General features: G+C 44.5%; 24 protein-coding genes, 6 long non-coding RNA genes and 4 other non-coding genes across 97 annotated transcripts in view; 17 read left to right on the top strand and 17 right to left on the bottom strand.

Annotated features, from left to right (window-relative positions):
* HVCN1 (hydrogen voltage gated channel 1) overlaps window positions 1-12,306 on the top strand; it is a 36,160-nt gene extending 23,854 nt beyond the window's left edge. For 6 of the 7 annotated variants that reach the window (XM_007079603.3, XM_007079602.3, XM_042963080.1 and 3 more), the window contains 5 exons: window positions 2,280-2,561; window positions 6,498-6,596; window positions 8,959-9,190; window positions 11,460-11,572; window positions 11,925-12,306. In XM_007079603.3, the coding sequence (XP_007079665.1) occupies window positions 2,280-2,561; window positions 6,498-6,596; window positions 8,959-9,190; window positions 11,460-11,572; window positions 11,925-11,990 (792 nt within the window). In that variant the 3' untranslated portion in view covers window positions 11,991-12,306. Of the gene's footprint in view, window positions 1-1,197; window positions 1,949-2,279; window positions 2,562-6,497; window positions 6,597-8,958; window positions 9,191-11,459; window positions 11,573-11,924 lie in introns of those variants that run through there. The other variant, XM_042963079.1, reaches the window with a different exon arrangement.
* A 1-nt stretch (window position 12,307) lies between these two features.
* TCTN1 (tectonic family member 1) lies at window positions 12,308-40,740 on the bottom strand. 4 transcript variants are annotated; one of them, XM_007079601.3, is made up of 15 exons: window positions 40,441-40,739; window positions 37,302-37,422; window positions 30,400-30,530; window positions 28,896-29,047; window positions 27,106-27,193; window positions 25,461-25,570; window positions 23,670-23,696; window positions 19,227-19,361; window positions 18,582-18,707; window positions 18,107-18,192; window positions 17,425-17,565; window positions 16,114-16,276; window positions 13,996-14,121; window positions 13,266-13,410; window positions 12,308-12,396 (listed from the first exon to the last, which is right to left on the bottom strand). In XM_007079601.3, the coding sequence occupies exons 1-14, from the start codon at window positions 40,658-40,660 to the stop codon at window positions 13,267-13,269; spliced, it is 1,770 nt and encodes a 589-aa protein (XP_007079663.2). In that variant the 5' UTR covers window positions 40,661-40,739; the 3' UTR covers window positions 12,308-12,396; window position 13,266. The 4 variants fall into 4 exon arrangements, with proteins under 4 accessions (XP_007079663.2, XP_042819012.1, XP_042819009.1 ...); XM_042963078.1 differs by having other exon boundaries at window positions 40,379-40,461; XM_042963075.1 differs by lacking the exon at window positions 19,227-19,361 and having other exon boundaries at window positions 40,441-40,740.
* A 21,388-nt stretch (window positions 40,741-62,128) lies between these two features.
* Window positions 62,129-96,949, top strand: PPTC7 (protein phosphatase targeting COQ7). Of its 2 annotated transcripts, none has more exons than XR_006209860.1 (6): window positions 62,129-62,650; window positions 83,145-83,324; window positions 88,664-88,862; window positions 92,550-92,673; window positions 93,789-93,877; window positions 94,334-94,419. XR_006209860.1 is itself a non-coding variant. In XM_007079657.3 (6 exons), exons 1-6 carry the CDS (start codon window positions 62,428-62,430, stop codon window positions 95,632-95,634), a joined length of 915 nt encoding a protein of 304 aa, XP_007079719.2. In that variant the 5' UTR covers window positions 62,130-62,427; the 3' UTR covers window positions 95,635-96,949. The 2 variants fall into 2 exon arrangements, 1 of the variants encoding a protein (XP_007079719.2); XM_007079657.3 differs by lacking the exon at window positions 93,789-93,877 and adding an exon at window positions 95,576-96,949 and having other exon boundaries at window positions 62,130-62,650; window positions 94,334-94,463.
* A 1,624-nt stretch (window positions 96,950-98,573) lies between these two features.
* RAD9B (RAD9 checkpoint clamp component B) lies at window positions 98,574-130,456 on the bottom strand. 9 transcript variants are annotated; one of them, XR_006209828.1, is made up of 12 exons: window positions 130,299-130,421; window positions 128,373-128,443; window positions 127,426-127,578; window positions 127,105-127,219; window positions 119,024-119,123; window positions 117,221-117,327; window positions 111,072-111,178; window positions 110,925-110,989; window positions 110,245-110,367; window positions 108,871-109,111; window positions 105,882-105,966; window positions 98,574-100,713 (listed from the first exon to the last, which is right to left on the bottom strand). XR_006209828.1 is itself a non-coding variant. In XM_042961934.1 (11 exons), the coding sequence occupies exons 1-11, from the start codon at window positions 130,333-130,335 to the stop codon at window positions 100,651-100,653; spliced, it is 1,182 nt and encodes a 393-aa protein (XP_042817868.1). In that variant the 5' UTR covers window positions 130,336-130,421; the 3' UTR covers window positions 98,574-100,650. The 9 variants fall into 9 exon arrangements, 7 of the variants coding, with proteins under 7 accessions (XP_042817868.1, XP_007079661.2, XP_042817872.1 ...); XR_006209829.1 differs by lacking the exon at window positions 98,574-100,713 and adding an exon at window positions 101,446-101,508; XM_042961934.1 differs by lacking the exon at window positions 105,882-105,966.
* A 78-nt stretch (window positions 130,457-130,534) lies between these two features.
* Window positions 130,535-139,203, top strand: VPS29 (VPS29 retromer complex component). 2 transcript variants are annotated; one of them, XM_007079597.3, is made up of 5 exons: window positions 130,535-130,628; window positions 132,917-132,928; window positions 135,187-135,378; window positions 138,246-138,481; window positions 138,716-139,203. In XM_007079597.3, the coding sequence occupies exons 1-5, from the start codon at window positions 130,626-130,628 to the stop codon at window positions 138,831-138,833; spliced, it is 561 nt and encodes a 186-aa protein (XP_007079659.1). In that variant the 5' UTR covers window positions 130,535-130,625; the 3' UTR covers window positions 138,834-139,203. The 2 variants fall into 2 exon arrangements, with proteins under 2 accessions (XP_007079659.1, XP_007079660.1); XM_007079598.3 differs by lacking the exon at window positions 132,917-132,928 and having other exon boundaries at window positions 130,543-130,628.
* A 1,308-nt stretch (window positions 139,204-140,511) lies between these two features.
* FAM216A (family with sequence similarity 216 member A) lies at window positions 140,512-151,064 on the bottom strand. Of its 5 annotated transcripts, none has more exons than XM_042962358.1 (7): window positions 150,925-151,064; window positions 148,920-148,954; window positions 145,071-145,186; window positions 143,427-143,556; window positions 143,164-143,347; window positions 142,522-142,604; window positions 140,512-140,886 (listed from the first exon to the last, which is right to left on the bottom strand). In XM_042962358.1, exons 1-7 carry the CDS (start codon window positions 151,005-151,007, stop codon window positions 140,771-140,773), a joined length of 747 nt encoding a protein of 248 aa, XP_042818292.1. In that variant the 5' UTR covers window positions 151,008-151,064; the 3' UTR covers window positions 140,512-140,770. The 5 variants fall into 5 exon arrangements, with proteins under 5 accessions (XP_042818292.1, XP_042818291.1, XP_007079654.1 ...); XM_042962357.1 differs by having other exon boundaries at window positions 148,914-148,954; window positions 150,925-151,063; XM_007079592.3 differs by lacking the exon at window positions 150,925-151,064 and adding an exon at window positions 150,537-150,866 and having other exon boundaries at window positions 143,427-143,553; window positions 148,914-148,954.
* A 219-nt stretch (window positions 151,065-151,283) lies between these two features.
* Window positions 151,284-164,658, top strand: GPN3 (GPN-loop GTPase 3). Of its 2 annotated transcripts, none has more exons than XM_042962355.1 (8): window positions 151,284-151,402; window positions 154,658-154,766; window positions 159,695-159,862; window positions 161,100-161,224; window positions 161,922-162,037; window positions 162,157-162,253; window positions 163,202-163,330; window positions 163,892-164,658. In XM_042962355.1, the coding sequence occupies exons 2-8, from the start codon at window positions 154,676-154,678 to the stop codon at window positions 163,952-163,954; spliced, it is 789 nt and encodes a 262-aa protein (XP_042818289.1). In that variant the 5' UTR covers window positions 151,284-151,402; window positions 154,658-154,675; the 3' UTR covers window positions 163,955-164,658. The 2 variants fall into 2 exon arrangements, with proteins under 2 accessions (XP_042818289.1, XP_007079657.3); XM_007079595.3 differs by having other exon boundaries at window positions 151,284-151,442.
* Window positions 164,659-168,474: 3,816 nt separating this feature from the next.
* ARPC3 (actin related protein 2/3 complex subunit 3) lies at window positions 168,475-177,925 on the top strand. Its single transcript, XM_007079590.3, has 7 exons — window positions 168,475-168,581; window positions 170,732-170,831; window positions 173,750-173,826; window positions 175,648-175,716; window positions 176,567-176,693; window positions 177,043-177,137; window positions 177,614-177,925. The coding sequence occupies exons 1-7, from the start codon at window positions 168,576-168,578 to the stop codon at window positions 177,674-177,676; spliced, it is 537 nt and encodes a 178-aa protein (XP_007079652.1). The 5' UTR covers window positions 168,475-168,575; the 3' UTR covers window positions 177,677-177,925.
* Window positions 177,926-194,550: 16,625 nt separating this feature from the next.
* On the top strand, window positions 194,551-231,617 carry ANAPC7 (anaphase promoting complex subunit 7). 4 transcript variants are annotated; one of them, XR_006210013.1, is made up of 13 exons: window positions 194,555-194,772; window positions 198,301-198,487; window positions 200,822-200,941; window positions 204,113-204,224; window positions 204,529-204,682; window positions 205,427-205,569; window positions 207,260-207,377; window positions 208,096-208,292; window positions 210,536-210,760; window positions 211,420-211,570; window positions 223,368-223,487; window positions 227,806-227,872; window positions 231,530-231,617. XR_006210013.1 is itself a non-coding variant. In XM_007079589.3 (11 exons), exons 1-11 carry the CDS (start codon window positions 194,573-194,575, stop codon window positions 213,401-213,403), a joined length of 1,797 nt encoding a protein of 598 aa, XP_007079651.2. In that variant the 5' UTR covers window positions 194,556-194,572; the 3' UTR covers window positions 213,404-214,085. The 4 variants fall into 4 exon arrangements, 3 of the variants coding, with proteins under 3 accessions (XP_042818407.1, XP_007079651.2, XP_042818409.1); XM_007079589.3 differs by lacking the exons at window positions 223,368-223,487; window positions 227,806-227,872; window positions 231,530-231,617 and adding an exon at window positions 213,214-214,085 and having other exon boundaries at window positions 194,556-194,772; XM_042962473.1 differs by lacking the exons at window positions 210,536-210,760; window positions 223,368-223,487; window positions 227,806-227,872; window positions 231,530-231,617 and adding an exon at window positions 213,214-214,085 and having other exon boundaries at window positions 194,551-194,772.
* On the bottom strand, window positions 228,707-287,103 carry ATP2A2 (ATPase sarcoplasmic/endoplasmic reticulum Ca2+ transporting 2). Of its 2 annotated transcripts, XM_042962472.1 has the most exons (21): window positions 286,377-287,103; window positions 285,648-285,665; window positions 285,478-285,560; window positions 277,345-277,449; window positions 273,319-273,457; window positions 253,078-253,158; window positions 251,031-251,116; window positions 249,580-250,044; window positions 244,898-244,986; window positions 244,411-244,513; window positions 243,465-243,596; window positions 239,665-239,787; window positions 239,346-239,564; window positions 238,225-238,560; window positions 236,968-237,188; window positions 236,350-236,552; window positions 234,595-234,680; window positions 234,192-234,325; window positions 233,455-233,572; window positions 233,246-233,366; window positions 228,707-229,523 (listed from the first exon to the last, which is right to left on the bottom strand). In XM_042962472.1, the coding sequence occupies exons 1-21, from the start codon at window positions 286,492-286,494 to the stop codon at window positions 229,510-229,512; spliced, it is 2,994 nt and encodes a 997-aa protein (XP_042818406.1). In that variant the 5' UTR covers window positions 286,495-287,103; the 3' UTR covers window positions 228,707-229,509. The 2 variants fall into 2 exon arrangements, with proteins under 2 accessions (XP_042818406.1, XP_042818405.1); XM_042962471.1 differs by having other exon boundaries at window positions 228,707-233,366.
* A 211-nt stretch (window positions 287,104-287,314) lies between these two features.
* Window positions 287,315-288,061, top strand: LOC122232641. Its single transcript, XR_006210005.1, has 2 exons — window positions 287,315-287,403; window positions 287,623-288,061. It is a non-coding gene; the product is annotated as an uncharacterized LOC122232641 (long non-coding RNA).
* Window positions 288,062-315,689: 27,628 nt separating this feature from the next.
* On the top strand, window positions 315,690-315,796 carry LOC122232888. The gene has a single exon (XR_006210283.1). It is a non-coding gene; the product is annotated as a U6 spliceosomal RNA (small nuclear RNA).
* Window positions 315,797-331,177: 15,381 nt separating this feature from the next.
* Window positions 331,178-522,622, bottom strand: IFT81 (intraflagellar transport 81). 7 transcript variants are annotated; one of them, XM_042962874.1, is made up of 23 exons: window positions 522,537-522,622; window positions 521,860-521,948; window positions 481,858-481,962; window positions 417,590-417,868; window positions 414,799-414,957; window positions 414,176-414,279; window positions 413,591-413,771; window positions 411,378-411,467; window positions 409,456-409,521; window positions 409,033-409,143; window positions 406,885-406,969; window positions 401,014-401,177; window positions 399,276-399,371; window positions 391,866-392,012; window positions 371,926-372,075; window positions 362,629-362,757; window positions 360,790-360,879; window positions 349,590-349,676; window positions 348,250-348,321; window positions 348,080-348,165; window positions 340,392-340,437; window positions 334,498-334,641; window positions 331,178-331,359 (listed from the first exon to the last, which is right to left on the bottom strand). In XM_042962874.1, exons 5-23 carry the CDS (start codon window positions 414,940-414,942, stop codon window positions 331,258-331,260), a joined length of 2,094 nt encoding a protein of 697 aa, XP_042818808.1. In that variant the 5' UTR covers window positions 414,943-414,957; window positions 417,590-417,868; window positions 481,858-481,962; window positions 521,860-521,948; window positions 522,537-522,622; the 3' UTR covers window positions 331,178-331,257. The 7 variants fall into 7 exon arrangements, with proteins under 7 accessions (XP_042818808.1, XP_042818810.1, XP_042818809.1 ...); XM_042962876.1 differs by having other exon boundaries at window positions 334,548-334,641; XM_042962879.1 differs by lacking the exon at window positions 331,178-331,359 and adding an exon at window positions 331,596-331,699.
* LOC122232825 lies at window positions 350,992-351,101 on the top strand. Its single transcript, XR_006210239.1, has one exon. It is a non-coding gene; the product is annotated as a U6 spliceosomal RNA (small nuclear RNA).
* P2RX7 (purinergic receptor P2X 7) lies at window positions 451,920-509,471 on the top strand. Of its 4 annotated transcripts, none has more exons than XM_042962892.1 (13): window positions 451,920-452,375; window positions 468,862-469,030; window positions 470,194-470,262; window positions 471,259-471,331; window positions 472,388-472,484; window positions 475,130-475,210; window positions 475,849-475,978; window positions 480,140-480,276; window positions 489,129-489,219; window positions 490,767-490,832; window positions 490,919-491,068; window positions 492,849-492,950; window positions 509,395-509,471. In XM_042962892.1, the coding sequence occupies exons 1-13, from the start codon at window positions 452,251-452,253 to the stop codon at window positions 509,422-509,424; spliced, it is 1,320 nt and encodes a 439-aa protein (XP_042818826.1). In that variant the 5' UTR covers window positions 451,920-452,250; the 3' UTR covers window positions 509,425-509,471. The 4 variants fall into 4 exon arrangements, with proteins under 4 accessions (XP_042818826.1, XP_042818825.1, XP_042818824.1 ...); XM_042962891.1 differs by lacking the exon at window positions 509,395-509,471 and adding an exon at window positions 502,405-502,606; XM_042962890.1 differs by lacking the exon at window positions 509,395-509,471 and adding an exon at window positions 498,218-498,380.
* TRNAR-GCG lies at window positions 456,198-456,282 on the bottom strand. The gene has a single exon. It is a non-coding gene; the product is annotated as a tRNA-Arg (tRNA).
* A 36-nt stretch (window positions 522,623-522,658) lies between the features above and the next one.
* On the top strand, window positions 522,659-541,368 carry P2RX4 (purinergic receptor P2X 4). 4 transcript variants are annotated; one of them, XM_007079655.3, is made up of 12 exons: window positions 522,659-522,867; window positions 527,160-527,307; window positions 531,720-531,791; window positions 531,883-531,955; window positions 532,370-532,466; window positions 536,148-536,228; window positions 536,329-536,470; window positions 536,570-536,706; window positions 539,274-539,367; window positions 539,529-539,594; window positions 539,937-540,032; window positions 540,558-541,368. In XM_007079655.3, the coding sequence occupies exons 1-12, from the start codon at window positions 522,734-522,736 to the stop codon at window positions 540,582-540,584; spliced, it is 1,167 nt and encodes a 388-aa protein (XP_007079717.3). In that variant the 5' UTR covers window positions 522,659-522,733; the 3' UTR covers window positions 540,585-541,368. The 4 variants fall into 4 exon arrangements, with proteins under 4 accessions (XP_007079717.3, XP_042818828.1, XP_042818827.1 ...); XM_042962894.1 differs by lacking the exon at window positions 522,659-522,867 and adding an exon at window positions 522,881-522,986 and having other exon boundaries at window positions 540,558-541,366; XM_042962893.1 differs by lacking the exon at window positions 522,659-522,867 and adding an exon at window positions 522,881-523,010 and having other exon boundaries at window positions 540,558-541,366.
* A 1,932-nt stretch (window positions 541,369-543,300) lies between these two features.
* CAMKK2 (calcium/calmodulin dependent protein kinase kinase 2) lies at window positions 543,301-590,609 on the bottom strand. 7 transcript variants are annotated; one of them, XM_042962882.1, is made up of 17 exons: window positions 590,562-590,609; window positions 575,141-575,634; window positions 571,018-571,065; window positions 570,288-570,341; window positions 569,510-569,561; window positions 569,016-569,149; window positions 566,433-566,469; window positions 560,511-560,532; window positions 560,273-560,361; window positions 558,881-559,137; window positions 558,211-558,264; window positions 556,051-556,124; window positions 555,868-555,955; window positions 554,592-554,720; window positions 549,601-549,701; window positions 549,065-549,107; window positions 543,301-546,224 (listed from the first exon to the last, which is right to left on the bottom strand). In XM_042962882.1, exons 2-17 carry the CDS (start codon window positions 575,591-575,593, stop codon window positions 546,060-546,062), a joined length of 1,800 nt encoding a protein of 599 aa, XP_042818816.1. In that variant the 5' UTR covers window positions 575,594-575,634; window positions 590,562-590,609; the 3' UTR covers window positions 543,301-546,059. The 7 variants fall into 7 exon arrangements, with proteins under 7 accessions (XP_042818816.1, XP_042818817.1, XP_042818818.1 ...); XM_042962883.1 differs by having other exon boundaries at window positions 558,881-559,080; XM_042962884.1 differs by lacking the exon at window positions 554,592-554,720.
* A 6,478-nt stretch (window positions 590,610-597,087) lies between these two features.
* ANAPC5 (anaphase promoting complex subunit 5) lies at window positions 597,088-641,239 on the bottom strand. Of its 2 annotated transcripts, XM_007079583.2 has the most exons (17): window positions 640,936-641,239; window positions 637,572-637,651; window positions 636,329-636,438; window positions 635,294-635,486; window positions 625,994-626,060; window positions 623,798-623,899; window positions 622,122-622,312; window positions 618,003-618,084; window positions 617,006-617,095; window positions 615,122-615,303; window positions 613,919-614,054; window positions 609,978-610,052; window positions 607,137-607,258; window positions 606,564-606,671; window positions 606,333-606,480; window positions 597,813-597,975; window positions 597,088-597,411 (listed from the first exon to the last, which is right to left on the bottom strand). In XM_007079583.2, the coding sequence occupies exons 1-17, from the start codon at window positions 641,140-641,142 to the stop codon at window positions 597,200-597,202; spliced, it is 2,268 nt and encodes a 755-aa protein (XP_007079645.1). In that variant the 5' UTR covers window positions 641,143-641,239; the 3' UTR covers window positions 597,088-597,199. The 2 variants fall into 2 exon arrangements, with proteins under 2 accessions (XP_007079645.1, XP_042818586.1); XM_042962652.1 differs by lacking the exons at window positions 613,919-614,054; window positions 615,122-615,303.
* A 24,231-nt stretch (window positions 641,240-665,470) lies between these two features.
* Window positions 665,471-666,384, bottom strand: LOC122232818. The gene is made up of 3 exons (XR_006210226.1): window positions 666,294-666,384; window positions 666,114-666,169; window positions 665,471-665,585 (listed from the first exon to the last, which is right to left on the bottom strand). It is a non-coding gene; the product is annotated as an uncharacterized LOC122232818 (long non-coding RNA).
* Window positions 666,385-666,580: 196 nt separating this feature from the next.
* On the top strand, window positions 666,581-684,850 carry RNF34 (ring finger protein 34). 2 transcript variants are annotated; one of them, XM_042962230.1, is made up of 7 exons: window positions 666,581-666,705; window positions 670,209-670,339; window positions 677,182-677,400; window positions 679,272-679,679; window positions 681,169-681,315; window positions 681,597-681,798; window positions 683,892-684,850. In XM_042962230.1, the coding sequence occupies exons 3-7, from the start codon at window positions 677,197-677,199 to the stop codon at window positions 684,080-684,082; spliced, it is 1,152 nt and encodes a 383-aa protein (XP_042818164.1). In that variant the 5' UTR covers window positions 666,581-666,705; window positions 670,209-670,339; window positions 677,182-677,196; the 3' UTR covers window positions 684,083-684,850. The 2 variants fall into 2 exon arrangements, with proteins under 2 accessions (XP_042818164.1, XP_042818163.1); XM_042962229.1 differs by lacking the exon at window positions 670,209-670,339.
* A 3,160-nt stretch (window positions 684,851-688,010) lies between these two features.
* Window positions 688,011-840,944, bottom strand: KDM2B (lysine demethylase 2B). Of its 8 annotated transcripts, XR_006210196.1 has the most exons (25): window positions 840,762-840,944; window positions 814,652-814,827; window positions 812,489-812,633; window positions 809,453-809,531; window positions 808,120-808,166; window positions 784,241-784,419; window positions 783,921-784,027; window positions 772,885-772,978; window positions 771,758-771,911; window positions 763,094-763,209; window positions 757,316-757,442; window positions 754,271-754,755; window positions 736,157-736,243; window positions 707,298-707,522; window positions 701,764-701,907; window positions 700,259-700,345; window positions 699,826-700,095; window positions 699,508-699,621; window positions 698,796-698,834; window positions 698,005-698,684; window positions 697,135-697,298; window positions 696,888-697,049; window positions 695,992-696,210; window positions 688,670-689,325; window positions 688,011-688,563 (listed from the first exon to the last, which is right to left on the bottom strand). XR_006210196.1 is itself a non-coding variant. In XM_042963056.1 (24 exons), the coding sequence occupies exons 2-24, from the start codon at window positions 814,781-814,783 to the stop codon at window positions 689,144-689,146; spliced, it is 4,038 nt and encodes a 1,345-aa protein (XP_042818990.1). In that variant the 5' UTR covers window positions 814,784-814,827; window positions 840,762-840,944; the 3' UTR covers window positions 688,598-689,143. The 8 variants fall into 8 exon arrangements, 7 of the variants coding, with proteins under 7 accessions (XP_042818990.1, XP_042818991.1, XP_042818994.1 ...); XM_042963056.1 differs by lacking the exon at window positions 688,011-688,563 and having other exon boundaries at window positions 688,598-689,325; XM_042963057.1 differs by lacking the exon at window positions 688,011-688,563 and having other exon boundaries at window positions 688,598-689,325; window positions 699,826-700,086; window positions 840,762-840,943.
* LOC122232794 lies at window positions 746,472-751,203 on the top strand. Its single transcript, XR_006210197.1, has 3 exons — window positions 746,472-746,617; window positions 746,832-747,201; window positions 750,473-751,203. It is a non-coding gene; the product is annotated as an uncharacterized LOC122232794 (long non-coding RNA).
* LOC122232795 lies at window positions 814,426-822,423 on the top strand. Its single transcript, XR_006210198.1, has 3 exons — window positions 814,426-814,956; window positions 816,126-816,216; window positions 820,127-822,423. It is a non-coding gene; the product is annotated as an uncharacterized LOC122232795 (long non-coding RNA).
* Window positions 826,586-826,697, bottom strand: LOC122232890. Its single transcript, XR_006210285.1, has one exon. It is a non-coding gene; the product is annotated as a U6 spliceosomal RNA (small nuclear RNA).
* A 433-nt stretch (window positions 840,945-841,377) lies between the features above and the next one.
* On the top strand, window positions 841,378-854,631 carry ORAI1 (ORAI calcium release-activated calcium modulator 1). The gene is made up of 2 exons (NM_001320171.1): window positions 841,378-841,680; window positions 854,026-854,631. The coding sequence occupies exons 1-2, from the start codon at window positions 841,378-841,380 to the stop codon at window positions 854,629-854,631; spliced, it is 909 nt and encodes a 302-aa protein (NP_001307100.1).
* A 4,468-nt stretch (window positions 854,632-859,099) lies between these two features.
* Window positions 859,100-870,324, bottom strand: MORN3 (MORN repeat containing 3). Of its 2 annotated transcripts, none has more exons than XM_042962296.1 (6): window positions 869,940-870,324; window positions 864,779-864,936; window positions 863,077-863,236; window positions 860,055-860,239; window positions 859,666-859,749; window positions 859,100-859,362 (listed from the first exon to the last, which is right to left on the bottom strand). In XM_042962296.1, exons 1-5 carry the CDS (start codon window positions 870,082-870,084, stop codon window positions 859,672-859,674), a joined length of 726 nt encoding a protein of 241 aa, XP_042818230.1. In that variant the 5' UTR covers window positions 870,085-870,324; the 3' UTR covers window positions 859,100-859,362; window positions 859,666-859,671. The 2 variants fall into 2 exon arrangements, with proteins under 2 accessions (XP_042818230.1, XP_007079641.1); XM_007079579.3 differs by having other exon boundaries at window positions 859,100-859,336; window positions 869,940-870,323.
* Window positions 870,325-893,096: 22,772 nt separating this feature from the next.
* TMEM120B (transmembrane protein 120B) lies at window positions 893,097-945,336 on the top strand. Of its 6 annotated transcripts, none has more exons than XR_006209857.1 (14): window positions 893,097-893,281; window positions 910,309-910,427; window positions 912,085-912,201; window positions 916,065-916,124; window positions 916,787-916,882; window positions 922,195-922,284; window positions 930,182-930,247; window positions 930,745-930,806; window positions 932,209-932,301; window positions 933,417-933,481; window positions 933,830-933,898; window positions 934,427-935,547; window positions 942,436-943,133; window positions 944,869-945,336. XR_006209857.1 is itself a non-coding variant. In XM_042962019.1 (12 exons), the coding sequence occupies exons 1-12, from the start codon at window positions 893,213-893,215 to the stop codon at window positions 934,538-934,540; spliced, it is 1,020 nt and encodes a 339-aa protein (XP_042817953.1). In that variant the 5' UTR covers window positions 893,097-893,212; the 3' UTR covers window positions 934,541-937,609. The 6 variants fall into 6 exon arrangements, 1 of the variants encoding a protein (XP_042817953.1); XR_006209856.1 differs by lacking the exon at window positions 944,869-945,336 and having other exon boundaries at window positions 942,436-942,543; window positions 943,009-943,907; XR_006209858.1 differs by lacking the exon at window positions 944,869-945,336 and adding an exon at window positions 943,428-943,907.
* On the bottom strand, window positions 937,502-948,546 carry RHOF (ras homolog family member F, filopodia associated). The gene is made up of 5 exons (XM_042962020.1): window positions 948,120-948,546; window positions 947,754-947,841; window positions 938,724-938,833; window positions 938,502-938,636; window positions 937,502-937,666 (listed from the first exon to the last, which is right to left on the bottom strand). Exons 1-5 carry the CDS (start codon window positions 948,243-948,245, stop codon window positions 937,502-937,504), a joined length of 624 nt encoding a protein of 207 aa, XP_042817954.1. The 5' UTR covers window positions 948,246-948,546.
* Window positions 948,547-949,932: 1,386 nt separating this feature from the next.
* LOC122232627 lies at window positions 949,933-951,764 on the bottom strand. Its single transcript, XR_006209985.1, has 3 exons — window positions 951,032-951,764; window positions 950,459-950,505; window positions 949,933-950,377 (listed from the first exon to the last, which is right to left on the bottom strand). It is a non-coding gene; the product is annotated as an uncharacterized LOC122232627 (long non-coding RNA).
* A 2,490-nt stretch (window positions 951,765-954,254) lies between these two features.
* LOC102972161 lies at window positions 954,255-962,645 on the bottom strand (the record flags this gene model as incomplete). The annotated part of the gene is made up of 4 exons (XM_042962823.1): window positions 954,255-956,026; window positions 960,277-960,448; window positions 960,739-960,877; window positions 962,623-962,645. Coding segments are annotated over 4 exons (684 nt in total), but the record flags the coding sequence as incomplete, so codon positions are not given.
* Window positions 962,646-967,154: 4,509 nt separating this feature from the next.
* Window positions 967,155-992,228, top strand: SETD1B (SET domain containing 1B, histone lysine methyltransferase). 3 transcript variants are annotated; one of them, XM_042961871.1, is made up of 17 exons: window positions 967,155-967,230; window positions 967,739-967,926; window positions 968,176-968,274; window positions 968,912-969,182; window positions 971,271-971,383; window positions 972,278-973,516; window positions 977,026-977,853; window positions 978,239-978,500; window positions 978,579-978,949; window positions 979,043-979,148; window positions 979,949-980,452; window positions 981,810-983,069; window positions 983,937-984,103; window positions 986,389-986,520; window positions 986,606-986,725; window positions 986,804-986,941; window positions 989,515-992,228. In XM_042961871.1, the coding sequence occupies exons 2-17, from the start codon at window positions 967,753-967,755 to the stop codon at window positions 989,686-989,688; spliced, it is 5,958 nt and encodes a 1,985-aa protein (XP_042817805.1). In that variant the 5' UTR covers window positions 967,155-967,230; window positions 967,739-967,752; the 3' UTR covers window positions 989,689-992,228. The 3 variants fall into 3 exon arrangements, with proteins under 3 accessions (XP_042817805.1, XP_042817806.1, XP_042817804.1); XM_042961872.1 differs by lacking the exon at window positions 967,155-967,230 and adding an exon at window positions 967,431-967,558; XM_042961870.1 differs by lacking the exon at window positions 967,155-967,230 and adding an exon at window positions 967,431-967,624.
* LOC122232495 lies at window positions 985,153-986,614 on the bottom strand. The gene is made up of 3 exons (XR_006209819.1): window positions 986,387-986,614; window positions 986,073-986,192; window positions 985,153-985,587 (listed from the first exon to the last, which is right to left on the bottom strand). It is a non-coding gene; the product is annotated as an uncharacterized LOC122232495 (long non-coding RNA).
* A 4,107-nt stretch (window positions 992,229-996,335) lies between the features above and the next one.
* Window positions 996,336-1,007,290, bottom strand: HPD (4-hydroxyphenylpyruvate dioxygenase). The gene is made up of 14 exons (XM_015536433.2): window positions 1,007,235-1,007,290; window positions 1,007,091-1,007,117; window positions 1,006,387-1,006,449; window positions 1,005,927-1,006,031; window positions 1,005,305-1,005,347; window positions 1,005,025-1,005,107; window positions 1,003,992-1,004,081; window positions 1,002,854-1,002,957; window positions 1,002,351-1,002,428; window positions 1,001,635-1,001,797; window positions 1,001,430-1,001,501; window positions 999,223-999,345; window positions 996,789-996,905; window positions 996,336-996,697 (listed from the first exon to the last, which is right to left on the bottom strand). The coding sequence occupies exons 1-14, from the start codon at window positions 1,007,235-1,007,237 to the stop codon at window positions 996,587-996,589; spliced, it is 1,182 nt and encodes a 393-aa protein (XP_015391919.2). The 5' UTR covers window positions 1,007,238-1,007,290; the 3' UTR covers window positions 996,336-996,586.
* Window positions 1,007,291-1,032,402: the final 25,112 nt, after the last annotated feature.

The following is a 1,032,402-nucleotide window of genomic DNA, read 5'->3' as shown; positions in this document are numbered from 1 at the left end:
GGAATGCCACAAACTGAGATGGGGACGTTTGGGTGGCAAATGAATAATTCTGCCTTGAACTTGCTAGGTATAAGATAGCTCTCAGATAACTAAGGGTGATGCCCTTAGTTGAGAACGGGATTGGAGCTGGTGTTTATGTATAATCAGTGTACAGATGGCTGTTAATGCTGTGCCGCTAAATGAGAACCCCTAGGAACTGAGCATGGAGAAGAGAGGTGATCATAGGCCTGAGCCCTGGGAATGTCAATTCTTAAATGTAAGGTCTTCCTCTTAGGGAATCCAGCAGAAGAGACTGGTAAGAAGTAATCATTGGGGTGGGAGGAAAACCAGGAGAATATGGAATCCCAGAAGCCAGTGAAACAAGTGTGTGAGGGAAGGAGTGACCTATTGTGTTCAGTGCCGCCAAGTGGGTATATGGACGTCATCAGAGACCTAGAGCCATGCGGTCCGTTCGTGTTAACTGCTGTATAGTATGCCATCGTGTGAATGGAAAAGGCTCATTCCTCTCTCTCCCACCATTTACACGAACATTTGCAGCGAACGTTCTTGAACATATCACTGATTTGAGCACATGTGGGGGGTTTCTCTTTGGAGTCTTTCTAGGGATGGAATCACTAGTTATTAAGGAAGATATGCACCTCTTCAACTTGACAAAACGATGCCAGATTGTTTCCCAGAACAGTGGTACCAGAGTCCATGCCTGTGCTCAGTGTTCAAGAGATGGCCCATTCCTCCACATCTTTGCCAACGTTTGCTGTTGCAGACTTTAGAATTCTTGCCACTCACATTTTCCTGAGTACTAGTGAGGTGGTGGGTCTCTGCCACTTGGGTTTCCTTTCATGTGACCTGCCTGTTAATATCAGGCAGTTTTCAATGGAGTTGTCTTTTTTTTCTTTTTTAAGTTGTATGATTTCTTTATATATATTCTGGACACTAAACCTCTATTAAATACATTGCAAATAATGTATGTGCCACACCCAGTCTGTGGTGTGTCTTAACTTGGTAGGGTTGTGGGTATGTGTGTGTATGTGATATAAAAGCTTTTTGCTTTTCTTGTCGATGATGTTTTTAGAGAGAGCACCAGCAGGGAAGAGGGGCAGAGGGAGAGAGACAATCCCAAGCAGGCTTCACACACAGCATGGAGCCTGACACAGGGCTTGATCCCACACCCTGGGATCATGAACTGAGCTGCAGTCAAGAGTTGGACACTCAACTGACTGAGACACCCAGGCGCCCCAAAATAGATTTGAGTTTTGATGAATCAAATCTATGTGTTTGCTTTGTTTTGTGTCTTATTTAATCAACCTCTCCCTATTTGAAGGTCATAAAAACACTTGCCAATATTTTTTTTCTAAGACTTTAAAAGGTTTTTTTTAATTATAAATGTTATGGTTAATGCATTGGAGATTCTGTGTAGGGTGTGAGGTAGGGATCTTTTATGTTTGCTTCCTCTTTGTGAAGGCCAGGTCTTCTGACCTCTCCAGCCTCTTCCCACTGATCTGCATTGCCACCACCATCACATACATTTCCTACAGGAGAATAGGTCTGGTTGGGGCTTTTTTTTCCTAATCCACTGATCATATTGCCCATTCTTGGACTCATGCCTAGAAGTTTTCATTATTGAACTTCATAAGAAACTTGCTATCTGGCAGGGCAAGCTGGGCAAAGGGAGGAGGATTATTTGTTTTTTGCTCTGAAGTCATTTGTCTTTAAACAGCTGTCCATAGTGTACTTAAAACAGCACTGGCCGAACTTGGGAAAAAGCTATTTGCCACTCACATATCAAGAACTAATCTGTGGCATAAAGAGGGGGGCCTCATTTTTCCGTGAAACTCTGGGTACTTTTACTTTTGACTTTCCACACCCTTGCCCCGCCAACTCTCACCTCCGGTTTTTCAGGTTGTGATGTCTCTGAACCATGGGGCCACTCTTCCGGTATTTACACGTGGTGGGTATTTTGTGACTGAGCTGTGGTACCAATTTCATTGGTTATTGCCAACCAGACCATAGTGACAGGCCTGACGGGTTCTGGGGTTTCCTGTTGCCTCATTGGCACTGAGACCCCGGATTCCAAAAATAAAAGCACAAGAAACCACCGTGACCTCACGGTCTCTGCTTGCACGGTCCTCTGAACGCCAGGGCTGTTTCCCCCCCTGCACGGCCTGGCCCGGCCTGGACCCTGCTCCCTGCCCGAGCAACGTGGGGTCTGAGTGGCCTGGACAGGCTCTGAGGGCCGTCCCCCCCACCTGAGCACTTGCTCGCTGTCCCCCCCTCTTCAGGCTGGCTCCCGCAGGGCCAAAGTGGCTCCGGCAGAGAGGATGAGCAAGTTCTTGAAGCATTTCACTGTCGTTGGGGACGATTACCATGCCTGGAACATCAACTACAAGAAATGGGAGAATGAGGAGGATGAGGAGGACGAGGAGGAGCAGCCACCACCAACACCTGCCTCCGGTGAGGAGGGCAGAGCTGCCGACCCGGCTGCGGCCCCTGTCCCTGCGCCCAGGCCCCCCCTAGACTTCAGGACCACATTGAGGAAGCTGTTCAGCTCCCACAGGTTTCAGGTAGGTGGGCAGAGGCCCAAGATGCCCAGGGTGGGGCAGAGCTGTCAGCCAAGAGTCACGAGGCCAAGGTGGGAGCCCGTCTCTGCCACTGTTTGCCTACTGAATGCTAACCATGTGTCAGGTGCCCCGTCCGGCACTGGGCAGATCCCGTGTTGTCGGGGATAAAATAAGTCACAATCCAAAGTCAGTGAAAGGTCTAGCACCTGATGAGTGAATAAACAAGATGTAGTCTGTCCATGCTCGGCCAGGAGGAGGAAGGAGGCACGGACACCTGCTACAAAGTGGAGGAGGCTTGACAACGTGGTACTCCATGAAAGGAGCCAGACACAAAGACCACATAGCGTATGATTCCATTTGTGTGAAATGTTCAAAATCGGCAAATCCGTAGAGACAGACAGCAGATTGGTGGTAACAAGTTGGAGGGAGGGTAGAATGGCAATGGGCTGCTTACCGGATACGGGTTTCCATTTGGAGTGATGAAAACGCTCCAGAACTACATAGTGGTGATGATTGTACCACCCTGTGAATGTGCTAAATGCCCCTGAACTATAAGCCAACTTAAAAATGATTCAAATGTTTTATGGTAGATTTTAGGTTATGCAGATTTTATGATACACAAAAAGTAAACTAAAGAGTAAACGCTGGAGCCAGAAAAAAATGTTCCTGCGTTCATTCAGCAAACACTGAGTGCGTGCCCGGAGTTGAACAAAGCCAAGATGGGTCCCGTGTCCCAGACACATCACCCTGGGGGCTTCAGTCTCTAATTTTGTAGAGCGATCTGCATAGTGTACCCCACGGCTGACCTCGGGGTGCAGTTAGGGGAGAACATGAGAGGGAGATGTGGACTTGAGAGAATAGCGAAGTGTCTGTTGGCATCTTCTGACTTCGAAAGACAAGCGCAGGTCGAGTCTGGCTGGCCCCGTCTCAGCCCCGAAGTGGGCAAGCAGTGTCTGGAAACGTGTTCTGAGAGCCCCAGGAGAATTCGAGGCCCAGGGATACTAAGGAAGCATGCAGCCCCCCAGGTCCTGTAATGGAGCCATTTTGGGGACCCTGTTGCTGGCGTCCTCCTAAAGCAAAATAAACCAGCGCCTCCCAAAGCTGACTTCCCTTCTGGAAGCAGAAACAGCCCTTGCCTCTCCCATCACTGACTTTGTTCCAGGGTAAAATAGAAAAACAAAAAAATATTTTTTTTAAATTTTGGTCTTTTTCTCATTGTTGCGTAGCTTAGAGAAACGAAGCAGGCCAAACAGCCCAACAAGCCTTGCAGCTCAGCACTTTCCTCTGCGGCTGTGACAGGAAAGGAAACGTGGTATTAAGTTGTTGGGGTTGAAATCCCAAACCCTCAATTTCAGGAGCAGAAGGAAGGCGTCAGTTTCCCTCCAGCTGCAAGGGAAACCCTGGACCTCCCAGCTCTGGGAGGTCCTCCCGAGGGGGCACAGGGCTGGCCCCCTGCGCCAGGACCCCTAAGGACACTCCAGTATACTGGATAAGCCTGACTGTGGAAACATAAGTAGAGATGCTTAGTCATTCACTCGACAGTCACTTCTCGAGCACACACTGCGTGCCAGGGGTACAGCAGCAAGCATGGCAGATGTGTCCCTGTCCTTATTCTTGAAGGACCCACGGTCTGTGGAGAGGCAGGCACTCCAGGAACCATCACCCAGACTGATGCTGGTTATGAGTGAAGGGAAGCCCTCTGTAAGAAAACAGAAGGGGGCTCCGAGAGATCCTGGGGGCAGGGAGCCACCTGACCCAGGATTCGGTGTCAGAAGACATGTAGTGGAGGAGGTGACATTTCACCTGACACCTGAAGCTTAGGCAGGGCTGAACTCTGTGAATGGGGAGGGGAGGAGCTATCCAGGCAGAGGGACTGTGTTTGCAAAGGGCCGAAATAGGAAAGGACCTGTCATATTCCTGGAATTGAGAAGGGTCCACATCGGCTTCCGTGTAGCAAGTAAAGGGATGACTTGGCAAGAGAGGAGGTGCTGGAAGGTCATCTGTGGGCAGTGGGCAGCCATGGAAAGTCTAAATGCGTGGGTGGGAGGGAGTGACACAACTGGATTTGTAGAGAGGCTCAGGGAGACCACCGCGGAGTGGGGATACCAGTGCAGGGGTTTGATCTCTGCCGGTAGAATCAGCATGCGAGAGGATTCTGGCATCTCTTTCTTGGATGCGTTCTCTACCTGTTCCCGTGGTTTGAGGCAGCCTAGGTGACCAGATATAATCATTTTATTACAATTATTTATTTTAAGAGAGAGCGAGAGAGTGCACGTGGGATAGGGACAGAGAGAGGGAGCGAGAGACTTCCGAGCAGGCTCCACACTGACACAGCGTAGAGCCCAATGTGAGGCTCGAACTTACAAACCGGGAGATCGTGACCCGAGGCGAAATCAGGAGTCATTCACTTAACTGACTTGACTGAACCAGCCAGGTGCCCCTAAAGTTAATCATTTTAAAGTGAACAATTCAGTGGCATTTTGTACATTCACAGTGTCGTGCCACTCCCACCACGGTCTAGTTCCAGAATGTTTTCGTCACCCCAAAAGGAGATCCAGTACCCATTTAACAATAACCCTCGGGCCCCCAGGGACCACTAATCTGCTTTCTGTCCGTACGGATTTGCCCGTTCGGGACTTCATAGGAATGGAATCAGACAACGCGTGGTCTGGACGCCCGGCTTCTTCCTCCGCGTCACGTCTTCCCCGTCACTCATGCTGCAGTGTGCCAGAGCCGCTTCCGTTTTACGGCTGAATATTCAGTCTGCTTTTAATGTCTCTGTGCCTTGGTTTTAGACCAGACAAGCTCTCACATCCCTTCAGCTCTAAAATAAAACCAAGGATGAAGAAAGAAAGAAAAGGAAAAACGACCTGCCAGAGGCTGGAATCTTTATTGGGCTACTGATTTTGAATATGTGTGGAAACTTCATTACAGAGCAATTTGGCATGCAATTTTCACAGTAAACCATGTCACCGAACACTGTAATTACTGAAATAATTAGCTACGGGCTGAAATGGTCAAAGGGTTTAGTAGTCCGTCCTCACACAGGCCTGGTGGGTTTCAGCCCGAAACTGCGGGCACTGCCAAGAAAATGGCAGATGAACTTGCGGAATCTACCCCGGAGTGTTGGCTGTAGGAAGGGCCCTGAGGGAGGCGAGGGAGGGTCCACAGTTCCCAAGCGAAGAGAGGGGTTACACGGCGTCCTTTGGGTCTCCTCCCATCGCTGCCATTTCCACCACCGGACACCGTCACCCCCACCCTGCCATTAGAGGCCTCACCAGCATCGTCACTGTCACCATGCCCCCCCCCACCCCCGTTGGTGAGAGCACGCCCTCACTGCACCCCACTCTCACGGAGCCCGCAAGATGGTCCTCCTCCCACCACTCTCTTCAGTCCCCAGGAGACCCAGGACTCCCTCTGCCCTTGGCCCCCTGACGAGCACGCGTGAGCTGGGCAAATATTCGCGGCTCTGGACGGAAGCTGTTTCGTGTGTCCCGTGGACATCACTGTACTCCGACTGCCTGAAGCAGGCAGTCCCCGGAGGCCTTCCATGACTCAGATCTGTGAGACAGATCTTTTTAATTATTTACTGAACATCTGTTCTGGGCGTACCCTGGCAAGAAGATCTCCAGAAACAGAAAAATTAAAACTTAAAAAACATTTTCTTGCCATCTAGGAATCGGCAGTTTGGCTTGAGAGATGCTGAGACACAGTGAATGAATAGGAAGACTGGTGGTGACGGAGTGTCACTCAGCCACACAGAGAAGCTCCAGGGGGACAGACACTTCCCAGCGGGTGGAAGGGGGGGGGGCGCAGGCAACAGGCCTGGAAGGCGCTTGACTGTGGGCCGCGGCCTCCCATCCTTGGCAGCTTCACCCAGGACGGTTTCCCCTAGATGTTTCCGGCCTAATGTTTCTTGCGCCTTCCCTTGGTCCGCAGGTTATCATCATTTGCCTGGTCATTCTGGATGCCCTCCTGGTGCTCGCTGAGCTCATTCTGGACCTGAAGATCATCAAGGCTGACAAGAACGCCGTCAAGGTAGTGTGTCAGCAGCCCTTTAATACGGCTCAGTTCTGTTATCTCTCCTGAGGCGGGCAGAGTGGGGCAGACGGCACCTGCCTGGGAGTCGCAAGTCCTCAACAGAGTAGGTTGACTGGGTGCTTTTAACCAAAGAGCAGAGAAAATGTCTTTCTTTCCAAACTGTAGACAAGCATTTACTACAAACAAGAAACCTTCTCATTCCGTGTGACGGCTCGAATCTCAAGTGGTGCTAGACCGCGGAGCTGGAGCCTGCTGCTGCTTCTAGAGGGAGGATCTGACCGAGAGAGGGCTACTATCCCGTCTTTAGGGGCAGACAAGCTATTTCTCTGCCTGTCGACATTCTGATGCGGTCCCCATGTTGGAGATGTGCCCACTGTTTATCCCCCAGTTCACAGCTGCTGCCTGAGCCTGCCCCAGACGTCTGTCCAGCCTTCCCAAGGCAGCTGCTAGCTTTTCTTCTGTGGCCAGCCCGAGTCCTTCCGGAACATTTTTCCTCTCTCTCTAAACTTAATCACGGACATACCTGCTGTACTCACTCTCTCGTGCCTTTTTCTTCAACTTTTTATTATGAAAAATGGCAAATAACATTTGCTGTATTTGCTTTCTCTATATCCACAAACACACCCATGTATTTTTGACCATTTGAAAGTAAGTTAGACATTAGGACACAAATATTTCAACTTGCTTAAGTATAAGGTCCTTCTGGGGCGCCTGGGTGGCTCAGTCGGTTGAGTGTCCAACTTCGGCTCAGGTCATGATTTTACGGCTTGTGAGTTCAAGCCTTGCATCGGGCTCTGTGTTGACAGTTCAGAGCCTGGAACCTGCTTCTGATTTTGCCCCTCTCTGCCCCCACCCTGTTCTCTCTTTTTCTCTCAAACATTAAAAATTTTTTTTTAAATAAAATTTTAAAAAAAGATCTTTCTCCTACAGAACCACAATATTATCAATTCCTGAAAAGTTATCAGTGATTCTGTAATAACCAGTTTATATTCAAATGTCCTCATTTGTCCCAAGAGTATCTGTTAATAATGTTTTTGTTATTTTTTCAAACTAGGATCCAGACGTCTGATATTATACTCGGTCATATCTCCACAGGCTCTTTTAATCTAGAAGAGTCCTCCCACCTTTAATTTGTTCCCCTTAGGACACTGACTTATTGGAGTCCAGCCGGTCATCTTGTTAAGTGTCCCGTGTTCTGGATTTGCCTGTTTCCACAGAGGTCCTTCCAGCTTGTTCCCCTATCCCCTGTACACCGGAGGCACAATTAGCAAGAGTTCTTGGCTGGTGGGGTGTTTTCTTTATAGCACAGCACATCGCTACCAGTGATCCTCACTGAGACCACTTAAGGCAGTAATTGCTGAGCTGTTCCACTGTCCAGGGACACTTTCCCTTTGCAGTTATAGATAATCTGCAGTGACACTTGACAGCCATGCAAAAATCCTCTTCTCCAATTAGCGTCCACCTGATGGTCACTGTCTGAGTTGGCGAACTCAGATTTCCATCATTCGTTTTACATCTAGTAGGTGGTAATCTTTTTATATATATAAAGAAGAGCTTTCCCTTTCCCCTCATGTGTGTATACATATCACTATGGGGGACTCTTGGATTTTTTTGGGTGTATTCAGTGTATGATAATCATAGTCCTTCTGTTCACTGTTCAAATTGTCCCAAATTTGGTCACTGTGAGCCTCTTCAAACTGACTATATCTTTTTAACATAACTCCGTAGGCTCTGAGCATTTCTTGCTCTCTGGCGCAAGACGATGTCCCAGCTGAGTTTGTACTTTCCCTGTCCTAGAATGGAAATGGTTACTTTAAGGAAACGTAGTATTTATAAATAAAGATCTAGCAATCCTCTTCAATTACCGCCTACCTGGGAGATCATTTCTCGTCAGTACGTAGGAGTCAGCCTTGGTCCTTTGCCCAGTGCTCCATATGGAGGTGCCATAATGCATTTGCCAGATGCCCTCTAATATTTCTATGCTGCAAAGAATATAGAAGATCTTTTGTCTGTAAATGATGCTGCAGCGAATATCCCTACAACATGCCTTTGTGCACGTGTCAGCTTAGCTGGAGGATAGATTCCTAGCATTGGAGTCAGCGGGCCAAAGGACATGGTTTTCAAATCCTGCCATTGCCCAACTGCCTGTCAGAGGGCAGGCAGGGCAGAGCCCCGGTCTGTGGTGTTCCAGCCGTATTCCCAGGCCAAGAACTGCGCCCGTGGAGTTTGGGGTCAAATCAATGAGTTCACTCTCTGGTGCCCGGGCAGGTGCACTCAAGGCCAGCTCGTCTGTGTGCCCTGCCCCAGCCTGTGACCAGCCCTGGATCTGCACTCACTGTGCTGCCTCTGTCCTCTCCAGGTGTTTCACTGCATGAGCATTGCCATCTTGACCTTCTTTATGATGGAGATTTTTCTAAAATTATATGTCTTCCGCTTGGAGTTCTTCCACCACAAGTTTGAAATCCTGGACACCATCGTGGTGGTGATTTCCTTCATCCTTGACATTGTCCTCCTGTTCCATGAGCACCAGTTTGAGGCTCTTGGCCTACTGATTCTGCTCCGGCTGTGGCGGGTGGCCCGGATCATCAACGGTATGTTCCCTGCACTCCCGGGCTGCAGAGGGAATTGGAGGGTGGGCACAGCCTGAGAGTGGACCCAGAGGCCATGGTTCCTCCTCCTTCTGGCTAGTATTTTCTAGGGAAAAAGGGGGTGATCGGAGTTGGTTCCTACCACTGCCTCTGTGGCTACAAATCGACACGGCGTCACATGCTCAAAGAGGAACCACATTTCTCCTGTAGGCCTTGTTTTCATGATAATTAGAAGATATTTATAGAAAGGGTCAGACGAATGCCTCATTACTCCCTACAGCTTGGTCCCCAGAGCACCTTTGTTGTTTGGTGTTTTCCCGAAGATTGTTCCACCGCACCCCACCCACTGGGAGGGGTACCATCCAAAAGGGGTGCAAGTAAACTGACAAACGCTGCACACTAGGTTCTGGCCCTTTGGGGAAGTCACAGCACTTGTTAACATGAGGAAGACTTTGAGAACTGTTTCCCAAACTGACAGACTGGACAGTTTGGGGGGAGATATAACACCTCTTAACATGACGCAGACTTTGGCTCTAGAGAACACGCTTGGGGAAAGAATGCTCTACCATATTCCTCATACACACCCTGTTGGTACAGGGAGGCTCTGTTTCAGAGAAGCCATGTTTGTGCTGTTATTGGGTGGACCCAGTGATCACCAACTGGTTCAGCTCTCCCTGAACGAGTCAGGTTGTTCTGAAGCCTGTCTGTAGACCCACCGCACCAGAATCCCCTTCAGGGCTCTTGTTTTTTCACTGGAGAGTCTGATGCGACGTCTGGGTGGACCCTCGTGGGGTGTCTGTTTTTGAAGTGCTACCAGGTGATCTGGGCGTCCAGACAGGCTTGGGAATCCCTAGACAAGCGTCCAGCCTGACAGACGGTAGGTCAATGCCGGGAGAGTGAGGCAGGCCCGTCCTAGAATGTGCAGCTCCTTCACTGGGCAGCAACGAGTCCCACCCCGGCCTTCCTTGCTGGCGGTGAGGGGTCACATCTGCTCTGATGCGGGGCTCTGCCTGTGGGCACTGCAGGCTCCCACAGGCTTTAGGAGCCAGTTCAGATCTGATTAAAGTTTATTAAGAATATTCACTTGGGGGGCACTTGGGGGGCTGAGTGGGTTAAACATCCGACTCTTGATTTCGGCTCAGGTCATGATCTCACGGTTTGTGAGATTGAGCCCTGTGTCGGGCTCTGCACTGACAGCAAGGAGACTTCCTTGGGACTCTCTCCCATTCTCTCTCACAAAATAAACAGACATTAAAAAAAAAATAATAATTTGGGCTCCATCAAAGGAAATAAAGGAAGCTTTCCACTTTACTGGATATGCTTATGCTGATTATTTCATTCATCAAACAGAAATACTCTATGCAAAGGTTAGCACAATTGAAATGGATCAACCATTACAAACTATGAATGACTCCGGAATAGTTACTACCCATTACTCTATCACACCATTGTGAGATGTGCTTTTACAGATAAAACCAAAAGCCTGAGCTCTGTTCATTTTCTTGGTCCAAATGGTAGCAAGGCACAGGACTGCCTAATAATGCGCACTGTTGCATCGCTATCAAATTTAGGGGCAGGACATGAAAGGTCTGAGAAAGCAACACAAGCTTCAACTGGATTCGGACAATCAAAAATGCTGGGGACCGGGGGCCAGTGCTCCCCGACCTATGGCTACCAAGTCCACACATGGTCACTCTTAGTTGGAAGGCACAGAGCATCCCCAGTTGCTGCACAGTCTTTTGAGGTCATGTCCCCACTGTGGCACGGGCATTTGGGAGCCACCAGATAAGGCCGATGACCCCCCTGTCAGCCAAGGCTTTGTTGATGGCCTGATAGCTGAACTGGCCATAGCTGTGGGAGGCGGAAAGTCAGGACAGTGACCATTCCAAGGCCAAGCTTGAGCATTTCCAGCCTTGTACTTTCGTGGCTTTTGTGTAGAGTGCTAATAAGCCACGCCGTCACGAACACGCTCTGTGTTAAGGAGCTTAACACTCATGTGGTCAGGGACTATTAAGGACTTCTTAGCCCATGTGGGCTAAAGGGAAATCTTTAGGAGCCAGTTCAGGTCTGATTAAAGTTCCTTAAGAATATTCATTTGGGGAGCACCTGGGTACTGAGTAGCTCAGAGATAAACTCTGACCCTCCTAGTTCTGATGTCTTTAAGGGACTAACCATGCTGTCACCAGCTGGACACATTTATAAATAATACAGGGCTTTTTCCAAGTGGTTAAACTAGAAACCTGTATCACTGAGACCCTTAATTATTTTACAGGAATAATTATCTCTGTTAAGACACGTTCAGAACGGCAACTATTGAGGTTAAAACAGATGAATATACAGTTGGCCGCCAAGATCCAACACCTTGAATTCAGCTGCTCTGAGAAGGTAAGACCACAGTTTTGGGAAAATGCCACCTGTCTGCCTTCAGTTCTGCGCTTCTCCCTGCCAGGCCCTTGCTCGGACACAGCCCTCGACTAAGTCTTCCTTGTTCTTTCAGACTCAGGTTAGGCATCGCCTCCTTCCCCAGAGCTATGTCAAGTGTCCCTCCTCTGAGTACCTCCTGTCACTGGAGTCGCCCACTGGACCCCATCTGACTGAGGCGGGCTCCACTGGCAGACTCCAGTAGGAGTGTGGCATTCGTTCGGCTGTGCATCCAGGGGACCCGCTGAATGCTCACCACATCTCTGGGGAGGCTCAGAAGGTAAACTGACTTGTTTGTCTGCTTTTGTAATGACAGGAACAAGAAATTGAAAGACTTAACAAGCTCTTGAGACAGCACGGACTTCTTGGTGAGGTCAACTAGATGCGCACCTGCTCCACCCCAAAGAGAAGACCCTGCTCCCATGGGCTTGTGTCTCTGAGAGAAAGACAGCTGCCTCTCCTGGGCCCGTTTCGGGGAGAGGTTTGGTTCGATGCCTTTGCCTCACCTCCACCCAGCTTGGATTCCGGGGTGGGCAGGTGGTAGGGGGAGGGGGGAAGGCGCGGGAAAGGCTTGCCCTTCCTTTCTTGGCGTGACCAAGAGCTTCCCATCCCGTCCTCACTCCACGTCACCGTGTATCATAAACTATATTCTCTCATGTTGACACTTTTGCTTGAAAATGAACGAAGCTGGACAACTACTAGTTGTATGTAAAATTTTATCTCATCAGTGTACTTTTCACATTTCGCGTGTATATTGAGGAACCAGTGCATTCTTTCATAAGGGCATTCTGAAAGACAAAGGAAAAAAGAAAGCTACCTTAGCTACCAGCCCATTCTAGAAAGTCTTCTCTTCCCAAGCTGTTCTCAACAGCTCCTCTTGGTGCATATTCCTCCAGGGAGGTTGTCCTCAGGTACCCAGCCCCTCCTCTGCCGCGTCTAGCTTCTAACTGGCTCTACCCAGTTCGGCCACCTGACAACTTTTTTCTCAATTACTGTGCAATTAATGTATAAAAGCAGCTCCTTCCCTCGGGACCTCCTACTCTATTCTTTCCAGCATCAACTGCTAGGAACTGCTCTGTGGTATCCCGTACAACCCACCCGTTGGAGAGCTCCAGTGCCTGCCACCGAAATAGCAATTAGACCCAAGACTCCATGTAATGAAGGTGACACCGGGGAAAGATCCCCTCATGAGGCCCTGTGCTCTACTTGCATGATTTTGTACAATTTTGCTATTTTTGTATTCGTTTCCACGGGACCAGTAAAGGAAAGAAAACCTGGACTACAAACAATAAGTATTTTTAAAATAAGTCATGTTGAAGCAGAGGAGGAATACACTGGATGAAGCCTCGATGCCTGAGCTACTTCAGGGTCTGTCCCCTGTACCATCTTCCCAAAGCTGCAGTTTGCTTTCCACACATGACCTATGTGCCGACAGTACTGGAAATCACCAAGACCAGACGGTGCCCCATTCTAAGGTCACACTAAGTAGAATTTCCAAAAGGAAAAAGGAGGGAAGTGAGCGGAGAGAGGAGATGTGTGGTTTGAGGGCAACCCCACAGGTCAGAGGTGTAACACCACAGGAGGTCTCCAAGGGAGCCCACGCCCCACAGCACTTGATTCTAGAGGTGTGGTGTCATTTCCTTGATTAAAAACTTACGTCAAACAAAGGGGAAGAAGAAATTAAACGGCAGCTTGGCATTGATGGTTGGCCGAGCCCTGAAGCCCGCCTCTGCAGGTGCAGACACATCCACAAAAGTAACCGCAGTGGAAATAAGAACCGTTCTTTCATTTCCTGAGTTGGTCTGTAATAAAAAGAGCGATGCAAGCCCTGCCTTCCAGCGTGCTAACAAAGATGGGACATGTTGCGTTCTTTTCCGCACGTGACCATGGTCAGTGCATCTCATAGGTATGCGGAGGGCCCATCAGCCACTAACTTGGATGAAAGATACCACTTTTACCCAGGTTGTCCTAACCCATCAATGTCCATCTCAACTCAATTTTCAATGAATTTGAAGGATCAAATCTAAACAAGAACGCTAATGTGAATTCAACTGTTGTCAGAATTTTCTAACTAAATGACTGCTAAGGTGTTTAAATTTCAATAATTTTTTCACAGAATAAATTTTATTATCACACTTGAGTTTTGTCTGGACTTACATCTTAACCAATACCTTGATTTTTTTAAGTTTGTTTATTTTGAGAAAAGTGTGGGAGGGGCAAAAGGAGAGAGAATCTTAAGCAGGCTCCATACTCAGCGTGGAGCCCAACACAGGGCTCAATCCCATGACCCTGGGATCGTGACCTGAGCTGAAATCAAGAGTCTTGACGCCCATCCAAGCCACCCAGGGGCCCCTTAACTAATACCTTTGTACTCAAGTTAGACGTACCTCAGGAAATGAGGATGCAATTAGATTTGCAGTGACATTAACTATTTTAGCCTGTGGGTTCAGTAAGGATCCGTACTTTGTCCACTTCACTTCTATAACCAAAGCCACTGGGAGCTGGCAGGAATCCTGCAAAACAAAATGCCATTCACCAGTCTGAACATTACACAACCTCATGTCAAACTTAATCTGCAGTTCAGTTTTAATTATAAAATGTTTCGCATATTACAAAATGTTCTGAACAAGAGAGTGAATAGACTCTAGAAGTTCAGACGAAAACAGCTGAGAGCACATATTTTAAAGTACTCAGTGCTCCAAAAATATTTTAACACCTAAAGCATCATCTTTCCGTGCTCTCCCGTTTCTAGAAAGACCAGCCATTATTGGGAAGTTGTGGAGATCCCAACACCAAACTGGAACACGGGGCTTCAAATGCCCCAACTTCAGCTCAGGGATTCTTTAGGGGAGAAACTGGCATTGGGTGGGGAGAGAAGAGAGGATGGGGTTATTCACAGAAATTAAACCTAATTGCAGATCACGTTAAAACACACCTGGAAGAAATGCAGTTGCTCTCTTTCCATTTATTTAATCTCATCAGTTGGCGATTAAGGTGTTACACAGGAGCGTATAGAAATGAGTCTGTAAGTTGTCAAAGATACTAAGTCTCCTGTGGACTGAGAGCATTGCTCCCACAGCTGCGCCTCCTGAGGCCTCTGCCCCCGGGCAGAACAGGCCAGCAGCCTCCCAACCTTTTTCCTGCCTTTACATCTGGTTTGTTGGCAAATGTGATAACCACTGAAGCTGCCTGACCGGTAGAAGGGATTCCATTGTAATACTCTACTTCTGTGTGTGTGTTTGACATTTTCCCCACAATAACAAGTTTTTAAAAATACGCCTCTTTAGGGCGTGAAAAGCTACCAAGCCTGCTAAATTTGGTGCCTGCCAAAAAGGCACTGGTGGAACTCCTTAGCTTGGAACTGCCTTTTAAGAAGTTTGCAGGCAAAAAAATCCCTGTGACTATCCTGTTATTAGAAGATGCGATACACCACTGGCAGAAACCGAGCTTATTAGCACAAGCTCTCATGTCTGCTACTGGAGTTTCCTGGAAGGGGAGTACAAAACCCACTCCAGGCCCTCTGAGCTCCCTGGACCAGCAAAACCCTGAAAACGCTAATGTCTGCACTGCCTCTCCTCCCAACCTGTTTTCCCCTCTGAGGGGTCCTAATAACTGGATGTCTCAACTCAACTGCCAGAAGCCAGAAGCAATTTGCCTCGCTCCGAGGTGGCAGACCCGAGCCAAGACATAGCAGCTGAACAGCAGGGACTGAGTAATCATGGGTCTCTGCCGGGGACTCGGGAGGAGGGCCGGATCAGAGCTAGAGAGCTAGTCCTCAGCCCCATTGTCCCCATGCTATAAATACGCTAAGCAGATAATGAGAGGCCCGAGAAGCTGCCACAAGCAAACGCTGGGCAATTAAAGGATAAGATGGAGAGCACGCCTCCGGTGATGGGGACCAGCCCACGCTCTGACGGCTGAGACAAAAGAAAAAGGTGGGCAGAGCAATCACATGTGATCAGGAACCTCTCTGTAGCATGTCAAGTTCCATTAAACTCTTCAGGGAACTTTGGAACTGAAAGCTCTCACGTGTGGGCTGCCTTTATAGACCAGGGAACGAGAGATGGGACAGCGATGTGGACAGGAGGAGTCTCTCTTTTTGTGACAGTCCTCATACTCCCCTGTCCTGTCACGATGCCTCATGTCACACCAGCAGTGATCGTACAAAGTCAGGATGGCGATGGGTGGTAGTTTCTACGTTCGGAGCGGCCACTAGGCACCACGAATGTCCCTCATTTAACTCCACCACCCCGTGTGGCTGACACCGTAGCCCTCACTCCCTATTTCACAGATGAGGAAACAGGCTCCAACCCTCAAAGGCAAGAGCGCTAACAAGGGGCAAAAACAGTTTTCAAGACCCAGGCCCATCTGACAGCAAAGCCCGGGCTCCGGCCCAGAGCCATCCATCTCCTCAACAGCTCCCCTACCTCCCCACGGGGGTGGGGGAGCAGTGGGAATAGGAGAGACCACTCGCGCGCAGGTGCAGCCTTCCGCTTTCCCTTTACCTTCATGTGGGGCGCCTGGGTGATGAAGTGGATGGGTACCCAGTCCAGCACATCCTGGGCCCGGGAATTTCCAAAAGGGGCCACATAATCCGGGAAGCCATGGCCCTTCAGGAGGCTCTTCACTTTCTGCACTGCGAGCTGACACGTGATGGCTTTGGTCAGTCTCGTGGGAAGGAAAAAGAAGTTGATGCAATGAGGCTGTTGTTCATTCCAACAGTTTTCACCGGCTCAACAACACACGTGCCCTCTCCAGTTGCTTTATTTTCTCACTCCAAACCCATCATTTGACAGAAGCCAAACTGTCTCTAACTCTGAGAAACCTCGGTTAGCTCTGTACAAGCAGAGTTTCCATGGCCAAAAGTTTGGGAAATATTGCATGCCCACATCCCTCCTGAAGCACACTGGCATATTAGAGGCTCTCCTTACAGTAAGGAATCATGTTTTTAACTTTAGTTTGGTGTTGCTCAAACATATTGATTGGACCACAGACATACCCCTACTGACTCTGGAAATATAGTCCCTGAAACTCCCTCAGAGAAATACTGGTCTAAAGTGATCAGAACCAATAATGGAAATGGAATGTGTTGGTCTAACCAAAACAATGCTATAATTACCCTGAGGGGAGGTAGGGATGGGAAGTGTAGGGTAGGAGAAGAAAGGGGTAAGAGCCAAATCTTGGTCTTCCATAGTGGGGACTCAATAATTCGTAAGACCAAAATATCAAGAAGCAGCATTACATAAAGGTTATTCACAGATTTGGGAGTAAGTTTCCAAAAACTCAGCTATAGGAACTGCAAGAGATTGCCTGCAGAGTGGGGGAAATGAGGGTAAGCCATGCGGAGCTGACATTTTACGTTATGTATGTTTGATGTTAACACGGTAAAAACAGAGATCACATGCAGGCTTCCTCTCAATGGGCTTGTTGCACTATGTATATTAAATTTCAGAAATATAGAAAGGACTTTCAGGGACAGTGGTTTTTTTTTTGTTTTTTTTTTTTTTTGCTGTGAACTCAGATGCTATTTATGCAACCTTAAAACCAAATCTCCAAAAGCCTTGAGATTTTTACTCTGCCACATCTGATAAGAAAAATGATCTAAACAAGTTTCCTTTGAATCATGACAAATGGTGTATGGCTGTGAAAACTAAAATTAGAAAACAAAGGTACTGTCACTAGTGCCAACAGGTCACACTGTGGCTTTCACATGCGCTTGCAGGCTGATGGGGAGGTTCGACTGAGATGGGGGAAGAGTAGGAATGTCTTGTTTTCTGATCAACACAAGTTCCAAAAGAAACAAGTTTCTCTCTTACCTTAGCTTACAGCCAGATTGCATATCATAACCAAATAACACTGGGGTCCGGATCCCCTCGAGTGCTAAGCAGTCTTTCTCCGCTGTGCTTCGAAGAATAGTAAGTTGTCCATATCTGTTCATGGTCTGAATAATCCCAGATATTCACAGAAAGTTAAGGGACAATCACCCAGTACAAAAGCAGTCCGATTTTCAGGAGACAGTGACACATGTGTGACATGAAGTGAAACCCAAATATCCCTTCTCTAGGCATCTGCGATTTTGACAGTTATTTCCCGGGACAGAGCAAAAAACGGTTATATTCTCCCTGATTAGGAGATCCTCAGAAGGAAAATCCTCAGAAACTGTTCCTCCTTTAAAATATTTCCAATTTTTCAAAATCACTAAATGTGTTTAAGAGTCTCTGTTTAAGTATGCAATTAAATATATCTAAAAGTCTGTCAACTTTTCTGTCTTAAGATTTTCACTATAAAACACGTTTTCCAGGGTCACGCTGTTTCACCCCCCAACCACCCCACGTACCTCACGTGCTCTGCGGCCAGACCCACCACCCACCACAGCCAACCAGAGAAGTCCTGGCCAGAACTAGTCTCCAGCTCACAGGACTCTCAGCAATAAAGAGAAGAGCGACACACACAAGTGGACAGGGAAATCAACCTTGTCTACAGAACCAAAAAGGATATCCCTTCTGAGGCTGAAATCCAGCAGCTAATGGGAGCCCTACAACATAACCAGGGTTTCCACTGAGAGGAACCGGCTTCGTATTTTGCTGAAAGACAAAGAAGAAATGCCCCCAAATAATTCTTAATTTGATAAGGAAATAGGGCGAAAATAAAATGCTTTTCACAGTGAAATCTAGGATTTCCAACCAATAAAAGAATTCCTCCCCCCTACTCAGAACTATAAATATATCTGCTGAGTGTAGGAGTAGATCATTCTATAAAAGAACAAGCTCACATGGAAGAAAATCTTACTCCCAGAAAGGATAAGATACAAGGACTCTGCCTGATTTCCTCACAAACACATGCGACATAAACCCTTCGTTTAGTACAAATGGATAGATGGTAATACTTCTAAATTGGGATACCTTTTCCCCTAAGAAGTTATGATTTCTTTTTATTTGCAATTAATTATGTGTACAAAATTGATCAAACCTACCTGAATGAAACGAATTTCAAACTTTTGCTCAAGTGGAAGCATTGCACTGCTCACTGTCCCCAGAAGGAGAGAGAGATCAGCTTTGGTTATTTCCCCTGCATCTGTATATGTGAGGCTGTACTTGACCTAAAAACAAAACGATACTCCAAATCCACCTGTTCCTGTTGCATTTCTGTAGCTGTATTAATAATTCAAAATACATATAGAAGGCAAGTCCTTTCCCATTTCTCTATTCATGGAAGCTTTTCTGTCCTGGCTCATCAGACTTCAGGACGAGTTGCGTCACCACCCCCAGCTGACAGCGTCATCTGAGCCTCTCTGTACCGAGTTACGTGTATTCCAAATCAGCAGGTTTGAGCAGATCGTGATCAGTCAATCTCCGCAGGGGAAATGTGGTAAAACAACAGCAACGACAACAAATTTTGGTATATTCTTGAAAGTCACTAGGTTTGTGGAGAAAAATCACACATGATTCTTTCAGAGACCCTAAAGAAGCATCCTCTAATGACAGAGCATGAAGGCAAGCAGGAGGGCAAGCCAAGAAAACCAACACATCAGAATGGGCCAGAGCCCCCTCTGAAGGGCGTCCAGGTCCTCCCTCGGGGCCATGCAGACTCTGCTTTCAAAGCCAAACTGGGCACCTACCTCAAGAACAACGTTAGTGCAGATTTTAACGTCCCCAGCCTCAACAAGAGCCTGGTTCAGTACATCTGTGTCCTCCAGTCGGGCTAGCGTTTTATTCAGAGACTCCATGAGGATGGACTGAACAGTGATAGGGATCTGCCAAGTAAAGGAGATGGCTCACTGAGGACACCGTCCAATAGAGATGAATCGGTTACAGTAACGAAAAACTGGAGACAAACTCCGCCGCCGACAGACTGCCAAGCAGGAAAAAGCATGCCACACAACAGTATGCATATTATAGTTCCACACTTGCAAAGATACATTTGCTTATATGTAGATATATTTACACAGAAAATACTAGAGAAGGATATTACCAAATCTTTCAAAGTGGTTATCTCCGAAAATCTATGTTCACACAAAAACTTGTACACAAATGTTCACAGCAGCATTCCTAACAGCCAAAAACTGAAAACAATGCAATGATCCATCAACTGATAAATGGAAAAATGTAGTATGGCCATACAAAAGAATATTATTCATCCATAAAATGGAATGAAGTGCTGATTCATTCCACAACATAGATGAATCTTGAAAACATGATGCTAAGTGAAAGAAGCCAGACACAAAAGGTCACATATTACATGATCCCATTTATCGGAAATGTCCAGAACAGGCAAATCCACAGTGACAGAAAGTAGATTAGTGGTTGCCTAGGGGCTGACGGAGAAGATTAGAGAAGAATGAGGAGTGCCTGCTAATGAGCACAGGGGTTCTTTCTGAGGTGATGAAAATGTTCTGGGTGGCTCGGTTGGTTGAACGTCTGACTTCAGCTCATGTCACGATCTCACATTTCGTGAGTTCAAGCTCCACTTCGGGCTTGCTGGAGCCTGCTTCGGATCCCGTCTCCTCTCTCTTTGCCCCTCCCCAACATGCGCGCGCACACCTGCTCGCTCTCTCTCGCTCTCAAAAATAAACATTTTAAATTAGTTAATTAAAAAATGTTCTGGAATTAGGTAGTGGTGATGGTTACACAACCTTGTGAATATACTAAAAACTGCACAAATCGCACACTTAAAAATGGTGAGTTTTATGGTATGTGAATTGTATCTCACATTCACATATATTCACCTCCAGAGCACAGCTCCTACCGATAAATGCCCTCATTCTGTACACATGAGCACATTCTGCACATTCCCAGAACAAAGCTCCCTATACCCCCACACCTTCCCTGAATATACCCTTGGCCCACTTCACACCCAACTTCTACACACACCCTTACACACACACACACACACACACACACACACACACACACACACAGAGTGGTGGGATCATGGTAAGAGAAAACAGAGACAGATAAATCTTTCAAGCAGAATCAGGAAGCTCTGCTTAACCCAATGCTATTAAAGGACATTTTTCATGGGGCACTTGGGTGGCTCAGTCGGTGGAGTGTCCAACGCTTGACTTTGGTTCAGGTCATGATCTCACCATGTGTTGGTTCAAACCCCGTGTCGGGCTCTGGACGCTGACAGCATGGAACCTGCTTGGGATTCTCTCTCTCCCTCTCTCTCTGCCCCTCCCCTGCTTGCGTGCTCCTCTCTCTCTCCCTCCCTCAAAATAAATAACATTGTTTTAAAAAATAAAGGACATTTTTCATTTATGGCCACAGCCAGCAGAACAACAAGCAGCAAGCAATCCTTTAAATGGCTCAACCCTCTAGGGAGTTGGGCCTCTTCATACCATGTGACAAATCTGATGTTTGCTTTAAATGTCAGTGCTCAGAAATCACTGTTTAGGAAGGAATCTAACTTGTATCTAGTTGTTTATATTGCTTTGAACTTTGCCCTCAATCATGTACCATGCTGTTTATAATTCAAAATTACTAGGTATTTAAGCTGTCATTTTATAGATAAATAAGTAGTTGTTACACATCTGCTCCCATGACCAAGAGGACCTGTAACTGTCCTTATAAGTCAAACCTCTAGGAACGTGACAGGGTTTGGAAGCAAAGACAAGCTGTCATGTGACAACAGTGGCAAAAGGGCACCACCAACCACCACAACACCCTCTGCATAACAAGCCCACCAATCCACGTAAGACCTACACAGGGAGTCCCTTGCTATGAGTTAACGAACTCCTCAGTTTACATCCTCAAAGGACAACCCTGGATCTCTTTATCTGAACCTACTGATCCCTGGTTCAGCACGAATCCTGGGTTCTAAGAAAGCGCACACCCCTCCACACCAGCCTGTGATGGAGCCATTCCGGTAATATACAGACGTAGTTGGCAAAAACCGAAGGGCCCAGGTTAGACAAGCTTTGGAAAGACTGGTCTGGCAACAGCCACTGGAATAGTCACAGAATGAAAATGGTGGGGCTACTCTGGTTTCCTGAATGTCCTATTCGGTCCTATCCCACCCCCAAGCTACCCTGTGGCCAAGAACTAAAGCGTACGTAACAGTGGAAATATAGTGCCGTAACTTAATCTCTCATTGATGGTTCAATAGATATTAACAACGATTCCAGGCAAGCCTAACAGGCTGCACTTAACGGGGAGCCTAGATCCGATTTTTATACTCCTGATCCTCTAACAAATCTTGGAAGTTGCTTTTTAAAAATCTTTATCAACAATCTCTGGTATTAGTTGATATATTTGTCCTTTAGAGCACAAGCTTTGGTATCACACAAATCTGAGTTCTAAGTCCCAGTGCCACTTCCTGACTGCATGGCCATAGGAGGCAGAGAAGGAATGTGTGTGAAGCTTGTAACTGGGGGCCTGGCACACAGTATAGCTTGTCCAGTGTTGTGGTTGAGAGTTAGGTCTTTGGAGATTCCTATCCCAGCTCTGCCACTTCCCCACTGGGCAGCCTTGAGCAAGCTAATTCAACTGCTCTGTAACTCACGTACCAGGGAGTGACAACAGGCCCCACTCCCAGGACTGCTGAGACTAACAGACTAATGGACTTCAGACGTGCATAGGAATGAGAACAGTGTTCAGCACGCAGCACGCCCCTTCCCATAACACCCGTCATCCTCACACTAGGTCTTCCCTGCTTGATTGAACCAATCCCCTAGGCACTGATTCAATTAACACGTAACCCACTGAGTACCCAGTACATACTAGGCACCAGCTTACTACTATGGATATGTCATGAACAAGATGGACAGGATCGCTGTCCCCACAGACCGTTCAAGTTTTGAATGGTAGAATCAAAGCACTTTGATTTGAGGTATTTGAAAGCTAGTCTATTGTATGGTTTTCAAACTGGGTTCCTGGGAGCCATAGGTTCCTCAGAAGGACTAAACAGGAGAGAGATGGGGAGGCCAGGCAGGTGGAGAGCTCTGGGCCCCACCCCTGCTCCAACCAGGGGCTTTGGATTCAATCCAACTTAACACAGTAGGGAGAGTTCTGCTTAAGATCACATTTGAAAAACTCTGAACAAGTTTGAAAACACCTTCACAGATGAGGAAATCCAGGCCTACACACAGAAGTGTGAAGTCCGAAGTCACATGACTATTTCCTTTCAAATGTCTACCTCAAACACATTTGTGTCTAGAGACTTGACAAAATCAATTACAGTAGGTATCACTGTCCCAAGTGCTCCCTGGGCACCAGACACTGTGCAGAGTACCTAAGTGCATTCTCCCACTCAAGCCTTACACCTTTTCTGGGGCACACACTTACCATCTGCTCAACAACTGGGGAGAGTGAGGCATATGTCATATGAGAAAATAATGGCGAAGTTGAATTTTGAACCAAGGTCAACCAATTCCATGAGCTTTGGTGGGAGACCATGACAAGGCCATCAACTTGGTCCTCCTTGGGGACTGTATTCACAGGCACAGGGTGCAGACACAAAAATAAGGGGTAGATCCATGTTCCTTTGCTCTAACATACCCACGAGAAGACCTTGGCCTCCCGACCACAGCCTGACAGAGCCTCTGGAGTGGGGTCGGACACAATCGACACCCATACCTCAACCCCTGAAGCTATACCAAGAGGGTTCAGCTCCTACACAAGTGTGGACATTCACAGGACCATTCACTGTTTCTACCTTCTACCCCAGACAGATGGACAGAAGGCATCCTGGTAGCTAACCAGCTCTCCTGACAGGAGACCAAGAAGATCTAAAGGGATGCCTGGAAAGCACAGAAGCCAATGGGTGTGAACCCATTGTCAATAACATAGCTAAACCATTTAAATATGAAAAAGTGCAAACTATGAAAACAGGGGTTTTGAAAATTTTGTATTTTTCAAAATTTTACAAATTTTCAAAATCTGTAATTACAAAAAGGTCCTCTACTAAGGAGTTTCCCTATTTCATTTCTGTTTGCCTTTTGGCAAATGTTTTTGTTATTGGCAGTAAGGTACCCTTCTAATCATAAGTGTATTCATTTCAAAGGGCTCAAAAATAAGACCATATATTATAATCTATCTTACTTTCCACCAAGAAATACTCTTACCTCTGCCTTTGTTCTTAAACCAGGCACCTAAACAAAAAGAAACAACAAATTTTGTTAAGTACGACGGAAAGACACATTTCTATTGCTTTTTCAGACCGCAGGTTAAAGGATATATTCAACTTATCACAGACTTCACAAAGAAGAAAACAGTTTCCTTAATCAAGACTTGCCACCTACATATTTTTATATCTATCTCCTAACCCAAAGGTAACTTTATGTCTTCCTTCCATATTCATTTCTTTTAGACTGGAAGCTTAATGGAACAGCCTGACAGAGCTGGTCTCTGGAAGCCTCCATGCTTCACTGTAATCTTTACGTACTTTCTACATGGTCACCAGTGACACAGTACTGTGGGGGAGATGTGGCTCCTATCCTCCTAGGTCACCCTCCTGCACCTGTCCTCACTGGAAGGCCACTGTCACCGGCCCAGGTGATTCCACAGCCTCCTAACTGCTCTTCCTGCCTTTAGCCCAAACTACTCAATGGCGAGCTCCTGCGTCCCCAACACAGCAGAGTACTCTTCCGAAGGCCTCGGCCTCCCTTCACTCTCCGTCCCCGTCTCCCCCAACCTCACTTTTCATCATAAGACACCCTACCAGGCCAAAGGGAACTCAGGGGTGGGGGCTGAGTAGACATGTTTGGGGAGGCCTGGGCTGAGAGCGCGGAGACTGCACGCTTGAGGGGCTACTTGAGCACCACCATGAGAGGTCAAATACCTGCAAGAATTCAAAGATCTACGTGGCTGACTTATGAGGAGAGGGGAAGAGGGAAAGGGATGGGAGAGGAAAAGCTTAAACTTGGTTCTGAAAACTGCAGCCCAGATGAATACTGATGTCATGGACCAGCCTCCTCCCTTCCCGTTCCCCCCAAAATAAGGAAATCAGGAGGTGAGGGTTCACAGCAATCATATGGTTTTTCATTATTGAAAATAACTTTTACCTCTCACAACCCTCCATGCCATCCACCAAGTGGGCCAGTGGCCTCTCTTATTGACTCCCTTCCGGCTTTGGTCACTGCAACCAGAAAGAAGGGGCCTCGGTAACACCGTGACCTCTTCCCCTTCTCCAGCAACCCTATCTCCTACCTGTCTCTTCCTGCTTATTTCATCAGTGAACCAGAACATGGATTTTCTATTCTTTTCCAGCCTGCTTCTCAGAGAGGTATCTTTTTGGTGCTGATGTGATTATTTCTGCCACACACATTAAGATGTTTTTATAATTTCTAAAGTTTTCAGTTCTTAAAGTCTTTTTTTATTCAGGAGACAGACATTATCGGTTACCATGAAAATGAGCGAGAGCCCCCCCCCCACAAAAAAAAAAAAAAACCCACAATGACTAAAAGCAAAATATGAGCTATGTAAAAATAAAAATTATTTTAAGTGATTATTTCAATATCTTTGGTAACAGTATACTGAAGAACCAGAGAAGACAAATTTAAACTTGAATTGTCAATCAGGTACTGAAATTTTTCTATACTTGTCATTATTTCAAAAGAGCGCAAAGAACATGAGGCGCCTGGGTGGCTCAGTTGGTTGGGCAGCCAACTTCAGCTCAGGTCATGATCGCACGGTTCGTGGGTTCGAGCCCCACATCGGGCTCTGTGCTGACACCTTGGAGCCTGGAGCCTGCTTCCGATTCTGTGTCTCCCCCTCTCTCTGCCCCTCCTCTGCTCACGCTCTGTGTCTGTCTCTCAATAATAAATACATGTTTAAAAAAATTTTATAAAAAAAAAAGAGTGCAAAGAACAGAAAACAAACCTGATGAATAAGTTTTGCTTCAAAATAATTCTTACCCTCAAAATTTTAGGGCTGCTGTAATAAGCCATGCCCAGGGCTTCAATTTCTTCACACTGTGCCAAATTTATCCTTCTGGTGCACTTAACAGCTTGGTTCACCAGAAATGCTAGAAATCATAACGTTCCCAAGGGGGGAAAAAGAGAGAGAGAGAGAGAAATTTTTCAACTGTCCAATGGTAACTAAAAACTTGTAATCTAAGTAAAATCGTAAAATAAGTTATAACACAGATATACAACATGCTTCACATAGGGTTTAAGAAATTGTGTTTTGAATAGGTTATACATTCACACAATTCAAAAGGCACAAAAGGATATTGAGAGTCTCTCTCCAACCCTTGTCCCCTTCCCCCCATCCCCGCCCCGGCCCAGCCACCACCAGAAACAACTGCTTGTCTCCAGAGACAATCAGCGTCAAGTTTGTTGTGTATCTTTCTGGAAATATTCTACGCAAATAAAAGCGTGGGTATATGTATTTTTAGTATTCCTTTCCCCTTTTAGAAACAAATATGTGCAATATATTCTGCCCTTCACTTTTTTTCACTGAACAATATATTCTGGAGTTCAGTCTAGCTCAGAATATGAAGAGATTTCTCCTTTTTTTTTAGGGATAATCAGTATTCTATCATAGATCTGCCCCAATTTATTCAACCAGTTCCACATTAATGGACGCTTAAGTTATCTCTGGCTTTGCCATCACCAACAATGCTGCGATCTACAATTTTGCATGTGGGCCAGACATTCTGTAGGACCAACTCCTAGAAGCAGAACAGTGGGTCAAAGGGCATATTCACCTGCAATTTTGACACATACTGCTAAATTGCTCTTCACAGAGGCTGTACCAATTTATGGTCCCACCAGGTATGTAAGATCAATGCCTGGAGATCAGGACTCTCCAGAGTCTTAAATTTCTTAAGCTTTGCCAATCCATTGGATGGAAATGGTATCTCAGTTTGGTTTTAATTTACACTGTTCCTGTTGTGAGCAAGATTGAGCATCTTTTCAACAGAATCCACTTCCATTCCTGTACGAAATGATGTTCCATTCGGCCACATGTGACCATACACTACTCAGCTAGCTTCTTCACTGTGATGCTGCCTGCTGCCTTAAGGATTGGAGAGCCATGTCTGCTGCCTCCCACTGCCAGGACGGTGACTCCACAGAGTCTATGATGCTCCTGAAAGGAGAAGCAGGATCCATGGGAAGCAGCTGCATGGGCTGCATCCCTGCTCTGCCACTGCCTGAGCGGGCCTGAGCAAGAAACTGAATGTTCCTCAGTTTCCTCATGGAAAAACACGTGGAAGCACTTAATACAATACCCAGCACAAAGTAAGTGTTTAATAAACATTAGCTATTGACAAACTTTAGCTCCAGTGAAGAAAGAACTTCCCCCAAGCTTGGCAGGGTTAAACAACGGTGGGCTGGTTTCGGGTAGTGAGTTCCCCATCACTACAAGTGCTCATGCAGTCACATGGTAGAAAAGATCTGGGCACTGGTTGGGAATCTAAACTGCATAACCTTTGAGACCTCTTTCAAAGATAGACTATTTCTAGTTATGAAGCCTGTTCCATTATGACTACTATAAATTTAAACTAAGACCAAACTCTGTTTATAGAGAGAAAGAAAAAATTGCCCACTGTCTTACCTGCAGGGTTATCATCAGTGCAGAGAGATGACGTAAGGGGAGAGGGAAATCTCAAGAATGAATCTGAAGTCTGCAGACGAACCCCATACTGTGAACAGACCAACCAGTAGCTATTATGGTGCTATTAAAAGCATTCATTCAACACTTACGAGACACCTACTATGTGCCAGACAGAGTTACAGGCATCAGGAACACAGTGATGAACAAAAAACAGATATGGTCCCTGCCCACACGGAGCTTACACCCATGTGCCCCATCCCTTTCTTTTAAGGATGTATGTCTCTGTGTGTGAACATTATTGTATTTGCAGGGTTTTTGTTTTGTTTTTTTATTACAGAATTCCTCCAGAGAGGTATAAAAGAAGTTGACATAGCATCTCCCAATGCAGACAGAAACTGGGTAGCCAGCAACGGAAGTGAGACAGGTAATTATTTTTTATTAGCAATAATTATTTAATAACAGATACGGTATACATCAAAGTCATAAAAATGATAGGCCTTCTTTCCCAAAACCAAACCATGTGAAACTTTTCCCCAATATTCAAATCAAAATTTGCAGCTATTGGGCATACAGCCAATTTTCTTGAATCTCGGTGCCAACAAGGATCTAGGGAAACAAGCCCTCTCCTTCACTGGACCTGGGAGTTTAAACTCCTATAATCTTTCTGGAGGGCAACCTGAGACAGAGGTTTTAAACTTCCATTCATTTCGCCCAAGTTAATCCAGTTATAGGAATGTATCCTAAGGATTTAATCAGACAAAGATATACGTATCTATCAGAATGTTCCTTATGGATTATTTATGATAGCAAAAACCGGAAACAAATGTCTATTAATAGTGGAATGGTTCAACAATAAATGATGATACATACACAGAGGGTATACTTTGTATCAGTAAACTGTAGCTCCGACAGTAGCTCTGATAAGTTACTTTCCTAGACTGAAGTTTCTTTTTCTCATCGGTTAATGGGGACAAGACGCATTATTTCAGGGTTGTGTGAAGTAATGTCTGGAAAGCTTTGCACAGTGCCTGGCATGTGGAAAATGATCAAGAAATGGTAATTTTTATATTGATATGGGAAGATGCGTAAGATTTATCACTGAATAAAAAAGGAAGCTTACATAACAATGTAGATAACTACAAATCCTACTTCCATACAATACTATACATGTATATTTTTATAGATGCACTTAAAAATCAGGAATATATGCTGATCTATTAACAGTGATTTCCAGTGTGCATTTTCATGGACACTATGGCCTTTCCATCATATGTACCTCGATGCTTTTACCTTTTAGAATTAGCACAGAATGTTTTTATATTTCTCTTTTAAGATGTTTCCAAAAAATCTGAAGTTTATTCAAAGTTAATGTATATTACATTGAAAAGTTTACTAATGGATAGCATATAAAATAGCACACATTTTTCTAAAATCTGTAAAACTAAATACAGCTTTGAGAAGTGGACCAGGCACACAACTAATCCACTCTGTGTCCCCAACAGCATGACTCACACACTCTGCTGCGTCTTTTGAGGTGGAGAAGCACAAAGATTTCTGCAGAGAAAAATGCAGGCTCACTAAAGAATCAAAAAACCTTACGTTAGAATTCAACTACTCAATTTTAATCTTTGTGATCTTTGATTTGTAGGCATGAACATGAAGTTTTCCCCTCTGTAATGTGAATTCTGTCTCAGGGAAACCAGTTTTGCTGAAAACATACTGAAAAATTAACTCACAAGGACAGGATATTTGCAACAAGATGAATGGACTTAATCAAGTTCTTGATTCACCTCATATTTTGCAGTATCTGGAGCATCTGACTGGATTGTGAAAGAAATCTCTGATTCTGAATTCAAGGAAAAACCATCAGATGTTTCCATCAATTTATCAAAATTATTTTCATCAGGCACTTCTGGATTAATAAATGATAACGCAGGTTTATCTGTTTTTAGAAAAAGTATTCTAAGTCAGCATACAATATAATATGAGCATTATATATAACACATAATATTTTGGAAACAGCTTTTAAGTAGCATTAAGGCTGATGTGAAGGGGGCCTGGGTGGCTCAGTCAGTTAAGTGTCCAACTTCGGCTCAAGTCGTGATCTTGCAGTTCGTGAGTTCAAGCCCCTTGTCAGGCTCTGTGCAGACAGCTCAGAGCCTGGAGCCTGGTTCAGACTCTGTATCTCCCTCGCTCTCTGCCCCTCCCCCGCTCGTGCTCGCTTGCTCGCTCTCAAAAATAAACATTAAATTTTTTTTTAAAGGCTGATATGAAAAAAAAAGTGTCTCTTTCCATATTTACTTTACCCAAAATTTCTCGAGTCTTATTAAATAAACAGGATCCCTAGGTTCAGCCTGTTCCTCTAACAGTGTGGAAGTAATGGTTTGTAAAGCCTGCAGGCGAAGCACAGCAAAAGCCAATAATAATCAATCTTTCTGCAGCCCACGGACTGGGGAGCCGGCTGCATCAACCTCAGAGGTACAGCTCTCTGCAGATGGTGACAGGGACAAAAGACTGTGTTTCTACCATCACGCAGCCACCTCCAACCAACGCCCAGGAGAACAATGTGCTGTGTATGGAATAGAGAGGAGGAAATGGGCTGGTATGCTCAGTTGCCTGGTCTTACGTCATAGGACCCAACAATAACTGACCAGTCATTACTTTAGATTACCAATCACAGAGCATTCGCCTGGTTTTCGACTGCAAGGGAACGAACTCAAAATATAAAGACGTTCTGAAAAGATGATGAAGTTTAAGCAATAAAACCATAAATATGTCTTTGATCTTGGATATCTTAATAACACTTTGCACTTATATGTACTTTTGGCTCTAGACCCCTATCTGAGCTCAATGCTCAGATAAAAATAAAGATCCTGTTTTCATGCAAATATTCTTAGTAAAAATAAAAGAGAAAAAAGGAAATTGAAACCAAAGCTGAACCTGATTTTCAACCATTAAAAAACCAGGAGAAAATAAAAAACTACATAAATATACACACAACCTAAATAAATCTAGATTCCTACGCATGCCTACATATTATAAACACCTGTGAAATAAAGTATGCAACTTCAAAAGACAACTACATAAGCACATAAGTTTTAATGAAAATATGCGTGCCCACAGGCCTATCAAGCTTTTGCAGTCGCCTGTGAAAAGGCCTCAGAAGATACACCTGAGCCAAACCATAAACTGAATGCTTTAAATCTAACTGAATGAGACATTTTTTCCATAAAAGAACTTTTTAAAGAAAAAATTTCCAGGGCTTCTCAAAGTATATCAGCATCAAATACTTACAGTTTGTAATATGAATGCAGAAAATAGATGGATTAATCTGGTCAACAAGTTTAAATATCCTTTGAGGTGGGTTTGCTGTAAAATTCAATGAATAGATGGCTGCTTTTTGACTACAAAACTGACTATCACCCCTGGAAATTAAAAAATAATAATACAAAATTTTAAGGCATATGCACACAATCTTAGCAAGATTATTTTAAAACTGTCAGATGCTTGTACCGTACTACGTTAACCACTACATGGAAGATATTTATGAAAGCGTGATGTTAGAACTGAATCCATTTTTATTTGGTTTATTCAGTGTTAAAATGTTCGGCATTTGAAACTTTTTCCTTTAACAGAGAAAATATTAAGACAAGTAGAATAACCTTTAAGGAAATCGTATCAAGTACAGAATATAGATCAGGGTATAATTTTGATGTCAATGAACCTTGTAAAACTCTGACACCATCAATTATAAAATTTTGCAGAACTTCAGATTGTTTACAAGTACCCAGAATGGATCCAAAATTCCTTGTCTTTAGAATAAAGCTGCCTTCAACAGACTGAAAATCAGAAACTGTGACGTCATCTGGAAGTTTGGGGGCTTAGAAGTTAGGATACAGTCAAGACTTGAACCAATCCCAGATTTGACAAAGTGTAATCATTTTGATACAGGTATGGTGTGAAGATAGCAAGGTAACAAAAATGGGATCATATTCTATGTGCTGCTTTTAAGACCTTTTCTCAGTATATACTGCCCAACATTTCTCATGTCATCAATATGTTTTTGCAATACTATATGAAATGGCTTCATGCTATACCAATTTATTTAAGTAAGCTACCCCAATCTTTTTTAGCCAATTCTCTACTGTTGGTCTAGGTTGTTTCTCGCTTTCCCCGATTACATATAACGCTTTAACATCACCCTTGCACATATTTATGAACGTCTCCAGCTATTTCCTCAGGCTGTGTTCCCTGAGGTAGAATTGCTGGGTCAAAAGGTAGGTGTATTGTTCAAGGCTTCTGAGACATACTGCCAGATTCCCTCCAGAAAGGGAAGACGCGTGCTCACCAGTACTGCAGTTAAGAGTGCCTATGTCCCTGTACTATTGCCAAGAATACACATTATTCAGTTTCTACACTTTGCCAATTTCACAGGCAAAAATCTGCTATCTCATTGTTTTAATTTGACTTTTCTCATTTACTAGTGAGTGTAAACATTTTTCCATATGGTTATTGCTCACTGGTATTTCTTCGGGAAGGTGCTTCTTCATACCTATTCAACATTTTTTATGAGGATATTTGTCTTCTCATTGGTTTGCAAGAATCCATTTTTTAAGAATCTCGAGTGTCATGTGTTGTAAATATTTTTTCCCTGTTTGCTACCTTTCAATTTTATGGTGTTTTTTGTCATAAAGAAGTTTTAATCTTTTTTTTTTTTAAGATTTTATTTTTGGGGCATGTGGGTGGCTCAGTCAGTTAAGCATTAGACTCTTGATCTCAGCTCAGGTCCTGATCTCAGGGTCATGAGTTCAAGCCTGGTGTTGGGCTCCATGCTGGGCATGAAGCCTTACTTAAAAAAAATTTTTTTTAACCCAAAAGTTTTATTTTTAAGTAATCTCTACACCCAACATGGCGCTTGAACTCACAACCTTGACATCAAGAGTCACATGCTCCGTGGACTGAGCCAGCCAGGTACCCCTTGATTTTTTAAATAAAATTATCAATCTTTTATGGTTTGCCTGTGGGCTTATGCTTAAAAGATATTCCTTAACCCAAGAACAACAAATTTCCCCTATATTTTTCATTTTTTCATTAATTTTTTTAACATTTTACTCTTTGATCTATTGGTAATTTACTGATATAACGCTATGATGCAGAAGTCTAACATTTTTACTTTTCAATAGTTACCATCTTACATCATTTACTGAGTGATCCAAACTTTACTCCATTGTTGTAAAATCATACTTACTATATATTACACAGGAAAAAAATACATAGTATTTTGTGGGTTTTTTAAAATCAGTACACAGAACAGATTTTTGGACTATTCTCATCCTGATCTACCTATCTGTCTTGAAGCAATATGCATTACTTTCATTACTATAATGTTACGACATGTTTGAAAGCTGATAGTTTGCTCTTCTTATTCAATAATGTCTTGGCTGTTCTCAGGTTTATTCTTCTAGATGAATTTTCAATCATGCTGATGTATTCTCCACCCCACCCCCATCTGACAATGGAATTACACTTCAAATTAAGGTGTTTGGTTTTTTTTAACTATTTTTATCTATTTATTTAATTATCTGAGAGACAGTGAGCAGGGGACAGGCAGAGAAAGAGGGAGAGACAGAATCCCAAGCACGCTGTGTGGTACCAGCACACAAACCATGAGATCATGACCTGAGCCGAAATCAGGAGCCGGATGCCCAAGTGAGCCACCCAGGCACCCCTACGAATTAAGTTTTTATAAGTTAAAGTGTTTACATAATGATTCTTCTCATCCCACTACAAAAATTATCTCTCCATGTATTCAAATGTTTTAGGTCTCACACCATATTTCAGTTTTCTTCACATAAATTCTAAGTACTTACGTTTTATGTGACATTTCTATGGGGTGTTATGAATAGGACCCATTTTCATTATATTTTTTGATGGTTATTGCTGAAGTATAAGGAAGCTATCAATTTTATAAGTGGCTGCTTTTCCAAAAGCTCTGTATAATTCTAATGGCATATTGGTCATTACTGTGGGCATAAAGAACCTATAAATAGTATTTATGAGAAAAGATCCAGCACTAAAAAATTTACGAGGCCTACTGCGTCTTAAAGGATGTACAGGAGTTAGAGAGTGCAAGAATGGCATTGGCCAAGGATGGGTAATGTACTGATGAGGTGTAGAAAATTCTTGAGTACCAAAGTTCGGATGCATGGAGGAGATAAGACGGGTTAGTAGGAAGTAGGATCTGAAAGAGTTTGGGGATAGATCTGAATCGGGATAGATCTGAATCCAGGCTAAGAAGTATGTAGGTAATGAGAGCTTCTGAAGGCTTTTTTATAGCAAGCGACAAAATGAGGTATGACCTTATACAGAGGGAGTAGGAATGGACAGACACAAGGGCTAGTGTAAAGAATTCAGTAGAACGGAACTCCTTACTCTTCCCCTTCCAGTCTGCCTGCTCTCAAATCCTGTGCAGTGGAGGGGTATCGGTTCTGCATATGTCTCTAGTCACCACCTTCAGCGTGGGGAGGAGGGCACCTGTTCATCCGTATCTCCAACAGTTTCTTACTTGGTTCCCTGCCACCAGGCTTAGCCCCTGTGACCCATCATCATCCGTGCTGCCGCAGAACTGCTTAAGGTGGGAATCTAATCCCCTCACCCCCGGCATCCTGCAGAGTTCAGGACAAAACCCAAACCCTCAGTGTGCACACAAGGCCCCTCAGGATCTGACCCCGGCCACTGCAGCATACTCCTCTCAGTCCTGCTCTCCAGCCACACTCAGCTACCTGCAGTTAAGGCAACAGGCCAAGCCATACCCCCTCACTCCCAGGACTCTGTCACGTGGCTCTCTCGGCCTGGAATGCCCTCCCCAATTCCATGCCGGCCAACTTCACATCCTTCAGGACCCAGCTCAGACTGTCTTTTCTAGAAAGACTTCCTTAGTCCAACTGCCCAGGTTAGATGCCACTCTTCTCAGTTGTCTCAGTGCCTGGGGCAGCACTGCCACCATTCCTCCGTCTCCCTTTGTCAGTGAGCTCTTGGAGGGCAGGGCCGCATGTAGCTCATCTTCTACACTGGTGCTCATGGAAGCACGAGGTGTGAAAGACAGCTAGATGGAGAAGGCAAAGAAGAGGCAGGAGTCAGGGTAGCCTGCAGGTTCTGACCTAGCTGTCTTCCTGAGAGGACAGTGGTAGAGAAGTCAAAAGAGAATACCAGAGGGCCGGTTAGGGGTGGAGGGGGGAAACTCACCCACAGAGTCAACTCACTTCTAATGAAGGCCAACTATGTGGCAGGAGCTAGACTAGGCACTAGTGACAGAAAGTATGTAAGAGGGATATTAATCTTGCTTTCATGAACCTCACATCTGGTGAGGAAAACAGACATTAACCTAATAACCTTAACAATAAATTTACAAATCATTAATTAGCTGCTGACAGTTAAGCATATGTAAACAAACCTTTTATGAATTAGAACCTACATAATGAAAATAATTAATTAGGATTATTAATTTTTATTTCATTATTTCTACACTTTGTATTTAGGAGAAAGTCGTAAGTAAAACTAACTCATGGGAATGCAAACTGGTGCAGCCACTCTGGAAAACAGTATGGAGGCTCCTCAAAAAATTAAAAATAGAACTACCCTATGACCCAGCAATTGCACTACTAGGTATTTATCCATGGGATACAGGTATGCTATTTCAAAGGGGCACATGCACCTCCATGTTTATAGCAGTGCTATCAACAATAGCCAAAGTGTGGCAAGAGCCCAAATATCCATTTATGGATGAATGGATAAAGAAGATGTGGGGGGCACCTGGGTGGCTCAGTCAGTTAAGCGTCCAACTTCAGCTCAGGTCATGATCTCACAGTTCATGAGTTCAAGCCCCACATGGGGCTCTGTGTTGACAGCTCAGAGCCCGGAGCCTGCTTCAGATTCTGTGTCTCCCTCTCTCTCTGCCCCCTCCCTGCTCATGCTATCTCTCTCTCTCTCTCTCTCTCTCTCTCTCTCTCTCTCAAAAATAAATACACTTTAAAAAAAGGTTTTTTAAACAAATAAAAAGATGTGGAGAATATACATATATCTCTCTCTCAAAAATAAACTTAAAAAAATTTTTTTAAACAAATAAAAAGATATGGAGAATATATATATATGTACGTACACACACACACACACACACACACACACACACACACACACTGGAGTATTACTCGGCAATCAAAAAGAATGAAGTCTTGCCATTTGCAACTACGTAGATGGAACTAGAGGGTATTATGTTAAGTGAAATTAGCCAGTCAGAGAAAGACAAGTATTATACGACTTCACTCATATGAGGAATTTAAGATACAAAACCGATGAACATAAGGGAAGGGAAGCAAAAATAACATAAAAACAAGGAGATACAAAAACATAAGATACTCTTAAATACAGAGAACTAACTGAGGGTTGTTGGAGGGTTTGTGGGTAGGGAGATGGGCTAAACGGGTGAGGGGCATTAGGGAGGACACTTGTTGGGATGAGCACTGGGTGTTATACGTAGGGGATGAATCACTTGAATCTACTCCTGAAATCATTACAGCACTATATGTTAACTAACTTGGATGTAAATTAAACAAATTTTTAAAAATGAATATTTATACATGTAACTTTTTAAATGTAAATAAATAAATAAGTAAAGGGGGCAGAAAACTAACTCAAAAAAAATTCTGAGGTCCTTTCCTGAGGGCACTATGGATTCAGCTCTAATGTCTATACCAGGAGTCCACAAACCACATCTAATTTTGTAAAACTTCATTGAAACACAGTCATGCCCATTCATTTACACATTGTCTATGGCTGCTTTTGCTCATCAATGGTAGAGTTGAGGAAGTTGCAACAGAGACCACTGGTCTATGAAGCTTTTTTTTTAAGTTTATTATTTATTTTGAGAAAAAGAGTACACACAGGAGGGGCAGAGAGAGAGGGAGGGAGGGAGGGAGGGTGGGGAGAGAGAGGAACAGAGAGAGAAGCCCAAGCATACTCCACATTATCTTGGTGTGGAGCCTGATGCGGGGCTCGAACTCATGAACCGTGAAATCATGACTTGAGCCGCAATCAAGAGTTGGTCGCTCAACCGCCTAAGCCACCCAGGCACCCCTGGCCTGTGAAGCTTAAAATATTTACTATGTGGCCTTCCACAGGAAAAGCTTGCTGACCCATATTCTAAATAGTCTATATCTAAAATTCAGTATTGACTAATAAAAAAAAAAGATTCTAAATAATCATCTCGAATTGGAGCTGAAATCTCTCTCAGGCTCCTGTTACTTACTAAGGCAGAAAAGCAGAATGGTTTCGAACAAAGATTTAACTATGATGTAGCCCAGATAACCAGAAAAGTAATCTGACTACAACATACCATTCTCCAAACACTTTTACAATATTGGGAGTAGATTCACTTTCTCATTGATCAATAAAATAGTTCTTCATGGAAAAACACATCCTACTTCCAAAAAGCATTCAATCTGTCAAGTATCAACTGCTACAATTTACTACAAATTCAGCTACAGAGATAGCTAAATTTAAGTTAGCTATCTCTGAATAATAAATTGGTCCCATCCTGAATAAATTAACCTCTTTTAAGTGCTATATTTTTCAAAGAGCTTTGAAATCTGAATTACGAGAAACAAACCATTCAGAAGAGATTATTTCTTAACCTGATAATCAACTGGGAATGTTATTTGCCATTATTCTCCTATACAATGTGAACTGTGAGAATCCCCAGATTTACACATCATAAAAGTATAAACAAAGCTTTCCTATCTAATTTTTTGTTACAAGTACTATATCCACAACAAAAGCTGTAAAATTAAACTGCACTTTTCACCCTACGCTATATACATGAGACTAATTCACCTATACAAAAACGTGCACATTATCTGTTTACAAATCAGAGTGAAATGTAATTCAGTCTCTGGAAACAAAGATTTCCTTATACTCTCAACCAAGTAGACCCTCTCTTCTCTTTGGCCTGCACTATCAGCTGGCTGGATGCAAATAAGGCATACTCCAAACATATTGGTTTGGACAGCATGGCTTCTGAATGATGCAAAATTCAGGAAACCGGGTATGGGTTTTTCAGCCTGGAAGACTTTTCACTTTCTGTCCTCAAATTTTATAATCTTGGTTCAATTCCATCAAAACTGCATGCATCACAAACTTACGTGACCCTTGGAACTGAACAGGCAGAAAAGACACTGAAATCCACGGGGCTGCAATCAGGATCACAACAGCAGTTGACGTCACACTGTGCTGGAGACAAGTCACAGACACACAGAGCAGCAACTACAGAAACAAAAGAGGTGGGATGCAGAACTTCACAATCAGCAGGGAGTGACTGCCCCCTGCCACTGCAAAGTACCAAAAGTCCATATCATACAAAAGGTCCATTTGATTTTTCCCTCTGCACTTCAGGTTGGGGGCGGAGAGGGAAATTTGTGAAGTGAAAATTAGTCAGTTTGAATACTCCTCAATCTGAAGTTTCCCCAAAATAGCTAATCATCTGACTCACTTGGAAAGTTCTGTTTGTGCTTTACCTACAAAGACTCTGATTTGGTAAGCTATGAAACCCAGACATTTGTGTTTTTCAAAACTATCCAGGTGATGCCGATAATTTAAGAACCAGCATGCTAAATCACTTGCCGGACCATAAGAACCTGGTGTAATAGTACAGATTCCCAAGCCCCTCCTCTGGAGACTCTGATTCAGAGGAAGAGCCCAATGAAGGCCACCAGGAATCAGGGTTCTCAATCTTATTTCTCTCCTCAGATGTCACCTTGCAGCTTTAAAACAGAGCCCACATTCAAACTATTAACCAAGAATCAAACTGGCTCAGGTGCTTTGTACCTGGGGTTCTGGAAATATCTTTGGTAATTTAGATAATAAAACATGGGGGGGGGGGGTAGAAAGGGTAGAAATCTCCCCAGTTCACAACATTTAATTTTTAATAATGACTATCTGGATTTTTAAATCTCTATTTTATTCTGTCAAACAGGGGAGAGATAACCCTTTTAAAGATGGCAGAGCATAAGAATGATAAACAGGGAATTCATGGTAGTAATTATTCCTGAGAAGAGGAGAATAAGATCATGCTTCAGTCTTACGTAAAATGTTTTGTTTCCTTTTTCAAAAAAAAAAAAACAAATCTCATGCAAAACAAACAAGGACCTTAAGCAAATGGTGGTAGAGAGTCAATTCAACATTCTGATTTGCATGAATGAACTATTTCACGACAAAAATCAGCTTTACAAAATACACCTCAAAAAAGGTACAACAGCATCCTCTGGAAGGAAGTGTAAGAGGAAGGTTTTGCCAATACACAATCCTTTCTTCATCTGAGACACAAAAGTTTTCCCCCTTAAGCAGCTTACATACTTCCCTCTAGCCAAGGACTCTCCTATGTGCTTAGAGAAATGAAAAGGCAACGTGTGCAAGCTAATGTAAAAAAAAAAAAAAAAAAAAAAAAGTGTTTAGGCTCCCTGCCTTATGCGCTTAAAATTACAATCTTGACTTGTTTTTCAGAACTCAAAACCCTTGTAAGTAACTACATGACCAGTAAGGACAAAGCAATAGTGTTTAAGAACGCCACTTAGGGAAGAAAAAAAAAAAAAAAAGGTCTCTATCCAGGATGTGAGTGCACTTAATCAGCCAACAAGTATCTGCTGAGCGCTCCCAAGGTCTAAGTAGCGCTCAGCTGCTCTTCTAGACCTCTTAACATCTACATGCCTGGCTCTAGAGCAAGATATTAATGAACAGAGCTCAGACCAAGAATGAAGTTATCACTTTTCTCTTCTACCTATAACCCATTCTGCACGTGGTGTCCAGTTCTCCACTCCATCAGCCCCTGCTCCAACTCAGGGCAGGGGTGGGACCTAATCAGGCAACTAATTCACCTACCCAGAAAATGGGGATAACCCACACCATTGGGAATTAAATGAGATACATTAAAATGAAAAGCTTAGCACAGGGCCTGCTGCTACACAGTAAGCAGTTAATAAATGCCAATTGTCATTTCTTATCATTACAGTCACAGATCTAGAGAGGGGTCCTTTAAAAAGATGAAATGCAAATGCATCCCCCATACTGGAAAAACAGCCCTGAACACATGCCCGAATAATGATGCTTCAAGAATAGATTTATTGTGGGGAGAAAGTACATAAACAGATGGAATACTTAGATGGATAAAGGACAACCCAGTCCCAACCTTAGAGAATTGTGGATATTGAATTCTGTTCCTGTATATCATTTATTTACCTCCCCTAATTCACCAAATCGACAGTTTCAATATAGAAGTTTGGTTAATATATACTGAAACAGAAAATGTAAAAATGTATTTCTCTGTACGTTTCCTTACACACAATGTATAAAGGAGGCCCTCTGGAAAAATGATGATTCAGGAACTGAAGTCCTAGAGTATATGGTGTCAGCCAATCACAACTTTTCAACTAATACTGAGCCTTACTCAAGATCTTTTTCTCTCACAAAGGAAAAAAAAAAATACTGCATGCCTATTGGGGTTACAGTCAGAGGACTTACAGTTTTGATGTTTTGGTCTGGTTTGTCTTTTGAGAAACTGCTCACTGCTAAGAACCCTCACCCAGAAAAAAGCATATTCACAAAATTTTGCACTCTGAGCATCTCAGGGTTACAGCCATCCCCTTAAGTCATCCATGTCTTATCACATTATACAAGATTCACTAATGTGTAACTCCAGCATTAGGTCCCTTTCTGAGAAATATGTTAATTATCCCTCAGGATGAATCCTAAGAGGTGGGCATCACCCCTCACCTCATCGCTTCCCACCTCCAACTCAACATGGGAGGAATCCTGGGTTTTCATAACTGAAGTCAACAGACAAGGGCCTAGTCACATTTAGTAAACTAGACATCTGGCGTCTCTTTTTGATAAATCAAAAGTTCAACGCATCCTACGCATTCAACTTCCATAACTGCCCAGAAACTTTGGATTTACATAATTTCACCTTTGGCTGCAAAGGTGTAACAATTCGTTCATTATTACCTCTAGCATAATGTTGTCCAGGACCACTGCAAGTAATTGCAAAGATTTTATACTGTCACACTTACGCTCTGTGAGCCTCAATTTTCTCATGTGTAGGAGAGGAATAATGAGGTCTATCTTCCCTTAAGGGCTGCTGAGAGACTCAAAGCCTATGAAATACTTAGAAATGCCTGCACACAGCTGCGTGTTCCATAAATGTTAACTATCATTATTACATCCTCACCCGGGCTAACCGCTCCAGGTTGGATCACTCTGGATCCCCAGGAACTGCCACTTGGTACCCACCGTCCGTGACCGGAGTGGGCCTGGGGCCAGAGAAGGGCCCGGGGGCCTTGGGGGTTCCGGGGGGCCTAGGAGACAAGGCGGGTCGGAGAGTCATCCAGGCTGCCTCCGTAGAGTTGAAGCCCTCCGTCGTCACAGGCGGGGTGGCAGCGGCCTGGGCGCTCACGGAGGCGCAGCAATCCAGGAGCACAAGAAGGAGCGGCCGAAGGCCGGGGGAACCCATAGCCCCGCGGAACCCCACGCGACCCGCAGCGGGGACCCCGCGCGTTGCCTGGCAACCGCGGCCTGGCGCGGGGCATTATGGGAATGGTCCCGCGAGGCCACACGAGACCGCGGTGGGCGGGGCCTGGGTAAGGCCGGCTACGAGGGGCGGGGACAGGGGCGGGACGAGGCGTGAAGACCTGGGGTGGCGTGAAGCTAGTGAAATTTCGCTAGTAGGGGTGAAGGGCTTGTAAATCCCCGCAGCAGTCTGCAAGCCAACTTCCAGGCTTGTTTAAAAAATGCGTGTTTCCAAGTACTTTCCCGGGATTCAGACTCAGTAAGTCTGGAGTAGCGTCCAGAAATATATATACATATATATTTTTTTTAATTACGTGATTTTTTATGGTATTTTTGTGCTATATTATATTGCTAGACTCTATTTTTTATTTTTTATTTTAGAGAGAGCATGAGCAGGGGAGAGGGAGGGGGAGAGAGAGAGAGACAGAGAAAGAGAAAACTTAAGCAGGCTGCGCACTCAGCGAGGAACCCCACGTGAGGCTCAATCCCATGATCCTGGGAAGGTGACCTGAGCCGAAACCAAGAGTCCAATCATTAATTGAGCCACCCAGTCACCTCCAGGAATCAATATTTTTAACAAATGTCCTGACGCAACCAGTGACAAGAGGGAAATTTGGGAACCTATCCCCTAAAGCTACTAAATATGTTTTTTTTAATTTCTAATGTCTATTATTTTGAAAGAGAGAGACTGAGCGGGGGAGGGGCAAAGAGAGAGGGAGACACAGAATCAGAAGCAGGTTCCAGCCTCTGAGCTGTTAGCACACAGCTGGACAAGGGGCTTGAACCCACGGGCGTATATGGTCATGACCTGAGCTGAAGTTGGTCGCTTAAACGACTAAGCTACACAGATGCCCCTAAAGCTATAAATACTAAAGGAACACAGAGAACACATCACAGCCCTTGAATTTTCTCCGTGTCATACACTGTTGACACTTGCTTTGCCTTTTTTGTTTTAGATGGCCAGATCTAAGGAGGTCGCCAGATAACTTCTACTCACCCTGTTGTAATAAGGGGGACAAATGAACACTTTTTTTACAGACAAAAAAAAATTGATGAAAATTAAGCAGAATGATTTACAAGTTTTAAAAGAAAAGAAAGAAAACAAATCTGTATGTAATTCTACCAAAGGGGATGGAGACCACAAGACTTAAGAAAGCCCCTACAATCTAAACTGGCTTATTTATAAAGATACCCCAGTCCAGGGATGTTGGCTGTATCATTGACCCTTAATCTCCTTACAATTCAGAAGTAAATGTCAAAATACTTAAAATCTCATGGTATTTACTCACGAGACACATTTACCAATTCAGAAAAATGCCAAAACAGTACATATATCTAGTTTGTTAAATGTAGCAAAACTAAATCATCAAAGTGGCACCTGTAGCACCTTTGTCTGGCATGCTGGACAAAGTGTAGAAAGATAAAATTGGATCAAATGTATACTACAGATATTTCCTTTTTTTTTTTCTACAAAGGATTACTTTAACATCTGACTGAAATTCTGGACCACTTTTAATAACTGGTGTAATGCTTCCCTTTAAAAAAAAAAAAAAACTGTATTTTCCAAACCTTTATTTCATAACTTCTAAATCCAGGACTTACTGTTGTTTTTTAAAACCTTCTCTTTAGGGGCGCCTGGGTGGCTCAGTCGGTTGGGCATCCGACTTCAGCTCTAGTCACGATCCCGCGGTCCGTGAGTTCGAGCCCCGCTGATGGCTCAGAGCCTGGATCCTGCTTCCGATTCTGTCTCCCTCTCTCTCTGCCCCTCCCCCATCCATGCTCTGTCTCTCTCTGTCCCAAAAATAAATAAATGTTTAAAAAATAAATAAATAAAACCTTCTCTTTACTTCCAGGTACTAATTTCCTTTCTTTCTTTCTTTCTTTTTTTCTTTCTTTCTTTCTTTGTTTTTTTTTTTTAAGAGAGAGAGTGGTAGGTGCAGAGAGAGAAAGAGAATCTCAAGCAGACTCCACACTGTCACCGCAGAGCCTGATGAGGGGCTTGAACTCACTAACCGTGAGATTGTGATCTGAGCCAAAATCAAGAGTCAGACGCTGAACCAACTGAGCCACCCAAGAGCCCCCAGGTACTACTTTCCTTTCTATTCCTTAATATCTGTGAATCTCTTTGCCCTGTTTTCTGTTTTGAAATTTTAGGCTGTTGGATTAAGTTTTGATGAGGTGTCTTTTGGCTCTAACATTTCATTTTATGGTTTGGGAAATAATCTTCCCACCCTTATTGTCCAATTTCAAACATTCAGTAGGCAATTTTATGACATCTTGCAAAGTTGAAATGAGGGCTACAATCAAATCAATTTTGCAAACCTTAGGAACTTTGCAAACCTAGAAACAAAACAAAGTTTTCATTTCACAGGTGACCCATTTCTGCCAGGCTTTTTTCATCTTTCAACCCAGAGGATCCTTTATCCCTTCCTTCTTCCCTGCCTTTGGCAGGTTCCTTCATTAGGATGGAAAGACACAAGGAAGGCTAAGATCAATTTCCATATTTATCCAAAACTGCATCATTTGGGTTGCGCATAAATGCTTGTGATTAAAAATGTCCATCTGTTTCTCTAGGATTACTGGCATTGAGAATTCCTTATAGTCTGTGCCAACGTTGGGAGGAATCAAGATCATTCAGCTTTTTGGAATTCTGAATTTGGAAGCTGCCTCATATGAGGAGGCTGAAAAACCAAAGACAGGAGTGGCTAGGTGGGAAAGTAGCTAAGGCTGACTTTTTAAGGCAGAGTTAGCCACTCTTTCTTGACCTTTGGTATGGCTTGGGGTACATTGGTTTCTAACCTGTCTAAAATTACGTATCCAGTTTTTCCTATCTTTATTCAATTTAGACAAATATTTTACAAATAGGAAGGCAGAACCATCAAGCTTTATAAAGGAACTGCTTAGCACCACAAGGAGTTAAGGCTATGTGAGGACAAAGGATTGACTCTACCATTTTGACTGAAGTGAACAGACCAGTAATTGGTTTCTAAATCAACACCCAGGGGGAAAAAAATAATCCTCAGCTTCTCTCCTCCTCTCATTCCTCATGTGTCCAGTCAACCACCAGGTGCTATTCTTGTTCTGGAACACTATGAGGACAGGAGGACTATTTGAGCAGACTTCACATTCTTGAAAGGTCCCAAATTTACAAGTTTGACCTTTCCTGAAAATGACGTAATAAATATGATCACAGACATACACTTACAGGAATGAAATAAGAATTCCTTGTTTACCAGACACTTTAAAAAAAAATGTTTATTTAGTTTTGAGAGAGAGAGACAGAGCACGAGCAAGGGGAGGGGCAGAGAGAGAGGGAGACACAGAATCTGAAGCAGGCTCCAGGCTCTGAGCTGTCAGCACAGAGCCCGACGCAGGGCTCGAACTCACGGACCGCGAGATCATGACCTGAGCCGAAGTCGGACACTTAACTGACTGAGCCACCCTGGCGCCCCTACTAGACAATTTTAAACCTGCCTCCTACTAATGGACCATACTGTAGTTGGAATAAACCAGTTGGTTTTTTAAGAATCATTTTTAGTGTTATTATTTATGAATTGAAACACTTCAATCACAATGAAAGTTACAAAAAAGAATAGCACATACACCATGATGTGTACCATGATCAGGTTTGACATTTTGACATATGTACTCATATTTCTTTCTAGTAATTTTTAAGGGGGATAATTTATATACAGTATAAATCTCTTCGTATACAATTTTTGATGTACAGGTTTTTCTGACGCATCAATGTACAGGGTTTTTTGGCATAGTGTTATAAATTTTAGCAAACACATACAGTCATGTGACCACAATTACAATCAAGATGTAGAACAATTTGGGGTGCCCTGGTGGCTCCGTTGTTTAAGCGTCTAACTTCAGCTCAGGTCATGATCTCGCAGTCTGTGGGTTTGGGCCCGCATTGGGCTCTGTGCTGACAGCTCAGAGGCTGGAGCCTGCTTCAGATTCTGTGTCTCCCTCTCTCTCTGCCCCTACCCTGCTCATGCTCTCCCTCTCTCTCTCTCTCTCTCTCTCGAAAATAAACATGAAAAAAAGTTTTAAGATACAGAACAATTTTATCACCCTCAAAGTTTCCCTCATGCCCCTTTATAGGCAACCCCTCTCCCTGGCCCAGCCTTTCATAACAGTGATCTATTTTCTGTCCCTAAGGTTTTCCCTTCTCCAGAATGTCACATCAATGGACTCATACAGCATGCAGCCATTTGGTCCTGGCTTCTTTCACTTAGCCTAATGCCTTTGAGATTTATCCATGTTGTTTGTATCAACAATGTAAAAACACATAACATTAAACTTACCATCATAGTAAATTTTAAGTTCAGTAATGTTGAGTGTTTTCACATTGTTGTGCAATAGATCTCTAGATCTTTTTCATCTTACAACACTGAAACTCTACTAATTCCCCTTCCCCTCCCCACACCCCTTCATAACCACCTTTCCTTTCTCTGTTTTTGTGATTCTACTTTGGATACTTCATATAAGTGGAACCACACAGTATTTGTCCTTTTGTGACCGGCTTATTATACTTAGCATATGTCCTGGAAGTTCATCCAGGTTGTAGCCTGTGACAGGATTTCCTTCTTTTTAAGCCTGTATAATATTTCATTGCAGGTATGTACCGCACTTCTTTTTTTAAAAAATTATCTGAGTGTAGTTGACACACAATGTTACCTTAGTTTCAGGTGCACAGCATAGTGACTGGACAAGTTTATATATTATGCTGTGTTTACAAGTGTAGCTACACCTGTTACCATACAACGGTATTATAATATCGTGTAGTCTTGGCACCCTGGTTGAAAATCATTTGACCATAGATGCAAAGGTTTATTTCCATCCACTCCTTTTTATTGCTGACAAGTATTCCATGATGGATATACCACCATTTCTTCATTCACCCGTTGAAAGTATTTGGGTCTTTCCAGTTTGGGCGATTCCAAATTAAGTCATTATAAACACTCACATACAGATTTTGTGCGAGTATCTATTTTCCTTTATCTTGGGAACATGTACCTAGGAGTCAGGTTTCTGTGTTGTATAGTGGGTGTGTGTTTAATGTTATAAGAAATTGCCCAACTTTTTCCCAAAGCAGCTGCACATTTTGCGTTCTCACCAGTAGCGTATGAGATTTCCAGCTGCTCCACATGCTCGTAAAAACTTGATATCATCAGTTTTGTTTTCATTTTTGTTTTTAGCTATTCTAATAAGTGCGTGGTGGTGTCTCACTGTGGCTTTATTAGTTGGCTTTTAATGAACTCAGCCATTTTGTGATGGCACAGATTCCATTACATTTTAATCTTGGGGCTGCCAGGAGCACTTGTTAAATGCTAAACGAAGAAATGGATTCTTTATTTTTCTGCAGGCGAAGAGCCGCAAGAAAAATGGAAGTGAGCTGGCCTCTTGGTGCAACTGAGGGGCACTGCTCTCTCCTCCCCCACTTCTATTTCTATGTCTGTGCTGTAAACATGTTTTCATTGTTGCCCTCAGGACCCACAGGTAGTTCTGCTTTTATTCACCCCTTACTGGAAGCCTGTTAGTGAATTCTTCTTGAGGAGAAGTCACTCTTCAATCTATTGTGCATGCATTACTTCTCAGTTAAAATCAAATTGAATTTTTTTTCAAGGTGCCTGGTTGGCTCAGCAGGTGGAGTATGTGACCCCTGATCTCAGGGTCATGAGTTTAAGCCCCATGTTGGGAGCTGAGCTTACTTTAAAAAAATAGTAAAATGAAATTAATTTTTAAGTTAAATGAACACAATGATAAAACAAAATTTTAAAGCCTATGTTCCCTCTCTTAACCTATTCTTATGTTCCATTAGGGGGAGCAATTGGAAAATAGGGCAAATATCCTTCCTTCCTGCCAGCTTTGCCCGGTGTCTACTGCTTAAACTAGACTCGAAAGCAAATTTTAAAGGTTTGAACATTTTCAAGTCTAGAATAAAATTAGACTCAAACAAATACTGTAGGCGTGTCCTACAGGAAGTGCTTACTTTCTAGAATTATTGAAAATATGTCACTCTTCTTAAAAATTGTTTAAAGGGATGGCACAGAGGGAGACCAGTTCACTACATGGGTAGCTTCTGATGGTCACTGGTCACCGTGATCTGCAGGCTGGCCCTCCATTCTGACATTTCAGAAACAAAACTTTTCAGATCAGCCCATCATTACTGGGTCATGGTAAGCAGATCTTCCAGAGATCAGAAGAAGAGATGTCCATTTATTGTTCTGCCTTATCCCTCAAATCTCACCTCCTCCAGGAGGCCCTCCTGCCCTGACCCACCAAGGAGACAGACCCTCACAAATTTCGGAGCAAGACCAGTTTGTGTTAATCTAATTACATCTCTCTTTTTTTTTTTTTTAACGTTTATTTATTTTTGAGACAGAGAGAGACAGAGCATGAACAGGGGAGGGGCAGAGAGAGAGGGAGACAGAATCAGAAGCAGGCTTCAGGCTCTGAGCCATCAGCCCAGAGCCCGACGCGGGGCTCAAACTCACGGACCGTGAGATCGTGACCTGAGCCAAAGTTGGACGCTTAACCGACTGAGCCACTCAGGCGCCCCATAATTACATCTCTTATTAACTGGGTACTTAACTTTTCCGATAAAATCCATCATGCTGATGTTTCTAATTAAAATCAAGACTATGAGGCGCTTGGCTGGCTCAGCCAGTGAAGTGTGTGATTTTTGATCTCTGGGTTGTAGGTTCGAGCCCCATGTTGAATGTAGAGATTACTTAAAAATAAAATCTTTAAAAAACCAAAAAGTAAAAAAAAAAAAAAAAGTAAAAATAAATAAAATCAAGACTAGAGGGGTTTTACTTAAACACATTGATCTGGCATGTGTATTTCTTTTTTCCCATACCATAAAGGTTGGTTCTCAATAGCTCCAATATAATTCATTATTTGATTTATCCCAAAAAATACACTTAGCACAGTGCTAAATCTCAGAATAACAATGTCAATATTATCGCTAAATACATGGTTATTGAAAAAACAGGAGAAAGGGCACCTGGGTGGCTCAGTAGGTTAAGCATCTGACTTCAGCTCAGGTCATGATCTCACAGTTCATGAGTTCAAGCCCCACATTAGGCTTGCTGCTGTCAACGCAGAACCCGCTTCAGATCCTCTGTCCCACTCTCTCTCTCTGCCCTCCCAAGCTCACACTATCTCTCTAAAATAAATAAACATTATTTATTTGTTTGTTTGTTTGTTTGTTTATATTTTAAAAACCCAGGAGATTTCTTTTTAGCTGCATGCTTTCATTTAATCCCTCTGTTTTTAGCATGTTGTCTCCACTCCTTTCTCTGAATGCTATCTCTGGACTTAGAGCTGCTCTGTTTGATGTTCTCCAAAGAATAAACACCTAATCTTCTACAAGGATCAGTGCAAGGAGTCACGGGAGGGGAATCTGAGATTACGTTATTGGAATCTTAGTGTATGTTACTGGTACAATTAATGCTCTGCTTTCACTCCCACCTCTCACCCAGGTACTTGGGACCTTCAATCCCTGAGCCCTTCTGGGGCTCAACAGCTGCAACTGGCTTGCTCCTCATTGGCATCTCCTTCTGCAAAACCTAGGGTTTTTCCACTCAGCCAAATCATCCATCCACTCTCTAGCCTCCAAAAAGGATTTGATATCTCTCGTGAGCAGCCATCAGCTTTCCGATTCTGTGTGGTAAGGTTAGACCTCTTTGATGCTTCTTTTACCATGTTAGTAGTGTTTCAGGAGAGCACAGAAATAAGTGGCCGGGTTCTGTCCATGTACTTCTGTATGTTTCATGTAAACATTTTCCATATCAGGTGTAGAGAGGTAGCATAGAAAAATGATTAAAAGTATACGTTATGGCCCCACGGTGTTTGGGTTCAGATCCCTAGTTCTGCTACTTGCTAGCTGTGTAGTCTTGGGCATGCTTTCTGTGCTCAGATTCCTCATCTATAAAATAGGAATAATAGTGATACCAGTCTCAAAATGGTGTGTGTGGCATGGTAATGGATGTTTATTAAGAACTCCAAAAGGTTACAAGTGTTATAAAAGAAAGGGTACAGGTTTTCTTAATTGGAAAGGACAAAATGGGATGTCTGGTTGGCTCAGTCAACAGAGCATGTGACTCTCGATCTCAGGGTCATGAGTTCAAACCCCATGTTCCGCATAGAGCTTACCTTAAAAAAAAAAAAAAAGGAAAGACAAAATGATGTTGATTAATTCTGCCAAAAGCTAGAGGAGAACAATTAATTCTCTGGAAAATCTTGTCGTGAAGTTGACTGTATTTACCTTAGGGCTTTAGTGGCTTTGAATCCTGCAGATTCACTTTTTCCCTGCAGGTGGCAACCTTTGTCACCAAAACTTAGTTCCTCAGCTAGGACTGACCCTGAGGGGGGACTTTATTCTTTCATTGGTTTGATCATTTCCTCAGTAAGTATTTACCGAGTACCTACTGTGTGCCAGGAACCAGGGAAACAGTAGTGGTCAAGTATACACCAGCACTGCCTTCTCAAACTTAATGGTTTGCAATAGCCCTGGAACTTACTTCAAAGAAGCTGAGAGGACCCTCCCTCCCCCCACATCCCTCTTCCAAGAAAACCTTCCATATGAATGTGCTTGGGTGTGCAAGCCCTAACTAGAGTTCTACTAAGAAACAGAATGTCCTCTGGAGCAAAAATGATGCTGTAAAGGACGTTACCTAACACCAATACTTTCTCAGGCCTTCTTGCACTTAAAGACTTTCCTAAGTCCCACCCTCCAATGAAAGGGTTGGGAGACTAAGAGGCATTGAGATAGTCACCAGTGCAGAAAGGGGTGTTGCAGTGTTGAAGTAGCTGGACGGGAGGATTTAGGAATTACAGGCCAAAGATAACAACTCTCAAAGTGTCCCCCAAATTTTTAAGCCAGACATCTCCTTTTGAAGAAAACATTATCCAGAATTTGGAATTAGACCAAAAGAGGGCGGCATAGTTCTTTCCATGTTATCTGGGACATTGTTTAACAAGCCCACCCAAGGATGAATTCTCTAACAGGGGTCTGGAAACTTTTCTTATAAAGGTCTAAATAGTAAATATTTTAGGCTTTCAGGCTATATTCTCAACTATTCAACTCTGGTGTCTTAGCACTCTCATTGTACAGCAAAGGCAGCCTTAGACAATATGTAAAATGGCTATGGCTGTGTTCCAATAAAACTTTATTACAAATGTAAGCAGCAGGGCCAGATTTGGCCTTCTGGTCATATATATAAGACAAAGAATGTAACTTTTTTTGCCTAGCTATTTACTATTGGTTAAAGGCTCAGGTTTTTGTCTGGTAGAAAATTTCAAATCATTTCTAACCAGTACAAAAAAATAAACTCTGAAATGTATAGTTTCTATTGCCCTGTGGAGATTAACCAGTTTTGTATCTAAGTTCCTACTTCTCAAAATGCTCTCTGAATCAGCTTTACTATATTACTGTCTCCTCTTTAACAAGTTAAATAAATTTTTGACGTTTATCCTGTATTTGAATGAGTCATGTTGTAACTTTTGACATTGTTTGTTATACTCTTGTTGTTCCCTAGCAATTATTGTTCCCTCATTATCATGGAGGGTAGCAAAGAAAGAACTTAGGAACTTCATCTTAATCTGTTGTCAAACTCAGAGAAGAGAAACCCCCTGTGGTAGGGGCAGAGTTTTTGTGTCTTTGGCAAGGAATTTTTTTAAAAGACCGTATCATTTCCCCCTGATTCCCCTTGGCATGAATACGGAACAATTCTTTATATTAACAAAAAATAGACTATGGGAGGATTCATTCTATCTTACCCAACCTCTGTTGACCTCTAGGATTTCACTTCCACATTTTAGTCCTGAAATCCTGGCTCCCGCAAATCTACTTTCTTAAAAAATGTTTTTTATTTATTTTTGAGAGAGAGAGAGCAAGCAGGGGAGGGACAGAGAGAAAAGGAGACACAGAATCTGAAGCAGTTCCGGGTTCTGAGCTTTCATCACAGAGCCCCGTGCAGGGCTCAAACTCACGAACCACGAGATCACGACCTAAGCTGAAGTCGGCTGCTTAACTGACTGAGCCACCCAGGCACCCCTCAAATCTAGTTTTTAAAGCAAGCTCCTCAACATGGTGTTATGAACTAAATGTTGATGTCCCTCAAAATTCATATGTTAACGCCCTAATCCCCAATGTTACTGAAATTGGAAACAGGGCTTTTAAGATGTAATTAAAGTTAAATGAGGTCATAAGGATGGTGATTATGGATGAGGTCATAGGCAAGCCACAAAGAGAGGCCTCACTAGAACCCAACCATGCTGGCACGCTGATCCCAGACCTTCAGAACTGTGAGAAAATAAATGTCTGTTGTTTAAGCCACCCAGTTTATGGTATTTCGCTATGGCTGCCAAAGCTAAGACATCACCAAATGTATTCCCAGCCCAGGACATTTACACTTGTTGTTCCCCCTGCCTGGAATGAGCTTCTTCCAGAATTATGAATGATTGGCTGTTTTTCCGCAAATTTTCACTTAGGTTTCAGATGAAATGATACCTTTCAGAGTAGCCTTCTCTGCTCACCCTAATGTAGCCTCCCCACTGTAGTCATTTACCTGATCATGAGATCGTCTCTTTGCATGTCTATTGGACAATTGGCTTTTCTCTTCAGAAATGCCCTTCCTCAGGGCTCCTGGTTGGCTCAGTCAGTTGGGCGTCTGGCTTTGGCTCAGGTCATGATCCCACAGTTCATGGATTCGAGCCCTGTGTTGGGCTCTGTGCTAACAGCTCAGAGCCTGGAGCCTGGAGCCTGGAGCCGGCTTTGGATTCTGTGTCTCCCTCTCTCTCTGCCCCTCCCCTGCTCACTCTCTGTCTCTCAAAAATAAATAAATTTAAAAAAAAAAAATTTTTTTAAAGAAATGCCTTTCCTCATTAAAAGATAAACTGAGTCACATTAAAAGTTTTAGAAGTTACTTGAACACAAATCCATTTGAATCAGGCAGCACCAAACCAGAAATGGTTAGGAGAGCTCCACCAACAGGAGCTAGGAGCAAGACTCCTAAGAGAAGACCAGGAAGCAAAGCAAAGCAATTACTTGATTGGCTGTACCTTAAGCGATTGCCTTATGTGAGAGAGCCCAGTTGGCTGTTTGTGCCTAGGTTTCAATTTCTTAACCTTGAGGCATTTACAGACTTAGCTTTTGGTTCACTTATATAGGCTGCTCGGGCACTAAGCCACCTCACTCTAATGGCTTCTTTGTTCAATTAATGTAACACCCCACTGGGCATTTTTCATATTTTTCTACTTTGTTATTGAGCTCTTTTTCTTTATTAATGTGAAGAAGTTCTTTATGTACTCTGGATACTAATCCTTTTTGACTTTATGCATTATAAATATCATCTCTCAGTCTATGGCTTATCTTTTTATTTAAAAATATTTTGGGGGTAGTTGGCTGGCTCAGTTGGAAGAACATGCAACTCTTGATCTTGGGGTTATGAATTCAAGCCCCATATTGGGTGTAGAGATTACTTAAATAAATAAAAAACTTAAGAGAAATATTTTAATGATGTCTTCTGTTGTGTAGAAGCTTAAAAAATGTTATCTGTGGTAAAATATGCATGACATGAAATTCCTGTTAATGGGTAAAATATGCATAACAAAATTCATGTTAATTTATGTTAACATAAAATATGTATAACATGAAATTAAGTGTACAGTGTACAGTCCAAGGGCATTAAGTACATTCACGTTGTTCTGCAACCATCACCACTGCCCATCTTCAGAACTCTTTTCATCTTGCAAAACTGAGACTCCATCTACATGAAAAAATAACTCCCCATGCCTTCCATCCTCCAGTCCATAGCAACCACCATTCTACTTTCTGCCTCTATAAATTTGGCTACTCTGAGTACCTCATGTAAGTGGAATCATATAGTATTTGTCTTTCTGTGTGTGGCTTGTCTCATCAGCATAATGTCTTCAAAATTCATCCATGTTCGAGCCTGCATCAGAATTCCCTTCCTTTCTAAGGCTGACTAATATTTCACTGCATGGAAAGACCACATTTTGTTTATCTGTTCATCCACTGATGAATACTTGGGTTGGCCCCATCTTTTGGCTATTGTGAATAATACAGCTATGAACATGGATGTGCAAATAACTGTTCAAGTCTCAGTTTTCAATTCTTTTGGGTATATGCTCACAAGTGGAATTGCTGGATCATATGGTAATTCTATGTTTAATTTTTGAGGAACTGTCGTACTGATTTCCACAGCAGCTATACCATTTTACATTGCCACCAATAGCGCACAAGGGTTCCCAATTCTCCACATCCCTGGTAACATTTGTTACTTTCCAGTTTATTAGAATAATGATAATAATATAATAATAAAAATTATTATTATTTTATAGTAACCATCCTAATGTGTGTGAGGTGCTATCTCTGCAGTTTTGATGTTTATTTCCTTAATGATTAGTGATGTTGAGCATTTTTGCCTGTGCTTATTGACCATTTTGTATATCTTCTTTGGAGAAATGTCTGTTGAAGTCCTTTGCCCATTTTTAAATCGTTTTTTCTTTTTGTTGTTGTTGTTGTTTAGTTGTGAGAGTTCTTTATATTGTATTATATTATATTATAATCTAAAATATATATAGTATAAATATATATTTATATAACTTAATTAATAATATATATAATATAAATATGTTTATATTATATTGTATTCTGGATATTAACTCCTTGTCAGATATATTACTTGCATATATTTTCTCCCATCCCATGCTTGCCTTTTCACTCTGTTGATTACAATCTTTGATAAACATAAGTTTTAAATTTTGATTTAATCTAATTTATCTATTTTTTTCTTTTGTTGCCTGTGCTTTTGGAGTCATAGCCAAGAAATCATTGCCAAATCCAATGTCGTGAAGCTTTTCCTCCATATTTTCTTTTAAGAGTTTTAGAGTTTTAGCTCTCATGTATAGGTCTTTGATCCATTTTGAAGAAATTTTAACTTTTAACATAATCAAATTGGTCAATTTTTTTTAATTTTTAAAAATGTTATTTTTATTTATTTTGAGAGAGAGAGAACAAGCAGGGAAGGGGCAGAGAGAGGGGGAGAGAGAAATCCCAAGCAGGCTCTGCACTGCCAGCGCATAGCCTGATGTGGGGCTCAAACTCATGACCATGAGATCATGACATGAACTGAAACCAAGAGTCAGATGCTTAACCAACTGAGCCACCCAGGTGCCACTGATCAAAATTTTTCTTAACAATGTGTGTATTTTTATATATTATTGAAGTCATCATTTCCTATCTCAATATTCTATATTTTCTTCTAAAAAGCTTTAAAGATTTGCTTTTGACCCCTGGAATTTACTCTTGTATATTGTGTGAGTTAGGAGTCCAGTTTAGTTTTTTTTTAATTTTTCCAAAGGGATAACCAATGTCCTCACATCATTTAAAAATAATTTTTTTCCTGGGGCACCTGGCTGACTCAGTCGGTGGAACATGCAACTCTTGATCTTGGGGTTGTGGATTTGAGTCCCACGTTGGGTTTAGAGATTGCTTAAAAATAAAATCTTTAAAAATAATAAGTACCATTTCCGCCATTAATCTGTAATATTACCTCAGCTTCCTCTCAAGTTTCCATATATGCATGAGTCTCTTCTCCCTCTTAATACCTGCCTAGCTGAGCCTTCAAAAACTCATTTCCCTTTCATATCTATCTGGTCTACTAAGATCACAGTTCTAGCTTTAAAAAATCCCCGCCTTACTCCATCCAGTTTAGTAAGCCAGTCCTTTATTTGTCTGTCACTCTTCCGCTGGTTCTGTTCCGGTAGTATGACAGAAGCATATTTTTAAAAACAACCTCATCCCTCCCTGATTTCCTCAGCAAACCTGTTTCCCAGAGACAAAATCTTCTGGGTATAAGCTTCATTAACTGCCTTCTTAGCTGTTAGGTTTTCATTAGCTTTCTCTACCTCAACCCATAAAGAAACATTATCTCCTGTTTAATAGGGGCCCTGTTCTTTTTCTTTGTTTTCATTAATAAAATATACCCCCCATTCTATGGGTAAAGTTGAAGTCTGAGCTCCCTAAAGCCAAAGCCATGATCAAGGTTTATGTAATGAACAAAGCAAAGCTATTCTGGGATCTCAGTAGTGAAATGAGTCTTACCAGCATGTGACAAGCCAAATGTTAAGAAATCAGCCCCTCTGTGGGTCTTGTTCATGGCCCTGAATGAAACTCAGAACAACCTACAGAAGAACAGATTTGGGGCTATTAACTTTGTGGTGTCCACCTACACCCTGCATTTGTGCTGCCGGGAGGCTACAATCACACAAACAAGAGCTCTGCCGACCCTGTATAATTTAGCTGCCTCTGCTGTTTTAAAGTTTAGCTTAAAGCTTTGCTGAAAGACATAATACAAGAAGCAAAAACTGTCTGCCCACCAGAGCCTAAATGTTTGGAGACTAAAGTTCTGCCCTCTTTAAGGTAAGCCTTTCCTGGGACAAAAAGATTTTTTTCCAATGGCCTAATCCCTGTCCCCGCCACCTGCTGAGGTCAAAGCTGTGCTCACATGGGTTAGGTCAAGGCCTGCCCCAGCGGCCCTTGTACTCAGGCCCCTGCCAGTTAAAATCCTGCCAAACAACTGTAGCTGTCACAAACTGCCCAGGTCAAAAACCCACTTGACCCACAATTACCTTTAAGCCTAGGGCCCTGACTGCACCAGAAACCTGATCTCCATGTGCTATTTTAGCCCCCCAAGTGTCAGTCGGCATGCCCGCCTCTCAAAGTTTTCCGAAAGGAAAACTAACATGTTGGGGGTTTATGGGGTGATAATTAATTATACCCTTCTCAGCCTTTCCAAATTCTAAACCCACTAAGAAGGAGATGTATCAATCAGGCTGCCGGGGCTCAAAAGTATCAGCTTTATAAGGCTGATTGGAGAATGTGGCTTCATTGTGCACTCAGTTCCCCCTCCGGATTACATTGATTCACCTGATCCCGGGCTGGATTACTGCAAGCCTCCTCCAGAGGGACAGGCTCCCAAAGGTGGAGGAGGAAACACGAGTACCCCAGAGTCAGGCCACAGCAAGAAAGAAAAAAAGAGAAAGGGACTGGGCAACATGCTCAGCATCTTCTCCCAAACACACTGATCAGACCAATCACTCCTCACCCCATGGAAGGAGCTTTTCCTTCACTAGTTTTTCTAATGAGAAGTGGGAGCTCCTCCTCCTCTATGTAAATAAGCAGAGGATAAATTCTCTTGTCACAGTTGTCTTGGGTTGAGGACTTATTCTCAGTCCAATCAATGTAGCCGTGGTACCCGGATCACATGATGTGTTTGTCAGGATTCACCGTATTGCAAGCTAAACTCAAAGTGACTTAAGCAAAACAGGGAATTAACACGAGTTCCTTTTTCAGGTAAAGCTGGATTCAGAGGTTTGCTCAATGTCCCCAGGCCTCCATTTCTTACCATCTGTAGGCTCTGCTTCTCTTTGTATTACTGCCTTTATTCTCAGGCTAGCTCCTCCTAGGTAGTGGCAAAAATGGCCATCCGCAGCTCCATTCTTGCAGTCTCACCACCTTGCAAACCCTGGTGAGAATTTCTCCTTCTTAATACTTCCAGCAAAATTCCACAGTGGAATTTCATTGACCCACCTTGGGTTACGTTGCCTTCACTCTGGACGAATCACTGTGACCAAGAGAATGTAATGTTCTGATTGATGATACCTGGGCCATGCGTCCACCGCTGGTCCAGGTCCACCCAATCTGCACGAACCAAGAGGGTGTTGGAGTGCACCTCCAAGGAAAATCAAAATACCATTATCAGAGAACGGATTCTAGGTGGGAAAAACATGACCATCGCACATAATACAAAGCAGGGTAAGTTCAATGAAAAGAACAGCCTGTGGCTAGTTCCTTCAAAGGGCTTTACAGGGCAGGCGCCAAGAGTTTCCTGGACACCTCTCCTGTTCACCCCGTCTCCACCCATTGATTTCATATGGGATGAACATGCCGCTTGCTCCCTTTCCTTAACTGTAAAATAAGTTGCTTGTTTCATGTGATCTCTAAAGTTCTTTTATTCAACAGCATTCACTAATTTGATTTATTTAGCATCTATATACATGCCAGGCACTGTTCTGGACATGTGAGTAAAAAAAAAAAATAGACAAAATCCCCTGCTTTGCTGGAACTTACATTTTAGTCCGTGGGGGAGCCAAACATTAAACAAAATAATTAAGTCCTATGTGCTATGAAGGAAACTGCAGGTGGGACTCTTGGGTCGTCCCATGGTGACGTAGTCACAGCAGATGGTATAGGTAAAGCACATGGCAAGTGTTCAGTCTATGGTATCTATTATTTTCACTCTATTATTCTTTTCATCACTCTTGTTTTTTATTATTTTATTATAATTCTATTATTATTTATTACTTTATTATTACTACTGTCATATTAAAAGCATTGGGTGACCCCTTGGTGTCTCCAGCATTAAGAACCTTCCGCTTAGGGGGCACCTGGGTGGCTCAGTTGGTTGAGCGTCCGACTTCGGCTCAGGTCATGATCTCACAGCTCATGAGTTTGAGCCCCACGTCGGGCTCTGTGCTGACAGCTCAGAGCCTGGAGCCTGCTTCTGATTCTGTGTCTCCCTCTCTCTCTGCCCCTCCCCCACTCATGCGCGCGCGCGCGCGCGCGCGCGCTCTCTCTCTCTCTCTCTCTCTCTCAGAAATAAACATAAAAAAAAGTTAAAAAAAAAAAAAAGAACCCTCAGCTTAGGATATAAGGCCCTCTGCCATAGGTCCTAAACTATTTTTTTACTAAACTTTTTTTTTAGTTTATTTGTTTATTGTGAGAGGGGGGCGGGGGAAGAGAATCCTAAGCAGGCTCTGTGCTGACAGTGCAGCCCCTATGTGGGGCTCGAACTCATGAACTGCAAGATCATGACCTAAGCTGAAACCAAGAGTCAGATGCCTAACCAACTGAGCTACCCAGGCACCCCAGGTCCTAAACTATTTTTTAAATTGAGATGTAACTCACATACTATAACATTCCCCATTTGAAGTGTACGGTTCAATGCTTTTTAGTATATTCATAAGGTTGTACAACTATCACCACTAATTCCAGAACATTTTCATTACCCCAAAAAGAAACCCCACACCCATTAATAGTCACTTTCCATTTCTCCCACACCCTAGCCTATGGCAACCACTAATCTGCTTTCTGTCTCTATGGGTTTGCTTACTCTGGATATTTCATATAAATAGAATCCTACAACATGTGGTCTTTGGGGACTGGTTTCATCATGTTTTCAAGGGTCATCCATGTTGAGGTATGTATTAGTGCTTCTCTCCTTTAATGGCTGAATGGTTACTAAACTACTTTCCTAGCCCCATTTCTCATTTTTCTTCACTCAAACCCTAAGGTTGAGCTGCACTGGATTACTTGTCCTTCTCCATACTCTGCTTTTGTTTTCTTTCTTCCTTTTTTTCTTTTTCTTTCTTTCTTTCTTTCTTTCTTTCTTTCTTTCTTTCTTTTTCTTTCTTTCTTTCTTTCTTTCTTTCTTTCTTTCTTTCTTTCTTTCTTTCTTATGTTTATTTTTAAGAGAGAGAGCGCCAGCAGAGGAGTGGGACGGGGAGGGGCAGAGAGAGAGGGAGACACAGAATCCAAAGCAGGCTCCAGGCTCCAAGCTCCAAGCTGTCAGCACAGAGCCTGATGCAGGGCTTGAACCCACAAACTGTGAGATCATGATCTGAGCAAAGTCGGGCGCTCATCCAGCTGAGCCACCCAGGCGCCCCTTTTGTTTCATTTCCTGCCCCTCCTCAGACCTTTCTCTGTGCATTCACACCTCTCACAAATGTCACCTCTTCACAAAGTGCCCTGAGTGTTCTCCCTCCCCCCACAAAGGGTCCCATTTTTCCTCCCCATGCTCCTTTTTTTATTTCAACCGATGATGCTTATTTTTTCTATATATTTACTTAACTTTAACCCTCCTACTCCACTGTGATTGCCATGAAGGCACTAACTTTTTAAAATCCCTTTCCCACAACTTCAAATGTAACAAGTGCTCATCAAATATTTGCTAACTTGCATGGCATTGGTATAACCCAGTGGTTCTAAACTGGGGACAGTTTTGTTCCCCAGGGGACATTTAGCAATATCTGGAGAGCTTTTTGGTTGCCCTAACTAGGAGGTGAGGTGTGCTACTGACATCTAGTAGATAGAGGTCAGGGTTGCTGCTAAGCAGCTTCCAATGCACAGGGTAGTCCCCTACGCACCGCCCCCCTCCCCCCCTAACACACACACCAAAAAAATTATCTGGCCTTAAATGTCAATAGTGGCAAAGTTGAGAAACATTGCCACAAACTAATTAATGCTCCTTTTGAATAGGTTAGCAAAAAGAAGTTAGGAGAGATCAGTGTATGACTTTGGCAGAAAATCTTATTAAAGAATTTTTTTTCTTTTTTTAGGAGCTGAGGGTAACTCCAGTGCAAACCTCTTTCCTAATGCCATAGTAGGTGCCCTGGGAACACAGATGGTATTTTCACCACTTGTTCGCCTTTGAGAGTGACAACTGACCTCCCAGGAATCTTTGAAGTGCTAGGAATGTAATTCTGTTAAGGAAGAAAACTCTTAGGGATTTTTAAATCTATCAAAATGTCAAAAGTGAATAGTACTTCTGGGGGAGGGCAGAGGAAGGTGTTTTTTTAAAGTATCCTCTTCTGGGGGTGCCTGAGTGGCTTAGTCGGTCAAGCATCTGACTTTGGCTCAGGTCATGATCTTGGGGTCTGTGAGTTTGAGCCCCGCACTGGGCTCTGTTCTGATAGCTCAGAGCCTGGAACCTGTTTCAGATGCTGTGTCTCCCTCTCTCTCTGCTCCTTCCCCACTTGCGCTCGCTCTCTCTCTCTCTCTCTCTCTCTCTCTCTCAAAAATAAACAAACATTTAAAAAAATTTAAAGTATCTTCTTCTGGCTTCCCCATGATGGTGAAACTTTTCAGATCTATCTCTGGAATAAATGATTCAAGGGAACCTGAGGCCTTGTCTCCTCTCCTTTCTAAAAACTGCAAAGGAGTTTTGAGAAAGGATTCTGTTCACATTGTGCTCCAGTGAGCAACTCACTTGCAGGAAACTCATTTGCAGGAAACTCAAGGCACCCATATCATTTAACTGAACACAGCAGCCCCATCAGAGCAGAGGTTACCAGCTTCGGAGGCACTCATCTCATCCAACCGGTTCTTGTGAGTGACACGGAAATTAGATAATATATGCTCTGAAAATGAAAGGTAGGACAGTCTGAAGGAGTTTGACGAGGCAAGGAATAGGGGTTGACGTGCTATTTTAAAAAGTTTGTCCTTGGGGTAGAATTACCTGACAGCCCGGCTGGGATTTGGTAGTGGTGTGTGTGGTTGAAAGAACAACCTTTAGCACAGCTGGCATAGACATAAATGCCAAGCAGAGGATCCACAAGACTCTACCCCCTCTTCTGGACGTGCTCCAATTCTTGTGGGCCATAAAGAATAGTAAGGCGGGACTGCGTTCTTGGAATCGCCATATCTTTTATCCAGTAAATGAACTTTTATTTAGTCTGCATAGTTGACAAAATGCCCTTGCTATGTGAAGTGATTTATTCAGTCCAATTTTTATGAAAACCCTTAAGGACAGAAACATATAGAGTACTCGGCACACCGAAACACAGAAGTGTTTAATGATGACAGGACTTTAGATATATTAAGAATCACTTAAAGATATATAAAAGATATATGTATATCTTTTATATATATCTATCTATCTATATATATAGATAGATATATATAAAAGATATATAAAAAAGAATCACTTAAAGAATGAAATGGGAGTCCCCAGAGTAACTGCAGTTCTGTCAAAAGTGAATCGGAAGAAGACCAACGCATCTGAGTGATATTTATGTTTTAATAAAATTAAAAATTATTCCAAATTGGATCACTTGCCTCAAATCTCAATTTTCCTTTGTAACCACCCTTCAATCATTCTTGTATTCAATGTTATTTTTTATATGATTTATGGTTTCTATTCAATTATTTCCTCTTTTATTCAACATGCAATTACAAACTCCCTACCATGTGCCAGGCTTTACATTGGATTCTAATAATACAATGGCAAATGATTCTTGCCCTTGAAATTTTAGCAAATAGAACTATTCATTCATTCTTTCATTCATTTACTGAAGTATCCACTGTGTGCGCATACATTCTGGGTATACAGCAACAAAGAACGTAGGACCCTGAGATAATAAAATTACATTCTAGTGAGTAGAAGGAAGGGCAAGAGCAAAGGTCCTGAAGCAGCTGTGAGCATGGCTAGAGCCCAGCTAGTGAAGGGGACATGGCACCAAATGGGATGGAGAGGTACCCAGGGCTAGATTATGTATGGCATGGTATGTAATCTGGCATGGTATGTAATCTGTACGTGCATACACACATACAAACATATTGCACATATTGGGTGAGCTAACCTTTCCATTAGATTACAAACTCGCCGTTAAATTTAGTTATTTAACCTAAATAATTTCAGAAGAAGTGTGTTAATAGTCAAACTTTGGAGAAGGCTACTGTGCTGTTTTTATTAGGGGTGGGCTGAGAGCTTGATAGAAAAAGTAAAAGAACTGCCTTTCTTGCCAAGGGCTGTCCTTCTGAAGAGAAGAGGTAGCAGCCATAGAAGGAGAGAGGAGAGACCTCATCTTTGCAAGTCTTTGGCACTGCACCTCTTCTGGGCAACTCAAGCTAGAGGTCAGAAGACCTGCTCATACAGGTGGACCCTCAAGATAATTAAGATTTGGGGCAAAGAAGTTTGGGGCTTGGAATTTTTTTATTACCAAATTGGCAGAACCATTTGCAAAGTCTGAAACACTTCTATATAGCCATATCTACAGTGACCATTTTTGTATCGACATCACTATCTTCTCATTCAACCCCTAGTCTAATAAGGACAGTAACATCTCCCCGAATTTTCCTAAATAATATGCAAAATGGCTTTTATTTCCAGATTTCTGCCTCTTAACCCTTCCAATATATAAATTCTGGAGATGTCACTAGAGTAGTATTATGTGACCTGACTCTAGTTTCTTTTGGATTTTTCTTTTAAGGGATGGTGGCGTTATTTAAAACAATAACCTTTAAAATACGTGGTTAAAACAGGGAGGAAACTTTCAAACAGCCCATCTGTAATTCTCAGTAAATGAATTTAGGTCCCGCGTCTGGGGAATCCTCAAACGTCCTGGATGGTAGGCAGTGAAGTAAACAGAGACTACAACTCCCAGGAGACATTGTGTCCACTCCCTCTGCGCACGCTCGACCTCAAAGGCAGCCTGAGGCACGGGGCCCGAGAGGGCGTGGCTTGGGCCCGAGCCGCGAGCCGTAGGCGGGGCTATAGGCGTGGCCACGGGGGGGGGGCGGCGCTGCCGGCGCGGCCCGGAACACGCTAGTGGAGCGGAAGATGGCGGCGGCAGCGGTGGCTGCAGCCGGGACCCCAGTCGGGCTGAGGCGGAGGAGCCGCCGGCTCTGACCTCGCTCTGGCTCCGGTGCGCGCGGCGCAGCGTGTGCGAGGCCCCGCGCGTCGGGCAGGGGCGGCGCCGGCGGCTGTGCGCCGCCCTGAGGAGCGCTCCGGCAGCGGCGCTGCTGCGGCTGAAGAGAGAGCCGGCTCCGGGCCTCCGCGTCCTCCTGCTCCCCGGGCCCCCCGCCTCCTCGGGGGGGCGGCGGCGGCGATGTTCTCGGTCCTCTCGTACGGGCGGCTGGTGGCCCGCGCCGTCCTCGGCGGCCTCTCGCAGACCGACCCCAGGGCCGGTGGCGGCGGCGGCGGTGACTACGGGCTGGTGACGGCCGGCTGCGGCTTCGGCAAAGACTTCCGTAAGGGCCTTCTCAAGAAGGGCGCGTGCTACGGGGACGACGCGTGCTTCGTGGCCCGGCACCGCTCGGCAGACGTGCTCGGTGAGTCCCCGGCTCGGGTCCCCCCGTCTCAGCCCCGGATCCGCCTCCTGGGGACTTCCCTGCTCCGGGCTTTCCCCAGTTCTCCGGGCGGTGAGAGGAGCCCGAGAGCCAGTAGTAGCTGCAGGGAGGGAGCGCTTACTATGTGCCAGGCGCGATGCCAAGCGCTCCAAGGTGCGTTTTCCGTTGGAACAACCCCCATTTTAGAGATGAGGAAACTGAGCCGCAGAGCGGTCGAGCTCTGGGCTCAAGGTCACCCAGCCTGAGATGTGACCAGTTTGTCCGAGTCCAGAACCGCACTGTTAGTCACTTGGCTCTGCTAGTCCCGACGACCTCGTCCCTTCCCCCGGAGACACCTGCAGACTCCTAACCTCGCTCTTGTTCCCTCCCTGCCTCCTCCCTCTGCGTGGCCCGGAGATCTCTGATTCTTCGCGTACTCCTGACGCCGCAGCCTGTCCCCGGGCTGCGGGATCCAGAGCGGACTGTCGCGAGCCCCAGACAGCCCGGCCGCATTCTTTGACCGCCTCGATGGTGACCAGATCTCCATCCTTTTCGGAGTCTCGCAGGCGGTGGCGGTGGCGGTGGCGGTGGCGCTGGCCTGGTGAAAAAACACTCGCAGTACCTTCTCCCAAACTGATCTTGCCCGCTTGAGGTCACTTGGGGTGGAAGAGAATCTCCTTGACCCAAAATAGAATGGTCGAACCTTCTTCAAACTGCAGCCAAGAAAGCCTTGAGAAATTGGTTCAAGCCTTTTCAGGCCACAGGTGCTTCCGAAGGGCCTGTTCCAGTTACACCTTTGGGGACGGGAGACTAGCGTGAGAACTTACAGAAAGGGCTAGATATAATTCACAAGCAATCAGAAAGTTTGTCATAACGTACGTCTTTGGAGACAATGTGTATGCTATAGAGTCGTATGCCATTGAATCTCCTTTAATGAGTAAAGCACTTCCTTTGAAATTGAAGGACATGCTGTCATTGAATTGGGTTCAAATGTCACTTTGGTTTCACTTCCCAGGTGAGATTGAGTTTTTGATTACTTTAAATTTCATATGCTGGGGCAGAGTTTGGCGTTGGAACAAATGGTCCTGTAACTTTTTATGACAATAATTATTTTTTAATTTGATCTCAGAATAACTGCTCATTATCTTTGTTTCTACTGCATGCAGTGTTTGTGAACATGGTATAGAAAGGTTGTTCTCGTTTTAATTTATGAATGACCCCATTACCTGGGTAGAAAAAATCATTTAGTGTTTAGGCAACACTCTTGATGTTAACTGTAAGAGGGTGGGAGAGGATTCCTTAGGTGAAGGAGCTTGTAGATATCCTACAGCTCCACTTTGAAGTCGGCTTGACCCTGATTCCGTGTATTTTTTTTAAAGGGCTGTCAGGAGCTGTCTTTTTCCATTACATTTAGAAGCTTCATTTAATGAGCTTGTGACCTGTGCTGCTTTTTCAAATTGCACTCATAGTGCAACAGGATAGGTGACAATGAGCCACTAAGGTTCCCCCTTGTAAATCTATGTAGTGGCTTTTGTGAAATATTTGATTGATGATTAGGGGACATTTTAATGAGCCAAATCCCTGTACTTAAGCTTGACTTAAAATTTTTGAAAGGGGCACCTGGGTGTCTCAGTCAGTCGAGTGTCTGACTTTGGCTCAGGTCATGATCTCGTGGGTCTGAGTTAAAGCCCTGCGTCGGGCTCTGTGCTGCCAGCTCAGAGCCTGGAGCCTGTTTCGGATTCTGTGTCTCCCTGTCTCTCTGCCCCTCCCCCACTCATGCCCTGTCTGTGTGTGTGTGTGTGTGTGTGTGTGTGTGTGTGTGTGTGTGTGTCTCTGTCAAAAATAAACATTAAAAAAAAATTTTTTTTTGAAGGCTACTTTCTTAATGAAGTGGGGGTATTTCTAAGGATGGAGGAATTTTGGTCAAACCCATTTTGAAAGATAAACCTATCATCTTGGCAGAAACCCTGCCTAATTTGGTGCTGAGCCTTGCCAGGCTGGCTCTGTGATCTGTGATTTTGGGCAAGAGCCTCTCGACTCATTTTCCTCATCTAAACTAGAGGATGGACTACCACTAGAGAGTGGACTACGTGACCCTTAGGGACTTCTGACCATCAGATCATATTTTCTTTTTGTTTTGAAAAGACGGCACCCTTTGCTATTTTGCATCTGAAGTAACGGGCATTACTTCCTATCTTATTCACATGGGTACCTTCAGTATATTTCTTCTGTTTTATGTTTGGTGCTAAAGCAGTGGTTCTTAACTATCCTTGTGTCACAGTCTCAGGATTTTTGAGTGCCCAAGGGCTCTCTCTCCAGAAAAATGTGCATGGAGGCAAAATTTTGTACAGGCATTCGAGGACTTCACTAACCCCATGAAGTCCATCTGTGTACGACCTAGAGGTGCATGCACGGGGACCAGATTAGGAACTGCAGCTCTGTACCCCTTCCAAAAGGGAGGCTGCCAGGCATAACCAAACACGTGTTGCTTATGTCACCTAGGGGTGGTCTTTGGCCATTTTTGACAAAGAGCCATTTTAAGAGAGAGAGAGACTGAGTGTGTGTGTGTTTGGCGTACAAATCAGGGAAGACAGGTTCTCTTGGACTGTCCTGTTTTGGAGGAGCTCTTCCAGAGAGCCATCTTGGGAGCCACCGGAAACAACTGAGTTGGCCTCCTTTCTTTGGCTTCCACTTTGTGTGATGGTTACTTCTATTTTATTGACACCATCCCCTCACAGGCAGCTCTGGTTATCTCTGGCTGTGAGAGAGGCCAAGCATCTCAGCACATCTTTAGTAGTGCTTTTTCTCTAGAAGTTGGAGTTCTAAACTGAAATGTGTTAAAAGACTGTTGAATGATGTTATGTTGAACCTCAGTGCTTCAAACCTTCTAGTTCTACAGCTAATTCATTTTCTTTGGCTTGACACCATTTGTTGCTAAGTATATGTGCACCTCACTGTGGTCATTTAGAACTAACTCCTTGACTGTTTGGAATAAAAGCTGTTTGTTTCTTTTTGTATTAGAAAGAGAAAACTGTTGTTTTTCTTTAATTTAGAATTGATCTGTTCTATTAGTCATGCAGTGACTAAAAGTACCTGGTGCATTACAACATTTTGTAGAGTCCCCACTGGATTTCGTTTAGGAAAAACCGACTATGGTGGGTGTGGTGAGACATAGGAACCACTCCTATCCCTTGGAAAATTGGCAAAGGTGCTTTCTCTTTATTAGGTCCAACAGGAGGAAACCAGTACCAGCAGGGGCTATACGTGCACTTTTCTTTTTTCTTCTTCCTTGTGGCTAATCCTGAGTTCTTTCATTACTCTATGTGGCATGGATGCCTAAGTACCCAAAAATATGAGAGCTGCCTAGTGTGTAACTGCTAGGCCTCCCACAGCCCTAAGCTGCTTAACAATAGAATCCAAGACTGTTGAGAGTTGTAAGACTTAGAAACCTTGGAGACCAGTGAGAAGATGGACGCCTACAGAGGGTCAAATGATTTTGCTTAGGTTACTCCACTAGTTAATAGCAGCACTAGGACTAGCGCCCAGACTCCCCATTCCTGTCCTCTTTCCGTTGCATCACTAGTTAGATTTTCTTGAAAAGATAGGTGAATTCAAAACCAGTCTGTCTTTAGGTACCGTTTGTCCTTTTAATGCTTTTCTGCTTAAGGGTGTGTGTGTGTGTGTATTTACAACTTCTGCATTCACACTATGACTCATAATTAAAATGCAACAAAAACTCCTCTGCATACTAAAGCACAGTTAGCTGAAACCACTTCTTTACAAATGGCAGCATGGTCTCTGCCATCTAAAATCTGACCTCTGAAAATTGAGTATTTGTAATGTAATTCTTAAAAAACTGCAGGATATTTATTTAAGCTAGACTTAACTTGAAACCTTAAAGAGAAATGAAAAAAATGTCATATTCTAGCCTTTAGGTATGATTTTGATCGTGGCCAGGATTTCTGAAGTGTTTTTGTAAGTAATGGCAGTCTTAAAAGTAGTTGTCTTTAAGGTGTAAGGATTATGTGAACAATATAAACATTAAAAGTGTATTTAGGAAGTGAATACACTAGGTAGAATTTTATGTTTTCCAACAGTCATGATAATTTTAATGTATTTGGTTGAACTTCTGTACCCAAAAGTGAGTTATCCTTTTAATAGCAAAGTAGTCACCCTGGGAGAGTGTGTATGTATGCTAATTTAAGCCTTTGAAGAAGACCTCTTTGAAACTTGCCTCAGCTAAAATTTACGCTGTATCAGGAAACTAGTGTTATTACTATATAGTCATAATTTTCTGAAAGCCAAATTTTAGCCTGATCTACATCTTGACAGCAGACATGACCTTGGTTGAATTTTTAAAAATTGAGGTATAGAATTCATCTGCCATAACATTTGCCTTTTATAATTAAAAAATTTGGGGGTTACCTGGGTGGCTCAGTCAGTTAAGTATCCCACTCTTGGTTTTGGCTCAGGTTATGATCTCATGGTTTTTTGGGGTCGAGCCCCACATCAGGCTCTGTGCTGGCAGCTCGGAGCCTGCTTGGGATTCTCTCTCTCCCTCTCTCTCTCTGCCCCTCCCCTGCACATGCTGTCTCTGTCTCTCAAAAATAAATAAATAAAACTTAAAAAAAATTAGTACATTTAGTACTAAATTTAGTATTTAGTACATTCACAAGATTGTTCAGCTGCCACCACTGACTAGTTCCAGAACATGTTCATCCCCACACAAAAAAAAACCCCTGTGCATTAGCAGTCACTCCCCGTCTCCCCTCCCTCAACCCCTGGCAACAGAAAGTAGATTCTGACAATAGATTTGCCTATTCTGGACATCTCATATAAATGGAATCATACAAAATGTGGCCTTTTGTATCTAGCTTTTTTCACTTAGTATATTTTCAAAATCTGCTCACATTATAGTTTGTATCAGTGCTTCTTTCCTTTTAATGGCTGAATAATATTCTGTTATATGGAAGGACCCCGCATTTGTTTATCCATTCATCTATTAATGGACATTGGGTTGTTTCTACTTTTTAGCTGTTGTGAATAGTGCTGTTGTGACACATTCATGTACAGGCTTTTGTATGAACGTATATTTTTCATTCTCTTGGGTATATATCTAGAAATGGAATTATTGGGTCTTATTATAACTATAACTTTATGAGGAATATAGTTGTTTTTTATATAATTATTTTTACATACTTATAATTATCCAAGGGAAATTTTTTTAAAAGGTAAAAATCAAATGTAAGTTCTAAGATTAATCAGTACTTTAAATATGCCTGATTTCATAATCTATGTACTTTCAAGAGAAAATTGTGGAATATTAAGGAAATATGAGAGTTGTGGGTTCAGTAAAAGAGCCTTCTAAGACCCATAGAAGCAACAGGGCTTAAGAAGTCACTGGCCAAAAAAGGAAAGAAAGAAAAAAAAAGGCCATGCATTTGACTAGTTGCTGTCTGATTTTTCTGAGTGTTCTTTCATTGTGTAATAAATAAGATTACAGGGTTGCTGGGTAGAGGAATTTTGCTGTTTGTTTTTTAAACCCTTTCTCCCTGATATTTTTCTCATTTTGTTATACAGATATATTGTACTTTTCTTAAGATTCTTATAAGGCACATTATTTTTAAAGTCATGTCCTCATTTGTTTTACTGTCAGAACTACTTTTCCTTTGTTCAGTCTTTAATCTAGAGATTTCTCAAGCTTAGTTTTAAATTTTCCTAACTCTCAGCTTCTCTCTCAATGTGTTAATCTTTTTAAAGGATTCTAGATGAATCTTTTTTATAGAGCAAGTAACTGAATTTTGAAAGCATGACTGTTTATACTTTTTAGAAAATACATTTTTTTTAAAGGGTTTTAAATTGTAGCAGAAGGTAAGATGCATATGTTAGTTAGCTGGTTGTGGTGGGGTTTTTTCGGAGGGTGGAGGAGAAGGGGCTGGATCTAAGGAGGCTGTTCCCTGAACTTTAGCACTGCTTTATGAAACTGGGCAATACATAACCTGAATAGTAGCAACAGTATCCAAATGGAGTTTGTACTCATGTGTGACTCACGAAGCATTATATCCGGGCCACAGTATTTGACCTACAACCATGTCCTTTGAGTAAATGCTGATGTCAAGTTCAGGCTGAATGTCAAATGCATTTTATGTAAGTCCCGTGCCTTTTAGAGAGGCCTTACTTGGGGCTTTAGGTTCAGAATTTTCAGGAAAATGCTTTAGGAAAGTAAGTTAACAGTATTTTCTTTCTAAAGAAATTTGACTTTTTAGGGGCACCTGGGTGGCTCAGTTGGTTAAGCATCTGACTTCGGCTCAGGTCAGGATCTCACACTCTGTGGGTTCTAGCCCCACCTTGGGCTCTGCCCTGACAGTGCAGAGTCTGCTTAGGATTCTCAGTCTCTCAGTCTCTCTCTGTCTCTCTGTCTCTCTCTGTCTCTCTCTCTCTGCCCCTCCCCTGCTCGTGCTCTCTCAAAAATAAGTAAATAAACATTTTTTTTAATTTGAAAAAAAAGAAATTAGACTTTTCAAACCAGAAGTTCTAGTTAGCTGAAAAACAGTGTGCGTTGTGAGTTTGCCTTTCAAAATTAGTGTTAACTTTTGATCTCATTTTAAGAAGTGATGCCCTGGATCCTAATTTTTGTCATTAGTAATAAAATTTAGTGATCTATTTTGTTTGGGAGTTGTCAAATATTTTAAAAATCTGGTATTTTTCTATTTCCTTGAGAGCTAAGTCATTTGTTTCCTATTATTAAACAATACACACAATTGACAGAATTGCATCATAAATCAAGACTTTTTGCAAAAGCTGACTCATTGCAGGGGGCATTAGGCTGATAACATACTTAATCATTTAAACTTGAGTTGGCAAGTGGCACAGATCTTACAATTTAGTTTAAAATTTTGAAGAAGAAAAGATGTTCAGTTCTTTTGAATAAGATCCCAAACAGGATTTTGGATGGATTGTGGGGTGGGGTACAAAGCTTTTCCTTGAAGAGTGAAAACACTTCACTCAGTTTTTCCTAAGCATTTATTCAGTATCTTGACACAATATATGATTCATCAGTGCTTTATATGTAGTGCTTTAGATTTTACAGTGCATTTTTGTGTTTAACATTATTTAATCTTTTAACTAGAATAGCTGTTCTTATCTCCATTTAATCTGCATCTGTTTCCTCATCTGTGAAGTTGACTCCTCAATAAGGTCGTTAACAGCTGGTATCATAGCTGGGACTTGGGCCTAAGTTTCCTGCTTGGTTATCTGGTGCTTTTAAATAAATGCTTTTGTTTTGTGCTTTAAAAAGTAACCCATGTTCAGAAAAGCACAGTATAAAACACCTGTACATCATAATTCAGCTGTAGTCAGTGTGGCTTCCTCTAGCTTTTGTGTATGTACAACAATATATATATTATTAAATAAAATTGAGTTAACAGTAATGTTATTTTTTGTAATGTAAATTGAGCATATTTCCTTACATAATTGCATCACATTTTACTGCGTGCATAGTCCATAATTCATTTAACCAGTCATCTATTTTTCATTATTTAGATTATTGCCAGTTTTCTTTCATTTTTTAAAAGATTTTATTTATTAAGTTTTATTTATGTAAGTAATCTCTACACCCAATGTGAGGCTCAAACTCACACCCCAAAATCAAGAATCGCATGCTCTACTGACTGAGCCAGCCAGATGCCCCAATTGCCAATTTTCTGTTTTGAGTAACATTAGAATGAATGAATATCTGCATCTGAATATTTCCTTAGAATAAATTCCTTGAAGAGTTCTTGTGTCAAAGGCTACAAACAGTTGCAAGGCCTCTGATATGAATTTTAGCATAGGTCCCTTCAAAAAGGTTATAGTAATTTATCCTTTTTCAGTTGTTATGAAATTGCTCTCATTAGTAAGCTTATTATTGATCTTGAGTCTGTCACATTTAATTAACAATTTATAAATTTACCAGGTTCTTAAACAGTTGTTTTGTGGTGAATAAGTTTGGTGAATAGTTCTAGAATTGATTGAATTGTTGGTATGAATCCCACAGGCTACAAAATGACTGCAAAAACTTTGCCAGAGACTACAAAAGTGACTTACTACAAAGAATGCTTTCTGTTGAAAGACCCAGTACTATTTTGACTCAGGCCAATTCTAACACATTTTTGTACCGATTTTTCTTTTACTCATTAACAGACTATTTTGAAAAGAAAAGGAATTTCTTTTTGCGAGTCTGTGTGCCACTATGACTGTACATTTTGATCTTTCAAGGATGCTACCCAGCAAGTTTTTTGATTTATCAGAATTTGTCCATGCTGTCATTTGATGTCTATGAAAAAGATTAGCTGTGCTGAATGAAGCAAACAAAAAGTGCTTCTGTTTTCACATCAATGTTTGGATAGCAGTTTAGGATAAGAAAATAGAGGTGAGCTATTTGCATAAGAGCTAGAAAACTGTTCCTGGTCTTTAAGTCAACCACTAATTGGTAATATGGTCATTAATGTTTCTATGAAATGAGGAACTCTAAACAAAGATGTCTTATGCATACATTGTTTTTAAAAATTCACTTAGTTCTTGAGCATCAACTTTGATCTTATTGCTTTTCTTGTTCATGTATGCTAAAGTCACTCAACAGTTAGTGGTCTTTGGATAACAAAGTGTGTTTTGTGAATACATTCCATGTATACATATAAATTTCTTTACAGATCAGATGAATTCAGTGAAGTAAATTAATACTAATCGATAACCCTCTTTTATTCTTTTTTTTTTTCTTCTTTTATCAGAGTTTCAAATTGAAAAATGGTTGGCCTGACATTTTGTTAGGCTTAATTAGACTTTTGTCAGGTAGTAACACTTAAAGAAGAAACATTTCCAACATTTTTAAGTGGTTAAAACTAAAGTAAAAGGACATGGGGCAGTATTCTTACCCTCTGAATCATTATTGCAACGTCTCTGAAAACATACATGTGATGGTGTAATAAAGAAGAAAGGAAAATTTGGGAAGGTTAAAATGGAGCCTTTGCTTCAAAACTAGCTCATGCAATAAATGTAATGTATGTGAAAAAGAAAGCATAGCTGTATGTTAACCTTTATTTTATAGTTTCTAAATCAGGTTCCCTTTTCTTGCAGTGTGATTTAGAATCCCAGAATCTTAGTTCTTAAAGGAACCCGAGAGAATTTGTCCTTCCTGTCGCTTATTTCACAGATAAGAAAAGTAAAGCTTAGACAAGTGATTTGGCCAGTTTCCTACAGCAGGTTAGTGGCAAAGAAAGCTGGGAGTGGTGTTCTCTCCTGACTCCCTTTTAGGATTCTTTCCATCAAACTTTCTTATAATGGTCTGTGACGGGAGCATCCTGTAGCTAGCACAACACCTTGTGCAACTCTACGATAAAATATTGGGTACGTTCTCTTTTTGGAGTTCTCAGATGAAAGTTTGTATACCAGAGTGTTGGTATTGTAACTTTTCAGTACAGTCACCTGAATTCATTGTTTACAGGTTGCTTCCTTGGTGGAGAAGACCAAGAACAAAACAGACTTCAGCCTGGAAGTTTCATAGTGGGGCAGGGAAGGCCACAGGAACAGGATAAAGAATACACATCAGGTGTTATGGAAGCCTGGAGTCAGGCCTCGAGAGATGGGTTTTCAGTAAATGGAGGCAAATGAGAAAAATGGTGAAGCTCTCCAGATTGAGGGATCAGCAGAGACACTGGAGATTCTCTGAACTACAGCTCTTTTGTGGCTAAAGAGTAATTTGGGCCAGCTGGGTGGGTTTGGGAGGGTGGTTGAGAATTGTTAGAAAATAGGTTGAGACCAAACTGTGGAAGGTCACAATTGCTGTGTTAAGTAATTGGGTGTTTCATTTTTGTTGTTGTTAGGAGGCTATAGAAAATGTTTTCACTTTTGTTTTGAGTTTGGTTTGGTCATTTTTGAAGAGGTACCACATTCAGATGGTACAAAATTCAAAAGATACTATAAATTTAAAAAGGTGCAGAGTAAAATGTCTCTCTTGGTTCTTCTAGCTGCAAAGTTCCTCTCCCAGAAGGAACTAATGTTACCGGTTTCTTATGTATCCTTCTAGAGAATGTTTTTACATATACAAGTAAAAAAGTGTATATACATGGAAGGTATTTGACTAGAAGAATAACATGGACATAGTAAGCTTGTAAAAAGCAAAAAAGAAAGAAACGAAAATGATACAGAGAGTGTAATGGGAGAACAGGAAGCAAAAGACCAGTTAGGAAGCTACTGAAATAGTGTGTTAGAAAAGGCTTTAACTAGGGCAGTGGAAAGTAGTTGGGCTTCAGACTCATTGCAGACATAGAACCAATAGTCCTTAGTGATGATTGGACAAAGAGGATGAAAGAGAAAAGAGGAATTGAAGTTGACTTTGAGGTTTTGCATCTGGAAGCTTCCTTAAGGTTTCTAGCCTACAAGTGTGGGTGGGTTGGGCTGCAAGAGAAGGAAATGCAAGAGAAGGATCAAATTTGGGAATGGGAAACAGGGAATTGCTTGTTGGGAGAGGCATTTCAGAGGTGGAATCATCTGGCTCATAGAATGTTTAAGTCCAGCTGGCCTTAACTAAGTTCTGAGTGCTCCAGTAGTGATTCTCATAAGAATCACCTGTGCAGTTGGTTCGCCATACTTTGCTAGGATGTCCAGGTCCATCCTGGGCATACTGACTCAGGAGGTGGGACTTGGATTCCACAGGTAATGTCATTGTGCAGCAAGAATTGAGAACTGTTATGCCAGCTACTAGGCCAGCACCCAGAGATGAAAAGGATGGTTGGTTAGCAATGTGAAAGAGACTCCGCCCTGAAGGGGAGTCACAATATAAAGAGAAAGGAGACAGGAAAGTTGTGATAGAGGTGCTGTGATTATTGTAGTGACTGAAAGGAATGGTTTAGGCCAATTTATGTATCACCAGTTGTTATGTAAGATTTTCCATTTAAAATAAGGAATATCTAAATCTGAACCCTGGCACCTAGCAGACAGCAGGCACTGAAGAGATATTTGTTCACTAAGGTTATTTCAGAATCACTTCTGAAAAAGGAAAACTAATTTCTTCAAAGTGTAGGTTGATCTGTTTTTCCTTGTATATTTTGTAGAGACGTATATGTTTGTTCCTTAATTCCTGTTAAATGTTTAATGAGATACTGAATGGTGGTGGATGTGTGATGGGAAAAGTTGAATGGACTCCATTCATCTTTTATATATTACCTGTGAGTGGAAATTGTCTTTTGGTTGTGACCACAGAACAGTGTTTGTAAACTACAAACACTGATCAAAGATTGCTTGATATAGACTGTTCTGTATGCTGTTATTTGGTCTTAGAGAGGCATAAGTCTCTCTTACTGCATGTCGACTATGAGCTGAGCACCCATTTACAGGTGAAGATGCTAAGGCTCAAAGAGCTATCCAAGGGACACCCTTGGATACACATTACCCTGGTCCTGGAGCTGCAGTTTGAACCCAGATCTGACTCCAAAGCCTGTGCCCTTGCCTAGTGTATATACACTGCTTTTCAAGTCAGAAATGATCATTTAAAACTTTGTTTTACTAAGGTGATCTTTGCTGAGTCTGAATACTACCTTGACATTAGCTATTCCTAGGCTAATAGTTGAGCAAAGCCCCTTCATTAAAGCAAATAAAGGCCTCAGTTGAACTAACTAGTTCAGTGGGCCGCAAGGACTTTGGTGGTTTCAGGCCAGTCCTTTCCTTCAGGAGACCTCCTTTATAGGCCTGAACTCCCGCAGTGAATTGTTTGGGCTGATTGCTGGTCAGAGGTTCCTGGCTGGAATGTAATAAATAGGCATTTACCTGGAGGTCAGGTTTCTCAGCTCTTAAGAGTTCTACCCTCACCTTTATTACTGCACTTTATCCATATTAGTCAGAATCTTAAGGAACTGCCCAAATTGCCTCTCTTGTCAACCTCCTCCCCCATGACTCATGTTTTCATCCTTCAAGGCACAGATCAGGCACTTCTCTTCTCCATGAATACTTTCTTGATTCCTTCAGCTAGATGTAATCTGATCTTTACTTTAGTTTTTATTGGTGCATGTTTATTTTGTTAGAGCCATTTATCATAAACCTCTCCAAACCCTTCTTCCCTGCCACAGTCACTACCACTTGATTTTAAGCTCCCTGGGCAGGAAATCTTTTATTATATGTAAATCCCTTTAGCTCCCTTTCACTACAATGTCATGCATATAGAAAATGTTCAGTAAACTGTGTTGAATAACTTTAATATTGAATGTAAGTGTAAAATATAGTTCTGACTGGATTTATATAGGTTTTGTAATCCCTCCCATAAAGGTAACATATATACTCATTACTGAAAAATGGGAATATCGTGGAAAATGGAAAGAAGAAAAAACAATTATTGGTCCTACCACTCAAATATCATTACTTAGTGAAACAGTGTGTAGGAAAAAAAATTAATTAGTGTTTAGAAATTAAGGGACAGTTCTCCACTTGGCAGGCTTATTCGGAGAAATTATGTTCTCATTTTTTAAAAAAAGAGTGTTTGTGCCAGGGCTACATGTGACTCTTGACCTCTCCCAGAGGGTGGTATTTTAGTAAAGGCCAGCTCTTATTTTTATAGATGGGTGAGAAAAGCAGGGAGGTAAATAAGTATCCTCTTTGGGGTTAGGTCAAGGATATATAGCTTAATTGTCATAAATATTATGTTAACCTTTAAGACCAGAATTCTAGATCTAATCTTATAAATTACAAGCAAAAGGAAAAATTCTTTTTTAGCCTAAAGGGCCAGTACAAGTAGGTACACATCAGATAACTAACTAGGCTTTAATTGCTGTTGTTTTCTTATTTAAACATTAAATCATTAGGTGTTATATAACATTTTCTAATATTTAGAAACAGAAGTCTTGGCTTTAATAGAAGCCCTTAATTCTATAACACACTAAGGGCCCTGCCCATACACTTCACAGTTCACAATAAGTGTGAGCCCATGATTTGCCTGTTGCTTCCTTCGGTTCGGAAAGCACTGCTAACAGCATTTAGCATTTGAGGAAGATACCGTTGCAGCTCAGAAAGGAGTGAAGTGACCTTTTCTGTGACTTCACCTTCAACTCTTCAGTTTGATGAGAAGGTAGTGATTCATACCGAAGTCTATAAGATACCAAGTTCCCCAAGTCACGCTGAGCCAGACATTCCACATTAAGTGTTGGTATTTAAACAGAAGAGCTAAAGTTAGAGGAAGAACATTTTAATTTTAATTTTATTTTATTTTGCCTTCACAGTATCATTTCCTAATCCTTTTAGCATTTTTCACTACTTTTTTAAGGCAAAGCAACTGCCCAGAGTTGTCTGGAAATTACCATCTCTAGATAATGAAGTATTCTGGGCAGTAGGGGTGAGTGTGTGTGTGTGTGTGTGTGTGTGTGTGTGTGTGTGTGTGTGTACATTTTAATTTGATTAATCACGAAGTAATTTTGTGTTTACTAAGCTAGTAAGAAATAGCAGCTATATTGTTCAGAATTCTAAAACATAAAATGGACCATTCTGCTTTGGATCCTTATTTAAGTGCCTCAGACAGTTCCCTTTCTTTAGCAGAATTTGAGTTTTGTTTATAGGTTCCACTTTCACACATTTTACCACAGAGTTGAACTTTTCTTCCCTTCCATTCTTTCAGCTTCATGGCCTCAGCTCTGAGTTTGCTGTTCTGCTTAGAGATCTTGAATTCTTGACGTAGATTTTTCTCCGGAGAATCAGAAGAAGCAGGTTTTGTTGTGATTAATGAAGAATGGTTGCTTTGGGGAAACTTTTTGCAAAGGGAATATATCACTTGCTTGTTAAAGCAGAAAGAACATCATAATCTATATAATTTCACCTCTAGAGAACTGAAGGACTGTTAGTCAAAGCAAATTGTACTTTTCTGAATAACTCAACTGTTGAATTTTTTTTTTTTCAGTAATTCTGCTTTTTATTCCCTTTGGGATAATTATTTGCAGATACAACATTTCACAGTCCTGAATCACAGGGGAGTGTTCTTAATGCCCAAATAGTTGAGGCTTCAGCGATGTTGATACAAATAAGATCTATTCTATTTGATAGAAATTGAGTTTATACTCTGATCTCATTTTTCTTTAGTTATAATGCTTCATGTTGTGATGTCTCTAGACAAATAAGATTAGCTCGGAAAACGCTAGATGATAGTATTTGAAAAAGAACCTTTTCATCTGAAAAGGAGCTGGCCATAGCACTGCAATAAATACTGCCTAGCCAGGGCTTCATTAGATGAATACTTGCTGCAGAAAGTGTAAAAACAGATATCCTGATCCCTCCTTATTCAACTCTTGTGATCCAGCCAGAATCTTACTCAGTTTCTCTTCTGGAGTTTCAATTCACTATCAAGTACCCATCTTAGTAGATAGGAGATGTGTTTCACTCATGGAAAAACAATCCCTGTCGAACTGTCTTGCTTCACTAGAGTGTGAGGCTCAATGTAAAATGCCTCAAGATCATCAAAAATGCAAAGAATAAAAGCTATTACCTTTGGGTACTAGATAATATCTGAAATTCTGCCAGAGTCTATTTTTAGATAAAATTGTCAAATCTTTTTTCACTGATACTTACATAAAAATTGAAATTTAGAATTTATTCTCTAGGCGTCACTTTCTTCTGGAAAATGTTTGCTTTGTAACTAATTGCATGTCAGTCGGAAGGTGAGTGTAGTAGGAAGGGCTTAAGAATGGCAACCTCATGCTTATGGCTGATAATGGACCATACTAGAGAGACACAGACTAATGTTGGCTTAGTTCAGAGTCTTTTTCAAGGTGAGCCTTTTGCAGCTAGGTGACCATAAGTAATTGGAAAGATAGGATTGTTAAGCTTCCACAATTTGAGTTTACAAAATCTTTTCTCCTTCAACTTTTGGCCTAGAACAAAGCTATTAAGTAAAAATTTAAGTTTAATAAAAAGCCAAATGATTTTTTTAAAGTACGCAAAATTTTGTTTTTATATGATTATAAGTAAGGAAAAGACAAAAATGTGTTAATAAATGAAAATTGGCTGTTACTTTTAAGAATTTTCTTTTTATAGAAAGATACACTTAAATGATGGGAAACACACCAGAATTATCCTATCTTCTTTTCTCTTAACTCTTCACTTTAGAAAAACAGTCTACAGGAAACTTACCAAAATATTATGTGGAAAATTATAATCATCATAAATATTTTCTGGTTGATTATCTTCCACTTTACAAAACTGGCATTTCCACGTAAATAGTACACCTAAGTGAATTTTCTGTGTTCTGTAGTCTCCTCTCAGCCTTTTGCTTGGCTATTTCAGATGTGTAACCATTATCTTACTCTAATAATGGTTTTAATTGGATTTGGGGGTCAAAGGAAGCACTTAAGCTAGATGTATGCTGACAGAATGTTATTAATGGAGACATAAGATGATTATAGTGAATTAAAGGAAATAGCTTCTATATTCAGTGTAAACTCTCCGGTGGCATTCAAAGCATTCTCAGTCATTAATTCAGGCCTACCTTTTCAGCTTCACCTCTTTTCACCTCTAAAGCAATTATATCATTTTGCCAAACTGGACTATTTCCTTAAACTTTAATCAGTTGTAAAAAACTTAATCAGTTATCATATCTGTGATTGTAATTTGATGCCTGGAGTAAAATGCAATTCACAAATGAGCTATTTGACCAGGAATTCTCATTCCTAAGGTCCCCACTTGACTCCTTGAACTTACTTGAACTTACTCTGTGTTCTCCCTGAGCATCTAATCCACCCCTAATGGCGTTACTTCCCAATCTTTGTCAAAGATGTGGCTCTGATTACCTCCCCAGCTGCAGACTTACAGTTCCTGACTTTTCATACATAACATTTCCTTAAAAATGTCCTCCTGGTGCCTAAAACTCAGCATACCCAAGACAATTCAATATTTTCTAGAGGCATTTCCACTCCTTTCCCAACTGGAGAGTCATCTAATCAATACTCATTCCTGAAATCCAGAAACCTGTTGACATAAAATACGTTGATATCAAGTCCAGGTGTCTTTCTGTATTCATTCCTTTGTATTTCTAGTGAGTATTCTATTTTTCTCATTACGTCTAAACTAAAATCTTGCAGCTGATGCCTGACCTCCATCCTCTTCCCAACCCATTCTCTCCACTGCTATCAGTATTATTCTTCTAAAATATAGATTAGAAAAAAATATATATATAGATTAGATTAGATCACTTTTACCCAGGAAACTTGATGACTTTATTGTCTATAGCAGTGCTATATATACTGTAAACTACATAATGTAATCTTAAATTTTGTAGTAGCCACATTTAAAAGAGTAAAAATGAAACAGTTGCAGTTAATTTCAATTAATATATTTTATTTAACCCACAATATCTAAAACATTTCAACCTATTCAGTATAAAACTATCACTGAAGTATTTTATAGTTTTTTTGTACTACATTTTTGGAATCCAGTGTTATTTTACATTTAACAGCACATCTCAATTCAAACTAGCCACATTTCAAACTCAGTAGCCACATGTATCTAATAGCTCCCGTATCAGTTCAAGTCTATAGCGTAAAGTTTAAAGTTCTTGGATCACAACTCTGAGCCCACAACTTCAGCTCCTGCCCTGCATTTTTCAACTTAACTTCTCAGCACCCAAACCCCAGCCACACCTAATTGTCTACCATTCTTTTCCTGTTATTACTTTCCTTTGCCTGTGGAAGTGACTTACCTTCCAGGGCCTAATCTGAATGTTATAAGCGAAGGCTTGCTCCATTCCCACAGGGCACCATGAGCATTAACCATTTGTTCTTGACCCTCCTATAGCAGCATCTGTGGGAGCTGTGTGTCTAGTTCCTGTGTGAGTAGTTGCTGCCCACTAAGAATGTGAACTGCTTTCTCATAGGTAGGATGTGTCTCCCTCAGCCCCGCTTCTAGTATTTGCTGTGGTCTCCCTTTGCTCTTAGGTATGTTCTTATTTGCCGTTTCATATCTTTGGGATCTTAAGCAATCTCTCCTTTAACAGTTGTTTTCGTTACCTTTGAAATGTATTCTGAGTGAAATTTCTCTTTATATCTGGATTAATTCCACTGTTTAAAAGGTGTTATTCCTTTGTGGATGGAAGCTTTTGCTTGTGCATGAGAGGAAATACTCATTTCCTTGTAGAAATAATTGCCTAATATGAATTAAACTAGGTTTCAAATATACATGTGGTAGGTCATTCTGGTTTTAGCCTGATTCTAATCCCAAATATGACTCTTCCTATTACATAACTTGTTCTTTGTGAGTAAATTATTTATGTATACTAAGGCGTTTTTTTCCCACAGCTTTATTGAACAGTTTATAGGCTTTTTGAATCTCCTTCTTGCCCTAAAGAGATTTCTCCAGTGGAGCTTTGCCTAGGATTTTTTCCCGTAGAAAAGCAAACAGGTGCTTGAAAGGTTACACTCTATTCTGGGAGAAATCTGATTAATGTTGAAGAGCTGTGTCAGGTCAGACTCTATAACCTGCTGACAGATTATTTAGTGAGTGCCAGGATCAACTCTCAACGTTATCTCAGATTTTAATGGTTTTCTTGTGAAGGGCATTTGCAGATGAAACCACTTTGTATTTAAAATTAATTGTGGCTCTTAGAGACTGGTTAAAAAGAAATTCTTTCCTCAAGCAGGCAGTAATTTGAAAAGAACAAATGATTCATCAGATGAAGTTGCAACGGTTATAATTAACACAAATTATTGCATTTAAAATAATGGTGAGGGGTACCTGGCTGGCTCAGTCGGTGGAACATGTGGCTGTAGGTCTTCAGGTTGTGAGTTCAAGCCCAATGTTGGGTGTAAAAATTACTTAAAAATAAAATCTTTAAAAAATAAAATAATGGTGAAATCTTACCCCCAATAAGAATTCCTCAAAAGAAGTTCCTATTAAACTATCTTAAATTCTGTGAAAAATTTCCAGATATCCTCAAAATTGCTTGAAAAACAAAAAAGTGATACTTCTTCCTGGTAGGGTAGACCTCAGTCATCCTTGATACTTGCCTTTCTCCGCCACTGCTATACCTCCATCCAGTACCCCAATGAGTCCTTCTGTTTCACTGGATCTCCAATCTCTGTACACTGACTGCACTGCCACCATTTCACCGCTGAGTTACTAAGATAGATTCCTGAGTCGTCCCCTTTTTCTGCTCTTGCTCTCCACACAGCCAGCAGAAGAATCTTTTTTCTTTCTTATTATCATTGATAATAATAATGGAAATTTTAAATAATGTATAGTGGAAAATTTGTATAACGGAAAATTTCAAATATATATCAAAGTAGAGAAATGAGAGTGCTTCTCATTCCACTTTATAGTTTTCCACTCATGGCCAATCTTATTTCATCCATTCCTCCATCACTCCTCCCCCCTATTGTTTTGAAATAAATCCCAGACACCATATCATTTAATCAACTAATTTGGAACTGCCCCGTAGTGAAATTTTGCTTACTGGTTGGTCATAAAGGGAAAAGTTGCTGTCCTAAGAGGGATGTTGCTTGCCACCTTCCTTATACTCTCTTCCGATTATGTTTCCTCTCATTTTTTTTCAGGATGTATTCCACTTCTGTTTGAGAAATGCAGTCACCAGAAAACAGAGTTTCATGTGTCCATTTCATATTTGTTTGTTTGGTTTTTCTGGGTCCATTTCATGTTAAGCCAGTCTTTTCAGGATGCATATATAGACAGACACTCTCCTACTTTTGTACCAAATAAGTTCTTTAAAATGTGTGTGAAAGTTGAACATACAAAAATGTAAATATGTATGTGGGGAGGATGTTTAATGCTCAGCAAGCCTTAAAAATTATAAAATTCCTAATATTTTTATTATAAAATCAATACATAATCATTATAAAAATAAGTTTTAAATAGTTCAGAACAGTATGAAGTTAAAAAGCTAAAGTCTCACCATTTGTTCACTGATCATTTTCAGTCTCTTATTTCCAAAACTACTATTAATACTTCTTATAGGTCCTTCCAGAAAGGTTGATATATGGTCATTTAAAGCCTTAATAATGTATATATATATCTGATCTTTTAGTTCCCTCAGTTCATTTAAATTTAGCAGACAGAAATTGATTTTAATGTTGAACAACTAGCTTTGGGTTTTGTAAGGAGTTGAATAGGAGGTAGTATGATGTTGACTTTGGTGTCTTACTGACTTTCTTAAACACTAGTTTCCTTTTGATAAAGGAGTCTTGTGTACACTCTGAACTCATCAGCAGCTCTATGGACCCATGCAAATCTCAATACCATTGCTATCCAATGGAAGTACAATGTGAGGGGCCCCTGGGTGGCTCAGTCGGTTGAGGGTCTGACTCTTGATTTCAGCTCAGGTCATGATTCCAGGGTTGTGGGATTGGGCTCCACATTAAGTGTGGAGCCTGCTTAAGATTCTTTCTCTCCCTCTGCCCCTCTCCCCTCTGCCCCTCTCCCCTCTGCATACTCTCTCTCACCCTCTCTCTCTCTTGGGGAAAAAAAAAAAGGTGAACCACACATGTCATTTTAAATTTCCTAGTATTCACATTGATAAAACAAATAGAAACATGTGAAATTAATTTTAATCTTTAGCACATTATATCCAAAATATTATTTCAACATGTAATCAATATAAAAATTTAGTGAGATATTTTACCCTTTTCTTATACTAAGTTTTCAAAATCCAATGTGTGTTTTATACTCAGAGGACTTCTTAATTTGGATCAGCACCATTTCAAAGGCTCAGGAGTCACTTGTGGTAGTGGCTGTTGTATTAGTGCTGACCTGTACGGAATAGTGGCTGTCTCTGAGGGAGGAGGAAAGAGGATGGGATATGTTTTTAATTATTTCTTTATTTCATAGTTATTGACCAAAATTTGAAGTTAGAGTTTGCTGTGTTTGATATCCTGAATGATTGCCAGCTCTGGCTCAGTTGTATTATCACTATCATCAGCATTTTTTTAAAAAATCAGTTTTCATTCTTATAAAATAGAACACAGTAATAACATAAATACTTCTATACGAAGACGATAATCCTGCTGAAGTTGAACTCTTGGCTAATAGGCAATGCCACCCTGTGGTAACACACATATTTATTCATCAATTTATGAAAGATTGAATTCTAAGTAGAGAATGTGAATTAGGAGTATTAGTGTATAATACATTATTTTTGAGAGAGAGACAGAGAGAGCACACACGGAAGAGGCAGAGAGAGAGGGGGACAGAGGATTTGAAGCAGGCTCTGCACTGATAGCAAGCACCAAGCCTGATGTGGGGCTCAAACCCACGAACCATGATATCATGACCTGAGCAGAAGTCAAGACGCTTAACCATCTGAGCCACCCAGGTGCCCTTTAGTGTATAATACATTAAATATGAGCACTTTTCATTCTGAATTCCAGGGTAAATACATGTACTAGTATGTAGTAAAATTAACTGTTAGTAGGAGACAGGATAAAAATTCCTGAGAGGTCAGTAAGAACATCCTTTCAATGTAATTTTTTTGTTTTGTTTTTAGGGGTTGCAGATGGTGTAGGAGGATGGAGAGACTATGGAGTTGATCCATCTCAGTTCTCAGGGACTTTAATGCGGACATGTGAACGGTTAGTAAAAGAAGGACGGTTCGTCCCAAGTAATCCCATTGGAATCCTCACCACGAGCTACTGTGAGTTGCTGCAAAATAAAGTACCCTTGCTTGGTAAGTAGCTATGCTGTGTGTTTTCCTCTAAAGAAGCTCAGGAGATGGTCAACAAAACCAAGAAAATCACTTGGCAACCCACCTTTTTTTCTGAGGCTCTTTATTAAGCAGAGTTTGATAGAAAAGCTCTGAGCTTCTCTCACTCTATACGTAAGTACTACTGCTTGGAGGGGATGTAAATAGGTGCGGCCACTTTGGAAAACAATTTGGTATTATGGAATAAAGTTAAATGTAAACAGAGTGTATGACATAGCAGTTCCACTCCTAGGTCTATACCCTAGACCAGAGAAGCTCTTGCATATCCGTGTACCAAGAGATAGGTACAGGAATGCTCATATAACAGCAGAAGACTCAGAACAAATCTAGAAAGTCCATTTACTGTAGAAAAATGCATTTTGAAAAGGAACAACTTAAAGCTGCACGCAATATTCAGGAACATGATGTTGAGGGAAAATAGAACATTGTGGAATATCACCTAACAGTTTAATTCCACATTTCAAATTCAGAAACATAAATAAGTAAAACCATATTGTTCAGGGTTTCCAAAATGTGATAAAAGAAGAAAGAAAAGTAAGTGGTTGTATAGTTCAGGATAGTGGTCCTCTCCAGGGGAGGAAGAAAGGGAATGGGATTGGGTATGTAAAATTAAGTTGATTACCTGTGGGGAGTTCAAGTTGCATTTAGGTACCCTAGACTGCTAGCAGGTAGCTGATTAGTCTGTGAGTTAGCATGACACAAAATAGATCCCCATTAATCTTGTATTAGAAAACTTCCAAATATCTAGTGTGTGTTTATCTGGTGTGCTAATAGAGCATCTTTTGGCCAAAGCTTCTACATTTGTTTGTTAAATGGTTTCCTGGGAACTTACCCAACAACTTACCCAGCCTTCTGAGCAAGCTCTCAGAAGGCTGTTATTAAGTTTCTGCTAATTGCCAGCATCTTTCTGGTTAGTAGAAGTAGCCTCCTTCCCAGTCACCATCCATTTTTAAAATCAGCCTCTGATCAGTGTTAATGGAGATTTCCATGTTGTAAAATTTTGCCTTCAATTTAAATCTTTTATAAGAAGGCGTTCTTTTTATCATGCTGCCATCTTCTGTCTTAGTGCTGTGACTAATCAGCTTGTTTTCCTTCTAACTGAAGAGAAACCTTGTCTTGAGGTTTCAATATACCGCTTTGTCTTAATCCGCTATTTTGGACATGCAATCTGGAGCTTGCCTGGCACAGTGAAACACCCTAGATTCTATTTCTAGCACCTCTGTCAACTTTCCATATGACTTTGGGAAAACTACTTAACCTCTGACCCCCTTGCTTCATTTGTTCAATGGAGAGATCTTTTTCTGTGAAAAGGAACAACTCAAAGCTTCATGCAATACTCAGAAGCATGTTGAGGGAAAGAGGGCATTGCAGAATACTATCTAAAAGTCTAACATCTGACAAAGAGCCTATAGACACAGATTCCAGGTCCCAACTCCTGCTTGTTCCCGTGAGTCCTTTGCCGACACCCCCTATCAATTCACTGCAACTTGGAATGAGCAATTGCAAAGCAACAACTATCCTGATTTTGTTTTTTTTTTTTTTAAAGATCTTTTTTTTTTTTTTTTTTTTTTTTTAACGTTTATTCTTTTTTGAGACAGAGAGACAGAGCACGAACAGGGGAGGGTCAGAGAGAGGGAGACGCAGAATCTGAAACAGGCTCCAGGCTGTGAGCTGTCAGCACAGAGCCTGACGCGGCGCTTGAACTCACGGACCACGAGATCATCACCTGAGCCGAAGTTGGCCGCTTAACCGACTGAGCCACCCAGGCGCCCCAACTATCCTGATTTTGTACTTTGAAAGCTTTAGCTTTGTTTTTTGCTATGTTTCTTTCTTATCCCTCCTTCCTTTCCTGTTTACCCTCATGTAGTTGGAAGGTCTTAAAATAAATGTAAGGACATATTAGAAGTTTTCTTACATTGAATATTATAATCACTTCTTTTCTCCTAAAAGACATATTGAAATAATCCTTCATTACCATGTTTGATACATACACGCTTCTTTCACCTAATCTACACTCCTTTAAGCTGTTTAAACTCAAGCATCTTTTGGCGAAGACAGCCTGCTGAATTTTACTGAGCCTCTGATACAACCGCAAATAATGATAACTTTAGGTAAATCTTTTTTTTTTTTTAATCCAGGAATTGCTAAAAAGCCTATAACACAATTCCAATATAAAGGTCAACTACTCATTTCTTAAGAATTTCTAGCTGCTTTGATATCCAGGTCGGCATCACAGGCTAATTGTCAATATATAATTTCTCAGAAAACTGTAAGTGGAGTTAGGTCTTATAAAACCAACATATCTTAAGAATTTGAGGGGGTGAGTCATAATAAGGTTCTTTCTTTACTGCACAAAAGGCTCCATAGTAGTTTACAAAATTAGGGGCCAGTGATAAAAATTATTTCCATTTTAGCATGAGTGATTTGCTTGGGTCCCTGTGTGGATTGTCAGTGGTCTGAACATCTTGACCCTGTTGTCCTCAGCACTTTTTTTCTTCATTTCCTGCTTGTTCCTCTACAAATACACAAGAATAATGTATTCCAGGATTAGGCTCTCAGGGCCCGAGCCATGTGCACACATCAGTTATTTGAAGAGGCAGAGGAGGAGTATATACTCCCAAATCCAGATGATTCCGTAACACTGGGCTTACCTTCATTTGTGCTGCTTTGCGTGTTAAAGCTCTGTCATTCACAAGGACCGTTTTGACTCCAACTCAGCAGGTGACCATGACGGCCACAGGGGTGGCAAAACAATAGCCTGGGTTTGTCAGTGAGTAATAATGAGTCAACATGAGTCCTTCCTGCCCCAGTTTTTTCAAGGCTGTGCTACTCATCTGTCATTTTTCGTCCTCAGATTAATCCCATCAGCTTTCAGAAGACCTTTTGTGTGGTGATTCTATTAATGAAAAGTGATTGGAGTTTTTGTGCATTGAGTTAGGAAGGAAAGGTAATTGGTGATCTTAACGTAAGCTATGCAGATTATCTGGTGGCACTGCCAGTTCGTTACAGTGCTGTGTTTTTCTCTGATGTTTAGTGGCTAGCGACTAAATAGCTTAGCGTTAAGGTGTCCGATTAGATAACAAGGAAATGGAATTTCTGAACATTATGATGAGATAAATATTTTAATTTAAGTGTTTTTATATTAACTTACACATTTTTATTAAGGAAAAATTAATAAATTACCCATAATCCCACTAAGGAAACTTAATATTTTAGTGATTATGCTCCCTGATTTTTCTTTTGGGTATGTTTGTGCATAGAATAACGGTAATATGAATTGTGCATCTACCGTGTGCTTACAGCAGCCCCATGAGATAGATTCATAGGTACTTCTGTTTCTCATTTTGTTAGGAAGAAACTGAGGCCTAGAGAGAATAAGTGACTTGCCCACAGTCACACAGCTAGAAAATAATGGAGCCCTGGGATTTAACGCAGCTGGTTCCACAGCCTGTTTATTTTTTTTCATTTTGCTTTTAACAGGCATCTTAACAGTTTAGCTTTTGTCTACTATTATCTTTTTAAAATTACATTAAATTTTACTTTTTTTGAATTACAATTTAAGTTTGAGAACACTTTTTATTTAAGGAAACTTAAAAAAAATTTTTTAATGTTTATTTTTGAGAGAGAGCAAGCAAGAGAACCAGTGGGGGAGGGACAGAGAGAGAGGGAGACACAGAAGCCAAAGCAGGCTCCAAGCTCCGAGCTATCAGCACAGAGTCCAGGGCAGGGCTCAAACTCACGGACCGCAAGATCATGACCTGAGCTGAAGTCGGATGCGTAACCGACCGGGCCACCCCAGGCGCCCCTATTTAAGGAAACTTTAATGCCAACTTGTAATCTGCTTGTTTCGCTTAAGTTATCTTTCATTTGCAAATATATTTCTCTTAACAATTTTAGTGACTATCAGATAGCTAACACTTACTATGTGTTGTAAGTGTTTGACATGCTTTAACTAACTTTATCCTCACAAACTACACTAAGAGGTAGGTACTGTTATCCCTGTTTTGTAGATTAGGAAACTGAGGTGCAAAGAGGTTAAGTAAGTTGCCCCGGGTCACCAGGTGAGTAAGCGACAGAGCCAGCATTCAGATGGGGCCAGGCTGACCGCAGAGTCTGTACTGCTAAGTATTCTGTGATAGTGTGCAGCCTCCTGCTGCTACATCCTCCTGGAGGTGCTGTAACTGATTTAACCAGTCTCTTAATGTCAAATGTTGAGGTTGTTTCTAGTTCTTGGACAATGCTTTTGTGCTTACTTTGTTTACATCTCTAGTTGTTTCTTAGGAATTGCTAAATCAAGTGATACACACATTTCCCAATGTTGTATTGCCCTTCAGAAAGGTTGTTTAGTTTTACCCTCCCACCATCATGGAATAAGAATGACCATGTTCCCTGCACTCTTGTCAACACCACGCAGGATTTTTTTTTTCTTTTTTTTTTTTTTTGGACTCTTGTTAAACTAATAGGCAAAATGGCTACTAGTGTGATGATGATTTTTTCATATATTTAAAGACCATTTACATTTTCTTCTTGGTGAACTGTTTTTCTATTTTGCCACTTTTTCTGTAGGTATAAGTTTAAATTTTAGTACTTGAAAGCAGTCGTACTGGTGGTACATCAGCTTTTCAATCTGCAGAAGGTCATGTGAGCTGTGTGCTGCAAAGCTACACAGAAGCTTTTGCTCTCTGCTTGGACATGCTCGCTTCTCTCTGAACATTAATGGTCTCTGTAAGGTCAACAGGTAGATCCCATAGGCTACCTGAGAAAAATTGGTCTTGTCACTTCATAGCAAGTCAGTCTTTGATGAAGGTTCTTCATGACCTCAACAGATGGAAATCTGGTTATTATAGTTATGTGCCCTCTTAAATTTTAGTGAATTTCATGGAGAAGGCTTCCTGCTGATGACTAATGAGAAATGTCAGGAAAACATAACATTCTTATTCTGGCATTTAAGTATTAAAACTTAAAATTTCAACAACATGGTTTTGAGCACTTGGCACAGATTATAGTGCTATTGAAATGAAAAAAGTATGGTTAGATACCAGCCATTTTTATTGTTTTCTGTCTCTGCAAATGAAAGAATTCAGATTCAGGGGCCTGCTTACTATGTGTAATATTTCTCTCCCTATTATGTTGACCCTGATCAGGTTACTGTTGACACTTGTCGGAGATTTGGAGCACGACTAAGATAGGCAAAGGAGGTTCCAGTCGTGGCATATTGCTTTTTGGGGTGATGTGATAAAAATGTGGATGCAAAGATAGGAAGGTAGAAAGAAAAACTAAACGGGGATCATTTTTGTTTCTAGGTAGCAGTACTGCCTGCATTGTGGTGCTGGACAGAACTAGCCACCGCTTACACACAGCAAACCTGGGCGATTCGGGCTTCTTGGTTGTCAGGGGTGGTGAAGTTGTGCACCGATCAGATGAGCAGCAGCATTACTTCAACACTCCATTCCAGCTCTCAATTGCACCACCTGAAGCCGAGGGAGTCGTCCTGAGTGACAGGTAATCTCCCCTCTTGGCCATTACATTAAGAACCAGTAGGACATGGCTCGCCCACATCCTCCTCCCATCCCCCTTTACCTACAGTGGAGATGGGCATTTTCAGTTCTCATATGACATAAGGCACATTGAGAATGTTCTCATCAAAAAGATCTTTTAGTTTGACTTTGAAAGATATTTTGCTGGCTATTACAGCCAAGTTGAATTCTAACGAACACCCAATAATTTGACAAGACTGAAAATATTCTTCAAGCTTACAGAGTATCAGTTTTTCATACCAAGACCAACATGGTATATACGGTTATATTTGTTAAATCGTGCTGGAGAAGTGAATCATTGTCTATGCATGCCACTGCCCGTGTGAGAATTTGCATATGTTGTTAGGGAAGAGTTCAAACAGACATCTGCTTTATTTATCAGAATGACTTCCTGATTCTCAGGGCCTCCTATTATATGCATCAAATAGAACTTTTAAATTGTCAAGACCTTTCAAGACAATAACTACTTTTCTGAATCAACTTTTACAGTTTATCTTTCCTAAGATCAGAGTACAGAATAAAGCTAAGACAGTCTCAGATTCCTCTTCCTTTAACAACCTTATGGGACCTGGCACAAACATATTTGATTGTGCCAGATTATGATTATGATTCATGAATGTTGTAAAATGGGTAATGAACCTTTTGTAAAAATAGAAGTAGTCTTGCAAAGCTCTGTTGTCTCTACTTAATAGTTCTTATTAAGCCAGATTTTGAGTGCAAACTAAGATAGAATGATTATTACTGCCATCTTTTAAACTGGAATGAGTATATTGTATAATTAGGTATTCAGGATTGTCCATCTAGGTCTGTTGCTGACTCCTAGAGAGAGGGAAGCATTTTTTTACTTTCAGATTAAGGTATGCTACCATAATTGGAAGAATATTTCATTATAGTCCCTTCTTCAGTTGGCTCTAACATACATTCATATTAGCCATATTGGAGTGAGGAGAAAGCAGAACCCCAGGGGGTGGTAGATACCAAGCTCAGCTAACAGTTACAGAGAGCAGTGTTTTAATTTTCCCTTATTTGATTCTTGTTATTTTGGCATCTGAGTGCTAGAGCTGCCCTGCCATACCTCACACGCTATCTTTGGGACAGTCTGGTCGGGGCAGCGCTCTGGCCTGCCAGCGAGGTGGAGGTTGCTTCCCCCTGGAGCCCACAGACAGCTTGCTAGCATGTGACTTCAGCTCGTGTTTCAGTGCAGTCAAAAGTTTCCAGCAGCACAGTATGTTCAATCAAAACGGGCAAAACTGCAGCTGGCGGAACACCAAGCTCATGGGTGGGAGTGTTGGGAGAAGAGGACAAACCGTCCAATGGTAGCGAGTCTCGCACAGGCAGGATAGCAAAGGACACTCCTGGGGAAGAAAAACCTCAGCATAAAATAGAGCTTCACTGCCAACCTGGTCATTAATCTAAACTTCTAGAATCTGATTCGTTTCCAAAGTCTGAGCAACTGTGAAGTGTCTTGCATTGTTTCTCTTTATTCCACAGAAGAAATCGACCTGGTTTCCACCAGTTTTACAGTCTTTTTTCCTCCTGCTGAAGGACATTTCTTTTGTTACTCAGTTCCTCATATCTATAAAGTATAATTTTTCCTTAATTTACAGGTTTCCTTTAGTTTCCTTTTGGTTTGCTGTCTTTACAAAATATTTGTGATATAAATGTGTAAGTGATATGTGTAAGCCAAAGCCCATCACAGAACTTTGAAATGTGCTACTTCTTTTCCTCAGTCAGGAGTAGATGAACCAGAAATTTTCTCGGTGCACTTTGTATAAATCCCCAGCAGGCGTGGGTGGGTGGGTTTTTATGTTTTCTCTTCACATATTTTATAACATATCAGTTACACAAACAAGTTGTGGGATTTTTCTGTCAAGCTCAGGGTACTTGGGTCTGGCTTCTCCTTTCTGGATCAGTGTATAAATTTTTTTCTTTGCATTTGTTCCCTAATTACAGGTTAAGGCAGATTATTAGATATTTCACCTTTCCTTCACCTTGGAGGCTTGGATTCAGTGAAGCTGGCCTTTGGAGATGGCTGAGAACCAGCCTTTGGGAGAGGGCCATTGACTCTTTGAGTATATGATCTTTTCTCCCCACCTGAGATTCCCGTCCCCCTCCACTTCTTGTATCTGTTTTCATCAGGTGTTATCACAGAAAAACAAACAAAAAACCACTCCCATCTATCTTTTTTAAAGTTGCATACAAAAAGATGTAGTGAAAAATCTACCTCCTATCCCATCCCCCAGCAATACATTCTCTCTCCTCAGCCACTGTTGTCTGTTCTTTGTGTCCTTCCAGATTTATTCTCTGCATATGGAAGTGTCTGTGCTTATGAATCTACCCCCCCTACACACACACACACACACACACACACACACACACACACACACACACACACACATGCACACGATGTCTGTACATTCCTCTCTTCATTAACAATGTGTTAAACAGTTTTTCCCAATTTGGAGGGTTACTTTGTTTCTTCACTTATTAGATATTTCTTGAAGACCTACTTTGCACCAGGTATACTAATAATTAAATACTTAGGTGATGACAGGGTGCCTGGGTGGCTTAGTTGGTTAAGTGTCTGACTTCAGCTCAGGTCATGATCTTGTGTTTGTGAGTTTGAGCCCCGTGTCAGGCTCTGTGCTGACGGCTCAGAGCCTGGATGGAGCCTGCTTGGGATTCTGTGTCTCCCTCTCTCTCTGCCCCTCCCCCGCTTGCATTCATTCTCTCTCTCTCTCTCTCTCTTTCTCTCAACAATAAATAAACGTTAAAAAAAAAAAAAAAACTTACATGATGAGCACTCTTTAAGCCCTGGAGACACACAGTCCCTACTCTGCCTTACTAGTCCATACTAATACTAATCTAGTAGTAATAATACTAGTGATTACTGGCACTATAGTGAGACATACCATTGTAGGTATTTCATGTGAATTAATTCTTACAGGATTTGCATGCTCTCTTCCATGGTGCTCTCTTGTTACACTATTAAGGCAGCCTCCTGAGAGCCACAGTCAAGCCTGCAGGGAAACTGATGAGTAGAAAATGAATAAGAGAGGATGGAATTTGGCTCTAAAGAATTAGGAAATAAAGACTCATTTCTACTAGGCTTTTAGAGGCATGTTAGTTCTGACTCAGAAGAGAACCCTTCCTCCTTTTAAGCCATATGTGACTAATCATCAAATTCAGTCTTACTTGGTAGTTTCAGTTAAGCTTTTGAAACATTTATATCAGATTTTTCAATTAATTTTTTTCAAGGTTAGGAATTTCAGAACAACTGGGGTTTTTTTTTTTAATGTTTTTTATTCTTTTTTTGAGAGAGCAAGCCAGCGCGAGCGGGGGAGGGGCAGAGAGAGAGGGAGACACAGAATCCAAAGCAGGCTCCAGGCTCTGAGCTGTCAGCACAGAGCCCGACGCGGGGCTCGAACTTGTGAACCGTGAGATCATGACCTGAGCCAAAGTCTGACACTTAACCTACTGAGCCACCAGGCGCCCTGTGACTGTTTTTTTTTTAATTTTTATTTTTTATTCTGTTACTATAAATTAGTTTTTCTTATAGCCTCATTACAATATAACATAGTGCCTGTTGGAAACTTTCACCATATCTCTGAAGGCCTCTTGTAACTTTGCCCCTACCCTGTCCTTGTCACAGCCCGGATGCTGCTGATAGCACGTCTTTTGATGTCCAGTTAGGAGACATTATCCTGACGGCAACAGATGGACTTTTTGACAACATGCCTGATTATATGATCCTTCAGGAGCTAAAAAAGTTAAAGGTAATTAACTCAAAGGTTAGTTCGTGGAAGGAGAGGCCCTCTCTGGGCAGCTAAGTTTTATTGGTACAATTGTATTATCTCTTTTTGTAGGAAAGGACTCTTGTAAATTTAGGAAAGAAATAATAGTTCTGGTCTTTCAAGCAATTGTAAATGGAAATAGTCACAATTGGAGCACTTGAGAAAAAAAGAGGTTTCCCACCTACACCTTTTAGTAGAGTGGTAAAGGTTAAAAAAAAAAAAAAAAAAAAAAGTGGTAAAGGTAGGAAAGTCCAGATGAGACATTTCTTGTATTTTTAATTGTATTTTAATGGTGCTGGTTCCTGGTTGTCTTTTTCTCCTTTTATTTCTTAACAGACTCGGCAGGTGTTGAGGTCAGGAAAGACAAGAAATCACCACACTAGAGCCAGCCAGGCCAAGGGCAACAGGCAGCTAGGGCCTTGATGTCATCTGAGCTGTCCCAGTAACTAAAAGTTCAGACTTGGCCCATATAGAGAGTGGAAGGAAGTGAAAACCAGTTTTTCCATATTTTCCTGGCTTTGTAAAAGTACTAACTCTGGGGAAAATTAGTCTTTTCCTAGGTCCTTACCAGTAAGCAGTTATGACTTAAAGTAAGTTGCTGAACTTTTTTTAAGCAATATTTTCCTCACCTTTAAAATGGGGGGGGGGGGGAGTACCATGGTCTTAGTTAATCCTCACCACAATGCTATTATAATTTATAGACTAAGACCATATATACGAGGTCCTTAGTGTCATGCCCCATCTGTGGGATATAGTAAAGGTCAGGTGCTTATATGGAGCTGGCCCTGTGCTCTGTGTGGTGACAGGGTGGTAAGCAGAAATGACACATTCCTTGCATATGGAACTGACATTGTAGTGGAGAAAGATAATACAAAGAAAGAAATATATAATAAATGTTGGTGGCTTAGAAAGAAACTAAAGCAGGGTGAAGGAACAGAGAATAAAACAAGCTGCTGTTTTAGAAAGATTGGCCGGGGAAGGCCTCTTTGAGGAAGCGACATTGAAGCAGAAGCCTGTTACTTATTTATACTAAAACTATTCCGAGTCTTAGCATGTTAGAGCTAAAGTGGACCTTGTTTCCCATCCCCATTTTACAGATGAGGAGGTTGAAGCAGCAAGGATAAGGGTATGGATCAAGATCACACAGCTAAACAAGAATCTTTCATCATGATATAAAATTCTAAAGGTATTTTCAATAGGACACCTGGCAGCTCTTACTTGGAGAGCAAACTGTGTGGTTGGCCAGGGTCGCATTCCTAAGCAAGGAAACTTTTGAGGTCCTCCCTGAAGTGCTATCAAAATCCACCTTTTCAGTCCTGTCCAGTTTTAGCAAGAATACCTTAAGAATTCCAAATGGGAAAAAAAGCAGAAACGGAAATCCAACCTTCAGGGCCCAAGGCCACCTGAGCAAAGAATGACATCTGACTGACATCTTGTGCAGGCAGCACTGGTGGCCTTGTTCATTTTACTGAAGGTGTAATGTTTTAATGTCTTCTCTAGAGTAAAAACTGAAATGCTGGAAACTGTGGCTAGATAAATGTTACTGTCTCAAAAAGTGGTATTTACAAAAAGCGTATGTACTTGTGTGCAGAAATCCTACGAGGCATTGTGTAAAAATAACTCCCTCATCCTTTCGTCTTAGAATTCAAATTATGAGAGTATACAACAGACGGCAAGAAGCATTGCTGAGCAAGCCCATGAGCTGGCCTATGACCCAAATTATATGTCACCTTTTGCACAGTTTGCATGTGACAATGGATTGAATGTGAGAGGTAAGCATTCCTTAGGAAGGTCATAGGGACCAACTGGGGACATAGTCGGATGGGAGCATTCTGGGCTGTGGGGTGAGGTAAACTAGAGCACTGGGGTGAGACCGGTAAGCTCTCCTCTTCAGTTGGGAGCCCGTGGCTTTGAGCCTGGTCAGCAGGCCCTAGCACTGAAGGACAAGAGCAAGTACCTGTCATCGTGTCTTCCCCACAGAGGATGCCCTCCAGAACTGAACTCCATTGGCTGTAGAGGCAGGCGGAACCTGAAGCCCTTTATTGCCACCACTGCACTGCTTGGACCTGAGCCCAAAAGGCCTCTAAGTCTGCCTAGAGGCCCTGGACATTCCTAACAGCTTAACATTCTGCCCTTCACGGGTCTGACATTTCACTTCTCCCTTCCTCTGGCCTTGTGGGACTCGTTGACAATATTTGCCTGCCAGATTACCACAGCAGGTTTTGAAGAGGAAAGCAATGTTAAACTGCCCTTGCCTCAAGAGTCCTTCTATCTGCTGAACGATATGTAACTTCGGGAGCAGGCCAGCAGCTCAGTCTTAGAGCTGGGGTGACATGTTGTGCTGTCGTATCAGAACTTGTGGAGTTGGTCAGTGTCTTGCTGGTACAATATTGTGACATGTAAAGCATTTCTTAGCCCTCCAGGAAGTATTAAAATAGAAAAAAGCACATGCCATAGCTGTTTGGCAGATTAGAATACAAGACTATTCCTAGTTTCAAAACATTAGATATGTTTGTCCAAATTAGGATTGTGAGTAAAAGCCTGTAACTTTCTCATCAGGCAGAATTTATCCCAACCAGATTTGTCTAGTTTACTGCGATTGCTGTAGACAGAGGATGTGGTAGCCATTTTGATAGAGCTCCTGTGGTAAAGAAGCAGCGAAGGTTTTTTTAAACCTCCGTTAAACTACATGTCATTTTTTTAAAACTATTTCTCTTTATCAGATATTTTCCATATCAAATACTTTTCTACTAGAGCATGTTGACACATCAAACCTGCCTTACTGGCAAACTTTTATCTCCTAGTACCTGCTTAGGCTTACATTTTTAATTGACTTTTCCTTTTAAGATCTCTGAATACATTTTCATTTTCATTTTCATTTTAGGTGGAAAGCCAGATGACATCACCGTCCTTCTTTCAATAGTGGCTGAGTATACAGACTGAGCCGCCTAGGTGTCAACTCCGGCCTTTCCTTTCATCTTCCCAAGTTCTCCCCTGCCACATGTGCTGATCCTGCTGGCGGGACCGTGTTTCTTTGCCACTGATCTCGATGGCCGGTGATGTAAGCCTTTGCCTGTCTTTTTGAGACCCGGTTGAGATCTTTGTGGAGAACCACTACTGTCGTTTGTTCGCTAGCTCATTATCTGCCAGCAGCTTTGAAGAGAATCAAGATTTGAAGATAGGCCTTCACTTCCTACTGTCCTTTCTCCGATGGGATGGAGGTTTTCAAGGCCAAAATGGCTATTGCGTTTCCAAAATGGTTTAGGCATTGAAAATGATGATGTTGGTAACGTGAATTCAGAATTACAGTGTGTAAAAGGGATTTTTAAAGTCTAACACAAATTGTATGTTATGGTACATCTACTAGAAACATACATTATCATCAAAAGAAACGTTACACACGTACTATACAGTCTTTGTTATGATGATTGGGTGTGGCTTTATGTTTTCATTATAAACTCCTCTTTTTCAGGGGCTTATAATTCTGCTCTAAAACACTGCTCTGGATTATGAAGTCTTTATCCCAGGAGCTTTTTTGTTACAAATTGGAAGAAAACTTCAGTTTAGTTCTATGGATGCAAATGTTCTGTGGTTTTTAAAAGATGCCTAATTGTACTCCTGTAAGGAAAGTTTCGGCAGTTTATTGAGTGGTCCAAATCATAGGCTGGTGGCCTGATCTGCAGGAGGGGTGAGGGAGACTCCCTACCAACATTTTTCAATGGAAATATTATTCAATATTGTAAACTCCTCAAAGCCTAGAAATTTAATGTTGTGGATGAAGTTCCTCCCAGCTGTCAGATACGATGCCCCTGTGTGGGAGTCCCGGGGCCACAGGCCTCACAGTGGACAGCTGTAACATTGAATTTTGTTGGCTTTTACAGTCGTGCTACTCCTGGTCTCCCTGTCAGACCTGTCATTAGTAGCCTTGCTCTCTGTAGAGCGTGCACCACATTCGGGGAGTCTGTGTGGAAAGAGCACCTTGGGCGATGGCAACAGCACAAGAGTCCACAGGGAAAACTCCTGGTGATGATCTGACATTTGCATTTGCCCTACACAGAAATTTAGGGGTTTCTGAATCAAGCTTAATGTTTACAGTTTCCGAATAGCCATCTTGCAGTGTATAGTTTCCTTATAAAACTACCCTGCATTCAGTTTTCCCTTTATCTGCAAGCCCAGACTTATTTTTAAGGTTTGTGTACAAGTTGACTGCTGTAAAGATATATATTTTTGGGTCAGTTTTTTTTCCTTCATTAACTTGGTGGTAGAAAATATATATATATATATATATATATATATATATATATATATATATATATATATTTAGAAATTCTTAAATTAAAGCCATGTTTTATATATAAGTCAGGTAACATTGGTGTATAGATGAGAATGCAATTAAACCTGATGAGAATCTACTGGAGGAGAATACAGAAAGTCTCTTTCTCTAAAGGAGATACTTATTCCCTGGTTTATTGCATTAAAACTTATGTTTGAGGTTACCTCAACTTGTTTTAAAAGATTTTGTTTTGTGAATTTGTACTGTATATTTGAGTAACTGTCAAGCTTTTGTTTTATTTAAAATTGTTTAACATGTACCATGTACATGTCATTACTATATTTCAATGCATCATGCTTGTAACAGGCATTTCATTTATAATAAGAATGAGTTATTCATTTGTAAGCCGTTCAGTAATTTATCTACTATTCCTAAATTGGCATAATGTTAGATATCTATTTTGAATCACCTTTAATTACATGTCAGAATGCCTTAACTACCCTAACTTGACAAAACAGAATTCTTTGGTAGAGGAGATAGGGGACTGGGCAGGGGGATGGAGGGGAGACTGTTGAAATAATGAGTAGCCATCGTGCTTTGATAAAACACAGAAGCGTGAGTGGCAAGTGGTGGGGTATTTATTTTGCACAAACTGTTTGCAGTCTCTGTGTATTTAAAAAGTAAAGAAAGTTGCATCCAGAAGGGTTTTGTTGGAAGGAATACATTTATACTTGGACTGACAATTTCAGTTCTTTTGTTTGGGTTTTTAATTATTTCTGGTCAGAGGTATGTAGCCTTATGATCTGGATATATTTTGCATTAATTTTCCAATGCCTACATTTAATTCCTTGTAAGAGCAGTTCTGTTCAAGTCACTGGCTTTCCTCTGCTCTCATTTAACCCTTCAAACACAATCTTTATAAAGCTAGATTGGTGGTGTTTTACACAACACATTTATTTAATCAACTTACTTTTTTTGAGAAATGACTGTTAGAAACCGACATCGTTTGTGTCAGTGATGTTGAAAGTAGCAGGACAAGAATTGAGTTTCACAGTGGAACTGACTTTGGACCTGGCCTGTAGATTAGTGACACAGTATTTTCTCTATTTTCTTTTGCCCTGTCCTTTGTGTGTTGAGCACTTCATTTTGTGACTGGGGGTTGGGGGGAGTGGTCAGTTGAAGTGCTGCTTAACAGGGAACTCTCCTTCCACTCCCAGCGATCAGAGGCTCTGCTGGACCCATACTGGAATTTTCCAGGTCACAGAACCCAAGTCTCTGGGGGGTGTGACTGAGATATACTACTTGGTGGGTCTGATTCTGAACTTGATGTGTGTGTTAGTTGTATTTTAAATCAAGTAGTATAAACACACACACACACACACACACACACACACACACAATTTGCCTCATCCAATGGACTTTTATAACAAAAGAGAATTTGGATTTCTAATTTACAAATGGCAAATTATTTATCCCTCTCTGGATGCACCAAAGACCAGTAAAGTTTATAGCTTTTCCATCTATATTTATAAAGCAATACTGTATTATAAAAATCAATATTTTTATCACATGCTTGAAATTTTTATTTTATTCTGTTTTAAAATGTGCACTCTAAACATATCAGAACCTTATTTCTTCCTGTGAACTTAAGCTGCCTGCGCACAAAAAAATTTACTGAATGGATAATGCAGTAGAATCCATAGGCTCTTCAAAACTGAAAGAAGAAATGGGGGTGGGGGAAACAAGTTATTTGTCCTGAATTACTGTCCTGGCTTGATGTGGTTGATAGGTACTAAATCACAAAAGAATCCATTCCAGGTATGCATGTCTGGGGAGCGGGCTGTGTCTAGATTAGAAACTAGATTTTAGCTTTGCGTGATAGGAGTGTGTCCTCTCCTGTCAGCTGCATTTGTTCTGGATAGAACAGTAGCCTTCAGTACCACCAACCCACCACCTTGAGTAACGAGGCAGGAGTTGTTGGGATTCACTGAGTCGGTTTTGAGCATTTTGGAGATTGTAAACAAGATTGGCTAGAACTGTAAATGTTTGTCCTCTGGAATAAGTTCATGGTTCCTTGTCACCTTATACCAGCTATCTTTGGTAGAAGCTACAGCATCCAATTTCCCTGGAAACTATCACATTTTGCAGTGAAAAAATTTTACAATATGAAAAACAAAGCAAAATCTACTTATAAAATTGAAAATGTGAAGCAGAAAAGGATTTGGATTCTATTTGCTAAAAAAAAATTCTTTGCAAAATTGAACTTCTCAAACTAAACATCAACAGTGTCCATGGCAAAATTTTAACTGTTAGCAGGTAGTTTGTGGCAAAGATGGCTAAATAATGAAGCAAATTTGAATTTGTGTATACTAATGAGCTGCTTTTTTCTGTTGAGACTATCATTGTTTGTCTTACCCAAGAGGCAATGACCTGAATTGGATGTCTGAAATATAACTTATGCAGGAATAGTTCTGTAAATACATTTAAATAAACTGTAAAGATATTTAATAAATATAGTATTTATACTAACCTGCGTTAACTCCTCTTAATTTGAACCTTAACTACGTAAGACGCCAGCCCTTGGCATTTTGTGGATCTCTGTCAAGTCCTCATTTCCAAGGCTCTTAGTCATTCCAGCAGTACTCCTTACTTTGTAGCTATCATTTTCTGTCTTTTACTAGTTTATCCCACTTAGCTCTTTTTCACCAGCTGGTTTACTACATCAGTTTAGCTGCCTCAAAAATTCATCAAAATGGACTGATAATTGAATGTAAAATATAGATGTTTTCCCAACTGAGAAGGCTTTTGCATCTTCCAAAAATGGTATGGAATGAAGCCACAAAAAAATCTGGTGTCATTTAAACTTAGCATTCTGTATGCAAATTATAAAACCCAAATTACATACAATTTAATAGTGTGACTATCTCTTCCAGACTTGTGCTGCATCCAGGCAATTATTGGTGAGGGTGCCTTCACAACGTGCACCCCTCTGCCCATTTCAGCGAGTGAACCAGAAACTTCATCCTCTGCAAGGAGACCTCCGGTTACTCTTGGGGTACACCTGCTCTCTGTAGTCATCCGCCATCGTTAGGAATTTGTGAAATTTCAGTGTTAATCATCAGTGTAAGCATAAGATATGTAAATCTTTAGCCTACAGTGTGAAAGGACTTAAAATTATGTGGGCATTGCCAGTTTCCACAAAAAGCTTGGTGAAAGCCCATTTTCATTCACTGAGGAACATTTTGGGATGAACTTGAGTTTTTATTAGGTTATTGTGGGTAGCTCTGACTCACTGACTAAGCTACAAGAGCCAAATTCATTCTGGTTTTAGTTAGAACTCTGTTCACAGTTCTGAAGTTTACTAATTCACTCTGCCACCTTTGTGTATGAAATCCTCACAAAACGTACAACTGCTTGCCAGTTAAACATTTCCTTGTGATGTGTTGGTTCACAAAGACTCCACAGTAAGATGTTACAGAAGAGTTTGTCAGGTTATAATGGACTCTAAACAGGTTTGGGGGAGGGAGAGGCAGGCGTAAAATTACATAACAATGGTTTTGTGCCAGATTTTTTAGTCTGTTTGTTCAGGTAGGAAGCTGATTCTCAGACGGACAAAGAACAGAGACATTTGTAATCTACCTCATTTTACTCCAAACCTAGGGTCCCTGGCAGTGGAGGCTGCTGATCTATGTCAGATAACAGAAGTAATTTTTTGGCATCAGTTCCATTAGATTCTTTTCTGCATCACACTGCAAAATGTAAAAACCACATATGAAAATCAGAACAATTTAAGGCTACAAAATAAAATTTTACAATACCTAAAAAAACTCCAAAGTGAGGGGGGGTAGCTATTATTTTTATTCCAGACTTTTTTTTGCCAGAGATTGTTTTACTTAAAATCTTAAAGTATAAAAAGCAATGAACAAAAAAAGTCACGCATTACACGAGGAAAGATTGCATAACTTTTAACTGTCTGAAAGCACCCAAACTCAAATGTTTGCAATCAAATACAAAAGCTACCTACTAGTCACAAGACCACAGGCCATATTGACGCATTCCAAAGAGCTGCTGAAGAAAGTCTAAATACCTTTATAAAAACTGGCAAAGAAAATGCTAAAAGCTATAGTGTGAACGTGCACTGAATTAGAGAACTCGAATGGGCTTTTTCCCTGCACGGGAAAACTCTTCTGCCTCCCAAGTAGCATAATGGATTTAAAGTAAGTATGTCCACTTAACAAGCAGCTATTTCTAGATATGGCTGTTATACCAGATGATGATGTTGAGAAAAGCAGAAACCCATCCCCCATTTCGAGGAAGGCCAAGACAATATCTTTATTGACTAAATGTGAAAACGTGTCTGAGGTTGCAAGTGAGCTAGCAAATGGGCTGAGGGCCAATTCAGCCATCATTAAGTGTTAGAATGTGGAAAAACTGCCATCATTCATGTCCTCTTCACTGTCACTTGCTGTTGCCAGACCGTCAAAAGGGTGGTTGAAGCGTTCTTGCTGGTCAGAAGAAACTGCTCCAAAGAACATGCAAGAAAACTGGAGGGAAAGAAGTTACTCCACTGTTCATTCAAGTGAAAGTGCTCCTTAGATGCCCCAGGTACCAGCCCCTTTTCAGAAACCTGGCCAATACGGTCCCCTAACATTAACGGTGATGGTTCATGGAACACCCCAAACCTTCATGACTGGTCCAGCACATCCTAAAACAAAACCTTTCCCTGACTTCAAGGCACAGTTTGGGATAAGTGATGTGCTTCTGACTCTTCTAAGCCATTAAAAAAAAAAATCTTTTTTAAGTTTATTTATTTTGAGAGACAGAGTGGAGGAGGGGCAGAGAGAGAGGGAGTGTAGAGCTCTGTCAGCACAGAGCCCAGTGTGGGGCTCAAATTCACGAACCATGAGACCTGAGCTGAAACCAAGAGTGGGACACTTAACCGACTGAGCCACCTAGGTGCCCCCTGCCTGAGCCATTAAAACTCACACCAAGGCAGTGGGAGACAAAGGGACCTTCTGCGGGCTACTTGACTAATTCATCTTCCCTTTCCCTCCTGCTTCAGCAGAGGCTACCACTCCCAGCTAAGGCCAATCCTTCCCTCCCTGTCTCTGCCTCCCAGGCCTCTCCTCTCTTGAATAGGAATATCACCACTGTAATCAAATGTCACTTATCTCTTTTTTTCTTAATACTTATTTATTTTTGAGAGACAGAGCAAACGGGAGGGGCAGAGAGACGGAGGCAGAGGATCTGAAGCAGGCTCTGCACTGACAGCAGAGAGCCTGATGCCAGGCTCCAACTCTCCAACCGTGAGACCATGACCTGAGTTGAAGTCAGGCACCTAACCTACGGAGCCACCCAAGCGCCCCTCTCATCTTTAAAATATAAAATAGCCTTATCCCATTCCCCACTTCCAACCGTTGCCTGACCTCTGCTGTAGAGTTGTCTGCATTTACTGTCTCCATTTTCTCCTTCTCCTCTTCCTCAATCCTGTCTGAAAAAGCTGCTGACCCCATCACTTCACAAACTGTTCTTGTGGTCACCCCAAATCACCACATCCTTGTCAATGACCATTTGGGGTCTTCATCCCATTTGATACTCACTGACTCTTCTCATACCTTCCCCCTGCCACACTCTCCTGGTTGCCTTTAGAATTTTCAGCTGGCTCGCCCTTTGAATTAGGGTTTCGCAGTCAGCACTACAGACATTTTGGGGCTGAGGGTTTTTCATTGTGGGGACGGTGCTGTGCAGCAGGGGATGTTGAGCGGCACCCACGGCCTCTATCCACTAGATGCCAGTAGCATTCCCCGCCCCCCACCAAATTGCAACATCCAAAAAACCCCTAGACATCGCTCTGTGTCTTCTGGGGAGCATAACCGCCCAGGTTAAGAACCACTGCTTTAGGGGCACCTTGGTGGTTCAGTCAGCTAAACGTCCGACTCTTGGTTTCAGCTCAGGTTATGAGCTCACGGTGCGTGAGATCAAGTCCCACGTTGGGCTCTGTGCTGACAGTGCAGAGCCTGCTTAGGATTCTCTGTCCCTCTCTCTCTGCCCCTACCCCACACTCGCATACTCTCTCTCTCAAAAATAAGTAAACGTTAAAAAAAAAAAAAAAAGACATGGAGCCTGCTTAAGTGTCTCTCCTTCTTCTGCCCCTCCGAGGCTCTCATGCACATGCACACCCTCTCTTCCTCCCTCTCTCTCAAAAAATAAATAAAAATAATTAAAAATAAATAAATAATTTGCCTCAGTAAAACTGCACCCAAAATAATAAGCTACCTAGAAATAAGCCTAACCAAAGAGGTGAAAGATGTGTACTCTGAAAACTGCAAAGCACTACTGAGAGATTGCAGAGGACACAAAAAAATGGAAAGGCATTCCATGCTCATGGATTGGAAGAATAAATATTGTTAAAATGTCTATACTACCCAAAGCAATCTACTCATTTAGTGCAATTCCTACCAAAACACCAACAGCTTTTTTACAAAAATAGAACACACAATCCTAAAGTTTGTATGGAACCACAGAAGACCCTAAATAGCCAAAGCAATCTTGAAAGAAAAGCAAAGCCGGAGGCATCACAATTCCGGACTTCAAGTTAAATTACAAAGCTGTAGTAATCAAAACAGTACGGTACTGGCACAAAACCAGACACATAGATCAATGGAAGAGAATAGAAAATCCAGAAATAAACCCACAATTACATGGCCAATTAATCTTCGATGAAAGAATATCCAATGGGACAAAGAATGTCTCTTCAACAAATGGAGTTGGGAAAACTGGACCACTTACTTACACCATACACAAAAATAAATTCAAAATGGATTAAAGATCTAAACGGGAGACCTGAAATCACAAAAATCCTAGAAGAAAACACAAGCAGTAACTTCTTTGACACAGGCAGTAGCAACTTCTTTATAGACATGTCTCCTGAGGCACGGGAAACAAAAGCAAAAATAAACTATTGGGACTACATCAAAATAAAAAGCTGCTGCACAGTGCAGGAAACGATCGACAAAACTAAAAGGCAACCTACAGAATAGGGAAGTGGTTTGCAAATGACCTATCCAGTACAGGGGTAGTATCCAAAATATGTAAAGAATTTATGAAACTCGAGCACCTGGGTGACTCAGCTGGTTAAGCCTCCGACTCTTGATTTCAGCTCAGGTCATGATCTCATAGTTTGTGAGTTTGAACCCCACAACAGACTCCACGCTTACAGTGCAGAGCCTACTTGGGTTCTGTCTTTTTCCCTCTCTCTGCCTCACACCTGCTTCCGTGCTGTCTCTCTCTCTCAAAATAAATAAATATTTAAGCAGAAAAAACAACACACTTTTAGGAATTTGCCTTGAAGATACACTTTCGACAATATGAAAATACATGTGTAAAAGTTATTCGCTGCAGCTTTGTAACTGCAAAATATAAGGGGGGATTATCTAAATGCCCACATATAAGAGAATGGTTGAATGAATTATGGTACATCACAGGTGAAATACTACACAACTGTTGGGCGGGGGGGAAACATAGAAAGTGACAGGGAGTGATTTGCAGTACATACTAGTAGGTGCAAAAAGCCAAGCGGAAAACGGCATGTATAGTATAATAAAGGAGAAGAAATAAAATATATGCATCTGCTCATTTGTGCAAAACTAACACAAATGATCAATGAAAAACTAATGAGATGTATTCTCTACAAAGGGTACAAAGAAGGGAGTGATGATCCCTTCTTTGTCTCTGCAGAGACGCTTGCATAGTTCTGACTTCTAGTGCTGTTCACGGGTCAGCACTCAAAGACCAAATCAACAAGGATTTGGGGAGAACCAGAATGGAAGACAAGCAAACAAAGGTATCCATATGATGATTAATATAACCATACTGAAATATGAGTGAAGGAAGAAACTACCCTAAGTAACTTTGAAAAATGGTCTTTTGAATATACACTTTATAGCTAAAGACACAAAAATGTTCACAAATATTATACCTCTGTTAGCAGATTCATTTTTCCAGGGGTATGGGTTAGCAATTCTGAAACTACGTTCTTGGACTGAGCAATAAGTAAACATGTTGTGGATAGTAACAGCCAAGTTTCTCATTGTCAGACAAAGGAGTTATAAAGAAAAGGGGGAGGCCAGTATGAACCCTGTGGTGTTGGACTGGAACTGGAGGTATCATTATGAATGCATGGGTTTTCGTGTACATATGTATGTATGTACACAAATAGATACAAAAATCGATCAGTATGTGTGTATGTGTCAATAAATGCATATGTTTCCTAGTTCTGTCTGCTGAGAGGCCCTAGAAGCAAGGAAACCCAAGTACAAAGGAGCACATAACCTACTACCCACAAGTTGTTTTTGTCTACCATCCGCAATCAAAGGAACCAGGACTCTGGGAGGAATGGCTGATTCCATTTGGGTTGGAGTCAGAGAAATACAAGTTAAGCCTAGCACACTTTAAATTTCCCAAAAGTAAGTAAGTGCTCAAAAAATGCTGGAGACATGCCAAAGAGATAGTCTCCCAGTGGCCAAATACGGAGAGTTCAAGCAACAAAATAAATGATAGTTATGGATCATTACCCAGAAAGTAATATTAATATCCAAGAGTATTTTGTGATCTAAATAACTGAATAACAGAGGAGGGGAAGGAAAGTTATTAAAGTGCAATTTCATCAGATAATAGAAAAATTACCCACCAAAAAATTACCATTTGTCAAGCATCACAGTAATAACTATTTTAGACGAAAAAAGCATCAATGGATGCTAAAATTAGTAGGCAAAAAGTAGGATGAGAAACAGGATATTCATGTAGTTTCAAAGTATCTTCCACCACGACACCTTCAATTACTAACAGAAAAAAGTACCCTTACAGTGGAGAGATCTGGCAGATAACACCTTAACTATATGATAAAAATTAGGATTACCAAGGCAAGTCTCCATCATGTGCCTCCAGATATGATGTAGAAGAACACAGCGTCATTCTGTTGTATTCTTACTAAAAATACACAGCTGGAATTTAACCATGAAGAAATCATCAGGAAAATTCAAAATCAGGGATATTCTGGTGAAGTGTCAAGGTAAAGAAAGGCAAAACAAGATTTAGAAAATGTTCCAGACTAAAGGAGACTGTTAACATTTAGGGAATCTGGGTAAATGGTATGTCGGAATTATATACTAAATTCTGTGAGTCTGAATTTATTTCAAAATTAAAAAAAATTGATGTGCATGTGTACAAGTATGAGTGTGTACATATGCACAGAAAAAGTCTTAACAGGTAGAGTAATAATAAAAGTGTTCATAGTGATTATCTCTGAAAATCTCTTATTTGTACTTTCTGATTTTTCTCTGATGAAATGATAATTGTACTGTTACACATAAATGTTAGCATTTGGAGAGTCTGCGAGAAGGGTATGTAGGAATTCTTTGTACTAATTTTGCAACTTTTTAGAAGTGAAATTATTTTAAAACGAAAAGTTAAAAATAAACGAAACAAACAGGATGGGCCATATTATCATAAGAATGTCACTAGCACCATAATGGCTACAATTTTAGTCTGGTTCACAGGTGATGGCCCTCTAGCGTGCACGGCAGATAACTGCTAATCAACTAGAGATACAACTTGAGTCATTCTCAGCTTGCCCAACCAAATGACTGACAGGTGGTGTTACTAGAGAGGAAACCTATCTGCCATTCCCGGCGTGGAGTGTGTTCTGCAATGGGGCAAGAGGGAGGGAAGGAGGAGGCCCAGTGAAGAGCATAGTAAATATCTTAGGGACGGTCCCCGAATGCCATTCTGAGGAGTTTAGGTGTAATCTCATGGGAAAAAAGGAATGATCCAAGAGTTTTGAAGACAGGAGAGTGACGTGTAAAAATAACATTTAATGAGCACCGACCATGTGCCAGCTCCATATATTGGTTCAATTAGTTTCCACAGTTCTAATTAATGGGTAGTATTATTATTATCTCCATTTTACTGATTAAAAAAAAAAAAAAAAACTAAGACAAAGAGGAGTAACTTGTCCTAGTCACACAGCTAGTAAGTGGCAAGCAGGGATGTGAACCCAGGAGCTCTAAATCTGGAGCCAGCACTCTGAACCCCTGTACTCCATCCTCAGCTAGAAGGTTTGCGCAAAATCTTCTAAAACACTTTGAGGAGAACCGGAGTGCAGGGGAATGGAGGCATGGAGGCCAACCTGAAGGCTCACAGTAGTTTGGGAGGAAGATGGTATGGGGATACATACTTAACCATATTGCAATTTCAGTTTTGCAGGAATTTGCCACATTACGGTAAATAATTCCCTTTAAAAATAGAATTTCCTTTTTAGAATTTAAGTGACGTGATGGGAAATTTGAAGAAGAGTACCTGTAATGGTGCTCATGGAGCTTACAGTTCTTTATACATGTCACTTTCCCTACTGAGGAAACGGGCAATCTCAGTGAATTTCAGGGAGGTGAAGCAGTCAGAAAATGTTTTTGTGTTGTTATCTGTGAAAAAGTAAGCACATAACGTGTGACCAAAAAAAAGAGGAGGGGGAAAACACTTTCGTATAATCAAAGGACAAATTTCTGTTTTCACTTTATGGCCAAGCTAGGAATACAGAAGACAAAACTGTCAACTGCTAGGAATGGAACAGGTATTCAGTAAACGTTATAGGGGCACCTAGGTGGCTCAATGGGTTGAGCTCCGACTTCAGCTCAGGTCGTGATCTCGCAGTCTGTGAGTTCGAGCCCTGCATTGGGCTCTGTGCTGACAGCTCAGAACTCGGAGCTTGCTTCGGATCTTGTGTTTCCCTCTCTCTCTGCCCCTCCCATGCTCACGCTCCCTCTCCCTCTCTCTCTCTCTCTCTCTTTCTCTCTCTCTCTCAAAAATAAAATAAACATTGAAAATTTTTAAAGAGGGGTGCCTGGGTGGCTCAGTTGGTTAAGCGTCCAACTTCGGCTCAGGTGATGATCTCAAGGTCAGTAGATTTGAGCCCCATGTTGGGCTCTGTGCTGACGGCCTGGAGCCTGCTTCAGACTCTGTGTCTCCCTCTCTCTGTGCCCCTCCCCCGCTCAAGTTCTGTCTCTCAAAAATAAATAAATGTTAACATTTTTTTTTAATTTTTTAAAGAAAAAATAAACACTCATAGCATCAAACTGAATAATAAATGGAATTTACAACCCAATTTTACTATTCTAAAAATCTTTTATACAGCATAAAAGATAGTGACTTTTACAAATATTCTTTCTCCCTTCAATTTTCTAATTCTAAGAAACTCGTATTTCCAGTAAAAGTAGCTTGAATAAAACATTAATGTAAACATGTTAAATTGGGACTGGTATTTCAGATACTTCACTTTTCTCATAAATCCTAGTTATCTTCAGCTCAATAGATATAATAAGGTTTAACACAACAGCACTCCATAAAGCTTATTATCCACCTAGTAAAATGTTGGTGGTACAAGTGTTATTAGCTGGGACTCCACTATGAAAAAATTTATGATGTTTGTTGGGATGAAATTTGTATTTGTACTACAATGAGTAAAGGGTTTCCCAGCCAAATTTGAAAACTAAAATGAGGACACTTATTTTAGAAAAGAAATTATATGACTTTAGCAAAGTATTTGTACTCACAGATAAGTATCTTGTAAGAAATCATAATTTATTCTTTTAAACAAGTGACCCAAATCTCTACTTGAATATACTTTGTTACTCAATGAGCAATTTTTAACTCTTTCGTACTGACAGTCTATATAAGTCAGTCCTTGCACCATCTCAGACTGGTTTCACCTCTGCCCTATCAAAAAGTAAGGATGAACTAATTTCAGGATATTGGGGTGAGCTTGGGCAAGGAGACTGCAAAAGGAGACAGATGATGAGAATTCCTGACTGAGACACGGTCGGGTCAGTCGCGTCTCAACGCTTTCCCTTTACCTTCCTCAGATACGGAGACCCTGGCACCTCCTCCGTGTCGCTGACGCTGCTTTCCGACACTTCACTCCTGTCTCCATTCGCTCTTTTCATTATGGGGCTGCCACAGTTTTCCAGTGCAGAGACATCTGTGAGAGTCTCCTTCGGATAAAGCCTTTTAGGTGCTACTTTTCTCAGGATACATTCTGGGGCCTTGCTGGTTACATTTTTACCAGCCTCTGAATTTGAACTCAGCGGCTCTGACCTGAGGTATTAAGAGATTAAATGAATGAACTGTTTGCCTGGAAATATATATTTTCATATAACTGATGAAGCAATATGGGATGACAGTGATAACACTGGTTTAGAGAATATATTGAAACAACACGGAACTAGTTGTTGAAAGTTAAAATTTACATACATGATTATTTAGAAATTCTCCCTACAGATTCAAATTCTTCAGTAAAGCAACCCAGTGTGCATGAGACAAACCTGTGATGTAGTAACAGGACCAAAAGTTAGAAAAAAAGTCAAATACTAAACATCTGTATGATAATATTTTATACAGTCAATAAAAATCATGTTTCCAGGGCCACCTGGCCAACTCAGTCTGTAGAGCATGTGACTCTTGATCTCACGGTTGTGAGTTCGGGCCCCATGTTGTATGCAGAAATTACTTAGAAATAAAATCTTAAAGAAAAACCATGTTTCCGAATCATAATCAGTGATACTGGAACATATTCACAATATATTCTGTGGGGGAAAAACAAGATAGAAAACTACATATGCTATATGATCCTGATCTTATTTTAAAATGCAAGTATATGCAAAATAAGAGAAAAAAAAGGTGAGGCAAATGTTAGCAGTAGCTATCTCTAGGTAGTGCAATTTTGATTATCTTCTTTCTACTCTTCTGTATTTTCCAAATTTCCCATAGTACCTTTAAGCTACTTTTACAGTGAAGAACCCTACACCAAAAAAAAAAAAAAAAAAAAAAAAAAAAAGTTACTAAGAGACAAAAAAAAGGGAAGGAAAAACAATGGCTGTCTCCTTGTCTGAGAAAGAGAGTTCTAGGCAGTGATAAAAACTGTCCGGTGAAGCTTAACACCATATCCCTCCTAAAAAATGACTACCAAAAATGGAAATGAGTTTTGGGTAGTAACAAAGATAAACCAAAACTATTAAATTCTGATCAGAACAGAAAAAGCAAATTTCTAACACATGACTGAGGATATCTCAATGCTAGTTAGGTCCTACCATAGCTCTTCCTGATTCGGTCAATCTGATCTAATGTTTTGTTCCTCGACTGTTTCCTAAATGAATGCCGATGAATTATTTCAGAATAAGATTGCAATGGCTTTTTCGCAAACAATAAAGATGTTGAAACATTGGCCTTACCTTTTTTGTTTTGGGGAAAGACACAGTGACTGCGGAGAAGATGCTCTACTTGGCTCATCAGCTAATGTAGCCAAAATAAAGTTAGCTTCCAATAACATATCATCAATACTTAAAGCCATAGGTCTAAAAAAAGGCAAAGTCAGAGCAAACATCATACACATTTTCTGATGGACACTGGGAAAACATTAAAAAATGACACTTAATTCAAGAGTAAAAGGGGATCATAGAAGTAGAAGTCCTTTTTGTCTTTTCACAAAGTTAACGCACTCCTAAAAGCCGAAAGGGACCTTAGACATCATCAGATCTGATTTCATAAAACACATCTATCCTAACCTAATCTCATTTGAAATTGTAGTTCTGAAATACCATATAAAATATCATAGCTTCATAGTGATTAGACTTATTTAAGCCATGTATAATTTTCTAATTAGGCAATTTATTCGGCACCATGTCAAATTTATAAGTGTTTTCACTCTGCAGAATATATCTTTCTCAATTACCAATTAAAAAATGCCCTGTTATGGCATCCTTCAAAATTCTAGTTTGATAAGTGTTGCTGATAAAGTAAGCAATTCCTGAGGTGTGAATTAACTGCAAAGCGATCCAAAGGGGTTTATTATTGATACATAACAACAATTAAAAAAAAAAAAAAAAACTCAGAAAACTTCCCAAGGACTTACTTCCCAGGAAAATCAAAATGAATGGCTATAGGAGCATGTGTAGCTTCTGAAAACGTCAGTATTCCCTGAAAAAAAAATAAGAGGAAAAATAGTTGAAATCTTTATTTAAAAATTACCAGTGAAATTTTGACACAAATTTTTGTTTACCTTCAATTCTTTGAAGCAAAATGTTATTTCACTATCAACTCCAATTTGAAAGAAGTCAAACTCATCTGGGCCAACAAACATCTCACTGTACACAGAACTGGTCAAATCTGTTCGACATTATAGGAAAATAAAGAATAAAATTAGTTCCAGAGGTACTTGTGAAATTTTTTTAAAATTTTTTTTTTTTTTTTTTTGAGAGAGAGAGAGCATGTGTGAGCATGGAGACACAGAGAGATGGAGAGAGAGAATCCCAAGCTGGTTCCACACTGTCAGCACAGAACCCAATGTGGGGCTCGATCTCACAAACTGTGAGATCATGACCTGAGCTGAAATCAAGAGTCGGATGCTTAACCCACTGAGCCACCCAGGCACCCCATTTGTTAAATTTTAATATGAAAATTCAGCTGTAAGTGGTAGATTAAAAATAGCCACAAGTCCTTTGACATTCCTTCATTGAGAGATGGAGTCTATGTCTATGTCCCCCTCTCCTGAATTTGGGTAGGAGGGCTCTCTGACTACTGAGACCAATAGGATATGGCGCTATAGGTGAAATGACCTGGTGCTGGTTTCTGAAGAGACTGGCAACTTCTACTTCCTCTATTCTCTATCCACTTCCTCTATCCTGTAACACTCACTCTTGGAACTCAGCCACCATGCTGAGTTCATGCTATATGAAGTCCAAGTTAATGGAGAGGCCATATCTATGCAGTCACTCTGGTTAACGGCCCGACTGTGTTCCCAAGATCAACTACCAGACATCTTGGATGTCTTCAGATGATTCCAGACCCAGCCGCTATCTAACTGCAATTGCATGAAAGACCCCCAAGTGAGAACTGTCTAGCTGAGCCTCATAAACCCACAGAAACATAAGTGACAAGAATAAATTATTTTGTTTTTCACTGCAAAAATGTTTGATATAAATGCTCAGAAATATATACACACACACGAGTACCTTTTCTTCCATTTTCTTTTTACACCTTACTTGAAGTGTAATTAACATACACTGTTATATTAGTTTCACATATATAATAATTCAACAATTCTATACATTCCTCAGTATTCATCAATATAAGTGTATTCTTAATCCCCTTTATCTATATCAACAATCCCCCTACTTACCTTCCCTCTGCCAACCACTGGTTTGTTCTCTATACTGACGAGAATGGGCAAGGGGCGCCTGGGTGGCTCAGTTGGTTAATTGTCCAACTTCGGTTCAGGTCGTGATCTCACAGTTTGTGGGTTCAAGCCCCGCATCAGGCTCCGTGCTGACAGCTCAGAGCTCAGAGCCTGGAGCCTGCTTGGGATTCTGTGTCTCATTCTCTCTCTGCCCCTCCCCCACTTGTGCTCTGTCTCTGTCTCTCAAAAATAAACGTAAAAAAAAAATTTTTTTTTTAAAAAGAGAGAGAATGCTGGGGCACCTGGGTGGCTCAGTCAGTTAAGTCTTTGGCTCAGGTCATGATATCACAGCTCATGAGTTCAAGCCCCGCATCGGGCTCTGCCTGGAGCCTGCTTCAGATTCTGTGTCTCCCTCTCTCTCTGCCCCACCCCTGCTCGTGCTCTGTCTCTCTCTCTCTCCTTCAAAAATAAATGAACATTAAATAATATAAAAGAGAATGCTTTTTGTTTGTTTCTCTTCTTTGTTCGTTCATTTGTTTCTTAAATTCCACATGAGTGAAATCATATAGTATTTGTCTTTCTCTGATTGATTTATTGCATTTAGCATTATATCCTTTAGGTACACCCAGGTTGTTTTAAATGGAAAAATTTCATTCTTTTTTATGGCTGAGTAATAATTACATTATATACATACCACATCTTCTCTATCCATTCGTCTATGGATGGACTTGGGCTGCTTCCAAATCTTGGTTGTTCTAAATAATGCTACAGTGAACACAGGGGTGCATATATCTTTTCAAGTCAATGTTTACATTTTCTTTGGGTAAATACCCAATAGTGGAATTATTGGATCATATTGTATTTGGGGTTTTTTTTTTATGTTTATTTAAGAGAGAGAGAGACAGCAAGCACAAGCAGCGAAGGTGCAGAGAGAGACGTAGAGAGAAGATCCCAAGCACAGAGCCCGAGACAGGGCTCAATCTCACAAACCATGAGACCATGACCTGAGCTGAAATCAAGGGGCAGACGCTTAACCAACTGAGCCACCCACATGCCCCTAGTATTTCAATTTTTAATTTTTTCAGGAAACTCTATACTATTTTACACAGAGGCTGCACCAATTTATATTCCCACCATCAGTGCACAAGAGTTCTTTTTTCTCAACATCCTCGCCAACACTTATTATTTCTATGTTTTTTATTTTAGCCATTCTGACAGCTTTAAGATGATTATCTCATTGTGTGTTGTGTTTTTTTTCTTTAAAGGAAGACAGACTACCACATGCAGCACCTCATTTGTATGTGTCTCAAGTCTTGGAAGCTTGACTACCCAAGTTCTCCTGCAAAAGGACCGTGAGAGCTTGTTTGAAGGTTGTAGCAGGGGAGAGCAGCTACTTGTATACCGTTGACCAAAGAACAGTCCTCTATCAGGGAAGGTCATCCTCTTCAACTGAGCACACAGCTTCTGGAGGGACACACATCAAGCGGTAAGGGAGGAAGGGGACACCTGCCTAGCCAGACAGATTAGCCAAATCAACCCTGGCAATGGATGGGGTGACAGATGTTGCAGCCAGGTCACCCTCACATTCTCATTGTGGTTTTGATTTGCATTTCCGGGCTGATGAGTGATGTTGAGCATCTTTTCATATGTTTGTGGCCATCTGTATGCATTCTTTGGAAAAATGGGTATTTATGTCCTCTGCCCCTTTTTTATTGAATTACTTTTAATAGCTTCACAGTATTTCATTACTTTCACTCAACCAATCTTCTGTCGTTAAATCTAAAGTATACAAGGAGATGTCCCAAACTATTAAAACTGCTTATCTCTGGATAGTGGGATTTCAGGTGACTTTTTTTTTTTAGTGTTTGTGTTTTTTATTTTCTTCACTGACCATGAATTATGTAAGAACAAAGGATAAACAGTATATACTTTTTAAAAGGATCAAACACTACCCTAAAAATACATTATTATCAAACAAGAACGCTCATGTCACTCCCAGTGTACTAGTACAGAGTAAGTTCAGTAATAAACAGATGGGGCTCGGGGTTAAGCATCCAACTTTGGCTCAGGTCATGATCTCACAGTTCATGGGTTCGAGCCCCGCATCAGGCTCTGTGCTGACAACTCGGAGCCTGGAGCCTGCTTCAGATTCTGTGTCTCCCACTCTCTCTGTCCCTCCCCCACTTGCACTCTGTCTCTGTCTCTCAAAAATGAATGAATGTTAAAAAAAACCTTAAAAAATAAAATGCATAATTGGGTCTCCAATTGCTACTTGTGCCCATAAGTCCCCAGTCAACCATAACTACTCATTAGAAAGCTTCTCACAAGGGACAGTGTCTCCTGGTGAGACACAATGGCCATCTTTATTCAGAGATGGCACTACGGAATATAAAACAGACCCTTTTACTAGAATAAGCATATATTTTCCAAATCATGCACTTCTGGGTGTCAAAAAACAATGCTAGATAAGACTTCAGAGAAACAATAATAACACAGTGGTATTGAGCCTGTGCCTTGAAGCCTACATTCAGATAATATTCCAGCACTACTAACTGTGTGACACCAGGCAAGTCACTTCGTTTCTCTGTGCTTCATATTTTTCACATGGAAAAATGGGCATAATAGTACCCACATCACAGAGTTGTTACAAACATTACATGAATTCACAACTGGAAACCGTTTAGAAAAGAACATGGCACCAACTAAATACCACAAAAGTCATCTGATCCAATTTTAGCCCTGGTTCTACTGGTTTTTCACTTCAAATAATACAATTCCCTCCCTTCATATTCTTTACTGCTATCTCTCTCTCTCTCTCTCTCTCTCTCTCTCTCTCTCACACACACACACACACACACACACACACACACACACACAATTACCCAAAATTAAAGAGTCTCAAACAGCTTATGTCTGAAAGACCCTAGTCAATTTTCTTGGTAGCAAAACTGCCAATTTAATCATGCCTTAGTTTCTCCATTAAATCCAGGTAACTCTTGGAAGAGCTGACTTAAGACGTAGTCACATTTTCTGCCGTGTGTATTTGCCATCTGGAATATCTTACATCTCTAATTTGGAGCTACTTTTTCTTCTTAGGTGATCAAAGATAATCTCAATTGGATTGCTCCCTCTTAATTTTTTTTTTGTGCCAAACACAAAGGGTGATAAAAGATGAAAAACAGGGGCACCTGGTTGGCTTTTTGGAAAAGCATGCAACTCTTGATCTTGGGGTTGTGAGTTTGAGCCCCACAGTGGATGTAGAAATTACTAAAAACAAAACAAAACAAAAAAAAAACCTTTAAAAAAAGACGAAAAACAGATCTTAAAATCTTAACTGAAGATATACTTTTCTCAGTAACCATTCTCCTAATTGTATATTTTTAAATCTTTTTTAATGTTTATTTTTGAGAGAGAGAGAGTAAACATGCATGCCCATGCTCTTGTGGGGGAGGGGCAGAGAGAGAGGGAGACACAGAATCCAAACCAGGCTCCAGGCTCTGAGCTGGCAGCACAGACCCTGATGCAGGGGTCTAACTAATGAACCATGAGATCATGACCTGAGCTGAAGTCGAATGCTTCACCAACTAAGCCACCCAGGCACCCCACCATTCTCCTAATTTTAAAACACCTGAATTTCCAAAAACAAACTCAGCATGGATGAAAGACCTAAATGTAAGACAGGAAACAATCAAAATCCTAGAGGAGAAAGCAGGCAAAAACCTCTTTGACCTTGGCCACAGCAACTTCTTACTCAACAGGTCTCCAGAAGCAAGGGAAACCAAAGCAAAAATGAAATATTGGGACTTCAACAAAATAAAAAGCTTCTGCACAGCGAAGGAAACAATCAGCACAACCAAAAGTCAACCGACAGAATGGAAGAAGATATTTGCAAATGACATATCAGATAAAGGGTTAGTATGCAAAATCTATAAAGAACTTATCAAACTCAACACCCCAAAAAACAAATAATAAGTGAAGAAATGTGCAAAAGACATGAATAGACACTTCTCCAAAGAAGACATCCAGATGGCCAACTGACACATGAAAAAATGCTCAACATCATTCATCATCAGGGAAATACAAATCAAAACCACAATGAGATACCACCTCACAGCTGTCAGAATGGCTAACATTAACAACTCAGGCAACGACAGATGTTGGCGAGGATGCGGAGAAAAAGGATCTCTTTTGCACTGCTGGTGGGAATGCAAACTGGTGCAGCCACTCTGGAAAACAATATGGAGGTTCCTCAAAAAATTAAAAATAGAACTACCCTACGACCCAGCAATTGCACTACTAGGTATTTATCCAAGGGATACAGTTGTGCTGTTTCAAAGGGGCACATGCACCCCAATGTTTACAGTAGCGCTATCAACAATAGCCAAAGTATGGAAAGAGCCCAAATGTCCATCTATAGATGAATGGGTAAAGAAGATGTGGTATATATATACAATGGGGTATTACTCGGCAATCAAAAAGAATCTTGTCATTTGAAACTGTGTGGATGGAACTAGAAGGTACTATGCTAAGCGAAATTAGAGAAAGACAAATATCATATTATTTCACTCACGTGAAGAATTTAAGATACAAAACAGATGGACATAAGGGAAGGGAAGCAAAAATAATATAAAAACAAGGAGGGGAACAAAACATAAAAGACTCTTAAATATAGAAAACAAACAGAGAGTTGCCAGAGGGGGTGTGAGAGGGAGGATAAGCTAAATGGGTTAAGAGGCATTAAGGAATCTACTCCTGAAATCATTGTTGCACTATATGCTAGCTTGGATATAAATTAAAAAATCAATCAATTAATTAATATAAAAAATAAAACAACCTGAATTTCAAAGCCAAATATTTTAATTATTGGTTATGTTCCATTTCCTGGATCTCTCAAAAATTTTAATGATCTTTCTACATCTTACTGCTTTTTAGACAAGAATAAATGTCATGCCACTAATGTTTACTGTGGTCAGTGATCAAGAAAGTCAGGAAGTGACATTCCATCTAAGTGTCGTGACAGATGTAGTCCTTACCCACTGGTTCGTCACTGGAACTCTTAAGGCAAACACTGAGTGGGGTAACAGCAAGAGTAACTTCTTCTTGACTTGATGTGAAAAGAACAATCGCCTCAGCAAGCACTCTACAAAATGTAAAGAAAAGTACTACGTTATTTGAAAAACAAGCAGGAAAAAAAAGTCTTATTAAATAAGGCTCAAATCTTTAATCTGGAAATAAACAGGTTAGTCAGGCTAGATTTTTAAAAACTTACCAAAAAAAAACCCCTGTATTTTCTTTTTTCTATGTGAGCTGCAATATTTTCAGTGTATTTTAAAACGGCAACTTCATTTGACAGGCCAAGAAAATAGTAAAATATATTCTTAGTAAGACATGTGAAAGCTGCAAGATAAACCAGACACTGGAAGAAAATGTTTTTAATTCTATGTTTTTATATGATCAATATATATTTTTAATGGCCTGCAATCATATGCCTAAGGGAGATATAAGAAAACAGAGCTGTTCAAATAGAACCTGCTGGAGACCCAGGTGAGGGTAGAGGTTTACAAACAGCCTGCTGCCTATATTCTCTTTCCCTTTGTTATTTGTCCTACATTATACCTATACTTTCAAGGTTGTCTTGACATCCCAAATGCCCTTTTATCCTGGGGCTCCCTTTTTAAAAACAGCTTTATTGATACAGAATTCACATACTGTACAATTCACAGATTTAAAGTTTTAATTTGTATTTCCCTAACTACTAATGATGGTGAGCACCTTTTCATGTGCTTTTCAGCCATTTGTATATCTTCTTTGGCAAAATATCTATTCAAATCCTTTGCCAGCTCTTAGTTATGTTATCTTTTTATTATTGCATGACAACTTCTGGGATACTTTTTATTTTTTTTTTATTTTTTTTTTTTTCGTTTTTTTTTTTTTATTTATTTTTGGGACAGAGAGAGACAGAGCATGAACGGGGGAGGGGCAGAGAGAGAGGGAGACACAGAATCGGAAACAGGCTCCAGGCTCCGAGCCATCAGCCCAGAGCCCGACGCGGGGCTCGAACTCACGGACCGCAAGATCGTGACCTGGCTGAAGTCGGACGCTTAACCGACTGCGCCACCCAGGCGCCCCTGGGATACTTTTTAAATTGAGGTGTTGTTAGATAAAAAGTGAGATTCTTAGAATTTATGTGATGTTGATGTTAACCTGATGCTACACATTAGCTCAGCAGTGTTTCTTGATGCCAAAATTTCAGGAACACCTGCCAAATTCATCTAGCAACTTTTCCAGTGTTGGGGGGAGGTGTTTTATAAGATACCAAATAACCTGACGTTAAAAAATGACAACAGGGGCGCCTGGATGGCTCAGCCGGTTGCATCCATCTTCAGCTCAGGTCATGATGTCATGGTTCGTGGGTTGAGCTGTGCTGACAGCTCAGAGCCTGGAGCCTGCTTCAGATTCTGTGTCTCTGTCTCTCTCTGCCCCTCCCCCCCCTTCAAAAGTAAATAAACATTAAAAAAATTTTTTTAAAGACTCAGAAGGCAATATATAAATGCAAAGTATTATTAGGTAATATATTTCTATCTTGGTATCACTTAATATAAAAATCCAGTAATAGGATATTTTCAGAACTTTCTTGCCACTAAATCATCATTGCTACCATTAAGCAGTTATATTATCTACTATTATCTTTTTCATGGTTTCCTCTTCACTTTGTAAGGTGATTTCTACAAGTTAAATATTAGCTTTTTTAAAAAATATAACTGATTACAAAGCTTAATTCTTTACTATGTGCCCGTATTCAGAAAAAGAAAAATAAATACCAGAGAATTCATTACCTTGGTTGAATCACTAGTGTATTAGAACACATATTCTTTTCAAAAATAACTTGCAAGGGCTGACTTTCTTGAAAACATACATTATGAGTTCTTCTAATACCTTAAAAAGAATAAATAAACCTTTTAATAATTTTAAGTGCAAAACAACTATTTAAAAAGTCTAAGTGTCGCAGCCAAACAAAATTAAAGTAACATTTACTATCTATCAGGCAGGTGCATACATAGCTTGAAGGAACACTATTCCTCCATAAATGTGTTTATCGCCCCCTAGTGGACATTATGCAACATGCCGGGTCCTTGGACAGTATCAGCAGAGCTCCCAAGTTCTTTTGAAATACAGGTGAATTCTTAAATTGTGTGTAAAACAGTGATTGCCCATTACAGTTCACGTACTTACAATTCCCTTTCACTACCTTTTATCCACGTCTATTATTTCCAGATTTCTGGGACTCTCGGAAGTCAGACATGAACATCTGGTCTGTGGATTCTTTTCTTCCGAGAGGAGGAAGAGAGGAAGAGTGTACAGCTGTAACGGCTATGACCCCAGGTGCCAGGAACTGTAGTACACATTTTACATACATGACCTCTGATCCTCACAATATTCCTATGGTGTAAGCACTTACTCTCAGAAGAGGAAACTGTAGCTGAGAGAGACTGACTTTCCAAGGCTATGCTATTTTAACATGTATAGTCAAAATTTGAATCTAGTTTGAATACAGAGCCGATGTAATAAAACCCAAGTGGGCTGTAACTTTCTACAGCATAATAATGTTGCAGTGAGAATCAAAAGGGCTCACTAGAAACAATGTTTCTCAACTAACTGGGATATTTTGGTACCAAATTAATAACAGCAACATTTATTAATTTCTTAAGTATTTACTGACCACCTACTATGTACAAAGCTGCATTAGTTTTTTATGGATAAAAAACCAAAATAACAAACATTTGTTGTTTCTCACAATTCAACGGAGTCCTTCTGGTTTAGGCTGGCTTAGCTGTGGCTGGACGTTTTGGATGGCTTCACTTTCAGGTCTAAGGCCTCAGTAGACAACAGGCATGACGGGGGCCTCTCACCACATGGTCCCTCATCCTCCATAAGTCTATACTGTGCTGCATTTATTCTCATGCTGAGGAAAAGTTCCTACTTTAACAGGGGAAACTGCCAGGCCTCTTAAGGCCTAGGCTTGGAACTCACAGAATATCACTTCTATTGCATCTAATTGATAAAGCCCAAGGCAAGCCATGATTCCAGCTGGGGAATCAGACTCCAGCTTTTGAAGAGGGGGGTGTTGCAAATAATTTGTGAGATCTTTTTTTTTGGTAATGTACTACACAAGAACAATTTTAGGAGCTGGGGATTAGCAAAGAACAAATCAGACAAAAATCTCTATCCTCATAGTGTTTACATTCTAGGGAGAGGAGACAGACAATAAGAAAATAAATAAGTAAATAATTAATATGTCACAGGGTGATAAAGACCACAGAAAAGCAAAGCAGGAAAGACTAGGGAGTGCCAGTGGTGGTAGGTAGCAATTGCAAATAGAGAGGTCACGAAAGACCTCATGGAGGTCTCATGGAAATGACACCATCTGAGTGAAGACTTGGAGGAAGTGAAACAGCGAGTTACATGCTACCTGGGAGAAGGAGCTTCCTGGGCAGAGGGCTTCCAACCCATGTAGGACCTCACTGGCCATTGAAAGATCATTGGCTAATACCCTATGTAAAATGGGGAAGGTGGTTTTGGTTTTTTTTTGTTTTTTTGGTTTTTTTTGAGAGAGAGAGTTTTGAGCGCTAGAGTAACATAAGCTGACCTATTTCATCTTTGCTTTCGTCCGTAAATTTTAGATGTACTACAAAGAGCATGGCATTGTGAAGCATCACTGTGATTTCTATTTGGGGAAGACACAAATCTAAAAAGTTGGCATAGCTTACCTATTTTTAAAAATATTTTCGAGTTACTTTTGGAGGGACACGTAATAGATAGATGCTGATGGTAGAAAGTTCAAAAGATACCAGAGAGACAGTGAAAAGTCAGTCATCCTCCACTCCTGACTCCTGCCAGCCCTGTATCCTCCACAGAGGCAACTACCGTTACCGGTTTCGCAGGTACTGTTCACAAACAGCCCCGGCACACACAGCACAAGCATACCTCTAAATATTTCCCTCGAGCGAATACTGGCATTGCCAAAGATGTCCAGGCTGAGAAATGTCTAATCTGTCATTCCTGATGCTCCTTTTCTTGCCATCGGCTTCCTTCACCTTTTACCTTATGAACAGGTGCTAAACACTTTCAACCTGTGCCTTTGATCACACTGCTCCCTCATCACAGAATGCCTTCCCATTTCTGCCTGCTGGAAACTTACCCAGATGTGATGCCACTAGCCAGAAAGCCTTTCCTCTTCGGCTTTCTCTCCTTCGAGTCTCTGGCTCAAAGAACATCCACTGTCCCTTGTTCGAGTAATTTGGCTTGATGTACCTCTTCGCTGTGGTTTTTCTAGTTTCTAGTTTAATAACAATAACAATCTCCCTTGGTAGCATGCAAATGGCACAAACATTTAGAAGTCCTGTTTCCCCCTGGGTCATTTATTGGCTTTATCTTATGCTGCACAAAGCACTGGACTGTAATGAGACAAGGGATTTTTCATCAGAATTGACTTCTGGGCCACCTGGGTGGCTCAGTGGGTTAAGCGTCAGACTCTGGATTTCGGTTCAGGTGGTGACCACATGGTTCGTGAATCTGAGCCCTGCATTGGGCTGACGGTGCAAAGCCTGCTTGGGATTCTCTCTCTCTCCCTCTCTCTGCCCCTCCCCAACTTGTGCTCTCTCTCACAATAAGTAAAACTTAAAAAAAAAAAAAAGAGGAACTGACTGCCTTCTTTGATAAAATAGTACTATTAACAACAACAACAGCTGAATTAATGCAAATGCTTAGTAATGTATTTGGCCTAAATTCTGGCATAAGCTCGCTATCTTCTCACAGAACAGTAACAACAATTTAGGGCCCAGGAGCCAGTCGATGGACCACGCTGAGTAGTGGGTGTCTCATACCATCTGCTCCTGCCATGGGATTCCTGGCGCTATGAAAGAATTCTACCTGCCACTTCATAAGCTCTATTTCAAACTTCCCTCAATGGGTCCAGAGAACTCTTTCAAACCTGAAGGGGTACAGCTAAGGATGAACCATTAGTTTGGAGATGTTACATTTGTAGAGTTTAGAATTTTAGGGGCTAGTGATACTTCAAAAATCTTGTAAGTTATTCAAATATTCCTCAATCCCTGTAAGTTCACCATTGAGTTTAAAATCATTAGCACATCTGTAGAATGCCCCAAACTTGAAAACTTGAAGGAGTCCAACCTTCTTGACATCACTTCATTAATATATGCGTATGATTCAAAGTCTTATTTTCATTCAGTATCCCAGTGCACTCCTCTTATGGAAGCTCCCCTCTGTTGGAGTCCTGTCCCCTTGAGCCAGGACAGAACATATTAGCAGGTGGTTCATATCCGAGTGTGTTCTTCAGGAACTCATGGACTCATTTTTAGAAACTCTAGGGCCAGTGCAAAAGAAAAGTATGGAGAATTGGTAGAATTATTAATGACATAAATATTTCAGCTAAATCTTGCTTCTCAGTGGTATAAATCCTTTTTTATCTATTTGCAGATGCTAAATAATTCAAGAAATCACTGTTACAGAAACTTTTCATGGTTAGATTTAGAGAAGTCAGTCCTTTTTAGTAGCTCGGTTTTTTTTTCAAGTGTTTTCTATCAGTGAAGAGAGCCAGATTTACATCACTATCCTTAATTTCTTACCAAATCCCAAATGTGTATTTCTAGCAGCTTATTGGCTATCCCTGCCCAGGTGATTTTTCTCAACTAAATTTGAACGTTTCTCCACCAGATTATAAATATAAAGTTGCAAGCTTTATTTTCTGGGTACACACAGTTTGGGGAAGTATAAGTACTTACCTAATTAAGTAGCAGCATCTATCTCCTATGTTCCCCTTCTTTCCTGAGCTGTCCCTTCCCCATTTTGCAGCTGCCATGAGGTTTGGGTGGGATTGACTCTACTTCCAGCATCACTGATGGGCCCTCATTGGTAGAAATTAATTGGTATAATTTTATCCCCCCCTACAATTAAATTTGGACCAGGTATGATGCTTAAAGAGTGAATTTCCTGGCCACGAAGATTAGTTTAGGTTGGTCCAATCAGAGCAAAGGCAAGAACTTTTGTTTAATGGATACATGAGGTAAGGCTCTCGCTCCCACTGGATGTGAAAGAGGAAGCATCTAGCCTCAGCTGCTGCTGCAAGCCACCTTATTATTGAAAGTTTATCAGAGAAACTAGCCTTAGGATAAGTCACGTGGAGGAAAGGAGAGCTGAGTGAATTTTAAAAAGAAAAAGGAGAGGGAGGGGCACCTGGGTGGCTCAGTCAGTTGAGCATCTGACTTCAGCTCAGGTTGTGACCTCACACTCCATGAGTTCGAGCCTTGTGTCGGGCTCTGTGCTGACAGCTCAGAGCCTGGAACCTGCTTCGGATTCTGTGTCTCCCCCTCTCTCTGCCCCTCCCCTACTCATGCTCTGTCTCCCTCTGTCTCAAAAATAAATAAAAACATTTTTAAAAATTAAAAAAAAAAAAGAAAAAGGAGAGGGGCACCTGGGTGGCTCAGTCAGTTGAGTGTCTGACTTCAGCTCAGGCCATAATCTCGTGGGTCGTGAGTTCAAACCCCACATAGGGCTTGCCGCTGTCAGCGGAGAGACTGCTTCGGATCCTCTGTCTCCCTCTCTCTCTCTGACCACCCCCACTCATGCTCTGTCTCTCAAAAAATAAAATAAAAAGGAGAAGGAAAAGAAGCAGCAGCTGCTGCAGGCTGAACCAAACCCACACCTGTGACCCAATTTTGAACTTTTCATTTCCATGAGCCAGTATTTCTCCTTATTGTTAAAGTTAGTTTGAGTTAGATTTTCTGTGGTTTTTTTTTCCTGTTACTTGCAACTTAAAGCATCCCAACTCATATAGCTTTCCTACAAAAGCTACTGAAAATCAACCAATTGGAGTGCCTGGGTGGCTCAGTCAGTTAAGTGTCAACCCTTGATTTCAGCCCAGGTCATGATCTCACGGTTCGTGAGTTTGAGCCCTACGTTGGAATCCACGCTATCAGTGCAGAGCCTGCTTGGGATTCTCTCTCTCTGCCCCTCCCTTGCTCGTGCTTTCTCTCTCTCAAAATAAATGAATAAACTTTAAAAAAAACCAACCGGGGCGCCTGGGTGGCTCAGTCGGTTAAGCGTCCGACTTCGGCTCAGGTCATGATCTCACGGTCCGTGAGTTCAAGCCCCGCGTGGGGCTCTGTGCTGACCGCTCAGAGCCTGGAGCCTGTTTCGGATTCTGTGTCTCCCTCTCTCTCTGACCCTCCCCCCGTTCATGCTCTGTCTCTATCTCAAAAATAAATAAACGTTAAAAAAAATAAAATAAAAAATAAAAAAACCAACCAATCACAAGTATGTATTAGACAGTAATCTAATCAATCTGCTTGAGAGATTCTTAAGAAACTGAAAAGTTGGTTGTTTAAAATCTAGCTGGAAATAAGGGTTGAGGGTAATTGTAATGACAGCAGTCATTGACTCTCTAGTACTTCCTCCGTGTCAGACACCACGCTATGTGCTTCACACAAGTGATCTCGCTTTACATTCACAACAACCTCCAAACGCGAGGGTAAGAGTATCCCCATTTTACAGAAAAGAAAATGAAAGTTCAGAGAGCTGATAAGAGAAACACTCTCCAAAGGCCAGATATACAAAGGAAGCCCTGTTAGATTTCTAAGTTAGCATGACTGTTCATAAATTTTGTTCAAACCAAAAGGCTGATTAATGGCCTGCCACGCACACGTTGTACATCTGCTTTGAGAACAAGTAGCCTAATGAAAATCACATTGTCAATGCTCCTGCTCCTGCATTCCTGGTGATTCCTGCCTATATGCTAATCTATCATCTTTCGAGCTTTTACAAAATGTAGAAACGTATATAACCCTGTAAGAACTGTTCATTCTCTAGAGCACTTTCTCCCCCGTGAAGAGTGTGTTTCCCAGGCAGCTGTCCTAACTTGGGCTCAAATAAACTCTTTCTTACTTTCAGAGATTCCAAAAGCTTTGTTCAATTTGTGTTGACAAAGCTTATGCACTTTCACAAAGCTAATAAGAAGCATAGAAGGGGCGCCTGGGTGGTTCCGTCGATTAAGTGTCTGACATTGACTCAAGTCATGATCTCACGGTTCCTGGGTTCGAGCCCCGTGTCAGGCTCTGTGCTAACAGCACAGATTCTGTGTCTCCTTCTCTCTCTGCCCCTCCCCCACATGTGCTCTCTCTCTCTCTCTCTCTCTCTCTCTCTCTCTCTCTCTCTCGAAAGTAAATAAACATTTAAAAAAAAAGAAGAAGAAGATGGGGTGCCTGGATGGCTCAGTCGGTTAAGCGTCCGACTTCGGCTCAGGTCATGATCTCACGGTCCATGAGTTTGACCCGTGCGTCGCGCTCTGTGCTGACGGCTCAGAGCCTGGAACCTGTTTCGGATTCTATGTCTCCCTCTCTCTCTGACCCTCCCCTGTTCATGCTCTGTCTCTCTGTCTCAAAAATAAATAAACGTTAAAAAAAATTAAAAACAAAGAAGAAGAAGAAGCAGCACAGAAGAATCCATACCCAAGTCTGTGATATCAAGGCCTGCTGTGCTTTTAATCATGCTCTTTACGTGATTCTGCTATTACATGAACTAAAGTTCAAAGAAGGGGGAAATCATGTTAAATCATTGATATTTTGCAGGGGAAAAATTAAAGATTATAGTACAAATATGAGGTGAAATTTAAGTAAGACATATAAGATAACTGTAACACTACAATAACCTTCCAGAAGACCATTCCATTACAAAAAAAGATGTGGACTAATATCACAAGCATGAGCTTTTTTTTTTTAATGTTTATTTATTTTGATAGAGACAGAGACAGAGTGTGAGTGGGGTAGGGGCAGAGAGAGAGGGAGACACAGAATCTGAAACAGGCTTCAGGCTCTGAGCTGTCCACACGGAGCCGGATGTGGGGCTCAAACCCATGAACTGTGAAATCATGACCTGAGCCAAAGTCGAACGCTTAACCGACTGAGCCACGCAAGCGCCCAGCATGAGCTTTTTTAAAGCATACAATTCTACATGCTAATGTCAAATAAAATAGCAGCAATCATAATAAATACAACAAGCTAACAGAGAATGTGCCAATGTTCTTTTAAACCCTTTAGAACTATAACTTCCTCTAACTCATCAAATCCTTCCCTAAAACCCAAGGAAGCTCGTACTAACATGACCCTATTTTACACTGGGGGGGAAATGAGGCAAACAGATGGAAAATAATTTGCTCAAAGTATCAGCAAAGAAAGGGCAGAGCAGGATTCCACCCTAGACCTTATGGCCTCCAGAGTCCATGCTCTTAACCACCGTACTATACATACTTAAGCATGTAAATGTCCCGTGGGTACGTTTGAATATCTACCACGCAAGGCTGGGAGGCAGGAAATCTGTTTTACAGCTTCGTGTAACAGAGAAAACGTATAAAAGTTTTGGCTCCTATTACTGTGACTTACTAATTTTGTGACTGTGGGCCAGTTACCATGCTTCCTTCAGCCCCAGATATAATACTATGTGCCTCTTGGAGGACTTTCAATACAGGTAGGCATGATTCTTTTCTGTTCTTACCAAAGAACGCTGTTACCAAGGCACTCTTACAGAATATCATCAAGCAGCCAGTTAATTTTAGAATCACCAGTTGTTTGAATTCAAAAAGACATTTAAAAAAAATTTTGGTTTGTATACAGGCCAAGCTTGTGCCACTGATAAGTCAAAAGAGGAAAAACTGAATACAAATCATTTCATAATACTTCTACAGAGACAAGATAATACTTTCCAAGTATTTACAATGGCCCTACAACAAAACCACACAAATTCTAAGCAGTAATGCAATGAGAAGTCTTGACATGCACTTTCAATATTCTAAACATGAAAAATATTAACAAAAAACACATGATACTTTAGCTTTAATTATACCTACCATGTCTGCAGAGGAATTCAATAACCACTTTACATTTATCAGACCTGGTGAATATTTTGCACTTCTCTACATTTCTTTCGAGGGAATTCAGGCATCTAAAGATGGGCAGAATTGACTGTAACACAAATACGTTATAGAACATGGTTTGGTGTTTGGTTGTTTGATTAGTTTAAAAGAACTAACAAGAGTATGTATATTTATAAATGAATAGATTTGTTCCCCACGCCCTTTAAGCCATATATTAAATGCAAGGTAGATGTTATATCATATATAATAAATATTCCTGCAATACAAGAGAAAAACAGGGCCACTTATATTTACCTTCATTCCCAATTTGCAATTTAAGTTTGATGAAGTCGAATCATTATCATTCATTTTCACTGAGGTTGACCATTGATAATGTTGAAAAAACACAGGAGAGAAGAGAACACATCCGTATGCTGACCGACAAGAATTCACAGATCTTAAAGCAAGCTGGAAAAATAATAGTTATTAAGGAAAAAAATCAACGTTCTTTAAAGGATTCATTCAAAAAATTCTATTATGTGTAACACTGCAATTAAATATAGGATGTTAACTGGATTCTATGGACTACATTTTACATATGAATTATTATAGATATTAAATAGGTTGCATTATCCACTATGCATTGAATTTGCATACCTACACACACAGGTACACATCTATATTGAACACGTATAGGTATTAACTCTAATATCTTGCATGTTGAAACTGTAAAGTTGTAAACACCTTTTAACTTTAATGCTCAAAGTGGCAGAAAGCAACGTAAAAGGGGGTAAAAAGATTGCAGCAAAACGGCAATCTCTTGTCCTGTCTAAAGGGAGAAACCATCCATCAGCGCCAGCCAACTATTTCCGCTTGGGAATGCTGGCCCCAAACTGTCAGATATTAAGTTTTCAAGAGAAGCAGAAAACTCCGATCTTTATGTGGACTCCCAATTTTTTAAGTTTAGAAAATTATTATTATTTTTTTTTAAACACAGTGCAGTCCCACAAAACACTTCTGCAAGCAATATCTAGCTTCTCAACCACCAGTTTGCAATTTCTGGTTTAAATCTCTTGTGGTTCTCTGCATGCTTTTTAAGTTTAATATGCTCTAAATGTATTCAGATATGGAAAATAAAGATGAACAATGAAAGGGATAATTACAATTTCTGGATTTCATAGTAAACATTCAATCTGGACTGGGATCTATAAACAACTTCTTTTGCCTTAATAGATGGTCTATTGGTCACTTTTCTTACTTACACCTTTTTCAGATGGGTCTAACCACAGCTCGTCACTGACTCGTGATAGAGCTTGGATTGCTTTCCCAAATACTACGGAGCAAAAGAAAGGTATGGTTTACATTTTTTCTCTCAAACAATAACAGCAAATTGTAGGACTACTTCAGCATTCACAGGACTCAAGATAAATTCATAAAGAACAGTCTTTTATAGAATAATGCTACAAATTGCTTTAAACACAGAATAATACTCTTGACAAAATGCTAGACACATAGTAAGAGATCAATAAATTTACAGAATGAGTGTGCAAAATGATAAAATGCAGTAACATTCTTCCTTTCTGTACTGTAGCAAGCCAGTTTCCATACTAATGTATTTTTAGACTTGGTTTACCACCCCCCACCCCTGCCCAAAAAAAGAACTGTGAAAATAGAGCATGGAGAGGTTGAAGGGATTCAATAACTTCACAGGTGGCAAGGTCAAAACAAGTCACATGAAAGAAATTAGAGGCATTTAAGATGCATCTCTGAAATTTGAAGGTAGCACGCAAAATGCCAGATCTCAGATCTCACCAAACACACTCAGATGCCCTGTATCAGAGGCCAGGATGAATGACATATTGGTCTAATCTGGTATGACACAGTTCATATTCTTATGAATTATGAATAAGTACAAAATGTGACAAATGGATATGGAATACTATGCTGCAATAAAAATGGATGGCCACAGCAATCCATGGAACAGTAGAAAAAAGAAAAATTAATTCCAGAACATAAAATCAGGTTACAATATTAAGAATCAAGGGTGTGTGAATTGGGTGTGCCAGTGTCAAACTGAGATGGGATGACCAATGGTGGGGGGGGAGGGGAAAGAGGCATTTCTCCCTTTTACCACTTCACGTTCAACACTTTTTCCTAGAGCTGCCTGTTGCAGACCCTTCATTCCTCCAATGACTAGGTTTTGAGCACCCACTATGTTTGGGGTACAACCCAAGGCAATGGGAGTAGAGCAGTGAACAGGACAGGAACGGTTCTGCCCTCACCGTACATACAGTCCAGGAGAAAAAGCAAAAACAATCATACAAATAATTGCTTATCGAGAAGTGAGCTATATACTGCAAGAGAACCTCCTAGAACTCTGAGAACATGGAACAGCTGAGGGCCTGTGCTTCCCTTTCCTGTTCATTACTACTATTCCATATTTGTCCTCAACACAGAGCAAGCCAGCCACAACACAAGATGCCTTTCTAGGATCACTTCACACCTTACAAAATGTAGGAAACCACTGTTTTCCTAAATAGAAACTTTAGGAAGTTTCTGAAAATCCTTGTTTAAGTACTATTTGTAGCATGCAATAGTTCCTATACATTCCCATCTATTATTGAGCTCTTTACATGCATCTCCGTTTCATTCCTACAAGGCCTATAAGGAAAACGTTACTATTCTCATTTTACAGATGAAGAAACTGAGCAGCGCCCCCCGCCCCCTCCCCCTCCCCCAAGTGATTCAGTGGCTTGTTCCAGGTCACACGTCAAAAAATAGCATTTGGAATAAAAAACAGGTTGATGCTTTTCTCGTGGCACTAAAACACTTCAAGGGTCTAAACATTATTTTTTTCTCCCAACTCCACCCAACACTGTCCTTATCAGCGCTCCCAGTCTCTGTTCCAATGTGCAACTTCATTTCATGGACACCCAAGAAAATAAATACTACGCATAAATAAAAGCAGATGGGCTCTCTTTCTTCCCTCAGAAGCTACTAGAAGCTTGGGTGGGCGGCGGCTGTTTGTGGCCAGGCCTTGTGTCAGCCAGTCATTGAGCATAAGAGCAAAGGAGAAGACCCTGAGGCTGAACCTGCGGCTTTCTCTTTTCTTATTCTTTTACTTTTTTTTTTTTTTTTTTTTTTGGTTTTCCTTTTTCTACAAAGGTAGGCAAAAAAGGTCGCTCCACCTTTCACCTGACTGCCGCTCATCCCGCACTTCAGCATGGCCGCAGCCCTAACAAGCAGGGCCCCGAGGCGCGCCTCAGCTCGACGGCCCCAGGTGCCCGGATGTCGGCCGCACCCTCCGAAGCTTCGAGATCTTACTCCTCCCGCCACCCTCCCTTTCCCAAAGGGCAGCTAAGTTTGACGTCGCGGAAGGGCCTGTACGGGCCCCCGTAGGCCGTCTCCCGTCGACCTCCTCTGTCATTGGTTGAGAGCGAGGTGGGCGGGTCGCCCCGGAGCCCGAGGAAGAAGGCGGCGGCGGCGGTGGTGACTGAGCGCAGCCCTGTGACAGGATGGTGAGGAGTGCAGATGCGGCGGCCGAGGCCTAGCTCTCGGCCGCGGTGCTGCATCGTTGGGAGACGTTGGGAGTCTCGGAGCGAGGGCATGGGCGATCTCGGGGGCGTGGCGGGCGCAGCCCAGGTCCGGGCCTGGAGAAGGCCCAGGGGGAGGGCAGGGGAGGATCAGGGGCAGCCACCGCTGGGTGCGGCCGGCTCGCACCCCCGCCCCAGGGACCAGAGGACGTCCGAGGGGGGAAAGGGCCCCCCTCAGCGACTCGTCCTGTCACGAGACCCGCGCGCCCGAGCCGGGAAAGACCTTTGGGCCTGGTCCTCTAGCTCCTGAGAAAGGGGCATGGTCCCCTCCGTTTCCAGACGTTTCCCTACTCCTTTCCCTTGAAAGGCACCTCCCGCTGGTGAGGGTATACCAGTTGCCTGCCGCTTGCGTGGAAAGCTGGCTTCTCGGATGCAAAATGGGAACTAACGAGCAGAATCCCCTATCCATTTTAGTTTGCCGTCCGAGAAAAGGGAATACAAACTATCCCCTTAGCCCCTGCAATTTAGTGCAGCTGCCATTGAAAATTGGTAGTGAGTCCTCAAAGGACTGGATGTGGCTCTTAGAATGCCTGGAACCGTTGTTTCCTTAATGGTTTAGGAGATCCTTGAAATTGGAAACATTTGTGAATGTGTACATTCTTTCCGGGTAAGGAGCCAGTGTGGGTGCCGGGGCGGGGGGTAGTTTGTGGAGCTTTACCTCGTCAGACTCATCGGACTGCCCTGCCCGCTTCAAGGCCAAACCCCACCCGCTGGCCTCCAGTAGGTGTCCGCCCCTGCGACCGTCTTATATAAAAACTCGGGAGCTGCTGCTGGAGAGGACTCCGAGCCACGATCAGATTTTCAAAGGTGTCCTTCACTCCCTGAAAAGTTAACCTGTTCAGAAGGAGCTCTGATTATCTCGGTGTTTGTGTTGGTGAGGGTAACTGTAAAGGGACTTCTATTTCTGATGGGCATCCATTGCACGTTTTAAGATTCCCACGATTGTGTGACAAGCATAGCCTTGGAGGTGGTTGTAGACGTGACAGCCAAAGATTTATGGTCTGTGCGTCTTTGTATATGTGAAAGGTTTTTAACCCCGTCTTTTGATTTTTGCTTCTCAGCAGACTCCAGTTTAGAGTGATCGGTTTACAATAATTTTGAGGCAGCTATTCCTGAGAGAAGAGGACATATGATTCCATACTCATGTTCCTGAAGGGTTTTTTGAGAAATGAACACTTTAAAAAAAAAAAATTTTTTTTTTTTAACGTTTATTTATTTTTGAGACAGAGAGAGAGAGAGCATGAACAGGGGAGGGTCAGAGAAAGAGGGAGACACAGAATCTGAAACAGGCTCCAGGCTCTGAGCTGTCAGCACAGAGCCTGACGCGGGGCTCGAACTCACGGACCATGAGATCGTGGCCTGAGCCGAAGTCGGATGCTCAACCGACTGAGCCACCCAGGCGCCCCGAGAAATGAACACTTTTTAAGGGGAGTTACACTGGAACATTACTTGTCACGTGAGATAGAACTGGGCATAATTTAGCATTAGCGGACTCTTTCATGATTAAAAACGTTTTATTTGGCAAAGTAGACTAGAAATATTCAACACCTGGTATACAGGGTCTGTGGGCAGCAAATTCAGGTGTGGAGAAGGTCCAGTTGTAGCTGGAGGAATGTGTTTGGTTTTGTATCTTTCGTTGGTGGCTTCATCACTTGATAATGTATTCATAGTGCTGTGTTAGATCTTCTATGCAAAATAATGATCTAGCTGCAGCATAAATTTTCCAACTACTAGAATTTTGAGCATAAGAGAATTAAAATCAGTATACTTGAGGCATTAGTCCTTACGCATCCAGAAAATGTTAGCTTTCATTTACATTGTTACTGGTGAATTTTCCAAATTGTTTTACAAAATTTGAAACAGAACAGGAAACAAAAGAGATTGGAATCATGGTAGAGAAGAGTAGAAGTAGAAAAAATCGACAAGGCAAATTTCTTTTACAGTGCGTTTGTGTGTGTGTGTGTCCGTGTGTGTGTCATGTTTAAAAATACAGCAAATGGTTCTTTTGGTATTGTTTTGAGCAAAGCCAATTTTTAACATTTTCTTTCATAACACTCAGAAATCATTAACAAGTGTTTGCATATTCATTTGATATGAGTTTTTGTTGCTCTGTTTTTGGTTTGTTTCTTTTCGTTGCTTTCTTTTAACATTGGTCATGTTTCACCCTTTTTTTTCATTCCCCTGTCTGCAATCAACTTCTTCATTCCACTAAGGCTGGGCACAGAGTAAGTTTCTTCTCTTAGCTCCTACTAACAATGGTGGTCGGGTGGCTGATTACTGGGATTTCACCCTTTTACAATCTATCAAATAGGAAATAACCAAATTCCTATGCTTTGATTGGGTTGGTTCTTTATTTAAATTTAACAAAGCTGCCATTTCTAGGATCTTTTGCTGTCTCAAAAGACTACAAACTTTGCCTAACCTGAACTGTCAAAAGTGTGGAATTTGGGCAAGGACGTTCTTCAGAGTATGACATTTGTTATGTGACACTATCTCCCCTATAACTTAGTCATCTATATGAAATGAGAGTCTTACTAAGAATCTTTACTAGTTTGAGATAATTTTTGTTTGGTCATTCATATAGTTATAGCTTTAGACTGCTAATATCTTTAGACTTAGGCATAATCCGTAATATGTGATAGAATTTAGGTCATCAGTCATTATAAAGTAGCGTGTCTTACTAATATTCTTTCTAGCACATTCAGATTCAACAGCTGATTATCAGTCCCAAAGATTTTGGACCTGCTATATATAGACGTATTCCCTTTTACGAGTAGTTGGAGGGTTTTTTTTTTTAATATAGACATCTATTTTCTACCTTTTTCTCAAATGCCAGCTTCCCACATTAACTATGTACTTCAATCCATATCTGAAGGGATCCCCCTCTAAAGATGAAGATTGTTCTGTCTCCAGGTACTTTTGCATTGATTACCAGTGAGGGTGGAAACTTCATAGTGGTCTTTAGTTTTACATTAAGATGTTTTATCCACCAAGATCTGGATTGAAACAATTAAGTCATTGAACAAATAACCAGCTGAAACCACACTTTAAAAAGAAGAAACTTATTTAACAATTTCTTTTAAAGTATGCTAATTGTGTAACCTCGTGTTACCTCAGTTACTCTGTGTCCTGATAACAGTTCCTTTCCTTTGTAATCATGTTGATATTTGTTGCAAGATGAATCAAGTTTGTTTTAGTAATAATTTTAGTTTGACACATTTTCATTTTTGATTAATTTCAGTTTACAAAGTCTATGGTGGCAAAACTATTTTCTGATTGTATCGTATTTATTTAATGTTTTCTTTCTCAATATTAAGGAATAGTCATGCCTTCTTTAAAAGCAGTTAAAGGGCATGTACATTTATGGATGGAATGTCTGTGTGGGAAAACATCCTGTTACAGAATGAGGGTGTTTATACTAATCAACATAAGAAATTGATTATTGTCCTTTGGGGGGCAGATATTACTTCAAAATGACCTTTTGACAATATTCCATTAAATGACTGAATCAAATAATGTTTATATTCAAATCTTGAATTTTCAAAATTAAAATTTTACAGGATTGAGGTTTTTATTTATTCTTTTATACTTAAGTGCAAAATTTATTTTTGTCATCTGAGACTATGTTGCAACTCTAAACCACCTCCTGCTAAATTCATGACTTATTTAGTTGATCTCTTTTTTGTTTTGTTTTGTTTTAATCTCTAATGCACATGAAAGACTGTGAAAATGTTATTTTAAATTTGGGAACCAAACTGAGGGTACATAGGCAATTTAATCTAGACAGTAGAAATATGACAGGATTTTTAATAAGGAAAGAAGATAACAGAGATCATAATTCAAAAGCACGTGTTTGTCCTATCGAAACTCTTTGAAGCATAGGCTGTTTTTATTCCTATATACTGTAGAACTAATTGTTTTAAGTAAAATATTATAAATTTTGGCTACTGCTCCTCCATATAGTTTAGTAAACAGTCTAGTAAACATAAATTACAGAATTAAGTTTTTTCTCTATCACTACATTTTTAGCAATTCTCTTTATTAATGTTCCTGGAACATTGGAATCAGTATATTAGGTTTTACATTATAGCTGGAGAACTAGGAATTACCGTATCACACCTCAAAAATGCCAAATCCCATAGGACCCAGTAGTGTATTTTTCATTTTGCAATTTTTTAAGTGTCATTTATAGGTCTCTAAATGAATTGCTTTAGAAAGCCCAATTTTATTCTTGGTAAATTGAATGATGACCTGTATTGTGAATGCACACCTATTTATGACCAAAATAAGGTTGATTAGAACAGAGTAGGTTACCATATGTGTGTTTGTTTAAATGGTCATGTTAAGAACTGTATGGATAACTTCTGCTCTTATGGGTTCTGGAATCTCTGCTTAATTTAATTTAAAAGGGGAGTTAAGAGAGAACATCTTGTTTTGACATCATGTTTGACATGACACCTTGTCTCACCTTGACACTTTAAAGTTGGTGTTGGTATTAGGAGACCTGCACATCCCACACCGGTGCAACAGTTTGCCGGCTAAATTCAAAAAGCTGCTGGTGCCAGGAAAGATTCAGCACATTCTCTGTACTGGAAACCTTTGCACCAAAGAGAGTTATGACTATCTCAAGACTCTGGCCGGTGATGTTCATATTGTGAGAGGAGACTTCGATGAGGTGATGTATTTCTCTTTCCATTCACAACTATTTCTTTTTCTTAATTCTTACATATATAAGCTTTATTCTTTACACCTTAGTTTTTCAACTGTGAAGGTCTTTTGTTGTTAACATCCCAAATGCAGTTTTTTAAGCTTATTTATTTATTTTGAGCAAGGCGGGGGGGGGGGGGGAGTGGGGGGGGGGAGCGGCAGGGAGAGAATCCCAAGGAGGCTCCACACACTGAATGAGCCTGACATTGGGTTCGATCCCATTACCGTAAGTAAGATCATGACCTGAGCGGAAATCAAGTCGTTGGATGCTCAACCAACTAAGCCATGCAGGTGCCCCCCAAATACCAATTTCCTACACATACTTGTTTCTTACTCTTTGCAAGTCACTGATAGTAGATTACTCAATAAGCATATTAAATACTTGTTCTGACTAAATTGATATGGACTAAAAGTGATTGTGTTGCTATTTTTTGTAGTGATATCATTTAGTTTATAAAGTTTTTTTTTTAATTTTTTTAATGTTTATTATTTTTGAGAGAGAGTGCGAGCAGAGGAGGGGCAGAGAGAGAGAGAAGCAGGCTCCAGGCTCCTAGCTGTCAACACGGGACCCGATGAGGAGCTCGAACTCACAAACTGTGAGATCATGAAGTCAGATGCTTAACTGACTGAGACACCCAGGAGCCCTATAAAGTTTTTATTACTTCTCACCACCACCTCTACTACCCTGTTCCAAGCCACCATATCACTCTTATATTCCAGCTTTCTCATTCTACCCTTCCTTCCTCCACAATTTGTTCTCTAAGTAGCAACCAGTGTGATCCTTTTTAGGCGAAGTAACATCACATCACCACTCTGCTGAAAACCCTGCTGTGGCTCCCTAACTCCAGGGTTGACAATAAAGGGGCATGAGGAAGTTTTGAGGACTTGATAGAACTGCTCTGGGTTTGATTGTGGCAGAGCTTACATGACTATATTTGTCAAAAACCCTTGAATTGTACACTAAAAAGGGTAAATTTACTGTATGTGAATTATACCTCAATAAACCCGACTTTAAGGAAAAAAGTTAGAAGGTCTGGGATTCCAGCTTTGCCCATTAGTTAATAATGAGATTTTAGGCAAATTACATCCTCTTAGTTTCCTCTCACGTAAATGATTGGAATAGATGATTTTTAAGGCCCTACTCATACTAACACTGTATGATTTAGCATGATAAATCTGATTCTAGTGTAAAAAATTGCCTTTTATTTCTGGGAATATAAGCTTTTTCATAAATTAACTTAATTGGTGCTGTTTAATGGGATTCCTTTATATCAAACTGAGTAAGTATAGTGTCTTTTTCTTTTTTTAGTGGATTAAAAAAAAAAAAAAGAGTTCAGGGATACCTGGGTGGTTCAGTCAGTTTAGCATCTGACTCTTGGGTTTCAGCTCAGGTCATGATCTTGTCGTTCATGAGTTTGAGCCCTGCATCAGGCTCTGCACTGACAGTGAGGAGCCTGTTTGGGATTTTCTCTGTCTCCCTCCGTCCCTCCTTTGCACACGTTCTCTCCCCCCTCTCTCAAAATAAATAACTTAAAAAAATAAAATAAATTAAAAAAAGATTTCGGGTAACTTTCCACCTGAGAGCAAAAGACAGGGAAATGAGAAGGAAGGCACAGACTTCTTGTCAATAATTAGAATATAGGTTTGGTTTGTTAAAAACATATTTGGGTTTCTGCTTGTGTTATGCTAAAGACAGTTTCAGTAGCAAGAATTAAAATTTTTTGCTTCTGATTGCTAAATTCACAGACCCTGGAGCCATACGACCAGGGTTTAGATCTTGGCTCAACCACTTATTACTAAGGTGTGACCTTAAGCAAGTTATTTTAACCTCTCTGTGCCTCAGTTTCCTCATCCATAAAATGGGGGTCATAACAGAAGCTACCTTTTAGGATTGTTTGTAAGTATTAAATAGGTTGATGTTTATAAAGCCCTTGGGATAGTGCCTGCTTCATACTAAGTACTGAATAAGTGTTAACTATCATTATTATTTGAAACCATCTATATAATTATTAAAGCCTGGGATATAATTTGAACACATCTAGCTTATAGGTCGTATGCCTAGAATTCTTAGGTAGAGGAAACTCACAAATTTGGGGGAGTAATTATTCTCCACAGCATGCCCCAAAGAACCTATATTCTACAAAAAAAAAAAAAAAAAAAAAAAACAAAACACAAGAAAGGGATTGCATGGTAAATTCCAGTTTACCTGGAGTAAGTTATGTTTTGAGCATAGTTGTAGCCTTAGAGACTGAAGAGAAATCAAGTATTTAACAAATGGGGGTGCCTGGGTAGCTCAGTCAGTTAAGCATCTAACTTTGGCTCAGGTTATGATCTCATAGCTCATGAGTTTGAGCCCTGCGTAGGGCTCTGTGCTGACAGCTCAGAGTCTGGAGCCTGCTTCGGATTCTGTGTCTCCCTCTCTGTCCCTCCCCTGGTTGTGCTCTCTCGCTCAGAAATAAGCATTTAAAAATATATATTTAATAGGGGTGCCTGGGTGGTCAGTTGGTTGGGTGTCTGACTTTGGCTCAGGTCATGATCTAGTGGTCCGTGAGTTCAAGCCCCGTATTGGGCTCTGTGCTGACAGCTCAGAGCCTGGAGCCTGCTTTGGATTCTGTGTCTCCCTTTCTCTCTGACCGTCCCCTTCTCACACTCTCTTTCTCTCTCAAAAATAAACATTAAAAAATTTTTTTAAATATGTATATATTTAATAAATGTATTGGTTGTGGAGCACTGTATCCAAACATCCATATGAGATTGAATGTTTAAGCAGGTTGTTTTTTAAACATAAGTATCTCTGAAATATATATATGTTTTCATGTCTGTTTCTTATCTTAGAATCTGAATTATCCAGAACAGAAAGTTGTGACTGTTGGGCAGTTCAAAATTGGTTTGATCCATGGGCATCAAGTTATTCCTTGGGGAGACATGGCCAGCTTAGCCCTGTTGCAGAGGCAGTTTGATGTGGACATTCTTATCTCGGGACACACACACAAATTTGAAGCATTTGAGCATGAAAATAAATTTTACATTAATCCAGGTTCTGCCACTGGAGCATATAATGCCTTGGAAACGTGAGTAGGAATTTGGGGATTTTTTAAAGTTAATAATTGCATGTGTCGTGTTTCATAAAGGAGAAATGCAGCCATTTCAGTGATAGCCTTTGTGGCATTCTTCTTTGGGTGATTATTCTATTTAATAGGTACCAACTCGAATTCTCCTTGAATCCAAATTGTCATTGTAAATTGAAATTTTTAGTGCGGTGCTTTTTAGTACAAAACACTGACATTATTTATATTTTCTTTCAGAAACATTATTCCTTCATTTGTGTTGATGGATATCCAGGCTTCTACAGTTGTCACTTATGTGTATCAGCTAATTGGAGATGATGTGAAAGTAGAACGAATTGAATACAAAAAATCTTAAAAGCCAGGCCTATCTTGGTGTTTTTTTTTTTTTCATTCCCTGTTCAAATCAAGTAATTAAACATTTATGAGCCACAGAATTGTATCACTTTTATAATATTTTGCAGTAAAATATAATATCTTCTGTTAATACAGTGTTCCAAGCTTCTTATAAACTGTTAAGAATATATTCCGTTCCCGTATATGATTTATATGAAAAAATGTCCACCACCCAGTAAATGGTCACGTGTTAAGAAAAATTTATCCTTGTAAATATCTTCAAAGTTGATATTTGGAACTTTATTACAAAAGTAGTGCATGAGGAAAAAGAATCTAGACTTTCTTGTATACATTTTTCTCTTCACTAATAAACAATTAACCTTTCATTTATACTTTCTTGGTAAACTTGTTTTAATTTTTTAAAATCATAAAAGGGGTGACTGGCTGGTCAAGCATCCAACTCTTAATTTTGGCTTGGGTCATGATCTCACAGTTTGTGAGATCTGTGCTGACAAGGCAGAGCCTGTTTGGGATTCCTGCCCCCCCCCCCCCCCACCTCTCCCCTGCACCTGTGTGTGTGCGTTCTTTCTCTCTCTCTCTCTCTCTCTCAAAATAAATAAACTTTAAAAAAAAGAAATAAAATAGGCTCCTGGGTGGCTCAGTCGGTTAAGCATCTGACTTTGGCTCAGATCATGATCTCGTGGTTCATGGGTTTGAGCCCCGCATTGGGCTCTCTGCTGTCCGTGTGGAACCCACTTCACTTCCTCAGTCTCTCTCTCTCTCAAAAATAAATACGCATTTTTTTTTAAAGTTAAAAATTCTTGGGGCGCCTTGGGTGGCTCAGTCAGTTGACCGTCCGACTTCAGCTCAGGTCATGATCTCACAGTCCATGGGTTCGAGCCCTGCATCGGGCTCTGTGCTGACCACTCAGAGCCTGGAGCCTGCTTTGGATTCTATGTCTCCCTCTCTCTCTGCCCCTTCCCCGCTCATGCTCTGTCTCTCTCTCTCTCAAAAATAAATAAAACATTAAAAAATAATAAATAAAAAAAATAAAGTTAAAAATTATTTTAAATAAAAAATAAAAGGAAATTAAATGCACCTAGGCATTAAAGTGATGAGGTAGATGGAGTGACCTTTCAGGGTGCTCTCATTTCTTACAACATTCTGGGTCATAATGTTGGGCTCAGATTTGATTTTCCAAAGAATATACTATATTGACATATTAAATCAGCAATAATTCCTCAAACTGTTGCTTTAAATTGCCCTATTCCTATTTTTCAAGTTTTAACTGTGTGTGTTTATGTGTATGTGTGTATACGTATTTTTTTAAACAGTAATGTTTAGAAATTCCGGAAGCACACTAGAGTGAATACATAATGTAAAGAATCCTCTGATTAGTACAGTTACTCCCAACTCTAGCTTGAGAGGCCAAGTGTGTGTGTGGCAGTTTTCATGAAATAGGACAAATTGATATTTTTAAGTTGTTTTCAAGCAGCAAATACTTATTAAGCACCTTCTTTACAAATCAGGGTGCTATGTCTATCAAGTGCTGTTCTGTATCAGGATATTTCAGGGCTTTCCTTAGCCCAGTCAAGAAAATAATTTGTAGGGAATTCCAATGTTGCTGTTTTAGGACTTACTGTAAGCAGAAAAATAATTATACAATTTACCTCTCAGGGTTAAAGAAAAATAATTCAATCTTAAGCCACAAGAAAATTTTTAATTGTATCTAGCTAGAAATACAAGCAAATATTACACATAAATTTTATTACACAAGTATCAATTAGCACATGGAACTACATCAAACCAATTACACTGTTGTAAAAGTTTCTGAACAAACTAAAATTACTTAATGACTTACTGGTGAATAACAATACTATCCTAAATGTAGAGAGAGGACACAATTCACAACCCCAACCCCCCACCTTTGGCACCTCATTGACTCACAAGACAAGATTGTCAAGTTAACATCACATGTTCTTGTTCTTCAATTGACATTGATTGCATATACTTATTTAGTAAATCTTCTTCCTTTTTTTCTTCATTCATGTATGATTCAGAATCATTTGTAGAAACTGAAAGGAAAATAAATTTATAATATCTGTTTTGGAAATAAAGTTGTATTTCATCCTGAATATTGAGATCTGTACATAAGAACAACCTTCAAAATGGCCTACCTTAGTAATAACCTTTCGCAGAAATAAATGGCCTGCAATTTTCAAAACTTAATCACTTCTCCCTTCCCCCAAATCTCTTAACTTTGTAAAATAAGAGTCTTAGTAAGTACTGTATTCAGGGCAACTTATAGCAAATTCTCTGTTACTGAGTCTTGTTTTCTCTTTGCTTTCAAAATCTCTTGGTTATGCGAAAGTTACGGCTTCAGCAGTCTCATCTCAGTAAGCCTGAAGTCCTTGCCCATCTCCCTTCCATTGGTGACCACAGACACTTTCCCCCTATCTGCACTGCAGTTCATCCAGCTATTCTTTCTGGACCCAGACTTACTTTTTCCCCTGCCATTTCCCTCGGACAGGTATACTATGGTATTTAAGCAGAGCTGAGCAGCACTGTCATACAGCAAGGAGCCAGGAGTGCAGAAGGGCTAACTTCCCCACTTCCTTCCTACCCACTTCTCTACTCATTGTGTAGCAACTAGGAAATTGTTTAACTTCCACTTAGTCCTCTCCACGTTATCAATTCTGAGGAATACTTCTGAGCATTCCATCTTTCTTCCTCTTTTGCCTTTTTCATTTTGTGGTATTCTGTACTTGTGATAGAAGGATCCTTTATGCTGATTCTTACCAAGTCTAGATTTTTCTGAGTTGCCCCATAAAATTGTGATAATGTCACTTGGTTGGCTTGCTTCCACTGGGTTGTTGAATATTAAACAAAATGATATAGGTGATACAGCCCTTTGTAAACTATGATGCTATATAAAATATGTTGTCCATCCAAAAATGACACTATCTCATAAAAATGCTATGGCTTAAAAAACTCATGTTTGTGGCTGTGAGTTCTCAGAAATTCATTCTCTGTTAAGTCTCCGACCGTGATATTATGAATACCTTTGTTTAGAATTAGAAGTGCCTTGAATTTTACTCCCCTCAGCAGCATGTCCATTTAGATAAACGCAGAAACTATATTTCATATTTATTTTATTTGGAGAATTAAAAGCAAATAATATTCTATATTTTTAATGTCTTCTGTAATAGAAATGAAACTATATTGGGTTAATATTTTTTAAGCACGGGGCACCTGGGTGGCTAAGTCTGTTGAGCATCTGATTTTGGCTCAGGTCATGATCTCTGGTTCATGAGTTAAAGTCCTGCATCTGGCTCTCTGCTGTTGGTGCAGTCTGCTTCAGATCCTCTGTCCCTGTCTGTCTCTGCCCCTTTCCTGCTCACACTCTCCCTCTCAAAAATAAACATTTAAAAAATGTATTTTTTAGCATAAGATCTTTAAAAATGCTATTTTAAAATTCCGTGTTTAAAAAAGCGGGGGGCACCTGGGTGGCTCAGTCAATTAAGCGTCCGACTTTGGCTCAGGTCATGATCTCGCGGCCTGTGAGTTTGAGCCCTGTGTCAGGCTCTGTGCTGACAGCTCAGAGCCTGGAGCCTGCTCCGAGTTCTGTCTCCCTCTCTCTGCTCCTCCTCCACTCATGCTCTCTTTCTCTCTCAAAAATAAACATTAAAAAAAAAAAAATCCACATTTACCTGATTGCATGAACAGTCTGCCTGGTTTTCTAAAAATCTTCAGTGACTTACATCTTGTTTTGGATGCATATCCAGTTTTTAAACTGTAAGAAAGAGAAGTATCTTAATTGGAGCCAGTGAAATGAACAACTGTCTAATGCATGTAGAAGACCATACAAATTCTTTTTATTAAGCTGCCAGTATCACCAAACAGACTCTTTCAATCTCTGAATTCTCCTGCGACTTATTAACCCTGAAATGCAAAGCTCACTATTGTAGTACAGGTTGAATAATCAGGCTTATTTTCTTTTTTCTTTCCTTTTTTGTTTATAGTAGTCCCCTGTGCAGAAGCAACCATATGCTCCTTTTGGAAGTGTTTGTATTATTTTAAATTTGAGTGGGAATTACTAAAAAGGGCAGTCTTCCATATTTCTAGCTGATCAAGAAATTTTTACAATTCCACAAAAGATGTTCTAAAAGGAGTGGCATATTCCAGTCAGATCAGCAAAGAGACCATAAGATAACATCCTTTTGTGCTTTTTGTCTAACCTACTCTGAATGTAGCAAAATGAACATATTAGGAAACAAGCTTTCATCTCATTTAGCTACCCTTCAGATAAAATTGGGATATATTTTCCTCCTTTTAAACAGTAAGAAACAGACCCTTCTTTGTTTCTCACTGGTCGCCAGAGTGAATGTTGCAGGATCATTTCAGGTGCAGGTGCAGCTGCGATGTTAGAAGGCCCCAAGTCCACTCTCTCCAACTGGTGTCGCCATGTGGTGCAGGGGTAATGCTGCTTTTGTGAGTAACGAGAACTGAGGCGGCTTCTGTGATGAGTGAAGATACCTGTCATACAGACCAGCTCTGTTAGAAGGCCCTCTTGTTTCTTGCCAGAACTAGTGAGAAACGAATGAGGTGCACCTGCCTGGCTTTTGTGAGTTGCGCTGGATCACATGCATATACTGCTTCTTCATTAATATCCGCAGGTAGTTTGCATTATAGATCTTAGCAATGCTGCACAGATAACGCTTCTGGCCTAAGGTGAGGTCTGGCTGCTAAAATACAAACAAGGTTTATAGGCATTGTAGAACAGAGGTTGCCAAGATTCTTTATCTGAAAGGCTGAATGTTCAGGACAGCTGAACCATCTGTATTTTTATTTATTCCAATTCAACTATCCTAATTTGTCCAAAAAGAGAAAGAAAGAAAAGAAAGAAAGAAAGAGAGAGAGAGAGAGAGAGAAAGAGAGGGAAGGAAGGAAGGAAGGAAGGAAGAAAGAAAAGAAAGAAAGAAAAGAAAGAAAGAAAAGAAAGAAAGAAAAGAAAAGAAAAGAAAAGAAAAGAAAAGAAAAGAAAAGAAAAGAAAAGAAAAGAAAAGAAAAAAGAAAAGAAAAAAGAAAGAAAAGGCCATTTAAACAGTACAAGTGACCCTGCCTCCTGTTTGCACTCAAGTGATTCAAATGCCCAATGAAGTTTGAGAACCAGTGATCTAGAAGAATAAGGAGAGTTGGGGCACCTGGGTGGCTCAGTTGGTTAAGTGTCCGACTTCGGCTCAGGTTGATCTGACAGTCTGTGAGCTCGAGCCCCGCTGTCAGTTCAGAGCCTGGAGCTTCCCTCTTGATTCTGTGTCTCCCTCCCTCTCTGCCCCTCCCCCACTCATGCTCTGTCTCTATCAAAACATGAATAAACGTTTAAAAAGGAAAAAAAAAAAAGGAGAGTAGAGATTCGCTGTTCTGTCAGTGAGACTTAGTTCCTGTGTGCCTCTCAGTGAATGTGGGCATCTTACCTTCCAAATATTTTTGAGGTATCATGTGGTTATCTCAACTACTCAACTACTCTACTTAGTCTTAACTAAAGAAATAGTCTTTTCTAGCACCAGAAGAATAACTGTGTTGAACAAACTGGGGAATAGTCTATCGGTCTTTGATGAAAGTAATTTTGACTTAAGATTTTCACTTGCTGATTTTAGAAGGTAACACTCACTTAAAATGCAAGGCTACACTGTGTCTGTATGTGTGTATACACACACGGGATTTACTGAACTGAACAGGTAATAAATTCAGTGAAAACTCAAAATGCTGGTCAAAAAAATCTGACCAATTTGCACAGATCTTTTGTAACCTTAATTTGCTTTCCTCTAACAGGGACACATCTGGCAGATATGACCTTTAATAGGTAACAGAGGTTCAACAGTTATAAAATGCTTATTGCCATTTTCTTTATTAGCTTGCCTCTAATTTTGCAGTCCTTCAGTGAAATCTAGGAGTTTGGGTTTCCATCTCTGGAATGTAACTTTCCTCAGGGCCATTAAGCTGAGTGAAGGTACATTAGATGTCAAGTATCATGAAGCCCTAAATGAACTCTTATGATGAGAAATCTATAATGATAAAATCCTTGCATACATTCCTGAGTTTACTCCACAGATATTTATGGAGTCCTAGACAATATGCTGGGTGTACCTTGTCTTCTCAAGTGCCTTACCCTCTAAGCAGCAGATCTCCAATAAAAAGTTCAGCTCTGAATACAAAGAATTTGGCATTTAAATAAAGCATTGGTATTTAGTTAGCATACCTTTAGAAAAGACGCATCTGTCATTGATTTAGGGATGTTAATTGCTTGAATTTGAGGAGTTTTCCATAACTCTTGCAGCTTGGCTATGTGTGTGTTGGGTCCATCTTTGATTCTGTCTGTGGGCAGGACATTATTAGGTGAATTTCATGAGCAAAGATGTACTCAATAAATTAATTATTAATATCTATATATTTACACATGTCCCTGACTACCCTGCAGTAGGAATATGAGTCACTCTGTTAAAGTTCAAAGGCTGTATGATATGCCATTTGGTTTTAGAGCATACAAAAGTCTAAGATATTTACAAATATTTTCTCTCTCTCTCTCTCTCTCTCTCTCTCTATATATATATATATATAATTATATATAGACTACATTATTTTGAACTCAGGTGAGATGCAAACTATGTTGTTTAGTTTATCGTATGTCAAACTATACTAGACAAGAATGTGCATGTAAGACTTGCACTTTAAAGATTTACAACAATATTTTATCATTCATTTGATTTTAGTATGTTAGTATTAAACTCAAGATAGAAGATAGAATAACACAAATTTTATACCTTTAATGAGGCAGTGTTAAAACACAAAGGGCTTTGCAGAAATTTACTAAAACTTATTTTTACATGGTTTCTGTTATTTCATGTTTTTAATACCGATGTGGGTAGACTAATAGTCTTTTAATACAAAATGCAATTTGAGACATATCTAGGAGAATGAAGCTAGTTTTCAGTTTCAGACATATTGAGATCAGTAACTTAATCTAGGGTAAAAACTTCATTAACAGTTTGGGGGAAAACAGTATCTGGTGAAATTTAACCAGGAAATAACACTTTGAAACACTCCCGAAGTCCCCACACACTCTCCCGCTCCAGGCAACCAGTGATGTGCTTTCTATCACTACAGTTAGTATCACTATAGAGTAGTTTGCATTTTCGTGAGTTTGATATAAATGTAAACATACAGCATATATTCTGTTTGTGTCTGGCTTCTTTCACTCAGCATAATTATACTGAAATCCATCTGTGTGATGTGTAACAATAGTTCATTCCTTTTTATTCTTGATATATATCTATCCACCTGTTGGTGACATTTGGGTTGTTTCCAGTTTTAGGCTATTACAAATAAAGCTGGCAGAACAGATTTTTAAGTTAAAAGTTTATATTCAGGGGCGCCTGGGTGGCTCAGTCGGTTGGGCGTCCAACTTTGGCTCAGGTCACGATCTCACGATTCGTGGGTTTGAGCCCCGCGTCGGGCTCTGTGCTGACAGCTCAGAGCCTGGAGCCCACTTTGGATTCTGTGTCTCCCTCTCTCTTTCTGCCCCTCCCCTGCCCACACCCTGTCTCTCTCCCTCTCAAAAATAAATAAACATTAAAAAATTAAAAAAAAAAAAAAAAAAAAAGTTTATATTCAGTAAGTTGAATTAAATAACCACACTTTTGTTTCAATATTGACAACAAAGTCCATTACAATTTTACATATTAAATTTTAGTTATTTATTTCTTCAGGATTTTGACAGGGATGCCTGGGTGACTCAGTTGGTCAAGCATCCGACTTCAGCTCAGGTCATGATCTCAGAGTTCAGGGATTCAAGCCCGGTGTCGGGCTCTGTGCTGATAGCCAAGAGCCTGGAGCCCAGAGCGGGCTTTGGATTCTGCGTCTCCCTCTCACTCTGCCCTTCCCCTGCTTGCACTCTGTCTCCCTCTCTCAAAAATAAATAAACATGTAAAAAATTTAAAAAAAGAAAAAGATTTTGACAAATTGGAGAGTTAATGCAGATAAGTAAGTGTTATATTTGCATACTAAAGGACTAACTAGTTTGCCAACAAAGAAACAATTATCTGGAAATTATGTCATTATGACCCTTAAAATATAATTTGGAATCTATAGTAATAAAAGCTTATTTTTTTTTTAAATCCTTTTTCGAGTGGTAAATGTGGGCTAATTATCTAAGACTATATCTTTTGTGTCCCTGCTATTCATTATTTCTGAGATGCGTATTATAGCCTGGACTAACATTTAACTTGTCAAAAGCTTGGTAGCATTTCTTCACAGAAAATTAAACATTTAAAGATAACAGTTAAACTCAGTGACAAACACCCAATTGAAAAATGAGCATAGGACTTGAATAGACTGGATGTCTCCAAATAAGACACACAAAAGGCCAATAAGCACAAGAAAAGATGCTCACTATTAGGGAAACACAAAGTAACAATGAAGTATCATTTCATACCCATAAGGGTAATTATCACAAAAAAAAAAAAAAAAATGAAGGTGTCTGGGTGGCTCAGTTGGTTAAGTGTCTAACTCTTGACTTCAGCTCAGGTCATGATCTCATGGTTCGTGAGTTTGAGCCCTGCATCGGGCTCTCTGCTAACAGCACAGAGCCAACCTGGGATTCTGTCTCCCTTTCTCTCTACCCCTCCTCTGCTTGCTCTCTGTCTCTTTCTCTCAAAATAAATAAAAACAAACTTGAAAAAATGAAAACAGGAGCGCCTGGGTGAGTCAGTTAAGCGGCTCAGGTCATGATCTCACAGTTCGTGAGTCTGAGCCCAAGTTGGGCTCTGAGCTGACAGCTCGGAGCCTGGGGCCTGATTCCGATTCTGTGCCTCCCTCTCTGCCCTTGTCCGCTTGAGCTCTGTCCCTCTTTCTCTCTTAAAAATAAACATTAAAAAAATTTTTTTAAACGAAAACAAGTGTTAGCTAGCATGTGGAGAAATTGGAACCCTGTGCGTTGCTGGTGAGAATGTAAAATGGTGCAGCGGCTGTGGAAACAGTGTGGTGGTTCCTCAAAAAATTAAATATAAAATTGCCATATGATCCAGCAATTTCATTTCAAGGCAACTACTTTATTTATACGTACATATGCATTTTTATGTACATACACATTGATACACGTCTGTGTTTTTCTGAGGTAACTGTAAGGACTATAAAATTTCCAAGGAAAAATAAAGTGAATCTAAGTTTATACATCATAGAATTGAAATTGCTCCCCTCACCGCAACCAGAAATTAGTGAGAGGCCTTTGGGGTTCTGTGTTACTCTCTTAATTCCAGCAGTTTTATCCTTTATTTCAAGTGAGAGGGAAAACAGCAGCAATGAGAAATATTTTACATCCTTTGAAGTTATTCTAGTCAGAACTTTTCCCTTCAATTTGTGTATAAACCCCAGGCCATACCTGGGACATTTCAAACATCAGTTACAAACACAATTCTTTTCAGATTCATTGCTATTTTGAAGTACTCTTTTTAAAATGCTTGATGTGGGGGGCGCCTGGGTGGCTCAGTCGGTTAAGCATCCTAAGCATCCACTTCAGCTCCAGTCATTGACCTCAAGGTTCTTGAGTCTGACCCCTGCATCAGGCTCTCTGCTGTGAGCACAAAACCCGCTTCAGATCCTCTGTACCCCTCTCTCTGCCCCTCCCCCATGTGCATGCGCACTCCTGTCAAAAGAAACAATTTTTAAAAAAATAAATACTTGATATTAGATATCTTAACAAGAGAAAAAAACCTGGATTGTTCTTTTTAATGTTTATTTATATCTGAAGGAGAGAGATACAGAGCATGAGGGGCAGAGGGAGAGGGAGACACAGAATCCGAAGCAGGCGCCAGGCTCCGAGCTGTCAGCACAGAGCCCGACGGGGGGCTCGAGCCCACGAACCGGGAGATCATGACCTGAGCCGAAGACGATGCCCAACTGACTGAGCCACCCAGGCACCCCCCAAAATTTTAAGTTCAGGATGCCAATAAAGTCTATTTTTAAAACTCCATTGTGTTTGTAGTTGTAGCAAAATCTCTAAACCGTGTTATTTATAGGTATTATCTGTTGTATATGCTCTACTCACCAATACCTTTGGAATTCTGATAATAAGAAAGTCCAGGTGATCTGTTGGGGAAAAAAAGATTTAAATAATATGCAATAATTGACAGCTTTATAAACATTAAAGAAAGCACATATTTTAGGGACGCCTGGGTGGCTGAGTCTGTTGAGAAACTCATTCTTAATTCAGGCTCAGCTGATGGTCTCCTCGTTGGTGGGTTTGAGCTCCCAGCCCGCTTGGAATCTTCTGTCTCAGTCTCCGTGTCTGCCCCTCCCCTACTCGCGCACAGGCACACTTTGCCTCAAAAATAAATAAATAAACGTATTTCTAAAAAGTATTTTAAATGAAAAAAGGGCAGTATCGAGTATGCTTTTTACTTTTCATGTCTCCGTCGACAGAACATCTTGTAAATTTTCTCCTCTAATCCTGGTTATATCCTAATGGCTCCGGGCTTTTTCAAAGTGAGTTATCTGAGGTTTTTACCATACTAGAAAGGATTTACTTTAAGCCAGATTTGGTCTTACTTTTATAGCCTTTTTAATCTAATTCCTACTTTGAGCTCAATAAAGTAGTTTGGGCTTCTGTGTCACCCGTGGCATTTTCTTGCTCTCTTTATTTTTAATCAAGTAACTTGCTATGGAGAAGACTATCTTGTTCTTTACTGTATGTAATTAAGGTGTACGGGAACTGATAAATTGGTCTGGAATATTTCTATGTTTGTGCAAGTTCTTTTTTCTTTTTTCAAATTAAGACAAAACTCCCTTCCTTGTCTCTTCCTTCCGTTTATTCAGTGACCAAGTGTTCATTTATCTCTTGATACATTTCGGATCCCACACTTTGTCAAGCACTGTAATGAACGGAAAAGAAAGACAAGACCACATCTTTAAAAGTCTTCAGTACCTTATGGTCATTTTGTTTTATACGGCAGGAGCCATGACTGTGTGCTGAATTGGAGAGAAACACCCGGCAGCTCTCACTTTTAGGTAATAACTGATGGAAGGGATGAGGAGGTACCGAAGACTAATTGTCTTCAGCATCCAGTAAATAATAGTAAAAACAAAACAAAACAATGAAAAAACAAAAAACAAACAAAAAAAACCCACCCTGCTTAAAATAAAATGGATTTATGAAGAAAAACTTATGTGGGAAGAAAATATCAAGATCAAGGTGCCTCTAATATCCCTAATTATCTGTCTCATTGGCTTTATGAATCCCTCGGACACGGAGGTGGCTAATGTCGCACATACGGCACTGATTTATTGACTTGAAAGTCCTCCGTTGAACCTCCCTTTCTGCTCTATCCCCCACCCCCTCTTTTTGTAGAGATCCTGTGACCAGACGGCATATTTTCCAGCAGGTTTCGCAGCGCCCCCTCGGGGCAGAAAAATGCACCCAGGCAATTGTCGCAATCACCGCGTTTAGTCATTGCACCAACACTCAACCTTATCTCACAAGCCCTTCCCCTAAACTGTGAGTCGGCTTCCATTTGTTCCACCCCGGCCACAACAAAGGTTCTCCCTCCTCTCGCTTCAGTGCACTGGGGACCAGTCTATTGGAGCAGTCAACTCCCACCCCCTCCTCCACTAGGGATCACGACCCAGGGTCGGTCGCCGTCCTCCCTAACCCGTCAGGGCCCCTCAGCCTCACCCGCCGCCGCCACCCTCGGTTCTGGCCACCGCGGGAGGCTCTGCAGAAGAGCTGCATTCTGTCCAGTCGGACACCGGACCCTGGCCCGGCATCTCCTCCCGGGTGCCCGGACCTCGAGCGGCGTGCGGAAGCGGCTTTCCCCTCTCCCCTCCCCCGTCAGCACGCGTGCGTCAGGCCGGGCGATATCGCGGGTGAAGAGGAGGACGCGGTATTCTAGCCCCCTCCGATGCGCTCCGGACACTGCCCGAATAGCTTCGGGAGAGCGGGGAGGGCAGATGCGCGACGCAGGAGTTAAATTGGGGGAGGGGCAGGAGTTCTTTAGTTGATCGCGCGCTTGCACGTTTGCATCTTTTTTGTGGAAGGGATCAGTCACGAGAAGGAAATATACCTGTCCCCTAAAACAGGAGGTGCCTTGCACCTTAGTATCCCAGACCCTTTCTTTACAAATTTGAAAATCTTGAGAGTCACCATATAGGTCAAACCTCGGTACACAAACCAAGGACCAAAGCCCCAAACTCAGCGATGCTGAGTGTGGTCCGTTAACCGTTATCACCAAGGCAACCAAGCGTCTCGAGCCTACCAACCGCCTATTTCCGTCAACTACTTCTGCGCACACGCGAACCGCCCTCCCGCCCTCCCCGAAGTTTCCTGAGAACGCGTTTCACACGAGATGTGACCTGCGGGATGCTCCGTAGTCTGGGATGTAGCAGAGCGGAAGGTACAGAAGGACTTTGGATTGCGATTGGTTCGCAAGTCGTGTTCCCGGAATTCAGTCAGCGCCGCGCGAAGGCTGAAGGGAGCGGGGCGGTGGGACCTTGTGTCGAGCCGCCAGCAGCACCCGGGACTTGGAGTGCCGGTATGCCTCGGTATGCGCAGCTGGTCATGGGCCCGGCAGGCAGCGGGAAGGTGAGCATTTGGCGGGAGAAGAAGAGAAAAGTCCGAGCTCGTGGGAGGCAGGGAGGTTCTGGTCCTGACGGCGGGACCGGCGCATGCGTTTACTGGGGACCCTGGGCAGCTCGCCTCTGCAGTCTGTGCTTCAGTGCTCTTTTTGTTGTGGTTTTGAAGGTGGAGTAACTAACGATGGTTGCTAATGTTTATAATGTGCCTGTACCCCAGATACTGCGTTTAAACACTGTGCGAGAAGTCCTATTCTCATTTTACAGAAAACGAGACACAGAAAGGTTAAGTTCTTTGCCCAGGATCACACAGCTAGTAAGTAAGTGACGGCTGGAATTTGAATCGTTTTGTGTAACTCCACAATCCCGCCCTCTCGCGCTCTTGGAAGGTTCAAGTGTGGTCTCATCAATCACTGTTTCTTAGAGGTTGAGACGTGGACTTCTGGTATTTGAGGCGCTTTTAGGAGGTACATGGACCTAACATTAGTGAATATTGAATCATGTATTGAGAACGTTACTCCCTTTTCAATTCTCTTTCAGTTTGCATTGAGGTGAAATTGGCAGTTTGGTGCTTGTGTATCTAACACTTCTTTAATCCCCAGGTCTCTTCCGCGGTCGGATCTTAGAGCTTTTGACAGACATTTGTATTTAGCTAGAACAAATAGACCTTTAAAGGTACCTTTTAAGGTACCTTTAATTTTACGGTTACCTTCATGTTATGATAAATATACCTGGCTTCCTGTTTACAATAGAGATTTTTTTTTTTCTTGTAAGCAAGTATTAGCAGAGTGATATGAGGGTCATTCAGATATTGCAGAAATGGTGAAGATACTGGTCAAATAACAGGAGTGTGAAAAGCTCTGGAGTCTGGAAGTCTTGTCTGGCTTCAATCTTGAAGACACTGTTCTAAGGCTTGACCTCTAATGGGTGCAGGAGATCTACATGTGACTGTAATATAGCCCTTGCCTACCCAGTGCCTGTAGTCTATTTGGGAAGACTGATAGGTGTCTTGTTAATTAAAATATAGTGTGATGCATGGAGAGGGCCTCCTGTTAGAGAGAATGGTATGTGAAAAGTCACTGAGGAGAAAGGTTAATAGAAGTTATCTTCTATAGTCCAGATCAATTTTCTTTTCTTTTTCTTTTTTTTTTTTTTTTTTTTAACTTTTTTAACGTGTATTCATTTTTGAGAGAGACAAAGAGAGACAGAGCATGAGCACAGGAGGGGCAGAGAGCAAGGGAGACACAGAATCCGAAATAGGCTCCAGGCTCCGAGCTGTCAGCACAGAGCCTGATGCGGGGCTCGAACTCACAAACTGTGAGACCATGACCTGAGCTGAAGTCGGACGCTTAACTGACTGAGCCACCCAGGTGCCCCAGATGAATTTTCTGACTGTGTTAGACAAGTACCTTTCTCTAAATTTTTGATGCCTGCTATCCAAAGTACTCACTGAGCATGTTCTTTTTGCCAGGCACTGTTCTGGGCCCCGGGGGTTGTATCGTGAATAAAACACACATACACACATTTCTGCCCTTGTAGAGTTTATATCTGAACATATTAAGTCAGCCAATTAGAAACAATTATCAAGCATTTATTATGTATCAGGTGCCACGCTAGTTTCTGGGCTTGTAAAACTGAATAAGACGCATCCTTGCCCTTTTTTTTTTTCTTTCTTTCTTTTCTTTTTTCTTCTTCTTTTTTTCAATTTTAGAGAGCACACAAGTGGGAGAGAGGGACAGAGGGGGGGGGGGAATCTCAGAGAGAGAGAGAGAGAGAGAGAGAGAGAGAGAGAGAGAGAATCTCAAGCAGGGTCCACACTGGGCATGGAGCCTGACACAGGGCTCAATCCCACAACCCTGGGATCACCACCGGAGCCGAAATCGAGAGTCATATACTCTACCGAGTCACCCAGGCGCCCCAACACATCCCTGCCCTTAAATAGAGAGTAGGAAAGACAGACAAGTAGCCTAGAGATTTTAACATAGTGTGTTAAGGATTACATGAGGGATAAAGAATTCTCTAAACCAAAAGTTGCAAACTGATAGCCTATCTCTAGGCTATTTATTGACCTCAGTGTGCTCTCATCTTGAAATATTCTTCCCCTGGCTGGCAAGCACATTCACATCCCTTGGCTCAAACATTCCCCCCCTCAGGGACATCATCCCTGACCACCTACCTAAATCTTTGTTTGGACTGTAATCATCCTGGTAAGGATATTGTGTGTTACATAGACATTGTGTGTGCTGCATGGTATGATCAGAAATCTTCTTTTTAAATTCCACTTTTTGCATGTTAGAGCAGCAGGGAGCCTTAGTGATCGTAGAGGCCATCCCAGTTAAAAGATTAGAAAACTGAGCAGGGGGGCACCTGGCTGGTTCATTCCGCACAGCATGCATCTCTTGATCTCAGGGTTATAAATTCAAGCCCCATGTTGGGTGTAGAGATTACTTAAAATCTTAAGGGGCGCCTGGGTGGCTTAGTCGGTTAAGCGTCCAACTCTTGTTCTTCGCTCGGGTTATGATCTCGCAGTTCATGAATTCGAGCCCTGCATATGGCTCTGTGCTAATGGTGTGGAGCCTGCTTGGGATTCTGTTTCTCCTCTCTGCCCCCGCCCCTCTCAAAAAATAAATAGGGGCACTTGGGTGGCTCAGTCGGTTAAGTGTCTGACCTTGGCTCAGGTCATGCTCTCATGGTTCGTGGATTTGTGCCCCATGTTGGGCTCTCTGCTGACAGCTTGGAGCCTGGAGCCTGCTTCAGATTCTGTGACTCCCTCTCTCTCTCTGCTCCTCCCCCACTCATGCTCTGTTTCTGTCTCAAAAATGAATAAAGGTTAAAAAAAAGTTTTTAAATTAAATAAACAAACATAAAACCTTAAAAAAAAAGAAGAAGAAGAAGGGAAGGGAGGGAGGGAGGGAGGGAGGGAGGGAGGGAGGAAGGAAGGAAGGAAGGAAGGAAGGAAGGAAGGAAACAAATGAGCAATGTAGAGAAGCAATTTCCCTAAAGTTATGCATGAGTCCCAGCCAGGTCTGGATCCGCAGCCCAGTCTGGTGTCCCTGACTCCCAGCCCAGTACCTTTCCTGTTTTCAGTCAGATTTTTGGTCAATAAAGGCATAGTTTTACTCTTAGTGGATACTAACCAAGGGATATGGAGAGTCCTCCTGGGGGTGTAGGGGGCTGTACTACTCTGCCTGTTGCTTTGACCCCTCATGCCTTGTGACATTACAGAGCACCTACTGTGCCACCATGGTCCAGCACTGTGAAGCCCTCAATCGATCTGTCCAAGTTGTGAACCTAGATCCTGCAGCAGAACACTTCAACTACTCCGTGATGGCTGGTGAGTCCTCAGCAGGGCCTTCCCCCTCCTTCAGGAAAAATAAGGGGGTGGAGAAACCATAAGTGCAGGCTGCTTGGCACAAAAGCTGAAATTTTTAATTACTACAGTTTGCTTCCCTGTTTTATAGTGAACAGCATGAGGCTGAATGTCATTTGTGACATCCACTCATGTGGACATAGGTGACAGTATCCTTTCCTGGTCTTTGGTTTAAGAATTAAGTGAGTAGACTCCTCCCTTGTCACACTTCCCTTCTGTCCCTTTCATGCTTAGTCCTGCTGTGGTGAATCAGGTTTACTGCTGATCATAGTATAAGTAAGCAGCCTGTTTTGTTTTTTAAAATTCTTTTAATTTATTCATTCAGTTGAGCACATGCTTTATAAACATTGCAGATTGTCCTAAGGATTGCAAATAGGCTGATGAGAGGGAATAAGTGGGGAAGTTGATTGAGGAAGGGTAGTCGGGGAAAAGTCTCAGGAAGGGAGATTTGGACCCAGACCTGATGATGATAGTAATGTGCTCACCAAGCAGGGGAGATGCCTTCCAAGATGAGGGAATGTCAGGGCAATAAACAGCCTAGAGACAGGAAGGGGTTTGGTGTGTTCCAGAAAAAGCAAGTATGTCAATGAGCTGGAACATAATGAGTGAAGCAAAGAAGTGCCAGTAGGACATGAGAAGTTTGGGTTTTATCCTGTGTTCTTAGTCCGTTTGAGCTACCTTAACAAAACCCCACAGGCAGGGCAGCTTATAAACAACAGAAATGTGTTTCTCATGGTTCTGGAGGCTGGAAGTCCAAGATCAGGATGCCAGCAGAGTCAGGTTCTGGTCAAAGACATCTTCTAGGTGGCAGACTGCTGACTCCCATGTCCTCATATTATGGAAGGGGACAAGGGACCTCTCTGGGGCCTCCCAAAGGCTCCAGCTCCTAATATTATCACCTTGGGCATTAGGTATTCAACATAGGAATTTCAAGGGGACACAAACATTCAATCTATAGTACCTATCAGCAGTAGAATACCATTGGAGGGTTTAAAGCAGAGGAGGGGATTGACATCCGATATACTTTTTTTTTTTTAAAGAAATACAGTCACCTTTTTTTTTTTTTTTTTAAGTTTATTTATTAATTTTGAGAGAGAAAGCAAGCACAAGTGGGGAGGGGGGCAGAGAGAGAATCCCAAGTAGGCTCTGCACAGTCAGCCCCAACAAGGGGCTTGAACTCATGAACTGTGAGGTCATGACCTGAGCCAAAATCAAGAGTTGGATGCTTAACTCACTGAGTCACCCAGGTGCCCCAATATACATTTTTAAAGATAATGACTCCCAGATGAAAAACAGAGATTCTAGGGGTCAGGAGTAGCAGGGACTAGCAGTATAGCTCTTGAAAATGTCTAGGTGGCTTGGACTAGTGTGGTTATGGTACAGATGGAAAGAAGTAGATGGATTTGGTATCTACTTTGCAAATGGAATTAGCATTCTGTGGGAGAGTGAACCAGAAGGGTGTAAGAAAGGGAGGAATCATCAAGGGTGACTCTTAGATCTCTGACTTGAGTGTCCTGAATTGCTGAAGAGAGCATGTGGTACCATTTACCAGGAAGGAGGACAAGTCTGTTTAGGTTAGGGCAGTTCTCTTTGCACTTACTAAGCTGGAGATGTCTGACATATCTAAGAGGCAGCGTCAGGGAACCAATTGGATATAATAGTCTGGGACTCTGGGACAAGGTCTGGCCTAGAGATATAAGTTGGCAAATCAGCAGCATATAGACAGAACATAAACCTCCAGGCCTGGATGAGATCATCTCAGGAGGAAGTATGGTGAGAGAAGAGAACCCAAGGCCAAGCCTTGAATTTGTCTGATCTTCAGAAGTCTGGTGGAGGCAGTGGAGTCAGTGAGATAGGAAAGCCAGAAAAATGTTGTATCACAGAAGCCAGGAGGAGAGACAGTTTCAAGAAAGAGCTTGTGCTTGGTGATGTTCTTGATGGTTAGGAGTTCATGTAAGATGAGGACAGAAGTGGGGGCGCCTGGGTGGCTCAGTCGGTTAAGCGTCCGACTTCGGCTCAGGTCACGATCTCGCGGTCCGTGAGTTCAAGCCCCGCGTCGGGCTCTGGGCTGATGGCTCGGAGCCTGGAGCCTGCTTCCGATTCTGTGTCTCCCTCTCTCTCTGCCCCTCCCCCGTTCATGCTCTGTCTCTCTCTGTCTCAAAAATAATAAAATAAACATTTAAAAAAATTAAAAAAAAAAAAAAAAAGATGAGGACAGAAGTGGGTGTTAGACGTGGGGACATGGAAGTGGTTGGTGGTAACTGTGCCTAGAAGTTTCAGCAGAGCAGTTTGAAGAGTGGCCCGGAGGTGATGCAGTGACGCGGACAGGAGACAAAGTTTCACTGTGAAAGGAGCAGAGAAGTGGGATGAGAACTGGAGGGGATAGGAGGATCAGGGGAGGTTTCCTTTTAACCTTGGAGATGCTAACTGGAACACTGGGTCGGACTTGATTGCTGAAGAGAACGATCCAGTAGAAAAAGAAACTGAAAATGCCAGACGGTGGGAATAACTTCACAAGTGAGAAAGGGAGGGGAAATCCCAAACAAGTGGAGGGTTTTGCCTTCACTAGGAGTGGGGGGCTTTTTTTTTTTAAAGAAATTATCTCTTCTATTTTTAAGAAATAGAATCAACATGGGGCTCAAACTTAATAACACCGCGATCAAGAATTGCATGCTCCACTGACTGAACCACCAGGTGTCCCTGGAGTGGGGTGCTTCTTCCTTGCAAGCAGAGGGAAGGCAGGGTGGAAGGCACCATGTAATAGTGGTGGTGGGAATATGGGAAATTCTCTTTGGTTGGCTTCTGATTTCTGTCAATGATATTTGTGCCATCAGGACGTTAGAGTGGCTGGAAGCGGGTGCGAGTGGGGTGGAGGAGGCAGGTTGAATAGTCCTCTTCCTTGAAAAAACATCATTGCATTGCTTTGGGATTGTTTCGTTGCACCCAACAAAAAGCACTCAAGCCAGCTTATATAAAAGGATTATTTAGAATGAATAAGGGAATCTCTTACAAAACCCAAGAGGAAGGCTTTATGAGAGACTAGAACCCAAAACACAAAAACTAACAGAAACTAAAGCCGGCTTTCTGTCTTTCTCTGCCTTTTTCTCTCTCTTACAGACCAGCTTTCTCCGCTTCAGGTGGCCCAGCAAAGTGCCTCCAACTTCAGGTTCACATCCCTTTCTGGTCCAGGTGTCTTAATGACTGACTTGTGTCCTTTTATTTATTTATTTATTTTAATTAAAAAAAATTTTTTTAATTTATTTATTTTTGAGAGATAGAACACGAATGGAGGAGGGGCAGAGAGAGAGAGAGAGACACAGAATCTGAAGCAGGCTGTAAGCTCTGAGCTGTCAGCACAGAGAGCAACCCATGAACTGCGAGATCATGACCTGAGCCAAAGTCGAATGCTTAACTGACTGAGCCACCCAGGCACCCCTTGAGTCATCCTTTTAGAAGACCTATTTCATTGTCTCAACTTGGGTCAGATGTTTATCCCCTTGATAGGGAGAGGAAGTGCATAGGAAAATATTATCCATATAAACATGTCTATGAGTGAGGCATTTCTCTGTGAACAGAGATTATAGTTTTGTTTGGTTTTGTTTTTTAATGTTTATTTATTTTGGGGAGAGAGAGACAGAACGTGAGCAGGGGAGGGGCAGAGAGAGAGACACAGAATCCAAAACAGGCTCCAGGCTCTGAGCTGTCAGCACAGAGCCTGACACAGGGCTCGAACTCAGGATCATGACCTAGTCCGAAGATGGACGCCTAACCGACTTAGCCACCCAGGTGCCCCCAGAGATTGTAGGTTTGAGCACAAACATAAAAAACCTGTGGTAGAAAGTTATAAGGAATAAATTTCCAAAATTAGCAGTAGAGAAGAACTATACATATACCAGAATTTTTAAGCTCCCGCTATAGGTGATTTAGCTACATTATCCCATGGAGTCTTCATCCTTCTACCCCAGCATATATGATTTGTCCGCCATTTTATAAATAAAGAAAGTGAGATGCAGAGAGGTTACATAGCTTCCCTGAGGTCATGATGTTAAGAAATAGCAGTTGGTTTTCTTGGTTTGGTTTTGTTGTACTTGTTTTAGAGTAAGTAGTATATATTCACATGGTTCAAAATGCAAAAGGTACAAAGAGTAAGTATACAGGAAAACGTCTCCCTCCCAGCTCTGTGTCTCATTAATCAGCTCCCCTACCTGGAGGCATCCAGTGTTGCCAGTTTCTAGGATGGTTTTCCGTATAGAGTCTGTGCATATAAAATCAAATATGTGTATTATTATGTATATAGTGAATCTTTGTTTTTTTGTTGTTGTTGTTGACACATATGATGGCATTTTTACACAGAGTTCTGTACCTTAAACTTTTCACTTGAAGGTATACCTGGGAGGGCCGCCTAGGTGGCTCATTCGGTTAAACGTCCAACTTCAGCTTAGGTCATGATCTCGTGGTCTGCAGGTTGGAGCCCCACATCGGGCTCTGTGCTGACAGCTGGGAGCCTAGGGCCTGCTTCAGATTCTGTGTCTCCCTCTCGATCTGTCTCTCTGTCTCTGTGTCCATCCTCGCGTGCTCTCTCTCTCTCTCTCTCTCTCTCTCAAATAAACGTTAAAAAATAAAAATAAAAAAGTAGACCTGGAAGACTGTATCACATGCATACTTAAAAGAACTTCTCCTTTTTATGGCTACATAGGATTCCATTATCTGGCTATATAGTAATTTATTTAATTAGTTCCCACAAATACTGCTACTTGATCAGAAGTGAATAACCATGTACAGGAATAGTTTCATATATGTGATTTTTTTATATAATTATTAACTCTCACTAGTGAGGATAACAATTTTTGAATGGATGTTCTTATATTCTGGGCCCTGTCTATCTTTTGCAGACATTCAAGAGCTGATCGAGGTGGATGATGTCATGGAGGATGACTGTCTGCGGTTTGGTCCCAATGGAGGATTGGTATTTTGCATGGAATACTTTGCCAATAATTTTGACTGGCTAGAGAACTGTCTTGGCCACGTAGAGGATGACTATATCCTTTTTGACTGTCCAGGTAAGTCTACAATTTGAACATGACCTTTTCCTTGAAGTTGTGCTGGCTCTATCCTCAGTGAGAAAAAGTGGACTGAGCCTTTGTAGCTCTAAACCATATTGCAGTGAAGTATAAAGCTCTTATTCATTGACTCTAACTCATTCATGAGTTTACTGAGGGTTTACTTTGTATGCTGGGAATACCATACAGAGCCAGGAAGCCATGGCCTTTGCTGTCACGGAGCCCTCAGTCAAGTGGAAGTGCTAAACAGAATGGACAAAATCACCCAAATTATTATTTAATATTCATTTTTGGTAGGTTCTCCACAGGAGTAGTACAGACCCCCACATAGCAAGATTAGGAGTCTTCTGATCAAGTGGCCCGTAAGCTGGGCTGTGAGGTGAAGGTGAGGGAAACCATGGTCCAGGCAGAGGGCACAGCATGCCAAAAGCCTTGAGACAGGAAAAAGTGAGATGGGTTTGGGGCACTGAGAAGGCCAGTGTGGCTGGAGTACTGAAAACCCAGGGAAATGTCATGAGGTGAGGCTGATGGGGGACACATAATCACACACAACTTCTTAAGCCAAATTGTGAATTTTATTTTATTTTACTTTTAATGCTTATTTATTTTGAAAGAGAGAGAAAGAGACAACGAGCTGGGGAGGGGCAGGAGGTGGGGGGGACAGAGGATCCAAAGCGGGCTCTGTGCTGACAGCAGAGAGCCCAATGTGGGGCTCAAACCCACAAACCGTGAGATCACGATCTGAGCCAAAGTTGGATGCTTAACCAACTGAGCCATCCAGGCGCCCCTATTTTTTTTAATATTTATTTATTTATTTTGAGAGAGAGAGAGCGAGCAAGCACGTGCAGGAGAGAGGCGGAGAGAGAATCCCAAGCAGGCTCCCGACATGGGGCTAAATCTCACGAACCATTAGATCATGACCCAAGCCAAAAATCAAGAGTCAGGTGTTTGACTGAGCCACCAAGCTGCCCCAAAATTGTGAATTTTAGACTTGAGTCTAACCTAGATGTGATCATTTGTGCCCTCACGTTATTTTCCCTTGCTTTTAATTGAACCTACAGAAAAGTGTATATATCCCAAGCATACAGCTTGATGAATATTCCCAAACAACACACACCTTTGTAGCACTTGCTTTTGATTCCCTTTATTAACCATTTTTAGAAAATTTTTTTTCACGTAATTTAATGAGTTCACATATTTCCTGTTTATAATAGTCTTGTTATTATTCTTCATGTAGGTCAGATTGAGCTGTATACGCACCTGCCTGTGATGAAACAACTGGTCCAGCAGCTGGAACAGTGGGAGTTCCGAGTCTGTGGAGTTTTTCTCGTTGACTCTCAATTCATGGTGGAGTCTTTCAAGGTTTAGATCAATCATACCGATTTTTTAGTCATGGGTATACGCAGGTGACAGTCTTCTTTAATCACTGTGTGATTCTGGACATTTCAAAACGGTATTCCAGAATTATTTAGTATCCCTTATTCAGTTATTATAATGATGTATTTTTAAGTCAAAATATATCATATAGATTTGGGGGAACTACTTACCAAGAAAAATAAAGCAAGTGCATAGTTTATAAGTCTATTTTTGATTCTCTGAGGGCCTTTGGTCTAGCTTATGAACTGTATTTCCCATTAATCGCTCTTAAGGAATATTCGATGAAAAGAAGTTAAACATCTAGATTGAGGTTTGTGATCACTGTAAATTTTTTTTTAAGATTTTATATTTAAGTAATTCCTACACCCATGTGGGGCTTGAACTTACAGCCCCAAGATCAAGAGTTGTGTGCTCAGATGACCAAGCCAGCCGGACTTGGTAATTTACAATTGTAATTTACGATCACTGTAAATTAAATCTGCCTCTTTCTTCTTTATTCTCACCTTTGGAAACCAAGGGTCAACCATCTGATGAATGGACTGTCTTTTCTTTAGGATTAGCATTTCTTTTACTTAGGCCAGTTTTGTTCCAGTGAGGAGTAAAAGCCTCTCTTTTATGCAGAGAGCAGCAAATTTTATTGGCAACAATTAATTTATCTTCCCTTTTCTGTTTCCTCCTTCAGTTCATCTCTGGCATCTTGGCAGCCCTGAGTGCCATGATCTCTCTAGAAATTCCACAAGTTAACATCATGACAAAAATGGATCTGCTGAGCAAGAAAGCTAAAAAGGAAATTGAAAAGTGAGTTCACTTCTTCCATTATCATCAGATTTTAATTGCAGAGATGTGACATTCTGTCAGTCTACAAAATGTTCCTGATTTATTCTTCGTTTTATTCATCATTTTTCTCTCCTTCGAAGGTTTCTAGATCCAGACATGTATTCTTTATTAGACGATTCTGCAAGTGACTTAAGAAGCAAAAAATTCAAAAAATTGACTAAAGCTATATGTGGACTGGTAAGCTTTCAAGTTTTGTTTTCTTTTTTTTTTAAGTTTATTTATTTTGAGAGGAAAGAGAGAACCAGTGGGGAGGGACAGAGAGAGGGGGGATACAGAGGATCCGAAGCTGACTCTGTGCTCATAGCAGAGATCCCGATGCGGGGCTTGAACTCACAAACCAATGACATTATGACCTGAGCCTAAATCGAGAGTCAGATGCTTAGCCCACTGAGCCACCCAGGCTCTCATCAAGTTTGTTTTTTTTTTTAAAAAACCCGACCATAACCTGGTTAGCTGTTTACCCATAGCTAGTCAGTGGCCACTATTACAGGAAGCAGAGTCCAACCCTATTCCTTGCAAAAGGGAGGAAGGTAGGGGCAGGCTGTGGCCAGTCTGTAGCTTAAATTATTTACTTTCTTACTTACTTACTTATTTATTTATGAGAGCACACGTGTATGCACACACGGGGAGGGGCAGAGGGAGAGAGAGAATCTTAAGCAGGTCCCACACCCAGCACATAGCCTGATACAGGGATCATGACCTGAGCCGAAATCAAGAGTCAGACACTTAACCAGCTGAGCCACCCAGGCACCCCTCAGGAGTTTAATTTAGAAGTAGTTATTGGCAGTAGCTGATAAGTTAACTGATGTGTCTACTATTCTAAGCTTTCTGGGGAGGTCAGAACTGTCTGTGCCCTTTTGAAATTCTTGGTGGTTGTTGAATTCAGATAAATGCGTATGAAACAGTAAGTGTCTAGTTAAATAGTAAGTTAATGAGTATCCGGGAGGTCAGAGGCCAGAAAAATCAATGATGATTTGCTGTTGTTCTGTGTCTGTCCCTCCTCCCCCCCTTCCACATGCAGATGTTTTAAATCGGAAGTATAAATGGTTATAAACGAAAATGTAAGTTGAAAGTTAAGTCTTGTACAGCTTCAGAATGACCCTTTCTGAAATTCCCAACTTATAGATTGATGACTACAGCATGGTTCGATTTTTACCTTATGATCAGTCAGATGAAGAAAGCATGAACATTGTGTTACAGCATATTGATTTTGCCATTCAGTATGGAGAAGACTTAGAATTCAAAGAACCAAAGGTAATTTTGATTATTGGCTTTTGGTATCAATGTTTGCCGGCACTCAGTGGCCTCTTAACATATTCCCAGCAACTCCTTAAATTTTGTCTTAGCAGCAGTGGTAATCTGGGCTTTTCTGGGAGTTCTCTGAAATTGACATCTTTGCTCAACAAGCAGTATCAGTTCTACTCCCTGTTATTGAGGCTACAGTATTATTAAGTTTCTTTGTTCTCAGGGTGTGGGGGCGTGTGCAGAGAGGAGATGAAATCCAATTGAACTTGGGCTCCCCTCACATGTCACTGGGAAGCCTGGTGGTAGTCATCGTAGGCCACTATCTCAGCAAAGTAGCTGAGAATCGGCAGGTGTAAACTCAAGTGAGAAGTGCTTCCAATGAGATACAGGCACTTTGATTTACCACTTAGCTGGAAAAATTCTATCACTCATGCCTTTTGTCACTGTAAAATACACCTAAAATGCAGTTGGGCATTATCTCCTGGTAGGGCATTACCTGAAAAATACGTAAGCACATACTAGGTCTACCTTAGGGGAAATGAATATTTTCTATTTTGTTCTTTGTGTCAGGAACATGAAGATGAGTCGTCTTCTATGTTTGATGAATATTTTCAAGGACACCAGAATGAATGAAGAATTTTTAAAATAGTAACCATATACGTGAAGCACTGTGGCTGAACCAGCAAGACATTGTTCCCTTCAAAGGATGCAGTACTAGAAAGCTACTTATTTTAATGAAAAAAATAATACTTGGCTCTTTAGCAGCAGCATGCCTGAATCAAGTTCTAGTTATTCTTCAATGGCTGGTGTTTCAGGTGGAATCTTTTAGTATCATTTTAACAGCATCAATTTAGATTTTAAATGTTGAAGTTGAAATGAATGCACATAGACTTGTATATAGTATGAATGAATGAGCACTTGTGGTACATTTAGGACCCAGTCTACTTTTATTTCTACTGTTGGGTTTTTGTTATTTTTGAAAGGTTTTTTTTTTTTTGGAAAGGCAGGGATTACTGTAATAAAACATATGTATGTGTGTCCAAAGGAAAAAAATCTAGAAGGATATAGTTAAGACCCATTGCTTACCTATATCTCTGAGTTTTCCTACTTTGAAAATGTATCATTTGTGTAATTAAAAAATGAAAAGTAACTTTTAAAATATATATGTATGTATATAAATAAAATAAATAGAAAATAGCACTAACCTTTCATTACACTCTTGTTTTCCAGTCAGAATTTGAAATACTCAGCCAGGGGCACCTGGGTGCCTCAGTCAGTTGAGCGTCCAACTTCTGATATCAGGATCAAAACAAAAGTCAGGAACCCAGGGTCATGGGATTGAGCCCCACGTCAGGCATCAGGCTCCATGCTGAGCATGGAACCTGCTTGAGATTCTCTCTCTCCCTCTACCCCTCCCCAACTCACATGTGTGCTCTCTCTCATTCTCTCTCTCTCTCTCTCTCTCTCTCTCTCTCTCTCTCTCTCTCTCTCTCTCTCAAATAAAAAAAAATGAAATACTCAGCCAGGGCAAATTTTTAAATGAATAAATTTGCCCAGTCATCAAAACATAGTCAGTGATTTCTTTAAAAATGCAGTTTTGGGGCGCCTGGGTGGCTCAGTTGGTTAAGCGGCCGACCGGCTCAGGTCATGATCTCGTGGTCCGTGAGTTCGAGCCCCGCGTCGGGCTCTGTGCTGACAGCTCAGAGCCTGGAGCCTGTTTCAGATTCTGTGTCTCCCTCTCTCTGACCCTCCCCAGTTCATGCTCTGTCTCTCTCTGTCTCAAAAATAAATAAACATTAAAAAAAAATTTTTTTTTTTTAAATGCAGTTTTTACTTTTTCATTTCATTTCATTTCATTTCATATTTCATATTTCATTTTATAAGAGAGAGAGAGCAAGCAGGGTAGGAGCAGAGAGGGGAGAGAAAGAATCCCAAGCAGGCTCCGCACTGTCAGTGCAGAGCCTGATCCGGGACTCAGACTCAACCGCAAGATCATGACCTGAGCTGAAATCAAGAGTCAGACACTTAACCAACTGAGCCACCCAGGCACCCCAAAAATGCAGTTTTTAGTCTCTGAGCATTTAAAAATGTATACTTTCCTGGAGTAACATGCACACAAAAATGCAAAAGACGTAAAGTTTTTTCTTTTAACTAATGTGCACATTGGTCGAATTGTTTCTTTTCAGTGTTTTTAAGTTCAGTGGGGTTGGGTATGAAAGCATGGAGAATGGCTGGCTAGTCAGTCAACAGATATTTTTCTAGTATCTACCGTGGGCCAGGCCCTGCTAAAGCCCACCGGGTTCTGCCAGGCATTGTGCTAAAAAATATCTTACATAGTCTTGGGGTGCCTGGGTGGCCCAGTTAATTAAGTGTCCAACTCTTGATCTTGGCTCAGGTCACAATGTCATAGTTCATGAGTTGGAGCCTGTGTCAGGCTCTGCACTGACAGCACAAAGCCTGCTTGGGAGTCTGTCTCTCCCTCTCTCCCTCTGCCCTTACCCTGCTCTCTCTTGCATGTGTGCGCTCTCTCTCAAGTCTTTTTTTAAAAAGGTAAAAAAGGGGGCGCCTGGGTGGCTCAGTCGGTTGGGTGACCGACTTCCGCTTAGGTCATGATCTCACAGTCTGTGAGTTCGAGCCCTGCATCGGGCTCTGTGCTGACCGCTCAGAGCCTGGAGCCTGTTTCGGATTCTGTGTCTCCCTCGCTCTCTGACCCTCCCCCGTTCATGCTCTCTCTCTGTCTCAAAAATAAATAAACGTAAAAAAAAAATTTTTTTTTTACTAAAATAAAAAGGTAAAAAAGAAACATTTTGTAGTTTCTTTCACTTTCATATCCTCATAACGGGCCCAGGCTTCATTGGTCATTTGGTCCTGGATCTTCTAGCAATACAAATTAAGCCCTTTAACCCGCAACTCCAGTTAAATTTTAATCACTCTTAGGCCTTGATAGCAGGAGAGACACCTGTAGTGTCACATTTGATCCATTTTAACTAAAGACTTGCAAACTGAGAAGCTGTAGCTTCCAGTGGTAACTTGTGTCTGGGGGCTTAGGCTATGAGTACAAGTCAGGTATTTGCATCATGGTGCATTGGTGTGAGCTATTGTCATGGGAGGGCAATAAGGCGAGAACATGAATGGGCATCATGGGAATGTGCTGTCCTGCTTGGGGACTCTCCGTGTGGCCCTGAATATGAAAGGGTAAAAACACTCTGGTCTCCCCATGTTGCAAATTCTTAGACATTTTATTGCCATGGAAGAAAGGAAAGGCAACTTCATTTGCCCTCATCGCTCCTTGAACTATTTTGCCCTGGTTTAGCTTCTGGAGTCTGGAATGTGCCTCTAGGCAAGAAGTGAAGGGCCAGATTGAATTTCCTTCCCCTCGAGACATGGGTTTTAAAGATGACTATGTCCATTCCAGTCCTCAAGGATTTCATTATCTTGCTGAAGATCCTGACATGATTCTGTGGAAAAATCTACTGGTGGGTGCCAGGCACTGGGGATAAAAAATGGGAGCACTCAGAGCAGACAAGGCCTTAGTCTCATGGAGTTGACATGCTGGGCCCTTGAGACCACAAACAAGGAAACCTTGATAAGGAATGGGAAGAAATGAAAACAGTAATGAAGTGGAGAGTGAGTAAGGGGCTACTTTGGGCTCATTGTCAGTGAATGCTCCTAAATGGTGCTATTTGGCCAGAAACCTGAGTAAGAAATCATTTGTGGGAACATGGGGCAGAGTGTTCCAGTCTGAGGGGCTGGCAGGAGAAACAGCCTGAGGCAGCAATAAGGTGGCACTTGAGGTGATGTTGGAGAAGATAACCAAGAGGATGTGACCACTGGTTGACCCTTAAACTGGACTCAGGCAGTCCAAGGTTCCTCATCCCTCCCACCCTCGCTGTGGGAGATGTTCCAAGGACATGGTCTTGAGAATAAGGTGTTGAGCCCATCTGGATGTGACTGAACCCAATTATGACCTCTACACGAACTTAGTCTGGCATGTAGGTGGGGACATCTACTCTTGCCTCACCAAAGATAACCCTTACAAGTAAGTTTCCTCGCTTATTAGAACCACCACCTATATATCTGGATTGGCCTTCCTTTTCAGTCTTCTTGCCTCCTGTATACAAGGGCCAGTTTGCAAACTAACACATGAGGTGCTTTCTAGTAATAGGTAAAAAAAAAAAAACAAACAACTGAGCTTTTAGTATGTTCCAGGCATTTAAGTTCTACACACTTTACATGTAATTCATTTCATCCTCACAAAACAATGAGGTAAGTATATTATCTCCAGTTTGGGGGAGGAAACTGAGGCACAGAGAGGTTAATTAACTTGCCCAAAATTACACCGCTAGTAAATGCTGGAGCTAGGATTCAAACCCAGAGTCCATTTTCGCAGTTTTTGCACACAAATTGGAGTAGGGTAGTGCATAAATCCCATCTCTGAGTGCTCTCCTTTCTCCACTGTTAGGACCAGTTGGGTTCATTCACTCAACAAATATTTCTTGATGCCTGCCATGTACATCACTATTATAGGCGCAGAGGATACAATGGTGTACGAAATGGACAGAATCTCTGCCTTTCTGACGTCCACATGGATGGGGAAATAAATACCAAAAGTAAACTAAAGAACCAAAGAATCATAACTGTGGCTAAAAGAAATAAGGATGACACACCGGAGTGGATTGGGGTCGAACTTAAAATAGTGTGACCCTTGGGCTCGGTCCCTTGAGCACCCGACTTGGGCTCAGGTCATGATCTCTCAGGTCATGATCTCGTGGGGTTCCTGAGTTCTAGCCCCCCATGGGGTTCGCTGCTGTCAGCACAGTCAATACAGATCCTCTGTACTCCCCCCCCGCCCCTACGCCACTTGCGCTCTCTCTCAAAAATAAACATTAAAAAAATTAAAATAGTGTGATCTAGGGAACGCTTCACTGAAACGACCTTTGAGGAAAAGCAAAGTTTTTAGGGGATTGATCCTTAGGATTCTGTAACCCAAGACCCAGCTCCATTTCGCGCACACTTTATGCACATGCGCGGCATTCAGAGCCCCTGCCTAGTGCTCGGGTGCCCTCTGGTGTCCCTTCCTCCCTGCGGAGCCTCGGCCGCCTCAGCAGAGGGATAGCAAGACCGGAAGTGCCGCGTCCTCCCCTCACCCTCCCCTTCCGGCTCACTTCCGCCTACCCCGCCCGGGCCGCCGGACCGGAAGCGTAGCGCTCTAACCCCAACCTCCTGGTCTAGCTTGAAACCGGGTGCCGCCAAGATGCCGGTAAGGGGGCGAAGTCGCGGTGTGGAGAGATGGCGAGAACTGGGGAGAGCGGCGAGAAGTCGTGCGTGAGCTGAGAGAAGCGGGCCGAGGAGGGCAGAGAGGAAGCGGGCCCTGAGAAGGGGAGAGGCGAGGAGAGGGGGCCTGTCGCTGTAGGATTGGGTCGGCCAGCGGGGACGGGGCCGCGGCAGAGTGGGCCAGAGACCCCGAGCGTGTAGAGGAGGCTGCCCCGGCCCCTTTCGCCCCTTTCGTTCCAGTGCCGACCCCTTCTCTCGTTCTTCCTGTGTCCCCGGACTCCGGCAGGATCCCCAAAGCTTCACTAGAGCCGAGAAACCAAGGGCTGTGCTTTTTTTTTTTTTCTTTTTTTCTCCCCCAATTCTCAAGTCTAGGGTCTGGTTTCTCTTTTTCTACCCCCCACAGGCCCACTTCCTCTTCAGCCCTCGGGGGCGGATCACTCCCGCTGCTTGTCACTGTCATACCCCACTTCCCGGACTCCCCCTCTGTCGCTCCGGCCGTGGTGGCCACACTTGGCTGCTGGGTGTAGGGCCGCCAGAGCAGACGCTGGGTCGGCGCCTGGTTACCAGATGTTTCTATTTTCGTGTGCCTCGGGGTAGGAGTAAAATTGATAGTAGGCTGGTTGTCCTTCATTGCTGACAGCCAGTCTTGTGGGGCAAATTTATCGCCATCATGGTCTCCATTTTGCGGGTGAGGAAAAGGAGGTTCAATAACGTGATTACTCACACAAAAAAATTACTGAGCATCTCTTGCTTGCCAAGCACTGTTAACAGCTGTAAATAAGGCCAACAAACCCCTACACTCGAGGTCACAGTCTAATGGGGAGACAGATAAACATGTAAATGTAAATAGAGAAGACGGTTTTAGTGACAAACGCGATGAAGGAAATCGATGGGTAACAAGACAGCTGGTGGAGGTGAGGGTGGAGGCTGCTTTAGATGAAGCATACCTGTGACAAAAAAGAGCCAGCCACAGTTACATTTTTAATGAATCTTGTAGCTACCATTTGATTCCTGATGTGTGCCACGCAGGCCCTGAGCTACACACTGCACGTAAATTATCCCATTTAATCCTCACAGTAACCCATTGTTCCCATTTTGCAGAGGAGGAAATTGAGGCTCAGAGAAGTTAAGTAACTTACCCAAGGTTGTGTACTGATGGTAAAGCTAGATTTTAAGCTAGGACTTTAAAGTCCTGTGCTCGTTCCTGGACTTCCCTGTCCCCCATTGGGTTGAAAGTTCTTCAAGGACAGAGATCACACTGGTCTTTCTTACCATTTTATCACCATGCCTTGCACATGCACATAGAAGGTTGGTTATCATTCGGTGAATGAGTGAATATATGAATGGGGCCCTTCTTGAGTTACCGAAAGACAGACATCTTGTAAAAAGCAGAACTCGGAATCAGCGTACAAATTGCGTTCATAAGTGTGGTTTCCCCTGCTCCTTTAACCCACACCTACCCGCTGAAGGCAGTAGATAACTCTTCATTTTATAAATTTGGAAATAGGCTAAGAGAAGAAAAGCGATGTCTTGGTCAAACACACAGCCAGGAAGTGGCAGAACTGAAAAGCCAGTGCTTGGGTTCTGGTTTAACAATAGCTTGGGGAAGGGGGGGGTGTACCCCTGATTTTTTCGTGTTTGCCTATCTTTGTAGCATAAAGACTTCCACCGGTTACAAATGTGATGTCACTGAACATGAACTTGGAAGATGCCCAATAGCACACCATTACATAGTATTTATACTGCAAAGATAGAAAAGTTATAAATAACCTTAAGATCATAGACCATAGTAAAATAATTTTTAAAAATAGAAAGTAATGAATTTTGAGTACTTATTACCTTTGTTTTTACTATAACTTAGTTGCAAATTTATATAATTTAATTTTTAGTAACGGCTGTGTTTAACAACCAGCTTACTTCCAAATTTGTCAAAATTCCTCAAAATGTATAACATCCCGTTTTCGTGAGCCAGTAAGAGCCAGCTCCAGACCATTGCTGCTGCCATCCCTTTTTCCCCCTCCCCTAGTTAGTCTTGGGTGGGTTATTCTTGTTTCCTCTGGAGAAATGTTGCTTGTCTGCCCCGCTGACATTTGCTCTCTTTCTGTTTCCGTATTCTTACCTGGCTTGCCACAACAGGCTTACCACTCTTCTCTCATGGACCCCGATACCAAACTCATTGGAAACATGGCACTGTTGCCTATCAGAAGTCAGTTCAAAGGACCCGCCCCTAGAGAGAGTAAGTCGAAACTTCTTTCCATTATTTTCAGATTTTAGTAGGAAACAACTAGCAATCCTCGGACGTTTTCAAGTCAGGCAAAGTCTTAGTTCGGTCCTCGGTCTCAGATTGCTCTTGTATTTTCTCTATGCTTGGTGGATATTGCATTCTAGGCCTTTCAAGATCAAGTGTATTATTGCTGCTGAGTTCTCCAGGATATTTTGTTGAGAGGGAAGAGGATGACAGTCATCCCACTGTCAGTTCTTACAAAGTGATTTAATGCTGGTATTTCTGTAGAATGACATGTCCCCATCCTTCCTCTGTCTTAAGGCTGGGAGAAAAAAAAAACAACAACAACGTTTTAACCCCTTCTCCCATTCAATCCTACTTCCTTTATTCATTCTTCAGTATCTTCATTTTCAGTAGTACTTCGATCTTAAATCTTACGTGCCCTCTATAACATTGCACATTCTTTCTCTTGTTTTTCTGAATTTCAGATCTTTGCTTTCTTTCTTGGTACTCACTTTCTCTTTTTTTGAACCATTTCTTACTGTTTAGAAAGCCCCATTCTTTTAGACTCTTCTGACACATTCTGAGATGTTCTGCCAACAGTGTGATTTGTATTGTATTAGACAGGGTTTCCCTGTACCCAGAAAGCATCTGCACTGATTTCCATTTTGGGTTTCTAACACCATAGTTTTCACTGTCAATTTTGTACTGACCTGGTCTCCATTCCTCTGCCAGACTATTTGACTTGACCTCTTCTTAATTTTGTTTTCAACACCAGTGGAAAACTCAGTAAACTCAATAAATTTGGTGAGTTGCCATAGTTTTTACTTGATTCTGAGATGAAGAAAAAGGAACAGATGGGAAAAAATAAAAGACCAAAAAGAAGAAAAATAGCATAAAAGAAAAGAATTACAGTGCAAAGAAAGAATAAGAATCAATGTTGGCCCAGATTCCTTGACAAGCAGCCTTTTCAGATGGTTACAAAATACATGTAGCAGATTAGAAAATGTAATTGACCAGGGATGGAGTGTATCTAGTTAACACCTTTGCAACATTTCCTGGGCCCTTAAGGGAGAAGGGGGCCCCTAGAAACCAGATCTTTGTGACTTCTGTAGACAGGGATACTCTTCCTCAGGAGACAGGATTAGACCTGAACGAGAATTAGGAAGGAGTACAAGCCTGTGCTGTGAGCTAAATAATAGGTAGCATTAATCAAATAAATTTATTTATGGGGCACCTGGCTGGCTCAGATGGTTGAGCGACCAACTCTTGATTTCAGCTCAGGTCGTGATCCCAGGTCATGGGATTGAGCCCCATGTCACGCTCTTCACCAAGGGTAGAGCCTACTTAAATTTAAGATCCTCTTTCTCTACCTCTGCTCCTCCCCTCCGCTTGTGCATGGCCTTCCCCAACCCCTCTTTCAGAACCAAAAAAAATTTTTTTGACATTCAACAGATAGCTTTTGAGCACTTTTTTGTGCCAGACATGCTTCTAAATCTTGTAACCCATTCCCCACCCCCCACAGTTTTACATTTAGAAGAACTAACTGGTTTTATAAACAATATTGAATCTTTTGAGGAAGTTTCCTTTTCTCTAGATAAGAAAATAGATTGGGAGAACACAGAGTCTAGAGTTAGAATTATGTTGAAATTTTTTAGCAGGGGAACAAGCAGCATTAAAGTCAGCTGAATCACACAGGATTCAACCTTCAGGATTACCTTGCATTTCTACTGTGTGAGAGGGATAGCAGTCATGGACAAGAAATATAAATAACTGTCTCTGGGAAAAAAAAAAAATAACAACAGTCTGTGCATTTCTGCAACCAGCTGCCGGATATCAAGACCCTGGGATTTTGACCTTCTTAAAATAAGAAAAGGAAAATAAAAAACTGCCAAAGAAATTGTATAAAGAGATCTGTTTTGTCACAACAGTGTTTCTGGCTTTTCTCAGTCTCTAACCACCTAAAACAGCTTGTACAAGTATATATGAAGTCATCGTTTTCATAGAAAGATATATACATGAGCCCAGTGTGTTCCTAAATGACAATTGAGATTTTTTCCCCTGAAACTGCAGTATGTAAATTCAAATGAAATTACATTGAATAGTTTTTAGTTTTAAATAGCATTTTATCAAAGTTAGTCTGTGTCTCAGTCTATTTTTATAAACCCATTGAGAAAAACGTCTGGAATGATGTTCACCAAATGTTAATAGTAGTTATTTCCAGGGAGTGAGATTTAGGGTGACAGTAAAGTATTTTTCTGTGCTGATTAATTTGTTTCTAATGAGTATATTTTTTATAAAAACAATAAAACTATAAGAATAAACCATGGGGATGCCTGGGTGGCTCAGTCGGTTAAGCGTCCAGGTCTTGAGATCAAGCCCTAGGTCAGGCTCTGTGCTGACAGCAGAGGCTGCTTGAGATTCTCTCTCTCTCCCTCTCTCTCTCTGCCCCTCCCTCCCTCCCTCCCTCTCCCTCCCTCTCCCTCCCTCTCCCTCCCTCTCCCTCCCTCTCCCTCCCTCTCCCTCCCTCTCTCTCTGTTTTAAATAAACCTTTAAAAAATAGCAAGCTTTTTTAAAAAAATAATAAACCATGTACATACTGATTTTTCTAGAAATTGTTTCTAAAGACCTCATGTCTCAGCCTCATTTTATTCAACTCCATTTTTAAGTTTGTTTATTTGTTTTGAGAGAAAGGGAGAGAGAGAATATCCCAAGCAGGTTCCGTGCTGTCAGCACCAAGCCAGGTGCAAGGTTTAAACCCATGAAACATGAAATCATGACCTGAGTCAATGTCACATGCTTAACCGACAGAGCTACTCAGGCGCCCCTCGACACCAAGACTTTTGACCATTGAACTGGGGTTTTTTTCTAAGTGTTATTTTCGCATTTGGCTAATGTTCTCTGCCTTCTTCCCCTTGTGTCCTCCTTAGCAAAAGATACAGATATTGTGGATGAAGCCATCTATTACTTCAAGGCCAATGTTTTCTTCAAAAACTATGAGATTAAGGTAAAGTACAGAGCTTTTAATATTTAATTTGGTTTTCTGGTAGGGATAATAATCTACCTGGCAGTCAGGGTTCTGAGGAGTAAATAAAATTGAATGAGATTGTATGACTTTAAAAACCCAGAATAATGCCTAATATTAGACCCTATATCAACATTAGTTTCTCATTTTTCCTCCAAAGTCTGTACCATGTGTCAGCAAACTACAGTCTGAGGGCCAATCTGGCCCCCTGCCTCTTTTTACAAATAAAGTTTTATTAGAACACAGCCACGTACATTTTTTAAGATATTGTCTATGGCTGCATTCACTCCACAGCAGCTGGGTTGCGCAGTTGTGACAAAGCCTGGCCTGCAAAACCTAAAATATTTAATATCTGGTCCTTTACAGAGGAAGTCTGCCAACCCATCATCTAGACATTTTTATTTATTATCAGCATTAGTAAAGCTCCTACTGTGTGCCAGTCCAAAACTAAAAAATCCTACATGATACGGTATTTTTATATACTTCTGTGTCCTGGACCTGAAATGGAGCAATAAAGAAACTTCACTGATCCTGGTCCTTCCCTTGACTACCCTTTTCTCCTTTCTGCTCTTAGTTCTTGTGAGGAACGGGGTCAAGAGGAAAGTAGAAGGAAGGTGGCAGAAAAGGAGAGGGGGAGATGGAAACAAAATAAAAAAGAACTTTTCTGAGTTCCTTCTATGAGCAAGTTACAGGAATGTCAACAACTTTTATTGATAACGTTCTAGAATATGGAACTTCAGCCTCTCCTTGCCAAACTTTGACCTTTTGGAATCAGGGTGTGAAAATCTTTGTTTGTAGACTCTTGGTCTAGAAATTGTAGTCTAACTGTCCTGTGATACTCTCAACGTATTCTGTATTTAATATACGGTCTAAGTGTTATGTTTGTAATAGGTGTAAATAAATGTAATTCTGCCACATTTCATTCTTCTGAGTCATATAATCTTAAAAAAAAGGACATGTGTTATTTGGTTTTTTTTAGACTGTAGATCTGTGCCAGATTTAACCTGAAGTATGTGCCACATTTGCTCAACATCCAATCCTCACATTTTCCTTTTAATTAGACCAAGAGGTGGGCTCATGAAGCTCTTTAAGAACAAGACACATGAAGGGGTGCCTGGGTGGCTCAGTTGGTTAAGCGTCCAACTTCAGCTCAGGTCATGATCTCACAGTTCCGGAGTTCAAGTCCCCTGTCGGGCTCTCTGCTGACAGCCTGGAGCCTAGAGTCTGCTTCAGATTCTGTGTCTCCTTCTCTCCCTGCCCCTCCCCTGCTTGTGCTCTGTCTCTCTCACTTGCTCAAAAATAAACAAACATAAAAAAAAAAAAAAAAAAAAAACAAGACACACATGAAATAGCTGTTCCTCCTTTAAAGTCATAAAGGCTTTTGTTCTCGGCAGAGACTCTGAAGTGAAAGAGCTGTAAAAATTAGCTGACCATATGGTGCACCTCAGGTTTTCCAGGCAGCTCTAGTAACTCTCCTTCCTACACGGAGGGAGGTGCTGTTGGCACAGCTTCCCGGGGACTGAGAGGCAAGGGGAATGCAGGGATGAGGGCAGCCAAGGTGAACAAAAACAGCCACACAGCTCAGGATGGCAACAGGCGGCTCCCTCCCTAGGAGCGGACACACCAGTGGCCCGAGAAGACTGCATTTGGAGAATGGCAACTTTTGGTGCTGTAGGAACTATACTTGCAGCTTTCAGTTGATGCTCAAAAGACAAAGCTTGAATTTTTATTGCACGTGATTGTTATGTTTTAATCAGGACTGTTTTTAACTTCTGTGTTCCCACCCCCGCCCCACCCCTGCAGAATGAAGCTGATAGAACTTTGATATATATAACTCTCTATATTTCTGAGTGTCTGAAGAAACTCCAAAAGGTAATTAAACTTGGATGATTGTCTATCTAGAAAACACAGTACTAACACATGTTCACCTGCTTAGCCATCTGGACTTGTTGAGACTTTAAGGACAAGTAGTACTTTCTCTTAGAGCCCGGACCCAAGAGGAAAATCTGAATGTGGATTCTAAACCTATAATTTAGTTGACTAATGAGAAGATAAGGGTGTGGTGTTTTAAGGCATTGCGTGTATCTTCCCGAGACAGAAATCTTCCTTTTAAACTCTTGGCTCAGAGGTTGTTAACCTGGGGTCCAAGGATATAATTCAAGGGTTCATGAGCTTGAGAGGGAAAAAGATTACATCTTTCTTTTCACTAACTTGTAACTGAAATTTAGCATTTACTGTAATTATTAATGTAGGCAACAACCCACAGTAGCATAAGCTGTACCTGTGACTTTTTCTTCAGTAGAAATCACAACATTTTCCTATTACATTCAGAGTTGAAGATGTTTTGAAATTTTATTTTCACTCATTACTGCTTCATATTTTAGTTATTAGGCCCCTGCCTGGATCTTGTCATGCAGTGCATTAATAAAGAAGTGCCTGTAGGAGTATGTCATAAATTTGGCTTTTTAATATTGTAATTATTGTGTTTGACTATAAATGATTTCTTTTGTAATTTTGTATGTTTTAGTCATTTAAAACATTATTCTGGGGAGGGGCCTAGAGGCTTCTCAGAATGCAGAAGGGCACCCAAAAACATTAGTAATCCCAGCCACATCTACTTAGACTAAAAAATTACAAATTGGATGTTATTATCCTTTTCTCTGTAAAATATGTGTGTGTGTATAATTTTTTTTCTTTTTCTTTTTTTTTTTTTTTTTTTTAGTGCAATTCCAAAAGCCAAGGTGAGAAAGAAATGTATACCCTGGGAATCACTAATTTTCCCATTCCTGGAGAGCCTGGTTTTCCACTTAATGCAATTTATGCCAAACCTGCAAACAAACAGGAAGATGGTAAGAACAGGGTTTCTACCTCCCTCTCTATGGCACAAGATTTTCTCCATTTGATTATTTACCCCCTCCTTTCTTTGTCTTGATTGGTGTACAGGTTGAGAGTAGAATCATTAGCACAGATACTATCTTACCAGTAACTCTCACAAAAGATTCTTGGCAACAAATATAACATGTAGAGAATCCTTTGAACCAGAATAGTTATAAAACCACTGGACTGTCATTTCTATTTCATATCTTGTCTGAATGTGTAGAAATGTATTACCAAGGTCACTGTCCAGCAACCAGCACACATTGGGGATGCATTCTCAGACAGGATTTTTCTTATTTTTCTCCTGGCTCCTTATTTTAGAGGTGATGAGGGCCTACTTACAGCAGCTGAGACAAGAGACTGGACTGAGACTTTGTGAGAAAGTTTTTGACCCTCAGAATGATAAACCTAGCAAGGTAAGACCCTCTTCTTTACCTACTTAGTTGATAAATAACCTTTTATCATGCAGCTACTATTAAATAAACTAAGGTCTTCCCTTGCAAGAATATTTTAGTCTGTGTATTGCAGTGCTGCTTAACTTTGAGTATGTGCCTAGTACATAGTAGGGGTTCAGTGAGTCACAGTGAATAATGAATTGCATACAATAAACATTTTTGGTTGTATGTTCTTATATTAGGGCATTGTAAACCCACAGGGCAGATTTTCTGTGTGAGATATCTTGAATGTATTACATTTTTTTGTCACCATAATTTTGACTGATTTGTGAGTCAAAAAAACCTTTTTTACATGTGTTTTCAAGAAGTTTATAACGTAAGAGATGTCAGGCCAAGATTACATTTTGTTATTACATAAATTAATATTCTGACCTTATCTTGAACTTGCATGGTGATTTGACACCCACTATCCATTCTGTTTTATCTCCTCTTGTTAGTGGTGGACTTGCTTTGTGAAGAGACAGTTCATGAACAAGAGTCTTTCAGGACCTGGACAGTAAAAGGAGCCTGGGCAGACACTTCCCACAGCCATGGGCAGCATTTTACAGCAAGATGTACACAGTTCTTTGCCTTTATTTGATAAAGTTTTATACGGAAGAGAGAAGAGAGCATGTCTTCACTTGAAGAGCTCTTTATCAAGAATTAGGGTGGCGGGGAGAAGAATGGGTTGTCGAAGGGTGATTTGAAATTTTCTGTGTTATTAAGCTGGTGCTTAATAAGAATAGGTAATAATAAAGAAATTTCTAACATTCCATGTCAAAACACTTTATTGCTTATCTTTGACATTCACTTAAAATTTTTTTGAGCTAATATTCACTCTTTTAAAGTGTACAATTCATGGCATGCCAGGGTGGCTCAGTCGGTTAAACGTCCAACTTCCACTCAAGTCATGATCTCATGGTTTGTGGGTTCAAGCCCCGCGTCAATCTCTGTGCTGACAGCTCTCTCTCTGCCCCTCCCCTGCTCATGCTCTCTTTCTCTCTCAAAAATAAATAAACATTAAAAAATAATAATTAAAAAAAAATAATAAAGTGTACAATTCAGTGGTGGTCACCCCTCCAACCATTCTTTTCCTCTCCCCACCCCATCATTCCCTGGCAACCAGTGATGTACTTTCTGTCTATGGATTTGCCTTTTCTGGATATTTCACAACAAGGGATCATACAGCATGTGGCCTTTTGTGTCCTGGCTTCTTAGAATTGACATTTTCAAGGTTCATCCATGTTACAGTAACAGTACTCCATTCCTTTTTTCTTTTTCTTTATTGTGGTAAAACGTATAACATTACCATGTCAACCATTTTCTTTAAGTTTAGTTCTTTATTTTGAAAGAGAGCAAGTACAAGCAGGGGAGGAGAGGGAGAGAAGAGAGAATCCCAAGCAGGTGCCATGCTCCCAGCGCAGAGGCTGGCATGGGGCTCAATCCCATGAATCGTGAGATCATGACCTGAGCTGAAATCAAGAGTTAGACACTTAACTGACTGAGCCACCCAGGCGCCCCATTTCAACCATTTTTAAGTGTGTAGCTCACTGGTATTGATTACATTCACAATACTTGCAACCATCACCACTGTTTATTTCCAAAACTTTCTCGGTACTCCAAACAGCAACACTTAAAACCACCAGTGACTGTAATATCCAGCTCCTGATAATCTCTAATCTACTCTCAATCTCTGAATTTGCCTATCCTGGCATCTCATATAAGAGGGATCAAACAATATTTGTCCTTTTGTATCTGGCTTCTTTTACTTAGCATAATGTCTTCAAGATTCATCTATATTTTAACCTATATCAATACTTCATTCCTTTTTATGGCTGAATAATACTCCACTGTATGTCCATCGTGTGTGTGTGTGTGTGTGTGTGTGTGTGCGCGCGCGCGCGTGCACGTGTGTATATCCCATTTTGTTTTTCCATGCATCAGTTTATGGACATCTGGGTTGTTTCCACTTATGGGCTGTTAGGAACAATGTTGCCAGGGACATTCCTGTACAAATTTTTGTGTGGATATATGTTTCCATTTCTCTTGGTTATATACCTACCAGTGGGATTACTGAATCACACTATGTTTAGCTTTCTGAAGAACTGGGAGACTTTTTCCACAGTGGCTGCACCAGTTTACATTTCCAATAGCAAGGAGTAAGAGTTCTAATTTCTCTATGTCCTCTCCAACACTTGTGCCTTATTTATAACTATCCGGGTAGGCATGAAGCAGTATCTCATAAAACTGCACTGTTTTATCTCATTGTGGTTTGGGTATGTATTTCTCTAATAACTAATGATGTTGAGCATCTTTTCATGTAGATATTGGCCATTTGTATATCTTCTTTGGAGAAATGCTTATTCAAATTCTTTGCCCAGTTTTTACTTTTTTTTTTTTTTTTTTTTTTATCTTTTAGTTGTTGAGTTGCAGGAGTTCTTTATATTCTGAATTCTAGACCCTTATCAGATATATGATTTGTGGAAACTTGCTCCTATGTCTATAGTCTTTTTTTTTTTTTTCCTTTGGTGGCTTGTGCTTTTGGTGTCATATCTAAAAAACTATTGTAGGGGCGCCTGGGTGGCTCAGTTGGTTAAGCGTCCGGCTCAGGTCATGATCTTGTGGTTTGTGGGTTCAAGCCCCCAGTCGGGCTCTGTGCTGACAGCTCAGAGCCTGGAGCCTGCCTTAGATTCTCTCTCTCTCTCTCTCTCTCTCTCTCTCTCTCTCTCTCCCCCCCCTCCCTCCCCCTCTCTCCTCCTTCCCCTCCCTAGATCGTGCTCTCTCTGTCTCTCTCTCTCTCAAAAATAAACATAAAAAAAATGTTTTTTATTAAAAAATTATTGTATATTCCAAAACATCATTTTACACCTAAGTAATGATTTCCTAAGTGTTTTATACTTTTAGCTCTTACATTTGGGTTTCTCATCCTTTTTGAGTTTCCTTTTATATATGATGTAAGGTAGAGGCCCAGCTTTATTCTTTGGGACATGGCTATTTGTTACAGTACATTTGTGGAAAAGGCTATCCTTTTCCTTTTGAATTGGCTCTCTTGTCAAAAATGACCATAAATGTATGGGTTTATTTCTGGATTCTATTGTCTATCCTCATGTGACATTCACTTTTCTATTTGGCCAATTTTTTAGCATTTAAGAGGTTTTCATTATTTGGCTGATAAAAGTAGCCATCATGAGTTATTACAAATACTTATGGGACCATGTATTTCCTGGTATGTTAAAGTTATAAGTTAGATGATTCAGAAAAGGCCTTGAGTCCTTTGGACATAAAGTTATTGCACTGCCAGCTCTATCGAGCCCATATGTGTTTGGCTTTTATTTTAAGAGGCAGTTGTTTCTGTATCTACGTTGGGATTGTATTTGGCCACGAGCCCAGAAAACCCAATTTACAGTGCCTTGGGTGGTGGTGGGGGTCTTGTTTTTTCTTTTGAATCTAGAAGTAGTCCCTGAATGGGGCAGCCATTTAAAGAGGTCATTGGAGATCCAGGCTCCTCCAGTTTTCTTGCTCTACGTTTCTTTACGTGCCACATGTAGAGCACCTCTAGGTGCTCCTGCATCTCTGGGCTTAAGAAGAAGTGGGGACAGCATGAGAGCATACCAGCTGAGTGCCACCTTGAATATCCTTCCCAGAAATCCTGCCTGGAGACTTGTACTATATCTCCTTCACGCGTAGCTACAAGGGAGTCTGGAAAGAGGAAAATTTTAGTTGAGCGTGTTGCTACCCTGGTTATTTGTGTTGTGCTATTAAGGACAGAGGGAAAGCTACATAGAAGCAGAACTAAGTTTAAAATTGTATTAAAACTGGAGCTTTATGGTGCTACTTGATCAACTAGAGAAGAGTTGACCCCAAACATGAGTTTAAACTCCTTGGGTCCACTTGTATGCAGATTTTTTTACAAGAATGTACTGTAAATGTTACTTTCCTTATGGTTTTCTTTAGCTTTATATAAGAATACAGTATAAAATATTTATGCAGAATACATGTCAATTGACTGTTTATGGTATCGATGAGGCTTCCAGTCAACAGTAGGCTACTAATAGTTAAGTTTTTCAGGAGTCAAAAGTTAATATACAGATTTTCAACTTGGGCGGGGGAAGGTCAGTGCCCCTAACTCCCACATTGTTATGGGTTATATATAATTGTAATGTATGAGTTACAAAAGCCAAAAGAGGGTTTCTAAAATCAAATTCTGGGTGTTTGGGTTGGAATTTCTATAAGGAACTCAGAGACATGTCAGAAAGAGAGAGGGAGGGAGGTAAGGGGAAGAAAGAAAGAGAAAAAAAAATGCCACAGTGATCCATATCAAGATTAAAGGGTTGTTTATAACAGATGAGGGTTTTTTGATTTGTTTTTTAAATTATGGAACCTTTGTACTAGCAACAAATCACTATGGTGCCTGTTCTGTAAGTGTCAGCAGGGGGATCAGAGACAAGAAGAACTAAAACTTGGCTTCTAAAACCTTTCCATTGGTGCTATATTATAGGAGTTTGGTTTTGTTTTTTTTAATGTATCTAAGAGAACAGTTTCCAAAGAATCCAAAATAAATTATACATGAAGTGTAGCACAGTAGATTTTAAGATACAGCTTTCATCAAAATGTAATGCCAACTTTAAAAGAAGATTGTTACAAGGTGTACATGCTCTTTAGGGAAGGTAATTTTGTAATAATTATATTTTCTTTTGTTTTCTTTTTAAAATTGTATCAGAGTTTTAAATGTTCATTCTTCTTGATCCAGCAACTCAACTTCAAGCATTGTTGAATGCCGAAACACACACACACACACCTGGAAATAATTCAGTTGTCTTATAATAGAGAATTGGATAACATATGGTACCTGCAGAAAATGAAATATGCAGTCATTAAAAATAACAAAGGACTCAGTCTATCCCATCATGGGACTATACCTCAGTATAAAAAACCAAAACAAAAAAAGGACAGTATTGTAATGTGATTCCATCCTCATTGATTTATTCATACACACTCCAGGAAAAACTATGGGAGTACACACACCAAACTGTTAACAATGATTACCGCGGAGTAGAAACAAAATTACAAAGATGTGTCCCTTCTAAGTGATGCATACTACAATTCAGTCATATATACGGTACCTTAAGGGAGAAAACGCCTTTTTAAAAAAAGATATGTAGGGGCACCTGGCTGGCTCAGTCAGTAAAGCATGCGACTTTGACCTCGGGGTTATAGGTTCAAGCCCCAAGTTGGGCATAGAAATTGCTTAAAAATAAAATCTTTTTTTAAGTAATAAAAAAATATTGGTAGAGGACCAAATACTAGAAAAAATTAATATTAGCCAAAAACGAGGAAAGGACAACAATCACCTTGTTTTTTTCTTAAGCATCCTGTTTACACTTATCATTTTTAATATGCCACTAATTACCATCATATGTGTAGGAAGATTGCAGTACATGGAAATACTCAAACAAGATTTATGAGAATTATTTTGCATTTTCCTTTTCTCCAAAATTATGAGTACTGAAAACCTTAACGAGTTCAGAGCCTTGTCCAAAAGGGACGTGATACGACTATACCAAAAGCCATTTGGTTTGTTTCTCCCTTCATTTTGTTTATAGAAATTTGGAAGAACATTCCATTAGGAAAGTATAATGTTAGGACTACATCTGTTCTGTGTTGATGTTGAGATAAATCATCAGTCATGGTTTTCTTCTTTGCTTTTACACCACAGCTCCAATTTACAGGTGATTTGGCAATATGCTAAACACTTCACATTTTAAAATTCTCTTTAACCCTTGCAAGAACTGTTGTGGCAGATACAAGTATTTTCCCCTTTTCCAGGTGAAGAAGCTGAAATGTACAGAAATTAAGTAACTTGACCAAACACACACCTGGAAGTTGGCAGAAATGGTGATTAAGCCTGAGTCTTGGGGCACTTTGGGTGGCTCAGTAGGTTGGGTGTCCGACTTCAGCTCAGGTCATGATCTCGCGGTTCGTGAGTTTGAGCCCTGCATTGGGCTCTCTGCTGTCAGCACAGAGCCTGCCTTGGATCATCTGTTCCCCTCTCTTTCTCTGCCCCTCCCTTACTTGTACGCTCTCTCGCACTCTCTCTCAAAAATAAACATTAAAAAAAAAAAAACAAACCTGAGTCTTTTTGAATCCAAGGCTGTCCCTCCTGGCCATTATAAGAAGTTTGCTGCATTTGGGCAACAAGATTGGGAGATTGCTGTATTCATTCTGCTGTGCCAGCTACTGAAAGGATGTACAGGAAATGTAAATATGAACTCTCCTCTCCAAGATTTAACTATGTCATGAGAAACGTGTGCAACAAGATAGAACCAAGAAACCCTGAGAGATTGGCATTACTGCCCAGTGCTATAGGAGCTCAGAGACTGTTATAGCTAAGATCAGTTTAGTGTAGATGGCATTTAACTGACTTTAGAACAAGTGAGCCAGAGTGAGCAGGCTTGATGAGAAAAGGGTATTGAGCCAGCTATGTGGTATGACCGAGCCTGCCGTGAAGGAAATCTTAGGGCAAAGAACATGATAGGGAAGAAGGTGCCATAGCAGGAGGTGTGTCGCACATTTTTTGAGAACCAGGGTCAAGCTTAGAACTTTCAACTTTATTCTATTAGCAAGACAACAGGACAGATTTTCCACACCAGGGCACCATTTTGCTTTTATCTATCACTGTGAGAACTATTTGCCTGAGCAACTATCATTTTTCCTGCTCTTTTTTTCTTTCCAAGCCATTCCATAGTTTCTGCACTTAACTCTCAAGTGCTGTTTTAAACAGTTTTATTGAAACACAATTTAAATTTTATATAATTCACCCATTTAGAGTATACAATTCAATGTTTTTTAGCATATTATTGATTTTTACATGTAACATAAAATCTTCCTTTTTAGCCATTTTAAGTGTGTAATTTGGTGGCATTAATTATACTAATAATGTGCAACCATCACCACTATCTATTTCCAAAACTTTCTTATCACCCCAAACAGAAACTCTGTACCCATTAAAGAACTCCCCATGCCCCTTCATCTTAACCCCTGGTAACCTCCAATCTGCTTTTCTGTATCTGGATTTGCTTATCCTAGATATTTCATATAAGGTGAATCATACAATACTTGTCCCTTTGTCACTAGCTTCTTAGCTTGATGTTTTAGGGGTTCATCTATATTGTAATACTTATCAGAACTCAGTCCTTTTTTATGGCTGAATAATAATCCATTGAATAGATGGACCACATTTTTTTTTAATCCATTCATCTGTTGGTGGGTTGTCTCTACCTTTTCACCATTATGAATAATGCTGTAATGAACATTGGTGTATATGTTCAAGTTCTTGTTTCTCAGGGTGTTTTAAAACACAAATCACTCATTTGCCATTTCATCACAGGTCCTCTTAAGATTTCTCTCTAGGGGCGCCTGGGTGGCTCAGTCTGTTAAGCATCCAACTCTTTCAGCTCAGTTCATGATCTTACAGTTCATGGGATTGAGGCCCATATAGGGTTCTGTGCTGACAACATGGAGACTGCTTGGGATTCTCTCTCTCCCTCTCTCTCTGCCCCTCCCCTTCTCGTGCTCGTCTCTCTCAAAATAAATAAACTTAAAAAAAAAAAAAAGACTTTTACACATAGACTAATGGCCAACAAATCTTTGACAAAGCAGGAAAGAGTATCCAATGGAAAAAAAAAAAGTCTCTTTAGCAAATGGTGCTAGGAGAACTGAACAGCAACATGCAGAAGAATGAAACTGGACTGGACCACTTTCTTACCCCAAACACAAAAATAAACTCAAAATGGATGAACCTAAATGTGAGATAGGAAACTATCAAAACCCTGCAGGAGAAAACAGGCAACAACCTCTTTGACCTCGGCCACAGCAACGTCTTCTTGACACGTCTCCAAAGACAAGGGAAATAAAAGCAAAAATGAATTATTAGGACCTCATCAAGATAAAAAGCTTCTACACTGCAAAGGAAACAATCAACAAAACTAAAAGGCAACCAACAGAATGGGAAAAGACATTTGAAAATGACATATCGGATAAAAGGTTAGCATCCAAAATCTATAAAGAACTTGCCAAACTCAACACCCGAAAAACAAAAAATCCAGTGAAGAAATGGGCAGAAGACATGAATAGACAATTTTCCAAAGAAGACATCCAGATGGCTAACAGACACTTGAAAAGATGCTCAACATCACTCATCATCAGGGAAATACCAATCAAAACCACAATGAGATACCACCTCACACCGGTCAGAGTGGCTAAAATTAACAACTCAGTCAACAACAGATGCTGGCGAGGATGTGAGAAATGGGAACTCTCTTGTACTGTTGGTGGGAATGCAAACTGGTGCAGCTTCTCTGGAAAACAGTGTGGAGATTCTTCAAAAAATTAAAAATAGAACTACGCTACAACCCAGCAATTGCACTACTAGGAATTTATCCAAAGCATAGAGGAGTGCTGATTCATAGGGGCACATGAACCCCAATGTTTATAGCAGCACTTTCAACAATAGCCAAATTATGGGAAGAGCCTAAATGTACACCAACTGATGAATGGATAAAGAAGATGCGGTTTATATATACAATGGAATACCACTTGGCAGTGAGAAAGAATGAAATCCTGCCATTTGCAGCAATGTGGATGGAAATGGAGGGTATTATGCTAAGTGAAATAAGTCAGTCAGAGGAAGACAGATATCATATGTTTTCATTCATATGTGGATCTTGAGAAACTTAACAGAAGGCCATGGGGGAAGGGAAGGGGAAAAAAACAGTTACAAACAGAGAGGGAGAGAGACAAACCATAAGAGACTCTTAAATACAGAGAACAAACTGAGGGTTGATGAGGGGGTGGGGAAGAGGGGAAAATGGGTGATGGGCATTGAGGAGGGCACTTGTTGGGATGAGCACTGGGTGTTGTACGTAAACCATGAACCACGGGAATCTACCCCAAAAACCAAGAGCACGCCTTACACACTGTATGTTAGCCAACTTGACAATAAATTACATTTTAAAAAACATGCAACTTTAAGTTGTAACTATCATGCTATGAAATAAAATATAAAGAAAACATTTTTAAGAAAAGACCTCCCTCCAAATCATTATCTGGCTGTCTTATATTGCTATTGAAGTTTTTTTACACCGCCATGGGCCATGCCTATCAGCACTGTGCCCCAATGCCTACCGAATTAAGGTGCATGCAGTAAGCACTCAAATATACACTGAATGAATGAAGCTTTTTGAGGGCCAAGACAGACGGCTTCTCACCCAGTAAATATATAGTAAATATTCATTGAATTATTACATTTAAATTTTCAAGCAGAGTAGTGAGAGGAAAAAATCAGGATTCTTATAGGATTGGGCAAGAGGGTAAAATGAGGATTTTTATAAGATTGAGTTATTTACATCATTGTACTAGGTGGATTGGAATGTAGAGAGATGGGAGAAAGATATATCAGGGAGTAAGAAGCCTTATTAGCGGTCCCGATGTAAGGGCTTAGTGGGTGTTACTGAGAATGTCAGAGTAAGGGGAGATTTGAGGGACATTCTAAAAGAAGGAAAGAAGGTTCTGTTTTTTAAGGTTCTATTGTTTGTTTGTGTTTGTTTTTGTTTTGTTTTTTTTTTTGAGAAAGCACACGAGCAGGGGAGGGGACGGAAAACCTGAAGAAAGCTCTGCATTGACAGCAGGGAAATCGATGCAAGTCTCAGACTCACAAATCATGAGATCCTGACCTGAGCCGAACTTGACCCACTGAGCCACCCAAACACCCCAAAAGAGGATTCTCCTACATTGGGTTTAGCAGCTGAAGGATGGGTTGAGGTTTTGAGTCTAGTTGACTTGAAACATTAGCAGTGCCTTTGATAGAAATAGGTTGGGTGACAATATAATTTGTCATCCAAATTCTTGAGTGTAAAAGAGCATGCAATAGTTAATTCTGTTGGGTCAGTAGGCATAAACTGGTATTGTCCCGAGGAAACTTCTGGAAGTAAGGAGTTGGGCCTGGAGTCCTTTGGAAGAGAAGTGGGAGAGGAGTTTAATGTTGAGCACACTGAGCTTTTGAGGCGGCTGCTGATGGCCTCAGTGAAATCCAGCAGCAAACGCAAATATGTGTGAAAGATCAGGAATGGAAATAAAGATTTCTAGTGGAATTAGGAAATAGAATTCGATCTCTGAGACAAATCAGCAGTTACAAATCAGGAAGAAGGAAGGAATTAGCAAAGAATCAGTCTAAGGTTAGTCAGAATAAGTGGTTTGATCAGTAAAACATGGTAGTCATAGGAATTTTTTGGAGGGGTTGTTAATATGATTAAAATCATCAGAAAACTTTATTTTATGGCAGTTGAACACTGACTTGGGCAAGCCCTCTTGAGTTTGCATTTGTATTTGAATGAGTTAGCTGTTCTAGTTTACTGTCTGCCCATTTTATAAATAAATAAAATGGATGCCTCAGCACCCAAAAATATTCCCTTGCCAGCCACTTTTACTGAAAAGGAAGAAAATCAGTTAGAAAGATGGCCATATGTATTCCCTCCAAATTCTCTAACCTGAAGTTACTTTTCCACTTGAAAGGAGGCTGTCACTGCCAGGAGACACTTAAGAGATGTTAAGTAATGTTTCCCTTACAGCAATTTACAAGCGTTGTGTTTTTCGCCTTGTACAAAAGGCAGATCTAAGAAAAATGTCTAATGCAGCTGGGAAACATTTCAATTCTTAGGAGGCTGCTGAACACTTAGAAATGAACTTAAGTGGAACAGAACATTTACATTTATAAATTGTCCCTCCAATGTATCTGATTCAGCACTCCATGTTATGCATGGTATTCACATCATTCAAAAGTGGCTAAGTGGCTTACCTGAAAGTTCAGGGCCATCTGTGTATCTGCTTCCATCAATTACCATCCCAGAGCCTCAGTTTCCTTACTGATAAAATGGAGATTAAAGGTGAGATGACCTCTAAAGTCCCCTCTAGTTCCAAAATTATCATTTTAGAAGATGATTCCATGAGAAGGAGGAGGACTTGTCTTGGGTATCTCTCTCGAGTGTCCCAAGTTAGTTTTAATGGGATACATTCCTTTAAACAATATTACAAGCAGTATGATCTGACTTACATTAGGTTAATGGAAATTGACCATGAATTTATTTTACTTTGGGTTACTTAAGTTTAAAAAGGATAAGGGAGCGCCTGGGTGGCTAAGTTGGTTAAATGTCCCACTTCAGCTGAGGTCAGGATCAGCTGTCAGCACAGAGCCCACTTCGGCTCCTCTGTGCCCCCCTCCCTCTACCCCTTCCCAGCTCTCTCTTTCTCTCAAAAATAAATAAACATTAAAAAAAAAAAAAAAGGATTGTAGGGGCGCCTGGGTGGCTCAGTCAGTTAAGCATCCAACTCTTAATTTCAGAAGCTCAGGTTATGATCTTACAGTTTGTGAGATTGAGCCCTGCATTGGGCTCTGTGCTGACAGCATGGAGCCTGCTTGGAATTTTCTCTCCCTCTCTGCCCCTCCCCAGCTCACACACTCTTTCTCAAAATAAATAAACATTAATAAATACATAAATAAAAAGGATTGTACAAAATTTCCAAAAGAGCACTTTCCTTTATCTCTCCTTTTCTCATAAAGTTTTCACTTTATGATTCTTTCTGTGGGTTTTTCAACTGCACAGGTGTGTTTTGGCACGATTTCTTTATAGAAATTATCAACTTTTCTCCTGCCATTTAGCCGGTGATATGTTCTCCTTCATTCCTATCAATGTATAAACATGTTCTCTTTCTTAAAATCCTCTCTTTTACTTTCCCCATCTGCTACCACCTATTTCCTCCTTCCCTTTCTGTTTAGACTTGATATTTAAATGTATACATTTAAATTTCTGCTCCATTTTATTGTGGGAGTCTGTCCTGTGCATTTCAGGATGTTTAGCAACATTCCTGATTTCTACCCCCAGATGCCAGTTATACCCTGCTCCCCCCCACCCCCGCAACAGGTCTGTAGATATTACCAAATGTTCCCATCCTCTCTTGACCACTACCCTACCGAAACGTTCTTGTCAAGGTCCTCAGTGACCTCCATGCTGTTAATCTGATGGCCATTTCTCATCCCTTTTGACCTCTTACCGGCACTCTATGTTCCAGAGCACCACTCTCTTACTTTTCTTTCCACCTCATTTCCTATTCCTTCTCAGTCCCTTTTACTGGTTTTTCCTCTTCTCTCTGACCACTTGATGGTAGGATGCCCAGGGGTAACTGTGTGCTGAAGCCAGTTACCTTTTAAGAAATTGTTATGTTTGGAGCACCTGGGTGGCTCAGTTGGTTGGGTGTTGAGCTCTTGATTTAATGGCTCGGGTCATGATCTTGTGGTTCGTGGGATCGAGCCCCACACACCAGGCTCTGCACCGACAGCTTGGAATTCTCTCTCTCTCTCCCTCTCTCTCTCTCTCTCTGCCTCTCTGTTTCTCTCTCAAAATAAATAATAAAAAAAGAAATTGTTATGTTTAAGAAATTGTGCCAGATTATTAGACCATTGGCACCTTACAATTGTCCATGGTAAAATATTTACACCATGAAAACTGGCAAAAGATACAAGTCATGGCTTCCACCTCACCAGTTAAACATTTACCTGTTTATCAGCTGCCCAGTCCTCAAACCTCTTTTCTAAGTACACACATCCACTTGGTGATCTTATCCAGTCTCGTGGCTTTAAAGACAATCTTCATTCTTCATGAAATAAAATGTAAAGGGGTAAAAAAAAAAAAAACAAAGAGAGGAAGAACTTATACAATTTAAGAGACATTTCAACCAACTGCAAGAATCGATCTTTCTTAGATCCAGGTTGGAACAAGCCAACAGTAAAACAAACATAAATGGAGACAGAGATTACGTAATCTTTTCTGTCTGACTTCCTTCATCTAGTATGATTTTATTTTTAGCCTAAGATTCTTGAGATTCACTTATGTTATTACTAGTAGTTTGTTCTTTTCATTTTTTATTTCTTGCTGAATAGGATCACGCTGTAGGGATACACCACCTTTAGTTTATATAGTCATCACTTGGTGGACATTTTAATTTTCTCCATTTTTTGAAATTATTAGATGTGGTGTTAATTATGAAATATTTTAAACGTAGAAAAAAGTATAACATCAAGCATTTATATAGTGTTACTCTGTGCTAGCCATTGGTCTAAGTGTGTTAGATACAGTGGCGTGTCTAGCATGTTTCACATCCAGAACAGGTCAATTTTTACACCCCCTCCTCGTCTTTCTTTTTTGTTTGGTAAACTGTTATTTAGAGCAGTTTTAGGCTCAGAGTAAAATTGAGGGTATACAGACAGCTCCCATATACCCCCTGCTCCCCCACATGCACAGCCCTCCACACTTTCAACATCTGACACCAATAGAGTACATTTGTTACAAACTGATGTACCTACATTGACACATCATTATCACCCAAAGTCCACAGATTACTGTTAGGTTTCTTTGACTGTTGTACATTCTATGAATTTTGAGAAATGTATCTGCCATTACAGTATCATATAGAGGTTTCACTACCTTAAAAATCCCCTGTGCTCCACCTATTCCTCCCACCCCCATCCCCACCCCTGGCAGCCAATGATCTTTTTACTGTCTCCAGTCTCATCTTTTTCAGAATGTCATGCATAGTATGTAGCCTTTTCAGATTGGCTTCTTCCTTCTTTTTTTTATGTTTATTTATTTTTGAGAGAGAGAGAGTGCAAGCAGGGGAGGGGCAAAGAGAGAGGGGACAGAGGATCCAAAGGGGGCTCTGTGTCTGTGCTGACAGCAGACAGCCTGATAACGGGGCTTGAACTCACAAACTGTGAGATCATGACCTGAGCCGAAGTCAACATGTAACCCACTGAGCCACCCAGGTGCTTCCTTCAGATTGGCTTCTTTCACTTGGTAGTATGACTTTCTATTTCCTTCATGTCTTTTCATGGCTGTGCTCCAGCAATTGACAAATAGGTTTATACTGCTCATGGAACACGAATATCCAAAGATGGTCAGTTTGAGTGTGTGTTTTTTGTTTGTTTTTGAGAGAAAGGGAGAGAGAGAATCTTAAGCAGGCTCCACACCCAGCTCAGAGTCCCACGTGGGGCTTAATCTCACGACCGTGAGATCATGACCTGAGCTGAAATCAAGACTTAACTGAGCCACCCAAGTGCCCCCAAAGATGTTGTTTTGACAGTCATTGACAAACGCAGAAACTGTATCATTCATTTCTTTGTTAATCCAATACGTAGGATAAAAGTTCTCTTAGGATAAATGTTCTCATAGGATAAAATGTTCTCGTAGGATAAAATGTATTTTAACATTTCTATAGAGGCACCTGGGTGGCTCACTTAGTTAAGCATCCAACTTTGGTTCAGGTCATGATCTTGAGGTTTATGAGTTTGAGCCCCACATCAGGCTCTGTGCTGACAGCTCAGAGCCTGGAGCCTGCTTCAGATTGTGTGTCTCCCTCTCTCTCTGCCCTTCCCCCACTTGTGCTCTGTCTTTCTTTCTCAAAAATAAACATTAAAAATTTTTAAAAATACATTTATGTAATTAAAAAGTATTAATCTCTTACCCTTTGTACTATAATACTGGTTTTATTTTTCATTAAACATTTTACTGGCATCTTTATTATCTTTTTCTTTTCTTTAAAAAATTTAAAAAAATGTAAATCCAAGTTAGTTAATATATAGTATAATAATGGTTTCAGGGATAGAATTTAGTGATCCATCACTTACATATAACACCCAGTGCTCATCCCAGCAAGTGCCCTCCTTAATGCCTATTGCCCATTTAGCCCATGCTCCCACCCAACACCCCACCAGCAACCCTCAGTTTGTTCTCTGTATTTAAGAGTCTCTTTATAGTTTGTTCCCCTCTCTGTTTTTATATTATTTTTGCTTCCCTTCCCCTATGTTCATCTGTTTTGTTTCTTAAATTCCACATATGAGTGAAATCATACATTTGTCTCTCTCAGACTGACTTGTTTTGCTTGGCATAGTACACTCTAGTTCCATCCACATTGTTGCAAATGGTAAGATTTCATTCTTTTTGACTGCCAAGTAATACTCCATATATTATGGAGTATATATATATATATATATATATATATATATATATACACACATGTGTGTGCCACACACACACACACCACATCTTCTTTATCCATTATCAGTCGATGGACATTTGGGGCTCTTTCCATACTTTGGTTATTGTTGGTAGCACTGCTATAAACATTGGGGTGCATGTGCCCCTTTGAAACAGCATACTTGTATCCCTTGGGTAAATACCTAGTAGTGCAATTGCTGATCGTAGGGTAGTTCTATTTTTAATTTTTTGAGGAACCTCCATACTGTTTTCCGGAGTGGCTGCACCAGTTTGCATTCCCACCAGAAGTGAAAAAGGGTTTCTCTTTCTCTGCACCTTCACCAACATCTGTCATTGCCTGAGTTGTTCATTTTAGCCATTCTGACAGGTGTGAGGTGGTATCTCATTGTGGTTTTGATTGGTATTTCCTTGATGATGAATGATATTGAGCATCTTTTCATGTATGTGTCTGTTAGCCATCTGGATGTCTTAATGTCTTTTGCCCATTTCTTCACTGGGTTGTTTTTGGATGTTGAGTTTGATAAGTTCTTAATTGATTTTGGATACTAACCCTTTATCTGATATGTCATTTGCAAATATCTTCTCCCATTCTGTCAATTGCCTTTTAGTTTTGTTGATTGTTTCCTTCTCTGTGTAGAAGCTTTTTATCTTGATGAGGTCCTAATAGTTCATTTTTGCTTTTGTTTCCTTTTGCCTGTGGAGACATTTCAAGTAAGAGACTGCTGCAGCTGAGGTCAAAGAGGTTTTTGCCAGCTTTCTCCTCTAGGATTTTGATGGCTTCTTGTCTTAGGTTTAGGTCTTTCACCCATTTTGAATTTATTTTAAGAAAGTGATCCATTTTTTTCAACACCATTTGCTGAAGAGAGTGTCTTTATTCCATTGGATAGTCTTTCCTGCTTTATCAAAGCTTAGTTGGCCATAAGTTTTTGGGTCCATTTTTGGTTTCTCTATTCTGTCCCATTGATCTATGTGTCTGTTTTTGTGCCAGTACCATATTATCTTGATGATTACACCTTTGTGATACAACTTGAAGTCTGGAATTGTGATGCCTCCAGCTTTGGTTTTCTTTTTCAACATTACTTTTGCTATTTGACGTCTGGTTCCATACAAATTTTAAAATTATTTGTTCTAGCTCTGTGATTTATTATTTTTTTTCAATGGACCACAAGTTAGCATAATTATTTAGATGAGATGTAAATTTATAAGACAATATTTTCACTATTTTCTGGCCATTATTAGTCATTTCATTTCAGGATTTTACTGAAAGTGATTTTTTCCTAACAGAGAGCAGGTGGTCAAGAGAATGAGAAGGCAAATCACAGACTGGGAGAAAATATTTGTAAAATATTTTACAGTCCTGATAAAGAACTGTTATCTAAGATATACAAAGAATCCTTAAAACTCAACAATAAGAAAATGAACAACCTGGAAGGGGGTGGGTTGGGGCTGGCTCAGTTCCCAGAGAACGTGACTCTTGATCTTGGGGGTCATGAGTTTGAGCTCCACATGGGGTGTAGGGATTACTTACATAAAACTTAAAAAAAAGTTAAAAAGAGCATGAACAACCCAAATAAAAAATGGGCTAAAGATTTTAACAGATACCTCTCTCACCAAAGAGGACCTACAATTGGCAAATGCGATGCTCAACATCGTAGGTCAGCAGGGAACTGCAAAGAACAGTTAAGTTACCACTACACAGATATTAAGATGGCTAAAACTCAACCTAGTCCTTATTCACTCCGAGCTAGTGAGTCACTTCAAAAGGGTAAAAATATACCCTTTTGCACCCTCGGAAGTTACCCAAAGGGTGAAGCCTGACTTCTGCAGGTACACTCAGTATCTGAAAGAAGGGGGCGTGGTGTCTTCAGCCTAGTGCGCAAGTCCGATTGTAAAAGCAGTTAAGCCTGCCCCTAGCGCCTGATTAAAATATTTAACTCCAGCTGTAGGAGATTCTCCCCCAACTCTCCTGTATTGACTTATTTATGATAAATCCATACGTTTTTATTAATTTGTGAGACACAAATTTCTCCCCGAGCCATCTTATTTCAATTGAGCATGTATTCATACCGAAGAGCCTTTTGTCCCCAGCCCATTGTGAGCCCTCAATAAAGTTTGCCGCTTAGAACGAGGACATAACTTTTGCTCAAACAAAACAAAATAAAACAAAAACAACCCCTAAACCAAATCATTCCACTTCACAGGATGCTTGGGGAAAGGAATGGAGTTTATTATATTTGTGGGGTTTTTTTTTTTTTTCCTCAGGCACTTCAATAGTTGCCTATTTTCCTGGGGGCGGTGCCGCTTGTGGACCCGATGGACCCCGGCGAGGCCGCCATTTTGGAGTCTTCCCTAAGGAGCTTCTACCGGCTTTTCGCGCCGCTGCCGCCGCTGCCAGCGGCCTTGCCGGGCAGGATGAATGTGATAGACCACGTGCGAGACATGGCGGCCGCGGGGCTGCACTCTAACGTGCGGCTCCTCAGCAGCTTGTTACTTACAATGAGTAATAACAACCCGTGAGTTGAGGCGGGGAGCGGCCTGGGGCTGAGGAGAAAGTGGCTCCGGTTTGGGAGCGGGGGCAGAGGGGGCCTGGGGACTGGCGGGAAGAGCGACCGCGGGTCTCTCCGCTGAGGCTTCGGGGTCAGCGAAGGCGTCGTCAGGCGGAGCCGTTCTGGGAACGCAAGTTGAGTTCACTTGGTCTCTGCGCTGTGCCAGACGCTGGGATGAGCTCCCTGAGGGAGATGTGGCGAGCGGCCGCTTCGAGAAATGGAAGGCGGAGGCTCTGAGGGCGAGCCTGGCTAGGGTTTCCCGAAAGTTGGGAGCGGCGGGTTTCCTGAGGCACCTGTCGCCCGGCAGAACGACTGTCACTTCGCTGGGCTGACTCCTCTCTTCCCGGCTCTTCCCCGAAGAACGTTTTCTCGCTCGCCGCCGCTCAGAAAGGCCCGGTCTTATACCTTCGTCCCCCATCTGAGATTGATCTTTTCCCCTTGAATGTGTCAGAAGGGTCCACTTTCTGGCCTCCAGAACCCCCGAAAACGGGAGACGCTGCTGGGTGGGAGTGGCTCCTTTTTAAGGACATGCAGTGCCCCTTTCTTGTTTTCAGAGCTGCGGTTTCTGGAGTCTTATGACGGATGCAGCACAGGGCTCTTTCCAGCCTCGAGTGCGCGTTGCCCCCCCTGCTTTAATTCCCCCATTGTACTTAAAACTCTCTCCCGTGACCTCCGAGGCCAAACATTTTTCTCCCCGACCTCCTCTCCTCTCCTGTCCTCTGCTCACTGTGCTTCAGCCTTGCGGGCTCTTCTTTCTGTCACTTGAACACACCAAGCTCAGTTCTCAACTCAGGGCTTTGCATTTGCTGCTCCGCTTGCAGTCCTCACCTCAGAGAGCTGTGTCCTCCGTCAGGTTCCAGCTCAAGACATCCCTCCTAGAGAACAGCTTCTGTAACCATCAGAATTGCCCCTTACCCTCACTACTCCATCCCTTTGTCCTGTTTTATATTCTGCGCCCCTCTTTTTTTTTTTTTTTTTTTAAATTGATGAAGGTCAGAAGGTGTTTTCCTAGCTTCAGGGAGGTCAGTTTCAATTCTGACCTTTAGCGTTTATTATTAAATTTCATACTGAATTGGCAGTATACACAGTAAAAAATTCAAACAGTACAGAAGAGGTATGCAGATAACCTAATTTACAGAAACATGGGCTAAGCTTAGTGGATTAAACTGCTTCTAATTATCCTGTAACATCTGCAGGAACCAAGAGTAATGACTAACTGGTGCATAAATTCCCATGAAGGAAAGTGTGCCTTGCCCAGTCGCTCAAAACCAACTGCAAGGCTGCAGAATAAACACAGAAGGCTGAAAGAGACCAGGGCTCCCTCGCTGTCAACACTAAGTGGATGGTGGTGAAATGATGGGTCTCACGTAGCAAGGTCCAGAAGCACACTCATGGAAATAAAATAGAGGAGCTGCATTACAGGCGCTTAACAGGCTTTTCCTTTCTGACCTAGACAGCTTCTAGAGCAGGCCAAACGCAAATGGGTCCACCCTGAGTAGAAAATTCAGTTACGCCACTCAGAAGTAGACTGTGGTGGGTCAGACTGAAGACTTTAGAATCAGAAGGACCAAAGTCCAGACATCATGGCTTCTCACCGAGTGTGTGAATTTGGGCAGTTTTACCTCCCTGAGGTTGTACATACTTCCTTAGCACATTCAACAAACATGTGAGTGCTCACTGCACAAAAGCACTGTACTGACCTCCTTAGGTGTTAAGGGTGATTAGAATACAGATCTTAAAAGTTCTCACCACAAGACCTCACTCCATCGTTTCCATTCACCACAGGCAACAACGATTAACAGTCTCGTGTGTCATTCCAAAGATGCTTTATAGGTGTATAAGTAGGCATATGTGTTACAATATATAAATATCTGAATGCTTTGAGTGTAGCAATATTTCCTATTAAATCTTATTTCTCAGTAAATATATAGATTCTCAGAGTTGGAAGAGATCTTAACTAGCTGGACTATACCTTTTAGTCCTTGAATTTCCTTTGTAATTTTATATCCAGTGTTCAGCGTACCTGTCCTTTTTTTCTTTAAGATTAAAAAAATTAAGATAAACTTGACATACTATTAGATGCATCCTTTTAAAGCATACATTTCTGTGTTCTTTTTTTTTTAAGTTTATTTTTGAGAGAGGGAAAGCACAAGTGGAGGAGGGGCAGAGAGAGAGAAGGAGAGAGGGTCCCAAGCAGGCTCCACACTGTCAGTGCAGGGGCCCCGATGTGGGGCTCTATCTCACCACCTTGGGATCATGACTTGAGCCAAAAAAAAAAAAAAAAAAAGTTGGACGCTTAACTGATTGAACCACCCAAGGGCTCCCTTGGTTTTAAATCTATTCACAGAGTTGTACAACCATCACCACTGTCTATCCCAAACTTTCATTATCCCCAAAAGAAACCCCATATTCTATTAGTAATCACCTCTGGTCCCACTTTCTCCAGCCCCTGGCAGCTACTAATCTCTGGTATCTATTGTTGAGTATCCTTCATTTGTTGACAAATTAACTGTTTACACAGTTGACTGTGACTGTTCTTTCATTTTAAACAGCTATAGCTTTACTCGTCAAAGAAAAATGTGTAAATTCTTCTTGTCAGGAATGGTGGGGAGGTGGAATTGGCGATTAAAAATGTTTCCCATTAAGAATGGTGGCCAGCTTCTAGGCAATTATTATGCTTGTGAGGAATGTTCAACATTAGTGAAAAAGTTTTGAAACATCTTGGTTCTTTTACACTGGTCCTTGAATCCCTGTGACTTGAGATAAAAATTCTAGTGTTAGTAGAAGTTTACTTTTGTATTAAAAAAAAAAAAAAAAAAAACTTCATCAAATAAGGCTAATCCTCTTTCTATCCTACCCTGTCCCATTGGCTTATTCTATTCTATTCTGTTCTATTCTCATACTTCGGTATTTTAGTATTCCTATCTTCTTCAGTATTTGAAGAGTTTTCAGTTCCTTTGAAACCTCTTTTTGTTCAGCACTTTCCTGAAAAGGTTTCAAAGTGGTGAGGTTTCTCTTTTCCAAGTTGTTCAACCCTTCCTGGTAGTATTTGTTAAGTCATTGTGATTTTTCTCCTTTTGTCTATATTATGCTAAAAACCGATGTTAATATAAGAAAGTATGGATATATATATCAGATTGTTAAGTTAAGAGGACTTGGGGTAAGGAAGGGGAGGAAAAAATGTATAACATTTCTCTTTGTATATGTGTGTATTACTGTATTTGATTTAGAGGTATCATTGCTTTTTTAGTAAATAAAGGAGAAAAACATTAAAATAGAGCAATTTAAAGCAGTTTCCTGGATGTGCTGACCATATTAGCGTAGAGTGCGACTCTCATGCCTCTCATTTTAAGGACTAGCATTTATGATATGTTGACTTTTTTGTAAACTGTCCTTATACAAGGCTTTATGCTAGGCTTATGTGGACACTAAGGAGGGTGTTCTGTCTAACATTTCAAAATAACCCATGTAGGGGGTATTTTCTTTGTTTTCCAGTGAGTTATTCTCCCCATCCCAGAAGTACCAGCTCTTGGTGTATCACGCAGATTCTCTCTTTCATGATAAAGAATATCGGAATGCTGTGAGTAAGTATACCATGGCTTTGCAGCAGAAGAAAGCCCTAAGTAAAACTTCAAAAGTGAGACCTTCAACTGGCAATTCTGCATCTACTCCGCAAAGTCAGGTAAATGGAGATGGAAGTGTGAATTTTTTTTTTATTTTATTTATTTTTTTTTTTTGAGGGTGAGAGACTGAAAGAATTTACAAGACTGTGGACTAGATGTAGAGGAGGGGAAAATAAAAAATAGTTTTAAAGGAGAGCTGACTAGAGAAACAAAGATGAGAAACCACATAGATGCAAGAATGCGAAATTCACTCTGGATGAATCTAAAAATGGAATTAAACATGAATTATATGGGTTCACCGAGGTTCTGCATTGTTCCTCCCTTTTATACAAACAGAACTCAAAATCCATTGTTTTTATAAGTTTAATTAAAGTACAACTTTTAAAATGTAACTCAGGTATTAGGATTGCAAGAACCTAGGGAAATTTATGGGAAATACTAAGAATTCCTGCCAGTTTTGGTTGCCTGATAATTAAATAAATGAAGGGGAGAATTGTAATTTCACACAGTCTTCTGATTTGATGGAGATATCCAATTACCAGAAATTAACTCTAATAGTAGACTCCATAAGATTTACAGGGTGTATAACTAAGGCTGCTTATTGCAGCATTATTTTTAACGGTAAGAAACTGAAAGCAAGTGTTCATCAGTGGAGTCTAGTTAAATTAGCGCATAGCCATAAGATGGGATATGATGAACTGTTACTGAAATGAAAAATGAGATAGAGGTACATGTGCTGATTTGAAAAGAACTGCACATAATAGTAAGGAAAATAAGATTTGTAGAAGTCTGTTCTGTTTGTTTAAAGGGGATGGATTATAGATACATAAATATATCTTCGTATATGCCGTATATATATATAAATGCTGAAAATCGATGTTAATATAAGAAAGTATGGATATGTATCAGATATATATCTGATATATATTATATATAAACATGTTGTATATGCATTATGTATGAAGGATTTTGTGTGTAGAAGGAAAGAAATTTAACACTGGAAAGCTTTAGGGAGAGGGGAATTTTTACTTTGCAATTTGACCCTCTTTTAAGTTTAAATTATACATGCAACTTACACTGAAAAGTAATGTCAGTAGGATGAACTGGGTGTGAAATTATAAGTCATGTTTTTTCTGCTTTGTATTTTTCCACATTTTGAAAAAAGACAAATTAATGTAGTTTCCCTTTTTTTTTTTAAAGCCTCTATATCTTCATCTTGTTTTTTTTTTTCTTTATGTAAAACCTTTGATTTTTGTTATTAAAGAGCTGATTGCCAGGATTTTCTCTATTTTCTTTTTATTTTATTTATTTATTTTTTAAATAATCTCTATACCCAGTGTGAGACTTAAACTCACAGTCCTGAGATGAAGAGTTGTACACTCCACTGACTGAGCCAACCAGGCACCCCAGGATTTTCTCTGTTTTCTGACACTGAATGGAAATCATGTATATTATCCACACAGGGTCACTCATAGAAGTAGCTAACTTTTTGAGCATTCAGTATGCCAAGCACCATGCTAAACCTTTCATATTAATTAAATGCACTTAATCTTTAAGGAATTTTTTTTACCTCACATTTTAATTTTTTTAAGTTTTTGTTTTAATTCCAGTTAGTTAACATACAGTGTTGTATTAGTTTCAGATATACAATATAGTAATTCACCACTTCCATACCTCACCCTGTGCTCATCACAACTAGTGTACTCCTTAATCCCCATCACCTATTTAACCTATCCCCTTAGCCTCTCCCCTCTAGTAACCATCAGTTTGTTTTCTATAATTAATCTTTAAGGAATTTTTCAAAAATTAAGATCTATTTCACTTCCCAGAATAATTAACAATTCACTGGGTTGTAGTATATTAACAAAATTGTGCAACTGTCATCACTTTAATTCCAGAACATTTTCATCACCCTAGGAAATTTGCAAGCCTTTTATCTCTTTTATCTCTTTAGCCTCTGGGAATCACTAACCTTTTTCTGTCTCTATGGATTTACCTATTCTGGACATTGCATATGAATAGAATCATACAATATGTAACCTTTTGTGTCTGGTTTCTTTTACTTGAGCATAATATTTTTAGATTTGACCCATGTTATGGCATGAATCGGTTCTTTGTTCTTTTTTATTGCTGAATAATATTCCATTGTGTGGATATGCCATAACTATTCGTTAGTTGATGGACATTTATGTTATTTCCACTTCTTGTCTATCAGTAATGTTTATATAAACATTTATGTGCAGGTTTTTGTGTGAACATAGGTTTTCGGTTCTCTTGGCTGGATGTGTAGGGGCAGAATTGCTGGGTCATATGGTAACTCTATATTTAATGTTTTGAGGAACTGCCTTACTGTTGAAGTAATATTTTGAAGAAATGTTTTCATTGCCTCTTAGTGTCTTCCATCTGAAATTGAAGTGAAATACAAAATGGCTGAATGTTATACAATGCTAAAACAAGATAAGGATGCCATTGCTATTCTTGATGGGATTCCTTCAAGACAAAGAACTCCCAAAGTAAGTTGAATTGACAATTTGGTATATATTCTTCTCCTACCCAGTCCTTCCAACCCATTTCCTCCATGTTTTCTCCATGCATTAGGGAGTCCATCTGAATATTTTACTCTTGACTCACTTTGTTCCCCTGAAAATGGAGTAGATGAGGTTCAGAGAGATAGAAGAATTACTTTCTTATGAAACTCTGAAAATTCGTCTGATGAAAATGATAGCTGGAGAATATTACAAGTGCTCATTCTTTGGTATTTCTTACCATTGGAAATAATTTGTAAACACTTCCAGGTGGCAATAGTACTTTTTTAAGAATCTCATGTTTTGCATTCTATAGGTGCCCCCATTTGATTATATGAATGAGTTTATTAATCCCTTTGGTTTCAAGATCCAGGACTACAAGATCTTTATTTGTGTGTGAGATACATATTTGTGTTTGAATTGGTAACATATCAATAGAACACCTTCAACTGAAATCAAAAGATCTTGTCTGAGTTTAGGGCATACAAGCTGTGAAGTGTGTAGTATGAACTTGGGCAAGTTACCAATTTGAACTTTACTTTTTTTTTCTTATGTATAAAATGAGGTTAATAATACTTTGCTAACTTTAAGTTCCTTTATGAAAGAATACTTTTTAAAGTACTATACTGTAAGGAGTATTATATTGGGCATCTTTGATTACTGGTTTTTTTTGAAGTCCAGTTTAGAGGAACAGTGAGAATCTTTGCTTTTAGTATTGAATTCACATCAGTGGTTAATATTCTACCATGTATTCTCATGTCACCTGCCTTCCTCACTTCACTGAAGAACTGTTCTGTGCACCTTGTGCTTAATGATAAGGAATTTTATATGTAAGATGCCTGTGTACTTCCTCCTGCCCTTAGAAAAGGAATCTAAGCGGTGGTGTAGTGTTTTTTCTCCTAAGTGTCGGCTGAGTTTTAAAAGTAACCAATCAAACTTGATTAGAACATGTGTAAGCATCTCCTCATTGAAGATTCATGTACTATTTTCTGAGTTTTTTAAAACTAAGCGATTTTCCCAGTTTATTTTACGGTACTGGCTGCTATTAAAAATATTTGGAAACATGTTTTAGAATAACCTGTCTCATAATAAGCTTGGGTACTATATGCTGAATTTTTTTCTGATATCCTATGAAAGTCTTACCCCAAGAATAATTTTTTTTGCCTATGTGAGGAGTGTCTTTCTTTTGGAAGATGCCATTTTGATTATAAACTTTGAATGATACCTGTTCTTTATCTTATTGGAAATGTACCATAATTTCCTCCTTAATGACTTGAGGGTGGGGACATTTTTTGAAAATGAGTAATGGCAAATAAGCTCAGCTTTGTGGTATCTAACACTTTGGTATTTAAAGCCACCATTTTAAGAGGGACTAAAGGAATCCACATTTGTTAGGAGTACATATCCTTCATTCTGTAGAGCTGTTGTAGCCAGGAACAAGCAAAGATGTATGCCTCAAACATAAACCTATAATATTTACAGTTTTTCTTTCTTGTCCGTTAGGGAGTTAACTGGCTTCTCAGTCTGTGTAAAGGACAAGGAAGTGAGTCAAAATACGTCTAAATGAACGTCTGTTAATGTATGGTAAACGCCACCACACATTTCTTCACTTTTTAAAGGAAAATTCCAGTGTGAGATTATTATAGCTTGGTAAATCTTCAACTTTTAAAAGTAAACATATCAACATACAATTTCTCACTCAGTTTTTAGAAAATGATGACTGCTTGTGTTTATGGCGTGTGGCTTTGTGATGTTCCCAAGTAAGGATCTGCTTTAAAAAGGATTGACTTTCTCATAGGTAGTACTCAAAACTCATTCTTTTGAAGTGACAGGTAGTTTAAAGGGAATTTTAATATTTGTTGAGACAGATGATGTGTGGGTCATAGTTTGTTAATAACAAGCAGTCAAGAAAGGATCTTAAATTTAATCTTTTATTCTTTTCAAGTATTGACACCAATACTGGAGTTTTCCTTTAAGTATTTTCTTTTGCATTTTCAACATAGCCTAAAATGGAAAAGCTGAGGCCAAATAAAGTTTTATTTCTGGTATTTCATTATTTCATTGTTTGAATCATCAGTATGGATTAATGCCATACTAGATTGTTTTATACACTGTAAGTCATAATTGGAACAGATGTTCTTCATCTTCAGAGCCACTCTTTTGAGTAAATATCTGGCATACCAGGCTACAAATAACTGAAGAGATTGGGGATTGATTGGCTTTTTTTCTTTTGTGTGTTCATGTTGACTGCTTCCTTAGGTTAATGACCTGGCAAAAATTGCTGTGTTTAAGATCTATTAATTTCAAATTGGAATGTTCTCTTTTTCTCCCTGTAGTATTAAGATCATTTACTTTTCCCTGTAACTTCTACATTCTTCGGAACTTTTAGGTTTTCTCAAATTTTCCTTGTTGCATTTTTAGGGTTATTTTAATAGAGCTTTACTGAGTTACATATTTGAATTGTGCTAAAAATGCATTTATTGGATTTAAGTGATGTAGCTAACCTTTGGATCATTGTCACTTCTAGAAGTCAGTCAGAGTTTGACTTCTCTAGCATTACTTGGAAGAGTCAGATAGTCAGATAGGTCCAAGCTTTAAGCGTTAGAAAGGCAACAGTCTAGCTTCTAGAATAATTGTCAGAAGCCAAGTATGTAACTCTGTATCTGTCATTTCCTTTTTGGGGAAAATTCATCTGGTCTTTCTTAACAAGCTGTGTTAAGAATTCCTCTCTTTCTTATGCCTCAATATAATTGCATTTAAAGTATGTAAACTTGAGCACTTCTAGGTAGTTCATCTTCTAAAGATCAAGAAAGAATCAAGGTAATTAGATTTCTGTAACATTTCTCAAATATATATTACTCCTATTTCCAGGGGCAGTATCTTTGGTCTAGATATTACTGGACCTTTTGTTTGGGTAAGTGAGAGGAATTTGACTTTCCTCTTAGAAATGGGAGGACCTAGGAAAAGCAAAGGTAGTAATTTCCTCTTTGGTTTAAAGAATGGGATTGGTCTTTGTTTATTTCCACTGAGCTATGGGTAGATTTTCCAGTAAAAAGTAGAATAGTAGCTGGTAATAAAAAATCAGGACTTAATTGGTGGTGAGATACTTTCTTTGCAATGTACGCTTATCTTACTGTCTTGTGTTTTTGTTTGTTACAGATAAACATGATGCTGGCAAATCTATACAAGAAGGCTGGTCAGGAGCGCCCTTCAGTCACCAGCTATAAAGAAGTGCTGAGGCAGTGCCCATTAGCCCTCGATGCCATTCTAGGTACAGATTATTCTCAGCTTATTTCTATGTAGTGTTTACTCTCTGAGATGTTAGTTCTCAGTCTTGGCTATACATTAGAATTTTCCCATGCCTAACTTCCAGAGAGTGATCCAGTAGATTATTATTGTCATGTATTTTTCACACATCAAGAAATATTAAGTTATGGTTGTTTTGCCATCTGCATCTTGCTCAGAATAGGGAAAGGGCACCTTGTAGTCCATGGAAAGGGTAACTTACTGCTTCTTGCATTGCAGAAGAGGAGAGCTGTGCCTCACTTTATTTCTCCTGTTTTCTGTTGGATTAGGTTTGCTGTCCCTTTCTGTAAAAGGCGCAGAGGTGGCATCGATGACAATGAATGTGATCCAGACTGTGCCTAACTTGGATTGGCTCTCTGTGTGGATCAAAGCATATGCTTTTGTGCACACTGGTGACAACTCGAGAGCAATCAATACCATTTGGTGAGAGACACAAAGTTAATTCAGTTTTCTTGAGGCCCTTTGCTATGGAGATCTGATGTATCTAAATTAGCAAAATAGAGATAGGAGATGCTTATCTCTTGGTGTCGTAGCCTATTGTCTTTAGGCTTTCTTAGTCTCTTAACGTACTTAATGGTCCTAAAAGTAAGAATCCCTGCTGTGAGGACCTGTTAAATGTAAACTTTGACCAAGTTCAGCTCTGTATTTGCAAAAGTGGTAACCCTTGTAAAGCAGATTGTCTTAGTGTGTCATGCTTGAACCTGGATGAACATCTTCTTTGGACATCCCAGGAGCATAAATTGCAGCATCTGACCTGGGTTGTTTCTGTAGAACTGGGATTTTCTTTCTAGTCAAGTAAAGTCCTGGGACAAGAGACTGGGTCTTGTGTTATATGAAGTAATTTGGTTGAGTAGTAAGTAGCAGTCACTTGTGAATGACATTACATTTAACACCATGTTGTCCTCTGAAAACCTGCAACCAAAAAGTTCTTTCTAGGTAATGAGAGATTTCTGTTCATTCTGAATATTGGCTTTCTTACCCTATGTAATATTCTTTAAATCATAAACTCAGAATGAGAAAATATAGTGAATATGGTTTGTTTTAAAAGTTTTTATTATGAAATATATATACACAAAAGAGAATAGTACTTATATTGCCTGTCACCCAGATTCAGCAACTAAGAGGATTCATAATAGATGTTAAGGGTCAATGTTTAATATTTTGAAGTTCACTAGAGAAAAAGTCCTTATTGCGAGATAACGTGGACCTGCTGGGAAGCTTAGCAGATTTGTACTTCAGAGCTGGAGACAATAAAAACTCTGTCCTCAAGTTTGAACAGGCACAGATGTTGGATCCTTATCTGATAAAAGGTAAGTAATTCTTGAGGCAGGGTGAAAGTACCTGTAGAGGGGAGGATCAGGAAAGAAAGGGAGAAAATATAGCATGATCTTCTGATACTAGTTTTCATATAAATATTTTGTGGAACTTATTGCAGTAGCCTTTTACCTTTTTAGAGGTCCTGACACATGTCTGTAACACTTGAGTAATTCCATTTTGAGCAGTTGTTTTTGCTTGAATTCAAGTGTCTCCAGACAGATCATTATTTGGCTCTTTTTCTTTTGGGAGAGGTGATATCCCTTCCTTATGATTTGTAAATTTATGGTGTGCCTGACTGGGAATTTGGATGGCATCCCCAAAACCGTAATATCCTTTTAGGGAATGTAGCTTCACTGTGTCCTTATTATAGTTAAAAGGCAGTAAGTGAATAGACATTAAGGAAGGGATGAGATGATTAAAGGAAGTGATTAGGAATGAACAACAAAAAAATCATTGATCTGAAAGATTATAGCTGAAGGAGTGAGCCATAGGGACTTCCAAAGGGTGAGTGTCCAGTGACTGGCAGCAAGTGATGGGTAGTGGGAAATAATGTCTGATAGATAGGCTGAAATCTGCTTGTAAAGTCCCAAAAGAGGCCATCAGAAAAATAATGGCCTGGTGACAATAGTTAGTTCTGTAGACTCTTAAGCCATGAAAACAACAGAGCAGGGAGATGAGGAAACAGATCCAGAAAGATGAATTCATTTGCCTAAGGTCTCCCTTCTGTCCAGTGCTTATTTCTCTCCTCAGAGCTGCCTGTGCCCATGATGAAAATGGTGTGTTAGAAATACTAGTCTGGCATTAGTTGACAGCTTGGAGTTGAAACCTCAGGCCCGAGTTTGGGGGTCAGCAGGAGTGTTGCAGTGATCTTGTCATGAGAGGCATTTTCCTTGGAGTCTGAAGGGATAACAAGGGATGAGGGGGGTGGTGGGAGGAGCTAGGTGACAGCAAGCATGCTACCCTTTTTATAGAACGTGAGTGAGAATAAGCAGGGAGTGGGGTGATCTTAAATCAACTGGACTCCAGAAAGAACTAGATGCTTTTTCTGGAATAGGCTAACTTTTTCTGAGACCCACTGGCATATTCAGTGTATACTCTTTACTATGCTTAGGCCTCTTGGAGAAGAGAACTTAATGCTTTTTTTGGGCCTTTTCTGGATATGAGTTTGGATAGCTATATATCATGCCACAGGTTGTAGGGATGAACAGTTCCCGAAAATAATTGGCTTTCAAGTTGTGAGGTGTAGTTCCTTTACTCCTTTGCTTTTTTGCTAGCTATTTATTTATTTATTTAGAGTGAGTGGGGAGTGGGGGGAGGGAGGGAAGGGCAGAGAGGGAGAGGGAATTCCAAGCAGGCTCTGCACCATCAGCACAGAGCCTGATGTGGAGCTCGAACTCATGAACCATGAGATCATGACCTGAGCTGGAATCAAAAGTTGGACACTTACCGATTGAGCCACGCAGGTGCCCCTCTACTCCTTTGCTTTTTACATTTTTTGGATGTGTTTTGTCTTTTTAATAGTCCTGTTGTAGGAAACTGGGAATGCCGGTGGGAGGAGCTCATGATTGTGGAAAGGGCTCAGACTGAGCCAGAGCTGGGGCCTCAGTGGGGACTCTGATGAAGGCTGCTGCTCATTTATAAAGGACTCCTGCCTGCTTTTTAAAAAAGCCTCTTCCTTTCTAGGAATGGATGTATATGGCTACCTCCTGGCAAGAGAAGGGCGGCTAGAGGATGTGGAGAACCTTGGCTGCCGCCTTTTTAATATTTCTGATCAGCATGCAGAACCCTGGGTAGTCTCTGGGTATGTTTATGCATTCTCTTTTCTTTCCAGGTTTCAGTACATCCTTTAGGAAATTGTGGTGCCTCCCAAATAGAATATAGGTTGAAAACACAGATTAAGAGATAATCAGACTTAGATTTAGATCAAGGCCTTTGACATTGGATATATTAGTTACCTCTCTGAATCTCTTTTCTCATTTGGAAAATGAGGATTTTCATGGGGCAGGTATCAACTGAGACAGTGCATCATGCTTAGCACTGGAAGCCATCAGTGAACAGGCTAAGAGCTGCTGCTTTGTTATTTACTGTGGCTTTATAAGTTCTCTAAATATCTCTCACCTGATAACATATCCAGACATCAGGTTCTTTTCCATAATTTTTCCTTCCATATCAAGATTTCTTCTTAAAAATAAATATTTAGGATTGCCTGAGTGGCTCGGTTGGACGTCTGACTCTTGATTTAGGCCCGTGACATGATCTCAGAGTGGCGAGATGAAGTCCTGTGTCAGCTTCCACACTCAGCGTGGATCCTGCTTAAGTTATTCTCTCTCTCTCTGTCAAATATAAATAAATGAAATACAGAAAATGGGTTTTTTGGTACCCCCTCTCCCCTCAGTATCTTAGGTTAAACCTGTAATGGTTTGCAATAAGGATCAGGTAGCATGCCTTCTGTTTGGTTTTTAGATGAAGTTTCTTTACCATTTTCTTTTAGGTAATTTTTTTTTTTTCTTTCCCTCCAGGTGTCATAGCTTCTATAGCAAACGTTACTCTCGGGCCCTCTATTTAGGAGCCAAGGCCATTCAGCTGAATAGTAATAGCGTTCAAGCTTTGCTACTTAAGGGAGCAGCACTTAGAAACATGGGCAGAGTCCAAGAAGCAATAATCCACTTTCGGGAGGCTATACGGCTTGCACCTTGTCGCTTAGATTGTTATGAAGGTAAGATGAAAGCTATAGATAAATAGTGTGTGGCATCAACTTGGATGGAAGGTTTTGTTAGGCCAGCAGTTCCCAAACCCTGTTGTATGTTAGAGTTCTCTGGGGGTACATTTTAAAATCCTGATGCCAGGTCACTCCACTATAGTCTAAATCAGAATATTGTGGTTGTGCGATAGGCACAGTATTTTTTTGATGATCCCACGTAATGCCAACATGCACGTAAGTTTGGGAATCACTGCATTAGGCATTTATTAGGCATTTTAGAAATCATTTAGTATTTTCACTTGAACTTTAGAATTTTTTTCTCATTCTTTTTTTCTGGTTTTTGGTGAGGGTGTAGTTGGGGTAGGTTTTTTTGTCCTATTTCTGATTGTTTCTCAAACATGGCCCACTCCTCAATGTGAATCTCTGTGCTGGCAGTATGCTAGAGTGCTTGGTTGTGTCTTATTTTTTAACAGTTCTCTTACCTCAAGCCAGAAATATTACTCATGGGGTAACTCCATATCCATATGACAGTGTCGGTTGTGGGAACTAGTCTGTTCATTGTGACCTCCTGAGTGGGCACGATCAGGGTCAAACTTTGTTTTGTTATGTGCTATTTTAAGTACATGTGAACTGACCCTAGGAGTTAAAAGGAGCTGTGCCAGCTTCAGCAACGTTTGGTGACTGAGTCACAGATGTTAAAATAGATCTTACAAGATGCAGTTCCTCCAAAAGCATATTTTTACAAGAATTTAAAAATAAACCCAGGAGTCTAGGAGTGACTTGTTCTTAACAGGAAGATGAGTTTCAGATTTGAGAAAGAAAATTTGGAAGTTGGGGTAAAGAACAAATCTGGTTAGATATTCAGAGAGCTTTGCCTATTGTGGATTTGTTCTTAAAGTGTCCCCAGTAAATCAGGCTTTTGGTTCCAGTTTAAATTTTTGATCCTGAAACTGTAACTTCCCAAGCCTCTCAGCTGCTTTTGTCACGCTAGTTCCTTTCTGCTGCATGCCTGTTTCACAAGAGCCTAGGAATGCAGTTGAATAACGAACTCCACAATATTTGGACAGAGGATAGTTAGAGTCACTGGGGGTGGAGGACCTTCTGCAGGCCAGCTTCGTGGTCTCCCTGCACTCAAGCTACCATTTGGAGTTTTGAATCAGGATGACATTATGCTGTCCAGTGCTTCTTGCAACCTCCAGCTGAGCTTCCTTTATTGGCAGAGGCACTGGATTAGTGAAGTGCATTCTTTCCATTTCCTTCTGAAGTTCCAGTGGGGGCTTTAGCAGGGAAATAAAACTACTCAATACATAGTTGAAAGAGCCGTATTCGGAATCCAACACATTGACCCGAAGAGTTAGGTAATTTCTGTTAAGTAACCATAGTGTGTGGTAGAATGTGCATGCACAAATATTATAAATGCTGCTGGGGTGGAGGAGTATGCAGAGAAAATCTGCCAGGGATGTGTGGGTTTGGAGTTTAAGCTGTTTTTCTGTTTTGATGAGTGCTTTGTGTCAAAAAGCACTTCCTCTGTTCTCAAGTTCTTGGCAAGAAGAGTTGAGAGTTGACTCTGCTTGAAGTGTCCCCATAGGGCATCTTGTTGTGGGTATGATAAGAGGCAGGAGCTGCCAGTCTTGATTTGATGTATTTGGCCCATCTGATTAAGTATTTTCCATCTAGGTTAGGGAAACGTTCAGCAAATGTCTTTTGAGATAGCTTTTATGTTTTAAATGAAAAGTTGTCCTTCTCTTTAGGTTGCTCCCTAAGTCTGTTAGTAGAAAACTTGCCAAACTTGTAGTTTTGTAGAACTGGATTTCACTTGGAACTTAGGAGCTCTTCCATGTAAGCCTAGGACTAAAGGTGACTGAAGACAGCTGGAAATCAATAGTTCATTAAGGGGCAGCAGAACCTTGGGTTTTGTTGTCAGCACCATCTCTGTTTCAAGTAATGATTAGGGTCACGTTTGTTCCTCTATCATTCAGCTGGGCTGCCTACATGCTTCAGTTTACTTACGTGTGTTTCCTTCGCTAACTAAAGGTGCCTTTGCAGTGCATGCAGCCTTTTTCCATATCCCTCAAGTGCTCTGGGGAAGAGCACTTATTCCATCTAGACTACTCTCCAGTCTGATCTCATCATCAGAGTTTTCCCCTGGCCTGCCCTTTGTCTGAAACTTTGAAGGTTTACAATCTGGAAGGCTGTCAGAGTGGAAGCATTGCTTGGAATGGTAATGTGGTTGAGCTTTCTGTGTTTTATTTTTTCAGGTCTCATTGAATGTTACTTAGCTTCCAACAGTATTCGTGAAGCAATGGTAATGGCTAACAACGTTTACAAAACTCTAGGAGCAAATGCACAGACCCTTACCCTTTTAGCCACTGTTTGTCTTGAAGACCCAGTGACACAGGAGAAAGCCAAAACTTTATTAGATAAAGCCCTGACCCAAAGGCCGGATTACATTAAGGCTGTGGTGAAAAAAGCAGAACTACTTAGTAAGTGTATCTTATTTACTTCCCTTTTGTCATTAATTATATAAAACCTGATCTCATTGGATTTCCTGGTCCCAGCTGGTTACAGATGACCAGTCAGGTGTGTGCCTTTTTACAGTAGGTTTGAGTCCATACAACCAAATGTAGCTGGCTTAAACTGGCCTGGATTGGCAGTGACTGACTTTTTGAGTGGCTCAAACCAGCTATACTTGGTTGGTACCTGTTCAGCTTACTTTGATCTGGTTTTGGTTGTCCTGAACTAGTTTGGGCTGAATATAACTGGTTTTAGCCAGCTTGAACTGTTTTGACCCATCTGGATTTGCTTATGACTTCCTTTTAGCTTTGGTTGTTTTAGTCCTAATTTATGATAAAGTCCTGGGTTTGGGCTAGTTTGGCAAATAAAATGCATTTTGGCTTTTTATTTGAACTTAGGTTAAGAGTATATTTTTCAAAATCAGAACTCAGGCTGTACATTTCCTAATAGAAGAGGAATTCATATGAGCTTGTTCTTATTTCCTGCCACACCACTGTTCTCTTAAGGACATCTACAAATAGACTGTTGGATTATAATCATTGTTGTGGTTTTGTGTGTATGATTTGAGATGGGAGTATATTTTCAAAACGTTGTGTAAGTAGGAAAATGAGGGTCTTTTTCTTTTCAGGCAGAGAACAGAAATATGAAGATGGAATTGCTTTGCTGAGGAATGCACTAGCTAATCAGAGTGACTGTGTCCTGCATCGGATCCTAGGAGATTTCCTTGTAGCTGTCAATGAGTATCAGGAAGCAATGGACCAATATAGTATAGCACTAAGGTAGGCACTTAGCCTCCCATGGGGGGGAAGGTCAATGAGGGGTAGAAGAGGCAGGGAACTATGTAACAGGAGTTCTGGAAACACACACACTTTTGTGCCCATGGTTGAAAACAGAGTAATGATAGTAATGGTAGAAGAGTTATTTGTGAGTTCATAACTTCTAAAAAAAATAATAATAATTTCATAAAGTATATTAGCAACATTAAAGAACTGTTTCACTCCTAACCAGCCCACACCACTATATCATCAGTTTTCATTTGTGTAGATCATCTTCCTGGCCTCACCCATGCATAAACGTATTTTTATAGGGTATATGTAGTTATATATTTTATATTCTGCTTTTTCAAATCAAAGTATTGTAAGTACTTTCCCATGTTTCTACTGTAGTAGTTAAGAACTTAAGCTCTGAAGTTTGAATACTACCTTCACAACACCTGTTATATTGGGCAAGTTACTAACAGATTTCCTTGTCTATATCTACCTTATTAGGTATTAAATGATTAAATGAGGATTAAATTATTATTCCATGTAAAGCTCTTAGTGCTGTGCCTGGTACGTAGTAAATACTAAATAAATAGTGGTATTCTTACTGTTTAACATAGAAGTGATTTCTTTGAGGGTTGTCTCCGTGTCTATAAAGTTATGGTGAAGGCCTGTCTTTAATCGAGTCTGATCACATCCATTTACTTGTTCAGCAGTTGAGCACCAGTGCATGTGCCTGGCATCTCAGTAACCACTGGGTATGCTGTGATTCCGGGAGCTCTCGGTCTCAGGCGTGCAGACTGATCGATGCCACGTGCTAAGTGCTTTCATAGCAGTCTCTAGAAGGCAAGGTGGGAGCCCATAGGGCTGGGAGCCCTGGGTGTGGGTGAGAGCTGTATGGAAGTTTTCAGGGAAGAGGTAACAAATCAATCTACAGTTATGTAAGTAGGAACAGGACTCATTAGAGGTGGGATTTGCTAGAGATTGGACACCCGCTGGCCTTGATGGTAACCACAAAGGCAAGAGGAAGAATTGCTTAGAAGTCAAATAAATGTTCTGGAGCCTCTGAACTTTGGGGGTTTGGGCATGTGTAATGACTCAGCTGCTAAACTCGAATGCTTGGGTAGGGGGGTAGCTTTGGGTCCTGGGGTCTAACTTAGGAGTTGACAAATCTGTTCCATGGTAAGCATGATGATTTGATTGACTACTGAAATGCTGATATGGTTAATTATGTCAGAAGAATGTGAAACACCTTAACTCAACAGAAAAATAAGTATTTTTTTGTAACTTTGTAGCCTAAAAATCTGATACTGTTAAGAAATTACATTTGAATTTTTCTGTTAATGGTGGTTTGCTGCTTTTTCATTTGTGTTATCTAGTATCTTCCTCTAGCAGAATGCTGGGCTAATAATGTTTAAGAAATACATGGAGAAAAACTGAAATTAAGAATTCTAAAAATTAGGACAAGACGCCTTTTTTCACTTCTAGTGGTGGACTCCCTCGATCCTGCCTGTGGAACCACAGTTGTTTGGAGAGGCCAGGCATTAGCAGTTTCTCTGTGACTGGGTGGTCATTTCACTGCCGTGCCAGGGAGATGACACATCAGCCAGCAAGAAGCAAGGCAGAGATTCAGGCCTCTCCTTTGTTTTGTTGTCCCCTAGTTTGGACCCCAATGACCAGAAGTCTCTAGAGGGGATGCAGAAGATGGAGAAGGAGGAGAGTCCCACGGATGCCACTCAGGAGGAGGATGTGGACGACATGGAAGGGAGTGGGGAAGAAGGGGACCTGGAGGGCAGCGACAGTGAGGCGGCCCAGTGGGCTGACCAGGAGCAGTGGTTCGGCATGCAGTGAGGCAGGCGGCAGCTCTGTGGCCACACTGGCCTGCCCTGCTCTGAGCACTTCCGTGGACTGAAGGAGCCCGGAGGAGCCCGCTCTCTGGGAGGACATTGATTCCGCATGTAATTGCAGCAGGGGTCTCTGCCCCTCGCTCCGTATTTCTAGTAGTGAATTCATTTTTAAAAACTGAGCCTGACCAACCTTCCATCTATCTCTGTCCTCCCCTGCTCCAGCCAGGGAGGATCGAGTGAGCTCTCTGGGAGGCCTGCAGATGTGCCAGGGCTTCTGGGACAGAGTGCTTTTTATATAACTAATTTCTAAATCTGAAAGCTTGAGGAATAGACAGTGTTTTGTCTGTGACATTGTGGGTGAGTTTAAAGGAGTGACTTGTCACCCAGAGCAAAAGTGTCCTCTCCCATGTCAGACAGCAGCATGGGCTGGCCCTTTCAGAGCGGGTTTCCTGTCCCGGAAATCATCATCCTGAGCTGTCCAAACTTCCCTAGTAACCTTGCTTCCTTCTGCAATGTTAGTAATGCCTTAAGCTGACAGTTGCTATTTTGCAGAACAATTTTCCTATTTGCTAATCTGGTAACTTGCCTATGAGCCTGGGCCGGATCTGAGAAACAGGTGTGACCTAGAGCATGACCAGAGGCACACCTGGGGTAATTAACTAATAAAACTGTTTTTTGTACAGTAATGGTGTTGGGTTGATCAGAATGGAAGCCCTTTATAGATTCTTACTTTTTTTGGTCTCTCACAATGCATTGATTCAGCCCCAGAATTATTTGCCATAAATACACTCCCTTTCTTCCCAGAGTTTTGGGAGCCTGGAGGATTGGTAACTTCAGGTAACATTGAGCTAATTCATCTATTTGCATTTTTGATTGGTTAAATTCCCCCGGGGGGTGAGTCTTTGGCCTGTTTTAGACTGGTTCCTCCCAGTTCTGTCAGAAGCACTAAAGTCTGTGTATGGTTTCAGCATTCTGTCACGGGGTCAGCAGGGGGCGCGTTCCCTGGGCTTGGTGCTGGGAGAGTTCGCCTACCGTCTTCCCCTTGTTTCTTCAGATGCAGTGCTTTTCACTATATCCTTAACTTGGAGGCGAAGGTGGGGAGAATGGCACAGCTAACCCCAAATTCTCACTAAAACAAAATTATTCAAAGGTGGTACAATAGGTGATTTTGATGTAAATGGAAAGTTCTGTCTTAAAGTGTAAAAACCATGGACATGTACGGTAGTTGAGGAGCTCAGAACATCTGATAACTATAAGGGCAAAAAAAGTTACTGTTCAAGTATCTTTCAGTATGAGACTTAAAGCCTGGGCAGCACCATTTGATCAAGCAGTTTCTAAAGAGCCCAGCCAGCAGTTGGGGTCGTTCCAGGTGAGCATACTGCCCCGAGAAGGCACTGCGTACTGGCCTCAGTGCTTGCTCTGGATGTAGCTTCTTGGCCTTCGCCTTGCCTCCTAGCAGCTGTTAACCAGTCTGTGCGTTGGAAGAAAAGGTGAAACATCTTTGCCATTCCCCTGGCTAGGGGAAGAAGCCTGGCCACATCCAGCCTACATGTTTCTGCATGTCAGGCTTGTCACTGTTCCCTCTGAGGTTCCCATGGGGTCAGGATGTGCCTCAGAGCCCAGGCCCTGCACATTACCTTCTGTCAGCCCCAGCATGTTCCTCTCCCCTTTCTTGGGCTGGCCCTCAGCTCTTCTAGGAGCCCCTGGATCATCCCCAGCACCTCCATCCCACCAGCACCCTGGGCTGGATCCCTCCAATCCTTCCCAACTACAGCTCCAGCAGTTCTACCCTGACCATGTCAGTGTCACAACCAGGTTAGAAGAGGCGACTGAAGCTACATTTTGAGAGCACCTGATGTGGGATTGGTTCACATCAAAGAATGGGAGGAGTGTGACTTGAAGATCTCACCTGGCATTGCTGCTATCACTTGGTCTCACAAAAAAATCTTACGAGGGCAGGGAGCTCCATGAAGCAGGGACAGAATCAGGCTGCCCAGCGCTCTGGTTGTCCCATTGAGCCACCTTCCAGGAGATGAAGCATCTTGACAAGTGATGGCCTCCCAACTGCTTACAGTCACCAGAGATATTCTGGTGTCTGGAGTTTCACACACCATTATGAGGAGAGGGATGTTTTAACTGATCCTGTCTTTTAGCCCAACCACTTGCAGCTTGATCATAGCACTGGTTTGGAGTAAGGCTACATTCTAAAAGTCCCTGCTGTCCCGCTGTCAGAGCTGCAGGTCAGGAGCCAAGTAGTTAGGTTCCTTGGTGTGGGCTCCCATATCTTCTGGGCTGAGGACTCAATAAGCCCACAAGGAGTTGAGTACGGTGCCCATTGTGTATCACGTTATCATTACTAGGGTAAATGCCAGACTGCCAGTCTTCCCCTCAGGAATTGGGGGCTGATGGGATCACTCCAAAGCCTTCTTGCCTTTTTCTCCTGGAGGTCCCTCAGCTAAGTGGAGAGGCAGGGTCCTAAGGAAGGGTGCTCCCTGCCCTCTGGCTTGGGTTCTCACACTCTGAACTCTTGCTATGTGCCAGGGACCTGGCAGATCTGGTTAATGTCAGGAGCTTCTCAGGAGCTCTCCTTGCCAGCCTTAGTTTGGGAGCCACACTCCTGCCAATGAGTTCTTCCTCGGAATGAGAACGGCTTTTACCCAAATCTGTTAATTCTCAAATTTGAACATACTTCTCAGTGATGCAGATTACCAGGCACAGCATCAAACCTGAATCCAATGCCAGGGCCTGGGCCCAGGAGTCTGCATCTTCAATCATTCCCACCTTGATTTGCCATTCTGATGCAGGTGTTCCATGGTCCAAATGTTGAGAAACTGGGAGTGGGGGTTTGAGGGTCCCAGAAGCTGTAGGCTTAACCTCAGAAGGCCTGTGGGGACCTCACCGTACAACTGCCTGGCCAGGTCTTTGGAGGCCATGCCTAGACCAGGGCTGCTTGGCCATCCCTGAGGTCACAGGCACTGCCTGCTGCGTGGTGACTGCATTCTCTGTTGGCTACAGACAGCCCTGACTCAACAAGCACCTCACCGTGTCCTCTGGGGACCATGGCCATAGCCAGGCCAGCCAGGGATCCCTGGCACTTGGAGGGTCCATTGAGGTAAGTGCCTCACTAAGGTTTTCCACTTCTCTCTGGAGCCTCCCTGCCCAGGGGCAGTGGATGGTGGGGCGGGGTGCGTGCGTGTGCATGTGTGTGTGCGCGTGCACGCGCACACCAGCTCCCACATTCCCTCTTGGGGCACAAAACGGCAGGCTTCTGTTGTCTGGATGTTTCTGAGCTGCTCGGGCTTCACCACTAGATGTGTGGGGTTTTTCCAGATTGCTGTGGAAGAAGTCAGTTGTTGGCAGCACAGAACATGTCACTTATTTCACAAACCACACAGTATCAGCAACACCAGGAATAAGCCAGAAGCCTACAAGTTGGTCTGCTTAGCAGCCATTAAAAGAAAACAGTTTAAAAATAAGAGTACCCTCATGCATTGCTAGTGGGAAAGTAAAATGATACAGCCACTGTGGAACACAGTCTGGCAGTTCTTCAAAAGTTTAAACAATTACCATATGATCCAGCAATTCCACTTCTGGGTATGTAGCCAAAAGAAGCAGGATCTTCAACAGATACTTGCACACCCATGTTCATAGCAACGTTATTCACAATGGCTGAAAGGTGGAAATAACCCAAGTGTGTTTTGTTAGATGAGTGGATAAACAAAATGCAGTGTATATATGCAGTGGAATGTGATTCAGCCTTAGGAAGGAAATCCTATCACATGGTACAACATGGATGAACCTTGAGGACATGCTAAGCAAAACAAGCCACTTACAAAAGGACAAATGCTATTAATTCCACTTAAGTAAGATCCCTGGAGGAGCAAAATTCATAGAGACGAAGTAGAATGTTGGTTACCAGGGACTGGAAGGAGGAGGGGGAATAGGGAATTCGTGTTTACCAGGGAGAGGTTTCCATTTAGAATGCTGAAAAAGGTTCTGGAGATGGGTGGTGGTGATGGTTGCACAATATGAATGAATGTACTTGATGCCACCAAACTGAAAAATGGCTAAGATGGTAAGTTTTATTTATATATATTTAGAGAGAGTTATATACATATATAACTATATATAACTATATATATATATATATATATATATATATATATATATATGTACTTTTATGTGTATACGTATACAACTAACAGCCAGTAAAGAAACGGCCTGTAGCCTGTCATCTAGATGGCCCATTAACACATGTTTGTAGTTATATGTGTTATGTAAATGTACACATGATTTAAAAAGTTCAAAGGTATAAAATTAAAAATCTGCTCACTTTCCTATCTCTACTGAATCCCAGTCTCTCTATAAATGTTCTAGTACTACCTTAGGAAAATAGTTTTGAGCTTTTATTTAATGGTCTGTGTATATGAAAGTTACACTGAAGCGGTCATGCTGTCCCTCCTGAGAAATTCCTGCCATTTGTGTCTGTGTGCTCTTCCTTGTTTGACAGTTCCACAGAATTTCATTCTGCGGATGGAACAGTTTCTGTAATCCTTCTGCTCTTGGTGGACACTTGTTTCCAGTTCTGTATATAATTATAGTCTGCACTGTTGTGAACGTGCTTTGGCGTAACATTCCAAAGACACACAGGTCAAATTCTTTGTAATTTCTGGGTCTCTGGGTCTTATATGTGCATTTAAGGCTTTGATGGATGTTGTCAGATTGCTCTCCAGTAGGTGGGGGTGTTTGTTTCCTGCATACTCACCAGTACCAGTGTCAAGTGGCTTTTTTTCTTTTACCAGTCTTAGATGTGATACATACTCCCATCATTTTTACTTGTTTGAACTGTATTTGAGTGATCATCTGGGCCAGGCCACAAGGCAAGCCCTTTGCTTATGTTAGGACATCTTAACATTATGCCCCTGAGGTATAAAGAGAAAATGGACTAAGGTCCTCAGCCTTGCCGCATTTAAAGATTGCCAGACAGTCAAGGGCAACATCATCATGTTGGTCACTTAAATCTTCCAGTGTCTGTCTCTTTATAAACAATCCTCTGGTGACCTCCTTTGTGCTCACAGCTTTTTCCTTCTTTGGGTAAATTTCCAGGAGGGGGATGTCGGAGTGATAGTGTATAATCTTTTGGAATTTTTAAGGGGTCTGGTTGGCTGGTCCTGTCTCTGTTCAGTGAATCTGTAAGCCAAGGCTGGCCCTATGGTGTCCTCTGGCCATCCCAGTCCTTCCAGGGGGTCAGTCCATTTATTGGCTTCAGGTTAGCTCCCTGGTCTCTGAAACTGCCACCTTGCTTACCCTCGCTGGAGTTGAGATCTTGTGGTGGACTCTGGTGATGTCTGTCAAGGCGTCTGCCTTTGCTTTCTTGGGCCTTTGGGATTTGGGGCCTCTTCCCCCACAGGATAGCCCTTCCTGGCTCTAGGCTGGGGAGTGTTTTCCTGGATTGAAGTCAGATCTAGCTTGCTTTAGGGCTGAAGAAGACTCTGATGAGGTTTATTGTGTGTGTGGGAGGGGGTATTTGCTGGCTACTTGTGTCCTGAGTCCCCATCCTTCCTTCAGTGCCCCACTGAAGGATTCCCACTCTCCCCAGTGGAGGGCTGAGCCTCTTGGAGGGAGGGCCTCTACATCACTAGGTGGGAGCCTCAGGTCCATGATCTGTCACTAGCAATGTGGCTATGGGTAGCCCTCTTAGCCTCTCTGTGCCTCCATGTTCCTTTGGAAGAGAACTTAGGGTGTCTGATTCTGTCTCCCTGTTGTTGGGTGTGGGGGGCTTTGTGGCAGGGATGTCAGCACTCAAGGCCTGGGTGGAGCATCTGGGAGGGCAACAGCCTCCAAGAGCTAAACTGGGGATCAGTGTCCTTGTGGACATGGGCCTTGCCCTCTGGCCTGCAGGTTGGACCTCTTTTGGTGCTAAATTAACAGATTTGCCCTGAGCCCCTCTCAGTGACAGATTTAGTTCTGCGGGATCATCTTCCATCCATGACCTCAGCCTGCTTGTCCCACCACCGGCTGTCTCCCATGTCAATCCCCTGAGGCACTGGGGACTTTGTCCAGGAATTGAATGGAGTGGCATCAAGCAGATATCTGTCCTGAGAGAGGCCTGTGCCCTCTAGACTGGGTGGTGCCCAGACTGAAGCCTCATCCTTATGGAGCTGAAACAAGCTGATACCCAACATCCTCGCAGGCCCAGGCCACTTCCCACTCCTGTGCTGCTGCTTTGCTGAGCCTGGTGCTATGTGATGGGAAGGGACAGAGATGACCTCCCCTGCTTCCAATCTGGAGCTTTTTCCAGAACAGTGGGCATATACTCAAGCCAGTAATGCATTCACCTTTAGGGGAATCCAAGGGGAGCCACCTTGAATCAGGGCCATTTGGAGACAGACCCCCTAAGGAGGTCCAGGAGAACAGCCTGGTGTGGGTGTCAGGGCCCAGAGCCTGCCCAGGGGACCAGAAAGGTAATTATTTTATTTTATTTTTTAATAAAAATGTGTATTTGTGGGGCGCCTGGGTGGCTCAGTCGGTTAAGCATCCGACTTCGGCTCAGGTCATGATCTCGTGGTCCGTGGGTTCGAGCCCCGTGTTGGGCTCTGTGCTGACAGCTCAGAGCCTGGAGCCTGTTTCAGATTCTGTGTCTCCCTCTTTCTCTGACCCTCCCCTGTTCATGCTCTCTCTCTCTCTGTCTCAAAAATAAATAAATGTTAAAAAAAAAAAAATAAAAATGTGTATTTGTGAAGTATAGCATACATACAGAAGTATATGAAAACATGTAGTGTTTAAAAAACGACAGATAAAATACACACGTACACTCTACCCAGGACAAGAAATTGAGCGCTTTACAATCCCAGAAGCCCCCTGCATGCTCAGACCTGATCACAGCCCTTTCCCTCCCTCCTTCTGTCCTCCACCTGCTCCCCTTGCCAGAGGTAACCACCATTCTCAATTTTGTTTTTACACTTCCTTTATTTTCTGACCCTGCAAGTGGTGAACTAATTGTTCTCACCTGTACAATAATACTCTTAGGTGTTTTACCATGTTTTTATCCTAAACAAATTTGTTTATTCTTGAACTTAATGTAAATAGAGTCCTGTCTGTTTTTCCATGGTATCTTTTGCTTAACATTTTTTTTTTTCATGTTTGTTTATTTTGAGAGAGCATGAATGGGCACTCATGAGCAGGGGAGGGGCAGAGAGAGAGAGAGAGAGAGAGATCCCAAGTGGGCACTGAGCTGTCAGCTCAGAGCCTGACCTGGAGCCTGATGTGAGCTCATGACCTGAGCTGAAACCAAGAGTAGGACGCTCAACCAACTGAGCCACCCAGTGCCCTGCTTAACATTATTTTAAAAATTGATTCATGTTAATGCTGCTATAACTCATTAATGTATAATTAATAGACATTGTTTTTAGAAAAGTTTTAGATTTACAGAAAAATTGAGTGGTTAGTACATAGAGTTTCCATATACCTTGTGCATTGTCTCCTTATGTTGGTATGGTACATTGGTTATAATTAATGAACCAGGATTGGTACATTATTGTTAATAAAAGTCCATAATTTATTCAAATTTTCTTAATTTTTACCTGATGCCCTTTTTCTGTTCCAGGATCCCATCCAGGATAGCATGTTTCATTTAGTTGCCATGTGTCCATAGGCTCTCGGGCTGTGAAAGTTCCTGAGACTTTCCTTGTTTTTGATGACCTTGACGATTTTGAGGACTGTCAGGCATTTTGTAGGATATCTCATTCAGTTTTTGTTGCTATGTGATACATAATTTCATTGCTACATAAGACAATATAAATAATATGTTCTAATATGTAATGTATGGTTGTAACACTCCCATCTTATTCTTCCATTGATGGACATTTCAGTTCCTAATTTTTTGTTTCAAACAGTGCTGCTATTTTACTCTTGGATGTGTCTTTTAGTGCACACAAGCGCACATTTCTGTAGGCCTAAAGCCAGAGGTGGAATTGGTGGATACAGAGTATGTGCATGTTCAGTTTTACCAGTTACTGTCACACTGTTATCCCAAGAAATAAATTTACAGGTATAACCACAGTCCTTTGTCCCACTTCCTCACCAGAATTTGGTATTATCAATCCTCAATTTTTTCCAATAGAGTAGGTGTGAGATGATACAGTGATTTTAATTTACAGTTTTCTGTTTTATGACAAATTTGACCATTTCATATATTTACAAACTACTTGTGTTTCCTCTTCCATGAAATTCCACCCCCCCCCCACTTTTCTATTGAGTTTTCTTTTTACTCAACAGAAGTTCTTTATATATTCTAGTTATAACTCAGAATAGGAGTGGCAAATACCTTCTTCCAGTTTATGGCTTTCCTTTTCCTTCTTTTTATAGTATCTTTGGATTAACAGAGGATCTTTTTTTTTTTTTTTAATAAATTTCTTCATTTTGAGAGAGAGAGAATGAGGTGGGGGGGGGGCAGAGAGAGAGAGGGAGAGAGAATCTCAAGCAGGCCCCATGCTGTCAGTGCAAAGCCTGACTCAGGGCTTGAACCCACAAACCATGAGATCATGACCTGAGCCAAAACCAAGAGCCAGACGCTCAACCAACTGAGCCACCCAGTGCCCCAGATTAACAGAGGGCCTTAATTTTAATGTAGTTAAATATTATCAATCTTTTTCTTTATAGTTGTGTTTTCTAATGCTTAAGAAATCCTTATCTCGGGGTCAAAAGTCTATTCTCCCATTTGTATGGTGTAAGGTAGGGATCCATTTTTATTGATTTTTTTCATTTATGTTTAAACATGCATGACCATCCGTTACTGCAAAATTACTTTTCTCACCAACCTATGATGCCAGCTGTTTTACAAATCAGGTGTTCCTGGAGGAGCACACCTGTCTCTGCGCCCTCCCTTTTGTACCATTAGTCATTTTTGTATCCCCGCACCTACACTGCACTATCTTAATTACTATAACTTTATAGAGATTGGTATTTGGAAGAACAAGAACCGCTGATGTTATTTTTAGTTGTGTTTTGGCTATTTTTAGCTTTGTCTTTCCATAAAATTGTTAGTATCAGATGTTCTAATATATTTTTTAAGTTAGATTCACAATTCTCAAGAAAGCATATGGTAAAATTAACCCAGTCTGCCTTTCTTCTCCCAGTTTCCTCTTGTAGAAGTGACCACAGTCAATAGTTTTTTGTGTATTTTTCTAGAAATAATCTTAAGTTGCCAAAGCTTGTGTGTATATCACTCCCCTTTTTGTAGTTGGCTAGTTCATCAGCAGAGTTTATTTAAAAAGTAAACAATTTTCAATGGAAAAAAACTTTCTTAACAGGTCATGATTTATAAATACCAAAGAGGTAATAAATGTTAAATTTTGTATATTTTTAGTCCTAAATGAAGTAATTTTGAGTAGTTTCTGAAATTACAAAATGTGTTTTATAATTTCTACTAATTTTGGTGGAAAAGCAACCAATTTAGCTTCCCCAACGTTCCTAGCAGAGTTCTGGATGGGTTTGTGTCTCTTCGGTGCTTCAGGGAATCACGTTAGAGGCACAGATTGTTTTTCAAAACAGGAACATCTGGGTCAGGCTGAAATCCCTCTTTCAGCAATAGCTGTGACAGAAATAACACATCTAGGATATTCGTAGAGAGTTATGAATTATATTTGGGATTTCCTGTCAGCTCCTATTGTCCTATTTGTTCTTTCATTTTCTCCTTCTGTTGATTTGTTAGTGTTGCCTCTCTCTGTCTTCTGCTCACCCGAGGAATAGCAACATACTTACCGGTGTATCTGCATCTGAAGCTGGCCAGTATCTTCTCCGTGGGTCCTGCGTCACAGAGGCCTCAGGTCACTTAGGGCAATTACCTCTGCCCCCATCTAGAAATTCCCTTAGTGTGAGAGTCTGTGGGTGAAGCACAGTTCTTGTTTGTCTGAAAAGCTCTTTATTTTACCTTGATTCTTTAAATACTGTATGTTTTTTTTTCCCAGGTTTAGAATCTAGTGGTTGCCAGTAATTTCTTTCATCCTGTGAAGCTGTCCTTCCACAGTTTCCTGGCCTCTACTGATACTGTGAAGTCAGCGGTGTCACTCCCTCCTGTGAAGGTAAAGGTAATGTCTCTTTTTTTACTCTGCTGCTTTTAAGATTTTCTCTTTGTCTTAGATTTTCTGCAGTTCAATATACCATGTCTGGGGCAGGATTTCTTTTTATTTATCCTGTTTGGGATTTGTTGGCATTCTTGCATCTGTAGACTGCTGTCTTTTATCAGCTCTAGAAAATTCTCAGTCATTATCTCTTCAAATAATACCCTTCTCATACTTTTGTCATTTGAAACTATGATGAAATGTATGTTTGACTTTGTCAGCTTTTCAGTCTATCTTCCAGGTATTTTAATCTTTCTTCTATATTTTCTATCTTTTTTTCTTTTTCTCTGCTGCATTCTGGTTAATCATTTTTTTAATTAAAATTTCTTTTTTAAGTTTATTCATTTATTTCGAGGAGAGAGAGAGAGAGAGAGAGAGAGAGGGCTTGCATGTGTGCGTGAGTTAGGGAGGGGCAGAGAGAGAGGGAGGGAGAAAGAGAATCCCAAGTGGGCTGCACGCAGTCACGCAGAGCCTGATTTGAGGCTCAAACTCACAAACCATGAGATGATGACCTGGGCTGAAATCTAGAGTTGGATGTTTAGCAGACTGAGACACCCAGGTGCCCCTGGTTAACTTCTTATATGTCTTCCTCTTCATTTGTTATTTTGCTGTGTCTACTCTGATGCCACACCCATCCATGCAGTTTTTAATTTCTGTGATTGTACTTCTCATTTCTAGGATTCCATTTGATTTTCATATCTGCTATATGTTCATTTCTTTAGAATTTCCTGTCTCCTGCAGGTTGTCGAGTAGGTTTATTCTTTTCAAACAAAATAAACCAGGGGGTGTTTTTTGATCTCTAATATTTCTAATCTGTGAAGTCTGGGTCGGTCTCTAGTGTGTGTTTCTCCCTGCTGCTTCTCCCTCATGGTACCTTGTGTATTTGGTGAGCTTTTACTATAGGCCACTTGGTAAAATAGTTGCGTAGATCTTCCAAGACATAAAACCAAGGTGCATATTCCTCTAGGGAGGATTTACACTTATTTCTGCCTGGGGCTCAGGGATACTGCCTGTGACTTTAAAGTCATGCCTTGAGGCTGCAGATCCTCCATAGCCAGTGTTTACACCCCCTTCTAGGGGGTGGGTATTTTTCTGGTTCTGCTTGGTACCACGGCAGGGCCTGCAGCCCTTTGTTTCGGGGAAGGAGGGCAGGTTTATTATCTGGTTTGCCTTCATCCTAAGGTGTTAGCCCTTTGGGGCCACAGCTTAATGTCCTATGAGACTTCTCACTTTTGCTGGGCCCTGGATTTTGACTTTGCCTTTTCTACTCTGCGAGCTCTCAAAACCCCTGCTCGTTTTCACAGCTTAGCTTATTTGGAGAGGTAGATGCCACAAGGGGAAAAGAGACCTTGGATATTCTGATTCTCCTTGCTGCTGCTTAGATTTTGGCCCGGAAGTTCTGTACTCTCTTGTAGTTCTTTGATGCTCCTATAAAGAGTAAAAAAATATTTATCTCAGCTTTTTAAAATAAACTATTTATTTTAGAATATTTATAGACATATGGAAAAATTGAGCACATGGTACGGAGGGTTCTTATATGACCCAGACCCAGTTTCCCCTGTTACTAACATTTTACATGATATTTGTCACAGTACTTACATATTATGAACCAGTATTTATACGTTACTATTAACTGAGATCCATAGTTCATTCAGATTTTAGTTTTTGCCTCTTTCTGTTCCAGGATCTCATCCAGGATCCTGTATTATTCAGTTGTCCTGTGTCCTTAGGCTCCTCTTGGCTATGATAGTTTCTCAGATTTTCCTTGTTTTTGATGATCTCAGCAATTTTAAGGAGTACAGGTCAGGTATTTTGCAGTCTGTCTTTGGGATTTGTCAGGTGTTTTCTCTTTGATTAGACTGAGGTTATGTGTTTTTTTGGGGGGGGGGTGGGGGGAAGACCACAGGTAAAATGCCATTCACTTCACTTCACATCCAGGGCACGTGCTCTCGAATGACATCACTTGGCTGAGGTAGTGTCTGTTAGGTTTCTCCACTGTGGGTTAACTTCTCCCTCGTCCACACTTGTATGTACTCCAGGGAACGCGGTCACTGTGCATAGCTCACACTTAAGGAACTGGAGTTATGGTTCGCCTCCCTAAGGGCAGAGTTCTCTGCAGAAGCTACTTGGATTTCTTCTGCATGGGAGATTTCTAGTCTCTCCTGCTTATGTCACTAGAGACTCATGGGTATTTATTTTATACTTTGGATGATAATCTAGTCCTACTTTATTTTGTTGCTGAAATTGTTTTAGCTTTGGCCATGCGGAACGTTTTCAGTTAGTTCCTCTGTCCCTTTGACACAACCTCGTCTTTGATCATTGACGTGCTGTTGTTTTTTAAGCCCATCTGCACTTCCTGACACTAGTGTTCTCCAGGTGTGTGTTGTACATTTTCTGCCCTGGCCCTAGACTCCCATCTTTTTTCTAAGCAGATTTGATTCCTGATTCCTTTCATTGGAGAAATGATATCAGAAACCTGAAGCTAAGTATGCTCATTGCTGCTGCAGTGTCCTTGCTTCCCGGCCCTCTCAGTTGATGGTGTGAGGAAGTACATGTGCTTATATACACACAACTGGAAGTATTTCTATACAGGATCATCTATATCAATATCAAGTGAAACAGGATCTTCTACTGGTGTCTCCAAGTGTAATTCATTACCACATGAATCATTCTAGCCCTCTCCCCTGGCTTATCTGTAACCAACATGAGAAAACTGGTTCCCACCATCTGCCATCTGTATCACTATCAGTTATTCTCAGTAACCATTATGACTGGAACCTGTTAACTTCCTCCTGTTTTTTAAAAAAATGAATGACAGTATTATACAAGCTGTTCTGTACTTTCATGTTTCACTGGCAGACATCTGTTGGACATCTTTCCTTGCTCATTCACACAGATCTACCTCGTGTTTTTTGAAGGCTGCATAATATTCCATGGCACTAATGTTCTTATTGAACATTTTGCCTATTGATGGCCATCCAGGCTATTTCCAATTTCTTGCTACACAATCCTGCAGCAGGATTACATTGTTTCTGTGAACACGTGGCAGGATTCCACTGAAGCGAGGACTTGATCCAAGGGTATGGATGTTTAAAAATCTCATTCGTCAAGTTGCCCTCCTCCAAAGACTGAGCCAGTTTACATGCTCATCATATGCACAAATACGGTTTCCTGATACCAGCTGCAAGGGAGAGACCAGTAGCTGTCAACCTTTGAATTTTGCCAGTCATGTGAAGGGAATTTGCTCTTTGTCGTAGGCACAGCAAATCTGTTTTCCTAACTCTAGGGAGGTGTATCTTGGTCCACATGTTTACCTTTATACATGGTCCGTTTTTCCCTTTTCTCCTGGGATTGTCATGCATGGAAAGCCTTCTCATCTTCCATGTTCTGAGTACTTCGTGTGGTTTTCTTCAAAAACCCCAGACATGCAAACAGGCATACCGTACACCCACATACGTGGCACCTAAGTGCGTATTTTGAACTTTGTATACACTACACTTGGTTTCCACTGTGCAGGGAGATTTCTGTCACTATCTGCTGTTCCAGTTTACTCATTTTCATTGGTGCTGAGTGATGTGAACATGTCTCAGAGGCACTTCTTGGTTTTCCTGCTCTTGGTCACTGAGGTTGTCTCCAGTGCTTTTACAAACATGCTGGTGTGGCTCTTGAAGCACACGGGAGGGATTCTCTGAGGTAGGCATGGGAGTGGGCCTGCTGGGCTGGATGGTGGAGGACATCCCTAAGTTCACTGTGGGGTATTTGTTCTGCAGGGTAAAGACGGCCACCTTGTCAGCTGCCAGGCATGAAATGCTAGCTCCTTGTGATTTCACCATTGGGGCTGAACATCTTATATTTATGAGCCATTCAGGTTTTCTTCTTATGTCATTTAGCTATTTTTCTTTTGGGGGCATAGTTTCATTTTTCAGATCTTTTGATCCATTTGCAACTGAGTACAAGGGATACAGCTGTGTTTTTCAAGATGACCAGTGACACAATGAATAACCCACCCTTAACCTACTAAGCTGAAATGCCACCTTTCCAAATTGAGCATTCAAAGGCTGGAGCTTTAATGTTTGAGGGGTTTGGTGCACATCCTTGCTGTTTTCTTCCTTCATGTTTGTTAGAATCAGTCTGACTAAAATGTGTGCTAGTATTTATCACTAACCCATGAATTATGTATCATCTATCTCAAGATGTTCATTCCCCCTGAGTTATTAAACTTTCCTATGAACAAGATACTACCATTGATCTAGTAAGACTCTCAGGGCTTTCTGTTCACTCCTAGGCATTGTCCCTTCTCTTGCCGGATTACAGTGACCATCCAGACAGTGCTTAGTTAGCAATAGCGGATGGTGAGTATAATTCTGGTCGTGTCAGTACTTGTGGTTTATTTTCCAGCAATTATGGCCTATTTTATAAAAAATGAAAAATTTTATCAAATGTTTCCTTCATATCTGTAGTTGCTAGGACTTGCATTAGGTTTACAGTATCATCTATCCTTGCCTGTTTTTGTTTTGTTTTTCACAACATAAGAATCCTCTGCGGGGGTGGGGGGGGGGGCACCTGGGTGGTTAAGCATCTGACTCTTGGTTTTGGCTCAAGTCATGATCTCGTGGTTTGTGGTTCGGGCACTGTATCAGGCTCGGCAGCATTGGTGCGGAGACTGCTTGGCATTCTCTCTCTCCCTTTCTCTGCCCTTCCCCGGCTTACTCTCTATCAAAAAACACTTAAAAAAAAAAAAAAAAACAACTCATCTTAGGGAAATTAGGAAATTAGAGAAACACCCCACCCCAACCCTGTGCCTGGTAGAGGAGCACTAAGTAACCATCAAATGGGTGAACGCTAGCGTTTGTTGATCTGTTCACAGAAGTGTAGGATTTTACATTTGCCATCTGAACAGTATTAGAAGCATCTCTCCATTGGTACATCCTCCAAGCTGCTGACAACTATCTTTGAAAACCCCAACAATAAGACATTCACATTTGGCTTTCCCCATACTTGAAGGGAGACCATTTTGCAGATCTCGTGTCATACAAGCAGACCTCCTACCACTTGGCTCTCCTACCCAGAAAGTCAAGTCTAAGACCTTCCCCCAGTGGAAGCCAAAACTCTTCAGGGTGCAAGACTGGAGGCCCTCAGTGCATATCACCCACCCCTCCTGCATGAGAACACTCAGCACCACACTGTGAACTTATCGTAGAATAGATTTATTTACCTGAAACCATGTCTGTGCAATGCTTGTTGCTATACCAGCACAGAAATAAACAACTGATCTCTATTTACAGTCTAAAGTCAAACATGCGTTGTGATAAATTGACGTTTAGCATTTTATTAAGATAAATGCATCACAATATCTGTATTGCACCAACATCTGTCTACTGCTTCTGACTTCATTAAATAAGTTACATTTAATACAGTGCAAAATAGCTGTTTGCACACTCGAAAAAAATAACTGAAGTTATGAACTGGAGGCCTACGTTTTAACCTTTCAACACCTGCAGTGTTTTCAATAAATTTATAAATAAGCAAACTGTACAGAGCCAATTAAAAAGTAGCATGTTTAAATGACACCATAGAGAAATCTAGCTACTTACAACTGAAGGCATGCATTACAATTGAATATTGTACATTTATATAAGCTATGACATTTTGCACAGAGAAATATGGAGACTTGGCTGATGGCTTCTAAGTTCTTAGATAAGGTTTCAAAACCTCAGTCTTCTTGCAGCAAAGAAACCAAAGTTCGCTGGAGAGGCTTTCTGATTCATTAAGCTAAATTGTACATTTGTAATTATTATTTTGATTTAAAAGCTAAACCCGTTGGTAATACACGTTTCCTCCACATAACACACAATGAGTTGGGGACTTTTTTCTACTTTTCTTTTTCCCCCAACATCAATCATGCAGAGGGCTGGTAGATGTGTTGCTAAAAACGCACATGCACGCAACCGAACACCCTTATATTTCTGCAAAATGGTTTAGGAAGCGGTTACTCCAGTATTGCTGAAAAGGAAAGAGAGAGGAAATCAGCTTTATGAAATATGGGGAGGAAATGTTAGAATAACCATTTAAGATTAATAGTGACAAGGAATGGTGAAAAGGAATGTTCAGTTTGATTTTTTTAAGATTTCAAGACCAGCATTTCTGATTAACTGTCCCTGAGGTGCTGCCTACATCAGGCAGCAGCCAGAAGCACTGGCTTGGTACAAACCCTTCATGTCGCCTGGCTACAGAGCAAAGGCCACCCTGGCTCATGGAAGAACCCCACCAGGCAGACACATTCTTGCTTCAGACACGGAAGGGCAACGGGCAAGAGGGGAAAGAGTTCTCAGTTAGCAGTGTGGACGGTAAGGAGGGTGACACAGGCGAGCAGTGCGGCTGAGTGCGAAGCCTCTACCTCCCCTTCCTCCCCACCCCATTCCTGTGGCTGGCTGAGCGGTGGTGGCTTTGACAAAATTGGTGGTTATGTTAAAAAGGCAACAGCTGATTTGGCGGACTTAGCCCATGGGCGCTGCAGACCCCTCTGGCTCTAGGCAGTGGGGAGCCACTTTACAGACCCCGAGCTAATGCCTGTGGTCTCATATTCCAGAAGGTCTGCCGCCTAAAGGACATTCAGGGAGCTGAGGCCCCTGTCTGAGGGTGATGTGATAGCAGCTGCTTGCGGGGAGGCTGGCACTCGCCCTGCTTGTCTGTGAGCTCACGCAGCTCTCTCTAGAAAGTATCACCTGCACTGTGCAGATGAGCGCCTGGAGGATGTATGACGTCGCCATCTTTTAGGCAAAGGCCTAACCAAGAAGCTGTGCAAGGCCTACCTGCCCATCGGTGAGAACACGAACAAGTTCTGGTAGGTCTGAAAAGGACACCGGTACTGATGGCGGCAAAAGCAGAGGCCGCCTGGGAATTTCCTGCAGGTGCTGGGTGAGGATGGGTCTGGTCTGGGCACCTGCCCCTCATTGTGGGAGGCCTGAGGCCCTGGACGCGTCCACAACAGTACAACTGCTGAGGAGGCGCTGATGTGGCAAAGCCTGAAGCAGAGGGCACAAGGGGATGCTCCTAGCTGCCTAGGCTGAGGGAAGCGGGTGCTGAAACTGCCTCCAGGCTGGATGGGCCTGAAGCTGAGAAACCACAAGGCAACAGCCTGCCCAGGCTGATCTGGAGCTGTGCATTTCTCCGACAGCAGCAAACAACATTTAACTTCTTTTGTGAAGTCTACTACTTCGAGGAACCAAGTCAGGAAAAGCTGACTATTGGGTAAGTTTGGTTTCCATTGAATAGCACACCACCCAACAAGCTCAGACATCCTGTTCTGGTTTGGAGCCAAGGCACACTCCTTGCATTTGGTCCTTTTTAGGCCTCATGATGCCAAAACTGGCAAAACCCATCCTCTTCCCTGTTACACGCTCTGCCAAACCGACCAACCTCCCTTTCTCAGAGACCTCATGCAGTTAGGATGGGACTTCAGTCCCCTTACACTCGGACCTTGCAAGTTGGCAGTACCCTGCCCCGCTTGATGATTCCCACCAACTCTCCCCCAAACTGGAAGCCTTTACATCACATCTTTTGGCTGGTCCCAGATCTGGGCCCCCAGAGCCTTCACAGGAACACTCAGGGCCTCATGGGGAGGGAGCTCCTGCTTAGGCCTCCTTTGCCCTGGCTCACGGACAAGGCTGGTTGCTAGCAGAGCCATGCCCTAAATAACTCTGCTTTAACGTACCCTGGAGAGAGAGAAGACAAGTCCCAGCTGCAAAGGATAGGACCCAGAAGGTGAAAAGAGGTGGCCTACTTGAGACCAACCTATTGGATGCACGAACTGACTGGTTCAACTATTTGCTTTCACTAGATTTTTGCTTTTTAATGAACCAGGTAGCAAGGTTCTTGGATGAATCCTTGCAGCTAGTAAAGACCAAAGAACCACAAGTTTTTGAGAGTCCTCATCTTGGCATTAGCAAAGGCAGCATTCTCTCAGCCTGTAAGTTGGACCAAAGCAAAATGAGCTTCTCTCTCCCCAGGCTCTCCCTGACATCCGGCTGTGCCACTGACCAAGGCAGCGCATGGAGCCTATAGATGTCACACCTCGCGTCAGCTAACCCAGCCCCCGTGTGCACAGGTACCACGCATCGTACACTTGTTGCACTCAGAGACTGTCACAGAGCACAGCAGTGCATGACACAAGGGGCTTTTTCATGTCACACAGCTAGCTCACTCGGTGGCAGTCACCTTTAGGCTAAAGCATCTGGATTCCAGGGGATACTCACGTTAGTTGATGATGTTGGAAGGCATTGGAGGAAAACACCATAGTTAGGACAGTTAATGGCTTACACACTGTTGGTAAGACTGATCTCGAACATGCGCAAACATTTATCATAGTAACATGGTGTTGGTTAGTGCCACATTCAAATAAAAATAGTTCTATACAATATGTTCATTTGGTCATGTGCTATTTACAGATTTTACAAAAACACACACACACACACGCACGCACGCACGCGCCCTTATGTTCTCTACACCAGGCTACAACAGGCCAGCAGAAACTTGCATAAAAAGTGTCACAGATGACAACTGGTACATATACATGAACTCCTACAACTACCTATGCAGCAGAACAGGATCTTTCTTTCCCTAGAGCACAGTAAAGCTAAAGTTCTGAGCTAAGAACTTAAGAGAAAATTGGACACGGCTGTTAGATAGTTCAAGCTAAGCCACTTAAAAGTTAAAAACAAGACAGTTATTTTTCTGTCCATTTAAAATGTTTTATTTTCCTTTTTAAACTAGATTGTGAAGTGCCACTGAAATAGGCAATGTTGGCAAAACAATGTCTGTTACAATAAAATACATTAGACATTTAAATAAATAACCTTAAAAACTACGTGGGGGGACATGAACCCAGTCGATTGTATCTAGAACAATGTTTTCTGCACAAGCGAGAACAGGCATACCTCTTGTTAAGACTGATGTAAACAGAACCATCAAAACCCTACAGGAGAAGCAGCCGAGCGGGGCTGGGAGTGTGGGGGGTGGGGGTGGAAGTGAATGGGGGCCACAGGGGGTGAGGGGAGTGGCAAACCAAAAAATACTGACTGAGGTAGCAGTACTCTGCTCAGTGCAGAAAAATTGGCTTATGAATAAAAATTAGACTGTGATCTCAGATTAAATCCAGATGATCATGCAGAAGACACAATACATGCTATTTAGTTTTAGAAAAAAAAACACACACATTCATTTCCTAAAATCTGCTGCCAATTAATTTGCTGACAATGTCTGCTGGCTCAACTATTTTTTTTTATACAAGGATGAGTATTAAACAGAACACTGTACATGCTTTTTCATCTACAAAAAAATATTTGCATAAAATAGTGTTAGTTCTCTGTACATGTCAATGGACACTTTAATTATGTGTATAAAAAAGGAAAATCTTGCCCCACTGGAGTCAGAAAAAGCAAAACAAAATCTAGAGTATGAAATCTCCTTCACCAGCCAGTATGTTCATGTGAAAATTCAGCAGAAATAGACAGTTGCTTTAAACAATAAAAAAATTAATTGATTAAGTTAAACATCTTCTTTATGTAAAACTGTCAGTCAAGACCAGAACATATCACTAAAGTTAGTGTCTGTGCTATAGACCCAGATCACCAGGGGCATTATGAGCAGCACAAATGGCCAGGAAATCCCATCGGTGCATGCCGAGAACGAGCAGGATTTGGTGGCAGGCTGCACACACTCTTTACCAGGTTCCAGGTAGTTGCGGGCCACAAACTTGAGTGTCTCATCCATTAGAATCACAGGCAAGGAGATTTTCAGCACCATCAGCCACTGGGTCAAGTTCAGCGGTGTGATCTGGAAAATAAGCTGAAATACAAAGAAGCTTTGTCAAGTTCCCAAACTTGCAGGACAGGCACTTAGGCCCCAGCTCGGTCCTGGTCCCACCACCGCTTACTGGCAAAGGTTCCACGTAGAGGATGAGGAAATGGAGCGACATGGACAGGCAGATGGAGCCCACGAGCCAGATGTTCTCCCAAGGGGGCATCCTCAGCAGAGACTGGTTTTCAGACAAGCTGCAGAACAAGGAGAGGGACATGACACATGCCTGTCCAAAAGGCAAACACCTTTGTTACAAGTGACAAAGACCATTCGGAGCTATGCTTTAATAGGATAGCGGCTAACCTGGCATTGCCCACTGACCCAATTCTTTTGAGTGAAGTTTCTACTGTGGCAAAATTAAAGAAGAATGCTCAAATGTAGGACAAACTTCCAATTTTAAATCTAGGCTTCCTTCGGCACAGATGATTTCAGTGGACTCCAAGATGCTCTCAATTGCCCTTGATGCTTAATGCTATTTTGGGATTTCCATTTTTGTCATGGGCTTAATTGGATGATACCATTTATCTCACTGCTAAAGAGCAAAAGCACCTTCCCTGTGGGCACTGGCGTATAGGGGCTCTGAAGTCCCTATTTTTGGCCTCTGCTGTCTCATAAAGAACGTGTGGTTAAACCCTCCCACTACTTCCTGGAGGTGATGACGACTTAAGCTTTTAAAACCGGTGCTGCTTGTTCTCTCTTCTTTCTGGGAGGGAGGAGCTTTCCTGAGATCCTCCATCAAGCAGGACACACAGTTCCCCTAGGCCCTGCCTGGCTGGGGGAGCTCTCGCCCCAGCCTGTGGAGGACTCACTGACCTGTTGAGGGCGTTACACATCTCTATGGTTACTAGAACAGACAGCGCCATTGTCATCGGGTACGGGGACTCAAAGATTGCACAATCCACTCCTTCAAAGTCCGGGTTGTCTTCTTTACACTGTAGGAAGTGGCTCTGCAACAAACACCCAATCAAGTTCCTGATCAGCCAAGTCCATTTCCAAGGTCCATGCCCCAGTGACACAGCAAATCTCAGAACACAGACCCACAGGAGATCTCAATCCATCCACCAGAGAAGCCCTGGTCCTTCAGAATAATCGTAGATGCAACTGTTTATTATTGCATTAAGCATTAAGATGATTTGGTAGGCACCAAAACCACAAAAACTCAAGGACAATCTTATGCTTTGCCTCTAAGGTACAGGAAAGAAAGGTGGATACGTACCAGTTGGTAGAAGGACACCCTCGGACCCCCGTCGGCAGCAATGAACCACCACGCGGCAGCACCCACAGTAGCAGCGCCAACGTAACCTGGTAACAGACACAGGCAGGGTTTGCAGCCCACAGCTTATACTGCGGGCTCTGCCTCACAGGCCAATCCCCCGCAGAGATGAGACCTGGTTTGTCGATGGCACTGGAGAGCTTTGCTGCCACTAGCAACTGCTCACTCACATCAGCCCAAGCAGCTAGACGGTGGGTCTCTGCAAGGAGAGGGGTGTCTGGTACAGAAAAACCAGGCAACTTTTCTTCCAGAGTTTATGAGAAAAAGGAAATACTGCAACTGGCAGGGACCTCGACGACAGCCATGCCTTCTGTAACTGGCGGCAGGTACACACATACTCTATGTAAGCCCTTGCTGTGTTGGCTCAGATCACAGCACCCAGGACTTTTAGGGAAACTGATGCTCCCAGGTGTACGCTTATTTGCTCTATCAAAGGCCTTGCAGAACCTTTACGTGGAAATGCTGTCAGAGCAGTTAGTGCAGAACACAGGCAACATGCCAAAAACCCAGAGCTGATTCTGGGACCACCCTCCCTCCCAACCTATCAGTTCTGAACTCAACAAGTTTACTACAAAGCAACGGGGTAGTGGAGAACAAGGGACCGGACACCGTGAAGATGGTGCCGATGCAGCAGCACCCCCCACCACGACACAGGCGCACCCCCTAACCCGGCAGCTATGGGCAGGAATGAGAGAGCTGGTGCATGGGGACAAGGCAGCTCTACACACACCGATGTGGCAACTCCCAGCAAACAGGGAAAGGTACACGGAGACAGGGGTCAGCACACAGGTGTTTACAGCACACCAACACTTATGAAAATAAATACATGAAATAGATCTGTTTGCTAGACTTATTTCTGGGAGGGCACATGAAAAACCCAATGCTGGAGGGCAACTGACTGGCTGAGAACCTTCTCACGCTATGCCAGTGTCCTTTTTGAATTTTAAATCATGCGAACTTATGAAAACAAAACCAAAACACCTTCCTATGGAACCCCAGGGAAGTTATTTAAACTCTGTAGGCCTCACTTTTCTAAAGTTGGGGGACAAGAATCAGCAGCTGGGCCAAGAGCATGAAGTCTACAGAAACAATGTATGTAGAGGAACATGACCTGTGGTCGAGGCTCCTGTGTGTTTACCAACCTCTGCAGATCAATGCACATCACCCTTCTCTACTCAGGGGGAGCAGGGCTTAGTTTCATAGCTTCGGGATGTAAGGCCTGACCCTGACTCACCCCTATATCCCTTTGCCCTTAGATTAAATCTGAAAATCTCATTCACAAAGGCCCAAGGGATAAGGATGCTAAAACAAGGGACTAACTTTCCTGTAAACTGGACATACAGTTTACTGAACTCCATTTTTTTGCTACCCTAATATGGGGATAGAAGAAAAAAATGTGTGTTAAGGGATGAATTTACAAAACCTTGGCTTATGAAGATTACGTTTAAACATCAACAACATAGGGGCGCCTGTGTGGCTCTCAGTTAAGCATCCGTCTTCAGCTCAGGTCATGATCTCACAGCTTGTGAGTTCAAGCCCCGCGTCGGGCCTCTGTGCTGGCAGCTGAGAGCCTGGAGCCTGCTTGGGATTCTGTGTCTCGCTCTCTCTTGGCCCCTCCCCTGCTCATGCTCTTTCAAAAATAAGTAACATTAAAAAAAAAATTTTTTTTAAATCAAGAATATAAAAAACTGTACTCACAGCCAATAGCTAGGTAACGGAAAAAGAGCCATCCGCTGATCAGTGGTTCCTTCGGGTTCCGGGGTGGTTTGTTCATGATGTCCAGATCAGGTGGGTTAAACCCCAGTGCAGTGGCAGGCAGGCCGTCTGTCACCAGATTGACCCAGAGCAGCTGGACAGGAATTAAAGCCTCAGGAAATCCAAGGGCTGCAGTCAGGAAAATACTGTTTCCACCCAAAGAAAGAGAAAGACCCCAAATTATTTTTGGCCACTATTTAAATAGCATTAGTACCCTCTCCTCCTCCCAAAATCAATGGACAGTAACAATGACTGCTTGAAATAACTTTTTTTGGCCATCATCAAACACTCAGTATACCTAATTTTGAGTTAAAGTAAAATGTTAGAAGGCCATAGTTAAACTCATTTCTATGTTCTAGGGTATCCTTCACCGCCCAAGACAGCCAAAGACAGCTCTCCAGTGAGCCAAATGAACCTCTACCTTCCTTCCTCTCACCTGGCCCTCCCTCCCGACTCCTGCACAAAGACCAAAGCTGCTGCCACATGAACAAATCTGGAAAACTGGTCATCCCAAGCCAATTTTAGAAAAAAGACTACAAGTGCTCTTTCGCAGGGACCCACCAGACAACTTCCCCCACATTCGAAGAGATGAGGTAGCGGATAAACTGCTTCATATTGTTGTAAATTGCCCGCCCCTCCTCGACAGCAGCCACAATGGTGGAGAAGTTGTCGTCAGCCAGGACCATCTCAGAGGCGGTTTTAGCCACTGCCGTGCCAGAGCCCATGGCAATGCCAATCTCCGATTTCTTCAGGGCGGGAGCATCATTCACACCATCCCCGGTCTGAAAGGGAATGCGAGAACTGGTTTCTGCACACCTGCCATCACCTCACACATGCACCCCGACAAAGGCTTCACTGTCCTGAAGCAAGGGCAATGAATGGAGCCTTGGGCTTCTGGGCACAGTTAGAGAATTTTCAGTTTTACAAATTGGTGTCACAAAATGCACTTCACCTGGGAAACATACAACTGGTGAATGAGCTTACCGAAGAGACTTCGGAGGGAAGTGGCACAAAGGGGACTTCAAATTCTTCTGTATTATTTTTTTACCAAACAAAACACAAAACCACCCACGTGGCAGTAAAGATGAAGCACATGTATCACACAGACAAATCTCAAGTACAATAGGTGCACTATTCTAGGAAACTAGAACATGCCATTTACAAAGATCAGAAAAATACTAAATATCGTCTACAGATACAAAGCTATCACTCCCATTTTTTTTTAAACTTTTACTGAACACCCAACATTCAATTCAGAAAAGTGGTTCCCTTTGAGAGAAGGAAGAACACCTGTTAATATATTCTTTCAAATAACACCTTTTAAAAAAGTTTCACAGACCAGCAACAGAAAGCAAACACTCCACAACGTGAACTTGTCTGGGTGAAGAATCACACAAAGGGAAGAATCCCGGAAATGCCTCACCAATAAGCAGTTCTTAATGCTTCAACAGTACATCTAATTTCAGGTAGGGTTATCCAAAGATTGGGAATAGAAAACAGAGGAGTTCAGTCCTGAATCAATTTTTAGAAAACTTGAGAGAACATGTATACTTTAACCAAGACAAAGACTAGATATCACCACATATATTTCCCTGTGACTGATTCAGAAGGCATACTTCAACATCGTAAACTAGTCTAGAATCTTCCCTGAAGGTAATAATACATAGCATGCCAACTACTGGTTAACAGAACCCTAGAGAAACAGCTCTGATCATGACAAAAATCAAGATATTCCGAATTTGGGAGCTGTTACTAAAAATTTAACAGTCAAAATTACAACTTGCTGTATCTGTGTAGCATGAGTCCAAAGGTACTCACCATAGCTGTAATCTCATCAAAAGACTGAAGAAACTCTACAATTTTTGACTTGTGGGAAGGCTCAACTCGAGCAAAACAGCGGGCATTCAAGCAGGCATCTCTTTGGGCTGAAGGACTGAGCTCATCAAACTCCCGACCTGTAAAAGCCTTTGACGTCACATCCTCGTCCTGCCCGAAGATGCCAATGCGGCGACAGATGGCCACAGCAGTGCCTTTGTTGTCCCCTGTGATCATGATCACCCGGATGCCTGCTTGCCGGCAAAGCTTCACAGAAGAGGCCACTTCAATTCTTGGAGGGTCCAGCATGCCCACACAGCCAACGAAAGTCAGATTAGTCTACAGCAAAAGAATCATCTTACGTTAAAACAGGAAGTTCTAGTTTCTCCCCTAATGTAAAACAAGGACCAGTTATACATAAAGAGCAAAGGCCTCTCCCCATTTTCCTATGGTAAATTCTGTAGCTGTGACTCTTATCTAAGATTAACATTCATACAGATATAAATCCAATGAGGAATAGTATTTCTTCCAATGAACCAGAAAGGAATAAAAAACATCACTACCTTCTTGAACCAAATCATCCTTTAACTTTCAGGATGATAATATCCTGAAAGGAAGAAAAAACCATACTAAGGAGTAAGAGCATTTTGATACTGGCCACTCTTATGGCCCAGAGGACCAGTTCTTCCTAATTCCTCTCGGTCAGTGCTTCAGGAAGTCACACACCCAGAATTAAAGAGTTCTACTATAAGCAGAGGAGTAGAAGCAATCTCTCAACTTGGATATTTTGACCTTCAGTAACTAACGAATGTTTTAAAAAAATATTCCCTATTTTTAAAACATCTTAATTTACTTAAGAGTTGCAAAATCATTTTTACAAGTTTCTTTAGCTCAAGTCTGGACTTTCCTACCTCAAAAGCAACAGACCTGTATTAAACTGTTAACTAGGCATGCTGGAAGCAGCACGCTGAATTAGAATGGTGGGGCATTTGGCCTGCAGAAAAACAAATAACCACACCTCTTTCTTGGCAAAAGCAAGACTCATTTGACCTTTTACTGAAGGAGCGCTGTTTGAACACAATGAGTGTGCAGGGTGTGGGGGAAGGAGCATTTTGTTAGCTAACCTCATATTTGATAAAGTTGGCAGAGTCCTCAAGGTTCATTTCTTCTCTTCTCAGTGGGTTGTCATGAGTGGCCAGAGCCAGGCACCGCAGTGTGTCGCTGCCACTACCCCATTCCCTGATGACAGACATGACCTTCTGTTTGACTCCAGGGGTCATAGGGATTTTGGTACTTCCAACCCGAATGTGGGTGCACCTGTCAATGACACCTTCGGGAGCGCCCTGGAAATGTTACAGATTTAGATCAGGAACTGTACTTACTGGGCTCACCCAGGATCCTAATCCTGGAAAGAACATCTCAACTGCAATCTGCTGTACTTGCCTTCACAAACATTTTGCTCATCGATGTCCGGCTTGGTTTGTTTGGTGTACAATAAACTGACATTGATTTTCTATCGCGTGAAAACTCGAGAGTAAATTCTTTTTTCATTAACTGCTTTATGACCTGAAAAGAGAACACGCATGGAATACTACTGGGTAACAATTTCTGAATATTTTTTACTTGGTCAACAAATGTTCACTAAGCGCCTATTCTGTGACAGGTGCTGGGGTTTAGCCATGGACAGCGAACAAGTTCTCACCCTCATGAAGTTTAAACTTGCCCTCTCATTTGGGAAAGACACACTAGAAGGTAAATGCACATATAGTAAATGCTATGGAGGAAAAAATGTTTAGATAAGGCGAGGAAGGGAGATAGAAAATTTGTGTATGTATAGGTTGCAATTTTACATAATGTAGTCAGAAGAAGGCAGAGTTTGAGTAAAAATGTGAAGGATGTGTGAGCTGAGAGTGCCGAAGTGCAGGTTGGCATGACCTGGCATGTTCAAGGAGCCTCCGGGCCATATAGCTGGAAGAGTTGCAAGAAAAAGAGAGAAGTGTAATGGCGGGGGGGGGGGTGGGGGGTGGGGGGTGGGGGGGGGTAGGTGTGGGAGGACAGAAGCAGGTTGTAGGACTTTGAAAGTCACTTTAAGACAATTAGCTTTTATAGCAAGTGAAAATGGGAAGATGATGGAGGGTTTCAGGCTCTCGCAGTTGAAGGGGGACAAGGAGCACCATTTAGTACAAATAATCTAAGAGAGATGATGGCAACCGTGGGCAGGAATGGTTGGTCCACAGCACTGCTGCCCCACTGAAGTGTCTACTGTGATGGAAATGTTCTATGGGAGCTGTTCATGTAGCTGTCCTATGTGGCTACTAAGCACCTGAAAAGCCATTGTTCTCTTTATTCTAAATAGCTTTAGGGAGCCTGCACATTAGACGCCAGCACACTGACCTCATGGAAGTAACTGAAGCTCATGGAAAAGCTCATGGAAGAGCTCATGGAAGTAACTGAAGACAGAAAAGGTTGAGGACTGGACTCTGGGGCCTCCCCACCCCCGGTCATATGTGTAAGATCCAGCCAAGGAGTTGGCAGAGGGATGGGAGGGAGAACAAGTGAAGGAATGTTTCACAGAGGGAGAGACCAACAGCTCAGGTAAATTAGGACTGAAAATGACCCTTTGGATTCAGACACTGTTGCGTTGTGTACACAACCATGTTATCTACAACATACACTGTACCTTTTTAACAGTAAAAAAAAATTTTTTTAATGTTTATTTTTGAGAGAGAGCATGAGTAGGGGAGGGGCAGAGAAAGAGGGAGACACAGAATTTGAAGCAGGTTCCAGGCTTAGCTGTCAGCACAGAGCCCGACGCAGGGCTCGAACCCACGAACTGTGAGATCATGACCTGAGCCAAAGTTGGATGCTTAACCCATTGACCCACCCAGGTGCCCTACACTAGCCTTTCTAATTTTTATACCTTTGATTTCTTTTTCTTGTCTTATTGGATTGACTGGGGCTGCTGGGACAATACTGAATAGAAACATTGAGAGCAGAAAATTTTTTGTAGCTACTAAGTATGACATTAGTACAGACTCTGTGTAAATATACCTTCAACTTGAAGACAGGTTTGCTGAATTGTTTTTGTTTTTGTAGTTTATTTTGAGAGAGTGAGCAAGTCAGCAAGGGATGGGGAGAGAACCACCACAAGCAGGCTCCATGCTCTATCTCACAAACTAAGATCATGACCTGAGCTGAAATCAAGAGTTGGAAGCTTAACCGACTGAGCCACCTAGGTGCCCAGGTTTGTGGAGTTTTTATCATGAACACAAATTTTACCAGATGCCCTTTCTACATCTACTTAAATGATCTTATGGTTTTCTGTCTTTATTCAATTATGTGAATTACACTGATCCTCCCCCATCCCCCACTCAGATATAAAGCTAGTAAGTGCAGAAATCCTCAAGAACCTCAGCATCCAATGTGGGCAGTGATGAGTGGACAGACATCTGTGGGTTCTCTGCCAGGCTGGGTGGACTATGGTCATCCTCTCAGCCAGAGCTGCCTCAAGCAGAAAAAAGACCATCACTGAATTCTGCATTATTTGACTCGTATGTATTTACGTGTTTAGTTTTAGTGTTTAGCATTTTCACCAAATGCTCTATAAAGACTGAAGGAATGTGTAGTGACTCTTAGGTGTAGATCTAGGCACCAGATACATTCTGGGTGGAGAGAAGAATACAGCCATTTCTAACAGCATCAGGATAGTCCACTAGGCCTTAAAAAGCTGGGTTCTGCCCACTTCCTCTCTGAACTACAACAGGTTTCTGCTTTCTAGGGGCCGGAGACTGGCATGAGTTCGGATCTGGAAATTTTCGGTGAAGGAGCCCCCATGACAGTCACTACTGATCTCCTCGCTCAGCTGCTGACAAAAAAATGAGGCAGCCATGGATCAAGAAATGGCTTAGTCTGCAGACAAGAGAACAGACAGCCTTGCCCTTACGTCCCGTCAAAATGACAGTTAATACACTGCTTGTAAGCTCCATACTACTTGTTTCCCTTTATCGAGTGGTTACAGGTCTAGAATCAAACAGTTCTAACCCTCAGTCTCTGTGAAGGTTGCCTCTGAGGGACTTAGTCAAACCAACTAATAGAGCTGTCAGACAATGTGGTTTTGCAAGGATGCCCCTCTGCCCCCTTTATCCCACCCCAGCTCACTGCCAGTGTGAGAGTGAGGGCTCTAAAATGGAGACCAGGACATCTCCCATTTTATGGATGCCACAGGAGCTGCCCAGGACCCTTGTGACTATGAGATTGCTAATGGTGGAGTGTGGATCATGTCACAGCGGGGAGGGCCTTAATTCTGGTGTGAGCTTTGTTTTCTTGATAATATAAAGGAGATAAAAGGATGCAAAGAGAGGGTGCTAGAGAAGGAGTCCAGTTCTGCCTCACCCTGTGAAAACTATGCTCATCACTGCAGGCCTCAGTTTCCCTGTCTGTGAATGCCAGACTGGACTAGATGGACCCTTTCACAGCCTGACATTGGTGTGCTCACCAAAATGCTTAAAAAACTTGACCGGAGGGGCATCTGGGTGGCTCAGTCAAGTGTCTGACTTCGGCTCAGGTCATGATCTCACGGTTTGTGAGTTTAAGCCCTGCATCGGGCTCTGCTTTGGCATTGTAGAGCCTGCTTGGGATACTCTCTCCCTCTCTCCCCTCCTCAGATTGCACATGCACTCTCTCTCTCACAAAATAAACTTAAAAAAAAAAAAAAAAAAAAAAAAAAAAAAAAAGAACTTGACTGGAGTGCACTGGAGAAAATCAGAAAAGTGAAACAAGAGAATACATTAAAACAGCTACTTTGAGAAATTTTACTAGAAAAGAAAAGAAGCAGAGTGCTAAAGGGGGAAACAAAAAAAAGAAAGTTTTAAGATAAAAAACATACTACTCGGTCCTGTGCCGATGAGGATCTACCAGAGATGGAAAATGGATAGTGCAGGAGAGAGAAGTCGGGACTCATGGCACAAAGGGCAGGGGGGTTCTGACAGGAGCAAGGATGACAGATTGCTCATGGTGCCACGGGAGAGGAGGTAGAGCTTACAGGTGCAGACAGCTGCGTATGGAAATTATCTAGTGATTGCTTCTATTTTCTTGGTCAGACAGGTAGCCAGATCGTTGTACCAGAGAGCAAATGAGAGAAGGAGATGCCGCCAGTTTGAGGAGAAGGTATGAATCTACCTAGTTGTCCAAGAGGACGGGGAACGAAAGGCAGTGCACACAACACCCCACGCTTCAATACTGACCGAGTTGCAGGCATTTGCTCTTTCTATTTTAGAAAGACCCTTCAATTCGGTATCAAATACATTCATCTTCTCTACTAGGCAAGTGAGAGCAGTCTCTGTAGCTTCCCCAACTTTTTCATACACGCCCTTCGCCTGTATTGGTTAAAAGCATAAAGTGAAAAAGCAGTGAGTAAGTTTTTCATCAATAAAGACTTCCCATCAGAGGAGAGCTTGTCTTTCGTTGCACCATTATTGTCGGGGCTGTTTTTATCCTACTCTGGAGCAAATGAGGCAGACAAAAATACACTCAAAGCACATTTTATCTTATTCTAATAACGATATTTTTTATTTCCTTTAACTATGAGAAGCCAATAGTCATAGTATTAATTCAAACAACTTTCAAATAGTATGTGAAATTGCATGTCATTATTTATCATTCTATAGAGTTCACATTCAGGTTCTGATGGAGACTGGCTTGTCTTTTAGAAACCAGTGGGTTAATCTGTAAGTAAAAAGGGAGGAAAAAAAGGTCTACTGTTTAAATTTTACATTATTTTATCATCATCATCATCATCATCATCATCATCATCATCAAAACAGCCCTCTAAGCCTCAGCTCATCCTCAAGGATATAATACTACCCATCTTAAAAAACAAGATTAATACCCTCTACTTTCAGGAAAACCTTTCCTCTCCTAGGTTTTCTTCACTTTTGGTAGCCACACTACAAGCCAAAGGGAACATCGCATACATCCTCTTAGTTTAAAAGTGACTGCAACACTCAGAGGATATATGAAAGGCTCTCGGCTTTCTTTGACTAGGTCATGCTGACTTGGATAAAATGGAAAGAGGAAATAAAATCAGAAACCGTTACTTTCCAGAGGAAGGAAGGCTGGATTTTCATTCCACCCACCCCACCTTTGAGCTAGAATAGCCAGGTCTACTTTCTCATTTATGAGGAGCCTTACCTCATTGTAATCCAATGCAGAATCATTACAAAGAGCACAAATTGTTGCCAATTCCACAAGACCATCATATTGATGACATTTCACTGGTTTATCATCTTTATGCCTATCAAAAGAAGAAAAACATTTTTAGAGCATAATGTGGTCATCTCTATTGATTTTTATTTAATTTGTAATATAATTTTGTGGGCAACAGCCAGGCAAGTATTCAAAAGAATCTGAGTGATGGTTCTTAGAAATCTGATGCTGGAGACAACAGAAGGTGTCTTTGATATTAGGAATCAACCAGTAAAGACCAGAAGTTCTTAATTAATGAAATTCTTCCACCACAGGTATCAATACAGAACAAACCAGCTGAAAAATTAGGCTCTAAAGCAGAGCTAAATAAAAATGAAAAAAGTCACTGACTTATAACCTGTTTTCTCTTAAATCTATACAAGTACCAAACTGCTACAACGGATCCTTTAAATGATAAGGTGGGTTTACTCACACTTCTCCAATAGGTGCATATGTTGACCCAGTTATGGTAAACTCATTAAGGGAACAAGTATCCCCCTCAACCTTGTCCAGAATGAACATCTACAGAAAAAAAAGCGTCAAGTGTTTAAAATGTGCCAGAAAAAAATAATCTCTGCTAAGACAAAAAGCATTTCTCATGGAAGAAAACAATTTTAATGAAACTTATGAACTGAACCTCAGCATCAGATTTTTCCTTATTCCAACTAGATGCTATTTAGGATTGCCTCCCCCATCCATCCAAGAGTCTGAAAAACAGTATCACAGAGGTGCTGAATAAATAAACAACAGGGGCACCAAAGACACAGAAGACAACCCACATGAAATCTAAGTTATGAGGACTCCAGGTCATTCAATTCCAAAGACACAGCAGTAGTCTTCAGAGGACTCCGAATTCCCAATTTCAAATGGCTGGCTGAGAAAGTAATATTAGGTAGTCATGCCTGGGAGCTAATAGTAAAAGCCTGGGAAGAATAAACTCACATTTCAGAGCTGCATAAACATTCCCTGAGTAAAATAAGACAAATCACTTCTCTCCTCCTTCCCACTTATTTTTATTGTGGCAATAGCTCATTTTCTATGAAGCTGCATAACTCCATGTGCACAGTAAGGAGCCTGCAGAACTGACTGAACTGACATCACCAAGGCAACACAGACAGAAGCATGCTTAGGAAAGGATTCTTAATTTTACAGTGACATGAGCTAGTTTCTTAAAGATCAGGTTCCCCCAGCCCCCCTCGGTTTGCTTTTCAATCATGATTTAGAAGCCCAGTTTGGAAGACTCAGATTTAGACTTGTGTTTTCATGCAAATTCAAACTATAACACCTTCTCATAAAACACAGAACAAAAACACAAAGTGCTACTTCAACTATACTTTATGGTGCCAAAATGCCTCTGAAATATGAACAATTAAGACCATGACCAGGGGCGGCCGGGTAGCTCAGTTGGTTGTCTGACTTGATTTCAGCTTAGGTCATGATCTTGCCATTTGTGGGATCAAGCCCTATAGCCAGGCTCTGCACTAACAACTTGGAGCCTGCTTGTGATTTTCTCCCGTGCCCCCCCCCACCCCTCCCCTTATGTGCGCTCTCTCAAAACAAATAAAACATTAAAAAAGAAAGAGGAAGGAAGGAAGGAAGGAAGGAAGGAAGGAAGGAAGGAAGGAAAGAAGGAAGGAGAGAGTGAGAGAGGAGAGTCAGTCAGAAGAAAACGGGGTGCCTAGGTGGCTCAGCCAGTTAAGTGTCTGACTTCAGCTCAGGGCATGATCTCTCGGTTCGTGAGTTCAAGCCCTGCACTAGGCTCTGTGTTAACAACTCAGAGCCTAGAGCCTGCTCCAGATTCTCTGTGTCTCCCCCTCTCTCTGTCCCTCCCCTGCTTTTACTCTGTCTCTCTCTCAAAAATAATAAACATTAAAAAAATTTTAAATATATAATCAAACCATTTACAATAATTTAAAACTACTAAACTCAAGTTTAAAAAGAGCCATGTAGTGCTTTAAGGTATCTTTTCAGAGAATCTCAACTCATATTCAGTAACAAAATCAGCTCATGCTTATTTCAAAGTAACTTTTTTTTAGGGGCGCCTGGGTGGCTCAGTTGGCTAAGCATCCAACTTCGGTTCAGGTCATGATGTCACGGTTCATGGGTTCAAGCCCTGAATCGGGCTCTGTGCTGACAGCTCGGAGCCTGGAGCCTGCTTCGGATTCTGTGTCTCCTTCTCTCTCTGCCTTTCCCTCACTAGCACTGTCTCTCAAAAATAAACATCAAAAAAAAAAAAAAATTAAAATAACTTATTTTTGCCTCACAAGATTTTTGCTTGTTATATAGGACAAACTTTTAAGTTCTGAAAGTTTTATCTTTTTTTTTTTAATATATTTTTTTAAAGTTTGTTTATTTTGAGAGAGAGAGCATGCAAGCAGGGTAGGGGCACCGACAGGAGAAAGAATCTCAAGCAGGTTCTGCACTGTTAGCGCAGTGCCCAATGCGGGGCTTGAACTCATGAACTGTGAGATCATAACCTGAGCTGAAGTTGGAATGCTTAACCGACTGAGCCACCCAGGCGCCCCACATCTCTTTTTTTTTAAACTCTACACCCTACACGGGGTTCGAACTCACAACCCCAAGATCAAGAGTCACATGCTCTACTGACTGAGCCAGCCAGGCACCCAAAAAGCTTCATTTCAAAAGCTACTTAGATATAAATTAACCCTGGAACGGAACTAGAGCCATGAACAACACATATGTCTTTTTTTTTTTTTTAATGAAATTATATAAGAGGATTTAAAACTGTGATGACTCCTGATAAAAAAGGTTCTAATTCAAACATGCGCAACCAGTGTTAAATGAGGAAAAGATTCATGTCCAAGATCACATGCAGCAGTATCAGTGACGCCTACATTTTTTTCTAACAGATACAACAACTAAAAAAAGGAAGCTTGTCAAATGGCTCCTTCCAAATATGTTTGACATTTTACAGAAGAGGAACAAAGGACCAGAGAGGTTAAACAAGTGCTCAAGGTTATATAATTATTAAGTGGAAGACAGAGGACTAGGTTTAACTACCCATCTCTCCTATAAAAAACCCAACTTTACCCTTTTTTTACCCTTTTATTAGAAGCTGTGTGACCCCCCAGACATATCACTTAACTTCTCAGGGCCTGAGTTTTTAAACTTCTTGAGCAGGATTACCAGGATTCATAAAGTCACAATGTGAAAAACTAAGTACACTAAGCAACATCATAAGTTGACATTATTACCACACACCATGTCATTTCTTTAATGATACAGTTTAAAAAAGTGAAACTTTCAGTTTATACCACGGTCCAAAATATTCTAAAATATTCAGAATTTTAGTTTACGTTAAGTAAATCTGAATGCAAGTGGGCATGGTAGATTACAAGTAAACCATTTAGGAACTGCATGATGAAAGTATTTCTAAGTCAAGGGCAGTTATGCAACCTGCTGCAAGAAACCTCCCATAGAATACAGATTAGCATCAGCTTTCTGTCACAGAGGTACAACAGAACAAAGAGGCAGGCTACGCTGTTTAATGGAAGAAAACATCTTACACCAGCTAAGAGAAAATATAAAAACAAAAATCTTTTATTACAGACTCTGTTTTATTCTTAGTTTGAAATCTGATTTGCTCCCACAGTTTGAAATTAGTTGGCAACTAGCTATTAGCCAATTTACACCTTTTCTGGTTCCAAGGAATGAAAACCTAGGTAAACCTAGGTAGCTGAGTCAAACCCTGCTTATTACCACATAAGAGACAAAACACCTGTCCATTCATTCTAAATTGGGGTCTGACTACACAAAGATTGGGGGGGGGGGTTGTGTATCTAAAAATCATCATGAGTTTCAATTTGGCGAGATAAAAATTCCAAGGGTTTAATTGTATTAGAAGAAAAATGATTTCTAATATGAAAAAATATTATCCAAAACCTGGAAATAAGGCCAACAGGATATCCACAGTCCCTTCAATGTCATTCAGAAGCATTACTTTACAGGCTCAAAGATTAGTATTCTAGAAATATAAAACACTGTTCCACTGTGCTATTTATTTATTTAGAGCTCGTTACTTACAGGAAGTTGTGGATACTCCTACAGGAAAGACAAACTGTAGTTTCACTGCCCTAGTGACTACTTTTTTAAAAAGTTTATTTATTTGTTTATTTTGAGAGAGTGCAAGCATGGGAGAAGAGCAGAGAGGGAGAGGGAGAATCCCAAGCAGGCTCCGCACTATCAGTGCAGAGCTGGACGCAGGGCTCAAACCCACAAACCGTGAGATCATGACCTGAGCCGAAATCAAGAGTGGCAGGTCACTTAACCAACTGAGCCATCCAGGCGCCGGTGCCCTATAGGATATTAACCAGTTTTTGTAATCTAACATATAGCAATTCTATTCTAATACTGAGTACTTCCTCAAATGCTCTTTGTAATCAGTTTTACCATTTTACTGATTCTCTCAATATTTAACAAGCCAAACAGGATCTTTGGTGTCCACTCAGTATTTTACAAATTGTGTACCTTTGGGAAAATTATACTTTCACTTGTATAAAGTTGTTCAAATAAAACCTAGGGAAAGAACTTAATTCAGCTGTATCAGTATTTCTGTAGTTATTACTTTTCTAAGGGCAAGTTTAAACAGTTTCTTATTTTATCCCCCAAGTGATGGTCAAGACAACCTAAGAAAGAAGGATGAACATAGAACAAAGCAATTATTTGTGCCTTTCAAGAAAGCATGTCTCATCCACTGTGTTATGAAAACACAAGTTAGAAGTTTAGCTAGGCTGGTAGGTAGGGAACTAGCCGCTTTACAGAATTCTCTTAAGGCTGTTTCAGTAACATACATGCACTCAGTGATGGAGCAGTCACCTAACACATTTACAGCCCGTCTATAGTTACCTTCCCCAGTGTAAATACGTTAACCATGCAGATACCCTTATTTCATGAATTAGTTTTAGGAATTAGAGGACTAAATTCCTTTGAGGCATCAGATTACCTTGGGTTAAGGCTATACACACAACCCTATTTGTTTAAAGTACTTTAAAAGGCCTCAAATTACAAATCCAAGGTTTTGATGACATGAGGGCATATTCTTAGGATGAATCAATAACCACCAGCGGCAAAGAGTCTTAAATCACTCCCACTTACCCTGCACACTGACATCTGGTTCGTCGTAAGCGTACCAGTCTTGTCTGAGCAGATAACAGAAGTACAACCAAGGGTTTCCACAGAAGGGAGACTTCGAACAATGGCATTTTTCTTTGCCATTCTGCGAGTTCCAAGAGCCAGGCAGGTGGTGATGACAGCAGGCAGACCTTCAGGAATGGCCGCCACAGCCAGGGCCACCGCAATTTTAAAGTAGTAAATAGCACCCCTGATCCAGGAGCCTCCGTGAACTGGGTCATTGAAGTGCCCAATGTTTATGATCCAGACTGCAATGCAAATAAGGGATATGACTTTGGAAAGCTGCTCCCCAAACTCGTCTAGTTTCTGCTGGAGGGGTGTTCTCTCCTGTTCTGTTGCCACCATCTCATCCCGGATCTTGCCGATTTCTGTGTTAACTCCAGTCGCCACCACCACTCCCATGGCTTTGCCAGCAGCAATGTTTGTTCCCTACAACAGAAGTAGAGGAAACTGATTAGAAGAGTAACACTGCACCCGACTTAAACACCGACTAGTGAACTCAGAACAGTTTACTAGTCTGTGGGTATTTATTAGAGCACCCAGACACTCTCATATTCTGCTGGGCCTTCCAGTGGCTGCTGCTACTCCGAGAACTAGCCATCCAACCTGGACAATGCAGGCAGCATGGTCTGGCTCTTCTTGTTTCTCATTTCATGCAGTTCCTACTTGCCCAGGGAAGCTCCACCCTGACCACCCGCCCCTGGAAACTCTATTCATAATATTGAGCCTGGCTTGCAGACTGGCTTTGGGCTGGAACAGGGCTCTAACCCCTCTGCGTTCCTGACTCTTCAAACTCCGTCCGGCCCTCAACCCTAAGCATTCTCCACAGCTGGCTCCAATAGCTCAACCTCCCTGCCCCCACTGTGATCACCTATAACAAGCAGGGCCACCAGCACCGTGAGCTACCTTGAGGACCTCCACTCAAGCACTGGCATTCAGAAATCATGAAATCAAGTAGGAGCACTCTCTTCCCACCCCACTTTACTTCCCAGTGCTGGTGTGATACAACTTCATGATTTTCACTGTAATCCTATAGCACTTGACTTACTAGGAGTGGCTAGGCTCCCATACTAACCCGTATACAAATACCTACCATTTGAAGTATTTTAAATGCCAAACAAGCAAAACCTATCAATTTCTCAACTTTTCATTTCAAAAAAATTGAACAGAAAAACTGGTGTACAATGAACACCCGTTTTACTTTTCACCCAGACTCACCTCTTATTATTGTTGCCACATTTGCTTACTTTCTAAACACGCACCTTTTTCCTGTGATCTACATACTGATATCATCCACATCATTTAAAAACATCTTTATAGGCTAAGCCTTTCTCACACAGATCTACTTTTCTAGGTATACAGATAAAGAATTTAAAGGTGTTTGACCTGATCTTTACATTTGACAAAGTACTTACAGAAAACAGCATGTTCTTCTTATCTTGGTTGACGGCCCGTGGGTCTGGCACAGGGTCAGTGTGCTTGATGACAGACACAGACTCACCTAAGCAGGTTGAGAGAAGGAACCATTAGATCCGTGCCATCCACGTGTAGAACCTGGACCCTCACTCATTAAACTGCTAGCACTCTCAGGAAATAGGATAAAAGACCCCATCTGCTCAAAGGAGATGAGCTAGTAAAACTTAGAAACTAACTTCAGAGCAAAGAATGTCAGGATTAAAATTAGTACAATTTCAAAATAAACTTAATTTTGAAATAAAATCCCAGTCAACTGCCTTTATTTCCCACAGTAACTATTCAAATCTAGTCTGTTTTCAGGTATCAATTTTATACTCTAATACTGTGAATATGTATTTATATTTATTTGTTGTAGTTGCACATACGCACTAATACTTCCAAAAAAAAGGTGAACATATATTCTTAACACACTAAAAAACTAGATACATTATATTACGTAATGAGGAGCATCAATGGGAAACCTGTTCAATAATGTCAGACATGAGAAATGAAAACACAGTTTTAGAAATATCTGCATTAGTGATGAGTGATCAGACCATTCTATTTCAATAAAACAAAACTGAAAAACATCAGCAGTTGCACTAAAAACACCACATGGTATATAAAGGACGACTTCTTACAACTTTTACAATGTCTCATTGAATTTGGTTTCAACTTTACTTAACATCACTTATGAAAATAACTGGGGTCACTCTGAGTAATGCAAAATATGGCTCCAGTTATTAAAACTGGAACATGATTATTTTAACAAAAAACATTTAAGAGATTCTATGAAAAGTTTTAAAAGTTAATTATTTCTATGGGCACACGATGAAAATTTTATATGCACAACCTAATCAGTTTCCCAACATTTTATGGCTTAATCAGCTTTCAGCTATTGCTGCTAATGGGAGTTTTAGTAAATAAGCTATTCATAACGTAACAATAAAAAACAGAGCTCAGGCTACTCACAATACTACCTCCCATTACTTCAGCTGCTTTACAAAACTGATAATCAGATAAATCTTGATTACCTTTGGATTTTATACTCTATTTAATTCAGGTTAGCACTGTGTCTGAGTTAATCTTCTGACCACCTTACTTCCAGTTAATATGAACCCTCCCCCCTAGACTGTACCTTTATCAAACAAAAATGGAAAAATGTTCCAAACAATCTCAGATCTAAACATGCAAACTTCAGGCAGTAAAACATTCACCATTTTGGAAGGTGCTAGCTTTTGTTAATTCTACATTTGATCACTGCCAAGTATGATAGATGCAAGAGTAGCATTCCTCCAATGAAAAAAATTACAGCTCTGGAGCCTTTTTTTCCTGCCTGGAAAAAGAACACTAAGTAATTCATTTTCCACAAAAGAGAGAGACAACACTTCAACCTGAAGATTACTGCCCTTGCTGGGCGCTTGGGTGGCTCAGTCGGTTAAGTGTCCGACTTTGGCTCAGGTCATGATCTCGGGGTGAGTTCGAGCCCCGTGTCGGGCTCTGTGCTGACAGCTCAGAGCCTAGAGCCTGCTTTGGATTCTGTGTCTCCCTCTCTCTCTGCCCTTTCCCTGCTTGCATGCTCTTTCTCAAAAATAAGCATAAAAAGAAAGAAAGAAAGAAAGAAAGAAAGAAAGAAAGAAAGAAAGAAAGAAAGAAAGAAAGAAAGAAAGAAAGAAAGAAAGAAAAAGAAAGAAAGGAAGGAAGGAAGAAAGAAAGAAAGATTACTGCCTCTGCTAATGTAGGAATTTGTAACTTTTTTTTTTTTTTTGAAAGCTAATTTTTGGCAAAATTTAAAGGGGCCTTAGGAGATGAAAGCCAAGTTTGTTTTTAAATACCTTTAAACCTCATACATTGACAAAAAGCCTAATTTATGAAGTTTTAAGAAGTAAATATCTTGGAGAGGATTAAGTGAAGTACGATAAAGGGACAGTGAGGCAAGAGTCAACTCTTAGCACAGGATCTGAGAGAGTCTGCACATTCAAGGACTTTCCAATGTATAATGTTTACCTGTGAGAATGGACTGGTCAACTCTCAGAGTAGTAGATTTGATGGAAGTTAATCTTATATCAGCAGGAACTTTGTCACCAACTAATTGGGGAGAATAAAGGCAGTTAAAATAAGCAACTCTGTAATTCATGTTCGTGTTTCATAGAGATAAATCTGTCTCCAAACAAAACAAATTTTAAGGGAAATACATAGCCTGTATACAGCACAAATATATCAAAATCTGTTAAATTAAGTAAGATCAACTTATCCTTAGGGTTAGAAAAACTCTTGCTAGACAGATAACAGATTATCCCATCAGAAAAGCTAAGATATCACGAATAGGTAACAAACGTCTCAAAGACACTAAAAAAAAATCTCACTTGTAAGAGTAACGAGAAATGGAAGCAGGAGACACCACTTTTATTTTATTTTTTTTATTTTTTATTTTTTAATATATGAAATTTACTGTCAAATTGGTTTCCATACAACACCCAGTGCTCATCCCAAAAGGTGCCCTCCTCAATACCCATCACCCACCCTGCCCTCCCTCCCACCCCCGAGACACCACTTTTAAAACTATCAAATTGACAGACAATAAGAGTTGAGAAAATGTACCAAGTATGCAAGGATGTATAAAAAACAGGGATTCTTACAGGGTGGTGACTCTAATGTCTGAAAATTTTCATTTAAATAAGGAAAAAAAAATATCAGTGTCATAAATCACTTGGAGGCAAGTGCCTGAGCAGAGATCAATGAAATGCTGTGTTAGTACACAGTTAACAAGGACAAATTAAATGCATGTAATGTCAGTGAACATTCTACGTAATATTAACAGTCCATTTAGTGTGTAATTCCACTCTGGTTCCAGACTTTGTGCCCACCTTCATACGCTGCTGAGTATGAAGAAAAAACTGTTACAAAATCTCTGGAGGGCAATTCGGCACTATATATCAAAACTGCAAAGCACAATCTTTTTTTTACACCACGTATTCCACTACAAGGAATTTACTCTTCAGATAGGCTCATACGGAATGTAGTTAGTCACAGCATAGTTTTTTATTAACAGTAGAAAGATAAGACAACTCCATTCATGCTAAAGTGAAAATTTCCTCCTTAGGTATACTGTATATTAAGGGGGGGGGGGGGGGGAACATGAGTGTGAAACATCACTTATAGACAGCTACCATTCATAAGGGAAATACCTCTGAGAAAGGGTCACAAAATGTTAACGTAGGGGTTACCAGCATGGTGGATAGAGGGAGACTTTTCACTTTGTACCCTTGGGTATCTTTTGAAATTTGATTTATCAAATAAGTGAATAAGCCTTTTGAAATTCACCCCAAGGGGCGCCTGGGTGGCTCAGTCTGTTGGGTGTCCAACTTCGGCTCAGATCATGATCTCCCAGTTGGTGAGTTCGAGCCCTGCTTCGGGCTCTGCGCTGACAGCTCAGAGCCTGGTGCCTGCTTTGGATTCTGTGTCTCCCCCTCTCACTGCCCCTCCCCCACTCACACTCTCTCTCAAAAAATAAACATTAAAAAAAATTAAAAAAAAAATTCACCTCAAGAGGATCTTTAAGTCAACACAGTCTTCTTCACTAGGCCAAAGAGCTCCTTTAACAGCTCTTTTAAAGGGCTCACATCTCTAGTTTGTATAAAGTAAATGCCACATTGCAGATATAGGAACAGATAAAGCCACTGTTTCACATGGGCCTGGAGAATAGTGTCCAGCACACTGTGGGTGTTCAAATACTGTTGAATGAGGACATATCAGTACCAAAGCAACTGGACATTAAGTGTACAACAGCTTTTCCTGACCTTCTAAAAGGTAACTAAGGGGGGGGTGCCTGGGTGGCTCAGTCGGTTAAGTGTCCAACTTTGGCTCAGGTTATGATCTCAGGGTTTGTAGGTTCGAGCCCCACATCGGGTTCTGTGCTGACAGCTCAGAGCCTGGAGCCTGCTTCAGATTCTGTGTCTCCCTCTCTCTCTGACCCTCCTCGGCTCACACTCTGTCTCTCTCTCTCTCTCTCTCTCTCAAAAATAAACATTAAAAAAATTAAAAAAAAAAAGGTAACTATGGTAGTTTTGGAAGTCTGATATAAGGAGAGCTAAAAATTAGAAGAAATATAGTCTCCCCTAGCATTACATATAGTATTTTTAAGTCAAATGTTCATTTTCCATACTTACTCTACAAACTGAATTTTAATTGTCACTGGTTATATACAAACTGGCAAAATAGCTTTTCTGTCCAAGGAGACTCATTTTATTTGTCAAACACCTACCACTTAGCTCTGGTTTTTCTGCCTTTCAGAGCTTTGAAGTTCAGGAACAGTTGGTTTGCTTTTTGACCTCTAGTTCATTAAACCACCCTGTAGCCTAACTAGGGAATGTGGTCACAAAGGGGCACAGAAACAGACTGTCAGTATATAATCTCAAGAGACAAGGATCACCCTTGCATTTGACTGCAGGGACACATTAAGTTAAAGTGAAACTCCTGCTGGAAATGCTTATGCAACAAACAGCAATATTCCCCAACTGAATAAACGAGAACCTTTCCTCTTAATTCTGTTCCTGCTACAATAAGTAACCATATATAACTAAACTTCAATGGCCTAACAACAGCTCAAGTGCTCCATCAAGATAAAAATTTGAAACCAATTAAAATTTTTTACAGTAGGGGAGCCAGGGTGGCTCAGTTGGTTAAGTATCAGACTTCAGCTCAGGTCATGATCTCATGGTTTATGAATTCGAACCCCACATCGGGCTCTGTGCTGACAGCTCAGAGCCTGGAGACTGCTTCAGATTCTGTGTCTCCCTCTCTCCCTGCCCCTCCCCTGCTCACACTCTGTCTCTCTCTCTCTCAAAAATAAAGATTAAAAAAAAATTTTAATAAAAATTTTACTGTATTATTTCTGAATGTCACAATTAATTCGATCACATGTGATCCTGAACATGAAAAGAATAGGGGCACCTGGGTGGCTCAGTTGGTTAAGCATCTGACTTTGGCTCAGATCATGATCTTGCGGTTTGTGAGTTTGGGCCCTGCATCTGGCTCGGTGCTGACAGCTCAGAGCCCGGAGCCTGCTTTGGATTCTGTGACTCCCTTTCTCTGCCCCTTCCTGGCTCACTCTCTCTCAAAAAATAAATAAATGTTAAAAAAAATTTTTTTTTTAAAGAAAAGAATTATAAGGTTCAATCATGAGCATAGGACTCTAAATGGAAAATTTACTTGAAAATGGTTCTTGGGGCACCTGGGTGGCTCAGTTAGTTAAGTGTCTGACATTCTTGATTTTGGCTCAGGTCATGCATGGTCTCATGGTTTGTGAGTTCAAGCCCCACAACAGGCTCTGTGCTGGCAGCACAGAGCCTGCTTGGGATTCTGTCTTCCCTGTCTCCCCCTTCCCCGCTCTCTTTCTCTCTCAAAATAAATTAAAAAAGGAAGAAAGAAAGAAAAATGTTTCCTGCTGTCAGAGGCAATTTATGTCATGGTCCTACAGGAGCAAAAAAATGTCTAACATGGCATAGAGGTCCCCACAATCTGTAAGTACTCTGACACTTCGGTCTCTATAACAGCTGAACATATACCAGCAATTTAGTTATTTATTTATTTATTTATTTATACATACATACATACATACATACCAGCAATTTAAAAGAACACTTCATTTTATGTTAAAAGTTGAATCCTGTTTTTCTAGTTCAACAATTTCACATATAAGCCCTAGTTCATACTTTTTTGAGAGAGACGGAGACAGAATTCGAGTGGGGGAGGGGCAGAGAGAGAGGGAAACACAAAATCTGGAGCAGGCTCCAAGCTCTGAGCTGTCAGCGCAGAGCCCAATGCAGGGCTCAAACTCATGAGCTGTGAGATCATGACCTGAGCCAAAGTCGGCCGCTCAAGCGACTGAGCCACCCAGGCGCCCCGGAATCAATACTAAATATATGCAGCATTAAAAATTATACTCATTCTGATGGAAGCAGAGTGTAGTATGTTAAAAGTGAAATAAATCAGTCAGCGAAAGACAAATATCCTATGATTTCACTCATACATGGAATTTAAGAAACAAAACAGGTGAACATAGGGGCATAAACAGGGTTGCCAGAGGTTGGGGGGATGGGCTAAATGGGTGATGGGCATTAAGGAGGGTATTTGCTGTGATGAATACTTGTTACATGTAAGTTATAAATCATTAAATTCTACTCCTGAAACAAACGACAACAAAAAAAACAAACACAGGTGTGCATGTATACACACACACACACACACACACACACACACACACACACATTCTTGAACTCACCCAACCGTGAGATTATGACCTGATCCAAAGCTGGATGCTAACTGAACCACCTGGGTGCCCCCGAAGGTCTATATTAAATACATGAAGGTCGGGGCGCCTGGGTGGCTCGGTCGGTTAAGCGTCCGACTTCGGCTCAGGTCATGATCTCACGGTCCGTGAGTTCGAGCCCCGCGTCAGGCTCTGTGCTGACAGCTCAGAGCCTGGAGCCTGTTTCAGATTCTGTGTCTCCCTCTCTCTCTGCCCCTCCCCTGTTCATGCTCTGTCTCTCTCTGTCTCAAAAATAAATAAACGTTAAAAAAAATTAAAAAAAAAAATACATGAAGGTCATTTCTTTGCTGTACAGAAATTATATGGATATACACTTAATTGTTGGCTAAATATTTAGGAATGACTCAAATGTCAAATGCTAGTGGAACAGATGACCTGGGAAGCCCTTAAAAACTGACCTCCTTTTCTCAACTTTTCTTGGTTCTGATAACAGGCATTCTAACTGGGGGGCAATTAAATATTTAGGAGCTAAAACGAAAGATCACCTGGGAGCCTTTTATAAACTATACACTCTCAGAAACTACTCTTCAAGAGTCTGGTTTAATGCATTTGGCTTGGGGTCCAGGAATCCACCTTTTAAAAAGTTCTCCAAGGGTGCCTGGGAAGCGTCTGACTTCAGCTCAGGTCACGATCTCACAGTTCGTGGGTTCAAGCCCCGCGTCAGCTTCCTGGAGCCTGCTTCGAGTTCTGTGCCCTCCTCTCCCTCTGCCCTTCCTCCACTCACCCTCTCTCTCTCAAAATTAAACGTTATAAATAAATTTTTTAAAAAAGTTCTCCAAACACTAAAACAAAAAACAAAAACAAACAAAAGGAAACAAAACCCAAAAAACCTAAGAAGAAACAATCACCACCATGCACAATAACTGGAGTCACAGATCCCATGAAGGGCTTGTTCAGAACAGCCTACTGTGTGCTGCATCTCATGTACCAAGTATGCCAGCTCTAGGCCAAGAGGACCTTAAGTCCTCCAACACCTGAGAAATTTATCATCTTAAAGTTCTACATTTCATTGTTTTCATCAAAAACTATCTCTAACGAAAGGAAGCATAACTCCATAACAAAGCATCAGTCCAAACTGGTGTTCCTCAACACCTGCTTTGTTCACCAGTATCCTCTTAGCTAGAAAACCCCCCACATCATCTTGATCAACCCTCAGTTTAGTCAGGAAACTAAAGCCAGAAGTAAAAGGAGTCTTGCCTAAGGAACCTCAATTAACGAAAGACTTCTTTTAACCTGCTATGTGACTCTGCTTTACGCTTTTGTTTGTAATAATCAATACAGGATTCAATCTATTAGGACGCACACTCTCTAGGGAAGCAAAAGAAGATTCAATTGATACTTTTCAAATTAAGACATGATTATTTTCCTTGTCCGCTGGCTTCTATGAATTTCAGACAGAGGGTTTTGTGTGTGAGGAGCAGGCAGTGCTGTTCCTGATGATCGCACCCAGTGATATTTCCCTGATGGAGCATGTCAATGCCCTTAACGGCAAGTGGTAGTGGAAAATTCTTACTCTTGCCAAGGGGATGCTCTGCAATTTTCTCCTCTGAAAATTTTTTCCCCGTCTCTTAGGTTGTGGTGGTGTAATAAAAGAATAAACTGTTAGAAATACCTTCCATTTGTTTAACCTCTGACACTTTTCAGATTCAGCTCTTGGCTTCATAAGTCCATCGGTCTTTAACCTGCTACCACAATAGGGATTTCTACTCTGAAAAAAATCCTCCATGTATAATTAATACTAGCTCACCAAGAATGCAAGTAAAAGTCAAAGGAAATTACTCTGCCACATTTTAGAAATGAACGCAAACTTCCTTTATCTTAAAACCTAGAAAGGAATGTAATCCATGGTACTTAAACGATGTTTACATCACTATGTCAAAAATAAATACAGATGGGGGCACCTGGCTGGCTCAGTGGGTGGAGCATAGGACTCTTGATCTTGGGGTCATGAGTTCAAGCCCCACGTTGTATGTAGAGATTACTTAAAAAAAAAATTAAATATTTAAAAATAAACAAATACTGATGGTTAAATCAGCATTACTCAGAAAAGGCCTTTTTATGAACTAGTTCTATGAAGGGGAAAAAAAAATCTAATTTACTGAGGCAAATTCTACCGGCTATTCAAGTCTTTTCTAAAAAAACTATATATAAGATCAGAAATTATCGCCTAAATACCACTATTGTTTTTTAGTTTATTTTTTTGATATACATGTTTATCTCTATTTATTTAATGTTTATTTTTGAGAGAGAGCGAGAGCGAGAGAGAGCGAGTGAGCACGCATGCATGAACAGGGGAGGGGCAGAGAGAGAGGGGGAAACAGAATCTGAAGCAGGCTCCAGGCTCTGAGCTGTCAGCACAGAGCCTGACGTGGGGCTCAAACCCATGGACTGTGAGATCATGACCCGAGCCCAACCGACTAAGCCGTCCACACGCCCCTCGTTTTTTACTTTAAATGGCTCCTAGGAAAAGCAAGCTGTAATAGAATTAACCTAGATTAAACATTTAACTATGACTTAAATATTTTCATTGTTCTGATTTGAGTCATCAATTTTATAGTTGGGCAAAGTGAATGAAATTCCTCACTTGAGGAGTCCACTTGCCTGCTTTCTCCAGACCTCAGGGTAAGTAGGGAAGGAACACTACAAATCACCATAGTACACTAAGTTTGCTTCCAGTCCATTTGTTCAAAGTATTATCTATGATGGCTTAAAATGCAAATGTAGGGACACCTGGATGGCTCAGCTGGCTAAGCTGGGGACTCTTGATTTCAGCTCAGGTCATGATCCCAGGGTAGAGGGATCGAGGCCTGCGTAGGGCTCTGTGCTGAGAGTGGAGCCTGGTTAAGAAGATTCTCTCTCCCTCTGCCCTCTCCCATGCTTGCACCCTCTCACGCTCTCTCTTTAAAAAAAAGGGGGGGTGGAGGGGTGAGTGCCTGGGTGGCTCAGTCGGTTAGGCGTCTGACTTCAGCTCAAGTCATGATCTCACGGTTTTAAGATTAACCCGTGTTGGGCTCCATGCTGGGCATGGAGCCTGCTTAAGATGATCTCTTTCTCCTCCTGCCCCTTCTCTCTCAAAAAATAAAATAAAAAATAAAAAAGTAATGCAAATATTATAGTCTCTTATTTAAAATGTTTAAATACCTTCTTCCTCCCAGAACTGAGATCAAGTCAGTATCTTAAAGGTGGTTTATAGCACCTCCCAGGGCCCAGCTGCTGCTTGCTTCTTACCACTTTCCTCTCCCTCTAACCTCCAACACAACGGTCTCCAATTCCTCAAAGCTCTTTCTGAGTCTTCATACACCCTCTTCTCTGCCACCTTGCCCCACCCCGAACAGCGAGGCATTCCTCAAATTCCCATTTTAGGTTGGCATCCCTTTCGATGCGCCCACAGAGAGCTGTTCTTTCCTTTCCGGACACGCTCACATACGTGCTCAGTAAGTCTTCCCATTATTACACCAAAAGCTCCATGAGGCACGCACTCAGTCACTGTGCATTTCCTAGCCCCGAGCACTGTGCTGGCACACAGTGGGTGCCAGATAAATATCTGTTAACAAATAAAATACTTGCACACATTATTTCCTTTAATAAACAAGCATCAGAGACTTATGATAACTATCAAGTTGAAGAATGTCACAAAGGGAGGAACAATGAAGAGAGTCAAGACCAAAGAGATCTCAGACTTGGTTAAGCTGAATGAAGAAACAAGTGATTGTTACTTAAATTTTACATTTAGACTAAAAACAAAACAGAACATGTGTGCTAGCACAGATTAGCTAGAGGTGGAGGGGAAAGAGCACATGTGAGAGTAGGGTTTTAGCTGGTAGAGCAATGAAGGTTGCCAAAGAAGTGTCCCTAGTCTGTAAAAGCAGAAGAGCGTCTCGAATATCAACCAGACTCCATTTATGTAACAGCATTTACATCTGAGCACCAAAGAAAACCATCAAGATGGTAAAGGGTTTGAAAATAATTACATGAACAGCTGAAAGAGCAAAAACTAACTTGGAAATAAACTTTTAGCATCCTCACACCGTTTGCACTCCAGACTCCCTGCTCCACCCCAACTGCCACCTGCTACTGGACAAGCTGCAGTGGGTCTGAGTTCTGGCGAAGTTCCCTTCTAGTTCTCTAAAGGCAATGAATTTACCTTCCCCTACCTAACAGGCCATCATGGGAGGAACCATCAAACTTCTGTGTGACTACAAAGTGAAAACTAACGTGGAGAAGAGACAACTACATTTTAGCTATTAGTAAGGATTGTTTTATAATAAAACTGATTAAAAATGGCATGGCTGGTCCTAAGGAGCCAGGTTTCCAGTTACTAGAGGTGGGAGATGATGCTCACTCAGTACATGCTGCTGACGCAGTCCATCACTAAGCTCACAGTACACAGCATCCAGCACATCCCCTGACTTTTCTCATTATTACAGAAGTAAAGCCTGCTTTTAAAAGGTGAAAACCCATTCCTTACTCCTCTCATCAAAATAGACACCAGCTGTTAGACGTCTTTATCTGCTAGGTATTTCTCTATGGATAACACTTATTAAAACTTTATTAAAATAGAAATCATAGGGGCGCCTGGGTGGCTCAGTTGGTTGAGCATCCAACTTCAGGTCAGGTCATGATCTCGCAGCTCAGGAGTTCAAGCCCCGCACCAGGCTCTGTGCTGACAGCTCAGAGCCTGGAGCCTGCTTCGGATTCTATGTCTCCCTCTCTCTCTGCCCCAACCCACTCACATTCTGTCACTGTCTCTCTCAAAAATAAACATTAAAAAAATATATCTAAAAAAACAGAAATCATAAACCTCTTCCCTTTATATATGCTTATCTGTCTTATGCTTTTTTAATGGCTGCATAGTTAATAACATACACTAAACTTTGGAGAATGCTTGGTTATTCTATACCAAGCACTACTATAAGGGGTTTATGGGTTAAGAACAATCTTCATGATTCTAAAAGGTGTGATTCTCTTCTTTCCCAGTTTACAGATGAAGAAATGGAGGCACAGAAAGCTAAGGTCACAGTGTTTATATCCACACCACACACTAAATCAGTCACTATTTTCATGGCCATCTAAGCATTTATAATTTTTCCCATTACAATGTTCTATGCCGAACATCTTTGTGTATGGAGATTACTTCTGGAAGATAGACTCCTAGAAGCAGAATTTTCTCACAAACATATACTCCACCAAATTTAATTCCTGCCATTTCCTAATACTTTCAATCTTGTATTTTTCTGAGCATTAGTAACAATCAGCACCTTATTTTCCTAAATTCTTTTATCTTCAAGATCAAAGTTTTTAACAAAAAAAATCAACATCGTTCTACATTTTTACATAGTCAAATCTGGTGATCTTGGCAGTTCTGTTTCACACTTAGGAAACATGTTCCCTATACTATGTGGTTTCTTCTAAGTTTTCCAAAATCTTAATCACAGTGACACGGATGGAGCTGGCACTTACTGGTACTGTAACTACCACTGAGTCATGGGGAATGGAGAGGAGGTAATTACAGGAAATCAGGAAATGCCAGCCCCAGGAGATTCAGGTAAAGCTTCAAAATCAACTAGTCCATTGTGATCTGATGGTCAGAGAGACCTGAGTTCCTTATTTCTCATGGTTCCTAGTCTTAGCTACCCTGACTAATGAATGAAGGGCCCTAGGTCTCAAAACTCTGCTTCTAATATATCCGAACTGATTTCTGTTAGATTATTTGCTCTTCTGCTTATGTACAATTATTTAAGATTAAGAACATTTCTGATTGTAAAACTGAACTAGGACTTACAGGAACAACTAAGATCATGATTTCTACATTATCTGGTTGCAGAGGCTGAGACCAATACCTCTAGCTAGCCTGGTTTTCCTACCCTCACTGCAAAACAATTCCATATGGGGGAAAAGGCTACACAGCAAACCTGCTCACCACCTTATTTGGTCATACATTTTTGCTTCTCCTTCTCTGATCCATGTTTATCATTTTAGAGCATTTGGTTTTTTTGTTTTTTGGGTTTTTTTTGTAAGTAATCTCTTCTCCCAACATGGACTGACACTCATGACCTCAAGATCAAGAGTCACATATTCTATCAACTGAGCCAGTTAGGCACCTCATGTTATCATTTTAGAAACAGGTGAAAACTTTTTAACAATGTTCAGCAATACTATGTAAACTGCTTAACAAGACAATATTTTACTTAATTACACCACTTAACTGTACTTCACTGCACCCCCCATTTTTATTAAGATCAACAGATCACCCTATATAAGCTTAAGGTGTACAACATAATGATTTATGTATAAATTGCAAAACGATTACTACAGTTAGGTAACATCCATCAGCTCACATAGTTACAATTTCTTCCCTTGTGGTAAAAGCTACTTTTAGCAACTTTCAAACATACAATATAGTATCGTTAACTACAGTCATCATGCTGGATAGTACATCCCCTGAACACTTGTCTTATAACTCGAGTTTTGTACCTGCCGGCCACCTTCACCCAATTCCTTCACTCCTGCCCCTGGCAAACATCAATCTGATCTGTTTCTAGGAATTTCAGATTATAATTTTTTTAATTCTACATATAAATGAGATCACACAGTATGTCTTTCTCTGACTTATTTCACTTAGCACAACACCTCAAGGTCCATACATGTTGCAAATGACAGGATTTCCCTTTTTTTTTTTTTTTTATGACGGACTAATATTCCACTGCATATTAACACATTTTCCTTACCCGTTCATTCATCAACATTTAGGCTGTTTCCATGTCTTGCCTATTGTAAACAGTGCTGCAAATAACATGGGGGTACAGTTATTTCCTTGGGATAGTGATTCCCTTCCTTCAGATATACCCAGAAATGGAATTGCTGGATCATATGGAGTACGTACTTTAAAAAACCACATAACTAGATCCTTAAGTGGATTTCTGCAGAGAAGGGCAAATGAACCCCCCCGAATTGCATGCAAAATTTTGAATGGGCCTCTGGGAAGATTTCATCAATTCTCAAAGGGACTGTGATCTAGAAATGATTAAGAACTACTGTGCTATGCTTCTCAAAATGTGGTTCACCTAAGAGCTTGGTAGAAATGCTGAATAACCAGGCCCCACTCCAGACCTACAGAATCAAAATCTGCACTTTAACAAAATCCCCATGCACATAAAGTTAGTGAAACACTGCTCTAAGCAGCTGGCCAAATCTGAAGGCCTGTTTTTGTTTTTAAAAGAGCCCTGAAGACAAGAATGATTTTTACATTTTTAAAGCCTTAAAGGAAAAAAAAAAAAAAGATTTTTCTACAAAGACTGTTTGGGGCTCACAGAGTCTCAAATATTAAAAGGCACCTGGGTGGCTCAGTTGGTTAAGCATCCAACTTAGGCTGAGGTCATGCTCTCACGGTTCGTGGGTTCAGGCCCTGCATCGGGCTCTGTGCTGACAGCACCTGGAGCCTACTTCGGATTCTGGGTCTCCCTCTGTCTCTCTGTTCTTCCCCTGCTTGCACTCTGTCACTCTCTCTCCAAAATGAATCAACGTTAAAAAAATACAAATAAGAATTAAAAAAATTAAATTAAAATAAAATAAAATGGCTCTGTACACACACACACGTGCGCGCGCGCACACACACACACAGAGTTTGCCAACTCCTCTGTTCTACAGCACAGAATTGGTCACTTGGGTATTTGTGTTAGGGAGCTTGGCAGTTATGGATTAAGTGTTTGCTGAATGTTCAGTCAGACTACTCCAATCCTTTTTTTTCTAAAAGCCAAAGTACACCTGGATTCACAGCCCAAGTTAACAAATGATAAGGCCACGTTATCAGAATCAGACATCTTTTAGAGCCAGAAAGCTCCTTTAAAAAGTCTACTCCAATTACCCAATTCTGTAGAGGTTAATCTGTCCAGCTTCATGCAGAATTAGAATAATAATTTGGGTCCTTCAGTGAATCAGTCATCTTTGAATTTTACAATTTTGTCTTTTCTTTCCCTCAACTGCTTAGAAACAACACTACTTCACAGGGGTTACTAATTTCCATGGCTGCAAGATGACTATCAAAAGTGAAACTTTTCTTCCTACAAATATTTAGTTACCAAGTTAAAGAATTAGTTTTTTTACTGAGTAAATCCTGAAATTGCTGGCACTACTGAGCGTTGACTTTTCATTTTAAGAAATAGAAAATCGATCTCCTTAGGAGCTAAAGCAAATGTAATTTCACGTTAAGAATGTGTCATTTCTATCATTTACATAATCTTAAAGTAGGATTTGCTCCAGAGTATACTACAGGACAGGAATCATCTAAGGGTATTTATGTCTTTGTACTGTTCGCCAACTCCGGGTTACCAAGATACATAAGGTTTGTTTTTAAACAATCCCGAAAACAATAGCCTGGAGAGTCAATAAATAACCTACTCCCCAGGCATACACTGGGACCCCCAAAATTCTAAAGTTAAAAATTTTATGACTATCATAGCTTGAATCACTTTGATAAGCAGATAATATAGAAAGCTTAAAAAACACCATGGCTTCAGAAGATGAAAATGTGGGTAACTATCTCCATTTTTTAACTTGCTGAAGCAATTTTATTTGGCTCCTATATTCTAGATACCTCTTAAGCATCGCATATGCTATGCATGCTTACACAATGTCTGCTTGGAAAGACTATTAGCTGGTATAGCAACATATATTTAATTTCCTCAATTCCTACATCTCTCCCTCAAAATGCCTCTTGGTCCAGCCTAACCTTCAGAAAGTTCAGCAAAACCACTCTATAGTCTCCCAAAAGCTAGCAGAAAGAACTTTATCATCTAAATTTAGATGATCCTTATATCCAAAAACTGACTACAAAAAGGTCTCTTTCTACAAGTATTCAAATAGCAACTCCACATTTGCTGTCACCTACAAGATATTTCACAGTATTTTCCAGTGTTTTTCAATTCATCAAAGAATTCCTCAAACTTAATTTCCTAATTTAAAGCATAAAAGTTACCAAGTATAAAACCACAATTCATGCCATTTATCCCTTCAGGCTATGTAGAGAGTACACTGGCACTGCCAAGGCCACCTGGCAAGAGATAATCTCGACGTACACTTAGAATTCAAATTGTTCATCTCTATAGTTTCACAGAACCAAATTATTGGGCTAAATGACAAATGACACAATTAGACTACTAACCTAATAAAAGTAGAAGTTAAAAAGCCTCAACATGTATATTTTTTAAAAATAAACACTTATTTATCTGGCTCAGGTAAAGCAGTCACAGGAAGTTTTTCCTAAACGTTCCACACAACTCACCGTAAATGTCTAAGAATTACAGCCTGCCCAATTCAATGACCCACTGCTTCTAGTAATTCAGCAAAACTGCAATTTTTTTTTTTTTAATGTTTATTCATTTTTGACAGAGAGAGAGAGAGAGAAACACAGAGCATGAGCAGGGGAGGGGCAGAGAGAGAGGGAGACACAGAATCCAAAGCAGGCCCCAGGCTCGGAGCTGTCAGCACAGAGCCCGACGTGGGGCTTGAACTCACAGACTCTGAGATCATGACCTGAGCTGAAGTCGGACGCTTGACCGACTGAGCCACCCAGGCGCCCCAAAACTGCAATTTCTAATTTGGACACGGATATACAACCACCATGAAAAGTTACCAAACAAAAATATACTGACAACCTAAAAATTAAATTGTGATTGGGCTTCAACATGATTAAAATAATCTACAAAAGCCACAACTAACACCAGACTTCATGACAGAAGACGGTTTCCCCCCTATGATCAGGAACAAGACAAAAATATCTGCTCTTGTCACTTCTATTCAATACTCTACTGGAAATTCTAGCTAGGGCAATTACACAAGAAAGAGAAATAAAAGGCACCCATACTGGAAAGATGCAAATGTATTTGTTTGCAGATGACACGATCTTTTATATACAGAAAATCTTAAGGAGCTCCTGAAAAACTACTAGGATTTCCGCAACATCGCAAAGTATTAGAGCAATACGCAAAAATCAATTTTACATTATTAAAGAAAAATCTGAAAATGAAATTGTGACAATTCCAATTACACATACCTTCCAAACACAAAAAAAGCATAAAATACTTAGAAGACTTGTACACAGTGAACAACAGAATGCTTAAATAAATGGAAAGACATCCTATGATCACCAAGTAGCACTTTCCTGCATTGGAAGATTTAATGTTGATGGCCATATTCCCCAAACCAATCTATACAATCAGCATAATTCTTATCAAAACCCAAAGTTTTATTTTGAAGCTGATCTTGAGAGAGGCAGACACAGAATCCCAAGCAGGCTCCACGCTCTCAGTGCAGAGCTCAATGCAGGGTTCAAACTCACAAACCGTGAGATCATGACCTGAGCCAAAACCAAGAGTTGGACACTCCAATGTCTGAGCTACCTAGGTGCCCCTGGATGAATTCTGAAAAGAAAACACACACTAAGTGAAGAAGGCAGTTTCAAAAGGCCATATATTGTATGGTCGCATTTGTATGCAATATCCAGAACAGAACTGTGGTTGCCAGGGCCTGGGGGCAAGGGGCAGGTGAAGCGACTGCTAATGGGTATGAAGTTTTTTTTAGGGGATGAAAATGTTCTGAAATTAGATAGTGATGATGACTGCACAACTCTGAATATACTAAAAACCACTTAACTGTACACTTCAAAAAAGTGAATGTTACTGCATGCGAATTACATCTCAATAAAGCTGTTTAAAAAACATTGTGGGTACCTGGGTGGCTCAGTCAATTGAGCACCTTGATTTTGGCTCCTCCCTTCACTCTCTTAAAAAAAATTAATTAATTAAAAAAAAAAAAAAAAAAAAGGGTGACCCGGACCTCCAACCCATCAAGATAGGACTGATATACCTGCTGTGTGTACACTAAATACACTGTATATTCTCTAGCACATGAACTACAGAAGACAGAGCAATAAACCAGAGACTCCGTTTCCTCAACTGTAAAGTGTTAAACTGTTCTTAAGTGTACAGTTCAGTGGCATTAAGCACATTCACACTGTTGTGCACCCATCGCCAGATCTTTTCCAGATCTCTTTTCATCCTCCCAAACTGAGACTTTGTTCCCATTGAACAATTACTGCCCTTTACCCCCTTCATCTGTACACATCTACCGAGTGGCTGATGGTTAAGAACCAAACACTTGGAACCATTCACAGTGTTGGCACACAAGCTAAGTTTAGCCATTACTCAGTGTATGCATATAGACTTCCAATTATCTGTTCTGTACAGAAGATGCACAATAATCATGTTTATATTAGGTGAACCAACCACATACTTCTGATTTCAAGTTTCATTTTATTATTCACACGTTCAGCAAGTAGAGTACAATGTGTGACTGTTCTGCCCTTAAGGTGCTCACTGCCTAGTGGGATGATAATAGTATTTAATAAAATGTTTGCATCTATCTAAAACTAGGAATCACCTCTGCTCTGCATCCACCAGAATGGTCAAAATTCAACATGAGTAGTATACAAGAGGCCAATGTTCAAGCACTGCACATGCTTTTTTTAACAATTCGTGTATAGTGGGGGGGAAGAGATGGAAGGAAAAAGTGTTAAACTGTTAGAACTGTCAGCACTCCCCACTAAGGATTCAGAAAACAGGTGAAGGCAGAATAGGTTTAAGGGTGTGTACTGCTCAGAATAGTTACTAGTAAATATATTCATCTAAGATGAAGGAATTAAATCCATCTTTTAATATTAAACCAATTGTATTCTGAATAGAAAGAAAGGAGAGCAGCTGCCAAAAGGTAGAAGAGGGTAAAGGCAGTAAGTGTTCAATGGGAACAAAGTCTCAGTTTGGGAAGATGAAAAGAGATCTGGAAAAGATCTGGCGATGGGTGCACAACAGTGTGAATGTGCTTAATGCCACTGAACTGTACACTTAAGAACAGTTAAAATGGTAAACCTTATATTATGTATTTTACCACAACATTAGCAAATAAAGGACACTCCAGTAGACTGGAGAGCTTAGGTCACACACACTGAATCAATCACATTTATCGTTCCTAAACCATCAAACACAACATACAAAACACTACTTAATAGGAAATGAAAGTTCACATTGGGCAACAAGAGTCAGATCAGGGCTATAACCAAAACTTTGCTGTGGTGAGATCTGTGCACTGGACAAATTAATATAGTACATAAAATCTGCTTAACTTCCTAAAAAAGGCCAGGAAAGTTTGGTGGTATTGAAAACTGAAAACAGAGGCCTGAAAGGCTAGAGCACAGTGAGTGGCCTAAGATGAAATCACAGAAGCAAGCAGAAGCCATATGATGCCACGTCTCTTAGGTGAAAAAGCACTTTATATTTCAGGTGCAATCAGGAAGCCACTGAAGAATTTTAGCAGATGAGTCAACAGTAGGACCTTTAGGAAACTGCTCTGGCTGCTACATGGAGAAAGGACTGGAAGGTGAGTGAAAAAAGAACCCAGGGCCCATTTAGAACACAAGGACAGTCCCAGGGAGAGCTGGTGACTGAAGAAACAGAATTTCACAAATTTGGGTGTTTTGGAAACAGAATCAACTGGTCTTCGAGAATGAGAGGGAAGGACCAAGATGACTCCCAAGCTTCTCTCAGCTAAGTAGATGGTTAGAGTGACACGCTGCAATGGGAAAGCCTGGACTGGACTGAGAGGAAAAGACAAATCAAAAGAGAAGCTAGCTTTTATTTCTTCCAAGGGGAAGATGCCTTGAGAGTCAAAGTTACAGCTTCCTCTGATGCTGTTTACCACTGCCATCTACTGATGCAAACTCAGGATAAACACTTTGGTCATAATTTCTAACTTTTCATATAGATTCAATATACTAAAATAGCCTAACCAGCACAAAAATTCTTAAAATATTTTTTGTTTGACTGGCTGAACAGTTTATTACCAGATTAAACTGGAGAAATGAAAAACACACAAAGTCAAATGAAATCTCATAAACAAATTTAGGCGATGTTATCTGCAACTGCACCCACTACATTCCTATTTCTGGGAAGACAAGCTATCTTCCTCTGATGTTTCCTTCCCCAGTTACTAGCACCACACCATCCAGTCACCTAAGCTAGAAATCTGGCCAGTGGCTCCGATTCTACATGCGAAGCTCAGTCAGTGCCATACACACATATGGTTATTAAAACCTGTCACTTTCCATCAAAATCTGAGACTCATTTGTCAAACTACAATGACTATAATTCCATGCTCAAGGGAGATTGTTATTTTGGGTTGGGACCTCGTAAAAACTTTAAAGACAGCGCCCCCAGACAACTCTGATGTGCATCTCTGCTTAAGAACCGCTATTCATAAACAAAATCCCCCATTATTCTCAATGCTACAGCTCTCGTTATGTCTTGGGTCTCATTACCTCTGGCCTACGCTATCAAAATAGCCTATCTCCAGCCTTGTCCATTCTGACCTATTTTCTGTATCACAGGCAGAATTCCCTAATTCATATTTCTGCCATAAAATCCACTGTGACAAATGGTAAAATGGGTATGAAGTTTGTAGATTAAAGTTTTGTATCCATGTCCTGATTTTGATAATTGTACTGGACTTATACTGAGGACATGTTCCTGATTTTATAAACACTCAAGTACTGAGAATTAAAAAGGCATCATGCCTACAATGTACTCTCAAATAATTCAGACAAAAAGGTGTAAATGTATACAGACTGAAAGAGAATAATGCTCATGTGATAAAACATTAACACATTTACTGGGTAAAGGCTATGTGGGAACTTTGTACTATTGTTGCAATATTCTTATTTTTTTAAATAAGTTTAAAAAATCCAATGGGCAAACTGAGGGCTGATGGGGGGTGGGAGGGAGGGGAGGGTGGGTGATGGGTATTGAGGAGGACACCTTTTGGGATGAGCACTGGGTGTTGTATGGAAACCAATTTGACAATAAATTTCATATATTGAAGAAAAAAACAAAAACAAAACAACTCTGTACCCCGGCTGTTCGAGAGGCCGCACTCTTATCAAGAGTGTTGGTCCCGATAGGTCGGCCTTGCCTCTCATAATAAACTTTGTTGTGACTGTCAAAAAAAAAAAAAAAAAAAAATCCAGTGGGGCGGCACCTGGCTGGTTCAGTCAGTGAAGCATGGAACTCTTGATCTCAGGGTCCTAAGTTTGAGCCCCACAATGGGTGTAGAGATTACTCGAAATAAATAAATAAATAATCAATCAATCCAGGGGCACCTGGGTGGCTCAGCTGGTTAAGTGTTCAACTCTTGGTTTTGGCTCAGGTCATGATCTCAAGTTCTTGAGTTCCAGTCCAACATCGGACTCTGCACTGACAGCACAGATCCTGCTTTGAGATTCTCTCTCCCTCTGTCTCTCTGCTCCTCCCTTGCTTGCACTCTCTCTCAAAAAAAAAAAAAAAAAAAATGCAATGGCCCACTTCATTCTGAGCTGTACTTTTGTTAACACAATTAAATCAACGTGTTGGCATATAGGCAACACTGCTCCTTCCCTGGAAGAAAGAAAAATTATGGATGAGAGAATACCTATGACAAGGCAATTTCCTTTCAGAGGCCAAAAATACAGAACACAGGCCAAGAGATGTAGCACTTTGAATCCTGTTCGTTAAAAGGAAAAACACAATGATGACAAAGAACAACTTCATCACAAGCCAGTGTGAAGCATTACCAAGACAATTCACAAAAAGAAACTGAGTACCACTGACCCTTGAATATCATGGGTTTGAATTGCATAGGTCCACCTCCATATGGATTTTATTTACAACACGGTCCTATAAATGTATTTTCTCTTTCTTATGATTTTAACATTTTTTCTCTAGCTTACTTTAAGAATACAGTATATAAAACATACACAAAACACGTGTTGACTATGTTCTGCATAAGGCCAACAGCAGGCTACTAGTAGTTAAATTTTGGGAAGTCAAAAGTTACACGTGGATTCTTGAGTGCCCCAACTCCTGCATTGTTCAAGGGACAACTGGTAAAAAATATTCTGAGCTAAGAAAGGTGTGAAAAACCAGGATAATGTGAATTATCCAATATAATATCTCCAGCAAAAAGCCTAGACTATTCTTATTAGTTCTAAGCATCCTGGGCCACCTAAAAACATGGCACCAATCTTGAGCAATGAGGATACGAACCCCTTTAAGATCTGTGGAGAGCTCTGGCCCTGCATTTTGGATTCACAAACTCTTTGAAGCCCACCCACAGAACCCAGGCCAAGACCTCAGGCTCTGTGTTTTGTAAAAGTATTCTAAAGCAGAATTTTTTAGAGCCATGAAATTACTCTTAATTTTTTAATTTATTTTTGAGAGAGAGAGAGATAGAGAAAGAGAGAGAAAGAGTGGGGGAAGAGTAGAGAGAGAGGGAGACACAGAATTGGAAGCAGGCCCCAGGCTCTGAGCTGTCAGCACAGAGCCCAATGTGGGGCTGGAACCCACAAACCGTAAGGTCATGACCTGAGCCAAAGTCGGAAGTATAGCCAACTGAGCCACCCAGGCGCCCCTAGAGCCATGAACTTACTCTTAACCATCTACTTAGTCTGATAGTTACAAGTATGACTAAACATTGTGTCAAGAATCAAAACAGGAAAAACTATGTAGCCCTTAACTAGTATTCTAAATTGCTCACTACAACTGAGTGTTAAATTGAGATTAAGTTCACTATTTCACTAGTGCTAGTGTTCTACAATGGACCAAAAGTAAGTACAATAGTTCAAAACGCTGTTTACAACAAACCTTATGAATACAACACAAAGGAGGTGCCAAACACCTCAAAATATAGAGAACACTTGATTTGGTTGGAAATCACCAAAACCTGTTGATAGAATTGATACATGAGCATATTTTTAAAACACTTAATTATGAGCTTTGAGAAATGGAACTACATTCAGATATACAATCTAAGATAAGACAATGAAAAACTCAACTCACCAGCAATTTCTACAATATCACCAGGAACTATGTCCTTAGCTTTAATCCGCTGTACACTCTTTCTGTCCTGTCGATATACTTTGCCCATTTCAGGCTCATATTCCTTAAGGGCTTCAATAGCATTCTCAGCATTTCTTTCCTATAAAAAAGATAAAAGCAATGAACATATGCCCACCACTGCAAATTAGTATTTTATTCCAAGGAATCAAATTTCAGACTTCTCAACTTAAAAAAGAAAAAAAAAAAAAAAAAAAAAAGACACCAGAGATGCACATTCATGACATTTATTAACAATACACATCATAAGATGATAAACACTAGGCTCTTAGGATTCTGTGCTAGAAAACGAAGAAGCCAAGCACCCTAAGAAGGATAAGGGAATAAAACAACAGGGAAAGCCGTTACAGAATCGGTCATCCCCAAGCCCACTATGTAACATGGCCCTCACCTCCAAACACAGCCACACCACTGAAATTGATCCTGTCTCAGTAAAAGGTGCTGGTCTAGGATGGACTGCTTAGGGTCACTGCAGGCTTTTTTCGCTTAACAGCTATGTGACTGTGTATGAGTTACACAACGCACAAGGTTTGGTGCCTACAAAGCTTAGACACTGACGCTACTACCTCAAGCACTGTGAGGATTAACAAACCATTTAGACTGTGTTCTGGCACACAGTACATGCTACAGGTCATCACCTGTAAAAAAAAAATCAAGTTACATCTCACAATTTCTAGGAGATCTTTCTACAGTACTGAAAACCAATAAATGGCTGGAGTCTCATAAGAGAACTGCCAGTCCCATACCATATTTATTGTAATATTGCATATGAACATATCAAAAATTAGCCACACAGTTTTTCTTTCCAAATTTCGAGATGAAAGATACAGAAATCAAAATGAGTAATGCTTAAAAAAAAAAAAAAAAAAAGCTACGGGAAAGTTCCTGTAAGGGGGTGAGAAAAAAAAAGAAGAAAGAAAAGCACACGTGCCATTTGTCTTCTCTCATTTTGGAGACTAAGCAATCAGAAGTGAAGGAGCAAATCGACACAGTGCATGCCCACGAGGGCTACTCAGTGCACGAAGGACAAGGTTCATTTCTCACTTTTTGCTTTCTGATATAAAGCTCAATTTAACCTTTATTTGAACAGAATTTATGCACAATACCAGGTGATCTCATTTTTTACCCTACTCTAAGAATTGTGGTCTGTTGTGAAAAATCCTGAAACCTGCTTAAAGTGAAATTGAGAGGACTCAAAACTGAAAGCTAGGGGCGCCTGGGTGGCTCAGTCAGTTAAGCGTCCGACTTCAGCTCAGGTCACCATCTCGCGGTCCGTGAGTTCGAGCCCCGCGTCGGGCTCTGGGCTGATGGCTCAGAGCCTAGAGCCTGCTTCCGATTCTGTGTCTCCCTCTCTCTCTGCTCCTCCCCCGTTCATGCTCTGTCTCTGTCTCAAAAATAAATAAATATTAAAAAAAAAAAAAAAAAAAAAAACCTGAAAGCTAATAGCATAGGTCTCACTTTTTTTTTTTTTTTAACGTTTATTTATTTTTGAGACAGAGAGAGACACAGCATGAACGGGGGAGGGGCAGAGAGAGAGGGAGACACAGAATTGGAAGCAAGCCCAGAGCCCGACCCGGGGCTCGAACTCACCGACCGCGAGATCGTGACCTGAGCGGAAGTCGGACACTTAACCGACTGAGCCACCCAGGCACCCCAGGTCTCACTTTTTTTAATGTATGCATCCCTAAAAAAGTATAAAAGATGTTAAATTTGGGGACCTCATGATAAAAATAACTTCAACCCCATATAAGATCTGCTTAAAGAATATCACCTGCATCACCTTAAAACAGAACTACTAGAACATTTAACCCTAATTAAGTTCAAATGCTACTGATAGTGTAGAAAGAGTAAATTCTCAGCACTGTTGCTACTCAATTAGTCAAATGTGAAACTATTTTGCAGGACTACCCCTTCCCATTTATTCACTGTGGCAGTTTTAATTCCTTTTCTCTCGCCTTCAAGGTCATGTCAGGTAGAGTTTAACTAGACTGCTCAAGGTTAAGAAATGTCCCAAGAGCACTGTATTTTACTTCTACTAAAAATTAGCAAAGGTACATTTAAATTAGAAGCATTAAAGATAAATTATCTCAGACCCCAAGGACAAAGATGCCAATTAAAATTACTTTAAAAGCCTTTCCTTCAACTCAAACAATCAAAAGGAATATTTAGAGCATAGGAGTGGAAAAGGGAAACAAATGATCTCAGATTCAAATAGGTTGTATCAGGCATTCACTTTGGCAACATACATACTAAAATTGGAACAAAGCTTGGTTTCTCTATAGCTCCCAATCACTTGTCACCTTCTGTAAGAAGCCTTCTTTGATGACACTGGCCAGCAGTATGTGCCCCCCCACCTCCCAATACTACCTTGCACTGGATTTCTACTTTCCCTACTTCGAGAAGGCAAGCACCCTTCAGTAATACTCATACCATTCTGTATACTACGTAAATGAGATTAAGACCTAAAAATGTTATTTTTAAAACTAAGATGGGGCGCCTGGGTGGCTCAGTTGGTTAAGCGTCCGACTTCGGCTCGGGTCACAATCTCACGGTCCCTGGGTTTGAGCCCCGCGTCGGGCTCTGGGCTGATGGCTCAGAGCCTGGAGCCTGTTTCCGATTCTGTGTCTCCCTCTCTCTCTGCCCCTCCCCCGTGCATGCTCTGTCTCTCTCTGTCTCAAAAATAAATAAATGTTAAAAAATAAAAAATAAAATAATAAAACTAAGATAAACATAAAAGTCCTGTGAAAACTGGTGTAAAATTTTACTTTGGAATTTGGATCAGACTGAGGCTGGATTCAAATCCCAGATACTCTACATCCTACCTGTATGGCCCTTAAAAAGTCACTTAATCACTGTGGACCTTAACATCACATGTGTCAAATGGGAATATCATTTGCCTTACAAGATCACTGTAACAATGACATGGGAATGCATGTAGTATCTACCTCGTAACCGGCAGTGATTATTTAATAGGAAAATATATATTATTAGCTTGAGAAGGACAATCTAATGCCATGTATTGTTTGTCTAGGCCATATTCACAAAGGGATCATTTCTACTTAAATATAAACAATTTTAGACAAAATTAAAAGGAACAGCACCATTAAAATTTTCTTCCAAATAGGTCATCTTTTCTATATGATCCCACTATACAAAGACCTTCATGTTCATTTATAAGATCAGAAGTTTAAACTCTAACAGGGCTAAGTATGATTATAAAATGTTTCCACTTAAGACTGTAGACGCACTCTATTTTAGTCCTGAAAGGGGTGATTATATGCATGCTTAAATATCAATACTTAAAATGAATTTGAAGTATTAGTCTCAGTCTGTTAAAATATATTCAAACAACAAAAAAAAAATCAAACACATCAACAGTCTTAGTAAGGTGAAGTCCTCAAAGTAGGTATCTACAGAACAGTTAATTACAAAAAGTGGGGTGGGTAGGAATCCCATTATATTATGGTTCTATACACTGGCTTCCATTCTGTGAGTCAGAAAGGCCTAGGCAACTGAGGGAAAATAGCCAGGAGCATGCTCTGAAGGGAAAACAATTTATATTGCTAAATATACACACACACACCACCACCACCACCACCACCACCACCACCACCACCACCACCAAAAATCCAAGGAGATAAAACTGACATTGAGTTTATGAAATTTTTCAAAGGAAGTAGCTAGGAAATACAAAGATAGTGGATCTCAAATTTTCTGTTTTTTTCTTAAGTAGCTTCTCTCATCCATTATTTTTAACTCCATGCTACCATGAAGGAGGAGCAATTTTAACAGCAAATTATATACATGCAGGAGAGGTCTAAAATGTTGCCATTAAACAAACAGACAAAAGAAAAAACACCTGTAGACTCTCCAGATTTTTTTAGTTAACACATAAGGAAAAAACAGATTAACACAGTTTAACTCACTTACATAAATTACTAAAATCTAGCACTGCATAATTTTGCTTACCTGCCATACACCCACAATAGCATTGGCTACTAATATAAGTAAAATTACAAAGGGTTCTACAAAGGCTGTAATTGTTTCTTCACCTTCTTCAAACCAAGCCAAAACCTAGAAGAGAAATGGCATGGGTTAGAACTGTAATGTGTTTTTAGGCTTAGTGCCACTTTACACCAGAAGTGCCGAGCACTAAAGGAATTGTAATATACCAAGTCTCTTTTCTTACAGTCCCTAGAAACAAATGGTGGCAAAATGTAAGGACATAAACAACGGGCTTACGTCTCTTGCTCACAGTACTTCTTGAGAATCGAAACTATACAACTTCTTAATACCCTTCAAAAGCTAACTTTTCACATAATAACTGTTTTAAAATCCAAATAAAATGATTTCTGGGAATTAAATCCCATTCATTTTATATGTATATATTCAGAAGTAAAACTTAAGTTCTTGGTTTTGTTAAAATAAAAGGCAATCATCCACAACTCTGCTGACTTGCTTCATATCAAATCATATCAAATTAATATCAACTAATATCAAATAATACCCACAGACATAAACTTATAGTAAAAATATTGTGAGGGGCGCCTGGGTGGCTCAGTCAGTTAAGCGTTTGACTCTTGATTTCAGCTCAGGCCATGATCTTATGGTTTTGAGACTGGGCCCCCACTGGGCTCTGTGTTTAGCGTGGAGCCTAGTTAAGATTCTGCCTCTGCCTCTCTGTCCCTCCCCGCATCTCTACAAAAACAAAATAAAACAAAAACCTTGATCATGGACTCAAAATTCTGGAGTGCAAAACCTGATAATGTCCCAGTTATTTTCAGTGGTTCTATTATAGGTCGCCTCTTAATACTCAAGGTTGTTCTGATCAGGAATATATTTTGAAGGTTATCCTACATATGACAGTATAGCAATACAGCACTTCAGAGATGACCGAAGTCCAAAAATGTTATTTACAACTGGACACAGAACACTGCCCCAAGAAAAATGAGCAGAAAATTAATTTCTAGCTCACACAACCATAACCTTGTCAGGACATAAAAGCTACGAGTTAAGAGAGCCACAATAAACTTCATAACTGAGCAAACTTAAGGTGGTAGAACCCAACACAACAAATCTTTAATGATAAAGAACACAGTAAAAGAGCCATCTAAATGGTTAAAAACTCATTTCTGTAAGAAACTGCCAATCCAGAAAGGATGTCAAATGTATCTAATATTCAATCTAGGAGATAAGATTTGCCTTTAACATTGCTTAACATGCTTGCATGTTTCACAATAAAACCTTTTCTTTAAATCTATTTAGTAAACAATCAAGGTACTGGTTTTGATACTTTTTAATACAGTGGGATAGGATTCAAGGCAATAATGAAACCATCTATGTTTATACTTAGTGGAATACTATAAAGTGAGCTTTTACACATATAGGAAACATAGTAAACAATCAGAGAGATGAATAAGGCCAGGCCCAACATGGATTTTGCAAGATAGGGGAATGATGAACAAGAAATATCAACCTGAGCAGGAAAAAAAACCAGGAGACACGAGGACCAGGTTCTGATAGGTACCAATGACCACTGACAGCTAGTGAGAGAACCAGGGCAGGCAGAAAACCAGAATGAATATAAATGTTGCCACAAGCTTTCAACAGGGCATTCCTGGTGTTAAGGTCAGGCCTAGTGCCAAAAATAAAACTTCTCTAGGAAGTTATAAATTTTGATAGATGCAAGATCACAGCTGCTTTGATACTAGCCTTTCAAACATTTGCCAAGGAGAACATATCAGAAATAAGAAACTTAATTAGCTCTTGGGGGAGAAAAATCGCTCAACTTGAAGAGTAACTAGGACCTTTCCAAAGGTCAGTGAGGCATTAGCAACTGTAAGATAAGCTTCACACCTTGTTAAAAAGGGTATGAACTTCCCTCTTGGCAGCTAGTCCTGAGGAACAAACTTAAAGCAATAACCCCTAAGAGTTGGAGCAAAGGACAGGACTATCAGACCAAATCTCTACTTTTCAAGAAACGCGTGGTTCTTCTGCACAAATAGTATTTATCACTTACGTAAAAATCCTAATCTATACAATGTAGTAGCCTTTTCTTAACACTATATGATTTTAAATGTTTATGTGTAAGATACCCAGGCATTCGTAATTATTTGAAAGTTCTACAAGTATATTAACTACTGTTTGATGAGAAACTAGTAGGCAAATTCTCAGGGTGGAAGGCTGGTGCTGAACCTACTTAAAACAGACAACCATCAACTTCCTGAATACTTTTTAAAATGTCTGTTTTGAAACCACAAATAAGCCAAATAATTAAATGCTACAGTCCAAAGTGAAGATCAACCCATATTTCGTTAACTGGTAGGAACCAATCCAGTTGTTCAGGTTCATATCATATTATGCGGTCCTTCATGGTTTGTTCTATCGTAAAGAAAACTTCCAGTGTATGTGGGATGATGCTGCTGACAAATGAAAGATCCCATGAGACGTGGAAGGGAGTGAGGAGGAGTGTGCGGCACAGGCATCTTTCATTTTGGTGAAAGATGCCTTATTGACATTATAGCACAGTTAGTTCATAATTACGGTTTATCCCAAGTTATACAAATGTTTGTATGAGGGAGAATGTTCCTAAAAATCTTTACTGAGAATAGGTGAACACAAATAACTATTTATATTGCCTTGTGTTCGCCTCTGTATCCCCAGAGGCCTAGAAGAGTCTCTGGTACACAGATGATGCTATTTACCGTAGAGAGGCATGAATGAATGAAACAAAATTTCATACAACTTTTGCGGTACAAGACCCTAAGGGGAGTATATGAACTTCAACACTCAGGGTAAGAAGTAACCAACTTAATCAACACTATTCTACTGCATAATATTAGGCAGAGTGTTTCTTCTTTCCTTTGCTTTGCACTATTAATACAGTACCAATACCAATCTTCTGGGGCTTATATAATCCAGCAAGTTCAAAGTTTCAAATTTGCCAATCCTATTCAAGGTAACCACTTACTAATGAATGTTCAACTACAGTTTAAACTGCTTCAGTACAGTAGGACAGGCTGTCTAGTTATCTGTTAAGACTGATCTCTGCACATCACAGTAATTTCTGATGTGACAACCAAAAGACGCTGGAGAGCAGAGTTTAATGAATAAAAGCAAATTTATGGGGCGCCTGGGTGGCTTGGTCGGTTAAGCGTCCGACTTCGGCTCAGGTCATGATCTCACGGTCTGTGAGTTCGAGCCCCACGTCGGGCTCTGTGCTGACCGCTCAGAGACTGGAGCCTGTGTCAGATTCTGTGTCTCCCTCTCTCTCTGCCCCTCCCCTGTTCATGCTCTGTCTCTGTCTCAAAAATAAATAAATGTTAAAAGAAAAAAAATTAAAAAAAATTAAAAAAAGCAAATTTTAATCCAAGGTAAAAAGGTATATTCCAGTGGGAGACAGTCATGGTTCTGTGACTCCATTATCTTACCTCCATGTTGGGATAATGTACTGAGCTCTTAACAAGATCCAAAAAAAAAAAAAAAAAAAAAAAAAGACAATGAGAGAGAGCATAAGCACATTTTTAAGACCAAGGGCACTGGCCTGCATTCCTCCTTTATCCTTAAGAAACTTGCGATGCCACTGGATACTCAAACACTTATTCAATAAATGAAAAAATTCACATAAAAAAAAAGTTTTAAACAGGAAATGGAAGTTAAATGCTACACAAGAATGAAAAAAGTATCACCAACAAATGTTATGACAATTTTCTGAGGGTAGAAAACAAAAATTCTTTCAGCCATTAAAAAAAAAAAAAAAAGTATGAATTAGACCATATTCTCTTCTGATCCACACACAAAACTTATCCCAGGGTCATGGGATTGAGCCCCATGTCAGGCTCTGTGCTGAGCATGGAGCCTGCTTGAGATTCTCTCTCTCTCCCCCCCACCCCTGCTCTTACCCTGTTCATATTTTCTCTCTCAAAATAAATGTTTAAAAAAAATAAAAATACTGTTTTTAGATTTGAGAATATAATGTTTAAAAAGAAAAACACATGGGTGCCTGGACAGCTCAGTCGGTTAAGTGTCCGACTTCAGCTCAGGTTATGACCTCAGGGTTTGTAGGTTCGAGCCCCCCATCGGGTTCTGTGCTGATAGCTCAGAGCCTGGAGCCTGCTTGGGATTCTGTGTCTCCCTCTCTCTCTCCCTCCCCTGCTCATGCTCAGTCTTGCTCTCTCTAAAACAAATATTTAAAAAGAAAAAAAAAAAAAAAAAAAAGAAAAACACATTCACCTTTCGAAATATTTTAAAGAAAGGCTCTAAATAAATTAAACCCATCAGTAAACTACCCATTTTATCTTTTTTTTTAAGTAAGAAATTAAAATACAGGGAAAAAAATAAAATCACTACATTATATAAAACACTTCTTGACTATATTGTTCTAAGAAAACAGATCTACATTTTTCTGTATTTTGAAAATTCTACCAACACAAACTCACTCAAATATCTATCTGTTCTATCAAAAGCACTAACCTAGGCTCTAAAAAATTTTAAGAATCCCTTTTAAAGGGCCCAGGAGGAAGGAAAAACAAACTATTCAATTACAAGTGAGAAGCTGAAAAATGCCTTGCTCTAAGCAAGTTTTAGTAGCATTTCAGAATCCATCGAAGTAGCTGTGGTGGGGACAGGGGGATGGAGGGTAGAGAAACTTTGACAAGCCGTGTTATCACAGAGGACTTCATGGATACAGAGGAGGCAAATATGGCCCTCCTGCTCATCTCCTTCAGGTCTTTTCTCTAATGTCACCTTCTTGGAAGACTTTTCTGACCGCCCTACTTAAAAACTGCACTCCTCCCTCCTCATATTCTTATCCCTCTGCTTTAGTTCTCTATCACTGTCCAACAGACTACATGTTTTACTTGTTTATAATCTGCCTCCATTAGAATGTCAGCTCCAGGTCAAAGACTTTGCCTATTTTGTTCAATGCTGTATCCCCAGCGTCTGTGCCGTGTCCCAGGTGTTCAATAAATACCTAATGAAGCAGTGAAAGAGAGAAAAGAACGGGTATTCCAGTAAGCAACCATATGATGTGTTAAATGAAGGGCAAAGTTGTGACCAAGGAGGACGTAAAGACAAACTGAAAGGACAGCAGGTCCTAAATGTCAAGTTAAGGAATTTCTAATGTTACTTTATACACAATGGGACAGAGATAACTCACTTCTTCCAATCCAAGTGAACTTAAAAAAAAAAATAAAGAAAGAAAACAAAAACTACTTATATTTGGTGAACATTACAAGTTAATCAAACTTTATCCCTAGGCACCTGGGTGGTGCAGTCAGTTAAGCATCCGACTTCAGCTCAGGTCATGATCTCGTGGTTCACGAGTTCAAGCCCCATGTTGGACTCTGCTAACAGCTCAGAGCCTGGAGCCTGCTTCAGATTTTCTCTCTGCCCCTCTCCCACTCGTGCTCTGTCTCTCTCTCTCTCTCTCAAAAAATAAACATTAAAAAAAAAAAAACCAAACCCTTTATCCATACAGGTCATGAGTGTAAAACATTAACGTAGCTTCCTACAGTTAACACTTAGTCTGACATCTGAAATAAATAACGCCTAATATTTCTTTTTAACTTCAACCGAACCTGAGGATATATCATACATCGTGTACATGTTGTAGAACTGCCTATTCACTCTTCCAAAAGAGCATGAATATTCTACCATGATTCTCCTGTTACATAGGAATAAACAGATTACCACAAAAAAGACTCAGTGATCTTTTGAAAGATAAAGAAATGAGGAATGAAAAGGTCAAGCACAATGTAGCAATAGTGCCAATTCCACATAAAGAAAATCAACGAAGCAAGTTTTAAATCCGAAATGTCTTGATCAACCAAGTCAAAGCGAACTAACAGTATTTCCTAAAATTTATTATTTTTCTTTATCAACCCATAAAATAAAAATGTCACCCAGTTCATTTCCTGAGCATTAACTCCAAGTAGTTACCAAAAAGGTAATTCAAATTTCAATTCCAAAATATAGCTCTATAAAGCTATAAAAATCCAACACCCTGCCCTATGATAAAATTAAAGCAGATATTTTAAAACCCATTTGAAAATGCTTAGAAACTAGAAGATCCTTTCTTCAAAGTAAAACTCACATACATTACTAAATCAAAGTGCTAATATAAAGTCATTCAAAACTGGCAACTCAAGAGATCCTATACAACCTAAATATCCAAGAGCTTGTTTACTAGAAATAATGCCAGTGATGTTACAACACTGCCTTAAGTTACACACACAGAATAACTCAAAAAAATTTATTTCCTCTCTGCCCTGTATATACCAGCTGACTTATTCTAAGGGGTCCCTGATAATATTATTGAACCCCCGTATTTTAATTACCAACGCTGAGGCTACTTCAGAATTATGCAGCTAGCTTAAACATAAACATTACACTACCCCAAATGTATTATTTGTTTTGTGCCATGACAAAGTACTGAACCTGGTTAATCAAACAGCTCTACTCCTTTATCTTAATCGGTAAGGCAGCAGCCGTTTAGAAAGGGTGGGGGAGGGTGGAGGGGTGGGTGGTGTTGAATTAATCAAGAACAGACAGACATGTTAAGAGGTATAGAGTAATTCAGGATGCTGAATGATTTGCTATGACACTCTCTTAATTTTATTCAATGAAAACCATAGAAAACATTCTTGAGGACTGAATTATTATTAATAGCTACATATCACTTTGCCAAATGGCATGATAGAATTTGTAAATAGTATCACTCCAAAAAACTCACCTCTTACCAAATTTCCCCCCTCACCTTAAGAAGTGCCCACTGCTTCCTTTTTACTTAGTTCTCAAAATAGTCTTCTACGATATGGCTGTCATAAAGAACAAAGGAGATTTCTGGGGCTTGCATATGTACAAACATACAAAAATGAAACCTTGAAGTTCTGTCAATTTTGTGAAGCCTGAAAAAACATACTACACTGGGTGAATTTCACTTCCCATCACTTCCCATCCTATTTTATAAGACTAATATACTGTAATTTAAAACAAAAGCTTAATGGTAAGAGAACTACGGTGGATGGAGGGAGGTAGGTGGGTGGGGGATGGGCTAAATGGGTGATGGGTATTAAGAAGAGCACTTGTTATGATGAGCACTGGGTGTTATATTTAAGTGGTGAATCACTAAATTCTACTCCTGCAACCAGTATTACATTATGTGTTAACTAACTAGAATTTAAATAAAAATTTGGAAGAGGAAAAAAAAGAAAAGAGCAAAAGTCATCCCTTGCTGTTAGGATTAGGAACTTCTATGTCCTACTCATGACCATTTTTAGGAAAACTACCAAGAAGTCCACTGCCCAAGAAAAAATGCAATAAAAAATTAATATTGAACAGAAAAAAAATGTTAATATAACCTAGAAATATCCTCACCAACCCATCACCCTGTTTCTGCTGTAGTCCTTTGCATTTCACTAGTTTCTTAGCAACCATACAGGACTCAATTCGGTAAGCACATACAGAACAAGAAAAAACACTATATGTTTTGTTTTTATTTTTAAGATCTAGAACCAATTGTACTGAACCTTGTTCTTTCTACCTAGGAGTCACTCAAGACAGGGGTCCAATTTAGATAAATATACCACCCTAAAGGTCAGTGACCAAATTTGGTCAACAGTAGTGCCATCACCGCCGTCATCATTCTTGTCACTGTCAGAAACAACTGTCACCTTGCCATTACCAGGAAGGGAGAGCAACTGGAATATTCCTTTTGTAAGTTCTATTTACAGACTACAAAGGGCCCAACATCATATTAGTGTGATCTTACACAGTGGAAGAACCCAAACAGAAAAAAGACCTCCCGATAAAGAACTTTTTGATGTTAAAAATCTCATAAACCACAAAAATTTATAAGACCCTGTGCCATTTGGCAACAATTTCTAACTGCACTGTCAATGTCAGGCATTCATTGATTTTCTACAACACAAATGGCTTCAAGTGTTTTGTTTATAATTTTAAAATACTGAAGTTGAAAAAAAATGGAGACACAGCCTAAATCTCTAAATATAACATTGTCACCCAACAGACATTTGTTTCTTGTTTCTTCATCTATGAAACAGAGTCAACTTTCTGAGAGAAAATAAGTTTCTTTATACTTACAAAAGATATACAAGCTGCCAGCAATAAAATTCTAACTAATAAGTCTTCAAACTGCTCAATCACAAGTTCCAACAAGGTTTTTCCTGTGAGAAACAAACATTTGTTGTAAATGTCATCTTAACATCAGAACACAAAGGGGAGAAAAAAAAGAACATGCTAAGATTACTCACCTTCTTCAGCCGGTAACTCTATAATGCAGAAATTCGCCAGGCAACGTGTCAACAAGGAGGAAAAAAAAAAAAAATTAGCATGGTCTTTCAAAAGAGAATTCCTAAAATTACCACTGTCTTTGAAAGACATACCTAGGTATATGAACATTCAACCACTTGTAATAGAAACCATACTAAAATAGTACCCCCAAGAAAACATGCAGTATTTGCCGTAACCAATACCCTAGGTCTACCCCGAAGCACAAAATCTCATCGCTACCTAAACAGGGCTCCCGAAACAAGGAGTCATTTCAGCTATGTCATGACTTCTGCCAGATGTGTAACTTTGGGTAGTACAAGAACGGTTAGAGGCATTCCCAACTGCAACGACGCCTCATAAACTGGCTGGGGACGAGAAAATGTCTCGCAGGGAACAACCCAGCTGCAGGAGACTCGTCCGTCTCTCCAGCGGGGCCCGCAGCTGCGTGCGGGAAGCCGGAGAGCTGGCTGTGTGCGGGGAAGGTCAAGGGTTCGAGGCGCGAGATCTAGGAGGCGCAGACCAGACCCCGGCGCCCCCGCCTGCAACCCCTCTCCCGCGGGGCCCGCGCGCGGGCTCGACCCGCCGCCTGCAGCCCTCGGCGGGCGCGGAGCCCAGACCCACGAGGTGGAGCCCGGTCAGCCATCTTCCCTGGCTCTCGGGCCCGCGCCGGGCCGCGCGGGGCCCCTGCAGCCCCGGCGCCGGGCACCTACCGTTGGAGCCCCATCTCTCCTTGAGCTTCTTGACCTGCTCCAGGCTCAGCCCTGTGCTCTCGTTGACGCCGAAGTAGCCCAGCACCTCCTCCACCGTCTTTGTGTGCGCGTTCTCCATGGCTGCGGGGGCCCGGCCGGCCTCGCCTCCAGTCCCCGCGGCCTCCTCGCCTCCGCCTCGCACTCGGGCCGCGGGTTCGTGCCACCCCGGGCGCCCAGGCGCTGACTGGCCTCTCCCCCCTCCTCCTCCTCCTGCGGCCGCTTCCGCCTCGCCGGGCGCTGAATCACCCCGCGCCCCCTCCCCCAGACAACCGCCCCTCTCGCAGCCCGGCCCTCGCCGGCGCACGCCCCTGGCTCAGCTGGGCGGTGGGGGGCTCCTGACCCTCCCTCCCCTCGTCAGAAGGGAGGGCCTCTTTCGCCCTCAACCGCCCACCGGGAGCGCAGGCCGCGGCCCCAGAGCCCCCTCCCCGCTCTCCCGAGGTGATTCGCGGCCCCACCCGGGCCGGAGGAGGGGGCGCGCGGCCGACCCCTGAGGGCGGAACGGAGCGAAGGCAGCGAGCCGGCAGGGTGGTGCGCGGCGCGCTCGCCCTATTCCCTCAGCTCCGCACCCCCGACAGCGGCAGAGGAAACTGCGGCGGAGGAGAAGGAGGTGGCGTCGGGGACGGCTCCGCGGCGGCTGCTCTAATAGCATTTATCCGCCGCTGCCTCCCCTCTCGCCGCCGCCGCAGCATGTGGACGCCGCTCATTGGCCGAGAGGGCCCAGCGCGGCGCGGGCGGCACGGCCCCGCCCCCTCCCCTCGGCTCCCTCCCTCCCGCGCGACTCGCGCCCACGCCGCCGCGCAGGCCCCGCCCCCTCCTGCGCACCGCCCCCAGGAACCCGGATAGAGGCCGGCGCGCGCCGGGCCGCGCTCGCGCAGTACGCGCCGTAGCCCGCGGCTGGCGGAGGGCGGATTTTCGGCGGGTCTTGGGCTCCATCCGTCTTCAACCCCGCTCACTCACGGACGGACCCCGGGGAGGTCGAGGGCTCACGGTGGGCGCCCTGCACTAGCTGCCCTGAGGATTACTGCCTGCCCTTCGGGGTCAGCCTGAGCCTTGGGCGGGGGTGGGTGGTGGGGAAGGCGAGGCCGAGGAACCTGGGAACTCGCTCCGCACTGGGCTTTCCGAAGCGCGTTCGGGTTGGTGTCCTTGGCTCGCCCCCTCGCCCTCCGCCTCCCGGGCCGCACTCTGCATCCTAATCTGTCTCCTTCAGAGCCCCCTTCAGGAATCAAGGGGAGGAATTCCGCAGTTCATTTCCCACACGGCCCGAATGTGTCGCTTCAGGAATACCGCATCCCACACCCCCAGCCGAGCGCTCCACCGCACACAAATGTCAGCCCTTCCCCAGCGGGGTCTGCGTGCTCTGACCGAAGAAATCCCACTCGGGGGAGGAGGTTTTAATTTTTATAGCTCACACAGCCTGTGATACGTGTCACAGGCTGTGCCACCATAACTGCTAAATAATGAGAATTGTGCTGGAAGGTGCTTCGCTTGGGCATTAAATCGAGGCTGTTTTCTAGATTTCCGATTTCCCCACTAGGAGCAAGAAGGACTTTAATCCACAACCTATTCTTAAACCTCAGAGGACTTGCTGCAGAGGTCTGTACAAAACCTAGGTGACAGCAAAATAAAGGGCATTTTTCTTCTGTAAAGTTAGATTACTAAACGGGAAGGGACCTCTGCCTTGAATTCATGAACAAAAGGTGAACATATTCGCATCACAAAGAGCAGCTTTCTTAAGCGAATATGTCGCAGAATGAAGCATTTAGTCTACTTTTGTGTTTGGCGATAGTGTGCCATCCGCAAGAGCCAAAGCAGAGAAAAAACACCTCAGTTGTCCCCGATGGCTCAGCCTCAGGACTTAAGATGACTTCCTTCAGCAGACGCAAATCACAGTGCATTACCCAGCTGAAAAAATCAGGCACGTCATTTCATTTAATTATTTCCAAGGAGTGGAGGCTGGCGTGCAGTTTTCATTGATACTTGGAAAAGGACCAACAAAACCCTACACAAAACACACAAACAAAATTCTAGTGTATGGCAATGCGCTGAGAGAAGCAAGGTGGAAACTGGTTAGGTCACGGGATTGGAGCCTCCTCCAGGAGGGACACGTGATTGATTGCATGGTGGGGGTGTAGTAACGGAGGGCTGGTGGTTCTTTTCCCTCTGAGACCAGGTCTGCACCATTTCTTTGGCCTCACCTCATCTCTTTTGGCAACGATAGAAGCACTACAGGCGGGAGGATTGCTACCTATCTTCGCCTGGAAATTATCTTGGACATTTGACTTTGGGTCTCTGTTCCATGGCTCCACGGGTACTTGGGATTGTAAGCACCTGTAGTGTGATCATGAGTTTCTTGAGGGGGTCTCGACCATGACTTTTTTTTTTTAATTTTTTTTTTTAACGTTTATTTATTTTTGAGACGGAGAGAGACAGAGCATGAATGGGGGAGGGGCAGAGAGAGAGGGAGACACAGAATCGGAAGCAGGCTCCAGGCTCCGAGCCATTAGCCCAGAGTCCGACGCGGGGCTCGAACTCACGGACCACGAAATCGTGAACTGAGCTGAAGTCGGACGCTTAACCGACTGAGCCACCCAGGCGCCCCATCGACCATGACTTTTGTATTCAGTGGTCTTCTCGAGATTGTCAGGTGCCTAGTTCCATCTTATTCAGATCTCAGCTTACATGTCATCTCCTTGTAGATGTCTTGGCGGGCATAAAGTGGTTACCTTCCCCAGTCACCCTTGATATCCCATTGTTTTATTTTCTTCACAGCATTTATCTGTGATACTGTGTTTTTCTTTAGCTGTTTACTGTCTGTCTCCCCTTACTAGGAAACCAGCTCCATGAGAATATGGGTTTGTCTTTCTTGTCCATCCTCAGGATGTGGAAAGGTCCCTGGTATATACTCATCATTTACTGAACACCTACTGTTGGAATGAAGGAGTCCCGGTATCCCTGATCTATCAGTGACTTGCAAAGGGCCTCACCATGGGAGGAACCTCAACAAATTTTTGCTGAACTCAGGTTCATTGATTTCCAATTTGTGAAATAAACAGGAGGGCCTCTGAACTACGTGCCTCATGGGAATGATTGTGAAGGTTAGTCAGGTTTAATGAATACAAAACTAGGCAGCATTAAAGGCTTCTCGGAGAGAGCGATGTGTAAGTTCTTATTGGTGCTGTTACCACATTGTCATCACCTCCGAGACTGTTCTTTGCAAGTCTGCTATTTGCGGGAGGTGGGAATACTCCTTTACACTGAAACTGATTTTTAGCCCAGAGTTGGCCCCTTCTGTGTCACATACCATTTATGCTCTTGGTTCCTCAACCTGTGGGTGTCTCTGAAATTTGTTTATAGGTTGCCAAAATTTAGCATAAAGCCAGCCTCCCAAGGGCAGAAAGATCAAGGTTCTCTTATGTAGAAATAAACTTATATTCAATTTATTTTGTGCATTGACCTAAACGTGCTTCTTGTTAACAAGGTTTAAAAAAAAAAATAAGAATGGGTTTTGAAAATACTCTATTGTCTTCCAAGGATTGCAGCTATTTTCAATCAATTGAGGACAGGGAGAGGAAAAGAAGAGAAACAGTAATTCAGAATGATGGACGATTTGATCAAAGAACCTCAAAGGAATTAATAAAGGAGGACATTAGCTGGTAATAGGCAGGCTAGTTAAAAAAGCTAGGCAGACAGAAAAGACCCAGTAAAAAACAGTGACCTGGAAAGCAGGCCCCGGCCAACTTTCCAACCCTCAACAGCCCTCCTGTAAAGCGATGGTTATTGCAAAAGGCAGCCTGTTCCATATTTGGACAGCTCTCATCATTAAAGCCATCTCATTCTGGGCTGAATCCTCCTCCCCTAACTAGCTTCTCCTTTATATTGGTTCTCCTTTAGCTCTCTGGAACAACTCTGAATACATTTAATCCCTCCTCTGTGTGAGATCCCTCTGAGTATTTCATGATATCTATTGTGCTTTATAAAGTCTCTTTTCTCAGCTAAAAGGAACAGCTCGGTCCCTGAGCTATTCCTCCTACAGCAGGAGTCTGCAAACCCTCAGCATCCTCATTGTCCAGGCTTGGAGACACCCAACACTGAACACAAAAGTCTGGGCATAGTCTTGGAGCAAGGACCTAGTGGAGTTCACGCTGTCCTCCTTTGGTTCTGATGCTTTCCCCTGCACGTTGTTGATTTGTCTTAACAATCAACTGAGAACTGAGTCCTGTATACATAAACGGCAGTCATGTTAAATCTTCCCATGGGGTACTTGCACTGTTGATTCTTTTTAACCCAGGCATTGAACTCTGATTATGATGGAATGTTCTCATGTTCATTTTGGTCGTTGCAGCCTGTTGTGGTTTTTTTGGAGTCTTCATCGTCAAGTCATGTTTTATCTCTGTGTCCCAGCTTGGGTTACGCATAAATTTGGTAAGCATGACTTATGACTTCTATATCTTCATCCAATAGAATGTCTAGACATTCATTCCAGATTAGAAAATAACTAATAAGCTGGATTTAGTTGTTCACTTGGCTATAAAATCAACTTGGCTATAAAATCAACTTGGCTACAGGTTCCAAAGTCAGGAAAATGAAAATCTTATAATGCACTCTCCTGCCTCTTTGTCTCCCATAATACTTTGTTATACAGCATTGGAATACTTTGCTATACATTCTTTTGGTTGAGCACCTGATGTGGTCAGCTTGATTTAAGGATCATGTTATATGAAAAGTACATATTTATATGCTAGGCTCAAAACAGTAAGGTGTTCACACTGAGAGGCAGGTAGGAACCAAGGCCACCCAACTCAGTCACATCTGGCATCTCCTACTGACTCTGGAACACATGCCTGGTGAATGGAATAATGAGCAGAATTGTTACACTATTACAAGGCTTTGTTATGTAAATTAAAGTCTCTTCAGGTAACTATGGGATGTTAATTCACTGCATTATTATGTAGCCCATATTTCTTGACTTGCCCATAAGAACTTAATGAGAGAACTATTCCAATGTGTTGCTAAACTCTACATGCCTTGTCTACAACAGACTCAAAGTGCACGTTCTAGTGAACAGTCTCCAAGTCACATTCTAGTGAATTTTCAAATTTCTGTGAAATGTGTTCAGTTTGCATGGCTTGTGTTTTTGAACACATGCCAGTGCCTAGTGACTACCATGTTTTCTACGTGTTCACAAACTATAACTTTAACATCTAAGAATTTGCCAGATACATAATGCCTTTTCCAGAATTTGCCTCCCACCTCCATTGATAAGTATTCTTTTTTTTTTTTTTAATTTATTTAAAGAGAGAGAGAGAGAGTGCATGCGTGCTTGCATACTGGCACAAGTGCAGGGGTTGGGGGCAGAGAAAGAGGGAGAAAGAGAATCTCAAGCAGGGTCCACACTGTCAGCACAGAGCTAACATGGGCTCAGTCTCACAAACCCTGAGATCAAGGCTGGAGCCGAAATCAAGAGTTGGATGCTTAACTGACTGAGCCAACCAGGCACCCCAATAAGTCTTCTTTTGATGACTCAGTGTCCAAAAGCCAACTGACTAGTTGATGCTTGTAATAAAGGGACTTACCGGGAGTAGACACCAAATTCAGAACAGCCTGATCCAGGTGCTCTAATAAAATCACTGAGAATCTCTCTATTCCTTGGCTCTGCTGCTTCCCTTTGCTTTTGGCTTTGACATAGGGTCTCTCTAGGTGACAGCAGACCTGGCCCCCAGCATCTTCAGTTTATAGTCCCCCAAGTTTAGCAGTTTCATGGAGGGAAAAGTCTAATATCTCCTGAGAGTCCTGTGCTCCACCTGAAACAGGGACTGTGGTCAGCCCTACCTGAATTACATGGATGGAGAGTTAGGAAGAAGTGTTTCCCTGAAGCAGTGGTCTTCAAACTTTGGCATGCGGCAACATCATGCAGGGGGCCTGCTGGGCCCTATCTCCAGAATTCCCATTCAGTACATCTGGGACAGAGTCCAAGAATGTGCATCTCTAACAAGTTCCCAGGTGATGTTGATGCTGCTGGTTTAGGACTCGCACCCTGGAAAACAGTGCCCCTAAGGAAAATCAAATCAAGGAAAGAAACGAATGTTGGGTTGACAAAGCAGAAGACTTCCACCTCATTGAGGAAAGTCAAAGAGCTTAACTCCTCTTGGAGGAAGTAACTAGCATGAACACTGGGAAGCCTGGTTAGGAATGGCCCTAGATTATTCCATTGCAGTTTTCTGTTTTATCTGCCATATATCTGCCACAGCCTCTCCTCTAGTTCTAAAGCTCCTGCCACAATGGATTATTTATCTGTTCTCTGCACTTTTGCTCAGGCTGTGCCTGCTGCTCAGATCCCGGCAAACCCCTAATCATCCTCCCAAGATGAAGGCTAAATCCCATCCCATCTTGGTGGCCTTCTCTGACAATGGCCATCGCTTCTCCATCACTTCCTATCTCACCACCCCAGAAATGAGTTGTGTCTTGTCCTGTGTCCCACACGGCACTCAACTATAGTACGGCACTCAACTATAGTATAGTAACTCGGGTTTGCCTCCTACTTCTCTGACTTCTCCTTCTCAGCCTTTTTTTCTTGCCTTTCCCATCTTGTACTCAACCCGAAATGCAGAGTGTTCCAGGACCGAGTGACGTGCAACATTGTTTCTCAATCCACAGTCTTTCCTTAGGCCCACTGCTTTATTTGCTTATTTTTTTCTGTTGAGCATCTGACTCCTTTCTTTTTTAATGTTTATTTTTGAAAGACAGAGAGTGAGTGCAAGGGAGAGGCAGACAGAATCTCAAGCAGGCTCCACACTGTCAGCACGCACTGTCAGTGCAGAGCCCAGCATGAGGCTCCATCTCACGAACCGTGAGGTCATGACCGGAGCCAAAATCAAGAGTCAGATACTTAACCGATGGAGCCATCCAAGCACCCCTAGGCCCACTGCTTTAAATTCCACCTAAATATTGATGACAGACACCTTTGTATATCCAGACTCCTGTACCCCCCTGTCTACCTGATCTTGCCACTTGACCGTGACATGGAGTCACATGTGAGAGTGACAGTTGGGGGATAGGGGGGTGGGATGGATGGTCACCTCCCTCTGAGAAGTGAGCACACGAATAATACATAGCCATTTGCATAGTCAGAGCTGAGAAGAACAGCATCTGGAACAGAAGGAACAGCAAACTGGCAAATGTACATGTGAATGGTACTCTTTCACTCTGCTTATCAACCAAGTCACTTGTTTGCTGTCTGTGTTCTTCCACCAAATTATACAGTCCAGGAGAGGGGTGCTTGGGAGTCTCAGTCGGTTAAGCGTCTGACTCTTGATTTCGGCTCAGGTCACATGATCTCACGATTTGTGAGTTCAAGCCCCGCCCCCCACCCGGCGGGATTCCACCCTGACAGTGGGAAGCCTGCTTTGGATTTGCTCTCTCTGCCCCTCCCGCCTGGCTCGCCCGCGTGCGCGCTCGCTCTCTCTCTCTCTCTCTCTCACACACACACAATAAATAAACTTATTTTTAAAAAATTCCAGGAGAACAGAGATCATATGTACTTAAAATATGCACAATAATGAATGAATGCATGATAACTATTTGTTTTGAGGACCTGAGGGCTCCCTCATTTACTCTGTCCTCCCAGTGCCTAGCGTGATGCGGGGCCTGTAGCAGGTGTTCGGTACATATCTCCCAAACTAATTCACGAAGCCCTTCACTTCCTTTGCAGTTACTGCTCTGGGGAAAAAAAAATGTTGCCATTTAAAAAAAAAATTAAAGACAAGAAACCCATGCATCAGTGCCAAACAAAGTACTGCGGAATGGTTTTCAAAACCATAACTCCCTGATGGGATAATGTAGTTTAAATATAGCAGCTATTTTTCCCTCCAGTCGGTTTGTTCTTTGATTTTTGTGGAAAGATTTCAAAAGTTCTCTTCCACTGCCCTCCTGTCTCACCCCCCAAGGTGCTCAGATCTTGAACAGCAAAATGTTTAAAATGAAGAGACGACAGGGCCTCCGGAGCCTGGTAGAAAAATGAACAGTGATTAAATGTGATTTTTAATTTTAAATGATGAGCCACTCAGAGTCTCCCTTCCCTGCCAGGTGCCAGGGTGTTGCTCTGGCGGTGGTAGGGGCACAGTGAGCAGGTAGAGTTTCCGTCGGGCAGAAATCCAAGGCTTGTGAATGTGCCGGGTAGGGTTGCAGTGGACAAATTCCTAGAATAGGATCTTTGTTCCCAAGCTCATGAGCTTGCTCCCTTGATGTCCCACAATAGAAAAAAAAAAGGGGGTGGTGGTGGTGGAGGCATGTTTAGGTCTCCTATTGTGATCCCGCTGTCGTTACCTGATAGTTCACACAAGATCCCTGGAGGCTGGCTGCCCTCCCAAGTCACCTTGTGATTCTCTCCTGATTTCAGAGAGGGGGAGGGAGGGGGACACTGTGTATCCTGAGGGAAGCATGTCTGACGAGCCTGATCCGTTCCATCTGGGAGGATGCATCATGAGGCCCATCTGGCTCCAGCAGTCTGCCGAGGCTGAGGCGATGGTCCTCGCCCGCACACCCCCGCCTGCTCCGGTCTCTCACCAGCCCGCTCGGCCTTCATCCTCCCCGGAAAGCAGCAGCTCCTGGCTTCTCCCACTTGCAAGGCTTCCCCTCTTCCTAGCCCTTGCTTTCTTCTCTGCAATCCCCTTTGCTCCTTTCTCCCACCAGAGGCTTCTCTCAGTCTCCCAGTCCTTTTGCAGACACCTCTTGGGACAGCCTTGTTCATTCACTCAGTGCTCCTGCACCACCCAGATCATGTCCTGATTTGGAGACAGATACACCCAATGTAAGGTCTTGTCCCGTGTCTCACATGCTGGAGTCCAGATACAAGGGTACTGCTTCCCCTTCCTTCCCTTAGTGGTTTTCCATTTCAAATGGTGGTAGAATCCACAGCCTCTGCTTTAGCCTTCAAGCTTCACTTTTGAATCTTCTCAGGTGGGTCCAATCTGCACAGATGTGGGGGGGGATGGGTGGAGTCCAAGAAAGCAAAGGCTTGGCTGGAGATGTTTGCAAACATTAGACGTTTCTCTTCCATGACTCATCGGAGGAGAGCAGAGTCCTCCCTCTTCCTGGAATGCAGCAAACCCATGGCCAACTCCTACCCCCACCCTACCCCCGAAATAAAACAACCCACACATAGAGCCTTGTCCTTAAAAAATCAGATTTCCCTTAAACATCTGACATGGCAACTTGGGGAGGGGAGCATTTTAAGGCCTCAGAAGAGCAGCCTCTAAGAGGGATCCTCTGACGTGGGGACAGAGGAGGCTGCTGAAACAGCCTGTCATTTGCAAGCAAAGAAAGTGCAAGTGTTGTTAGGTGGGGTCCCTTGAAGAAAAGTGTCTTCACTGCCCTCTACCTCCTCCACTTCCCCCAACCTTTCTACTTAGTAGCTTCCTAATATATAACCTGGGATAGACAACATTTGGATCATTCTAGAGACGCTTGATTTCAGTGGTACATAAAAGGGCTCTAGGAGAAAATAGGCGGATGCAGACAAAAAGGAAGGAAAGGAGACTAAAAGGAAGACATCATTTATTAAACACATATCTGCCATGCATGCAACGTGCTAGGACCTTTTCACGTGCTGGCTTGCTCCATCCTTGGGATAAGCCTGTCAGGTAGGTGTCATTCCTATCTCCCCAGATCCTGAAAGCTGATGGTCAGACAGGTTTAAGTCATTTGCGGAAGACACACAATTGGAAACTGCCATTCAGTAAACATTGTTAAGAACAGAAGATTATTGGGGCGCCTGGGTGGCTCAGTCGGTTGGGTGTCCGACTTCAGCTCAGGTCACGGTCACGATCTCGCGGTCCGTGAGTTCGAGCCCCGCGTCGGGCTCTGGGCTGATGGCTCAGAGCCTGGAGCCTGCTTCCGATTCTGTGTCTCCCTCTCTCTCTGCCCCTCCCCCGTTCATGCTCTGTCTCTCTCTGTCTCAAAAATAAAACCTTAAAAAAAATTAAAAAAAAAAAGAACAGAAGATTATTTGTATGGGGGAACAACTAGTTAGAACCATTCCTCACACCATAAAATGCAATACATTTCATAGGGGAAAGAGTTAAACACTAGAAAAAAAAATCTGTGAAAACAAAAGCAGCAACAATAAGCATATATGGGTGGAAGGGAGATAAATTTCTAAGTACTTCAGATAAGGAGACATTTTTAGTTTGCATAACAAAACGTTACAAAACAAATGGAGGGAATATATGCATTAGAGACTTGTAAGAAACTGTGTGATTCCTTGAAAAATCTTTTAAGGAGAGTAATCTGATTCTGTGGCTGCTTAAAGGCACTCAGAGAAAGACACATTCATATAGATCTTGACTGCAGCAAATATCTCAGTGGCTGGTCCTTGGAGCAGGTTAATTTCCTGCCCGGGGAAGAGGCAGGGGTCATTCTGAGTTCTGCAGAACTGTAGCTCCTGCAGGTGGGGAAGGGCCAGCTGTTGAATGCGCTGCACACGGAGCCCTGAGAAGGATGCAAAGAAGAAAGTGACATCCACTGAAAACCGCATGAGGCGGCTTCCGCCAGCAGAATGCAGTGACCTGAGCTGGAATTCTGCCAGGACAGTGGGATTAACTTCCCAAGCGCGCGCCAAAATGGGCCCCGGGATTTTTATTTTTATTCGTTTTCCATTACAAGTGCACAGCAACGCAAACAAGCCCCAAAACAATGAGAGCCACCGAGAGTCATTTTCCCTTGCGGGTGCGGGGTGCCATCTCAGGACCACACGTCTTGCTGACCTTATCTTATCGAAGTTTACAATTGAGAGTTTGATTACTCACTTCCCCACCGACGTTAATGGGAGAATGGCATAATGATTGCCCAATTAAAGCAGTATGCACACACCAAAAAAAAGGGAAATAAAGCAAGAGTGGGCCTAAGAAAAGATAGGTCTAGCTGTCCCAGTCGCCCAAGATCAGGAGCCTGTAGGCACTGGGATTGAAAGAGATCTGACCGCAGGCAACTAAATGTCAATTAAAGAGATTGGGGTTAAGAGGGAAGGGAAGGGCTTAGTGCATTAGATCCCGACTTCAGGCTAATGATGCTCTCAGCGGGTACTTTCTGGCAGACGTCAGGTATGTTTTAACTTGTGATTTGTTCTGTTCCTCCAGTTTCATGATTCAGAGTTATCACAGGTCTTCCAAAATACCACCTTTTGGAAATTGTAGGAAAACAAATTCAGGGAATTGCAGCCACCTGGTGAGGAATGTATGCTCTTAGGCAAACTACTTAATCGGTGTCCCTAGTCCCTCTTTGGTGAGATGTGGAAAATAGAACCTACCTCAGGCAGCTTTCCTCAAGTGAAGTGTGCAGCATAGCACTTGGTAGAGCTGGTGGACAGACACACACCTTTATCTTAGGCTCCTCTTAAGATCCAGCCTCCTTGAAACAAATCATTGGGGTCAATCGTACAACAATAAACACATCTGCTAACATTATTGAGTATATAGAGGCTTCATATTTTTCATATGTTCCTTTTTTTAGTAAGAAATATGCCAGACATATAAAAAAGTACAATAATTATATAATAAGCACTCATATACCCATCATCCATTTGAAGAAATGTAACACGCTTGGCACAATCGGAGTCCTTGTGAGCTCTGTGAATTCCTCCTCCTTTCTTTCTCAGTGGAGACTTCTATCCTGAACTCAGAGTTTGTCTTCCTCATGCACAGTTTTATATTTTTACCAAAGATAAATATCTATACGTATCTCCATAAGCAATTTTGCAAACTGTACTGTTTTGCATTTTCTAATCGTACATACAGACCTCACCAATTCTGTGTGTTTCCTGCATATTGCTTTTTTTTACTCACAATTACGTTGTTTTTTTTAAAAAAAAATTTTAGGTTTAGTTATATCTTTATCTACATCTACAGCTACTTCATTTTTCTTGCTCTCTAATTATATATATATATATATTTAAATAAATAAGTAGAACAACACAGGAAAAGCTGAAATCCTCATTGTTCCCCTTCCTCTGTAATCCATATTATTAAGTTTACAATGTCGGATTTCCCAGACCAAATCAAAGATGAGGATTTCACTTTCTCTCTCTTCCCTAAAACACTTAGCTGTTTTTTCCCCCTTGCTTCCAAAATTGATGTGACTTCATTTAGGGCTGCCAAATTTTGCACTGCCGGTGCCTGGAAATAGACTGGTTTGCACCGTAGAGAACTCATCTCTGTGTGATAGGTCCCACCTCCTCTTTCAGACTGTGAAGGCTGCTCGTACCTTGAAGAAAGCATTGCCATGGGATTTGGCACTGTGGGAATATTGGCTGATGACAATTTCTCAATTGTCAGGTTTTTATAGAGCCTTAATATTAAAAGAGAAACAAGAGGCGCCTCGGTGGCTCAGTCAGTTAAGCGTCCAACTCTTGATTTCAGCTCAGGTCATCATCTCAGGGTTTGTGAGTTCAAGTCCCACATCAGGCTCTGCGCCGACAGCATGGAGCCTGCTTGGGATTCTTTCTCCCTCTCTCTCTCAAAATAAATAAAGGTTTAAACTTTAAAAAGTAAAAAAAGAGAGAACCGAGTAAAACCCGCAGATGAGCAAAAACTTCACTCGCCAGCACCCCCTCCACCACCAATAGTTATGAAATGATGTGACTATCCAGACATTTGCATATATACTTTCCTTTTGGTTCCTCTGAGCTACCACAATAATTCAAACAGTTTAGTTTGTATAAGAACTACTATATAGGAGGGTTGTTTACACTAAACCGTATATATATATATATATATATATATATATATATATATATATATACACACACACACACACACATATATATACATGTATATATATATGTATATATATATATTGTATTTTGTTGGCAATTTAAAGGGCTTTTGGGGATTGGCTTGACTACAGTTAATTTTCATCTTACTCATCATATATAATGTAATTTCTTTGTTGTAAGTTTTGAGCAAATGCTGGTTATTACCATTATTATTAGAGAGGAGAAGTACTTCACTGATTTGTAAACATACTAGAACAAAATCAGCTTGGGGGAATCATGGGAAATGGCCAATGTATATGAAGATGATGCTTTTGTTCTTCCAGATAATGTGTTCTGGGTGGACCAGGTGGCTTGGTGAGGTTGGGCAGGGGGCCTGCAATGCCGTGTATGGGGTACCCCGCACAGCAGACAGGATTCCACTTCAAGACTCATTACTGAGCTAATCTTAGCACATGCATAATTGGGTTTTATAGTGCCACACCCCCCTTTCTTTTAATTGCAGTCAAAAACATCACATAAAATTTACCATCTTAACTATTTTTAAGTGTATGGTAGTAACTACATACACTTTGTTGTGCAACGGATCTCTAGAACTTTTTCATCTTGCAAAACTGAAACTCTATGCCAGTGTAACAGCAACTTCCCTCTTGTCCCCAGCCTCCCAGACCCCGGCAACTACCATTCTACTCTCTGAGAGTTTGACTGTTTTAGATACCTCATAGAAGTGGAATCATGCAGTATTTGTCTTTTTACAATTGGCTTATCTCACTTAGCATAATGTCCTCAAAGTTCATCCACACTGTAGCATATGACAAGATTTCCCTTTTTTTTAAAGTTTATTTTTGAGAGAGGGAGTAAGAGAGAGTGTGCGTGTGTGATCAGGGGAGGGGCAGAGGGAGAGAGAGAAAGAGAGAATCCCAAGCAAGCTCTGCGCTGACAGTGCAATGTGGGATTTGAACTCATGAACCGTGAGATCATGACCTGAGCTGAAACCAAGAGTCGGACTTTCAACCGACAGAACCACCCAGGTGCCCCTCCTTATTTATTTATTTGTTTGTTTGTTTGTTTATTTATTTATTTATTTATTTATTTATTTTTAAGGCTGAATGAAATTCCATTGCATGTATACACCACATCTTTTTTCTCCATGCATCCGTTGGTGAACATTTAGGTTGCTTCCTTCTCTTGGCCATTGTGAACATGTTGCGAGGAACGTGGTGTGCAAATAGCTCTCCAAGATCTGTTTTCAATTCTTTTGGATATATACCCAAAGTGGAATTGCTGGATCATATGGTAGTTCTATTTTTAATGTTTTTAAGGAATCTCCATACTGTTTTTCTTAGAGGCTGCTCCATATCATTTTGATCCTGGCTGTACTGTCCTGCTCTTGAGGACAATACCAGTTTGGTGAGCCCACCTTTCACCTATGCTCTCTATTCTGCTAATTCAACTGTAGCTACACTAGGCGCTCTGGGCTCTGGCAGCTCCACCCCACTCCACCCCTAGGTTAGGCCACCCCATTCTACCCCCTAGGTTAGGCCTTTGAGAGTGATTCTAGATGGAGCAGGCCTCAGGCACAGGACCCAAGATCCCAGTGACCAAAGCATCTCAGATGCCATGTTGGCTATTTTTTTACTTTCTAAATCTGGGAAGCATTGCCACTTGTTTCTTATTTTCCTCCTCCTTCTTCCAGAAAGGCAGATGTAACTGTCAGAAGGAGTTCATCAGCCTCATTCTGTCATTTTTCTGCTCTTGAAGCTACTGACGTGGATGGAACCAGCTCTCAGAAGCCCAGGTGCACAGATGTAAACTTTCAGTGGAAGCTTCCTCCTAGCTGTTCCCCAGGGTCACCTGTGGCTCTAAGGCATTAAGAGCACCAAACTCTTACAGGGCAAGGCCCAGAGTCATGCATGATTCAATTCCCAAGTCACAGAATGGATGGAGTCCTCCCTCAGATCTCCCACATAAGCTCCATATCAGACCAGAGAGTTTTAGTCTTTCTTTTTCTGTATGACCACTCCAGGAATGAGCAAACCGGCTCATTACTAGTCCTGAGCTGGTGAATCCCGAATCATCGAACCAGGGTCATTGTGGCACCAGCAGCTTCCCACCTATGCCTAATTCATTGGGCTTCAGCTGTAGATTTGACCTGTTGGGTGTTCAGAGGTCCATCTTAGACTTTTGGGGAAGGGTGGCAGGTATGGAAGGAGACACAAATACCTTCAAACATTATTCTTGCCCTCTGGAACCTTAGTTTCAGTGATGGACAGAGTGGAAGAGAGAGAGAAAACTTTGAAATAGTCTTCCTTCTTAACCCACGAATTCTCAGGCCTAGTGCTTATTGGTGCTATGTGTGCTAGAAACATGGGTAGTCTGGAACCTGTACATATTAACTAACCTATCTGGTTTAGCCTTGGAAAAATGATGTTTCAGGTCTAAAAAGGGATCATGATGAACCTAATTTTCCTCTCTAGACCCTAAGATTCCACTGAAGAGGTACCCAGTTGGAGAATTTGGGAATAGAGAAAGATAACTGAAATCTAACTCCATTGGGAGGAAATTTTAAGTTTACTCATGTATATGAGCCTCAGGCTTTGAAAAACCATGTTGACCTCATTCTCTCTTTCTATTTTCCTTTCTGATTGCTACCTGTGATCGTCAGTGTTATGTGTTAGTGCGGCTAGACTACAGTTCCCAGTTATTCAATCAAACACTAACCTAGTTGTTGCTGTGAAGGTATTTTGTAGATGTGATTGACATTCATGATCAGTTGACATTATGTAGGCATCATACTTCCTGATTTCAAACTATATTACAATGCTAAAGTAATCAACACATTATACTGGCATAAAAACAGACACACAGATCAATGGAATAGAATAGAGAGCCCAGAAATAAATCTACGCAAATTTGGTCAATTAATTTACAACAAAATGGCCAAGAATATACACCAGGGAAAGGACAGTATCTTCAATAAATGATGTTGGGAAAACTGGACACTCACATGCAAAAGAATGCAACTGGGACCCCTGTGTCATACCATACACAAAAATCAGTTCAGAATGAATTAAAGACTTAAATTTAAGACCCGAAGCCATAAAACTCCTAGAAGAAATCATAAGGGGTAAGCTCTTGACACCAGTCTTGACAAAGGCAACAAAAGCAAAAATAAAAAAATTGGAACTACAGCAAACTAAAAAGCTTCTACACAGCAAAGGAAACCATCAATAAAATGAAAAGGCTACCTATGGAGTGAGAGAAACTATTTGTAAACCATGTGTCTCATGAAGGGTTAATATCTATACATAAAAAGAACTCACACAACTCAATAGCAAAAGCCCAAACAATCCTATTAAAAAAAAGGGCAGAGGAATTGGGTAGACAGATTTTCAAAGAAGACATACAATGGCCAACAGGTACATGAAAATATGCTAAAAATCACTAATTATCAGAGAAATGCAAATCAAAACCACAATGAAGTATCACCTCACATCTGTTAGAATAGCTGTCATAAAAAAGTCAAGAGATAAGTGTTGGTGAGGATGTGGAGAAAAGGGAACCCTTGTGCACTGTTGGGAGTGTAAATTGGTGCAGCCACTGTGGAAAACAGTGTGGACGTTTCTCAAAAAATTAAAAATAGAACTAACTATCATATGATCCAGCAATCCTGTTTTTGAGTATATATCCAAAGGAAATGAAGACAGGATATTGAGATATCTGCACTCCCAAGTTCACTGCAGTATTATTCATAATAGCCAAGACATGGAAACAACCTAAGTGTCCATCAACAGGTGAATATGAGACCATATAGATATTATATATATATATATATATATATATATATATATATATATATAATTCCTATATATATCCAACAGCTTCTGTTCCTGCTAGAGAGTTTCCTTCTAGTTCCTTCTAGTCTCCCCTTTCTGGTGGCACTCTCTATGGGTTTCAGGTTTTCCTGACCAGCCCCCACAATCTCATAAGCCAATTCTTACTATATACCTCCTACTGGTTCTGCTTCTCTGGGAGCCCTGACTGATGCAGAACCCTTCATGCGTGTTCTGGAGCAGCTAGAATGGTCTCGCAATTTCCAAAGGTGCCAGCTGCATTTCCACCTCTGAGTTTTAGCTTGTTCCCTACAGCCTTGCTGGGATGTCCTCTTCCAGGGAGCCACTTGTCAAGTCTTGACTCTCGCCTTCAGTTCAAAGTCCAGCTTGAAGAGCTGCCTCTGTGAAGACTTCCTGGCCACCTCACCTCTATGAGTTCTCCCTCCTGGGAGTTCGTACAGCGCTGTGGATGACCACTCATTCGGCCTGCAGACCGACTTTATCTTGTTATGATCTGGTGAGGGTCAGAAGCGTGACTTCTATATCTTTGCTTCCCTAACTCTAACTGTTGCCCCACCTGAAGGATGTACCCAGACATTTGTTGAGGATGCCACTGAAGCCCTACCAGCATAAGCGGAGTGCCATCTTTAGCTTTTCTGATGCATTTCATAATTCCCGTCGCTTCACAAGTGCCAGCATTTTCATGGTGTGCAGCACCCCCACCCATATTCTGACGCTCGGATAGGCTAGAGTGAAAGAAGGTAGTGGTGGGGGGGGCTTTTGGAACATGACTTAAAATAGAGAATAGAGCCAAAGACAAGATTTTGATGTAAAAACATATAGGAATTGTGTATGTCAAGAGTCTGAGGCAGGGTACCTGGGTGGTTCAGTTGGGTGGTTAAGTGTCCGACTCTGGATTTTGGCTCAGGTCATGATCTCACGGTCATGGGATCAAGTCCTGTGTCAGGCTCTGGGCTGGGCATGGAGCCTGCTTCTGATTTCTCTCTCTCCCTCTCCACCCCTCCCCTACACTCTCTTTCTCATAAATAAGTAAATAAATAAATAAATAAATAAATGGGAGTCCTTGATTTCTAGAGATGCACACTAAAATATTAAAAAAAAAAAAAAAAAGAGTCTGAGGAAAGGTCTTACTGCCAGATTCCCACTTTCTTCACTTCCCCTGCTTGCAAGCATTCAAAATCTCTGGCTCCATGCAGGGAAAACCTGAAGGAACTGACTATCCAACAACCTGAGCCAAAGATCCTAAGTGGAGGTGAGGAGCAGAAAAATGGGAACACAACACTGGCGCCTGGCAGAGGAAGGAGTCCCCGGAAGGAATCTCCCTTTGGAGGACAGCCTGGAGGAAGCCTTGGGTGGTCCTGGAGCAGCAGGCAGGACAGGGTACCAGGCATCCGGGCATCTGGGAGCCTCACCCGATGGGAACAGATATTTGGGACTGGAGTCTGAGGTGAGGGATTCATGCGAATCCCTCTGGACTCCAAGGGTGTATGTGACTAACCTGCTGGCACCTGCCTCTCCCCGCAGGGTGCTGGGCTGCACCTTCTGTCCTTCTGACCCTCCAGGGGGAGGAAGGGGATTACACGACCTGTCAACCTGTCACCTGTCTGAGGTGATGGTGCATTCCTGTCTGACTCAGAGAACTGCAGGCTCTTCAGGGACCCAGGAGCCCAGGAGGTTCCCGTCAGGAAGCTCAGTGAGGGGGCACCTGAGAAGCCCCCTTTTCTTCTTCTGGCCTCCCTCCCTTTCTCATCTCCCCTGAGAACAAAAAGAATTGAAACTTCTTGGGAAGAGAAGGCGGGGTACATGGGCCCTTTGGCTTTAGCTCAGTTACTTCCTGAAAAATCCTATACTGTTTCTAGAATGGTCTGAGCTTGCAGATTGAGTTTCAGTTAAGGGAAATCTTAACTCTGACCTTTCTTCTGAGGTGGGGCACCTCTGAGGGAGCTGACAGGGTGGCAGGAGCTGAGGTGATGGGTCGAAATGGAGACACAAGTCCTCACTGAGAACAAAGTTCTTCTGGATATGTCGAATAGGAAACAATTTTCCTCGCGGAGGCACCCCTAAGTTATCTGGGTCCGTACTGAAAGGCAAAATCAACAGCGTGAGAGCAAGAACGAAGTATGGACAGGAATGACGAGTTGCTCTGTGTGACGATTATTCACGGGTCTACACCGACTAGTTAAAAGATGTGTGAAAGATAAGTCCAGCCTCACTAGTAACCAAGGAAATGTAAATCCAATCAAAGACATACAATTTGCAGCGACCATACTGCACTGCTCTTAAAGAGGACCTTGTCTTAGACACCCTCAGACACGCTGGGAATGCCTTCTGGCTTTCCGGAAAGGCACTTGGTAATAAGTAACAAGACTTCAAAAAGGATGACTCAGTAATGTCACTTCTAGGAAATGATTCTAAAGAAATAACAAGAGATGTGAGTAAAGATGATTTTATGCAAAGATTATCATTGCTTCATTATGAAAGGAAAAAAAAAAAACCATCAACCCAACCCTTAAATGTCCAACAAAAGGGAATGGTTAATCACCATAAATGCATATTGGAGATTATGTCATCACTAATTTAAATAAGGGCACGGGTGTAGCCAGTTTGATGAAACCCTGTGTGTGAAATCCCTTTGCTGGCCAGGAGGAGCTCCTTTACCTCTCTGGGAAAGGAGGGAGGCCTCACTCCCTTCTCTGTAAAAGGAGTTTCTCGGCATCTACCGAGGAGAGCTGCTTGGAGAATGAACTGTGATAATGGGTGTAAAGTGATTAGCGGGGTTCCCAGTCTCATAAGACTCGATCAGTGTGAACGGTGATCATTTCAAAATGGACATGTATTCTTTTTTAATAAGGAAAAAAAATTCTAATTCATGCTGTTTTAAAGTAATATGTCAGAAGAATTTCTGATGAAGCAGAACACAAAAACACATTAATTATAAACGCTGATACAAACAATGGGTGTGCATAAAGTCCCTCTTGTGCAAACACACACGCATATACACAGAGACGTGGGTGCAATTCAGAAACATGTAAAGGAGCTGCCTCAAGGTATTACCAGGAGTTAAGTTGTGGACTATGGGTGACTTTAGTCTCCCTCTTTATACGTTAGTAAACTTTCTTTTATTTTTTAAGTTTATTCATTTATTTTGAGACACACAGAGAGAGAGAGAGAGAGAGCAGAGGAGGAGCAGAGAGAGAAGGAGAGAGAGAGTCTCAAGCAGGCTCCAGACTCTGAGCTGTCAGCACAGGGCTGGATGTGGGGCTTGAACTCACCAACCAGTGAGATTCTGACCTGAGCTGAAACCAAGAGCTGAACACTTAACTGACTTGAGCCACCCAGGTGTCCCTTCTTTTTTTCAAAAAAAATTTAAATGTTTATTTATTTTTGAGAGGGAGAAAGAGACGGAGAGAGATGGAGAGAGACAGAGCATGAGCAGGGGAGGGGCAGAGACAGAGGGAGATACGGAACCTGAAGCAGGTTCCAGGCTCTGAGCTGTCAGCACAGAGCCTGACGTGAGGCTCAAACTCACAGACTGTGAGATCATGACCTGAGCCGGAGTTGGATGCTTAACCAACTGAGCCACCCAACCACCCCTTAAACTTTTTTAAAAAAATGTTTTATTTATTTTTTGAGAGAGAGAGAGAGAGAGAGAGAGGGAGGGAGGGAGGGGCAGAGAGAGAGAGAAGGACAGAGGATCTGAAGCCGGCTCCATGCTTAAAGGCTGACAGTAGAGAGCCTGATGTGGGGCCTGAACTCACAAACCATGAGATCATGACCTGAGCCAAAGTTGGACACTCAACAGGCTGAGCCACCAGGCGCCCCTACGTTAGTATATTTTTAAAATTTTCTACAATCAGCACTTTATAATTTTTAAAAAGTAAAAATGTCCAGAAGATTCCAGATTTGGTGGTGGTGGGGGACCCAAAAGGGAAAACTGTGACCTCCAGCTGTGAGCGGCCCCTCCGTTGGTGTCATCCTCCACAGAAAGCCGAGTCACCCCTGTGGGGCCAGGGTGTCCTGTGAAATATATAGAGCAGGGTCAGGCCAGCTCGTGAGGCACGATGGCCTCGGCAGACCTTTCCAGGGAGTGGGCACTCTGCCACCGGGCCTGTATCGTAATGAGATAATGTTTGTGAAAGCACTTGGCCAGAGAGAAAATTCTATCCAGATAGGTGATTCCGGGCTTATTCTAGAGAAAGGAGGCTCTCAGAGCACATTCCATTAAGGAATTTCACACTCTTGCCTCCTCCTGCAAACTCTTCCCTTTTCCTCCCTCCCCTGAACAGAAATATATTTAGCAACCCTATCTAAACTCTCTTCTTTCCCTTAATTTGATTAAGGGGCTGGGGGGACAAGGGATGAAGTGGGGGCTGAGGAGAGGGGCAGATGGAGCTGCAGGGAGAGATTAGAGCAGGTGGACGGCTATCTGGGGCCAGAGTGGTGCTTGAGTGTGGACAGGACGAGGGCCTCCAGGTACTTAGTACAGAAGTGTAGAGGACAGAGGGAGGGAGCGCTTGATCACGGAGCACAGCTCTCCGGCGGGATGAGAACCGAGTCGGGGAGGGTCAAGCCTTGAGAACCAACTGGGAGAATGGGGGGCATGTCCTAAGGGAGGCGCTGACATTTTTTCCGAGTCCCTGCTGGCTTCCTGGAGCTTTAGGGTCTTCAGATCCTTGAGAAGTTCCAAGAGACTAGCACATGGTGAACCCCTGCTACGTATTAGGTATTTTGACATACCTCAGCCAATTTACTCAAATTAAGTAAATTATTATCACCTGTGAATATCATGCTCTGCAAGAAGAGGCATTTTTGCCTGCAAGCTGGGGACCAGACCCAGCTTGCCTTGCTTCCTCTGCTCCCCCTTGGCTCATGCTACCTTCAGGAGGAGAACAGTTAACAGTCAGTATGCATTCAGTGTCTTAGAAAGAAGTGGTTCTATTCAATCCTCACAATGTCTCTATGAGATAGATGCCATTAATGCCCCCATTTTACAGAAGAGCAACCTGAGGCTTAGGGTAAGCAATGAAGCTGAAGTCGCAAGGCTGGTAAATGGCAGAGAGCGGGGCCCTCCAGAGCCTGGAAAGGTAAAGGAGTCTGAGGCATTCCAAATAAGAGGGGCCCATAGCGTGTGCTTCTTTGATAGTCTGGTTGCTCTTTAAGGACAGGGACCTTACCTTGTTTATCCTGTATTCCAAGCCCTGAACACAATGTCGGGGACAAAGGGAACACTTGCTGCAAGAACTAGAGATACTTGATAAGTTTGGCCAAAAGAGTCTCCACTGGGGGCCAGCTCGGTGAGGATTAAGTGAGACGTATTTGCCTAGGGATTTCCAAGTATAAAATGTCACAGTGCTGAGCTTCAGAAAAAGGCTCTGTTGGCAATGGGGATCCCTCCAGGAGGCTTTAAAGGTGACCAGGACCTTGACAATGGGCAGTCCCAGGGAGAGGGCTCCACTGCCCTCATGGGTTGGATTCGGACCATAGTGACAATAAGGGGGGGGGGCCTGTCTGGCACACACTCCCCACTAGTTCCTTCCACAGGGACATCTCAAGGACATCTGCAAACTCTGGGGGATAAAACATAGTACAGGAGATGGGGGGTGGTTGGTGGGAAGAATGCCATCTGGGCAGCTCAGAAAGATGAGAGAGAGGGAAGTGGATGATTAGTGCTTTAATTAACAAGGACCTAACACCCTTCTAGAAATAGGTTTCAAAGAATAAAGGGCAGAAATCTAGTCTCTTCTAGAGAGGACTAGTATCGTCCAGGAAAGGACCTCAGGCTTCAGCAAGAGTCTCATTGATTAATAAATACCTCATCGCCTTGTGGTCCCGTACAGCTTCAGATGAAGCATTTCGGGCTTCTCTTTTTTCTATAACCCGTGCGGAAGGCTACCAAAGGGCAGAGAACAGAAAGAGCCACCAAGTTCCTGGGCCAAGTCCAGGGTTTCCTGGCCTGTTTTCAGAGAACCTCAGCTTTTCTCCCCCTCTCACAGCAGTCCTTGGTGTCTTTATGTGAGCTGCTTATTAACCAGGGGATATCAGGACACTGGGAGGGGATTGCTCGCACAATTGCCAGTGAGGGCAATTCAGAAACGCAGAGTGGAGCAAAGCTGATGTGTGCAGCCTGTGTGACAGACGGAGACTGGCAGGATGGAGCCAGAGTCTGGTCATCAAGCTGGAGCATCGGATGGGAGGGTCCTGGGACCTGCGGGTGGCCAAGAGAGCCAGGGGCTCACTGCCAACGGTGCCCATCCATAGAGGAGTTCCATCAGCCAGGACAAAGGATGGTGAATGGCTCTGGGGCCCAGAGCAGGAATCCCAGTTGTGGGGGGCAGGGCAGGGCAGGGATCATCACTCTCCTCAGAGAAACAAATGGAGGCAGAGCTCCTCTACCATCTTCCTTTTCCAAAGAGACTACTTTCCAAGAAGAAGCCCCAAATTCAACATGCAAATCCTAGGCATCCCTCCTCCCCTTCTTTTCCAGTAAACTGCTGCTGACAGTCCCAGTGTACAGGATTACTACTGACAGGGCTTCACCAGCCAGCTAACACCCTGAGGTCAAACCGTGGAAGCAGAGCCCCCTGGGCCCAGAGACGAGTCTTGATAGTTAGAGCATGGAATGGTTTCCTGCTGGGTCTAAAGACAAGCGGCTTAGCCAGGCTTCAGTTGGGCCACAGTGTTACAGGTCTTAGGTTTCAAGTTGGGATCAGCTGCGCAGAGGGAAATGGTTGGGGAAACTCTCTCTTGGCTTCTTTCCTCATGGTGGATGGCTAAAGGAAGAGAAAGCTTAAGCTGCTGAGCTGGTGTTGGTGCCTTAAAAATAATGATATAAACACAGCCCAGAAGTCAGCCTGTGGAGTCCCTGACGGGGACCAGAGAAGAAACACTGTCCTGACTTACCCTTCAACCCACGCTCTGCCCTCATCTATCACCTCAGAAGCTAAACAACTTCCTCAGATGGCCCCATGGAATATAAATCACAAGGGCCCTAGCTTCTAAGAAACCTGTCCACACAGCAGCCGTCAGAAATACTTGTCTATTGGGGCGCCTGGGTGGCTCAGTCAGTTAAGCGTCTGACTTCAGCTCAGGTCACGGTCTCACGGTCCGTGGGTTCGAGCCCTGCGTTGGGCTCTGTGCTGACAGCTCGGAGCCTGGAGCCTGCTCTGGATTCTGTGTCTCCCTCTCTCTCTGCCCCCCTGCCCCCTGCCCCCTGTACGTGCACTCTCTCTCTCTCAAAAATAAATAAAAAAAAAAAAAAAAAAAAAGAAATACTTGTCAATTTCTTCTTCCTCTGAACAGGGAGCTAAGCAAGTCAGACTCACAGATGAATGTGCCAGGTCCCTGCCAGCGTGCTGCTCAACATCTCGGAGACTTGGTCCTCACCTACAGGTTGGGGATCAGTCATGTCTACCTCACAGGTTTGAGGTGGAAAGTGAGATGAGATAATTCAGGTGGGTGCTGTGCTTAGCACAGCAGTACCTCAATGAATGTTAGCTGCTATGTCATCATCATTCCATTGGCTGAAGAGGAGAACAAACACCACTTTAAAAAAAATTTTTTTAATGTTTATTTTTGAGAGAGAAAGAGACAGAGCGAGAGCAGGGGAAGGGCAGAGAGAGAGAGAGGGAGACACAGAATCCGAGGCAGGCTCCAGGCTCTGAGCTGTCAGCACGGAGCCTGACTCGGGGCTTGAGCTCATGAGCTATGAGATCATGACCTGAGCCAAAGTCGGACGCTTAACTGACTGAGCCACCCAGGTGCCCCAAACAAACACCACTTTTTTTTTTTTTTAACGTTTATTCATTTTTTGATAGAGAGAGACAGAGCGTGAGTGGGGTAGAGGCAGAGATAGAGGGAGACACAGAATCCGAAGCAGGATCCAGGCTCTGAACTGACAGCACAGAGCCCAATGCAGAGCTCGAACTCACGGACCTGACCCGAAGCTGGACGCCCAACTGACTGAGCCACCCAGGCGCCCCAAACAAATACCACTTCTAATTCTAATCCCAAACAAGAAGGGCAGTGGGCCAGAGCCTCAGTGATTTTACAAAACACCAAGCTTCTTTCTCCTGTTTGCTCTCATGCCAAATCTGTGCCAGACGGGTGTATGCTTGGCAACCTCAGTGGCCTCCAAGTTGTTTAAATTCTCACTGAGTAGCCCAACAGATACCTAGACCCGCTGGGGCACAAAGTCAAATGCTCTGGGGGTAGCAGTGGAAGATGGTATAAGAAATCATCACAAAGAAAGTTTGTGCAAATTCTATCTGAAGAGCTGTGGTTCACTCAGAGGGCCCCCTTTTCCAGACAGGCAGGAGAGCTAGCTTACAAATTCTTCCTTTCGTACATATTTCCATGATGGCATCATAATGTGGAACACGTCTGGCTCCCAACTGAACAGGTAAAGACACGACAGCATTTCTGTTTGAAAGCTCTTGAGTTGCCAAAGCCTTTGCCTTCTGCTCAGGTGTCCTAACCTCCCCTGCCTGGGAATTGGATCTGGGGTAATGGGTGACCCAGCAGGCTCAGAGATGACAGATTCCTGCAATCGTGTAGCAAGGCTGGGACAACCTGGGGCATCTGGCCTGGCAGGGAGGCAGGCGGGCTGGGAGAGGCAGCCGTAAGTACACCGACCTTTGTCCCTGTTTGCTCTTGGAGAGGACAGGCCCCCGCCAGTACTGGCCTCCTCTTCTCTGTGTGTGCCTGGGACTCCTGGCTCATCAAAATGTTCCCGGGAACCTGAGAAGGCCTGACCCTGGTGGGTGGCAAGCAGAGACCTCTTCAGGCGGTCAAAGGGCAGTCTGAAACTTGCTCAAGACATGGCAGGTATGGGGCTCATAGGCGTGTACGTGCTTCTGTTCCTGGGAGAAAGCTCTTCCCTCTTCTGGCTTTTTTCCCAGCTAGCAGGCTTATAATTAATTAACCACCTGCCCCTCCAGAAAGCTCTGTCTACTATGGGACACTGCTTTCTTCAGACCACTAAGAGGCCCAAGGGAGCATATTGGAGGACAAGATCTGAGCTCAGGGGGCTGCCTTCGGCTTTAAGGGCTTGTCCTCTGAGGGGAAACACTCCTGTTTCTGCCCTGCTCACTGCCAGTAAAGTGGTCCACCCAAGGAACCCATATGTCCTTTCTTCTGGCAGGGTCCTCCAGACCCCTGGCTCCGCAGGTTGGGCACAAGGAGGGTGGCGCGCACATGTCTGGTGGGGGGTGGGGTGGGGCCAACTCCATGGCTCTTTGGTGGTAAACCCTCCTTTTTTTTTCCCCCTTTCTTTCTTAATTTCCCCCTGAATGACGCTGCTGGGGCTTGAGGCAGGTCGAGCCAGAAAAGCAACTTCTCTTGAGAAAAGTCTGAGGGTTTTCTCTTTTAAGTGGGAAGTTCTCAGTGCAGGTCCCCTAACCCCTTCACCTTATGGAGGGCACTGTGCCTGGCATTCCCTTCCAGCTGGCAGGGGAGCCTGCGGTCAGAGAGAAGCATCCTTCTCTTTCACAAATAAACAAATCCAATCCATGTGCTAGAGGACTTAGGGTGTATTAATAGCCAGATATTTGTTTTCCTATTCTGGTGCTTGTCCCCTTCCACCAGTAGGAAAGATAAGAGAACACAAAATGTTCTCCACCAGCCACCCTTTCCCCCTCCCCCAGGGAGAGGCAAGCCAGGGGGCGCGAGTTCTTCTGTTTAAAGCCATTGCTGATGTACGAACTCTGAGAAAATAGACTTAAAAGTTTATATTCAGTCTCTCTTGGCTACTGTTGCTGCTCAGCAAAGAAACTCTATATTGTTTAAACCCTCCAGGCAAATGGGTTGCAAGGCAACCTTCAAACAATAGAAAATACCCCAAACCAAAAATAAAGGCCTTAAGGGCTGGAAACCTGAGGTCGTGCTCTGGTGAAGTGATTCCAAAATCCGGGTGAATGAGGATGTTGTTGACCAGGCCGCGCTTAAGTGGCGTCAACCCCTTTGACTGCTTTCAGCCTTCTTCATCCAGTTTCTTCCAGACACATGGGGTCCCTCTTCTTTTTACTCCCCGACTCTTAGTTCTTTCCATGGTCATCAATGGAGACCATGGCAGGGAGGGGGCTCAATAGGCTTGTAATGTCCAACTACCTCCTGTCTTGAGGAAAGTTCCAAAGGCTCTAATCAGTGTACTCCCCCACTGGCTCCTACCCAGCCCTGAGGTCCCAAGAAACCCAGGAAAGGAGAGGGTGGGGCCCAACTTAATCACAAGGGCCCTTGGCGCAAGTAGGCAGGAGGGTCAGCTAGAGAGAAGTGTGACAGAGGCTGGAATGGCTTGCCTGGAAGACAGAGAAGGGGCCGCGAGCCAAGGAGCGTGGTGGCCTCAGAAGCCAGGCACCAAGTTGGATTCTCCCCTGGAGCCTCCAGAAGGAACAGAGCCTTGATGACACCTTGGTTTTTAGGCTCATAAGACTTCTGACCTCCAGAAATATAAGAGAACACATTTCTGTTGTTTTAGGTTTGTGGTTATTTGTTACAGCAACAATAGGAGGCTGAGACAGCAACCAAGAACCCAAGGATCTTTCACCAGGACGAGAAGCTATGGTTGGTTCTTGGGCACAGGGCTGTAGGACTGCAGGCTGGTAACTGGCAAACCGTAGTGTCTCCCTCCAGATGCACTTTACCACGGGTGACCAGACCATCAGAGGGCACTCAATCAGCTGGGCTGATTGAACGAACAATCAAATAAACACAAATCAATAAAAAGTCTGTTTCTTCCCCCCCCCCCCACCCCCCACAAGGTAGGCTGATCAAGTATTACCCCATAGAAAGACCTGAGCAGCTGGGACATTGTTTTCTACCACAACCTGTGGCCCTACCCCAACGAGTGTCATTAGAAGAGATATCAGACCAGAAAGGGAAACTGGAAGAAAGAAAAATAAAGCATCTCTATCCCCTATTCCAGGTCGCTGGCTAGAAACTTGCCAAAGAATCTCCTGGTCTTTTGTCTGGAAGGAAACACTTAAGATACTTCAAGGCTCTTTTTCTTCTCATTCTCCTTTTCTCCTTCTCCTTATTCTCCTCCTCCTCCTTGTCCTCCTCCTTCTTTTCTTCTTCTTCTTCCTCCTCCTCCTCCTCCTCCTCCTCCTCCTCCTCCTCCTTCTTCTAAGTTTGTTTATTTCTTTTGAGAGAAAGGGAGAGAGAGAATCCCAACCAGGCTCTGCAATGTCAGTGTGGAGCCCAATGCGGGCCTTGAATCCATGAACTGTGAGATCATGACCTGAGCTGAAACCAAGGTCTAGAAGCTCAACTGACTGAGCCACCTAGGTGCCCCAAGGCTCTTCTTTTGTGAGGTTTGCTTTTTAAAAAATTTCAGCCTTACTCTCTGATTAAATGTCTTCTGAGGGCTTGCATAAGAGAGCCCAGGAAACCTCCCCTCAATATCCAAAAAAGAGAAAACACAGGACTTCCCTGACTCCTTGACTACTTAGAAGCATAAACTCTCAAAGACCATAGTTTACTTTCTCATGATATTTCTATGAGACAAGAACCACCAGTCCCATTTTATACCCGCGGACCCTGAATTACAGAGAGGGCAAGCAACATAGATATAGTCACACAGCAACCCAGAGCGATTCACCCAAACCAGAGCACAGGCCCCTGGACCCTCGATCCATACTGCTCTCATGTTCCATGTGGAGTCTCAGGCCCTGCCTAACCAGGTCAGGAGGGTGTGGCCTCTGGGTAGGTGGTCCTTGTGGAATGCAGAGATACGGAACCATTAAACCTGTCATCACTAGGGGACTAACTGACACCCCAGGGGCAAGATTTTCCAGACCAGAGCTTTGAATTGCTAAGTGTGTCTGGTGAGTGTGTGTGTGTGTGTGTGTGAATTTGGAAGGCGGTCAGGGGTGCGGAACAACTGCCGGGTCAAGGTATTTGCACTTTACCTTGCATCTTGCATAAGTAAACCCATGAAGAGCTTTCATTTTTTTCTAGCATCGGTACAAATCTTTTCCTAGCTTCTCTCTTGACCACCCCTCGTCTTCTGTCTCACTCTACCATTCTTCTGAGACAGTGTGGAGTCTAACTTTAGGGACAAAGCTAATAGATTCCCCAAACTCACTGCAAGGGCACTGAGCTGGCTTACACCAAACAGCTGCTGAGGCTTTAGGGCCAGAAGTGTGGAAGCCCACAGCTCGGTGTAAAGGCCAAGGTATAAAGGTATAAAGAAAAGGTATGAAGAAAAGGTATCAAGAAAAGAGACTGGAGTGATTTGGTTTAAGCATTTTAAAAGTGTAATGGGGGCACCTGGGTGGCTTAGTTGGTTGAGCATCTGACTTCGGCTCAGGTCATGATCTCATGGCTCATGAGTTTGAGCCCCATATCGAGTTCACTGCTGTCAGTTGGTCAGTACAGAGCCGGTTCGGATCCTCTTTCCCCCTCTCTCAGCCCCTCCTCTGTTTCCGCTTTCCCCAAAATAAATATTACACAAAAAGTGTAATGGACACTGAATGAAGTTGTCCTGTAAAAGTGGACGTAGAAATTAAGCTGATCTTGCTAGACGCCCTCCCTAAGGGCCCAGACTGGGCAGAGCCACCATGTGTAAGGGTTCACATGACACAGGGTGCCATGTCAGGTAGGAGGCAGAAAATGGCAGCTGCCAGAGACAAAGTCAAATGACCCTCAGAATCTGAAAGGAAGGTGCTTGATGTGGCAGTGCACAGACTAAAATTGGAACAATACAGAGAAGATTAGCATGGTTCCTGTACAAGAATGACATGTAAATTTGTGAAGCGTTCCACATCTGGGGAAAAAAAAAATCTGAATGGAGGCAGGCGATAAAACCACACCGTGGGGGGGTCTAACAATGTCAAGACAAGTGAAAGAAAGTGTTGGTGGAACATGGCACTTGGAAAGACTGGTTGGTGCTTCTTAAAATCTGAGACATCAGTGGGCTCAAGTCTGGGATTGGTTGACCATGTCTCAACCTTATACTAGTCCTAAACTAAAAATAACCAATGTCCCCCAAGTCCCCTTCCCTTGTGCTAGAGATGTACATGCACAGGCAGGGCAGGATGAAGGAATGGGTTTTACTGGTGAAGGAGAAATGGGAAGGGAAGATGGGGCCCGAGGTGAAGGATCAGGTAGGAGATACCCCCAGAGGCTCTTTATAAGGTCAACTTCTGAGAAGAAAACTACTGAGAATCCAAAATTACTAAGGTCGGCCACTTAAAGGCAGACACGTCATAAGAGGTGTTGCTGGGGGCAACCGTGAACTTGCAGTTATGGGCTAGCCTCTACTCATCCTTCAGTCTCCCTGTACCTGGGGCCTCCCCACCATGGATAATCCAAGGAAACTTCACCTTCTCATTTACTGTCTACCAACAAACAGAGGGATCGCCCACAGGGTATTGACCAAAGGAGACCCCCTCCATGACACAAATGTGACAGTATTTGTATAGCATTACACAGGCAAGGACAGGGACACAGTCTCCTGGTCGGTTTCCCAGCCACCACAGAGCTGTACTTACATACTTGGAAGTAAAAATGCCATAAGAGTCTGCAGCTACTTTCCAGGCTCCCTGTAAGAGCTTCTGATTACCAACTGGGTGTCTCAGACCTTTCGGTAACAGGAAAAGATGCATCTTAGGGACTAGACAGAAACATTCCAGGCCCTGGGATCTGGTTTCTAGACCTGCAAAACATTTTTTTTTTAATAGTGGTAAAATATGCAGAGCATAAAATTCACCATTTTAACCATTTTTAAGTGTAAGTTCAGTGGCATTAAGTACATTCGCAGTGTTGTGCACCCATCACCACCATCCGCAAAATGTTTAATCAGACTCTAAAGTGATGATCACAGCAAGGAGTTGATTTCCCTGGGAAGGCCTTTTCTGGCCTTCCTTTGTGACATCTTTCTCTCTTAAACTATAGTAGCTCCCTAAAAGATACCAAAAGTCCTTTTGAGCTGAGCTAGAAATGCCATGGTGGAGTAGTAGTAGTAAACGCTCCTGTGTACCATAGTGACTCCCCGCTTCACTCTCTTTTCAGGCTCCACCATCCCTACCACTTAGCAATGATTTCAGGGCCAATCCAAATCTGAACCAGCTTTATAAATGCCTGTTTCCAAAGATCCCCTCTCCTAAACCTACTCATCCCTTCTGGTTTCCCTGGATGACTGCATACTTAATATCTAAACAAAAAGGAAGAATTGAAAGGTTGAGGGGTAATGGCTTTTCAACCTTGGTGAAGTCAGTTCCATAATGGGAAGGCTTCTAGAGAATGACAGCATGGGGAAATCTCTCTGGTCTGGAGCACCTAGGAAACTGTGAAGAAATAACTTGAGAAAGACTGTTGGGGGGGAACCCAAGAGAGCACAGAGGGACGGAGCAATAGATGGGAAGGGTGATGGGACCTACGTGCTCTTGATTCTCACATCTTGATTATCTTTATCCCCATCTCTGTTCTCTCTTTGGAACACCAGACTCCTAAATATAGTTCCTACTGGACAGTTCCCCTTGTGTGTCCAGTAGGCACCTCCAACTTCATACAGACAAAGCAGAACCTAAATCTCCCTCTCTCAACTCAGTACACGATAAAAATCTGAAAATCATCTTTTGATTATTTTGATTATGGCTGAAACAATCTTAAAAAGGAAAAACAAAGTTAGAAGATAGATCAATGGAATAGAATTGAAAATCCAGAAATAAACTGTCATGGTTTATGGTCAATTGATTTGCAACAAGGGTACCTAGACAATTGAATGGAGGGGAAGGGGGAACGAAAAATCTTTCAACAAATGGTGCTGGGACAAATGGATACACTCATGTAGAATACTGAAGATGGATCTCATTCTTACAGCATATACAAAACTTAACCAAAAATGAATCATAGATTTAAATGGAAGAGCAAAAACTACTAAAAATTCTTAGAAGAAAACAGGAGTAAATCTTTGTGTTTTTTTTTTTTTAAGTTTGTTTTCTTACTAATCTCTATACCCAATGTGGAACTTAAATTCACAACCCTGAGATCAAGAGTCATATACTCTTCCAAGTGAGTCAGTCAGGTATCCCAATCTTTGTGCCTAAGAAGGCAAAACCTTCTTAGATACAACACAAAAAACACAAGTGTCAGAAGAAGAAACAGATAATTGGACTTCATTGAAATTAAAAACCTTCAGAGGACACCATCAAGAAAGTGAAAAAGGCAACCTACAAAATAGGAGAAGATATTTGTAAGTCATTTGTCTGACAAGGGACTCGTAGTCAGGATTCATGAATAATCAACAATAACAAGATGATTAAAAAATGGACAAAGGATCTGAAGAGTCATTTATCTAAAGAGGATATGCAAATGGCCAATAAACTCATGTAAAACTAGCCACCAGGCAAAAGCAAACAAAACCACCATGAGATACTACATCACACTTACTAGTTTGGCTATGATGAAAAGGGTGGGCAATAACAACATTCTTTTCTCCAACATCCTTGGTGAGGATGTGGAGAAACTGGAACCTCTCTAGTTTGCTGCTGTAAAATGATGCAGCTGATGTGAAAAAGTTGCTCAGCTCCACAAAAAGTTAAACAGGGTTGCCATATGACTCAGCAATTCTACTCCAAGGTAGATGTCCCAGAGAGCTGAAAACATGTCTATACAAAAACTTGCATATGCATGTTCATAGTAGCATTATTCATAGTAACCCAAAAGTGGAAATAACCCAAACGCTCATCAACTAATGAATGGATAAACAAAATGTATTAAGTATATCCACACAATGAAATATTACTCAGTCATAAAAAGGAACGAAGCAGGAAGGAAATTCTGACACATGCTACAACATGAATGACAAAGTTCTTGAGGATATTGTGGTAAATGAAACAAACCAGTCACAAAAGGACAAATACTGTATAATTCCACTTATATAAGGTACCTGAATCAAATTCATAGAGACCAAGTAGAATAATGGTTACCAGAGGTTGAGAAAAAGGGAGAACAGGAAACTCTTGATGGAAATAAGAGTTTAGTTTTGCAAGATGAAGAGTTCTGGAGATTGGTTGCACAACAATGTGAATGTACTTAAAATAGTTAAATGTATACTTAAAAATGGTTAAGATGGTCAATTTTATTTTCCCACAATTTAAAAAAAAGGGATAAGTGATACATCCTATAACATGGATGACCTTGAAAACATGCTAAGAAGCCAGGCCACATATCGTATGGTTCCATTTATATGAAATTTCAGAATAGACAAATCTATAGAGTGCAGATTAGTGATTGCCTAGGGCTGGGGGATCTGGGGGAAATGGGGAGTGACAGCTAATGGGCACAGGGTTTCCTATGGGGGTGGCAAAATGTTCTCACAGGGAATGTAGTGATGGTTGTGAACTCTGGGAATATACTAAAAACCACTGAATTTTTAAATGAGTGAAGCATATGATATGTGAATCATAGCTCAACAAAGCTGTTAAAAATTAAGGTAGGGGGTCACCTGGGTGTCTCAGTTGGTTAGGCATCCAACTCTTGATTTTGGCTCAGGTCATGATCTCACGGTTCGTGAGTTCGAGCCCCAAGTAGGGCTCTTGTGCTGACAGTGCAGAGCCTTCTTGGGATTCTCTCTCTCCCTCTTTCTCTGCCCCTCCTCTGCTTACACCTGCTCTTCTCTCTCTCTCTCTCTCTCTCTCTCTCTCTCTCAAAAATAAACAAACATCTTCTAAAAAAAAATAAGGTAGGAAGACTGAAATTGAATGAGCTCTGCTTCTTTTAAAAAAAAAAATTTTTTTAACGTTTATTTATTTTTTGAGACAGAGAGAGACAGAGCATGAACGGGGGAGGGTCACAGAGAGAGGGAGACACAGAATCCGAAACAGGCTCCAGGCTCTGAGCGGTCAGCACAGAGCCCGACGCGGGGCTTGAACCCACGGACCATGAGATCATGACCTGAGCCGAAGTCGGACGCTTCACCGACTGAGCCACCCAGGCGCCCCTCTCTGCTTCTTTTTAAAACTCAATCCTGTTTGGTTCTGTGACCTAACAATATCTCCAGTTCCCGACTGCATTCTCTTAACACACTGTTGCTATGACAGAATAGGGGAGGAGGGTTATTCTCAAACATGAACACAGCTAACTCAATCTGAAGAAGTTGGAAAGAATGTCTGCAGGCTTGAAGGAAAAAAAAAAAAAAATAACCCAGCAGCAGAGATATATTTGCAGATACTTCAAAAAAAAAAAAAAAGTTGTACTAGGTCAAATGCATTTCTAGAACAACAAAACAAATGAAAACCTTCAATACAAGTGGCTTGCGAAAGGTCTTCAGAGTCTTGATTGCTAACTTAGCATCAAATAGTTTTTCTCACACTGGGGAAGTCCTACAGTGTTTAATCACTTTATAACCTCTTTTGATTTCTTGACAGGAGAATTCGGAAAGTCAAATGTGCATTCCGACCTGCTTCTCATCATTCTGTATTTGGTTATGGTCTGGAGCATTAAAAGATGTTTAAGGGTAGAATAGACTGTACCACAAAAATGATATTAAAAAGGACGGAGTTCAGTCTTGAAGGAAATCCTGTCACATGATACAGTATGGGTGAACCTTGAGGACTTCACAAGAAGACAAATACTGTAGAATTCCACTTATATGAGGTACTGGAGCAGTCAAACTCAGAGACAGAAGGTGGAATCGTAGTTGCCAGGGGGAAGGGGAATGGAGAGTTGCTTAATGGGTAGAGTTGCTTATAATGTTTTCAGCTTTGCAACATGAAAACATTCTGCCGGTCTACTGTACCAATGTGAATATAGGTAACACTATTGAACACTTAAAGATGGTTAAGACGGTAAATTTTAGAGTATGTGTTTTTTTTTACCACAGTTAAAAAAGATTTTTTAAAAGATAGTGTTGAGTTAAAAGCCTTATTTTTATTCTGCTATTAAGGAATGACTGACAAGGAAAGAATTTTCAAATTTGATAAAGGAACTTGCTGGCTGTATTTATCTTCACTTTTTACTCCTGCTGGAGTAATGAAACCAGATCACTTTGTTTAATTTTGTGATTATTTTTACTTCCTGGTTCCTGCGTGATTATGCAATGCTGTTGGTTACAAATAGAAAAAGATTTTATGTGCTAGTCTGTTATTTTTATGGCATTTCATTAGGGTGTACTGGCCTGAGAAATGTTTCTACTTATATCAAGTTTTTATGAAAAATTCTAAAAAATTGTAATTTTAGGGCCTGGGCCATTAGTTATCTTCCCTAAGGGCTAGGAGTTGATGCTATTTAATATTTCCAAGCTTATTCTCATTTTAACTTGTTTTACATCATACCAGCTTTCTCTTTCAACCAACTTAAAAGGTCATAGAATATTTCTTGAGTAAATCACAAAATCTTTCATAGAGGTTTTTTTTTTTCTTTACACTACTCCAAAATGTAATCGTTACTTGGAATGGGTCTCTGACAATTTGATACAAGATAAACTAAAAAGGACAGGCGTTCATTTGCAATCATGTACAATAGGTCAACTCTGAGAATAGCTACTATTCTAAACATATACCATGTGCCTTCCTGAGTTATCATCTCTGCTTTTAAACATAATCACTAGATGCATTTCTAAGCATGTTAAAGGCACAGTAACATCCATTTTCTATAACTTTACCCTAAGCCTGATGGGACTTCAGTGTTAGATTTATATGATGCCTTTAAAAAAAAATTTTTTTTTAACGTTTATTTATTTTTGAGACACAGAGCATGAGTAGGGGAGAAAAGAGAGAGAGAGGGAGACACAGAATTCGAAGCAGGCTCCAGGCTCTGAGCTGTCAGCACAGAGCTCAATGCAGAGCTGGAACCCACAAACTGTGAGACGATGACCTGAGCTGAAGTTGGTTGCTTAACCTATTGAGCCACCTGGGTGCCCCATAAGATACCCTTGAATACTGAGAATGAGGCAGTGGTTAAGATGGCAAAGCCTCCAGGTCACTGGCAATTACTTCTAATTATAAAGCTGCATTGTATTTACTTTATTCTCTGGTTAACCAGGAAGATGATGTGCAGACAGTTGCTGTATACAGTAGGGCCTCCTTACTAGGGCCTGAATGGCAACTATATCTAGCTCCGTAAAAATAAGGAGGAGACACAGTCAGCTTGGAGCCGACTTTCAGTCTTATCCACCACTTTCATACATTACCTTATTTTATCCTTTTAGTTATTCTTTGAAGTTGTCAGAGAAAGCAACTGAAGTCCAAAGAAATTAAGCGATTTATTCAAGGTCACATTCATTCACTTTTCATTCATTCATTATTCACCGATCAAAGTTGCCTGTGTGCGTAACTAGGCACGGGAAATACAACTGTGAACAGAAACTAATCCTGCATTCCATGCTCTTCCCATCCAAAGGAAGAATCAGATAAGGAAACATGATTACCATATGGGACTTGTCTTTGGATGGCTTACCCTGTGTGCTAATCATTTTACTGTTCCCCAGGTGTCCAGCACTCTTTCAGCATGTTCCTATCCTGGCTCACTAATCTCATCTTCTGTTTTGTGCATGTGCGAGTGAGAATAATGGTTATATATATGGGCACACACATAAACATATAATATGAAATGTGTGTTTGTCTTTTAAGGTACAGGATTCCTCTATCTTCCATGCCATTAAAGGACCGTAGAGCTGTCTCCTTTACTAAGAGACCCATTGGCTCCCAGGAAATCTCATCCAGTTTCAGCCCTGGTAGTGACAGTACAGTGTCAAGGAAAGAATGCTAATGATTTTTCCACTAGCTGATCCCAAAAGCTTGGCACAGGAGAGTTCAGTCCACTGAATATTTATACAGCACCTTGATTAAAAGAGCTCAAAGCAATATTCTAAGTAGCTGAATTATAACCTCATTTTGTAAACTGCATATTTTCTTTTAAGTAGTAGTAACGTGGGGCTTAAACTCACAACCCTGAGATCAAGAGTCAGAAGCCTAAAAAACTGAGCCACTCAGACGCCCCATTAGCTGTGTATTTCAAATACAAAAATTAGCTCCTTTACCAACCTCATTATCTGCTAAAAATAATCAAAAGATAAATTTCATAGAAAGGAGGGCCAGAAGAAAAATTGTAAATGGTGATAATCTCTGGGTAGGGGATTATACATGTTTTTAATTATCTGCCGTATTACTCAAAATTTCTACAATTAACACTATGGATTTTTCAATTAGAAAAAATACCACATAATCAATTAAAAACAGGTCATCAAAACTCAACCTCACTCATAAATCTAAAAATACAAATTAATTCTTTCAACTTATCATACTGACAAAGATGTTTTAAAGCCAGTATACCTAGTTTAGGCAACAGAATAGCAAACTGGGCTCTGTCATACACAACTGATGGGATTACAAATTATCACCAGTTTTTTGGAGAGTAATCTGGCAATGTCTATCTATCAAAAGTTTAAATGCACATACCTCTGAATACAATAATGCTACTTCTAAGGTTTTTTTTTTTTTTGTTTTGTTTTTTGCCTGACACATATACTTGCATCAGAGTGCAAGACACATATAGAGGGATCTTCAATCAGGAGCGTGTTAATCAAATCGTGCTACATGCATGTAGTGGAACATTGTTTAAGAATTAGATACTTGCAACTGTTAAGAACAACTCTATATGGACATATTATTATAATTTACTCTTTGATGCAAAAAAGCAAATTGCAGGGGCGCCTGGGTGGCTCAGTCGGTTGAGCGTCTGACTTCAGCTCAGGTCATGATTTCACAGCTCGTGAGTTCGAGCTCTGCATCGGGCTCTGTGCTGACAGCTCAGAGCCTGGAGCCTGCTTCAGATTCTGTGTCTCCCTCACCGCCCCCCCCCCCCCCCCCCCCCCCCCATGTGCTCTCTGTCTCTCTCTCTCAAAAACGAATAAACATTTAAAAAATTTAAAAAAAAGCAAGTTGCAGAATGGTGAATATAACCCCCTTTGTACACAGTTTTAAAAGGCTGTAAATACATATATGCGCTTGTGTGCACAATGAAAATGTCAGCAAGAATATTCCAAAAGCTAGCTTTGGAAATACCTCAAAGAAGGGAGAAGACTGAAGTAGGTGAGGGATTTTTGTTTTTTTAAACAAATATTGCTTGATATCATTTGACTTCTGCTACATTGAGCTATATATTCATTTTTAACAGTTTTATTGGGGCATAATTCACATACCACACAAATTCACCAATTTAAAGTGGTTTTTAGTGTAGTCACACAATGTTTCTTAATATATCCACAGAGCCGTACAATCATCAGTGTGCAAAGATGTACACATCCGAAACTCATATAATGTTATATACCAAATTTACCTCAATAAAAAAATTTTGTTGGGAAGATGCTCCAAAAGTGAACTTACTAGTGGCAAAAGAATGTGTGAGACACAATCAGAGAAAGTTTCACATTTATTTAAGAGAGATAGAAAAAGTGCAAGTGGGGGAAGAGCAGACAGAGAGGCAGAGAGAGAATCCCAAGCAAGCTCCTTGCTGTCAGCCCTGAGCCCAACATGGGGCTCGAACTCACGAAGCTGTGGCATCATGACCTGAACTGAAATCAAGAAACGGATGCTTAAACGACTAAGCCACCAAGGAGCCCCACAATCGGAGAGAGTTTAAATAGTAATGGAATGGTATGCATAAACAAGGAGAAAAAGATATGAGAACCAAAAAAGTTGGAGAGGGTCAGGGACAGAAAAAAGGTACGATGTTAAAACGAGTTTGAACCAGAAACATACTAGATCTGCCTTCATTAAATAAACACATCTGTATTTTGTAACAAAAAGATCAAGGTAAGATATTTGGGCATGATAAGAAAAAGAAAATAAAGAAACTTAATTTGATGGTACTGCAAATATTTGGGTAAACCAGATTCTATAGAAATCTGCAGATAGCTGGATATAAATTCCATCTATGGAAGACACAGATAAAAAGCGTTTAGGGAAATATATTCACTTTGTAGTTGCTAGAAATTTCTCCTGTCTTAGGAAGGCTGACAGTGAGATACTAATTCTCGAGCAATGAATACTTACTGAACATCAATAATGTTCTGATTTGCTTAAGAGTATCTGAGAATATAAGGGGAGCTGGATAGAGAGAAAAGGGCTCCCAAGACATACTGACAGACTTAATAACCACAAACCATACAGGAATATTCTTTTTGGCTCAAAGTTTTGTATGTTTTTAGACGAAGGATGAGAAAACATATTTGAAAGAGATTTTATGAAAACATTCAGCAAAACTCACATTTAATCTCTGTAATATTTAAAATAAAATTACCTTTTCTCTGAGACTTTTCCATCACTAAAATCTTCTTTGAGCACTACAGGTCTTGGGAGTATTTTGTAGGTATCGTCATATTTTCCTTTTTCTTATCTTTAAAAAGCACAGTTCAGAAGTTTTGTGCAGTTGGAGGAGTTTCTGGCAGCAGTAAGAGAAAACTTTATTGCTTATCCTATAAAATCTATTAGTTTGGGTACTATTAACACTTATTTACTTAATTAGGGCAGTGCAGTGACTGTAGCAATTACTTTGGTTCAACATCAATAAAATAATGGAAATGTATACAGGATAGCCACACCCATGGAAAAATCTGTTTTTACTAAGGAATAAATGTCAGATTAAAGATAAAAGTCACCAGTTTTTGAATTAGGAAACTGCAAAGCAAGGCTGGGGCAATAATTTATGACAATTAAAAATTTAAGATCAGTCTGTTATCTGATGGACGGATCATCTAAGTAGTAAGTTTTAAAAATCTGTTGACTGTTCAAAATCACTCACCCTGTGGCTAACAGTTGACATAACTGATTGGATACCAAATCAAGCAACAAGGAATCCTTGAGAACAAGTTATCCTTTGAAGTATTATAAAATGGTTTTTCTATGTCTACGTGTGTGTGTGTGTGTGTGTGCATGTTAACACATTTTACTGGGCATTCATGTACTGTGTATGCTGGAGACTGTTGCCAACAACATAATCATCTCTATAAATGCTCTGATTGACTATAACATCTTAGGAAACCATATGAAAATAGAAAATGTTACTATCTCTGGTAATATGCCATGTAGGACAATGATAAGACTATAATTCTTATTTATTCATTTGCTTAAAGGTAAAATTGCTTTATCAAACAGGTTACCTAAGTCTTGTCCTGTGACTGTGACAACAAATTAAAAATGGAACTGCTTGAACCTCCAAAATATGCATAATGGTAACTGAAAGAATGTCACTTTAATGACAGTTAAAACCATCCATCTCCGTGGGCTAAATGTAGATACAACTGGAAGCTAGCCTTGGCTTTCAGGCTTGAGGTTAGACTAGTAGGACTTGTATTGTCATCTGGACAGGTGGCAATAACCTTAGCTGTGGATGTCAGAGCCTCCCCAGTCTTCTTTTAGATCTTACATCAAGTTACAATGAACCCTGGCTTTGAAACAAATTTTGAATGCCAGAAAGCAAAGGCGAAGGGTTAACTGCTTGATATTTTTTATTTCTTAGATGCTAAAATATTTTAAAAAGCAAGGCAGCTCAATTTAGATTACAAAAAGGCGCTCTGATGAAAAGCAAATGTGTTCCTGAATGTATTTTGAAATAGATGGTTAGAAAGCTAGCATAGAGTTTGTGGTCTAAATATATCATTCTTTTAGAGGCAGAACATATTGCTGGGGGAAAAATCCTCTATCATAGGGCTTATGGCATATAGTAACTAAAATGTTTTTCCATCCTTTGAATTTTCAATCCTGGGAAATATTATTCAGTAGACCCAGAGAGAAGTCCTAAATTGGAAAAGCAGCTGCATCCAAGGTCATCTCTCTTGTTTCCAAATATATCTTGAAACAAATGCAAGAAGGGCACTTTGCTGAGTGTTATCTGGACATATATAGTTTCAATCAAATTCTTCAAGAAGTGTCAGAATAAAAGTTGAACATTTGTTTGACACTGCAAAGTCACTAGCAAGTGGGTCTCTTTGAGCATGGAGGCTCTGCTTGGTGACTTGGCAATTACTACAACAAAAAACGAGTTCTTTTTCCTACTCTCAAGAAAAAGAAATCAAGTGCAGTTAAACACCAGCTCTGAAATTTTTTCTCACATTTTTTAATATATAGAAAATCATATAAACTTATAAAAATGTCTCTCAACAGAAGTGTAACTTTTACATATACTGCTTCTAAGCTCAGTTCCCTGGAATTATCAAATCTGTTTCACACATCTGAAAATGTTACATGGAACAAAAAAGTGATGATAGAAATGACATAGAGTTGTAACCTGAATCAAAGAATAAAATGCTGAATCTTTGAGTTAGTGTAAAAAATATCTCTCTAAATGCAAAGCAATAAGTAACCGGCTTATTGCCTCTCCTTTGTCATAAAAAAAAAAAAAAAATCATGTTACCCATGATAACAGCCTCCCATGGCAGTGACTGTTTGCCACTCTCTACGATGTAGTAAGTCTCTCATTTCATCGAGGGTCTAAGGGAAGCAGGGATATTAACAACTCCTGATTAGCATACACTGATGGACAGAACTTGGAATTTGCACGAACTCAAAACCTTCAGCAGTTTGGTTTCCACTGCTTCTCCACCTCCAACTTGTTCCTGATTCCCTCCAGCCTTGTCTGGCTAGTACTTCCGGGCATTCCTTTCTCAGGGCTTCCTCCTCCCCACAAGCTCTTGCTTCCTCCCCGAGTCACATTCTGCCCTTGTGGCCAGAAGAGTTAACTTGTATCTGCATGTCCCTCTCCAGCCTGCCCAAATTGTTCCAGCCCAAAGTGTTTTTTCCTTTGAACGTCCTAGGTCTGTTAACTCTTGATCCCCTTCCAAAAAGCTGAATCAAAACTTTGAGACCCTAAACCCTGAGAAGAGTGTAAGGAAGTCTAATAGCTCTGATTTTCCTAGTGAAAACTTCTTTGATCTCTGAAATATCAAACACTTTCAGAAAGTTCAGAGTGTATCAGTTTGCCCACTGGATAATCCAGTGCTGTAAACTACTTCAACCATTGGTTATGTTTTTCCGTTTTCCATCTTGGTAACTAGACTTCAAGTTCCTTGGAAGGAGAGGCCATGCCTTTTCTCGCTTCATATGCTTGATACAAAGCTGGATGCAGCAAAGGGCCAATGAGCACCTGCTGGTTTCATCCCTGCTGCCCTCTCATGCTCTCCCATTCACCTGTCCAAATCCTTATCTTTCCAGGCCCTGATCATTCCTCCCTCCTTGATCAGACCTCCTTGATCAGACCTCCTTGATTCCTCTTTGATTTCTCTAGATCTCCATTTTGTTTGAACTTCGATAGCGACACAGAATTCAGCACTTGGTTATTAGGTTTTAGTATGTTTGCTGCTGTCTAACATATTGTAGTCCTTTAAAAAAATTAATGTATCGTAGTCCTGTTAATGACAGGGCCGTGTCTGACACATTTATTGTACCTTTTCACAGAGTTTAGCTGGGTGCCCAGCACACAAATTACAGAGCACAAGGGCTTGGCACGTGACAGGAGCTCCTTTCTCTCCCTAATGGGTAACTTTACGAGCCATACTAGACTTCTTGTCACTTCCTGAGCATGTCATTTTCTTAAATGCCTTTACATCTTCCTCCTTTCCCATGGCTATCAAAATCTTAACTCCTCCTTACAAACCCAGCTCAAGTCCTACCTCGGTCCCCTATGTCAGAATTAATCGCTTCTTCCTCTGAGCTCCTTGATCTTTTTACATATAAAAGAACTTTTTAATTTTTGCTACAAAATATTAGAGTCTTCTAGACTGTGAGCTCTCTGAAAGCCAAAACCAGATCATGTTCACTTTATATTTTAGCATTTAGCACAATGTCAGGCACCCAGAAGACAATATTTGTATATAAATAAATGAATGAATGAATTTACAATTTCATTCTCCAATTAAGAAAGTAATATCTTGCTAATTTCTTTGATTTAGCTTTGGCATTTTCACAGAGGAGGCAAGAAATGTCTGTAAAACTATTCAGTGGATTTTGGATTTGACCAAATTAAATAAATTTTGTGGTTTTGTTTAATATTGTATTGTATTTCAACTCTTAAGTTGCGTTGCAGCATTGTTCATAAAGTAAGAAACTGGAGTCTATCTATATATCCAGCAACAAGAGATATATATGATTTTAACACTTTCACAGAGAAAGATTTAAATTATAACCTATACAGCTTCCATTTGTTCTATGTCTAAATTTCTTTTTGCATTTACTTGACATTCATTTAGCGGAATTCCCACATCTGGTTGGTAGAGTTTATTTTTAAACATTTACTAAAGTTTTTTTTTTCCTTAGGCACATAGTAAGTGAACACATTTTTAAAAATTATAAGTTCACATGTATTATAGTTCATTAAATGGACATCAACCTGTCTGCATATACACAGCCAGTATATCCATGGGTCACACTGTAGTACCTACCCACAATAGTGAAGAGCACAGGTTTTGGGCCCTGGCTCTGCCACAGGTATTAGTTGTGTGATATACTGTGGAAGTTTCTCTGTACCTCAGTTTCCTCATCTATTGAATGGGGGTGATAGTACTTACCTCCTAGGGTTGCTGTGAGAGTTACATTCGTTCATACACATAAAGCATTTAGACAGTATCTGGTACATACTGAGGGTCCAAGAATGTGTTAGCTGCTATCATCATCATCATCATCATCATCATCATCATCATGATTACAAAGCTTCAGGGAGTTAATTTGTTCAATCTTGCTTTGCCTAACTGCTGTTTTTTAAAAAAAACTTCCTTCCCAATCTGAGTTTGCTTCATTTTTAGAACCAAGAGACTAATCAGGCGGTGCTCTTTAACAATGAAACAGGCTCCCTCGTGAGGAGTGAGCCGCATTGCGGTTACTCTACTGTGGCTGGAAAGTGGTCTGCTGCAATAGCCGCGGTACTGAGAGAGAGCTCTCGAAGGTCCCGGTTTAATAAATGATTGCACGACTCATTCTGAGGTTCTTTTCAAGCTCCAAAGTTCTATGGCTGTGTGCCACGTGCAGGGTCAAGCGGCAGCCCTGCAGGGAACCTGCTGTTACACTCTGAACCGCGGTGGAAACTACTACTTTCACTGAAAAGCAGAAATCTTTAATCTCCTCCTGAATTCTGAATAGTGAATTTCCATAGCAGTAAACCACGTTTGGTGACTCAAGTTGCTCAGCAATTCTAGAGAGGAAATTGTGAAATTATCCGTGTTTGCCGAGAAAGTACTTCCAGTTTTTGCCAAAAGAGGGAGCATAGGAGCAGAAAGCACGTTTGTCCAAGTCTTTCACAAAACACTTGTTTGGATTCTGTGTTTTGGGTTTTTATTTCTTTTGCAAGGATGGGATGGGACTAAATGATTGTTATAGCCAACTTTCTCTTCTTAATATTGTCTCAAGATGGGACAGTCAAAGATTGAAAATACACAGATAACTTTGAAAGATCCCTCTCTATCCCTCCCAGACAAAGTGTTCACCTCATGCCTGGCTGCCATATACTAAACAGCTCTAATTAAGCTGCTCTCATTAAAAGGAAAGGGAGGAGGAGCGAAGCCAGTGACTCCTCCTGGCTGGAGAAACAATTACAAATTTAATCAAAGTGCCTTTAAAAAAAAATCTCCTGGCTGCCACAGATTGTTTAAAAAAGAAGGATTCGTCGTATACATAATCTAGATCTTACCTTCACTACGACAATGGATAGGTTATTGAAATAACCAAGTTTAATGAAAGTTAATCATCAGGCTGCTTACTTACCCACTCCCTAGGGCTAAACACTCCTGTGTGCCAAACAAGGGGAATGATGTAAGCGCCTAGAACCATTTGTAGAAACAAGTCTTTGATTCATACTCATTAGTCACTAATTTAGGGAAAATGCCTGCATATGACACAGAGGTTTCTAGAAGACACACATCTCCATACGAAGTCATTTTCAACCCAAACTTGATTTTGCCTTTGTAAGGGCAGCTTTGGCAAGTTATCCATTACTGCGTATTTTCAGATTCTATTCAGGAGAATTCAGCAAATTTATACATTTTTAGTTGGAGCAACATATTTGGGCTTTTATTTTACTCCAATTACCAAAAGTGCTCTGCATCATGTTAGCCTAAAACCTTAAGGAATAATCATACTTGGAAAATGACCAGAGCTTAAAATCTTCCAGAAAATTTATATATGTTATATAAACTAATAAGGCAGAATAATACATTTGGATTTGATAGTTTAATGAAATGGCTTCTTTTATTATTGCTGCCCATGGAAATAAATAAAGCAAAATGATAGAAAGTATTAATCTAAAGAGGAAAGTGAAGCGTTTTGTAATTTCTTAAGATCCGGTTTGAGTTCCACAAGCCTTTGAACAATGCTCTCAGACCATTCTGGTACACTCCCTGGACCTGAAAAAGACATGATCTTGTATTCAGTTAATAGACTTATAACAGAAAAGACATTATCCTATTATAAGATGGTTCTTAAAGGACAACCTTTAAAGTTGGATTATTTCCTGAACTAATACAGAAAGCAAGATAAGCGGTGGCCTTTTGGAATTTACAGTTTAGCGAGTCAGTTTCACGCAGCAGCTGGCAGCACCGAGTCTTAGGAGGAGCAAATCCATGAACGCAAAAGCAGATTTCACAGGCTACATTTTTCTCCTTTATTTGGGCCATCATGTGGAAGACAGATTATTTTCCAAAACGATTAAGTACTCTCATCAATTAGCCAGCTAGAGTATTAGTCCTGAAGGAAAAACATAATAAGCCCTTCTGGAAGTGCCAGCTGTCAAAAACTGTCAGAGGTAGTCAAAGCTTTTTAATGTTCCAATCAAATCACAAAATGAGTGGAAAGTCACTGTAGAAAACCCATTAAGATGCATTACTAAATGTCCAATGTTACATAAAAACTATAAATAACTTTGTACTTTTAGGGTGTTTTTTTTTTCAATTTGCTTTTCTTGAAGTAATAATGATGCTCTGCCTCAGTTAATAAAGTGATTTTGGAGCTGCCTTAGTGTTTAATCCACAGACTCTTTCTGTGTGGAATAAGATGGCAAGCAATAATCAAATCAGAATTATAAGCATTCCGGGGCGCCTGGGTGGCTCAGTTGGTTAGGCGACCGACTTCGGCTCAGGTCATGATCTCACGGTCCGTGAGTTCGAGCCCTGCGTCGGGCTCTGTGCTGACAGCTCAGAGCCTGGAGCCTGTTTCAGATTCTGTGTCTCCCTCTCTCTGACCCTCCCCTGTTCATGCTCTGTCTCTTTCTGTCTCAAAAATAAATAAACGTTAAAAAAAATAAAAAAAAAAAAGAATTATAAGCATTCCTTGGAGTATCTGTCATTAACAATTTTAAAAATTAAGGGAAGAGCACCAAAGACAGTAAAGGCTAAAAAAATTAATCACCAAGCTTAATAATCTTACAAGCTGACTTTCGTTAGGGGAATAAAATGCTGTTTCTGTGAAGGACATCCAGTCTTTTTCAAATATTTGCAAAGGAATACATACTCTGGCTAAAGGAACATCACTTGCTACAGGCTTAAAAATAACAAGCCAGTAGCCAATACTGAACAAAGACGTCTACCTCAATGTTCAGAAACTGACTTAATTGAATTAAGAAAGGTTTGCTTCCACACTGAAACACAGCCTTTCCTCTTTTAGTATCTGGTGGATCAAGTTGTTGATCCAAAGGCACAAACGGTAGCTGGGCTTCTGGCAGCTGATACTTGCCCAAATGAGAGGCTAAAGTAACCTGAGTACCATATTCAAACCACATAAAACATTAAAATGCTTCTTCTTTTTTTTTTTTCTTGAAATTTGTTAAAAGAAGTTTGTTTCCGCACTTTCTTGGTAAGTTCTTCCTTGCTCTGAGGGATCCCATCTCTTCTTGCCATAGCTGCTAGAGTTACCAATAATCTCTGTGCTGGTATGTTTCTCTGATAACCAGGAGCTTTCAAACAAAAAAGTAAAAGTAGGAACACACTTGGAAACAAAGAGATCCAAAGCCATAATCAAGTCTGTATGTTCCACACAGGGTAGAAACAATTTTTTTTAAATTAAAAAAAAAAATCATTTAATGTTTATTCATTTTTGAGAGGGAGAGAGAGTGAGCGTGTACAAGCAGGGGAGGGGCAGAGACAGAGGGGGACAGAGGATCCCAACAGGTTCTATACTGACAGCAGAGAGCCCAACGTGGGGCTTGAACTCACGAATCATGAGATCATGACCTGAGCTGAAATCAGAGTCGGACTCTTAACCAACTGAGCCACCGAGGCGCCCTGAAACAACTTTCTTTATTAAAATGTTCTTCACCTCTCATCGCCACCCCTAGGATAGCTACAAAGAACTAACCCAAGATGGACATGCTAATAATATGAAATCTGTTTTCAAATCTAAAGGGAAGACATTTAAAAAAGTATAATGAAGCTGAAGTGAAGTTAAGGGTAGTATGTGAATTTAATAATTTTCTTTAAGGGAAAATCAAAGAAACCTTCAAGTACCCTGTCCAAATGAAAGAGAAATTAGAAGCACTTTGGACTCTTGAATTTCACTTGGAATCCTATGCTAACTTTTTAGCACATGATAATATTTATATTCCATGACTATTTTTCACACTGTTAGATTTTGGGTGAAAATAACAACTAATCCTTAAATTTAATACAATACTATAAAATGAGGGGCACCTGGGTGACTCAGTTGGTTAAGCGTCAGACTCCTGATTTCAGCGCAGGTCATGATCTCACTCACAGTTTGTGATTTCGAGCCCCGCACTGGGATCTGTGCTAACAGTGTGGAGCCTGCTTAGGGTTCTCTCTCCCTCTCTCTCTACCCCTCCCCTGTTTACACTCTCTTTCTCTCTCAAAAACAGAAATAAATAAATAAATAAACAAACAATTCTATAAAATGAATACTTAAAAAATAATTTTGATGCAACTATATAATTCAAAAACAAATAGCCATGACATGTGCACCAAGTTTTATTTGCTTTTAAATCATACAGTCAGAACAAGTATGTTATTCAAAATAGTAAATTTTCTTGAATTTTACAGAAGAAAGAGAAACTGAAGTGAAACTGTAGGAATTGCTGAACTTCAGATACATGTTTCTTCAAAACAAGAGATATTAGTTCCTAAAAGATTCCTCTAAAGTTAAAAAAAGATTAAGAAGAACTTTAAGCCATTGGGTTATTACATTTTTTAAAAACTACATGCTTCTTAATGGACATATGTTTACATTTACAGAGAGTAAACTTAGTCTCCTGTCTCATAAAACTCAGACGACACGACTGATATCTAAACTAAGCAAAACAATAAAAGCGGTTTTTATTTTTAAAAAACTTTAAAACCTAAATCTACCTTAATCTTATCTTCCAAGAAAACTTAATAGGGAATGGCTAATCTGAAAGCAAAATGTTGTACAAATCATTTTCAAGATGAGAAATACATTATGGGATTATGCTTACATCTAGTAGCATCAACTAAAACCCTAAACGATGGCACATGAATTCAGAGTATCAGCCGGTCCTCTCCTCCCTCCTGAATTACCTGACCAATGGAAGTTTGGCTTTGTTGTTTCAGAAAGCACTGTTTCTTACATTCCATCAATTGTTCAAAATCACGCCACATTTTCGCTTGTTTCATATTTGGACCATGACTTTCTCGTACAGCTTTTTGTTTTTCTCGGAGTTTCTATTATAAAAAAAAATCAGGAATAATTAAATCTCAATTACAGGGATTTACTTCTGTTGCTATAATCAGAAGAATATGGTATGCTTTGAACATTTGATGAGTAGCAGTTAACTAAATCAGGTTCTCCTGAGATGAATGAAAACTAAAATGATAAAAGTTAATTAAATTTATGATAGACGTAGGACAGCTTGAAGATAAAAAGAATAGAAAAATATAAAAGGAGGTGGGGGGCACCCGGGTAGCTCAGTTGGTTAAGTGACCAACTTTGGCTCAGGTCATGATCTCATGATTCGTGGGTTTGAGCCCCGCATCAGGCTCTGTGTTGACAGCTTGGAGCCTGGAGCCTGCTTCAGATTCTGTGTCTCCCTCTCTCTCTCTCTGCCCCTCGCTGGCTTGTGCCCTCTCTTTCAAAAATAAATAAATAAACATTAAAAAAACCTCAAAATACAACAACCATATCATCCAACCATTCCCCTAAAAAAAAATAAAAGAAAGAAAAGAAAGAAAAAGAAAGGGCGGGGGTGGGGTGGGGAATAAAGGGAATCAGGAAAGTAGAAAGTGGTTCAGTATCATGGTGTAGAAAAAAGAGTGTAGATTTTGAAAGTCGGAAGACTTTGGCATATAACTTGGCTTGGTCACTAGCTCTTAGTAAGACAACTTCTCTGGACCTCAGTTTTCTCAATCGTAATTAAAGCTAATAATAGGGGATAATTATAAAATTATCTGCCTTATAAGATTATCTTTTCACAAGATACAATAGATCTGGAAATACTTTATAAACTATCATGTGTTATATGTTATTATTATTATTATATCCTTTCCTGAATCTGTGTATGCTCTGTGTATACCCAAATAAATAAAATTGCACGCATATATTTCTCAGGGAGTTTCATGATTTTTTAAAAAGTACACTATTAAATAGGCCCAAACCCCTATCAGAATTATTTTTGTTACCAATAGCCTATATGATTCCATCTGTCAAAACTATTCTACTCACAGACTCTAACATTATTAACAAGAATAAGAAAAGCTTTCAATAAACTGTAAAAATATATACTTTGGCAAATTCAGAAAGGGTGACTGAAAGGAGGCTTAGCAGGAAATGAGAGGAAGGAAGGAAGAGGGGAAGGATGGAAGGCAGGTAAGCAGAGGAAAACAGAGAAGATGAGAGCGCACACATCAGGAAACACAGTGTACACAGTGACACTGATTATGAGAAATCACTAAGGACAGAAAAATAAGCAAAGATGCAGAAATAGGTAACAGAATGGTTCCCATTCTTTCTGCCCTTGGTATATAGTTGATCTAACAGTTGATGTAAGGACACAAATGAGAAGGCTGGTCATTGGTACTTGCCCAAATAAGAGGGTAAACTAAGCTAAGACTAGATTCAAAACACTTTACTAAAGACTGCCCTCCACAGCTGTTGCTAATGAAAGCAAAATTGACAGCAAATAGCAACAGGAAACAAAGCAGAATTAAGAAAATATAATTTAAATATAACCAGCAAATTTTTGACACAATATCTGGCATGCAAATACATCTATTTAATTCTATGTTACAAAAAAAGAGGGGGGCAATCCAAGAAACAGACCCTTCACTATAGAGAACAAACTGATGGTTCCCAGAAGGGAGGTGGGTGGGGGAGGATGGGTTAAATAGTTGATGTGATGGGGAATAAAGATGCACTTATTGTGATGATCACTGGTGTAATATGAAAGTGCTGAGTCACTATACTGTACACCTGAAATATTACACTGTATGTTAACTGGAATTTAAACAAAAGCTTTAAAAAAACCCAAATATTTTTATCCTCATGAACTAAAACAAAAGCAGTAAGTCAGATCTAGAATTTTAAGAGTTCTTAGAATAACTTTAAGATTAAGGTACTACTTAACTATACATTTTCCTATATTATTGAAATAGTTTCCTTGTCAAAAATCCTAACAACCTATAAAAGTTATTTAAAAAACCAAAGACAGGATGTGGGCATTGTCTATGTCAGAAATATTAAATTTAATGTACTTCATAACCATGTGTGTTTGAAACCTTTAATTTTATGAATACAACTGCCTTAGTATGTAATTTATTTTTAATGTTACTGCCACTTAATCCAAATTTATTTTGTTGATAGTCGTAATGCACAAAGAATACTTGTCACAAATTCGATTGTTCTTTAAAGGGGAGGTGGTATAGTGGGTAGAGGGGAGTTATAACTTTCAGTACAGTATTCCACAGTACTTGGTAAGGCAAATTCTAGTATATGATCATGTGAATTTTAGCACTATGATAGATTGGTTAATTCCAGAAAGTCAGTTGGACTGAGGTGGTGAGTGGATGTTCAGTCTATGCTGGTTTGGAAGGCTTAGGCTATCATCACATTGAAAGGCTAGGTTTATTCAGTATTTGCCTTAAAATTTAGATCTACTCTAGGAATGAGAGGATTGAAGAACTTTGTTTCTTAAATGATACATCCTGACAATTGGGGAATGAGCTAATCAATGGCTCCTTTTGCTGAAATAGACTTGTCAGACTGTTACTACCACTTTTCGCAAAGATCCTGCAGTAAAACACTACACTGGAAAGGGAAAGAATAATCTTTATTCTGATTTAGCAGTTACATTTGGGCCTTTGAAAGGATTCAGGTTTGATAAAAATTTCTGTGCACAAAGCATCCATCCACATACTTTTCAAAACAAAAGAAATAGAGGAATGCTTTCATATGAAAAAATATATTACCTAACATATAGAATGTTTGGGTGAAAGCTAGTTATTGACAGTCATACTAAATCCTAAAACCCTAAAATCTCTAGTGAATGTTTACAACTTGATTCAAATATATGCTTTCAAATATGAAATTATTTCTTTTTTCCTTTTTGAGTATGGCATGTCAACCCATAAATGGAAGGAGATGTGTAGAACTCACAATTTCTCTGAGGGATTGGAGGTATCAACTTAAGGTTTCCTTTCTTTTTAAATTTACATTAATATGATGGGCATTTATTCACAAATAATACAGAAAGAACAGATGAACACTTTTTTAGAGAAACAGAAACACTTTTTAGAGAAATTCCAGGTTTGGAATAGGAAAAGTATAGGATAAGCCCGGAACATTTTGTCATACCAGAAAATAAGCCATCAAAATCTAGCAGAATTGTTTCCAAAGCATTCAGGAGCTGACTTCAAGAGGCTTCTACTGGCTTAACATGGGGCAATTCGAGAACTGACAGGAATAATAAATATAATAGATTGAAATATCTCCAGTAAGTTAAATCTAGGAGTCATAAAGGTACTTGTCAAGGATGATTAAAAAAAAAAAAACAAAACAACTCATCATTTTGAAAATCAATAAACAAGCAAATCAGCAGTTATTCTGCCTTTCTTATTTGAGCTATATCTTAGGGTAACTAAATAGTTGATAAGGAGTTACTCTTTACAGAATTATTCCAGCCAATAAATGAAGAAGGAACAACATAATTAGAATGCCATCATTTTGCAACCTCTAATGAATTAATGGGTCTAGGAAGTGACTTCATTGGCTGCCTACATTATACAGAGCCTCCTCAAAGAATACATACTACTACCTATGAAGTATACTTCCCAAATATTGAATTATATTTAATCAAGCCTCTATATCTAACTACCAATTCAAAGGACATACTGGGGACAGAAGAACATGCTAGTTGACACCATAGGGATGTCATCAGCAAAGTTCAGGATGTTGGAAACCCATCAGGACAAGTAACTAGATTTTATTTTTCTTTTAATTTTCCAACAAATAAATTGTAAAGAAAGATGAAAGAGTAACCCAGAGGAAGATACTTAAGAGCTATATCAACTAATAGCACTGTATGAATTCTTATTAGGATCCTGTTTCAAACAAATAAACAGTAAGAAATGATGAGACAATTGGTGAAGCTTGAACATTGACTGAGTATTTGGTATTATGCAATTATTGTTAAATTATTTTGGGCATGATAATGGTATTGTGGTTATGTTCAAAAAAGGCCTTTACAATATAAACTGAAATATGATCAAAAAAATATAATAGGATCTCTGAGATTTGCCTAAAAATGATTTGGGGTGGGAAATAGGTGGGACTATAGGTAAAACAAAATGTGTCATTAAGTCTAATTATTGAGGTTGGATGATGGTTTCACATGAATTCATTACATTATTTCCTCTACTTTTTATATAGGCTTGAAATTTTCCATAATCATTTTTCTAAGTTTTTTAGTTTTTAAAAAAATCTTTTAAAAACACTTTTACAAAGACTATTTAGGAATTATGCCATTGTTTTCCATACCATTTTTTCCCTGAAATTTAGAATATTACTTACAGGTTTATGGGAACTGATTCAGCATTTATGTAAAAGCATAGATAAATGTATGTTTTTAATAACAATTCAAACCAGATTATGTAAATAAGGATGAATAATTTTGTCATCACCAATATACTGAGTCAGACCAAAAGCTTAATTATACAATGCATTAAGACTGAAACAAAGCCATATTTTTCAATTGTACTTTCCAAATGGGCAAGCATGTATATGTATACACACACACACACACACACACACACCCATATATACATGTATATATATATATATATATATATATATATATATATATGTATATGTATACATACATATATATATACACATATATATATATACACGCACATATAGATGTGTGTGTGTGTACACACACACACATGCACACACATATAGATGTAGTCATTTTTAGGTTGCTGACTCAAGAATATTTGAACAGTAAAATTAGATGCCAATATATAGTCAGTATTTTAAAAGAAAAACTGCAGCAGAGCCCAATATGGGGCTTGAACCCATGAACCACGAGATCATGATCTGAGCCGAAATCAAGAATCAGATGCTCAACTGACTGAGCCACCCTGGTACCCCAATCTACATATTTCAGTTTAAACATGAGGAAATGAATTCCAAAGTGGTTAAGGAGCTTTTCCAGAAGCACAAACCTAGGACTGAAGCCCAGCCTACTTGATGACTGGTCCTGAGTTTGATAAATATAGATCTTAAAAAAAAAAAAAAAAAAAAGAATGACAGAGCTGGTATCTTTAATATGACCGTCAAAATGTGTTGCTTTATGAAGTCAATTAGAAAAATCAGTGAGTTAGTCATTTAAGTCCCGATGATCAAGGTCTTTACCAGCTACCACCTCTTCTACTAGGAGTGGCTCAGAGAACTGAGAAAACAAGATTCAATCCCATATTCCTCCATTCATAAGACTGGCAGGGAGGGAGCTGAATATGACAAGTAAGGGTTTTTGATTATTTATGTTAAATGTATCAATATTTGTAAAGGACATAGACCAGTGCCTGGATCATAGTAATGAGCTTTGTGCTTATTAAATAAAATAAATAAGTTTATACTTATTAAGAGATACCTGAGAATTATCTGAAAACTTGTAGTTTATTACACATGGTGCTTTTGTTTCTTAGAACCTTCTCATAAACTCTTTGTTAATTAAAACTAGATATAAAAATAAATAAAACTAGATTTTTTTCTTCCAAAAATCCATGTGCCTTCACTTTTGTATACACACACACATAAATGCCTAAGGAAGAAACTTCATCTTTGTAAGAAATTAAGAAAGATTCAATTTCCCTTTGAAAACTGTACCATAACCTTTAAAAAAAGAATGACAGTGTCAAAACCATGCACCGATAGCCTGAATTAGACAGACTTAAAAAAATAACTAATACATTCTTACCTTTCCAAGGTTTTCCTGTTCAGTAATATTTTTTGTATACTGCTCCCTGGGGAATCAACATAATGACTTAGTTTCAATTTATTTCAATTGATTTGGTCATACAAATAAATTATAAATTAACATATCTATCTAAATATATTACACAGAGGAGTCAGAATGAAACCAAATACTCTCTTTCCCCATCTTTAGTCAATTCTTCTAGTAAATAGCAATTTATGGGGGAAAAACCCCATAAAACACCACATAATTAAGAGAATTAAAATGTTAAGTCCTATTTCTGTATTTAAAATAGTACTTAAGTACTATTTTACACTTAAAACAATGGCAAACCATCTAAGTCACAATTTTTAAAAGTTTTTATTTATTTAGGTAATCTTTACACAAAATGTGGGGTTCAAACTCACAACTCTGAAACAAAGAGTTGCATGCCAGCCAGGTGCCCCAGTCACACTTTATTTTTTTTTTTTTTTTTTTTGATATTTTTTTTATTTTTGAGACAGAGAGAGACAGAACATGAACGGAGGAGGGTCAGAGAGAGGGAGACACAGGATCTGAAGCAGATACCAGGCTCCCAGCTGTCAGCACTGAGCCCGATGCGGGGCTTGAACCCATGGACTGTGAGATCATGACCTGAGCCGAAGTCGGACGCTTAACCGACTGAGCCACCCAGGCGCCCCCACACTTTATTTTTGAAGAGGTTTATAGAAAGGAGAAAGGATACACATTTTAAATAAACATTAACATCTAACCCTGCAATTCTACTTCTGGGAAGTCATCCTACAAAAAGACTCTCATAACTTAAGAAAGGTAAATGTAAAGACTATTTACTTCACCATTGCTTATAACAGTAAAAATCTGCAAACAAACTAAATGTCAATAGATGGGGAAATTTTTAATAAATTTGGTATATCCATTCAAAGGAATAATACAGAGTTGTAAAAAGGAAGGAGTAGATCTATAAATACTGAAGTGGAAAGAACTCTAGATATAAAATTAAGGGAAAAACTGTATCTTAAGTTTAACTTTATTTTGTATACACACATAAAATTTCCCCCATGCATTTGCTAACACACACACACACACACACACACACACACACACACACACACACTAGCAAATGCATGGGGAAAGAATATGGAGTAATTATACGCCAAAATATTAACAGTAGGTATATCTGAGGCATGGCAACATGGACAACATTCAGTTTTTGTGTACCATACTTCATAATGCTTACTTTTGTTTTTATAAGCATCTCTTTTACAAGCTAAAACAGCTCATAATTTTCAAGTAAAAATAAAAATACAATAACATTGTATTGTGTTTTTAAAAATATAAAAGATATAATTATATTTTAACACTCCATAAGACAAAAGTGATATTTAAAGTATTAAGGACAAAGATGGAAGGATGAGGACAAAGGAACCAATGACAAAGAAGATAAAAAAAAGACTTCAGACTTCAAATTTAGAGGAAAAAGACTATGTTTCTGTGTAAAGTTATGCTGTAGTAAGAAGTTAAACAACACAAAACTGGGAATCCAAGAAATCATAAGCCACAAAGAGAAACTCTAGCAGCTTAAGTGAAGGAAGATTTGCATTCATGTAACAAGGGAGGTAAACTTGCCTAGAACAGAGAGGGTGGCTTTCACAAGTACTCAAAGTCCTCAGGGCGCCTGGGTGGCTCAGTCGGTTAAGCCTCTGACTCTTATATATTTATATATTAAATAAGACCTATTATATAAAATATACTTTTAATATATAATATAAAATATATAAAAATATGTATTTTAAAGATTTTATTTTTAGAGAGAGAGAAAAAGCATGAGTGGGGGAGAGGGGCAGAGGGAGAGAGGGAGAGAGAAAGAGAAAGGGGAGAGAGAGGGAGAGAGAGAGGGAGAGAGAGAGAGAGAGAGGGAGAGAGAGAGAGGGAATCCCAAGTAGGCTCCATGCTCAGTGTGGAGCCTGATGCAGGGCTTGATCCCACAATGCCCCTGGGACCATGACCTGAGCTGAAATCAAGAGTCAAGACACTCAACTACAGAGCCACCCAGGTGCCTCACAGAATTTCCATTTATATTTTATCAAGAGATCAAAGGCTCATGCTCTTTTACCATATAACACTAATACGTAATTATTTTAATTTATTCAATGACTTTATTCAAGAAATAACTATGGAGCACCTGTTATGTACCAAGCATGCCCTAGGGTTTCAGGAAGAAAACAGAACAGAGTCCTTGTCCTCCAGTAACTCATGCTATATAATTTCCAAAACACTGCTGCATGCATTATATTTAACTTGATCTTCTGTGGTATAAATTGTTCTCGCTATTATATAGATGAGGAAATGATATGCCCAAGGTCACAAAACTTGGAACTAGAAAAACCAGGTTAGTAAGAAAATTTTATGAGTCCCTCTTTAGTACTTTGAAATAAAACATGCTGCCTCTTTATTTTATTAAAAAAATTTTTTTTAATGTTTATTATTTTTGAGAGAGACAGAGAGCAAGCAGGGGAAGGGCAGAGAAAAAGAGGGAGACACAGAATCAGAAGCAGGCTCCTGGCTCTGAGCTGTCACACAGAGCCCCACGCGGGGCTCAAACCCGTGAGCTGTGAGATCATGACCTCAGCTGAAGTCGGCCGCTTAACTGACTGAGCCACCCAGGTGCCCCAACATGCTGCCTCTTTAAATAAAATTAAAATTTGCAGGCAATCTTTCAAAACCATGCTAATTTCTCCAGGTGTCTGGGTGGTTTTAGTTGGTTAAGCTTCTGACTCTTGGTTTTGGCTCAGGTCATGATCTCATGGTTTCATGAGTTCAAGCCCCAGGTCTGGCTCTGCACTGACAGTGAGGAGCCTGCTTGGGGTTCTCTGTCTCCATCTCTCTCTTTCCTTCTCCCACTCACACGGTCACTCTCTCTCTCTCAAAATAAATAAGCTTAAAAATAAAAACAAAAAAACCCCATTCTAATTTCTTAGACCATTGGCCTTACTCAAAAGTATCATAAAAGAAGAAAATGGGACAACCATAAAAATATTGTAACTATAATAATAATAATAATAATAATAATAATTTAAACATATATCAATGAGTTTAGAATACAATTAACACTATTTTATTTATAATATTCTTATGTACTACTCTAGTCAGGGCAAAATATTTTTTTTTTTTTAAAGTTTATTTATTTTTGAGACAGAGAGAGACAGAGCATGAACGGGGGAGGGTCACAGAGAGAGGGAGACACAGGATCCGAAACAGGCTCCAGGCTCCGAGCTGTCAGCACAGAGCCCGACGCGGGGCTCGAACTCACGGACCGCGAGATCACGACCTGAGCCGAAGTCGGACGCTTAACCGACCGAGCCACCCAGGCGCCCCGCAAAATATTTTTTCTATGGGAAAACTAATGGTAAAGGTTTATGATGATTTTGAAAATGATAAAAAAGAATACCTGGCCAGAAAACCAATAGTTCAGTGACAATATTTCCTATTTCCTATTTATATTGATAACTTTGGAAAAAATGGAACTTAAATTTTTAAAACTTTTTTTCAAGAATAAAAACTTCTCACATTTGTAAAATATTAATATTGACCATACAGATTTGAGCCAGGTTTACACTCAATGAAAGAATGTGAATAAGTACATTTAATATGTGTAATATGTCAGAGTATTAGAGAAAACATTGTTCTATTTATAGGGTATTTTCAGTCTGGCTTGCATTCCAGTGCATTATATATTTTAAAAATTAGATTCTGCAAGACATTCCATTTACTAGATTCCTTTTTGAAACATTACTGTATATGCCACTAAAAATCTCCACTGCAATCTAGAATAAATGTGAATCCTACACTTGGGAGTTCTTACTGGATGGTAAAAGTGAAACATGTGAATTGTGGTAAGGGGCAGAGAGCTTAGCTTATTCAATTACTGCATTTTATCACACCTAGCAATTAAACCATAAATGTATTTTTTAAAGCAGAATTTGACTTAAAAAATTTTTTTTAATCTTTATTTATTTTTCAGAGAGAGACAGTGTGTGAGCAGGGGAAGAGCAGAGAGAAAGGGAGACACAGAATCCAAAGCAGGCTCCAGGCTCTGAGCTGGCAGCACAGAGCCCGACACGGGGCTCAAACTCACGAACTGTGAGATCATGACCTGAGCTGAAGTCAGATGCTCACCCAACTGAGCCACCCAGGCGCCCCGGCCGTATTTGATTTGATATATTACAGAATGCTGCAAGCTTGGATTACCAAAAAAAAACACCATATAAGGACGAGTGATATTTACACACCCTTCCTTGTTCTGAGGCTGGTACACTGCAGACACACAGCTTCTCACTGTAATGCACTCACACTGCACAGTGAACAGGCAGATGACTAGAGTCCAGGTCATGTGGGACTTTAAAAATAGACCAATCTGGGGGCGCCTGGGTGGCGCAGTCGGTTAAGCGTCCGACTTCAGCCAGGTCACGATCTCGCGGTCTGTGAGTTCGAGCCCCGCGTCAGGCTCTGGGCTGATGGCTCGGAGCCTGGAGCCTGTTTCCGATTCTGTGTCTCCCTCTCTCTCTGCCCCTCCCCCGTTCATGCTCTGTCTCTCTCTGTCCGAAAAATAAATAAAAAACGTTGAAAAAAAAAAAAATTTAAAAATAGACCAATCTGAATGCTTATAAAAAAAGGAACTATGTTGGGGCGCCTGGGTGGCTCAGTTGGTTAAGCGTCTGACTTAGGCTCAGGTCATGATCCCACAGTTTGTGAGTTCGAGCCCGCGTCAGGCTCTGTGCTCACAGCTCAGAGCCTGGAGCCTGCTTCCGATTTTGTGTCTCCCTCTCTCTCTCTGCCCCATCCCCACTCATGCTCTGTCTCTCTCTGCCTTAAAAATAAATAAAATATTAAAAAAAAAAAGGAACTATGAAATTATATTTTTCCTGGGGAAGGGGAATGGGGAATTACTGTTTAATGATTATAAGAGTTTCTGTTTAGAGTGATGAAAAAGGTTTGGTATTATAGGGGCACCTGGGTGGCTCAGTTGGTTAAGCGTCCAACTTCGGCTCAGGTCATGGTCTCACAGTTTGTGAGTTCGAGCCCCGTGTTGGGCTCTGTGCTGACAGCTCAGGGCCTGGAGCCTGCTTCAGATTCTGTGTCTTCTCCTGTCTCTGCCCCTTCCATGCTCATGCTCTGTCTCTCTCTCTCTGTCTCTCAACAATAAATAAATATTAAAAAAAAAAAAAGGTTTGGTATTGCATAGCGGTGGTGGTTGCATTAACACTGTGAATGTGATCAATGCAATTGAATTATACACCTAAAAATGGTAAACATGTGGCACAAGAACAGACACTCAGATCAATAGAACAGAATAGAGAACCCAGAAATGGATGCACAAACGTATGGCCAACTAATCTTTGACAAAACAGGAAAGAATATCCAATGGAATAAAGACAGTCTCGTCAGCAAGTGATGCTGGGAAAACTGGACAGCGACATGCAGAAGAATGAGCCTGGAGCGCTTTCTTACACCATACAGAAAAATAAACTCAAAATGGATGAAAGACCTCAATGTAAGACAGGAAGTCATCAAGATCCTTGAGGAGAAAGCATGCAAAAACCTCTTTGATCTTGACCACAGCAACTTCTTACTCAACACGTCTCCGGAGGCAAGGGAAACAAAAGCAAAAATGAACTACTGGCACCTCATCAAAATAAAAAGCTTCTGCATAGCGAAGGAAACAATCTGCAAAACTAAAAGGCAACCGACAGAATGGGAGAAGATATTTGCAAATGACATATCAGATAAAGGGTTAGTATCCAAAATCTATAAAGAACTTATCAAACTCAACACCCAAAAAACAAATCATCCAGTGAAGAAATGGGCAAAAGACATGAATAGACACTTCTCCAAGGAAGACATCCAGATGGCCAACCAACACATGAAAAAATGCTCAACATCACTCATCATCAGGGAAATACAAATCAAAACCACAATGAGGTACCACCTTACACCTGTCAGAGTGGCTAACGTTAACAACTCAGGCAACAACAGATGTTGGTGAGGATGCGGAGAAAGAGGATCTCTTCTGCATTGATGGTGACAATGCAAGCTGGTGCAGCCACTCTGGAAAACAGTATGGAGGTTCCTCAAAAAACTAAAAATAGAACTACCCTAGGACCCAGCAATTGCATTACTAGGCATTTATCCATGGGATACAGGTGTGCTGTTTTGAAGGGACACATGTACCCCCATGTTTATAGCAGCACTATCAACAATAGCCTACTTTGGCTATTTGGAAAGAGCCCAAATGTCCATCAGTGGATGAATGGATAAAGAAAATGTGATATATATATATATATATATATATATATATATATATATACACACACACACACACACACACACACACACACACACACAATGAAGTATTATTTGGCAATCAAAAAGAATGAAATCTTGCCATTTGCAACTACATGGATGGAATTAGTCAGCCAGAGAAATTCCCCTGAAATTAGTCAGCCAGAGAAAGACAAAAATTATATGACTACACTCATATGAGGACTTTAAGAGACAAAACAGATGAACATAAGGGAAGGGAAACAAAAATAATATAAAAACAGGGAGGGGGACAAAACAGAAGAGACTCATAAATATGGAGAACAAATAGGGTTGCTGGAGGAGTTGTGGGAGGGGGGATGGGCTAAATGGGTAAGGGGCATTAAGGAATCTACTCCTGAAATCATTGTTGCACTATACGAGAATTAATTTGGATGTAAATTTAAAAAAATTAAAAATAAAATTAAAAAAAATAGTAAACATGGCAAATTTTAATTTTTTAAAAATGTTTTATTTATTTTTGAGACAGAGAGAGACACAGCATGAGCAGGGGAGGGGCAGAGAGAGAGGGAGACACAGAATTCGAAGCAGGCTTCAGGCTCTGAGCTGTCAGCAAAGAGCCTGATGCGGGGCTTGAATTCACAAACCGCGAGATCATGACCTGAGCCGAAGTCAGACGCTCAACCTACTGAGCCACCCAGTGCCCCAACATGGCAAATTTTATATCGTTTTTTTTTTTTGCCATGATAAAAAATCAAGCAATCCAGAAAGTAAGTTACAGGTATTCCTACTTAGTAGGGCTGGAGTATCAGGAAGATATTTAACAAGATTTAATCCTAAGTAATATCTTAATATCTGCTTATTTAAGTACCCCCAATTTAGTAATTCCATCTTATGTATAAAACTTCTACAGGTCACAGCCATAAAAAAGAATGAAACCTTGCCATTTGCAACAACATGGATGCAGCTGGAGAGTACAATGCCAGGTGAAATAAGTCAGTCAGAGAAAGACACACACCATATCATTTCACTCATATGTGGCATTTAAGAAACAAAACAAATGAACAAAGGAAGAAAGAGAGAGAGAGACAAACCAAGAAACAGACTCGAAACTCTAGAGAACAAACTGATGGTTCCCAGAGGCGAGGTGGGTGAGGGGGATGGGTGAAACAGGTGATGGGGATTAAGAGTACAATTATGATGAGCACCGAGTATGTATGGAATTGCTGAATCACTATGTTGGACACCGGAAACTAATGTAACACGACAAGAACTATACTGGAGTTTAAATACAGACGTTAGTAAAATTAAAAAGAAACTTCTATAGGTGAAAACGTTAAGTAACTCAATATAGAAACAACAGAATTACTTGCCTAATTGCCTTTCTTTTTTCTTGTTGATCAGAAGAAACATAAGCCTTCATCTCATCAGTAGCACGACGAAGTTGTACTTCTAGGTTCTAAGTGGAAAGATTAAATTTTAGGTTAAGTCCTTGATACAGAAAAATCTCAGAAAAATTCTTGATCCTCTTTCTTTATTTTACCTTAATCATACAATTTGTGTAATGGTATCTACTTTCTTCCTGAAGACATTCTTCACGGAGTCCTCTGACTTCCTACAATATATAATTTTAAACGGGCAACATTATTGAAAGAATAATCAAATGCAGAAAGGATGACTTTAAATGTACAACAAGGGGCGCCTGGGTGGCGCAGTCGGTTAAGCGTCCGACTTCAGCCAGGTCACGATCTCACGGTCCGTGAGTTCGAGCCCCGCGTCAGGCTCTGGGCTGATGGCTCAGAGCCTGGAGCCTGTTTCCGATTCTGTGTCTCCCTCTCTCTCTGACCCTCCCCCATTCATGCTGTCTCTCCCTGTCTCAAAAATAAATAAACGTTAAAAAAAAATAAAATAAAATAAAAAAAATGTACAACAAAATGCCATCAGAGTAATTTCTTCTTTTGTGATTATAATTTTGTTTGCCATCACAGACTAGGTTGCAATCTTTTCTAAAGACTACTCCTATTGCTCCAAAACCTACAGGTTCAGTTATTAATTTATTAAGTACCCACCATGTGCCCAACTCTGTGCTAGGTGCTGGGGACACAACGGTGAATAAGACTATAGGCCCTTGCTCTCATTCAAGTAGAGGAAATAGGCATAAACAAGGAGATAGGTAATGAAGGTAGTTTCAGACTTTTCTTCAGTACTATGAAGAAAAGTCAGTAGTAGTAGAATGTGATAGGGCGACCCAACAGGCAACATTAGATAGGATGATCAGAGAAGACCTCCAGGTGGAGGTGACATTCAGGCTGAGACCTGATGATGAGCAGGAGAGATCAAGGTAAAGAGCTAGAGGCAGAGTGTCCCAGAGAGAGAAGAGCACAAGCAAAAGCCATGAGGTGAAAACAAGCTTAGCTTGTCTGATGTGCAAGAAGAAGGCCAGTGTGGCTGTGGCCCTGTGGATGAAGAGAACAGCACATGAACATGAAGTTCAGGAGGCAGGTGGGCCTTGCAGACCATAGTTTGGAAGTCAGGTTTTAAGTGCAGTAGGAAGCTAGTGGAGGGTGGCCTAAGTTTTCCACAGGTTTCTTTGGCTGCTCTATAGAGAAAAAACCTTATGAAGGCAAGGGTGAAGGTAAAAGAGCAGCGCTGGGTTACTGTGGGAGACACCTGCTTGTGGCCTGGACCTTGGTGGTTGTGGTACAGATGGAGAATTTGGTGTGTATGCATCACGTCTGAAGAAATAAAGATCTCTCGAGCTTAGGGGACAGGCTCAGAGAATGAGGGTAACGATTTGGGAACCTTTTGATGTCAGGGTAGTGAAAACATGCATACACAGGCAGTTTCTGCTAAATTGTGAAAACATAAAAACTATCTTCTTACCTGTTCTAATTTGGACCGATTGCTTTCGAGGCCTGCTGCACAGCTATCATACTGGGATTTCTTTTCATCACACTCCTGGGTTAGTTCCTAGTATGAAAGGATAAATGATTGAATAAGTGAAAAACAAAGGCCTAAAATGTGGCTCTGAAACAATACATGCCCTTGTCAGTCTTGTAACTTAACGCTAAGCTTCTTGGCATACTTAAGAGTTATTTATACAACAATCAGACATTTGAGAATTATGACAGATGAAGATGCTGATAAAAATAATAGCTACCATGTATTGAGCTGTGTGCCAGGCTCTTTATTAGGAGCTGGGATACAACAGTGAGCAAAACAGCCAAAATCCTTCCCCTAAAGTATGTTCAGACAAGTAAACAGCCTGTTGAGTGGTATGATGGGCAAATGTAAGTGTTATAGGAGAACGTGGGACTCTCACAGGACTTAACCCAGGTTTGGAGATCAGCAGTGATAGAGAAACTGATACCTAAGTTGAGGGATGAAGGATTAGTACAATAGCTAGGGGGAAGGTGAACAAGGGAGGAGAATGTTCAGAAAAAAAGAACACTGTGTATAAAGGCTTGGAAGCCAGAGAGAAGAACAATTCAGAACGAACAAGTAGTTTATTATACTGGAGTATGTCTGGAAAGTGCGAGAAGATGCTGAATGCTTTGGCAGGGGCTTGGTCAGAACTTTGGAAACCACGGTAGGGCCTTTGAGCTTACCCTTGTCAGTAACTCAATCTCACCACAACCCCTTGAGGTAGGTATTAATACCCCCATATCATGCTTGGAGAAAGTTCATGGAAGCCACATACTTTGTCAAAGATTATACTAAAGAAAAGGAGTGTCAGAATTTGAATTCAGGCTGTTTGAGTAGTTTCAAACTTCCTTCTAATGTAATATTCTGGATTAGATAACCCGAAAATCATCTATAAATACTGGAAATGCTAAAAATATCTACAAATGCTTGATAAGGTGGAGCAAACATCTTTTCAAATCCAGAGCTGAAATGAACTTCTCAGGAAGGAAGAGGAATTACCAGGGCCAGAAATGAAGGATGACACACTGTGGCTGCCCTTGGGGAAGGAAGCTGGGAGCAGTCAATCTCAGTAATGGAGTGATTCTAATATCCAGGCAGGGCAGACGACAGAGTGGGAAGTTAGAACTGAGAACCCCATAGAATCCAGGCTGTTTTTCAACCTGGGCGGCTGGGTGTAAAGGGTTAACACCAGGCTTGGAATGAAGCAAGCCAGCCTCAGAATGACCTTGGTTTCACGCAGCAGTTTTCTGGGGAAGGAACAGGAGAGTGAACACGAATGGGTAATGTTGTGTGTGCTTCCTTTGTTGTGTGGGACTGCATCTGGTTTGGGGTGACTAGCATAGTATAAAAAACCGGTGGGGTGCTTGCTGTGGCAGCACATATACTAAGAATTGGAATGATACAGAGAAGATTAGCATGGTGTTTCTGTGCAAGGATGAACTGCAAACTTGTGAAGCTTCCATATCAAAACAAAACCAACCTGGTAGGAGCTGTCTCCAGGCCCAGCCCTAGTTTGTAGTGACATGGCTAAATGCACCAAGGTCAGAAGGTCAGAATCATAGGTAAATATGGGCTCCATTATGGTGCCTCCTTCAGGAAAATGGTGAAGAAAATTGAAATAAGCCAGCATGCCAAGTACATTTTCTTGCTCTGTGGCAAAACCAAGATGAAAAGACGAGCTGTGGGGATCTGGCACCGTGGTTCCTGCATGAGAAAGGTAGCTGGTGGGGCCGGGCTTACAACACCACTTCTGCCGTCACAGTAACATCTGAAGGAATCGAAAGACCAGTGGAAGCTCTACCATTTCAAACATCACTAGCCTATAATAAATGGGTTAACTTATGCTCAAAATTACTTTGGTTTGTTGTTACATTTATTAATAAGATGTTCTGATTTTCATTGTGTTAGTTGTGCTGTCTCAAAAAAATGCTTGGAAGTTAAAATCCTTTTAATTTTTATTGGAAAAAAGAAACTGGTTATAAAAAGGAGCTGTGGCTTTTATGTATCAAAGGGACCTACAGATATTTCAGACTCTTGTGGGTGATGGTCATTTCCACCGTAAATGGGAGGAGGGGCAACAGTGGCTGTAGCAGCTGGGACTCTCAATGAGATGAAGGTGCTATAGCAGATGGTCGCTTTTGTGTGTGTGTGCATGTGTGGCCTATGAGTCTGATGGCTACACTGATCAGAAAATGCACCTGTGCTGCCGCAGGGGCAGCTGGAGAGAAGGGCCCATCCTTGGGCAGATTCGTTCAAATCTACCCTTTCCTACACCAACTTCCAAGCCAAGACATCAACTCAAAATTAGCTCTGAGCTTGTCATATTCCCAAAACACCAGGAGAGCCAACTGCAAAGCCATTCTGGAGGGACACATGCTCCATCCTAGCTGCTGGGATTCAGAAGACAAAACCCTACTAAAGATAAGCTCACAATCCAAAAGTATAAATACACAAGGAAACAATCAATCCTTATGTGTGAGGATCAGAAGATATAAAAAACAGTGGGACTACACCTCCAGGAACTTTGGATACTAGAGACAAGTCTATTAAGAAAGTGTGCTTGAAACAAAGTCATAAGAAAGGAACTGAAAACAAAAGATTAAGAAAAAAAGTACAGTGAATAAAAATAGACAAAAATGAAAAAAGTCATTGAAATTAAAAATTAAGTGGTATAAATGTGAAATTAGACACAGCTCAGAAGACACAAAGAATGAACTCGAAAGCAGAGCTGAAGAAATTATTTAAAATTCATCACCGAGAGACAAAAAAGATAAAAATATGAAGACAAAGTCATTCAATAGGGGACAGACATCCCCTGTCATCCCCACAGGGTCATAAGTATGCCTAACTGCAAATAATAGCAGTTGCTGGAGAATGAACTAAAGAAAACAGGGCGGAGAATATTTGAAGATATCATGGAGAATTCTCCTAGAATTAATGGAAGACAAAAAACACAAAATCCAGCAGAGCAAATAAAACTAAATCTGTATTTAGATCACAGTAGTGAAATTGGACAACACCAAAGACAAAAATAAAAATATTATAACCAATTATAGGCAAGATATTACCTAAAAAGAAATGATAATTAAACTGATGGCAGACTTTTCAACACAAGAGAAACCAGAAAGCAATGAACAAACCATTATTAAAGAAAAAAAAAAAAAAGGTGGTTTACTTATAGTGATGATTCTTTACTGAGAGAATTGCTAAAAGAAAAAAAACAAGGAAATTTAATTTCAGGAAGAAAGAAACTGAATCCAGAAGGAAGGGTTAAAATGTAAGAAACAATGGTGAGAAGGGTTAAATTTGTGAGTCAATCTAAGTAGGAAATGACTGTATAAAATAGTGATTATAAGTAATGACCACCCGACAACTACTTTTAGAGATGAAGAAATAGGGGTGCTTGGGTGGCTCAGTCGGTTAAGCATCCGACCCTTGATCTCAGCTCAGGTCTTGATCTCAGGGTCATGAGTTCAAGCCCTGTGTTGGGCTCCACTCTGGGTGTGGAGCCTACTAAAAAAAAGAGAGGAAGAAATAAAATGGAAATAAACTACTAGAGGATAACAACACACATGTAAGGCAAGAGAGGGTGTTAAACTATTCTAAGGTCCCTGTATTGTTCAGGAGATGCCTACTAGATTTAGAATTCATTAAGTCATGAAAATATATGTTAAAAATTTAGGAATAACAATACCAGAATAGAAGATAGAAAAGTAAATAAAGGGAACAAAGAAGATAAAAGAACACAGAATGATGCGATGCAGGGCAGGAAAGAAGCAGCAAAGAAAAAGCACAGTAAACCGGATGTACAAAACAGAAATAAATCCCAACGTATCAATACTAAAAGTAAATGTAAATGGTATTAAATACACCAATTAAAAGACAGATTCTCAAACTGAATGAAGAAACCACCCACATAAGATCTAGCTATATGCTGTTTATGAGACATATGACAAAAGTAAGGACACAGAAAGCTAAAAGAAAACAGAAATAAAAAGATATACCAGGCAATCCTAATCATAAGAAAGCAAGCTGGCATACTTACATTAATAGCAGACAAAATAAAAATCTTAGACCAAAACCTTAGCAGGAATAAAGAGAATAAAAAAAATGATAAAATGAATAATTTACCAGGAAGGTTTTTTTTTTTTTTAAATCAGGAATCTTTTTCTTAATTCTGGCAAAATAACATAAAATTTACCATTGTAACCATTTTTAAATGTACAGTTAAGTACTGAGCACACTCGCTGTGCTGTGTAGCCAATCTCCAGAACTATTCTCATCTTGTAAAACTGAAATTCTATACCCATGAAACAACTCCCCATTCACTAAGAAGCTTTAGGTGATACATTTGAAAAGCCTGATCTGATGAACACATAGAGAATCCAGTACTCAACAAATGGAAAATATGCATTCTTTTTAATATCAAGTCACCAAAAAAAAATTAGGTTGGCCTCTGATCTCTCCATGGCCACACTTAACCCTGGAAGACAGTAGAGCAGTATACTTTAAAAATTCTCAAGGAAAGAAAGCACAATGTAAAGATTTTATGCTCAGTCAAGCTAATTTTTAAATATTTAAGGCAAGAAACTCTGGAACATGCAAGAACTCATTAGGGAATATTTTTCTTGTGAGGTTTTTTTTGAGGATTCTCCTAGAGGACAAATCACAGACAATAAAAATTAGGAAAAAGGGCAGTGAAAGGATTGGTAATGAGCACTGAATCTAATAATTACAGGTTTAACACTGAAAACACAAGTGGGAACCAGGGTAATAGAAGAGAATGTAAATGTTACATGCCCTGACAATGCAGAAACGATACTACAAAATCTGCAGGGAAGGGAAAGGGAAAAGAAAGTGGAAGGTAGAATAAATAAGCTGGTTTCCTCAATTTTTAATTGCTAGGGGTGAGTGGGGGAATATCAACAGATATAATTTAAATCTGATGAATCAAGTTATAAGTATATTAAAAGTATAAAGGCAAATAGTAAAAGAGACGATATGATTGACTAAATTCAAGTACTAAAAGAGAGGGAAGGAGGGGAAAAGGAAGAGGAAAAAAACTAATTTCATCACTGCTCACAGTGGGGATTAATAGATAATACCTATAGAAATGGATGATTAATGGTAGAGTTACAAATATCACCACCAGACCAAAACCACAAGCCAGAAACACATACAGGGAGGATGAGGGAGAGGGACAAGGAGAAAAAAACGAGAGAGAAAATGAAAACAAAACAAAACAAAACAAACCCCAGGATTTTTTTGGGGGGGGGGGGCTTTAAAATCAAAAGCTACGGACACCTGGGTGGCTCAGTCGGTTAAGCGTCTGACTTCGGCTCAGTCATGATCTCGCGGTTCTCTCTCGAGCCCCATGTCCGGCTCTCTGCTGTCAGCACAGAGCCCGCTTCGGATTCTCTCTCCTCCTCTCTTTCTGTACCTCCCCTGCTCGCTCTCTGCCTCTCTCAAAATAAATAAACTTAAAAAAAATCAAAAGCTACACATAACATGTACTAAGATCAAATATGTCTGCATATCAATAAAGTTAAAGGGTCTAAACTTACTTATTAAAACAAACCCTTCAGATTATATCGCATACCAAAACCCAATTCAAGACCTATTCAGAGACACCTACAACAAGATAATTTTTAAAAAGTTAAAAGCAGGGGCGCCTGGGTGGCTGTCAGTTGGGTGTCTGACTTCGGCTCAGGTCACGATCTCACGGTTTTTGAGTTCCAGCCCCACGTGGGGCTCTGTGCTGACAGCTCGGAGCCTGGAGCCTGCTTTGGATTCTGCGTCTCCCTCTCTGTCTGCCCCTCCCCCACTGACACTCTGTCTCTCTCTCCTTCAAAAAAACACACATTAAAAACAAATTAAAAAAAATAAATAAAAAGTTAAAAGCAAAAGATGGGCAAAAGTACAGTAGGCAAATGCAAACAAAAGGAAGCAGATGTTTTGTTCTTAATATCAGTGAGAGTTTAATTCTGTCTGCTACCACCAAAAAAAGCCTTTGTCTTTCTGGAGAGTAGAACAAACTTTAGGCAGCCAATAAATAATTATCCATTCATTTGTTCTCAGGAAATTTCTGGAAAACACATAAGGACCTGTTTTACTTCTGGGGAGTGTAGAGAGAGATAATTTCTATTCTTCCCCTTTTTATTTATTTATTTTTATTTTTTTATTTTTTTTTTAATGTTTATTTATTTTTGAGACAGAGAGAGACAGAGCATGAACGGGGGAGGGGCAGAGAGAGAGGGAGACACAGAATCTGAAACAGGCTCCAGGCTCTGAGCAGTCAGCACAGAGCCCGACGCGGGGCTCGAACTCACATACCGCGAGATCGTGACCTGAGCCGAAGTCGGACGCTTAAGCGACTGAGCCACGCAGGTGCCCCTATTCTTCCCCTTTTTAAAGTATACTGCTCTACTGTCTTCCAGGGTTAAGTGTGGCCATGGAGAGATCAGAGGCCAACCTAATTTTTTTTGGTGACTTGATCTTAAAAAGAATGTATTTTCCATTTGTTGAGTACTGGGTTCTCCATGTATTCAACAGATCAAGCTTTTCAAATGTATCATTTAAAGCTTCTTGGTGAATGATGTGTTTTTAATGGGTATAGAATTTCAGTTTGAATTCTTACCAAGAACATGTTTTTACTTTTATAAGAAAAAGGGATCAATGAGAAATATCTCAGTGAAATCAATAATTGTCAGATTTTATACTCTAAAATGAGCATTTTAGCTCTTCCATTATATTAGCAATTTTATGTATTATGACATTTAATTACATGTAATTTATCATACTCCTAAGAAAATAAACATAACACTTTTCAAGATGCTATTCTCATTCTAGGTGATTATAAAAGATTTAGATAAATGTAAGTTATACATCTGGAGTTGCAGTGCTCTAATTTTCAAACAGTTGTTATTATTCAAATTTAGAACATACAAGTACAATAGAAAGGAAATGTTCACTATAAACAATTCACTATAAAGTTTCCTAAATATTTCAGAGCTGCCCATTAAAGCAAGAAGTATAAAGTATTTTCAAGTAGTCCTGCACTTTAACAATACATTTATGTAGTTTTGAGTGGTAAGTACATGCAAGTTAAAAATGAATAATATTCAGGGCACCTGGGTGGTCAGTCGGTTAAGTGTCTGACTTCGGCTCAGGTCATGATCTTACAGGTGGTGAGTTTGGGTCCTGTGTCAGGCTCTGTACTGACAGCTCAGAGCCTGGAGCCTGCTTTGGATTCTGTATCTCCCTCTCTTTCCCCCTGCCCCTCTTGTACTCTCTCTCTCACTCTCTCTCAAAAATAAATAAACATTTAAAAAAATAGAAGAAAAATGCTTTCTTCTAAAAAAAACCCAAATAATATTTAAAGTAGAGAACAATTAAGAATTTCAGTTAAGATTTGAAAAGAGCTTACAATCAATGACTTGGCTAGCCTCTTTTTTTTAGTATACTTTTTATCACAAAAGGTTTCTGGATAAAAGTAGAACTATACATGGATGCAGGAGACTGACATATGGAGATAAGCAAAATGAACATCAGACACTCACCAAATACAATGAACTCAACCACTGGGAAAAAAAAAACAAACACAACAGCTAATGCAAACAGGCAAGTCCTGTCCCCTTTTAAAAGATTTTTTTAGATAATTTTTAATGTTTATTTATTTTTGAGAGAGAGAGAAAGAGAGAGGGAGGGAGGGAGGAAGGGGCAGAGAGAGAGGGAGACACACAATTGGGAGCAAGCTTGAGGCTCTGAGCTGTCATCACAGAGCCCGACGCAGGGCTCGAACTCACAAACTGTTAGATCATGACCTGAGCCAAAGCGGGACACTTAACCCACTGAGTTAGGGTTAACCCACTGAGTTAGGCTACCCAGGCGCCCCTAAAAGATTTTTTTATTGTGGTAAAAATATACATAAAATAAAAATTACTACTGAAACCATTTTTTTTAATATTAAAAAAATTTTTTTAATGTTTATTTTTTGAGAGAGAGAGAGACAGAGTGTGAGTGGGGGAGGGGCAGAGAGAGAGAGGGAAACACAGAATCCAAAGCAGGCTCCAGGCTCCAAGCTGTCAGCACAGAGCTCGATGTGGGGCTCGAACTCACAAGCTGTGAGATCATGACCTAAGCTAAAGTCAGATGCTTAACTGACTGAGCCACCCAGGTGCCCCACCACTGAAACCATTTTTAAGTGGCATTAAATACATACACATTGTCATGCAGGCGTCACCACCTTCCATCTCCAGATCTCTTTTCATCTTCCCACACTGAAACTCTGTCCCCATTAAGCACTTAATTTCCTATTCGCTATGGCCCCACAACCACCATTCTACTCTGTGTCTGTGAATATGACTACTCTGGGTACCTCATGTAAGTGGAATCATGCAGTGTTTGTCCTTAGCAGAGTGCCTTTTCAACACGGCAGAAGACAGAGATGAAAATGTTGATGTGGCTTAGGTACCCCTCTGACTTGATGATATGGAAAGAACTGGAGAGTTGTATTATTTGGGACTGGTGGTAAGAGGGGTACATTTCTTTGTGATGGGAGTGGTAGGCAGTCTGTCACATACAGAGAAATTGAGTTAAATCACATGAAAATGAATTCCAGGTTTGGTTACATTATTATAATACATGACTTTATAGGATTTAAGATCTGGTATCTAGTTTACTCAGAAAACAGTTTGGTTGAAAAGCAATAGATACTATCCCCTCTTTTAAAAGTCTCTTTATTAGTTATAATAAATACTTTAAAAATATTTATTTATCTATTTATTTAGAGAGGGAATCCCAGCAGGCTCACGATGTCAGCACAGAGCCTGACGTGGGGTTTGATCTCATGAACCACCAGGTCATGCATGACCTGAGCTGAAATTAAGAGTCGGACCTTAACCAACTGAACCACCCAGGCATGACAGATAAATACTTTTTAAAAAGTTCTTATGTATTAGTCATTGTTGCATAGTCATTATATGCATTATTTCATTTAGTCTTTACAACCACCCTGTTAAGAAGAGACTAGTTTACAGACGAGGAAACTAAAGTTTATAGGAATAAAGTCATTTACCCAAGGTTATCCAGGGTCTGCCTGATTCTGTAGTGCATGTTCTTAATCATTCTATCTGCACTGTCTGAATAGAACCTTAAACTAAGTGCAGTATATACTAAAATTCCAACCATGTAAAAAAGTATATATGAGAGGACAAGGCTGAAATGCCAAGATGAACACTGTTCAGCTGTTACAAATAGGATAACAGGTGGTGTATTAAAAGATGTCAATTAAAGCACTGATATATCTATAGCCTCTCCAGAGGGAAAATTCTCTAGGTAGCCATACTTGGTACCATATTACCCTCCTTTCTTCTCATCCTGTCCTTACAAGCATAGCTGGCTGGACTAAGAATGGACCCCTGACCTGACCTGAGGATAGCCAATAGTCTATGAGATAGTTGGGCATGAAAAACTGCCCCCAAAAGAGAAGAGCTGCACCAGGAATTTGAATTAGAAAATGCAAAGAAAATAGCACAGTTAGTGAAATTTCAACATAAAATATGTAGAGAGGAAGGTCTTAGCATGTAAGATGAACAATAAAGAGTACAGGTTATGGTACCTGTACCTGTTCCAGACAGATTATGTTTCTGATCCTTAGAATTCCATAACAGCACTTTTTCTTTACTGTCCTTAATATCCTTTCAATAAAACTCATTTAATATATAAATGAAAAAATATATAAATGAATTTAATAAAAGAATTATTTACAAATAGATTTATTAGCTTACTATTAGGGAGAAATTTTATCATCACTAGAAATACACATAACCAGTCCCTTTGGTTTCCAAGTTGCTTTAAGAAAAGCTTTAAGAAAATCAACGGATTAGAATGTAACCATGAAAACAATTCTTGATGTCCTCAATCTCAAAACTTTGCACAAAAATCTCCTTTCTGAAACTTTTCCTTCCTAACAATCACATCATTTGCTTCCTCTTATTATGATTCTGATTATATATTTCCTCCTTCCTTCCTTCCTTCCTTCCTTCCTTCCTTCCTTCCTTCCTTCCTTCCTTCCTTCCTTAAGTAAGCTCTATGCCCAAAGTAGGGCTTGAACTCACAATGCTGAGATCAAGAGTCAGATGCTCCACCGACTGAGCCAGCCAGGCACCTCTTTTCTATATTTTTCTTAAGAAAGTTGGCTTATCTTTTGTCTTTCTTGAATTTCTTCACGTTTGTCTCATCTCACCTATGAGTGTATGAACTCGAGAGAATAGGGACTTGTCTCTCACTTCTTTTGTGATGGCAGCGATGTGTAATGGAATGAGCAGGAGATTTGAAATATGATAATACAGATGCTGGAGTCAAGCCCCAACTCTCTCACTGCCTATTTGTCTATTTGGATAAGTCACTAAACCTGTCTCAGACTCCATGGCATTTTCTATAAAAAGGAAACGATGTCTATCTGATTTCAAAGTCCATGTGATTTTTCACTGTGCTCTGATGGATGGCATTCGTGAAGAATTTTATAGTTCCACACTCAGGCACATGCAGTACAACCCACATTCAAACCTAAAATTACTACACAGAGAGTGATAAAATAACAACTGCTAATGTCAGATGGCGGAGGCCATCTGATCTGGATTTGCGGAGGGCATTTACCTTCTAACAGTTTAGCTTCAAAGCAGTGGTTAGAATTAGCTTCCAAGTAATGGTATTCCATCACTTATCACAAGCTATCGTAGTTTGCCCCTGGCCCTGCTCCCCAGCTAAGCAAGTCCATTAATCTAAAGTTAACTTGTCACCACTCGCTGGCAGACTCTGAGCTTTTACCTGGCCACAGAAGAACGTGACTTCATATTTATAGCTCTGACATGCATCAGATTTAAAGTAAAAATCTAATCTAGCTGCACTTGTGATTTCGGCTTAAATTCCTTCGCCTTCTCTCTCCCCTCCCCCCGATAATTTGACAAAACAAATAGCATAAATTAAATAAAAAACTTCAAAGTTCATGTTATTACTCTTTTGTGGAATCATCATCATCATCATCATCATCATAGTTTGTTTTCTATAAATTACTCAAGTAAAATATTCAGGATTATAACCAGCACATCTTAACAAGATCAGGTGCTAAAAGTATCGCACAATCAGATTCACTTACTTGACATTTCTGACGCAACTGTCGTAGTTCTTTTATAACTGGGGCTAGAGCTGACTTCTTTTCAGACACCAGTGAATTCAGTTTTTTTACCTGTCATTTAAATAAAATACATGACATCTAAAACAAGAATTCAAAAGAGCAAAAAACCTACATGCATAAATATATTTATTAAAGTGTTATTTAAAAGAGTAAAAAGACTAAATTATTTCAACATCAAACAATGGGAAAATGATTTAGTAAATGTTGATTTGGTAATATGGAACAGCATTTAACTTAAAAAAAATTTTTTTTAATGTTTTTTTTTTTTTTTGAGAGAGAGTGTGCGCAAGCGTGCAAGTGGGGGAAGGGCGGAAAGAGAGGGGAGCAGAGGATCTGAAGCAGGCTCTGTGCTGACAGCAAAGAGCCCAATGGGGCTCAAACTCATGAACCATGAGATCATGACCTGAGCTAAAGTTGGACATTTAACTGACTGAGCCACCCAGGCGCCCAGCACTTAATTATTTAAAATGTTAATTATTGGGGCATGCTCAGTTATTTGACTGTCCAACTTCAGCTCAGGTCATGATCTCATGGTTTATGAGTTTGAGCCCCATATGGGGCTCGCTGATGTCAGCTCACAACCCGTTTCAGAGCCTCTGTCTCCCCCTCTCTCTGCCCCTCCCCCATTTGCACTCTCTCTCTCAAAAATAAATAAACCTTTAAAAAATAAATAAAATGTCAATTATTGGGGCACTTGGGTGGCTCAGTCGGTTAAAGCATCTGACTCTTGATTTCAGCTCAGGTCATGATCTCATGGTTTGTGAGATTGAGGCCCACATCAGACTCTGTGCTGGGCATGGAGCTTGCTTGAGATTCTCTCTCTCCTTCTGCCCCTCCCCTGCTTGTGTGCACACATGCTCTCTCTCTCTCTCAAAAATACAATACAATACAATATAATACAATAAAATACAATAAAATAAAATGTCAATTACTAAGGCTGCAAACTATATGGGAAAATACTTGTAATCTAACACTGAATAATGAAAACAAATTATAAAGTTCCTAAATACAACTACAATCATGTTGTATTATGTAAAAAAAATGTAATTATGTAGGTTATAGAGTATATACGAAACATGAGGAAGTGATATTCAAAATACTTAATAACCCAAATGATATAAGTAATGACCAATCAAAATGGACACCAAGCATGGGGATTAACAGAGTATCGAAGGTCTCTGCTGTGTTAATCATTAATCTTTTTAGGAGTTAGACAGTAGTGAGATCCAGAGGGTTCTGGGCAAGTAGCCAATGTGGAAAAGCCAGGTGGAAGTGGGTACTCTGAGAGTTTGAGGCAACAGTTATTTCCTTCTAGTAAGGAAGGAACGATTTCAACATTTTAATGCCTGCTAAAGCGGCATCAGTTCATTCAGGCTGAGTAGCAGCTCCAAATAAGGACAGATAGGAAGGAAAAACACAAAAATGAAAGTTTTATTAGTCAGGGTGGTATGATTTGGGAAAACTTATTTTTTATCTTAAGTATTTCTTTAATGTTATAGAACTTTTACACACTTCAAAAACCACAAGATAAGGCAGGCATTTCAATACCTAATTCTATAGGGTATTTAATAACCCTATCGTGTTTCCTTGGGAAAAAACCCTGCAAAATGCCTAAATTATTACAAGTTGAATAACTTACTAAAATGGAAACACTCAAAAGAGACTGATAAAGAGAGATGAAGGAATATAAGGTAAACAATGTGCAGAAATGAAAATTTCACTGTTTCACTGAAAACAAAACACAAAAATATCTGCCTCTAGCTATACAATAAAAAAAAACCTATAAAAAAGCATAATCACCATTTCAGACATGTCATCTAGCGTTCGGCCTTTCATTTCGTCGACTTCACTCTTCAGTGCAGATACCCTTTCTAGCTCTTCCTGAGTGTAACTATATCCAGATATGCCCTTTTTCTCTTCAATAGTTCGCTAAAAGTAAAGAATAAAAATAGGTGTCAAAATTGGGGTCTACAAAATGGGTGTCAAAACCTTGATGATTCTGTAAGTAGTATACAGACTTAATACATAGCAATAAAGTTACAAATAAAATAAATTAGCTTACAATGCTAAAGAGTAATTTTTATTGACTTCAACAATAATTACATACTGTTGTATGTTATAAACTTAGGCTAAATTTTGCTTTGGTATCTTCGGGTGCATAGTATTTCTAATTTTAGCACTCAATAAATACTTGGTGACTGAATGAATTCTCAAGTGACCAATATACTTGCATTCATTCAGCCATCCAATATTAATTAGATACCTAAATGTGCTGAGCATAGTTCTAAGCACCAGATAGATAGATAAAATAAAATGTCAATTATTAAGGCTGCAAACCATATGGGAAAACACTTGTAACAAAACAGGTAAAACAAAAGAAAACAAAACAAAACAAAACATAAAAAAAAAAAAACCTCCCTCACGGAGCTTACTTCTAGTGAGAGTAAACAAGCAATATGTAGACAAGTAAAATACATATAGTGTGAGGTGAGAGTGGGGTTGGAACCTTAAATAACAGGGTGGTTAGAGGTCTTCCTGAGAAGATGACATCTAAGCAAAGCCCGAATGAAGGGAGGGAGCAAGTCATACAGATATCCAGGGGATTGGCAAGGGCAAAAGACATGAGGTAGGAGCAAACCTGTCCCTTCCAAGAAATATCCAGGAGACTGGTAAGCTGAAAACTGAGTGAGAATGAGGTGGGGTTAGGGAGGGATCATACGGGACTCAGATGGCTTGCTGGAACAGTCTCAGTTAATGTCCGTTGTCCTTTGCATTCTCAAAAGTGTCCTACTTTAGATGATAAATTATATGGTTACTTTATTTTTAGGCCAATAAAAGAGCTTGGACTTATTTTAAATGAGATGGGAGGCTTGTCGGGTGGCTCAGAGTAAAGGAATTTTTAAAAGACCACTTTAACATCTGTGCTGAGATCAAACTATAGAGGGACAAAGGAAGCCAGTTAGAAGACTACTCCAGTAATTTAGGTTAGAGATAATGGTAGCATGAATCAGATGGTGGCGGTAGAGGTAACAAGAAGTGGTTGTGTACATATTTTAGAGATAAATCCAAAAAAATATTATGACAGATTAGCTGTGAGGGTTGAGGGAAAATGAGGGGTAAAGAATGACTAAGGTTTCTGGCCTGCAGAACTGAGAGGATGGAGCTGCCGTTTATTGAAATGAGAAAGACTTGATAAGACCAGATTTGAGGGAATGATGAAGATAAGAAATTTAGTTTTGGACATGTTAAAAACTTGAAATATCTAGCAGATACCCAATAGAGAGGTCAAGATATTATAAGTACAAGACTGAAATTTGAGGAGAAATCTAGGCTAGAGATATCAATTTGTGAGTTGTCTACATAAAGAAGGTCTTTAAAGCCATAGACAGGATAAGATCACCAAGGGAGTGAAACTAGAGAAGAAATCCAACGGCTAAGCCTGGTGACTCCAATATTTAGACCATGGAGAAATGCGAAGAAATCAGCCATGGAGTAGAAACAGGAGTGCTAGTAAAGGAGAAAAACCAGGAGAGTGTAGTGTATTAGAAGATAAGTAAAGGAAGAGGGAGTGATCAACTATGTCAAACACTGCTAACAGGCCAAGTAGGAAAAGAACTAAGAATTGCTCACTGGGTTTAGCAATGTGAAGGTATTGGTGATCCTGACAAGAGAAATTTTGGTGAGATGGTGGGTGTGAAGACCTGACTGGAGAGGATTCAAAAGAGGATGGAAGAACCAAAAGGAAAGAAAGACAAGAAGAGAGGGAATGGAAGAGTTGGAATTGGGGGCTGACAATAAGATTGAGATCCCTAAGAAAGGAGGAGTAGGAACTACAAAGCATTAACCCAAGATTCCATATGCAATTTCCTCTTTGGGCATTACCAAATCCTAAGCTGTGTGCAAGGAAGGTAAGACTCCCCAAAACCAAGTGAAAATCAGTAGATAGGTGACTAAAAAGCTGGGCAAAGTTTTCAGTATCTCATAGTGCCGGGCAGACAGAGGTAGGAATTCAGGACTTGTCAAAGTATGTTGCTTCAGACTATCAGTTGAAACCCCAGAAGGGCTACACCTTAGGAGTAAGGGTTATAACCTAGGAATAAGAGCTAGGGCCTAGAAGTAAGGGCTACTTCCTGGGAATAGAGTTTCTGCCACAGGTATAAGGGCTGAATCTTAGGAATAAGAGAAAACTGAAAAATATCAGCACTGACAAAACTGGATCTAGATGATCTATGAGGAAAAAGAAATCAAATGCTCTTTAAGGAAAGAAATGTTTCCAGAGGCTGATGTTCAATAAAAAAGTACTAGGTTAGCAAAGGAACAGAAACAAATGTCTGAAAATCAAGAGAAAAATACAGATAATAGAAAGACACCCAGATAAATTTATTAGATAGGACATTTAAAATAGCTGCAATTGGGGCGCCTGGGTGGCTCAATCGGTTGAGCATCCGACTTCAGCTCAGGTCATGATCTCACGGCCCATGAGTTCGAGCCCCGCGTCGGGCTCTGTGCTGACAGCTCAGAACCTGGAGCCTGTTTCAGATTCTGTGTCTCCCTCTCTCTCTGACCCTCCCCTGCTCATGCTCTGTCTCTGTCTCAAAAATAAACAAACATTAAAAATTAAAAAAAAAATAAAATAGCTGCAATTATTATATTCAAGACAATAAATGAAAAGTTGGAGAATGTTACAAATAACTGGCATTGAAGAGGGCACCTATTGGGATGAGCACTGGGTGTTGTATGGAAACCATTTTGACAATAAATTTCATATGAAAAAAAAACAAATAACTGGAATCTATCAAATGGAATCAAATGGAAATTCTAGAACGGAGAAACATAATACCTGATATTCAGAATTCAAAACCCAGATTACATAGCAGATTAGACACAACAAAAAAAGTAAGGTTAATGAATTAAAAGAGAGCACAGCAGAAAAAAAACTCGGATTAAGTCACAGAGAGAAAAAAATAATGGAAAAAAAAAGCAAAACATACAACCCATAATGAATATGGTAAATAGTGAAAAAGCCTAACATACACGTAACTGTAATTGTAGCTCACAGAAGGGAGAAGAGAATGAGACTATAATATTTAAAGAAATGCTACTTGCTGAGGACTTTTCAAAAACTGACAAAAGACATTAACGCTACACTTCTAATAAGCCTTACAGACCCCAAGCCAGATGAATAAAAAAAGAAAACCTAGGAAAATCACAGTTAAAACTGCTGAAAAACCAAAGACAGAAAAAAAAAATCTTAGCAAACAGAGAATAACACACTACCTTAAACACACACACACACACACACACACACACACAAGAAACAATGGAAGCCTGAAGCCAATGGAATTAAATCTTTAAAGTGCTGAAAGAAAGTAATTGCCACCCAAGAATTCTATATTTGGTGAAAATGTGCTTCAAAATAAGGGTACAATAAAGATGTTTTAAGAAAAGCAAGAATTGAGTGGACTTATCACCAGCAGACCTACACTAAGTGAAATACTGAAAACGAGATCCCAATAGAATAATGATGGTGCTGGAAGGAAAAAGCCATGAAAAGAGTAAACAGGTAGATAAATCTAGAATAATATTAAATACAATAATATCATGTGGGATTTACATTATATATAGAATTTAAAAATATATATCCACAATAGCACATATTTTGAGGAAGAGATAAATAGAGCAAAAGTGTCATAAGTTTCTTACATTGCCCCCGATATAGTAAAACAGGGAAGACTGTAATTAGTCAGAGGTGCATGTTATAGTTTCTGGCTTATGCACTAAGAAATAACAGGGATAACAAAAAGAAGCTATAACCAGTAAGCTAAAAGAGGGGAAACATGGAAGATACAAGTATTTGAGTAATGCAAAAGAAGGGAAGAAAGGAGAAAAAAGAATGAAGAACTGATGGAACAAATAGAAAATGTTGAAAAAAAATCAGTAATTACATTAAATGTAAAGAGATTAAATACCTCAAGTAAAAGGCAAAGATGGCCACACTGTACAAAAATAAAAAGCTAACTATATATTTCTTACAAAAAATATACAATAATTACAAAGATGGAGAAAGGTTGAAAGGATGCAAAAGATGTATGTCTTTTAAACATTAACTAAATGAAAGTTTGTGTGGCTGTATTAATAACAGATAAGTATATATTAAGGCGAAGGCTATTCTGAGAGATAAAAAAAAAGGGTATTTCCTAATTATCAAAGGGCCAATTTATCAGGAAGATAATGATACTAGATTTGTATGGACTAATAACATAATCTCAGTATATTTGCAGTGGGGGCTCCGTCCTGATTTGCTTACCGGGTCAGGGTACCTAATCCCATAGCTGTTGTGAGAATAGCTGTTGGCTATTTATGGCTTACAGCTACCCCTTCTTCAAAGTATGCAATTGGCTGAACAGGAACTGTATCATACCACCTCCTGGGTGGTAGTGAGGGTCCACAGCAAATGACTGACAGTGAGGTACAAAAGGGTAGTTTTCTTGCCTAAAAATGAGACCAACTTTATGATGCAATTTGTGCTCCAGGGCTCCTCAAGGGATCAGACGGAAACTGGGCTCCAAATGAATCCACTCTGCCTCATTGCTTCATTCGGGTTCCTTCACTTCCTTTCTCCTAAGAGCATTCTCTGAATTATTCATGTGAAGAGCAATAAGACTTCTTGTTTCTCTGCTTCTAGAGAACCTGATCAAACTCTAAGAATGGGCTTCTAGAGTGGCATTACTCACTGGCTGAATGGAACCAAGGGCTCCATCACTGGTGGCGGGTTGAACATTGTTAGTCCCATACATGTTATAGCAGTGCAATTGCTAAGACTTGTGGTGAACTGAGGCAGAGTATATGTGGAAGGTGACAGTGGTGGCCATGAGAATGGTCTGCTCAGATCTCCTTCAGGAGAGCCTGCCGAGAAGAACAGATTGGACTGATAGCCATAACCGCTGCCCCTCTGGATCCACCATCATGTTCTTACCACGCCCATGTTTCTCCCAGGATGCTCCTAGCAATGACTGAGGATGGCAATGGTACTAGTGCTGGCCCATTCCTGCCTGACAGGGGGCTCCTCTCGTGGGTGACTAGTTCAGGAATCTCCCTCATTCTAACCAAAACTTTCCCCAAACTGTGCTGCAGTCTGAGGCTCTTCCTACATAATCGTCCTTCCTTCTCTCTCCCTTCATGGATGTCACACTTATATTAAGGCCTAATGATTTTCCCTGCCTCCTCTTGGCTCTCTTGCCTTTACCTTTCATATGTATCTCCTCCAACAAATCTCTTGTACATCTTGGTGTCTGCTTCTTGGATTGTCACAGGGATGCACTATACTAGCTGGCACAATGTTGCTTGTGTTTGAGAAGCATGGAGAAATAATAACTATAAGGACTATAGAATTGGGGTGGCTAAGCTCCAGGTATAGTTGAAGAGATAAAATGACAGGCTCAAATATATTAATCAGTAATTTAAAGTAAAGTGATAAGGTTAGAGAACCTTCTTAGGAACTTCAAAGAAACCCTCATTTCCTATGGCTGAAGGTCAGAGGGAGCTGAAAACCAGGCACACAATTTAATTGTTAGCAGGGCAAAACTTCAGAGAAAACTGAATATATTCTATGCTAAAGTCAGGACTCTGAGAAAGGGTGCTGAGTCTGGAACGGAATACCTGCCAAGACTCACTTGAGAACCTTGAACCCCTAGATTATCCTGTATCCTCTGGCCAAGTGGCAAGTGGCTTAGCTTATTGGCCAGGGGCCTGGAAGAAGCAAGATACCAGGACTGGAAGATTGGGAGGTCTGGGGAAGGGGCATGCAGATAGACCTATGGGCACAACACACTAAGTATGAAGATCTTTTGATCACAAAAGAATATCCACTAAAGAATGTCCACAGCAGAAGTGACACTAAACAACCAAGTGGAAAGGATGATTTGGCCAGTAGATATCAGCCAGCCTCTGTTATCGGCCACCCAGTGCTTAGACAATGGGCTCATGAACAGAATGGCTATGTTGACAGAGATGGGGGCTAAGCAAGGGCCAAATAGCATGGGCTCCCTCACCAATGCCCATCTAGCTACGCCCACTGCCAAATGTCTGACCTGGCAACAATAGAGAGACCAATCCTGAGCTCTAGATATAATCATACCTTGAGGAAACCAATCATCTTTCTGCCTTAAAAAGGGCAACATTTCATCCTGACTTGGATTGACCCATATTCTGAGTAAGGATTTGCTTTTATTGCCCACAGTGCTGTAGCCAGCATCAATATCCAAGGGCTCAGAGTATTTGATCTACTGATGTGGAATCTTCCACTGATGTGGAAACTTCTTTATGGCAAAGGAGATATGGTGGGGGACACATGACCATGGGATTCAGTCTCTGTGTCACATACTCCACCATCCAGGAAGCTAATAGCCTGATAGGTTGGTAGAAGGCCTTGTTGAAGGTATAGCTAAGGTGTCAGCTTAGAGTTGATGGCCTGTGAGGATGAGCTCTATTCTTTAGGATGGAATGTACATCTTAGACCAATGCCCACCATTTGGTGCTGTGTTGCAAACAGAAGGAATATATTGGTCTTAGAGCCACAGAATGAAAGTATGAGTGTCACCACTCACCAGGATGCCAACTTATCCACTTAGGGAATTATATTTCCTTTCTTGGCACGTTTAGGCTCTATAGGTACAGATTTTCTGGTTTCCAGAGTGCATATGCTTTTACCAGAAGGTGCAATAAAAGGCCTTTAAACTTAATGCTTTGGCTACCATTTCGTCACTTGGGCTCCTCATACTCATAGACCAGCAGACAAATAAAGGAGTTATTATATTGGCAGGACATCATAATGCTATACATAAGCTGCTATATAATAAGGGCAGATAGGAATATGTTTGGCAGTCAGATGATCCATTAGGGCATATCTTGGTACTCCCATGCCCGGTTTTAACAGTAAATAAGCAAAGACAGCAACCACAGCCTGATAAGGTCATGATTACTCACACCTCTTAAAGATGAGGGACTGAGTCATTCCACCAAATAAATCATTTAGACCAGTGGAGGTGCTAGCCAAACATGAGGGAAATCTAGAATGGATGGTAAAGGAAGGAGATGTTGATTATTATTATGTCCTTGGGACCAAATGTAGCAATGGGAGTTTTCATTTGTCCAATTAACCCTCCTCCTACAAATTTTCCTAGAAATTGTGACCAGTCAGAATCCTGTAGAAGCTATACCTAAATGGAGTGAGTTTAACATGAAAAACAGGTAGATCCCAACATTGTAAGGGGTAGATTGTAATGGACGTTGCTGGTGCCTCACTCAGACCTTGTTTGCAAGCTGCCATGAAAGTTACTGGCTGCTAAAGGTTCACAGGTGCCCCTTCTCCAGAGAGTGCCGCCTCATTGGGCTAGGAGGTTACACTGTGCCACAGCCAATGACTGACTGATACAGGAGTATAAAAGGCCAGCCCCCTTGCCTCAAGATGGAATCAATTTCATGCTGCAATTTATGCTCCAAAGCTCCTCACAGAATCAAAATGAAGCTGTCTAGTCAGGACTACATCCTTGCTTGGCTCTTTTCTGCTGTCCTATCTGCTCTCCCCACTCCCCTTCTTCTGAAGGCACTCCCTCCCTCAATAAATCACTTGTACAGAGTACTGCCTTCTCAGGCTCTGCTTCTAGGGAACCCAATTAAGAAAAAATGTAAAGAAAAAACTGATGGATTTAAAGGAAAGCAGACAAAGCAATAATCATAGAGATTTTAACACACCTCTCTCAATAACTAATGGGACAAGAAAACAAAAGTATCAGTAGGAATATGGAAGATTTGACTATCATGGTTAACACGCTTGACTGAATTGACATATAGAGAATACCATTCCCAACAAACGGCAGAATATACATTCTTCTCAACTGCGCTGGCACGATGACCAAAATAGACCATTTGCTGGACCATAATGAAACACTCAACAAATCTCGAAGGACTAAAATCACACAGAATGTTCTCTGGTCACAGTGGAAATAAGGTAGAAATCAATAACAGAATGGTAACTAGAAAATGTTTAGTTTTAAGCAATAATCCATAGATCAAAGAAATCATAATGGAAATTTGAAAATATTTTGAAGTGAACAGAAACACAATTAACTACCTATCAATTTGGGAAGAAGTGTCATTAGAATCCATGGCTGCTACATAGTAAATTTTCTATCTTAAGTTGCCTAGAACCAAACACCATTTAACAGCATGAGACAGAAAGTTCATATTGCCAGCTTAACCATGACTGGTTGAAACTTCGTTTACTTCCACCAGATTATTGCTAGCTAGTAAACCAACAACCTGATGAAATAATTTCCCCATGGGTGAAAAGACAAAAAAACTCAAATCAAGAAAACTCTGAGGAACTGGTGTCCATAATGAGAACAGCTTTGCTATTAGAGGGACTGCTCTGGACTTAACTCTTTTATGACAACCAAGGCACAAATACATAAGGAGCAAGCCTGCAGGCAAACTTCCATGTGGTACCTTTCCCGGATATTTCTTTTCAAAGCTCCATGTAAGTGGCTGCTTGGAAACTTCTGCCCAACAGGCCATGATAAATAAATGTTTTACAGTCACTCTTCTTGGTATGATAATTTTTCTCATATTAACTAGAAAGATGTATTTGGAATTCAGCTTCTATTAATTACCCCAATGTCAGCACACATGAAAAAGTTAGTGCTTACTGCTACACTAAAAAAATAAATGAATTGGGGTGCCTGGGTGGCTCAGTAGGTTAAGTGGCTGACTTTGGCTCAGGTCATGATCTCACAGTTCGAGAGTTCAAGCCCTGCATCCGGCTCTGTGCTGACAGCTCCGAGACTATAGCCTGCTTCCGATTCTGTGTCTCCTTCCCTCTCTGCCCCGCCCCTGCTCATGCTCTGTCTCTCTCTCTCTCAAAAATAAATAAACATTAAAAAAATAAATGAATCAGCTCATATGACATCTCTGTAATTAATCAGAGAAAATTAATAATTTTATGATGTTTTCAGTAAAAACAATAACCTCAGTATACAGCTACAACCTATGAACCTCCTGGCATTTGTATTTCTAGCACTCCAGATAACATTGTATTACCAGTTGATGTTGAATATTTTCATGCCGTTGCTTAAGAAGTTCTTCTGTCCTCTGCAAGAGGCCGAATTCAGCTTTAAATTCAGCTATTATTTGATGCTTCTTTTTGAAAACTGTACTCTTGCTTCGAAGTTTACTGACATATCGTTTGAACTATAAAAGAACACAATATGTAACATGAATATAAAAGTAGTTGCTAAATATGTTAACTTCAATGTATTAGAAACATTTTATTTTCTACTGTCTAACATTTGTGTCACCAGTATATAATAACTTAGTTTCATTAGAAAACTTGGAAAGACTAACTGCTCAATTAAAATATTTTGTGTAGGTTTTAATTTTTGGACCAATCTAAATGTTGTAAATCCTTATGTAAAAGCTGTTCATTTGGGGCTTTACAAATAAGGGTTTAAAAAACCAGAAACTAAACCCTATTAAAAAAAAAAAGTTTAAAAAAGGAGGGGGAGGAGGAGGAGGAGGAGGAGGAGTAGAAAAAGTAGGAAACCAATTCTGGCTGTGATCTACCATGATATCTCTTGCATACTGTACTATTTTGGAAGCACTGCATCTATTGAGATTAATATGGCCAATCAGAATAGTCAAAACCTATAGCTACTATTTATCATTTAAAGAAGTGTACTGTGACCGTATACACTAAGAAGCATCTGAGACATTGGAATGAAGCCCATCCCAAACCTTAAAAAGCTAAGAATATTCCAGGTTAGTGGGAATTTACAGTTGCTTAATTCAGCTATCTACCGACCTTTACACCAAAGGTATAAAGTTATAACTACTCTAGCGGAAAGATCCCCACTATTAAGTAATACCAACTATAGTTTGGAAAAAGCAAATGAAAATGAATAGTAATTACAGGAATTCATTTGATAAGCTCTATTTACTAACTATCATGTATTAGGCACTGTGCCAGACATTGAGAATACAACTCTAAACAAGATACTCACAAGTTCTGCCCTCACCAAGCTTAAGGAAATAGTGGTGAAAACAAACATTGAACTGATGTTTACAACCATGGTTGAACATTATGAAAGTGTCCTGAGAATAAATAACAGGAGTTTAGCCTGGGTTGGGATGAAGGTAGGAAAGGTGGGCATTGGGATTTAGGGGAGGTGGATTATGGCAAGCTTCCCAAAACAATTACATTTGAGCCAAGACTGAAGAAGTAAGAGTGTGTTAGAGGAAGGAGGAAGAGGCAAAGAGCATTCCAGGTAGAGGAAACAGCAGGTGTAAAGATTCTGGCTCATTAAAAGTATTGCTTGATATAAGAAGCAAATACCAGAAGCAAATGTGAGAAATTTCTGGTATTTCTGAAACAGAATACTTAAAAAAAAATTACTTCCTCTTATGTACCATTATGCTAATAATTTTCAGATTCTCTTACTACATAAAATAATTTTTCTTCCTGCTTTATCCTTTTATTAACTACATTTTTCGAAAAATTCCAACTAAGAATTTGGCCTGTTATATTTAAGCACATTACTTCAAAACAAAAGTAAGCTTCCATTTTACCTAATACAAGATAATTCCTTAAGAGTCTTAGCCTTTTTATTTTATTTTTTAATTTTAATGTTTATATTTGAGGTAGACAAACTGTGTGAGTGGGGGAGGGGCAGAAAGAGAAGGTGACAGAATCTGAAGCAGGCTCCAGGCTCTGAACTGTCAGCCCAGAGCCCAATGCGGGGCTCGAACTGACGAACTGCGAGATCATGACCTGAGCCGAAGTTGGATGCTTAACCAACTGAGCCGCTCAGGCACCCCTAGAATCTTAGCCTTTTTAATACTCAGTCCTTCTAAAGGCTAACTTGAGAGGAGAGTGATAAATAATTTTACAAATAATAAAAGTCATGAATTACTGAAATTTTGGAAAACAGAAAAAAGGATAAAGTTCACTCAAAGCCATTATCCTACTCTACTATCCTACTAAGCTCTACTACCATGTTGGTATTTTTCCTTCTAATTTATAAGGCTAAACATGAGGGCAATAATTCTAAATTGTAAGGTATAAAATAGGAAGCACAACATTTCTAACATTTAGGTGATTTTTTCTTTGAAGACTTGATTGATTTTTCAGTACACAAAGAAAGTCCTCAAAAATAGTAAGATTACGAATTCTTCACAAAAACATAACCTCCTAGGGGCATCTGGGTGGCTCAGCTGGTTAGGCGTCTTGACTTTTGATCTCACATTTCCAGTTTGAGCCCTGAACTGGGCTGCACACTGTCAGCGTGGAGCCTGCTTGGGATTTTCTCTCTCCCTCTCTCTCTCTGTCCCTCCCCTGCTCACACACATACTCTATTTCTCTCAGAATAAATATACTTAAAAAAAATAACCTTCTAATTCCTAGTTTAGACTTTTTAAACTTGACTTAAACTCTGAAAGAAATGAAGAACCCACTGTGTTTTAGAGGAAGGAAGTTCAAAATATTTTTCTATCCATGATTTAGTTTTAATGGTAAGGAATCCAGCCCACACACAGCAAATTATCAATAGCTGGATTACAGGAATGGTTTAAAAATTTAAGTCATACCAATGTACCTAGAGTCTAATAACTTGCAATTTTTCCTTTTAAAGAATAAACGTGTAAGCCTGCCATAACCACAGACTCAGAATCCCTAGAGTAACTATATGTTCTATTAAAAGTGTCCTGGGCAAAGTGCCCAAAGTGAAATCAACCCTATTCATCTGCTATCTTCTGTAATCTAGGCCAATTTTTCCCTTCTTTATCTTGCTGTGCTCCAGAATTATTTTTAAAAGCTAAAAGCTATAAATATTTTTGGTGGAAGAACAAACCCACCAATTACTCAATGTGCTCTGTGCTGATTGGTTACTATTTGACATTCACTGGACAGACTACCTAAGTAAGGGAAGGGTAGTTTTGGCCAGATTAATGATGGCTATGTACAATTAAGCAATAGGTGGCCATCAAAGCACTGTAAGGGACCCACTCCTCTGGATGAATTAGAGGAAAGAAAATACATTATCCATGTTTTTCTTCCATTGGACATTTCTTCTATCATTTGGATTTTAGATTATTTCTGAATTTTCAAACTATCACAAAAAACCCGGATGAATATATTGAAGCTAAATCTTCAGACACATGCTTAATAATTTCTATAGGACATATTTTCAGAAATGGTAAGAAGGAAATAGGATTTTGATAGATTTTGCCAAACTGCCCTTCAAAAGCTATTTATAGTACTTTTAATAATTGTCAATTTGATAATTAAAATGGTATTTTACTTTTTATCTGCATTTATTAAGGAAATTCACTTTTTTGTCATGTTCATTATTCATCCGTGGGGATTAAAAAAATTATTTGCCTTTGGCCCACTTTTTTATTGGAGTTTTTTTCTATAATTTATTTTTTTTTATAATTTATATCCAAGTTAGTTAGCATATGGTACAACAATGATTTCAGGAGTAGATTCCTTAAGCCCCTTACCCATTTAGCCCATCCCCCTTCCCACAACCCCTCCAGCAACTCTCTCTTTGTACTCTATATTTAAGAGTCTCTTCTGTTTTGTCCCCCTCCCTGTTTTTATATTGCTTCCCTTCTCTTATGTTCATCTGTTTTATATCTTAAAGTGCTTATATCTTATATCTTATATCTTAAAGACTTTATATCTTATATCTTATATCTTATATCTTAAAGACTTTATGTCTTAAAGTCATATGATATTTGTTTTTCTCTGACTAATTTCGCTCAGCATAATACCCTCTAGTTCCATCCACGTAGTTGCAAATGGCAAGATTTCATTCTTTTTTATTGCTGAGTAATACTCCATTACACACACACACACACACACACACACACACACACACACACACACCCGACATCTTCTTTATCCATCCATCCATCGATGGACATTGGGGCTCTTTCCATACTTTGGCTATTATTGATAGTGCTGCTATAAACATTGGGGTGCATGTGCCCCTTCAAAACAGCACATCTGTATCCCTTGGATAAATACCTAGTAGTGCAATTGCTGGGTCGTAGGGTAGTTCTATTTTTATTTTTTTGAGGAACCTCCATACTGTTTTCCAGAGTGGCTGTACCAGTTTGGATTCCCACCAGCAGTGCAACAGAGATCCTCTTTGTCTGCATCCTCAACATCTGTTGTTGCCTGAGTTGTTAATATTAGCCATTCTGACAGGTGTGAGGGGGTATCTCAATGTGGTTTTGATTTGTATTTCCCAGATGATGAATGACATTGAGCATTTTTTCATGTGTCAGTTGGCCACCTGGATGTCTTCTTTGGAGAAGTGTCTATTCGTGTCTTTTGCCCATTTCTTCACTGGATGATTTGTTTTTTGGGTGTTGAGTTTGATAAGTTCTCTATGGATACTGGATACTAACCCTTTATCTGGTATGTCATTTGCAAATATCTTCTCCCATTCCGTTTGTCGCCTTTTAGTTTTGCTGATTGTTTCCTTTGCTGTGCAGAAACTCTTTATTTTAATGAGGTCTCAATAGTTCCTATTTGCTTTTGTTTCCCTTGCCTCCGGAGATGTGTTGAGTAAGAAGTTGCTGCAGCCGAGGTCAAAGAGGTTTCTGCCTGCTTTCTCCTCTAGGATTTTGATGGCTTCCTGTCTTATCTTTAGATCTTTCATCCATTTTGAGTTTATTTTTGTGTATGGTGTAAGAAAGTGGTCCAGGTTCATTTTTCTGCATGTCACTGTCCAGTTTTCCCAGCACCACTTGCTGAAGAGACTGTCTTTATTCCACTGGATATTCTCTCCTGTTTTGTCAAAGATTAGTTGGCCATATGTTTCTGGGTCCATTTCTGGGTTCTCTATTCTGTTCCATTGATCTGAGTGTCTATTTTTTGTGCCAGTACGATACTGTCTTGATGATTACAGTTTTGTAATACATCTTGAAGTCTGGGATTGTGATGCCTCCAGCTTTGGTTTTCTTTTTCAAGATTGCTTTGCCTATTTATTGGAGCTTTTAATTTTTTCTTGTGGATCTGTAACAGTGATTCTCAAACTTTTTGGTCTCAGAAACCCTTTATATATTTTTTAAATTATTTAAGCTCCCAAAGGGATTTTGTTTATGTAGACTGTTGCTGTGGAAAATTTGAGGGAAAAGAATTGACTTTCAATTAATGGGCCCTTTGCTTCATAACATATAAAAATCCATTCTTACTGGATTACAGACTTAAATGTGAAAGACTAAACTAAAATTCTTCTGGAATATAGGAAAATATCACTATAATTTTGAGATAGGAAACACTTTTTTTTGATATTCAGAGTGAGAGCATGCATGTGTGCAAACGGATGGAGGGGGAGAGGGAGAGGGAGAGGGAGAGGGGGAGAGAGAGAGGGGGAGAGAGAGAGAGAGAGAGAGAGAGAGAGAGAGAGAGAGAATCTTACGCAGGCTCTACTCTTAGCTCATATAGCACCGATAGCATGGAGCTCAATACCATGACCCTGGGATCATGACCTGAGCCGAGATCAAGAGTCAGACACTCAACCAACTGAGCCACCCAGGCACCACAGGAAAGGATTTCTTAAGCAAGACACAAAATGCACAAACTGAAAATAGATGATTGATAAACTCAACTTGGCTAAAATCAAGAACAGTCATTCATCAAAATATGTATTAAGAGGTTAAGGATATAAATCACAATTTGGGAGAGCATTTTTGTAACACATTAAACCAATAAAGGATTTGTATCCAAAATATATAAATTAAACCCATAAATCAGTAAGTGAAAGACAAATAAATTCAGTAGAAAAACAGATAAAATACTTGAATAGACTTTTAGCAGAGGAGAAACCCAAGATGGCCAATAAACATAATAAAAGATGCTCAGTCTCATTAGTAATCAAATCAGTCACACAAATTAAAACCACATTAATATACTATTTTAACACCCACCAAATTAGCAAAAGTAAGTCCTTCAATACTAAGTGTTGGTGAAGATGAGGAGGAAGTGGGACACCACTGGAGTGGGGGATTTCTAATTTAGAGCAACAGTTTGGAAAACATTTTGTATCTACTTAACTTGACATTGTGTTCACCCTATGCCCCACCAACTCCACTCCATGAATGGCAGGGCATTTCAAATTTATCTATGGTGATGGAGCAGTTTTTAAAATTTCTAATCATTTGTGGAGTGGACACTTTTCTAAAATAATAAAAATATCACATCACTATAAATGTTTCTAAATGTTTCTGCTCAACTTACATGGCCATGGACTAGTAACTAACAGTTTGTGGACTAGAACTGGTCTTCAGAAAACTCTGTGAATGGTACCGCTCCGGAGCAGGGCTTCATAAGTGGGGCATGCTCTATGTTCCACTGCAGTCATGTGGCACAAATATCAAGTGTGTGCCAAGGCATTTATCCACTAAGATTTTGCAGCAGCTGGGTAAGATACTATAAAGAACTCCCAAGCCAGTCACCCTCAGCTATAAGCAGCCTTGTCCTTTTATGTCAGTATGCTAAACAATGATCAAATTTTTTTAAGTGTCATGTTTTGAAAAAAGGTAAGAAACACTGCCTTGGAGAAACTCTGTTCACAGCCATGGGAGACATACATAAGAATTTTGACAGAAACACTGCAATAGCAAAAAAAACTGGAAAATAAGCCACAATGAATTGTTGTAGATTCAATTTTATATATCTCTATATATTTATATTTCTATACTGGAAGTAAACAATTATAAGTTCAAGAAATAATGTAGAGCAAAACAAGCAAGTTACAGAATATACAGAGAAGGGTTTCCATTAGTATTGCTTAGGAAAACTAAACAATATATCATTTAGGGATACAAATGTGTGGTCAAACAGTAAAGAAAAGTCAGAGAATGACAAATACCTAACTTGAGATGGTGGTTACCTCTGAGAGGGATGGGAATTGAATGGGATAAAGAAGAGGCACACAGGAGCCACACAGTTTCTTTTTTTAAAGCTGAGTGTTAAGTGTATGTATGTTCATGATCTCATTATTCTTTACTCTTCGCATATAACACAACACACACATATTGTCACCTACTCTTACTTAACATTTTTTTAATTAAACATTTTGAAAGTAAACATTAAAGAATCAATATAGAAGACTCCAACTGTAACTAATGAGTTCTAGAACAGAACAGAAATTTTAAAAAATATTTTTTAATGTTTATTTATTTTTGAGAGACAGAGAATAAGCAGGGTAGGGGCAGAGAGACAAGGAAACACAGAATCTGAAGCAGGCTTCAGGCTCTGAGCTGTCAGCACAGAGCCCAACAAGTGGCTCAAACCCATGACCTGAGCTGAAGTCAGACACTTAACCAACTGAGCCACCCAGACACCCTGAAGAGAATTTTTTTTAGAGTAGAAATAATACAAGAAAATCTCCCAGAACTGAAGGATATAAAATAAGATTCTAAATTAAAATGGCCAATAGAATGCCCAGCTCAATGAAAGAAGAAAAGAGTTACATTTAAGCCCATAATCTTAAAAATTTAGAAAATCAGAGGTAGAGAGAGAATCCCAAAAGTTTCAAGAGAGGTAAAATAACAACAATAATAACAATAAAAGGTCACATCAAAGGGCTGGGAATCGAAACAGCCTCAGACAGCAACAACGAATACTAGAAGACAACAGAACAATACCTTCAAAATTCTCGGGGAAAAAGATGTTCAACTGGAATTCATCACTCAGTCAAACTATCAATCATGTATATGAAGATGGAATAAAGACAGTTTCAAACAAGCAAGTTTCTCAAAAATGTACCTCCCCAGTCCCCCCTTTTCAGGAACATTCTCTATTACAACAAGGAAATAAACTAAGAAAGAGAAGACTTGGGATGTGGGAAGTAGGGGATCCAAAACAAGAGAATCACTAAAGAAATTTCCAGGATGATGAATACAAAGCCTCAGATTACAGTTTACAGTGGATCTACGGTTTACAGCAAGCTTACATAAAAATCTTCCAAGACTGGAACAGAAGAATGAAAGGGACTCCAGGAACAATAAACCTAAGGTTTACAAAATGTAATTAATAGATTACTGTATATGAACATATGCCATATTAAGATAAGTTGCATGGTTCTATCAGAAGGTCTGGAGATGAGTGGGTGACAGGTACATTTAAAAACTAACCAAACCAAAAAAAAAAAATGAGGTCAGTATTAATTTTTTAAAAAGTGTACAAGAACGGATATGTAATCATAGTATATACTATGTGGCTCAGCTGTAAACTATGGTTCTACAATCATTACAATGAATATACTAAATAATGATTTAACCAGTTATAATTATATTGGGAGGCTCTAATGAATGAAAGGATGGGTATGGGAGTAGACAGGGAATGGGGAGTGTAGGGCTAAATCCTTATTTCCTACGGTAGTATGCCAACAACTGAAAAAAGTTTTAAAGTTTCAGCATAAACGTTATTTAGAAATGTAGAAGTAAACACTAGAAGAGACAACCAAAGGCATTTAGAGTGGTTGCCTCAAGGAAGGAGGACTTGGGAGTGTGAAAGAGGATCATATTTTCATTATGAGCTGTGTAGTAATGTTTTGCTTTTTAAACTACATATTTGTATCAATCTAAAAAAAGTGTAATTAAATTAAAAGTGCAACCCACCTCAAAACCTGCCCATCACCAACAAAAACCTAACTGCTGATAGATTTTATTTTGAATAGACTTTGAGGATTAAAATTTAAATGTACTCATAATTCTGTGTTGTAATAATTTATATGAGCAAAAAAGTCACATTTAGAACTTAAATCATTAAAGGTCCCAGGAGCAGTACAACAGGAGCAGTACAAGCAGTTCAGAGACTTGTCAAGATCATGGGCTTTGGAAATATAATTTCCAGAGAAATTCCAGGAAATATAATAATCAGAGAAATATAATTTCAAATCCTGGCTCCACCACTTAAAGTGACCTTGCGCAATTATTTTTTTGTCTTTATATATCAATTAATTCAACTGGAAAAAAAAGAAGGTAACAATACTTAGAGTGATACGAAAATGTGCATAAGGCAATTAGCCCAATGCCTAGTGTAGCATTCAATAAATAGGAGCTATCATTGTTTACAGTTTAATAAAATAAAACAAATTATTGACCTAAATATCTGTAATTATTAATAACCATCATTGCCATTATTCAGTAGCCAATTCTTGAAAATACCTTATTATTGTGTAAACTATACTCTATTACTGTGTAAAGGGTTTTTATAACCTCTGAGGATCAAAACATACAGTGTTTCCATTGTAAAATGAAAGATTATTTGTCTAAAATAAAACCAGGTAGTTTTTAAATAAGATCTAGAAAATACACTAAAATTCTATAAAAGTTGAATAATGATTAATGTCTGTCATTCTGTTTGAATATAGTTAAGGAGTACCTAGAAAATAAGAGACGAGTACTGTTTCTTCTAAACAGTAAAGAAATAAAGACATGTCAAGTGATTAGAGTAAGCAGAAAAGTACAAATGTAAGTGTGGTAGATGCTCTTTAGAGCTAAAACAGAATAATCACTATTGCAAGCAATTACAAATCTATATTCTTGGAGTGTGTGTGTATACACACACACACCAAGAGAATTAAGAAATAAAAGTAGCCATTGTGGGGTGCCTGGGTGGCTCAGTCGGTTAAGCATCCAACTTTGGCTCAGGTCATGATCTCGCAGTCTGTGAGTTTGAGCCCCGCATTGGACTCTGTGCTGACAGCTCAGAGCCTGGAGCCTGTTTTGGATTCTGCATTTCCTTCTCTCTCTCTCTTCCCCTCTGCCCCACTCCACTCACACTCTTTCTCCCTCTCAAAAATAAATAAACATTAAAAAAAATTTTTTTAAAAAGAAAAATAGCCGTTGTATTGGGAAAGTAGGATTATTAGTGAATTCTTTAAGGTTTCTTTCTTAAATAACTTAAAAAATGTTTTAGTTTAAAAATATTTTAAAAATAATTTTTAAAGGGAGTCTGGCATAGGAGATAAGCAACAAATCCTTGGATCATTAGGGAAAAGCTTTCTATAGTGCACTATTGCAGGTCAATCAAGCAAATTTGTCATTAAAATGAACTATAAAGCTTTACATTGTGCAGGAAGGCCCATTATAGCAGCTATTATTAAACATTTGGACCAACATGCATTTGTAACCTAACTTTGTCATTTATGAAAGAACAGCCATCATTCTCTGAGATCAATAAGATTAAGGCTTTATAGTGCTAGCTTCTAGCTTCAGGACTAATTTTACTCCTTTGTGATCAAAATGGAATTTGCCAGATGTTCTTTCTCCTTTTATCCACTTAATACGTTTTAGAACTTTTAATAATAATGATCAAAATCTGGGCTAGCTTTTTATTTTTTTTTTTTTATTTTTTTTATTTTTTTTTTTAAATTTTTTTTTCAACGTTTTTTATTTATTTTTGGCACAGAGAGAGACAGAGCATGAACGGGGGAGGGGCAGAGAGAGAGGGAGACACAGAATCGGAAACAGGCTCCAGGCTCTGAGCCATCAGCCCAGAGCCTGACGCGGGGCTCGAACTCACGGACCGCGAGATCGTGACCTGGCTGAAGTCGGACGCTTAGCCGACTGCGCCACCCAGGCGCCCCTGGGCTAGCTTTTTAAATGGACAAAGCAGCTTATTTCCTTAAGTATGTAACCATTTACGAATGCTCTTCAAGCTTATCTGGAACTCAAAAGCATTATTAGATTCCAGGCATCATTTTGGATATTTACACGGAAACCAGAATCTCTGCTCCTGCTGCAAATTCTCCACCTCAATATCCAGCATGAAACTATTTCCACAGTAATTAGCTGTGAGGACTCCCATTTAATATATACATTGTCAAGAACCATAAGGATCTATTTTTTTTTTTTTTGAAAAAGCACTACTTCCCTTTTATAAAGAAAGAAACCTATGGAGAAATTAATACAACTCACCAAAGCTCAGCAAGTTAAAAAAACTGGACTAGAACGAATGCTTTTGTCCTCAAATCCTGTTAGTCCAATATGCATGCTATTTTCCATTTATTAATTAAATCACATCTTGGTCAGTTATTTCATCAAATGATTTTTAAGCATGGAAAACTACAGAAATAGGCCCAAGAGAGTTAGGTGTCAGATGACTGTTCAAGAGTAGCATGAATATGCCCTATGGTCACGATTTTTTCACCCATTTGTCAGTGTCTTCTGGCTGAATTCAGACTTGTAGAAAACCTGAAGAGGTCGTCTTTTCATGTTATGCTCCAATAAATCATTTTGACTCCCTGAAGTCTGGTCTCAGACTTGCTACTTGTTTTAAGGCAAGACAAAATGTTTCAAAGCAACCTTTGTTTTCTGTTAAAATGACAGTCTTTTCAAATCACTCATCATAACTAGTGCCAACACAGACACACATACAAATACTATTCTAACCTTTTCCAACCTGTTAGTATTATGTTTTTAACTTTAAATTAGAAAATCTCACCAAGCCAACCATAAGCAATATAATTAACTGCTAATTCTTTTGAGAGAGTCTATAATAAGCAATATGATATATGCTGGTAGAAATCTGTCTTAAATGAAACTTGTGGCACAGGAACATCCATCTGTGAAACACAGTTAATCATACCGTCCAAGGTCTCTATGCTTCTATTATAAATCAAATCACCACTGCACAGCTGTTATTATATTAGCGTTAATGGATTTTTCAATGGCTGTCCAAGCAGTTAACTCTCAAAAAATTTTTCAATGAAAAGTTTTCAAATTTTCAGTTGAAACTGTGGCATTACCTAGATTGCTTGCATAAATACACTACTTCTATTCTAGCAGATTGAGCTAAATTTATTTGATTCTGTTTTGTTCCATCTCTTGGGAAATTTTAGGGGCCTTGGGTCCTGCTATGAACTCTAAAGAGTGTGATGTGGTTTGAAAGGTTCTAAAAATATCACAGGTTTGCCTGGGCTCACTTAGAAGGGTGGATGATTCAATTACAAGTGTCAAAATTTGATTCCTAATTTTTCGGGATCTGACAGCTGCAGCAAACCTTGCCAGGATTCCCTTATCTTCGCTGTGCTTCTCTTTGAAGTATTTAAAGAAGATTTCATAATCTTTGCAATTTAGCTCTAGGATTTCTATCAGTAGCTGTAGAATGAACTGGTTGGATCTTTCTAAAGCTTCTCATAAACATTATTTGACCAAGCACATTTTTAAAGCAGTCATAGCTGCAAAACAGGTGAGCTTCTTGTAATGGTTAGGGAACAAAACACAATGGATTCTATACTCACACACCATTACCCAGGAGTGACCTTTGATTGCATGAAGTGCCAGTGGGACTTTAACCAGAGGTTCATTTGTTGCTATAAAAAAGTTCAGACCCCAAAGGCAGGCATTCATCTGAATGACAGCTCTAGGAAGGGGACCAGCACTATACCACTGGGGCAGATTTTTTGTTTGCTTTTTCAAATAATTAAAGCAGAGATTCTGAGATATGAAGGTGACTAAGACAATAATGATCAGTAGCTATGTGGAACTATTTATTTACAAGAGGCACAGGCTCTTTCTTTGCTCATCTGAGTCTCTCTCTTAATGGAAGAGCAAAGAAAAAAATAGCAAAATTGTACTTACCTAAGAATTAACGGAGGCTACCAGATTAAATGGTAAATTTAGGTGTGTGGTCAGGTATCCAAAAATAATGAATCTGTACAATGAAATATCTATACAATGAAATATGCAACTATGGTTAGGTTGAAGAATTAATATAAGTAACTTTTCTTATCAACCAAAGCCTACTAAAAAGGACCAAGACATTTTTAATATTATCACTTTTCTGATGAAAGACATACACACGTCTAGACTACATTATATACTTTCAGGTTTCCACACATTTACCAAGTGTCTGTTATGTGCCAAGTGTTAAGTACATGATGGTGAACAATAGATATGCTCTTGCCACTATGGAGCTCACTGCTTTCTCAGGGGAAGCAGAAACTGAACAATTGATCTTAAGTGTGTTATGTTACAACACACAGGAACAGAGTGCTATGGAAGTACATTTCAGGACCATGGGCTATGAGCTGGCGAAACAATAACAGGGTATATATTCTGGAAGACGTGCTACTTAGTTATTATGCTATCTTCAAAAATCACATTGACCACAGCAATGTTAATTTATTGACAACTCAGAGTCAGATGTCTGACCATTAGCTATTATATTAGGGTATAATACTATGTTTTCCTATTTTTTCTCACACTGAATCCTGCAGAAGGTTAGAGAATTCTGTGTAAACATTTTAAAAGCACTCCAAATTATGGAAAACTAAGGTTACTTAATATTAAAATCCTGTCCAAATATCTGAAGTTACCATAACTTGGAATAATAGCAATAATTTGCACTTAGAAAATCCTAATAGAAAACCACATGAGGATTCTAACCTCAGAGGGGAATTTTTGAGTCATATGGTAATTCTGTGTTTGACTTTTGAATTATTGCCATACTGTTTTTCCACAGCAGTTGCACCCACTTTATGGGCAAGGAAACTGAGGCCCAGAGGAGTCTGGTAACATGTTAAGGTTGAATAGCTAACAGGTGGCAGAGCAGAGATCTGCACACAGGTGTTCTGGCTCCAGAGCTGATTCTGTTAACTTCTACAGAATTCTCTTAATCTCCTCATTATGGACATGGAAAAATCTCCAAGACATTTTATTAAGAGCAAGTTGCACAATACACACAGTATAATACCATTTACATTTTACAAACCACAGAACGGTAGGATCTATATCTATCTTTAGAGAAAGGACTGAAAAGAAAGGGCACACAAACCTGGAAGCAGTGGCTTCTCTTTGGTAAAGGGACTGAGGGACTGGGATGGGGGGAGGGAGACAGTCAAGGAAGACTTTTACTTTATGCCTATTGCTTCATTTTCATACCACAAGAATGTATTCAGGTATTACTTGTATAGTCAGATTTTTTAAGATTAAAAAAACCCCAAACATTGATCCAGTACAATCTTTCTTCTACTAACTGCACATGTTACTTCTAAAATGTCTCTCATCCAGGTTCTGTCAGAATATTTTAAATGCTGGAGCACTCTGCTTCACCAAAGCAGCCTGCTTCAGTACTGAAGAAAGCTTAAGTTGTAGAAAATTTTCAGTAGTCGATCAAATATTTCTTTCTAACCGTTGGTCCTAATTCTGCCTTCTGTCAAACAAGAATATTAACCGATTTGTGTTGGGGGGGGGCCCAAAACCATTCCCAGGTTTAATGGTTTGCTAGGAGGACTCACAGGACTCAGCATATAGTCGTATTCTTGGCTATGCTTTATTACAGTGAAAACATAAAAGCAAAACCAGCAAGAGGAAAAGGCACATGAGGTGAAATCCAGAGGAAACCAGGGGCAAGCTTCCAAGAGTCTTCTCCATTAATTCTTCCAGCAATGAGTTGTAACAATACGTGATGAGTTGTAACAATATGTGTGAAATGTTGCCAACCAGGTAAGTTCATTAGAGACTCTGTGCTCAGGCATTTTACTTGGGGGCTGGCCACAGAGGCATACTGTCTGCCTAGCCCTTACCTAAATCCCAGGCTCTGAGAAGGAAAGCAGGTGTTCAACATAAACCACTTTCTTTGTACTCACAGTTCAGGCACAGTGAGCAATTCTTTTTGGGGAATGGTGGAAATCTTTCTAAAATCAAAGTTCCTAGATGCCAGACAAGGGCCAACCTTGCAAACAAGATTTTCTAAGAATAGCAGTTTCAGGCCTGCTATGTTAACTCTTTTTCTGCACACCATCCTTTCCATAATCCTTTTGAAATTTAAGTGCAATTCTATTTTGTGTGTGTGTGTGTGCTCAGTTAATACATAATCAATTCTCTCTACGAAAGTTTCCAGAGTTTTCATCCATTTTGGTCACCTACACCTGGACTCTGCCTTGACTATGTCCTTCTTAACACATATGCCAAAACTGTAACATAACATTCCAGGCATAATATCACCATAAATGGGATATTACATTTTTATTAATGGAGTATAATAATTTGTTTTCTAATGCTGCATTATTCATGGGTGATATGTTGAGATGGGAGACAGAACTTGAATTCCACAACATTGTGTTTATCATCCTATTAACAGCATTTTGTTTGTTTCAGCACAATGCTCCTGGCTTCCAAGATGACTTTGAATCCCAATTCTATCATCTGTCTCTCGCTGACTATTCCTTCTGGCTTCCTGTCATGTGAAAATTATTAAGGGTTTAGGAGGCAGACCACCTCAGTTCAAATCATGGCACCACTACTTACTAGCCATGTGATCTTGGTGAGTTAGCATAAATCCTCCCTGTGCCTCGGTTCCCATAATTGTAAAAACTTGAATAATTATCGTAACAATTAGAGTTGTTCAATGAAAAAAATGAGATAATGTATATAAGAAGCCTAATATGGTGCCTGGCACAGTGTAACTGCATAATAAACATTAATTATTAATTAATCTAAATATTGATAAGAATGACAAACAGGTCAGTATTAGGGACGAAGCTTCATGGTATTTTTTGGGTAACTTCTCTCAGAGATGACAGCATTCAAAATTCTTTGAGAATATCAATTCAACCAGATTTGTGCTTAATTACTACATACTTAAATCCAATATAAAAAACTTCAAGACACAGAAACATATTTGTTAGTATCAATTTTCAGTTATGTTAAGAGACTCTAGTCTCTAAGTTTAACCTTCTTATCACCTGAAAAATACTGGTGTGAAGAAAAAGAAATCAAGATAGACTAGACTGGCAAGAAAATCTCTATCACTGAGAAGATAATTTCAACAGTTCAAGAAATTCCTACCCACGTTAGAAGTCTGGCAGAATAAGAAATAAACACATTCCTATGCTTACTGCCATAATTAAGCAAGGCAATACAATGAAACTAAAATGTTAAAATGATAACCAAAGTACAATGAAAGAAAAATAATTTTTAGACACTTCATCTATTATTAATAAGAAACATCCAGGGAATACTAATGAGAGTCTAGTGAAGCACAAATGCCTGTAGTACCTGTCATCTGCAAACAGAAGAGCTAAAATTCTCAGACAAAATGCAACATCTGGAAGAATAACTTTAATGGCAGGGGAAGCATCAAAATGCATACTTCAATACTGAACTTTAAAAACTGCTAGCTGACCTCTAAAAAGAAAATGACAAAGGAATAAAAATTACTATATGTATAGTACTTATCCTCATTAACAGTCACATTCCTAAATTTTTCCAAGAAAAGATTAATCAAACAATCACATATGGATAATCAAGGAATGAAAGTTTGTATCCAAACAAATGGCTGTTGTACAGTTTCTACCAGGCTAACGTTTCCAGTTTGTGACTGTCAGACCCGAGTTCAAATCCTTACTCTGCAACTCACTAACTGTGTGACATTAGGCAAGTTACTTAAACTTCTCTAATCTTATTTTCTCAATTACAAAATGCAGATAATGTTTACCTCACAAGTGTTTTGAGAGGATGAATCAGGATATATTACATGTGTGTTTTACTGTGATTAAACATACACGGTATAAAACTTATCATTTTAACCATATTTCAGGGTACAGTTCTGTGGCAGTAAGTGTATTCACACTGTTGTGCAACCATCACCAACGATATGTTTTTAAAGATTGAGCACACAGTAACTGCTCCGTGGATAGCAGCTAAAACGACTCTCATTAGTGTCATCTCATCCCATCCTGAATCTGTGTAAATCATTTATCCACAAACAGAAACTATTTCATATTTATTTCTACTGAATTGCACCCAGTTTGGGAAATACTAAGTTCAAGTTTTAAGCTGCAAACTATATTCTTAGCTTTCAAACTCTTCATTCAAGTGACTGATGAAAATATAAAAATATCAGGTGCTAGCATTTATTGAGCACTTAGCATGTGCTAGTGCTATCTAAGCACTTTTCAGGTATTAACTCGTTTAATCTGCACAGTAATAATTCCAGGAGGTATATAGCGATAAAAGTCACATTTTACAGCAGAGTACAAAGAGGTTAAGGAATCTGCCCAATGTTGCCCAGCCAGTAAGATGACAAAGCCAGGATCTGCACTCCAACAATCAAATCCTAGAGCCCATGCCCATAACCATTCCACTACACCGCTTCTCACACATGCAGTGACATGAGACCCATAGGAATGACTTCTGGATGCCAGATGTTACATGTTGACTGGGAAGCTGTGACATCCATTATTTTGCGTGTTCTTCATAATGACAGTGAAGAGCAATCATCCCCATTTTACAGATGGAGAAGTGATTTGCTCAGGTCTATAGGAACAGGTGAGAGAGACCTGGATTCCAGCTTGGCCACTTGTTACCTCGAAGTGCATCTACAATCTCCCTGAGCTTCACCCAGCTGCAAAATGGGAACAGCAGGAATAAGAACACAAGAAGTAAAGGAGTGTGTGTTTGTAAAGCATCTAGCACAGAGCCTTGTATAAACAGTGCTCCATAAATGTTAGCCCGCCCTTCCTTGTTCTCCTATTTGTGACTCCTGCCATAGAAATTCTTTCCAAATACCATGCCACTGCTTCTCGATGCCGTCTCACCAACTGTGTTAACAGATGGGTGGCAAAAAAACCACGATTTTTTGGTGATTACCATGTGATACCAAATGAAACCTCAGTGAAGTCCAGCTATATTATATAATTTTAAGTATAACAAACTTCCTCCCTTTTGTCCATATGGTCTGCCACTTTATCAAAGTAGAAAATAAAACTGGTCTACCAAGATTTGTTCTTTACAAAATTATGCTTAATGTTCCCCAATACCTTCTGTTCTTTTAGGTAACTGCCAAATGATTTACTTAATTTGTTCTAGTTTCTGACCAGATATTGTTTAAAAATTAGGTTGACCTCATTTCCAAAGTTACCTTTTTCCCTTTAAGAAAAGTATGCCTTTTTCTGTCATCAGACACTTCTATTCACCATAATTTATCAAAAATAAAACCTAATAGGTTGACAGTACGTTCTATACCCTCACATTTGCATAGAAGGAATATCTAACACTGAATTTATAAGCACTATTCATGCCAACTGTGGCCATAGCAATTAGTATTTCTTGTCAGTTGGGCAGCATTTTCTTTTTTTTTTTTTTTTTTTTTTTTTTCAACGTTTTTTTTTTATTTATTTTTGGGACAGAGAGAGACAGAGCATGAACGGGGGAGGGTCAGAGAGAGAGGGAGACACAGAATCGGAAACAGGCTCCAGGCTCCGAGCCATCAGCCCAGAGCCTGACGCGGGGCTCGAACTCACGGACCGCGAGATCGTGACCTGGGTGAAGTCGGATGCTTAACCGACTGCGCCACCCAGGCGCCCCTGGGCAGCATTTTCTTAAGAAAAAACAAAAATGCTAGGAGGAAGCATGGCCTCTTATAAAACAAGATTGTTGCATAATTAACCTTTCCCCCCTCGGATAGCAAGGATGTCACAAAGCACACCCCGTTGGCTTCCAAGTAACATTTAAAATATCCCCATCTCTTAAAGCAATCTGGACGTGGATGTTAAAAGCCAAAGGAATTTTTCAGTCAAGTGCTGACTGTTGAAATCTACTACTTCCCAAAAAGCTAAAGGCATATTGGGAGACTACAATCACAAGTACCACAGAGAAAAGTGGCACCATGGGAACAACTCACTTGTGTTTGGCACAGTGAAGGTTCACTGCCAATTTGTAACAGTATGAATTCTATAACTATTCAAAGCCAAAACTGAAGTTTGGATGTGAGCAGCTTTTCAAAGTAGCTTTTTCGGAGGCCTAGTAGCTAAGTAGCTAATATAAAATAAGTAAGCTGTAGGAAGTGGTAAAGTATAGGCAATGTTTAGGAATTAAAATATAACCTATACCTATCTCTTGATTTGCTTTAAAAAAAAAAGCACTGTCCTTCACACAAGATATTTTGCTTCATTCATTCACTCATTCATTCTTGAGCTAATTTGATGAAAATGAGATGGGGAATTATATTTTTGGTGCTTAAATTTAGCCATATATATAAATGACAATATTACTTGTCCTACTAATCTCATGAGTCTGAAAGAAGGATAAATGAAATAACAGCTGTTGAAACATTGTTCAAAAATTTAAGTATATAGCAACATTAGATATAGTTGTATTTTTAAAATTTATAAGCATCTACAATGAAGTCATTTATTTTTTCTTTTTTTTAATATATGAAATTTATTGTCAAATTGGTTTCCATACAACACCCAGTGTTCATCCCAAAAGATGCCCTCTTCAATGCCCATCACCTACCCTCTCCTCCCTCCCACACCCCATCAACCCTCAGTTTGTTCTCAGTTTTTAAGAGTCTCTTATGCTTTGGCTCTCTCCTACTCTAACCTCTTTTTTTTTTTTTCCTTCCCCTCCCCCATGGGTTTCTGTTAAGTTTCTCAGGATCCACATAAGAGTGAAAACATATGGTATGTCTTTCTCTGTATGGCTTATTTCACTTAGCATCACACTCTCCAGTTCCATCCACGTTGCTACAAAGGGCCATATTTCATTGTTTCTCATTGCCATGTAGTACTCCTACAATGAAGTCATTTAAATGGTACCAGTCTCAGTGGCCAAATACACATTATTGACAAAGTAACTGAGTGATGATATTTTCTCAGCCCTTTATGGAATTACATTTATCAAGGAATATGAATTTTTGTCTTACCTGTTAATTCCTAGTCATTTTGTTTTACTTTTATAACTTAATACTTATAATAAATAAATCCAACATAAATTCACCCAATTAAAAAGGGAAAATTTGGAATATTATGTTGTTAAATCACTAAGATCTATGTCATTATATATCAAGAATATCTTAATACCATTGCAAAGACTTTTCAGTTTTAAATAAATAGGTTTTATAAAATAAGATGAACTTTCCATTACTGACATTTAAACCAAAAAAGTAAAACACATGAATGGTATCAAACAAAAGCAATACTCATAACTTTGTCCCATTAGATACCTCAACTTACCTCATCTCCCTTCAAAACTTCAGTGCCATCAAATTCGCGGGTCTGATTTGTCTTCACTGATACCTCTCTCTCTAGGCTGGCTAACTTCTCCTTCGCTTCCTGAAGTTCCTCAGCTTTGGCTTCTTTTTTACGAGAAATGATGGATGCCTAATTGAGTATAAAATATGAATGTGAAATTAGACATACAATCAACTTTCTATTATCTTGTGAAATTATTTATTTTTTAGATTTTCCCAAGCTAAACTTTCAGTATCTGGTTGGCTTCTCCTAACCAATACCCTACTACCTGTCATCACTAGTTATATGTTTAATATGAGCATGTAATGTATATTAAATATCAACCCAAAGACATTTTGGAAGACAAAAGCCCTGAAAATACCGCTATATCAGCAGAGAAACAAAAATACAATAGTATTATACATATTCAAATATTGTCAGGTAACACTCAAATGTTAATGAAGATACTTTCTAGGTAAGCAAATAGAAGCTATCCCTAATTCTAGTGTTTTTCTTCATGGTAGCTTTCCTTTCACCAGAAGAAAACAAGAATGTTTTATTCTCAAAACTACAACACAGGTTATCTTACCTAAATTCAATAGCCATACTTTTAAAATGAAATGTTAAAACATCTATTATATTTGGGGCATTCTAATAAATGAAGTGCAGGTTTAAAACCAAACATCTGACTCACCGGAATTATGCAAATGTTTACACAATCCAAATGGCTGTTCTCAGCCATGAACACAGCACTTTCCATTACTTAGCAACTCTTGGGGGATTTCCTCAAATGAACCACAGCTGTACTAGTGTAAGAAAAACATTAGCCAAACTGTCTTCTTAAGTGAAATAGTACAAATATTTTCTTCACACAAACTTGACAGGAGAGGGGAAATCTCTAATACAAACCCTTTAAACCAGTCTATTCTTTCTGTCTAAAAAATGAAAAGACAGATGACGAAGGAATGTTTCTATCCATAAATTATTCCAGCCAAAAAAAGAGAGAAGAAATGATGAGTACCAGAAGCATACAGGAATTGACAGTATACCTCCTTAACACAATAAAATAAATAAATATAAACCTCAGTCCAAAACAGGATCTTATTTAATGAACATGAGAGTATCTCCCACTAAGTCTGGAACAAGGTAAAAACGCCCACTATCTCTACTATAATTTAATATTGTGTTGAAGGTATTTGCTCATACCATTAGACAGGAGAAAGCAATTAGAAGCATAAGAATTTGACAGGAAAAGTTGGAATTTTCATAGTATATGATTGTATGTCTAAAAAAAAGAGAAGAGAAACCATGGGAAAACCATAGTAAACAAATCAGTAGTATTCATAGACAAATCAGTCAGAAGACATAAGGGAGGAAAAGCCCTCAGTTATAAAAGCAAAAAATAAGATGTGGAGCCAAGAGAAGTTCCAAAACTTTGAGGAAAACAAACACTCCTGAAAGACAAAAAACATAAACTTGAACAAATGGAGACACATAACATGTTCTTAGATGGGAAGAACATCATATCATAAAGATCAAATATCATAAAGATGTAAGTTCTGAAGTAACTGATAAATATAAAGCAAACCCAATAATTAAAAAACTATGTTTTTTTTTCAAGAGCTAGGCAAGTTGGTAATAAAGCTTACTGAAAGAACATACAAACAAGAATTGCAAGGAAAACCCTGAAAAAGTAGAGCAATTGGAGGTGAAGGTGGGTACTTTTATCAGTTATTTGAACTTGACTATAAAGCTTCTGCAAATAAGTTAATATGTGTACCTGGACAGGCCAATGGAACAATAGAAAATACACAAATAAATCCAGTATCATTCTTTTTTTTTTTTTTTAATTTTTTTTTAACATTTATTTATTTTTGAGACAGAGAGAGACAGAGGATGAGCAGGGGAGGGTCAGAGAGAGAGTGAGACACAGAATCCGAAACAGGCTCCAGTCTCTGAGCTGTCAGCCCAGAGCCCGACGCGGGGCTCGAACTCACAGACCGCGAGATCGTGACCTGAGCCAAAGTCGGATGCCCAACCGACTGAGCCACCCAGGTGCCCCCAGTATCATTCTTAAATTTGAAATAAAACAAAGTCAGAATCTCAAATCCATAGGTGAAAAATGTATTTTTTACTAATTGATATTAGGACAATTAGATAATGGGATAGCCATATACAATAAATAGCATATAACCAGAAAAAATCTAAATAAATCAGGGATTTAAATATAAAAAATTAAATCATAGGAGTCCAAAAGGAAAACCTGAGTAAATTTCACTATAACTTACAAGAGGGAAAAATGTTCCTAAATATGACTCAAAACGTAAAATAATAAGAGAAAGAACTATTAAATTTGATTTCATAAAAATGAAGAACTTTCCCATGGTGATATAACAGCACCATAAACAAATAAAAAGGCAAACACCAAGCTGGAGGAAAACGTTACAATTATAAACCAGACAAAGAGTAAATACTTCTAATACATAAAGAAAAAAGGCCAACAACCCTATAGAGAAGTGGGGATATGGACATGAAGGGACAATTCACAGAAAAAGAATTAAAACACCTGTTACTCATGTGAGAAGATGCTCAACCTTGTTTATAATAAGATAAGTGAAAATTAAAACTATCACAGGATACCATCTCTTATCTACAAGGATGGCAAAACTCTAAAAGTTCAACCACATACTGGAGGCAGTGAGGAGGCAGGCACTCTCTTGCATGGCAGGTGGGAACAAGAAATGCTGCAACTTCTATGGAGAGGAATTTGGCAACATCTAACAAAGTTACATACGCATTTACCCTTTGACGGAGCGATCTCACCTCTGGGACTATATCCTAAAGATAACGCTGGCAAACATGTGCAAAGACATAGGCAAAAATCTGTTCATGGAAGCATGACTTGCGATTGCAAAAGAATGGCAACAACCCAAATGTCCATCAACTAGTGACTGGCTGAATGAAAGGTGGTATAAGCACTCAGTGGGATACTATGTACCATGAACTGGAATAAGCATACCAACTAAGACGGCTATGATAAAAAGGAAAAAGCAGATAATAACAAGTGTTGGCAAGAATGTGGAGGAATGAATGTGTTCATACACTGTTGGTAGGACTGGTTTGGAAACAGTCTGGCATTTCCTCAAAATGTTAAACACAGAATTATCAAATGAACCAGCAATTCCACTCCTAGGAATATACTCAAGAGAAATGAAACCATATTTTCATACAAACACTTGTACAAGAATGTCCTCTGCAGTATTATTCATAATAGCCAAAAGGTAGAAATAACCCAAATGTCCATCAACTGATGTATAGATAAACAAAACATGATCTATCCATACAATGGAATATTATTCAGTAACAAAAAGAAGGAAGTACTGACTCATGCTACAACATGGATGAACTTGAAATTTTTTTTTAATGTTTATTTATTTTTGAGAGAGAGAGAGAGAGAGAGAGAGAGAGACGGAGCATGAGCGGGGAAGAGGCAGAGAGCTAGGCAGACACAGAATCCAAAGCAGGCTCTGTGCTCTGAGCTGTCAACACAGAGCCTGATGTGGGGCTCGAACCCACAAACTGTGAGATCACGACATGAGCAGAAGTTGAATGCTCAACCAACTGAGCCACCAAGGTGCCCCAACATGGATGAACTTTAAAAACTATGCCAAGTGAAAGAATCCAGTCACAAAGGATCACATATCATTTGAGTGAATTAATATGAAATGTCCATGACAGGCAAATCTATACTGACAGCTTGGTGTCTGGTAGTTGCCTACGACTGAAGGTTGGGAAGGAAATGGGAAGTAACTGCTAATAGGTTTAGATGTTCTAAAATTGATTGTGGTGGGGGGTGCCTGGGTGGCGCAGTCAGTTAAGCGTCCGACTTCAGCTCAGGTCAATGGTCTCACTGTCCGTGGGCTTGAGTCTCATGTCGGGTTCTGTATTGACAGCTCAGAGCCTGGAACCTGCTTTGGATTCTGTGTGTGTGTGTCTCTCTCTCTGCCCCTCCCCTCCTTGGACTCTCTCTCAAAGACAAATAAACACTAAAAAAATAAAATAAAATAAATAAAATTGATTGTGGTGATGGTTGCACAATTCTGTGAATATACTAAAAACTACTGAATTGTGCATTTTACAAGTGAATTATATGGTATGTGAATTGTATCTCAATAAAGTTGTAAAAAAAAGGAATAAAGACTATTCTATTTAGCAGCATATACTGTTAAGAATTTTAAAAAGAAAAGTGTGTATGTGATTCCTTCTCTCAGAAGGGAGATATATGGATCTATGTATATATAATATTATTATTTTGTTTTGTTTTTTACTTTAATCTTGAGAGGGAGAGAGAGTGCACGTGAACATGTGTGCACCCGTGAGCAGGGGAGAGGGGCAGAAGGAGACGGGGAGAGGGAGAGAGAGGTGGGGGAGAGAGGGAGAGGAAGAATGAGGCGGGGGGGGGGGGAGAGAGAGAGAGAGAGAGAGAGAGAGAGAGAGAGAGAGAGAGAGAGAGAGAGAGAGAGAGAGAATCTTAAGCAGGCTCCACCCCCAGTCCAGAGCTCGATGCTCTCATGACTGTGAGATCATGACCTGAGCCAAAATCGAGTTGGATACTTAACCAACCACACAGGTCCCCCATATATAACATTATTTTTTAGTGGAATAATTAGCTTTAAAAATTAAAAAAATATATTTTAACATTTATTTTTGAGACAGAGAGAGACAGAGCATGAATGGGGGAGGGTCAGAGAGAGGGAGACACAGAATCTGAAACAGGCTCCGGGCTCTGAGCTGTCAGCACAGAGCCCGACGCGGGGCTCGAACTCACGGACCACGAGATCATGACCTGAGTGAGCCAAAGTCGGCCGCTTAACCGACTGAGCTACCCAGGCGCCCCGACTTTAAAAATTTTAAAAAAATTACCTATGAGGGAAGAAAATATTAGGATAGATAGCACAGGAGTAGATGCTAAAAATGTCTTTGAATATTTTTTTGTTTTTTAGAATTGACTTGGAATCATGTAAATATTTTAAAAGATCATAAAACTAATCCCTAAAAATAAAAATAAACATACATATGTATCCAGTTTAATGTGTGGCATAACCATATAGAGGACCTATTCTAAGTGAGTTCAAAACAGTAATTTGTATATTCCTAGTGGCATATATCCTAAGGACAAAACAAAATAAAAAACAATTTTCAGCAGTAATCATATTTTTGGTGGTAGTATTGTTACTTTTATTTTGAAACTGTTGTGTATAAAGTGTGGATTAAAGCAAATAAAGGATTAAATGATGTTGGTATTACTGAGAACCAGAATTTCCAGTGTGGGATAAGGAGAAAGATATGAGACTGATGAGGTTAAGCAGAAGCCCAGTAGCCTTGAATCTAAACTGGAAGGGTAAATATGAACTCAGGGTGACATTAGGAAGAGAGGAAGAAAAAAACTATTTCTTAGCTTTGTCCACAAAAAAGACCTAAAAATAAGGGCCACTCAAGGAGCAATGAGAAATCCTAATACCCAAATTTCAGTTGCTATATATCATTTCCTAATGAAACAAATCAGGCTCATAGAAGGAAGTCTAATTCCAAGCCTAGAGAAGGAAATATAAAAGATGAACATAGAAATATTCTTATCAAACCAGAAAGCAAAGACAATATCAAAGACGAAGAGAATATTAAAAAGGAACCAAAAGTTAACTTGAAAAGCCTCCTAGTATTAAAAAATGGGACAATTTGAGCATCATCAAGGAAAATACTAGAAACTTATCAAATAGAATTAAATCTATGATTCATAAGGATGTTAAATATCTAGATGTTCTGTCCATTGCTATAAGTGGAGTATTCAAGTCCCCTGAAATTACTGTATTCTTACCAATACGATTGCTTATGTTTGTGATTAATTGTTTTATATATTTGGGTGCTTTCAAATTCGGTGCATAAACATTTATAATTGTTAGCTCTTCTTGATGGATAGACCCCATAATTATTAAATAAATGAGGAACCAAAAAATTAAAAACTAACCTTAATTGATCACTTTTACTGTTGGAGGATGAAAATGAGGTGGAGGAAACAAATTCTTTTTGAAAACTGATAAATAAAGAATCAAGCATGTACCCTGCCTTTCCTATGTGAACTATAGCTCAGTTTAACCAAATAGTTGATGAGAGGTTTTTCCATAGAGGCAGTCAAGCTAATAATTGAAGAAAGAATCACAGTATCAACAGTTTTTAACAACATTTATTTTTGAGAGAGAGAGAGAGAGAGAGAGAGAGAGAGAGAGAGAGAGAGAGAAAGATCGGAGGAGTTGCAGAGAGAGAGGGACAGAAGATCTGAAATGGGCTCTGTGCTGACAACGGCGAGGTGCATATGGGGCTCCAACTCACAAACCGTGAGATCATGACCTGAGCCAAAGTCAGATGCTCAACCAACTGAGCCACCTAGGTGCCCCAAGTATCAACATTTTATAAACCCTAATGAAATTAACAGATGAGCAATGATAATCAATGGCTGTTAACATTCCAAAAAGAAGAGACAATCAGACATTATCACCTCCAAATGGAAGTACATAATGCTACCTAGAAAGTATTCTTGCCAAAAAATATCAAACCAGAATTTTCAGGAAATACAGGAAACAAAGGAACGTGTTAAAAGAACACCATAGGGTCTTGGGGCACCTGGGTGGCTCAGTCGGTTAGGGTCCAACCTCGGCTTGGGTCATGATCTGATGGTTTGTGGGTTCGAGCCCCACGTCAGGCTCGGTGCTGACAGCTTGGAGTCTGGAGCCTACTTTGAATTCTGTGTCTCCCTCTCTCTCTGCCCCTCCCTTGCTCATACTCTGTCTCTCTCTATCTCTCAAAAACAAATGAATGTTAAAAAAATTTTTTTAAATCAAATTCCACACTTACAGATATAAGCACAAATAGATTATCATCACAGTTGGCAGATGCTAAGGAAACTAAGCATTATCAGGTGTATTGAATTTCAAACTCAAACATGTGTCTTTATGGTTTTTCCACAAATTCTTTGTTATAATCTGGAGATTAGCAATAACAGAAGAACATTTATTCTTTAAAAAAAATTTTTTTTAATCTTTATTTATTTTTGAGAGAGAGACAGAGGGTGAGCAGGGGAGGAACAGAGAGACAGGGAGACACAGAATCCGAAACAGGCTCCAGGCTCTGAGCTGTCAGCACAGAGCCCGACACAAGGCTTGAACTCATGAACCGTGAGATCATGACCTGAGCTGAAGTCGGATGCTCAACCAACTGAGCCACCAGGCGCCCCAAGAACATTTACTCTTTACTTCCTTCTCACTTTAAGACTATCCACAACACAGCATAGGGTATTTATGAAGATGTTCACCAATAAGATTAAAGATCTAAATATGAAAGCCAAAAGAGTGGTCTTACCTGTTGCCTGTATAGTGAGAGTTTGCCTTCAATTGGCTCATTTCTCATCATTTTCTTTTCAATCAGCTGATTTATCTGTGTGTTTATTTCATTTATCTAAAACAGCATGAAAGTAAAAAAGGTTAAAACTCTCCCTATGATTACATAAACTAGGGAACATCTAGCCAAACCAAACTTTGAACTTACATAGTTGTGTGTGTGTGTGTGTGTGTGTGTGTGTGTGTGTGTGTGTGTGTGAGAGAGACAGAGAGGGGTGGGGGGAGAGGGGGAGACAGAGAGAGAGGAGGGGAGAGGGAAAGAGAGCAAGAGAGAACACACAAATGAGGGAGAGGAGTAGAGGGGAGAGAAAGAGAGAATCTTAGGCAGGCTCCACGCTCAACACCGAGCCCAACATGGGGCTCAATCCCACAACCCTGGGATCATGACCTGAGCCAAAATCAAGAGTCGGATGCTCAACCGACTGAGCCACCCAGGTGTCCCTGAATTCAGTTTTTATCTCAGTGATTTCATGGGAGGAACAGGTCCATTAATGTTCTAAGTAGGTTACTATGATTATTTTTAGAAACAATTTACATTTCATAGTTCATGATATATATTTACACACTTTGATTATTTATATGGATTTAACCATCCATGTTGAAATTATCCTGAAGCATTCTACATGAAATTTTATAAATTATTATCAAAAAGACAATTTCTAAAAATCTGAAGTTATCCCTCACCTACGTTGTGACTTACAAGTCACTGCAAGTGATAAAGAAAATCCAGACTAACATTCCCAAGGGATTTAGTGTAAGGAATTCATGAACCCAACTGAGAGTTTTTGGGTTCATGGATGACATCTAATAACCCTTCCTGTTCTAATGACCTGTGATTCTATATAGCTGCCATTTATCTTACTCATTAACCCTTTACCAAATGTAACAAAATAAAAGTGAATAAAGCCAATAAAAGTAGATAGTCCCTCAAGAAATAAAAAAAAAAAATTACATGGCTTCAGTATAACTATCCTTTAAAAAGACTAGAGTACTCCTGTTAATTCTATGACATTAATTTGAGCCAAATGTCACTTGAATATCTAATTTCTTTAAGTAAATTAAAAGAATAAAATGGCCAGAATTATGTATTTAATCAGAGTGGGCATTAAGTACATATTACGCACATTAATGGATTAGCGAGCCAAAATCTTTCAATCAATCATCATACCATTTAATTCTTATTTTTAAAAAATATACATCTGATTGGTGCTTTATTTCTATGGAACAAAAATGTAATAATATGAAACCAAGTTTCAATGAACATTACAAGAAACTTTAGTAATTCCAAAGCAGGCATGAAAAAGCAAATAAAAATATTAGCTTTAAATATAAAATTGCTATAATATTATTCTTGGAAATAAAAAATAATGATATGCAAAATATTTAAAAATTTACCATCTAAATGATTATATTATGAATACATAAACCTATGAGTCAATGATATGCATTAATTTATATATTCAAGCTGTTTAGTTTCCTAATCAGTTGACTAAGTCTGTATAACATCATGTAGATTAAGTAACGGCATTACATGCTATAATTTCTCACAAAGAACAACTCCTCATAAAAACTGTCAACTCAGCACAGGGGAACTTAAGAGTCAAGAGCAGGACACCACAGAAAGCAGTTCATATAATTTTCACAGGACTGGGGATGAGATAAAATTGGGAGTCATAAAAAGAAGACTGGTTGCCACTTACGTTAGATTCTAGTTCAAGAAGATCAGAATGGCCCATGGCAGGCTCTGAAACCACTTTTTGTAGAAAATGCAATTCTTTTTTCTTGCTCTCTAATTCTTTAGGAAATTTTTCAGTTACCATATAAGAATTAAACTTTATCTCTTCCTCTAGTCTCTTCATTAAACCTTTAAAAATAAAATAATTATTCAGCCCAAGAGAGTAGGTATAGTGATACTTTGTACACTTTAAAATATGAGACCTGAATAATAGGCTTATCTATTGAAAGCATTCTGTATAATACAAAATTGACCACTGAAATATTTTTTCAATTTTTTAAAAAAGTAATCTACACCCAAGGTGGGGCCCAAACTCATGACCCCAATATCAAGGGTCACAAGCTCTACCGACTGGGCCAGCCAGGAGCCCCAACCATTGAAATCTTTTGAATGACAACACAAATGAAATTCCACCCAGATTCTTTGTTCTATAAGTGGCCATTTATTCTTTTTCTTTAACAATACTTCTGATGCAATTTATATTTCTATTCTAATATTTCATAAATGGTAATACATTATAATTTGTCAGCTTCAAACCAATGAAAATATTACTAAAGGTACAAGTCAGAATCCAAAAAAAAAAAAATTATCTACATTCATAAACATTTTTGGCTTTCCATGTTGGTAGTTTTGATATTGTAAAGTATTAGCTTACAGTAAGTGGCAACTTAAATTGTATTTTAAAGGTTTTAAAGTGTTTGAAAGTTTTCTTATTTTGGCAGAGTACACATACACATACATAGATTTTCAGTGAATAATAGTTTTGTTATAAATTCCCAGCCTAGAGAGCTTTAAAAGGTTTATTTCAGATCTTTCCATGACACGTTTACAAATTCTGGCTTGACTTTTTAAAACACTGGATTTCCGGTTTAAGTAATCTACGTAGGTAGATTGCTTAATAAATTTGGCCCAAAACCTTAAAAATTATTTTTAGTTCTGTTGTGCTAACTATATATTAACATGTAAAACTTTATTAATGGCAAAATCACACGTTTTCCATTCATCCCTACAATTTTTCCCCCTTTTTGGGGACGGGGGAAAGGGAGGGAAGAGGGAGTATTTAATGAATCACACTATAATTAGGCAGTCATTCCTATGTGGTTTCCGATTAAATCTACATCCTGGCTCCTTTGGCTATTAGGTGACTGTTTTTTCCATTGTCAAGTTCTTAAACATACTACACGTAACCAGAGGTGTAAAGAATCAAATACTAAAAGTTTTCAAAGATTTAAAATTCTTAAATATTATCTTTTCTATTTAAAAGAAAGATTCTAATTTTAGAAAATACAAACTGCTGTATAGTGACAGAAAGTGGTTGCCTGGCAATGGGTAGAGGGGCACAAAGGGGCAAAAGTGAGATATTACAAAGGACACAAGAAAATGTTTGGGAGTGATGGTTATATTTGTTATCTTAAGGTTGATGGTTTCAACAGTGTGTGCATTTTGTCAAAACATATCAAATATATACTTCAAATATGTGCAGTTTATTAAACATCCATTTTACCTCAATAAAACTGTTAAGAAACATCAAAATAGGGTTTCCATCACATTTAAAATTCTTCTCTTAAAAATTTTAACTTAAGACCTTGAAGAGTAGTCATATTCTCTATGCAGCTTTTAAAAAAATATCTTTCAAAATCCTGGTGAAATTAAATATATGATCACTAAGATCTCAGCAAACTTTCTGTTAAAAACCCTCTGAAAACATCTCTCTGACCCTACAAAAGAATGAGTAGCTTCTTTTATATAATAAATCTCACGAATAAGTATAGAGTATAAAGATGAATTAACTTCCATGAATGTTTTATAATATGGCTATTACTCTGAAAAAATACAAAGCACATTCCTACACTAAAAACACTTTTCATGTATTCAAGTAAATAGAAACTTTCTATAAGCTATTTTTTGTTACTTAAAAAATTTAGATAGACCTTCTTAAAGGAAATACCTGGATCAATTAAATATGTTTTATCTACTCTTTTCCTGGGCTGCTGAATACAACCCTTAAGACTATTTCCCAGAAAGATGTCCACAAAGCAAGAACTCCTTAATTTCCTGCTCCCTACACCCTGCCCCAAAGAACACATATTACACACATAATACCTTATTTTTGTGTTTTCAGCCCTGTTTTTCTCATTTGATTCTCCTCCTATCTGTGGAAAAGATCATTTTCTTCCTATCCAGGGTTTTGGTCTCTACTCCCACCTCCTAACTACTTAACAGACTATTTACTGAATGCCTGCTCTGTGTAATTTAGCATGCTAGGGCCTGGAAATAGAAAGACCAATTATGACTTGGTGACTAGTCTGGAGTTTAGTTGAGTCAGAGTCAGATACGCCAACAATTAACATATTGTGGCAATTGCTGCAGAACACTCAATGCCCTACACACAGGAAAGGCTGTTATCAACTCTCACCTTCTCCTCCCAAATCTTCAATTTCTGTTTGTCTAACTGACTCTCTCCTCCAGCACATAATCACCCCCATCACAATCCCCAGCATACAATCACCCCTATCACAATCACTATCACAGTCACCAGCACACAATCAGTCTAGGCACGGTACTGTCTTTCTCATTCATTTGCACACTCCCTCTATTACCTTCTTTTCTTTTCTGCTTTTTTTTTCTTCCTTCTTGCCTTCTTTTCAAAGACAAGCAGTCAGGAATAGCCTACCCTTTTATCTCTACTTCATCTATTATATTTATGTTCTTTCTGGTTACTGTGCCTTGGCATGGAATGTCTTCTATTCCTTACCTTTCCAACTTGAACTTAACTCAGGTGCCACCTCATCCAGGAAGCCATTTGACTCTGTGACAGGGTTCAGTGCTTTGTCTCTTTGTTCTCATAGAACCCTGTGCTGGGCTCCATCAGCAAATTAGTGATGCTGCATTATAACTGTTCACTGCCTGTCGTTCCTGTATTAGACTGTGAGATCCTAAATATCTTTGCTTTCTATTCTTAGCACCCAGCACAGTACCTGACATGCAGTAGATGTTCAATAAAAATTGAATTAATGCACTATAGGTTTGAGCCAATTATTTCTATTACTACTTAACAATGTAATTGATTTTATTTAGTAGCATCTATTAACATTACTCACATTAATATTTTACACCAGCATCAGAAGAGATGCATAAAACACAATTTTATTTGTAAATTTTATTATTAAGTGAGTAATTATGTACTCCCTGGCCCAAATAATTTCTCTTTAGGTAGAAAGCCAAAGTAAAATAAAGACTATCAATTCAAATAAAAAATGAAGTATTACAAATGCTATAAATACCTTTGGATATTATGTTTAGTTGTCAGAATTAATACATAATAACAACGTATTTAACCTAATAAAATTGAAGATAACAGATACTGAAGAACATTTTAAACTGTATTAAACTTCACTGATCAATTTTTTTCTGCATACAAAATCTTTCAATTCTTACACACATTACCTTCATTTCAAGAAATTCACTATTAGTTTTAAAATTTTTTAATGTTTATTTATTTTTGAGAGAGAGAGACAGACAGACAGACAGAGCATGAGCGGAGGAGGGGCAGAGAGAGGGAGACAAAGATTCTGAAGTAGGATCCAGGCTCTGATCTGTGAGCTCAGAGCCCAACATGGGACTCGAACTCATAGACCGTGAGATCATGACCTGAGCTGAAGTTGGATGCTTAAACAAATGAGCCACCCAGGTGCCCCTGAATAAATTCCCTATTAATGGTAATTTCTAATAATTTCTTAGTAAGAGTAGGCCTATGCAAATTACTTATTGATATTAATTTTTAAATGGCTACAAGAGATTTCTTTTGAAGATCTGTCTTAATTTTTACAGTAAGTTTTGAAGGAAACTACATCAAATCCAAAGAATATACACTAAAAAGATATACATCACACTGAGGAGAAAAAAATCATAAGTTATTTTCTTGGGGGTACCTGGGTGGCTCAGTCAGTTAAGTGTCCAACTCTTGACTGCGGTTCAGGGCATGATCTCGCAGTTTGTGAAATCCTAACAGTGTGCTAACAGTGCAGAGCCTGCTTGGGATTTTCTGTCTCCTTCTCTTCCTGCCCCTCCCTACCTCTCTCCCCAAAAATAAATAAATAAACATTAAAAGAAAAAAAAATTATTTTCTTTGTCCTGAAAATTAACATTCTCCTAGAAAGTAAAAACTTAGTGAATAAAGAATGAAATGACACCAACAACTAAATGCACGGCAACTTCCAGGTATTGCTTGAACCTGAATTTATAAGACTAAGAGGAGTGAGAGAGTCTATGGAAAGTCACCAATTAACATGTATTAACCATATATTTTAGAGGCAACACTATACTGGTTTTTAAAATATGAATTAAATATACCATACTTCCTTGATTCTAAGATGCCATTGATTAAGTAACAAATACCATGTTAAATGTACATATAAAATGTAACATATACCCCAATGGCAAAAACAACTAAAATGGGAAAGAATATGTGTCTAGAATTAAGGAAATACTGTATTATCTTTTTTAACAGCTGTATTGAGATACAATTTACATGCCATAAAATCCATCCATTTAAAGTATTTAATGGTTTTTAGTAAATTCACAGAGTTGTGCAACTAGCACCACAATCAATTCTAGGACATTTTTATCGGCTCCAAAGGAGCTCTATACCCATTAGCAGTCCCTTCCTCCCTCCACCACACACACACAGCTGTCCCCGCCTTAAAACTCCTGAGCCCTAGGTAATCACTAGTTGGATTTTACCTCTCTGGATTTGCTTATTCTGGACATTTCATACACATGGAATCATATAATATGTGGTCTTTTATGACTAGTTTTATTTAACATGTTTTTGAGGTTCATACGTGTTGTAGCATGTATCAGTACTTCATTCCTTGGCATTCCATTGCATGGATACACCACATTTTGTTTATTCACTCATCAGTTTAGGGACATTCGGGCTGTTTCCACTTTTTGACTATTATGAATAAGGCTGCTATGAACATTTGTGTACAAGACTTTGTGTGGACATATGTTTTCAATTCTCTTGGGTAGATACGTAGGAATGAAACATGCTGGGTCATTTTGAGAAACTGCCAGATACGTTTTTCAAAGAAGTCACACTATTTTACCTTCCCGCCAGCAACAATTCCACATTGTTGCCAACAATTGTTATTGTTATCGTCTATCTTTTTTATTCTATGAATCATAGCTTGGAGCATAGTATTTCATCGAATACTACAGAAAGATGAGTTAACGCTTGAACAGCCAGATATTTACACTGGAATATTTCTCCAGTACCAACGATAGCTTTCCACTGCTCCTCCAGTTTACATGGTCTCCCTTCTGATGAGCGAAAATACTTTTAAAATGCCTAAGATGGGTTTGGTGGTATTATCTCAGGTATCAGAACAATTTAGCCTCTATGTAAAGCTAATGTGCCAACAGTCAGGTCATTAGCACAGCCTAATATAAGAAAAAACACCAAGCTTTAAGAGTCCAGCATTTTATTCCTTTTCTTTATGGCTCAGGCTCTAAAACTATTCACATTTTTCCCATCCATCTTTTTCATAACTTCCATCCTAAGTACATACTCACATACCAGAGAGCCTCCCTCCATGGTGGTTTTCACTATCTTTACCTTCTGACCAAACACTGAATGGGAACCATAAAACCCCAGTAAAAGTTAAGGATGTCTTCAATAGGACTCTCATTAATTAACTAGAAAATGCCACTCTAAAATGCTGAGCTATCACTCAACAATAATTAATTCCCATGAGTTGACTGTTTTAAGGAAAACTACTGATTTAAACTAATATTCTCTGATCATCTAGATCATATAACAGTTTCCACTTACTTTCAGGCTTTGCATCTGCTGCTGCGTGGCGCATACTTTTCAGCTGATTTTGTACTCTTTGCAGTCTCTGCACCGCATGAAATAGCTTTAAAATATAATTAGATCCATTATTTCCTTAGTGTATTGAGACCTACCACTCACATGGACAAGCAAAGAAAAATACAAGTTCCACGTAATTCTTATGATGTAAAAAGAACAAATAATAAGAACTAAGAAAATTACTATGTTGAGCTCAAAATGTAATTGGTTTTCTCAATACCTTTTCACATAAAGCTTTTTAAAAAAAGCTTTCAGATATTTTTTCTTTAGTTATCTGTTGTACTTAGTGATCAAGGAAAAATACTTGGTAAAAAAATATATGCATCAGGCTTTTCTTGTTATAACAATGGTTTTCTTTTCTTTTCTTTTTTAATTTCATTTTTAAGTAATTTCCACACCCAATGCTTGAACCCACAACCCCAAGATCAAGAGTTGCATGCTCCACTGCCTGGCCAGCCAGGTACCCCTAACATGGTTTTCTTAATTCTGAGGAATATTAGCATTTTCACAAATAAGGTCTTAGATCAAGAGTTGCATACTCTACCAACTGAGCCAGCCACAAAATGATGTCTTAGACTCAGACACTGATGTGTGACACCTGGGTGGCTCAGTCAGTTAAGCATCCAGCTCTTGATTTGAGCTCAGGTCATGATCTCATGGTTGTGAGATTGAGCCACGCATCAGGCCCCACACTGAGCGCTCTTGCTCTCTCTTTCTCTCTCTCTCTCAGTGTCTCAGACACTGATGCTAGATGACCATTCAGGGACCAAGCAATGCAGCTTACTAGTGCAGTGGAACTACCATGATGCCAAATCAAGTTCCAAAAGAGCCAAACATCTCATTGAGTAGGAAATGGAGCTGTTTCAAAGTGTATTTTTAATGTATAGTCTACTCAGTTTTTAATTTTTTTTTAACATTTATTCACCTTTGAGAGACAGAGAGAGACAGAGTGTGAGCAGGGGAGGGGCAGAGAGGGAAGGAGACACAGAATCCAAAGCAGGATCCAGGTTCTGAGCTGTAAGCACAGAGCCCGACATGGGGCTCGAACCCACCAACTGTGAGATCGTGACCTAAGCCAAAGTCGGATGCTCAACTGACTGAGCCACCCAGGTGCCCCTAGTCTACTCAGTTTTAAGACAAATTTAAAAAAAATTTTTTTTAAATGTTTATTTATTTCTGACAGAGAGAGAGAGAGAGAGAGACAGAGCATGAGTGGGGGAGGGGCATAGAGGGAGACACAGAATCCAAAGCAGGCTCCAGACCAAGCTGTCAGCACAGAGCCTGACGCGGGGCTCGAACTCACAGACCGTGAGATCATGACCTGAGCTGAAGTCAGATGCTCAACCGACTGAGCCACCCAGGTGCCCCTAAGACAAATTTTTTTTTTTTTTCAACATTTTTTATTTATTTTTGGGACAGAGAGAGACAGAGCATGAACGGGGGAGGGGCAGAGAGAGAGGGAGACACAGAATCGGAAACAGGCTCCAGGCTCCGAGCCATCAGCCCAGAGCCTGACGCGGGGCTCGAACTCACGGACCGCGAGATCGTGACCTGGCTGAAGTCGGACGCTTAACCGACTGCGCCACCCAGGTGCCCCAAGACAAATTTTTAATAAAGTAAAAATAATCTTTTCTAGCCGAATTATTTTTTCTTTAAGGCAAAGTCTAAAAATGTGGAATGTGGGTGATTTTGCACCTTTTCATGATTTGCTTATTCGCCACTGGAATAAAGTCTAGTAGTGGATACTGTGATCGGTGGAATAAAATGGATGTTCTCATAGGCCCCGAATCTCAGGACACCCTTTGGAGATTCTGGAAGTTTTATCAGCAGTTAATCTTAATGCTTAACATTATGATGAATGCTCTGTGATGTTGGCTCAACATGAGTTAAGCACAAGCTAGAAGGTAGTACACAGATATATACTGGGTACTGAACCTAAAAAGTAGCATTATTGTTACTGGTGACACAAAATCCTTTGAGGAAGTATTCCATCACATTAACAAAAGGAAACATGAACTTCCACAATCTAGAATTCTTTTTTCTTTACATTTGGATAACCAAAAGGAACTATTTCTTTCACCATAAGAATATAAACTTTTGTGAGGATACCTGATTCTTTTGTTCCTGTTTCTGTTGTGCAAGAAATTCTTCTCTCTCTTTTTCAACTCGAAGTTGCCTTGCTATTTTAAGCATCCGTTGATGATTCTGAACTGTCTCCACCTACAGTAAAGGAATAAGTAGTACATGTTACTGTCAAGTTTAAGAAAGAAATTAGCATGTCATGTGACTCAGACATCCACTTATCATTTCCTTTTGGCAAACAGTACTCCCTAGAGATGACAGTAACGTTCCAGACTCCAGGTCTTAAAAGTTCTGGGCTACTGCCTGGGGAGATTCCCTTTCTGTCAATGTTATTTGAGTCCATCCTCAGATGTACACCCATGCCTTGCTTAATCTTCATTTTCATTCCTAAATCTGTGCAAGTGCTTGGGACTTGGGGCCAAAGTCTTACAGTGCTAATTCTTGCCTTACCCTTTTCTTCAAACGTTCAACTCTCTTAATGAGCTGATCCTTTTCATCCTCCATTGCACTGATATCCTAAAAAGTAGTCAAGGAGACATTATAAGGAAAAGTATTCTTTGTAGAATTCAAATAAAGTTGTCATATGATTGTGCATTGACCGTTTTCACTACATATAACCAGAGAATTAAGGAACAAAGATCCTCTTTTGGATAAAGGGCATTTTTATTTCTCCCCAGGGTTCTTTATGCAGGGTAATTTATTTGGCAGCTTGGTGTTCATTTAGAAAAGCAAATAAAACAGGTTATAACGTAGCAAGGTAAAGCTGCCAACCAGCACATTTGTGCTCTGATTCCAAATATGGGCACATGATTTTTCAAAAGTCTTCTATGATGGAAACTGTGCAGGTCTAAAAACATGAACAACAGCTGCTGACATCCCATCTGCTCTGTTAAATACCAAACTATATATTCTGCCAATTTTCCATCAAAATTATTTTTAAGACTATGGTGTTTTCAAGACATAAATTTGCATCTGGTTTTGTCAATTAACCAATTCCCTTCCTAAAAATAAAGGCTTCAAAAATAAACCACCTTCCTGTTAAACAGCTCCATAATATTTGCAAGTGAAAACAAACAAAAATTCCTTCCTAAACCTAAAGAATGAATAGCCTAACCATCACAGTAATACTAAAGAGAAAAATAGACACACTAGTCAGTATTCACAGGATCTGAGGATATAGGCACTCTTACTCATTCCTGGTGGCATTGTATTAGAGAACAATATCAACAGTCTTAAAATAAACATATATACCATCTAGCCTGATAATTCCATGTCTGGGAATTTTTCCTAATAAAATATTCATGGAAGGCCAAAGACTTCTCTGAGGAGTTTTACAGATGCTAATTATATCTAAAATTTGTAAATTACCCAAATGTCTAAAGATTTTTAAATAAACTATGGCACGATACAATGAAAGTCATTAAAAATTGTGCAGAAGAATGTTTAATGACAGAAAAAGTCATGATATGACATTACTTGAAAGAAGCAGATTACAACATTTATATATAGCACAATATGAAGAAAAAGATTTAAATATATTCACTAAAATGTCAATAGTAGTTATCTATACAGTGTGGGATTATAAGTGAATTAATTTCTATCTTGCTTACCATATTTTCTACAAAGAATATGTTCAAAAACACCCTGGTAATAGTGAAATTAAAATGACAGACTCTCGGTTATTTTATCATTTCAGTTTACTCACATGACATAATGGAGGAAGAGTGGATGAAGGTCTATCATTCTTCCTTCATACTATAAGTATCCTACTTATGGATCTTTCTCTCCCATTAATATGAGTTCATCTTTCATTTCGAATATACTCAGCAAGCTCTCACTGAGAAACTACCATGTACGGGGCACTGTGATAGACACTGGGGTAGAGTGGTGAACAAGAAATACAGACATGGTCCTTGCCCTCATAGGGCATAAAAATAGTGGGGAAGACAGACATTCAAGTAATCCTAAGTCTGGTAAGTGTGATAAACAAAAAGAATTGGGGGAACTAATTCACGTAGGAGATCAGGGAAAGCCTCCCTGAGGAAGCAATTTCTATTGTTTCCACGCCTGGTTGAGAATGTTAAAAATTTTTTTGGAGAATGTTAAGTAACATGTACCAAAAGTCCTAAGGGGCACCTAGGTGGCTCATTTGGTTAAGCGTCCGATGTCGGCTCAGGTCATGATCTCACAGTTCATGAGTTTGAGCCCCGCATCGGGCTCTGTGGTGACAGCTCAGAGGCTGGAGCTCGCTTCGGATTCTGTGTCTCCTTCTCTCTCTGTCCCTCCCCTGCTCATGCTCTGTCTCTGTCTCAAAAATAAATAAACATTAAAAAAAAATTTTTTTAAATATTACTGTATTTTCTTTTCTTTACCCTTCTTATTTCTGCTGTAGAAAATCCAGATGTCTTGAGTTGCTCACATTCTTTATGCAAAGTTTTAAAGGCTTCCATCAGCTCTTCATACTAAAAGATAAGTTAAAAAATTATAAATTAATGACTAGATCCAATAGGCTTTTCTTAATCAGGTTATTCATTAACTTATAGTGATTACTTAAACCATTATAGAATGGCATTAAAAATACTTTCATATAAGATATAAAAAAAGTAGGTATATAAGATCTGGTCACTAAGTACTTCTCCAGCTTCCTCTCTGGTTACTTCCCTAACTCACATCATCCAACTATGGTGATCTTTAAATCTTTGGAATATTCTTGGCTCTCATCTCCAGTCTGCACACCCTATTTCCTCTGAGAACACTCTATGACTTCCTTACTTGGATAATTTCAGCTCATCATCTGTCAGGTCTCAGCATAGATAACACCATCTTCAGAGAAGACTTCTCTAGCCCTATACCTATCTAGATCAGAGTGTCATGATTCCAGAGTAAATAGCATGTAAAATTATAATTGTCTAGTTACTTACCTCTCTCCCACCATTAGACAAGGAGAGTTAGGAGGACAAGAATCCTACTGATCCTGTACAATTATGTATCCCTGGGACCTAGCGTGGTGCATAACTGATATAGATATTCAATAAAAAGTAGTGGAATGAATGAAAAAAATCACAACTCTTATCCAAAATTCTTTAAAAATAGTATTTTTTGTGAGCAATGACAGAAAATTAATAATATTTTTCCTGACTGATAATATCCTACAAATATGTAAATAATTTATTCTAAAACTCTTCATTCAGGAAGACAATGTGCATTTTTTATTAGGGTCTGTGCTAAATGACAGGCTAAGTATATAAGCCATTTTATATATATATCTCAGATATGCTTCAAGAACAAACATGTCTTTATTATCACTAATTCTTACATGAATTATATGGACAGATTTAGTAAAAACTATTAATAAACTTCCTCCAGAGGAATTAGTTTTAATCAAGTTTATTGATGGGGGTGGGTAGGGAGGAGAAAATATTTCACATTTATGCTTCTCCATTTCCTACATTATGTAAAGCCTTCAAATGTAGGGGTTGGGGTGGTCTCATTCTGCTGTATTTCTCCCAAGGTATCTACTATAACATTTGACATGATTATTTACATAAACTTTTCAATCCCCAAAATGTCTTAAGAGATCAATATTGACTCTATTTTGAATGACTGCCATGACAATCCAAAATAATAAAACATGGATGAAGAAACATTTAGTTTTTATTGCTTTGATTCAATCCCAATTTTGAGTACATGCTGTATAGAAGCAACTCTACAAAACCCTGGAGGAAAACAAAGATGGATAAGACAGGATATCTGTCTTCACAGACCTCATAATCTGTTGGGAGAGAAAGACTGACAAACTATTCACAACAAACTGGCACAAATCAGTCTATGTACATAGCATAGAATAAAAGCACAAAGTGCTAAACTGAGACACCTTTTAGAAATCAAAGTCCTTTGAAATCTTAAGCTTGAATCCTCTCTTTCCATGGTCTTTGATCAGCGATGTGCTTTGAAATCCCAGGACCAAGAGCCAGATCAGCCAGAATCCTCAGTAGTCAAGAGCTTTAAGACTGTAAGGCCAGAACCCAATATCCTAAAACTCTAGAAGGAAAGTACACTGAAATTTCAAACTCCTAGCCCTTTCTCTACCTTCTGCCTGACTGGGAAGTCCTTTGAGATCTCAAACCTAGCTTCTTTGCCTCTACACAATCCTCTCAGGGGCTCGCATATCCTGATTTGTCTGGGATAGTGTCAATTTATACTTTTGCCCAATTATTATGATAGTTTCTTTCTCGCTGACTTGGATGACAAATTGTAATAGTCACCTAATTGATCAGGAAAGTACTCTACAATCCCAAACCTAAAACCCTATTGACCCACAATTCTTAATAAATTACTTTAAAATCCCAATTTCAGGATTTTTTTCTAACTACATACCCCTATCACTGAAATGGTATTTGTGTGAAAAAGTCAATATTTTCATACATGATTGCAGCTGAACATTACTAATAACTATTTTACCTTTTGGTGCCACCTGGAAATACAGAGAAGCAAGTAAGCTAGAGAGAGATTAACAAGTATTTAAACATGTGCACATTGACATCCATTACAGATAGTTTAAAAGCGCCATTTGTGTATTGTATACCTGTTTATTGGTATCAGCCACTGTTTCGTCCTGAAGAAACTCACTTGGTACCTCAAGTTTTATTAAAAAGCGAGCTAAATAGGCTCTTTTCTTCAGTTCATTAGTCCTCTGAAGAAGCCAGTGGAGCACTGGGTAAATTACAGGTTTACTTCCAATCACCAGACCCTGACGAAAGGTACTCCTACAAAAAGAAAATATCAACAATAAACATAAAATTAGACCTTTAGTATATCACTGGACTACATGGGGAGGTTGTATTGGAGCCATAAATTGGTATAGTCAGCCTTAATGCTTTATTGACTGGGCAGGTTTAAATGATTGTTTCTACCTAAAAGGGCAGATAAAGGATAAATGATAAAATGGAATAGATTTGCCTGACTTGTTTGATTAGGGGGGAAATGACCCACTTAAGACTCTCCATGACAAAATAATATTAAAAGTTCAAGATTATTTTGATATTCAGTGATATTCTGAAGTCATTGACTAAAGGAGACCGGGTATAACTTAGAAATTCTGACTGTAGACTATGAAGGTTTGGATATTAAAGCATAGCTTTAAGAAAGCAACATGTGATCAGATTCTTACATGTCTGTAGCATTTCCTGGAGGTTTGTATTTAAGGATACCAAGAAGGCTCAACATCCTTTTGGCTGTATGCTCTGGCATCTCCTCTCTGATATCAACAACTTGCTAACAAATAAAGAAATTGAAAAAACATGTTATTGTTGTATATCTAACAAAGAACGATATTTAAACTCATTGACAAAATTGTTCTGCTAGAGCATAACAGGTACAATGGACTCTTCATAAAACAGATGAAGTATGGAGGCCCCCAGATTCCAAGTGAGGGTACATACAAGTCAGATCAGGATTCGTATTAAGAATGTCAAGCTCAAAAAGTATCCAGTGGAAAGACCAGTGTATAAGAAACATGAACTAACTTGCAATACAATAAAACCTTTTGTAAAAGCATTTTCATTCCAAGACCAAATCTATTTATGTTTGAAGTAGAGAAATCATTTCTAAATAAGGTACAAGTAGGTAATTTAATTATTAAGTTAGTAGAGAAACCTTAAAGATCATTTATTTTTACTTTACAGGCATGGAAAATAAGGCCCAGAGGTTAAATAAATTGCCCAAGACTCACAGATACTTACAGGCAGAAACTGGCTTTCCTGCTACCCTTTTCATCACAAGAAAAACTCTTACCTTTGGGTCAATCTCAGCCAGAACATCATTGAGAATTTGCAATAGTTGCATTGGCTCCAGGGAATCAAATGTTATTAAATTATAGTTCTTCCTAAAAGGCTCCTTATTGAGATTGTCCACAATGAATTTGATTTGATCGCTCATAATTAGGTCTTATAACTAAAAATAGAGATAAAATTCCTTAATACTTGTTATAAACATTCTGGAAAAAAATCAGTATTAAGTTTATAGGAGGTAGGCATGAAAAGTATAATTCTACATAGTACACAAAATGCTAAGAAAAGGGTTGTTTTGCTGAAAGAATTCAGAATATGAAGACTTTATTATAAATGTTACAGTACATACTGTTAATATTTAATACCAAATGTTTTTATATATGCATCTGGTATGATAGCAATCATCTGAGTTAACATTGAATTAATATGGACAAATGAGTAATAAATTCCACCTATATTAACATCTCTTCCATTCAGCTCCACAACTACCCAGGGGTAAAGATTTGTTAGGCTACAGACATGCTTCTAATTTTGTTTTAATTAGCAGCCCATGCTTAAAAACTGGGCGATTTTTTTTACATTAAAATCCAGACACCTAATTTCTGGTCAAAATAAGATCTGGCAACCCTGGGCACCCATTTGTGCACAGCCACACCCAACTGAAGCTGAACGGATGGCGCAAGCTTTAGCCTAGGTACGCTCTCTTTGGTTTTGTTCTGGTTTCCTCCACCAAGCACTCTTCACCATCATCGACTCTGCCACCCTTGAGTAATTCAGGCCTATGTTTCCTTGTGCCTTCAATAAGGTAACAGCCTCAAGTTTTCTGGCCCCCGCTTCTATTCCAAATCATTTGTATGATTTTCATTGCTCACAAAGTCCAAATGTCTTGGATTTCGAGACTCTTTAAGATCTAGGTCAATTTAGCTTTCCCAACTTCATTTCCAAATTGTTACCTTTCACTCTTTTAAACTTCACCGGACTGAAATAGTCGCTGCTCCCTAGTTTTTCCACATCTGCCTTCAGCTGATGCTGTTTTCTTGCCCAGAAAGCCTGTTCCTTGCCTGATCTCCACAGGTGCAAATCCTAAGTCTTTCAAGCCCTGCCCTCCAAATGCACGTTCCTCCAGGAAGTCATTCTCTATCTCCCGTGTTCTGTGTCAGAATAACAGCAGTCCCTGACCTCCAAGTTAATCACACTTTATCTGCACCGTTTTCTTACAGTTACTTTTCTGTTTTGTACTAATTATTTATGTACATTTTCTCTTCTTTACTAAACTATAAATTCCATAAGGACATATCTGTGCCTAATTCCATCTGTGAATACCCACTGCATCAAAACAGTGACTTCTTTCCATAGACTGAATAAATGTATTCACAGGCCCAAGGCCAGGAAAACACACACACACACACACACACACACACACAAACATACTCATGAGTAGGTTGGTGGTGATTATAACTTTTAAAAGGTTAAATATTTGATTATTTACCAGCTGAAATGGCTTTACCAAGGTTCCTAGTGTTTCCTGCATCAAGATATCACTTGTTTAGTAGGGGCAGGAGTGGTAGAAATTTTGCAGGCAGGCAATTTTTTAAGCTAGCAATTTTAAAAATGAATTAAAAAATGAACTGCTAAAAAAAGAAATACAGAAAGAACTACTTCAGTGTTCCTTAACAGTTTTTAACTATGAAATGAATAGATGCTATTTTATCAAAGTTGGGGCTGCCTGCATTTTGCTCTAAAATAGATTCTTTTTAATTGGTGGAGCTGGATATTTGGAAAACATCAAATGTAAAGATATTATGATTTCTCCATAATTATAATAAAATTATGAGTAAAGGATTATTATTGTTTAAAAGTAAGTCAAAAGACAGAAAAGATAATGCTGTTTAAAATTTTGAGGTGCCCTTCAATCCATAAAAGGAAAACTTTTACATAAATCAAGTAAGAATCCACACTGGAGATGCAAATTTTTCATTGTTAAAAGTATTTTAAGTAAAAGTCCATGTCCTAATCTTCACACACATATTTACTTAATTTTAATGATTTAGAAATTATGTATATATAGTATATAACATATATACACACACATATACTTCTCTTCCCTTTCAGAAACACAAATCACTTGGATAAACGAGTACAATGTTACCACGAGAGGAAAAAAAGGTAGTTGGGTTCCCCCCTGGTTGCCCACCAGCTTTCAGGTGGTCACCCGCTGAGGACAAAGATGTACTGAACAGGTAGGTTGTCTATGCCCAGTGGGCTCTGAGCTCTAAAATTAGCAAAAGCAATTACTCTCCCTCTGCCAGCGGAAAGTCGCCACACTAATTCACAAGCACTTACCCACATAAGAGCCCAAGGGGGTGGGGGTGGAATTAAAACCAGGACGTGCGTTTATCTGGCACAACTCGGGACAGAAACGACACTGCCCTGGTCCCAGGCTGGCACGAGCGCTGGACCAGCAGCCTCTTAGGATTCCCCAAAATAGTGTTCCCCCTCCCCCGCCCCCGGGGCTTGGGAAACAGGACAGGGGACCCCACATCTGACCCAGGCACCTCGCTGCGGGTAATCTGGGCTCCCCGACTGCTCAGCCCACTGGGAGCGGCCTGGACCCCCGCGAGGCTCGGCAGGCACAGACCCCGGCGTTGGGGGCTTAACCGCTGCGACCCTCCATTGGCGAGGTGCTGCACTGGGAAGGGGGAGGGGGAGGAGGAGGAGGAGGAGGAGGAGGAGGAGGGAGTTCTTTTCTTTTGGGGGGCTTAGGGGAGTTTCCGAGCGCGGGTTGGCGAGGTTACCTCAAATTCTTGTCAAGAAACCACTTTTTTCCCCCCCGCAGGAGGCATCCAGGCTCTAGTGGGTTCCTAGAGACGAGCTCCTTGGCAACGGTTGCTAGGACGTGGCGTTACGTCACTTCCGGCGGGTGGGCCAGGGCATTTCCGCGGGGCCCTCGGGGGCGCGCGCTGGGGCCCAGGTCCCTGACTGGGAAAAGTGGCGTGCCCGGCCCACGTGCAAAGTGGGTTCACGGGTCCTGAGCCAGGGCGAGGACTGGAGAGCACTGTACTTCGTGATGTCAGCTGGCAAGGAAAATATGAGAGGAAGAAAAAAAAAATTGAATTCCTCATGCCCTGAAAATGTAGTTGCCTGTTCAAACGTCTTGGAAAAAACCAACTACAGATTTAGCATCAGTCTTAGAGAAAAATAAAACAAACAAACAAAAGGAACAAATTCCATATTAGGCATCTCCTATATGCCTGGCCCTGTGCTGGCTGCTGGGGATGCAAAGGAAGCCAGGACTATGAGGGTCCTGTCTTCAAGGGCAGATAGAAACAATTTAGAGGCAACTCTGATACTACTATGATAAATGCTATCACAAAAGGACCCAAAGATGGGGGGACCCAGATGAAGTTATCCCAAGCTTATTTGGGGCTGAACGGACGATACTCTTAGGAAAGTTTCCATCGGTAAAAATGATGTTTAAGGACCAGTGAAAATTAGCCAATTGGGAAAGGGGATATTTTTTCCGGCAGAGGGAACAGAATATTGCAAGACGAATCCATTGCTGGCTGCCCTCTGACTATTGAACTATCAAGCAGAGGCATCCTGTGGGGCGGTTGGAAGAAAACAAAGACCCATCCTGGCTCACAGGTGCTCATGAGGAGTTGGAGGAGGTAACACTTCAAACCTTGAAAAATTAAATAATTTAAATAACTTTGGTAAAACAAAAGATTCTGCATAGGGATTGCATAATTAATTGATCCTGGTCGGCGTATTGGTGATTCTCTGGGCGAGCTGGATTTGAAACCTGGGTCTGCCATTTTGTGGCTTCACCTTTCAGAACTTTCCTCATCTGTCTATAAAATGTGGCTCTAAGAACACCTTCCTCAAAAGGCTGATGTGAGGATTGAGTTAATAAAAGGAAAGTGATTAGAACAGTGCCTGGCATTGGAAGAGCTAAGGACATTTTACCTTTTTTCCCCTACGTAAAAAAAAAAAAAAAAAAATGAGATGGTTAGATTTATTCCTTCTGTAGAGTCTACAGATGTAGGCTATAGAAAGAGAAGAGTGGTTTATCAAGTAGTTTTTAGTTCCTCCTCTGCCTGTTGCAGCTATTATAGAAACACTATACTTTTCAGTTATGAGAATGCAATCCTGGGTAAATTCAAGTAAGTAATGCAATCCACTCTGCACTCAAACTTGAATGGATTCTATACTTAATGTAGTTGCTCTGGAACACAAGAAAGAATTTGAGGCCAGTCAGCCTACTTCCCGGATCCATATACTGAGAAGCTTATATTCCAACTTGAAGCAAGAAAAGAGAGAACATAGAGGAGCCAGCTCATATTAGGTGTCTGCCTATCTATAGGGCCTAGATACAGGCCAAAGGAAGGCTTGCTACCACCCTCTGATTCATTTAAGATAAAACCTTGAATGGATTCATTGAAGAGCCCAAGAGGAACTTCTCAGCAATAATTCCACACCACTGAAGGCTGATAACATACCAAGTCAAGCCACCCACATGAAGCCTTTTTTTTCCTCTTAGATGCTATATTGAGTCTTCCTTGTAAACCTCCAAAGATGCCTCTTGGCTGAACTATATTTGGCATTTTTAAAGCATTTTAATAATTTTTTAATGTTTATTTTTGAGAGAAAGATAGAATGAAAGTGCACCTGCATGTGAGTGGGGGAGGGGCAAAGAGAGAGGGAGACAGAGGATCTGAAGTGGGCTCCACGCTGACAGCAGACAGCCTGATATGGGGCTCAAACTCATGAACCACGAGACCACGACCTGAGCCAAAGTAGGATGATTAACTGACCGAGCCACCCAGGCACCCCTGTATCAAACATTTTTAATAGCTGAAGGGATGCCCAGTTATATGAGACAGTATTTCTGAAAGGTTTCCACCCCTACCCTGACTCTATATTTAAAAAAAAAAAATTCATTAAGGTATAATTCACATACATACAATTCACCCATTTAATTAATTAACTAATTTAAAAATTTTAAAGTTTATTTATTTATTTTGAGAGAGACAGAGACAGTGTGAGCTGGGGAAGGACAGAGAGAGAAGGAGACAGAGAATCCCAGGAGACTGCCAGTGCACAGCCTGACACAGGGCTCAAACCCACGAACCGTGAGATCATGATCTGAGCTAAAACCAAGAGTCAGATGCTTAACTGACTAGGCCAGCCAGGCACCCCTATTTTATTTATTTATTTTTTAAAGTTTATTTGAGAGAGAGAGAGAGAGCAGAGGAGGGGCAGAGAGAGAGGGGACAGAGGATCTGAAGTGGGCTCTGCACTGACAGCAGAGCCCGATGCAGGGCTTGAAATTGCAAACATAAGATCATGACCTGAGCTGAAATTGGATGCTTAACCAACTAAGCCACACAAGCACCCCCAATTCACTCATTTAAAGTGTATAATTCAACTAATCCCAAAGATATATGCATCCCTATGTTTATTGCAGCATTATTTACAATAGCCAAGAAATGGAAGCAACCCAAGTGTTCATTGATAAACAAATGGATAAAGAAAATACACACACACACACACACACACACACACACACACACACACACGATATCACACAGCCATAAAAAAGGATGAGATCTTGCCACTTGCAACAAGGATGGACTTAGAGGGTATAGTGCTACGTGAAATAACTCAGAAAGACAGATACCATATGATTTCACTCATATGTGGAATCTAAAAAACAAAACAAATGAATAAACAAACAAAAAGTCAAGTCATACTATAAATACAGAGAACAAACTGGTGGTTGCCAGAGGGAAGGGGGGGATGGGCAAAATAGTTGAAAGGGAGTGCAAGAAACAGCCTTCCAGTTAAGGAATGGCTAAGTCATGGGAATAAAAGGCACAGTGTAGAGAGTATAGTCAATGATATTGTAACAGTGACGTATGTTGACAGACGGTAACTACACTTGTGCTAAGCATAACATAACATACAGCGAATCACTATGTTGGATACCTGAAAACAATGTTAACAATGTGTGTCAAGTACACTCAAATTTTTAAAAATTATTGTAAAAAATAAAGTGTACAATTCAATGGCTTTTAGCATACTTACAAAGTTGTGCAACCATCACCACTATCTAATCACTGAACATTTTCATCACCCAAAAAGAAACCCTGGACCCTTTAGCCATCAACTCCTAGTTCACGATTTCCAAAACCCCTATCACCTCTCAGCCCCTGACAACCACTAATCTGCTTTCCTTCTCTATGAAAATACCTTTCTGGACATTTCATATTAAAGGAATCATAAAGTATGTGACTCTTTGTGTCTGGCTTCTTTCAGTTAGTATTGTGTTTTTAAGGTTCATCCACGTTGTAGCATGTATCAGTACCTCATTCCATTTTTGTGGCCAGGATAATATTCCATTGTTCATCTATTCCTCAGTTGGTGCACATTTGGATTGTTTCCACTTTTTGGCTATAATGAACAATGGTGCTGTGAACATCCATGTACATACCTCCACCGTCTCATGGCTAAAGCACTTCCATTGGCCAAGTCAGATGAACAGGGTATATACGTCAAGGGCATGGGTGAGTGGGAGGTGAGTGGCCATTCACTCTTGGGTTTGTCTTTTCAATTCTTGTTAATCTTAGCCTCTTGGGTGCTCATGGTTGTAGACTACAGAACCCAAAATGTGGATTCTTTAGCAGTTTTTGGTTTTTAACAACAAACTGTTGTTGAAACCTACTTGTCCCTTGCTACCAAAGCACTAAAATTCCCAATATGCTTCCCACCTGAAGCCCTCTGATAAAGACGCTGTTACCAGGAAGTGTGCTTTAAAAGTTCACCAGCCTCTAGTGGAGAAGAGGGTGGGGACAGGTGTGGAGTTGGTGAGAGAATCTAGAAGCTGCCCCTTATGACTCTCTTATTTAACCTTGTAGATACTGCAAGGTCATCCACGGTTGTGAATCCCTGCTCTGGTTATTCAGAGGGGGGAAAAACCACTCCTGGTCAAGTGTATTTTTTAAGAGCCCGTTTAGTACAAAATTAAAACAAGGAGGGGCTCATCATTTCATGCAATTGTGAAGTCCAAGGATATTCTACCTTCAGGTATGGCTTGATTTGGTCAGTGATGTCATCTTGACATTCTTTCTCCCTCCATTTCTCTGTCTCTTGTCTCTACTTCCCTCTGAATGGGCCGCTTGTAGCAAGAGGTTTACATTCTTCCAGCCTAGCAACCTCACTAAAAGTAAAATCTTTTCTCCAATAGTTGCAGCAAATTCCCAGAGCCGACTCTTCACTGGTCTCAAGTGTGTCAGACCATTCTTGATTCAATGGCTATGACTCTGATAGATGAGTCACGTGAGGGCAACTCCCAAAAAAAGGAAGAGCCGGGTTCTGTTACCAGAGATAGAGATTCAATGCAAACAAGAACAGCAGATGTCTCCTACAGTGAAGGTGGTTAAATTTTTTTTTAAGTTTATTTATTTGAGAGAGAGTGTGTACGTGCATGCACACACCAGCTGGGGAGGAGCAGAGAGAGAGAGGAGAGAGAGAAACCTACGCAGGCCCCACGCTGTCAGTACAAAGCCTGATATGGGGCCCGATCTCATGAACCGTGAGGCCATCATGACCTGAGCTGAAATCAGGAGTCAGCATTTTAATCGACTAAGCCACCCAGGCGCCCCAAGGGAAGGTGGTTACATCTTAAAAGCTGGGTAAGCAAAACCAGAAGAGGAAAAAATAAGCCTGTACTTATTGTGTGGAGTATCTGTATCAGTGCAAACCTTCTCCCTGATTTCCTCCCAACAAATCATCTTTCATCAATCCAAGCTTCCATCATGGGCCAACTGAGGTCTTGAGGTATCAGCAGACTCCCCAGGTCTCCATGAAAATCTGAGGATGCTGTGAACATAATGCCTCCAGCCCCTTCTCATTTCAGAACTTCCAAACAAGAACTTTCCTGTGCAGAGTACAGGGAAGCTAAGCCAATTTTCTGTTTTTGGTATTAAATTTAGACCTTTCATCCTGACCATGAGATATTTCTGGATTCTGCATGAGTATTCAGAGAATGCCAGTTTTCAAGATGCTATCCCATCTGGGGCTCCTCTGCACACTGCCCGCTTCAGCTCATTCTTTCAAAACTGGGAAAAATGACCCAGACACAGGAACAAATTTGGAAGTGGGTTATTCTGCTATCCATTAATTGTCATTTAATGCCGTTGCCATCTAGGTTACTTGGAGAGGAAAGAAATTGAATTTAAACAGAAACCTGAATTGAGTTTTGCATATATCCTAAATTGTCGCAGCTCTGGCAATTTAATCTTGTGGGTATGTTTAGTAGCACAATGTGCTTTTCTAAAAGGTAAAAAGATAAATAATACGTGAAACATTCAACTGGATGGATGAGATTCCAGAGGTCTTGTTAAATGTGTGTCTGGTACTACATTTTTGTAAAATAGCTTTTTAATGGGTTTGGGGAGATTAATGGGCAATGTAGTGTAGAAGAGTCAAAATAATATGTAATTCCTATTAAGTCCTTGGGTACAAGTATGGATTGAAAAAATAGGATGCGTTTTTATCGGGCTCAAATAATAATCATGTCATCACTTACTAAGTGCTTACTGTATGTCAGGAACTCTGTTAAATGCTTCCCATATGTGTTGGAATTTATTGAAATATTAATTTCTGTGTGCACTCCTTCTGTTTCTCCTCCTCTGGAAACAATGTGCATTGCCTTGAGATTTGCAGGCTGAAATCAGAAGCTGTACTTCCTGCCTTTTGTAAAGGTCTTCAGTCTTTGGGAGAGATTATACTGGCCGTCCTCAAGAGGAAGTAGAGAGAGGAGTTCCTTCCAAAGTAAGGCAAGAGAAGAGAGATGCTAAGGAGAATGAGAAAGGATCACAAGTCGATCGTTCTGGGGCAGCTCCTAAGAAGGGAGAAATACCCTGTGGAAGCCACATCGTGAATCCAGTAGCTTCTGGTGTGGCCCAAACTCCTTGTCCCAGGCCTGACGTGGAAGCATCGAATGATGCTATTCAACCTGAAAGGACCAGGCAGTCAGGGATGATGGGTGGGTGATCAAGTAGTCACTGGGATGGGCCAGCGACAGAAGACTGCAAGTGACTCTCTGAAGCTTTGCCCCCACAGAAGAGCCCAAGGACTTGGCAACACCCAGGATGTGTGTGAGAAGGAGATGCCCAATAATGACAGGATAGGATCTCATATTTGGATTTCAGGTGATTATAAAATAATGTCCTTTTTGCAAATCTGAGCTGTGGAGTAAAATGGCTAATCTCTGTAACTGTCAGCTTCCTAGCAGAATAAAGAGGGCACAGTCTGGGCAATTGGGAGAGCTTGATAAAGGACCATTTATAAAGGTGTGGGCAGGGTTTAGGGAAACTAACAAAATACCAACAACAAAGGCAGCCGTTGCTGCCTTAAGTCTGACTCAGCAAGAGAAGGGAACAGGCACCAAAAGCCCAACAGAGTAAGTAGCTCTATGGAGAAGGTTGCCTAACAGAACCCATTAGATGCAGCCATTCTTGACCTCACTCTCCTTCCACCCTCTGATCTTCCATCTGGTCTCTCATTGACTAAACCCAAAAGAGTGCCAAAAGGGCAGGCAGCCCTGCTGAGGTCATCAGGTGCAGACTGGGCTCCCAGGACAAAGAGCCAGGAAGAAAATGGTAGTATGGGGATCTGGAGGGGCAGACTGAGCAAATTATAAATTGAATTCTATATTGAATTATACAATCCAAGTGATGGGCAGAAAGGCCTGGAGAGGTCAACCGTACCACCCCCATGTCTCCAAGCTCCCCTGGCCCTCTAGCTCCAGGCATGGCATGGAGTGAGGCCTAATTTCATTTCAGCACACTGCCCACATCCACATCGTCTCATTTGATCTTCACAACAAGGCTGCAAGGCAATATTGTTTTTTCTATTTTATAATTAAGGAAATTGAGACCTGGAGAGTTAGTAGAGGGCCCAAGGTGACAAACCTAGCAGCTGGCTGAGCCAAGATTCAGACACGGATAGCCCTGATCCCAAAGCCATTTTCACAACCTACTAAACTGGCTCAAAACCGGCTCAGCAGAGTCTGAAAGAAGGACCATAAATCAGGCCACTGAAGCAGGAGGCAAAGGGATTTTCTGTGTGGGAGGGCCAGTGTTAACATGCCGTCTGGCTTTCTCTGCCTACGAGGGCTTTGCCAAGGAAAGTCTTCTCTTACGCAGGTAGGGCTAATGGTTTAAAATCCAAGTGCTTACCCTGGAATCACAGAGGGGGAAGACAGAGAGAAAACACTTGGTCCATGATGGGAAAAAAAGTGTATTTTCTTTTCAAATGCCTTTCAAGTTCTTTTTTTCCCAGCTGAATGTTGGTGTATTTATAGAATTCAGGGGGAGTATTTAAGGGTAACCAGCAGTGGAGCTGCATTTGGGGCCATCAGGAAGCTTCAAATCACGCAGGAAAAGGTTGATGGGAGGGGACAAGTAAAGGCCAAGATCAGCAGGGCACAAACTGGCCTTCTCCTTCATGTTGCCAAGAACTTTTCTCCCTTCTGGGCTGATGACGTCAAATCCAAGTCTATAAGAGTGCTATAGATGGAGTGACAGAACCGAAATGATGGGCAAACGGATGAATGGTGAAACAAATTGTGGTATAAATATACAGCAGAACGTTATTCAACCATTAAAAAAAGAAGTAAGTACGGACACCTGCTACAGCATAGATGGACCTTGAAAACATTTTGTTGAGTCGAAGAAACCAGACACAAAAGTCCACATACCGTATGATTCAATTTATGAGAAATATCTACAAGAGACAAATCCCTAAAGACAGAATGCAGACTGGTGACTGCCGGGGGCTCAGGGGAGGGGAGAATGTGGGGCACAGGCTTAACAAGTACAGGATTTCCTTCTGGGGTGATGGAAATCTTCTGGAGATAGAGGTGGTAGTTGCACAGTATTGTGAATGTTCTAGATGTCACCAAATCGTTCCCTTTAAGGAGGTTAATTTTATACAATGGGAATCTCACCTGAATGAAAAAGAAAGGATGGGCAGTCAGGGGCTTGGGAGGTCGGCCATCCACTCTAAGTCTTCCAGGCAGCCTTTGCGCCTGTCGGTTGAAGTCCCGGCACTTCATGGCGCAAGGCCTGATTTCATTCCAGGCTTGCCTTCTCTCTCTACTCCCCCGCCACAGTCCTCCTTCCGGTGGCTGGTGGCTCGCACACAACAAAGCTGTCCCAGCCTCAAGACCTTGGCACTGCCGTTTGTCCCGCCCTGGCTGTTCTTCACCCGGATCTTCCCTGGCCTGACTCCGCCTCCTCGTTCAGGAGGAGGAAATGTAGTGGAATAGAAAATATCCCACAGAATAAGGTAAACATTTCTGTGTCAGAGATATTTTTGCTGTGTCACAAAGCATTTCAAATTTATTAGCTTAAAAACTATGCTTTTCCCCCACAAGTCTGCAGGGCAGCCAGGCTCAGCTGGGCAGTTATTCTGCTCCACATGGGATACGCTGGGTGGACTTGTGGCTGAATTCAGCTGGGGGCTCATCTGGGGCTACAACACCCAGAGGGGCTTCCTTCCTCTCCGAGGCCTCTGTGCCCGCTGCCCTTCTTCCTTCACGTGGACGCTGTCTCCTTGTGGTCTGTCATCATGCAAGGGCCTCACCTGCACGTCCTCGCAGGGCAGCAGGGTACTAAGAGCATAAAAGTGAGAACCGCCAAACAGGCCTCTTAAAGTGCAGACCCAGAACAGCAGTGCCGTTGCCGTTGCGTTCTGTGGGTCAAAGCAAGTCCAAAGACCTTCCCTGATCCAAGGAAAGGAGACACAGACTCTACGTCTGGATCAGGGAGCGGCATGTGCATACCAGAAACAATGTTTGCTATACGGTTGGCACACATCTTTGCAGACAATCTACCATGATTGTCTTGTGAAGGTTTTATTTCAGTTTAATAAAAATGCATGTGCGTTCTTCAGGTCACATGACAAACTGTTTTCTTGCTGTGAGTCACAGTCAAAAGGTTTGAAAAACACACATCTTCTGCATTCCTTTTCAAGGTTCTCCTATAGCACTTAGTACTCTCTGAACTTGATTTACTTGATTGTGTGTCTCTCCCATTAGAATATAAGCTCTCTGAGGGCAAGGACCTTGTCTGTCTTGTTCCTGCTACATCCCCAGCACCTAACAGGGCCCGGCACTTAATAGGTGCCCAATAAACATCTGTTGCTGTTAAATAGGTAGAAACAGCTATCAGTTATTGGGTGCTGAGCACTTAAAGCATTGTCTCATTTAATTCATTCAACGCCTATTTGAGCACCTACTTTGTGACAGGCACTATTCTACCTTCTGGTGGAACAACAGTGAATACAGAGACGATGATCCTTGCCCTCACCAAGTTTACATTTCACTATGATTCTAGAGTAGTATTGAGGAGATTCGTTGATACTATTTTGACAGATACGGAAACTGAGAGTCAGAGAGGTCAGGCAATCTGCCCAAGGTCACACAGCTAATCATTTCGCCCTGACCTGCCTCTGCTCCACTCTGCTGCAAACATTGGGTTTTACCCAGAGATCAGTCTGAGTGATTACAGATCTCAATTCCTGCAATTGCTTCCCTGAAGGATCAAACTTGTCTTTCTGGGAATCAGACCCAGGCAGTGGGAAAAGGTGAGTTCCATGACCTCACAGTCCTTGCCGCCCCCCCCCCCAACTTTGTGACGACGGCTCACACCTGGGGTGTTACAGATTTGAGCCACAGCTCTCAGTCACCCCCACTGTCTTATCAGCATGTGACATCCCCAAGTGGCTGGGGCCTGCAGGCCTGGCAAAGAATGCAGCCTGAACAAAAATAAACCTGCCACATTCCTTGGCAGCCCCCTGCCCCTTCCCGCTCTCCAGCCATCCATCCTCACAGCAGAGCCTGCCAGGGAAGGCCAAGAGAGGGAGAGCAGGGTGGAGGAAGCGAGTGCTGCTGCCGGCCAACCCCTGGAAAGAGAGGGAGAGGGGAAGAGAGGAAGAGAAAGAGAGAGAGAGAGAGAGATCACCTTATATGGGAACGTGCGCAGACAATGTGTGGCAATGCCTTAGAGTGCAGCAGAGGTCAGATACCAGACAGATGGAAGAAATTAAACATGGGACAGAGCGTGTTCCTGGGCCCTGAAAACAGCTCTTGTTTCACAGCGAGTTTGCACAAAGCCTGGCCCGTTTTCCTTTTTTGCCTAAGCCAAGCAAAATGTGCGTCCTAAACTGTACATGACTTTGACTCAGGCCCCCCAACTCTGGCTTGCCAGAGGTCTCAACCCTTTCAAGTCATTTCTTTGATGAACAAAACTCCTCTTTGCAAATAAAAAGGGAAAGACTGGGCCTCTTTCCCAAGAGTTTCCAGTATCTCTCCAAAGTACATAAATTAGTGGTTAATGAGTAAATATGCCTTCATTTCTCATTCTTTCATTCATTCACTCATTCATTCATTCATTCAACAAACATAGAGGGCCAATTATGCCCCAGGCACTGAGCCAGTGGCTGGGAAGACTGTTGATAGTGAATGATGATGGTGATGATGATGATGGTGGTGATGATGATGGTTACCATTTGTTGATTTGTACTGATAAATATTTCAATTCATAATACTTTACTCAGCACCTTCCATGTTCTAGTCATTGGTGATACAGAACATTGATCTAGAATCATCGGGCCCCTGCCCTGTGGACTTTGCAGAGGGGGTGGGGGAAAGTGGAAATGGTAGGTATTGAAAACATGATGCCAGAGGACCCTCACAACAGCATTTTGAATTAGCTACCATTACCATCTCCATTTGACCCAGGATTTTTTAACCCCAGCACTATGGACATTTCAGGCTGGATCATTCCTTGGGGGGGGGGGTGTAAGTGTGCATGTGCGCCTGGGGTGCTGCTCTTGCGTTGTAAGATATTCAGCAATGTCCCTGGCCTCTCACCACATGGTGTCAGTAGCAGTAACCCCCTCTCCCTCTAGTTCCTCCAATTGTGACAACCTGAACACATCTCTAGACACTCCCAAATGTCCCCAGGGGGCGGGGGGGGGGATAAAATTGCTCCAGTTGAGAATCACTGATTCAACAGATGAGGAAGTAGAGACTCAAAGTGGGTTAAGAAACTTTCTAACGGTCAGACCACTGGCAAGCAGGGCACACGCCCTAATGATTCTGGTTCCAGGGCCCATGGGCATCACTGTTACAATGTGAAACCCTATTTCCTTGCTAGCAGATAACTGTCCCACTGTGCTCAGTCGTTGGCTGGGAGCAGCCAGGGGGAAATACAGCCTTAGCGTGAATTTGGCAGAGCCAGAGGGCAGGACCCAGGGCTGTCAATCAACCATGTTCTTCACAGCAGACTCTCCTGAAGGACTTCTGAACGGTACACTCTGTAGCTGCCACATCATCAGAAAAGTGCTGCCCAGTGCTAATATTCACTTTAAGGCAAGGAGATCTAAAAGTTATTGGAGATATAGTGGGTTCCAAAGCCAGGTTGGCATCCTTTAAGCCAAAGGGTCCATTTTCCTTGGAATGCCTTGAGCTTCTTAGTGAACTTCAAAGTCATCTCCTACCTGGGTACCACCAGCAAGGAGGTAAGGAGTACTGCTTTGAGGGGCTACTTTGTAACTTGTGGATGTGGGCACTCCGTGAGCCTCGGTTTCCCATCTGCATAATGGAACCAACCTGCCTTATCCCATAGGGTTGATGTGAGAATTGAATGAATATTTATGGAGCTGCTTTCCAGGAGAGGATGAAGGTCCTCTTGCATGAACCTTCCACCTATCCCTTGGTTTTGTATGGATATCTCCCTGCTAACCACCTTCTCTCATTCTTCCAATGGAGATTCATCTGGGCACCTACACAAGGGACGACAAACTAGCATTCTGAGCGCTAAGTTTGACAGGTAGGTAAGTTGTGTTTGGTTCACAGAGTGCTAAACAAACCAACCAACAGAATGAACCAACGTTTGGAAATTGAGATATTTCAAGATGAGGACAATCAAAACCAATGCCTCTCGATTCTATTTATTCAGACTGTCTGGATTTCTGGGTTCCCTCAAAAATTTAGGAAACCTGGATATACCATGTGGCAGATTGGCTAGGACTGAGAAGAGGCTGCATGCCTCAGATGGGATGCGCACTGTCCAGTTTTCCACAGTCCCCACACCCCATCGTCTGTGATCCTGGAGCTCGTGCCAGTTGCTGATCATGTTTGCGCTGCCATTTTTCTTAGAATAATATTCCTTTTCTCATGTATTTATCAAAGGGGGGAGAGTAGACCAGGAGGTCTATGATCTTTCTTGCACCTGATCCCACTTCACTTCACTTAGATCACCACCTGGCACTTTCAGCATCCAAGTTTACCATGCCAGCCTTCTAGCCCTTCTGGAATTTCCTCCCTAAAATTATCCCTGCAATTACATAAGAATCCTCTACATTTTCGTTTCCTTTTAGCGCACAGAGCACTGTCATTCACTTCTAACAAGAACCCAAGAGGCACATATTATTTTGTCCATTTTAGAGAGGAGTTGAGTCCTGGAGAGATGAAGTGGTTTGCCCAGGGACACAGCTGGTTAGTGGCAGAGCAAAGTCCTACTGACCCCGAGGATTCTGATGCTTTTTCCATTACTCTAGGCTGCAAAGTGTATTAAACCTTTCAGTTGCAGAAGAGAGTTAACTGAAACTTCCTTAAGCAAAAAAATAAAATAAAATAAGAAAGAAAAAAGAAAAACAAAGGTAATTTATTAGCTCATATAACTGGACAATCCAAAGGAGCCATAGGCTTCAAGCACAACTGAATCTAGAAGATCAAATATTGTCCTCAGAACTCCAACAATTCTTCTCTCTTGGTTTCACTCCTTATTCCATTGGCTTTATTTTCAGGTAGCCCTCCACTCATGAAGCCAAGACTTCTACCAGCAGTTCGAGGTCTCATCCTAGCTTCAAATCCAATAGAAAGAGGGCTTCTTCTTCCAGATGGTGCCAACAGATGGAATTGAGTCTCACCGGTCCCGATTAGTGTAATCTAGTTATGAGTGCACCCGGGAGCCAATCACCGGCCAGAGGGATATGGTGTGCTGATTGGCCAGTCTTGGTCATGTGACCACCACCAAACAAAGGGGACCAGGTTCGCTACACCCCAGGAGCTGAGGGTTGATAGTGGAGGAGTGACTCCCCCAAAGTAAAATTGGGTGGTGTTATCAGAAGCGGGGATGAATGCCAGACAGGCATGTCTATTACACCTAGAATCTTCCCTGCCATGGACTCCTTCCCTCTGGCCTTGTAGTACCCATCAGTCTTCCCTCCTACCCTTACCTGCTCTGCCTTTGTTTCTGGGACATTCCCCTCCTCTCATTCCATCCTCATATGCTCTTTCCTACTAAAGTGGATTTCCAGACCCAGGCTACCCCTCTCCTATTCGACCACTGTGGGCTCCAATGAAATTGTGTCTCTGTACAGTGAGAATCTGAACCACACACACCAGCACTCAGCTCTATAGCTGTTGAATGAAAGAATGAGGAAACAATGTGCATGAAATCAACAATTAGAAAACAGGGCCTACATCAGAAGAAAATAAGAAGGGGCCTACATAAGAAGAAAATAAACAATAACATTAGCTACCTTGCCTGGATATGGGTGATTCTGGCTCTTCTCTATTCCTTTCAGTATTGTCTACAATTTTTAAAAAAAATGACAAATGGTAATAGTGAAAAAGGAAGTAATACAAGTCTGGTTTAAACAGCTGGACTATAGGGGTGCCTGAGTGGCTGAGTCAGTTGAGGGTCTGGCTCTTGATTTTGGCTCAGGTCATGATCTCACGGTTTATGAGTTCAGGCCCCGTGTTGGGCTCCACACTGGCAGCTCAGAGCCCGCGAAACACCAAGTTCTGTACTTTTTAAGCTAATATTTCTGGAGTCTACCCAACAATCTTTAAGATGGAGCTGATTAGGAAATGCTAAGCCAAATGGCATAACTTCTCTCTCCCTACCCCTCCCCTGCTCATGCACGCACTCTGTCTCTCAAAATAAATAAATAAACTTAAAATAAATAAGTAAATAAAAAATAAACAGCCAAACTATAAGCAGGATAAAGGTAAGAGCCAAGTATTGATTCTCTTATATTCCCCTAACTGCCAACAGCAGGGTGCACTCAGTGTAAGAGCCAGCCCGACCTCCCTGAGAGCTAAATTTACAGCATCGGGATTTATAACAGACTGCTGATTTCCTTCCTAAAAGCCAGTCCTCCTTTCCTCTTTCAGACTCTCCAAACCCAATTGTGTGTGGTGTCCTCCTGCCATGTACTTCACTGAAGCAGACCCCAGCCCCAACCCCTGCTGTAAAGGGTGAATCCTATCTGGTCTAATTCAGGGTTTCTTAACCTCAGCACTATTGACATTTTGGGGAGGATAATTCTACTGATTTGTTGGGTTGCTTCATAAGCCACCTTGGAATTTACTTGTTATATGAAGTAAAATCTTCCTTAATGTTTTAAGTGTTGAAGCTAATTTGAATTGTGCCTTTCTGTTACAGCATCTTAACCAACCCAAGGGTTTATTAAAGACATTGCAAAACATACAAATGAAACAGCCATCAAAAACAGGGATGCTCGTTCGGTGGCTCAGTTGGTCAAGTGTCCATCTCTGCTCAGGTCTTGATCTCAGGGTCATGAGTTCAAGCCCCACATTGAGCTCTGCATTAGGGGTGAAGCCTACTTAAGACAAAGTAAGCGAAAACAAAAACAAAAACAAAAACACCCCCAAAACAAGAAACACCCAGAGATTCAGTGGTTGGGGGTGGATATCAAAATCTGGAGCTGGGGACAGGTATATCATTTGATAGTCCCTTTTGAGTACCCCTGTCAATCTACTGCTATTCCAGTTCCACATGGAATTGCTAATCACCGTGCTGAGACAGAGAGGGGCCAAATACCTTTTGCAAACAAGTAACAGTATTTGGACTAGAACTATGTCCCATCACATGAAAACTGCTGCGAAACACCAAGTTCTGTACTTTTTAAGCTAATATTTCTGGAGTCTACCCAACGACCTTTAAGATGGAGCTGATTAAGGAAATGCTAAGCCAAATGGCATAACCTCTAGAAGCCTCCATTTGCTCAACTGTACACTGGTGAGAACAAGATTAGAATCCTCTGACATTAAGGATCAGAAAACACTTCATGAACCATAAAGTAAAAAATGGATTATCCACACTAAGCAGATCAGGCATATTGCAATGCATCTCCAGAATTGGAACAGTCTAAATTTAGGATGTGGTGTGACCAAAATTGTCAGTCAATTGTTTCTATGTGGCCTTGTTAAGTTTCTTATGCTTCTGAGTTCTGTTTCCTCATCTGTATCCTGTGGCAAGACCTTATTCTGGCTGCGCACTGAGGATAAAATAAGACTCTTTGAAAAAGAGAAACATACCACTATCTCTATTTCTTGTCTGGAGTCAGACAATAGCAACAGAGCAAACAAAATTAGACTAGGAGGCAGACTCCATAGTGAATGTTGGGGCATCGCTGCCCTCTGCTGGTCAGCAGTGGTGCTGCAGTGGTTACAGAGAGGAGAGGGACCCTGGAGAACGACCCCTGGGAAACTAAGGTGCCCAGAGGGGAAGGGACTCGCCAGAGGGCACAGAGTTAGCTTTAGATACAGCATCTGGAATTCCTGACTCTTAGCTCCTTCTAGAGGGAGAAGAGTGAGAACCAGAAAATTCATCCATTATGGTTTCACTCTTGCTAGACTTCTAAGGAGCTTTTCTAGATAGTCTGTTTGGGATTTTTCTCTTATTCTTCCTTTGCCACCCAGACTTCCTGGACTTCCTTTACCTTTTTCAAGGTAGCCACCAGTGGTCTTGAGGCCAAGAATCCTCATTGGTTGCTGGGCACTTTATAGAAATGATCTGAATCCTTACAACTGCTTTGGAAGGTGGACTAGGAAACTAAAGCTCAGAGAAGTTAAGACATAGGCACAAGGTCCAACAGCCAGGAAGCACAGGAACTGGCATATGAACTCTCACCTGAGACCCCAAAGCCCATCTTCTATACCTGCCAAACAAAACAATCCAAAACAACATGGCAACTTGTGTTGAAGACATGATTAAAGGTAATGTATTTTTTGAAGATAGTATATATGCTGGCAAGACACATGATGAAATAATCAGAGAGGGGAATTTTTTGAGCATCTGCCATATACTGGTGACATTCACATACAATATCTGTTCAATCTCCTATTGATACATATATGATCTTGAATCCTGTCTACACACTGAGGCACAAATGAAGAAACTATGTTCAAAGAAGTTGAGAAATTTGCCTCATGTTACTTGGTGAAAGCTGGCATTCAGACCCAAATCCCTCTGCTTAATGTGAGTATATAAATAAATTACAAAACATAAACATAAAAACATAAACAGAGGACAGAACATGGTAGCCTGGGTCAGACTGGCCTCCCAGCCATGAAACCCCTCAGGTTCTCCTGTAAACCATTTCCTTCCTGGTGGCCTTGGGATGTGAAGTCCTCCTGATCTGGGTTCAAACTCCACATTTCTGAGCACTACTATGTCTCAGGCCTGGGCTGGGTATATTATTTAAGTTAATTCTTGTGAGAATACTGTGAGGTAGATAACAACTATTTTTCCTGATGTTGATAATCTGTTAACATTCTATGTGATATTGTCTTCACAGTCTTATTCTTCCCCATTTGCAGACCAGAAAACAGTTACGGACAAGTGAAAATAATTTGCCTCAGATCCTTTGCACTTCCCATTCCCTCTGCCTGCAATGCTCTTCTAAGACTTTCCAGTGGCTCGCTCCCTCAACCTCTTTAGGTCTTCATTTAAAAGTCATCTTCACAGGCCTTTTCTGACCACCTTATTTAAAAGACCAACCCCCCCCCCCTTCATATATCTCAATGACAAAAAGACAATCTGATGCAAATGTGGGCAAAGGACTTAAAGAGACATCTCTCTTAGAAGAGACACAAAAGGCCCATGAGCACACAAAGAAATGCTCACCTAATGACTTGCATCAGGGAAATGCAAATCAGAACCTCACCAGTTATTACCACTAGGATGGCTATTATTTACTAAATAGAAAATAATCAGTGTTTGTGAGGATGTGGAGAAACTGGAAACCCTGTAAACTGCGGGTAGGCACATAAAATGGTACATCCATTGTGGAAAACAGTTTGGCGATTCCACTCTTAGGTAGTTACCTGAAAGAATTGAAAACTGGAACTCAGATACTTGTACCAGAAAGTTCATGGTGACATTATTCACAGTAGCCAAAGGTGGAAACAACCCAAATGTCCATCAGCTGATGAATGGATAAATCAGATGTGATATCTCCATACAACAGAATATTATTCAGGAATGGACTGATCCATGCTAAAACATGAGTTAACCTTGAAAACATGATGCAGAGTGAAAAGAGGCCAGTCACGAAAGACCACACAGTATATGATTCCATTTACATGACAGGCCCAGAATAGGTAAATCCACAAAGAAAGAAACTTAGTGGTTACAAGGGGCTGGTAAATCCATAGAGACAGAAAGCAGATTTGTGGTTGCCAGGCTGGGGGTGGGGAGTGAGGGGGTGAGATTGCTAATGGGTGTGGGGTCTCCTTTCTGGTGATGAAAATGTTTGGGAACTAGATGGAGGTGGATTTGCACAGCATTGTGAACGTACTAAATACCACTGAATCGTTCACTTTAAAATGGTTAATTTTATGTTATGTGAATTTCACCTCGATTTAACCAACAAATTCAGTCCCAAGCAACCTTATTTTCCTACCCTGCTTGGTTTTTCTCCATCAGGCATATGACCCTGTCACACACTATATATCTGACAGACTTATCAATTGTCCATCCTGTTTCTTTAAAATATAAGTTCCAAGAGGATGGGTATTTGGGTCTCTTCTATTAACTCACATATCCCTAAAGAGTCTCTGGCACTCAGGGAATATTTGTTGTGTAAATGAATTAGGAAGAACACAGTGAAGAAGAGTCCTGTCCCCCAAGCTCCACCCCATCTCCTCTTCTAATGGGCTCTTGATCCTCAAATGTGTTAACAATAACCCTCAGTCTGGCCTCATTTCTTCTTCCCTTTCCTGAGGAGCTGAATTCACAAGATCTCACTTGGCTGAGCCCTTTATGCCTTCTGTCTGAGAGTTTGAAAGAAGAGGGACACGGGCCACCTGGGTGGCTCAGTCTGTTAAGGGTCTGACTTTGGCTCAAGTCATGATCTCACAGCTCACAAGTTCGAGCCCCACGTCGGGCTCTGTGCTGACAGCTCAGAGCCTGGAGCCTGCTTTGGATTCTGTGCCTCCTTCTCTCTCTGCCCCTGCCCAGCTCATTCTCTGTCTCTCTCTGTCTCTCAAAAAATGAACAAATGTTAAAAAAAAATTTTTCTTAATAAAAAAAAAAAAAAAGAAAGAAGAGGGACAGGAGAAGAGACCATGAATCCATCACAATGTAGAGAAACACTGTCTGCTCCTCTGCTTTGTGGCTTCCCACAGCAATTTATGGGAACCCCAGACCGCAGCTATGAAGCCATCCTGTCCCCCAGCCAGGAAGACATCATCCCCAGCTGCTGCACAGGTGGCTCTTCAGGGGGTAACATTTACAGGAACAGGTCAATAGCCATTAATGGAACAACTACTCTGACACAACCCTGTACCAGGCACTCAGCCAAATTACAAATGGAAGATATCATTCATTCATTCATATGGTTAACAAACATTCTTTGAGCACCTACTCTGTGCCTTATACTCTGGTCTTTGATTTCACAATTTACAGTTGAATTTACAGCTTAGATGCCAACACTGTATTGACCAGGGTTTCTTGGCTCAGCACTATTGACATTTTGGGCCAGATAACTCTTTGACCTGGGGGTTGATCTAGGTATTGTAGGATGTTTAGCAGGATTCCCAGACCCTTGCACATAGTAAGTGCTCAGTAAACATTTGTTGTCTGAATCAATGAACAAATGAAAGGGGAAAGGATGATGAGAAAGGCCTGGAGAAGCATAGGCTGCTACTCTGGGGTTTGATGTTCAGAGGATGTGTATTATCTTCTTTCATTATCCATCCATCCAATGATCCATCCACTTATTCACCAAGCATTCCCAGACATCTGGGTTGTGCCTGGAACCTAGGAGACTAGTTTCAAGAACACATAGTTGACCATGAGACACGAAATGTGTTCAGGAATAACTAACCCTGGATATAAAGTGATAAGCCGTGGCATGAGGGCACTCGTAGATGGCGTACTGGTCAAGACAAGGACAATGGTTTACTCTATGCCCAGGTTCAGTAACCTAATATTCAAATATTTAATTATAGCAGAAATTAATAGATTTTTATGCCATGCCTAACTCCTCCCTCTAACTCAACCTGAAATCAGCAGGCCTTCATAGGCCTAACCATGGCTGATTGGAAGAGGATGGGCATCTGCCCAGGTGAACCAGACCATTGGCCAATTGTTCTTGTCTTCTCAGAGCCTATATCTTCTTCTTGTTACTATTATGAATAATATGTCATTATTAATTAACAGCTGTAATTCAATGAACATTCTTATGTACCAGGCATGGTGCTTTTAATGAGTAATCTCATTTAATTCCCTTAAAGAAAATCAGTCAGTCAGAGACTTTTCATCATGTATGGCAACCCTAGGGACATTTGGGATTTAAGTAAATGCATTTTGGGGAAAGAAGTATGATTATTCAGCTTTCACTTAATCAGAGAAACTAAGTGGTAGGTGGCATTGTAAAGGAAGGCAAGGCACTGGGCAGGCAGATGCTAAGTGGGAGACTGTTCCAGGCATAAGGGAAATGGGGGTGGGTATGAAAAAAAAATCAAGAAAGAGCAATAGAGCCAAGGGAAATTCGGTTTGACTGGATAAAATGGACAGTAAGAATTCTGAAAAAAGCAATGAAATCATCAGGGAGAAGTACAGAGATCTCCCCACCCTCTTTTGGCAGATGAGCAGAACTAAGGTTCTCTCCCCTTCTTCCTGGGGCCTCCAGAGACTCTGAGTTCAGCCTTGGACCTGCCCCTAGGCTGTAGCCCTCACTTCTGTTTGCTGTGCCTATTCTATCCCATGTCATCATCTCTTCATTCTGGTGACTGGCCCCGGGCCCTCCCCATTCCATTGACTTTTCCATGTAATTTGGTGCTCTTGAGCTGGAATGAGACCACCCTGATGAATGCCACATCACTGGCTCAACCAAAAGGGTCAAAGCAAGTCAACATCTTTCACATGAGGTACTGTCAGTTTGACAGGGCCAAGAGCATGAGGCTGTGTTTTGGTTAAGCTTTATTGTGAGGAATAAATACTCGGTCACACTATGTCATTGTGGCATATAATGCATAGTATATATTTTGTCTCTTCTCCCAGTTCCTGAAATAGGGCTCCTAAAACCCTTGTAATTTTCTGAGTGAGAGGGATGCTAAGACTATCTTTTATTTTAACATTTGTTCTTTGACCTTGGATCCTGACACAGGTTCTCACTTTCGTCCTAGTGAGGCAACTTTTGGTGGGCTCTTGGATAGCTTCAGGATGGGGGATGGTCACCAGGAAGACCAAGCCATGCCTAAAAGCTTAGAACTTTTAACCCCACCCCGCATCCTTCGGGGACAGGAGCAGCTAGAGATTAAGTTAATAACTGATCATGCCTACATAATGAAGCTTCCATAAAAATCCCTAAAATACATGGGGCGCCTGGGTGGCTCAGTCGGTTGAGCGGCCGACTTCGGCTCAGGTCATGATCTCACGGTCCGTGAGTTCAAGCCTCGCGTCGGGCTCTGTGCTGACAGCTCGGAGCCTGGAGCCTGTTTCGGATTCTGTGTCTCCCTCTCTCTGACCCTCCCCCGTTCATGCTCTGTCTCTCTCTGTCTCAAAAATAAATAAACGTTAAAAAAATTTTAAAATAAAAAAAAAATCCCTAAAGTGCAGAGTTTGGAAGGCTTCCAGGTTGGTGAACGCCTCCACATGCCAAGACAGCGGTGCACCATGACTCCACGGAGACAGAAGCTCCTGCACTCAGAACCCTTCCAGTCAGATGTACCTCTTCATCTGGATGTTCATCTGTATCCTTTATTATATCCTTTGTAATAAACTAGTAAACATGTTTTCCTGAGTTCTATGAGCCACTATAGCAAATTACCAAACCTGAGGAAGGGGTTGTGGGAACCCCCAATTTGCAGCCAAGTCAGTCATCTGGGGACCCACTACTTCTGGTTGTCATCTGAAGTAGGGGACAATCTTAGGGGACTGAGCCCTTCATCTGTGGGGTCTACACTAACTCCAGGTAGTTAGTGTCAAATTGAATTGTAGGACACTTAGTTGGTGTCCAGACATCATTGGAGAACTGGTTAGTGTGGGAACCCCATACATTTGGTGTCAGAAGTGGTGTGAGAGTAGAGACAGAGGTTTTTCCTTTTATTTACACAGGGCTTACTATGCACATGCTCAGACACAAATATGGAAGATGGGATTTCATGAAAGAAAGAAAAAAAACAACCCAAGAGAAGTTGTAACTGGGTCAGGCTTCTTGGGAGTCCAGAACTAGGGAGGAATTCTCTATTCTGGATCACTCTAGGGACCATGGCGCTGGTGGGTCTTTACACCACAGCCCCGCCCTCAGCTCCCCTCTGCCTTCCCTCTGGCTCTCTGCTCCTGCTTTTTGTTTCTTGTCCTAAATTCGCACCTTTTCAGCACAACTTTATTCTCCTTTCCTCCTCCATTCTCTGAACCTTGCTGCAATTAAACAAATGGTTTTTACCTCCAAGTTAATGACAGAGATGGTGACTCATTAATACAAGAAAGGTATTTCCCCTTCCAAGGGTGATGTATTCAGTTTTTTTTTTTAATATTTTATTTTTTAGTAATCTCTACACCCAATGTGGGGCTCGAACTCACTACTCCAACAGCAAGATTTGCATGCTCCACCGACTGAGCCAGCCAGGTACCCCTGTATTCAGCTTTTGAGTTAAAAAAGAGAAGCTGTCAATCACATGTGGCTATCTTGGTAAGTAAAAAAAAAATTAAAAATAAGTAAATGAATAAATAAACTTGGTTCCTCAAAATATTAAATAGAATTATGATATGATTCATCAATTACACCTCTGGCCATATACCCCAAAGAGTTGAAAACAGCGATGTGAACAGAAATTTGTGCAACCATGTTTTGTAGCTGTATTATTCACAATATGCCACAAAAGGTGGAAACAAGCCAACTGTCCATCGATGAATAAATGGATAAACAAAATATGTTCTAGTCACATAATAAAATATTGTCTAGCCTTAAAAAGGAAGGAAATCCTGGGGCACCTTGGTGACTCAGTCAGTTGAGCATCTGACTCTTGATTTAGGCTCAGATCATGATCCTAGAGTCATGGGATCGAGCTCTGCATTGGGCTCCATGCTGAGCATGAAGTCTGCCTTAAGAGTCTCTCTCTCTCTTTCTTCTCTCTCTCTCTCCCCACTCACTCTCTCTCTCAAATTAAAAAAAAAATGTTTTTAGAAAAGGAAGGAAATCCTGACACATGCTACAATATGGATGAAGCTGGGAGACATTATGCCAAATGAAATAAGCAGACACAAAAGGACAAATATTGTAGGACTCCAATTATATGAGGGACCTGGAATAGTCAAGTTCATAGAGACAGAAAGTGGTTTCCAGTGGCTGGGAGAAGAGATGGGGAGTTAGTGTTTAATGGAGACAGAGTTTCAGCTTGAGGTGATGAAAGAGTTCAGAGATGGATGTTGGTGATGGTTGCCATGTGAATGTACTTAATACCATTGAACTGTATACTGAAAAGTGGTTAGAATGGTGGGGCACTCGGGGGGCTCAGTCAGTTGAGCATCTGGCTCTTGATTTTGGCTCAGGTCATGATCTCACAGTTTGTGATTGAGCCCCACACTATCAGCATGGAACCTGCTTGGGATTCTCTCTCTCTCTCTCTCTCTCTCTGCCCCTCCCTTGCTTGCATGATCTCTCTCTCTCAACTAAACATTTTTTAAAAATGGTTAGAATGGTAAAAAATTGTTATGTTTATTTTACCACCATCTCAAAAATGTTTTTGGGTTTTGGAAAGTTAGAGGTAGTCAATCCATCTCTCATTTGAGTGAGAGCATTTCTTGTGTTAGTTGGATTAAAAGAGAAGCTGGCAGAACTGTCACAGGGAATGAGAAAAGGGAAGGAAACTGAGCCTTCAGTGTACCTGAGTCACATCCAATAGCATATTCCATGATCCATCTATTACCAGGAGATGCCAGGGCAAGGGCACCAAGGAAAAGATGACAGAATAGATGGCCTGCCAGGATGATGGACCTAAGACACATCCCAGCACCCAGGAAAGTTGCCTCCTGGAATTTAGGTCCTTGCTTGTCTCTGTACTTCAGGGAAGCTGTTCACTATGAAAGCACATAAGTTGTATCTCTACCTGTTTTGGGTTTCAGAGATGTCATCTGCCAGCCTCCCAGTGAACTTTGTAAGGGTTCCCAGCAATGCTTCTTAAATCGGAATGCTTTGGGTATGAGTAACAAAAAAAGTCCAATTAAACTGACTTAAATAATGTATATTTAAAAAGAAGTCCCAGGTAGAGTGGATTCAGAATTAGTTAACCCTTGGGGCACCTGGGTGGCTCAGTCGATTAAGTGTCTGACTTTGGCTCAGTTCATGGTTTCACCGTTTGTGAGTTCAAGCCTCACATAGGACTCTGTGCTGACGATGCAGAGCCTGTTTGGGATGATCTCTCTCTCCCTCTCTCTCTGCCTCTCCCTCACTCGTGCTTTCTCTCTCTCAAAACAAATAAATAAACTTAAAAAAAAAAGTCAATCCAGTGGCTTCAACCAAGTTCTTTCCGTTGTTTTGCTCTGCCATCCTGAGCATGTCACATTTGAAAGACCATTTCTTCTCATATCTCTTTCTTAAGAATGATCTCCTTCTTCAGAAGATTCCTAAAAGGGATGCCTGGGTGGCTCAGTTGGTTAAGTGTCAACTCTTGATTTCAGCTCAGGTTGTGATCTCACAGTTCGTGAGTTCGAGCCCTGTGTCAGGCTCCACACTGTCAGTACACAGCCTACATGAGATTCTCTCTCTCTGCTTCTCCTTTGCTCATTCTCTCTCTCTCTCTCTCTCTCTCTCTCTCTCTCTCTCTCTCTCTCTCAAAATAAATAAATATTAAAAAAAAAAAAAAGATCCCAACTTTCCCTCATGTTTCAGTGTCCATAATGGGCTTTCGTACCCATTCCTGAAGCAGTCACCTACAGATAGAATGGGATTAACATGATACCCCTGAGTTGGGGATGGAGTTCTCTTTCCTGAGAGTTTGAAACCTGAACAAAACTGGGAACACTGTTAACAAAGAAAAAAAGAATAGAGTTTGAGTGGACAATCAAGTGTCTGCTAACCCCCCCAGATAATGATAAGCTCTGGAGATTAATTGAATCTTGGAAAGAGTTATTTTGGGCTTGCCTCTGTATTAACTAAGTGGATGAAGAGTCTGATTTCTGATACTCTGGGCCAAAGATGGCTCACCTCCAGGTTTCACTCCAGCCTGTGAGAAGGGGAAAGAGAAGAGTGGAGGGCATGCTCTTTTCTTTTTTAGCACACAGAGTCCTTTCTATTTCCTGCCCCAAGTATAGTCTCTCCCCAATGAGAGACCTCAAAGCCCTCCCCAGAGGGTGCTAATCTTTTTCCCACTCTCCTGGTGTCCTCCATACTCTCTGCCTCTAGTCCCAGATCCATGAGCCCCCGTCTTGAGTAAACTCAGAGGCTCACAGCATCTGGCTGAACCACCTTCTATGCCTTTGCATTGCTGATGTCTACCAATCAACCAGTCAATTCATTAATCAACCCTTATTCTTAGCAGACTTTGGCATCTAGCTCATCCTTCCCCCCCGACCCCAGTTCCTACCACCATATTGATGACTTTAATGATTGTAAGATGACCCAAGACATGGTCAACCTCCTGGTCCTGGTCCCTTGGCTCTTGTCCCTGCTCATTCCAATTATTTTCACCTTCACTCTATTTTAGCTACCACAACCTTTGACCATGTCCTGGACGCCAGTTTCTCCTGGAACTAGTCTTACATTTCTCTGGCCACTGGTTGTATCCTCTGTTTTTTTTTTTTTTTTTTTTTTTTTTTTTTTTTTTTCAGTTGTTTCAGGCTTAGCAGTTCTTTGAACTCCAGAATCCTTTGACTATTCTACTTTTTCCCTCTCAGGACCCTCCTTCCTTCACAGTCCAGCATATATTCCCTGGTCCTCATTTTAGCCACTTTCTTGCCAGTGCTGGAGTAGTAGACATTGTGGACTACTGCCCAACATCCACCCCAATCCAGATGATTGATCCAAGCTGGTCATGGTCATTTCCTCTTGCTTTCCAGGGGAGGATCAGGAGTGTGACTCGCTTCTAGCACTAGAGGGTAGAGTGAGGTGAGGAGAAAGGGGCTCCAGGAAAGATTTTCCCATCAGAGAGACAGAAGAATTGATTTTCTTTCTGAGGATGAAACAACAAGGGCAGCAGTGCAGAGAGATGGAAAGAACCTGGATCCCTGATGATGTTTTCAAGCCCCAAATCAACCCCTTCTATATTTTGCCTTCCCTATGGGTAGCCTCTATATGAGATAATACTTTCTTTTCTATTTCAGCCAGTCTGTGTCTGGTATTCTGTTACCCTCAGACAAAAGCACCCTAACTAACATAATTCTAGACTTCCAGCAAAAGCTCAGCCCTGGATCAATGTAAATTTCCTTCTTTTCTATTTTCATATTTGTTCTGCTAAGACTGATAGAGCAGTGGGTCCTCTAAAACCTCAGACATCTCTACCATCCACCGTTAAAAGGAAATTCCCAGTTCTCCCCATCCAACCCCAGCCTCTGTGATTAGGGTTGCAGAAGACCTAGTCATTACCTGAAGTGGCCAGATGTCTTGGTCAGGAAATCAATTTTTGAAGTTCCCAAGGAAAGTGTGTGTTACGGGTTTGGATGGAGTGGAGGGAAGGGAAGATCCTGGGATTAAAGGAAATCCAGCATTCGTGAGAAGGATAGAGCAATTTTACCCAAATAAATGGAGTGAACCAATCATTCCCAGTGCCCGGGCTGAGTTGGAGACAAAGAAAAGCTTTCTGCTCTGTGTCATGGGGATGGCAAGGGACAGGAGCCCCAGGGAAGGGTAACTGAGGGGGGCAGAGGGGCAGAAATGTAGCTCCACTCACCCTGTTTCAGGAACAAATGTAAAAGACCAAAATAGACATACTAGATGCCAATGCTTACAAATTCTAAAACTATCTGAACTACTTGGCAAGGCCTGATGGGTCCCTGGGTGTGGAGGTGGGAGGCAGATCCTGTAGGTGGGAAGGCCCGGGCCCCTGTTATAATCTCAGTCACGTAGACTGCTGCAATAACCAATTCATGGTTTTTAGTTCTCACTGCCACCCTGGAATTCCGGTTTTCCCAGTTGGCTCTCTTCTCCTGTTCACCATAGCAACTGTTTTGAATCTTCTTCACTCGCATCAAACCTCCCACCCCTCTGCCTTCTCCTTCTCTCTCCTCAGATACATCTGCCTCTTATTTCCCACAGAAAATGGATGCCATCTGACTAGGTCCTGCCCTCACCATCCTCAGTTACCCGCAACTGTACTCACCTTTTCCTCTATCCCACAGACAGCAGTACTGTCCAATAGAACTTTCTACAATGGTGTAAATGTTCTGTATCTTCACTGTCCAATATAGTATGAGCCACATGTAGCTACTGAGCACTTGAAATATGGTGAGTACAAATGAAGAACTGAATTTTAAATTTCATTTAATTTTTTTTTTAATTTTTTAATGTTTTTGTTGTTGTTGTTGTTGTTGTTGTTGTTTGAGACAAAGAGAGACAGCACGAGCAGGGGAGGGGCGGGTGGGGTGGGAGACACAGAATCTGAAGCAGGCTCCAGGCTCTAAGCTGTGAGCACAGAGCCTCACGCAGGGAGGGAGGGAGAGAGAGAGAGAGAGCGAGCACACATGTATGAGTAGGGGAGTGGCAGAGAAAGAGGGGGACAGAGGATCTGAAGTGGGCTTTGTGCTGACAGCAGACAGCCCCATGTGGGGCTTGAACTCACAAACCGAATCATGAGATCATGACCTGAGCAGAAGTCAGACACTTAACTGACTGAGCCATCCAGGCACCCCCCAATTATTTTAAATGTAAATGACCATATATGGTTAGTTTCTACCTTTTTAGGCAGCACTGGTTTAATGTAACTCAAAGAAAAACTGTTTTGAATACCAGGGCACTGGGATCTCTCCTAACTCTGTGACATCCCTAAGCAGTAGACTCTTGATCAACTTGTTACAAAAATTCTGAATTAGATAATGAGAGGGAAGGAAGAGAGGGTCAGAAAGGCATGTTCATGAGAAATTGCCATGGAGAAATACAGAGGAAAAAAGCATCATTTGACATGCTTTTTTTAAAATATTTTTTTTAATGTTTATTCATTTTTTGAGAGACAGCGAGTGGGGGAGGGCAGAAAGAGAAGGAAACAGAATCTGAAGCAGGCTCCAGGCTCTGCACAGTCAGCCCAGAACCTGCAGCGGGGCTCGAACCCATGAACTGTGAGATCATGACCTGAGCCGAAGTTGGATGCTTAACTGACTGAGCCACCCAGGCGCCCCAATATGCTTTGTTTTTTTTAGTGGCTCCAGTTGCCAAGAAAGAAACCACAGTGAATCCTGGCTCAAACATTGTACTCCTGAAGGAGAGTAAGAGGCTCCCTTCATAGTGTCTTTATTGCAAATCCACACTGGTAATGACACCAACACAGAGTCTGGTGGGAGGAGGACCTAAACACCAGCCAGGTGACAGTGTGGTGTCAGTTATTTCAAAAGGAATCCAGTTATCTTTGTTTGGATTCTCTACTGAAATGCAAAATGTACACAACACAAGCAGAACAGTAAGTGACTTGCATGTCCCTTTGTGTAGCTGATTTTGCTCATTAAAATTTTTTCTAATGTTTATTTATTTTGCGGGGGGGGGGGGGCACAGAGAGAGAGGGAGACACAGAATTGGAAGCAGGCTCCAGGGTCCAAGCAAGCTGTCAGCACAGAGCCAGACACGGGGCTTGAACTCATGGACCTCGAGATCATGACCTGAGTCAAAGTCGGACACTTAACTGACTGAGCCACCCAGGCGCCCCTGAGTTTTGCTCATTTTTTATCATTCTATCACATTTCAAACAGTTACACATCTTTTGAAATATAAAAAGTTAGAATACCACATCCTCCTACCTCCACCGACCTCCTCTAAATGGCTAGCCAATGGCTCTGAGATCATATTTTGGGTAATTTTTCTCCTTTGGTTTTAAACGCGTTTGTCATATGCTAAGTACTCACCTATCTTTGTGTTCAATACTTGACTCTATCCTGTTTCATTAATTTATCTGTCAGTTTCCTCACTAGTGCCCTTGCTTTATATTGTTCTTGCGACCTCCTGTGGCCACAGGCTTATTGGTGAACAGCTCTTCCATTGGTTTCTGGGTATACACTCCCTTCTGGTTTTCCTCTCCTTCCCTGATGCTTGTTCGTCCCCTTGGTATTGGATCCTTTAGGGATCCATCCTCAGCCCCCCTTCATGTCACTATACCTTCTCCCTGGGCAGATTCCCTGCCTCCATTCTTGCCCCTTCTATCTGCGTTCCACTGTGCAGCCAGAGTGATTTTCACTAAAGTGTAAGTGAGGTGTTACGACTCTGCTTACAAATCCACCTATTGCTGTCAGGATAGATACATTCCTGACTCCTTAACAACAGCCTTAACAACAGGATACATTCCTGACTCCTTAACAATAGGAGGTTGGAATAGACTGAGTTTCCCCCAAAGTGGACCCTGAGACAAGGATTCAGGTGCAAGTAGTTTATTTGGGAGGTGAAGTTAGGAAGGGCACTGGGGAAATGGGACAGGGAGGGAAGGCAGTCAATATAAGAAGCATTTAAGAACAGGTCGTGCTGTAGGCATCTGGGGCTCAATCCCACTAGGGACTTCTGGGAAACTGCACAGACTGCATCGTCCCACCTGAGAGCAATAGTTAACCTGAGTCTCCCAGCCTAGGAGCCTGTATTCCCTGAGAGCTACACTTCTTTCTCCCTCTCCTTCCCTTTCTTTCCTCCCAGCCTTTCCTCCCTCCTCCCACTCTGCTCCCTTCCTTCCCCTTCTCCCCTCCTCCCCCCCTTCCCCAATGGGTCCCTGACACCATGTTTGTTCTGTGACCCCGCCCACAACCTTAAGCTGATTGGACTAGAGATAAATAGCTAGACCAATCAAATTCACTCCTCTGGGACTCCAGAATTAAGCCGTAGGTCTGGGCTTTGACAGGAACTGTGGCCAACCTACTGTGGCTGCCATGATGACCTTGTTTGGTGACATGCCCTCGGAGCAGTAGAGAAGTCCAGTGCTTAGAGAGATACGCAATGGGTACACAGAGAAGCAGGCAGAAGGAGGACCACACAGCTTCAGACAAACTGCAAGTGCAACCTCAGAGCAGGACATTTTAGTTTCCATGTCTATTAGTAAGTTCTTACCACGTTGGGCCACGTTTCCTGCACTTGTTAAGATGATAGTGTTTCCTCAAAAAACTACCTTTTCTGCTGAAGGAAGTCACTTGATTTTCTGACTTGTAACCAGAAACACACACACACACACACACACACACACACACGCCCTTGACTAAGAGAAATTCACCCAAGCCCCATTCCATTCAAGACTTAACTTCCTACTTCACAAAGAAACAGAGACCACCATTCTTGACACTCCACTTTGAACATCTTTGAATGGCTCAAATATTTCCATATTAACTACCTCTCTCCCCCAATCTCCTCTTGATGCTACATTTCCCATTAAAAAGCACCCTTGGGGTGCCTGGGTGGCTCAGTCAGTTAAGCGTCCAACTTCAGGTCGGGTCATGATCTCACAGTTCATGATTTCGAGCCCTGCATCAGGCTCTGTGCTGACAGCTCAGAGCCTGGAGCCTGCTTTGCATTCTGTGTCTCCCTCTCTCTGCTCCTCCCCTGCTCACTCTCTGTCTCTGTCTCTGTCTCTCTCTCTCAAAAATAAAAAAAAAAAAAAACATTAAAAAAAATTTTTTAAAAAGCACCCTTAATCCTCAAACTGAGCTTAGAAGGAAAGTGGTCCACATCCAGTCTCCACTATCTCCCTCTAATCAGTCCTTACACGCACTATTATTTTGTGGGGAAGTGTGCCATTCTAAAGATATTTTAAGTGTCTATGGGATTTTTAGATCTGGGGGTTCATAGACTGTACCAGTGTGGAGCTCAGAAGGCAGATTTGGTCTGGAGATATAGATTTTTAAAACAGAATGCATGAGTATGGTAGAAAAACTTCATAGAAAGGTAAGAAATAAGTTCTTGACAAACACTAACTAATCCTCCAATTCCCTCCCCAGAGACCATCTTGTATATCCTTCCAGACACAGCCAGCTTCATGGACATGGGACCTGTGCAGTTCCATTAAGGACCCATACTTAAGAGAGACCTGAGCTTGGTCTAATGCTCTGCTGTTGCCATCTTGAAGTTCTTTATCTTGAATAAGGGACCCCCCCACCCTGGTCCCCCAAATTAGTAGTAGGTTTTATTTCCAGCTATATTCCATGCATAGTTAAACACGTGATATACACATATACCCCTCTTTCCATCTCCTTTTCTTTTAGCATTTGGTGATTCTAAAAGAATGTGTGTGGATGAAATCTCCCAGGGAGAAGATACAAAAGTTATTAGTGCAATTTACCAAATATTTCTGCTTCTTCTGTTTCTGGGTGAGATTGCATTTCCTGATTCCCTGGAACCAAGTTCCTGGGGCCAAGTGACTAGTTTTGACCAGTGAGTTCGGGGCAAAATGGAGTGCATCGTTTCTAGATCAGAGCATTTAAATGCCACTCTAAGACCTGCCAGATTTCTCATTCAAGAGTTCAAGATAGTGGCTATTCCATTAGTTTTGTTTTCTGAGTGACTGCGATGAGCAGAGCCTCCCAGGTGACCCATGGTGAATATTTATTGTGGATGAGAAATAAAATGACATCGTTTTTAAGCCATGGGATTTGGGAGGGCTGTTTGTTATTGCAACATAACCTGTCATGACTGATAAAAATATAAAAAATGCTGAGGCAGAATTTGCTGGAACTGACACATAAAAGGAGAAGAGTCCTAGAAAGATACGACAAAGAACATAGAGGCAAAGACAAAAAACTAGGAGAAAGGGCCCAAGGGAGTCATGGAGATCAAGGGAATAAATTGCTCAAGAGGTAGAGAGTGGTACATGGTGTTGGTCCAAAAGGCCAGGTGAAATAAGGAACAAAACATATCACTAAATATGGCAACTGATAACTTATCGGTAAGTTTATTAAGAACAGTACCCATGAGGGGCGCCTGGGTGGCTCAGTCGGTTAAGCGGGCGACTTTGGCTCAGGTCATGATCTCACTGTCCGTGAGTTCGAGCCCCGCGTCGGGCTCTGTGCTGACAGCTCAGAGCCTGGAGCCTGTTTCAGATTCTGTGTCTCCCTCTCTCTGACCCTCCCCTGTTCATGCTCTGTCTCTCCCTGTCTCAAAAATAAATAAAACGATAAAAAAAAATTAAAAAAAAAAAAAAAGAACAGTACCCATGAAATGGTGGTGGGAGAAATAGCAGACAGAGGGCTGAGGAAGCGAAGGAAGAGCATGAGATATCATTGTCTGAGTTCAGCAGAAAGACCAGGATCCCTGCCATGAGCACTTTTGAGAAGGGTCGAGAAAATTTGCATTCAATCTCACCTTTCTTCCACTCTCCAGTCTCCTGAACTGAGAGCCAGGAGGTAATGTAGCCCCTGGTGCAGCTCACATGAGTAAGAAAGTAAAATTTAGCTCAGACTGGAAAAGTAAAAATTGGCTTGGCCGCTTAACAATCTGGAAGAGCAGTAATGAGTAAAGTCAGCTGCAAAAATAACACCAAACAGTATTTCACTGTACCTGTAAAGTGATAATACCACCACCCCCAATCTTTTTTGTTTTAAAGATAAACTTTCATTTGACTGTGGGGGATAAGCTTAGGAATCCCCCAGGCTTACATCAATGGGTTAACAAGGCATAAAGAAATACAAAGTCATAACATGCTCACGCCCAAGTTTGGGTAAACCAGATTGGCACCCCAAGAATAGGGCACCCCAAGAATAGGGAGGCGCAAAGGTGCCAGAAATAGGGAGGTGCAAAGGCACCCCAAAATAGAGAGGGAAAGGCAAAGGCCTGAAATAGAAACAGTGCAAAGGTGCCCAATACATAGGTATATGAAATAAACAAGATTAGATGTTCAGGGTGGAAGCACCCCAATTTAGTACTATAGCAGAAAAGCTGCTTTCACAGGAGAATAGGACCAGGTTAGGTAAATTGGTGAATTGGACTATGGACCACTGTGCTGCAGGCAAAGCAGCCCAGAGTGGAGATGGTTAACAAAAGAAAAGGTGCCTTATTAACCCTGAGGTTATTCCCCCATCTGTCTCATCCCCTAGGCTGGCTAAGGTAAACAGAGGTGCTGCCTCACGTCCGAGGTAAACAACCTTCCTCCCGACTGCCCAACGCCCGGATTTTGTGTTATATTGACCCAAACCCCAAACACTGTATATCTTCAAAACCCCCCTTTTCCCTCACGTCCCCAAGTTAATGTTCTTAGTTTCTTTATCTCTTTGTACATGCCCATCACGTTTGTAAACCTTCTGGCATGAATGGATACAGGGCAAGGACCCTTAATCAGGGCTTTTGTCTTTTCTCGGACATTAGCCATCTCTCGCTTTAATCCTCATCCGCTCTTTTGCTGGCCAAAATAGAACTTTAGACTTAGAATCTATGACACTTTACAACAGTTTTAAGTTTGCAGAAAAATCACAAAGATAGTACAGAGCTTTTCCATATATCCTATACCCAGTTTCCTTGATTATTAACATCCTACATTAGTATGGTACATTTTAATAATTAATCAATATTGATATATTAATATTAACTAAAGTTCATATTTTATTCACATTTCTTTAGTTTTTAACTGATGTTCCTTTTCTGTTTTAGGATCCTATCTAGGTTATCACATTACATTTAGTTGTCATGTCTCCTTAGCCTCCTCTTGGTTGTGACAATTTATTAGGGTTTTCATTGTTTTTGATGACCTTGAGAGTTTTGAAGGGTATGTTAGGTGTATTGTAGCACCCCCACTCCCATTTTTTTGAGTGATTGCTGCTTTCTTACTGAGAAATATCATCCTCTAAAATAATAAACTATCAGAAAATTTGCTATTGGGAATTGCATCAATAAGAATGAAATACTCCACTTTTGCCTGGAGGATCTAAGTCACAACTTTGCCAAAGAGAAGCAGCCTCAAATTGCATCTCAGGTACAAAGCTTCAGATAAAGGGTTTCTAGACACAACATTCAACATCCATCTTAGCTTTATTGCTTCCAAGGAAGCAGGGCCCTGGGTCCACTTTGCAATCCAGATCTAAAGATGACCGTTGTATACAAACCTGCTTTGCTCTGAGTCTATCAAAATCTGTTGTCATTTAAATTTAATCTAAACCCTACCATTCCCCATAATCCTATGATAGCTCTGTCCCTTTAATGATGCCCCTAGATCCTCTGGCATGAGCTTTTCCTCATGGAATGAGTCAGTAAACCTAGTTTTGTTGAATGGTAAGTTTGTTTCTGATGGTCTTAGGCTGATTGGCCTACATCACACGTGTAACTCAGGGGGCACAGAGGAGGGCAGAGAGTGGATCTAGAGGGTCACGCAGGAAATATCCAGTATAGAAATAAAGCCCTCCTCCCCTCCCAGCCCCAGCAGATCTGATGCCCCCCTCCCACCCACCGCCCCCATCTACAGACCAGAGTGCTGTGAAGGATGTGTGAGAGGGAGGAGAGGAAGATCTTCATTCACCCAGTGTTCACAGACATCTGGGGTTGAACAAAGGGTTGTAGAAATGAATTAGTCAGTCTCTGAGTGGGCCTTGAGACAGTAGAAAGATTTAGGCCCCTTTATTAAGTCACAATGGAAACACTGGGTCTCCTGACATTTGAAAGGCTGCCCCTTTCCCCTAACTGAAATGAGTCCAAAAAAGTCAAAGAAAAAAGGGGATAAGGCAGAATTCTAAAAATGCCCTTCCTTTGAACACCATCTTTGTGCAGGCATCTGGGGGAGGCCAGCTGGGGCAGGGTTATCTGCCAGCCAGGCCTGTAGGACTTCGCTTCTCTTGTTTATCTCCAGCCACATCTGGGGCAGCTGCCAGGACCCGCCCCCACTCTGCCGTCATTGGAGGAACTCAAACTTAAAGGCTCCTGCTAAGAATCAGGATGTTTCATTTTCCTCTTACTGGTGGGCTTGCTGTGGCTGGTCTGGGAAGGCTGAGCCCTGGTCCAGACCCTTGTGGACAGTGAGCCTCTCGCCATGGCAGCCTGCTGCAGCTGTAATGATGTTTTCCAGTATGAGACAAACAAAGTCACCCGGATCCAGAGCATGAATTATGGCACCATTAAGTGGATCTTCCACATGATCGTCTTTTCCTACGTTAGGTAAGTGGGGTGTGGGGATGACCCCGGATGTCTGCAGGGGTTGACAGCACAAGAAACCTCAAGGTGCAGCTTCTGGTGCACAGCCTGAATTCCACGTGGTTTTAAATCTGAGACTTTTTTCTGATAGCAAGCTGGGGCTGGAGGTGGGAGTGGGTGTTGGGGTGGGAGAGGCAGGTGGTTGGAGGGGGGTGTGTGGGAAACAGTGTCAGGCTGCTGCAGAAAGAAGCCACAAGAGGCAAAGCCATACTCAGGGTTCTACCCCAGGCCTGCCAGGGTGAACTGGGCAAGGCATGCCAGGGAAAAGTGGGAAACAGGGCAACACCCTGGATTCCTAGGGAGGAAACAAGGATTTGGGGCACGCCTGGTGATAATGCTGGCATCTGTCTGAGTCATCACTGCTTAGGGGAGGAACAGGACCAGACTTGTCAATGTAACCAGGTCCTCTCCAGTGGCAGGAAAGCCCCCCTTGCTCATTTTTGGTTTTGGTTTTGTTTTTTAAGTTTACTGAGATATAATTCACACACTATACAACTCTCTCAATTGAAGTGTACAATTTAGCAGTTTTCAGTATATTCAGAGTTGTGCAACCATCACCACAATCCATTTCAGATTTTCATCACCTCCAAAAGCAACTCCACATCCCTTAGCCATCACTCCGAACCCTTCTGCTCACCTGTAGCTCTGGTGACCCACTGATCTACCCTCTGTCTCTAGGATTTGCCTGTTCTGCACATTTCATATAAATGGAATCAGGCAGTATGCGGTCCTTTGTGTCTGGCTTCTTTCACTCTGCATCACGTTTTCTTTTTGTTTGTTTAAGTTTATTTATTTATTTTGACAGAGACAGCACGAGCGGGGGGAGGGGCAGAGAGAGAACCCCAAACGGCCTCTGCATTGCCAGCATAGAGCCTGATGTGGGGCTGGAACTCCCAAATGGTGAGATTATGACCTAAGCCAAAATCAAGAGTCAGGTGCTTAACTGACTGAGCCACCCAGGTGCCCCTGCATCATGTTTTCAAGGTGCATTCATGTTGGAACATGTATCTCTATTTCATTCCTTTTTATGGCCAAGTAATATTCCATTGTATGGATAGACTGTTTTCTTTTCTTTTGGTGGACATTTGGTTTGTTTCCAGTTTGGGGCTATTATGAATAATGGTGCTATGAATACCAGTGTACATGTGTTTGCATGAACATGTTTTCAGTTTTCTGGTGTACCTACTAGTGAAACTGAAAGATCATTTAGTCACTCTACTTTCGACCTTTTGAGGAACCACCCACCTGTTTTCAAAGCGGCTGCACCATTTCATGTTCCCACCAGCAGTGTGTGTCCCATTCCTCCACATCCTGAACAAACACTTGTTCTTGTCTGTTTTTTGGATCATGAGCATCCTAGTGAGCTGTGAGTGGTTCTCACTGTGGTTTTGATTCAGGGTTACCTAAAGGCTAATGCCCCATTGCTCTTTGTGATGATAATAATGAAAACTTGCATCTCTATAGGCAGGCAGTGTAGTTTACTGGCTAAGGGTTAGAGCAATTATTTTATAATCCTGGGTAAATTTCCTTGGCCAGGTCACTTAACCTCTCTGAGCCTCCCTTTCTGCATCTGCTCATAGAGTTATCATAATTAAACAAGAAAAGGCATGACAAGTGCTTATCGATGTCTGGCATAGGGTAAGAGCTCCACAAATAGCAGCTATTTAAAAAAAAATAATCTTTTTGACTTAAAAATAGAATTATCATAGGGGCGCCTGTGAGGCTCAATCAGTTAAGCATCTGACTCTTGATTTCCACTCAGGTCATGATCTCACAGTTCATGAGTTCCAGCCCCACATTGAGCTTCAAAGCCTGCTTGGGGTTCTCTCTCTCTGCCCCTCCCTTGCTCGTGTAATCTCTCTCTCTCTCAAAATAAATAAATAAACTTAAAAAATAGAATTACCACAAGATCCAATAATTCCACTACTGGGTATTTACCCAAAGGAAATGAAAATTCTAACTTGAAAAGATATATGCACTCTTATGTTTATAGCAGCATTATTTACAGTAGCCAAGATATGGAAGCAACCCAAGTGTCCATTGATAGATGAGTGGATAAAGAAGATGTGGTATATATATACAATGGACTATTACACAGGCATAAAATGAATGAAAGCTTGCCATTTGCAATGGACAGAGCTAGAGAGTATAATGCTAAGAGAAATAAACCAGTCAAGACAAATACCATATGATTTCATTCATATGTAAATACCATATGATTTCATTCATATGTGTAATTTAAGAAACAAAACAAATAAACAAACAAAGAAAAAGGGGATGCAAACAAACAGACTTAAATACAGACAACAAACTGGTGGTTGCCAGAGGGGAGGCAGGTGGGAGGGATGGGTGAAATAGATAAAGGAGATTGAGTACACTTATCCTGATGAGTACTGGGAAACGTATAGAATTGTTGAATCATATTGTACACCTGAAATGAATACAACACTATGTTAATTATACTTGACTAAAACAAGAGTCTATTTTCATATACATTCTCTCCTTTGACTACCAAAGTAACCATGCCCATGCCTGGGATTTGAGGTCTGGAAATGTGGATTCAATAATCCTTCACTTCAGGGTCCATAGGTGGCTCAGTCGATTAAGCATCCAACTTCAGCTCAGGTTATAATCTCATGGTTCGTGAGCCAACATCGGGCTGTTAGTGCAGAGCCTGCTTTGGATCCTCTGTCCCCCTTCTCTCTCCACCCCCTCCCCCACTCTTGCTTGCTCGCTCTCTTTTCTCTCTCAAAATAAGTAAACATTAAAAAGTTTTTTAAAAAAATCCTTCGCCTCTTTAAACCTTGGTTTCCTCATCTGTAAAATGAGGACAAAGTTTGTCATAAGAATTAAATGAGTTACTAAATACAAAGTTGCTTGAGAAATACCTGGTGTATGGCAACCTCTTACCAAGTATTAATTCTTATTAATATTATTAGGATTATCATGATTTGATTCATATGTTTATTACGCAACAAATACTGAATAATAAACACATATAGTACATTCTAAAATAAGGCTCATTACTTAAGCCAGGTATCATAGAACTGATGATGAAGGGCAGAGTTAGTAAATGCTCCTTTATGCACCAATAGGTACATCGTGTGTCACAATTCCATGTAACAGGTGACGTGATTTCCTGGTATTCCTGGCACACAATTTCTTAAAAGCAAATTATTATATACATAAGAACAGATTGCTATGAGAATGCCTTATAATGATAAATATTTTTCTCTCATATGGAGGAATCTTACCTTACATGCATTTAAGTCCCTCAGATTCAGTTACACATGTTCCAGGGGAGCCTGGAGAGACAGCACAGTTTAAACAGTGCGATGACTCAGTGATTGGGTACCCCAGACTAAGCATGAGAGGGGTACTTGAGTTGGGGATCCTTCAGTCAGTCTCTGTTCCCTCACACTTCTCACAGAGTGACCGCCTTGCGCCCTGCCTGTGAATCTCAATCCATACTCCCCACCCAACATGTCCCCGAAAATAAGCCACATCTTTCACCTTCACCTGGAGCAAAACTGGAAAAACAGTAACTTGTTCCAGAGTCAGAGGAAAAATGGACTTTGATGGACTTGTTGGAAGGTAGAAGGTCTGTTTGCTATGCTTTGTGGACAAGTCAAAGGTTTAACCAAAGGCAATTAAAAAAAAAATTTTTTTTTAATGTTTATTTATTTGTGTGTGAGAGAGAGACAGAGTGCAAGCAGGGGAGGGGGAGAGAGAGAGAGGGAGACACAGAATCCGAAGCAGGCTCCAGGCTCTGAGCTGTCAGCACAGAGCCCGACGCGGGGCTCGAACCCACGGACCGTGATATCATGATCTGAGCCGCAGTCAGACACTCAACCAACTGAGTCATCCAGGCGCCCCTAACCAAAGGCAATTTTGACAGGACATGATTTTTACCTTGAGCACTGACTTTAGAAGGTAACCCCTATGTAAAATGCTACTCCATTCTTTATATTTTAAAATATAAAATTGAAGAAAAAATATTGCCAGCTTTGTTTTTTTACTCTATGTTAATGGAATACCTATTTATATCCCATTGAATGGAGTCCCATGGACAACAGCTTAGGAAATCCTGCCTTAAGTTTTACTGTCAGGCCTCAATTTGACCATTTACATCAAATGGGACTGGTATGAACCACAGGGGGAAATCCTGACAGGCTCACGTAATACTCAAGACATACAGCAGCAGGTCGTGGGGTCTAGCTGTGGAGTTCCAGGTTCAGAGTCTGCCCTTACTGGGGTTGAAAAGGCAAAGAGCCAGGATAATGAAGTAAGATGGGGCTTCAGTTATTGAGACTGGGGTACAAGGCAGGGGCTGTCAATAAAAGAAACAAGACTGGTTAGCTTCTCTTAGTCCCTCAAAACCAAGTTCAGATTGGAATCAAAGGCAGGGGCTGCAGCTATAGGCAGGGTCAAATGGCCCCAGCTCCTGGGTTGCAGGAGTGTGTAGACAGGATGCTGAGTAGGCCTGTGTTAGTCAGAATTGTTTGGATAATAAGTGACAGAGACCTAACTCAGGTAAGCCACCACATCACACAGTGGAAGAGATGGGACTGCTCTCAGACATGGATGGTTCTAAAAGCTCAAACTATGTCATCAGGGCTGGGTTTCTCATCGTGACTCCATTTGGCTTTGTTCTTGAATAGGCTCTCTATGTAGCAAGATGCCATACTCACATCCTCAGCAACTCCAGAGGGGCAAGCAAGTCTTTCCTGATAGCTCTGGCATGAAAGTCCCAGGAAAGTCTCTGATTGGTAGGGCTTCAGTTACATATCCACCCCTGAACCTAGCCTTGTGGCTAGAGGCATGGTGTCACCTGATTGGACAATCCTGGGTCATGTGCTCATTCCTGTGGCAGGAAGTAGGGAGAGAGTGGCAAGGCTGAATGAGAGTGGCAGGGCTGAATAAACCACATCCAGTGACTTTACCTTAGGAAAGAAGAATACTGTTCCCAGAAGAAATGGGAAAAGAAAGGGGGGGATGGGGCAAAGAAAAAAATAAACATTCATTACAAGGTTTTTCCAAAAGCCAGAAATTTCAGAGACTTCTGAAGTCTACTGCTTTATCCCTGGCTTGTCTCAGCCCCGCGCCTGGGCTGTGGAGACTCTGCCCCAGGTTATTGCCACGGCAGGGACCTCGGGATTCTCGACAGAAATTTCCTCTGAGAATCAGCTCCTAGAATTCCACAGGATTTTCTAACCCATGATTCTGGCATGGGAAGAATGGGATAATGATGATTATACTCCCAGGAAAACTGATACCAAAAAACCTGAATGACAATAAAAATAACTTCCTTACACTGCTGGCTTTATTTGTATCATCTCATGGCATGCAGGCATTCTTTTCATTATTGCACAGATAAGGAAAGGGAAGCTATGAAAGATGGAGTTAATTTCTGAAAGATCATCCAGGTAGAGAGTAGGTTTCAAAAGGGATTCAAATCCAAAACCAATGCAATGCTCTTAACCCAGAAACCACACTACTGAAGTATTTACCTGGCAGAGTGCAAAAGCCCAAGTACTAGGCCTCCTGAATCCTTGGCCAAGCATTCTTTATTCTTCGCCTTGATTCGTCTTTCTGGGTTGGCCTGGGCGAGTGCAGGACAAGGAGGGAGGCTGGGATGAGGATCCCATTAGCCTGTCCTTTTCCATTACTCATTCATTCCCGCAAATAAACTTTAGACTATCTACTATGAGTTGGGCACTGTCTGTTGCTCTAGAGATTATAACAGTGAGTGAAACAAAGTGCCTACAACTCATGGGGCTATATGCCAGTGGAGAAGAAAGATATGATACCAAAAAGCAAAAAAGACATAATAAAATGTCTGATGGTGATAAATCTATGAAGAGTAATAAAGCAGAGAAGAGGACAGACAACAAAGATGGGCAAATGTGAGCACGTGTGTGATAGAGGCATTTAGGTTAGATCTGCACAAAGAGAGGGACAAACCATGACGTATCTAGAAGAGTGTTTCTGGTGGGAGGGTACAGTAAGTCCAAAGGCCCTGAGGTAGAGATTTGATAGGGTGTTCAAGGAAAAGCAAGGGGGTCAGGTGGCTGGAGCAGAGTGAACAAGTTAGCGAACCGAGAAGCGGTGCGTGGACTGGCGAGGTAACATGGGTGGGGTTGGAAGGGCAGATCATTCAGAGCCTTGGAGGCCACTCTGAGTTCTTTGGATTTTATTCTGAGTGAGTTGAGAAGCCATGGGAGGATTTTAAGCAGAGAAGTAAAAGAGATTTGCATTTTCTCGGGAAGATTTCCCTCTTCCCTGGAGACTAGTCCTCTCAGAAGCTTCTCCAGTGATACAGAAGACTAGAGAAGATTGAGAGAAAAACAGGAAAAGAGACTCCATTCAAACTGCTTCTTCTCCCTCACCCAGTCAACCTCTACTTAGGCTAACAGAGAGCGCAATATTGTCCTGCACAGCCTCGGGCTGTCTGTCACCATGGAGACGGTGCTGTTGTGGTAGTTTGTGGCTGTTAAAATGTAGCTCCTGGCTGGCCGCCTGTTACATGGGAGGGCTGCCACACACCTTTGAGGCTGGGCCTGTTCCAACTGAGTGGAAGGGAGTCTACCATAGAGGTGGGAGGAGACACCGGGGGCAGGGGAGGGGCAGGTCCAGCCCATGCACAGCCCCTCTGGCCCCTGCCACTTGAGGGCAACAGAAACAGGAAGAGATTTGCCACATTCTCATCCCACTCTGGACCCCACTGTGTGATGTGATAGAGAAGGGGGGTCCAGAGAAGACCCACTTCAGGAGGAAACAGCTCGAGGAGGAGGAGAATCCAGCCACCTGATCCACATATCTGAAAGCAAAAAAAAAAAAAAAAAAAAGAGGAATAGCCAGAAGGACCTGGTGAAAGCCAGAACCTGGTGAAAGAGGAGGGAGGAGCAGGGGCTGAGTGCAGAGAGATTTGGAATTTGTTTCTCAGGGCCCTGGGAAGCCACTAAAAACTTTTACAGAGGGGAGTGAAACCATTTGGTGCCTGTGTCTAAAAGTGCTCTCAGGCCTCTGTGCAGAAGGTAGACTGTAGAGGGCAGGAGTGACAAGGGGAGGGCAGTGAGAAAGCCACCAGAGTCACCCAGATGAGAGAGATGGCGACCTGGATGAGAACGGGGCGGCGCAGGTGGACCAAAGTGGGCAAAGCGGGGATACGTTTTGGAGGCAGAACTGACAGATTGCTAGGAGGTGGAAGATGACTCTGGGTTCTCTGGTGGCCGATGACGCCTTGTACTGACAGGAGGAAGACCAAGGAGGCAAGCTTGCCAACTAAGCATTGGTAATGATGTTGAGCAAGCAAACAACTACTACCATCTATTGGCATCCCTCCATTAATGTCTAAACTAAAACATTAAACGAGCTGGAAGCACACAGTCTACAAAAAAAAAAAAAAAAAAAGGTGCTTTCAAATGAATAAATTTAGCTTTATGAAGGCCCTGCCTCGTTGTCCTGTTTTTCTCATTTTGCCCTAGAGGCCAAGGCTTCTCTGTGGACCAGCTGTCACATACCCACGGGCTTCTGGAGACCAACACTCCAGCCCAGGCCCCCACCCAGGGCAAGCGCCTCCCAGCCCTCCTGGGTTTTTAGCATAGCGCTGAAAAAAGAAAGGACCCGAATATATGGATTACTCACAGAGCAGCATGCGTCAACTGGCCAACACACAAGATGCCAAGAGGAGGCAAAGGCGGGACTGGAGAAGCCAGCAAGGATCATGTTATGAACAGCCTTGAACTTCATCCTGAGGATACGGAGAAAGCATGCAGAGTCTTCCCCACCCTGCCACCAACATTTCATTATGAAAAATTTCAGCCATTTGGATTGCCTTTTCTAAACCGTATTTCCTCTCAAACTCAGCAGAGTGGATTCTGTTTAGAACCAGATACCCTGCCCAATATAATACTAACATCTCCTTATTACAGAAGAAGAAACAATGACCCAGAAAGGTTAAGTAACTTACACATGATCATGTAGCTGGTAAGTGGTAGAGCTAAGATCGAACCCAAGCTTCTCACTCCAGAGTGCAAGCTTTTACTAAATAATGGAGGAATGGAGGAGACAGGAGCACAAATGGAGACAGCGAGACCAGTCAGGAGGCTACAGGGCAGTCCAGGTGAGAGCAGATGGTGACCTGGACTGAGGAGGTAACAGGGGCAGAGGACAGAAGTAAATGAATAACATGAGGAGGATAAAACAACAGGATTTGACAATTGAATGGTTGAGGGGTAATGAGGGAAAGGATGTTAAGGAATGTTTCTGGATTGGGCAACTGATGGGTGGTGGGAGAACTTGTTGGGATAGGATATGTTGGGGTGGGGGGAGCCCATCTGGGGCAGAAGATGAGTTCAGAATTGGAGGCACAGAGTTTGACATATCTATGGGACTTACAAATGTAGACACTTAGTGCGTAGATGGATATGTGAATTTGGAACTAGAGATGGAGATCTATGGATCACCAGCATATAGGTGGTAACTAGAACCATGGAAGTAGCTACAACTGACCAGTAAGAGAAGATGTAAATGAGAAGGCAAGAGGGCTTAGAACAGATCCCTGGAGAATGCTGACCTTTAAGTGATGGGGAGCACAGAAGCCCCCAAAGGATTCTCAGAGGGGGTGGCCATGGAGATCCAAAAAAGTCAGGAGAAGGTGGATTCCAGGAAACTAAGGGAAGAAGGGGAAGGAGGTGTTGCATGGTCATCAGTGTCAAATGCTGCTGAGAGTTTTAGGAAGATCAGATCTGTAGTATGTCTATCAGATTTAGCGAGGATGACGTTGCTGTTTACTTGGCAAGAGAGGCATTAGAGAAGTGGTGGAGTGGGAGCCAGACTGGAGTGGGCAGGGGAGTGAATGGAGATGCGGAAATGGATGTGGTGACTCACTCTTTCAAGGGACTTGGCTACAAAGGAGAAGAGAGGCATCGAGTGGTGGTGGGAGAAGAATGTGGGGTCATGAGAGGATTTATTTTTAAGATGGGAAATGATGTTGAGTGCAGATGGAGAGGAGGCCAGAGAAAGGGAGATGATGAGATAAATGAAAATCATCATCACCATCATCATCACTGTCACCAACTAACAACCACAAAGAGAGCTTGTTCTTTTCTGGGACTAACTGTTAGACATTTCTTCCTTACTTTGAGTCCAAATCAGTCTCCCTGTAATTTTCCCCGTTAGTTAGAGTTCTGTGATCTCTGTTGTAGTTGACACTCTTCAAATGGCTGCACCCTGCTATTGTAGTTTTCCTTTACTTTAAAGGAATGACGCCAGTCCCTCTGGCCATGTGCCCTCAACACGGTACCCAGATATTTTACTATCTCAGCCAATCCCACACAACCACGCTCTTGTTTTGTCAAAGCCCTCTTAAAAGTGGTCCATGCACTCTGGCTTTGCTGGTGGAAGCATGAAATGGTTCAACTTTTTGTGGTTTGGCAAAATGAATTGAAATATAAAATGTATGCATCCTTTAACCCAGAAATTTATCTTAAGGTGTGAAATTTATCTTTGGTGTGAAAAGATTCTTTTGCAAGTACATGCCTGGCAGTGTGAGAGAGGAAGATGGAGAGGCAACAAAGCACAGTGCTTAAGAGAACAGACTGAGCCTCAGTGGTGAAAGACTGCATGCTTATCCTTCCAAGATCACGAACAAGACAAGGATGTCTGTTTTCACTGCTGCTATTCAACATTGTACTGCAAGTTCTAGCCAGAGCAGTTAGGCAAGAAAAAGAAATAAAAGGCGTCCAAATTGGAAAGGAAGAAGTAAAAAACCACACTCAGATAATACGATCCTATATATGGAGAATCTAAAAGAAATCACAAAAAGCTATTACAGTTAATAAACCAATTCAGTAAAGTTTCGAGGTACAAGATCAACATGTAAAAATCAGTTGTGTTTCTATACACCAGAAAGGAGAAACTCAAAAAGAAAATTAAGAAAATAATTGCATTTATAATAGCATCCAAAAGAGCATAAGCTGTGGGGCCAGGGTTGCTACACACATGTCTTAGTCTGTTGGGGCCACTATAACCACAGATGGAGTAGCGGCTTATAAATGACGGAAACTTCTCACGGTCTCTGGTGAGAATGCATTTCCTGGTTCATAGACAGCCATCGTTTTGCTGTGCCTTCACACGGTGGAAGGAGCAAGAAGCTTCTGGAAACTTTTTTTTTATTTAAAAAAAAAAAATGTTTATTTATTTCTGACAGAGACAGAGCGTGAGCAAAGGAGGGGTAGAGACAGAAGGAGACACTGAATCCGAAGCAGGCCCCAGGCTCTGAGCTGTCAGCACAGAGCCCAATGCGGGGTTTGAACTCACAAGCCGTGAGATCATGACCTGAGCTGAAGTTGGACACTTAACCAGACTGAGACACCCAGGTGCCCCTGGAAACTCTTTTATAAGGGCGTTAGTCCCTTCAGCTTTCATGACGTAATTACTTCCCAAAGGCCCCACCTCCTAATGCCATCTCATTAGGGTTAGGTTTCAACATTTGAATTTTATGGGCAGGTCACAAACATTCAGTCTATAGCACTATGTGAACTTAGGCTCACTTTATCTGTTCCGCAGTTTGCTCAGATATAAGGTGGGAGAAATTCTAGTACCTTCCTTACAGGGTGGTTTCGAGGGAGGTGAGGATTGAAAGAGTCAATACATATTGTTTATATATACTTAAAAGAATGCTTGGCACAAAGAACTCTATCAGGGTTACCAAAACAAACAAACGAACAAAAAAATTTACAATTGGAAAAACTGACCAAAACTTCCAGTTACATACCAACCAGTAAGAGACAGGGGGCAAATTATCACAACTCACTTAGGTTGGACTACATCGAACTGCTGATATTCTATTCCTTTGGGCTACAAAATGAGCAGTTTCATATGTTCCAAACTAAACACCAGAATGTTCTGGAACTATTAAAAGTGATTCCATATCATAGGTCTCTCTTTACCATACATATATTACTATTATTGTAGAAGGATTTAGTAATAGGGACACCTGGGTGGCTCATTCTGGTAAGCATCTGACTCTCAATCTCGGCCTAGGTCATGATCTCACAGTTTGTGAGTTTGAGCCCTACATGGGGATCACTGCTGTCAGCCTGCCAGCACAGAGCCCGTTTCAGATCCTCTGTCCCTCCCTCTCTGCCCCTCCCCTGCTTGCAATCTCTCAAAAAATAAATAAATATTTTTTTTAAAAAAAGAAAGATTTAATAATATATGACTAGTAAAAATAGCAAGTTCCACGGAGCATGCAGCGTGTGGTCATGTTTGTGAGTCAAGATGTGGGCATAAACAGATACCTGGAAGATACTCTCACTTTCAACAGCAATAACTTCTGGGAGGGAGAATGTTGGGAGCGTTTCATATCCTTTGTGCACTTCTGTGAAATTTACACTTTTACAACAACTAAGGCGGTTTTCTTGAAAAATGTGGTTCATAAAACCTGAACCGAGGGCTGCTATCGCTTGCTGCCTATTGAGGCCACAGGTCACTTTACCACGACCCTAAGGGTGAAATATTCTGCTTTTCTCACCAAAGCTTAAGACAACACTAGTTGTTTGTTTTGTTTTGTTTTCTTCTGGATGATATAACACAATATTGGCTTACATGGGCTTAGGGTTATCTAACATTTTGGGGCTTCTAACATAAACTTCTGCCAATTTGTGTGGTCTATGGTTTGTACTGGCATAACTGAGTTTTTAGTTCAAGGTCAGGATTTTACATGTATCCATTATTTTTCCTCTAATTGATAAACATTAACTGGTAGATTAAGATTCACTCTTTGTTCTCTGTGCAGTTGAATGTGTAGAAAGCATTGTGTCCTGGAGTAGGAGTTCTTTGGATGAGAGAGAGCATTCGGGAAGCGTGAAAAGGAAATGCTGGCTAATGGAGAAGAAATGCAATAGCCAAAGGGAATTAAGAGGAAAGATGATGTCTTAGTCAAGCTGTGAGTTATAAGGAACTGAAACCCCTTCGCTCTAGCTCAAGGAAAGGTGGGGTAGGGTGGAAAGGGTTGCAGCTCTTGTAAAGCTACAACAGGCCAACTATGTCGCGGTCGGCTGAATAATGGCCTGCAAAAGATCTCCACGTCCCAATCCCTGGGACCTGTGAATCTGTTACCTTATGTGGCAAAAGGAACTTTGCAGGTGTGATGGAGTTCAAGGCCTTGAGATGGGGAGATTATCCTTGACTATCTGAGTGGCTCTGATGTAATCACAAGAGTCCTCAAAAGAGGAAAATGAGAGGCTCAAAGTGAGAAAAAGGAGACATGACAACAAGAGCTGAGGTCGGAGTGACATAGCTACGAGCCCAGGAATGCCAAGGCAGCTTGTAGAAGCTGGAAGAGCTGAAAGAGATTCTCTCGTGAAGCCTCCAAAAGGAACCAGCCCTGTGTCGCCTTGATTTTAGCCCTGTAAGGCCAATCTTAGGCATCTGATCCCCAGAACTAAGAGAAAAAAATTGTATTGTTTCAAGACACTAAGTTTGTGATAATTTGTTACAGCAGCAATGGGAAGCTAATACAATCAGTACTTAATTTGCCTTGGGGGTGGATGCTCTCCTCTGCTTTCTTCTCAGTTCATCTCTTGCTGTCCTTGGCCCCTTGCTGACCTCCCCCCACTGCTGAGTGGGCCAGGGATGGAAATAATCAGATTCTTCTCTTGGGGTTTTAAATATAAGAAGTAGAGACACAGAGGACATAGTGCCCAGGGCCCATGGTTCCTTTAGGGGCATAGAGAATGTCTGTTGGCCTTGGGGTAGGTGTCAGTTACCCGACTTTGAGGGCAGTTCATTTTCAAATCCTACCCTTTCGCTGTGTGAGCCCAAGCACAGTGAGGGAGAGCCAGGCTTTGCTGGGAGGCGCTTGCAGCCTGTGGTCCTCTGAGGACTCTCTCACCACCTGGGCATGGGCCCAGGTGAGACACAGAATCTGAAACAGGCTCCAGGCTCTGAGCTGTCAGCACAGAGCCTGATGCGGGGCTCGAACTCACGGACCATGAGATCATGACCTGAGCCGAAGTCGGATGCTTAACCGACTGAGCCACCCAAGCGCCCCCCACCAACTCTTTCTTCTCCTCTTTTTTCCTTTGCTGCAACTCTGAAGCATTTTAATTCTTAAAATGGTATGTTCGTTATCATACAAAGATAAATTTTCTGACTTATGAAAGGGTTGGATTCCATTATGGCTGATTTATGATATGTTGTGAATTCTGGAATGAATATGACAGATTTGAATCGAGCTTCCAAATGGTGGGCCAAATGGAGCCAGTGTTATTCTGTGGGAATGTCGCCATATCCAACAGGGAACACTGCACAGACCATGTACACATTGTGATGCTAGGCTGAGATACATTGTTGAACAAGTATTATATTTGTCTATGGAGTTCTGTGGAATAGCCCTTTCTTATATATGCTGATTGGACCTCAAATCTGGATCTCTAGCCCCAATGTCCTTCTTGATGAGCTTTTCTAAATGAATGGTATATAAATACTAAATCATGTTGAGAATAATATAATAAACGCCCATGTACCACCATCCAACTTAAATAAAACATTACTGGGGCATCTGGGTGGCTCAAGTTAGTTGAGCAGCCGACTCTTGACTTCAGCCCCAGGTCATGATCTCATGTTTCATGGGTTCCAGACCAAGTCAGGCTCTGCGATGACAGTGTGGAACCTGCTTGGGATTCTCTCTCTCCCTCTCTGTCTGCTCTTCCTGTGCATGCTCACTCTCTGTCTCTCTCAAAATAAATAAATAAGAACTTCTTTAAAAATTATAAAAAAAGAAATAAAATATTACTAATCCAGTTTTAGCTCCCTGTAAACCCAACCTGGATCCCATCCTCTTTCCTCTCCCCTTATAAACACCATCCTGAACTTGGTGTTTGTCATTCTATGTTTTTATAGTTCTACAACATTTGTGTATATCTACAAAAATATTTTCCTTTTTTTATTGAGGTGAGATTCATATAACATAAAATAACCATTTTAAGGTGATGAAGCCAATGGCATTTAATAACACACCATATTGTGTTTACACAACCTAGGTCCCAAACATTTTCACCACTCTAGAAGAAAACCACAAGCATTTGAAGTCACCCCTGCTCCCCACCCCCTTGCACTCATCAATCTACTCTCTGTCTCTATGGATTTACCTATTCTGGATTGTTTCATATAAATAGAATCATATGATATGTGACCTTTTGTATCTACCTTCTTTTATAAAGCATGTTTTCAAGGTTCTTCCACAATATAGCACGTCTCAGTGCTTCATTCCTTTTTTTTTTTTTTTTTTTTGAGAGGGAAGAAACGCATGTGCAGTCATGGAAGGGACAGAGGGAGAAGGAATCTTAAGCAGGCTCCATGCCCCACACAGAGCTAGATGCAAGGCTCAATCTCATGACCATGAAATCAGACCTGAGCCAAAATTAAGAGTCAGATGCTTAACTGACTGAGCCACCCAGGTGCCCCTCATTCCTTTTTATGGCTGAATAGTACTTCATTGTATGGGTAGACCATGTTTTATCCATTCATCTACTGATGAACATGTGAGCTATTTCCATCTTTTGTCTTTTATGAATAGTGCTGCTATGGGCATGTGTAGACAGGCATTTGAGTGTAAAATGTTGTTTTGGATTTCTTTAAATTTTGTATTCATACTGTGGCATGTTTTGTTTTCTCAATATTATATTATTTCCATATTGATATGAGTAGCTCTCCATTTATTCTCAGTAGTGCATCCTATTGTATGAATCCAACAATTCATTTACCCATTAAATATTTAAGGACATTTAGGGTATTTTATTTTCCCTCTTACAAATGCTGCTGCCATAAACAGTCTTGTACCCAACTCTTTGGGCACATGTATGAGGATTTCTCTAGGGAGTGTACAAAAGCGTGGAATTGCCGGGTCCTAGGAGATGCACTTCCTCGAATGCGCTACATATTGCCAAATGTTAGCTGTCTTTTCAATAGTCTCCCAGGGTTCTCAACCCTGGCTGTGCATTAGAATCACCCAGCAAACTTTAAAAATATATATAAGTACATGGATAACTCCCCCAGACCTACTGAAGCAGAATTTCCAGGGATGGAACTGGGGAGCAGCAATTTTGAAAGCTCTCTGGGGATTTTACTACCCAGCCAAGGCTAGGAACAGCAGTGACCAAGTCATGGCCCACTCTGTCTTTGGTTTCATAAGGCCAGGTCATAGAAGGCAGCCACTGGCTTACACTTCCTAAATCATTTGGATATTAGGTGCTGGCCAGAGGGAAGAGACCAAATAAACACATGCTGAATGAATAAACAAAGCATTTAAAATAAAGTCGGAATTATTCAGGGCAATGGGAGACAGGAAAAACAAACGGTGGTGGAATCTACCATTTTGAATTCTTCTTCTTCTTCTTCTTCTTCTTCTTCTTCTTCTTCTGAGAGAGAGGGAGAAGGAGAGAGAGAGAATCTTAAGCAGGCTCCACGCCCAGTGCAAAGGCTGACATGGGGCTCGATTTCACAACTGTAAGATCATGACCTGAGCCTCAGTCAAGAGTTGGACGCTCAACTGACTGAGCCATGCAGGCGCCCCTACCATTGTTGTTAATTCCACTTTCTCCTTCTCTTCCTCACACTTATAATAATTTAAATTGATATTCTAAAGAAGGGATTAACAGGTAATGAACTGACCAAAGGCAGGAAACCAGAGTCAGAGCCACATCATGCATGAACACGTGTAGCACAGGGTTAAGAGGTCTGGCTCTGGGCTAGAAGGTAGACCAGTTGAGGACCTCAGTATTGCCACTGACAATCTGTGTTATCTTGGGCGCATTCCTTTACCTCTCTGAGCCCATTCTCTCATCTACAAAAGGGATGATTATAGTAACTATCTCCTATCACTGTGAAGATTAAACAGATGATGCATGTGGAGCACTCGGCATGTACTAATTGCTCAATAAAGGGCAGTTAGTATTATCAATATTATTTATAAACCAGGTGGGTGTTTCTGGAAAACAGGTGGCTGACCTGCTGGGTACTTCCTTAGGTGTTGATGTGTTGCTTCGCCCCAGGACAAAGCAAGTGGACCAATCTGGAGCTGGACTTTGTTATTTAAGAAGCTGTCCTATAAATTAGAGTCTGTATTAGGCAGTATTGGAGGTTGACATCAGGGGCAGTAGTTTCCAGATAGTGAGTGCTCAGTGTGCACTCAGCATATGATGCTGAGGAGTTTGCACACGTATCTCATTTCATCCTCACAACAACCCCTAAAGTAGGTATGACTATTCTTCCCACTTTACAGATAAGGAAAATGAGTCACAGAGAAGTCAAGCAGCTTGACCAAAGTCACCGAGCAAAGCTAGGATTTGAATGGAGGCAGCCTTCAGAACCTGCCCCCCAAGTCCCCGCACTGTGCCTCCCTTGAGAAAACCACTGATGCTTTTCTGTGTCTGCCACTTAGCTTTGCTTTGGTGAGTGACAAGCTGTACCAGCGGAAAGAGCCTCTTATCAGTTCTGTGCACACCAAGGTAAAAGGGATAGCAGAGGTGAAAGAGGAGATTTTGGAGAACGGGATGAAGAAGGTGGTGTCCAGTGTCTTTGACACGGCGGATTACACCTTCCCTTTGCAGGTGAGCACGTGCCAGCCACCCCCTCCCAGGACTCCTCCCTGGGCACTGTCCCCAGGGCCTTGCCTCCCTCCCTTGGGACCCAGAGCCTCACTGCAGAAAAATGCTGGCCCTATTTTAAAAAGCTCTGTGAAAATCCCAACTGAGAAAACCTAAAAATTGCAAAATTGGGTCAGATCCAGCAGCTCAAAGACGATTCTTTGCTTTATCAAGTCCTACAGGGTTTCTCAGAATAGCAGCGTGTCCTGGTGGTGCATTTAAAGCACGATTTGATTCACTCACACTTGATTTATGCACAGCTTTTTGGAAGCAGGGCCATCAAGTCAGCAAGGTCTGTCTAGATTCAGAAGGACAAAGAACTTCCTGCCTGGACAGGACTAGCCCTTTTATGTGGTTTGTGTGGCGTTTTATCAACAAAAATGTCTCCAGGAAAACATTTTCTCAAATACATTTTTGCACAAAGGAAGGATATAGATGACAAAGAAAGGAAGGGTGTGCATCACAGAGAAAGACTATGTGACTGTCTATATTTGCAAGAAGATAAATAAAAGCAGAACAGTCAAAAAGGAGAAATCAAAGTAGGAATGAGAAAACCAAAGAACAGATGGCGGGGGGGTGCTTGAGGGACAAAAGGGCACTTTTGCAGCCTCTGGGAGCTGGGGTGCTCAGCAGAACCATGAAACCCAAGTCACTGTCTGTCGGTTTCTAACAGTGGGTCAGTAAGATCTCCGGCTATTACCCGGGTTGCAGGATGCCATATGCCCTTTAATTAAAATCCTGGATAATCTGAACAGCATTCTGATGAAGCCAACACTGCACCCCTCTCACCCCGCCCCGGGTTCTCTTAAGTTTCGATTTAATGGGATTTTACTGCGTCCAAAAAATGACAAGGCTGCTTTTGAGGCTGGAACGGAAAATGAATAGTCAGTTAGAATGTCCCTTTGCTCTCCCTCAGCTCAGTGGGGTGGTTCATCAGCTTTGATATTAAGCCCTCGAGCGCAGTCCACGTTGCTCCCAGACCTGATTTGCTCCCAGACCTGATTTCCAGAGTGTGGTTTAGAAAGGTGGAAGGTTCGCCCCCAGGCACTAGGCAGGCTAGATTATTCTGATTAAGTAGTTCTGCCCTCCAACGTCTGGCATTTGCCTACTCTCTCCTTTCTCTACAGGGAAACTCCTTCTTCGTGATGACAAACTTCCTCAAGACAGAAGGCCAACAGCAGGGGTTATGTCCTGAGGTAAGGAGGGGACCAGAGTGGTTGGCAGGTAATAAGAGTCGCTGGAGGGGGCACAGGTCAGAGGAAGATAATGAACTGCTGATGCTATCCTCCACCCCCCACCCTAAGGTCAGGCTCTGGTTCCCCTAAGAGTGGCCGTTAAACCTCCTCCCCAGAAAAGCGGAAGTCAATTGTGCATAAACCAGTCATCTCATTTCTTTTTCTTCTTCTGTCCTCAGGCCTAAGACGGGGCTGACCTCATTTTCTGAGGCCAGGGGAAAGTGCTGGCTGGCACCCCTTACTTCCCATTTCCTGCTGAGCCTTTGAGCTTGTCTCTTGGCCCAGTTCTGCAGCCACAGAGGTGCTTGGACCAGGCCCCCTCCCCCCTACCCCAAGGGCCTTCCCTGAAAGTGGTACCTGGTTACATCTACCTTTTGGATCTTTATTTATTTTTATGTTTTGTTGACATATAACTCATATACCATAAAGTCCACCATTTTAAAGTGTAGAAAGGAGTGGTTTTTAGTATTTTCACAATGTTGTACAACCATAACACTACCTAATTCTGGAACATTTTCCAAATGTTCCCCAAAATAAGTCCTGTACCCATCAGCTGTCATGCCCCACTCCCCACTTCCCTCAGCCTTTGGCAACCACTGATCCACTTTCTGTCTCTGTGGATTTGTCTGTTCTGGGTATTTCATATCATTGAGATCGTACAGTATGTGGCCTTTTGGGTCTGGTTTCGTTCACTGAGCATCATGTTTTTGAGGTTCATCCATATTGTAGCAGTTGTAAGTGTTTCCTTCCTTTTTATGACTGAGTCCTAGTCCATTGTATGAATACACTACACTGTATTTGTCCACGTATCAGCTCATGAATACTTGGGTTGTTTCTACTTTTTGGCTGCTGTGAACATTTGTGTATAAGTTTTTGGTTCAGGCACAGGCACCTGCTTTTCTGTATCTTAGAGACCCGGGTTGCTTACTCCCCACTATCCCATCCTTCTCCCTGCAGTTTCCCACCCGCAGGACACTCTGTTCCTCTGACTTGGGCTGTAAAAAGGGACGGGTGGACCCGCAGAGCAAAGGTATGTTATGTTTCTTCTCTGGGATCCTGGGGGTTGGGGGTGGTCTGGTATCTTGGTGACGTTCACAAATGCCCTCAAGTTCAAATCTTTAGACTCTGGTTCTCAGATGCCTTCTTCCACCCTCACCAGGCCCTGGGGGAGCCTGTGTCTGCCCCCATGCCTCTGCTCTGTCCCCAGAGGACTAGGAATATGATCTAATTCCCCAGGGAGGGCAGCTCCTGAAAACCTCCAGAATTAGCATCTTCAGGGTTCTCACTGACAGGAAAACTGAATGGCCCATAGTACCTTCCGTGTATGCTGAACTTTCCCCTTTGAATTTCCCTGGAGGTTGAGGAATATGAACTGTACCCTCAGGGCACCTGGGGACCGGTACCACCATTAACCGTCAGAATTTCTCTATCTCTTACTTGAACTTAAAGAGGCACATAACAATTAAAAAATGACCACAAAAAAGAACATATCTTTATATGTTATAACATATACACATACACAAAAAAAGGTCTATGGATGTCACACTCTGTTCCTTTAGATGTATGTGTCTGTCTGAGTTGGTATAGAGATCATTCAGACATTACTTACTATTTAACTTTCCCCCTCGGAATCTGCGAGTGGCTCTGATGCTCCAGAAAGATGTGCCGTGCTCATTCTGTGGCTTATGCACATCCCTGGTCCGGGCTGTACACCCCTAAGTGGCTCAGATGCCCACTTAAAAGCCAGGTTCTAGTCCATTCATGCCAGGCGAGAGAACATGCCCTGTTCGGCTCCTTTCTCAGCATCTTTTCTGGCAAAGAAACCAAAAGAGCCAACAGCTATCCATGGTCTCTCTGTGTTCTCTCCAAATCTTTTTTTAAAAAAGCTTACCGTCCGATGTGTTCTCTGCTTAGGTTTCCTTATGTAAGTTTGTGGTTCAAATGAGGTTTTGTGGAAGTTAAAACTGCTTTGGCTGAAAAGCATAAATAAATAGTCTCTTGCTTGGGTTGAGTTCAAGATGCGCCTACAGTTTTCACACTTGTGCTTTTTTGGCCCCTTGGCCCCACCCCACCCCACCCCACCCAGGGATCCAGACCGGAAGGTGTGTAGAGTATAAAGGGAAGCTGAAGACCTGTGAGGTCTCCGCCTGGTGTCCCATCGAGGCAGCGAAAGAGCCCCCCCGGTGAGCTGCAAGGTTGGGAGAGATGTGGTGGCCCTGACCAGTGATCAGATGAAAAGTCTTGAAAAGTCCTGGGTCCTACTGACTTGGTGACCCTCTGTCCCAGGCACACCAGTGGTCTCTGTGGGGCCCATGCTAATTGTTAAAATACTGCAATAATTCTGTACTGGCTGGTAAACAACTACTACCCTGAGCACCCTTGGGTGCCCCTGGACCCCTGGCTGAGGACCTCTGGAGCCCTCCTCCAGCACTACCGCAGACCTCATTCTGATTGGTCAGTGTCCATACTGAGTGACTAAGTACGGCAAGGTGGTAAGAAGGGGGGGAAGAAAGGAAAAGGGAAGAAAGGGGAAGGGTAGGGGAGGGTAAAGAGGGCAAAAGAGGGAGGGAGGGAGGGAGGGAGGGAGGGAGGGAAGAGAAGTTTTCTTAAATTAAGTGGTCACAGTGGCACACAGATTTGTTGATCCCCTGAATTGATTCTTCTCTTTAACACACAACGTCAGACCCAGAAGGCAGAACTTGATGTTAAATCTCAGAAACCACAGGGATTGGTGCATTTCAGCAGAAGAATAGAGAGACCTGGATTCAAATTTGACTCTAACATTTCCTTGCTGTGTGACCTTGAGCAAATGGCTTGACCTCTCTGAGCTTCAGTTTCCTTATTTGTAAAATGAGGCTAATAGTTGCCCCTACCTCACGGGACTGTTATGAGAATTAAATGAGATGATACTTGTACAGCAATTGCAAAGTGAGCCCCATGCCTGGCTTATAGTAGTCAATAATGTGTGCGTAGACACACATACTATTTATTTTACATGTAACTATGCACAAGAGACTGTGCTAAAAAAATACAAGCAGACCCAGATATGGAGCAGGTCCCAAGCCTCTTGTAATCTAATCAAAGAAATAAGACATGTGCATAGAGAGATATAATTCAAGATAGAAAGTTAAGAGTGTCATAAGAGAGAAATAAAGGACTTTGATCCTTAAAGTTTCAAAATCATGTAGTCCTCTTATTCTTAGAATGTTGCCCAGAAAGCATGGGATTTAGGATGTTCTAAAAGTAAATGGTCTAGCAGATAGTAGGCATTTGTTGTAAATAAGATTTTTTTTAATGCAAATGCCAGAAATACAACTTAAACTGGCTTCAGGAAAAAAGAAAATGTTATTTTCTTATTCCTGTAAATGAAGAGTCCAAAAGTACTAGCTTCAGGAAAGACTTGATCCAGGCTTCAAATTAAAATGATGTCATTAAGATTCTCTCTCTTTCATTCTGTCTCTTCCCACCTCCATCGCACACCCACCCTCCAGTTATTCTTTCCTCCCTTTTGGCTTTCCTCACACTGTGGCCCAGGGAACTCCAGGTTTACACTGTGTTTACTACTAGTAATCCTAAAGAAAGTGAGTTTTTCTTTTCCCAGTATTTCCTACAAAAGCCCTAGAATGTTTTCATTGGCCTAAGTCATGTCACAATCTCTGCACCAATCACTGTGGCCAAGAGGATTGAGTTATCTGTCGAGCAAGCTCTGGGTCACTTGCCTACCCTGGGAGCTATAAGGATGGGTAGGAGATAGATTCATCCTCACCCAACCTTCTGGGCTGAGAGTGGGAGAGACATGGCTTTCCCACCGGGAGAAAACTGAAGTGCTTCTAACAGAGGGGGAATGGATGTTGGAAAGGCAAAAACTGGTGTTCTCTATAGTTACATCCTTTTTATTCTGGAATAGAAAGTAGATCATTCTTGGTGCCCCCTTCCAAATATGTCTGTCCTTTCCCGGTGCTACTCCCATTATATATACCTGCCACCCACTCAGGCATGCCAAGCAATAAAGTACCAGTTGTATCTCTTTATTCATAGCCAGTTCTCTCCATCTTTAGCCGACTGTCAACTGCATGAGGACAAAAACCTTGACTGTTTTGTTTAGCACTACATTCCCAATGCCCAACCCTGTGCCCAGCAAAGTAAATATTTGCCAAATGAATGGATGGATGGGTTGTGGGGGGCACCTCGCTACAGTCTAGGATTTGGTCTCCTCTAACTCATGGAGAATTTATGCTACTCAGAGCCTCTAGAGAATGAGTGATGAAGTCAACTCTATGTGTGTGGCCCTGTGCTAAAGCCTGGGGATGCCAGTACAAAAAAAAAAAAAAAAAAATCATTATCCTAGCCCTGCAAGAACTCCAAGCCTATTGGGAAAGATACAAACAAGGGTGTGCTGGAGCTGGCCTATACTAGCTCTGAGCCCTTATGCTCATCCCTTCCCAACTCCAAGTTCAGTGATACCTGCTAGTAGCTTGAGATCGGCCATGGTGGGAGGGGTTATACTACAGTCATCAGTAATTGCTACAGATCAGAGCTCCACCACCTCACCCCCCCCCCACCCCGCCCGGAGACCTGGTTGCTAAATATTTACCAGCACACCACTGCACATACCTAAACACAGAATCACATCAGAGTGTGAGAAGAGTTATAGTAAATGCCATGGGGTCTCAAGAAAAGAGAGCTTCTTCCTCTTTTTTAGATTTTTAGGAAGGTTTTGCCCACTAGACTACATTTCTCTTCACTCACTGCAATGACCCGAACCAGAAACCAGAAGCCTGTGGTCCCATTGGCCCACTGACCCCCACCCGGCATCTCTCTCTCTCAGGCCTGCGCTCTTGAACGTTGCCGAAAACTTCACAGTGCTCATCAAAAATAACATCGACTTCCCTGGCCACAACTACACCACGTAAGTGTCCAGAATGTCCGACTGTGTTAGCTATCTACTGCCATATAACGAATTATGCCAAAACTTAGAAGCTTAACAACCAACATTTATTATCTCACACTTTTTCTGTGGGTAAGGAATGCGGGAATTACTTCGCTGGGTGTTTCTGACTCAGGGTCTCTCAGGTGGCAGTCAAGCTATCTGTCAGTGGGGACTGCAGTCACCTCTGGGCTTGACCGGGGCTGAGAATCCTCCTCCAAGCGCACTCACCTCGATGTCAGCAGGGAGTTCAGTTCCCCGCCATATGGACCTCTCCCTAGGACTGCCTGAGTATCCTTAGGAATGGTGTCTGGCTTCCCCCACAGCGGGTGATCCAAGAGGTACAGAGAGCAAGCCAGCCAGACAGTAAACAAGACGGGAGCCTTTTATGACTTCATCTTGGAAGTGACACAGCATCGATTCTGCCATGTGCTTTTGGTCACATAGACTAACCCTGCACAGTGTAGGAGGGGACTACACAAGGGTGTGAACTCCAGGGACTGAGGACCCCTGGGGCCCCTCATGGAAACCAGCTAACAATTGGCTCACTCCTATGAAAGAGATGGGTCTCAGTTTCCAATAGACATTTTTGTTGGTTTGTTGCTTCTCTTTGTGTGCAGGAGAAACATCTTGCCGGGTGTAAACATCACTTGTACCTTTCACAAGACTCAGGATCCACAGTGTCCCATCTTCCGACTAGGAGATATCTTCCGAGAAGTAGGAGATAATTTTTCAGATGCTGCAATTCAGGTTGGTGGCTTCTTTGTACAGTGAGTCAGGGGATCTCAAACGGCCAAGAGGCCGGGCCTCCGGGTCTTAATTATAAGGCTTCCTTCACTGAGCATTTAGTAAATCTCACACTCTGCATTACCTCATCTAATCAGGCAACAAAGCTGTGGGGGAGATCCCTGGTTTCCCGTGGCTGCTGTAACAAACTACCACAGTCTTGGTGGCTTACAACAACATACTTTTTTTTTTTTCACACTTCTGGCAGTTGGAAGTCTAAAGTCAGTTTCACTGGACCAAAACCAAGGTATCAGCAGGGCCATGCTCCCTCCAGAGGCTCTACAGGAGAATCCGTTTCCTTGCCTTTTCCACCTTCTAGAGCTACGGTCCTTGCATTTCTTGGCTCGTGGTCCCTTCCCCCAGTTCTGAAGCCAGCTGCATGGCGTCTTGCTTCAGTGGTCCCACTGACTTCTTGTTCTGTGTCAAGTCTCCCTCAACCTCCCTCTTATAAAGATACTGATCTTTTTGAGAACATTTATAAAAGGAAACATGTAGGGCCTATCTGGATAATCCAAGATAATCTCCCCATCTCAAGATCCTTAATTTAATTGCAGTCTCTTTTGCCCTATAAGATAATATATCCAAAGAGTCCAAGGATTAGGACCTGGGATTGGAATACCTTTGGCAATGATTCAGACTACCATACTTGAATTAATCAGAATTCTTCCAGTTGTACGTTACAGACATCCAAACCAAATGATGTGAGCAAAGAATAAATTAAAAAGCATCTGGGGGGCAAAAAGAAACCAAACAATTGGCTTAAGCCAAAAAAAAAAAAAAAAGAGAGAGAGAGAGAGAGAGAGAGCCATATTAACTCATATAAAGACACCAGGGGAAATGGACCTTCTAGTACAGCTAAGGCATTTTCCTACCTCAGAAATTTTCTTCCTTTCTGGAAAAGTCTTGCCCCAGACATACCATTAGCTGTCTCCCTCACCTGCTTCCAGTCTGTGCTCAAATATAAGTTCAGTGAAGCTTTCCCTTACCACTTCATTTAAAATGACAATTTCTAGGGGTGCCTGGGTGGCTCAGTTGGTTAAGTGTCCAATTTCAGCTCTGGTCATGGTCTCACAGTTCATGAGTTTGAGCCCCATGTCAGGCTCTGTGCTGGCAGCTCAGAGCCTGGAGCCTGCCTGGGATTCTGTGTCTCCTTCTCTCTCTGCCCCCCCCCCCCTCATGCTCTGCCTCTCAAAAATAAATAAACATTAAAAAATTTTTTTAATTTTTTTTGTGTTTATTTTTGAGAGAGAGAGAGAGAGAGAGCACGAATGGGAAAGGGGTAGAGAGAGAGGGGCAACAAATTAGAGGTGGGCTCCATGCTGTCAGCGCAAAGCCCGATGTGGGGCTTAAACCCACAAACTGCGAGATCATGACCTGACCTGAAGTCAGATGCTCAACCGACTGAGCTACCCAGGTGTCCCCCCCAAAATTTTTAAGTGACAATTTCTAACCCTATCCAGCACTAGCTGACATACTATATAATTTACATATCCATTTGTCTGTTGTCTGTTTTCCCTGACTAGAATGTAAGTTCCATGAGGGCAGGGATCTTTGGCTTCTTTTGTTAGTTTTTGTATAAGCTCAGCATAAAGGACACTCAATAAGTATTTGTCGACTGAATGAAGTGTATGATAGCAGCAGGCATGGCTGCATCCAGGAACTCAGATGAGGTCTTTAGGAATCTGGCTCCCCATCTCTTTGCTTTTTCTTTAATGACAAGGTCACTCTCAGGCAGATCGTCCTCATGTCAAGACAAAGGCACCAGAGCCTTTAGAACTGCACTGTCTGATATGGTAGCCACTAGTCACATGAAGCTATTTAAATTTAAATTAATTGAGATGAAATATTTATTTCCTTTGTCATGCTAGCCACATGTCAAGCACTCAGTAGCCACATGCAGCTAGTAGAGACTTTATTGCACAGCATGAATATAGAATATTTTCATCACTACAGAATATTCTGTTGGACAATGTTGCTCTGAACTCTCACACTCTCTAGCTGGTGGTCCCAACCAATAGAGGACCTCTTTTTTTTATGGTTGTTGGCAAAATGTCTCAGAGAGGGCTCTGATTGGTCAATCTTGGGCCACATACCTATTCCTGAACCAGTCACCAGGTCCAGAGGGATGCCTAGTCCTGACTGGCCAGGCCTAGATCATGTTCCCACTCCTGGAGCTGGGAGAGGCGACAGTCCCATCCAAACCGCTCAGTTGGGAGAAATGTTTCCCAAAGAAATTTCCAGGGACTTTTACCAGGAGAACTGGATGCTGAGTGACAGAAACATCAGATATTCACAATAATATGTACAGTGCTTGGCTTAGTGCCAATAAATGATAATTGTGATTATTCTGTATTATTTCCCCTTTCTCCAAGTCAGAGTCTGCTTGTTTTTCATCTTTCTATCCCTAGCATCTAGATACTGTCTTAAAATACCATATTATATCAATTCAAAGACATACTTTTTTCTGAAATATTTAATATTTATATTTCTGAATCAGGAAATACTTTAGATTCATGGAATTTCACAGTTTAATTGACAACATTTGTTATGTTCCTTCTCAGAGGAACATAAAAAGAAAATTATGTATCTGATAAGCAATGGTGTCTAAGATTCAGTGAAATAGGACAGTCAGTGTTCAAAACATGTTTGTAGAAAGAAAGAAGTACCAAGTAGAGGTAAAAGATTAAGAGAGTCCTTAGAAGTTCAGAGAAGAAAAAGGTGACCCTGAACTGAGGAGAATGGGGTGACTGAATTGACAAGGAAGGATGTACATTAGGTCTTGGAGGCGGATGAGGACTTAGCTAGAGAGATGGGTGGGAGAAATATTTCAATGGGAGAAAAGGACAAGGGCCAAGACTTAAAAGTTCAAAGTGTACCCAGAAATTCCACTCATCATAAGTAGACACAGAAGAGAAAGGACATCATATGTCCACACAAAATCTCGTACTAAGTGTTTGTACATAAGCTCGTACATCAGCAGCATTATTCATAATAGCTAAAAGGTGGAAACAATCCAAATGTCTATCAGAGGATAAATGGATAAATCAAATGTAGTATTTACATACAAAGAAGTATTCTTCCACCACAAAAAAGGAATGAAGGATTGACACAGGCTACAATATGGATGAACTTTAAAAATATTACGACAAGTGAAAGAAGCCACACACAAAAGCCACACACATAATCACCTATTATGTGATTTCATTCATATGAAAGTTCAGAAGAAGGAAGTCTATAGAGACAGAAAGTAAATTAGTGGTTGCTTAGGACTGAGGGAGGGGAGAAAGGGGTGTTGAGTAAAAGTTCAGGGGTTTCTTTTGGAGGCAATGAAACTTGTAAAATTTATTATGGTGATGGTCACACATATATGTGAACGTACCAAAAAATATTGAATTAAACACTTTAAGTGCCTAAACTGTATCTCAATAAATCTGTTAAAAAAAAAGAAAGAAATGAAGATTTCAAGTGCTTTAACGGAAAAGTATACACAGTTTGGAATAAGAGCTTTCTCCAGGGGGTTGTTGGGAGGTAAAGCAGAAAAGATATGCGATGGGGCACCCTGAATTCCAGTGTAATAAACTTCAACTTCATCTTTAATGGGAGGCGGGCAGTCAAGGTGTTGTTATGGGAGAGATTTATTGAAAGTTGTATTTTAGGAAAAGAAATCTAACAGTGTGTCCCAAATGGGAAGAAGAGCAGGGAGACGTGTTTGCAGCTACTTGTGTGTGTTAGATGGGCTCATGTACTCATGGCTCTGAAATTTAATCTGTGTTTTCCTCTAAAAACAAAACCTTTGGGGTGCCTGGGTGGCTCAGTCAGTTAAGCGTCCGACTTCAGCTCAGGTCATGATCTCATGGTTCGTGGGTTGCAGCCCCACATCAGCCTCTGTGCTGACAGCTCAGAACCTGGAGCCTGCTTCAGATTCTGTATCTCTCTCTCTCTCTGCTCCTTCCCCACTCATGCTCTCTCTCGCTCTCACTCTCAAAAATAAACATAAAAAATTTTTTAAAAAAGAAAAGAAAAGAAAACCTTTGCCTTAATGATCATCCCTATGCAGGGAGAAGTCTGGTAGCTGTGTCCCACATGCAGCAGGACTTGCAAACTGTGTCTCCTTGTCTTCCCCAGGGAGGAATCATGGGCATTGAGATCTACTGGGACTGCAACTTGGACAGCTGGTTCCATCGCTGCCATCCAAAATACAGTTTCCGTCGCCTTGACGACAAGACCACCAATGAGTCCTTGTATCCTGGCTACAACTTCAGGTAACAGCACTCCAGGTCAGACCGGCCACCACTGGCTCTGCACAAACCTCCAAGGCCAGGCTGAATTGCATAACCAGCAGCCAGCAAGAATTAATTTTGGTTCCCAAGGCAACAAGATGAATGCAAAAATCCTCTACGAGCTAGGGAATGGCTGGATTTTTGTATGAATTTTCTTTCTTTTGAAAAAAAAAAAAAAACAGAAACAAAAGTGGGCAAACAGGGAAGAACATAGAGAAGAGTATAAAAATCACCCGTAAGTCCTCAACCCTGAGATAATGAAAGATAGCCCTCTGGTGAGTGTTCCTTCCTCTAACTGACTCTTTTATGTGGCTGCTAGGAGATCGTATCATGCTTATAACCTGCCATTCTGTGTTTGTGCGTTTGTTTTGCCATATCCTGGGTCACTCAGAATTCGTTGTGACCATCACATTAATGATGCCAATGGTGGGAGCGTAATGATATCAACAGCCACAACTTAGGGAGGGTCTTCTATATACCAGGCCTTGGACATCATCACCCTCTACCTCACGTCAACCCTGAAAAGGGGATATTAGTGTTCCCAGGTAGAGCTGAGAAAGGTGAAATGATTTTCCCAGGACCCACAGCTAACAGTAGCTCCATAATACTAACTAACCTAGGTCACTCTGACTCTCAAACCCATGCGCTTTCCCTTCCATCTCATGCTTTTCTCACCCGTGCCTCCATTACTGGACATTTGAGGCACTTCCAGTTTTTCTATGACAAATAATTCTATGCTGCAAATTTGTGTACATAAATCTTTGAATTCCAGAGTGTTTCCTTAGGATAAATTTCTAGAAGTAGAGTTATTGGATCAAAGGTTATTAACATTTTACCATACGTTGTAAAAACTTTTTTCTAGGACTCTTTTTCATTTCTCGGTTTTATATTTGGTTCCTTCTCAAAGCCATCTATTATTGTTTCGGTGAGGTCCATTCTTACCTTATGGATCCTCTTCTCTGTCTGTTCTACTGTATAACCTCTTTCAAGTTGACCCTTATCTGTAGTAACTAGAGTGGGATTTCTTCTTCCGAAGTGTTGGAGTATTTGTTGGTGGGTTTCAGCAGGAAAGACCTTGTGCAAAGTTCTGTGTGTACTGTGGGATGTGAATATTCCTCAGTGGGGATTATGTAATTTTGTAATCTGCCAGGACTGTGTGACATCTATCTGTTAACCAGTTTGGGGGTTAATTTCTGGGCATTGGACGTCTTCACTCCGCCAAAAGTATCCCATCCCTGCTCCCTTGCTATGTAGGGCTTCTGCAGCTTCGGCTCCCTTCCCCATAAGTGTAAGACTCTAGCTCCTAGATACAGATCTGGCTGGGGTACCCCTATGGCACAGACACATGGCCCCAGTTCCCCCCATCACTCATCTCTAGCACCTAAAAAATATCTGTTCTTGTTTTGAGCTCAGTAATATATTGATATGACTTTAATAGGTATATTAAATATATATATATAATCTTATATTTCTTATATAATCTTATATTATGTATATATATATATATATATATATATATATAAAATCTTATATTTCTTTCTGTATGGGAGGTGGTAGGCTTACTGTACTAGAACATCTTAAAGACTCCTGAGGCCACAATGCATCCACACCGGCAGTCTTGTCTGACTTTTAAGGTTCTTTGATGCTTCTTGCTTCTGGACTTCAACCCTGTAAGAATTGAATAGAATCCTGGTTCCTCTTCACCATTTAAACAGGCTGGTGCTGGTTTGGTGCTGACTTACTCTTGTTTTGACCCTCTGCACAGTTCATTCCTCTGCCCCTGACTTTTCCCCAGTGGTGATCCTGTGCCATCCTAACCTAAGTTTCCATGTTACCTCCTATGTCTGGATTATTTTTTCAGCCTGTTCCTACAATTCTGTCTCAGCACTAACTTGGCCTTTAAGTTTGAGGCTCCATGACCTCTCATTGCTTCTGGGTGCCAGACAGGTTTTGGCAACTATAATTATAGTTGATCATTTTGGGCCCTGGTTCCAGACACAAAGTAGGCTTATGCTGTTCCCTTTTCAAAAAGAGTTGCCAATTACATCCCTAGAATGGGGGCTAGCCATCATTTTGCTTATGGAGCCCGTAGGAAATTGATATTGGCATTCCTCATTTATTTACTCATCAAATATATATTGAAGAAAACATATTGTTGTGACAGTGGGTTTATATTGGTAAACAAAACAGACAAAGTTACTACTTAGCCTATATCCTAGTAGGGGATGAATATAAGTATATTATAATACATAAGACAAAAATATAAGTAAGAAAATCCAACAAGGCAACATCATTCGTCATCAGAAAAACAAATTTAAGCCACAATGAGATACACATACACACACCCCAGAATAGGTAAAAAATTTTAAAAGCCTGGCAATTCCAAATGTTGGCAAGGAGAAGCAGCAACTGGGACTCTCCTATTTCCCTGGTAGGAGTATAAGATGGTACAACCACATTACAGAACTACTGGGAAAGTTCCTAGAAAGTTAAACACACATCTATCCTATAATCCAGAAATCCCACCCTCAGGTAAAGAAACAAAACCTAGGTACACACAAAGATCTGTACATGAATGTTCACAACAGGCTTAGTTGTAAGGACCAAAACCCAGAAACAACCCAAATGTCCAGCAACAGGTGCCTGGAGAAATAGTGATATATTTATACAATAAAGTACTAGCTAGTATAAATAAAGAAGGAACACACTGCTCGTACATGCAATGGCATAGAGGAGTCCCACCAACATTACATTGAGGGAAAGGAGTCAGATAGAAACAAGTCATACTACATGATGCCATTTATATGAAGTACAAGAATAGGCAAAAGTTTTCCGTGATGATAAAAGACAATGGTGGGTGCTGGCCTGGGGATTGGGGGATGGGAAAAGGCAAAATAGGAACTGATTGGAAAGGAGCACAAGAGAGTTTTCTGGAGTAGTGGAATGTTCTAGATCTTGATAGGGGTATATGCTATACAGTGTATTCATTTGTCAAAACTCATCGAACTCAACGCTTAGGACTTGTGTACTTTATTATACATAAATTATACCTCAATAGAGCAAAAAAACAACTCCAACAAGACCATTTCAGATGATGATAAATGCTCTGAAGAAAATCAAACAAGATACTGTGATGTAGGGTTGGGGCAGAGAGGGGTGGGGAGTGACCAGAGAAAGCCTCTCCAAGTTCAGGGTGGGACCCCTACAGATACCATGAGTTTTCCTAAGGACTGTGCTTTCCTAGTTAAGAAGAGCAACTGCACAGACAGGAGCCCATGTTAGTGGAATCATCTTGCAAAAATGTGTAGCCTCTCTGAATACCTTTGGTATTAATGGTCCAGACCAGCTGTTCTCACAGTGTGATTCCCAGCATCAGCATCACTTGGGAACTTGTCAGATGCAAATTCTCAGGCCCGGCCCTGTACCTACTAAATCAGACACCCTGGGGATTGTCTTCACAAGCCCTCTAGGTAAGAGCCTCTCAAGTGTGAGAACCACTGATCTAGAACCTTGGTACTCAAAGTGTGGTCCTGGGACCAGCAGCAGCACGGGCCTCACCTGGGAGCCCAATGTAATGCAGAATCTCAGGCCCTATGTTTGATTTACTGGATTAAAATCTGCAATTATTTTGTTTTGTTTTGTTTTGTTTTGTTTTAATGTTTATTTATTTCTTTTTTTTCTTTTTTAAAATAATTTTTGTTTAGTTTATTTTTTTAATTTATATACAAGCTAGTTAGCATATGGTGCAACAATGATTTCAGTAGATTTCTTAATGCCCCTTACCCATTTAGCCAATTGCCCCTCCCACAACCCTCCAGCAACCCTCTGTTTGTTCTCCATATTTAAGAGTCTCTTATGTTTTGTCCCCCTCCCTGTTTTTATATTATTATGTTTGCTTCCCTTCCCTTATATTCATCTGTTTTGTATCTTAAAGTCCTCATATGAGTGAAGTCATATGATACTTGTCTTTCTCTGACCGACTAATTTCGCTTAGCATAATACCCTCTAGTTTCATCCATGTAGTTGCAAATGGCAAGGTTTCATTCTTTTTGATTGCTGAGTAATACTCCATTGTATGTATATACCACATCTTCTTTATCCATTCATCCATTGATGGATATTTGGGCTCTTTCCATACTTGGGCTATTGTTGATAGTGCTGCTATAAACATGGGGGTGCATGTGCCTCTTCAAAACAGCACACCTGTATCCCTTGGATAAATACCTAGTAGTGCAATTGCTGGGTCCTAGGGTAGTCCTATTTTTAATTTTTTTGAAACCTCCATACTGTTTTCCAGAGTGGCTACACCAGTTTGCATTCCTACCCACAGTGCAAAAGAGATCCTCTTTCTCCACATCCACACCAAGTTGTTAATGTTAGCCATTCTGACAGCTGTGAGGTAGTATCTCATTGTGGTTTTGATCTGTATTTCCCTGATGATGAGTGATGTTGAGCATTTTTTCATGTGTCAGTTGGCCATCTGGATGTCTTCTTTGGAGAAGTGTCTATCCATGTCTTTTGCCCATTTCTTCACTGGATTTGTTTTTTGGGTGAGTTTGATAAGTTCTTTATAGATTTGGATACTAACCCTTTATCTGATATGTCATTTTCAAATATCTTCTCCCCTTCCATTGGTTGCCTTTTAGTTTTGCTGATTGCTTCCTTCGCTGTGCAGAAGCTTTTTATTTTGATGAGGTCCCAATAGTTCATTTTTGCTTTTGTTTCCCTTGCCTCCGGAGATGTGTTGAGTAAGAAGTTGCTGCAGCCAAGGTCAAAAAGGTTTTTCCTTCTTTCTCCTTGAGGATTTTGATGGCTTCCTGTCTTACATTTAGGTCTTTCATCCATTTTGAGTTTATTTTTGTGTAGGTGTAAGAAAGTGGTCCAGGTACTTTTTTCTGCATGTTGCTGTCCAGTTTTCCCAGCACCACTTGCTGAAGAGACTGTCTTTATTCCACTGAATATTCTTTCCTGCTTTGTCAAAGATTAGTTGGTCATATGTTTGTGGGTCCATTTCTGGGTTCTCTATTCTGAGTGTCTGTGTTTGTGCCAGTACCATACTGTCTTGATGATTACAGTTTTGTAATACAGCTTGAAGTCCAGGATTGTGATGCCTCCTGCTTTGGTTTTCTTTTTCAAGATTTCTTTGGCTATTCAGGGTCTTTTCTGGTTCCATACCAATTTTAGGATTGTTTGTTCTAGCTCTGTGAAGAATGCTGGTGTTATTTTGATACGGATTGCATTGAATATGTAGATTGCTTTGGGTAGTATTGACATTTTAACAATATTTGTTCTTCTTATCTAAGAGCAAGGAATATTTTTTCCATTTTTTTGTGTGCCTTCTTCAATTTCTTTCATAAGCTTTCTTTAGCTTTCAGTGTATAGATTTTTCACCTCTTTTGTTAGATTTATTCCTAGGTATTTTATGGGTTTTGGTGCTATTGTAAATGGGATCCATTCCTTGATTTCCCTTTCTGTTGCTTCATTGTTGGTGTATAGGAACTGCATTTTATTTTTTTTAGTTTGTCTATTTATTTTGAGTCAGAGAGAGAGATAGAATAAGCAGGGAAGGGGTGGGGGTGGGAGATACAGTGGATCTTAGAGAGCCTGATATGGGGCTCAAACTCACAAACTGTGAGATCATGACCTTAACTGAAGTTGGATGCTTATTAGATTGAGCCACCAGGTGCCCCTCAAAATCTGCATTTTAACAAGATTCCCAGAAGATTCATGTGCACATTGAAGTTTGAGTTCATTTTTGTTTACTTGGTTTTTTTGCCTACACGATGTTTTGAAAGTTGAGGCATTCTACATAAAATTCTGGACTTCCTACTTTTCTTGACAAATTTAACTATTTAGGGGTGAAAAAAAAACTGAACCATTTGACAGCTGTGGGTTCATATCCCACACAGCAGGACTCAGCTGGAGGTATCTGTGGTTCCCTTTGGAAAGGGCGTATGTTTTTTTGGTTTGCCATTGTCCCCACCACTCCTTATTCCCTTTTACCTGGCCTGCATCACTCACTTCTGTCATCTGCCTGGCCCCTGTAGGCATATGAGTTTGAGACCCTTGACTAAAGGCCATCTGAGATCAAGACACAGGATGCTTTTTGCCTCATCTGGGTCAGTGGAGTTTCATCCAGGGCCCTGAAAGCAGCTCCTAGTTCAGATAATGTTTTGATATCCCCTGCTGCTCTCCTGAACAGACTTAAGGCCATTAGCAGAAGAGACAATTGGATCAGTGGTCCCTTGATTGTCTTTGCAGGGTCTCAGGCTGTTTTTTGTTTTTTGGGTTTTTGTTTGTTTGTTTTTTGTTTTTGTTTTTTTTAGCAGTCTGCAGAAGCATGTAGGGCAAAGTCCCAAACAGATGTTGGCAAATGCCCTTTGAATTGCTGAGCTAAGCCTGAGAACATCAGCTCCTGGAGAGATCTGAGCTTTCTGAAGAACTGAGGTGGTTATGAAGTTAATATTCTTTTAGAACAAAATGATGGCCATGTTGTCTGGAATGAGCACCAAAAGAAATCTTTGGCTAAGAATAGTCGAGTCCTGATGGAAAACTGGACAGGCTACTTTCAAATAGCCACACAAAAGAGAAGGGAATTACAGGTTAAGTGAGGTATATGAAAAAATATATATAACTTCCAAAAACATAGAAGTTGAAGAAGTTGATCATATTACAGAATTTTGTCCTTTATCAAAAGATCCATGGCAAATGGTCCTTATTCAGTGAACATGTGATTCAGTTTATTTACAGCAAGTATAAAGTAGGGCAGACCCACACCATATGCCCAATGCTCCTTTCTGGTTCAGAATGGGTACATCCATGTGTTAGTTTCCTGTGCCTGCTGTGACAAATGACCACAAACTTGGTGGCTTAAAACAACAGGAGGGTATTCTCTCAGCTCTGGAGGCCAGAAATCTAAAATCAAGGAGTCAGCAGGGACACACTCTCTGAAGTCTCTAGGGAAGGATCCTTCCTTGCCTCTTCCAGCTCCCGGTGACTCTGGGTGTTCCTTGATTTAAGGCCACATCATTCCAGTGATGATCCTCCTTCTTTACATGGGCTTCTCCTCTGTGTTTCTGTTTCAACTCTCCTCTCCTTTCTCTTATAAAGACACCGGTCATTGGACCCACCCTAAATCCAGGATGATCTCATCTTGAGATCCTTAATCACATCTGCAAAGGCCTTATTTTCAAATAAGGTCACATTCACAGGTACAGGGATTAGGCACTTGGACCTACCTTTTTGGGAGGCCATTATTCAAACCATTACAGTGTGCAAAAAACATCCCACTCAGAGCATGGACCACTGACCACATGTACCAGACCCACCTGGTACCTTTCTAAGAACATCTCAGACCTTCTAAAACCATCCCCTGGAGGGTGAGGCCCAGGAATCTACCTTTGAACACACTTCCCATGTGATTCTTATCCTGAGTTCAAGAACCACTGTACCAAGACCCTTTTGCTTTGTGTATTAAAAAAATAAATCACTCAGTAGAGCAGCAAAAGAAACAACAATCATGGAATGAGAACAATAAGAAGCAAAGAAATCAAAACCCCTCTGCCCAAAAATAGGTGCTGAAGCACCTGGGAATACCTACCCGATCTCAACATCACATTTTGAGAGTTAAAAGAAATTCGAGTTTCAAATGCTCCATAGTATATTCTGGCAGAGCATCTGTATTCTGGGTGTATTCTCTCTGCACCTGTAAATAGATGGTCAACTAATAACTCAGAAAGAAAATACCTTACCTAAAAACCACCACCAAAAGGTGGTAAGAGGGAGGGACAGATTTAAAAAGTTTTGTGAGGCATGTGGTTTAAGCCTTCCTAATTATCCATGAAAACAAAACATTCCACTTTTCCTGACTGCAACACTGGGGAGAGCTGTGTATTTGGGCCGATTGTGATTTGTGCCCAGGTCTTAATTCATAAAGGTGGCTGAGTAATGACATGGAGAGGTCACTGTCACTGGAAGAACTTTATTACTTACATTTCCCATGAGGAGGGGCACAACAGGCCACACAAGCCCACAGGGGAAGGACCGGATTTGTTGGGAGGTGGCCCAGAACCTTTCCTGTGTTTTCCATGGGACAGGCAAGACAGGGCAGCGGAAACAGCTTAGGATTTGTCTGGCCTGAGTAATGTGGGCAGGCTCTGGGCTACAGGTGCAGTCTCCAACTGTCTGGTACCTGGCCCTGGGTGACCTGGCACCGGGGAAATATTGGCCGGGGCTTGAGGGGGTGGTTGGGGATATGGATTCAGGATTGGTCAGAGGGCTCCTAACATGGTTTTCACTCACTCCACAAAAGCTGAATCACAGGGAAGATATAAACAATTTGGGCTGTTAGTTTGGCCCTGTGATAACAGATGCAAATAGACAAATACAGAACCTAAGAAAATACAATTAGAACAGATTGCTGAGGGACACGTATCCCAAGTGCAGCAATTAGTATCTAAGATCCCTCCACCCCACTTTGTTCTAGAAGCCAAAACCTCTTAAGAAATAATCAGATTTGCTTGAAGCTATTTTTAAAGATTTCTCTGCTCATTGTGAACCCTGTATTGGTTAAAAATTGTTCATTTTAATCTTAAATGAAAAGCAGATTTTCCATAGCTCTGTGATTGTGGAAGAAGAGGTGTTGTACGGAAATGATCTTCAGTTTCAAAAGAGTAATTTGTGGGTTTAGATTATGTTTTTCACTCTGTCCACTGCAGCAGAGCTACAGGATGAACAAGAAAAACTAGCCCAGCTCCTGTTTGGGGTTTTCCTTTCATGAAATACCAGCACGTTCAGATAGAGCTTTATAAACATGGTTCCTTCTCCTCCTACAGATATGCCAAGTACTATAAGGAAAACAACGTTGAAAAACGGACTCTGATAAAAGTCTTTGGGATCCGTTTTGACATCCTGGTTTTTGGCACCGTAAGTCTCTGCTCCCAGCCACTGGCACCTCCATTCCCGTGACTGCATCCTAATTATTGTTGTAGTGCCTGAAGGGGTGAATGTTGCCACCATAGTCATGAGCTGGCACTGTGCATTAGCATGTGGGATAACAGGGGGAAGAAGTGTCCTTGGGGTCCTGTCCACGATGAAGTCATCTGATGAGTATAAGAAAGGGACTGGAAAAAAATTTTTAATATTCAATTTAAAAAACACTCTGATGCTTAGGGGTGCCTGGGTGGCTCAGTCGGTTAAGCATCCGACTTCGGCTCAGGTCATGATCTCACAGTTTGTGAGTTCAAGCCCATGTCGGGTTTTGTGCTGACGGCTCAGAGCCTGGAGTCTGCTTCAGATTCTGTGTCTCCCTCTCTCTCTCTGCTCCTTCCCCACTTGTGCTCTGTCTCTCTCACTCACTCTCTCTCTCTCAAAAATAAATAAACATTAAAAAAAAAATACTCTGATGCTTAGAAAAAGAGAAAGAGAAAGAAATCCCTTTGCAACTTTGAGCCAACTCAAACTGGCTTAGGGGAAAATTTTTTTTTAATTTCACATAGTTAAAAAACTCAGGGGCAGTTTTCAGGATTCAGGCATGGCTGGATCCAGATGTTCGAATAACATCATTAGGAATATGCCTCCCTCCATTTCTTACATATGTTCTCCTCTGTTTTGGCATCATCCTCAGCTGTCCATTTCTACACAGTGGTTTCAGGCAGCTCCTTGTATCTTGCCAGGTTAGCAATCTCAATACAAAGAGAACGTGTCTTTGCTAAATGTTTCATCAAAGGCCTCAGGCAGGTGCCATTGGCTCTGACTGGCCCAATATGAGCCCCATGCCCACTGCTGAAATAATCACTATGTTTGGATCATACCATACTCTCAATGGCTGATCTTGGACTTGCCTTGAACCAGCTCCTTGCCTGCAAACTACATGGACCAAGTATGGACAGAGACGGTTCTCCAAAGGGAAACTGGGATGCTATCTCCAGAATAAGGAGGAAGGGGATGCTGGGCATGCAAAATCCATAGATGCTCACAATGCCTTCTCCAACAGTATATTATTTATGTCATATAGTGCTAAGCAGCACAAGAGTCAGTGAGATAGAAACTGAGAGGACAGAAAGACCACCGAGAATGAAAACCACAAGGGCCCCTAAGGGAAGACCATGCAGACATTCTTCCCCTCTGCTTCCAAAGTAATCGTAAACCACTTTTAGGGCAAACTTGTCTGAAACTCTCACCTTGTATGGAAAAACAACAAACCTTTAATGGTTCTCCTCTTGGTGTGCGGACTCCAGTGCTTCTTTGTTTAAAACACTCATGTTTTTGAGCACATCCCAGAAGGCAGAAGCAGAACAAATGGGTATCCTATTTTCAGTCTCTGTGGCCTCTGTTACCGTGAACAACTTGGACTCATCTATGGAAGTCACGGTCACAGACTCCCTCCTCTGCTGGAGCTAACAATTACATGTTAGAGCAAAAGAGCACTGCTCTGAATGTCAATGAAGTAACCTTTTCCATTCTGTTTTCAGGGAGGGAAATTTGACATTATCCAGCTGGTCGTGTACATTGGCTCAACCCTCTCCTACTTTGGTTTGGTAAGGGATTCTTTCCCGTGCTTTAGGAAAGTGATTTGGCAAAAAGAAATCTCACTAACATGGCCCTGGTCTGGGTTTTTTCCCAGGCCACTCTGTTCATTGACTTTCTCATCAACACTTACTCGAGTAAATGCTGCCGATCCCACATTTATCCATGTTTCAAGTGCTGTGAATGCTGTGCAGTCAATGAATACTACTACAGGAAGAAGTGTGAGACCATCGTGGAGCCCAAGGCGGTAAGGCGCGTCACGTCAGGAGGTGCCAAAACACCCAGAAAGTCCATCAGATCACTGAGAACCGTGCAAAAATAAGGCCAAAATCACAAGTGTAATCCCATGGTGGACAAGTGTCTGCACTCTACCCTGATCCACCACTCTCAGATGAATCCTTTTTGGCCTTAGGGAAGAATAGAAATAAAAATAAAGAGGCAAGATAGAGGGAGAACAAATTTTTATGTTCTAGGACTTGTCAATTTCATCAGAGTTATTAATTTAGTTCAGCAAAAAAAAAAAAAATAGTAAAATGACTTTGGAGAACAATTTGGCAGTATCTAGTAACATTTAAGTGGGACATACTTCACAGCCTGGCATTTCCACTTCTCCATACCTGCCCTTGAGAAGCACTCACGTGAGTGCCCAAGCGGTACCATGTACACTTGATCCATTGCAGCACTGTCTGTAACAGTGAAGAAAGAGCATCTACCCAAGTGTCCAACAGGCAGATGGTGAAAGAAACTATGACTGGTCCATAGCAAGGAGTGCCAGGCACCAGTTTAAAAGAATGAGGTGGATAACAATAAGAGCAAACATTTTACAGCACTTCAAAGCGCTTCATATCTATTAATTCACTGAATCTTCACAACAACCCTATAAATAGATGCTACTGTCATCTCTAAAGATGAGGAAGTTGAGGTGCAGGAGGGTTAAGTAATTTGCCCAAAGCCATACAGCTACTCAGTGGCAGAGCTGAAATTCCAGCTTTAGGCAGGCTGGTTTCAGAATCCAGAATGCATCTTCAGGACCACTGTGTCATAAGTACCGGCATGAACAAACATCCAGAATGCGTTGTTGAAAGCAAAACAGCAAACTACAGGACAACATATATGGCATGATATGTAGGCTAAAACACAACTACAGACATATACTTACTTTATGTGTTTTCTACATGTATATTATATGTGTACACATATACACACAAATACACACATATATTCTATATATATGTATTCTCTATATTTTCCACATTTATTATACACACACATTTGTGTATAGGGAGGGTAACATGTACACTAAAAGTTACCGGACACACACAAAAGTGACAACAGTGATTCCTTCTGCAGAGGAGCCTAGAATGGGGGACTTGTCAAAGGGAATTTCAGCTCATCTGCATTGTTTCAACTTATTTAATTTGGGTTTTAGTAAGCAAGTCCCCTACACTTGGTTCCATGATTTCCCCCCATCAAGGAGAGATCTCCAGTACCTAAAACAACAAACAAGGTTTCTTTGTCTTTCCCTCATCCAAGAATATTATTGTTCTTTCCCAGCAGCTGAATGCACAATTCATTGGCCACTGTACATGTATTATACAATTTGAAATAAAAATTCATTTTGAAACTGAAAACAATTACCATTTCACGGCCCAAGATGGGATTAAACTCGACAAAAATAATAAACAGCTTAAGTTGCAATAGTACAGTTTTCTGGAGATATTCCATCTAGAGTAACTGAAATTGAGGGAACACAACAAAGGACTTTTACATCGCACGTGGGAGACTTAAAAATAGCAGGCGGTAAACCGAGGAGACTCCAAGCCGGCATATTACGTGCACAGGGCTCCACAGCTAATTTACCTTTAGACTCAGACATCATTCTTGGCTAGCAAGAGTTTTTGGTCAGCTTCTCTACAGTATGTTGTTGGGTAAATAGGAATAACATTTGCCTTTAGATATGTTTCAGGTGTGTGATTGTTGATAATTCTGTACAAAAATGGGTAAAAATTTTAACCCTTTTTTCCTAGACGTTAAAATATGTGTCCTTTGTGGATGAAGCCCACATTAGAATGGTGGACCAGAGGCTACTTGGGAGAAGTCTGCAAGGTGTCAAAGGTGAAAAAGTCCCAGTAAGTTAAAACATTTAGTCTTTTTTTTTAAAGAAAATTTATTATTAAATATAGATATATCTATCAATTTGGGTGAGTCACAATTGATGAATTCTAACACAGTTAAGTACATGTAACCAGCACTCAGAATATTATTAGCAGAAACACTTTTCATGCGTCCACCCAATCACACTACCTTCTCTTAAAAGTCATCACTATCCTGCACCCAAAGATTAGTTTTATCTCTTCCATAATTTTATAAAATTTGAATCCTATGTGTATTTAGTATATACTCTGTGGAGTGTCTGGCTTCTTTCTTTTTTTTTTTTTTAATTTTTTTTTTAACGTTTATTTATTTTTGAGACAGAAAGAGACAGAGCATGAACGGGGGAGGGGCAGAGAGAGAGGGAGACACAGAATCGGAAGCAGGCTCCAGGCTCCGAGCCATCAGCCCAGAGCCCGACGCGGGGCTCGAACTCACGGACCGTGAGATCGTGACCTGAGCCGAAGTCAGAGGCTTAACCGACTGAGCCACCCAGGCGCCCCTGGCTTCTTTCATTCAACATTATTTTTGTGAGTCATCCATAACACTGAATATAGCAATAGTTCATTCTCATTGTGTATCATTTCCATTTTATAAACATCCAATTTATTTATCCCTTCTATAGTTGATGGACATTTGGGTAGTTTCCAGTTTGGAGCTCATGCCAAAAATTCTGCCATGGTAAACATATAGTACCTACAACTGGACCTGCTGGATCAGAAGACAGGCATATGATACTACCAAACCATTCTCTAAAGGGGGTGGTTTGTTTTTTGTTTGTTTTTGAGAAGGGAAGGGGCAGAGAGATCGGGAGAGAGAGAGAATCCCAAACAGGCTCCTAGCTGTCAGCACAGAGCCCCATGCAGGGCTCGATCTCATGAACCATGAAATCATGACCTGAGCTAAAATCAAGAGTAGGTCACCTAACCATCTCAGCCACCCAGCCACTCCTAAAGGAAGTGCTTTAATTCCCACTCTCCTCAGCAGCTCTGATTGCCGGATAGCTTCACTAACTGTATTATTTCTATAGCTGCCATAATAAGTCACCACAAAATTAAGTAGCTTAAAACAACAGAAATTCATTTTCTCACAATTCTGGAGGCTGTAAGTCTGAAATCAAAACATTGGTAGGGCTCCGCCTGAAGGCTCTAGAGGATCCTTCTTTGCCTCTTCCAGCTCCTGGTGTTTATTACACCTGCTAGGACCTCTGGTACAATACTGATCAGAAGCTGTAATAGCAAGCCTCTTTGTCTCCTTCCCTACCTCAGGAAGAAAACTTTCTATATTTTACTATAGTATTTGCTGTAGGTTTTTTTTTTTTAAATTTATTTATTTATTTTTGAGATAGAGAGCGAGAACGCAAGCAAGTGGGGGAGAGGCAGAGAAAGAGGGAGAGAATGAGAATCCCAAGCAGGCTCCACACTGCTAGCACAGAGCCCGATATGGAGCTCAAACTCATGAACCTTGAAATCAAGACACGAGCTGAAATCAAGAGACAGACACTTAACTGACCAAGCCACCTGGGCACCCCTGCTGTAGGGTTTTAATGAATGCTTTATTAGATTAAGAAAAGTCCCCTCTGGGGGCACCTGGGTGGCTCAATTAGGTGAGTGTCCAACTTCAGCTCAGGTCATGATCTCACAGTTCGTGAGTTCGAGCCCCACATCTGGCTCGCTGCTGTCAGTGCAGAGCCCATTTCAGATCCTCTGTCCCTCTCTCTCTCTGCCCCTCCTCAGTTTATGCTCTCTCAAAAATAAAATATTAAAGAAAGAAAGGAAGAAAGGAAAGAAGGAAGAAAGGAAGGAAGCCCCTCTGTTCTCAGCTTGCTAAGAATTTTTATCATAAATGGATACTGAATTTTAAAATAATGCTTTTTTCTGCTTTTTAAAAAAATGATCAATGAGCTTTCCTTTTTCTGTTATGTGGTGAATTACACAAATTGATTTCCAAATATTAAGCCAACCTTGTATTCCTGCAATAAAATCAACTTGAATGTAATGTATTATTCTTTGTATTTATTGCTGGATTTGATTCACAAATACTTAAGATTTTATATCTCTTATTGAGAGAGGCTGGCCAAAATTTTTCCATTCTTGAAATGTCCTTGCTGGATTTGGGTGTAATGTGAACTTGGGGCAGGGAGGAATACACACAACATAAAATTTACCATTTTAACCATTGTAAAGTGTACAATTCAGTGACATTTAAAATTCAAAATTCAAAAGTTTTTCCACAATGCTGTGCAACCATTGCACTATCTAGTTCCAGAACATTTTCATCAACCCACAAGGAAACCCTGTATTCACTCAGCAGTTACTCCTCATACCCACATCCCCCTGGTCCCTGGAAATAATTTTTTTCCTGGCAATCATCCATCTGCTTTCTGTCAGCATGGATGCACCTATCTGGGACATTTCATATAAACAGAATCATACAAAATTTGTATGATTTTTGTGTCTGACTTCTTTCACTTTTCATAATGTTTTCAAGGTTCATCCATGTTGTAGCAGGTGTCAGTACATTGCTATTTTTCTTTTAGATGAATAATACTCCACTGCATGGATATAACATATTTTTAACAAACTATAGAAATGATCTCTGAAAGTACAAGTCTTTGGACATAACATATTTTTATCCATTCATCCGTCGGCAGACATTTGGGTTGTTTTTACCCTTTGGCTATTGTAAATAGTGCTGCTGTACGCGCTCATGTATAAGAACTACTTAATTTAAAGGAATGTACTCAGGGGCACCTGGGTGGCTCAGTAGGTTGGGCATCTGATTTCAGCTCAAGTCATGATCTCACTGCTCGTGAGTTCAAGCCCCATGTCCGGCTCTGTGCTGACAGCTCAGAGCCTGGAGCCTGCTTCAGATTCTGTGTCTCCTTCTCTCTCTGCCCCTCCCCAACTCACACTCTATCTCTCTCTCTCTCAAAAATAAACAAACATTAAAAATAAATAAAGGTACAGACTCAAACTCTGTGAATGAAGGTCTGTGTTACAAAGAACAGATATGAATTATGGCAACTTTTCTTGGAGGATAACAAATGGATTTGCCGGAAGAAGGAGCCTGGTGGAAAGGGAGAGAGCAGAGCAAAGTCAACAAACATTTACTGCCTACAATGTGCTGGGTACCGCCCTAGGCACTGGGGATACAGCAGTAACAAAGCAGACAGGGCCCCCGCTTTCATGTGGAAGAAGAATCATCAGGCGAACATATCAATTAGGAAGATTATTTCAGACAGTGATAAGGACGATGAAGAACACAGTATCTCATGATGTGCCAAGAAAATGACCTGGGTGGCGGGAACTCCCTAGACTGGGGTGGTCAGGGCAAGAAAGTCTCTCTGAAGAGGTGATACCTGCCTTGAGGCCTGGCTATTCTGAATTTCACTTTCCAAATCTGTAAAATGGAGATAAGGACACATATCTCATGAGGTTCTTCAAAGGCTAAATAAGTCGAGTTTATAAAACACTAGCATAGTCTTGATACATACATTTGATAAATGAGAGCTACTATTCACGGGATATTAGGTGTAATTTTATAAATTAATACCAAAATTAAAGAACCTAGACACCTAGGGGTTGTCATTGCTGATGGGCTTGGAAACTTGACTTTTTCAGAGACCCTCAACGGACTTCACAGACTTGTCCAGGCTGCCCATGTCTCTCTGTGACCCACCCCCTATACCTGGACAGCCGGAGGAGATGCAGCTGTTAAGTGAAGTGACTCCTAGATTCGGCGACAGCCCTGCCTGGTGCCAGTGTGGACACTGCCTCCCGTCCCAACTCCCTGAGAGCCACAGGTGCCTGGAGGAGCTGTGCTGTCGGAAAAAGGCTGGCGCCTGCATCACCACCTCGGAGCCATTCAGGAAGCTCGTCTTGTCCCGGCGCGTCCTGCGGTTCCTTCTGCTCTACCAGGAGCCCTTGCTGGCGCTGGACGAAAACGCCAACAGCCAGCTGCGGCACTGTGCCTACAGGTGCTACACCACCTGGCGCTTCGGCTCCCAGGACCTCGCTGACTTTGCCATCCTGCCCAGCTGCTGCCGCTGGAGGATCCGGAGAGAGTTTCCCAAGAGTGAAGGCCAGTACAGTGGCTTCAAGAGTCCTTACTGAAGGCACGGGGCTGAGCAGTCATGTGAACATGACCTTTGTTTGCAACCTGAGCTTGACCTGCAAAGATCTGTAGCCAAATTTTCAGCCAAAGGGAAATGTGTTTTCCTCTCCTGCAGCTCTATGTGTGTCAGAGAGCAGACCGAACAAATAGGCACAAAAGCCAGAACCCCTCAGCACGGACCGAGTCAAGAAATTCAGATTGATGTCTCAGTTCTGTCACTGGGAAGTTGTGTGATCCTAGGCCTTTAACCTCTGTTCCTCGTTGCCCTATTACCCAACCTATCTCACAGAGATACTGGGAGGACAAATTGGGAGAGTGTACATGAACTTTCTTGTTCATGCACAAAGAGCTACATGAATGCAGAGCAGCTCCTTATGAGGCCAGAGCGGGATAATGGACAACTACAAACAAACCCTAACAAACCGTTTGGGTGCTGGTTGGAAAATGTGGATGATTAAAAGTGGCCACAAATTCTTCGGCGCGGATGCCTCAGAACCTGAGGGTTATGTCTCCTCCCCTTGCATCTGGGCAGCTCTGATTGCTTTATCCAGTACTACAAGTAACGCTGTGCCAGCTTTGGGGTCTCGGTCTTGAGGCTGACAGGAAGCTTCCGCTTCCTGTCCCTTGACACATCTGCTGTGAAGGAAGCTAGCCCCGGTATAAACGTCCATCCTGAGACCACCCTATTGTGAGGAAGCGCAAGTGGCCACATGGAGAATAGAGACACCTGACCAGTCCCCAGCTTTCGGGCCTTCCAAACCCACTCACTAGACATGGGAGAGAAGCCTTCAGGTCATTCCACACCCTGCTCACAGATTACTGCAATTGCATGAGACGCTTCCCAGGGAACCCACAGAACAAAATTGTTGCTGTTCTTTTTGTCTTAACGTTTATTTATTTTGAGAGAGAGAGTGAGCACGTGCAAGCGGAGGACAGGCAGAGAGAGAAGGAGAGAGAATCCTAAGCCGGCTCTGCACTGTCAGCACAGAGCCTGACGGGGGCTCAGTCCAACGAGCCATGAGATCACGACCTGAGCTGGAATCGAGTCAGACGCTTCACCGACTGAGCCACCCAGGCACCCACGGAACTGTTGTCTTAAGCCACTAAATTTGGATTGTTTGTTACACAGCAACAGATGACTGGGACAGAGAGCAAGCCTGACTCACTGGAACAGAGGCTCAGCCTATACCTGGACCACCACAGAAGTCCCTTAGGGGCTTAGGTGTCTGTTCAGCAATTCTATGGGGGCTGCAGACCAAATCAGGTAACCCACCAGACCAGCTCTGCAATCCATCCGATCTCACTGCTGAGCTACCCAATACATTCTAATCCACATCCTACTTCTATGACTGGAAGTAGCTACTGCTGTTAAAAACTAGAAAAGGCCACGTTTATGCCTTTAACGTTCTGTACTTTGCAGACAATTAGAATGGATGAGGTTTGGATGCTCCTTAAAAAGTAACTCACACCCAAACCTTTACCATTTCTATACGTCAACTGCTAAGAATATGAAAATGGAGAGTCAGGAGGTTTTAGGATCCGCCTTCAGGATTTCCTTTTCACGGTTTTGGCACTGGAATTGATTATTTCTAAACAACTATTTTAAAGAATAAATAGAGACCACTATTCAGCACTGTGAGTGATGAAGGATCTGTGATTTTTTAGAACATATTCCAAGATTTGCCATTTAGATACTTTTAAAAACCAGATGCTTTCTACTGTATTAATGTAAATCAAATATGAACAAGACACTTTTTTTTTTTGACCCAGGATTTTATCTGGCTTTAAACTCAGGAATAAGCTAGGCCAGACTGAACTTTCATTTTTGCTACTGTTCAGAGGTAGTAGATAGGACTTCTTATATATATGAGATCTTTTTGAAAAGTGAGTGATACATTACTTCTTCAGAATTTAAACTTTTACTCCTAGAATTGTATGTAAGAGCTACAGATCTCCATTCTGACAACCTCTGAGCCTTTATACTTTTTTTGGGTTTTTTTTTGTTTTTGTTTTTGTTTCTGGTGCCTTCTCCCTGGTTTCTATCACCTCTGGAGATCCCAAATGGAGTCAGAATGTGGAATGACAGGTAGTCACTGGATCCACCTACTATTCTCCTCTACCTTCCTCACAGATGCTTTAGGTGAGAGGGTGATGTGTTATGCCAACCGTGTGTGAAATGTCTGACACTTCCTGCAATAATATGCACCATATTTGTAACTTGTTTTTAGCCTACTGCATAAAGTAATGTCATCAGCAAAGGCATCCCAAGGAGAATCACACTTTGTAGGGACTGTTTCCTTGGACTTACTTCCATTATTCTATATGGTAATTGCCGGGTAGTCACTGTTTCCTGTCTGTGTTCATGCTTTTTTGTAAACGTTGACAGATTTCATGTAGCACTGGTAATGAACTTGCATTCCTCTCTTCAGAGGGTACAAGTCTTTGAACACTTCCTAATTCTAGCTTGGCAATGTACTTGTCTTAACTAGACAGTTTTGATAATAAAAAGTAATGTATAATTTATGATAACTGTAGTGCTCCTTTTACTTCCTTTTCTCAGAAGATCCCCAAATCACAGTCACTCATTGACACTTTCATTCAACATATATTCACTGAAGCACTATGACATAGTAAGATATATATTCGGTCTCTATTCCCAGTTCCTGACACCAAGATACATATTTGGTCTCTGTTCCCAGAGCTCCTAAATCCCTTGGAATTTTCTGGGTGTTAAGAGTGTCTTATATTCTGATGAGGCAACTCTTGGTGGGCTCCTAACTTCAGGACGGGGGCTGGTAACCAGAGAGACCAAGCCATGATCGGAAGCTTAGAACTTTGAGCCCCACTCTGCATCCTCCAGGATGGAGAGGGGTTGGAAATTTAGTTAATAATTGATTGTGCCTACGTAACGAAGCCCCCGTAAAATTGTCTAAATTGTGAGATTTGGAGAGCTTCTGGATTGATGAATACATCTACATGCTGGAAGGGTGGTGTTCCCCAACCCCACAGGGACAGAAGCATCTGTGCTCAGGCCCCTTAAGGACCTTGCTCTATGTACTTCTTCATTTGGTTGTTCATCTGTATCTTTTATTATATCCTTTATAATAAACCAGTAAATGTAAGCAAGGGTTTCCCTAAGTTCTACGAACCATTACAGCTTGACATTTGGTGAAATCAGGAGGGCCTAGTGGCTTAAATGCAAATTCCCCTCCCCAACCTGTTCCCATAGAAGAAGTCACCTAGACAAATGACCTTCTCTGGCATATGGAGCAGATGCACTTTCTGCTGACCCCTGAATAGAGAGTTTGAGTTCTCTGCCACCCATGGAATTATCCAAAAGACAATCACATCCTCCTGTGGGAGCCACAGGGCACCTCACTCTCATGATACTGCAAAACATGACTGCCTCCCACTGCCTCTGGTTGTTCACTCTGTTCCCAAATGCAACCTTCTGACCTCTGATTATGTGATTAATAAACTGCTGCCATTTTCACCTGTGTAATGATGGGTGTCATGCATTTGGCCATCTCCATAATCTTAGGATGGGAATCCTTCCCTCACCAATGGGGTGAAAAGGAGGTGATTAAAACACCCCTAATTCCTGGCCAACTGGCCGCCCTCAAAAATTAAAAGGCTTGGCATGGTTTCTGCGCAGTCACTGTCTGTATAAAGCCCTGCCTTGTAGAGCCTGCAAGAAACTGGGACCACCGCCCCCCTTTTATTCAAATGAGCCAAACGTGTGCACTGGGTGTGGTTTTTCACTTCCTACTGCTTATATATTTCTCAACCCATATTCTAATCCCATGCAGTCATCATTCTGGGAATCCCGAGTGTCCCCTGACTCATTTCTGCCCTCTTTGGAAGAGATCACTATCTTTTTTTGCTTTTACTGTGATCTTTCAGTTTCCTCTTTTCCAGTCCCAGAAGGATTACAAATTATGTTTCCAGACATGATTCACAGAGAGGATTTTGCATTTGTAACATCCTTAGTTCCTCTTAATTGTCAAGGTCACATGAGACTGAGTCTTCTGGAATCAGCAGAGGAGGTAGCTAACACTGACTGGCCATTTTAACCAAATAATTGCCTTTTTTTTTAAGTTCATTTTATTAATTTTGAGAGAGAGAAAGAACAAGGGAGGGACAGAGAGAATGGGAGAGGGAGAGAATCCCAAGCAAGTCCTGCACTATCGGTAAAGAGCATGACACGGGGCTCGAACTCACAAACTGTGAGATCATGACCTGAGCCGAAATCAAGAGTCAGATGCTTAACCAACTGAGCCACCCAGGCACCCCTAAATAACTGCCATTCTTGACAAGGTTGAATAAGTGTCTTATGCAAGCTTGTTGAGTATGGTAACTTATGAGCTATATTTTATTTCCCCAAGCAAAAAATAAGCTCCTCAAAGGCAAAGGGTTCATCTTGGTTTGGGGTCCATTGCATGCCTATTCCAGCACATGGTACAGTAGGAAAGAGACTCTGGAAACTGATCACCTGAAGTCAAATCCTGCTCACTCACTAATTAGCTCAGTGGCCTCAGGCAGTTTATCCAATTCTTAGAATGCTCAGTTGTATCTTTGTGTCCAAGGGTTGTTTTAAGTCTTAAATATTATAAGTGTAAATGTATGTAGAGCACTTTGCTCACCACCTGTTGCAGTGTAAGCACTCAATAATGTTGGCTATTATTATTTTTTAAAGTTTCAGGGGCACCTGGGTGGCTCAGTCGGTTAAGCATCCAACTTCTGCTCAGATCATCATCTCGCAGATCATGGGTTCGAGCCCTACATTGGACTCTGTGCTGACAGCTCAGAGCCTGGAGGCTGCTTCAGATTCTGTGTCACCCTCTCTCTCTGCCTCTCCCCCACTTGTGTTCTCTCTCCTTCTCTGTCTCTGTCTCTCTCAAGAATGAACATCAAAACAATTTTTTTTAAATAAAGTTTTAGCCATAAGTCTAAATATGCTAGCTAGTCATTGATGTTATTTTTTTAAGTTTATTTATTTATTTTTAGAGAGAGAGAAAGAGAGAGAGCATGAGCAGGGGAAGGGCAGAGAGGGAGAGAGGATCCCAAGCAGCTTCCACGCTGTCAGCATGGAGCCCAACTCAGGGCTCTATCTCACAAACCATGAGCCAGATGCTTAACCAACTGAGCCACCCAGGCGCCCCTGTTATTTGGATGGTGCCCTAGTATCGCTCCTAAACCCCAGGCCCATATATTTAACCACCTCTAGATATTCTACTTAAAATACTTTAGAGGCAAATCAAATGGGTACAAAGGAGAAATCACTATCTATCTCTGCTCTCTCCACCTCACCCACAGGTGCTCCTCCAGAAGTTCCAAGCTCAGTAATAGCGTCACCTGCCATCAGCTCAATTTCCCAAACCAGAAATCCAAGGGACAATCTCCATGTCCCCTGTCCCCTTTCTCTATCCCCATTCCATTCAATCTCATTAATCCCCTCAGCAAACATTTACCGAGCAACCCAGCACTGCACAGGTGGTGTGGATAAACAAGTAAACAAGACAGGCTCCCCTGGAGGCTAGGTGCAGCAGGGGAAGCAGGTAAGCGATATGTAAAGAAATGAGATGGGAATAGCTTGGGATAAAGGGTATGAGAAAAACAAGCAGCATGTTGTGAAGAAACAATAGAATTACTTCTGACAGGGGTCAAGGATGGCCTCTCCAAGGAAGTGGCATTTAAGTTGGATCTGAATGTCAGGAAGTTGACAAGTTGGAGGAACACAGGGACAGCAAGTGCAAACACTGAAGTGGAAAAAAAGTGTGTTCCAAGAGCTGTCCGATGGCGAGTATGACAGGGACATTTACTATACAGTCCTCGTCTTCTGGGTCTATTTGGGGAGGGACTTGTTTTCTTACTGCTTCATAAATGGTGTGGGTCCATCCCAGTGAACCAGAAGGTTAAAGAAAGGCAAAATCCACACAGGCAAGAGTAACCATGGGGGGCTTTGTGGAGCTCGTGAGACATGAGCTGGCCCTCCCTAGACGAAGAGAGCGGGAACATGGGACACACTGTCTGGTGGGATGAGAAGAGGCACTGCTGACAGGAACAGCAGCATGAAGCAGGCCCAGAAAGAAATGAGAATGTATGTGCTCAGATTACTGGTAGACCTGGCTGGCTCCCCAGAAAGGAGATGAAGATTAAAAAGAGACTGATTTGAGGAACTTCCTTAAACAAAACAAACAGGAAAAAAAAAAAAGCGTAGATGTTTGGACCAATTGCAAAGTCAAGATGGGGCAACTCTTGGGTTGCCCAGGGACATGAGGAGAGCAGTGACTCAAGAACATCCTTTGGGCAGTCATGAGGATGTTGGCTGGAGGGGAAACCTAGAAAGTTGGCTGGGATCATATAGGAGTGACTAAGGAAGCAACCTGACAGGAACCCATGGGGGAGGGGAAGGAAAAAAAAAAAAAGAGAGAGAGAGAGAGAGAGAGAGGTTAAAATGGGAGAGAGCCAAAGCATAAGAGACTCTTAAAAAATGAGAACAAACTGAGGGCTGATGGGGGGTGGGAGGGAAGGGAGGGTGGGTGATGGGTACTGAAGAGGGCATCTTTTGGGATGAGCACTGGGTGTTGTATGGAAACCAATTTGACAATAAATTTCATATATTTAAAAAAAAAAAAAAAGGAAGCAACCTGGACTCCTAAGTTGGTGATGGTGACAGGAAGAAAAGAAAGAATCCAAGAAAGAATTGTGTTAAATTCCTTCAGGTCCAACAATGGGGGATTGGTCAAACACGTTAAGGCACACTCATGTAACAGAGTTGCACACAGCAACTTAAAATGATGCCAGAGATGGGTATCAAATGACACTGAGAGACAGTCAAGGCAGGACACAATGTGCATGACATTTTTCCTTAAGGACAAGGTGAGCCTTTAATAAGAGTGCTCTCTTGCTCTCTCTCTTTTCCAGCAAAGATAGTATTTGTTAAAAACCTTTAATCTTTCTTGAATGTACATTTAAGAAGAGCCTCCTCATTCCTCATTGGAATATACCATGGATAATGACAAATCAATTTAGAGATATCAGAAAAGGTCAATGGCATTTCCTGAAATCCAAAAATCCAGATTAAAAACCATCTTTTCAGTTTTCTATCATGGTTTGTTTAGGTAAGTTAATGAAGAGTTAGCTTATGGCTGGCTCTCTACCCTGTCATGGGCTGAAGTTTGCACCCCCACTGGATGCACATGTTGAAATACTAACCCCCATTATCTCAGAATATGACTGGTTTGGGGGATATAGCCTTCAATGAGGTGATTAAGGTAAAATGAGATCATACAGGTGGGCTCTATTCCAATCTGACTGGTGTCCTTATAAGAAGAGATTGGGACACAGGTGCAGAGGGAAAGGACTAGGAGAGAAGCCTAGAAAAAATGAACCATGTTGATACCTAGACAGATGTTGGAGTTTTACCCTCCAGAATTGTGAGGAAACAGATTTCTATTGTTTAAACCACACTGTCTAATCCAGTGAAGAAATGGGCAGAAAACATGAATAGACACTTCTCTAAAGATGACATTCGGATGGCCAACAGGCACATGAAAAGATGCTCAACGTCGCTCCTCATCAGGGAAATACAAATCAAAACCACACTCAGATATCACCTCACGCCAGTCAGAGTGGCCAAAATGAACAAATCAGGAGACTATAGATGCTGGAGAGGATGTGGAAAAATGGGAACCCTCTTGCACTGTTGGTGGGAATGCAAACTGGTGCAGCCACTCTGGAAAATAGTGTGGAGGTTCCTCAAAAAATTAAAAATAGACCTGCCCTATGATCCAGCAGTAGCACTGCTAGGAATTTACCCAAGGGATACAGGAGTACTGATGCATAGGGGCACTTGTACCCCAATGTTTATAGCAGCACTCTCAACAATAGCCACATGATGGAAAGAGCCTAAATGTCCATCAACTGATGAATGGATAAAGAAATTGTGGTTTATATACACAATGGAGTACTACGTGGCAATGAGAAAGAATGAAATATGGCCCTTTGTAGCAACGTGGACAGAACTGGAGAGTGTGATGCTAAGTGAAATAAGCCATACAGAGAAAGACAGATACCATATGTTTTCACTCTTGTGGATCCTGAGAAACTTAACAGGAACCCATGGGGGAGGGGAAGGAAAAAAAAAAAAAGAGAGAGGTTAGAGTGGGAGAGAGCCAAAGCATAAGAGACTCTTAAAAAATGAGAACAAACTCAGGGCTGATGGGGGGTGGGAGGGAGGGGAGGGTGGGTTATGGGTATTGAAGAGGGCATCTTTTGGGATGAGCACTGGGTGTTGTATGGAAACCAATTTGACAATAAATTTCATATTAAAAAAAAAGAAATAGACTAGCTTTAGGGTATTTTTTCTGATATACAATTTTTTTTATTATAATAAATATTTCTTTATTAAAATAAATAAGTAAATAAACCACACTGTCTATGGTGCTTTGTTATGGCAGTCCTACCAAATACACCTCCTTTCTTTCTTTTTAATTGTAACAAATATATCCTGAACATAAAACATAATGCTTGGACTTGGCAGTTCGTCAGATACTGAAATATAGAATTTCCATATGATCCAACTATTCCACTTCTAGGTATATACCCAAAAGGACTGAAAGTAGGGACTCAAGTACATACCCATACACAAATGTCCATAGCAGCATTACTGACAATAGCCAAAAGATGGTAACAACCCAGTGTTCACCAACAGATGAGTGGATAAACAAAATGGGATGTATCTATACAATGGAATATCATTTGGCCATAAAATGGGATGGAGTTCTGATACATTCTACAACATGGATGAACCTTAAAAACATTATGCTAAGTGAAATAAATCAGACACAAAAAGCCACACGCTGTATCATTCTATTTACACGAAATACCCAAAACAGGCAAATCCATAGAGACTGAAAGTAGAATAAAGGTTACCAGATGCTAGGGGAGGAGGGAAATAGAAAGCTGGTGTTTAATGGGTTCAGAGCTTCTATTCGGGAGGATGAAAAAGTTCTAGAGATGGATGGTGATGATGGATGGTGATGATGGTTGTACAACATTGTAAATATACTTAATGCCACTGAATTGTACACTTAGAAATAGTTGAAATCAAATTTATGGTATATATATATTTACCACAATTTTTTAAATTGCCAAAAACAAAACCAAAAACTAATGCATAGGCAACTGAGCAATTTTTACATTTTGTGGATATTTCTTTATGGTATTAAAAATATGTACTTTCTTTACAGCATTTAGACTTTCTTTTAGTCTGAGTCTCAAATGGAGGCTGCGGCCAGCTTTCTGTTCAGATTTCCTCATACCCCCCAAAGGCATATAAATGTGTCTTGTAAGCAAATATTCCAGTGGAGACCCCAGCAGGGCCAGCAAGCCAGAAGAACAATATTTGCAAGGATGTGCAAGGAAGAAGGGATAAGCCAGAGGTTGGTGGGTATAAATCTTACCTTTGGCTTTCTTAGGGTGCAACTCAAGCACTGACCTTGCCTGAGGCATTGACTTTGCCATCCACCATCAGGAAAAAAAAATGTCTACTTTCCTAATGGGAATAACTCTGCCTTCACTTCAGATAAAGCGCTAGAGGACAAGGTTCACAAAGGCACTTGCTGATCCCTGTGTTGAGTCAGGCTCTATGCAGGTAGGCATCGAATGTGCACTGCGACCATTCACAGTTTGAGGACTGCCTGGCACAGCACTTGGATTCAGCTTTGCTTGTTCAGGGTACGTCTACAGTTGTTCCTGTTGCCAGGAGAGCAAAGTGGTTGGCCTCCACGGAGGGTGAGGTGGGAAAACCTGTCTGCAGCCAGGCAGAGCCAGTGAGCCATTACTGAGCGTCTTCATGATGCAGAGGCTTCTGAATGTGCCACAGAGGCCTCATCAAAAAAGGGCTGGGAAGGTCGTCCTGGAAATGAAGGTGGCACCCAGGAGAATAAAGGGCAGCTGAAGCTGCTGCCTCATAGAAACACATCCAAATGTCGACCTGAAGCAGAGGGGTAAAATGACAGTGAGCAGAACATTTTAGAAGAGAAAGGAATTCCTGTGGGAAATTCACTTTCAATAAATCCAATCTAAAAGAATCCACATTTACAAAAAAAGTAAATAGTGTGGGTGAAAGTGATTTTTGTTTTACAAAGGGGTTCATAACAAGATAAGATTCCTTTCAATAACATTTCAATGAAATTATATAAAAATGGAGTCCTCCTTTTTAGGAGCTAATCTATCAAAGAGCCTGGGCTGCAAACAACTAGCTGTGAGAACCCTTGAGACCTCATCTTAGTTTTCTTATTTGCAAAAGTTTGAAAAGGCAGGGCTGAATATGATCTCTTAAGCACTTTTTTTTTTTAATTTTTTTTTAATGTTTATTTATTTTTGAGACAGAGAGAGACAGAGCATGAACAGGGGAGGAGCAGAGAGAGAGGGAGACACAGAATCTGAAACAGGCTCCAGGCTCTGAGCTGTCAGCACAGAGCCCGACGCAGGGCTCGAACTCACGGATCGTGAGATCATGACCTGAGCTGAAGTCGGACGCTTAACCGACCGAGCCACCCAGGCGCCCCTCTTAAGCACTTTCAATATGAAAATGATTCCTCCAGGGACGCCTGGGTGGCTCAGTCGGTTAAGCGTCCAATTTCAGCTCAGGTAATGATCTCACGGTCTGTGAGTTCGAGCCCCGCGTCAGGCTCTGTGCTGACAGCTCAGAACCTGGAGCCTGCTTCGGATTCTGTGTCTCCCTCTCTTTCTATCCCTCCTCCACTTGCACTCTGTCTCTCTGTCACTCAAAAATAAACATTTAAAAAAAGAGAGAGAAAAATAAAATCCAAAGTTCATACCATCGTCTCTGAGGCCCTATTTGATCTGGCCCCTGACTACCTCTCAGGGTCTTAGCTCACTTCACTCTCCTCCTTGCCCACTACACTCCATTCATACTGCCCTCTTTCTGCTCCTGGAACATACCGAGCTTGTTTGTACCTCAGGGCCCTTACACTTGTTCCCTCTGCCTGGGATCCTTTCTTCCGGATTTTCAGAGTTGGCTCCTTCCTGATGTTCAGATCTCAGCTCAAATGCACTTCCTTAGAGAGGGCCTCCCTTGAGCTAGTAGATATATAAGGAATTCAACACCCAGCCAAGGATGCACATTCTTTTAGGGTACACATAGAACATTTACAAAAACAGACATTAATTAGAATATATATTTCCTTCGATGATCAATATGATACAGACTAGGTTCTCCAACTGCATATCAATGAAATTAGAAATCGATTTTTAATTTTTTTAATTAATTAATTTACTCATTTTGAGAGAGAGAGAGAGAGCAGGAGAGGGGCAGAGAGATAGGGAGACAGAGAGAGACAATCTCAATCAGGGTCTGTGCTAATAGCACAGGGCTTGATCCCACAAACCATAAGATCATGACCTGAGCCAAAATCAAGAGTCGGTTAATCAAGTTTAACCCAACTGAGACACCTAGGTGGCCTAGAAATTGATTTTTTAAAGATGGATTTTAAAAATGTTTGGAAACCAAATAACATACTGCTAAATGACTTTTGGAAATATTTAAAACTAGATAATAATAAAAACACCATGTCAAAATTGGTGGGACACAGCAAAAGCACTACTTTAAAGGGAAATTTATAGGTTTAAATACATTTATCAGGAAACAAAGTTTAAAAAGACATGACCTACAATCAGTTAAGCGTCCAACTCCTGATTTGAGCTCAGGTCATGTCTCACAGTTCGTGAGTTCCACACCCGCCTTGCGCTCTGCTCTGACAGTGCGGAGCCTGCTTGGGATTCTCGCTCTCCTTCTCTCTCTCTGCCCCTCCTCTGCTCATGCCTTCTCTCTCTCAAAATAAATAAACAAACAACAACAAAAAGACATGAGCTAAGCATTCAACTCAAAACACTGGGAAAAAAGAGCAGCAGAACCAACTGAAAGAAACAAGGAAATAATAACGATTAGGGCAGAAACCATTGAAATACAGAGCAACAGAGACAGCTAATAAAACTAAAAGCTGGCTCTATGAAAAAACTAAAAAGACAGAAGCCTTGCCAGAGATGTGTGTCTAATAAAAAGAAGCAAATAAACTAAAGAAAAAGTAGAACATAATGACAGTCACAACAGAATTTTTTTTTAAATATTAAGACGACTATAAACAACCATGGGATAATAAATTTGCATGGCTTTCTCTGACTGCCCCTACTTACTATTTTTATTGTCTGTTGCCTATCTCCTGGCACTGGAATGTAAACTTCTAGAGGCAGAGGTTTTTGTCTGTTTGGTTCCAGATAAACACCACATACTGTATAACTATTTGATGAACGCATGGATGGATGTCCCCAGTAAACCAACACAATGAGGTCAGGTGAGTTCTTCCCAACACAGATGTTTCGGTTTGTCTTTAGAAGATTTGCCCAGGGACAAGGACAACTGCAAAGGAATCCTGGAAAAGGTCTCTGGAAGCTGATCCTACCAATGATACAGGGCTACCACACCTTGGTTATTTTGGGAGCCACTCAGAGAAGCTATGACTTTCTGGCTCACAGGCCACAACTGTGCACACATCCTGGATATGAGGAATAACAGAAGGGAAAATAGTTTGGTGGTCCCACAAGAAGTTAAACATAGAATTACCACAGGATGCAGCAATTCCGCTCTTAGGTATATACTGCAAAGAATCAAAAACCAAGGACTCAGACTAATACTCGCACACACGTGTTCACTGCCACACTATTCACACTAACCAAAAGGTGAATGCAACCCCAATGTCCATCAGCTGATGAGTGGATAAACACACAGGATATGCCCATACAACAGAATATTATTCAGCCAGAAAAAGGAATGAAACACTGATGTGTGCTACCATATGGATGAATCTCAAAAACATTATGCTAAATGGAAGAAGCCAGACACAAAATGTCATGTGTTGTAGGATTCCATTTACATGAAACATGAAGACGGGGTGAATCTACAGAGACACAAAGCAGATTGGCAGTGGCCAGGAGCTGGGAGGGAGAGGGAAGTGGGGAACCACTGCCTAATGGGTGTGGGGTTTCCTCTTGAGGGGATACAAGTGATCTGGAACCAGATAAAGGCAGTGGATGCACAACACTGTGTGTATGTTAAATGTCATGGAATCGTTCACTTTGAAATAGTTAATTTTATGTTATGTGAATACACACACATACCATACACAATACACAATACAGACCAAATACACATTTGGCCAAATGGCTACGTGTTAATATCAATAACCAGAGCCCAATGTCTCTGCCATAGTACAAGCATAAATCCGAAGATTTCCCAAAGGTTTGTTATTTCAACTTTACTATTACATTTTACTAATCAAATTTTCAAGTTTGAATTTTATAGTATATGAACATTAATTCCCTAAGACTGTCCCCGGGATTGTTCCACTGAACAATTGGATATTGATTTGATGTTCACTTCAAATTGTTCAAAGGCAGAGCTAAGATACTTTTGGCTGTTTTGCCAGAACAGAGCACTGTTGATAGTGATGTTGCTATCAAATTATCAAATTTTCCTTCCTTCTAGAGACTATACCATTGTGGTAAAGACATGTCCTCCTCAACTTCTGTACTTGAAAACTGTATTGACAATGATGATGCATTTTCATGGAAATGATCCCACAAACTAAAGCTTTGCATACTGTTTGAGGATACTTCCTGAATATTTTCAAAAGCAAGCTACAGATTTTCTTCACTCATATTTTATTTTTATTGTATTTTTTTCAGGTTTTATTTTTAGGTAATCTCTCCACCCAATGTGGGGCTTGAACTCATAACCCCGAGATCAAGAGTCTCATGCTCCACCAACTGGGCCAGCCAAGTGCCCCTCTTCACTCATATTTTAAATTTCTTCTTCTTTTTTTTAATGTTTATTTATTTTTCAGAGAGAGGTAGGGGGAAGGGCAGAGAGAAAGGGAGACAGAAGATCCAAAGCGGGCTCCATACTGACAGCACCAAGCCCTATGTGGGGCTTGAACTCACAAATTGTGAGTTCATGACCTGAGCTGAAGTCAGACGCTTAACCAACTGAGCCCCCCAGGCACCCCACATATTTTAAATTTCTATTATCTTCAGGCCTTTATTCTTATTCAAATTATTATTTAGCCACCAAAAAATCTCTCCTAATAGCCTGCCTATCAATTTTTCTATTAAACTTTTTGAAAGTTCTTTTCATTTTGAAAACAAAATCGTGTCAATCATTATTTTACTTTAGTTATAAATGTATTTTATTTATTTTTTAATGTTTATTTTTGAGAGAGGGAGAGTGAGAGAGACAGAGTGTGAGTGGGGGAAGGGCAGAGAGAGAGGGAGACAGAATCTGAAGCAGGCTCCAAGGCTCTGAGCTGTAAGCACAGAGCCCAATGCAGGGCTCCAACTCACAAACTGTGAGATCATGACCTGAGCCGAAGTTGGATGCCCAACCAACTGAGCCACCCAGGTGCCCCTCTAAATGTATATTTAAACAACTGATAACATTTCAACATATAAAGAACCTAAGGAGACCTTTTTCATTCCAGTTACAACTAGAATACTCACCTACATTCAAAAGTGAATATTAATGTAGTAACAACATTTTGCAATAACTTATAGGCCTCATTCATACTGCTCACATTGATACTCTGATTGGAGACGATGGTTACTTAGGCAATTCCACATTCATTGATGGCGTAAAAGTTCAGAGAGGCTAGAAATGATGCTGAAGTAGTCAAATGATTACTTGGCTTTCCAGAAACTGAGACCAAAACCAAAGTCAAACGGCATATTTGGGCCAAAGAGAAAGCTGAGGCCAATGGGTCCCACCTCTAATAAAAAGGCTGATTACAGGGAACAGGAGATGAGCCTTCTGGATATTTCTCAGGGCAGGAAAGAGGCAACACTTACCCTCAGCTGGCTCAAAGAAAGTGACTGTAGTTTGTCACCTCACTTCCCATTTAATTTCCTACTGACAGAGAAATGATAAAACGAGAAAAGAGGAAGTAACTGAAGAGACAAGACGCCTCTTTCACAAACACTTCCTCTTGGTTGAGCTAACTCCCAGGCACACCATACATCTCTCGTATCTCACTCAGCACAGCTCATGTCACACACCGAACACTTGAGAGTTATCAAACTACTCAGATGCATAGTGTTCAGACTACACTTAAGAACAGGAAAGAACTGGGAAAATTCCAAGAGAAGGTTTTGTGATTTGCTTACATGAACTTAGAGGTGACTATTATCTGCACCCAGACAATGGAAATTCAAAATGTTATTTTCAGGTAGATATTTTTGGAGTGTGACGAGTCCTTCCCTCTGTGCTTTTGTTCTCTCTTCGCCACCAATTATTACCAAGAGAAATCTTTAATGACAGATGGGGGCATAATAACTAGGAAAAAAGCAACATTTCCAGAGTGTTTTATCAAACACTAATGAGACTGAGCTTTTACTCAACTGTAAAATGGGATTCTGAGTATCACTCACATGTAGGTGGTTTTCAGAATAGACAGTGCTATGCAGAGCCAAAGAAACCTGTATTCCATTGTGTTGGATTTAGATCTGCTAGAGCTCTTTATTTGGCTAATAAAATACAATAATCGCTGGGGGCTGAGAAAGATTAACACACAGTTCTGTGTATTCTAGAAATTTCTTTCTGTCTTCAATAGAGAACAAAGTAGATGGGTTTTCTTTTTTTTTTTTAATCGTGTTTCTAGGTTTATATTAGCATTTAACGACTATATATTTTTTTGAGTATTTATTTATTATTGAGAAACAGAGAGAGACACAGCATGAGCATGGGAAGGGCAGAGAGAAGGGGAGACACAGAATCCAAAGCAGGCTCCAGGCTCTGAGCTATCAGCACAGAGCCTAACGCGGGGCTCAAATTCACAAACCTCGAGATCATGACCTGAGCTGAAGTTGGATGCTTAACCAACCGACCCAGCCACCCAGGCGCTCCTAGATGGGTTTTCGTTATGAGACAAGTTACATAAAACGTGCACCTTTATTGCTTTTTGTTGTTGCTATTGTTTTGTTTCGTTTTTATTCAGACTTCCAGGTAGGCTTGAAGTGGTTGGATATGAGATCAGGAAAAGTGAGGTTTAGAGGCTACATTTCTTGGAAAGCCTTCCTGCTTCTTGCAACAGTCCCTTCTGTTTTTTAACAGATCTAGATCAAGTTTAACCAGTCCAAGTCTCTTGAGAGTGAAGCTTGGGGTGGACCCAGGGAGTGTGGTAAGCACTGTCAACAGGCAGTGGGGGCCTGGCTCAGAATCCATGCTATCATGAGCCTTCCTGAAGCTAGTTGGTCGTCTAGCTTAGTCCGTCTGAGAGTCACCCACTCACCCCGCTTGCCAAGGGACTTCCCCAGCTTTAGCAACGAAAAACCCCATGTCCTGGCAAACTTTTCAGTCCTAGGCAAACCGGGGCGGCTATCACCTAAGGATTTACCTCTCTTGCTTTAAGCTGTACTATATACATCCTGGGTGGGTTTCAAATCACTATAAACTTTTCAAGTTAAATCTGTGTGCTTTGTAGACTTTGTCTCTTTATATCACCTACCACAGTATCTTTTTCTATCCTTGAATAGGACTCCCACCTAGTTACCACAAAATCATCATTAAATGAGGCAAGCATTTCTACTCTGTTATAAATATTTATTTTTCCACTTATTTTTTAACAGAAAAAATCCAAATTCACACAAATGGTCTTAAATTTTTTTAAAGCTCTCATTTTGTTTGGGTGAGAGACTTATCTTCTGTGCTTACAAAACTTATTTTGTAGGGGGATATCATTGTCCTAACTGAGTTAGCTTTGTACATCTCCCTTGAGCCCTGGTCCTTTGCCACATATTTGAGTGTACAAAGAAAAACATACACTGAAATCCTCCCAGAAGGAAACAAACAAAACTGTCCCGAGATTAATCACTAACTAAAGTCCTTAATAATAAATTAAATTCTTTGTAGCTTAATCTGAATTAAGAATCTTATGTTCATAATACTTCTATGGAGTTAGTAACCGTATTAGTTTCCTATTGGTGCTGTAACAAACTGCCACAAATTTAGTGGCTTAAAACAACACAAATATATTATTTTATAGTTCTGGAGGTCAGAAGTCCAAAATGGGTCTTGTGGGCTAACATCGAGGTTACATTCCTTCCGTAGGCTGTAGAAGGAATTCACCTGTTGCCTTTTCCAGCCTCATTCCTTGGCTCATGGCCTCAAGCTAGCAATCTCTTCCCTCTGACCTGCACTGCTGTTGTCCCAGGCCTTCTCTATGTCTTCAGCAGCCCCTCCTTAACATTTTTGAAGGACCCTTGTGAAAAGCTCACCTGGATAATCCAGGACAATCTCCCCATCTCAAAATCCTTAACTTAATCACCTCTGCAATGTCTCTTTTGCCAAATAAGAGAACATATTCACAGGTTTCAGGGATTGGGACATGGATGTGGAGGGGGCACATTATTCTGCCTCCCACAGTAATTAAGACACCATCTTAGAAAGTTACCAGATTTGACACTAATGGCACTGTATCTTTGGGTCTTATTTTCCGAATCTGTTGGATAATCCTTCCAAATATTTAGAATCTAATAGTTGTAAGTAAATTTGAGATATTTGATGACACTGTATGCTAGCATCAGGGAGCATGATGAAATGTACGGGGTTTCCCATAACTATCACCTCCATAAGCAAGATTTCTCCCATGTCAAGTGAACCCCCACAATCCTCATTATCCCTTAATCCTGGTACACACCAAGTAGTCGAGCCACAAAAACAATCCCACATAACACTGCACACTGATTTAGAGTGAACAAAACAGCTTCACCGCATCTGAAGGCTGCATAATGAAATAATTAAGAGCCAAGATTCTGGAATCAGACAAACATGGACTCAAATCCTGGCTCAGCTGCTTGTATGGACTCTCAGAGTCTGTTGTTCTCTTCAATGCCTACCTCATGCTTCATGGGAGACTGAATGAAATGAAGTTTATGAAGCATTTAGCAGTGTCTTGGCTGTTATTACTATCACAAAGACAATGCCATACTTGACACTGTAACACTGATCTCCATTTGACATAAAGAAACGCTGCCAAAAAGTTAATAGCTCTAAGGATGCACAACCAGTAAATAACCATATTCCAGTGCCTGGCACACACAGGACCCATTCCTGAATACCTTGTTTTCAGTTAGAGCAGACCCAGTCCCTACATGTCAACCTCACAACTGTCCCATTACCTCCTGAGTTCGCAGCTTCATCCCCTATGCATCCTCTACTCTCTGTCACCTTCCAAAGGGGGTGGCATCCAAGGTCTTTTTTACATCCAAGACCAAATGTCAAAGGCGCTCGGATTTCAAAACACAGTTACAGAAAAACATCCAGTTCAGCAGCAAGAATATCATACTTCCCATTTTCTCCGTTTCAATAACCTGTAATCCCTGCTACCATGAATGAGAGAAGACATTTGCGGAGCATATATCTGATATAGAATTGTACCTAAATACATAAAGAACTCTTAAAACTTAAAGGGGCAAATCACTCAATTAAAAAAATGGGCAAAGGATCTGAACAGACATTTCTCCAAAGATGTACAGATTGGCCAACAAGCACATGAAAAACTCAATCATCATTAATTATGGAAATGCAAATCAAATATACATACAAACATTTACATGTTTGAGTATGGGTAGATTACAATCCATATTGATTATTTTCAGGAATCCTACTGAGATATTAGAAAATATTTCTTGTTAAAGGGACTCTGGGTTGGATAGGGTTGGGACGCACAGAGGATTATCTATGATTAGCACATGGCCTCTAGAAGAGGAGGTTTTTTTTTTCTTCCACAACAGCTTCAGGCTTAAGGACTCCGTGGGGGAAAGAAACAGTAAAATTATAAAATAATTTATTCCTCACTTTTGCTACCAACATGTTCTATATTTAGGGGATAGGCTGTTTCTGGAGGTATATATAATTATACATTTGGACTACATGTATCTGTCATTATGTTATACAATGATGTATTTCACAAGGTCTATGTGCCAGATAAGTAAATCTTACATCTTTAAATGCCCGAACATTTAATTTAAACATTTTTTTTTTCATTAAAGATACTCCTGAACAAAGAATACAGCTTCATCTGATAGGCCTTTTGTGGCTCAAGACCATTGTAACAAACATCATTCTTACCATGCTATAACCAAATGATGCCCTAAGGTGCACTGAGGTCAGCCACCCCAAGCCTCTCAAATAAATGGTCCTAGACTTATGCACTTTTTGGAGTTTTTGGCTCTACTTTTCCCAAAGACTTGTTTTTATGGGCTATTAATTTCTTTTTTACTGCTCTTAGTACTGGTGGCTTCAGGCAATTCCTCCCTTTAATTGGCTGCATTGATACAAATATTTAATGCCCACATTACTGGTGACAGTACATCTTTCACCTCTTGGAACCCAGCACTATAGCCAAAGTCTTTTCAATTCCAAGTTTCAAAGCCTACTAGGTTAAGGAGGGGAAAAATTAACATTAATTATGAGGCTATGAAGATATCTTAGTGGCAAAAGTGAAGCAAGGGGGCAGAACCAGGAAACGAAACTCAGCAGAAACCAAAGAGGCCATTTTCTTAGTCGCTGTCACCTCTGTGCCCCTTTGCCCATCTGTCTCATTCTTTTGTTTCTGCAGACTCCCCTTCTGGGCTTCTCCATGGACATGACTCTGCCACAACTGGAAGGTTACATCAACTCAGTTCTGGTCACTTGCAGAGAACAAAGAACTTCTTCTCTCCAATTGCCACAGTCCCAGAGGAGAGAATCAGGTTGGCCCTTTGGGGTTAGGTTTCCTGTGTGGCCCAAATGATAAGGTCACACAGTATAAAAATGGCTGTTGGGGCCACCTCTGCAAGGGAGGGCAGTTTTTAGAGGAAGAGCATTGTGGTAAACTGGCTTAGTGTACAACAAAGGAGCCAGATGATTCATATGTCAGAACTTAATCTAAATTAAAAATAAGCTCTGTGTGAGGGCCCGAGGAGCTCCCCTGTGAAGAAAAAAACATGAGGCTTGGCCCCATTTTTGTGTATGTGTATTGTTTTTTTCTGAGGCCTTGGTTGTCTACTCCCTGTTTCTTTTCTTTTCTTTTCTTTTTTTTAATTTGATATGATTCACACACCGTACAAATCACCCTCTTAAAATGTGCAGTTCGGTGACTTTTAGAATATTCACAAGGGTTCTATAATTATCACCATTATGCAATTTTTGGAACATTTCATCACCCCAAACAAATTTCATACTCATTGGCAATCAATCCCCATTATTCTTTTCCCCCAGCCCTAGGTAACTGCTAATCTACTCGCTACTTTTCCTACTCTGGACATTTCATATGAACAGAATCACATAAGATTTGGCCTTTTGTAACTGGCTTTTTTCAGTTAGCATTATGTTTTCAAGGTTCATGCACATTGCAGCATGTATCTGGGTTCCATTTCTTTTTATGGCTAAGAAATAGTCCATTGTCTGGACATACCACATTTGTTTCCCCATTCATCAGCTGATAGACTTTTAGGTGATTTCCACTGGTTGGCTACCAGAGATGATGCTGTGAACATTGATGCACAAGTTTTTGCATGAACATCTTTTCAATTCTCTTGCTGTACAGAACACTGTCACCTGGTAATTGTGTAACATTTTGAGGAACGGCCAAACTGTTTTCCAAAGGGGCTGTGCCATTTTACTTTCCTGCCAATTATACAGCAGTGTAGGAGTCTTCCAATGTATCCATAGGCTTGCCATCTTTTTGATTGTCCCTCATCTTAATTATAACCATGCTAGCGGATGAAGTGGGATCTCACTGTGATCTTGATTTGCATTTCCCTAGTGCATGACACTGAACATCTTTTTATGTTCTTATTGACCATTTTGTAGCTTCTTTGTAGAAATGTCTATTCAAATCCTTTGCCCATTTTCAATTGGGTTGTCATTTTACTGATGACTTATAAAAGTTAAATAAGAACTCTTAGTTAGGATATTTAAGATACTATACCCTTATCAAATACATGATTTGTAAATAATTTTCACATTCTGTATTCTTTTCATTTTCTTGATGTCCTTTGAAGCACAAAAGTTTTACATTTTGATGAAGCCCAATTTGTCTTTTTTTTCACCTGTGCTTTAGGCATCATGCCTAAAAAACCACTGCCTAATCCAAAGTCACAAAGATTCACACCTGTTTTCATTTGAGTCTTACAGTTTTGCTCTTATGCTTAGGTCTTTGATGCATTTGGAGTTAATTTTTATACATGGTATGAGATAGGGGTCCAACTTCATCATATGCATGTAGATTTCCAGTTGTCCCAACACCATTTATTGAAAAGACTTCTTTCCTTATTGAATTATCTCGGCACCTTTACTGAAAATCTCATTTTTTAAAAACTAAATTCCCAAGGTTGCTCAGTAACTGACTATACTCAGTCAAGTATACAACAAATATGCAACTAGATGTGACTTAAGATGTAGGTATGTGAAAAGTCCCAGCTGTAATCAGCAGTTACTTTCACTTTACATAAACTGAGATTACTCTGGCTAGTACAATGGATATATTTTTATTTATTTATTTTGAGAGAGAGAGTGCACGCAAGCAGGGGAGAGGCAGAGAAAGAGGGAAAGAGAGAATCCCAAGCAGATTCTGGGCTGTCAGTGCAGAACCTGATGCAGGGCTTGATCTCACCAATCTCGAGATCATAACCTGAGCTGAAATCAAGAGTTGGACACCTAACACTAAGTGACACCCAGGTGCCACTATATTCACTATCTTGACTAGTGATGGTTCCCTGGATATATACACATGTCAGACTTAAACAATTGTACACTTTAAATATGTGCAGTTTACTGTACATCAATTATACCTCAAGAAAGTGGTTTTATTATTTTTATTTTTATTATTTTTTAAATTTAAATCCTAGTTAGCATATAGTGTAATAATGATTTCAGGAATAGAATTTAGTGATTCATCACTTACATATAACACCCAGTGCTCATCCCAACAAGTGTCCCCCTTAATGCCACTTACCCATTTAGCCCATCCCCCCACCCAACACTCCACCAGCAACCCTCAATTTGTTCTATTTAAGAGTCTCTTATGGTTTGTCTCCCTCTCTGTTTTTATCTTATTTTTGCTTCCCTTCCCTTATGTTCATCTGTTTTATTTCCTAAATTCCACGAGTGAAATCATATTTGTTCCTCTGACTTATTTCACTTAGCACAACACACTCGAGTTCCATCCATGTTGTTATAAATGGCAAGATTTCATTCTTGTTGATCACTGAGTAATATTCCATTACACACACACACCCCACATCTTCTTTATCCATTCATCAGTCGTTGGACATTTGGGCTCTTTCCATACTTTGGCTATTGTCGATAGTGCTGCCATAAACATTGGGGTACATGTGCCCCTTCACATCAGCACTCCTGTATCCTCCGGATAAATACCGAATAGTGCAATTTCTGGGTCATAGGGTAGTTCTATTTTTAATTTTTTGAGGAATCTCCATACTGTTTTCCAGAGTGGCTGCATTCCCACCAACAGTGTAAAAGGGTTCCTCTTTCTCCACATCCACGCCAACATCTGTTGTTGCCCGAGTTGTTAACGTTAGCCATTCTGACAGGTGTGAGGTGGTATCTCATTGTGGTTTTGATTTGTATTTCCCTGATGATGAGTGACATCGGTTGGCCATCTGGATGTCCTCTTTGGAAGTGTCTGTTCATGTCTTTTTCCCGTTCCTTCACTGGATTATTTGTTTTTGGGTGTTGAGTTTGATAAGTTCTTTATAGATTTTGGATACTAACCCTTTATCTGATATGTCATTTGCAAATATTTTCTCCCATTCTGTCAGTTGCCTTTCAGTTTTGCTGATTGTTACCTTCACTGTGTAGAAGGTTTTTATCTTGATAAGGTCCCAATAGTTCATTTTTGCTTTTGTTTCCCTTGCCTCTAGAGACATGTCAAGTAAGAAGTTGCTGCAGCTGAGGTCAAAGAGGTTGTTGCCTGTTTCCTCCCCTAGGATTTTGATGGCTTCCTGTTTTACATTTAGGTCTTTCACCCATTTTGAGTTTATTTTTGTGTATAAGAAAGTGATCCAGGTTCATTCTTCTGCATATTGCTGTCCAGTTTGCCCAACACAATTTGCTAAAGAGACTGTCTTTTTTCCACTGGATAATACTCTTTCCTTTGTCAAAGATTAGGTTGCCATATGTTTGTGGGTCCATTTCTGGGTTCTCTATTGTGTTCCATTGATCTGAGTGTCTATTTTTGTGCCAGTACCATACTGTCTTGATGATTACACGCTTTGTAATACAGTTTGAAGTCTGGAATTGTGATGCCTCCAGTTTGGTTTTCTTTTTCAGGATTGCTTTGGCTATTTGGGGTCTTTTCTGGTTACATACAAATTTTAGGATTGTTTGTTCTAGCTCTGCAAAGAATGCTGGTGTTATTTTGATAGGGATTGCTTTTAAGTTTTTTTTTTTTTTTTTGATGTTTATTTATTTTGGAGAGAGAGTGCACACACAAGTGGCAAGCGGAGGAAGAGCAGAGAGAGAAGGAGACAGGGGATCCAAAGCAGGCTCCACACTTTCACTACAGTGCCTGATGGAGGGCTCGAACCCACAATCACGACCTGAGCCAAAGTCAAATGCCTAACCGACTGAGCCATCCAGGTGCCCCAAGAAAGCAGTTTTTAAAAACAGGTAAACTAAGGGCAAGAATGTACATGAAGTAACTTTCTTTTCCTAATCATTTTTCAAGATCAGCTTCTCTGGTTGGTCCTAAGGATAGATTACCAACTAGTAATTTAGGAAAACTTGTTTATACATTTCTCTTACCTGCTTTGTTCCCAAACACAAGCAAACCATTTAAATTCAAAATTTTTAAGGCTGGGACCATCTCATTACTATGGGATAAGTATTGATGAGAGCTAGAACTGAGTTTGGGACCTTAAGGAAAGCATTTTTAAGTCTCCTTCCAATGAGAATTTAGCAACTGGATTTTCCTTTTCTACATAGAATTTAAGACCTCCCAAAGGCACCAAGCTCCATTTTGGCAGAGATTTCATCTATCTGTTCGCCCTCATACCCCTAGCATTAAGAATACTGCCAAGCACACAACAGGCACTCGGTAAATATCTGTCAAATGAATGAATAAAATTCCACTTAAGCTGTCACCACCTTTTCTTGGGACCATTTTGGACTGAGGCAGGTGGCAGTTCTATCCCTCCTTCTAACTCAACAATTCCATCTCTAGAGGTAGATATTGTCTGTTTTCTCCAAATTTTCTTATTATTCACTTTTTTGTATCTGGATAAATAAGGTGGTATGGCTTAGGAAACTCACATCCAAGAAATGAACTAAAATATTATATCAAAGATTACACCTAGGATCCACAAACTAGAAGCAACCAGATAAGAACAGTTAGGAAAATCACGGCATACCCTCTGTAAGAAATAGTCCATTTATTAAAAATGAACATTATAACTAGACTGCAGTAACATAGAAAACAGTAGTGTAAACCAGAAAAAACATCATCATTGCCTATGATTTACAAACTACAACTTTATACACATCTACCTGTGAGAATTCACACTTCATGAAGGCAGGCTGTTTGGGTTTGTTCTGTTCACGGAACAGTGCCTAGCATATTGAAGGTGCTTATAAATGCTTGTTGGATGAATTAGTGAAACTAAATATAAAACATATCTTTGAAAACATACCTGAAAAGGAATGAGCAAACGTGGAAAATTATGTTCGAGTAGTGGAACTGTGGGTGTTTCCTCCACTTCCCTCTATTTTCCAAGTCTCCCTAAAGTTGTAATAAAACTGTCTCAGTTGAAAAGATGGTCACAGAAACCCCTTCCTTGTCCTGTAGCTAAGGAAGCATCTGAATTGGAGTAGGGATGCGACCTGACTCCAATTCCAAGAGGGCCACTTGAAAGGGTGTGTGACTCCAGCCAAGGGCTCCTCGGGCACCTGACATACAGGCTTTTCCTCCAGAGGTTGAGAAGGCACAAGTTTGGACCTCCAAAGGGACTACTTTTTCTTCTATGTTGCCCCCGTCCCCGACAGGTCACTCGTACCTCCTAAACCACCCAGAGGAGTCGCTCACTATCCCCCAGCCCTCCCACTTCAGGCCCCCGGGTAACTCATTCCCAAGGGAGCGGTCACTCTCTCCTCCACGGCTCTATCTCCACTAAGCCGGTCACTTTTTCTCCCCGGCCCTCCAGAGGGCCATTCATTCACGGAGAGAGGGTCACTCCTTCCTGATAGAACCAATCCCACTTTGCGGGGGTCGCTCGCTCTCCCCGGCCCTACTGTCGGGGTCACTCGTCCTCAAGGGGGAGCTCACCCCTTCCCCACCGGCCCCATTCCCCGTGGAGACAGCCGCTCGTACCGAGGCGGAGCGTCGCCTTCGCCCGGCCCCAGCCTCGAGGCGCAGCACCGCCTCCTTCCGGGCCCTGCCTCGCGCGTGGCGGCGCCGCGGGCTCCCGGAGGCCTGGGCGGGGCTCCCGCGCGGATACGAGGCGGCGGGCCGGGCGGCTGGGCCCAGAGCGCCGAGCTGGGGCGGCGGGACGGCAGCCAGCGCGGGCCATGGCGGGCTGCTGCGCGGCGCTGGCCGCCTTCCTGTTCGAGTACGACACGCCGCGCATCGTGCTCATTCGCAGCCGTAAAGTGGGCCTCATGAACCGGGCCGTGCAGGTGCTCATCCTGGCCTACGTCATCGGGTGAGCGCGACCGCAGGCGCTGTCCCCGAGGGGTCCCGGGGTCAAGAGTGTCGTGACGGCCGGGAACTCCCCTTCTGCGTCCCGCCCGTGCACCTGCTCCTCCTGGCCTAGGTCACCCGGTGAGCCCCTCGAGCGGCCTCCAGGTGCTGTCCGCGAGGGGGGGGTGGGGGGGCGCGACCCGAGACGGGTGACACACCCCTCCCCGGACCCTGGCCACCGGGCGACCGGGCTCTGAGTCAGGAGACTGCTTTGATGTTGTGTTTTCAGGGCAAAGCCTGGCTAGACCTTCATCCTTCCTGCTTCTTGTTCTCTTCCTCCGTGTTGTCCTTTGGCGGCGGGGGTGCTTTGTCCTAAATGGCTCAGTCTTTGCACTTCACTTCCCATTCTAATGATCAGCTGACAGCAAATAAGACTTGGGATTTCCATTTCGTTCCTTTTGGGTCTGTGGCTTCCGGTCCTTTTCTTTAAGTACCGTGTGGTAACCCAAGAGAGGGAAGAGGTCACACTTCTAAAAAGCATTTTAGCATTTCAGTTCCTTTGTTTTGTGAAGTGGTTGGGTTTTTGGTATAAGTACTTTACTTAGCCTCATCATTCTCTGTGCTCCCTTTTTATGCTTCCATATGCTCTGCCACCTTCTAGTCTCACCAAGTGTTTAATTTTAATTGAATGCATCCATTACAATTTAGTGAAACTCAAAGAGGAGGTAGAAATTAACTTACCAACTGGGCCCACTTACAAGGTCCATCTGGGCGTTACAGCGTCTACAGCTGCTGAGCTGATATGTTATCTGCTCTGGCATTCCTTTTCTTGAAAGGCTTAATGCAGTGGTTCCCAGCTGCACATTAGAACCTTTTGGGAACCTTTTAAAAATACAGATTGCTGACTCCCATCCCCAGACCTGATTTCATTGCTACGGAGTATGACTGACTCCCAACGTGATTCTGATGTGCAGCAAAGTTTGGGAACCAATGTCCTAGTGTTTTCTAAACCTACCTGATTGTGAAAGATTCACCTGAGGAACTGTATAAAAGTAACAGATCCCCCACCCTGGAGTGGGGCTTGGAATCTGTTAACACCGCTGTTGGGAATTCACATGATCTGGCTGTTAGGTATGGCTTCTAACAGCTGTCAGCTGAGCAGCAGTAAGCACTGACAGGATTCAATAAAATGGTTTCCCAGATATGGGCTCTACATCAGAACCACCTGGCCCTCTCCCAGGTTTGGATTTATTAAGTCTTATTACATACCACCACCAGTAACTCCTTGCCCCCCAGTGATTGTTGATGCACCTTAAATTTTGAGACCTGCTTCTAACTGGTTAAGTAAACTCACATTGCTGGATTGGACCGGAAGCACTTAGAATCAAAAGCTCTCAGCTTTTTCCTCTTGGCTTTCCATCCTCAAGGGAGGATTAGTTTAAATCTACCTTAGGGTATCTGTAAAGTTCTAGACTACAGAAAAGTGTCTATAGCTGCCCATAAAGATGTGAACTATCACATTAATACATCTTACATTGATAACATGATAAAATATTTTGGATATATTGGGTAACATAAAATATATCATTATAATTAATTTTACCTGTTTTTCTTTTGTAAACCCCCCGATTTCGAATCCGAGAGACCACCAAGGAGCCAATACCGATGCAAACGCACGAGAGTTTATTTGCAAGCTCGAGCTTGGGCCCAAGTATACCCGACACAGGGGAGCAGGGACTTGGACCCCCAGGTTAGGAGGGGTAGCAGTTTTATAGGGGCCAGTGGCCAATGAGATTGTAACACACACAGAAAGTTGCATATTCATGTCAGTCCACACGCAGGTGGCCAATTGAATTACAATTTACCCCATAGTAACTGTTTGAACTAGCCTATCACTCTGGTCAGAATTGGCGTGCAAGTTTGGCGAGCAAAAGGCGGGGTTTACATTATTTGGCGGTTAGGGGTTCCGCATTCCTAAATAAGCGGGTTTCCAGTAAGGGTGTGCTCAGCGGCTTGACTAGGGTGGGGGAATGTCTTAAGCAATAAGTAGGTCATGTGGGGGTTATACATGAGATGGTGGGTGTAGCACAAAATGGAGTTAGTCTTGCTCTGCTTGTCCAGGGGTAGGGGATTTTTGTAAAATTCCTTGGGTCCCACACTTTTTACTTTTTTAACATGGCTGTTAGAAATTACATTACATATGTAGCTTGTGTTCTATTTCTGTTGGGTAGCACAGCTTTCCAAGGTTCCCATAGAGTGTGTGCTACCTTGATCATGAGGATTTATAAAGCAGTAAATGCTTTGCTTTTCCATCTTCTATGATCAAAACTGACTCAGGAAATTAAAGGCATTTTTCTTTTTTTTTTCTTTTCTTTTTCCTTTTTTTTTTTTTTTTTTAACTCATCTCTTAGCTTCCTAATCCAATTCATCTTAGACTGGACATGGATTTCTCAGTTATCTGATTCTGTCATCTATCACATGGTGAGGCAGTAGTTAATCACATAGTGATTCGTGTGAAACCATGTGTCTCTGATTTAGCAACTCACTGTACTCTGTGGTAAAATAAGCTTCTGTGTGTCTCAGTAGAATTAAATGAAAGCTTATATTGCAGCTAAATTCCTAGAACACTTGAAGAAAAGGACTTGTTTGGGGAAAAGCCTACCTCTAGGTTGGACAGTGAATTTGGAGACTGCTCAGACCAGACAAACCCATAAATAACCAAAGCCAGTGATTTTTTGGAGTCTTAGCAGCTAGAGCTTATAAGGAGAGGAGAGGGATGCTAGCATTTCTTGATTCTAGAAAAAATAACAATAATGGTCGCTGGTAGGTGTTTAATAACAGCTCTGGTGGAAAGGAGTTCTCATTTGTAGCATTAGCCAACTTCCATGGTGTAAGTCCTCCCATCATGGCCAATTTTAGCCTATTGATGGCAACACAAACATTGTTCTACACATTTGACATGCATTAACTTATTTAACCTCACAACTATCCTATGAAGTCCTATTATCATTCCCATGTTATTGATAGGAAAAACTGAGGCACAGAGAAAGGCCAAAGTTATGCCTAGTGAAGGTAGAGCTTAGAAATGAACCATGATCACTGACTTCAGTCTAGGTTCCAGTGTCCTAACCACTATGTGCTAATGCCTTTAGATTTTTTTAAAGTTTATTTATTTGAGAGGGAGAGAGAGAGAGAGAGAGAATGAGAATACAGATGGGGAAGAGGCAGAGAGAGGGAGAGAGAGAGAATCCCAAGCAGGCTTCGAACTGTCCGTGCAGAGCCCGATGCGGGGCTTGACCTCATGAACCATGAGATCATGACCTGACCAAAGTCAACGCTTAAATGGCTGAGCCACCCAGGCCCCCCTTTAATTATTCAAGCTGGTTGCAACACCCTCAATTCTCCCCAGAGAAGAGAAGCATACATGGGACCTGAATTCTTGGAGAAAAAGTATGAAACTAATATAAAAAGTTACTTTAACAGTGAGATTCTCTTTTCTGGAGGGAGTATAGCATACAGGACAAGAAAAGAGGCTTCAGAGGCAAAAGACTTGAGTTCAGATCCTCACTTTGTCATTCACTAACTGTGTGACCTTGGGCAAATGACTTAACCTCTCTCTGTCTTAGTTTCCTCCTCTGTAAAAATAGAGAATAATAGGGGTGCCTGGGTGGCTCAGTCGGTTAAGTGTCTGACTTTTGATTTTGGCTCGGGTCACAATCTCCCAGTTCGTGGGATAGAGCCCCACGTGCGGAGCCTGCTTGGGATTCTCTCTCTCCCTCTCTCTCTGCTCATGCATGCACACACTCTCGCTCTCTCAAAATAAATAAATAAACTTTAAGATAAATAGAGAATAAATTTTAAAATAGAGAATAATATCGTTATAAAGTGGTTAGGATTAAATTAGTTAATAAATATATAGAGCTTAGATTAGCACCTTGGATTAGAAAACACCCAGATGGTAACTATTATCATAATTTTTATAATTGCTTTGGAGATTCTGCAGGTCATAGTGCATTGAAAGTGCTCAACTATAGATATTTGAATGTCAAATAAAGACATTCATTGAGTACTTTCTTTGTGCTGATCACTGTGCTAAGGGCTTTACCTACATCATCTCATTTATCTCCCACAAACCACCCTGTGATTTATGTTCTATATGCCCATTTTGCAGAGCCCCCCCAGTTAAACAGTTTTGAAAATTTGCATAATTAGTTAATGTTGTACTGTCAGCCTCTGGTTATCAGAGACTCCCTAGTATCAATTCAAAGTCACTGAATCCTAATGGCAATTTAAGAGGAGTGTTTTATTTTGTAGGTGGGTGTTTGTGTGGGAAAAAGGCTACCAGGAAATGGACTCTGTGGTCAGCTCCGTTACTACCAAAGCCAAAGGCGTGACTGTAACCAACACTTCTACACTTGGATTCCGGGTCTGGGATGTGGCGGACTATGTGATTCCAGCTCAGGTATGCCTCCCACCATGGCTTCTAACGCTAAAGCTTCTCATTAGCTCCTTTCCCTTTACTGACTTTGCACTCTTGATTAATGATTCGCCGAGTTCTAACATCACTGATCCCCAGACTGATTGTCTTAGTCCAAGAAAGCAACACAGGCAGATCCCTTTCTGGCTTGGGGTCAAATAAATAATATTCAACCAGCTAGGTTGCTTCAGCTCTAAATCATGGTTGGCTTAAACACAGACAACTCGGCCTGTCTCAGGCCCTGAAAGGTGGAGAAGCAAATGTTTTAAGTCCTGGGAAAAATTCAGGTGGAAATACCACCATTCCACACTTTGTATTTGCTTTATTGTTGTAAATCCACAAGGTAAACCTTTGCAGACAGTGTAAAAAGTTTATCAGCAGTTCGAGACCAAAGCCAAACCAGAAGGAAACAGACATGCCCGTATAGGATTTTGTCAGTAATAAAGGTAAGGGAAGAAAGTGATACAGCACCCTAGTATCCAGTCTGTTAATTGACACAGCTCCAAGTTAAGTATTAACTGTCTTTAGCCATGATAATGGCTGTGGTCCATGGCCAGACCCTGACATATCCCTCCAGATGCCTTATATGCTAGGGTCCTGGGGTGGCTAAATGCAAATAAGCTGTCAGCTCCTGGCTCAGAGCTAAGCAAGGAGTTGAGAAACTCTCTTCATTTCCCTCTCCCAACCCCCAACTTCTCAAGAGAAGGGTTTTGTGGGGTGCCCAGAGAGAATACCAAAGCTAATGAGCAATGAAGGTCAAATGGAACAGCGGATTCATAGTTTGTTGGAGGCAGGTGGTCCTGTTGGCATGCACCTGTGTCAACAGAGAGACCTCTGCTTCCTGTGAAGCCATGGGGACCATCATACCCAGTCTGTTTACTGGGGCCAAGGAAGACCGTGGACCCACTGCTTCTGCCCCTCAGTGGAAAGGAATAGGCAGCTGCTCTGCCTTCCAGCTCAACTCTGGGCTGGGGGCTGCGTGAGCCCCACAGTGCTCTCTCTTCCTGAGCTTGCACAATGTGCATTAAGCTGCGTGAGCCCCCCAGTGCTCTCTCTTCCTGAGCTTGCACAATGTGCATTAAGCTGCGTGAGCCCCCCAGTGCTCTCTCTTCCTGAGCTTGCACAATGCCCTCTGCTTCTTTGCGGATGGACCACAAACATTTGTTTGCAGTGCTCATCTCCAGACTGAAGTTTCCCTGAGCTTAAAGTAGATAAGAAATAGGGGTGCCTGGATGGCTCAGTCAGTTAAGTTTCCGACTTACGTTCAGGTTATGATCTCATGGTTATTGAGTTCGAGCACCACATCGGGCTCTGAGCTGTCAGCCTGCTTCGGATTGTGTGTCTCCCTCTTTCTCTCTGCCCCTCCCCTGCCTGAGCTCCCTCATGTTCCATCTCTCTCTCTCAAAAAATCAAACAAAAAAAAGCCAGGAGAGCCTTGGGCATCATGCCACATCCTCATGCTTCCTCAAGACATTTCCTTGTCTCCCAACTTGGCTTGTTCTAGATCTTTCTTTGGAAGATGCTAGCTATTCCCAGAGCTTCCAACACCTTGTCAGACCTGGGGGTGGAGAGGTCTACAGACATTTTGATCCCTGAGTTACCCTGATCCTCCAGATGGCTCCCGGTACTGACTCCACTCTTCCACAGAGTACGAAACACTAACAGAAAGCTTCTGGTATTTCATTTTAGAATGCCAGTGTTCAGTGAGGGGGAGGTCCAACTAGGATTTTTGGACATCTTTTATTCCTTATGTTGGAAGGTCCTTAGCAATTCTTCAGTCTCATCCCCAGTGAATTGTTCTCTAGAAACTTTTGTTTTCTAAATATTGATCTTTTTTTTTATGTTTTATTTATTTATTTTGGCGGGGGAAGGGGCAGAAAGAGAAAGAATCCCAAACAGGCTCTGCACTATCAGCGTGGAGCTTGAACCCACAAACTGCAAGATCATGACCTGAGCCAAAATCAAGAGTTGGATGCTTGGTGGAGGGGTGCCTGGGTGGCTCAGTCGGTTAAGCGTCCAGCTTCAGGTCAGGTCATGATCTCGCAGTCTGTGAGTTCGAGCCCCGCATCAGGCTCTGTGCTGACAGCTCAGAGCCTGGAGCCTGCTTCAGATTCTGTGTCTCCTTCTCTCTCTGCCCCTCCCCTGCTCATGCTCTGTCTCTCTCTCTCTCTCAAAAATTAATAAAAACATTTTTAAAAAATTAAAAAAAAAAAAAAGAGTTGGATGCTTGGGGCACCTGGGTGGGTCAGTCAGTTAAGCGTCTGACTGTGGCTCAGGTCATGGTCTCACAGTTTGTGAGTTTGAGCCCCGTGTCAGACTCTGTGCTGACAGCTCAGAACCTGGAGCCTGCTTTGGATTCTGTGTCTCCTTCTCTCTCTGCCTCTCCCCAACTTGTGCTCTGTCTCTCTCTCAGAAATAAACATTGGGAAAAAAAAAAGAGTTGGATGCTCAACCGACTGAGCCACCCAGGTGCTCCCTCTCCAGAAACTGTAAATCAACCTTTTGGCACATTCCTGGGAGGAAAAAACAACCTTCTCAAATGGAGAAGTATCAATTGCTGACCCTGATTTGATCTTCTCTAGAATGTTTTATTTATTTATTTTAATTTCAGCTAGGAAAGAAAACCAGCCAAATTTGGGGACTTTGGTGGCCTTGCGTTTTTGTACCTCTGAAGTAATCTGTTTGGCAGAGGATGTCTTGAGCACTTTTTGGCTCTTTTCCCTTAACAAGCCAAGCTTTATTAAGGAACCACTTCAGATTATAGACATTTTTTTCCATTGAGGTGAAATTCACATGTCATAATATTAGCTATTTCAGATTGAAAAATTTAATGGCATTTAGTACTTTCATGATATTATGTAACTATAACTTCCTTCTAGTTCCAGAACACTTTCATCACCCCAAGAGGAGACCCCATACCCATTAAGCAGTCACTGCTCATCCTACCCTCCACTTTACCCCTGCCTCTGAGACACCCACTCACCTGCCTTCTGGCTCTATGGAAATTTCATAGAATCATAAAATATGTGGCCTTTTGTGTCTGGCTTCTTTGACTTAGCATCATGTTTTTGAGGTTCACCCAGTTGTATCCTGTTTCAGTGCTTCATTCCTCTTTATGGCCGAGTCATATTCCATTGTAGGTACACACGTAGGTATAGATAACCACAATCTGTTTATCCATTCATCTGTCAATAGATACTTGGGGTGTTTCCACCTCTGGGTCACTATGAACAATTCTGCCATGAACACATATAAGCAGTAGCCACCCCGCCCGTCCACAGTTTCAGTTACCCATGGTCAGCCGTAGTCTGGAAGCAGATGATGCTCCTGACGTAACCTCAAGTCAGTAGCAGCGCAATGCTTCAAACATTCACCTCACTTCACGTCTTCACATAGGCAATTTATCATCACCCAAAGAAGGGTGAGTACAGTACAGTAAGGTATTTTGAGAGAGAGAGAGAGACTAAATTCACATACCTTTTATTATAGTATACTATTATAATTGTCCTATTTAGTATTAGTTATTGTTGTTAATCTCGTACCGTGTCTAATTTATTTATTTATTTTTAAATGTTTATTTTTGAGAGAGAGAGAGACACACACACACAGAATGCAAGCAGAGGTGGGGCAGAGAGAGAGGGAGACACAGAATCCGAAGCAGAGTCCAGGCTCTGAGCTGTCAGCACAGAGCCCGACGTGGGGCTCAAACTCATGAGCCATGAGATCATGACCCAAGCCGAAGTTGGACACCTAACTGACTGAACCACCCAGGTGCCCCTTACTATGTCTAATTTAAAATTTAACTTTATCATAGGTATGTCTGCATTGGAAAAAAACACAGTATATGGAGGGTTGGGTACTATCTGCATTTTCAGGCATCCCCCAGGGGTCTTGGAACGTTATCCCCTTGCAGATAAGGGGGGACTGTGGTACAAGTATTTACTTGAATCCTGTCTTCAGTTAGCTTATAAACTCTCAGAGAACAAGATATAAAAAAAAAAAAAAAGATCAGGGTTGTTTTTTGTTTTTGTTTAATTTTTAGTGTTTATTTTTGAGAGAGAGGGAGAAAGAAGGAGAGTGCACCCAGGGGGGAGGGGCAGAGAGTTGGGAGGGCGGGGGACAGAGGATCTGAAGCAGTCTCTATGCTGACAGCAGAGAGCCTGATGCGGGGCTTGAACTCACGAGCCATGAAATCATGACCTGAGCTGAAGTGGTGGCTTAATCGATGGAGCCACCCAGGTGCCCCAAAAGATCAGTTTTTAAAATGTTTTCTGCATGACATATGGGAGAAGTGAAAGGTACTGTCCTATTAAATGAACACCTGGCTTTCTTTATGGCTTGGCCTGACTCCTCTGAAGGTAACACAGTGGTGCTCTCCCCCCTTTCCCCCTCTGCAGGAGGAGAACTCCCTCTTCATCATGACCAACATGATCACCACCGTCAACCAGACCCAGGGCCTCTGTCCTGAGGTAGGCAGCTTCTCAGGAAAGAGCCTCAGGCCCCTCTCCCCCACCTGACTGACTACATGGAATTTGTTTTCACTCTTTCTTCTTTTTCCAGCTTCCAGATAAGACCACTGTGTGTAAATCTGATGCCAACTGTGCTGCTGGCTCTTCAGGCACCCACAGCAACGGTATGAGCACGTGGCTGTGACCCCACAGTAGACATTTAGCGTGGGGAAGGCAGCCCCTGACCAGACTGCCTCCCCTGTGGGGCTTCTCTCCCAGAGAGATGTTCGGGATGAAGAAATCCTCTACATTCCCCAGTCCTTCATATGACCTTGGGTGAGCCTGGTGTACCGATTAGGCTCTTAGGATCTTCTCGACATTCACCTGTTACCCATACTCCAGAGGCCACCCCAGATCTTGTCCTGTGCCATCACCCTAGCCTTGCTGCTGGACTCAGGCAACTGTTTTCCTCTAATTTGTGGAAACTGTATAGAGCCTGTAACTGGAACAGCTCAAGATCAATTGCACAGGATGTTATGGCGGTGCTTCCCCTTCTCTCCCTTGCAAAAGTAGAAAATAGGTGCCCCTCGCCCCTGCAGGAATTGCAACAGGAAGATGCGTGCTATTCAATGAGACCGTGAAGACGTGCGAGGTGGCAGCCTGGTGTCCAGTGGAAGATGACACACATGTGCCTGAGTGAGTCCTGCCCAAGGGAAGGCGGCAGGGGAGTTAAGCCTGTGTGTTGTGCTCTTGGTGTCTTTGTGGAATCAGGCTTCCCCAGGGCCGGGACCAACGGCAAGGTGGGCCACAGCATTTGTCACTTGCGAGAAGAGTGCAGATGATTTATTTTTATGTTTGGACTTTGTCAGTTGCAGGTAACTAACAGGAAACAGTTCCCGGTACCTCAAGCAGGACACACACATGGCAGGGGCAGTTTACTGTCCAACTAACTATGAAGAGCCCAGCACGACTAGACCTGGGACTCAAAGGACAGCTTCAGAGTTTCCACCTTTTGACTCTGCTTCCCCCATATTGGCTTCATTTGCAGGACTGTGGTGTAGTCCCAGGAGGCGTCTCTGGGCTTATATTCTCCCAAGTCTCCCAGCCCGGTTGTCCATAAAGATTCTAGACCTGTCCATCATCACATCTTCAGCCACATCCCTCCACCCATCACTGTACCTGAGGCATGGATTTTGCTTATCAGCTCAGGCCTGGGTTACCTGCCCACCTCTGGAGCTAGGGCGCAGTCATTCCCACCCAAATCACATAGCCTGAGAGTAGAGAGGTGTGGCTTCCAAAGGAAATTGGGGGATCATTACCAGAAAAGAAGGGAATGGATGCTGGGCAGGAAAATAATTAGTGTCCACTCTAGTGTATTTTATAAAGGAGAGCAGGCTCAGGGCTGCCCTAGGATAACATTCTTCCCAATAGTAATTTGCTCACTTTGATTGGGTGGGTCAGAGGTAACGCTCTCAGAATTGCTTGCAACTCCAGCCTTCCTGACCCAGAGTTCAGACGGAGGCCTGGATAAGCCTGGCAGGGAGCCAGCCACGTTAACCTCATCTGGGGTACACTGCAACGGAAGAAACGGCTGAGAGGTGCCGATTGCAAGATTGCCGAGGGCAGCAGCTCAGGCTAGGGAAGGAAATACTAAAAGAAAATGAATCCTAGCATTTTTGAGCTGCAAAAGGTCTTATGGAGCTGTGCTCCCTAACATCGTGCTACTGGCCATGGGTGGCTGTCGAGCACTCAAAAGGTGTCTGGAACCAAACAAAATGCTCAGTGTAAAATGTACTCCAGAGCCTGAAGACATTATGGAAAACAAATTATATGTATATATATTATATATATGATACTATATACATATATATATGATACTTTGTGTTTACCTGGTGAAATAATACTTCAGATATATTGGGTTATTATAGAAAAGTTAGTTGCACTTGTTATTTTTACTTTTTAATGTGACTACTAGACACTTCAAATTGCAAGGTGGCTTGTATTTGTGTCTCAGTATATTTTCATTGGACAGCACTGTTATGTATCTAATCGAGTGGAGGATGATTTTTAAGTATACACTGATAACATGAAATAACATGAGTCACATGAAGAGAAGGACATTCCCATTCTTATTCAGCTTCTAAGCTTATATCAAGGAGGAAATCCTGGTTTGGGGTGTCTTTTAGAACTTGCTGATTTCCATTTCTCATAAATTACAATCCCCAGATTCAACACCTTGGGCAACAGTAATATTAAGTGGAACTTTTTTTTTTTTTTTTTTTTTGAGAGAGAGAGAGAGAGAGATAGTGTAAGCAGGGGAGAGGGGCGGGGGGGGGGTGGCGTGGAGAGAGAGAGAGAGAATGAGAATGAACGAACGAACTCCAAGCAGGCTTCACTCTAGGCACGGAGCCTGACATAGGGCTCCATCCCATGACCTGAGCCGAAATCAAGAGTTGGACGCTTAACCGACTGAGCCCCCCCAGGTGCCCCTTAACTACAACTTTTAGTAATACTGTTTTGATATGATTATATTTATTTGAACAATGACCTCTGACTTGGGGCAAATGATATTTCTTATGGTCATGATGGAAAGTTTCATTTCAAAATGAATGTCAGTAAAAAACAGTCAGTTGATCCTAAAGGCAGGAACAACACAAATGTCCATCAGAGAAAGAGATAAACAGATCACAGTCCATCCATGCAAAGGAATAGGACACAGCCATAAAAAGAGAATGAAACGTTAGATGCTACAATGTGGATGAACCTAGAAAACATGGTGCTAAGTGAAAGAAGCCAGACACAAAAGGCCACATATTGTATGAACCTGTTTATATAAAATGTCCAGAGTAGACAAATTTGGAGAGACAAAAAGTAGATTAGTGGTTCCCAAAGGCCGGGGGTAGGGTAGGGCGTGGGGGTGGGGGGAATAGATATTAGTGCTTAATGGGTACAAAGTTTCTCTTTGGGGTGATGAAAATGTTCTAGAACTAGATGTGTGATAGTTGCACAACATCGTGAATGTATTTAATGCCACTGAATTAACACTTTAAAATGGTTAATTTTATATTGTGTGGATTACACCTGCATTTTTTTTTTTTAAACTGTGAGTTAGGGGCACTTGGATGGCTCAGTCAGTTGGGCAACTGATTCTTGATTTCAGCTTGGGTCATGACCCCAGAATCCTGGGATCGTGCCCTACATCGGGCTCTGCACTAGGCATGGATCTTGCGTGGGATTCTCATTCATTCTCTTTCTCTTTCTCTTTCTCTCTCTCTCTCTCCCTCTCCCTCTCCCTCTCCCTCTCCCTCTCTCTCTCTCTCTCTCTCTCTCTCTCTCTCTCTCCTCTCTCTCTCTCTCTCTCTCTCCCTTCCCTCTGCTCCTCTCCCCCACTTGTGTGCTCTCTCTCTCTAAAATAAAATTAATTCATTAAATTTTTTAAAACATTAAAAAAATAATAAAACAGTTAATCTTAAAAGTTTTACATATGAGTTAGACAGATGTGGGGGAAAGCTATGGTATAGAGAATGGCAATAGTTTGAAAAACCCTAATATAATCCATCCCTCTTGATACAAGGATGTGGGAACTTGAAGCCCTGAGAGAAGTACCTTGGTCAAGGCCTTTCTTGGCATCAGTGGTGACAGGTTCAGCTGTCTTTGCTGTGTGGACTTGCTTCTGTCTCAGGGTTAAGAAGACTATGGATACTGTTTATAAACTCAAATATTCCACCTGGATCAGGGAAGCCTCCCCTGCCCCCTCCCCCCCGCCCTTCCCCACAGAGGGGTCTGCCCCTAGCACTGGATTCTCCTGTAGAGACGCACCAAAGAAGCGGGGTCCCCTTGGAGACAGATTTACTGTGTACTGGCCAGCCAGGAGCTGATGTGGCACTTCCAAGAAGAGAGTGCCAGCAGACACGTGATTTTTGTGTACTTTTGCAATGAGATCAGGATCCACCCTGTTGGTGAATTCACCTTTGCTTGGACTTGTAAAAACAGATCTGTTGAGCGTTCCCCTGAGGGCACCTGAGTGAGATGCGCTCACTCTGAAACCCTGAAACCCCGAAACCGGCTGCAGGCTGAATAATTTCAAGGGAAGCTACCAGGCATCCTTTCTCCTTAGCTATTCCTCAAACTCTTAAATGCCCACTGCCTTCGGCAAGAGGCATGACAGGAAGAAAAGGAAAGGTTTAGTTTACCCTCCTCTGTTAACCTAGTGTTTATGCAGAGGACGGTAGAAAATGCTCGAGAGGTTATCATGTTTTTTCTTGACAAAATGACATTGTAGAACATGTGTCTGTGCTTTTTAAAAATATTACATAAGGAGGAGAGCATACATCTACTTGTACTTTTATTAACAATATGTTCCGTTATCTTTTTCAGACCTGCTTTTTTAAAGGCTGCAGAAAACTTCACTCTTTTGGTCAAGAACAACATCTGGTATCCCAAATTTAATTTCAGCAAGTAAGTGGGCCAGCTGTGTGAGTTCACCAGTGTCTTAGAGCAACTTCTGCCTCCTCTTTGAGGTTTTCCTCACTTCATTTCTGCTTCCTCCTGACTTTAGGAGGAATATTCTTCCCAACGTCACCACTACCTACCTCAAATCGTGCATTTATGATGCCATAACAGATCCCTTCTGCCCCATATTCCGTCTTGGCAAAATAGTGGAGAATGCAGGGCACAGCTTCCAGGACATGGCCATTGAGGTAGGCAGAGGCCCCTGGCTTTTCTGACACAGCCTTTAACGCATCTTGTTCTAGAATGGGCCCCGAGGAAAGCTTGCTGTCTCTGCTCACAACCTGCAGGGAGGTATCATGGGTATCCAGATCAACTGGGATTGCAACCTGGACAGAACCGCCTCCCTCTGCTTGCCCAGGTACTCCTTCCGCCGCCTGGACACCCGGGATGTGGACCACAATGTGTCCCCCGGCTACAATTTCAGGTAGGCGTGAGCTTGGGGCCTGGTTCTCTTGTGTTGGGGGGTGGAGGGCGACAGTGCCTGGATCACTCCCCAGCGGGGGCGTCCGTGCCCACCAAAGACCAGCACTCAGGCAGCCTCTGAGGGCAGGTGGAGAGGTATGTACCAGAGTGTTCCTAGTAGATCTTGTGCCCACAGTATCCTGGCCCATGAGAGCCTCCTGTGCCCCTTCTTACTTCAGAAATCATGTTGAGGGGCGCCTGGGTGGCTCAGTCGGTTAAGAGTCCGACTTCAGCTTAAGTCATGATTTTGCAGTCTGTTGAGATCAAGCCCTCCGTCACGCTCTGTGCTGACAGCTCGGAGCCTGGAGCCCGCTTCAGATTCTGTGTCTCCTTCTCTCTCTGCCCCTCCCCTGCTCAAACTCTGTCTCTGTCTCAAAAATAAACATAAAAAAAAAAAAAATCATGTTGATACAATTTTCAGAGTAGCCCAGAGAGGCTGGCTGCTTGAGCTCCCTTGGGCCAGCCTCCTAGGACCCCTGCTCACTGATTTTGAGGAGTGGGTGAGCTTGTGATCCTCCAGTCTGAAGACCTCTGGGGCCTGACCCAGGAATTAGTTTCTCAAAGACCCAAGTCTGCCTTTGGAATGCCCAGGGTGCAGGAGATACAGACTTAAGCCTCAGGAAAGGCCTTTGCTGGTACTTCCCTACCGAAAGTACCAAGTATTCATGTCCTGGGACTCTCACAACAAATTACCACAAGGTGGGTGGCTTGAAACAACAGGAAGTTATTCTCTCATTGATGTGGAGGCCAAAGTCCCCAAATCAAGATGTCAGCAAGGCAAGCTACCTTTTTTTGCCTTTTCCAGGTTCTGGGGGCTCCCCAGTGTTCCTTGGCTCATAGACTCATCACTCCCACCTCTGCCGCTGTTGTCACACAGCCTTCCCTCTGTGCGCATCCCCGTGTGTCCTCTCTTCTTACAAGGTCACCAGTCATATTGAATCAAAGTCCACCCTAATCCAGTCCAACCTCATCTCAACTAATTCCAGCTGCAAAGACCCTATTTTCCTATTTCCTTTTCCCATTCACATGTTCCAGGTGGATACGAATCTTGGGTGACGGTGTTCAGCCCGGTACAGCTGGCAATCTGATGGGAGGACCAGGGGGCCAGGGTCACGTTTCCTGAGGCAACCAGACCCGTAGCCGCGTACATTGTTGTGTGCCCTTTGTGTCATCTCTCACGCATTTTGCCACTCAAAAAAAGCATCCCCACAAGGGGCCACCTGAGTAGGTCTGAGGTGCTTTTGTGTTGCACTTGTCTCCCTCTAGTGGTGACGTGTGCAAGCCAATACGGGATCACAGAAACCTCCAGAATTACAGTCAGCTATCATTTTGAACCACCTGACTCACTGATACTAGGGCAGATATTTGGATTTTTTTTCCCTAGTAAAGGAATTAGATTTGTGTTGCTGTCTCTACTGTTACACACTTTAGAAACCATTGTGGAAAAACCTCAAGCTTGGGTCAGAACCTCAGAACAGAGAGAAGCCGATGGGAACCGTCACCAGAAAGACACCCATCCCCTGACCTCCACTAGCACCAGGCCCCACCTGAATTCCCCAGGCCTGACCATGACATAGAGGTTGTGGGCCAGACTAATCATGGGCCAAGAGTTTAGGCTTCTCTGAATCAACATCCTATATGTATAACACGGGCAGGAAATGGCATCATGGCTCAACAGACCCCCCCACTACCACCATTCCCCCACGTGTATGTTTTTTTTTTAATGGCTTTATTGAGATATAGTTCACACAACACTCTTCATCCATGTAAAGTGTGGGATTCCATCATTTTTAGTTCATTCACAGAGTTGTAGGACTCTCGGCGTAATTTTAGAACATTTTCATCCCCTCAGTGCAAAACCCCTTCGGCCATCACCTGTATCTTCCCATCTACCTCAGTCCCTGTCAACCACCATCTGCTTCCTTTCTCTCTGGATTTGCATAAACGGAATCACACACTATATGGATTTCTGTGACTGGCTTCTTTCACTCAGCATCATGTTTTTTTCCAAGGTTCATCCATATTGTACATTTATCATTACTTTATCTCTCTTTATGACCAAAGAATATTCCATTATGTGGATATACCACATTTTATTTACTCATTTATCCATCGATGGGTCAGTAGTTCTTTAAAAAAAAATATGTCCAGCACTGATTCTGTGAGTTTTGTGGAGTTTCATGGCCAGTTCCATGCCCCTACCCACAAGGCAGTCCTGGGGCTAGCTGCTGGCTGGCCACATGCTGTCGGTGACCAGGATCTCCTTGAGAGAGGCAGGTGGTTCTGCTGTGTCAAGGAGGAGGTTCAGAGCGTGAGGTTCCAGCTCCACCGTAGGAGGGGCCAGTGATGATAGAGTAGTTCTGGTGCCCCAAGGGCCCTGGCATCCTCCTGCCAACAGCCCAGCCCACATCCTGCGCAACTCACATTAGCCGGGAGAAGCCCTGAGGTGCTCAGGTATCGTCTGTCCAGCAGGCAGTGCCGGCTCCTGAGGGCCTCGGGATTTCTGCTCTGATGTCCCCATTTCCCTAGGTTTGCCAAGTACTACAGTGACCCGACTGGCGCCGAGCACCGCACGCTCATCAAGGCCTACGGCATCCGCTTCGACATCATAGTGTTCGGAAAGGTAGCCTGGCTGCTGGCTTCTCTTGGGGCTCTGGTTCAGAGCTTCCGAGTTCTGAACCCCGGGCTTCTGGGTTCGCCAGGGTCCACGGGCCCTCTCCCCACCTCTTATCTGCTCTTGCCCACCTCTCTCACAACTTTGTCCTTTTCTTCTGTCATTTGTAGGCTGGGAAATTTGACATCATTCCCACCATGATCAACATTGGCTCGGGTTTGGCGCTCTTAGGGGTGGTGAGTGACTTAGACCGCCCCTCTCCCCCCCTCCCCCCCAGCTGCCCGCCCTCCTCAGCAGTAGTTAGCACAGTGAGGTGAGACCCTCCACTGGCATCCTGGTTCCTCCCCTTGACACTTGTTTCTGGAATCGACCCTCCAAGTTTCTTGCCCTTGCCCCCAACCCCACCTCCCCTTCCCTTCTCCAAGACCATGGCCCTCGGGGCCTTGCCTTCTCCTGAGAGGTGGAGCCTTGCCCTTTCTATCCTTGAAAGATTCCAGGCTTTGTGGGAAGGGGCATGCATAGAATAACAGGGGCTGAACCATCCTGGCTCGCTCTTTCTCACCCTGTGCTGCACTCAGGCGACAGTGCTATGTGACGTCATAGTCCTCTACTGCATGAAGAAAAGATACTACTACCGGGAGAAGAAATACAAGTATGTGGAGGATTACGAGCAGGTAGGCCGCCTCCGCCTCTTTTTTGTGCCAGTGGTGAGCACCTGGGGCGCTGGGCCATCTGGGGGGAGACCCGGGTGCAAAGGTGGCACTCCTTAGACATGTGGTCACCCCAGGCAGTGGCACACTGCTCACTACCCTCATCCTCCGCTCCATTTCTAGATCATCTGTACTAGTATTCACTTCATACTTTTCTTCAAACGGGCTCACTCTGTAAAATCTAGCCTCATTTTAATTAGTGACATCTCAGGTTACTTATAATCATGAATATTATGACAAAATCTATGTCCACACACTCCTTAAACTTGCCTCACATAGCAAGAGGGGTTGGGTACCATGCTTTTTGAGAACCCATGCACTGGGCTAAGCTGAGTATGTACAGTTGTGAAGGGCTGCCCGAAGTTCTCAGGGTGAGTGCCTGGCTCTCGCCTGCCCCAAGTGGCCCAGGCTTGCCTATGGGCAGCCCATGGTGTCTATACATCTATCCAGAAGCGTATCAGTCAACGATAAGCGTACCTTTCTTTGCAGGGTCTTGGCAGTGAGATGAACCAGTGATGCCTCCACACCTGGGCTCCCCACGGCCCTCATCAGAGCACAGCGAGGAGGGAGAAAAGGCTGCCATTGTCACCCCAGAGAAAGTTCCAGATTCTGAGTCCATCTCCACTGCACAAGAACTTCATGGTTGCCCAGCTGCTCCCGTGTTTTGTGTGTAGGGCGTGTGTAGTAAACCACCCTGCACAGTGGGTCACCTCAACGTGGGGTTGTTGGGGCGACCTCTGGCCTAAGGGCTCTGGCCCTACTGCCGCTGCTGGGCAGGGCCTCCTTCAGGACCAGCCTTCCTCAGGGGCTCCAGTCTCCAGGCTACTGCGAGACCGGTCCAGCTGGGGCCCAGCAGCTCTGTTCAAGCACTTTATAAGGGAAGGAAGGACACCTGGGTGTGGTCACTGGCTCTTGGTCACCCAGTCCACTCTTCCTCCCCCCAATCCATACTGTCATGGGACAGAGTTAGCACGTCTCCTTGAGAAGAGGCATGTCGAGGTGATCGAGGACCAAACATTAAAACGATTTTCTCAACCTTTGTTCTCATAGCATGAACTAGAACTTTCCTCTCTTCCCTTTTACTTCGACCACTAAACCCATTTGTTGTCACAGCTCACCATGTTCAGAAAAAGCTTCCTGAAACAGTCTGTTGTTGGGGCTTTAGGCATCTTCCCCGACTTCGACCTAATCTTGAAGGCCTCGGCATCTTGGTATTTGTAAGGCTGTGTTCCTACAGAATTTACAAGATTTTGTCCTGTCGTGACTAGTCTTTTTTTTTTTTAATGTTTTTATTTATTTTTGAGACAGAGAGAGACAGAGCATGAGCAGGGGAAGGGCAGAGAGAGAGGGAGACAGAATCTGAAGCAGGCTCCAGGCTCTGAGCTGTCAGCACAGAGCCTGAAGAGGGGCTTGAACTCACAAACCGTGAGATCATGCCCTGAGCTGAGGTCGGACATTTAACCGGCTGAGCCACCCAGGTGCCCCCATGTGGTGACTAGTCTTACATGTGCATGTGTTTTTTTTTACATAAAATTGTGGTCCTGCACTATGGGGGACACAATTTTAAGTAACAAGAACATGACTTATCCTGTCCCCTCCCGATTTGCTTTCCAGAAGTCTCCAACCACAAGCAGCACCACCTACACCTACCTTGTTTGAAATGTTAATGAAGTTATTTCTAGCTTCGCCTTCACACCGACTTAATTCCGCATGGAGCCTTCAGGATCTCCTTAAAGAAAGCTGCTTGCCCCTCCCCCCCCATCACGAATTCATTTCCAAGTACTGAAGGGAACGTTTATTTTAGAAGTGCCTGCTTCTGCTGCATAAAACCTGGGCTTTTCTTGCTTTGGGGGCGGGGGGGGGGGGGGAAGTTTACCGAACCCCTTTGAATAAAAAGCTCTGGTTCGTGCTGCCTCTTTGAAAACAACGCCTGCCTGAACACATGGATCAAATGGAAGTGGACGTTTTAGGGATGGCTTCTCATCTCGCAGGCTAAGAACGGAGTTTCTGGACTGGGGGCCACTTCTTTCGGCCTCAGCTCAGATGGAACGCCACAGCCAGCTGGGGTGAAGGGTGGGGGAGGGATTGCTTATTTTACTCACCAGGCATCTTGTATTCAGCTATATTCCCACGTGCTGGCACTCCCTGGTGCTGCTGCTTCCCCTTGCACGCGTGGATGGACTTTCGGAGTCTCAGGAACCTTTAAAACTCAGCAAAGGGATGCACCTGTGTGCATTGTTTTTAGCGTTCATCAGATTCTCAGTGGGGTCTTTGAATAGGAACACCTGCTCTTAAAGACCCATATTCCAATAATCACAGTTCTGCAGCAATAGAACAGGAAGTTTTCAGAACTTATCTGCCATCCCTTCATAACAGAAAACCGAGGTTCAAAGCCAGTGAAGCAATGCTCTGGGCTCACTTCACGTTTGGAGTACAGGGAACCCCCAGCCTCTAGTCTGGAGGAAGCATCAGTTCTGAAACAGTCTCCAGACGCCACGAAAACCGGCAACTGTCCAGGTTCTGTAGAACGCTGAATTTGCTGACAAAGAGCCTTCAGACAACAGACTTAAGTAAATTTCTGAGCCTCAGTTTACAGGTGATGATCCATAAAACGGGCTAAATACCTACCTCGCGGGGTGATGTGTCCTGTAACCTGCCTGCTCACAGGACAGTGTTCCCTGTGCAATTAATGCGGCTCCCAGAGCTGTTCATCTGGTTCGTCTCCACTGGGAGAATCTAGCCTGCTAGAGCAGTACTTCTCAGACTTTAGCACGCACACGAGTCACCCGGGTATCTTTTTAAGTGGGGCCTGGGAATTTGTATTTCCAAAGCACTCTCAGGAGATGCGGATGCTCCTGGCCCGGGGACCACACTTTCAGTAGCGGGATACTAGGAGATGGTTATACTGGGCATGAATAATGTAATGCTGAACACATTAGCCCTGGCTTGGGCATTTGATCTCATAGCCTAAGGAAGGAAAACACCCATAAAGACGATGTCCTAGAGACACCTGTAAACAACAACCAACAAAAATATCCCCCAAAGGCCCAGGCTTTGCACCATTTTGCTGTTTATTTCAAGTTTACAGAGAAGCTTAAACATCTGTGGAAAAAACACCAAAGGCTTATTTTTCTCTTAAGTTCATGTACTTTTTAAGTGATAAATACACAGTATTTAACTTTGTACACCTGATAAAAGGAAAATGCATAGTAGAAAGGATCAGGAATAAAACAGAAGCATCGGGCATTAAATCAAACACAGAATAGAAAACTCAGCAGTCCCACAGAACTCGGCCCATAAAGCTGTGAAGAGGATGGGAACCGACGACCTGGAAACATTCCCTAGCACCTTGGAAGCAAGTGGAGGTCATGGTTCTTCCTTGCCCAGCAACGCAAAGCTCCCCTTTGAAAGATGAGTGAGAGCAATAGGTTGAGCCTGTGTGTCCAAATGCTCAGGTATTCGCCTCCTTGTTCCAAAAGGGCTTTTAGGATGGGAGCCCTGACTCACAGGAAAGGCCAGACCCTGGGAAGCCAGCCTCTCCAGCCCCCAGAGCCAATGAGGGGCTAGCTAAGGCTTTCTGCGAGCCCCTGGTAAGCCTGCGGAAGAGACGGGGGACGTGGAGCAGGGCAGAGGAAGAAGGAGCAAGAACTTGCACAAGGGCCCAGGTTGCTTATACCAAATTGGTCCCACGGATGAGCCAGCAATGGAAGAAACTGATAGGGCATCCTTTGGCTCACTAGAAAAGCTGCCCGTGACAGCTTCTCCCCTTTCCTGACAGAGCCGGCTTCTGAAAAATCAATGTTTGTGCTCTGAGAGAATGGTAGCTCTACACTTTATGGTACGGCCCTCTGCTTATACTTTCTGGGGGTAGTGATTCCTTCCCACAGCTTTCTTTGGTGATTCTTTGAAAAAAAAAAAAAAAAAAGTTATGAATACGGGCCTCCCCCCCACCCACCCGCCTAAACAGCTGGCATTACCCATAGGAGGAAATCCGACATGGGGAGTTTCATGGTGGAAGAAACAGTCTTGCCTGATGCAGCTGTATAAACACAGAAGTTCTAGAACGCAGAAGCTCCACATGCTGCCCGCCCTCCCTGGGCAAGCCACTCGGCCAGGCCAGAGTCCACACAGACAGGCTGGGACCTAGGACAGGGTGACTTTAACTACCGCAAGGTGCTTACTGCAAACTAACCAGACCCCATCTGCTCCCAGAAGGGGTGTTGCCCATATATATAAACAAGTGCAGGAATGCGAGAGGAAGTACCAGGTTACAAAAAAGAAAGTAAGCAGGCCAGACAACCCTTCATCTGATGGGTGTCCTTTGCTCTTAGAAACCAGCATTCCCTAATTCTGTATCGTTTGCAAGATATCAAGAAAAGTCTGGCTAAATAAATGACACTCAAGAGCTTACGAAGATCTGTGGAAGCCAGTAACACTCAGGTTCCGTGAATAAACCAGGCAAGGGCAGGAAGGCCTTGCTTCACTGTCTCTCTCCAAGAAGTCCTCCTACCAATAATGATCAGACAGAAACTACAGAAAAGCATGGCCTCTGGACCCAGTTACTGACGCTTTTTCCCCCAAGCCAGAGTCCACAAAGCACTGGGAATTTCCCAGGGCAAAGGCCTTCTAGTTTTCCTCCCCCTTGAACTTCACACTCACCCATGTCTGGCTCTGGACAAAGTTGCACTTGAATAGCAATGAAAGTTCCCAGTATTAGTTGGAAGTCAAAAAGGTAAACCTTTTCTCTCTGGACTTCTGGCTACAAAACAGAACTCCCTGTGCCAAGCCCTGGTCCTCGTGGACCCTGAGGACTGCTCTGGGTGTCAACAATCTTCTCTAAAAGGGTGCCCCAGAGTTATTGGGTAGATCCTAATAGAACTTTGCCTGTCAGGATGAGAATCAAAGTATTTCATAACTGGCCCCCCAGAAACTAAGTGTTTCACGGACTACAACAATCAGCTAGTATTTAAGAAAACAGAACTTTGGCGTCTCTAGAATACACAAGTTACCAACAAGCTAAACTGCTAATATACAGCCAGAGGCTCTAACTGGGATCTAACATGCCTGAAGCCGGGGAACATATCCTGGAAGCTCGAAATGACCCCTGAACTACTCTAGAGTTCAGTCTTGTTAGAGAATTGAAAATATTTTGTTTACTCTTAAGCCATGTAATGTACATGGAAGTGTAGGATTTCACCCTGAAGTTTTTGTAATTTAACAAGAGATTTACCAGAGCTCAGTTAACTATTTCAGAAACCTGCTGTGACCATCAGTCCTTTAGGTGAACCCTTTCCCCCCTCCCCAAACAAGCACAGACTACCCTTCTGGGGGTGGAAAATCCCCCTTTGTGAAGCAATTAAGCTTCAAGCCCTTTCCCTTTTCCTGACTACAATTCCACCCATAAAAAAATTTAAAGTCCTTCTTACAAATAAGTTGCATCGAAGCTCCCTGCAGCTACTGAGGGCTGGCCCTGCCCTGACTCCGTGAGTCCACAGTCCTGGAAGGTGCCAACTGGCTTGGAGTTCGGGGGTTTCAGGGTTTGTAGGAGGAATCACACCCCCTCTTCCTCTCCCTTTCAAACGCAGCAACTAACTCTGTGGTCTCAGCCCACACCGCCAGAGTTTTCTGCCAGTTTTTCATGATTTTCAAACCCCACACATTCACTTGGTATATCTGACATGGTTCTGAGTTCACAATGAAAGATTTTTGGCATAAAAACGTTTTAAAAAGCAATTGTCCCAAAATGCATGTGGCTTTGGGTCTGCAACTCCTCACACCTGCCCGTTCAGCCAGCCAGCGGCCAAGGTCGATGTCATGGAGTCAAGTCTTTTTTTTTTTTGTCCCCTTTAAAACAACAAAGGAAGGGAAAAAAAAAAAAAACAAACACCAGAGATGACGGTCAAGGCTCTACACACGTGCTGGGTTTCCGTAGGACATGCTGCTATGGAAACGCAGGGTACAGCCTGCATGCGAGGTCGCGCGTCCGGGCAGCTACTCCATCGCCTCGTCGGGCCGCAGAGGATGCATGCGTGCGCGGGGGCCGGGGGCCGGGGCCCCCCAACTCTCGGCGCGGGGACCGCCTTTCACAAGAGCACTTCCTCCTCCCCCACGGGGGGCGGGTCGGGGCCCCGGAGGCTGTCTTCGCTGCCTTGCTTCCTGCTCACCGAACAGAAAACCCACGTTAAGGCAAGGCTGCCGTGGCCTGACCAGCGTCTCCCACGTTCCCACACCACCTGGAACGTCATTGACTTGGCTTTTCCTTCTAGATGCTCTCCCCTTTTCTTGCCTATATAAAAGTTTCAAAGGAGACTCTGTAACCCCCTCTGTGAATGGAAAAGCAGCATCATTTGCTAAAAATAGAAAGGAACTATATAAAAATAGATGCGAACCTATCCCTGTAACACCTCAAATCATCCCAAGTGAGTAGTGTGCTACCAGCTTTGGGGCCTGTTCACGGGTTTTTTTTAGAGATCTTGATGGGTCCCCCACCCCACCTCAACCTTATTTCTTTACGCTAAGATTGAAGATTCTTCAGTCACCTGAAGGTGAGCTTCTTGAGGGGCAGCAAGCAGGCCAACCTGCATATGTCTGCAAATGGCGGTCAAGAGAACTGCCCCACGCACACAGGCCCAAGAGACACCTTGGATGAAGAGAAGGCCCCTCCTCTTGGTGATGTGATTGATCAGAGCAGAAGAGACCAAGGAGGAAAGGCATCCCTGTGTCCCTGAGAGCCCGTATCCTGAAGCTAGACCTGCCGGGGGGACAGACTGGGCTGTTACGGGAGCTGGGAACGAAAATCCCTGAGGAGAAGCCTGAATCCCTTGCCACCAGCAAGAGATGACAGCCCCATCTAAGGAAAGCCACTGGGCTTGCCACATTGGACTAACTAACATCTGCTGTATGTCCCTGGCCGGGAGGGAAACTCTGTCCCTGCACAAGGGAAGAGAAAAGCGTGATGTCTGTACATTCCTAGGAAGAAACATCTCTTTGTTTAAAAGGCAAGCTCACTGGCTTTTTATGTTTCTGCCACAGAAGAGGGGGTCAAATCTCCAGGGAAGAAAGCGGTAACTAGATGTCAAATCAGGTCCTTTACTTCTGTCCTAGAAGCACTGCTTGGTCCAGCTGGCTTTTAGTGCAGATGGTCGGCTGCAGGCCTTGGGCCCCAGGCCTCCAACACCTGAATAAGCCCTATGAACTCGAGTGCTGGGTCATCTGGACAATCGAAGCATCCCACCAGCAGGCTGAGGGCAAGAGCAGGTAATGCCCAGGTGCTACTGGGACTGCAGGTGAGGGAATAAAGGGGAACTAAAACCCTCTGGGCCAATCTCAGTCTGTTGGTATCTTGTGATTTTGAGCTCACTGAAAATAATGAATGACAGACTTGCACACAGATGGGAGGTAAACCCTAACACTTAAGGTTGAGAAGAAAAAGACCTGGCTGGTTCAGTCCGTAGAGCATGCGACTCCTGATCTCAAGGTTGTGAGTTCAAGCCCCACGTATGCGTGAAGCCTACTTTGAAAAAAAAAAAAAAAAAAAAAAAAGCCTGCTCATTAGGCTTCCACTCTCTGTCACCATGGCAGGTCAAGGAGTAGACGGGGCCACCCTGTCATCTGGCAGCAGAGAACTGGGGACCAACCTAGCAGGGAGGAGGCAGTCTCAGGCTGCCAACAACCGGCTGGTTGCTAACTGCCACTTTCCCGGAGCGTAAACAGTCCGCTGCATGCCTATATAAGCCCTTGACTCCTGTGACACAGGTCATTCCATCTCACCAAACACAAATGGCTGCTGCTTGTATGTGAATGGTCATAGCAGCATTCACTCTGAGAGCCAAAATGGAAACAGTGTCCATCACTTAATGAAGGGATGTATAAAATGTGGCATATCATACAACGGAATAGAATTTGATCATAAAAAGGAATGAAGCACCGACACTGCTGAACCTTGAAAAATGACGCTGAGAAAAGGCAGACACAAAAGGTCACATACTGTACGATTCCATTGATGTGAAATGTCTAGAATAGGCACCTCCATAGAAACTGAGAGTAGATTAGCACTGGCTGGGAATGGGGAGCTAGTGGTGATAGCTAAGGGTGCAGGGTTTCTTCCGGGGCTCATGAAAATGTTCTCAAATTGATTGTGGTGTTGGTTGTAGAGCCCTGTGAATATATTAAAAACTACTGAATCATACACTCTAAATGGGTGAAATGTGTACTATGTGAATTATATCTCAATAAAGCTGCTCTTAAAACACAGAAATGGCTTTCCAGTTATTGACCTGGAGCTCCCAGTTGAGAATGAGGTAGTGAGTGGAACTCAAAGGAAAGAACACTGGAATTTCTATCTTGCCACAGGCACTAGCAGGGTGAGAGGCAGCAGGGGTGCTGAGTGTGGACCGTCTCAGTGCACAGGGACAAAAATTCTCACCTGCCCTGGGAGGTGGGGTAATGCTGACAAGGCTATGTGTTTAGAAGACGGATGGCCAAAAGGGAAAAGGTTCGGATCCACCCAGGGGACAGAGGACTCTCACACTGATTTGCAGCAGGCTGGAAGAGGGCTTATTTTCTAGGTCCTAACCCATCAGAGAAGAAAGGGTAGATGCTGGACAGCCCCAGAGCACAGCATGCCTGATCTAAGCTCTGACCACATGGACCCAGAGCAGGGGCAGCCATGGGACCCTGCGACGCAGCTTCAATGCCGTTGACGTGCACTGAGCATGTGTGGGTACCAGACTGGGTCATGAGACCTGGGTGAATTCACAGGCATTCCGGGTGGAGCGCCATGCACCCGCAGCCCAGCCCACATGCACGACCCGCCATCGGGTCCAAGCCCCTGGATGACCCTTGTTTTTATCCTAGGTCCCGAGGCCCAAGGTGAGCCTGGGCACAGCAGCCCAAGCTGGAAGGAGCCTCCGCCTGGGTGGGGGTGCCCCGCACTCTGCAGCTGCCCCCGCCCCCAGGCTCCGGCAGAGGCTACAGCGCAGGCAGGCAGGCATTACCTTGGGCTCAGACAGGGGCTCACACTCCCTGGTGGGTTTTTTGCTGGAATGGCCAGAGGGGAGGGAAAAGGGAAGTGAGAAGGGACACGGGATCTATGAGATGCCTGTCCCCCACCCCAGAGACACTCAGACCCCAAACACCAGCTTCACAAAGCTGCTGCCAGGGGGATATTGAGCAGGGCATCTCTGCTGTGACACACTGGGTCACATGAGAGAGAGGGCTTGCTCGTCCACCACAGGGCTGATAATCCCACCATCAAGCATGCATGCTTCTGGGCCACAAAAACACTTTCTGATTGTCAAGAGGTTCCCCCAGTTATGCAAGTCTCCCTGAGAAAGGTATAACTCCAGTGTGGGTTAGCAGTCAGCAAAAGGAGGTGGGCTGAGCCTGGGGTGGGGCAAACCCAAACCCAGCAGCTTCTCTGATTTCCTGGAAGGTCTGGTCTGAGTCGTTCCAGGGATGGGCCCAGGCAGAGGGGGCTGGGCAAGGCTGCCCTCCGGCTCCCCACCCCACAGGAAGGCGGGTGGATACTCACGTAAGCAGGTTTCCAGGCGCTGACAATGAGCGCTCCTCCCGCCGGCTGCCCTCAAACGGGTTCCCAAAGGAGCGTTTCCGTATCATGGTCTTCACCAGAATCTGAAGGAGAGAGGAGGAAGCTGGGCCACCTGGGGGAGACTCCAGGCAACAGCCTCCCTTGTGCCACCCCCCAGGTGCTAGCTCCCTCTTCCTTTCTCTCCCAGCCCCCAACAGCTCCCAGGGCTTGTGGCTGGTGACTGGCCTTTGAAACACCCTGGGCAGCATCCCTCCCACCCAGGACACAAAAGCCAAAGCCATCATCAAATCTGACTAGTCCGCACCCAAAACCATTTATGGCTCCCTGGCTGTCAATAAGATAAGGTCCAAAATCCTTGCTCTGACAGTCTCCTATCTTAATCTCGTCTTGGTCTACCTGAGCCCCAGGGGGACCCTGTGCTCCAGAAGAGCTGGCCTGCACTGTCCCTCCTCTTCCAGGTGTCCCTGCATCTGGCACCATTTGTTTCACTGAGCCATCGCTGCACATGCCCTCCTGGCCCATCAACCTGTCTCATCTTCAAATCTGGGCCTTTACTTTCAGTGCAAGGTATCTATGACCACCCCAACGAGAAACCCAACTATTGTTTTCCAGGTCAAATTAACAAGGGCTGCACTTTTAATTGAAATATAATTCACAAAGTAGGAAATTCACCATTTTAAAGTGTAAAGTTTAAGGGGTGCCTGGGTGGCTCAGGCCATTAAGTGTCTGACTTTGGCTCAGGTCATGATCTCATGGTTCATGGGTTCAAATCCCGCTTTGGGCTCTGAGCTGATGGCTCAGAGTCTGGAGCCTGCATCAGATTCTGTGTCTCTCTCTCTCTGCCCCTCCCTCACTTGTATTCTCTAAGATAAATAAATAAACATTAAAAATAATAATAAAGTTGGGGCACCTGGGTGGCTCAGTCAGCTAAGCGTCCGACATTGGCTCAGGTCAGGACCTCAGTTTGTGAGTTCGAGCCCTGCATAAGGCTCTGTGCTGACAGCCAGAGCCTGGAGCCTGCTTTGGATTGTCTCCCTCGCTCTATGCCCCTCCCCTGCTCACACTCTGTCTCTAAGATAAATCAACATTAAAAAAAAATAATACGGTTCAATGGTTTCTAGAACATTCACATCACCACTATCTAACTTCAGAACATTTCCTTCACCCCAAGAAAAAAAAGCAGTACCCATACCCCATTTCCCCTCCCCCCAGGCCCTGGCAACCACGGATCTGAGTCCTGTCTCTGTGGACTGGTCTATTCTGGACATCTCACACAAATGCAACCACACAGTGTGTCTGGCTTACCACACTGCGCATCATGCTTTCAAGGTTCGCCCTGTTGCAGCTTGAATCAGTGCTTCATCCCTCTTCGCTGCCAAAGAACATTCCTTTGTACAGATAGGCCACATTTGTTTATCCATTCATCCACAGGTGGATGTGGGGGCTGTTTCCACTTCTTGGCTATTGTGAATAACGCTATGAACATCCAGGTACACATTTTTGTGTGTGGACATGTTTTCCACACAAAATGCTTTCATTTCTCTCGAGTACACACGCAGGTGTGGAATTCTTGGATCGTGTTATGACCATGTTCACATTCTGAGGAACTGCCAGGCTGGTTTCTACAGCGGTTACACCATTGTACGTTCCCACTGGCATCACACAGGGTACTAGTTTCTCAGGGGGCTGCGTTTTAGTGCAGGACAGGAAACACCCGACCAGGTCTAAGCTGCTGAGGCAGCACCCCAGGGCACCGGGTGGTGTGGCGGGAGGGCGACAGAGCTGAGAGGTGCCAAAGGTCCATCCATGTCTGAGAGGCGCTGAGGGCAGGCTTGTTCACTGCCAGTAGCGGGAATTTGCTGGTGTGCCCCCTCGTCCACTCTAACACAGACTGGGTCCCCTGCCTGGTTGGCAAACACCTGCCTGAGGAGAGGATCCCTTGGGAAAAGGTACCGTCCCTCGTCCCATCCCGCGGCCCCAGCTCAGCTCCCTTCCTCTGCCTCCCTGTCTTCTGCCTCGCCCCTACTGATCTGTCCCATCCTTTCCAAAACCCAGATCAGATTCCCTCACTCCCTGGCTTAAAATCTTTCACCCATACAACTCTGGAACTTCTACTGTTGCTGGCCAGAGAGCCAAGGAAGGTTCTGGAGAAAGGAAGCGAATTAGTCATTTTTGGTGATGCTTTTGGCTGCTGTGTCCTGCAAAGGAATTTTCAAGGAAAAGACTTCAGCCCCCTGAAAGGCTCTAACCCCCACCCCCTCAAGCAGAACATGGTGCCTCTTCAAGCTGTTTTATGTGCTGAACTGTTTTTGTGTGTGTGCTGCTAAGAAGAAATCTAAGCATTTTTTAAAAACCCACCGATTTACCAAAAGGTGGAAACACTCGGCATCTGAAAAATGGATACACAAAATGTGGCCTATTCATACTACAGCATATTCTTCAGCCATGAGAAGGAATGGCATGCTACGAGCCGGATGAACCTCAAAAACACGATGCTGAGCAAAAGAAGCCAGACACAGAAGACCACATCCTGTGTGATTCCACTGACACGAAATGCCCAGGAAAGGCATATCCAGAGAGACAGAAAACCAACTGGGGGTCGCCAGGGGTCCGGAGGAGGGGAGAACAGAGTGACTGTTAACAGGTACAGGATTTCTTTGGTGGGGGAAATGCAAATGTTTCAGAACCAGAAGTGATGGTTGCCCAATACTGTAAATATAATAAATGCTACTTTATTGTTCACTTTAAAATGGTTAATTTTATGTTACATGAATTCTATGTCGTTAAAGAAGAAAAGGAAAACACAGACTTAGAAAATGAAGGCTATGCCCTGTGGCAAGACACTCACGGTGCCTCCCTTGGGACTATGTTCTGTGGCTTCTGGAACACACCAGCCCCTTCCTTCTGTGCCTTTGCCGGGGGTGGTCCCCTGGCAAGACCACCCACCCCGCCCCTCCCTGTGGCCTTGTCAAAGCAGCCAAACTTCCCAGCCCTCAGGACCCAGCAGAAGGGGCTCCTCCTCTGTGCAGCCTCCACTCTTGCTTCTCTGCGCTGGCCTGTCACCACGTAATGGCACAGGAGGGTGATTTTTCCCACTCCATCTTTCTTACGAGGCCAGAAGCCCCATGAGGGCCAGTGCTGTACTCCATTCATCTCTGTAACCCTGTGCCTGGAACACACCGGGTGCCAGGAGGGGACCTGGACCTCCCCACTCCAGCCCGCGCCCTCGGATGACTACAGTAGCCCCTACTTCCTCCCTGGTGCCTACAGTCCATTTTCCAAGTGGGATCTATCCAGGGCCAACTCAGATGGTCCTATTCCCCTGACTCAAATCCTGCACGTGCTCCCCACATCCCTTGGGACTAAGATTTAAGTCTTGGCTGTGGCCTCAGGTCTTGTGTGGGCTGGCCCCACCTGCTGCCCAGACTCATGTCACTGTCCCCCCACCTTCCTCGTCCTGCCTGGCTTTCTAAAGCTTCTTGTGGGCCTAGCTTCCTCCCACCAGAGGATCACCACGTTTGCTCTTCCCTCTGCCAGGAACACCCTCGGCCCAATAGTACCGTGGCCCAGTTAACACTCTGCCATCTTCTCAGTGCACACCTGCTTCTTCCAGGAGGCCCTTTTCCAACCCATCACACTGGCCACATCCCCCTCTTAGGGCTACACAGTGCCCCTTAGGGGTACACATTGCAGCCCCCGTTACATTATACATTTATCTATTGGCTGTTTGCCCAGCATCTGTCTCTCTCGGACAGAGGATGCACCATGTTGGTTTTACTCATCACTGTACCCCCTGCTCCCAGACCCCTAGGGTCCGACATCTTCTCCCAAGAACATCTCAGGCCTGGAACAGAAATAACCCATGGTGGGCACCTGGATCGGACGCCAGCTGCCTCCCCAGCTGTGGGCACAGGACATGGGTGCAGTGGGTGGATGAGAAAGAGTGAGTGTGGGTGAGTTTTAACAGTGAAGATCATGCAGAGGTCCCAGGTCAGGGAGGAGGAGGAAGATGTGAATGGATGCCCCACCCCAGTGGCTCAAGTTTTGGAAGAAGGAGAGAGAAAGTGTGTGGGAAAGCAGGAGGGAGAAGTGCAAAGCTGGGAGAGAAGGAGCCAGCATTTGGACTCCTAGAGGGGCATTTACTTGAGGCCAGACACTGCATCTTTGTAGAAAGTCTCAGCAGTCCCCGGCCAGAGCCCAGGGCCCTGCCTGCCTGCTGGGGCCGACGTTGGCCAGACACACCCCAGGGTTTTCAAGATGGCCATAGTGGGGTGGATTCTGCCCCTGGGACTGCAGCCCTGACCCCAGGACCTTGAGGATACTGGTCTCCCTCCTGGAGCCAGATGCCCCCCTAGGCAGGGAGGGGATTGGCAAGTGGGCGATTCCCAGAGTCCCCAAGGTTAAGCCTGAGGATTCCACATTCTGGCTCGTTTTTCCTGGGTCAGAACCCAAATGTCAGGCCATAAAAGGGGCCCAGGAGCTCCTGAGCACATGAATTGGGAGCCCATGCCCCTAGCCCTGGTAGCTGCCCACACAGCAGATGTGAGATTAGCTAAGCCGTCCACTCTGGAGCCTGAAGAGCCAGCAGATACGAATCCCACCTTGGAGACCTCAGCTTTAACTCCCACCCCTAGCACCTGCCCTGGTCCTCCTCCTGCTCCACCTGACATGCTCTGACAGCAGGAATTCCAGAAGGGACAGTAGGATCTGTGGAGAGGAGCTACCCCTCTGCATAGTAACACAGGACCTGTCTGGAGACAGAACTAAAGCTACAAGATGCAGGGGCCTCCTGGTCTGATGTGTGTGTGACCAAGGCCGAGAGGCTGGTGGCTGTGGGTGAGGGACAGACCCGGCCATCCCCTGACTCTCAGGCCCAATATCTGCTTCTCAGATGCCCGCCTGTGTCCCGGCCTGTCCTCGCCGGCCCGCCTCAGGCTGTCCCTGTGCTCGGTCAGTGGTCCGTCCCGCCTTACCACGGTCGCCAGGCTGGGAATGTGTTTGACCGAATTCTCGACCTCCTCTTCGGTCACCTCGACCAGCGTGCAGTTCTCGTCCTCCGATGGCAACGGCTCCGCCCCGTGCCTCGTGACCCAGGGGTGCAGCTTCAACGAATGACAGGAGGGGTGAGGGGCAGGCGGCCAGCTCGCAGAGGCCGGAGAGCAAAACCAAGGCCCTGCCAGCGAGCAGAGCCAGGGAGGAAATGCGGGAGGGCAGAGGTGGTGGCCTGAGGTCAGGCATGCAAGAGAGCTGGCAAGCCAGGCAGAGGGTGGGGGGTGAGCGAAATGCGAGGAAACGTGGAAAAGACAGAGAGACAGAGAATGGGAAGGAGCCACCAGGCCGGGGTATGCGCCAGACTGCATTCTCCAGCTGGCCCAGGTCTTGACAGAAGTGATCAGATTCAGCATCTGCCTTTCATGGTGCCCAAGGAGCACCCATCACCCCTCAGCAACTCTCCTTCATGCCCGGAAGGCTCTGTTCAGAGCAGGCAGATCCTCCCCATTTCACAGAAGGGGAAAGAGAGGCTTAGGGAGGCACAGTGAGACCACTTAGAAGGACACAGTCAGGAAAGGACCCAGGCAGGGGTCTTTCCCATCCCACTACCCACCCCTGGGGTCCAAGTCCTTATCTGTAACCATATGGCCTCCTTCTCCTCAAATGCTAGTTAGCTAGATGCCTAGGAGTTCCTGAAGGAAACCTCTAGATTTCTTAAAGAGTCAGATATGTGCATGTATATGGCATTGGCCAGGGTGTAGTGGGTGGACAGGGGTCTCTCCTAACAGTGCTTTCTGCAAAAAATGGAATTCAGCAGGTTCTGGGGGTGTCAGATTGCTCACTAATTTCCTTCCACCCTCACTGAGATTCTTCAAAGGGATGGGGAGGGTCAAGGAAAGGGCCCAGGACTTCAGCAGCCAGGGTGTGGAGCATACAGAGGCCCCAGTCTGGAGGGTGGATGCCATCAGCCCAAGCCAATCGGAGTGAGCACTGGCTACCCCACTGACAGCAGATCCCAATTCCACAATCACAGTGAACATGAGTCCAAACCCTCCTCCCCACACCCTACCACCACCAGCACCTAGTGGCCCAGACACCGAGGGCATGGGAGGGCAGTGGTGCCAAGGAGGGCGCAGCACTGTGGATGGAGGGGCATGGGGCCTGGCTGAGGCAGGGTTGAGCCAAACAATTCCAAGCAGAGGACATAGGCCAGACCCCTGGTGCACATCCCATGGAAGAGCAGTGGCCCCCAGGTACCTTGATTTCTGGCACCACAATCCTTGATTCTGGGTTCTTGTCCAACATGCGGGTTATCAGGTCCTTCAAGTCCTCAGCTATGTCAGGCCTGGGGGTGGAAGACACATCAAGGGTGGAAAACATACACAGGACCACCAAGGGCTTGGCGAGGAAGATGACTTGGGACAGACAGGCAATACTCACTGATCTGGAAACTCCAGGGCCTGACTCTTGATCTTACTGTGTAAACACATGATCCGCTCGTCCATGAACGGGCACTATGAAGAGAAGTCAGGGACAGAGTAGCCGTCACTGGCTGGCACATCAGTCTGCAAGGGCTGCCACGTGCTGGCGTCACTCCACATGGGTTACAGCAGAGAAATAAATGTCCCTGCAGTAGCCCAGTCTAGTGAGGAAGCACTTCCCATGCCCCCAAGTTCTAGAAGAACCAGGAATGGACTTCCAGAAGGGCTACAGCCCTTCCCAATCACACTGTGACTTTCCTCTGTAGCTGTGCTTTACTTTACCTACTCATACAGAAGCAAATACTCCTCCCCACCCACCTGCCCGGGAAACAATAAATACTAAGAACAATACATAAGATGTAGCAGCAACAGCAGTGACTGGTGAGGGCTTAACCTGGCCCAGGCTCTGTACTGATGTTTCTCAGAACCAATACTTCATTGGCTGCCCCTCTGCCTGAAATGTTCTTCCCACCAACTACATGGCTCATTTTCTCCCATCATTCTGATCAAAGCTCACCTTCTCAGGGAGGCCTTCCCGAGCTCCTATCTAAAGCAGACCGTTCCCCTCAATGCCATGTGATTTTTCATCAGAGCACCTATGCCTGACGTTATATTACATTTGTATTTGCTTATTGTTTAATTCTTGCACTGGGAACATCAACTCCAAGAGGGTAGGGATGTTCATCTGTCTTGCTTCCTGCTTATTCTCCAGGGCCCAGGAACATCCCTGGTGCAAAGCAGTGTTTTGATAAATACCTGTTGAGTTAATGAATGCTTAAATTATTTCTGATGATGCTCTCAGAGCCTTAAGAAATAATAAATACTCTTCTCATTTTACAGAAGAGAAAAACAGAAGCTCACAGAGGTGGCATGTCTTAAGCAGTGCAGAGCTGGGATTTAGTCTAGATTGGGCTGACTGTGAAGCCTGTTCATGCACCACCTCCCAGGTGACAATCAATGCTCTCACTCAGTGGAGGACCTGACCCAGGAGGAGGAGCTCAGGTATCGTGCTGGAAAAAGAAGACTTTATGTGGGGTGCTCAGAAGGTTGGAAAAGGTCACAGAATGGGACCTGGTCCACTCCTGTCCAAGGAAAATTATTTCATTAAGAGCAGTTACCTGAGATCGGAGTTTGGATTGCACAGGTATATCCATTTGACAGACTCATCATTAACCACTTAAGATCTGTACATTTCATTATATGTAGACTTTACCCCTAAGCGGGCGGGGGGGGGGGGGGGCGGGCAGGGGAGAACCACAAAAAACTTATGAGCTCTGGCTGATGACTGCATTCTGAAGCATATGGAGGAAGTGTAGAGATCTTAGCAACTTACTCTAAAATGCATAAAAAAAAATAAGGTTGAAGAAGGACAGACACGTGATAAAGCAAGCAGCGTGAATTGTTTATGGTAGAATGCAGGTGTGGCTGTGTGGGTGTTTACCACAGTTATTTCAACTTTGCTATATGATTAAAAATTATCTGAGCAAACACTGGTAGGGAAGATATTATAAACCATGAGACCAGTTTCTTAAGCTTTCCTCAACAAAGCCACAAGTTCATGGACAGGAAAAGTCCACGTTTTTATTGCTCACATAATTAATCTGAACTTCAGAGTTAAAAACTGAAGTTCCTAAAAATCAATAATATAAAACAACAGAGAGACAAGACAGAACTCCCTAAATCAATAATGACAAATGGATTTTCACTTCCATTCCAATTCTATCCCTCCAAACAACAACTTCTGGGAACACTGCTGAGAAGCACATCAAAGCAGTCCTAAGCTCAGGAAGAAAGAGGGCAGCTATTGATTTGTGATATGGGTCTCTCGTTCAGGAGTGGGAAGAGAGGTAGCACATTTGTGGTTCTTGCCCTAACTTCATCAACTATTTACCACCTCTGGAACCTCATGCTAACCCTTCTATTTTAACAGATCATTCTTCACAGATATGACTACTACATACAGGCAGGTACATTTGGAAAGCCATCCTTTCCATATTCAGGTCCAACTGTGGAAATGGAATGATACAACTCAATGAATAAGCAGTCTCCCTGCAAGGGTAACTATTAACCAGGGGGCCGCCTAGCAACACTCAGGACACAGGACACCCCACCCTGTTACCTGGCCAAACACAAAGCAGTACAGCGTCACACCCATGGCCCAAACATCCAAAGCCTGTAAGAAAAAGAGAGCTTCGTGTAAGGGAACAGGGGGCAGTGAGGGGTGTCTAATGCTTCTGCCCCACCAAGAATCAAAGCTTCTTGCCTTCCTCTAAGGAATCACCCCTTCTTGACTCCTGATCCAGGGAGTTAAGGTGAGATTGATCCCACCCCACTCAAGCCTGGCCAATAAGAGCTTCACTTCCCCCAGCCATTGTGATTGGCTTAAGGATAGGCACATGACCCAGGCCTGGCCAATAAGAACACCACTTCCCCCAGCCACAGTGATTGGTTCAAAGATGGGCACATGACCCCAGGCTGAGCCAATCAGAGCCAACCCCAAGATTTTTGCTAGGGCTCTTCAGAAAGAAGAATGTTCTTTCCTCTGAGGTTGGTAAGCTGATAGAAAGCAGCCTGGAGCTGTAGGTGACCCACCTACCTGGGCAGAAAACCAGCTCAAGAAAACAGTTGAGAGATGGAGAGATGGATTTCTGACTGAATCCCTGTATCTAGCCAAGCCGGATGCCACTCTTCATCTACATGATCCAGTGGATTCAGTTTAAGCCAGTGTGAGTTGGATTTTTGCCCCTTAAATCGACAGAGCTCCGCATCTCAGGCAGGTCCACACCTACCTTCCCAGAGAAGATCTTCCGGGTCTCTGAGAGCGACTCAGGCGCCATGAAGGCAGGTGTGCCCACGGTGTTAGAGAGAAGCGCATCACTGCCCTTGAACTCGTTGCTCACGCCAAAGTCGGCAATCTTGATGTGGCCATCTTCTCCCACCAGCAGGTTGGAAGGTTTGATGTCCCGGTGGATGATCTTCTGGTAGTGTACTGGGGATAGGGCGGACACCAGACGGGAGAGGAGGCAGGAACACCATGTGAGGAGCTCTATGTGGCCCACGGAATCCAGAAACACAGATATGGACCCCTCAGCTCTCTCACAGCCCCAGGCCTCTCCCAGCCTCCCCCTCCCAAACCTGCCGGATACCCACAGCTTTAAAAGATAAGGGAGAAAGAGTGTCTTTAAGGAAGTTCTCCCATCTTCAGAAAGAAGTAGTGGAACACTGACTGCCAATAATAATTAGTAACTGCCTGCTAGTCTAAGTTGTGGGTGCCGACGGTGCCTGGAGAGTTTCTGCTGAGTCTGGCTGGCTTCCAGCTAGAAGTCTCAAGACTTGTGACAGTCAAACATATTTTCACCTACTAATGCCAACACTCAACCTGCTCACCACACCAACAATGACTGGAGCCGATCCAATGGAAGTGTGGGCCACAAAATAGGATTGGGGACTTGCTTAACTTGTTCCTGCCTGGATGTCAACCCATAGGAGAGAACAATCCTACAGTCTGGAAGACTCAACTGCATTTCTTTGGGGGTAGTGGTGATGATGATGATGGTATCAGTAATAGGGCCAGCAGGGCGGCACCTGGGTGGCTCAGTCAGTTAAGTAATAGGGCCAGCAGCTCTATTTGTTGAGTGCCCAGTCGGGGGCCTAGCCCCATGTTAAGTGCTTCTCACGGACCCCATTTAAATCTCATGACAATACTACGTGATAGGCCAGGTTAAAGGACAAAATGTTTAACAACCAGAAGCAGAAAGGACACCTGCCAATCTGAACTACTAATATGTACTGGCTGATTTCAACCTGGTGAGAGATACTTTATTCCCATTTTACAGATGAGAAAACTTAGGTTCCAGGAGGTTTAACAGGATCTCTATCCCAGGGCTGCTGGGAATAAGGGACAATGCGAATAGAGCCCCTAACAGTGCCTGGTACACACAGAAAGTGCCAGGGAAAATGGCCACTATCGCTATTGCTCTTAATTTTTGTGGCAGAAAGAAGGGTTTCTGCTCATCAAGAGCATGGCTTTCCGCAGCTGTCCACGACTGCATCTCAGACAATTCTGTTTCCCACCCATCTGCCTGCACTCCAGGAGGGAAATTCCACTTTCTCACTTGCCATCCACTAGCTGGGATGCTAACCACCCCTGACTGAGAATCCTCCCACAGGCCCCCGCTTACGGTACTCTATGCCTTTGATCAGGTCCTGGAAGTAGAAACGGGCCTGGTCCTCAGAGAGTGGTTTAAGGGTGGGCACTTCCATCACAGGCCTGAAAGGTCAACACATGCATGAGAAGCAAACCACACACACTGGCCTTCGCCCTCTTTCACCAGCAGAACCAAGCACCACCTCACTCAAGAAGCTCCTGCAGCTCGAGAAGTTTCAGGCGTCATACCCACCAGGAAGGGGGACACTCACCCTTGGTTGACCAGCTCAAACACTGTAGGGAAGAGAAAGGGTAAACTGTTACATTGGGAAATTGGAAATCCACCTTCCTCTTCCTCCTCTACCTCCCTAATGTCCATAAAAACACCAAGAAACACAGAAATGAATATTGGGGCCGGGGAAAGGAACAGCTCACTCAGCCCAAACTGGTCAAGGTCTTACTTAGGAAACTAGGGGTCAGAGATTTCTGATGTCCCTGGGACCCCCCGTCTGGCTGTACTTTTCATCCTCAAAACAGCCAAGGACCTTACAGCCAGGGGAAAACAAAGCAGGCAGATGGGACACAGGTGGGGATGGCTCACGGGCTCCTTTCTTCTCTCCACTCACACCTTGGAGATTCCAGGGATACAAGTGATACTAAACTATGTCCTCTTAAGTCAGGTCCCGAGACACCTTATGCCAAAGAACAGGTCTAAGGGGACACAACCCAATTTCTCTTTACTTAGACACAAAGAAGTAGCCCTAGGGGTCTTCAGAACCCCTGGAAAGTTTGGGTTCAAGAAACAAGAACATGTTTGGTTCAAGAAACTCCCACCTCCTCCACACCGCCAGGCTGCGTCAGGCTACAGACCAACAATGCTTGTAGATTCTTCCAACTCCTCGACACCCCACACTTGGCACCATCAGACTCATCCCCGTGACTCTCGATCCAAAACAAGACTTGGAGCAAGAGGTGGGGGTGGAGATTTCCTCACCCTTCAAGGGCCCATCCCCTTCCTCTTAAACAGGTCCCTGCTTGGCTCCCATTCACGCACAATGTGTAGACGACTCCCACTGTGTGAGCTTCTTCCCAGTCCTGTATGTGTGTGGGATCCCCGCTCCAAACCACCAAGTTAGCTAAGCTGTGTTCAGGGAATGCACAAGTTGTTGTTGGGGCTTTTTGTTTTGTTTTTTGCATTTTTAAAAACAGAGGTGAGGGGCGCCTGGGTGACTCAGTCGGTTAAGCGTCCGACTTCGGCTCGGGTCATGATCTCACAGTTCGTGAGTTCGAGCCCCGCGTCGGGCTCTGGGCTGACAGCTTAGAGCCGGGAGCCTGCTTCAAATTCTGTGTCTCCCTCTCTCTCTGCTCCTCCCCCGCTCATGCTCTGTCTCTCTCTCCTTCAATAATAAATAAAATCATTAAAAAAAAATTTTTTTTAAATAGAGGTGAAATTTCCAAAACATAAAATTATTTTAAAGTTTACAATTCAGTGGCATTTAGTGTTCACGGTGTTGTGCAACTATTGCCTCTACCTAGTTCCAAAAAATTTTCACCCCCTCAAAAAGAAACCCTGTGCCCATTAGCAGCCATTCCCCTCCTCCCAACCCCCTCCCCCACAACCACTAACCAGATTTCTGTTCTACGGATTTGCCTTTTCTGGAAATTTCACATATATGGAATCATATGCTAAGTGACCTTTTGTGACTGGCTTTTTTACTTAATGTTCATCCACACTGTATCACGTGTCAGTACTTCCTTCCTTTTTATGGCTGACTAATATTCCACTGTGGATATGCAACATTTTGTGTATCCAGTCATCAGCTAACAAACATTTGGGTTGTTTCCACATTTGGGCTATTGTGAATAGTGCTGCTATAACATTCATGTGCAAGTACTTGGGTGGATATCTGTTTTCAGTTCTTTGGGGTGTAAATACCTAAGAGCAGAGTTACTAGGTCATGTCTCATAGTTATTTCAATTTTGTCCTGCTTGAACAAACATAACTGGGACCATGAAGCTGTCCTTTAAGAAGTGAAAAATTCACACAGTGAATTTCAAACTCAAGTGGAAAAGGACTCTGGAGCTGTCTGTTGTTCTGAAATCATCTACCCACATTGGAGTTTCTTATAGAAGAAACCAAAAGGTTGTTTCAAAGATCTCCAAGGGCTAAGGTGGTTGAGGGAAAAGAGCCAGCTCCTCAGATAAAAAATAAAGCTTAGGGGCGCCTGGGTGGCTCAGTCAGTTAAGCATCTGACTCTTGATCTCAGCTCAGATCTTGATCTCAGGGTTATGAGTTCAAGACCCACGTTGGGTTCCATGCTGGGTGTAGGGCCTACTTAAAAATAAAAAAATAAATAAATAAAATGGGGCACCTGGGTGGCTCAGTTGGTTAAGTATCTGACTTTGGCTCAGGTCATGATCTCATGGTTAATGAGTTTGAGCCCCGTGTTGGGCTCTGTGCTGACAGCTCAGAGCCTGGAGCCTGCTTGGGATTCTGTGTGTGTGTGTGTCTCTCTCTCTCTCTGCCCCTCCCCTGCTCGTGTTCTGTCTCTCTCTCTCAAAAATAAACATTAAACAAAAAAAAACTTTTTAATAAAATAAAATAAAAAGGAAGCTTAAAGGTTCTGACCAGAAAGGAACTTAACTCCCTAAGGCCCTTTCCTGTCTTCAGGCTCATCAACCAGTGTTGGGCAAACCTGAGCTGGGGCAGATCTGCCGTGGCTTCAGGATGTGGTTAGAAACAAAAGCAATGGCACTGAAGGTAAGGTGTCCAAGACAGGAGCTCTGGTCCCCTCAGCTCCGGCCTATCCCACCTTCATTATGGAAGACTTGACTTTCAAGAGCTGCTTCATGAATTTCTGTGCTTATTCCCAAGCACCATAATTTAGTTGGCCTGGAAGAAGGCAGCCTGTTGAAACAGGTCTATTCTCAGTCACTAATAGTTTAACCCCCTTCTACGGCTGAACAATGGGTGGGGAGTTTTTAGCCTCTAGAAATACTGACCACACTATCTGGGGGTCAGGCCTGCAGCTGTAGGACCCTTGCTGATACCTGCTACTCAGTCTCATGTGCTACCCTGTCTATCCTCGACACACGTCTGTGCCTGGAAACTAAAAACTAACCATGTCAGGACTTTCACTAGAATCACATACCCAAAGTCAGGCTAGCTCCTTTCTACACTGCTGCCTCAAAAAGAGAAAAACTCTGTCGATGAAGTTGCCTGATTCGAATGGCTTAGGAAACTCCTCTTTCAAGCTTGGGTCAGGTTCTTTTTATACTCATTCAACTCTGCTCAAAACCCTCCAATGGCTGCCTTCTTGCTCACAGCAAAAGACAAAGTCTTACAATGGTATAAAATGTCCTCTGCCATCTGTTCCCCACTGTCCTGCACAAATGTCACCCTGGTGAAGCATCTCAAGGAGCCACCCTATTTCCCAGTCCCCCAAACTGGAACTCCTGGTTCCCCTGACCCTGCTCAGGTTTACTTTTTTCCATGGTGTTGTCACCTTCCAAGGCTAAGCATAATATTTAAGCACTGACGGTGTCCATCTGTCATGAGAGCAACAAAGTGCCCTGAGGGCAGAGTGTTCTTTTTTGTTTTCTGATAAACCTAGAACAAATTATGTTTGTTGAATGAACAACCAAACTCCCCAAAAATAGACAAAAGCCATGCAGAGTCCTGTCAGGAGCCCCAAGTGAGCAAATTGTGCTGGGAATGCCATTCTGGGACAAAAATTATCTTTTATATTTTATGACATCTGCTATAGCTCCCTAAACTTCACTCATTTGCCTAATATGTTTATCATCTGGCCATATCTATGTACCACATAAACTATTATTTGTTTCATATTTTTCTTTAAATGACTCAGTTTAAAAACTTTGAGCTTTATCCTGGGTAATGACATCCATGAAATCAAGAGTTATTGTGCCACTATAGTTTTTCCTACACAATGGTAAATTAAATCTAAAAAGGTTTTTTAAATGTCTATCCGTGTATCACTTAAAATCATCTCATATATTTAAAGTGGTGATGGTAGGGGCGCCTGGATGGCTCAGTCGGTTAAACATGCAACTTCAGCTCAGGTCATGATCTCACATTCGTGGGTTCAAGTCCTGCATCAGGATATCTGCTGTCAAATGCAGAACCCGCTTCAGATCCTCTGTCTCTCCCCACCCCCCCATTTATTCCTCCCCTGTTCATTCTCTCTCTCTCTTTCAAAATAAATAAACTTAAATAAATACATAAAATAAATAAACTTAAAAAAAATAAAGTGGTGATGATACCACATTTGGGAAATATTGCAAGTCTGTATTGTTCAGAGTTTAATAATGTTTCTTTCTCACATAATTTTTTAAAGTTAACATCTGATGTTATTTACTGTGGAGCTTCTAAATTGTTTCTTCAGAAAGGTTTTTAAAGTTCTAAAATTTGAACATGGAATGCACACTAGATGCTCTTAGGGAACTGAAGTTAACTTTTTCAAATGTAATAATGGTATTGTGACCACCTAAGAGAATGTTCTTATGTGAGATGCACACTGAAGTATTTATGGCCTGAAGTGTCAAGATGTCTGCTAATTTACTTTTTGGACAGTTCAGCAAAAAAAAAAAAAAAAGAAAAAGAAATGGATGGGTGCATGGCTAGACTGATACAGCAAATATGACAAAAAATTATTAACTGCTGACTCTGGGTGGAAGATATACAGGCATTCACTGTACTATTTTTTCAGCTTTTCTATAGGCTTACATTTTTCATAGGAAAAACCTGGAAAGGGGAAGAGGAGGGGGAATGAAAAATAAAATGTCCTAAGCTACAACATTCTCTTGGAACTGAACCACAGCAATTACATGAGGAGAAACTGAGCTCTGTTTTCAAACCACACCCATTCAAACCAGACCCCAGATGACCAATCACTCCTGTGCAACATAAGATTATCCCAGGATCATCCTCATGCTCATCCAGGAGACTTCTGGATTCTAGTCTGGGCTTGGCCACGCCCACTCCCCTCACCTCCTTGGTACCCCTCCCAGCTGTCATCTGTACCCACTTGAAATGCACAGGCTCATGTGAATGCCCACCAAGCCAAGTTGTAAGGACATATAACCTATTGATCATGCATTCCTGGACCCAACAGTCTGCGGTCCAGTTTTGAATTAGTCCTGCCCTTTCTTCCTTCATCAGTACCTACAGTCAGGGCTCCCCCACATCTTCACCAGTTTTTAAAAATCAAGTCTCTGAGGGGGCGCCTGGGTGGCGCAGTCGGTTAAGCGTCCGACTTCAGCCAGGTCACGATCTCGCGGTCCGTGAGTTTGAGCCCCGCGTCAGGCTCTGGGCTGATGGCTCGGAGCCTGGAGCCTGTTTCCGATTCTGTGTCTCCCTCTCTCTCTGCCCCTCCCCCGTTCATGCTCTGTCTCTCTCTGTCCCAAAAATAAAATTAAAAAAAAAACGTTGAAAAAAAAATCAAGTCTCTGAGGACATGCCTGAGTCCTTCTGTTTCTTTGTGCAGTGCCCTCCAAGCCTCCGAATGCCCCACTGTGGCCTCTTAGGCTCTCCAACCTCACCCCCATCCCCTCTCCCTGGTTTACCCTGTCCCACCCACGTTCTTCTCAAACACACTAAGCTCTCACCAGCCTCAGAGCCTTTGCACTTGCTGTTCCCTATGCCTGGAATGCTCTTCCCCCGATGTAACAGGGCTGTGTCTTTGACATTCAGGTACCAAATCATCACCCCGTATGTGACGTGGCCCCTCAGTCCCTCTCTCTCATGTCATCCTCTTTAACCTTCTTCAGAGGATCTACCTGAAGTTAACTGGTTTATTTAGTTGTTGACTATCTGTCTTCCCTGACTAAAATGTCAGCTTCTAAAGAGCAGAAGCCTCAACTTTCTCACTCACCAATGCATCCTTAGTGCCTTGAACCTGCCCAGCATTAGCAGGTGCTCAATAAACATTTGCAAATGAATAAACAGCTCCCCCCCCATAAAGTCCCAGCAAGCACTCCCTTCTACCTCCTGCTTCAAAGTAAAGCAGCAGCCTCACCCTGTGGCTCACTGTGGGGCCCAGCCTCAGCGGGAAAGGGGAAGCTGTCTGTCCTCGGGGGGAGATGCCAGGGGCAGGGGTTGCTCGAGAGGACCCCTGAGCTTTGGCAGGTGCAACTGCCTGAGCAGGGGCAGTGGAAGGCAAGGGCTCTCTTACCCATGTACAGATGGTCCTCGTTGGGGTCATCCAGGACCTATTGGCACAGCCACATGGAACAGGCCGGAAACACAGAGCAGGGGAGAGGAAGAGAGGGAAATGATATGAGCAGGGGGGAAGCAGCAGCCACGGGACTGCATTTGCCACCAGAAGGGCTGTGCTTTCCACTGGCTTTCCTGGTTTCGATGAAGGGCACAGGAAAAAAAACAGTGTGTGCGATCCAAATGGCCATCTGGAAAATAAACACCTTCTAGCCCAATCCTCAAGGGTCCAAAACCTCCCCCAGAAAGGAGATTACAAAAAGGAGAGGAAAAAGTCCTCCCCTGGGAAATGGGGGCGCCTGGCTGGGTCAGTCGGTAGAGCATGCAACTCTTAATCTTGGGACCATGAGTTTGAGCCCCACGTTGGGAGTCGTAAATTACTTTTTTTTTTTAATTGTTTTTAACTTCTCCCCTGGAAAATGTCTCAGCTTCAATAAGAATCCCCCCTCTCTCCTAGGAGACAATGGACTGATCCACAGGGTGAAAATTCAAATCCTGTCTGGGCTCTTCTGACTCCTCCACGAAGAGCCCCCATAACCTCCTGCCCCTGCAGAAAAGGACGTCTCCCTGCCCAGAACATCCATGGCACATTCTCTCTGTCCTCCTCTCATGGCCATCCTGCTTTCATCTCGTCATTTATTTCTATATCTCCCCCTCTCTGCAAAGGGCTGTATCCACCTCATTTGCCTCCGTGGTGCCCTGTACAGGACAAAGTTACATAGCAGGTGCTCAGAATGTCTGATGCATTAGACTAACAGGCTGGCAAACAGCCTTGGATGAAGAGTTCAGATGCCACAGGGCAGTGGGGAGAGGGGAGATCCTGTCAGGACCCAGAGCCACTCACTAAACAGGTGTCTTTGGGCTTCCTCTAAGATGGGTGACTCAAGCATCAGTGAATTGACACTGTGAGACAGTGTGACAAGTGGAGATAGCCTGCAGCCACCATCTCTCTCCTTTGAGAAGAAACAAAGGCAGGCTCCTTGGCTGGACTGGTCTTCCCGCCTCTTCCCACATCGTCCTCACCTTCCCCAGCCAACCAACATCCACAGGACGAGAAAGAGATTTACCCTAGGCAGAAGCCCAGGGCAGCCAACCTGGAGCCCTAAGCCCTACCCAGTGGGAGGAGCCAGACCCAGGGCCTGGCCTACCTAGAGCTCTGCACCTGACAAGCCCCAGTCAAGGCACGGCTGCTAACCCTCACACCCACCAAAGACAGGGGTATACCCCCAAATAGAGGCCACCAGCCCTTTGCACATGTTGTTCCTCCCTCTGTGATGCCCTTCCCCATCTTTCCCTGTTGTCTCCATCCAGGGAACTACCGGGACCGTCTCAAATATCCCTTCTCCTGAGAAGCCTTCCTCAGCCATTTGGGTCGGCTGGCTGCTGGCACTCCATGCTCCCGCAAACACTGCGAACACGTGTCCAGTGACATGCTTTATCACATGCTGCTTATAAGTCCTGTCATCTACACCAGAGGTGCTCCACATGTGGCTCGGGGACTCCTAGGGATCCCCAAGATGTTTTCTCAGAGTTCATGAGGTCAAAACTATTTTCACTCTAAAACTAAGATAATATTTGCCCTTTCCACTCTCATTCTCTATTAGTAGAGAAACCAGAAACCACATCACAGGCGAGGTCACAAGAGGCTGAATGCAGAAGCAGATATGAGAATCCAACCATCTTCTATTAAGCCACACATAAACAACAAAACTTTGCAAAAATGTAGAACTATGCCACTCTTCTCACCACAGTTTTCCAGAAAATATAGTTACTTTTCATAAAAATATATTGCTACATAATGGGATTATTGTTGTTTTTAAATGAATTAATAAATAATTTGTAAACTTCTCAGTTTTAAATTCTGATGTGGCAAATAATAATAAATACAACCCACATAAGCAAAACTTTTTTGGGGTCTTCAATAATTTTGAAGAACATACAGGAATCCTAAGACCAAAATCTTTGAGAACTACTGATCTAGAACAGAAGATGGCAAATATAGCATGCAAGCCAAATCTGGCCCTCTGCCTCTGCCTGTTTTTGTAAATAAAGTTTTATTGGAACACAGCCACATCCATTTGTTTACATGTATAGAGTTGTTTTTGTGCTAATATTATATATATATACAGTATACTTATATATATACAGTATATTATATTATAATATATACAAATATAGATAGAAATACAGGCATGTAAGATACAGATATAACATATATATATTATATCTATATCTATCTTATATCTATATATATAAATAAAGAGACAGAAATGGGTAACGGGCAAGTTTCAGTATCGCTCTGACCCTCAATTCCTTTATCTATAAAATGGAAGTAATAAATAGTCTTAGGAAAGGGTGAGAATAATATGAAAGAACAGCAGTCAAGGAGTCGGGAGCAATAACTAGTACCCAGCCTTGCAATAAGCTGTTTAACGTGGAGCGGCTCTCCCTAGAAACTAGTGGTGTGGCATGTGGGTAATAACAGAGCCGAGACTGGACCATCACTATCCCTGCCTCCCTCCTCCCTGGCCTCCCAGCTCACCTCTACCAGCTTTACCACATTGGGGTGGTCCAGCTTCTTGAGGATGGCGATTTCCTGGTACACCTGCTCAATGGGGCCCCTAGGCTGGATGCAGCCTCCCGGAGCTGGCCGGGTGCCTCGGGGCGGGGGGCGACCTGGAGGAGACACAGGGTCAGGGCAAACAGCTTTTCCCCTGCAGATGGCAGCTGAAGAGGGGACAACCCAAGTCGGGGGTAGGGGGGGTTTTGGCAGGGATGGAGTGGCTGATGTCCCCAGGGGCCTTAAGGAGCCTGCTTGTCATCTGTCTCCTCTGCTGCTGGAAATCAGTGAGGATGGAGACCCAGCCCCCTGTTCAACCTTCTGTTAATACCCTCCTTCCTGCCCCATGCCCCAGTGACAGGAGTCTTTGGGGCATCTACCTGGGCACTCTCTGTAGGGGACACCATTCAATGGGATCTTCTCTGTCTTGCCCCAGCCCTGCACCTAAGAACAAAGGCCTGGCCCACCAAACTCACGTGGAAAGCCTGCCTGTCGGATCAGCTTCTTTTTTGACAACACCTTCATCGCCTGTGAAAGACAAGACCCCATATCTTGGTTAAAATGGGGAGGAAGGGAGAGAGAGAGCTCCTTCCACTCCTAGGCCTGCCGAAGCTCTTGGTGCCCTGGTGGCCTCAGGACGATGTAGTGAGCGCCTCGTCATTGGAGTGGGTCAAGCAGCTGCAGGCTGGAAACTGAACTGCCAGGGTCCCTTCAGCCCTGAGAGTGCTTCCAAGGCTCCAGGTTAGCTCTCCTGACTGGGACCATGAGCCTTGGGACTCGCTACAACTAAACCAAGACATGAGTCAGCTGGAGTGATGGACGAGAGACTGGCTATTTTACACATGGGGAAACTGAGGCTCGGGTGTGATGTCACTTGGCCAAGGACACACAGCTGGCAAATGGGAGAGCCAGAATTTGAACCCAAGTTGGACTGACTTCCAAAGGCAAACGAGGGCAATTTGCCTCACTACCACCTGGTGATTGGTGCTGTGAAGGATGTAGAAATGGTAGCTCAGAGTAAGAACAGGAGACATTTGCTGAATTTATCCATTTTCTTTCCGAGCCGATCACTTTGCCTCCCCATTTCCCCATCTGTATAATGGGAACATCACTTCCTTCCTAAGGCACAAAATGAAACAACCTAAGGATAAAATGAGACAATAGCGAAGAAAATCTTTCAGGAAGCTAAATTCTGGAAAGGAGGGTTTTGCTTTGGAAAAGGACAGGGATGGAGAGGGGGACGTGGATACTTACATAATAGGTATTGTCATTTTCATTGTAGGCCAACTTGACCACGCCATAGGAGCCCTGGATAAAGGGAGATGCCCATGACATACTATCCAGAAGTTATGATCTGCAAAATGAGGACCCTAATACAGGGGCTGCAAACCGGCAGCCAATTTACCAAATCTGCTATGCAATTACATTTTGTTGCATCTGCAGTTTTTAGAAAGTTTGAGTGAGTTGCCAACATTTAAAACCAGAAAGATCAGATATAAAAATCTAGATTCTCAGCTTCTTTTGAGAAAAATCAGAAGATCTGGACCCATAATCACCTCCACATGTCAACAGTTTGCCATAGTCCTCTCCACTCCCTAATACCTTACACCTAGTAGGCTTTGTTCATTTATATTACTCACTTACTTTCTATTGATATTTGAGTTTTTTACCCCTGCAATAACACTGCCCATTGGCTGAAATAAAAGCAAAAATAGATGTGAGAGTACCTCAGGGAGAAAAAAAACACCACCACTAATGTTGGTGATATGTTATTCCCTTAAAGCTGTCTGGGCTTCTGTAGAAACACATTAATATTTTGATGTAAAAAGAAAATAAACCAGATGGACCAGTGATGACAAAACCCTCCCCCACAACTTTGCCTCCAAGGACTCGTTCCCGCTCCCAGCTCCAGCAGGTTCCCTCCACCGTATCTGAGACATCCTTGGTAGATGCAGAAAACCAGCCTGGCTCCTCGGATATTTACCTTTCCAATTTCATCCTTCAGTGTGTACTGATTCAGCTGTACACAATCCTGCAATGTTAAGTAGAAACACACAGAATATGAATTGTAAGTTTGCAGTTAGATACGTTTTTCACAAAACAAACACACGAACCAGGACCCAAATCAAGAAAGAGAATATTCCCGACCCCCTGAAGCATCTCTCAGACACTGGCCCGTCTCCAGGGTGACCACTACCCTGCCCTTTAACAACACAGATTTTGTACATTGTAAAAAATATGGGGAGCCTGAGTGGCTCAGTCGGTTAAGTGTCTGACTTTGGCTCAGGTCATGATCTCACAGTCCATGAGTTCGAGCCCCGCATCGGGCACTGTGCTGACAGCTCAGAGCCTGGAGCCTGTTTCAGATTCTGTGTCTCCTTCTCTCTCTGCCCCCTCTGTCACTCAACCTCTGTCTCTCTTGGTGTCTCAAAACTGAATAAATGTTAAAAAATATATATTTTTTAAAATGTGATCATACAGTATGTACTCTTTTAATACACATTTTTAAAGAGGTGTTCCTAAAACATTGATTTTAAATTAAACAAGTAATCCTATATAAGGACTATGTTGTCCAATATAAACAAAGTAACACAAGTGGAGAAAATCCGAGTGACTGTGGGCAGAGAATGGTTTCTTAACAAGATTTCTCAAAGATTCTTTTTGTACAAAAAGCACAAAAAACTCATTAATAACAACACCCTAATTTAAAAATGGGCATGGGGTGCCTGCGTGACTCAGTCGGTTGGGCGGCTGACTTCAGCTCAGACCATGATCTTGCTGTTTGGGAATTCTAGCCCCATGTTGGGCTCTGTGCAGACAGCTCGGAGCCTGGAGCCTGCTTCGGACTCTGTGTCTCCCTCTCTCTCTGCCCCTCCCCTGTTCATGCTCTGTCTCTATCTCTCTCTCTCAAATAAACATTAAAAACATTAAAATGCTTTTCATAAACATTAAAAAAAATTTTTAATTAAAAAATAACAAAAATGGGCAAAAGACTTGAAAAGACAGTTCTCCAAAGAAGATATACAAATGATCAGTAAGCACATGAAAAGACGCTCAAAAAAAAAGAAGAGGCTTAACATCATGACTCATTGGGGAAATGTAAATTAACACCATACCCATTAGATTGGCTCAACTCCAAGACTGACCATACCAAATGTCAGAATGTAGGGCATGGAGAACCTTTATACACTGCTAGTAGGAAGTTAAAATGGTGCAGCCTCTTTGGAAAGCAAGTGGGTAGTTTCTTAACAAACACCTCCTCTACGACATAGCCATTCTGCTCCTAACTTTATCCAAGAGATGTGAAAACTTGTGTCTGTGCAGACTTGCATACAAATGTTTGAAACAGCTTTATTGGTAATAGTCAAATACTGGAAACAACCCAAAAGTCCACTGACAGGTAACCGGATAAACAAAAAGTGGTCCATTGCAGACAATGGAATGCTAGGCAGCAATAAAAAGGAAGCATGCAGTAATAAAGACAAATCTCAAAATTGTTATGCCATCAAAGAAGCGAAGCCAAAAAAAAAAAAGAGTGCATACTAAATGATTCCACTTACAGAAAATTCTTGAACTTGCAAACTAATCTATGATGATAAAAAGTAGGTCAGCGGTGACCTGGGAAAGGGGAAGAGGAGGGAGGGATGTGTTGTCGGGTGTGCTGGAAATGTCTGTGATCTTGACTGGGGTGATGTTTTTAGAGACGTATGCATATATCAAAACTGATCATATTGTACACGTGAAATATGTGGTTTGTTTTACTTCAGTTACACCTCAATATAGTTAGGGGGGAAATGTGAAGTGAAAAAAGAGGTAAAAATGGGAAAAGAAACACAATAGAAAATAAAACTTCAAGTGTTACCAATAAGCCCAACACTTCCCTTGAGCCCCACCGCCACCCCAATTCTAACCCTTTCCCCAAACCTTGATGTCAGTTTGGTGTATAAACTTCCAGGCCTTTTTCTATGTAAATGCACGCATACGTGCACCTGTTGAAAATACAGAGCATTGTTTTGGGATAGGGCTTTGGGGAGGCAAAAATGATGTCACACTAAATCACTTCTCAACCTCTTTTCTCACTCAACATCACTGGAGACAGTTCCAGGGCAGAGTGTACACACAGACCTGTATCTTTTCATCTGCTGGATAGTGTTCCACGGCTCACAGAACCCTCCCTTCACTAGGTTGGTTGCACTGTTTCTCTCCAATGTTGATTTCATCCCCCTGAGTCCTGAAGGGATGTGACCAGCAGAAGTGGGGCCCTGCAGAGCTGTCCTAAGGGGTCTTACTGCCCCCTAATCCAAGCCCTACATATTGCTGAATTCCTCTTCCTAGATTCCACTCTGATCATATCAGTTCCTGATGCTTCCAAGGTCAAGTTCTGACTCCACTCCTCTGACCTTGGCAGAGTCGCCTACTTGCCCACCAAATACCAGTCTCCTCTTTCTTCCTTATAAATGGATAGCTTAGTGGCAATGGCCCAGGATGGAAAATTACATTTTCCAGCCTTTCTTACAGCTAGGGGTGGCCACACGGCCAGTAGGAGGCAGGCAGAAGTGTTGGGCAGAGCTTCCAAGAAAAAGGACAGACTTAGGAGGCAAATGCCTTTTCCTCTTCTCTGCTCCTTCTTCTTGTTTGGAATGGAGCTGTGAGGGCTACAGTCACAGCAGTAAGGTTTTAAGGACAACAGAATCACCACACTGGTCCCCACTCCTCCAGATTTAGTTTACACGATAAACAAGCCCTATTGTGTTAAAGCCACTGTTGTGAAGGGGGGCAGGTCTCTGTTTCTCTAAGCTGATTCAATTCTAACTGAAATAAAGCCAAATTCTCTGTCTAGCCCTGTTGCCACGGTGCTCCACGCATGGGCCCCATTCTTCAGCTAGCTGAACCCCTGACTGCCCTCTCCCCCATATCCTGTCTTCTACCTCTGGGCCTCTGCTCATGCTGTGCATCCCCCCTGCAGTGAATTCTCTGTGTGTACCCATCTCCAATTATGGAAGTCCTACCTAGCTCCAAAAATATAGTTCAGTATCAGCCCCTTTAGGAAGCTATTCTCAATGTCCACGCTTCTCCCAGTTAAATTCAATCATTTCTTCAACAAATATTCTTGTGCTCCTACTATGTGTCAGGTTCTGTGCTAGGTGCTGGGAAACATGACAGTAGATGGGACTGTTCCTTCTGAGCTTACATTCTAGCTGGGGAGACGGGCCAAAAACAATTCAACAGACACATAAACAATCAGATGGTGTTGAGTGCTATGTCAATAGGGTGACAGGGCAGGGAGGGGTGGCAGGCTGAGGCTGCTTACAGAGGGTGGTCAGAGAGGCCCTTCAGAGGAGGAGACATCTGAGTTGAAACTTGGCTGTCAGAGGCAGATGACCCTGCAAAGAGCGGGGAGGTTCCAAGCAGAGAGGACAGTAGGGGTAAAGGCCTAACAGAGGGAATGAGTGTGGACACCTGAGGAATCTAAGAAGGCAGTGTGGACAGAGCCTTGTGAGTCCGCAGCAGAAAGGCAGGAGATGGGGGTGGGGGCGGGGGGTGGGGAGAGGAGGAGCAGGAGCAGATCACGCAGGGCCAGATGAGCCCTAGTGGGACTCAGTTCTAACTCCCAGAAGTTTTCATACGAATCAGAAGAGACATGCACACACAGTGCCCAGCGCCTGCCTGGTGCCCTGCTGCTAGGCCATGAGGTCTCTCACCCACCCCCATCTCCCGCACAACTCCCAGCCACCAGCACCTCCGTCTCCCCTAGAGACTCTCTGTGGCCCCACTGCCCTGCCCACTCTCAAGGCAGGTCACCTGCCCCCCAGCAGCTCTCACCAAGAGCTAGTGTAAAAGGTCCGGCTCCCTTGGCCCTCAAACAGGATACAGAAATTCTGAGGTACAGAATTTTCTACACTAACAGGGTCCCCCAGAGATGGAGCCCCAGTTGCCCATGGTGGCAACCAACTCCATCATGCACCCTTTCTTGACCCCCTTCTCTTCTACTCTCGTTCCCACCCCCACCTGGGTCTCCACGGGGAGGGGGGGTCACCTCTCAAATCAGTGTTCTAGGGGAGCCCCACCTAACAGAGGCCCCCCATCGGCTGGGCCGGCTCACACACCTGCATGCCAGTGATGGAGACGTGGTGGGACTCCACCGTGGGCCGCCGGGGCAGCCTCGGCGACGACTGCGGGGAGCCCACAGGCGAGTGGGACAGGGCCGGGTGGACGCAGCGTCCATTCGCGTCCAGCTGGGACCGCTCCTGCAGAGAGAGCTTGCGACCGCAGAGCTGGGGCCGGGCCTGGGACCCGGAGGCGGAGGCGTGGAGGGGTACCTCTTGGCCATCGGCCTCCAGGGGCCGGTCCCGGGCCAGGCCGCGGTCCACCGCGCAGCCCGGCTCACACTCGGTGACCACGATGAAGGACTCCATGCCCAGGCGGATGCTCAGGGACGAGAGGCCCTGCAGGGCCTCACAGGGCTTCTGGCCTTCGCTGCCGCTGCTGCCCCCGCCCCCCAGCTCATCCTGGAGGGCGGCCCGGTCGCTGCTGGGCTGGCTAGAGACGCATGATGACATGGTGCGCGGGCCCAGGCACTCCCATCCGGCGGCAGCGCCACCTGCAGAGAGAGGAAGGGTCAGCACCCCTGCGGCCCCGCTGGGGGGTCTGTTCCTGCCTCTAGCTGACATCCTCAAGACATCTTGCAAAACATGATGCGATATGATCTCTGAGTCTAAATAGAGGAGCACACTCCACATTTCCTTATTTGAAAAGGTCCTCCTCACGCATATAAGAATCCCAAACCCTCCCTGGAGGAACAAAGTAGGAGAAAACCCCAAAACAGAGGACGCATGCGCCCTACAGCGCTGGCAGCTACTTTCAACTCAAGCCAATTGTTGCTAAACTGGATCTGGGCCTAGAATTGCCAGTTCCCCCCCCACCCCGCCCCCGTCACCACCACCACTTTTTGATGATGATGATGATGATGATGATGATGATGATGATGAAAGAGAAGCTCTGAACCTACACATCAGGTGAGGTCTCTTGATTTTTTTTTTTTAATTAGCAATTATTTCAAATATTTTTAAATGCTGGACCAGCCAAATAAAACACTTCTCGTGACCATGTCTAGGCTGTATGACTTCACAATGGCAATGATTCAGACAGCACTTTACGGTTTACAAAACACCTTCAGCACGCCTGCATAATCTCAAAAGCACCCTATGTTTGCTATTATAGTCCCATTTTGTAAATGGGGAAACTGAGGCTTGAGAGAAAGAAAGGGATTTGTTTAAGCAAAACCCACTGGCACAGCAGTCCAGTGTGGACTGGCCTTGGGCCAACTGAAGAGCAGGGGTCAGAGGTCACATCAGAGGAAGGAAAGGCACCCCAGAGAGTGGGCCAGGCAGCTCATGTTGTCTGAGGAGCCAGGCTCAACATATCTACTATCTAATGTTGTCTTAGTTCAGCTGCTAGTTGGTGCCTGCCAGGCAGAAGGCAAACATGAAGTCAAAAGATTAGGATCAGGGCGCCTGGCTGCTTCAGTCGATAGACCATGCTCCTCTTGATCTCCAGGTTGTGAGTTCAAGCCCCACGATGGGTGTTTAAAAAAAAAAAAAAGAACACCAAATAGCTTGGTGGTTCCTCACAAAACTAAACATTTACCACAATGACCCAGCAATTCTGTTTCTAGGTAAATACTCAAATAGCTCTATTCATGATAGCCAAACAGGGAAAACAACCACATGCCCATCAACAGATGAATGGATAACCAGGATGTGGTCTATCCACACAACGGAATATGATTCAGCCATAAAAGGAATGAAACACTCATACATGTTACAGTCTAGATGAACCTCGACAACATCATGCTAAGTGAAGGAAGCCAGACCCCAAAGGTCACATACGTACAATCCTCTTTATTTGAAATTTCTAGAATAGGTAAATCCATAGAAACAGAAAGTAGATTAGTGATTGCCTATGACTGAGGAGGTACTGGGGAGCACGGGAGTGACTGCAAATGGGTATAGGGTCTCCTGGGGCGCTGAACACGATCTGGAAGTAAACAGAGGTAGTACCTGTACAACAATGTCAACGTTCTAAGTACCACTGAAGTGTTCATTTTTAAATGGTTAAGTTCATATTATGTGAACAAAAAAAGTTGACACTTCCTTAGACTGTCAATTCCTTCTGTCTCCGGGACAGAATATTAACCTTTGGTTCATGTGTTTGACAAATTCTGCTGGACAAATGTCACAGGTGCCACTAGAATTCAGGGAGTACATCCTCAGATGCTCATGGTGGTGGCTCTCCATATCGATCACCCATATCACGAAGATGTCAGGCAAACAGTGGTGCTGAGCAGAGAAATTGTATGAATGAATGAAAGGATATCTCTTGATGACAGTGGGTGGCAGTGAGGGGATAGAGAGGAAGGTGTAGATGGGAGCGGAGGAGGTGGATGAGAGGCTGAAAAATGCCACTTGCCCTCTTACGATAGTCCTGTAAGAAGTATTTATGGAACAGCTTCTGTGTCAGGCAATCTGGACAGTAATGCAAGCAGATGGGGTCCCTACCCCTGTGGAGCAGGGGAAAGACCAATGGGAAAAGCATTAACAAAATCACTGCAGTGGCCCAGCCCAGACACAGGTACAATTTATGAACACAGAGTTCACGGTAAAAGATCAACCAAGAAATCCATCATATGACAAGATGCTCAGCCTTAGTTATAGTAAGAGAAGTGCAAATTTAAACTACAATGAAATGGTTTGATGGGTCCTCAAAACATTAATTGTAGAATTACCATATGATCCAGCAATTCCTCTCCCAGGTATATACCCAAAAGAATTAAGAGCAGGGATCCAAACAGATACATATATACTCTTGCTTATGACAGCACTGTTCACAATAGTCAAAGGGTGGAAACAACCCAAGTGTCCATCTACTGTGAATGGATAAACAGAATGTGTTCTATCCATAAAATGGAATATGATTCGGCCGTAAAAAGGAATTAAGTTCTGACACATGCTATCCTATGGGTGAACTCTGAAAACATGCTAAGTGAAACACACCAAATATTAAAAGACAAATACTCTATGACTGCAATTCTATGAGGTACCTAAAATAGACAAAATCATACAGACAGAAAATAAAGGTTACCAGGAACTGGGAAAAGGGGAACAGGGAGTCATTGTTTAAGGGGTACAGAGCCTCAGTTTGGAGTGATGAAAAGGTTCTGGAAATAGATAGTGGCAATGGTCTCTCAACACTGTGAATGTAATTAATGCCACTGAATTGTACACCTAACAATGGTTAAAATGGTAAATTTTTATTTTATGTATATTTTACCAAAATTAAGAAAATTTTTAATAATAAAACTATAAGGAATTACTACTTTTTCCATCTATCAGATTGGCAAAGACAGAAAATGTAATAATAGCACTATTTTGGTGAGGCTACAGAGAGTATGAATTGGGCACCCTTATGAAAGGAAATTCACTAGGGCACCTGGGTGGCTCAGTAGGTTAAGCATCCAACTTCGGCTCAGGTCAGGATCTCACGGGTTCGGGAGTTTGAGACCCACATCGCATCAGGCTCCCTGCTGTCAGCGTGGGGCCCACTTTGGATCCCCTGTCCTCCTCCCCTCTGCCCCTCCCCCCCCCACGCTCGCTCCCTCTCACTCCCTCTCTCACTCTCTCAAAAATAAACAATAAACAAAAAAAAAAAAATGGAAATTCACCAATATCTAACAAAACTCCAAATGAATATACCTTGGACTTAGCAATTCCTCACCTGAGTATTTACCCTACAGACAACCTCACACATGTAAAAAGTGATTTCTTGTGGCAGTATGATTTGAAATGACCATCCACAGGGGACTGAGTAAAAAAGATGAGGTACATGTATCCCCAGAGAAAACATGAGTTTATTTTACAAGAGGTGACTCTTGGGACACCTGGGTGGCTCAGTCGGTTAAGCATCAACTTTGACTCAGGTCATAATCTCACGGTTCATGAGTTCAAGTCCCTCATCGGGCTCTATGCTGACAGCTCAGAGCCTGCAGCCTGCTTTGGTTCTGTGTCTCCCTCTCTCTCTGCCCCTCCCCCACTCATGCTCTGTCTCTCTCTCTCTCTCAAAAATAAACATTAAAAAAAATGTTTTTTAATTAAAAGAGGTAACTCTACACAGCCTAATATGAATTAGCTCCATGACGCACTGTTACACGGAAAAAAAAAACAAAGCATTAGTATGCTGCTATTTTGACGTAACAGGAAAAAGGCCATACGTGTGAAAATCACTGTATATGCAACAGCATATTTCTGGAAAGGTATATACGAAAACGGTTAACAGTGGCCTCAAGAGAAAATGACTAGTTTGCAGAAGCAAGGGGACAGGGTGGGAAGGACTAACTTTCCACTGGGTACCATGGACAAATAGTAACTCTTCTGAGATGAATTCTTAAAAGAGGACAGCTGTGACCATGATAGGAGTTGGGATAATAAACCTAGAGGGCTGAGGCAGGGGGAGGGGGCAGCTGGTCCCACTCCTGTTCTTCTATCCCATCCTTACTGTGTCTGAGAAAGAAATCATTAACTGTGTTCCTGCCACGGCTTCCCTATCAGTGAAAGAATCCAACACAACTTCAAGGTTCTCTGCGGTCCAGCTTGTTATGTTGAGTATTCTCCAGGAAAAGAAAAGCAGGGCCTTTGAAGTTCAACTGCCTGGGCTCACCACACACAAATGACTTAGCCCCACCTCAGCCTCAGTTTTCTTATCTATAAAATGGGAGGTAACCCATTAGTCATCAGGATTAAATAGCTAGCACTCAGTATCATGTCTGGTACCTGGGTAAGTGCTCAAAAAGCTATTCTTTCAATTACCTATTGAATGCCTACGAGGCTGGGTTTTGCCAGCCGTGTTCCAGAATGTTCCGAAGAGCTACTGACGTCCAATTGAGCCAGCCTGCTCTTGTGTGGGTTCCACAGCCCTCCCAGGGCAGGGGAGCAGAGCAGCACCAGTGACCTGTCTTCCCTCCCAGAACCACCTCTGATAGGACTGCAGCGTTCCTGAAAAGAAAACTGGTCTGGCAGCACCTAAGAAAGTTAATGGAGAATTTTTTTCTTGCCAAGAGAAAAACAATTGCTTATCGATCTTCACTTCAGGCCAAGGACACCAAGCCATCTGCCCCCAGCAAAGCTGCTTTTAATCAGTCTCCTTGACAAACTGGCATCTGGCCAAGGCCTTGGCCCTTGAGGTCTGGAGGAGGCAGGAGAGGAGAAATGCTCCAGCTGAGATGGAGATGGGGGCCTCTGTGCTGCAGGGGCAGGTGGGTCTTGGTCTCAGGAAGGAGAGCCCAGACCTCAGGGCCTGGAGGCCACCTGGAGCCCCACTCCCCCCACCTCCCCCCACCCTCCCCCCACCCTCCCCCACCCCCGTCTGCAGCAAGGCCTGATAAGCAAGCCGGTCATTCACCCTGAGGAGGGTCATTTTCTACCACTGACCCCTAGAGTCTGGCTCTGACCAGCTTTGGGGACACAGATTCTACAAGGGCACAGGCTCTATAAGGATCTGATGAAACCTATCAACACTCTGCCCAGGGCAGCGGAGCCTGGGTGCCTCACTTGGTTAAGCAACCCACTCTTGATTTCAGCTCAGGTCACGATCTCACAGTTTGTGAGTTAGAGCCCTGCCTCAGGCTCTTTGCTGATGGTGCAGAGACTGCTTGGGATTCTTTCGCTCCTCTCTGCCCCTCTCACCTGCTTGTGCTCTCTCTTTCTCTCTCAAAATAAATAAATAAACTTAAAAAAAAAAAAAACACTCTGCCCAGGAGAAAAAAATCATACAAAGACAATGGTTTGCATAACAACAGCAATAGCTAACATCCAACTGAGCATTTACCTTGCACCAAGCAGGGCTCAGCCTGGTTCATTTGATCCCCCCAGGCTCTCTGCCAGGGAGGGACTGCTAAGCAAGGTATTTGGGGGTGGGGGGGGAGCAGAATAAGAGGACCTTTCTGCAAAGCTCCTTGGGTTTGACTAAATGCTAAGAGTCCTCTCCCTGGAGCCTCCGGCCCCAAACCTGGGTCCTCTCTCCCTGCCCTCAAAGGCCTCCCCATCTCCCCAGGGCTGGCGGTGGCAAGCTCCCCCACCTCTCACTGGGTGACTCAGAGCCACCAGCCACTTCCCGAAGCAGATGGACCAGGCTCCGGGCCAGGGTGAAGGGAAGCACTGCTTCCTCTGCCAGGAAGCCCAGTGGCCCTGGCCTCTTGGAAGCGTGCTCTCATTTCCTGGGGGTCGTTTCCAACCTGCGCCTGCTCACCAAATACGGAGCCACCACAGAGCCCGGGATAGCAAGTAGCCAGTGTGCCAGGGACGTGTGCCCCAATCTGAGACACAGCCTACACGGTTCCGGGCACCATGGGACAACATGGGGGCCCCAAATAGCTGTAAGGATGCCTTGGCCAAGGCCAGCAATGATGTCCTCCCTGAGATAACAGGCTTGGCCAGCCACCTCCTCTCTTACGTGGGGAAGCTGAGGCCCAGGGAAGTCCTAAAGGAAATTCACTCACGCATTTGTTCTTTCAAGTAATCACTGAGGACCTACTATGCGGTGGATAAACAAAACAGATGTGATTTCTTAAAAGCACAAATGACTATATAAGTACAAGCGGGGAGAAACCAAGACAAAAGAGAACAGAACAGAATGGGGGGCGGGTCAAGGAAGGCCTTGCTTGGGGAAATTATATTTAGGCTGAGACCCACAGGGTGAGTAGGTGGTGAGGGGGCAGGAACTTGCTCCAGGAGGAGTGAGCTCTGAGAAGTCCCCAAGGCAGTAAAGGCGTGGGAGGGCTGAGGAACAGAAACACCACCCCACCCCTCCTGGAACTGGAGGCCGGTGTGAGCATGAGTGTGAGTGCGAGTGCGTGCAGGGGCTGTGGAAAGGAAGCTGGAGGGGCTGGAGACAAGAACTTTATAGGCAGCTGATGGAGAACACAAAGGGCAGCCCAGGGCAAGGTCACAGGGACCCCATTAGGCACCTGTTATAGACTGAACTGTGCCCTCGAAAAAGATATGCTGGAGTTCTAACCCCAGGACCTCAGAATGTAACTTAATTTGGAGACAGGGTCTTCACAAAGGTTATCAAGTTAAAATGAGGTCACTAGGGTGGGTCCTACTCGAATATAACCAGTGTCCTTATAAAAAGGGGAGAATTTGGACCTAGGGCCACACAGGGGAGAACCCCATGAGAACATGAAGGCGGACGCACGTTCAAGCCAAGGAAGGCCAAAGATCACCAGCAAGCCACCAAAGAGAGACATGGAACAGATTCTCCCTCCCGGCACCTTGATCTAGGACTTCTGGCCTCCAGAACTGTGACACAATGCAGTTCTGCTCTTGAAGCCCCCCAGGCTGTATCCTCCCTCACAGCAGCCCTAGCCAACTAAGGCAGCTCCCACCTACCCAGGGAAGCCCACTGCCTCAGAGGCCACGGATTCAGAAGAGTTTCCCAACACACGAGCGCGAGACCTGGGAGGCTCAGCTGGACTGGCCAACACAGCGCTAAGGTTTGATGCCAGCAGGAATATTCCAGATTCGGGCCTTGGCCCAGCCAAATAGTCTTATCAATTCGGTAACACCAACTCTTAGCAATGTACCTCCCTCAGCACTCCTTAGTTTGGAAGCACTAAAACTGTCTCCCCAGAAAACAAAGGCCCTCCCTTGGCAGACGGCAGGAAGGATAATGCTGGTGTTAGCGTGCACAGACCCGGTGCCCGTCACAGTCCTTAGAGCAAAGAGGTGGCAAATGGTGACTCTCGGGTGACGTCTGGCCACGAACCGATTTTGCTTGGCCTACCCTGTGTCTAAAACTATTTGAATGAGATGTCAACATTTCAAAGCGGGCACATTTCAGATAAAAGTCATAATTTCCAGAGTCTCTTAAAGTACTGGACATTCTGATAGCACTGGGTCCATATTCTCTCCTGGCAACAACTCACTGCAGCTTTGGACAGGAGATAAGGTCAGTCCTCACCACTTTCCCCTTGCCTCCTCAACACCCAGGACAGGCTGAGTGCCTGTCACACGCCCCCTCCCCCTTTTCCACATCTCACCCCTACAGGCCCTGCTGGGAGATGCATCAGATGACAGCGCTAAATTAGGGCACACGTCGGTGGTCACCTGCTCCAACCATTTCATTTCACCAATGAGAAAATGAACGTCCAGAAAGATTTACTGATTTGCCCAAAGTTAAGCGGTGGTTCCAGGAAAAGCTAAAATTGGTCTGCGTTTTTCAAGAAGGGGCTAAAAATTGCAAGTACAGCCCTGCAATGTCCACATGTTGCATCCTGAATAAAGTCCAGGCTGAGCAAAATCTCTAACAAAGGGGAGCAGACAGCCCATTCCTCTGACTTCCAAAACCTCCACCTGCTCGAGAGGGGTACAAAGACATGGGGTCTTAGGGTGATCAGAAAAGAAATGCATAGGATTTGGGAATGGAGACAGCAACCTGACTTAACTTCTAAGTGCCAAGGCTTTGCCTTTCTTGTTTACTCCTCAACTCTAGGACCTAGAACTTTCCAGAACACTGTTGGCACTCAGTAAATATTGGCTAGTAAAGATAGTAAATATTGGCTAGAGGCCGTTGCTTGTATCACTCATCCCAAGTCTGCTCAGAAGTTTTCTTTACTTGGCTTAAATCTATCCATGTTCCTTTAGTTTATAGCAGCAGCCTGATTTACATCTGGGAAACCACTCTTTCTTGTGAAAGGTGATTCCATGTAGCTGTCTGTACCATCAACTTCAGGGGTTCCCATATAACTTAAGTCTGCTCAATCAGGCGTGAATTTCTCTGGTCAAGTGATTTGATTCAAGAGCAGGTGTGTGACTTAAGTCAGACTACCAAGTCTTATTCTAGGGTTTGGCAGAAGTATTGCAAAGGTCTCTTTCTATGGTACTTGGAGCAAGAAGGATGGATTTCTAGAGTTATCAGGGGCTGGGGAGAACCCTGGCTTAGAATAAAGTCAACAGAGAGAGAAGAGAGGTGACAGAGAAGAACTGAAGCTGGAGACATTGTATGGGTACCTGGATCCAGCCATGCCTGAAGTCCATAGATACCAGAAGCTTTTAACTACATGAGCCAATACCTATTTTTGCTTGTTAGTTTGTGACTGGTCTTCTGTCACTTACAACCAAGGGTCTTGCCTGATAGACAACCCAGAGCTGATTGACAGAAAAGCTTCCCCACTAAGCTTCTTGACAGATCAACAGTTGCCTACACCTTAAGGCTCTCAACCAGGCCAAACCACCAGGCAGCTGCAGGTTCCCTGGTAACCCAGATAGCCTTCACCTTGACAGTCAGGCAGAAACCAGAACTTCCAAAGTCTTTTTTTTTCTCTCTCTCTAACCTTAAATAAAAAAATCAAGGATGGGGAAAGGAAGGGCCGATAAATAGGACAGAGCAAAGGAAAGAAAGTGACCAGCACCTTCAGTACAAGAAATGTATCACTGTAGCAGCGGCCATGGCAGCTTTAGATGGGAGCCAGGCACCTGTAGTGCTTGCCAAGTGGCAGGCACTATTCTAAGCACTTTGCATGTATCATGTCATCTAACTGTCACAACAACATTAGGAGTCATGTCCAGGTATCATGCTTATTTCACTGGTGAGGAAACTGAGGCAGAGAGTCCAAGTGACTTGCCCACAATCAAACAGTGCTTTTGGGAGAGCACAGGTGTGAAACCAGAGGCTCCTGGAGAGGTGGGGCATGGTGATCAAGTGCACGTCCCTTCTCCTGCACACAGCAAATGCTCCCTACACTGAGGCTATTGCCAAGAAAGCATTCTATGGCTAGCAAGTTCAAGCCCCTCAACTGGCCTGAATTTATATTAAAACAAAAATTTTTATCTCTAATCCCACCATGCTAACTTTATTCTTTTCATCTTCTCCTCTAACTCTTGTCCACATACATCCCTTTTTGCAAGATGTAAATTAAAGTGTGCATACAACTTTGCGTCCTTGCTTCCGTATGTCAAAACAATTTGCGCACACTCCCAAGGCTTTCATCATCAGCGTGAAGGGCTGCAGATGGAGTCCCTCAGACCCAGGGAGGTGAGGCGACCTCCACGAGGCAGCCCAGCGGGTCTCCAGGGCTAGAAAACCAGGAGTCCTGACCCCTGCAGCCCCGTGTGCCCTGGGGGCCAGGATGCTTACAGAGCAAGAAGCTCAGGTGTCTTCCTTTGAGGCTACTGATTGGTGGAGAGTGGCTGGGATCACACAGCCAGGTGCACACTGGTGGTCCCCACCTTGAAGAGCCAGGAAGGGCAACCGGGTAGGTGAGTGTGGAGTGGGTGTTGGGGGTATTTGGCAAAGGGAGGTAGGAGCCATTTACTTCTTTCCTCCTCTCCTACTGCATCTTTCACTGAACCAAAGGAAGAGACAGGCAAACAACCGGAATTTCAGTTTGTAATGAAAAGAAAAAGACCTGGACTCCAACATTCTGCAGCTTGGCGAGCAGGAGATGGAAGGGGCCAGCTCAGAACCCACAAGCACCCCTGCCTTGCCCACCCACAGGGCTCCTCCCTCCCTCCCTCTTCCCTGCTGTTTGGAGGTGATGCTAAATCTAGTTCCCTCCCTCCGCAGCCTCCAGCACAAAGCAACCCCAGCCAGTAGGGGCAAGGAGGGGCTGGGAGCTGGCTCTGCCTCTGAGGGACCAACCCTGTCCCCCACACCTGGACACAGAAGACAGGGGAATTGTCTGGGATGAATCTAAATAAACTCTCTTTCCATCAGAAGCCTCAAAGGCAAAATCCCAATGCACCTTTAAAAACCCATGAGGGAGGTGTTCTTTCTTCCACACCCTGCCCCCACCCAAACCACTAGTTCTCCATTTAAACTACTCTAGCAGAGGCTTATCTCTAGCACCACCCATGATGCCCCTTCCCCCATCCACTCACCTCCTACCTCATGCCCATGTAGGCAGAGGGGCAAGGCCTTGGCCTGGGGAGGGATGAGGGGGCATTTTCTTGGGGGACCATCCTCTCTCCTCTCCAGGTTGGAATTAGCATTTTTATCTCTGCAACTGCCATCTCTCAACTATTTACAGAAGCCAACAGGATAAAAAGAGACAACATAAAAATAGTTGCTCAGCAGCTTTCAGGATGGGGTGGGGGTGGGGGTACAACAGACTCTTGGAATTTTCTTGCTCTCCTTTTCAAAAGGGAAAATGCTAGAATTATTTATCTTTTCCAAAGCACTCCCAGAGAGTTCACAGATCACTCACCTGGGAGCTCTCTGGGGACAGGGACCAAGTCCCAGCGTCCCTCAGCTCCCAGGACAGGGCTTGTCACCAACCCCCCTCCCCCAAAAGTGTAGGTTCAGTTCAGTGAAATATCATCAAAGTTCCAGAGCCAGCGCTAAGTGAAACGCGGCGCCCTGCTCTGCCCTGTTTCCATCCAGCCTTCCAAAAACACGAGGCAGTCAAAAACACAAAACAAAACAAAACTTGGCTTTTCTCTATGCTTAACATGTTTCATAATTGAAGAAAAAAGTTCAGCAGCACCACTACCAACACGACAGAAATGGAAAACACTGGCGCCTGAAATCACTCTTTCCCCGTTTTGGTCACTAACATCCCCAGCAAGGAATGCCGGAGCCAGAGATCTTCGGAGGAGCAACGGCACCCACCTCCTTTGAAATATGCCAGATTTGGGTTGTGTTGAGGAAGGGATCCAATCAGGGAAGAAAGCAAAAATAATCACTTAAAACCTTATTTTTTCAGAGAGCAAAACCATACCCTCCTGGAAAAGGGGGATTCCATTCCATGAGAAAATGGGCATCGTCCGCCAGCATATTATATTAAAAGGTATGTCAGGAAACTAACTATACAGATCCCAGGGGCTTGGGCCTTGATTTTCTCATCTGTAAAATGGAGCCGCTGTGACCTAGCTAGAGGGTAGCTATGGTGTCCATCTTCTGTGTGAAAGCCAGCTCACAGTTAACCCCCCCAAAGACCGTGTTCTCTCCTCCTCTTTGCACTCCTACTCAGCTATCAAACAGGGAAAGGCTGAGGGGCTAGTCTTTTCTGGGCTTCCTCCCAGCTTGGTTTTTGCTAGATTTCCAATTTCCGTGGTGGGCATTTCTGGCCAAGCTGTCGGGAGACTGAGCTGACTCCATGCCCGGCCACAGGGTTAGGGCTCCATCTGTCTGGTGAGGCTTTCTCTGCTTTGTGGATTACCTTACCTAGAAAAAGTCTCACAAAATACATACCGATAAGATGACATGGGGACCTACATTTAACAAATCGTCGCGACTGAAGAGAATGGAACTGAATGAAATCCACACTCTCCCTTAAGATCACATGCGTCACACCTGTGCACTGACCCTGGAGGCACTGAGCTTTGGGAGGAAGCAGGATTCTTGTGGAGGGGGGCGAGCGAGACGCAGGGAGTTCTGAAAACCCTATTCCAGGAAGCTGTTCCCCAACTGATTTCAGAAACCCTTCCTTCCATGGCCCTCTTCCTGCAAACAGAGAGACACAATAATGTCTTATGCCCAGAGGTTTATTAATTGGGGGCTGAGAAGGCAGAGGAATGCGCAAAGTGGCCTTAAGAAACCCTTGTGTTGGAAACAACCCAAATATCCACCAACCGATGAAAGGATAAACAAAATGGGGTCTATCCATACAAGGGAATATTACTCAGCCATAGAAAGGAAGCACTGACAGAGTCTACAGCATGGATGAACCTTGAAAACATTATGTTCCACGAAAAAGAAGCCAGACACAAAAGGTCTCCTATTATTAACAGGCCAAGAAGGCGACAAGCACAGCCTGAAAGAAAAAAAGGCCATTCCAAAAGAGAGACGCAATGTCCTTAACTTCCAGGAAAGAAGACCAGAAATGAGGGAGAAGGCCGTTGCAGCACTGCGGAGCCAGGCATGCCTGAACCCCACACCCGGGGCCTGTAACCCAAGGGGGAGGAGCTAACTGGAAAAGCAAAACATCTAGGGGAAAATAGCAACACAAGGCCCTCTGACCCAAAGGAAAATCTGAAACAGCATTTGTCCCAAGTCTCCAGGATTGGGAAAGGATATGGGAGCTCTCTGCTTCCCATAGCCACTGGGAGGCAGCCCGCCGGGGAGAGGAAGGTTCTAAGCGACCCTAACCAAGTTACAGTATTTTGTCTCTCTGAGCCCTTCCATTAAATGGGTTCATGATGGGGTGAGGACGACTCTGTGACCCATGTTAAAATCTGAGCCAAAATAGGCCTGGCCTGCCCCACCCAGTCCATCCCTTCCTGAGAGTACTGTCTCCCCACCTTGTAGCCCATCTTGGTTCCAAGTTGACATTCTCAAGGAGAGCACTCTGGGTTACTGCAGAAAGTTCCCTCTGCTAGGTGAGATCCCTCCCCTCCTACTCCCATCCAATCTGTTTTTTTGTTTGTTTGTTTGTTTTTAAGCCCATCACTCAAGGCTGAGCACAAAGGACACCCCTTTCTGGGAGCCTCCTGGATTCATACCAGCCAGAAGAGATTTCACCAGAACCTCCACTGCCATCTGCTTCCTTCATTGCCACCACACTTATTCCTCCTGGTGATTCTCAACAGGGATGCTCCCGGCATTCAGGGCAGGACAATTCTTTACGCCTGGCATGGATCTGGCCTGCTTGCCGGACATTTTGAATCCCTGGCTCCCACCTACCAAAGCCAGAAGTGCTCAGCATCATTTTGACAACCAAAGTCACCAGACACTTTTCCAAACTCTTGCCAGGAAGGTAGGACCACCCCGATGGGAACAAAGGTATTAGGAATATGTTTGGCTTCTGGCCCACTCACAACTTGGGAGCAAGGGCAAGCCCAGTCAGCACCATGCCTGCTTAGATCTGTGTCCACATAGACTGGTTTAGTAAACAATTCTGGGCCTGTCAAAAAGCTGAGGGACTTTGCAAGGGACTCTGCTCTAAAACGAGCGGGCTCTAGGGCCTGACATACCCGGGTTGGCTGTGTGACCCCCAGGGCCAGTTACTTAACCCCTCTGACCCCTCTATAAAATGAGGCTAACTCCCAGCAATGCTGCAGGATTGTTTCCACCCTTCAATCTCCTCATCTCTACAATGGGAATAAAAAATCTCTTCCTCTAGGATGTTGGTAGGAAATGAGAGGATGCATGTAACACACAGCACAGAATTTAGGGACTCATCAAATGATGGCTATTACTTTTTATTACAAAAATACACTGTGCTCTCACTACCAGTAGCTGTTTCCCTATGTCAGAAGGGTTTATGATGAGCAATCTGGAAGGAGATTCGAAGGCTCACCATGAAGCTGTATTTGCATAGCATGCACCCAGTTAATTCTTAAATTGCATGTTTCTGTGGGGTGGTTTGGGAGGAGGGGGGCTAACGTCCCCAAAGCCCTCCCCAGGTTGCCCTACCTCCCCCTGAGAACAAGGGAGCCAATGGGGATGGAGAACTCTCTCTTCCCTCTCCCCCTGGGGGCAGAGCCAGGGGAGGGGATGTGGTAAACGACAGTACCACTCTAGGGCACGTGAAGTTTCTATCTCTAGGGCTGTGGGGACTCCCAGAGTGAGGAAGATAAAAGTTGCCCCTAAGGAAGTGGACACTAGAAGTCCCACGCCAGGCCAGCGAGCCCTCTCTGAGCTCCCCGCCACACGGATGCCATCCCTCTCCGACCAACCTTCTGGGGGAGACAGGAGGGGATAAGGTGCAACCTCCTCAGCGCCAAGTGCAAGCAGCAGAGCGGCTGGCAGAGCTGTGAAAACACCCCGCTTCCCAAACTGGGCAGTGCAGAGAGTGGGGGGAGCCTGCGAGGGCTCCAGGAACCAAGACCCAATGCTAAGCGGGGCTGGGCCCAGAATCCCCGCGTCCCCAGGAGTCAAGCAGAGGGTGCCGGTGAAGGCACCTCTCTGCACTCACTGAGTGCTGCGGTCCCGAGGTAAATTTAGGTCAAAAGGACCGAGCCAGCGCGGTTCCGGAGGGCGGAGGCAAAGGGCCGACTAAGAGAGGCAAAGGTCCCCAGGCCCCGCAACTGCTGATCCAGGGTCCTGCCGCCTGGTGTCCAACCTACCAGGGCCTGGGCTTGCCCCCAAGACAAGCGGGGTGCGGGGGTGGGGTGCTCAAAGTCCGTCGGCCCTCTGCTCTCCTGCGCTCTGTAGCTTTCCCCACCTGTCAAACGCGAGGGGGTGGGCCTAGGCCGCCTCCAAGATCCTTGACGGCCCCGGCCGCGGGTGATACACGGGTTCCAAACTCCGGGACCGCCCCTGCCACCCCCGGCCGGGCGCGGCCCAGCCGAGGAGGCTACCCCGAGGCCCCGGGCGCCCCGAGGACGCGGGGGGAAGGGGCGCCGGGGGGCCGGGTCCCCCCACGTGGCGGGGCGTGGGGCGGCGCACGTGGGGTCCTTTCGGTGGAGGGAACCTGGGGCCGGCCTCTGGGCTTTGTCTGCAATCCCGGCAGCGGCCCCCAGCCCCTAGGAGGCGAGGGCGCCCGGGACTGCGGCGCTGCGGCCCCGACCCGCGGCCCCGCTCCCGTCAGCTCACCTGGGCTCCGCGCCGCCGCCGCCTCCCGCGCTCTGCGCCCCCGGCTCGGCTCCGCTGGTCTCGGCGCGGCCACGCGCTCCACTCCGCGGCCCCGGCGGGCGCGCAGGGGGCGGGGACGGGAGGAGCCGCCCGGTCCCGGCTGGAGCGCGACGCCGCCGCGGGCTGCGCGGGGATTGGCCGCGGCCGCTGGAAACCCGGGCGCGGAGCCGCCCTCGGCGCGCCCCCGCCGGCTCGGCCCCGCTCGGGTGAGGGCGGGGAGGTGGGAGCCGGCTGAGACGAAAGTAGCGGCAAGGCTGGCGGGGCGGGGGGGGTGGTGAGGAGAAGAAAGGGGAGGAGGCGGCGACGAGGGGAAGTGGGGCGGGGCCGGGAGCGGTGGAAGGAGGCCGCGGACCCGCGAGGAGGGGAGAGACCTGCCGGGCGTCCGAGCGCGAGAGGCTGCGCGGCAACTTTGCCCCCGTCCGCGGCGCGCCCCTACGCCCGTTCTCTCCGCGGCGGCTGCGGCACCCTAGGGCAGGCCGGACGCGCGGGCAGCGCTCGCATTGTTTGGCCAGACGCGGGGACTGCAGGGCGGCGGCTGAGTCGTGGAAAGTTCCCCAAGCCCGCGGGACACCCAGGGTCCCGCCTCGCGGCCTGGCTTCCGTCCCGGGGCTGCTGCCTCTGCACCAGCTGCCGGGAGGCGGATGCGGCCTGATTCGGGTCACCGCTCATTCGGGGAACCCCCTTCCTCACCCGCCTCTCCACTGACCACAGCTCGGGGCCTGCCCTAAAGGCTGGGGAACACTGTTCCTTTCCCACCCCCACTCCACCCGGATGTACCAAACTACTCCAAACCCAATGAAGTTCTAGCTTTCCCCCAAAACTACTTAGATGCTTTTGGTGAGATACATCATATTCTTCACAGTCTACCCCTTTGGGTGCCGTACTTTGCTGGAGCCTTAAGAGTGTGTTTAGTCCCCCATCGGGGACTAAACAGCACTGCAGGGGGAGGGAGAGAGAAGACCTCAAGGGTTACCTGACCTGCCGGCCTTAGATGGTTTTGAAACCCAGTCCTGAACCAAAAGTTACCCGAGGGATGTCTTCCCTGACCCTGCCAAGAAGCCAAAAGGGAATCAAGTCCAGAGGGGAGTCAAAGGCCAAAGTAATTAAAGGTTCAAAGTCCTCTTGTCAACTGGGTGGATTTCTGTTGAGGTCCTCTGGTATTTCCATGCTACAGGAGCCCTCATAGACAATTCCGAGCTTTTGGATAAGATGTCCACCCTTTCTGATATTCACCAGGTCTCATGCTTTTGTGGTAATAGTAAAAACCCGGAAATAGCCTTCCTGAATGTTCATCAGGGGAATGGATAAACAAAACGTGTTATGGCCGTTTGATGGGATACTGTCAATAGTTCAAACGAGTACATTACATCTATTTGCACACATATGGGAAGATCCCCAAACCAGAATGCTGTGTAAAGGAGCAAGTTGCAGAATACAGTATGATGTACAATTTGTATTTAAAACCCCCACATAGTCTATCTTGTTCATGGACACATGCTTACACATAAGTGTTTTTTAAAAAGGTTAACAGGGATTGGCTGTAAATTAAATTCATGACAATCTGCTACAAAGATGGAAGTAGGGACAGAGAATAGAGACGAGCAACCCAGACAGTTTTGTGCCTTTCACTTATGAATGTATTTGAAGCAAATGGTAAAATGTTAAGTCAGTTCTGAGTGGTGGATGCATAGTTCTTTATTTTTCTATAGTTTGCTATATTCTCCCCCAAAATATGTATTAGGGAGCATTTTGAACATATCTGACTCTATGTCAGGGGTCAGCAAACTTTTTTTGTAAAGGGCCAGATAGTAAATATTTTTGGCTTTCAGTCTATGTGGGCTCTGTGACAACTTCTCACTCTGCCATTCTAGCAGCCATAGACAAAAATAAATGAATGGGTGTGGCTATGTTCCAATAAAACTCTTATTTACAGACACTCAAAGTTAAATTGTATTTAATTTTCCCATGTCACAAAATATTATTGTTTTGATTTCTCTTCAACCATTTAAAAATGTTTCAACCAATCTCAGCTAGCAGGACTTCTAAAAACAGGCGACATGTCAGATTTGACCCATGTGACCAATAGCTTGGCAACCCCTGCTTTACTAAAGAAACCAAAATAGATATTGGTTGATGTCTGTACCTGCTACTTGTTAAAATATACAATTCTGCATGTTTATATCATGTTACTAAATCATCTATGTCTTATTAGAACACTATAACTAATAGGCAGAAACTTATACATACAGCTGTATCAAGCAAGAAGCCAGTTATGTGAGAAAGGCAAGAAAGTGCCCATTCAAATCCAAACTCTAGCCCAAGATCCACTACTTTCTGCAAGAAGTTCCTGTTATGACCCAGGCCCTCCTTGATCTCTCCCCTCTCTTACCTCCTGTGGCAAGGACTATACCACATAATGGATGCTTGGCCACTAAGTTGTCTCTATTCCTTCCTTTTCACTAATGGGTTCAGACTTGCCAATAGAGCTATAAATTCCTGGAGGACAGATGAGTACCGCATCTGAAACATTTGTTTATCTTTAGCATTGTGGTTGAAAGCAGTGACTTTGGAGTCAAAACAGACGTAGCTCAAATCCCAGCTTTGCTAGTTACCAGGTCTATGGTCTTGGACAAGGGATTTCGGTTTCATCAGCTGTCAAAGGGAGATAACAAACCTAGTTCACAGGTTCAGTTTAAATACAATTACGTGTGTGAAGATAACAGCTTGGTGCCTGGCACGTATGTGCTCAGAGGTGCTAACTATTAATATACTTAGTACAGAGCTTAAAACCCCATCAATTATGTGTCTTCCTTATTGAAGTGAATTAGAAAAAAGCAGGGAACATCATAATTGCCTTTCATTGACATTTGGCCTTTCTTATGATAGGAATTATCCCACTGAAGGAAACCATTTTCTTCTTAGAGATATGAAAATAAAAATTGGCTTTGCTTGGGGCATCTGGGTTGCTTAGTCAGTCAAGCATCCAACTCTTGATTTTAGCTCAGGTCATGATCCCAAGGTCGTGGGATCGAGCCCTGCATCAGGCTCCATGCTAAGCATGGAGCCCGCTTAAGATTCTTTCTCTCCCTCTCTCCCTCTCTCTCTCTCTCTCTCTCTCTCTCCTTCTCCCTCTTCCTCTCCCTCTCTCTCTCTCTCCCCTTCCACCCCCTCTCCCCACTCACGCTCTCAATCTCTAAAATAAAAATTAAAAAAAAAATTGGCTTTGCTTTTTGGGTTTTTTCCTCCAAGAACACTAGAAAGACCTATTCTAGGCAAACAGATCTTGTTGTCTTGACAACACAGATTGCCAAGAAAATAAGTAAACAAAGCATCTGAATCTTATTTTTAAGAAAACTTGGACAGTACAAGGGAGGGGCTGAAAAGTAAGATTTAAAAATTATCCCACTGGGGCACCTGGATGGCTCAGTCGGTTAAGCGTCCAACTTTGGCTCAGGTCATGAGCTCACAGTTTGTGGGTTTGAGCCCCGCATCAGGCTCTGTGCTGACAGCTCAGAGCCTGGCGCCTGCTTCGGATTCCGTGTCTCCCTCTCTCTCTGCCACTCTCCCTGCTCACACTCTGTTTTGCTCTCTCAAAAATAAATAAACATTAAAAAAAAATTTTTTTTTAACTATCTCACCACATAGGACAGCATCATAAGCTCCTGCCAAGGCTTTGTCTTTTCCTTTGGGAACTGTTCTATGTTCTACTCATGGTGTTCACTGGAATATTCCACTCTCCAAACCTTGAACATCCAGGTAGAGAGAGCAGGATAAATCATGTTGATATACTTAATTCATTGAATTCCTTCCCATTCAACAGGAAAGTAGAAAAACACCGGTTAAAAAAAAAGAAAAAAAAAAAAAAAAGCCTGGGAAGTTTCCCTTCAATGAGCAGTGAGATTAATATGTTTATTAGTCTCAAACATAAACAACAGCATAAAAGGAGAAGTCGGCAGGGACACAGATGAAGCTCTTCGTTTGTCTTAGATGTGCTACGAGAAAGAAAAAAATCAGTGTAATACCCAAAAACATCAGGGCAAAAGGTAAAATGCTCTGAACAAGTAGACGCATTCAAGGCATATAGGTCAATACAAAGGTGGTCCCGGGATGAGGTTGAGAAGCCTGTACACCGGGACTGATCCTCACTAGTGAGGGGGCTGGATTAGGCCAACTCTCTGAGGCAGTTTCCTCAACTGTAAAATGGTATTTGGCCAACAAGCATTAGAGATGGTATGTGTGGAAGTACCCAGCACAGTGTCTAGCCTATACTGGGCACTAGATAAATGACAACTATGTGCCCAATGAACTGGAAAAGAATGTTCACAAAAACATTACAGTGCTTTTCAAAACTCCAGGAACAGGCAGCTCTAGGGTAATGTAGCGACTGGGTTGGATTCCCAGCTCTGCAACCTACCAGCTGTGTGGCCTTGGGTGAATGAGCGACTTAATCTCCTTATGCCTCGGTTTCCAGTCTGTTAAACGGGATTAATGCTGTAGCCAACTTCTTAGGATTGTTGTAAAGATTAAATGTATTAGTATATTTACATAAATTACAACAGGGCAGTCTGTTAAGTGTTAAAATATTTGCTCCCATTTGCCCCAGGCCTGGAAACACTCAACACCAAACCTGCTGGTAGAGTTCCCACCATGCCAGGCCACTGGCTTGGGTCACTACACCTTTCTTCTCTGTAAGTTCTCTGGTGTAGACCCGAAGGGCCACTGGCTATATAGCTTCAATTCCCTCCTCACCAAACCCTTTCCCCGTTTAAACAAATCATCATTTTGTTACACTCCTATATTAAACCACCCATAATTACACCAGTCTGACTCTTCCCTCACCAAATGCTCCACCAGGAAAAAAGCCAATGAGTTGTAACCCAGCTATGAATGTGGGGGTCACTCTGCTGTTTCCAACTGAATTGTGCCGCTTACCTGGTTTAATGCTCTACTTAATAGAGGCTTTGTATTTTTACTTTGCACTGGCCCCACAAATCATGTAGTTAGTCCTGGTCAGATCTGATGATTTCTGGTTTTTAATGTTGATGCATGAGGGGTCGGCTGAGCAATGTTGTCCCATCTCTTGAACCTTCTTACACTGAGACAGAGTGATCACTTCTTAGGCTAGAAAGACTGTAGTTTAAATACATGGGCCAAAACTGACATCAGATGAGAGACTAGATTTGGAAGAATAAAAAGAAACTGGTAATTGTGGTTACTACCTGGGAGGAAGAATTACTTTTTACTATACAGCCTTTAAGAATATTTAATTTTTACTATCTCCATATATAACCTTTCAAATTAATTTAAGATTTTTAATTTTTTTTAACATTTATTTATTTTTGAGACAGAAAGAGAGCATGAATGGGGGAGGGTCAGAGAGAGAGGGAGACACAGAATCTGAAGCAGGCTCCAGGCTCCAAGCTGTCAGCACAGAGCCCAACGGGGGTCTTGAACTCACGGACCATGAGATCACGACCTGAGCCGAAGTCGGACGCTCAACCGACTGAGCCACCCAGGCGCCCCTAATTTAAGATTTTTAAACATCAACATACCACTTACTGTCTCTATCTCTACAGAGTCTCTTGTTTCCAGAGCGGCTGTCTTTAGCCGGCAAATGCTCCCTATGAGTGGGAGTTGTTTTACGCTGTTTCAAAGAGCCCTGGAGATAAATTATTTCCCATCCGAAGGTTTAAATTTAACGGAGAAAGAGCCAATGATAGAAGCTGAAAAATTTGGTTGGTTCCTTGTTGCTGTTTTGGACTTGAAACAGAGTGATTTTCCTGTGAACACTGAGGGATAAGATAAATTTGCAAAGCAATAACTGGTTCTGCTTAATGGCAGGGTTGAGATGTGTAAATTAGATACTCTACATATTTGAGTGATAGCATCCGCACACCTCTGAGCTTTAGACCTTTTCTTAATTTATAATCCCCTCATTCATAATGAATTCCTAGACTTGTTATCATCATCCTTCATTTATATAGTTAAAGAGAGAAGAAGTACAGTAATGTAGACGACAGAAGAAAACAAATACCCAGAAAGTGACTGAAATCTGTTTCTTGTCATTGGTCCAAAAACCATAAAAAGATCTTTTCCTTCTTAATTTCCAGTCAAGAACCAACATGTGCTTACAAGCACACACAGGCCCACCACAACCCCCCAGCTCAGTCCAACAAAGCAGGGAAGCTTCAGAAAGAAAATCTAAGTCTTAGAGAAACCTCCACTGACCCCCTGGAGAGACCTGCCAATACTCAGAAGAGCTGATGTCTGAGCATAGGTGCTAAATACAAACTCCCGTGATGATGCAGAATGTGCACAGATCCTAAGAAGATACTGGCAACTTTGCCCAGAGAGAACATAACCTTTAACACTTGTAATAGCTTATTAATAAAACAGCTGTTTATCAACAAAAAGTTGGTATCTTTTGCTATCAAAAAGAAAAGGGAGAAAACAAGTATGTATATTCTAGCAACAAAATAAGACAAACTAATCAGAATGCAGTTTATTGATAAGACAGACATCAAATACATCATTTACATGGAGGGAGGGGAAGTCCAAAATCTTATATTCTGTATAGCGGCCCAGCAGGGATGCTCTCACTAGAGATGATTTATCAAGGGCACCCCATGAGAGGGCAGTTCCTGATGCAGCTGCCGGAAGAGCATCGCGCATCGGTTCCTCTCCTGGGTCTTCCCCAAGGTGTGGTAGAGTCTGGCCTGGAAGTAAACAACATCTCTGATTTGCTCTTTGCAGTCGACCTTTGCAAAATAGTTCTTGGCTTCATTGAGATTCTCAATGGCTGCCTCCAGAGCTGACGGAAAATGGGAAAAAAGCACACATGTTTAACTCAACACTTTGCATACAGTTTTCAAAACCTGACATCTACTTTCATTGGGTTAACATGTACCAGAGACACTTTTATACTCTACTCTTTGAGAAGAAAAAAATACACTAGGGGGAGGTTTTAAAAAAGGCCTTTAGTCCTGATTTCCAGCCTGGTGCTTGGTTCTGTAGGGTTAAAATAATCATTCACTTGCCCTCAACCTTCACACCAAGCATGCATGTCAAAGCACTTTAAATACTGCATAAATCTTAACATGTATTTGAGAACTTAAATACTATCCCAAATTTAATGTCTTCCTTCTTCTGGGTCCGAAATTTAATTTTTTTTCTGCAATAGTATTGCATAGCAATCTTTGTATGGTTCCCTACCTTCTGCTTTCTTTGGTGGATCATAAGCAGCTGCTGAAGCCACCTGGCACTTGGCCACCAAGAACATGGCGCGGCCTTTGTCCAGGACAGCCCCGTCAGCCAAGATGGGTTCAATGGCCATGTGGAGAAGACTTAAGGCCTGTTCTGGGATTCCAAGGATGAGCTGAAAAAGAAACATTGTGGTACTGTACTTACCCACACCCACTGCCCACTACAGAAAAGGCTTCATTTCTGAACCTTCTTTCCTGAATGGCCATGTCTGGCTTATGTTTTCCCCGACATGTACTACATTTACTATGCACCACACTCCTAGAAAACACTGTATGACAATCTGACTTCAGATTATGATGGATATAGCAGGTAGTAGTTATTCACACTATAGGAAGGTTTTTGTCTTTACAACAACATTCAGAATCAATATCCTTTAGCTTGGTGATTCCAAAGTGTTAAACTTATTGTGCAAGAATCATTGGGAGAAGGGGAACCACTAAGAAATAACTCGAAAGTATACTGTAAAATAAACAAGAAACATCCATTTAACACAAAAGAAACAGTAATGGAGGAACCGAGGAACAAAAAAGATATAAGAAATATATAGAAAAAAATAGCAAAATAGAAGTCCTTTCAAATCTATAATTACATTAAATATAAATGAATTAAACTCTTCAGTTAAAAAGCAGAGATTAGCAGAGTAGATTTAGAAGAAACATGATCTGACTATATGCTATCTACAAGGAGACTCACTCTTGGTTAAAAGACACAAATAGGCTTAAAAAAAAAAAAAAGACACAAATAGGCTGAAAGTAAAAGGACATAAAAGAGATACTCCATACAAACAGTAGCCAGAAGATAGCTGGAGTGACTACACTTATATCAAACAAAACAGACTTTAAGTCAAAAACTGTTACAAAAGACAAAGGACATTATATACTGCTAACGGGTCAATTCATCAAGAAGACACAATTATAAACACATATACACCAAAGAACAGAACTTGGTAAATTCTACGAAACATTTAAAGAAGAATTAACACCAATCCTTCTCACTCTTCCAAAAATAGAAGAGAAAGGAACTCACTTTGTAAGGCCACTGTTACCCTAATACCAAAGCAAAATAAAGATATCATAAGGAAAGAAAACTACAGACCAATATCCCTTATGAATACACATGCAAAAATCCTCAACAAATACTAGCAAACCAAATCCAATAGCATATTAAAAGGATCATACACGGGGGCACCTGGATGGCTCAGTTGGTGAAGTGTCTAACTCTTGATTTTGGCTCAGGTCATAATCTCACAGTTGTGAGATCAAGTCTTGCATCGAGCCCCACACTGGGGTCTGTGCTGGCCATGAAGCCTGCTTAAGATTCTCTCTCCCTTTGCCCCTCCCCCACTCACTCTCTCAAAAAAACAAAAAATCATACATCATAATCAAGTAGGATTTATCCCAAGAATGCAATAGTAGTTCAATATGTGAAAAAATCAATGTAATATACAATATTAATAGAATAAAGGAAAAATACCACATGATCTACTCAATTGATATAGAAAAAGCATTTCACAAAACCCCAACAGCTTTTCATGATAAAAATATTCAGGAGTAGAAGGGAACTTCCTCAACTTAGTACCAGTGCATCTATGCAAAATCCACAGTTAACATCATAGTTAAAAATGAAAGACTGAAGGATGTCCACTCTCACCGCTGTTAACATAGTGTTGGAAGTGCTAGCATCAGCAATCAGACAACAAAAGGAAATCAAAGGCATCAAAATTGGCAAAGATGAAGTCAAGCTTTCACTTTTTGCAAATGACATGATATTATACATGGAAAATCCGACAGACTCCACCAAAAGTCTGATAGAACTGATACATGAATTCAGCAAAGTTGCAGGATACAACATCAATGTACAGAAATCAGTTGCATTCTTATACACTAATAATGAAGCAACAGAAAGACAAATAAAGAAACTGATCCCATTCACAATTGCACCAAGAAGCATAAAATACCTAGGAATAAATCTAACCAAAGATGTACAAGGTCTGTCTGCTGAAAACTATAGAAAGCTTATGAAGGGAATTGAAGAAGATATAAAGAAATGGAAAAACATTCCATGCTCATGGGTTGGAAGAATAAGTATTGTTAAAATGTCAATACTACCCAAAGCTATCTACACATTCAATGCAATCCCAATCAAAATTGCACCAGCATTCTTCTCGAAGCTAGAACAAGCAATCCTAAAATTCATATGGAACCACAAAAGGCCCCGAATAGCCAAAGTAATTTTGAAGAAGAAGACCAAAGAAGGAGGCATCACAATCCCAGACTTTAGCCTCTACTACAAAGCTGTAATCATCAAGACAGCATGGTATTGGCACAAAAACAGACACACAGACCAATGGAATAGAATAGAAACCCCAGAACTAGACTCGCAAAAGTATGGCCAACTAATCTTTGACAAAGCAGGAGAGAATATCCAATGGAAAAAAGACAGTCTCTTTAACAAATGGTGCTGGGAGAACTGGACAGCAACATGCAGAAGAATGAAACTAGACCACTTCCTCACACCATTCACAAAAATAAACTCAAAACGAATAAAGGACCTGAATGTGAGACAGGAAACCATCAAAACCCTAGAGGAGAAAGCAGGAAAAGACCTCTCTGACCTCAGCCATAGCAATCTCTTACTCGACACATCCCCAAAGGCAAGGGAATTAAAAGCAAAAATGAATTACTGGGACCTTATGAAGATAAAAAGCTTCTGCACAGCAAAGGAAACAATCAACAAAACTAAAAGGCAACCAACGGAATGGGAAAAGATATTTGCAAATGACATATCGGACAAAGGGCTAGTATCCAAAATCTATAAAGAGCTCACCAAACTCCACACCCAAAAAACAAATAATCCAGTGAAGAAATGGGCAGAAAACATGAATAGACACTTCCCTAAAGAAGATATCCAGATGGCCAACAGACACATGAAAAGATGCTCAACGTCGCTCCTCATCAGGGAAATACAAATCAAAACCACACTCAGATATCACCTCACGCCAGTCAGAGTGGCCAAAATGAACAAATCAGGAGACTATAGATGCTGGAGAGGATGTGGAGAAACGGGAACCCTCTTGCACTGTTGGTGGGAATGCAAACTGGTGCAGCCGCTCTGGAAAACAGTGTGGAGGTTCCTCAAAAAATTAAAAATAGACCTGCCCTATGACCCAGCAGTAGCACTGCTAAGAATTTACCCAAGGGATACAGGAGTACTGATGCATAGGGGCACTTGTACCCCAATGTTTATAGCAGCACTCTCCACAATAGCCAAATTATGGAAAGAGCCTAAATGTCCATCAACTGATGAATGGATAAAGAAACTGTGGTTTATATACACAATGGAGTACTACATGGCAATGAGAAAGAATGAAATATGGCCCTTTGTAGCAATGTGGATGGAACTGGAGAGTGTGATGCTAAGTGAAATAAGCCATACAGAGAAAGACAGATACCATATGTTTTCACTCTTATGTGGATCCTGAGAAACTTAACAGAAATCCATGGGGGAGGGGAAGAAAAAAAAAAAAAGACGTTAGAGTGGGAGAGAGCTAAAGCATAAGAGACTCTTAAAAACTGAGAACAAACTGAGGGTTGATGGGGGGTGGGAGGGAGGGGAGGGGAGGTGATGGGCATTGAAGAGGGCATCTTTTCAGATGAGCACTGGGTGTTGTATGGAAACCAATTTGACAATACATTTCATATATTAAATAAATAAATAAATAAATAAATAAAGTACATCAACAGAAAAAAAAAAAATGAAAGACTGAAATCATGCTAAGATCAGGAGCAAAAACAAGTATGTACATTCTTGCCACTTCTATTCAGCACTGCTCTGAAAGTTCTACATGGGGCAATTGGGCAAGAAAAAGAAATGAAAGGCATTCAAATTGCAATGGAAGAAGTAAAACTCTGTATTTGCAGTTACATGATCTTATATACAGAAAACTTCTAAAGAATCCTTAAAAACCTGTAACAGGTATTAAACAAGTTCAGCAAAGTTGCAGGATGTAAGATCAATATACACTAGCAATGAACAATCCAAAAATAAAATTAATTTTTAAAATTCCATTTATGATAGCATCAAAAAGAATAAAATACTTAAGAATAAATTTAGCTAAGAAACTGTAAGAATTGTACACTGAAAACTAGAAGACACTATTGAAGACATGAAAGAAGACCTGGGGGGCGGGGGGAGCACCTGGATGGCTCAGTCGGTTAAGCATCCAACTCTTGATTTCAGCTCAGGTCATGATCTCACAATTCGTGCGTTCAAGCCCTGCATCGGGCTCTGCACTAACAGTGTGGAGCCTGCTTGGGATTCTCTTTCTCTCTGCCCCTCCCCTGCTTGCTCTCTCTCCTCTCAAAATAAATAAATAAAATAAAAAACTAAAAAGAAGACCTAGGGCACCTGGGTGACTCAGCTCGTTAAGCATCCAACTCCTGATTTTGGCTCAGATCATGATCTCATGGTTCATGAGTTCGATCCCCACACTGGGCTCTGTGCTGGCAGCAAAGAACCTGCTTAGGATTCTCTCTCTCCCTTCCTCTCTCTCTGCTCCTCCCTGCCTCAAAATAAATAAGTAAACTTAAAAAAAAAAAAAAAAAAAAGAAAAAGAAATTAAAGAAGACCTAAAAAAAAAAAGACAGCCTGTGTTAATGGACTGGAAGATTTAATAGTGTGAAGATGGTAACACTCTCCAAATTCATCTACAGATTGAACACATTCCTTATCAAAACTCTAAATACTATTTTTACTGAAATGGACAAGCTATTCTAAAATTCATATGGAATTCCAAAAGAATACCAACAGCCAAAATGATCTTGAAAAAAGAAGCACAAAATTAGAGAACTCTTACTTCCATCCTAATTTTAAATTTACTACAAAGATATAATAATCAAACAGTGTGGTATTATCATAAGGACAGATCAATGGAATAGAACTGAGAGTGCAGAAATAAACCCATACATTAATGATCAATATTTTTGACATGGATGCCAAGACTACTCAATGGGAAAATAACAGTGTTTTCAACAAGTAGTGCTTTGACACCAGGATATCCATATGTGAAAGAATAAAGCTGGACTCCTACCTCACGCCATATATAAAAATTAACTCAAAAATAGGGCACTTGGGTGGCTCAGTTGGTTGGGCATCTGAATCCTGATTTTAGCTTGGGTCATGATCTTAGGGTTTGTTTGCTTGGGATTCTCCCTCCCCTCTCTCTCTGCCCCTCCCCTGCTCTCTCCCGCTCTCAAAATAAATAAATAAACTTTAAAAAAATTAACTCTAAATTGATCAAAGACCTAACTGGAAGAGCTAAAACTATTCAAAACCTTAGAAGGAAACATAAGTATAAATCTTTGTGAACTTGGATTAAGCAACAGTTTCTTAAGGAGAACATCAAAAGCACAAGCAACAGGGGCGCATGGGTGGCTCAGGCAGTTGAGTTCTGACTTCAGTTCAGGTCATGATCTCATGGCTCATGAGTTCAATCCCCGTGTCAGGCTCTGAGAGGCTCTGTGCTGACAGCTTACAGCCTGGAGCCTGCTTTGGATTCTGTGTCTCCCTCTCTCCCTGGCCCTCCCCTGCCTGTGCTCTGTCTTTCTCTCTCTCTCTCAAAAATAAGTAAACCAAAAAAACAAAAACCAAAGAACTTAAAAAAAAAAAAAAAGCACAAGCAGCAAAAGAAAAAAAAGGATAAATTGGATTTCATCAAATTTTAAAACTTTAGTGCATCAAAGGACATGATCAAGAAAGTAAAAAGACAACCCCGAGAAAAGAACATATTTCCAAATCATATATCTGACAAGGGTCTAGTATTCAGAATATACAAAACAATCTTACAACTGAACATCAAAAAGACAATAACCCAATTAAAAAGTGGATAAAGGACTTAGACATGTCTCCAAAGAATATATACAAATGGCCAAGAGCACACAAAAAGATGCTCAATATCATGAGTTATTAGAAAAATACAAATCAAAACCACAATGAGATAGAACTTTATAGTCAGATGGGTATAATACCAAAAAAAAAAAAAAAAAAAAAAAAAAAGGAAAATAACAAGTACTGGCAAGAACATGGAAAAACCGGAACCTTCATACATTGCTGGTGAGAAGAGATGGTGCAGTCACTGTGGAAGTTTGGTGGTTCCACAAAAAGTTAGATATGGAATTATCATGACCCAGTAATTCTACTCTTAAGTAAATCCAAGAGAAATGAAAACATGTAACTACACAAAAACTTATATGTGAATGTTAAAAGCAGCTATTCAGGGGCACCTGGGTGGCTCAGTTGGTTAAGCATCTGACTCTTGATTTCAGCTCAGATCATGATCTCATAGTTCGTGGGACCTAGTGGGATCTAGCTCCAAGTTGGGCTCTGCGCTGACAGTGCAAAGCCTGCTTGGGATATTCTCTCTCCCTCTCTCTCTAAATAAATAAACAATTTAAAATAATTTTTTAAAGCAGCTATTTATAATAGCTGACCCAAATGTCTACCAACTGATGGACAAAATGTAGTCTATACATCCAATGGAGTATTATTCAGCCATTAAAAGGAATGAAGCGGGGCACCTGGGTGGCTCAGTCGGTTAAGCTTCCCACTCTTCATTTCAGCTCAGGTCATGATCTCACAGTTCATGGGTTTGAGTCCCGCTTCAGGCTCCACACTGATAGTGTGGAGCCTGCTTTGGATTCTCTCTCTCCTCTCTTTGGCACTCTCTCTCTCAAAATAAATAAATAAACTTAAAATAAATAAAGGAATAAAAGAATAAATAAATAATAAAAGGAATGAAGCAGTGACACATGCTGAACGTCCCATTCAACATGAATGAACCCCGAAAACATCTTACGAAGTGAAGAAGTCAGACTACATAAGGCCAGATATTGTATGATTCTATTTATATGAAAGATCCGGAATAGGCAAACCCACAGAGGCAGAAAGTAGCTTGGTGGTTAATGGGAGTTACTACTTAATGAGTCCAGGTTTCTTTTCAGAATGATGAAGATATTCTGAAATTAAACAGTGTTGATGGCTGCAAAACACTTTAAATATTCTTAAAACCACTGAATTGTACCCTTTAAAATGATTAAAATGGTAAATTTTATGTTACGTGAATTTTACCTTAATTGAGAAAAAAAATCACTAGAGCTGGAAAACAGATTAGAGTCCTCTGCTCCTTCCCTAGAGATTCTGACTCCATGTTTCAAGGCAAAGCCAGATATGTAGATTTTTTTTTTTAATGTTTATTTATTTTTGAGAGAAGGAAAGCACAAGTGGAGGAGGGGCAGAGAAAGAGGGAGACACAATCAGGATCCAAAGCGGGCTCTGTGCTCATAGCAGAGAGCCTGATGTGGGACTTGAACCAGGAACTGCAAGATCATGACTTGAGCTGAAGTCGGATACTTAACCAACTGAGCCACCCAGGTGCCCCCAGATATGTAGATATTTTTTAAATCTTCCCAATTTTTTTTCTTGCTTCTTTTTTTTAATGTTTTGTTTATTTTTTGAAAGAGAGAGAGAGCATAAGCAGGGAAGAGGCAGAGAGATAGGGGGACAGAGGATCTGAAGCGGGCCCTGCACTGACAGGCTGTCTGGGGCTCAAACTCACAAACCTTGAAATCATGACCTGAGCGGAAGTCAGATGCTCAGCCAACTGAGCCACCCAGGTGCCCCTTTTCTTTCTATCTGTAAAGTTTATTTATTTATTTTGAGAGAGAAGGAAAAAGCACGAGTAGGGTAGGAACAGAGAGACCAGGAAGATAGAGAATCCCAAGCAGGTTCCACGATGTCAGCACAGAGCCAGCCCAACGCAGGGCTTGAACCCACAAACCATAATGTAAAACATGATCTGAGCCAAAATCAAGAGACCGACACTCAACGGACTGAGCCACGCAGGTGCCCCTTCCTAATTAATCTAATGCATGGTTTGGGAAATCTCTGCTTTAGTTAGTAAATTCTCCTAGCGCCAGTGAGTTCAAAATGCATTCATTCAATAAATATTTATTAAAAGCCTATTATGTAGAGGTCCTACTAGGTACCAGAAGATACAGCAAGGAGAAAATAGTCCCTTTTCTCACGGCCTTTACATTCCTCAGGGGGAGACAGTAAACAAACATAAAATACCTTTTAACTTCCAAAACCTTTCAATGAACACACAACTTCCTCATTTCTTTATTTATCCCCTTGTTAATCAAGCAGAGCTCTGGGCCAGCTAAATCATTAATATGATGCAAGTGTCCTCGATGAATGGGTGCATCCCCTTTATTAGATACACAGCTCGGTATAGCCACCAGGTTCACAGCTTCAGACTTCCCTGGAGGGCTTACACACTGAGACTGTAGTATTCCCAGACTTCAGTATTAAGAAGTCAAAGCTCATTATTATCCCTTTCAAAACCAAAAAGCAGTAACAGACTAAGCAGTTCTTGAGCACAAATATGTGCTATAAAAACAGAGATCAGCTTACCTGAGCAAAAGCCAAGTTCAGCACCGTTTCAGAGGCCAAGTACTGTAACCGGTACTCCTTGGAGAGGGCCAGAGCCTGCAGGAGCACAGGCAGCGCGATGGTAGGGGAGGAAGACCGCCAGTATAGCTCGGCCACAGACAGCAGGACACTGCCCACAAAGAGGAAGACATGGGATGAGAAGATCCAGCACAAAGGACCACCTGTAGGAAATGTTCAAGGGACCTCCCTTACCTGATCACCATTTCTGTATTCCTGATTTTCTGACAATGAATCAACAATTTTTGCAAAAGCTTGTGCGCCTCTGACATTTGGTTCTGCGCTTGTAGTACGATTGCTTTTCTGACACAGAAACAAAATAAACAAATGGTTATGCTGATATTTTACCAGGGTTGCAAGTATAGTCACTTTCAGGGTTACAATCTACTTCCTCAGTTAGACTGTAAACCTTCCAAGGGGAAGAACTTTGCCTGATACAATTTTTGTTAAAAGAGGAGAAAAAAAAGTGTGCGTGTGTGTGTGTGTGTGTGTAAACACATGTGTATACACCCCCCCCCGGCACCCCCCCCCCCACACACACAAGAAAAAAACAAGTCTGGAATTACAGATATTAGAATGTTCGTGATTCTCTCTGGGTGATACTTATTTTCTCCCTATTACTCATCTGTATTTTCTAATTTCCTGTAATAAATAGGAAAAAAAAGTTTTTTCCTAAGCTAAAGTTAATAAATTAATACACACAAAAATAAGAATAAAGCCATTTAAGAACTACGTTATTCTGGGGCTGGAATCTTCAAAGTTTCTTACCTGTATACACCCTCTATGCTGTTAAGAGCTGTGATTCCTGTAACAAGTGAATCAGCCAAATGGTATTTGCCATCATTCATTGCTCTGTCAAACTGTATTTTTTGATCACATAGCATCCATAGCTAATAAGAAAAAAAAAAAAAATTGAGGACAAAATGCAAGTGTTCACCTCGTTATTCAACAGATATAAAAATATTTCAACATTTTTGAGATTTAAAAATTTTTTAGAAATATTTCAAGGATGCAAAAAGCCCTAAGAATAAAGTAACAAACACATGTGTGCCAATCACCAACTTTGTCAAAACACAACATTTTGATTTGCTTCAGATATTACTGCATACTAACGAAGTCTTTTGCAAATTCCATTCCTCTCTTTCTTTATCCAAAGTAAGCACCTGGGGCACCTGGGTGTCTCAGTTGTTAAGTGTCTGACTGCAGCTCAGGTCATGATCTAATGGTTTCTGAGTTTGAGTCCCGCATTGGGTAAACACGAGCCCCGCTTCTCTCTGTCTCTCTCTCCCTCTCCCTCTCTCTCTCTCTCTATGTCTCTCTCTGCCCCTCCTGGGATTCTCTCTTTCTCTGCCCCTTGCTCACTGGCGCCTTCTTTTTCTCTCTCTCAAAAACAAACAAACAAATAAATAAATAAAACCAAAGTAAGCACCTGATTTGGTGTTTATCATTCCCATTCATGTTTTTATACTATTACAGCATATTTTCTTACCCTTAAACAATATATAGTATGATCTTGTAGGTTTTTAAATTTTGCAGAAAGTAAATACTGCTGTACTTTATGTATCCTTTGACAACTTGCTCTTAAGCTCAACAGTATTTTTCTGGGACTTACACATGTTTTGTGTGTGTGTGTGTGTGTGTTTTTATTCAATATGAAATTTATTGTCAAATTGGTTTCCATACAACACCCAGTGCTCATCCCAACAGGTGCCCTCCTCAATGTCCATCACCCACTTTCCCCTCCCTCCCACCCCCCAGACTTACACATGTTAATACAAGTAGCTCTAGTTCATTCTTTCCACTAACGAATAGTTCTCAATTATACGAATATCTGTTCTCACAATGATGAGTATTTAGGTAGTGCCAATTTTTCACTCTTCTGAACAATGCTGCAATCAACATTCTCGTGCATCTCTGCTGGTGCAAGAGTTTATGTCAGGTCTACAGCAAGCAGTGGAAACATGGGTGGAGGACATACACAACTTCAATTCAATACAGTGCCCATTTGTTCTTCAAGTGGGTTATACCAATTTATACTTCCCACCAGTAATATCCTTGCCAACACTTGGTACTGTCAGATATTCTACCTTTGGCCAATCTGATAGGTATGAAATATCTCATTACTGTTGTCTGGTATTTCCCTGACTGCCAGCCAGACTGAGCATCTTGTCATATACCTACTGGCCATATATGTTTTTTCTGTGAACTGTGAATTGCCTTTTTTTTTTTTCTTCAACAGCTAGAACTGTCACCAAAACCGTTCCATTGCATTAGCACTGCCACAGAACCACCTTAATTCTTTCGTTCCCACATCATCCTTAGATGCTATCATCTCCCATCTTCTATCTTATGTGCAGACCACCTTCCCAGCTGGGCACTTTGAATTCAGATCATAGCCTGCTGAAGGCAGCGATGAGGCCCAAGCACACTTCACACGCAGAGGGGCACCCACACTATAGCTAATGCCACGGAGCCAACAACCTGTGGGAGTGGCAGCCTCAGTGACCAGCACTAGGAGATTCCCAGGCCATGGTCTCTTAAGATTTCAAATTCTCTAATCCATTGAAGACTAAACTTGGAAAGGGAGGGAAGAAGGGGCTCCTGTAACAGGTTTCTCAGCCCCACTAGAGAAAGATAAAGTGCAATAAGGAACACAGGGCCTGGGACTGCTTTATAAAATTAATTCAATTCCCTCTGGGCACAACATCTTCCCAAAGGTTATTTAATTCTGGGAGGAAGAGATTAGAGTTGCCAAGTAAGAGACACAGCACCAAACTGAGACCTAATTCTTGATCTGTCCATGGACATGGATGATTTTCTTTTCTTATTTCCACACAGTTAGAGATATAAGGAATACAAACTTAAAACCATGAAGACAGAGAGAAAAAAAGTTCCCTAAATAAATCTTTAAATCTTGTATCAGAGTTTATTTTTCTGTTGTTTTTTTTTTTTTTAATATTTGCTTATTTTTGAGAGAGGGAGAGGGAGAGAGCGAGTGAGCGCACATGTGCATGCATGCAAGTGGGGGAGGGGCAGAGAGAGGGAGACACAGAATCCCAAGCAGGCTCCAGGCTCTGAGCTGTCGGCACAGAGCCCAACATGGGGCTCACACTCAAGAACTGTGAGATCATGACCTGAGCCAAAGTCAAACACTTAACCAACTGAGCCACCCATGCATCCCTCTGCCTTCTTTTTATTTTTTTAAAGTTTATTTATTTATTTTGAGAGAGAGAGAGAGAGAGAGAGAGAGAGAGCGCGCGCGCAAGTGTGGGAGAGGCAGACAGGGAGAGAGAGAATCCCAAGCAGCCCCTGTGCTATCAGCATGGAGCCCGATGCGGGTCTTAATCCCACAAATCCTGAGATCATGACCTGAGCCAAAATCAAGAGTCAAACACTCAAACGACTAAGCCACCCAGGCGCCCATTCTCTGCCTTGCACAGAGCTTAGAGGCTGGTATGCATCTATATTGACCTCAATGCACAGATAACACAGAAAGGAACCAAGACACAAGAAACCGAGAGGAAGCCTTAAAATATTCCACTCTGACAACAATACAATAAAAACGGTCTCCTCAGAAATAAATCGGATGCCATGCAAAAGTCAGATTACCTGGGCATGCTGACTATTTGGCGGGAATCGTTCCTTCAAGTGCTTCAAAACTTCCGAAGCTGCGGCAAAACAGCCCTAAATGGAAACACACGAACTGATGAACACACCTGTGTTGAAACTACATCGGCTACACCACTCATAGGATGTTGCTATGATTCACCTGCTTGTGGTACAGCACCCTGGAAGACATGAAGCAGAGACTGTCATACATCAGGGGGTCTTTTTTTTTTTTTTTTTTAGGTTCTAGTATATTTTGTTCATTAAAATTTTTTTTTTAATTTTTTTTAACGCTTATTCATTTTTGAGAGAGAGGGAGAGACAGAGAGTGGGGGAGAGAGAGGGGGAGGGGCAGAGAAAGAGGGAAGCACAGAGTCTGAAGCAGGGTCCAAGCTCTGGGCTGTCAGCACAGAGCCCGACGTGGGGCTTGAACTCACCAACCGTGAGAATATGACCTGAGCCAAAGTTGGATATTTAACTGATGAGCCACCCCCTAAATTTTTTTTTTAATTACACATGTAACGAATGCGTGTTCACTCTAGGAAAAAAACTTACAAAATACATGTAAACAATAAGAAAAAGGCCAATTTTAATTTCACCAAAGATAATCACAGGAATGTTTGGGCACATATCCTTCTAAACTTCTCTTATGCACATAAGTAAAAACATACACATATTCTAAAAAAAGGCATACATGCTATTTTTGTAAATTACCTAGAACACTGTTTACTACATGGTAGGCATATTTTTTGACTGAATCAATCTTTCCAGTGTTAACAAATACAAAGTTATATCATCATAGTATTTTATTAGGTAAATGAACTATGATACATCTAAATGACCTCCTAGTTTGGGATAGTTTGGTCGTTTCTAATTTTTTCCATTTTAAGGATGCTACAGCGAATATCCTGGTGCACACACCTTTGTGTAACTGTCCACTTGTCCAGTCCTTTCCTTAGGATAAGACCTTTGGAGTGGAACTGGCTGGTCAAATGGTAGGCACTCCTAAGCCCTTTGATACACAGCGCTAAATTACCCTCCGGAAATGTACCGAGAACTTTCATAACAGCCTTCTATGTCTTTCTCCTACCACAATTTTTAAGCATTGCCTATTTGGTGAAGCCAGTATTTCACTGTATTAATATGAATTTCTTTAATGACTAGATTGAAAATTTTTCATATTCTCTGGTCATTTATATTTTTTCTGTGAATACATATTCATCTTTTTTTATACCCTTATGTTCCTGCAATGTTTCTTATTGACTCCAAAAGCTTTTCAATGTGTCCTAATCCTTTGATTAGATGATATACCTTCTGTCTACAGAGAAGCTCAGTTAGACCAAAAGTGAACTTTTATTTGAAGTAAATTAAGTAGAAATTACACTGAATTATAATAAAACATCAATAATCTTTTTATTCTTAGGACTTTTAACTGGCCAGTCTTGCCAGTTATTTCCACTGACTGCCAGAGGGAGTTGGGCATGCGGATCGAGGTGGGTTGTCAAAACTTTAGGCCAAGTAGAGAGACACACATTGCAGTATCCCCCAAAACACCCCCCACTGCGACCTGCCTCTCCTTAGGCTGGAAGAAGAATACCAGATGGTCTAGAATCACACAAAAAGAGCAAGAGGCTGGCTGTCTTAGTACTTCCTCTGGGTTACAGGAGGAAGGTTAGGAACTGCAATTCAGACCCTGTAACTTTTTTGTAGGTTCACTCACACCCAAGTCATGGCCATACCAAAGTACAGCAGCACCCAGTTTATTTGGAGGTCAATTTCAGAACACAATTCGAAGCACACATAAAGGAAATAAAAGAGCAAATGGAGATTCATGATAAAGCTGTCTTCTCCACAGTTGGCCAACTCAGTTTCACAGGTGCCTCCCTAACGTGTATAATTAAAAATGCGACAATCATCAGCCCTGTGGGTACAGCTACCTGGTTGATGTTCTAACACTAGAAAAGTCTTTCCAAGACAGATTGAGGAGAAGGCGGGAGGAGACTGAATTGAAATTAAGAAGCCACTGCCTAGGAGCCCTGGGTGGCTCAGTCGGTTAAGCATCTGACTACGGCTCAGGTCATGATCTCACGGCTCATGGGTTCAAGCCCCACATAGGGCTCCATGTGGACAGCGCAGAGCCTGGAGCCTGCTTCGGATTCTGTATCTCCCCCTCTCTGCCCCTCCCCCGCTCACAATCTGTTTCTCTCTCTCTCTCTCTCAAAAACAAAGAAACATTAATAAAACTTTTTTTAAAAAAGAAGAAGCCACTGCCTATGTTGTAGCTGTGCAATACTAAAGTTCCCCAACACATCCTGGCCACTGGAGCCAGGCAATGATGGGTCAGCAGGTTTTTCACATAAGCCTAGGGATATAAGGGAGATGAAGATGGAAATATTAATACAGATCCAACAGCAAGAAAAATCCCCCAGGAAAAATCATAGACGTCTAATAATTGGCCTTGGAGAAAGCTTCAGGGTTTAGACATTGAGCCAAGACCAAGATTTTTTTAAGTAGATTTTCAGTCCAGAAGAAAAAAAAAATCATTTCTATCCTACATAACTCAAAGGGAATTGAAAGGAAGTTATCCACTGTGTAAGGCTGGGGTTGGTGGGGAGAATCTGACTTCAAATAGCCATATGGGAAAACTTAAAGTGGCATGTGAATTATATCTCAATGAAGTTGTTGGGGAAAAAAAGTCGCACGAGGCTCACACCAAACCTTAACTAAAGGTTCACCAATTCATTCATTACCAGTTGCTCCACTTAACCATGGTACCAGGAGAGGAAAAGAGATGTTAAAGAGGTTCTATGTCATTAAACAGGTGGGGGAGAACCAAGAATGAGATGAACGTGCAGATTCCTGGGGAAAGCAAATGGCAAGTGCAGCTAGCTGGCAGCTGTTTTGCTGTCAGAAAGTGTGGGTGATGCTTCCCAGGTGCAGGAAGAAGGCAGCTGATGAAGGTGCATGTGGGACCCATCAGCCAGAGTCCATCCATCCCCTGTGTCTCCAGAGATACCGAAAGGATAGTAAAATACTAAAATAAGTTTAGTGGAGGGAAGTATTTATAGACTTCTGAAAGGGTGGACACCATCCATAGATCCTCAGGCTGCAGATTAGGGAATACTGAGTGCTATCATACAACCTAACAATAATGGACGCCACAGAGAAGTGGAAAAATGTTATATGATCAAGGAAATGCACTTATAGCCAAGGCAGTGCTTACTGAGATACAGAGCTTGGGTAAGAGGTTTCCCTGACTCCTTTCCCATGAAAGGAGACATTTTGGAGCAAAGGAGAGAGAAAGCCTAGAGCAGCATGACAAACCCTTTAATCAATCCCCTATAAACACAATCCTGTAAAATTACAAGGTTACATCCAATTCCCACCGTCCTTCTTAGGAGCCAATCAGACTTGGGCTGGAGACTTAACATTAACTGGTGTAGATATAGGACTTAGCTCCCTGGATCTCAGTTTCTTGTTCTGTGAAATAGGGAGACTAATAAGGCTGAGAATAATGGTGCTATTATAAGAATTCAGTAAGATAATGCAAGTAAAAAACCAAGCACAGGGCCTGGCACAGAACAAAGGTACATGAAACATTAGCTATTATCATTTCAGCAATACTTCTACTATGCTTTCCCAGCTCCTATAAACATACATAGCTCTACTACCTTAGGTTTCAAAGACTCCTTTTTATTCCAATTGTGACATAGAAACAGCTGACCTCTTATTCTCCTTGCCGATGCCACAAGAGATCCCAAGTTCAACAAGCTTTGTAGACTCCACACCCAGTCCATCTCCATTGACGGGATTTTACCCTTTCTGCCCCCTGCATCCAACCAGACCTGTCCAAGACATACCCAGTGCTTTTCCCCAGCAGCAGAGGAAGGAGACGGCAGAACCCCCACTGCTCCGGGAGCACGGAGGCCCAGCCACCAGCCTACCTGCTCTGCGTGCAGCTCTGCGAGGTGGCAGAGGGCGACGGCAAACGACTCTGTGTTGTTCTGCTGCACACCCGCATTCACCGCCTCCAGGCTGTTCATGCTCAGCAACATCTGGGCTTGCTGCAGCGCCATGGTGCTGGGCGAGGACACGGGAAGGAATTCCCTTCAGTCGAGAGCCCCAGGCTCCCCTCAGCCACACCCCACAACTCCTTGAGTGGGAATGGAAGGGAGCTAAGGCCCTCTGCAGGCTCTGGCTTCACGGGAGCAGCTGCCTCCCACCGTCCGCCCTCCTGCCCTCAGCACAGGGAAAGCAGAAAAGCACCCTGAGTGTGCAGCCCCAAAGGAAACATGGAGAGGTTATGGTACAACCGGAAGTTCCAAGCCGTAGACCCCCCCCAACTGCCTCTAATTTTCCCTGTGGTCACAGTGTGTTAATTAGTTTTCACGGATAAATTCAGACCCGATGCCATCCTGGCACCATCTGCTCCGGCAATGCAAGCAGTGGCCAGTGTTCGCAGCTGTCTCAGAGCGCATCATGCCAAAAAATCATCTCGAGCACAAAAACAAGACTGCTGAAGGAGGCACTTCCTTTCATTAGCAAATTCCTAGAAAGAGCAGACTGTCTAGGTGGGAGGTGAGGTAGTGACAGGGCTCCAGGATTAAAAACCTGGTTCAAGAAGGTGATTTCCAAGCTAAAGGAGGCCAAATGGAAAATTAAACCTGGGACTAAAGACACTTCAGAGAACACACCTTGGATAACGGGGAAGCCCAACCTGAGCAAATGTGGCTCATGCCTCCCATGGACAGGAAGCGACATTCCAGAGATTCCCATCCCAGATCACAGGGGCATGGTGCTTGGAGCCAGACCACCTGGGTCTCAGCCTTGGCTCTGTCACTTGCTAATGACATCTGTGATCTTGGGCAGATCAGATGTGTGAACCTGAGAGCTCAATGACCAGTGACCTCACAGAGCAGTTGGGAGGAGTAAATATGAATGAGCATAGGGAAGAACTCTATAAAGTTTGTGCAAAGTATAAAGTGTTTTAAAACTATAAGCATTTTCTTTAATCCCCTGCACGAACAACTTTCATCAAAGGCGGAAATGACTTGCCCGTTTGGCCTTTCATAGAACCACTCTGCTAGCTTCTGCTCATAGCTGGAAGGATGGCCCCTTCGGCCTAGACAGTCGGCTTGAAGACCCACCTGCGGCCATAGAGTCTCCAGATGGCTGTTTTCTGTGCAATGCTGATATCGATGAGCTCTGACAGGCTGTGTTTCCAGTGCAGGAGGTCAGAGTCCTTAAGGGCATCCATCAGTTTGTTTGCCGTCTTCCCAGCAAAAGCCCTCTGCTGAACAAGGGACTGGATTCCCAGGGAGGCAAGGTACTAAGGGGACAGATGTACCCATGATGAAAGGTAGAGATTACATGACAGAATTTGTTTTGCTCTTCAGAAATTTGGCATATTTCACGTTTCAGCACATGTAAACCGACAGCATTATTTAAAAGGAAAGTATCTACAGCCTGACCCTAACCCATACGAAATGTGCTCCCGAAAAACTGGAGCTGGAAGAGAGGCGGATGGTAGACCTGGAAGAGCCAGGGCTTTGACATAAAAGGGGCTTGGACTTAAACACTTTCTCTGCTATTTATTCTGTGACCTAAGGGTCAGTTAGCTTCTTAGCCAGCCTCAGCTTCCTCATCTGCAAAATGGGTATCGACCCTATCATAAAAAAATATTCTAAGAATTAAAATAAAACAGTATGTGTCAAACAGTGCTGGGAACATTATGGAGTAGGAGACTTTTTAAAGGATGCCTAATTATGAGCATAATTATCTTTTCATTAATTTCTGGTATAATTTTCAAAGATGAAAGCACAACTTAAAAAAGTCAGCTTAGGGGCACCTGGGTGGCTCATTCGGTTAAACATCAGACTCTTGATTTCAGCTCAGGTCACAACCTCACAGTCTGTGGGATGGAGCCCTGCATCGGGCTCTGCGCACAGAGCTTGCTTGGGATTCTCTCCCTGTTTCTCTGCTCCTCCCCAGCTCATGCTCTCTCTCTCTCTCTCACACACACACTCTCTCTCAAAACGAATAAACTTAAAAAAAAAAAGTCAACTTAAATTCATAACAAAAAATTGTACTTAAGATGTCTATCATTTATTTTAAGGGGCATCTTACTTTTAACATTATATTCAATTCTGTACATACAAGTTTCCTTTCCCAAAATTAGTCAAATGGACAATTTACAGATTTTAAAAGCATATACAGTGTGTCAACTATAATTTTAAGAAAACATATACATTAAATTATTACACATATTACTTTCAGTTCTTCTGGACCTTGCTGCAAACCTCACAAGACAGAATGCTTAAGCAGCCTCACTACCCTTTGTGCATGTAGCTGTCAGCAGATGTTTTTGAGACAGAAGAAGGTTCTTTGAGGAACATTAATCTAGATTCTGACCGTCATTACTACTACATGTGTGGAGACTATGCCCTTTAATTGCCCCTGAGTATTTGTCACCAAGGACTAAAACTCAGGTCCTTCCCTGTCACTCAAAATAAGAAAGGACAAATGTGCCTGTCAGGTTTACTGGTTCCTGGCTTTGTTTGCTTTTGGAACAAGGATCAGCAAACATGTTCTATAAAGGGCCAGGTAGTAAATAATTTAGGTTTTGCAGGCCACATTTGGTCTCTGTCACATATTCTTCTTTGCTGTTGTTGTTGTTTTTACCCGCAACTATTTAAAAATGTAAAACCCATTCTTAGCTTGAGGGACATATAAAAGCAGGCAGCAAGCCAGATTTGGCCCACGGGCTGAAGAGTTTGCCAACCCCTGATTTAAAAATAAACCTTTCCTGAAATTTTTCTAATATGTGGAAGTCAATGTTGATCAATAAACTAAATAAGGACCTCATCAAATTGATAAGTAGAACTTTTATAGATGTTATTAAGATAAAGGGAGCAGAGAGAAACCCATCAAATAGAATTTAGTGATTTCATTAATAATTAAGGTCATATGAAACTACCAAGAATAAAACCACACCATTTATTTAAATAATCTCACAGGGAGACGAGCCTTACCGGTAACCCAAAATGTACTGCCTTCTTCACAGAATGCTCTAGCAGAACATAGCTATCGGATCTCTTCTGCCCCAGGACATACAGCCAGCTCTGGTAAGAGAAATCATCAGGATATATCCTAACTATGATAATGTTTAACGTTCTGTTCAAATATCAGTGTGGTTATAAGAAAGATTCAGCAAGAGAACAGACAAATCCTCTAAAATTCTCTTTCATGAAGTATGAACCTAAATGAAAACCATTGAACACATTAAAACTGTCAGACTGAAATAAACAAACCACTGATCTTCACCTCTGACAGCAGTGAGTGGCAAATGTCCCAGGGGAAAAAAAAAAAAACATGAAGCCCCCATATGGCCTTTAATTGAGAAATCAAGATTCTCAGGGACTGTTCAATGAAGTCTGTGTTCTACCTATGCTTGGTGTTTACACTTTCACAAGAGGATGTCTCATCAAGTTACTAGGTGTTGTATTCACTTTTTTGTTAATGCCAATGTTTAATGTGTTAGCTTTGCATTAAAATCTGTAGACAAGAGGGCGCCTGGGTGGCTCAGTCGGTTAAGCGTCCGACTTCGGCTCAGGTCATGATCTCACAGTCTGTGAGTTCGAGCCCCGCGTCAGGCTCTGTGCTGACAGCTCAGAGCCTGGAGCCTGTTTCAGATTCTGTGTCTCCCTCTCTCTCTGCCCCTCCCCCCTGTTCACGCTCTGTCTCTCTCTGTCTCAAAAATAAATAAACGTTAAAAAAAAATTAAAAAAAATAGTAATAATAAAAAATAAAATCTGTAGACAAGAAATTCCCCCGCAAAGCGAAATAGAAATCATGAATTAAGAAAGATAATAATGATGGGTTGCCTTTCTGAATTCCCACAACCACCTAACTAGTTTCCCTTCATTGCTAAGGACCTTCTAACAGCAAAACAACCCATTTCGAACGGGACCTTCAGAAGGCCAACTCAACACAGGGGCAAAACTTCCGAGACAGGAGGGGATGGCTCACCAAGCAATGCTGGAGACACACATGATCGTTGGACTCCTGGGCAATCCTAATCGCCTCTTGCAGGGCGAGCTCTGCCTGCTGACTAGAGACAGACCGAACATTAATAACTCATTAACAATCACAAACATGTTCAAGCATCTTCACAGGAAGGCATCTGTACAGTAATTCATCTGAGGTTGGAAGCTCTAACAATGACCTTATTCCCTCAGAGGCACTTCCTCCCCCAGCAGCGAGAAACATTAACAGAGGAGACAGAACATGTCCTTTCTAAGGTGGATTTCTACTACAAAGGGCAAGAAGGAAGGGCTTTTCTTGATCTCAGCTCCTAAGATTTTTATTTTAATTGTCTACCACTGGGAGGATGGACAAGGAGAGGATACAATATTTCACTTTTCACTGCATTCCCTTCTGCATTATGTGAATTTTTTTACAATGGCATTTGATAATTTTGTATTTTTTCAAAACTAGTTTTAAAAAGTATTTTGAGGATACTCACTTCTGAGATTTTTTTCCTGCTGACGTGGTTCCCCTCCATCTGGGAGATCTGAGCTAATCTCAAGATCTGCAGAAATTCAGCCAACTATCCTTGGCCCTACTGAGCTGTCACCTCTGAAAACACCCACAGAAATGCAATCTGTAACCCACCTTGTAGTGTTTAATTAAATACTACTGTTAATCACTTTCTACTTGTTAATTTTATCTCTTCAACTACTTTATAAGCCTGCAGAGGGTGAGCTCTTAAACTTTGGGTTTCCCAGTGGCAAGTCACAGAAAAGAAGTTCATAAACACAGGGTTACTGAATATCTCAAAATAGAATCAATGGGTATCACTTATTTAGGAAACATTTACATAAGGAATTTTCTTTCACCTCTAGCATCAGCCTCACGCAATCCATTTTAATTAGGGAGAGCTGGTGTGTTCCTCAATAACCACTTGTTTGAATAAAGAAACCAGATACATCTATCAAAAGGTAGATTCCCAGGTAGATTAAAGACTGCTTTAAATCTCTATTCAAACATTAAGTTAGCAGGGGTACCTGGGTGGCTCTGTCAGTTAAGTGTCTGACTTTGGCTCAGGTCATGATCTCACGGTTCGTGGGTTCGAGCCCCGTGTCAGGCTCTGTGCTGACAGCTCAGAGCCTGGAGCCTGCTTCGGATTCTGTCTCCTCTCTCTGCCCCTCCCCTGGTCATACTCTTTCTCTCTCTCTCTCTCTCAAAAATAAACATTAAAATATATATGTGTGTGTGTATACATATATGTATATATGTGCGTGTATATATATATGTATATATACAAATACATACATACATTAAGTTAGTAGAGCTTAGGGAGGGCTGACCTGCTACCTTATTAAACAGAGACTCACAAATTGAAGGAGTGATCTGTGCATATAGCTGGAGAAGTGTCCCTTATTAAAACAACAGCACTCCCCGACCCTTTATCCTCATCTATCACCTGGATACATTACACTTATGTTTAGTGTTGTTTATGGTTTATCTCCCCCACTGGCAAGCTCCATGAAAACAGGGGCTTTTGTCCCCCTCTTTTTTCACTGCTGTAACCTCAGCATCTAGAACAGCACCCAGTACACCATAGATGCTCAATAAACAACTATAACGATTTTCAAGAAGTCTCCACAATCCTATAAGCTACGTGACAGAGATGAATACGGGCCCAAAGCTCCAGGACTAGAAACAAAGAAGCATGGACCCGAGTAAATTTAGCAATTAATTTCATGCAGTTAGCTACCTATCTGTTGATAATATTGTAAATATAAAGAAATTCTGCACAACAGATTATTTGTATCTAGAATGCTAGATACATATTTCTAAACCCTAGCAGAAACTGGTCTAAACACAGAAATCGGTTAATGGTAGATACTACAAATAGTGTTGCTATTTATTATGACAACTAAAAAATGGAAGGCCCCAATTAAGAGGTCATTACAGCTGGGCAGGCAAAAAGAAGTCGACTGTCAAAAGATAACATGGAATCTCATAAAATCATGGAGTTTGGAGTAGCCTTGAACCTTCCTGAGTCCAACTATCAATGTAATGCTTAAATTCCCCCATTGACACCTCTGGTCTAGGCTCGAGCACCCCACTGGCCCTTCCTTAGAGGTTCCATGTGGAAAAACCTTATCATGAGGAAAGCACTGTCTTTCCCTTGCACATCCTAGCTCTCGTTCTTCTCCAGGAATCTAAGCTGTCTTCACATGACCTTTTACTACATGAAGATGCCAAACACGTGCTTGGCTAAATCATTTTCTCTCCAGGCTCACCATTCTCATACCCTTCCCACACTGTTCATATGACATGGCTTTGAACACCTACAAGGAGAGTGTCCCCTACACAAGCTCCAGCCTGTCAATGTCCCTTTTAAAATGAGACAATCAGAAATTAACAGAGGGCCACCTGGGTGGCTCAGTCTGTTGAGATCCGACTCTGCTCAGGTCATCATCCTAGGATTGTGGGATTCAGACCCATGTCAGGCTCTGCACAGAGCGTGGGGCTTGCTTAAGATTCTCTCTCTCTCAGGGCTCCTGGATGGCTTGGTCGATTAAGCACCCAACTCTTGATTTTGGCTGAGGCCATGATCTCACAGTTTCTTGAGTTTGAGCCAGAGCCTGCTTGGGATTCTCCCTTGCTCTCTGCCCCCCACCCCCAAAATAAATAAACTTTAAGTTTCTCTCTCTCCCCCTGTCCCCCCTTCCCCTGCTCATACTCTGTCTCTCAAAATAAACTTTTTTAAAAAGTTTCTCTCTCTCTCCCTCTGCCCCCCTCTCCTACTCACTCTTCCTCTAAAGTAAAAAAATAATAAAAATAAAAATAAAAGAAATTAGTAGCATTTCTGACCCATAGTGCAAGGGGTAGAAGTCTCAGCTCTTGAACTTTGGACACCATATTTACAGTAACATACCCTACAGTCTCTATTCAAAGATGCCTGTAGCAGAGACCTCATTTCTCTCAAATGAGAAAAAGTCACGCGGGGCAGGGAGACCCCTTCAATGAATAATTCCCAGTTTTTTCACCCTTATTCACGTTATTTCAGTTTCCAAAATAGCCCCCATGTTTTAAGGTTTTAATGACATAACTCCATTTACTAAATAATTGGGCAATTTTCCTATTTTTATTCATTAAAATCATAAGCATATCTTAGCAATGGCATAAGCCAGTGTCACCTCACTGAGCTGCCTGAATTCTGTCCAAAAGCACAAATATGTGGCTTAGTGAGCCGTACAGTGTTTTATCCAGTAAAGGTACAACTTCATTTTGGCTTTTTGAAATACTGAAAATAGCTTTTGTATCCCCATCATTACCTCCAAAAATTCCTTTTGGGAATCTCTGGCCTAATGACCTAATTTCCTTTTAATTCAAAGGCTATTGTTCTTAGAAGTAAGAAAAGAGGCCATACACTAGCTAGTAATGCTCACTGGTGACACCAGGGGGCAGACTGCTTAAGGAGAAGGTCTTCATTAACTGCTGTCCATGGAACTTCCCTCTTGGGAAGTTATTGACAAGCCCAGGTAGGAGGGTATCTTTCTTCTTCCTCTTCTTCTTCTTCCTCCTACCTCCTCCTCCTCCTCTTTCTTCTTCTTTTATTTTGAGAAAAAGAGTGCAAGCAGGAACCGGGCAGAGAGAAGGAGAGAGGGAACTCCAAGCAGGCTCCACTGTCAGCGCAGAACCAGTCGAGGGCTCAATCCCACCAACCATGAGATCATGACCTGAGCCAAAATCAAGGGTCCCACGCTTAACTGACTGAGCCACCCAGACGTCCCTTTTGATTTTTCAACACTGCATTTAAAACCTACATCTTGGGGCGCCTGGGTGGCGCAGTCGGTTAAGCGTCCGACTTCAGCCAGGTCACGATCTCGTGGTCCGTGAGTTCGAGCCCCGCGTCGGGCTCTGGGCTGATGGCTCGGAGCCTGGAGCCTGTTTCCGATTCTGTGTCTCCCTCTCTCTCTGCCCCTCCCCCGTTCATGCTCTGTTTCTCTCTGTCCCAAAAATAAATAAAAAACGTTGAAAAAAAAAAAAAAAAAAAAAAAAAACCTACATCTTCGTTAACATTTGAGAGTTGGTTTCTTCAGTTTCTGCAGAAACAAAAACCTATTAACTCACTAGTGACCGAAGCGGCAGTGCAGGGCGGCCAGGTTCAGCGCGGCGTATCGCAGGCTCCGGCCGTAGCCCTCTTCCCCATTACTTTTGCTTTCGGCCCCAGTAAGAATCAAGCGATCAAAATAATGAAGGAGGCTGTGTGTTGAACTGAAGACATCTTGGACCCGGAGGTTGTTTAAGTAGCTGAGATAGTGCTGAAACAAGAAACAATCCACATATTTTAAATGTTCAGCTTCCACTGGCTTGAGACTAATTCAGAGCGTCCCACTAGCTGCAAATACCCGTGTTCCTCCGCCCTCCGTGAAGACAGTTTAGCTTCATGTTTTCCCACTGGCAGGATGAAGCAAGTTCAAGATACAGTGGTTTGTTTCCTCCCTAGGAATGGGCTAGGAAGTCGCCAAATGAAAAATGGGAGCCCCATTATGATCTGTGTCAGAGTTTTATGCCAAATATATACCCACTATGCCACTGGTTATACTAGGACCCGAGGATGATTGGGGGGGGGGGGGGTTACCTCACCTACCTCAGGTATTAAGGAAGACTGTAAGCTCAAATATAAAAATTAAAAAAAAATTTTTTTTAATTTATATTTATTTATTTTGAGAGAGAGAGAGAGAGAGAGAGAGAGAGAGAGAGAGAGAAAGCAGGGGAGGGGCAGATAGAGAAGGAGACAGAATCCCAAGCAGGCTCCACACTGTCAGCATGGAGCCTGATGAGGCACTTGAACCCATGAACTGAGAGATCATGACCTGAGCCAAAATCAAGAGTGGGACACTTAACAACCGAGCCACCCAGGCACTCCTCAATAATAAAAATTTTAAGACCTGAATTCATATACAAATTATAAAGGATGCCTGGGTAGCTCAGTTGTTAAGCATCCAACTTGAGCTCAGGTCATGATCTCATGGCTTGTGAGTTGGAGCCCCAGGTTGGTCTCTGTGCTGAAACTCAGAGCCTGAGGCCTGCTTCAGATTCTGTGTCTCCCTCTCTCTGCCCCTCCCCCTCTCACACTCTGTCTTTCTCTCTCTCAAAAATAAACAAACATTTTTAAAATTATAATATAAAATTAAGTTCTCTAAATGTCCAAGTCAAAACACAGTGAGTGTAACTAGTTTACTAAGTTACACTTAGTAAAATACATTGTCATGTATTTTGACACTATTTTCATTTCTTCTGATTCACTGAATTTAATTTCCCTCCAAAAGGCAGACTGCAGTTACTATGGCGCAAAGGAGATATATTTCTGCATGTGAGTAAAGTCAGACGTCAAATCCAGGTGTTATTAAGAAAGTTTTTTAAAAAGAAAAAGTTTTCTGGGTAAAAATCCAGTAAGGAATGGAATTATTTGAATTTGGGGAAAAAAAAAAAAACTTGACAAGAGAAAGGAAAAGAACTTTTAGTCCCAAAACTTAAAAAAATCAGTCTACTCTATCATCTGTCAATAATTCACAGCCTCAGAGAGATGATGAATGAATAGGAATAGCAACAGAAAAGGGACTGAAGAAACCCCTAATGGCCCAGGGACGAGGGGGTAGGAGGGAAAGCTTTGCAACCCAGGCTTATAGACTTGCCAACAACATTTCTTTCCAAGAAACTGGGCCAATGGGACAATCCTCATTTGCATGGCTCTTCAATATAAAGAGTAGCCTGATTGTGGCTTTCCAACTCAAAAGACTCACCGCTTCAGCAAAATCAGGATTAAATTTCAACAAGTTGTTCAGTTCTTTCTGCAGAGAAGCTGGAGTGAGGGCTTTTGTCTCATCATTCTTTAACAAAGAAGCCTGAAATTTAAAGATGACAACTCAGAAGAAAGACGTGGCCGGTCAACATATGGAAATGTATACTGACTAGGATCCCCTATGTTCCTTCCCACTGCTCCTCTCTCCTCTTGGCCACAGTGTTTCCTCTTCCTGAGACAAAAAGCCTGCCAACTCCCTCTCCCCATCCACACACTCCTCACATGCCTTGCAAACTCCTACTTGTCCTTCAGGACCCCATGTAGACTTTAGTCACTTGCTTATATCAGCTTTTAGACTAGGTAAGATCCTGTAAGTCCCTACATGCTCCCGTAGGCCCCTGCAGGAACCCTTCCTACAGTACTTAGCAACCTACATTAAAAGTGCCAGTGTGACCCCACCCCGGACTGTGAATGCCTTCAGGGCAGGTAGTGTGCACTTCTAGCCTGGCAAAGGGCCTCACAGCACCCAGATGCCCTACTCCTGGCTATCTGTTTCAAGTAGATGGTACCAGCAATGATTATATAAAATATGTTAGAAAACCAGTCCTAAATTAATTTTAGTACTTAACTTGATTACAAACTCTTCGACTTTACCTAAACAAATTTTTATTTGTAAGTAATAATAATTTCTAATTTCATTTGAATTCATTTTATTATAGAAGATTCCAAAACATGGAAAGACATACGGAAGAAAACGAAAATCATCTGTAACCCCTCCACCCAGAAATAACACTACTGATATGTCAGTGTCTTATTCCAGTCTTTTTTCTATATGTGCATACATAGACCATATTTTTAATAAAACTAGAACACTGTATATCATTTTACTTCCTGCTCTTTTCATTCAATAGTATAAAGTTTGTCTTATCATCAAAGTCTTTGATAATACGATTTTTAAAGCAAAAGTATTAACCCTGTGACTGCCATATTTATTGCAAATACTTTTTCCTATTTTATTGCTTGCCTTTTAGTTTTGTTAGAATGTGTTCTGACATGCAGACGTTTTTAATTTTTATGCTGAAAAATCAAATGATCTTCTCCTACATGCTTTCTTCCACAGCTTTTATGTTCAGAAAGTCATTCCCCACCCAGAGATCAGTTAAAAGTTAATATGTAGTTCCTTCTGGTCTAATTATAGCTTTAAATATTCACATTTACCCTTTAATCCACCTGTAACGGACTGAATGAAGTGTGAGAATGTGGTGAGGCTCTAGCTATACTGTCTCCTCCATACTTCACCGGTTGTCTAGAGGGTTTTTTTCTAATCTGTTTGAAATTCATCTGCAGGGGTGATTCTATGACTTTTCAGCTAGACCTAAACAGTACATCTTTCTGCAAAAAGAAAATTAATAACAAAATAAGGAGAATTCGAAAAGTAGAACAAAATATCAAAATTCTATGCTCGAAAAAAACATGGGAGAAAAATATTCAGCTTCTGTTTCCGAGCAAATGAAAAAGTATGGCTCAAAAGCACCAGCAAGACATGTTTGGGGTTAAAAAAAAAAAAAGAAAGAAAGAAACGTTGGGAGTGAACTGTACCGGTGTCTGCAACTTGAAAAACATCAAAAAATAAGATGAAATGGTGGCTGGATAGAGGACGTGTAGGTATTGATAAAGACAGAGCAAAATACTAATTGTGGCATCTGGGTGACAGGTATATAGGTATTCACTGTGCAATGCTCTTCAACTTTTCTTTCTGTTCGAAAATGTCCATAATAAAATGTTGGGGGAAGAGAAGTAAGTCTTCCAAAGCACATTTTTGACCTGTGTTAGTCACACACTATTATAAAATGAGCATGCATTATAACTTTAAGAAAAATAAAATCATGGGGCACTGGGCTGGCTCAGTTTGTAGAGCATTCAATTCTTGATATCAGCATTTTAAGTTTGAGCCCCACGATGGGGGTAGAGATTACTTAAAAATAAAATCTATAAAAAAAAAAAAAAGAAGAAAAGAAAAAGAAAATCACACACAAAATCGGAAAGAACACATAACCACAACTGTATTGTTAGTAAAGGAAAGAGGACCAAGAATAAGGAAGAAAGCAGATTCACTAATTAGCCTACCAACGAAACAGGCGTATGTGATGACATATTTTTTTTAAAGTTCATGATAAATAACAGAATTAACACATACCTGTTGAGAAAGAAAAAATTCTGCTTGTTTTTGGGAGAGAGGCCCACTGCAAGATACCTCCTCTTCTCTGGAAAAGAATAAAACAAAAATAACAAGGAATTACACAAAATGGAAGGGTGAACTAGGTGATGGGGATTAAAGAGCACACGTGTGTTGAGCACCGGGGGTTTATGAAATGTCAAATTACTGTACACATTAAACCAGTATTATACTGTGTGTTAACTATAATGGCATTAAAAACTTAAAAAGCCAAACAAACAAACAAAAAAATTCCACAACAGCAAGAACAGTAATGCTAACCAAGTCAAATGGCTTCATCAGAAGATCTCAAAAACTTTTAAAATTAATTCTCTCCTCTCAGGAATAGAAAAGACATACTTAAAAAGTGATGTTGAATGACCTGCCAAAGTTCACACCATGTAACTATGGACAGCTATAGACCTAAATTCTACATAGCGTGATCTTTCTACAATGCGAATCTATCGTGGTAGCCAGCTTCCAGAATAAAATCCACACTGGGGATTTTATTATAGCAGGGCAGGTGCAATGCTCCATGAGTGATCCTAGCTACTACCTCTCTCCTTTGCCTTTTCTTTCTCACCCACATTCCCAGCCTGATGAGGTCCTCGCAGATCTCCTATGGCACCAAGATGCCCCTGCTGCTTCCTTGGCCTGAAAGCCCATTGTCCTGCCCACTGTTGGACTACGGTACACCATCCATCATTCAAGACTAACTGACGTGTGATGTCCTCCAAGAATCTCTCCTGCCATCTCTCATTTGAGCTGCCACTGTCTCCTACTAGAGAGGCTGAGCACAGCACCTATGCATTGCCACACCTGGCTGCTCGTACTTGCAACTGGATGCCAATACCTAGTGCCATGCCTAGGAATAAAACAGGCACTCAAGAGATTGGGAAATGAATGGATGGAGAGTTTCTAACTCCTTGCTACAGATACAAGATGTGGGATACTTCAGAGCAGGAGAAAGTGGCTTCTCCTAAGACATAACCATTTGCCTAGAAGTTTAGATTATGCAGATTTAACAGACAAGGAATATACGGGTATAAACCTAGACTTGACAAATCTGCATATACACAATAGAAAAGTCTTATTTTGAGAGGAAATGTATGAGTAATCCCTTTTGCCACATGACTCTAAGAAATGCCTGCTCTACAAGATTTTGATAAGTGTAAAAATCAATATTTACTCATAAATAATGTTTTCATAAGCACTCTGCATCTAATACAAGCAGTTTTCAAACTTTCACATAAATAACATATAAATGGATATTCTGAAAGAAGAAAAAATTCTTCTGAGGTTATGTAATTTGGAGACAGTTGTATGCTCTATCTTAATTCGAGATTAATGATGCACCTGAGAGAAATCCAACAAAAAGAAACTTCATTTACTTTTTTTATTTTATTTTTTTAACACTTATTCATTTTTGAGAGACAGAGAGAGACAGAGGCATAAGCAGGAGAGGGGCAGAGAGAGAGGGAGACACAGGATCTGAAGCAGGCCCCAGGCTCTGAGCTGTCAGCACAGAGCTCAATGCGGGGCTTGAACCCACGAACCACGAGATCATGACCTGAGCCAAAGTTGTCTGCTCAACTGACTGAGCCACCCAGGCACCCTGAAACTTCATTTACTTTTGTTTAATGTATCATTTACCAAACTAATTGACCAAAGAATCCTTTCCTCACATCTTTTATGAAGTACTAGTGTTCCACAGAAAACACTTTGGGAAACACTGCTCTAATATTCTCTTGGCTTCATTTCTTTCTTTCTTTTTTTTAATGTTTATTTTTGATAGAGCATGAGTGGGGGAGGGGCATAAAGAGAGGGGGACAGAGGATCCAAAGCGGGCTCTGCGCTGATAGCAGCAAGCCCCATGCGGGGCTCAAACTCATGAACCATGAGATCATGACCTAAGCTGAAGTCAGACGCTCGACTGACTGAGCCACCCAGGTGCCTTTTTTTTTTTTTTAATGTTTATTTATTTACTTTTTAGAGAGAGACTGCAAGGGGGGTAGGGGCAGAGAGAGAGGCAGACAGAGAATCTGACGCAGGCTCCAAGCTCCAAGCTGTCAGCACAGAGCTGAGCTGGATGGACATGGGGCCCAAACCCACAAACTGTGAGATCATGACCTGAGCCAAAATCAGACACTTAACCAACTGAGCCACTCAGGCACCCCTCTTGGCTTCATTTTTGTTAAATATTACTTAATAATCCCTAACCAGTGTATCAGATTCTGCAGCCATCAGAGCTGCCAAGAACCAGCTCCAGCCCAGGTCTAACAAAGATCAGTAACACAATAGTGACCTAGAGGGAAATGGAAAAAAATTCACAGGCCAAGTTCTCAAATGGAAAACAGTTAAGTATCAGGACAGTAAGAAGTCCTTTTCTCTTAGCACACCGCTTTAACCAAGGTTAAACCCAAGGCTTGGCATAATTATATATGGCTGCATGCAAAAAGGCTAGAGACAGGTGAGACTCTGAATGAAACTAGACACAGGCTTCTGGTCCCATCTGCCTCTAAAGTCCACAACACTCAGGGCACCTGGCTGCCCTGGTCAGTAGAGCAGGCAACTCTTAATCTCAAAGTTTTGGTTTGTTTTTTTTAAATTTTATTTTTTGTGTGTGTGTGTTTATTTTTGAGAGAGAGAGATCGTGTGTGAGAGGGGGAGGGGCAGAGAGAGAGGGAGACACAGAATCTGAAGTAGGCTCCAGGCTCTGACCTGTCAGCACAGAGCCCTACACAGGACTCAAAGCCACAAACTGTGAGATCATGACCCGATCCAAGGTTGGACGCTCAACCAACTGAGCCACCCGGGTGCCCCTTGATCTTGGAGCCCCATGATGGGTGTAGAGATTACTTAAAAACAAAATCTTAGAAGTCCACAATGCTCACAGTTACCAAATGCTTTATTTAAACCCTTCCCCTGTCTCTGAAAATTGGGGGTAGCTTATAAGGAAGGACACAGGAGCAATAAGGTTAATAAAATAGAGAAAATCAGCATCATGCAAACTGATTCTATAAGAAACAGAAATACAGATCCCATAAATGAAGATCGAATTTGGTTCTGGCCTCCATGGTGGCAATCATGGCTGACATGAACCAGCTTTGGAAGAGCAAGTAAAAACCCCATGGCCCAAACCATCCTTTACTGACTCTTCCTTGGTTTCCTTAAGGCCTCACAAATATATGCAGGAAAAAAGTAATTCTTAAGAAGCCACAGAAGTATTCAATTTAGGAAAAAGGCTACCCACTTAGGAAAAAGGTTCAAGTATACCTTGCTTATAAATTCAGTTATTAGCTGAGACAGAATTTTAGACTTACTAGTCTATAAATCAAGGGCACTTAAGCTTGGTTCAGGGATGGGCTCTAAGAAGTCCATGAATCTTGTAAAACTGTACTCAAAAGTTGGCAAAGATGTGCATTTAAAAAAAATGTTTACTTATTTATTTTGAGGGGGGGGCGAGAAACAGAGAGGAGAGCAGAATCCCAAGCAAGGGGGCTTGATCTCATGAACTGAACTGTGAGATCATGACCTGAGCCAAAATCAAGAGTCAGATACTTAACCAACTGAGCCACCCAGGTGCTCATGCAAAGATGTGCATTTTTTTTAAGTTTATTTATTTTGAGAGAGACAGACAGCATGCATAGGGAGGAGGAGAAAGAGGAGGACAGAGGATCTGAAGCCGGCTCTGTGCTGACAGCAGAGAGCCCGATGCGGGGCTCGAACTCATGAACCGTGAGTTCCATGACCTGAGCTGAAGTTGGATGCTTAACCAACTGAGCGACCCAGGTGCCCCAAAGATGTGCATTTTTAATATGAACCTAGTACATGGCATTTGTAAGATTCTCAGGAATCTGGAAATTCCCCTAAAGGGCTTAAATCTACCACTGTAATTGAAATTGTTTTAATGTGAGATTAATCAGGGCTCCTGGGTGGCTCAGTCAGTTAAGCGTCCAACTTTGGCTCAGGTCATGATCTCACAGTTCATGGGTTCAAGCCCACATCGGGTTCTGGGCTGACAGCTCAGAGCCTGGAGCCTGCTTCAGATTCTGTGTCTCCCTCTCTCTGTCCCTTCCCTGCTTGAGCTGTCTCTCTCTCTCAAAAATAAATAAACACTTAAAAAAATACATATGAGATTAATCAATCCACAAAGGTTTTATTTTTTTGTTTTTGACCACTTGCAATACGTAAAACACCAGTTTAGGTCCTGGAGGATATACAGCAGGCTAACAGGCTTAATCTTGGGGAAAGCTGAGGCCAGCCCAGGTGAAAAGATGGCAGTAAATGGTAAAGGCCAAGGGTGATATGAACTCTGTACTGAGAAGTGGGAAAATCACTTGCTAGTTGGGAAGGAGCAGAGAAAATGATGAGGAAGGAAGAAGACATTTCAGGAAACAGAAACAAAAGACGCCAGGGATCCAAGCTCAGAAACTAAAGGTAAGGTCAGAGAGGTCAACTGTGGAAGGCCTGGAACACCAGGTGAGGAGACTTTGTGGAATCTGGGGAGGTTTCTGAGCAGGGTATTGACAGAAGCAGGGGAGGCGAGGGACTGAGACAGGAACAGTTACTAAATACCCAAGGAGGAAGCAAGGACCCTAGCCCTTCTGAGGTATGGGACCAGAGGGCATGATGCAGCCACACTGCCCTCCACCTATGTTTCCGATATGCCAGCTTCTCCTGTCTTGGAAGCTGTGTGCTCTGGCAATTCCCCTGGCTCCTTCATTACCTAGCTCCCAGTCCAAAGGCCCCTCCCCAGTGGAACCCCCAGTTACTCTCCACCCGTGGGTCCCCTCTCCTCTTGATTGCACTGCATTGCTCTGAAGCCACGTTCCTTATCAGTTGGCTCTCTATCATCTGACCTTCCCCCACGTAACCCCTCGAGGACCGGACTTTGTCCTCCTGGCTGACAACACAGCACCTTAACGGGGTGCCTGGCACATGGGAAGCACTATTTGTTGAATAAATTAACAAATTTGGGAGATTTATATTAAATCAAGGGAAGAAATACCAGAGAATTTCTACTTCTGTTGGTTCCTTTTAGGAGTAAAGAGAAGCTGTAACTGCAGCAGCTTGCAGACCAGAAGCCTCCACCACAGACTCACGTGGGGCAAACCTACCAGCCAGCTCCTCACTGCAGGCCGTTGGCAAGTGCCAGCAAAGCAAGCACAGAGGCTAAGTTTCAGTGTGCCCTCTCTTCTGCGATGGCTTTTTAAATTTTTTTAATGTTTATTTATTTTTGAAAGAGGGAGAGACAAAGCGTGAGCAGGGGAGGGGCAGAGAGAGGGAGACACAGAATCCGAAGCAGGCTCTAGGCTCTGAGCAGTCAGCACAGAGCCCGATATAGGGCTCGAACTCACAAACCTGATCATGCCCTGAGCCGAAGTCAGACGCTTAACTGACTGAGCCACCCAGGTGCATCTGTGATTGGATTTGTTTTTAATGACAAACACGTGTTGACTGAATATTTATTCCCTCCCTTCTAAATTAACAGTCGGGCTCCTCTTTCCAAACAGGAGTAATTTCATTGGAGGACGGGAGATTTACAAACTATACAATATTTCTTTCCCCTTTCTAATTTTAATACAAATTTCTGGGGCAAAAAAAATAACTTTCCTGAAGAAAAGAGACCTGAAAACATTTCAATAACTTAAAAAAAAAAAAAAGAAAGAAAGAAAGAAAGAAAAGAATAAAAGGACTAAATTGAGAAACTTTTCATAAATGCAATAAAACATTAGAAAAGATCACCAGAAAATAAGATTTCCCTCTTTAAAAGAACCAAGAAACGACTGCAATATATTCTTTTTTTTTTTTTTTTTTTAATGTAAATATATTCTAGGGACACCTGGCTGGCTCAGTCAGAAAAGCATGTGACTCTTGATCTCAGGGTCGTGAGTTCAAGGCCCATACTGGGTGTAGAGATTACTTACATTAAAAAAAATTTTTTTAAACCCTCATTATAATACTTAATGAGAATGTTTAAATAATATACCTCTTAATTTCAGTGACAAAATTCAGTTTACTATATGTATGCTATTTTCTGAAACTATACCTTTTTCTTTGATCCAGAAATGTCATTTACTGGAAAATTATAAAAATTTACATTGGTGTACATTTTTTTACCATTACAGAGCATTCCGCATGTTGTACATTTTAAGTGAAATAACATTCCAGTTTCATCTTTGAAGATATAAAATTGTAATAAGTACACAATTTGATTCTCAGTTCTTATGGTTTCAAATTGTTCACCCCTACTTTTTTAAGTTTTGGTTTTTTTTTTAAGAGAAAGAAAGCACCAGTTGGGGAGCGGGGCAGAGGAGAGAGAGGAATCTCAAACGGGCTCCACACTCAGCACGGAGCCCAATGTGGGGCTCAATCCTAGGACCCTGGGATCGTGACCTGAGCCAAAATCAAGAGTCGGGGCACTCAACTGACTCAGCCACCCAGGCGCCCCCCAAAATTTTGTATACATTGTAAATCACTATACACTTTTTTCCTTTTCTTTTTCACACAATGTTACATTAGTTTCCGGTGTACAACATAGTGATTTGACATGAAATGATACATCTTCATAGCAAATACACTGGGTCACACACAAATGAATTCTTAGAACAGGATAAAAACAAAAAAGGTAGCTAGACCTAATTAACTGGGATTAATTTAGGAGAAAGCCAACGCAAAACAAGCCTGAATTTTAACATTTTACAAGACGTGACATTCTGCTACTTGAAGCATATTAAGTAGCCAGAACAAAGATTACAGGACAGCCCCAATGCACTCTTTAGGGGGTCTCAGCTAAAAAAGAAACAAGAGAATAAGAATAGCCAGTATTTGTTGAACATGTACTACACGCCAGGCACAGTTCAGAACACTTATGCGGACTTGACATTTGATTGTCACAACAACCCTCTGAGGAAGGAATCAGATCCCCCACTTTACAGATGAAGACACTGAAGCACAGAGAGGGTAAGTAACTGGCTCAGAGTCTCACAGGGAATAAGTGGAGGAGTCAGAATTCAAACCCAGCAGTCCGAGGCCACAACCAGACTCTTAACCCCACACTTTCCTGCCTCTCCACTAGAGGAAAGGCATCTGTAAACAAAGATAAGTAAGGGAGGTTTGGAAGTATTTAAAGGTACTATATAATCCCTCGAGCCCAGAGCCCAAGCATGTGCTAAACAAATCACACAACCATACAAAGGCCACTCACAGGAACCACACCCCAAAGGCAGTTAGCCAGCCTTCTCAGGGCAGGTGAGGCTTACTTAAATCAGAGCTGAGCACACTGCCATATAATGATCTGTTGGGTGTCAGTCTTCTTTACCACACTGTGGGCTCCTTGAGATCAGGGAATATGGAATATACACATATGTATACACACACATGTGTTTTTCCCTCCAAGTAGCAGTAGTTTATTTGGGAGGTGATCCCAGGTAACAGTTCGCGTGAAGGGGAAGCAAGACAGCAAAGTGAGGGAAGGCAGTAAAAAGTATGTTATGAGACCACTCACCAGTGTGAGTGACAGACTGCCTATGTTGATTTTCTGCATTCATTCACCCAGCACACACAGGCACATTCTATGAGACACGCACTACACGGAGCACTGGCAAAAATGCGATGAAGCAAGACAGAGAAGGGTCTTAGATCTGAAGGGATGCTAAGGCAGAAGAAACAGATACAAACGAGTAAGCACATAAATGTAACAAGTTACTCAGTGAGAAGAGCTATGAAGGAACTAAAGCTGCCAGGAATATTTGGGATGGAGGTTACTTCAGATATGTGGTCAGCGAAGGCCTGTGTGATGACACTGGAGCTGAAATCAGAAGAAGTCAGGGTGAGTGTTCACAAAGCCAAAAGCACGCCTGAGCAGGTGGACTCCTGAGAGTGAAGGGGAGAATAAGCAGCAAGAGGTAGGGAGGATGATGGGGCCTGATCACACAGGCACTGAGGCTGTGATAAGCTTGGATTCTCATCTAAATTTCAAAGACAATGGCTGAGGGTTTGGAGCAGAAGGGTGCCATGGCGTGATTTACATTCACAAAGATTCCCCCGGATGATGCATGAAAAATAGATGACAGGGAGGGGTGCCATGGCGTGATTTACATTCACAAAGATTCCCCCGGATGATGCATGAAAAATAGATGACAGGGAGGGGTGCCTGGCTGGCTCAGTTGATAGAGTATGAGGCTCTTAATCTCAGGGTTATGAGTTCGAGCCCCATGTTGGGTGGAGTGATTACTTAAATAAATAAACAAACAAATAAATAAGAAAAACAGATTGCAGGGAGACAAGAGTGGAGGCAAGGAGGCCAGTGAAGAGGCTACAGAAGTCATCCACTAAGAAAATGCAGTGTTTGGGCTGCAGAGGCAGCAGTGATGATGGAGACAAATGACCTAAGTCCAAACTATCATGGGGGTGTCTGAGTGGTTCCGTTAGTTATGCGTCAGACTCCTGATTTCAGCTCAGGTTGTGATCTCACGGTTCGGGAGTTTGAGCCCCGAGTCTGTCTGTCTGTCTGTCTCTCTCTCTCTCAAAATAAATAAATAAATTACAAAAACAAAAACTATCGTGGAGGAACAATTGACTGGCCTGCTGAAGCACTAGCTGTCAGGGTGACAAAGAGGGAGGAACCAAGGACACGCCAAGGTTTTGAGGTTAAACAACTAGGTGAGCAGTGGCACGTCATCCCCAATGCTTAAACTTCCGTAGGCACTCAATCCATTTTCACTGACTCAGTCATTAGCTCCTGCTGGATGCTGACATGGAACACTATCAGTCGGGGTCCCAGCAGGAAACAAATGGCACATTCAAACACGGTGATTTGAGAAGAGTTTTAAAAAGGACCACTTAAAAAACCAGGGGCAGGACACAGAGAAGCCATAAGGGACAATACAGTCCCCAGGACTGGTAACAGTGGGGCACCTTACACCCCAGGCCAGGGAAACCTTCCTACTTCCCCAACCCCAGAATAATGCAGGGAGGACCACCTGATAGAAGTATGACCCTACAGCCAGTCCACCATGACCCTGAAGTAAGGGAGCAAGTGGATCAACGCCCTGTCCGCACTCTCCTTACTCTGGATTTCCCACCAGTGCCTCCCAATCAGATGTCAGAGGGCAAGGAGCCCACTCACTGATGCAGCCCATATGGGTCCACTTCTTGGATCTGGAGAGGCAAAAAGATAGTGGCCAGCATGTGAACTCTGAATGAATGAGGATTTACTAAGCCTGTAATTATGCTATTTCACAGGAAAGGGATGCCTATCCGAAAAACCCAAATTACCTTATAGATACATCAAGTTCTTCCTTTTCCATTTTTCTTTCACCCTCCTCTCTGCTGGTCAGTTCCATGTCAGCATCCTCCACTGACTTTTTCTCACCGTTTTGGAAGTACTGTTGAAGGGCGGTGTACAGTTTAAATACTTGACTGAAAGAAAGCTTACTGTATGCCAAGATCATATGGCGCAGAAATAAACCTATAAAATAAGACATACGCAGGCGAAGGCATTAATTGAAATCCAGGTTACACAGAGTTCATACTATATGTTGCAATCTTGCTTTAAAAGCATCAAAAAGAGACGTTTGCAGTTTCTATTCCCTCCACCTAGAATGTTCTTCCCCATCTCTTACAAAACTGGTTTCCTCTTCTAATGGGTCGCGCAGTCCCCAATCCACTCCCCACCCCTGCACTCCATCATCTTTAGCCATCCAATATCTTTTTTCATGGCTATTGGAACTATTTGAATTATCTTATTTACCTATTTACTTTTCACCATCTGGCCCCACCCTACCAGTACGTGATCTCCTTAAGAGGAAGGTCCCTATCTATCTTGTAAGTCCAGAGCCTGGCACACAGGCGATCAACAATAGCTGATGTTGAATAACATAAAAACTACTGTGTGAAAAAGCCAAATGGATGCAGCATGGATATAAAGCTAATAGGAAAGCATCAAGAAAGTTCACATATGCCCTCAATAACATATTCTTACTTAATTCTTTTCATAAAAGTTTAGTTGGTGACCCTGACTTAGGGAGTTGCACAATGCAGACCAGGAATCCAGAGGACCGTAGGAAGGAGCCATGAACCCCTAAAAGCCCGCAGGACTGGGCTAATAGTTGGACTACTACAGACAAAACAGAAGACGCTTTTCTACAAGACAAGTATTTAAACATAGAACAAAATGGCAAGGCAGTAAGTACAAACTAAAACACGTCCCACTGTGTTTGTTCAGAGATAGCAGAGTGATGACAGATATGATTTAGAAAGCTGCTCACTTCAATGAAAATATTCTCTGCTCTCCTTAGAAGAGCTTCATACCTACTACACTCGTTTTGTGAACCTCTGGTTCAGTTCCAGAAAAAGAATCTGACAGGTCATCAAAAAATTGTTCCATATCCTTCAATTCGCCTTCAGCCATCAGTTTGATTCTGAAAGAGAAAATTGAGGTGCACATTTTATTTAAAAAAAAATTTTTTTTTTTTTAACGTTTATTTATTTTTGAGACAGAGAGAGGCAGAGCATGAACAGGGGAGGGGCAGAGAGAGAGGGAGACACAGAATCTGAAACAGGCTCCAGGCTCTGACCTGTCAGCACAGAGCCTGACGCGGGGCTCGAACTCACGGACTGTGAGATCATGACCTGAGCCGAAGTCGGACGCTTAACCGACCGAGCCACCCAGGCGCCCCGAGGTGCACATTTTAGGAAGGCCCTTTAAACATCTTCCATGTTTCACATTCCACAATTATCTCCAATAAATCTATTTTAAAAGCAATTCAGAGATTCATAGAAAATGGTGGCACATAAAACAAACTTGATAATTCAAAATGTCACTCCCATTATTCTGAAAAGTATCACCGTTTTCATCATAAAACCTGTCAGAGTAACACATCAGCTAGCAAAATGGAATTCCCTGCAGCAAATAAAAGAACAAGGTAGATCCATACAGAAAAATAAATTTTGAAATAGGTTTAATGTTAACTACCATTTTTCAAAAAAAAAAAAAAAAAAAAAAAGTAGGGGCACCTGGGTGGCTCAGTCAATTAAGGGTCCAACTCTTGGTTTCATAGCTCAGGTCATGATCTCACGGTTCGTGAGTTCGAGCTGCCCATCAGGCTTGTTGCTGTCAGTGCAGAGCCTGCTTCAGATCCTCTGTCCTCTTCTCTCTCTGCCCCTTCCCGGCTTGTACTCTCTCTCAAAAACAAATAAAAAACGTGGCGCCTGGATGGCTCAGTCGGTTAAGTGTTCATGGGTTCAAGCCCCGTGTCAGGCTCTGTGCCGACAGCTCAGAGCCTGGAGCCTGCTTCGGATTCTGTCTCCCTCTTTCTCTGCCCCTCCTCCACTTGCACTGTGTCTCTCTCTCTCTCAAAAATAAATAAACTTAAAAAAAAATTAAAATAAAATAAAAAACATTAAGAAAAAAGTAAAGTTCTTAGGAAAACTGGGTTTTTGTTTACTGAGACTTACAAAGATATGTTTTTAGAGAATTCATTACCATGTGCACTTCTCTAATTTTCATCTACGTAAACATATTCTCATATATACAGAAGAAAAGGAAGCTTACCTGATCTGTACTGAATTTGCCAGCTGGGGACAAGATTCTTCAATTAACTTGTATAGTTTAGACAGTGTAATATCTGGGCCCTGGGTAAAGGAGATAGGGAGGTTATGGATAAATTTTAAGGAGCTGGAGAATGATAAACAGTTGTAAACATGAATTTCTCTCTGCTTTAACAATTATTCCAAACATGAAATCTCAAATCAGGAAGAAAAAAAAAAAAACTAAACTAAACTAAAGCACTAAAGTAATACTTTACATTTGCATAGCATTCTTGTTTCATCTGCGGAATAGTTTAAAATGGGAACAAAACAGAGACCCTGTAGTCTGAGGACCTGCTGTTCTTTCCTTCTTAATTTTGTAATCATGGCAAAGCTGTAGCCTCTCTGAGCCCTAGTTTCCTTCATCAGTAAAACGGAGATAATAATAACCATCTCCCTTGCTTGTGCCAGAAAGAGTAAAAAAAGGCTAAGTGCTTCATAAACTGGAAGACATTATACAAACGTAGGTGTCCTATTTTTCACAAACATAATCTTACTTGATCCTTCCCCAAACCTTGTAAGGTAGGCAGACATACTATGCGCCCAAGTCCATAAAACATACCAGTAGAGACAAGGAGTATGCAACCTCAGCTGTCAAGACTACAATCTAGGGGCGTCTGGCTGGCTCAGTTGGTGGAACATGACTCTTGATGTCAGGGTTGTGAGTTTGAGCCCCACCTTGGGTATAGAGATTACTTAAATATAAAATCTTTAAAAAAGAAGAAGAAGACGACAACTACAATATAACTGAGGTTTAAAAACTAAACACTGGGGGCGCCTGGGCGGTTCATTTAGTTTGGTGTCCAGCTCTTGGTTTCAGCTCCAATGGTGATCTCACAGTTGTGAGATCAAGCCCTGGATCTCTGAACTCTGTGCTGACGGCTTGGGGCCTGCCTGGGATTCTCTCTCTCTCTCTCTCTCTCTCTCTCTCTCTCTCTCTCTCTGCCCTTCCCCCCTCACTCACTCTCTTGCTTGCCTGCTCTCTCCCTCTCTCAAAATAAATAAATAAACTAAAAAAAAAAAAAAAACTAAACAGTGAATCTTTTTTGGAGAGTAAGTTGACACTATATATGCTAATTTCAGATGTGGCTAACCCAGCAATTCCACTTGTAGGGAAGGTACATTCGGCATGCATTGTTTGAAATGAAGAAAAACTGAAAAGCACCTATAAGTCCATTAATAAAGAGTTAATCTATAATTTATAATAAATTATAAATGTATTTAAATATTAATTAAAGTTAGGAGTTATGTTTCTTTTCTTATTGTGGAATACACTGCAGCTGTTTAAAAAAGAAGAAAAAAAAAAAGAATGAGGTAGCTCTATTCAAATGTGCTGATATGGGAAGGTCTCCAAGACTGGTTAAGTGAAAGGAGCAAGCTGTAGAATAGAAGTCACATTTATGTAAAAAAAAATAATAAATAAATAAATAAATAAATAAATAAATAAATAAATAAATAAATTTTAAATTTAAGCAGAATTAAAAGGATGCACACACATATATATACTTAAAACCATATGCCTCCATCTATCTATATACAGGCATTTAGCAAAAGGTCTAGAAAGATCCATTCTGGCCTGTGGCCGAACAAACATTAACAGTGATAATCTCTGAAAGGGAAAAGGATTGGAGGCCATGCAGAACCATAACCTTTCACTCCATCAATTTTAGGATCAGCTGAAGTTTTTACAATGAATCTTTGTGTGTTAGTTAAGTAGTTAAAAATTAACAAATTTGGGGGTACCTGGGTGGCTCAGTCCGTTGAGCAACAGACTCTTGATCTCAGCTCAGGTCATGATCTCACAGTTTCTTCAGTTTGAGACCCACACTGGGCTCTGCACTGACCATGCACAGAGCGTGCTTGGGATTCTCCCTCTCCCTCCCTTTCTGCCCCTTCCCCACTCTCTCTCCCTCTCAAAATACATAAGTAAACTTTAAAAAATGAATTTTTAAAAATTCACTGTTTAAAGCCAAATTTTGCAAAGGAATTGGGAGTCTGGTTGGAATGTTACTACACCACATAGTATTCAGCCAAAGAACCCAAAGGAAAATCTAGGACAAAAAACACGGTATGAGCAAAGGCAGAAAGATGTGTGAGTTAAAACACAAGTACTGTTTTGTTTCTTTTCTCTATTACCAAATCTTTTCGTATTATAACTTTTATTTCAATAGTGGGGAAAATGTATTTGTAATAATAGTAATGAGGCTAGGACTGGGAGCTACAAGTAATAGAGACCCCATTCCTTTTATTCAACCAGGTGGGCAAGCCACTTAACCTCTGGGTCCTCAGTACCCCTTCTCTCCCCCAATATACGGGTGATAGACTGTAAAAAGTCAAGTATATTGATAATGCGGGGGCCCAGGACTCCAGATCTTTGTTTCTGCCACCACTGCTCAATAGCCAAGTGCTCATCCTTCAGTACCACTTCTTCTAAGACCTCCCACTCCACCTGAGTTCACACATCTGCCACAACAGGGTTTATTCCATTTCACTTATTCCACACGTTTACTTAGGCGCTCTACTCAGCTGTGGGGATATAAGAGTGAACAAAAGTAGGATAAAACACTGCCCTCATTGAAGTTAGTCTACTAAGGGAGAGACATTAGTCATAAAATCACACACATAAATGAAAACAAAAAACCCCACAACCTATATAAAAGGTACGTGCTTTATGAGAATACATGAAAATGAAAATAGTTGACATTGAGCATTTACTATGTGCCACAAACTATGTGCTTTCCATGGATCTTCTAATTTAATTCAGCCATCCCCAAACAGTTTCTATCATTGTCCTCCTTTTACAGAGAATCCAAAGACCCAAGGAGATTATAGAACTTGCCACAGTCACACAGCCAGTACGTGGTGAAACTATAACCTGAGTCGGCGAAATGAAATAAAACATGCGAGGTGCTTAGCAAACAGGAAGTGTTCGATGTTAGTTATAGGTCATTATTACTACTTATTGCGGTCCTCTAGGTGTCTGTATGATTCATCTGTCTCCAACTCTCAGGACTACGTGTAGCCCCTTTCTATAGAAGACGCAGGATGTCAGAAAATAACTCCTACCCAGTCACTCAGCTAATAAATGCTGGAACCAAATATGAACCTGCAAGAAAAAAATGCATGTAACAGCGCCTAGCCCATGGTAAGCACTCAGTTAGCAGGTGGTATTAACTCCTTTATTTATTTTTATTTTTTCGGTCCTCCAGGGCTGAAAGAGTATCTGATGAACACTCGCGCCCCCAGGCCCAGTGAGGTGTCCCGCACAGAACAGGTGCTCAGAAAAGGTTTGCTGAATGAGCGGGAGCCGGTCGGTGGGGGCCGCTCACCTGCAACAGCGGCAGGAGCAGCTGGTTGAGCCTCCGCCGCTCCATGAGGCTGACGGCGCCCTCGCCCGTGCGGCCCATCTCGTTCAGCAGCACCAGCACTGCGATCTTATACGGAGTCACCCAGTCCTTGATGCCGAACACGTTGGCGTGCACTACCCCATTGGTCATCATGGGGTTGAAGTACAGGCTCTCGTGGACGCTGGCCATGGCGCCCCGGGACTAAGCCCAGGAGCCGGGCCGACCGCCGGGTTCCCGCTTGAAACACACCACAGCCAGCCCTAGGCCTCAGTTCGCCCGCGCTGTAGCCCAGGATACGGGCATCTTCGCCGTTGGCCAATCAGAGAAGCCAGACCAAAGCACGTGGAAGGGCTACAGCCAATCAGAATGTCCAGGGGTGCTGCGCAGGGTGGGGCAAAGGCGGTGTACTTAAAGACTGAGTCCCTACAGAAACTCGAATGAAAGGAGCAGGTTCCGGGGTGACTTGGAATGGAACCGTGGAAGGGAGCTGACGCTTGAGAACCGGAGCTGAACAGGTTGTGGTGCGGCGACTGCCCTTTTGTTTAATTAGAAAACAGTTAAAATTGAATTTTGAAACGAAGCAACAAAATTGAATTTGTACCTTTAAAATTTGTATTTGATCCATTATGTTAATTTCTAAATTCAAAATTTGAGAGTTTCATTAAACTCTTTTAAGACATGATGAAGCATTTTTTTCTCAGTACTTCACAAATGCCATTTGGAGACAGCCAAGTCAGGTTGCAAGTGACCTTGCATCCTTACATGAAATGGAAGGTAACATCACTTTCATTTAGTGAGCCTCTGTTTCCTACCTAATAAACTACAAGATCCGTAGTCTGGCATTTGTATCCCTCCAAAATCAATTCCTAGACAATATTTTAAATCTGATTTATTACAATTCCCCTTCCATTCATCGATATCTCTCCCAAGACACTTCTCTATAGCCCGACTTATTATTAATAATGATTTGCCTGTGTAGTAGTGTCTATGACCCTTGAAAGAAAAACCATGTCTATTCAACTTTGGCTGTACACATGCACTGTGCCTAGTAGTGCCTTGTGTTTGTTTTGGGAGAGTTGTGGGTGTTTTGTTTTTTGTTTTTTGTTTTTTTAAGGTTTATTCATTTATTTTGAGAGAGAGAGAGAGATGCTCAGGGTGGAGCTGGATTCAGGGCTTGATCTCAGAACCGTGAGATCATGACCTGAGCCAAAATCAAAAGTCGCAGTACTTAACTCACTGAGCCACCAAGCATCCCCTAGGGCCTTGTTTTTGTTGTCTCAATCACTATTTTGTCGGATAAGTAATGAATGAATATGTGGTTTTAGTTCACAAAAACAGAAAAGGAGGCAGGTTATATACAGACTATATAACTGTGCCAGAAAAGAAGTTATTGATAGCTTGGAATACAAGACCTTGATGCCATATCTTGAGAACTCTTCACATGTTACACATACAATTACGTATATTTTGAACATATGACTGTGCATTTCACCACATACAATACCTATGTAACCATGTCTTATTTATAAAGGGGGAAACTGACTTTTTGCAGGAAATTTAATTCGTAAATAACTTCTTTCCTTGCCTCAGTTTATTTTTGTAAAACCATCCCCCTTCCCTTTTTTTTTTTTTTAAATGAAAAAGCATACTTAACATTTCACAGCTCCCTCAGAATCTTTTTGCATGGTGGGTATAGCATAGAATAAAAGTTGGTGAAGGACATTTGTGGAACTTTTATTCAACCTTAAAATCCTAAATAGAAACACATTACTGAATGTAAAGAGGAAAATAAGTGTTTAAAAATCCTAAGTAACAATTTTACTCTAAATTGATAAGACTTTTGAGTCATTCATTTATTTATTCAATAAATATATGCTGAGCTCCTACTATATTCAAGGCTGTTCTAGATGCTGGACATAAAAGTGGTGAACTTCTAGACTAAAAGTTGCAAACTGGTGGCCTCTGAACCAAATGTGGCCCATCAGACGTGTTTTGTCTTGCATAATGTTTGCCAACACTTAAAAATTAAGAAATTTCAGGGGGCCTGGGTGGCTCAGTTGGTTAAGCATCTGACTTTGGCTAAGGTCATAATCTCCCACTTTGTGAGTTCAAGTCCCACATCAGGCTCTCTGCTGTCAGCTTGGAGCCCACTTCAAATCCTCTGTCTCCCTCTCTTTGCCACTCCCCTGCTCTCTCTCTCTCTCTCTCTCTCTCTCAAAACTAAATAAACATTAAACATTAAAAAAATTTTAAGAAATTTGATACCTCTGAAAAAGTCTATTTCCAGCTTCACTTGAAAAATTAGAATATTTGGCAACATGGTTTATTCCTGTGGGGTAATAATTAACTGGATATAAGAAGCAAGAGCCACCTTTATTCAGGGAATGCTGTCCCCAGATCACAATAGTCCTGGCCATTCATTATTGCCTCTTAAAAGGCGGCTCGAGTCACCCATTTACCCTACTTTACCCATTGATGCAGCTTCACCTGGACATTTGGGTTGGAAATTCCTGTTTCCATCTGTATATATTTGATTTTAAGAACGTGGTTAAATGTTACCAAAATTCTGAAACCATTTTAACTGTTAGGGATGTACTGCACCCTATGTACCCATTTTCATAGCAATTTGTTCAAGCCTTATTACACATTGAGGTTTTTTTTTCTTTTTACCAATGATTTGCATAAGTAACTACCTCTGATGGACTGTGTGAGTGCCTCAAGGGCCGGCACCCGGTTTTGTTTTTTCAGTCTTTGCAGTGACATAGGCACCTGACATCTGGTATGTGCTCATTATTGCCAAGATTCCTTTGAGTCAGCTGTGCTTCAAATCCTTAAAATTCACTCTAAAAATATTTCTGAGTACCTATTCTGTGCCAGACATTGTGGTAAGGCCTAGGGATACAGCAGCGAATATAGAAACTAGTTATTTGACCTCATAGAAAAAAAAAAGTGGCATAGGTCACAAGTCAAAAATCCCTGACGAATCACCCTGTCTCTGGGAGACTAAGAAGGACATCCTGTTAGAGATGTGTGGTTGGCCTCCCTTACTTTTTTTTTTTAAGTTTGTTTATTTTGAGAGCGAGAGGGTGGGCACACATGCATGAGTGGGGGAGGGGCAGAGAGAGAGAGAGAAGGAGAGAGAGAATCCCAAGCTATCTGCGCAGAGCCCTACGCAGGGCTCTAACTCACGAACCGTGAGATCATAACCTGAGCAGAAATCAAGAGTCAGAAACCTAGCCAACTGAGCCACCAGGCGCCCCTGGCCTCCCTTACTTTTAACTATGAAAACTGAATGCTGGGAGCACCTGGGGGGCTCAGTTCTTTGAGCATCTGACTTTAGCTCAGGTCATGATATCATGGCTTAAGATTTTGAGCCCCATGTTGGGCTTTGGGCTGACAGCACGGAGCCTGCTTTGGTTCCTCTGCCTCCTTCTTTCTCTGCTGTGCCCATACTCTCTTTCTCTCCATCTCTCAAAAAAAAATTTTTTTTGAAAAAGAGTTTAAAAATATGAAAAATGAAAATTGAGTGCTGACCTCCTACACCTTTCACATTTCAAAGCAGCCCTCCAAGTCAACAAAAGAATCAAGAATTTATAACTTGTAGTGGACTTTGGCTTATTTGTGTGTGTGTGTTGAGCATTCTCTACTATCATCCCCAAAATGTGTTGTCTTTGATTTGAACAAAGTTACTGAACATGCCCGTCTGAATATAGGGATGAGCATATGGCCCTAGTAGAGCCCATCAGATCCTTCTCCAGGATTGCTATATGGACCATGGAAAAAGAAGAATCCCTTTTTCTCCTGGGGATGCTAAGTGGGGCTGTTGATGCCACATTCTCTGCTGCCAGAATAAAGGTAACCTGTAGGAAGAGAGAACAAGGCCAATTTGCACAGAGAAACAGAATCAAGCAGAGTTGAGGTGGAGGGAGGGGAGAAAGAAATAGACAGCTGTGGTACTGACTTCTGTTTCTACCTTGAGACCATAGTTCTTGCAACTCATTCTTGAACTGCATCGGCTTTGCTAGCAGCCACAAAACTTAGCAAATGTTTGTTAGTTTGTTTTGGGGTTCTTGTTTTGTTTGCTTTTCACTTTAGTTCGATTGAGGAAGGTTTCTGGCTCTTGCAACCAAAATCATCTTTATTAATATATATTTGAAAATACTAAAAGCAAAGCAATTTATCCTGTCAGACCTGTTTAGTTCCCAGAAAAACCTTCAGGGTCCTTGATTTGTTCCTATATGAGCCTTCATCTCATCTTATGTGCTATTCAGTTACTGTCCCCTTTACTTCCCCAGTCACCAAATACTCTCCTGCCAGTCAGAGAAAACGTGATGCAAATCTGGCATGACTGATGAAACAAAAAGAGAGTTGGCCTGGGAATCAGACTCCCCAGGATCCAGTCTTGGCCTTAAAACCAACTAGCTCTGTGATTCAAGCAGCCACCTGGAACTTGAGCCAATCACATTAACAAGGAAAGGTTTGCAGGGCGCCTGGGTGGCTCCAGCAGTTAAGCGTCCAATTATTGATTTCAGCTCAGGTCATGATCTCATGGTTCGTGAGTCCGAGCCCCACATCGAGCCCCCCTACCCACCTCTCAACAATAAATAAGTAAACATTTAAAAATAAAAACAATGAAAAGTTTGGATGGGAAAGGAACCTGCAAGCATCACCACTATCTAATTCCAGAATATTTCTAAAAGTTTATTTGTTTATTTAGAGAGACAAAGAGAGAGAGCACACATTGGGGAAGGGCAGAAGGATGGGAAGAGAGAGAATCCCAAGCAGACTCCACATTGTCAGTGCAGAGCCCAATTCGGGACTCAAACACACAAACAGTGAGACTATGACCTGAGCCAAAACCAAGAGTCAGAGGCTTAACCAACTGAGCCACCCAGGTGCCCCTCTAATTCCAGAACATTTCAATGACCCAAAATGAAACCCCAGACCCATTAGCAGTCACTCCTTGTTCCCCTTCTCCTCAAGTCCTGGAAGCCACTAACCTTCTTTCTGTCTCTATAGATTTGTGTATTCTGGACACTTCTTATAAATGGAACCATACAATCGGTGGCCTTTTGTGTTGACTTCCTTTTTTTTTTTTAAAGTGTATTTATTTTGAGAGAGACAGAAAGAGCCCAAGTTGGGGAGAGGCAGACAGAGAATCCTAAGCAGGCTCTGCGCTGTCAGCACAGAGCCCATTTCGAGGCTCAAACTCGCAAAACCATGAGGTCATGACCTGAGCTGAAACCCAGAGTCGGGCACTTAACGGACTGAGCCACCCAGGTGCCCCTGTGTTGGCTTCTTTCATGTAGCCTAATATTTCTGAGGTTCATCCATGTAGCTTATGTCAGAACTTCATTCCTTTTCGAGGCTGAATAATATTCCACTGTAAGGATAGACTACACTATCATTTGGCTCTTGTGAAGCCATGCACACATTCATGCACACATTTTTGTGGGAACATATATCTTCCACTCTTTTGGGTATATTCCTATGAGCAGAATTTCTGGGTCATACAGTAACTCCATGTTTAACTTTTTTAGGAACTGCCAGACTCTTTTCTGTAGGTGCACCATTTCACATTCCCAGCAGCAATGAACGAGGGTGGCCTCTACATTTTAAAGAACATCAGGAACCCAGCCTGCTATTTAATCAGGAGTCATAATTAGCAATGTCATGATTATGAAAGAACTGAGTAATTATCGAGGTGTTTTAAGTTTTTCTGAGTAATGGATGACTGTACTCATGATTTTCTGTATCTCTGCACACCATACTCTCGCAAGTAGAAGTACGCCAAAGAGAACCAGTTTTCCCCATTGCTCATTAGACAGTAGCTTTCCAGCAGCTAAGTGCTGGCACATCATCTGCACGTCCCAGAACAGATGGGAAAGCCAGTGGTGTCACCGAACACATGCTTTACCTGCTGATGGGTTCCAAAACTTCTGAAAATGACAACCCCTAACCGTGGTTTTTGTGCAATTCTAAGCATCTTGTTAGAGGACACATATAATTGCTCGGATTGCCCTGAGCAAGGAAAATGTAATGTGTGAACCAGGTCTCCTGCATACATGCATAAACAATCTCTTTTGATAATCCAGGAAAATCCAGCTGAGAGAAAAGAAAATAACTCCTATTAAATAAAATGAGCCCCGACTTTGAGAGAGTCACGTAGAGTCTCAGAGCTCAATTAATACAGAAAGTTCTGGGTAATTAACTGAGCTGCTGGGGAAACTTGATCTCTAGCCTGACAAGCATCACTAAGTATTTCCAGACCAAGGTAACATTCCAGCTTCTCAAAGCTCATGACCTGAATTGACTTCGCTCCCTGGGGAAAGAAACTCTCCTTGTTGTCTCTGGACCTCTTATTTCATCTAAAGGAAACCTCACCATCCACAACTGGAAGGATCAATGAACAAATGAATTAACTGGGGTTGGAGTTTACACTTCTGTCAACTCTCATCATTTGTGTGCTTGAACCACTTCGCGTATCTCTTAGTGCTAATAAGCGGGAGATAATATGCATTACATAATTTTCACAAGCATATGAGTACATTTTGCACATCATTTTCATTTCTTTGAGGATACCCTGACTCTCTCTCAATACTTGACTAGATGGCAGTTTCCAGAAACGGCTGCTTTCAGTAACAGAAACAGAAACTATATTTGTTCATTGCTTTTCCTTCTTTGCAGGATGTTAATGCCTTGGTCTGTAAAAATTGCATACATTTTAGTTTGCAGGGGTTTCTGGATCTCTGACATTTAATGAACATCTAGTGCCAAACAGCGGCAAGGTAGTTCCCTACTGCAGCAATAATGCTGAGCTCTGCTAACCCTGGTGGAGCTCCATCATAGATCTGGGGGCTGGCTGACTGGGTATCTGGAATGGCCGTGACTGGGACCCCTGGAGTGTGGCTCTATGTGTCTCTCCTCTTCTGGCAGGCTACGCCAGAGAATGTTCTCCTGTGTGTAAGAAAGTAGAGACAAGTCCCTCCTAGAGTCCTCAGCTCCGTGGGGACACACAGCAGTATCTCTGCCACATTCTATTAGCTAAAGCATAAGACTAGCCCAGGTCAGGGAAATAGGCTCTACCTCTTTAGCAAGAGAAGCTGCAAAGTCACATGGTGACAAGTGTGGGTACAGGGGGCAGTAAAGAATTGGGGCCAAAGTGCTATCAACTAGAAGCAGTCCCTTCTCATCCCCTTGGAGTCCATCCTTGGACCTCAGTTTATTTAGGCAAAAGGGAAAATTGGGTCCAAGAAAAATGGATCTGATTTTTTATGTTTTTAATCTTACCAACCAATTGTATAAAAAGATGTACGAGCTGTCTTAGTTTGCTCAGGCTGCCATAACAAAATGCCATAGACAGGTGGCTTAAACAAGATTTTTTTTCTCAGAGTTCTAGAGGTCGGGAAGCCCAAGACCAAGGTGCCAGCTGATTCAGTGTCTGGTGAGAGCTCTCTTCGTGGCTTGCGGATGGCCATCTTCTCAGTATGTCCTCCATACGGCAGAACTAGGGAGAGCTCTCGAGCTCTCTGGTGTCTCCTCTTATAAGGATCTTATCCTTTCGTGAGGCTCCACCCTCATGACCTCATCTAATCTGGATTACTTCCAAATACTTTCCCATTGGGTGTTAAAGCATCAACATGTAAATTTGGGGGGCACACAATTTAGTCCATAGCATGACCTAAGTTTAGTAATCTTAGTATCTTCATTCCTTTTTAATCCTTTCCTCCAAATACATCTCACTTCACATTGTGACCAGCTGTGAATAAAACGTCCTAATCTTAGGGTTGCCTGGATGTCTCAGTCAGTTAAGAGTCCGACTCTTGCTTTCGGCTGGGGTCATGATCTCACAGTTTGTGAGTTCAAGCCCTGTGTCAGGCTCTGTGCTGACACCCCAAGTCTGCCTGGGATTCTATCTCCCTCTGTATCTGCGCCTCCCCTGCTCGCTATTTTTCTCTCTCAAAAATAAATAAATAAACTTTTTTTTTTTTTTTTTTTTAAGTCCTAACATTAGAGGGTGCCTGGGTGGCTCAGTCTGTTAAGCGTCGGACTTCAGTTTAGGTAATGATCTCACAGTTCATGAGTTTGAGCTCAGCCTCGGGCTCTGTGGTGACAGCTCAGAGCCTGGAGCCTGCTTGGGATTCTGTGTCTCCCTCTCTCTCTGCCCCACCCCACTTGTATTTTGTCTCTCTCTTTCTCTCTCTCTCTCTCTCTCTCAAATATAAATAAACATTAAAAAATTTTAAAGTTCTAATATTAGAAATCAAAGTAGAACTTAATTTTGGAGTCTCAGAGATTGATCAGAACAAATTGGAAACATATCCATAGCATAGAAGACACTGATTTCTACTAGAGTTCAGGATATAGTGTGTACTTGATCTAAAGTTTGAAGGAATGATTAGCTAGTCTTTGTCAAGCCAGGTTTGTTGGAAAATTCAAAGTGGTTTCATGCTTCCCAGCCAAAGCACTGGAGGTCATCTTTCCCATAAGCTTCTGGAACTTCTGAGCATTACTCATTCAATCTGAAAACCTGCATGACTCTTTCAATCTTTATTTTCAGGCTCTTAATGGCCTTGAACCACAAAAGCAATTAAGTTGCCAGAGAAAGTTTCTAATATCCTGTTCATCTGAAGTTCTTTGAACAGGTATTTTATTCACTGCATGTGTAAGGAGAGACAGGAAGGAAACACTTCTTCAGTATTTTCATTTTGTCAATTAATGAATTAAAGAATGAACATCTTTAAGGAGAGAGAAAGGTTTCAGAGAAGAAAGCCAATATCCTAGAGAAATGATGAGATTCATCTGTTCAGAGAGTATATGAAAAGTAGACTGATCTATGGGACGTGTTTATAGACTGGCTATCCACTATCAGCCTCTAGAAAGGTATGGCCCTTGGGACAGGCATTCAGGAAAGCTGTTGTTCAACCCAATCAATATCTCATAGACAACAGCATTATTGATAAGTCTTCAATCAGCAGAAGAAAATTTAGAATTCTCCCTAAACTGGTATTCACATTAGTATAAGGAAATGAAAACTGGATTTGGGAATTTTAACACTTTTAACATCATCCTTTTTATCAGGCGCATTATGTTTACTGATGCTTCTGACCAGTCCTGGCAAAAACTGATGGATACCAAAGGAGATGTCTAGGAGGACTAGAAATAAAGAACAGTGGCTATCTATTCTTTTTTTTTTTTAATCAAAAAAATTTTTAATGTTTACTTATTTTGGAGCGAGAGACAGAGCATGAGCAGGGGAGGGGCAGAGAGAGAGAGGGAGACACAGAATCCAAAGCAAGCTCCAGGATCCGAGCTACCAGCACAGAGCCCGAGGTGGGGCTTGAACTCACAAACTGTAAGATCATGACCTGAGCCGAAGTCACATACTCAACCAATTGAGCCACCCAGGCGTCCCTAAAAGATTTTTAAAATCATTCGCGTTTAATTTTTCAGAAGTGTATCTTATTTAATTTTGCAATCATTTTGACTGCATATCTGTGTATTTATACAGGTGTATTGTTATTGCAAATTAAGTGGGCTGGGTTCCATAAGGCACACATGAAAAATCTGTCCCTAGTTCCTTGTTGCACACACAGGGAAGAGCCATAAGATCAATTTCCAATTTTTTAAACATGTTTATTTATTTATTTATTAATTTAGAGAGCACCCCTGAACAGGGGAGAGGCCGAGGAAGAGGGAGAGAGAATCCCTAGGAGGCTACCAGCTGTCAGCACAGAGTTCAATCCCACGTGGGGCTCCAGCCCACGAACATGAGATCATGACCTGAGCTGAAACCAAGAGTCAGACGCTTAACCAACTAAGCCACCCAGGCACCCTGGGTCAATCTCCACTTTTAATTGTCTTGTCAGGTACGTATTAATACCCACCTTGTTAGCCTGATCAGGATATATAGTACTGAAGTAGTTTTTGCAATAAAAAAACTTTAACAAAAGCATAATAGTTTAACAGCTTTAAACATCACTATCCCACCTTCAAATTGAACTGATATTGAATTGGCATGACCCTGGATTTATTTTTTTTAAGTTTACATAACTATATATTTTTTTCAGATTATAAAAATAATACATGATTGTAGAAAACTTGAAAAACATAAGAAGGACAAAACAGAAGAAATAAAATTGGCTATCATTTCACAACCCAGTGATAACTTCTATGTCACTTGGGCATATTTCCCTTATTTTGGTCATGGCTGCATAGCAGCATCTGAGATATATATATATATATATATATATATATATATATATATACACACACACACACACACACACACACACACAATTTATACATATACAGAATTATATGCATATATATGTAATTGGCATATAATAAATATTTGTCAAATATGCTAATGATTGGGTCTTTGTTGACAGAAAGTTAAATCAAGCAAATTTTTCCATAAAATTAGTCAGAAGAATATGGTTGTGAGGTGCCTGGGTGGCTCAGTTGGTTGAGCATCGGACTTCGGCTCAGGTCATGACCTCATGGTTCGTGAGTTCGAGCCCCGCATCGGGCTCTGTGCTGACAGCTCAGAGCCTGGAGCCTGCTTTGGATTCTGGGTCTCCCTTTCTCTCTCTGCCCCTCCCCTGCTCTCTCTCTCTCTCTCTCTCTCTCTCTGTCTCTCAAAAATAAATAAACATTAAAAAAAGAGAAGAATATGGTTGTCATTGTGTTGACTTTGTATCTTTTGATTTTCAAGTGTAGAATACTGAGCAAATGCTACAGACAGATCCAAATCACAGAGGAGAGGCAGGGTACGTCAGGCCAAGGAACAGCACCTTTAAAACCACCCAATTAGAATCCACTCCAGGAGTGGGACTCTAGGGGCACCTAGATGGCTCAGTTGGCTGAGCCTCCAACTTCAGCTCAGGTCATGATCTCGCGGTTTGTGGGTTTGAGCCCCGAGTCAGGCCCTGTGCTGACAGCTCAGAGCCTGGAGCCTGCTTCGGATTCTGTGTCTCCTTCTCTCTCTGCCCCTCCCCAACTTGTACTCTGTCTCTCTCTGTCTCTCAAAAATAAATAAATGTAATAATAATAAAAAAGAAGTGGGACTCCAAAACATGTCACTCCTTGAATATACTCAGCCACATCTCACATACAAAGGCAATCTCCTTTGCTGATTTGGAAGCTACACTAACTTTTTCTAGCCCCTGGTAGGTGATTTGGAATGTCAAGACTTATTCTTTCCCAAAGCTAAGTTCATAAAAAGTAATGGGTAAGTCTTTTGATGGCGAATAAATTTTCCAATGCCTTAAGGGGAGAACGCTAATGAAAGACTGCTGAGAACTAGTTCAGCAAATAATCATGCCTCAATGCATCTTCAGAAGAAAAGTCAAATTATATCTATTGAGTTGCCAAAAGTAGGATAGTTTGAACCACCCCAGTGTTCCAATAGCAGTGCTTCTGAAACGTTAAGGTGCATCCAAATGACCTGAAAATCTCAGTAAAAAACAGATTCTGATTCAGGTGGTTGGAAGCAATCCAGGATTCTGAAAGACACACAAACTCCCACGTGATGCTAAGACTGGTGGTCCTCTGACCACACTTTGAGAAGTAAGGTCCCATCACACAAAGCTGATGAATGGCCTGACTGGTCTCCGCTATTAAAAACTCAGGGTACAGTGTGGTAAATATAACAGGGGCATCAGGCTGTGTCTCATATAGAGTCTGTCCCATTAACTGATCTAAATCATCTCTGTCTACATTTGAAGTGCTTTGCCACTGATCGGATAAGGCTACATTTAATTTCTCTCCTTTAAAAAAATTGAGGTGAGATTCGTATCACATGAAATTAACCACTTCTTTTTATTTGAAAGAGAGAGTGCATGTGAGTGGGGGAGAGGGGCAGAGGGAGAGAGAGAGAGAGAGAGAGAGAGAGAGAGAGAGAGAATCTTAAGCAGGCTCCATGTTCAGTGCAGACCCCAACACGGGGGCTCAATCCCATGATTCCGGGATCATGACTTGAGCTGAAATCAAGAGTCAGACACTCAACAGATTGAGCCACCCAGACACCCCTGGAATTAACCATTTTAAGTGTGTAGTTCAATGACATTTTCATCACCCCAAAAGGAAATCTTATGCTCATTAATTAGTCACTCCTCATTCCCCCCTCTCGCACATCTCTGCCAACCACGAATCTACTTTCTGGATGTTCCATATCCAGGTGAAAATGTTCTGGACAAGGGTGCCTGCCTGGCTCAGTCAGAAAAGCATGTGACTCCAGGGGCACCTGGGTGGCTCAGTGGGTTAAGTGTCCAACTCTTGATTTCAGCTCAAGTCATGATCTCACGGTTTGTGGGATGGAGCGAGCCCTGAGGTGGGCTCTGTGCTGACAGCATTGCACCTGCTTGGCATTCTCTCTCTCTTTCTGGCCCTCCCCTGATTGGGCTCGCTCTCTCTCTCTCTCTCTCTCTCTCTCAAAGTAAAGAAACTTAAAAAAAAAAACCAGCCAAACTTTTTTTTTTTTTTTTTAAGAAAAAGCATGTGACTCTTGATCTCAGAGTTGTGAGTTAGAGCCCCACATTGGGCATAGAGATTACTTAAATAAACCTAAAAAAAAAAAAAAAAAAAAAAAAGAAAAGAAAATGTTCTGGACCTAGACAGTGGTGATGGCTGCCCAATACTGTGAATATACTAAATGTCACTGAATTGTGCATTTTAAAATGGCTTTAAAAAAAAGTGAATCTTATGTGAATTTTACCACAATAAAAAAAGTGTATGGGCTCTGCATTTTCTAACAAAAGCTACTTGCTGGTGATCTTCTCAAAATTAACTTGAGACCTAGAGGATGCTGAAACCAAGGCCTGGAGGTCACTCAGCTATTTGGTGGCAGAATACAGCTCAGATTCTTGATTTCCTAATTCCTACCTTGTTTGCTCTCAACCAATAGGGTAAAAAAACAATTTTAAACACAGCGATATATTGAATGGCAAGAAACCAGACATTAAGATCTGCACCTCAGGGTGCCCAGGTGACTCAGTTGGTTAAGCGTCCGACTTTGGCTCAGGTCATGATCTCACAGTTGGAGCCCTGCATTGCGCTCTGTGCTGACAGCTCAAAGCCTGGAGCCTGCTTCAGATTCTGGGTCTCCCTCTCTCTCTCTACCCCTCCCCCACTCACATGCTGTCTCTCAAAAATGAATAAACGTTTAAAAATTAAAAAAAAAAGATCTGCACCTCGATGCTTGCAATCTAACTGGGAAAACAAAATTGTCACATGAGTGCAAGTGGGCTATCAGAAATGCAGAGTAAGTACGAATGGAGTACAGCCAAACATCAGTAACAAAGAATACGTAGATCCTGCATTTATTTGGACAATCAGTTCTGAGGATTCTTCTCTTCCTGCATGGGATGCAATTCTAGGTAAATGAACCATGCAAACCAGGCCATAATAGTTTCCTCCTAATCTATGTGAAATATAGCAAACATCTCTGCCCTTCTGAAATATCTGTGGTGAGCCTACCACATTTCAGAACTGGTTAGAAATGTGGGCTCTGTACCCAGATGGCCTAGGTTGGAAGCCGGCCCCACTACTTAATATCATGGGGCTTTGGGTGAGTCACTTAATCCTCTGTGCCTCCATTTTCTTGTCCATAAAATGGGAATAAAAACAGTACAAACCTCAGGGGTTATTATAAGACACATATACAGTGCCTAGAATAGTGCCTAGGATTTAGTAAACCATAATAAATATTAGCTGTTATTATTATTGCATTTAATAGGGTGCCTGGGTGGCTCAGTTGGTTAAGTGTCTGATTCTTGATTTCAGCTCCGGTTATGGTCTCATGGTTTGTGAGTTCGAGCCCCACGTCTGGCTCTGTATCAGGATTCTTTGCCTCTCCCCTACATGAGTATGCATTCTCTCTCTCTCTCTCTCTCTCTCTCTCTCTCTCTCTCTCTCAATAAATAAATAAATAAACTTAAAAAATTAAAATTAAAAAATTAAAATACAATAAAATTTTTTTAAAAAACTGATAAGCTGGGTGACTTTTGACACTTTCCAAGTCAGTCACTAGCTTTCTTATTACCTCTACGATGGAAAACATGCCTCCCCTACTTCTGAGACTGAGTATCAAAATAAATAATAAAGACAAAGCATTTTTGAAACACTAAAGCACTGTCCAAACATAAACTTTTTATTGAATCCAAGGGAAATCATATTTACCTACTCATAAAAGCAAATTTCCACAAATTTCCCATTTTCCTGAATTTTGTTTGACTTATTCAGAACTATTGCACAAACTCGAATGTGCTGAAATCACACTCTTTCAAATTATCATAATTCAGACTTTTCACTAATTTAGGCATTTTCCTAATCAACACAAATTGTTGCAACTTTATTTTATATCGAAATTTACTAGTGTGGATTTATGCTCTTGCAGGGATTTGAACAAGATTTCTGACCTCGTGCTAAAGGAATCCAGATGAGAAAGACCTTGAGTATAGGCAGAGTTGGGTGAATTTGATCAATGAAAACATTTTAAGTCCAATAAAAGAGCTGTAATTTGGGAAGAAAGGGAGAGCATGAGCTGGCAAATATACAAGACTACAAAGGTAGCCGTTGGGTGAGAAAGGAAAAGAAAAACTGGAAAGAAATGGTGTTACCAGTTATCCTTTGGGTTAAAAGATTCTGGAATAAGGGGCTCCTGGGTGGCTCAGTTGGTTAAGGGTCTGACTTTGACTCAGGTCATGATCTCAGGGCTCATGAGTTCGAGCCCTGCATCAGGCTCATTGCTGTCAGTGCAGAGCTTGGAGCCTTCTTTGGATTCTGTGTCCCCCTCTCTCTGTGCTCCTCCCCCACGCATTCTCTTTCTCTCTCTCTCTCTCTCTCTCTCTCTCTCTCTCTCTCTCAAATAAACAAATATTTAAAAAAGAAGATTCTGGAATAATACAGATCTTCTTACATGTTGTATTAGCTCTGGCTGCCATAACAAAATACCATAAACTCAGTGGCTTAAACAATAGGAATTTATTTTCTCACAGTTCTGGACACTGGCAAGTCCAAGATCAAGGTGCCAGCTGACTGAGTCTCTGGTGAAAGCACTCTTCCTGCTTTGCAGCTAGCTGCCTTCTTGCTTTCCTCACATGGCCCGGGATGGGGATGGGGGTATCTCTCCTCTTCTCCTCCTCTTCCTCCTCCTCCTCTTTCTTCTTCTTCTTCTTCGTCTTCTTCTTCGTCTTCTTCTTCTTCTTCTTCAGCCATCATTCATATCAGATTAGGGCCTCACCCTTATGACTTCGTTTAACCTTAATTACTCCCTAAAAGCCCTATCCCAAATACAGTCACATTGAGGCTTTAGGACTTCAATATATGAAGGGGGGGGGGCACATTCAGTCTATAGCACATATATATATATATTTGTGTGTGTTTTCCAAATTTGTACAAACAGCAGTCAGTATTTATATCAATCATCTTTAAAAGACAGAAATGGAAAGAAAGAGGGATCTCCTGAAGATATTTTGAAGGAAGATATTACAAAAGAGTTAGTGTTGATCAAGAAGAATGTTAAATAACTCCCATACTTAAGCCTAGGGGTCTGATATTAGTTTGGAAGGCGGTTAGTTTCTCTGGTTTTACCTGAAGTGTGACTTTGTCTCAGTGTTGCAGGAGAAGCCACGAGGACAACTAAAATGACAGGCACATGGGTCAGGTTAAATCAAGGTCCAAAGCCTAGACATACTGGAGTTGAAGCTTTGCCTGACCTCCCCAGCTGGAATGATTTCTTCCTCCCCAGAATTGATGGAGCAACAGTCTTCAACACTCATTTGGCACATCTACATTCACTCACTCATTCATTCATTCATTCATTCATTCATTCCAACATATTTCCTGAATGCTCTTTGTCTGGGATCATTCCGGTGGAAAAGGGAATAGACCAGATTTGAGGAATGGGCAAGGAGTGGGGAGGGTAGGCAGACAAGGAGAAAGTGGAGACTAACTCCAAAACCTAGGGGCTTTTACCCCGTGGATTTAGGATTACCTTCAAAACTATATACCTGATTCTTAATATCTTTTGCACAAATGAAAAACACTCCTGCCTTTCCTTCCCCCTCCAAAAATCTCAGTATAAATATTAAAACAGAAAAATACTATTGGCAAACAGGTGCCAAGCACAAGTCTTGGAGAGAAAATTGAACATCTCATTTTTTCCCCTCTTGATAATGAATCCATTTGGAATGTAAATTTTCAACTAACCTCTTCACTACAGCCACTCTAAGGTAATAGGGGAAAAAATGGTAAGCTTCTGGATCTGATTCTTACTTTCCAAGTACAAATTATCCTAAGAACATAAATTACAGTTCACTTTTTTTTTCCAGAGAAAGCATTAAGGAGGAAATTAAATTGGAAACATTATGCTAATAATTTTCTACATGTAGATAAGCATTGAGAGTAGAAATATATTAGGGAAAAGCAAACAGTTTGGATGTATACTATACTATAATACTATAATACTGTAATGAAGAGCTTATCAAACTTTAGACAAGGCCAGAATGAAAGGAAAGACTTTTTTTTTTTTTTTATTATCTAACACTTTTTTTTTAACGTTTATTTGCTTTTGAGACAGAGAGAGACAGAGCATGAACGGGGGAGGGTCAGAGAGAGAGGGAGACACAGAATCCGAAACAGGCTCCAGGCTCTGAGCTGTCAGCAGAGAGCCCAACATGGGGCTCAGACTCATGGACCGCGAGATCATGACCTGAGCCGAAGTCAGACGCTTAACTGACTGAGCCACCCAGGCGCCCCTGCTCATTTTATTTTTTAAAAAATTGAGTTGAAGGAGCCCCTGATCTGCTCAGTTGGTAGAACATGTGACTCTTGATCTTGGGATCATGAGTTCAAGCCCCACATTGGGCATACAGCTCACTTGAAAACATTTTAAAGTGACCAATTCAGTGGCACTTAGTACATTCACAATGTTGTGAGCAGGAGGAGTGGCAGAGAGAGAGAGAGAGGGAGAGAGAGAATCCCAAGAAAGCTCTGCGCTATCAGTGCAGAGCCTGACACAGGGCTCAAACCCACAAACCGTGAGATCAGGACCTGAGCTTAAATCAGGAGTCAGTCGCTTAACTGACTAACCCAGGCACCCCCAGCACATATATTCTTATATGATACATGAATGTGGTGATGGAGAAGACAGAAAACTTTTTATGTTGCATAGCCTGAAATTGGAATATTTCAAGACAACTATTTTTATCTCAACCATCTGGATATCTCCATCTCTAAATGTTTATCTTGTGCATTCATGAGTTGACTTCATGTGTGTATTCCATTGTGTCTGTCCAGTTTGTCTGTAAGTGTGAATGAGCTTCAGCCTGTCTGCCCTGGATTGTAAACTGTTAGAGAAGAGACAAGGTTTAGCTAATTTTCTCTGAAATCAGTTAGCATGGCATAACACCACACACAATGAGGGATTTAATAAAGGCATTTATTCTGACCTTTGGAAAGAAGCTTAGTACCTGCCATCAGTTCTCAAAAGGATGGGAAAAGTTGGCTTGATCTACTTTTCATATATTGTTAGCCTAGGAGCATATGCAGAATGAGATAGCTGAGGCCTATTGCTAATGTCTACTGGTAAATGTCTGTGTGGTACAATAAGAAATATACTTGGTCTTTGTCCCTGGTTCCCGGCACAGAGCCAAACCAGTGGAATTTCCTGATAGGAATGTATTTTGTTATTTAAAAAAATTTTTTTAATGTTTACTTCTTTTTGAAGAGAGAGACAGAACATGAGCAGGAGAAGGGCAGAGAAAGAGGGAGACACAGACTCCAAAGCGGGCTTCAGGCTCTGAGTTGTTAGCACAGAGCCCAACACAGGGCTTGACCTCATGAGCCATGAGATTATGACCGGAGCGGAAGTTGGATGCTTAACCCACTGAGCCACCCAGGTGCCCCTGTATTTTGTTATTTTTAAGGGGCCCCTTCTGAGCACATCTGAATTTATATTAATGAATGACTTAGGTGGGGCCCTAGATCGCCTAGTGATGGAGCTGGTCACCAGAAAAGCTGGAGGTTTGTTATCTTTTTTTTTTTTTAACTGGTTTCTAGTTTAATTCCACTGACACTGTATGATTGCTATTCTTTAAATTTGTTAAGGTGTGTTTTATGGCCCAGAATGTTGTTTGTGTTGGTGAATGTTCCATGTGACCTTGAGAAAAAATGTATATTCTGCTGTTGTCAGAAAAGTAGTCTATAATGATGTCAATTATATCCAGTTAGTTAATGATGTTGTTGAGTTCAACCATGTCTGATAATGATTTTCTGTATATACTGATTTTCTGCCTGCTGGATCTGTCCATTTCTGAGAGAGGGGTGTTGAAGTCTCTAACTGTGGTAGTGGATTCAGCTCCCTAGGTCACAGTGATGAAAAAGAGAGGTTGTTTCTGGAGGCTGATTTTGGAGTAGAGAGATGGAGTTTTTTTTTTTTTTTTTAACTAGAAAAGATGTTTGTAACAACATGGATGGACCTTGAGGACATTATGCTAAGTGAGATAAGTCAGAGAAAGAAAGACAAATACTGTATGATACCTCTCATATGTGGAATTAAAAATAATCATAAGAGCAGAGAGTCAAATGATGTTTACCAGGGATGGGAGGTAGGGAAATGGGAGAAATGTTCTTTATTTATTAAAAAAAATTTTTTAATGTTTATTTATTTTTGAGAGAGAGAGGACAGGTGACAGGCAGAGAGAGAGGGAGAAAGAGAGAATCCCAAGCAGGATCTGCACTGCCAGTGCAAAGCTGGACATGGGGCTTGAACTCATGAACCATGAGATCATGACCTGAGTCAAAGTTCGACGCCAGCCAACTGAGCCACCCAGTTGCCCCGAAATGTTATTTAAATGTATATACTGGCAACTAGCACATAAATAAGTCCAAAAGAACCAAAACACAACACAATGATTATAGACAATGACAGTATTATAAACATTAAACTTGGTAAGAGGCTAGATCTTAATTGTTTGCAAGACTAGAAGAAATGATAACTATTTGACAGAGTTGTTAGCTAATGCTACAATAACAATCATTACGATGTAAATGTATCAAATCAATATGTTGTACACCTTAAACTTATACAATGTTGTATATCAAATATATCTCAATAAAAAAAGATAAATATATATGAGTGTATTTTTATTTATTTATTTATTTTGAGAGAGAGAGTATGTGAGGGGGTAGGGGCAGAGAGAGAGGGAGAAAGAGAATCTCAAGCAGGCTCTGCACTGTCACCACAGAGCCCATTGGTGGGGCTTGAACTCAGGAACCGCAAAATCATGACCTGAGCCAAAATCAAGAGTCAGACGCCACCCAGGCTCCCCATGAATGTATTTTTTTAAAATTTTTAATGTTTATTTTTGAGAGAGAGAGAGAGGAGTGTATTTTTTTTAATGTTTATTTATTTTTGAGATAGAGAGCATCAGTGGGGAAGGGGCAGAGAGAAAGAGGATCTGAAGGGGGGTTCCACGCTGACAGCACAGAGCCCGATGTGGGGCTTGAACTCATGAACAATGAGATCATGACCTGAGCCAAAGTCAGATGCTCAACTACCTCAGCCACTCAAGTGTATTTTAACATAGGCATGATGAATAAAATTACTTCAATTTGGTAGAATTTTGTCCTAAAACTGGGGAATGAGAAGGTAGAATACTGAATATACATTTATCTTTCTTTAGCAGTCTTGCCACTTGTAGTAGGTGGAATGGTGGCCCTCGGAAGGACATGTCCACCCAGAATCTGCAAATGTGACCTTACTTGGGAAAAAGGTCATTACAATTAAGTTAGGGATCTCAAGATGAAATCGTCCTGGATTATATGGGTGGGCCGTAAATCCAATGACTGCTCTGCCTTTTTTTTTTTTTTTAATTGAAGTATAATTGACCTACGACATGTTTCTTTCAGGTATACAACATGATTTGATATTTGTATATATTGCAAAATGATCATCACAGTAAGGCTAGCCAACATCTGTCACCACATACAGTTACAGATCTTTTTTTCTTGTGATGGTAATTTTTTAAAATGTTTATTTGTTTGTTTATTTATTTATTTATTTATTCATTTATTGGGGGCGAGGGGCTGAGAGACTGGGAGAGAGAGAATCCCAAGCAGGCTCCATGATGTCAGCGCCGTCTGGTGCAGGGCTCAATCTCACAAACTGTCAGATCATGACCTTAGCCAAAGGCAGACGCTTAACTCACTCAGCCACTCAGGCACCCCTCAATACAGTACTTTTAACTATAGTTGTCATGCTGTATATTACATCCCCATGACTCATTTATTTATTTATTTATTTATTTATTTATTTTGTTTTTTCCCCGGGACTTATTTATTTTATAACTGGAAGTTTGTACCTTTTGGCCACCTTCACCCATTTCATCCATCCCCCACCCCAATAACCAGTGTCCTCATAAGAAGAGATATTGTACACATAAAACTAATACAATGTTATGTATCAATTACATCTCAGTAAAACTGGGGGGGGAAAGAAAGAAGAGTACATAAACAGGAGGCTGTATGAAGACGGGGAGGCAGAGACTGGAGGGATTCTACCACAACCAAGGAACCGTCTGTAGAGGCTTCTTCATGAAGCCAGAAGAGGCAAAGAAGGACTACCTTAGAAGCTTTGGTGGAAGCCCAATCCTGCCAACACCTTCATTTAGGACTTCTGGTCTCCAAAGCCGTGAGAGAATAAGTCCTGTTGTTTTAAGCCATCAAGTTTGTGGTTACTTGATTATGGCAGCCGCAGGAAACCAATGTACCACTTCTGACATTTTCTTTTATTCTGACCATTTAAGCTCCATGAGGAGAGGGGATGTGCCCTCTTTTTTGGTGCTTGGCATCACATAGCGGGTGCTTAATACACTCGAATGATATATCAATACGAGCCGGAAATGGTACTGGCTCCACATTTCAGTGGTAGACGAATTGTCTCCCCAATGCTGTATATAATATCCATAGAGTCTATATGTGAATGTGGATCTAATGGACAAGAGGTAACTAGTTTTACAAGGTCTGCGCCTTTGTTAGAAGAGTGGTAATATAGGCGAGCATAATACTGGGCTGGATAGAAGATTTGGCAGCTAGTCCCGTTTTCATTGCTGCCTCACTTTGCCGCAGGCACCAAGGCTCCCTTCTGTGGCTCAGTTTCCCAAGGCTTGAAAAGAAAACCCTGTCCCCTTTCTGCCTACTCATGGGGATCAAGGGGGAGGAGGAAAGCCTGTAAAATGCTCCAACTTTACTTTAGAGAATTATAAAATGGCCCCACATTGTTTGTTTTATTCTGTAGAAAACAGTTTAAAGTTCTGTTTCACGTATAGCATCCAGATTCTTCAACCAGTCAGCAAAGTGTAAGACATAAGCTGCTAGTTAATAATCATTATCTCCATTTTACAGATGGAGATACTTAAGGTGGAAGAGGGTTATATGTTCAGGTTGGCAAAATAATTCACCAGCAGAATTCCAAAAAGATTCTGAGTCCCGGACAAAATGATTCTGTGGAACCATCTGTTCTCCAGCTGCATAGACAGTTCTATAAAATGCAGTAAGTATTGTTGAGACTATTTTTACCATAGCAGAAGTCAATCAGACATCTGGGATTCAGATAAGACCTGGCTCAAGCAATCCAATGAAGAGATGATTTTTCATTCTACTGGTGAGTAGATTTTATGCCCTATCTACAGCTTTGGTATTTGCACACACAGGTTAATTGAGGATCGTTAGGGAACCCTTCAGTCTTCTAAGTCGAAATTTAAGCAACAGCCACAAAGAAGATGAATTACATTGGGTAAAATAGTTACATTTGTGAAGGCGACCCAACAAGCAAATCAGACCCAATTTTCAGATACCTTCATCTGGCTCATATCCAGGCAACCAGTCATGCACTAATCTAATGATGTGACATAACTCTGATGGGGGATGGGTGGGGAGTGGGGGCAGAGATACAAATGCTGGATATGAGACAGTGGTAGAAGGTAGAGAATTGTGAAAAGTGGGTGATGGATACAAGGAGTTCATCACTCACTTCTCTTCACTTCCTATATGTTTGAAAATTTCCAAAATAGGAAATAGCTTAGTATAGCAAGTTGCTAACCAACTTTGCAAAAAGGCTCATATGGTCTTCTATGACTTTTTATCTTTGAGAGAATCCATTGCTAGAATAAAAATAGCTAGCTTTCTACCCTATTGTCTTATGAATACACATGATGTTGAGAGAAATAGATTATTCAGTAGGTTTTAAAAAAATGTAGACAACAAAACATTTGCTACTTCTTGAATTTGAGACAAGTTTTGAAATTATTTGACATAGCCCATTTTGAATTCAATAAAATTTTGGGGGGGAATTAAAAAAACCCAACTCAGATAACATTCTAATGACATCCTAAGCAAGTAATTGAACTGCAATAAATATCTCACGTGCCTGGGTAATACTTTTTGACTCTGAAATACAAAGTATTAGGCTGTTATGATTACCTTAGCAATCAGACCACATTTTCCTGAACCACAATTGGTACAATTAGCACACAATTGAAAGGAAGGTGTCATATAAAGTTTGAAACAAAGAAAAAAATTAATCACATAATTTATCTCATTTATTGAAAAAGTATGATGTTTAACCAGAAAATGCCTCTCAAGCTTCAGGAGGTCCCAACTTAAAGTATTTAGAAAGTGTGAACTTATGAGAGAGTGAACTTATTTAGAGAGTGTGTACCTTATTTACTCCCTAATGGGTGAGGTTTTTTGTTTTTTGTTTTTTTTGGGTTTTGTTTTTGTCAATATCCTATTCCTTCTTAGTCTTACAGAAGAAAGAATTCACTCAAACGTTTGTTGGGAGCTTACTTTTTGCTAGGCACAAAATAAGTTTGCCTCAAGAGTTATAGTTTTAAAATGTTCTCCAATACTTGGAGCACCTGGGCAGCTAAGTCAGTTAAGTGTCGGACTTCGGCTCATGTCATGATCTCGTGGGTTCGTGAGTTTGAGCTCTACCGACAGCTCAGAGCTTGGAGCCTGCTTTGAATTTTGTGTCTTCCTTTCTCTCTGCTCCTCCTCCCTGCTTGTACTCCCTCTCTCTGAAAAATAAGCATTAAAAAAAAAAATGTTCTCTACCCTTGGTTGTTGTTGTTTCATTTATTTGTTTTTATTTTAATTCCAGTATAGTTAACATAGTATTCATTTCAGGTGTACCCTTGGCTGTTTTCATTACCTTCCTCTGGCTACTCTCCAGTTTTATAAACTCTTTTTTGGTGTGTTTTTACTACACATCTTTATTATTATTGTTGTTATTTAAATGTTTATTTATTTTTGAGAGAGATAGAGAGAGGGCGACAAAGGATCTAAAGCAGGCTCTGCGCTGACAGCAGAGAGCTTGATGCGGGTCAGGGATTCGAGCTCATGAGCTGTGAGATCATGACCTGAGCTGAAGTTGGATGCTAAACCAACTGAGCCACCCAGGCACCCCCAACATCTCTATTATTATCAAAGCTTTATTGAGATTTAACTCACATACCATACAATTTACTCATTTAAATAGTAAAATTTAATAGTTTTCAGTGTATTTACTCAGTTGTGCAACTCTCACCACAGTTAATTTTACTTAATTTATTATTTTAAATGTGAACTCTGTGCCCTTTGTGGGACTTCAACTCATCACCCAGAGATCAAGAGTTACGTCTCCACCAACTGAGCCAGCCGAGTGCCCCCACCACAGTTAACTTTTAAAATATTTTCATTGCCCCAAAAGAAACTGCCCACTAGCTGTCACTCCATTCCTCTCTAACCCCCTCAACCTGTGGCAACTACTACTCTACTTCCTGTCTCTATAAATTTGCCTAATAGGGACATTTCATACCAGTGGAATCAAACAATATGTGACCTTGCGTGACTGCCTTCTTTCACTTAGCATCATTTTTTTTTTTTTTTCAAAGTTCATCCATGTTGTTGCATGTGTCACTACTTCATTCCTATTTTGGCTAAATAATATTCTGCTATATGGATGACATTTTTAATCCATTCATCAAATAGTGGACATTTTACATTTGTCCACTTTGGGGCTCTGATGATTGTACTGCTGTAAGCATTCATGTACAAGAGGTGGTGTTTTTTGTTTGTTTACAGACATATGTTTTTATCTTTCCCGGGTTTATGCATAGGACTGGAATTGCTGGGTCATATGGTAACTCGACGTTTAACATTTTGAGGAACTGCCAGATTGTTTTCCAAAGCAGCTGCACCATTTTACAATCCCAACAGCAATATACTAAGGCTCCGATTTCTCCACATCCTTTACAACACTAATCATCTGTTTGATTTTAGCCATCCTAATGGGTGTGAGGTGGAATCTCATCGTGGTTTTGATTTGCATTTCCCTAATGGCTAATGACATTGAGTATCTTTTCATGTGCTTCTTCGTTAACTTTGAGGCAGGCCTGCCAGATTTCCTTCTTATGAGGGAGAATTATGGCTTTGTACTACCAGGGAGTTTTTATTGAGTTTCTTTGTGCCTAGATCATTAGAAGAATAAATTAATACTCTCTTTTCCAGCGAAGCTCGGCTGCTGCTCCAACGTGGTGAATGAAAGGCTTTCTTTGCATTTTTTCCAAAGAAGAAAACTCGGGACAGAACTGCGTAAAAAGTTAAATGACATTATCTCAGCAGTGCTTGAAGAAAAAGAAGGACGCTAAAATAGAAGCTAAAAAATAAGTATTCTTGCAGCCTGAGGAAGTGGTGTGCCTTTGTGTTAAATCCCACATGGTGCATCTAAGCAAATCTGTTTAAAAGAAATACAACAGTTTTGGTCCTCTTGAGAAGGTGAGTGAATTGATATCATCCTGTATTTTTCTTTAAATACGGTGGAGTTCGAGGGGAGAGGAAGTGTGGGAAAACCAACGGAATGTCACCAAGTCGGACTGAAGAAACCGATACTTTATTTTACAACCTCAATTTTCTCTAAATAAAGTCAACTCCAAGGGCTCATCTGAATTCTCTCATTGTGTTCGCATTTGGTTATTTTGAACGTCGCTCTAAAAGAGCAGCTGGGATTTGAGAACCGTTGGTTCAAGTGTTTTCAATAAAACCTTGCTTTTAAAGCCGCGTCTTTGCGCGGCTTGCCGCTCTGCTCACCAGACCCTCCCGAGACCTAAGGTCATTACCGAGTGTGAGAGGATTCAACGTCCCGGGAGGAAATCCAGAGGTGCTGCTCTGACTGCTATTAAAAAAAAAAAAAAAAAAAAAAAAGCCTTCAAACCTACTTTCAAATTTACCACGCCCCTTCCTGCCTTCTCAGCCCTGGAGACTTCATCACCTAGCCCCAAAGCTAAACCTCCGCTTACACAGGTTCCTCAGGGGACGCTGACTCCTATTTCAACGCCCCAAACAAGAAATCCTCCCCGGCGGGTACCGCCCGCCAACGCCCAGACCCGCCCAGCCCCGCTCAGGACGGAATGGAGCCTTCCTCCGCCTACCCGGCAGGCCAGAGGCCCCGCCCCGCTCCCGCCACCTCATTGGCTCTGGTGACCGGCCCCCCGAGGACTGGCTCCGGATTGGCCGACTGCGCCGCCGCTCGGCGCTCTTCCTGGGGGCGTGAGGCGGGCGCGACTACGCCCCTGACGTCGGGACGCTAGGTCGCCGCGGGAGGCGCCGTAATCGCCGCCCAGAAGGAAGGAGGGCGGCTGTGCGAGGAGCTGCTATGGTGCTTAGTTCCCCGGCAGAGCCGACCGAGACGCGGCGGTCGCGGCCATGAAGGTGAGAGGCCGGTGGGGCCGGGCAGTTCCTCCTCGCCTCTCCTAACTGGCCGGGACGCCTGAAGCGCCTTCCTTTAGCCTCAGAGGTGAACCCCGCCGGCACCTCGGAGAGCTCCGCTGAGGGGCGTCCCGGGCCGGCGTCCGGGCCCTGCCCGGCCCGGAGCGGAGATCCCGGGCTCTGGGACCGCTCCAGCTCCCACAGCGCCTCCCTGCAGCGAGCCTGAGGAGGCGGGGAGAGGCCGGGAGGCCCCCGCGCTCAAGCCTGGTGGGCCCGTCTTTGCTCCTGGCCCTGTCCTCTCCCTCGGGGGCCTGAGGCAGACCCCCCTAGTTCCCGCCTCAGCCGTCCATGCTTTTGCCCACAGCGTGCCCTCTCCCGTCCCGAGTCCTTGAACTAACCCAGATGTCGGGAACACGACGGGACTGTCGCAGGATGCGAACTGCGGGACGAAGGGAGAAGGAGTTAGTGCGGGGAGTCGTGAGGCTGGGGCCAGGCCAACAGGTTAGAAGTGCCTCGGGGCGCCCTTGCGAGGGATTTCAGGCTTATCTTTGGGGCCGTGACCCAGAGCGCTAGCAAACGAGATGTGTCTGCATCGCCACTAGGTACGCAGCAAGTAATTTGACAGCTTGAGTTCTTCAAGGTGGGTGTGAGAGCGTGGGAACATCAGTGAGTGAGAAGTTTAAGGAAAAGGGGAAGCGGGGAGACTCTGGCCTACTTTTGGGAGCTGATTTTCTCAACTTGATCGCCGAGAGTTCTGCAGAGCTCCGTGTACACGACAGTCAATCCAGGTACTGATTCGTTAGCTGAACTCCAACCAAGTGGGGTAAGGTGATCCTCTTTCAGACCTAGACGAGTTCATTAATCCCAGGGAAGAGGTGTGCTCGTTGTGGGTAAGGAAAATAAGCGGGAACTGCTGGCTTAAAACAGAACCTTCACAAAAAAACCTCCAAGGTGGACCGTGGAGGATTGATAGGGAGTGTCAGGCGGCCAGAGAAATTTCAGCAAATGTTGTGTGTTGGTAGGAGGGAGACTTGCTGAGTTGGGAGTAATTGAAAAGGCAGTCCACCTTTGAGGAGTTTGCCAGTCTAGAGAGAAAAGACCTTCTCAACCACATTACAAAGCAGAGTATGATGCAAGGTATCAAAACCTCAACGCTCAGGAGCAAGAAAGGATGTTTCTGGCCTCAGGAAATAAGGAAGATTTTTGGAAATAACTTTTTTTTTTTAATGTTTATTTTTGAGAGGGAGAGAGAGAAAGAATGAGCAGGGGAGGGACAGAGAGAGAGGGAGACACAGAATCCGAAGCAGGCTCCAGGCTCCCAGGTGTCAGCACAGAGCCCAACGAGGGGGCTCAAACTCTCTAACGGCGAGATCATGACCTGAGCCGAAGTCAGATGCTTAACCGGCTGAGCCACCCAGGTGCCCAGAAATAGATAACTTTGCGAACAGTGTGTGAAAGTATGAAGATATTGTAAGACCTTTTTAATTCACATTTTTGTTTTAATTTATTTGATTTGACAGGGAGAGAGAGCATGAGCAGGGAAGGGGCAGAGCAAGGGAGAAAGCGAATCCCAAGCAGACTCCTCACTGCCCAAACCCACAAATCATGAGATCATGACCTGAGCTGAAATCAGGAGTTGGATGCCCAACCGACTGAGCCACCCAGGTGTCCCTAACATATTATTTTTAACTTCCTGGTATAGTTATAAAATATTTTAACTTAGAATGCCTATTAAAATACCTAAAACTAGCTATCTTCCCTGAAAATTATCATCTTGCTATGTTAAGATTCAGAAACAAAATAGGGGTGTGTGTGTGTGTGTGTGTGTGTAGATATTCTCAAAGAATGTCGGTATCTTGAGGAGTATTAAATTTGTGGCCCATCAGTGAACTAGATGTGGAAGGAAAAGAAGTAGGGACAGGTCCAGTATTGAACTTTTTAATCAAGTTCTTTAAAATCAATTGAAGTGGAAGATACTGCTGAATCGAAATTTTAGAAACAAGGTTTGGTGGTAGGTAAAAATGTAGCAAAGATAGATATTTTTTGAAGCAAAATGGAGACCTAAATAGACATCAGTCTATTTAGACTATCAGAATTTAGGATGTAGAATTTCCTCCTTTGTGGTGTATGGTCTGATTAGTTGATAATTAAAAAGGCAGAATTTCTGCAAATTTTATTTCAGTTGCAGTTTCCGTAAGAAATCTTCCCACGTTTTAAGGAGCATGTTCTTCTCATGTGGCTCTAAATAGGTTAAAGATTTTTGATAATTATCTCAAATGTTTCTTCTGCCTTGTTTTGTTTCTTCTGGTAGTCCTAAGTTCTATAGGAAACTGTAAAACTTATTTTACATCACTAGTGGTGAGGTTTGAAATATCTTTTCATGTTGTTTAACACAAGGACGTTGAGTTTTAGCAAACAAAATTGTTGGGAGTTGAAAACAACACATATGGTGAGTGAATTCTCTGACGAAACTTTCCTTGGTGGAAGAATTGAATTCCTGCTTGGTCCTAGTTAGCTTCATACAACATCCAAGAAAATTAATATTCTTCAGTCTGAAACCTGGAGGTAACTGTATAATGTATTTAATTGAGAGTTATAGCAAGCAACTCCTAGGAGATGGCATTATTATTGCTCTTTACCTATTTTAATCAAAAGCAAATGATAAAGGGGTGCCTGGCTGGTTTAGTTGGTGGAACATGCAACTCTTAGGGTCGTGAGTTCAAGCCCCATGATGGGCATAGAGCTTATTTAGAAAAAAATGATTTAGACTAGGATCGTTAGTTTTCTGCTATTTTCAAATCCATCAACTTTCTCTCTCATTGGCTGTCATTTAGTCTTCATGGAAACCAGCATGGCTTTTTAAATTCTTCATTCTAGTTTGCCTAGTTACTATTATATTTGGTGGAATCATTAAAAGGGATCACACCCTGATGTGGTTTAGAATAGGATTCAAAATTTGCAGCAAACATTTTTTAATTGAGCATTTTGGAATTATTTTACCTCCGCAGGGATTCTAAAAGCACATTAGATCTCCCTCCCTCCCTCCCTCCCCCTCCCTCCCTCCCTCCCTCAATCAAAGATGGTTGAACCTTGAAGCCATTTGAAAACTCTGGCACTCTGCCAGAAAAAAGGCTGGGCTTTTGGTTTTGCAAAGATACAGCATGTTTCCTCTTGCTTTTGTTGACTGAAATGATGATTCAGAGTGGGCTTATATTGTGTGAATCTGAGGAATCTGAGAGAGTGCTTATAAATTGGTGGTGTCTCATGGAAATAAATGTCAGAGCACTGGAAACTCAGTCCCACTTGCATGCACATTGTTTAGATTTGTGGATACACTCCCCTCCTCTGTACTCCTACAGAGGGAAGATAATTTCTAACTCATCCTCTAGGAAGGAACAATATAAGACAAACACTTTCAGCATTTATGCTATCAGAGAAAGAAGAGAACTTTTATGTAGGTAAGTTTTAGCACAGGAAGCAAACGGTACTTTCTGGAACTTTCTCAGATCTGTCTTCCTGTGAGGTGGTGGCATTGTGGTCAACTAGACGGCAAGCAACTATTGGTCTGCTGTGCTGGTGACTGGCCTGTTAACAAGACCAATAGGCGACAGAGCTAAAGTCATGCTTTCAAATTGGTGTAAGTAAAACAAACGTTTAAATTTCTGTTTGTATTATTTCTTAATTAGTGCCAAATTGGGAGTGAAAAAAGTCATTATTGCCCCCCTTCACCCCCAAATCTTGGTGTACTGGCTTTGGAAAAAACACAAAAACTGGCATTGGATACCAGAATAACATGAGATCTAGGTGTCTGGGCCAGTCCAGACAGGAGGCTTTAGAATTTGATTTTTTTTTTTTTTTTTTTTTTTACCACGGAGCATGTAAGTTTTTAGTATGATACCTAGTTCTTAGCTAATACAAGCCAGGCAGTCCATGTCCCATGAGTATTCTATTCAGGAGCAATTTTGGCCTAAGGGGGTATGTAGGAAAGGGCTTAGATTATCATGAAAATCATTTATTTTTGCTAGTCATTGAGGAGTAGAAAATAAACTGCAAACACAGTTAAATTCCCTGAGTTAGTTTTGTGCCAGGCATAGGTAGATAGTTGTTTTGTTCAGTTAGTCTCCATTTCTGAACTACATTTATGGTCCAGGGAAGAAATGTTGCCATCTTTACAGATTGTTCCTTCCAACCTCTCGGATTCATGTAGTTTAGCCTGTAGAGTCTTGCTCTCAGCCATGGTCCCAAGTAGGATTTAGAATTGTTAGTCACATAAGCCCAGATCATAGCTGTAGTTTTCAGAAATCCAGACTTTGGCTTCACTCCCGGAAGGGTAGCTTTTTGTTTTAATAAGCAAAAGATGAATGGCTTAAATATTAAATATTAAATATTGTTTTAATAAGCAAAAGATGAATGGCGTAAAAAAGGTGTAAATATCACACCTTTTTCGAATGGGGGCAGAGTAACAACTCAGTGAATTTAATGCAGATTTAAAAGCCAAAGGGCTGTGCCTTGTATGCTGTCTAGGAATTAGGTTTGCTCAGAAAATCTAGGAGGAAGTGGAATAGTTTGGAAAATATGCTTCAGTCTTACTACCAAAAGGTGAACAGAGAATGAATAAAGGAAAAATAAGGGAATGCAGGCTGCTTAAACTGGTGGAAGATCTTAAAGGATAGGGAAGACCATGGGAAAGAACATGAGCCTGGGTCTCTAAATCTAAAGCTTTTAAAGGGAAGATGCAAAAAGAGGGAAGCTCTTTGGCTGATATCTTATGAGACACGGGAACTGGGCTCCAGGGACATAGAGGCAGAGTCAAGAGCTCAGAGGATCAATTGGCATGTTCCCTCTCCACACCCCCCCTTCAAGAGCCCACATTCAGTAAACTTGGGAAAGTGCTCTCTGAAACACTTCCCTAATTGCTTTTATAGATTCTGTCACTCAAAAATTGGGACTGTTACCCCAAGTAGTAACAAAATCTGGATAGATTTGAGAGGGGAAAAATAGGTGTAGGACACTTCAAGCATTATTAGGTGAACGTCAAGGTGACAGTTGTGAGGTAGGAATGCCTGTGCCCTGAGGGGACGTGCAGAAAATATTGAGGAAATTGGGATGTTAAGGGAAAGTGCTGGAAGGTGAAACATACTAAAGGGGGCAAGGAAATGGAGTTCAACAAGCCTGGGGGGATTCACCTTCTGGATGGATTCTTCAACTTGCAGGTGAAGGACAAAAATAGTTTGAACAAGGGCTGCTTTTGACCCAGAAATCATTTTCTTTCTCCCAGTGTTGGGGATCTCACACAAAATATGGAGAGGAGTACTTTGGGAAATAAAAAGTTGGGGCCAAAAAGCAAAGAGTAAATAAAATGACGGAATAAATTAAAAATGAAAGGCGGCACCAAATTTCAACAAAAGTTCCAGGCCAATATGTGGAAAGGAACTAATATAACAATTAGATAAAATTGTTAAAAACTCAGCCGATCCTTTGTGAAGGGACTAGGGGAGACCATAGAGGGGGAGGAAACAGTGGAGGCATGTCCTACTCCTGCAGGGAAAAATTATCCACAGATTATGAGGAGCATTTGGCTGAGGTCTTGGTCCTGGAACTGGAGAGGTACAGGCTTTGGAAGTAACCACAGCCTCTTTTCGTCAGCACTCTGCTGAGAGTGGTTTTCCAGCTGAAACCCTGTAGATAGGAAACAGAAATCGCCTAAACTGAGCAGGTGTTAACCTTGTAACCTTTGCTGTAATTTGAATCAAGTGGGGAACTTAAAAAAATTCGGGGTGGGGGGGCGGTGGGGGCTGGCTGGCTGGCTCAGGGGAGCATGTGACTCTTAGTTTCCGGGTTGTGAGTTCGAGCCGTAAGTTGGGGGTAGAAATTACTTAAAAAATAATAATAAATCTTTAAAAAAATTCTGATGCGTCAGGCTATACCCAGACCAGTTAAGAATCTTGGGCTGGGACCCAGGCATCGGTATTTTTTTAAGGCTCCCCTGTTGAGTCCAACCACTGTTTTCAGGGCCATGTCATAGGCCTGTGCAGTTTCCTAGCAGGAGACCAAGGCAGCAGCCCCCTGGAACAGAACTAAAAATCCCCGTTCCCAAGAAGTTGGGGAGATCGAGTCACTGAAGAGAGATCATCTGCACTTTCTGCACTGGGGTGCCAGAAAACGTGGGGTTTAAGGGGGAAATGGAAGTTAATTTTTAAAAATTCGCTGGATGGGAAAGAAAGGTCCTTCAAGTAAAATTAGTGCCTGGGGCTTCCACGATTGCAAATCTCTGAACTTTGAAGAAGGTTGGAGTATTGCAAATGCTATTGTCAGAAGATAATAGTCTAAGTAGGTAGGGTCACCCTGAAGTGTGAGTATTATTGGGAAATTTTGTCTAAGTTCTCAGTGCTGATGAGGCTGAGACCTAGTTCTTTTTGGTGTTTCTTCTTTCCCTCTGCTATGGTCTTTGGCTGAGTTATACTAAATATTAGGTTGTAGCAACCTATTTTTGCCTGGGACAACACTTTGGGGGTTGGCTTGAGCTTTTTTATTTTGTAGTGTGATGACCAAAAGAAGATAGGAGTGTTCTTTTCGTTCTTTTCCCTTCTGGGGAATGAAGAGGAAATTCCCTCCCCTTTATAGAAACGAGGAGTGGGAGAAAGTTGTTACTCCCAATATTGATATACGTATAGGGATTCTACCTGTTTTCCCAAAATTAATCCTTCTATTCATAAGAGCTGTGAATATTTGCAGCCTAGAATTGTGATGATTCTACTCATTTATATGGTTTGAAAGTGTGTATCCTTCCTTAACTCTGGTAAAACTGCTTTCTGGTAGAAGGAACAAAATGTGACAGTGCTGCTTTTTATTGAGCTCACATCTGAGATTTCGTGCCTGCTGGGTTAGAGTCCTTACCTTTAATACTTTCTCAAAAAGATGCAATTGGATCTTTCTGGGTAGCATGCAAAATGTAATATTACATTGCCTTTAAAGAGGTAATATGAAGAAACCTTCTACACGGTTATTTTCTTATCAGTCGTGGTGGAGCTAGATGTTGTGCAAGGAGGGAGTCGTGTCCACAAGGAACTTGCAGTTGTTTGCGGAGGCACATCATCAGGAATCAGAAGGGTTATGGATAAAAGCCAACACAGCTGTTTAACTATTGTAGCTAGGTCAGCAGGAAGCAGAAGCTTACTGAGAACTTTACTTCTTTAAACTCCTGGAATGAAGAAGAGTTTATCCCAGTGGTGCTTTCTGCAATTGAGGTATTTCCTTCCCAAAAATGTTACGTGCAAATTATATTTATTCCCCCCAATGGTAAACTTGAAAACCATTATTTTATGTATTTTTAATTTCATTATAATTAACACAGTATTATATTAGTTTCAGGCATACTGCACATTGAATTTTTAAAAACATTTTCAGTTTTTAGAACTCATTTTGTGTGTGTGTGTGTGTGTGTGTGTGTGTGTGCGTGTTCTAAGTAATCTCTGTGCCCAATGTGGGGCTCAAACTCACGACCCAGAGATCAAGGGTCCTATCCTCTACCAAGTGAGTTAGCCAGGCACCCCAAGAGCTCATTGTTTAAAGCACTGAGGATAAATCTTTTGCTAAAAGAAAGCTTCATTTAAAATGTGTTTTTACAGTTTTATTGATATTGACCTGCAATGTTACATTAGGTTCAGGTTTGTAGCACGGTAACTAGACGGACTTGTCACCTCTATATACTGTGCTGTGCTCCCCACAGAAAAGAACACTCACTTTCAGTGAACTTAATAAATCCGGATTTTCATATTTTTATGTTTAAACATACCGTGACTCTCAAGCCTGAGGTATATATTTGTTTAAAGGTATGAACTATTAATTATAATTTAACCTGACTTTTATTTATTTTTTTTATTTTTATTTTTTTTAACATTTATTTATTTATGAGACAGAGAGACAGAGTATGAATGGGGGAGGGTCAGAGAGAGAGGAAGACACAGAATCCGAAGCAGGCTCCAGGCTCTGAGCTGTCAACACAGAGCCCGATGCGGGGCTCGAACTCACGGACCGCGAGATCATGACCTGAGCCGAAGTCGGACGCTTAACCAACTGAGCCACCCAGGCGCCCCATTAACCTGACTTTTAAAGGCATCACTGTTTCTCTAGAATTATAGGGTGTGAAGCCATATAATACTCACGTCAGTGACCCTGCTACTTGAGACTGTTTGAACCCTGTATTGTGGTTTCCTATTGCTTTACCTTCTCTTTTCCCTATATTTGATGTAGCATTACTTGTGGGAAGTAGCAAGAATAGCATGATCCTTCTGTAGCATTCTAAATAGCCTTTTGAGGTTGTTTAGAAAAAACATTTTTAAGAGCTTGTTGGACAAATAACAAATGTTTGATAGAGTTAGATAATAAAATATGGAACTATGTGGCCATTTTAACTAATAAGATCTCATCCACCTGGACTTCCATTACCTATCACATTATCTAGAGTCTAGAATATGCTTAAGAATTAGGACAAGGGGCAAAAAGTTCATTGGTTCCAAACACTACAGCTTTTATACTTTTGTTTGGGAAAGTACCTTGAGCCCTCACTGAAAATATATTTTCATATATACTTCTGACATGCTTGGCTATCAGCTTTGTGAGTCTGCAGTAATAAAGGGGGTTGCTGGAGGTGAGTATAATGTTAGCAGTGGTGCCTCTCAGAAAGGGAAGAGACTAGAGAAAAACCCAAAAGGCAATACGTTAATTTCAGGACATTCAAATGGAGTGACAAATAATCCTTACACCCTGGAAGGTCATGATGGTTATCCAGTCATCAGAAATTGTGTTTAGTATTTTCCGTTTGAAGAGATAGGATCACTGCTTTTATAAAAATATATTTTTAATGTCAAAGCAATGTATTCTTTTTAAAGAGTTTGGAAAGTAGAGAAAAACTGGAGAAAATAAATGTATACAAATTACATTAAAAACCAGAGCTTCAGTTGGCATTTTGATGTTTTTCCCAGTCATTTAAAAAAAATTAAAAAATTGTATATGCCATAGTTTATTAGGCATGGCTGTGAGTGAGAACAGAAGTTTAATGAAATTAAGTAATTTGAATTTATATATTAAAAAAAATGTTTATGTTTGAGAGAAAGAGAGCATGCATGCAAGTGGGGGAGGGACAGAGGGGGGGACAGAGGATCTGAAGTGAGCTCTGCGCTGACAGCAGAGAGCCCAATGTGGGGCTCAAACTTGCAAACTGCAGGGTCATGACCTGAGCCGAAGTTGGACGTTTAGCCGTTATGCTGTGCTATCTAGTGCAGTGGCCCCAGTTGAAGGTTGCCAGATGGAAGACAGGATGCTCAGTTAAGTTTGAATTTCAGATAAGCAACAAGCAGTTATTTTGGTGTAAGCATATCCCACGTGTCACACAGCCTGTACTTCTGTTCAGTCATTCATGTGTGTGCATGCACGTGTATCTGTTTCAGTGTGTGTGGAGTTTTTTGGTTTTTTTTTGTGTTTTTTTTTTTTACAAAATTGGGTATATGTTGTATCTTTTCCTTTTGTTTAATGATGTGTCATGATTTTACCCATTGCCAAGTATTCTTTGAAAACACCAAAAAATGATCTCTTTCCAAAGAGCTTAAATTTGTGATGCTTAAAAGAATGATCTTTCAAAACCACAGTGAGATCTTGCCTCCCACTTACTAGAATTGCTATTATCAAAAAGACAAGAAATATGTGTTGGAGAGCATGTGAAGGAAAGGAAACCTTAGTACACTGTTGGCAGGAATGTAAATTAGTGCAGCCACTATGGAAAACAGTATGGAGAGTCCTTGAAAAATTAGAAATACCATAATCCAGCTATTCCACTTCTGGGTATTGACTTGGAGAATATGAAAACACTAATTCAAAAAGATCTGTGCAACCCCTATGTTCATTGCAGCATTATCACAATAACCAATGTAGGAAAACAACCTAAGTGTCCATTGGTGAATGATGAATATTATGTGGTTAATGCATACAATGGAATACTACTCAGCTGTAAAAAAGAAGGAAATCTTCCCATTTGTAACAACACAGTTGGACCTTGAGGGAATTATGCTAAGGGGAATAAGTCAGGCAGAGAAAGACAAATACTGTATGATTCTACTTACATGTGGAATTTAAAAAACAAAACAAATGGACACACTCACAGATACACAGAGAACAGACTGCTGGTTACTGGCGGTGGGGGGGGGGTGGGGAGGGTGGTAAGAGGATGGGCGAAATGGGTGAAGCAGCTCAGTTGTATGGTGATGGATGGTAACCGGACTTGTGATCGCTTTCTAGTGCATCCAGGTATTAAATTGTGTACATACAAAATTCATTATATACCAATTTTGCCTCAATTAAAAGAATAATCTCAAAGTTACTCAGGGCAAATGAGCCTCTCCAGAATGGCATTCCCGGAAGTTCCTAGAGAGCCCAGGTTCCACTCAGCTTTCAACTGTGGTCTCTACTTGTGTCCCTTTCCAGGCGGGTGCCACGTCTATGTGGGCTTCATGCTGTGGGCTGCTGAATGAAGTCATGGGAACTGGAGCTGTCCGGGGCCAGCAGTCAGGATTTGCAGGAGGCACCGGTCCATTCAGATTTGCACCAAATGCTGATTTTTCCACTTACCCACCAGCACCTACGGAAGGGCCTAATATAGTTTGCAAAGCCTGTGGACTTTCATTTTCAGTCTTTAGAAAGAAGGTGAGTTGGGTGAAATGTTATCTATAAAAACATCACAATTCTTGATTGTATGTTATTTTGAATACTAGTGAATCTTTTTGTGAAAAATATGAAAACTTTTTAAGTTTTTCCTATTACCTTATGTAAAGCATTCCCACCTTTAAAAAAAAAATTTTTTTTTAATTTATTTTGAGAGAGAGCATGAGATGGGGAGGGGCAGAGAAGAGGGAGAGAGAGAATGCCAAGCAGGCTCCATGCTGTCAGTGCAGAGCCTGGTGTGAGGCTCGAACTCACAACCATGAGATTATGATCTGAGCCGAAACCAAGAGTCAGACGCTTAACTGACTGAGCCACCCAGGCACCCTAAAAATATAAAAAATTCTTATTAACCTGAGGGGTGCCTGGGTAACTCGGTTGAGCCTCTGACTCAGTTTCAGCTCAGGTCATGATCCCAGGGTCGTGGGATCGAGCCTCGTGTTGGGCTCTGTGCTGAGGATGGAGCCTGCTTAAGATGCTCCTCTCTCTCTCTCTCTCTCTCTCTCTCTCTTTCTCTCTCTCTCTCTCTCTCTCTCTCCCCCTCCCTCCCTCCCTCCCTCCCTCCCTCTCTCCTTCTCTCTGCCCCTCTCCCCTACTCTCAGGAGTGTGCTCTCGCTCTCTCTTTAAAAAAAGTGCTCAGGGGCGCCTGGGTGGCTCAGTCGGTTGAGTGTCTGACTTCGGCTCACGTCACGATCGCGCGGTTTGTGAGTTCAAGCCCCGCGTCGGGCTTTGTGCTGACAGAGCTCAGAGCCTGGAGCCTGCTTCAGATTCTGTGTCTTCTGGCCCTCCCCTGCTCGTGCTCTCTCTCTGTCTCAAAAATAAATAAAACGTTAAAAAAAATTTTTTTTTTAAAGTGCTCAGTTGAATGGACTGTATTACTGCTCAAGTGTCCTGACAAGGTATTGTTCTCACATTGTGAGAAGATGTACTCAGGCATCTTCTGAGCTCTGTAAGCTTTATTCCTCCTGATGATGCTTATGTTCCGGAGCAAGGGATTTCATTAGTCTGCAGTTTTGTTCAGAGGTGATTTACTGTAACTGACCTCGTGTTCCAAAAAATGTATCCCTATCCACCTTCTTCACTCAAGTGAAGAAATAAGTGTAAGGTAACTACTGTGTGGAGGTTCAACATGAAATAGTTGGGCTACAACACTTATTTTCTCTAGGACGGAAAGTCCTTTTTTCTGAGCACCATCATATTGTGAGGCCATCTCACAGTCTTTGATCGTCAGTTCAGTCCTCTGAAACACTTCGGGAACAAGGTGTTAGCTGGTGGGAACAGTGCAGCAAGTAGAAAGGGTCACGTCTTCATGTCGTCCCTAAGCTTTGCTTGTGCAGTGGCTTTGAGTGTGATTAGGCCTCGGCAGGGTACAGGTGACTAGAATAGTGAGATCCTTTGTTTGCTTGGAACGACCTTGAGAGATCATTTGTCTTTCTCTTTCCTTTTCCCTGTGTTGGGTCCCCTGCCCACCTTGTCTTTAAATGGGGAATTTCACATAGGAAAAGAGCAGGAAGTTTGTGGTGGTGCTTTCTGCTCCACGTGGTTCGAGTCAGCTCTGTTCTGCTAATTACATGTTTGCACCAAGGGGTGGAAAGGTTTTAATTCATTAACACAAAAGTATGTGTTTTTCTTAAAGGGCTGTTCTTGAACTTGTGTGAATCCAAACTGCCTGAGCAGGGAGTGTTTCGATTTTCATGGCCTCGGGAATACGGAAGTGGCTATGAGAGTAGCCAGGTGCCATGGGAGACTCTAGAAGAACTAAAATTGAATTTTCTAGAAGGCGGGAAGAAAACTAGTGCTTTCCCAGGGGCCTGTAGGTGGCTGTCATTGACTGCTTCTTGTCTCTGTTTCTCCAGCATGTGTGCTGTGACTGCAAGAAGGATTTTTGCTCCGTGTGTTCAGTCTTACAAGACAATCTCCGTAGATGTTCCACTTGTCACTTACTACAAGAGACGGCCTTTCAGCGCCCACAGTTAATGCGACTAAAAGTCAAGGATCTCCGGCAGTATCTCATTCTTCGAAACATCCCCATTGACACCTGTCGAGAGAAGGAAGACTTGGTAGATCTCGTTCTCTGCCACTGCGGGCTGGGCTCTGAGGACGACTTGGACACGAGCAGTCTGAATTCCTCACAGTCCCAGACTTCTAGCTTTTTCACACATTCATTTTTTTCAAACTACACAGCCCCTTCTGCTACCGTGTCTTCGTTTCAGGGAGAGCTTATGGGTGGAGACCGGACCTTGGCATCTGGAGCGCTGGCACAGGTACGAGGCTGGGATTCCCCCCAAGGGCCTGGCGTGTCTGCTCGGCCAGATGTGGTGGGGTCTTTACGGCTTCGTGAGCCCCTGTGGGAGCAGAGATTGCACACGCCTCTGACTCCTGTGCACGCGGGCTCTCCTGGGGGGCACAGAGCCTCGGTGGCAGGGAGCCCCAGAGTCAGCTGTCTGAAGCTCAGCAGTCTCTTGACTCTAGTTGCTTCAGTTTCCCAAGACGTGAAATGCTGTTAAACTAATGACTGAAAAGTAGTGCATCGATGTTTGTAGGCTCATTTGTCAGGGACCACGTACACGATACAGTAAGTTAACCTAATGCCCCGTTGCCTTGCGACAGTAAAATTGCTCTAATTCTAATTTAGATAATGGGAAAAAGCCATCTGAATTAGTCAAAGGATGTGATTATTTACTAATTTCAGAGAGATGCCACGGTAGAATATTGTCCCAGTGGGGTCCTTGGGCATTCTGCTTGAATAACCTGCAAGGGCTTGTAATTAATATTCAGTTTGTATGTATGAATGACTCCAAAATACTGAATGGATTGTTTTGAACACTTCTCTCCACATTTAATTTTCTTCTCTGAAGAAAGCAGTTAAAAGCAGAGGGAAATCGGGCCTACCTACCTCTAAATGGTCATAAAGTAGAGAAGTCCAAACTAGGAATTTTATTAATTTTCCAAATGAGAGCTGGCATAATAATGATGCAAACATACGACACCTCTGACTTTTGTGCCGTTTTTGGTTATAGGACCCCACTTGGGAGGTGTGGGTCTTTGGGTGCTGTGACATGGTGCGTGTGAACCAGTGAGTGGGGTGGAATGTTTGAAGCTGGGAACTGACCTAGAGTATTGTAGAGCTATGGCCAAAATCAAGTCTGAAGAGAAAGATAGGAAAGATGGCACATAACCCATGCTGAAGGTCTCTGCTCTTCCTAAAGAAGAGTACCTCTGATTGTGGAGGCATTTCTGAAAACTAGAACAAGCAACAGCCCTCGGTGAGGAAGTCTAAAAACCATTCTTTGGAGTCAAAATGTCTAAGTTCTTGTAGTGGGATTGAAGTCTTTCAAATCAATTGGCCCTGCTGCTTGGGCTGGACCTGGAACTTTAGTTTGTCTCTGTGTCTCAGACCAGCCTTGGCAGGTCCTTTGAGAACAATGCGGTGCAGTTACATATACTTATGGCTTTGGCATTTCGTGACAGGACCTTTCTCAGGGAGTTAATACTCTGGTGAGGTTTTACAAATTCACACACACAAAGGAATATGGGTTTTGAGATAACTTTATGGAAGGTAAGTTGTTTATGAAGTCATGTAGGGCCCAACTCTTTGGAGCCCAAGGTCACTGTGGAGTATGCCAGGTGTTGGGGTCATTCTCGGGGAGGATCTGTGGGAAAGGTTTTCTCCAGTGATAAATATTGACAAACAGGGTGGATGCCGTTAGGATAATAGGATTCCTAACCTGATGAGATCGATTATGTGTGTAGGTACCAAGTGAAATAGCTTCAGCAAACACAGAAGAAGAAGAAGAAGAAGAAGAAGAAGAAGAAGAAGAAGAAGAAGAAGAAGAAGATGATGATGAAGATGACGAAGATGATGAGGATGATGACGATGAAGAAAACTTGGAGGAGCGGGTGAGAGCTCCTGTCAAATTTGGTTTCCTTGACAGGGGAACCTGGCAGGCAGGTAGAGTGCCCATGCGGCCATGTGCCACATTAGCCCAGGATGTTTCTTCTGGTTTGAATGTAGCATCATCTAGAAGACACTTCAAGAACTGACGCGACGTCTGGGAAGAACACCAGGGCCGGGGGTGGGAGGGCAGTGGGACTGCGGGGTGAGGGGAGCATGCAGTCGCCTGGCTGTGGGAGGTCTGTGCTTGCAGGAATGGAGCTCAGGAAGCCCTCTGTGATTGCAGATGCCCGGCCTCTCCAAGAAGCGAGTGAGAGCTTCGCTCTCTGACCTGTCGAGCCTTGACGAGGTGGAAGGGATGAGCGTGCGGCAGCTGAAGGAGATCCTGGCTCGGAATTTTGTCAACTATTCTGGCTGTTGTGAGAAATGGGAGCTGGTAGAGAAAGTAAACCGGTTATACAAAGAGAATGAAGAAAACCAAAAGTCATGTAGGTTTCTTTTTTTCTTTTTTGCCTCTCTGGTGGCCTTCTTTTGGCTTTTAAAAACTGGCTGTTTCTGCCACAGTGAAGGGACGTTTTTGGCGAAAACTACCCTTTTATTGAGCGAATTAGATGCAGGAACCTGTTTGTCGATCTGTTAAGTAGTAAGTTTATTACGTGATGTTGGCTCTGAGATCACTAATGGCAGGTGAGTTAGGTAATCGTTTGTCAGTCTCGTTTTCTTCGCCATAATTTGTGAGAAGTCTGATGAAATTTGTTGTCTCTCTAAAAATGTGTGTTTTCTCACTGACCCCTCTGGCAGGCCAATACTTCGGTTAGCTCGGTAGCTTTTAAATCCTAACTGGGAAAAAGAAATTCTCTACAGCCAAGATGTTAAGGAGTTCTTAGCATCAAGCATCAGGTTTCTGTGTAAGTTGTGAAAAGCTGAGGTTAAGAATTCTTCAACTATTGACCGATGAAGCGTGGAGCAGAAATTCTCAGCCAGTAACAGGGCCAAGCCATAGAGCGTTTATAGGCAAGAGAAAAGATTTTAGTGGTGTTTAGACCGACAAATACTATTTCTATCTAAACAGCCCTCCCATCACTAACTTTTCCATCTTGAGTCTTTTGTCTTTAAATCTGCTTATAATACAGCAATTATTGATAAACAGGTTTATGCCCAGAATACACAGTAAGTGTTATGGCATCCCTATTGCTGAGGTGATGCCACAGTGGCAGATACACAGGTCTTAATCCTCAGAGCCTTCAGAGGTCCCAGGCCTTGGCTGGGAAATGGAATCCTCGCAGTGAGGGGAGAAGCCCGTTTACTTAGCAAGTGTAAGTGCCAGCTGCGTACGGTGAACAGTGGTCATGCGTAGCCGTCCTCACCCCTACCCCCCCAGGAGTTTATGGTAGAGGAAGCCGTGACGTGCACGTTTGCCAAAGTGCCTTTTTCAGTTGATTCACTGCTTACCCTTTCCCTGGCCCAATCTCCAGGTGTGTGGAATACTCATTTTGTTCTGAGCACAGCTGGAATCTTCCCTAGTTTGACTGGCTGAAGCCACTTAGGTTGAGACTCACCCCGACAGTCTTACCTAATACCCTTGACAGACCCTGGCTCCTCTGCTTTATGCTCAGAACTTGTAAGAGTTGGAAAGAAACTTCCACGTAGGAGAGGGGACCAAAGCCTAGACTCTGATTTATTCAGTAGCCCTCTAGTGTCTTCTCCATTGGCTCATCCATTGTCTCATCCCATGCATCCTTTGTCCCCAGCCCCTGGTTTACAAGAATCTCCTGATTGTGGCATTGTTATTTCTCTTAAATCCAGAGACTACTGGCCCTTGAAGGTTGAATTCCTCTTCTAACTGTATTCGTGATATATTGATCCCCTCTACAAGCTGTAGAAAGGGAAGCCTCAGTGTCCACAGCTCCATGGACAAATCTCAGGCTGAGGTGAACTTTTTAAAATTCATTCAGCACTTTTCTTAACCCAGGTTGGATTTTCTCAGAACCCAACCTGGGCCACACAGCAAGGATGGCTTATCCATTCATTTCCAGTTAGAGAGACTCCAAATGTACCTGGGTGACCAGGAATACAGTTGGTTTTTGAAATACTTCTAAACTTTCCCCCAGGTACAGGCTGCTTGATGTACTTCATAACTTTTCTATCAGTGTGGAAATAAAGGTCCTACTGAGATGAAGCTCTGGACACTGACTTTTCCCAAGGCCACACAGTTGGGTTGGAAATTCCAGTCGTGCTCTCTGAGGCCCATTAGTAGGGCAACATTGGGTCTCCTCATTTTCACTTACAGAAGTAATTTATCCTTATCGCAAAAACTTGGAGTTACATACAGACAAAAAACAGAAATCGGTAGGTAACATTTGTTGGGCATTTCATAGCTGGCCTTAAGCATTTCTCACTTATTCTCCACAATACGAGGTACAGACATTATTATCACTGCCATTTCCAGCAGAGGGAACTGAGGTGCAGAGAAGTTACAACCCTGGGCTCATTCGACGGCCGCTGCGGTCACCCCAGATGCCTGCTGAGCGCCCGTCGGGCAGCGCGGTGCCTGCAGCCCCAGCTGTCTGTTGCCTTTCAGATGGTGAGCGGCTGCAGCTGCAGGATGAGGAAGATGACAGCCTGTGCCGTATCTGCATGGACGCCGTCATCGACTGTGTCCTGCTCGAGTGTGGGCACATGGTCACCTGCACCAAGTGCGGCAAGCGCATGAGCGAGTGTCCCATCTGCCGGCAGTACGTGGTGCGCGCCGTGCATGTGTTCAAGTCCTGAAGCCCAGGTTCTTCCTGACAGGACGCTCGCCCCAAGCTTGATCCCAGACATTTCAATGCACAGAAGGGACTGGAAACACACTGTTCAGAGGCTGAGACTATTTTTAAAGATTATTTTCACTACTAGGGACAGAAAGATTCGATCCTAAGTTGTGGCAACATTGGTCCATGCCATGCACCTATCAGCCTGTGGACAAGCCGTTTCCCAGGTTTTGCTGGGTTTCATCCCATGTCCATGATCACTGATTGCTGACGAAGTCAGACTGCTTACAGCGTCAGCTACTGCTCCCTTTGGAGAACACTTATCCTGTTCTCTTATTTCTCCTTCATCCTATTTTTAACTTAAACTACTCAGATGTTTGAGACTTCTGTTCTTTGGATGAGATCACTGTCCACAAGTGGCCAACACGGTACACGCTGAGCAGTGGCCTCTCTAATGTTCACTTTATTAGTCATGTATATTTTAAATGCTACTATTTGACGAATGTAAGTTTCCACATTGTTGCTATTTCTGCGTTTAAACGTAATTGGGAACAAAGGACATTCTATAGTCAACTGCCAGGGCCTTAGACTCAACACATCCATTTCTGTTCAGGTACAGCTTTTTAGAGTAAGGGCTGCCTGTAGCTTCGTTCATTAGAGAAGTGTGTGTGTTAAAATCTTTATTCACGTGTAATCAGTTTACACTGTTTTGTATAGTGAAAGTGTATTTTCAGTGCTACTGCTAGCTAATTTGAACTTTAGGAATAAAATTAGATTTTAAAAAATGCTTTTGCTTACATTGTCCTAGCCAGTTTCTAATTCACTTGGGTACAGCATGAATGGGTGTCTGCGCCTGGTGTAGTACCTTTCTTCACATGGGGACAGGAGCACCTTCAAAGCCTTGCAGTGATCTACCTTTGCTGCTGACTCCCCAGTAAGGTTAACTACAGATTTGCTGTTGACTATGACCAGGTATTGTGCCGAGTGCTTTCTAGTGTTCTCTAGCATTCTGAAATAGATGTTGCCTTGCTTTGCAAATGGAGAAACTGAGAAGTTAAAGAACTTGTCTAAGATCTTAAAAAGTGGCCAGGACGCCTGGCTGGCTCAGTTAGAAGAGCATGGGACTCTAGATCTTGGGGTCATGAGTTCAAGCTCCATGTTGGGAGTAGAGCTTACTTAAAAAGTGGGTGAATTATTTGGGATGTGAATGTCTCTTAATAGAGCTGTTACCAAAAAAGTGATAATAAAATATTTGATACTTGAAAAAAAAAAAAAAAGGAAGTGGCTAATGTCAGAATTTGAACTAGGTCTGATCTTAAACTCTTCTACTACCCCCCAGCAAATGAGAAACCTGACCCGAGCTTATGCGGAAAGGTTCCTGGGACACGAATGATCTGAAATTGCTTTTCTTTTATGTCTAACTCTAACCAGGGTGGTGTTGAGACCAGCTGTGGACTCATTCCCACTGGTAGTGGGCAGGTGTGTTTGTAAGAAATGCCTGACTTCTCAGCTGAGTCCTGTTGGGTTTTATTTTTTGATTCTGCAGTGGGTAGCACACCTGCCTTTAAGTGCTCAGGATCTACAAGTGGGGGCAGATAGAGAAGAAAGTTGGCCTGGTTGTGAAGAAAAACATACCTTCCCCCCTTTTCTGGATTTTAGGGTCAAAGCATACAAACCAAAGCCTCGTGGATATTTCAGACACCCTTCTCTCCTGTTGGCCTACAGAGCCCAGGGTTGGTGTTAACCATAATTCACAGTAAGCAGCCTGAGCAGATCATTACCACACCACAGAACCAGTGAAAGCCCAACCCCTGCTGAAGCTGTAGGAGCACTTACCCTGTCCCTTTCATCAGACCATGAACTCCAGAAATTCAACCTCGTCCACAAATCCCGAATTTGGTTGAAAGAAGTCTTCAAATACAGGCTGGCAGGTGATAGTAAACAGAAACTAAGCAGCGGGTGGTTTGTCTTAAATTAGAAAACTGAGATTTATTTGCATATGATCTCAGCTTCAAACAGCTTGTTTGATGTTTCCTCTTGGATTTATAGAAGTTGTCTTGGGTACTTATTTTTAGCAAGAGAATAAAAAGTCTTAATGGTGGATTTTTTTTAAAGTAGTGTTTTGAGGGGCACCTGGGTGGCTCAGTTGGTTAAGTGTCCCAATTTTGGCTCAGGTCATGATCTCATGGTTCGTGAGTTTGAGCCTTGCATGGGGCTCTGTGCTGACAGCCTGGAGCCTGTTTCGGAATCTGTGTCTTCCTCTCTCTGCCTGCCCCCCCCGCCCCCAACAAAAATAAATTTTTTTAAAAAATTAAAAGGTAATGTGAAGTAATCTTGGTTTAGTGAATAGCCAACAGAAATAGTCTAGCAAGCTTGACAACTGAAATAACCACACCTTGTTAGGTACAGACTTGTTAGGCAGAGGGTAAATATTTCTCTCTGCAATGTCCATTTTCTAGCTGGCATGTGCTGCCTCTAATTTTTTTGAACAGGTAATGTATGCATAAAAGTCTGAAGGTCTACAGAATACAAGGATGTCTCTTTGCCCCTATCCTCACAATACGGAAGGAGAACATTCGATGCTTTGGACATGCCACGGTATTATCCTTTGTAAACCTCAGGTTCCCTGGAAGGAGGGGGGAGATAGAGCCTATTTTCTAGGATAGGAAGCTGTGACCTAATCCACAAAGCACTGCCTCTGGCTTATGGTCCTGTCCGCTTCATCCGTTATGGTCTATGGATTCAGAGCAGCAATTTACAAGCATTTAACTCAGGCTGGCCTCACCTAAAGCTCATTTTTAAAAATAACAGGTCTGTAGAGAAACTGTCCTGGGCTATAACCTTAACCAGTTCCGTACACTTGGGAGAGCCCCTGAGCGACCATCACAGGACTGTAGTCTGCCTCAAGCCTACGGAGACTGCTGTCTTGGTTCTGAGGTGTCCCTATGGTAGCCGTGGCTCCCCAGCACTGGCAGCCCCCTCCTCCTCTCGGCAGGCCTGCATCCTCCCGGAAACATAGGAGAAACAGGGCCCTCTAACCCCAGGGACTGTTCACCTGGAGAACACTGTTACCCTTAAAGCGATTCCCAAGGAAGAAGATGCCTTCACTGGACATCAGGGTAACACGTATTCGGAAGTTCAGAGAACTCGGCTCCAAGAAAATGGAAACTTGGCCTCCTGTGCGGGTGTTCCGTGATGAATGAACAGGCTTGCAAAGGTAAGCCACGTTTTTATAAATAAATTGTAGTGTTAAGCTAATCTTACCTCTGTAAAGTGCATCTCCTGAGTTAAATTCTGGGGTACACCAGTTTGAGTCAAAGGATCTCTAGGTTTTAACTAACAGAAGGCAGGAGACGAGATGGGATCTAAAACCATTTTGCCGTGGCCAAAAAAAAAAAAAAAAAGGGGAGCAATAAACTACCGAGGAAGGAAGTTGGGTTATTTTCTCCATTTTCAGATTCACTAGAGCATTTTTCTATGGAAGTATGAACTTGCAGGGCCCTGTTTAAAAAAAAAATTTTTTTTTCTATGATCTAAAATTACTTCCTACTGGTTTCTGTGTCTGCTAGCTGGGATAGTCACCTCCTATTCTTGTGCCTTCAGCCACCGAGCAGTGTGTGGCCTCCATGAGCTGCCTCTAGGGAGAGGCTGAGGAGGTGGATGTCCCCCGCCTGCTCCCCTGCGGCCACGGAAGGGGTCAGCGCCACCCCAACAGGTAAGCCGCCTTGCCCCTATGGCAGTTTGTACCGAATTCCTCCCCCTGCCTTCAGGAGTCCTAAACCAGTTCTCTCTGAAGCCAGGAAAAACATGGACCAGGGGGCCACAGCTTTTCTCTGGGGAATACGAAATTACAGCTTGTGTTATGCCAATGTCGAGACTACTGCCTCTGGATCTTTTAATCGAATTTCTAGTCCACTCCTAGAACAGAAACTCTCAAAGTCCAAGGGTGCTTTTTTTGTACAATTGTTTATACAAATTCAACAAAGGTAAAACCGCTTTGGGGCAGGTCTAGGAAAACAACACCTTACAAGAATGGCACTTATGGAGGCATAACTTTACAACTAGGAAATAGCCATGTTATAAACCTTGAACGAGAACTCAACTCACCTCAAAGGAGAGAAAAAAGGAAAAGAAAGGCTATGTTGGATCATTTATTCTACTTGACTCACTGTATAAATTAATCTGTGTAGGTACAACAGCTCATGCGCTGGCCGCAAAACCCTCCTGAGTGCAAAGGCTGAAGTCTGAATTTTAAAATTTTGAGAAATAGGTGAATTCTGTACAGAGTGTCTTACTTCGACTAGAATTAACATAGATCCACATGCTTAGGTAATTCTTGACGTCCAAAGCGGGCTCCCAACTTCCAGTTAAACATGCTTTTAACGGGAAGGTCTTGGCCTGCTCTGCCAGATCTGGGCACGTGTGTAGATGGGGCATCTGTGTTGATGAAGTACAGGTCAAGTTCTCGCCTACCTCAGGGAAACCAGGAAAGTTGGCAATCTTCAAACAATAAAAACACAGGTATGCATTCAAACCTTGCATAAATAACTTTTAAACAATTTGTACAAAAATAGTTCTGCATAATGTAAGATGTAACAAAACCAACCAAACAAAATGTCAAGATGGCAGCAGAGGCGGTGTGTGGCCCACTGTATGTCGACACCAGTCCCGGGGTTGCGAGGACTGAGGCGTCCAAGACAAAACACCACCACCAGCAAAAACTCCTAAGCTCGCTCTTCAGCAAGAGAATTTCTCCAGAGTCCATCCTCCTCCGGCGGGAATGTCTTCTTGGTAAAGGCCGCCTTAGAAATGGTCCAGAAAGCAGTGCGGCTAGAATTCAGACCAAAGGAAAGGGTCCGGCTCATTCAGCCCCAGAACAGGCGGCAGAACAGCTTCTCCCTCGGCAAGACTTGCAGATGGAACGTTCTGTGGTCTGTTGTCCAAGTTCCAAATTGAAAATCAAAGCCCTCCTTTTTTTTTTTTTTTTTTTTTTTTTTTTTTTTTTTTTTTTAAAGTCTTTTCCCTCCTCGGCCGTGTCCCCTCTCCCCACCCATCCCTTATTTACATACTTGTCCTCGGACTAACTCAGTTTCTGTAGGAGTTTTTCTTCCACTTGCCCAAACTGGACACTCACAGACATTTCAGCTATGAACTGCTCACAGCCCTCCTTGGTGACCTGCTTGCAGTACCTCAGGTCAATATGACAGATATTTCCACAGCGTTTGAAGAAGGACAGGCACTGGTCAGTCACCTTATTGCAGTCTGCAAAGAAGAGGGGACACGTGAGGTGGAGGAATCGCAGAGGCCCAGAGCCCCCCGCCACCACCCCCCTCAGCGATGAAGAAACGGGACAGGGCCCGTAAGCATATTCCAGCCCCTCGTGCCCTGGGGAAAACTGCACTTGCTTGAAAGCTCTCTTTAAACGGGGAAAGGTTCCATCTACCAAACTGTAAAGGTTAGTATAGGCCTGAAAAGCGTTCAGACTGTTTCAAGTGGAATCACTTAGAATCTTACCATTGCTTCTTTACATGTATATGTTCTCACATAAATAGGTCCCCTGTCTATGTTGTTTAATAAAGATAGGGCCACACTATATATCAAACAGCTTGCCTTTCCCATCTACTGTTGAAAAACACCTCCCCGTCTCCATTACTGTGCGCTTATCTGCTTATTCCCTTCAGATACGTTCTGGACCATCTCTGTGGTCGTCTGAGGATCCTTTTCCCTTGTGTGGGCACCAGTGCTTTGAAGCGAGGTACAGCATGCTTGGGAGCCCCCTTACTAAGTGCAGAAAACCCCAAGGTGCTACAAGGGCTGACGAGATGCTGTCTACAGTGAGCAAACCAGAATTCAGAATCCGTCACCACCCCCTCCCCTATAGACACACTTCTCTACCCCATATTCTATTGATTGGTACGTTGCTTTTATCACCCTCTTTTGTGTGAGAACTGAATCCACAGTTCTCTGGCTTCGATGCCAGTGAGCATCCAACTGAGGCTCAGAGATCCCCCCCTCTGGCCTGATGATTTCCTTCATCTGAGTGGCCTTCATCTCGAGGCCTGTCATCACTAGTTCTGCATTTGCATTTTTCCGTTAAGTAGGAATGAAAACAGTAAAGGCAAACTACAAATACAATCGGGAGCCCTGTGCTAGCGCTGTGGTACTGAAGTCCCAGGTTTAGAGGTGGCATAAAGAAGTAAAAAATTTCAGCCAAGTTGCAGGACACAAAATCAACACACAAAAATCAGCTGCATTTTTATACACTAGCAATGAACAATCTGAAAGAAAATGAGCAATTCCATTTACAATAGCATCAAACAGAGTAAAACAGAGTTAAATACTTAGGAATAAAGGTAACCAAGGAAGTGAAAGACTTGTACACTGAATACTTAAGAACACTGCTATAAGAAATTAAAGATATAAATGGAGAGATTTCCCTGGCTCATGGGAAGACTTGATATTGTTAAAATGGCCACACAACTCAAAGCAATCTACAGATTCAATGAAGTTGCTATAATAAAATACCAACAGTGTTTTCTGCAAAAATAGAAAAATCATCCTAAAATTAATGCAGAAGTATAAGAGATCCTGAATTGCCAAAGTAGTCTTGAACACAAAATTGGAGGACTCACACTTCTGGATTTCAAAACTTACTACAAAACCACAGAATAGTGTTAATGCATTAAGGACGACATACAGACTAACCAACAGACTATAACTGACAGCCTAGAATTTAAACCCTTGAATGTTCAAATGATTTTTGACAAGGTGCTACAACCACTTAGAGGGAAAAAGACAAAATTTTCCAACAAATGCTGCTGGGAAAATTAGATGTCCATATGCAAACAAATGAAGCTGAACCCTCTACCTCACACCATACACAAATTTAACTCAAAATTCTTTAGACCTAAATATAGGGGCTGAAACTACAAAACTCTTAGAAAGAAATAGGAAAATCTTTGAATTTGTCAATGGTTTCTTAAAGATGACACCAAAAGCACAAAGTTAAAAACATTTGTGCAAAGGACATTATCAAGACGGTGAAAAGACACACAGAATGGGTGAAAATATTTGCAAATCATGGATCCTGGTAAGGGATTACTCCTACCCAGAATATATGAAGAACTCCTACAATTCAACAACAAAAAAATCCACAAACACCTGATTAAAAAACAGGAAAAGGACATGAATAGACATTTCCCAAAGATGATACACCATCAACAAAAAGATGCTCAACACCACTAATCATGAGGAAAATGCTAACTCCCCAAGACAAAACTACGTTGAGGGGCACCTGGCTGGCTCAGTTGGTAGAGCATGTGACTGTTGATCTTGGGGTTGTGAGTTTGAGCCCAATGTTGGGTGTAGAGATTACTTTAAAAAAAAAAAAAGGTATTTCAAAACTACATTGAGATATCACTTCATACCACTAGAATGGCTATAAAAAATAAAGTTTAGCAAAGATGTGGAGAAAAATGGGACCTTTGTGTCCTATTACATTAGGAATGTAAAATTGTGCAGCTGCTACAGAAAACAATATGGTGGTTCCTCAAAAAATTAAACCTAGAATTACCATGTGATTCTGCTAGGCCATGTCTGGGTATACACCAAAAAGGACTGCAAGCAGGGACTCGAACAAATATTTGTACATCCATGTTCCCAGCAGCATTATTCATAACAGCCAAAAGGTGGAAGCCACCCAACTGTCCAGATGGACAAATAAATAAAACTGAGTCTATACATACAATGGAATACTATTCGACTTTAAAAAGGCAGGAAATTCTGACACCTGATATAACACGGATGAACCTTGAGGACATTATGCTAATTAAAACAAGCCAGTCACACACAAAAAAACACTGTTATATAATTCCACTTACATAAGGTCCCTAAAAAAGTCAAGTTCACAGAGACGGCATGGAGATTGTCAGGGGCTGGGGAAAAGAGGAATGGGGAGTTGGTTTGTGGATATAGAGTTTCTGATGGGGTGAAGAGAAATTTCTGGAGAGGGGTGGGGGGGGGCAGTTTGCACACAATGTAAATGAACTTCTATGCTAGTGAACTGTATACTTAAACAGTAAATTTTATGTATTTTACCATAATTTTTTTTCTTTAATTCTATAAGTTGGAGAAGAGATAACATAGATTTGAGAAAGCTTAACCTAAATAGGCTGAAGGGAAAGCAGAGAAGCAGATTCATTCTGTAAAACACCCCCAAAGGTTCAGGTAGGAGAAAGAACAGGTACACTTGAGGGGCACCTGGGTGGCTCAGTCGGCTGGGCGGCTGACTTCAGCTCAGGTCAAATCTCGCGGTCTGTGGGTTCGAGCCCCATGTCGGGCTCTGGGCTGACAGCTCGGAGCCTGGAGCCTGCTTCGGATTCTGTGTCTCCCTCTCTCTCTGCCCCTCCCCCCAGCTCATGCTCTGTCTCTGTCTCTCAAAAATAAATAAAATGTAAAGCAAACAAACAAACAAAAAACAGGCACACTGCAAGTGGAGCTAATGAAGGGGCTAGATCGGTGGCTGTTTGATTCCCTCCCTAGATGTTGATATAAGAGAGAGAAAGTCTCTGGTCTGAGCACCAGGCTGGGGCACCCATTCAAAATCAGGGTCTAGGGGGGAAACTTACCTGCTGTTGACATCCCCGGCTTCCTTCCCCTGCCAGGCCCCAGCACACTGGGCAGTCTGGCTTGTACCCTCCAGTTGGGAGGTCAAAGAGAATCCTTTTGGCAACCCTGGCCAGCTCAAGAGAAACATCTCCAAGATCTCACGTCTTGGTTTCCCCAAAGAAACCACCTATACTGACCACACAATGACTGACTGCTCCAACGTGTGTCGCCAGCCTCTGATCACCTTAGTGTGGACAACCCCGTGTTGACACTAAATCCAAGGAAGATCTCTTATGAGGGCCACTGACTATGTTTGAAGGAAACCATGTAAGCCTGGAGAAGAAAATAAAGCTGTCAATATCCTCAGGCTACTCTCCCGAGGTTCAGAGAAGGGGAGCACCTGGCTGGCCTAGTCGGTGGGGGTTGGGAGTTTGACCCCCGTGTTGGGTGTAGAGAGTACTTAAAAATAAAGTCTTAAAAAAAAAAAAGCTCAGATAACAGAAAGGGGAGAGGATAGTAGGATGGTGGGGTGGGGTGGGGGGCGGAGTTCAGAGAGTAAGATACAGCTGTAATATTAAAAAATATCAGTTGAGGGGTGGCTCAGTCAGTTAAGTATCTGACTTCAGCTCAGGTCATGATCTCGCAGTTCTTGAGTTCGAGCCCTGCATAAGGCTCTGTGCTGACAGCTCGGAGCCTGGAACCTGCTTTGGATTCTGTGTCTCCCTCTCTGCCCCACCTGCTCTGCCTCTGCTGCTTGTGTGCTGTCTCTAAAAAATACACGTTAAAAAAACTTATTAAAATTATCAGTTGAACCATATGAAACTGCCCATGTTTTCACTGTGTTTGACCTACATAAACAACAGTAAAAAACTCGGTATATGAATTGTGTGATAAAGTAGAAACTCTCAGAAAAATGAGAAGACCTACAGGTGGAAAACAGAAGAAAAGGAAATTGAGAAACAATTCAATGAAGTTTCCTAGAACTGAAGGACATTTGTTTCTAGGTTGAAAAATCGAAAGGGCTCATGAGTGTGGTGGATGAAAACAGATTCAAAGCAAGACTCAACAATTACAGAAAACTAGAAACAAACTAACAAACTTCCGATTAGAGAAAATATTCACTGAAGGAAGAAGAATCAAATGGTTTTGGATTTGGACTCTGAATGCAGAGAAGGAAGCGCCCACTTTCTGAAACATCACAGTTGCCAGATCCAGCTATCAGTTCAACGTGAGGGATAATAAAACCATTTTCGGACGTACCAAGTCTAGATGTCCTCCACGAAATCAGAGAGACAAGGAGAAACATGGGGTCAAGGAAAATAGGGACCCTACACAAGACAGAGACCAAGAAAATTTCTAGGCTGGCAGCTGGGCAGCAGGTAGAAGTCTAGGAGGAGAAAACAGACAGGAAGGGAGTCCAGGAGAAAGGGCTCCCGCCAAACACTGGTCAGGGCCCGGGGTGCCTGGGGAGCTCAGCCAGTTAAGTGACTCTGGCTCCGGTCACGATCTCGAGGTTCCTGAGTTCGAGCCCCACGAGTCAGCACAGAGCCTGCTTCGGGTCCTCTACCTTTCTCTCCCTACCCCTCCCCTGCCCGCACGCTGTCTCAAAAATAGACATTAAAAAACAAAAACCAAAAAACCCACAACTGGTTGGGGCCACAGAGAGGAGTTTGTGTGTGAGGGAAGAACGGTATTCAGGTCTGTTGTAGGGTCTGCTTAGAGACTAAGCAAACAAAAAAAGAGGCAATTAACTCTAGGAAAAAGAAAATTTATACAAGGGAAATGTACTCATAATGCACTATTTAGTTCAACAGTGGACGATACTTATGCGGCCACAGAAAGAGACTTAACCACGAGTCGGAAAGATAAGGGGAGAGACGATGTAAGAGCAGCAATCCTGTGTTCTACACAGCAAGCCAGTAAGTACAGAATATGCCTGAATGGAAAAAAAAAATCAAGGTGTGCAAGTACAGAGACAGACACTGGGAGAAAGAATTTAAGGTGGTTGTCTGGCCGGGGTGGGGGTGGGGGGGCGGTGAGCACCCAAATAAGTAATCTAGAGGAACACGCAGCCTAATAATGAAAGCTAGACAACCGTGACTTGACTTTGTCTCTAGACCATATGCTTCACGTTCACAGGTCCTGAAACAGGTCAACTGTCCTCGTTGTCGTGCCAGACTTTTTACCATTAACTAGTTATCCTGATGGCGAAGGAAAACTTTTTAAAAAGCAATGAACCTAAAAGAGACTGGGTCTCAAGGTCTGCCTTCCCGCCCGGCATGGCTCTGAACGGGCACTCGAGACACCTCCGTGTACCGAGGCCAAGGGGTGAGCTTCGCGGAAAAACACAGAAGCGCGTCTGCACACGACGGCACTGCAGGGGAATCTCCGCTCCACACGCAGGGTAACCGACAGTAAACAGAGTGGCTGTAACACCGAGGCGCCCCCAGGCCCTCGTCCGCAGGACAGCCCTGGCATCCGTGTAAGACCTCGAGTGGAGCCTGGAGGCGGGACGGTCAGCCCCGCCCGGCTCTTGCCTCTCTGCCAACACGGGGGCGGGACGGCCCTTGCCGCGACTCCCCGAGGAGGAGCAGGGATGGCTTCCTCGGTACAGAATTCTCTCGTACCACCAACTTCCCCATTCCCCCTCAAACGTGGCACAGCTGACAGCAAGCTGTTGAGCTAAGTGTGAGGTGAAGGTGCTAATTTCTGGAGAAAAAAGCACTTTTTGAGGGTGTGTGTAAATCTTACGTCCACAGCCCGACCCATTACTGTCAGTCACCCCCAGGGCCTGAAAACCCGACTCCGGCCCCACGGGCGAGTAGAGGGAGCGCGGACTCTGCAGACACAGGACCGCAGCGACACCAGCCGTACGGCTTCCTTCTCTCCGACGGGCCCCTTGCTAGCAGGGTCACATAAGCGAGGACGACCCCAGCAGACGCTGAGCTACCTCAGGGATCAAAGCCTGCCTGGCCTCACAGCCCGCGGCTCCCCTGCTCTCTCCCCGCTGCGGGAGCCGGCTTGTATGCGCCACCGGGGAGCAGTTCCTCCGGCCCGTACCGTGGGTCAGAAACCACTGGCGCGTGCTCTCGCCGCCACCAGCGCTAATCTTTTGGCAGCAGTTATTACCAATCCAGTGATAACTCCTGTGTTCACGGTTTCTCCACCAGCCCAGGCTGTCTGCCTTGTTTTCAGGTATGTCCCAGCCCTGACCCTGTGACCCTGTAACAGCAGGCACACAGCGGCTTTCCCCACAAAGGTGGAATTCCCAGCCTGTCCCCCAGGGTCCCAGGCAGAGCCTGCTGGGTGCCTCTGACTGACCTGATAGGTTGATTTCGGTTAAGGAGTCTCGGGTGGTGGTGCCCACAGCGGTGAGCAGGTTGATGGACTGGTCAGTAACGTGGTTACAGTAACTGAGGTGGAGCTTGGACAGCAGGGGCATGTGGCGTATGATGAGCCGCAGGGAGGCATCTGTGATGTCCAGGCCTGCTAGACGCAGCTCCACAATGTTCCGGAGCTTGCTCCGATTGTCCATCTGACCTGAGGGGGCAGGAAGGAGAGAGGCAGCACGTCAACCTGACCGGGGAGATGGGGTCACAATGACCTAACACTCTAGAGGGCCTACTGGCCACACGTCACACTTCAGTTTCACTTAGCCATTGAGTGTTTCCCCAAACTGGTTCCCACGTTTAAAAATATAAGGGTTCCACATCAACTCTCCCACTTCTGGATTCCTGAAAAATCAGAACGTCTAGAAACACAGCCCACATTCTACCCAGCAGTCCTCAGCCAACTAGAGCAGAGACTGCACAGCATCTCCGATCACCAGGGTTTCCTCATTTGAGCTACAGGCAGGGAGCAATGACCCTCACAACCCAAGCCAGGAAGGTTCCATCTTGTGAGCTCATCTCCAACTACACTGACCCCCGTGCCCACGGAAGCTTGAAGCCAACGAAGGACAAATTAACAGAGAAGTAGTCAGACGCATGCAAAGCCCCCACAGTGAAGTCCTGGGTGCGCAAAGAAGCCTCTGCTCTCAGTGGTCCCTTCCCTGCCTGAAGCTGAGTGAGAACATAACAGCATCCTCCAGAAAGGGCTGGGACCAGAGAAGGCTTGAGAACCCATGCACCCGGTGGGGCCTGTAGTGAAAACCAGATCCGACGGCAGAGCCTGGTCAGACTGCCTCCGCCTCGACCCCCTTGGGCCCGGCCACTCACCTGGCCTGTTATCTGTGGGCGGGGACAGGAGATCCCGCATCTGGGCATCCTTTAGTCCTTCCACCCACTGGACATCCAGGGTCCGGAGCAAAGGACAGCTGGAGCTACAGAGAGCTGAGACGGCGATCCACGAGCAGCCCGACAGCACCAAGTCTCGGAGCCCTGGGGACAGGGGAGGGCTGGCAGGTCAGGCGATGCACCCCAGCCCCCACCACTGCACCTCCAGGGTCCCTGGCCCAGTGCTCACCAGGCAACCGGTTGATGAGCCAGCTCAGCTGTTTCTTGGAGATATTGGTCCAGCTGAGGTCCAGGGAGACAGGCTGCCGCCGGATGATGCCACTCAGCATCAGGGGCGTGATGGACTTGCAGTGGTTCAGATCGATGCGGGTCCATAACCGCTTATCGCAGCACCTGGGGGCCAGGTCCAGCAGAGGGGGTGTCATCAGACTTGAAGCCGGCCCCCTGCACTGCCGTGGCAGCTCACCCCACTGCCACGTTCGGAGGAGGGGGAGCTCCTTAACTCCGCCCTCTGGATCCTTCTCCGTTTCACTCCTGTCCTGCCCACACCTGGGCACCTTTCCTCTGATGGCCCCAGGCCCCCATGGAAGGTGCCAGTACCTGCTCTTCGTTAAGTATTTACTGGGGCCTCTACCACACCCCCTACACACCACTTCTCACAAGAACGCTCCAGGCAGACGCCGTATCGTGCCCTTTTACAGATAAAGGTAAGTCACCTGGCAAAGGCCAGAGAGCTAGGAAACATCGAAGCTGAAATTAAAATCAGTAACTGGAACACTTGCTTTTAACCTGGACTACCTCCTTAAGGACAAGGACTCCACCTGGTCCCCAGTTCATCTTCCAAGGGCCGAATCAAGCAATCAAATAGGGTTCACCTCTTCTGACAAGACCAGCGTGACCAGATTGCTGTAGCCACCTGGAACTCTTTGAGAAGAATAATTAAGCTGGACTGAGCTTAGAAGGAAGGAAAGACGACCATGAGTGACTTGTGGAGACACATACCACGCATGTGCCATTCCTGGTCTAGTCTAAGCCTTAGCCTGGAGCCCAACACGGCGCCGGTCCCTGGCCGCCTCCCCGTCCAAGCTCAGCCCCTCACCAGCGGTTCCAGGTCCTGCAGACCCGCATGCAGACACACAAGTCTTGGTGGCTGAGGTAGCTGAAGACGGCCATCCACACCTCCCTGTGCATGACGTGGGCCGCCCCATCGTCCAGGGGCAGTGAGTCAGGCGGGGGGCTGATGGGGGGCGGCCGGATCACATGTCGCTCCATCTGGATGCACTTGGGCGGGGACACGGAGGGAGGGGGCCGGGAGATGACACGGGGTGGGCTCCGCAGGCCGGGCCCCAGCTGGTGCCGCAACTCCCGGGGGGGGCCGGTGAGCCCCTTGCTGAAACGGTGGGGGCGCTCGCAGAGGCCGAGGGGCCGCTTGGGCTCCTCGCTCTCGCTCTCGGGCTCTGACTTGATGGGCTGGTGGTTCTCGTTGGCCAGGCTGTTCTCGGTCTTCTGGATCTCTTGGTTCAGCTCCTTGCTCAGCTCCTTGCTCAGCTCCTTGGTGGGAAGCCGCCTTTTCCGGCGCATCTTCACCTTCTTCTTCTCCTCGGGGCCCTCTGCCCCCTCGGTGCTGGGCCCGGCGGTAGGGGAGCTCGAACGGGAGTGGTCGCTTTCCCGGGCGGTGGGGGGCGCCTCGGGCAGGTCATCCTCTGGCTCCTGCTTGAAGCGCCGGAGAGGCTTGTTGGCAAGGGCCATCCGGTCCTCGGCGTTCTTCCAGGACCGCCGCTGAGGGAGGAGGGGGAGCGAGGGCAGCTCAGCCCCTCAGCTCGGGGCTGCCTCCCCACCCTCCCACAGGGACCCAATGACCCAGGAGCAGGCGTGGGGGGGAGACGGTACCTTTTTCCTGAAAAGCTTATCTTCTTTGCCAGGTTTTAGCTGTCACAGGAAAGAAAGCATGCAGAGCTTGCTCCCAGGGTTCGTGGGATTCGGTCCCCTCTACACTCTGCCCCACCACAAGTCCACAGTCTCTGGAGTAGGGGCTGGAGGGCCACCTTTCCCACAAATCCCATCTCCTCCACTGAGGCTGAAACACGGTGGGCCCTGCCTGCTGCTTTTAGACGTTGGAAGGGGAGAAGTGTGGTCCAACTGTTCCCACCCAACTGACCTCCCACCCTCGGCCAGACCCTGAGGTGTGCACTCGCCCACCGAGGTTGGACTTGGCTCTGGGAGCCGGTCCTGGAGGCGGGGCCTGCAGGGTTCCCAGCGGAGCCTTAATGGCTGGAGCTGGGAAACGACAACCAGGCGCCACCTCGTGGCCGAAGCGGGAAGAGCCGCTGGGCGAAGCGGGGCTGCCAGGATCCTCCGAGGTTTCCAGATCCACAGGGCTTCCCCGCGGCAGCTTCAGCTTCTCAGGCCCCACGCCAGAACCACCAGCCAGTGATCCGGGACTGGGGCCCGGGGAAGCTGCGGCGCACAGATGCCTCGGAGCGGCTGCGGCAATGGGCTGGAAGACCGCAGGGGCGGGGGCGGGGTGGGGGGGGGGGGGCGGGGGCGGCCCGGGGCTCGCAAGTCCCCAGGGCCTCAGGAGGGCGGGGCGACGTGGGAGCACCTGCTGCTGGAAGTAAGTGAGACTGGATCTCCACCAGGGGTTGAGGCTGCTGCCTAGAGGGGGCCTCGGCGAGAGGTGAGAGGAGGAACCGGGGGACGTTTGAAGCGTCGAGGCCTAAAGGGGTGGGAAGAGGAGTGACTCGCTGGTTTTCCCCTCCTTTCTTTTGGGCCGGGCTCTCGGGACTTATGTGACCTGCTCAGGGCAGCCAGAGGCCAGGATCCCGAGTTCTCCCCGCTGCCCGTCCCCGCCCCCGCCTGTGCGCCCTGCACCCGGGACCGGCCAGGCCACCCCTCGCTGCCCGCTCCTCCCGCTCCGTACTCGCTTGCGTCCACTCAGCTCTTGGGGCTTCTCGTATTTCCGCTTCCTCCTCAGGTGTACGTCGTCTGACTTTCGGCGCAGGATGCCATCCGGGGGCACCTTCTTGGGGTGCTCATCTGACCTGCGCCGAGGCGCCTCCTCGCACTCACTCCTCCGCTTGGCAGGCTCCTGCCCTTCCTTGTTGTCCCGGTTCATCTTCTGCTCCTTGAGCAGGGAGCCGGGCAGGTTGGAGGCATACTTAAAGCCAGGGCCACGCTTTTGCTTGTAGGCCAAAAAGAGAGAAGGAACAAACAAACTGTATATCTTTGGACTTGCCCCCCTCCAGGAACCCGCGGCACCCCGCTGGCCCACAGCGCACCGACAGGCGGCATCTGACAAGGCCAAGGTCTGCCCCTCCCGGGCTGACCCCTGGGACTTGGAGCCCGGCACTCACTTTCCCGGTCTTGCCGGCGTGGTTACACTTTGGACACTCCCAGCAGTTTGGAAGCTCATCGTTGACCACGCCCTCTGACTCCTTAATCTGCGAAGGGCACACGCCAGTCAGCAAGCAGGGAGGGGGCAGAAGATGCCACACCTGCCAGGAACACCAACAGCCCCCTCCCAGATGTCACTTCTATCCCATCCTCGACCAAGACAAAACAAAGGTGGTTAAGACAGGTGGCTCTGGATCCAGGCCAGGGGTCAAATCCTAACTTTGCCTCTTACTAGCTCGGTGATCCCGGGCAAATCACTCCATCTCTGTGGGCCAGTGCCCTCCATCATGGAATGGAATGTACCTGTCTCACCACTGTTCTGCAACAATTCAGTAAGATAACCTAGGGAAAGCAATGGGCCCAGGGCCTGTTCAGTCATTTAGTAGCACTGGGTGCTAGGCGTGAACAACACAGAGGTGCTGTCCCTGCCCTTGAGGAGCTTCTGATCTGGGAGACAGAAGTAACCAGGCAACTAAAACATCAAGTCTGACTTCCAAAGCCAGGGAACAATCACAGTGCCCCCTTCAGACCGTGAGGTGTGTGCAGGAGGATGAGCCTTGCAACAAGCCCCCACTACTGCCACCGAAGAAAAGAGACATTTCAGAGCTGAGGTAGTATTCGGGGCAAGCCCACCTCAATCTTTCTAAAACACACACATAGGGGCACCTAAGCGGCTCAGTCAGTTAAGCGTCCAACTTTTAATTTCGGCTCAGGTCATGATCTCCTGGTTGTGAGATTGAGCCCCACGGCCAGCTCTGTGCGGAGCGGGAAGCCTGCTTGGGATTCTCCCTCTCTCTCTCCCCTCCCCCCTTGCTCACATTCTCTCTTTCTGAAAATAAACAAACATTAACACACACACACACACACACACACACACACACACACACAGATACACTGAGGCTGACACCTGGGCTGAGAGGGCTGACGACATTCTCTGGGGACAAGCCCAGAGCAGTCTCCTCCTTGCAGAGGTAGAACCTGTTGCCTAAGACAGGCAGGCACAGCACAGTGGTCCCCACAAGAAGGCAGCCCTGCCCTGGGCACACCAAGGGAGCAGGTTCTCGGCACAAAGGGACACTGATGCAACCACCTGTCGTCACAGGGTCCGCCCTCCCAGGCCCAGGCTTCGTTCTCCCAGAAGCCCTGAGCCAGGATTCCAGTGAGCAGCACAACCACCCAGTCTCTCCCTCTGGTCTCAGTGCAAGACTCTGGGAACTCTCTCTGGCTTTGTCTTATTGGGGGGTGGGGGGTGGGGGGTATGTGTTCATTCCCTCGAAGCCACAGGTAGGAAGTCTGAGCTACTGCAGACCCTTCTTGCCCTCGGCTTGTTATCTGACACTCAGAACCCCCCCAGACTCAGAGGTCCTCTGGGGAAGGAAGCTCACTGTCCCCCAGCATCAGCACCACCAGAGGTGCTCAATGGGGGTGCCGAGCAGCACAGCCAGACCCCCCCGGGACCGCTCACCTTAAGGCATCCAGGGTGGATGATTTCGTTGCAGATAGAGCACTCCATTAGCATGAGGTTAAACTTTCCTTCTTCCTCTTCCACTGTGTCTTCTTTCCCTGCCTCGCCACACACCAGGCACACGGCGGTGTGGGGCAGCACTGGCTGAAGAGCCGGAGAGAGCACAGCGAAGTCAGCAGGGGCCAGAACCGTGGGGAGCAGGTCCAAGGCCAGGAGGCAGCAGAGAACTGGCTCAGCCACTGCCTGTCATTCATTTATTGATTCGTTCGTTCGTTCAAATACTCATCAGGCTACTACCTCTTTGTGCCAGATACTAAAGGCTGGGAACGGCACTGGACAAGGCAAATAAAAATCTCTGCCATCCTGAGCTTACATTTTCATGGAGGGGGGCAGACAAATGAAAACCAACAGGATATGCTGTGACAAGGGACACGGAGAAACATACAGCAAGGAGGGCCAGGTGAGGGGTGGAAGGGGCTCATTCGGAACGTGGAGGTCAGGGACAGCGTCCCATGCGAGTCAAGACCCAAAGGAGGAGGTGGGGTGTGAACTGAGCCCAAGCCTGTGGGGGACTGAGGCTGTGCACCACCAGCGGCCATCAAAGCAAGTCCAAGGACTCCAGGGTCCCCACAACCTTTACAGGGAGGTCCGCAGGGTCAAAACTATCTTCAGGGTAACACTAAGATGCTATCTGCCTTTTTCAACTATGCTGACATTTGCACTGGTAAGGGACATTGCCGGTCCTCGTCAGGGCAGTACTGAGTTTGTCCCTGCCACACACTTATTACAAAGACCACCGGCTTCACTGAAGAAGGTCTTTGATGAAGCAGTAAAAAATTACTAATTTTATGAAATCTTTGACCCCTGAAAACATAACCTTTTAATATTCTGTACGACAAAATAGGAAGTGTGCATCAGGTGCCCCTGCTGCATACCAAAGGACGATGGTTATCTAAAGGAAAAGCACTCGTGACTAAGTTGTGACCTGACTTGGTCATTTTCTGCATAGAACATCATTCTACTTGACAGAGCAACTGAATTTAAAAAAAAAAAAAAAAAAAAGTATTGGCAAGTTTCTCAAAGATGAAATGAGCCGGTCACGTCCAGAAAAACAAACTTACAGCATCCGTTGTAAATGATAAAATTCAAACTTTAAAAACAAAAATTAGAATTTTGGAAAACCTACACTAGCCACCATGAACTGGGCAGCTTCCTAATCACACTTAAAGACTCTTCAGAGAAGACTGGCGGTGTGTCAACAAATGTGTGGGGTTTTTGTTGTTTTTTTTTTTTTTTTTTTTTTACATAGTATAACACTGTTTGCCCCTATTTGGAAAATCTGTATAACTCAGTGAGCCAGTTTTTCCAAATGACCCCACGTGTGATGTTGTAACATCATGCATGAGCAAATGAGCTTTTCGGGGGGGCGAGGGGGGGGGGCAAGGAAAGACTAATGAATTTTAATGTAACAGCATGACAAGTTCATTGATACAGTTTCAGATTCCACAATGCAACTAACCTTTAAGAAACTGCCACCTGTTGCGTTCTGGTGGCGTACCAGAGATTTCCACCCCTACTGGGAAGACTGCTAAAATACTCCTCCCCTTTCCAACTAGGGATCTGCACCAGGCCACATTTTCCTCACATAGTTGCTCCAAAACAATGTATTGCGACAGAATGAAGACAGACATATATATGAAAATGCAAATCTTGTCTAATGAACCAAACATAAAAGGAAAGATTTACACAAACATAAAACAACGCCATCCTTCCTATTAATCACTTTTGTTTCAGAAAACGTAGCTAGTTCTCATAAAAATGTCATTTATGTTAACATGTAGTGGGTTTGTTCTTTTTATGTTTTATTTAAAGTTTTATTTATTTAAGTAATCTCTACACTCAACATGGGGCTCAAACTCATGACCATGGGATCGAGAGTAGCACACTCTTCCAACTGAGCCAGCCAGGTGCCCCAAGTTTGTTCTTTTTAAATGAATTCCAAGTATTTTTAAAACTTCTCCATTTTAATTTTGAATAATAATAAATAACCCACATAAATAAAGCTTTTGCGGTGGGGGGGGGGGGCTCATAATTTTTAAGAGGGTACAGAATTCCCAAAACCACAACGTTTGAGAACTGATGTGCTAAACCATAAACCCTTTGCAGGCAGAGTTGAGCCACTTACACTCTCCCCCCTTTACACACCCACCCTCCCTGTACCTGGGATCCAGACGAAGCACACAGTCAATTTTTATCACACTGAATTAAGAGCTTCAAAAAGGCGATATAGGCTCCACTACTAAGTGAAAAGTCTATAAAATGGCACAAACATTTGAGTTCAAATAAATAGAACACTGAAGGCAAAAGAGCCATCATTTGTTCAACAAATACTTAATAAACATCTGCTGAAGCCTGAAGCAAGCAACCAAAAGGGGAACAGTGATGAGGAAGGCAGCTGCTCCCCTGAGCTGTTTGGGAGGATGAAGACAGAACATGCTGAAATCCTAGGAAGACATGGCAAAGTCATGTGCAAGTGCTATGGGGGCAGCGAGAGGCTGATTTCCGGAGGACTCCCAGGACAGAGAATGTGGGCTCCTGCAGGCGCAGAGAAGTGAGGAGCAGGAAAAGGAAAAGGGACCAGCAACCCAAGCGAAAGGGGACAGAGAAGCAAGAGCCAGACGCGCTCAGCCACTGGGAGCAGGCCAGGCCACCGGGGACAGGGGAGTGCGGAGAGCCCAAAGCTGGGGTGCCGGGTGAGGAGCACCTGGCGGCCAGAAGACGGTCTGTGATGGGATGGGCGAGGGTAGGGGACTGAGTCTGAAACTGGCAGGCAGAACCACTGGCAAAGCTACCGCAGAGACTGACGAGGGGAACCCAGGCCCGAGCCAGCAGGGAGATGGTGCTGGACGGTGCGAAGGCACGGAGCCTCACAGGGAGGAGAGAGACAGCAGCACATCAAGAAAGAAGAGCCTGGAAAGGGAGGAGAGGGGGCCTGCATGTGTCAGAGGCGGGTAAACCATGGCAGGAAGAGCCCCGGCAACGTGGAAAAGTTGGAAGAAGAGTAAAGAGGACCCTAATGGTCAGGCCAAGACGACACTTGCTATTAGTTCCGAAAGCCACATCAGGTTGGAGAGCCACACACAAAATTGAGGTTTCCTTCAACCAACACTCACAGTGGCAGGCACCATGGCTGCAAAGCATAGGTAACATCAGAGACAGGTCCCATAACTGGCCCTGGGACACAGGGCAGGGACGAGGGAGGGCTGAAGAGACAGTGCTGGATCACTGCCAACATGCTGTGTTTAGGGGACACTATTCTCAAAATGGTAAATCCTGACAGCATGCGATGGGTCACATGGACCCTCACTCCAGAAAAATGTACCTAGAGGTAGGCACACAGACAAAAACCTGTATTTAATTTCAAGGGGACTCCCAACATTCCTGAAATCCACGGAAATGACCCGGGTAGAGGTAACGATTAAAAACACAAGTAACCCAACAAAAACTGCACAGCAAAAGGAAAAACAACCAACAGAGTGAAAAGGCAACCCACGAATGTATGTGATGATGAGTTAGTATCTAGGGCACATGAAGAGCTCCAATTCAACAACAAAAACACAGACAATCCAATTTAAAAATGGCCAAAGGACTTAAACATTTCTCCAAAGAAGCTACGGCCAACAAAATATGAAAAGATGCTCAACGTCACCAATAAGCAGGGAAATGCGGATCAAAACCACCGCGAAGTACCACCTCACTTCCATCCAGGCAACTGCTTATCAAAACAACAGTAAATCACAAGTGCTGGTGAGGATGTGGAGAAAATGGAACCCTTGCACACCACTGGTGGGAATGTACGATGAAGCCGCCTCTGCGGAAAACAGTATGGCGGTCCCTGAAACCAATAAAAATAGAGCTACCATGTGATCCAGCAATCCTGCTTCCAGGCATATACCCAAGGGAATTCAAAACAGGATCTCAGAGAGGTACTGGACACCCCCACGGTGCCCAAGAGCCAAGAGATGCAAAAGCAACTTAAATGTCCATCAACAGAGGAACAGATAAAGAAAACACAGCACATACAAATGATGGAATACTATTCAGTCTTTAAAAAGAAGGAAATCGTGGGGTGCCTGTCTGGCTCAGTTGGTAGAGCATGCAACTCTTGATCTCGGGGTTGTGAGTTCAAGCCTCACGTTGGACACAGAATTTATGAAAGAAAGAAAAGAAAGGGAAGAGAGAGAGAGAGAGAGAGAGAGAGAGAGAGAGAAAAGAAAGATCCTGACCCATGCCACTACGTAGATGAACCTTGAGAACATGATGTTCAGTGAAATGAGCCAGTCGCCGAAGGAGAAATACCATTTATATGAGGGATCTAAAGCAGGCACACTTAGACAGTAGAAAGATGGTTGCCAGGGGCTGGGGGAGGGGAAATGGAGTTGTTGGATGGATATAGGGTTTCCATTTGGCAAGATGAAAAGGTTCTAGAGATCAGCTTGCACAACGAGTATGTAGGTATTATGACTACACTGGACACTTAAAAATGGTTAAGATGGTAAATTCTGTTCTGTGTTTTTGACCATAAGAAAGAAAACAAAAAATAAAAACAAAACACTAAACTAAAACAAAAACAAAAACGCAGGCAGTATGTGTGGAGGGAGAAGGGGAAGGAGTCCCTGGGCTCAGAGGGGCAGCAGCAGCCGGAGAGAAAGGTGCACCCAATGCCAGGCTGGGCCTTCAGAGCAGCTCTCCCAGGAATCCTGTCCCTCCTGCTGAGCCTGCTTTCCCACGGGAGCAGAGAGATCACCGTTCCCACAGGGAGGACCCTGAGGACCTGGGAGCAGCACCCTGCAGAAGGTGGGGTGTGTGCTGTAGGGATCCAGGGATAAACCCCCAGACCATGTTTTGCCAGGGTCTGTGCCACTGGCCCGTCCTGGAGCAAGGCTGGGGCGGGTGAGGCAGTGTGGAGGGGCCGGCCAGGCTCTGCAGCAGCCCGGCTCCTGGGCACCATAAATCAGCCGTCTTTATCTGGGGCAGTCCCCTCAGGCGGGGCACTGACCTTCCACCTGGACCTCTGACTTTGAAGGCAGGACAGGAAGGAAGGGAGGGCCCAGAACCGTCATGAACTGGACCATAAATGTTGGCAATGGGGTCACAGACAGGACAGGCTGACATCTTTAATGGCAGATACTTCAAAGCACTCGGTCATCTAGGGAAGGAAGCAGTTCTAAGGCCATCAGCCTGTGAAGAAAAAGGGGCCCAGCAAGGTAAGTCTGCTCCCAAGTCCTGCGATGTGGAATCTGAAACAGCACTGGTCAGAGCCCCCTTTCTTCCCACAAGGGAGCCCCTCCTAGGGGTTTCTGCAGCTGCAACATTCTCTTTTAAGGGAGAAAAGAGGCAGACCAACAAGCAGAAGAACAAGCCAGGAAGGTGGGGTCTGGATTCAGAGGAGGGCCAGGGCCACCACCTCTGCTCTGCTCTGCTCTGGGGGTGTGGGGAGAGGCCCCCAGCGTGGCCGCAGCCGCCGCACTCACCGCGATGCACTGCCGCATGATACAGCTCTGCTTCATCCGCCCGGGGCCCCCGAACTTCTTCATGTCCTTGCAGAAGTGACACTCTCCGCACTCGGTCCGCAGGCAGGCCTCGCACTTGCGGCATCGCGTCCGGCGCCGGCGAGCTCCCGCCGTCGTCCGGTTGGCGGCCAACTTCACGGCGGAGGCCGGGCCCAGCTTCCCCTTGGGCCGACCTACCGCCCGGTTCTGCGGGAGAGCACACAGGGCCGGTGAGATGGGCCGCAGGGCTGGCCGGACCCCCACCGCAGGGCCTCTGAGGCTGATGTGTTCAGGTCCCAACCCCAGGACCTCAGGCTACGACCTTATTTAGAAACAGGGCCTGTACAGAGGCGATCCAATTAAAATAAGGTCATTAGGGTGGGCCCTAATCCAGTACAACTGGCATCCTTATGAAAGGGGAAGTCTGGACACAGGCACAGAGGGAACACATGTGGAGACACAGGAAGATGGCCATGTGACTGGAGTAATGGGTCTATAAGCCAAGGAAGTCTGTGGCCACCAAAGGCTCCACCAAAAGTTGGAATAGACAAGGCAGGATCCTCCCTTAGAGCCTTCAGAGCAAGCATGGTCCTGTTAACACCTTGATTTGAGACTTCTGGCCTTCAGAACTGTGAGAGAGTAAGTTTCTGTTAAGTGTCCCAGCTCTGGGTAGTTTATTATGGCAGCCCCAGAAAGTAAAAAGAGGACACCCTGCTTCTGAGAGCATGTCCTGGCTCAAGACCCTTCTGGGCCCCCACGCCTCGGCAGAGGCCCCTGCCCGCCTCAGGCCAGGTCCCACTACTTGTGCTTCCCGAGAGAGGCCGTACACGGCCACACGGGAGGCCTCTGTCCCCTCTGCCAGGAACACAGACTCCCTTCCCCACTCCGCTTGGCTAATGCCTACTCTTCAGCAGGCCCCAGTTTACAACTGCTTTCTTCTGGCAGCCTCCCTGTCCTGTGTTCAGGGCGCCTTCCCCCATGAGGCAGACTCAGGAAAGCGGTTATCAAAAGTCTTGTCACCACTGTCCTTTCACAAGATGGCCTGGCACACCAGATGTGCTCAATAAACCAAACAAACCCAGGTGGAATGAGACAGTAACCCTAAGGAACCCTGACTTCAAGATCTTCTCTAAATGGGCTCCAAATGCTTCTTTCCCGGTGACTTAGAGGAAGAACAGAAGGGAAATGAACAGAAAGCAGTGCAAAAATGTGAAAGAGTGAACCAGCCAGCCACAGGTCCTGTTCAGGGGTCCTTATACCCCAGCCAGCAGTCTCAGAGCCTCTTACAAACCAGGATCCGTGGTGGAGTTCCTGGGCCAACCGCTGGAGGACAGAGTCTGCTGAGGGGCCCTGTGCACCTGGGACTAAAAGTGGGAGGGACCAGGACGTAGCCTGCATTGTCTGAAGCACATTTCCAAGTAGCAGGAGAGTTTGCTGAAAAATGGTTCATCTGTCAGGGAGACACTCCTTACCCCAAACCATCTGATCGAATTGGCCTCAAATGCTTAACGCCCTTTGCAGTCAATTAATCTCCAGTCCAGTCCCAGCCTTTTAATTTCACTCGCTTGCCACACCCGGATCCCTAAGAAAATTAGCTCCTCTAGTCAGTTCTGGGGGCCCAGAAGTGTGGTTACTATGTATCACAACAGTGCAAAGGGTCCTCCTTCCAGGGACCACCTTCCCCCAAGACCACAGGGGCTATCTAGAAGCAGCCACATCAGAAGGAAACACCGTCCACCTTTCATCCGTCTTTTCTCCAGTGCAGTGGTCCCTGCGCAGAATGAAGATCTCACACACGCACCCCACTTCAGTACCGACACCTAAGTGGACCCTTCCCTCCAATTCATCTTCCTAGCAACCTGCAACATTCAAGGGAACTGCAAACCCGTCTGACGGCTGAGGTGCTCACCTTGGAAGTGCTGCTCCTCTGATCTTTATCCCCCGCAGCTTGCCCTGAGCTCCAAAGGGGAAAGGGAGACACCAGACCTGGCTCTGGTGGCCCATTGGTCCTCATCAACCCCATCCTGACCCTGCCGCTGCCACAGAGCCACTCCACGCTCACTCAGTCACGGCCACCCTGAGCTGTGAGGTGGCCCGGACAGCGGCCCTGTCACCAGGGAGACCCACAGATGGGCCTGTCACCACCAGCTGCCTCGGGGAAGGGGCTGCTCCCACACAAGCTACTCTGCCTTCCCCTAGCGAAGGTCTCGTGGCCCCCTCCCACCAGTCCTTACACTGCACCCCAATGAGGTCTTGAGTGCCCCTTGTCACACACAGGAGAAGCTTGGCAGCCCTAACACCAGAAGAGGGATAGATCGGCCCACACGTCATACATGTACATTCATGTCAGGTATTGCTGCCAGATGAGTAGTAAAGGGAAAAAAAAAAAAAAAGATGAGTTTTCAGAGGCTGTGGAGATGAGAATGGTACATGAGGAGCCACGGACCTGAACACTAAGCAGCTGACCAGAGAGCAGCAAGTGTGCCAGGCAGAAGCAGCTGATGACAAGGACGGTGACGGCAGTGATGGTGGATATTTGCCGAATGCTTGCTACTGTGATCATCTTTTTGCATATGATATTACCTTATTTTTCCAATAATGACCCTATGAGAGATGCCATTCCTCAGATGAGGGGACTGGAGAGGGAGGATAAGTGGCTTGCCCAAGGTGACAGAGCCAGTAGAGGATGAGCACACACCCAGACTGTGCTCTGAGCACTACGAATTACAGCACACGGGCAGGCACAGCAGGGCGGGAGTCCACTGGAGGTGAGCACACACCCTTGCAAGAGGCCCCTGGTTAGTGCCTTCACGCCCATAGTAGGACAGGTGCCAAAAGAAAGTACACAGAAGCACATTCACTGCCAGAGAAGTGGAAACCAGGAAGGTTTCTCCCTCCCGTCACAGCCAATGCGAGTAAGATTCTACCCCTATAAAGAGCACAGGTCCTCTAAGTGACTCAGTCCTCAAACCCTGGCAATGAGGCAGACAGTGCCGAGCCTCGAGTCAGGTACAGATGTGAGGGCAGTGCACACAGTCCAACCTCCAAGGACAAACCAGAGGGGAAGGGCTCAAACTCTGACTCCCACAGCAGGAGATTCTAAGGAGTAGCTGCTTTGGTGAAGGACTGAAAACATTCCTGGGGTCCAAACACGGTTCTCTTCTTCCACTCAGGAGCGTCAGGTATAAATAGCTGCTGGGCACCTCTGTCCTTACTGGCCATGGGGACAGTGTCCCTCTGAAGTCAAAAGTTAGGCCAATCCAGCCGGGGTCACAGAGCTCATAAGTGACTGTGAAACAAGTCTACCTTCCAGTGCTTTCCAAAGTACATTCCTCTCCAGAGAGGCACTTTTCCAACCCATTAAAAAAACCCAAATTCTTCAGGATCCCAATGGCAGCTGAGACATCCCGGAAAATGACAGGGCAAACGAGAGACGATGTCCTGGAAGAAGAGGTGTGAGGAGGCTCTGTTTCTGAAGACCTTGACTCAGGCCCTCTCTAGCCAGCTGCCAAGTCAAGCTAGAAAAGCTGCTGCCACCTACAGCCTCATGGCCAGTTTTTGCGGGCAGTGGACACCAGCTGGCTTGTCAGGAGTCAGCTGAGCAACACTTGAAATGCAGGCACCTAACAAAGACCACCCAGAAAATCAACAGGTGAAAAAGACAGTGGAGGGTCTCTATTAAGGAAGGTAAACAAATCAAAGCCCTGTCATTCTGGCATGAAACTTCTGTCCTAATCTCTTCTGCGTGATACCTAAAGGTTCAAAACTCAGGGTGCCTGGGTGGCTCAGTCAGTTAAGTGTCCGACTTTGACTCAGGTCGTGAACTTGTGGTTTGTGAGTTCAAGCCCCACGTCTGGCTCTGCTGACAGCTCACAGACTGGAACCTGCTTCAGATTCTGTGTCTCCCTCACTCTCTGCCCCTCCCCCGCCTTGCACCCTGTCTCTCTCAAAACTGAATTTAAAAACACTTAAAAGTTCAAAACCAATTCTAAATTCCACTCTATCCTACCTTTGCCTCTATTTGTTCAAGTAACCCAGATGCATCTTTGTTAATTTCAGCATGAACTATTCTCAGCAAAATGGAGTGATGGTATCCACTGACTTTCACCTTACAAACTGGCCTCCTCAACCCCAAGGCCACTTGTTGATTTTACCAGCCCAGCTCCACCTGTTAAGGACATCTAGAGTCCATAACTGTCCCCCACACAAAACATAGTATTCTGACACCTCTTCTCCATCAGTTACTCCTAAGCATTTTCCTTAACAGCAATAGTATTTTGGCAGTTCTTTCATTCACTTGTTCATTCATTCCACAAATATTAACAGTGCATCCTATCCATCAGATCCTCTTCTCCTGAATATTCTTGGGCAGAACCTCTTCAATCCCTCATGTCTAAAATACTGGGATTAAAATTACTTGGATTAACCTAAATTAATGAAAAGACATCCCATGTTCATGGATTGAGAGACTTAATATTGTCATGATGGCAATACTCCCCAAAGTGATCTATAAATTCTATGCAATCCCTGTGAAAGTCCCAGCTGTTTTGTTTTTTTTTTCTTTTTTTTGCAGAAATCGACAAGCTGACCTTAAAATTCATGTGGAAATGCCAGGGACCTGGAAAGGCCAAAACAATCTTGAAAATGAAGAGCAAAGTTGGAGGATAAATACTTCTTGATTTCAATACTTACTACAAAGCTCCAGTAAACAAGACTATGTGATGCTGGCATAAGGACAGACATATTGATCAACGGAATTGAGAATCCAGAAATAAACCCTCACAATATTTACGACAAAATGAATTTTGAGACCAAGTGATTTTCGGCAAGTGTGTCAAGATGATTTAGTCGGGGAAGAGAATAGTCTTTTCAACACATGATGCAGGGACATGCAAAAACAATGAAGTTGATCCCCTACCTCACACTATTTGTAAAATATTACCTCAAATTACCTCTTACCTAAATGTAAGAGCTAAAACTATAAAACTCTTAGAAGAAAACAAAAGGGTAAGCCTTCATGACCCTGGATTAGGCAATGATTTCTTGGATAGGACACCAAAAGCAGAGGCAACAAAAGAAAAGAGATGGACTAAACTTCAAAACTGAAAATTTTTGTGCTCAAAAGGGGCACAATCAGGTGAAAAAGCCCCGAGAGTGGGAGAACATATTGCAAATAATACATTTGGTAAGGGACTAGTATCTAAAATATATAAAGAACTCTAATGACTCAACAATAAAAAGACAAACATCCCAATTTTAAAATGGACAAAGGATTTAGGGGCGCCTGGGTGGCTCAGTCGGTTGAGCGTCTGACTTCAGCTCAGGTCACAATCTTGCAGTTGACAAGTTCCAGCCCCACATCGGGCTCTGTGCTGACAGCTCAGAACTTGGAGCCTGCTCCAGATTCTGTGTCTCCCTCTCTCTCTGCCTCTCCCCCACTCATGCTCTGTCTCTCTCTGTCTCAAAAACAAAGATAAACATTAAAAAAAAATTAAAAAAATTAAAAAGTGGACAAAGGATTTAAATAGGTATATTTTCAAAAACATACATACAAATGGGGAACAAGCACATGGAAAGATGCTTAACATTACTAGCCAACAAGAGTATGTAATCTGCACTGGAGACTCATTCATTAATGAGTCACAGGTTCACCCACCTGCCTACTCAAGTGTTTTCTGGCTGAGAATTCTGTACCAGATTCAATGGTAGGTGCTGGGAATACAGAGATGAATAAGATACATCCCATACTCTCAAAGGCATTAGAGTCTAGGGTGAGAAAAACAAACCACCACGTAAATGCAATGCAATGTGATGGTGACGATAACGATATTACAAGTAACGCTGTCTGAAGTAATCATTCCTTTCAATATTCGCATCAGTAACCTATGAGACAGGAATTATGATCTCCATTCAGGAGGAAACTGAAAGAAAAAAAAAGTGAGGAAACCGAGGCACAGCAGAGTTAAGTCATCTACCTAATGTCATACTGCCAATGAATGAGAAGCTGAGATGGGAGCCTCAGCAGTGACTCTAAAGCATGGCCCCCGGCATGCTGACCCAGAAGAAATGCCTCATCTCACTGGGAAGGGATATTGGGAAAAGGGTCACAGACAGAGGAGGTGGCGACGAAGGTGGGTCTTAAGGGAGAACAAGCCGCATCTTCAGGCCGAGGGTAGGGGTGGGGGTAGGGAGCAGATATTCTAGGCAGAAAGAAGAGTAATAAGATAGAGACGTGAAGTGACATGACATGTTCAATAGCCTGACACAACTACTTGAGATGTCAGAAGCCCAATCTTGTAGGGCCTCATAGGACACAGAAATACGGTGTCCCCTGTAAGAGCAGTGAAAGGACTTTACGCTCAGGAGCAACATGCACAAGTGTGAGGAGTGACTTTCTGGACAGTGAGCAAGATGACAGGCGGGGAGAGGAGTTGAGAAGGGTACGACGACAGCAGTCCAGGCTGAAGATGATGAAGGCATGAGCAGAAGCCACAGAAGCGTTGACAGGGAGGGGATGATTCAGGACATGTTTTAGAAGCAGACCTGGTTTTAGAAGCCCCCGGAGGCTGCCTGAACATGGGGCATACAAGCAGGAAGAGCCCTGGAAAGCTCTGAGGTTTATAGCTTGAGCAACAGGAGAACAAGGGGCCTAGGAGAGGAAGGAAAGATCAGTGACTCCACCGTGGACACACAGAACCTGAGGAGCCACAGGACATTCAAGGAAGCTGGCCGGCAGCGGGAGGGACCAGAGTGGATCCACAGCCGGGAGTCAGCATCACATACTGTTAAACTAGTTAAGTCCACGAGGCTGCCCAGGGAAGACGGGCGGAGTGAAAAGAGGGTCCTGGACACTACCTCCAAGACTACGGACATTCAAGGGCCAGTGAGAAAGACCAGCCCGCGGAGGAACGGCCGGAAAGGCAGGCAAAGCAGCAGGCGGTTGGGTCATCCCTGAGCCAGGGAAGAGTTTCAAGAAGGGACGACTGTCCAGAGGAGTCAGTGAGAAAAACAGTGAAATGTGGCTGTGTGGTTTTACAGTGAAGACCGTTGTATATTTCCCAGCAAGCTACCCGCAACAGCAGCACACTGACACTCAGCCCCACGAGGGGTAGTGATGGCCCCCCCCACATCTGTCATGCTAATGCTGTACTTTACTGCATAACATAGATTCACCTCAACGTATGTCTGTTCCCAAATCTTCATGCATAATGGACATCCCAGAAAAAGCTGGATGTTAGCAGCAGTGTGGGGCCCCTTAACACACACCTGTAGACTCCGGGGAGGGCTTTGGTTTGTTTATATACTGAGGGTAAGGAGCAAGAGAATAAAAACACGAGAGCTACCGGAAACCCAGGGGATGCGAGGACCTCTGGAGAATCTGAGGAAAGCTAAGGACCTTTTCCCAGAAAAATGCACACAAAGTCACAAACCTTTGATATTATTTCAGGAAGGTTCAGGGACCCCTGTCTTAAAATTTCATGAGAAGCTACAATGAGTAATACAGTAGTTATGGCTGCACAAACTTCTGAGAGATTTTCCTCTTCATAATTTTCTATTATTTTTACTTTTTTAAAACAACAATCACTTTTAGTTTAAGAAAAGGAACAAAGCTATTTTCACTTCAGGGGTTAAAAAAAAAAGATGGAACACGTATTCTCATTAACAGCCCTTTTTGGGGGGCATCTCCTCAAACTGAACACAGCTAAAGAATTTTCTGACACATTCCGCACTGAAGAAGCAAATCAAGTCCAGGGGAGAAGGCCCAGCCAAGAGTGAGCACTGGCAAAGAGCAGGCAAGGGGTCTCCTCCTGCCCACCATCACCACCTCGCCCCCACCCCACACTGGGAGCAGGGGGGAAAACCCAGGCTGCTGGGGGAAGCCACCGGGCAGACACACCTAAGGAAGCCTGATGCCGCCCAGGACCGGACACCAGCCTCAGGTGGGCACTAGAGATGGGCACGGACTTTTAAAGTGGAACAGGCAAAATTCTGATGCGGGGTGGGTGTGAGAGGGGCCAGGTGCAGCTGCTGGGGGTAACTGGGCAAGAGCAATTCCCGACAGGGCCTCCGCCGGTCTCTTTGTGAGTGTACCTGCGTGCCCACTCCTCCCTGGAGGACACTTTACAGAAGAGTGGGGTCTAGAGCCCAGAGACTCACTCTCCGGTGGAAAGACGCAAATGCTTTCGAGATCCGTAGAGGAAGCCACTGTTCTCAGGCCCAAGAAATCCTGAGGCTGAGAAAGGCTGAAAAACCTAGTGAGGAAGGGCTAGAGGAGGCCAACAGCAGGGAGTTACAGCCTGGAGCTTCCGCAGGCGTGGGGTCCTTCACTGACAATCTTCTTCTCTGCCGGGAATATGGGAAAAACCTGCTGCCCACTGACCTGGCTTAGGGGTCAGCTCAATACACCTGAGTGAAACAGACCGCCTTAAAGTGAGGCTCAAGAACTTCTGTTGCTGACAGCTCCAGAAGGGCCACACAGGGCTGACTATCCTCAGGAGGGGGAAAGCAGTCTGGCTACCGGGAGCACAGGTCCTCTCCTGAAGGAAGGCTCTCTCAGGAGTGGCAGACCTGAAAACCGTGGTTATTAGCCCAGAGACACATGAAATCTTGTTTCATACCTTGACAAAGATTGCATCTACCATAGGCCACAGGGTGTGGCCAAATTAAAAAACCAAAACAAAAGCAAGTAACAGGAACCTCAATCCAGAAACACCAAAGCACAGTCCAGGCTGGCTACCAGTGTCTTCTTGTGAATAAGCAGATGCAGAAAGAGTAACCTGCTGGCAGGAATTAAGCAGACCCAAACTGAACTGAAAATCTTTCAAACCAAGATTTGGTGTGAACCAAGAAGCAAGAACTGAGAACCATTCACACACTGTGCTGCTGACTTGATAAAAGTTCCAAGACAAAAACCACTTGGGTTGGCTCTGGGTTAACCCAATGCCTAAGACCGGCGAGATTCAGGAACGCCTCATAAGGTGCATGTGCCTGAAAAATATCCCAGCAAAACTCAGAGAACAGTAAAATGCAACTAAACAATAAGATTTAACTTCATCTGTTGGATAAAACCACTTAATGATGTGTCTGATACAATTTAAGCGCAGCATATACAGCGCTTCCTCAATCGCCCCCAACGGACGAGAAAGACGTTCCTACATCTCGGCCTGAACATTCCAAAACATCTTTATTCGACTGAGGAAATGCACCCAGGATTATAAATAAGCATCTTATTCACCTGGTCCCATGCCCACATGATAACTTAACCCACCCCATGCTTAATTCCTCGCACAAGTCCACCTAGCCTGTGTCCTGTTTCAAATATTGTGCAGACTGCACTCCGTAAAACCTCAACTTTCTTCCCCCGCTTCCTAAACACGAATGTTCCCGGAGCAAATTCACGCCGTAAACACACCCAGGGCTTTGTTTTATACACAGATTTCTCCCCCCTCGTCCCAAGAGAGGTTGCTTTCCCTTCTAAATCCAACCCAGGCCAAATACTGCCATCTGGGGTCACGGCTTCCTCCGCCCCGCCGTGGCGGAGCGCACTCGCCGGGTTCCGGATTCCCCGCGCCGGCCCGCGGCTCGCACCCCTTCCTGTCTCCGTCTGCCCACGGCGGGCGGCGGGCGGCGGGCGCGCGGCGCCCAGACAAAAGCTCCGGCCGTCGGGCCCACGGGCCCCGGCGTCCTCCAGCCTAGAGGCCGAGGGTCCCGGTGCAACTTTGCAAACAGAAACGAGGGAGGCGCAGGCGGCCGCAGGTCCGGGTGCGCCCAGGGCGGCCGGCACGCGCGTGGGCCGCGGGCGAGGGCTCGAGGGGAGGGCGAGGCGCGCCCTGGCCGCCAGCGCCGGCGCCCGCAACTTGCCCGCGGGCCGTGGCCCGCGCCCGGCAGGGCCCGCCCGACGGCGAGGCCCACATTGTCCCCGCGGCACTGCCGGCCACCCTCGCGCACAGCCGCTCGCACACGCCCCCTGCCCGGGCCGGCTGCGGGGCCCGCGGCGCCCCGGCGGCCGCCGGCCTGCCGAGCTCCTCCACGCCCCGCTCGGGCCCGGCCCTGGCGGCCCCGCCGGCGGCGGCTGCAAAACTTTCTCCTCATCGCGGCGGCCGCGGCGTCGCTGCCGCCCGGGGCGCGTCAGTCGGTCGGTCGGGAGATCGGCGGGCGGGCGGGCGGCGGGTCCCTCCCTCAGCCCCACCCCGGGCCGCCGACCTGGTCCGGCTCCGATTCATAGTCGTCGTCCTCGGCGCTCACGGACATGGCCATGGCTCATGGTGGGCCCAGGCTCGCGCGCGCTGACATGGCTGGAGCGGCGCCGCCGCCGCCGCCGCCCGCCCGGAGCAGGCTCGGCTCGCCCTGGCTCGGGCTCGGGCTCGGGCTCGGGCTCGGGCGCCTGCTGCCGCGAGGAGGGAGCCGCGCCGCGCGCCTCGCACGCCCGCGCGGGAGGGGGCGGGGAGGGGCCGGCGCGGGGAGGGCCGGGGCGCTCATGCATATGCATGAAGCGAGCCAGGAAGGGGCTGGCCCCCCGGGCCGGCGGGCCAATGGCGCGGCCGCGGCGCTCGGGCCGCACACAAAGGGAGCCCGGCCTGCGGTGACATGGGGGCGGGCCCGCCGAGGGCGGCCCCTCGCGGCCGGCGCGCGGGGACTGGGACTGCGTGGGGGCGTGCCCCACGGCCCGCCCGGCCCGCGCGCCGCGGGATGCACATGGGTGGCTGCACGCCGCCGCCGCTCTAACAGGAAATGCACGCCCGACCTGGGGTGGGGTCTTTTGTGTGGTCCTGCGGGGCGTCTGGCAGGAGCCCCGGGGCGCACCGGCCACGGGGGGCGGCCCTGCACGCGACGCCAAGCAAGACTCCCTGTGCCCCCGGCAGCGGGCACACAGGCGCCCAGGTTTGCACATGCTTTGGGACCAGGACCTGATGCCCGCGAATACGGGAGTCCCGTACCCGGAGCTTTTAGGCCCACTGGCTTGCATACGGTGTGGGGGCTCAGTTCCCCCGGAAGCGGGCAGTTGGGTTGGGTAGGTACCCTGACGCTGCCCTCTCTGCTCTCAGGTTTGCCTTTCCAGATCAAGAGGGAGTCCACGTGAAACGTACTGTGGTGCAGGCGGGAGTTCCCACAGAGGTGCCGGAGTTGGACGCTCCCAGAGAGAACGCCCTGAATGCACTCTGCCCCGAGTTGGGCGCCCCACCGTCTTGGACAGAAACCTTCCTTCCAGTGGTACCCTGGAGGTGATATGCCCTGGAAGCGATCTCAGAAGGGGCAGGGCACTTGCAGGCCAGAACCCAGTTCTCCTATGAGATTGGCAGTGTCTGAGCCTGGCCCAGAAGGAATGGGTTCTAAATTCTTAAACTGTAAGAATTTAAACTGTAACTCTTGATGCTTAATCCAAAAGCAGCCCAGTCCTGCAGAAAATTGTTACTGGAAATCCAGATTGAGATTCATTAAAAAAATTAAAAAATGTCTATGGGACACTTTCCTCCCTCTCCCTGCCCTTATTCCGAAGAGGAGCTCTGACCATTAGCTAGAGTAATCAATGCTGTTTGTTATAAGCATCAAAACCACAGTTAAACTCAAGACAAGGCGCAGATGACTTAGCTGGGCAGCTGGCATACTTATTGTCTAACTAGGAATGTCCAATATGACGCTAACCATGCATACCTGTGTGTGCTCAGTTTCTTCATCTGTAAAATGGGAAGGTATGCCCAACCCAGGGATGAGCAACCTTCTGCAGAGATCAAAGCCTTTCCCAAGAAAAAGCTTATTAGCTGTGAAATGTCGTAATCAACTCTGCAGTGTTGTCCAACTGTTATTCATGCCCAGGCCACTGGCCATGAAATCCACTGTGAGAACAGAAGGGACCCACAGGCAGGTCACCGCCTGGGCTTTCAAGGAAGGCAGAATGTATGTGGCAGAGACCTTGTAAGTAAAACTCAGGAGCTTCCAGCAGGGAGTCAGCAGGAGTGGGTAAGCAGGAATGTCAGTTTTACTGAGTGGATTCTGAAGTCTGTAGGAAATTTATACACCCACTGACACTATGGGGGAAAAATCCCAACAGACTTGCTCTTTACTGAAACATTTATTCTGCGTTTCCTTCCTGCCTTCTTCCTTATAGTTTCTTTATAGTTTCCACAAGCCACTCAAGGTTAGCAAAAACAAAATGCAAAAGAATATCCCCCTCCTCTACCTTACTCCATCCCCAAAGATCTCAGCTTTTAAAAAGCTACAGTGATGGACCTAAGTCTGTATCTGATGACCTCTTAGGGGCCATTCTACCCATTAGGAAGCCCCTTAAAATAAAGGGGAGGGGCTGATAATATGCTAATCATGCTTTTACTTCATTGTCATTCATTGTGGTCAGAACTGCAAAGGTAAGGAAGTGGGACTTTTTCTTGAAGGTCTCTCCCATTGCTTATCAGGAATGCAAGATCACCTAGACTTGTCTTCGGGCGATTTCTTTTGAACTCTCAAAAGCTCTTTTCTGTATTTAAGGAAGTAAAAAGACACGGTTCCCTTTTATCATGGCACAAAGAAGAGAAGGGGAAAATGTTGATAAACAGAAGCTGTAGCTAACACAAACTTCCTTCCACCATATCATTTCTGAACTAGAAGGGGCCTCACCAGACCCCCTCACTTCACAAATGAGGAAATGGAGACCCAAAGAAAATTAGGAAATACTCTCAAGCCCAGGGTCCCTTATATAATAACACCACCCAGAGACCCCCATCCTTTAGGGGTCCAGACAATAACAGCAGCTAATATTTACTAAAGCATGATTGCAGGGCTAGAGCCAGTGGTAAGTGTCTTGTAGACATTATCTCATTATTCCGTATACTTTTTTTGAAAGAGAGGGTGCAAGTGAGTGAGGCAAGGGTAGAAGAGGCAGAGAGAGAGAGGGAAAGAGAGAAGAGAGAGAATCCCACAAGGGGCAGAGAGAGAGAGGGAGGGAGAGAGAAGCGGGGCTCACCCGAAGCGGGGTTCGAGCTCCCCCAATGCAGGGCTCAAACTCACCAACCATGAAATCATGACCTGAGCCAAAGTCAGATGCTTAACTGACTGAGCCACCCAGATGCCCCTACCTTTATTTATTTTTTAAGTTTATTTATTTTTCGAGAAAGCACATGCACACAAGTGGGGGAGGGGCAGAGAGAGAGAGAGAGGGAGAGAGAGAATCCCAAGCAGGCTCTGCACTGTCAGTACAGAGCCAGATGTGGGGCTTAAACTCAGTGACCTTGAGATCATGACCTGAGCTGAAATCAAGAATTGGACGCTTAGATAGAGCCACCCAGATGTCCTATGCCTTTTTGTTTGTTTGTTTGTTCATTTTCTTTCAGAGAGACAGAATGCATAACTGGGGGAAAGGCAGAGAGAGAAGGAGAGAAAGAATCCCACGCAGGCTCCTCGCTGTCAGTGCAGACCGTGAGATCATGAACTGAACCGAAATTAAGAGTCTGGACACTTAACTGACTGAGGCCCTTATTTATCCCATTAAACAGCCCTATCAGGTATGTACCATTGTTCACCCATTTTATAGATGAGGAAACTGAGGCATATTGCTACTAGGAAATGAAAGCACCTGGATCTGACTCCGCAGGCAGCTGGAGCCTAGAGCCGAGAGCCTGGGGCTTGGGCTGTTAATCACACCGCTCTGATCCCTCACGCCAGAGCCAAAAGAGGATGCCAAATGAGATCGATACAAGCATCCAAGTGAAAAACTCAGACTTCTGTAGAATTAAATCCACTATCCCTTATTAAATTTTGCAAATTCTGTATTCTCGGTTCAAATTCAATTTCAAGGCAGATAGGTATGGTTTTGGTAACCAAACTGGTGTCTGATCAATCATCTGTCAGGGGCCAGGTCTGGAAGTAGGAAATCAGGAGTGAGACATGATAATGCAGTGGATCCTCTCCAAACAGTAAGAAGGCTCCTGCCAGCCACTATCCTAACACCTCTTCAAAATTCCTCTTTTGAGGGGTGCCTGGGTGGCTCAGTCGGTTAAGCGTCAACTTTGGTTCAGGTCACGATCTCACAGTTTGTGAGCCCAAGCCGCACGTCAGGCTCTGTGCTGTCAGCTCGGAGCCTGGAGCTTACTTCCAATTCTGTGTGTCCCTCTCTCTCTGCCCTTCCCCCGCTCACACTCTGTCTCTCTCTCTCATAAATAAATAAAATATTAAAAAATTTTTTTTCAAAAAAAAAAAAAATAAATAAAAAATAAAAAAAAAAAATAAAAAAAAAATTTTTTTTTCTAATTCCTCTTTTGACACTTGCAAAGAACTTCTTACTCCTCCCCTCGGTCAAGTTTCCTTTAGCTAATTGGCACACACAATTATCCAACATTTGTTTTGTATTAAAAGCGTGCTGGGCTGTATATAAAATACATTATGCTAGGGGCACCTTGGTGGATCAGTCGGTTAAGCATCTGATTCTTGACTTCGGCTCAAGTTATGATCTCATGGTTCATGAGTTTGAGCCCTGCATCGGGCTCTGCACTGACAGTGCAGAGCCTGCTTGGGATTCTGTCTCCCTCTCTCTCTGCCCCTACCCCCTTGCTATCTCTCTCTCAAAATAAATAAAAATAAACTTTATTTTTTTTTTTAATTTTTTTTTTAACATTTATTTATTTTTGAGACAGAGAGAGACAGAGCATGAATGGGGCAGGGGCAGAGAGAGAGGGAGACACAGAATGGGAATCAGGCTCCAGGCTCTGAGCTGTCAGCCCAGAGCCCGACGTGGGGCTCGAACTCACGGACCGTGAGATTGTGACCTGAGTTGAAGTCAGATGCTTAACCGACTGAGCCACCCAGGCGCCCCAAAAATAAACTTTAAAAACGATTAAGGGGTGCTTGGGTAGCTCAGTAGGTTAAGCATCCAATTTCGGCTCAGGTCATGATCTCGCAGTTTATGAGTTCGAGCCCCGCATCGGGCTCTGTGCTGACAGCTTGGAATCTACAGTCTGCTTCAGAATCTGTATCTCCCTCTCTCTGCCCCTCCCCTGCTCTCACTCTGTCTCTTGCTCTTAAAAATAAATAAACATTAAAAATTTTAAGAAAAATGTATTCAGAAATACATTATGCTAGCCCGGGACCAGCACAATTGCCACCTGAAAATTTAGTGTTTACATTGTGCTTCTAGGCTTATCCTTTCTCCCTCATCTTTGCCTCATCTTTGACCCTCAGAGCTGAATGCTCTCCCAGCTCCACTTAGCCAAGGCTTATATTCTTAGAAAGAGCTTCCCAAAGCTGATGCCACCCGAGCAGTTGGTGCTTGCCCTGAGCCAGGAGGATCCAGAACTTCCACCAAGCAGTGAAGAAATAAACAAAAAACAGATGGGAGGCGAATCAGCCTTGGTCACAGTCGGCACCCACTTCCCTGTTTTCTCTCTGTCATTTAATTTTCTGGTCTGCCTATCAGATCATGACATACCAGGAATGACCCCTATATGCTGAGAGATTGTGCCCAGAATTAGCCACCTAAGGACACTGCAGGCTGTCCCCAGTGCAGGCACAAGCCCTGAGCTTATTAGGTTAAAGGAGGGGAGCCATCTTCTCTATCCCCATTTCCAGGAACAGGGACAAGTTGCCCGCTGGACTCTGGACTTCCCTAGGACAAGGGTTTCTCCTATGTGTGGCCCCTTTCCTTGTGCCCATGTCACAAAGGGCATGGCTAAAGCTTGGGAACATTATTTTCCAGAGGATCAAGGCAGGGAAAGAGAATGGATTCTCTGTCCAGACCAGTAACTGGCTGGCACAGTCCTAAACCAATGGACCCCATTTGTAAACATGCCCCTAAGGAGGGAACAGAAATGACAGAACAGGCACACGAAGGGGTAGCTTCCCAGCACAAGTAATAATTTATACTTAACAAGCACCAGGGAATGCGTGCTTCAGTTATTTTACTATATTTTACCCTTTGTCTCTGTTTTTCAATAGGTTTTTTTCCCCCTTAACAGCAAAAGGCGGTCTCTTGGAGAGTTATTTTTCTAATAAAATGTAAATAAGAGGATTTTTTACATTGTGTCACATAGCAACTTAGGACTGATTCCAGGGTTGCCTGGATGAAACTACAGTTCAAAGAGTGTCTGTATGACCAGCCAAGGGCTGCAGTGATTTCTGCCGAGGAAATAATAATGTTATTTAATTGCTTTCTATTTTCCCCCTGGAGAGTCATTCATTCCACAAGCATTTAAAAACCATGTATATTTGTCATATGGGTCCTTTAAACAGACTGAGCTTTCTTTTAAATGGGGTTCCTCTCCTAATAATGTCTCCTTACGTTACCAAAATCAACCAACAAATATTTACATTCACTGGAAGATTTGTGACCGGGCACAGGATTTTTTAAAGATTAACTAATTTAACAGGTGACCGGCATTGATCTGAGAAATGTTTTCCCGCCATCCACCCCATTTCCAGTTCATTCGCTGACCTTAGGAAGTTACTTCCCTTCTCTACTCATTGCCCTACAAAAATCCAGGCTAAGGCTGAACACTCAATTTGGACGAAATAAATGAGTTCACTTTACAAACCCCTCTCCCCTGGGGCTCCGGAAAATAGGAGGGGCTAAAAATACTAAAATGCCAGCATAATTCTGGCCTACAACCAAGACTTCTGTACTTTAAAAATATTTCTTCTTAACAAGACCACATCTCCCCCCTTCGTTGCTTTCCTAATGGACACCCATCCCATTATGTATCTCCCCATCCTCCAGAGAAACACCTTACAGAATCAGAATAAAAAGTTGTGCATTTTCAAAGTTTTCAAAGGAAAAAGACTAAATCCCAAGATTACTTAAGATGGGATGATAACATAGACAAGAGGCAAAACAGGAGTAAAATTAAGTTCATCACTGATTAGCAGCTGTTTACAATAGCCAAAATGTGGCATATCCATGCAATGTAATACATATTTTTTTTTTATCCATCATCATTGAGAGTGATCTTAATTCCTATTCCTGAAAGGTAACCTGGTTAGGAAATGTAGGCCCTAAACCCTGGGGCATGTTGAAACTAACCAAACCAAAGAGACAGTTGAATCACCTCTTAAATGAGCTGCTAACAGGCACTGTGGTGACCTGTTGGGCTCTGATGGTGCTTTAAAGACTTTAGGGAAGCCTGACAAATGCAAATGTACAGTGGTTGGTGTGGCTGGGAATAGGGATGGGGAAACACTCTCTCTCTCTCTCTCTCTCTCTCTCTTTCTCTCTCTCTCTCTCTCACACACACACACACACACACACACACACACACACACTCTGGCTGCAGCCATAGCCCTCTCTTCATTTACCATTCTTGCTTTTCTTTAAAAATGGCTCATCTCCAGCAGGCCAATTTGCCTTGAAAAGCCCCCTGGATCTATGAAATTCCATGAGTTTATCACGACACTCAACATAGAAAAAGCCTGACAAACTCATCTGTCACCATTTGAAATGGCCATTAAACCAACTCCTTATTTTGAAAATTGGTATTTAAAAGGGGAAAATTGAGCATGTATATGGTCTTTTCAGGAGGAACTGTATTTAAGGGTGGCCCTAATTGATGAGGGAAAACTGGAGGGAAAAAAGCCAAGTCAGTGATGTAATTCTCAACAATTTATATCAGTGATTTATATCTCAATAAAATTTGGGGGAGGGTGTGCCAGCTAATTCACAAGGGAGAGCATGATAAAGTTCCATTTTCATCTTTTGATACAATTATTGACACAGGAAAGAATGAACAACTGGTACTGAAACCATGAGTGAATGATGGAGGGAAGCAGGGAACCAGGGGGCCAATGGATCCCCTTCCAGATTGTTCTCTGGAAGAAAGAGGGACAACCATAACTGAATAATGGGGTAACAGACCACCATCACCTTAATCCACCATTTATGATATTTAACTTTAACCAAGCCTTTAGATCTCATTTCCAGTTTACAGAAATTACAAGAGCTAGGGGGAAAGTTCCGTGACACCACAGGGAAGCAATCAGAAAAATTCACATAGTGGGATCCTCTGGAGGACACACGGTTCCATCTTCTTTACAAATCAATGTCCTGAGAAAGGTCTAGATTGAAATAGAATGAAAATAGATTCAATGTACCGTCCTGGATTGGAGCCTGGTTTAGATAAAGCATCTGCAAAGGATAATTTGGGAAATCTCACTATAACCAGGCACTAAGTGGTATTAAGGAATTATAAATTCTGGTAGGTATAACCCACATGATTTTAGCTGTGTAGAAAAATATTTTTCTTTTTCAGAGATGTAAACTAACCCCTAAGTATTTAGGAGTAGAATGCCATGATGTCTGTAACTTTCTAAAGAATACTTCAGCATAAAAAATAAAGCAAGTTGAAGGGGTGCTTGGGTGGCTCAGTTGATTAAGCATCTGATTCTTAATTTCAGCCCAGGTCATGATCTCACAGTTTGTAAGATAGAGTCCTGGGTCAGGCTCTGTGCTGACAGTATGTAGCCTGCTTGGGACTCTCTCTCTCCCTCTCTCTCTCTCTGCCTCCCCCACTGGTGTTTTCTCTCTCTCAGAAAAAAAAAAAAAAATTAAAAAGAAAAAAAAGAAGAAGGCAGGTCCCCCATTCACAGACAGGACCAGAGGATAATATTTTAAGTAAACAAACAAATAAATAAGATGGTTATTAAAACAATCAATTTTATGTTATATCTATTTTCCCACAATTAAAAAAAATATGATAAGAATCAAAGAAAAGTAAATAAAAGAAACACCCTCCCTCAGGAGAATGGATATATCAATAGGGAATGCTCAAACCAATAAGCCTTGCTCCACGGAACCATCCTGTCCCATAAACATTAACCAAGGGAGACATGCATCTAAATGTCTCAACTCCTTCAGAGTGTTTTGCTGCTTAGTTCTTTACACACACTGGTGGAGAACTCCAGTGGGTCAGAGTGGGTGTTACTCCAGCTGTCCCTTCTCACCTGCTTTCTTCATGTGTGATTAAAGTTCCCCTCATCAACAAATACGCTTGCCCTTGTCACCTTTATAACAAAAAAGCAAAGTTAAACGATGTAAATACCTCACCTGTGTTCACCTACTCGTGCCTTTTTTTTCTCTAGATCACCTAAATTTGGAGAACACATTACCTGGCAGCATCATGCGATCACACACACATCCATCCTTCTAAAGAAGCCAAATGAACGGTGCCTGGGTGGCTCCATTGGTTAAGCATCTGACTTCAGCTCAGGTCATGATCTCACAGTCCGTGAGATCAAGCCCCATGTCAGGCTCTGTGCCGACAGCTCAGAGCCTGGAGCCTGCTTCAGATTCTGTGTTTCCCTCTCTCTCTGCCCCCCTCCTCAATCAATCAATCAATCAATCAATCAATATTAAAAAGCCAAATTATGGGGGGGGGGGGCGCAGAAGAACATAACTTATTCCCCATGTCAATGATCAAGTGTCCTCCTTTAACATGGGAAATATATGATGACATTTGACAATAAGAAAAGTCCGAGGAGGGGCACCTGGATGGCTCAGTCGATTGGATGGCTGACTTTGGCTCAGGTCATGATCTCATGGTTTGTGAGTTCGAGCCCCGTGTCGGGCTTGTGCTGACAGCTTGGAGCCTGGAGCCTGCTTCGGGTTCTGTGTCTCCCTCTCTTTCTGCCCCTCCCCTGCTCGCACTGTCTCTCTGTCTCTCAAGAACAAATAAATGTTAAAAAAAAATGTTTTTAATTAAAAAAAAAAGAAAAAAGAAAAGTCTGAAGGATAGGCCATTGTTCCAGAAATAAAACAAGGATAATGGCAGGCAATCACTTACAGTGCCTGCCTGGCTTTCTAATTACCCCACCAAAGGCAGGAGCCCGCAATATTTCAATTGCTTTCCAAGAATTTGTCTTTGGCGTTATTAACACAGACAGCTGAGCAGGTTATCAGACTAAGAAAGAAATCCTCGGCTGCAGACTTTAATTACAGGTTATTTTAGCTGAACGCTGACTTAAAGTTCAATAATGCAGTTCTAAAATGACACAGACGATGGCTGAGAAATTCCAGGTGATTTCTAAGTCCAGTGGGATAAAGAAGGTTGTTTAAATCTGAGGGACAAAAAAAGGGTCCAAAAGTACCCATGAGCAATGAACATTCCATTTAGCATTCTTTCACAGTTGGCTGGGGCTGGGACATAAAAGTTGCAGTAAGGAGAGATCCACATTCTCACCAAAGAGACATAGGTAGAAGAAAGACAGCTAAGAGCCTGAAACGGATAGAGTCCGATTTCATCTTTTAGATATGCTGCGAAAACCTGTGATCGAGTTCATTCACTCAACAGACATTTCCTGGGTCCTTGCTATCTGGGAGAAATCGTGCATGACAGGATAAAAATGGAGAAGGAAAAAATTAATAAGATGAGCTCCAGTCTCAGGAAGCTGGTGAAGGCCATAAAATGCAGAGTAGAATATAGACGTCCAGTGGAAAGAGAGACTGGGGAAGTACAGCCGTCAGGATCTTGGCAGGAAATGGATGGTACCCTGGCACCCTCATACCAGGTCATGTGGGAGAGTTTAACAGAGACTCGGTTTGCAGAGGGTAAGTGGGGTTAGGGAAATCTATAAGGCACAGTGTTGCACCTCAAGCCTAGCAACGGCCATGAGACATTTCCTCCCTTTGGCTGATGGGCTATGAAAGCGAACAGTTACTGGACTGGAAATGCAGAGAAAAAAGTTGGAGAAGGCCACAAAACAGGAATCGTGGCCTTCAAAAGAAGGAAACAGCCAACCTTCAATGATCCCATGGGGAGGAAGCTGGGGGAATAAATACCCCAGCCTCTTTCTCCTCCCACATTTCCATCTCATGCTGGTACTTCCCATTGGCTGAGCCCAACCAGAAGCCAGAGAAGGCAAGAAAGCCCTTTGATGGAGCCCACTTTTGGAGCAGGTGGGAGAAGGCTGGAGAGGGGCTCTGAAGGTACAAATAGAAAACATCCAGCCCAGGAAGCTTCCTGGTGAAGAAGTTTGGCTGGGCTTAGAGGTGGAAATTTTGTACATGAGGAAATAAGAAGGGCATTTCCAGAAGGGGACTAGTGTGAGCAAAGACCAAGGCAACTAAATGGAAAATATGGAGTAATTCAGTTCCCCTGCAATGTTGAGGAGATGAGAGAAAATCATAAGATTCCATGGCAGAAACACAAGTGAAGACTTGGGCACTTGGGACCGGGTCAAGGATTTGGGAGATGATTTAAAGATGGAAGGCTTGACAAGTTTATAGGCTGAATCTTTTTTTTTTTTTTTTTTTTTTAATGTTTATTTATTGTTGAGAGAGAGAGACAGCGTGTGAGCAGGGGAGGGGCAGAGAAAGAGAGGGAGACACAGAAACTGAAGCAGGCTCCAGGCTCTGAGTTGTCAGCACAAAGCCTGACCTGGGGCTTGAACCCACGAACTGTGAGATCATGACCTGAGCCAAAGTCTGGTGCTTAACCGACTGAGCCACCCAGGTGCCCCTATAGGCTGAATCTTACCTGCCCCAAAATTCATATAGTGAAGTCTTACCCACCCTAATGTGTCAGAATATGACATCGAGTCTTTACAGAGGTGATTTAGTTAAAATCAAGCTATTAGGGCCCTAATTCAGTATGACTGGTGTCCTTATAGAAGGAGGAAATTTGGACACAGACACGTACAGAGGGGGGACAATGTGAAGACACAGGGAGAAGACAGGACGCTTACCTACAAAAAGCCAGCAGGCAAAGCCACAGTTCTGTCCTGCCTAGGTCTCATGTGGTGTGCTCTAGAAGCTTCTACCCTCCGGCTTCGGTCCACTCCACCAAAAAGGGAGGGTTCTGATGAAATCCCTGTCATCCGGCTCGCAAAACCATGTGAGTTCAGCCACAAACCGATTTGGAATCGGAGCTCACAAAAACTGGTCCAGAGACCTGAGCCCCAGCTTCTCCGTTCACCACCGATGATTTTCTTCCAACTGGATTTTTCTACTTGTTGATGTTGTATGCAACACTCTCCAGAATAAGCAGGCTATTTTTGCGGGTACTCTTTCATCACAGGTTTCTGCTGCACTCCTGGGAACCTGCTGGACTTCACAGATGACTCAGCTGTCACTGAGGAAAACCCTGGGGATTCCAGACGAGGGGCCCCAGATTGTTTTCCATTTGCTTCCCCTCGCTGCAGCCTACCCACCATCCACTGGTTTCTCTTGCCTTTCTCTGCTCTCCTGGTGCCAGGGCTCGCTCACTGCCAGCTTCCTCCCTGCCCGTGAGCATTACACCCACCGGCTCTTGGAGTCTGCTCTCAGGAAGCTGAAAAGACTGGGCACCCTTGCCTCCTACCCTGACCCAGAAGCAAAGCCTGTGGCCTCAACAGCCTCAAACCCTCAGGGGCACTGTCTAAGGCAACAGTCACCCACAGCACCCGGGACTTCTCCTTTCGGGGGAGTGAGGAAGGGATAAAGGAGGAGAACCACTTTTTTAAACCAGCTCCCCCGTAAGGGTATGCCGGCCATTTCAGAAAAGCCATGACTACTTAGGGGAGAATGAAGTCACTAGGGTCTTTGCTTGAGATTAAGTGTTTGCACCAGCCAATAGTAACTGAAGGATGGGAAATGTCTCTAAACTCTTCACCCCCTTCCCCTGCTCCATGCCATTCCTTCCATATCCGCTATTTCCATAGAGACCATCACCAGCCTTCTGGAAGGCAAATTCAGGGTTGTCAATTACTTATAAGCCATAATTGCAAAAAATCACATTAACTATCACTGACTGATAGCCTACTGTCGAGGTATTTTACAGACGGCATCTCACAGCAACTCTACAGGAAAGGCACTATTAGCCCTTTTTACAGATGAGTAAACTGAGGCTCAGTCTTGCCTACAACCACACAGTTGGTGGCAAAGCCTGGGTTCAATTCCCAGATGCATCTGACCCCAGAGCCCACCCTAGTCACGCATGAGAATTGCCTGCAAAGTGTCAAGAAAGTGTAGACCTCTCAGGCCCCACCGCAAACCTACTAAATCTCAATGTCCCAGACCAGGCCCAGGAAGCTGTATTTTTTTTTTTTTTTTTTTTTTTTTTTTACAAGTTCCCCAGGTAAAGCTGATGCCAGCAGCCTGAAGACTGGCTCTCATTAGACCGCAATGCCTTTCTGGGAAACTACCTGGCCCTGAGTAGGCAACAATAAAAGGCAGGCATTATCGTCATCCTCCTTCTCCTCGTCATCAATTTAATTACTCCGGGGGTGACAGGAATCGACAGCAGGGCAGAAAAAGAACAGGAAGTACACGGGGCCTCTTTTTATTGAATTATGTGCCTTTCTTTCAGGTAAGGGCTATGTGTCACACCAGAGGGACCCCACACTTATCAAGCCTCCCAGATCTAAATGACCAACTGCAGAGGAAGGGGAAGAGAAACAAAGGGGAACCAAGAGTAACACAGACATCAGGTGTGTGTGTGTGTCACTTCCTGCCGTGGTTCCTGCGTGGCCCTGTAACCTCCCCATAAGAAAGCCAATCCAATAACTGAAAAGGGCTGTCCCACGTCCCCTGTCAGGGTACTTGTGCATACACACTCCAGCCTGTCTGCTCCTAACTCCAGAAAAACTGTCAATAATTGAAATTCACGTGGCAGCCCAGTTTGGCCACTCAAGCTGATGGGTTAAGACGCAGACAGCTGTGGCTCAGTCTTCCCTCCTTCCTCAGTTTCCCTCCGTGTGAAAGCACCGGCAAGCTAGCTGGGTAGAAGTGTCTGGCTGGTGAGCCGAAGGTCAACTTGCTAATAAGACTGAGGTCAGAGGTCAAGCCTCAAAGAAGCTCAGTTCTCCTGGCTCGGTTCCAAGGTCACAGACAGGCCCCCAAAATCCTGCCACCTGGTCATAAAAGAGAGCAGCCAGAGTGTAGACGGATCAAAACAAATCCATCACCACTGGTGGGAACAGCCAATCGGGGGAATGGTGACGGATGGTGATTCAGTAGCATCTTTGATTTGAAAGACACGACATCAGAAATGACCTCACAGCACCTAATCAGTTCCAGAAAAGGACTTTGTTCTCCAGGAGACAAGGTGGGAGATCAAAGCATTTCTTGCTAATCATCATTTAGCATTAATTACTTGTTAAGTAACCTGACCCAGACCCAATACCGCTCCCTACCTCGCATCCTGACAGCCTCAACGAACACCCTTGATCTTTCAACCCAACCTGCATCAAATTGGGAGCAAGCGGACTGCAAACCTGGGAACGGACAGACCCCGGGCGGCCCAGGCAGTCAGTCGTTCAGTTACTTCTCCTTTTCCTGTGAACTTTTTAACCCCACCAGCCAGGAAATGCATACACAGGGCAGCGGGCATCCCCGCCCCCGCTTCTCCACCACACTGCACGAGTTCCTCAGATCTGGGCACTAACGCCTCTCCATTCACAAGCTGTGTGGCCCAAGGCATACCGGCATCCCTCTCTGAGACCCCGGTTTCAACTGCACGCACAGAGATAACGCTATCCACACTTCCCAGCCTCGTTGTAAGGATTAAACAAGATGTAAAAAAGACCTCTAAAGATTGGTCCATACATTGTGTAGGAAACTACAGGGGGTTGGGGCTGTACTGGCAATAATTTATTTCTAGAGCTGAGTGGGGGCCATGGAGTTCATTATTATATTACTTACATCTTTTTTTGTGGCTCTGAAATAATGTATGATAAATGCTACAGGTTGAATTGTGTCCCCCCGGCCCCCCATATTCTTATGTTGAAGCCCTAACCCCAGTGCCTCAGAATGTGACTACCTGGAGATAAAGTCTTTCAGGAAGTAACTAAGTTAAAATGGGGTCATTCGGGTGGGTCCCAATTCAGCAAGACTGACGTCCTTATAAGAAGAGATTAGGACACAGGCACACACAGAGGGCAGACCACGTGATAACGCAGAGAGACAACAGCTATCGACAAGCCCAGGAGAGAGTCCCCAGAAGAAATGCGTCCTACCAACTGACTTCTGGCCTCCAGAACTGTGAGAAAATGAACGCCTGTCCTCTAAGCCACGCACACAGTTTCTGCAGCCCTTGCAAACTCACACAATAAACCTCAGATGAGTTGTAGAAACCATAAGCTAAATGAAAACGAAAGAGACAGTACTAATATGGCTCTAATCAAAAAGATGGATAAGGGCGCCTGGGTGGCTCAGTCTGTTGAGCGTCCAACTTCCGCTCAGGTCATGATCTCGAGGTTCGTGGGTTTGAGTTCTGTGTCGGGCTCTGTGGAGACAGCTCGGAGCCTGGAGCCTGCTTGATTCTGTGTGTCTCTCTCTCTCTGCCCCTCTCCCCGCTCGCAGTCTGTCTCTCTCTCTCTCAAAAATAAACATTAAAAAAAATTTTTTTAAATATAAAAGACGGATCATAAGTGTTGGTGAAGATGTGGGTTAAATTGAAACTCTCATACATTGCCAGTGGGAGTGTAAAAGGGTGTAGCCACTCTGGAAAACAGTCTAGCCATTCTTCAAAAAGTTAAACACAGAGTTACCATGTGACCAGTCAACTTCACTCCTAGGCATCTACCCAAGAGATATGAAAACATGTATCCACACAAAAACTTGTGCACGAATGTTTAGGGCATCATTATTCACAACAGCGAAAAGATAGGGACAGCCCAAAGGTCCAGCAACTGGACAAGGGATGAACGAAGTATGGTCTACAAACACAATGGAATATTATTCAGCCATAAAAAGGAATGAAATACTGACAGACGCCACTATGTGGGTGAAGCTTAAAAATATTATACTAAGTGAAAAAGCTAGTCACAAAAGGTCAAGTATTGGATAATTCCATTTACATGTCCAGAACGGGCAAATGCATAGAGACAGAAAGCAGATTAGTGGTTGTCAGGGGCTGCGGGAGGGGAAGATTTAGGGGTTGGGGACTGGTTGCTGATGGACTTTCTTTCAGAGGGCATGAAAATGTTCTAAAATTAGACTGTGGAGATAGCTGTCCAACTCTCTGAATATCCCAATTATACTAAAAAGTGAGTTGTACACTTTTAGCGGGAGAACTGTACGGTAAGCAAGGTGTATCTGTTTCATTATAAGGTGTTTAAAAAAAAAAAAAGACTGGTACCCCCAAAGTATTGTTTGGTTTAGTATTGTTAAATCTCGAATGTTCTCTCTTCACTGTCTAACCAGCCGAAGGGCTTCAGTCTCTCCCCCACCCCCAGATTTGATATTAGCCACGTGACCTTGTGTATAGACCCGTGCTTATACACCAATCCTCCACAAAAATCTTAGATAAGGGCTACTCCCCCCAGAAGCCTGCTTCCTGTTTCAAGCCCTTTGGAGGAAAAGGGCAGAGGGTTGATTTTTTTTTTTTTTTTTTTTTTTTTTTTTTTTAATGCCTATAAGCCTCTCAGGAGTAAACTGAGGGTCTGAGGCACAAAGGACAGGACACATCAGTAATCCTGAAGTGCTTTCCCCCAGAGAAGTTCCTTTGGACCCCTCCATTAATTCTGAGATTACAATGGGTCGTGGCAAGTTTGTTTTTTCAAAGCCCATGTTCTGTAAACCCTAATCCCTCCCCCAAAGCAATTCCTTAGCCGGGAGGGGAGCAGGCAGTGAGGCAAAGCCACCATTTCCTCTTCAAGTTCAGAGCAGCCGTGGGGCCCGGCGAGGTTGTTGCAAGGCGCTATGTTTGCAGGTACAGTTTGCGGTCTGAGCAATGGTGGTTGTGTTTCTTGCCCATGTAGGGGAAAGTGAACATTAAAACCCTAGGGGCGCCTGGGTGGCGCAGTCGGTTAAGCGTCCGACTTCAGCCAGGTCACGATCTCGCGGTCCGTGAGTTCGAGCCCCGCGTCAGGCTCTGGGCTGATGGCTCGGAGCCTGGAGCCTGTTTCCGATTCTGTGTCTCCCTCTCTCTCTGCCCCTCCCCCGTTCATGCTCTGTCTCTCTCTGTCCCAAAAATAAATAAAAAACGTTGAAAAAAAAAAAACCCCACTCACTTCCATGGATCGGGAAACTAATGGCAGAAGCTATGAAAGTGAATCCTTTTTCATTTCTACTGCCACTTAAATTCCTACTAAGCTTCAAAGAGAATTAGAATTCAATACCCACAAGTAATAGGGGCCATCTTCCCCAGCAATTCTACATGTAGGAATATACCCTAAGGAGATAATCAAACAAAAGTGGAAAGAATGACCTAAGAACATCACTGTCCAATAGAAATGTAAAGTCAGCCACACATATACTTTTATATACTTTTCGTAACCACATTTAAAGAGGCAAAAAGAAAAAGGTGAAATTAACATTAATAATCCATATATTCAAAATATTATCATTTCAACTAGAGTTGCCAGATTGAACAAATAAAAATACAGTACACCCAGTTAAATTTCAGATGAACAACGAATAATCTTTTTTAGTGTAAGTATATGTGATATGTGGGCTATATTTACACTTAAAGTTTGATTTGTTGTTTACCTGAAATTCAAATTTAAGTGGGGATCCTTTCTAAAATCTGGCAATCCTAATTTCAACATGCAATCAATATAAAAAACAAATTAATGAGTAATTTTACAGTGTTCTTTTTTGCACTAAGTCTTTGAAATCTGTTGTGTATTTTATACTTCTGACGCATCTCAATTTGAGCTTGTCATATTTCAAGTGTTCAAAAGCCATACAGCTAGCAGCTACCATTTTGGACAACACAGATCTAGAATATTCCTCTAAATGTTTCTTATAAGAGCAAAAAAAAAAAAAAAAAAAAAACCCAGAAATTGGCAAAATACACATCAACAAAGAGGCTGCTGAAGTCACAACTAACATTTAAAGAGCCGTAACCACTGGTCACTCCTTGTCCTAAGAACTTTGCATACATCATTCTTTTTTTTTTTTAATAGTTAACCAGAAACAAATTCAATAATGCATTATCTCATCTAGTCGTCACAACAACCATTTGAGTAGGTGCTGGTATAACCCTTTTTTACAGATGAGGAAAGTAAGGGCCCAGGGAGCATCTATAACCTGCTCAAGAAAGTGGTGAGCTGAGTATCGGCAGATGGGCTGATACATACGTGTCCTACCCCAGCACAGACTTTGGAACAAGACACACCAAAATGTTACTGGTTTTCTCTGGAGAATGGACTTTGAGGTAGACACTGGTTAACAGTCTAGTCTCTGCTGTCAGACCGATCACCTTGCCCTCGGCTCTGCCAGGTGCCCTCACAAGTGACCTTACCTTTCTAAACCTCAGTCTCCTCATCTGTAAAATGAGAGTCACAAGTGTCTGCCCCACAGGGCTGCTGGGAATCTAAAGAAGATAAGGGATGCAGGGGATGAGGCAAAGCAACCTGCTCCTGGTAAGCCCTCAGTGACATTACTGTCATACTCCCTAGGGTCTTGGTCCTTTCCTATTTGAATAGACTTTTTCATGGTGAGCATCAATCAGGTTTACAAAGAGAAAAAAAGTTACTTTCAAAAGAGAGGAAAGAGTCCTTGAAGCAACTGGAGGAAAAAAAGAAGGAAGGAAGGAAGGGAGGGAGGGAGGGAGGGAGGGAGGAAGGAAGGAAGGAAGGAAGGAAGGAAGGAAGGAAGGAAGGAAGGAAGGAAGGAAGGGAGAGAGGGAGGGAGGGAGGGAGGGAGGGAGGGAGGGAAGGAAAAAGGGAAAGAAGTCACCTAAAGAAGGGGATAAGTGAGCCATCATTTCCCCACGGTTTTCTGAGTGGCCACCAGGTGGCCACCATTGCCTGCAGTTTCCACAGCTAGGGAAAATGATTCCTTTCAAAAAACAAAAATTTGCAATAGACAAATAACCAAAAACATTCATCTTAACTGGGGTGCCCTAGGCCGGGAGTCCCCACTGAAAAGTTGCCCACACTCATCTTACAGGAGATGTGAAAGGCAGCGGAAATGGTCCCTCAGCTGCGGGCAATCTGCGTCTTACCTTTGGAGTCTTCTTTGGCCAAGTGACTACAGGGACCCCAGTGACGGCCAGACTGGGGTCGTCGTCTGCATGCTCCTTCAGGACATTCTGTGGCCAAACAAAGGAGCCATATTAGCCCAGAGTAGAGGGAAGGTCTCTGAAGGGGGCTAAGACTGGACCTAACCCAGTGAAAGACTGATAGGCCTCTGCAGTCACCCACCACCCACACACTCAGTAGAAACCAAGTCACCAGGGTCCGTCAGAGACCACAAGACACACAACATCCTCCTTTCCAAAAAATGTTTAAAGAGTAAATCACTCACCTCCCTATGACTTCTATGAAAGTATCACTCACTGATCATATTTATAATGTGCCAAATATTTATCTCCAGCACCAGGGACTCACACACAACCTCATTCAATCCTTACCAAGTACCCCGGGAGTGGGCTGGGCAGTGCACTAAAATACTCCAATGTACAAAAACTCAACTGTGGATGCAGAGAAACAAAAAAACAACACTAACCACGAGGTCTTGACACCTGTGAGACCTGACTCAGCCAGTAAGTCATGCGTATTCTATTCCCCGTGTGTAGAGACATGTCACTGTTCATTACAACATGGGCTTCATAAACACTGGTAGATACTTAATCTGGTTTGACCAAGGATGGAGTCATATGGCCGCAAATGCCAGCAGAAAAGTGGGCTGTGATAGACATACATCCAGGCTGGGCAAGGGTCTCCCACATGGCACACTGTGTTCACATCTTTGTATGTCATCTGAAGGCTTTTCAAAGGTAATTCTGACTCTACCAGATTTCGGCCTTAGGTGGTGACTGATTTGAGAACCTCATCCAGGTGCAAGATGCTACTCCACTGAATTATCCCTGACTTATAGGCACAGCAATCAAGGCTCAGAAAGATTCAAAGGCCTCGGACGCTGCCCCAGACCAGGAGGGCAGAGCCCCTGAACTCACTTTCTGGCTCCAGACTTCCCGCCCCAAGACCACTCCACACATGGGTTTTTTAGTTGCATCCGCAATGCACCATTAGCCTTTAGGGACAGACACAGATCTGTCACTGGCCTCTTCCGACCTTGACCATTAATTTTTGTGCTGTACAAAAGCATTCCTGCAAGGACATTTAAAAGCAGAGAAAGTTGCACAGGAGAACTTAAGAAGAACAGAAGAGCTCAAAAGAGAAATGTAGGGAAAGAGTATTTTAACTCACTTTCCTCATCTACCCACTGGAAATGAATCCAACTCACTTGTAATTTATCCCGTCTACTGTCTTAGTTTTCCTCGTGTTCCTTTGGTTGCCAGATTTTTCAAAACTTACCTAACATCCCAAATCCACCTCCTCTGCCCATGGGAGGTGGCAAACAGGACAGTGATCAAGGGTCAGACTCGGGGCTGCCTGGGTTCAATTCTCAGCCCCTGCAGCCTTCTCCAAGCCCAGAGTCAATGTCACTGACTTATAAATGCTGGGTTTTTTTAAATTTTTTAATGTTTATTCATTTTTTTGAGAGACAGAGACAGAGTGCGGGTGGGGGAGGGGCAGAGAGCGAGGGAGACACAGAATCCAAAGCAGGCTCCAGGCTCTGAGCTGTCAGCACAGAGCCTGATGCAGGGCTCAAACCCACGAACTGTGAGATCATGACCTGAGCCGAAGTCAAACACTTAACCGACTGAGCCACCCAGGCGTCCCTATAAATGCTGTTTATAAATGTTCTGTTTCACTGTTATATCCCTAGCCTTGCACAATGACTTACAGTAACCCTCCAGTAAATAACTTAAAAAATAAATAAATGAAGCTACAAGTCCCCAAAGAGGGACTTTCTACTCAATCCCTGACCAGCACTCCTCACATCTGTCAAGGTCAACAAAAAAAAGCCCCCCAAAATCTGAGAAACCGTCACAGCTGAGAGGAGATAGAGGTATCCTGGGTGGGATTCTGAAATAAAGGACATTTGGTAAAAATTGAGGAAATGTGAATCAACTATAGACTTTAGCTAGTAATAACGTACAGATACTGGTTTTAATTGTAACCAATGTACTCTGCAGACGTACCATGTTAATAACAGAGGAAACTGGATGGGATGGTGGGTGGGGGGGGGGGTGTCTAGTAAACGGAAACTCTCTATACTACCTGCTGAGTTTTTCTGTCAATCTGACGCCATTCTGAAACATAAAGTCCTATCATAAAAAGCAATCTTTAAAATGCCAGACAGTAGTAACAGCTACCGTAAAGGAAAACAGGATAATTAGGCTGCCAAGCTTTCTAACATGTATGCAGAGTATTTAAAAAGAAATACAACAGGGACACCTGGCTGGCTGCCAGCAGAGCGTGAAACTCTTGATCTTGGGGTTGTAAGTTCGAGCACCATGCTGGGTGTAGGGATTACTTAAAAATAAAATCTTAAAAAAAAAAAAAATACAGGGCGCCTGCATGGCTCAGTCAGTTAAGCATCTGACTTTGGCTCAGGTCATGATATCTTGGTCTGTGAGTTCAAGCCCCGCGTTGGACTCTGTGCTGACTCTTCAGAACCTGGAGCCTCCTTCGGGTTCTGTGTCTCCCTCTCCCTCTGCCCCTCCTGCACTCTGGCTCTGTCTCTCTTTCTCTCTCAAAAATAAATAAACATTAAAAAATTTTAAAAAAAGAAGAAGAAGGGGCGCCTGAGTGGCTCGGTCAGTTAAGCATCTGGCTTCGGCTTAGGTCATGATCTCGCAGTTTGTGGATTCAAGCTCCGCGTTGGGCTCTGTGCTGACAGCTCAAAGCCTGGAGCTTGCTTCGGATTCTGTGTGGGTGTCTCTCTGCCCCTCCCCGCTTGTGCTCCGTCTCTCTCTCCGTTTCAAAAATCAATAAACGTTAAACAGAAAAAAGAAATAGAACAGAAGGGAACCAAGAACACAGCATTATTCAACACACATGTGGACCTCACAAGGGGCATGAAAGAGGCTATGGAAGGTTGGGGGCAGTGGGAACGATCCGTGCCTGGGGGGAGGAGCATTTCATCAGTGACGTTGTTTAGAATCGCCAGTTCCCAATGATGATAAAAAGCAGACCAATTTTTGATCAGTTTTGGTTTTTAATTAAATAGACTGCAGACACTGTACCCTTTACTACATGGGCCCTAGTGGGTCATTCCCGCTGCCCCTTCTCTGCCTTGACCCACTGCTCGGGGTAGGTGGGACTGGCTAGGTGAGGGGTAAAATGGAAACATCAGGAGGCAGGCACCACATGTTTTGCTGAATGGATGTAGGAGAATAAGATGTATTGAGTGTTTGCTCTGTGTTGGGCACTGTAATAAACATGCCATATCCACTCGGTCATCCAACTGCTTGACCGCACTGGGAGACGGACCATCATCATTTGCAGATGAGAATACCAGGGCGTAGGGGGTGAAGGAACGGTCCAAGACCACTCAACCAGTAAGAGGTGGAGACCCTCCACTCTACAACCTGTGCTCTAACCATGGTATTACTCAACCTATCCTTAAACAAAAGAGGGGGGCCACGATCCTAGCAGCATTACTCGTAACAGCCAAAGGACACTTGGAAACAACCCAAGTGTCCATCAAGGGATGGATGAATAAATGATATGTGGTCTATCCACACCATGGAATATTATTCAGCCTGAAAAAAAGGAAGGAAATTGCGACACATGCCACAATATTCTGCTGAGTGAAATAAGCCAGACACAAAAAGCCAAATAGTGCATAATTCTACTTCCATGAGGTGCCTAAAGTAGTCAAATTCATACAAGCATAAAATAGAGCGGTGGTTGCCAGGGGCTGAGGGAGGGAGAAGCAGGGTGTTGCTTAATGCATAGTCGTGACGGCTCTACAGCAGTGCGAATGGACTTAATGCCACTGAACTGGACACTTTGAAAAATGATTAAAATGGTATATTTTATGTTATGTATAATTTACCACAATTTAAAACTTTTTGCAATGTCTTATTTTTATTTAACTAATCTCTACACCCAACATGGAGCTCGAACTCACAACCTTAAGATCAAGAGTTGCCCGCTCTTCCAACTGAGCCAGCCAGGCGCCCCTACCAAAATTATTGATTTATTTCTAAAAATGTCTTAATTATTTTTTTCTAAGTGTCTATTCATTTTTTTTTAATTTTTTTTTTTAACATTTATTTATTTTTGAGACAGAGAGAGACAGAGCATGAACAGGGGAGGAGCAGAGAGAGAGGGAGACACAGAATCTGAAACAGGCTCCAGGCTCTGAGCTGTCAGCACAGAGCCCGACGCGGGGCTCGAACTCACGGACCGTGAGATCATGACCTGAGCCGAAGTCGGACGCTTAACCGACCAAGCCACCCAGGCGCCCCGTCTATTCATTTTTAAGAGAGAGAGAGCGGGTGATGGAGGATTCAAAGCAGGCTCCATGCTGTTGAATGTGGGGCTTGAACCCATAAAGCGTGAGACTATGACCTGAGCCGAAGTTGGGCACTTAACTGACTGAGCCACCCAGGTGCCCCACAATTTTTTTAAAAGGGGAGGAGAGAATGGGACAAAGCAGTCCCTCCCTAAGGAATGGATTCGGAGGTTCTAGAAAGTACACATAGGGGACCTAATATTTTGCTAGTTAAGCTGTTGCTATTATGCCTGCAACAACACTGGTTCTAGAGTCAGAAGATCTGTGTTCAAGTTCTACAACATCGGACTGGGTGACCTTGAGGAAGCCACAGCTTAGAACAGTGATATCTAACGTTGATTTTATGCCATGAAGCTAGATGTGATTTTGCTACCATTTCTAGGAGCATTTGTTAAGTGCTTGCCCCAGACTAATCTTCTCTGGGGGATAGGGCCGATCTTGCCCATTTCACAAAAGCAGAAACTTAAGTTCAGAGAAGTCAAGTGACTTGCCCAAGGTCACACAGTTGGGAGGTGATAGAACCTGACACTGACCAGGCCCATCTAACTACAAGCCCAGGCATTAATAGTGGTGATAAAGACTCCGGAGACCATTCCAGCAACCTCTACAGCTGACCTATACCTCATTATTGAAAAATGTGATGCCTAGGAGACAATCTGGGCTCATATTTACCATTCGATTAACAAATACAGAAGTGAGTTATCCTTGCCTATTCCTTATAAGTTAAGACCAAGAACTCATTCAGCCACTAACCCCTCTACAAAGCATTTTTCAAACTTTGCCCCAGTCAAAGAAGAGGCACGAGGCCCAATATGGGTCCGCATAAGCACAAAGTTTCACTGACATTTCATGGTTCTTAATAATCCTATGAGGGGCTCCTGGGTGGCTGAGTCAGTTGAGCCTCTGACTCTTGATTTCGGCTCAGGTCATGATCTCATGGTTTGTGGGGTCAGGCTCCACACTGGGCTCCGCACTGACAACAAGTAAGCCTTCCTGGGATTCTCTCCCTCTGCCTCTCCCTTACACATGCATACTCTCTCCCTCAAAATAAAGAAATAAACTTAAAGAAAAATAATAATCCTAGGAATTTCACAACCTGCTACACCATACATCAGAGTTCTGTGGGGTTTTTTAAGAATATTTCCCCCCCCCCAAAAAAAAGTAAAAAAAAAAAAAGATTGTCAAGTAAGATGCTCTGTGTTTAGGCAAAACCTTTCAATATATGTGTGGATATATATTATATATTCCAATATATATTGGAATCCTATATGTATGTGTGTGTGTGTGTGTGTATATATATATATATATATATATATATATATATATATATGCCTATCTTACCATATGGTTGCAGCAGGGGGCCCATTACTTCCACAGGACTTCCTGCCCCCTTACCCTAATCGCAAACTCCAGGCTGGGATGACAAACTCAAATGCCTCCAAGAACCAAGCAGATAAAATGCAAGATATCAACAAATGAGAGCACTAGACAGTGGTGTGGTCTATGCAAACTAGAAGGCACAGGCCCAGTTTAAAGAGGGCAAATGCTACTCAGTTCCAACCTACTAACCTCTTGTGGACATGAAAGCCCCACCAGATCTTTGATTTTCCAGAAGAAATCAAAGATCCATAGGTTTATCTGAAATCACTTAAATGCTGACAACTGATTAAAAATTTAAAAATAATAATAATAAAACAAAAACAATTGTGAGCCCAACAAGATCTGTGGGCCAGTTTAGCCCCAGGGCCACCAGCATACAAATGCTACTCTGTGTAAGATTGAGAATAAAGTCCATTCACCTTGGTTTTCTTGGAGTTTCTTTCTGAACTGTCTCAAGATTTCCTATCATTTCAGTATCAAGCTGGAGTCCATCACTCACAAGCAAGGTGAGGCCGCTTTAGAGGACTGTCTGGTTACAAAAAGCTATTACTGGAGGTGTAAGTATTATTAATAACTAAAAATACGTTAGTAACAATAAATAATAATTAAAAATTAATAGAGACCTCCCCAAGTACCCTAGAGTGGGACACCTCACACACACTCACTGCAGGAAGCAGTTCCTCCGTGGACCTCACTGGCCACCAGGGGGAGCTTGGGGTCCTGTCCCTCAGAGAAGTATTTTCATTAGTATGTGACAGGCTACAGAAAAAGGAGATTATTCTAATTGGAGATTCTCTGAGAAATAAATTGTGCTGAAGAAACTCCTGTCACTGGCTTCCCTGGGCTCTGCAGAATTTATACACTCCTTGGGGCTCTAGGAAGCAGAGACTAGGTAATACCAGCCCAGGGGCCTTTGGGTTACATCCTATAAACATTCCCAATTAGAAAGCCTCGGGCAGACTTTCTAAAAGAGAAAGATTGGGGGTTGCCTGGGTAGCTCAGTCAGTTGAGCATCCAACTCTTGATTTTGGCTCAAGTCATGATCCCAGGGTTGTGGGATTGAGCCCTGCATCAGGCTCTGTGCTAAGCGTGGAGCCTGCTTGGGACACTCTCTCTCCCTCTCTCTCTCTCTCCCCTCACTTGTGCATCTGTGCATGCTATAAATAAGTAAGTAAATACATAAATAAATAAATAAGAGAAAGATTGAGGCTCCTGGGTGGCTCAGTCAGTTGAGCGTCCAACTTCAGCTCAGGTTATGATCTCCATGTCCATGGGTTCGAGCCCCGCATCCGGCTCTGTGCTGACAGCTCAGAGCCTGGAGCCTACTTTGGATTCTGTGTCTCTCTCTCTCTCTGCCCCTCTCCTGCTCATACTCTGTCTCTCTCTGTCTCTCAAAAATAAACATTTAAAAATTTGAGAAAAAAAGAGAGAGAGACAGAGAGAGATTCAGGACACTAGAGGCTGTTTCTGCTGGAAACTGCCCTGCTTTTGACCCAACAAGATGACCACAGACAACGGATGTGCTGGGCCTCTGTTCCCTGTTACTCTAACTCTCTCAGAGAGTTTAATTGGTTAACAATAGATTCAGGCCCCACCATTCCCTAGGGTGGGGTGTTAATAATAATGATAATAAAGCAGAGGCAGGCATCAGGAAAGAATCAATGGGTAAAAAGGAAGGTAGCAAGGTCACAAGGCCTGGAGCAGCTCCGATGCTGCTCTGAGGAACCTAGCAGAATAAGGGGTCCTCTGCTTGCCACAGGAACTGGGTTTCAATGCACCTTGGGCCTCTCAAGTTCTCTGCCTCTGCCCCAGCCCAACCACCATGTGCCCGCCTGTAAAAACCCATCTGTACTGGGGTGCACCATATCTCCCAGATAGGTATGTTCAAATCCTAATCCCTGGTACCTGTGAATGTGACCTTACTTGGAAACAGGTTCTTTGCACATGTAATTGGTTAAGGCTATCCAGATGAAATAACCCTAGATTTAAGGTGCACCCTAAATCCTATGACTGGTGTCTTCATAAGAGAAAGAAGAGGGGGATGTGAACAGAGACACAAGGAAGAAGGCTGTGGGAAGACAGAGGCAGGGACTGCAGGGATGCAGCCACAAGCCAAGCAACATCAGGAACAACTAGAAGCTGGAAGAGCAAAGAATGCCCCCCTAGAGCCTTCTCAGGATGCAGACCAGACCGTGAGAGAAGAAATTTCTGTTGTCCTAAGCCACCAAGTTCGGGGCTCCTGGGTGGCTCAATCGGTTAGACGTCCGACTCTTGATTTTGGCTCAGGTCATGATCTCACGGTTCGGGAGTTCGAGCCCCACACTGAGCTCTGTGCTGACGGCGCAGAGCCTGGTTAGGATTGTCTGTCTCCCTCTCTCTGCCCTGCCCCTATTCATGCTCTCTCTCTTTCTCTAAAAAACAAACAAATAAACAAACATTTAAAAAAGTCACCAAGTTTGTAATTAATTTGTTATGGCAGTGACAGGCAACTAGCACAAACTTGCCGTAGCATACTGTGGCTAAAAGCCTCTCAGCTGCATGATTTGGGCAAGTCGCTACATCTCTCTGAGTCTCAGTTTCTCCATCTAAGAAATGGGATGATAATAGTCTCCACCTCGCCAGGTCGTGGCAAGGATCACAATGCATGGAAGGTACCAGGTACACAGTAAATGTTCAACCACTTTTGGCCGATCTCTTGTGGCTTATGTCACATTTCCTGCTGGAATACACTGTCCCTGTCCTCTGTCTGCAGAATTCCACTACTTCACAAGTTTTAAGCACAGGGAAATGTAAAAGTTTATTTAGTTGGAAGGGCAGTCTAAAAGCTGACTGAGCTGCCGAACTAGGAGAGAGAATAACGCCCACAAGTTAATTTTAGGCTAAAAAGAAGCTCCAGCTGACATGGACAATCTACCCATTTTTCAGGTCTAGGGTTTGCCCAGATGTCTGGAACTCAGATCTCTGGCCCTTTGCGGTCCTCCTCCGTTCCCCTGAGGTGGTGCAGGCACAGAACTCGGAGTATGCGTGGTTTGTCGTCATAGTAGATGGTTAGGCCTGTCTCACTCACCTTTGTGTCAACCCTCTATCCCCTCCCTGCCCAACAAAAATACAAAACACACGGCTCAATATTACATCCAGCCCCCGACAGGAGAGCCTGAGCAACTACTGGAGGCCAGCCCCCCAGCCCCACTCAATCTGTGCGGTATCTTCTCTATGCTCTGGGCCATCCTCCGGGGTGGGAGGGAGCCGGGCTGCAGACCTCCCACTGGCTTCCTGCTTTTTGGCTCTTCTGAAGCAGGTGTGGTGGTGGTGGTGGTGGTAATAAATTAAAAAGCCAATAGTTCCAGAGGTCTGGGCTCTACACCTTACTATTTTGCACAACACCAAGGCGGGGGAGGGGCTTAAACAAGCAGGTGTGTTCCGAGGCGAGGACTGATGACCCCCTGAGAGAAAAGCTGTATAAACGTTCCACGGTCATGGGTTTCACAAACTCTCACACTCATCCCTAAATGGGCCTGTTTTCATTCCACGGTGTCTGAAATAATAATAATAATAATAATAATAATAATAATAATAATAATAGTAATGATAATAAAACAGCTCCAGGTTACTGAGCACTTAAAGGCCCTGTGCTAAGTAAAGCTTTATGCATGTTGCCTCACTGAATTTTATCACGTTCCCCAAGAGCATTCAGCTGGTTAATGGATGGCACATGGGATTCAGCCTGACTCCAGAAACTTTGGTCTTAAAAGATAATACATGTTTGGATAATGTACTCTTAATTTACAATCATTTTCTTTCCTATGATATTTGGGTTTCAATGAAAGAACAATAGAATTGATTTTTTTCTTTTACGTTGAAAAAAATATATATATACATAAAAAACACCCGAAAACAATGGCCCCTCTCTGGCTCTTCCAGCCCCGTAATTCCATGCAACCCCACAATTCCAAGCAATAAGAAAGGTGGTTGTCTGTGGTGAGCTGGCCTTTGTCATCCAAGTTGACAGTCTGGCAGCCAGGGGAGTCTGGTATTACTTTAACAAAAACAGCTGCAGAATAACCTTGCAATGGGGTAATTGACAAAGATCCTCCCATTTCCAACCTCACTGGTCACCACCCACTTAGACCCAAACCCTCACAACGTTGCAATGCACTGGTAATTTTCAAGTCATTTACAGTCAATTTGAGTAGACCTGCCCCCAAAACAGCACCATGCCTCCCTTTCCTCCCGACAGGAACCAGATCTCTCTCTCCCTGAGTTCTAGTTGAAAGTACAGATTCTTCTAGAAGGAACAGCATCCAGGGCAACTCCCGTCTTACTGTTGGAAATCCAAGATGGAAGAGAAAAAAGATGATGCAGTGGGTTGAATAGCGTGGCCCTCAAAATTCATGTGCAAAACCTCAGAATGTGACCTTACTAAGTTATGGGGTCTTTGTAGATGTAATCATGTTAAGATGAGGTCATAGTGGATGAGGGTGGGACCTAATCCAATGACTGATGTCCTCAGAAGAGAAGAAGACACATGGAAAAGACAAACAACCATGCGAAGACGGAGGCAGAGATTGAAGTGATCTAGGGACAAGCCAAGGAATGCCAAAGATTGCTGGCAATCACAAGAAACTGGAAAAGACAAGGAAGGTTCCTTCCTCCCCTCGAGTCTTCAGAGCAAAAGCATGGCTTTGATTTCAGACTTCCAGCCTCCAGAACTGTGAGAGAATAAGTTTCTGTTGTCTTAAGACAGTCTGTGGTTCTTTATTATGGCAGGCCCTAGGAAACTCACCCAGATGGCAATCATTAACCTGGAAGATGGATGTGGGTGAAGCTAAGAGATGGGACAGAGCTGGGGAAGGGTGGGGAGCTAGCCAAGGCCAGGCTGGCTCTCCTTGGACTGTCACCTATGAATATCTAATTATTCTCCACAGGTTTAACTAGGAGTGCTAGGCATTCCTTACCTCATTGTCACTCAAAATACTTCAGGGACATAGGTCCCTGTTGTTAGCCCCGTTTTACAGTGAAGACACTCAGGTTTCAACTGATGAAGCCCTTCAGAACAGCCAAGGACCTACAGAATCTGGTCCCCACCAAGACAAAGCACAGCTCGTCCCAAACTCTTGTTTTACATGCAGGTGAACAGATGGGTGGAATGACTTGACCACACAGCAAGCAGCAAAGAACAAACGGAAATAGAACTCAAGGGTCTCGTGTCCTGATTTCCTATTCTCCCCATTAAGTACAGGCCAATATCCTACACTCCTCCAGCAGAAGTGCTCTGAAAGAAGAAAGTTGCTAAAGGTATCTCAGTGCCAAACCCCAAGGATTTCACAAACACAGGGAAAGGAAATGGCTTTCTCAGTTCGATTTTTACAAGACGCTTGAATCTTTCTTTTCACAATATAAATGAAGTTAGGGTGGTCGTTTTGGTTTGCATCTAAATCCAGACCCTCTCAAGGCAAGTTTTCAAGGTACAAATGAGCTCACTGGGAACTACTGAAACCACAAGGTCACAGCAAAGACAAACTCAACTTTCGAAAGTTCTGCCCCCCAAAAGAGTATAAGCTAGACTTACAGGAAGATAAACACACAAAAAGCTTCTTTAAGGGACAAAAACAAGTTGCTTTTGCAACTTGCAATCAAACTTTTTAAAAATGATGTAAACATGGGGACGACGGGAAAGCCCCAGAAATATATTTAGCAGATGAGTAACAGGGGGTTACCTCCAATTGGGAAAGCTGAGGAGGAGGACATTTTTTCTAGCCTCTAGCCTATAATGTTTAATTTTTCTTACATTGATCATGGAACACTTGAAACTTTTACAGAAAAGAAATATCCAGAATAGGTAAACCCATAAAGACAGAAAGCAGACAAGGGGAGGGGGGAAATGGGGATTGACTGCTAGTGGGGACAGGATTCTGTCTGGGATGTTAAAAATGTTCTGAACTACACACAGGTGGTGGTTGCACAACATCGTGAATGTACTTAAAGTCACTAAACTATACACTTGAAAATGGTTAAGATTGGGTGCCTGGCTGGTTCAGTCAGTGGAGCATGTGACTCGATCTGGGGGCCGTGAGTTTGAGCCCCACATTGGGTGTAGAGATTACTTAAAAATAAAAAAATTAAAACAATATTGGGGCGCCTGGGTGGCTCAATCAGCTAAGCATCCGACTTCGGCTCAGGTCATGATCTCACGTTTCATGAATTTGAGCCCCGCGTCGGCTCTGTGCTGTGTCGGGCTCTGTGCTGACAGCTCAGAGCCTGGAGCCTACTTCATTTTTTGTTTTTAGTTTCTTTTAATGTTTATTTATTTTTGAGAGAGAGAGAGAGAGAGAGAGAGAGGGCCTGAGTGGAGGAGGGGGAAAGAGTAAGGGAGACACAATCTGAAGCAGGCTCCAGGCTCTGAGCCGTCAGCACAGAGCCGGACACGGGGCTGGAACCCACGAACCAAGAGATTATGACCGGAGCCGAAGCTGGACGCCCAACCAACTGAGCTACCCAGGCGCTCCAACCTGGAGACTACTTCAGATTCTGTGTCTCCCTCTCTCTTTGCTCCTCCCCAGTTCACACTCTGTCTCTCTCTCTCTCTCCCTCTCTCAAAAAATAAATAAATAAATAAATAAATAAATAAATAAATAAATAAATATTAAAATAATAATAATAATGAAATAAATTTAAAAATTAAAATAAGTATGGGGCGCCTGGGTGGCTCAGTCGGTTGAGCGGCCGACTTCCGCTCAGGTCATGATCTCACGGTCCGTGAGTTCAAGCCCCGCGTCGGGCTCTGTGCCGACAGCTCGGAGCCTGGAGCCTGTTTCGGATTCTGTGTCTCCCTCTCTCTGACCCTTCCCCATTCATGCTCTGTCTCTCTCTGTCTCAAAAATAAATAAACGTTAAAAAAAAAATTAAAAAAAAAAATTAAAATAAGTATTTTAATAAAATAAAATGGTTAAGATGGTAAATTCTTGAAGATTTTTTTAGTATTCCATTATTCTTTTTTTTTTGGAGAGAGAACAGGAGCAGGAGAAAGGGGCAACGGGGAGAGAGAGAGAGAGAGAGAGAGAGAGAAAGAATCTCAAGCAGGCTCCACATTCAGCACAGAGCCTGACATAGGGCTCGATCCCATGACCCTGGGATCACGACCTAAGTCAAAATCAAGAGTGGGATGCTCAACCGACTGAGCCACCCAGGCGCCCCAATTCTTGAACATTTTGGAAGATTCTAAAGTAGTGATCTAGTAAGTAAAAAAGAAAAAAAATTTAATGTTTATTTATTTTTGAGAGAGAGACAGAGTGCAAGTGGGGGAGGGGCAGGGAGAGAAGGAGACACAGAATCCAAAGCAGGCTCCAGGTTCCAAGCTGTCAGCACAGAATCTGACACGGAGTTCGAAACCACAACCCTCAAGATCATGACCTGAGCCAAAGTCGGATGCTCAACTGACTGAGCCACTGAGACACCCCAAAAAAGAAAACATTTTAAGACAAAATAGTGTCATGTGTATTTTACCACAATTAAAAAAAACACATTACAGGGGTGCCTGGGTAACTTTGGCTCAGGTCATGATCTGGTGGTTTGTGAGTTCGAGCCCTGCGTCGGGCTCTGTGCTGACAGCTCAGAGCCTGGAGCCTGCTTCAGATTCTGTGTCTTCCCCTCTCTCTTCCCCTCCCCTGCTCACACTCTGTGTCTGTCTCTCAACAATTAAAAAAAAAAAATTTAATAAATACATTACAAATGAAAGAAAAAAAATCAGTTTTCCCAATACTGCACTGTATGTTAACGAACTAGAATTTAAATAAAAAATTGGCGGGGGTGGGGGGCGCCTGGGTGGCTCAGTTTGTTAAGCATCTGACTTCAGCTCAGGTCATGATCTCACGGTTCGTGGGTTTGAGCTCCACCTCGGACTCTGCTGTTAGCGTGGAGCCTCCTTCAGATCCTCTGTATCCCTCTCTCTGCCCCTCCCCGTTTGTGCATGTATGCTCCCTCTTGCTCTCTCTCAAAAATAAATAAACATTAAAATTAAAAAAAATTTTTTTAATTTTTTAATGAAAAAAATGTTTTTTTTTTTTAATTTTCTAAATGTTTATTTATTTTTGAGAGAGAGAGACAGAGTGCAAGCAGGGGAGGGGCAGAGAGAGAGGGAGACAGAATCTGAAGCAGGCTCTAGGCTCCGAGCTGTCAGCCCAGAGCCCAAAGTGGGGCTTGAACTCACAAACTGTGAGATCATGACCTGGGCCAAAGTCAGATGTTTAATCGACTGAGCCACCCAGGCGCCCCCCAAAAATGGGTTTTTGATAAAAGCCAAAACCTAGCCATCTGGAGACCGAGTTGTTTTGGGACCATCTCCAATCCCAGGGGCCTCTGGTTACCATGAACCACCATCAGCAGCAATCTCTGAGGCCCCGGAGAAAAGGACAGAAGGAAAAATGTTGTCTTTTTGCAACACAGCCAAAGATCATAACTGGTCAGTCACCAAGGGGGAACCACCATTGGCCAGAGACACGAATCACTCAATGGTAGGGATGCCCATAGGCACGGGACCCACATTCCTGACCGGTGTTTTATTTCTCAGCCAGCACAAACGAAAGCTCAATATCTGAGGACAGAGAACAAAGGCACCGAAGTGTGTGCAGCCAGTGTCCGTAACAACACTCTCGCTCTGAAGGTCACTCTTGGATGCCACATCTTTTCTGGGTCTCCAGGGACCGTGAGGGGCTGATGGCCTGGCTGGACAGCCAAGAACTCCCCTGTTCTGGAAGAGATGTTTGGCCCACTTCCCTGTACAGACTCCCGGCCACACAGCACTTAGACACCAGCAGCTGCTCCAGTTTTCCTGAGGCTCTAAGGAGACCTGTCTACCCAATTTACGAGCTCTTCAAGCTGCAAAAGGCCTCCCCAGACAAGGCTCAAGAACATAAATATCTCCAAAGATAGGCAATTCAAGCCCTCTCGGCCTCAGTTGCCATCTTCCTGGAAACCTCCGCGCCATGAGAGCCAAGTGGAGGAAAAGGCAAAAGCACAGGCTAAAGAGAAAAAGAAGAAAGATAGGACACAGGTCCAAGTAAACCACTAGCTTATGCACCCACGGAAGCCACAGGAGCAGAAATAAGGAAAGCCAGAGGCCAGGGACACGGGTACGAGTTCCTGAACTGCACAGTTACTTTCTAGAACTTGATTCAGTGGATCCAAAACATCCAGTACCATCTGATCACAATGACCACCTTTGAGAGACATAGCTTGTTCAGACCAAAAAACACTCCCTTTTGGTCCTTTGCCCTGGACCTGTGACTTTCGGGACTAATTCTGTTTTCATTTGGAACATGTATACAATCAATCATCTCTTTGGCTGTTTTAGTAAAAAAAAAAAAAAAAGAGAGAGAGAGAGAGAGAGAGAGGCAAGTTCAATAAGTGAGCTAAGTGACTAGATTATATGAAAAAAAGATGTGAGAGCCTAATAATAAATACACACTCAGGGAGTCAGTAGGGAGTGGTGGGGAGTGGGGTGCTGCTACTCACTTCCTACTAAGGGTAGCCAGTCCGGAACACAGGCCAGGAGAGCTAGGATATTTTTTTATGACTCTTCTGATATTTTAATGTTGGCAAGTAATTACAAAAATATATTTCATACTGTGCAGGCCAAACATAATGCCAAGAGGCTGGATTTGGCCAGGGACTGCTGATTTATAACCTGTTCCAGGGCCTGACCCATTGCTTCTTTAAAGAAAGCCCAAGCAGTCCCCTTACCACCTTCTCCCTAAATGCAGAATGACCTCTGAGAGGGGAGAGAATTTCTCTACAAAGCAGTATGGTGTAGGGGGTAAACACAAGGAATCCCCCATTGTGGTCTTGGGCAAATCACTTAACCTATCAGTACCTCAATTTTCTCATCTGCAAAATGAGGCTAGTGAAAATACTACTGAGGGTTGTTGGGAGGTTTAAATGAGTTTATATATGGAAAACACCTATAAGAGCACATCGCAATTGAGATGCATTATCACACATTACCACAACCTGCCACTGAACCCCATGGTGGGGATAGGAGGGAGGAGGCTGGGCTCCTTAAAATTTACCTAAACCCCTCCCCCAGGCCTCCTCCACACCATCGACCAGCCTAGGCTGAATCCAGTCTCAGATGCCCATCAGGTGGGTACAGGTGAGAGACAGGAGGGCCAAGTCCCACCCCGAGAAAGAAATCTGACCAACCGAGGAACCAGGAACACTACACAAACAGATCAGAGACACAAAGATGCATTTAAAGTAAAAAACGGAGGGGTGCCTGGATGGCTCAGTCGGTTAAGTGTCCAACTTCGGCTCAGGTCATGATCTCCCAGTTTGTGGGTTCGAGCCCCACATTGGGCTCTGTGCTGACAGTTTAGAACCTGGAGCTTGCTTTGGATTCTGTGTCTCCCTCTCTCTCTCTGCCCCTCCTCCGCTCATGCTCTGTTTCTCTCTCAAAAATAAAAAAAATCTAAAGTAAAAAAAGAGCTTTCCACAACCACAGAACAACATTTCCTTATAAGATGAATGTGTTTTTAACTCACAATATGTAGGGGCCCCAATACTATTAATGGTCTTATGACTGATGAAAATTCCTTGTTTGTTTTTTTTTTTACTTTAAAGGACCTCAGAAGAAAAAAAGGAGCCTCATGAAAGAATGCTAAAGTTTCTTTGGGAAACCCAATAGATAAAACTCCATACCGAGAGATTAAGGATTCTTAACCCAGGGTCCAGGAACAGGCTCAGGAATCCAACAGGTTAGGAGTCCCCTGACCTGGCATGCAAAATTTTGTGTGTCTAAGCAAATTTATATAAAACCCTCAGGTGAGGTCAGCAACCTATAAAAAAGTCAAGAGTCAATAAAAAAGACCCAAAGCAAGTAAAGATTTGCTTTATAGGGATGGTCACCACAGAGTTCTTTTACCAGGCAATTTCCCCCAGTTTATAAGACTTTCATTTCATGGCACCTGGAGGAACACATCTTCTATATGAAGTGAAATATATCTGGATTAATGATTTTGAAACCCTTTGCTGGTGGTGCCCGTCAGGCTGCCCTGGGGTCTCACTCCAATAAGAGTTCAGCCCCAGATCACTGAGCATCTTGAGGACAGGACCTTCTTAATATTTCTGTATTGCAGGCCCTGACACCTGTTTCCTAAATGAATCAGTGAATGCATGAACTAGTTTACAAGACCTGGGTATCGTCTCCAGCCATCAAAAAAGAGACTTAAATTGTTTTCAACCCCAGCAGCAGGCAGCTGGACTCACTGGGGAATCAGACACTGGACGAGGAAGCCTAAATGCCTCTGAGGCCTCACAGCAAAAAGCCTGACCGATGTTGAAAAAAGAGGTGGTTCTGCATAGTGGTATACACTCGAGAGCTCTTAAGCCACTCCCAGGTCCTCATCCCAGCTCCCCTCATTTACCTGCTCTGTCACCTCAGGCACATCCTTTACCCTCTCTGAACCTACTTCCGTATCTGGTAAGTGCAGATAGTTGAGGTAGCTTGCCTGGCACTGGCACCTGACAGGTAGCCAGTTTTCCACAAATGGCATGATGATGATTACTACAGGGCAAGGCCTCTCAGGGTATGTCTTAGGAAATACACACACCGCCTGTGTGCACTGTGCCTGTAACAGCCTTCCCCTTCCAGAGAACTCCTATGCAACCTCTAAGGCCCAAGCCAAATGCCCTCTGCGTAACTGTCTCAGAGCCCTGGCACCTGGTGTGCTGATGAGTGTCCTTCACCCCACTTCTATGCCCTGGGAGCACACAGCATGCCACAGGCGACTTAATTCCCTATGTCCTGACTTTTTCTCCTCTCTACTTTCCTGCTAATAGGTAAGCTACCAATGCCTTCCTGCTTTCTGTTTCCCCAGTGGTTAGCCCAGATGGTGCTTAATGAATATTTGCTCAATAATTAGGCTCTGCTTAAAGACCTCTGAACCCCAGGTGGCTACCTCAGCAAGCCACCTAGAGGACCACCAGGAGGTACAACTGGTCATATGAAACAGACGCATGCTCCGGGAGAAGCCAGCCCAGAGTCTTGCTGAACAGGATGGAGGGGTCTGTCCCCAAACCTAACAACAGCACTGTGGGCACACCCATGACGTCTAATGCCAGCAAAGCCTGCCAGATTTTCAGTAAGTGCTGAGAATAAGTCCTTGCCAACCACAGAGGCAGCTCCCCCTATATAGCTCAATGGTGGCCTCAGCTCAGGGGCCCTACAAGGGCTTGCTTGGACCAGAAGCCCCTTTCCATGCATAGACATACCCCCAGGACAGTCTGCACCAAGCCACCCTGTGCTGAGCTGCCCCTGGGAACTGCCAGGCCCTTCTCAGCCGCCCAGGTCCAGATGTGACCCCCTGCCCACCTTCACACCCTCCAGGAGTGCCTGGGGGTCCTCGATGCCCTCGGGGACACACTTCTTGTTCTCTGGGAGAGATTCCAGTTTCTCCACCAGCGCTTTCAGGCCCTTCAGCTCAAACTCGGTGAGGTGGGTCCACTTGGCAGAGACCCCCGTGGCTGGAGAGCCAGTGGGCGTCTTGGGGTAGTCTGTGGGCACCGTCGTGGACTTCACACTCTCCTCCGACTCGTTAGACAAAGTCCTTTGGAGGAACCGCATGGCAGGTGCTTTGGGCTTCTTCCCGGGGGCCTCCTGGTCCTCTGAAGGGGTGCTGGTGGGCGAGGCAGGACCATCAGCCGGAAGTTTGGGCACCTTATCTGCACCCTCCTCCTCCTCCTCTTCCTCCTCCTCCTCCTTCTCCTCCTCCTGAGGCTGCTGCTCACAGGACTCCTCCTCCATCTCCAGCCAGGAATCAGATGAGAAGCCGTCTATGCTGGGTTTTCTTGGGGCATCTACAGGGAGCAGGAGGGTCAGCAGAAGACTGAGATGAATGGCCCAAACTCCCTGCTGGAAGTCCCTGGAGCCTCCACTCACTATGCCTCCCCTTTACTCAGGAGACCGGGCTTCTTTTTTTTTTTTTTTTTTAATTTTTTTTTTTTTTATGTTTATTTTTGAGACAGAGAGAGACAGAGCATGAGCAGAGCAGGAGTAGAAAGAGAGGGAGACACAGAATCAGAAGCAGGCTCCAGGCTCTGAGCTGTCAGCACAGAGCCCGACACGGGGCTCGAATTCACAAGCTGTGAGATCGTGACCTGAGCCGAAGTCGGACGCTTAACTGACCGAGCCACCCAGGTGCCCCGCTTCTTTTGACAGTTCTAATGGTCTATGCCTCCCTCAGCCTCTAGAAAGGTAGGGGTCAGTCAGACGTTGGTTCAAATCCCAGCTCTCTGTTTCTTCCTAGCTGTGTGTTCCCATTCAGGTTGCTTTACCTCTCTGAATACACCTGGCATTTTATTTTTCAACATATAAAAATGAGACCAAAAAAATACATATAATGATTCATATGAAATATCCAGAACAGGGGGAAATCTATGGAGACAGAAAGTAGATTAGTGACTGCCTAGGCTGGGGTAGGGGGAGATAAGGAGATAACTCAAGGGTACAGGTTTCTTTCTGGGGTAAAGAAACTAACCCCAAAATTGACTGGTGATGATTGCACAGCTCTGGGAATATACTAAAAACCACTGAGTTGTACACATTAACTTGTAGGATATGTGAACTACATGTTTTTAAAAACGTAAGGCACACGCGGTACCTGGGTGGCTCAGTCAGTTAAGCATCTGACCGGCTCAGGTCATGATCTCACAGCTCGTGAGTTCCAGCCTTGCCTCAGGCTCTGCACTGATAGTGTAAAGCCCACTTCAGATCCTCTCGGTCTCCCTCTCTCTCTCTCTGCCTCTCCCCAACTCACGCTTTCTCTATCTCAAAATAAATAAATAAACTTAAATATATATATATATATATGGCACAAAATGCTTCCTCTGAACACTTATGGTGAGGATTCAGTAAGGCATCACTAAGCATGGGTCCTGGTGCACAACCAGCATTTGATAAATGAGGCAACTGCCTAACATCTCCCCTTTTCTTTTGTGGGAGGAGTGCTGAGACAATGAGGAACGAAGACAAGAAATTTTAAGAAAAAATCAGGCACCAATGACCCAAATGCCGCCTCAAGATTTTGTCTCATGCCTGCAAATGTTCTCCTACGGCCCTAAATCCACAAAGGAGAGATGTGACCCCCTGTTTGCTGGTCCTGAGGACTGCCACAAAATCAAGCGTCCGGTCCCCACAGGAACGTGGAGCTATTACAACCACAGGGGTTATCTCATTATTTCAGAATCATTTCCTAATTCCTACCAAGCTGGGAGCTTCCAAAGAGCAGGCTGTGGGGTCTCAGACTTTTCCACACCTGAATATTACATCATCTGACATGTTTGAGACTCACAACAGACTCCCCAGACAAAACTGAACCTCTAGGAGGTAAAGAAGCACTTCCCGATAAAGACCCCAGCAGAAACATTTGTTCCCCATCATATGCCCAGCGTGAAACCCCCAAAAGTCACCGAGGATGAAAGTCAAGGGAAGGAGGGAAGAAGGCTTTTTGCAGTGAGAAAAAAAAAAAAAAAATAGGGAATCTAAAAATCCTGGCGATTGCAAGAGAAAGAAACAGTGCAAACCCTAAAGGAGACAGACCGATCGTATTTTTCTATCCTGTGATGAGACAGAAACCATGAATGAGGCTCAGCAGACTTTGCATCCAGGAAACCCCTCAGCAGTAACAGCTCAGAGGCAGGGACAGAGGGAAGATGGGTGTTCCTCCAGATTGCTCCTGGGGGCTCACTGTCACAGCTAGAGGCAACTTCAGGCGGGCACCTATGAGTCAAGATTCAAGGACTGAGCCATTTGGGGGGTGATGTCCCTTTAAATAAAGGAAGTAAGGCAGGGCTCCGCAGCTGTGGCTATAAACGCTCTCTCCCAGCCTCTGTCAGAACCACCCACTGCTCTGGCAAGCTTGTGTCTCCAGCCCTGGTCACCCCTCCCGCTGGCTCAAAGCTGGCCTCAGATTTTGAGGACTGGCTGCACCTCGCGGGCCTGCTCCCATATAGACAAAAACCAACCCCTAGGTGCAGCAGAGCGGTGAGGATAGGGGGATCAGCTGGTGGCCACGGAGAAATAAAACAACCAGGATTATTTGCTCCGTGGGGGTCCTGTCTCAGCAACCATGCCTGGACTGGATTCTCCTCACACCTAAACGGTCACCAGCAAGACCTGGAGGCTACCAGTGGGACTCTTTGGGGGGGGGGGGAGGGTCACAATTTCATTTTCTTGGACCCTGTATTCCAAATGGAAGGTCAACAAGGATGGCTTCCCCTTCCTAAGGGGTCTCTAGGAATCTATCCGACACTTTGGTTCAAAAGAATTCCAGAAACCCAGGGACTCTCAGGGGCCACACTGAAAAAATTCTTCCTGCCCAGCTGAGCAGTGGAGGCAGCCAGTCCGCATTTCACTCACCAATAAGCATGGATTCTCTCTGGTATTCCTGAGTGAGGTAGGACCGCTGGGTCACACAGTACACGTATCTCTCCAAGACATACCAGCACATCTCATAGTAGAAGGGGTAACGGAATTTGGGCTGCACCTGAAAGCAAAGACCCAGGAGTAGAAGTCAGTTTCTGGAGGGCAAAGGAGAAACAGGGAGGAAACTGGGAGGAGGGGGTTTCTGCAGGTGGGAGTTATTTTCACCATCTTAAGCAAGAGCACAAATGGTGTGAGGGGAAAAATGGGGGAGGCGGGCCGGAAGGCAGGAGAGAGGCGCTGGAAGGGGCAAGATACCAGTAGCATGCACAAATGAGGAGGAAGAGGGGAGAAAGAGGCCTATGTGACAGCATCATTTCAAAGCTCCCTGAGCTGCATGCCGCCAGGGAAAGGCGGATGGGGTCCGCTTTGTGCTTCTGTGAGATGCAGAGAAACAAGAGTTGTCCCCTGACCTACTGACGGAGGGTGCGGGTACCTGCGGATGTGATCCTGATTCCAGCTACAACAAACACAGGCTCCTCCTTGTTCTCAAAAAATTCTTACACAGACTCTGCTATCCCTCCCTGCCCCTTGAAAGGCAGAAATCGACCCCCAAACCTTACCCATTTGCAGACGGGCTATCAAGCATCTCCTGCACTCTGGGAAGGAGGCAACACGAGGCGGACCAATGAGGAGGGAGGGGGTGTGGCCTCTCCTACCGCCAGGGGCGGGGCCTCAGAGAGGCCCACCTCCTGCTCCTCCCCGACAACCACCTGGCACTGCCCAGCCCATATTCCAGAACGACTCCCTAGACCCAAGTCCCCACGGTGACCTGGGACCACTCTAACACCAGGGTCTGGTGCAGGAGACCAGATGGAGATTCCCTTTTGGCAGTTTCTTATAGGGGAGGAAGTGTAGGTGCAGACAGCTTTGTGTATCAGAATTATGAAAAGGCCTGGGCTCCAGGAGGATTCTGATGGGTCTGTATGGACGAGATGGCAGAGGAAGATGGGAAGGAAGCAATACCACTGATGGCCTTGCACAGATGAACCTTCTGGAAACTTCATCCTGAGAGGGTTAGTGAGGAATGAGGGTGGTGAGAAGGTGGTCCCTGGCTCCCTCCCGCCCCCACCCCAGGGGTCTGAGCCCTCTCTTCCAAGGCTACACGTAGATCCTGTATGTCCAGGCTCACTCCCAGCCTGCTCTCTTGCCCTCTCACCAACAGTGTGTCTGCCTCAAGGGACTGTCAGACCCCTCTTCACCTCTCCTATCTTCCAGAAACTCAGGGAGTTGGATGTTAAGCAAGAACACGCTCCCACCTTTTTCTGCAATAGTGTACAGGCAACGTTCTACATGTGAGATGAAGGCAAAGACAAGCACACTTAGCTCCTCCGTTTGCCCTAAAATACCATTTTGCTGCCTCTCTCACAGTGCCCACCTGCAAAAGGCCTCAGCTCTGCCCTGAGAGTCCCAGCTCAGTCCCCCGGCCACCCCAGGCCCCGCTGACTCAGTGTTCAACAGCGAGGCCCTTTTCCCATGTTGGGGGTCTCACTTCTCCCATCTGCTTAGTGGGTCCATTTGACCTCCCCACCTCTGGTGGATGGTATGTTGGAATGAGATCCTGGCCGCCGCATGCTTTTGAGCTCCTCCAGGGGATGCATGGAGTTGGGAACATCATCTAGCGGTTTCCTTGGCTCCAGCTACTTTCCCAAGAACCCTGGTTTTAATGCTGGGATAGTATTAATCCTTTTTCACTGTCACTGGATCAGTGCCCTTCGGGGTTTAAAAAGGAGAGGGGCACTTCAGACTGAGACAGACCCTGACCTCCTCCTGTAAAGAAGGGTCTGGGAGCCTCAACCCCACCCCTGCTCCAGAGGGAGGACCAAGAGACTTTGAAACCAACTGCCAGTACCTACGGAGCAGGCTGAGGACAGGCAGGCTCACCTCTTCTCAGACCCCCACCCACATCTCCCGACTTCAGGTTTGATCGGTAAAACTCTGAAGTTGCAATTGACCTTTCAAATTTTGGGAAACCGTCCGAGCCGAGCCGCTCTGCATTGAAGGGCACCATGGCACCTGAGAATCTTTCTAGATCAGGAAAAAAAAAATCTATTTTTTGGCTGTATTTCAGGAGAGGAAGAGAAGTCTCCCCTCATTGTTGCTGAACCCAAGGGAAACCGGCTGGGTGAAAACAAATAAATGCTGATGAAGGAATTCAAATTTTTTCATTTTATTTTTATTTTTTTTTTCCAAGAGAGCACCGCAGGAAACAAAATTTGCAAAGAATTGACTTACAAACGGGTTGTCGCCTTCCACCCTTCGCCTTCAAAAGGTTTCAGCCACATGCCTGGGAACATTAAACACACGATTGCTCAACATTACTTGTTGACAAATTCCGAGCCTCACCAAATTGAGTTGTTCACCGAAAGGCAAGGCAGTCAGAAAGCATGCAGCGCTCCTAGCCTGGGGGGTAATCAATCTATCAGCGGATCTCAAGGGGTAGCTTTGAGTTCCCAAAGGCCCATGCGAGTAGCACTCGGCCTTAGCCCTTCCTCTTAGAGCTGAGTGACCTCAGGAGATCAGAACCAAAGGTGTTTCGGTGCATCTAGAACTCCCGGGTTTCAAGGGACTTGAAAAACTAAAATATGAGGGTGGGTGGAAGTGTCTTAAAATTTGTTTTTCTCCTGGAAAAAAAAAAAAGTCAATGGAAAAAAAAAAATCCAATGGTAGAGGAAAGAGGAGAGGAAGGGAAAATTATTTGCAATTTCCAAATAGATTCACTGGCTGAGAGGGAATGGAGTGTGTGGTGTTACCTTTCCTGAGAAAGCTGCTTTCACTAGAGCCATTAGGGGGGAAAAAAAAGATAAACATAAGAGAGACGGCAGTTTAATGAATGACCAACTGGACCATCCCTGTCCCTTATGAACCTAACTGGAGTTAAAAATACGTAGTGATAGTTGTTGAGACGTTATCTTCAAATAATAAACATGCAACACACCCGTTCTTCGTAGTTCTTTGACTCCTTGCATCTTTAGAACAAGAGGATTTAATCCACACGGGAGTGGGGGGGGCATGCATGTGGGTTTCTACACATGCAGACCACCAGGTCCTTGCAGGGTAAGGCCTCATGGGCAGCAGGGTCAAGCCGCCTATGAACCCCTCTCCCCAAATTAAAATCCTAGCGAGCGAGACATGGCTTCCTAGACATAGGAGAACCTTGGGGTTCCCCTGGTCTGGATGGGAGGGGGTTTCCCCACGTTGGGCCACAAAGGCAAATTCTTTTTCTTAGACAAATCCACACCATGGGGCTTAAAGATTGACAGTTTCCTGTCCCACCCCCTGCCTTTGGTTTCCAAGCAAAGCCCTCTTTTAGGGGCTCTTGAAAAACTATTTTTAAATGACCATAACCTTCTTAAGAAAGCTCACAGGGATGTAAAGAATTAAGCTGTAGCGAGCTGACAAGGAGCCCTGGCATTTTATCTGGATTCCCGTGCTCTCTCCCCAGCATCTTTTGTCTGCTTTGGCTCCTAAGACATAAACAATTGGGCCTTGTAGCCAAGCCCTCTCCAAAGACCAGAAATCAAAGCAGATTAAACAGCCTGCCGCTGCTTCCAGCCCAGACTGCCCGCCAGCCCCCCGCCCATCAACCTGCTTCAGGGAAACCAGATGGGGTGCCCACTCAGATGACAGGGACAGTGGGCCTTGGGGGAGGAGACCCCGCCATACTCATCTCAATGTGGGCATGATATTCTACAGGAACTTGGCGTGACGCTGGGGGTTCCACACTATTACCCTCCCTCTAGCCTCCCACCCAGCAGGGGAGAAGAGCTGGGCTCCTAATGGAATGATGGGGCCCAAATCCACTGAGATGTGCAATTCGGATTCCCTGGGGGAGAGGACAGCTGCCAAGCAAGTTGCCAAAGCCTTTAGAAATCCCGGCCTGACTCTGGCTTTCAGGAATTGGCTGGAAAGTCGCGGGCCTCACTTCTAGATTTCTCCTTTTCTATCCCACGCCTCCCTAGTCAGCTAACACACAAACTGGCCCATTCTTCAGGGCTGGCCAAAGAACAGTTGGCCAAAGCCCCAGACAGCACTTGACCCAGACTACGAGATCACCACTCACACCCAAATGGTGCCTTTTTCCAGAATGCCACGGGGCAGCATCCACCAGACCGGGAAAGGGATGGTGGGCAGACGACAGAGAAAAGAGGCGTGACAATCCACAAAACGAGACCCAAATTCTGCAGACCCAGGCCTCCCAGCAGCAAACCCGCCAATCTGGAGATGAGGCACACCTGACCACTGCATAGAGCTCAATGCTACTCCCAGGAAAGCCCTGGACAAGGTCCCTCAATGTCGGGACTGTTAGAGAGGCCAAATACACACATAATAGCTAAGATTTCGGCTCACTTACATAATTCCTTGCAGACCAGGGCCTAAAAACAAGACCAAGAAAGGCAGGGACCCCCAGGCTCAGAGCATCTGCCTCAAGTTGATGCTTCTTTAGTGTCCAGACATGACATTACCTCTCTGGGGCAAAAAAGTCACCTCTGAGGCAAAGCCCAAGAAGACATGGTGTGGTCAAGCCATACAACGGAATATGAGTCAGCCATAAAAAAGGAACATAGCACCGACATCTGCTTCGACGTGGATGAACCCTAAAACATCATGCAAAGTGAAAGGAGCCAATCACACAAGGACACGATATAGGATTCCATGTCTATGAAACGTCCAAAACAGGCACATCTGTAGAGACAGAAAGCAGACTGTTGGTTGCCACAGGCCGGACGGGGGAGATGATGGAAGGTGACTGCTAATGAGTAGCGGTTTTCTTTCTGGGGTGATGAAAATGTCCTTGAATTAGAGGTGGTAGCCGCACAACATGGTGAATATGCTAAATGCCACTGAATTGTGCACCATAACTGAGAGTTTTATGGTACGTGGAATGAATCTCAACAGAGAAAAGAAATGAATATTTGAACAACTATAAGAGGAAAGAAGAAGGAATGGGTCCTCTTGGTCCCAGTTGCCCAACCTCAGACCTGTCTCAGATGCCTTGGGACTCTTGGCCGAGTTCCACAATGGGAGAGAGGGTGCATGCAAGCAGCCAGTGCTTTCCAGAGGAAACTCATTGAGCAGAACAGAGGGCACATGTCAGGTGTTTAAGCCTCAGCCCCTGGTCCTGGGGGGTGGGGGGCGGGGATTCCCTATGTCTGAGAAACCGTTACTCTCAAGAAGAAAATGAACCCCCCCCCCCCCCCCCCGCCAACTCTGTAAGCAAACAGAGGCAGAGCTTAGAGACAATACCCGGGGGACCCACAGATACTGGCTTCCTTGGGGCACTACATCACATTTGGGGTCCATGGGTAGAGGAGACACAAGGTCAAGAGCTGACCTTTCCAAGGTCCCAGCCCCCCTCCAAACCACAGCAGGAACAACCATAAAATCCCTCCCAACGCCCTTGCATCCCTCTCTACACGTGAGAAGAAGAAGCAACGTTCCCGGTATCTCACGGTGCTTTCTCAACAGATACTTCCTCTTTGACAAGGGGGTTTTGGCTGCCACTGGCCTGGAGGTGAACAGAAACTCCAGGGGCTCTGGGTGGGGCTCTTGCAGACAGTCCCCAGCAAGGACCAAGGCCCCCACTTGAGGCAGGGAGCAGCAGGGAAGGGGGAACCACGGAGGACTGTGGAACGACTTGTCCCACACACCCCAAGCGCCAGGCAGAGCTCAGGAGCTGGGCAATCCCACGAGGAGAGAAGGAAGCCGCCTTACCCGTGTTCTGTCCTCAATCTCGTAGATCCGCAGCTGCATGGGCACGTTAAAGCTGTGCAGGATGTTTCCACCAAATACCAGAGAGTCTACAGGAGTGTAGACTGCGTGGATCCAACCTGGGGTGAGGAGGGCACAGAGAGCGTCAGCCACTGGCTCCTGGACCACTGGGGAGGGTCACCCTATGGAAGCATGCAGAAGATCACAGGAGGCCCAGGGGAGCACCCAGGGCTAGAATCGGGGATGCTCGGGCTGCCTGATGCGGAAGGCAAGGTTCCTGGCTGGCTGAGAGGACTCACATACACAGCCCCGATGGACTTCTGCAGGTAGTAACTCCTGGTCGGCTCAAGACGGGTGGCTGGCAGCTTGAGGGCCTTGACAAAGGCTTCGCCGTGTTGTTGCGGACCTGGCCGCAGCAGCCAAAAGAGGCAGGCCCTGTGCCCCTTCCAGAGAGCGGGACACCCCTCATTCAAGGCTGCTCATAGCTCCTGAGCCTCTTCCTCAGCATCCCAGTGACCACTCATCTCGGGGGGAGTCACAAAGGATTGCTTGGGGCCACAATGCAGGAATGACACCTTGCAAAAACTGCAGAACCCAGACACTTCCTGCCTGAGGCCACCTCCTGCAACTAAAATCCCCCAAGTCCCGTTTCCAGGTGGTCATCTTAGCCACACGACACCTGTGCCCCCACATCAATTCTGCTTCTGCTCTGTCCTGCAGCTGCTGACAAGTCTTTCTCCTGCCGAACGCAGCCCTTTTAATGGCCTGGGACACGGCTTTTTCGTCCCCCTGAGCTCCAAGCAAGCCTGGCCTAGTAATCCTGGGGATAAAACTGAAGGCTGCCCCTGTGCCAGACATTGGGCTAAAGCCTTTACAGAACTTATCTCACTTAATGCTCACAAAATCCTTAAGAGATATATACTACATTCACCCCCAACTTACAGAAAAGAAGACTGAGGCACAGAGAAGTGAAGTCACCTATAAGGTTTGGAACCCAGGGAGTCAGCCTCACTTGGTCCTTGAAGGCCAGACCAATCAAACCCCACAATTCCCTCCCCAAGTAACTAACACACGTTTCAGGTGCTCAACAGACCCACATGCACCTCTAGCCTACTGTAACAGTGCGAGGCTAGGGGACAGGAAGTATTCCACTCCCATTTACAGATGCTGAAACCAAGGCTAAGAGAAGGCAAGTCACTTGCTGAATGAAGTCACAGCTGGCAAGAGCTAGCACCTCCGTTCTTAACCGCGATGCACCATCTCTCTATCACAGGCTTAGCACCAGGCGTGCAGACCCCAGGAGACGGGGCCTGCAAACATTCTGGGAAGGCAAAAAGAGACACGCAGAGAGAAACAAGAGAGACAGAGGTGAGACAAGGACAGATAGAGGTAGACAGACTCCCAGTGAAAGACGGGATCAGCAGAGGGGAAAGAGGACAGAAAGGGCAGCCCAAGCTCTGAGATTCCCAAGTCCAGGTGCCCACATCTCCTCTTCTCTGACCCCTCTTCTCCGACCTATATGCATAATTTGTTTGCTCGGAGGAAAAGTACAGAGACCTCCCCTACCATGCACCCAAAACACGCCAGCCCTGAGTCACAGGCAGCCACCGGTGGCCACGGCTGCCAGAAGCAAAGGTGCCACCTGGGAGGAGAGCTGGGAGGCCACTGCTGCCATCTGTAGGACACTCGGGGTGCTGGTCCTCCCTTGCTGGGCAGAGGGTGGGATGAGCTGGCGGTCCCCGAGGTGGGCAGAGAAAACCGACAGCCAAGAGCATGGGAACGAAGGCTCTCTGAAACCCGGTTCTGCTGTGAGCTCCCCACATCTCCGGCCCTTGTGGACATCTTCCCCACCACCTTCACACCTCTGTGCAGGACAAGTACAGCTGCTGCCTTTAAAGCCTCAGTTTCCACATCTACTTCAGCCTCTCGACCTCAGCTGGGTACCAGCTGATTTTCTCAGCTGTCCATTTTTGTATCTTTGTCGAGCAGCACTACGCTATTATTATTCCTGTTACCACCATCAATGTTATTTAAGCATCACTTCCTAAGACTGGGACCTAGGACCGCCAGGGTCAGGTAAATGCACACAGTGGGGTGAAGCCTGGATGGGGCAAAGATTCCTGGGTCTTGTTCCTATGTTCTTCACACACCCACCCAGCACCCTACAGAAAGCCCAACTCCCGGGACCTCGGCTGGAAACTGTCCCATGGCCAACTCACCATGTGATGTCGGACCCTTGACCACCCCTCTCCTGGCCTCCACCTGCTCACGTTAAATGAGGGAGATCATTGCCTCCCTTGCAGGGAATCTGGTGAGCAAGAGCTCAGTCCATGAAAGCAACTGCCACTGACATTCATGGTAGTCTCATCCATCTCCAGGGCTTTGCAAACAGTGATGCCCACGTATATCTGCATTTATCAGCCCTGGAGTCTCCCTTCCGTCCTATCAGGTGGCAATGCAGACACACCTGATGTACACCTGCTGCCCTGCCATGTGAGCAAAAGAGGGAAACAGAAGAGAGGTTCTGTTTCAAGTGGAGCGGCAGGGAATTTCAAGGGGTTTTAGAAGCTTCTACCAACTCTCCTCTTGTCCCCAAGCCAGGGCCTCACAGGTGGGTCAGGCAGCCTCAAATGGATTAGGCACTTCCTCCCCCAGCCTTCCTCAAATCTACTCCATGACTTTCATACTCCCCTCAGGAAGAACCAAGGAGGAATAACAGTATTCATAGGCCCCATCCATCCCCACTCTCCCGATGGCATCTCCTTGGCTGCACCCCAGGAAGCATGAGAGAGCAGGTGTCCCAAGCTGGTGACTGGGCTGTGGAGGCTGGCATCTGTCTCTTGCTTCCAGGCCAGAGTCACCAACAACATGAAGGCAATAATGGAGACTATTCAGGCCAAGCGACAAGGGACAGATCAATCGTGGAAGAAAAGCAGGAGACCCATAAAACCTACCAACGGGTGGTTCCCTGGGACCTGAGGGACAGTGGGGCACATGGAGTCTTGCCCACCACCCAAATACTCGGGATTCAGAAACCAAAGTCCACCCGCCCCATCCACACTTGTCTCTCTTTGTGGCTGCTGTAGGGGTAAACCCAAAAATCACAGAACTTGGGGGCATCTCACAGAGGGCCATGACCTGCTTCCTTCGCTGAGCTAGGCCAGGTCCCAGGCTGGGCAGTGCAGCTGCCAAGATGAAGCAAGAATGCCCTTTCTTTTCTAGGACCTCATAGTTGGTACCAGGGTCCCAAACTGGCAGGTCACAGGCTGCAGCAGACTCAGGAGCGTGCTTAGTTTGACCCACATGTGTTACAGAAATGGGGAAATTTCCAGGGGCACCTGGGTGGCTCAGTAGGTTGAGTGTCCAACTTCGGCTCAGGTCATGGTCTCACAGCTTGTGAGTTCGAGCCCCGCATTGGGCTCTGTGCTGACAGCTCAGAGCCTGGAGCCTGCTTTGGATTCTGTGTCTCCCCCTGTCTCTGCCCCTCCCCTGTTCACGCTCTCTGTCTCTCAATAATAAATAAACGTTAACAAATTAAAAAAAAAAAAAAGTAACGGGGAAATTTCTCAAGACAAGCTGAATTGTTTCCTTCTCTAGAAAAATAGGAAGATGGCCCCACAGGCCATTCTCATCTTTAACTGGCTGGAGGTGAGCAGCAGTTATCTCATTTCCCTGAGCACAACCACCCTCTATCTCACATCCAGCCTTCTTCACTTCCACCCTCTCTCCCTGCTCTGTACCCATTTTATAGGTGGGTCATCTGAGGCCCAAGCTACATTACGCTATTAAGTAGCTTCGGGTTACTTTTTCTCAGACTGGCCCAAGTCTAAGAAATACCTAGGGCTGCCTGTGAATTCTGGATCATGGGTGACTCTTACTACAAAGCAAAGATGGGAAATACTTTCAGGTCAGTCCAAGCCACTGACCCCAGGGCCCTTCCCAGGTCCCTATACTTGGGCTCCACCGTTCTGGCTGCTACCTGGCTGGACATACATTCAGGACAGACAGAATCTATCTTACAGCTTCCCTACCACCTTCCACACTGCCAGTGGGCCCTTAAGAAAGTTTGTTAAATGAGCAAATAATTTTCCCAAAGTCTCATGGCCAAGAAGGAAGACCAGATCCCAAGTCTGCTGACTCCCAGGCTAAAGGGGAACCAGGTCGGCTCTGAAACTAGACACACTTGGGTTCTTGCCCTGGTCTGTTGCTTATTAACTGTGTGAGCTTGGACCAGTCTATTCACCTCTCTGGGCCCCAGGAACCTTCTTTACTTAAAGAAAAGGCAGAGGGAAAATAAGTTGCTCCCTACATGCTCACAAAAAGGTAAGTAATAAATGTAAAATGTTGCTCAGTAATGTGAGTTACTATTACCATTAACTATAGTTCATTAAGCTGGTGCAGCCAGAGGAAGATGCTGAGCCCATCAACGTGGTCAAGACATTGGCCACAGGTCCCCTCACACAAAGGAAAAAGAGGTCACCGGGTCTCTCTGACTTCCTGCTCCTTGGGGATGATTTCCACCTCAAGCTTTCCTTCCACCTAATGATTAGGCTGAATCTGGGTAACTCGCTGGCCACTCTGACCCTGACTGTGTACCTTGGGGAGGCAACTGTATTCCCACTGCCTCTGCCTCATCAACAGGACAAACCCAGGCCCCTTTCTTGAGATCATCTCACTCTTCAGCCACCTTCAGGTCTGCCTCTTCCAGGCAGCTTTCCTGGACCACCCAGGAATGAGGCCTGAGAACCACCCACACCCACAGCACAGCCAACACCCAACCTCTTCACTCCAGACACAAGAAGAAAAGAGTGAAAGCACGTCTCACAAAGACTGTAACATTTAAAACCCTCCCATGCCAGTAGCCTCCCATTAGCGTTGAGTTGAAGACTTGCTGAACGACCCATGGGCAGACGTGAAGCCAGCATCAGGTAAGAGGTCACGTGTCTAAAGTCACACTGTGGGGACAAAAACCCACGTCAGAGATGAGAAATGCCAGCATGAGATTTTCTACTCCCGAAACAGAAAACCCACATGCAGGGGGCTGTGTTGCCCATGGCTGTCTCTCCAACTCTCCACCCAAAGCCACACCCCAACCACCCTTAACTCTCAGATGTGTGTCTGCACACAGCTCAGGGGGCGTGGGTGCTGGGACGAATTCCCAGGTGGCCGTCTACCTCAGTGACCGCAAAACTCTGGTCCTTCAATTTTCACTGGCTGGCAACACAATGAGGAAAATGAAGATGGTATACACTTTCATAAACTCAAAACTATCAAATTTAAAGTACTGGCCATTATTCTGAAATTACATACTTCCGAATTTTTAGTGTCAGAATCATCTCCCATTCATGAAAATCAGCACTAGTAGATGCCAGGTGTTTGTTTTTTGTTCTTTTTTTTTTTTTTTTTTAACATTTATTTATTTTGAAGAGAGAAAGAGAGAGAGCAGGGAAGGGGCAGAGAGAGAAGGAGACACAGAATCTGAAGCAGGCTCCAGGCTCTGAGCTGTCAGCACAGAGCCCAACACGGGGCTCGAACCCATGAACTGTGAGAGCGTGACCTGAGCCAAAGTCGGACACTTAACCTACTGAGCCACCCAGGTGCCCCTGTTTTTATTTTTTTTCAGTTTATTTATTTATTTTTGAGAGAGACAGAGCAGCATGAATGGGGGAGGGGCAGAGAGAGAATCCCAAGCAGGCTCCTTGCTGTCAGTGCAAAGCCCAATGCAGGGCTTGAACACATGAAACTATGAGATCATGACCTGAGCTGAAACCGAGAGTCAGATGCTTAACCGACTGAATCACCCAGGTGCCCCCTGGGTGTTTTGGTACTTTTTAAAAAGAAAAAAAATTTTTTAATGTTTTTATTTATTTTTGAGACAGAGAGAGACAGAACATGAGCAGGGAAGGGGCAGAGAGAGAGGGAGACACAGAATCCGAAGCCGGTTCCAGGCTCTGAGGTGTCAGTACAGAGCCTAATGTGGGGCTCAAACTCACGGACTGTGAGATCATGACCCAAGCTAAAGGCGGACACTTAACTAACTGATTCACCCAGGCACCTTGGTTTTTTTTTTTCATTAACATCCATCTTTAGGAAAACTACAAGTTTGTAACTATAAGCTCCCAACTCCTCCCCCTCCTAACGGTCACTGAAATCAATGCTTGGGAACCACGTGTACCCCCAGCCTCTGAGAAAGTGACAAATTCTAACTGTCCCTTTTTTCCTTCCCAAACATCCTGATGTCTCACTCACAACCCTCAGAGCCCAGGAGTCTTGGCTGGGGTCTAACTCAACATCTGCTAACTGTACTTCAAATCCTGCTCTTGCCGTCAACAAACACTCACACCTCTGCTTCTCAAGACCTCTTCCAACTCGCTAAGCCCCCAAAATGCACACCCTTCCCATCCCAGACTGAGGGAAACCAATGAACCACCTCCCAACTCTGCCAACGGCCCTGAGGAAAGAAGGCCAGTCTTCCCAGAGAGATTAGGAGGCCTGCACTCAGGGGGGCTGGGTTGGGAAACACCTTGAGGGTTTCACAGTTTAGCCCACTGACTCCCATTGAAGAGATTGGACAGTTGAGGCGCAGACAGGGGCAGAGACCAGCCCAAAGTTCCTTTGGGTTCCCTTGAATCATCACAGCTTATCCTCCAATACCTACAAGTGGCTTGAACACATCTTAGAAGGGTACCGCCTCCCTCCTGATTCTCCATGCCACATCTGCCAGGGTATGTACATAAATGCTGCCCACCAACTGCAACCCATTCCTGTCCCAAACAGGGGTCCCTCCCCTCCCCCAAGTCTGAGGATGGACCTGGGTCCATGGTAACAAAGTCACCCCCACTAAACCCTACCATTTCCAAATCCCCAATTTCCCTAATAATGAAATCTCTACTTTCTGCCCAACTTTCTAGAAGAGTCCAAGTGTGCAGGCCCTACCCCCTCAGTGGGAGCTGCTACCATAACGGCCCCCTCCTCACTTGCCACTAGCACTTGATGTCCAGACCCAAGACCAGCTTCCAACCCAACTTTCAGAAACTTAACTGTGACCAGCTTCTCCCTCCAATGGATCTTAACCGCTTCAAAGGATACTCCTAAGGTTCAAGCCTCCACTCAGTGGCAAATTTCCTGCAGCCTACTTGGCACAGCCATATATAGAGCTTCTACTCGTATATATCCAGTGACAGGGAGCTCACTACCTAGCTGAGCAAGTCATTCCAACACCAGTTGGCTATACCTCTTCTTGCAGAAGACAACAACTAGCTGACTGCTGTTCCCTAACACCTTTACTCCCCTGGGTAAAACCACACAATTCCTCCTTCAAATTTATCTCACCTGGGGGCCCCTGGGTGGCTCAGTTGGTTAAGCATTCAACTCTTGATTTCGGCTCAAGTCATGATCTCACGGTTTGTGAGTTAGAGCCCTGCACTGGGCTCTGTGCTTACAGCTTGGAGTCTAGAGTCCGCTTCAGAATCTGTGTGTGTCTCTCTCTCTGCCCCTCCCCACTCGTGCTCGCTCTCTCTTTCTGTCTCTCTCACTCTCTTACAAAATAAATAAATACACTTAAAAAAAAAAAGGCAAATTCATCTCCCCTGGTATGGTATCCAGACTCTTTAGGTCGACTTACCTCCTATATGTGACCTGACTCCCTTACTCTATACAGTGGGACTGTCACCTCCCTCATCCTGGGTAAAATGTTTCCATTAATGCAGCCAAAGACTGCACTCCCTGACCCCTAGGGCATCTGTCATACTCACTGGTGACTCACCCTGTAACTGTCCAAGAACTATAGGCTCTCCAAAGAGCTGTAGGCATGTAGGTCTTAGCTCACTCCAGTCCTCACTACCACCCCGGGAAGTCTCACTCCCATTTTACAGACAGGAACACCAAGGCTCAGAGAGGTTAAGTCACTCCCATAAAGCCACAACTTAAAAGCAGTACAACTGAAAATTAAACTAAGGCCGTGCAGTCTGGCTCCAGGGCCAGTGCTCTTAATTACTGCCCTCTACTATACTTGCAGTGTTAATTTCTTTTTCTTTTCTCTTCTTAACTTTTCTTTTGGAGGCAGGGGGAGTCCAAGTACAAGAGCTGACACTGACCTCAATTATATTTCACCTACGTCTGCTGGAAGGAGGCTGCCACACCAGGTCCTTCCCCAATGCCACATTGCCCTCTGTCCATTCCCTAGGCTTTCAGGCACCCCCGTAAAACTCCCGGCCCTGGGGTCTGCCCTTTCCCAGAACCTGCCTTGGACTGCAAACTCCATACTTTGCTTCCTTGGATAAACAACCCAATTCCTCCTTCAAAGGGGTGAACCTACCCCCTCCCCACAGTGCCACTGTCATCCCCTCACACGGAAATTTCCACAGGAAGTCCTAGGGAAACCATTCACACTTCCCCTGAGGGAGGGCCCTATGCTTTTTCCCAGGAGTGAATTCTAGCCCACAGGTGGGGAGACACAGGTTAGATGTGAGAGAGAAAGGGGGCTGTTTTTCCCTACAGCCTGAGGCCTACTCCTCTCAGGGACTGCCAAGTGCCACGAGGCCCACAGAACCCCGTTCCTTGGCCCGAAACCCTGGCTGAGGCCCCAGGGATGCGGGAGCCTTCTCCCAGTGCTGGGAGAGCCAGGCGCCGAGGGAGAGCCCAGCGCCAGCCTTGGCCGGAACCTACCGGAAGGGATGAAAAACGTGTAGCCCTGTTTCAGCTCAATTCTTTGGCATCGCTCCACGCGGTCTCCCAGGAAGATGTCACTCTGTTTGCCTGATAGCACCCACTCCTCGTACAGTGCCAAATTGTGTAGGGTTGGAGGAATCAGCCAAAAGATCTTGGGAGGAAAAGGAGGCAATCAGCTGAAGATCCGGGCCAAAGTCCTGGATTCCTTCCAGGCTGTGCCACAACCCAAAGAGACAGCCCCACCTGCCTGGGAGTGGGGGGAGGACAGGGCACCGCCTCCAGGACCGGGCCCCTAAGGGTCTCTGGGGTGGCAGGGGGGCTGTGCCACCGTCCTGGGACACCCTTGGCCTGCCTTTAGGAAATCTCCAATCCCACTGCAAAACCAGGGTGGGTAGACTTCCTGGACGGAGAGGAACATTCTTTCTCCTAAGCCACAGGCTTGTTGAGGAGGTAAGGAAAGGAGAGGAAGGGAATTTCCTAAGTTGTCTGATCAAATGGCCCAATAAATAAACCCAGCTTGTGTTCACTCTGGAGAAGGAGGAAAACATCTGGAACCGGGCAGGATGACTTCCTACCCAGAATTTCTTCCAAATTGTTTGGTTAAAACGAACCTACACACAGCCCCAGACGAGCAGGACGGCACACATACTCTCAGGCACCCACACCCGCGCAGGGTACATGCAGAGCCGAGCACAGCGGGAGCATCCCGAATGCACGCCCCACCTCCTCTCTCTGGGTGACGCCTGTCCCTCATGTAAAATGTTCGTGAACGCAGGTGGTGCTGGCAACTAGACTTTTTACGTTACATGTTCTCAGTACTGGAGCTAAAAACTACAGTGGGCAAAATGAATGCTGGCAAATCTTGGGACCCAAAGCTGGAGTTCTAATCTGGCCTAAGATGCTTAGAACACTGGACTGGGTGGGCAGGTGTGAACAGGTCACTAGACGTGATGCAGAAGAGTTGGCCCTTGATCCTTCTCCCCAGGAGAAGACAGAGAGTGAGGAGGTGGCCCTGAAAGCAGTCACAGGACAAGGACTGGCTGGGCGTGGGTGAGGAGAGCGAGCCCCTCCAGGAAGAAACAGTCAGGAACATACAGAAGTTGAAGAAACTCAGTTCGACTCACCTTCCCACCCCGGAAAACATGGTACCAAACAGAAGTGCCTCCAAAGTCGATGTGGAAGTCAGTGAAACAACCTTTGACGCTCATCAGACAGTATCTGCAGCACAGAAGCAGGGGAGCAGAAAAACAGTTCAACGCCTGAATCACAGGAGGTGAGTGAACAGCTTCAGAGATGCTTGACCTGCTGCCCTTTTGCAAATGCTAACACTGGGGGATTTTTTTTCTTTTCTTTTCTTTTTAAACCCAGTTCTAATCGGAGTTCCCCATGGGGGAAGCCCCTGTGATCAGATGATGAATCTCAAGCATTGGCCACCTGCCCCCGAGGCTGGGGGAGGCATTTTTGTTTTCAGGTTCCCAGGAGAGAGCTGACAACCCACAGGCCACTTGGTTCCTTCCTGACAGACAGTTCTACTCTGGCCCCGCCCCCACTCCTACCCCAGTGAGAGGCTTCCTTTCTGCTCCTTCCAGCTCCTTCCTGTACCTGCAGCTCTCCTGAGCTGCCAGTCCCCTTTGCAGCAGCTGGACCCCCTGGAATTCCATTGTAAACCACCTGCGTGGCTTGCCAATTACCAGTCCCCATTCATCTCCTCATTCGTTCAACAATCACTGAGAGCCAACCCACGGCCCAGCCCAGACCTAGGCATGGCACTTAGAGAAAGGCATAAGAATGCCTAAGACACCTGCCCTTCAGGACGGGACACTCTTAATGGAGCACTGCACAGGAAAAGTTAAATGGCAAGGCGAACTGCAGGGGACTGAGAAGTGAGCAATGCAGCTCAAAGTACATGGTACCAGCCACGAAAAGATCACAGTGTAGGATTCCACATATATGAAATGGACAGAGTAGGCAAATCTACTGAGACAGAGTAGATTAGTGGCCAGGGCCTGGGCGGCGGGGGGAGGAGGAGTCGGGATGGGGGGGGGGGGAGGAGTCGGGATGGAGAGTGACTGCTAATGGGTACAGGGTTTCACTTTAGGGTGATAAAAACGTCCCAAAATGGACTGTGAATGCACAACTCTGTAAACATAAGAACCACTGAATTGCACACTTTAAATGGATGAATCGTACATGAATTATATCTCCATATAGCTGCTAAAAAAAAGGTGGGGGAAGAGATTAACAGATGTTGGGGTTAGGTGGTGGACAGGCAGAGGGGAGAACCTGGGCTTCAGAGACTTGGGTGAAGGAAGTGAATTCGGAAGAAGGAACCTGGCAGCAGCCCCTCCTCTGAGCTCCAGCAGCAGCCAGAGAGCCCACCCTTCCTTACAGGAACTCACCAGTCTCCTCCCTCCTCCCTTGCCATGCTGCCCTCCTGGGGGAGGGCAGAGCTTAAGTGGGGGTGGGGGGGCAGAGCAGGCTTCCAAGTCCAGGCCTGGCAGTCAGTGATGCCAGGGCCCCCTCTTCCCCTCCCACCCCTTCCCACGAGAGCCACCGGCAGCACGGATGGGGCAGCCTCCCCACGGCCCATGCTCATGCACCTTGGCATCTCCGGAGGCCCACACACACATGCTTACCCCACTGACCTCTTTTCCCCGCTGCACTTTGCTTTTCCATGGTTTGGGGAAGAGGGGAGGAATGGGGCAGGGACTGGCAGGGAGGAGCCAGCAGCAAGCCCCAGTGGAGATAATGGGGGTGGGGGCGGTTAGGGGCTGAGCTGGTTAGGAGGCTGGTGGGCTCCAGGTGCCCCCCTCCCTCTAGCTGCCTTTTGCACCTCACATTCAGGTGGACCCGGGGCTCAGCAGTATGCAGGCAGCGTGCCCCGCGTCCCTCCTCCGGATAGGCTGGAAGGAGCCTTAACCATGTGTCTGCAGGAGGCTGACAAATCAGAAGGCCTTCCCGCACATCAGAGCCCTGCTGCCTAGCAACCCCATCGGAGGGGTGTAGTTGACAGCACAGGACGCAGCCCTGTCACGAAGACAGGCGCGGGCTGCGGGGCTGGCGCTGGGGTTGTTAAAGTCCCAGCTCGGCTGGGGCTCTGCACCCTCCCGCCTCCACCCAGCACGGCCCGGCCACGTCTCCACTCTGAAGACCCCAGTGATCCTCTACTCTCCAAGGAAATGGGGGTGGGGAGTGGGGGTGAAGCCCTAACCCACCCCACCCCCACAGACACACCGGCCTGCCCTCCAAAAACCACCTCAAAGTATTAGTCCTCATTTTCCTAAAACCACCTCTATGTCTGGCTTTTTTTCTTTTCTTTTTTTAATCTAACCTTGGTTTCCACCCCCTCGGGGCCTCAGCGGAAAACAGCCTCCTGAAAACAATTTAAGTGTTTGTGGGAGATGTGCTTCCTTCAGTCTGCAGCTGGATAGCAACCCAGGTGCCCGTGAGGCGAGGAGAGGAGCGTGTCTATTGGGCACCAGGCCCCAGGCTAGCCTGGCCACACCGGTCACCACCCCCCAACCTCCCGCACCGCCCCCCCCCCACCCCCGGCCCCAACGTCCCCAGCACGCGTGGACAGAATCACTACGAGCTGCGGCAGCTATGTGCGAGGAAAGTTCTCCAAGTTGTGCTCGGGTCTGATTTGCCCTCCCAGTCACCCTTCAGCATCCTCTGGGGCCCTTCGGAGCTTGGGGGCGCCACTTCCAGGACCCGCCTCTCCTAGAGAGGCCCCTCCTCCCACGTCCCTCATTTCCTGGCCGCTAGGCCGGGCCGCCCCTCCCGCCGGGCAATTGCATGCGTTGGAACGGCCAGGGTGGCTGTGACAGGGCGGCTTTGTCCAGGGGGCCCCTGCAGCCGCCACCCCCGCCCTCCCAGCTGCCCCGCGCTCATTCCGGGTCTCCCCCCTCACTCCTGCTCCCGCTCGCTCTGGCGTGACGCCTTTGCACTGACCTCTACAGCTTCCTCTTCCAAAGCACACCGCAGTCACATGGGCACCCCGGCTCTGTGCCACGGCCGCTAAGCTCTCCCCGCCGGCCAGCCAGCCTGGCTTCCGCCTCGGCTGCCCCTTGCCCGGAAAGCCGCGCCCCTTAACACCCCCCACCCCCCACCGCCCCGGTGGCTTCTGTGCAGGAGCGCACCCTCCAAGTTGGGGGATGAGAATCAGGAGCCCCCGAGCTAAGCCTCTGGGGGGTTCCCGCCTCCCAAGGCCCGCGCAGGCTGGGGAGGAGCGTGATGGGAGGGGGCGCTGCACCTGCAGCACCAACTTTGGGGCACTGCCTGGGATCCGGGGAAGCCGGGCGACCCCACCCCGCCCTTTTCCCTCCAACTTAGCGAAACTCCCCGGGCGGCTCAGGCGGCATCCCTTCGGGCAAAGGTCTTGGCGGGGGAAACCAGGGAAAAGCTGGCACCGGGTGACGGGGCTGGAGGCGCCGATCGCGCGCGCACACACACTACACACTTAAACGCAGCCCCGGGAGACACAAAGAGCTGCTCCGCGACGCCGGCCGCGCAGCCCGCGGGCTGGAGGCGACCCACACCCCGCCCCGGCGCGCCCCAGAGGAGCGGTGGCTCCCGGGGTAGCCCCGGGCCCGCGGGGCGCAGCGCAGGGACGCCCGCCCGGCCCCGCCCGGCGCGTCCGCGGTTACCCTCGGCGGCGGCGGCGGCGGCGGCGGCAGCGCGGCTCCCGGGCGTCCCCTTCGGCAGCGCAGGATCGACGCGCGCCCAGCCCCGGAGACCGGAGCCGAGCCCCCTCCACGGCGCTGCCAGGGCCCGGCCGAGGACTGTGCAGCCCTCTCTCTCTTCCTTCCTTCCTCGGGGAGCTGGGCGCAGCCTGCGCTCATCCCCGCGCTGAAACTGAACACCCGCGCGGCGCGGCGGCCGCCAGGAAGGAGGAGGGAGGCCGCGGCGGCGACAGGGAAGCTAGCCGGCCAGCGCCAGGGGAGGCCGCCGCCGCCCACGGCCGCCCCCTCGCCTCGGCTGGGTGGGGGCACGAGGGTAGCTCTGCAGGCGGGCGCTCAGGAACCCCTGTACCCCCGTTTTCAGGGAGTGTGGACGCCGTCCTGCTACTGGAGGTGACCACCCAGCAAAGCCACCTTCCTTACATGTGTCCATTGGGGCACGGCTAGGGGTTGGAGGGAGTATCAGATCCCAGGTCTGGCAGGCAGCTCAGAGACCAGGTTATGGTGCTCTGGCCCTAAAACAGATTATCTCTGTGACCTTGGGCAACTTACTTTCCCTCCCTGAGCAGGTTTTCTCATCCTAATGACAGGGAGGTGACCTGAAGTTCAACTCTCCATTCTAAGATGCCCCTTACCTGCCCTCTTAGTAGCTGTGTAACCGTGCAACATGGAATCACTGTAGGAATTCACTGAGATATATACATGTTAACACAGTACCTGGCACTATGATACTTTGGTTATTAAATCAATTTTCACAACCCTCTGAGGTCATTCCCAAGATTGTCCCCATTTTACAGATGAGAAAGCAGAGGCTCACCCACCCAGGTCTCTATCGTAGTCAGTGATGATGCTTACCCAGGCAGCCTGTCTCAGAGTTTCTCAGGCCTTCTCCCAGTCTAACCTGGCAAATCCCAAGACTCTCAAAGAAGCAGTGTCTGCAGGTTACAGTCAAACTCAACCACGGACTTCCGGCTGCAGATGGTCCAGCCCAAATCAGAAGTCCTACCCTCCAGGGCATGCTCACCAGGGCCACAGCCCTCCTCCCATTCTGTCCCCACACCCTTCCCCTAAACCCCAAGGGGGCAGGACACCTCTGCAGGGTCAGAAATCAAGCTTCTTAAGTCTTTGGCCAAACCCCATCTCCTGGGGCTCTCCACCAATGTTAATTAATAGACTCTAATTATCAAGTGCTAATACTAACAGCTACTTATATGCATGGGATCATTACACCTTTAAAACAACCATGGGGCCCCCGGCTGGCTCAGTCAGCGGAGCACGCGACTCTTGACCTCAGGATTGTAAGTTCAAGTCCCACATCGGGTGTAGAGATTACTTAAAAATATAAAATCTTCAAAAAATAATAAATAAAATATAAATAAATAAATAAATAAATAAATAAATAAATAAGACAACCCTATAATCCCCATTTTAGGGAAGTGAGCATTGAAGCCATTTCAAGGTGGTCAACTCCCTGGGCCAGGGTTTTGCTCCCCGGTGTCATTTACAGGATGGCCCGCCAATTAGTACCTCTCCAATGGCCTGCTACGAGCTTATACTGTGAACTTTTTTGCAACTGGCTGATTTTTTCACCATATGTATGTTCTGTCTATTTAAAAGAAAAAAATTGTATGACAAGAAATATCTCTCACCTTGGATCTGAGCACCAGTCATTGAGTGGGTGTTCTTGAGCAAGGTCTTTGACACACACAAAATATAGATGGAGTTAAATGAGCTGAGAGAAGGCCCTGACAGCTGGACCAGGCTGTCCCCACGGGAAAATTATTATTACTTTTTTAGTCACAAATGCCTCAGCTTAAGCCCCAGCAGGGATCACATCAGATTCATCTGTGTTAAGTATAGCACCCACCAATACAGCCCTATAATTATTCTAACCAACTGTGTGACATTGGACTAAATGTTTCCCCCTCCTGGAACTCAGCATTCCCATTTGTTGAACTGATCAGGGGCCTCTAACTGGTGGCCCTCATGGGTCAAACCAGACCCTCGATGTGCTTGGTTTGGCCAGCACTGTTTTGTTTTTTTGTTTTGTTTCTTAAGAAGAATTTTGGGGGAACCTGGGTGGCTCAGCCGACTAAGCATCCAGCTCTTGATTATGACCAGCTCAGGTCATAATCTCATGGTCAGTGAGTTCAAGCCCTGTGTCGGGGGCCTCTAACTGGTGGCCCTCATGGGTCAAACCAGACCCTCGATGTGCTTGGTTTGGCCAGCACTGTTTTGTTTTTTTGTTTTGTTTCTTAAGAAGAATTTTGGGGGGAACTTGGGTGGCTCAGCCGGCTAAGCGTCCAGCTCTTGATTATGACCAGCTCAGGTCATAATTTCATGGTCAGTGAGTTCAAGCCCTGTGTCGGGCTGTGTGCTGACATCACAGAGCCTGCATGGGATTCCCTCCCTCCCTCTCTCTCTCTCTCTTTCTCTCTCAAAATAAATGAATGAATGAATGAATGAATGAATTTTTGAAGTTATCCACATCCACACTAGCCCCTACCGTCTGACACTCAGCTGCTGCACCTGTTACCTGCACTGAAGCATATGAACTTCAGTTTCCTTGTCTGTAAAATGAGGAGAGTAACACCTGCTTCCAGTACCATTAAGATGTGCATGCTAAGTGTTTAACACAGTGTCTGCATCTATACATGGCAGCACAGAAAGGCTGGCTTTCTTTGTTCCTCTTATAAAGGTGTGGATGTAGAGAGGAAAAGCCAGAAATCCAGAAGCCTGGGATGTGGGTGTGTGGCCCACACAGTTCTGTGCCTGTGTGACGTCAACAGCCTCTCTAGGTCAGATTCCCTGTGTGATATATTACACAGGGATGACCACTTCTAATACCAGCAAACGTGGTTGAGGAGAGCTGAAAGTAAATGAGCACTGCCGAGATAAAAGCCCAGTGCAACTGTGAGAGAATAGATCGAAAAGCCAAGGATTCCGATGGCAGTTGGAGACTTGTATCTACACGAGGCCACAAAGACAAACATCTTGTTCTACCCACATGTCACATCCACTGTAGGCTCCATCTTCCCTGTAGCATGGTTGGGAGGTGGGGCAGGGATGACAGGATCCCCACTTTGTAGAAGGGGAAACTGAGTCCCTAAGAGGAGATGAAAGACTTCCTGCAGCCACCGGAAACTGCCAGGGGCAGCCCTTGAACCTTGCTCATCCCAGCACCCAGCTACACCCTGTCTGGGTTTCAGCTTCACACCCAATTTTTTCCCCAGTTCTTCCTGCCACCCCCATAAGGTGCAGGGAGGAAATGCGGTTCACTCCCAATTATTTGGGAGCCGAATATATGCTTTATGTGGGGTCCCCCTTCCTTTCACTGCTTGTCAGTTCATAGCCCGTCTCCATTAAGCCGCAAACCTCATTTCTGCAAGCAGCATGTGAGGAGAGAAAAGATTGGTTAATTTCCCTCTGGAAGGCATTATAATACCCAGTGGTCCTAAGTGAGAAAGGTACACCCATGCCAGAGACCTAGGAGATTGTGGAGGCTTTAAAACATGCCCACATAGTCCTTGAGACTCCCTTTTTCAGAGATAGAGCCAAATTCCCCTCCCCTTGGTGTGTCGGCTAGACGTAGTACCTCACTTTTAATTAATAGAATATGATAGAAGTAAACAGCATGTGGGGCGCCTGGGTGGCTCAGTCGGTTGAACGGCCGACTTCGGCTCAGGTCGTGATCTCGAGGTGAGTGAGTTCGAGCCCCGCGTCGGGCTCTGTGCTGACAGCTCAGAGCCTGGAGCCTGTTTCGGATTCTGTGTCTCCCTCTCTCTCTGACCCTCCCCCGTTCATGCTCTGTCTCTCTCTGTCTCAAAAATAAATAAACGTTAAAAAAAAAAAAAAAAAAGAAGTGAACAGCATATGATTTTTCAAAATTGGGCATAATAGGCACTGTGGCTTCTTCCTTGCTCTCTCTTCCCCCACTATTTGGGGTGGGGGAGTACCAGCTGCCATGTCACAGGGACTCTTGAGCAGCCCTATGGAGAGGCCCACAAGGTGAAGAACTCAGGCCTCTTGCCAACAGCGATGTGAGTGCGCCATCGTGGAAATGGGCGCTCTAGCCCCAGTCAAGACAAGCCCAAGAGCAACTCTGAGCCACTCTCAGATTCCTGACCCACAGAAAGTGTGAGGTAATGTTGTTTTAAGCTGCTAAGATGTCTTTTTTACGCTACAAAGTTTTAGGAAAATGTTATGCATCAACAAACAACTAATACAAGGGGTACTCCCAAATAGTTGTCAGTTTATCCGATTATGAGGAATTTTCCAAGACAAATAATTCTGGATGGCCAAAACATCCCTGCAGGGTAGAGATGGAGGGCAGGCAATGGCGGATGTGCACGGGGCAGCTGATGTTCCTTCAGCCTGCCCCGTCATCCTCTTTTTCCTTTTATCTTGCTTTTTTTTTCTATAGTAATCTTTACGCCCAATGTGGGGCTCACACTCATGACCCTGAGATCGAGTCGCATGTTCTACCAACTCAGCCAGCAAGGAGCCTCCCTTTACCTTGCTTTAGGTTTCCTCCCAACACTTATCACCTCCTGAATTATATTATTCACTTGTTTGCTTGCCCATCTCTTTTCACCACCTGAATATAAGCCCCCCGAGTACAGGAACTTTGCTTTATTCACTGTAGCCTACCAATTACTTAGACTAGAGTCTTGCATTTATGGGCAGTCAGTTAACACAGCAATAGATAACTGATACACTAACATATTCTTTACATCTTTTGTCTCCCACAAAGTTACAGCCACCCCCTTGACAACCGCCAATACCCCTAGCCTTAAGTATCTCAACCAGAACCCATTAAAATTCTGAAATCCCCCCCTCCACGATCAAACTGCACAAACCCTGGAGCCGGGGAGAAGGCAATGATGGGTCTGTAACACTTCTCTCTTCCCTCCTGCAAACCTTATATCAGGTGACCTGTCAGCATGGGAGCTCTGACTTCTAGAAACAGTGTCATTTTAATTAAATTCCACAGAACCATTCTGTGGTCCCAGAGGACTTCATCATTGCGGGATTTTTACCTTGCTGATTAACTGAAATCGGCATTCTTTACAGCCAAACCAATGGAAGATTCCCAAAGTGACAACTTCCTTCCTAACAAGGTTCAAATCCTGTAACAAGTTCCCAAGGCCACTGACAGAGTTTGTAAATGTATTTGCCACACGATCCAACCAATGAGTCAAAGACACATGGTTCTAGAAAATCGTGCATGGGGCTCTTTTTGGTAATTCGATAGGATTCTCAAGGTATTACTAGAACTTACTATTCAGAGGAATTTTTCTATCAGGTGAACATACCAAGCATCTAAAGGGGGCAAGGCAATTGAAATCTAGGTCCCCCAGTGCTATTTTCCCTTCCTAGACACATGTCCCATCCAAGTCCCTGCTCCCTCCTGGCCCCGCCTTTGCCCCATGGAGGCGATGCACTGCTTTCCGCTCTTCCTTCAACCCACACAGCAGCAGCACAACTTGTGGCACGCGTATCTGCACACATCCCTCTCTGCTTAAGATCTCAGAGAGGCTTCTGACTGCTCTTAGGGGAAACGCGGACCCTGCAGCCCGGCGCATCAGGCCCTGAGCAGCCTGGCCCACCCACCGTCCCGCACCCCCCACCCACTTCCCTCACTTTGCTCCAGCCTCAGTAACCTTCCTTCCACGGGCCCACCTGCCCCTGTCTTCCTGACCTTCCTAGCCATCCCACCAGGCTCTCTGCACACAGCCAGGAAAGCTCTTCCCAGACCTCTTCACCTAAGTAACCCCACTTCCCCGAGACCCCACCCTGGGGACGACGGCCCTGCCCTCCGTGACCGCGAGTGCCCTGGTACACAATCCTGGAGCACGGTGGATCTCTGCCTTATGGTCTCGACAGAGCTGCAAATTTCCATTTGTTTCCCTGATTGTTGGATGAACGTCTGTCTCCGGATAGACTACAAGCTCCGTGAGGGCAGGGAGCTCACCTGGTTTTCTCCTCTCTGCATTCTCAGTGCCCAGCACCAACCAGATGTTTAATACATATGCTGACTGAATCACCCAATCAATCGATCAGAGCTGTGATCCACCCCTAACTAGTCTCTGAGCCCCACACTCTTTCCTCCAGCTCTACCCTCATGATTCCATCAAGGCCCCTGGCACTTCCCTTCCTCCACCACCCCCCTCCAAGTCCCTCCCATCTCCTCTTCCCTTAAAGCCTAGATGCAGCGTGCCCTCTGAGAGGACTTCCCACTGCCACCAGCCAAAAAGGATTCCTCCTCTCCCTGTCCCGTCCCAGAACCGGTTTCACTCTACCTAGGATGAGATGGCACCTTACCCCATGCGTTATACGACACATTCTCCAGAGGGTAGGGGCTCTTAGTCTCATTCATCTTACTTCCCCACCCGAGGAAATTTTGCTGTGATCGAACGGGACAGGAACAGAACTGAAACCCTTCTTCCCTCCCCACCTTGAGCTCATTCTTTGTGTTTGAAGCAGCCCAAATCTAAGGGGTGTAAAGAGCTTCAGCTTCAAGGGGAGGAAAAATGCCTGAGAAATAATTAAAGAAAGAGAGAGCTTGAAAGCAAAGCCTTGAGAAGCCAGGGCCAGCGTGCTGGCCTCTCTCACAAAGCTGGCACCGAATCTACATTCACTCTACCCTTCATTCAGGGTGGAGTGAATGAACAGCTCACAGCCTTCACGCTCCTGGGGGCACTCCTGGCAGCAGGGCTGAGCAGAAAGATATTAATGGATTCAAAGCTGCCAGAGCCAACTCTTCTAGGAAGCCCAGAGCAGCGGTCATGCCTGGGACGGCCAGCATCTCCTTCCCATTTTGGAGATGGAAACACAGACGGTCTGAGGTGGAGAGAGCTGCGATAGCCCCAAGGGTCCCCAGGGTCCGTTACCGAAATTCTAGAATGTGGGAGGGATCATAGGTGCCTCTGTCCATGTTTAACGACTGGTCTCAGGACTTACTGGTCCATATGTAGTGATGTCCCTGCAATTAGACGTGGCCATCTTCTCGGCCCAGAGCCGACCTGCCGCTTCGAGACACCAGCTAAGGAGCGTTTAGTGAGTAAGTAGCCCTTGGGCTTTGATCAGGAAAAGTTCTGGATCGGAGGCCCTGCATCTCAACAGCAAGCAGCAAAAGAACACCGGATCCCTTCCTAGCCCTTGGCAAAAGCAAAGTGTCCATGGTCTGCCCACTCCCAGGGCTTGCAGTCACTTGGCAGGAGTAGATAAAGGTCTGGCAAGCACACAAGTACAGAGAGACGGTCCCCAGTATTCCTCCCCTCCACTCAGATCACAGGCCCCGAGGGAGAGCTGGCAAGGAGGCCAAGAAGGACCATCTGGATGGGGAATGCAGAGCCCCTGTGTTCCAAGGCGCCAACCTGCTCACGCCAAGGACCCCCATCCCTTACATCCCAGCAGCACCCTGTCGGGCTAGGAGACACCCCCACCCCCAGCTCCCGCCACCAGCCAGGCAGTCTTACTTCTTCACTTTCGGGTATTTCATCTCTGCAATGGCGTTCGTGGCTTCTGTCTGCTTCTCCTTCAGATGCTGGGGCCACATGTTGTCCACCCAGTCCACCAGGTCTACCTGAAAGCCAGATCGATGTCAGCACTTCCTGTCTTGGGGTGCCCTTCCACTGGGCTTCCTCACCACCTCCACCCTTCCCCGTGCTCCCCACGCCCCTCCTGTCCTTCCCTGGGGCTGACACTGGCTGGCCTCAAGACTGAAGCGAGTGAGGCTGGGCAAGGAGAGGAGGCGGGAGGGAGGCGTCAAGGAGAGGGACGGCGGCCAGGGACCTACCACAGTCGGACGCTTGACCAGGTGCTCCAGCTTGGTGTGGCTGAACTCAAGGCTGATGACATTGTACAGCTTGTCCCGCTGAGCCTCAGGAGTCTCGTAGTACCGCACAAACTGGGACATGCTCATTTCCGCGCCCTTCTGCGTGTTCACATCCATCACGTCCACCAGCCGACGGCCGCCTGGGGGCAGAGTGCACGTGCTGGCGGCTCCTGACAGCTTGGGGCCCGGATCCCACTTGGGGTCCCCATGAACAAAACCTGCCTCTTCCATATGCCATGTCTGCTCTGTCACCTCATCCACTTGGTTTTCCTCACTGAATCTCTCTCCACTGCTTCCCTGCACCAGCGTGGCCTCCACACTGGTCCAGTCCACCCTTACTAGTCTCCAAGACAACCTCCGAAGCGGTCTCCAGACGCCCTCCTCCCGTCCAGAACATCCTAAGGGGGCTCTGGACTCCCCCCTCCCGCCCAGAACATCCTAAGCTGTCTCCAGACTACCCCCTCCTATCCAGAACATCCTAAAAGGTCTCCAAACTACCCCCTCCTGTCCATCCTCTACAGTGCTGCCAGCGTGAGCTTTCTAAAACAGAGACCTGACCACGGACACTCCTCTCTCTGCTCAAAACCTTCAATGCTCCGTACTGCCTACTAAAGAATCTCTTAGCATGGCACTCGAGGCCTTTCTGTTTATTCACAGCACTAGGATAGTACTTCTTTCTTTTTTTTTTTTTAAATGTTTATTTATTTTTGAAGGAGAAAGAGACGGTGGGGGGGGGGGGGGGCGGGGCAGAGAGAGAGGGAGACACAGAATCTGAAACAGGCTCCAGGCTCTGCTGTCAAGCACAGAGCCCGACACGGGGCTCGAACCCACAAACCACAAGATCATGACCTGAGCCAAAGTCGGACGCTCAACCGACTGAGCCACCCAGGCGCCCCGGACAGTACTTATTTCTATAGAAAATTAGCTGTTTGGTAGTCTCCCTCCCTGGTCTGTGAAGCCAGGAGTTACTTGACTTCTCTGAACCTCTGTATCTTCATCCTGCCATCTCTTATTTTTTTAATCTTTTTTAATGTTTTTTGTTGGGGAGGGGGGAGGGGCAGAGAGAGAGGGAGACACAGAATCCGAAACAGGCTCCAGGCTCTGAACTGTCATCACAGAGCCTGATGCGGGGCTCAAACTTGTAAACGGTGAGATCATGACCTGAGCCAAAGTCAGACGCATAACCAACTGAGCCACTCAGGTGGCCCTGCCATCTCTTTTCATAGGCTAACTGTGAGGATTAAATCAGATGATGCTCACAGAACTACTAGGCACAGTACCTGGTACTGAAATGCATGGGTCTCCCCCTTATTCCCTGGGACTAATCACAATTCCTAAATATGTTTTGTTGGCTTTGTTGTCTTTCTTCCCTACTGTTCTGTAATCGTTGCCAGGACAGAAGTCCTGTCTGTCTTGCTCACTACTTTATCCCGAGTATCTAGAACAGAGCCTGGCACATGGCGGGAGCTCAGTACATACTCATGGAACAAATAAGTGAGGAATATTGGCTGTCCCATGCAACATGTGACGTATGACTTCTCATAGGAACCACCGCTGAACTGAAAGGAATGAGGGGCGCCCTTCCTCAGGAAAGTCCCACTTCTCATCTCAGGAGTGAGCTGGGCCACCTCCCACTGCTTCCCAGAGACAAAGGAACAAGCTCCGGACTGGGAGACAGGAGCGGTCAGCACTAGCGCTGGGACCAGTAGCAACGAACAGAGCTTCAAGGAAACCACAACCCTCCCGGGGACTCTACTTCCCCATCTGTAAGATGGGAATAATAATGGCTCCAGACCTTCAGTCAACATAGAAGGAACAACCAAAATAAGCGCTGTGAGCGGTGAGAAAACAGACACACAGCAGATTGCCAAATTCATGGTGATTGGGGATGAAAGCTGGCCCCTCCTATCTGTCAGGACACAAAACAAGCATCGGGACTGGAATGAGGAGCCCACCATCTGTTAAGGAAAGACCTCAATTCCCCATTAGCTCAGTGACAAATACATGGTCCATGGGAACTTAGAAATGTATAAGCCAGAGGAATTAAGAAAGAAAGAAAAGAACAAGAAGCAGGAGATCACCTTGTTCAAAGCCACTCCAAGACAGAAGAGCAAAGAAAGCAGCAAATGACAACCCGTGGGCAAACCTGGCCCACGGGCTATGAACAGTTTTTACATTTTTAAGTGATGAGGGAGGGGGGAAAAATCAAAAGAAGAATATTTTTTAAATTTATTTATCTGGGAGGGAGAGAGAGAAAGAGAATCCCAAGCAGGCTCCGCACTGCCAGCACAGAACCCAAGTGGCTCGAACCCATGAACCGTGAGTTCATGACCTGAGCTGAAGTCACTTAACCAACTAGGCCACCCAGGTGCCCCTCCGGAAGAATATTTTGTGATATGAAAATACTACAAAACTCAAATTTCTGGGTCCATATATAAAGTTTTATTAGCATACAGCCACACTCTGGTTCACACAATGTCTCTGGCTGTGTCCATGCTGCAAGGGATAAGCTAAGTAGCTGACACAGACTAAATGGTCGGCAAAGCCCAAAACACTGACTCTAGATCTTTACAGAGAAAGCTTGCCAACCCTTGAACTAGACAAAACCCTCATGGAACTTACATGCTGATGTGACCACTATTCCCATTTGGTTCAGCGCTATATACCCAGCTCTGTGCACAGAGCCTGCCTTATAAGAGGCCCAAGTTCAGTATTTGCTGAATTAATACACAGTGCATTTCACATAGTAGGAACTGAATAATAAAAATAATCCCATAGGCACATATGAGAACTTGGGTGTTACTATTTTTTGGGTTCAATATCTAATTTTTCATAACCACCCCAGATGCTAGGTAGGACTGTCCTTGTCTTATAAATGAGGAAACTAGGGGTGCCTGGGTGGCTCAGTCGGTTTAGCATCTGACTTCGGCTCAGGTCATGATCTCATGGTCTGTGAGTTTGAGCCCCATACTGGGCTCTGTGCTCACAGCTCAGAGCCTGGAACCTGCTTTAGACTCTGCGTCTCTCTCTCTCTCTCTCTCTCTCTCTCTCTGCCCCTCCCCTGCTTACGCTCTGTCTCTCTCTCAAAAATAAACATTAATAAATTAATAATAATAATAATAATAATAATAAATAAATAAATAAATAAATGAGGAAGCTAATGTTTACAGACAATGGGATCGGCTCGTTGTCCAGAATATACTCTACCAATTAGAATAGTCAATATTTACTGAGCACAGGTAAACTCTCTCCACAGGTTATCTTAAGTTCATTATGGTTCTGTGAGGTAGAACTTCACTTATACCCATTTGATAGATGAGAAACCGAGGCTCAGACAACTAACTAGACCCAAAATGCCCAGTTAATGAGCAGCAGAACTGCAACGTGATGCCAATTCAATCTAATCCGGTGCGCAGGCTCCTGTCCCCTGACTCCTGTTCCTGTCCTATGCAATACTGAATCCAGATCACATGCTATGGTTGAAAAATGATCTCTGCCTTCAGGGACTGGCTCCTGACCCCACAGATCCTGGGAAGACTCGGAGAACAGCTTTGTCTTTGCTTCAGGAGTGCAGATCCACCAGGGGGCATCCCTGAACTTTGCTGGAAATTCTGGCCTGCTCTGGACAGAGCTGGCTCCTACCTTACCCGGGGCTCCTGGAGCAGGTAGGCTCTGCTCAGCTTTTCTGGGAAGCCCACTTGGCAGAGGCTGCTATTACAGCAGGGGAGTTGAAAGAAGAACAGGCACCCAAACCCTCCCCCATCTCTGGCCAGCCTCCCACCTCCCGCAGACTCTCCTTCCAAACTTTGCACAAGGTCATGTCTGCGAAGCCCGCTGTGGAAGGACTGCTGGGCAGGTAGATAACAATCACAGACCTAGAGGCTCATGCAAGTCCGCACTGAAGACTGGAGCTCAGTCGCCTCTATCAGCACAACAAATTAAGGAAAGACTTCATGGATCAAAAACCAGCTGGACGTTGGGCCTCTTAGTTTCTCTATCAGTTTCCCCATCTGTAACATGGGGACAAAAATGGCAGCTTGCCCACAGGTTGATCTGAGCCTTAAGGGAGATAATGCACATGAAACACTTCCATAAAGTGCCTAAAGATAGGTATTGTTACCTAATTGGCCAAGTTCATCTATAATTACAGGTGGAGAAAATTAAGCAGTAGAAAGTCAGAGCCACTTAAATCTCTGCCAGCCAGTCCAATGGACTGACTACTTCAGATCCTAAAACATAACAGGGATGACTAACAGGTGTGAGATTTTTATGGCGGGTGATAACAATGTCCTAAAACAGACTGTGGCGATGTTTGCACAGCTCTGTGGACAGATGAAAAGCCACTGAATTGGACACTTTAAATAGTTGAATTGTAGGGCATGTGAATGATACCTCAATAAAAATGTTATTAAACAAAACAACTCAGGCACTAAATGACCAACAAAGTTGGTTATTCTAAAAGTAACTTTTTTCTTTCAAAAGTCTCGCATCGGGTCACCTGCATGGCTCAGCAGGTTGAACATCCAACTCTCGATTTCAGCTGAGGTCATGATCTCACGGTTCGTGAGATAGAGCCCCACATCAGGCTCTGCACTGACAGCTCAGAGACTGCTTGGGATTCTCTCTCCTGGCCCCTCTCTCTGCACTTCACCTGCTTGCTCACTCTCTCTCAAAATAAATAAACTTGGAAAACAAAAACAAAAACATGATACTCAGTGAAAGAAGCCAAACACCAATGGTCACATTTTTTTTTTTTTTACATTTATTTATTTTTGAGAGACAGAGCACAAGCGGGGGAGGGGCAGAAAGAGAATGAGACACAGAATGGGAGTCAGGCTCCAGGCTCTGAGCTGTCAGCACAGAGCCCGACGCAGAGCTGGAACCCACAAACCACGAGATCCTGAGCCGAAGTCAGACGCTTAACCGACTGAGCCACCCAGGCGCCCCACCAGTGGTCACATATTTCATGAAGCCATTTATATAACATGTACAGAAAAGGTAAGTCCACAGAGACTAGAAGTAGGTTAGTGGGTGCCAGGGGCTGGGGGATAGGAATGAGGAATGAGTGTTAATGGCTATGCGTTTCCTTTCAGGGTGATGAAAATGTTTTGGAACCAACAGAGAAGTAATGGTTGCACAACATTATGAATGTAACAAATGCCATTGAATTGTGTACCTTAAAATGGTTAATTTTATGTTATGTGAATTTCACCTCAATAAGTTCTTTTTTTTTTTTTTTAGGTTTTATTTATTTTGAGAGAGAGAGAGAGAAAGCACGAGTGGGGGAGGGGCACAGAGTGAGAGGATCCCAAGCAGGCTCTGCGCTGTCATTATGGAGCCCGACACAGGGCTCGAACTCACAAACCATGAGCCGAAGTCAGACACTTAACCAACAGAGCCACCCAAGCACCCACAATAAATTATTTTTCAAAGCAATGTAAGATATGAATTTAAATCTCATATACTTCCTCCAACCTGACAAGAACAAGACTTCATTTCTTCCTCTCTCTCTCCCTCTCTCTGTCTCCTTTTACCTAATTGTTTCTTGTGAGTCTCCCTTCATCATGGACCAAGAGCTTGAGCCATGCACTATTTCAGCTTCTCTCTCTGCAGAGGCTTCACAAACCGCCCACAATGCCCTTCCCTCCCCTAGGGAGGCGATAGGTATATGTGTGGGCTCAGTTCTTCACAACTTAACAGGGCTTAGGGATGCAGGGAGAGGTGGGAAACCCTAAATTGAGACCAGGAAAGGATAAACAAAATTCAAGATGGCAGTGGAATGGTGACCCTCCAAAAGATTTACCCAGAACTTTTGAATAGGACCTTATTTGGAAAAAGGGTCTTTTAGAGGTAATTAGTGTAAGGATCTCAAGAGGAGATTGTCCTGGACTGAGAGTGGGTCTTAAATCCCATCACTAGTGTCTTTAGAAGAAGGTCAAGGTCAAGGGAAAGATGGAGGAGAGTGTGAAATAATGTATCTATAAGCCAAGCAATGCCTGGAGTTACCAAAAGCAGGAAAAGGCAAAGCAGGAGTTTCCTTCAGAAACTCTAGAAGGAACCAATGCAGTCAACACCTCGATTTTGGACTTTGGCTTCTAAAACTGAGAGAATAAATTTCTGTGGTTTTAACCTACTTGGTTTGTGGTACTTTGTTATGGCAGCCCCAGAACACAAGACAACAGGCACCTCTGGGGTGGGAGGGTCTCACGGGAACATGTAAGGAATTACAATCCTTCCTAACCTGGGTGGCAGGCGTTCGTTTTAGAATTTTCTTTTTAACTTTTCAGCATACATAATACATTCCACATGCAAAAATGGATCAAAGGACTCATGTTTCAGGTTCCTGTCTTTCCTCAGAGCATAAGATCTTTAAACAAAGTACCCCAATGTCCTCATCTACAACAGAGATAAGACTACCTACCTCAAAAAACAGTTGTGAAAAAAACATTTTTAATTAAAAATTTAATTAATTAGGTGTCATTTAAAATTTCATTTTTTTAATTAAAAAATGTTTGTTTAACATTCAGACAATTAATGCTGGAGGCAAATGAAAGGCTCTTAAAGGTACCAAATGTGCTATGGCATCTCACTGCATACAAACTAAAGATCTGTATATGCAAGTCACAGCTTCCTGTCCCTGCTAGTCTAAAATGACAAGATTGTCAGGGCACCTGGGTGGCTCAGTTAAGCATCTGACTCTCGATTTCGGCTCAGGTCACAACCTCACGGTTTGAGAGCTGAAGCCCCATGTCGCACTCTGTGCTGAGCGTGGAGCCTGCTTAAGATTCTCTCTCTCACTCTCCCTCTGCTCCTCACCCCCCACCACTGCTACACACGCATGCACACTCTCTCTCTCAAAATAATTAAAATAAAATAAATTAAATTAATAAAATAAAATAAAATAAAATGACAAGAATGTACATATCAACCCCTTCTCTTTCAGAATACTTCTGACTCATTAACCTGAGTCCCAAACTTGCACAATAAATGTACAATTTTGACAACTCTAAAATAGTAGGTCATCATATCAATACTATTCTATCGAGTCAGTATTATGTATGATGCCAACTTATATACAACGAAAATCAAAGACTATAATAAAAAGATGTCAAAAAACATAACAGCCCAAATCTGGTTCTAAAAAAAATCCTCTTAAAACTGGGTAAATTTATCCGTTTTTGTGAGCACATGTTATATGTACACACATATGATATACACATAATGCATGTAATAGGCATGTGTGTATAAATATGTCACATATGTAAACAATAATATAGATATACATTAACATGTACATGTATCATAATGTACACACATATTTACATTAGAAAAACTCTAAAATAAATTAGATGTTCTATAGTCAGTTATTCATGGTACGTACATCGTAATGTACAAGTTGCTGATACACATATATATATTTCATTGCAGTTCATCTGCCACACGATGTTACATCAGTTTCAAGTGTACAACAGTGATTTGACAAGTCTCTGTGTCATGTTATGCTCAGCACTAATTGGAGCTACTGCCTGAAACCACATGACACTGGGACAACTCCTGCCTGTACTCCCTATGTTGTGCCTTTCGTCCCCATGACTTATTCATTCCGTAAGTAGAAGCCTGTACCTTCCACTCCCCTTCACCTCTTGAAATTAGTGGTAAATTTTTTTTTTTATGTTTATTTTCGAGAGAGACAGAAAAACAGAGCGGGGAAGAGAAAGGGGCAGTGAGAGAGGGAGACACAGAATCCGAAGCAGGCTCCAGACTCCGAGCTGTCAGCACAGAGCCCGACACGGGGCTCGAACTCACAAACCATGAGATCATGACCTGAGCCGAAGTCGGATGCTTAACCGACTAAGCCACCCAGGTGCCCCCAAATTAGTGGTTTTTTTAAAACACGTAACACCTTCCTTACAGGACATTCATATCCACATGTAACTGTGAGTAAATTGTGGGCACAAGTGTGTTTTCAAATATGTATGTGCCTTGCATATACCATGACACTTGCCTTTTGTAAGATATTTTATGCAACACTTACAACTCCTGTTTATTTCCATGTATACAGAACCCCCGCAACAGACACACATATATTAACCTATAAACTATGACTTTTGCAGCTTTAAAGTAATCTAGTTCAATAGTATCATTTACTTACAAGGGTGCAATAATTTCCAAAACTGTACCATGACCCCCTAAAAATGTTATTTCCCTGCATACGTCAAGGTATTTTATTTATTTATTTTTTTATGTTTATTCATTTTTTGAGAGAGAGAGAGAGAGAGGCAGAGAGGGAGACAGAATCCAAAGCAAGCTCCAGGCTTCGAGCTCACAAACCTCGAGATCGTGACTTGAGCCAAAGTCAGACACTCAACTGACTGAGGCACCCCGGTGCCCCAAGGTATTTTAAAAAATAATAAAACTAGGGGCACCTGGGTGGCTCAGTTGGCTAAGTGTCCGACTCTTGATTTTGGCTCAGGTCACAATCTCACAGTCTGTGACATCAAGCCCCACAATGGGCTCTGCACTGACATCTCAGAGCCTACTTGGCATTCTCTCTCTCCCTTTCTCCACCCCTCGCCCGCTCGTTCTCTCTCTCTCTCTCTCTCTCAAAATAAATAAATAAACTTAAAAAAAAAAAAAGTGTGGAGTCAACTGAGGTGGCCCATACAAAATGCTGGAGGTATGAAAGGCACAGCCCGGTGTTGGCTCCCTCCTCTCCTGGGCCTAACCTTAGTGTCCTCTATCCCACTAACCGGCTTACCCTGCGGGTTCCTATGGTTGAATTGTGTCCCCAAAAAGAGATGTTCAAGTCCCAACCCTGGACACCTGTAAATGGACCCTATTTGGAAATGGGGTCTTTGCATTTGTCATCAAGCTAAAATGAGGTCAGAGTGGATGAGAGTGGGCCCTTAGCCAATACCAATGTCCTTATAAGACACGGAAAATTTGGACACACACAGAGGGGACACAGCGACATAAAGATGGAGGCAGACATTGAAATCATGCAGACACAAGCCAATGTGTGAACACCAAAGAAGCCAGCAACTGCCAGAAGCTGGAGGAATCTCTGGAGAATTCTCGCCTAGAGACTTCCCAGGAAGCCTGGCCCTGCCAACACCTTGATTTCAGACTTTTGGTCTCCAGAACTGTGGGGGAATACACTTCTGTGGTTTTAAGCACGTAGGGTGTGGTGCCATGGCAGCCTCAGCAAACCAAAAGCAGGGCGAGAGAATGACAGGGTAACCCCACAGGGTTCCATAAATATCCCCAAAGGCAGAGAAGGGCTATTCTGCCCCCCTGGCCTCCCCCACCGCATCCCCCCCCAACCCCCACAACTGTCCTAGGCGTTACAGGACAGACATACCCTGTAACTAAACGTAGTTGACTAGAAGCTTCGAAAAGAGAAAATGTCATCCACCGATGACATCCTAGCACTTAATCCTAGATGCTAATTCTTTGTCAGCTTGTTTCTTGTCTCTCTCCCCTACTACTCTGTAAACAACATGAGGGCAGGAGTCTTGTCTGTCTTGCTCACTACTCTATCCCACACATCTAGAACAGAGAGCCTGGCCCATAACAAGAACTCAGTAAAAATACTTGTGGAATGAATAAATAATGTTGGTGTTTTCCAGTTATATGTTCTGCCCAGCATGACATATGATCTCACATATAAGTAACAGTCAGACTGAGACATGGCCTGGGGGTGCCTCAAGGTGGGTATGTGTAACCCTCTCCACGCTAGAGATGAAGCCCCCCAACCTGAAAAACATCTGGAAATCCTGAGCAACCAGGAGCCCCACCAGTGCGACAACTGTCCCTGAACACAGAAGGACGTGGGTGGGAGAGGCCCGTTTTTTCTTTTTTGAACACACACCAGGCTCCCATCACCCTCATCACAATCCCCAGGGCTCTCAACGCATCCTCACTTCCCTCTGCTCTTAGCCAGGTGCAGGCCCCAGCTGACCCCACCTCAGCCGGCCCCCCACCCTCTGATGAAAAGGGAAGTCAGGGCCTGGAAGGATGGGAGCAGTGAGGAGCAGCTGGGGCTGACGGGGGAGTAAGGGTATGCAGGAAAGAGGCCCGAGGGTGTGAGAGGCTGAGTGACTGGGTCTGGAGCAGAAGGTCGAGACACTGGTTCTAAGAATAGTTTCCTTGGTGTGCAGGGGAGCTCCATCCAGTTCCCCAGGTGTCCTGGAAACCACAGTCTGTGGGAGGGCTTGAAGCAGGAAGAAAGGGAGGAGGGAAGTCAGTTCTTTTAGGTGCCTGGGCTCCATAAACATAAACCCCCAGGGAAACGCGAGGACCTAGAAAATTCAACTCTGCTGGGTTCCGGCCCCCAGAGGGTAGGGAGAAGTGCAGAAATGATAGCACACTTTCAAGGGAGGCAGAAAGAGGTGGGGAGAAGTGACCACGGGCTTGAGTCTAAGATAAGGGCTAGGCTGAAACAAACAGCAGAATAGGGGAAGTGTCTCTCCAGGTGTCTTCCAGTCAACAAATGACAAAGGATGATCAAACTAGACCGTCACCAACCTTGTAGCCCCAACACGATAATGAAGCTAGACATCAAACATCAATGCCTGCCAACATCAGACAGAGAGAGAGAGAGAGAGAGAGAGAGATGAGCTTCCATTATGTGCCTCCTGATGGAAGAACAGAACATCATCTGTGAAGTAGTGTTGCCAGAAAATATGAATGAATGAATGAATGAATGAATGAGTACATTTCTGTGCGGAGAGACAGAAATGAACCTGAACCTGATCAGGAGTCTACATCCAACTGCCAATTTACAGAAACTACACAAGAAAGAACACAAGCTACTCCAAGGGAATGCTATCGGTAAAATCCAGACCATGAAAACTCTACAGGTCAAACAATCCAACTTCTTCAGACTGGTGTGAGATGGTAGGAGGGCCTAGAGATTATAAATAAGAGACTTAAAAGGCATCACAACCAATCACAATATAAGGACATTATTTACCTTCTGACTCATAGAACTGGCAAAACAAAACAAAACAAAGAAGTGATATGTATGGTAACATGAAACTGGGAGTTTGAACAATAAATATAGATATTTACATATTTAATTTATTTTTTAAATTAATTATTTTTTTAAGTAAGCTCTATGCCCAATGTGGGGCTTGAACTCACAACCCCAAGATCAAGAGGTGCACACTCTACTGACTGGGCCAGCCAGGTACATCTGATATTTACTCATTTTAAGGAATTATTGTTTTTATTCTTTTATTTTTATTTATTTTTATCTTTTTTAATGTTATTTCTTGAGAGAGAGAGAGACAGAGTGTGAGTGGGGGAGGGGCAGAGAGAGAGGGAGACACAGAATCCAGAGCAGGTTCCGGGCTCCAAACTGTCAGCACAGAGCCCGACGCGGGGCTTGAACTCACGAACTGTGAGATCATGACCTGAGCCGAAGTTGGACACTTAACTAACTGAGCCACCCAGGCATCCCAGGAATTGTTGTTTTTAGAAGATTAGGTGTGATAATGCTATTATGACTAAGGTTTTATTTATTTTATTCTTCAAAGCTTATTTACTTATTTTGAGAGGGAGAGAGAGCAGGGGAGAGAAGGAAAAAGAGGGAGAGAGAGAGAATCCCAAGCAGGCTCTGCCCTGTGAGCACGAAGCCTGAGGTGGGGCTCAAACTCATGAACCATGAGATCATGACCTGAGCTGAAATCAAGAGTCTGACACTTAACTGACTGAGCCACACAGGCACCCCTCTCCTCATTACTTTTTTAAATTCTCTCCAGCAAATCCCAGCTCTGTTCCTAGCTCTGTGGTTTCAGGGGACTCATTTACCCTTTCTAGAATTGGAAGGGTGTTCATTTGTAAAAGGGGCCCGTTGATGTAAGAGAACCTAACACAATGTCTGGCACATGGTAGGGTGTGCAACGCACTTAGCCACTAGCCACAGAGCTGGTCTGGGTCCTGACGTTTTGAATAGGAAATGAGGACGTGTCCCAATCAGACAGATGGGGGAAAGGGAGCTCACGCCCCTGCCTCATATGTGGTCTTCTTAGGCCCCGCGATTTTAACCCTGAAGACACAGCCCCGTAACAGGCTCTTGTATTCTCACATGAAGACCCACACTGGAGGCAAGGGTGCCTGGTTTGTTGGCTCCTCCCACAGGAGGCCACGCAAAGAGCGGTAGATGCCTCCAGGGCACCTGGAACAGTGTCAAGAGCCCTGGGCTGAGTTCCAGTCCCAGCAACCCTAACTGACCCTGCTCCAGGCCTCAGTTGCCTCATGTGCAAAGGCAGGAAGAATGACCTTTGCACTTCTGTTTTTACCGCCATAGAACTCCTTCTTCAAACAGAAGCTCTGACAAGAGCCAAAGGCATAAATAAAAACAAGCAGCTCAGGTTAAAGCAGGAAGGGCGGGGGGGGGGGGGGGGGGGGGGGCGGTGCGCTGAGAACTCAGACCCAGATTCTGGGGATTTCCCTTTGAAAACCACTGGGTTAGGTCTTTTCAGGTCCTCTTCTAGGACCGACACACTGATTTTTAGCCTACTTCTTAAATAGATCAGATCCCTTAAACATGAACCGGAGAGAAGCATGTGGGGGACGAGACCCACAGGCTTGCCCCAGGGGTCACTGGGGACACTGGGGCCTGTGGGGCCTGCCTGTCCTCTTCAGTCTGAGCTGGGAGATTAAGAATCGGCCCTCCATCTTCTCAGGTTCCCAGTCTGGTCTGCTGCTGATGGCAAAGGAGAGCTGGCTGTAAATGCCAGGTCTCTGAGCAGGAAGCTCAGTACCGGGGGAAGAGGCGTGTGCCCCCACGGGACAGAAGAAGGGACAGATCAGTGCTAACAATGGAATGTGGCCCTCCAAGCGTTGGGAGCAGCCACCTCTGGAGCGGGTGACAGGGACAAGCTGCCTTTTGGATCCTCAAGGGACCCAGAGCAATGGAACTCTTCGGCTTCTGAAGTCAACGGGTTACAGGGAAAATTTTCCACGTTGAGCAGTGTCTGGCGTCCCTAAGTAGGCCAGCAGCTCAACCCCCCTCCTTTGCTCTCTCCTCCCCGCCCCCCCATTCTCATTGGTTCTCTGGGCTCACAGGCTACACACACATCCAACAAATTCCAGCTGCAGAAATTAATCCATCGCCCCATGGCCCTTGCTTTGAAGGCCCCATCAGTCAGCTCCAAGAGCCACGGGCTCAGAGCCGGGAAGAGGCTGCTGAAAGTCACCTTGAACACTAATATAAAGTATACACAGGCACTGACCCCAAACTCCTCCTGAGAGTGCCCACAACTGTCCTCCATCGTCGTTCTGGAACCCTCTCTATCTTCCTCAAGTTTCTCAAATGGTTTTTTATTCTGCTCCTTGAAAGTGTCTCCTCGGGGCGCCTGGGTGGCGCAGTCGGTTAAGCGTCCGACTTCAGCTCAGGTCACCATCTCGCGGTCCGTGAGTTCAAGCCCCGCGTCGGGCTCTGGACTGATGGCTCAGAGCCTGAAGCCTGCTTCCGATTCTGTGTCTCCCTCTCTCTCTGCCCCTCCCCCATTCATGCTCTGTCTCTCTCTGTCTCAAAAATAAATAAACATTAAAAAAAAAAATTAAAAAAAAAAAAAAAAAAAAAAGAAAGTGTCTCCTCGTCCATTTCACAGAGGTAGTGTTTATTAGCAAAAGCACTGGCCACAGTTCAAATCTCACTCTTTCCTAGCGGTGAAGCCTTTGGTATGTATATCCCTGAAGTTCTCTGGGTCTCTGTTTCTTCATCTGTAAAGTGAAGAGAATAGGACCTTCTGACACGATTACTGAAAGCACTTTGTAAACTTAAAAGCAGGAGTCCTTTTGAGGACACTCTCCCAAACTGAAGGTATGAGGGAAAGGGGAGGGCCCAGAGCAGACACTATCTGCACCACCTGGGACAGATCTATCGTAGGGTCTAGGCTTCAGTGTCTTCACTGTGAAATAAGGTGCTTACAAAGGTCCTTAAGTTCTCCCTAAGCACTGATATCTTCTGGCTCCTCACCTCTGCACCTTTAAAAATTATCTCCAGCACAGATCCAATACCAGGATGTCCTCTGTGCCCCGGATGCAAGATCCCGACCCTCACAGACAGATGAGCGTAAGATACAAACCAGGGGCGCCTGGGTGGCTCGGCTGGTTGAGCGTCTGACTTCGGCTCAGGTCATGATCTCACAGTTCATGAGTTCGAGCCCCACGTCGGGCTCACCGCTGTCAGCACAGAGCCTGCTTGGGATCCTCTGTCCCCTCTCTCTCTGCACACTCTCAAAAATAAAAAAACTTAAAAAAAAAAACCGGAAGAAGATACAAACCCAGGCTAACAAATCAGGGTGAAACCCAATCAGCCAAGAAAATCCAAACAGACACTCAAGCCAAAAATACTACAGAGCTCTGGATTATGGGACACCAAGAGCCAGCCACAGTACTGTGCAGAAGTTAAGAGAATAGCTCCTTAGTCAAATGGATATGGGCACAAATCAGCAACTCCACACACTAGCTATTTGTGGACAAATCACTCTGAGCCTCAATTTGACATCTATGGAATGGGGATAGTGGCAAATACAGTTTTATGTGGATCAGACGAAAAAATACGGCAGAGGTTCCTGGCTTCTAAGATCTCAGGAAGTAACAGCTAATGAGAGTAGTTCCAGTCTAAGGAGCTACCCACAGGGGAGTGATTTCTATTAGGTAAACAGTGGGCAGAAGCAAGTTTAGCTCCCCAAGGCCCAGGTACAGTCAAGATTTTGATTTCAGAACACTGGCATTCCAAGGAAAGGGAAATAGGACAAACCAGTGAGCTGGGGCTCATCTTAAAGAAAAAAAAGGGGTGCCTAGGTGGCTCAGTCAGTTAAGCATCTGACTCTGGCTCAGGTCATGATCTCACAGTTCGTGAGTTCCAGCCCCGTGTCGGGCCCTGTGCTGACAGCTCGGAGCCTGGAGCCTGCTTCGGATTCTATGTCTCCCTCTCTCTCTGCCCCTCCCCAGCTCACACTCTGTCTCTCTCTTTCTCAAAAATAAATAAACATTAAAGAAAAGAAAGAAAGAAATAGGGGCACCTGGGTGGCTCAGTTGGTTGAGCGTCTGACTTTGGCTCAAGTTATGATCTTGAGGTTCATGAGTTTGAGCCCCACATGGGGCTCACTGCTGTCAGCCTACGAGCATAGAGCCCACTTCAAAATCCTCTGTCCTCCTCTCCCTGCCCCTCTCCCGCTTGCACTCTCCCAAAAATAAATATTTTAAAAATAAAATTAGAATTAAAAAAATAAATTTTTAAAACTTATTTAACAAAAAAAAAAAACAAAAAAGAAAAAAGGAAAAAAAAAGAACTATAACCGAACTCCTCTGAAACTCTCCTTCCTTGGCACTCAAGAGTCTCAGCCTTCTTGACTTCATGCACCTTCCTCTGCTTGAGTTTCTATCTGTTCTGCCAGGTGGATGCCTCCCATGCCATCTGTCCACCCTGGATTTCTCTCCTGAGCTCCATTCAACGTGGCCAGAACTGAGCCCATCCACACCCCCCGCACAAGTCTACTTTTCCTCTGGGTTTCCATTACAAGCATCATCTTCTCCCAATCACTGAAATTCAAACCCATGTTTGAATCTGATATGCCATCTGCTGTCTGGACAACTTGCAAGTCACTTGTCTCCAGGCCTCAGTTTTTCCCACCTGTGTAAGGGGAAAGCAAGACTAGAGGAATTCTAAGAGCTCTTCCAGAGGGGCACCTGGGTGGTTCAGTTGGTGAAGCGTCTGACTTCGGCTCAAGTCATGATCTCTCTCTCTCTCTCTCTCTTCTCTCTCTCAAAAATAAACATTAAAACAAAAACAAAAACAAAAACAAACTCTTCCAGAGTTTCAAATGTAAAGTGTCTATGATTTTAAACCAACTTAAAAGAAAGAAAGGTCTGGAGGCAAGTCAGCTATCTTTGACTTTTTTTTTTTTTTTAATATTTATTCATTTTTCAGAGAGGACAAGTGGGAAAGGGGCAGAGAGAGGGAGGGACAGAGGATCCAAAGCAGGCTCCACGCTCTGCTCTGACAGCAGAGAGCCCAACGCGGGGCTTGAACTCACAAACCTCAAGATCATGACCTGAGCTGAAGTTGGATGCTCAACCGACTGAGCCACCCAGGCGCCCCAGCTATCTTTGATTTCTAAAGTGTGAGAATTTACTAAGCACAACCCGTCAAGGGCACATCCAAGTCTGGTGAGTCTCCTTCACCAGACACAATGCAGACACCAGTAACACCATGAAGGAAGAATGAATGGAGGATAAAGTCATGAAGCAAAAGTGTGGGAAGCACCCAGAGCTGAGTTCAGGTCCCATGTAGATCGCCCATCCACGGGCCATGTGGGTTGTTCCCCCTGAGCCTCGGATCCCCATCGGGAGAGTGAACAGTAACAATTTATATGATTATTGGTGAGGACACAATGAGGTCATTTGGTAAACAGACAGTAAAAGACAGGTGATTATTTCTATAATTGGATAAATAAATACTGAATGAGGTGATTTGTCATGAATATTTTTCAAGAAAAGGGGTCAAAGAAAACATCGGTGAGCTAGGATATCCTCTTTAGAGAGAAATACGGTAAGATAATATGCAGGACACAATCAGTGACACAATTGGTAGAGAGTGAGTGGGGACCCAGCACTTTATGGATATGTTTTCTCAGAAAGTTTAAAGCATCTTCAGAGGCAACTAGAATTCCTTCCCAGTCTCCCTATACCCCCAACTCCCAACCCACATATGTGAAAATATCCCATTCTTCTTAAATGGATTATCTGGGATTGAGCCCGTTATTTGCAGGATGCGGGGAGCTGCTCAGGGGACACACTGGAGCATCCAGAAACAGACACACGCAAAAGCAGTCACCTGATTTACGACAAAGACAATACTTCATTGCCGTGGGGAGAGGATGCTTTTTCAATCACGGTACTGGATTAACTGGATATACACGCAGGAGAAAAGGGATCGTGACCCTTATTGTGCACCAAACACAAGAATCAATTCCACATAAACTACAGACCTAAACGTGAAAGTCTGAACGATAAAGCTTTTTTTTGAGAAAAACACATGAAGATCTTCCAACCCTGGAGTATGCAAATATTTCTGAAACAAAACACAAAATAAGTAATAGACCAAGAATCGCTAAACAGTCTATGTTAAAAATAAAGAACGTCTGTCTGTTCATTCAAAGACACCTTTAGGGGTGTGAAAAGGCAACACAATCCACAAAGTAAGAGATTTTGGAATGTATAATCATATCCAGAATAGATCAAGAAACTTTATGTTGTCGGCTGAATTGTGTCCCCTAACATTTATGTGTTGAGCTCCTAACCCCCAGGATCTCAAAATGTAATCATGTTTGAGAACAGTCTTTAAAGAGGTAATTAAGTTAAAATAAGACCTTTAGGGTGGGCCCTAATTCAACAAGACTGATGTCCCCCTTTTTTTAAGCTTATGTATTTATTTTGAGAGAGAGAGAGCATGCACATGAGTGAGGGAGGGGCAGAGAAAGATGGAGAGAGAGAATCCCAAGAAGGCTCTGTGCTGTCAGCGCACAGCCCGATGTGGGGATCGATCTCATGAACTGTTGAGATCATGACCTGAGCTGAAATCAAGAATCAGACGCTTAACCAACTGAGCCCCCCAGGCGCCCCAAGACTGATATAAGAAGAGATTAGGTCACAGAAACAGAGGGAAGACCATATGAAGACACAGGGAGAAGACAGTCATCTACAAACCAAGGGGAGAGGTCTTCAGAGAAACCAGCCCCACAACAAACACTTCCATCTTGGACTTCTAGCTCCGTAATTGTGAGAAAATAAATTTCTGCAGGGTGCCTGGGTGGCTCAGTCAGCTAAGCGTCAGGCTCTTAATCTCGGCTCAAGTCACGATCTCACAGCTCGTGGTTTGAGCCCTGTGTTGGGCTCTGTGTTGACAGCACGGAGCCTGCTGGGGATTCTAGCTCTACCTCCCTCTCTGCCCCTCCCCTGTTCATGCTTGCTCCCTCTCTCTCTCTCTCAAAGTAAGTAAATAAACATCTAAAAACTTAAAAAAAAATGTTCTGTTATTTAAATCATCCAGTCTATGGTACTTCGTCATGGCGGCCCTCTCAAACTAATACTTCTTACAATCAACAAGAGACAACTCTTCAAACTAATGGAGAAAAGACTTGATCAGACAGCTCGCGTAAACATATGAAACAGAGTTCAATTTCATTAGTTATTAAAGAAATGCAAACTAAAACCATCATGTGATAAAACTATACTCCCTCCAGCACAGAAGCGTGACTAAAATTAAAAGGATGGGGCACCTGGGTGGCTCACTCCTTAAGCATCTGACTTCGGCTCAGGTCATGATCTCACAGTTCGTGAGTTCAAGTCCCACATCGGGTAAGCTGGAGCCCTGCTTCAGGTAAAACACAAGCCCAGGGTGAGCCCCGCTTCTCGTTCTCTCTCTCTCCCCGCCCCTCATGGGACTCTCTCTCTCTCTCTTTCTCTCTTCTCCTTGCTCACTTGCACTCTCTGTCTCTCAAAAAAAAAAAAAAAAAAAAATGAAAAGAATGGAAAGGGGAGCCTAGGTTGCTCAGTTGGTTAACTGTCTGACTCTTGATTTCAGGTAGGTCTTGATCTCAGGGTCGTGAGTACAAGTCCCGAATTGGACTCCGTGATGGGTGTGGAGCCTACTTTAAAAAAAAAAAAAAGGATGGAAACATGAACTCTTGGTAAGGATGCAGAGCAATGAGAAGCAGACCAAGCCCTGTGGACGGTTACTGACAGTGTCTACTAAAACTAAACACATGCTCATACCCTGTGACCCAAACAGTTCCACTCTTAGGTATATGCCCGACTGAAATGCACCCGTCTGTTCACCAAAAGGCACGTCCCGGGGTGTTCATAGCAGCCTTAAACTGGCAGCTATCAGAGTGCCCATTGATAAGAGAATGAATAGAGGCACCTGAGTGGCTCAGTGAGTGAAGCATCTGACTCTGGATCTCAACTCAGGTCATGAACTCAGAGTCATGAGTTCAAGCCCCGCATTGGGCTCTGTGCTGGGCGTGAAGCCTACTTACAAAAAATAAACAACAATAATAATAATAGGATGAATACATAAATTGGGAAATAGTCACACAACAGAAAACTACAGCAATGAAAATAAACCACCTACAACTATACACAACAGTATCGATGAGTCTTATAAACACCAAGCTGAGCAAAAGAAGCTGAAAGTAAAAGTAGACGCCTGCCTGATTCCACCGTCAAAAAGTATGATGAACACAGGCGAAATTCATCCACGCTGCTAGAAGTCAGGATGACAATGGAGGGCAGTGACTGGATAGGGACACAGGGGTTGATTCTGGAGTGCCAGTGACCATAGTACGTTCAATTTGTTAAAATTAATCAAGATGTATGGTTACCATACGTGCACTTTTCTATATGTACATTATACTTCAATAAAAAGCCTTTTTTTTTTTTAAGTGTACCGTGTCCTAAAAATGCAAAGTGCCTTTTTTGTTTTTAAAGGCGAGGAGTTAGGAACGGAGACCAGGTATCTGAATTCCCAGAAGGCATATAAATGGGGCTGATGGATCAAAGCCTGATTTACGGCATTAGAGAAGAATCTGTGGCTGCAACCGGTGCCTCAATAGCTGGCCTCTTCTAGAACAGTTGCCTCCCAAGGTATGAGGCCTGGGGAGGGGGCAAGAGTCTAGAAGACAGAGGGTGAGATCCCACACTGACAGGGTTGGCGCAGCCTTCCCCATACCCTACCTTCCAAGGCAGAACTCCTATTTACGTTTGGGACATGTTAATGTCGCCCAGCAACCCTGGATAATCACCCCTTCCCCACTCCCAGATCACTTGCTTGTGCTGCAGCTGACCCCAGCCGCCAGTTCCAGGGGTGGGGTGCTGCTAAAGCCATCAGAGCCAATCCAGAGACATTTGATGGAACGACTGGCGGGTCGGGAAGGAGAACCTGAGCTGGCAGGATAGAAGCCAGAGCTGCTGGCTCACCGTCTTTGCCACCACATGGGGAGAAGCTTGCCCAAGAATGAAGCAGAAAGAGGAAGCCAAAGAGGGAAGCAGAAAGGAAAAAGAAGAGTCAACCTCTCAAGATCTCCTTGGAACACCTAGATGTAGACGTGCCTGAAGGTCACACTCTAAACCTATTATGTAAGCCAGTGAATTCTGTTTTGCTTAGGCCAGCTTGAGTTACATTTGCCATTTATGTCACTGTGAAGTATGTGCCCTTTTGCTGCTCCCCGGAAGCCTGCGTGCACTCTCAGAGATTAAAATGGGCATAATACCCCATGCTAACTGCATGGAACACACTATATCTTCACAAAGCACTTCAATACCCATCAATCCATTTGATCATCACAGAAATGCCAAGAGAGATAGGGTGTAGATATCACTATTCCTGCCTTCTTTGCCATCCCAGACTTTTCGAGAGCTGGCAAGGACATGAGGACCATCTAATTGAGTCCTCTTGCTTCAACAACCAGACAAATGAGGTGCAAAGAAAGCAGTAGAAGCCTGGAAATGACTAGAGCAAAATAAAACTGCAAAGGGCTTTTAAGTTCCTCAAAAGGGCCAAGAGCAACATTACTAAGACTCTGATGTTGCCTGAACCTCAGACTTGAGAATCTAGCTTTCATCCTTGCTCATAAAGAGAATTTTATCAGGGCTCCTAGGTGGCTCATTCAGTTAAGCATCCAACTCTTGATTTCGGCTCAGGTCATGATCTCATGGTCCATGAGTTAGAGCCCACAGCGGGCTCTGCGCTGACAGTGTGGAGCCTGCTTGGGATTCTTGATCTCCCTCTCTCTCTGCCCCTCCCCTGCTCTCTCTCTCTCAAAAAAACAAAATAAACTAAAAAAGAGAATTTTATCACATCCATGGCCTTCCTTTATAATAAATAATAACAGGGACCATTCATCAAGCACTTGTCTGCCAACGAAATGCCAAGCATTCATTCATTCTCTTCTAGAATCCTCCTCTGAGGCAGATTCTGCTACTAGATCTATTTTGCAGATGAGGGAACAGAGGCTTAGGTAGATTAAGCAGCATGCCCCAAATCAGTCAACTGGCAGAGGTGGGCCTCAAACTAAGGTTGTCCAGCAGCAAAGGGTAGGGTGGGGTTGTGGCCCCAGAATGAGTCGAATGTGCCAAGACTTAATTTTGGGGGTCCATCATGCCATCTTCTGCACAGGGTCAGAAAGTCTGCAGCTTCTGCTGTGATGTTCACTTCCTTCAGCATTTCTAGAATCCAGCTTAAAAAAAAATTATGTCCTAGGGTGCCTGGGTGGCTCAGCTGGTTAAGCGTCCAACTCTGGCTCAGGTCATGATCTCGCGGTTTGTGGGTTCGAGCCCCACGTCAGGCTCTATGCTGACTGCTCAGAGCCTGGAGTCTGCTTTGGATTCTGTGTCTCCCCCTCTCTCTCTCTGCCCCACCCCTGCCTCCGCTCTGTCTCTCAAAAATGAATGAACGTTAAAAAAAAAGAAAAAGAAAAAGACAGGCAGGGATGCCTGGGTTGCTCAGTCTATTAAGCATCCGACTCTTTTTTTTTAATGTTTGTTTATTTTTGAGACACAGAGAGAAATGGAATATGAACAGGAGAGGGGCAGAGAGAGAGGGAGACACAGAAACTGAAGCAGGCCAATGTGGGAACCCACGAACCATAAAATCATGACCCGAGCTCAAGTCGGATGGTTAAAAACTTGAGCCACTCAGGTGCCCCAAATGTTCGACTCTTAAACTCAGCTCAGGTCTCGATCTCAGAGTCTTGCGTTTGAGCCCCATGTTGGACTCCATGTCGGGCGTAGAGCCTACTTAAACTTAAAAAAAAAGATTAAAACAGGAAAAAAAAGGACAGGCAATAACAAGGTTTGGCGAGGATGTGGAGAAATTGGAGCCCTCCTGCATTCCTAATGGGAATGTAAATGGTGCAGCTGCTTTGAAAAAGTCTGGCAGTTCCTCGGGTTAAATAAAGTTAACATATGACCCAATTAACTAGGTGTAGACCCAAGAGAAATGAAAACATGTGTTCACACAAAAACTTGTACACAAATATTCATGGCAGCATTATGTGTAACAGAGAGAAAGAGAAACAAGCAAAATGTCCACCAACTGATTAATGGATAAACAAAATGTGGTCTATGCACACACGTCCACTGGAATCATATTCAGCCATAAAAAGGAACCAAGCACTGGGGCACCTGGGTGGCTCAGTCAGTTAAGTGTCCAAGTTCAGCTTAGATCATGATCTCAAGGTTTGTGGGTTTGTGGGTTGGAGCCCCATGTCTGCTGTGCTGACAGCAGAGAGCCCACTTCAGATCCTCTGTCCCCCTTTCTCTGCCCCTCCCCCACTCATTCTCTCTCCCTCTCTCTCTCTCAAAAATAAATAAAAAAAAAAAGGAACGAAGCACTGACACCTGCTACAACATGGATGAACCTCAAACACACGATGCTAAGTGAAAGAAGCCAATCACAAAAGGCCACATATCATATGATTCCACTTCCACGAAATGTCCAGAACAGACAAACCCACGGAGGCAAAAAGCACATCCCTGGTTGTTGGGAGTTGAAAGCAGAGGAGAACTGGGAGGTACAGGGCTGACTTTAGAGGTGATAGGATTCTGAAATCATATCGTGGCGATGGCTGCACAACCTTGTGAATGTACTAAAAGCACTGAGTTATACACTCCAAAGTGGTTAAACAGTGAATTTTACGGCCTATGAATTTTATGTCAATTAAAAAAGTGTTTTTAAACCTCTCCCAAAGAGAGTGATCAGATTGCATGTCTACCCCCTTCACCCCACTTTAAAACTCCCCAGGGCTTCCCACCACACTGGGAGCCAAACCCAAACTCCCCACCAGGGCCTGTAAAGCCCTACATGGCTCTGGCCCTGTGACCTCTCCCCTTTTCTCCTTTCCCCCTTACTCACTCCACTCGTCCCCCACCTCCTGGCCTTTGACCTGGCCTATCCCTCAATGTGGAATGTTCTTTCCCACAGCTGGCTTCTCATCAGTCAGGCTTCTGTCCATATGTACACACACACACACACACACACACACACACCCCAGGCCCTCTCTGACCAGCCCATCTAAGACACAGCCCATTACCCTGCCTTGTTTCTTCATAGGCCTTATCATCTTCCAAAAAGGTATCGATTTTTAAAAACTATTTACTTGTCTGTTGCCTATCACTCCAACCAAGAGGACAGGGATCTTGTCTGTCATGTTCACAGCTCTGAACTTGCCTGCCATGAAGGAGCTACTTGAGAAACACTTCTGGAAAGAACGGATTTATTGAAGGACGTCCTGTAACATCTGAAATGCCAGGTCAGGAGTCTGGAGCACTAAGTGATCACTCTGCAGAGCACACTCGGCAGGTGCTCGGGGAGTTAATAAGCATATGCTGGGTACTCAGTGGCAAACCCCACCCTAGACCTGTCTAGAACCCTGAGGAAGCAGGAAGCAGGATCCCTCCCCTCCAAAGTCTGAAAGTCTTTCAGGGGTCACAAAGCACCCAGTGTTTACCCAGCAAGCCCCAAACAATGCAAAGGAGAGATCTAAGATTGTGTTGTGATGGAGGCTAGGGTCCAAATAAGCCCTCATAAAACTGTGCGCTGGCCAACACCCTCTCACACAGCTTCTTACGACTTTGCAATCTGACCTGTTCTCCGGAATGAGACGGTTGCAGCTCACACCTGCTCCTGCCTCCTCCCACGGGGACTTTCTTTTCAGAGGCAGTTAAAAATCTAAACAGGAGGGTGGCGAAGACCTCTGCCTCTTGTCCCCCCCCCCCCCAACTTTGGCATCTCTGAGCTGCACACACAGTGAGCAACTTACCCACTAGGAGTTTGACATCTCGGACTGTGAAATCAGGGTCAGGCATCCTGGAAAAAGAGAAGCACAGATATTTGCTGAGAAGCCAGAAACAACAGAGTTAGACCCAACTCTGGGGCAGGGGGAAACCATTCTTCCAAGAGCGTTCCCTGGCTCTCAGTTGGGGAACCCAGAATGAGATAATCCAGAGGGAGGGGGATAGACCAGTGAGTGCCCCCAGAGAGGGTCACTCTCCAACCATCGAGCCCTTTCCTCACTCCAGTAGGCAAACCAAACCCCCTCACTCTCCCCAGTAGGAATTCAGCACTGCCACAGAAAAGTGGATGAGACATCCACTGTCCACCCCACTTTTCAGGGGAAGACTGAATTGTGGTGTCAAAGGTAAGTCCTAGAGCTAGGCATTCAAACACCTGCTTTCTTTTAGGGTCAGCAGCCCTCTCTTTGTCTCTTCCCCTAGCAAACAATCTCCATAAAAAGGAGCTCTATGGAGGGTTGGAGGGATCCCTTTAAGTTCAAAGGGGGAAAAAAAAAGACACACATCATTCCAATTCCGGGCATTTGGTAACATAGGCCATAATGACTGTGTTGACATTCACTATTAATTCACAGTGACGCCAGAGGTTTGATTTCTACCCTGGGAATGAGACTCTTGAGCGAGCCTGGCAGTAGATGCTGGAGAGGGAGGCAAGCTGGGATGCCACCCACAGCCTCCTCTCCACCCCAGCCCAAGGGGCGGAAACCTGTTCTTCCAGCCTTCCTCCCTGATGTCAGATATCTCCCCCACCCCACCTGGAGCTCTGACAGATCTCAAAGAGAAGGGAAACCAAACAGCACACTGTTGGGGAGGCAGGTGCTGGGGCAGAGAAAGAGGAGGCAAGCAGCCTGGCAACCTAGGAAACATGCCTCCACAGAAAAGGACCAATTTCCCACATAGTGGGAGTCCAGAGTAGAAAAATATGTATCTAGGTACCCTGCCTCTGGAGTTAGAGACTGGCCAATCCCTTCACAGCTCAGGCCCTGCCTCAGTTTCCTAATTTGGGGAGTACTATGTTCTCTTTAGAAAGTCATTGGACGTTAACTGTGATGGGTCAGGGAAAGAAGTGAACACTGTTCAAGTACCCTCTGTCGTCTCTGCCCAAATTCCCTGAAAAAGATCAGTCTTTGGAGAGTTTTTCCCCTTTGTCAGGCCTTGAACAAAGAGATTCTATCCCCAGGTAGTGAAGAAAGATCCTTCTCTGTGATGAGAGGTGGGGAGAAGGGCTCAGGAAATCCATCCCAAACTATAAACTGTAAGGGAGTGAGACATGGGAAGAAGCAATTAGTTTCAGCAACTTACTTAATCCCCAGTCCATCCTTTTCTCGAAATATCAGGGGAACCCTGAGAGCTTCTCTCTGCACGTACTCATAGTTGAAATCTGTTTGGATATTGGAATTAAAACAGGTTGGTTAAGTCATGAGGGAGCAAATGAACCACGATCAGTTGGTCAGAGGAAAGACATGGTTATATTCGATGCAGGCACCAGCTCTAGGGCAAAGCTCCCCGTAAAACGACAAGGAAATGGAGCAGGCACAGCCCAGGAGAAGCCAGGCCAACTATCAGCTCCTCTGCCTACTCAGTCATTCCCTGCATGCCCCACGGGTCAGAACTTGTCAATGAGCAGCCCAAGGCCAGGGAGGGTGGGGAGGGAGACTCATGAAAGGGCCCCGCACAGAAAAAGGCCCCAGATCGCTGAGAAAGAGGGACAGAGAAACGCACCCCAAGCTGAGCTCAGAAAGTAAAGGCAGTGCAAAATTGAAGAATACCACCTGGGAGGATCTGAAGCCCCAGAGAGGAGGCTGGGAGGAGAGTTCTCATTGTAGCTGAGCATCAGGGAAGATCTTATTGTAATATCCTGCATAGTGAAGGGGAGGGGGGGGGGGAAGCTGGTTTCCCTGGAAACTGTGTATTTGGTGCCAAAATAACTAGAGAACTGGGCACAGCTTTGTTGTCTTAATAGTGAAATTCTGCTGCAGCTATCACAATACTTGCTTCAACTGGGTAACAGAGCAGAATGCTCCCCAGGTGAAGGCTGTGTGAAGAGGGCACACTGAGGCCCAAAGAAAATTCACAAGGTAGTTTTCTGTCCCGGGTTTGTCTAGCGTAGACCCCAAAACCCTTAACGAAAGCCCTGGAGAATGAAGGAGGCCTTAGTTTCTATGTTCTTCGAGTTCCAAAACCAGGGGATCTGACCCAACCTTCCCTATCCCTAAATAGGGAGTTGAGGGAAGCGGAGATAAACCATCACATCCCCAAAGCCTCAGGTGAACCAAGGCACTCCACAAGGGCACAAGCCCTCCCTGGCCAGTCAGAAGAGAGATCACAGGCCACTGAAGCCCCTGCCCCAGGCAAACGGTTCACCAGGGCAGCTTGGTGGGGGAGGAGGCCAAGGCAACCCTGCTCAGAGCAGAGGGAGAGAACAAAACCAGAGCTGGGGAAAGCCCTGACCTTAGCAGCTCAGATCCCCAGGGGCTCACAGTGAATGGGGATTCCTAAGGATTTAAAGGCAGAGAAGTTTAAGAAGCTTCTACTTTGAATCCAGGCTAAGGGCTCCTTCTGTTTCTCAGCTCCTCCCTCGAATTTTGGGGCCAGATCCGAATTAACTACCAAAACGCAAGGACCCTCTCCTTTGAAAAGAGCCTGGACAGCAGATTTAAGGACTCTCCCTAGCTGGAATCCACCCCCTACACGCCCACACCCAAAACCCAGCTCCAACACCCCCCCCCCCCAGCTTCAACTTCCTCAAAAGAGCTTGAGAAAACACTCAGATTTGGGGCTGAGAATTCCTCACAAATAACTAGGAAGAGTTTGCATGTCGTTTTCTCATAGGATTCACCAAACTCAAAATGAGAAGGAAACGAGAGGAATTAAAATCCCATTTGTGCTAAGGAAATTTAAATGTAGTTGAGACTAGTTCTCCACCCCCCTGCCCCCCCCCCCCCAGACTGTCTGCCTGCATATGCAATGCTCTTAAGACTTGGCAGGCTGGAAGAAAGTTCTTCTTCCCTCCCCCAACAACTACCCCCTACCACTGAACCCCAGGAAGCAGTGGGCACAAAGGAGAAACTTCAAAAATGCAAAGCCAGGACTGTCTCATCTGAGGGCTAACCTACAGCCCCAGCCACTCAACCAGAACCTGGAGGGGGAGGCCTTTCCCCTGTTATCAGCTCACTGAGGGATGGAAGGGTTTTCCAAGGTGGATGGGGGGGGGGGGGGCAACAAAATGGAAATGGTGTATTATAAAAGAAACTTGAGTATCTGAGAGGAAAAAACCAAACTTAGAAACCCCAGAGAGCATAGGGAAATACCTAGGTAGGCAGGGGTATCTCCAAAGCCCCAACCCCACAGGCAGAGCCAGAGGCCACACAGGGCCTCTGGAAGTCTCAGACCAAGCTAAAGCATCACCCCAACCTTGGCGGGACACCACAGACACCTTTCTAATACTAGAGCCAGGGAGAAACTCAGGCCGTGAAGATCTAGGGGTGGCACCCCAAAACCCCAGAGGCTTCCCCAACTTCTCCTCTAGACTGGCAGGGCCTACAAGGGACAGAACTCTCGAAGTCTTAGTCTGAGAAGAGACTTGGTTCCCCAGAGGGCTACCCCAAGTTTTCACTTCAAACTCCGGTGGTCAGGGATCTCAGCCTGAAGCCTGAGGGGGTAGAACTCTCTTACCCCCAGTCCCCACTTCAAACTGTCAAGGCTGAAGGGCCAGAGGCCTCAAGCATAACTGGGGGCTCCAGACAACAGCTCTGAACTGACCCAGCCTCTTCAAATCTGGCAGAGACCAGAAGGTTATGGGGTTCTGCAGATCCCAGGGGCTGAGGAGGCATCATTCAGCAACCAGAGCATCCCCAGCACCAGCTCCTAACCGGCACGGCCCGAAATAGGACGGGGTTTGGGAGGCTTCGGGCCTAGGGGGACTCTCATCACAATGTCCCTGGGACACCCCAGCCCCTCTCCCAGACAGGCAGCCGCACCTCACGCAGCTACAAGGAGCTGAGCTGGCTCTGGGAGGGGTAGAATGCCGCGCACCCGCCCTCCTTCGGCCCACCCGTCAGTCCCCAGGTCCCTCTGACCACCAGTCCCCTGGCTCTGCCCACCCTGGGGCCCACTGTGGGCGCGGGCCGGGTCTAGGCCCACGCCCGGCTCCCGTTCCCGCCTGCCCTCCTCCTTCGCCACCCCACCCCACCCCCCCAGTGCTCGGCCTCGTTTCGTCACCGGATCCCCTGGAATGGGGGACGCGGGCGCGAAATACGAACCCAGCCACCGGCAGCTCCCTCCCCACGTGCGCTCGGCCCGCGGCGCGGAGCGCGGCCCGAGGAGGGGGCGCCTCACCTTTGCCCTCCATGGCGTGCACGAAGTCCCCCTGGTACAGCTGACTGCGCAGCTTCTCCTCCAGGCTGAAGCCGCGGACGCTGACGATCTCCTCCACGTCCGACAAGTCCTCGTTCTCGTCGTATCTCTGGCGGTCAATCGGGCGCTGCAGGGACCCAAACCAGAGAGCCCGAGGCATTATTGGGGGGACTGGGGGTCGTCTCTTACCCTAGGCCCAGCTCAAGCAGGTGCAGGAGTCGCGCGCCCCCCGCACCCCACCACTGCGACCCGAGCAACTTTGCGCAAATGCCAAAGATGCTGAAAACCGGGATAACGAGAGGGGCCCGCACCCCCGGGGACCGGCTGTGCCCTGTACAGGGCACTCCCCTCCTGCATCTTTGGAGGCCATGGAAAGGACATCTGGGGGGCTCTCCCTTGGCCCCCCCCCACCCCCGATAGGTGTTGAGTTTTGCCCACTCGGCCGGGAGCCTGGTTATGTAACCCGCGAAGGGGGCTCCGCGCACGGGCTGGCGGGGCATTTGTAGGCCCCGGGAGGAGCCGCCGCAGCGCCCCGCTCGGCGCTAACAGCAGCCCGGGCGGCCGCGGCGACAGAGCCGGGAAGCCGGAACCGGGGGCCGGCGGCATTTCTAAGACTGGAGACGCCCCCGAGCTACTCGGGAAGCTGGAAAGCTGAAATGGAAGGGCTGAGACCCCAGCCACCCCCGCCGACCGCCCGCCAATGCTAGAAGAAGAGGTGGAGGGGGAGGTCGGGGCTTGGGAGGGGGAGAGGCAGACGGCCCGCCACAAAGCTCCCATCGTAGACCCCAAAACGCACCAGCAGCTGCCTCATCTCCCCACAAGCGCGCGCGCACACTCACTTCCTAAGGAGACTCCCCCACCACTCCCCGCATCCCCTGCCTCCTCCCTCGACCGCCCAGCGCCGGGCCCTGCAGCCCCCCAGATTCCGGGCGAACCCCGAGCCCGCTCAGTCCCTCTCCACGCCTTTCCCCTCTACCACCTCCCCACTTAAGTGTCTGAGACTCTGAGCCTCACAAGGGACTGGAGGAGTAAGCTGCTTGCTTCCTTTTGCATGCAATTTATTATATTTTTTTCCGGTCCTCTTGCAAAATACAGAAAAGGAAAGAAAAGGCAGCAAGAAACAACAACAACAAAAAAAAATAGATCTATCATTACCAGATACAGATTTGGAAAAAAAAAAAAAAAGCTACACACCAATCTTCTTCCAGAGTCTTTCTCTGCCTCCATTTTTTTAGGAGAGTTCACCAATTAATTGTCAACACTCCTGCCCCCTGCATTTTGGCGGAGGGGGGAAGGAGGGAAGACCAAAGAAAACAAACCAAAAAATAAATAAATAAAGCAAGCCAGAGCCGAGATCTACAAAGTTTTGCACCAACACTTAAGCAGATCCGTTTGCAAAGTCCTAGGAAACCATTTTCAGCAGTTGTGGGGGGGAGGCGTCGACGTCATAATCCCCGGAACGTAAACATTGTTGCCGATCGCGCTCTGAGCCCGCGGCCGGGCTAGTGGAGGGGGCAGTCGGCCCGGGATGGGGGGGGCGGGGGCGGCTGCCCGAGGAGGTGAGGGGCGGGGAGGGCGCCCGGGAGGCACCGGGCGCCGTTAGCGCCCTGGCATCGCTGTTTTGTTGTTGGGTCACGAGTGCGCCTTGCACGCAGGCGCCGCCGCCGCCCGGGAGTTGTGTGCAGAGCTGACTTTTGGAGGGCTGAGTTGCAGGCGGCGGGCGCATCCCGGAGATGGCGGGGCAGGGAGGGAGGGAAGGAGGAGGGGGTGGGGAGGGAGGTGCAGATTTGCACGGCTGGCCTCAGCGGGAGGCGCGGAAATGCAAGCCGAGCTTGCTGGCTAGAAAGCCCCCGAGGCCTGGCACCCCCCAAACGACCCCCCACCTCAATTCCTGCCCCCATTGCCCACGGCCCCCACGGGCCACCCCTCTTCCTCTTCCTTCATCCACCCCACCCCATTACCTACGTGGCCGGCCCAAATTCAAAGAGCTTTGTATATATAATTGTTTTTTCTGCTGCATGTCTTGTTTTTTTTTTGGGGGGGGGTGGTGCCGGGGGTGACGATCCTCTCCAGACCCCCATATGCGGACCTGCCATGTGGAGGAGACATTTGGGGGCTCAGGAAGAAATTAGCGCAGCTCCATACCTGTACGGACTGCATAACTTTTAAACTCCCGGACTCAAAGATACGGACCCACACACGCAGGTACAGGAAATAACAGCCAGACCAGAGCCTTTTCAGACCCGAGTTGACCGGAAGACGTTGCATTTCATTCATTCATCCTGCCCGCGTCTGTGGAGTCCTTTACTAGGCGACGAGCCCTGGAACACAAGTTGGACAGTTTTTAAAGGTCCCTGCGCTCGCCAAGAGAAGGAAATAGATGCTCAGGAGTGAAATACCGAGAGAATCGGATCTGGCGCCTCCTAACGCAGCTGGCAAGCAGGCGAAGGGTAAGCCCTCATTGGCCGATTATAAGAGAAAAGTCGGGGGAAAGCTCTGGGATGGGGCGTGGGGAACTTGGGGAGCCCCTCGATTAATCCTGTAGGGATTCTTGGCAGAGGTACTGGCACTCTCCTGCTTTCTGTCAATATACCTGGTTGGCCATGGCCACCCCCAAAACTGTAATCCTAAATGTGCTGTCCTGTAATTCCATTATGAAAAGTAATAGTCAGTTAGACTTTGATGATGAGAAAAGCTGGCCCTAAACATTCCTCTAGCCCAACTAGGCCTGATCTTTGGGGTAACGATCAGGAGGAGATAACCACATGGCACCAGAGCTACAATAAAGGAACATTACAGGTGCTCATAGCAGGCTTTGACAAAAAAAAAAAAAAAAAAAAAAAAAAAAAACCAAAAACTTCCCATGTTTTTTATTTCTGCCATTAGCCCCTGTAGGATAGTTGGAGCAAGTAGTTTTGAAAAACTGAGGCTCAGAGAAATTATCAATCTGGATGATTTCCTCTGCCCCCATATGGTCCCCAGTCAACACTCCATTCAGACAGAGAGGTGTGGAGAGGAAGTGGCTTCCCCATCAGAGATCGGATGTGAACTATCAGCCCTGGATTGGTCACCCTAAGAGATAGCTTCCCCCTCACTCACCTTAAAGTTTCCTGTCCTAGCTTTCTATATTCTTTTCTACCCACCCCCAAAAACTGCTCTTTGAAGTTTGTTTTAATCCCAGTCCACTAGATGGCAAATATCAAAATTTGTTTCCAGACTGAAATTGCCCAGGTTAGCTCAGTGTGAGTGAGAAGGGGTTAGCCTTCAGCCCCTGTCAAGAACCAGGAACCAATTTATCTGCTTCTCTTTCACACAAGACCCCTTGAAGGGTAATAGTCTGGTTATCCCTCACATTACAAAGAAAAACTGAGTCTCAGAAAGGCAAAACCACTCACCCAAGCTCACAAGCTTGTAAATGTAGTTGGCGGGGCTCAAACCAGAGCCTGGTTCCGCCATCTCATGGTTTTTTGGATATTGACCACCTTCCTTGCTCCCACATAATGAAATGAACATGTTCAAAGGAGGGTGTCTGGGCTGGAGGGTCAAGAAAAGGAAGTTAAGTGCAATAAGGTAAAAGTGAAATAGAATGCTTGATCCTGATTCTCCTTTCCTCCCATAGACCCTTCTCTCTCTCCCCATGTGGCCTCATGGTGTCCCCAAAGGCTGGTGTCAGGAAAAGATCCGATGGCAGGCACCTCACTGCAAAAACAGTTAAGTCCATATATCACCCCAAAGGGGAGGTCCTCGCCTGTCAGAATGGAAAGGGGTTGAGTAGTCACCTAATTTAATCCCTTCCCTTTACAAACCATAAGGAAACTACAGACCAGAAAGAAGAATGGGCCAGCCTGGGTTTGTTCCCCTTGGACTCCCCCAGAAAGCCTACCCTACCGCCTGGTCCTAAGTGGTCACTCAATAAATGTTGGGTCCTTGATGGATCACCTTCCCCACCGATATTTGCATTTTCCCTTTATCAGTAATTGGCAGATGAAAGGCTTTGTCCTCCCCTTGAAAGAATTCCAGGCATTTGCTCAAAGTGGGGGAGGAGGTTATTTTGGGCCAAAGGGGGAAGGGCCAAGACCCTTGAGCTCCTGGTGTTGGCTAATTGTCCCAGAGGAGCCGGAGGTAGGTGAGAGAGGGAAGGGAAGATTAAGGTGCTTCTCCAAGAGAAGTACTTTTTCTTGCAGGAAAAAAAGAGCAGGCAAGTTGTATTTGAAACTTAGTAATAATGACTTCCCGGACCCTCCTTCTCATTCTTACAAAGGGCCCAGTCAAATCCTGGCTGTGTTGGCCTCATTCATTCATTTCTTCATTCATCAAAGGTTGATTGAGCAGCTCTGTGCTTCAAGACAGAGGGGATACAGAAGAACCAGCTCTGATTGTAGACATACTCCAGGCTGCACAGGGAGTGGACAGACAGCTCCAAAGGGAGTTAGGAATCCCCAGAATTTAGATTTTCAAACTGTTAGAAACTGAAGCTGTTTTCACACTCATACATGATTTTATAAGAACTCCTGATTTTTGAATGCTTACTATGTCTTTAAGCAAAGGTACTCACAGTTGCTATTTCTTTGAATCCTCATCTAAACCCTAATGAGGGAGAGTCTAGAATTTGCCACCTTTATGGTTACTTGCCCAAATTTTACAGCTGTAAAATAACAGAGACAAGATTTGCATCCAGGGCTTATAGGAATCCGGAGCTCACAGCCTTTATCATTTACTATACCTCTCTGCAGGGCTGTCCCCTAGGACATGATCATGGAAATATTCTATGTCTGCGCTGTCCAATACAGCAGCCTCTAGCCACATGTGGCTACTGAGCACTTGAAATGTAGGTAGTGAGATTGAGGAAGTGAATGTTAAATTATTTTTTAATTTTAATTAAAATATAAATAGCTGTATGTATGTAGCTGTGTCTACCATTATTGGACTGTGCAATCTTAGTGTTTTCCAGAATTTGTCTTAACTCACCTACCAAGCTGCCTCACACTCTGATTTGGCACTGGGTCTCCATAATCAACCTTCTGGAAATATTTGTGGAATGAACGAAGGGACCCTGAGAAAATGAACTATTGGAATGATGAGGTGGGGGAAGAGGACAAGGGATGTCTGCAAAGGTTTCCTAAAAGGGGCCATCTGGTACAATGTGAATGTTTGGAGTGTTAGCCCTTCAACCAGTCACTCTGCGTGCCTGCCTGGGGATGCCAGTTGGGTAGAAGATTGTCCCACCTGCCCAGATCTGACAAATAAACTTCTCAAGGACAGATAATTGGTGATGGGGCAGGAAGCCTTAGAAATGGGTAACCACTTCCTGATATGTATCATGCTGATAGACAGGAACACAAAGATGCAATCCATTGTAACCCTGTTTGCAACAGAAAAGGACTGAATATGGAGCGCCTGGGTGGCTCAGTTGGTTAAGCTTCCGACTTCAGCTTAGGTCCTGATCTCACAGCTCCTGAGTTCGAGCCCCACGTTGGGCTCTGTGCTGGCAGCTCAGAGCCTGGAGCCTGCTTGGGATTCTGTGTGTGTGTCTCTCTCTGTCCCTCCCCCACTGTGCTCTCGCTCTTGCGTTCTCTCTCTCTCAAAAATAAACATTAAAAATTTTTTAAAAGAAAAAGACTGAATATGATCTAAGGGAGCGGATTAAATAATCCTTGGACCATTTTTCTGTGCAATGAAATGTTATCAAAACATTAAGAAGAACAAAGTAGTTCTACATATACTGATGTGGGAGGATTTCATGACATCCTAAACATGAAACAATGAGATATGGAATACCAAAAATTGTGCTGACCAAATTGTGCTGACCACTAGGTCAACCAAAGGGAACAAATCTGTATCTACATTTATTCTTTCGTATATACAGGATTTTCTTTGGAAATAAATATAATCCAAAAATGGGGGAAGAACCTGGAAAAGAGCAGAAAATGTATTCTTTGGTACAGCGTTTCATTTTTACCACATGTATGCATTAGAGTTGCCTGATTTGAGATCTTACAGATTCAATTTCACTTTCTGTGTTGTAGTATCCATAATACCTACTCAGGCAGGACTTTCATTTTTTTTTTTTTTTTTTTTTTTTTTAGTTTATTTATTTATTTTGAGGGGAAAGGAGAGAGAAAATCCCAAGCAGGTTCCACACTGTCAGGGCAGAGCCCGACATGGGGCTCAGTCCCACAAACCATGAGATCATGACCCGAGCCGAAATCAAGAGTTGGACTGAGCCCCCCAGGTGCCCCAGGAGCTTCATTTTGTTCATCTTTTAAGACAATAAAGTTCAAAATCTGACAAATCTAAACCAAATAAATATTGTTTAGGCATATATACATAAGCAGTAAGGCATAAATAAAAGCAAATGAGTGATTAACACAAAATGCAGGAAGAGACTCAACTCTGAACAGGGAGAAGTGCTGGTGATTTCCTTTTTCTTAATATGGATGGTGAACACCTGAGTGTATTCTTTAAAATTTTACAAATGTGATTGTACTTATGAAATATTCCACAATCTAAAAATTGTTTGGGGGCACCTGGGTGGCTCATTCAGTTAAGCATCTGACTTCAGCTCAGGTCAGGATCTTGCAGATCGTGGGTTCGAGCCCCACGTTGGGCTCTGTGCTGACAGCTCAGAGCCTGGAGCCTGCTTCAGATTCTGTGTCTCCCCCTGTCTCCACCCCTCACCCACTCATGCTCTGTTTCTTTCTCTTTCTCTCAAAAATAAACATTCAAAAAAAATTTTTAATAACAACTGTTTTAAAATTGCTTCAAGTCTAAGGGTACCTGGCTGGCTCTGGGGGGTGGAGCATGTGACTCTTGATCTCAGGGTTATGAATTCGAGCACCATGTTGGGTGTAGAGATTACTTAAAAATAAAATAATTTTTTTAAATGGCTTTAAGTCTTTCTCCCCCATCCCCACCCATCTACCCAGTTTCTCCTGTCCATACTCCCATCCCCAGAAAACTTGTTAGCATGTCTCTTGGGTATCCTAGCAGAAATAGTTTATGCATTTACACACTTCTATATACTTTTTCTATTGTTATTGTTATTATTATTATTATTATTATGTCACGTAAATATTACCCATTGTCCTCTTTCCTTTTGCATTTAATATGATCTGGAGATCTTTCCATATATTGTCTGGAGAACTGCATCATTCTAAAATATTAGCTAAGGATGAAGTAAATCTGAATGTTGTGATTCAGAAACAGTTCAAGATTGGTTAAGAAATAAAAAAGTCAGGATATCATATATGCTATGATCCCATTTAAGTTAAAAAAGAAGAAGAAAGAGCTTGAATGGAGCAACAAGCCATTACGTTTGATCACTTCCAAGTGGGGAGAAAACTTTGAGGGAGTGATATAGGGACTATCTCATATATTATTTGCCCTTGTAAATTTATCAAACATTTTAAACAAAAAGGCATAGAAGATAAATATACCAAATATAACAAGGACTTGCGTATCCACCTCCTACTTTGCCAAATCCTGGATTTTTGTCATATTTTGTATTGCTTTTGCAATTTAAAAAATACTTTGGGGAACAGCATACTGTACTTTTTCTGTTCAAGTGAGTGGAGTTCCCAAAGACCTTTTCTCTTTTTTCTTTTTTTTCCCCCCCACCAGTCCCGTGTAGATTGAAGTATCAGGGCAGCTTACATACAGCCTGAGCATCTGGCTTTGGGCATTTGGGGAAGACTTTGCGAGAGTTCTACATCTCCCTGAGCGAGGATCTGAAGGAAACTTGGAAATAACAGGTGAGTTAATTAAGGGGTTAACTCCAGGAGGCGAGTCCTAAAAGTTCAAAGATACTTTCAAAACTTGCATCTTTGGATTGATGGACAAGTGTATTAACCAATGGAAATCAAACTCCAAGCATTACTTCATCATGCTAAATTGTCGTTGGTTGCCAATCCCTGAGGGCCTGACAGCCCGGCTGGCAGTTAACCCTTTCAGGGATGATCTTGCCCTTAACATCAATTTTATTTTGAAAGATGAAGTAGGGACGGGTGAAAAGCCTAGAAAGATTCCCCGGAACTTCAAGTGTCCGTTTTGGATCTCAGCCCAGCAGGTAGAGTTTCGCCCCACAAAGGAACACCCTGGGACAAATTTCCTGGAGAAAAGTTTTGAACTTTTAAAATTGGGAATCAGCTGACCTTGCTTAGTGGGACGAGAGGGGAAGGGAGAAGTCTGATTCACTTTTTGTGCTGTCAGAACAGCGACCAGTGTTGGAGCCAATTCCATTAATCTTGCAGAGCAATCAGTCACTGAGAGGATTGAATTGCATTTCCTGCCCCAAAGATGTAGAGACCGATGACCTTTGCAGCAGCCCTCAGACCCCCCAGTTCACAGCTGGAGAGAGGATGTGTCAGCATTTACTTTCGGGTCTCACCCTGCCCTTTGTTCAAAATTCAAACTCTTTGTGCTCAGGCTGCTGCAGGGGTTTTTGTAGTTGTTGACTTTGCCAATTTTTTTTTTTAAAACCTCCCACGTCTTGGAACTTCTGAGAATCAAACTCTCTATTTAGCAGAAGATAATATCTGGAGGTGCCCCCAGAGAGGGAACCAGAATAGACACAGGGGAATTTTAAGAGAGGCCATTGGGCCTTTTGGCTTTCATTACTGCCCCTTCCTGGGCTCCCTGAATGCTGCAGGCTGAACTGGATGGAGCCAGAAGCCCTGCAAGAGGACTAAAAAGCCTCATGTGGACATGGGTCTGTTACAGAAAAAACCTTTTACACGCATTACCTCGGGTAAAAAGGAACCGCTAGAACAAAAGCATTTACATAAAGGAACATTCTAAATTCCGAAATCCAGTGAACTATATGACCTCACACAAGGTGCCCAAACTGAGCCTCAGTTATCCCATCTGTAAAATGGGGGTCATAATATCAAACGTATAAGAGCTACAGGAGGATTGAATGAACCAGTGTTCTGTAACAGCGTGGTCATGGTGTGTGTCTTCATTAAAATGAAGTCAACCTTCTCTCCCCAACAAGCCTTCAAAGTCTGATCGCACTCAACTGTTTTGGGTTCTTTGAATAGAGCTGCTTTCTCTCCTCCAGACCTTTGCATTTGCTGATCTGTGCACCAGGAGTTGTCTCTCCTGCCAGCCGTCCTCTCCATAGCTCTTACTTATCCTCTCGGAACCAGCTTTGATATCTTCTCTTTCCTGTCCCCTGCATAATACTCATCACATTTTCTTAGTGTTGCCTATGCTGTCAGCACACTGGGAACCCTCGGGCTGTAGGGCCCCTGTCTGCCTCATGCATGGACGTATCTCCTGCCTAGCACAGTGCCAACACCTACTCTGAAAGTACATATCTAAGCGTACCTGGGCTGGCTCAGTCAGTAGAGCATGCAACTCTTGGTCTTGGGGTGGTGAGTTCAAGCCCTATGTTGGGTGTGGAGCCTACTTAAAAAAAAAGAAAAAAAAAGTACCCGTCTAATGGAAGTCCAGCACCCCTACTGTGCCTCCCTTAGTCCCCAAATTTCTCACCCTTCCAGAAATCTAGGAGTAACAGTACTGAGATTTTTCTCTTGTCCTGGTTAGCCATATTACAACATCCTTTGCAAATGGAGTCAGTGGCTTTTTAACTCGCCTTGAAATGCACTTCATTAATTCACCAATTACTTATTGAGTGCCTCCTAGATTCCTACACAGAGCAGCCTTTGTAGGAAAGCCTGCTCTTCACCCCATAGCACCTATTCATGGCACAGAGCAGGCCTTTCACCCTGGTGAGGCCAGGATGCTCTGAAATGGAATGGACAGTTGGCTCTTACCCCAACCCAAAGAGAGGACTCTCTGAGACCACCCCTTGCAAATTGAGAGCAGGTAAGTTTGCCCAGCTTACCCTAGCACAAAGCTCTTTCCATTCAGAATACTTGTCATAATTATAATAAAATACTCATGTGTGAACAGTCTATTGTCTGGCTCTCTCTTTTAAAGGAAATGTCCCGGGGCCCCTGGATGGCTCAGTCGGTGAGCTTCCAATTTTGGCTCAGGTCATGATCTATGATCTCAAAGTTCGTTGGTGAGTTCAAGCCCGCATGGGGCTGGCTCTGTGCTGACAGCTCAGAGCCTGGAGCCTGCTTTGTATTCTGTGTCTCCTTTCTCTGCCCCTCCCCTGCTCATGCTCTTGTCTCTCTCTCTCTCTCTCTCTCTCTCTCTCTCTCTCTCTCTCTCTCAAAAATAATAAATGTTAAGATAGGTAGGTAGATACATAGATAGACAGATACATAGATGGAAGACTCTGAGGAGACTGACCTTGGTCTTAGTTCATTACTTATCCTCAGTCCCTAGGGCTTGGTTCATAAAATCTCTATTTTCAGCTTCACTAAATCTTAAACTGTACCTCTTTGAAGATGCAAAGTTCTAAGAGGTTCTCTGAAAGTGCAACAGACAAGGTGGTGTGCCTGGGGAGGTGGTGCTCTACCCCTTTCTAGCTCCAAAGCCCAGGCTCTCCTCCACTCCATCCCAGACTGCCTGGCCATCTCATGAGATCTCCTGGGCAGAAATTGAGTCGCGGGGCCAAGGGGTGAGGGGAGGAGGGACAGGGGGCAGGGAACCAGCTGTCATCGCAGGCAGCTGAGGCCTGCGAACCCCCTGGTCTGAGAGGCCCCTGGAGTTGCTGATGCTGGGTGGGGAGAGGGGAAGCCGCTCTTTGCATGTGAGCATGGCTTCCCCAGGGCGATGCAGGGGTTTTATCACTGGTCACTAGCCACTTGGTGTCCCGGCTTGATGGCCTGGAGTCTGGAGACCCTGGGCGGAAGGGAGAGTGGCACAGAGCCTGCTGTGGGGGCAGGGCTGGGGCTGGTAGTGCCTCTGGGTCAACAGCAGCCCCAGAATGACCTAGCGGGCCTTAGACCTCTGCTCCTGATCTCTGGAATCCATTCATCTGCCTGAGCCTTGACTTCAGCCCCTGCGTCGGCATCTCCCACAGGGGATCATGCTTAATGTCTGCCCTGGGCGTGGCAAGGACGCTTCAGCAGAGTTTTGTGAGTCCTCCACTCACCTGGGTCAACTTACCCACCTCTGATAATAAACTCTTAGAAGAAAGTTTGATGCTCCTTTTGTTAACACCACAATCCTAGGCACTCAATAGAGGCACAGCAAAGAGTAGAATCCTCAGTCCTTCAAAGGTCCCGACTTCTTAGCCTGTAAGTTGTGTGCCTGTGGGTAAGTGACTTCACCCCTCTTAATCTCATTATCATTTCTACAATGGGAAAATAATAGATGTTTGGGAGAATGAAATGAAACCACAGAAACCCCAGTCATCACACGACCTCGTTCCCTTTTCTGCTTTCATTTTCTCTAGCACTGATCACCATCTATCAGATCTTTTATTTATTTGTTGTTTTTCTCCTCCCACTAGGATGTCAACTCCACAAAGCGGCAATTTTAATCTTTTCTGTCCACCTCTGTACCCCCACACCTGTCAAATAGAACTGAACCCATGAGATTCTCAATAAATATTTGTTGAATAAATGAATGGATGGATGCAAAGTGATTAGCACTTGGTAAGTGCCCCATAATGATCGCTAGTTTACCATTGTGATTAAGCACTCAGTCTCTGGAATCTAACTGAAAGCGGAATAATTGAGGCAGGAGAAATTTAGCATCACGATAGGATGTTGGCACTCAAGCTGAGAAATCCTGTGTGCATCATTTACTAGCTGTGTAATCTGGTACAAGTGACTTTGCTTTCCTAAGTAAGGCTCAGTTTTCTCATCTGTAAAATGGAGGTAATAATAGCACCTCCCTGGTAGATTGTGAAGATAGGATAAGATGGTAATGTAAAGCATTTAGTAGAGTGTCTGGTATATAGTAAGTGCTCAATAAACAGTAATCATCATTATTCATTATAGTAATACTCAGATGAGAGGTGATGTCTAAGTCAATTAAACCATTGCTAAGCACTCAAATATGTCAGGGTCTAGCAGGCTCAATTAATGTTTATTGACTTCGATCTGTGAGCTCCTCAAGGAAAGAGATTGTGTTTACATTGTCATGATATTGGCCTACACTAGATATATGAAGACATGCTAGAAAAATTACATTCTGGACTCAAATATCAGTGAGAACATTGAAGAGCTACTAGAATAATAAGAATACCAACGTCCTACTGTGCGCCAGGCACAATGTTGGTTGCTGGAGATAAGGCAATGAGCTCAAACAAACATTGTGGCTATGACTTTCAGGCTAGTGAAACTTAGCAGAGTTGACAGACTTTGTTCCAATAATTGCACAGACAGATGGAACATTGCAACTAAGTGTATCATGACAAGGAGGTATAGGAGGCTCTGACATATAGACTGTGGGCATGGAGAGGATGGGGTTGACCTGGTCTTGGGTTGAGGAGGAAGCCAAGGAGCTTCTCTCAACATCGAGCTGAGCCCCGTGGAAAGAAGAGGTCTTGGCTAGGCTGAGGGTAGGGGAAGTGTTCTCAGCAGAAAAAATAGCAGATGTAGAGGCCTTATGATGGGGGAGTCCATGTACTAAAGGAACTGAAAGAAAGCCTGGATGATCCCAATGTAGTGAGCCGATGGCAAGGGACAGGGGTGAAATAAACTGGAAATAGAAGTCGGCACTTTGGAAATTAATTGGGCAATGTGTGGTAAAGCTGAAAGAGTGTACAACCTATGATCCAGCAATTCCAACTCTAGGAACATTCTAGAGAAACAGCCACGAGTGCACTGGGAAGCATGAACAAGGAAGTTAGCCCTAGCCGCATTGTATGCAGTCTCAAAAAAACAGTGAAACAACCCAAATGCTCATCAACAGGAGAATGGACAAATTGCAGAATGTTTTCCTTGGGTTCCTCAGAAAGCAGTCTGCACCAAAAGTTAGTGTAGTACTCCTTTATCGGAGAATGCAGTCCTGAGGAAGCAAGAGAGAGGAAAAGGGGCAGTGAGACAGGGAAAGAGGGTGAGTCAGTATGAGGGTACCAAGGAGTGGCCATATTTACCACAGCATCTTGGACAGTTCTGGGGGTCGGAAGAAGGGAAGAGAATTATCTGCTGGCTCCTGGTCCAACGTTTGCCCCATGGGGCGTAAACCCCCCCCTACTTGGAGATTACCCATGTGTAAGCACCTCGGACGCCCCTTAGTGCTGCACATGTCTGCCACAAGGAGAAGCCCGAGATGGAATCTAGTTGGCCAGAGCCCACACAGAATCGGTCACCGTGTAAGGGTCAGGATGGAACAGGTCACCAAGGGAGATTGTCTGAGAAGGCAGGCTGAGAAGAGCTGAGGAGGCCTGTGACATATGTGATGTAATACCAAATAGTATACAGCAGTGAAAGAGACGTATAGCTGCGTACGTGCACGTGAAGACTAGCCAAACAATGTTGAGTTGAAAGGCAAGTTGCAGAAGAAGGTACAAGGTAAAGTTTATTTACATAAGGTTCAAAAAGAAGCCAGGGGCGCCTGGGTGGCGCAGTCGGTTAAGTGTCCGACTTCAGCTCAGGTCACAATCTCGCGGTCTGTGAGTTCGAGCCCCGCGTCGGGCTCTGGGCTGGTGGCTCAGAGCCTGGAGCCTGCTTCTGATTCTGTGTCTCCCTCTTTCTCTGCCCCTCCCCCGTTCATGCTCTGTCTCTCTCTGTCTCAAAAATAAACGTTAAAAAAAATTGAAAAAAAAAAATTTAAAAAAAAAATAAAAAAAAAAAAAGAAGCCAGTGTAGACAACATGTATAAAAAAGCAGTGGAATAATAACAGATAAATCCAAAATTGAGGCTACTAGTTGCTTCTGGGGAGTTAGGAGGAAATTGTTATGAGGCCATGGAGAATTCCAGAGAAAATGCTGGTGATGTTGGGGGTTTTGTTGTGGCTACTGTGTTTTTGTTGTTGTCATTTTTTTTTTAATGTTTATTTATTTTTGAGAGAGAGAGAGAGAGAGGGAGAGGCAGAGCACGAGCCAGGGAGAGGCAGAGAGAGAGGGGGACACAGAATCTGAAGTGGGCTCCAGGCTCTGAGCTGTCAGCACAGAGCCCAACATGGGGGTTTTAACCCATGAACTGTGAGATCATCACCTGAGCCGAAGTCAGACACTTAACCGACTGAGCCACCTCTCTGTTGTTGTTATTTTCAATATGGAACACTTCACACATTTACATGTGTCATCCTTATGCATGAACCATGCTAATCTTCTCTGAATTGTCCCAATTTTAATATATACCCTGATGAAGTGAGGAGGGTTTTTTAATGGCAGCAAATACCCCACAGGGTTTATCATTTAAATCTTTAATTAAAAAAAAAATTTTTTTTTAAGTAGGCTTCACACCCAGGTTGGAGCTCAATGCAGGGCTTGAACTCAAGACCCTGAAATTAAGACTTGAGCTGAGATCAAGGGTCGGATGCTTAACCAACTGAGCCACCTCTGCATCTCTAAGTCATTTTTTTAAAGATTATATTTTTATTTTTATTTATTTTTAATTTTTAAAATGTTTACAGCCCTCTTAGCACAACGGGCAGCATGTCAGTCTCATAATTTTTTTAAAACACTTATTTTTGAGAGAGAGAGTGCGCGCGCATGTGCACATGAGCACGGGGGTGGCAGAGAGAGGGAGTCACAGAACCCGAAGCAAGCTCAACACTGTCAGTGCAAAGCCCCACATGGGGCTCGAACTCACAAACCATGAAATCATGACCTGAGCCTCAGTCGGCTGCTCAATCGACTGAGCCACCAAGGCACCCAAAAGATTATATTTTTAAGTAATCTCTACACCCAACGTGGGGCTCAAACCCACAACCCCGAAATCAAGAGTTGCCTGCTCCACCCACCGAGCCAGCCAGGCACCCCTTCATTTAACTAATTTTTAAGGGTACAGTTCAGTGGCATTAAGTATATTCACATTCACGTTGTGCAGCCATCACTACCATCCAACTCTAGAATCTTTCCTTCATCCCACTCTTGGATAGCTTGGGCTACTCTAACAAAATGCATCCACAGGGTGGCTTAAACAACAGTCATTTCTTTATCACAGCTCTGGAGGCTGGGAAGTTCAAGGTCAAGTTGCCGGCAGATTTGGTGTCCAATGGGGGCCATCTTCCTCACAGATGGTCTCCTCACTGTAACCTCACATGACGGAAGGGGGCACTCTACGGTTTCTTTTATAAGGGCATTAATCCCAATCATAAGGGTGAAAGCCCACTTCTTGGTTTGTAGCCAGCTGCCTTTTCCCTGTGTGCTCACATGCCTTTCCTTGGAGAGTGTGTGGAGAGAGATTTCTCTCTCTTCCTCTTATAAGGGCACTAATCCCATCAAGAGGGCCCCTCTCTCCTGACCTCTAAAATGTAAACGTAATCATCTCCCAAAGGTTCCACCTCCAAACACCATTACGCTGGGGGTCAGGGTTTCAACATATGAGTTTTAGGAATTTCAGCCTATAACAATCCCAAACAGAAACTCTACACCTACTGAATAACTAACTCCCCAAAATTCCCTCTCCAGGCAGCGCCTGGCATCCACTATTCTATTTTCTGCCTCCATGAATTTGTCTACTCTAGGGACTTCCTATAAGGGGAATAATACCATATTTGTCCTTTAGTATCTGGTCTATTTCATTTCGCGTAATGTCTTCAGTGTTCATTCATATTGTAGCGTGTGTTAGAATTTCCTCCTTTTTGGGGGCACCTGGCTGGCTCAGTCATTAAGCATCCAACTCTTGACAGCAGCTCAAGTCATGATCTCATGGTTCGTGGGATTGAGCCCCAAGTCAGACTCTGCGCTGACAGCATGGAGCCTGCTTGGGATTCTCTCTCTCTGCCCCTCCCCTGCTCGTTCTCTCTAAATAAATAAATAAACATTAAAAAAAAAGAAAAAAGAATTTCCTTCCTTTTTAAGGCTACATAATAATCCATAGTATGTATATAGCACATTTTGTTTTCCCATTCATCTGCTGATTGACATTTGAGTTGTTTCTACTTTTTGGCTATTGTGAATAATGCTGCTATAAAAGTGGTGAATTTTTGTTTCTTAAGTTGATCATGATAATAATATATAATTATTTTTTAAAATGTTTTTATTTATTTTTGAGACAGAGAGAAACAGAGCATGAGCGGGGGAGGGGCAGAGAGAGAGGGAGACACAGAATCTGAAACAGGCTCCAGGCTCTGAGCTGTCAGCACAGAGCCTGACGCGGGGCTCAAACAGACTGTGAGATCATGACCTGAGCTGAAGTCGGATGCCTAACCAACTGAGCCACCCAGGCGCCCCAAATATATAATTATTTTTAAGCCACATGTATGTTTATTTCCTATTTTTAAAGTTTAGAACTGCATAATATGATTCTTTATTACTAAACTGGTCCACAGTGGCACTGTCTTCATTATTTTGCATGACAGTAAGTACCTCCAAAAAGTAATTTAATGACTCGGTTTTACTATGACAAACTCAGTATTTGCCATTTCTTATCAAAATAATTGGTATATCATTAAAGTCATCTTTGTAAATGTTCTAAACAACTTGATCATTAAATAGAAGACCCCAGTAAAAGATAACAAATAAGTGAGCTAATTTTTTTATTAATTAAAAATAAAAGGGAGCACCTGGCTGGCTCAGTCAGTGGAGCACGCAACTCTTGATCTCGGGGTCATGAGATTGAGCCCCATGTTGGGGGTAGAGATAACTTAAAGGAAAGGGGGTGGTTCAGTCAGTTGAGCATCGGACTCCAGCTCAGGTCATGACCTCACGGTTCATGAGTTCAAGCCCCATTTCGGGCTCGCCGCTCTCAGCGTGGAGCCCACTTCAGATCCTCTGTCCCCCTCTCTCTCTGTCCCTCCCCCTGCGTGCACACACTCTCTCTCTCTCTCAAAATAAATAAATAAATAAACGTTTAAAAATAAATAAATAAAATGAAATAGTTAAAATGGTAATTTTATGTTGTATGTATTTTACCACAATTAAAAAAGAAGGGAAAGAAGGAAGGAAGGAAAGTGTCAGATCAGGCAAAACCTGATGACTGCAGTGAATATTTGAGTCTCAACAATTTCTTTTTATTTTTTTAATGTTTATTGATTTATTTTGAGAGACAGCACACACCCAGAGGGGAAGAGGGAGGGAGAGAGAGAGAGAGAGAGAGAGAGAGAGAGAGAGAGAATATCAAGCAGGCTCCACGCTGTCAGCACAGATGCCTACTTGAGGCTTAAATTCCTGAACCATGAGATCATGACCCGAGCCAAAATCAAGAGTAGGAAGCTTCACCAACTGAGCCACCCAGGTGCCCCAAGTCTTTAACAATTTCTGTGCATTGCCTCAATTTTTACAAGAATAGATTACATAGAAGTCCAGTTAAGGGGTTGCACCAAAGGAGGAGGACTTAATCCCTCATTTATTGCTGGAAAAATCAAGCCAAACGGAGGTTGGGCAGCCTGTCAGAGGCTCCCGGCTCCTGGCCAGCAGCACCAGGGCGAGGACCCAGCTATTGCCCTCTTGCCTGGTGTATGAATGAACAACTGTCCACAGGGGAAGCAGCAGTAACCAGATAACAGGCACTGACTGAGCGTGTGCTACAGGCCAGGTCCTTCCTGGGTGCCCAGGGGATGGATATGCAAGTGAATGAGAGGAGAGTCTGTCTGACCTTCAAAGAGCTGGTTCCCAGGTAAGAAGATAAGACTCAGAAAGGTACCTGCCAGTACAAGTTGATAAGGGGCCCCTCTGCAGTCTGAACACACCCACATTACTGCCTTATCTTTGTATGTTAGAGTTATTTATTTACAGGCCATTTTAGCAGGAAGACTGGGGGCTCCTTGAGGACATTCATTGATTCAGGTATTTACCGAATAGTACTGTGTACCTAGGCACTGATTTGAGACAGCTGGTATACAATAAATGTTTGATAAATGTACATTGCCTAGCATTCAGTAGGCATTCAATAAATGCTCTTTGAATTGAATAAACAATGCATGAATAAATAATTTGCACAAGGTCCGGCATACAGCAGGTATTCAATAAATGTTGAATTGCACGAAGGAAGGAATAGCACACTGGAGGTACTCGTTAAATGTCGCACCCTCCTGCCTGTCTGACCTACCTCCATCCTGAGCCTGAATCCTGGACATGGAAGCCCAAAGACCAGATTGGATGTGCTGATCATCATCCATCCATTCATCCATTTAACAAGCATTTATCAAGGATCTACTGTTTGCCAGTCCCTGGGGATATAGCAGTGAACAAACAAGTGTTTTTCTCTCATTTGCTCACATTCTGATGGAGGAGAAAGACAGCAAATAAGTTAATAATTTAAAAAAAAAAAAGTAACAGTAAGTAAACCCCGGTGACATTAAGTAAACCCAAGTGATGTGAAGGACTGCAGGGAGGTGAGAGGAGTGGGTGAGAGAGATTAATCAGGGAAAGACCTCTGTGAGAAGTGGACGTTGGAGAAGTCTGAAAAGGAAGAAACAGCCAGCCAGCCATATGAAGATCTGGGGAAAGAGCGTTTAGGCAGACAGAACAGCATATGCAGAGGCTTTGAGGCAAGAACGGAGTCGGCCTGTGGAAAGAACGGTGAGAAGCAAGTAGGTTCCTATGCAACTGAGCCAAGGGGAGGGCGGGACAGATAGGAATGGGTTAGATCACAGAAGGCATTCCCATTAAAGGTAAGGAGCTTGGGTTTTATTCTAACTCAGATGCAAAGCCATTGGAGGGCTTTAAGCACTGTGGGGTAGCCTGAACAATGAACCTCCAAAGATGTCCACATTCTTATTCCTTGAACCTGTGAGTATATTACTGCATATGGCAGAAGAGGCTTTGCAGATCTGACCAAGTCCAGGGTCTGGAGATGGGGAGATTATCCCAGATTATCCAGATTGACTGAATGTAAACACAAGGGTCCTTATCAGAGATAGAAAGGAGGGTCAAAAAGAACAGTAGATGTGGCAACAGAAGAGATTGGATAAATGTGCTTTGAAGAAGGAGGAAGGAGCCACAAGCCAAGGAATATGGGCCTCCACTAGACGCTGGAAAAAGCAGAGAAATGCATTTCTCCTCAGAGCTTCCAGAAGGAACCAGACCTGCCAGCATCTTAATCTTAGCCTCTCGTAATTCATTTTGGACTTCTGGCCTCCAGAACTGTAAGAGAATAAATTGGTATGATTTTAAGCCACTAAATTTGTGGTAACTTATTGCAGCAGCAACAGGAAACTAATCAACCAAGGGCGCCTGGCTGGCTTCGAAGGTGGAGCATGCGACTCTTGACCCTGAGGTCGTGAATTTGAGTCCCACGTTGGGTGTAGAGATTACTCAAAATAAAAAATAATAAAAAAGAGTGCACCTGGGTGGCTCAGTCAGTTAAGAATCCAACTTTGGCTCAGGTCACGATCTCGTGTTTCATGGGTTCAAGCCCTGCATCAGCTCTGCGCTGACAGTGTGGAGCTTGCTTGGGATTCTCTCTCTCTCTTTCTCCCTCTCTCTCTGCCCTTCCCCCATTCATGCTTTCTATTGCTCTCAAAATAAGTAAATAATAATAATGAAGGGCGCCTGGGTGGCTCAGTCGGTTGAGCACCCGACTCCTGGTTTCGGCTCAGGTCGTGATCTCACAGTTCGTGAGTTCCAGCCCCACATTGGGCTCTATGCTGACAGTGCAGAGCCTGCTTGGGATTCTATCTCCCTCTCTCTCTCTCTCTCTCTCTCTCTCTCTCTCTGCCCCTCCCCTGCTCGGTTTCTATCCCTCTCTCTCAAAAAATAAATAAATAAACATTAAAATAATAATAATAAAGCTAATCAACTGGACAAGGAACAGGATCAGACTTGTTTTAGAAAGATTTTTCTGTTTGCTGTTACAGAATGGCTTTAGGAGGATTAAAAGTAGAAGCAGAGACACCAGGGAGGTTACTGCAGACTTCTGAGCGAGCAATGGTGGTGGTCTGGATAAAATGGGAGAGATGATGCTGGATGGGAGAGCTCAGATATAGTCAACTGGGTTTTCTGATGGATTGGATGTTGTAGGGAAAGGGCTCCGTGAAGGAAAGCAAGAACTCATCACCACCACCACCCCCAACGTCCCCATCCTCCCCGGGGCCTCACGGAACCACATCACACTTGACAGGCTATTCCTGGGATGCTGGGCATTTTTGCATGATTAGGCTGGAACACTTCTCTGGGAAATACATGCCTTCAGCCTGAAAGGTTTTTACAAGCCAGGGCAGAGGATTAAAGGCAGTCAGGCTGAGGAGAAATCCCAGGGTCAGAAGACAGCTGAGCATGGAGACTTTTACTCTAAACCTTAACATTTTCATTTTTCACTCCCTGAACCCAGGGTGTCACGTTAAATACATGTTTGGCAACATCGGCTGTTCTATTTTTCTTCTTAATTATACAAAGAGAGAGACTGGAGGTGGCTCAGCCCCAGGCTGGGGGAAGCCAGGAGGCTTTGGCACCAGTGGGAGGCAGAGACACCAGCTAAAAGTCAAGAGGATTTGAAATCCTTTTGAAGGAGCATGGAGACCAAACTCCCAATTCCCCTGAACTCAGTGCGGTCAGCCCTGACTCAGGGTTTCTAAAAGGAGACTGACAGAGTCACCAGCTTAGAATGGAGAGGGGACAGATGGGCACGTGTCTGAGATAAAAATATCACCAGCACCAAGACCGTTCCTGTGCCGTGAATTTATACCCAGGCCTCTGTCCTCCTCCCTCCTTCCATCCTCTGAGCAGAAAATGGCTAACTAGATCGTTCTTCACATTTATAGAGTACTTCCTACTGTGTGCCAGGAACTGGGTTAAACTGTTAACTCGTGTTATCTTACTGTACGCACTCAACTATTCTATGCAGAGAGACTACCATACTACCGTTATCCCCATTTTCTAGAAAGGGAATCCGGCTCATGGAGTTGAAACGTGACCCCCGCTCCCTTATGCTGAGCCTGGGCCTATCTGCCTTCAACTCCATGCTTTGCCCTCACTCTGCTTTGCTCTGTAGCACAGGCAGGCCAACACCAGCAAGCTGCCAGATCGACTGGCTTCCGCCAGATTGGCCAGTGGGAGGCAGTGATAGGAACCAGGTGGGTGGGAGGAAGGGAGAAGCCAGGATGGTTCTCCCTTTCTATCTGCCTCAGGCAGTATCTCCAGCAGCAGCCACATTTCCTGTGTCTCCACCTCCCACCAGGCAGGCCTTCTGTGGGTCCAGCTACTACCTGATGACTCCAGTCCCTCCTGCATCCCAGAAACCCCAGCTCCTCCCCCAGTGGCTTCAACCCCAGAGGTGATCAAGGCCCTCCTACTGTTGCTAATCTGCGCTTGCTTCCCCCTCCCCTGTCTGTCTTCTTCCCTAGCTCTCCCACTGCCTACAAAGCCATTCCCCTCCTCTGGTGTCTGGTTTTTCCCATTGGATTCTCACTGATATTCTGCCTTTAGTAGATACTCACAGATTACCCAATTCATTAGATTTGGAATGAGACAATCCCCTTTCATCGAGAACAGCACATCCCACAAGAGGGAAAATAGTAACCACAGTTTACTGAGCATTGTGCTAATTGCCAGACAAATGTTCTTTCGTGGAACACTCACAACAAACCTTTCTGCCAAGACCCACTGCTATTCCCATTTGACAGATGGAACTCAGGGAGGTTGGGTTGCTTGCCCAAAGTGACACAGTTACAAACTGACAAAGCTGGGATTCAAATCTAGGTGTACCTAGCTCGGAAGTCTGTATCTTTTTCTAATCTCTGTTGACATCTTGAATACACTTGCAGCCCTCTGATGAGCTCAACTCCCCTGGCTGACTGGAAGACCCCACCTCAGCTCACTCTGGGGTACTTATATTCGGTTCCTAGACAGCTGCAGCAAAGTACCACAGCCAAGATGAGTGAGAACAACAGAAATGTATTGTCTCACAGCTCTGATGGCCAGAAATTGTAAATCGAGGTGTATTTCTGAAGCCTCTATAGAAAGATCTGGTCCAGGCCTCTCTGCTAGCTTCTGGTAGCATCAGGCATTCCTTGACTTGTGGATGGCCATCTTCTCCCTGAGTCTCTTCAAATCATCTTCCCTCTGGGTACGTCTCTGTGTGTTCTAATTTCCCCATTTTATAAGGACACTACTCATATCGGATTAGGACCTACCCTAATGACTTCATTTCACTTGATTACCTCTATAAAGATTCTATCTCCAAATAAGATCATGTTCTGTGGCACTAGGAGTTAGGATTACAAGGTATCCTTTTGCAAGGACACAATTCAGCCCATACAGTCCTCCCTGATCTCTGGTGCTGAGTCTCTAGAGTGTGGCCTAGTTGGTCCTGTTTTGCCAGTGAAGATGTTAGATCATCCAGGAAGATGTTTAATTCTCTGACACCCTGCCCCTTGAAGAGATGCATTGAGTCCCAAATCATGTATGCATTGACAACATTTATCCCATTTTACTCCAAAATATAGAGAGAGACGTAAAGCACCTTGTGTGGACACACCAATTTTGAAAAAGGAGAACAAAGTTGGAAGACTTAATTTAGTTGACTTCAAGACTTATTTTTTTTAACATTTACTTATTTATTTAGAGAGGGGGAGAGACGGGGGGGGGGGGGGAGGAGGAGGGAGACAGAGAGAGGGAGACAGAGAATCCCAAGCAGGTTCCACACCATCAGCGCAGAGCCTGACATGGGGCTCAGACTCACAAACCGTGAGGTCATCACCTGAGCTGTGATCAATGGTCAGATGCTTAACCAGCTAAGCCACCCAGGTGCCCCGACTTCAAGACTTATTTTTTTTAATGTTTATTTATTTATTGAAAGAGAGAGAGAACAAGCTGGAGAGGGGCAGAGAGAGAATCCTAAGCAGGCTCCAGGCTGTCAGCACAGAGCCTGGCACAGGGCTCAATCCCACAAACTATGAGATCATGACCTGAGCTGAAATCAAGAGTCAGACACTTAACCGACTGAGCCACTCAGGTACCCCAAGACTTACTTTAAAGCTAGACTAATCGGGGCACCTGGGTGGCTCAGTCAGTTAAGCGTCCGACTTTGGCTCAGGTCATAATCTCGCAGTCCGTGACTTTGAGCCCCGCATCGGGCTCTGTGCTGACAACTCAGAGCCTGGAGCCTGTTTCAGATTCTGTGTCTCCCTCTCTCTCTGACCCTCCCCCGTTCATGCTCTGTCTCTCTCTGTCTCAAAAATAAATAAACGTTAAAAAAAAAAAAAAACATTCATACCAACATTGCCTATAATTGCAAAAAAAAAAAAAAAAAAAACAAAACTGGAAACGACTCAAATGTCTTTAAAAAATAAATAAATAAAGCTAGACTAATCAAGACAGGATATACTGGCAAAAGGATAGACAAAGTGAGCAATGAAATAGAGGGGGGGGGGGGGCCAGAAACAGACCCTCACATATGCAGGGACTTGGTTTTTGACAAAACTGTCCTCACATTTTAACAGAGAAACCTTACTTCACTCAAAAATCAGTTTGAAGGTGACCTGGCTGGCTCAGTCAGTGGAGCATATGACTCGATCTCAGGGTTGTGAATTCAAGCCCCACGTGGGTATAGAGATTACTTATAATTAAAAGTTTAAAAAAAAAAAATCAGTTTGAGATGGATCATATGCCTAAACATACAACAATACCTCTAGATCTTTTTTTTTTAATCCATGTTTTAAAGTTTTAAAACAGGTGAATATCTTCATGACCTTGGGGTTGGCAATGATTTCTTAGCCAGGGCAGAAAAAACACTACCCATAAAAGGCATAGGCACAAACACATGGACCCAGCAATGGCTCCTGACCAGGGGGGAAGAGTGAGCCCCACAAGCCCAGGAAGTGGAGAACAGGGAGGAAGAGCAGGGACTCCCCAACATGCTCTCTGAGCTCCAGGCCCAGAGAATGATTTGGAGATCAACAGTGAAGTCCACAAATCCTAATTCTGAATTTTACAACCTCTCCCCTGACAGTTACCTAACTTTGTTTCCAGCTTTCTTTACCCACTTCTTCCATTCTGAAAGACTTCTGGATCATTCACTAAAGCTGCCTTCCAGATGTCTTGTGGAGTTGGCATCGGGGCTGGGCAGCAGAGGGATTTCACACATTCTGTGTGGCACACAGTGGGAGTCACAGGGAGGCCTATACCAATTCCATACAAGGAAAACTTGCGAACTGTTAAAAATAACCATTACGGATGCATGGCTTCTGGAAGGAGTGAGCTTCCTATTACCAGAGGTATACAAGCCCTGTTCTGTAGAGGCATGAGTTCAAGAAATGGTGGTTGTTTTTATGATTATTAATTTAGGGTGTTTTTTAAACATTTATTTATTTTTAGTAATCTGTATACCCAACACAAGGCTCAAACTCATGACACCTAGATGACTCTTGAGTCATAGGTTCTTCAGACTGAGCCAGTTAGGCACTCCTAATTTAGGGGTTTTAAACCTCAGAGCAGAGGGGGAGGCAGAGATAGATGGGAGAAGGAAGCAAACAGAAGCAAGGGATCAGATTACGATGGGCTCCAACAAAGTACTCTCTCTCTCTCTCTCTCTCTCTCTCTTTATTTATTTATTTAAATGTTTTATTTATTTCTGAGAAAGAGAGCAAGAGCAGGGGAGGGGCAGAGAGAGAGGGGACAGAGGATCCAAAACGGGCTCCTCCCTGACAGCAGTGAGCCCGATGCAGGCCTTGAACCCACAAACAGTGAGATCATGACCTGAGCCAAAGTCGGAAGCTCAACTGAATGAGCCACCCCAGGCGCCCCAAAGTACTCTCTTTTTAAAAGTGGAAAATTCTTTGAGCTTTTATTGAACAGGAAGTGGCAAGAAGGTTCCTCTTCAGCTGGGCATCAAATATACCTCTCCTATTAATCTGCCTGAGAGAGGTGACTAGGTGTCCACACTCAGGGTCCATGAATAGATATTTCTAATACCTCCATTTTTGCTAAGAGGACTGGAGGCTCAGAGAAGTTAAGTAATTTGCCCAAGGTCACATTGCAACTGAGTAGACAAGGGAACAGCCAACCCCAACCATTGTAAAAGACTGAAAGTACTTAAAAACTAAAGCCCATCTAGTTCAGTGGTTCTCAAACTTTGCCTTAAGAACAAGCTAAAACTAAACTGCTTGGGTGGTTTTTAGTAACTTACACGTTAACAAAATACCTCTGGAGATGCAGGCAGGTATGAGTTTGATGGTGGTGAAGCCCCAGATCCTAGAGTCCCACTCTCAGGTTTAATGTCCTGTAGTACTTACTATACTCATTAGTTTTCTGATTTTCCATCTGGAAAATGGTGATATTAATAGCATGAGTTGTAAAAAACTCTTGAGTTGAATACAATATATTCAATATAATAAAATAATAAACAATGAAATCATTTCACGTATTTAATATAACCTATAATATGGGGGGCCCTGGCTGATTCAGTCTGTGGAGCATGCAACTCTTGATCTTGGGTTGTGGGTTTAGGCCCATGTTGAGTATAGAGATTACTTAAAAATAAAATTTTAAGGGGCGCCTGGCTGGCTCAGTCAGTAGAGCATATGACTCTTAATCTCAGGGTCATGAGTTCAATCCCCATGATGGCCATGGAGCTACTTAAAACAATATTTAGGAGCACCTTGGGTGGCTCAGTTGGTTAAGCGTTGGACTCTTGATTTCGGCTCAGGTCATGATCCCAGGGTCATGGGATGTAGCCCCACATTGGGTTCCACGCTGAGCATGGAGCCTGCTTGAGATTCTCTATCTCTCCCTCTGTCCCTCTCCCCTGCTCTCAATCTCTTTCTCTCAAATTAAAAATAAAAAATATTAAAAAAAAATAAAATAGGGGTGCCTAGGTGACTCCACCAGTTAAGCACTGGATTTTGGCTCAGGTCAGTATTTCACAGTCTGTGTATTTGATCCCCGTGTCAGGCTCTGTGCTGACAGCCTATAGCCTGCTTCAGATTCTGTGATTCCCTCTCTCTCTGCCCCTCCGCAGCTCATGTTCTATCTCTCTCTCTCTCAAAAATAAATAAACATTACCAAAAAAAATTAAATTTAAAAAGTAAATAAATTTTTAAGGAATCTTAAAAAATAAAATAAAAAACTTAAATATATAATGAGTATATGACAACTTTAATAAAATATATCAATTATATGTAATATTATATATTAAATCATACGTGTTATATTTGTATATTATGTACTTATTTACAATATATAAATTACTTAATAATAAAGGATTTAAAATAGCACCTGTCATTAGTAAGCACTACTTAAGCATTAGCTTTTTTTCACTCCATCTTACCAGGAGCTTGCTACCCGATCTCCAAGGGCAGCTCGGGCCATCTTTGGTCAGCCCTGGGCTGTGCCCACAGCCACAGCGGCAGGGTGCAGCAACATTTTCAGTTGGATCTCTATAGGCTCACGCACAGAGTTGACTGAAAAAATTCTATTTGGATTTTTTTGGGATATAAACTCCCAAAGGCTGAGAGCACACGTCCCTGGCCACTAGGGGGAGCTACGTGTGGAGTTTGGAAGCACCGCCGGGCTGGGCAGCTTGGGTTTCAAACAGGATTCTCCAATGGTTAGTCTGGGATGGAGTTGGTGCATCTCAGGTCCCGGCTGGTGGGGAAAAGTTACTAACCACAGGCCCTTCAGGGCTATAGGACCTAGGGCCGGAAGCAGGGATTGCCCAGATGCCTCCCCTCCAAGTCTGGATAATATTTTTATTTTTTCTGCTCTGTGCATGTGGTAGGATTCAAACTGCAGAGAATTAGGAGGGGGGGAGGGGCATGATGGAGGAGTTGGAGGAAGGAAACGTGGCCTCGTCCCAACTCCAAAGCCCCCTGCTAAACTGCCACTCCCAGATCCCATTGTTCCTTCTAAATCAGCAAATCTCGCCTTCCAGCTTCCAGCCTCTTCCCCTTTCAGACGTGGCCTCCCTCAGGCCCCACCAGCTTCCAAATGTTGTGTGTACCCAATTCTGTCTGAGCAAGGATTCTTCAGACCCAAGCACATCTTATTCATTAAACATGCTTCAAATAGGAGTTTCCTGTGCACCTAATCCCGTGAGAGTCCCTGGGGTGTTGACAAAGTGACTTAAACAGACACCAACTTTGCTCTCAGGGTGCTCATTGGCTGGGGTGGGGACAAGGACAAACAGGTCAATACATAAATAAACTAGGTGATTTCAGATACTGTAGTAATCAGAATTCCAAAAGAAATAAAGTAGGGTGAGATGATGGAATATGAGATAGGGGCTACTTTAGACAGAAAGGAAAGGTCTGTCTTGGGAGGTGGCATTCGAACACAGATGGTAAGCAGAAGGAGTAACAAGTACAAAAGCCGTCAAAGAAACAAGCCCAGTGAGGTGAGATTTCAAATTCCAACTTGCCTAGTCTTCAAGAAAACGCCCAGAAAGGCCTCTGAGGAACCCCAGAGACTTTGGGGAGGAAGGAGCCTTAAGGTTTATCCCATAATGTGGGGGGTGTGGAGGAGCGCCCTCTAGTGGTGACAATAGTTAAATTTCATCATCGCTGACCTGGAATGCCACATGCCTGTGATTTGACTGGGCTAATTATGAGCTTCACTCATCACTGTCTCTCCCACATCTATTCATTCAACAGATACTTACTGAGCGCCACCTACGTGCCTAGTGCTATTCTAGATACGGGGGTACACTTGTGAACCCGACAGTAAATGTCCCTGTCCTCCCAGAGCCTAGACCTCTAACCCCACCTCACCTCTGCCTCCACTTCAGGGTCTTTGCACTTGCTATTGTCCCCTGAATACAGGCTCCTGGCTTTTTGCATCGCTGGCTCAGGTCTCATTTCAAATGTGACCAAGTCAGAAAAGTGTAAACTTATTAATTTATTGCCTGTTGTCCCCACTAAAATATGATTCCAGTAAGGTTACCATTTTCCTGGAATCCCTCAGTCTCGCACTTACTAGGCGCTCAGTAAACAGTTTCTGAATGGGTTTGAGCATTCATTCATTCAAAAAATATTTATCGGGTGCCAGCCAACCTACTACACATCAGACGCTGGTGACCCGTCAAGTGAACGGATTGAACAAAACAGACCAAAACTCCCCGACCACAGCATTCTTAAATAAAAATTGCAACCCGGGCACTACTCATCCCCTTTACCCTGCCTTTTTTTTTTTTTTTTCCCGGATACATTTATCACCCTCTAAACTATCATAATTTTACTCCTTGGTGTTTGTGTGTCTTCCCTCTAGAATATAAGCGCCACGAAGGCAGGGGATTTTGTCCATGTTGTTCACCCCTGAGCGACTAAACAAGTTGGCACCTGGTAGGTGCTCAGTAAGTAAAGACCGAATGAACTCTAGACCTCAGCCAGCTTTTTCCTACAGACCTTGAGCCACTTAGTTCCAAGGGGGAACGGGCCTCAGGAGGTGCCGAGAGGTGACCTCAGGTGGCCCGACCCAGGAGTCCGAGCTCTGGGCGAGGGGCCATCGGAGCAGCTGAGACGGGAGGCGCGGGCAGCGAGAGCCCGACACGGCCCTGAGGGCCTGGAGAGCTGCCAGAAAGAGGAGCAAACGCTCGTAGCCCGCGCCGGAGACGGTGGGCGGTGCCGTCGGAGGGCACGAGTCACATGACTTGCGCCGGTACCTCCCACCTCCCCGTGGGCGGGGTGTCAGGAATGGGCGGGGGCCATGCTAATGAGCCCAAGGGGGCGGCCAATCGCGGCGCGCGCCGAGGGTCCGGACCAAGGATCTTGGACGCCGGCTAGCGCGCAGGCTCGCGTCGGGGCCGCCCCGGGCTTTTGCAAGCGGCGCGGCGGGCCTGCGAGTTGGGGCTGCAGCAGCCTCCTCGACCTGCCTCTCGTGCTTGGCGGCCGTCTGGGTCAGGCCCGGCCCGCGCGGGGGGCAGGCGGCGGCTGCCTCAGGCGGAGGCGGAGGTGCGGCGGAGGGTGGGGGCCGCTGCCTTCGCAGGCGCCCGGGCCGGCCCGCGCCTTTGCACGGTGCTCCATGCATCCGGAGCCCGCCCCGCCCCCGAACAACAACAGCCCCGAGCTTCCCCTCAGCGGCGGCAGCACCACCAGCGGCAGCCGCCGGAGCCGCCGCCGCAGCGGGGACGGGGAGACCCCGGGGTCGTCGCCGCCGCCGCCAGCCGCCGTCACCTACCCGGACTGGATCGGCCAGAGTTACTCCGAGGTGATGAGCCTCAACGAGCACTCGATGCAGGCGCTGTCCTGGCGCAAGCTTTACTTGAGCCGTGCCAAGCTCAAAGCCTCTAGCCGGACCTCTGCTCTGCTCTCCGGCTTCGCCATGGTGAGCTCGGGCCGCCCTGCCCTGCCCCCTCTCCTGTCCTGGCCGCTCCCGCCCGCAGCCCCGACGGTGCCCACAGGAAGCAAGCTGGGCGGGCCGGGAGGGCAGGGGATGCGGGAAAGATCTGGGAGAAAGGTGTTGTGGACGCTGGGGGGTGGGAAGTCCAGAGTGCTGGACGTGAGGAAAAGTGGGCGACAAGTGACACCTGGTGTGGGAGACTGGGTGTCATAGAAATTGTCCAGAGTTGGGGGGCTCAGGTGCCTTCAAATGGGCAAGTTTGATGAAGCAAATAGGGAGGAAAGAGCAGTATCTTAGAAGTGGATCTGTAAGAAGACAGTCCCACATATATGTTCAGGGGGAAAGGAAGGACGGAAAGGGTGTGATCTCCTTGGGAGCAGGTGTCAAGAGGTGGAGAGGGACCCTCGAGCTGTCTCTCACATGACCTCATACTTGAGGCCAAAAGGTATTGGCCATGTCCTTTTATCACCTAGTGGAGGGGATTTCCTGACAACCTTTCTCCCACTGCATTTTCCGAGAGCCTCAGCCTGGGGTTTTGACAACCGCTCTCCACTCTCAGTCTACTCTTCAGAAACTTGCCACTGAGTCACTGGGTGTGGGGGAGGCCGGTGGGACATATTCCCCATGAATGGGCTTTCGGCTGATCTGGGGGGTCAGGCATAGTTTCCTCTTCCCATGCCAGGCTGGGCTGCTGCGAGAAGCCTCTGAGAGGTGGTGTAGGTGAGGCTGCAGGTTGGACCAAGAAGTGGCCCTGAGGATGCCTTCAGGCCTGGAGTCTCCCAGGGCGGGGCCTACAGAACAATTCGTGATTATCACTGTGTGACATCAACCTGTGTGAGTGGGGTCTCCCCCCCCCCCCAAGGTCCCTAGCCCAGAGCACTCCCGCCTCCCCAGTGAGTGAGCTAAGCCCTTGGCCTTGAGGGAGGGAGTGGCTGCACCCTCGTGTTTTCTTGGGAGTGTGTCTGGTACTCTCCCTGTGTTCTACAAACAAGTGGGCCGGACGCAATGGAGCCTGAACTTTTTAGAAGCCCTGAGCAGGCCCAGAGCACACGGGGCCTCAGTGGAAAAGCCAGGTGGTCCGGTGGGGAAGAGCTCTCCCTAGGTCTGCCACTGCCTGGGTGACCTGAGACACATTTCTCTCTGGATCTTGATTTCTGAATCAGTAAATGAAGGCTGCTATTTAGAAGTATCTCTAAGAATTAGGGGTGCCTGGGTGGCTCAGTCGGTTGGGCGTCCGACTTCAGCTCAGGTCATATCTCACGGCTCCGCTCACGAGTCGCAGCCCCTTGTCGCCCTCTGTGCTGACAGCTCAGAGCCTGGAACCTGCTTCAGATTCTGTGTCTCCCTCTCTCTCTGCCCCTCCCCCACTTGTGCTCTGTTCGTGTTTATAATGAATAAACATTTTTAAAAATTAAAAAGAAAAAAAAAAGAATTAAATCGAGGGAGCCCTTGAGAGGAGATGAGAGAATGTGTGTGTTTGTGTGAGGGAGTGGCACCCTAGTGTTTAGTTTAGGTCATATGATGGAATTCTGTTCTGTCATTCCCAGATCCTTGGAGACAAGTCTGAGCCTTTTGCCTGAAGAATCTTTAAGACTAGCTGACATTTACCAATCACTCACCCTGTACTAGGCATCCTGTAGGTTCCCTAAACTTCCACGCTAATTCCTCAACTACCCTTTCAGGTGGTTTTGCCACGGAACTTTCCCAAGGCGATACGGTACTCTACTAGAGCAGGATTTGAACCTGAGTCTGCAGGCTCAGAACTGTCTTGGGCACTTGTGCCTTTTGTGGGTGTGTGGAGTTCTGACCAACGTCCAGCCAGGGACATGTTCGACCAGGACTCCTGGGAGATGGGAAATAGAGCAGGAAAGTTTCTTCTAAGCAAAATAAAAACGTTACAGTTTGGGGGCAGGGAGTGACACCATTAGCTTCTCACAGCTGTGCACTGAATTTAAGATGGTGGCATACCTGTTCCCCTTTTTCTTGGGGTCATAAATTCATAACTGCCGAGCCCCCTTCCCACTTCGGGAGAACTGAGGATCTAATGGGTAGCACTTTCCTGCCCTCTGGAGTCCTGTTAGGCCTGGAGAAGCTAGCCTCTCAATCAGATGGCACCTTCCTCTTCCTCCTGCTAAGAATATGGTGCAGGAAGTCAGGAAGCAGGGCAGCCAGTGGCATTGGGTGGGCCTTGGCTCATCCAGACTATATCTTGGGGACCTCTATTTCCCTGGTCAGGGGGTGCCTGGCTGGCTCAGTTGGAAGAGCATGCCACTCTTGATCTCGGGGTTGTGAGTTCGAGCCCCATGTTAAGTGTAAAGATTACTTTAAAAAAAAAAAAAACTACAAAAGAAAAATCTTTATATTTTCCCTGGTCAGGGTGGAGAAGCCTTCCTGGCTCCACAGATGAACTCCCCAAAGTTCTTCTGACAGGGAAGGGCGAGCCCCATCACAGCCTGTGTTCTGGGAAAGTGGTTACAAGGGGGCAACTGTTGTGAGTCTGTAAATCTATGGGAGAAATGGAGTTGGCCTGGACAGACAGATCGAAGAGGCAGGCAGGTCTACCTTGCTCCACTCCCCACTACAGACACCCAGCCTTGTGAGTGAGCCTCTGAGAGGAAGGGGTGCCACACAGCCCGGCACCATGGAAACAGTGGCAAGTTTCCTGGACTACTCTCCCTTGGCCCGTGAGTCAGCACAACCAACTTCCTGCCCCCAGAGGGCTTCCTTCCTAGAGACATGGAAAACCAGAGGCACTGATGTGACCTCCGATCTCCAAAGGTAGGAGAGTTGGCAAGGCTACCAGGCTCGCCTGCTCAGCAGGTGAGATTGAGGGAGGGTCTCTGAAGAGCCCGGAGGGGATTGAGAGACTCCCCCCTTGTGGGCGGAAGGACCTGGCCAGGTGCCCTGATGTGCTGGGGAGATAGGCTGCAGGATCTCAGATAAGCGGCTTATATTCTTTGAAGCCAGTTTCCTCATGTGGACAAAACGGGTACCTATCCTGCTCTCGTCTTACATGAGGATTCGTTATGAGTCCTGACTGAGCCCACCAGAGGTTGAGGAATTGTCAGAATCTGATTGTACACACCGTAGCTGGACCCTCTCTCGTCTGCAAACAAGAATCCTACTCCTGACAGCATTTCTGGAAACAACATGCCTTTGCTAGGCTCAGCATCCGGACTCCCTAAACCAGGGGCCCTGGATACATAGCACATGGTCAGCATCCTGCAGGAGCTCCTGGAGATGAGGGTATGACTCAAGTCACCTGTGCCTCAGTTTATCTAAGTGAGAGGCAGCCCCCTCGGCCTGACCCTGTGCCTTGCGGGACCATGGCAAGCACACTGGCAATCTTGGTTTGCTGCGGAGGGCAGGCTGTAACGTTAGCCTAAGCAGAAGATAATTGGGAAGGTCAGCTTGCTGCCGTAAACAAAATGCTTTCCACAACCTGGGATCAATTATTTTTGGATTATCTGCCTCCTCAAGTTCTCTGCCCGCCAGCACCCTTTTGTTCCCGGGTCCCAGAACGGGTTCAGAAGTTGCTTGGAATGTCTGTGAAAATGAGTTGGAAGGAAGGGCTGAAATCATAAGACATTGAGCCTCTGGGATACGTTGTTCAGAGTTCAGGGGGGCATGGAGACGAGTAAGAAATAACCGTTACTACTCATAGTGCTAATTACTAAATAGTGATCATTGCTTTTGTTGATTGGGCTCTTGCAGTAGGCCAGGCGTTGTGCTAAGTGTTTTATTTGCACCATCTCTTGTGATCTTCACACGATCTGTGGAGGGCAGGCGAGGGCAGGTGCTTTGTCCCAGGTGGATAATTTGGCTGGGGTTGCTTGGCCGGTGAGCTGCAGAGCCCTGTGACCCTGGGGTGGCCCCATCGCTAGGGGGAAACACCGGGAGTGGTAGGAGGACAGAGCTCGAGGCCCGAATACGGCAGAGCAAAGAAAGAACAAGGACTCTGGAGCCAGACAACTTGGGTTTAAATCCCAGCTTTACCGCTTACAACTGTGAGGTCCTGGGGAAGTCACTTAATGTCTCGGGGCCTTCGCTTCCTTACCTGTAAAATGAGGATAATGGCAGTACCTGCCTCACAGAGTTGGTGTGAGGGTTCATTGCGTTAGTACTTGCAAAGCACTTAGAACATACCTGGCCCAGGTTTTCAGGAATCTCGCTCACCCTTGTTCCCATGGGACTACTTTGGTAAGGGTTAACTGATTTCTTTTTCTTTTTTTTTTTTTTTAAGTTATCTCTATACCCAACGTGGGGCTTGAACTTACAACCCCACCATCAAGAGTTGAACGCTCTACCCACTGAGCCAGCCAGCCAGGCGCCCCAGGGGTGAACTGATTCCAAACAGTGTGATTCCAGAGGTGATAGAGTCAGAGCTCGGGAAGAACCCTCCTATCAGAGGAAGTGTTGGGAGCAAAGTTACAAAATGGGAAATTTAGGGTCTCAGGGAAAAGTGGCGGGGCAGGTGTGGCTGGAGTTGAGGGTGTGTAGGGAGTAGTTGAGAAAGGTGAATCTAGTCAGGTAAGGTGTTGCTTGGCTTTGACTGGCTGTTTCTGAAATCTGCATTCTTGTGTAGGCAGTGGGAGGCATTAGGGTTTTGGAGGAGAGGAGTTGTGTGATGAATTCTAGAATAATCTTGATGATGTTACTACTATTTACTAACCACTAGATATGAATGACCCTGGACCCTTTTCTTTCATTCTTATTTTATCCTCAGATCAACTCTTTTTTTTTTTTTTAAGTTTATTTATTTTAGAGAGAGAGAGAGAGAGAGCGAGCTCGAGTGGGGGAGGGGCAGAGAGAGACTCTCTAGCTATCAGTGCTGGGCTCAAACTCCCTAGCCATGAACCATGAGATCATGACCAGAACCAAAATCAAGAGTCAGACATTTAACCCAACTGAGCCACCCAGGCCCCCTCCTCAGACCAACTCTAAAAGATATTTACTATAGATAGAAAAACTAAGGCTCTTAGAAACATAGAAGTTAAGATACCCAGCTAGTAAAATTCATGGACTGGTAGGTCTGACTTGGAGCCATTTCTACTTAACTGCCCTCTGGCTGCTGTAGCTGGTTGATAGCTGGGCCTTTGAATCCTTCCAGATGTGGGGTTCTGCACTCCAGGCTGTTTATAAATGGAAATTTGTCTAATGCCCCAAGGGGAGGGTGCTCCCTGCCTCTCAGAGAAGCCTTTTGTAAAACTTCACAAGTGTCTGTCCTGCATTTCTGGAATTTTCAGCTGGGATTTGTATTGAGTTCTGCCAGTTGTTGGGTGCAGGTCTGGCAAAGGAGAGAACTCTAGGGTTTCTTAAGATGGCATGATAGTAATCAATGTTTGGGGCTGGGGTGGGGTCCCTTGGAGAAGTAAAGCTGAGAAAGTTTAAGTAAAAGCCAGCAGGTTTCTCTCTAATGGGACTTCTGGGTAGCTTTTTTTTTTTTTTTTTTAATGTTTATTTATTTTTGAGAGACAGAGAGAGACAGAGTGCAAGTGAGGGAGGGGCAGAGAGAGAGGGAGACACAGAATCCGAAGCAGGCTCCAGGCTCTGAGCTGTCAGCACAGAGCCTGACATGGGGTTTGAACTCATGAACTGCGAGATCACGAACTGAGCCGAAGTTGGACGCTTAACCAACTGAGCCACCCAGGTGTCCCTGATTTATTTCTTCAACAGTGTTTTACCGTGGCCCCTAGAGGGAAGAGGAACAGTGCTGGATCCTGGGGAAACAGGAAATAAGAGTATAGTGGAGGAAGCAAGTCATATAGTTACGTCTTTAGGACATGTTCGATAAGTGTAGTAGCAGGAGAGTGTGGATTGAAGGACATTTACCACAATCTGAAAATACTTATTTTGCCTAAATATTCAGTGCCTGCCATGCTCGCTGCGGCAGAGATTTTGCTGTCCTAGTTCCTGAACTTTCTCGGAGCCACAAGGTCCTCCAGGCACATAGTAAGCTCTCAATACATACTTCCCATAAGTAGGTGAATGGTCTCATCCTCACCTGAGAGGCCACAGAACAGGGGTGACTTGGAAGGTAAAACCAAGGAATTGGAATTAGCTAGATCAAGAGAAAGCCCAGGGGTACCTAGGTGGCTCAGTTGGTTGAGCTTCTGACTTTGGCTCGGGTTATGATCTCAGGGTTCATGAGTTCAAGCCCTCCATCGGGCTCTGGGCTGACAGGTCAGAGCCTGGAGCCTGCTTTGGATTCTGTGTCTCTCTGTCCCTCTGCCCCTCCCCCCAAATAAATATTTTTTTTAAAAATTTAAAAAAGAAAGAAAGAAAGAGCCTAGGCCTGTACTTCCCCCAACCAGCAAGTTCAACAAATTTAGCTTATGACCTATATTTAGTGAATCACCACCAGGTTTTTGTTTTTGTTTTTTGTTGTTATTGTTGTTTTCAAATGAAATAAGAATGGAATGAAATAGCATGCACTGGGTGTTGTAAGGCTAGGCTATATTACCTTCCTTTAAGAAGAAGTATTGTGGGGCACCTGGGTGGCTCAGTCGGTTGAGCATCCGACTTCCACTCAGGTCATGATCTCACAGTTCATGAGTTCGAGCTCCACGCCGGGCTCTGTGCTGACAGCCCAGAGCCTGCTTCGGATTCTGTGTCTCCCTCTCTCTCTGCCCCTTCCCCGCTCATGCTCTGTCTCTCAAAGATGAATAAACGTTAAAAAAAAATTTTTAAAAAAAGAAGAAGAAGAAGTATTGTTTGGGGAAACTTTTGTTTCTGTTAACAAATGTGTTTCTCTTTATGGAAACATTTGGAGTACTGGACTGAAGTGGTCAAAAGAGTTTATAAACCACTAGACAAGGCCTCAATTCTTTCTTAATAAATGGTTTGCATTTGAGGTAGTGCGGCAAGCTCAGACAACTCTGGATGACCTGGGTGGCTGTGCTTGGTGGCCCTCCTGTTCCAGGCCCAGCCACCCACCCTCCTTAAGGAGTGAACAGTGAAGCTTCGGCTTAGAAAAGGACAGTTGGCTCTCCCAACTGTGGGTGCTGGGGTCGGGCCAGGCATGGGAGGACTGTCTCAGAAGGGCCTGGACTTCGAGTCACCAGGTGGCAGGGGTCTCCATGGAGCCCAGCAGGGGCGAGGAATGATGGTTGGCATTCGGGCGTAGCGGGCACATGCCTGGCAAAGCCAGCCAGGCCCCACCCTTTGTAGAGTCCTATGGTCATCTTCTTGTCTCATACTTGAAAATTGGCATCCCAGTGTTCACCGTGCGGGATCCACGGACCAGTGTGAGGTGGGGCTGGCAGTCTCTCGTCCTTCCTATCCCTTTAGGCCCCATGTGGCCAGGTTCAAGCAGGCCCTTGGCTGGCTGGGAGCTGTTTATTTTGGGTTAACAGGCCCAGCACTCTGGCTATATTTACCTTGTGAAGTTGCTTGCAATCTGATCTGATCTGATCTCTCTGGGACTGAGCTGGGGCCCTGGGAGTCGCCTGCCAGATTCCGCGAGGCCCCCTTGACTTTACTCTTGCTATCTGTGGGGAGATTTCCCAAGCGGGAAGCGTTCTGGAAAAAACAGTGGCTTGTATTCCTGTGAATGGTTTTCATCAGGATCCAAGACGTGTGCCATCCATTCCTTCTCAGTCCACATTATTCTTTCCGCAGCCCCATGGCACTGAACTCTGCCCCTAGTGTGGGAACAGTACATACAGCCAGCCTGCATGGTCAAAGCCCCAGGAATTATAGGGGCTGGTGAGGGTAATGGGGTTTCTTCCAGAGCTTGGGAGCAGGGCTTTTCCTCTTCCTCAAAGTGCCCAGCGTTTCAGGCTTTGCCGCCAGCCTCTCCCCAGCTCAAGACCTCTGGGAGAGCTGGCCAGTTCTGGTGTCCCCAGGTCAGGTCCGTTCCAACAGCTGTGATTTCTGGTCCTGGATCCTGTGAGTATGACAAATGGTGTGGAAAGCGTGGTCTCTGTCCTGCTGAGGTAGCCATCTGGCACCGTGTGGTTTGGGGCACACTTTCCCCTTACGCCCCAGGTTTGGAACTTGGGCAGATGAGGCCCAGAGTGGGGATCTGACCCTCTCACCCACCCCAGGGGGCAGAACCTTGGCTCATGGGATCAGTTCTCTCATGGGATCAGCTGAGGGTGTCCAGGGACTATTTCTTTCTTTCTTTCTTTCTTTCTTTCTTTCTTTCTTTCTTTCTTTCTTTCTTTCTTTCTTTCTTTCTCTCTCTCTCTCTCTCTCTCTCTCTCTCTCTCTCTCTTTGTTAAAGTTTATTTAAGCAATCTCAACACCCAACATGGGGCTCGAACTCATGACCCCAAGATCAAGAGCCGCATACTCTACCCACGGAGCCAACCAGGCACCCCTGGGCTATTTCTCTTCTGCTTCAAGCCCCATGTTTTTCTTTTTAACTAAAATTTATTGTGCACCTCCTGTAGCCTGGCCCTGTGGTAAATGCTTACATGTCAAGACCTTATTTAGTCTCCTCAGCAACTGTCTTAGTCCATCTGGGCCGCTGTACCAGAATAACAAACTGGGTGGCTTATAAACAACAGACATTTATTTCCTCACAGTTCTGGAGACTGGACATCCAAGATCAAGGTGTCAGCAGATTCGGAATCTGTGGAGGGGCTGGCTTCCTGATTCAAAGCTGCTGTCTACTCACTCTGCCCTCCCATGGCTGGAGTGGCAAGGGGCTCTCTGGGCTCTCTCACTCTTTTTGTTCTTTTTCTTTTAGAGAGTGTGATCGGGGGAGAACGACAGAGAGAGAGAGAGAGAGAGAGAGAGAGAGAGAGAGAGAGGGAATCCTAAGCAGGTTCCATGCATAAACACATACACCCCCCCCCCTTTTTTTTTTAATTTATATATTTATTTTGAGAGAGAGAGCACAAGCAGGGGAGGGGCAGAGAGAGAGGGAGAGAGAATCCCAGGCAGGCTCCGCAGGGCTCCATCTCAGCAACAGTGAGATCATGACCTGACCCGAAATCAAGAGTGGATGCTTAACCCACTGAGCCACCCAGGTGCCCCCGGGCTCTCTTTTGTAGGGACACTAACCTGTTGCGAGGGCTCCACCCTCTTGACCGAATCATCTCCCAAAGGCCCCACCTCCTATTACTATTACACTGGGGATTAGGGTTTCAAGGTGAGAATTTAGAGGGAACAGAAGCATTCAGTCTGTAGGGGCACCCAGGTGAGAAAGAGCTTCTATTATCCACTTTGCACATGGGCTTTAAAGCCACATGGATCTGAGTTCAGAGCTCCCACTTAGAAGCAGTCTGACCCCTGGAAAAGCTGACCTCGCCTCTCTGAGCCCATTTTTCCTCATTTGTAAAAGAATAATGATGTTGCTCATAATCGTTGATACTTTGTTAAGCTTACTGTATGCCAGCTCCTGTTCCAAGGGCTTTATATTCATTAGCTCATTAAATGGTCATAACAACCATAAGAAGTGGGCCCCTGTTTTATTGATGTGACACAGAGAGGTTGAAATACTTGTCCAAGGTCACCAGCTTTGTAAGTGGAGAAGCCAGTTCATCCTTAATGGCTACATAGAAGGGGAGACACCAGGTAAGGGAACAGATTAGTTACCTGTATATGTCCCCCTGGAATATACCCCAGCATTCAGTTCAGCCTGATGTACCTCATGGGTCTGGATATTTCCAGTGAGTGAATAAATAGCCAGTGGACCTGAGGCAGCCAAGCAGCCAGCGGGCTCTCCTGCTTGTCCCTTCTCCAGTTTCAGGTTCCGGGGCAACAGGCCAAAAACAGGAAGAGGAAGTGCTGGGGGTGGGGAGGTGGTGGCAGAAGGCATGCATTGCTGGAGGGTGTCCCCCTCCCTTTCCAGCGTGGGCAGGCTTGGTGGCTGAGAACAGGGGTCCCTGGGATGTGTCCCTTAACTCACTGTGCCCTGATGGCCTGCCCTCACCCGTGTGTACTAAGAATTCTCAGGATTGGCATTAGGCCACCAGTGATCTTAAAAAACAGTTGAAATCCTGATGGCACTGCCCCAGATTTATATGAGTTTGAAACATTTTGTAAACTCCTGGGCTGAACAGTTCATACAGTCATCAACTGGGGCAAGTCTGGGGCAAGTCTGTGAATCTCGTTGAAATTGTCTGAAAAGCCCTGTGAATATATATGCCTGGATGTTCGAAGGAGGATATCCATTATTTTCATCAGATTCTCAAGGTGTCAGACCCCAAATAAGCTTTAGCCTGTGACCTTAATCTCGCCATGTTCCCTCCTTTTACAGACAAGAGGGGAAGGTTTTGACCAAGGTCAAATAAGGAAAGTGGTTCTGGAGCCAGACTCAGGCCCCCCACTTTGGCCTTGGTGTTCTTTCAGCCCAGGTATACCCTTCCAGTGGAGAGTAGAAACCCCACACAATTCCATATAGAGATAGTGGGTTTGGGGATGAAGGTTTCTAAACTGAAAAAATGATAATAAAGCTCACTTTTATTGAGTATTTACTTTCTGCCAGGCACTAAGTATTTTACATGGGATTAACTCGGTCCTCACAACAATGCTCTGAGTCATGTACTATTATTCCCATTTTACAGATAAGGAAACTGAGGCCCAGAAAGTTGAAGGAGCTTGCTAGAATCACAGCTGAATAAAGGGCAGAGGAGTCAGGGTTCAAAGCCAGGCAGCCTGGCTCTAGAGCCCGTGATCCTGACCAATGCCCCACACTGCCTTTCCTGGTCAAAGGAAGGGTAGAGAGAGAGATGAGAAATGAAAGCAAGCAGGGCCAGGCAAACAGGCAGGAGAGCTAGTGGGGAAAGAAAGAGCCCCATCCCCCGCCTCCAGGGTAAGGAGGGGTCAGGGTCACCTGGTATGGGGCTAGTGGATACATTTCAGCATTGGACCTCCCCTCTCTGAGCCTGGTACCCACATAGCAAACATTTTATGAAAGGCCACTCACTATCCTTAATGGTATTGCCATTGGCGTTTGCTGCCCCAGTCCCTCCAGCCTGGCAGGCAGACCCTGGCAGTGTGCCCACTGCTCGCTGTTCCTGGTCCAGATCTGATGAGCTGGCATCTTCACATGGGGGTGATTTGCAAGGCCCAAGTGAGAAGCAGCAGGTGGCAGGCCCAGAACGTGCCCCTGGTGACCCTGGGTCCACAGGTCTCCAGGAACTGGGGAGCAGCTAGTGCGTCAGCCGTGGGGCCCAGAGCTGGGGCGAGTGCAGGAGATGGCCCCAGGGCTTGCCAATCACACTGCAACAGCGCCTGGCTCAGTCTCTTTGAGGAAGCTTCACGTTCCTCGTTGGTTGGTGCACTGTGTCCTTAGAAAGGGTTGGGCCTGGCCTGGGAGGGCCTTCATCTCTCTACCCCACCCCTCTCCTTCTCCCTGGAGCAGGGAGTAAAGGAGAAGCCTGTGCTTGGGAACATATGTTAGGCCAACAGAGAGGGCCGCTGGTGGTTTGGTGGTTGTGCTTTTTTTTTTTTTTTAATGCAAACTGTATCATAGTAAAATATACATCAAACATACCATCTTTTTTTTTAAGTTTGTTTATTTTTTGAGAAGCAGAGCATGAGCGGGGGAGGGGCAGAGAGCTCTGGAATCACAGAATCCAAAGCGCTCTGCGCTGATAGCAGAGAGCCAGATGCAGGGCTCGAACTCACAAACCACGAGATCATGACCTGAGCCAAAGTCAGACGCTTAACTGAGCCACCCAGGCAGGCGCCCCTCAAACTTACCATCTTAACCGTTTGTGGTTTGGCTTTAAATACCTGGCTGGTTGGTAGGAGCAGTGGATACTATTTGGGAGATGTTTACCATGTACCAGGGACTCTGATTTCATTTTTTTTTTAATTTTTTTAAAAATGTTTATTTATTTTTGAGAGAGAGAGCATGAGCAGGGGAGGAGCAGAGAGAGAGGGAGACACAAAATCTGAAACAGGCTCCAGGCTTTGAGCTGTCAGCGCAGAGCCCGACGCGGGGCTCGAACTCACAAACCGTGAGATCATGACCTGAGCCAAAGCCGGATGCTCAACCTACTGAGCCACCCAGGCACCCCTCTGACTTCACTGTTAAAATAATCCTGTGAACTACTGTGATATCTCTGTTTCACAAATAAAGAAGTTGAGGCTCAGTGGCTTTCCCAAGGACATGTGGCCCGCGAATAGCAGAACTGAGATTCACATCCAGGCAGCCTGGGCTCCAAACCTGCTATCTTCACTAGTACTTTCTCAACCCTAAGTGAGGGGGTGCTCTTACCCCCGTTATATAGATCAGGAAACCAAGGCTTGGAGAGGCCAGGTTGATTTGCCCAGGGTCCGAGAGCTTGATGGGAGGGGAGCCAGGATTTGAGTGTGGTTCTGTGGGCCATGACAATCCTGGCACTCAGCCTGCCTCTCCCCTGCCCCTAGGTGGCGATGGTGGAGGTGCAGCTAGATGCCGACCATGACTACCCTCCCGGGCTGCTCATCGCCTTTAGTGCATGCACCACGGTGCTGGTGGCCGTGCACCTGTTTGCACTTATGATCAGCACCTGCATCCTGCCCAACATCGAGGCGGTGAGCAACGTGCATAACCTCAACTCGGTCAAGGAGTCACCCCATGAGCGCATGCACCGCCACATCGAGCTGGCCTGGGCCTTTTCCACGGTCATCGGCACGCTGCTCTTCCTGGCTGAAGTGGTGCTGCTCTGCTGGGTCAAGTTCTTGCCTCTCAAGAAGCAGCCCGGGCAGCTGCGGCCCACCAGCAAGCCCCCGGCCAGCGATGCAGTCGCCAACGTCAGCAGCACTGGTGGCATCACTCCGGGCCAAGCCGCCGCCATCGCCTCCACCACCATCATGGTCCCTTTTGGCCTGGTCTTCATCGTCTTTGCCGTCCACTTCTACCGCTCATTGGTCAGCCATAAGACGGACCGACAGTTCCAGGAGCTCAACGAGCTGGCCGAGTTCGCCCGCTTGCAGGACCAGCTGGACCACAGAGGGGATCACCCCCTGACGCCCGGCAGCCACTATGCATAAGCCCTTCTGGGCCTGGGCACTTCAGATCTTTGGCCTTACGCCGCTCCCCACGACCTCGTCCTGCCCCAGCCTTAAGGACAGCCAGCTCCAGGGATTGGGCTTTTGTCACGGGGGCAGAGAGTGGAGGGAAGAGGCTTCTTCTTCTTTATTTTTTTTTTTTTAAGAGAAATGACTGCACTTTGAAACTTTCCTTTAAGAGAATAAGCACTTCCTGTTCTTCCAGCTTTGGGTTTACCTCCTGTTAGGAGGCCGCCGGTGGGAGCCACAGTGGGGACAAATGCTCCCTTTGTCCCTCCTCCTCCCCTGTGCCAGTGCCACTTGGATGCTTCTTGTTTTTCCTGTCTTGATCCCCCTCCCCATTCAGTGTCGTGTGAGTGTGTGCGTGTGTGTGTGTGTGTGTGTGTGTGTGTGTGTCTGTATACACATAAATATACTCATAAGGGACACCTCTTGTGTCTTTGTTGGGTCTGGACTGCCTGGTATGAATTCTGGCACCCCAATCAGGTGAGCCTCTAAGTGAGAAATTTTGTTAACGTTTTATTTTGAAAATTTAAAAACCTACAAAAAAGTTGCAAGAATAGCAACTGAAATACATATACAGTCAATTCTTGTCATTCATAGCAGTTGTGTTCTACAAAGTCATCATGAACACTGAATTAGTATTGAACCATTGCTCCTGTGGTTCCTATGAGGCTCTGGTCACAATATTTTGTCAGCCGTTCAATAGGTTAACCTTGTTTTATGTGTTTCTGGGTTGTTTGTTTGTTTAAAGATTTTTATTTTTAAACAATCTCTACACCCAACATGGGGCTCGAATTCACAACCCCGAGATCAAGAATTGCGTGCTTCACTGATGGAGCCAGCCAGGCACCCTACTGCCTTCTTTTTAAATAGCAAAATCACCGGGGCACCTGGCTGCCTCCATTGGTGGAGCGTGCAGCTCTTGATCTTGGGGTTGTGAGTTCAAGCCCCACATTGGCACAAAGCCTACTTAAAATAAACATTAAAAAATTCCTAACAGTTTATTAGTAGCAAAATCGCCAGCTAAAAGCACCGAGTGTGAACAACGTGGCACTAAATAGACGACATGAAAAGAACACTCGCTTAGGAAAGCTGAAACAAGAAGACAGAACAGTGCCGTTTGACCTCAGCAAGGAGGCAGGTGCCCAGATGCTGAAACTGAATGATGGGGGTGAACTGTGTGTTTCTCCCCTGAGCCATGTGCATTAGTTACAGATACCACCCTTCATGCTTAGATACTTCCTTCTAAAACCAAGGACATTTCTCCTACATAACCTCAATTCAGTGATCAAATTCAGGAAATTTGATATTGACGCAGTACTGTTTAATAACGACATGTATGTTGACTTCTCCACGTGTCCTCATCATGTCCTTTCTAGCAGGGATTTTGCCCAGGTGTTGCATTGAGCTGTCACGTCTCTTTAGTTGCTTTTAAATTTGGAACAGACTTTTCTTGTCCTTTAGGACATCGACATTTTTGGAGTCTGGGCCTGTGGTTTTGTAGAATGCCACCTCAGCCTGGCTTCCCCAATGTTGTCCCGTTATTACAATCAGGATGTTTTGGCAGGAATGTTTATCTCCATTTTGCAGATGACAAAAGTTGATGCCCAAAGAAGTTAAGTGTAATTGGCTAGAATTCGAACCAAGAAAGTCTGGCTCAGAGCCTAGCCTCTCACAAAAATCATATATGTGGATTCTGGCTTTGCTTAAGAACTTGGAAGATCCAGCAGCAGCAGGAGGACTGGTCCCACCTTCTTGCAGAGCAGCAGTGAGAAGGAACTGAGTTGCAGCCGCCTTCTTCCCCAGGAGATGTGTTTGCCACAGACCCCACCTCTCCCTCTTGTCTCACACCAGGCCAGCCTTGTTTATGTTACTTGCCTGGCTCCCCACCATGGGCCTTTGAGTTTGAGACCTCTGTGGGTCCCAGAAACACAATATAATATGGGATTTTATAAAAACAAAGTCCTCTGAGTGAAGTCAAAGTTCATTGGGGCAAAGCGTGGCTTCAGGTTCTTGTCCTTCTGTGCAAATAGATGTGATAAGAGCAGTTTTGTGGGCTGAGTGGGGCAGGGGCGCTCCTTTTTCCTATTGCAGCTTCTTGCCTCTCTCCTGCATCTCACGCACCAGGACCTACTCTCCCCTGTCCTTGGACGGCCTTCTGACTGGGACTGAGTAGTGGGGAGCAGGGGCCCTTGTGTGAAGCTCTCCGTTGCTCCCCAGAGAAGACCTGGCCATCTTCCATGCAGCCCCGTCACCTGCCCACCTCTTTGCTTCTGCAAAGACTTGGGAGCTGGCTGCACTAACTTCTGGGCCATGACTCCAGTCTTAGGTCTTCCCTTTCCTCCTCACCTTTCCCCTCCCCTCTTTGTTTTCTTTCTTTCTTTCTTTATTTCCGTTTTATGTTTAAGTAATCTCCACACCCAATGTGGGGCTGAAACCCACAACCCCGAGATCAAGACTCACACGCTCCAGCGACTGAGCCAGCCAGGCGCCCCTTAGGTTTATTTTCTTTCCTAAGTCAAAAAATCACCAGATTGGCTTGTAAAATGTAGCTTTCCAAGCTTTCCCCCCAGAGGTTCCAATTCAAGTTGGTCTGTGTAGATCTAGAATCTGTATTTTTAACAAGCACCCCAGGTGCTCAAAACCAGGCAACTCAGGAAAACACTGGTAGTTAAAGAACAGTCTTTAATTTCAGTTTTATTTATATTTTGGATACATAATACATTCACAGGTTCCAAATACAACAGTGAAAAGTTGCCCTTCCTCCCTGGTTCCCAGTTCTCTCCAGAGACATCCATTGTTGCCAGTGTATTTATTGTGTTCCTATCTAGAGAGATTTTTATACATAAACTAGAACACACCCTACTTTTTCTGGTGGGGAAAAAAAAAAAAAGCTGGCCTTATATATGCTCTGCCACTGTTCTGTGCCTTCAGAGCAGACAGATCTAAGTTTAAGTACAATTCCTTTCTAGCTTTGTGACTGGTGAACATCCCTGAACCTGTTTCCTCCTCTGAGAAGGTACTAATAATAGCAGGACACCTCATAGGTTGTTGAGGGGTCATGGGAGGAGACACATATCAGCACAGGGCCTGGCACCGAGTGAATGTTCTGTGTCCCAAGTGGGCCAGGCTCAGCTTCCTGGTGTGAGAACCATACCGAGGGTCAGGCCACCCTGCTTAATGATTTAGAGGGCAGAAAGAACATCGATAGTGTCCCTGTTTATTGAATCTTTATATCTGGCACTTGCTGAGGGCTTTATGAATATGGGGTTACAGGGTTATACTTCGGACATTGGGCTGGAAAACTATTGTAGAATGTTTGTTTATTTTTTTAATGTTTATTTTTGAAAGAGTGTAAGCGGGGGGGGGGGGGGGGGGGGGGGGAGAGCGAGGGAGACACAGAATCTGAAGCAGGCTCCAGGCTCTGAGCTGTCAGCACAGAGCTCGATATGGGGCTCAAACCCACAAACCCTGAGATCATGACCTGAGCTGAAGTCGGGAGCCCCTAGAGTATATTATAGTGTGTTTAGCAGGATCCTCAACCTCTAGCCACTAGTTGCCAGTAATATCTTTCCCTGCCAGTTGTGACAACCAAAAATGCCTCCAGACATTGCCAAGTGTCCCCCAGCAGGGAAGGGAGACAACAGCACCCTCAGATTAGAACCACACCTTATTTCATCCTCATGTTAACCACGGTAACCTGGGTGGTAAGGACTGTTATTGTCCGGGTCTGAGGGGAGGGAACCTAGAGAACAGAGAGGTTGGGTGCCATGTCCAAGAACACACCGCTCATAAATCACTGTTGGGATTCACACCCAGGCAGTCTGACTGCTGAGCTCATGTTCCTACCCATTATGTAAGGGTCCCTTGTACCTTGCAGAATGTTGTCTAGAATTCTGCAAAGCTCTTCCTGGATCTCAGCTTCACAATTAACCTCAATACAACTTATTTGTTATTATTACATCTGTTAGCAAATCCTCAAAAACCCCTGTGAGATCTCCTAAGTGCCATTTTACAAATGGGGCAACTGAGGTCACTTAGGGTCACAAAACCAGTAAGTCAGGGGTTCATGGCCCCGGCTGCACGTTAGAATCATCTGGGGAACTTTCTGAAGGCCAGGCCTCACCCCAGACAGACCAGAGTCTGAATGTGAGACCTGGGTGTCTGTAGCTTTTAAAGCTCCTGCAGGATCCTAAGGTTGAGTGTTCCTGTGTTAGGTTGAGAAGCCAGGTTCTGTCTCAACCCCAAATCTTAGTGGCCAATGTGACTAGACACCGGCTCTTCTCCCTGGAGTATCTCAAAGGTCAGAGACCTAGAGACACTTCTTCTTTCTCCCCCTGGGTAAATCCATGCAGCCCGTGGGGATGTCTGTCTTCCTCACCTAAAGTCCTTCCCAGAACTCCACCCTCTCCACCCCACCCACAATCACACACCGCAAGCCCTGGGCTGAAGCCACCAGGTTCTTTATACTCCCGTGCTCAGGAATGGGGGCCCAGAATGAAAGCTGTAACAAGAGGATCCCCAAAGCCAGCTGGGGAGAGGATGATCCAGTGCTGGGAGGAGTGAGGTGCCCTCTGAGGGTGCCAAGGGTGTGCCCGAGTCACCACTCACTTCTGCAGAAGCCGCACCGGTTTGAGCAGTTGGGCGACGGGCTTGAATTTCTCCAGAAGCTCTGGTGTGTTCTCTGCAGGGGCAAGGGGCTGGTGGCAGCTGGCGACCCAAAGACGCTGTATCATCACCCTCTCCTGGAACCCCACTTAACACCCACACCAGGAGGGGCTAGGACAGATGCGCAAGTGCAGGCCTGGGGCAAACTACCTTACTCAAGGGCTTTCAGGAGGGACCTGGTCTTTGAGGAAATGAGTTTTGAAGGGGAGGAACCAAAAAGAACCAGCTGGATTGCAGGAGGAAAGAAACCCACCCTCTGGTCCTGCCCCTGAGCCCCTTGGCCAAAGGAGACCCCAGGAGCTTTCTCAACCACATCCGAGGGGGGAAAGTATGCCCATCCCTCACCTGGCATCAATCTTCATCTTCCTCTGTCTTCTTGAACATGGCCAAGGCTTCCTCCAGCACACCATTAGGGTCTAGAATTTCGATCTGGAGGGAAGCAGTAAGGGGTTGGATTGGGGAGCATGGAAGGCCCAGGCCGCCATCCTGTGGGGTGCTGCCCACCTTGTGGGGTGCTGCCGACTTTGGAAGTGCTATCTGCCTTGGGCGCTGCCAGTCTCTGTGGGGATGCCCCGACTGAAAACAAAATCTGGTTTGTTCCCTGGCTGGGCTGGGCTGGGCTAGGCCTGGCCAGGCTGGATGTGCCTGGGTGTGTGTGGGTGGTTGGGGGGGGGGGAGGTACTGTTTTCTGTCTCTCTGGGTGTGGCCACAGGGCCCTGGTGGGTGCTGCCCACCTTAGGAATGGGGAACTGGGTGGGCTCAGGGGCCTCATCACGGCCAAAGTCAATCATTGTGCCACACTTGGCCACGTCGTCCACCCAGAAGCCTTCGAACAGCTGACCGTGGTCCAGGTGGAAGAAACGGCCCGACCCATTCTTCATGCCTCTCTGCCAGTAGCCCTCGTAGCGGTTCCCGTTCTCTGGGGGAAAGGACAGGGTCACTTGGGTGCTGGGCACACCTAACCAGGCCCCACTAGCAGGTTGGCCTCTCCGCATGCCACTGTGCCCACAGGGAAGCCAGAAGGAGACCAAGATGTTGAGAGTGCCCTGGGCTGGGCTGCCTGGAGTCTGGGAGGCCCGAACTATAAACATCAGAGCCTAGGGGTGTCAATGGCTTCTGGAATCAGAGCCGGTCCAAGTCTTGCCTCCACTACTTGCCTGAATTTGGATGAGCAACATCGTTTCCTATTTATACAAAATGTAGCTACCGACATGAAGAGGCAGTGTTTTTCCAGCACTCATTCTGCGCATGGTTCTTTGCTATGTTTCTGACCTCACGCACTCCTCACAAAAACAGTTCTATGAAGGATAACGGACTCCATTTTTACAGATGGAGCTTGAAAGCTCAGGGAGTTTGACTGACGTGCTCAAGGTCACAGAGCTAGGAAGTGTCAGAGACAAGATTTGAAGCCAAGGGCTGTTCATCCCAGGAGACCACGCTCTTAATCATGAATTAACTCTCCTGCTCAACGGGTGGTGGTGGTGCTGCAAAAGGAGTAATAATAAAGCTAGCACTTCTCCGCTGAGACACTCGCAGCCGTGTGGTCTCGGGCAAATCACTCGACCATTCTTTCTCATTTCCTCATTTGTAAAATGGGAATAACAGTGACACCTACCTCACAGAATTGCGGTGGAGGTTAAATAAGTCAAAACACAGAAAGGGCTTAGAAGGATACTGGATAAACTCTAGGTCAGAGGTCAGCAGACTTTTTCTGTGAAGGGGCAGACGGTATTTTCTGCCTTGTGTGTCCCATGTTCTCTGTCACAGCCACTCAACTCTGCCATCGAATCATGAAAGCAGCGTGGACAATGTGTAAATGTATGAGCAAGTCAGTGTGCCAATAAAACTTTACTTACCAAAACGTACGTGGAGCTCGATTTGGATTTGGTTCAAGGATCGTAATTTGCTGACACCTGCTACCTCCAAGTATGAGCTAGAATATTGTCGAACACTTACTATTACGTGTCAGGCACCATGCTAAGCCCTCCACAAACCTCAGTGAACCTTCACAATACCCTACTTAAGTTTTATTTTTATCCTTACTTTGCAGATGAGAAAACCAAAGCGCGAGAGTTTAAGCAAATTGCCCAAGGTCACGTAGGTAGTAAGAGCTTGCGGTGGGATTTGAACCCAGGCAAGCTGTCTCCAGAGTCTGGGCCACTAGAAATGATGCACTTAGAACCCTTACACTATGTGTGGCCGCAGCAGGTGCTCGCTAAATGCAGGCTATCAGATGCTCACTGAAAGCAGGCACGGCACTGGGTGCCCGGGGGATTGAGGACGACAGACCGAAGTGACTGGATTAAACCCTCCTCAGTGGCCCCAATGCCTCAGTTTGGCCAAATCTCACTGGAAGTTGGAATCTTGAGTTGTCAGGAGACTGAGCTCTGGTCTGTGTCCTCACTAAGAGCACTTACTATGTGCCAGGCATTGGGGAAACAGTGGGGAACAAAATAAATACACAGTCCAGGTCCTTATGCAGCTCACAGTCTGGAGAGACAATGGCCCTAGCTTTATAGATAGCCTACTATGCGCCAGACGTGTTCGTAGCACCTACAAAGTGGGTACTACTCTCATTCCCATTTTACAGGTGAGGTAACTGAGGCACCGACAGAAAGAAACTTGCCCGAGGTTATACACCTAGCGCTAACAAGGAAAGGAAGCAAGCAGGTGCTGAGGAGAACGTGCTTTAGTGGAGTGAACAGGGAAGGCCTCTCTGAGGAGGAGACAGTGCAAAGACCTGGAGGATCTTCTTTCTATTGCGGGGAAGAGAGAACTGCAGTGCAAGGGCCCTGAGGCAGAAAGCGTGGGAGGAACTGGAAGAACACGAGTGTGGCTGAAATGAAGGGATTCCCAGAGGAAGACGTGGGAAGCACAATTAGGTGAGGAGGGCCAGATGGTGCTGCCTACGGACGGTTGAAAGCAGGGCAGCCACCAGGTCCAATCTGTAAAAAATTCATGCTGGTTGCTATGTAGGGAATGGGTTAAGTCCTGACGCTAAGGCAGTTTACTTGACTGATTACTCTTTCCTCTGTTCTTTCCCAGCTCAATGCCTATCAGGTTCCTTCTCTTCCTTCAAGTCTTCTGTTCAAATGTCACCTCTTGAGGGAGACATTCCCTGACCATAAGTCAATCTAAATCGCTCCTGTCCACAACTCCTTTGTCATCCAACACACCTTTCTATTTTCAAGGGATATTCCTTAGCACTTTGGATCTAACGACTAACAGACTGCATTGACCTTGAGCAAGTCACTTAACCTCTCTGTACCTCAGTTCATCTGTAAAATCGGGCTAAGAGTATCTATCTTATAGGACCATAGCGAGGATTAAGTGAGCTCAGTGCTGTGTAAGCATAGACTATGATTATTAGGACCATAAGAAAATGTCTTAATTGTTGATGTTTATTGTTAGGCTCCCCCTTTCGAATATAAGCTCCCAGGAGGGCACCTGGGTGGCTCAGTCGGTTGAGAGTCAGATTCTTGATTTTAGCTTAGGTCATGATCTCACCATTGGTGAGATTGAGGCTGGGTCAGGCTCTGTGCTGTCAGCTTGGAGACCATTTGTGATTCTCTCTCTCCCTCTCTCTCTGCCCCTCCCCCACTCTGTCTCAAAATAAATAAATAAACTTAAAAAAAGAAAAAAGGAATATAAATTCTTTGAGGGCAGGGATCTGGTCCGGTCGTTCATCTTAGCTGGAGCTGGAGAAAGGGTTGTGGGTGGGGCGTGGCCAGCAGGCTATTGGGGCGGGGCACTTACTCAGGCGCAACATGCCCTCCCCATTCGGCTTGTCCTTCAACCACTGGCCCTCGTAGATGTCGCCGTTACTGTAGTACATGCGGCCCCACCCGCTGCGCTGGTCGCCACACCACTCACCCTCGTAATACTCCTTGGGTCCGAAAAACTGAATCCCATAGCCCTGAAAGCACGAAGGTGTCCCTGTTCATGGCGTCCCCAACACCAGGAAAGTCACCCCCATCTTCCCTGGCACCCAAGCCACACCCTGGCTACTTCCCTGTTTCCTCCCTCAGCCCTACATCCCAAGCTCATGGTCGTGAATTGAAAAAGCTCCCCGGGTTGTCCCATTGCCCTCCACCCCTATGCTGTCACCTTCATGCAGCCCAGTATCTCGTCTCTGCTCCTCACGGGTCCCGTTCCTCCAACTCTCCCATTCTCCCCTCCTCATGCATCCCCCAGTAAGCAGCTAGACAGATCTTTACATCGCACATCTGATCATGTTTGCCCCCTCTCCTCAGCTTTGATTTGACCCTATTAAAAGTCACAGATGCTTCTGAGAGAATCCCATCAGTTATGGACTTTCTCCCCAGAAAAATGAACACCACAACTACAGAGAATCATGGACTCCCCGCAGATCACACCTAAGGAAGTTGGGTTAAGCAGCCCATCTACCCCTCAAAATCCTGATTCTCCACATAGCCTTCAAGGCCCCCCACCTACCCCTCCCCCCTCACTCCTACCTGTGGGCACACACACCTTGCTGTTTGACACATTCTTTGCTCCTTCCACTTTGCTACTTCCTCTTCTCCTTTTTTCCCTCCCTGTTTAAGTCTTTGTACCTTTTGGCATCACCTCCTGCAGGAAGCCTGCCCTGAATTCTCAATTCCTGTGGGCTCCCTGTGAAAACCTCTATCCTAACACCATATTAAATGTGAATTGTTTATTTTGGGACCTCTCTCCCTACTGGCCAGTAAACAGTTTCAGAGCAGAGATCATGAAATCCTGAGCTCTACCACTTGCCGGCAGTGTGTGACCCCAGGCAAGGCACTTCACCTCTCTGAGCTTGTTTCCTTATGAATAAAATGAGTGATGATGATGATGACGACATTGTGAGTTAGTTGAAGCATCATATGCTGTGATTCTGGCATTGCAATAGCAGTTGTTCAATAGCAGCACTGTGTTATTATCTGTCTCTATGGCCTATGGTGAGGGGTCAGGCACTTATGGGTTGAGGATATGCCTCTGGCTGGCTTCTACCTCCAGGACCTTCCTTTCTTGTTCTGTGGCCAAGGGTGTGGCCTCTGCTTTCTTGCTCCCACTTTTCCTACCCCCTTCTTGTTCAGGCCCAACAGAAGGGGGATTCTTAGAAAGGAATGCCCAGGGAAAAGAAAGCCAGGAAATGAGTGGGGGAGATGGGGGAGGAGACTTGGCCCCCACACAGCCTGGCTGGCTTTTTGTAGCCACAGGGTTTCATGGGCTCCTCCCTGGGCCCTCTCCTCTTGCTTCCTGTTTCCTGGGTTTTGTTCTGAGAACCCTTGATGATTCCCCACCCCTTCCTTCTCCCACGCACACAGTGCCCTTGTCCTCCTTCCCTCAACCCTTCCCCCCTTTTCTCCCAGGCCTCTCTGACTGCTCCCCCTACACACACACACACACACACACACACACACACAGCCTGGTTTCAGCCCGGCCCACACCCCAGAGCATGATGGGAACCACTCACCGATTTTTTATCATCTTTCCACCAGCCAGAGTATACTTTCCTATACTTTCCCTTCTCTTGGTCAGGATTGCTGAGGGTGCCATAGCCATCTCGCTTCCCAAACTTCCAGTCTCCCTCATAGATGGCTCCTTTTTTCTTCCAGATCTGTGTTCCTTTTCCTGATGACACAGAGACGGGCCAAGATTGCAGACACAGCAGCCATGGGGCTGGAGGGGCAGATGCTGTGTCTGCCTTGGTCTCAGGGGCTGCCTTGGTGTTCTCAAGGGCTGGGCCAGGGTCTGTGCCTCTAGACACCCACCAGTAGGGAAAACACCAAGAAAGTTCCATTTCTACAAATAGCAGTTCTCCAGTCCTTTGCTCTGAAACCAGATTGCTCTAACAAATCCCAAGTAGAAATCTGCCACTTCTTTTTCTCTTAATAATAATAAGCTTTGTCTCTTTTTTTCTATTTTAATATTTTTAATGTTGATTTATTTTTGAGAGAGACAGAGACAGAGTGTGAGCGGGGGAGGGGCAGAGAGAGAGAGGGAGACACAGAATCCGAAGCCGGCTCCAGGCTTCGGAGCTGTCAGCACAGAGCCCGACTCGGGGCTCGAACTCATGAACCATGAAATCATGACCTGAGCCGAAGTCGGACACTTAACCGACTGAGCCACCCAGGTGCCCCTAGTTTTATCTCTTAATAATACTGAATGATTATGCCAGATGGCCAGAATTTCTAGAAAATATTCTGCATATTTCTTCAGTTCTCCAGAACACACATGGGGACCCTCTCCTACCACTCCTGCTTCGTCTGTGTTTTCCACTCCCACCTTCCAGCCACTATGGCCTCCATGCTGTTCCTGGATCCCGCCAGATATGCTTCTGCCTCAGGGCCTTTATACCTGCTTATCCTTTGGCCTAGAACGCTCTTCTCCAAATATTCACTCACTCCCTACCTCCTGCAAGTCTCTGTTCAAATCTTTCTCAGTGAGGCTTACCCTGACCAACCCCTGTAAAATCACAAGCCTATCTTCCTCTCTTACCCTGCTCTGTTTCTTTCCATATCCCTTATCAACTCCTAACCTAACAGACAATTCACTCACTTATCATTTATCGTCTATTGTCTAGCTCTCCATGAGGAGAATGTGCACTCTCTGAGGACACAGACTTTGGTCCGGTCTGCTCACCGCTCTATTCCCAGCACCGAGGAACAGTGCCTGGCAAGTTGCAGGAGACAAATACATGCGGAACAAAGACATTTGTTGAACAAAAGGATGAGTAAAATATTTGTGGAGTACCTATATGGGCCAATTCATGTCTTGGTCCTTGGTAGCTCAGGAACAAATCCAACATTGTCCCTGTGAGCTTTCTGATCTTGCACAAATAACTTAATGTTCTTAAGTTCCTCAATGTTATTAAGCTCCTCATCGGTAAAAGGGAGATGAGAGAATCTCATGGGGTTGTTCTACCACTAAATTCATTAATGTATGGAAAGCACTTAGAACAGTGCCTGCAAATAGGAAAGATGTTACCAATTATTTTTGCCCTTGAGGTAGAGCCCTCACTGGGTTGTCTATACCTGTCCTCCTCCTAATTTTATTCCTTTTGGGGAACCAGCACCTCCCAAACTCTCAATCCCTAAGGTTTGTATGGATCAGACTCCTCCCCCTGGCAAGGGTAGCCAATCAGCCCGGGCCACTGTGATTGGTTCAATGAAGGGCATGTGATTCAAGTTGGTCTAATGAGACTGTTTGCCTCTGGGATGACGCAAATTTACCACCTCCTAAAAGGTCCTTTTTTTTTTTTTTTTTTTTTTTTTTAGTTTATTTACTTATTTTGAGCGAGAGAGAGTGCAGGAGTGGCAGAGATAGAGGGAGAGAGAGAGAATTCCAAGCAGGCTCCGTACTGGCAGTGTGGAGCCCTAGGCGGGGCTCAAACCCACAAACCATGAGAGATCATGACCCTAGCGGAAACCAAGAGCAGATGCTCAATGAACTGAGCCCCCCATGCGCCCCAGTAAGGTCCTTCGTGGTTGGAACCCTTGCCCTGCCTGCCCTTTCCCCTGGCTCTCTCTGCTCTGGGCACATGGGCTTCCAGTCAGTTCCAAAAACAAGACTGAACAAGACGATACAGCCCAAAGCCTTCCATTCTGATTCCACCATCTAGAAGATATGCTCTTCTACCAAGTGAATCCCTATCCTTTTGCACTCAGCTCAAATATCACCTCTCTGTGTTCTCATGGCTGCCTTTGTGTCTCCTCTCTGGCCCTCTTCACATCCTGATGCCACACTTTTATTTTTATTTTTTTGATGCAAAATAGCCTTGTTTTATTATGTACAGACTATATATAAACAAACCATCCACTCTGAAAACAGTAGGTTATGGCTTTTCCCAGGGCCCTCAGAAGCGTCTGGGAGACAGTTCCTTCCCCAGAGAGGAGTGTGTGTGTGTGTGTGTGTGTGTGTGTGTGTGTGTGTGTGTGTGAGAGAGAGAGAGAGAGAGAGAGAGAGAGAGAGAGAGAGAGAGATCTAGCCACATGCTTCTCCTTGCCTAAAATCTTACACTTTGGCTCCAGCTTCTCTGGTCCAGGAGGAGGTCTCAGCCTGGGGCAGGCATAAGCCAATCACTCAACTTCTTTTTTTTTTTAAGTTTATTTATTTTGAGAGAGAGAGAGAGCATGAGCAGGGCAGGGGCAAAGAGAGAAGGAGAGGGAGAATCCCAAGCAGGCTCTGTGCTGTCAGCACAGAGTCCAATGAGGAGCTTGAACTCACAAACCATGAGATCATGACCTGAGCTGAAATCAAGAATCAGATGGTTAACCAACTGAGCCACCCAGGCGCCCCTCAATCACTCAACTTCTATCTTATTCTTCTGCAAAGAATCGAGGAAGGATTGCCACTCTGCTGGGTAAAAATGCTTATAGACATTGGTCTTATTCTGAATCTGTTTTGGGATATCTTGACAGTAACTCTCCTCATCTTAGGCCATAGCTTTATAGTCGTCCCCATGGTTCTCCACCATGTCACTGAGATGTCACTGACATGTCATGTCGCATACATAGTCACTGAGTTTTCGAGACAGCATGTTTCCTTTTTTTTTCTGGGAGGCTGGCTTCTGCCTCCATGTCATTTACCACATAGGTATGTGACCCTCAGTAAATAATTTCTTCTCTCCGAGTCCCAATTTCCTCTTCTCTAAAATGGGGTATTACTTACTGTGTGGCTTCTCTGTGAGACTGGAGCTCCCTGGGGGCTGGCATTAAGCAGATGCCCAGTACAGGGCCTGGCATGGACTAGGAGTGCAATGGGCGTTAGCAGAGTGAATGAATGAACAGGCTGGGGAAGCACTAGCCACTCCAATCCTTGCCCTGAATGATGATGACTTTTGACTGCTTCCAGGCTGCTTACACCACAGCAATCCCCTGTCAGCGTGGTCAAAGGCACGTCTTGAAGAGAGGGGAGGCTGGGTCTGGATTCTCTGACAGGTCCATTTTCTGGAGCCCCAGCCCAATCAGCTCTATGCCTCCAGGGTCCTAGGGGAGGCAGGACTCACACAGAAGAAGGGCTCAGAGGGCCTTGTCAACCCATGAGTTCATATCACAGGTGGGGTAGCTGAGATCCAGAGAATGGGAGATGGCTTACCCGAAATCACACAGCTGTTCAGTGGTAGAGCCAGGGTCGGAACTTCGGAATCCTGATTCCTAGTTTAGGGCCTTGTCTACCTCACCTGCTGCCCACAGGGACTAAAGCACATAAACAGGCATCTTTAACTGCACACAAAGCCCGGAGTAGCTGCATAAAGTCTGGCCTTTAAGTCAGTGCTGAGTGGTGGTGTTGTGTCGCACATTGGGTGGGGTGAGCTTTGGAGTGCTTCCGGACAAGGAAAGTTCTCAGGAGTGGTGATATCACCCTGCCACGCTCAGCCCTCAAAGAACACTCAAGAAGTTCCCCTTCTGTACAGACCCTGGGCTACACACTTGATAGACGTCATCTCTTATCTTTACTGATAAGTATTTTCCCACTTTACAGATTGGAACACTGAGGCTCAGAGTGGGGTAATTAGTTCCTCAAGGCCAGAGTTGGTGAAGCTGAGATTCTGACCCAGCTTTATGGACTCCAAAGTGCTTAACTCAGGAAGGCAGGACAGAAAAGTGGTTAAGAACATAGCATCTGGATTTCAAGTCCTGAGTGAGAAGCCATACCATCTGTTTGGAATAAAAATTTGTTTTTGGGGGGATGCCTGGCTGGCTCTGTCAGAAGAGCATGTGACTCTTGACCTTGAGGCCATGAGTTTGAACTCCATGTTGGGTGTAGAGATTACAAGAGTTTGAACTCATGACCCCAAGATCAAGAGTCACATGCTTGGGGCACCTGGGTGGCTCAGTCGGTCAAGTGTCCAACTCTTGGTTTCAGCTCAGGTCATGATCTCATGGTTCGTGAGTTTGAGCCCCGCATCAGGCTTCACACTGACAGTATGGAGCCTGCTTGGGATTCTCTCCCTCTCTCTCTGCCCCTCTCCTGCTCGCTCTCTCTATCTCTCTCTCAAAATAAATAAATAAACTTAAAAAAAAAAAGAGTCACATGCTCTACTAACTGAACCATCTAGGTGCCCCTAAATAAATAAAACTTAAGAACACTTGATTTTCTTCAGGGCTGATTTTGTACCACAAGGACCCCCATGCTGTTTGCTTGTTAAAGCTACAGTTAAATTTGAAGCCCCAGCTAGTTATGTGTGTATGTGCTTGTGTGTGTGTGTCCTCTCTCACTCATTACTGGTCAGACCCCCACATCAGAGCTCTTTGAATCACCACTGCAAGTGGTTTGGGGGGCTCCTTTCCCTCCTGCTAACCAGGCCCAACTTAGCCCAGGTCTCAGAGGGTAAGGACTATGTTGGAGTCCCTAGAACCCAGGCCGTGGTTATGGTTGGTATCTCAAGACCACTTTGTCCCGCGCTGGTCCCTGGTCATCTAAAGTCAGGGTTGAGTTTGGTTCCAGAGCCCCAGGCTGTGGAGGCCCCCAGCTGGTCCAGGTCAGCAGCATTTACCCCCTGGGGGAGCCTTGGTGACATATCTTATGATATCTTACGTCCCTGACAAGCTCTGCCAGCTACTTCCTTGGCCCCCATCACCCACCATGGCCCAGACTCCATACTCCCAAGCCCCTGAAGATCCCCCACTCACCATGTTTCATGTTGTCCTTCCATTGGCCCACATAGCAGTCACCATTGACAGCGTTCACCTGGTGCCTCAGTCCATTCTTTTGGGCCTTCTGGTCCCACTCCTTCCACAGAGGCTCCGACTTTTGCAGGCACTTGGAGTAAGGCATGTTGGCTGCTTCTGCGGGACCAGAGGTGCTGGCAAAGGGTTAGGGACATCAGGGGCTCAGTGTGTCCCTAGTAATGCCAGGATCCCGGGGCTTCCTGGGGAGGCACTTGTCTGAGCCCAAATGGTGTGAGTCATGTGTGTTTGGAGTCCCCGGGCAGATGAGCAGCCATTTGGGGGGGGATCCTTCTGCACTAGACTGGCCCGTGTCTGTCATCTCCTTTGCATCTCTAGGGCCTCCCTGAGGTGGGTCTGATGGCACAATTGCTTGGGAACCCAGGGAAACCAGTAGAGCAGGGGGGTTTGTGATGACAAAGCTGTCCCCCACCGATGGTTGAAAGTCACATATTTAATAACCAATATGACCAGTCAGAGTGGATGCTGGTCCTAAGTCTAGAGCCTGGCCTGGAGCCCCCAGTGGTGAGCAGTGGGATTCACTCAGGGAGAGTTGGGAGAAGAGCTAGCCAGGCCACTCTGGGCTGGCAGACAGCTGCTGTAGCAGAGCCCACAGGGACACCTTCTCTGCACCCAGCACCCAATACTGTAGTTCTTTTGGTCCTGCCTTATCCGTTAGCGGGTACTGGAAAGGCTCAGGGCCTGGCTTTTGAAGTGGTCAGGAAAGCCCACCAACTAAGGATACTACATCTCGGGTGACCAACTGTCCGGGTTTGCCTAGGATTGAGGGGTTTCCTAGGAATTTGGATTTCAGTGCCAAAACTGGGCTGATCCCAGGCACACCAGGATGGACGGTCATCCTTTTATCTATGACCTCTGCCCTCTGCCCAGATATTCTACTTGTCTGCCTTATTACCTGCTTAGGTTTTCCCATCAGACCAGGGCTCTCCTTCCTGCCACGCCTGATGGGGTTGCAGGGAATCTTTGGGTGGTCTAAGGTCCCTCTGTCGTCTGGGACCCCACCACCTGTGCTCTTCATGTCCTCAAGATCTCCAGTGAGGACATTCATGTCTATCTGTGCATCTCAGCGCAGCTCGTACAAGGTGATAAAAATGGTCTCCTCCCAATCAGGGGATCTGTTTCCCCTCAGCAAATACCATCTATCCTGCTCCATGGGTTTGGGCAATACTCACACGTGCCAGTGGAGCTGGCAGAAGGGGCTAGAGTGAAATATTTAACCAATATCCTGATAGGTACTGACCAATTAGAATGACCTCTGGGCTGAGCAGGTTTCAGGAGGTCATGGTATCTCAAGCATCCAACCACCCACAGCCAGCAACCTGTGGGTATGCAACCTGTGCAGTCGAACAGGGCCCACCCTTAGAAGGGGCTGTGCTTGGTTTATTCCTTTGATGTCACTGTTTTTTAATTCTATTTTTTAAAAAATTTTTTTAAATGTTTATTATTGAGATACAGAGAGACACAGAGTGTGAGCAGGGGAGAGGTAGAAAGAGGGGGAGACACAGAATCCGAAGCAGGCTCCAGGCTCCGAGCTGTCAGCACAGAGCCTGACGCGGGGCTCGAACTCACAAACTGTGAGATCATGACCTGAGCCGAAGTCGGTCGCCCAACCGACTGAGCCACCCAGGTGCCCCACTGTTTTTTAATTCTTAATATTTTGTGGGTGAGGGCCCCCTTTTCCATTTTGCACTGGGCCCACACATCAAGAAGTTCCTTCTGTTGGGCTACAGCAGGGTCTCCAGGAGTCTGACCAGGCTGACCAAGCACACAGGCTGGCATTTATTTTGACAATCGTGCCTAGGAACAGGGTAAGTCCCTCCTGGTAAAGAAAACAGCAAGGGGAAAAGCTGGGAGGGAGTAAAGAGTCTCAGGCCTTAAATTTAATGTGTTTTTTTCCCCTCCCATTTCCTAGTACCACCTGTATGATGATGGATTTTTATATGTAAATTAATTCACTTTTAAAAATCAATATATTTATCATGTGAAGAAAGAGACTTCACATGTCATTACTATAAATGGAAAAGGAGCGTCAGATACCCTAAGGGGAAGGTACTGTAAAAATTGAAATACTATAAAGAAACCAACTTAAGTCTTAGCTAGATATTGTGGCTTACTGAAGTTGAGTTTAGCAAATGTTCAGAAAGTTGGTAGTGTCATATTACCCCCAAACTGACACTTTCTCCTTGGCTTACTCAGAAGTGTAAGAGAACCTAGAACCTAATAACTTTTTTACGATGTCACTGGGTGTTACTTAAGGCCTCATCAGTGTAGTATAAAATCATCCTCTGTCCCACACTTTCCCGGGAACACAGGTTCAACTCAAGAGGAGGTTGCGGTCTTAATATGTGAGCCACTGACAGGGAAAGGAAGCCTTATGAGGCGGTGCGCGGACTCTGCCCCATAGTTTGTATACTAAATCGCAATAAACCACAACGGAAGGTGGAGGGGCGGGGCCCAGATGGCTGAGGGTCCGTCCCGAGCCCCCACCCCACTCACCTGCGCCAGCTCACCTGCGAGGCGGAACCTGGATCCTCAGCCCCGGGGGGCGAGAGCGGTGGGGTCTCAGCCTCCAGCTTCAGTCGCCGAGTGCAGCTCGCGCCTAGGCGTCCCTGGCCCGGCTGGGGTCGCTATGGCAACGCGGGGCCCTAGCAAAGCCACCGGCAGTGCCCGCCCCTTCCTGCGGAGACTGCGCTCGCTGAGCAGCCGGAAGGGTGCAGATCCGCAGGCGTGGGGAAGGATGTTTTAGGACCTGTGGAGGTCGAGGGCCGCTGGTACGTAGGCCTGGTGGCCAAAGGCTGGTGGGCGAGCCCGAAGACCCCCACAGCCGATAACCGCGGAGCGTGGGCCCCAGTGTGTCCCGGCAGGCTACTGCCCTTGCCATGCGGCGCCCCTCTCCCATCTGGGGTCTTCTGGGCAAATACAAAACCCTAAGCAGACAGAAAAAGGTTAAAGCCTTTTGTGCCACGTTTCGAAGACAAAGAGGCAAAATTTGAAGGGAAAACCAACATCACACCGGTTCTGAGTCTCATCAGGGGTCTACTAGACACCTTGAAGAATCTGAGGGAAGCTGGGGCGCCTGGGTGGCTCAGTCGGTTAAGCATCCGACTTCTGAATTCCGCTCAGGTCATGATCTCAGGATTCCTGGGTTGGAGCCCGGCGTGGGCTCTGTGCTGACAGCTCAGAGCCTGGGGCCTGCTTCGGATTCGGTGTCTCCCCCTCTCTCTCTCTCTGCCCCTTCCCTGCTGGTGCTCTGTCTCTCAAAAATAAACGTTAAAAAAAAAAAAAAAAAAAGAATCTGATGGAAGCTGTACAGACCCTCCACCCCTTGAATATGCGTGTATTTTACATGGACACAAGTCAGCCCCAGTCACTTCTCCCTCCTCAGTTCACATCCTTGAAGTGGCTCCCTGGTCACTCAGTAAAAGCCACAGTCCCTCCAAAGTTCCCTGTCATCTGCGCACCCACCTCCCCTTTCCTCTCTGAACCTGTTGCCTACTTCTGGCACCCAGTCTCACTCTGCTCCAGCCACACACGTGCTCCCTTGCTGTTCCTGGAAAATGCTGGGCATGTTCCTGCCTCAGGGGCTTTGCCTCTTCTGTGCCTTCTGCCAGGATATCTGTTCCTACAGATATCAGCCTAGATCATTCATCATTCCTTCCTCTCCTTCAGGTGTTTTTGTTTTTGACAGGTGGGGGGGGGGGCACGTGCATAAGCAAGGAAGGGGCAGAGAAAGAGAGGAACTGAGGATCTGAAGAGAGCTCTGTGCTGACAACAGAAAGCCTGGTGGGGAGCTCAAACCCACCAACTGTGAGATCATGACCTGAGCCAAAGTCAGATGCTTAACCAACTGGGCCACCCAGGTGCCCCCCAAAATCTTGTTTTGATGGCCTTTTCTCTGATCATCAGTAGACTCTCCTTCATTGCTTTGTTCTTCATTCCAATTGGAATGGAACTTTTTTGTTTGCTTGTTTGCTTTGGTTTTGGTTTTTTGGTTTATTTTGGAATGGGACTTTTGCTCTGATTTCCACACTCATTGCATCACTTATAGTTAATTTGTTGGGTGTGTGTCTTCCTCTCAGCAGAGGGTAACTGCTCTGTGTAAATTCTTGCCTCATCCAAGGTTCCCTTTGGTTGCAAGTAGAGACACCATCTCGTACTACCTCATAAAGGAAATTTATTAATGATACAAGAGTGTTGGAAAGCTGTTCACAGCAAAGCCATCCACTTTGTCTCACTTGGTCTCTCCATCTCTCTGTGTGTCTCCTTCACTCAGCTTTCTCATGCTTGTGGTGGAAAAGAGCTGCCTTTTATATACCTTGGTTATATAACCACTCACAATGAATTGGCTCTTTTTGAATTCTGATCCCAAATTCATGAGTGGCCCAGGTAGGGTCTGGAGTCTGCCCCTGGCCAGTCATACTACTAATGCTGTGGTTCTTCTCACGACATTCTCCTCTCCTCCTCAGATGCCTGGCCCACAGGTCCAGCAGGCTTTACCCTAGTACAAACTGTCCTTGGCCTGTGACTTTATCCAGAACCACCCTGCCACCCACTGAGTAGGGCCTCATGGTCTAGAATCTCCTCTCTCCCTCTCCCAAGGCCCGAGTCACAGTCCCACCACTGCAAGGAGACCTTTGATGGCCTCTAATAAAGGTCCTGGCTCAGGGAAGCTAGAACTGTCCCCTGGAGAAGAATGTGGAGCAGGTTAAGGTTTACCTGCATCCACAGGCCAGCTGGACGGGCAGGTTACAAATCTATGACATCATTCTTCCTATGGGGTCAGAATCTGGTAGCATTATTCTCAAACTCCTAAGTAGGCTCTACGGACTGGCCACTTCCCAATACTGAAGTGCCAAGAGGGCTCAGTTCCAAAGACCCTTCTGATAATTACTTGCCAGACTTGAGTGGCTAGAATTTAGCTGGGCTCCTCCCAAGGATCTTTTGTAAAGCCTGGGGTGAAGAGAGCTCTCCTGTGTGGTCTGGGGTCAGAGGGGCTCCTCTATACACCCACAGATAAACATCCCCTTGAGGAGACATGCTCCTACTTATGCTTTCCTGAGCACAAAGCTTTGGCTGAAAGCCTGGAGGCTCTGTCCTCTCCAGAAATCCTTGCAGATTTCATCCAATAGTTGCTGAGTTGTCAATCCTAGGGGGTCCATTCACACTGAAATCCACTCCTGAGAGGACCATCTGCATAAAATGAGAAGGGGCCTTCTGATGCTGATTAACCTGGGTCTCAGGCTTCCCAGAAGTGGCAGGAAGGACCCACCTGTGAGGACCAGCAAAACTCTCTGGTGTACATAATAGACAAAATATGGAGAGAACTCAAATGTCTATTAAAAGATGAATGGATAGGGGTGCCTGGGTGGCTCGGTCGGTTGAGCGTCCAATTCTTGATTTTGGCTCACGTCATGATCTCATGGTTTATGAGTTTGAGAGCTGCATTAATACAGGGCCTGTTTGGGATTCTCTCTCCTTCTCTCTGTTCCTCCCCCGCTGTGTTCTCGCTCTCAAAATAGATAAACTTAAAAAAAATTTTTTTTTAAATATGAATGGATAAACAAAATGTCATCTGTCCATCTAATGGAATATTATTCGGCCATAAAAAGGAATGAAACACTGATACATGCTGAAGCATGGATGAACCTTGAAAACATTTTGCTAAGTGAAAGAAGCCAGACACAAAAGGTCATGTGAATGGAAATGTCAGAATAAGCAAATCTGCAGAGACAGAAAGTAAATTAGTGGTTACTTAGAAGGGAAGATGAGAAGTTAGGAAGGTGATAGTTAAGGGCTTGAGCTTTCTTTCAGGGGTAATGAAAATATTCTAAAACTGACTGGGATGATGGCTGCACAACTCTGTGAACATACTGAAAACCATTGAATGGTACTCTTTAAATGGGTGAGTTGTAGGATTCCTGAATTCTCTGAATAGTTTTTTCACAAAGTCTTTGATGCAGGATGAGCGCCCTCTAGGGGTTTTCAGATGACCAGAGTGAGTCACAGGCCACTTTTCAGTTTAAATTCTGTTAAATTAAAAATCAGAGAAATGCCTACAGAGGGTAATACAAAGTGCAGCACATGTTGTTTAACTTTTTGTTGAAGTGTAAAATATATATAGAAAAGTGGAAATATCATCAATGTATAGCTTGATAGATTTTTTAAACTGAACATAGCCTTCTTGTCAGACTGGCAGTCTCTGGAACTGTCTTCTGGGGAACAGTGCCTAAAGTCCAAATTTGAGTCCCTCCATAAACATGAGGCCACTTCCGAGGAGTGACTGTGTAGGGCCCCTCTTTCTCCCTCCTTTCTCTCCTTTTTTCCTAATCTCTAGGGTTACTCTATCAACGAGGTGGCTATTTATATGGAAATTTAAGTTAAATAAAAATAACAATTCCTCAGTCCCACTAGTCATATTCCAAGTATTTAGTAGGCATGTGTGGCAACTGGCTACTATATGGGACATTGCAGATACAGAACATTTCCTTTATCATAGAAAGTTCTACTGGAAAGTGCTGCTTTCGGGATGAGCTCATCTCTTGCCTCTAACCCTTCCTTGGAAAGTTTCATTTCTCTTTCTCTGCCAAATCCTTTTTTTTTTTTTTTTTTCTTTTTAATCGATCAGCAAAATTCTCTGTCAGAACCTAACATAATGTCTGCAGGGGTAAGCCAGTGGAAATTACAGGGTTTGAAAATAGTTGTTCGGCAAACAAACACAGCTAATAAATCATCTCAAAGAAAAATGCACAGCCTCACCAGCAATTAAAGAAATGAAAGTTAAAATAATCCTGCCATACCATTACATACTGTCTAGACTAGGAAAAATGTGTAAAAATGATAGACTGTGATATTGGCAGCACTGTGGGGAAAGAGGCACCATTACATACTGCTAGCCATCCAGGCAATTAGGTAAATGCTCTTGAAAAACCATCTGGAATTATCTTACAGAAACTATAAAACTATTTTCTGATTCCACTTAATGACCATTATTTATGTAACAGGTAGCTGGTGTGAGGCATAGAACTTGTTACATTCTTTAAAAAAAGAAAGTACTTTTCACAACAATCCTCTAAGACAGGTAGGAATTCTTATCTTCACTTAAAAAAATCAACTTTAGGTTCACAAGTTAGATACCTATCCAGAGTTAAAAGACCAAGGAAGTGGCTGAGCCAGGATTCAATCTCAGACCTCTTGACATAGGAAGGCCTGTCCAGAACACCACATTGCCTCTCATTTCGAAGAATTGCCTCCAAGGGAATAGCACAACTGGGACAAGGGAAGAAATTTCCTCAAACATGTAAATACTAACTAATGTAATTATTGCAAAAGGAAAAACTGGAAAATGCATACAGGAGACAATGTAAGTTGGGCCCAGCACATACTAGGCTCTCCATAAATGCTTAATTTTTTAAAAAAGCGATTGGGTGAAAAAGTGCTCTGGCCCTGGGGTGCCTGGGTGGCTCAGTCGGTTGAGCGTCCGACTTCAGCTCACGTCATGATCTCACAGTCTGTGAGTTCGAGTTCCGCGTCGGGCTCTGTGCTGATGGCTCAGAGCCTGGAGCCTGCTTCCAATTCTGTGTCTCCCTCTCTCTCTGCTCCTTCCCTACTCATGCTCTGTCTCTCTCTGTCTCAAAAATAAAAACATTAAGAAAAAAAAAATTTTTTTTTTAAAGTGCTCTGGCCCTTTAAAAAGTCAGAGGCGGGTTAAGACAGCAAAGGAGGAGGTGTACGAAGCTGACGTAAAAAGCTTCATGCCACATTTAAATGAGCATGCGTTAAAACTCCTTCCCTCGCCACGTTCCTTCACTCAAGTGCGCGTGCGCTGCCTGAACCTGGGTGTGTGGGGCGGGAGGTGTCGGCTCCGCCCGCCTACTTAGGTGGGCGGAGACAGTCGCGTGAGTTCGGGGAGCCAGATTCTCCCGCGCTATTAACCAGCCCGCCCCCTTTTGCACATGCGCGTACATCAGTACTAGATCCAAGGGTTGTTGAGAGGCTGTGGAGTTGCGCCTGCGCTATAGACCTCCCTGCCGGAAGTGGGCGGATCGTGTTCCAAAGCCTAAAGGGCGGAGGGAGAAAGCGCGGCAAAGATCTGTGTTGCTGAATGGAACGCTGAATCCGGACACTGTCCCAGGTGCCCTGCTGCAGAACTACTGAGCCTAGAAATGTAAAGACCAGAATATGGTCAGAGAGAACTTACTTTTCGATTTTAAAAAGGTTTTACAAGATTATTCTGTTTACATGTGTGTTTAATGAAGATTTTAAGGAAAGGGAGGATTTCCCCTAAATTTCCTTCCCCACCGCCCCCCTCCCCCGAATTCTTACATTTCTAGAAGACTTCAGGAGTCAAAGAGATATTTGAATGCCTATATGCCCAGTTGGAGAACAAGTATTCTGGCCAAAAACAAAAAAAAAACAAAACAGCGTATGTTCTCAACCACAGAAACGTTCGTCCCTAGTCAGGAAGCCGTTAGGAAGATATATTAAATAAGAGCCGGAAAAGAAAGAAATCTGCATCAAGGTAAGTGATTTTGTGTCGTTAAAATTGTAAATGTTTTGAAGGTCCCTTGTGTCAGTTCATCAACTTTATTCCATAACCATTTGTGGAAAGCATATTATGTTTCATACGTGTGCACCTTACTGGATACTAGAGATTCAAAGATGAATGTAACAATTCAACCCCTATCCTTGAAGAGTTCACACTGTGGGGCTCAGGGATAGGACTCACCCTGGGCAAGGTCTTGAAAGTGGGTATGATGGTGCAAAGTGACTCTGAAGACTGTCTTGACCTCAAGATGGCAGGTGGTGTCCTATGAACAAAGTGGGGTAGCCTGGGGGGAGAGGAGATTAGACGCCAGTGGTCAGGAACTCGTGTGTTTTCTTGAACTTCCTTTGATACAGGGGATGAGGCAGAAGGTGACTTTTGGACCACAGAGACCCGGTTAAACAGGGAGAAGCTGGAAAACTCTAAGAACGTCTCAAGCTGGTGAGCAGAGAAACCTCCATGCCAAGAGTTATAAATCCTAATCAAGGATCCAAAAACTGAAGGGAAAGGAAAAGTGATTCTTGGGTATTCTGATGAAGTTACTCAGACATTCTATGGAGCTGGGGAGAAGATTTTTCCCTTTTGGATAGCTCCCATCTCCTTAAACTATCTCCTCCTTGAGAGATTGGATCTTAGAAGGATCCTAAGTCAGGGCTCCTGGGTGGCTCAGTTGGTTAAGCATCTGGCTTCGGCTCATGGGTTCAAACCCTTTGTTGGGCTCTGTGCTGACAGCTCAGAGCCTGGAGCCTGCCTCAGACTGTCTCCGAATCTCCCTGCCCCTCCCCCGCTCGCGCGCGCGCACGCGCACTCTCTCTCTCTCTCAAAAATAAATAAAACATTAAAAAAAAAAAAAAAAGAAGGGTCCTAACCCAAGAATGCACCTGTTGTAGAAAGAATGAACTGCTTCATAAATGCCTTGCAAGGAACACAGAAAAATAGTGAAAAAGCAAACAAACCTTAAATTGACTCAAAATATACCCATTAGTACCATTTTCCCCTTAGAGGATTCACACAGGCCTCATGCTAAGAAGGGCTTTGTGTTTGGCTTAATGCTTTGCTGTCACCATTTTGAAATTCTTAATTTCTTTTAAAAATTTTTAAATATTTATTTTATTTATTTTGAGAGAGAGCATGAGTGAGCCTGGGAGGAGCAGAGAGAGAGAGAGAGAGAGAGAGAGAGAGAGGGAGAGAGAGAATCCGAAGCAGGCTTCTTGCTGTCAGCGCAAAGCCCGACATGGGACATGAACCCACGAACTGTGAGATCATGACCTGAGCTGAAGTTGGACACTCAACCAACTGAGCCATCTGGGTGCCCCAGAGACCAGACATTTCTGTTGTTAAAGGCCCCTAGTTTGTGGAACTGTGTTACAACAGCCCTTGGAAGTGAATAGTTTCCCATAGGTCCTTAAAAAAACTACTTTATGAATAAATGGATTGATGAATAAAATATAATTGTATTGTCTCTGGCTCTTTAAAAGATGACAAAAAACCTATCAAGATAATAACTCCCCTTTTTTTTCTTTTTCTTTTTTTTTTTTTAAAGCAGTCTCCATGGCCAATGTGGGGCTTAAATTCATGATCCTGAGATCAAGAGTCTCGTGCTCTACTAACTGAGCCAGCCAGGCACCTCACTATCCTTTTAACTCCAGTGAATGGTTGAAAAACTGGTCCTTTCCACAACCTACTTCATTTTCTCCCATTTTATAATCACTGCATTTGATACTGACTTTGTCCTGTGTCTCACACATGTCCTGCACGTGATAATATGGGCGGGTAGAGTGGGTGGCTGTGGTTCCCTGCAGTAGACCCTATTGGTTGCTACTGAAGTTTGATCCCCTTTCCTTCTTGATGGCAGATCTCCAAATGTATGAGCTTCCTTCTTGTTCAGGGAGGGTGACCCCCACCTCCCAGAGCCAGGGGGTAAATTATCATTGAGCAAGTCTTTTCTGTAAATATTGTAAATATTTTTTGGCTTTAAAGGTCAAATGTTTAAAGGCAACAATATATAACTATATTTCTAAAATGTTGAATGAAATTGAGATTGTGTTATAAATGATATGGACCTCATTCAAAACTCAAAACGTTAGGCTCTGCTTTAGTTCATTCAGGCTTCTGTGACAAAATACTACAGGCTGAGTGGCTTATAAACAACAGAATTTTATATCTCACAGTCTAGAGGCTGGAAGTCCAGCCTGGTCAGGTAAATGCCCTCTTCCAGATTACAGACTTGTTTCCTCACATGGGAGCTCTGTGGGATCTCTTTTATAAGGACACTAATCCCATTAGTGAGGCTCCACTCTCATGGCCTAATCACCTCCCAAAGGCCCCACTTCCTAATACCAGCACATTGGGCATTGGAGTTCCAACATGTGAATTTGGGGGGACACAAGCATTTAGGCCATCGCAGGCCCTAAATATAAATTATTAATAAGAAAATCTCATGGGGTGCCTGGGTGGCTCAGTTGATTATGCATCCGACTCAGTTTCAGCTCAGGTCATGATCTCATGGTTTCGCGGGTTCGAGCCCTGCTTCAGGCCTGCGCTGACGGTGTGGAACCTGCTTGGGATTCTCTTTCTCTCTCCCTCTCTCTCTCTGCCCCTCCCCTGTTCATGCTGTCTCTGTCTCTCTCAAAAATAAATAAATAGACTTAAAAAAATTTAAAATACAAAAAGAAAATCTCCTGACCTTAGGTACCTTTCCAAGGAAGAGTTCGGTATTACAAATCTATTCCTGTATCCCAGATAGTTATCTGTTAGTTTTTGTGGTAAAACAAACAGCAACCTGTTTCTCAGTGGCATCCAGCAAAGAACATTTCTGTAGCTTATTCAGTTTTGCTGGTCCAGGCTGGCCTTGGTTAAGGCAGTTCTGCACCAAGTGTCTCTCATTGTCCCTCTGGGATCAACGGGCAGCTCGGAAATACTTTAACTGCAATGGCAGGAGTGTGAGAGAGCAAGCCTATTCATTCAAATGCTTTTTAAATCTTTGGTAACGGACAAAACAAGCTACGTGACCAAATCTCAAATGGAGTATAGGAAGTACACTCTGCCTAGGGAGTGTGGAGTGAGTGCTCTGTTGGTCTGGTTACAATGAGTCCTTTACAACAAAATTTTCTATACAAGCTACTTTGTCGGATTCGTAGCAATGGTGTGATCAAAAACAAAAACCTGGGACAAGCCCCTGCACTGTAATTTACTGGATAATCTGGACAGCTTTCTTTCCTTTTTTTTTTTCTCATTGTTTTATTTATTTTTGAGAGAGAGAGAGAGAGAGATTGAGAGCATGCAAGCAAGCGAGGAAGGGGCAGAGAGAGAGAGGGAGATACAGAACCTGAAGCAGGCCCCAGGCTCCAAGCTGTCCGTGTAGACGACATGGGGCTCAAACTCAAGAACTGTGAGATCATGACCTGAGCCGAAGTCGGACGCTCAACCGACTGAGCCACCCAGGCGCTCCAAGTTTTATTTTTTTAAGTAATCTTACAACCCAAAGTGGGACTCGAACCGATGACCCTGAGATCAAGAATTGCATGGGGGCGCCTGGGTGGCGCAGTCGGTTAAGCGTCCGACTTCAGCCAGGTCACGATCTCGCGGTCCCTGAGTTCGAGCCCCACGTCAGGCTCTGGGCTGATGGCTCAGAGCCTGTTTCCGATTCTGTGTCTCCCTCTCTCTCTGCCCCTCCCCCGTTCATGCTCTGTCTCTCTCTGTCCCAAAAATAAATAAAAAACGTTGAAAAAAAAAAAAAAAGAATTGCATGGTCTTCTGACTGAGCCAGCCAGGCGCTGCTGGAAAATGTATACATGGTGATGTTTGCCCTGTCGTCAACCCAGGTAGAGAGCTGGGAGGTGCTGAGCAGTTGGTAAATTTTTTAGAGTGCTTTTTCTGGCAGGTGGCACTATCTCCCCATTTCAAATAGCCGAAAAGCAGCTTTCATGAAAACCCACTTAGATTTTTTGTAAACCATCAACACACTTTTCAAAGGTACTTCAAAAAGGCAGAAGGTTTGAACTCTTAGGGAGTATGAACCACTTTGGAAGACACTTTAGTATGATCTGGTGAAACTGAAAGTATGAGTAACCTTGCCTTAGGCGAATATATTCTTTCTTTTTTTTTTAGTTAAAAAATGTATTGAAGTACAATTGACATACCGTGTTATATTACAGGTGTACAACATATCAAGTCAGTGCTTCTATTCATTACTCAATGCTCACCGTGATAAATGTAGTTACCATTGGGGCGCCTCTCCCCCTCTTCCCTGGCTCACGCTCTCTCCTCCTCTCTCAAAAAAATAAAATAGGTAATAAATAAATTTTTAAAAATGTCCCAAATAGGCAAATCCATAGAAACAAAAAGTACATTAGTGATGGTCAGAGAATGGGGATGAGGGGGAAGAGACTGGTTGCTAAAGATGTGAGGTTTCTTTTTGGGGTGATGAAAATGTTCTGGAATTAGTACTGATGGCTGCACGAATCTTTGAGTATACTAAAAACCACTGACTTGTGCATTGTTTTTTAAAAAATGTTTATTTATTTTTGAGAGAGAGCGAGCATGAGTGGGGGAGGGTCAGAGAGAGAGGGGGAGACAGTGGGTCCAAAGCAATTTCTGTGCTGTGACCGCAGCAAGCCTGATGCGGGGCTTGAACCCAGAACCTTGAGATCATGACCTGAGCCAAAGTCAACTGACTGAACCACCCAGGCGCCCCCTGAATTGTGCACTTTAAAGAGTGAATTTTATGGTAAGCGACTCACATCTTAAAACTTGTTATAAATAATATATGTTTTTGCCTGCTGTGTGCCAAGCACTGTGCCTGGCGCTGGGATTGCAAAAATGAGCAAAGCTAGACAGATCTCCTACTTACATGTAGTGTATGTCATGTTAAATACTGCATCACACAAAAGATCTTGGAAGATCTTCAAAGGGAGGGCAATCCTGATTCGTAACACAACACTTCTCAGTTTTTCTGCCTTGTAGCATTGTTGTTATGACGAAACAAGGCTTCAAATCTCCTTTCTCAATGAAAGGAAGTAAAGGTGATGCCTGCCCCCTACACCGTACCGTGAGGGTAACTAACAAGGGAAGAGAGCCCTTGAGTATAGAATGGAAAAGATGAAAGCATCACGTTACAAAGATGTTTGATTTTTTTCTGCTTTTTATTTTATTTTGGGAAATTTCAAAAGAGAGAATGAAGGAAGGAGGGAAAGTTTTTGCTTGTGAAATCTGCATATAGGAAAATGCAAAAAACATGTATAGCTTAACAAAGAATTATGAATAGTCAATAATATTGTAATAATGTTGTCTAGGGACAGATGGTGACTAATTGTTTTTTTTTTAGTAGGCTCCACGCCCAACATGGGGCTGGAACTCTCGTCCCTGAGATCGAGAGTCGCATGCTTTGCTGACTGAGCCAGCCAGGTGCCCTTGTTTATTTGTTTGTTTGTTTAAAATAAATTTTAAAAATTAAAAAAAATTTTTTCAGGTAACTCCACATGCAAAGTGGGGCTCAAACTCACAAACCTGAGATTGAGTCACACACTCCCTTGACTGAGCCAGCTCCTGGTATTGTGTGTCTTTTTGACTTTAGCCATCCTAGTGGGTGTTAAATGGTATCTCATCATTTGACTTTTATTCATGACTATAATAATGTTGAACTCAGTAGATATTTGTTAAATGCAGGGATAATCATGGAAATTTCCAGTTTAAGTAGCTGCATCAAATTTTTACACTGGTTTTTAAAATTAGTACTTGAATTGTTTTCTTGTTACAAAAGTAGTACATGCTGAAATGACTATCGAAATAGTGGTTACCTTTGTGGGGAGGGAGGGAGAAATTTATGATCAGGGAAGAGGAACATGGGGTTATCCAGGTAATGGCAATCTTATTCTTGATGTCGGTCTTAGTTGCACAGATTATATTTATAATTATTATTTAAACTGTATACAAAAATATATATGTACTTTTCTGAATATATGTCACAATAAAAAAATGTTCTCAGTGTTGAAAATTTGGAATCAAGTGTTTTGTTTTATTAAAGATGAAGAGCACTGAAGTATTTCTACCACGTAAGCTTTGGGAATGGTAGTTTTTTAGGTGGGAGGAAAAGGAATATCTGTTAAATCTTGGTTAAACAAACTTTTTGCCTTTTGTTGGAAGAAACAGAAATTCTGAGAAGTCACCAGCAGGTGGTGCAATGAAACAAGAGTTACAGCCTAAAAAGCAAACCAAAACAAAAACATGAAAAGCAGCCAACACTCCACTTGGTCACTGGAAAACATTTTTTTGTGTGAATTTCCTACTATCTACAATCTTCCTCCAGTATCTGCTATCATACAAAAGAATCTGATACTTACGGTTTCACTGGGGAACTGTCAGACCTGATTCTTCAAATGCTTTGAACAAAGAGAAAAACATAGACACTGAGTGGTTTCTATCTTTTGTTTCTACTGAGGGTCTTCAAAATAATAGGATCGGCTGGGACTCATATAGGGCTTTTGTGTCTGCAAAAAATAATAGTAATAAATACATTCCTCAAATATTCTTAGGTGGCTTTCGGCTTTCGAGGTGAATTAGGAAGTGTTCAGTTTCTAAACCTTTATCAAGCACTTCTTTCCACTCATCTCTGGTTGATAACAGCCATTGGAGGTTGGGGAAAATTTCACTAGAAAATTAGTAATAGAGGGGCGCCTGGGTGGCGCAGTCGGTTAAGCGTCCGACTTCAGCTCAGGTCATGATCTCGCGGTCCATGAGTTCGAGCCCCGCGTCGGGCTCTGGGCTGATGGCTCAGGGCCTGGAGCCTGCTTCCGATTCTGTGTCTCCTTCTCTCTCTGCCCCTCCCCCCTTCATGCTCTGTCTCTCTCTGTCTCAAAAATAAATAAAAACGTTAAAAAAAAATTTTTTTTTAAAATAAGAAAAAGAAAATTAGTAATAGAAAGTATAAAGAGAAAAAACACATTTTAATCTGGAGACTAAGCCAAAAAAGGGATCACCTTGGTCATCATACCTTTCATCAGGATACATTTTTTAGGGCGCCTGGGTGGCTCAGTGGGTTAAGTGGCTGACTTCGGCTCAGGTCATGATCTTGCAGTTTGTGAGTTCAAGCCCCGCATCGGGCTCTGTGCTGACAGCTCAGAGCCTGGAGCCTGCCTCAGATTCTGTGTCTTCCTCTCTCTCTGCCCCTCCCCCTGCTCACACTCTGTCTCTCTCAAAAATAAGTAAACATTAAAATTAAAAAAAAATTTTTAACGCTTATTTATTTTTGAGACAGAGAGAGACAGAGCATGAGCAGGGGAGGGGCAGAGAGAGGGAGACACAGAATCCCGGGCAGGCTCCAGGCTCTGAGCTGTCAGCACAGCCCAACGTGGGGCTTGAACTCACAAACTGCGAGATCATGACCTGAGCTGAAGTTGGACACTTAACTGACTGAGCCACCCAGGTGCCCTGAGGAGAATGTTCTCGATTATGGGAAATGCTCACTAAAGTATTCAGGAGTGATGGGGCAAAGCAAAGCAGCAAAGCAGATCAGCAATCTACACTCAAATGGGCCCGGAAAAAAAGTTCTTTGTACTGTACTTGCAGCTTTTCTTTAAGTTTGAGATTGTTGAATAAGTTAAAACATTTTTATATAGAAGTATAATCAACTCACAGAAAGGGAGAAAATATTTGCAATTGTGTATATAAGGGACTTGTATCCAGAATATATAAAGAACCCTTACAAGTCAACAATAAAAAGGGAAATAATCCCATTTTAAAATGAGCAAAAGATTAGAACAGACATTTCTCCAAAAGAAGATATACTCGTGGTCCACAAACACATGAAAAGACACTCAACATTTTTAGTGATTAGGAAAACACAAAATCAAAGCCACAGTGAGATACACTTCACACAAAACTGCAAGGATGACTAAAATGACAGTCAATAACAAGTGTTGACAAGGACGTAGAGAAATTGGAGTCTTTGTGCATTGCCAGTGAGGGTGTGAAATGGTGAGGCACCTTTGGAAAAAGGTTTGGCAGTGCTTCAAAATGCTAAAAACAGTTACCATCTGACTCAGCAATTCCACTCCTTGGTGATACCAAGAGAAAAGACAAGACATGGGGCACCTGGGTGGCTCTGTCGGTTAAGCGTCTGACTTCGGATCAGGTCATGATCTCATGGTTCATGAGTTCCAGCCCTGAGTCGGGCTCCACGCTGTCAGTGCTTGGGAGTCTCTCTCTCCCTCTCTCTCTCTCTGCCCCTCCCCTGCATGCACTCGCTCCCTCTCTGTCTCCCTCTCTCTCAAAAAAACTTTAAAGTGTGGCCTAGTCAAGTTGACATATGAAATTAACCATTACCATATCTCAATAAAGCTATTGTTAAAACAATATATAGGGGCACCTGGCTGGCTCAGTTGGTGGAGCATGGGACTCTTGATCTTGGGGTTGTGAATTTGAGTCCCATGCTGGGTGTAGAGATTACTTAAAAACAACAAGAACAACAACATATACTATTCAAAACTGTCAAGGTCATGAAAACCAAGGAAGCACTGAGTTACTATCACAGAGGAGAGGAGACTCTGGAGACACGATGCCTAAATTCAACGTCAGGTTGAATTCTGGAACAGGAAAAGGACATCAATAGAAAAACTGGAAAAATCTGAACAAAGTCTGGGATTTAGTTTATAATAATTGCCTGTGTTAATTTCTTGGTTTTGATAAAGCTGCCATGGTTATGTAAATTGTCAGCAAGAGGGAAAACTGAGTGAAGAGTACATAGGAACTCTCTGTACTATCTTTGCAGCTTTGCAAATCTAAGATTATACTAAAATAAAATGCTTATTTTTAAATTTATTTTTTATTTATTTTTTAATGTTTAATTTTTTAAAAAACCCAAATCTATAGTCAGTAATTTCTGGTACTTACATAGTGTTGGGCACTTTATTTATGTCAATGCATTAATCCTCACAACAGTCCTAAGAGAGCAACCCCCAGTTCATAGAGAAAATGAATTATGGACTCAGGGTCATGCATCTGGCAAATGCGAGAGCTGGGATTTGAACTCATGTTTGTCTGGCTGGGCTAAATAAATCACACCCCCATCAAGCCCCAGGACTTTTAGCCCTAGGTAGGTCCAGTAATGCAAATAACTGAATAAGGACAGAAAGGGTATTTTGATACCTGAAGAGTAAATATTAAATAAATGTAATTTAATACTCATGTTTGCGGTTTCATTATAAACCTGTGAACAGAAAGATAAGGGCTTAAAATTTATCAAACAGCTGAGAAACATTTCAGAAAAAAAAATCCCATCAATTTATGTGATCAACTGTTTCTCTTACACTAAATTCACCCAGTCTTTTTTAGGGTGCACAAATGACCATGTGCCTTTAATCAGTATATACACATTATTTTGGGCTCTACTTTTTTTTTTTTTTTTAAGGTTTATTTTTGAGAGAGAGAGAGAGAGAGAGAGCACAAGCTGGGGAGGGGCAGAGAGAGAGAGGGAGACACAGAATCCAAAGCGGGCTCCAGGCTCTGACCTGTCAGCACAGAGCCCGATGAGGGTCTCAAACTCACAAACCATGAGATCTGAGCCGAAGTTGGACACTTAACTGACTGAGCCACCCAGGCGCCCCTGGGATATATTTTTTTACTTATCACGATTTAATATACTTGTTTATAAGCATTCATTTAGTCCCATAGCGATCATCTCAATAGCTATATATTATTGCATGAACTAGACTATAGCTTACTTCACCGTTTCTCTGTTGTGGGGCATTTGGGATGTCTCTAGTGCGTGGCTGATCTAAAAAGTGCTGCTATAAACATCTTTGCACAAGTTGCTTGTTAAAATCTTTGGGACTATTTTGAGCAAGGGCATTTGTGGGAAGCAGATGAAGGAAAAGTCCCTGGAATTTTCAGTTCTCCTTGGACTTTTTTTAGAATTTGCTCTTGGCATCTTGTAATGTGTACATAACACAGCTACCAGTAGCTGGATGATCTTGGGTAAGTTCCTTCACCTCTCTGCAACTTGGACACTTGCTATTTAAAATGTCCTTGGACCAGTGATATTGGCTGGGAGCTCGTAGAATTACAGGACCTCTGGCCCTTCCTAGAGCCTACTGAATCAGAATCTGCATTTAACAAGATCTTCAAAAGGTAGTTCTTGGTCATATCAAAAGTTGAAGAAACTGGGGTGCCTGTGTGTCTCAGTCAAACATCTGACTCTTGGTTTCGGCTCAGGTCATGATCTCATGGTTCCTGAGATGAAGCCCTGAATTGGCTGTATGCTGACAGCATGGAGACTGCTTGGGATTCTCTCTCTCTCTCTCTCTCTCTCTCTCTCTCTCTGTCCTTCCCCCACTCATGAATTCTCTCTCTCTCTCAAAATAAATAACCTTTTTTTTTTAAGTTGGAGAAACTATGCCTTAGAATATTCACCTGTCAAACAGGGAGAATAGAGGTCCTTCCTCAAGCTGTTGTGAAGACTTAATGCATTAAGGCATATACATAAAGTGTATACAAGAGCACTAGACACATAGTGCTTTCTATGCGTTTGCTCCTTTTTTTTTTTTTTAAACACTTCCTCTTCGGGGCGCCTGGGTGGCTCAGTCGGTTAAGCGTCCGACTTCGGCTCAGGTCATGATCTCACGGTTCGTGAGTTCGAGCCCCTCATCGGGCTCTGTGCTGACGGCTCAGAGCCTGGAGCCTGCTTTGGATTCTGTGTCTCCCTTTCTCTCTGCCCCTCCCCTGTTCATGCTCTGTCTCTCTCTGTCTCAAAAATAAATAAAACATTTAAAAAAAATTAAAAAAAATAAACACTTCCTCTTCTTTTTTTTTTAACATTTATTTATCATTGAGAGACAGAGAGAGACAGAGCATGAGCAGGGGAGGGGCAGAGAGAGGAGGAGGCACAGAATCCAAAGCAGGCTCCAGGCTCCGAGCCGTCAGCACAGAGCCCGATGCGGGGCTTGAACTCACAAACTGCGAGATCATGACCCGAGCCAAAGTCGGACGCTTAACCGACTGAGCCACCCAGGTACCCCTGTGTTTGCTACTTTTATGACTCTTCCCAGCTGGTTGTACAACGTCTCAGACTGACAGGTTCCTAAGTAGAGTGTCTTAAAGAGAACAAATAGGAGAGATTTCCCCTTGGTGGCGTGGGCAGGGATGAGGAGGATAACACACTTTCTCACCCCTCATGATCAAAGTCCATAAGTAGAGCCAGATCCAATTCCAAGGAGCTGACAAGTGAATCTGAAAGCACTTTGGGTAGGAACCAGGACAGAGTGGCAGTCGGGTAAGATCTGATACTTCTGGCACCCACTGGCTACACCGATTGGGGTGGCCAGCCCCCTGCCATCTACAAAAGGGCTCATGAATAATGCATTCTGAGTCCTGACCCCACAGAGAAAACAGTCACTTAGATTTGCAGCCTGACCGCTGGCCAGCCTGCAGATAAGGTGCACCTGCCCAGATTCCCTGGCGGGCAGAGCCAGCCTCTCCTGCCCACAGGCAGCCTGGGGCAGGTGGACCTGCTTGGATTGGGTCGCTGCAAGCAGAAGTGAAAGGGCATCTTCCCCAATTCTCTGCTTGGTGACACTTTACTCATCCTTCAAGGCCCTATGTTTCCTTTTTGATTCCACTAATCCCAATTAAATAAACCTTTTTCCGTTTTTTTTTTTTTTCACCATTTAAGTGATTTATATGGTTTTGCAATCCTCATGACATATTATATCGGGAGTCTCAAATTCAAATGTCTGAGGACTACAGTTTACAAAAATACGTGAAGTAGTCAGGGCAATATAGTTGAGCATGGTGAGGACTGTGGCCACTGGCCAGCCCATTGTGAAGGGGATATCTTTATTCTGTTCCAGCCCATTACCATGCAGGAATGTGAGCCCATCTGGAATGGCCAGATTTTCCCATTTTTCAAAATAAAAGTTAGGATTTTAGGGGTGCTTGACTGGTTCAGTCAGTAGAGTCTGCGACTCTTGATCTTGGGGTTGTAAATTTGAGCCCCATGTTGGGCGTAGAGATTACTCTAAAAGATTAAATTAAATTTAAAAGTTTTTATTTTAATGTAAAATCATCTTTTTCTTAATTAAAAAAATTACATAAATGTTTATAGTGGTTTTATTCATAATCAGCCCAATCAATAATAACCAGGCACACGAACAAGACTTGTTTCACCCTTATTGAGAGGCGTTGTTATGAATTGAATTGTGGCTCCCAAAGATATATTGAAGTTCCAACCCTCAAGGATGAGAATATAATTCAAAGTCCATCACTAATTATCTGGGAATCTTAAGTCACACTCTTCTTCAGGCCTTAGTTAAGAATTCCAAACATTTGGAGGCACCTGGGTAGCTCAGTGGGTTAAGCGTCTGACTTTGGCTCAGGTCACGATTTCCTGGTTTGTAAGTTTGAGCCCCGTGTGGGGCTCTGTGCCGACAGCTCAGAGCCTGGAGCCTGCTTTGGATTCTGTGTCTCCTCTCTCTGCTCCTCTTCTGCTTGCATTCTGTCTCTCTAAAAAAATAAATACACATTAAAAAAAAGAATTCCAAATATTTCTCTATGTGTTTATGTGTATATTTCCCATTCAGAGTTCTTAGAGTGGTCTCTGAACCCCAAAAGTTGAGAGGCTTTGCATCTTTCATGTTTATTCCTTCAGCGGATATTTAGTAAGGGCCTACTATGTGCCAAGCTCTGGGAATACGATGATGACCAAGACAAAGACGCGATCCCTGAGATCTCGTGCAGATTATATACCCACGGAGGGATACATACAACCAACATGGAGACAAACACTTCTATGAAGGAAATAAGACAGGTGACATATGAATCACTGGGAGGAGGCATGAAGCTCTGGATATTCAGGAAAGGCCTTTTTTTCAGAGGTGTTGTTACAGTTTAAATTGTATCCTCCAGAAAGATATGCTGAAGTTCTAATACCCACTACCTCAGAATGTGATCTTATTTGGAAATGGTCTTTGCAGATGTAATTAGTTAAGCTTAGATGAAGTCATTCTGGAGTGGGATGGACCCTTGAACCTAATAAGATTGGTGTCCTTTAGAGGGGCACCTGGGTGGCTCAGTTCATTGAGCATCTGACTCGTGATTTGGGTTCAGGTCATGATCTCACGATTTGTGAGGTTGAGCCCCGTGTCCGGCTCTGAGCTATCAGCAGAGTTTGGGATTCTCGACGTATTTAAAAATACGTATTTTTAAAAAATGGTGTCCTTAGGAGAGGACACGCAGGGAAGGTCACGTAACGACAGAGGCAGAGAATGGAGGGATGAACTACAAGGCAAGGAATGTTAAGGACTGAGTGCCACCACAAGCCAGGAAGAAGTAAGGAAAGATTTTACACAGGGTTGGAGCATGTCTTTGCTGACACCTTGATTTCATACTTCTAGCCTCCAGAACTGTGAGAGAATAGATTTCTATTGTTTAAGCCACTCAGTTTGTGGTATCTAAACAGTGCAATTTGTGGTAAAAGGCAGCCCTAGGAATTTTTTTAAAAATGTTTATTTATTTTGAGAGCGAGAGTGAGTGGGGAGGGGCAGAGAGGGAGAGAGAATCCCAAGAAGGCTCTGCACTGGCAGTGGGGAGCCTGTCTATGTGCTAGACACCATGAACCGTGAGATCATGACCTGAGCTGAAATTAAGAGTCCAACGCTTAGCAGGCTAAGCTACCCAGGTGCCCTGAATTTTTTTTCTTTTTTCTTTTGTAATTTAAGTAGGCTGGGTGATCAATGTGGGGCTTGAACTCATAACCCTGAGATCAAGAGTTGCATGCTGTATGGATTGAGTCAGCCACGTGCTGCCGCAGCCCTAGGAAATTAATACAGGTGTCATTGAATTAAGGCTTGAATGATGAGAAAAAGGCAACCATGTGAAGGTTTAGAGGGAATGTTCCATGCAAGGGCAGGAAGAGAAAAAACTGGCTGGGAAGTACTGATCCAGGGAGGTGAGATAGGAGATGTGACTGGGAAGTTAGGCAGGGATAGATCTTGTAGGACCATGAAGGGGAGGGGATGCAATTGTGTCATTTGAGCGACAGAAACAGCTGTCAAAAGAGTCACCTAGAGTCTTAAAGGGCAGGAATCTAGGATGAATTAGTTGCAGTAAATAACGACACCGTGAGACGACGGGGCCCTCCTCGGCCTTGCCTGGCGACCTTGCTGGATGGTCAATGTCAGTTCTAGCATTCTGGGCCGTTGGCTTTGGCTCCGGTCAGGCAATGCCAAGAGGTGGTGAGCTTTCACCTCCCCAAAATCTTCCTCCCTCCCGACTCAGACACCCCAAATAAACACAATCTAAGTAAAATAAGTTCGGCAAATGCAGTTTGAGGACAAGTTCCCTAGCCCCTAGCCCAACTAGGAGAGATTCTGGAAAAGCATAAGCACTCTCAAGAGGGCAGCAACAGACCCGCCAAGACCTGCAGAACTACAGCGGTCCCCCAGCCGGCGCGCGGGGGCGGAGCCGGGGGGAGGTGCGTGCGCATGCGCGGGGCCTGCCTCCCCGGCGAGGGGGTGGGGCGGCCCCCGGGGCGGGGGCTGTGACGTCAGGTGCGCGCGTGGCTCCGGCTGCGCAGGAACAGCTGGTGTCTCCGAAGGCGGCCGGCGAGCGGACGGGCTGTGGTGCTGGCGGCCAGTGGCGCCACGCTGCGGGAGCCGCCGCCGCCGCCTCGCACCGCCGCACCATGTCCGGCCAGCTGGAACGTTGCGAGCGCGAGTGGCATGAGCTGGAGGGAGAATTTCAGGAACTGCAGGTAGGGCCGGGCCACCTGGTTGGGCAGCTCTGCTACCTGCGGTGCAGTGCCTTTCCCTTCCTGCTTCCCCAGCCGGGGCGGTGGGGCCCGTCAGGGTCGGGGGTGGGGGGGTGCCCCTGGCTAGGCCCTGGGAGTTGGTCGTCCGCGTGGGCCAGCATCCTCCTATCTTCCAGCACTTCAATTCTTCACCCACTTGGGGCGCCCTGTCGTAGCCCCCCATTATCCCGCCTTCGCACCGGCTCTTTGCTCCCGCGCACCTCCTCCTCTGCAGAAAGTTGGTCTGTGGTCTCTGAGGGGAAGTTCCAGGTGTGTCATGTAAGGGAAGCCTGTGGGCACAGATATGTGCTGGGATTCAGAGAACGGCCCAGCCCCCACCTCCGCAGGGGTCTCTCCTAACCCCACTCTCGGCAGGCAGCTCAACTCCTATTCTGGTGGGGCAGCTCTCTCTTCTGCAACTACATTTTAAGAGATGTGCTTGGGAGCCGTTCACCTTGAACCCCTAGGCTTTGCTCAGGGATTGGGGACCCTTGTTCTGCATCTTTGGGGCTCTGGTGTCTGTGCCCTCCTCTCTGCCGCTGCTGCAGGCTGAGTTTGGCGTTCTGGATGACATCTGTCAGTTCTGACAGCTGGGTTGCCTCCCTCGGTGATAGAAGCTGCTCCCTGCCCTCCCCCATCTGGCCCAGAACCTTACCCAGGGTGGGGTGAGGGCAGATGTAAGCAAGGCCTCTTGAGAGAATGGTATTGCCCCTGTGGGAGCCTGGCCGGAGGAGTTAATCCAAAGGAGGTTCAGAGAGGTCTCAGCTACCTACTGAGGTGACTAGAGACACCTCCTTTGAAACCTTGGGGTTGGCCGAGAGGGACTCCTGGATCATTTTTGGAGATGGGGCTTTTTCCTCTCCAGGTACTTCTCTGGAGTTGGGCTCTGTTTGCCTGAAATCATTGCACAGCCCCACCCCACTTCTTCCTATTCTGGAGCAATGACATTTTCCCTGTCCATGTAGCTCTTGTCTGCAGTTGGTTGGCCTCTTATAGTGTCTAGAGGAGGGAAGAGGAGATTGTTTGTGATGGGTCTTCTAGACATGTGGCAGTAGGCCCCAATGTTTAAAGAGGAGGGTCCTGAAGAGACTGAGCAGGAAGGTGAGGGGTGGGGGTGGGGGGCCTCCGTTTCAGGCATGAGCAGAGGATAGGGTATCCAGAACCAGTATGCTGTTCTTGGCCTGTGCATCATGTGTGGGGTGGTGCCCTCCCCTTAAGTCCAGGGCTTGGGGCCCACCCAGTTCCCAGTGGATCCTTCTAGCTCCTGTCCCATCGAGAAGATTCAGCTGCTTCTTAATACTTTGTCCTACTGGGCTCTCAAGTCACATTCAGCCTTGGAGCCATGGAAGAGGCGTTAGGGTCTGGAGTAGAAGAGTTTTACTGTACCGTTTTGTTCATGAATTCCTTTCCCTTGCCCTGCCTTACACTACATGGAGTTGTCTCAACACTTCAGAGCCATGCAATTAATGCAATCAACAGCAATTAGATAACTAGTCTTGGCAGGCAGAGCTTGCAAAGGAGACGTTTGATTTGTTGTTGTGTTCTTACTTGGTATCGTTGGGGTTCAGTTGTGTGAGAGACAGAGAGCAGTTGGGGATTCTGGATTTTGTCCCGTGGTGCACAGCAAGGGTTGTATAAGGGGAAACTGTGATGTCACCTACTCAGTTCTTCAGCAGTGGGGGAATTGGAATTGACGGAGCCTTTGGGGAAGAGGGACCTTGCTGGCTTCAGGCTTTGGTGGACCACTGCTGGGTCAGAGGTCAGTGATGGATGGAAAGCCACCAAGTCCCCAGCAGCATGGGTCAAGGTCATAGAGCAAAAGCACTGTCTATAACTTCAGTTCATAGATGAGGAAGCTGAAGCTTGGGAATGCTAATGGACTCAACTGGGGTCACACAGCTCTTTTAGTGGTAAAGCTGACACTAGAACTTAGTACTTTAAATGCTTAGTTCCGATGTCTATCAGTGTGCTGGGAGTCCCTCTCTCTCTCTTCACCTCCACATCCCCCATAATGAATGCGAGAGCTTTGAACTCCTGAGCTGGAAGTCAATGGGATTTGAGGATAGTAAGTAGGGTATAGGGGCGCCTGGGTGGCTCGGTCGGTTGGGCATCCAGCTTCGGTTCAGGTCACTTTATCTCAGTTCGTGGTTTCGAGCCCTGCGTTGGGCTCTGTGCTGACAGCTTGGAACCTGAAGCCTGCTTCGGATTCAGTGTCTCCCTCTCTCTCTGCCCCTGCTTGCGCTCTCTCTCTCTCTCTCTCTCAAAAATAAATAAACATTAAAAAAATAATAATAAAGGAGAACGCATTTTTAAAAAAGTAAGTAGGGTATATATTGTCATTGTGTATATGCTGGACAGACCCTCAGATATGAGACATTTATTGGGGAAAAAGGAGGTCACAACAGGTAGTCAGGTGGACAGTTTGGAACTAGAAAGGAAGGAGATATATGGATATATAGATTTTTTTTTTTTACTAGAAAATTCCTTTCTGTCTTAATTTTCCTATATTTGCCCTAGAATCTGGGATTTTGGGGTTTCATGTTTGTGTCTCTTTGATTCTGTCTTTCTTGGGGTCATAGCTAAAGTTTCTGTGTTTCACCTCTCCTTACCTTTTTCAAATGAAGGGAAGAAAGAGGAAACCTAATTGTCAGACCCCAGAGGATTTGAAAGGTCTTTGGAATTCCCCCTCCCCCACTAAAAAAAAAAGTTATCATCTCTGGGACTTTCTAGAGGAAAGGATCTGTTTTCTTTTGACTGTGATTTGCCTCTGCCAGGGCCTCACTAGACTCAGGGGCAAGGTCAAGTGGTTATGGGGACTTTGTTTTTGGTTTGGCTCGTTAGGGTTTCAGCTATGCTGGTGAATTGAGCATTGGTCTGAGACCAACTCGTTTGGCCCTGTGGCCTGTGGTGTGACCACAGAAGGTCACTTACAGACACGATGGCAGGTGATTTAATAAGCATTTCCTGCCTTGCATCACTGGAAACCTGACCCCATCCTTCCCCATCCAGGAAGGAGGTAGCCTGAAGAGGCCTCTCCCTAAACCTGACCTCACAGAAATACAGGGGCCTGGTAGGCCACTGTAAAGATTTTTGTTTTTTTCCTACCAATGAAATGGGCATCCCTCTGGCTGCTGTGTATAGAATAGACATGAGAGAGACGGGATAGATGCAAAAAGGCCAGTATTATTTTATCAAAGCCCTATGAAGTAGATCCTTTTATCCTATTTTACAGAGGGAAAATCATATACCCAAAGTCACATGTCTTATAAGTACTGGAGTCAGGATTCAAACCCAGGCTGCTGAATATCAGAGTCTATACTCTTTTTTTTTTTTTTTTTTAACTGTTGTTGTTGTTGTTGTTATTTTTGAGAGAGAGAGAGCATGAGCAGGGAAGGGGCAGAGAAAGAGAGAGACAGAGAATCCAAAGTAGGCTCCAGGCTCTGAGCTGTCAGCATAGAGCCCAATGCGGGGCTTGAACTCACAAACTGTGCGATCATGCCCTGAGCCAAAGTCAGAGGTTTAATCGACTGAGCCACCCAGTCCCCCCAAGATAATTTAAATCTTTAAGGGAAACACAGTGACATCTGTCATATACCGCTTAAACTAACTTGGGATAGTTCCTACCTGCACGTTAAATCACACTATATTCTTATTTATTTTTTAATTTTTTTAAATGTTTATTTATTTTTGAGAGAGAGAGAGAGAGAGAGAGACAGAGTGCAAGCTGGGGAGGGGCAGAGAGAGAGGGAGACACAGAGTCTGAAGCAGGCTCTAGGCTCCGAGCTGTCAGCCCAGAGCCCGACACGGGGCTTGAACTCACAAACTGTGAGATCATGAAGTCATGAGCCGAAGTCAGATGCTCAACCGACTGAGCCACCCAGGTGCCCCATGCTACATTCTTATTGATGATGTCATATCTTTGTGTAGTTAGGTTTTTAGCGGTCTGTGATTAAAATCAAGTATTATGTGAAAATCAATGTGGAACACGAAATGAGGGTGAGAGTGTCCAATCCAATTCCAAGGGTTAAGAATTTGTGCAGAGCACAATAGGCACACACATTCCATTAGTAAATAATTTTGGTTATTTCAGAATGAAATAAAAAAGATTTGTCAGTTTCTGAGTATTCTTTTTTCCCCAAAAGGCTACTAAGTTGTTAGGGCATAAATACTTTTCAATTATTTGGCCTGAGGACTGTGAAAAGTTTACTGAGACATCAAGAGCGTGGTGAACCAGCAAAGTTTGTGAACCTTTGATTTATGTCCTGATTGTGGTGGTGTTTACACAATTGTATATATTTGCCAGAATTCATTGAGTTGTATAACTGAAAATTGATGAATTGATATGTAAATTATACCTCAATAAAACTGATTTTTAAAAAACAGTACATGGCCTGTTACATATACCTGCTTTTTTTAAAAAAAAGTTTATTTATTTATTTAGAGAGCACAAATGGGGGAGGGGCAAAGAGAGAGGGAGAGAGTGAGAATCCCAAGTAGGCTCCGCACTGTTATTGTAGAGCCCAATGTGGGGCTCAAACTCACAAACCATGAGATCATGACCTGAGCCAAAGTTGGACACTTAACTGACCAAGCCACCTGGGCACCCCACATATATCTCATCTCCTAACCCTTTCACAGCTGAGGAAACTGAGGTACAAAGAGATTACATAACTTAGCTAAGAAGTGGCAGACTCTGGATATGAAGAGTTAGGCTCTCCGGACTCCCAAACGTCTGACACACATGTCTAGGACCCTCACTTACTGCTCCTGTATCAGACATCACTAATCAATCCTGCCATGTGACATCCTGGCATGTGACTTGGAATATTTTCCAGTATAGAATTGACACAGTGTAGGTGAAGTCATCTTGCCATCCTTACTGTTTTCATGGTGATGAGTCTTAGGTAGGTATACTCAGCATCCAGAAATCTTTATTTGAACTGGATTCCTTGGAAAGAAAACCATATGAAAGTAATCTCTCAAAAGCTTACCACTAGAGAGAAGCACAGCTATCAGGCACCACATTTTGGTGGTGGCCGTGGCTCTGTTGCAATGTACTGGGTTGCCCACCAACTCGCAATGCTCCTGGGCCGGAGCTCTATCTGAAAATGCCATGAGGTTCCATTGCTGGCAATTCTTGCAATAAATGCTGGCTTGGGTTGTGACTTCCCAGTTCTGGATCTTACGATTCAGCCACGCTGTGTTAATCAGGCATTTCCAGATGTTTCACAACCATGCTGGGACTTGGAGTCATTAACCTCATCTTCCCACTGGGGCAGAGCTTGGGGCCTCAGAGAACAGGAAAGGCAGCAGATTGCCTACGCCTCCAATGGAAACTCGCTTGTTTGTCTCCTGTACGTGGTATAAAAGGATGGTAATTACTGTGTAGGAAAGAAGGTATAGGCATTCCAGCTCATAGAGCCAATGTTAGTGCTTCTCTCTCTCTCTTTTAATCCATTCTACATGTTTAGAAGCAATACATATCCACCAAGTTAAAAATTCAAATAGAGATGTACAAGAATTCTCAGAAAACTTGTTTATAACAGCTAAACGCTGGAAACCTAAATGTTCTTCAGAATGGATTATTCCACTGGACATCCATAGAGTAAGGTGCAATGAGCAGAATGAATAAACTGGAACTACATGTGTCAACAGGGATAAATGTTTTTAAAAGAAGAGCAACATTGAATGGAAAGTTGCAGAGACGTACATATAGTATGACGTGTATGATAAAGTTAAAAAGCATTCAGAACAATACCATGTATTGCTTGCTGATACATATATATAGTACAAGGGAGTGATATGGGCCAGATTCAGTAGGGTGGAGATTGGGGGAGGGGGGCTGGTGAGAAGCAAATGACTCTCCCTGAAGGATGTCACTGAAAGAAGTTTAAGGAAGGGGCTGTTTACAGAGGTGTGATGGTTTAAGAGTGAGGCCCCTAGAGCTGGGGCCAGTCCTGTTCTAAAGGGGCAGAGGGAAGGGGGGACCATCATCAGAGGCTTGGCCAAAGTCTGTTGCTGGGGAAGAGATGCTGCAGGATAGGAGCTGTGATGGTTGAAGGCTGCAGCAAAGCAGAAAGGAGGCAGAAGGAATAAATACCCCAGTTTCTCTCTCCTCCCACTGTGCATCCATTGGCTAAACCCAAGTAGGAGGCAGGGCAAGGGAGTCTGGGAGATGCAGTCCATAGGGGTCAGCCTCGTAGGGCACAGAGAAAGACAGGATTGATCTGGGGTGGGCATGGGGGCAGGAATAACCAGCAGAGGGGTCCCCCTCTTTGGGGGCAGAGGATAGGGATACCATATAGAAAGTATACATAGGTGCTTTTAACTCTCTTGCACTATTATTTCCTTTTGCTAATGTTTATTTTTGAGGGAGGGAGGGGCAGAGAGAGGGGGACAGGGGATCTGACAGCAGAGAGCCCGACAAGGCAATCAAACTCACAAGCCATGGTGAGATCATGATCTGAGCCAAAATCAGATGCTTAACCAACTGAGTCACCCGGGTGCCCCAACTATTATTTCTGTCTTTTTTTTCTTTTTAATGTTTATTCATTTATTTAAAAAAATTTTTTTATGTTTATTTATTTTTGAGAGAGAGAGAGCGCGAACATGAGCAGGGGAGGGGCAGATTAAGAGGGAGACAGAATCTGAAGTAGGTTCCAGGCTCCGAGCTGTCAGCACAGAACCTGATGCGGGGCTTGGACTCACACACAGGCTGTGAGATCATGACCTGAGCCGAAGTCGGATGCTTAACTATGCCACCCAGGCACCCCTATTCATTTATTTTTGACAGAAAGAGTGTGTGAGTGGGGGGAGGGAAGAGAGAGAGTGAGAGACATGGGATCTGAAGCAGGCTTAGAGCTGTCAGCACAGAGCCCAATGTGGGGCTTGAACCCAAAAACCATGAAATCATGACCTGAGGTGAAGTCGGCTGCTTAACCAACTGAGCCACCCAGGTGCCCCTCCCCCAACTATTATTTCTTAAACTGAGGGTGAGAATATGGGTGTTCATGTTTATTTTCTACTAATTATATGATTTTCTTTCTTTTTTTGTATGCCTGAAATATTTCATAGTAAATAAGCAGGAGACCAAAAAGTAACCCAACAGTACCAAAAGGCTTATAAAGAAAAGCAGCTCTGGGGTGCCTGACTGACTCATTCAGAAGAGCATACAATTTTTGATATCAGGGCTGTGAGTTCAAGCCCCACGTTGGGTGTAGAGATTAAATAAATAAAACTTAAAAAAAAAAAAGGGAAAAACAGCTCTATAGGTTCACTGTCAGTCACTTACATGATCATGACCATGCAAATATTATTTCCTGCTGAATCGATTATTGTACTATGCTTGTATTTTCTCTTTTAGATATTTTGATTAAATTATATAGTTAGCATTTGATTCTTTACTGGCAATGTTTGCTTATAATTATTCTCTTTTTTCTCCTTTAAAGCTCCATCCTTGGATAGTCTGTCAAATGTGTTTCTTTTCTTTGGCCTTGAACTAGACAGTTAGGGGGTGGGGGTTTGCTTTGTACTCCCAAATGGAGTACTTTCTTCTGCAGCTGCTTGTCTGCTTTGGTGCCCCCAGCATTCTGGGTTATTTTTAGAGGTCGCAACTTGATGTGGGAGTCAATCACATTTAATAAGCTGGTACTCCCTGCACCCTATGCTGAGAGCGGACTCACAGTGTTTGGTGTTTCCCCTGTTCCAATCCACTGCAGCCAAGTTTAGAAACAAAAATAGTGATTTGGCAGTTTGTCATTTTCTTTAGAAGTTAAACATATATTTACCATATGACCAGCAATTCCATTCCTGGGTATCTACCCAAGAAAAATGAAAATCTATCTTTGCAGAAAGATTTGTACATATTCATGGAAGTATTATTTATAATGGCAAAAGAGTGGAAATAACCGAAATGTCCAATGACAGGTGAATGGATAAACAAAATGTGGTGCATCTGTACCAAATTTTTATTGTTAAGTAGCAATAGAAACAAAGTAATACGTGCTTCTGCCTACTGTCCATAAGTACAACCATCCTGCGAAACCTTTCATAAGCCAAACTGGCATAAAGCAGAGAGTCTCCCTTGTTTTCTGAAAGTTTGAGTTACACCACTTTGCTTTTACGACAGACTTCCATTAGTACCTGTTTTCGCTAACCAAAAGAAATCCGAGGAGGAATTTCACTTTTATGGAAAAAAGAAAGCCATTACTTTACTAACAGAGGTCTTTCATAGAAGCAGTAACGTAATGAGACAGAGATACTTGTGTGTGCTACAATGTAAATAAACCTCAAAAACGTGATGCTGAGTAAAAGAAGCCAGACACAAGACCACATATTGTATGATTCCATTTATATGAAATATCCAGAAGAGACAAATCTGTAGGGACAGAAGGTGGGTTAGTGGTTGCCATTGGGGAGTGACTGCTGTCATAGACATGAGGGATCTTACTGGGTGGTGGAAATGTCCTCAAGCTGGATGTGATGATAGTTGCATAACTTGGTAAATGTATAAAAATCACTGAATTGTACATGTAAAATGAGTGAGTTTTATGATATGTGAATCATACTTCAGTAAAGTTGTTAAAAAAGGATGGTTTATCTGTTTCTACCAAATTCTTGGTTTGGTAGAAAAACACGCAATTTGACTGTCCAGAGATCTGCATTTTTAGGTGCCCGTTTAGTTACTGGCTTGATGAAGGATTCATTCAATGAGGTTCCAGGTCTTGTTTTTAGCATCTTTAGGATGATGATAGTGCCCAGGGCAAGAGGCTGGTAATCATGAGTCCGAGATTTGTGGCTTCTCTTCTTACCTTGTATGGTTAACTTTGCCCAGAAGGAAAACTCTGTTCTTATGCATTTTTGTTTGTTTATTTAGTGTGTTTGTGTGTGTGTGTGTGTGTGTGTGTGTGTGTGTGTGTGTGAGAGAGAGAGAGAGAGAGAGAGAGAGAGAGAGAGAGAGAGAGAGAGAGAGAACATGAGCAGACGAGCAGGGGAGGGGCAGAGAGAGAGGGAAAAGGAGAGAATCCCAAGCAGGCTCTGTGCCATCAGCACAGAGCCCAGTGCACGGCTCGAACTCCCAAACCTTGTGAGATCACAACCTGAGCTGAAATCAAGAGTCTTATATACTTAACGGACTGAACCACCCAGATGCCCCTGTTCTTAGGCATTTTAATCTAGATTCTGACATTTGCTTCTGAAATGAAGACATTCAATTCAAACTGGCAAAGCTAAACAGACTAAAACACCATTTGTTTGCATATGTAATTGGGAGGTCAAAGGTAAACTGACCATCTAGGGGCTCAAATAAATGAACCCTTGGGGCTTAGCCTTCTTCTACCTCTCTGCCCTGTTTTCCCATCAGTTGGATCCGTGATGAAGCAAGACGGCCCCATTCGCTCTGGGCTCAAATTAGCTCTTCTTCCTTCAAACTAGTGGAGGAAGAACTCTTGTTCAGCAGTTTTGATGAAATCTCCCCCCCCACCCCCCCAACTGAGTTTTGCTGGTTTTGAATGCCTGTCTCTGAATCAGCCTGCTTGGGTCAGGAGGCTAATGTTCTGATTGGCCAGCCTGGGTCATATGCCCTGAAACCTGGGACAGGTTCAACCTCATTCCTAGTCACATTTCAATAACTGAGTGTGGGGGAGGGATAGATCTCCAAAGAAACTGTGGAGACATTAACCAGAAGGGGAATAGCTGCGTAGTTGGCAAAAACAACAGAAAGCTTCCATATGGTGACCAGTTCTATTTGAGGCCACAGGTTCAGGGTTGACTGGATGAAAGGCAGGTTTGGAGATTGGATTGCTGCATTGTGGTTCATCTTGCTCCTGGAAAAAGCATCTGAAAGCACAGGTTTAATTGAGGGTCTTCTGGAGACAGGTGCAGAGGACAGCCAGGGATTCCAAGGGAGGACAAGAGTTACATCCCACCATCTGACCTCCCAGAACCACTCTGTGGACAATGCATCAAGAGACAGCTGTTAGGAAATGGTGTAGCTGCTGTGGAAAATGGTATGGTAGTTCCTAAAAAATATATTAAATGAATTACTATTTGGTCTAGCAAACCCACTTCTGGGTATATACCCAAAAGAATTGAAAACAGGGACTCAAAACAGATGCTTATATACCCATGTTCATAGTAACATTATTTTATATATATATATATATATCTTCTCTCTCTCTCTCTCACGTGCGCATACCTTCTCTCTCTCTCTCTCTCTCTCTCTCTCTCTCTCTCTCTCTCTCTCTCACGTGCGCGCACACACACACAATGGAATATTACTCAGCCATAAAAGAATGAAATGTTGCCATTTGCACCAATGTGGATGGAGCTAGAGAGTATAATGCTAAGTGAAATAGGTCTGTCAAAGAATATACCATATGCTTTCACTCATGTAGAATTTAAGAAACAAAACAAATGAGCAAAGGGAAAAAAAGAGAAATCAAGAAACAAACTCTTAATTATTAGAGAACAAACTGATGGTTGCCAGAGGGGAAGGGAGTGGGGGGATGGGTTAAATAGGTGATGGGGATTACGTAGTGCGCCTGTGATGGCACTGGGTGATGTATGGAATTGTTGGATCACTATATTGTACACCTGAAACTAATAGAATACTGTATATTAAGTAACTGGAATTTTTAAAAATGTAATCATGTATTCCCCCATCCCCCAAAAAACCCTGCATTTTTTCCCCCAAAGTGTTTCTGAGATGTCAGACCTAAATTATGAAGAACTAGAAGGGTCCACATGTATGATTCAGTTAAACTTATCTGGTTCTTTTTTTTTTTTTTAATTTTTTTTTAATGTTTATTTATTTTTGAGAGAGACAGAGACAAAATGTGAGTGGGTTAGGGGCAGAGAGAGAGGTAGACGCAGAATCCAAAGCAGGCTCCAGGCTCTGAGCTGTCAGCACAGAGCCTGACGCGGGGCTTGAACCCACGGACTGCGAGATCATGACCTGAGCTGAAGTCAGACGCTCAACTGACTGAGCCACCCAGGCACCCGTTTGTTTGTTTGTTTGTTTGTTTGTTTGTTTTTTAAGGACAATATATGGTTCTACTTATCTAAGGTATCTGGGAGAGTAAAATTTATTATTTTTTAATTAAAAAATTTTTATTTTATTTTTTTTATTTTTATTTTTTTTTTTAACGTTTATTTATTTTTGAGACAGAGAGAGACAGAGCACGAACAGGGGAGGGTCAGAGAGAGAGGGAGACACAGAATCTGAAACAGGCTCCAGGCTCTGAGCTGTCAGCACAGAGCCAGACGCGGGGCTCGAACTCACGGACTGCGAGATCGTGACCTGAGCCGAAGTCGGCCGCTCAACCGACTGAGCCACCCAGGCGCCCCAGGGAGAGTCAAATTTATAGAGAAAGTAGGATGGTGGTTGCCAGGGTCTGGGGAAATAGAAAATGGGAGTTATTGTTTGATGGGTTTGGAGTTTCAGTGGGGATGATGAAAAAGTTCTGGAGATGGATGGTGGGGATAGCTGCCCAATGATGTGAACATATCTAATGCCACCAAATTGTACACTTAAAATAATTAATAGTTTTTTTTTAATTAAAAATTTTTTTTAATATTTTAATTTATTTTTGGGAGAGAGCATGAGCGGGGAAAGGGGAGAGAGAGGGAGACGCAGAATCCAAAGCAGGCTCCAGGCTCTGAGCTGTCAGCACAAAACCTGACATGGGGCTTAAACCCACAAACTGTGAGATGTGAGCCCGACTTCGGACCTGAGCTGAAGTCCGAAGCTTAACCGACTGAACCACCCAGGCACCCCTACACTTAAAATAATTAAGAGGGTAATTTTTAAGATGTGTCTTATATAAATCAAAAAAAATTTTAAAAATTTTAATGGTTAAAGTGGTAAATATTATATATATTCTACCGCAGTTAAAGAGAGAAAGAGGCAGGTTTCTGGAGGAAAATTAGGATCCAAGAGATGAATTGGTAAATGTTCCTACTGCTTGTGGGACTGGCATGAGGGTAGAATCAGCAGAGTCTGAGCATGGGCGAGGAATGCCCTGGGAGTGGAGCATATGTCACACTAAGGGCCTTGTTTCTGACTCCCTCCTCCCCTTCCCCCCACCCCATGTTGTCCTCCTCGTAGCTGGCAAATCCTGAGCCTGGAGCTGGAGACAAGAGTAGACCAGATGTATGGTCTCCAATATAGGATCTCCCCTGGGAAGTGGTTCTAGCTGATGGCAGAGAGAGAGAGAGAGAGAGAGAGAGAGAGAGAGAACACCAGAGGGGAGCAGGAGTGACTCCATATGCCTGGGGACAAAATTGTGGGAAGTCTCGCCGACTTCCTATCCCTACCCAGTCTGATGCCATAGCATTGAGCAGAAAATATCACCAGCAGAGCTTTAGACAAGTGCCTGTAGAAAAGTAGATGTCATTGAGTGTTGTTGAGGTGTGGACAACTGTCATACACTGTGGATGGGAGTGTAAATTGGTAGAGCCACTCTGTGGGCAGTTTGCCAAGATCTATTAAAACTAAAACCAAGGCTGTACACTCTGACCCAGAGTGTCAATCCTTCTTCTCTGCCCTAGAGAGATGCTTGTGTGTGTGCCCAGGGAGGCAGCGCAAAGATGTTATTCAGTGTTGCATTGTTGGGTATAGACAGAGACTAGAAATGACCTACATATCCAGCGATAGGAGAGTGGCTCAATAAACTGTAGCATATCCATAGCATAGCACTAAAAAGAATGAAGTATGTGTATCCATATATTCTTATGTTGGTAGAGCTTCAAGACATATTGTGGAGTGAGAAAAGAAAGTTGTGGAATTGTATCTATATTCTGATACTTTTGTGAAATTTTTAAAAATCAAAAGTATGTGTGTTAGGGTCTAAGCTATGCTGCTGTAACAAAGAGATCCCCAAATTTAGAAGAAGAAAAAAAAAGGCTTAAATGAGGTAGCTTCTTTCTCACCTAACAGTCCAAAGGGAGTGTGGTCCAGGGTAAGTGGTGTTCAGTTTTGTGTTGCTATATGAAACAGCAGTGATTACATTTTGCTTATGGATTCTGTGGCTCAGGAGTTTAGACAGGGCCATGGAGTGGCTTGACTGTGCTCTATGATGTCAGAGGCTTTAGCTGGGAAGACTTGAATGGCTGGGAGTAACTTACATGGCTGTGGCTAGAATCATCTGGAGGTTTCTTTACCCATGCATCTAAATGCCTGAGCTGGAATGACAAGAACCTTTGTCTTAGTTGGGACTATTGCTCAGAGTGCCTACATGTGACTTCTCTATGTGGTTAGGATTTCCATACAACATGGTGGCCTCAGAGTAGTTGAACTGTTTGCTCTAAAAGCAGATGTTCCAGCAAAAAAGGCAGAAGCCACATGGCCTTCCATACGTATTCTCAGAAATTGTCATGTTGCCCCTGCCATATTTTATTGGTCAAACCAGCCACAAGCCTGTTTGTATTTAAGAGGAGGGAACAGAGATCCCACCTCTTTATGTGAGGAGTGCCAAAGGGTGGGCATTCTGTTTTAAAACCATCACAGGTGAGAAGCTCTGTCACATGAGGTCACCCAAGGTTGGTTTGGCTGGGGAAAGGACATTGGACTTTGCCATTGACATGTGGCTTCCATTTCTGGTTTCAAGGTAACTGCACCTGTTGTCGTCATATCCAGCTAGGGAAAGGGACAGTGGAGGGCAAGCATCTCCTTATAAAAAGGTGGTTCAGAACTTGTATACGTCACTTCTACCTGCATCCCTTTGGCTAACTCTTAGTCCTGCTGCTACACACAGCCACAAGGGAGGCTGGGAAATGTCTGTTACTGAGCAGCTACGTGCCCAGCTACAACTCAGTGTGGTCCTGTTACTAAAGGAAGTAAAGGAGAATGAGTATTAGGAACAATTAATTTTTGCAACAGCGTGTATTTTTCATAAATATGTATATATATTTGTGTGCATATGTATAGAAATAGGCCTATGTAGAATACAGAAATACATAGATAAATAGACTGCAGTCTGAAAGAATACATAGAAAAAGGTCTAGAAGAAACTAGTAACAGTAGTTACCTCTGGAGAAGGGGGAGAAGACAGGATGGGGGATATTCATAGCTGACTGTAGCTGTAGCTGTAGTGTTTTAATTTTTAACGAGGATAATGTCTTCATGTTTTACCTTGAAATTAAATGTTAATTTAAGCCCAGGAGGGCCTGGTGAGCATCTGGCTGCTGATGTTGCAGTCTTGGTCTTATCTTTCCGTAGTGGGACCCAGCACCAAAGAGAGCCAGGAGGTAGCATGGCCCTTAATCTCCCAGGAGACTCAGCTGGTGTTTCAGGGGACTTTTGGTCCAGAGGCCCCACATTCTCAAAGTCTGTGTACTCTATTTGGGGTATTTCTGCCCCCATCCTTCCTGTCCAGTTCTAGAGGGTTTCCTTTGTTACTAGCAGATTAGTTGAACATAGAGGGCTGTTTGGGCACTGAGGAATTCAAAAGTGAATAAATTACAGCCTCCTTCTGTACAGATTACTTGTTCATTACAGATAGGAAGCTGGTCACTGTAAGTGGAGAAAGCAGTGGACAGAGACTTTCCCAGGCAATCAAAGTTAACATCACAGACACCGTGTCCCTCCTGATAGGAGACACGGAGGACACAGAGTCACTCTAATGGCATTTCTGTCCCAAATGCATAACCAAAGTCCATTCATGAGGAAATACCTGACAAACTCAGATGGGGGGACATTCTTCAAAACAACTGGACTGAACCCTTTTAAAATGTCCATGTCATGAAAGACAAAGGAAAGTTGAGGAGCTGTTGTAGACTGAAGGAGTCTAACGAGATACAATGATTTGATCATTGTACTGTGAGTGTGTAAGAGAATGTCGTGTTCTTAGGAAATATGCACTGAAGTATTTAAGAGTAAAGAAGCATGTTGTCTACAGTCAACTCCCAAATGGTTTAGTAAGGAGTAGGCAAACTTTTTTGGCAGAAAGGCTAGGTAATGAGGATTCTAGGCTGTGGCGGGCCATATGGTCTGTGTCACAACAACTCGCTCTGCTGATGTAGCGCCAGAGTAGCCACGACAATATGTAAATGAACGGGTGTGGCTGTGCTCCAATAAAGTTTATTTATGGATAGTGAAATTTCAATTTCATATACTTTTCACGTGTCATGAAGCATTCTTCTTTTGAGTTTTTTCAACCAGGCAAAAATCATTCTAGCTTACTGTCCATACAAAATCTGGTGGCTGGATTCGGCCTGTGGGTTATAGTTCACTGATGCCTGAAATAGAAGAAGAACGCACACACACACGATAAAGCAAATACGTATGGCATAATGCTAACCGTAAATCTGGGTGAAGGGTACAGGGGAGTTCTTTTTATTCTTCTTACAGTTCTTTAGCAAGTTTGGAATTATTTTAAAGTAAAAAGTTAGGGGCACCTGGGTGACTCAGTCGTTGAGTGCCCGACTCTTGGTTTCAGCTCAGGTCATGATCTCATAGTTTGTGGATGCGGGCCCCATGTCGGGTTCTGTACTGTCAGTGTGGAGCCTGCTTGGAATCCTCTCTCTCCCTCTTTCTTTGCCCTTCTCCTGCTCGAGTGCTCTCTCTCTCTCAAAAAAATAAATTAAAAACAAGAAAATGTTTAAAATAAAATAAAAAGTTAAATAAACAGCATGATTTTCCTCCCTGGGGGGCCCAGGAAGGAGAGGTTGAGGATACTGTGTAAATTCGGGGGAACAAACCCTCTCATCTCAGGGCCAAGGGAGACTTGCTCATAGTGTTCTTTGATGATGTTCCTCACTGTTATTTGTTCACTTCACTGCCTTCACTTCTTCCTTATTTTCTGGCTTAACTGTCATGTCTAGAGACCCCACTTGGCAGATGTGAGAGTTTGGGCTCTGGCCTCATCCTTTAACTGTCCTCTTTTTCTCTCCCTCTGCTAAATACATTTCACCACCACCCAAGAAAACAGATGCTTTAAATATGTTCGTTGGGTTATTGTTTTTTTAGTGTCATGGTCCCTGTCCCTAATAGTTTCCTCCAAATTGTTGGTGTTTGTCTTAGATTATCAGAACTCTAGAGGGAAAGGGTTGTTTCTCTGCATATGTTGGGGTGTAATGTTGGGGGAGGTGCCCTGTGGCAGTGTGATGGAGAAGTTCCTGTGTTCATTCTCCCTGCACTGGGAAGTCTCTTGTATTTCCCCTGGCCTTATGGCCCTGAATGTTTATTTCCAGATGCTGGCTTTATTGGAGTGACTGTGCCTGGGGTAGGGAGGGCTAGCTTTACGGGAAGAGGTATGTCCTTTTAGTTGACTTAGCAAGAACTCTCTTCATTGCTAGGATCAGAAACCCAACTCAGATTGGCCTAAGTGAAAAGGAATTTATTAAATCATATAATGAAGAGCATTACATTCAGACCTGGTTAAATCTAAGGGCTGAAATGATGCTGTGAGAATGCTGTCTTGTACCCTGTTGCAATTATATTTGTGTTTGGCTTCATTTGCTCTGCAGCCCCAGGTGTACTTTTTACCAGATTAGCAAACCCACAAGGAGGGCATTTCTAAACCAATACTTCAGCCAAAGTCCCCAGACTGACCTCATTGGCCCAAATAAGCCACGTGTCTGCCTCTGAGCCAGTCAGTGGCCAGGGGATTGGAGGATACTGATTGGCCAGACCTAGGTCACATGACTGCTCCCGGCATGGAGACTCTTAGCTCTAGTCAAACCAACTGGGCCAAGAATTGACAAGAGGTGGCCTCTCAAAGGCATTTTTTGGTTGCCTTTACCATTAGGAAGGATAGAACCTGTCTAGGGGGAAAAAAACAACAACAAAACATTGGTTCCTTACACAAGTGCTGTGCCATGCTGCCTTTCCTAATTCCAGCCCCAGTTTTGTAAGCCACATCTCTGATAGTGGTAGTTGTATCATCTCAGCTGCCAAACTGACTTCCGTAGTCATGTCCTATGAAACAAACTATGAAAAACGTCCCATTCGTGTTCTCCCATACACCCTGCTTGGGGTCTCTATCCCTCAGGAAACCCACAGGATCTACAGGCAGAAGCTGGAGGAGCTGACTTCACTCCAGACTTTGTGTAGTGGCTCTATCAACAAGCAGAAGACGCGACTAGAGGACTTGAAGCACACACTCCAGAGGTAGGTGAGGCTGCAGCGCCCCTGGTTTTAAGGGCTAGAAACCCAACTCAGCTGTCTTGAGCAGAGAATGGAAATTTTAGTGGAAAAATCCCAGGAGTAATTTCAGACATCACTGGATCCATGGGTCAAAAGATGTTTTTAGGATTTTTTTCCCCCCTCTGAATTCTGCCTTCCTCTAGATTGGCTTCACTCTCAGGCCGACTGTCCCGTTATGGTCACCGAGATGGCCACCAGCAGTGCCAGACTTGTGTCTTCCAGCCATACTTCCTATTGGTTTGGTTACCCCAGCAGAATAACTTGTTTTTCCAGCAAGAGTTCTGGATGTGATCCTCATTAGCTGGAATTGGTCACGTGCCCATTTGTGAACTAATCACTGAGACTCTGGTTAGGCAAGACTAGGTCATAGGCTTAGTTTATGGACCTGGGGAATGGGACAGCCTTACTTGAACTATATGGAAGGGGAAAGAGGATGAGAGAGAGTTCCCTAGAGGAAAGTTGTTATAGGTCTCTGGTGTAGGTGGTGGGAAGTCTGGTATCCCCGGGGGGGGACATACTTAAGCTCATGATTTAGTTCAGTTCTTGAGGCCACGATCATATGTCCACTTTCCGATTGATCCTCACGTCCTCATGGTTTGGAAATTGCTCTCATCCCTCATAGGTGAAGGAGCCCAGTGAATGCTGTGATCCCCAGGCAGGCAGGGAGACTGAGGCTCTGAGTGGCTTATCCCAGTATACTTAGCTGGGATTCCATATCATAGTGTGTAACTCCTGGTCCATTTTTCCCTTCCCTTGTGGACAGTTTTTGCAAAGGTTGCTGGTTATATCTCTAGCCTTGGCTGACCATTTTGGAAATGGAGGCCCATTAGTCATGGAGTAGAGTATGGATGGTTCCATGTAATGATATCACCACTCTTGGAAAAACACATCTTACTGATGGTAAGATTCAATAGTCTTCATCAGGCTAGGATTTTTCAACCTTGGCACTGTTGACAGTTCTGCTGCAGGGTCTGTCCTGTGCATTATGGGATGTTTAGCAGCATCCCTCGCCTCTATCCCTGTTTGACAAACAAAATATTCCTAGACATTGCCAAGTGTTTCCAGTTGAGAACCATTGGGTTAGAAGGTTGACCCATGAGGGTGCCTACTATTCTGAGAGTGTGTCCACTGACTTGTTTTTCTAGTTTTATGAGTTAAATATCACCAAAGAATAACAGACAATGATCATTTAGCTGCTTTTACATTTAAAGCACTTTCCTGTCTGCCCTTCTCATAATCAGGCTATTCTTCTAGAATAGTAAGAAGTATGGTATTGCCTGTAGAGTCCATCGAGCTCATACTTGAGTATCAAGGACCATTCTAAATGTGTTGCTTTGCTTGTGCTCACTTAATCCTCACAACAGTATTGTCCATGAGGTAGGCCTGATGCTACTCCTGATTTTCAGGTATGGAAAATAAGGCAGGGAGGTTAAAGAACTTTCCCAAGGTCACAAGACTAGCAGGGACCCAGTGTCAAACCCACAGGGTGCAGAGGGAGAATTGAGGTTACAAGAAGCATTGAGATAGAAAGATGGGAGGGCAGTGCCCAGAGCTCCCGGATTCTTCCTCCAGTCTGAGTAACACGGCTGCTTCTCCTATGCCCACACTTCTGACCAAACAGCTACAAGCACCATGCGAGTCGGGAGGAGGCAGAGCTCATCCAGCAGATGAGTGCCAACATCAAGGAGCGGCAGAATGTCTTCTTCGACATGGAGGCCTACCTGCCCAAGAAGAATGGGTAGGAACTGGAAACATATCCCACCCCTGCTGCAGGCAGATGCGCAGGCCTAGAATACCTGGTCTGTGTGACTCCCACCTCCCTGTGGGGGCTTGAGGTTGAGGAGAAAGAAGGGAAGCAAGGGCAACAAAGAAAAGGAAGTTTCCTTATGTGTTCCTCCATGGAACAGGCGGGGATCTCAGAGTGAACTTCCTGGGAGGGCTTTGGCAAGGAACTAGATGTAAGATCTCGTTTCTAGCACTGGCCGCATGCCTGGGGCCACCCAAGGTCCAGAGGAAAGTTTTCTCCCAAAAAACAAACATTTATTTATTTATTTTTATTTTAAATTTCAGTATAGTTAACAGACAGCATTATATTAGTTTCAGGTATACAGTATAGTGATTTAATTCCATACATCACCCAGTGCTCATCACCTCAAGTGCACCCTTCATCCCCTTACCTATTCCCCACCCCCCCTCTGGTAACCATTAGTTTTTTTTCTCTGTAGTTAAGAGTCTGTTTCTTGGTTTCTCTCTCTCTCTCTCTCTTTTCCTTTGAGAACAAACATTTATTGAGTGCCTGCTGTATGCCTGGCATTGTGCTGGGGGCTCTTGAATTGTCTACAGCTTGGTGAGTCGGACCCAGATATCTGAATTCTACAAGGTTCAGAGACATAGCGGGTGTTTTGCTCAGGTGGCGCAGCCCAGGTTTGGATGTGAATACCCTGACTCCAGAGCTTGTGTTCTTTCCGTCTTCCTCCTTCGGAGAAGTCCCATCTCCTCCCTCAAGTGACATCACTCCCACCTGTTCCAGAGCGAGCAAGATCGAACAGCATTGTATCAAAACCTGATGCGGGCTCCCAAGTGTGCTCCCATCACTTCCCTCTGCCCTTTTTCCTGGTTTGGCCTAACTCAAAGTCAGAGCCCCTGTCAGGAGACTACTAGCCCTTTCACATTTGAAGTCATTCTTCTTGGCTTTTTTTTTTTTTTTTTTTTCTTTTTTTGGTGCCAAATTTGGTGAAAATCTCCCTAAGTTGGATGGTGATAATTTTCCATAGAATGAAACAGCATGACCCTCTTTTACAATGTGGCTCAGATCCTCTTTCCAAGCTCCAGTCTCCTCAGTCCTCCGTGCATTTTACACCAGTTGGCAATCTTTGGATTACAAATGTCCGAAAACCCAACTCAAAGTGCTTAAGAAAAAATAGGGGATTTATTGGCTCATGTAACTAAAAGGTCCAGATGTTGCTGTGGGTCTGGCCAGATCCTGCTGCTCAAATGATACTGTTAGGCTCTCTCTCTCTCTCTCTCAGTGAGCTTTCATTTTACTCTCTCTGCCAGTGTGTTTAGCTGGCCGGGGTTGCTCTGGGTTTGCATTCTGCCTGCTTAGCAATCCCAGTAAAGAAAGCATCTTTGTTTCTTAGTAGTTCTGGGAAAAATCCCAGGACCGAGTCTTATTGGCCTGTGACCAGTGTGTCCCATGACCATTATTGACCCAATCGGGGATGCACTGCTTTGATCGGCTAAGCCTGGCTCATGTGCCTTACCTTAGGGTCTGGGAGGAAAAGAGACTCTCTTTCAGGAAGTAGGGACTATATTGCTAGGCAAAAAACAACAGATGTTCTTTTCACATCTCTGCTTCAGTTACACCAGACTGGAAATGCCCCCTAGCACTTACTCATAGCTAGAAAGAAGACTCCTCTTTTCTCTTTTCTCTTTTCTCCTCTCAGCCTTCTACTCATCCTTCAAAGCCCAGTTCAGATGTTAATCACCTCAGTGAAGCCTTTCTAAAACCCCCTCTCCCTCTGCGGAATTAACCCTTATGAGATTTCATACATAACCTTTTATTTACACTTTTATTTGTGCATGAGAGTACAGGCTATTTTGTAACAAAAGCCCAATGATACAAGAGCTCAAACAAGCTGGAGGTTTCTGTCTCAAACATAACAGTCCAGAGGTGAGTGGGCCAAGAGTGGTGGGCTCGTGGGGTCATCTAGGGACTCAGGGTCTTTCCAGCACCAACTCACTGCTTCACCACCCTTCAGAGAGTTGTCCTCATCTGCATGAGCAGAGCTGGCGCGCACCATCACATCCTCAGGAAGTGGGGAAGAGTCAGGGAGTAGAGGGCAAGCAGATAACTTTATACGAAAAACAAAACAAAACAAAACAAACAATATTTGCCATTTCCCAGTGGAGCCAAAAACATAGATATTCAGTAACCCAGAAATTCCGCTCCTGTCTGCATAGCCAATGGAAGTGAGCACTTCTGTCCTCCAAAAGACACGTATAAGAGTGTTGACAACAAAGACGCCAGACACAAAGGCTACATATTACACAAGTCTTTTTAGAAATTTTTTTTTTTAGTGTTTATTTATTTTTGAGAGACACAGAGATACAGAGCACGATCAGGGGAGGGGCAGAGAGAGAGAGAGAGAGAGAGAGAGAGACAGAATCTGAAGCAGGCTCCAGGCTCTGAGCTGTGAGCACAGAGCCCGACGTGGGGCTCGGACTCATGAACGGTGAGATCATGACCTGAGCTGAAGTTGAACGCTTAACCAACTGAGCCACCCAGGCGCCCCCACATGAGTCTTTTTATATGAAATGTCCAGAACAGGCAAATCCATAGATGTAAAGTAGGTTAGTGGTTGCCACGTGCTGGCAGGGGAGGGAGGAAAGGGAGTGACTGCTGATGGGTCCGGGCTTTCTTTGGGGATGATGAAGATGTTCTAGAATTAGGTAATGGTGATGGTCGTACAATGTTGGGAATATACTGTAAATCATTAAATTGTGTACTTTAAAAGGGGGATGTTATTGGGGTGCCTGACTGGCTCAGTCAGAGGAGCATATGACTCTTGATCCTGGGGTTGTGAGTTCGAGTCCCACGTGAAGTGTAAAGATTACTTAAAAAAAAAAAACTGTAAAAGGGTGATGTAATGGGGGTGCCTGCCTGGCTAAGTCAGAAGACCTTGTGACTTATGATCTCAGGGTTGTGAGTTTGAGCCCCACGTGGAGGGGGTAGAGATCACTTAAATACATAAAACCTTAACAAAAAAAGGGTGATGTTATGGTATGTGAATTACATCTCAATTAAAAAAAAAAAAAAAAAAAAAAAGAATGTTCAGAGCAGCTGTATTTCTATTAGCCAAAAACTGAAAACAACCTGAGTGTTCGTCAGTAGCAGAATGAATAAATAAGTTGTGGTATCTCCAGTCACTGGAATACTATGTATAGACAACTTGGATGAATCTCACAGACATAATATGGAGGGAAAGAAGCCAGGCATAAATATACTGAAGGTTATACCTCAGTTTTAAAAAGAGCCCTTTTTTTTTTTTTTTTTTTTTTTTTTTGGGACAGAGAGAGACAGAGCATGAACGGGGGAGGGTCAGAGAGAGAGGGAGACACAGAATCGGAAACAGGCTCCAGGCTCTGAGCCATCAGCCCAGAGCCTGACACGGGGCTCGAACTCACGGACCGCGAGATCGTGACCTGGCTGAAGTCGGACGCTCAACCGACTGCGCCACCCAGGCGCCCCAAAAAGAGCCCTTTTTAAATTGACCTAGAGATTGTATACATGCCTTCACCATATTGGCTGGAACTTAGTCATATGCTCACATTGGCTGCAAGGGAGCCTGGGAAATGTGGTCTGTCAGCCAGCTAAAATGGGGGGACAATGAGTTCGTCATGACTGTTGTATGTCACAGTTTTCACATTCTTTAGGTGATCATCATTCCCATTCCATGTGAGAATTTTACCAATGAGCTTAGCACCCTGTTTTCTACCACCAGTGCTCCATGTGTGCTTACTGAGTTTGAATGGTTTTGGGGGGCCCCCTCCCAGGGCTGTTAAGGAACACGGTGGCCCTCACAGGTATTTTCCTTCCAGGCTTTACTTAAACCTGGTCCTTGGCAATGTGAATGTGACCCTTCTCAGCAACCAGGCCAAGTAAGTATCTCAGATCCCCAGCTGGCATTAGGGAAGCCAGGCATTTTGTTCTTTCAACTCCGGAGAAATGAACGAAGCGAGAATTTTTGCGTAAATAAAGAAATACTAATAGTTGGGGCTCTGGCTCTTGGTCTTTCTGACACTCTCCTCCTCGTTGGGGGACCATCCTGGGAAGGTTCTTTCCCTCTTTTCACGCAGTCAGTACACTGGGTGAACAGAAGTGCCACTTCCCCATGAGAAATGGCTCCTGCCCCATTCCACTCCTTATCACACACAGTTCTCCTGGGAAGTAGGCAGTACTGTCATCTGAAATCAGTCAGTCCCAGGGGCAGTGCAGCCATGGTGTTTCTCTTGCGGTAGCTGGTTGGGAAGGAACCTGTGTCCACCCCCTGCCCATCCCTATCACAGGCCCAGAGACCTACCTGAGAGTCTAGCGACATGGGAGCTTTGCGCATTGGCCCCCGTTCTGTAATTGATCGTCACTATTAATTCAAGACCAGAGCTTTCCTTTGGTGGGATCAGAAGGTCCTTGTGGGCTGTGGGTAGTGGTAGGTGAAGGATCTGATGGGGCTGAGGATTCTGCCCCCAGATGGGATACAGTTATATTACTATAACTATAGTAATAGTTGTGTGACCTTTTCTGGGGGTGTCTATCAATGCAGATTTGCTTACAAGGATGAGTACGAGAAGTTCAAGCTCTACCTGACCATCATCCTGCTCCTAGGTGCTGTGGCGTGTCGATTTGTCCTTCACTACAGGTAACGGGAAGGTGGTGGTGTGTGTAGGCATGGAGTTGGTGGGGCGTCTCTCCTGCATCTGCAACGTTTGGTAGATTGTAGGTAGAGAAGAGCTGTTTCTCATGGGAAATGGCAGCCATGTCCACCCTACATCCATTCAACAAATATCTACTGAACAGCTATTGGAAGAGGCCTTATAACTAGTAGATAGGAAAGAGCCCAGTGGCACGCTGACATTGTGGAATGTTATTTGGCCATAAATAGGAATGAAGTACTGACACGTGCTTCGACATGGATGACCCTTGAAAACGTTATGCTCAGTGAAGTTAGAAAAGGCCACATATTGTATGATTCCATTTATATGAAATGTCTAGAACAGGCACATCTAGAGAGGCAGAAAGCAGATCAGTGGTCAGGAGCAGGGCGGAGGGGAAATGGGGGAGGGTACTGTTGATGGGTATAGGGTTTCTTTTGGAGTGATGAGAAGGTTCCAGAATTAGATGGAAGTCATGTGCAACCCTCTGACTATACTAAAACCTAATGAACTGTATACTTCGGAAGGGTGAATTTTATGGTATGTGAATTATATATCAATTATGAACAGAAAGAGAAAACAGGAAAGAAGGGAAGAAAGGAAAGAAAAAGGAAAATATCACAGACTGCCTGGGTTTGAATCTTGGCTTTGGGACTAACTGGCCGTTACCGTGAGCACGTTCCCTCTGGGAGCCTCAGTCTCCCCATCTGTAAAATGGGGGGGGGGGGACACCAGGCTGTGCGAGCTGCGTGTGGAGGGCTCTGCCCAGTGCCTGGCACCAGCGATGCCGGTGAGAGTGTCAGCCGCTGCTTTTGGAGCAGGTGGAAGCCATGCTGCTCTGAGAGGCTGCGGCCTGGCGGCTCAGGCTGCACTGCCTCATGGGGTTTCATTCCCCCCTCCCCTGCCCTGGCTTTTCTGCCCCGAGGGGAGGTAGCCAAGCACAACTTGGGCATTTGGCCCCGTGTCAGGGGTTTATTTCCTGGCAAGCGCTTGGCTGGGAGTCCGGTTGCTGGTCTGGCCACTTGAATGTCCAAACAAAGGCCCTTTGAGGTCCTGGGCCCGTGCCTGCCTGCCGCCTTGGGGCTGGCCAGGTTCCCCGGAGGGTAGAGGCTGCACACATCAGTACTGCCTGCTCACATGCCATTCTGGAAAGGATACAAGTACTTGATGTGCAACCAGATTCCCTTGCACTGGGACATCTAGGTCCCTCAAAAGGGCACACCAGTCGTATGTTGTCAAGTTCTAAAATTCAGTCTTCTCCCCATCCCTTTCTGTGTGCATTTCCTGGGGCTGTAGTAACAGTGCCTCGAACAGGATAGCTTGGAACAACAGAAATCTATTTTCTCACAGTTCTAGAGGCCAGAAGTCTGAAATCAAGGTGTGGGCAGAACCGTGCTCACTCTGAAGGGTCTAGGGGAGAATCCTGCCTTGACTCTTCCAGCTTCCTTGGCGTTCCTGACTTAAAGAAAGCTGTTCCCTTCCATTCTCAGCTTCATGTGCCTCAACCTTGTCCTGTCCTCCTTCCCTGTATGTCCCTGCGTTTCTCTTATGGCCTTCTTGTGAGGACGCCCGTCTCTGGAGTCAGGGTCCACCCTAACCCAGTATGACCGACCTTATCTTAATTAATTACATTTGCAAAGACCCCTATTTCCAAATAATATGACCTTCCAAATAAGGTCATATTCTGAGGTCCTGGGTGGATGTGAACTTTGAGGGAACTCTATTCAACCTAGTATACCTTCTTTGGGTTACAAATAGGACCAGGGAGGGGGGCTAGGCAGGCAGCTTATCTCTCTTCTTTTGCCCTCAGGGAAGCTTGCCCTGCTGTTTAACCTTGGGCAAACGACCTAACCTCTCGCCACCTCAGTTTCTTCACACAGAAAATGAAGATAGTGAGAGCTACACGGTAGAATGGTTGAGAGGACTGGATAGGTTATATCTGCAGTGTTTAGTGCCTGGCACATAAGTGCTGCCTAAGTGTGAGCAGTTGTGATTGCTGCCATCTTTTGTGCTGGAGGAGATCACAGCTTAATATCCAGTGCCCAAAGAGCAGGATTTTCTTTCCTTACTCTTGCCCCCTTGAGGTGGTTTCCTTGCTGGGTGCCCCACCCAAAGGCCCTTCCGTGGTGCCTCTAAGTCTGGAGCTGGGCATGGCTAACGTCCTTCAGAACCATGGGTTGTAGGTCCAGCTCTGCCACTCACAGATCGTGTGACCTTGAGTAGAGCCCTTGATCTCTCTGTGTGTGGTTCCTCGTCTTCCCCATGACCAGAGGACATCTGCCCATGTTGCCGGGCCCTTGGGAGGCTTTGCTGAGGCTGCTGGAGAGTGTGATGTCTCCTTCTTCCGCCTTCAGGCCAAGAGGCTGTGTCTAGTTAGAATTGTCCTCTATCAGGATTGGGTTTTGAAGCTGGTAGGAAAGAGGTGGTTGGGATTAAGCTTGGGTTGGTTGGGCTTGGGTTTGGATTTCACTCCTGGGCAGTTCATTTCCTCTCTCTCAATCTCAGTTTCCTCATCTATAAAATGGGAAGTTGTACCATCTTAGTTTGTGTTCCCCCAGAAGTAACCCAAGCACTCGAGCATTTGAGTGCCAGCAGTTTATTTGGGAGGTGATCCCAGGAAACATTGGTAGGGGAATGGGAAGTGAGACAGGAGGGGCTACGTGTGGGCATCTGGACTCCAGTGCTGCTGGAGAACTGGGGACAGCATGGAACATGCCTCAGTTATCCCACTTGAGGGGCGAAGGGGCAAGGGTATTTTTCTTCCTGCTGCTGTTGGTCAGGGGAGTTGAGGACTGCTTCCAGAGGGTGATAATTCCCCTTCCCTCCTGATCTGCCTCTCGCATCAGCAGAGTGAGCTCTGAGCCCAGGCATGCCAGGAGTTGCAGGTTCTGGCTGTTGGGAGTTCTATAGACGGGCACAGACGCAGTAAATGCACCTGCACAAGAAGCAGTCCTGTAGGGCTGTTCGAAGACACAGACAGGTCATCCATGTCAAGTGCCTGCCCCATTGCAAGTTCCCAGTAATTAGCACTGGCCTGGTGTGGCAGCCTGAAGGCGTGCACGTTCTAATCCTCAGAATCTGCAAATATACTACCTTACATGGCAAAACATCTTTGCAGATAGGTTAAGCTAAGGATCTTGAGAAGAGATTATCCTGGATTATTCAGTGGCCCCAGTGTAAGTACAAGAGTCCTTAGAAGAGGGAGATAGGAGGGTCCGAGTCAGAAGCGGAGGTCAGTGATGCAGTGCCACAAAACAAGGAATGCAGGCGCCTCAAGAAGCTGGAAAAGGTAAGGAAATGGATCCTCCCCTACGGCCTCCAGAAGGAGCCCAGCCCTGCTGACCCATTGCAGACTTCTGACCTCCAGAACTATAAGGAAATAAATGTATGTTGCTTTAAGCCACTAGGTTTGTGGTCATTTGTTACAGCAGCAACAGGAAGCTCATACATTTTGTCAGAGCAGGCCGAGGCCAGCACCTCAAGCATGTCCCTAACGCGCTGGGGCCATAAAACTTTACTCCATTCTTCTCTTTACTGACAAGATATAGGAAAGGACCAATGAAAAATATCCTGGTAACCCGGACTCACTCCTGGGCCTGCCTCTTGTTTGGAGGCGAGCTCAGAAGTCAGTATCTAAGTGACTCTGCACTGGGGAGGCCGACCCCACCCCAACACCCTGTTCAAGTAAGCCTTTGATTTCCTCGGAGTTAAGCATCTGAGACTCATTTATCAGCCTTTGGGTACTCTGTGATACTTCCAAAATTATAACCGGGAACGTATGTAGCCCTTCCTATGCCTCAGGCACTGTTCTACACCCTGCATGTGTGAAACTCAGCCGATGCTCATAGCGGCCTACACGGGAGCTGCTGGTACTCTCTCTGCTCCAGGGGGGGCAGTGATGGCACGGTGGGGGGGATTACCAATGTGCCCCCGGTCCCACAGCGGGAAAGAGGCAGAGCTGGGATTTGAACTCAGGCCCCGAGTTTCCAGAGTGTGCTCCTGGCCCTCCTGAGACCGCCTCTGCAGACGATGGTTCAGGAGGGCTTGGGGTGGAAAGTCTGTCATCTGTGACCACAAAACAGGGTCACATAGCTTGAAAGACACCTTCCAACTTCTACTTATTGTTGGAGTCACACTCTTTCATTTCCCTCCTGGGGTTATCATAGTTGTCCCCATAGTTGTCAGAGACAGGAATGGAGGAGATTGGAAGTGTTCTCCCTCCCATGTGCAGATGGATGGCGCCCCGTACAGTCACTTCTGTTCCCACGCTGAGTGGATGTGGAGGGCACTGGCAGCTACCGAGGCGCTTCCCTTTGGGGTGGAAGATAAAGCCTTCATTAGCATCAGGGGCAGGGGAGCCCTCCAAGGGGCTGTCTGTTGCCGGCTCTGTCCCAGGACCCTTCACCCAGGAATGTTCAGGTAGGGGGTCGGCCTTTGCATTTTACAGACAGCAGAGCTGAGGCCGGACAGGTCTCTGACAGGGTCACACACAGCATGTCTGCAAGCTCTCCACCCTGACCAGGCCACAGCTCTGTTCTGTCCACCTTGAAGACTTGCTCCGCCCAGCTCTGGTACCACAGAGGAGGCCGGGAGTTCTTAAGTTCATCTTACAGACGAGATTTAGGCCGTAAGAACTGTTTTGTAAGTGCAACGAAGTTTAAAGATGGTTTAAGGGGACAGAGGGAATTTACATTTTGAGGCTGTAGACAGTCTAAAAATAAAGTATTAGAGGGGCGCCTGGGTGGCTCAGTTGGTTGAGCGTCCGACTTCGACTCAGGTTATGATCTCACGGTTTGTGAGTTCGAGCCCCGCGTCAGGCTCTGTGCTGACAGCTCAGAGCCTGGAGCCTGCTTCGGATTCTGTGTCTCCTCCTCTCTCTGCCCATCCCCCGCTTGTGCTCTGTCTCTTAAAAATAAATAAATAAATGTAAAAAAAAATTTTTTAATAAACTATTAGGTTTTCTACTTAGAGTCCTGTTGCCATTCCACCAAAAATTTCACATCAGACAGTGAGAATTTAGAAGGGAGAGAGGGTGCCCTAGGCTGAGTGCTCAGGGAGGGAGAGGAAACCAGCTAGAGCCCTAAAGGTGGGTTGGATTTCGGTAGAAAGGTGAGGGAGACAGGCCCTCCAGGTGGAGGCCAGGCTTCCTCTGCCTTGCCCAGGATCAGCACGAGTTTCCAGAGGCACGCCTGGTAGGCAGCACTCATCCTGGTGTGCTTGTTCTGTTGCAGCGCGGGTGGGAGATCTGTGCCCGGTTCTCATGCCTGCTCTCCTCCCCGGGGTTGTTTCTTTCCACCAGGGTGACTGACGAAGTTTTTAACTTCCTGCTGGTGTGGTATTACTGCACCCTGACAATCCGGGAGAGCATTCTCATCAGCAATGGCTCGAGGTAACGGGGGACCTGGCTTTGTGGGGGGGGATAGGGGGAACCAAAGGGAGATCTGGAATGGATGCAGGGGAGGGCTGTCACCCCCAGCCTGTATTCCCTTCCTCCTCAGAGGGGGCGGGGGGTTGTCCGTGACTGTTCAGATCCAGGGAGGAGGGAAAACATGTCTGCTGGTGCAGTGTCACTCGCCATGGTCAGTCTCTTGCTTACAAAAAACTAACTCAAATGGGTTTAACACAACAAGAAGTTTATTTTCTCGTATCAAGGAACAGGTCTGTTGGGACTGACTTCAGGCCAAGCTTAATCCAGGTACTTAGACAATGTTATCAGGACCCGCTTTCTCTCCACCCTTCACCTCTGCCTTCTAGTATGATGTCTTCATTCTCAGGCTCCATGTAGAAGCACCTGGGAGCTCCAGGCTCAAGTCTTTGTTTCTAGCATTCTCAGCAAAATAGGGCACATCACTTTCTTCCAAGAGCCTCACTGGGTCCCATTGGCACTTGCTGAATCATGTGCCTGTCTGTGCACCAATCACTGTGGCCAGAGAATGCATGGCTGTGATTGGCCAGGCTTGAGCCTCATGCCTGCCCCTACAGCTTAGGAGCTGAGTGTCAGGAGGGGAGTGGTTCCCCAGAGGAAAATTGGGATACTGTCACCATGAGGATGAATGGATTCTGGTGACAGGAGTGACTGGTCCCCACCCCACCCCCCCACCCCCCCGCCCCGGGAGATAGGGAGGATGGAGAACATGTGGTAACGGCCTTGGTTCAAACCTGCTTTGTTACCCAGCTGGTGCTGAGGAGGAAGACAGCCAGGCTGGGAGTGAGGGTTCCAGAGTTCTAGTCCCAGTGCTATTCCTGAGCAGCTCTGTGACCCTGGGCAACTGATGTCCACTCTCTGGGCTATTTCACAGCCCCCTGGGGGAGTGTGTCTCAGGGTTGCTGAGTGAATCAAGACACTTGGGGCTCCCCATCACTGAGGGCCTCCTATGCCAGGAGCCCTGCTATTTTCTCATTCTCCTTCCTACCCCCACCTGTCTCTGAGCTGAGACCACGACTTGCCACCTGCAGGACCCATTTTCCACAGGTCTGATTCCTTTTTGGGATGGCCGTTTTCATCTCTGTGTGCCATGCTTGCCCCTATTTTCCCCTGAAACAGGAAGTAACAACCGCCCAACCCCTCCCTGCTTCTTCCCCTCTGGACACCACTAAGGAACTGTCATGAACTGTGTGTGTCAGATTGGGGGGGTGTCTGCAAACTCCTAAATAATTTGCCACCTTTTCACTTTCTGCCCAGTGGTCTCTTATGGCAGATCCCTGCCCTGCCGGGCCTTAGCCTGCATGTAGAGCCCAGAGGTAAGGAGCAGGGGAACAGCGAATTTTAGGTATACAGCCCTGCAGCATGTAGCCCTTTAGAAAAAAAGATCAGTGTTTCTCAAACTACACTTGTTTTTTACCCACCCTCTCCATTTTTGCCTTTTCCATGTATCATCTGGTTGATAATGTTCACATTTTAAATCAACCTCTCCTTTTTTTTTAAACTTCAATAAATATTAGTTTATTTTAGAAGGAAATTTTATTTCATCACCATACATGGAAAACCAGCATCAGTCGCAGGAAGGAGGAAGTAGTGTAAAAATATCCTTTTGTTTTCCTTGTATAAGTTATTGAAGTCAATTATTTTTGCTTCCGGAAGGCTCTGAGCCTGAGGCCTGCCATCTCTCTCTTCGTGTGTGTACATGAGTGTGAAAAGGGAGATTTTTGGACCTGAGAGGCATTAAAGAGACTCTCCCGGACTTACTCAGGAGAATAAAGAGAACTAAAGAGATGCCCTTTCCCCACACAGTTCAGTAGCATCTAGTGCGACCCCCAGGTGTCATCTAAAACTTGATATACACACCCCAAGCTTTGGGAAACACTGAAGTGAAAAATCTCATCAAATAAATAACACTCATAGTCTTCCTTAATTGTAGTGAATAGTATCTTTCTGCTTTTGGGTGTCATTGGAGGGGAGCCAGGGTGGTAGATAGTGGGGAAAGGGGGCCGGGGCAAGTGGCAAAGTCTTCTTGGTCATGAGTTCTCTTTCTGTTGTCATGGGCTTGCTGTCAGTCTTACAGTTTTATCCTTCTGATGGACTCTAAGAGTCTTCAGAGGCATGCTACATCTCTAACAGTCACTAACACTTTAGTAAGAGTTACTCTGGTCACCTCTTTATCTAGTGTGACAAGCTGTGGATGGGGCGGGGGGAGAGGCGTTACCAGAGAGAAAGGAACAGGACTGAGTGGAGGTCCCTGCAAGTGTGGGTCACACCAGGAAAGTGGGGAGGGGGACACAGGGGGGTAGAAGTGGGGTTCCAAAGCCAAGTCTCATTCGCCTAACACTTCAGCGGGTATCTCAAGTTGTAATGGGACTGTTCTTCTGGGCCTGTCTTCTGCTGTGACCTGGGGCAGGGGTTTGGATGTGGTGAGGGCTGGGATCTGGAATGGGTGGGGTGGGTTTGGTGCTTTATCTTCTGGAATGACTTTGGAGCTGTGGTTCATTAGCTCAGTTAGTGCAATAAGCAAATCAAGTTCCTTTGCAAATCCTGCAAATGAGGGAAAACCACCAGATAGGAGTAAACCTGAGGGGGAAACATATATAAGCATACCTTGTCTAATTGCACTTCGCAAACATAGTGTTTTTTATAAATTGAAGATTTGTGACAGCCTTGTGCCGAGCAGGTCTATCGGCATCATTTTTCCAACAGCATTCGCTCATTTGGTGTCTCTGTCACATTTTGCTAATTCTTTCAGTATTTAAAACTTTTTTCATTATTATTATATTTGTTATAGTGATCTGTGATCAGTAATTAAAATTTGCTGAAAGCTCAGATGATGGTTAGTATTTTTTTAGCAATATATATTTTTTAAATTAATTTTTTATTAAAAAAATTTTTTTTAATGTTTATTTATTTTTGAGAGACACAGGGACAGAGTGAGAGCAGGGGAGGGGCAGAGAGAGAGGGAGACACAGAATCCAAAGCAGGCTCCAGGCTCTGGGCTATCAGCACAGAGCCCAACATGGGGCTTGAACCCACGAACTGTGAGATCATGACCTGAGCCGAAGCCAGATGCTTAACTGACTGAGCCACCCAGGCCCCCCTAATTTTTTTTTTTAAACATTTATTCATTTATGAGAGAGAGAGCACAAGCAGGGTAGGGGCAGAGAGAGAGGGAGACACAGAATCTGAAGCAAGCTCCAGGCTCCAAGCTGTGAGCACAGAGCCCAATGTGGGGCTCAAACTCAAGCTGTGAGATCATGACCTGAGCTGAAGCCGGACGTTTAACCGACTAAGCCACCCAGGAGCCCCACAATATATTTTTAAATGAGGGTATATACATTGTTTTGTTTTGTTTTGTTTTGTTTTTATTTAAATTTTTTTTTAATTTTAGAGTATGAGCAGGGGAGAGGGGCAGAGGGAGACAGAGAATCTTAAGCAGCTTCACGGTCAGCACAGAGCCTGACACAGGGCTCGATCTCAACAACCCTGAGATTGTGACCTGAGCGAAATCAAGAGTTGGGTGCTTGACCAACTGTCTGAGCCACCCGGGAGCCCCTGTGCATTGTTTTTTTAGACCTGCTTTTGCACACTTAACTAGACTACAGTACAGTGTAAACATAACTTCTATAGGTACTGGGAAACCAAAAACTTCACTTGACTTGCTTTATTGTGACATTTGCTTTGTTGCAGTGGCCTGAAAGTGTACCCACAATCTCTCTGAAGTATGCCTGTGTATTAATAGTTCAAGGCGTTAAAACTGGCTCAGTGTTAACAGTCCTTCTCCCCATTCTGTTCTGCTGCTGCACTGGCCAGCATCACAACAAATCAACAATCTCACAGGAAAGAGCTCTTTCCTCGGAAGATCCTTTCCTCGGAAGATCCAGTTGTAATTTTGAGACTGATTTCTGATTGTCTGGGCTGAGGTCATATGCTCATCCCTGAGCCAATCACTGTGGCTGAAGGGATGTAGAGCCCCGATTGCCTGGCTGTGAGTCATGTGCCCAGTTATATCCCTCAGCTCCCTTTCAACCACCCAGATGGAGTGTGGGGATGAGGTGGTTCACCAAAGGAAGGGCCTGGCGTGAAGCCAGCATGCAGGGAGGATGGGGGTGTGCAGGGGGTTGGGGGTGGTGATTGACAGAGAGGCAAAACAGCAGATGTCCTTTATAGTTAGTTCTGGGCCAGAATAAGTAATGAATCAGGGATCGTGTTAGCTTTCTTGGCCAGCCGGCCCATGGGTGCTTGGTTCCAACTGGCTGTTGTAGGGGCCTTTCCTAGGATAAAGACTAGGGGTGGCCAGGAGGGAGGGATCCTCAAAGTGGAAGCTAGCTCTTTCCCCTGACTGCCCACATGACCCAAGCTCAAAGCCAGAAACAGCCTGTGATTGAATAATTGCTGGTGCCTGTAGATTGTGCACACGTGTAAATGTGGCTGAGGTGGTCCTAAAGAGAGGACTGTGGTCTCCTCGGGCACCATCCCCAGACACTGGGCCACGCCTCCTACATTGTGGCTATGTGTATACCACTCTTCATTGGGTATCTACTGTCTGTACATTAAAAAGCCCATTAACCCCTACAAACTTTATTTCTGTGGCAAAACAGGCCCAAAGAGTGAGTAATGGGTGCAGGTTTCTTTTGGGGTGATAAAAATGTCCTAAAAATGATTGTAGTCACGGTTGTGCAGCTGTGTGAATGTCCTGAAAACCACTGACTTGTGGATCCACTAAGTGGATGACATGTATGATAATCTGAATTGAATCACAATAAAGCAGTTGCACGCACACACACACACACACACACACACACACAGGGCACAAAACCAGCCCAGCACCCTGGAGAGTGCAGATAGATGAGGGGGCTCGTGAACGCCATGCCAGGGAAGAAGCAGTTTCTAGCCTTTCCTAGTGCATCTGAGCAGTGCTTACTTATTGGGGGCACCTGTCAGAGCTGGGCTTTGGGCACTGTGAGCTGTGGACTGAGAGCTGCTGCCCAGCCAGGCTTGCTGCATACATGCTGCGTCTCTGGCTGCTCCCACACCGGGAGGGGGCATTCTCGGGGGGGGGGGGTTGGGGAAGAAGACAAAGGGGCACTGGGTTTGCCAAGCCTCAAGGGCTTGTGTGTGTGGCTCTGCAGAGAACTTGGGGAGAAGTGGTTCCGGAGAGGCTTCTTGGGTGCTCTGCAAGCTGAAAGTCTGCAGATGGGGCTAACTGCCTTTTCTATCAGAAAATTAGAGCCAGGGGTCCTTGTAGACTCTGACAGGCAATACAGGGACATTGGGAGGGGGAGTCTGGGCACAAAGAAGTGGGTGGATGTCTCGTCCTGCACCTGCATGCTGGTGGCGTCTAGACCAGCTGCTGCTTCATCGGCCATACCTCCTGGACATCACTTCATTCGTTTCAGCATCTATTGAGTGCCTAATGTTTACCAGGTGCTGTTAGTGCTAGGCATAAAGAGTCACCTAAGACCTTGTTCCTAACCATAACCCTTGAGGCATCCACAGGCCATGCCTGAGCCCCTAATTTATGTCCAGGTCTATTGTGGGATTGCAAAGAGGAGAGATGAGTAAGATCCAGTCCCTGCTTGTAGGATGTCTGCATCTGATTAGAAGGTTTTAAGACAACTCAAACCCACTTACTAAGACAATGCAAGTTAAAACCTCAATGACACAGTAATTTTCACCTAATAAGAAATTTTAAAACTTGGAATCCAGCATTGGTGAGGGTTTGGGGAACCAAATTTCTACTGGCCAGTCCTTGGGAGGAAGGAGCCCAGCTACTCCCAGGCTGCATTTGGCAAAGCAAATCATTGCCACATTGTGTTCAGGTAACTGAGCTCTTAAAGGCTGGAGATCAGAGGCCAGAGACAAGACTCAAGGACTTCGAAGGTTAAAAGGTTTGCGGGTCCAGCTTTCATCCTAGGCTGGAACATTGACACTGAGGAGGGATTGACAGTGAGGCTCCCTCCCGTCCTGTGGAGTGAGAGCCCTCAGTTGGGGGAGCACTGGGTTCTGAAAACAGGGTTCCCACAGCTTCTGGACTGGACACAGGAAGTCCAGGGCTGGTCAGGGCCCTGCTGTATATGGAGGAGCAGATGAGCCCAGGGCATGGGCTCCCAGGGAGAAACTGTCTGGGACGATGTGAGATGCTGTGTGGACAGTCTGTCATTTCTCTGTGTCTGCGTGGGATAACGTAGGTAGCTCCAGCTCTCTGTAAGTGTGTGTGTGTGTGTGTGTGTGTGTGTGTGTGTGTGTGCGCGCGTGTGCGCTGTGTTTATTCAACACACTGAGCACCTGCTCTGAGCCAGGTGTCACAGATACATCCATGAAGAAGACAGACAAAATTGCTGCTTTTCTGATGTTTACATTTGGGGAAGAGGGTTCAGAGAACAAACAAGGGGAAAAAAATGAGTAATTTCAGATAGTGGTAAGCACCGTGAAGAAAATGAAACAGGGTGGTGTCGTGTAAAGTGGGGCTGCCTGTCTGTTTTAGATAAGGTAGCCGGAGGCCTTTTGGGGGAGGTGACAGTTGGTCCAAAACTTGAATTTGGATCAGGAGCCAGGCAGGCCAAGTTCTTGAAGCAGAGAGAACAGCAAGTACAAAGTCCCTGTTAGACAAAATACCACAGGCTGGGTGATTTAAACAACAGAAATCTATTTTCTTGTAGTTCTGGAGGCTCGAAGTCCAAAACAAGGTGAGGTGCCAGCAGGATTGGTTTCCCCTAAGGCCTGTCCCTGGCTTACAGATGGTCACCATGGCTTCATGTGGCCTTTGGGGGCTTGAACTCTGAGCTCTGAGGTCAAGAGTCTGACACTTAACCACCTGAGCCACCCAGGTGCCCTTTTTTAAAATTTTATTTTAAGTTTATTTATTTTGAGAGAAAGACCGAATGCACAAGTGGGAGAGGGGCAGAGAAAAGGAGGGACAGAATCCCAAGCAGGCTTTGTGTCATCAGCACAGAACCTGATGTGGGGCTCAAACCCACAAACTGAGATCACGACCTGACCTGAGATCAAGAATCGGGTGTTGTTTGATTTTTAATTTTTAAAAATATTTTTATTTTTGAGACAGAGAGACAGAGCATGAGCAGAGGAGGGGCAGAGAGAGAGGGAAACACAGAATCTGAAGTAGGCTCCAGGCTCCGAGCTGTCAGCACAGAGCCCGACGCGAGGCTCGAACTCACAGACTGTGAGATCATGACCCGAGCTGAAGTTGGACGCTTAACCGACTGAGCCACCCAGATGCCCCAAGAATCGGGTGTTTAACCGACTGTGCCACCCAGGCACTCCCCTATCACCTTTTTTTAAACCTTAATTAACTCTTTAAAGTTCCTACTTCCAGGGGTCCTTGGCTGGCTCAGTCAGTGGAGCGTGTGACTCTTGATACCTGGGTCGTGAATTTGAGCCCCATGTTGGGTATGGAGATTACTTAAAATAAATAAAGTTCCTATCTCCAAAACCAGTCACATTCTAAGGTACTGGGGGTTAGGGCTGCGACATAGGAATTTGAGAGACACAATTCAACCTATAACAGGACCTGAGGTACCAATGGGCTTGTCAGGTTCAAGGAGAGGACAGGGAGACAGGGCTTGAAGCTGGGGTGTGATTAGGGATGTGTTCTTAGGGTAGTGGGAAGCCCCTGGGGGCCCGAGTCCTTCTGTGGGTCTCATGGCCAATCTGTGAGTGGTTTATGTGTGATTGTGCATTTCTGTAGGACAGAGAAAAGCGCAGAGTCATGGCTTAGGTCTATTTCATGGCTGTTTCTGGGCCGCAGAGCAGGAACCACCCCCCCCCCCCAAGTCTGAGAACAAGAGCCACCTGTGTTTCCTTCCCCACCTGAGCTCCTTTTCCTTGTCCTCTCTCTAAGAATTAAAGGCTGGTGGGTGTCTCACCACTACGTGTCCACGTTCCTCTCTGGAGTGATGCTGACCTGGTGAGTCTCATGGGGGTCCATGAATGGGGGAAGCTGGCGGTAGGCAAGGGGGCACCTTCGGGGCTCCTGGCCTGGGCTGACTTTTGGGCCAAGAAGGAAAGCGTGAGCTTATAGCCAGGCTGCAGGGATCCCCCAGGCCCGCTGGGAGGTTTCTGGGGAGGTCCCAATGGCCTGCTGGCTGAGGCAGAGGTAACAGGGAGCGACAGATAGAGCACACGGATGAGGCTCCAAAGGAGACAGATGGAGGGAGTGGGAATCAATAAGAACTTAGGCTTCAGAATGATGATATGTGTCCCCAGGTTGTAGAACGGGCTTAAAGCAATGACGGAAGTAATCTGGTCCAGCCTGAGAGACACTGGTGCTGAAGAAGGGCAGAAATCAGGGACCTCCGTTTAATTTTAAAAGCTTTTCTCTCTTAGTTGGAATAGAGAGGGACAAGGATGAATGTCTGATTTCACAGCATGCCTCACCTTTGCTTTTCCCCCACTTCTCTGCAGGCCTAACGGATTAATTTATCAGAAGTTTCGTAATCAGTTTTTAGCGTTTTCCATTTTTCAGAGTGAGTGTCTCTTGCCTAGATTGGGGGGAGGGGGCATGGTTTCCTGTGGCTTTCACTGATGGAGGCCCCTGTCATCCCTCCTCCCTTGTGAGGGGTATGTCTGGTGTGGAAGGGAGCTCCAGGCAGGGGAGGATCCCAGGAATCCAGGAAAGAGGCATCTCCCCCCAGATCACTGCCCCATCCTGGGGTAGGGGCAGCCTGACCACCCTCACCCCTAGAATCCCCCACCACTGCCTTTTCTTCCACATGTCACAACTGGACTAGTTGTGACTTTTGTGAACTGAGTGGTGTTGAAGGCACAACTCAAAATGGAAATAGAGTATATGTTCTTTTTCTCATTTAAGAATAATTCTGGATTTATGTACAGTGAACTGGTCCCAGAGGTCACCTCTGGGAATTGGAAGCTTGGATAGTTGGGAATAGCAACAGAGAGTTCTATTTTTCATCCAGTACCTGTTTGTTCCCTTTGAATTTTATAGTGTGTGTGTATTGCCAATTAAAACAATACAGTTTTTTTTTTTTACATTTTTTTAAAATTTTTTATTTATTTTTGGGACAGAGAGAGACAGAGCATGAACGGGGGAGGGTCAGAGAGAGAGGGAGACACAGAATCGGAAACAGGCTCCAGGTTCTGAGCCATCAGCCCAGAGCCCGACGCGGGGCTCGAACTCACGGACCGCGAGATCGTGACCTGGCTGAAGTCGGACGCTTAACTGACTGCGCCACCCAGGCACCCCTTTTTACATTTATTTTTAATGTTTGTTTATTTTTGAGAGAGAGAAAGCACGTGAGCAGGGGGGAGGCAGAGAGGGGGACAGAGGATCCGAAGCAGACTCTGTGCTGACAGCAGACAGCCAGATACAGATACGGGGCTCAGATATGGGGCTCGAACTCACGAACTGTGAGATCATGACCTGAGCCCAAAGCAGGAGTCAGATACTTAACGGACTGAGCCACCCAGGTGCCCCCATGATGGGTATTTTTCTGTGTCAATACAGAGAAGGCTATCTCTTCATTTTTAGTAACTACTAAGTATCTCATTGTATGAAAATGTCTCTTGCTGTCTTAGCATTACACACAGCTCCCAGCATGATGCCACCATTCCAACAAGTATCTATTGAGTGCCCACTGCATGCTTAGGAAAGCTCTAGAAGTTTCTAGCCTAATTGGTGCTTAGCTGGGTCTTCAGATAACCTGCTCCTATTGTATTCTGGATAAGGCATAAAGTGGGTTCAGGCTGAGTGTGTGTGTGTGTGTGTGTGTGTGTGTGTGTGTGTGTGTGTGTGTGTGTGTGTTGGGAATGGGAGGGGGCTGCCCTCTGGGCAGTGAAGACCCCTGGGTCTGAACAGAGCTGGTGCCGGGTCCTGCAGGCTCTGAGCCTGGTGCTGTGCTCCCCCTGCAGGCTGTGTCCAGTTCCTGCAATATTATTACCAGAGGGGCTGCCTCTACAGGCTGCGGGCTCTGGGAGAGAGGAATCATCTGGACCTCACGGTGGGTAAGTAGCCCAACCTGGGGGTAGGTAGACGAGTACTGGCCCCTCCTTGCTCCCCCAGACCTCACCCCTAACTTCCTACACTGGGAGCACAGACCAATAAAAACATAATAAGACCTACCACACACAAAACCAGGGCTGCTGGCCTCTTGCCTAAGTTGCTTTTCATAATTCATCATGGATTCTGTTTCAGCTGACAAGCTTGAGGCCAGCTGTGTGCCAGGCCTTGATGCATGCTTCTGTCTTACCAAGTGTCTATTTTTTTTAATCTGTGTTTTATATTATAATGCTAGCCTAGTGTTGTGCATGTATAATTTGTGTATAATATACCTACATATAAATATATATAGACACATATGTATATACATTGGGAAGGTGTGCTTAATTTTTAAAAATTTTTTTTAAATTCTCTTTTAATGTTTATTTTTGAGAGAGAGAGAGAGTGGGGGAGAGGCAGAGAGAGAGGGGGGACAAGAATCTGAAGCAGGCTCCAGGCTTTGAGCTGTCACAACAGAACCTGACACGGGGCTTGAACTCATGAACCATGAGATCATGACCTGAGCCGAAGTCGGACGCTTAACCGACTGGACTACCCAGGCGCTCCTTTTTTTTTTTTTAACTCATGGGGCGATTGCCCAGTCAGAAGAGCTTAAGAACTCGTTTCGACTTTCACAGAAAACTCATAAAATTCTGCCATCTTTTGAGATGGTCATTTTCGTTGAATTACTCTGCAACGTAGGCCCTACTTTGTCAGGACTCAGTTGAAGTGATGCATGCAAAAGTCCATTATAAAATGCAAAATTCTGTGCAAATTAAAGAACTTATTAAAACACAGTGCCTGTCATGTCAGCTTTCTGCAAGTGTCATCCAGCTCTAGGAGTTCTTGGTGACTTGAGGCCTGAGAGCAGTCAGGCCTGGTGCCAGGTGTTCTGCATGTGCTCTGGGTGATTTTCATAGCTGAGTGCTCACCCATCCACGAGAGGAGAGGGTTGTCCTCCCTGCCCCGTGTGGCTAGTCTCGGGGTGACTGGTGTGGCTAGGCCGCAGGCGCCTGGTGGGGCTGTGGGGGCAACTGAACCCCCTCACATGGGCCCTTGGCTTCCTCCTTCCTCTCCACAGAAGGGTTCCAGTCCTGGATGTGGCGGGGCCTCACCTTCCTCCTGCCTTTCCTGTTCTGTGGCCATGTGAGTCCCCCTGGAGTTTGTGGGTGTCCCCTGCTCTGGGCTGACCCTGGGAACGGGAGGTCTTCAGGCCTCTCCCACATTCACCAGCCATCCCCGGGCTGGGCCCTATAGGGTCCTGGGATGCCAAAGGCAAGAGACAGAAGTGGCCCTCAGCACCAGCATGCTGATTCCCACATCTTCAGGGTGTTCTGGCATAGGGTGGCCCCAGTTTCATTTTGGGGGGTTCTCAGTGTCTTGGGATAGGTGATACCAGAACCTTGGGGGAGGCTGGCCCACTCCCTGGGGTTCCCCATGTGGGACTCCAGGGGAGTCTGTTGGGACAAGCGGCGCCTGCCTCCCTCTCTCCAGTTCTGGCAGCTCTACAATGCCGTCACGTTGTTTGAGCTCTCCAGCCACGAGGAATGCAGAGAATGGCAGGTATGGGGTGTGTGTGTGTGTGTGTGTGTGTGTGTGCGCGCGTGTGTGCGTGTGCGTGTGCGCTGGCGGGTGGCAGAGGGTGTCCTGCAGAAGGCTGGGCCAGCTTGGAGAGAATTCTTTCCTCAGCTACCTCTTGATTCCCCACCATGGGGCCCTGTGCTCAGAGCTCCCTGCTACTGGGGCCTGGGAGACTGGGAGGGAACTCGGGAAGCCGCGGAACCCCTAAGTGGTCTGAGAGCCCTATTGAATGCTATGGGTGGGGAGGGGAGGGGGCAAGAGAGAAGCCATCTCCAACCCTCCGTGACCCTGAGGATTCACAGCCTTCACACAGTTGGCCCAGATCTCTGCTTTCTGCTGGTGGAACCCCGCAGTTTTCTGGCAGCTTACGCTAAGGGGGTCGCGAGGTCACGGAGGCAGAGTGGGCATCTCAGCCGGGAGCCGATCTGAGCTGGCTCAACCTTTTCCTCCTTTCCCCTCCCCCGTGCTGGGCCTTCCCCTGTCTTCCCGCACGCCCCTGCCCCTGCCCAGGTGTTCGTGTTGGCGCTCACTTTCCTTGTCCTCTTCCTTGGCAATTTCCTGACCACACTCAAAGTCGTGCACGCGAAACTTCAGAAGAACAGAAACAAAGGGAAGAAGCTGTGAGCCAAGGGACCTGTGCACCCCCAGCCCCTGGGGTTCAAGACTGCAGGGGGTTCCAGCTGGCACCTGGCTGCACCTGATTTCCTCCCCACAGTGTCCTTGGCCACTGCAGCAGCCACCTCAGGGGCCAGCGCATCACTGGTAGAAGGGCCAAGGCCCTGGTCCCCGGTGGACAAGAGGAATGTGGCCCCTGCCCGTCTGCACAATGTTAGCCTGCTCAGCCTCCCTATTTATGACATATTTAACACGGGGTCCTCCCGACTGCCCTAGAATCCGCAGTCTTCCCTCGCTGCCCTCTCATGGCTGAGACTGGGTCAGTCTTCCTGGGCAGGGGCCTAAAGCCTCAGGGAGCCCCTCAGGTTGGGGTTTGGATGTGCCTCGCTGGAGTGCCGACCTGCTACTTACTGAGTCCCCAGCAGGTGGAAGGAAACCCCTCGGCGTCCTCTGGAGCCTCCCTCCCCGGGGCAAACCGGCAAACCGCTTCCGCTGTAAGCTCTCCTGGCCTCCGCTGCTCCATGGTGGGGTATTTAAGTTCTCAGAGAATCACTGTCTGTCTGTGCCTGGTGCTCTTTGTGCTTCCTCTCCCTCCTGCTGGCCACCTGGGGAGAGGTGCCCTGCCTCCCCGAGGGCCTGGTCCCTGGGGTGGGCCTGCGGCGAGGGGGGTGCTGCTACCACCAGAGGGCGCCCCAGCCTTGGCATCACTTGGGTGGTTTGAGATCGTTTGGTGTTGGGTTTTTTTGAATTTGAAAGTTTGGCTTCCTGACCCCCACCCCTCAGCCCACCTTCCTGAATTCTTGCAGTGAGTGGGACCCTTACTTTCAGCGCTGGCTGGGACTTAAGCCATCACAGAGCTCACCCACCCTCCCCCTCAGGTTCTAGAATGTTGGTGGGGAGAGTCTGAGCAGGCTCACTTCTGGGAGGTGGCACTTGGAAGCCAGGACAAGTCCGCTGGTCACCTTGTGTCGGATTCTGTACTTGAATGCTTGTGGGGACGATGAAGAAGCTAGCAGGTTTGGTTGAACGTTCGGCGCCTTCTCCCACACGCGAGCCTCAGCTGCCTTTAACTATTTCCCTACAAACCCCCTCTGACCAGAGTTCAGGGCTGGCATCCACAGTCATGCTTTGGCTCTCAGGGGAGTTTAAGCTTCTTTTTTAATTGTTACATTTTTAAAATATGAAATTTCCCCTCCACCCCAGTAAGGGTCCACATAAAAACCCAGATTTCTACTTTCCCTAGAAAAATGGAAAGATCTGTCAACATTCCTACAGGGCAGTTCTTGGCTGGGCTGAGCTGCCTGCCTAGGATGGGGTGCTTGCTTTCTAGTATGCCACAGACCCACCACTCCCTTTTGTACCTGTCCTGTTTCACTCGTTTGCACCTCCCATCTGGCCCTAAGGCACTTGAGTTTTCCCTAGACTAGGAGTCGGTAAACTTTTTCTGTAAAGGGCCAGATGGTAAGTAAATATTTGAGGGCCAGATAATCTGTTACAACTACCTTAGCCTGCAGTTGTAGGGCAAAAGCAGCTAATGCATACATAAATGCTGTGTCCCATTTGGCTGTGTCCCAACAAAACTTTATTTACAAAAACAGGCAGCTGCCAGATTTGGTCCACAGACTATACGGTTTGTGGACCTCCGTCCTATATCATTTGTCCATGAGGCCTTGGATTGACGACGCTCTTGACTCCCCAGGTCATGGCAGGGCCTTGGGGAACCTGTGTGAGGTGGGTGGAATACAGAAGTCTCTTTCCCTAGCAATTGACTTCAGAGAGGCTCAGGCTTAGTGGGGCTGAGGCAGGAGATCCCGGGGAGGGCAGGAGGCACCTGAAGCCGTTATGCTGCGTTCAGTAAGGCTGACTCCTGGCTCACTCGGGAAGCAAGCAGCTCTCAATCTGTGGGGCATTAGAATCACCTGGGGCACTTGTTTAAAAGCTCCCGGAAGTGACTGCAGACCTTCCAGGAGGAGGTTCGGTGGATCTGCAGCTGGGGGTTAAGTGTGTTTTCACAGGAGGTCAAGGGGGTCTCAGCTCCAGAACTCCACATCCTGGCAGAAGTGGAGGCTGTGAGGGACAGAGGAAACTTGATGACTATTAAAATGAGCCAGTGCCGTCCTTTTGCAGATAGGGAGATAGTCCACAGAGAGGAGTGACTTCCCCAAGGTCACTCGGAGCCAATGTCACTTTCATCTCAAGTTCCTGGCACTGGGGGGTTGCAGGTGAGGAGACCCTGAGCAGAGGTTGGATGTGTGGTCCAGGGTACTTTTTGCTTTTTGAGAGAGTTTCTTGTCCCCTGGTGGCCCAGCCAAAGGCTGAGACTGGAGTCCTCTGTGGGGGGGCCGGGGCCACTGTTGGCCCCCGTGTCCGGGGCTGGTGCCTGTGTTGTCCCGATAGGCCCCTATCCCATCGTGGTCCCCGAGCTCCTGGAGGAAGGAAGTGAGGAGCTGGAGAGTGCAGCCGTGCCTATCTCCAGAGCCCAGGGAGGCGAGGCGGGTGACATGGGAGCAGCGGTCTTGGGGGGGGGGGGGGGTGTGGAACGCTGACGAATCCACACTTATCCACGTACCAGATGTAGTTCTTTGTTTTAAGCATAGGTTTTGAGGACCTATTGGGTGTGCAAAGGGGGATACACGTGGCTGGGGGGAGGCCGCGTACTCCTGAGTCCTGGGGACATATGCCGGTTCCAGGTACAGAGGGACTGAGTCCAGCACCCTCACCCACCTCCATGCGGGCCACAGCTCCAGTGTGAACCCAAAGGTGAGTTCATGGTCAGAGCCGCAGCTGGGAAATAAGAGATCTTCAGAATGTTCTAAGAGTCTAACCAGAGGCTCCAGACACAAGGAGACACCCACCTCCAGGTGCCCTTGGAAAGCTGGGGATGGGGCAGGATCTCGGGGTATAATCCGGGGCTGGTGGCCTGGCCCCTGTCAGTCTTGCCCTGAGGGCTTTGTGCCCTACCCAGAGGGGTCAGAGCAGCAGGCACAACCGGTGTTGTTTCTGCCGCTGTGCTTTCTTCAGAGCACTGAGGGCAACCTTGGCGGCCTCTCGGAAAACGTCCTCCACATTCTCCCGAAACTTGGCAGAACATTCTAGGTAGAGGGCGGCTCGGATCTGTTCGCAGGCGCTCTGACCCTGGGTGGGCGGGAAGGGCTGGCATTAGATGAGGGGCCTGGAGCACGGGGCACCTCCTGACACCCCCTCATGGATCTGGGGACTTGGATCTGGCTCTGGGGGGCCCCCCGGGGCGGGGCAGAGGTCTTGGTGTGGAGCCCCCTTCTCCCTATCCCGGGCCCAGCCCCCACCAGTGTGGGTGGATGGAACATAAAGGCCCGTCTGGTGTGGCCTCAGGGCTGCAGCTGCTGAGAGAAGCGTCCTGTCCACCTTCAGGCAGAGAGGGGGCCGGATCCCGACAACTGTGTCTGCCAGGCCTCTGCCGAGCTAGGGGCCTCCAGACACAAAGGGCTTCCTACTTGCCTCTCTCCTCTTCTCCAGAGCACAACTAAGGAAACGGCTTGCTAGGAGAGTAAAAACTCTCTCTTCTAACATTTGCTTTTATTAATGCTTCTTTTTATTAAACTTTCTTACCAGTGTTCTTTGTGTTCCTTTTATCGTCCCGTGCCTCACCCAGAAAGCCGCAGGGTTTGGTTTTGCCCGTGACTCTCGTGGGTAGGGGAACCCTGCTTTTGAACAAGGCCTGCCTCTCCAGTCCCCTCTGGCAGACAGGACAGGATGGTGGTTAAGCACCCAGACTCCGGAGCCAGAGTGGGGCAGGATCCTGGCGATACGCTGCAGGTTAGCTGTGTGGCTCTTAACCTCCACTTAACCTCTCTGGGTCTCCACTTCTCTCCCACAAAATAGGGGATGCCAACAGAACACGCCTCAGCATTATAAGGATTAAAGGAGGCAGGGAAGAAGAGGGCGGAGAGGAGGGAAATGGAGGGGGAGAGAGGGGAGACCCCCTACCGACCTGCATGTAGGTGATGGGCTCCAGCTGGGCCGCCCTGAGCTTCCGCAGCTGCTCCTTGTCCTTCCTCAGGTCTGTCTTGCAGCCAATGAGCACCGTGGGGGTCCCACGGCAGAAATGTGTGACCTCAGGGAACCACTGTGGAGGGAGAAGGCAGGCGTCAGGGCTGAGGCCAGATCCGTGGTCCCCACCCCTGAGGTAGGCTGGCTTGGTCGCGGGCCTCACCTTGATGAGGACGTTTTCATAGCTGGTGGGGTTCATGACGTCATAGCAGATGAGCACGAGGTGGGTGTTCTGGTAGGACAGGGGTCGCAGCCGGTCATAATCTTCCTGCCCTGAAACCGGAGGGTAGGTAGGGGTCAGGGAGGCACCACTTCCTTGTCCACCTGACTCCCCTGTCTGGGCTCCGATGGGCAAGGGGTTGGTGACTCTGTCTCTAAGGCCTCAGTTTCCTCGTCTGCAAGACAGAGGTGGCAACCCCCGGTAGCAAAGGTTACACGAGACGAAACCCATGCAGTGCCCAGAATGGCCTGATTACAGGGCGCTCAGGAGAAACTGGAGAAACTTGCTAGCGATTTTGCCCGTGACCATTACCGCTGCCCCCTTGCCCTGGCACCCAGGTTAGAGAGAGAGAGGCCGAATCCCTCCCCTCCCTGAAGGCTCAGGGGCTGGTGGGGCCCAGGCCACTGTGGGGCCGGGCAGGCAACCAGCACAGCTGCTGTCAAGCTCACCACACTCAGACTCACGTGGGGAGACTGAACACCCCTCCCCCAGCAGACTGAATCAGAGGCCAAGGCTGAGTGTGGCTTTTGAATGTTTTTAGTAATTTTTTCTATTGACAAGTTCAAACTTAAAAGTTGCAAAAAGGGTGCCAAGAACGCCCTCAGATCTCCGAGTGTTTACACTTTGCTCCAGTTGCCCTTTCTATATGTAAACACGTGAGCCACGCCAGAGTAATAGCCGGCGTCCTGCTTCTTCACCCCAGGACAGTGCCCCGCGGATTTTCTAAGAACGAGCACATTCTAGATCACCTCCCATAGTACAGGTATCAAACGTGAGCAACCACCACTGACGCTGTTCTCTAGCCAAACCCACAGGCTGTACTCAGGTGTCACCGGTGATGTCCCGTAGGGGGGTTGCTGTGGTCCAGAAGCAGGCCCAGGGTTACGCCCTGCACTTGGTCACCCTATGCCCTAGCGTTCTTAAAGGCACAAAGGTGACCTCCTTCCATTACTTGGGACGCAGAGGCCCAGGAATCCCCTGCCCCTACCCCGGCGAGGCGCCAGCCTACCCTCTGGCTCCCTCCCTGCCAAAGTTGGCCTTTCCACTGAAGGTGGACAGACCACATCCTGCTCCCGCCCCCCAGCTGCTGCCAGGATACTGCCACCTTCTCCCTTCCCACTGGTTCTCCCTCAATCCAGGACCCCTGAGGGTGTGCAGTGAACGGCAGCCACAGCTATGGCAGTGGCTGGGCCAGGAGGACTCCATGCAGCCATTCAGCCCGAGTCCCCCCAACACTGTCAGGGCCCAGCGGACTCAGATTCTTCTTTCCTTATCACCACAAAGCTGGAGAAATCCTCGTACAATGGTGGGAAACAGGCCAGGATGCTGCTTCAGCTCATCTCCAAACTGTCCCCTCTCCTAATCTTTGTCCATGTCCTTCTAGACCTGTGCTGTCCCATAGGGTAGTCACTAGCCCCATGTGGCTATTTAAGTTAATTAACATTAAAAATTCAGGTTCTCCCTTGCACTAGCTACATTTCAAGTGATTCATCGCCACACAGGGCTAGTGGCTGCCGTAAATGGGCAGCTCAGGTGCAGGACCTGTATCACTGAAGAGAAGTTCTATTGGATAGCATGGCACCATCCGAGCCACAGCTGGTCGCCCATGATCTCCTGCTGCCTCTTAACAATCCACTCTCCCTCCACCCAGCAGCTGGATGAATCTAAAACGCGACTGAAATCCTGCCTCTCTCCCCTCAAAGGAAAAACATCTTCGATAGGGGCACCTGCATGGCTCAGTTAAGTGTCTAACTTTTCGGTCTTGGCTGAGGCCACGTTCTCACAGTTCGAGAGTCCCAGTCCCGAGTCTGTACGGAGCCTGCTTGGGATTCTCTCTCTCCCTGCCCTTCCCCTGCTCACTCTGTCTCTCTCTCTCAAAATGAATAAACTTAAAAAATATATACCTTCAATAGCTCTCTATTGCCTTTTGTACTAAATCCAAACATCTCCCAGGGGTCCACATGACCTGCACCCACGGACCCTGACCTTATCTCCCTCCCCCCCACTGTTTCCAAACCCACCAAGCTCTGGTGCCTCAGAGCCTTTGTACTTGCTGTCTTCCCACACCTGGAATGCTTTTCAAATTTTTTTTTCACATTTTCTTTTTAGCATTATTTAAAAATATTCAGGCTGACAGTCCACATTATTTCCTTTTCTAGGATAATTGTCTCCTCTCTACTTCTACTTCAAATTGATACCCCCCTTATGCTTTATATGCTTTTTATTATTATTTTTTTAATGTTTATTTTTGAGAGAGTGCAAGCGGGGGAGGGGCAGAGAGAGGGGCATAGAGGATCCTAAGCAGGCTCTGTGCTGACAGTAGCGAGCCCAATGTGGGGCTCAAACTCATGAACCACAAGATCATGACCTGAGCCAAAGTTGGATACTCAACTGACCGAGCCACCCAGGTGCCCCACTTCTTCTTTTTTTTTCTTTTTTTAATGTTTTTTATTTATTTTGAGAGACTGCAGGGGAGGGGCAGAGAGAGGGAGAAAGAGAATCCCAAGCAGGCTCCTCACTGTCACTGCTCAACTTCATGAACCGTGAAATCATGACCTGAGCCAAAATCGAGAGTCAGACGCTTAACACGCTGAGGCACCCAGACGCCCTGCTTTAGACACTTCTTAGAGTGCTTTTGCCTAGGGACAGTTAAGAAATCCTTACAGCCACCACCCGATATGCTAGTCAAGAAGTTAAGAATGCTCCCATGTACACTGAGCTCAAAGAAGTGACCTGCCCGAGGTCATCAGTGAGCCAGGCAGGACTCAACCCCAGTTTATCAAGTTCTGGGTCAAGGATTCCTTCTGCTGATACCAGCAAGGCTCTATTCTGCTTTGCATTGTGCAAAAATAGGTTCTGGTCCTCCATGATTTAATGATGTTTCCTAATTCTGGCATAACATACATATCCATTCCCTGTTAGAAATATGGCAGGAGTAGGGGCACCTGGATGGCTCAGTCGGTTAAGCGTCCGACTTTGGCTCAGGTCATGATCTCGCGGGTCCTGAGTTCGAGCCCCACGTCGGGTTCTGTGCTGACAGCTCAGAGCCTGAAGCCTGCTTCGGATCCTTGTCTCCCTCTCTTCTGCCCCTCCCCCACTTACATTCTGTCTCTCAAAAATAAATAAACATTAAAAAAAAAAAATAAGGCCGGAGTGGACAAGTAGTTGTAAAACAGGCCTCTTGAGCTCCAACGGCTTCCCTCATCCTGACTGGCTGGCCCCTCAAGAGAGGCCGTCCCTCGTCTCTCACCACACAGAGTCTCCCCCACCCTGGGTGTCCACAATCCGTGCTCAGACACTGGTTTACTGCCTGTCTCCCCATGGACTGTAAGCACCCTGGGGGCAGGGACCATGTCTGTCCTCGCAAATAACCCCTGGCGCCCGGCAGGCGTCCAGTCAAGACTGGCTGGTTGTTGGCTGACGCTGTTCAGCTCTTGTCAGATGCAGCAGAGACCAGGGCCGCGACGTGCCAGGGGGTTTAGCAATTACGGCCTGTGAGGATTTCAGCAGAGCTGATGAGGGCAGAAGTCGGGCAGCCGTGGGTTGAAGGAGGAAGCCAGACCTAGCCTGCTCCCCTTTGGGGGCCTCTGCCCTTGCTGTTTCTAGAAGGTTCTTCCCCAGGTAGCGGCAAGGCTTGCTCCCTCCTTTCCTTCAGGTCTCTGCAGAAATGTCACCTCCTCGGGGCAGCTTTCCTGACTGCTCGGAGACAAAGCCTCCGACCCAGTCTGTCCCACGCCCGACCATGGCTTTATTATTCTTCTGAGTACGTATCACTACCTGACGTTTGGTTTGGGTTTGGCTTTGTCTCCCCACCACGAGCACGGTTGCCCCTGAGGACAGGGACCATCTCTGTCATCCCCTGGGATGCAGGTGCACGCAATAAACGTGTGGTGAGTGAACGAACGAATGAGTGGGTGAGTAGGTGTAACAATAATCTCCCCGGCTGTCAGCAAGGGCGTTTCACCTCGATCACCTGTGTTAATTTAAGCAGCCACCTGGGAGGTAAGCTGGGCGGAGAAAGTTCTTCCTGTTAGGAGCCCATGTGGCTGAGGGGGGGGACCTTTTGCAAGGTCATAGACAGGTTCCCTGTGAGCTGGAGAGCCAGCTCAGTCCCTAACTCCAAGGTCAGCTGCCGGCCGCGCCGCTCGAAAATGGCCAAAAATTCTCTCAGGGAGCCTTCCCCAAGATCCCGACTGGGAACTGACCTCTGGACCTTGTTTCCTCACAGATGGTCTCCTGACCTGTGAAACAACACACCTCGGCAGTGCTCACTCATGACGAAGGCTCGTTGTGCTCTCTCATGGCTTCATTTGAAGCCCGTGGCCTACACTACCTCATCACGATGCCAACAAGGTAGGGCTGTAGTTATCCCCATTTTAGAGATGCAAGAAAGTGTAGCACAGAGAGGTGAAGCGAGTTGCCTTAAGGTCACACAGCTAAGGGGACACTCTGTAAAAGACAGAGGACCGTAGGTGAGACTACTGGGGGTGCCTCTCTCAGTCCACTCGAGAGGGTAGGGAGCTGTCCTCACCCTACAAGCCCCAGGCCCGACCAAATAAGGCAAAGACTGCCAACACAGGTATCTCAAGAGAGAGGGGTTCTGGGAGGGGATGGGCAGCCAGCTCAGCTTCCAGCTCCCTCCTCCAGGTTGCCTTCCTGGCTTGACTGTGCCTGGCTCAACTTTCCCAAGATTCAGTGTGGACCTCCACGTGGGGACCAGGCCAACAAACGATGGACTCCCGCATGCTGTTGGCCTCATGTCCCCTCGGGAGGTGTGGAGTGTCCTGACACCTCTCCTCTATGAGTCAGGAGAGCCAGGCTACACTCAGACTCTCATTCCGTGACTCGGGTGCCTTCCCTCCCTGGACCTCAGTTTCCTTATCTGGCAAAGGGGGTGATAACCCTGCCCCTGATACTGGAAATAAAGGACTGGGAGGCTGAGCAATGTCGGACAAAGGGGAAGGACTGTTACTATGGTTACTATTGAACCAGAAACTTCTGGGTGGGGGGGGCTGGGCGAGGGGTTCTAACCCTGGATCTTTGGACCCACAAGTTTTAGGGGGCCCTCCAGCCACAAGGCGATACTAATACCCTCCCCATCTACCCACACTGATGCCAGGGCTTAAAGGGGCCAAGTCACCTGTCCAGAGGCACACCGGGCTTCCACTCTGGCCTCTGCAGATGAGCTTGCACGGAGTCACGTGCAAAAGGGCGCATTTGTTTCTGAAGAGGAAAGGTCTTCTGGGCCCCAGCTCCCCTTGAAGTGGCCCATCTTCCTGAAGCTGGCAGTGCAGTGGGGTGGGGAGGAAGTGAGGCTCTCGCCTAGCACGAGGGTATTTCCTTTGTGGGAAGGAGCTTTGCTGTGTCAGTCATCTCTGCAGGGGCAGGGATCGCTAAGGCCTGGAACCCGGTTGAGGAGAGAGGGTGTCACTGGGCCACAGTGGTCCCCAAATATTCTGGACCTACCAGAGCAGGTGGTTCCCAGCTCCAGCCAGGACGTCGGTCAGGGGAGGGGCGCAGGCAGCACGAGAAGGGGAAGCTGCCAGAAGAGGAACCCGTGTATTGCTACTGGGGCCCGCCCACCTGTGCTTCCTCCCCAGGCAGGAGGAGCTGGGCCGGGGCAGCCCCAGCCTGGAGCTGAGGCCACATTCTGACTGGCCCTTGGCTTCAGCTCTTCAAGCCTCCAGGGCTCCTCGCCCCTAGACACCCCTCTTGTCCCCGATTCCCTGTCTCACAACTCCTTTGCCCCCAACTTTTCCTATTGTTGCCATCTCAGGCTGGGAAGGGGACCACAGCCCCCCACCTCCCCGGGCAACCCCCATTCCATTCTGTGACACCCTCACCCTGGGGCCCACCCCAAGGCCCGCACAGCTCCATCTCTAGTTGGTGTCTTAACAGCCCACCTTGTCCCCACCTCCCTTCTGTCCAGGAAACTTCAGACCACACCACAGCTTCCTGCCTCTGACAGTGTCAGGGTGGGGTGGGGGGTGGGGGCAGGGGAGCCCGCCTCCCCCTCACCTGTCAGCACTAAGAGCTCCACCTCCCCTCAACCACCCTCAAGCCACTGTGTCTGTATCTGCTTCCGCAGGATGGAGATGCACAGCCAGACTGGCCTCCCACGTGACTCCCACAGACTGGCCTCCCCTGTGGCCAAGGTCCTGGGTGTGGAGAAATTCAGCCTCTCGGGGGCCACCCTGAGCCCACAGCTCTGGCTGATCAACCAGTGGTTGGTCAGAAAGATGCTACCCTGCACTCCCCTCCACCGCCCCACCATAGGGTTTAGCTCATCAGGTTCCAGAACCTTCTACAATAACTTTTACTAGACTCATCTCCAGTATAGTCATTCCCTTCACCCCCTTAGTCTCTATCTTTCTCTAGTAGGTCACCTGGCCACCCTTTTCTGCTGTTTATTTTTGATATCCATCTACCCCACAGGTAGAGAGGATCTCACTGCCTTTATTACACAGGACCTTCTCCAAGGGTGTCTCTGAATCCAGATTTATTCTTTCTATTCTTTTTTTTTTTTCCAATGCTTATAAATTTTTGAGAGAGAGAGAAAGAGCATGAGCAGTGGAGGGGCAGAGAGGGAGGGAGACACAGAATCTGAAGCAGGCTCCAAGCTCTAAGCTGTCAGCACAAGAGCCAGATTCGGGGCTCGCTTAACCAACTGATCCACCCAGGCGCTCCTCAGATTTATTCTTCATTCATTCCATAAGCGCCGTGCTGGGCACTTGGTGTGTAGAAGAGGAATGACCCAGTCTCTCCTTCATGTTCCTCACAACAGGGCTTCCTGGGTCACGGTAGGGCACCCTTGAAGAAACACCCATGTTTCTTTCTCCCTGAGTGTTCCTCCTTGGGCCGTCCTGCTGACTCTGAAGCCATTCTACTCCCCCGGGACTCCACTGAGAGGTTCAAACCCCAGCTCTGTTTTTCTGCTGCTTGGGAGAACCTTGCTGGGAGGGCAGGGCGGGGGCCAGCACAGATCTCTGCAGGCCACGGATTCAGAACAGGTTGGGTTTGGGTCTGAGCCTGAACGATGGTGGTGTGAGGGGGTGGTGCTTAAAAACTCACAACACTTAGTGAGCCCTTCCTAAGAGCCAGCCCCTGTGTTATACATCACATGGATCTAATTTACTCCTCAAGACTGTTTTAGCCCTGATTACAGAGGAGGAACCTGAGGTCCAGGTGTCCCCGATGACACACAGCCGAGGAGCCAGTGTCAACAAAGCCCAGGTCTGATTCCAAAGCATGTGGCAGGAAGATCGTTGTTGCCCTGGTGGCCGCCCTGGTGCCTCTGATGGCTGGGCCCGAAGTTCCGCCATCCCTCCCGCAGCACCTGTTAGCGCAAATCCTTCCTTACACCAAGCAGAAACTTCCAGAACCTCCACACCACAATCTGTCCTGACATGTTCTTTGAACATCCTTCTCTGGGCAAGGCCACGATGACCAGAAGTGGTCCCTGTGTTGGGTCTGATGGGGGAGGCTTCCACGAACAGTGAACCCCAGGGGCCCTGAGGGCAGAGGAAGGAGGAGTGACCACTCCCCTCTGACTCTCCCTGCTGCACCAGCACCCCACCCACAAAGTGGGGCTAATGGACCTGCCCCTCCCTGGGTCCCCAACAGGAAGCATGTGAAACTAAAAGTGTTCCAGCCACACCATGATTTTTACTGCTCCTAGAGCTATGTCCCTGGGAATTCCTCAACAACTTTTGGCTTTCTCAGTTCACAGGGCTGGAAGCACAGCCCTGCCCTGGGGGTAGCCCTTCGGGGTCCTCATCCAACAAGATGGGGCTCCTTAGAAGCCGCTACGGGCGGGAGCCACCATACAGTAAAGGCTGATGAAGTCAGGAACGGAGGAGGGGTCTGGGGGCCAGACAGTCCCTTTTCTGATTCTCTCCAGGGTGGCATGAGAGATCCACTGACAGGCTTGGGGTGGGGCATGTCTGGGTTTGGGCTCCGTCCTGTCCCGGGCCAGGGGAGACTTCCCCTTACACATACAAGGCTTGGCTGGCAGGGAAAAGGGCACCTGATGACATGGTTCCACGCAGATCACTAAACACTGAGTCACAGAGGTTGGGTGAGGTTCTATCCGGGGATCCTGACCTTTGTCCCCCAGTGTTGGCTGAGCCCAGAGGGGGACTGAGGGCAGGATGCAAGCTCCTTGGGGGCAGACCCCCCACCCCCTCCCTGCAGCTCCCAACAACAGGGACTCTAATATCTGACTCGATTCGCATAAATCCACTTGCTTTAGGAGCTGCAGGTGGCAGAGAGAACCTTATTTTGGACTTACGTTCCCTATAGCTCTGTTCCTTCCTCAGTGCTTGGTTTATTCGTAGGGAACCAGGAAGACACAGAAAACTGTAGCCACAAAATCCTAGAACCACAGGCTCAGAACTGTAGACCACAGAATTCCAGAGCCGTGTATTGTAGCCTATGGAATCCCAGAAGTGTGGAACTCAGAATCAATATCCACAGGACCCTGGAGCCTCAGGACTGTCAACCACAGAATCCCGGAGTCACAGGCTCTGATCTGTAGCATGGAATATTATAGACCCGACCCAGAAATTCAGCCCACAGAATCCCAGCATCAGTGGACTCAAACCTGCAGCCCACAGAGTCTTAAAGAGACCACAGCATGCAACACATGAAATCCTGGAACCATGGGGTGCAGAAGTGATGCCCACGGTTTTCTAGAACCACAGGAGAGGAACGAAGCCGTGGGTTCCCAGCATATCAGCGCTAGGAAGGTGGCGGAGGAGCTCATGTCATTCAAAGACCCTCCTTTCAAAGGGGCGACTGAGGCCCTCTGAGCTTCCAGGGCCACCCTGCCAGCGCCCCTCCGCAGCCTTCAGGAGTGACAGGATGTCAGGGCCCAAAGAGGCTGGTGGGGGTGGGGAGAATGCCCGGAGGGGGATACCCGGGCGGGGGAAACCCTTTGGACACCCGGGACCCTCGGCGCGCAGGCGCACTCACCAGCGGTATCGTATAGGTTCAGGGTCACCTCCTTGCTGCCCACATTCACTCTGGCCGTGTACTTCTCGAACACGGATGGGGCGTAGTGCTGTCGGAGAAGGGGTCGGGCTGGTTCTTAAGGGGTGCGACGGAGGCCCGGGTACGGCTGCACCGCCCGCCTTCTCCCCATCCAGCTCACCTCCCCTCACTCTGATGGGCTCTGGAATTCCCGAGGAAGAGCCCCGGGGTGGCGGCTGCCTCTCCGCGCGCTGGACGCCGGGGAGCCGGGGTCCAGGCTGAAGGCCGTCCGTCGCCCCCGATGGTCCCAAGCCCATTTCCCCCGTAGCCTAACCCTCACCCACCCCCCACCCCCCCGGCGGGCCTCACCTCAGGGAAGGAGCCCTGGCTGTACACCATGAGCAATGATGTCTTGCCGCAGCCGCCGTCACCCACGATCACAATCTTCAGCTCCTTCCTGCCCGGGTCCGGGCCCGGGGCCCCGGGGGCGTCCATAGCCGGGAGCCGGCGGCACTGGCAACAGCGCGCGGGACAGACCGCTGGGGCTGAGAGATCGGGGGCGGGGGCGGGATCCAGGGGCGGAGCTAGAGAAGCCCCTCCCACTTTGTGCAGGCATCGCCTCCGCCAGGCAGCCACCCGGGCCCACCTCCCAACCTGTCTTCCTTCTCGTTAGGGTCCTAGCCCGGTGCGTTCACCTGTCATTCCCAGAGAAACTGAGGCAGCCGAGAAACAGGAGCTCAGCCTGAAGCGCGGCTCCCACTCGCTCCCCTGCACGTCACGGCGCGCCCCCCACCGGCAAGATTCGATGGTTTCCGCGGTACCTCGCTGGGCACCCCTGATTGGCAGGCTCCGCCTTCTGGCAGGGCCCCTCTGATTGGTCGACTCGGCCTCCCCCATCTGACAGAGACTCTTTGATTGGCGGACCGTTGCCCCAGCACCAGAGTTCAGGAGACTGGGTCTCCAGCTCTGGGAAAAGCCCCCTCGCTTTGCCCCGCCCCAGCTGTGTGGCCTGGGGCAAGTCGGCTTCCGACCTCAGTTTCCCCACTAGGTAGGTTGGTCGAGCCAGGAAAGATGCTAGCACAGGGGGCGTGCCTGCCCACCTAGCCCAGCCCTACGGGCGCCAGTGTGGGTGCAGGTTGGGGGTGGGGAAGAGCGGTTCCCCTCACCTACCCCTCCCACTTCCCTAAGAGCGCAAGGTGGGCGTCTGGCGCCCTCTGGCGGGCAGTCATCTTGGGGCGGACGGCTTGGAAGGCAGGTGAACTCCGGGAACAATTTCCTTTGGGGGTTGGCCTCAAACCACGCGGGCGGAAGCCTCTTTCTAGCAGGGGCCAGAGGCGTGAACCGAGGAAGACACCGTCGAGGAAGGGATGGGGAAAGCTAGGACAGATCTAGTTGTGAGAAGCTGGGCCCATTGATAACTTCCACCCCACCCTTAAATTTGATTTGATTAAGCGCTCTCCAGCCATTAGCCACATATCTTCAGGCCACAAGCCAGGCAGTCTCATCAATCCTCCCACGCCCCTTGATTAAAACAACTATTTATTAAGCACTATGTGCAGGATAACACGGGGGCTGCTGGCTGAGACCACCCAACCCTTCCCTCCCTGCAACAGTCCTTCGCAAAAGCCAGGCTAGTGGTCAGGAGAGGCAGGAGACCCCTGGAGCCCGTGTGCGGCAAGCAGGCATTGAAGCATGGCTAAGTGAGGGAGAGGGGTCCAACCAGCTGGGGTAGGATCTCTGGTAGGTTCCTCAGAGAGGGCTAGGCAGGACTCAGGATCTTCTTGCCCCACCCCCACCCCATCCCCGGGAAGATTCTGAATTTCCAAGTTCTCAGTAAAGACCAAGTAAATTTTACTTCAGGGAGGAAATTGCCAACCTGGCAATTTTGTTAAGTGCCCCGTCCGTTCTCAGCGGATGCAAGGCAGATCTGACCACCAGAGGGCAGCAGCGACCGCTCGTGAGAGCTTACAAAAAAGCCTACAGCTGGGAAAAGGAGGTAAGGCCCCCCCTAGTTCCACGCTATTATGTGAAAGTCCCAAGCTTTAGGCAGCCGGTCAGAGAGCCACCTGCTAGGTCAAGCACCGCCCCCCCCCCCCCCCCCCCCCCCCCCACACACAAATTTACAGCAACTCATTCATTCCTTTTTTACCACGCAAGTTTATTGAGAGGCAATTGTGTTCCTGCCTGGAGGGAGCTGTCTTAGGGGAAGCAGTCTCTTTAAGGGGCCTGGGAGATGTCAACGCTTTAGAGACCAGACCCCTGTAGGGCTCAGCGAAGGCTGAGCCTAAGCTTGGCAGTGTTGGGAGGGCAGACCAACGGGAGCAAGATGGGTACCCTGGACAAATGAACGGTGGCTGGAAAACCCCATCAGATTCTGCAGTGCCTGGGGAGTGAGGAGGGAGGCCAGACACGGTTGTCGAGGTAACCGGGGTTAGATCATGGAGGGCCTTGCTGCCAGGCTCAAGGGGCGGGGCGGGGGGCAGGGGGTGGTGTCAGACAGGAGACTCCCGAACAGAACAGGAGCCCAGCCAAAGCCAGGCCCTCAAGCTCTCTCGTGACCAGGGAGGAGCTGGGATTGGCTGGTGAGGCAGGACTGGGGGTCATCTTTCCACAGTGGCAGCTTGAGGCTGGCAGGAAAGGACCAGGTTACTATCACTCGGGGAGACGGAGGCTGGAAGAAGCCTTTGAGTGAGGGGAAGACCACTTACCTTTGCAGCCAGCCCTGGACCTGACCCTGAATCAGGGCCCCTGAAGCCTGGGGAGAGACAGGAAGGGAAGGAGAGGAGGGGCTAGGGGCAGAATGCGCTTAGGAGGGTCATCCCACTCTGAGCAGACTGTCACCTGGGAGTTAATCACACCTCCTGACTTTCCTCAAAATCCTCAGACCTCGGTTTCTATTTTCTCCACCTGGGAAACAGGGCTACAGTCCCAACTGAGGCAGATCAAATGGCTTCCACAATACCGAGGGGCAGGGGGAGGAGGAGAGGAAGAGCGAGACTTCCCCGGCCAGCCTGCGGCAAGGCACAACAGCTGACGCTGGCCCCAGACCGCCTGCCCACCCCCTGCCTGGCCAAGGGGCTGGCAGCACCCCAGCCCCACCCAGCCTGGAGCGTGTTTCAGCTGGACCCAGCTCCAGTGGTGGTGCAGGGGCTGGATCTGTACCTAAAAATACCCAGGAGCCAGGCCAGCTGCCGAGAGCTTCCTCAGAGGCAGCTGGGCCAGACCCGGCCAGCTGAGGAGCTGGGCAGGCGCACTCGCATGGGGGAACCCTGCTCCCTTACCTGTGACATGTTCTGAGGGGCCCAAGCCATTCACCTTCTATTCACCGGGAATTCCTGGAGAGGTTTAGGAGAGCAAGAAAGATTCTTTAAGTTGGTTCTTGCCATAGAGCTGATGGGCACAGAACAGAAGCTAGGGGAGCAGGCCGGCTGAGCTCAGGAGAGAATAAGGGCCAGATCCACTCGTCTTGTCAGGGCAAAGTCGGGCCAGCACAGGTCAGGATGGGGAAGTTAATGACAATTCTTACAGCCTCCACTTCCCTGGCACTTCTGCACATCCTGAGAGTTCACCTCACACCCGAAGGGTCATCCACCCCAGATGAGGCAGAAAAGACTGAGCTATTCTTTGACGTCCCAGAGATGGGAGGTGGCCAGGAATGGCCTGGGAGCCCAGGACTCTGTCCAGGTCGCAGCACTTGGTGGCGCTGGTGGGGAGGTCACACTGGAACACAAAAAGCTCCCCTCACAAAGCCAGAATTAAAAACATCTCAAAAAGTCATCATCCACCTTCCTCCTCCAGGTTCACACGGGGAGCCCTCAGCTCCCAGTGGGGCGGGGACTTGCTGAGGTCCCTGGCCAGTTGGAGATCGCGCTGGATCCAGGCAGCCTCCAAGATGGCGGGGTGCCTCTTTCCACAGTCCAGGCAGAGGCAGTCTCCACCCAGAGGGTCCAAAAGGTCGTATTCCAGGCTGGGGCCCCGGCGGACGGGCCGGAAGAGGAGGGACCCTAGCGTCCAGTAGCGAGGCAGGTCCAGCCACCTCCCAGCCTTGGGCCGCCTTTCCGCTGGCGTGGCCCTCTCCAGGCTGGCCCCACCGGATTGGCCCCAGGAGCAGCCCCGCCCCGAGCTCGCTTGGTGACCGGGGGCGGGGCCAATCTCTAAGCCCGGAGGAACTACAGCCAGAGGACAGACGGGCTGCTCCGTCTCTCCCTGCCCCCAGGAGGTGGCAGGGGTGGGGGGAGGGGACAAAGAAAGTAGAAAGAAGTAAAGAAGAAATGGTAGTGGGGAGGGGGTATGACTCTTACAGGTCACAGGGACACCTCACCCTTCTGAGAATCACACCCAGACCACAGTTTAGCACCTAATTGCTCCCTAATTGTTCCGAGGGCGGGACTGGAGGAGCTGGCTTCAGCCCTTCAGGCTGTGGCTGGGGGGCGAAGTTTAAGTCAATTATTTAATCATCCGACGCCCTTGGGATATAAAGACCCCTGTATCCGGGAGCCCTAAGGACTCTATCCAAAGGGATGCAGGACACCCTTAGGCAGCGAGCCAGTCTCGCGAGGATCAAAGGGGTTCTCAAAGGGGTTCAATGAGCAATTCAATGACAACCGAGTTTAAACCTCGTGTTTGGGGCCAGAGCGGAACAGGCCCATGGGATAAAAACGTGAGCCTCCTCAACTTCTACCAAGTGCTTCCCCCTCTCCCCGCACCCTGGATAGGGGGACGGGGCTCTGGTGCTAGGGACAGTGGAGTGAACCTCCTTTCCCCACCAAAGGACGAGATGGACCAAACCCAACTTATCTGGCACTGGAGACCCTCATGGGGCCAAGGGAAGGGGCCCAGAAAGAGCCAAGAGCACCATGCTGGTTACTTTCAAGCAGACAGCTGGCACGGGAGGGAGCCCGAAATAACCCAGACAGCTGGGGTGGGGGTGCCATGGACACAGGCGAGAGGCTGAAGTCAGGACACCTGGAAGCCCATACTGGCTGCCAGTGGTGGCCTCGTGACCTTGGGTGAGTCACTTATCTCTGGGTTTGGGGGGAGTGACCCTAAATCATGACCGACCATTGAACAGCCTGTGAAGCTGGGGGCAGGCCACCGCTCGGACTCCAACCACACGGAGGAAAAAACGGAGCTGGCTCCCTGCCTACGGAAAGCCAGTCTTCCCCTTGGCCCTGAGGCAGTGCCACGTGCTTCAGGGGTGGGTCGGTGGGGGAGGAGCTCACAGCCGGCCCAGCTCCCACTCCTTGCAGCCAAAAGGGAATGGAGGCCAGCTAGTGTGAAGTCAGAACGTGAGGCCAAGCCCCCTTAGTCACACTGAATTCCCCCCATTCCCGTTTCCAGCAGGCTTTATTATCATTTCACACAGGAGACTCGCCCAAGGTCACCAGCACAGCCGCCTGACTTAAAGCCTCTCTTGACCGAGCGCCAAGATGCTCTCAAAATCTCCAGGTCAAGCCCTACCGGCTCCCCTAAAACCTCAGTTTAGCCTTACAGTGAGTGGGCAGGGCCGACCCCGAGGAAGCCAAACTTCAGCCCAGATGGGGGAGTGGTGCAGATCAGTGGCACCTGGGACCCAAATGGCTCATCAAAGTAATCCCTAACTAGAGACCGCATGGGGGAGGGGTCAGAGATCAAGGGCCACACCATCTCCAGCTGTGGAGCTTTCTGGAGACAGTGGGACACCAGGAGCCAGTCAGCTTGTGTTAGGAGAGTAAGGAGAGTTGCCATTATTATGAAGCAAACGCCTCGGTTTCAAAAGCACTAGCTCACGTCCTCCTCACAACACCCCCAGGTGTTACCCAGCCCACGATATGCCCAAATTCGGGTGACCCCCAAGAACAAATCACCAGAGTCCAGAGTCAAAGCCAAGCGGCAAGGGCCGTTTATTGCAGGTTCGAACCCGGACCTCCGCGCACTCGTTGTCAGTGATGCTAAGAGGCCCCGAGCGAGGTTTTTACAGCCTTTTTATAGACAGGCACAAACAAGTTATGGGGAAGTTAGGGATCTTCCACGGTTACAGAGCTGTTATTGGTTGATATTGAAATTTGAACACTCAGCAAAACTTGATTGATTCCCGCCTTTAGGTGAAACCACGACCGGGCACGCACTGGCTGGTTCCGGGAATGGCGGGGTGGGGGGTCGTCTTTTCTTTGCGGTTGTGGGTACACCTGGTAATTTTTCTTAGTCTCTCATTCCCCCCTTTCTTTGGTGCCTTAAGAGCCAATGTTGGATCTTATGTGTTTGACTCAAATGTTTCATTAATGATAGGTTGGTATTGGGTTCTGAGGACCATCAGTTGAATAGTATTGACTCTTTCTTTGATAAAAGCTAACATTTTGTTTATGATACATGGCCCTATTGTGAGGAGAAGTAGCAAGCTTAGCAATGGCCTTAAGAGGGGGAGGAGGTATGGGAGGAAGCCGTTGAGTCCGAACCATAAAGGGTTGTCAGCTAATTCTTTCCGACGGCGGGCTAAATCTTCTTGGAGTTGTTTGATTTTTGTTCTTACTATTCTTGACTTGTTAGCATAAAAGCAACATTTTTCTTGGAGGGCTAAACATATCCCACCTTGCTCTGCAGTTAACAGGTCTAGTCCCCTTCTATTCTGTAATACTACCTTGGCTAGGGAATCAAGCTGATCCTGTCAGTCTCGGACGGTTCCGGACAGGGCCTGTACATCTTCTATTAGCTGTCGCGGAAGTTGATGGTATGTGTGGACAGATACACCTAAGCCCGCCGATCCAGCTGTTACAGCTCCCGTTATTCCTAACCCTACTAATAGGGGGATGACTGCCACTGCTCTCTTGGCTCTCCATGGTAGATAGTCTAAGCTAGGTATAGGCATCGGGGAATCCCCTGGAACCAGGTCTACATCCGGAAGGAGGGTTGCTGGGACGCAGATTCCTGTCCAATTTGGGGGTAAGTAAGTGTGAGCGAGATTGCCCCCACATATAAATACAGTGGTGTTGGAGCTACGTAGTGAGGAGTTGATTACTGTATAGTTGGTACAGTTAGCGAAAGAGACCTCCCCTAAATCAATACTGTCGTTAGCGTCTGTGTGATTTTTAACAAGACATGAGATATTGAATACAATGGGAGATTGCACGGGGAAGGGGTCGACGGGGTTAAAGGGATGACAGTCATCAGTGCTATCGAGGCTTAGGGTGGTAGGGATTGCTACAGGTCTGGACTGCCCCTGAGGGAGACATAGCCAGCAGTCCTGGGCTAGAGCGGGGTTGGAGGCATTTAGGAGCGCAAAGGTAGCCTTAGTTATATTCATAGTCTGAGGGTCCAGGTCGGAATGGCTATTTTCAGGCAGAATTAGTGGGTGGTAATTAAGTTGGGGATACATCCCCTGAAATATTTTTTTCAAGTTTCTTCCGGGTTTCAATTTGTCGGACCGTATCTTGGGGCCCACCCCCGTCTGAAACGTGTACCGGGGCTTTGGTATTCCAGCACACATGAGTTCCTACTGTGCCCCGGCACCCTGCCTGCATATATTTATTTTCTCCCGTTACCGCGGCAGTCCTGGCACGCTGCAATACTGCGGTGAAGTAGGTTTCGTTATCCTGTCCTATACACTGCTGGACAGCAGTATAGCAAGTACTGTGCATGGAGTCTTGGTAAGTGCTACAGGGGCATCTAGAGCTAGGGGGGAGAGTTTTAGGTTTAGGAACACATTTCCATGATTGAGAGCCCCCATTGCTCCATAATTCTGAACTAAATAGGCGGTTGTTTCTCCACAATCCTGTGTGTAGGTGTACCGCTCGGGTACTACTGGGGATTCAGACTTTCCCCCTCTACATTCACATGGTTTTCCATATAAGTTATGTAGTATTGCCTCCTTAGCTGGAGGTTCGAGGCCTCTGCTCACAAAGGGGGTTTGTAAAATAAAAGAGGTTACAAAGAACAGAATGATTATCATGGCTATGGCTTGGGTGGTTTGCGGCACAGGGTGATTTTTAGGGGATCGTCCTTACTCCGGTCGATTGTCCAGGTTGTTCCTTTCGCTGGAGGTCCGATGAGGTCTGAGAATGGGTCTACAGGCTTGGCGTGGGTGCAATGAATCCAGGTGGCGATTCCGTCTACTTTGATGGCCATAGGTGTTGTCAGGATGACCTGGAAGGGTCCTTTCCACCTGGGTTCCAGATTTTCCTGCCGATGACATTTGACGAGGACCCAATCCCCTGGCTGGAATTGATGTGGAATAGGCGGGGATCCAGTCTCATAGAGTTCCCTTAATTTGGGCCATACATCTTCATGGACCCTCTGCAAGGCTTGTAGGGAGACCAAGAATTCAAGACTATTATCGTTCTCAGCTTTGACAAGGTTATCTTTTAGATTAGGGATGATAGGGGGTGGTCTACCATGCATTATTTCATAGGGTGTGAGTCCCAGTTTGTATGGGGAATTACGCACCCTGAACAGAGCGTAGGGGAGAAGGACCACCCAATCAGCGCCAGTCTCCATGGTCAATTTGGTTAGGGTCTCCTTTAATGCTCTGTTCATTCTCTCTGCCTGTCCTGAGCTTTGGGGTCGGTATGCACAATGTAATTTCCAATCAGCCCCAAGTATGGCAGCCAGTTCCTGACTTACCTTAGAGACGAATGCAGGTCCATTGTCTGACCCTATCCTTACTGGAAAACCATACCTGGGCAGGATTTCTTCCAGGATCTTTTTGGCTACAATCTGCGCCGTTTCATTCTTGGTTGGAAAGGCTTCAGTCCATCCTGAAAATGTATCTACAAAAACTAGCAAATACTTCTATCCATATTTTCCTGGTTTTACCTCAGTGAAATCTACTTCCCAGTAGGTCCCCGGTCTGCTCCCTCTTTGTCTTACCCCTGTTGCCTGAGGATTGCTATTCGCATTGTTGAGTTGGCACACTGTACATTTAGTGACTACTTGATTGACCTTATCGGAGACATTTCTGATTTTTAGTCCAGTCTGTCTCAGTAAGTCCAACATTCGCCGGGAACCTAAGTGGGTGCTGTGATGGATCCGCTCTAGAACCTACCACCCTAGTTTATCTGGGAGTATAATGCTGCTTTTGGGGTCTCTCCACCAGCCATCTTTGACTCGGGTCATAGGAAGTTTACTCATCCATTGAATATCGCTTTCTGAATACTCAGGGCTGGGGGGCAATTCCCGGGGTCCGGGGTCTGGCAGCTGTAGGGTCAGTAATTGCGCTGGGGGCCGAGCTATGTTTTTTGCAGTCCAATCGGCCAAATTGTTGCCCCGAGAAACTGGGTCGGTTGCCTTCTGGTGTCCTGGGCAATGCACAATCGCTAGCTTTTTGGGTTCCCATAAGGCTGCTAGCAGGGCTAGAATCTCTTCTTTATTTTTGACGTCTTTCCCTTCAGCTGTGAGCAGCCCCCGTTCTCTGTATATCGCCCTAATGTACATGAGCAGTGGCGAAGGCATATCGGCTATCAGTGTACACGGTTAGCTTGCGGTCTCTTCCTAATTTTAGGGCCTGGGTTAAGGCTATTAGTTCAGCCTTCTGGGCCGAGGTTCCGGGGGGTAGGGCTTCTGCCCAAACCACCTCGGTTTCTGAAGTTACGGCCGCCCCCACATACCTTTGTCCTTGGTGAACGAAGCTGCTTCCGTCGGTAAACCAGATGGCGTCTGCATCCGATAATGGTTGGTCCTGCAAGTCCTCCCGGACCCCGTAAACTTGAGCCAGTATGTCGGTGCAGTCATGAAGTGGGGTTCCCATGTCTGGGTCTGGCAGCAGTGATGCTGGGTTCAGGGCCGTCGAGGGGGTGAAGATGACCCTGAGGGGGTTCAGCAGCAGTCCCTGGTAATGAGTGAGTCGGGCATTGCTCAACCATCGGTCAGGCGGCTGCTTGAGGATGCCCTCGATGGCATGCGGGGTGGTGACTTGTAGCTCTTGGCCCATGGTCAGCTTATCAGCATTCTTTACCATTAGGGCAGTGGCTGCAATCATCCGGAGACAGGGTGGCCATCCGGCGGCCACTGGATCTAGCTTTTTAGACAGATAGGCTACTGGCCTGCGCCAAGGGCCTAAATGCTGGGTTAGCACCGCCTTAGCTATGCCTCGGTTTTCATCTACATATAGGTGGAAGGGTTTGGAGACATCGGGGAGTCCCAGGGCAGGTGCTGATAGCAGAGCAGTTTTAATTTGTTGGAAGGCCTGTTCGGCTTCTTCCGTCCAACTATAGGGCTGTTGGTCCTTTGTTGCCTGGTATAAAGGCTTTGCTAATTCAGCAAACCCTGGTATCCATAGTCTGCAGAACCCAGCCGACCCCAGGAATTCCCTCACCTGTTATGGTGTCTGCGGTCTGGGAATACGAAGGACGGTCTCCTTCCGGGCATCCGTTAGCCAGTGTTGCCCCCCTTTCAGTAAGTAACCCAGATAAGTTACCTCTGACTTGCAGATCTGAGCCTTCTTTGCTGAGGCGCGGTAACCTAAGGTTCCCAGAGTTTGCAGGAGACCTTCGGTTTCCTGGATGCAGGCTTCGGGCGTCTCGGCAGCTATTAAGAGATCATCAACATACTGCAGGAGAGTTATATTAGGGTGTTGTTATCTGTACTCACTTAAATCTTTGTGTAGAGCCTCGTCGAACAGGGTCGGAGAGTTTTTGAATCCTTGTGGCAGTCTGGTCCAAGTGAGATGGCCATTTATGCCCCTGTCTGGATCTGTCCACTCAAACGCAAATAGCTCTTGACTTTTAGGTGCTAGTGGTAGGCTGAAAAAAGCATCTTTTAGATCCAGAACAGTATACCATTGTTTTTCTGGGCTGAGGGCGCTCAAAAGAGTATAGGGGTTAGGAACGGTTGGATGTATGTCGATCACCCGCTTATTGACTTCTCTCAGGTCCTGCACTGGTCTTTACTCCCCACTGTTGGGTTTGCACACGGGCAGCAGGGGGGTATTCCATGGTTAGTGGCAGGTGCGTAGGACCCCGAGGTCAAGGAAGCGGCGGATATGCGGTGTGATGCCATTTTTGGCTTCCACGGGCATCGGGTATTGGCGCACGCAGACGGGGTCCGTCCCAGGCTTGACCTCTATAAATAGGGCTGGGCGATGTTTTGCTAGCCCCATACCACCCGTTTCTGCCCACGCGTCTGAGAAGCGTTGAAGCCAGGGCTCAGTGCCCTGATCCAGAGGAGTGGGTTTCTGATGGGGCCTGTATTCGTCTTCTAGTCTCACAGTGAGTACAGATATGGGTTGGTTGTGAAAGTCAGTCACTGTGGGTCCTCCTGGTTGGAAATGAATTTGGGCCCCCATTTTGGTAAGCAAATCCCTCCCCAACAGGGGGCAGGGGCTGTCGGGAATGACCAGGAAGGAGTGGGTTACCTTCCCAGTTCCCAAGTCCACAGTCCTCTGAGTTGTCCAGGGGTACTTTTTTATTCCGGTGGCTCCTTGTACCCAGGAAGATTTTTCAGATACTTTATTTCCATGGGGCTTGACCAGAACTGAGTGCTGTGCCCCGGTATCAACTAGGAACTGGACCGGGGTCCCCTCCACTTGCAATGTTACCCTAGGTTCGGGGAGGGGACCCGAACCCCGTCCTCCCTATTCTGTATCTTGGGTAAACAGTATGGGGGCTGTTTTAGGCTGCCATTGTCCTTGGCTGGGGCGGGGTTGTTTCTTTTTGGGGCATTCTCGTGCCCAATGGCCTTTTTCTTTACAATAGGCATATTGATCTTTAAGTGCCGCCTGGGAGGGCGTGTTGTTTGAGTGCCTTCTGGGGGTGGCTGTTCTTTCTGGACTATAGCGGCCAGGACTTTAGTCATTTTCTCTGTGGCCTTGATCTGTCTCTCTTCTGGGGCGTCCCTGTTGCTGTAGACCCGTTGTGCTATACGGAGCAGATCCTGGATCTGTTTACCTTCTAAATCCTCTAGCCTTTGGAGTTTTTTCTTAATGTCAGGAGCTGCTTGATTTACAAAGGACATAACGACAGCAGCCTGGTTCTCAGGGACTTCTGGATCCATGGGGGTAAACTGCCTAAAGCCTTCCATTAATCTCTCTAAGTAAGCAGCTGGACTGTCTGCCTTTCCCTGTACGACCGAATATACTTTAGCCAAATTGGTGGGCTTGCGAGCTGCAGCCCGGAGACCCGCCATCAGAGTCTGGCGATAAATGAGTAGCCTTCCCCTACCTTCTGCCGTGTTGTAGTCCCATTCGTCCTGTGGAGGTCTGGTTAGGGGGAAAGCTGCATTAATGAGGTCAGGGTTAGATGTCGGCTGACCGTCGTCTCCGGGAACCAGCTTTCTTGCTTCTAATTGGATCCTCTCTCACTCCTCTGTAGTGAACAGGATGCGGAGGAGCTGCTGACAGTCATCCCAGGTGGGCTGGTGGGTGAACATGACACTGTCTAAAGAGCTATCAGGTCTTTAGGGTTATCAGAGAATCGAGCGTTCTGTGTTTTCCAGTTGTAAAGGTCACTGGTGGAAAAGGGCCAATACTGGAGTCGGGGGTTGCCTGTTTCATCTGGGGGTCCTATTTCCCGCAGGGGTAGGGCCACAGTGGAGTCGGGGAGGTGAGGGTTTGGCTCACCCTGGGTGCGCCCGCGGGTTCGGCCGGCTGGCCCCTTGCGGTCGGTTTCGTTTTCAATGGGGCCCGGCGCAGCTATAGCCTCCCGTCCTCCTGGTTCCGGCGCAGCTGCCGCTTCCCGTCTTCCCGGTTCCCCTAGGGGGGCAACTAGCGGGGCGGCTGGTGCTGGTAGGGCCTGGGGTACGAGGGGAGGGGGATGATACGGTGGAGGGTCTAGGGATAGTAGGTCCTGACTATCAGGCAACATGGGATACAAGGGCGCGGATGGCGTCTTTGGTTTTGGGGGATCTGCAGTCCGCATGGCAAGGACCTTACACGTTCCTGAGGACAGGAAGGGGGCCAACCAAAGGGGTGGATTTTCCACCAAATCTTGCCATGTAGATGTACATGCCTTGTACATCTAGAACGTAAGGGAATCTGATCTGGGTGTCCCTCGCGACCCGGTAGAAAAATCTTTGACTTCACCTTGGCAATTATAGGGAGGCAGAAAGTTCCTTCGGTTGGCCATCCAACGCCGAAGGTTGGCCATTCGGAGCGGCAGAGGGTTATTAATTTTCCCCTCCGGATGTCTAGACTCAAATTCTGTCCTCTGGTCCTAACATCCCTGAAGTTAACAACAAGGAGAGAAAGAGGAGTGCTTTGAGATTGGCCCATCTGTATCCTGGGGGTGGAGAAAAGGATTAAAAGGAGAAACAGTAAAGTTATGAGGATTTCTGGTTGCACCAGGCCAGGTCACCTGTGAAAGAGAAGGGGTTCAACACTTAAAGGTTATAGAATACAGAACATGAAACATAGGTCGCTAGCGCGTTTTGGGTGTCCGTAACCCGAACAGAAAAGCTCCGATGGGCCAAAATGGTGCCCCAGACGGGTGCCAGAGGACGTCTCCTACTGGTCCCGACTGACTGCCCTATAGCGCGTCCGCCAGGGCTGTGTCAGTCCCCGATACAGATCCCGCGCGGGAGAGAGCCAGAAACGAACAGACGATATACAGACAGAAACGGACAGAGCCGGCTCACTTACCGATCGGCTTCAGGGACGACCTGTTGACTTGGGGTCTGGAGGGCTTGGGGGTATCCCGGACGAGCCCCCAAATGATATGCCCAAATTCGGGTGACCCCCAAGAACAAACCACCAGAGTCCAGAGTCAAAGCCAAGCGGCAAGGGCCGTTTATTGCAGGTTCGAACCCGGACCTCTGCACACTCGTTGTCAGTGACACTAAGAGGCCCCGAGCAAGGTTTTTACAGCCTTTTTATAGACAGGCACAAACAAGTTATGGGGAAGTTAGGGATCTTCCACGATTACAGAGCTGTTATTGGTTGATATTGAAATTTGAACACTCAGCAAAACTTGATTGATTCCCGCCTTTAGGTGAAACCACAACCGGGCACGCACTGGCTGGTTCCGGGAATGGCGGGGGTGGGGGGGGTGGGGGGTCTTTTCTTTGCGGTTGTGGGTACACCTGGTAATTTTTCTCTTAGTCTCTCACCCAAAGGCTCTCAAAACATATCCTCAGATTGCAGCATCGGCATCATCTGGGAACTTGGTAGAAATGCAAGGTCTCGGGCCCCACCTACCGAATCAGAAACTTGAGGACTGGGCCCCAGCAGTATGTTCTAATGAGCCACCTGTATGACTCCGGTGCACACTCTAGACTAGGGATCAGTGACCCAGCCCCATTGTGCAGATGGGGAAATGGGCTCAGAGACTCAGCAGCTCATGCAAAGTCACAGCACATAAATGGCTAGCCAGGTTTCAAATGCCAGTCTGTCTCATTTTAGAACCAGGACTCTTGGGGGGGGGGCCTGGGGGGGTGCAGAAAATCGTGGGAATTCCCAAGAAGGGGGAGAAGAGTCCAGAAGCCTCTTTCTCCGAGGAAGCTGGCCCAGATCTCAGGTACTTGTGTTCACCTCTGTAGCAGCCAGACATCAGAGGGGAAGAGACCAGCTCACGGTCACCCCACATGCCCCCACTAGGGCCGGAAGGGAGGGCCAGAGCAGGGCTGAGCTTCCTGGCAACAGACTACCTTTCGGAAGAGGCATCCATGGCCCTACCCCGCCCACCCCAAAACACACAACTGGGAAATACTTGCAAGTTCAGCCTCTCCTATGCTGCTCAACACTGCAGAGAATTGCACGCCCCAAACTCTTGACAACAGAAGCTGACAGGCGGGGATGGATGGACCAAGCAGGCCCAGCAGGCAGCCGATTTCACACACAACAGTCCCACACATCTGTGGGGGGGAGGGGCTGCAGAACCAGCCTAGCGGGTTTGGGGTGCCCGCCCTCCCTGGGCTCCAGGCCCAAGCCCCCCAAATCTTCCTCTCAGACTGGGAAAGGACTCACACCTACCTTAGAGTATTGTCAGAGTGAAATTAGGCCTGATCCTGCTGTCCAAAGGAGGATGGTTCACTCTGGGGATACCTGGCCGTCGCCCTTTCTCCAGCCAAGAGCCTGGCGGGGAAAAGTCGGATGGTTTCTCAGGGTGTTGATAGCCACAAACCGGGTAGGGTCTCCTTGAGGGAAAGGGAGCCTTACAAAAGCCCCCCTTTCCCATCTGCCCAGGGGGCCCTCACTCTGGAAAGGATGGGGGTGGGGGGCGGCTGAGTCACGAAGGTTCAGCCAGGGCGACTAGCAGCAGGAGGCGACTCATCTGCATTTCCAAAGGCCCGCCCAGTCCACGTCCCCTCCCCGAGAATGGGCCGGAGATATGAGGGCTTACCCTGGAGCCCTCCGCCTCAGGGGATCCCGGGGAAGGCCTCTCGGCTTTCCCAGGCCACAATCCTCCCTCACAACCCCCCCCCCCCCCCCCCCCGCCTCTAGAGCTCAGGGTTGGGGGGTGTGCCCTGCACGACTAGATCAGTGGCTTCCGTGAAGGCCTCGAGCCCAAAGTGGGGACAAAGTGGGGGAGGGAGCTACCCCTCGGGCTCAGCTGTTACGGGCGTTGAGAGCCAGACAAGGTCGCCGAGGCCCGGGGAGGCAGCGGGGGTCGGCCTAGGATCAGGGTCGGGCCGCGAGGGAGGCTTCCGCCGCCTCCGGAGGCGCCGGGCGGTGTCAGGGGAAGCCTCGAGGCCCCGACCGTCCCCGTGGCCCTTTGCTACTGGCTCCCGCTCCCCGGGCTCGGAACGAGGTCTCCTCGTGCCCCTCACCCCTCCCCGGAGTCGGGCGCGGGGTCCGGGGCGGCTGCGGAGCCCGCGCTCGTCGTCGAGGCCTCCCCCGGCCAGGGGCGTCCACGCGGGCGGCGGCCTGAAACGCGGGCGGCGGCGCGCCGGCCTCCCCTCCCCCCCGGCCCCGCCGCCTCCTTCCCTCCTCCCGCCTGGCGCGCAGCAGCCGCCACCGCCCGAGCCGCGGGCGGCGCGCGAAATGGCGCCCGTCTGGCCGCCTCGCCCGGCGGAGGCGACAGTGGGAGCCGGGGCGCGTGACGCCCCCAGGCCCACGGCCCCCGCAACAGTCTCCGCGACCACCCTCCGGCGTGGGGCGCTGTGCCCTGGCGGGTTCTCGGGGCCCGGCCCGGCGAGGGGCCGCCGTCAGCCCCGGGCCCCCAACGACAACCGGGGAAAGAGGGAGGAAGGAGGAGGAGGAGGGCGGCCGCCATTAGCCACCCGCAGCCCGGCCCGCCCGCCGGCCAACCCCGGCCCTGGCCCCGGCCGGCGGCTCTGCTCTGAACCTGAAAATAAAACTCGTGTTTGGGAGGGAGGAGCGAGCGCGGTCGGGAGAACAGGCAGCGCTTGGTGGCAGGCGGGAGAGATGCTGCGTCATGGTGCCAACATGGACGCCGGCCTTTTGTCCTTTTTTTTGCTTAGGAAGCGCAGGCCCGCCCAGGAGCCCCGAAAAGCCGGCTTCAGAGTGCGAGCCCGACAATCAAAAGAGAGAGAGGCCCTAGGCCGAGTGGGGAGCTTTCCTCGTTTTTCGAGCCCCCCCCAATCTCCAAACACTTCAACTTTCTCCTCCCCAGGAAGGCTCAGACCTAGAAAAGCGAAGGGGATGAACGCAGGCGGCTCCATGGATGCCCGAGCTCGCTGGGGAGACCCTCCCCACGCCTCCGGGGCAGAAGGGGCAAAAAGGCCTGAGGAGTCCTCGTCCCCCCACCCCTCCCCATCTGGCTGCCAAACATAAAGCTCCAGAAACCTTCTTCTCCCTTCAGGTCCCAAACATCTGTAGCCCTTGGCCTGCTAGAAAAAAGATTTCCTCGAAGGGGCAAAAGGCACTTTTTTTTTTTTTTTTTTTTTAAACTTACCGGCTCTGCCCGGTGCCATGGAGTCTGGAAGATCAAGCTGGGCGGAGGTTTTGGACGTGTTATGTAAAAAATATCTTTTGGCGGGGGGTGGGGAGGGGGGATTGTTTAGTTAGGATTATTGGGGGAATGGTGGTGTCTTTCTTGTTGTTACCTTTTTGTAAGTTACACTCTCATGGCATTTTCTGCTCCTTCCACTTCTGCAAACTTTCCAGGGTTGGGTTGGCAAAAGGCGGCTTCGCTGAGGACTGTTTACTGCTCTGGATATAGCAATGGTGTGATCGTCATTAAGAGACAAAAGGCGAAAATACACAGTCAAATCAAACAAAAGGCAAAAGACGCACGGCCATCCCAACCACCATAGAAAATACCCGCGAGTTAACGTTGGTGTTTGGCTCGAACCAGCTAGGACTTGTTTTCCAGTTTTAATCTAGTTTCCTGTGACGGCTTTAGACTCTGTACACAAAGAGAAGGTCTTCCTTTCCCTCACCCACCCCCCTACCAAGACGAGAAAAACAGAGCTGTTTTTCTTCAAATAGATCGATTTTCAAAGAACGTGTACATGTTACTGGGAAGAAAGCTGACTAGCATTTATTGCTTTAAACATTTTCAAAAGCTTAAAGCTAGAAAACCTTAGCTTTATAAAAGCAAAATCGTCTAAAAGCATTTTCACTGGCTTATATTAGACAAGAGCGACAAAGACATACATGCAGATGAAGGTTCAGAAAATTAAGGACATCTCAGCAACATTAACATGAAAACTGCACTGCGTAAGGACAGAATGGATTGGGTACTTACAATGTAAAAGGTTTTTTAAAAGCTTAAAAGTAACAACTGCTTACAATTTTTTGTTGCTGCCATTTCGCTAGTCCTAAAACTATACATTTAAAACATTACCTTGTTAAAAAGAGAGCAGAAGGAGTTAATAAGATGGCCAGGTTTAAGTGTTTAATAGAGGAAACTATATATATTTAAAAATTTATTGTTCAGTCAAGAGAATACAGATTAAGACAGCTCCAAGCTCCCCCCACCCACCCAAGAAAAAAAGAGGAAAAAAATTAAATATGTCATTTACTTAGGTTTTTTGGAATTCAAAATTGTTAACTGCTGACATTAATGGTGTGCTATGACCTAGTTATACAAGACAAAGATGGATTCCAAGTCATAAGGAAAAATCCAGATCTTTTTAAAAAGTCTTCTTCATTCTTCCAATTGTGAGTCCTTTAGCCTGTTGACAAATGTTAAACACAACACTGAGGCGTCCTGAACTGGATGGTGGAGTCAAAGGAAAAGCATTCCCCATTTGCAACAAAGGAAAAACCCACTTGGCCATTTAATTCCATTGCAGAAAAATGGCTCCCCTCATCTGTTGGCCTCTCCTTGGTGTCTGATGAACGATGTTTTGAGATCAGCGTCTAATAACTCAAGCCCTATAGAAGCCGCGCGCTGATTGGCTGCCGCGCCCTGCCGCCCTGCTCCAGCCAATTACCTACCCACGGCCAAATTACAAACCCCGAAAAGAGCCCCAATATGAAATACACCACCACGAAGCCCCAGAAAGGCGGCTCCTTCGCCTCGGCCGCCCGAGAGGACAGGCAGAGGGGGCTGCAAATGCGTCCTCGCGAAGCCCGGGAGCCTCGGAGTTGAACTCACAAAATGGAAGCCGCGCGCTGATTGGGCGCCGCCACTCCCGGACCTTTAATAAAGAAAGGGGAAGGAAAAGATAAATGCAAAAAAAGGGGGACTCTCTCCTCCGTCGGTGGCTGGAGGAGGAAGGGGGGGTGGTGGAGAGAGAAGCATGTGTTTAGGACAATTACAGGGCGCTCCTCTCCAAAAATAAAAACAGAGCAAAAAGCTTCTATCACCCAGGTCCAGGCGAGGGCTACATCCTCCCAGGAATGTGAATGCTAATTTGGTTAAAATCCTGGTTTCCCCTCCCTAGCTCAGCACCACGGGGGAGGGGGTCTCGGGGCAGAAGGAGGAAGCCGGAGCGGAGATACCTCGATTGCAACTCGTCTCGAGTCGTCTTGCCTCCCCCCACGGTTCCCAGCATCTAAACACACAATCGTACACACACACCCCTCAAAAAAACCCAGCCCTTTCCCCCAGCCCCCACGAGCCCACCTCCGGTCTTGGCAGTTTGGAAACAGTTTTGGAGGCCCCAGGCGCACGCCGCGGCCGCCGCGGCTCGGAGGGTAGCCCCAGCCGCGGGAGGTAGAGCCCGGGGAGACCCCCCCCTCCCCCGCCAGCCAAGCCCCCCACCTAAGTCCCAGCAGAATAAATAAATTAAAAGGCCTTCCCCCGGGGAGGGGGGAGGCAGTGTGGGAGCGCGCGAGTGAGGGGTGGGGGGCCGCTGGGGCCCGGGGCTTTGGCGGCGCAGCTGCCGCCGCCGGGAGAGTGCCTGGGGAAGCGGCGAGGAAGGAGAGGGGAGGAGGAAGAGGAGGAGGAGGAGGAAGAGGAGGAGGGTGAGCGCTCGGGTCGGGCTCCTTAGCGGTGTATTGTGGGATGTGCGGCTACTGGGAGCCGAGCCTCCGCCGCCAGCCGCCTCCCGGGCAGCAGCAGCAGCAGCAGCAGCAGCGGCGGCGGCGGCAGCAGCTCCGGGCCCGGCAGCCGCGGCGGCGGCGCCCCCCCCTCCCGGCCCCCCGTCCGGCCGCCCCGGCCTCGGCTCCCGCGGGGGACACCATGTACTGGCTGGCGGCGCAGGGAGGCCGGCGCCCGGCGGGGATGTAAGCGCGGCTCGGGGAGGGAGAGGCCGCGGTCGGCAGCCGGGCGGCCCGAGCCCCCGGCCCCGGCCCCGGCCCGGGCTCCGGCCGAGCGGGCGGGCGGGCGGGCGGGCGGCGCCAGGCCTGCCGCGAGCCCAGCGCGCGAGCCGGGCCGAGCGAGCGAGCGAGCGCCACGCCGGGCGGCCGGGAGGCAGGACGGGCACCATGGGCCGGAGCCCGCGTCCTCCGGACGCCCCGGGCCCCGCCAGCACGCACCGGGGGCCCCCGGGAGCCCCTCGCTGCCGCCCCGAGACGGTGGCCGAGCGGGCGGGCGCCTAATTCTCCCGGAAGGGTTATTCTCTCGCTCTATTCTTATTTTGGGGGGAGCCAGCGAGACAGCTCCTTTTGGGGCGCGCTGGTAAGGTGGGAGGGGGTGGGGGCTGGACGATTTGATTCTTTCGCGTGTGTGTAGAAGCGGCGGCCGCCGCCGCCGCCGCCGCGGCGGAGACGACAACAACTTGCTCGTTTTCAGGTTGGGTTAACGGCATGGAGAACAGTCACCCCCCCCACCACCACCACCAGCAGCCCCCGCCGCAGCCCGGCCCTTCGGGCGAGAGGAGGAACCACCATTGGAGAAGTTACAAGTTGATGATTGACCCAGCTCTGAAAAAGGGGCATCATAAACTGTACCGCTACGATGGGCAGCATTTCAGCCTGGCGGTGAGTAGCCGGCGCGCCTCCCCGCCGCCCCCACCCACCACCAGCCGTGCCCGGGGCGGAGGGAAAGGGGTCCGAGCTGCCCAGGGACCCCCCCTTCCGACCACCGGGCCAACTGTCAGCCGGGTCCCCAGTCCTGGAGTTTGACAAGTGCCTGGAGAAGGGGGGGGGGGGCGTCTGCCTCTGCCCCTGGGGAGTGGGACCAGCCCTCCCATTCCGCCCCGCCCCCCCCCCCCCCATTCCTCCCCACAGATGTCCAGCAACCGCCCGGTGGAAATTGTCGAAGATCCCCGGGTCGTTGGGATCTGGACCAAAAACAAGGAGCTGGAGTTGTCGGTGCCCAAATTCAAGGTAGGACCCCTCCCCGCCCCCCCCCCCCCCGACCCCACGGTGTCTCCCCGCCTCCCCAGTCCCCGAGTTCGAAAATAACGCCAGTTCTGCCGGAGCCTAGGCTGGTTCTGAGTTCCCGCCGTCCATGGCCAGGGAAGTTTTGGCGGGGAGGGGGAGATGGCAGCGAGAGGGGTGTCCTCTCTCAGCTACTGTAAACAGAATAACATTCAGTGAAACTGTAATCAAGGATCTGATACAGTGTCCTGCCGGCCCAGCTGGGGGCTCCGGGTCCCCACCTGGCTCCTGCTAGCCCCCGCGGCTTGGCCTAGGGACCCACCCCCCTTCTCAGTCTTGTGGCTTAAGAGGGGACAACTTCATAGACCAAGGGTTCGCCCCTGACCCGGCTGCAGGGAGAGGAGGCCAGAATGGGGGGGTGGGGAAAGAGAAACTGTTTCTTTTTCCCCTTTCCTTTCGAACCCAGAGGACTTCCACGTTCCAAACGATTTAATCCTCCGCTTCCCGGGCCCGCCCGCGTGCATTTTTTTTTTTTAATTATTTTTTAACCTTCATTGTTTTCATCGGGCACGCGAGTGGGGAATGTTGTGTTTCCCTTCGGTTTCAATGTTCTCCAAACTCCCTTCCCCCTCGTCCCTGCCAGATCGATGAGTTCTACGTGGGCCCGGTGCCTCCGAAGCAGGTGACATTTGCCAAGCTGAATGATAACATCCGAGAAAACTTCCTGAGGGACATGTGCAAGAAGTATGGGGAGGTGGAGGAGGTGGAGATTTTGTACAACCCTAAGACCAAGAAGCACTTGGGCATTGCCAAGGTGGTCTTTGCCACGGTCAGGGGAGCCAAAGAGGCGGTTCAGCACCTGCATAGCACTTCGGTCATGGGCAATATCATCCACGTGGAGCTGGACACTAAAGGTGAGTGGAGACCCACTTGGGACAAACTGCGATGGAGGGGCAGTGAGACCTGTCACTACGACTCCTTTCCCTCCCAGAGCCCCTCTTGCAGTGTTAGGGACCCCCCCCCCCAGCAGCCCTTTTTTTTTTTTTTTTTTTTTTTTTTTTTGCCCCCTCCTGAGGATAGAGTCACATGGAGCTAAATGTGTTGTCTGTTGCTAGGAGACAGGCTATAATTTACCCAATGTGCTGTCCTTGGCTACTGCATGTACCCCTAGGGACCACCCAGAGGCTTCCCACCACTGACACCCCTGCGGGCCCTTCCTGGAGCCCTAGTGGCCTGGGTTTAGGCAGTCTCCAGTGTTGCCATCTGTGTTAGGGGAAGAGGCAGGGTTTGTTTATTTGTGGGAGCTGAGAGGGAGCCACTAGAATGCCTTTAAATACATATAGAGTAGGTCCTTCAACTAAAAAGGGAATCCTCCAAGGATCCAGGGTCCCCCCCCCTCCCCCATGCTGCCCCTTCCTTCTGGAGTGGGAACCAATCTGGGCTCAGAGTGTGGTTTCATTGATAATGTTCTGATAGAGCTGGGCGGGCTGCTGTGGGTGCTCAAGGGTTGACACTGTGCCTTCCCTCCTCTCTCTTAAAGAGACAGCAGCACCTCCCATGCGCCGGGAATCCCGCTATGTGCTCACTCTGAGCTCACTGCTGGCAGAGTGGGGCTGGGGAAGTCACCCTTCCTTCCTTCCATTCCTGGGAGGCTTCTTCTCGACCGGATGGAGGGGCTTGCAAGACTCTAGGGCATCCCCCAAAGTTTGCCTGTGGCCTCTCTAGGGAAGTTCCCGCCCATATGAAAGAAGGTGCTGGGTGCCCCAGGACCAACCTGCCCTGTGACTGGGCAGGCACTGTTGGGTCCGGTGCTTCTTGAGGTTTTCTGGGAGACACTGTCTGGGAAGGCTTAGGTGGCCAGCTTCCAGGAGTTTTGTGAGCATGGTGTTTAGAGGCAAATGGCACACCAAACCCAAACAGGAAAATCTAAACCTTTCTTGTGCTTTCAACGATGAATACATATTGACTAGGTCTCTAAGACCTTGCTGGGGGCTGTGGAGGGATGCTGGAACTGGGTGGTGGGCACCGTTATCCCACAAACTCTTGCCAAGCCCATATCTAGTTCTGAGTTTCCTCAGGGCACAAGCCTGGGTTCCTGTCTCTGTCAGGGGAGTACAGACCCTTCAAACTCTACACATCCCTTGTGTGGCTGCAGTCTCATTTCTCCCTGAGAACTGAATGTGGAACCTTCTTCCCTGTCACATGCCCATTTTAAGGAGCAGCCAGCTCTTCCCAAAATTTCATTTCTGAAAAAAAGGAAGAAAAAAAAAAAAAAGTGGGAGGCCCTCAGAGACTGCCAACTAACTTTGTATTTCAAGAAAGAGACCAGCAAAGTGTAAAGTGTAGCTCAAGGAATGTGCCTCCTTTGCATATGTAAGCAGCTGCCTCAGAGGGCTCTATAAATATCAATAATCTGGGGCCCCAGGGTCTATAGAGGCCTCTCTCTGCTGATGGGGGAGGGTTACCAGACAGGGCCCAGTGGGACCAGCCCGGCAGAGCTGGGGAGGCCTGGTCAGCCAGGTCAGCGGGGGAGGCCCATGGAGGTCACAGTAACGTGGTACTAGACTGTGTTTTACAAACTCTGCTGGTCACCTGGCCTCAGATAGTTAACAATAAAGTGAACTGTCACCTCTGTGTCACTGGGTCTCTCCACCTGCTGCAGGCTCTGGCTGTTAAGTGGGAAAACCTGACTCTTTTTTCAGGTGCTATGGCTCAAGTGACAGGGAGAGGCTCTGTGTTGGGGGTGGTGTTGCTGTTTTGGGGGAGTCCCGGCCCCACAGAGGATTAAATTCTGAATCTTAGGGTCAGAAAAATCACACAGGTGAGCAGCTTGGTTGAACAGATCGGACTCCTCAGTGAGGTACAGAGAGGTGGTTCCCCGGTCAGGGTCACAAAGCTTCTCAGGCTTGGGGTCTCAGGCGCCAGGGCCCCATAAGCCAACCTGTGGGGTCTGCCCCATCCTGGAGCCTCCCTCAATCCTCCCTCCCTTGCCCTTCCCACAGGGGAAACCCGCATGCGGTTCTACGAACTGTTGGTCACGGGCCGATACACACCCCAGACCCTCCCAGTGGGTGAGCTGGACGCTGTCTCTCCAATCGTGAATGAGACCCTGCAGGTGGGTTTATTACCATCCAGTACCCTCCCCCCCACATACTCACACTCATCACCGGCCTCTGATGGGCCCTTCGCCCCCATTCACCATCTCTAGCGTCGGACGCCCGAGCCTAGGAGGCAGAGGAGCCTGGCCTTGTCCAGCCTGGGATTCCCACAGACCCACAGCCTACTTAGGGCTTCGTGTTAATGCTGAAACATTGCTGTGTCTGATGTCCTGGGCACTGCTCTAGCCCTGCCCCCAGAAAGCAGACCTCAGTGGTCCCCATTCCCAGAGCGAGACTGACGTGACTCCTTACCCAACCACTGCCTCCTACCTAGGCCACCCTCACACAGGGAGATTCTCAATCCAGCCCTTCCCTGGCATCAACTCACCTACCCTCGGGAGTAGCTTTTCCACAACGCAGCCTTCACCGACTTGCTGGTCGGCTAGGTTATTCGTTAGGCACTTTTACCATGTCACACGACTTAACTCCTAAAACATTGGGAGACCAGAGGGAACAGGACCCTTGGCCACCCCCTCACTCCCCAAACTATAGTTCTCCCTGCTGGAAGATCCTTGATTTCTGACAGTCTGAGACGGGAAGGAAATCCCAGTTTAAATCAAGACGTCAGGATCTTCTCTTCTCTCTGCTTTAAGGATTAGAAAAAACCCTCAAGGTTCTTTGGGGATAGCTGGCTATCCTATGATTAGAGAAAAGTTAGGACAATCCAGAAGCTCCTCTTCGATCTCCTACCCCTCCCCCCCCCCCCCCCCCCCCGCTTCTTCCACCATGCAGCAGTTTTAGAGTGGCCAGCTTGGCTCTGAGATCCCCGGAGTGTAGAGGGAAAACAGCCCCCATCCATTGCGTGCAGCCCCCTCCAGCAACCTCACTTGTCTCTCCCTCTCTCTCTCTAGCTGTCAGATGCTCTGAAGCGCCTCAAGGACGGTAGTCTGTCTGCAGGCTGTGGCTCCGGCTCCTCCTCGGTCACCCCCAATAGTGGTGGGACACCCTTCTCCCAGGACACGGCGTACTCCAGCAGCCGCCTGGACACCCCCAACTCCTACGGACAGGGCACACCGCTCACGCCACGTCTGGGCACCCCCTTCTCGCAGGACTCCAGCTACTCCAGCCGCCAGCCCACACCCTCCTACCTCTTCAGCCAGGACCCCACGGTGACCTTCAAAGCCCGGCGCCACGAAAGCAAGTTCACAGACGCCTACAACCGCCGCCACGAGCATCATTATGTCCACAACTCCTGTGCGGTCACCGCAGTGGCCGGGGCCCCAGCTGCCTTCAGGGGCTCCGTGGACCTCCCGTTTGGGGCAGTCAGCAGCAGTGGGGGCAGCAGTGGCCCTCCATTCAAGGCCCAACCACAGGATTCGGCCACGTTCGCCCACACTCCACCGCCTGCCCAAGCAACCCCCGCTCCTGGAGTCACGTTCAAGTCGGCTTTCTCTCCGTATCAGACCCCTGTGCCCCCTTTTCCCCCACCCCCTGAGGAGCCCACCACCGCAACCACCTTTGGGGCCCGTGAGAGTGGGGAATTCCGGAGAGCACCTGTGCCCCCACCCCTGCCACCCACCGAACCCCCGACCAAGGAGAAGCCAGGCACACCGCCCGGCCCACCGCCCCCTGATGCCAACAGCATGGAGCTGGGTGGCCGGCCGACCTTTGGCTGGAGCCCTGAGCCTTGTGACAGTCCAGGCACACCTACGCTGGAGTCCTCACCTGCGGGGCTGGAGAAGCCCCACGACAGCCTGGACTCACGCATAGAGATGCTGCTGAAGGAACAGCGCACCAAGCTGCCCTTCCTTCGAGAGCAGGACTCGGATACGGAGCTGCAGATGGAGGGCAGCCCCATCTCCTCCTCCTCCTCCCAGCTCTCCCCACTGGCCCCCTTTGGCACCAACTCCCAGCCAGGCTTTCGAGGCCCCACGCCACCCTCCTCACGCCCCTCCAGCACCGGCCTGGAGGATATCAGCCCCACGCCGCTACCCGACTCAGACGAGGATGATGAGCTTGACCTGGGCGTGGGGCCCCGCCCCCCTCCGGAGCCAGGCCCCCCGGACCCTTCTGGTCTTCTGGGCCAGACAACTGAGGTAGCCTTGGACCTGGCTGGAGACAGGACCCCAACCTCAGAGAAGATGGATGAGGTACCACCATGTCTGTCCACCTCTGTCTTGGATTGGTTTTGTCTATCTTGTGTCTCCCTTTCCTCCTTTGAAACGTTATCCCCTCAGGACAATTAGCTAAAACACAGAAGTAACAGGGTTAGGGCAGCTAAAATAACCGGTCAAATACAGAGAATAAAAAGCGAACGCAAAAAGCACCAGGAGCTGTGACTGAGCAGCTGCTTTGGCTCTGAGCAACCTAGCAGCCATAGAGAGAAGGGAAACATGACCTAGTTCTTTTGCTCTCCTGTTAGGTATGGGAAGTTAAGACTTTTCCTAGGGATCAATTCTGACTTGAGCTTCTTTGGTAGGAGTTTGCCGAGACCCCAGATAGTATGGACTATGGTAATGGTTCTGGATCCCCTTGTCTGTTGGGTCGCCTGAGGGTGATCAGGGCTGATCCTGACACTCAGGCATATTTGGGGGGAGGGATTAGCCAGAGCATTCTGCTAGGCTAGGCCGGATGGGAGCTCTGGAGCACTGTCTCCTAGAACCTGGTGCCCTCTGAAGAGAGGAAGCCATGGTGGGCAGGGAGGGCATTGAATTTTCCCTTAGCTTTTCCTCTGTTTCCAGGAGTCGGGACTTAAGGGTTAGCCTAGGGGGAAGGCCACAGCCAGAAACAGGCAAAACTGACCATTCTCCAGCCTCTCCTCAGCCATAGATCTTTATCTGGGGTCTTATTACCCAAATCTCCAGCCTCTGGGTTGGGGTGGGGGCTGCTGTGTGCTACAGTCCCTTGGAGGGATGGATTAGGTCATCTTCCTTGGCCCTGCTCCTCCCCACTCCTGGTCCAGGCACCTGTCCTGGTCCTCCTGAAGACCTGTGTTGGAACCTGCGCGCCCAGCGGGCATGAGCAGCCAGGGGCTTAGACAGAGCTCTGTGCCCTTGTGGGCGGCAGGAGGGAGGGTCCCCCCTTCCCAGGCCCTTTGATTAGGCAGGTTTGGCTGCCTCGGGGAGGAACAGAGAGGAACTTGGCCTGCCCTGGAGGGGACTGCAGGTGGCCGGGGCTCCAGGGGGCCTCCAGGCAGTTCTGGGGAAGTGGTTTCTGGTGCCAAGGGGTCCGGGCAGGAGGAGTTGACAGGTGTGCAGAGGTGGGGGGCTGGCAGCCCTGCCATCTTCTCTTCCCTTCCTCTCTGCTGCCTGGGCTTGGGGGATGTTTACCATGCTGACAGAATGGTCCGGGACTGGGAATCCCAGGGTAGACGGAGGGACTGGGCTCTCCCACCATGTCACTGTAGGGAAGCGGGAGACTGAAGCCGAAGAGAGATGGGGTCGGGATGCCCCTAGATCTTAGCGGTAGGAAGACCAAAGTACAGAGAACCTCCAGGCTGGCCCTCGGGAGCCCCCTGCCGGCAGCCTGGAGAGCAGCACCCGGACTCCTCCAGACTGAACCTGGAGGGAGTCCCAGCTAGGTCAGGCTGAAGACTCCGGAGACAGAGCAGGGGCACCACTGAGGGAGATTCCCTTTCTTCACAGAGGCTGGTGGTTAAAAGTTCAGGCTCCAGTCCGTGAGCCTGGAAACCCAGCTCTGTCGCTTACTGGTTATGTGACCTTGGGTAAGGCACTTTCCTTCTCTGAGTCTCAGTTTCATCGCCTGTGAAATGGGACGGTGAAAGTACCTGCCTCACACGGTCTTCGGCTTAACTGAGGGGCCCGCAAGGGAAGCTCCCGGCACCGCGCGAGGGCTGGTGCTGAGCCGTGTGCGCTCGGCTAGTTCCCGCTGGTTCTCACCCCCACCCCCGGGCGCCGGAGGGGCGGAGGGAGGGGCAGGGCCGAGGGCTGGAGCGCAGGATCCCGGGTCTCCTTGTGATTGGCTGGCCGCGATGCCGGGTTAACCCTCTATGTGCTGCGCTCGCCTCGCTGGGCGCTGTCCGGGACTGATCTCCTGGGCGCTGTCCCGGAGTATCGGGCTGAGCCTGCCAGTCCCTCCTGCTGCATGTGCGTGCGGACCTTTAGAGAGAGAGAGAGAGAGAGAGAGAGAGAGTGTGTGTGTGTGTGTGTGTGTAGTGGGGGTCTAGCAAAATCCTGAGCTTCCTACTGCTGCTGAAAGTTTAGTATTCCCCTTCTCCCCGCGGGCGCTCCCCCCCATTTCCCTTTGAGGACTCCCTCACCTGAAGATCTGACCTCTGACCTTACAGCCTGTACAGACAGCACCCCCTCAGCCTTCAAATGCATTCCCTGTCTGTGGCAGCCTACAAACGCTCTTGTCACCTTACCGAGATCTTCTAGGGCAGGGCCTGAGCCACCTTCTCACCTCTTGTCCGGACACAAAAGCCTGGGGGTGACGTAACTCTCCTCTCCCCACCCCTGCTCTGCCTTCTCACTCCAACCCTACCAGGTACACCCCAATGCCTCCTTCCAGTTCCAGGCCTGTGTCCCAATGTAAAGGGGCCCTTGCCCATTTCGGAGCTGGGGTCATCCTTGGCTTCCCCACTGTTTGCCTGGTACAGTGAGTGTTCCTGGATTCCATTCGGCAGGCATCCTGAGCTTGAGTCCCAGCCTTATTTCTGACCGGCTGTGCCTCCTGGGCCAGTGGCTTTTGGCTCTGTTTCCTCACTTGTCAGAAGGGATTGGAGTAGAGCCCCACCTTGCAAGGCTACAGTGCTGATGTGAAACAAGGTGTTGTGCAGTTTCAAGACCAGATGAAAGATTAACTAAGGAAAATAAAAAGACCTACCTCCTATTTATGCAGCCTTAAAACTGCTAACTCTCCTTGCTCAAATGTCACCCTTGCCACCGGGCCCTCCTTGCAGCAGTGAGGACAGCAGGCTGACTGGGAGCCTAACTGGTTTGAATCCTGACTCCATCTCTTATTGGCTCTGTGGCCTTGGGCAAGTTACTTAAGCTTTCTGTGCTCCAATTTCCTTGGTAAAAGAACGGCCCTAGAAAGATACCGAGCACGTAGGAAGCACTATAGAAGTGTTAATTGTTAGTATTCTCCGATTACAAATTGAAATAGAATCTCTCAAGCTGACATGGAATCTGTTTCCCTCTTTACACCCTGTCCCCCTCCCCAGCTTTCTTTTCCTCCAAGGTGGGCTCTATATTTCTCCTCTTCATCCTGGTTTTCCTGTGTCTCTTCCCTCTAGAAACTTAGCTCCACAAGAGCAAGAATTGTGTCTGTCTTGTTCAATGCTGTGTCCCCAGCACCTAGGACAGTGCCTGGCACACAGCAGGTGCTAAGCAAGTGTTTACTGGATGAATGAATGAATGAATGAATGAATCCTCGTAAACCAACTGGCAGGTATTAAGATGCCCATAATGCAAATGGGGAAACTGAGGCTTAGCAAGGTTAAGTGACTCCCCAAAGCCACATGGTCCCAAAGCCACATGGTCCAGAAGGGAGGGGACTAGGACCCAAACTGCAGAATCCGTGTTTCTCATTAGTCTTGCAAAGGGCTTCTCGAGCTTTCTGGTGTTTGGAAGGGGCTCTAGGAGCCAGCTTGGCCTCCCAGGCGCAGCCTCACCACTCTCCCCGGCTCTCCCCACAGGGCCAGCAGTCCTCGGGCGAGGACATGGAAATCTCGGACGATGAGATGCCCTCAGCCCCCATCACCAGCGCCGACTGCCCCAAACCCATGGTGGTGACCCCAGGGGCGGCAGCTGTGGCAGCCCCCTCTGTGCTGGCTCCGACGCTGCCGCTGCCCCCACCCCCCGGCTTCCCGCCGCTGCCCCCACCCCCGCCGCCGCCCCCACCACAGCCAGGCTTCCCCATGCCCCCGCCTCTGCCGCCTCCCCCGCCCCCCCCGCCCCCCGCCCACCCAGCTGTGACGGTGCCCCCCCCACCCCTGCCAGCGCCCCCCCCTGGTGTCCCGCCCCCACCCATCCTACCACCGCTGCCGCCCTTCCCTCCGGGGCTGTTTCCCGTGATGCAGGTGGACATGAGCCACGTGCTGGGTGGCCAGTGGGGCGGCATGCCCATGTCCTTCCAGATGCAAACGCAGATGCTGAGCCGTCTGATGACTGGCCAGGGCGCCTGCCCCTACCCGCCCTTCATGGCCGCTGCTGCCGCAGCCGCCTCAGCCGGGCTGCAGTTTGTCAACCTGCCGCCCTACCGGGGCCCGTTCTCCCTGAGCAACAGCGGACCGGGCCGCGGGCAGCCCTGGCCACCGCTACCCAAGTTCGACCCGTCAGTGCCGCCACCAGGCTACGTGCCACGCCAGGAGGACCCACACAAGGCCACTGTGGATGGCGTCCTGCTGGTGGTGCTCAAAGAGCTGAAGGCCATCATGAAGCGTGACCTGAACCGCAAGATGGTGGAGGTGGTGGCTTTCCGCGCCTTTGACGAGTGGTGGGACAAGAAGGAGCGGATGGCCAAGGTAGGCAACGAGTGCGGGGTGTCCCCGGGCGGCCGGCAGGCACGCTCTCTTCCCCTGAGGGACACTGATCCCCATAACCCCCAAGTAGGAAAGCGTGAGTGTTACCTTCTAAAGCTTGTGTGTCCATGACGCGGACGTGTCCTTGCCGCATGTAGCCTGCTCTGCATGCGAGGAGGTTGAAGTTCAGTGAGACGGAGTTGGGCGCCGGGAATGTCTGGCAGGCACGAAGCCCAGCCGACTTGGTGGGAAGGAAGTGCCAGTTACCGTGTGGCTGTCGCTGTTGAGGGAAGGCAGGCTGCTTAGGGAGGGCCACCCACTGGGGAGGTGGGGGTCCACCGGCAGCACCGTAACCATGGTGACAGTCCCCTCCTCTCTCACACCCCAGGCCTCTCTGACCCCGGTGAAGTCAGGCGAGCACAAGGACGAGGACAGGCCAAAGCCCAAGGACCGCATCGCCTCGTGCCTGCTGGAGTCGTGGGGCAAGGGCGAGGGCCTGGGCTATGAGGGCCTCGGCCTGGGCATCGGGCTGCGCGGGGCCATCCGCCTGCCCTCCTTCAAGGTCAAGAGGAAGGAGCCGCCAGACACAGCCTCTTCTGGTGACCAGAAGCGCCTGCGGCCCTCAACCTCTGTGGACGAGGAAGATGAAGGTATGTGCGCCCCCTCACGTGGCGCTGGGCTCTCCCGTGTTTCCCCGGCCCAGTTCGGACACCCCTCTCTCCCCTCAGAGTCAGAGCGAGAACGGGACCGGGATATGGCGGACGCCCCTTGTGAGCTTGCCAAGCGGGACCCCAAGGGCGTGGGCGTGCGGCGCCGGCCAGCCCGGCCGCTGGAGCTGGACAGTGGCGGGGAGGAGGATGAGAAGGAGTCACTGTCGGTGTCCTCATCGTCATCGGCGTCCTCATCCTCGGGCTCCTCCACGACCTCACCCTCATCCTCGGCCTCTGACAAGGAGGAGCGGGAAAGCACTGAGGAGGAAGAGGAGGGGGAGGAGGAGGAGGAGGAGGAGGATGAAGAGGAGGAGGAGGAGGAGGAGGAGGAGGAGGAAGGCCCCAGGAGCCAGGTCTCCTCCTCCTCGACCTCATCCACATCAGATAAGGTACCTTCGGGTTGGGGAGGCCTGGGGTGCTGGGCCAGGTGAGGGGGGCCCTTCTGCTCAGCCTGACCTCCCCTCTCCCTCCCCCTCCCCCAGGATGATGACGCTGAAGACAGCGATGAGCAGGAGGAGTCTGAGAATGAGGACGAGGACATAGCCCTGTCAGAGGCGAGTGAGAAGGAAGAAGGGGACTCGGACGGAGGTGAGCGGTGTGGGCCCAGGCACCTGGTCTGCCCCAGGGCCCCTGTGCAGAGACCAGAGCCCGAGCAACTTTCAGCAGTACTTTTGGGGCAAGATTTCTTGTCTTTGAAACGTGAGCTCATTAAAACACGCACAGGACTCGCCCTACGATTCCATTTGTACGCAATGTCCAGAACAGGTCCCTCCACAGAGACAGAAAGTAAGCTAGTGGTTGCTTGGGTCTGGGGATGGGAGGCTGGAGGGGCGAGAGCTATAGGTGTTGGGTCTCTTCTTGAGCTCATGAGAGTGTTTTGGAACTAGAGATAGTTGTAATGTACTAAATACCACTGACTTACTCACTTTAAAATGGTTCGTTTTATGCTACGTGGATTTCACCTCCGTTTTTTTTTTTTTTATTATTTTTTTTTTAACGTTTATTTATTTTTGAGACAGAGAGAGACAGAGCATGAACGGGGGAGGGTCAGAGAGAGGGAGACACAGAATCTGAAACAGGCTCCAGGCTCTGAGCCGTCAGCACAGAGCCCGATGCGGGGCTCGAACTCACAGACTGTGAGATCATGACCTGAGCCGAGGTCGGATGCTTAACCGACTGAGCCACCCAGGCGCCCCTCACCTCCGTTTTTTTTAAATGCTGACTAGTTAACACACAGGCGCCCCCTCCCCCCCCCCCCCCGCCCCGAGATATCAGGGCCACGTTCAGCCTGGGTGCCATCAGTCTGAGATGTCTGGGGAAGCATCTAGCCGGAGCGCACAGCAGACGCTGAAGGGCTCATGCCTGTGTCCCCTGTGTCCCCTGCCCAGAGGAGACGGTGAGCATCGCCACGTCCAAGGCAGGAGCTGGGTCCTCCAGCGAGAGTTCTGAGTCTTCTGAGTTCGAATCAAGCTCCGAGTCCTCATCGTCATCCTCAGAGGATGAAGAGGAGCTGGTGGCAAGGGAGGAGGAGGAGGAGGAGGAAGAGGAGGAGCAGGAGGAGCAGGAGGAGGAGACCGCAGCAGCAGACGAGAGTATGGCTCCTGCTGCTCCCGATGAGGACTTTGAGGAGGATGTGGCCACGGGGGCTCCTGTGACAGAGTCCTCGGTCACGGAAGGGGAGGTGGACATCGAGGCTGAGGACGGAGCTCCCGAGGAGCGGACTTCCGTGCTGGAAGAGCCCCCCTTGCCTGTGTGTGTCGAAGAGCTCGCAGGCTGCAAGGAGCCCTCGGAGGAACCGGGCCTGAAGCAAGAAGGGGCCAGGTTGCTGTCTCCAGAGCCCCCTGCTGGAGAGACGGAGGCCCGGCCCCCCCCTTCCCCGGAGCCCGCCCCAGGTAACACCTGCAGCCCACAGCCCGTTCCCCCACCTCCCCACCTTCTCCCCTCCCCCCCCCCCACCCCGGTTGAGGTGGTGGGGATGGAGGCAGGATGTCCTCACCGGCAGAATGAGCCCAGGCTCCTTTGGGTAATTCGTGTAACCTTCCCAAGCTTCAGTTTCCCCATCTGTAATGTGGGATCAGTGGTATGTCCCCCATGAGGTCGTGCGGGAGGGCAGAGTGAGATGACATAATGTGCCAGCACGGAGCCTGGCACCCAGCCACGGCTTCAGATAGCTGCCTGAGAGAACCGCTCCTGTCACCGTTCCTCAGTGCCACATTTTCCCACCGTTTGCTCCTTGGACCATTAGTCCTATGAGATGCTCTCAGAAAGGTGTGGCAGGGGTGGGGAGCAGGTGTATATGGTCATTTTGGTGACAGGCAGGTGGGGGAGGCTTGGGGTGCTGGGCCAGGTGAGAAGGGCCATGGACACAGCATTCTCTGCCACCTTGGTGGAGCCGCAGAAAGCATATTAAAGGCTGTAACATACTGTCCAGTGGAACTTTCTGCAGTGATAGAAACGTTCTTTATCTGCTCTCTCCAATATCATAGCCGTTAAATACAATGTTGCTAAGAGCACTTGAAATGTGGCAAGTGCCTACGGCTGAGCTGAATTTGTAATGTTATTTAATTAACTTAAACTTATGTAGCCACCGTGTGGTCAGTTCAATCCTCGAAAACCTCCTTCGGGAAAGAAACCTATTATACTTTGTTTAATTCTGTATTGTTTGGCTACAGAACCTCAGGTCTTTGAATATTGCCATAGGTATGTATTAAGCCTATGTTGTGTCCCCAGTACTGTTTCAGGCACTGACAATACAACAGTGGCCAAACAGACAAAAGTATCTGCCTTCGTGGAGCTTACATTCGAAGACAGGGTGATAAATGACAGTAGATAAGCTAGAAAATATATCGTATGACGATGGAGATAAATGCTGGGAGAAAGGCACTGACAAGTCCTGCAGAAAAGGGACTTGTTGAATTTTATTCAATAGCAGAGACCATTTTCTGGATCCATGGGACGTTCCCTGTTCACAAGAACACCATTCTAAGGACGTAATGCCAAAGGCTAAGAACCGTATCTCCTACGTCTTTAGCTTATCAAGCACCCACTGTGTGCCAGACATTGGGCTGGGCACTAAGAAGCCTTGAGTGGTTTAGTTGTGGGGGGACGGTCCCCACACTCACAGAATGCCAGGGGGCCCAGAGGGGTGTGAGGTCGGGTATCAAGCACAGAGTAGGGCAGCATAAATAGGGCACCACGAGATGTTTGACTCCAGTAATAACGGTCCGGTTTCTGCCCACCTCTCTGCAGAGGATGACCTGGAAGTGGCGCCCGAGTCCCCTACGCTGCTCTCCTTACCACTGCAGCCGCCATTGCCACCCCCTCGACCACCCCGGCCGCCTAGCCCACCGCCAGAGCCCGAGACCCCAGAGCCCCCACACCCACCCGTCCCTCTGGAGCCGCCTCCCGAGGAGCAGCCCCCGCGTACTCCGGGTCTCTGTGGCAGCCTGGCCAAGTCACAGAGCACAGAGACGGTGCCGGCCACGCCAAGTGGGGAGCCCCCGCTGTCAGGGGGTAGCAGTGGCCTGTCACTGAGCTCCCCGCAGGTGCCCGGCAGCCCCTTCTCCTACCCATCCCAGTCCCCCAGCTTGAGCAGCGGGGGCCTCCCGAGGACACCCGGTCGGGACTTCACCTTCACGCCCACCTTCCCTGAGCCCGGCGGACCTCTGCTCCTGCCTGTCTGTCCCCTCCCAGCTGGCCGGCGCGATGAGCGGTCCGGCCCCCTGACCTCCCCGGTGCTCCTGGAGACGGGTCTGCCTCTCCCCCTGCCCCTGCCCCTGCCCCTGCCCCTGGCATTGCCCGTCCCTGTCCTGCGGGCCCAGACGCGGGCCCCCACCCAGCTGCCGCCCCTGCTGCCTGCGCCCCTGGCCCCCTGCCCACCCCCTATCAAGAGGAAGCCGGGCAGGCCCCGGCGATCCCCGCCGGCTGTGCTCTCCTTGGACGGGCCCTTGGTCCGGCCGCCAGGGGGGGCCACCCTCGGCAGAGACCTCCTGCTCCTGCCAGGCCAGCCACAGACCCCTGTCTTCCCCAGCACCCACGACCCCCGGGCCGTGACCCTGGACTTCCGGAACGCGGGGATCCCGGCCCCCCCTCCCCCTCTGCCCCCCCAGCCTCCTCCGCCCCCACCTCCACCCCCTGTTGAGCCTACCAAGCTGCCCTTTAAGGAGCTAGAGAACCAGTGGCCCTCCGAGGCCATCCCTCCAGGCCCCCGTGGGCGCGATGAGGTCACCGAGGAGTTCATGGACCTGGCCAAGGTTCGGGGGCCCTGGCGCCGGCCGCCTAAAAAACGCCACGAGGACCTGGTGGCCTCAGCCTCGCCCGAGCTCTCACCGCCGCAGCCCCTCTTCCGGCCCCGGTCGGAGTTTGAGGAGATGACCATCCTGTACGACATCTGGAACGGTGGCATCGACGAGGAGGACATCCGCTTCCTGTGTGTCACTTACGAGCGGCTGCTGCAGCAGGACAATGGCATGGACTGGCTCAACGACACACTCTGGGTCTACCATCCCTATATCCTAGACGACGCGGTGGGGTCCTTGCCCGCCTCTCTGGGCCCCGTCTCCCACGACACCCACGACGGCAGTCGCCCGACTCCCCGCCACCTACTGAGTGGCGTCTGCTGGCACCGTGCCAGGCTCCATGTGGAGTCCTCACTGGCACCTTTAAAACACCTTTTCTGTGCCAGGCCCGTCTCACCCCCAGAGTTAGCGGGTCTCGGGGCCAGACGTAGCGGCGGGATCGCACCACGTCAGAGCAGCAGAGGCTGACGGAGGGCCAACTCCTCCTGGCCCCCCCATCACCTAATTTGATCTTCCCAACAGGTCAGTGAGGTGGGAGCTATTATTCCCATTTCACTTATATGGAAACCAAGGCTCAGAGAGGTTAAGCGACCTGCCCAAAGTCACACAGCTATGACGTAGCAGAGCTGGGATTTGAACCCAGGCAACTCTGGTTCCAGAGTCTGGGCTCTTAACCATGATGCTAATCCTGATAGTTGTGTTACCAGCACAGACAGAACTATCAAGTTGGAGCTGTCTTTATACCCCTTATACCAAACTAGTTTACTGAGCACTTCCTCTGTTCCGGGAAGTCTGCCAAGCACCTGAACGTGTATAATCATTCAGAGAAGCCTTGTTATTGCCCCAGTGCGCAGGTGGGAAACCGAGGCAGGAAGCAGATAAGAAATACACCCAGGACCGTGCAGTCAGGTACCCCTGACAAGAGTTCTGACCCTCAGTGGAGGTGGTGGAGGTGTGGGGGGTGGAACCTCCTGGAAATTAGCCTGAGGGTAGAGAGGCCAGGCCCGGTGGGGCTGTCTCTGGAAGGACTGGGAGGGGCTTTTCAAGAATGTCCATGTGGCCCTTGACCCACACCCACCCACCAGCCTCTCTTCAGCTAAGAAAAAGAAACGGGACGATGGCATCCGTGAGCACGTGACGGGCTGTGCCCGCAGCGAGGGTTTCTACACCATCGACAAGAAGGACAAGCTCAGATACCTCAACAGCAGCCGCGCCAGCACCGATGAGCCCCCGACAGACACCCAGGTACTGCCCTCAGGTGCCTGGACACTGGAGCCTCTCAGGCTGCCGTGGGTGGGGACCTTCTGGAGGGGGGCGTACCAGGCGGCATGAGGGGTTGTGGGGTCAGAGGGGCTGGCACAGGGGGCGTGGGGCGTTAGGCGTTAATTCACCCGGGTACCCTGGTTGGAAAGGTGAGGCGAGGCTGGGAAGTGGGAGCCTCTGAGATTTTCATCAGGGATGTGAGCAGAGTGGAGTTGTGTTTCCAGAAGTTTCCTTCTCTCCTCTTTAAATTCAGCAAACGTCTCCTGAGCGCCTGCTGTGTTCCAGGCACTGTTCTGGGTCTACAGCAGTAAACAAAACAAAATCCTTTCCCTCACAGAACTTCCATTTTAGCGGGGAGGTGGGAAATGATCAAGCGAACAAATAAACATAGAATTCCAGGTGGGGAAAACAGGAGAGGAGGTTAGGGACTGGGGAGTCAGAGGGGTCACAGAAGGTGACAGTTGAGCCAGACCTGAATGAAGTGAAGAAATGAGCCACGTGAATAGCTGGGAGAGACCACAGAGAAGTAGAAAAAGGCTTCAAGAAAAAGTTCAAACAGGAGGGGAGCCTGGCTGGCTCAAGTCAGTAGAGCGTGCAGTTCTTGATCTCGGGGTTTTGAGTTCAAGCCCCATGTTAGGTGTAGAGCCTACTTTATTAAAAAAATAATAATAAATGAAGGTTAGGGGCCTGGATGGCTCACTCAGTCGGTTAGGCGTCCGACTTCGGCTCAGGTCATGATCTCCTGGCTCGTGGGTCTGAGTCCCGCATCAGGCTCTGTGTTGATAGCTCGGAGCCTGGAGCCTGCTTCGGATTCTGGGTCTCCCTCTTTCTCTGCCCCTCCCCTGCTCATGCTCTGTCTGTCTCTCTCTCTCAAAAATAAATAAACATTAAAAAAAAAAAAACACGTTCTTTTAAAGTTAAAACAGGAGGGGGGATGGGGTGCCTGCATGGCTTAGTTGAACATCTGACTCTTGGTCTCAGCTCAGGTCTTGATCTCCGGGTCATGACTTCAAGCCCTGCATTGGGCTCCATGCTGGGCATGAAGCCTACTTCAAAACAAAACAAGACAGGAGAGGGGGTCACTAAGTCTGGAAGTCATGCTTTTCAAGAATGACTCGAAGTCATGCACAGAGTGAACAGGATGTGCAAAGGCCCTGAGGTGGGGGTGGGGGGTGCGGATCTCAGTGGCGTGAGAAAGGAAAGGAAAGACTAGCTGAGACCAGAGACAGAACAACAAGTCCTCAGGGCCCTGGAGGCTGTGGTGATGAGGTTAGATTTGTATTCTGTGTGTGACAGCCACATGAGGGCTTCCAGAGAGAGGGTGAGGGTGACGTGGCTCGGCCCACGATTTTCAAAGCTTACGCTGGCTGCCGTGTGGAGAGTTGACCCCAAGGGTCCACAGGGGAGACCGTGCACAGCTGCTACATTTCCCAGTCCAGACATTTGGGTAGGTTCAACTTGATTTGCTGTGAGAAAAAAGTGGATGTTTTTGAAAGAATAGCAGGAACAGTGGGATATCGGGAAGCCAAAAGGACAGCACTGGGGGCTGGATTGGCCGGAGGAGACCAAGGACCTGGCTGGGATGCAGCTGGGTCTGGCTTGGGGAACCAGGGAGCTGGATGCCAAGCTCTGAGGTGGGAAGCTTGCGTTTTGGGGTTTGTGGAACATCCAGGGAGTGAGGTCTTTTAGGCAGTTCGATATACGGGTGCAGTAGAGAACTTGGAGCAGGGGAGAGACTTCCAGTCATCGGGATGGAAATGTTCATGGGAGGTCACGGCAAGGAAGAGCTCACCCAGGGAGAGGGCGTGAGGGCAGGAGGGCAGAGGACGAGGGTGGCCGAGGGAAGGAAGAGAAGGAAGGGTGCCAAGGAAAGAGCCATGATCTCGAAAGCCTGGGGAGGTCGGAGGGCCCGTGGTGAGAGCCACGGGGGACAGGGTGGAGGGACACGCACCATCTTGTCTCCCGGAAGTGGAGTTCTTTCCAAGTCTTCTAGCTGGGACAGGAAAGACGGCAAGTGTGAAGGAAAAGTTGTGTTGTTCTCTGACCGGAGGCCGTTGAGGACGTTCACATTCTGGCAGGAAGGACCAGGGAAGAGGAGAGGGGACAAGTAGGGATGGGACAGGCACGGCCAAGCCCAGAGCAAGGAGGCTGAGAAGGTGGGACGACAGGAACCCGGGGCTTAGGGTGTGATAGGGACCCCGGTCCCGGTGCCACGGTGAGCAGGGCGGTCCCACCCCTCCTGATCCGTCCCCCCGTCCCCCTCACAGGGCATGAGCATCCCGGCACAGCCACACGCCTCCACTCGGGCCGGCTCGGAGCGGCGTTCTGAACAGCGCCGCCTCCTGTCCTCCTTCACTGGCAGCTGTGACAGTGACCTGCTCAAGTTCAACCAGCTCAAGGTGAGGCCGGGCCCCACCCAGGGCCGCCGGGTGGCAGCGGGGCTGCGGCCAGGCCTTTCACCTCTCAGCCCCTTCCCTCCCCCAGTTCCGGAAGAAGAAGCTCAAATTCTGCAAGAGCCACATTCACGACTGGGGCCTGTTCGCCATGGAGCCCATCGCGGCCGACGAGATGGTCATTGAGTACGTGGGCCAGAACATCCGCCAGGTAGGCACCGCCCGGCAGGCTGGGAGCAGGGGTGGGAGCGGGCCGGGCCAGCCCCGACTGAGGCCTGCTCCCGGCCAGGTGATCGCGGACATGCGGGAAAAGCGTTATGAGGACGAGGGCATCGGCAGCAGCTACATGTTCCGGGTGGACCACGACACCATCATCGACGCCACCAAGTGCGGCAACTTCGCGCGCTTCATCAACCACAGCTGCAACGTGAGTGCCTGTCCGGGGGCCGCTGCTGCCCCTGCCGCTGTGCCCAAAGGACCCAGAAGCTTCTGGCACGGAACCGGCATGGCCTCCGTCCCAAGCTCTGGTTGCCCGAGGGTGATGGAGGCAGGGTGGGGGGGAGGCCTCGTTCATACACCGCGTTTTGCTCCCTTGAGCTTCAGTTTTCCCTTCCGCAAAACGGCGTGACGAGACTCGAGGTGCTCTGAAAGTAGTCCCCCTCCGTTCACTCCGGAAGTAGTCCTCTCAGTTCACTCCGGAAGTAATCCGCTCAGTTCACTCCGGAAGTCGTCCCCTCAGTTCACTCCGGAAGTAGTCCGCTCAGTTCACGTTTACCCGGTTCCTCCTCCGTGCTGGCCTTTTGCTGTGCCGCCGGCGGTCAGGCTCGGCCCTCCGAGGCCTCCGGTCCCGGGGCGGTGCTGTCCAGCGGAACTCTGTGAGCGGCACAGCATCCGTAGTGGCCACTGTTGTGGTACCGGCTGCCCATGGGGTTGAGCACTTAAAATGTGGCCCCTGCCACTGAGGAACTGACTTTTGGTTTTTGGGTTTTTTTAAACTTATTTTTTAATGTTTGTTTATTTTTGAGAGAGACAGAGACAGAGTGCGAGCAGGGGAGGGGCAGAGAAAGAGAGGGAGACACAGAATCGGAAGCAGGCTCCAGGCTCTGAGCTGTCAGCACTGAGCTCCACGCAGGGCCCGAACCCGTGGACTAGGAGATCATGGCCTGAGCTGAAGTCAGACGCTCAACCGACTGAGCCACCCAGGCGCCCCCTGAGGAACTGAGTTTTTAATTTAATTGAGTTTAATTTTAACTTAGTCTCACGTGGCTAGTGGTGACAGTGGTGGATGGCACTGGTCCAGGGGGCAGTGAGTGTTGACAACAAGGGGGGTTCTCACGCCGAAGATAGGCACAGGGAGCTTCAAACAGGGGACAGGCTAGTTCCAGAGCAGATATGCCCAACTCTTGTTTCGAGTCATGACCTTGCTACTTAGCAAGTGACTGTAGGCTAGTTAGTTAACGTCTCAGTGCCTCGGTTTCCTGATCTGTAAAACAGGGATGGTAATGGTCCCTCCTTGTAGGTTGTCGGGAGAACCAATGAATTCTCTCTCTCTTTTTTTAAATGTTCATCTATTTTTGAGAGAGAGAGAGAGAGAGAGAGAGAGACAGAGCTCGAGCAAGGGAGGGAGGGCAGAGAGGAAGAGGGAGACACAGAAACCGAAACAGGTGCCAGGCTCTGCGCTGTCAGCACAGATCCCAGTGCGGGGCTTGAACTCACAAACCGTGAGATCATGACCTGAGCCGAAGTCGGACGCTTAACTGACTGAGCCACCCAGGCGCCCCAATGAGTTCCCTTTGACACAGCGGACACAGCTAGCTCTCACGACTGTGACTGGAGCAACACTGGGGCCAGTAGGGACTTCCTCTTGCCTCCCTGTGGCACCTGAGGGTTAGGAGGGGATCACCCAGGTGGCAGTGAGTGGGGCAAGTGTTCCGTTCAATGAGGCCCTGAAGGGACAGCAAAGCGGACAGTAGGGATGGAGTAGGGATTGAGAGGGCGGGTAAGAGAATGAGGTTGGCAGGCTTGGGGTGGCCAGATCACTCAGCCTTGCAGGCCGAGCTGAGAAGTTTCTCTAAAAGCCAAGCAAGCGGGCCACTGTCAGGTTTCGAGCCATGAGACCACTGGGTCTGCTCTTCCTTTGGGAAGATTTCCCTGGCTGCTGGGTCAGGAGTAGATTATCTCAGAGGACAGCGAGGTAGCGGGCGCTGCTGAGGTCCAGCCGAGTGATGAGAGAGACCTGGCTGGGGCTGCGGCAGTGGAGGTGAAGGGCAGTAGACAGAATCAGTAGGTCCTTTGGAGGGAGAACCCTCTGGGCACAGCAGTGGGCCAGAGCCGGCCTCGGTGTAAGAAGGAGGTGTGGGAGACAGCTGCTTGGGGGCCTGGGCGCCCTACAGTTGAGGTTTGAGCTTACTGAGTCAAAAACGTCTCCAGGAGCTGCCGAAGGCAGATAGCAAGCAGACACTTGGATTTCTGGGTCTGGAGCAGGGTCCAGCAATCCTTTTCTTTAAAAGGCCTGATAGTAAATATTTTTGGCTTCGTGGCCCAGACAATCTCTTAGCAACTCCTTAACTGCCATTGTAACAAAAGCAGCCTGTAGACAGTGTGTAAATGAATGGGTGTGGCTGTGTGCCAGGAAAACTCGACTTGCAGTAACAGGCAGCTGCCGGCCGGGGTTGGCTGACCCCTTCTCTGGAGCTCAGAAGTGAGGCCTGAGCTAGAAATACAAAAACTTGGAAGTCGCCTGTAGTGTAAATGGAAATCGCAGCCCTGGAGAATAATTTAGTATCATCACCATTGTCATCATTCTTATTTATTATCAGAGGCAAGGGTCCCTGTCACCCAGACAGGGGAGCCGGGGGCCTGGAGCAGGTGGCCAGTGGAAATGGGGGGCGAGAAGCAAGTCAGTCAGGCTTTGAGCATGGAGCGTGGTCGGGTTTGGGGGGCCCGGGTCGGGTGCCTGGTGGGTCATCGGCTCACCCTCCCCTCCCGCCTCACCCACAGCCCAACTGCTATGCCAAGGTGATCACGGTGGAGTCGCAGAAGAAGATCGTCATCTACTCAAAGCAGCACATCAACGTCAATGAGGAGATCACCTACGACTACAAGTTCCCCATCGAGGACGTCAAGATCCCCTGCCTGTGCGGCTCCGAGAACTGCCGGGGGACCCTCAACTAGGCCCCGCACCGGCGCCCCGCAGAAGGCCGCCCGTGCTGCCCTGGGGCTCCCGCGCGTGGAGCCCCCGGCCCCCGGGGCCCAGCCCCACCTCCCACCCCCATTTCAGGTGCTGTCCCCTACCCAGCGGCCATGTCAGGGCCTGGCGCCCCCAACACTACCCCCGGAACCCAGCGCAGCTCCAGCCCCTCAGTGGGAAAGGGCTTCTGTGTCTCTCGGCCCATGTCTCTTTGGTTTTTTTAAAATGCTCCCTTCAGGATTTTTGTTCAACTCCAGCGTAAACTTCTCTCTGTCCGTGTCTCTCGCTCTCCGTCTCTGTCTCTGTCCTTCTCTTTCCCGGTCAGCCTCTGTCCACGAATGCTGCTATGTTGTTTTGTCTTCTCTTTACTCTCTTCCTCGTCGTAAGAAAAGACATTTTAACCGTTGAAATGTGAAGGCAGAATCAGAGAGCGGGGACCCCCGGCGGGGGCTGCAGAGGCCTCGGTATGGTGGCGTGTCGGCCCGCGTCCCGGAACCCCCGGGCCAGGGCGCTGGGCCAGGTGCTGCAGAGAGGAGGGGGGTCAGCCCCAGGCTGTGACCTCAGAACACTACGCAAGGCCCCCTCTCTGCTGGCAGCGACTCAGTGAGGAGAAGACACCCCCCCTTCTGTTCCTTCCCCAGCAGCCTGGGGGCGCCATTTCCCCTAGCAGACCCTGGTGGAGCCAAGCTGGTCCCAGGCAGGAATTTCCCCTCTGGGCTCTCCCTGCCACCCCACACCCTGCCACCCCCAGAATCTTGGGTTCAATGTTTACTTTCTCATTCGAATGCCAGCAATGAGGGAGCCTCCCGGAGGCCCCAGTGTGGGCGTGGGGGCACTGGGAAGGGTCCTGTCTACTCTCTCCTGCTCTCACCTCCCCCCAGGGCAGGAGGAGGGCCTCCCAGGGCAGGCGGGTCCCCTAGTCCCGCCACTTCGGGTCTCTGACCAGATGCGTGTGGCATATTTTTTTTTTTTTTTTTTTTGGTCTATAAGCTTCACCCGCTTGCCCCTGGCCCATACCCGAACTCACCCTGCCAGCAGCCCCCTCATCCCAAGGAGGCAAGAGCGTATTTATTTTCAGAGTGAGATTATTCTCCCAGAGAAAGGAAAATCTTGGAGAAGATTTTTAAAGCTCAGATCTAAGTCTGACAGTTTTTTGTTTTTTATTTTTTAACTCCTTTTACCCTCTTCCCCATCATCCTCTTCAGGGTTTATTTCCATAGATTTTTTTTTTTCTTGTGCGTGTATAAAATCAAAACGAAGGGAAGAAATAGGTTTTTGAAGTTCAGAACCAACTTCTGTATATAGGCTGCCATAAAGGACTTTTTCTCGGGAACATTGTTTCTTGTAGAAACATGTGGGGAGACTTTTTTGCTCATTTCTTTGTATTTCCAAAAATCTCTCTCTCTCTCTCTCTCTCTCTCTCTCTCTCTCTCTCTCTCTCTCTCTCTCTTTCACACACACACACACACACACACACACACACACAAAAGCAAGTCCCTCGCACCCCAGAAAGCAGAGCAGGCATGTAAATAATTTCTGGAAAGTGACTGTTGTGACCAGGAGTCCTCACCAAGACGGGAGAGCTCCCAGCGGGGAAGCCCCCACCCTGCGGATGGATGCAGGCCCGGAGCCTCTGGTATCTCAGCTTGTGTCAAGCTTGTTATCATGTAAATTCTGTACAAAGAATTGTTATTTCTCTCTCTCTCTCTCTCTCTTTTTTTTTGTCGTTGGTGGTTTTGTTGTGTTCTTTTTTTTTTTTTTTTTTTTTTAATTTCTTTACCCCATGCCCTCTCTGTTTGAGATTGTGCCCACCAGTTTCAAGGTCGAGGTCGATGAAATCGGGGGCATTAAGACACAGAGGAGGGACCTGGGCACAGCGGTGACCTTCTCTTCCGTTTGCGGTTTTCTGCCTAATTGTGCAACTGAGGAAATATTTATTTTTCACATGAGGAAATGTGTAGTTTGTAGAGATGGTTGATTTAAGTTGCTTGTGCGGCCCCCAAGGGGCTGCCTTCATTCTCTCCCTTCTTCCCATAGAAGTGGAGGGGGATGTGAGGAAACCAGGCTTGGGGGCCACCCTCGTCCCTCACCCTGGCCTCACCTTGGCCAATGGGCCAGGGGCTGCACCCTCACCGGTACCCGGGAACCCCCCGCCCCACCCCAAAAATGGTTGGCCATATCCAGAAACGTGGCTCGTTTTTCTTTCGATGCCTTCATTTTCATTGAACAAATCTTTGCTTTTGAAAAGTTGGGGGTTCCTACTTTTTTTTTTCTTTTTTTTTCTTGTCCCTCCCTCTCTGCCTCTCTCCTCCTGCAAAGAAGAGAACCCATAAGTTTTAGGGATGTTTGTGCATATAGACTCTGTCATCCGTACGTAACTTGTTTTGAAGAGAAGTGTTTCCGTTGTGGGTGTGTCTTGTTGTAAATATTTGTTCATATTTTTGTGAATTCAATACTATGTACCATTGTATTATAGTAACTTTTATAAAGCAAACCATAAATATACTGACTTTTCTTACAGATACGCCGTCTCTCTTGCTCTCCTCTCTCCCTCTGCTCTCCTCCTTCCTTTCTGATTAGGTACACCCTGCTCACACAGAGGTGGGCTGGCTGGGCTCTTGAGGTACAAGGAGCTAAGTGTGGTGTGGTCCAGTCGGACCAGTGGTTCTTAAACTCCAAGTCTGATAGGTGGATTCTGTGAACTGGGCCAAGTTATAGTCAGACCGGAACTTTTAATGCTTTGTCGGTTTGTTTGTTTTTCAGATTATTTATTTATTTTGAGAGAGAAAGCATGAGCCAGGGAGGAGCAGAAAGAGGGAGAGAGAGAATCCCAAGTAGGCTCCGCACTGTCAGTGCAGAGCCCAATGCGGGGCTTGAACTCACGAACCTTGGGATCATGACCTGAGTCGAAATCAAGTCAGACGCTTGGCCAACTGAGTCACCCAGGCGCCCCAAGTTGTTTTGTGTGTGTGTGTGTGTGTGAGTGTGTGTGCGCGCGCGCGTGCGTGCGTGTGTGTTTGCTTTTTGTTTTTGTTTTGCCTTCAGGTTTTGTTTCTAGAACTTTAAAAATCTTAGGTATCTGACGCTGCTAGAGGTTTGCAATTAGGAAACAAGCTCAAATATCCTATTGCCATCACTGGAAAAAATTGGAAAACTGGTAGGTATCTCAAAAATGTGGAATACTCCCTTTAAGGAGATAGCCCTCTAGTTTGCATTTGAGGGGAAAGGAACTAATAAAATAGTCACAAGCTGAGCAGCATGAAGTGTAGCCAGTGTTATGGTATCCCAGATCTTCTGTGCCCCGTGGGTCTCAACCCTGCCTGATCCAGTGGTGGGGTAGCCCAGGGGCCCGTGGAGAGTTTGTTAGACGATATCCACTCACCTGGGAGAAGGACGGACGCAAAACCTCAACAGTAAGCAGCACGACTGAAAAAATGCCATACCTCACTCCTTACTAGAGAAATGCAAACTATACCACGAAATGGTCAATGTTGGCGAGGCCGGGGCAGGGGGCACTCGTGCACCATTAGTGTAAGCTTAAATTGCCGCAAACTTTAGGAGGAAAAATCGGATACAACCAGCTTCAAAGTGCACATAAACCTGCACAAATGTTCCACTGTCTGCAATTGCGCCTGAAAGCCACAAGCAGACAACAATATGTACAAGGATGTTCTTTGCAGCCTCACTCGTGAGCAGAAGAAACGAAGGCGGGGGAGGGGTCCTCGGCGGCGGGCTGTTTTTCGGAAATGTACATCCGGACAGGTGAGCACCACTGAAGGTGGACTGGGGGGTGGGGGAGGGGATGGAAAAGGCCGAGGGCGGAACTGAGCCAGGAAAGGAAAAGAGCACCTGCTGGCCATTCTTCTGTTCATTCACCGGCATCACTGAGCGCCTACTATGTGTCAGACAGTCCTCTAAGTGCTGGGGGTATAGGAGCGAAGAAAACACATTCCCTGTCTTTATGTGATTGTGTTCTTGTGAGTGATCCAAGCAGACATAAAGAATAAATGCTGTGGTGGTGTCTGGGTGGCTCAGTTAAGTGTCCAACTCTTGATTTCGGCTCAGATCACGATCTCGCAGTTTGTGAGTTCGAGCCCCACATTGGGTTCCACGCCGAGAGTGCAGAGCCTGCTTGGGATTCTCTCTCCCTGCCCCACCACCACTCCTTCTCTCTCTCTCTCCCTCTCTCTCAAGTAAACTTAAAATAAATGCCATGATAAAGGAGAAAAACAGCTACAGAAAGGGGAGATCAGTTGGGGCGGGGGGGGGGGCATTTTAAATACAGTGGACACCTGGAGGGAGGGTATTCCAGGCAGAAGGAACCGTGAGTGCAAAGGTCCTGAGGCTAATGCTTCCTAGGGCATTTGGGGACCAGCAGATCTGTGGAGCTTCAGCTGAATGAAGGAAGGGGGAGTAGAGGAGACGAGGTCTGGCTGGTACCCCACTGGGGAGAGGGGGGACCAATGCTGTAGGGCCTTGCAGGGCAGCCTGAGGACAACTCAGGGCATGTAGCTCAAGGCACAGAATGGGAACCCATCCAAATCTGAGCCTCCTTCATCTCTCCTCTTGCACCTGCCTCTCTTGCCATAATTTCCACCTTAGTCCATGGCACTTCTGTTCCTCCCCTCCACCCACCACTGCTGCGGATTGTTGCTAAACTCAAATCTGAAAAACCCTGGACTTTTCTTTTCCCTCCACTACCATGTGGGACAGTTCTCCTCCCTAATTCTTCAAATCCATTCACCTCTCTGCCTCTCAGTCCCATAGGACAAGTTCTTTCTTCTCTGGTCCCGCTGTGGGGACCAGAAAGGGAGTCCCAACTTGAGCCATCTCCATGCAGACCAGGGTGGAGTGGGGGAGGGGAGGTGCCAGGTAGACTTGGGCAAGACCCTTTACCCAGGCCCCTCTCTCAAAATAACAAGAGCAAACATATAGCCCCGGCACCACACCAGGCACTCTTTTAAAAGCCTGATACTAAACATACAGCAGTGCTAGGAGGTGGGTATTTAAGATGAGAAAAATTGAGGCACTGAGAGGTCACGTAGCTTGCCCAAGGTCACAGAGCTAACACGTAGCCGATCTGGAGTGTGAGCCTGGGCAAACCCACTTCCTAGTCCGTGCTCAGCCGATGAGGGTCTGTCGGCCCATGTCCCGTCCAAGGAGGCATGCACCACTTGGCACTAGTTGATTATTGCATAGGAAGGCAAGCCCAGAACTGCCTAGTTGTTCCGAGAAGAAACAGAATCCTAGAATTTGTATGTGAAATAATCCTACTTTCCGAAATGATTCAAATTTGTTTAAAACTATACAGACAGGGGCATCTGGGTGGTTCCATCAGTTGAGCATCCGATTCTTAATTTCAGCTCAGAGTCATGATCCCAGAGTCATGGGCTCTAGCCCCACATTGGGCTCCACGTTGAGTGTGGAGCCCTACTTAAGATTCTCTCTCTCACTCTTTCTTGCTCTCTCTCTCTCTCTCTGCCCCTCTCCCCACTCGAGTGCACTCTCTCTCTCTACAATAAAAAATTGAGAAAATGTATAACTATACAGACAAAATAAAATGCATCTGTGAGCCAGATTTGGCCCATGAGCCACCATTTTGTAAACTTCTGAGATACAGAATTTCTCCGCTTTGCATAAGCCACAGGAAAATAGAGGGAGGATAGTTTTTAACTAGCAGCATGGGCCTGGGGCTGCCATTATTCCTCTGGCTTCTCACTGTTGTTCTTTTCATTTCTGAAGTTCACGATCCCAGAAGCCCTGACTTCTATCATCTTCCTTTCTCTGGTTTTTATTTTCTCTCTCTCTCTTTTAAATATTTATTTATTTGTGGGGAAAGCGCAAGCAGGGGAGGGGCAAAGAGAGGGGGACAGAGGATCTGAAGCTGGGCTCTGCGCTGACAGGCTGACAGCAGCGAGCCGGATGTGGGGCTCGAACTCCTGAACTGGGAGATCATGCCCTGAGCCAAAGTCAGGTGCTCAACCAACTGAGCTACCCAGGTGCTCCTCCTTTCTCTGGTTTTTAAAACCAGAGGGCAGAAGCTGAGGGGCTCCGATCCTTCCCACCTGCTTTACTTCTCCGGCTGGGAACCATGTCTCTAGGTTGCTGAGCGGGAGTCCCTTGGCTAACATCCTCCTCTCTCTGAGGTCCGTAAGTTTGGGCACAGGGCAGGAAACCTGGGATAGAGATCGTAAAGCCATCAGATAGGACGCTGTCCAGCGCGGTTTCACCTCAAGGCCTCCACCCTTGTTTTTCCCTCCCCCTGGAATGCTCTTTCCCCAGATTTCCCCATGGCTGGCTCCCAAATGTCACCTCTCCAGAGGGGCTTTCTCTCTGTTGAAATTAGTACCCCCTCCCAGCTTTACCTCTGCTCAATCTCATCATCACCCGCTTTATCTTCATAGTATTTACCACTCTATGAAATGATACTGTCTTCCCCTCTAGAGTGTCAGCCCTCTGCCCTCCTCGGTTCCAGAATTCTCCCTGGCCGGCATGGTCTCTCTTAGCAAAACGCTTGCACCGTGCCTTCCTCGCTCGCTCTGGGCTGCGAAGCTAGAACGCAGACGCCTCCGGCAGTGCTGACGCCCTGAGCACCCCCTGCAGGCCAAAGGGCGTCACTGCTCCAGCCAGGCACAAACACCACGACCCCGCACGGGGGACCCGTGTCCGCTTTATTCCGAGGGCGGGAGCAAGGAGCTGCCCCACCGAAGGGGGCGTGGTCAGAGCCTGGTGCTTCGGCTTGGTGGGCGGGGCCTAAGGGAGTGGCCAGTAAGGAGGGTTTGCAGTTCAGGGTACGTGGTGGGGTGGGCGTGTTCCAGGTCTGGGGGCGTGGCCCACCGGGCGCCCGCAGGTGGGCGGGGCCTCGCTAGGTCCACCCGCGGCCTACATGCCCGGCACTATCCCGTTGTTTTCTAAGTCGGTAAGGTTGCCCCGCAGGTTCTGCTCCTCTTCGAAAGCCTTGAACAGTGAGTTGAAGTTGCCGGCTCCAAAACCCTGGAGCGGGAGAGAGAAGGTGAGCTGCGGGCCCAGAAAGCCAGCCATGCTACCCTGCATGCTCCCGAGGGCTGTCGGAGACAGGTGGTACCTGGTGGTTGTGGCGCTGGATGACTTCCAGGAAGAGCGTGGGACGATCCTGCACGGGCTTGGTGAAGATCTGCAAGAGGTAGCCTTTCTCATCGTAGTCTACCAGGATTTTCAGCTCCTAGGTAGGAGACAGGGGGCAGGGTTAGGGGGGCGGCTGGCTCACCCGTCTAACGTGGCACGTGGGGTCTTTAAAAAGTCCCTAAGGAGATGCCTGAGTGGCTCAGTGGGATAAGCGTCTGACTTGATTTCTGCTCAGGGCATGACCTCATGGTTTGTAGGATCGAGCCCGCCTCCGGGCCTGAGCTGATAGCACAGAGCCTGCTTGGGATTCTCTCTCTCCCTGTCTCCCTCCTCCTCCCCACCTCTCTCTCTGTCCCTCTCTTTCTCTCAAAGTAAATAAACATTTAAAAAATAAAAACCAAAAAAATAAAGTCCATAAGAGCTCCTGCACCTGAAAGCCAAGAAAAGACCCCATTCTCCCGCTGTTCCAGACACTTCCAAATAGATCTCTAAATTGTCCTGTTACCACCCACCTGCCTCAGTCCCTATGCCAGCCACCATCAAGGCTGTCCTGGACCTCTACACAGGTCACCTCTACACCTCACCTCTACACAGGTCCCCATGTTTCCCTCTTGCCTTCTTGCAATCCATCCTCCCCACAGACATCCAAGGGATCTTTCAAAAATCAGATGGTGTCAGGGCGCCTGGGTGGCTCAGTCGGCTAGGCAACCAACTTCAGCTCAGGTCATAATCTTCACAATTTATGGGTTCCCAGTCCTGCGTCTGGCTCTGTGCTGACAGTGTGGAGCCTGAAGCTTGCTGTGTCTCCCTCTCTCTCTGGCCCTCCCCTGCTCATGCTGTGTGTGTCTCTCCCTCCCAAAAATAAATAGGGGCGCCTGGGTGGCTCAGTCGGTTAAGCGTCCGACTTCGGCTCAGGTCACGATCTCGCGGTCCGCGGGTTCGAGCCCCGCGTCGGGCTCTGGGCTGATGGCTCAGAGCCTGGAGCCTGCTTCCGATTCTGTGTTTCCCTCTCTCTCTGCCCCTCCCCTGTTCATGCTGTGTCTCTCTCTGTCTGAAAAATGAATAAACGTTAAAAAAAAATAAAAAAAAATAAACATAAAAAATAATTTAAAAAATTGGATGGTGTCATTCCCCTGTTTAAAATCCTCCAGTGGAAATCAGAACTCTCATATGTTGCTTGGTGGGAATGTAAAATAGTGCAGCCTTTATGGAAAACTGCAGATTCCTCAGAAGGTTAAACATAGGGTTACCGTATAACCCAGCAATTTCAGTCCTAGGTATAAACCCAAGAGAATGAAAAACATGTCCACACAAAAATTCGTATGAGAATGATTACAGCAGCATTACTTACAATGGCCCCAAAGTGGAAACATGCCCATGTCCATCAACTGATGAACAGATAAGAAAAATGTGATATATCCATATAATGGACTACGATTCAGCCACGAAAAGGCAGAAGCACTGACACCTGCTACCACACAGATGAACCCTGAAAACATAACGCTGAGTGAAAGAAGCCAGACACAAAAGATCACATATTGTACGATGCCATTTATATGACATGTCCAGAAGAGGCAAATCCAGTGAGACAGAAGATGGGTGAGTGCTTGCCTAGGGCTGCAGGGAGGAAGGTGATGAGGGGTGTGAGGTTTCTTTTTAGGGTGATGAAAAACGCCCTGAAATTGATTTTGATGATAGCTACACAACATAGTGGGTAGTTAAAAAACCACTGAATTGTATACTTTTAAAGAGTGCCTTATATGTTATGTGACCTATGTATGGATAAGGCTGTTAAAAACAAACCAAACAAACAAACAAACACAAAAACAAACAAACAAACAAACAAACAAAACCCCCAAACCCTCCATTGGTTTCTGGCCATAGAAGAACAAGATCCAAACTCCTAAAGAATCTACAAGAGGAATCAGCCCCAGCCAACCTCTATGACCTAGGCCAGTCCTCAAACACTTCCTTTCATCCATTCTTGCCTTATTTCCATTCCTCAGACACTTGGAACTTGCTCCTGACTCACGACCTCTGTGCTTGCTCTTCCCCTAGCCCTTCACACAGCCATCTCCTGCTTATTGTTTCGAGTTCACTGAAATGTCACCTCCTCAGAGAGGCCCTCCTAGATCACCTCTGGTGCAGTAGCCCCAGATCATTCTCTGTCGTAGCCTGTTTTAACTTTCTACACAGCACCAACTCTCTCTCTGATGGTGTTTGTGTTATTACTTGTTTGTTATCTGTCTCCCCGCTAGACTGCAAGTCCCATGGTGGCAGGGACCCAGTCTGGTTTTCCTCTTGTGTCCCAGTGCCTGATGCAGGGTAGAGGCTTAGACAATATTTGTGAGGCAAGATGAAACTCAGGGCTCATTCTCCCCATCTCAAACTCAAGGATCCTGCACTCGCCTCACCTCCAGGACATCAATGTTCTCCTTCACTCGGATCTTGGCAGACTTGAGCTTCTCCCGCAGTTGTTTGTAGTATGTTGATGGAACACCCAAGAACTCCATGCCTCTCTCTCTCAAGTGGCGAATCTGTCTCAGAGTAGGGTCAAGGTCAGTCTCCTCTCTGCATGCTCAACACCCCTAGCCAGGAGGAGGCAGAGTCCCTATCCTAGCTTCCCCTACCTGCCAGGATGCATCCCTGTGACCTCATGCCCCTCCTCTTCTGGACCTTGTGGGCCCCATTAGAACCACAGCAATCGCAGGGCACCTGGGTGACTCAGTCGGTTGAGAGCCCGACTTCAGCCCATGTCGTGATCTCACGGTTTGTGGGTTCGAGCCCCGCGTTGGGCTCTGTGCTGACAGCTCAGAGCTGGAACGTGCTTCGGATTCTGTGTCTCCCTCTCTCTCTGCCCCTCCCCTGCTCACCCTCTGTTTCTCTCTCTCTCTCAAAAATAAATAAACATTAAAAAAACTTGTTAAAAAAGAACAGCAATCACTAACATTTATGGAATTCTCATTATGTATCTATCTCAAGCACTTTCCGTGTGTTGCCTCATTATGTCCACGCAGTAAGTTTTTGAGGTATCCGAACAATTATCCCTATTTCATAGCTGGGGACACTGAGGCATTGAGAGATTAAATATCTATTCTCAACGTAGTAGTCAGAGTGATTTTATTAAAAAATACAAGTTAGGAGGTGCCTGGGTGGCTTAGTTGGTTGAGCATCCGACTTCGGCTCAGGTCATGATCTCACGGGTGATGAGTTTGAGCCCCGTGTCAGGCTCTGTGCTGACAGCTCAGCGCCTGGAGCCTGCTTCGGATTCTGTGTCTCCCTCTCTCTCTGACCTTCCCCTGCTCACACTCTGTCTCTCTCTCTCAAAAATAAAATAAAATAAAATAAAATAAAATAAAATAAAATAAAATAAAATAGTAAAATAAACTTTAAAAAAATTAAAAAATACAAGTTAGGGGTGCCTAGGTGGCGTTGGTTAAGCTTCTAACTCTTGATTTCATCTCAGGTCATGCTCTCACGGTTCATGAGATCAAGCCCCACATCGGGGCTTGGGATTCCCTGCTTGGGATTCTCTCTCTGTCTCTGTCCCTTTTCTGCTCATGCTCTCTTTCTCTCTCTCAAAATAAATAAATAAATAACTTAAAAAAATAAAAAAATAAATTAAAAATACAGGTGAAATCATGTCACTTCTCTGCTTACCTCACAGTGATGTCCTCAGAGTCAAGTTCAAAGCCCTCACCATCTGCCCTCAATTCCACCTTCTGACCTCATCTCCTACCTCCTCTCCCTTGCCCATTCTGTTCTAGCCGCGCTGATCTCCTGGCTGTGCCTTCAACCTTCCTCTGCCCTGCTTGTCCCTTCTGCTTGGGGCACGTTTCCCAGGTGTCCACAGGCTTCCCTTCTTACAAGCCTACGTTCTCAGATGCCTCCTTCTCAATGTGGCCTTTCACGACCGTCCTATTAAGTGTGCACTGTCACCATCTAATATATGTATTTTACTTGTTGCCTCCATAAGGGCAGACACTATTGTTTTGTTGACTGAGGTATCCTAAGTACCTAAAAGGGTGCTTGGCATATAATAGGTGCCCAGTACACATCTATTGGATGGGTGAATGAATGAACAAATGAACAAAGTTGCCAGGGTCATACAGTGAACTCCCGGTTAGGCCAGGATGGAATGGGGCCGTTCAGGCTCCTGTCCACTCTGATGTACTGCCACGTAGGGAATAGGTAGGACCCAGTCTCCCCAAGGGCTGGTTCCACAGACTCAGCACATTTAATTTGGCTCAAAGGACCTAATCCACCTTGTAGCCTAATATCTTCATTTTCAAGGTGAGGCAACTGAAGCCCAGAGAGGGGGTTGAATCCCCCAGGGACACACAGCAAGTCACTTGCAGAACTAAGACTAGAATCCAGGCTTCCTCTTACTCTGGCACCTGCTACTTTTAAAGCCAGCAGAGAAACTGTTGTGCGGAGAACCTGAACTCTCTGGGGTGGGAATGTGCCTGCACGTGAGTGGTAGCAATCAGTCAGGGAGCCGGGCCAGCCATCTGGGCCGGTGAAGACGCCCTAGGATTGCTACTACCCGCCCCCCATGCTCTCCTCCATTTTGCAGAGATTGGCTCTGGAGCTGAATTAGGACCAGGAATGAGCTTCTAACCGCTGTGATGATGTCTTGGGTCTTGAGAGCAATGTGCTGGACCCCAGGGCCCCCATTATAGTCCACATATTCCTGTGGGAGGAAACAAGGAAAACACTGTCATTGGCCCCTGTCACCCACACCCCAGCCCCTGCAAGAGCCTTGAAACCTCTTTCCTGCTTTCTTTTCCCCCAACCAGGCCCCCGGGGTCCAGGGAAGGCCCCACCTGGATCTGGGACTTCTTCTTGCCCGGTGCTGGCTCATTAATGGGCATCTTGATGGACTCCTCATAATTGGCCACCACGATTGAGCGCAGAGAGCTGTATTCTGTGTGCACCTGTGTGTCGTCCACAGACCAGAAACGATGGAACTGCAGATTCTTCAGGTACCTGCGGGGTGGCATAAGGACCCAGTGGCTCTGAGCGCCAGCCGGGGACTGGCTCCCTGTCTCTATTTCCACCTTCCAGAATACCCCCCGCCCCGCCCCGAGCAGGCTCCAAAAAGGAACCACCGTTCACTTACATCATATACATCATAGACCTGTACCTTTATTATGACAATTTTCTTTCGGATGCAAGTGAAGTGTCTTGTAACAACACCCGTGTAGTATGGCAAAGGTCGAACAGATAGAGGTGCTTTGAGAAGGGCACTTGCTCCTAATTTGCACAAGGGCACTGTTTGGGGAGTGACAGACTGCCTCCAGGTCTCCCAGGACTGTGACCCCCTCTGTGCCGAGGTTCCCCAAGGTTCGTCAGGTTCCATCACTTTGAACCTCAAAGCCCCTGGACTCCACGGTGATGGCTTTACAGGGAGAAGATGCCTCGGTGACATAAGGCTAGGCTCCCGCGCCCTTGTGGCCCCATTTCCCACGTTAGTGTCTTGAGGCAAGAACCGGGGGGCGGGCCTGACTCATTTGCGCGGAGGGGTTGGGCCGGGACTCACCAGTCTGAGGCAGACTCCATCTCCTGATCAGGCTGGTTTCCCACAATGTGGTCGATAATCTCCAGACTGCAGCTGGGCCTGGGGGAAGGAAGCCGTTAGGCGGTGAGGATGGGGCTATTTCCTCAGTCTCCCCGTTCCCGCTGTAATAGCTCGCTGTGACATAGGACTACCAGAGGCAGCCGTTCGTGTCAGCTCACACACTCTTACTAGCCCCATTTGACAAATGGGGAACTGAGGCAGAGGGAAACGAAGTAACTGCTGAGGTTAAATGGCTATAAAATGACAGAGCCAGGGTTTGAACCCAGGCAGTTACGTCCAGAGCCTATGTTCTTAGCCTCTGTGCTACCCCTTCAAGCCACCCTTGGGGACCCTCGGGAGTTCCCCGGCAGGCTCCCAGATGCTCTGTCTCCTCAGAGAAGCCCCGTCTGCATGGAGGATCAGGGAAGTGCTTTCCACCACCCCCCCTTCTCTGCTCCCCTCTCCCGGGCCTGAGGCGTACGCACAGCTTGGAAAGTAGGGGGTCCACGAATGCTGGGGCCTCGAATCCAGGCAAGAACCGGCCGGTATAGTTCATCTTTTCCACCAGGGTGTGTGTCGTGTCCCCGTACTATGGGTGGAAAACAGCCCAGCTTGGCCCCTGAGCCCTCATCCCCACTGAGGCTGGGCCACACGTCACGATGCCAACACAGCTCCCACCCGGGTCTGACCCCAGCTCAAGATGGTCACCTCCCCCTTTCTGAAACGAATTGCCACGTGCCATGTGTTCGGGAACGTGCCATGTGTTCGGGACTTTAACGGTCTGCCTGCCACACCCCCCCCACCTCCCCGCCCCCTGGGCCCAGGATCTGTGAGGGCAAGGCCGAGGTTTGGCTCATCATGGTATCCTCAGCACCTAGGGCAGTGCCTGGCAAGTAGTAGGGGCTCAAGAAAAATGTGTTGGCTAAGTGAGAATGATGAGGGCATTGGATCAAATTGTACCCAAGGGTTCTTTCAGTCATCTTAACGATCTTTAAGCTGCATTTAACCTTGAGGTGATGGGACCTGTGATTGTCTCTGTACGACAGTAACACAGCCTTGGAAATCTTTGCTGAGTGTCTGCGACATGCCAGGCACTGTTGTTCGAAATGCTGTGCACACATGAGCTCATCTGAGCCTCGCAATGACCCTGGCCGGGGTTATAGTTGAAGACACTGGAGGCACAGAAGAGTTAAGTAGCCTGTCGCGCGTCACACACGCGGTCCAGCTGCAGGCCCTGCAGCCCGAGTCACAGAGAGGTGGCGTGCTTTGTCCAAAGTCACACAGCTGGAAGAGGGCGGGGCTTCCCCAGACCCCACTCACCCCCTTCTGCAGAGCCCCTGCCTTTCGTTTACATCCCATTGTCATCACGGCCATCCCCCTCCCTACCCCGCAGGGGAGGAAGGGAAGCTGGTGTGGGGGGGGACCGGTTGCTCCCATGAGCCGCTTCACCCTGGCCAAGCCTTGCAGGCAGTCAGACTTGAGGGAGAACGTCTGCGTCGAGGCACAAGGGCGGGAGGGTAGGATGGAGCGGGGGGGGGGGGGGCACGCGAGGATGGTGTGGGGAATCCTGGCATCTCAGGGGAGCGGACAGCAGGAGGGGTAGGGGCACCGAAGTTAACTCACCGTCTGCAGCACAGCCAATTTCACCTTCCCGAATTTATCTTGCTCTATCCAGGGCTCCCGCACGATTTTGGCGCCCCGTTCCCGGGCTTTCTGCAGAGGAGATGGGTCAGGGAGGCGGTTAAGTGCTGGACCCTCCCGGAGCCCTTGCTGGCTCCCCCTCGGTCCAGCCTCTGCGGGACTTCCCCACCTCGTCCTGCCACGGGCTCCTCCGGTTTTTCCAGCCCCGGGCGGGAACTACAGCCAGCTTCAGCTACCGCCCCTGACACCCATGCCTTGTGCCCGTCTGGCAAATAGGGAAACTGAGACCCGGGCCCAGGGTCGGGGCTACGAGAGACAAACCAGTGGGGGTGGGAGCGTGTCCCATCTGCACTACCCCACTCTGTGGCCCTTCCCCCTCTCCAGTCCTCAGCTTCCCCATCTGCAAAACAGGTGGTTGGATAGGAAGAATCCGACGGGCATTTATCGAGCACCTGTGTCAGACCCTTGCCAGGCACCCTTACGTGCATGACTCCTGCATTCGTTTAGCAAAACCTGACTGCATAGCTGTGCTTCTCACACGTCAGGCATCAGTGAAGGTAGTAACCTCTTCCACCCTCAAAGCAACATTACAGGAAAGGTACTGCGATTGTCTCCGTTTTATGGTTGAGGAAACAGAGGCGCAGAGAAGTTAAGTCACTTGCCCAAAGTCTCACAGATAATAAGATTCAGACCCGGGCAGTCTGGCTCTGGAGTCTATGCTCTGAACCTCCAAGCTGCTTCTCGAACAGGGTGTTTGGTTCGGAGTCGCGCGCGAGAAGTCGTAATTATGATCTCATTTCCTCGGGGTAGACCTCAGTGAGGTAGGTGCTCTGAGTGTCCCCGTTTTACAGATGTGGAAACCGAGGCTCGGAGAGACGACATGCAGCTGGCAAGGTGGAGCTCAGGTGTGCGTCACAGCGGTGTCTGGGGTTGTCACCCCAACGCGGCAGGTCCTCCGGCCCTGACCTACAGGGGACCCTGTGACAGACCGAGGGCAGCCCAGAAGCCGTCTCACCTGCACGATGTAGTCACAGTCTTCCACCTCAAACGCGATGTCCTTCACTCCATCGCCGTGTTTTACCAGGTGGTCGCCCATCTCTGTGGCCGGTAGGGGAGGTCGTGGCGCTAGAGCCATGGTCCCCTCCCCCCTCCCCTCTACTGTCAGTCCCGGGGTTCCATCTCCTTCTAGGCTGGGGAACCCTCCCTGAACTGGACCCACTCCTTTGTTCCTTACCCTTCCCCCACAATAGCTTGTCTTCACCCCCTGGTACCCTGAGCCCCCGGGGCCTCCTTACCTTTGTTCCAGGGGTTGAGGGCCGAGGAGAAGACAAACACGATCTAAGAACACAGAGGAGAAAGGAGGGGTAGCTGGTGGCTCAGGAGAGCACCTGGCGATGTATTCCCATCCCCTCCTCCCTGCCCACCTGGGAGACACCCCAGGACCACATCACCCCTCCCAGCCGGGCAGGATTCCTTAACCCTGGGTTCCAGCTCCGTCTCTGCCGTAGCTTCTCCCTGAGATGAGCTCTTGGCTCTGGCCCCCCCAGGGGAGGGAATCCCCAGGGGTCCCGGGGACCAGGGCACTGCTCGGACTTTCAGTTCTGATGTCTGAGGCCTCCGCCAACTTATCAGGAACATCTGTGAGGCCAGCGTTGGGCCAGGCCAAGGAGATGACACTAACGTCCGTGTTGCAAGTTGTACAAAGGTGCCCGTGGAGGGGAGAGTGGGGGCTCTCAGCCCATGTTCCCTTAGCTCCACCAGACGTCCTGGGAGAGAACCGGGTCGGCCTGGGGAAAGGGCCTCCTGGTCTACTTCACCCAGAGGCACCAGAGCCCTAAGGAGACTCAAAGACCAGCAAGGGAAGAGAAGGCAAGTGGGAGCCTCCTGGGTGAGTGGGGTCCTGGGGTGGCGACTCACCTTGCCTTGCTTGATCGCGTGGCTGACCACCTCCCGGGAACCCGTCTCCAGGCCCTTGTAGGCCAGGGGTTCAAAGCCCATCTTGTTACAGTAGAATGACGCAGCCTAAATCACAGAGTTGCAACCGGGTTCCTGAGGGCCAGCCTGGGGGGCCCCCAGCTGAGAGCCTCCAGTCCCCCTAAGACTGTCTGCCCTGTGGCCCCAGGCACAGAGTCCGTCCTGCGAAGAAAGGCCACTGCCTGGCCCATTCTGATGTCAGATAAGTTTCCTGCTGGGGTCTGAGGCCCTGATTGTGTAATTAGGATCCAAAGAGTGTCTGTCTTTCCTGGGATGGTCCCAACACTGGCCCTGATCCTCCCCACCCAGGGGCCAATCACAGGCCCTACTGGAGGCCCGCCCTTGTCCAGGAGGCTCTCTTGCCTGCCCTCTGCCCTCTCCAGTTCCCGGGCCCAGCTTTTACCTGCTTGGCATTGCCAACCCAGAAGGTCACGGAGTGGAAATGGAGGAATCGGCCCCTCGCCGGCTGCAGAAGGAGAGAAGGGGAGAGGCTAAGTCTCTGGAGGTGGGTCTAGAAAAGCGCGGATGGAGAGGTGTCGTCTAATCACTTTCCTTGTGCCGGCCTTCATTCCAGAACTGAGAAACCAAACACCCTGCGGCCTTGCCAAGCCTCAAGAGACGTTTCTCACGTAGAGACTGGTAGAGATTGAGCTCCTGGGGGTTAGGATCAGAAAGCCCCCACAGGAGCCCTGCCCAGGTCTCCCAGAGGGGAGCTGCCGTTTGCTACAGCCACACGGGTTTAAAGTTAAACCTTAGAAAGAACTTCCAGGGCTGGCTGGCTGGCTCAGTCAGAAAAGCATATGACTCTTGATCTCAGGGTCGTAAGTTTGAGCCCCATGTCGGGGGAGAGATTATATTAAAAAAAAAAAAATCTAGAAAGAACTTCTAGACAGGATTAATAGATTGGTAGAAATTTAAGAAGAAGAGGTAAAATTTTTCTTAGCAGGGCCAGGCTGAGTCCTGCTAAGTCTTTGGGGGACGGGGACGGGCAGAGATGAACCTGAGCAAGCATCTTGGACGTCACACACCCACCGAAGTTCCCTTCCTGCTCTTTGCTGACATCCCAGTCTCCCGGGGCCCTGACCCCACATCTCCCCTCCTGCTTACCTTCTCTCCTTTGTTGCTGTAAGTCGTCTGAGGAGAAAGAAAAGGACAGTAAGACTCGGAGGCTCAGATACAAGGCACGTGTCTGGAAGTCTCACCGCAGATGTCACCAGGGGGAGGCTGCCATGGCCGCCGGCAGGCACTTACCATGATTAATCGAGGTCAAACTTCCTGCTCTAAGACTGAGACAAGAGGCCAGTGGAGTGCTGTTCACAAGTATTTAACTCCGAACAGGTCCCGCCCCTGGGCTCCTGGCCTTCCTAGGGGTGGGCGGGAGCTGATCCCAGTGCTGGAAGCACCTAGGCCTGGGAGCCTCTGATCTAGCCGCAGCCCCATTGGACAGGGTGATGCTGTCGGGCCCAGAGAAGGGGTGTGACCTCCAAGGCCAATAGCCAGCAGCGCAGGGCCACGGCAAAGAGCCAAGGGCACACTCCAGTACCCCAGGCTGGGACTGTTTTCTCTGTCCATCAGAATAGAAAGCTCAGAAGTCAAGGCCAGATGGAGTGCAGTGGTCGCTCCAGAATTCTTGTTTAGGGAGAATTTGAGGGGGGATAGGGGCTGGTCTTGAAGCCCTGAATGCATAGCGAGTGCGTGGTTTATAATTAGGTAAAAGGGCCATACTCCATGGTGGTTAGAGGCATGGGTATGGGGTTTGGATCCTGGTCCTGCTACAAACTATGTAACTGGGGAAAGTCATGGAACCCCTCTGAGCCTCAGTCTCCCCGTGTGTAAAATGGAAGCCATAATAGTGTGGTTGGGATTAAGTGAGATAAAGCATAAGTTTTTGGAATAGCGCCTGGCGCGTGGAAAGGTCACTTGTTAACGCTGGTCATGATTACTTATGTTCCTTTAGGGCTCTCGGCAACTGATGGAGAATAGGGGGCCTTGGCGTTGCCACAGCCTGAGTATTGGGAAAGAGGTTATGGTCCTGCCCCCTGCCCCAGGTTCGCAATATCTGCAGACTGGTGGGAAGGTGCAGCTAATGGCTCTCGGAGGAGGAATGCCAGGACCCTCCTAAGCAGCCCCACGCCCGGGTCCTCAGGTCTCAGGTCTCACTTTCCTGAAAGATGGAATGGTGGCTGCTGGCCAGCCATGGCATTCACCTGAGGGTCCCAGGACAGCCTGCCGCCTCTCGTTCCACCCCAGTCCCCAGAACCTCTGTTGCTGAGCCATCCTTCCCTTTTCTCGGGGAACTTACTTTTCAACTATCCTCATTGCCTGGAAACTTTTTCTAGTCTCTCATGCTTACGGTGTTGGCTCATGACTGTGTTATGACCCCCTACCCTCTTGCATTTGGGCTCCCCAAATGTCCTGCATCAAGCCTTTTTTGCCCCTCTTTCTTTTGTTTTGTTTTGTTTTCTTTTTTTAAGTTTATTTTTGACAGAGAGAGAGAGAGAGAGAGAGAGAGAGAGAGACAGAGCATGCGTGGGGGAGGGGCAGAGAGAGAGAGGGAGACACAGAATCTGAAACAGGCTCCAGGCTCTGAGCTGTCAACACAGAGCCCGATGTGGGGCTCGAACTCACGGACCGCAAGATCGTGACTTGAGCCGAAGTCCGACGCTCAACCAACTGAGCCACCCAGGAGCCCCCCTCTTTTTCTTTTCAGTATGTAAAAACAAATCAGCGTGAGTGGTAATGCCTTTAAGGATCACTTGATCCAACATTAGCATATTTCAGGTGAGACAAACTAACAGTAAGAAAGTGCTGGAGGCTACTCTCCTCTTTCCTTCTTCCCTCCCATGCCTTTCTCTCCTCACCGGGGAGCAGAGAGTGGCTTGTGCCAGGGAGGAACCCCCCTTCCGCCTTCCTCAGCAAACCCTATCAGCTCCCCCCTCCCAAAGGGCTGTTCTCAAGTTGCCACCTTCTCCAGGAAGCCCTCTAAGAACTCACCAGACCCAGGTCTGAGGTTTAGCTAAGCCCTGCCACGGGTCAGCCTTAGCCAGCAGCCCTGAGGTGGGGTCCAGGACAATTAGAGAACTTTTCCAAGTCATGCAGTTAGCAAGGGGCACGGTACAGCTGGAATATGAAATGGGTTTTTCTGACGCCACAGCCTACACTTTTTTCTTTTAATTAAAAAAAAATGTTTTAATGTTTATTTATTTTTGAGAGAGAGACAGACAGACAGCATGAGTGGGGGAGGAGCAGAGAGAGAGGGAGACACAGAATCTGAAGCGGGCTCTGGGCTCCGAGCTGTCAACATAGAGCCTGACGCAGGGCTTGAACCCACAAACTGCCAAATCGTGACCTGAGCTGAAGTCAGACGCTTAACCGACTGAGCCACCCAGGGGCCCCTCACAGCCTGCACTTTTAATTCCTGCATTGCCTTCTATACAAATAGGAGATGTTGGTATTCCCACTAGAAGGATGGGGAAACTGAAGGCCAGAGAAGGAACATGTGTCTGCAAGGTCTCAGAGCTGGTAGGAATAGGGATCTAGGGTGCCTGGGTGGCTCAGTCGGTTAAGCGTCCGACTTCTGCTCAGGACATGATCTCGCGGTTTGTGAGTTCAAGACCCTCATGGGGTTCCCTACTGTCAACACGGAGCCTGCTATGGATCCTCTGTCCCCTTCTCTCTCTGCCCCGCCCCCCTATTGTGCTCTCTCTCACTCTCTTCAAAAATAAAATAAACACTTAAAAAATTAAAAAAAAAAAAAAAAAAAAAGAATAGAGATCCAAACCCTGGCCTATTTGCTTCTGGGACTGGATCTCATTCCACCAGTCCAGACATCATTTCCCAACTTCTCTCTTCTGTTTTCTGGGCAAGTCTGGAGACTGGCGAGGTGATCCTACCTCCTTGTTCTGCCCCTCCTGGGGGTGCCTTGCCAGCCTGCCCCCAGTGTCTACCTCAGCCCTCTGGGTCTAGGTTTCTAATTGAGAAAAATGGTGTGGAGGGAGCCCAGAGTGGAGCTCACAGGCCAGAAGTTTCCACCAAGGGAGAAGGGCCTCAGTGCAGCCCTCTCGGCCCCCCAGCCGAGGCGGAACATCCTGTCCCCGTGTGCGGAGTGGCCAACTGGAACCTCTACTCCTGGAGCTTGGCCTGACTGGTGTCCTAGGCACAAGTCAATGTTTACCAGATCAAGGGAGCAGATTATCAGCAGCAGAGGGCTGGAGGCAGATGTCTGGCTCAGCTGGCCAGGGCTGGTGGCTTTGTCCTACCCTCTGGACTTTGCTTCCAGAAACACTGTGGATCTCAGTCACACTCTGGATATACTACTAGATGCCTCTTTCAGCTGCACGCAGGGGCTGGGGAGGGAGAGCCCACAGGGCTCAGTCTCTGTAGCCCCCACGTTCCCTCCCAGACTCTCCTTCGCAGGCTGGGCCCAGTTGGATAACGCATCAGCAGTGGCTGGGTTATGGCTGTCTCTGCTCTTTGTTTCTGAGTTGTCTCCTTCTGCCCAATATGAGCTGGGAGCTGGGTTCTAGAAGCCTCGCTCATGGAGTCTTCTCTCCGGAGGGACTATGAAGGCTCATCTTCCACTATGCCCTGGTGTGCAGAAAAGAGTAAACCCAGCAGGCTTGAGGAGAGAGGCCGGCTTTCACGGTTGAGCCTTGGTTGGCACTGAGAAACTTGAAATTCAGGAAGGTCCCCACCATCCCCAGAAATGATCAGAGTAGTTCCTTGTGTGTAAACTGTTTGCATAAGCCATGTGCTTTACAGCAAACACCTGCTTTCTTTCTGGGAGTCTGGGATTTTGGTTTGTGCTGTGGAGCGGGGCGCCCGTATGACCGGCCCCCAGTAAAAACCCTGGTGTCCGAGGCTCAGGCAAGTTTCCTTTGTAGACAACATTTCACAAACCCCTTGCTGGAGGAAAGCAGTGTATCCCATGGGACACCCCCACCCCGCCCCGGGAGAGGACCCTTGGCAGCTTGTACCTGGTTTCCTCTGGACTCCAATTACGTGCCTTTTCCCTGGGCTGGTTTGGCCCTGTGTCCTTTGGCTGTAATACATCTGAGGCATGGGTATGGCCATAGGCTGGGGCCTGTACTCTTCCTAGCACGTTAACAAACCTGGTGGTGGCCTTGGGAACCCCCCAACCCGTGCTGGCGGCCATAGGACGTGCTCGATGGATCCTGACTCAAGTGGAATGCGGTACAAGCATTGTCTGGGGAAAGGAAGGGTGAAGGAAAAGGGACATCCTTGCTAAGATATGAGCATGAGATTCCTAGCTGTATAAGCACTGGCTGTCTTCTTCCTTTGTGACCGTGACCCAGGCGGCCTTGGCCCTGAGCTCTTTTCTGAAGCCCTTGCTGAGTGCTCGGTACCTGCCCAGGGGCCCTGGGGTGGCCTGCATGGCCTCCCGGAACGGTCAGCCATCCTTTGGTGCGTGGGTGGCTCTGCAGTTACCCGTGGTTTTTGCGAGAGCTGTTTGAGCCACAGCCGAATCTGCTGTAAGAAGTACAGATTACCTCTGGGATCTGACAGTGATAGAAGGAGCCCAGGAGAGTTGAGGAGCCGGATCCCTTGGCCTCTTTTGGGTGCGCTGGCTAAAATGAGAGGGGGAAATCTCAGGGGGCGATGTCTTTGGTTTTTGTTCCCTCCTCAAGGCAGGAGGAGAAAGAGCCCAAACATTTCCAATGGCGGCCTTTGGTTGGACCAAAAATGTTGGAAGTTTATATTATCCTCTCGTCCAAGCGGGAAGGAAAAAGTTAAATCAGTTCCCAGAGCTGGAGCAAAGCTTCAGGCGAATCACGGGGGAAGGAAAAGAGGGGGGGCTCCAGCTGGTGCTGCTGCCACAACCCCCCCATAAATACTGAATTTACTGCTAGGGGTTTAAGTAAATTTGCAATGAAAATAAAGGAGAAGGAACTTTTAAAATGCCTTTGTATTTTACAGCTATTGCATCTGGACGTATGGTTAAAATTGATGTAAACTGTTATATGCCTGTAATTTCATAAGTGCCAGAAGGATCATCCCAATTAGAGAGAGTTGCAAAAAAATAAAAAAATAAAAGTCACTGGGATGCAACTTTCTTGTATTTTGCCATGTGGGTGGCCTGGAATTTGAAATCTTACGAGTATTGAAAACAGAACAATCATCTGTAACTGATGATTCTTACTATGATTTTCGCCCTTTGGAAATTCTAAGGAAAAAAAAAAAGAGAGCGAGAACTGAAAAAGAGAAGCAATCTCTAAATGGAGATACACTTTTGAGGTTTATAAAAAGCAGTTTCAGGGGCACCTGAGTGGCTCAGGTGGTTGAATGCCTGACTTCAGCTCAGGTCATGATATCATGGTTTGTGAGTTCGAGCCCTGCATCAGGCTCTGTGCAGACAGCTCAGAGCCTGGAGCCTGCTTCGGATTCTGTGTCTCCCTCTCTCTCTGTCCCTCCCTCATTTGCAATCTGTCTCTCTCTCTCTTTAACTAAACATTTAAAAATTTTTTTTAAAAAGCAGTTTGAGGTTGCTAATGAGTTCTTGTGAAATTGCCTGTCTGACCGTTAGAGGCTGATGATACTCCAGATGACGTGTATACTTTTGAGGTCACCCACCTGGGCTCTAAGACCAACATGACAGAAAGAGGTAGGAAAACTGTCTGGCTTGGCTGCAGCAAAAGAAAACCCAGTGCCGTTTCCCCCTCAGCTTTATTGAAGTGTAACTGGCAAATAAAAATTCCCTAGAAAAAATTGCCCATAATTAAGGTCTACAATGTGGTTTCCTGCTATGCAATGTACGAAATACGAAATACGTGTACATTGTGAAATGTTTACCACGATGAAGCTGATGAACTTATCCATCAGATTACATAGTTACCTTTTTTATTTTTTTGCCACTGACTTTTGGAATCCTGAATTCACAGAGCCTGGTTGCCTGGCTCCCACTCTGGGCTGACACCTGCTGTTGTCTGCTGCGAGCCATTTCAGCCCCATCACGAGCTGTGTGGAATGAAAATCAGGTGAAATCACTCCAGTCGATGAGCTGGCCAGATTTGGGACACCCCTCTGCGGAGCGGCCGCTGTGAAAACATTACGGGTGCTGCCGGACCGTCTGGTTGTGCAGATGTCCACGATGAAGGGTTTGCTTTCTGATGGCACAAGTTAAAACTCAGCTGCTGATCGGCTATTTCTGGTGCAGACTCGTTGCCTTCCTAACTGTGATTCCTGCCCAAAGCAGCAGGTTGGGCGAGGGCATGTCACAAGGACCGTGACCCTCCCACCCACTCCTGGCAGATGGGAGACATCTCATGGCTATGGATTGTTGCATTTGACTTTTCCACTAGTTGTAGTCTCCATCAATGAACTGACTGATAGTCTGATTCTCTGGTTTTGAGAGAGAGAGAGAAGAAGGAAGAAAGAAGAGAGAGAGAGAGAGAGGATCCAAAGTAGGCTCTGTGCTATCAGCATAGAGCCCAACGCGGGGTTTGAACTCACAGACCATGAGGTCATGATCTAAGCTGAAGTCGGACCCTTAACCAACTGAGCCACCCAGGCACCCCAAGAATTAAAGTTTTAATTACTGAATGGGACATAGTGACTTTTTAACAACAGAGAAAAACAAAATCCCAGTACCTGGGAGGCTCAGGGGATAAGAGGAGAGAGCATCACTGATCTTGGCTTTTCAGAACTGTTCTGGCTTGGAACTGATGGCCTCAAGTAGACCCTCTTAAGCTAATAACTCAAGGGAATTATTTGGACCGCAGCCAGAACCCTAGGATAGGAGGTCCCATCTGGGGAGTCCTGATACCTTGACTTTCAGACAAATATACGCCCTCCTAGGGGGGCCCTGACACTGTAAACTCTGTTTCAGGTGGGGGGGGGGTGGGCAGGTTTGGCCTCTGGGACTGTACTTCTTCTGTGAGTCCCCTGGACGTCATGATATTCATTGCCTGTGCCCCGGAAGGTGTACAAAGCAGCTTCAACTTACTGGCCACAGTTGTGCTGTGCTGAATCCTTGCGCCTCTGCTCAGGTAAAGAAAGGCTCGTACAGAAATGTTAAGAAGCCATTCCCTTGTCTAAGATAAACCTTTGTGATTCGTGGGTTTCATTTCACCTGGGTCCAAGATCTCTGTATGGCATAACCAAGTTCAGTGATGTATGCTGGTCTCACCCAGCTGCGTGGGGTCCTACTGATCATGTTTTGTTCTCAAGATGCCTTGGCCCAAGACAAAGGGCATGTGCAGAAAAGAGTTAACCTAGCAGTTCTAGAAAGGCGTGCTTATAAGGTTGGCCCTTGGCTGGCATCTGAAAATGTGGATTTGGGGAGGGTTCCAGTTTCTTTGAATGGGTACACCAGGGCTTGTTAGCATTTCTCATTAACCTCTATAATCCACTTATTGACAAATCAAAGTGGGAGTCTTGGTTACAAGACAGAACATAGGGATGCTTGGGTGGCTTAGTCAGTTAAGCAGCCGACTTCGGCTCAGGTCATGATCTTGGGGTTCGTGAGTTCGAGCCCTGCGTCGGGCTCCGTGCGGACAGCTCAGAGCCTGGAGCCTGCTTCGGATTCTGTGTCTCCCTCTTTTTCTGCCTCTCCCCCACTTGTGCTTTCTCTCTGTCTCTGTCTCTCTCTGTCTCTGTCTCTCTCTCTCAAAAATAAGCACTTTTAAAAAATTTAGAGCACTGCCAAACTCTTTTCCACGGTGGCTGAGCCGTTTGCATTCTCACCAGAAATGCAGGAGGGTCCCAATTCCTCCCCAGCCTCGCTAACAGTTGCTGGCCATCCGTTTTGATTCTAGAGATTTCATCTTTCCTTGAAGTGATGCTTCATTGTGGTTTTGATTTGCATTTCCCTAATGACTAGTAATGTTGATTTTTATGTGCTTATTGCCAATTTGCATATCCTCTTTGGAGAAATCTCTACGCATATCCTTTGCCTATTTTTATTTTTTAAAGTTTATTTAGAGAGAGAGAGTGTGTGTGTGTGCAGGCGTGTGGGCGAATGGGGGAAGGGCAGAGAGAGGGAGAGAATCCCTAGCAGGCTCCGTGTTGTCAGCTCAGAGCCCCAAGCAGGGCTCGATCTCACGAACCTAGAGATCATGACCTGAGCTGAAATCAAGAATCAGACGCTTAACCGACTGAGCTACCAGTGCCCCTCTTCGCCTATTTTTAAATTATATTACTTGCCTTTTAATTATTGAATTGTAAGAGTTCCTCCTATATTCTAGAATCGAGTCCCTCATCAGATATATGATTTGCAATAATTGTTCCCATCCTGTGGGTTCTTTTCACTTTCTTGGTGGTGTCATTTGCAACACAAAAGTTGTAATTTTGATGAAGCCCAATTTATCTACTTTTTATTAGTCATCTGTGTATTTTGTGTGTATCGAAGAAGAGACACTGACTTGTTTCTTTTTTTTTTTTTTTAAGATTTTATTTTTCAGGCTCTGTGCTGACAGCAGAGAGCCCGACACGGGGCTCGAACTCGCCAACTGTGAGATCATGACCTGAACTGAAGTCTGATGCTTAACTGCTTGAGATACCCAGGCACCCTGAGACTGAGTTTTTAAGTTAAGAAAAGATCTTTAGCTGAGGGAATGGGATCTGTCTCCAAGTTGTCACCTTGGAAGGCAGAGCACCTTAAAATAATAATAACAAAAACTCCGATTTTCTGGTCACTGATTTATGTGCCAGGCACCGTGCTAAGCACATTATATACTGTGCTCTTTACTCATTAAATCCCCAGATAACCCTCAGAGGTAAGTGCTATCAACATCCCCATTACAGATTAGAAAACAGAGGCTCAGAGAGGTGTCTGAGCACAGCGAAAAAGTGACAGAACTGAGAAATGAACCAGGCCTGACTCTCTCCAAAGCCTACAAGCTAGCCACTTCCAGCCATGCTGTCATTACTCAGATATTTTGGGAAATGCTTTGGGAATGACCTCTGAGCCCATTTTCAAGCAGCAGGAAAAACAAACAAACAAACAAACAAAAATCCAGTCTCCTGGTTGTACTCATTAAGACCTGGAGAAGTTCCTCTTCATTTGGCCTCTGGCAGAGTGGGAAGGGCAGGCGTGGCAGGAGGCCAGGGTGGGCCCAGGAGGGAGCTAGGAGACCTGTGGGCATGCGCAGGGGCTCCGTTGGCGGGCTGGAGAGGCAGAGGTGGGTGCCCCGTCACTGAGCAACCTTCGGTAAGTCACTTCTCTCTGAACCTCAGTTTCCGTGGCGTCCCGATGGAGTGGGGGCTGGCATGGTGGTGAAAGAATTCACCCAAGTCAGAACAAAGGAGATGGAGACTTATTGAATACACTGCAAGAGAGCAGCGGGCAGGACAGCAAAGGAGAGACTGTCTGCCACCAGGCGGTATTGTGGGGCCACAGTTACAGGGTGGGAGGAGGAGATATGGGAACATATGGGAACTTTTTTTTTTTTTGGTAACTGTGTAAATGGCCCGTTGGTTAGTTAAGGCCTGTGGCTATTTTAAGAAGAGTTGCCTAATGAGCCTACTTCATTGGGGGGGGGGGGGTGGCTGTGGGCTAATTTACCTCACTCAGGTTTCCACTGCTCAAGCCTGTTGCCTAGAGGTGGCCCTGATCATCCCCCCACCCCGACAGGTCGGCAATGACAAATCCTTGGCATTTGAGTGGAAGTCTCGTCTTCAACGGCTTCTTCCCGCAGAACGAGGGGTGTAGAGATGTCCCTACGTATGGATCAACATTGGTCGGTTGGGAATTTATGTGTTGGGATTATGAAAGGCAGAGGCGGCTGTATCCAAGGCAGATAGCACGTGTGAATTTTCCCGAGTGGAAAGGATCATCTGTCAGCTCAAACATGTGGCCGTGAAGGAATCTCGGCACCGGGCGGAGAGAGATCTGGAAAATAAGATGATGATTATTAGGATGAAAAAGAAAAGCCCTAATTAAACGACTTTTGACCCAAATCCTCCTCCAGTCCAGGAGTTTAACCAATCATGAATGGAGTGGGAGGGAGACTTTAACATGCCAATTTGGGTAGTATTCATCTCAGTAATTTTTGTGGTTATCTGGAGTATATATATAACACTCTGGGTTTTTTTTTTAAGTTTGCTTATTATTATTTTGAGAGAGCGAGAGCACAGTGGGGGGGAGGAACAGAGAGAGAGAGAGAGAGAGAGAGAGAGAGAGAGAGAGAGAGAGAGAGAATCCCAAGTAGGCTCCATGCTGTCAGTGCAGAGCCTGATGTAGGACTCGAACTCACAAACCATGAGATCATGCATGACTTGAGCCAAAATCAAGAGTCAGATGCTTAACAGACTGGGCCACCCAGTAGCCCTGTAACATTCTATTTTAATAAACCGTAGGTTCCTTCTTGAGCTGCAGTTGGGATATCAGGGGCCGTTGAGTTTTTGAGGGCTCCCTTTAAATTTGTGGGTGACTGCATGCTGGGCTTGATTAAAGGTGGCGGCTACATGCTTGGGTAAAGCCTCTACTTGCAATTTTACATCAATGATGCAGCTCCTGGGACAAATACCATTAAGAGATAAAACCATCAGGAAGCCCTCTTTGTTTGGTATCCAGCCTTAACAATATCCTAATTATGAGAAATTGCTGGCAAATGGGGGAAGACTCCTCTGGGGGATAAGGCCGTCCCAAGGGCATCCTCTATGCAGTCAGAAGGAAAGTGGGGCCATCTATGATCTCCACAAGTCCCGAGTTGACCCTGTGGAGGAGGGTAGGTTCTGGCTTTTAGGAATGACTGTGTCATCCCAGCCACACAGAATTGGTCAAGGTGATAGTTGAGTTATACAATTGTTGAGTCCATCCTGTTTTCCAGCTGTTCAAATAATCATATGCCCATGGGGTCCGCTTATTATCCCCACAGAGTAACAAGCACAGAGATTGTCTACATATGAGCCATTGTGGCAATTTCTCTGGTTTCCAAGTTGTCTAGCTAAGCAAACAACAAACATTCAAAGACAATCAACTAGAATTTAACATCCACGAAGGTGTGTTATTGAAACATAATTTTTCTCTAAATTCACCTTCCAGAGATAGTCAAATCAAGACTAACTCATTCTTTTTTAATGTTTCTTTGTTTATATTTATTTTGAGAGAGAGGGAGAGAGCGTGAGCAGCGGCAGGGCAGAGGCAGAGAGAGGAGGGCGATAATTCCAAGCAGGCTCCGAGCTATCAGCACAGAGCCCGATGCGGGGGCTCTGACTCACGAACTGTGAGATCATGACCTGAGCCAAATCAAGAGTCAGATGCCCAGCCACCGGAGCCACGCAGGTGCCTCCTAGATTGAACTTTTAATAGCCTCTTGAGGCCAGAAGCCAATCCAAATACCTACCATTAGACATGCCTGCAATACCTGTAGATGCGGGTGAATTTCTCTTCTCGGGATCCCCCAAATATCCTGAGGTTTCTGCACCTGCCAGGAAGTGATGTTCTTTACTCACCAGGTAAGGCTGCTGGAAACTCTGTAAGCAAGGTATCAGGCCAACATTTCCAAGGAGCTTCATTGGCTCCATAAAGTCAACCTTAGTTCCTTAGAGCTGTCTGGTCCCATCTGAGTCTATGCACGTCTCTGTCAAATAGGACGTTCCAGTCAAAGCCTTGGTAAAATAATGAAAGTTTCTAATGGGTCCTGTTACAAGGAGAACAGATTCTCGGGGTGCCTGGGTGGCTCATTTGGTTGGGTGTCCGACTCTTGACTTCGGCTTAGGGCATGGTCTCATGGTTCATGGGTTCGAGCCACGAGTCGGGCTCTGTGCTGACTGTGGAGCTGGCTTGGGATTCTCTCTCCTCTCTCTCTACCTCTCCCCGCCTCAAAATAAATATATAAACTTAAAAAAAAAAAAAAAAACAAGGACAGATTCTTGTTGAACTTATGCAAATAATTGTAATTGCCAAGGAAGAAAGAATACTCACTGAGATTTTCTGAATTTTAGAGGGTTCAGGTAGGGAGAAAAGTTAAATGTTTCAATTTGCTCATAAAAGAATACTTTATCATATTTCTGTAAGTCATGGATATCTTAAGAGAAAGTTTCCTTAATCTGAAAAAGCAAACATTAGAGAACCAGCAATGTTTCAAACCAGAGTCATAAAACTACAGTCATCTTCTTTAATTCATTCAGTTCTACATTATTAATTTCTGTTCTGTTTGAACGAAGCTTTCCCATTAGTTCTGGAAATTCTTACCCGGTTCAGTTTTACGATCTTAAAGATACCAATTACCCGTATTTGTCAAAAACAAAAACAAAAACAAAAAAACCCGTCCTTTTCATGAATCGCCTTGAAGACAAAACTCGTTTTGCAAGAGCATCAGAACAGTAACTATAAATGACAAAAAAAAAAACCCCTCAGAAATGGACATGGTTAAAGATTTGATAGTAAAGTTCATTATAATGTAGCTGACAAGGAAATCCAGTTATTTCTGTGACACCTGGCATTTTATTTTATTTTTTAAAATTTTTATGTTTTTTTTAAATTTTATTTTGAGAGAGAGAGAGAGAGAGAGAGAGCGAGGGGGGGAGGGGCAGAGAGAGAGGGAGACACAGAATCGAAGCAGGCTCCAGGCTCCGAGCTGTCAGCACAGAGCCACCCAGGTGCCCCAACACCTAGCATTTTAATGATTAGAATGTCAAGTGATGACCTTATATCAAAACATATTAAAACCCTAGGGACTGTATGTAATTTCTAAAGCAGTTATAGCATTTGCCCATACAATACAACCTAAGGCTAATTACTATGAGTTTGATGGTGCTTCCCCAGTAATTTAACAGACCAAATCAACAAGCCCAATGAGTCAAAAAGGCTTCATTGACAATTCAAATCTCAGGGACGTTTGTTAGAAACCTTAGAAAGTTTTAAAACACCTATCTAAATAGGATTACAGATCATTATAAATTTTGAGAAGTTTTAACTTTAGTCAAAGACCTGATAAAGACAAAACATAGAAACTTTTGTTTTCTGGGCAGATAAAAAAAAACAAAACACCTTTGTTTACACTTTCTTATCAAGAGCAGACCAACAATCCAAGAAAACTTTGTCTTTTTAACAGAGTATGGTAGAATTTCAATCTTATACCAGGTGTACTTTATTTATTTATATGTTTATTTATTTTTGAGAGAGAGAGAGACAGGGAGACAGAGTGTGAGTGGGGGAGAGGCAGAGAGAGGGGGACAGAATCCGAAGCAGGCTCCAGGCTCTGAGCTGTCAGCACAGAGCCCAACACTGGGCTTGAACTCAGGAACTGTGACATCATGACCTAAGCCAAAGTCTGCCGCTTAACTGACTGGGCCACCCAGGCGGCCCCCAGGTGTACTTTTAAAATCCATTAGTTTCAAGCTTAGTCTGTCCTGACCACACATAAAATTCTTCTCTAAGCTTTCCCTTCACAAACCTACAGCTTTCTTTTGCATTCAGATTTTGTCCTACGCCTTTTCTCTAAATAGCTAGTCTCACTTTAGGACAATGTTACTTTCTTTTTCGCTCAACAAAATATATTCTCACCTCTTATATTCTTCTTACACATCTCCTACTGTCCTACATACAGAGTTGCTTTCCTTATCATTTCTATCAGTCTTAATTACATTTAGCAGAATTTTAACTCTTAGAAACCTTAGTCTCTAGGGAAAACTAGTAACCAATTGTGAACTGTATTACAGCAGGATTCTTTAGGTTGGCAAATTTATAAATACATGTCATAGTTTTTCATTGTATAATCTTTCAGTAAGGCACAAAGCCATGTTTTCCAACAGACCCAAATAGCTTTAATTTCTCTGCAAAGAAGCCAAAAGCTGTTAAACCTTGTGTTTAGTAATTAATGTCGAAGTATTTTATCTTATTTGGAAAAGACTTAGATAGCCAATGAATTCAACTTAATTTAGAATTTAGCTTAGCAAAACTTTAAAGTTTCAGGTTAGCGAAGGTTTTGAAAGCTATTTTAAGAATTACCCTTGAGAACTTTATGAGACAGACATAATTGACCATAATTTTTTAAAGTTTATTTGTTTATTTATTTTTAGTAATCTTGACCCTCAATATGGGGCTGGAACTCACGACCCCAAGATCAAGGGTCACATGCTCCACTGACTGAGCCAGCCAGGTGTCATCCCCCTTTTTAAGTTTATTTATTTATTTATAAAAGTAACCATTTTAAGCCATCCTTTTGCTGACCAATTGCCAGAGATATAATGTGAGCTTATTCGACTTTAGTAAACCTTGGTAGAATAAGAGTTTTATATTTAATGCTGATAACTCTGAAGATAACATGTAATTAAACCAACAAACTTAAATTAGCTTTAATACTGAGTATATTCCACCTATGTCCATTAAAAGTCAATCAGTTTGTTCCCCATTGTCAATTTTTATCTGAGGTACCTGTGGGAAAATCTAAAGTGGGCAGTTTTAGCTTCAGAAAGTTTTGGGTTTTTTAAATTTTTTTTTCAAAACTTATTCGTTTTTTTGAGGGCGGCGGGGGCGTGTGTATGTGGCAAGAATCCCAAGCAGGCTCACGCACAGCGCAGAGCCAGATGTGGGGCTCAAACCGTGAGACCGTGACCTGAGCCCAAATCAAGAGTCAGACTCTCAACGGACTGAGCCACCCAGGTGCCCCTAGACTTAGAAAGTTTTAAAGGGACGCCTAGGTGGCTCAGTCAGTTAAACATCCGACTCTTGATTTGCACTTTCTTATCAAGAGCAGACCAACAATGCAAGAAAACTTTGTCTTTTTAACAGAGGGTAAAGCAGAATTTCAATCTAGGGAGCCCCCGGGCCTTCGGGGGAAAGGGAAAGAGGATGGGCTGGAACAAAAGAGCAGTCATCTAGAATGTCCACAAGGTCAGATGGGCCATGAGACCCAGCAAAACAGATTCTACAGTTTTTGTGGAGCTTGGGACCTTGGGGACAGTGCCATGAAGGCTTGCCCGTGAGACCTCTGACCATTTGGAGTTCTGGCAAAAGAGGTCAAGCCGGAAAATAGTATTATAAGAAAGAGTTCCATGGAGAGGTCATACCTCTTGATTTGGGAATTTGTACCGAGGCTGGGAAACATTACATAAAAAGATGAGAAGTTTTTCCTCGGGCCTTGGGGATCATGTTTGTTCCATTTTTAAATTATTGCTATTTTTTAATGTTTGTTTATTTTTGAGACAGACAGAATTCGAGTGGGTTAGGGGCAGAGAGAGAGGGAGACACAAAATCTGAAGCAGGCTCCAGGTTCCGAGCTGTCAGCACAGAGCCCGACGCGGGGCTCAAACCCACGAGCTGTGAGATCATGACCTGAGCCGAAGTCGGACGCTCAACCGACTGAGCCACTCAGGCACCCCCACGTTTGTTCCATTAAAAAAAAAAAAAAAAATACAGCCCCAGGGTGAGTCCAGAGGCATAGAGGGGATTATAAAGACCGGCTGCTGGTTTCCAAAGGGGCGTCCCAGTAAGGGGAATGGAGCTTTGACTAGTGGTCTTGATTTTAGTCAAAGCGCCCCACCCGATCAGAGAAAAAGAACTTTACTGTAGCTCCTCGTCTCTAAGCAGGATTCCTGAGGCATACGGATTGTAACACTCCTACGGCTCCCTCAAGGACTTCTTTAATGTTTGCTCTGGTTAGTGTTAACTTTCTTCTGATAATGGTAACCCCTCCACACCAAGATATACTTTAGCAATCGCCTTTCAAACAGTATGGCCCACTGATATACATTTGAAGGGTTTCATGACTAATGTTTTACTAAACAATTAAAGCAACTTTATTTTAACAATAGCAGCCCTCCAAGAACCTGGGGACCTTGCTTTTAACATGCACAGATTCCTTAGAGATTTACACTATCCCTAACCCCCACTCACTAAAAAGTCTGTCATCAGTCACTCCTCATAATCCCAGGGCAGCTCTTTCTACCCATGGGTCCTGTCCCCATGCTATAATAAAAGGACCTTTTTGCACCGAAAACATCTCAAGAATTCCTCCTTGACCATTTACTCGCGGCCCCACATCATCACTGGTCTAAAAAAGGGCCAGACCTTATATGGGGTGACTGAGTCTACTGGGATGTCCCCCCCCCCCCCCCAAGGAGAGGGTCATGGCAAATGGCACTAGCAATCCCTATTGGGGCATCCCCTACGACAGGAAAGCCAGACAGCGGGTGACCAAACCAGGTCAGAAGAAGGAGGTGGGGGGGGGTCACCACTCAGATGCATGGGAATGTGTTTTGCCTATAGATCAAGATGGTGGCTGTTTCCTCGGAAACAAAGGAAAAGGAGGGGGTTCCTAAAAGAAGCTAGGCAGCTGACAGTCAGCCAGCGTCAGTAATGGGTCCCAACTGAGTCTGTATCATGCAGATTTACCCTGGATGAGCTGCAGAGGGAATGGGAGAGGAGAGGAAGGGGTCCTTCACCCTCACAGGAGCGGACAGTCTGACCTGTTCGCCCTCAGACCTTCAGACCACACTGGGCAGCCACCCTGGCCAGAGACCTTCAGCTGTCCGAGCAACACCAAGGTTAGGCCACCAAAGGGCCAAAAAGAGAAAGGAGAGGGAGGAGAGGATCCCTCTGATGGGCAAGAGGGTAAATTCCTCACCCTTTCAGGCAAGGGCCATCTAGCAGGTTCCCTGCGGGGCTCTGGATCCTTGCTGAGGACTAACCGGAACTGGAGGTCATCAGTTCCCCAAGAAATAACTAGAGTCTGTCCACCAAGGGAAAGTCCTGAGAAATTCCCCGACAATCCAGGGAGAGTCCCAGGCCAGCAGAGGTTCCCCATATGGGCCACCAAATGTGGGGCGTCCCGGGGTGGGGGCGGCGGTCGTGGCAGTGCAAGAACTCACCCAGGGCAGAACACAGATTAGTGAATACATTGCAAGGGGGCAGTGGGCAGGACAGCAAAGCACAGACTGCCTGCCACAAAGTGGTGGTGAGGGGCCACACGCATAGGGTGGTTGAGGAGGTATGGGAACGTACGGAATTTTCCTTTTTTTGGTAACGGGCTGTTTGTAAGTAGCCTATTGGTTAATTAAGGCCTATGGCTATTTCAAAGGGGGGTTGCTTAATGAGCCTGCTTGCATTCAGCCAGGTGGTCACTGCTTTGCTCAAGCTTCTTAACTTTTATTTATTTATTTATTTATTTATTTATTTATTTATTTTTTTTTATTTTTGGGACAGAGAGAGAGACAGAGCATGAACGGGGGAGGGGCAGAGAGAGAGGGAGACACAGAATCGGAAACAGGCTCCAGGTTCCGAGCCATCAGCCCAGAGCCTGACGCGGGGCTCGAACTCACGGACCGCGAGATCGTGACCTGGCTGAAGTCGGATGCTTAACCGACTGCGCCACCCAGGCGCCCCTATTTATTTATTTTTTTGACAGAGACAGAGCATGAGCGGGATCAGAGAGAGAAGGAGTCACAGAATCCAAAGCAGGCTCTAGGCTCTGAGCTGTCAGCACAGAGTCCAACACGAGGCTCGAACCCACGAACCGTGAGATCATGACCTGAGCCAAAGTCGGACGCTTAACCAACTGAGACACCCAGGCGCCCCACGCCTTGGTCAAGTTTCCATTGCTTAAGCCTGTTCCCTAAAAGCAGACTCTACAGTTTCCTCTTCTGTAAATGGGGAATTATCATAGCACCTCCTTCATAGGGTCGTCTGAGGATCATCTGATCTAATGAAGGTAGGATGCTTTGCTTGAAGTCTGGCCCTTAGTAAGACTCAGTTAATGGTCACCAATTATGTCGATTGTTATAAGGAATGTGGGAGGTTCTCGAATATTGGGTTATGGTACTTGGGTTTTATCTCTGAGGCAGTGGGGGGCTGTTCAGAGTTTTATAAGTGCAACATCATCATGACTTTAAAGGCTCCTCCCTTCAAGGTCGTAGGAAAGAGAGCTGAGCAGAAAACCCAGCTGTTCATAGGTGCTGTGCTGGGACTGGAGTGGCCCAGTGGCCTATTTGTGATTCTTCATTATATTCAGAGAACATAAATAAACCAAAGGCTTTAGTTACATTTTAGAATTGGACCTAAAAACAGCCAAACAGTCTTGTGTTCTGCTTCCTAGAATCTACAGCTACAGAGCCCCAAAAAGAAGGAATGAGGATTCAAAGGCACCAGCCCAGGGATAGAATTTCCCCCACCCTGCCCTGCGCCCCACAGCCTTCCCCACAAGGGCACACCAAAGTTAGGGAGAAGGTGTGGGCTGGCCAGGGGGCTGGGCTGTTATCAGGGTAGTGCAGTGGGGCGGGGCCAGTGGGGCGTGGCTATTCTGTATCTCTCCCGGCACAGAGCCCACAGGCCTGAGCTTTGAGGGGACAGGCAGCCATATCACCAGGCATCAGTGATGGCCTGGAGGGTCAAGAGAATTGTTGGCCTGGGATACAGGATCCCTGGACTCTGGAGACTGTGAACTTGGGCTACTCCCAGCTCCTCTCAGAGTCTCAGTGTTTCAAACTGTGCAAGCAATGAGTGCCCTGCCTCTGATGTGTTCTGAAGGATGTCCTCCTGGCTTGGCTCTGGGAGCACTAAGGAATGTCCTGGATATTTGCTGGGAGCACAGAGGAATGTCCCGAATATTTGCTGCCAGCATCCACTCCTACCCTGTTGTTACAGCATCTCTTTTCCTTTGCGAAACCATCCCTTCCCCTCCCTGTCCACGTGGTTTTAAGGGCAGGCGAGCCGGGACCAGCCAGTGAGAAAACCCTGTGATTGCTTCAGGGATGGGAGCCTGGCCCAGAGCCAGCCAATGTGGGTTTGCCCTGGGACTTTTGCTTGAGAAAGAGCGTCTCTCTGAGCTCTGTATTTGTTCAGCTGACCGCACGGTGCTTTGCTGGCCACGTCTGCTTCCATGCGGGGTAAATGTGCCTGTGTATGAAGCCAGCACAGGGAAAGCAGGGACGGGAAAGAAACAGATTCCTAATATCTGAGCATCTTGTTCCAGCCATGCTTCTGGGTGAGCCCGAATTCTCCCTCTTCTGCTTCAGCTAGTTTGAGATGGGCTTCTGGCCTTTACAACCATTGATTCTGGCACAGTAGGAGAACAATCGTAATCATAGCATCAACAACGCTGTCCAGGAGCACTTATCCAACGTCAGGCGCCAAGGTGGTGGTGGAGGGGGGCGGGGCTTGTCTGCTATAGCAACTGCCATTGATGTTTCAAGTTGCTGGCACAAAATGATAAAATAACGTTGACGGACTTCAGCAGTTTTTATTATTTTTTTAAATTCTTTTTAAAAATTATTTTCATGTTTACTTATTTTTGAGAGAGAGAGAGAGAGTATGCATGTGCACAAGCGAGTGAGAGGGGGGCAGAGAGAGAGGGAGACACAGAATCTGAAGCAGGCTCCAGGCCCTGAGCTGTCAGCCCAGAGCCCGACCTGGGGCTCGAACCCATGAGCCGTGAGATGGTGACCTGAGCTGAAGTCGGATGCTTAACCAACTGAGCCATGAAGGTGCCCCATATTATTTTTAAATGCTTTAAAGACAGTGCACCCCTGTGGTAGGGACAACGACCTGCTGCCCCATCTGCCTTCGAGGCAGTAATTGCTGCCCAGGTGCAGGGACACTGGCAGGCTGGACGCTCCCACAGGATCTGCTGCTGTAGAGACTTTTCCCAAAGCAGCTGCGACTGAGCACAGTAGGGGTTGAAAGGTCAGGTCATTTCAGCCCAATGGGGAAAACCGATGGGTAAGTCTGTCTCCGGAGCCCCTGGTGGGGTTGGCCAAGGCCTTGTGGCCTCCTCCCCCACCGACCACTCCTTCTTCTCAATCTCGTTTCCCCCCTCCTTTCAGCAAGGTGGAGCCCTAAAAACTTGCACCCCAAGCTCTGTCTCAGCCTCTGCTTTTGGAGAACCCATCCCATGACGCCCTCACTGTACCTGCCCCTCTACCGCGCCTGGTGTGCGCCTCCGGGCATTGTACCTGTCTTGTCCTCTCAGTGTTATTTCTTCTGTGTTACAGATAAGGAAACCAAGACTCAGGAAGATGAAGACTGGCACAAATCACTTGTCTGCTTTGGTTAGAAAATGCCAAGGGGCGCCTGGGTAGCTCAGTCGGTTGAGCGTCTGACTTCAGCTCAGGACACGATCTCACAGTTCGTGGGTTCGAGCCCCTCATCAGGCTCTGTGCTGACAGCTCGGAGCCTGGAGCCTGCTTCGGATTCTGTGTCTCCCTCTCTCTCTGCCCCTCCCCTGCTCGAACTCTGTCTCTGTCTCGAGAATAAATAAACCTTAAAGAAATTGAAAGAAAGAAAGAAAGAAAGTGCCAAACCAGGGGACTTCTGGCTGGCTCAGTGGGTAGAGCATGCCACTCTCGGTCTCGGGGGCATGAGTTTGAATCCCACACTGGGAGCAGAGATTTCTTTCAAAAAATTTTGGGGCACCTGGGTGGCTCAGTTGGTTAAGCATCTGACTTCGGCTCAGGTCATGATTTCACGGTTCATGAGTTCAAGCCCCGCATCAGACTCTGTGCTGCCATTGTGGAGCCCACTTCAGATCCTCTGTCTTCCTCTCTCTGCCCCTCCCCAGCCTGCACACACTCTCTCTGTCTCTGTCTCAAAAATAAAATAAACATTAAAAAAAATCTTAAAAAAAGAAAAGAAAAATTTGTTTTTATTGGGGCACCTGAGTGGCTCAGTCAAAGTGTCTGACTTCGGCTCAGGTCGTGATCTCACGGTTTGTGGGTTCGAGCCCTGCATCGGGCTCTGTGCTGACAGCTCAGATCCTGGAGCCTGCCTAGGATTCTGTGTCTCTCTCTCTCTTTCTGCCCCTCCCCTGCTCAGTCTTTCTCTCTCTTAAAAATAAATAAACATTAAAACATTTTTTTAATAACAATAAAAAATTCTTTTTATTGAGGTATAATTGACAAATAACATTATGTTAGTTTCAGGTGTACAATGTAACGAACTCAATATGTGTATACAATGTAAAATGATCACCACAATAAGTCAAGTTAACATCTGTACCATACATAGATAGTTAACAGAATTTTCTTTCTTGGGGCACCTGGGTGGCTCAGTTGGTTGGGCATTTAGCTCTTGATTTCAGCTCAGGCCTCACATCTGGACCCCACATCTGACAGTGCAGAGCCTGCTTGGGATTCTCTCTTTCCCTCCGTCTCTCTCTCAAAATAAATAAATAAACTTTAAAAAATTAAAAAAATAATTTTCTTTCTTGTGATGAGGACTTTTATGATCTACTCATTTAGCAACTTTCAAATATGCAATACTCTTTTGCTCTTTTTTTTTAAATTTTTTTTAACATTTATTTATTTTTGAGACAGAGAGAGAGAGAGCATGAACAGGGGAGGTTCAGAGAAAGAGGGAGACACAGAATCTGAAACAGGCTCCAGGCTCTGAGCTGTCAGCACAGAGCCCGATGCGGGGCTCGAACTCACGGACCCTGAGATCATGACCTGAGCCGAAGCTCGACGCTTAACCGACTGAGCCACCCAGGCGCCCCTCTTTTGCTCTTTTAAAAGTCTAGAGTAGGTCCTGGCAAGCATTTTCTGTAAACAGCTAGATAGTATATATTTCAGGCTTTGCAGGCCATATGGCCTCTGCCGTAGCTATTTAACTCTCCTGTTGTACGTGAAAGCAGCCATAGATGGTTTGTAAATGAATTGGTACCACTGTGTGCCAATGAAACTTTATTACAAAAACAGGCAGTGAGGGGGAAAAAAAAAAAGCAGTGGTCCAGATTTGGACCAGGGGCTGTAGATTGTTCACTCCTGCCCTGCCAATCAATAAAACAATAAAGCAAGTCCTAATTTGTAGCAGTTGCTGAATTCTGTGGCGTATATACGCCCTGTGGCCAATTTCAAACTACCAGTGTGAGGTCACAGACACCTGGAATTGAGAACGGGCAGGTGCAACAACACATCACACAGCTGTAATAGAAAGAGCCTCAAAAGCACAGGTAAAACTAAAACACAGTAAAAGATTTAGGAAGTAGTGACAACTGAGCATTTGTTACCTTTGTTTTAAATGCAGCTTTAGTTGTAAGTTTATTATTTAAACGTTTGCAGTTTTTTTAAAAAATTTTTTTAATGTTTATTTATTTTTGAGACAGAGCGTGAACAGGGGAGGAGCAGAGAGAGAGAGAGAGAGAGACACAGAATCCGAAACAGGCTCCAGGCTCCAAGCTGTCAGCACAGAGCCCGACGCGGGGCTTGAACCCATGAACCGTGAGATCATGACCTGAGCCGAAGTCGGACGCTTAACCGAATGAGCCACCCAGGCGCCCCTAAATGTTTGCAGTTTTAAAATTTACTTTTTAGTACAATTTAAGTGATGCTGGTGTTTAAAAAAAAAATGGTTTGCAAACTTCCTGAAGGGTCCACAAATGGGTTTCCTGAGCCTGTAGGAGTTCCTCCACTGCTCTGATTGCCAGAGGTCACGACTGGGGAGTGGCAAAGAGAGCCTTGGCCTGCACAGGGAGCATCTGCTATGTATGGGATTGAGGCCAAGGGCACGTCAAAGGGGGTTTCTCTTTCCTCTCAGGTGAAACCGCCATCACGTCAGTAGCTTGATCATTGCATAATCGGAGGGCCCGATTACTCAAGGTCAACCATTGGTCCCTTCCGTACTGAACCTGTGTCCTCATCATCCAAAGTCCCCAAGCTTTTGAACATGGCCCACCCTTCAGTTCAGACTATTGACTCTCATTCTTCACAGGGGCAATGGGTGAGTTAGCTTTGGCTTACGAGTTGCTGCTTAACCTCTTTGAACCCTCTTTTCCCATTTCTGAATGGTAGGAAGAGGTGTTATGAGTCTCTAATACCTACAGGGATAGGCGTGATTCTGTGTCTAGTATTCTGTTAGGGAGTGGTTACACAACATCCTAAATGTTCTAAGTGCCACTGAACTGTTCACCTTCAAAATTTTATGTTATGTGATTCTCACCTCAATTAAAACATTGTGGTGGTTCTCAAATTTTCTTTTTGATTTTGTGCATTGTTTTGATACTGAAAAGTAGTATTTTTATTGAAGACTAATATACATGGAAAAGTGAAAAAGTATAAAGCTCTCTGAATTTTCACAAACTGAATACATGTTTAACCGGCTCAGAGGTGTGTTTTATTTTATTCTTAAAAAAAAATTTTAATGTTTATTTTAGAGAGAGAAAGAGAGAGAGAGAGAGAGGTGGGGCAGAGAGAAAGGGAGGCACAGAATCCAAAGCAGGCTGCAGGCGCTGAGCTGTCAGCACAGAGCCTGATGCGGGGCTCGAACTCATGAACGGTGAGATCATGACCTGAGCTGAAGTCAGACGCTTAACTGACTGAGCCACCCAGGCACTGCTTATTTTATTCTTTATAACAGAATTAATGCAAGTTAATTTAGGGAAAAAAGGAGAAAATACATCTAATTAAAAGTAAAGAAAGGGGCGCCTGGGTGGCTCAGTCAGTTGAGCATCCAACTCTTGATTTTGGCTCAGGTCATGATCCAGGGTTGTGGGATCGAGCCCTGTGTTGAGATTCCTTCTCTTTCTCCCTCTGCCCCTCTTCCACTCTCTCCACTCGTTCTCTCTCTCTCTAAGAAAAAAAAAAGAGAGAGAGAAAGAAATACAGAAGACAGACCCACCAGTTATCCTCCTTCATCTATAGACTATAAACAACCACCATGACTGATTTAGACACAACCACTGAAATATACATACATACATAGATAGGTGTGGATATGAGTATAGATATGCTTTCCTGTAACAATTTTTATTTTTTTATATTTTTTTATTTATTTTCAATTTTTTAAATGTTTATTTATTTTTGAGACAGAGAGAGACAGAGCATGAACGGGGGAAGGTCAGAGAGAGAGGAAGACACAGAATCGGAAGCAGGTTCCAGGCTCCGAGCTGTCAGCAAAGAGCCCGACATGGGGCTTGAACTCACAGACCGTGAGATCATGACCTGAGCCGAAGTCGGAAGCTCAACCGACTGAGCCACCCAGGCGCCCCTGTAACGATTTTTTAAATATATGCTTTGTAAACACTTTTCATGATTGTAAACACCTATGTTCATTGTGTGTGTGTGTGTGTGTGTGTGTGTGTGTGTGTGTTTCACTGAAAGGCTGTATCATAATTACTTTACCCAACCCTTAGAAACAAACAAAATCTTGTCATTAGAAACAGCATCTACAATGATCTATCTTACTTGAATGTGCACTTTCTTTAGCAATTATTTTCTTTGTTACATGACTCTGAATTCATATTAATAAATATCCTATTTTTTCTATTGTCTTCTCCCCTGCCCCACACCCTGTCCAGGTACTAAATCCTAACACTCTCACATGTATAATCCCACACCTTTCTCCCTTCTCATGCAATCACAAGCAATTATATATACATATATGGGAGAGTTGACTTTGTTGTGTAAAACTAGGATCATACACTATGTGGGGCTCTGCATCTTTCTTTCCCAAATGTTTAAATATTGGCAACTGTGCTGGATATTCCTTTGCCCCTCTAAGTCTCTTCCCTCCCTAACTCTTTATCCCTAACCCCTCTGTCCTCAGCTTCCCAGAGGCTCCTGCAGGAGGCAGAAGGAGGGAGAGGAGACATATTTACCCTAGATGTTCTAGTGCAGCTGTGTTCTGCTGACCACCACACTCCCGCTGGGTGGCTACACCCTCTCTAGCTTTGGAAATTGTTCCCTCTCCTTGCCCCTTCGGGTCTGGGGTGGTAACTGACCCCGTGTTGCTGGTCCCAGAGAGTTTCATTATCCCTTATTTGCTCCCTTAAGTTTGTCCGTGACTCTGTAAGTAGGCCTTCCATTAAATGCCTCTTAAATAGCCTTCTGAGTATGGCAGCTGTTCCAGCAACTAACTTAAAATTCTCAGTGTCCGACTCTTGGTTTCTGGCTCAGGTCATGATCTCACGGTTTGTGAGTTCGAGCCCCCTATCTCTCTGCTGTCAGCACAGAGCCCGCTTGGGATCAGATCCTCTGTCCAACCCCACTCCACCCCCCCCATCTCTGCCCCTCGACCGCTTACTCTCTCTCTATCTCTTTCCAAATAAATAAACTTTAAAAAATAAAATAAAATAAAATTCTTTACAACTCTTAGTGTACCGGGGTGTCTGGCTGGCCCGGTCAATAGTGTACGTGGCTCTTGATCTTGGAGTTGTGAGTTCAAGTCCCACATTATGTGTGGAGATTACATTACGTGTGGAATGTGTATATATATATATATATATATATATATATACTCTCTCTCTCTCACTCTCTCTCTCAAACACTTAGTAAACCAACTCACACTATTTGGGTCTTGGAGGCCAGCCCCTTGGTTTATAGCCACAGGACTAAAGGTAATTGTCTTGCCAGTAGGTCTGACTCCTGGGGGCAGGAGGGAAAACAAGGAAAATTTGCAGCCAGGCCATATGAAGTATGTCTGACCATGTCTTCCTGGTGTGGCTCTAGCTTCCTGCCTCTGTTTCCCCATTCCTTATCTCTTGGCTTCCTTCTTGTTGTGGAATAAAAAGAGGTAACCGGTTTAGGT

The sequence above is a fragment of the Panthera tigris genome, chromosome D3 (genome assembly GCF_018350195.1).
Source record: "Panthera tigris isolate Pti1 chromosome D3, P.tigris_Pti1_mat1.1, whole genome shotgun sequence".
NCBI classification, from domain to species: Eukaryota; Metazoa; Chordata; class Mammalia; order Carnivora; family Felidae; genus Panthera; species Panthera tigris.
Note: the sequence above shows the minus strand (reverse complement) of the source record. Positions and strands in the feature narration are given on the sequence as shown.

Excerpts from the sequence above, each read along its gene's own strand:
- IFT81 (XM_042962874.1), bottom strand. The coding sequence starts at position 414,942 with ATGAGCGATCAAATCAAATTCATTGTGGACAATCTCAATAAGGAGCCT. Across the intron at positions 413,772-414,175 it reads CCAGGAAATGCTACAGACAT|GAGTACCTTTCGTCAGGGTC; the intron begins GTAAGAATCTGA and ends TTCTTTTTGTAG. Across the intron at positions 409,144-409,455 it reads TTGAACGTTTGAAGAAAAGG|GTGGAGACAGTTCAGAATCA; the intron begins GTAAGGCAAGAA and ends CCTTTACTGTAG.
- RHOF (XM_042962020.1), bottom strand. The coding sequence starts at position 948,245 with ATGGACGCCCCCGGGGCCCCGGGCCCGGACCCGGGCAGGAAGGAGCTG. Across the intron at positions 938,637-938,723 it reads ATGAAAACGTCCTCATCAAG|TGGTTCCCTGAGGTCACACA; the intron begins GTGAGGCCCGCG and ends CTCCCTCCACAG. Across the intron at positions 937,667-938,501 it reads AGCCCATCACCTACATGCAG|GGTCAGAGCGCCTGCGAACA; the intron begins GTCGGTAGGGGG and ends CCGCCCACCCAG.
- P2RX4 (XM_007079655.3), top strand. The coding sequence starts at position 522,734 with ATGGCGGGCTGCTGCGCGGCGCTGGCCGCCTTCCTGTTCGAGTACGAC. Across the intron at positions 522,868-527,159 it reads ATCCTGGCCTACGTCATCGG|GTGGGTGTTTGTGTGGGAAA; the intron begins GTGAGCGCGACC and ends TTTATTTTGTAG. Across the intron at positions 539,368-539,528 it reads ACATCATAGTGTTCGGAAAG|GCTGGGAAATTTGACATCAT; the intron begins GTAGCCTGGCTG and ends TGTCATTTGTAG.
- ORAI1 (NM_001320171.1), top strand. The coding sequence starts at position 841,378 with ATGCATCCGGAGCCCGCCCCGCCCCCGAACAACAACAGCCCCGAGCTT. Across the intron at positions 841,681-854,025 it reads TGCTCTCCGGCTTCGCCATG|GTGGCGATGGTGGAGGTGCA; the intron begins GTGAGCTCGGGC and ends CCCTGCCCCTAG.
- TCTN1 (XM_007079601.3), bottom strand. The coding sequence starts at position 40,660 with ATGGGTTCCCCCGGCCTTCGGCCGCTCCTTCTTGTGCTCCTGGATTGC. Across the intron at positions 25,571-27,105 it reads CACTGATGATAACCCTGCAG|CATTTCTGGTGAACCAAGCT; the intron begins GTAAGACAGTGG and ends TATGATTTCTAG. Across the intron at positions 18,193-18,581 it reads TTGAAATTCGTTTCATTCAG|CAAAATACGAAGCCGGTTCC; the intron begins GTAGGTTTGATC and ends TTTGTCTTTCAG.
- ARPC3 (XM_007079590.3), top strand. Across the intron at positions 170,832-173,749 it reads AGGACCCGCCCCTAGAGAGA|CAAAAGATACAGATATTGTG; the intron begins GTAAGTCGAAAC and ends TGTCCTCCTTAG. Across the intron at positions 177,138-177,613 it reads AGAATGATAAACCTAGCAAG|TGGTGGACTTGCTTTGTGAA; the intron begins GTAAGACCCTCT and ends TCCTCTTGTTAG.
- FAM216A (XM_007079591.3), bottom strand. The coding sequence starts at position 150,628 with ATGCCGGGCCAGGGTCCGGTGTCCGACTGGACAGAATGCAGCTCTTCT. Across the intron at positions 145,187-148,913 it reads TCAGAATTCCAAAGGTATTG|ACAGAATCAAAGATGGACCC; the intron begins GTGAGTAGAGCA and ends TCCTGCCCACAG. Across the intron at positions 143,557-145,070 it reads CAGATGCGTCTTTTCTAAAG|CAGCCAGACCTCACCTTAGG; the intron begins GTATGCTAACTA and ends TTTGTATTTTAG.
- HPD (XM_015536433.2), bottom strand. Across the intron at positions 1,004,082-1,005,024 it reads ACTGTGACTACATCGTGCAG|AAAGCCCGGGAACGGGGCGC; the intron begins GTGAGACGGCTT and ends TCTCCTCTGCAG. Across the intron at positions 1,001,798-1,002,350 it reads ATGGAGTCTGCCTCAGACTG|GTACCTGAAGAATCTGCAGT; the intron begins GTGAGTCCCGGC and ends GCCACCCCGCAG.
- ANAPC5 (XM_007079583.2), bottom strand. The coding sequence starts at position 641,142 with ATGGCCAGCGTCCACGAGAGCCTGTACTTCAACCCCATGATGACCAAT. Across the intron at positions 617,096-618,002 it reads TGTGTCTCCAGCATTGCTTG|AGCTGGCTGTATGTCCTGGG; the intron begins GTGAGCCATCCC and ends TTCTCTTACCAG. Across the intron at positions 606,672-607,136 it reads AGCATAGAGGGTGTATACAG|AAAAGCAATCGTACTACAAG; the intron begins GTAAGAAACTTT and ends TTTCTGTGTCAG.
- RAD9B (XM_007079599.3), bottom strand. The coding sequence starts at position 130,335 with ATGCTGAAGTGCGGGATGAGCGGCAGTCAGGTGAAAG. Across the intron at positions 127,579-128,372 it reads TAGACCCATCTGAAAAAGGT|CTTGCTTTAAGATCTGTGAA; the intron begins GTAAGTAAGAAA and ends TTATTTTTCCAG. Across the intron at positions 111,179-117,220 it reads TTCCAGTGACGAACCAGTGG|ATTTGACCAGTTCTGTGTAC; the intron begins GTAAGGACTACA and ends AATGTCGAACAG.
- KDM2B (XM_042963056.1), bottom strand. The coding sequence starts at position 814,783 with ATGAATGAAATGCAACGTCTTCCGGTCAACTCGGGTCTGAAAAGGCTC. Across the intron at positions 784,028-784,240 it reads TGGTCAAGCGTCCGACTGTG|GTAGACCTGGTGGACTGGGT; the intron begins GTAGGTCCCTGG and ends TCTGGCTTTCAG. Across the intron at positions 700,346-701,763 it reads TCCACCCTGGATGCCTTAAG|ATTAAGGAGTCAGAGGGCGT; the intron begins GTGAGCGGTCCC and ends TGCCCTTCGCAG.
- VPS29 (XM_007079597.3), top strand. Across the intron at positions 135,379-138,245 it reads TGAGAGGAGACTTCGATGAG|AATCTGAATTATCCAGAACA; the intron begins GTGATGTATTTC and ends TTCTTATCTTAG. Across the intron at positions 138,482-138,715 it reads GCATATAATGCCTTGGAAAC|AAACATTATTCCTTCATTTG; the intron begins GTGAGTAGGAAT and ends ATTTTCTTTCAG.
- ANAPC7 (XM_007079589.3), top strand. The coding sequence starts at position 194,573 with ATGGACCCCGGCGAGGCCGCCATTTTGGAGTCTTCCCTAAGGAGCTTC. Across the intron at positions 200,942-204,112 it reads CAAGACAAAGAACTCCCAAA|ATAAACATGATGCTGGCAAA; the intron begins GTAAGTTGAATT and ends TGTTTGTTACAG. Across the intron at positions 205,570-207,259 it reads GGATCCTTATCTGATAAAAG|GAATGGATGTATATGGCTAC; the intron begins GTAAGTAATTCT and ends CTTCCTTTCTAG.
- SETD1B (XM_042961871.1), top strand. The coding sequence starts at position 967,753 with ATGGAGAACAGTCACCCCCCCCACCACCACCACCAGCAGCCCCCGCCG. Across the intron at positions 977,854-978,238 it reads AGAAGGAGCGGATGGCCAAG|GCCTCTCTGACCCCGGTGAA; the intron begins GTAGGCAACGAG and ends CTCACACCCCAG. Across the intron at positions 986,942-989,514 it reads TCATCAACCACAGCTGCAAC|CCCAACTGCTATGCCAAGGT; the intron begins GTGAGTGCCTGT and ends CCTCACCCACAG.
- TMEM120B (XM_042962019.1), top strand. The coding sequence starts at position 893,213 with ATGTCCGGCCAGCTGGAACGTTGCGAGCGCGAGTGGCATGAGCTGGAG. Across the intron at positions 893,282-910,308 it reads GAGAATTTCAGGAACTGCAG|GAAACCCACAGGATCTACAG; the intron begins GTAGGGCCGGGC and ends TCTATCCCTCAG. Across the intron at positions 916,125-916,786 it reads CTTCTCAGCAACCAGGCCAA|ATTTGCTTACAAGGATGAGT; the intron begins GTAAGTATCTCA and ends CTATCAATGCAG.
- RNF34 (XM_042962229.1), top strand. Across the intron at positions 679,680-681,168 it reads CATCTGGAGCGCTGGCACAG|GTACCAAGTGAAATAGCTTC; the intron begins GTACGAGGCTGG and ends TTATGTGTGTAG. Across the intron at positions 681,316-681,596 it reads AAGAAAACTTGGAGGAGCGG|ATGCCCGGCCTCTCCAAGAA; the intron begins GTGAGAGCTCCT and ends CTGTGATTGCAG.
- MORN3 (XM_042962296.1), bottom strand. The coding sequence starts at position 870,084 with ATGCCTTACTCCAAGTGCCTGCAAAAGTCGGAGCCTCTGTGGAAGGAG. Across the intron at positions 864,937-869,939 it reads GAAGGACAACATGAAACATG|GAAAAGGAACACAGATCTGG; the intron begins GTGAGTGGGGGA and ends CTGTGTCATCAG. Across the intron at positions 859,750-860,054 it reads CCCAGTTCCCCATTCCTAAG|ATCGAAATTCTAGACCCTAA; the intron begins GTGGGCAGCACC and ends GCTTCCCTCCAG.
- CAMKK2 (XM_042962882.1), bottom strand. The coding sequence starts at position 575,593 with ATGTCATCATGCGTCTCTAGCCAGCCCAGCAGCGACCGGGCCGCCCTC. Across the intron at positions 566,470-569,015 it reads ATGTGGTAAAGCTGGTAGAG|GTCCTGGATGACCCCAACGA; the intron begins GTGAGCTGGGAG and ends CTGTGCCAATAG. Across the intron at positions 560,362-560,510 it reads TTTGAGCTGGTCAACCAAGG|GCCTGTGATGGAAGTGCCCA; the intron begins GTGAGTGTCCCC and ends TTGACCTTTCAG.
- GPN3 (XM_007079595.3), top strand. The coding sequence starts at position 151,395 with ATGCCTCGGTATGCGCAGCTGGTCATGGGCCCGGCAGGCAGCGGGAAG. Across the intron at positions 154,767-159,694 it reads CAACTACTCCGTGATGGCTG|ACATTCAAGAGCTGATCGAG; the intron begins GTGAGTCCTCAG and ends TATCTTTTGCAG. Across the intron at positions 162,254-163,201 it reads CTAAAGCTATATGTGGACTG|ATTGATGACTACAGCATGGT; the intron begins GTAAGCTTTCAA and ends CCCAACTTATAG.
- ATP2A2 (XM_042962471.1), bottom strand. The coding sequence starts at position 286,494 with ATGGAGAACGCGCACACAAAGACGGTGGAGGAGGTGCTGGGCTACTTC. Across the intron at positions 250,045-251,030 it reads AGAAGAACATGCTGTTTTCT|GGAACAAACATTGCTGCTGG; the intron begins GTAAGTACTTTG and ends CTTCTGTTGTAG. Across the intron at positions 236,553-236,967 it reads AATGTGGGGGAAGTTGTCTG|TATTTTCCTGACTGCAGCCC; the intron begins GTGGGTCCCTGC and ends GGGTGGAAACAG.
- PPTC7 (XM_007079657.3), top strand. The coding sequence starts at position 62,428 with ATGTTCTCGGTCCTCTCGTACGGGCGGCTGGTGGCCCGCGCCGTCCTC. Across the intron at positions 83,325-88,663 it reads AAATAAAGTACCCTTGCTTG|GTAGCAGTACTGCCTGCATT; the intron begins GTAAGTAGCTAT and ends TTTTGTTTCTAG. Across the intron at positions 88,863-92,549 it reads GGAGTCGTCCTGAGTGACAG|CCCGGATGCTGCTGATAGCA; the intron begins GTAATCTCCCCT and ends TCCTTGTCACAG.
- P2RX7 (XM_007079584.3), top strand. The coding sequence starts at position 452,251 with ATGGCAGCCTGCTGCAGCTGTAATGATGTTTTCCAGTATGAGACAAAC. Across the intron at positions 480,277-489,128 it reads TATCCTGGCTACAACTTCAG|ATATGCCAAGTACTATAAGG; the intron begins GTAACAGCACTC and ends CTCCTCCTACAG. Across the intron at positions 492,951-496,595 it reads TCAAAGGTGAAAAAGTCCCA|AGACCCTCAACGGACTTCAC; the intron begins GTAAGTTAAAAC and ends TGACTTTTTCAG.